At 38.0% G+C, this 1153433-nt stretch overlaps 6 protein-coding genes and 2 pseudogenes across 14 annotated transcripts; 5 read left to right on the top strand and 3 right to left on the bottom strand.

Annotated features, from left to right (window-relative positions):
• The first annotated feature begins 134263 nt into the window (after positions 1–134263).
• Positions 134264–134773, top strand: LOC100461838 (translationally-controlled tumor protein-like; annotated as a pseudogene).
• Positions 134774–190917: 56144 nt separating this feature from the next.
• Positions 190918–240127, bottom strand: MOSPD2 (motile sperm domain containing 2). Of its 2 annotated transcripts, none has more exons than XM_054544348.2 (15): positions 239795–240127; positions 239574–239643; positions 219799–219954; positions 217268–217354; positions 215425–215579; positions 211968–212028; positions 209613–209651; positions 203694–203818; positions 201254–201430; positions 200298–200410; positions 198061–198157; positions 196919–197015; positions 196357–196486; positions 193893–193995; positions 190918–191294 (listed from the first exon to the last, which is right to left on the bottom strand). In XM_054544348.2, the coding sequence occupies exons 1-15, from the start codon at positions 239801–239803 to the stop codon at positions 191253–191255; spliced, it is 1461 nt and encodes a 486-aa protein (XP_054400323.1). In that variant the 5' UTR covers positions 239804–240127; the 3' UTR covers positions 190918–191252. The 2 variants fall into 2 exon arrangements, with proteins under 2 accessions (XP_054400323.1, XP_002831447.1); XM_002831401.5 differs by having other exon boundaries at positions 190918–193005; positions 239795–240113.
• Positions 239802–244414, top strand: LOC134760923 (pre-mRNA 3' end processing protein WDR33-like). Its single transcript, XM_063721362.1, has 2 exons — positions 239802–240326; positions 244294–244414. Exons 1-2 carry the CDS (start codon positions 239802–239804, stop codon positions 244318–244320), a joined length of 552 nt encoding a protein of 183 aa, XP_063577432.1. The 3' UTR covers positions 244321–244414.
• FANCB (FA complementation group B) lies at positions 240275–423342 on the top strand. The gene is given in 15 exon segments (XM_063721230.1): positions 240275–240347; positions 247749–248769; positions 253977–254129; positions 255359–255451; positions 260145–260273; positions 262650–262816; positions 268324–268754; positions 268870–269107; positions 269630–269951; positions 320539–320620; positions 320623–320648; positions 320909–321060; positions 321406–321546; positions 413939–414016; positions 414574–423342. Coding segments are annotated over 12 exon segments (2778 nt in total). The 5' UTR covers positions 240275–240347; positions 247749–247818; the 3' UTR covers positions 321440–321546; positions 413939–414016; positions 414574–423342.
• On the top strand, positions 270593–279491 carry LOC129052894 (nucleophosmin-like). Its single transcript, XM_054544350.2, has one exon. It carries the CDS (start codon positions 278301–278303, stop codon positions 279147–279149), a length of 849 nt encoding a protein of 282 aa, XP_054400325.1. The 5' UTR covers positions 270593–278300; the 3' UTR covers positions 279150–279491.
• Positions 393221–692458, bottom strand: GLRA2 (glycine receptor alpha 2). Of its 3 annotated transcripts, XM_054544349.2 has the most exons (11): positions 692185–692458; positions 670002–670101; positions 606982–607159; positions 604756–604889; positions 563658–563725; positions 556609–556832; positions 533639–533721; positions 530762–530899; positions 528825–529039; positions 440315–440464; positions 393221–394783 (listed from the first exon to the last, which is right to left on the bottom strand). In XM_054544349.2, the coding sequence occupies exons 3-11, from the start codon at positions 607047–607049 to the stop codon at positions 394505–394507; spliced, it is 1359 nt and encodes a 452-aa protein (XP_054400324.1). In that variant the 5' UTR covers positions 607050–607159; positions 670002–670101; positions 692185–692458; the 3' UTR covers positions 393221–394504. The 3 variants fall into 3 exon arrangements, with proteins under 3 accessions (XP_054400324.1, XP_009232874.1, XP_002831442.1); XM_009234599.4 differs by lacking the exons at positions 670002–670101; positions 692185–692458 and adding an exon at positions 607588–607770; XM_002831396.5 differs by lacking the exons at positions 670002–670101; positions 692185–692458 and having other exon boundaries at positions 606982–607579.
• A 191878-nt stretch (positions 692459–884336) lies between these two features.
• LOC100940178 (ubiquitin-conjugating enzyme E2 E3-like) lies at positions 884337–885676 on the bottom strand (annotated as a pseudogene).
• A 207409-nt stretch (positions 885677–1093085) lies between these two features.
• Positions 1093086–1116206, top strand: GEMIN8 (gem nuclear organelle associated protein 8). Of its 6 annotated transcripts, none has more exons than XM_002831394.5 (5): positions 1093086–1093719; positions 1097572–1097741; positions 1103425–1103472; positions 1104404–1104860; positions 1115710–1116206. In XM_002831394.5, exons 3-5 carry the CDS (start codon positions 1103458–1103460, stop codon positions 1115964–1115966), a joined length of 729 nt encoding a protein of 242 aa, XP_002831440.2. In that variant the 5' UTR covers positions 1093086–1093719; positions 1097572–1097741; positions 1103425–1103457; the 3' UTR covers positions 1115967–1116206. The 6 variants fall into 6 exon arrangements, with proteins under 6 accessions (XP_002831440.2, XP_024096745.2, XP_024096746.2 ...); XM_024240977.3 differs by having other exon boundaries at positions 1093543–1093719; positions 1097572–1097744; XM_024240978.3 differs by lacking the exon at positions 1115710–1116206 and adding an exon at positions 1110353–1110987 and having other exon boundaries at positions 1093564–1093719.
• Positions 1116207–1153433: the final 37227 nt, after the last annotated feature.

Genomic DNA, 1153433 nt, shown 5'->3' with positions numbered 1-1153433 from the left:
TGTTAAACCCCCAGATTCCAGTTTCACAAGATATTTCCTACAAAGCAGAGCTTAGCAAACTAGGGACCATGGGCCACATCTGGCCTGCAGCCCATTTTTGTATAACCCATGAGCTAAGAATGGTTTTATATTTTTAAATGGCTGAAAGAAAAACTAAAAGAAGAATATTTGTGGCATGTGAAAATTATATGCAATTCAGATTTCAGCATCCATAAATACAGTTTTATTGAAAGCCAACCATAACCATTTGTTTACATTTTGTCTGTGGCTGCTTTCAAGCTAAGACAGCAAAGTGGAGTAGTTGACGCAGAGACCATGTGGCCTGCAGAGCCTAAAATATTTGCCACAGTATTTGCCTTTACAGAAAATGTTGCTGAACCTGCTGTAAAAGAATGAGGGGCTTGAGTCCTGTTATGTTTGATGGAGCTCATTCTGAATAGCTAATTCCAGTTGTTACAAAATTTCTGTTTTTCTGGGCTAACAAGTTTCAACTGAGCAGAGAACAAGGAAGTAGTCGTGTATGTGGCTAATGGGGTAGGGGACATTGAATCAGAAGTAAAAATCCACAATGAGAAAAAGGAACATTGCAGCCTTGAAAGATCCACAGTCAGTCTCTGCCACTAAGAGAAAGGAAGAGGCTGACTTGCGACAGAGCAGACTTGGAAAGCTGGGAATAAGGGAGGGGGCTAGCAATGAACTCAGAGCTAAAACAACTGAAAGTCAGTAATTGCCTTTCAATAGTGTCTAAGCCCCAGGAGCTCCATTAAAGCAGCCAAAATGGATTGAATTCCCACTGGGGGAGACGCTTGCCATTGATCGTGCAGACCCATCCAGCAATCCTGTGTCTTAGCAGGAATTATTACTCTCCAAGAAATCCTGCCCAGAAGCCTGCGTCCATCACTTTCCCAGTGACTGAAGAAAGCATCCTAGGCAGGATGAAGATGGCATGATAGATTCCTGCAGCACAAGCCAAAAAGGGGAGAATGCGTGAAGGTGAAATCACTTAAATTCAACTCACATGTGTTTGATACAGAGCAAGGGTTTTGCATACATGTTATTACTCAATTATGAGCCCCAACTGATATATGGAGAAACTAAGATTTGGACAATTTTAAAAAATGTATGCAGGATCACAGTATTAGTAAGTGAAAGTTATTTGAAAGTAGCAATGTTAGCAAACTAGACAGGCATCATGAGGTGAGAGAAAAAGTGACAAGGGGAAGAGGGAGGTGGTGAGGGGAATCCCGCTGCACATAGGACCCAAGTGGCCACCCCTGGATCTTGGCATTGGACTCCATAGATTCAGGCCAGCTACTAGAGTGGGCCTGGGACCAGGCGTGGACACATTAAGGAGGCTGGAGACAAAGAAAACAATTCAAGCTCTAATGTGGATGAATATATAGTTCCCTAGAATATGTAGTGTTTTCAGAAAAGAAAAGACTTCATGCATAGTGATTAAAAACATGGACCCTGGAACCAAACTGCTTACCTGCTTAGCTGTGTGACCTTAGGCAAGTCACCTAACTTCTCTGTACTTCAGAAAAATGGGACTAGCAATAGTACTTGTCCCATGAGGTCACTATGAAGATTAAAATGGATTAATATTTGTAAAATGAAAATACAACTTTATTAAACAGGTAGTAGAGATTATTTGTATGTGCTTATGAACAATGAAACACCAGTTTTCCAGGAAAAAAAAAAAACCTTTAAAGGTTTAATTTGTAGCATTTGTTGATTCCTTTGGTATAAATACTCCCACCATGTCAGGTTTTAAGTTACCAATGTAGCATAATTGAATGCAAAATTAAGAAGGAGTATGTATAGTAGCATACCATTACATGGTATTTCCACCATACAGATACAATACATATAATTGATCTCAAGAGCATAATCATATAATCCAGTAAAATAATTAGGACGATTTGAGTACTACCTTTGCTTTTAAAATCATTCATTTAATTGTAAGTTTATATAATTTAATTTTTAATATAGGCTATGTTTAACAATTGGCTGTCAATTCCTGAAATTTTAACAATTGTCCCTCATGAGCTGGTATAAGGCAAATTCAGTACACCAATAACGTGCACTTTTGAGACACTAGTCCTGTCTGTGTGGCAAAGGAAAAAGATCTGTGGAAAGAGTCCTATGATGGTTAATTTTATGCGTCAACTTGACTGGGCCATGGGGTACCCAGATATTTGGTCAAACATGATTCTGGGTATTTTTGTGAGGGTGTTTTTAGGTGAGATTAACATTTAAATTGGTAGACTAAGTAAAGAAGATTCCCCTTCCTAATGTGCATGGGCCTCATCCTGTCAGTTGAGTTTAGTCATCAGAGACATGGAAATCAAAGCAACAGCTAGACACCACTTCACACACACTAGGACAGGTATAATTTAAAAGTCAGATAGTAACAAGTGTTGGTGAGGATATGGAAAAAAATGGAACTCTTATAACAGTTTTGGAGGGAATGTAAAATGGTGCAATCATTTTGGAAGATAGTCTGGCATTTCCTCAAAAGGTTAAACATAAGGTTTTCGTTTGACCCAGCTATCCCAATCTTAGGTACACACTCAAGAGAAAGAAAAACATGTGTCCACAATTAAAACTTGTACATGAGTGTTCACAACAACATTATTCATTATAGCCAAAAGTGTAAACAATCCAAATGTTTATCAGTTGATTAGTGGATAAATGAAAGGTAGCACATTCATGTAATGAAACCGTAAAAAGGAATGCGGTACTGACGCATGCTGCAATGTGGATGAACCTTGAAAACATTGCGTTAAGTGAAAGAAGCCAGTCACAAAATATGACGTTATATGATTTCATTTATATGAAATGTCCAGAATAGGTAAATTTACAGAGTCAGAAAGTAGCAGTTGCCTTGAGCTGAAGGGGATGTGGGGATTGTTAAAGGGGATGAGGTGACAATTAAAGGGCACAGGGTTTCTCTTTGAGGTGATCAAAATGTTTAAAATTGATTGTGGTGATGGTTGCACAACTCGGTGAATATACTAAAAAACTACTGAATTGCACACTTTAAAGGGGTGAATTGCATGGCATGTGAGTTGTATGTCACTAAAGCTGTTACCAAAACAATAGTTAATATAGACATTAAATAGACATCAAATAGTCAAATTTACCAAATAAACTAATAGCCCATGGTTCTGACCATAAAGTAGAGAATGAAGCTATGTATTTATATAATAGTTTGATATTTTCCACTGTGAAGATTTGAATATTTATATCTAATTTGCCTTTTCCTCCCATTTTCTTATTGTTCTCCTCTATCATGAAAACTTCTTGTATGAAAAATAACAAATATTTAAATCATAATTAGTTGACAAATGAATGGACTGAATTTGAAATTATTTTCCAATTTTCACATATGTATTCTGTTAGAAATTTCAGATTATATAGGGATTATCTATATTATTTATTGATAAAAATAATCCATATGAGATAATCAATGCATTATTAAGTTCAATAATGTTTCACAGACATGCATAATTAGCATTTTCTATTTACATTGCTTAATAAAAATAGAATCTCTTAGCATTCTGATGATTGCATTAATTTGTAACACGTGATGGCACATAAAGAAAGGACATTTTAAGTCTTCATTAATGGACTGGAAGAGAAAATAAAAAGCAGGCTCATTAAATTCTCCACTGTTACTCAATTAGAAAGTTTCCCACACTGGGAAAGACAGTAAAGTTACACAAACAGATCTAGAGAGTGTGAGTTGATGTGAACAAGAATAAAACTATGGGAATTTAACCCGATCAATGACAAGGTAATATACTTGAAGGAGATAAAATAACTATAATGTATTTGAAGGATAGTGTGACCAAAGATAACTAGAAATTTCAGGATAAATACACATAGAAGTAAACATTCAATCTGACACAAAGAGCCTATAGTCCATATTGGACATAAGATCCCAACATAGGAATTTAAATGGCAAAAGTGGAGTACATGTAATGAAAACCATACTCACATAGTGGTTAAGAACCTGGGGTCTGGAGTCAGAGAGCTCGAGTCCGAACCTTCATTCTGCCATTTAGTTATACAAATTAACTTACTTCTCTCCACTTCATTCCCCTAATATATAAAATATAGATAGTAACTTCTTTTCTCACGGGAATGAAGAATATAATCCTGGCTGAGGAACCTAATACAGTGTCTGGAACTCAAGGACCAATACATGTCAGCAATTCTAACTACTATATTATTATTTTTATTACTATTTCAGCAGCCTCCTAGTGATTGTTCTTGACTCCAGTCAATACTCCACTCTGTCAGAGTAGTCTTTCTAATAAATAAATGTGAAACTATTATATTTTTATTTAAAACATTCCACTGACTGCATGAAGCCTATGGTCCAAAGTCCAAATCATTTACATGGCACAAAAGGCTCTTCAAGCTCCAGCTTCAGTCCCTTTGCTACATTATTCTAGGTATTCCCTTCTGTGCACGTTGTCTTTCAGTTGACCCAAGCTTTTACTTCTCTTAGAGCTGCAAATCTTTACACAGATTATTCCTTTTTGCCAAAATGGGAGAAAAAAAACATTCCTGTTAAGAATTGTGAAAGATTTGTAATTTCTACCCTACTAGAAACCTGGCAAGTTAGTGTGGATTTCACGGATGCAGTCAGAGGACAGTAAGTCCCTGTGTTAGAGACAAAGACCTTTATTACTCCCAGTACAGCACAAAGCATGAGTTCATGCTTGTGTCAGTTTTCCTTGACCCCCAAATCCCACAAAGGCAACACAGAGAGACCCAAATAGATGTTACACACCTAAGTCACAGCTGAGAGACCTTAATATTAGAAAACCAAAGTATTTTATAAATGGCTGCAAGCAAACCTCCCTGATCTTTGCCCCAGATGGAGACATTATCTTTATTATACTGCGTAGCAAACAAATCTGCCACCTGTTCTGGAGAGGGACACAATTTCTAGCTTCCAAGGCTCTAAAAGCATATTTGCCTAAAATTACAGATTATAAAACAAAAAACAACAGGCTGTCTCTATTTAAAATATTAATATTTTTCATTATGAATTTTTGCATTAAATTAGATTTTTAAAAAATATTGCATTAAAATATTTACTTTGATGACTGAACTTTTGGCATCCCTATGCATATAGGTTTCCTAGTGCATATAAAAGTTATGTTTACACTACAATTTGTCCATTAAGTGTTCAATAGCAGTATGCTAAAAATAATGTACATACTTGAATTTAAAAATAATTTACTGCTAAAAAAATGCTAACAATCACCTGAACATTCAGTGAATCATAATCTTTTTGCTGGAGGAGGGTCTTGCCTCAATGTTGATAGCTGCTGACTGATCAGGGTGGTGGTTGCTGAAGGTTGAGCTGGCTGTAACAATTTCTTAAAATAAGACAACAGTGAAGTTTGCCATATTAATCGGCTCTTCCTTTCATGAAAGATTTCTCTGTAGCATGTGATGCTGTTTGATAGCATTTTACCCACAGTGGAACTTCTTTTGACATTGGATTCAGTCCTTTTAACCCCTGCCACTGCTTTATCAACTATGTTGATATACTATTCTAAATCCTTTGTTGTCATTCCCACGATGTTCACAGCATCTTCAGCAGAGATAGATTCCATCTCAAGAAACCACTTTATTTGCTCATCCATAAGAAGTAACTCCTCATCCTTTAAAGTTTTATCATGAGAAAGCAGGAATTCAGTCACATCTTCAGGATCCACTTCTAATTTCTAGTTTTCTTGCTATTCCTACCACATCTGCAGCTACTTCTTCCACTGAAGTCTTGAACCGCTTGAAGTCATCCATGAGGTTGGAATAAACTTCTTCTAAACTCCTGGAAGTTTGACCTCCTCCCATGAATCATGAATGTTTTTAATGGCATCTAGAATAGTGAATCCTTTCTAGAAAATTTTCAATTTATTTTGCTCAGTTCTATCAGGGGAATCATTATATATGGCAGCCATAGACTTACAAAATGTATTTCTTAAATAGTAAGACTGGAAAGTCAAAATTACTTCTTGATTGATGGGCTGCAGAATGGCTGTTGTGGCAGCAGGCATGAAAACAACATTAACCTCCTTGTACATCTCCATCAGAGCTCTTGGGAGACCAGGTACATTATTAATGAACAGTAATATTTTGAATTTTTAAATATTCAGTAAACCATGCTGTAAACAGATGTACTGTCATCCAGGCTTTGTTGTTCCATTTCTAGAGCACAGACTGAGTAGATTTAGCATAATTCTTAAAAGCCCTGAGATTTTCTGAATGATAAATCAGCATTGACTTCAATTTAAAGTCACCAGTTATATTAGCCCCTAAGAAGAAAGTCAGCATGTCCTTTGAATCTTTGAAAGCAGGCACAGGCACTGACTTTTCCTCCCTAGCTGTGAAAGTCCTAGATGGCATCTTTTCCCAATAGAAAGCTGTTTCATATACACTGAAAATCTGTTGTTTAGTGTAGTCACCTTCATCAATTACCTTTGCTAGATCTTCTGGATAACTTGCTGCAGCTTCTTCATTGGCACTTGCTGCTTCATCTTCTACTTTTATGTTAAGGAGATGGTTTCTTTCTTTAAATGTCATGAACCAACTTTTACTAGCCTCTAACTAGTCTTCTTCAGCTTCCTCACCTCTCTTAGTGTTCACAGAATTAAAGAGAGTTTGGGCCTCACTCTGGATTAGGCTTTGGCTTAAGTGAATGTTGTCACTGATTTGATCTTCTATACAGACTGCCCACTTTCTCCATATCAGCAATAAGTTTGTTTCACTTTCTTATTACTCGTGTGTTCATTTAGGTAGCACTTTTAATTTCCTTCAAGAATTTTTCCTTTGCATTCACAACTTGGTTAACTGGTGCAAGAGGTTTAGCTTTTGGTCTATCTATCTTGGCTTTCAACGTGCCTTTCTCATGAAGCTTAATCCATTTTAGCTGTTGATTTAAAGTGATAGACATGTGACTCTTCCTTTCCCTTGAAAACTTAGAGGTCGTCGTAGGGTTATTAACTGGCCAAATTTCAATATTGTTGTGTCTCAGGGAACAGGAAGACCTGAGGAGAGGGGGAGAAATGGAATGGCTTATCAGTGTAGCAGTTAGAACACACACAAAACATTGATTAAGTTCACTGTCTTCTATAGGTGTGGCTTATGGTACCCCAAAACATTTACAATAGTAACTTCAAAGATCACTGATCACAGTTCACCATAACAGAGACAATAACAAGGAAAAAGTTTGTAATATTGTGAGAATTATCAAAATGTAACACAGAGACGTGAAATGATCCCATGCCATTAGAAAAATGGTGCTGATATACTTGCTCAATGCAGAGTGGCCACAAACCTTCAATTTGTAAAAACACAGGAAACATTTGACCAAAATGGGAGAGTAGAAACAATATAGTTTCACTCTCTCACATAGAAAACCAAAAACAATATCTGACAACAAGATTATCACCAGTAATATTCCAGAACTCAATTTTGAGGCTAATGCAATCCCTGGAACCACAGAGAAGTGTAAAACTTTGAGCATATGTTAAAAGAAATAGACTTCTCAATGTCCCTCCCCAAACCTGCCAGGCACTGCTGCAAAAAATTCCTTCTGGACTCACAGTTTCTATACAGAAAAAAGTAAGATAGAGGCATACATCCAGCTTCCCCACCATCTTAGTTTCTTTTGCAAGAAAACCATTCCCGCCTCAAACCACAGGAAGCATCATCAGTGCCTGTATGGAGAAAAACTTCTGAGAGCACCTAGAGACACAGAGGGAGGCTTAACTAGCAAACACAGCCTATAAAACCCTGTGTTTTATCTCAGCCAGAGGAGATATCAAATCAGAGTGGCTGATTAGCAGCATCATACTGTAGGAAGCATGTTCTGTGGGTCTTATGGACATGAACCTCTAGCTAGGCTTCCCACACAGCTGGGATATCCTTTGGGACACCCACTTTGATCAGAGATGGGCAGAACTCCCTACATATGGGAGAGCTGAGGCAAGCCATGGTGTAAGGCACCATCTAGTGCCAAAAAGGAGGCATTACTTTAAGATTAAGAGGACTCAACAGGCATATTGTAAGGAACCTCTAAGCAAACATACCCAAGAAAGAATAAAACAAGCTAGACAGCAAATACCAGAAAATATAACTAATCTTTCAATATGAAAACATAAACATACACCCACAGGAAACAGTGGCAAACAGGGAACCATGCCCTCCCCAGATGAACAAAGCAAGGGTCCAGTGACTGATCCTAACAAGATGGCAATGTGTGAGCTCTTAGATCAAGAATTCAAACTAGAATTTCTAAGGAAACTCAGTGAACTCCAAGATAACATCTAAAAGCATCTGAAATTTATCAGAAAAAATTAACAAAGAGATTGAAATAATTTTTAAAAATCAAACAGAAATCCTGGATTTTAGAAGTACATTTGCTAAACTGAAAAATGCATTACAGGCTCTCAACAGCAAAATGTAACAGAAGAAAGAATCAGTGAGTTCAAAGAGAAGAGATTTGAAAATATACAGTCAGAGGATAAAAAAAGAAAAAAGAATAAAAAGGAATGAAGAACACCTACAAGATGTAGATAAAAACCTGAAAGGAGCAAATCTAAGAATTATTGGCATTCAAGAGGGACTTGAGAACAAGCAAAAGATAGAAATCTTTTTTTCAAAAACCAGTAAATGAAAACTTTCCAAATATAGAGAAAAGTAAAAATATTCAGGCACAGGAAGGTTAGAGATCACGAAGAAGATTCAAGTCAAACAAGACTAACCCAAGGCATTACAATATTCAAACTTTCAAAGGTCAATGACAAAGAGAGGATCCTAAAAGCAGCAAGAGAAAAGAAGCAAATAACCTATAAGGAGCTCCAATTCATTAGCTGACAGTCGTCTCAGCAGAAATATGCAGGCCAGGAGGGAGTGGGATAACATATTCAAAGTGCTGAAGAAAAAAAAACTGTCATCCAAGAATACTTACCCAGCAAAGCTTTCCATCAAACATGAAAGACAGATAGTCTTTCTCAGACAAACAAAAGGTGAGGGAATTCATCACTAGACCAGCCTTACAAGAAATGCTAAAGGTGTTGCGGGAAGTCAGGGACCCCGAACGGAGGGACCTGCTGAAGCTGTGACAGAAGAACATAAATTGTGAAGATTTCATGGACATTTATCACTTCCCCCATTAATACTCTTATAATTTCCTATGCCTGTCTTTACTTTAATCTCTTAATTCGGTCATCTTCGTAAGCTGAGGATGTATGCCGCCTCAGGACCCTGTGATGATTGTGTTAACTGCACAAATTGTTCCTAAAGCATGTGTGTTTGAATGATATGAAATCTGGGCACCTTAAGAACAGGAAAACAGTGATTTTCAGGGAACAAGGGAGATAACCTTAAAGTCTGGCTGCCTGTGGGCTGAGCAGGACAGAGCCATATTTCTCTTATTACCAAAAATGGGTAAGAGAAATACCACTGAATTCTTTCCCCAGTAAGGAATATTAATAATTAACCACCCTGGGAAAAGAATGCATTCCCGGCAGGGGGGCCTCTAGAATGGCTGCTCTGGGGGTGTCTGCCTTATGCAGTTGCAGATAAGGGATGAAACACGCCCTGGCCTCCTGCGGTGCCCCCAGGCTTGCTAGGATTAGGAAATTCCAGCCTGGTGAATTCTAGTCAGACCAGTTCTCTGCTCTTGAACCCTGTTAAGATGTTTATCAATGACAGTGTGTGCCCAGTGGGACATGGACCTTCACTAGCAATTCTAGTTTCGCCCTGACCTTGTGATCTCACCCTGACCTTCTGCCTTGTGATCTTTTGTTGCCCTTGAAGCACGTGATCTCTGTGACCCACACCCTATTCATACACTCCCTTCGCTTTGAAAACTGCTAATAAAAACTTGCTGGTTTTATGGTTCAGGGGGCATCACGGAACCTGCTGACATGTGATGTCTCCCCCGGAAACCCAGCTTTAAAATTTCTCTCTTTTTTACTCTTTCCCTTTATTTCTAAGACCCTCCGACACTTAAGGAAATAGAAAAGAACCTCTGTTGAATTATCGGGGGAATTCTTTCACTGGAAGAAAAGGACACTAACATGCAAAAAGATATCATTCAAAGGTGTCAAACTCAGCTAAAAGTACACAAACAAATTTAGAATTACTCTAATACCCTAAATGATGAGTGGATTACACATCATATATATAAATGATTAGATGACAAATATATACATGTATATATGATTAGAATAGAAATCTATCAAAATAATAATAGCAGAAACCTGTTAAGAGAAAGCAATGTAAAAAGATATAAATTGTGACAATAAAAAGTAAAAATGTAAGAGGTAGAATTAAAGGGTAAATTAAAGATTTTTTGTTGTTTTATATTTGTTTCTTTTCTTTGTGATCAAAGTTAAGTTGTCATCTGTTTAACATAATTTGTTATATCTGTACAATGTGTTGTTTTGATATGTGTATACAATGTGGAATAATTAAATCAAGCTAATTAGCATATCCATCACATCATTTACCTATCATTTTTATGGTGAGACATTTGAACTTTACTCTCTTATTTTGAAATATACAATATATTATTATTGGCTATGATCACCCTGCCATGCAATAGATCTCAAAACTTATTCCTCCTGTCTTTCTGAAACTTTGTGCCTTTGATTACACAACTCCCCTTTCCCTTCCTCCTGACCCCTCCAGCCTCTGTAACCATCATTCTACTCTCTGTTTCTTTCTTTTTTTTGTTTGAGATGGAGTCTAGCTATGTGAGTTCAACTTTTTTAGATTCCACATGTAAGTGAGATTATAAGGGATTTGTCTTTCTGTGCCTGGTTTATTTCATTTAGCATAATGTCGTCTAGATTCACCCATGTTGTTGCAAATAACAGTATTGTTCCCCTTTTTAAGGCTGAACAGTATTCCATTGTGCATTTTTACCACATTTTCTTTATCCATTCATTTGATGAGGAATGCCTAGGTTGATTTCACATCTTGGCTATTGTGAATAATGCTATGAACATGGGAATGCAGATACCTCTTCAGCACACTGATATCAATTCCTTTGGATAGGTACCCAGAGGTTGGATACTGGATCATATGGTAAGTTTATTTTTAGTTTTTTGAGAAATCTCTACACCATTTTACATAATGGCTGTATTAACTTACATTCCCACCAACAGTATGCAAGGGTTCCCTTTTCTCCTAACCCTCACCAACACTTATATTTCATCTTTTTGATAAAAGCCATTCTAACAGGTGTGAGATGATATCGCACTGTAGTTTTAATTTGCATTTCCCCAAGGAGTAGTGATGCTGAGCATTTTTTCATGTGCCTGTTGGCCGTTTTTATGCCTTCCTTTCAGAAATGTCTGTTCAAGTCTTTTGCCCATTTTAAATAAAGCTATTTGTTTCCTTGCTATTGAGTTGAGTTCCTCATATATTTTGAATATTAATTCTTTATTAAATGTATGATTGCAAATATTTTCTTCCATTCTGTGGGTTGTCTCTTTTTATTATTATTATTATACTTTAAGTTCTGGGATACATGTGCAGAACGTGCAGGTTTGTTACATGGGTATACATGTGCCATGGCGGTTTGCTGCACCCATCAACCTGTTATCTACATTAGATATTTCTCCTAATGCTATCCCTCCCCTCGCCGCCCCCCACCCCTCAACAGGCCCCCGGTGTGTGATGTTCCCCTCCCTGTGTCCATGTGTTCTCATTGTTCAATTCCCACTTATGAGTTCTCATTGTTCAATTCCCACTTATGAGTGAGAACATGCGGTGTTCAGTTTTCTGTTCCTGTGTTAGAGTGCTGAGAATGATGGTTTCCAGTTGATTCCTTTGCTGTGCAGACACTTTACAGTTTGATGCCATCCCATTTGTCTATTTTTGCTTCTGTTGCCTGTGCGTTTGTGCTCATATTGGAAAAAAAAAACCCTTGCCCAAACCAATGTTGTGAAGCTTCTTCTCTATGAAACCCTTATTTCTATCAGCCTCTGCATTTCCTCACCTACTAAATAGTGTGATCAAGCAAAACTGTATACCTCCTCTACCTATAAATGTTTTCTTACTTTTCCCTGGGTGGATATTTAGAATTTAAGTATTTTGTTAAGAATTTAAGTATTTCTTTCATCCATTGATCTGTTGCTTCTGTATTTTGAGTTAAACAATATCTAGAGATATTTTTAGAACTCATAGGAAGGCTATTCTGGTCACAATGTGCCAAAATCTATTGGTAGAAAGAGGGTAGAGGCAGCCTGAAATGGAACGTGTGTAATCACTACATAGAAAAATGGATTCTTCCTTTTTTCTTCTATAAATCTTCCCTCCTTCCTTCCGTCCTTCCTTCCTTCCTTCCTTCCTTCTTTCCTTCCTTCCTTCATTCCACAATCCGACATAGAATTACAGACACCTAAAACCATATGTAAACAGGACAGCAGTGTAAGCATATCTGAGAAATCTGTACTCCATGTTACAAAAACATGATTGATTTGGGGGGAAGTTTTAAATATGTATAAACTGGCCAGCCTTATATATAATCACTCACTTAATTGCAGGCTGAATGACACTTTTGCAAAGTGAATATTAAAGAATATTTAATTTATTTATTTTATTACTTATGTATATCCAGAAGGAATGGGGCAATGAGAATAGAAAGAACTAATTAAATGTCTCAGTGAACTGGCAAGTAGATGAGACTTGTTCATAAGCTTGATACACTGCATAATTTGGCTGCAATTTGGGGAGGAGAAAATCCCCAGTGCTTAAGATTCTAATTTTTCTCTGTGGGGTTAAACCTATAGATGCCTACCATTAGCTGAAAATAAACGGAGTTTACTTTCTGGGAGAAACATGTATGGTATTTCTGCCTAGCTTCTATTCAATGATTTTCTAGGTAATTATCGAAGTTTTTGCTGTCAGCAATCACATTATGAAGTCAAATGACTCAGGTTTATAAAGATATTTAACCCATTGCTACAAAGTATATCTGAACTTCTCAAAAGGGAGATGTTTAGTGTCCACTAACTCTAAACAAATGCCTACCCTATGACCCAGCAATATTACACTCCTAGGTTTATATGTAAGAGAAATGAGAATTTATGTCCATCAACAAACATAACCAAAAAAGTTTACAGCATCTTCATTCATAGCAGCCCCAACTTGGAACACCCAAATGTCCATCAATAGTAGAAAGGAAACTAAAGTGTGGCATATTCATACAATGGAATACTCCACAGCAATGAAAAAGAAAACTGCTGATATATGCAGCACAAGGGATAACTCTCCCATGTATTTTGGTGAATGAAGGAAGCCAGACACAGAGGGTGCATGCTGTACATGATAAAGAATTAAAAATAAATGGCGGGATGTGGTGGCTCATGCCTGTAATCCTAGTACTTTGGCCGATTGAGATGGGCAGATCACCTGAGGTCAGGAGTTTGAGACCAGCCTGACCAACATGGAGAAATCCCGTCTCTACTAAAAATACAAAAATTAGCCAGTCGTGGTGGCACATGCTGGTAATCTCAGCTACTCAGGAGGCTGAGGCAGGAGAATCGCTTGAATCTGGGAGGTGGAGGTTGCGGTGAGCCGAGATCGCGCCATTGCACTCCAGCCTGGGCAACAAGAGTGAAACTCCGTCTGAAAAAAAAAAAAAAAACTGATGGTGATGGAAATTAGAAGAGCAGTTATTGTTATGGAGTGAGGGTGGGGGAGTGGGCCATTGACAAGGAGGAGGCATGAAGGAGCCTCCTGGGGTGCTAGAAATGTTCTAGATCTTGATCTGGGTGGTTACACAGGTTTGAATGGTACCCTTTTGTATACTTTACACAGCTTACTGTACATGTGTTATACCTCAGCAAAGAGCAATAAATAAATACATCCATACACTTTTACAGGGGAAGACTTTTTCCCACTACTAAGTACATAGCCAGAGAGAGACCACTGGTGTCCAGTGAATCTCACAGATTTTGCGTGGGGTCAGGATGAAGCTATGGACAGATGTCCATGGGTGGGAGTTAGCAGAGGCAATTGTGCTTGGCACTCCAAGCCTCTTCCCTTTTTAAAAAATGCATATTCCTTATCCTCTTTGGCCTTCTTGATCATCTGGGCTATGTCATATAGAAAAAGGATGTTACCATGGGGTGGGTCAGGGAGAGAGAAGGGGCAGGAAAAAAAATGAGTTTCATAAGCTTCGGTGCAGAGAGAACCCGGAGCACAGACAAAAAATGAATTGTGGTAAGACAGAGCTAGGTTTATTCCCAAGCCGACTAGATAAAGATTTGCCAGTTAAGGCAGAGAACAAGAGTTGAAGAGAAAGCAAGGAGTGAGACGATGTGGGTCCTTGAGAAAGAAGCCCTGTCCTCTTCACAAAACTCCCAGGTAGGTAGTGTGACCCAAAAGCATATCTGCATTGCTTCTCAATTTCTTTTTCTGAATGCCTTGCTGATTCTATATTTCCCTTTTTCATTGATTGTGAGTGTTCCCAAATGATCAACTTTGAATGTTCTGTTTTCCTTCCTCTAGATTATATTGAGCCAGAATCATAAGTTTTTCTATTCAAATCATGTCACAAACGAAAAAAGTGATTGTTGAATTCATACTCACATTTCCTTATAAAATTCACTTTCCAAAAATTTGATTCAAAACTCTTTCTCACGAGGTGTGGTGGCTCACACCTGTAATCCCAGCACTTTGGGAGGCTGAGGTGGGTGGATCATGAGGTCAAGAGTTCGAGTCCAGCCTGGTCAACATGGTGAGACCCCATCTCTACCAAAAAAAATACAAAAATTAGCCGAGCATGGTTGTGTGCACCTGTAGTCCCAGCTACTCGGGAAGCTGAGGCAGGAGAATTGCTTGAACCCGGGATGTGGAGGTTGCAGTGAGCTGAGATCGCACCACTGCACCCCAGCCTGGGTGACAGAGTGAGACTCTGTCTCAAAAACAAAACAAAACAAAACAAAACAAAACAAAACAAAAAACTCATTCTCCTATAGATTGAGTATTCTTTTTTCTTTTCTTTCTTTCTTTCTTTTTTCTTTCTTCCTTCCTTCCTTTCTTTCTTTCTATTTCCTTTCTTTCTTTCTATTTCCTTTCTTTCTTTCTTTCTTTCTTTTTTTTTTTTTTTTTTTGATGGAGTCTCACTCTATCACCCAGGCTGGAGTGCAGTGGCACGATCTTGGCTCACTGCAACCTCCACCTCCTGGGTTCAAGCCATTCTCCTGCCTCAGCCTCCCGAGTAGCTGGGATTACAGGCACCCACCACCATGCCTGGCTAATTTTTGTATTTTTAGTAGAGACGGGGTTTCACCATATTGGCCAGGCTGGTCTCGAACTCCTGACTTTGTGATCCGCCCGCCTTGGCCTCCCAAAGTGCTGGGATTACAGGCATGAGCCACCATGCCTGGCCCGTATTCTTTTAAATTTTATGACTGATTGGTATCATTACTACAAATCTATCTATCTATCTATCTATCATCTATCTATATTCTCAACAAAAAATAATTTAAAATACATATTGAGAAAATAGAAAAAAAATACTTCCTAATAGTAGATATTTTCATATTGGAGAGTAAAATAAGTTTTGGCCTGCTTATCTGAGACAGTTGAGCAGGGAATTTATTCATATCTGTTACGATAAATGTTCTCCGTGTTTCTCTTGTGCTGGAAGAGACTTGACGGATTGTTCATAGCATTTTGGTCTTTTGATTTTGGTGCCATATATAGGCATAACTAGAGACATGGATGGAGTTTGGTTTTCAATTAAAGACTAATTCAGGAATCCAACATTTATTGATGGCTGTGCCAGAAAGACTTTGAATTTCAAAATACATGGTAGGCCAGCAAGCACATGGCAATTAACCTTAGACATGAGGATTTTCTGATGGACAAATTAATGCTGAAATGGTACATATTGTTATGTATCGACCCAAGAGTTACCATTTTCTTGGTCACATGTTAACATTTTTAAAATCATATTTCTCATTTCATCAACATAATGACAGTATCACAGTAACACAAAGCTTTATATTTGTCTTCTTTCTGAAACACAACATTATTGAATTACAAATACAAATCAAGTTCTCTTACAGCTCTCAGGTATAGATATATTCCTCTGAAAGTGGGCCAAATTGAGAGAATCACTGCATTTGTGAAATCCACCATACATTTCAGATTTGATACTTCACACATCATCAAAAGGTTGTCAGAAAATCAAGAGACAGAAATTTAGAGATGGAATGTAGCATTTCTGAGTCAGTGTCAGATTTATTAAGTCTTGGTTTCCAAGACTTTGTAGGAGGAGAACCTTAGCAGTATGAGCGGGGAGAAATTTTTGTCTTTAAAAGGCATAGCAGTGATTTCTAGTATTACAGTTAATAGCCAGGATGTGTTTATATTGTTCAAAGTCTCTATTTGTACATCATCACAATATGCAAGTCTATAAAACCAAAGGAAGCACACTGTCATTGTTTGCCTTCTTCACAAAGTGTATTGAACAGTAGCTGGAAATTAGTAACTCACTGAATACACTTCGAGTTTATATTTTTTTACTTGAATCATTCTACTCATATCCTGTCCGTTAATATTCCTTCTTTTGTGGATGTAATGGGGAAAAAGTTAATGTTAAAACTGGTGGAAATCTTCCATTTTTTTAACTGCATGTGTGTGGATTTGTAACTTTTTTCCTCAACATCTTCTTCTGGAATGGGAAGAGCTAAAGGCATAACAGTTACTATCATGTTTTTAATTTAGATTATCAAAGTTTAGAAAGGGAAACATCACCCGTTTATTTAGGCACACTCTATAGCCTACTTATCATTGTAATTTTGTTTCTGGTTGGTGACACTTTTATTTGTATTATTTCTGATTTGCAGGCTTGAAGCCACAAAGCAATTGGCCCTCCCTCTTTCTTACTCGGTCATCCCTACATTTGCCATGGCCTAACCCGTTAAGATAGCAATTGCTCAAGAAGACTTGGGTCACACTGAAGATCCTACAGTCACATCTCAGTAATGCCACATTAGTTCCTGTTGGAGATGGTGGTTTTTAATTTTTCATTGAGTACAATGGCACTAATGTTTAATGTACAATCTCTGTCTTTGAGTATATGGAGTGTCAGTAAAATTTCAACTTCTCTGCTGTTTCCAGGAATCTGCTGGGCATACATACCTTTCATAGCTGTGAAATAAGAAAGAAATCAAGCTCTTATGGGGTTACCACTTCCCATTTCCTATCTGAGAAAGGATCATGTTTTGAAAAGGGCCTGGTCTTTGAAGTTGGGCAGGTCAAGTTTTGAGTTATGTCTCTGCTCTGTGACCTTGGATGAGTTAACTTCTGAATATCAGCTTTCTACTCTGAGAAAACACAGCAAAACAAACCTAAATACAGCAGATCTTGCTTTTCTGAAAAAAAAAAACAAAAAAACAGCAGAACCAACACAATGTTGCTGTGATGAATAAAAGCACTAAAGCATGTAAAGTGCTAATTAATATTAGTTCATAGGAGATGCTCAACCACTGTCGATTCTAAGTTTTGCTCTCTTCACACAAGCCTTGCTTCTCTCACTCTTTTTATTACATTAATTTAATAAAGGTCAGTTGAGTATCTATTATAGGATTCACTCTGTGGAAGGTCATGGGGAAAATACAAAGATGAATGACACAGTCCTGTCCCTAAGAAAAACATTCTAGTATGTTCTTTCTCAACTTTGGCTGCACCTTAGAATAACCAGAGGAGCTGTAAAGAATGTCAGTGTCGAGGACATGCTGAAGGTCAATTATGTTGGAATCTCTGGGTGGAACCCCAGGATCAGTATTTCTTAAAGTACCCTAGGTAATTCCAATGTGCATCCAAATTGAGAATCACCATTCTAGAAATAAGTCAGATGTACAACCTAGAGTTATAAAATCCAATTCTGTTTGATACAGAGGATTCAGGGCCAATGAGATGGACAGGCTAAATCATGAAGGATCTGGTACACCATCTTAAAGAATTTAGCTTTATCTTAAAGATGATGTAAAAGCAACATTCTGTTCATTCTTAATCAGAAAGAACATTCTGATTAAGCTTCTAGAATTATTCCTCTGGCATACATGTGAAGGTGTTGTGGTTAGTGCTGCCCCACTCATATCCCTTTGGACTTTATTATTGTGGACTTCCAATAAACTGCCCAATGGCCTTTTTTGGCTGAAGAAATCCTATTCTTTCTCTGCACCAGTGTGCAGCAAACTAGGAGTATGGAAGAATTAAGCAACCAACACTCTTGACTGCTGCAGTAGTCACCAGGGACTTGCAGGGGTTGGTGGATAAACATCCCACACCCCTTGGGTGAGATAATTCTGGAGTATGTGGTCTATATGGTCTCCTAGAGTTTCCAAGCAAGACTTAACTGCAGTTGCCCACAGTGCTAACTAACTTGACAATGTACCTTTATTTGGATTCTTTCTTTTCTCTGTCTCATTTTCCTACTTCTATACTATACAATTTCTCAACATGGACACTATTGACATCTGGTGCTAGATAATACTTCATTGTGCAAGATTGATGTGGTAGGGGGTGCTGTCCTGTGCACTGTAGAATGTTTAGCAACATCCCTGGTCTCTATGCATTAGATGCCAGTATCACCACCCATCTGTCAAAGTTGTAACGACCAAAAATGCGTCCAGATATTTCCAAATGCCTCTGGGGGAATAAATTACTCCCTACCCCTCCAGGTTTAAAACCACTGTCCTACCAGTATTTCCTGATTTCACCTCCATAATGAACTATTTATCCTTGAAATTTTGTCTCTAGATCCACTTCTGGGGAACATAAACCAGGCAGAGAAGTTGAAGAGGGAGACACCAGGGACATGGAGATCAATTGTAGGATAATCATATCAGTCTGAGACAGAAAAGATAACAGTCTGAACCTTCAGTGAAGCTGAAGTAATGGAGACGGAGAGGTGGATTTCAGAGATTCCAAGAAGTGTAATTCATTGGGACTTGGAACTTCAGTATACATGAGAAATGAGGAAGAAAAAGAAATTTAGCATGACCTTTGTGGGGCCATTCAATGACAGGAAATTCAGAAGCAAAACAGGATTTAAAAATAAAATATATTCTTTTAGGGGATTTGTGGGAAGATGGAGGTGTTGGATTCTATTTTGTATCTTAGTTCAGAGCCGTTATTGTAATGTCAGCATTCCTCTAACTTTCCAGGAGAAAGGTTGCCTTAGATCAGTGGTTCTGAATCTTGGCTGCACAATGGGATCACCTGGGAACTTTTAAAAATCTGATACCTCAGCCCCCACACTCACAGATTTCGATTGAATTTGTCTGGGGTGTGACCTAGGCATCAGGATATATAAAGCTCCTGAGTGATTCCAATGTGCAGTCAATACTGAGAAATCCAATAAAATTAAACAAAATTAGAGGAATTGTTTAGAGAGAGGATCCCCCGCACTTCATGCACATGCACACACACACACACACACACACACACACACACACACACACGCACAAACACTCCTCAACCTTTTCCTACTACAAATATGGCCATGCTATTAATGGTCACCCTGTAAAATGATGCTAAAGATAATGCTTAATTAAATAGTTAAAAGTATTGAACACCTCCTCTGTCCAGGTACTTTTCTAAGCACTTCTTATGCTTTGTCTCATTTAACCCTCACGAAAACCATATGAGATAGTACTATTTTATACCCATTTTACAGATGAAGATATTGAGTCTTAAGGCCTTTGGCTTAGTAAAACCTTGTACGTGGTCCGGGGCTTCCTGCCTGACTCCAGAGCCCAATCTTTCAGCCACAACACTAGATGGTAAGTTTAAATTCTTCTTTTTGTCTAAGACTCTCAGCTTATTGGGAAATTTAAAATATGAATAAGTTTGAAGAATAAAATGCAGCATTTTACAGTCTAAGTGACAACCAAAGCTTTTCTACAGGTCACACAAACCAGACGGATTCGACATGATCAGGCTAGAAAATGATGACCGCCTTTCCAGGTCTAAAAATATGTTTCTATTCTCTCAGATTCACACCAGAGTCAGAGCTTATCTGAGAAAGACTAAAGGTTTCGATGTCATTTTATAAAGCTTTATGGGATTATGTTGTTTTATTTAACTGCTTTTTTGGTAGATAAATTGATGATGATAATCATTTATTTTTTTAAGTTCTGTATACATTTGAGTAGGGGGATGCTAACAGTGAAAGTAACATCTACTCTGTTTCTCCTGACATGGTGGTTTCCAGGAGTTTACTCTATCCCATTATGCTTTTAAGTTTCCACTGTTTTTTGAAGTTCAATAATAAAGAGAATTATGAGAAAATAACTTTACAGACATTAGACGTCTTACTTTGAAGCATATGACATGTGGCCTATTTACCCACTTCTCTTTGCTTTTTTATAGCATCTTTTTTCCAAGGAGTGTGAAATATTTCAAAAATATTTCTTTTGCCTTCATTTTTTTGATATTAAAAATGGAAAGGCATATTAGAGGGATTTAATATTTTCTTTTTATTGTGTGGATCTTAGGGAAAAATTACCAAGTGGCATTCATTCTTTAAGAAGTGTTGAGAATTATGATTTTTTTTGTATAGTCCTTGATTTTTTAAAAATTTTATTTTATTATTTTTATACTTTAAGTTTTAGGGTACATGTGCACAACGTGCAGGTTAGTTACATATGTATACACGTGCCATGTTGGTGCGCTGCACCCACTAACTCGTCATCTAGCATTAGGTATATCTCCTAATGCTATCCCTCCCCCCTCCCCCACCCCACAACAGGCCCCGGTGTGTGATGTTCCCCTTCCTGTGTCCATGTGTTCTCATTGTTCAATTCCCACCTATGAGTGAGAACATGCGGTGTTTGGTTTTCTGTCCTTGCGATAGTTTGCTGAGAATGATGGTTTCCAGCTTCATCCATGTCCCTACAAAGGACATGAACTCATCGTTTTTTATGGCTGCATAGTATTCCATGGTGTATATGTGCCACATTTTCTTAATCCAGTCTATCATTGTTGGACATTTGGGTTGGTTCCAAGTCTTTGCTGTTGTGAATAGTGCCGCAATAAACATACGTGTGCATGTGTCTTTATAGCAGCATGATTTATAATCCTTTGGGTATATACCCAGTAATGGGATGGCTGGGTCAAATGGTATTTCCACTTCTAGATCCCTGAGGAATTGCCACACTGACTTCCACAATGGTTGAACTAGTTTACAGTCCCACCAACAGTGTAAAAGTGTTCCTATTTCTCCACATCCTCTCTAGCACCTGTTGTTTCCTGACTTTTTAATGATAGCCATTCTAACTGGTGTGAGATGGTATCTCATTGTGGTTTTGATTTGCATTTCTCTGATGGCCAGTGATGATGAGCATTTTTTCATGTGTTTTTTGGCTGCATAAATGTCTTCTTTTGAGAAGTGTCTGTTCATACTCTTTGCCCACTTTTTGATGGGGTTGCTTGTTTTCTTCTTGTAAATTTGTTTGAGTTCATTGTAGATTCTGGATATTAGCCCTTTGTCAGATGAGTAGGTTGCAAAAGTTTTCTCCCATTGTGTAGGTTGCCTGTTCACTCTGATGGTAGTTTCTTTTGCTGTGCAGAAGCTCTTTAGTTTAATTAGATCCCATTTGTCAATTTTGGCTTCTGTTGCCATTGCTTTTGGTGTTTTAGACATGAAGTCCTTGCCCATGCCTACGTCCTGAATGGTATTGCCTAGGTTTTCTTCTAGAGTTTTTATGGTTTTAGGTCTAACATGTAAGTCTTTAATCCATCTGGAATTAATTTTTGTATAAGGTGTAAGGAAGGGATCCAGTTTCAGCTTTCTACATATGGCTAGCCAGTTTTCCCAGCACCATTTATTAAATAGGGAATCCTTTCCCCATTGCTTATTTTTCTCAGGTTTGTCAAAGATTAGATAGTTGTAGATATGCAGCATTATTTCTGAGGGCTCTGTTCTGTTCCATTGGTCTATATCTCTTTTGGTACCAGTACCATGCTGTTTTGGTTACTGTAGCCTTGTAGTATAGTTTGAAGACAGGTAGCGTGATGCCTCCAGCTTTTTCTTTTGGCTTAGGATTGACTTGGCAATGCGGGCTCTTTTTTGGTTCCATATGAAAATTAAAGTAGTTTTTTCCAATTCTGTGAAGAAAGTCATTGGTAGCTTGATGGGAATGGCATTGAATCTATAAATTACCTTGGACAGTATGGCCATTTTCACGATATTGATTCTTCCTACCCATGAGCATGGAATGTTCTTCCATTTGTTTGTATCCTTTTATTTCCTTGAGCAGTGGTTTGTAGTTCTCCTTGAAGAGGTCTTTCACATCCCTTGTAAGTTGGATTCCTAGGTATTTTATTCTCTTTGAAGCAATTGTGAATGGGAGTTCACTCATGATTTGGCTCTCTGTTGGTCTGTTATTGGTGTATAAGAATGCTTGTGATTTTTGCACATTGATTTTGTATCCTGAGACTTTGCTGAAGTTGCTTATCAGCATAAGGAGATTTTGGGCTGAGACAATGGGGTTTTCTAGATATACAATCATGTCACCTGCAAACAGGGACAATTTGACTTCCTCTTTTCCTAATTGAATACCCTTTATTTCCTTCTCCTGCCTGATTGCCCTGGCCAGAAATTCCAACACTATGTTGAATAGGAGTGGTGAGAGAGGGCATCCCTGTCTTGTGCCAGTTTTCAAAGGGAATGCTTCCAGTTTTTGCCCATTCAGTATGATATTGGCTGTGCATTTGTCATAGATAGCTCTTATTATTTTGAGATACGTCCCATCAATACCTAATTTATTGAGAGTTTTTAGCATGAAAGGCTGTTGAATTTTGTCAAAGGCCTTTTCTGCATCTATTGAGATAATCATGTGGTTTTTGTCTTTGGTTCTGTTTATGTGCTGGATTACATTTATTGATTTGCATATGTTGAACCAGCCTTGCATCCCAGGGATGAAGCCCACTTGATCATGGTGGATAAGCTTTTTGATGTGTTGCTGGATTCGGTTTGCCAGTATTTTATTGAGGATTTTTGCATCGATGTTCATCAAAGATATTGGTCTAAAATTCTCTTTTTTTGTTGCGTCTCTGCCAGGCTTTGGTATCAGGATGATGCTGGTCTCATAAAATGAGTTAGGGAGGATTCCCTCTTTTTCTATTGATTGGAATAGTTTCAGAAGGAATGGTACCAGCTCCTCCGTATACCTCTGGTAGAATTCGGCTGTAAATCCATCTGGTCCTGGACTTTTTTTGGTTGGTAGGCTATTAATTATTGCCTCAATTTCAGAGCCTGTTATTGGTCTATTCAGAGATTCAACTTCTTCCTGGTTTAGTCTTGGGAGGGTGTATGTGTTGAGGAATTCATTCATTTCTTCTAGATTTTCTAGTTTATTTGCATAGAGATGTTTATAGTATTCTCTGATGGTAGTTTGTATTTCTGTTGGATTGGTGGTGATATCCCCTTTGTCATTTTTTATTGTGTCTATTTGATTCTTCTCTCTTTTCTTCATTAGTCTTGCTAGCGGTGTCTCAATTTTGTTGATCTTTTCAAAAAACCAGCTCCTGGATTCATTTATTTTTTTAAGGGTTTTTAAAAAAATTTATTTATTTATTTATTATTATTATACTTTAGGATTTAGGGTACATGTGTGCAATGTGCAGGTTAGTTACATATGTATACATGTGCCATGCTGGTGCGCTGCACCCACTAAATCGTCATCTAGCATTAGGTATATCTCCCAGTGCTATCCCTCCCCCCTCCCCCCACCCCACAACAGTCCCCAGAGTGTGATGTTCCCCTTCCTGTGTCCATGTGTTCTCATTGTTCAATTCCCACCTATGAGTGAGAATATGCGGTGTTTGATTTTTTGTTCTTGCGATAGTTTACTGAGAATGATGATTTCCAATTTCATCCATGTCCCTACAAAGGACATGAACTCATCATTTTTTATGGCTGCATAGTATTCCATGGTATATATGTGCCACATTTTCTTAATCCAGTCTATCATTGTTGGACATTTGGGTTGGTTCCAAGTCTTTGCTATTGTGTCTCTATTTCCTTCCATTCTGCTTTGATTTTAGTTATTTCTTGCCTTCTGCTAGCTTTTGAATGTGTTTGCTCTTGCTTCTCTAGTTCTTTTAGTTGTGATGTTAGGGTGTCAATTTTAGATCTTTCCTGCTTTCTCTTGTGGGCATTTAGTGCTATAAATTTCCCTCTACACACTGCTTTGAATGTGTCCCAGAGATTCTGGTATTTTGTGTCTTTGCTCTCGTTGGTTTCAAAGAACATCTTTATTTCTGCCTTCATTTCGTTATGTACCCAGTAGTCATTCAGGAGCAGATTGTTCAGTTCCCCTGTAGTTGAGTGGTTTTGAGTGAGTTTCTTAATCCTGACTTCTAGTTTGATTGCACTGTGGTCTGAGAGACAGTTTGTTATAATTTCTGTTATTTTATATTTGCTGAGGAGTGCTTTACTTCCAACTATGTGCTCAATTTTGGAATAGGTGTGGTGTGGTGCTGAAAAGAATGTATATTCTGTTGATTTAGGGTGGAGAGTTCTGTAGATGTCTATTAGGTCCGCTTGGTGCAGAGCTGAGTTCAATTCCTGGATATCCTTGTTAACTTTCTGTCTCATTGATCTGTCTAATGTTGACAGTGGGGTGTTAAAGTCTCCCATTATTATTGTGTGGGATTCTAAGTCTCTTTGTAGGTCTCTAAGGACTTGCTTTATGAATCTGGGTGCTCCTGTATTGGATGCATATATATTTAGGATAGTTAGTTCTTCTTGTTGAATTGATCCCTTTACCATTATGTAATGGCCTTCTTTGTCTCTTTTGATCTTTGTTGGTTTAAAGTCTGTTTTATGAGAGACTAGGATTGCAACCCCTGCCTTTTTTTATTTTCCATTTGCTTGGTAGATCTTCCTCCATCCCTTGATTTTGAGCTTATATGTGTCTCTGCACATGAGATGGGTTTCCTGAATACAGCACACTGATGGGTCTTGACTCTTTATCCAATTTGCCAGTCTGTGTCTTTTAATTGGAGCATTTAGCCCATTTACATTTAAGGTTAGTATTGTTATGTGTGAATTTGATCCTGTCATTATGATATTAGCTGGTTATTTCGCTCTTTAGTTGATGCAGTTTCTTCCTAGCCTCGATGGTCTTTACAATTTGGCATGTTTTTGCAGTGGCTGGTACTGGTTGTTCCTTTCCATGTTTAGTGCTTCCTTCAGGAGCTCTTTTAGGGCAGGCCTGGTGGTGACAAAATCTCTCAGCATTTGCTTGTCTGTAAAGTATTTTATTTCTCCTTCACTTATGAAGCTTAGTTTGGCTGGATATGAAATTCTGGGTTGAAAATTCTTTTCTTTAAGAATGTTGAATATTGGCCCCCACTCTCTTCTGGCTTGTAGAGTTTCTGCCAAGAGATCCACTGTTAGTCTGATGGGCTTCCCTTTGTGGGTAACCCGACCTTTCCCTCTGGCTGCCCTCAACATTTTTTCCTTCATTTCAACTTTGGTGAATCTGACAATTATGTGTCTTGGAGTTGCTCTTCTCGAGGAGTATCTTTGTGGCGTTCTCTGTATTTCCTGAATCTGAATGTTGGTCTGCCTTGCTAGATTGGGGAAGTTCTCCTGGATAATATCCTGCAGAGTGTTTTCCAACTTGGTTCCATTCTCCCCGTCAGTTTCAGGTACACCAATCAGACGTAGATTTGGTCTTTTCACATAGTCCCATATTTCTTGGAGGCTTTGTTCGTTTCTTTTTTTTCTTTTTTCTCTAAACTTCTCTTCACGCTTCATTTCATTCATTTCGTCTTCCATCGCTGATACTGTTTCTTCCAGTTGATCACATCGGTTACTGAGGCTTGTGCATTCATCACATAGTTCTCATGCCATGGTTTTCAGCTCCATCAGGTCCTTTAAGGACTTCTCTGCGTTGGTTATTCTAGTTATCCATTCGTCTAGTTTTTTTCCAAAGTTTTTAACTTCTTTGTCATTGTTTTGAACTTCCTCCTTTAGCTCGGAGTAGTTTGATCTTCTGAAGCCTTCTCTCAACTCGTCAAAGTCATTCTCCGTCCAGCTTTGTTCCATTGCTGGTGAGGAGCTGCGTTCCTTTGGAGGAGGAGAGGCGCTCTGATTTTTAGAGTTTCTGGTTTTTCTGCTCTTTTTTTTCCCCCCATCTTTGTGGTTTAATCTACCTTTGGTCTTTGAGGATGGTGACGTACAGATGGGGTTTTGGTGTGGATGTCCTTTCTGTTTGTTAGTTTTCCCTCTAACAGTCAGGACCCTCAGCTGCAGGTCTGTTGGAGTTTGCTGAAGGTCCACTCCAGACCCTGTTTGCCTGGGTATCAGCAGCAGTGGCTGCAGAACAGCAGATATTGGTGAACCACAAATGCTGCTGCCTGATCGTTCATCTGGAAGTTTTGTCTCAGAGGAGTACCCGGCCATGTGAGGTGTCAGTCCGCCCCTACTGGGGGGGTGCCTCCCAGTTAGGCTACTCAGGGGTCAGGGACCCACTTGAGGAGGCAGTCTGCCCGTTCTCAGATCTCAAGCTGCATGCTGGGAGAACCACTACTCTCTTCAAAGTTGTCAGACAGGGACATTTAAGTCTGCAGAGGTTATTGTTGTCTTTTGTTTGTCTGTGCCCTGCCCCCAGAGGTGGAGCCTACAGAGGCAGGCAGGCCTCCTTGAGCTGTGGTGGGCTCCACCCAGTTCGAGCTTCCCGGCCGCTTTGTTTACCTACTGAAGCCTGGGCAATGGCGTGCGCCCCTCCCCAAGCCTCGCTGCCACCTTGCAGTTTGATCTCAGACTGCTGTGCTAGCAATGAGTGAGGCTCCATGGGCGTAGGACCCTCTGAGCCAGGTGCGGGATATAATCTCCTGGTGTGCAGTTTGTTAAGCCCATTGGAAAAATGCAGTATTAGGGTGTGAGTGACCCGATTTTCCAGGTGCCGTCTGTCACCCCTTTCTTTGACTAGAAAAGGGAATTCCCTGACCCCTTGTGCTTGCCGGGTGAGGTGATGCCTCGCCCTGCTTCAGCTCACGCACGGTGTGCTGCACGCACTGTCCTGCACCCACTGTGCAGCACTCCCCAGTGAGATAAACCTGGTACCTCAGTTGGAAATGCAGAAATCACCCGTCTTCTGCGTCACTCATTCTGGGAGCTGTTCCTATTTGGCCATCTTGGCTCCACCCCCGAGAATTATGATTTTTATGCTAAATTCTCTAAGCCTGGTATCCACATTTTCTTATATGATACCTACATGAGCAAGTGCTGTGTGCAATGCCATCATCTACCACATGGTTTGTGGACTGAGACTACATAGGTCGAGGGTTCATACCCTTTCTACAAAGGGCCAGATAGTAAACATTTTAGGCCTTGTAGACCATACAGTCTCTGCTGCAATTACTCAACAACTGTGTTACAGTGTGAAAGCAGTCACAGGCAACATATAAACAAATAAGCACGACGGCATTCCAATAGAACTTTATTCACAAAAATAGGAGATGGTTCAAATTTGGCCATCGAGGCTGTAGTTTTCTAACCCTGGTGTAAAATCATACAAGAAAGGCCCTAATCTTTGCTTCCAGTTCAAAGTACTAATTCCACTTTTCATTCGTGTGTGCACTTCAAAGCTGTCAGATAGAAATCTCTAAATAGGAGTGATTAGGTTATATAAAAAAACACAGCTGGGCAAATCCTATTACGGTTATCCCAAATGACTTCAACCACCTTGCCAGTCCTTGCTTGCTTGGATTCAGCCTAATCGCACAAGCTTGAGTTAGAAAGATAACCTAAGTGAAGTTTGGGCGTGGCTTGCTGCCCAACAGCAATAAACTTAAGATATTTAAAACAAGGAAAGCAGATGATTTTCAAGGTCGTTTCACTTCCAAAATTCCAGGGTATGTCTAAGGCCATCTACTCATTCATCACAGAAAAGGACCTATGGCCAAAAATGTGGCCTTTGAGGTGACCACACTCAGAACCTAACTAAGTTCTGCTGGTCACTAATTTAATGCTAATAAAAACAGTGGTTACCTTATATTGAGCATTATAATCTGTCTTTTTTTTCTCACATAAACCTTACTGATGTCTCTGAAGTAAGATACTCTTATCCCTTTACAGTTAAGACCACTGAGGTTTAGTCTCCCCAAAATCACTCAACTAGTGAGTGGTGGAATTAGTATTCAGACCCATGTGTTCTGACTGCAAAACCTGTATTCTTTCTACTTGAAAAGCTCCCTCCCCACATAGTGCTCTGATAGCAATAATAGTATCAGCATTATGAACAAAAATAGCTAATTGAGAGTTACAAGGTGCCTGGCACTATTCTAATTTCTTTATAGGTGTGAATTCATTTCCCTCTCCCACAGGCCTACCAAGTATGTCCTCTTGCCATTCCCATTTTCTAGCTGGGAGGCACATATAATGACCCAAATAACCAATCTCAAGGCAATTCCTAGAGTTGGAAAGCACCATTCAGTCCAAGTGGAAACAGCCTACACAGGAAACACTCCCTTTATTTTCCAGTGTCAGAAAAGAAAGAAAAACCACTGAGATCTAGAGAAGCAGTTATGTCCCAGCCTGGCTTTGCATTCTAACTGCATCCTTCCTTTCTCTACTCACCCTTTCATGTCAGTTCCTTTTGTGCTGATAAATTCTACTCTCCCTGGAGTCTTTAATATGCTGTCTGGTGAATCTCACACCAAAACTATACATTTTGGAGATCTCACATGGACAACAGAGACAGAAAATAGATCTGTCTCTCTGTCAAGACATCAGATAAACCAGTTACTTCCTTCTGCCTCTTCCTTCACATTGCTCTGCCAAAAGCCACACAACAATGGCACCAGAGAAACTCACATGGCGCTCTAGAGCCCAGGTATTCACAACATGCAAGGCAGATACCACAAAAGGAGAAGGGGGAAAAAGGGCTATACAAATCATCAGCCATGTCAAGTAGCTTTAACTATGAACATGGAGGTGCCTTTTCAAAATGTCTCCATAGGGAGTTTTTTTTTTTGTTTGTTTGTTTGTTTGTTTTTGCTGTTGCTGTGGTAAATGGCGATAACATCAAGTTTAAATCTGCTAGGATTTGAATGTATGTGTCCCTCTAAAATTCATGTTGGAACTTAAGTCCTAAGCGATGGTATTAAGTGGTGGGGCCTTTTGAGAAGTGATTAAATCATAAGGATTCTACCCTTGTGAGTGGAATTAATGCCCTTATAAAAGAGTCTTCAGAGAGCTGTCTGGTGTTTCCATCTCTTCTGCCGTATGAGGACACAGCAACATTCCAAGCACCATCTTGGAATCAGAGAGAAGCCCTCACCAGACGCTAAATCTGCCAGTGCCTTGATTTCTGACTTCCTAGCCTCCAAAACTGTGGAAATAAATTTCTATTACGTATTGATAAATAACCCAATCTAATATATTTTATTATAGCAGCCATGAATGAACTAAGACAAAATCTAATCTCTGCCATGAAAGAAACTAAGTGTCCTGTGTACCCTCTCTCAGAAGGGGGATTGTGAGGGGACAAAACTTACCCATCATCTCTTCTCAAATTTTCTACTGCCCACCCTTCTTGCATTCATTCTGATGATCTTTCCATGTCTGAGTAAAAGAGTTGCAAAGCTTGGAAGTGCCAGATTAACTGGGACTGCTTGTTGTGAACTAATGGATAATTAGACCTAAATGGCAGTTATGGGTTAGGTACCATCCCCACAACATAGCTACAAGGTTACAATACCAATGTCAGATAAAATGCTGCTTCACAAACAGGTATTTTAATTTTCTTAACTTTTTACTTTTAAATAATTTTAGACTTAGAGAAGAATTCCTAAAATACTGTAGAGAGTTTCTCTCAGTATAGAATAGTATAGAAACCTTTGCTCAGTTTCCTCTAATGATTATATTTGCATAGCCATGGTACAGTTATCAAAACCAGGAAATTAACATTGATACAAAACTGTTAACTAATCGTATTAGTTCGTTTTTATGCTGCTGGTAAAGACATACCTGAGACTGGGAAGAAAAAGAGGTTTAATTGGACCTACAGTTCCACATGGTTGGGGAGGCCTCAGGATCACGGCCGGAGGTGAAAAGCACTTCTTACATGCTGGTGGCAAGAGGAAATGAGGAAGACGCAAAAGCAGAGTCCTCTGATAAAACCATCAGATCTCGTGAGACTTATTCACTACCATAAGAACAGCATGTGGGAAACTGCCCCCATGATTCAAATTATCTCCCACCAGGTCCCTCCCATAACATGTGGGAATAATGGGGGTACAATCCAAGATGATATTTGGGTGGGGAAACAGAGCCAAACCATATCATTCTGCCCCTGTCCCCTCCAAATCTCATGTCCTCACATTTCAAAACCAATCATGCCTTCCCAACAGTCTCCCAAAGTCTTAACTCATTTCAGCATTAACTCAAAAGTCCATAGTCCAAAGTATTACCTGAGACAAGGCAAGTTCCTTCCACCTATGAGCCTGTAAAATCAAAAGCAAATTAGTTACTTCCTAGATGCAATGGGGATGCAGGCATTGGGTAAATACAGCCATTCCAAATGTGGGAAACTGGACAAAACAAAGGGGCTACCGGCCCCATACAAGTCCAAAATCCAACAGGGCAGTCGTATCTTAAAGCTCCAAAATGATCTCCTTTGAGGCTATGTCTTGCATCTGGGTCACAGTGAGGCAAGAGGTGGGTTCCCACGGTCTTGGACAGCTCTGCCCCTGTGGCTTTGCAGGGTACAGCCTCTCTCCCAGCTACTTTCACAGGCTGGCGTTGAGTGTCTGCGGCTTTTCCAGGTGCACTGTGCAGGCTGTTGGTGGATCTACCATTCTGGGGTCTGGAGGACGGTGGCCCTCTTCTTGCAGCTCCACTAGATGGTGCCCCAGTAGGGACTCTGTGTGGGGGCTCCCACCCCACATTTCCCTTCCAGACTGCCCTAGCAGAGGTTCTCCATGGGTGCCCTGCCCCTGCAGCAAACTTCTGCCCAGGCATCCAGGCGCTTCCATACATCTTCTGAAATCTAGGCGGAGGTTCCCAAACCTCAGTTCTTGACTTCTGTGCTCTTACAGGCTCGACACTACATGGAAGTTGCCAAGGCTTGAGGCTTGCACCCTCTGAAGCCACAACCCGAGGTCTATGTTGGCCCCTTTCAGCCAAAGCTGGAGCAGCTGGGATGCAGGGCTCCAAGTCCCTAGGCTGCACACAGCATGGGGAACCTGGGCCTGGCCCACAAAACCATTTTCTCCTAGGCCTCCAGGCCTGTAATGGGAGGGGCTGCCCTGTCAGAGGTGAAGACCTCTGACATGCCCTGGAAAAATTTTTCCCATTTTCTTGGGGATTAACATTTGGCTCCTCATTACTTATGCAAATTTCTGTAGACAGCTCGAATTTCTCCTCAGAAAATGGGTTTTTCTTTTCTATTGCATTATCAGGCTGCAAATTTTCCAAACTTTGTTGCTGTTTCCCTTTTAAAACTGAATGCTTTTAATAGCATCCAAGTCACCTCCTGAATGCTTTGCTGCTTAGAAATTTCTTCCACCAAATACCCTAAATAATCTTTCTCAAGTTCAAAGTTCCACAAATCTCTAGGGCTGGTGCAAAATGCCACCAGTCTCTTTGCTAAAACATAACAAGAGTCACCTTTGCTCCAGTTCCCAACAAGTTCCTCATCTCCATCTGAGACCACCTCAGCCTGGACCTTATTGTCCATATCCCTATTAGGCTTTTGGTCAAAGCCATTCAACAAGTCTCTAGTAAGTTCCAAACTTTCCCACATTTTCCTGTCTTCTTCCGAGCCCTCCAAACTGTTCCAACCTCTGCCTGTTACCCAGTTCCAACATCACTTCCACATTTTTTGGTATCTTTTCAGCAACGCCCCACTCTACTGGTATCAATTTACTGTATTAGTTCATTTTTACACTGCTGGTAAAGACATATCCCAGACTGGGAAGAAAAAGAGGGCTTAATTAGACTTACAGTTCCACATGGCTGGGGAGGCCTCAGAATCATGGCAGGAGGCAAAAGGCACTTCTTACATGGCAATGGCAAGAGAAAATGAGGAAGATGCAAAAGCAGAAACCCCTGATAAAACCATCTGATCTCATGAGACTTATTCACTACCACGAAAACAGCATGGGGTAAACTGTCCCCATAATTCAAATTATCTCCCACTGGGTCCCTCCCACAACACGTGGGAATTATGGGAGTATAATTCAAGATGTACGCAGAGCCATACCATATCACTAACCTACAGGTCTTTTGTGACTTTCTCCAGTTTCCCCACTAATGTTCTTTTCCTGTTCCTGGTTCCCACATTAAATTTAGGTTTTTTTCTCTTGAATCTCTGCCAATGTGTGATACAGGGAGGTTAAATGGCATGCCAAAGGCTATACAGTTATTAGTAGAACTGAGGTTTTTGAACCCAGAGATATCTTTATGAAAACCACATTTTTAATCATTATACTGCTGTCCTAGGTTTCCTTTTGGACATCAAGCGGACTGTACATAATTAAAAAATAAATGTCTAAGTTTTGTGCCTTTGAGAGTTCAAAAATTTATTTGTTTTAGCAGGTACCATTATATTAACTAATATATGGGGCCTCTTTGGGTCAGTATAGTAGTATAGAATTATACTACTAGGTTAATGATATAGTACGGAGTTAGCCCAAGACTATGCTATACCTGACAAAAGAAAGCAACATTAAGTGTACTTGTCCTTTAATTTAGGCCCTCGCTTTTACATACCTTCATTTATCTTTGATTATCTTAAGAACTAAGCAATTGTTACAAATATGAATTTGAAATAAATTTACTTTTCAAAATAAAATAGATGTCACAAAATACTTTTATAAAATGGTGGAGAGGGTAGAGTAGAGGTTGTGTATTAGGAAATCCAATATACTTATTAAGAAGTATCTTATAATTTCATAAAAGAGGAATCACTACTTTAGCACATCATTAATGCCAAACATTTTCAAGACTTTCTATTGTATATGTCTCTTAAGTCCCATATCAGCACATTGGAATATTAAATTGGAAGTTGGAATCATTAATCAACAAAATGAAGTTAGTGCTAGGAAATTTGCATGGGAGCCAATTAGAGCATAGCCTGTGGGATACAATATAATAAAAATTCAGCCTTGGGATGTAGCACCAAACAGAACATTTTCCTAGAAGAAGCACTCTACTAGAGGTGACTTCTTCATTTCTAGCATCATGTTTGGTCAAGGATTTGGAGAAATAGCCCAATATGCTATACGAGAGTATTTTTTTTTAACTTTACCTGTATGAACATACGGGCCTTTCATTTTCCAAATCATACTTGGTTGTAGACCAAGCGCTTAATGAAGTGCAAGGAAGAGAAAAGCATTTGAAAAAATTTACCTGAAAAAAGCATCTGTGAAATTGCATTTTTTCTTTCCTCTTTTCAGCCTTCCCTCTCCAGAGAATAAGAGGCCAATAACGTGCCCTCAGCCTGTTCATAGGCTGTTTGGAGTGCAGATATCCCTCGACATTCAGCAACTATGGGTAGGTGGAATGAGGTGTAGGTATCAAAGATGCTGAGGCAGGCCGGCGCTGGCAAACTTATTTACAATTGGATGAAAAGCAGGGATGGTTTCACTTGTCTTCATGGCCCTGGACCTAGCAGAGAACATGACAGGCTTGTTTCACGTACTGGTGTGGCAACCATGAAAATATGCCTCTTACATCTCCAACTGCAGAGAGTGATAGCACCAGCTTCTGCACTCTAAAAGCCATCACTATACTTTATAAGAAGGGGTTCATTGTCCACTGCTGCTGATTCGTGAACTTCACTTTAAAAAATATCACTCATCACAGGAAGGGGAACATCACACTTCAGGGACTGTTGTGCGTTGGGGGGAGGGGGGAGGGATAACATTGGGAGATATACCTAATGCTAGATGACGAGTTGGTGGGTGCAGTGCACCAGCATGGCACATGTATACATATGTAACTTACTGCACATTGGGCACATGTACCATAAAACCTAAAGTATAATAATAATAATAATAATAATAATTACAATAAAAGAAAAAAAAAAAAATATCACTCATCACTTTTTTCGTTGTCCACTGCTGCTGATTCCTGAACTTCACTTTTAAAAATATCACTCATCACTTATGCCAAAATTTTTGTTGAAATTTGGTTACTAATTCCATTTTCCATAATACAAATCAGTTGTTCTTGCCAATTTTTGAAACTTTTGCTTTTCAATAGATTTCAATGGGTTCAAAAGCCAGTAAACGTTTGCATTTTAAAGACTTTTTCATTTTAAAAATATTTAATGTCAATGATTTCTATACATGTTTGTGATAATATTTTTTATAAGTGATATATCATTTCGGGTAATAAAGTTACATAATGCTGGAAAATTTTCCACACGTTTATTTGAAAATGCTTTCTACATAAAATATCTCTTTGGTAAATCAGTTACTTTTGCACACTTTGCTAAAATGTTAATATGTACTTTGAAGAGACACATTGGTGCATTAATTTTGTTTAAATCTGCTAAGTAGCCAACTATTAGCAGCCACCCTGTTATTATGCAAAACTGCCACTCTTTGCCAGAAAACTAGGACACTGACTTTCTTATGAAAGAAAAATACATTATAAATCGTTAAGTTGATAATGATTTTCAGTACTTTTCCACAAGATAACCAGAAAATTCTACAGCAAAAACAGAATGTTACACTTTTATTACAAAGCCTTATAAAGATTCTACAGTTTAAAGCTTTTGTTTTTATAAAAGAAAACTTGATGACATCTGGTAGTGCATAAATTGCAGTAAATCACAATGTGCCAATGCTGAATAAAAGATCAATCCCTCCACATTTTGATATTCCCTTTGTCCTTCATGATATCTAATGGGCTGGCTATGATCATGTGACATATGATTGAATGAGCATGCCAGTGTTAATGTTTATACAAAATGTTAGTAATGCCTAATATGTTATATAGATGAAAATAACACAAATTGATCTCATATGCTTCCCTGTATCCTTATTACGGGAATTATAGCCAGAGTGGTAAGCATCTTACTGGCTGGTGGTTAAGGATGTTTTCATTCTTGGTAAGCGAGGAGTTTGGGTTTTACCATGCATGCAGGAACTGGAGACAGGTCTTCAATTTATGAAAGGTAAGCAATAAAAGCCAAAATTCGGCTGCACGCTGTGGCTCACGTCTGTAATCCCAGCACTTTGGGAGGTCGAGGTAGGTGGATCACGAGGTCAAGAGATTGAGACCATCCTGGCCAACATGGTGAAACCCCGTCTCTACTAAAAGTACAAAAATTAGCTGGGCATGGTGGCGTGCATATGTAGTCCCAGCTACTCGGGAGGCTGAGGCAGGAGAATTGCTTGAACCTAGGAGGCGGAGGTTGCAGTGAGTAGAGATTGTGCCACTGCCCTCCAGCCTGGCAACAGAGCGAGACTCTGTACCCACGCCCCTCCCAAAAAAAATTCTTGCATAAAGTCAAAGTTCTCAAAGAGTTGCATATATAGGCCAAGAGTTGAAAAGTTCCATCCATTAGCATATGGCAACAAAGAAACTTCTCTGCTCATGAATGGGTTTTGGGTAGAAACGGAAATGTCTCCCTTTCCATTCTATAATTATGGGTCTATGTCTCACATGATTAACAGTTAGAATTTAAACTGTTTGGGATCAGGAATGTCTGAGCTGAAAAATTAACACAGAACTTGAGTCTAGGCCAGTGATAGTGTTAAGACACCTGCAAGGAGCAAATATAAAATTGCTCTGGGATGGGTATGCCCTCCTCCCAAGCAACAGGGGTTTCCAACAGATAAGCCACCCCTGAACATGAGTTTACGACGGTGTTAAATGTTTTCCAATTATCCCTCCAGGTTTGCTCTCCATCCTTCTTTACCCTGCTTTTCCCCCAACAGACTAACCTCTATCTACTGCGTCACCTGGGTTTCCTGTCTTCTCACTGGGTTCAGCTAGTGGGAGGTAATGCAGGAGATTCAGGGACAGAAGAATAGCAAGATCATGATATTTGTTCCCTTAGCTACATCCATGCAGGGCCACTGGTTGGCAGTGTCTGCTTTCCTCTAGTAAGGCATGTGTCTTGTCAGGCTACCCTTTCTTCCAGCTATGGGTCTGGTAATCACTCCCTCCCTGTGCCATTCAGGCTTAGGGATAGCAATAGCTCCATGTTTTACCATCTTTTGGCTGCTCTTAGCCCTGGCCATACCTTTATAAATAATTTTGTGTTAAACTCTCCACAATTACTCTATTTGATGAAGCATCTTCTTCCTGCCCGAAATTTGACTGATATACTATTGATAATTTTAAAAGTGAATATTAATGATAAAAATTGAGGACAAAACCTACCATGAGCCAAGAGTTCACAGACCTAACAAATAGGATAATTAGAACTCAAAGAATGTCAATACTAAAACAATTTATTGGACACTATAAAAATATATATTTAACATAATTAAAAACTAAAGAAGCAATAAAAATTAGAAAAAGAACAAGATACTATGAAAGAAGAACAGAGATTTGAAAAATAACCAAATATAATTTCATGGAGAGATGAAGAGACGGAAAATATGAAAGTGGGGTTAAGAGACATTGAGAGATTGGCAGAGAGGCAATATATACAGAATAATAGCTGAGAACTTTTCATAATGGATTACAGACATAATTCCCAAAATTTAAAAAGTATAACATGTCTTGAGTAGAATAAGCCCATATCCAGACATATCTAGTGAATCTAGAATAAAATAAACCCGTATCTAGACATATCTAGTGAAACTGCAGACAAAGAAACAAACAGAACATTTTAAAAGCAGCCAAAAAGAAAAGCCAGGTTATTCATAATACCAATAATAAGACGGACAGTTGACTTTGCAACAGCAGTAATATAGACCAAGTAACATTGGAATAATATCTTCAAAATAATTAGAGAAATTAACTGTCATTGATAATTTTATATTCAGCTAAAAGTACCATTCAAATTCAGGGGAAAATAAGAACTTTGAAAAAGTGATTCATTTCTTACATAACATTTATGTTATAAAACTGACTTAATAAAAGAAAACATAACTACTAAAGAAATAGAATCAATAATCTAAAATCTATTTACAAAATGAACACCAGGCCCAGATTGTTTTACAGGCAAGTTTTGCTTAAAATGCAAAGAACCTAAAAGAGACATGGGCAAAACATGATGTATTAGTCCATTTTCATGCTGCTGATAAAGACATACCAAAGAGTGAGAAGAAAAAGAGGGTTTAATTGGACTTACAGTTCCACATGGCTGGGGAGGCCTCAGAATCATGGCAGGAGGCAAAAGTCACTTCTTACATGGCGGCAGCAAGAGAAAATGAGGAAGATGCAAAAGCAGAAATCCCTGATAAAACCATCAGATCTCATGAGATTTATTTACTACCATGAGAATAGTATGGGGGAAGCCGCCCCCATGATTCAAATTATCTCCCACTGGGTCCCTCCCACAACACATGGGAATTATGGGAGTACAATTCAAGATTATATTTGGGTGGGGACACAGAGCCCAACCGCATCACATTAATAGATAACCCAGAGAAACAAAATTCACAGTGGCTAATAAACCATATGGAAAATTATGATCAGAGAAATGCAAATGCAAACAATAATGAAATATCATTATGCCAGTCTCAGGTTGGCAAAAATTAAATCTGAAAACATCAAATGTTGGCAAGAGTTGAACATAAACAGGAATTCAAAGGCTTTAATGATAGACTATAAACTGGTTTATTTACTTTGGGCAACATTTTTGCAATAGTTAATAAAGATTCAGATAAACATACACATTGGGTAATTTCATTTCTAAAAACTTGTACACATGTGTACAATAAAACAAATGCAAGATAATTTAGTGGAACATTAGAGATAATCTAATCCTCCCTCCATGAAATAATGGATAACTGTAATATTCAGAAAATAGATCTTGTAAATAGTGAAGATGCATAAACTAGGTCTGCATACATTACAGAACAAAATGTTGAAGAAGCAAGGCACACAACATGTATCACTATATCATTTATATAAGAAGTTAAAAACAAACAAACAATAATGCAATTTACCTATGAATTTATGCTTATGTGGTTAAAGTTAAAAACATACATGAAACAAACCATATCAACTTCAGGAGGAGAGGGAAGAGATCGAGTGGTTATAGCTGTATCTGTAACACTTTAGTAAAAGTAGAGATAGGAAAAAAGTACAACATTCTACTTGTTTAATCTTGGTGTAGTTATAAGAGTATATGATTTTCTATACTTTAACTGTATGTTTGAAAAATGTTTGATATTTCAAGGCAAAATAAAGCTACTATGTTCTCATAAATCACCAAAATATTTTTCTTAAGCATTACATTCTTATTATCTTCTTTACACCAGTAGCAGAGTAGTGATATTGTTTGCCTGTGTCACCACCCAAAATCTCATCTTGAATTGTAATAATCCCCACATGTCAAGGGCAGGACCAGGTGAAAATAATTTAATTATGGGGGGTGGTTTCCCTCATACTGTTCTTGTGATAGTGAGTGAGTTCTCACGAGATCTGATGGTTTTATAAGAGGCTTCCCCCTTTCCCTCTGCTCTCATTCTCTCCCCTGCCGCCCTGTGAGATGGTGCCTTCTGCCGTGATTTTAAGTTTCCTGAGGCCTCCCCAGCCATGTGGAACTGTGAGTCAATTAAACCTCTTTCCTTTATAAATTACCCAATCTCGGGTATTTCTTCATAGCAGCGTGAGAACAGGCTAATACAAGTAGAATAGTCAAATCTATTTCTAAGCAGTTTTACTATACATTAAATTTATATGACCTACACTGGTATTCAAAGCTGTGTGTTACACCTGCTTCCTACCCTCTGGGATATAAGTAGGGGTAGAAATGGTTTGCCTTGAATTTGTAGATGAGCATCTGACAATAAATGTTTCCTGTGAGACTATGCCACCTGCTTGCTGTATAGCCTGTTAACAAGCAGAAAGGAGGCCACTGAGTCACCACGTTTCCACTTTACCCCTTGAGACACTCCTTGCTCTTATTCTGTTCTGGCTGCTGGATTTCTATCCCTTTCCTCTCCTGTGAAAGTACTGGCTGGTGATGCTAATTTGAGAGAAGAAAATGTAGGAGAAAAACCACCTGCAGCCAAAGGAACTATATGAGTTCTTATGAACTCATTATTATACATAAAAGTTAGAAATGTTGATTGAACTCAGCTCATTGCATTTCTATTTCTAACTTTTTCAACACTAAAGAGCCTGCTCCATGCACACGCTGGCAGTTTCAAACTGCACTGAAGGATTGCTATATCCCAGGAGGGAACATTGGCAGTTGTTTCTGGGAACCTGTTGAAATTCAAAACTGAGTATGAATAAAGGCTTGGACCACTGAGTGAGAAAGAGCCTTGAACAGTCTGTTTCGTTATACAATGAAAGGTATTTGCTTTAAGGCAATAAAAGTATTCAACTTTGGATACGATTGGGAAAAGAAAACATTTACAACCAGGTGGTCTAATTTAAAAAATGCAGCCCACAGATTTGTTCAGTGTCTTTCTAGATACTGGCAAGAGACACAGAAGGAAGAAATTGAGTACATCAAATATTACGTGTAGGCTCTGCCACTCAAGTAGTTTTAAATCCAGATAAGGAAAGAGGGCACATGTATATAAAACAGAAGAACAGGCAGAAAATTCTGATGACATTCCCATGTTTGCATGTCTTGATCTCCAACTTGCCAGTAAGCTTGCTCCAAACAGCAAATATATATTGGGCTCCTATTATGTGCCAAGTGTTGAGAGAAGCACAGGAGACATAAAATCAAGTCAGACAAGGTCCTTGCCTTGATCTATAGGTAGAGAAAGAACACTTAAATAATGATTCTAATATTAGGTGAAATGTGCTATAAGAGAGGACCATCACAGCACAGGAGAGGGACTCAGGGTGGACAGAATCTTGGGACATGAATAACTGTTAGCCAGGCAAATAAGTGGTTCATAGAAGATTATTCTAGGCACAATTAAAAGCATGAGCTAAAGGTTTTGAGGGGTGGAACATCATGAAGTTTGAAAGCGAATCAAGTCCTTTTTATTCTTTCACCTGAGCTTTAAACAGTGGCTCTTAAAACAGGAAATAGAATGCTCTGAAACACTTTGTGTAAAATATTTGTGTTTCCATTCAGAATTTACTCTCCCTCTTATTCCTGAAACTACATGCAAAATGTGAGGAAGGGGACAAAGGGATAAGGACAGCTACCAGTTTTTTTGTTTGTTTCTTGGCTCTAGGACAGCTACCAGTTTTTTTGTTTGTTTCTTGGCTCTTCAGTGCCTAGCTCATTGTCTGGGATGGATAGATGGATGGATTGATGAATGGACAGAAAGACAGAAGACAGAAATTTTGTACACACACACATATCTATATATATGTCTATCTGTCTAGAAGGCTTGTTGAATTGAGTTGAACCACTAACTAACAAATACAAATTAAATTGTGTTATTTACTTCAGTTAATGGAGGTGGGATAGGTTGTTTGATTTTCTAAGTCCTCCCACCTTTACATCTAAAGGCTTTATGACATTGAAAATTAGGAGATACCAGGTTGATAGGGTCAGATGTTATATCAGTGAACAGGGAAAGGGAATTCCCCTTCCATCATCCGCTTAAATGTATGCTGGGCTTCCTACAGAAATGTAAACTTATTATATGTATTGACTGCTGTCAATGCCAAGTATTTAGAACTGTTAGGTTTATTACTTTCAAATTTCATCCTGTGCTTTGGTGCCTGAGGCAAGTTAGGAACAGACACCAAGGTGGTGATGCTTCACTCTCACCCACCATAATTAAAAAGTTTTCAATGACTTCTCCACACTCTTGATCCCATGGGAGAAAAATAATTTCTTTTTCACACAGAGGTTAAATATATTATTAGATATGTTGACAATTTTATATATATAACTATAAGATCTCTTCCACAGAGTAAAAGAAATCTTTCACTTCCCACATTTTGCCTTCTTCATCATTAATGTGTTCTGTCCCAAATCTTCATTTTTGCCTCTCTCCTCAAATAACATTCTCTGGTGGACAAAACTTACTTCGGTGAACGTGGTCTTTGAGTTTCATACTCTAAATACTGATAATTTTTGGCACCCAAACTGGTTTTGGTTTCCGATTGCTGTTAAAAGTAGCACATCATAAAATATCATGAGTTTCAGGTCTCTAGAAGGCAGAAAAGTCATAAAAGCAATAGAAAGAACCTGGTATAAGTGAAACTAATTTTTAAAAAGAAGATATGTATGTATATACAGATACTCCTCGATTTATGATGGGGTTATGTCCCATAACACTTACAGTAGCCTATGTTTGGACAAAATCATCTAACGCAAAGCTTATTTTATAATAAAGTGTTGACTATCTCATGGTTGTTTATCCTTGTGATCACATGGCTGACTGGGAACTGCCCAACATTGCAAGAACGAATCCTACAAGAACTTATTGTGAGCCAGGGAAAAGATCAAAATTCAAAATTAAAGGTGTGGTTTCTACTGAATGTCTATTACTTTCTCACCATTATAAAGTCGAAAAATAGTAAGCCAAGGACTGCTTGTATATATAAATATATATGTGTGTGTATATATATATATGTATGTATGTATCTTAATCATGGGTAACTTGCAATCCTTAGCTATAGCCTTTTGTTCTCAAAAAAGTAAAAGGATCCTCAAAAAGAGGGGCAATGTTAACAGGAATCCACACAACCTGTTAAGAGCTAACAGGAATCCACACAACCTGTTAAGAAGTCTTTTTCTGTAGATAAGCATCAATCAAGAGACAGAAATCACACCAGTAATTTTAACAGAGAGAATTTAATATGAAGAATTGTTAACTAGGTATAGTGTTAATTACACAACTGAAAAGGTTAAAAGAGAAAACGCTAAGGTACTGTAGTTGCGGGAAGCAGCTGTTATCCCTGAGGGAACAAAGAGAAGAGGTTAGGATTGTACCATTTTAGAAGTCTGGGAGAGAAGGGGCCCATGGAGTTAGAACTCTGAGCCCTGAGAAAGGCACACTGCCTGGTGGTTGCTGGTGTCTCAGGGTGATGGTGGAGCAAAATAAGGCTGACCCTGAATGTGTTGAACAAGTGAAAATTGACTTCAGGTGCTGTTAAAGGAAGGCCTGGCCACTGCCAGAGTAAAGATGTGAGGCTGGGTTGATGGCAATATGAAACAGGAATCCAACGGGAAGCCCATGGGAAGCAAACAGTAAGCGGACAGGAAAAACCAAGGCTCTCTCCCTTATCTGGACTAACGATCAGCTTCTGGCGACCCCTAGTGACAGGGCCAAAGAGGGATCAGCTGGCAAAGTAGAAATGTGTGGTGCAGAGTTCAAGCCCTAGCATCACAGAGCAGGAAACAGAAGGGCAAGTTTGGAGCTGGATAACAATACTTTAATAATTGGCACTTAAGTTTGCAGAAGAAACCCCATCTACAGTGTGGGTTGGTTGTGAAATTAAAGTACTGTCTGACTAAGAACCCAGAAGGCGACCATTCTGGATGGCCATGCTGATTGATTCAACATCATCTAATGGTCCCTAATGATTTATTTGAGCCAAACCCCAAACCCCTTGCTAGTGATTTGTATAAAAATGAGTTTTTCATATTTTATGTTTAACCTAAAAGTTCTATATGCCCTTCAGCAAATTAAGTAGTTCAGTGCCAGTATTTTTAATAAGCCACAGTCACTGGCGTTAGGGCTTGAATCCAAAGGCCGGACGTGTAACAAATGTGGGCCTCTTATGCCTGCTTCATATCAAAAGCAGAAGTGAAAGAATTTTTGAAAAGTGTAAGAACGTCACTTACAATGGGAAAAAACCTAAGCAAAACACAACAAGAAAAGGAGCAAGATAAGTTTGGTTGTTTTCACTGCTCAATCAACATTATTCTGGGGGTCCTAGCCAGTGCATTTAGACAAGAAAAAATAAATAAGATGTATGAATACAAGAAACTGTCATAATTCACAGTTTATATCATTATTCACCTAGAAAGCCCAATTCAATCAACTCAAACCCTAATATAACATTAGAGTTCAGTAAGTAAGCTAGATGTAAGATTAACATACACCAATCAATAGCTTTGCTTTAAACTAGCCAAAACCAGTTAGAAAATGTAGTAATTAACAAAAAAAATTACAGAGTTTATTCACAGCACTATTGGAAACTTTGAAATACTATATAAAATTAAGTAAATTCTTTAGCAGAGATATATTCTCTGGGGTCCCTAAGAATCATTTGTGTGTTTTCAATTCTAGTATCATCTGTAAAAGCAATATAAATGCATTCTGTATCATCTATATCAGGGGTTAGTAAATTACAGGCCATGGGCCAAATCCTGGATGTGGTTGGTTTTGTAAACAAAGTTTTATTAGAACACAATCACACTCATTCATTCATACACATATTGTGTGTGACTGTGTTTGCACTATGTTTTCAGAATTGAGTAGTTGCAACAGACACACTTTTGCCCACCAAGTGGAGAATATTTATTCTCTGGCCCATTATAGAAAATATTTACTGACCACTGATCTGTATGATTACATTATAAATGAGCCCAGTCCGTATTTGCATTTGTGTCCCTAATCACACTGGTACTTGATGTGACTATATTTAACTCTTAACATGCTGGCTGATAAGCAGATCTGTTTCCAGATTGGAATTCCTACATCAAAATGGGAACCATCTTCTGACCACACTGTGCTCTTGTTTAACAGTGAAAAGGCCAAAACTTATGTCTTGCAGTTATAATTTACATGTATAACACTTTCATGGAATAAGACTTGCTTTGTAATTTATTTAGTAAGTTGAAAGTTGTTTGATATAATCAAATCATCATAGTAAAGATTAGTAATATACTACTTTAATTGTCATGGGCTAAAGAGAAATGTACCAAAGAGGACTTAAGGCAAAAATGATATGTTTTTACCCAGTAATGTCAGAGTGTGTGTCCATGAAAATGTTTTCCAGTAGAGTTATTAGAAAATCTTCGGGAGACTTGAGTCCTTGCATGGCTCTGTCTAGCACAGGTAGAACAAACTCAAAAGGTATCCTAATGATAATCACCATTGTTGCCATATGGTCAGTTGGGATGCGATTATCTCATTTTTTGTACTCAACAAGGGATTTATTTTCAGTAACTATAACAGTAAATATGCAATAAATAATTGTTAAGTTGCCTTTTTCAATAACTGTATTTTGTTTTTTACTATTAATTAGCTTAAAATGGTACAGAACTGATTATTGTAAACACATTTGTTGTGAAAAAGGAAACTTAGCATTAATGATAATGACTAGGACTCAAGTCATGGCCCACTATCTTTAAAATAAAGTAAAATAAAATCATGTTGAACAATAGCATACTACGAAACATCTGAATGCATCTTTACAAATAAGATGTTTCAACAAAGTTACATCATATATTAACTTAATGTTGTTCAATTAAAATTTTCTAGCAGTTTGAATTTGATTTTAGACTTAATGGTCTCCAGAACTGTGGGAGAATAAATTTCTGTTGTTTTAAACCACCAAGTTTGTGGTCGTTTGTTAATAACGGCCCTAGGAAACTAATACATAGCTCTTCTCAGATAATGTTTGCTGGCCCCTGATTTAGATATTTTTTGGTAGACCAGAGTTTCTAGTATAATCATCACAATCTGCCAATTGATCTCAAAGCCTTTTCTGGTAGACCTTTATCATTGTCCCACCACCCCATTCTCACCAACACATAAACATGCACAATATGCGCATGCACACACACACACACACTCCACAGACCTTCTGTGTGGGGAGGGTAGGATAGCCAGTAGTAGCCTCCACACATTCCTTCTCATTGTCTCCAGCCCAGATAGCTTGAATTATCAAGTTCGGCTCCCACACTTATCACCCCAAAGCCCAACCCAGAGGCTTTGAGTGGGGGAAAAAAAAACACACACCAAAAAAAACCAGCAGCTAGCTAGGGGATCCTTGGTCTATTTTTTCTTTAAAGGGTAGAGTACACAATATAGTATAATGATCACAATGTTATGGATTTTTTTGGGTGTGTACAGTCTAGAAAGTGTTTTGTAAAATTAAAAAGGAAAGGTGACATACATTAAAACAAATCACCCACCAGCAGCTAAAGCAATGGCTCAAAAAGCTCTGAAAATTTTAACTGGTTTACTATGCCTGTGTAATTTTCTTTTAATGACTACTTAGCAGGCAAAGGAAGAACAGAGATTGGGGCTTCTATAAGAGTATTCTCAACGATTCCCTTAATAGCTGACTATTACCAATAAAGCTATAGGCAGCTTTAGCCAACATGAAATTATAATGTTAGTAGATAAAAATAGTTACCATAGTTGACTTTCTCCCACTGGAAAAAATTTCAACTGCCTACAGCTATCCCTCATAGGGGTTTGGTAACAAAGCACATAGGCGTGGTTTTATCTGATAACTTCAGGATGCTGTGGCATCAATGAAAATTAAGTTGGAGTTGTTAAAATACACCGTCAGGGAACTTGATGTTGCTACAGCTGATATCCCTGTACCCATTTTTTTTTCTTAAAAGAAAAAAGGTATCTCTCTTAAGGTGTGTAAGCATTCAGTGATGAATGGAAGGAATTGACAATACAGACTCCTAACTCCTGATACCAGCAAACCTCTATTTTGTGCAACTTCAGAGCAGTGAAATTTCCCTTCAATGTAATTGACAACTTATTTGAGGTAAAAATGACAAAAGAAAAAAATCCTGGTTTAAAACTGAGTTGTGATCTCTTTTTTTAAATCTCCATCAAGAAGTTTACTAAGTGATGGCAACTGGAGGATCATGGATGTTTTTCAAGTATGTGTTTGGTTCAGCACAAGGTTCATATAATGGAGAGTTACTGACACCAGGCTATATATTTATTATTATTAAAAACTGGTGAAGATATTCTACTGTGAGGTCACTCAGGATGTAATCACTGGTTTCAGAGTGGTTTAATTCAACCATTTGAAATTTGGCTGATGAATTTATATTTTGTCACAAATAATAATGCAATTTGTTTTTGTCTAATAACCTCATTTACATTTTCACATTGCTAGAAGCCTACCCACCTTATTTTTAATGTTTTTCTGATAACATAAGTAACAAATGTTCATTGTTGAAAATATGTGAAAAATTCAAAAAGCCCAAAGATTAAAATAAATCATGATGCATACTATAACCCCTGAGTTTAACATGTAGGCAGATCTACTTCCAGTTTTTCTGTATACAATATAAATATATATTCGTAACATGCACTTTAAATTTTATATGTGTACAATGTATGTGTATGTACAAACTTTTAAAGTAAAACTAGATGTATATTTTACATGCCACTTTGCAACCTACCACTTTTCTTTCCTTCTTTTTTTTTTTAGCCTGATGAAATCTTGTTTATTCTGAAACATAATTGGTCAACAATAAACATATGATTTTAGAACCTTTCTTGTTTGAATGGCAGGAATGAGTGAAAGATTAGGAGGCCATTGTGTGGGAGGAAGGAATAAAAGAGTAGGAAATAAGAAAGGCTGGAAAGAATCAAAGATGAGCTGGGGTTACTTAATTTTTTTGAGTGAGGTGAGGCATATTTTCTTTCAACTGGATTTGAGCCAACAGGCCCTGCTCCAAGTCCTTTGGCCCTGTGTAGCTGAGGGGTAGGAGATGATAAGCTTTGAGCCAGCTTGGCTTTGAGTGGCAGACCAAATATTGAGTGATGTTTTCTCCAAAACACAGCAGAGTTTCTTAAGAAAAACTTGATTCTAAGAGAATTAATGACTACAAGTGTCAGAGTTATTTTAAATCTCTACACAATAGATAAAGATAAGGGAGCACCAAGTAAATAATACACTCATCTTCCAAAATGTCAGCATTTGCTGGATATAGCAGTTCATCATTTTAAGGTAGGAGTCATCTAAATGGAAATGGGTCGTTTGATAATGATTTATTATGAACTTCTAAGAGCAGATAAATATTTTAGGGTCCATATTAGAAGACAGGTATCCTACTTGGCAGTAGAATGGGAAAAGCTATTGGGTCACGTGATAATCCAACAGCAAATCATTGAGTTTGGATTTTTATTGAGATCTTTTAGCATCTTTCTCATCCTCAAATTTGTACCTCTGGAGCCTCAGGTGGCAGAGTTTTCTTTTTTTTCTTTTTAGTTTCTTTTCCTTCTAGTTTCCATATTTGTAATCTGTTTCATTTTTTACATTTTGTTTTGAAAAACATGAAGAACCAAGTTCCTACTGCACAAAACAAAAACAAAAGCAGGCAAATAGAAGAGAATAAACACAATTATCTGGTCCTTTTCATTTGGAAATCGGTCATTCATGGCAATCAGTATCTGCACATGAACTTATCATCAGAAAAGGAAAACAGATCTGTATTTTTAAAGGACTTTTATCAACCACACAACTAAATCCTTGTAACTTTTAACTATATTTAGTATTCTCTTTTTTCTCACATAAGTAATTAAGAATATGTTCCTTGTATTTGTCCAACTTTTTTTTGAAAGTTCAAAAAGATTTCCCCATATTCTTACCTCATTATCAAAGGCTTTTTTTTCTTCTTTTTAAAATTTAATTTTAAGTTCGAGGATACATGTGTAGGATGTGCAGGTTTGTTATATAGGTAAACGTGTGCCATGGTGGTTTACTGCATCTATCAACCCATTGCCTTGGTATTAAGCCCAGTATGCATTAGCTATTTATCCTGATGCTCTCCCTCCCCCTACCCCCCTGACAGGGGGCATTTGGGTTGATTTTATGTCTTTGCTATTGTGAATAGTACTGCAATGAACATATGTGTGCATGTATCTTTATAATATAATGATTTATATTATTTTGGGCAATCAAATGGTATTTCTGGTTCTATGTCTTTGAGGAATTGCCACACTGTCTTCCACAATGGTTGAACTAATTTACATACTCACCAACAGTGTAAAAGCATTCCTATTTCTCCACAGCCTTGCCAGCATCTGTTGTTTCTTGGCTTTTTAATAATCAACATTCTGACTGGCATGAGATGGTATCTTGTTGTGGTTTTGATTTGCATTTCTCTGATGTTGAGTTTTTTTCATATGTTTGTTGGCTGCATAAATGTCTTCTTTTGAGAAGTGTCTGTTCATGTCCTTTGCCTACTTTTTAATGAGTTTTTTCTTGTAAATTTAAGTTCCTTGTAGATTCTGGATATTAGGCTTCCATCAGATGGATAGATTTCAAAATTTTTCTCCCACTCTTTAGGTAGGTTGGCTGTTCACCCTGATGACAGTTTATTTTGCTGCACAGAAGCTCTTTAGTTTAATCAGATCCCATTTGTCAATTTTTGCTTTTGTTGCAATTGCTTTTGGTGTTTTCATCATGAAATCTTTGCCCATGCCTATGTACTGAATGTATTACCTAGATTTTCTTCTAGGGTTTTTATAGTTTTGGGTTTTACATTTAAGTCTTTAATCCATCTTGCATTAATTTTTGTATAAGGTGTAAGGAAGGGGTCCAGTTTCAATTTTCTGCATATGGCTAGCCAGTTTTCCCAGCACCATTTATTAAATAGGTAATCCTTTCCTCATTGCTTGTTTTTGTCAGGTTTGTTGAAGGTCAGATCATTATAGATATGTGGTCTTATTTCTGAGATCTCTATTCTGTTCTATTGGTCTATGTGTCTGTTTTTGTACCAGTACCATGCTGTTTTGTTTACTGTGGCCTTGTGATATAGTTTGAAGTCTGGTAGTGTGATGCCTCCAGCTTTATTCTTTTTGCTTAGTATTGCCTTGGCTATATGGGCTCTTTTTTGGTTCCAGATGAATTTTAAAATTTTTTTCTAATTCTGTGAAGAATGTCAATGGTAGTTTAATGGAAATAGCATTGAATCTATAAATTACTTGGGGCACTATGGCCATTTTCATGATATTGATTCTTCCTATCCATGAGCATGGAATGTTTTTCCATTTGTTTGTGTCTTATTTCCTTGAGCAGTGGATTGATACTACCACTTTTCACTCAACATGATATTGCTAACATTTTTCATGACACTGAATATTCTCTACAATTTCAACTTGTATTTCTTTCTAGTAGTTCATTATATGACCATATCATAATTACCTTAACCAAGTCCCTATTGTGGAAAATTTAGGTTATTTCCAATTTTTTCCAATTATAAACAGGGCTCTGCAAATATGTTGATGTTGTATCTTTGTGCACAACCATGGCTATTTAGGAGAAATTTCTAGAAGTAGAATTGCTGAATCAATGGATGTGTACATTTTGAGCTTAACTGAACTCAAAAATCCTTTAAATATTTATTCTCCATGGGTACTTTTTTAAAAAGGTTTCTTTTCATCGAAGTTTTCAGATCTAGATATAGAACATTTCTAGCCCTCCAGAAGGCTCCTTTTTGGTTCCTACCAATCTGTACCCACCATACATACACATCCCAAAAGTAACCACTGTTCTAACTTCTATCACTACAGACCAGTTTGCCTATTCTTTAACTTCATATAAACAGAATCATACAGTATGTACTCTGTGTATGGCTTCTTGTACTAATTATGTCCGTGAGATTCATCCATGTTGTGTACGTATCAGTAATTTGTTCTTTATAATTGCTGTATATTAGTCCATTGTACGAATGTGTTTAAAATACCACCATTTATATATCCATTCTCCAGTTAATGGACATTTGGGTTGTTTCCTGTTTGGGGCTATTATTAATAAAGTTGTTATAAACTTTCTTATACATGTCTTTCCTGGGCATTTACACTCATTTCTCTTGGAATTACTGGATCACAGAGTAGGTGTATGTTTAGAAATATGTCTTCTTAATTGAGGGCAGAAAATCATGTGAGGAAAGGAAAAATTAACCTCCCGAGTATAGGAATGGGTGATAGCAGGTGCCAACAGAGAGGGAGAGCTGGTCCAGACCACCTCTGTTGTCCTGGGCACTGAAGCAACCAGGAAGGTGGATCATAGTGATAAAGTATTCAGGAGCTTGGCCAATAATACCATTACAAAAAAACTCCCCGGGCCAATTTTAAGGCTGGCAATCCCCTCTAAAATATGTATTTCCTTCAGAGGCAGGAAGAAAAATAAACAAGACTAGCAGGTATGGAAATTTTGGAACAGACTCCCTACAGTAGTAGCTGAGGTCCTCTGAGTTACTTCTATCTCAAGACAAGTGCACTTTAATATTTTTCTTCCATAAATATGAAAGAAGAAAAGCTCTACAGTAATCTAAGATGCTGTTTTTCTAGGAGTCTTATAATGCTATGCAAAGTGCTGATTCATGACAAGATAAGAAGCTTGCATCAGAATGTAAATGAATGCACTGCTTACCTTATCAAGAAGATCTTCATATCAAAAAAAGTTAGATGAATTAAATAATGTGCTTACTGACATAGTTGATTGACATGCTGGCACAAGCTTCTTATCTCATCACAGATCAATAAGAGTTCACTAACAGGCAGCTGAACTCCAGACCATGTGGACTTTGGAGTAACATGATCTGCGTTCAAATACTCACTGTGCCACTTACTATGTGACCTTCCATACATTTATTTCTTAAAGTTTAGTTTCCTCATCTGTAAAATAGGAATGATAATAGTACCTACACATGGGGGCCTATGAGGAATCTGAGTGCACACATGGAAAGTGCTTGTTTTTGGCACAAAATAAATGGTTCTGTCTGCGTATGCAATCAGACTCTATGAAATGTGGTTGGATCCAGAGTGCACTTCAGCATCTGAGCTCCAGTGTTTCTCTGTGCAGTACAGGCCCTGCAAGAAATGGATGAGAATACAATTTCCAAAATTGCTAAGCAATCGTAATACCTTCCTACAAGAATAAATTTCATGTTCTGTATAGAGCATTAAGCATTGCTTTGCCATCTCATTTGAGAAAATATGTCACCAAATTAGCATATGCCTTCTCCTTATCTTTCTACATTAAGTCGATTTATTTACATGTCTTTCTCTCCCACCATTGGGATGGTGAATTCCTCAAGGGTAAAGGCTTGGACTAATTTGCTTAGTATTTCTTGCATGTCTGGCACATGGTAGAGTTAACGCATTTTTATTGAACATGTGGAATGTCAGGTACCTGACATTAACTAGGGATATGAGACAGTACAATCCTTTATCTATTATAATTAGGCTGACCTTTCCAGATGAATAAGTAATTTCTCTGCGTTGTTTAGCCAACCCTGAATTACAATTGTTGGTATTTGACAATTAATTAGGATATGCTAATGTTAAAATGTAAGCACTATCAGGTGTGTGTCAAACAAAAGATAGATGGGAAGCCAGAAGTGATATATGACATATCCAATTTTCATAAGGTCATTCAACATTTAGAATCCCCTACTGCTGCTTTCTCTACAACCAAGCAGAATTTTGATAATCTATTTTTGCATTATTTGAAGATAGCATAAAGTTCAGTGAAGATTCTTGTCTAAAATATATTCCTTAGTAAAAGGTGATCTATCCCACCCAATTTATTAACCTCCTTATGTTCTTTTGACCTCTTATGCCTTGCTGATCCTTGGTGAAGTGCTTCATTGAGAGGCCCACTGCTCTCCTGTTTGCTTCATCTCCCAATACCTCAGTCTCATTCACAGTAAGGGTAGTGCTCTGGAATGGGCTTATCGCACAAACGTTGAGCAGCTGCAGTGTCCAAACAGACTGAACTTACAAGCCCTGACTTGTCACACAACTTCAGAACTCAGCTGCGGGCTGTACCTTGGGGTATGGGACCTGGGAAAGTTAATGCTCTGTGGGACAGGCATTATGGGGAAGCTAACAAATAACCTTTTCACCCTTCCTCCTCACCAGTAGACTGCTCCATTAAGTCTGTCCAGTGAACAGACCAGCTGCATTTTCTTGTGAAGCTGTGGCCAGCTTGGTAATATCCAGTGCTATGCTTGGAAAGTGTTTAAAAACTGACTCTCTAGACAAAAGTAAAGCCATGATTTGTAGTATTTGCCAATTTCCATGGCATAAATATTTCCACCATGGCCAATTTTAAACAATCAAGGTGATGTCACTGGACATGGATTTGGAAAGAGACACACACAATTGGCTCTGGTGACAATTGAGCAGCCCTGATGACACTTCACTCTTTTTGCCTTTTCTCATATCCTGATTTACTTCCTTTTTCCTCCTACTTTTGCTGCCCTGGGATTGTACCCATACAGATTGCATATGGTCTATGACATATAGCTCGTAGACTGCTGCAGAACCTAAGCTAAAATGAGAAGCTTGTGATTACTATTTCTGCATTATATCTATATAGCTGATCCAATTATTTCTTCTTCATTGTGAAAATTTTCAAGTTGAAAAATCTGACCCAAAGATATACAGAAATATCCCTTGTAGGATACAGAGCAAATAGTTGACAATGAGGAACTGTGAACCAAAAGGGATAAAATGCATGTGGAGAGGAAAATTTCCATCAAATGCCAAGTTTTAATCCAGAGTCTGTCTCCCTGCTGTTATCAATATTATATTACTAAATAGTTGATTAATAGAGATAGTTCCTTTTTGCTTCATGGAATAAAAATTGAAGACTTCATGGTGGGTTTTTTTAAGTGTCAGGGGAAAGGAAGGGTCAAAACAAAGGGTTATGTGGACTTCGGGGACCAAAAAAATGGAAGAAAATTAGAATATTTGACGAAGTTTTGAGGAGTGGATTCTATTGGTGCCCCACCCAGACCCCCTTTACCAATGGGCTCACCCAATCCCCAGCTGCAGTGAGTGTTGGTTGCTTGTCTTCCAAAGTGACTTTCTTCTCTTGAGCATTGTCTTCCAAAGAGTGGCCATCTGGCCGGGAAGGTTATGCTCAAACCCTGGCACTAGTCAGAGGCCAGTGACTGACACACACAGGTGTACAAATGGTTGGCCCACTTACCTCAACATGAAAATAAATTTGTAATCTCAATGAGTGCTCTTCATTGAGATTAAGCAGAACTTAATCTCCATCACATCCTTGTTTAGCTTTCTCCTCCAATCCATCCTGCTTCCCTTACTTCCCTTGTCTTGAGAGCACTTGCTCAATAAATGACATTCACAAGCATTTCTGTCTTAGGTTCTGCTCCTAGGAAACCCAACTTAAGACATTTTGTATTTAAGGTTTTCTTTACTTAAGATTGAAGAGCTCATCACAATATAGTCTCTCTTTATCAGAGTGTACTTATGAAGGAGAAAGACAAAGATAAGTTGATAACATGTCTGGGCTAAGCTTGATCTTTGAAAGTATTTTTCTCAGTCTTTAGGGTAGAATCAAAGGTGGTGCCATTCATCTGTAGAGGGTGCCAGTGTTTCAAAGACATGCAAATAGATAGATCTATCTTAACTTGACAAGCAGATTATATAATCGATTAGGAAGATGGCATTAGCATTTCAGATAGAGAGGTTAAATGGCTTACTCAAAGTCTTTTGCCTTAACTGGATAGCAAAACATAACTTTTTTATGAGAAACGAAGCTGGAAACTGGCCCATTGGGTTGAAACACTCACTTGCTGCCTATTTTTACTAGCTCCCTCCCTGTCTTGCTGCCCACCTCTGTAGTCATGATGTGGGACTTGCTAATATCCAGCTGCCTAGAATTCCTTGACTTGCTAATTTATAATAATAATGAATACCACATCTGGGCCAGATTCTCTTTATTTAATCCTCACAAGAAATTGATGGCAAAAGTATTATTATCAAAATTATTAATAAAATTCAAGTCATCTAGCAAGTGTGTGGCAATCAGAAATTTAACAATAGTTAACATCTCCTTAGGTATTTGCCCTTATCTGTTTAAAATAACTAGCAGGGAGTTGTAAGCAATAAGAGAATGCTGTGCTGGTCTGTTGTTTGCCCTCAGATCTATTCTTTGGCCTCTTCCCACTCTTCCCTGTAGCAAAAGGTGTTGAACTCCACAGACTGCATTTCCCAGTCTGTCACATGTCAGCTGGCTTCCAAACTGGGTTTGGTCAATAGGAGGCACTGATGGGAGATTGAAGGGCTGGAGGGAGAAGCCAAGGTATTTCTCCCCTCCCTCCTCACCTTGCTTTTCTGGCAATAGTCATGTGTCATCCATAGTCATGGATTCTTCTAAACAGACCTACTAAGGCTTCAGTTTCCATCGGCTGAGCCCAGCTCCTGAGCACTCATAAGCCACCTCCTTCCTCTGTGCTTCCAGCCTATGGGTGGCTTCCTACAATTGTTAATCCATGAGTTGCCCCACTATTATATGTTTGGCTTGTGCTCTTCCAACATCTATATAACCAATTCCCTGCATTAAAATCCCTCTGTTGAAATGCTTGAGTGGTTTCTCCATGTTGGCTAGTCTCTGATCAATATGGATGCAAATCACACATCATAATCTATAGCAGTACTGTCAAATACAATAGTTACTAGCCCAAATTGAGATGGGCTATATGTGTAAAATATACACTGGATTCTGAGTAGTTAGTGTGGAAAAAAATGAATGTAAAATATTTCAAGAATTTATTGATTTTATATTGATAATCTAGATATATTGGGTTGAATAAAACGTTATTAAAATTATTTTTACCTCTTTCTGTTTCCTTTCTTTAATGTGGCTACTAGGAAATTTAAAATTACATATGTAGCTTGCATCTGTTTCTTGAATTCTGTTTCTATTGGATAGATATCCGCAGAATCATGCATCCTATGTAGCCTATGTGTATTGACTTTGAGTTTGGTCTTATAGATTGAGCAAGTGAATTTAGCTGGAAGGGTATGACCTGATGGACAATACTGAGAAAGTATTGCCTGCTCAGAGATTAGAGCTGTCTAGAAGGAGAACTGGGAAAGTGAATAGAATGTGCAAATCCAGAGGAAAAAGACAAATATTTTCCTCATCAGCAGCACCTTGGTGGCCAAGCAGAGCCCTGAAATAGAACTACCAGTAGACAAAGCTGATGCAAACGACAGTTGAGAGGCCAGCAGTCTGAGGTTACAATTTGATAGTGTCAAATAAAAAACAAATTCAGACTTAGTAAGGATAGGCTTTATTCAAAAGGGTTATTGCAAGGCAGGAAAAGGGACTATTGTAATAGGGAGGATGCTCTGCGCTGGCCATAAGGTCTGCAAGTGTCTCAAGGCTTAGGCAAAAAGGATTTTTCTTTTTCTTATTTATTTATTTATTTATTTATTTATTTATTTATTCATTCACTCATTTGGTGGCTCAAACTGAAAATGAGCCGAAGTTTCAGGACCAAGGGTGAGAAAGAAGTTGGACCGAAGCTTGCTTAACAAGCATCTGGTTTTGATTGATCAGTGGAACAAGCAGTTCAGCTAATCATGTATGAGACAAAGAATGGGAATGTACAGGGTCTGTGTCTGGCCTTCTCACAGGTAAACAAGGAGACACCCATGGCCCTTATCTAAGTCATATGGGGAAAGATAGTTATTTGCAGTAAGCCAGTTTCTGAAACACAAAGGAGTGGGGACGTTTCTTTGACTGGCACTATTTCCCAGGGTCACACGGGTAAGGTTAAGTTCAATGTTGCTAATAGCTTATCAAAAACTGAGTTCAGTGGCTTTGTTTTCCTGCCCCCAAACCTACTTCTTTCTCCTCTAGTTACTAGTGTCTCCATCCCCAAGATGCCCAGGTACAAAACCTCAGCCATCATACACACCTCTTCTCTTTCTGGCCCCTCAGCTATCTGCTCACCTGCAGATCTGGAGGAGTATCTTCCTCCCCGAGGTTGCTTCTGTCTGCCATTCTGTACCTAGGTTGCCCTGCCCAGGCCCTTATCACCAGGGCCTTATTACCTCACACTCATTTGCTACAGCAGCTTCCTATTGGGTCTCCCTGCCTCCTGCCAGAGCATATCTGCAGCTAAAATTCAGTCACGCCCTGTCTGTGCACAGAAGCCCTTAGCAGCTCTGCACTGCCTGCAGGTTAACACTCAAACTTCCCACCTCACTTCTGAAGCCCACCCACAAGGTGGCCTAAGACCTCCCATGCCTCTAGATACAAGCTCCATCCAACTACCTACTTAAGTCTGAACATTCCATGAGCTTTTCTATCCGTAATCCGTTCCTTCCCTTGTTCAGTCTAACTGAGATGACTTTCCACCCCTTCTTCCCATTTTTGACTGCAGAAATCCAATCTTTCCTTTAGGTGTAGCTCTAGAGCTGCCAGCCATATCCATGCAGCTCAGTGTTTCTCTCTGGCTTACATTATTTTCTCCATTTTTTTTCTGTGTTTACATAGCATTTTGTTTGTATATGGTGGTCTGCTTGGGTTTCTAATTTAATGATTTGCATTTTTAGTGATGTGTAAACATACACATCTCCCCTGCAATTTGTAAATTCCTTGAAAGTAGGGATGTGTCTCAGTGATCTGTGAGTTGTCTCAGACTGGCACAGTCACTGACCCTTGTTAAGCAATTGAATTACATTTTATCAGATACTTTTGAAATGGCCTAACTTTATATAGATGTTTTTGTGTTACATATTAAGAACCAAAACAACAACAAAAATACCTCCTTAAAAGTTTGCCAACATTTGTGAACCCCTGGGGTAAGAGCAAGCACATTTAATTCCTTTTAAATACAGCTTAAGTACAAAATGGAAGGTATACAACTCTTCGTGACCAATTCTTTTTGATAAAAGAGGATACTTTCAATAGAAGGGAAAAAAGTTTATAGGATTAAGTAAATTAATTTTCCATCTATCTAGAACAATCAAATATCCAAACTTTGTACTATCTGGAGATATATACATATATATAGAGAGAGAGAGCGAGAGCAAGAGCGAGAGAGCAAGAGAGCCCTATTGAGTAGTTTTTGTAATAGTGGGGGAAAAAATGCTACAATTTAAATCTATCCTGTCAAACTCCTTTAATGTTAAACTGTAAACAAATCTTTATTTAAGTCAATCTCACAGCACTGACCACTTTCAGTTTAGAGCTTAGATTATCTTTCAGAAAATGAAGCTGGAGGTTGTGTTGACATAAAGGAAATGTCATTTGTGAAATCCCTGCATTAACTGAGCTCTTCTGGGAAGTGACTTCTGCTGGAGCTCAGAGGCAAATGTCTATCTTTGGAGGAAGCACACATTTATGTCACGTCACAAAGTCCCTTAACAGTAAGTGGCTGAGGATGCCTTCAAGTAATATTTTTAAAAGAATCACCGCAGAAGAAGGATACAATCAACATAATAAACTCTTAGGGTCTAATAAAGACAAAGACGACAAACCCAGCCTCCTCTATCAAATAACAGACGTCAGCTTATAGAGTTTAATTAGATATGTGGATGAAGTTGTATGCTTACAGATTCATTACTCTGGACAAAATAAGGTGACATATTTTTCCACTATGATAATCTAGTATTGAATACAAAGCAATTTTTATGGGATTTTTTTTTTCTCACTGATTTTAGGAATCATTGTAGAAATTTTCAGAAAATCAAGAAAAGCATAAATAAAAAATGACTTGTAACCCCATCTCTCAAAAAGAATTCTATTCATATTTTGGAGCATATCATTTCAGTCTTTTTTCTATGCAAATATGCACTTTAAAAAATAATAACAGTATTGTAACTGCCATTTTGTTGTTTTTTGTTGGCTTCCCACTTGAAGCAATGGTTCTCAGCCCTGCCTGTGCTTTAGAATCTCTGGCGGGTTTGAAAAACATAGAGGAGTTGTGAATACCTCATGAAGAGTCTTGTGAATACGTAATGAAGAGTTCTGTCTTGGACCAGACGTTCTTAACCTCGGCTGCACATTAGAATCCCCTGGGGAGGTTTTACAAGTTCCCATGCCCCAGCCACACCCAGACCAATTGTATCAGAATCTCTGGGGTTGGAACCCCAGTAATTTTTTTTAAGTTCCCAGGTGATTCTAACAGATGGCCAAGGTTAAAAACCTTGGCTTTGGGGTGGTGGGTTACACATCAATCAATCAGGCTTTCTTAAAATTCTCTTAGATGGTGGGCTCAGTGGCATGCACCTGTAGTCTCAGGTACTTGGGAGACTGAGATGGGAGGGTTGACTTGAGCCCAGGAGTTTGAGATCAGCCTGGGCAACATAATAAGACCTTGCCTCAAAAAAAAAAAAAAAGTTTCTCAGGTGATTTTCACATATTCTTAGGGTGGAAAAACCTATACCCAGAACTTAAAATTCACTTGGTACCATTTTAAGCTGTGACTGTACCTAGCTAGGTGCCACCTAGGTAGGTGTCATAAGTAGGTCCATCTGCTTGTTCTCCCTTTGGTCTAGGGTGGCCCATCATTCAGTTCACTTTCCTAAGATATCAAAAGATTTTAAGGAGTAGGTGTAGTGAATGCACAGAAAAAGCCGGCCTAGCCTAGCAGGAATATGGTGTAACAATAAAATCAACTAATTAGTTCATGCTGCTTCTTGGTAGAGAGCAGTGATTCTCAATTTTGGATGCATAATAGATTCCCTGGGCCTATAATAATCCTGATGTCCAGGCTGCACCCCAGACTACTTAAATCCAAAACTCTGAGGAGGGGAACTTAGGCATAAGTAATGTTCAAACTCTCAAACAATTCCAAGGATATGTACAGTCAGGATGGAGACTCACTAATTTAGACCAGGGCTTCTTTTTTTAAATTTTTTTATTATTATACTTTAAGTTCTAGGGTACATGTGCACAACGTGCAGGTTTGTTACATAGGTATACATGTGCCATGTTTGCTGTACCCATTAACTCATCATTTACATTAGTTATTTCTCCTAATGCTATCTCTCCCCCTGCCACCTACCCCACAACAGGCCCCTGTGTGTGATGTTCCCCACCCTGTGTCCAAGTGTTCTCATTGTTCAGTTCCCATCTGTAAGTGAGAACATGCGGTGTTTGGTTTTCTGTCCTTGTGATAGTTTGCTCAGAATGATGGTTTCCAGCTTCATCCATGTCCCTGCAAAGGACTTGAACTCATCCTTTTTTATGGCTGCATAGTATTCCATGGTGTATATGTGCCACATTTTCTTAATCCAGTCTATCACTGATGGACATTTGGGTTGGTTCCAAGTTTTTGCTATTGTGAATAGTGCCACAATAAACATACGTGTGCATGTGTCTTTATACTAGCATGATTTATAATCCTTTGGGTATATACCCAGTAATGGGATGGCTGGGGCAAATGGTATTTCTAGTTCTAGATCCTTGAGGAACGGCCACATTGTCTTCCACAATGGTTGAACTAGTTTACAGTCCTACCATCAGTGTAAAAGCATTACTATTTCTCCACATCCTCTCCAGCATCTATCATTTCCTGACTTTTTAATGATCACCATTCTAACTGGTGTGAGATGGTATCTCATTGTGGTTTTGATTTGCATTTCTCTGATGGCCAGTGATGATAAGCATTTTTTCATGTGTTTTTTGGCTGCATAAATGTCTTCTTTTGAGAAGTCTGTTCATATCCTTTGCCCACTTTTTGATGGGGTTGTTTTTTTTCTTGTAAATTTGTTTGAGTTCTTTGTAGATTCTGGATATTAGCCCTTTGTCAGATGGGTAGATGGCAAAAATTTTCTCCCATTCTGTAGTAGACCAGGGCTTCTTAAAGGGTGATCAGCAGATGGGCAACCTCAGCAGCACCTGGACTGTGTGAGTAATGCTGACTCTCAGGCTCCACCCAAACTCTGCTGAATCAGAAACTCAGGAGTAGGGCCTGGTGATCTAAGGGATGCTGGTGATCAATTTTGAGAACCACTAGTTTAGAGATTTCTAGCCAAACATTCTTTTTTTCTTTTCAATTTTCTGGTCCTTGGGTGTAAAGATCTGTGTTCATCACACTGCTCAATTTGTGTCACATGGTCATCTGTGGTGTGTTTTCTTATTGTTTTATTTATTTTATCACCTTTAGCCCCATTTAATTTTCTCAACAAGCCTGTGAGAGCAGTATATTCCCCTTTTTTATAATTTTTCATTTTTGTGGGTACATAATAGGTGTATATATTTATGGGTTACCTTTTTTAGGGATTAGAGAAACTGAGGCTCAGGAAAGATCATTTCTAAAGCAAGATCTTCTTAGTTCAGAGTCTTCAGTCTACCACTTCTGGGCTGCCTTCAAAAATTACCAGTGAAAATGCAAATGCCATGAGACAGAGCAAATGCCTAACCTGTTAGCAGCCAACATTTCTGGGACTTAGCTGGCATTGCCTGTGAGACCAGGTAGCTGGAAGGTAGGACCAAAGGTTATTCATTCAGAGCCAGTGATGGTGGAGGGTCACTCTGATGCCAAAGGAGGCAAAATGGGAGCAAGGATGATGGGAGTGCCAAAGGAAGGAGAGGTGAAGGTGGGTTAGAATTTGACCTAACTCTACTTTAGATGAAGGCAGCTGTTGTTCCTGGTATCCTCAGGCCCTTGGGCATTGTATTATTCCATTCTCACACTGCTACAACAAAACTTCCTGGGACTGGGTAATTTATAAAGGAAAGAAGTTACTTAATATGTAACATAAAACATCTAGATAAAGTTAGACCATTTCAAAAGTGTCTGTTAAAATTTAATTCAATTTCTTAGCATGGGTCAGGGCTGACTCACAGTTCTGCCTGGCTGGGGAGGCCTCAGGAAACTTACAATCATGGCAGAAGGGGAAGCAAACACGTCCTTCTTCACATGGCGCCAGGAGAGAGAAGTACCAAGAGAAGGGGGAAGCCCCTATAAAACCATTAGATCACATGAGAACTCACTCACTATCATGAGAACAGCATGGGGGAAACCGCCCTCGTGATTCAATTATCTCCACCTGGTCCCATCCTTGACATGTGGGGATTATTACAATTCAAGGTGAGATTTGGGTGGGGACATAGAGCTAAACCATATCAGGCTCCCATCACAAGGCAAAATAGTGTTTTGTGTTCTCTGAGAGAAGCCTGATCTCTCTGGGGAAAGTCTTTTGGGGACACGGCTATCAAGATTTATGGCATGTTCTGGGAGAATGGTCACTGCTAGGCGGTAGTATCATGAGCAGAGCATAAGCACTGCTGTATCAGCTGCAGTACATAGGAAGTGTACCTAAAAATGTCTGAGCAGTACTATTCAGGGGCAGTCATTCTCCTTATTAAAGGAGTCTTGGAAATGTGCTGTTAAATTTGTAACTCCACCTTTGCATTAAAAATGTTGCAATTATAGCATTTTCCTGTTTATGTTTACTGCTCAGCACTACATCCATGGCATGGCATTTTGGTAAAGAATGGTATTTCTCAAGTAGGGGATTTTAGATGTTTGGAGTTCTGATATTGGGCTTTCAGAGGAGGTAAGTCCTTCATAGCAGTTTATTAAACTTATCTTTTGGTGGTGATTTTATAATTAATTCAGACATAATATGGATTAGCAGGATAATCACTTTTAAGAAATATGTTGAGCTCTTACTGTTTAGAGTTATCATTTTATTTTAGTAGTTGTCACAATCCAATCAAGCAAGTTCCATTGTCATCCCCATTTCAAAGATAAATGAAGTTTGCACAGAGGGGCAAATTAACGAGCTTTGAGTTAGTAAAAAGAGGAGTCACCACTAATGACTTAATCTTGCCTCTGTCTTAGTGTCGATTTCAATTGTCCCACTACTAATGAGGCAAAACAGAGACAGACTTAATAACATAGATCATCAATTACACCAGAATAAAGGCCAATTACATCCCAGTGTGCAGTATGAACAGGTGTCACAGTACTTCAGGGAGGGAGATGTGTGGTTGGAAAATTTAATGAACCCTAAGAGAAAAGGTTTTTCTCCAAAAAGATTTAAGCAAACTGGGTGTTCAGTGTCTTTGATTGCTAAAGAAATCTGCTAATAGCTGCTTGGAAGAGAAGCAGGACCTATGTCTATATTGCTTGACATTTGCTAGCTACTGTTTGGTTCCATTTACTAATTGCCTCTTTGTTGGGGGATTAAACCTTGTTACTTGCTACATGTAAGTGATAGCCACAGATAGTTGGTGTGTTGTTTACATCTCGATATATAACACTTATTACCTGTTATTTCTGATTAATGGCTCATGTTTAGCAAATATGGAAAATGGTTCTGAAGATCCTGTCCCAAAAATACTAACCTATGCCACTTGGTAAAGAAATAACCACTTTGGGGCTATGATAAGATAAACACCATATGAAAGAAACCAGAGCCATAACTTATCAACCAAGCTGTGTGCAAAATCAGCCCCTCATATAGAGCCTATGTCTGTTCCTCCTAAAGGCTTTTATTTCAAACCGGCATTCTCCATGTGCTAGTTTCCTCATTAATGAGCAATAAACTTTGGTGTTCAGATTAATTTGTTTAAGAAATTTTTGCTTCAATAATCTTCACAGGTCACATGGAAGGAAAGGAGGGCCTGACTCAAAAGAACTGACACCATGGAAGTTCACTTCTTATTCATGTTTCAAGTGGCTATTTCAGCAAAAAGGAGGGAAAATCCAATGTCAATGACACCTATGTTTTTATACTTTTAATTATTTTGTACATTTGTTTTAGTTCTCTCAGTTCATGTATTAATTGATTCATTAATTCAACAAGTGTATGACCTCAGAGAACTTAAGTTCTAGAGAGGGGAAGCCAGGCAATAAACAAGAACACTTAAGAGAAAGGAATGTGCTGTGTGGAAGAATAAAGCAGAGGACAGTTTGGGTAATGGGTTCTATTTCAGACATGGTGATGAGAGACGTTTCTTGAGAGAGATGACATTTGAGCAAAGGCTTGAATAAAGTGAGGGAGCCATGAAATGATATGGGAGAGGAACATTTCAGATAGAGAAATAAGAGTGGGAAAAAATGTACTTCAATAGAAAACTATACGTTGTTTAGAGCAATGACTCCTAACTGAGGGTGGTTATGTCCTCCAGGTGACACCTGGTGATATCTGGAGATATTTTTGGTTGTCAAAACTGTTGGGTGGGGGGTGTCATTGGCATCTCGCGGGTAGAGGTCAGGGATGCCTCTCAACGTCCTCCAACATACAGAACAGTTCCCCTCTACAATCAAGAATTATACATACAGCTCATAATGTCAATAGTGCCAAGGGAAACCTTCTGGGTTATTTGATTCTGATTTTATGGGGCTCTATGCCTTTCTTTATCTTTGAGTTATTGCACAATTCTGTTAAGTGGTATATAAGTGACAGAAATGCAAAATAATGCTGGTCTGTAGAGATGTAATAAAGTTTTTCTATGGGGGTTTAATCAACTTCCCTCCCCCAATGAGAAAAAGACTGATTTTTGCCTCCATTTACAAATTCTCTCAATATCCATGATCTATAAATGTGCCTGTTGGATTCATTTTTGAATTGGCTGTGACATCTTACTGGTTCTCTCATTGTTAATGAGTTAAATAAAATCTTTAACACATGCTCATTTAATACCTGTATGAGAGTCATTATATTTTTTGAAAATTGTTCTTTAACATAAGTAAGTGCAAACACCTTGAAGAATAACCTTGGCTTTTTTTGAGAAACAGAGGAAGAAGAGAATGGAGAACATTTGAGGGAGAGTGCTATAGTGTGAATGTCTCCCCCAAAAAGCATATGTTGGAAATTTAATCTCCAATGCAATAGTATTGAGAGGTGGAGCCTAATGAGGGGTATTTAGGTCATGGGGGGCTCCATCCTCACAAATGGATTAATGCTGATTATAAAAAGCCTTGAGGCTACGAGTTCAATCTCTGCCCTTTCTTGTTCTTCCACCTTCTGCCATGGGATGACACAGCAAGAAGGCCCTCACAAGATGCCAGCCCCTCAATCTTAGATTTCCCAGCCTCCAGAACTGTAAGAAATAAATTTCTGTTCACTATAAATTATCCAATCAGGAGACCAATTATGAGGTGCTCCAAATAATCCAGGGAAGAGAGAATGGTGGTTTTGACCCAAGAAGTATTGAGCAAGGTGATGAGATATGTTCAGATTTGGGATGGTGAATCTTGATATGTATACCCAGAGGACTTGCTGAAGCTATGTTGTCTAATTAGGTAGCCACCAATCACATGTAGGTATCAAGTACTTGCAAAGTGGCTAATTTGAAATGAGATGTGCTATAAATGCAAAATACACACCAGATTTTGAAAATGGAGTAAGAAAAAATGATATAAAATGTCTCAGTAATATTTGTTTTTGTAGACTACATGTTGAAATTATAATATTTTGGATATTATCATTTAAATCGATTTCACCCATTTTTAAACATTTTTAAAATGTGGCTACTAGAGATTTTCAAATTACCTCTGTGCTCACATTATATTAGACATTGCAGTGTTGAAGAATGGCAAGTGGGCTGTTCAATTCAAGAAAGGTAAAATCTATACCTCTGAAAATTTTTAAACTGATCAAAAACATTGAAGAAAAGCAGTTGTTTCTGATCTACTTAACACTACCTAACAGTCATTCTTCCATAGTAGGGGAGGGAATTTAATTGATCTAAGTTTTTGTTTATGTGTAATATAAATACATAAACACAGAAATATAAATACATGTACAATAATAAAACGAAGGGATGCTTCAGGAATCTTGAAGAAAAAGAGGATTAGTATCTCCTTTATGTTTGAAAAGCAGGGGAAAGATAAGTAGAGTAGTAGTTAGGAAACCTGAGTTCTAGTCCTTCTTAAGTATAATACTCTAGTAAACTATGACCATGGAAAAGCCACTACCTTTTCTGAATCAGTTCATGCTATCTCTTTGACCTATGTCAGAGTGTCACTGGAAGCCCTCAAGGGCAGGCACTATTATCTCATTCAGCTTTGTATTTTCCATAATAATGCCTTACATAATGAAATGATAAATGGTGGTCTTTGTTGAATTGAAGAAGATTCAAACTGTAGTCCTATCTTTGAGAGAGTAAATCAGCTTCCTTAAGCCTCAGTTTTCTTCATCTTTAAAATAGAGATAATGTTACCAGCAGCAAGTTCAAGTGGGCACCACAGTCCTCGATCCTTATCTTCTTGGGAGAAAGAATTCAGCCAAGAGACAGAAGTAGATTTAAGGCAGAGATGGGAGTTTATTGAAGCAAAGTAAAGTATACTTGATAGGGACCAGGTGGGCAAATTGAAGGATTTGAGTGCCCTGCCTGATCGTTGGCTCAGGGCTCTTATAGATGTACTATTTCCTTTTTTAATTCCAGTCTCTTCCTCTCATGTCTCCCTGGGCAGGCTGTTGGTTAATTGCTCCATGCGCAGGGTCTTGCCAGTATCTGGGAGGGACCGCATGCACCCTTTGGTGGTAGAAGTTATACACATGCCCTCTTAGGGCAATTTTCTCTTACTGATCTAGCGCCCCCAGTGGAAGGTCATATACAGGTCAAACTCCACCATTTTGCCCTTTACTATGCACGCCCCTTAACTGTGCATGCCTGGAAATGTCCCCAGAGAAAGGTCAAACTCTGCCATTTTAAGTTCTTATTGGGATTTGTTTTGTTTGTTTTTGTTTTTGTTTTTTTTTCCCCAAGACGGAGTCTTGCTCTGTTGTCCAGGCTGGAGTGCAGTGGCGCGATCTCGGCTCACTGCAACCTCCACCCCCGGGTCTTTTTTTTTCTTTGTTTTTTTTTCAGTTTTTTTTTTTTTTTTTCTGAGATGGAGTCTTGCTCTGTCGCCCAGGCTGGAGTGCAGTGGCACAATCTCGGCTCACTGCAAGCTCCGCCTCCTGGGTTCACGCCATTCTCCTGCCTCAGCCTCCCAAGTAGCTGGGACTACAGATGCCCGCCACCACATGGGGCTAATTTTTTGTGTTTTTAGTAGAGACGGAGTTTCATTGTGTTAGCCAGGATGGTCTCAATCTCCTGACCTCGTGATCCGCCCACCTCAGCCTCCCAAAGTGCTGGGATTACAAGTGTGAGCCACCGCGCCTGGCATTCCCTGGGTTTTTTTTTTTTTTTTAAAGCAGTTCTCCTGCCTCAGCCTCTGGAGTAGCTGTTAATACAGGCACTCGCCACCACACCCGGCTAATTTTTGTATTTTTCATAGAGATGGGGTTTCCCCATGTTGGCCAGGCTGGTCTCGAACTGCTGACCTCATGACCCGCCCACCTCGGCTTCCCAAAGTGCTGGGATTACAGGCATGAGCCACTGAGAAGTTGTTGCCCACAAGCTCAAGATGTCTCCTGTTTTTTAGGAAAATTTCCCCTCCCTGTCACCAGCTACCTGACAATCACCTGACGGTCACCTGCCATTATTTGGGGTCCTATCCTGCCCTGCTCTTATCTGCCTATCTACCTACTCTAACAATGATAGTTGTATATGACTTATAGGGTAGTTGTAAGCCTTAAATTAAAAAATTTGTGTTAAGTACTGTATCAATTTCCTAGGGCTACCATAACAAAGCACCACCAATTAGGTGGCTTAAAACAAAGGAAATTTATTCTCTCACAGTTCTGGAGGTCAGAAGTCCAAAATGAAGGTGTTGATAGGGCTATGTTCTCTCTGAATTCTCTAGGGAAGGATCCTTCCTTGCTTCTTCCACCTTCTGGTTGCCTCAGGAATTCCTTGGCTTGTGGTAAAATAACTCCAATCTCTGCCTAAGTCTTCACATTGCCATCTTTCCTCTGTGTTTGTGTCCGAATTTTCCTGTTTTCATAAGGATACCAGTCATATTTGATTAGGATCCACCCTTAATCTCAACCTGATTACATCTACAAAGACCATATTTCTAAATAAGGTCACATTCACAGGTATCAGAGTTAGGATTTCAACATATATTAGGGGTTGAGGGGACACAATTCAATCCATAACAAGTACTTTTTAGAGGACCTGGCACACAACAAATACTCATTCTTGCTATTTTTAATTGTTTAGAACAGAGTTCAACAAACTACTGGCAGTGGACCAAATCAAGCCTGCCACCCATTTGTTTACACATTATCTGTGTCTGCTTTTGTGCTTCAAGGGCAAAGTTGTGGCAGATACCATACAGCCTGCAAAGCCTAACGTATTTACTATCTGATTTTTTTTTTTTTGATGGAGTCTTGCTCTGTCACCCACCCAGGCTGGAGTGCAGTGGTGTGATCTCAGCTGACTGCAACCTCCACCTCCTGGGTTCAAGTGATTCTCCTGCCTCAGCCTCCAGGCATGTGCCACCACACCCAGCTAATTTTTGTATTTTTAGTAGATATGGGGTTTTGCCATGTTGGCCAGGCTGGTTTTGAACTCCTGACCTCAGGTGATCCACCTGCCTTGGCCCCCAAAGTACTGGGATTACAGGCATGAGCCACTGCACCTGGCCTACTATCTTGAGTCCTTACTCAGTAAGTTTGCTGATGCTTGCTCTAGAGTCTAACTCTTGGAAGTGTGATCCATTGCATTAGCATCACCTAGAAGCTTGTTAGAAATGCAACATCTCAGGCCCCATCTCAGACCTACTGAATCAGAACCTGAATTTTAGCAAGATCCCCTGGTAATTTGTATACACATTTATATTTGAGAATCACTGATCTAGAAATTATCTTTAAATGACTTACAATCGATTCTTGTCCATCTTTAGTTTTTAAAAAGTTTGCTCATTTTTTTTTCATTTTTGGAAAATGGTAATACTTGTATGTAGTAAAAACTTCAAATATAGAGTGACAATTTATAGAATTCTTTTTAATTCCTTGTTTTTACCCCCAAAAATACCATACTGTATACATTGTTATGTACCTAGCTTTCACACATAATAACATACTTAAGACCTAGCCTCATCAATACATAAATCCAGCCCAATCATTTGAATGGCTACATGATATTCAATTTAGCATATATACAATATTTTATTTAGTCCCCTTATAATGAATTTACAGTGAAAAAGTTTTCCATTTACTGAAGTTATTTTTATGATCACTGTTTTTCTGTGGACAACTTCAAATTTATCATTGTCTTCCAGAGTATGGTTAGTTGAAAACATACTATGCTGGATTCTTTGTAGGCCCCAAATATTGGCTCTTTCAATGAATTCATCAGAAAATTTTATAGAATCAAATATGGTAGAAATTGAAATTTGGGGGATTATGGAGGGAGTCAGAAGTAGCACAGCTCCATTCAAGTCCTTGGGCTGGGATCTTCCCGTAGCCTCTCCAGATCTATCCTGCACCTTTCTGGATGTTGCACTTTGTCATCTCCCTTCCAATTTAGCCAATGAGGAGCCCTAGCAGGATGGTTTTTTCCCCGCTCTTATTTCATCTGATACTTCCAGGATTCCTGTTGAAGGTCAATGTTTTTTTCATAGGTGGGTTTTTCTATATGATTTTCTTTTTCCGGTTTTCTGGAATCTCAATCTCACCTTATCCCTGTAGGCTTAGGAATAGAAACAGCTTCCCTGCACCCAGTCCTGTGATATGCTCTCCATAGCTTTGTAAATAATCTCCTTGTAAACAGACTTTTTTCAAGTCATCCAAAATTGAGTTTGATTTCCTGTTGTATTGATACAATTCCCTTCCCGCTTGTACTCGCCAGCTGTGGGAAGTAGTGAATGGACCAGGTTTTACATACCATACAAGTAATTACTTTGGTAATGCAGGTTGAGGAATCCTGGAAAATATTTAGCTATCTGGCTCCGAAGACATTTTATCTTTGACTCCTGAATCAGTTAGGATCTTCTGATTGCAAGTAACAGAAAGTCCAATTCCAACTGGGTTAGAAACAAAAAGGGATTAAACTGTCACAAGCAAATGAAAAGTGCAAGGATCAATTTGGCTTCAGGCTCAGCTAACCAGTAAGCCCAGGAGCAGGAGGCTTGTCACCAGCAGCTGTTACTTTGATATCTTTTTTATCTGTTCTTTATGTTGGCTTTATGCTCAGGCTCCCATAGGAGGCCAAAATGTAGGCTTCAGACCTACGTTTTCCTGATTTAAGATCAGCGGGAAAGAGAGAGAGAGTCTTCTCCAAAAGCCTTCATAGAAGTCTGATTTCTCATTCTCACTGGCTCAACTTGGTCTTTAGCTCATCTCTGAATAAAGCACTGGGCATGTCCCTGGGGGAAAAAAAGAGAAAACTATTTATCGAGCACTTAATGTGTGGCAAACATGGTTCTAAGCATTTCTCCCATGCGATAGGCATTATTATTGTGTCTATTTTACTGAAGAAGGAAGTGAGACATATAAAGATGATGTCCCAGAGCTAATAAGTGGTAAAGCAGAGAGTAAAACCTGGGTAGTCTTGCCCCTTTCCCAAATATAAACCACTTTACTCTTTGGGCTGTCTGGCTTGGTCCTGATTCTCACGACCACCTCTGGAGCTGGGGTGATGTCAGCTTCACATAAACATCTATGGATGTGAAGTAGCAGAGTAAATGTCTTCTCACTGGTTGCAATCTCTTTCCCAGTTCCAACCCTGGAACGGAAGGCTGTCTGTTCTAGGATGGCAGCCAAGTGATAGGGTTCACCTTGGGTTCTGGGAGACCACGGCAGGAGCATAATTTTCTGACAGAAACAGCCCTGTACACCAAGAGCCAGAAGGACAGAGAAAGTGAAGTCCCTTGGGAAAACCAAAGATCAATAGAGGTAAAACCCAAATGCAGCAGTCAGAAGCAGCAAACAAATAGGGACCACAGAGTCTCCATCACTCAATGAATTAGTGAAGACAGCACACAAATGTCAAGTACAAAGAGTTGGATTATCAAACTTTAGACTTCTTCAGGGTTTGGGATGAGAAATTCTACAAGTGGAAATCAAGTCATGACTACTTAATGTGAAGAAGAATGGATTTTGTTTTAATGGATAGAGAAAAGACTGAAGACAAATACAAACTTCAAAGTAGGAGGAATGAGTAATATAGGTGCACCGTTGCTAAGGAAACATTTTCTTAATTGGAAAAAGATGAACTTTTTTATATGCACACAAGGATCAGCCTCTGACAACACCCCCACTTTCTCCCCAACAATTTTTCTGATGTAGAGTACAAGAAAGTTCCATATTTTGGAGAAGAAGAGATTAAACATTAATGTTTCAAACTTGTGATGGGGAAGGATTTGAATTGTTTTATGTATAAATATGAATGGTGAAGACTAACATGAGATCTGTTTTCTTTTCTGACTCCAAGAGGAAGATGCCTCTCCCTGAAAGAAGCTTTAAAAATCTTTCCACTTGTGGTGTGCTTAGAGACCCTTAGCCACCATGGTCGTGAACACGAGTGCTCAGAGAATTCAGATGCAAGTGCACAGCTCAGAGATGCAGAGGTGTCTTGGTCAATGATTTCAAGAATCAATAAGGAGAAGCTTAAGAACTTTCAGTGATTAGATGCATAGAAAAAGTATTCAGACTAGTTTTGCCTGGTCTTAGCTCTATGATATAAGCCCTCACAAAGTTCTTAGTTTAGGAGACAGAAACTGACTTCAAACGCACTGTATGTGCTTTACAGCAAAGATTTTTACCACTAGCTGCACTTATCCTGGGAGCTTGAATAAATGCCTAAGGCTGGGCCCCAACCCAGATCAATTCAAACAGGATCTTTGGGAGAAGGGGTCCCAGCCTCCATGTTGTTTAGAAACTCCCCAGGTGATTCTAATGTGTGGCCCATGTGCAAACCTCTGTTTTAATTTGGGGTATGTATGTGTACTTAGTAAACTGTATACCATTTTCAATAGAGTATTATCCACAATAAAGCGCCATACACAGTGAATCCAGTTAGCATTTTCATTCACTCCAGCAATCCCTGCAGGTATTGGTACTTACGGATATGTGGACTCAGTGTAAACTACTCACTCTTAGTGTCTTGGTTTTCATTCCAAGAGTGTGAAAAATGGTGCATGTAGCACCCTCCTCCCCTTAGAGAATTCTGGATTAATTAGATTCATTTTGATGTGAAGATGTTACTTGTTTCTTAACAGAGACCAAGGTATTAAAATATAGAAAGCCAAGTATAGCCTTTCATTAGAGAATTAGAAAAAAACTTTTTATGTGGAGAAAAATAAGGTACTTTGTAGATAAGTATGTTAGGCCCAGTTTCATAATTAATTGGAAATAGAAAGAGAAAACTGAACATCTTACCTCAGAAAGATCCCTTGTTGAGGTCAACATTTTTGATGGAAGCGTTTCTGAGTGAGATAAAATATGAGCACTGTATGCAAAGTTAGCCTTCTGGAAACTTTGGAGATGCCAAATCCTAGGATTTTGATGTTCTAAAATGGAAGACAAGAAAAAAGTCTTCTCAGGTAAGAAGTCTGAATGGGGTAAGTAATATCAAAAGAGTAATCAAGAAGCTTCTTAACTTGTATGTTTGTGTTTGTACTTATCTCTTTCTCAATTTTTCTTTTTTACCTGTTTTTCAAATAGAGTTATTATAGTACATTAGGAATGTATACTAATTTTCTTTTAAAGAGTTACATTTTTATAGAAAAGAAAAGTTAAATGACTGGATCATATGCTGGCTGGCTCTGTTGATGCCATGGGAAAGAATTGGTTTGGCCATAGCTTAAGGAACTAGACATATTATGCAAAGGGCAGAGTATAAAATGTAGGGCAAAGGCACATCACCAGTCCTCCAGACCAGTGTCACCATTGTACCCACAAGGAGACCAAGTTTCAGAGATTTTAAGCGTATAATTTGTAAGTGCACAATTAAAATTCAGAAGTTTACCCAACTGAAGTTAGAGGGAGCACAGTCCACACACAACTACCCTCACTTCTGACACTAATTACAAATTCCGGGGGTTCCGAAAACCACTTTCACATTCAATACTTTACTACAATGACTCAGAACTCGCCAAAAGCTGCTGAACTCATGATTATGGTTTACCGCAAGGAAAAGAAACAGATTAAATTCAGCCAAAGAAGGAAGCACATAGGGCAAAAATCAGAAAAAGTGCCAAATGCAGAGCTTTCATTGTCCTCTCCCCATGGAGTCATGAATAGCATTACTTTGCTTGTATCCATGGTGACAATATGTATGGAAATCTTTCCAACCAGGGAAGCTCACCTAAGCTTTGGTGTCCAGAATTTTTACTGGGGCTTGATCACATATTGCCCATATGGATGACCTCCTCCAGAGGTAGAACTGATGTCGTATGGCCCCATCATTAAACTATCTGTGACCAAGGTTCTCAGATAAAGACATTCTTATCGGGTATGACATTCCAAGGGCCTAGAGATTACCTCCTAATAGCCAAGAACAAAGGCCAGTCCTCTCTTTGGGTAAGGTTTATTTTTCACTGCACAGCAGTGGGGAATAACCAAGTTCTTTAAACTACTATAACTCTCAGGTCTTCATATGACAAATATTAATAACACTATGATATGTTCTTACACATTGAGTGCTTATCAAGTGTGATGATGCCTAGAGTTGGGACTTTTACATTCATTTATGTAACTCAATCTTGAGTTATATCATTCGATTTTGTGAGGTAGGCACTATTACCTTTGATTTATGAAATGACAGAGAGTTTGGGTACTTTGGCAGGGACTCATATGTATTAATAGAGTTAAATTCAACCTTTGTTGGTGAGACTCCAAGCCCTTTTTTAACCACAGAACTTCACGCCTTCTAGTTAGCATGCTTTGAATAAAATAATTCAGGGCAAAGTGTTGGCATAAAAATGAATTAAAAAAACAATTATACTGAAGATGACTTCTTAAATTCTATCAGCACTTAAATGTTAAAAAGATGGTTAATCACTAACTACCTTTGCCTAGGATAACACAGAAAGCTATTAGGCATTGAAATATCAGCCTTGTGGGGATATGTGAAGAAAGCATAAAGGTGAAAGGATTTTTTTTTCTTCTTTTGTAAGATTTGGCATTGAGTCTTAATCATTACAAAGAAGTTGAAATCTAATCTGTCTTGAGTGGTAGACATAGTGGGCATTTGTCTCCATTTGGAATATTTCAGTATTATAATTTTCACCTACCAAACCTTTATGGGGCGAGTATAAGAATTAACAATGTGATTTGAAAGAGCTCCCAGCTATTGCTAATAAAGGTGAGGAATAAGAATAAAATGTTCACAGAGAAACTACTAAATATGCATGTTGCTCAAAGGTGAATTTGTTCCACTAATTTGTGGGCTGGTAGAATTATTTTTGCTGGAGTGTCCCTTTGAATGTCACCTGAATAATACATGATTTTGTACTTTTATTGTCATCACAGTGTCTTCCGTTGCTGTGAATCTGAGAGTTTTAAAGGAATGAGATGTTTTCCATTTCTGGAAAAGAAATAGTGTGAAGAGGCAGGCTAGCAAGTTGAGTGTCCATAAGAATAGATCAGAAATGAAGAAAGCTCATATTTTATTTAAGTGCTACTTATGGGGATGATAAAAACGCTATTAGAATGTAAGATTGACCCTTCATTCCAGGACATTCTCTCTTTTCCAGAAAAAAAAAAAGAAAAAAAACCCACTAAGTCAAAATGAATCTACCATGTCCTTCAATACTCATAGCCTATGTTATAGGCCATTCTTGGAGTAAGCCAGCATCATTCTAATGAATATGACCTTGTTTTGACAGAAAATAATGTGAACCCAGATTTGCCTGTTATTTTTAAACTGGTATTAAAATGCTGTCTATTTAGATATTGATTATTTGTCCATAAACAGCCTCCTTTCTGTAAGATCTCAAAAGGAAATTGAGTGTGTATATGAAAAAATTAACTTTGATAGCCATGCTAGTTTTATGTTTTTTAACTAGTCCTATTTTCCTCAGCAATCCCAATTCCAATAATTTATGTCATGTATACACTAGCAAAAATATGAAAAGACATATGCACAAGACTATTCATTGCAGCTCTATTCATAATGGCAAAAGACTGGAAACACCCAAATGTCCATAATTAGGAGACTGATTGAATAGACCAAGGTACACCCACACAACAGAGAACAGTGCAGCTCTGAAAAGAATTGTGAGATATCTGTAAATATTGTTTTGGAATCATTTCCAGGACATATTCTCAAGTGGAAAAAAACAAGGTATAAAAAGCACATATACTATTCTACTAATCAACTAAGAAAATAAGATTATCTATGGGGGCCAGGCGCAGTGGCTCGTACCTGTAATCCCAGCACTTTGGGAGGCTGAGACGGGTGGATCACGAGGTTAGGAGTTCGAGACCAGCATGGCCAAGATGGTGAATCCCCGTCTCTACTAAAAATACAAAAAATAGTCAGGTGCAGTGGCAGGCACCTGTAATCCCAACTACTCAGGAGGCTGAGGCAGGAGAATCACTTCCCGGGAGGCAGAGGTTGCAGTGAGCCGAGATCACGCCACTGCACTCTAGCCTGGGTGACAGAGCAAGACTCTGTCTCAAAAAGAAAAAAAAAAAAAGATTATCTACGCATATTTGTTTATAATAATAAAAACAAAGGTTAAACAAAAACTTTTAAAAAGGAGAAAAAAAGAGAAAAAGGATGGAAGGGACAGAAATATAAACTAGACTTCCATGATTAAGCCTTGCATTGTATATTTGACAAAAATTAAAAATAAAATAAAGATTGTGAGTTTTCCTTTTGGGGTGATGAAAATGTTCTAGAATTACCTGATCTGAAATCAGTTTCACTTGGCTGAAACCAAGATGTCAGCAGGACCACACTCCTTCTGGAGGCTCTACAGAATTGATACGGCCTGGCTATGTCCCATCCAAATCTCATCTTGAACTGTAGTTCTCATAATCCCCATGTGTTGTAGGAGGGACCCAGTGGGAGGTAATTGAATCATGGGGTTGGTTACCTCCATTCTGTTCTCGTGATAGCGAGTTCTCATGAGATCTGATGGTTTTATAAGGGGCTTTCCCCCACTTTACTCTGCATTTCTTGTTGCTGCCATGTGAAGAGGGATGTATTTGACTCCCCTTCCACCATGATTGTAAGTTTTCTGAGGCCTCCCCAGTTCTGCTGAACTGTGAGTCAATTAAACCTCTTTCCTTTATAAATTACCCAGTCTTGGGTATGTCTTTATTAGCAGCATGGGAACGGACTAATACAGGGATAATCTGTTTTCTTGCTTTTTCCAGCTTCTAAAGCTGTATACCTTGCCTCATGGTCCACTTCCTCCATCTTGAAGTCCAACAGTGTGGCAACTTCAAATCTCTCTGCTTCCATTGTCACATCACTTTCTGTGTCAAATCTACCTTTGCCTCCCTTTTATAAGGAAACTCGTGATTGCTTTTAGGGCCCATCTCGATAATCCAGGATAATACCCCTGTCTTAAGGTCTTTAACTTAATCACATCTGCAAAGACCTTTTCTCATATAAGGTAACATTTACAAGTTGCAGAAATATGTACATGTGAAATAATATGTTGACTAGGATTTGTTTTAAAATATTTTAGAAAGGGTAGAGATGAAACAAGAATGACAGAATTATGACAATTTTTGAAGTTGAGTGATGGTGATATGGGGCTTATGCCATTTTCTCTACTTTTGCATATATTTGAAATTTTCCAATGAAGTCTTTTTTTTTTTTTTTTTTGAGACAGAGTCTCACTCTGTTGTCCAGGCTCGAGTACAGTGGTGTGATATCAGCTCACTGCAACTTCTGCCTCCTGGATTCAAGCGATTCTCCCACCTCAGCCTCCTGCGTAGCTGGGATTGCAGGTGCCCGCCACCATGGCCAGCTAATTTTTATATTTTTGGTAGAGATGTGGTTTCACCATGTTGGCCAGACTGGTCTCGAACTCCTGACCTCAGGTGATCCACCCACCTCAGCCTCCCAAAGTGCTGAGATTACAAGCGTGAGCCACCTCGCCTGGCCCCAGTGAGTCTTAAAATAAGTAAATAAAGAGACAAAAAACATGGCCTCTTTTCAAATAGCATGTGGTATGTGGCTATTCTTAATTGCAAGTCATGTTGCCTCCATATTTCCCTGAGTTAAGTGCCTAGTACTGTAAGTAAAGTGCTAAAGGCTGAAAGGATAAGACCTTAATAAAGGCTTTGGGGTCAAGTATGAGCACAACAGAGAGAGACAGACTTAGATTTGGAGGACCAGAATGGCTTTTCCCTCCTGTACAACTACGTGGCTTGTGCCAAGTTAATTAACCTCTGTAAACTTTGGCTCTCTCATCTGAAGAGGAAAGTAAGAATATTACCTACCTTATAGGGTTGTGTGAGAGAAAATGAGATAATCAATAAAAAGACCTTAGCACTTTGGCAGTACCTGGCATCATTTGACAATTCCTGGCAAATGATGGGAATGCCTTTCTAAAACAGTTTCCATTTTCTTTTCAGACATCACTTGTTTGTGCTTCTGCCTTCCGGCCTGGTTACCCTGTTTCTTCCGCTGACCTTTTTTTGGATGGCAATTCTCATCTTAGTTTATATTTCCCTGAAAACAGAGTCCCAAACAAGGACTTGAGAGAAGGGCAATTTATTTGGGAAGTTTTTCACTGTTAGGGTTTCTAGATTTAGCAAATAAAAATCCAGAATGCCCAGTTTTCTTTACAGATAAACAATGAATACTTTTTTATTGTAAGTATATACCATTTGAGAGATATTTTTAGACATTTAACTGAATGTCCTATATTTTATCTGACAGCTTTATCCCAGGGGGCAGAGGGAAGAAAATGAGCAGTGTTCTAGTCCATTCAGATTGCTATAGCAAATGACCACAGACTGAGTGGCTTACAAACAATAGAAATGTATTTCTCAGTTCTGGAGGCTGGGAAGTCCAAGATAAAAGGTGCCGCAGGTCCGATGTCTGGTGAGGGCCTTCTTCCTTCATAGATAGATGTGTTCTCACCAGTGTACCCTCACATGGTGGAATGGGCAAGGGAGCTCTCTCAGGCCTTTTTTATGAGGACACTAATCCCACTCATGAGGGCTCCACTCTTATGACCCAATCACCTCCTAAAGGCCCCACCTCCTAGTACCATCATCTGGGGATTAGGATTTCAACATATGAATTTTATGGGAACATAAGTATTCCAACCATAGCAAGCAGTGGGACATAAAGGAAAGAGAATCTAAAAAAGAGCATGTTAATGAGTCATTAAAGACCACTATTAAGTAACTAAGGCTCAATCCTAGCAATCCTAAAACTGACCCTCTGAGAAACCACATAGAATACGACTCAGAATTGTCTTTTCTGTGGAAGGTGAGGCTAGTGCCTTCTTCCAGAAGATTGCCCTTGGGGAATTTAACTTCTCAGCACCTCTTTTTTTTTTTTTTTTTTTTTCTGAGACAGGGTCTCTCACTCTGTCACCCAGGCTGGAGTGCAGTGCAGTGGCATGATCTCAGCTCACTGCAGCCTTGGCCTCCTGGGCTCAAGCAATCCTCCCACCTCAGCCCTCTAAGTAGCTGGGACTACAGGCATGCGCCAGCATACCCAGCTAATTATTTTTTGTTGTTGTTGTTTGTTTGTTTGTAGGGACAGGGTTTCACCACATTGCCCAGGCTGGTCTCAAATTCCTGAGCTCAAGCAATCCGCCTGCCTTGGCTTCCCAAAGTACTTCTCAGCACTTATGAACTGTTCCTTGTTTGGGCTGTGCAACCACCCACAGCTTCAGAAAAAGCCCTATTTACATATTTCTATATGACCTTCATTTTTTTCTTATAGCCCTTTTCACAACCGTCAATTGTTTTTGTGATTATTCCCTCCATTAAATTAAGCTCCTCAAAGACAGAATCTTATTTTTTTCACTTATGTAGCCTCAGAGCTTGGCACAGTGTCAACTGTGTTGACATAAGAAATATGTGTTAGTTGCCATTGCTGTGCAGTGGTTGTTCACAAAGGAATAGTACTCTTAGACCCTGGGAGGTTGTAGACCCAAGTGACTCCAATGGGTGGTAAGATTAATGGTCTCATAAGTGCTCCATTGGGTGGAATGAGGTGCTTCTCCAAAGCTTCTAGACGTATTCCTCCCCCTTTTTCCTGTCTCTCAATCTTAATGCCTGTGATCCCAACTGGTTGGCTGATACAAAAGAGTTGGTGTAACTCCACTCAAAATTAAATCTGCCACTATAACTATCTTTTGAGGTCTCCCTACTGTGCATATAGTACCTACCACAGTAGATGCTGTGGAAGATGCACACATGAATTAGACAGGGGTCCTCCTCCTACTCTCCAAGAACTAACCATCCTCTGAATGAGACATGTGAAAAGCTTTAACATGGGGTAGAAATGAAGTATAGGGATGCACTGCCTGTCTTCCCCACATCCCTGACAGTTTTTTGCACTAGTCTGTGAATTAAATATCCCTGTTCCACTTCCCAGAGCAATCCAGGTTTAGATAGGAAATACATAGGCACCTGACTTATGAGGCTGAACTGGAATGTGGTCCCTGAAGATTCCTCCATTGCCGCTGTGAGGTCTGTGATGTTATCTGATGAGTGCAGACCACTGGATTCCTGTGTTCTCTCTGTGGCAGGTCACTCATCCTCCCCATTTATATCTAATTCCTGGCAACTGGGTACCTAGCCAGAGTTCTTCCTTTGCCCTAGCCTCTATGTTCCCCAGAAGTAGTGTTATGCTTCTGCTTTGCTTTCCTCTCCATTTGTAATTCCTCTTCCACTAGTCTGTCTGGTTCCTAGCTCTTCTTGAAAATCCAGAGCCTATTTTTGTCCTCCTTCACAATACTTACTGCTAGAGTTTGAATGTTTGTCCCCTCCAAAACTCATTTTGAATCTTAATCCTCAATGTGGTGGTATTGAGAGGCAAGGTTTTTAAGAGGTGATTGAATCATGAGGACTCTGACCTCAGGAATGGATTAATCCACCCATTGATTAATAAATTAATGGATTAACGGGTTGCTATATTAATGGGTTCTTACGGGAGTTGGACTGGTAGCTTTGTAAGAAGAGGAAGGGAGACCTGAGCTGGCAGGCTAAGCTTCCTTGCCATGTGATGCCCTGTACCACTTCAGAACTCTGCAGAGTCTCTATCAGCAAGAAGGCCCTCACCAGATTTGGCCTCTCAACCTTGGACTTCCCAATCTCTATAATTGTGAAAAATAAAGTCCTTTTCTTTATAAATCACCCAGTTTCGGGTGTTCGTTTTTTGTTTTTTTGTTTTTTTTTTTTTTTGAGACAAGTCTCGTTCTGTCGCCTAAGCTGGAGTGCATTAGCACGATCTCGGCTCACTACATCCTCTGCCTCCTGGGTTCAAAATATTCTCCTGCCTCAGCCTCCCAAGTAGCTAGGATTACAGGCATGCACCACCATGCCCAGCTAATTTTTGTATTTTTAGTAAAGGCAGGGTTTCACCATGTTTGTCAGGCTGGTCTTGAATTCCTGACCTCAGGTGATCCACCTGCCTCGGCCTCCTAAAGTGCTGGGGTTACATGGCGTGAGCCACCATGCCTGGCCTCAGGTGTTCTTTTATAAGCAATAGATAATGGACTAATACACTCACTAAATCAAGTGTCCTATCACTGGATGAGGCACCAACTGCCTATGGACAGGCTCCCAGACACTTGCCCATTGGGTCTTCCAAGGAGCGAGAGCCAGGGTCACCTATGAAAAACTTCATCTCCCAGAAAGGACAGGGATTACCTCCCTTGGTTCCTGAGAGTAAGCATTTGCCTGAACCGAAGCATAGGTCACTATACCCTTGAATGCTATCCATACCCTGTAGCCATACCTCTTCTAACAGCCCAGTCTATCACTCTTTTGGCCAGTCAGGTTTAGTGCCAGGCCCCAGCTTCCATCCCCACCACGAAACCTGCCTGGCATGGTTTGTGTAAACCCACAAGCCTCATTAAGTGGTCCTAAAAGTTGGTACCCTGGGGGTTATAGGCAAGGAAACGAATGACTCTGACTGACATGAGCTGGGATCATTGGGAAAATGGCAGGTACTCTGAAAATGAGTAGGACTTCCAAAGCTGGATAACCAGTATTTGGTGTATTCTCTCAGTAGCTATTTGAATCTATTAAAAATACATCAGTCTTTGCTTCTTTCTCTCTGTTTGCTCTCTGCTCACCGATATCTCTGTTGGAAATATTTAGGTGCCTCCAATATCCTTTTATGGTGAATCCTTCAGAATCCCAGAAGGTGGCAGAAGCTTTGAAATCACATGGGAAAGGATTGCTCTCTATTTTGAATTAAGGGGATTACTCCATGATAATGCTCCTCATTACTATGAATTTTTTGGACATGAAAATGGTGGCATTTCTTTCACAAGCTAATTTGTTTGAGATTTTGCATTCATATGCAAATATTTAGCTTCGGGATCTGTATTCAATTTCTCAATTAAATTTTTAGGCAGAGCCAAATTAGCTGTACAAACACATAGTATATTTGTAATTTTTGCTCATTTTAATCATGGTTTCAGTCAGCTCTAAGCAGGACAATTTATTTTCCTACCTGCAGATGGTTTGCAAAACATAGAAAAAAAATAGTTTCAACTTTGTTGATTGCATTTATATTTTTCTGGGAAAATTTGTAGTAGCATTATCTTATTTCCTTTAAATTTAATATGTTTTCTTCAGATAATTTTATATATGAAGAGAGATACACCATGCTGTTTTAATAGAAAATTTTCAGAATTATTTCCTCCAAATTATCCCATCTCCCTTTCAGAGGAAATAAATTTACTTATGATACATGAATCAAATATAGATTTATAATTTTTCCATCCATTTTTTTCTTATCTTAAAAACCAAACACATACTCAATCAAAAAGAAAGCTGTACTTGCTATTAACATTGCTACATCAATATATTCCTTAAGGAGTGCTATGCTAAAATGCATTTTTGAGATTTAAATTCCTCATATCCTTGTATGAACTCTTCTAAGTCTAGCCAATCTATACATTATATCCATTCAGTATTTTACACTTTTACCTGATCTGAAATGATAAAATAGGAAAATAGAGAAACTCAAGCTTTTACAGACTCTACTATAATGTCCATGGAATGGTGATTTGGGATTAGAAAGGAAACCAAAAAGCAACACTATTTTGATTTCTTTGAAATGAAAAGTACTGTTGATACTTACCCTTACTGGTATGTTGTGCAGGCACCAAAACCTACTCTGTAATATCCAGGAAAAATTAAATATATACAGGTGAAAGATATCTGTAGACTTGTCCCATCTTGAGACTAGGTTATAATGAGACAAACCTATTGCAATTTTCTCCAGCAAGGCCAAGGAGTTCTGAGTTCATCTGGCAGCTTCTGTTGGATTTAGGAAATTCAGAGCTGGCCAGTTAGTCTCCCTCTATCCTCATTCCCAGCATATACATCTGTATATAGGACTAAAGAAGAAAGGGAAGGAAGGAAAAGGATATTGTTGCCTACCATTCTCCATCTGTCCTCACCCTACAACCTTCCTGTACAGAGATTGCCTTATTGAGTCTAGAGAATAAACAAACACAACAGGAGCCCCAAAGAAGGCAAAAGTGGATCTTATAATTTCCCTTTCTCTTTCTGTAACACATCTCCTATACTGAGTCATAGCCCCATCATTGACACTTAGTGTTTGACTGAAATCATGCTATTCACATGAGAAGGAAGATTTTATCAGGTTGGCCTTAGACACCAGTTTCAGGATAGGGGAAGGGAGTTTCTGGGGAGCATGCATTTCATTTCCAAATGTATCAGTCAAAGTAAATCTAGCTGTTGGAAGATTCCTTATATTTAGTAAAAATCAATAGAGTAATGTGCTCATACCATATTTCCTCATGAGCAAGTTTTCAAGTTTCCTGTAGGCCTTTCCCCAGGCTCCCTATCAGAACTTGCATTTTCCTTTTGAACAAACCGTTCTGCTGGAAATGCAGTCATGCAGGAGAATATTGTATCACTCAGTTAATCTCAGTGCCATAGGCAAAGACCTTACCTCTAATTCTACAAAAGGTACCTCTTTTGCCCTTTCTAGTTAATTCCTCTACTCTTAGAGGTCAAAGTAAAAGTGATACTATGGATTTTTTTTTCTTTTCAGTGATAATGAAATGCTGTCAAACTATTTGGGGGCAGGGTGTGTAAAGATGGTATGGGGATATGACAGAATGATATTAGAGAATGTCCAGGTATCTGTATATCTTAGCCTGGGATTTTCCAAAAGTAAAGCCTAAGGGAAAAGCTTGGTGCAGAGGGTTTACTTCAGACCTGTCTTTGTCCAGTCAGGCTGCTATAACAAATTTCTGTAGACTGGATGGCTTATAAACAATGGAAATTTATTTCTCATAGATCTTGAGGCTGGAAATCTGAGATCATGGTGCCAGCATGGTCAAGTTCTGGTAAGGGATGTCTTCTGGGTTGTAGACAGCCAACTTCTTCTTGTGTCCTCACATGGCAGAAGGGTAAGGGTCTCTCTGGGGCCTCTTTTATAAGGGCACTAATTCCCTTCATGGGGACTCTGGTCTCATAACCCAATTACCTTCCAAAGTCCCCATCTCCTAATACTACCATACTGGGGATTAGGATTTCAACATATGAATTTTAGGAGGACACACACATTCAGACTATAACAAGACCTGATCCAGAGACATGGGAGAGAAAGACTAGCATGTGTGTATGTGAGGGAGGATGAGGAGATCATGGAAAAATAAAAAGCCAATGCAAAAATATTTTATTGAGTCAGCTTCCACTATAGATTATTTGCACTTGATTACCTAGGACCCTCCCAGGAGACTTATGAGATGCATCTCAGAACTGTCTGTCTAGAGCACCAACGAGAGAACCTTTATCCTTCAGTTGCCCACCCCACTGGCCAAGGATGAATCTATGGGTATTCTCATTCCCAAACACACTTCCTGGTTGTATGTGCATGAGGGCCAAATGGATTTGTCTGAGTGGCTTATGCTGTGCTGTCACAGAAGCATCAGCACAGGAAGAGGCATGGCTTGTGGCAAGACTCGGTCAGGTTGCATCTGTGTGAAGCTGCTGGCCACCACAGCACAGAAAACATAACCAAAACACTGTGCCAGCCTTCCTTGGGATGCTTCATTAGTTATGAAAAGCAAGCTGTTCCCCTAACCTAGATCCATCCCTACAAAATCATTTTTATTAACTCATAAGAACTCCACTAGAAATTTACCTTTTATACATATGGACCATGGAATACTACACAGCCGTGAAAAAAGAGTAAAATCATGTCCTTTGTAGCAACATGGATGCTGCTGGAGGCCATCATCCTAAGTGAATTGATGTAGGAACAGAAAACCAAATCTCGCATGTTCTCATTTGTAAGTGGGAGCTAAACATTGGGTACACAAGGACATACAGATGGCAACAATAGACACTAGGGACTAATAGAGGGGGAGAGAGGGGGAAAAGAGTCGACAAACTTACCTATTGAGTCCTATGCTCACTACCTCGGTGACGCGATCAATTATACAATAAACCTCAGCAGCACTCAGTATACCCATGTAACAAACTTGCACAGGTACCCTCTGAATCTTAAATAAGAGTTGAAATTATTATTATTTATTTATTTTTATTTTATTTTATTTATTTATTTATTTATTTATTTATTTTGAGATGGAGTCTCGCTCTGTCGCCCAGGCTGGAGTGCAGTGGCGTGGTCTCGGCTCACTGCAAGCTCCGCCTCCCAGGTGCAAGCCATTCTCCTGCCTCAGCCTCCTGAGTAGCTGGGACTACCGGCGCCTGCCATCACGCCCGGCTAATTTTTTTGTATTTTTAGTGGAGATGGGGTTTCACCGTGTTAGCCAGGATGGTCTCGATCTCCTGACCTCGTGATCCACCCGCCTCGGCCTCCCAAAGTGCTGGGATTACAGGCGTGAGCTACCGCGCCCGGCCAAGAGTTGAAATTATTTTTTAAAAATCCTAGTTTGCTGAGAGCTTTTTAAAACATAAAAATTATGAATGGAAAAGAAAAAATTACCTCATAAATTTCCCAAAGCTGTCATACAATCACCCATAAAATATACATATCCCATTTGTTCCCATACCACAGTATGTTCTATATAATCTCTGTTTAAAAAAAAAAATCTTGGCCAGGCACTGTGGCTCACACCTGTAATCCCAGCACTTTGGGAGGCCAAAGTGGGTGGATCACTTGAGCCCAGGAGTTTGAGACCAGCCTGGGCAACAATGGTGAAACCACATCTCTACCAAAAAAATGCAAAAATTAGCTGGGCATGGTGGCATGTGCCTGTAGTCCCAGCTACTTGAAGGCTGAGGTGGGAGAATTGATTGAGCCCTGGAGGTCAATGCTGCAGTGAGCCATCATAGTTCCACTGCACTCCAGCCTAGTGGACAGAGTGAGACTGTCTCAAAAAGAAAACCTTAATATGCCTATTGTTGGTGAATTCAGTATTACATTGTATTAGTCAGAATCTTTGGGCTAATACAGTGAAAGAAACATGACTCAAATAATCCAAGGCAAAGAAAACAAAAGAATAATTTTAGTGGCTTGGTTTGCATAATAATCATGAAGTCTTAAGGTAAAATTAACTTAAGGCTCATCTACATCCAGGGTCTCAAATGATACCACCAGATCTCCCTCTTCCTCTCTCCCTTCTGTCTGTCCTCCTGTCTTTTTCCCTATGTCTTGACTGTTAACCATGTTCAACCACATAGCTTGTGATTCAAAGTCTTGTGTAAGTATCTGTTTGGGCCTTAGCCCAATCACTATTGGGAGAAATATAAGATATCATGATTGGCAAGTTGTCTGAGTCTGTTCAAGCTGCTATAACAAAATACCTTAGATTAGGTAGCTTACAGGCTACAGAAATTTATTTCTCACAGTTCTGGAGGCTCGAAAGTCCAAGATCAAGGTACTAGCAGATTCAGTGTCTGGTGAGGGCTGGTTCTTCATAGACAGCACCTTCTCACTGTGTCCTCATATGGTGCAAGGAGCAAGGCAGTTCTCTGGGGTCTCTTTTATAAGGAAGCCCATTTTAAAATCCCTTTCATGAGGGGTCTACCCTCATGACCTGATTACCTCCCAAAGGCCCTACCTCCTAATACCATCACCTTGGTGATTAGGATTCAACATATGAATTTGGGGGAGGACACAAACATTCAGACCAAAGCACAAGGCCTGGGTCAAATGCCCACTCTTGCAGCCCAGGTGATATTCTAGGGTTGTCAGTCCCATCAGAATCAAGTGTGCTGTGGGAGTGACAGGTCCCAAAAGAAAGAGTTGTGCCAGGCATAAAAAGCAATGACATCCAATGCTTTCCCATGAGTAAGGCTTCTGGTAATGCCTTCCCTTTCAAGTAACAAAATTTTGTACTTTTAATTTTTATAAAAGTACTTATATAAATGCATAAAAATCTCATTTTATGCTTTTTTGCTTTCCTTACTTTTTCCTCCCTCCTTCTGACCTTCTCTGTTCATTTTACATTTTTGTCCCCATAGACAACTAATGTTAACAATGTAATATATATAATTGTTGTATATTTTTTCTTTACACTCATGTAATCATAACAAACATACATATGCATATTATATATATACAGATATGTGATCCATAAATTACAATAAATTTTGCCCACTAAGGGACATCTGGCAATGTCTGTAGATATTTTTGGTTTTCACAACTGAGGGGATGCTACCAGCATGTAGTGGGTAGAGGCCAGGGATGCTGTTCAACATCCTACAGTGCACAGGACAGTTCCCTACAACAAAGAATTATCCAGCCCAAAATGGCAACAGTATACAGTTTAAGAAACTTTGATATGTGCACATACATATAAGTTTTGGTCATTGTTTATAAAATTGAGATCATATTAAACCCACAAATTGAAATCGTATTAAACCCACATTTCTGGATCTTGTTTCTCTCACTCAACACTACCTTATTAAAATAATTAAAAAGAAATTGGTATAGCATGAGTTAACTGCATAATGGTTGCTTAATATTTCATCATATGATTGTAATCTACTTAACCATTCACTGTGGACAACTAGAACTTAATTCTGTTGGGGAGCTCTCAGAGAAAACATGCTTCAGGATCTTAATATCCAAGGGTTAGGGAGCTGGGATATTTATACCAATTCCTACCAGTGATTGGTTGTGGGCTACTCTTAGGGAGCATTAACTCCTCAGTACTTTGCAGGTGTGTGAAAGCAGGCTCCAGAAACAATCTTGGACAAATAAATGCATGCACTGCCTATTGGAAGGTAGGCTGGTAGGCAATGAGGCAGTAAGGAGGGCAGATGGAGTCTGGACACACTGCTGACATCTGCCATAACCCTTGAAATACATATCTTTATTTACAGTACTCTTATTTTTGTGGGAGAGTCTTTTAATAGAGGGATTGCTAAGTGTGTTAGGGTAGTCATACTTCTCCACAGAAATAGAGCCAATAGGAGAGAGAGAGAGAGAGAGAGAGAGAGGTATATATGATTTAAAATTAAATATTGACAAATCTCTATAAATTTTAATACATACACACACAGAGAGAGATAGAGAGATTATAAAGAATTAGCTCATGATTGTGGAGGCTAGGAAATTCCTTGATCTGGCATCTGCAAAGTAGAGACCCACGAAAGCCAATCTGAATCCAAAGGCCTGAGAACCAGGAGAGCCAATGGTGTAAATTCAGTCTGAAGGCAGGAAAAGACTAATGTCCCAGCTCAAGCAGTCAAGCAAAGAGTGAATTCTCCCTTCGCCTGCCTGTTTGTTCTATTGAGGTTCTCAAGGGATTGTATAATGCTCACTCACTTTGGGGAGGGCCATCTGTTTTACACAGTTTACTGATTCAAATGCTAATCTCATCTGGAAACACCCACACAGACACAAGAATAATGTTTAGCCAAATATCTGGGTACTCTCACGGCCCAGTCAAGTTGACACAAAATTAACCATCTCACTGAGTTAAAGTATATATTTATATTAATTTCAATCAATCCTACCTGATTGCTTTCCAAAATAATTGTCATAATTCACATTTCCAATAGCAATTTTGTAATTGCTATTTTCCCCAGTATTCCCGTCAGCAACAAGTATTATGAGCCTTTAGAATTGTTGTCAGTCTTACAAATATAACATGATATTTTGTTACTTAAAAAGGTTTTATCCTAATATTTTCGTTTGGCCAGATGAATTTACCCTCCTGAAAATGTCTCTTCAGATTCTTCATCCATTCTTTTTGTAGGTTATTTTTTTCCATTTTGACAACTTTTAAGAGTTTTTTTTTGTGTTATTTATACTAAACCACTATCTGTTCTCTGTGTTACAAAAATTTTTTCAAGTCTATTGTTTGTGTATTAAGACTTTGTTAAAATATTTTTTGTAATACACAAGTTTTTATAGAACATTTTCTGGATATACTATATTTTGATGAATCAAAGATGTCAAAAACCTTTATTATTTATCACTAATTTTTCTTAAAAAAACACTGGCAATTAAATTGAAACGATGTTTTGTCATGAATTCAAATTTTAGTTGTAGAAGGAACTTTTTCTGATCTTTAATATTGACAGTATAATTGTGGGACACACTAAAGAACATTGGGTTTTGTTAGCATTGATTACTTGACTCTTATATTTCCTCTACTCAATTATATGTCCCTAGAAGTTTAGCATCAGCTTCTGTTCAGAGTCAACAGGAAATCTCTGACACATTGATTTTAGGCTCCTTAACAATAGCACCTCATTGGTATGAGAGTGGCCTCTCACACCTTTGAAATGTATTTTATCTTTTCCAAAAAGTTTGGCAATTTCTCCAGTCTCTATTGCAGGGCTTGGTGTTGATAGGCAATATTTTCTCATATATCTCAACTGCAAAATGTAATGTAGTTTCATCCACTTGTGAGCATCTGCCTTCCTGGTCCCATAAAGCCCTTGGTTGTTGCTCTATGTGAAGTGTGGATCTGGTTATTCTTACAGATAGTAATGATGATTTGCTTCTCTGTAACAAAGTCACATCCCTATACTGTTTGTATGCCTCAATAAGTATTTGTTAAATGAATTAAAGAAAAGAATGACCTCTATACCTTATTTCATTAAAATTTTTCTCCCTCATAGAGTCTTTTAAAATCACTAGTCTAGATTTTACCTTTTCTCTTTCCCTTCCCAAATTTTTAAGTATAATAGCTTTATTGAAATATAATTCACATACCTTACAATTCACCGATTTAATGTGCAGAATTCAATTGTTTTTATTACATTCATAGAGATGTGCAACCACCACTACAATCAATTTCAGAACATTTTCATTACCTTTAAAATAAAGCCTTGTTATAAAAGAGAAAGAAAGGCATGTTTGTGTCTTGCTTTCATTTGTGAAGGATAACTTAACAAATAAAGAATTCCATGTTGGCAGTTAAAGGGAAAAAAAGAAACCTTCATACCCATTAGCAGTCACCTCTAGTTTCCAGAACTCCCAGCCCTACACACCCACTAGTTTATGTTCCATCTTGCATATTTGCTTTCCTGGATGTTTCATACAAATGGAATCATATAGTACGTACCTTTTGTGACTGGCTTCTTTCACTTAGCATATTTTTAAGGCTCATCCATATTGTAGTATGTATTAGTATTTCATTCCTTTTTATTACCAAATAATATTTCTTTGTATTGATAGACTACATTTTATTCATGCATTCATCAGTTAATAGCCATTTGGGTTGTTTCTACTTTTTGGCTACTATAAATAATGCTCCACGTTTTTGTGTGGACATATGTTTTTATTTCTTTTGGATACATACCTAGGAGTAGAATTGCTGGATCATATGGCAATTCTATGTTTAACTTTTTAAGGAATTGGCATCTCACAAGATGTTTAAGGTAATATCTTTATAAAAGGCAGCAGAAACAAGGAGAAGGATGATAAGGGAAGGGTGTTCAGAGGGCAATTATGATCAATATGTAAAAAGATAGCTGATAAATACATAATTCCTTAAATAATGATTGAGCACCTGCCATGTGCTAAAGTGCTGGTCTGGGTGCCAGGGCTACTGCAAGAGAGGATAGACAACAAATAAATTAGGAAATAAATAAACAATGATTTCAACTAGTGAAAAATGCCAAGAAAATAAAACAAGATGATATGATGGGGGAGGACAGGAGAGGATAATATTAGATAGGACAGTCAGGAAGGACTTTCTAAGGAAACCTCTTTTGAGGTTGAGACCTGAAAGGTAACAAGGTGCTCTTATTGTACCTTTGCAAAGCAGTTGCACTAATTCACGAAGTATTTTATCTTCATTTGACAACTTAGGAAAAAATAAAAAATGAATAATAGTATATCATTGCCTGCTGCTATTTGAGTGGAAAACATGAAATGATATCCTTTAAAACTTTCTATAAAGTAGAATAAATTGCCTTTTGTGTACATTTTTCTATATATAAAAATGTACATAAATTTATATATAAATATATAATATATAATATATATTACATTCTATTATAGATTATTTTTATATTATATGTTATATATAATATAATATAATATAATAATATATGTATATTATATTATCATATTATATATTATATAATTGTATATTATATAATATATAATATATAAATATAATACAATAATATCATATATAATATATAATAAATATATATTATATGTAATATATAGTATATAATATAAATATAATACAGTAACAATATAATACAATAATATAATATATTTATAATATATAATATATAATATATATAATGTCATATATAATATATTAATTATATATAGTATATTATATTAATAATTTATATTATATATATTATATATATAAATAGGATGTTGCTTTGCTGCCTACGCTGATCTGAAACTTTTTGCTTCAAGAAATCCTCCTGCCCTGGCCTCCCAAAGTGCTGGGATTACAGGAGTGAGCCACTGTACCCAGCTAATGTTCATTTTTTCTATCTCTTTTATTTTCTAGGAATTGCAGTCATTACATTTGGTAGGTGTGAACTATCATGTCTCTATCTTTATTGTAAAGTAAATCCCATGATTGAGGAATCTTCTATAGTCTCCTTACTGTTTATGTACTCAATCTGTGGTTAACATTCTTTGGTATATTATTTGTGGAAATTCTCAGCAAGAGACAAAACAGTCTCTTTCTACAGTAGTAGTAAATCCAGGAAATGAAAATATGATGTGTTATCAGCATCCATATTTGTCCAAGGATATGGACCAAAAGACCAAAGTAATTTGAGTGTTCACTAGCAAAGAAAAGATAAGCTTTGTTCTGGGTAGAACCACAATAACAACAATTAGTCAAGTTTCTATCAGGTTACATTGCACAAAGCATACCCAGGATGGTTTGATTAAAGCTGAAGCTTTCCTAAAGCTGCGAAGCTGAATTTAGATACGGAATTGCCTGAAGGTAAGACAATAAACTGAAAAGCAACTGTGATTCTATGTTAGTCTGTCTCACACCCTGCCTGTTATAATTCTTCCCTCCTTGCCACTATCCCACTTTTTCTGGAATTTATCCCTACAAAGACCATTTTGGGAAGCTTTTGTTGGACAACACCATTCATTCATTCAGCAAATATTTATTGAGCACCTTCAGACAAACTGTCTTCCCACACAGATCTCAGTGATGGGGGAAGAAAATAAACAAGGAGCAAATAATACAGTTTTTTAAAGGGATAAGAACTATAAAGGAAAAAAAGAGCAAGATAGTGAGGAAGAAATTGAGGATGTGGGGTGAAATTTAGGTTGGTCATGGAAGGTCTACATAGCACTACTCACTGCTCCACAAGAGCCTTACCACTCCTTTCTTTGCTTAAAGAACATTGGTTTCCCTCTAAAGCAAGTGTCCATATGCTTTAGTGAAAGGCAGGCCCATCTGCACCTCAAGGGCTAAATCTTAACTGGTTTGAGCCCATTGTGGTGGTTCTATCTCTCTTGCCAGTGATTGGTTTAGGACGGGGACAGTGAGGCAATCTTGGTCAATGAGATTCAAGGGAAAGTTGGCTGGAGGCTTCTGGAACCATTGTCCCCCATTTTACACAGAGACATGAGGAAAATATATTGTCTCCTTCAGCCTTTAGATGTTTGAGGGGTGATGCTTGGAGCTTCACTTGGAGTGAAGCTAGAGGCTTCTTGCAACTATGAGAGGGAAGACTGAAGATGGAAAAGCAAAAAGATAGAAAAAATTTTAGTCCCAGAAATCTCTGAATCACTTAATTGGTGTACTCTGGAGCCACACTACCTCCAGACTTCTTATTATGTGACATAAATATGTTCACTTGTTATTTAATCCATTTGAGTTAGTTTGTCTATTGCTTATAGTCCAAGGCATCTCTGTAGAAGATAATATGTGAGTGGAGATGTGAATGATAGAAGAGCAATTCAATTGAAAGTCATCTTGCTCTCTTAGTTCATTACTATGTGATCTTCTTCCAAGAGAACCACAGGACCAAGATATGAGGAGACCTAGATGACTGTTGTAGGACCCCAGGCATCTAGGCAATGTCTTGTTTATAATTGCCACATGGAGGAATCCTAGAGTCTGGAAAGCTTAGCAAAGTTCATGATTTTATAATTAGCTTTGTTGTAAGCATAAGTGATTTAAAAAATGTGTAAGATATTCTGGGTTAATGATAGTCCTGGGAGTCTGGATCCAAAAATGAACATCCTTTTGTAGTAAAAACTCAATGTTATCAAGTTCTCAGGACTGTTCAGATTTTATTGTACTTATCTAAGAATACACTTGTTACTGAAATTCCTATAAGAGATATGACTTTATTTCAAATCATAAGCTAACAGCAGCCAAAGATTACAGGTATTCATGCCTCAAATAAGAGTAGAGGTAATGCTGATTACATAGAGCGTATGGGAAATATTGAGGTTATGGAAGATAACCAGGTTATTATTCAAGTGCAGTCTACTCATAGGGATGACATTTATTTACTTATTTATTTTAAACCCAACTCTCTCCAGATTTTAAAAAACTTAAAAATCCATTCATCTTTATCTTTACTTATTTTTTGCAAAAGTAATATATGGATTCATTCTATGTGGACAAAATAAGACAACATCAAAAAAAAGGCCTCATTAATTCTCACGCATTCCTATCTGCAGACATAATAATAATAATTAGGATTAATTGAGAACTTAATATGCACCAGAGATTGTGTTAAGTGCTTTTATATTATTTTATTTAATCTCATACCCACCTCATGTGGTTGGTACTGTTATTTTTCCTGTTTTCCAAATAAAGAATCTGAGGCCCAGAGAAGTTAAGAAACTTTCCCAAGATTCTTCATAAGTGATAGGGAGGGGATCAAAAGCTGGGCAGTCTAATTGCAGGGCACATGCTACTAAGCTCGGTGCTTTTCTCCATTGATATAAATCCTCTTCATTCCTGTCATAAACATGAGTCACCTTGCATTAAGCATGTATGTAGGTGTTTGTATTTACTATTTTTTGACAGATTAGAAGTTGGTGAATAACAAATGCCAAAAGATACTGGGCACAAAATGGAGCTCTGAGATGGTTGATGAAAGATGAGAAAGATGCAAGGAGGAGCAAAGGAAGAAATGATTGGGGAACAAACTAAAATGAATGAAGGCGATTAGAGAATTAAATGTGTAAGCACTATGATAATCATGGAAACAAGAAAGGATGCAATGAGGTGGTGACTCTATACAATTTCTGAAAGGGTCAGAGACTGCAGAGAAAAGGGGATTTTTAGCTCTCTTCATGCCACATAATGGTATTGTGTAGTTGTTTTGAATACATTTTATAGACAAAGATTCCTAATCCTGTGGTCAAATAGCCCTTGAATTCTAGATACTTGGCTGAATTGTACTGATGATTAGGTGATGAAAACATTGTACAGTGGAATCTACAACGTGACTATTCCCAAGAGGGCAGTCTAAATAATGAAGAGTGTGTTCTATTCCTTGGCTAGTAACAACAGGCAATATCCATAGCAACCACAGCAGCAATCTCTTCATAAAACCTCATGTGTATTGTGTGTGTGCTTGTGTGTGTTTAGAATGTATTCAATAAATATTGACTATTGTGTTTAGAAAAAAAGTTATGAGAATACGCCTGTGATAGACATCTATGACCGCCTACTCAAGACCATTCCCTCTTTTTCATACCTATCAAAACCCTAATTTTACTTAGGCAAAATTGGGTCCATAACTTGGGGGTAAACTGTGATGGATCTAAACCATAAAAGCAATCCTATTCTCTTTTGGTCAGTGATACGTTGAGGGATGAGTGTGTGACTCAGTGTGACAAAAGAAATGGAATGGAAAGTCTGTAGGGGAGCTTCTGGGGAAGCAAAATTTCAAATCAATATAAAGAAAATGCTTTTTGCTCATCCCTCCACTTCCTGCTTTGGATATTGTCTTGAGGATGTTATATTTAGAGCTGGACCAATATAAACAGGGAAGGTAAAGGCATGCTCCTTGATGACATCATTACACTGCCGAGCTAGTACTGGATCACCTACCAACAGACTTCATGTAACAAATAGTAAATGTCTTCATGTTAGTTGGGTTTTCTGTGACTTGTGTCACCTAAAAAAGACATAACAAATGAAGAAGTGAATGGATGAATGCTGAACTACATTCATATAAACATACCTGAATTATTTATTGTATTTTTTATGACTCATTATTATATCTTAAATACACATCATATTGACTGTCATTCAATCAATACTTATTAAAATTAATGAATAAATGATGAATGGAAATGAAAATACAAAAATCAAAATCTAAGATAAACTTTACTGGATAAACTTTGACGATTGTTCCATAAAATGATGTATTATAATGTCTAAGATCAGCAAGTATTCAGAGCTGCTGCAAATTGCCAAATACATTTTTTATTTGGCTGGATATATGCTAAATTTAAGAAATGGAATGCAAATAAGCAGAGACTAAAAGCTTTGCTGGCTCTGACATAGGGTATTTTGGCAGAGGACAAACTCAATAGTGAAACTAAAGAATTCATTGTAAATTGAAAAGACTGATCTAAAAATTCAGCTTACATCATCTTTTAATATATCTCAATCACCTAGAAGAATATATGTAGCATTGTGAGGGAATATGTTGATCTGTTACTCCCATTTGAAAATGAAATTCTTCCATATCAGTATTACTTAAATACTGCCTAAAGAAGCCAAGCATGCTTCATCCTTTAGTCTTTCCTGCTTAGCTTCTCAGCAGGTTGTTTTAGATTAAAAACTATACAATAAATCATTTGATGCATGTAATAATTTTTATATTATTTGCTAAATTTTTGCCAGCTAATACATATAGGTAATAATCATGATTACAGATCATGTGGGAGTGAAGAAAACATAAAGTGCAGAAGTTGACATATCTATCAACAATGGCCCCAAAGATGAGTAGTCAGTTTGTCAAATTGATTATCCTTTTTAAAACTTATATGCTCATCCTCTCACTCTCATTTATTTCCTTCCCATAGGCTTTTAAATGTCACCCTTTAAAACAACAAAATAATCACTCCTAACCTTGCATCTTAATCTAGCCAACTTCAAATCTTCCTTGTACTCATCTCCAAATTTCCTGAGTTATCCATACTATTTGAAGGCAGATGAAGTCAGTGCCTCACCCAACTCCTCTAAGCGCTCAGCTTCCAGTACAGTCCAGTGGCATCTTATTAGGTTGATGCAAAAGTAATTGCAATTTTTGCCATTAAAAAATACTTTAAGCAGCCAGGACACCCTACCTGGGGACTTCTCTCCAGTCTAGTGCAAGGCACTCCAGAGGGTTATGGGAATTTGTGCCCCTGGGAATATCCCTCAGCCAATGATGGGTGGGAGCTGGAGGATAAATATGCATGTCTTAGTCCCTGAGTGAGGACAAGCCTAACTCTGAGGTATGTTCTAGATTGTGTCCCAGAGGTCCCCAACAGGGCTGAATCTCAGTTAACCACAGCAACAATCTGCTCAGTACCTCACCCTTTACTCTCTTCCTTCCTTTCCCTTCCCTTCCCTTTTCACTTACTCTTGCTTCCTAGGATTGCCTTTCCCCAAAGACCCACTTCAACTCAAATTCTTGTCCTAGGATCTGCTTTTGGAGGAGCTCAACCTAAGACATATCCAACATATTCACTTCCATTTCATCTCCTCTCATCACTCTCCAACCACTCCCACATTGGTTCTGTTCCATCACATCACAGAAAATCTCCATGTCAATGAATGCAAAGGGAATTTTCAACCCTTACTTAGTCTCTAAGCGACATTACACAAATTAATTGCATCCACCTTTTTGAAACATACTCTTGACACCTTGACACTGTATACCATTGGTTTTCTTTTACCTCTCTGCCTATTTCTGCCTAGTTTACCTTGCAGGCTCATCAATGTTGAAGTCCCTCAAGGCTTGATTCTGCAACTACTCTTCTTACTCTAAATTTTCTCTGATTTCATCTACTTCTTCATTTTCAGTTACCACTCATAAGGAAATGAGTCACACATTCATATCTTCAGCTCAAACCTTTGGTCTGCATTCCAGATTTGCATATCTAATTTTCTAGTTTATGTCTCTTCAATATCTTAAAGGCATCTCAAACTCAACATGATCCAAAAGAAAATACGATTTTTCCACCAACACCCTGTACCATCCTATTGGTATCTATTTCTAGGAAGTTAACAGTATCCATTCAGCTTTGAAAAGCTGAAACCTAGTAATCATTCTCAATTCATCCCTCTTTTTCATCATCATCCCACAACATGTCTAATCCATCATTAATTCAATCCTTTTGATTTTACCACCTAAATATTTTTGAAACCATTGACTTCTGTCTCTTACCATCTTCTGAACCTCTGCAAACACCTCCTAACTTGCTTGCCCACTTGCCCTGCACCACTGTCTGTGATTCATTATCAACAGTACAGTCAAAGTGGTATAATTATTTCCACCCTCATCCCCATCTTCAGATTTAAAACACTTTAAAGGCTTTTCATTACTCATCAAGTAGACACGAGATCCTTAGTCTACCCCCACAAGATTGTGCCCATCTGGCCTCTACCTGTTTTTTCAGCCTCATCTTGTCCTAGACTTTCCCTTCATCTCCCTGGTCTGGCCATAGTGACTTTTCTTGTGCTCCTTCATACATAGTCCTTAACATGGGGTCCTTGTATATACTGTTTTCTCTTCTTAAAACACTTCCTTTCCCCCTTCATTTGTTCCATACTTACTAATTTTTCAGATCTTAGATGAATTGCTACTTCCTTAGGGATGTTTTCATTCACCTATGTGACCAGGCTAAATCCTAATATAAGTTTTCATCACACTACATATCTGTCTTAAATTACAATTATGACAGCTGAGATTCATAGTTATTTGTTCAATAAATGAATAACTGCATTGAATGAGTGAATGAAGAAAAGTTATAATCCCAAAACTAAAGGAATCTTATTTTCTTCTGTTATGGGCTGAATTGTGCCCCTCTCCCCAATTCATGAAGCCTTAACCTCCAGTACCTCAGAATATGACTGTATTAGAAGATAGCATCTTTAAAGAGGTAATTAAGTTAAAATGGGGTCATTCAGTCATTACTTGATATGACTGACTGGTACTCTTTTTTTTTTTTTTTCTTGACAGGGTCTCACTCTGTCACCCAGGCTGGAGTGTAGTGGTGCCATCACTCCTCACTGCATTGCACCCTCGACCTTCCAGGCTCAAGTGATCCTCCTGCCTCAGCCTCCTGAGTAGCTGAGACTACAGGAGCGCACCACCACGCCCAGCTAATTTTTGTATTTTTTGTAGAGACGGGGGTTCACCATGTTGCTCAGGCTGGCCTCGAACTCCTGGACTCAAGCAGCACTTTCTTATAAGAAGAGAAGATTAGGACATAGAAAACACAGGCCGAGGGATGACACACAGACACAGACACATAGAGAAAACAGCCATCTGCAAGCCAAAATGAGAGGCCTCAGAAAAAAACAGCCCTGCTAACACCTTCATCTTGGACTTCTGGTCTTCAGAACTGTGAAAAAATAAATTTATGTTGTTTAAGCCACCAAATCTGTGGTACTTTGTTATAGCATCCCTAGCAAACTGATACATCTCTTTTACCTCAATGGGTTGGTGTGCACTATCTTGGAATGCACCCAACACTATCTCATGCCTCAAAAACTCTTCCCACATACTTTGCCAAATACAGCTTCTGACTGCCAGGATGTTCCCATCTGCTCTAAAAGAAGCAGTATTCATCACTGTCCCATGTGTTCAGTGTGAAAGCCAATCTTTATAAATTGAGGGATGAAATAACCTTGGTGTTATGTGTAGTACCCTCACTATATGGATATGGATCAAAAGTATATGAAAGAAGTCTCTTAAGACAGTACGTTTTAAGGAAGCTGCCTTTAAGCCATTTGACACCTTTGTTGTTAGGGGAATGTACTGTTTCCCTCTCTTTTTTAAGAACAAACAATAGTATTTCCTACAAATCTTGTGACCAAGAATCCTAATATTCCTACTTTATTTGTTTTGCTCAGAGCAAACACAACTGGTAAAGTCTCGTGTTTGAAATTATAAGATAGATACTTTAAATGGAAAGATGGCATTGGTCAGGAGTAGGATATTATAGGGCTATTTGTTTATTTTTAGAGAATTAGAGGTATTTTGGAGAATGTCGTGACTTATTAATTTGTGAAAATGATAGTATTAATAGTAGGACAAGCGTTCTCTTTGAGTATGTTGTATCATTTCCGTGAGAGATGCTATAAGCGGCTAATAGCCTAACTTTAAAGCTAGCCATCTTTTCAAATATAATTAATATTTCTCTGTGTTATTCTTAATGCTCCATTAACTAGTGCAGAGTAAGTGGTCCTACTGCCAAAAGCCTTTTTCATTAAATGGAAAATACATTTACTCACTCTGTGAATTAATTAAAGCCATATGGAATTTAGAGCAGAAAATTCTGACTTACACATTTTGTTTTAGAGAGATTTAGAAAATATAGAGCCATTTGTGCCCAACAGGACTCCCATATGCTTTCATATCTTAAAACAAAAATACAGAAACAAACGTTTCAACTTTTTCTCAACTATCACAATTTTCATGTGTATGATTACAGCAAGATTCCAAGTTGTATGTGATTAATAGCAATGAGATACACTGAACATCAAAACCTTTGGAAGGAGGGGGATTCTTTGATGGGTTTTCTCCTGATTCCATAAATCTCTAATATGTTAGAAGTTTGAATATGGGAATGGGGACTGGCTCATGGTTAGTTTAGATGATGGATGGTTATATTCCTGGCCTGAAAGAAATTGTGTGACTGCCCAATTCAATAGCTATGCAGGGCCAGATATGGTACCCACTCTGGGAATCCAAGGAAACAGAAATCTATACTAAGTCTTTATCCACTAGAGGTACACAGGTGTGCAGTAGGGAGGCCCACACATGACTGATTGATTACTCCAGAATTTGTATGAAGATGTGACTGTGTGGCTTAGGCAATGGAAAACATTGAGGACTTGTGTCTTCTGCATATCTGTCATTGCTCCTTAGCTCAATAACTATTCATCAAGCCCCTACCATGGGCCAAGCAAACAGAGTAGGTGAGATGCCCCAACACATAATAATGTGACATACAGTGAGATGACTCTGGCCCTCTCTCACTGCTTGTTCAAGGACGGCCACCTCCAAGGATTGATGTTCATTTATGAACATCTTTTGAGGGAATTTGCTTATTTTCGTCACGTATCTCCAAAGGTACCATTCCCCATCTAACACTAAACATTTAAAACCCCCTTCATATCTTTTCCAAGGCCTAGGATATCAGTTCTCAAACTAGAGCATATACCAGGATCACTTGTTAAAATAGGACTTGTTAAAACAGATTGCTAAGCCCTAGCTTCAGAGTTTCCAATTCAGTAGGTCTGGGGTGCAACCCAAGAATTTACATTTTTAACAAGTTCCCAGGTGATGATACTGTTGATCTTGGCACCACACTTTTAGAACCCCTGGGCCATGACACAGCCATCCCCAAGCAGTCAGAATCCCCATTGTTCTTACCTAAATACTACTCCAGGCCCTCTCAGCTCTTCTGTGGTGAAGACATCTCCCAAGTTTTTCACGACCCAAAATGCCCCACTTAAAAATGAAAAGAGAAGAATCACTGGAAGGAGAAAGCCCTCTATCATGATTTCATCACTAGTTGAAGTAATTTTACCTCCATCTTAATGACAGACAATTTATTGAACACTTGCTATGTGCTAGAACTCTGAATAACAACAGTTAACATATACTGAGTAGTTATCTGTGTGTTAAGCACTAGTAATAGTAATTTAGATATATTATTTCATTTGATCCTCACTATGACTTGTTTTATAGGTAAGGAAATGAAGGTATAGATATGCTATAATTATCCCAGAGACATGTGACATATAGCTAGTAAACAGTGGAGCCATAAATATAAAACCAAGAAAATGTAAATTTTTAACCATTAAGATATATTACCTTTCAACAGGTCTCTTGTATCTTTGTCTGTCTGTCTATATATCTATCTACCTAAATTTCACTTAATGTTCACAAAAAGCTTAAAAAGCAGAAACTATTAGTCCCATTTGTGGCAAATGAAGCTCAGAGGCATTAATAACTTGCCCACAAGGTCAGGGATAGATGAGAACATAGCCTGGCTGACTCCTGAGCACTTGCTTCTGGCATATAGTGGGTTATACTTGCCTTAGTAGGCAGGAATGGCTATTGTCCTCCCAATGCTCATTGTGTGTCCTTGACCTGGTTAGGGCTCCTCCCCAAAGTGGATGAAATGAACAGGGAAAGATGAGTATGGAGCCACTAGGGTTCATACCATCTGAATGACAATGTACTCTTGTCAAAGGATTAGAACAGTTCCTCAAACAGACAGATGGTTGGCCAAAATTTCCCCAAGTGCCAAGAATTTGGCAGCAGTTGTTGAGTGAGGGGCCATTTTGTCTTGGGATTTTGGTTGTAAAGTCTAAAATGATTGCTCTGCGGGGACTAACTGGCCCACACTTGGGCCCATCAAGATGCAGGGAATTCCTGAGACCCCAGATTGTAACTTATAGTAAAATTACTTCTCCCTCATGCAGACTAAAGAACTCATTCCCCTAGCTGCTAAAAAAGTTAATGACTGACAAATCACAGCTGAGTCCCCCTCCAGAAGTTGTTCTTGGCCGAGGAGAATCACTTCATCTGAGTTTATGTTTCCTTAGGTAGCAGGGGGACATCCCCTATCCAATGAATGGTTGATGCAGGGGCATAAAGATATTCCTAGTTGCAATTCAGGATATCTCTGCAAAGCCATCCCAGCTCCAGAGATCCTAGGGTGACCACCCTGGGATCCTCTTGTGACTGTCTGAGGCCCAGCTTCTTCCACCCAGCCTGATTCCTTCCCTTCCCTCACAGATGTTGATTCCAAGACCATATCCCAATAGACTTCCTATGTGCTAATCCCCATCTCAGCATCTGCTTTTCAGACTTTCCCTAATACCTGAGACACCAGTTTTTAGGGGAAATGCTAGAGGGTACTGTCACCTCCCATAATTACTTCTCTTTCCCTCACCTACTTAATGACTCATAGAGAGGGTCTGGAGAAATGGTATCAAAGATGATAGACAAAATAAAGCTGACTGAGATCACAGCCAGCATACTAGATTTACTCAGAAGCTCCAGTGGTTTAAATACATTTGTCAGAGATGCAGCCACAATATCTGAGACAGAGTGGAGTAAAGCTGACTTGTGCTATAATGAACACTTCTCATTTTAATTTGTGGGAAAATTCGTTTGTATTGAAAGAAATTCTTTAAAACTCTCTACTCCAGCGTCTAGTTGTTTTTTCTCTTTTTCTCTCTCTCCTCCCTGCCTTTCTCCCTTCCTTCCTTCTTTCTTTTCTCACTTGTTTACTTGCCTGCTCACTTGCTCTCTTGCTTTTGTCAGAGCTTCTGCCTTCACCAGAACTTTTAGCTAATAAAAATGTGTTTGCCAAGCCGACTCCCAGAAGTCGGATGCAACATTATTGAATTCTAAATTTTATATAACATGGGCTGTAATCAAGGTGGGGATCCTTACAGAAAAGTTATTAGCTTTGGGGATAGAAAGCTCAACAGAAGCATAATAATTAAATTGGCTCCCTGTTTTTATTTTATTGAGAACACTAAGCTATATTGATCTTCTTTCAAACCAGATGGTGATTCATGCAGCCCCTTGCAGATATTTTCCGAAGTGCTAATAGTAAAAGAAATAAACTTGACAATTCTACTCCAATGCACTAAGAGATATTAGAAAATCCCAACACTTAGAACTTCAAAGTGTCTGGCTTGGGGTTCTAAATGGCTTCAAGTGGGAGGACTCAACTGGGAGATGCTAGTTCTTTATCTGGTGGTTCTCCCAACATGGAGAAAATCTAAGAAGAGAACAAGATGAGTATAGAGTGTCAGTTTTGCAAGATTAAAAGGTTCCAGAGATCTATTTTGCAATAATGTAAATATAGTTAACCCTACCAAACTGTACACTTAAAATGGTCTAAAGGATAACTTTTATATTTTGTTTTACACCAAAATTAAAAATAAAATAATTTTTAAAATATATAAACAACAGAAATTTATTGCTCACAGTTTTGGAGGCTGGGAAGTCCACAAATCAAGGTACCACCAGTCCTCTGGTGAGAACTCACTCTCTGCTTCAAAGATGGCATCGTCTAGCTGTGTCTTCACATGGTGGAAGGGAAATACTAAAATAAATTTTTTAAAAACAGTGAGAAGCCAGGAGCAGTGGCTCACGCCTGCAATCCCAGAACTTTGGGAAGTTGAGGTGGGCAGATTGCTTGAGGCTACGAGTTCAAGACCAGCCTGGGCAACATGGTGAAATCCCATCTCTACCAAACATACAAAAAATTAGCTAGGTGTAGTGGCGCATGCCTATAGTCCCAGCTACTTGGGAGGCTGAAGTGGGAGGATCACCTGAGCCCAGGATGTCAAGGCTGCAGTGGCTGAGATTACACCACTGCATTACATCCTGGGTGATAGGAGTGAGACCCTGTCATGGTTAAAACAAACAAACAAACAAAATAAAATAAAATAAAATAAAAAACTCAGGGACAGGCATAATATAGTAAATGACCTACTTAATGCTTTTGCTTGCAGCTCAGACCTGATCCTAGCAGGAGTCTTGTATAGAAATCTCTGAGTCCTGAATAACTCCCTACTTTCTCTAGATGTTTCTCCTAGACCCACTCTTCTGCCCAATTTTCTTATCTTCTAAACTTGATTCGCAAGCCTGTACCTCAACTGTTCTTGTTCAGTTTTCATCTCCCAGGACCACCTTCTCCCTCTGCACTCTATTGAATGTGTCCCCTCAATATTGAATGGCCTCCTCATGATCTGACATTTACTTTGCATTGGATCTCCTTATAGAGGTGTCCATTTGTATACTGAGCCAGGAGCTACCAGCAGCTCATGCTTCATGGTTTCCAGCCTCCTGATCTTTCAGAAGGGGGGTTTCTGCCTGAAATGCCCCACCCCCACACTCAGGAAGTTAGAAACACCCTCTATTTTGCTCACACACCCCCATTTGGCCCCTGGCCGTGTTGTCTTATAATTGTCTATTTATATTTTATCTGCTTACATTTCTGTTTCTGCAGCCAATATGAGACTGTGAGCAATATGAGGGCTATAATTGGTGTATAGCTGACTAGAAAGCTATTTTATTTTTGTTTCTATGATAAGATAGAGGGCTTCTTTTTAATTTCACAGATTTTGATAATCCTGATAAAAGTGAGTTGATTCTGAGAATGAATTCGGCTAGAGAAAGGAATATTTCATTATTGAGCACATATGAATTGTAGAAGACATTGTTCTGATTGTATATTTCATAAAATTATAAAACTTATTAGATAATTGCCATAATATAATTTTATTGATTGTCTCCAAGAGAAAAAAAAGTACAATAGTCTTTCAGTATTTATCTACTATGGAATATTGTTTTTTAAAAAAATAAAAGTCAGCCGGGCACGGTGGCTCACGCCTGTAATCTCAGCACTTTGGGAGGCTGAGGCAGGCGGATCACGAGGTCAGGAAATCGAGACCATCCTGGTTAACACGGTGAAACCCCGTCTCTACTACAAATACAAAAAAATTAGCCGGGCGTGGTGGTGGGCGCCTGTAGTCCCAGCTACTCAGGAGGCTGAGGCAGGAGAATGGCGTGAACCCGGGAGGTGGCGCTTGCAGTGAGCCGAGATAGCGCCACTGCACTCCAGCCTGGGCGACAAAGCGAGACTCTGTCTCAAAATAATAATGAGTAATAAATAAATGAATAAATAAATAAAAGTCTTAGTGTTAGTGTAAATAAATGGGCTGTGGCATAAAATTATTTCTTTTCCTGTCAACATGCTTTATTCAGTCTTTCTTAAATCTATGTCACTCTTACTAAATTTACATCTCAAAAAAAATCTATTTGCTGTCACCTTCTTTTAGCTAATTATTGACATGAAAGCTATTAATCCCAAAGAGATCTGGAGCCTAGGATTTCTAAAAATAGAGAATGAACTAGATAGAATGCAGAATTTGTTTTTTTTTTATTTTTTAATCAGTTATATTTTTATGTGTAAAGTTATACTGCCAATATTATGCACATATAATGTTTTTACAAATTTATATAAAACCAGATGCCACCATATCATTTACTGCTTCCATTGAAAACCACTTTCTCCTCTTATAGCTGATTTATTTTTATGTAACTATTCTGTTTCTCCAAATAACACATTTGTTTCAATAATTGCTACTTCTTGATTTTTTTTTATTATACTTTAGGTTTTAGGGTACATGTGCACAATGCATGTCCTTTGTGGGGACATGGATGAAATTGGAAATCATCATTCTCAGTAAACTATCGCAAGAACAAAAAACCAAACACCGCATATTCTCACTCATAGGTGGGAATTGATATTTTATCTTAGGCATTATTAATTGACTTCCCACAGTGGCAAATGAGCAGTCACCATTCTCCCCTTTTCTCAGTATTCTTATATCTTAATTCTAGTTAGACTATTATTGTTTACCTTATTATGGCTATGTAAATACTACTTATGGGTGAGTTTGTAGTAAAATATGATTACTTTTCCTTTCATAAATTTTTTATCCTCTTGTGATTGATAATTGCCTCATTTATTGCATAGGAATGCTAGTTTTCCACATACTTAGCATTAAACATTACTTAATTTCCATGCATTCTGGCAACTGTCTGAATCTCTTCTCAAGAGCCTCAGTCACATCAGGTGCTCTGTGATGTCCATTTTTCTTGTAAAACCTCTCCCAGTACTTTCTGATAAGTGCTACTCTGGATGAGCTGCCTCTGTGCCTGCTTCACTACTGGCATGCTGAAGAATATCTTTCCCTCACTACTATGCTGGTTCTCCTGAGTCCTGTATTAGGGGACTTCTTCACTGTAAAGCATACTTTGCATAGCTTCCTAATAAAGATTATAAAATGGTAGATAAGTTTGGGAGACCTTTTTGTCTCCCCAGTTGACTGATAATTTGGTTGCGTGTAGAATTCTAGGTTTTAAAATCATTTTTAAAATGTTTTTTAAATTGACAAATGACACTGTATGTTTTTGTGTACAACAAGATGTTTTGAAGTATATATGCACTGTGAGATGGTTAACTTCAGCTAATTAACAAATGCACTACTTCATTTAGATATCTATTTTGTGGTAAGATCACATAACATCTATTTTTTACATTTTTAAGACTATAATATGTCATTCTTAACTATAATCACCTTGCTGTATAATAGCACTCTTGAAATTTGCTTATCCTATCTAACTATAATTATGTGTCCTTTGATCAAGATTTTATCATCCTTCCCTTTCCAATCATCCCAGCCTCTGGTAACTACCGTTTCTACTATCTAGTTCTGAGGTTGAATTTTTTTAGATTCCACATATGTGTGGGATCATGTGGTATTTGTTATTCTGTGCCTGGCTTGTTTCATTTAACATATTCTTCAAGCTTACTCATGTTGCTGCAAATGACAGGATTTCATTCTTTTTAATGGCTGCACATTATTCCACTATGTATATATAGCACGTTTTCCTTGTCCATTCATCCACTGATGAACACAGGTTGATTCCATATCTTGGATATTGTGATAGTGCTGCAATAAACATGAGAATGGAGATATCTCTTTGATATTACTGATTTCATTTCCTTTAGCTATATACCCAGTAGTGGGATAGCTGAATCATATGGTAGTTTTATTTTTAATTTTTTGAGAAACCTCCATGCTGTTTTCCATAATGGCTGTAATAATTTACATTCTCATCAACAGTGTATATTTGTTTGGGTTCTTTATATATTTTAAATATTAATCCCTTATCAGATATATAGTTTGCAAATATTTTCTCCCATTCTGTAGGTTGTATCTTCACTCTGTTGATTATTTCCTTTGCTGTGCAATCTGATGTTTCTTTGTTGATTTTTTGCTGCAACTAGGATGTTGATGTCCCCTACTACTTTTGTATTGCAGTCTTATCCCTCCCTTGTTATCTATTATTTGCTTTATATATTTAAGTGGTTCAATATTTGGTGCATATATAATTGCAATTGTTATATCCTCTCGCTGAATCAACCCGTTTCTCATTATATCATGACATTTTTTGTCTCTTTTTAAATTTTTGACTTGAAAGTCTATTTTATCTGCTATAAGTATAATTAATTCTGCTCTCTTTTGGTTTCTGCTGGCATGGTGTATCTTTTTCCATCCCTTCACTTTCAGTCTATGTGTTTTCTTACAGGTGAAGTGAGTCTTCTGTAGGCGGCACATAGCTAGGTCTTTTTTTTTTTTTAAATCCATTTGGCCACTCTGTGTCTTTTAATTGGAGAAATTAACCCATTTACATTCAAGGTAATTACTGATAGGTAAGGTCTTACTATTGCCATTTTGTTACTTGTTCTCTAGTTGTTTTCTAGATCCTTTCTTCCTCTATTACTGTCTTCTTTTGTGGTTAAGTGATTTTTCTCTAGTAGTATATTTTGATTCCTTGATTTTTATTTTTAGTGTATCTTTCACAGGTTTTTGTTTTGTGGCTACCTAAATTAGGCCTACATAAAACATCTAATAAGAGCTTATTTTAAACTGATAACCACCTAACTGATCACAAACAAACAAACAAAAAACTCTACACTTTAACTGTACTTCCCATTACTATATTTTGAATTTTTGATGTCACAATTTACATATTTTATTGCCTTTCCTTTAACAAATTATTATAGTTATTATTTTTGATAGTTTTTTATCTTCATACTAAAAATATAAGTGATTTATAACCACTGGTATATTATTAGAGTATTCTGAGTTTCACTGGGTACTTACTTTTACCAATGAGTTTTATGCTTTTAGCTGTTTTAATGTTACTCATTAATATCCTTTTCTTTGAATTTGAAGAACTCCCGTTATTTCTTGTAAAACTGGTCTGGTGGTAATGAACTCTCTCAGCTTTTGTTCGTCAAGGAAAGTTGTTATCTTTCCTTCATTTTGGAAGTATAGCTTTGCTGGGTACAGTTTCCTTGGTTGACAATTTCTTTCCTATAGCACTTTGAATATATTATCCCACTCCCTCCTTGCCTATAAGCTTCTGCTGAGAAGGCTGTTGCTAGGTGTGTTAGAATTCCCTTATATGTTACTTGCTTCTTTTTTCTTTCTGCTTTCAGAATCCTTTCTTTGTCTTGATTTTTCACCATTCAATTATAATATGTTCTGTAGTACTTTTATTTGGATTGAATCTGATTGATGACTTTTGACCTTCCTGTACCTGGATATTTATATATTTCTCCAGGTTTGAAATTTTTTTTGCTATTATTTCTTTAAATATGCTTCCTGCCCCTTTGTTATTCTCTACCCCCTTTTGAATTCCAGTGACCTGAATATTTGTTCTTCTGATGCTGTCTCACAAATCACATGAGCTTTCTTTTTTCCTTTCTATTCTTTTTGCTATTTTCTTTTCTGACTATAGGTTTTCAAATAGCCTGTCTTCTAGTACACTGATTCTTTCTTCTGCTCAATCAATTCTGCATTGATAGTCTCTATTGCATTTTTCATTTCGTTCATTGTGTTTTTCACCTTCAGGACTTCTGGGGTTTTTATTATTTCAATCTCTCTGTTAAATGTCTCTAATAAAATTCTGAATTGTTTCTCCGTATTTTCTTGAAATTCGCTGAGCTTTTTAAAAACAGCTATTTTGAATTATTTGTTTGGGAGGTCATTAATCTTCATCTCTTTGGGGCCAATCACCGGCATCTTATTTTGTCTGCTTGCTGAGGTTATATTTCCCTGAGTATTCTTGTTTCTTTCACTCATGCACTGATGTCCATATCTTAAAATATTAGGTATTTATTTTAGTTTTCACAGTTTGGCTTTGTGACCATCCTTCTACATTAGGTATGTCCAGAAATTCTGAGCAGACTGACTATTGGTCCCTAGGCCCATGACAGCTGCAGTTGTTTCAGCACCAGAGAGTGCCTTAAGCCCAGGTTCACTGAAAGTCACATGAGGACTCTGAGGCTGGCATAATGCCTTACCTGAAACTGCTGAGGGAAGACTCAAGGAGGATACCTGGGATACTGGTAAAAGCTGTCTAGGGGCTTGAGCCCAAGAGCCTCATGGACCATGCCTCCTGCTGTATGGCACTGCTGAGTGGCCTCTCTAGTATGGTGCTTGTTCTGGCCATAATGAAGAGCAACCAGAGTCCTGCACTGGCCACTGTGAACCCCACCCCTATTCTTTGTCTCTAGCTGACCTCAGATGGCTTAGCCATGCTGGCACTCACAGTACTTTCTGTGGAATGAAACAGAAGTGAGCCTCCTGCATATAGTCTCAGAATGTTGGGGAAGCCAAATGTCTACCTTCAACTCACTTTTTCCACTATTGAAATCATGAGTCCAGGGGAATTCTCCATGTGTAATGCTGTGCTTGCTTGGGGGAAGGACATCATAGTCAAACAGAATCATTCTCCTTACCATCTGATCATGGTTCTTCTCAGTTCTGCAGTTCAAGGGACCATCACAGTCTCACTCCTAAGTTCTGAGATATTTCGGGTGGTAATCTTGCTTCTGGATAATCTTGCTAGTTGTGATTCTATGGAGGAGAGTGAGTCCAGATAACACCTACTCTGCCATTTTGCTGATGTCACTCCTTGGAAATCATTTTTAAAGCATTATTCCATTGTCTTGTAGCTTACAGTAATGCTATTGAGAAGTGTTAAATTATTTTAATTCCTAATTATTAGTATGTGACATGCTCATTCTCTCTCTCTCTCCCTCCCTCTCTCCCTCCCTCCATCAATTTGTATTTGTATATAGGATCTTTTTATACCCATAATACTGAATTTCTTGTTGAAGAGTCCTCGTATGTTTATTTAGTCTATTTTCCTATTTGCTCGGTGAGAGATTTTTTTCCAATTTGGAAACACATATCATATGATTCTGAACACTTTCTTGAATTATTTTATTGGTGATTTTTGCCTCTCTGTTCTTTTCTGTCTTTTTACAACTCCTATAATTTGGATTGTGGACCTGCTGGGCTGGTCCTTTAGTTTTCTTTGCTGTCTTATTTTTATATCTCTTTTTAAAAAAATTACTTCCTGGAAGAGTTCTTGAAATCTATCCCTCAATACAATTATTGAGGTTTTCATTCATGTTATAATTTTTTTAATTTTTAAGGGTGTATTTATCTTCTGAATGTTCCTTTTTATAATATCATATTCTCCTTTTATGTTTGTAGTATCTTCTTTGATGATATTAGTGATAGATTTTAAGGGTTTTTTGTACTATCCCTGCATAGTCACTGTAATCTCTAACTTGCTTTTCTTTTCTTTTTTTACCTTGTTTACATCTACTTTATTTTTTATTTTATATATATATATATTTTATTATACTTTAAGTTCTAGGGTACATGTTCCCAATGTGCAGGTTTGTTACATATGTATACATGTGCCATGTTGGTGTGCTGCACCCATTAACTCATCATTTACATTAGGTATATCTCCTAATGCTATCCCTCCCCACTCCCCCTACCCCACAACAGGCCCCTGTGTGTGATGTTCCCCTTCCTGTGTCCAAGTGTTCTCATTGTTCAATTCCCACCTATGAGTGAGAACATGCGGTGTTTGGTTTTTTGCCCTTGTGATAGTTTGCTGAGAATGATGGTTTCCAGCTTCATCCATGTCCCTACAAAGGACATGAACTCATCATTTTTTATGGCTGCATAGTATTCCATGGTGTATATGTGCCACATTTTCTTAATCCAGTCTAACTTGCTTTTCTTCTGGTAGGTTGTTTTTGGTATCAATATTGTTTATTATATGCTTTCCTCAGATGCCTGGTAATACTTGGTGTCTGCTTATATTTAAGAATGTGGGATTAAATATATAACTGGAAGCTCTGTCCAATCAGAGTCTCTCATCCCCCTGGATGAATTATTAATTCAGGCATGAGCATATTATTCTGAGCCAGATTAATCAGTATCCTCCTTAGATGATGGGGAAAACTACTTCTCATTCCTGAGATGATTACTAAGCTAACAGAACATGAGTCTCGACTTTCTGGTGTCGTCTTGGCCTACACATGTAAAGAGCTTTCAAGAGATTGAGAAATATACAGAATATAGATGGCAACAGTTGAAGTCCTGCATTTCATTAAATACAACCCTAACTTCTTCATAACCTCACCTACTGTACCTTCTGTTTATTTGGGGGTTTATGTTCTTAAATTATTTTGAGTTGGGTTCTTGTGACTTTTAACTGAAAGATTTTTGACAGATAAAACATATTCCACAACATTTCTGTGCCTTCCTAAAAATAATGTAATTTATGCCACCTACAATTGCAAAAGGTCATCAACTATTCATCATTTTCACTTCAGCTTTCTCCTAAAGGCTCGTGTACCCTGTGAGTTCCAGTGTGTCAGCCAGTGTCCGATATAGCAACAGTGAGAATGTATGATATGGAAACTGACATAAAAATATCATCTGCAAGTAACAGTGATAAATTCACATTTTCTTTGAGGGCCATCTCCTTTTCCTCAAAGATCTCATTCATTTCTGGGCTATTTCAATGGGGAGAAATTGTGCCAAAGATTGTTCTCCAATTTTTTATTTTTTCACTCTGGCTGATTTACTCTTGAGAATGTATATGTTAATGCCCCTTTCTTAGAATTTTACTGTACTTAGTTTGTTTGTAATAACAGTGTGAACATCCCTTATTCATAATGTTCTTATTTCCCAGATGCAACTATTCTTGATCTTCAGTATATTTACATAACCACTTTAAAACTCATACTTCTTACACAATTTCCAGTTACTCTTTTAGCAGGTGGGAAATAACTTCTCAATTTGAGAGGCATGTCTATTATTTAGAAAATTCTGATTTAGATTCCTCTACAATAAATGAGAATTTTAAATACCATAATGATTTTCACTTTTTTTCTTGAGCCATGTCTGAATGTAAAATATTCTTTAGCTTTCCAGTGCTTCTAAAGATAGCTTTCTCTTAAACTTCAAATTTCTGCAAAATCAGGTTGCTTTGCAAAGCAGCTGAAAGTCTGTGTCTCACACTCTGTATCCCCACAGGGCTTGATGTATTTTCTGTGTCCATAAAAAGGGGCTGGAGAATCATGACTAATTTTACTTGGAAACAGTTTTGCCCATCGAAAATACTTTTAAAGATTTGTGTAATCAATATGCCTGATTTTGAAAACGTAAAAATGGTGTTTATCATATTTATTAGCCAGCAACCTCACACATGAGCCTCTGGGCGTGCTTACAAAATCCAAAGGCTGGAGAAAAAGAGACCATCATTCACTGAGGTGCACATTCTCCAGTAAGTGTCATAAAATAAGAAATATGCTCTTATTTCAAAGCCAATAAATAAGGCTTTGGAAATAGGGCCAGAATTTTAAAATAAGGGATGAGCATCACCAAAAAGAGGCAAAACATTTGGAGGCCTCAGAGAGAAGAACCAGACATCCTCCAAACATCACCTTCTGATGGCTAAGACCCCAAGAGGATTTTTCAATCCCTGACTGCCCTCCCTCCTATTCCCCTCTTTTATTTCTGTGGGATCTATGACCTTATTCCACCTATTTTCTTTTTTTTTACCTTTTATCACATTTTCCATTTTGAAGATTTCTATTATTTATACTCTCCCAAAATACAGCTCTGTGGCTAAACGTATTTTGATTATTATTTTTTCCTTGAGTTTGGTGTGATTTAAAAATATCTATTAATTTTTAGTCATTTTATCTAGAGGCAAGCCCAGAATGCATCCTAATTTAGGACAACTTGCTAATATTACTACAGGGAAACAGATAAAAAATGATACATGGGCACATACATAGATTTAAAAATTGAGACAAACCCCAGTCTAAATACTTCCATTACCTCTTCTCTCAAGGATTCTAGAAAGTATCTACCTCCATCCTCTACATCTCCAGAAGATACAACAATAAGCCATTTCTTTAAAACCCTCACTTTCTTCTTCTTCCTTCAGGTAGTGTAAAGATTGTTATAGAGTGTGATCTATAAAGCAATGTGATATTTTCTATCTTTAGGAGATGAAGTGTCCATGCAATCTGGTTGTGCAAAAGAAACAGATCCATCTATACCCATGTCATTGTCCTAATTTTTCCTGATGGCCTAAAGGCAGAGGGTTGCTGGTTACCCTGATCATAAGGCTGCAATTCTAAAAATATATTTTTTCTGAAATAACAGTGTGGTGGATAATAAAAGTGATAGCCTTGGAATCAAGAGCTGATGCTTCTAGATGTGTAAAATATAGACGGTTAGATTAGATCATATTAAGGTATTTTCCAGCTGTAAAACATTTTATGCTGTATGTCAATATGACTAATATCCTTTTGGAAGCACTTTCTCTCCTACTGTTCTTTTTGTTTTCCAAAAACTATCTTATTTTGTGAAAGACCTTTGTGAAACTCTCACGTTGTAGAATATGGTAAGTCTATCCCCTTCAATCCCTCCATTATACCTCTCTCCTTCTAAGGACAGTGGGAACGTTAAATCAACTAAACCCTGTAATTCTAAGCTCTCTTGACTTAATATGATTACATGGGGTTAAGAGCTCTGAACAGCTATACAGACACTCTCTCATCTTGTTTTTCCAAGAGGATTTTGTTCTTGACCTTCAAGAGTTGAAATAACTCAACAATAAAATATTGAGGATTTTGTAGTAACTGTTTCTCTATACCACAAACAGTTTTCCTTGGCACAGCGCTTTCATCAGAGAAATTTCCAATGTAATGGTGAGCATCCTCACAGATAAGTATTTTGACTTTCACTCTGGGACAGTGTATGGGGAGACATGAGCTGGATTTATGCTTCAATATTATTAGATAAGCTTCTGCCAAACATTTTTTTCTTGAGGTTAGAACCATTCTAACACAGGCACTTGAGTTTTATTCATCTCTGAAGTCACTTCCATAACTGGTTTATTGAGAAGAAGAGTATAAATATGACTCGATTTATTCTTTCTCCCATCACTACTTTCAACTATGTGCTGTCATATCGCTCTTCCCTGGCAAATAGTGAATCACTTAATGGATATCCTGAAAGATGCCATTAACTTCTGGTGGCTTTCAGTTACTTCAAGAGCAGTCCAGGTTAAAGCTTTAATCTCAGATTCGACTTATAACTTACCTTGTCACTGCCCCCAAAACAAGCTTAAACTGAGACAACTTAAGCTATTGGAGAGGAGCTTAATCAGCTGTGAGACGTGATTTTTTAAAATTCCACTTCTAGGACTACTGACAGACGCATAGAGGAGAGATAGGGGAAAAAACAAGTGCCTCTTTATTTAAAGTGGTTATTTTCATCCCCTTTGGCTATCATAGTGTTGCTGGCTAACACTGTCTCATTGTTGATGTCCATATGGCCGCCATCCAAATGAGCCAAATGCTGGATTTCTGGTGGAGTGAGGGTTTGAGGGTATAGGCTTTTGGAGATGGGGTACTTCAGGGGTTTTTTCTTCTGTCCACAACTCTGAAGAGGCTGAGAGTTTCAGTAACAGCCCTTTCTAACTTCCCCTCAGCTGCTAGAGTTTTTTGTTCTTGGGGATACCTGGAATGATGGGAAGCTATCTTGGGTAGCATTGTGTCAGGATGAATCAAATCCATTTGCTATACTATTATGGTTCCCCACAAGCAAGCTCTTAAATAAGTAATGCCAGAAAAGGAGTAAGGAAGACCGACAGTGAAGGGAAGACAGCTTTAATAGTGAATTAGCAATCAAGTTACCCTTAGGGAAGTTAGACCTCAATTTACTGGGAAGTACAAAAGCCAGTATAGAATGTGAGTCTTAGAATTATCCTGCCCAAGGGGTAAGGGAACTGAATATTATATAGAAATCTCTGTCAGTCATTGGTTTAGGGTTACTCTCAGGGATGTAAATTTCCCAGCATTTCTGGCTTGCATCAGCATGGGCAAGTTGGACTCCCATGGCAATAAAAAGCTCTTGTTCAAAAAGACACAGATGCTCAAAGTAGGAAGGCCCATCAACTGAGCCAATCTTCAAACCCCACAATCAAGGGTGTACAGTTTCCAGGGCCACTCTGTTTCAGGCTGTAGATCTGAGTAGCTGCAGAGTGGCTGGAGTAGCTCTGTAACACAGGCCTCACTCCCCAGCTCAGGGACTGTAGCTATGTGGCCACATTTTCCTCATGGCAGGCATTAGAGATTCACAGAGGGGTGGAGGGAAGCACCAAAGATCTCTTGAGATTTAGCCTTTGAACTAATTCTCTGTCACTTCTGCCTACTCATCATTGGCCAAATCCAACATCAATAAGGAGATGAGGAGAATACTATTTCTCCTATAGAAATACGGTAGGGGGCAGGGGAGGTGAATATTTGCTAAACAATAATCTAATCTACCACACAAGGTCTCTGAGCATGAAAAAATTTAAGAGTACCAAAATCAGTAGTAACAAATGTCCATAGAGAACACAAAAGTAGCTATTGCATTTGGTGGTTAAAGATGCCATTGATACCTTCAAGAGCATATTTTTACTAGAATAGAAAAGATCAAAATAAGATTTTTTGGTAGCTATTAGAAAAATTTAAATAGTATTCATTTATTTATAATGAATACTTATATTACATGTCTTATAATAATTAATGTATTCGTTGTAGTAAAATGTTAAAAGGTAATAACTGAGACAGCTGATTTATGCACCTCTTTCTAAAAGCTTAGCAAAGAGAAAAATGAGACAATTGGACAAGAGTCAGAGGAAAGAGTCAGTGAATGGCACAGAAAATATATGTTAACCTTTGATAGGAGAAAAGAAAAAACATTATGAAGAAAAAAAGAGGGGATTAATTGCAAAAGCAAATGTCCTGAGGAGGCTAGAATTCATTCTGGCAAAGAATTTCTGAGGCTAAAAAGAAGAGAATGACAAATGTGGCAAGCAATGTCAAAGAAATACATTTCTAAGGCCTTTTTGACAGAGTTCTAAGCTAATTATTCATTAAGATGCTGAAATTTATTTGGTGCTCCTTGTGTGCCAGGCACTGTGCTAAGTGCTATGAGGTGCCCTATTTCCTTATCCCCATGTTATTATACAATGAAGGAACTTGTCTCCAGCTACACAGTTGCTATGTTCAGGGAGTCAGGAATCAAACCCAGACCTCAGCTCCCATATTGTTCCCACCATGTTAACAGTCAGAAATCTACCGTTTTACATTAAAGACACAAGGGCCTCATGGAGAAATTACTTATTCTAGGGCTACAGCAGGGAAGACAGGATGAGACAAGATGAGCCTGGAGCATTGTATAGTGCCAGAAAGCAAGGAAGTACTCAGAAAACAAAAGGATAAGGATATGACAAAGAAACACAGGAGCCAACCTGAACATGCTCCCAGTGATCAAAACTGGAAAACTTTGAGTAAGAAAATAAAGTAGTATTGGATTATAACCCAAATTATAAAATAAATAGTCATGCATCCATATTGATATAATACTTAGATATCTCCTTCCAGGAGGTGGAGTTTAATTCCCCTCTATCCCTAGTGTGAAGTAGTTTTAGGGAATCAAAGTAGTAACTTTATAGTGGAGAAAACCTGGCAGACAGCACCCTATCCACATTATTAAGGTTAACATTACCAATGATAAGTCATGTAGATATCACGTATTCCCTGATGTGATGTGATGTGGTGTGAAAGCTACTTCCTCTGTGGTTTTCTTTCTCTAAAATCTATATCTCCACTACAAATCATGAGAAAACATCAGACAAACTGATGTTTTCCCAAATTGAGGATGATTTTACATAATACCTGACCAGTTGTCTTCAAAACTAACAAGATCAGGGAAAGTCTTAGAAAATGTCACAGACCAGAAATTCTATGAAACATGAAAACTAAATGCAATATGATAGAATGAATGGGATTCTGGAATACAAAAAGAGCTTTAGTGAAAAAACTGGTGAAATCCAAATAAAGTCTGCAATTTAGTTAATAGTTTAAAAACAGTGAAGGGGGTGCAGTCTGAATAAAAACGAAATGTAGGCATAGAATACTGTGTTATTGTTTATTACTTATCATTAAAACAGCAACGATACTTTGATGGAGTATTCCATTCTTCTTCAAACTCTTTCCCATATATCACAGTGCCCCCAGATGTAAAGTAGCACAGATTTTATTGTCCTTATTTTACCATATCATTCAATACTCGCAATCTGCTGGGCACAGTCCATAATAGATTAGGTATAGTATCATATAACTCACATAATCCTTACAACAACTCTATGAGGTAGTTACTATTGTATCCCATTTTCTAGAGGAGGATACTGAGGCACAGAGAGGTTAATTGATTTGCCCAAGTTAGCATAGCTAATATGCAGAAAAACCTGCCTATGAGCAGAGGTGGTTGGCTTTATGTCTTGCACATAACTACTAAGCTACAGTGCATTAAGTATTTGGGTTCAGAAAGGTTAAGTGATTGGCTTAAAGTCATAAAGTTGGTTGGTTCAGAACTGAGACTAGAACTGAGGGCTCCTGGTTCCCAGCCCAGTGCTTTGCCTCTATTTCCAGGTACCACCATCCACATATTTTTTTTTTCTTTTTCCAAAGCACAGTGAAATTCTTGGAATTTCAGAAGCCAATCTGAACATGTTCCCAGTGGCCAAAGCAGAAACAACTTGAGCAACAAAATAAATAAAGTAGTATTGAATTATAATCCAAAGTATGAAACAAATAGGCATGCATCCATAGTGATACAAAGAAATGATCAAATAAAACAATAAAATTGAGGAAATGCATTTCCAAATTTAGCAGCAATTATAACAACAGATATTTATAAAGGGCATTTTAATTTCCCAAGTTCTCTTACCCATGTGTTCTCCCCAGAGTCTCACAAAACCTGGTAAGTTTGGTTTTGTTATCTATCTTTTGTAAGTGAGGAAATTGAGATTACACTGAAGTTTACTCAGCTAGTTTAGGAAGAGCTGGGACACTATTATTTCATGTTTCCTTGAATTCTTAAAAAGAGAGAATTGCACAATGAAGCCACCAAAATGATGATGTAGAAGCAAGCTGGCTTTACTCCCCTCAACAGAAGATCAAAAATAAATACACAGCACTGAGAGCATCACCAGCAATATCCCAGAACTCAAATATGAGGATGGGAAAGTTCCTGGAGCCACAGAGAAATATTTTAAAGACTCCATGCAGCTGGTAAAATAATTACACTTTTTATCTGCAACACCCTTCCTCCAAACTTTCAAGCACCAAGTGTGTGGAAAATTTTCCCCAAACTCATTGTTACTAACCTGGAAAAGTGACATTGTAGTGGACAGCCAGCTTTCCCACCACCTTCGGTTATCTAGAAGGAGAGGTCAGTCCCTGCCTCAACCTACTGGAAAAAAAGGATTGTAGTAAGGCAAAATCCTGCCAACTTGTCAATAATCACTGCTGTACCAAGTACTACATATTAATTGATTCTTCTTAGATATACCACCTCCATCACAATGACGACAAACCAAATTGGGTAGTTTAGAATGAGAATAGGAGATAAACAAGATCAAGACCAATAGTGGCCATTTTCTACAATTTCTACCCAGATTTCAGAAACAGGAAAATAAAACCAAACCATTGTAAGGCAAAAGTCTACTATAACATGGTGAGATAATAGATCAAATCTCTCAAAACTGAGTTTTTTTTTTTAATTCTAGTGCCCTATAAGGTACCTCATATAAAAATTGATAGTACGCTGGTCATGGTGGCTCACATCTGTAATCTCAGCACTTTGGGAGGCTGAGGTGGGAGGATTACTTGAAGCCAGGAGTTTGAGATCAGCCTGGGCAACAAAGAAAGACCCAATCTCTATTTAAAAATCTTTAATTAAAAAATCAGTTTTTAGATTGGTATTTAGTAACTAATTTTAAAAATCAGGGCAGTAAGTGATGCAATGTTGGGGAGTGGGATGATTTTTAGACTCAGACTCTAGCATGTGGGATTTATTAGGTGAGATGTTTAATTGTAATGATAAAATCTTTTTTTTTTTTCTTTTTTTTTCTTTTATTGTAATTATTATTATTATTATTATTATTATACTTCAGGTTTTACGGTACATGTGCCCAATGTGCAGGTAAGTTACATATGTATACATGTGCCATGCTGGTGCACTGCACCCACCAACTCGTCATCTAGCATTAGGTATATCTCCCAATGTTATCCCTCCCCCCTCCCCCCAACCCACAACAGTCCCTGAAGTGTGATGTTCCCCTTCCTGTGTCCATGTGTTCTCATTGTTCAATTCCCACCTATGAGTGAGAATATGCGGTGTTTGGTTTTTTGTTCTTGCGATAGTTTACTGAGAATGATGATTTCCAATTTCATCCATGTCCCTACAAAGGACATGAACTCATCATTTCTTATGGCTGCATAGTATTCCATGGTGTAGATGTGCCACATTTTCTTAATCCAGTCTATCATTGTTGGACATTTGGGTTGGTTCCAAGTCTTTGCTATTGTGAATAATGCGGCAATAAACATACGTGTGCATGTGTCTTTATAGCAGCGTGATTTATAGTCCTTTGGGTATATACCCAGTAATGGGATGGCTGGGTCGAATGGAATTTCTAGTTCTAGATCCCTGAGGAATCGCCACACTGACTTCCACAAGGGTTGAACTAGTTTACAGTCCCACCAACAGTGTAAAAGTGTTCCTATTTCTCCACATCCTCTCCAGCACCTGTTGTTTCCTGACTTTTTAATGATCGCCATTCTAACTGGTGTGAGATGGTATCTCATTGTGGTTTTGATTTGCATTTCTCTGATGGCCAGTGATGGTGAGCATTTTTTCATGTGTCTTTTGGCTGCATAAATGTCTTCTTTTGAGAAGTGTCTGTTCATGTCCTTCGCCCACTTTTTGATGGGGTTGTTTGTTTTTTTCTTGTAAATTTGTTGGAGTTCATTGTAGATTCTGGATATTAGCCCTTTGTCAGATGAGTAAGTTGCGAAAATTTTCTCCCATTTTGTAGGTTGCCTGTTCACTCTGATGGTAGTTTCCTTTGCTGTGCAGAAGCTCTTTAGTTTAATTAGATCCCATTTGTCAATTTTGGCTTTTGTTGCCATTGCTTTTGGTGTTTTAGACATGAAGTCCTTGCCCATGCCTATGTCCTGAATGGTATTGCCTAGGTTTTCTTCTAGGGTTTTTATGGTTTTAGGTCTAACATTTAAGTCTTTAATCCATCTTGAATTGATTTTTGTATAAGGTGTAAGGAAGGGATCCAGTTTCAGCTTTCTACATATGGCTAGCCAGTTTTCCCAGCACCATTTATTAAATAGGGAATCCTTTCCCCATTTCTTGTTTTTCTCAGGTTTGTCAAAGATCAGATGGTTGTAGATATGTGGCATTATTTCTGACGGCTCTGTTCTGTTCCATTGATCTATATCTCTGTTTTGGTACCAGTACCATGCTGTTTTGGTTACTGTAGCCTTGTAGTATAGTTTGAAGTCAGGTAGCGTGATGCCTCCAGCTTTGTTCTTTTGGCTTAGGATTGACTTGGCGATGCGGGCTCTTTTTTGGTTCCATATGAACTTTAAAGTAGTTTTTTCCAATTCTGTGAAGAAAGTCATTGGTAGCTTGATGGGGATGGCATTGAATCTGTAAATTACCTTGGGAAGGATGGCCATTTTCATGATATTGATTCTTCCTACCCATGAGCATGGAATGTTCTTCCATTTGTTTGTATCCTCTTTTATTTCCTTAAGCAGTGGTTTGTAGTTCTCCTTGAAGAGGTCTTTCACATCCCTTGTAAGTTGGATTCCTAGGTATTTTATTCTCTTTGAAGCAATTGTGAATGGGAGTTCACTCATGATTTGGCTCTCTGTTTGTCTGTTATTGATGTATAAGAATGCTTGTGATTTTTGCACATTGATTTTGTATCCTGAGACTTTGCTGAAGTTGCTTATCAGCTTAAGGAGATTTTGGGCTGAGACAATGGGGTTTTCTAGATATACTATCATGTCATCTGCAAACAGGGACAATTTGACTTCCTCTTTTCCTAATTGAATACCCTTGATTTCCTTCTCCTGCCTAATTGCCCTGGCCAGAACTTCCAACACTATGTTGAATAGAAGTGGCGAGAGAGGGCATCCCTGTCTTGTGCCAGTTTTCAAAGGGAATGCTTTCAGTTTTTGCCCATTCAGTATGATATTGGCTGTGGGTTTGTCATAAATAGCTCTTATTATTTTGAGATACGTCCCATCAATTCCTAATTTATTGAGAGTTTTTAGCATGAAGGGTTGTTGAATTTTGTCAAAGGCCTTTTCTGCATCTATTGAGATAATCATGTGGTTTTTGTCTTTGGTTCTGTTTATATGCTGGATTACATTTATTGATTTTCGTATATTGAACCAGCCTTGCATCCCAGGGATGAAGCCCACTTGATCATGGTGGATAAGCTTTTTGATGTGCTGCTGGATTCTGTTTGCCAGTATTTTATTGAGGATTTTTGCATCAATGTTCATCAAGGATATTGGTCTAAAATTCTCTTTTTTTGTTGTGTCTCTGCCAGGCTTTGGTATCAGGATGATGCTGGCCTCATAAAATGAGTTAGGGAGGATTCCCTCTTTTTCTATTGATTGGAATAGTTTCAGAAGGAATGGTACCAGCTCCTCCTTGTACCTCTGGTAGAATTCGGCTGTGAACCAGATGGGTTCACAGCCGAATTCTACCAGAGATAAAATCTTTATGAGGCTGTTGCTTAAAAATGAGAACATTTATGTCCTTTGCATAATATACTGACATTCAATAATCTTTATATTTTTATTTATATTATTATTAAATGAATGTATTTTCCTGCTTTAGAGAATCCACAGATGCCTTCTTTTCCCCAGAATAGAAGTGTCAACCTTGAGATTTGTTATTTCTCCATACTTGTTGTCATCCCATGCTTTCAAAATTAATGTACCAAAGAATTACTTGTTTAATGCTCATAAAACCACTTCTTAGGCTATTTACTTGGAAATGAGTTCCATGGAGGGGAAATCATCAGGCAATAAGGCAGGAGGAGAATTTCCTCTATATATGATATTAAGGAAGTGTTACAAATATTGAACTAGCAGGTATTTCAGATGAAGTACATGCCTTTCAAATGACGAAATTCATGTGAAGCAGAAAGGTAGAGACAAGTCCAGTTTGTTAAACAATCTTAAAATATAGAGGTATGAATAACTTCAAATATATACAGCTTCTGCCTTCACACATGAAAGGAGTTTTATTCCAGTAACTATGGTTACCTTATATACTACTCAGATCTCATAAAGTGAAAGAGACGAGGGAAGAGTAAAGTTGAAATCTATTGAGATAAATAATGCGGAGACTCGTAACATAATGAAATTTCTCTTTGTTTTTAAGATTTAGATTTGCATGGACACTGATCTAGTTATTTCTGTATATGTCTTTAACCTGTATCAGGACTACACCTTGACCAGGTAGATAGTGGTGTTTTATAATCTAAAATAGCAAAGCTTCTCATGGAAAAAGTATACTGACTGGTGGTGCGATAATGGGAATAATTGGAAGAGTAGGGCTGTAAAAGTAAGAGAAAAAATTTAATTAAGCATAGCATATAAATCTTACGAAGCAATACAAATCACATGTATATAAAGAGGACACACTGTTATAATTAAGAATAGAAAAACAAATAAGGTACTCCCTTCCAGCATAAAGAAATAAGTGAATTCAAAAAGATGAATTGCATGACTGCATGGTTAATGAATCATTCAGTGCAAGCCTGTGCATTTAGCTGGGACAGGGGTTCCAGGAATCTGGCAATGGGATCTAAACTCATTCTTATCCTTGCTATGGTTTAATATCACCTGGTTTTACCAGAGCATCTGTTTATTCCAGCTAAAATATTGATGGAAATTATTCTCGGATCCATGGATGATTCTGAGAATCCTTCTGTTAGATGGTACTTCTTTTGTCAATTTAGGAAAGTTCATTCAAGAGAACATTCAGATTATACCTTCTACCTCTGCTTCCCAAGGTGGGATTCCTTCCTATTTTTGTAGAAAATAAGAATTTTAAGAAAGGCCCTTAATATTATCTGAAATTTTCACTAATATTTCTTAGTCCATTAACCCTCCTACTCTCTACAATGTCTATTTTTCATTTAAAAGGTATTGAGCTAAACCATTTATATATTAAAAGGGCAAAGAGTACAAGAGAACTTATAAATAAAAAGAATGATCCCATATAAGCATCCAGTGCTACTCCGTAATGGGATTCTTTGTTTCTATTTTCAGTTCTTCTAATGATGATCTTTGTAATTCTAAATAGTATTCTTGACTTATTAAGATAATTTTTATAAACATCTTCTATGAAATATGAGAAATAGCTCATTATATACTATCCTCCACCTATCTCCCATATACTATATCCAATGTTTGATAGTTGTTATTCTAAGTTTTTCTCTTGGTTACTTTTGTAACTTCAAATAATGTATTTATATTTCTATTTTTGCTCCATCAGAACTAAGATACTCTTTAGTTTGAATTTCAACCTTTATGTAAGATAACAATATTTTTCTCCTGAAAAGGGGAAAATGGCAACAGAAAACAAATGAAACAAATATAAAACAAATACATTTAATCTTTAACATACAAATAATCACATTACATGTAAATGGTGTAAACACTCCAATTAAAAAACAGAAATTGTCAGATTGAATCAAGACCTAACTATATACTGTCTACAAGAAACTCACTTAATTTAAAAAAAAAATTTCCCAGTTTTATTGAAGTATAACTGATAAAGAATGTATATATTTGGGTATACAATGTGATTATTTGACATATGTATACATTGTGAAATAATTACCACAATCTAATTAACACATCCATTACTTCAAATAGTTACCAGTGTATAGATGGGGAGGGGAGGGGAGGACACTTAAGATCTATTCTCTTAGCAAATTTCAAATATACAATACAGTATTATTAACTATAATTGCCATGCTGTACATTAGATTCCCAGAACTTATTCCTCTTATACCTGAAAATTTGTACCCTTTGACCAAAATCTTCCCATTTTCCCTACTCCCCAGCCCCTGGAAACCACTGTTCTACTCTCTTCTTCTACAAGTTTAACTTTTTTCTATCTCACACCTATTAGGATGACTATTATAGAAAAGACAATAGATAACAAGTGTTGGTGAAAATGTGGAGAAAAGGGAACTCTTGTACACTTTTGGTGGGAATGTAAATGGGTACCACCATTCTGGAAAACAGTAAGAGAATTCCTCAAAAACATCAAAAACAGAGCTACCATGTCATCCAGAAACTCACTTTGAATATAAAAATATACAAAAGTCAAAAGTATCTTTAGAAGTTTCTTTCTGAATCAGTCCCTCAAAAAAAAAAAGAAAAAATTACCTGTAGAAGGATGAAAAAGGTATATCATAATAACACTAATCAAAATAAATCTGAAGTGCCTATATTAATATCAGACAAAGTAGATTTCAGAGAAAAGCATATTATCAGGTATAAACAGGCCAGTTTCACATGATAAAGGGATAAATGAATCAAGAGAACATCATGGTTCTAAATGACTGTAGACCTAAAACAGAGTTTCAAGATATATGAAGCAAAAATTGATAGAACTCCAAGAAAAAATAAATACCCACAGTTACAGTAATAGATTTCAATATTTCTCTCTCAATAATTGATAGAACAAGACAGAAAATTCACAAGGATAGAGAAGACATAAGCAACATGATCAACCAATTTGACCTAATTGATATTTAAAGAACAAACCATCAAACAACAGCAAAAAAATGCACATGAAACATTTACCAAGATAGATTATATTCTGGGCCATAAAACAAACAACAATAAATTTAAAAGGATTTAAATTGTACAAAGCATGCCATCTGACCAGAATGGAATTAAATGAGAAATAAGTAAAGAAAGATATCTGGAAAATTCTCCAAATATTTGGAAACTAAATTTATTAATTTGCTAGAGCTGCTGTAACAAAGTACCAGAAAATAGGTGGCTTAGACAACAGAAAGTTATTGTCTCACAGTTCTGGAGGCTGGAAGTCCAAAATCAAGGTGTTAATAGGCTTGGTTCCTTTTGAGAGCTGTGAGGCAAAATCTGTCTATGCCTCTATCCTAGTTTCTAGTGGTTTGCATTCCTTGGCCTATGGAAACATAACTCCAATATTCATATGGAATTCTCTGTGTAGGTGTGTGTCTGTGCCCAAATTTGCCTTTTTAATAAGAATATTATAAGGACACCAGTCATATTGAAGTAGGACCCACCTTAATGACCTAATTTAATGTGATTATCTGTAAAAGCTCTATTTCCAAATAAGGTCACATTAATGCTGGAGGTTAGAATTTCAACATCTTTTGGGAGGAGGAATACAATTCAACTCATAACACTAAATAACACACTTCTAAACAACCCATAGGTCAAAGAAGAAATCCTTAAGAAGATATTTGGAACAAAATGAAAATGAAAGCACAAAACACCAATATTTGTGGGATGTGCTAAGAAAATACTTAAAGGGAAATTTTTAGCACTAAGCACTTATACTGGAAAAGAAGAAAAATCTCAGCTTCTATCTTAAACTAATAAAAGAAGAGCAAATAATCCCAATATAAGCAGAAGAAAGGAAATAATAAAGATAAGCGGAAAACAATGAAATATACAACAGAAAACAGAAACTCCAAAAGCTAGTTCCTTGAGAACTAGCTAATAAAAGAAGAGCAAATTATCCCAAAACAAATGGAAAAAAGGAAATAGTAAAGATAAGCAGAAAATAATGAAATATACAACAGAAAACAAATGCCAAAAGCTAGTTCCTTGATAACATTATAAACCTCTAACCATACTAATCAGAAAAAAAGAGAGAAGACATAAATTACTAATATCAGGAGTGAAAGATGACATTACTCTGTAGCCTACAGAGATTAAAATGATAATAAGGGAATATTATAAACAACTTTGTGCCAATAAATTCTGTAACACAAATGAGAGGGGCAATCTCTTGAAAAACACAAACTTACAAAGCCTACTCAAGAAGAGTTAGGTATCCTTAAGAACCATACATCTATTACAGAAATTAAATTTTTTAAATCTTATGCTGGCCTAATTTTCATTCCTTTACAGTTATCCCATTGTTGTTGTTTTACTTTTCTTCTCTCTATAGAGAAAGAGGATTCCAGGATCCCTTCTTTATTCTTTGTAGTGGACATTTCTTTTTTCCTTCTCGCAATCTATTTCTCTTTCTACCTTTCAAACAACCTCATATTTCCATTGGAAATCCATGGGTTTTAGTAGCATTTACTTTTCTCCAAGATGCGTGGGTCAAACATATGAATTAGAACAAACCAGCCGGAACATTTCATCTTTCTGGCCATGTTATCTGTTTATGGGTAGGTGCATGACCTATGCCTGTTAAACCTGAATAAATCTCAGTGTTTTTCTGGAAACTCTGAAACACAAACTCTTTCTCATATGGACCCTATGGTATACAAATGTGAAGCCTGGAACTTTTCTTTCTTAACTTTTATTGTAAGTTCAGGGGTACATGTACAAGATGTGCAGATTTGTTGCATAGGTAAACGTGTCATGGAGGTTTGTTGTACAGATTATTTAATCACCCAGATACTAAGCCTAGTATCTGTTATTTTTTCTGAGCTTCTCCCTCTTCCCGTCCTCCACCTACTGATAGTGTGTGTTGTTCTCCTCTGTGTCCATGTGTTCTCATCATTTAGCTCATTTACTTTTACTTTACTTTTAAGTGTGAACATACAGTATTTGGTTTTCTGTTCCTGTGTTAGTTTGCTAAGGATAATGGCCTCCAACTCCATCAATGCCCTGCAAAGGACATGATCTCGTTCTTTTTTATGGCTTCATAGTATTCCATGGTATATATGTACCACATTCCCTTTGTCTGTTCTATAATTGATGGGCATTTAGGTTGATTCCATGTCTTTGCTATTGTGAATAGTGCTGCAATGAACATATGTGTGCATATGTCTTTATATTAGAACATTTATATTCCTTTGGATATATACCTAGTAATGGGATTGCTGAGTGGAATGATATTTCTGCCTTTAGGTCTCTGAGGAATCACCACATTGTCTTCTACAATGGTTGAACTAATTTACATGCCCACCAACAGTGCAAAAGTGTTCTTTCTTCACAACCACGCCAGCATCTGTTATTTTTTGACTTTTTAGTAATAGCCATTCTGACTGGAGTGAGATGGTATCTCATTGTGGTTTTTATTTGCATTTCTCTAATGATCAGTGATGTTGAGCTTTTTTTCATATGATTGTTAACTGCATGTATGTCTTTTGAGAAGTGTCTGGTCATGTCCTTTGCCCACTTTTTTAATAGCGATTTTTCTTGTAAATTTAAGTTCCTTATAGATGCTGGATATTAGACCTTTGTCAGATATATAGTTTGCAAAAATTTTCTCCCATTCTGTAGGTTGTTTGTTCACTCTGATGATAGTTTCTTTTGCTGTGCAGAAGCTCTTTAGTTTAATTAGATCCAATTTATCAGTTTTTGATTTTGTTGCAATTGCTTTTGGCATCTTCACCATGAAATCTTCGCCCATGCCTATGTCCTGAATGGTATTGCCTAGGTTGTCTTCCAGGGTTTTGACAGTTTGTGGTTCTACATTTAAGTCGTTAATCCATCTTGAGTTAATTTTTGTATATGGTATAAGGAAGGGGTCCAGTTTCAATTTTCTGCATATGGCTAGCCAGTTATTCCAGCACCATTTATTGAATAGAGAATTCTTTCCCCATTGCTTGTTTTTGTCAGGTTTGTTGAAGATCAGATAGTTGTAGGTGAGCAGTCTTATTTCTGGGTTTTCTATTCTGTCCATTGGCCTGTGTGTCTTGTTCTTGTACCAGTACCGTGCTGTTTTGGCTACTGTAACCCTGTAGAATAATCATGTAGCGTGATGCCTCCGGCTTTTTTCTTTTTGCTTAGGATTGCCTTGGTTATTTGATCTCTTTTTTGGTTCCATATGAATTTTAAAATAGTTTTCACTAGTTCTCTGAGGAGCATCAATGGTAGTTTAACAGGAAAAGCAAATTGCTTTGTGCAGTATGGCCATTTTAACGATATTGATTCTTCCTATCCATGAGCATGAAATGTTTTTCTATTTGTTTGTGTCATCTCTGATTTCTTTGAGCAGTGGTTTGTAGTTCTACTTGTAGAGATCTTTCATCTTCCTTGTTAGCTGCATTCCTAGGTATTTTATTTTTTTGTGGCAATTATGAATGGGAGTTTGTCTGTGATTTGAAGCCTGGAACTTCTATTACCATTTTGCCACCATGGAGAAAGCCTGTCTGGGAAGAATGCTGCCTCTTGAAGGGAAGCCCTGAGAGAATGACCAAAAAATGAAGACAGAGCCCTGCTCAAACTACACCTAAAGCATAATATTCAGTCAGGTGAGCTCTCTGTCTCCACCACACACCCAGCAGATAATTTTTCCTTTAATTTCAAAGAGGAAATAAAAAGTATTGAATGAAGCTCGGCACGGTGGCTCATGCCTGTAGTCCCAGCACTTTGGGAGGCCAAGGTGGTCAGATCTCTTGAGGTCAGGGGTTGGAGACCAGCCTGGCCAACATGGCAAAACGCTGTCTCTACTACAAATACAAAAATTAGCCAGGTGTGGTGGCACACGCCTGTAATCCCAGCTACTTGGGAGGCTGAGGTGGTAAAATCGCTTGAACCCAGGAGGCAGAGGTTGCAGTGAGATGGTGCCACTGCACTTCAGCCTGGGCAACAGAGCAAGACTCCGTCTCAAAAAAAAAAAAAGAGAGAGAGAGAGAGATAAAGAAATTATTAGACAGGAAATTAATTGACTGCCCATCACAAAATTTATAAACCAAATTTACAATGGCAAAATATCCCTTCCTCTTTAAGCCTCAAGTCTCCCCCATTATCCGGATTCCAGATTTCTCTTCATTTAGCATTCAAGCTTACTTAGGCCCTGCCCAATTAAAAATTTCTCACTGTATCTGATTTTTGCATCAAATTATTGCCCTGTTTTTCTTCTCTCTCTTCTTATCCAAATTTTTCAAAAGAATGCTCAATACTTAACATTTCCACCCCTTCACTTTTATCTCACACTTTGCTTTGTGGTTCAACATATTCCACATGTTCAAAATTGCTTTTACCAAGGTGATTGGTGACCTGCATGTTGCTAAGTCCAATGAACTTCTCAGACTCCTGACAATTCCCCACCTACCTTGGATACTATTGTCCTCTCTCTTTCTGAAAATACTCTCTTTCTTTGATTTATGTACACTATGCCCTCCTGGACACTCTTTTTGTTTTTTATTTTTCTGGATACATAGGTGTAGATATTTATGGGGTACATGAGATATTTTGATAAAGGCATACAGTGTGTAATAATTACATCAGAGTAAATGGGGTATCCATCACCCCATTTATCCCTTGTGTTACAAACAATCCAATTTACTCTTTTAGTTATGTTTAAATGTATGATTAAATTATTACTGACTACAGTCACTCTGTTGTGCTACCAAATACTAGATCTTATTCATTCTTTCTAACTATTTTTTATACACATTAACCATCTCCACCTTCCTCACCCACCCACCCAGTACCCTTCCCAGCCTCTGGTAACCATCATCTGATGCTCTATCTCCATGAGTTCAATGCTTTTAAATTTTCAGCTCCCATCAATAAGTGAGAATGTGCAAAGTTTGTCTTTCTGTGCCTGGCTTATTCCACTTAACATAATGTCTTCCAGTTCCATCCATGTTGTTGTCAATGACAGGATCTTACTTTTATTTATTTATTTATTTATTTATTTATTTATTTATTTTGAGATGGAGTCTTGCTCTGTCGCCAGGCTGGAGTGCAGTGGCGCAATCTCAGATCACTGCAACCTCCACCTCCCGGATTCAAGCGATTCCCCTGCCTCAACCTCCCAAGTAGCTACAGGTGTGCACCACCACGCCCAGCTAATTTGTTGTATTTTAGTAGGGATGGGGTTTCAGCATGTTGGCCAGGATGGTCTCAATCTCTTGACCTCATGATCCACCCACTTTGGCCTCCCAAAGTGCTAGGATTACAGGTGTGAGTCACCGCGCCTGGCCCTCACTCATTTTTTATAGGTGAATAGCACTCCATTGTGTATAGGTACATTTTCTTTATCCATTTGTCTGTTGATGGACACTTAGGTTGCTTCCAAATCTTGACTACTGTAAATAGTGCTGCAATAAACATGGGAGTGCAAATATCTCTTTGATATACTGATTTCCTTTCTTTTGTATGTATACCCAGTAGTAGGATTGCTAGGTCATATTTTTATGATCTGGTTTTATTTTTAGTTTTTTTAGGAACCTCCAAACTGTTCTCCATAGTGGTTGTATTAATTTAAATTCCCACCAACAGTATATGAGGGTTCCCTTTTCTTCACATCCTCACCAGCATTTGTTATTGCTTGTCTTTTAGATAAAAGGCATTTTAATTGGGATGAGATGATATCTCATTGTAGTTTTGATTTGCATTTCTCTGATGATCATTGATGTTGACCACCTTTTCATACACCTGTTTGCCATTTGTATGTCTTCTTTTGAGAAATATCTATTCAGATATTTGGCCCATTTTGAAATTAGATTATCAGATTTTTTTTTCCTGTAGAGTTGTTTGAGCTTCTTATATATTCTGGCTATTAATCTCTTGTCAGTTTTCAAATATTTTCTCCCATTCTGTGAGTTTTCTCTTCACTTTGTTGACTGTTTCCTTTGCAGCACAGAAGTTTTTTAACTTGATGTGATCCCATTTGTCCATCTTTGCTTTAGTTACCTGTGCTTGTGGGATATTACTCAAGAAATCTCTGCCTAGGCCAATATGCTGGAGAGTTTCCCCAATGTTTTATTTAGTAGTTGCATAGCTTGAGGTCTTAGATTTAAATCTTTAATCTATTTTGATTTGATTTTGGTATATGGTAAGAGATAGGGGTCTAGCTTCTTTCTTCTGCATATGGATATCCAGTTTTCCCAGCACCACTTATTGAAGAGACTGTCCTTTCCCCAATATATGTTCGTGGCACTTTTCTCAAAATGAGTTCACTGTGGACATATATATTTGTTTCTAGGTTCTCTATTCTGTTTCATTGGTCTGTGTGTCTATTTTTATGCCAGTGTCATGCTGGTTTGGTTACTATAGCTCTGCGATATAACTTGAAGTCAGCTAATGTGATTTCTCAAGCTTTGTTCTTTTTGCTCAAGATAGCTTTGGCTATTCTGGGTCTTTTATGGTTCTGTATAAATGTTAGGATTTTTTTTTCTGTTTCTTCAAAGAATGTCATTGGTATTTTGATAGGGATTGCATTGAATCTATAGATTGCTTTGGGTAGTATGGACATGTTAACAATGTTGGTGCTTCCAATCCATAAACATGGAATATATTTCCATTTCTTGTGTTTTCTTCAATTTCTTTCATCAATGATTTGTACTTTTCATTGTAGAGATCTTAAACTTCTTTAGTTAATTTAATTCATAGGTATTTAATTTTATTTGTAGCTATTTTAAATGGGATTCATTTTTCATTTCTTTTTCAGATTGTTCACTGTTGACATATAGAAATGCTACTGATTTTTGTACAGTGATTTTTGTATCCTGCAACTTTACTGAATTTGTTTATCAGTTCTAATAGCTTTTTGGTGGAGTCTTTAGGTTTTTCCAAATATAAAATGATATCATCAGAAAACAAGGATAATTTGACTTCTTCCTTTCCAATGTGGATGCCCTTTCTTTCTTTCTCTTGTCTGATGGCTCTAGCTAGGAATTCCAGTATCATGTTGAATAACTGGTGAAAATGGGCATCCTTGTCATGTTCTGCATCTTAGAGGAAAGGCTTTCAGTTTTTCCCTATTCAGTATGATACTAGCTGTGGGTCTGTCATATATGGCTTTTATTATGTTGATGTATGTTCCTTCTATACCCAGATTTTTAAGAGTTTTTATCATGAAAGGATGTTGAATTTTATCAAATGCTTTTTCAGCATCAATTGAAATGATCATACATTTTTTGTCTTTTATTCTTTTGATATGATGTTTTGCATTGACTGATTTGCAAACATGGAACCATCCTTGCATCCCTGGGATAAAGCCTACTTAGTCATGATGAATGATCTTTTTAACATGTTGTTGAATTTGGTTTGCTAGTATTTTGTTGAGGATTTTTGCATCAGTGTTCATCAGGGATATTGGCTTGTAGTTTTCTTTTTTGAATATGTCTTTGGTTTCAGTATCAGGGTAATACTGGCCTCATAGAACACTTTTGGAAGTATTCTCTCCTCTTCTATTTTTTTGAATAGTTTGAGTTGGATTGGTGTTAGTTCTTTGAATGTTTGGTAAAATTCAGCCGTGAAGCCATAAGTTCCTGGTCATTTCTTTGCTGGGATACTCTAGTATGGCTTCAGTTGCATTACTTGTTATCAGTGTGTTCAGGTTTTGTATTTCTTCATAGTTCAATCTCAGCAGGTTGTATGTGTCTGGGAATTTATCCATTTAGCCTAAATTTTCCAATTTATTGGCATATACTTCCTCGTAGTGGCCTCTAATGATCACTTGAATGTCTGTTGTATTGGTTGTAACGTCTCCTCTTTCATCTCTGATTTTATTTATTTGAGTCTTTTCTCTTTTTTCTTAGTCTGGCTAAAGGTTTGTCAAATTTGTTTATCTTTTCAAAAAAAACTTTTAATTGATCTTTTGTAGTGTTTTGTTTCAATTTTATTTATTTCTGCTCTGATTTTTATTATTTCTTTTCTTCTACTAACTTTGGGTTTCATTTGCCCTTGCTTTTCTAGTTCTTAAAGATGCATTATTATGTTGTTTATTTGAAGTTTTTTTACTTTTTGTATAAGAACTTATAGCTATCAACTCCCCTTTTAGTACTGCTTTCACTGTATTGCATAGGTTTTGGTATGTAGTGTTTCCATTATCACTTAGTAGATTTCCTCTACAATCTTCTCAAGTGCTAAAGGTAGACAACCTAAGAGTCAAAATTTGACGACTCTGCCACTCTCCATCATGTCTTGTCATAAAGTAAGAGAATGAAAGAATCATTTGATAGGAAGTTGTGAACTGAAAGAGGAACTTCAGAATCCAAAATTTTAGAGGTAGAAAAGTTTCAGGCAGTGGTATGTTTTTAAAAGTGACAAGAATCATAGAAGGCTTAAGTAGATGGGGAAGTGAGGGTCACTGGATTGAAACAGGACAACTATGAGATTGACATCTTGGAAGTTTCTCCATCTTGCTAGAAAAAAAAATACTCTTAGCTCTCTGCATGTATTTTAATCAAAGAACATACATCAGTTTTTCCTAATTAACATTTTTTGGTGCAAAATGTTTCACCAGGAATTAGTGGGCATGTATTTCTAAATGATTTCCAGCAACATGCAAACAAACCATAAGACGGAATAGTGACACCCTTTACTGTTTAGCATTAAATTGCCCACCTCCTTTTCCCAATTAGGAGAAGGTGATTTCTTTCTCCTAACCCTGCCCTTTGAAAGTAGAACTAATTTAAAGTTCTGGTCTCTTAGCAACCATAGTTGATTCACACACTTAGTGCGAATAGTAGATGTGCCTTTCTGAAAAGATTTGAAGTTACTATCTAAGCTTCCCAGAGCATGCTTTTAAAAGGTACTTAAACAGCATATAGCAAGGTATTTTAACAGAGATAAGAGTACTTTCATCTCAGCCGTCATACTTTATTCATAGTCTTTATGGCAATTAAATCTATTCCAAGTTTCTTGGCTGCCCACTCTTACCTAGCTGCAGTGGTAAAACACACATTTGCTTGCTTTAATTCAGGGATTTGCATTCTAACTTAGTCTTCTATGCCACTCATAATAAAATTTTAGCAAACTGTGATTCATTATAATACCGTATTCTTCTAGCCAGTATACTGGTTGATGTGGAAGTACATTTTGACTAAAGACCTACTGCCTCGTTCAAGAGTCAACTTCTAAACTTCTTAACTCAGGCCGCAAACTTTGCTAAAAAAACTCTTGTCATATCCAAAGTTATGAATTATAGTAGTAGAGGAAGCTGTCCAAAATGGCACAGTAAGCTGTTTGCAGAAAATTTAGTTTTAGACAAGTGTTTTTGTTGTTATTGTTTTTCTTCCTTTTTCCAGGCCAGAAATACAAATTCACGTAATTGCTTTCAACACACATCAGTGCGAGGAAGGTCAAAAGTTTTCAAGTTTGATTTTTGTGTTTACCCCGTAGGCTCCAACACTTAGTCAGGGGCTTTCAAAATGATTGAATTTGATTTCTTTTATTTTTCTCCAAATAGCAAATGCTTGGTCAGTAGTTTAAGGAAATTAATAGAAACATCTTACAGATGATGTGGAAAGAAAGTACAAAGAATTGGAGAAAAAAGTCAAGTAATTTTCAAGCAAGCTTGAGGATAGAGCTCAAAACTGAAAAGAAAATTCATTAGTGAATAAAGTCCCTCCCAGATGTTAAAGGCTTCTGGGACCATTTGTAGTCTTTTGACCCTATTCAGTCACCTACTTTTTTGTTCCTTTCATCTTTAACTATAGCATTTTCCAATCATACTCCTTGTTGATAACTCTAACTAAACAAAAGAAGTAAAACTCCCTTAGTCTACCTTTGTTCTATTTTGGCTCAGCTGGTTTGAAATAAGCTATCTCTAACAGAGGCCCAGGTACACTAGGCATCTGCTATGCTTTTGATGTTTGGACCCTTCAAATCTCAGGTTGAAATTTGATCCCTAATGTTGAAGTTGGGGCCTAATGGGAGATTTTGGATCATGGGGGCAGATTCCTCATAAACAGATTAATGTCCTCCCTCAGGGTTGAGTGAGTTGTCACTCTATTTGCTTCCACAAGAGCTGGTTGTTAAAAAGAGCCTGGCACCTTCCTGCTCTCTTGCTTCCTTTCTTGCCATGTGCTCTCTGCACATAAGAGCTCTCCTTCACCTTCCACCATGAGTGGAAACATCTGGAGGCCCTTGCCAGATGCAGATGCCCAATCTTGAACTTTCCAACCAAGAGAACAGTGAGCTAAGTGAACCTCTTTTCTTTATAAATTACCTAGTCTCAGGTATTTCTTTAGAGCAACACAAAATGAACTAAAACAGCACCCATTAAATATTTATGGCATGAATAAACTCATCTTTCTGAAATATCAGTGAGATAAGTTTCTATAATGTATCATCTTGTGATAGAACATACAAAATGGTCATAAAACATAAACATGTAGTTTAACAAACTATTAAAAAAACATCAATGTGTCTTCCTCCATGCCAGAACAATAGAATGGCATCTTCCCCATAGAAGCCCTCCATCTGTCTCTTTCTGAGCATAATACTAGCCTACCCACTACCAATGACCACTATGTTGACTTTCATACTGCTAATAATTGTTTAATGTGGCCTGTTTTAAAAATATGTGTCAGTGGGATCATATAGTATTAGCCTAGCTTCTTTAGCTCAGTCTTTTGTGTTTAAGAGCTATCCATCTATATAGTTTATTCATTGCTTCCTGTATAGTATACCATGATATAAACCTACCCCTATTTTTTTTTATCATTTCTACTATTGAGTTGTTCCTGTGTGGAGCTTCTATTAACTATGTTATTATGAACATTCTAATGCATGTTTCCTGGTGCATGTAAGCATGCATTTATGTGAGATACAAACACCTATAAATGGAATTGCTAGGTCATAGACTATACACATTTTCAGATGTACTATCAGACATTATTCAAAGGTGATTTTACAATGCATATTCCCATCAACAGTACATGAGAGTTCTCATTGCTCCACATCCTTGTTAATAATTGGCAATGCCACTTTTCTGCCCACTCCCTCATTCCCTCTCCCGAGTGCCACTCTGGCTGCAGTGCACTTGCTCTGAGTTCCAGGCTCCTGCTAAGCTAGCACAGTCTCCCTTCAGCCACCATTATGATTATCTACTGGGACCTCATCAGACACAATGAGATGTTCTCTGACATTTACAAAATATGAAAGATCATGGACCAGCTGTCCTTGGAGGTAGAGGGAAAAATAGTTGATAAGACAGAGGGTAACATTGATGACTCACTCACTGGTGGAAATGCCTCCACTGAAGGCCTCAAGGGTGAAGGTACCAAAAGCACAGTCATCACTGGTGTTGACGTTGTCATGAACCATCACTTGTAGGAAACCAGCTTCACAAAAGAAGAAGTACACCAAACATTACATGAAATCAATTAAAGGCAGACTTGAAGAACAGAAAGCAGAAAGAGTAAAAGCTTTTATGACAGGGCCTGCAGAACAAATCAAGCACATCTTTGCTAATTTCAAAAACTACCAATTCTTCACTGGTGAAAACATGGATACTAATGGTATGGTGGCTCTACTGGACTACCATGAGAATAGTATGATCCATATATGGTTTTCTTTAAGGATGGTTTAGAAATGGAAAAGTATTAACAAATTTGGTGGTTACTTTGGATCAGTTGCCTGTCATCATAACTGGCTGCTGCTTGTCATCCACACAACACTAGGACTGATATCATCTTGAGCATCTCATTTACTGTGACTGTGATTTATTTGGAGTAGAGGCATTGTTTTTAAGAAAAAAAAACATGTCAGTTGTCTAAAAATAAAATGCATTTGAACTCATTTGAGAGAATGCCGCCTAGTTTAATACATATTTAAACTAAATCTATTCTGTAATGTTCCTGGAGAAGCTAGAGCCTGGTTGTAGGCCACTACTAGAAAGTATAAGACTGTTTTCAGGTAACTTGTACAGTAGAAACTACTTTTGGGATTAGAATCTAAAAAAATCAATAATAAAAAGTTTTAATTCTGAACTGCAGTAAAGGAAAAGACCATGCTAATATTAATGCCAACATTTTAAGTGAAGCCTTATACATTTCCTCACCTACAACAGAGTAGTTAAGTCTGGAAGAGATTACCAAGAGAATAAAAAGAAACTAACTCAGCCTGAAAGAAATACTTGGCAATGCTATATATTTAAAAAATGTTCACCATACTCATACATGTGTATTATCAGATGTTTTATTTTTGCCACTCCAATGGGTATGTAGTGCCAGTACATTGTGGTTTTAATCTGCATTTACCTAATTACCAATGAAGTTGACCATTTTTCCATGTGCTACTATTTCCTCTATTGGGATGTGCCTGTTCAGGTGGTTTTCCCATTTTTCCTTTGCATTGTCTGTCTTTTTGTTATTAATTTGAAAAAGGTTTTTATATATTCAATAGGAAGGTTGATCTTAATTATCTAGTTCACCCTCATGAGAAACTGCAAGCACTTACGTGTACATTTTATCTGTGTGCACTTTATGGTCTCAGTTTCCTTGGTGGCTCACAGTGACCGGCTACCTGGAAAACTGAAAAAAGATTAAAGTAATGCACTAAAATCTATTCAATTTTAATATATCTGTTATTTTAATTTCTATGCAGCTCTATTGTCAACATTTTCCCTTCTTTTTTCATTTCATGTAATAAGTTTACTTAGCAACCATTTTATGACTTGTAAATTTCTATCAATTAGTCCATCTTATTTTTCACAAGTACAAAGGCAAGTTCAATTATACTTTTCTACAGAACCAAGTTTACAATATGTGTAATATTGAATTAAAAGAGATAATGATTAGCATACTATAATGATTATTACATAAACACTCTAAAGTGATTAGCACATAAAAAACTCAATGATATTTCTTATTAGACTCCATTTAAAAACAGCGTTATTTATTGACCATTTGTGGTTTGAAAAACAAACAGCATTATTATTATCTTCCTGAATCCTGATTCCTTAAATTTAGATATTCTATGTCTTGTTAAAGTTCTAGGAATCAGAACTTTGACTAACCAGAATATTTTATTTTCTCTAAAATATTGCACACCTATACTCTCACTAAAAATCTAGAAGAGATAAATCTTTAAATGGTCTTTTATGTAAGGCTTATAAAATCCATTTCAATATACTTTCAATGATCCTTTATCTTTGCAAACATTCTTTCTATTTTTCCTCTTTGGGGGCTTTATCAAAAGAGGAAGCATTCATTAATCTGAGAATAATATTAGTCCTCTAGAGGATTTGGTTTCATATGGAACCCTGTCTTCTGTGGCTATATAGAAAATTGCAAAAGGATAGTCACATAAATGAAAACGTAACTCAAATATCAATAAGTTTTAAATTTCTGATCGTTTTGCAGCTCATCAGGCTGAAAACTTGCAAGACTGAAAAAAAATTAGTAGTTAGCTATAGAAAGCAATTTCTGGCAACTATCTCTAAAGATAAATAATTCTAATAAAGAAGAGTATTTCTTCTGATCCTTTTGAAGGGTTTCTGCTTGCTTTAGAACACACTTGGAACAGAATGGCACCAAAGGCTTCAAATATTAATATCTCAATGGCATCACTTGAAATTATCCTGGAGGAAGTTTATGAACTACAGAACCTCCTTCTTTACTAGTTAGGTCCTAAGTTGCCCTCATGGGTATTTTACAAAATGTAAATGCTCAATGCTTTGATAGGCGCCATCAGTTTTATAGCAGTATAGGATTCTTTTATTACAATTTGTCTTTAAAATCAAAGGTTCATCATCCTCAATATGAAGACCTGCAAGGCTAACATCTGAAGGGCTTTAGTAACTTTTTCCAACACTACTTTAGCTCTAAAGCATCATAATATTTATTTCTCATTCTTTTCAGAGAACAAATTTTATAATGCATTTAAATATGTCCTCATACAATTTCAGCATGACAGAAAATGTATAGAGACTATTTGAAAAGTGTAGAATTTGATGAGATTCATTTATCAACCATATGAAACTGGATGCTAGGCAGTATAATCTATATTTCCTCTTGGAGCTGGAATATTTATACTACTACTGTAAGGGGCCAAATTCTAATAGGACATAGGCAATCTATTAAAAAATGACTTAACTAAGAGTGAGAAAAAAATCTATGCTGAATTTACATTACTATTCTAAGTTTAAATATGGTAAGTTTTTTCTATCATGGAAATAAAATGTAATGACCCAAATACATTCTTACTATAGCATTCATAAAATACCAAGTGAACAAGGTAATAGAATATTATTAATTTAAGCAGGAGAATTTTTAAATAACAAAGCCAAATTAAATATTTCATGGTAAATTAACTCATCTACAACACTGACCATTAAAGGCAAATATCAAGGTCTCCTTTACTAAAGAGCAGAGAAAAGCCTACCTGGAAGTGTCCACATCTTTTTTAAAAAGGGTAAAACTTTCCATAAGATACAAGTAGAGGTTCCAAGATGGCCGAATATGAACAACTCCAGTCTACAGCTCCCAACATGAGCAACACAGAAGACAGGTGATTTCTGCATTTCCAACTGGGGTACTGGGTTCATCTCACTGGGGCTTGTCAAAGAGTGGGTGCAGCCCACAGAGAGTGAGCCGAAGCAGGGCGGGGCATTGCCTCACCCGGGAAGCACAAGGGGTCGGGGAATTCCCTTTCCTCGCCAAGGGAAGCTGTGACAGATGGTACCTGGAAAATCAGGACACTCCCACCGTAATACTACACTTTTCCAACAGTCTTAGCAAATGGCACACCAGGAGATTATATCCCACGCCTGGCTCGGAGGGTCCCAAGCCCACAGAGCCTTGCTCACTGCTAGCACAGCAGTCTGAGATCGAACTGCAAGGCGGCAGCAAGGCTGGGGGAGGGGCGTCCACCATTTCTGAGGCTTGAGTAGGTAAACAAAGCCACCAGGAAGCTCGAACTGGATGGAGCCCACTGCAACTCAAGCAGGCCTGCCTGCCTCTGTAGACTCCACCTCAAGGGGCGAGTCATAGCTGAACAAAAGGCAGCAGAAACTTCTGCAGACTTAAACCTCCCTGTCTGACAGCTTTGAAGAGAGTAGTGGTTCCCCCAGCATGGAGTTTGAGATCTGAGAACAGACAGACTGCCTCCTCAAGTGGGTCCCTGAACCCCAAGTAGCCTGACCCAGTAGGGGCCAACTGACACCTCATAAGGCTGGGTGCCCCTGTGAGACGAAGCTTCCAGAGGAAGGATCAGACAGCAACATTTGCCGTTCTGCAATATTTGCTGTTCTGCAGCCTCCGCTGGTGATACCCAGGCAAACAGGGTCTGGAGTGGACCTCCAACAAACTCCAACAGACCTGCAGCTGAGGGTCCTCACTGTTAGAAGGAAAACTAACAAACAGAAAGGACATCCACACCAAAACCCCATCTGTACGTCACCATCATCAAAGACCAAAGGTAGATAAAACTACAAAGATGGGGAGAAACCAGAGCAGTAAAGCTGAAAATTCTAAAATTCAGAGTGCCTCTTCTCCTCCAAAGGAACGCAGCTCCTCGCTAGCAATGGAACAAAGGTGGATGGAGAATGACTTTGATGAGTTGAGAGAAGAAGGCTTCAGATGATCGGTAATAACGAACTTCTCAGAGCTAAAGGAGGATGTTTGAACCCATCACAAAGAAGTTAAAACTTGAAAAAAGATTAGATGAATGACTAACTAGAATAAACAGCGTAGAGAAGACCTTAAATGACCTGATGGAGCTGAAAACCATGGCATGAGAATTACGTGACGCATGCACAAGCTTCAGTAGCCGATTTGATCAACTGGGAGAAAGGGTATCAGTGATTGAACATCAAATGAATGAAATGAAGCGAGTAGAGACATTTAGAGAAAAAAGAGTGAAAAGAAACAAACAAAGCCTCCAAGAAATATGGGAATATGTGAAAAGACCAAATCTACGTCTGATTGGTGTACCTGAAAGTGACGGGGAGAATGGAACCAAGTTGGAAAATGCTCTTCAGGATATTATCCAGGAGAACTTCCCCAATCTAGCAAGGCAGGCCAACATTCAAATTCAGGAAATACAGAGAATGCCACACAGATGCTCCTCGAGAAGAGCAACTCCAAGACACATAATTGTCAGATTCACGAAAGCTGAAATGAAGGAAAAAATGTTAAGGGCAGCCAGAGGGAAAGGTTGGGTTACCCACAAAGGGAAGCCCATCAGACTAACAGTGGATGTCTCGGCAGAAACTCTACAAGCCAGAAGAGTGGGGGTCAATATTCAACATTCTTAAAGAAAAGAATTTTCAACCCAGAATTTCATTTCCAGCCAAACTAAGCTTCATAAGTAAAGGAGAAATAAAATCCTTTACAGACAAGGAAATGCTGAGAGATTTTGTCACCACCAGGCCTGCCTTACAAGAGCTCCTGAAGGAAGCACTAAACATGGAAAGGAACAACCGGTACCAGTCCCTGCAAAAACATGCCAAATTGTAAAGATCATCGATGCTAGGAAGAAACTGCATCAACTAATGAGCAAAATAACCAGCTAACATCAAAATGACAGGATCAAATTCACACATAACAATAATAACCTTAAATGTAAGTGCGCTAAATGCTCCAATTAAAAGACTGGCAAATTGGATAAAGAGTCAAGACCCATCAATGTGTTCTATTCAGGAGACCCATCTCACATGCAGAGACACACATAGGCTCAAAATAAAGGGATGGAGGAAGATCTACCAAGCAAATGGAAAACAAAACAAAACAAAAAGTAGAGGTTGCAATCCTAGTCTCTGATAAAACAGACTTTGAACCAACAAAGATCGAAAGAGACAAAGAAGTCCATTACATAATGGTAAAGGGATCAATTCAACAAGAAGAGCTAACTATCCTAAATATATATGCATGCAATACAGGAGCACCCAGATTCATAAAGCAAGTCCTTAGAGACGAACAAAGAGACTTAGACTCCCACACAATCATAATGGGAGACTTTAACACCCCACTGTCAACATTAGACAGATCAATGAGACAGAAAGTTCACAAGGATACCCAGGAATTGAACTCAGCTCTGCACCAAGCGAGCCTAATAGACATCTATAGAACTCTCCACCCCATATCAACAGAATATACATTCTTCTCAGCACCACATCACACTTATTCCAAAATTCACCGCATAGTTGGAAGTAAGCACTCCTCAGAAAATGTAAAAGAACAGAAATCGTAACAAACTGTCTCTCAGACCACAGTGCAATCAAACTAGAACTCAGGATTAAGAAACTCACTCAAAACCACTCAACTACCCGGAAACTGAACAACTGCTCCTGAATGACTACTGGGTATGTAACGAAAACACGGCAGAAATAAAGATGTTCTTAGAAACCAATGAGAACAAAGACATAACATACCAGAATCTCAGGGACACATTTAAAGCAGTGTGTAGAGGGAAATTTATAGCACTAAATGCCCACAAGAGAAAGCAGAAAAGATCCAAAATTGACACTCTAACATCACAATTAAAAGAACTAGAGAAGCAAGAGCAAACACATTCAAAAGCTAGCAGAAGGCAAGAAATAACTAAGATCAGAGCAGAACTGAAGGAGATAGAGACACAAAAAACCCTTAAAAAATCAATGAATTCAGGGGCTGGTTTTTTGAAAAGATCAACAATATTGATAGACCGCTAGCAAGACTAATAAACAAGAAAAGAGAGAAGAGTCAAATAGATGCAATAAAATATGATAAAGGGGATATCACCACCGATCCCACAGAAATACAAACTACCATCAGAGAATACTGTAAAGACCTCTATGCAAATAAACTAGAAAATCTAGAAGAAATGGATAAATTCCTCAACACATACACCCTCCCAAGACTAAATCAGAAAGAAGTTGAATCTCTGAAGAGACCAATAACAGGCTCTGAAATTGAGGCAATAATTAATAGCCTACAACCAAAAAAAGTCCAGGACCAGATGAATTCAAAGCCCAATTCTACCAGAGGTACAAAGAGGAGCTGGTACCATTCCTTCTGAAACTATTCCAATCAATAGAAAAAGAGGGAATCCTCCCTAAGTCATTTTATGAGGCCAGCATCATCCTGATACCAAAGCCTGGCAGAGACACAACAAAAAAAGAGAATTTTAGACCAATATCCTTGATGAACATTGATGCAAAAATCCTCAATAAAATACTGGCAAACCAAATCCAGCAGCACATCAAAAGGCTTATCCACCACAATCAAGTTGGCTTCATCCCTGGGATGCAAGTCTGGTTCAACGCATGCAAATCAATAAACGTAATCCATCATATAAACAGAACCAAAGACAAAAACCAAATGATTATCTCAATAGATGCAGAAAAGGCCTTTGACAAAATTCAACAGCCCTTCATGCTAAAAACTCTCAATAAACTAGGTATTGATGGGACATATCTCAAAATAATAAGAGCTATTTATGACAAACCCACAGCCAATATCATCCTGAATGGGCAAAAACTGGAAGCATTCCCTTTGAAAACCGGCACAAGACAGGGATGCCCTCTCTCACCACTCCTATTCAACATAGTGTTGGAAGTTCTGGCCAGGGCAATCAGGCAGGAGAAAGAAATAAAGGGTATTCGATTAGGAAAAGAGGAAGTCAAATTGTCTCTGTTTGCAGATGACGTGATTGTATATTTAGAAAACCTCATTGTCTCATCCCAAAATCTCCTTAAGCTGATAAGCAACTTCAGCAAAGGCTCAGGATACAAAATCAATGTGCAAAAATCACAAGCACTCCTATAAACAAATAACAGACAAACAGAGAGCCAAATCATGAGTGAACTCCCATTGACAATTGCTACAAAGAGAATAAAATACCTAGGAATCCAACTTACAAGGGATGTGAAAGACCTCTTCAAGGAGAACTACAAACCACTGCTCAACGAAATAAAAGAGGACACAAATGGAAGAACATTCCATGCTCATGGATAGGAAGAATCAATATCATGAAAATGGCCATACTGCCCAAGGTAATTTATAGATTCAATGCCATCCCCATCAAGCTATCAATGACTTTCTTCACAGAATTGGAAAAAAAACACTTTAAGGTTCATATGGAACCAAAAGAGAGCCCACATTGCCAAGACAATCCCAAGCCAAAAGAACAAAGCTGGAGGCATCACGCTACCTGACTTCAAACTATACTACAAGGCTACAGTAACCAAAACAGCATGGTACTGGTACCAAAACAGAGATAGAGACAAATGGAACAGAACAGAGCCCTCAGAAATAATACCACACATCTACAACCATCTGGTCTTTGACAAACCTGAGAAAAACAAGAAATGGGGAAAGGATTCCCTATTTAATAAATGGTGCTGGGAAAATGGGCTAGCCATATGTAGAAAGCTGAAACTGGATCCCTTCCTTACACCTTATACAAAAATTAATTGAAGATGGATTAAAGACTTACATGTTAGACCTAAAACCATAAAAACCCTAGAAGAAAACCTAGGCAATACCATTCAGGACGTAGGCATGGGCAAGGACTTCATGTCTAAAACACCAAAAACAATGGCAACAAAAGCCAAAATTGACAAATGGGATCTAATTAAACTACAGAGCTTCTGTACAGCAAAAGAAACTACCATCAGAGTGAATAGGCAACCTGCAGAATGGGAGAAAATTTTTACAATCTGCCCATCTGACAAAGGGCTAATATCCAGAATCTACAGAGAACTTAAACAAATGTACAGGAAAAAATCAAACAACCCCATCAAAAAGTGGGCAAAGGATATGAACAGACACTTCTCAAAAGAAGACATTTATGCAGCCAAAAGACACATGAAAAAATGCTCATCATCACTGGCCATCAGAGAAATGCAAATCAAAACCACAATGAGATACCATCTCACACCAGTTAGGATGGCGATCATTAAAAAGTCCAGAAACAACAGGTGCTGGAGAGGATGTGGAGAAATAGGAACACTTTTACACTGTTGGTGGGACTGTAAACTAGTTCAACCATTGTGGAAGACAGTGTGGCAACTCCTCAAGGATCTAGAACTAGAAATACCACTTGACCCAGCCATCCCATTACTGGGTATATACCCAAAGGATTATAAATCATGCTGCTATAAAGACACATGCACACATATGTTTATTGTGGCACTATTCACAGTAGCAAAGACTTGGAACTAACCCAAATGTCCATCAATGATAGACTTGATTAAGAAAATGTGGCACATATACACCATGGAATACTATGCAGCCATAAAAAAGGGATGAGTTCATGTCCTTTGTAGAGACATGGATGAAGCTGGAAACCATCATTCTGAGCAAACTATCACAAGGACAGAAAACCAAACACTGCATGTGATCTCACTCATAGGTGGGAACTGAACAATGAGAACACCTGGACACAGGGTGGGGAACATCACACACTAGGGCCTGTCATGGGAGAGAGGGGAGGGATAGCATTAGGAGATATACCTAATGTAAATGACAAGTTAATGAGTGCAGCACACCAACATGGCACATGTATACATATGTAACAAATCTGCATGTTTTGCACATGTACCCTAGAACTTAAAATATAATTAAAAAAAATTTTAAAAAAGATACAAGTATAAAGATTAAGAACTGTCAAAACGTAAACCTGTGCACAGTAAAAATTTTAAAGGGTTTACTTGAGCAAACAGCAATTCATGATTTGGACAGCTTCAAATTCGAAGTGGTTCAAAGGTTCTGCTGAGGGAATGCAAGGGGAGGCCTTCATAAGATGAATAATAAAGTAAAGCAAGGAGAATATTTGATTGGGTACAGTTATGGAGTTGCCTTATTTGTGTATCCTGCAGGAAAGTCCCTAGTTATATAAGTTAATTTATGGCTTCTGATTGGTTAGCCTTAAGTTTCATTTTTTTTCTCTAATATAGGCATTTATAAGAAATAGTCCAAGTTAACGTTTGCTTATGTTTTTGCAAATCAAGCAAGGTTAAGGTCATTTATGAGGTCTAACTGGCTTTGTCTTCCCAAGGATTCTTCAGGCCCAGTCTCTATTTACTTTAACAGGGCACATGCACTAAAACTCAAATTATTTGGTTAAAATTTCAGTTTCTCTTTTTGATGAGACAAGTCTTCAGGCAAATTATTGCCTTCTGGTATTTATTTTAAACATTTTTTTGAAATACAGTAGACATACATAAAAGAATATTAAAATATTTTATACTCATTTCTCAAAATAAACATGTTAAAATGTTTAATTAAAGAAATAAAACCATGGATCCTATTCAACATAGTATTGGAAGTTCTGGCCAGGGCAATCAGGCAAGAGAAAGAAATAAAGGGTATTTAAATAGGAAGAGAGGAAGTCAAATTGTCTCTGTTTGCAGACGACATGAATGTATATTTAGAAAACCCCATCGTCTCAGCCCAAAATCTCCTTAAGCTGATAAGCAACTTCAGCAAAGTCTCAGGATACAAAATCAATGTGCAAAAATCACAAGCACTCCTATAAACCAATAACAGACAAACAGAGAGCCAAATCATGAGCGAACTCCCATTGACAATTGCTACAAAGAGAATAAAATACCTAGGAATCCAACTTACAAGGGATGTGAAGGACCTCTTCAAGGAGAACTACAAACCACTGCTCAAGGAAATAAGAGAAGACACAAACAAATGGAAAAACATTCCATTCTCATGGATAGGAAGAATCCATATTGTGAAAATGGCCATATTGCCCGAAGTAATTCATAGATTCAATGTTATGCCCATCAAGCTACCATTGACTTTCTTCGTAGAATTAGAAAAAAAAACTAGTTTAAACTTCATATGGAACCAAAAAACAGCCCGTATAGCCAAGATAATCCTAAGCCAAAAGAACAAAGCTGGAGGCATCATGCTACCTGACTTCAAACTATAGTACAAGTTTACAGTAAGGAAAACAGCATGGTACTGGTACCAAAACAGAAATATAGACCAATGGAATAGAACAGAGCCCTCAGAAATAAAGCCACATGTGTACAACCATCTGATCTTTGACAAACCTGACAAAAACAGGCAATGGGGAAAGGATTCCCTATTTAATAAATGGTGTTGGGAAAACTGGCTAGCCATATGCAGAAAACTGAAACTGAACCCCTTCCTTAAACCTTATACAAAAATTAACTCAACCTGGATTAAGGACTCAAACGTAAGATCTAAAACCATAAAAACCCTAGAAGAAAACCTAGGCAATACCATTCAGGACATAGGCATAGGCAAAGACTTCATGACTAAAACACCAAAAGCAATGCCAACAAAAGCCAAAATTGACAAATGGGGTATAAATAAACTAAAGAGCTTCTGCACAGCAAAAGAAACCATCATCAGAGTGAACAGGCAGCCTACAGGATGGGAGAAAATTTTTGCAATCTATCCACCTGACAAAGGGCTAATATCTAGAATCTACAAAGAACTTAAGCAAATTTACAAGAAAAAAAACAACCCCATCAAAAAGTGGGTGAAGGATATGAACAGACACTTCTCAAAAGAAAACATTTATGGCCGGGCGTGGTGGCTCACACCTGTAATCCCAGCACTTTTGGAGGCTGAGACAGGTGGATCACAGGGTCAGGAGTTCAAGACCAGCCTGGCCAACATAGTGAAACCCCATCACTACTAAAAATACAAAAAAATTATCCGGGCGTGGTGGCAGGCACCTGTAATCCCAGCTACTTGGGAGGCTGAGGCAAGGACAATCCCTTGAACCTGGGAGGTGGAGGTTGCAGTGAGCCAAGATCATGCCACTGAGCTCCAGCCCAGGCGACAGTGCGAGACTCTGTCTCAAAAAAAAAAAAGACATTTATGCAGCCAACAAAAATATGAAAAAAAAACCTCATTGTCACTGGTCATTAGAGAAATGCAAATCAAAACCACAATGAGATACCATCTCATGCCAGTTAGAATGGCGATCATTAAAAAGTCAGGAAACAAGAGATGCTAGAGAGGATGTGGAGAAATAGGAATGCTTTTACACTGTTGGTGGGAGCGTAAATTAGTTCAACCATTGTGGAAGACAGTGTGGCGATTCCTCAAGGATCTAGAACCAGAAATACCATTTGACCCAGCAATCCCATTACTGGTATATACCCAAAGGATTATAAATCATTCTACTATAAAGACATATGCACATGTATGTTTATTGCAGCACTATTCACAATAGCAAAGACTTGGAACCAACCCATATGTCCACCAATGATAGACTGGATAAAGAAAATGTGGTACATATACACCATGGAATACTATGCAGCCATAAAAAAAGATGAGTTCATGTCCTTTTCAGGGAAATGGATGAAGCTGGAAACCATCATTCTCAGCAAAGTAACACAGGAACAGAAAACCAAACACTGCATGTTCTCACTCATAAGTGGGAGATGAACAATGAGAACACATGGACACAGGGAGGGGAACATCACACACTGGGATCTGTTGGGGTGGGGAGCTAGGGGAGGGATAGCATTAGGAGAAATACTTAATGTAGATGATGGGTTGATGGGTGCAGCAAACCACCATGGCACGTGTATACCTATGTAACAAACCTGCATGTTCTGCACGTGTATCCCAGAACTTAAAGTATAATTTTAAAAAAACTTAAAAAAAGCAAACAATCATTGTAATAAAGTTATTCTCCTGCATAAAAATATAAAAATAAAACCATGGAGATATATAAGTTGATATAAAATATGCTATAAAATATGCTTGTGGAGAGCTATATTTAAAATAACTGGATGCATAAGAATTTGAGTTTGGCACTTGTAGCCTCCCAGCACTCTGTGAAGAAGTAAGAAACATAGGGGCCATTATACAGAGGTCATATTTGGGGCCATTATACAGAGGTCATATTTGGGGCCATTATACAGAGGTCATATTATACAGAGGTCAACATAGGGGCCATTATACAGAGGTCATATTATACAGAGGTCATACTTGGCTCATTTGTATAATAGTGCATCAAAATAATACTGTGCCCTTTTTGTTCTTCACTCATAACCTCACTTTTCCAAAGTGATTATTTTCAGGCCAGGTGCAGTGGCTCATGTCTGTGAGCAGTGGCTCACCAGCACTTTGGGAGCCCAAGGTGGGAGGATTGCTGAAGGTCAGGAGTTCAAGACCAGCCTGGGCAACACAGCAAGACACCCATCTCTACAAAAAAAAAAATTGTTTTTAAACATGAAAACCTTTGGTGGCTAAGAGGAAGGACTTTTGATTCAATAAGCCTAAGTTCAGTTACAGTATTTTCTATTCCAGCATTTTCTAGCTGTGAGATTCTGGGCAGGGTATGTAAACAGCTATTGATTTCCTTATTGGGAAAGTGCAAATAATAATAGTGACCTTACAGATTTGATATAAGAAATAAGTAAAAGAATGCATGCAAAATATTGGTCCAGTGTCAAAAATATAGTAAGCACTCAATTAAACCTAACCATTAGTATTATTTCTGCAAGTATATAAGTTCAGTCATATGAAGCTACCATTTTTGCTTGTCAATAATGGTCAAATATCAGCACTTTCTTCTAGTTCAACCTAATGTACACCATGAAAATCTTCCTAATCTTGAGACCTGGTGGTTTACTTTCCAAAGCTTTGATTCAATGAGCTGGAAGCCTGCACCTGCTTTCCTAACCCTTAGCTACATTTAGAATTCTCTGAACCTAAAAGCATTTGTCATCTTGTACTATTTCTTTCATTATTGTGAGCAAGGCTCTTCTGTGTCACATTCCCCCTGTGAGAATCTGGGTTTTTGCTGTTCTTACCAAGAGATGGGCAAACTACAGCTATTGGCCACATTGGTTGCCACCCACTTTTGTAAATAAAGCAATGTTGGAACAACAGCTATGCTTGTGGGAAAATACTGTTTCTCTACACTCACACAACCCTTCTGACCCCAAATATGTGGATTTTTTCCCGCACCAAATAATTCTGCAATTCTCTGGACACCAGCTAGATGTCCTGCTATTCAACTCAATTCTGACACTACCTGGAGTTAGTGTCAAATCCCACAAGTTAAGGGCTTAGTCCCATAAGACTATACCCACCTCAAATGCCAGTCACAAGTCCAACCATCCACACTTCTGGACAACCAGCTATAAATTGAGGATTCCCACGGCCCACTCCTCAGGTTTGGTAATTTGCAAGGGTGGCTCAAAGAATTTTAAAAAAAAGCACTTCACTTGATGTTTACCAGTTTAGTATAAAGGATACAAATCAGGAACAGCCAGAAGGAAGAGATGCACAAGGCAAGTTATGGGGTGGGGGGACATGTGGAGCTTCTGTGCCCTCTCTGGGTACACCAACCTCCCAGTACCCTGATGTGTTCACCAATCCTGACACTCATCAAATCTCTTTTCTCAAGACTTTTTATAGAGCTTAATCTCCAGCTCCCTCCTCACCTTCCCAGAAGTCTGTGGCTGGGGTAAAATTTCCAATCACTTGGTTTTTCTGGTGACCAACCAGCCCCATCTTGAGGATATCTAGGGACCCCACCCTAAGTCACCTCATTAGCGTAAACTCAGGTCTGATTAAAAGGGGCTCTTTATGACTAACAAAAGACACTTCTATTACTCAGGAAATTCCAAGGATTTTATGAGCTCTGTGGCAGGAACTGGAGACAGAGACCAAATCTATTTATTATACCACAGTGCTTGTTTATTCATGTATTGGCTATGGCTGTTTCTGCCCTACAACAGCAGAGCTGAGTAGTTGCAACAAAGAGAGCATGGTTCACAAAGCTGAAAATAGTTATTTTCTGGCCCTTTACAGGCAAAGTTTGCCTACCCCTGGTTTAGGCTACAGGTTTGCAAATTAGAGTACACACCTCTCAAGATGATCTATCATAGTTCAGGGGAAAAATTCAAACTTCTATTTAAGATTATTGTTCTCTAAAAAAAAAAAGGGAAGGGAAATAGGATTTTCTAGTATGTCACATAAGGGCTTACACTGGCCCCCTCATTCCTTCCATCTGTCCTGTCCATGAGACATCTGGAGAGAGTACTGGAATCCCACAATCAGGAGGAATGGTCAGTGGTGCCTCTACTTTCATTTTTTTGCTATCAGTGTATGGTGACAGATGGCCTCTGCAAATGTCTGTCTACAGATTGTATTATCTAGCGGTAACTGACTTAAATCTCTGAAATGTATAAGTGGCTTTGAAAGATACCAGTAAACAATAATATTAATAAGATAATACTAATAATGCAAACATCAGAGAGAAAATAAGATTTACATCAGTCACATGAGTAATGAAAATCAATCAAAGCTGATGAAAAATCAGCTAAAAAAAATTTAAAATTATCAAGATTACCTGAAATAAGGGTTTTCATACAGTATGATTAAGAATGGAACTTGTTAAGCATCTATCATGTTTAAGATATTAGTGAATTAAAATATGAAGCATCCTAATTAGCAAGACATTTAATATCTATTTTTCTTCACCTTTTTCATATTAATTTGCAAATTTGCTTTTGTTTGTAATGTACATACTATATTAAACTATACTATAAGCATATAATTTAAAAATAAATACATAACCGAACATATAACAGTAGGTGGGTACTCAAATTTCCCTTTATTTTCTACTTAGATCAGTGCACAATGAGTTGAAATTGGGCACCATTAGTCTAGGCTTCCATATAGTGGGGCTTCTTTTGTATTCCACAGGGAAGGGATAGAAGCAGAAAAGTTTCTGTGGGATGGAGTTCCTGATGGCATTATTGAGAGTTGTTTTGGCAAAAGTGGTGCTGGGAAATGAGTAAATGTGAAAGAAGTTCAGACACAAAGTTTAGTTTAAAGGAAACGGAAAAGGGGGCAGTTTCTAGGAGTGAACGTGAGATAGAAATGGAATCAAAGGAATTTTTTAATTTTTTCCATATGAAAGAGACTTGATCATGATTAAAAGCTAATAGAGCTGGGCGCGGTGGCTCATGCCTGTAATCTCAACACTTTGGGAAGCTGAGGCAGGCAGATCACTGGAGGGCAGGAGTTGGAGACCAGCCTGGGCAACATGGCGAAACACCCCCCCGCCCCCGACCCACCGTCTCTACTAAAAATACAAAAATTAGCTGGGGGAGTGGCGCATGCCTCTAGTCCCCATTACTTGGGAGGCTGATGCAGGAGGATTTCTTGGAGCCTGGGAGGCAGAGGTTGTAGTGAGTTGAGAGCCCACCACTGCGCTCCAGCCTGGGTGACAGGAGTGAAACCTTGTCTCAAAAAAAAAAAAAAAAAAAGGTAATAGAGCCATTGCTTAAAAATTAGCTGTGTTTTGTCCGGGCGTGGTGGCTCACGCCTGTAATCCCAGCACTTTGGGAGGCTGAGGTGGGCGGATCACCTGAGGTCGGGAGTTCAAGACCAGCCTGGCCAACATGGAGAAACCCTATCTCTACTAAAAAAGTACAAAATTAGCCAGGCATGGTGGTGCATGGCTGTAATCTCAGCTACTTGGGAGGCTGAGGCAGGAGAATCGCTTGATGCCGGGAGACGGAGGTTGCAGTGAGCCGAGATCACACCATTGCACTCCAGCCTGGGCAAAAAGAGTGAAATTCTGTCTGAAAAAAAAAAAAATTAGCTGTGTTCTGATGTTAACACCATCTTATTCACATATTATAACACTGGACCTCTTAAATTGTTAGACAAACTTCCTGTGGTCTCTGTGTGTGGAGGAAGAAAATGGGTAGAAATTGTTAAATAATAGCACATGCTGTCTAGTATATGTATATATATATGTATACATATATATATATATTTCACTATTCACATCTATTTACTATTCAGCAAATATTTATTGAACATGTACTATGTGCCATACCCTGAGAGATGCTTGGGATACAGAGGTAAACAAGATCAACAAGGCCCCACCATATATTCTTGTGGAGAAAACAGACTGTAATCAGGTTAAAATAAATAATGTAATTTTAGGTAGGGTTAAGTTCTCTGAAGAAAATAAAGCAGGGTAAAAGTGGAGAGAGATTAAGATATCGGGGTGGGAGCATTTGAGAAGGGGTAATCTAGGAAGGCCTTTCTGTGAATCAATGGTGGTCAGAGGACTGAATTATAAGGAAGGGGGCATCCCCTGGGAGGAGAGCATTTCAGGGAGAAGGACCATAAAATACAAGTATGATACAGGAACAATCTTAGCAAGGAAGCCAAGACTGTCCCCAAAAAAAGTGAATGAAGAAATCAGGGAAAGCCCTGATATTGGGGAAGTGGATGGTGGCCTGGTATGTGATGTACCATGAAGGGCCTGCCAAGGGATTTATTAAGTGTGCTATAGGAAGTCATTGGATGGTTTTATGCAGAAGAATGGCATAATTTTACCTGTACTTTGTTATAAACCTTGCTCAACTTTTGCCAGTAATATCTTTCCCACTCCAACTTTAATAAAGAACCAGTTTTGTTCTAAGGGTCCAGCTGTCTGTCATAACAGATTTTCCATGGGATGGAGTCTTGCTTTGCTTGTTCTTGGTGGCCAATGAGTGCAGCTTTGGAGAGAGTTATTAGGGTGTGTGATTCTATCATGATGTCTGCCTCTTGCCAACATCCATTGAAAGCAGTCAGTTGAAGGGTGACATGAGCCACAGAAACTATCTTAGTGGCATTTTGCACCTGATTAAGTCAGGAGAAATGCTCCTGGCAGTACGAAAATGTCCATCACCTGCTCACTTGCTGATGCATGAGGGAGAGAGGGGAACCTCCAAGAAAGGAGTTAGACATAAAATTCAATTCAACTTGATATTGTATCTGAGGACCCATGAGGTCAAATCAACCACAAAAGAGATTCCTGAGAATCCCAGGCCAGATACTTGGTGTTTGTTAAGAAGCTGGCATGGGCCAACCATGGTGGCTCATGAGTGTAATCCCAGAGCTTTTGAAGGTTGAGGTGGGAGGATCATTTGAGGCCATGAGTTTGAGACCAGTGGGCAACATAGCCAGACCCTGTCTCTACAAAAAATAAGAAAATTAGCCAGGCATGATAGCACATGCCTGTCGTCCCAGCTACTGGGGAGGCTGTGGTGGGAAAATTGCTTGAACCCAGAAGGTCAAGACTGCAATGGGGTGTGATCACAACTCTGTACTCCAGCCTGAGTGACAGAGCAAGACTCTGTCTCTGAAAAAAAAAAAAAAAAAAAAATAGAAAAAGAAAAAAATAAACTAAAATTTTAAAACCCATAAATATATATACCTACTATGTACCAATAACAGGTAAAAATTTTGAGGTTGAACCTTTAAAAAATAATAATAATAATTTTAAAATAAAAATTTAAGGCCAGGCATGGTGGCTCACACCTGTAATCCCAGCACTTTGGGAGGCCAAGATCACCTGAGGTCGGGAGTTCGAGACCAGCCTGACCAACATGGAGAAACCCCATCTCTACTAAAAATACAAAATTAGCTGGGCGTGGTGGTGCATGCCTGTAATCCCAGCTACTCTGGAGGCTGAGGCAGGAGAATCACTTCAACCCAGGAGGCAGAGGTTGCAGTGAGCCGAGATGGCACCATTGCATTCCAGCCTGGGCAACAAGAGCGAAGCTCCGTCTCAAAAAAAATAATAATAAATAAAAAGAAATGACATCTCACAGAAAGGCATGTAAACCAGTGGAATAGACATTGGAGTGTGAGCTGCTGGCTCAGAATATGTCAAAACATTTGTAATCATCCTTTCCTACCTAACCTGGTTTTGTTTTATTCATTTTGCATAAAAGCTTGCCTTTCACTTGGGCTTTAATCTGTTGATGAGAAGAGATGCCTCAAAGCTGGCTTCTGACACTGTTGTGGGGCTTTTACAAGGGAAAGCTCTGAGTCATTGTAGTAAAATATCTACAGAAAAATTACTGGACCCAGAAATTATGGAATAGCCTGCAAAATCTCAACAGAATGCAGAGGGTGCATGTGACCTGTATAAATTCAGCCTAAGAATGCAGATGATGCTTCTAACCTCAATGTTTCTGATTTTCTACACCATGCAAAAGGTAATTCTTCTGGAACTAGCCTCAGGCATAGATATGTGTTTAATGATGGAATTATTCAGTTTAGTAACTGCTGTGGTCTGAGTGTGTCCCCTGAAAATCCATATATTGAAATGTAATCATCAATGTGATCATTTTAAGAGGTAGGGTTCTTAGGAGGTGATTTAGTTGTAAGTGCAGATCCCTCATAAATGATCTGCAGTGTGAGGTGTGAGGGAGCTGTTTGCCCCTTCTACCATGTTAGAACACAGGAAGAGGGTACCATCTAGAAGAAAGAGTACCACACCAGACACCTAATCTGACTGCACCTTGATCTTGGACTTCCCATTCTCCAGAATTGTGAGCAACAAATTTCTGTTGTTTGCAAATTACCCAGTCCAAAGTATTTTGTTGTAGCAGCCGTAGAGACTAAGACAGTGAGTGACATGGAATGTAGTGGGCAAGGGAAATGCTGGAGGGGCAAGCTTTTATAGACTTCTCGAGACCTCTTTCTCTGTGTGTTGTGAAAGATGATAGCTGACAGTTAACAAATACTATTTTTTTGAGATATTATAGGGTTCAACTATAATATTTCTTAAGGTTTACAAGCCTGCTCAGTTTATTCTCAAAAACTGTTTCTCTTCTTTCCTGGAAGAATAAAAGCACACTCCTTCAGTTTTAATAATCCTGATAACAGTCCTGGAAAAAATGAGTTTTAAAAATATACTGCCAGGCTGGCAATGGGAAGTGGGAATCTCAGGAAATGAGGAGGGCTCAATCTGGCTTTCACAATGAGGATATCTGATGATCCTCAAGTTCTATTTTAGAGGTTGCATGGGATCAGGGGAACAGAGAATAAAGCCTAGGGAAAACTAAGGTGAACAGCTTAATAGGAGATATGGAAGATCTTCAGGATCATCCATAAAACTAGGATCCTGAAGAGCTTCACCTGTAGGGTTAGGATGAACAAGAAATAAACCTATAATGCAAAGAAGACAGAAAACTTACCTGCCTCCACCTTTTTTCCTGGATAGAAAAAAGAGAAGGGAACTAGGCATACTGATAACATGCCTAGAAATCACTACATTACAGCTACATATGGCAACTTGGCTAAAATCTCAAAAATATAACACTGATGAAAAAATAGCAAGTCACAAAAGAACACATGTAGTATTATTCCATTCATGTAGAGTTATACCACACCAGTCACATTGCATTAAGAGCCCACCCTGCTCCAGTATGACCTCATCTTTACTGATTATGTCTACAATGACCCTATTTCCATATAGGGTACATTTTGAAGTATTGGGAGTTAGGAATTCAGCATATCTTTTGGAGAGACACAATTTAACCCATAACAGCACAGGACAGTCCCCCACAACAAAGAATTATCCCATCCAAAATGTCAATAGTCTTCCTTTTGAGAATCCCTGGAGTAAGGCAATAAAGCAAGCAAGGGAATGATTAACACATAATTCTGAATACTTCCTGGGGGTAGAGGAATAGAGAAATACAAGACTGGAGAGGAGTACACAGGACATTTCAAAAATCTTAGAATGCTATCTTCAGCTTAGTGGTGAGTACACAGATATGCACTTTCTTATCCTGAAATATATATTACCTATAATTTTTGCCTTTATGACGAAATATTTTTAAGATTATAAATTCAAAAATTATGAGGATACAGGTAAGTTATAAGAGTATAGAAATAGGTATAGGCCAGGTGCAGTGTTTCACGCCTGTAATCCCAGCACTTTGGAGGCTGAGGTGGGCAGATCACTTGAGCCCAGAAGTTTGAGACCAACCTGGGCAACATGATGAGATCTCCTCTCTACTAAAAATAAAAAAAAAATTAGCTGAGTGTGGTGGCTCATGCCTCTGGTGCCACCTACTCAAGAAGCTGAAGCAGGAGATCAATTGAGGCTGAAGTGAGCTGTGATCACACCACTGCACTCCAGCCTGGGTGACAGAGTGAGACCCTGTCTCAAAAAAAAAAAAGAAAAAAAGAAAAAAATTGGTACAGAAGAAACTGGGACTTTTGATGAATTTAGTCGTTCATTCATTTATTTTAGGTTCACATGAGGTTATGTTTAGATGTGTTACTTTGGGTTTCAGCCAGGAGTAATGGTGAAAAATTGACCATGTAGTTTGCCAAGTGTGAGCTAGCTGAGAGTTGCTTCTTATAACCATGACACATGTTTTCAAGATTCCCCAGTGGTTAGGAATCCCTGATTCTGCTAGATTCCTACTCTATTCAGCTAGTTTCATTCCTGAGAAAGAACGCACAAACTACAGACACATGCGTACCTTTCACTAGTGGTCTCCTCTTCCAGACCCTGAAGCAGCACAGTACAGTGAATGTGGGCATAAGATCTGGAGGCAGACTGCCTAGGTTTTGCATCTTGGCTCTGTTACTTACAGTATGGTCAAGTTAATTTTTCTGAGCTTTGGTTTTTGTCATTGTAAAATGAGGATATTAATAGTGCTCACTAATAGAATTGTTCTGAAGAATAAATGAGGTAATGTGTGTAAAACTTTGTCAAAGTGGTGGCATATGTTGAACAGTTAATATTGTTAGTTCTCCTCCTCCTTCTTCTCCTCATTATCACTGTTGTCCCTTCCTTGTTTCTTTCTTTGATGAGGTCACTTCGGCAATGTGTGAACCTGTCTTTTCATCCTTTTTGTTCTTAAAACAAAGACAGGAAGCATACCCCAGCAACCAGCAACTCTTTGCTCCTTAATTAGCTCCCACTATCTATTCTCTTAGTACAGAAACTTTCCCAAGCCTCATGGCAACAGTCTAGCAGCATAGAGCCATGGAAAGAGAGAGATTCATTAGGAAGAGAATATTTTAATCTCCTCCAACAAACTCCTTGCTTTCCAGGATGAGATGCTGGCACAGTGTGTCCTTAATGACTCGTGGTTGTCTTCACCTACCCCAACATTCTGCTTCTCCATGGTGGGTGGAGTTGTGATAATTGGGAGACATATTTGTTAAAATATTGATAGCTGCTATAACAAACAACAAAAAGAAACAGAATGGCTTAGTCACAAAAGAAATATATTTCTGCATCAAGTAAAGTCAAAGTGGGGTACTCCCAATTGGCAGGAAGCTCCCTTATATGGTTTGGCTCTGTGTCCCCACCCATCTCATCTTGTAGCTCCCATAATTCCCACCTGTTGTGGGAGGACTTGGTGGGAGATAATTGAATCATGGGGGTGGGTCTTTCCTGTGCTGTTCTCGTGGTAGTGAATAAGTCTCATGAGATCTGATGGTTTTAAAAATGGGAGTTTCCCTGCACAAGCTTTCTTGTCTTGTCTGCTGCCATGTGAGATGTGCCTTTCACCTTCTGCCGTGATTATGAGGCCTCCCCAGCCACGTGGAACTGTAAGTCTATTAAATCTCTCTTTTTTTGTAAATTGCCCAGTCTCGTGTATGTCTTTATCAGCAGCATGAAAACAGACTAATACAGTAAATTGGTACTGGTAGAGTGGGGCACTGCTGAAGAGATACCTGAAAATGTGGAAGCAACTTTGGAACTGAGTAACAGGCAGAGGTTGGAACAGTGTGGAGGCCTCAGAAGAAGGCAGGAAAATGTGGGAAAATTTGGAACTTCCTAGAGACTTGTTGAATGACTTGACCAAAATGCTGATGATAATATGGACAATGAAATCCAGGCTGAGGTGGTCTCAGATGGAGATGAGAAACTTGTTGGGAACTAGAGCAAAGGTGACTCTTGTTATGTTTTAGCAAAGAGACTGGTGGCATTTTGCACCTGCTCTAGAGATTTGTGGAACTTTGAACTTGAGAGAGATGATTAGGATATCTGGTGGAAGAAATTTCTAAGCAGCAAAGCATTCAAGAGGTAACTTGGGTGCTGTTAAAGGCATTCAGATTTATAAGGGAAGCAGAGCATAAAAGCTTAGAAAATTTGCAGCTGGACAATGCAATAGAAAAGAAAATCCCATTTTCTGAGGAGAAATCCAAGCCAGCTGCAGAAATTTGCATAAGTAACAAGCAGCTGAATGTTAATCTCCAAGACAATGGGGAAAATGTCTCCAGGGCATGTCAGAGGTTTTCATGGCAGCCCCTCCTGTTACAGGCCCAGAGGCCTAGGAGGAAAAAGTGGTTCTGTGGGCTGGGCCCTGTGTCCTCCTGCTGTGTCTAGCCTAGGGACTTGTCCTGCATCCCAGCTGCTCCAGCCACAGCTGAAAGGAGCCAATGTAGAGCTCAGGCTGTGGCTTCAGAGGGTACAAGCCTCAAGCCTTGGCATCTTCCATGTGATGTTGAGCCTGCCAGCACACAGAAGTCAAGAATTGGGGTTTGGGAACCTCCACCTAGATTTCAGAGGATGTATGAAAATGCCTGGATGTCCAGGCAGAAGTTTTCTGCAGGGGTGGGGCTCTCCTGGAGAACCTCTGCTAGGGCAGCGTGGAAGGGAAATGTGGGGTCAGAGCTCCCACAGAGAATCCCTACTGTGGCACTGCCTAGTGGAGCTGTGAGAAGAGGGCCACCATCCTTCAAACCCTAGAATGGTAGATCCAGCAACAGATTGCACCGTGCACCTGGAAAAGCTGCAGACACTCAATGCCAGCCCATGAAAGGCAGCTGGGATGGAGACTGTGCCCTGCAAAGCCACAGACGCAGAGCTGCCTGAGACTGTGGGAATACACCTCTTGCATCAGCATGCCATGGATTTGTCACATGGAATCAAAGGAGATCATTTTGGAACCTTAAGATTTGACTGCCCTGCTGGATTTTGGACTTGCATGGGGCCTATAGCCCCTTTGTTTTGGCCAATTTCTCCCATTTGGAACTGCTGTATTTACCCAATGCCTGTACCCCCATTGTATCTAGGAAGTAACTAACTTGCTTTGGTTTTACAGACTCATAGGCAGAAGGGGCTTGCCTAGTCTCAGATGAGACTTTGGACTGTGGACTTTTGAGTTAATGCTGAAATGAGTTAAGACTTTGGGGGACTGTTGGGAAGGCATGATTGGTTTTGAAATGTGAAGACATGAGATTTGGGAGGGGCCAGAGGCACAATGATATGGTTTGGCTCTGTGCCCCCTCCCCCCCTACCAAATTTCATCTTATAGCTCCCATAATTCCTATGTGTTGTGGGAGGGACCCAGTGAGAGATAATTCAATCATGGGAGTGGGTCTTTCCCATGCTGTTTTCATGATAGTGAATAAGTCTCATGAGATATGACGGTTTTAAAAATGGGAGTTTCCCTACATAAGCTCTCTTCTCTTGTCTGCCACTATGTGAGATGTGCCTTTTACCTTCCACCATGATTGTGAGGCCTCCCCAGCCACATGGAACTGTCATTCCCTTACACCTCTTTCTTTTGTAAATTGCCCAGGCTCAGGTATGTCTTTATCAGCAGCCTGAAAATGGACTAGTGTGCTCCCCTTCCACCTTATGGCTCTGCCATCTTCAACACGTGGCTTCCAAGTTGCTGAGTTCATTTTCATCAAATTGGCACAGAGGAAAGTGTTTGGAAGTTCACGCAAGGAGAGATTTTTATGGACCAAGTCTGCACACATCATTTCTACTCACATTCCATTGGCTAAAGTCCAGTCACATGGGGGTTGGGATAAGTAGACTAGTTAGGAAAATGATGATAGGATTTGGTGAACAGCTAGCTTAGGAAAAAAGAAGGGGATGTCATTGAATAATATATGCTCAAAGCAAATCATATATTTCATAGAATTATAGTGGTAGAAGGCTATGGTTTGAATGTGTCCCCCAAATTTCATGTGTTGGAAATATAATCTCCAAATTAATATTTTGATGATATTTGGAGGTGGGGTCTTTGGGAGGTAGTTAGGATTAGATAAAGTCATCAGGGAGGCCCCCCCCATGATGGGACTGGTGGCTTTATAAAAAGAAAAGATGCCAGACATTATGGTGCATACCTGTAATACCAGCACTTTTGGAGGCCAAGGTGGGAAGATCACTTGTGGCTAGGAGTTTGAGACCAGCCTGGGCAACAGAGCAAGACCCTGTCTTTACAAAAAAAATTAAAAATTGGCCAGGCATGGTGGTGTGCACCTGTGGTCCCAACCACTCAGGAGGCTGGGGTGGGAGGATTGCTTGAACCTGGGGAGGCTGAAGCTGCAGTGAGCCATGATCACACCGCTGCACTCCAGCCTGGGTGACAAAGTGAGAACCTGTCTCGGAAAATAAAAAAAGAGGAAGAGAGGCCAGAACTTTCAGACTCTTGCCTTCTTGAGATGTGATGCCCTCCACCACATTATGACATAGCAAGAAGGCATTCACCAGATACCAGCACTTTGATATTGGACTGCCCAGCCTCCAGAACTGTAAGAGATAAGTTTCTTTTCTGTACAAATTACCTAGTCTGTGATATTCTGTTATAGCGACAGAAAAAAAAACTAAGACATGGAAGGAGGGGAAATACCTGATTACTTGGAAAATCATTCGCAAGACTTAGCCTGGTGCAAATTACATGGAAAGACATCCTGTCCCCTGAAAACTGATTTTACTGCACAATGGTAAACATAGGGTTTCTAAGCATTCATTTAATTCAACAGCCTATCTAAAGGGGCACAATATGCTATTCTAGGAAACTCTGGGGCATATCATGCAGTGATACTACATAAGAGAAATTAGGATTTCAGCTCTGTTTCTGGAGCTTCTTTAACTCCTCACCAGAAACAGGATATTAACACTATCAATGGGAACTGAATATCAGACATTCTCCTGACATTTTCTGGTGCTTACTAAGACTACTGGCAAGCAGAAGTAGGCAAGTCTCAGCAGTAGGAGGTCTTTGCCTTCAATACAGCACAACTTTGCCAGTCATTTTAGCTGGTTTTCTTACACTTGAGATACATTCTAGCGTCAGCACCATCTGGGAGAGTATTAGACATACAAAATCTCAGGCCCTACCCCAGACCAGATCTACTGAATCAGAATCTGCATGATCTTCAGGGAAATCCTGTACAATTTGGAATTTCAGAAGTGCTGCTGTGGGATACTGATTCTTCTTCTTGTTTTTTTTTTTTTTTTTTTTTTTTAAGAAACAGGTCACAGTCACTCAGGCTGGAGTACAGTGGCATAATCATAGATCACTGCAGCCTCAGCCTCCTGGACTCAAGTGATCCTCCCATCTTAGCCTTCCTTGAGCTGGGACTAGAAGTGCATGCCACCCCCGCCCAGATAATTTTGTTTATTTTTTGTACAGATAGTAGTGGCGGGGCGGGCAGAGGTTGGGGAGTCTCACTATGTTGCTCAGGCTGGTCTCAAACTCCTGAGCTCAAGCTATCCTCCTGCCTTGACCTCCCAAAGCACTGGGATTATAGATGTAAGCCACTGCGCCGGCCTGGAATACTGATTCTCAAACTTGGCTGCACATTGGAATCACCAGGGAAACTTCAAAAAATGCCAATGTTTGGGTCCACCTGAGGAGATTCTGTTTATATTGGCCTGGGTTATTGCCTGGGCATTGGAATTAATAAGAGCTCCCCAGGTGATGCTGTTTTGCAGTTAAATTTGAGAACCACTGCTTTAAATGGCCCACTTTCTCACTAAAGTTTTCTCCTTGATCATTGTGGACACTTGTTTAAAGGACTCTTATAGTATTTGTTTGATATCTAATCTGATAGTCCAGATCAGTTCACCTTAAACTGAGAAAGACCAGGAGTATTTTATGGACCTTGGTTAGCAGAGCTGCTGACCATGATGTCGCAGCTGGGAGCTATACTCTTGCAAAAGGCCTGGGCTAGTGAACAATACCTGTATGTTTACCCTAAAGACCACTACAGGTAAATTACCACCTTCTCCCTCGTTGGCATAGGCGTAGACAGAAAAAAGAAGTTTCAGGCTGGGCGCAGTGGCTCACGCCTGTAATCCTAGCTCCTCAGGAGGCTGAGGCAGGAGAATCGCTTGAACCCAGGAGGTGGAGGTTGCAGTGAGCCGAGATCACGCCACTGCACTCCAGCCTGGGTGGCAGAGTGAGACTCTGTCTCAAAAAGCAAAAAAAGAAGAAAGGAGTTTCAAATGAGTTTTTTCTTCCATTCGTCTGCATCATTTTCTCAGAACACAAAATTGATATAATTGTCTGATTTGGAAACAACCACGTATTTCAGTTTTTAATTCTGTATAGAAATAGATAACTTTTCCGGCATTTTTTCCACTCAGAAAACATCCTAAAAATGTTAGAGGACATCCGTTTATTTAATTTCGCACCCTTCCCCGATCCTATCCTATGCTTAATAAACAATGAAAGAGTAAACCTGGGTTGCTCATGACTGCTTTGTAAAAATGTACAAGAAGATTGCTTGAAAAATGTACAAGAAGATTGCCTTCAGTATTAAAAACTTGGCTTGCATTTATTCTTATGTTGTACTGCCCTGTGTTGTTGATTTTATTCACGGTAAGTTAACCAAACCAAATCAGAGCCTAGGGCGGTGATTTATCTGTGGACCCTGAGCCAGCATCATCATTATCCCCTGAGAACTTGCTGGAAATGCAAATTTTATGTCTCACCCCAGGTTTTTAAAAAGTCCTTTAGGTGATTCTGATGTATATTCACGTTTGAGAAATGCTGGTTAAGAGTTCAAGGGGAAAATAACCCACCAAGTTTTGCTACCTTCTGTCTGTGACTTTGGGAAGTTTTTCTGATCTCTGTGAGCCTCAGTTTCCTTATCTATAAAGTAGCAGTAATAACAGTAGTAACTAATCTGTGGAACTGCCATAAGATTTACATGTAATAATTAAAGGAAAGGAATTTATGGCATATAATTATCATTACTTGTTATTATCCATTTGTGTATTCCTTCATTCTATAAACAGTTTTCTATTGAGCACTTCACATGCCAGAATTGTCTTAGGTACCACAGATGCAAAGTGGGACAGGGCTCCATACTTACCCCTAAGAGGTTCATGTTCTAATGGAAGAGTCATACAGAAAAAGCGGGGAGTTCCTAATTAGAGTAAATAAGTGCTTGGATGGTCTTCTTTTCAGAGAGCCAAGCACCTGTGAAGAAGGGCAGGGAGAATAAAGGGTCTGTCTATGTGGTGTATACAATTCAGATAGAGTCTGAATCTGGAAGCAGAAGTTCCAATCCCAGGTTAGTTCTTCCCGGCTGTAAGGCCCAAGGTCACTTCACTTAACCTCTCTGGGCACTGGGTTCTTAACTACAAAATGAGCGGATGGTCTAAAATAATTTCTGATATACCTCCTGCTACAGATACCTATAGGGGAGTGGAAAATTGCCTCCTTCCCCCTTCTAAGTTCTTTGGCTGGGCTACAAATTAAATTGACGTAAGACAGATTAACAGGAGAAAACTGTATTTAATTATGTATGTATCTGTGAGAGCCCCACAAAATATGAAAGTCTAAGAAGGGCTAGATGATTGAAGCTTCTATGGCATCCTGAGCTACACAAAGAAAGAAAGGCTTGGGGCTTCTGGGGGTGGTGGAGACAAGTTACGGGAGGGTGAGAAGAGGAAATATATGGTAACTAAAGATTGCCTTCTTATGCAGGTAAGGGTCTCTCTGGAGCAGCTCTGTTCCTGAGACAGATAACTTTACTGATGAAAATTTCCCGGAAGATGTAAATTTCTTTTACAAAGGTACAGCTTCTCAGAGCTACTCCTGTGTCTGCAGTTTCTCAAAATAACCAGCTAATAATCAAGAGCTCAAAGAGAAATATTTTGGGGTGATGCGTCCTGAGCCCCAACATACCTAAGAGTTAAAAGACTCAAAACAAAAGAACCAAGCAGATGTTATAACCAGTTAAAAGAAATATCCAGGCCGGGCGCGGTGGCTCATGCCTGTAATCCCAGTACTTTGGGAGGCTGAGGCAGGCGGATCACGAGGTCAGGAGATCGAGACCATCCTGCCTAACACGGTGAAACCCCGTCTCTACTAAAAAAAAAATACAAAAAATTAGCCGGGCGTGGTGGCGGGCACCTGTAGTCTCAGCTACTCAGGAGGCTGAGGCAGAAGAATGGCGTGAACCTGGGAGGCAGAGCTTGCAGTGAGCCGAGATTGCACCACTGCACTCCAGCCTGGGTGACAGAGCGAGATTCTGTCTCAAAAAAAAAAAAAAAAAAAAAAAAATCCAAAAAATAGACACAGTTATAGATTAATATCAAACTAAATGTGCAAATGTAGATCATTATATAACAAAAAATTTGGACTGGCTTTTGTCCTCATCATTTCCTGGAAAGGAGCTTCTAAATCCTCGAAATTTCTCAAATGATAAAAGTGTCTCTGCCAGATTGGCAGCTGGCATCTATAGAGAGGGAAGTCTTGTTGAGGACTGTGCCCTTAACCTGTGGAGTCTGCACTAAATCCAGGTGGTTAGTATCAGAACTGTATTACAGTATTGTATATAAAACCAAAACCAACTTTTGCCTCAGTGGAAGAAGGAAGTTGATTGAACCTCCAAGAAACAAAATTTGCCTGCATATAACCAAAAATTGTTTTGCTGTTGGTTATCTATAGCTTACAGAGTTGTAAAATAGCTTTCATAGAATCAGAATAAAATAATGGGGAAAGGTGAGCTATAGACAACGCATAGTTTCCCATTGAAGCACTAATTTTTCTTTACATATCTTCTTTGCATAAAGAAGAAGTGGAACTTGAGAGATCATTAAATCCGTCCTCCTGCATCAAGGAGAGTCTACCTAAAACCAGCTCTAGCTGATGAGTAAATAATGGCAAAGTCCCAAATTTAAATCTTCAAAGAAGATAAACTTCATCTCCATTCACACCATATTTCAACATCACAAACTTCCCAACTAGAAAATTCTTTCAGATGTGTGACTCAGCACAACCCTGTGGACATTAATAATCATGAAATTTGTAAATAAATAACCAAAACCTTCCTGCTTAGTTCTTCAGGACTAGTCTGTCCTTCATATAAAAGATGAGCATCTCATCCACAAAACAACATTTCTTTGTCTTCCCAGTCTCCCCCACCCACCCACTCATTCTGCTTTCTGCATTTGGAGTTTGGTATTTCCATTTATGCCCCCATGTGTTTTTTTATACATTGTTTTCCTTGTTTAGTAGTCAGCTACTGCTTTGTATGTGAAATCAGAAGTTCTCATCACATGGTCACATCATGGGCATCCAAAGTCAGCATCTTCCATGTGACTTCAAATCCCATGCTAACTTGACTTACTGGTGATCCAAATATATTTAAAAAAAAAAAAAGATACTTGGGTATAAGTCCCCAGAGTCATGTGTAAATCATCCTTAAAATTTAACAAAATACCTGTAAATTATCCTCACAGTAGCGGCCCTCAGGTTGTGGTCCTTGGGGACTTGTTGGAGATGCAAATTCTCAGATCCCACCCTGGACCTACAGAACTCAAAACAGACCAGGTGTGTTTTAACAGGCCATCCAGGTGATTCTGATGCATGCTGAAGTGTGAGAATCATTTGTATAGATTTTTTTTTTTTTTTTTTTGACAGTCTCGCTCTGTCGCCCAGGCTGGAGTGCAGTGGTGTGATCTCGGCTCACTGCAACCTCCTCCTCCCAGGTTCAAGCAGTTCTCCTGCCGCGGCATCCTGAGTAGCTGGGATTACAAGCACCTGCCACCACGTTTGGCTGATTTTTGTATTTTTAGTAGACATAGGGTTTCACCATGTTGGCCAGGCTGGTCTTAAACTCCTGACCTCAAGAGATTCACCTGCCTTGACCTCCCAAAGTGCTAGGATTACAGGTGTGAGCCACTGCGCCTGGCCCATTTGTATAGATTTTTAATTTTACTAGAATTTGAACCACAGATAGTCAGGAAAAGCCAGTGTGTATAACGAAAAATGCAATTGCTTCTCGTCTCTGTTTCTGGCCATGACCTGGTTAAACAGCTTTGCAGGCAGAAACTCTGAACTTTTTAGCTGAACCTAATAGAGAGTCATTCTGCTCCCTGATTTAGTAAACTCTTTACCCCAGGACAGACTACCCCTTATGTAGAAAATATATATATATATTCATATATTTTTATATATATTTATAAAATCAATGGGAAATTTAGAAATACCAATGCTTATTCTAACCTTTATTTATATTCTGACTTCACATCATCATCTGCATGTGGAAAGAGCTTCCAGTGGGCTCAGCTGGGAAAAACCATCACAGTGTCTCCTAGATATTTAAAAGCTTGCTTTCAGAATGCTCAGCTCGAGAAAATTGGGGACCACAAGCTTTCAATCCACATGTTTGCCTGCCTTTAGCCATGGTTCTTAGAGCCCCTGCTACACACTCTTCCTTGCTGTATACATCACACTCCTCTTGCCTGTACGACTTATCTTCTGGCACTTATCCCTTTCAGTAAGAGGTTGGACTTTTAATCGTAGCATAAAGCATATGATTCTCTCTTATAATATCTATTTAAATTTCTTTTCTCTTTCAAGTCTCCCTAAAGATTGCTCCCAGGGGTGGTGATTCCTCTCAGATGCTCATCTTGAAACTGAAAGTGCCCGCTGAATGGGGATGAAAAGAATATTTTAGCATGGGATAATATCTTCTACTATTATGGAATCTGGAAATGAACGCAAGCAGATATATTCAAAATGAGGCTGTGCAATTATGCACATCAGATGAAAATGGCAGTCTGCAGGTGGCATACCACTTTGGAGGTGTGATCACAAACACCAAATCCCTCAGGAGATGAGGTAGAGGCAGTTAGTACTTAAATTAGTTTATCTTTAATTTGCATTTGATGTTGGCCCACTAGGAGGTAGAGGGTTGATGAGTTGAGAGTTACTGTTTTGCAGAAGAGCTACTTTCCCTTCAACACATCTGGAGACTTGGCGTGTTCATGAACTCTGCATAGTTTACACAGGAGACTCTTTGATGCACTGTCAGTGTCTTAGCTGCATGTGTAGGGGTGATTCAGATTTGGAATATAGGGTTCCAAATAATGATGCATCTATGAACATTCTCTGTTGCACCATGTTGTAATGAGTCCTTAGCTTGAACATAAGACATTCTACGGGCCTACTTCTTGTTGACTGTTTTGTTAGGATCTTTGGTACAAAAGTCAGTTTTGCATCACTAAATAAAATATCACATTGACCAGTGGTTTTCAAACTTAGCTAAACATTAGACTCTTTAGAGACTTAAAAATCTCAATGCCTAGATTGCACCCCAGACAATTTACATCAGGCTTTCTGGGGTTAGGGCCCAGACATTGGTGTTTTTTAAAGATCTCCAGGAGATTTTAATGTGCAGCAAAATTTGAGAATCACTGGCTTGGGTGCAGGGGCAAAGGGAACTTCCCCTGTGCCCTCTGGAGGTTTGATTAATTTGAGTCTATGAAAATGTGCCAACAATAGATTGACAGGAGAAAGTCATATAAGGTTATTACATGTACAAGGGCATCACAGGAACGTGAGTACCCAATAACCCAATGAGATATAAAGCTTATATACCCTTCTTCATAAAGGAGAGGAAAGTGGGGAATGTAGGCAATTTTAAGTATAAGCAATTTTTAGAGGAGATGAATGGGTCCGATGAACAGACAATATCCTGAGACAGAGTTCATCGGGGTTCTGGTGGTATCAACTCTAGTTTTCTTTCTAGAGAGTTACTCTTCCCCATTTGATGAGATTCTAGGGAGGGGGCTCAAAACCATTGCATTCCTTCTGGAGGAACTTCCCTTAGTCAGATAAGGGACCTTCAGAGAAAGCCCCTCCCTGTACTTAGGGAGAGGCAGAAGGCTGAGAAAGGAAGGCAGGAAAAGTTCAGAGAAATGTTGGTTCTGAAGCTGCTTCTTTTGTTCAAAGTACTCAGTGTGTCCATTAGGTGTGGACATACTGTAGTCCCAGCTCTTAGGGAGGGAGAGATGGGAGGATAGCTTGAGCCTAGGAGTTGGAGACCTGCCTGGGCAATATAATGAGACCCTGTTCTCCACAAACACACACAAACAATACTCAGTATGTCCAAGTGCCATACTTTGGGATATTGTTTTCTGATCCTCAACATGAGCAGTTTCATGGCAGTTGGATGGGTGGTTGTGGGCTCAAAGTAGACAAATCCATTTGTAAGGGAAAGGGGATATTATGCTGTGCACTGGTAATAAGGCTAAGTGAAAATGGTTTCCCAGCCTTACAAATAGAAACAGTAGTCAACCAGGCATGGTGGCTCATGCCAATAATCTTATCACTTTGGGAGGCCAAGGTGGGAGGATCACTTAAGCCCAGAAGTTCAAGACCAGCCTGGGCAACATAGTGAGACCCCATCTCTATAAAAAATTTTTTTAAATTTGCTTAGCATGGTGGTGCATGCCTGTAGTCCCAGTTACTTGGGAGGCTGAAGTGGGAGGATGGCTTGGGCCCAGGAGGTCGAGGCTCCAGTGAGCAGTGATTGCACCAGTTTACTCTAGCCTGGATAACAGAGTGAGACCATGTCTCAAAAAATAAATAAAAATAAAAATAAATAAAGTAAGGCTGGGTGTGGTGGCTCACGCCTGTAATCCCAGCACTTTGGGAGGCTAAGGCGGGTGGATCACTTGAGATCAGGAGTTCAAGACAAGCCTGGCCAACATTATGAAACCCTGTCTCTACCAAAACTACAAAAATTAGCCTCGTGTGGTGGTGGGCACCTGTAGTCCCAGCTACTTGGGAGGCTAAGGCAGGAGAATCACTTGAACCCAGGAGGCAGAGGTTGCAGTGAGCCAAGATCATACCACCGCACTCCAACCTGGGTGACAAGAATGAGATTCCATCTCTAAATTAACTAATTAATTAAATAAAGTAGTTAGCAAAATTGAAGAGACCAAACTGGGTCTTCCTCCCTCCCCCAACCTATAAAGTGTTCTCCTCCCTATGGAAGCATTCAATCATCAGTGTGCAAGAACACAGATGATAGCTCTGTTGAAGATAATGGAGGATAAATGCCTAAACTGGTGGTTTTCAACCTTGACTGCATGTTAGAAGTACTTGGGGACCTTAAAAAATCCCTGTGACCTGGCCGTATCCCAGAACAATTAAATCAGAATCATTGGATGTCAGACATCAGGATGTTGAAAATCTCTCCCAGTTAATTCCAACTTGCAGGCAGGATTGAGACCCAGTGGCATGAAACAGGGGTTCTCTAAATTCTGTATATTTAGAATCCTCTGGGAGATTTTCTATAAGTCCTGATGCCTAAGCCACACTCCACAGCAATAAAATAAGAATCTCCAGGGCAAGACCCAGATATCAACATTTTATAAGCACCCCAGGTGAGTCCGATGTGCAGACAACAAATTTGAAAACTAGTAGTTGGAAAGAGAAGTTAATGGAGAAAAAAAGAGGATGCAGAAAAGCATCAACTAATAATTATATCCACCTGGTCAATTTGCCCAAATCCTGTTCTTTGTGGAGACTAGAAATAGCTAGATCTATAGCTGCAACATAAACCATCCTGAGAACAAGCTGCATTCATTCTCTTATTTGGAGATTGAGTGTGAAGATAACTCTCAATCAGAAAACTCCACATCAGCATTTTTCCTCACCTGGCTTCAGGCTCTATTTTAAAAATTTCTATTAAGCTATACTCTTTATCCTAGGAGAATTGTTCTTAACCTTGGCTGCACATTAAAATCACATAGGGGAGATTTTACACTCTCACTGCCCAGGTCACACTCCAAGCCATTTAAATCAGAGTCTGGTGGGTGAAAGAGGTTGAATGGGGGTGGTGTTTGTACTTTTTAAAATTGAAATTTATACTGAGATTATTGTAGACTCATATGCATTGGTTTTAATTTGCATTTTCCTAATGGCTAATGTTGTTGAACATCTTTTCATGTGCTTATTTGCCATCTATATATCCTCTTTGGTCAGATATATGTTCATATCTTTTCCCCATATTCTAATTCAATTATTTGTATTTGTACTGTTGAGTTTGGGAGCTGTCTAGATCTTCTCCATACTTCATGAGACGTGGGTTTACAAATGTGTTCTCCCAGGTTGTATCTTGTCTTTTTACTCTCATTACATGGGCTAACACAGAGCAGAAGTTTGTGATTTTGATGAAGTCCAACTTACTTTTCCTTTTATAGACTGTGCTTTTTAATGAAGCCAAAGAACGTGTTGCCTAGCCTTAGACCCTGAGGATCTTCCTCTATATTTTCCTATAGAAATTTTATAGCTTTACATTTTACATTTAAATCTATACACTGAGTTAATTTTTGTGTAAGATGTAGGGTTTCAGTCTAGGGTCTTTTTATTTTTTTCTTTCTTTGCCTGTGGATATTGAAGCATCCATATCTTTTAAAATCTCTCTAAGCAGCCAAGGCTGAGAACCAGTAGCGTGGTGACTGAAATTAGAAATGTCAACTCTAAGGCCTTCATGACCATCACAATAAGATTTAAAAAGAACAACAGAAATCTGTGCTTTTAGACCAGCACTGTCTAATAGAAATGTAAAACTAGGCTGGATGTGGTGGCTCATACCTGTAATCCCAGCATCTTGGGAGGCCGAGGCAGGAGGATCGCTTGAGCTCAGGAGTTCCAGATTAGCCTGGGCAACATAGTAAGACCCTGTCTCTATAAAAATTTTAAAAAGCAAATTAGCCGATCATGGTGGCACACACCTGTAGTCCCAGCTACTTGGGAGGCTGAGGTGGGAGGATCATTTGAACCCAGGTGGTGGAGGCTACAGTGAGCCGAGACGGTGCCACTGTACTCCAGCTTGAGTGACAGAGCAAGATCCTGTCTCTAAATAAATAAATAAATAAAACAAGTCACATAAAAATTTAAAAATTTCTAGTAACCTCATTAAAAATCTTTCAAAGGTTAATTAATTTTAATACAATGTTTTATTTAACCCAGTACGTCCAAAATATCATTTTAACTTGTAGTCAATATGCAAATTATGAATGAGACATTTTGTATCCTTTTTTCTGGACTAAGTCTTCAAAATGTAGTATGTATTTTACATTTTCAGGACGTCTCAATTTGGACTCGCTACATTTCAAGTGCTTAATAGCTACATTTACTTAGTGCCTACCAAATTGGCAGTATAGTTTTAGACAAAGGCAGTCTTGTTTCCCACCCCCATTCTTTGCATGTTTGTTGACTGAATATTAAATTTCTGTGCTGTTTCTTCCTGGCACAACTATAGGACTATTCATTTCAAATAATACAGGCTGTATTTAGAAAACCTTGCTTCTGCTTAAAGCGGGATGAAACAACTCCTTTCTAGACAAATACATTCATAGTGGAATGTGCTGCCATAAATATTTATGTTGGGCTGACAGTGATGGGCCCACAGCCTTGGAGCCATGATGTCTTCCCTCATGCTTTGATTCTTATCTTATTTTTCCTCAACTAAAGTTATTAAATTCGCATGAGTTTGCACAGTGTTCTAAATTCATAAGGGCCTTGTTTATAGATGAAACTGTGCAGCAGTAAGGGTGGGACAAAGTAAATCTTATGTGACATCATTTAAACTGTCTAAGGAACAAAGAGCTGAGCAACACTGATTTCCATTCCACAAAATAAAGCATGCCAGTTTAAATAAATGTACCTTTAGCCATATCTACAGCATGGACTAGAACAGTTTCTCAACATCAGCACTATTGATATTTTGGATTTTAAAGTTTTTAACAATTTTTATTCTTTGTTGTGAGGGGCTGTCCTGTGCCTTGTAGGATGTTTAGCATCATCTCTGGTCTCCAGTAATCACACTCCCACCCCAGATGTGACAACCAAAAATATCTTCAGATATTGCCACATGACCTTTGGGAGTCAAAATGATCTCCAGTTGAGAATCACTGGACCACAATGAAATGAATTTCTGATGTATGCATGGAAGTTTCCTTCTTTGTTTTTTCCTTTTTTCTTCTTTCTGGCCAAATTTGAAAGTTTATATGACTAATAGTATTTCTTTAATATTAAATATTAATATTATAGAATGCCAAGCTCTCTAACTTGTTTTCCTCTTTGGGGGGAAATTATATTGTCTAAAAGTGGCTGTGATATTCTTTGGTCATTGATAAAACAGCACCGAAGCCATTTTCACACGGTTCCCAAGAAATCTGGACAGAAATAGAGTAATCATTAGGCATTCCTCAGGCTGTACTTGGTGCCACTTCCTTGTAACCACAAGTCACGTAACACCAGATCCTGACCATTTCCAGCCCCATTGTTCCTATCAATAGGATCTCTGACATTAGAAATCACAAGCCTTCTGTTTAAGAATTGTTTCAGCAGGTCCTGAATTCCAGTGAAACAGCTGGTACCAACCAATATGAAGTCCCCTGCAGAGGAACCCAATCAGTGTGAGAACACAGCTTCTTCATCTCCCTGTCCCACGACTTCACCCTGCACTTTTCAAGCAATCAACTATCTCCACACTCTGGCCCACTCCAAAACCCTTAAAGCCCCTAGCCCCAGACTCCTTGGAGAGATGGATTTTGAGTTTCCTCCCATCTTCTTGTTCATTGTCCCTATGATTAAACCTTTTTCTCTGCTACAACCTGGTGCCTTGGTGTATTGATTTGCTGTGTGCCTCCAGCAACAGACCTCTTACAGTTACAGTACCCTTCGTTTCAGGCCATGGTACTATAAACTCTTTGAGATACAGAAATAGGACAGATTCTTATCTAATCTTTGAATCTTTGATATAAAATTTATCTTCTGAAACAGCCCTCTATATTCTGCTTGGTGAATTCCTGCTCATCCTACAAGGCCAGTTCAAATGCCTCCTCATGTATGAAAACTTTGCTAATTTCCCAAGGCAGAAAAATGACCCTTTGTCAGAGGTTTCTTAGATTTTTGCCAAAGCTCCTCTAAAAGCATCTATTCATTATTATAGTCATCCCTGAATAGTGAATGAATGCATGATTCCAAGTGACATTACAGGTAGGGGTTTTGAGGCATGGCAAACTTTGATTAAACTGGGAAGTGTGTTTTATATATGCACAGACAATGTACAGAGCAAAAGTAACCAGTAAGTGGAGACATGCTTGGGACATGGCCAAGAAGCTCTCCAAAAAAGTTAAAAAAAATCATAGAGGATTGACAGTGTCTCTAATGGAAACCAAAGACCAAAACAGTTAAAAAAAAAAGATCATCGGTGCTGCTCACACTCTTAAGTAAATTGGAATCAATGTAGCAAACTCATCTGATTCTGTGATCAGTGATTTTCAAGATGTACAGACCAAAACAATGAATATCCTTTACGGTCAAGAATCTCTGAATAAAATGTTATGTTGGTGCTGAAATAGTCATTTACACAAAACATCACTGAATTAAAATTTTATAGCTTTGCTTTATCTCACTGCACATCAGAGAGATGTCTAAACTTAAGTGGGAGTGTCTGACTAAGCTAGAATCTTTGGAAGAACCATAAATCAATTCCCTTCTACCTGTGATAAATAACAGGATCCCAAACAGGCCATATTTTGCTTTTTTAAGTACCAAAATCAATCTGCCCTTAAGAAGGAATACTCAACTCAGTGATTCTCTAACTTTAAACCACTTGAGAATTATAGATACTAACAAGCATCTGGATCTCCTGGAGGATTCTGATTCAGATCTGGGTGGGGCTTTAGAATGTGCGCTGCTAATAAGCCCTGAGCTGAGATGATTCTGATTTGGGTAGGTCAATGATCTCTCTTGGAAAGAAAACAATGAACTCTAACCCAGTGGTTCTCAGCCACAGTGGGAGAGGGAGGAGGGAGGCCTCAGCAGTTGATGGGGGAATTTTGGAATTTTGCCCCCAAGGACCTTTGGCAATGTCTACAGAGTTTGGATGACAATGGCGGTGGGGGTTGGGGGAGTTAGTTCTATTGGCTTCTAGTAGGTAGAGGCCAGGGACACTGCTAAACCCCTGCAGTGCTAGAACAGCTTTCTGCGGTTAAGGAATCCTGGGATAAAAACCTTGGCTACACAGAATTACCTGGGGAGCTTTAGAAAATTCTTCTGTCTCACCCTTAAACAATCTAATTAGTCTGGCATGTAGCATGGGCCTCTGGGCTTTTAAAACTCCCAAAGTGGGCTGGGCATGGTGGCTTACACCTGTAATCCCAGATATTTGGGAGGCTGAGGTGGGAAGATTTGCTTGAGCCCAGGAGTTTGAGACCAGCCTAGGCAATATCGTGAGACCCTCTCTCTATAAAAAATTTAAAAATTAGCTGGGCATGATGGTGCACACCTGTGGTCCTAGTTACTAAGTAAGCTGAGGTGGGAGGATTGATTGAGCCCAGGAGATCGAGGCTGCAGTGAGTCACAGTTGTGCCTGTGCCAGCCTGGGTGATAGAGCGAGACCCTGTCTCAAAACAAACAACAAAAAACAATGAAAATAAAGTAAAACTCCCAAAGTGATCTTTAATGTGAAACCAGGGTTGGAAATCATGAGTATAGGCCAATGGTCCTCAAACCTGTTGTATCAGAATAATCAGGATAGTTTTAAGAAATATATTGAATAGATTGCAGGGCCCCACCCTTAGAGTGTAGGTCTAAGGTAGGATCTGAGAATTTGCATTGCTATGTTTCTAGGTGATACTGATGATGCTAGTTTATTTATTTATTTATTTTTGAAACGGAGTCTCACTCTGTTTCCCAGGCTGGAGTGCAGTGGCACGATCTCGGCTCACTGCAACCTCTGCCTCTCAGGTTCAAGCAATTCTCCTGCCTCAGCCTCCTGAGTAGCTGGGATTACAGGCGCGTGCCACCACACCCAGCTAATTTTTTGTATTTTTAGTAGAGATGGGGTTTCACCATGTTGGCCAGGTTGGTCTCGAACTCCTGACCTCAAGTGATCAGCCCGCCTTGGCCTCCCAAAGTGCTGGGATTACCGGCGTGAGCCACCGCACCCAGCTGACACTGCTAGTTTAGAGACCACAATTTGAGGCTGTCTTGTGAGGCACTGGGAAGTAACTCCCTCTGTTTGGTCCCATTCTGATTCACCATTTTAATTTTGAGGCCAGTAAACTAGAAATAGTATTGATGACATAAATGTTCTTCTGCCAAAATGAAGAAAACAGATCAGGTCATTGAATGAAAAGTGAAATTAAATGATTTCTAGTAGCAATGAGAATGCAAATAAGCATAAACAGCAATAGATAAATCACTTCATGTTTTTGTTTAGCAAAACTTGTTAGGGCCTGTTTATATGTATTTGAAAAAAATATTTTCCAAGAAGCTTGAACAGTAAATTCAAGTCCAACAGGAAAATAATTTTAATTGAGATGGTTGCCAGAAGGGTCAATAGAGAAGTTTTTGTAATGGGAACATCTCAGCATTGCTTTCAAATTCATGCTAACACACGTTCTGAATAAGAGCCTGAGAAATTAAAAAAAAAACGAAAACAAAACTAGCGTCAGAAAAACTGGTCATAGGAGAAAAGAGTCATGAGACCCTCCTGCTGCAAAATAATCATACTGTGCTTCTCTGTTTGCTCTGCCATGAAGAATCTGAGGGTGTCAAGAGGAAGAAGAAAGTCTCTTTGACTCAAAAAAGAGCAGAAAGTTTTTATCAAATCTAACTGTGTAAGCATGTGAGCATGTAATTTTTCTGTTTGTCGTTCTGATGGGAAGAAGCAAGTTATCAGCTGAGAAGAGGAAAGAAGAATGAACAAGAAAGAAAAGAAAGAAGAAAGAAAGAAAAGAAAAAAGAAAAGAAAGAAGGAAAGAAAGAGAGAGGGGAAGGATGGAAAGATGAATGGAAGGGAGGAAGAGAGAAAGGGAGGGAGGGAGGGAGGGAGGGAGGGTGGGTTGGTCTTTGGCCCTAAACTGGCTTAGGTTCTGAGTTTAGATAAATCTTTAGATCAGGGATTCTCAACCTCAGCACTGTTGACATTTGAGACCCGAACATTCTTTCCTGTGGAGGCTGTTCCTGTGCATTGTAGGATGTTTAGCAGCATCCCTTGTCTCTACCCACACCAGATGCCAGTATTATTCCCCCTATGCCAGTCGTGACAACCAAAAATGTCTCCAGACATTGCCAAATGTCTTCTGGGAAACAAAACTCCCCTGATTGAGAACCACAGCTTTAGATGATCTAACCCAGATTAAAACATTTACACAGTGCTTCCCAAATTTTCGGTAGGGAAAACCAGTTTTTAAAACAATTTCCTATTTATTGTGAACCCATACATCTTTAAAACACACTAACATTTACTTACTTAAAAATAAAGTAACAAAAGGACAAAAAATACAAAAACATTTTTTATTATCAACTTGAAATATAATTCATTTACTCTGTAAAGGTGACAATATTTCCAAGTACTCTCAACTTCCATACTTAAATGAGCAAGTAATGAATAATGAACCAGCCTGGTACTCAGTGGCACTAATCTGGAGGAAATCAGAGAAAAAAATGCATTCAATTAAGAAATATTTGCAGCATAGTAAGAAATTGTTCTAAAGTCTATATTTCTTACATGTTATTCAGGTTTTTGTCATCTTTAAGTTATATTATTTAAGTTAGCTTTAGTAGTTTTGTTGGCAACCTCTATTTAATTTTTAAAGGGAGTAAATGACTTTAGAAAAGCATGTTAATTTATAGCTGTTATCCCAGGAAAGCTGGCTATGAAGACTCCAGCTGAGATACTGCATTTGACTTGTAGATAGTACATCATTTCTTTGATTCATTGATTAATTAATGAATTCAGTGCATATTTGTTCTACAACCCACTGAGTATCAGATGTTGGGCTAGGCCCCGGGGATCCAAACATCAGTGAGAAAGAAATTCCACTTATGAAGGAAGGTACTGCCATTCAGGAAACCTTCCTGGAGGGAATGAGACCTCAGCAGAGTCAATAGAACGAGTAACAATCCAGGAGGAGAAGCAGGAAAGACTGAGAGCATTTCAGACAGAGGGTGCTGCGTGGGAGATGGTCAGCAGATTAGTCATCACCCCTCCAAGGAACTGAAAGTAAAATATGGCTGAAGCTGAGAGTAGGAAGGGAAGGAGCATGAGCTGAGGCTGTAGAAATAATGCAGGGGGCCGGGCACGGTGGCTCATGCCTGTAATCACAGCACTTTGAGAGGCCGAGGCAGGTGGATCACTTGAGGTCAGGAGTTTGAGACCAGCCTAGCCAATATGGTGAAACCCCATCTCTACTAAAAACACAAAAATTAGCCGGGCATGGTGGCGTGCTCCTGTAGTCTCAGCTACTCTGGAGGCTGAGGTGGGAGAATCGCTTGAAACTGGGAGGCGGAGGCTGCAGTGAGCAGAGATTGCACTGGCCATGATAGTTGCTGAAATTCTACCCATCACATCTTCACATCTGCACTCCAAGTCAATACTCCACTTCCTAATTTTATCTTATTTTTTAATTTTTTTGTGGAGACAGGATCTCGCTGGTCTTGAACTCTTGGCCTCAAGTGATCCTCCCACCTCGGCTTCCTAAAGTGTTGGGATTACAGGCATGAGCCATCACACCCAGCACTGCTTCTTAATTTTAAAGGGGCCTGTCTTCAAATCTCACATCATACTTCAATTTATATATTACTGACCAGAACTTGTTACATATTTATACCTTGTTGTGAAGGAGGCTAGGCAGTGTATTATTTTTTTTTCCTGGACTGCAATGTACTGTATATTCTCTGACAAAAAATCAGAACTCTGTGACAAAGCAAATAGAAGAGAATGTACATTTGGTATCCATATCTCTCTGAAAGACTGCCATAATCAGGTTTACATTTTAGGAATATCATTCTGACTAGGGTGGAGAGTAGGTTGTAAGGAAAGAAGACTGGAGCCAGGTAGATCAACAATGAGGTAGTGGAACACTCTAGGGCCAGGAATGGCGAACTGTGAACTATAAACTAAATCCAGCCCACTGCCTGTTTTTGTAAATAAAATTTTGTTACAACACAATCATGTCCATGTATTTGCATGTTATCCGTGGCCGCTTTTGCTATACAGCAGCAGAGTTGAGTTGTTGCAGCAGAGACTCTGTGGTCTGCAAAGTCTAAAATATTTACTATCTGGCCCTTTACAGAAAAATATTGCCAACTCCTGCTCTAGAGAAGCAGCAAGTAGTGTTGGAGGAAACACACACTTTCAGGAGACATCGAGGAGTTAGAAAGTGTAAGTGATTTGCGAGTATGGAGGATTAGAGGCACAGTTTGGAGCTCTGGCTGGAGTAGGCAGAGCACTTCTGAAATCCTCAGCAGTGTCCAGATCACTGTCTAGCAGATCAGGTTTCCATGAAAGGGTTCTTATGAGACTTGAGATTCATCACTTATAGTTCATTAACCAAACAAAAAAAATTATTCGGGTTTTGAGCTCTTAGCTTTGATGAATAAAAATTGAAAGAGGACTAGTGTCCATTTTAAAGGTGAAGAAAATGAACATAGAAACATGGAATGTTTATGACGTGTAAAACCCTGTGCTAGAAATGCATTTATCGTATCTGTTTATACTCAGTGACAATTCATTTGTTAATTTTGCTTTTTGATGTTGGCTAAAAAATATTTTTAAAGTATCAAAAAATTATACCACCAATGTTTCACAATTTGTTTTTGTTTTATATCCTTATTAAAAGTTTTAGTTATAAAAAAGTATAGTAGTATCATGAGCTTATTAAACAATGTAAGACAGAAAATTTGGGGAAAAATCTGTCTTCTACCATTAGATACAATTGCTGTTAATTCACTGTATTTTCTTTTCATTTTTTTTCCTTTCTGGAAAGATTAAGCATTTTCTTTTAAATTATACTTTCCAATAGTTATATATACTGCTTTCTTCACTTAAATTCTGTCACTTTTTTTTAAATTATGTGATCTTTGTTTGCATTATTTTGGGTACAAAACCATTCTGAAGATTTATGGGAGGTGCTTGGATTTGCACAGGTGTGTGTGCATTTCACAAGCCCTATATTTTCTAATTGGAGAGGTAAATCTATAACATAATATCCTGCTACCCCACCATCTGCTCAAAGGACTTTTTGAGTCAAGAGGCCTTTTGCAGTACAACCCAACACTTACCTCATTTGGGAACTAGGAATCTGATCTTTGTGTTGGCAGCAAAGCTCTTCCAAGAGAGTTGCTGCTTTCATTCAGTGGCTATTTCTAGAATCTATTTATAGATGCGAACTTGCCCTTTTATTCTCTCCTTGTGAGTGGCAGGCAGGGTTGCTGTACCACACAAAACAACTCTTCTTTCCCATCTGCCTTCCTGTGACATTTTTTTGGACCTAATCATAATCTAAAGGTCTTGCCCGTTTCTTCCACGCTGGGAATACTTGGTAGCTAGCCCTAGTTTAGGAAATCCTTTTTTAATAGAGGAAAATTGAAATGGCCTAAGATTAGATTGCAGTGATGGTTGCAAAACTCTGTAATATATTGAAAACCACTCAACTATAAACTTTAAATAGTGAATTTTATGCTATATGAACTATATCTCAATAAATCTGTCAAAATAATTAAAAAAGAAAAAGAGACAAGTTAGTAGTGTTATGGCTTTTGTTTGTTTGTTTTGAGACGGAGTCTCACTCTGTCACCCAGGCTGGAGTGCAGTGGCGCCATCTCTGCTCACCGTAACCTCCGCCTCCTAGGTTCAAGTGATTCTCCTGCCTCAGCCTCCTGAGTAGCTGGGACTATGGGCACGTGCCACCACACCCAGATAATTTTTTTTTGTATTTTTGGTAGGGACAGGGTTTCACCGTATTGGTCAGGCTACTCTTCAACTCCTGACCTCAGGTGATCTGCCCGCCTCGGCCTCCCAAAGTGCTGGGATTACAGGTGTGAGCCACTGTGCCCAGCCTAGTTATGGTTTATCTAAAGGAGCTAAACAAGAAATTGAGTGATTTCACAGATCCAGCAAAGCAAAATTCGTTTAATTAGCACCAAAATGAAACACACTCACTTAATAAGGGTGATTGCCAAGGGAGAGTTTAGGTGGTATTTTCTGTTTCCAAGGACCATCCTATGTGGTAGTGTGTAAACAGAGGCTGGGTGCAGTGGCTCACACCTGTAATCCCAGTACTTTGGGAGGACGAGGTGGGTGGATCACCTGAGGTCAGGAGTTCAAGACCAGCCTGACCAAAATGTTTCGTGAAACCCCATCTCTACTAAAAATACAAAAATTAGCTGGGTGTGGTGGTGGGTGCCTATAATCCCAGCTACTCAGGAGGCTGAGGCAGGAGAATCGCTTGAACCCAAGAGGCAGAGGTTGCAGTGAGCCGAGATCGCGCCATTGCACTCCAACCTGGGTGACAAGAGTGAAACTCTATCTCAAAAAAAAAAAAAAGAAAGAAACAAAAAACAAACAGTACCTGTTCAGGTATTTTCTTAAAAAGTTCTAAATGGTACCTATTCAGGTATCTCTCTCTCTCTCTCTCTCTTTTATTTTTTTTCTTAAGACAGGGTCTCACTCTGTTGCCTAGGTTGTTGTGCAGTGGTGCAATCATAGCTCACTGCAGCTTCGACTTCCCTGGGCTTAGGTGATCCTCCCACCTCAGCCTCCCAAGTAGCTGGGACTACAGGCATGTGCCATCATGCCTGGTTAATTTTTTTGTATTTGTTGTAGAGACGGGGTTTGACCATGTTACCCAGTCTGGTCTCGACCTCCGGGACTTAATCAGTCCACCTGCCTCAACCTCCCGAAATGCTGGGCTTACAGGCACGAGTTGCCATGCTTGGCCAAGGTATTTCTTTTATATGTGCTCTGGTGCTCTGGAGAGCTTCAGAATGTTGAATAACTGGTTTCTAGAATAAGCTCTGTTTTGTTCATGGGTTTTGAACATTAAACAAATCCACTAATTCTCAATGGAGCATTAAACGTCTGAATTCATTTTGCAAAGCTGAATGTCAAAGTGGCTTTTTAAAGTGAGAATAAACGTAAACCCATTTATTACCAGTGATCACACCAGCAGTTCTAACAACTGGACTCAGCCAATTGGAGGTCAGGGAATACCCTGCATTTTTTTACTGTGCTAGATTAATCCCACACAGGATTAATCCCACCAGTGTGAAAGTGAGTTAATCATTAATGTCTTCAAGATGATGCAGGGGTGTGTTGTGAGTCAATTGGTGTTCTAAGCTGTTTGCCCTATGGAAGATTTGCATTTTTGTGAATTTGATGAATGTTTATTGCATGCCTATCTTCTTTCAGATGCTACATTTACAGGGTGTGTTTTGTTAGACTACGGTAAGCTGTTTTCCACAGAAACTTCTTAGAAATTTGTTTCTCTTGTTCTTCTCCCATCACCAAGAGCCCACCCTCTAAATAGTGTAGTTCATCAGCTAGCTCTCTGCGTGACATATCTATGCAAGTGAGAAGGAAAGAGTTAACAGCTGATCTGCAATCCAGCCTTTCTCACCCAGGGGGACACACCAGAGAGAAATGACCAGGTCGCATGTCCTTGTGAATTTGCTAATTGGACTTCCTGATGGTATTTGCAAATGGGAGTCCTTATCTATAGAATGCTTTTGTCAAGGTTTGTCTAGGCTTATTTACAGTAAACACACCTAGAATCTGTGAATTTCTGGAGCATGGCCAGCTGGAAAATGTCATCTTTAGTGATCATGGTATAAAATGAAGATGTTTCATGACAAAAATAGCTCCTTTTGTGGAAATAGTGTCTCTCCACTTCTCACCTTATGACACTTAGAGATATCCTATGTTAAATCTGGGCTAGGATCATTTCACCCTACAGCTGTGATTCCCTGAGAACAGACAGCACATCTTATCCCTCTTTGTGACAATGTCCAGCACAGTACACAGTACCTAGAAAAGACTCAATAAATATGTAATTCATTTTAAAGAATATACATACATAACATAGCCCACTTATAAATGGCCGTAAACTACTTGGCTAGCAAAACCCACAAAAGATCATAACAGTTTTAACCACAACTGTTGCAGCCAAGAAAATGTTTAACAGTCAAATAAAATGAGAAGGCATTTAGAAAAAAAAAAAAGACTTTTAGGTTAGGTGCAATGGCTCACACCTGTAATCTTAGCACTTTTGGAGGCTGAGGTGGGAGGATTGCCTAAGCCCAGGAGCTCAAGACCAGCCTGGGCAACATGGCAAAACCCTGTCTCTACTAAAAATACAAAAATTAGCTGGGCATGGTGGCGCACACCTGTAGTCCCAGCTACTTGGGAGGCTGAGGTGGGAGGATGGCTTGACCCCAGAAGGCAGAGGTTGCAGTGAGCCAAGATCACCACACTCCAGCCTGGGAGACAGAGCGAGACAGACCCTGTCTCAAAAAACGAGAGACAAAAAAAGACTTTTGAATAAAAGGTAGGAGTCTTTTTGATGAATGTTTTCCAAACTTTAACGTGCATATGAATCACTTGGGAACCTGTGATCTTGTGAACATGTAGATTCTGATTCATCTGGGAGGAGTCCTGAGATGTGTCTTTTCTAAAATTTCTAAAGGCTTGTTACTCAAAGTGTGGTCTAGGCACTTCGGCATCAGCATAACCTAGGTGTTTGTTAGAAATGCAGAATCTACAGCCCTATCCCAGCCCTTCTTAAATCAGATTCTGGCTCCTTTTTCAATGATTCTTTCAAAAACACTCTTGGCAAAGGTCCAAGGACTTCTTATTGATCTTTCTCTAAGGTTACCTGGCCCTGCTTAAGAAGTGGTATTTCTTTGATGGCTCTATATCTCCATTATAATTGATGGGCTTTTCCAAACTTATTGCTAAGGGGACACAAGCCACATTTTTATTCCTACTTTTTCTGAAACCATAGAACTTTGAACTTTCAGTCCCTTTGATTCAAGCGTGTCTGCTTTGGGACTGCCTAGCAAACAGTGTAATACTCTTACACATGCTGTTTACTGGAGGTCAGGAAAATACAATATTGGCTAATGAGTCCCATGGGCAAGAAAAAGAACTCAGAAATTTCATGTATAATCTAGTCAAAGAACATTAGATTCAATAAGTAGCAGAAAGATGTGCCTGGGGTAAATAAAATGTGTTTGGATATAGGAAGCTCAGAGTTACTTTTTTTTTTTGGACCCTTTAATAAAAAATGTATATTGATTTTAAGCCATGAAATGAAAGGGTTAATGGGTACAATTAGCCAAAACTCTGCTACAAATTGAAATTCAAAGATGTAAGTGAAAAAGAAAATACTACTGGAATGAAGGTGAAGAACTCAGCAGAATTTCTGTCTTCAGAGAAACAGCAATGTGGAAAAGAAGACTCAAAAAGGAAATGCCATTAACATACACAGAGAAGCAGGCTGAGATGAAAGAATTACGTGCAGTTAAATCCAAGTCTGTCAATACTTACAAAATACCATTAGCTTTAAGCAAGTATTATCTACATACTTACATTTAGGATCTATAATGAAGTCCCCTAAATGCATAGGAACCTCATAATGCCCCTGATGTCTACTTGGATTTGCCCCTAAGTCAATGAAAGCCAAAGGCAGGTGTGTGTCCTGTGGGTAATAACTGCCTAACTGCCAGGAGCTTGCACCCCAAGCTATGTGTGGGTTGGCTGAAGTCCTGCTGAGCAGCGAGCAGAGAGCAATAATGGCTGGTTGTCATGATGAGCTTCCATCCCAGAGAGTCTCAAACACGTTTCACATATTTAACCAATCCACAGAAAGATGACAGACAAAAATTAGTCCATATAGGGATAAGAAGGAAGAGAGAGTCAGATGTATGCAATCTGGCCCTGACTAAACTATGAGTTGCTGTAGCGGGCAAAATAGGACACAGAAATGCAAATCCACAGAAAGGTCTTCAAGATTACATGCAGCTTTTAGTTAAAATACACATGCTGTCACATCCAATTAATTTTACAAATGGAATTAAGAAAATGAGAATACAAAGGTCTATCCTGGGCTTTAGCAGTAAATCTCCTCTCCTTTATTTACCAGTGTTGTGGAATTTTAACTTTGACCATCACCTTCAGCTCTGTTTTACATTTCTGTTGCAGATTGGGCTTACAGGCACACAGGGACCCTTCAACTCTGTGTTAAAATCCCCAACACAATGTATTCTCAGGATATTTAGTCCCAAAATGTAGTGCTTGAAAAGCAGATTCCATGGTTTTATAAATTTGGGAAATACATAATATTCTCAGAGATTTGTCATACACATTAGTACACTAAAGATTCTGAGAAATTCTATGGGAAAAAACTTTAATTTTGTTTAACGCAATGTTTCTCAAAATAACATGGCAAGGGAAACTTTGTGGCCCAGTGTAAACTATGGAATTAGTGTTCTAAGGGACCTACTTGAGAAAATGCAGGCCTACAGAGATAGAAAACAGCGCCTGAAAAACTGCTCTAGCATGATATTAATGGGGCATAGTTGTCCCTGCTGTGATGTGAGTAGAGGGTAAGAAAAGCTGGGGGAAGCTCCCTGTTCATTAAACATTTGGGTGAGTCCAAACACTATCCTGCTGTAGTGAGTCCATGACAGAAGAAATGTTTTTGCGAGTCTTGGAGAGACAAGGGCTGTACTGACCTATAATTCCCATTAGAGCTGCAGACCAGCTATTCCAGATTCTTTGAGAACAGCCACTGTCTCTTATACATGCTTTTCCCCCTAGAGCACCGAGTTATATGCTTTGCCAAAAGCTGTGCTTGATGAATGTCAGTTGATTGATGTACATGAGGCAAAAAGCTGGAAATGAAGAAAAGGAAGGCTGGCCTAGAACTTAAAAATAGTCTATTTTTAAAAGTTCAGAAATATTTTCATCAGATAGGCTCCACCCAAGTGGCAAGTACGGTATTGTGCTATGTGTTGGGGACTAGATGGTGAATACTTCATGGAGTTTATAGTCTAATTGGGAATGAGGCATTATAAAAATTGTACATGTTTTTAAATGCAAGCTATAATGAGTGTTATGAAGAAAACATGGTGGCATCATGGGAGCATCTGATAAGGGGACCTGACTACCTACATTCCTGGGATGAGGGATTCATTCTCTGAGCAAATGATGAGCTGAGAGCAATCCTGAAGCGGTAAAGGTGAAAGGCTGAGATGAAGAATTCCAAGCAGAGAATGGGATTGAACAATGAAGAGGGAGCAAGGAGAACGAGGCCAGAAAGCAGGCAACCGCCAATCATTCAGGACTTTGTAGGACAAGTTAGGAAGTTTAATCATTGTTCAGAAGCCATGAAAGCAACTGGAAGCTTTTAATCAGGGAAGAGGTATGACTGGATGTGCAGTTTCAATAGGCCCGGAATATTCCTGAATCAGTATGGAGAAAGGATTGTAGAAGATGCCCAGAGACCACTTGAGATTGTTGCAGGAGTCCAAGTGACAGAGCTGTTGATTGAAGTGAGGGTGGCAATGAAGAGGGAGAATTGGAAAGGGGTGGGCTCTGTGGTGTCAAGGATAGAGTTCAGTTTCTAGCTGGTTTAAATGGATGGAAGTCCCCTCATTAGATTCTCCCATGACACCACCATGTTTTCTTCATAAAACTCATTACAGCTTGTATTTAAAAATTCGTACAATTTTTATTAATGCCTCACTCCCCATTAGACTATACACTCCATGAAGTATTCACCATCTAGTCCCCAGCACGTAGCATAATACAGTACTTGTCACATGGGTGGAGCCTAGCCTAGCCTACCATCCATTGAGATGAGGATGGAAGACAAGGCTATAGGTTGGTTTTGACATTTTCTGATGGATACCTGGAAATGCTGAGTTGATACTGGGTATGTGTGTCTAGACTTAAAATGGGAAGTCTGGGTTAGAAATATACAAGGGTTAATGGCTTATTGATGGTAATTGCAGCCATGGTCTGGAGGAGTTAACCTAAAGGGGAGCTAGGAAAGAGAGTTCAGTTCTGACTTCAACATCTTAAAGACTTGGCGAAGGAAGATGAGCCAGTAAAGGAAACTGAAGAATATCACTGGGAGAAAAAAGCAGGAGTTTGTTGTCTCACAAAACTTGTGGCTGATATAGTCAAATGCTGCTGCAAGAACTCACTTCAGACTCAAGTCGAAGCGGGTCCATTGGAAGAAGCAACAAGGAGGTCGTTGCTGCGCCATAGCAAGTACACTGTACTGTTTTGCCAGAGTGATGGATGTAAACAATAGACTGGAGTGTGACCACAAGGAGAGGGATGCCAGTGGAAATGTCCTGAGGGCCCTTTTTAGAGGTTTGTCTAAGAGGAAGATCAGATTTCAGTTTGGATTTTGGCCCTGACTATGTGAGCGACCTCACTTATATCTTAATTCTTAGAATGAAGAGGGTCTGTTCCACTCCACATATGTAGAATGGTAAATAAAAATGTTTTTCTTTCATTCATTCTCAATTCTCTTGTGCTTCTTAAAGCAAGAGAATCTTGCTGATGTGATTCTAGTTTTAAAGACATAGTACATATATTTATTAGACTACATGACCCCCTCCTCCTGGCAAAATAATAAAAAGTAAACCAAATACTTTACCTGGTGTTAAAAATGAATGTTTAATTCACCAAGATATGAGTTATTATGGCCATTTCTGTTGTGGCACCTTCCTAATGATTTTTTTTTTTTTTTTTTGAGACGGAGTTTTGCTCTTGTTGCCCAGGCTGGAGTACAAAGGCGCGATCTTGGCTCACGGCAACCTCTGCCTCTTGGGTTCAAGCATTCTCCTCCTCAGCCTCCCGAGTAGCTGGAAATACAGGCATGCGCCACCATGCCCGGCTAATTTTGTATTTTTAGTAGAGACGGGGTTTCTCCATGTTGGTCAGGCTGGTCTCTAACTCCCTACCTCAGGTGATCCACCCACCTCAGCCTCCCAAAGTGCTGGGATTACAGGCATGAGCCACCGAACCCAGCTGACACCTTCCTAATGATTTTTAAAGAACAGTTCTAACTATACTCAATTCCATCCTAAGCACTGACTTTAGAATATAGCTCCTTTGTAAGATGCACTTCCACCTTTAATGACTAAGTTCTTAAGCAGTTTAAGAAATCCCAGAGCAGTAAATACTGGATTTGCAAGGAAGCTTTGCTTTTTATGTCAATTTCCTTTCACTTATCCTTTTTAGTAACTTACCAGTTCAGTCACATTTTAAAAAATTAAATTCTGCTGGACTGTGTTATACTATTGTTATTGCTTCTAATAATAGCTTCCTTCCTCTGCACCCCCACTAAAAGGAAGTAGCTGGAGTCACAGAATCTAGAATATTGGAAAAGTACCCAAAACACATTTTTGACATTAGTTTATGACTGAAAACAGTTATTTGGTATTTGATTCAAGTTGTTCAACCATATTGCATGGTAGTGGGTGAAGGCAGTTCAGGGCAAATTTCATAAGTTCTACTGAACGAATCTCTATGATAGTATTAGAGTGAAAACTTGATGCAGAAAAAGATAAATAGGTACTGGATTGAGAAACAGAAATGATTGGCTTCTTGGTTTGTTGTAGTCTCAGATTCAGCAATGAAAGGGTCAGGCATAATATTAGGAGTTTTGGAAATTTCTTGCATTCAGAAACTCATTAAGAATACACACATATGTACATGATTTCCAAAATGAACCAAGAAATCAGTGGGATTTTTAAACACATATACATGTATACATAGCTCCAGAACAACCTGAAAATGTGCAGAGAACTTTCTGGTATAATAGAATTCAAGGCACTAGAATTTAATCCAAAGTAAATTGGACAGTATAAATGTTGGATATCACGATGCAGGTTTCTGTAAGAATTGTTTCCTTTCTTTTTTTTAAATAGCTTTAACCTTCTTATTTACTTACATCCACGGAGAATATTTATGTCTAAGAAAACTAACTCAACTGAAGCAAATGGATTATTCTGAAAGAAAAGGGAAAGTTAAAAAAGCTAATTGCTTTCACTAGAGCTTCATTTATAAAAGAACACAATTACTGGAAGTACCCTTTGTCCTAGCAAATTAACTCATTGTGAGAATCTTTCTTAAGTACTTTTTATGATTGAATAAATGTTTAAAATAGTGGTGACATACTTTCCTCTAACAATTTACTTATAAAAGTTTGAATACTTGTGTGAACTGAAGCTGCGAGACTAGAGAAAGCCAACTAAGATAGAGATATGTTGTCTCAACACCTGCCATTTGGTGCCTGATAAAGAAGTTCTAGTTTATTTCCTTTCAGGTGTGTTGTGGAACATCTGTGAATTCAAAGCTGTCAATCACACTGCTTAAGGTTGAGTTCAGCTTTTCAACCCTCTGTTTCCTGGGGGACTGAATTGGATGAGTTTGCAGGTCCCACCCAACATACACCAAGCATCTCTCCTTGAGTACGGGGGTGGGGTGTTGCTTGTGAATGTGATGGGGTATCACTCCCATGATTAAGAAGGATTTTGCAGGTATAATTAAGGTTCTGAATAAACTACCTTAGAGTTGATCCCAAGGGTTATTGTCCTGGGTGGGCTTGACTTAATCAGGTGAGCCCTTAAAAGGAACTCGGCCCTTTCTGAAGGAAGATTGGAGGTAGCAACAGTCATGCTGTAAACTGCCTATAGGAGTGGGGAGCTGCAAAGACCTGGGAGGGGCCTCTAGAAGCTGAGAGTAGTCCCTTTTGCTAGCAAACTGACAACCTCAGTCCTATAGTCACAAGGAAATGAATTGTGCCAACAACTTGAAGGCACTTGAAAGTGCATCTTTACCTAGTGGAGCCTCCAGGGAGGATGCAGTCAGCTGACATCTTGATTTCAGACTACTGAGCCCCTGAGCAGAGAACCCAGCCATGCTGTACCACTGCAACCCACAGAAACTGTGAGATGGTAATAAATTTGTGCTGTTTTAAGCTGCTAAGCTTGTGGAAATTTTTTATATGGCAATAGAAAACTAACATATGTGCTCTGATTTTATTAAATACAAGACCTGTTCAGGCTACTAGATTATGGCTCCTGAGACAACTGGTGGCAACACACCCTACTATATGCCCTTCTACAGAGAGATGAATAAACCTCCCTGAAGGTTGATGCTGCACATCAAACCACTCCACAAAGCAAACATATGTTAACCTGTATGTTTAAAACCTTTCTGAAAATAAGGTCTGTGATATGGTTTGAATTTGCATCCCCACCCAAATCTCATGCCAAATTGGGGAATGTTGGAGGAGGGGCCTGGTGGGAGGCGACTGGATTGTGGGGGTGGATTTCCCCCTTACTATTCTTGTGATAGTGAGTTCTCATGAGATTTGGTTTTTAAAAAGTGTGTAGCACCTCCCCCTTCTCTCTCTTCCTCCTGCACCAGCCACGTAAGACGTGCCTGCTTCTGCTTTGTCTTCTCCCATGATTGTAAGTTTCCTGAGGCTTCCCCAGCCATGCTTCCTGTGTAGCCTGCAGAGCCGTGAGCCAATCAAACCTTTCTTTATAAATTACCCAGTCTTAGGTAGTTCTTTATAGCAGTGTGAGAATGGACTAATGCAGTCCGTCTGTAGGTTAGAATACCAAAAAACTTCCAGCCAAGGGTCCTGAGTGGCTATTTTACTTTGTCACCTCTGCTTCTCAAGTATTTTATCTTCATTCTTTTTTCTTCTCATACTGTTGGTGAAAGTAAAGCTCTCAGACCTACCTGTTCAGCATTTTAACCTACTACTCAAATGTGGCAGCTCTGGGCAGTTATGACAGCATTGGACTTGAAAGATTAAACTCTTTGTTCTGACACCAACTAGTCATGTTACTTTGGGAAAAAATTACTTCCTGGACCCTTGGTTTCCTTATCTATAAAAGACAAGATGTTATGATGTATTCCACTTATGACCAAAAAATTATTTGGTATCTGACTCAAGTTGCTCAACCATATTTGCATGTTATGACAAGTATGTTTTGTCTTGAGACTGCTCAAGATAAGCGTGGGAAAACTGCTGGTTTCAAGGACTACTCAAATTTTCCCTCCAGGAAGACTTGAAAATGTGCACAAATCTTGTCCCTATGGGTCAGGGAGCTATTTCTCTGTATTCTTGTCAGTTAAACCAGTCGTCTTCAAATATTTTAACACGTGGAAGAAATTGGTCTCACTCTTCATGGCAGGCAACATGGGCGGGGAATAAGGAAGTTATGAGACTCTTTGGACATTACAGGGAGATAATTTTTATTCAACATAAGGACAAATTAAGATGCAGCTATGAAAGAACTGATTTGATAATTTTATTGAGGTGCCAAGAATGCAAGAGTAGATAAAAAACAGGAAAAAGTTTAGAGAATTGACAAGGAGGTGGAGGCAACATATTAACAAAGCAAGGCTAGACTCCATGGATGCTTTAAATGCATTATTTCCTCTCATTCTCACACCCAACCTGTGGAGTAGTACTATGATTATCACTTAGGGAAGCAGGCTGAAACTGGCTAACTTTCGCAAGTCACACAGGTAGTCTTACCTCAGAGCCCTCACTCCTAACAACCATTGTTTCAGTTGGAACAGAAGATTTCTAGTGTGTCTCTTTGGGCCAGGGAGAGAGGGGGAGCCCTGTGCTTTTGAGGGCCCATATTGTTCTGATGTCAGGAAACCTAGAGTTGATGGTAAACATTTAAGGGAGAAAGAGCTGAAGACTGTTGTAAAGTAACCAATCCTTTCCTACCTAGCTGGAGATTTTCCTGACAGGAGCTCTAGTCTCCTAGAAAATTGTGCCCTTTAGGGATGGAGACCACCCTGTCACATCCTGGGTCGGTATGGTGTTTGTTGGCAGGTTAACATTCTTTGTGGCTCTATTTTGAATTCATCAGAGGGTTGGGACTCTTTAACCACCTGATTTTGTTATCTTCACATATTTTTCAGTGTAGAAAAGGGACCTGTCCCATTCATGCTATTTTTATGGAGAGGTAGCTGCCATTTGGGAGGTTGTGTATTTCAGTGGTGACAGACCAGACATCAACAACCCTGAGAACCTCTAACATCACCATCCTGGGCTTCCCTGCTGCCCCTCTGCAACACCCCCCAGGTCCCAGGTCCTGAGCAGTCCTGAGCATGTGCCTGATTTCAGAATGATCAGTGCCACACTGCTATCTTCCCTGTGTGTCTGGCAGTCAGGCAGACTTCTTGATAGCCTGCCTCCTGCTTGCTGCTGTCAGAGAGAACTATGTGTGGATACTAGGATTGGGGAAACTACGTGGCAATTCTGACTCATTGCAGCTCCAGCAACAGGCTCCACAATGAGCTGTAAGCATGACAGTGGGTCCAATGCTATGTCTGGGGAAAACGAAGAACTACACTGAAGAGCAGCTACACCCGACACGGGGACGAGGAGAAACAGGACACACTAAAGGACAGGCTAACCTGACACTGAATTGTATCTTTGGAGGCCTGCAGCACTGTCCTTATAAAAATGCAAAGCAGATCCAAAAGAAATTACTATGATCTTTAAAAGGTCAGAGTGAGGTTGAATATTGATTTTCTTTAAGATGCTTTATCAATTAGAGACCAGAGGTTTTTTCCTGATGATATTTATTTCATAAATGTAATTATTTTTCTAAAACATATTAAAATAGAAAACATGTTCTTTTAATCAATTTATACAAAGAAAATACCAATATAGTAATAAAAATACTGAAAATATATGAAAAGCACCAGAACATTAGAGAAATTACACTGGCAACAATTCTAGGAATATATATTTTTTGTAGTTGTACAATAAAGTGCTATTAAATCCAGTCAAAATTAGTGGCAATATATAAAAACAGTTATGGTAGTATGAAATTTGAGGCCAGGTTTACCAGCAATCGCATTTTTAGGCTACTTGCAGATCAAGGTAATGATATTTCACTAATGCTTTCATGGGAAATCTATTAATTTCCATTCCTAAGTGAAAACAAGTATCTAAATCTAAATGTTGGTTCCTTGGTAATTTGGTCATGAATAGGTAATGACATGATTAAAAATAAAATTACTGATTAGAGTACCAAAAATAATCATGCAATTATGATTAAAGGAAAACAAATGAAGACAGAATAAAATCAAGTGTAAATATATGATTAATCAAGACAAGTACAAACGTTTGGATGCCTTTGATTTTATAGTTAATTTTCAGTAATCCTGCTTAGTCACATTTAATAGACACACAAACATTAACAAGATATGTTATTAAATTCAACTGACCAGACATTGAGCAAGGATATTTTAGTGGGTCAACATAATTTTTCATATGAAACATTAAAGGGACACCGTTAGGACAATACATTTTCAATCTTGGCTAATTATTTCCTCATTTATTTGCCAAGGAACAGAAAACATACACAACTACTTTGGGATTAGATTATATTAAGGCCAAAAATCTACCATGTAAGGGGAAGCCACTGTGCACACACACAGGGAGATACTGTGCACAGTACTTAGGGTGGACTGCAGTCCGTTTCACAGCTGGAGGTGGCAAACTGAAACAGAAAAGCCCAAATTAAGACAAAGTAGCACACCAGTGTCCTTTTAAGGTTTTATTTCCTAGGCCAATTTTGAAAGAACTGTTATATCATTCTTCATAACTCAATTTTGGAATCAACTTCTTGAAGACGAAAGCCAACAACACTACCCTTCAGAACAGTAATAAAATCTCCAAACATGGCTCAATCGAAACTCAACATTTTACAGGCAGACTGTTTTTTCTTTCATATAAAGTAGATGTACATGTGAACCAACATAGACCCAAACTGGTCATATTAATGAGAAAACAAACTCATTTCATTGCCTCTGCTACTGCAAGGTGTATCTTTTTAGGATTTTAGGAATACCGGGTGGGTACTACCATATCAAAGGCAGAATATCAAGTAAGTCAATTGGTCCTCCTAGTTTGAAGGTTTCACAGATCATCGTGAGTTACATTTTTCGTTCTTTAAATGGAGAGCTGACACCTGGGCATCTATGTTTCTTTTTGTTTTATTTTTTTCTTTTCACCCTTCTAGATACTCTAGTATTTTGTATATTTCCTTGTCATGGGCTGACTTTTACAAGGAACATTTTAAAATCTAAATTTATTATCCTGCTTAGCATCTCAAACAACTAACCTTTCAAAAAAATTTATATCTAACACCTTTCATTTAGAAATGAGGAGGGAGACAGTGCAATTCATGGTCCACAGAGACTCCTCTGCTCTGGAATGGGGGTGAAGATGGGACAATAGAGGGTCAGGCCTTTATAATAAATTAGGCAAAAGGTTCAGTGTCCAGCTATAGTGGACAACATGAAACGCCATAAAAATGACTGGATAGGGGGACTGCTTGAGACTTTTCTTTTGGGCATTACTAACAGAATTCAAAGATATTCCAACCACGCTTAGTTTTCCAAATTCTACTGAAATGAGAGTGTTCATAAAAAAGCCTGAGATTAATAAAAGGCAGGCTGTTAAGGAACACTGAGAAACAAAGGTTAAGGTGGTTTGGCATTAAATCGGTTTACATTCCAAAAGAATACTGACCATCACTGGGAGGAATTCTCAAAATTACAAAGTCATGGTTGCATAAATTCCTCTATATAAGTGTGTTTTCTTTCTCAATATACATGTTCTTCTATATACATAGTATAGAAAAGCTAGTAAGTCAGCTCAGCTATAATAATTCTGTCATAAAAAAGCAGATTACATTTTTTGGCTGCAACAAAGCATGTTACTTATACTTTTCAGTTTAGCTAATGTATTTACACGATAAAACTTAAGCTTTAAAAGTATTCAGATCAAAAGGAAAAAATAAATTATATTTAAACTATTAATTTACACAATGGATATGCCTTTACTTACTTTACTAAATAGCTATAGTCTCTTATAATCAATTTCTCCAGCATTTCTTTATTCTAGCAGTTTATTTTCAAGACATGTATGTGTTCCCCTCCACGTGCTGCATATTTCCTTTTAGGAAGCACAGATGTGCAATGTTTTTAGTAGCTTGGTAGAGTTTTAGGTCTGTTACTTTTTCCAACTAATGGACGAAGGAACCGTGGTTCCTACCCGGCACCACTTCTTTAACTGTACAATAAATAGAAGAAAGAGGTGACAAAAGCAAGCAAGAGCATTGTTAAGGAAAGCAGCAGCTGCTGGAACCAGATACAACGCTGAACTTGGTCTTCAAGCTTCCTATTGCTTTCTAGTAAACGACTGAGCTGAAGAGGGAAGAAGGGATGAAAGATTTATATCAATAAAACAGTCATTAATCATGGGCATGACAAACAGGAATACTAGAAATCCAAACACTGAAAGGATGGGGCCCACTACTCTGTAAGGCTGGTGGAAGGAGGGGGAAGTGCAACAGGGCATTAGATTTGTTTGGTGGACAGATATGTCTATACTTATTCTCATTTTGAGAGGTCTAAATTTCTAGTTGAGACAGGAGCAGAGGAGTCAGTTCCTAGAGGTACAGAAACCCTTAAGCAGCCCTCAGCTACTCAGAGAGCCCCTCTGTCTCTTTCAAATTTAAATGCACTACTTGGTACTTTTTTCTGCAAGACTGAATTATTTGATACTCCCCAAAGCACCTTGTGCTTTGCTAAAAATGGCCAGAGCTTTCAAATGGTTAGTAGATCTCCAAAAATAACTCACTGCTTACACCATTTCTTTTCTTTTTTTACTGAGAAATGGTCTTGTTCTATTACCCAGGCTGGAGTGCAGTGGCATGATCATGGCTCACTGCAGCCTTGACCTCCCAGGCTCAAGCAATCCTCCTGCCTCAGCTGGGACTACAGATGTGTGCCACCACACCTGGCTAATTTTTAATTTCTTTGTACAGACAGGGTCTCGCTATATTGCCCAGACTGGCCTCAAACTCCTGGGCTCAAGTGATCCTCCTGCCTCGGCCTCCCAAAGTGCTGGGATTACAGGCAGCACCACACCTGGCCTGCTTACCATTTCTGATTTGGCATCTCTTCACAAAGAACAGTATTTCTGTCGTGTCTATGCCAAATGTTTTTCCTTATGTCCGTGAGAAAAAAAGGAATTTCTAATGCTGATCAGCATTAACAACTTCGTTTGGGGAGGAAGAAAGTATACTTACTTGTAGACATATATCTTCACTGGTTTTATCTGACATGTTGAAAGCATTGTCTTTTAACGTAAGAGTGTTTGGTTTACTGCTTTCAACAGTATGGCATCTTAACCTATTAAAATCCAAAGAAAACATAACTTCTTAAAAAGTTAATGAATTTTCTTATAAAAGTAAAATATAAAATGAAAACAGTTAAACACAGAAGTCTATGTAACAGAGGTAAAAGTCCTCATTCGTCTTCCCCAGGCTCACCTAAGACAGCTGCTCTGTGTATATGTATCTTCCAGCTTCACTAATTAATGCACGTATAAGGAACACAACATATTGCAGACACCATTCAGTAAAATTCAAATGAAAGTTTTTATATGGTATTCAGTAGAATTCATCCAAATATCTTATGATTTGAAGGAAATCACCCTTTCTAGATAGGAGAAAGGTACTTTCCTTGAGCTTCAGTACCCTACCACCAAGCCTCCCTCCCACTTTCTGCAGGAGAACAGTGATCTCGCAGTTATAGAAAAGCAAGCCATCAGTAATTGGTGAAGCAAAAAACAAAGAAAACAAAGCAACTCGAACATAACAAAACCAAAAATAACCCTTCATTTTGAGGGACTGTTTCATAAGAACTTCAAATTAATCTACAACACCTTTTATACCAGTGTTTCTTACCCTTTCAAAATATTCCCATAACCACGTCTTTGAACAAAAGAAAAACTCTTGATAAAAACAGAAAGTAGGCCCTCCTGTAATACAATTTGAAAATTCAAATATTACATGTAAAAACAAGGCAGGCTGCTGACCTCCATCTGCGTCTCCCTCCTCTGGACTAAGGCTAATCTCCCCTGTTTTGGTCCCCCACACACTTTCAGCCTTCTCAGGAAGTTCACTGTTCATAATCTATTTTCATGATCTATCAGCTAAGCTTTTGATTTTTTGTAGAGAGGAGGTTTCCCTATGTTGCCCAGGCTGGTCTTGGACTCCTGAGCTCAAGCAGTCCTCCCACCTCAGCCTCTGAAAGTATTAGGATTACAGGTGTGAGCCACTGTGCCTGGCCCTGAAGATTTCATTCAACCATAGCCATTATCAGGTTTCCCAGCTTCTCCTCTATAAAGCAGGAAAAACGCCTTCCTCCCTCACAGGGCTGTCTTCATGACGGAATGAATCAATATGTCTAAAGCATCTAGAACAGTGCTGGCATACAGCAAATTCCACTTTAGTGTGAACTTGGTATCACTGCCCACTGTCTAGTTTCTATACAGTACCCAGAATAATCCTTTAAAAAAATAAGCCCGGATCACCTCATGGCTCTGCTTAGTGCCGACTAATAGTTTTTCCTCTCACTCGGAAGTCCTCTCCATAGGGACGATCTGATATCCTACTATCGCTGTCCCCATCTCTCACCATGCTCCTCCCTTACTGGAGTCAAGAGACAGTGACTTCCTTGTTGTTCCTCCCAAAGGCCAAGAACACTCCTTTTGCATTTGTTGTTCTGTCTGGAAAGGTCTCTGTCCAGTTATCTATGTGGCTTGCTCTCTCATTTCCTTCAGGGCCTACTCTAATGTCATTGGAGTGGCCATCCTTAACTACCCTATAAAGCAGGATTTCTTAACCTCGGCACTACGGACATTTGGGGCCAGATCATTTTTGGGGGATGGGGCTGTCCTGTGTACTGCTAGTGGTTTAGCAGCATCCCTATGCTGCCCCCATTAGATGCCCATTGTACCCCATCCCCCAGTTGTGACAACCAAAATTGTCTCCAGACATTGACAAATGTCCCCTGGGGGGAAAAATGGGAGCACTCCAATAAACCATAATTCCAATTTAAAAAAAGCAAAATAAAACTACAATACAGCCTCTTCTATTCTCCTTTTCTACATATCTTTTCAAGAAATTTGTCACAACCTGATACATCTATATATATGCACATACATGTATATATCTATATATGCAAGTTTTTCCCCCTCTTAAATAGGATAATGTCCATAACCAATTTTTCTCACTAGATTTGTTTTCTAAAATATATCACAGATGTCTTTCCACGTCAGAACAAATAGACTGACTGTACCTTTTTGAGTGGTTGCAGCACGCTTTAGTGTGGATATACTCAAATGTATCTCACTATTGCTTTACTGGTTACCATTTAGATTCTTTCTTTCCAGTTTTTCACTATTACAAACAATGCTGCAAAAAACATTCTAGTATGTAAGGTAAGCGTTCCTACAGGGAGAACTGCTGAGACAATCTGTGTTTATGATCTGGACAGATCCAGACTCTTGCACTGGCCTGCAAATGAGTTTCTGCTATCAGTGACCTCCTTGAGCAACACCAGGTCTCTTTCATCTGGGCATCCCCAGAGGCTTGCAGGGCACCCAGCAGATGCAAGAAGAAAGGGAGGCCACCTGGTCCATGGAGGCACTTTTCTCTTTCTGATTCTTCCCACTACATTTGAGAAGAATGTGAGGAAAAAGCTTACCTATGTTCCATCACTTTGTTTCTGGGAACTTCTTTCCAAAACTGAGTTAATTCTGCTGGGCCTGTGCCAGATGACTGTTCCATTTCTGCAGCCATTATCAGAAAACGGTCTTGGGCAGAGACTGTTAAACCTGCATTCCAAAAGGGTAATTCAGCATATAAACAGGAACCTTCAAAGGGGTTGGATATGCATGTGGTTTAAAGCATTATTCTGGAACTCAACATTAAGGAAAAAGAAGAAAATGGAATTATCTTTAAAAAGGAAAAAGTTCTAAAAGTGAGGAATTTCTCCTTTGAAATTCAATTTCAATTGGTGTCAGTTTAAACAATTTTACTTGTTAGAAACAATTACATTTTAATGCTGGAAAGGGCTTTAGAGACCTCTTTGACTATCCCATTTCACATGTGGGAAAACAGATGTCTACAGTGAGGTGAGGTGACTTGTGTTACTCTGCTAATTTCTAGATTCTAGCCCGACATTTCTGCTGACTCAGAGCCAAGGTCCAGGTCCCCTTCCCCCCACCATACCCAACACCTGCTGTGGCTACTAAGTGACAACTCACCCCCATGGGGAGACACAACTATATCCACTGATGCACCCGGGTCACAGCTGCTATTGCTTGGCTTGACTCTGTATTTTTCTGGAGCCGTTGTTCTCACCTATTTATAAACACAGTAGTCACATAACAACCTTTATGCTTTTCTGGGGGGAAATGGCTTAAGAATGACTTTAAAAAAATTTTTTTTATTTTTATTTTTATTATACTTTAAGTTTTAGGGTACATGCGCACAATGTGCAGGTTTGTTACATATGTATACATGTGTCATGTTGGTGTGCTGCACCCATTAACTTGTCATTTAACATTAGGTATATCTCCCTAAAAAAAAAAATTAGCAGTGAATAATTAATGAACAAAGAGTTTACAAAGTAACATTGATGGTTATGCATAGAAGGTATTTTTTCCCCACTAACAGGAAAAAAGCATCTCGACCTATCTAAAAACATATAAGTCAAACTGTCATTCAGACTCCCTCTTAAATAAAACAATCCATCTGTTAAATATTTATCCTGTTAATTACCTGAATTTAATGACATAAATTCACAAAAACAGAATGCACATTAGATTGCATGTTATTAATACAATGGTGTTCAGAAATTAAAAAACAGTAGATAATCAAAGCCCATCAGGAACATCCTGGTAGTTACATCTAAATTAAATAGAAGATTTAAGGCAGGAAAACCTATAATATGGGGTAGTGCCGGACTTAGTCTTGTTACACTTAATGCTCAGTATCAGGTTAATAACCGATATAAACTACACTCCAGAATATACCACACTTGGGGAAAATGCACTATCAATTTTATAGTTTTATGTTTCACTGTTATTATAAATTAAATTATTCACATAGTAAAGAGTAATTTTTCTTGGGTTGTTATTTACAACAAACATTAAACCCTTGTATTAACTTAGACATTAACCTATTACTGCACGTAAAAGATTCAGATACAGACCTCAGGGAAAATTTTTTGATAAAGCTATGCCACTTGGTTAGAAGCAGAAGGTAGTACAACATGCCTAAAAATTGTCATAAATAAAAACACTGTACAAGTTCAAAATTTTCAATCTTTCAATTAGAATATGTCTAAAATCACTTCCCATGTCAAATTCTCAAACCTAATTTATTGTATCTTTGAGATATTTACCTTAAATGCCACTATATTTTTAGTTACATTTGTCAACACTATTAAGGTTTTCTTCTCTCCGGATTCTGTACTTCCAAAGTACAGTTCTTCTGCTGGGCTAGGGAGTGACAAAAACATAAGACATTTGTAATAATCAGAATAAATGATAATCTAATCATTAGGTTGAAGAAAAATATTTAGTTAATATCTTATGCTCATTTGTATAAAGACATTTCACCAAAAAAGACTTACAAAACAATTACCTAATACAATTTTGTATTTTAATCTTACTGATTCAATGCACACTATTTAAAAAGTCCTACGGTTTTCCCCAAGATCAAAAGCAAACCAGGAAGAACAGAAGAGAGAATTATGAAGGCTCTGATTAATCCTATAATCAGCATTATCTTAAGGTGCACTTATTTAAACTATTTGGAAGGTTATAGATAATAAAGCAAAGAAGATATTGCTGCTTCAACTTTACCTAATTACAAATAATTAGAATGACGCATATTTCTATACACCAACAGAAAAGAGCATAACTTAAAAAGAAAGATGATTAAGAATGTATTTAACAGAATAATTTCTCACTATGTAGCAGCTTTTCTAAGTAATAGGGAAGGAGAAAAGTACACATAAAAGTAAGTTTGGGATGGGAGCTGTAGGAAGAACTAATCAAATAGTAAAATCAGTGAGCTTCAATATTTAAATTTTACTATTACTTTCCATTGTAATGCCTATGACCTAAAAAAAAATTTAAAAGATTCAAGCAGTTTGTGTAGTTTAGTTACATTAGCCAAATTGTATCAGGTGGCTCAAAACAATGGGAAGAATAGTGTTTTTGTTTTATATAAAAAGGTGAATAATTTAACTAAAGTGAATTTTCAGCGAGCCCTTGATTTTGAGATACATCTTTAAATAGGTTAATTTTATATCAGGAATGTCTGTACCTTGGGGGTGTTTTTTAATCTAACTAACACATGTTTTTAAGAATGAGCTCTCCCAAAAGGGCTGTGCCTAGTTTTGGACAAGGTGGTAAATTTGCATGGTTGCTGGCTTTCTTCTAGAGCCCAATCATAAGTAAGTCATAGAAAACCACAAGGTTATGGATCTCATTGTTCTTAGTAACCAGCACAACAACTGTGAGCAGCTCCAGGAAGACAGAGGTTGGTTAGGTCTTTGTGTCTGTGTAGGAGCAGCTCTGGGACTTCATCGGGGGCGGAGGAAGGGAGGAGCAGAGCCCGATGTGCAGCTGAAAAGCTGTCTGGCTTTCTCCCTAGCCTGCTTTTCCTGTCATACCTCTACAATTACAGGCAAGGACCTATGATGTGACAGGTTTACAGTGAAAACAGAATGTGTAACTTCCAAATAAGTAGAGAGAAAAATGGGAACAAGTAAACAAACAAAAAAGATAAACTCCAAAGGGGGAAAATGGGAAAGAAAAACCATGAAAAACAGAAAATGCATGCGCATCTATGTCTCTATTGCTTGCTGTCTTTCATACATATAGATGGCGGAGATAAATCCAAATATAACAGTAATCAAAATATATGTCAACAAGCTAATATTATCAATTAGAGAATGTCAGATTAGATTTTTTAAAAGTCTGGCTATATTGTTCATAAGAGATATACATAAAACATAGCTATACAGAAAGGTTTCAAGTAAAGGGACAGAAAATGCTACATAAGATCATAAAGTTGGTGTAGCAATTTAACGTAAGGCAAAATACATTTACCAACCAAAAACATCATCAGTGAGAAAAAGGTCTTTATACAATGCTGAAAGAAACAACCTGGAATCTTTTGAATCAAATAACCTAGCAGAAAAATAGAGATGTCCTGAAGTTTGGCTTTAGTCACAAACCTATTTTTCTAGTTCATCTTTGGCTTCTGGAAAGTAAAATCAACAAATCCTTACTTTAGTGTCATTTCTGGCATTCCTGAACTTGGGCAAGTCTAATAGTATCAGTAATGTGAGGAAAATACATGCCATTCAGATTTATTAATATATAAATATTTAGTTTTATTATCTGATGTGTGATGAGAGCCTTTTAAAGACACTCAACATAATAAAAGAAAGCAAGGTAGCTAAAAATATCCACTATGTCTGCAAACCAAGGTAAGTCTTCAGATAACTCTTGGTTTTATATTTCTACAGTTTCAAAAACCAAATAGAAGTTTTCTTAATTTTGTGGCTCCCTCAAGGTGATCAAGATACGTTATAAAATTATAGCTGATAAAATCTTTGATGATTACCTGATGTGTAGTAAGGGGCCTTTAAATACACTCAATGGTTTCTTGAAAGCTCTCATTTTTGAATCAACTTTTTCATTTTCTTCTGCTTTGGAAGTAGATTCGGTTGGGTTAATCTAAAGACAAAAAAAAAAGGATAACTATTTAGCATATATTAACATGACCATTAACATCTATTTTAGTGCCTACTATTATACATAACATAGGTTACTCTAGAAAATACAATATGGTCATTCCCTTAAGAGTCTTTAAATTTTTCTAAATTATAACATTGTATTTATCCATCTATCAAGTTCCTGATTACTTGTAAAAAGAGTGACAACTACAAAGTGCTCTTTTAAAAATTAGAGAAAGGAACTAAATCAAAGTAAAGTTTTAAATTAATTACTTTTAGACAAATAAAAAAATTTTAGATAAAACAATTACTTCTAGATGTGTTTTGCTAGTCTTTATACAAAAGCATGGAATCAGCCTTTATTTTATTTTGAGACAAAGTCTCACTCTGTCACCCAGGTCAGAGTGCAGTGGCACAATCACAGCTCACTACAGCCTTGACCTCCTGGGCTCAAGCGATCTTCCCAACTCAGCCTCCAGAGTAGGTGGGATGACAGGTGTGTACTATCACGTCTGGCTAATTTTTTATTTTTTGTAGAGACAGGGCCTCCCTATGTTGCTCGGGCTGGTCTCAAACTCCGGTGCTCAAGCGATCCTTCCACCTCAGCCTCAGAAAGTGCTCCGATTACAGGTATAAGACACAGGCCCTGGCCTGGAATCAGACTTAAATACACTAAAGTGGTGCTTCTGGTCAGCTAATCCCATCCTTCCTCTTTCTTTTTACACACAAAAATGTGGAAGGGTAGCAGGTTAAGTGAATTACCCAAAATCACACAGCTGGCTAGTGGCAGAATTGGGGATAGACCACATCTTGTGATTCAGTTTCATTTTATTTATAAAGCTACCTTTTTAAGAAGAGGTGTTTGTTCTTCATTAGAAATTGTTTCCAATGTTTCTTTGCCATCACTTTCTATGTCTTCTTTACTTGAAGTTTCATCCTCACTGGTAATAGGCCCATTCTCACACAATGGGGTCTGGAAGTCATCATCTACTAGTGGTGGATAGCTATACTTGAAAGGATCCTACAAGAAAATAATTTCACATGAGCCTACTAAATGGTGGGTAGAGAAATAACTCTCTTAGTAGATTTACAATTCATTACTTTGGCCAAGAAAAAACGGACTTAATTAGATCATGAAATTTAAAACAAAGAAAGCATTTCAAACTAGAAAGAAAAAGAGCAATAAGTGGTGTGGGACAATTGGCTAGCCATCTATACAGAATCACCTTAGATCTTTAGCTCGCTCTCTACACCAAAAAGAATTTCAGATGGATAAAAGCTTTAAATGTGTATGTGTGTGTGTGTGTGTGTGTGTGTGTGTGTGTGTGTGTGTGTATTTTTAAAGAACTATATAAGTTCTGTAACAATACAGAAGAGGGATACAGAATACACTGAAAAAGAATGAAAATTGTCTTTTGAATCATAAGAAAGTTTTCAACATCACTTATAATTAAAGAAATGCAAATTAAAATGACAGTGAAATATTTTTTACCTGAGACTGGCAATGATTACAAAAAAGAGAATATGCGATGCTGGCAAGGAGGTGGTTCAAGAATTCTCACACATTGGTAAATGGGCACAATCTCTTTAGAGGAAATTTGGCAACAGCTATCTAAATTAAAAACTACTCACAGATTTTTTTCTAGGAGTTTATTCTGTATGCATTCTCGCTGCACACATATATTAAGAATTATTACAACGATATTCACTGCAGCAAAACTAGTAATGGCAAAAAATTAGAACACAACTATCAGTGCAGCCCTTTAAAAGAGGAGTGATTAAATAAATTATGTTATATCCATCCACACAGTGGAATATTTTGGTTTAAAAATGAGAGAGACCTCTGTGAATCAATATGGTGTAACCTGCAAAATAAAAGATATGAAAAAAGTACAACTGGACAACACATATGGTATGTGACCATTGTGTAAAAAACTGTAATAGATAACTCCAGAGGGACAGAAAACTTGATGGTGACTGCCTTTAGGGAGTGGCAGTGGGCACGGACCTGGGAAGGCAGATGTAGTTTTCATGGTACTGTTATACTTTTCAATCTCTGGTATTGTATTTACTTTATTAAAAAATCATGTATATGTATTACTTTTTGAAAAAAAAACTTAAAAATTAATGTTAAAAAATAGTAGTCCTACTAAAATTTTGACTGTAATTCTGAAGAAACATATCACTAAGGACAGAGAGGGGAAATAAAATAACCTTTTCTATACATAAAATTAACATTATTTAAAATGTTATGAATTATATTAATTATAATTATTTAAGATATAACAATTTTATGAGCAAATTATTAAAAATAAATAAAATCACATTTTAAATCAAGCATAGCACCTGAAATGAAGTGTATTTGGTTTTTCTAGGTGAAAATGTGAAATACAAAGCCTTAGAATAAGAAAGAAGCAGACTTCAAATTAAAAATATTTGTTCAGGTCTTTTCTAATCAAAGACAATAAACAGAAGGACATATCAAAACTATTCCTCTTGCTAGTTCTGATTGAATACAATTTTGCCAGGCAGGCAGTATAAAAAATAGCTTGCAAAAAAATCAAGTAAGTGAAATATTATGAAGTTAACCCAAAGCGTACCAAGTCCATAAGTTGTACAGTTTTTCTATAAGTAGTAAAAATCAGCTCAAAAAAAGCTGGATAGTATATGCTTAATAGTATCTTTTTAACTAAAAAGACTGTTGAACAGCAAACAATTGGAAGCACACTAAAGACACATCAAGAGGAAATTCACTAACTTATGTCTAGATAGTAGAATACTATGCAGCCATAAATGAGTATGAGAGCCTGCTACATATTGATTTGGAATAAGACATGCTGTGAAGAGAAAAGCAGGATGCACACTAGCACATAAATACACTAACTTTAGAAGAGATGAGAGGGAGAAAAAATTATATACTATACTTGTTTATATGGGTAATACATATCCCTGCAAATTAATACAAGAAATTCAGCTGGGGAGGGAATATGGTGGTTGGAAATAGAAGTAGGAGGTGATATTTTTACTGAAGACTTATTTCTCATTATTCTTCTGAATACTCTTCAGTTTAGAACCACATAAATATATTACCTATTAAAAAATAAAAAATTAACAACTTTAAAACTTCAAAAATGTGTGTAACACTACTTGCTATTTTGGGGGTATCTGTGATATTTCTTTGCATATTATGATACTACTTTTCTTTTTCCCTTGAGGAAAGTATACAGCCCAATGTGCCATTATCCAGTATTGTTTTATAAACAAGTTTCAAATATTATACTTACAGTTCCACCCATGTGGGGAGGCAGGTATTCTACACTGACATAGTCCTGGACTTCATTTTTGCTTGTAAACTTCAACAAGCTCACTGCTTCTGGACCAAGCCAGGTTTTCACAATTTTGAAAGCAGCTGAAGAAAAACCAGTCACTTCATTAAAATTCTCATCATTCCTATTCTCAATTAATTTACCATAAATGCTAACCCAGGTCTTCTGAAATCAGTTTGGGCTATAATCTGTTAATATTTATCTTTATGTGATGTACTTAATTAACATTCTGTAATTTCTGTAGGCGTTTACATTGTGGCTCTCCCTTATGGGTTTCAAATGTTCCATGAAGATTCAGGAAGATTAAATTACCCTGATGTTCATTAATAAACTTATCAGGGTTTTGGCCTCTGAACAAATCCATCAATGATCCCAACTATTTACATTTCCAGACACTGAATCAAACAGCAATATGATTCAGGAAATAACTGCACAATAGTATGGAAAGAGTCATTTACCTTATGGTTCTGATAAACTCTCTATCTGAAAAACAGCCCTTCTTATTATGAGTGTGAGCTGGATCCAGCCTTCCTTTCTAACCCTACACTTCTCTGCCTCTATCTCAGGCCTTGCAGTTTATATAATTGTGGGAAACTTACAAAATCTCAAAAATAAACTGGTTTTTAAATTTTTTTTGAGACAGAGTCTCATTCTGTCACCCAGGCTGGAGTGCAGTGGCAGGAACTGCACTGTTCTGTTATCAAACACAGCTGTTTGGTAATTACAATCTTGTTCTGTCATGTCATTTCTTATTTATGCTTAATTTTTAAACCTCATTTTCACTGTGACAATCTAAGTACATTTTTAAGAAATTAAAAGAGAAATACTGCATTAAATTTGCAAAACTGTCAATTAAAAAACAGAAAATAAGAACAGTATGATAAACATTAAATGGTTCAGAGAAGTATCTTTTTATTTTAGCTAACTATAAGTTTTTTACATAACATTTAAATTTTCATTAATTTCAATTTAAAATGTGAGTTGACATGTTTGAAACTATGCTACTTTAATTTGATAAATCTGATTTTTCATGACTTTATTGAGATACAATTTACACGCCATAAAATCCCCTCTTTATACAAGTCAATGGTTTTTAGTATATTCGCAGAATTGTGCAACCACCACCACCACCACAATCTAATCTAGAACATTTTCATCACACCAAAAAGAACCTTCATATAGCAATCTCTCTTTATGCTTCCTTCTCCAAGTCCTCAGCAACTACTAATCTATTTTCTGTCTTCATGGATTTGCTTATTTTGGACATTTTATATAAATGAAACCATACAACATGGCTTTTTCTACTGGCTTTGTTCACTTGGCACGTTTTCAAGTTTCATTCATAATGTAGCATGTATCAGTACTTAATTCCCTTTTATGACTGAATAATTGTCCATTTTATAGATATGCAATATTTGTTTATCCATTCAGCAACTGATGAATATTTAGGCTGTTTCCACTTTTTGTTATTATGAATAATGCTGCCATGAACATTTGTGTACAAGTTTTTCTGTAGACATATGTTGTCACTTCTCTTGGACATATACTAAGGAGTGGAATTCTGGGTCATATGGTAATTCTATGTTTAGCTACCAAACTGTTTTCTGATGTGGCCAGACCATCTTAACATTCTCACCAGCAGTGTATGAGGCTTCCAATGTCTCCACATCCTTGCCAATACCTGTTATTATGTCTTTTTGATTCTAGCCACCCTAGTAGGTGTGAAATCACACCTCACTTGGTTTTGACTTGCATTTATCTAATGACTACTGATGCTCAGCATCTCTTTATGTGCTTATTGCCCATTTGTTTATCTTCTTTAGAAAAACATCTATTCAAATATTTCACTCGTTTAATTGGGTTACTTTTTTTTTTTTTTTTTGAGACAGAGTTTTACTCTTGTTGCCCAGGTTGGAGTGCAATGGCACTATCTTGGCTCACTGCAACCTCTGCCTCCCGGGTTCAAGCGATTCTCCTGCCTCAGCTTCCCAAGTAGCTGGGATTACAGGCATGTGCCACCACGCTTGGATAATTTTCTATTTTTAGTAGAGATGGGGTTTTACCATGTTAGCCAGGCTGGTCTCCAACTTCTGACCTCAGGTGATCTGCCCACCTCGGCCTCCCAAAGTGCTAGGATTACAGGCGTGAGTCACCATGCCCAGCCACTTGTCTTTTTAACATTGCATTGTAAGAGTTCTTTATACATTCTAGAATAACTCCCTTATCAAATGTATGGTTTGTAAATGATTTCTTCCATTCTGAGAATTGTCTTTTCACCTACTTGGTAGTGTCCTTAAAGGCACAAGTTTTCAATTTTAATGCAGTCCAATGTTATCTGTTTATTTTGTTGCTTGTGCTTTTGTTGTCATATCTAAGAAACCATTGCCCAATCCAAGCACAAGGATTTAATCCTGTGTTTCTTCTAAGAGATTTAGCTCTTACATTTAGGTCTCTGATTCATTTTGAGTTAATTTTTATATATGATGTGAGGTGGGGTCCAACTTCATTCCTTTGAATGTGGATACCCAGTTGTCCTAGCACCTTTTATTTAAAAAGCCTTATTTCTCTACTGAATAGTCTTGGCACCATTGTAAAAAAAAAAAATCAACTGACCATAATAAACATTAGGGTTTATATCTGGACCCTCAATTCAATTTCACTGATCTATACGTTTATCCTTATGCCCATACATGCCCAATGTCTTGATTGCTGTAGCTTTGTAGTAAATTTTGAAATCAGGAAGTGTTAAGTCCTCCAACTCTGTGTTTCTATTTCAAGATTTGACTACTTTGGGTTTCTTGCATTTTCATATGAATTTTGGGACAAACATATCCATTTCTGCAAAAAAGGCAGCTGGGCTTTTGATAGGGACTGCACTGAATCAGTAGATCAATTTGGGAAGTGTTGACCTCTTAACAATACAGTCGGCCCTCCATATCCACAGGTTTCACATCCATGGATTTTTGATTGACCAACCACAATTGAAAATATTAAAAAATAAATAAAACCAATACGACAAAAATATAAATAAGAAACAATAGAGTAGAACAACTATATAGCACTCACACTGTGTTACGTATAATAAATAATCTAAAGATGATTTAAAGTATATAGGAGGGGCCAGGTATGATGGCTTATGCCTGTAATCCTAGCACTTTGGGAGGGCGGGGCAGGCAGATCACTTGAGGTTCAAGACTAGACCAGCTTGGCCAATGTGGTGAAACCCTGTGTCTACCAAAAATATAAAAATTAGCCAGGTGTGGTGGTAGGTGCCTGTAGTCCCAGCTACTTGGGAGGCTGAGGCAGGAGAATTGTTTGAACCTGGGAGGCAGGGGATGCAGTGAGCTGAGATTGTGCTAATGTACTCCAGCCTAGGTGACAGAATGAGACTCATCTCAAAAAAAAAAAAAAAGAAGGTATACAGGAAGACGTGTGTCAGTTACACGCAAATACTATACCATTTTATATGAGGGACTTGAGCATCCAAGGATTCTGGAGTCTGTGGTGGTGGTGGGGGAGGGGTTCTGGAACCAGTCTCCCATGGATACTGAAGAAAGACTGTATTAAGTCTTCCAATCCATGAACAACATGTCCTTTTATTTATGTAAGGCTTGAATGTACTAAAATGGTGTTTTGTAATTTTCAGTGTCCTTGTCTTGAACTTCTTTTATTAATAGAAGTGGTAAGAGCAGAGTGTTGTCTTGTTCCTGATCTTAGGGGGAAAGCATCCATTCTTTCCCTGCTAAGTAGATGTTAGCTGTGGGTTTTCATAGATTCAGGTTTTTCATACCTGCCCTTTATAAACAGGTGGAGGAAGTTATTTTCTGTGAAGGATTAGCCTTACCCAAAGAGAGGTCTGCACTTCGCCCTCAGCTTCTGAGAGATAATCTTCTTGCCTGATAGGATTGTCTTTGTTTGTCTGGGGGCTTTGAGTGACAATGGGACAATATGACTTAGGGTAGGAACTGGCCATAGAAGAAAGACCAACAGTGTGATTCAGGGTAGGGGTTTGGGTTGCACAGTATCAGTAGACCTTGGGGGAGACTGAAGACTAAGATCAACCACATGGGCAATCAATCATGCTTACATAATGGAGTTCCAATAAAAACTCTGAACACTGAGGCTTGGGTGAGCTTCCCAGGTTGACATACTCCATGCACATTGCCACACATTGATGCCAGTGAAGTAATATGCTCAACATTTGGTACTTCCCTGGACTCTGCCCTACACCTTACTTTCCGTGGTTGACCTTAATCTAAATTCTTTCCCGGTAATAAACCACACTTGTGAGTATAATAGTTTTCAGTGAGCTCTCAGAGTCCTTCACTAGAATTATCAAATCTAAGGGCAATTTTGAGCACCTCCTGAACTTGCAGTTTGTGTCAGAAATGGGGGTGGTCTTGTGTGGACTACTGTGGTCTAACTTGGCAGTTGTTTCAACTCTTTGCACCTTATGTTGCTAGTTTGAGTACTTTTATCATGAGAGGGTACTAGATTTTGTCAAATGCTTTTTCTGTGTCTTTTGAGATGATCACATCATTTTCCCCTTCATTATATTAATATGGTAGATTACATTAGTTGATTTTCATATGTTGAGCCCACTTGGTCATGGTGTATAATCCTTTTTATACGCTGCTGGATTCAATTTGCTAGTACTTCGTTGAGGGCTGTTGCATCTATTTTCATAAGGAATACCAGTCTGTAGTTTTCTTTTCCTGTGATGTTTGGTATTATGGTTATACTTGCCTCATAAAATAAGTTGGAAAGTATTCCCTCTTCTTCTATTTCTTGGAAGAATTTGTGAAGGATTCATGTTGATTCTTCTTTAAATATTTCACATAATTTACCAGTGAAGCCATCTGGGCCTGGGCTTTTCTTCGTGGGAAGTTTTTTTTGATTACTAATTCAACTTCCTTTTTTATATTTCTATTCTGATTCTTCTTGAATTAGTTTCAGTAGTTTGTGTCTTTCTAAGAATTTGTTCACTTCATGTAGGTTATCTAATTTCTTTGCATATAATTATTCACAGTATCTCCCTATAGTCCTTTTTATTTCTTTAAGGTCAATAGTAATGTCCCTTCTTTCATTACAGATTTTAATACTTTGAGTCTTTCCTTTTCTTCTTTATTAGCTAAAGGTTTGTCAATTGTGTTGCATTTTTCAAAGAACCAAATTTTGGATTTGTTGATTTTCTCTATTGCTTTCTATGTAACAACTGACTTTTGCAAACACAAATGAGAATGTACATTCTGAAAATAACATTCAATTTACAGTAATTTTAAAGTTGGTCAAGACAGTTTATCGATCAACGGCTTTTTCAAAAAAATTTTACCAAAAAATATATCATGACTGTCAAAAGGGTCATGTCACTACAGTGATTTGGGGTGAGTTTCAGACTGATTCCACCTTCTTTCTCAACACCTGAAGCCCATGAGAAAACCTAGACAAGGCCTGTGTTCTGTGACATACCTTATCTGTGCATGACAAATTGAGGCTTCTGACTAGAGTATTTGAGGCTGTTGTTATTTTTTTTTTTTTAAGAGATGGGTATCATTATGTTGCCCAGGCTGGCCTCAAACTCATGGGCTCAAGTGATCCTCCTGCCTCAGCCTCCTGAGTAGCTAGGACTATAGCCGTGCAACACCATGCCTGGCAAGGCTGTTTTTAAAGAAGACTAATGGGTGCCCCCAGATCCTGGGTATAAAATTTTAGCCCTGTTTGCTTAGGAATAGCCTTTGAGTGTTCTAGCTCCAGTCTCTTAAGAGTGCGTGCAAAGGACAATATAAACATTATTTTAAACAATTGTAGAAATATGGCTAAATTGGCAAAGTAAAGGAAATTAGACATTTTGTTTTAGGAAAGTATAAATATACTCACCATTCATTAACCAAGGCATATCAAAGATCACTATTTTTGCTGAAAGATGAAAAAAAATTCATTGAATGTGAATCAGTAACTATAATATCACTCATACTGGCCTAGAAAAAACTGGTCATCTAAATTTAAGTAAAAACTGAGCTTGTTGTCTGAGCTCTAATTCAGTGAAGTATATAGTATCATGAATAGTATTCCATGTGGTGCTGGAACTGAACTAGCATGTCACAATGGTGAGGTGCCAGCCCAGCAGGAAGACTTGTGGGAAATCAATAGTGCACTGTCACTGTCCTCTGGTAAACAGCCTATTCTTTTGTCACTCACTGCTTTTGTTGTTTGCAGGGAGGTACAAAAGAAAACAGTTAAGTGGCTAAATGGAGTCTTTGGATGTGGCATGTCAAAGTAGTGCTGAGGCCACTGAACTTTAAAATCATTTCCAGGTCTAATTTATGGTTTCAATTATAATTTTCTAGAGATTCTATTGTTAAACCAGTCTCACAGTTGCCCCCTCCCCTTTTAATACATCACTACATTTTCAGAAACAAAAATTATTTCTACTTTATATCATGAGCTCCAGGAAGCTAATAATTCCAAAGTATACATAAGTATTATTTATACACTGAGCTGAAGATACTAAACAGCCCTATTAACAACTGAGACAATTGTGAGAAAGAACCAGAAACCGCAAAGATTTTTGAGATTCAATTCATTCCTCTATTCCAGAGGAATCAGAATGTAATTTCACTCTTCTCTCAGCAAAGAACCTCTTACAGTTGTTGCATTAATGTAGGACAAGTAAAGTACATATAAGGAAAAAGGCATCTGTAAAGAGGCACCCTGGTGCTTAATACCTCAGTCTTCGTCTGGGATATGCTTAAAATAATGTGGACTCAAGATTTTAAGATATAATAGTTATTCTTCATGACGATTTTGAAGCATAATGAATTAAGATTCCACGAAATTCAATGTCAGCAAAACTATATTATGTAGGTAGAATATATATATATGTGTGTGTGTATATATATATAAAATCTCTAGTTAAGATGAATAGTATTACAATTCACCTTTATATAGATCTATTAACTTTTTAATAGTTCTCTCAAAAGAATCTCAGATGTATTTTACAAAGTAATAATGATATTTATACCATTGTTAAGTGGCTCTTCACAAACTCCTTTAGATATTTCAATGATCAAGTGGATATTTTTTCATTTTGTCCATAGAGCAACAAACTAAAACTATGGGGTAGTGATTCCCTACTGACCAATGACTGGCACTGCTCAGGAGGCCTTAAGGAATCAGGGTACATGCCAGATACAGGAAAAATCCATAAGGAACTGAAGGTAGTACAGGTTCCCCAAATTGGACACTATTGATCATTCTTTTTACCTAAAAATATTCATGAATATTCTCTCTGCAAAGATGAGAGTATAGAGCTAGGGGTGGCAATGACTCTTGATATCCATTATGCTTTTTGTCTATTCCTCACTTCACATTAACAATAAAATTAATATGCCAAATTAAGATAATTTAGGGATTTTATGCTAAAGTCACCTGAGTCACGAGTCCCAAAAGACCCAATTTGCTGTTTTCTAGGAGTACGCTCAGGCAGATCTGTAAATTCCCATTTTCTGACGTCCCTGTTGCCTCTTCTGTCTTTTCACTTTTAAACCATTGGGGTTAAATATACTTGACTGTTTATGTGAGTTGGCATCTCGGCTTCCCTAGGGGGAACCCATCATACAAATTCAACAAGTAAAAAATGGACTATATAAGGTTTAGGAGTTCTTCATTCAGGTAATTAATGGAATAGTCACAATGAAAAACAAACAAACTCCAAATGCCAGATTCAAATGTAGTACCTTCTAGTCAAGTATTTTCTTAATGACAATTTTTAAATAGCAATTGGTAACAACAGTATACTTTATATATCAATATTGCTTATCATACAGTGCACTTTATCAGTACTGCTTATCTCTTCTTGTATGCAAGAAGTTTCATACAATAAATACTATTTGAAATGAATTTCTAAATTGAAATATTAGTAAAAATGAGACAATTCTGAAATAAATGTATGCTTTTATGTACCTATGTGTGTGAGTGGGTGTGTGTGTTATAGGATGCCATATATATGGTTTAGAACTTAAACTCTTAAAATTAACTGTGAAGGACAATGAATACTTATGAAAAACTTTCCTCTGTATGTGTTAGAATAATGTCTATGAACATATTTAAAATTCTTCATCAGAAAACAAAGTTTCAGGTATGAAAGTCTATAATAACATAAGGCTCCACAATTCTCAGACATTGTTTACAGTTTCAATATGTTATATTTTTATAAAGGAGTAAGTTACTTACAGAGGTATTTAGGGTAATAAACCTTAAAGCAGTTGATGATAAAGCGTACAAAGTCCATGTCCTAAAATAAAGATTAAATCTTTAAGACTGTCCACATTAGAGAACTTAAAATTGCACATTTCTAAAGGTGATAAATTATTAAATACAAATGAGACAATTATTAAATTCTTTAAAAAGTAAGCTCATATGTAAATATCTATATTCTCAAGGATTAAGGTTTTAGGTCATTAAGCTATTTATAATAATCAGCCCTAAAACTGACTTGAAGAAACCAGATGCTTAGTGATGTTTTAAAATTATTCACATTACCTCAAACTACTTACATACTTCAGGCTACTAAGGCAACAGGGCATAAAATGGATCTAAAAGCAATCTCCATACAGAAATTCTAAAAATCTGTTGAATAATTAAAGAATTATTGAAACAAGTATACAGTTTATAATCAGACTACTTGGGATAATAATACACATGTATGTAAATTCTCATATATTTGCTTTTTAATCCTAATTTTTACACCTCATAATAGTGTCAATGAAATATATTTTATCAACCTTTTTTTAACACAATACTTAACCTAATCACATTGGCCTGCTGTATCTACTCCATTTCTGGCTTTTTTCATTTTATTTAGAGACCTAGAATTAGTTTTTTAGTTTACATTCCAGTGTTGTTCACTGATTCTGATTTCTAGGAGACTACAAACATAGCTATCTGGTTGGTTCTACTGCTTTGAGCACAGCAACAGGAAATTAGGTCATTAAGGTTATTATTTCCATGGGTCATTTCACTCCATGGCCACATACTGATTCACTAATTCTGATTGGCCATCTTATAAAGACTGTGGGATGAAAGATACAACCAAGCAAACTGAAATCCATCACAATTACTAGAAAGGTGGGTTTTCCTAGAGATAAGTGTCTATAAATTCATCCCTGGAATGTTAGTTGCAGCATCTTTAATTGCAGTAAACTAAAAGTAAGCGTCCTTAACTATCTTAAGTATTTGTTATGGGTATATATATAATAATACCTTTGTGTGTGTGTATATATACATATATATATATATAAAAAATACCTTTGTGTGTATATATATATATATAATATATATTATACATAATAATATATGTATAAGGTATATATATACCTTTGTGTGTATATATATAAAATACAAAGGTATATATATATAATAATACCTTTGTAACTAATCATTATAGCCACTGTGCATGGAGTTTTCATAATTGGTAGTTAAGTAACAGTCAAAGAAAATAGCTGAAAAGAACCAGTTATATAAAAATTTGGTTACCTAGTTTATAATTTATGGCCCCCAGAGACTGTCTAAATAGTCTTGGTATAACATTCTTGTTTCTATCATTTATTTAATTGAATATCCTTCTTCGTAAAATCGTGAGTTACTGCTAATTCAAGTGGATATGATAAGATGTCACTGGTGTATTCTATTAATGGGGACTACAAGAAATAGCTCCATCAACCCTATTGCTCAGCATTCTATAAGGATGTTTTCGAGGCTGTTATTCATTATCTTGTAAAACGTCGTTTTGAGGACCCATGAAAGACTTTCTAGTTCAAGTATTAGGAATGGATATACTTCTAAGACACTGGTTGTGAAGGATGGCCGCTGAATAACTTTAAATGATTGCATTTCTTTCAGGCAGGCAGCTGAAAGCTTAGAGCCAAACTGGTGTCCCAACTCTAACAAATGATTTTCTTATTTTTTGCCTTGAAATTTATAAGCTTACCTAAATTCTTTGTGACATCTTTATAAGCTCACTTAAATTCTTTGTGAATCATGAAAGGGTCATTTATGAAAATAAATTATTCAGTAAGATTCAAGTATTTTAAAACAATAATGACTTAAATACTTAGTAGTGCAAATACACCTTATTTACAAATTAAAGATGGTGAGATATAAGTAGCTTGAAAAAATAAAACAGTTCAAGTCAATTCTCTGTCCTTACACTTGGCAACAAAAATATTAACATTTATTCTTCATGATTCTGGGTTAATAATTAGGAAACTATCATATCCAAAGGATAAAAGAATCATGATTTATTTTTATGGAATATTTATTTATCTAGGCAAATTGATTTTGATTTTGGATATAAAATAATTTACTCTCTCTAATTTAAAACCACTGACATGGAAACTAGGTTGGAAAACTCCAGGGCAACGGATCCTTGAAAAACAGAGAGAGAAATAGAAACATGAAAAAAAATTTGTGGTCCTACCACCGCAAGAAAGCTCTTGTTAGCAGTTCTCTCTAGCTTGTTTTGTGTTTGTTATGTCTACAGTTTCCTTTGTTGGGCTACGTATTACCATAGTATAGTATACATACATATTATAGTATGTATAATCATACAGCTTTTTTCATCTCAGAAAAAAATGTTCTCTCCAATATTACCATAAATTCCTTAAAAACACCATTTTACATAGCTATATGTATACTCCATCAACTAGATATACCATAATTTGCCATTTCATCATGTTGAACATTTATACTTTTTTCTAATTTTTCATTACTTTAAATGACACTGAGAAAATATTTTGATGTATGATACTTTTTCTGTACCCAGGATTATTTCTTTAGAATAGATTTCCAGAAGTTGGTTCCAAGGCAAAGAATATAAATACAAACACTTTAAGGTTCTTAACATAATTTGCCAAATGGAATTCCAAAAAGATTTCAACACTGCCCTAAGCACATTTGTGAATACATTACTGCTATCAGAATCAGCCACAGATTAAATATAAGAGACAGTAGTTAGAATAAATGTGCCGAGTGATCTCAATTGCTGCTGAAGGGTTTGTAGGTATCACTAAGGTCACAAGGACCCAAATTAAAGACAGGTAGGTTTTACTTATTCAAGCTTGGCAAAATCACCTGAAGAAAACTGGTTTCCAAAGCTAACCAAATCAAATCAAACAGATAGAAAACAAATCCAAACAAGCAAACAAAAACACTCAATAAAATCACAAAGTGTTATATGTGCAAAACTCGTGAACATCTTGCAACTGTAAAACAAGGTATGAATATAACAAATTCGAGATGGTATATTACCTTACTTGATATTTCCTGAATATATCACTATGTGGCACACACCAGGGCAGGTGCTATAGGATATTAGCTTTGATATCAAAGTTCACAGTTATCACATCGATTCATACCTTGCCAGCCTCGACATGCTATCTCTCCATCCCGTGTCTCAGACAAGGAACATTTCTAGGAAATTGACAGTTTCAACGCCAAATACAGAAACAAATTTAATTCCCTGCAAACCCTATTCCATGTTTGACTACACTCACACTGCAAGGCGAAAAAATAAATCCCTAATATAAGTTAGTTAGCTCAATTTTACAGCAATATGTGGTTGGCAGCAAGGACAGGAGAAAGGGAGGAAGCCATGATAAACACTGATTTGGAATGAATGAAAAATGCTTACAATGCTATTTATTCCAGTTTCTGACAGGTCAAACATCACTGTTACAGGTTTCCCATTTTCCCTCTTAGCATAACGTTCCAACCAGAATGCTATGAGCTTCTTTTTGTCCGATATGGTTTTCTGGTCTTTTACATGATACTTCACCCTGATCCAGACTTTAAGCAGAAGATAAAAATAAGAACAGGACTTATGGCATTATAATATTATTATACATATATATTGCCTTTCCCTTGACATTTTTCATTTACAATTCATTTTATTTCTTAGATCAAAAACATCTCTTTCTTATTTTCAATGAGAAACAGTTGCACTTGGGAGCCTTAAATTGAAGAGTAGCAGAGAGATAGACTGTTTCCCTTAGGAAATAAACAAATTTCACTTGTAAGAGGGAAAAGAAAATACAGGTGAACAAACACTATTTGATAATAATCTAAATGTGCTCTGCATTGTGCTTAACAAAAAAGAAAGTCATTGCTTTTGTTGAGCACTGGAAAAAGTGTTCCATCCAGAGGAAAGATATTGACACAGGGCGATGGAGGCATGAGCCAGTGCCGTGCATGTGTGTGGAGCACGGTAAACTGTTCAGGTGGTGGTAGCTAAGATGAAATGGGATGAGTGGTGAGAGGAGAAGCTAAATAAGAAAGAACTGGACTTGAAGGACTGTGAATGAAACTCTACGGCACTTTGATTTTCCTATTTTAGAACACCTTTCAGGCAATAGCACAGAAGGTAGAGTGGAGGAGGCAGAGAAGGAAACCCACCAGGTTATGACCTGGGAAGGGACTGGGGCAAAGGTGTAGTAGTTAGAAAGTGAATTGAGGAAGTAGTATGGTAAGTATGGAAAAAAAGCCAAATTGAAGCTATATTAGAGGAAGAGCCAATGAGTGGGCCTGAGGTGGGCAATACAGAAAGTGAGCAAGTGGACGGGCATGGATGTTCAGTAGTGTGTTGTGCTAAAGGCTGCTGACAGGTGGGAGCAGTCAGTGGGTAGCTAGGTATGCGCATGTGGCCTGGGGATAGTGTGGGGTCAATACTGTGCCGGGGGAGGTAGCTAAAGTGCCAAGATGCTCGTGATTGATCACCCAAGGAGACTGTATCAGCTGTAAAGTAAAAGAAGCAAGAAAGGAATAAAGCCTAGGAAACACCTTTAAGGGACAGGTGGAAGAAGAAAAATGAGAAAAAAAGGTTGAAAAGGAGGAGGTGGCAGTAAGAGGAAAATGCAAAAAGAGTATTGCTCAAACAGAGACAGACCACATGCTATGGAGGAGTGAAGATGAGTGCAGGACATCTGTTCAGTATGGGGCTTGAACGTGCCTGCCAAGTTGCATCCCTGGTATAAAACCAGGCTGGATTTGGTGCAAGTGGGAGAGAGGTATAACAGGGGAGTCACCGGAACAAAAGAGATGATTGTTACTGTTCCTTTCATTATAATACACAGTTCAGAAAAAGCTAGAGTGAGATTATGGGAGACTCGAAAAGGAAAAGGCCTATTTAGCAACCTTTAGCGACTATCAAAAAAATTCTCCATAAAAATACTAAGATGAGTTTTAATATCACAGTCAGATTAAAAAGAAGATAATGACTCTGAATTAAATAACTTTGTTTATGCTGTAGGATGCAGCATTTATTTTTTGCCTTTATTGCCTACTTTATTATAATGCAAACAGTATGCACAGCTACTAAGTATCTAACACTCTGTAAAAATGGTCCTGCCAATCCCTCATTGCAGAAGACTTGAGGAGTGCTACAGATGGAGAAAGTTCTGCCAATTCTTAATTCAGTTGACATAGATATCTCAATCTCAAAATCTTGAAAAGTCAGAACATAAATTAAATATACTTACACAATTTGTTACCTTCTTTGTCATAACCATGGAGATAAATAACACCAATTTCCAATAACCATCTGGGAATGGAGGATTCATTAAGGTCTAAAAAGTGGTAAGCTTTGATCAGTAGTTGTAATTTAGGGGTTTAAAAATAAAACTCATAATGTAAAGATATAATGTTATGTAGTAGTTCTGATCTTTAAAAATGATATAATGTACCCAAACATTCAAAAAGAAAATCTCTGGCAATATAAAGTGGTGTTTCCTACCAAGCAAACAAACTAAATAATGACACAGGTGACCAAAATGGACAAACTCCATTTCCCTTGACAGGTCATTATTTATATGGATACATTTCCACATTTTGATTGTTTCACATAATGACTTGCAAACAAATATCACTATCAGAGTTTCCAGAGAACATTCTAGTAAATATCCACATTGCAGCCTCAGAATTAGTAGAAAAAAATCACTTCGGTTTCTTTAGTAAAATGGTATTTTTCTATTAGGTTCATGCAAAAGTAACTGTGGTATCTGCAGTTAAACATAATGGCAAACGCTGCAATTACTTTTGCACCAATCTAATACGAAGTTTGTTATCTAGTAGACTTTAATGCATTTAAAAACCTTTAGGAAAGTGGAAAATACGTCAAGAAAAATGGCCAGGCATGGTGACTCATGTAATCCCAGCACTTTGGGAGGCCAACACGGGAGTATCATTTGAGGCCAGGAGTTTGAGACCAGCCTGGGCAACACAGTGAGACAACCTCTCTACAAAGATAAAAATATAAAAATTAGGCCGGGTGCGGTGGCTCACGCCTGTAATCCCAGCACTTTGGGAGGCCGAGAAGGGTGGATCACGAGGTCAGGAGATCGAGACCATCCTGGCTAACATGGTGAAACCCTGTCTCTGCTAAAAATACAAAAAATTAGCCAGGCTTGGTGGTGGGCGCCTGTAGTCCCAGCTACTTGAAAGGCTGAGACAGGAGAATGGCGTGAACTCAGGAGGCAGAGCTTGTAGTGAGCCGAGATCACGCCATGCACTCCAGCCTGAGCGACAGAGAGAGACTCAGTCTCAAAAAAAAAAAAAAAAAAAAAAAAAAAAAAAAAAAAAAATCAATAAATAAAAATTAGCCAGGCATGGTGGCACATGCCTATTGTCCCAGCTACTCAGGAGGCTGAGGTGGGAGGCTCATCTGAGCCCAGACATTGAAGGCTGCAATGAGCTACGATCACAACACTGCATTCCAGCCTAGGTGACAGAGCAAGACCCTGCCTCAAAATAAAATGAAGGAAAGAAAAGAGAAGATAAGAAAAGAAAACAAAAAATGTGAGAACTTGAACTTCAGCAGGAGGAACAAACAGAGTACCTCTCCAGTTTTTGGGGAGGCTAAGGACCAACATAGCAAGGCAGCAAATGCCAATGCTTTTGTTTCATTCACCAGCAGTACCTTAAGACCTTTCAAAGATTTATCTTTCCCCATCCCCTTTTACCATATCTCTGCTATTTTTCACCAGAAAATAGCAATTCTGTGTAAGAAAAGAAACATTGTTGAGTTTAAATATTTATTCGGTATTTAAATCGTTTAAAAATATCAGATTTATATTTCTTTCTTTGGTTAATAAATGCTTCACTGCTGAAATTACCTACAGTTGTTAAATTTCCAATCACATTATTTTTTTACTAATCCCCTTTTCAGGGATTCCTTCTGCAAGCATGAAGAGTGAGGAGAGTATCTGCTCTGGATTTATTGTTGACTATTTTGTGTTAAGTCTTCAGATTGAAGTCACTTCAGAGGTTATAATCCTCAAGGACAGAAAATTCTGCTTTATGCCTAACTGAAATCAGAAGTTATGCCAGTTTCTTCTTGTTCAATTTTTTGGAGGAGAGAACTAACAGGTCTTCATATACTTGAAGACCATTATAAAACTCCAAGACTTGAAACTCCCATTTTTGGAAAAAAATTCTATCTAGTAGCAGACTTACAAATTAACAAGTTAAGGCTGCATGTACCCCAAAATATGTACATCTACTATGTACCCACAAAAATAAAAACAATATAAAGAGAAGACTGTGATAGGCTTCCTTGGGGATAAGCTTGCATTTTTGGGGTGACTCTCATTCATTTAACAATTCTATATGGTGTACCTATTAACCTATTAGCACAAGGAACTGTGGGGATAGAGAAAGGCATAGGCAACAACTGAGAAAAATGGACAGTATCTCCTTATTTCTAGGCCTAGTAGCAAAGATAGTCTTGCTATTGCTTAATGGTACTGAATTAAACACAGATTAGGAAACTCTGCTGTGAATGAAGAATCTGAGTGTGATTCTGCTCTCTGGTGATCTGATTTCCTTATGAATGATCCCACTTAAAAGACTTATAAGCTGTTCCTTTGAAAGTATTACTGGGTCTTTATAAATAATTATATTCTGGTGTTTATGATGACTGCTAGGAATATGTGCAAATACATGATTAGATAAATGTAAAACAATGCCATTTATACAGGATATATTACAGTCAAGGTTAAATTGAACAGCTTACCGTTGACAGAAATTTCTTTCCTCCACTGAAAACTCTCATCGAGCATCTTCAGTGTTTCATCTACAATATTATGTCTCCAAGATAAGTAACTTTCAACCCAGTTATCATCTTGTTGTAGCCTTTCAACATCACGTGCATCATATTTATCTGACTTATCTAGGGAAAAAACAGTAATAAACATCCAAGTCAGATTAATTCTGCAGTGAAAAATAACCACTAATGGCAAAGGAGAAGAAAGACTTTGAAGACAAAGTTAAGCTATTTGAGGATAGACTCAGGGACGTAGTTCAGATAAAAGTGCCATTTAAAAGACTGATGGTGCTATTGTTTGGATATGGTTTGCTTGGTTCCCCCAAGTCTCTTGTTGAAATCTGATGCCCAGTGTTGGAGGTGGGGCCTGGTGGGAGGTGTTTGGGTCATGGGGAGGACCCCTCAAGAGTGGTTTGGTGTCATTCTCATGACAACGACTGAATTCTTGCTCTTAGTTCCTGCACGAACTGATTGTTGAAAAGAGCCTGGCACCTCCTCCTTTCTTGCCTTTTCTCTCACCATGTGATGCCTGCTTTCCTTCATCTTACGTCATGAGTGGAATCTTCCTGAGGTCCTGACCAGAAGCAGATACTGACACCATACTTCTTGTATAGCCTGCAGAACCATGGGCCAAATAAACCTCTTTTCTTTATAAATCACTCAGCCTCACGTATTCCTTTATAGCAACACAAATGGACTAAGACTGATGGAATTTCCAAGTGTGAGGAGAATACAGTTATCTAAAGACTGCAGGTTTAAGTAAGCCACTACAGATGTTAAAAATTACACCAGAGTAAAATATTTGGTACAGCCCTCTCTAAAACTATATACCAACATCTGGGAAGATTAATTATGTTATCTGAACTTGAAATTCTTAAGTCAATGAAAAATGAAGGAATTTCATATGTAAAGAAATAACTAAGTTGTACTTTAAAAAGACATTTGTTTGGCAAGTGTCATTAAAAAAAAATTAAGTAGGCCAGGCGTGGTGGCTCATGCCTGTAATCCCAGCACTTTGGGAGGCTGAGGCGGGCGGATCACCTGAGGTCAGGAATTTGAACCAGCCTGGGCAACATGGAGAAACCCCGTCTCTACTAAAAATACAAAAATTAGCCCGGCATGGTGGCACACCCTGTAGTCCCAGCTACCCGGGTGGCTGAGGCAAGAGAATCACTTGAACCCGGGAGGTGGAGGTTGCAGTGAGCTGAGATCGTGCCACTGCACTCCAGCCTGGGTGACAGAGTGAGATTCTGTCTAAAAAAATAAATAAATAAATAAAATTAAATACAAAAATAAAGACAAAAAAAGAAAAAACAACAACAATAAAAAACAGTAAAAAAAAATTAACTAAGTACCTATGGAAAACTGATCATGTATGCCATATTACGGTATTTACTATTTTCAGACTCGGGCCAACACATTTTCAATAATTTCTTGGAATAATTATTTCTAATAACAATAATTTCTCATCAGTTGCTCACACACACACTATATTCCCACTAACTTGCATAGCAGACATTCCTCCTTCTTTGCCCTGCTTTATTATTCTGTAACTGAACTTTCCTTGTCTCTGCACATCCAAATGCTACCATTCTGCAAGTCTCCTTTCAAATGCTCCCTTTTCCATAAAATTTTCCCTGAGTCCAGAAGTATTAGGTTGGTGCAAAAGCAATTACTTTTATGGAACTTGAACTAAGCTTTTCTTAAGGTGCTTACCACTTTTACCTTGAAATACAATTACTAGCACGGAAGACATATTTCCCAAATAGACAGTAGAGACAGATAGTCTATACATCTGAGCATCCTCCAAAGCAGATTACAGTAGTGCCAATGAAAAGGCCTTCCATAAACATCTGTTGATGGAATCTATTCCTTCTCATTTTTTTCTCAGTTAGTCATACCCTCCTAAGGTTCATACAAAAAACAAAACAAAACAAAACAAAGCAAAACAACTTCAGGAAATTCCCTGGCTCCTTTATTTCCTTTTCTTCTGCATCTAGTTAGTTGCAGGTTTTATGGATCCTATCTCTTCTTGATTTGCACTGCCTTATTTCAGGCCCTCAGAGATAATAGCTGAAAGGCCAGGAAAATACAGAATGCATTCAGAGAATTGTCTTCTTTGAGTCTCAATTTCCTTATCTTTAAGCTATTTTATATACTCACAATGCTGTGTGAGGATCGGATGAAAAAGTATATATTTAAAGCACTAATTTTATATATTTAAAGCACTAAATTTAGTGGAAATTTAAAGCACTATAAAATATAAGAAGAGGCCATAAATCATGCATTTGTAAGAGTGCTGCTTTGGATATGGCTTTTAATAGCTGGGTTGTATTTTTCTAATCTATAAAATGAGTGGTTCTGTGGTAGGTAATCTTAGAGATTGTTGTTTAGCTCTGCTATTTGAAAATTCATCAGTATTCAAAGCACATTTTTTACAATTTTTTTCAAGTAAAAAGGGTGGCCTATGAAACAGGTGACTAATTCAGCTGGCAACTCAAACATACTTAGCATGCAGAAGTGTTTTATGCACACTTCCCGATTTTGTCACACAGAACATTGAAAGGACATGTACTCAAGGGTCAAAACTTAATACAATTTACTGTTTTATCAGGGACTTTCTAAAATAAAATTGTCTCTTTTTTTTTAAACTAAGAGTGCTGACAATGAGGACTACAATGACTACCTGCCTTGATTTGGGCGAAGCAGCCAGTACTGATTACACACCATTGTTTCTGTGTAATCAGTGCAAATGTAAAGAAAGTGAAAAAGTCAAATGATATCTTAGCATTATTATGAAAATAGTTTTGACCTCATAGCTTTCTGAGTCTTGGGCATCCCCTAGGGTCCCCAGATATATTCTAAAAACCAATTACTTAGAACAATATATGGCAAGTGGTAAAAACTCAGTAAATAGTAGCCATATTAAGAAGAATAAAACACTATTGTTGTTGTTGTCATTTTTTACCACCACTGCTAGTACCATCACTAGGGAATACCATAAACAAATGAATGCCCATTACTAAGAAATTTAAAGCCCACGGCTCTTTGATAGCTTTCAGCAATGTTGATCTTTGAAATTAGAAATCCCCATTTATATTAAAATGATTTTTATTAATGTTCTTACATATAACATGCTAGTTGTTGACCATTTACCCCTAGACAAATAGAAATGAAATCAGAGTAGGGGAAAGAAAAGAGAAGACAAAGATTTGACAGCTAGGCACATGGGGGTTGGGGGAGAGAGGCAGGAGAAAAGTAGAGGCAGAAGAGGACAGAGGACAATGGGACAGAGGAGAGGGTTGAGGGGGAAGAGAGGGGGAAAGACAAATAGAATGAGACACAGAGAAAAGAAAGGTGAGGGAGGTAAAAATAGAAGAGGCAGAGAAAGAAACAGAATAAACTGAGCATTGAAGCTAAGAAAAACATAGCCTAGAAGCACAAGGCCAAGGGTGATAAATAATTGTGCTTATATCAACACAATTTGCTGCTTTCACACACAGCCCTCAGACAACTGAGCCCTCAAGAGATTGGAAATTTCAGAAAACCAGTCCTTGGGTAAGTTCAGATGTGCTATGGTTTGAAGCAAGCCTCTCCTAAATTCAGGTGTTGCCAATGTGACAGGATTAAGAGTAGGGCCTTTAAGAGGTGATTAGGCCATAAGGGTTCCTCCCTCATGAATGGCATTAAGGCCCTTATAAAAGAGGCTTCATGCGGCAGTGTCCTCCTCTTGCCCTTCCACTTGCTGTCACAGGAGGACACAGCAAGAAGGCCCTTACTAGACACCAAGTACTGGCACCTTGATCGGAGACTTCCCAGCCTCCAAAACTGAGAAAATAAATTTCTGTTCTTTATAAATTACCCTGTTCTGTTCTTTATAAATCACTTAGCCTCAGGTATTCCTTTATAGCAAGACAAACGGACTAAGACTGATGAAATTTCAGGTATTTTGTTACAGCATCACAAAATGGACTAAGACAAGATGTTACAGAAAGATGCTAAAGATGTATACCCAAAAGGTTATCTAAAGATACAAAAACACACATGCATGCACACAAACACACACACACCCCTAGGACATTTTTTTGAAAAACTTTACCTATCAACAATTAAAGTGTAGAGATGAGGGTGAGAAGGTGTATTATTCAGGGTTCTCTAGAGGGACAGAACTAATAGGATAGATATATATATTTACTCGGTTAGTCTGTTTTCATAATGGCTGCTGATAAAGACATACCTGAGACTGGAAAGAAAAAGAGGTTTAATGGACTTACAGTTCCACATGGCTAGGGAGGCCTCACAATCATGGCAGAAGGCAAGGAGGAGCAAGTCATGTCTTACATGGATGGTGGCAAGCAAAGAGAGAGGTTGTGCAGGGAAACTCCCATTTTTAAAACCACCAGATCTCGTGAGACTCATTCACTATCATGAGAACAGCGCAGGAAAGACCTGCCCCCATAATTCAATCACCTCCCACCAGGTTTCTCCCACAACACATGGGAATTGTGGGAGTTATAATTCAAGATGAGATTTGGGTGGGGAGAGAGCCAAACCATATCAGAAGGGTTCAGTTTTATAAAAAGGTGTGTGTGTGTGTGTGTGTGTGTGTGTGTGTGTGTGTATTCTCCCAATACTTGTCCTCATACACGGATGATACCTTGTCTCATAATACCAGTGAAAACCACATCAAAAACAACATTAATTCCAAGTGGTAGATTTTTAAGCCTCATCTCTGTATTTCTTTAAAATAGCTAATTTCAGCCAATCCTTCATGAAGAAACCTTCTTAATGAAGTATCAGCACCCTATGGTTCATTGGCCCTTTCTACTATTTATTTGTTCTAATATGAATTTTGCTCTGTAAATTGTTCTTCTATTTATACAAGTGTATTACCACCAAATAAATTGTAAAGTCCATAATTTGGCAGAGAAAGAACTAAAGGTACATGACAATGGTGATATGTCTCTAGGAACATACAGTATTAAATGTTCTAAGGCAAAGACGACCTGTCTCATCTTTTCACGTCTCTCCATACACATGCATGTGTGTGTGTTCTTTCTCACTCACTGTTTCTCTCTCACACACAATTTTTTAAATAAAAAAAAAATTTTTTAAAAATTGTGTTGTAAGATAAAGAAACTATAGTTCTTACTTGTAAAATAGCAAACTTTATTATGAACTTTTCTTTTTTTCTCTTGCATTTGTTGGCCAGTGATGTTACCAACAGGTCAGAAACTGTGTTTTAAGGCTAACAATGTGAGAAAATTTCTGGCCACATTCAGGATATAGAGTAGAATGATGGACTTGGAAGACCCATGCCACTATGTATAGTGAAGCTAAGCAAGTCACTCTAGGCTTTCTATTCTTCTCTGTAAAATGAAAATCAGGTCTGTCTACCTACAGTCTCAGAAAGATCAAGAACACTGAAAAACTTAAACACTGTACAAATGAATTTCCATCAACATACAATAGAATGCTAACTATGAAAAGAAGACTAAATTCAAATTTACCTATTAGTTAACCAGTAAGGAAAATCTTGGAAGTATATTGTTATTACAAATGTGCCTAAATTTCAGATAAAGGTTGAAAAAATATAGAAGTATTCTAATAATGAAAACTAGAGAACAGTTAATGTTCCAAAGCAGCAAACATATAACTCTAGATCATTATAGTAGTTTAAAACATCTTAGGATCTCTTATTTCTCCATGACTCTGAGCATAGATCCACTGAAAGTCCTTCTGGGGCATTAAGAGAGCATTTGTATCGGATGGACTATTTCTATTAGCTGGACTGCGTAAATGTCAGTAATGGGTGTGATCAAGACAAAAGAACAAAATATTCCTTCAAGATTATTCTCTGCTAGTTGGCCACAACCTATTCTGAATCTCCACTTTCTTGTGAAACTGGTGAGACTGAGACAGGTAATCTTTTACAGCAGGATTAAGCCATTGGTCTATAGCAGTGATTCTTCAACTTCAGCACATATCAGAATGATTAGGAAGGCTTATTAAAACCGGGATTACTGGGCCCCACCCCTAGACTGTCTAATTCTGGGTGGGATCTGACAATTGGTATTTGTAACCAGTTCCTACATACTGCTGATGCTGCTGGTCAGGGACCACACTTTGAGAACTGTTGTTCTACTGCAGGAGCTGGCAAACTTATTCTGTATAGGCCCAGATGGCAAATATCTAAGACTCTGAGGGCCATATTATATTCTTATTATATTCTCTGTTGCTGATTTTTCTCTCTCTCTCTCGCGTGTGTGTGTGTGTGCGTGTGTGTGTGTGTGTGTGTAACAACCCTTTAAAAGGCTTGGCTCAAGGGTCATACAAAAACAGGACTTTGCTGATCTCTGGTCTATTGTAAAAACGGGAGGTGCTTTCTGCTTCAGTTCTTATCCTTCAAGAGCTGGATTCCTTAGTACACTTGAACAAGCAAAGCTAAACTTTCAAAACTGTTCTCCAGGTCCTCATCAGTCACCAGCCAGTTATCCAGGTTAATTAGATATAATGGACCTTGGTCTATTCCTGTATATTACAGACTCTGCCTCAAGGTCTTGGCATAAGCCCACTATCTATAATCATTCACTTGGCTCATTTTGGTCAAATGGGAGAATGTAAAGCCAATTTCATCAAAACTAATAGGATAATAGTAAGAGTCAGTCATTTTGAGAGGAGCTCCTCAAAAAGGGGATGGCATGAGAGGAGTGGGACTGATGCTGTCTCTTCTACTAAGCTCCATGAGGTCAGGGACTTTGAAAAGTCACACCCTGCTCCCTCCAACTCTGCCCAACACACAGTAAGTACATGCTAAATCTTTGTTACTGAATGATTAGCCATGTACAAGTCTATCCCCTAGTAGATCTTGAGTTCATTGAGGATCCAGAACTTCACTAATAAACTGTTTTATTTCCTTCCCTTTTGAAAAGTTAAAAATTACAGAATAGAAAATAATGTTAACAAATATTTATGTAGCTGTAACCCAAAATTAACAAATATTAAGTTATTCGCTTCAGTTTTTTTTTAATAAAAGGACTAGAATGTCATAGATAAAGCTGAAGTTACCCTTGATCTTCCCATAAAAGCCTTGCATTTCTTTGCTAGATTAGGCAGTTTAGAGGATTTTGTATTGTTATCATAAGCCTATGACAAGATTGGCAAACTTTATACCTCATATTTTCCTGCCACATTCATAACTAAGTTATCCTATATAATGTAGTTATTGAAATAATAGCAGAAATCATTGTCTTTTTCCTGACTTTATAGGAATTATTCTAAAGTTCCCCAATTAAACATGACATTTGCTGTAGGTTTTTAGAAGATACACTTAACTTTAAGTACTCTAGAATTTCCATTGTGATGTCCTCTTTAACCCATGGGTTATTTAGCAGAAGAATTACACACATTGCTGAGAAGTTGGTAATCCATGGATTATTTAGAGGTATGTTATTCTAGTTTCCTATCATATGACATGTTTTTAAGTACCTATTATTGTGACTTCTGATGTAGTTGCTTAATAATGTATGGGCATGGTCTGTATGATGTAGCTTCTTTGGAATTTTCTGAGACCCCCTTTATGACTTAGTATGTGGCGAATGTTTGCAAAAACTCTGAAAGTACAAATATATATTCAAAAAGTATATATTCTCTACTAGATGGGCAGGAGAGTCTATATACTCATATACATACACACACACATATATATCTATAATCAAATTTGCTCATTGTAGTGTTAAAATCTTCTAAATCTTAAATATTTCTTGCCTGCTAGTTCTATTTCTGAAAGAGCGTTGTTAAAATCATTCAACACGTTTGTAGATTTCTTGAGTTCCCCTTATGATTCTGGGTGCTTTTTGCTTTGAGTATTTTAAGGTTATATGGTTAGGTAGTTTTTTATGTTGTTAGTTCCTAGGTGTTATACCCTTTTACGGTTCCTTTTATCACAAATAGTATCTCTTTTTATATGTATTAATGTCTTTCACCCTAAGTAACATTTTACCTAAAGTACTGCTGAAACAACATTACTTTCGGTTAATATTTGTTTTGTATATCTTTTTCCATCTATTTTCAACCTTTCTACATTAATTTATTTTAGATTAGTCTCTTTTAGACTGCATGCAGTTAAGATCTTTAAAAATTTAATCTGATATCTAATATGTAGAAATCAGTTTATATTTATAGTAACTATTGATAAAGTTGGGATTATTTCTGCTGCCTTCCTCTGTGTTTTCTGGTAACCATGCTGCTTTTTTTCTCCTTTTCTGCTTCTTCCTGGAGAGGACTTTTCCTCCATTCCCCTTTTCATTCCTCCACTGGTGTGGAAGTCAAACATTTTATTTCTGTCTTTCAATGATTACCCTTATTTTAAGTATTCACATTGAAAACAACAAAATCTGCAGTTAGTATCTCTATCCTCATTCTGAAAGTTCCTTGTAATACTTTACCTCCATTTCTTCTGCTCTTATTATTATTTCTGCTTTTTCTTACTATCCACAGTTAGATTTTTTATTTACTAATTTGCCTGCCCATTTCTTTGCTTTTCTTACTTCTTGCATCCCTCTGCTTCCTTTGGTGTACTATTTACTTACTAGTGAAGTAGATGAGTAGTTTTTTTTTTTTTTTTTTTTCAGCAATGGTCAATCTTTGCATGCCTAAAAAGTTTTACCTTCACTTTTGAATAAATGTTCTAAGTGAGCAGTTATTTCCCTCAGCACTTTCAGAAAATTATTTCACTGTTTCCTGGCAATACTGTTACTGATGAGAAATCAAGTATCAGTCTGATTTTTGTTTCTTTGTCGATAATGTGTCATTTCTCTTTGGGTTGTTAGATTTTCTCTGTCCTTGGTGTTTTTTGGTTTCACTAAAATAAGCGTTGAGATTAATTTCTTTTTCTCTATGATGCTCAGATTTTCTTATGGTTCTTTAATCTGAGGATTTGATATCTTTTATAAATTCTGGATAACTGTCAATTATTATTTCTTCTAATAGCACACTTTTTTTCCTTCCGGAAGTTTGATTAAATGTATATTGGGTTTCTCATGCCTTTTACTTTTCCTTACACATTTTTATCTGTTTTCTTCCTCCAATGATCTGGGTATAGAGTAAGTACTTGTAGAAAAACTTTAAAATAGTCTATGAATGTCCTATGTCAGTTGTGAATATATAGCAGTATAATGGGTAAAGTAAAGCTTCTGCAAATCATGGCTCAGCTAGTAAGTACTAGTATCTAATATCAAAGAAAATTCTACACACATATGCCAAATCTTTATAGTCACTACAAGTCCAGCTTAAACTAGTTTTGATTGAAATGTAGCAAATTTTTGTCCTCCTATTCCTTGCAAAATGGCTGCAGGAAGAAAAAATCCTTTAGGAATTTCTGTGAGCACTACTCAATCTCCTAGAGATCTTATCAAACCAAAATTCTTGTTAGAGGGTAAATTTTCAGTAATGAAAAACATTCATATGATAGAGTACTACTATCAAGAGCACACAGTAGATTTGGTTAACAGACCACTCCTCTCATGCAAGCTTTCCAAATGACAATGACTAAAAACAAACTGACATCTTAGAAATGACAGTATTCTAGTAACAGACTCTTTTTTTTTTTTTTTGTGAGATGGAGTCTCACTCTGTTGCCCAGGCTGGAGTTCAGTGGCACGATCTCGGCTCACTGCAACCTCCGCCTCCCGGGTTCAAGCAATTCTCTGCCTCAGCCTCCCGGGTAGCTGGGATTACAGGCACCCGCCACCACGACTGGCTAATTTTTGTATTTTTAGTAGAGACGGGGTTTCACCATCTTGGCCAGGCTGGTCTTGAACTTCTGACCTTGTGATCCACCCGCCTTGGCCTCCCAAAGTGCTGGGATTCCAGGTGTGAGCCATCACGCCCAGCACCTAGTAACAGACTCTTTCGAGCTGCACATTTCCCTAACCATTCAGAATGAGGATATATGAAGAACAGGTATAAACAACTTAAAGAGATGAGTAAAAAAAAAAAAAAAAAAAAAAGAATATTCACCAGGCATTGCAAAAAGTCATTACTGAAAAGAAACATTAAAAAATAAATAGGTTTACCAAATTTGGTCTCCAATGTGAAGTTACAATCTGATATTCTCCAAAGCAGTCTTGATATTTTTAGATACGTAATAAGGACAAAAATTGGTAACTTTTTAAAAAATTAATTTAATTGACAAAAATTATATTTATGGTATACAACATGATGTTTATATATTGTGGAATAGCAAAATCAAGCTAACTGACATGCATTACTTCACATACTTATTTTTGTACTGCGAACACTTAAAATTTACACTCAGCAATTTTTTTTTCTTTTATTATTATTATTATTATTATTATTATTATTATTATTATACTTTAGGCTCTATGGTACATGTGCACAATGTGCAGGTAAGTTACATATGTATACATGTGCCATGCTGGTGCGCTGCACCCACTAACTCATCATTTAGCATTAGGTATATCTCCCAATGCTATCCCTCCCCCCTCCCCCCACCCCACAACAGTCCCCAGAGTGTGATGTTCCCCTTCCTGTGTCCATGTGTTCTCATTGTTCAATTCCCACCTATGAGTGAGAATATGCGGTGTTTGGTTTTTTGTTCTTGCGATAGTTTACTGAGAATGATGATTTCCAATTTCATCCATGTCCCTACAAAGGACGTGAACTCATCATTTTTTAAGGCTGCATAGTATTCCATGGTGTATATGTGCCACATTTTCTTAATCCAGTCTATCATTGTTGGACATTTGGGTTGGTTCCAAGTCTTTGCTATTGTGAATAATGCCGCAATAAACATACGTGTGCATGTGTCTTTATAGCAGCATGATTTATAGTCCTTTGGGTATATACCCAGTAATGGGATGGCTGGGTCGAATGGAATTTCTAGTTCTAGATCCCTGAGGAATCGCCACACTGACTTCCACAAGGGTTGAACTAGTTTACAGTCCCACCAACAGTGTAAAAGTGTTCCTATTTCTCCACATCCTCTCCAGCACCTGTTGTTTCCTGACTTTTTAATGATTGCCATTCTATGCAATACATTGTATTTACTATAGTCTCCATGTTGTACAATGTATCTCTGGAACTTATTCCTCCTGTCTGACTGAAATTTTGTTTCCTTTGATTCATATCTCTTGAATCTCCTGCCTCAACCCTCACCCCTCCAGCCCCTGGTAACTGACATTCTATTCACTACTTGTGTGAGTTCAACGTTAAAAATCTAAAACATTAACATTTATGTGAGATCATGTGGTATTTGTCTTTCTGGGCCTGGTTTATTTCACTTATTTCACTTAACATGTCCTCCAAGTTCACCCAAATTGCTACAAATGATAGGCTTTCCTTCTTTTTAAAAGGCTGAATAGTATTCCACTGTATACATATACCACATTCTTTTCTTTTTTTTTTTTTTTATTATGCTGCACCCATTAACTCGTCATTTACATTAGGTATATCTCCTAATGCTATCCCTCCCCCCTTCCCCCACCCTGTGTCCAAGTGTTCTCATTGTTCATTTCCCACCTATGAGTGAGAACATGTGGTGTTTGGTTTTCTGTCCTTGCGATAGTTTACTCAGAATGATGGTTTCCAGCTTCATCCATGTCCCTACAAAGGACATGACCTCATCCTTTTTTATGGTTGCATATATACCACATTTTCTTTATCCATTCATCTGATAACCTCTTAAGATCTTTTCCTCTTATTCTGATGATGACAACTTTAAAAAGGTTGATCTTGAAAATGTTAATGATGGAGCAGAATTTAAGCAAATCCAAGCGTGTCTGTTTATTTATCAATCTTTCAAAGGCTTCCTCACTTGGAAATAATAATAACTCACTACCTATGAGCACTAATCTCTGATTACCTGCCACATGCTAGCCTAAAAGAGCCAGGTATTGCAGATGCAAAGATGAGTGGAGCCTGAGCTGGTCCCTGAGTGGTTCATAGTCTAGACACGTAGGCGAACTCTCCAGTAGTATAGTTACATTTTAAATGTCATTTTCCTTTCAAGAAAGAGTAATCAATAAGGACAATCCCTGTTATATGTTCCCTTTACTCTACAGGAGTTTCTTCCATTTACTGCTTATCTTCCTGTCCTTGAAATTCTCCTTTTTTTGTTATCTACAATAATAAAGTTTCCTGGTTCTCCTACTTCTCTAACCACTTTGTCTCCTTCAGCCTAACAAAATGAAGGCATTCCTCAAAGCTAATTGCTTAATTAAAAAAAAAAGGACAAAATAAAGGTATTTTCAAGACCAAGAAAGTTTACTACCAACAGATCCCACCAGGAGAAATCTAAAGGTTATACTTTAGATGAAACAATAATGACCCACGATACAAGATCTGAAACTCAGGAAGAAAGGGTAAATCAAAATAGTAGTAAATATATGGTAAGTAAACAAACACCGATATATAAAACAACAATAATAAATTGGGGGAGTGGTGAATTTGGGGAATCAGGTTGTGCTAAACAATGAACATATCTTATAGGGAATAGAAAAGAGGAAACACTCACTCTGAAGCTTAGATAATCTTGATGTCAATATTGCACAAGAAAAACACTAGAAAGGAAAATTATAGGCCAATTCAAGAATACAAATGTAAAATTCTTAAACTATTAGTAAACTGAATTTAGCAATTTATTTTAAAAACCTTATCAATGTAATCTACCATATTAACACAGTAAAGGAGAAAAACCAAATGAAAATGTCATCAAATACAATAAATGTGTGCAACAGATGAAGAAACTGCATTTGGTAAAACTTAATCATCAATCATGATGGGAACTAAACAAAACAAACAAAAAACCCAAACTAGCAAACCAAAAGTGGAAGAAAATGTCTTCACTTTGATAAAGGGTATATACAAAGATCATACTTAATGGTGACATGTTCAGAGCCATCTTTCTATCATCAGGAATAAGATAAGTAGGCTATTATCACTGGTTCTATTCAACAGTGTTCTAAAAATTCCAGCCAATGTAGTAAAGGAAAAGCATTGAAAGATTTAAGAATTGGAAAGTTAGAAAGAAAACAATACTTCAAGGTGGTTATTATGTACATAAAAAAATCCCAGGTAAATTATCAGAATTTATAAGAGTAAATTCAATATTAATGGAAGAAAGTCATATATATTTCCCATAAACCAGCAACCATCATTCAGAAAATATATATTAAGACATACCATTTAAATAACAACAACAAAAATAAAACACATACAGTATTTGGGAAGAAACACAACAAAAGATTGTGTTAACCACTATAAGGAAAATGATAAATCTTTCAATAAGGAAGACTTTAGCAGATACAAATATATACCAGGTTCTTGGATAAAAAGACTCAACCATGATAATGTCAACTTCCATGAAATTATATTCCGATTTAACATAATACCACTGAAATCCCAACAAAAGTGGTTTTTGTTTTGTTTTGCAGAAACATGATAAGCTGATTCTAAAGTTTACATGGAAGAAATAAGGGCCAAGAAGAGTTGGAAGGAGTAATTTTCACAGAAGCAGAAACCAAAGGTCCCATAAAGGTATGAAAAAAAAAAAGCTCAATCTCACTGGTATTCAAAGACATTAAAACCACAATGAGATCTCCCAACATACCCATCAGTTGGGCAATTTTTTTTTTTTTAAGTTACAGTGCCTATTTTTAGGATGTAGAAAAACAAGGATGCCCAAATACTGCTGGTTAAAATGAAAACTAGTACAATCACTTTGGGAAACAGTTCAGCATTACCTACTGAAGTTGAACGTGAAACAATGTGCCTATTCTACCACCTACTCATTTTACTGGTGGAAACAAACCCTAGAGCAGCAGTTCTCAAACGTTTTGGTCTCAGGACACCTTTTACACTCTGAAAAACAATTGCGGATCCCCCAAAAGTTTCTTTGTTGATATGGGTTATATTTATTGCTAGTTACTGTATTAGGTATGAAAATTGAGAAAAAGAATTAGACATGAGAACATAAAGCACACAGTCTATCAGCCATCAGAACAATGTCATCATCACATGCCACCCAGCCTCTGGAAAATGCCACCATATGCTTGTGAGAGGATGAAGGTGAAAAAGGAAAATGGTAGTTTAGTATTATGAAAACAGTTTTAACCTCTCAAACTCCTTGCAACGTCTCAAGGAACCCCAGTTCTTGAACCAACTTTGAGAACCACTGCCCAAGAGAAATTCTTGCACGTGTGCACCAGACATGTATAAGGATGTTCATAGCTATACTGTACATGACACAAAAACCTAGAAACAACCCCAAACCCATTAATTGATATATTTATTCTATGAACTACTACATAGCCATAAAAAGGAATAAATTAGTCATATCTGACAATATAACTGAATTTTGAGCAACAGAAGCAAATCATGAAAAAATATATTCAGTTTTAATATAAAGTTCAAAAAGAGACAAAACCTAATGAAGTATTGGTGAGGAATATGTCATAGGCTGTAAATCTAATGAGAAGTAAGAGAATGAGTAACACCAAAGCAGAAAACTGTTCCCTGAATAGCAGGCATGGGGATATACAGGAGGCTTCTAAGGTACTGGGAGGCTCTAGTTCTTTGGCTGAGTAGTCAGCACATGCGTGTTTATTTTATTCACGTTTTATACATTTTGTACATAAACAGAATTCCAAAACTCAAAATTAAAAAATAGTAAACCGTTGGCACACCAACATGGTGCATGTATACATATGTAACAAACCTGCACGTTGTGCACATGTACCCTAGAACTTAAAGTATAATAAAAAAAGAAGAAAAAAAAATAGTAAACCAAACCAAAACAAAAATTAAAAGACTAGAAAGTCACTTTTAATGGCAAAAACCACAATTACTTTTGCATCAACCTATTAACTTAATAGCCATAGAAGAAACCACAAAGGAATGGGTAATTTTGAATATATTCAAAAACTGAAAAAAAGTAAAAGTGACATAAACAAGAAAAGCCCAGACTAATATTAAAAGTCATACTAATAAAAAAATGTTTAAACTACAAATGGATGTAAATGCATGAAAATAATTTACCCTTATTAGCAATCAAAAGCAAACTAAAACAACCATCAGTTAAGAAATAACAACACTAAATATGAGTAAGGGTGTGGTAAGACTAACACTCTCCTACAAGCCGGCAGGAATGAATATTGGTGCAACTTCCATGGAGGAAGTTTAGCACGTATGAGCAAAGGCCTGAAAAATATGAACACTCTTAAAACCAATAATTCAATTTCTGAACATGAATCTTAAGGAAATAATCTCAACTACTGCACAAAAAACTGTATTAAATGAAACTGGAAAGAATCTAAATGTCCACAAAGGGACTATCTAAGACAAAAGATAAGAAAACTATCTTTTATTTATAGAACCAAATATTAAATGGCAATATACAATGTTGCTTACTTCATAAATACAGAGAAATAAAATCATGTCAATAAAAATGTATTTTACAACACACAAAATTATATACAGAATTTTTTTTTTTTTTTGAGATGGAGTCTTGCTCTGTTGCTCAGGCTGGAGTGCAGTGGTGCGATCTCCGCTCACTGCAAGCTCCACCTCCTGGGTTCACACCATTCTCCTGCCTCAGCCTCCCGAGTAGCTGGGACTACAGGCGCCCGCCACCATGCCCGGCTAATTTTTTTTTTATTTTTAGTGGAGACGGGGTTTCACCGTGTTCGCCAGGATGGTCTCAATCTCCTGACCTCATAATCCACCAGCCTTGGCCTCCCAAAGTGCTGGGATTAGAGGCGTGAGCCACCGTGCCTAGCCCAGAATAGTCTTCTAACTTTGTTTTCTTAAGTGTATAGAAAAAAGACTGTAGGCCGGGCGTGGTGGCTCATGCCTGTAATCCCAGCACTTTGGGAGGCCGAGGCAGGCGATCACCTGAGGTCGGGAGTTCGAGACTAGCCTGACCAACATGGAGAAACCGCATCTCTACTAAAAATACAAAATTAGCTGGGCATGGTGGCACATGCCTGTAATCCCAGCTACTCAGGAGGCTGAGGTAGGACAATCGCTTGAACCCGGGAGGCAGAGGTTGCGGTGAGCCAAGATCACGCCATTGCGCTCCAGCCTGGGCAACAAGAGCAAACCTCCGTCTCAAAAAAAAAAAAAAAAAGAGAAAAGACTGTAAACAATGTATCCACTGTTATGACACTTATCTCTGAATGGTAAGTTTATGGGGGTTTCTTCAGATATTTTTGGTATGACCCAAATTAATTGAAATGAATTCATATACTTGTAACGCCAGACAACAAACCTAATTACAAAACACACAAACCTCTCAATGTCTCTCCATATTAACTAAAGTACAAACACGTGACTTTGGTGCCCAAGGCTCTCTACACTATATTCCCACTGTATTTAGCCATGTGTGCTTACCCTCCTTAAGGTTATCAAAGTAGACTTCCTATTGCTTCTGAACATGCCCCATACCTTTTGACCTCAGTGCCTCAGTTCAGACTATTCAATCTGCCTGGATCACCTTCTCTACCTGGCTGAGTTCTACCATCTTCCAAAGTTCATGAGAAACACCATCTTTTTAATGAATTTTTTTCTAACTCTGTGCTAAACTAGTCACCCCAGCCAGATGTTATTTCTCTCTTTGACTTTTACAGAAAATATTTCAGCACCATTACTCTTAATACAATTTGCCTTAATTTTAATAGCGATCTCTGTTTTAATGCCTCTACTAGGTTGTAGTAGTTTGAGAAGGGGCTCTACCCTTCCTCCGTTCTTTCTCTAATACTGATACACTGCTTCCCAGAATTAGGCATATAATGAGTACTTAAGGAACTTAATAAATTATTGTCACAAGAGATTAGTCTCTTTCCTTGGGCATGAGAAAGAGGAAGAAAGAATGGGAAACATTTCTCATTTGAGACTCAGCATGGAATTTCTCAGAAACAATAAGGAAAAAAGTACCATAATTAGGGGCTAATATTTCATTCTTTTTGCCAGCTAAAAATCTATCCATAATTGTAACTTAGTTTCTATGGACACAAAAATGTGCTTGGGATTCCTAAGAACCTACCTCCAAAAGCATTTCTGGAATACAGTTTGTGCTTGAAGTGACACACTTGCAGAAAATAAATATTTTCCTTTAGGAAAAACATCAACTTTGCTTAAGTCTGCCTTAAGCCTCTTCTGAAACAAAATATTGTTAATGACAATAGAAAGGGTGAAAGAAAAAGAAGGAAAGTGAATGTTCTAAACACCTGAGTTAATTTCTAAAAGCAAATTCTAAGGGGAAAACACAGGCAAATTAAACAAACAAACAAACAAACAAAACACCCCTTTTATTATCACTTTCCAATTCTACCTTTATCTGTTGTCATATTCCAGGAAACAACTGAAACCTTAAGGTAAGAAGGTCTTCAAAGGCTTCTATTTTCTTTTTCCATGCAAATCTTTAAAATTGGACCAATCTTCTTATGTATATATTTAAGTATTGCTATATTCATTCAGTAAGTATATATTGAGAACTGTGCTGGGCATACAGAGGTAAGTAAGACACACAAGGCCTCTGCTCTCAATGTCTATAGGCTGCTACAGAACCCATGTACATTCTACTGGAGGAAATGAAAAACACACAAACCAATGAACAAGATAATTACAGATTACGATAAGGGCTGTAAAGCAGAGAAAATAAACAAGATGGAGACATTTAATAATCAGTGAAGGCCTCTCAGATACATTTAAACACTGACGAGAAAAAAGGACCAAGCCATGCGCAATACCTGGGTAAAATCTTCCCAGGCAAAGAGAAGTGGAAAAGTCCAAAATGGAAATAGCCTCATTCTGTTTGAGGAACACAAGGCAGTGTGGCTAGTCGTGGTTTTTCAAACCGGGGGTCACATTTTAAATTGTGATGTTAAGTTTGTGGGTAATTGCATTTTTTAAAAGGAAGTCGAATAGAAAAAATATATCCAGAGTCACATGTTTTCAGAAGTATTCTTTAATGAAATTTTGCTTCAGTTATGTGAGTATGCACGTGTTTGTCCTGGGTTGCAACATATAACACGTATCTTACTTTGAACGGTGGTCAAATCTGCACTAAGCAAGCAGAGTAGTAACAAATGAGGATGGGGGTGGGGGGCTGGCAAGAGCCAGATCACACATGGCCTACAGGCCACCATAAAGAATTGGGATTTTATTCTAAACGCAGTTGGAAAGGCACTGAAGGTTTCAAGCTGGAGAGTGACATGATCTAACTTGACATCATGGTATTGCCAAAAGATTACTGTAGTGAAAATCAGAAGACATGAGCACTAGTCCTGGCCTAGCCAATAACATCAGGGATTTTGAGCAAATCTCTTAATCTCTCTAGACCTCACTTTCTTCATTTTAAAAATGAGGAGGCTGCCCCAAGATGACCTTTAAGATCTTGTTTATTGCCTAATTTCTGCCTGTATTCTGCTTCCTCCCTTGGGCATAAATAAATGACTATTGGGGTGTTACTAGCTCATTAGGTCGAATTCTGAGTTACTTCTTAAAATATTATAAACCATGTATTAACAGCTATAATAGTTACATTTCTGTAGAAAGCAATTGAAGAAGGATCTCTTTATTGGAACCAGCTATATTATTAGAAATGGGAACTCTGGGTGAAAAGTGAATCAAGTGCTTTTGCAACTCTCTGGAACAAAGTTTGGGGTGTGAAGAAAATTGGCAAGGAGATATGAAAAGATTTACTGACAAGTATTTGGAACCGATTTCCATATTTTTTCTATGTCATCAACTGATGTATAATCTAGGATGGTTTAAAGTTGCAGGGAACCTCTGCTGAGTACTAGTCAAGATGTAGAAGCTTAACTCCTTTCACAGTAACCAAAATGACAACTGAGGCAAAATATTCACTGAGAGTCTACTATGTTAAGACATGCTAGATGGTTTGATATATGTTTTTTAAAAAAATTTAATCCTACTAACTTTATTATTTGCACTTCACAGATATGAAAACGGGCTCAGAATAGACAAGCTATTTAGTGGCAGGGTCAGGATTATAATCAATCTTAAGGTAGGCAACATATAAATCCTTATTTAATTCCATATTTACAATAAGTTATTCCGTATGTTTTACAAAATTACTGTACAAGTATTAAATATTCAGTTAAGTATCTGACAACTCAAGTATCTGTGACAGCTGGACACAGAGTGTTCAACCAATAAATCAATTCTGGACTCATAGGTACTTTGCAAGATACAGTTTGGGATAAGTACTTGTTCCAGCATTGGAGGGCCTATTCTGTGGGTAGCACGCTGGGTTGTATGAAAGCCAAATCAAACAAAATATCCAAGGAATTTGTATACTCAATTAAGTACACATCAATAGTACTATGGCAGTTTCCAGGTACATTTTCTTTAGTGTTGCTGGTGAAAGGCCAGCAGTGGAACCGTGGACTGGACAATGTCACCCGTGTTGTGGGCCTAACAAGTATCCCGCAAGTTCCATAAACACGAGGGTATGCTAAAAACTTAACCGATTTCCAACTTACATTAACCCTTTAAAGGGAGCATGGGACACACCACTTGACCATTTGAAGCAGTGCACACGGCTTGTCATGGAGAGGAAAACCTTTGAGACGTGGCCAGCATCATTCCTGTGAGGGTCGAAAGGGTCCCTAACACCTCCCACAAATACACTCACAAACACTCCAGCAAAGTTGGGAATGCTCACTGCACACCTTCCTTAACACCCGGAACAGAGTACCCACCTGTCACATACTCCGCTTCGAACCTCCGCCGGGTCTCAGAGATGAGCTTGGCTTTATTCTGGGCGTGATTCTGGATGGGAGACACGACGGGACCTTAGATACTACTTGCATCAACCCGCTTACCCTCAACCCAGCCCACCTGCACACCGGCGCTCGGTCCCCGGGCCTCAGAGGCGGCTTCCGGGTCCGGGGGGCCAGCGGCAGTGCAATAGGCTCCTCACCTCGGCCATGATCACGGTCGTGGATGTGATTGCGGTTGTCGCCGTCGCCCGTTCTACCGTCGCCAACCGAGTATCTCATCACCCGGCAGTCCCGCCCAGAGGTAGACAGAGAAGGGTGGGAGGGGGAGGCGGTCGCGTGACACCGGAAGGCGGACAGAAGCGCCGCCGCACCGCCCAATCCAATGCGGACGCCTGGGTCTGGAGGCGGGACCAGGCCCTCAGCCTAGGTCCCATTCGATTTTCGTCTGGCCTCGCCCCGCGACATCCCCCGCACTGCGGTCCCGCCCCCGCCAGCCGCGAGATCGCCGGCGCTTCCCCCGCGGAGCTCCGCCCTAGAGAGCTCGCTGGCTCTCTGCTTTCACAACACTCCCCAGGGCCCCGCCTCCTCAGCCTCCCTCGGCAACAGTCTCCTGGCTGGCTTCTAGGCTCCGCCTCCTCTGCGTTCGACGCACCCTCCGCCCGGCCTCCCAGGATGCAGCGCGCTGGCGGGAGGTTTGGAGCCGATGGATACTGTATCCGCGTGGGGCCTCCGGTATGTTGCAGCTGCGTTGAGGTTGGATGGGGCTGGCAAGTCTTCCCTTCCCGGGACTTAGCAGAGGGGGCGATGGGGCTGGATTTCCTCCCCTTGTCCCCGCATTGCGGGAGAGAGGGAAGGAAGCGGGCATCCCGAGACCTGGGTCTGTCATTCCTTGGAATGATAATTGGATTTTAAGTGCTACATTCGCTTGAAGCTTTTTTTCATCCCTTCAGTATCCTTCCAGCTTGGAGTGTGAGATGCTTAATGAGCAAAATATTTAATCTCAAATAATCTTTAATCTCAAATAATTATATAAAGTTAAATGATAAAAGCGTGTTTCGGCTTATTAAGGTAGTTGTGTTCAGCCGCGGGGTGGGGGTGTGTGTGTTGGGGGGGCGGTTTTACCACCCAGGGGACCTTTGGCAACCTCTGGAGACATTTTTAGTCGCCACTGCTGGGGGCCGGGGGCAAAAGAGATGCTTACTGGCTACTAGTGGATAGAGATCAGGGACGCTGCCAAACATCCTCCAGTGTACATGAAAATTCACAACACTTATCCAGCGCAAAATGTCAATAGTGTCAAGGTCGAGAAAGATTTTGATTTAAAGGGACTGGAACAAATTTTGTTCGTCAGTTAATAACAATTGAAAGAAAATAGTTGCGCGTACAATATTGCCTTTTTTAAAGTTGAAAGATACTAAAAACTACAAACAAGTTGAAAGAATAGTCCCCCATATTTCCATCAACCGTAGTCATCCATGACAGAATGGCATGTTAGCATCTTTTGTCGTAGGCTTTTAAATATATTTACATTGTTTTATGGGAAAAAATGAACACATTGTTTAAACGTTGTTTGACTACATCCTTAAAAGATATTTCAGATATAACTAAAGTCTTCTTCTACCTCTACTCACCTATCCTGGACACTTCCTTGTCCAGAATCAACAGTCATACAGAATTTGGCATGAAATGTTTACAGTTTTACATTTTTTATTTTGGATCATACTGCCTGGGTTTGAATCCTAGCTCTGTCACTTCTTATCTGCAAGCCTTTGAGAAGATCCTGAAACTCCATGCCTCAGTTTCTCCATCTATAAAATGGGATAGTAACAGTGCCTATGTCATAAAGATGTTGTGAGGAAGAAACGAGTTAATCCAAAGTGCTTAGAGCAGTACCTGGCACTGTTTCTTCAGTAAAAAAAAAAAAAAAAAGTACATGGCACTATTTCTTGAGAAAGCACTCAGGGACTGTAGTCATTGTAGGTAAATAGAACATATATAATGCTGTTTTATTTGTTTTAATTTACATAATATACTGCAGTGTACATTTGTCTGCAACTTAATTTTTAATTCATTTAATTTTTGAAATTTAACCATGATTATATATATATATATATACACACATATATATAGATAGATAGATCTAATTCATTCCTTTTAACTCTTGTTTGATAGTCCATCTATACTCATTCCCCTATTGGTGTTCATTGAGGTTTTTACTTTTTTTATATTGCAAATATCAGCACAGTGAGCATTCTAGAGCAATGTATTCATTCATATGTGGGATTATGTCTCTGGGTTTATATCTACAAATGAAACTACTGGGTATATGCATTTCAGTTGACTGCCAAATTACCTTCAGAGTCATCTCTCCCTTTTATTTAAGTACTCATAATTTTCTTCTAATTGTTAGCTCTTTTTCCAGTCTGATGTCACTCACATCTTTAACACTGTCACCAGGATCTTCATAACTCAAAAGTACAGTCCTGTGATTTCTGTTTTTGAAGTCTTTCAGTGGGTTATCATTACTTATATGAGAAATTTATAAGTCCTTAATATGGCATAAAAATCTTCTTTAGCGTAATCTTCCCAAATTCTCTAATTTAGTTGATCATGATTCTCCCACATTTACTCACATTTTGGGTATATTAGATAATGTTGAAAAAGGTGAGATCAATTCTGTATAGGACCCAATAAATAACTTATGTAGGGAGAAAAAAACTTTTAACAGTGGCCCTATTTTGTAGGAAAGTTAATTTACTTTGGTTAACAATGTCATATGTCTTGGAAAAACAACATCTATCATTATTATCTTCATAAAATTATGTTCAGTATTATTAGGTGCCATTTTGGTTGAGCGTCTTAATTCTACTTTTTTCCCAAGGATACTTTCTCTTGGTCACAGTTAATATGATTTCTTAGACTTTTTGGACGTCATCTGCTCTTCTAGGATAATCTGGAACCACACTGATAGTTTATTTAAAGAATTTCCACATTTATAGGGCCAAAATGATTTATGAGCATTTAAAGAGAATGAACATGTTTATTAAGAGGGGGGCAGTAAAGAGTAGATGAGGATGATAATTTTATTGCCAGCCTACTATTTTTATGTTAGCATATGCTTGTATATATTATCATTTCTCTAGTATACACACACATCTGTTTTAATTTTATGTATAAAATAGATACAGTCAACTTTGATGTATGGTAATATAGAACAGGAAAAGCTCAAATTAATTATGTAGTATTTTATAAATAATCTACTTTCTGGTCTCCACGCCCCGCCCGGCCACCCTGACCCTGCACCGCCACCCCTAGTTACTTCTTCTGTATCTTCTGCAGCCACTGTTATAATGTTAATAAGTAAAAAGTCAAATAGCCCATAGGCTAGAATAGTAAACCTGGGGCCCTGATAAGCAGAGTTTAAAATAGTGAGGGGTTGCTTATAATTGGACTAAGAACCTCTAAATTGAACCTTAGTTTGATTTGTTTCCAGATATGTTTCTATTTTTTTTTTAAATGCCAGTTATTTCATGGCCTGCAGGTTTTGTGAACATATGCCAAGAACTTTAAAAATAGATGTTGCAGCAGCAATACTTAATATCTACTGTTTTAGCAGTTACACCTCAATAAAGCTGGGAAAAAAGTTAAAATTCATTTTAGCAATGAATTAAATTTTAACGATTATTACTTGGATATAATAAATATCAAACATTAAAAACAAACAAGATTGAAAACATGTTGCATCAGTATAAAATATAGTGGATGTGCACATAATATGTAAATTCAATAAGTCTTGCAAAAACTTTTCACTCAATAGTCATAAATAGTGATTTATGTTTTTAGATCAGTTTAAGTTCATGAGAATAAGTTTGCTTTTTGCCTGGAGATCGTATTGAAAGCAGGTTGAATTAGGATTATACAACAGAGTTTTGAATGCCATGCTAAGCTTCATAGCAATGATTTGGAAGCTTTTTTTCTCTACACCATTCATATGTTCAATACACAGTGTTTAGCATCTATTTTTCCAGGTAGTAATTCAAGAATCACAGGTCTATTGAGAAAGGCAAGGGGCATGTAAGCTTTTGGATTAGGGGGTGGACAGTGACAGGATCAAGAGTGTGTTTTAGAACAATTAACTGATGTATTAAATAGCATAAATGAGTTGATATATTGGAGGGAAGAGAGATTAGATTAAGGAAGACTAATTAAGAAGCTTTTACCTCAGCCTGAGAGATCACAGCCTGAACTATAGTAGTGGCAACTGGAACAGAGAGTTGGAAGATAGATGTTTCTAACTTAGGGAACTTGATGATGACATTTAAAGAACAAAATGTAAGGAGCCTAACTTTCATAAATTCTGACCATTTTATAATCAGGTTTTCCTTACTCCTATCACACTTAAGTTATTGGTAAGTGAACCAGAGCATTGTACTGATTAAACATTAGTTGTGATATTTAACGTTAAAATAATACAATTCATACAGAGGTGATTTTTGTTTTTGATATTAAGAAATCTGAAAAACTTTGAATAGGTAGTAAAAGATGATGAATTCTTAGAGCTTTACCTCAGGATGTGTAATTTTCATGCTTTTCCTTTCTAGAAATCTAGGAAACCTGACATGGGACCTTTGGTAAATACATTATTATTCATACATTTTGATGGAATATAACTAATATGTTTATTTTCTCTAAACCATAGTTTCGTAAGTATAAGCCACACCTTTGATTTACCTACCCTATCTTCTTTACTGATGAAGCTGAAACTACTTTGTGATGCCTGTTGTCCCAGATCTTTCTGTTAATTGCCTAACAACAAACCAGTAAGCCAATGACTTCTTTTTTTCTTATTTACCTGTTTTTATTGACACATTGTAATTGTATATATCTGGAGAGTACAGTTTGATGTTTTGATACATATATTGTATAATGGTCAAGTCAGGGTATTTAGTGTATCCTTCCCTCATGAATGTATCCTTTCTTCCTGGTAAGAACATTCAAAAACATCTAGTTATTTTGTAATAAGTAATAAATCACACCTCAGTGTTAACTATCTTTACCCTACTGTGTAATAGGACACTAGAACATATTCCTCCTATCTAATTGTAGCTTTGTACCCTTTGAGCAACCCCTCCCCATCCTCCCATCCTCTCTCCTTTTCCCAGTCTCTGATAACCAGTATTCTGCTCTCTGCTTCTATGATAGCAACTCTTTTAAAAAAATTTTAGATTCCAGATATTAGTGAGATCATGTGGTATTTGTCTTTTTGTGATTGGCTTATTTCACTTAACATGATGTCTTCCAAGTCCATCCATGTTGTTACAAATGACAGGATTTCATTTAATTTTGTGGCTGTACTAATAGTATTCCATGCTATGCACCAAAAATTGGTATCTACATCAGATTTTTTAATCCACTGATTCATTGTTGGACACTTGGGTTGATTCCATATTTTGGCTATTGTAAATACTGCTGAATAAACATGGGGGTGCAGACATCTCTGACATTGATTTCATTCCTTTGGATATAGACCCAGTAGTGGGATTCTGGATCATATGGTAGTACTATTTTTAGTTTTTTGAGGAACTTCCATACTGTTTTCCATAGTGGCTATACTAATTTACATTCCTACCAGCAGTGTGTAAGTGTTCCTTTTTCTCCACGTGCTTGCCAACCTTTGTTATCCTTTGTCTTTTTAATGATAGCCATTCAAACTGGAATTAGGTGGTATCTCATTGTGGTTTTGATTTGTGTCTCCTTGATGATTAGTGATATTGAGCATTTTTTTGGTATACCTTTTGACCATTTGTGTGTCTTCTTTCGAGATATGTCTATTAAGTTATTTTGTCCATTTAAAAAATTGGGATATTGCTGTTCTTTATACATTCTGATATTAATCCCCTGTCAGATGTATAGTTTGCAAATGTTTTCTTACATTTTGTAGGTCGTCTCTTTACTTTTTTTTTTTTTTTTTTTGGCTATGCAAAAGCTTTTCAATTTGATGTAATCTCATTTGTCTCTTTTTGCTTTTGTTGACTGTGCTTTTGAGATCTTATTTAAAAAAATCCTTGCCCAGCCCAATGTCATAAAATGTTTCCCCTATGTTTTGTTCTGGTAGTGTAATAATTTCAGGTTTACATTTAAGCCTTTAATCCATTTTGAGTTGATTTTTTATATGGTGAGAGGTAGGAGTCTGGTCTCTGCATGTGGATATCCAGTTTCCCAGCACCATCATTTATTGAACAGACTGTCCTTTCCCCAATGTGTGGTTCTTGGCACCTTTGTCAAAAATTAGTTGGTTGTTGGTGCATGAATTTATTTACGGCCTCTCCATTGTGTTCCATTTGTCCATGTGTCTGTTTTTATGTCAGTACCATGCTGTTTCAGTTACTATAGCTTTGTGGTATATTTTGAAGTCAGGTAGTATGATGCTTTTAGGTTCATTCTTTTTGCTCAGTATTGCTTTGGCTATTAGGGGTCTTTTGTGGTCCCATATGAATTTCAGGATTGTTTTTTCTATTTCTGTGAAGAATGTCATTGATATTTTGCTAGACATTGCACTAAGTCTATAGATTGCTTTGGGTAGTATGGCCATTTTAACAGTATTAATTCTACCAATCCATGAGCATGGGATCTTTCCATTACTTTATGTCATCTTAATTTTTTTCATCAGTATATTATAGTTTTCATTGTAGAGATCATTGACCTTTTTGGTTAACTTTATTTCTAGTTATCTTATTTTTTTTTGTAGCTTTTGTAAATGGAATTGTTTTCTTGATTTCTTTTTCAGATAGTTTGCTTTTTAGCAAATAGAAATGCTGCTGATTTTTGTATGTTGATTTTGTATCCTGTGACTTTACTGAATTTATTAGTTCTAACAGTTTTTTGGTGGAGTCTTTAGGGTTTTCTCTGTATAAGATTATGGCATCTGCAAACAAGGACAGTTTTGCATTCTCCTTTCCAATTTGGATGTCTTTTATTTCTTTCTCTTGCCTAATTGCTTTGGCTAGGATTTCTTGTATGCAGTATATAGAAGACTGAGTAAAGAGGTATCAACAACTTTTTTTATACATGTGTTCAATATTGAGGATATTCTTTTGTCCTTTATTTTACTAATTCTCTCAAGTTGCCTTTCTTACAATGAGTTTGTTCAGAATAAGGGAATGCATGCCAGGGCAGAGTGGTAGTTAAAAGTGTAGACTCCAGAGTCAGAAGGCCCCTTTTCCAAACTAGCACCATTGCTGATTTCTGTTAACTGTGGATTAGTGTTGTAACCTTGGAAAATTTTCTTATCTTCTTTAAAATAAGGCTTTCTTGCTTAAAAGGTAGAATAATAAGGGTACTTATTTTAAGACAATAGTTATTAGAATTAAATAATGCATGTATTGTACCTGCCATATAATAAGCTTGAATGATTGATATTATTTAATTCTTGTGTTCATTATAATAAATTATGTTAATCCTCTATTTTTTCTAATTTGAATAAGAATAGTGACTTTGTTGGGTCATACAAATGCATACAAAGGCATTGCCTTTGTAAACTAAGATTTATTTTTATTAATCCTATGGAGATTTTTTAAAGCCTTGTTACAGCAGCTCCTATTTTTATTCCTGGGGTTTCTTTTTTGTCTTAGAGCCTGTATAGGCTCCTGTCTCTAGAAAGCAGAAGCCCAATTGCCTGGGCTGTGGGAGAAGTATAATTGAAAATCAACGTATTTGGGGAGAGTGAGTTGCAAGACAAGTAAACCACTAATTGAATTGTCATTCTAAAGGGGCTAAGGCAGAGAGTGGGAAACCACATTAGAGTTGTTAGGTTTGAAACAGAGAAGTATAACCCTTAAGCAATTTTCTGAGCCAGAACAAATATCTGAAGTCACTTTTAATAGAGCATCTAAAGCTTTAAATATATGCCGTTAACACATTTAGTTATCTTTTTTGATATGGTTATTTGTATTCTTAGCAAACTTTTTTAAAGCGTCTACAGAAATAATATTTAGGATTTTTTTTATAAGTATGATATTGTCAAAATAGTATAAAAAGCTTAAAATGTTTACTTAATAAAATGTGTAGTTACCTATGTTGTAGTTCTCTAACAGAAACGTGTTTTCTTTTCAACCCTTCCTACTTCATGGCAGTTTTTCCTCATTTCTTTTTTAGGTTTAGAAACATCAACTGGAATCAATTTGCATTTGAAAATTAGATCAGCACAAAGACTTGATATTGTGGAATGACTAGCAAACAAGCAATGTCATCTAACGAACAAGAAAGGCTCTTGTGTTATAATGGGGAAGTCCTTGTTTTCCAGTTGTCTAAAGGAAATTTTGCAGATAAAGAGCCTACAAAAACACCCATATTACATGTCAGAAGAATGATATTTGACAGAGGAACAAAAGTATTTGTTCAGAAGTCCACTGGATTTTTTACCATAAAGGAAGAAAACTCTCATTTAAAAATCATGTGTTGCAACTGTGTGTCAGATTTCAGAACTGGAATTAATCTCCCTTACATTGTGATAGAAAAAAATAAAAAGAATAATGTTTTTGAATATTTTTTACTAATCCTTCACAGTACCAATAAATTTGAAATGCGTTTGAGTTTTACACTAGGCTATGAGATGAAGGATGGCCTAAGGGTTCTTAATGGCCCTTTAATTTTATGGAGGCATATCAAAGCATTCTTCTTTATCTCTTCTCAAACTGGCAAAGTTGTTAGTGTGTCAGGTAACTTTTCCTCTATTCAGTGGGCAGGGGAGATTGAAAATTTAGGTATGGTTTTATTGGGACTAAAGGAATGTTGTTTATCTGAGGAAGAATGTACTCAAGAGCCTTCAAAATCAGATTATGCAATTTGGAATACCAAATTTTGTGTATATTCTCTTGAAAGTCAAGAAGTATTAAGTGATATATACATTATTCCTCCTGCTTACAGCAGTGTGGTGACTTGTGTACATATTTGTGCGACTGAGATCATCAACAACCAGTTAAGAATATCTCTCATTGCCCTTACTCGAAAGAATCAGCTGATTTCGTTTCAGAATGGAACTCCTAAAAGTGTGTGCCAGCTTCCATTTGGAGATCCTTGTGCAGTTCAACTTATGGATTCAGGTGGAGGAAACCTCTTTTTCGTTGTATCCTTTATATCCAGTAATGCTTGTGCTGTATGGAAAGAGAACTTTCAGGTACAACACTTATTGTGATAATAATTCAGTTGGTGGTCTCAGACCTTTTAAACATTTGTATACTTCATAGAGTTCATTCTGGAGTCTTATTATCTAAGTCAATTTTCAGTTCTGTACTTGAAATGATATATATTACATTGTTCTTTTTTCTTAAGTTTATCTGAGTACAACCTGATGGTGTTTTTTTTGTCTTGCCATTTTGAGTCATAAAGCCTTTGAGTTGTTTGGAAATGTGTAAATACATATGTAACTATAATTATGTATTTATTTTTCTATTATAACTTTCTAATTTTTATTAATATGCTAGTAGATGTGCATTTTCACTTACAATAAGATTATTAGTGATTTGACTAGATAGATAAGCCTTCCTGGAAAATTCAAATCAGTTTTTCATATTTTTATTTTTTTATATATTTTTTGAGACAGGGTCTTGCTTTGTCACCCAGGTTGGAGTGCAGTGGCGTGATCTCGGCTCACTGCAGCCTCCGCCTCCCAGGTTCAAGCAGTTCTCCTGCCTCAGCCTGCCGAGTAGCTGGGATTACAGGCATGTGCTGCCACACCTGGCTAATTTTTATATTTTTAGTAGAGATGGGGTTTCACCATGTTGGCCAGGCTGGTTTCAAACTCCTGACTTCAAGTGGTCCACCTGCCTCGGCCTCCCAAAGTGCTGGGATTACAGGCGTGAGTCACCATGCCCGGCCAACTTTTTAAACATTTATAATTATCTATTTAAATTTACTTGTTGTCTCTGATTCATTTCTGAAAGTGAAATATAGAGAAATTCCTTGAAATCTGGAGAGACAAATAATTGTTCTCCATAGACAAGTGGTAAGCATTACTTTTTCTAAAAACTTACTCAGAGATTTTTGTTATGTTATATTTTGAAATGCAGAACTGAGCTTTGAAAAAGTATTCACTTTTTTAAGTTTGGAAATTGCTGTAAAATGTTCACTGGTATTGAGTGTTAAGTAACAGGTAAAAAGGCACAGAAAACCAATAGGAAATTAGAGTTTTGTAACTGGATGTCTCCACCAATAATATTTCTCTGACTCTGTATTTTCGGGTAATGTTGCATCCTCCTGCTTTAAAATGTATTCAGTTATGTGATTTGAAGTGTTTATGAATTAAGACAAATCATCATTACTAGTTAGAAATGTCTCTTCCAAAAGTAGTACACTATACAACTTTTAGTTTTTGTGCTACTTAGGAGAAAAAAGCAGATATTGCCTTATTTTGTATGCCCTGTCCATTTAATTAGAAGCTCAATGAAGATTTTTATCATTATATTATCACCTCTATATGGAATATTGTTAAATGTTTTAGAAAGTTTGAAATTCATTTTTAAATGTGAATCATTATTGTTTGTGTGGGGGGAGGAATGTCAAGTTGGAATTGTGAATCAGGCTTTGCCTTACCAAGTACTTTTATATTAATAGGGATTATTTTGAATTTCTGTAATACATGTGTATCCTCTATAATACATAGAGAATGCAAAAGGAAAATAATTTGAAAGCTATCCTATTTTATTTTGAAAGCAATCTTTTAAAAGGACATTATACATTTATTTGAAAGTTATTTGGATTTGTCTTTTTCTATTCTCTTTTCCTTTAAAGAAATGGTAGGGGAAAAACATCTGGTATACCCTATAGCCTTTTACTGTAGTCAAGATAATATAATAGAAAGAACACACTTACCCTGGGTTTGAATCCCAACTGCGACACTTGCCAGTGTTACCTTAAGGAATGTAATTCTTGTGAACTCATTTTCCTCCTATATGAAATTTGGGATCATTCTGACTTTGAGAGGGGAGAATTAAGTCAAATGACATTGTAAAGTGTCTTGCACAGAGCTTGACACACAGGAGGAACTCAGTAAGTAGTAGCTATTACTCTGTTATATTACTGTTAGACAAAAGCCAGGGCTGTCATCAGTTACTTGCACCTACTCAAGATCCCCTATTCACCTAGATAAGGAAAAAACAATTCCTTTATATGTCATTAATTGCAATCCTTACTCTCTTGAAGTGGGTCCCCTGCTTGGACCCTGTAACGCTTTGCCACTAACATGTTACCCAAGGCAGGAGACTGCATCATTCTCTGTAGGTGGACCTATAATTGCTGCTTCCCTGACCCGAAGTTGTATTCTAGTGCACTCTTTCTACAACGGACCACTGTCTTTTCCACATGTTACTTACCTAAGTCCCTACTGACTTACCCCGTAAGTTGCTTCTTCAGGAATTCTGTGCTTCTAACCTGCTCTCAAATGCCCTGTTTTAAAAGCTCTGGAATTCACCTTGATATCTACAAGTAAGTGCTTCAAAGTTGCCTCTAACCCTGCCACTTTGGGCATATTCAGGTCCTGCTTCTATCTTGGTGTTACATTTATACTCAACTTCTTAAAAAAAAAAGGGAAATATTAGTTTAGGGTAAAATATTCAGTTACTTTAAAAACAGAAATAAGGCTGGGCATGATGGCTCACGCCTGTAATCCCAGCATTTCAGGCTGCCGAGGCAGGCAGATCACTTGAAGTCAGGAGTTCAAGAGCAGCTTGGCCAACATGGCGCGTGCCTGTAGTCCCAGCTACTCAGGAGGCTGAGGCATGAGAATGGCTTGAACCTGGGAGGTGGAGGTTGCAGTGAGCTGAGATCGCCCCACTGCACTCCAGCCTGGTTGACAGAGCAAGATCTGTCTGCAAAAAAAAAAAAAAAAAAAATTAATTAATTAAAAAAAACAGAAATAAGAGTTAAGAATCTAGAAATAAAGTGGGAGTAGAAATAATTATGCCAAAAACCCAGGTTAAGAGAAGTAATTACACTTGAACAATTACCTTTAGTTTTAACAGTTAAGGCAAAAAGGTAAATATGGTGGGTTTTACAACTGAAGGGAACATACTACAAGGGAAAAGATTTTTTTCTAACATTAAGTTCTGAAAAGAATTTACCGTTTGTGGTATTTTGTAAAAGGTTTTGAGTAATAAGGCGAATGCCTTATTAAATAATAAGGTGGGTCTTTGATAGCAGTTTTCCCCCAAAATAGAAAGCAATAGAAGCAGTTTTCCTTTGGGTTGGCTATGGATTCATCCATCCATCTATCCTTTTATTACCTCATTCCAAGAAGGAATTAAGCCAGCTTACAAAGATAGGTAAAATACAAACAAGCATAAATTAGAGTAAATAACGAAAATAAGGTTAGTGTTTTCCCAGATCAACACTTCATAAAAGCCCAAGATATGATGTTTAATGTGGTAATAGGACTTGAAACAGAGCTGAATCTAAAGGAATACATGATTAGCTTTTTTCTTCTTAGGCTTTCTGTCTTGAGTAGAAATTGTCTCTGCAAGTTTTGACAAGAATCTATGTGGCAGGCTTTTCAAAATTGAGGTCATTGGCCGAGTGTAGTGGCCCCCATTTGTAATCCCAGTGCTTTCGGAGGCCAAGGTAGGAGAATTGCTTGAGGCCTGGAGTTTGAGACCAGCCTGGGCAACATAATGAGATCCCCCATCTGTACAAAAAATTAAAAAATTAGCTGGGCATGGTGGCATATGCCTGTAGTCCCAGCTACTTGGGAGACCAAGGTGGGAAGATTGTTAGAGCCCAGGAGTTCAAGGCTGTAGTGAGCTGTAATTGTGCCACTGCACTCCAGCCAGGGCAACAGAATGGGACCCTGTCCCCAAAAAAAAAATCAATCTGTCAATAAAATTGAGGTCATTGTCAAGTATACCCGAAGCATAGCTATTGGTGTGTTGTCGATAGAGGTTAATGTGTTCTGGTGCTGTGCTGTCTAATATGGTAGCCACTATCCAGATGTAGTTATTCAGCTTTTGAAATGTGGCTAGTCTGAATTAAAACATGTTATGAATGTCAACCATCAAATTTCAAAGATGAATAGAAATGGAAACATCTCTCAATTTTTTAATGATTACATTGAATTGAAATGACAATATTTTAGATATGTTGTGTTAGATACATTAAAATTTCATCTTTTTACTGCTACCAGAAAATTTAAAATTATATGCCTTATATTTGGGGCTTACTTACCCTTCTATTGGATGGCACTATTCTAGAGCTATAGATTGCAAATATGTGTGTGCACACTTGCATGCATACATAGTTCTGTGCTGTTTGCCTGCCAAACACATTCTTATTACTAATGTCTTTTCCCATAGTCCATTATACTCCATGATACTGGTGGGAGAAAGGGAGGATATGGGTTTACAGATAAGCTGTCTCTCTGCACAAGTGAAGAATCAACTTTGGAAATTAGCCTTATAGGGGAAGATTCATATTTCGGTATGTGGGTTGAAGAGCCTTACTTTCATTCTTGCTCTAATGTGAGCTAGCTTCCTGTATCATCTAGATGATGTATCTGTGCTCCTGGAATTCTGAGAAGGGGTTTTAGATTTTTTGTCTCAGGGAGAAGGGGAATTTGATCCTCATGGTGTTAGTTTACCCTGGGACCAATCTTGAGGCTTTCAGCTATATGTACCTTTAAGAAGTTGTCCTCTATTTTAAACTTGAGGTCTCAGGTTCTGATATAAACTGACCAAATCATTCCGTGAGGCTAGGATGGTTCTGGCTGTCCCACTTTTAGGACCCCTCACCTGTGTACCCAATACTAGCTGTATTCCCCTCCACACCCACATCAGGGTTTAAGGTTTTAAGCTCATCTTGACTCTATTATAGGTTATTTTCCATTAAGAGCTCTTAAGGTGTCTACTAGTACTGTCTGGTTACCTAATGCAACTGAATTCCTTGGGTAATTTGTCTGATCATAAATACATATACACTAAGACTTATGGGAATGAGGGTCATCCTTAAATTAGCTGTGCAAGAGAAAGAATCTTCACTAGAGTTTGACTCGTGATAAATGTTAGAATTTCCAAAGGTTAGTGATGAAAAGTGTTAGAACTTATAAATAGATTACAATAAAATTTTGATATAGAAATCAAGAACGTGACAGTCCTGATTGTTCAGGACAAACCTGAATAAAATGTTAAATCTAAGTACCTTGCTATTTATAAAGTTGTTATAACTCTTATATTTCCTCATACCCTAATATCTTTATTTTATTTTAGTTTTTACTATTTTCATTACTCATTTATAAGACCGAGTTTTACAAATTACAACTACATGAAACAAAAGGACTTTATTTATTTCACATTTGATTTTTTCTTGTCTGTTCCTCCTATAATGCTCCCTTTCTTTTAGGTTGCTGCTAAATGGGAAAAACTTAGCTTAGTACTGATAGATGACTTTATTGGAAGTGGAACTGAACAAGTACTCCTGCTTTTTAAGGACTCCTTGAACTCAGATTGCCTGACTTCATTTAAAATAACAGATCTTGGAAAAATAAATTATTCAGTAAGTTCTATTTACTTATTATATGGTATTTTAAGAACCATTTTAGAAAATTTAAGTGCTCAAAAGCTTTGACCTATCATTTAAATATTGGTGGTTTTATACTTAAAATTTTGAACTTTAAAAATATATAGATTGAATCTTTTAAGTATATACATTGCATCTCCTTTCAACAAATGTTGTACAAATTGACCATGCTTTTGATATAAATTTGAATTATAGTACATTTGGTGATCACTTAAGTGACGGCAGTACTATAAATTAACTTTATTCTTGCTTCTGAAAATCACATTTTATACCAATAAATATAATATTGGGTTAAATAAGGAATAAAATGAAGCAAAACTGCTTTAGTAAAGGAAGTAACAGCTCACAATATCTTGAGATATTGGACATAAGGGAAATTATGCCCCTGAAGTTTTAGATCAATACAAAATCTCTCTAAGCCTCAGTTTTTTCATTTGTAAAATTAGCATAGTTTTAATTTTCTCCAGTTATGGGATTTTAGGATTTTTTTAGAAAGCTAATGAGAGCTCAGGAATTCAAGGCTGCAGTGAGTGAACTATGATTATTATGTTGCACTTCAAGCTGGGTGTCGGAGCAAGACACTGTCTCTTAAATAAATAAATGGAAAAATGTTTACTCTTTAAAGAGAAAGCTAACCAGCTGATACTTGGTAAAGCAGTATATAAAGGTTACGTGGTAGTAGTAGGAATCATAATAACTTTTTTCTAGTTACAAGAAGATGATGGGGAAAATACATAGTTTGCCTTTTTTTTTTGGAGACAGAGTCTCGCTCTGTCATGCCTAGGCTGGAGTGCAGTGGTGCAATGTCGGCTCACTGCAACCTCTGCCCCCGGGGTTCAAACGATCCTCCTGCCTCAGCCTCCCAGGTAGCTGGGATTACAGGTGCGCGCCACTATGCCCGGCTAATTTTTTGTATTTTTAGTAGAGACAGGGTTTCACCATGTTGGTCAGGCTGGTCTTGAACTCCTGACCTCAGGTGATCTGCCCACCTTGGCCTCCCAAAGTGCTGGGATTACAGGCATGAGCCACTGTGTCCGGCCTATAGTTTGCCTTTTATAAAATAGTGTGTAGCATGGGAAACTGTTCTGACTGGATATACTTTAATTGTATTTTGTTAGTTTTATGAATTTTGAATTGTTGCAAAATTTCAGTCTTAGTGTATTTATTTATTTATTTATTTATTTATTTATTTATTTATTTATTAGAGTGAACCATCGTATTGCAATGAAGATGACTTATTTGAAGACAAACAAGAGAATCGTTACCTGGTGGTTCCACCTCTAGAAACAGGACTGAAAGTTAGTGTCTGTTTGCTTCTTTTGCTTTTTGATTAGTGTTATTCTAAATGAAGGAAAGAACATTGAAAGAAAGGTTCTTAAAGTATAAGCAACTTGGTGCATGGGGAAAAATGATATTTCAAAGGATCTTTATCTTTTTGGCACCTCTGTACAAATATTGTGATATTACTTATAAATGTATCATCTAAACATGATACTTTTTTGTAGTAAGACTATATAGATTTAATAAGCCTCATGAGAGAAAATAGAAGCAGCTCACTTTTGAAAACACATTCTTTCTGGGATCAGTATTCCACAGTATCTTTTTAGAGTAGCAGTGAATATGATAGATCATAATACATTCCAGACATGAACAGTTTACTCTCATATTTTCCATAAAAAGCTCCCTAAAAGAGTTTTTTTTCCCCCAAATGTACCAAGGTAATGAACATTCCCTGTAAAATACTAGGCTTTGCAAAGAAATGTAAAAACAAAACAAAATAAAAAAAACCTAATGATTGTCTGTGATTCCACTACTTTGCAATAACCAATTTTAACACTTTGGCATGTATATTCTTGCAGATTTTTAAATGAATATGCGCATTACATAGAAATGTGATTATAAGATGTATGTTCTTTTGTAAGCTGCCTTTTTTGTTTATAGCATTTTCAAATATACAGAAACATTCCAGGAATACAATGATTATCTCTGTATCCCCAATACATTCAACTCTTGTTACTTTAAAAAATCTTATTGGCCTCATGTGTTTGTGTTTGTGTGTGTATGTGTGTATATATTTTTGTAGAACCATTTAAAAGTTGCAAATGTTATATTTCACTCATAGGTATTTCAGCAGGAATCTCCTAAAAATAAGGATATTCTCCTCATGCAACTACAATACCATTATCAAAGTTAGAAAATTATTAATGATCCCTTAATCTTATTTGCTATCTTGTCCATATTCAGATATATTTAGTTATCAAAAAAGTTTTTATAACTGTTGTTTCCAGGATCCAATCAATCAAAGTTTTTACTCGCATTTGATTATATCTCTTATTGGTCTTTTTATCTAGAATAATTCCCCCTTCCGCCTTTTAAAAATTATGCTAAAGAGGAGGCCACACTAGTTATATCCTCTCTTTTGGATTTGTCTCTTTTCTTGCTGTGTTATTGAACTTTTTCTTCTTTGCCTAGGGTTGGAAAACTTTTTCTGGAAAGGGCCAGGTGGTAAATATTTATACTTTGCAGGTTGTTTTAAAATTATTTTGCAACTATTTCATTATTAGAGTGAGTTCACTTTAATAAATGCTTATTGAACGCATATTAGACATGAATTTGAACAACAGATAAATATCATAACAGACAGAACCATGAATGAAGGCATTGATCTATTCAAAATTTTTGTACCCTGAACAAAGTAAAAGTAATAAGACAAATTGTGAAAAAAGAAATTGTAATACATGACAAAATACTAATTTTCTTAATATAAATGTACATTCTTCTATAGTATTTTTGTGAATGTATAGTGGCCCAACCTTCTCAGAGGAAAAGTTATTATGGTTGCTAAAATATGAATTACTTATGTCTTTTTACTCTTGCAGTTTCATCACTTCTAGAAATCTCTTCTAAGGATGGAGATGATTTTACAAGAATGTTTATGTAGTATTTATAAACTACAATATTGGTCCAAATCTAAACATACATCATTAGGAGTATGATAAGTAAATTGTGATGTGCCTGAACTATGGAATACTATGTAGCTGTCAAAAAGAATAATGTATATTTTTATACTGATTTAGAAATGATGCCAAAATTTATGAAAGCATGACTTTATGAAAGGCTTAATTTATGAAGCAGGACCAACTCTCCTGATTAAAACTGAAAATGATAGATGAAGTCTCCTTTAAAAACATTCTTAGAAGCTTCAAAAAGCTGACACTGTAAGAATAAATTGTCAAATCAAACTTTCAAGGCTGGAACCCAGAGAGATAAGTAGAACACTGATGCTACTTTTGCCCTGGGAGCACGTGTATTGAACTTAAATTGGTGGTGCCCCAGGCATCTGACAGAAACAAACAGAAAATTCTGTCTGGAAACACACATTCATCCTAGCCCTCATAAATCTCACAAGTAATTTTTCAAAGAAAATGAGCTGTCCACAGAATAACTAAGCACATAAAGAAAAAAGGCATCATGAGTAATTATTCACAGAAAATAACCAAACAGCATCTCTTTCAAGCAGAAACACACTGAAATAAAAAACTCAATAGATGACTTTAACAGTTAAAGAGATGAAAGAGATACAGAGCAAATTAGTGAACCCGAATATATGAGAAAAATTGTCCAGAATGTAGCACAGAGACAGGGAAAATATGAAAGGCTTTAAACAACATTAAGGGAAGGAAGGGAGGAATGGAGGTGGTGGATAACAGATAGTTGAATATCCATTTTGTTTCAAGTATCCACATGTTACCAGTAGCTTTCAATGTAGATAATAAAGTTCTAAATGCTGGAAGGCCTTTTAGAGATGAACAAGCCTGCCTTTGCACCATTTTGCACATGACGTAACAAATAGAGAGCCAGAAAGGTTAAGTGACTTGCAGAGCTAGAACTAGAGTCTATTTCACTGTTCTTTCTCCCCTGAAATTTGTTTTCCAATCAGTTACTGGAAGGGGAGATGGGGAGACCAGGACCTTAGAGAATCTTGTACACATGTACACAGATGTTCATAGCAGCATTGTTTGTAACACTGCACAACTGAGCATAACCCAAATACCCATCAATTGGAGAGTGGAGAAGTAAATTGTGGTAGTCATATGATGGAATACTGTAAAGCAATGGAAGGAATGAACTACAGCTACTAGTGACAACATGGGCAACTCTAAAGCCTGATACATGCAGAACGATTCCATTTATAAAAGGTTCAGAAGCAAAACACACAAAAAACTTAAAATACTCCTCAAGAATTCATACAAAGGTTGTAAAATTTGAAGAAAGGCAAGGAAATTATCTTAAAAGGCCAGGGTAATATTGACTCCAGGGGAGAAAGGGCAATTATGATTGTGGAGGGCCCCTGGGCAGCTCCTGGAATGCTACTTTTTGATTTGGGTGGAATTACATGGGTGTCGGCTTCATTATTAGTCTGTAAAATGTTATTTTGTACTGTGCATTCTTCTGCACGTATGATAGAGATCACAATAAAGAACAAAAAAGTAAGGTTCAGTGTCGTCCAGTACGATATGCTCCTGTATTTGGTTTTGGGTGGGTTTTTGTTTGTGCAAAGGAAAAAGCATTCCTTAACATGCACATGGAAAAGTTCTGGGAAGGTACACAGTCTATTGGTTTTGCAAATGGGATTGGGCATCTAGGAAGAGAAGGTGAGGTGTACTTTCACATTGTTTAAATTTCTTACCACGTGTCTAATTTATTTTTGTAGTTTTGTAGCAAAACTTCACAGCCAAGATTATTTAACTACTCTACTCAATCACTATATTGTCCTGGAGTAAGGCCCATGTTAAGGAGGAAGGAAGAGTGAACACTGATAATTTTCGAGGGTGCATTTCAATCTGCCCACATAGTTTTTTCTTCTACTCCCCACCCCTCCAGTAGCTCAGTTGTGGCTACATACCTTTGATGGGTACATCTGCCTCCCCCTGTCACAAATTACTGAGTGATGGAGTGTGAATCATGTGCAGCCCACAGAACTAGGTCAACATAAGAAGTTTTAAAATATTAGCTAGACACTTTACATACCTTATGCAATAATGTAACACATAGGAATAATTCAGTCTTCACTCTCCAGTTTCTATTTGTTGATTAAAAGAAAAAGAATTTACTTGCTTTGAAATGTAATTTAAAAGAAAAGAATCTCAAATAGTGATGCATTTTGTTGTTTAAATCTAGAAAAATATGTTTTATTAAAAGCCAGATGAATACTTAAACAGCCTCAGATATCCACCTGAAATGAAACAACTTCTATCAGTTCAATGACATGACTCTTTAAATTTTCAGTAGCAAAATATATTCTGTGAATGTTTCATCCTTAGTGCTGAAATCTAGTTATCTGGTATCATAAAAGGAATGGATTGCTGTATGCCCAGTTCAGAGCCAAATTGTTATTTTTTTCAGTAGTTTTCAGTATTTTTCAGTGGACTCTAGCACTGAGTTTATTAGCACAAAAATAAACATAGTTTGGGGGCTATTACAATTTTAATTTTATTTAAAAATTTTGCTATAAAGGTTACATGAACAGAAAATTTCGAGCAGTATGTGATTAAAAGTGATATTTTCTATTCATTATGATGTCTTTGCTTATGTGGATGCCTTGTTTTTGAAGCAGAAACTATTTCAAAAAGAAAAAGTTATTTTGTGTGGGGTGAGTGTATTTGTAGGCCTTGATTTTTATTTACATTGATTCGAAGTTACTTAATAACTCACTAGTGAAACATGCTAATATATTGCCACTCTCTCAATTTGATACATAAGCTCTATGTTGCAGTTATTTTCTATATTTTCCTTTGAAAGAAGATACATTTTTTAAATTTAGAGACTTAAAATCTATAAACAAAACAGTTTTGCTCTGAGAAGTATTTTATTTTCTATAGAAAAATGAATTGATAGGCACATTTGGAGAAAGTATTTCCTGAATTATTGGTATGTCTGGTTTCATTTGAAATCATGTTTCTTGCAACTATTTTTCTTTCTACTTTACAGGTTTGTTTTTCTTCTTTTCGGGAATTAAGGCAGCATCTCTTGCTTAAGGAAAAAATTATTTCAAAATCTTACAAAGCTTTAATAAACCTGGTTCAAGGAAAAGATGATAATACATCAAGTGCAGAGGAGGTAAAAGTAATCATGTGACCATTTTATCATTTTATGAATTGAAAATCTGTAAGCTATTGAAAAGTTACTTAAATTGGAATATTAGAATATATTAGAAAATGCTGCTCAGTGGATCAAGAAGAAAAGTAGCAGAGGTTATAATGGTGGACTTTTATGACATTGAAAAATATTTGATTAAGGAGCCAATATTTTATCGATTTATAGGTAATTCTGTAGCATATTAAAATTTCAGTTATCAGGAACCTTGGGGAACAAGTCCTTTTGTTTACAGATTTAACTGTTAAACTTTTTTATTTGTATTGTTTGGATAGAAATTACTCATAAGTGAATTATGTATTTACTGACTTCTTAAATAGAATATGCTGAGTATTATTTAACTTTGTATTGGTGATGACATAATTTTATTATTAGTATAATGATTGTTCTTTTAGTCTGTTGGATTGTTTGTTTCTAAGGTTATTTTTTCCTCTAGCAAATGTTCCTACACTGCTATGGGTTTTTTTAGTCCTTCTATCTGCTTTTTATAATTTTACTCTCTTTCTCCTTGTGGCTGATCATCATAAGATCCTCGTCAGGGCTGGGCGTGGTGGCTCACGCCTGTAATTCCAGCACTTTGGGAGGCTGAGACGGGTGGATCACGAGGTCAAGAGATTGAGATAATCCTGGCCAACATGGTGAGACCCCGTCTCTACTAAAAATAGAAAAATTAGCTGGGCATGGTGGCGTGTGCCTGTAATCCCAGCTACTTGGGAGGCTGAGGTAGTAGAATAACTTGAACCTGGGAGGCGGAGGTTGCAGTGAGCTGAGATTGCGCCATTGCACTCTAGCCTGAGTGACAAGAGCGAAACTCCGTCTCAAAAAAAAAAAAAAAAAAAGAACCTCCTCAGGTCTCTTATGTGGTAACTTATGTCAGTACATTAATGTAAGAAGTTAGCAAAAACTGCTGAAACTTCATAAAAATAATATTTATGCACATTAATTTCATACAGAGAAAGGCACAGCATAGCAACACTAAGTAAATCAATAAGAGCTGAACTAATATTGCATTTTATTCCCTCAAGTCACTGTAGTGCCTAGCTCTGACTTCCTTCTGGATTGACCATTCTTGTCATGGGCTATGCTTTGTGTTTGTATTTCAGTCTTAGCCATGTAAGGGTTTGGGTCCAAAATATGATCTTGTTAATGTAATAAAACATAACAAAAAAACATTGTGTTGCATTTCTATATTACTGTTCTAATTTCCTGGGAAACCTCATGAAAGTCATTGTTAAAATTGTTTCACCATTTCCTTTCCTCACCTCAATGATTTTGCCAATTTTAGAAAGGGGAAGGTTTGTTTAGAAATTAATATATTGAAACCACTATGTGCAAGGCCCCATTTTTGGCTCTTTACATTGTTAGTTTTAAAAGCAAACCTGGCAGGTAGTAAAAATTTCCCCAGGTTTCAGATGAATAGCCTGTTTCAGAACTCACAGCTACTGGCAGAAGTGTCAGATTCCTGGGAACATATTTAGTCTCCTATTGAGTGAATGCCCCTATCTTTCTTCAGTAATTACCACATAGAGAGGCAGTATAGGGTAATAGTTAAGGAAGAGCGTGGGCTCTGGAACCAGTTGGCTTCAGTTCAAATCCCAGCCCTGCTACTTGCTAACTGTGTGACCCTGGGCAAGTTACATAACTTCCCTGTGCCTCATTTTTCTAATCTGTAAAATGTAGATGATAATACCACAGACCTAGGGTACTAGGGTTATTGTGTGGGTTAAATGAATTGATACACAAATGGCATTTGGAACAGTGCCTGGCATAAAGTAAACACTCGATAGATGTTGTATATTATTATTGTCATTACTATTATTCTTATTACTACTGTTTCGAATGTTATATATCCACATGTGTGTGGAAATGAGTATGGCTTGGACTTTAAGAATAAAATTTTAGCAATAAGCTGTAAGTAGTCTAAAGGTAGTTTAATCAGTTTTATTCATACAGAAGTTTACAGTTATAGGCTTAGTGCAAGTCACTGATAAAATACAGACTGGATTATTTTCAGTATAACTGGGGTATATATTATCAGACTTTTTTTTTTTGAAAATGGACTCCAGGTTTACCTCCCTTTTGGCTCTCTGTTGGATACCCCATCTTGCCATACCCCAGTCATGCCATGCTTCTTGATCTGAATAGATAGGGAATTTTATATATTCTATACATTTCATTTTAGTAAATTGTGTATAATCTATAATATGATATGTTATTTGTTTTTAAATGTTTGGGCCATAAGCCCTAGCCAAAAGCACGCTTATCTTTTTTTTTTTTTAGTTTTGCTACACATGGTACATATTTTATAATCAGTTATTTAAACTTTTTTTTTTTTATAAGGAATGTCTTGTTCCTCTTTGTGGTGAAGAAGAAAATTCTGTCCATATCTTAGATGAAAAGTTATCAGACAATTTTCAAGATTCAGAACAGCTAGTAGAGAAGATATGGTACCGTGTAATGGATGATAGCTTGGTTGTTGGAGTGAAAACTACGTCTTCTTTGAAGCTGTAAGTAAATTCCAACATGATAACACTGTCTTGATGCTCCAGAACAGTACTGTCCAATAGAAATTAATGTAAGCCACATGTGCAATTTTAAATGTTCTAGAGGCCATATTTAAAAATGTAAATAGAAGTAAGGGAAATTATTATTACTGTTTTTTTGAGACAGAGTCTCACTCTGTTGCCCAGGATGGAGCGCAGTGGGATGATCTCGGCTCACTGCAACCTCCATCTCCTGGGATCAAGCAATTCTTATGCCTCAGCGTCCCCAGTAGCTGGGATTACAGGCACGCACCATCATGCCCGGCTAGTTTTTGTATTTTTAGTAGAGACGGAGTTTTGCCATGTTGGCCAGGTTGGTCTCAAACTCCTGACCTCAAGTGATCCACCCACCTTGGCCTCCCAAAATGCTGGGACTACAGGCATGAGCTACCATGCCTGGCCATTTTAATGATATGTTTTATTTAACCCAATATATCCAAAACATTATTTTAACATGTAATTAGTATAAAAATTATTAATAAGATATTTTGCATTTATTTTTTCATACAAAGTTTTAAAAATTTGGTGTGTATTTTACATGTATAACACATCACAATTCCAACTAGCCACATTTCTAGTGCTTAATAGCCACATGTATCTAGTAGCTACTCTCTTGACCTGCACAGCTCTAGAAGTATCTCTTTTACACAAATGCATTGAGTTAATAATATGAAGAGGATGAGGTTTATGAAATTAAGATGCTATAGTCTCACGGTGAAGATAATCAAACAGCATACAGAACTTTCTAATCAAAATATTTACAGGTATTAGGGATACTTAGAGACTATTGACCAAAGTGAATAGGTAAAAATTTAGTTAAATAACAAAATATCTCTCCCTCTGATAACAGACGATATTCTCTTTTGGGATGTTGAAATCATGGATAGAGAAGTATTGTGCATGCCATCTATATCTGCAGTCTAACAAAGAGCTTTTTAGCCAAAACAGGCTAAATACAGGCATTACAGTAACTACATTGAATTTGAACCACAGGTACGCAGAGAAACCAGGTAGTGCCTTGTAATAGGTGATGGCAGTATATTTGAGCAGCTTAACACAGTAAGGGAGCCAGACTACTTATCTAGTGGGTTTGAGATATGGATTTATTGTTTTGTTTCAGTGAATTTCTAAGCTGTTTTGGGCTGGTTGATCATCTGGGTTTTTCTTCTCTCTTCTTTAATGTGCTACTCTATATTAATCAATTTTGTATTATAAAATCAGTCTTGCATTCTTGTGATAAACAGTTTGTCACTGGATTTGGTTTGCTAACCTTTGGTCAAGAATATTTGCATCGAAATTCATGAGTGAAATTGGCTTGAAATTTTCTTGAATGATACTTGCCTGATTTTAGTATCAAGGCTATACTAGTTTATAAATGAATTGAGGAATATTTCCTTTTTTGCTGTTCTCTGGAGCAGTTTGTGTAAATTTGGAATTACCTATTGCGGGATCTGGCCAGCAGCCCGCAATGCAACGGGGCTCTCTCTTTGTTCCTAGGCGGATTGGCAGGTTGAGAAATAATAGACACACACAAGATAGTGAAAGCTGGGTCCGGGGGGTCACTGCCTTCTGCCAACAATGCACTGGATATACCAGCATTTATAATTAAGGTTAGTGAGGGTGGGGGTAGGTTAGTGAGGGATTTAGGGTCGTTTGATTATGAGGTGAGATGGTCATGTGGGGATGAAGTAATTCTTTAACATAACATTTGTATGTAGAAGTACAGTATATAGAGATAAGAATTTACAATATAGTGTGTGCATCAGTAATTTCTAACAGAGCCTTAAAACAGAAACACAATCTTTCCATAACCTATGATTAGCAAGATATTAATCAGCAGTAACAATTGCAACAAAAGCTGGTTACAAACAATCCATGGAAACAGGACGTGAAGCTAGACAACCGGTTAGACCAGAAATTCTCAGAAGGGAGTATGCCTTAACCCTAAAGAGGCCTAGAAGAGCCATGGCAAGATGAGGGCGTTTATAGCCCTATCTTATCCATATGGACAGGCGCCCCCTGTGCGTCCGTTTATAGGCTCTCCACAAGGGTCGCATTCCATTCCCAGAGCTATGAACATCTGCTTTTCTGGGATAGGAATCTTGGTGATGTGAAACCTCCCTGACTGCACGTCCATTCATAGGCTCTCTGCAGGGGGAAGCACATCACGCGCTGTTGGCTCGTTCTGGCAGTCCAACCTGGCATTGTCTTTACGCAATCCTGCATGCAATTTTGTATTTACTATAATCAGGAGCATTTCATCTTTTATTCCGTAGCAGTAGTTTCAGGGGGTCTCCCTACAATTACCTACTCTTTGATATTTGGTTGTAGTCACCTGGAATGCAGTAGAAATCTGGCATTTTCTTTGTGAGGTGACTTTTAACTACTGATTCAATTTCTTTAATAGTTACAGGATTATTCACATTTTTATTTATTCTTGAATACATTTTGCTTATATTTTTCTATTAATTATTACACTTATTAGCATAAGTTGTTCCTAAGATCCTCTTTAGATATTTATCACTGTGTTGTTAGTGTTTGTCAGTGTCTTTTTATTCCAAATCTTATTTGTGTCTTCTTTTTCCTTGATCTTGCCAGAGTTTCATCCATTTTATTAGATCTTTTCAAATAATTAAATTTTTTGTTGATCTTCAATTGTGTATTCCCTGTTCATTTCTGATCCCTTATTATTTCCTTTTACTTTATTTGGATGTATTCTGTTATTCTTTTTCTAAATATTTGACAATGACATGATTAAGTGCAGATTTCTTTTTTTTTTTTTTTTTCTTCCTTTAGATTGTTGAGCTTCCTCAAACTCTTTTGTTTCTTCTGGCAATTCAAAAAATTCTTAGTTCTTAATTCTCAAAATACTGATGCTTCCTAACTTTCTCTAGTATCTGTCTCCTTCTGGAACTTCAGTTAGTACTCTGGTAGACCTTCTCATTCCATACTCTATGTCTCAACATCTCTTTCGTATTTTCTATTCACCTGGATAATTTCTTCTGATCTATATTCTTTTCACTAATTTTATCTTCAGTTCTTTCTATTCAGCTATTTAATCCAGTCATTGAGTTTCTAAGTTTTGTTATTATTTGTATTATCGTAAGTTTTATTCTTTCTTTTTTAGATCTGCCTGGTAATTTTTTATTCTCTATTTTCTGTCTTGTCTTTTTTTTCATATGCTAAATAGAATTACTTAAAAATGTTTTTATATATAGAACATTTGAAACATACAAGGAGAATAGTGTGGTGAACCTTTCTGCCCATCACTCTGCTCCAGTAATTATCAACTCATTGCTAATCTTGTTTCATCTATACCTCCATGCACTCCTCACCCCCATCCCCCAGATTATTTTGAAGCACTCAAAGGCATTATATTATTTCATCTGTAACTATTCCAGTGTATGTATCTAAAAAATAAGAACTTATATAATTACCCCCCAAAAATTATCAGTAATTCCCCCAGTAAATGGTCAAATTTCCCATTTCTGAATTTAAAAATATTTTTTCAAATCGTGAGCCAGATAAGGACTATAAATTGGACTTGACTGTTATCTCTAAGTCCTTTGTAATCTGTAGGTATCCTTTTTCTGTCTTTTTTTTCATGCAAAGTGTATTTTATAGAAGCCAGGCAGTTTGCCCTGTGAAGTTCTGTAGACTGGATTTTGCTGATTACTTCCTGTAATATTGCTTAACATGTTTCTCTGTCTCCTGTATTTCCTCTAAATTGATGGTTAGATCTAGAGACTGGGTCAGAATAATGCCTGAATTTTTGTTAACAGAATACTTAATAGTATTGCTTTCTTCCATTGGGAGGTATGTAAAGTGTGATCAATCAGTTTCATTTTGTGATATTAGCAGCTATTGATGCTCATTGCTTAGTTCCATTGTTTCATTAGATTTTACAACATGGTGGTATTCTAATTCTATTACTGCTTCTTTATTTATTAGCTGGAATACTTCTGTAAAGAGAAACCTCTTCTCATCAATTATTTAGTTAGACCCTCAAGTATAGTTTGTGATTTAGAAATCAGAATTTGAGTGCAAGAGGTGCTTATTTATCCTCAGTGGGTTGTTGTGTCTGGGCCTTTTTAGTAAGCAGAGGTAGGAAATATGTGTTTTGTTAGTGTGGTCTGTTGTGGTTTTGGTTTATTTAGAGATAAAATATACTGTAAGTCCATGCTGATACTTCCAATTCAGATTAAGGACTTGAGGTTTTTACTTATCACCATGATGTAAAAACTTCAAGGTTTTTACTTATCATCATGATGTATCTTCTTCTTTCTGTATCTTCTTTCTCCCCTGTTGATAATCCCAATTCTCTGTTGCACCTACTACGTAATTACTCTACAGTATATATGTAGTGTTCATAAAACAGCATTCCCAACAAAACAATAGTTCAATTAGTGCAAATTAAGATTTTTGAGTTCTTTTTAAATCTTTAGTGTAACTCATTAGACATATGGTCAAATTCCTGTATTAAAGGAATTTTCAGTACTAAATTTCTACATTAAAGTTCTTTCTTTGGTCATGTCACCATTCTTACCTGTTTTACTTGATAAACTTTGACAATGCTAGAATGTACTACAATAAGCCTGTATATATTTGTAAATTATTATAAATGTAGATATGGAAATTTTTGGGGGGTAATTATAAAAGTTCTTATTTTTTAGATACATACACTGGAATAGTTACAGATGAAATAATATAATGCCTTTGAGTGCTTCAAAATAATCTGGGGGATGGGGGTGAGGAGTGCATGGAGGTATAGATGAAACAAGATTAGCAATGAGTTGATAATTACTGGAGCAGAGTGATGGGCAGAAAGGTTCACCACACTATTCTCCTTGTATGTTTCAAATGTTCTATATATAAAAACATTTTTAAGTAATTCTATTTAGCATATGAAAAAAAAGACAAGACAGAAAATTGCCGAGGGATGAACAATATTCTGACTGAAAAAGCAGATTTTATTCAAGTCATTTAGAGGAACAAAAAATACAATTTTTAGTCTAGAGCTGTTTGCATTCTAACGTATTACCAAAATAAACTCTTAAAAAATAATGAGTAGGTTTTTTCTTGTTTAAAAAGAGGAGAAAAAAAAGACCAACCTAAGAGATAAAATCCAGGCATTATTTTGCCATTCCTTTATCTTAAAAAAATTTTTGTCTTACTTTAATTTCTCTTACTATCATTCCTAATACCATTCCTCTATCTTAAAAATTTTACTTTCCTAAAACCTAGCATAGTTACAGTGTTTTTGCTTGCCTTTTTAGAAGTGCTATCACAGGACCTTTAAAAATGTGTTTGGGTTTTACTCTTAACTTTTTGATATATTTTACATTTGAAATGATGTTTTCTAGGAAAGGAAAGAATAAACATTTTTTACTGTTGTTTGTATGACATTTAATCATCAATTTGATTTTAAAGAATGAGCTTTTAGATTAAACCAAAGTCTGGGTTTTTTACAGGTCCCTGAATGATGTGACTTTATCATTGTTAATGGATCAAGCCCATGACTCCAGATTTCGGCTTCTTAAGTGTCAAAATAGAGTGATTAAGTTGAGTACAAATCCTTTCCCAGCACCATACTTGATGCCATGTGAAATAGGATTGGAAGCAAAAAGGGTCAAGTTGACCCCTGATAGCAAGAAAGAGGAAAGCTTTGTTTGTGAACACCCATCTAAGAAAGAGTGTGTACAGATAATTACTGCTGTAACATCTCTTTCACCACTTTTAGCATTCAGTAAATTTTGTTGCACTGTACTGCTACAAATTATGGAGAGAGAAAGTGGTAACTGTCCTAAAGATCGTTATGTTGTGTGTGGCAGAGTTTTTTTAAGTCTAGAAGATCTTTCCACTGGGAAGTACCTACTGACATTTCCAAGGAAGAAACCTATAGGTAATTTTGTTGGCACTTTTAGATTATATATTTAATTGAATTAGAAAATTTTAAGAATTCTGTTTATCTGATAATGGGCAGAGTTTAATGATAGAGCTTGTGACTTTTTTTGTAGAGCACATGGAAGATCTTTTTGCACTTCTTGCAGCATTCCACAAATCTTGTTTTCAAATCACATCACCCGGCTATGCCCTGAATTCAATGAAGGTGTGGCTCTTAGAACATATGAAATGTGAAATAATCAAAGAATTTCCAGAAGTGTACTTTTGTGAAAGGCCGGGAAGTTTCTATGGGACACTCTTCACTTGGAAACAGAGAACACCATTTGAAGGGATTTTAATAATCTATTCCAGGTAATGCATATTAAATTGTAATCAGTCCAGAGAAGTTAGTGTGTATGAGTGTGATCAATGTGTGGTTCAACAGCAATCCGCATGGGTTTTGTATTATTGCCATGGCAATAATACAGAGCCATGGCCTAGTATGAATGGACGCATTGGCTTCATTTAGAAACTGAAGATCTCTGTTTTAATTTTGTATTTGTTTTTGGCTTTTTTTAGTGCCTAGTAATTATTTTGAGATTTCCCGTTACTTCTCCTCCACAGTAAAATTTTAAAAGATATTATATTGACCTTATTACTCAGCAAAAAAAATTTTAATTGGAAACAATCTGATTAATATTAACTGACTCGATATGGGATTATGTATATTTGATTGCTATAGTCTGAATTTTATCAATGCTTATGTACATAATTGGTTCTGTTTATCATTATGGTGTTTATAAATGAATATTAATTGATTACTGCAGTATGTTGTACATGACTGCTTTGTGCTGTCCTAATTTTTGTAATATTTTGTTTGTTTTTTTATTTTAGGAATCAAACAGTTATGTTCCAGTGCCTTCATAATCTCATCAGAATTCTCCCTATAAACTGTTTCCTCAAAAATCTAAAATCAGGAAGTGAGAATTTCCTAATTGATAATGTGGCATTTACTTTGGAGAAGGAACTAGTCACCCTTAGTTCTCTTTCTTCTGCCATAGCTAAACATGAAAGCAATTTTATGCTGAGGTGTGAAGTGAGCAAAGGAAAGAGTAGTGTCGTCGCGGCTGCTTTATCAGACAGAAGGGAAAATATCCATCCTTACAGAAAAGAACTTCAGAGAGAAAAGAAGAAAATGTTGCAAACGAACCTAAAAGTGAGTGGTGCCCTTTACAGAGAAATAACTTTGAAAGTAGCTGAGGTTCAGTTGAAATCAGACTTTGCTGCACAGAAACTGAGTAATTTATAATTATAATTTCAATTTGATCATATTTTGAAATATGTTTTCACCACCATAAAAGATTTTGGTTCTACTTGCTATATGCCTCCTTTGTAAAAATAAACACCGAGGCTTACTGTAGTAGAAACTTTAGTTTTGATGATGCACAAAATAAACAGCAGTGGTTCTCAACTAGGGCCTTTTTATCTCCCTCTCCTCTACCCCTAAGGGGCATTTGGCTATGTCTGGAGATATTTTTTTTGGTTGTCAGAAGTTGTGGGGTCAGGAAGGGGTGAGGCAGGGGTTCTATGGGCATCTACTGGATAGAGGAGACCAGAGATGCTGCTAAACGTCCTATTATGCACAAGACAGCCCCCTACAACAAAGAATTATCCAGCCCAAAATGTCAGTAATGCAGAAGTTGAGAAATCCTGTCTTAGAGTTACTTAAGTGAAGACCGAAATGGCATAATAGTATTTTGGTCTAAATCTTTTAAAAACTTCATTTTTTTCTTGCTTTCTGCTTAGTAAAACCTAGCATGTAAAAATCAACTTCAAATAGATAAATTAAGCAAGGTTGTCGGGATCCACAAGTTTCTGTAAATATCAGTATTTCTCCTACAGAAATTTAAATGGCAGATTGTCTGGGCGAGACCATTAAAATGAAAGTTTTTGAAACCCTTGTCAATTTGAATGTTGTTACAAAGCTGCCCTGAAATTATGTAAGTCTATAACAATGTGAAAATTGTAAGGCATTTTTCAGAAAAGCATCTCTCTTTCAAAAGGCTAAATATACCTTACAGGCCACTGTTTAAAAAAAAAAAAAATGAAAACGCTTTTAAGCTATCTGAAATTCCAACTCTAGGCAAAATTAAAATATAAAATTCTAACTAAAGTAACATAAAGAATATGGCACTCCCTAGGGACTGAGAAATTTAAAAATAAATGAAAGTTCACTTCAGTTAAGAAGTGATTTATAAGGGGTCCAGTGAGATACATTTCAAAGGGATAAAAATTCAAGCTAGTCTTTTCTTTGAAAAATAAGAATGCTGGATTAACAAGAGAACGTCAGGAGAAAGAAAAAGACGCAAAAGGATATGGGCCAAAATAAATGTTCCTGATCCTTTTTGCTCTAAAATCCTTAAGTGAGATGCAAGTTTCCATCTCAGTTGAAAGAAACAAAGATGATTATAGAATGTGGCATCTCCTGCTTGTGGCTGTGAAGTGCTAATTCTCTCATGCCTTAGAAATGCTTATACCTAATGATCTTGTGATGCACATGGTTTTAGAGAATATAGGTTATTAGTTTCTTGTCTTGGTTTTTATGACGGTCCATATAATAAGGGACCTCCTTTCCTAGTAATCCATTGCAAATTGAGGTAGAACTCTACAGCTCTATCCCTATGAAATGTCAATGGAAAATATTTCAGACTTTCTGCAAATGGAAATGGAATAAATTCAGGATTAATTGTAGAAATCTGGAAAGAATATGTGTCATGTGCTGTCTGTTGAAACTGCCCATGACATGTTCTGAAAGAACAACCAAATATAAAATATAGGAAGTAAATTGTAAAGTAGAGATGGCGAAAAAACTAAACAGTCATCTTAGTAGAGTTGCTTAGGAAAAAAAAAAAAAACTAAACAGGATTTAATTGTAATAGTTTATGTGTAGGGAAGTTAAGATACTGAAAATAGCATATTGCTTATTTTTAAATTATCAATGCAACCAAAAGATACAGATATGCCAAATAACTTAAAAGTGAATTTTGTACTCCAGTATTTTTTTTAAACTTACTACAAACTAGAAAAGCCAAAGTTGAAGAAATGACACTCTTGCCACTTTCATGATTCAGTTGTGTCTTTGCATCTACAAGCATATGTTATTGACCACTGCCCTGGTCACAACTCTGAGACTCCCCTCAAAAACACAGTCCTCCCAAATCCACTCTGCCAAATTGAAAATGAATTTTGTTTTGGAATGTAGCTAAGGAGATGCATGAAAACACCTTGATCCTGTACTCTTGTTGCAAATTATTTCAAAATCTGTAGACCCTTCAAGAATTCTAATAGTACACAAGTGACTCTCTTATTGTCCTCAGAGCATCTCTTTATACCATGTAGAATTGACTACTCAATTGTTTCTAGTGTTAGAAAGGAAAAGGTGTTATTAACATACATCTCTACCTGCTCTCACCAGTAGAAACAAAAACTTCAACTCTCTTGGCTAGAAAGCTGTGTAAAACTTTGCTTTCTTTTTCCTTTCTTTCTTTTTCCTTTTTGCCTAAAACTTGGACAATATCAGAAATTGAGAGGATTCCATTTTCTTCCTTGTCTTCTAAATTACAAAGATGTTACTTTCCATTCTAAGAATTTGAGAGTGAAAGATCTTTCATGTGTAACCCATCTGAAGAATTTTAGGCTTCTGCTAAAGACAGTGTGGTGCAATGGAAAGAATGCTGATACATAAACACTATTCTTAATTCTTCAAGGGTTTGTTGTTTTCCATTTTTGGACTTTCTATATTGGTTACTTGCATTGCTTTACTGCCTCAACAAGATAGCCCTGTCCTGTAAGATCCTACTATGATGAATATCCTTGCAATGCTAATGGTCTGGTCACTTTCTAGGGCCTTATTTCAATGATCCTGCCTTGCCTTTTTATTCAGTAGGGTGTCATACTATTCAGGTCCTGAACTTTAGTAAGGGCAGTAAATCAGACACCTACTATGCTTTGACTATTCAGATTTTTTGCTTTGCTACACCTGTGAGCAACTATGCTGGACAACAGTACCTGTGTGCATAACTCTGGCTCATAATGGCCCTAGGTTCAGCTAGAAAGTTTTTTTAGCATCCTTAACTTTAATTATTCATTTCCCCACAGCAGCAGCCACTTACCACTAAATGTACAAGCAGTGCTATGGTCAGTAAAGCATGCTATTAGTAATCGGTCAAAATATTTAACATTAGATAGCAGGTCAGTCAGGAGTGAGAGAGAAGTGCAGTCTATTGATTACCTTTTCCACATCTATTTCACTCTTTTTTTCTTACTGAAACTCTCGTTTTGTTCAGGGAACTTCCTTTCCCATAGTTCGTGTGATTGGGGAGGTGAATCTCATCCCTGGTTCCAGAGGTTAGTCCTGACTAATCTAAGCCAGTTAGTGCAAGACATTTCCCTGGCAGCTGTTATTGGTCTGGGGTGGACACAAGACCTAAATTGGGTCTAATCAGACTGAGGGGAAGGGCTTGGTTCTTTGGTGAGGAAAAGAATATGTCAGGCTGGAAGTAGGTGGCCCTTATTTAAAAAGTTGTTACCTTATAATCACAAGGCAATCAAGCCTTAGAATAAAATTGACACAGTAGAATGCAAATTTTTTTATTGTTGTACCTCAGAATCAAATCTAAATCTCACCCTTTTCCTGGACTGCCAATTACTAAAAAAAAAATTCCTTGGCTGGGAGCAGTGGCTTACGCCTGTAATCCCAGCACTTTGGGGGAGGCCGAGGTGGGCAGATCTCCTGAGGTCAGGAGTTCGAGACCAGCCTGGCCAACATGGTGAAACCTTGTCTGTACTAAAAATTAAAAATTAGCCAGGTGTGGTGGCACATGCCTGTAGTCCCAGCTACTTGGGAGGCTAAGGCAGGAGAATCGCTTGAACCCTGGAGGCGGCAGTTGCAGTGAGCCGAGATCGCGCCACTGCACTGCACTCCAGCCTGGGCGACAGAGTGAGACTCTATCTCAAAAAAAAAAAAAAAAAAAAAAAAATTCCCTTGTAACAGAACTCAAGGTTTCCATTGCTTGTAGTTAAAATTGTTTCTAACTGTTAAAAATGGGAAAAAGAATGCCAGAGAATAAAGCAAGGGGAATCCCAGGATAGAAACAGTTTATTACAAAACAGGATGCTTTTACCTTTAAAAGAGTAGTAAAGAACCATCCACTCACCACCCCCATATGCCCCTTTTATTTCTGGGCAGTGGCTTGCTTTTTTTCCTTTTTGAGTTTATAATTCAATTTATTATACACTTGATAGTAGTATATACCTGAAAATAGATGCTTTAATTATTTTTTGTATCTTATTTTCTTTATTCCTTAGCTTCTCTCTGGTATTACATGAGGCCAGTTGATTTATTATGCCTTCCTCATTGGGTAGAGGGATATGTCAGATTATTTAACTTGTTTCTCAGTATTTCATATTTTAGAATATAAAATTAAAATTTAAGGGCCATATCTGTCTAGTGTGTTTCTTAGATATCTGAATTCAGACTTTCAGTTCTCATTTCTTTCTTTCTTTCCGTTTTTGTTGTTGTTATTGTTTTTGTTTTTGAGACAGGGTCTTACTCTGTCGCCCAGGCTAGAGTGCAGTGGCGTGATCTCAGCTCACTGCAGCCTCTGCTTTCTGGGTTCAAGTGATTCTCCTGCCTTAGCTTCCCAAGTAGCTGGGACTACAGGTGCATGTCACCATGGCCGCCTAAGTTTTGTATTTTTAGTAGAGATGGGATTTCACCATGTTGGCCAGGCTCATCTTGAACTCCTGACCTCAGGTGATCTGCCCTCCTCGACCTCCTCCCAAAGTGCCGGGATTACAGGCATGAGCCACTGTGCCCAGCCTCAGTTCTCATTTCTCCTGACAGCCATTCTCATATTCTCAGCTGTATCCTCTCCAGTAGGAAGAGAAGGAAATCTTTATCAATTTGTATTGTTCTAGGACTCTTTCTGCTAGAAACAACTGATTTAATGTCATGGGACTGTTTAGGAAATACAATAGTATTGCTATATAAAAAGAGATGCACATTATTATTAATTAGAGCTTATAACCTTTTCAATGATAACATATGTACTAAAACATGAGTGGTTGCCTTTTAGTATATACTAGGAATCAAAAGACAACCTTTCTAACTTCATTCTAACCTCATTAAAAAACAAAGTGATGATAATTTTCATAGGTTTTTTTGTGAGCCTGATGAGATGTTTTAAGATTTAGAATAACTGAGTAATTTGGTTATGTCAAGTACAATAATCAAATCATCTTACAAATTATCCCAATAGGAAATCAATATGCTTTAATACTTGAAAGATTCTGGTAAAAGTAGTAAAAACATTGGGGGTGTGATGGGGGTCGGGGGTGATGGTGGTGGTAGAATCTGAAGGAGACCAGGACCAAATGTGTTCTTAATAGTCTGCAAAATCTTAAGAAAAACTCAGCATGCAGCGCATGCGTTATGCCCAGGAATGGTGGGTAGGGCTTGGTGTGCAGGCTAGTCAGGTGTTTCCTGAAGCCAGTGCCAGCCGGAAGGGGAATTAGCCAGTAAATATAAATAGTAGGAAAAAGAATTATCCACAAGATTTAGGAAAAGTGTTAAAGAAAATTATAGCCCACACTTGCATACCAATTTTCTATGGCATGGTGGATAATATCAATAGTGAATATTTATTGATTATTGTGTGCCAGACACTGATCTGAATGTGTAGCCCATGTGATCCTTACAACCCTATAAAACTGTGCTTCCCAGGATAGTAGCTATGAGTCATATAGGACTATTTATGTTTAAATCAATTAAAATAGAATAAGGTTATACATTTAGTTCCTTAGTTGATCCTAGTCACATTTAAGCTGTTCGGTAGTCACATAAGGCTAGTGGCCACCATTTGATCACTGCAGAGAACATTTCCAAAATCACAGACAGTTATATTAGGCAATGATGTTATAAGATGTATACTATTAACTAACTCTGTTTATCGATAAAGAAACTGAGACAGGTTAAATAATATATCCAAAGTCACATAGCTGGTAAGGAACAGAGCCAGGATTCTAATCATCCAGTCCAGCTACAGAACCTTTGCTCTTTCACCACTATGCTATTCTGTGTATAAAGTCAGTTTGTAATAAAACACTATAATGTCTTGACAGTTTTATATTACCAAAATGCATTTATTGTTGAAAAGGGAAAGTTGCACGTAATACACAATTCTATAAAAGTATAAATCTGTTAATGTAATTGAATTGTCAGGGAGAATGTGGGCCACATCATCCTAAATCCTGTAATGAGCAAGTTATTAGAGTTGGTTGATGGCCCCAGCTGAGTTTTATCTCTTGACTACTTCCCTCCAATTATGTCTAAATACCTGTGTGTCTGTTCCCTATTTCCTCTCAGTTGTCTTTGTTAGAACCACCAGTCTCCAGAATTATTGCATTACCATTGCTGGTTCATGTTTTGGGGACTTTTAAAATGAAAGTGTCAGTTCTCTAAATAGCCCTTTATGTAGTTTCTCTTTGAGGCATGTCTAGGCCCTGAGAATCTCTGAAGTGTTTGTCAGTGGCTGGTGATCACTGCGGTTGAGGGCTTGGGATTCCAGGGAAAGGTGCAAGGTGTCTAGCCAGGAAAACTTACATCTTTATTCTCTATGAGTACTACAGCACTTGAGAAGAAAAGGAGGTAGAATTCTGTTTTCTATTTGTACCCTTTGCCTGATCTAATCATTCCAAATGATATGCCTATAGAAAACATTTCATCTCTTGCAAATTATCAATAGTGTACAAAGTAGAAGGGAATATAGAGATCTTTTATTCAATCATGTGTCTATAGAGGTTTCATTGAACACATTCTCATGCACATCTAGGTGCCAGATAAATTTAGGACTCTTCTTTGTTTTCAGAAAGCTTGCTCTTAATGGAAGAGACAGTGGCAGAGAGTTGTAGGTGACATTGAGGTAATTAATACAAAGTTTTACTGAAGTTCCATGGGAACACCCTTATAGGGCACTATACCCAGTAGGGATACCCTCTGAGAGCAGGAGTTCTTAATTTTGGATAAGAGGACTCTTTGGGGTTCTGACAAAAGCTAAGGATTTCACGTTGGGGGCGGTTGTAAGATTAAAGTTGTATTTTAATATAATGGTGTTTTACCTCATCATTCAGAGAGAATCTCAGAGAAAAATGTCTACACAAAGAAAAAAGTTCAAACCAAAGCACTTTGAATAGCAAAAAGGGGTCTAAAATATTTAAATCATGATTTTGAAGTATTTCTTGGTTGAAAAATTGGTTTATTTTATTGGGGAACCATAAAATAATTATATTTAAAGCTTTTTAGAAATAAGATTTATTGTAAAAATTTAAATAACATATGCATGTACATTAAAGCAAATAACTTTTGAAAATTGATTACCTCAATTATTTTGCCTATTTATTTGTTGTAGTTGAAAAAACATTACATTTATCATCCTAACAATTTTTAAGCATACAGTTCAATAGTGTTAAATATATTCATGTTGTTGTAAAGCAGATCTCTAGAACTTTTTCATCTTGCAAAACTGAAACTCTATACCCATTGAGCATTAATTTCCTCTCTCTCTTCCACCAGCTCTTGGCAACCACTTTCTACTTTCTATGATTTTGACTTCTTTAGATACTTGATGTGAGTGGAATCATAGAGTATTTATATTTTTGTACATGGCTTATTTTACTTAGCATAATGTCCTTGAGGTTCATTCGTGTCATAGCTTGTGACACTATTTCCTTCTGTTTAAAGCTGCATAGTATTCCATTGTATACATATATCACATTTTGTTTATCTGTCCATCTGTTAGACATCTAGATTGCTTCCACTTCTTCGCTGTTGTGAATAATACTGCAATAAACGTGGGTGTGCAAATAATTCTTTGAGATCCTATTTTCAGTTCTTTTGGATATATTCACAGAAGTGAGATTGCTAGATCATATGGTAATTTTATTTTCAATTTTTTGAGAAACCTCTGTACTATTTTTAATAATAACCACACTATTTTACATTCCCACCAACAGTGTACAAGGATTCCAATTTCTCTGCATCCTTCCTAACACTTGTTATTTTCTGTTCTTTTGATAGTGGCCATCCTAATGGGTGTGAGGTAATGAATTGTTTTGCCTTTGAGAGACCCTGGGCAGTCTTTTGAGTTTCCAGTTCAGTCACTTTTTTTGCTCTACATCAGTGGTTCTCAAAGTGTGGTCCTGGAGGAACAGCATCAGTAACCTCTGAGAATTTATTAGAAATGCTAATTCTTGGGCCCTACCTGAGACCTGCTAAATCAGAAATTGAGAGTTGTGCATGGTAATCTGTATCTTAACAAGCCCTCTAGGTTATTCTGATACACACTCAAGTTTGAGAACTGCTGCTCTACACTAATAATTCTCAGCCACAGTTGTATATAAGAATCACCCGCCCAGGTGTGATTCTGTCCTGCGCGGCTGTTCTCTTGAGCTGGGGTCGTTTATCTCTGTCCACCTTCTCTCCCACCTAAGTGCATGTAGCCACCTGATGGAAGATTCGATGGGCATGGACATGAGCCCCCTGAGGCCCCAGAACTATCTTTTCGGTTGTGAACTAAAGGCCAATAAAGATGATCACTTTAAGGTGGATAATGATGAAAATGAGCACCAGTTATCTTTAAGAACGGTCAGTTTAGGGACTGGTGCAAAGGATGAATTGCACATTGTTGAAGAAGAGGCAATGAATTACAAAGGCAGTCCAATTAAAGTAACACTGGCAACTTTGAAAATGTCTGTACAGCCAAAGCTTTCCCTTGGGGGCTTTGAAATAACACCACCAGCGCTCTTATGGTTGAAGTGTGGTTCAGGGCCGGTGCATATTAGTGGACAGCACTTAGTAGCTGTGGAGGAAGATGCAGAGTCAGAAGATGAAGAGGAGGAGGATGTGAAACTCTTAAGTATATCTGGAAAGCAGTTGGTCCCTGGAAGTGGTAGCAAGTTTCCACAGAAAAAAGTAAAACTTGCTGCTGATGAAGATGATGATGATGATGATTTTGTTGATGAGGAAACTGAAGAAAAAGCGCCAGTGAAGAAATCTATACAAGATACTACAGCCAAAAATGCACAGAAGTCAAATCAGAATGGAAAAGACTCAAAACCATCATCAACACCAAGATCAAAAGGACAAGAATCCTCCAAAAAACAGGAAAAAACTCCTAAAACACCAAAGGGACCTAGTTCTGTAGAAGACGTTAAAGCAAAAATGCAAGCAAGCATAGAAAAAGGTGGTTCTCTTCCCAAAGTGGAAGCCAAGTTCATCAGTTATGTGAAGAATTGCTTCTGGGTGACTGACCAGGAGGCTATTCAAGATCTCTGGCAGTGGAGGAAGTCTCTTTAAGAAAATAGTTTAAACAATTTATTAAAAATTTTCCATCTTATTTCATTTCCATAACAGTTGATATCTGGCTGTCCTTTTTATAATGCAGAGTGAGAACTTTCTCTTCCGTGTTTGATAAATGTTGTCCAGGTTCCATTGCCAAGAATGTGTTGTCCAACATGTCTGTTTAGTTTTTAAAGATGGAACTCCACCCTTTGCTTGGTTTTAAGTATGTATGGAATGTTATGATATGACATAGTAGTAGCGGTGGTCAGACATGGAAATGGTGGGGAGACAGAAATATACATGTGAAATAAAACTCAGTATTTTAATAAAGAAAAAAAAAAGAATCACCCAAGGCCTTCTTAAAATGTTTTTCTGATCTTAAGCCCCACCTCAAAGAAAGATTTTGATCCATATGGTTTAGGGGGGTTTTGCCTTGAGCCTTGGCATCAGTTTAAAAGCTCCCCAGGTGATTTTTTTGTTGTTGTTTTTGTTTTTGTTTGAGACAGGGTCTCACTCTGTTTCCCAGGCTGGAGTGCACTGGCACAATCTCGGCTCACTGCAGCCTCTACCTCCCAGGCACAAGTGATCCTCCCACCTCAGCACCCCCGAGTAGCTGGAACCACAGGTGCGCACCACCACACCCAGCTAATTTTTGTGTGTACATATATAAATAGTGGTTTTTATTTTTATTTTTTTTAAGAGACGGGATTTCACCATGCTGCCCAGGCTGGTCTGGAACTCCTAGGCTCAAGCGACGTGCCCACTTTGGCCTTCCAAAGTTTGGGACTTTAGCTGAGATTGCAGGTGTGAACCACCACGCCCAGCCTCCCCAGGTGATTCTAATATACAGCCAGGGTTAAGAGCCACTGCTGTACAATCAGCTTGACCATTTCAGGGCACAGGGCTTCACAGATTTTTCATTTTTAGTAGCATCATTGTCTTAACAATGTAATATGCTAGTGCGTCTCAAACTTTAACATGCATACTATCACCTGGAGATCTTGTTGAACTCTACTTTGTGATTCAGTAAGTCTAGAGTGGGGCCTGAGACTGCATTTCTAACAAGCTCACAGTCGATGCAGATTCTGCTGGTTCATGGGCCACACTTTGAGACTCAAGGTAATAAGTAACCCTCATCAAAGTCAGGGCTTTTGTTTTGGGGAAAATTCAAGTATTCAAATAGAGCTTTGTTGTCATTCCAAAAAGTCCTCACCATCCAATGTGTTCTTTCAATGGATAAATACAAGGTAATCCGTCTTTGCTGGTGTTGTGCTTTCATTGATAGAAATTTTGTACAAAAGTATTTCCCTGCATTATCTGTGTTCCAGCATCTTTGGTGATGAAAGGAAAATGAAAAGATACATGAACTTAATCTTTTTCTTTTTTTTACATTTTACCATTTAGGTTATTGTTCATGTCTTATGTAAATAATCTTTGTGGAAGGAAGGATATGTTTTCTTTAATTCCTAAATGAGAAATTACTCTGAATGCAGAAGCAATGGGAAGATGATGATTGTACAGTGCCTAATATCCTTTATTCATTAAGACTTACACTAAAAGAAAACCCAACTCAAAACAAATTTACACATGAAAGACATATAATGGTTGTTGTAACCAGTGGAAAGCATTCAAGCTTGAGTCAGTTTGATTCAGCAGCTTAGCAGGATATTAAGGAGATTGTCAGCTTCCTCCTAAAGTTGGCCCCCCACATGTTATGGAAGGGCTGAAACACTTCCAGGATACACATCTGCACACCACTCCATCCAGAAGAGAGCTTTATGGAAGAGTGAGGAACCTTCTTTTCCAAAGGAAAATCTTCCCTCATGTCTTACTGCCCCACGTTCATTCACACATTCAATCCTGAACTAATATCTGTGGCCAGTTGAATACCCTGTATTAATTGGCTTAGGCTTGAAGATAGAGAGGGAGACTTCACATTTTACTGTTTGCTACTACTACAGTTTTTTGTGTAGGCATTTATTTATGGGTTGAATTATGTCCCCCCAAAAAGATATGCTGAGGTTCTAACTCCTGGTACTTAAGAATGTGGCCTTGTTTAGAAATAGGGTTGTTGCAGATGTGGTTGAGATGAGGTCATACTGGAGGAGGGTGGGCTGCATTCCAGTGACTCACGGTGTCCTTTTAAGAAGATGGCCATGTTAATACAGAGACACAGGGAAAATGCTCATGACAAGGCAGGGACTGGAGTTATGTAGCTGCAAGCCAAATATTGCCTGCAAATCTCCAGAAGGTAGGAAGAGGTAAGAAAGGTTTCAGAGGGAGCCTGGCTCTGCCAACACCTTGATTTCAGACTTTTAGCCTCCAGAACTGAGGAACAATAAATTTCTGTTGTTTTAAGCCACCCAGTTTTTGGTATTTGATTACAGTAGCCCTAGAAAACTAGTACAACATTCGTTACTTGTAGAAATTAGAAAATCAAGGGTATGTTGGAAGAAGGAGGGTAGGTCATTCTAAAGGCAACAAAAAAATGAAACACCATCATGTTTCCAGGGGACTATAAACATGATTGTTAGTGGTCAGTCGGTTCTCCTAAATATCTTTTATTTTTTTTTGAGTTTTCCTCATCTTCATTGCTACTCCCTATTTCATGCTACCATTATTTCTAACCTGTACTGTTTCAGCAGCTTCCCAACTTGTCTCCTTGTTTTTACTCTTGCTTCCTTCCAGTCTTGTTCTACAGACTGCAGCCACAGTTGTCTTGTCAAAGTACAAGTCTGATCATCCACCGCTGAAAAACTATTCATCATCTTTCCACTGTTTCAGTGTTCATTCAATGACTTCCCATTACTTTTAGAATGAAGATCAAATTCCCTATGTGGCAAGCAAGGTATGGTGTCATCTAACCTACCTCATGAGTCTAGCTAAGATTCTGTTCCCCATCTCTGTGGGCTGTAGTCTCTGACATCCTTTCAGTTCAAGCACCAGCAATTTGCCTCCTACCTCAAACTCTGGACAGGCAGTTTCCATTGCTTATACTGCTTTCTCTTCAATCCTACTTTCCCATTCACCTAGTTTTATACCCATTCATTTCTCACCTCTTAGCTCTTGATTCATTTCTTTGCAGTGTTCACAGGTATAATTTAACAGCTAATAATAATTATAGAGAGGTCATATAGTTAACACCAATTTGAAATCATGGCTTGTTGACTCCAAAATGTAAAAGCCCTAGTACTCTAACTTCCTTTTAGGCAGAGCCCATTTTCTGTCTTGATCATCTTTGTATCCCATCTAACATAATGCTTTGCACATAGTGGGTGATAAACTAATATTAGTGTAATTTTTTCAAGAAAACATGAATGAATGAAATGTATTATGGTTTTAAGAAAGTAAGGGGCTAGTCTTTGTGTCAGAGATGAGAGTCCATTAGGGAGCTTGTACTTCATTCTGCAGTCAGTGGTTCCCAGAATTTTTGATCACATTGGCAAGTGTCATTTTCAACACTGGAGACTAACATAAAGTTCACAACCTTTTTGTTTTGCCAGGTCAGGACATTAAACAATGCTACCCCTGCCACCATGATTTCATAAAACAAAGAATATAGTGATACTAAATGTGTAATCATAGAATACAGATAATTTAAAGTGAATACATTTGGTTTCATGGAAAAATCACATTGTCTTTATTTTTCTCAGTCTCATTGTGCAACACACTAGTGGAAAGGTATGGATGGGCATTCGTCAGCGGATCAATATTTAGGCACCGCACATGGGGAATTTTGAAGGAATTTATGTCGGCACGTGGCATGGTCAGCTTTTTGTTTTACATAGGTGACCATGTCAGCTGTTTGGAGGCAGGACAGTAAGAGGCAAAGTAGATTCTGGAATGAGGATATTGCTAGAGTGGTCTAGATGTGAGGTGATGAAGTATTGATTTAAATTTGCAAAGGTAAGGATGAAGTGTATTGCACAGATATTTAGGATATATTGTCAGTTGGACTTAGTTTTTCTTTTATTAATGATTCTTAAAGGGTGGGGAACCAGAATCACTGGAGCTAAATATGTGTGCATGTACATGTACACAAAGACATGCATATAACCAGCATACCTTGTTTTTTTGTGCTTCACATATATTACATTTTTTACAAATTGAAAGCTCCACAACCCTGTATCAGACAAGTCTACCAGCACCATTTTTCTGACATAAGGTGCTCATGTTGTGTCTCTGTGTCATATTTTGGTAATTCCTGCAATATTTCAAACTTGTTCATTATTAGTACGTCTGTTATGGTGATCTGTGATCAGTGATCTTTGACACTACTATTGTAATTGTTCTGGTGTGCCACAAACCACACCCATATAAGACGGCAAACTTAATTGATCAACGTGTGTGTTCTGACTACTCTACCTACCGGCCGTTACCCTGTTTCTCTCCCTCTCATCAGACATTCCTATTCCCTGATACACAACAATATTGAAGTGAGGCCTACAGTGGCCTCTTGAGTATTCAGGTGAAAGGAAGAGTTGCATGTCTCTCACTTGAAATCAGAAGCTGGAAGTGATTAAGCTTAGTGAGGAAGGCAGTTGGAAGCCAAGATAAGATAAAAGCTAGGCTTCTTGCAACAGTTAGCCAACCCATGAATGCAAGGGAAACGTTCTTGAAATTAAAAGTGCTACTTCAGTGAACATACTAAGAAAGCAAGACGTCCTTATCTTTGGTATGGAGAATGCTTGAGTGATTTGGTTAGATCAACATTCTTCTATTACAGTATTCCCCTAAGCCAAAGCCTAATCCAGAACAGTCTCTAACTCTCTTCAATTCTGTGAGAGCTGAGAGAGGTGAGGGAGTTGGAAGAAAAGCTGGAAGATAGAAAAGGTTGGTTCATGAGGTTTGAGGAAAGAAACCGTCTCCATAACACAAAAGTGTGAGGTGAAGCAGCAAGTACTGATATAGAAGCTGCAGCAAGTTATCCGGAAGATCTAAGGTCACAAATAAAGGTAGCTATACTAAACTTCAGATTTTTAATGTAGACAAAACAGTCTTCTACAGGAAGAAGATGTTATCTAGGACTTTCATAGCTAGAGAGAAGTCAATGCCTGGCTTCAAAACTTCAAAGGACAGGCTGACTCTCTTGGTAGGGAGTAATGCAGCTGATGACTTAAAGACAATGCTTATTTACCATTCTGAAAATCCTAGGACCGTTAAGAATTATGCTAAACCTATTCTTCCTGTGCTCTATAAATGAATCCACAAGCCTGGGTGACAGCACATCTCCTTACAACATGGTTTACTGAATATTTTAAGCCCACTGTTGAGACCTACTGCTCAGAACAAAAAGATTTCTGGCAAAATATTACTGCTCATTGACAATGTTCCTGGATACCCAAATACATCTGGTAAGGCTATAGCTGCCATAGATAATGATTCCTCTAATGGATCTGGGTAAAGTAAATTGAATATCATCTGGAAATAATTCAACATTCTAGATGCCATTAAGAACATTTGTGATTCATGGGAGGAGGTCAAAATGTCAACATTCAGCTGGGTATGGTAGCTCACACCTGTAATCCCAACACTTTGGGAGGCCAGGGCAGGAGGAATACCTTGGGTCCAGGAGTTTGAGACCAGCCTGGACAACATAGGGAGACCCTGTATCTACAAAATATAAAAATAGGCAGGTATGATGGTGCACATCTGTGGTCCCAGCTACTCAAGAGGCTGAGGTGGGAGGATCTCTTGAGCCTGGGAGGACAGGGCTGCAGTGAGCTGTGATTGCTCACTGTGATTGCTCACTGTGATTGCACTTCCAGTCTGGGTGACAGAGACCGTCTTAACAACAACAACAACAAAAAAATAAACTTTAACAGAAGTTTGGGAAAAGTTGACTCCAGCCCTCATGGATGACTTTAAGAGATTGAAGACTTGGTGGAGGAAGTAACTGCAGATGTGGTGGAAATAGCAAAAGAACTAGCACTAGAAGTGAAGCCTAAAGATGTGACTGAATTGCTGCAATCTCGTGATCAACCTTGAATGGATGAGGGGTTGTTTCTTATGGATAAGCAAAGCAAGTAGTTTCTTGAGATGGAATCTACTCTTGGTGAAGGTGCTGTAAACATTATGGAAATGACAGCAAAGGACTTAGTACATAAACTTAGTTGATAAAGCAGCAGCAGGGGTTGAGAGGATTGACTCCAATTTTGAAAGAAGTTCTACTGTGGGTAAAATGCAATGAAATGGCATTACATGCTACAGAGAAATCTTTCCTGAAAGGAAGAGCCATTCAACATGGCAAACTTCATTGTTGTCTTATTTTAAGAAATTGCCACAGCCACCTCAACATTAAGCAACCACCACCCTGATCAGTCAACAGCCATCAACATCACGGCAAGATCCTTGACTAGCAAAAAAAATTACAACTTGCTGAAGGCCCAGGTGATGGTTAGCCTTTTTTAGGAATAAAGTCTTTTTAAATTAATGTATATATATATATTATGGTTTTTAGACATAATGCTGTTACACACTTAGTAGACTAAAGTATAATTTAAACATTTAAACATAACTTTCATATGTACTGGGAAACCAAAAAAATATGTGGCTCACTTTATTGAAATATTTGTTTTGTTATGGTGGTTTAGAACCGAACCCAGAATGTCTTGGAGGTGTTCCTATATATGCCTAGACTTGCTTTATATCTGAACTAGAATCATCAAGAGTAAGGCCTAGCTATATGTATTTTTTAAAGCTACAAGTGTGATTTTGGTGCTCATCATTAGTTAAAAACCATGAGATGGTCAGTGGAAGGAGCAGCAGTAGTCAAGGAGTACTCACAGGTTTTTATTTTGGATTAATTATATAGAGGATTTTGGAAGAATAGTTTGAATTCCTTCAATAAATCTATCCCACTTTGTGAAAACAATTTGTATTAAATGGGCTGACCTCAATGAGAGCAGCCTTCGTTCTTTACCCTCAGATAGTAATTCTGGTTCATCACTATGGCTTCTTTGGTACTTTTAGGTACTGAAGAGCAATCTCATTTTCAGGTATTGAAAAGTTCATTCCAACCTATTGTCTTCAAAATGAGACTATATAAGAAAGCAAATATAATTACATTAACAACTAAAATGTACTAATCACAAGAAATGTGTAAGATCTGAATGAAAAAAGCCATTTAAATAATACTAAAAGATTTCAAAAAATGGCTTTAAAATAGTAATATATATCATATTCTTGGATAGGAAAACTAAACATCACTGTCAGTTCTCTCTATGTTAGTTTATAGATTTAACCCACTCCTGATAAAAATACCAATAAGCTGTCTAAGGCACAAATCAAGCTGATTCTAAAATTCTGTGGAAAAATTTGCAAGCCAGAAGCTATGAAAACTCTGAAAAAGAAAAGCATGTGGGGAATAGAGATCCACTGTGCTGGATATTAAAATATATAGTATCAATAAAAGTTTGTTTCTAGTGTGCAAATAGACACCTGCTACAATAGAATAGAAAGTTCAGAAATAGGATCAAATACACATGAGAATTTAGCATATGATAATGATGACATTCCACTTTAGTGAGGAAAAGATGATCTTAGGAAATCTAAGTAGCCATCTGGGGAGAAAGGAAAGGATGTGCCTATCAGCATGATCAATTTGAAATAGAACAAGATTTCAAATGTAAAAAAGAAATATTAGATGAGAGCAAGGGATAATTTTCTTACTAACTTAGAGTAGGGAAGACTTATCAATATATGTCGCAAAAGTCAGAAGCCATGAAATTCAGTCACATACAGAAAGTCAAAACATCTTCAATTAAAAAACAACAACATAAGTCAGAAGACAAGATACACACTGGAAAAACGTTATTTGTGACTCCTGTCTCAGAGAACTAATCTTGATAATACAGAGCAAATGTCTTGAAAATGATAAAGGAAAAGAGTCAATAGAAAAAGCGGCAAGGAAACTTAAAAATAGTTAACAGAAAAAGAAATGCAAGTGAACTCTTAACATGTGCAACTTCACTCAAGTGAAATGCAGATTAAAATTACATTGAAAAAATGACTTTCACTTAAGAGTGAAATAAAATAGATTGCTACAGGCATACTCTCCCACTAGACAAAACTGGATACATTACAGAGATCATCTTAAAGGCAACGGAGAGCTGTGGAAATAAGGTCTAGATGAGCTAAAATTACAGAAAAGGGAGAATTATTCCAAAGTAACTTAATAACGGTACACTCTTTGTTTCTCTAGGGACAGGCTGTGAATCAGGCTTAGTCCAAGGAAAGGGCTTCTGCTTGGGGACAGAAGTCAGCAACCTTTTAGCAGCCATATGGTGCTGTCATGACAAATTAAAATATCGAGGAGACTTAAATGCACAAACAATTTTCATTTTGGAATATTTTCATAGTTCTGTGGTTACACAAGAAATGGGAGAGCTAGCCCCAAAACTTCTAAAAGGCAGATTGAAATTTCTTTAAATTGTACAGTGCTGCCAGGGAGGAGCTCTACTTAAAACACGTGGCTGGTTTCCCTTTCAAGACATTTGCCAAGTTTTGAAACTGAATGAAGTAGGAGGCTAAAGAGCTAAGCTGAAAACTTTTGAAGGACAGAACTGTCTCTATTAACTTCCAGGGCTAAGGCAATGTATACCCTTCAGGATTTAGGAAGATGAACATACCAGAGATAGCTTGAATCTTACTAAACTTGCAGGATATTTCTGATTAAGCACAAATTCTGATTGGATTGAGTTGATTGACCACTCACTCTTATTGCCTAATGGAGTAAAAGGGAAATCTTCTCTGGTGGAAGATAAAATTATCTGGAACATCTATGGTTCTTCTATATACAGTGCCTGGCACACAATATAATAATATCTAGATGTGTAAAGATGAAAGACAATGAAAATCAAGAGAAAAATGCAGATCCACAGATATGACAGATATTAATGTTAGCAGATAATTATAATATGTTAAATGATATGTTCAAAATAGAGGAGAGGACAAAAGATGAAAAGATGGAAAACTGAAAACAATCAGAATGTTTAAATAATAATCAGAAAGTTTGGAACTAAAAAATGCAATATCTAAAATTAAAAACAATGAATGAGTTTAGCTGGAGAGGGCACATAGCAGAATCCAGAATTAGTAAACTGAGATATAGATCAATATACTTAAACAGAAACACAGAGAGGGAAAACAAAGTGGGAAAAAGATTAGCATATAATAGACATGTGAGAAATACACACAATTGAAGCCCCAGAGGAAAAGGAGAAAGAGAATAAGGCTAAAGCATTATTTGAAAAGGTAATAACCGACAATTTGTTTAAAACTGATGAACGACATCAACCCAGAGACTCAAGTTCACAAAACTCAAGTAGGAAAAAAAAGAAGAAACCACACTTACGCACTTGATGGAAAATCAGATAAACAAAGGCAAAGTCATTGAGAAGATCTTAAAGTGGTTAGAGAAGATTGCCTTCAAAGAAGTAACAATGTAACTGACAGCTGATGTCTTGTCAGAAACAAATCCCAAATGCAGTGGAATTAATATCTTTAAAACTGCTTATAAAAAAAATAGCCTAGAATTCTATGCCTAGCAAAAATTTGCTTCAAAAATAAAGATAAAGACATTTTCAGACAAAGACCAAGGGAATTCCTTTCCAGCAGTCCTCCTCTACAAGAAATATTAGGAACAAAATGATACTGGACAGAACATGGAAATGTAGGAGGTAATGAACAACACATGAAAATATATGTAGTATGTAAATATAAATAATTTCTGTACAAGACAATAATTGCCATGTCTTTATTTGCAGAACTAAAATGCATAACAACACTCAAAAAGAATTTAGGACAGCAAATAGATTTTAAGTTACTACGTTCTAGAAGTATCAGGAAAATGAAAAAATAATTTGTATTATGATGTAATAAGCCAAATATGTGTTTTGTGATCTATAAGTCAAACACCAAAAGTTAATAGAAACTTCTGTGACTTAGCACTCCTAAGTAGTTACTTAAAATAAATGAAATTATTGTCCACAGAAACACCTGTACACTAATGTTTGTGATAGTTTTATTTGTAATAGCCTCTGGAGGAAACAACCTAAGTGTCCTTTAATAGCAGAATAAATAAGTTGTGGAATTTATATTCCTACCATGGAATACTAGTTAGAAATAAAACAGAACAAAGACATGGATTAATCTCATAAACATAATGTGTAAAAAAACCCGTAAAAGAGTAAATACTTTATGTTTCCATTGTATGGTAGACATACTTGTGTATGATGGATGCACCTGTCAGCAATAACTTAAGCATACCCCCAGAACGGCTCTGTATGGCAGATAAACCCAAATGTGTGTTTGGAGGTCCCAGTGTGGCCAACCCAAAGATTCATTTCTTATCTATGAGGAACATCTGAGCCTCCAGCCCCTGTCCTGTGGAAGTGGGTGCACAAGGGTTTGAAAACCTTTATTTTGGATTAAATGAAGGTTGTTGGGCAAGGGTTGTTAGGGGGAGGGTGTTAAGTGAAAACACTATATAAACTGCATGCTTTCTGTAGGCAGTGGCAGTTCTCCTGTCCAGTCTGCTGCCACTGGACCACCCTGTATGTAAGTTTGCCTCAAAAAACCCTATGGCTCATTTGCTAGCTCTGGGTCTCTTCTTTGGCCTCTCAAACCTGGTGCTCTCCTTATTGGAGTGTGTAGGGGTCCAGCATGACATCCATTTATATGAAGTTCTAGAACAAATCTGTGACTGGGGGAGGTGTTAACTAGAAGGGGTCATGGAAACTTTCTGGAATGATAGAAATGTTCTGTATCTTGATTGGGGTGGTGGTTACCCGAATGTGTACATTTGTCAAAAATTATCAAACTATATCTTAAAAATCTGTGCATTTTGTTTTAGTAAATTTACCTTAGCAAATAATTATTAACAAAACATCAATGTAAGGAAAAAGTAGAAAAAATATAATTAGTTGAAAAGAAGGCAAGTAAAGAGGAAATAAGGAACTAGATAGGCCAAATAGAAAACAAATAGTAAGATGGTCGGTGTAAGTTCAGCTATATCAGTAATTACATTAAATGAAAAGGGACTGAACATTCCAGGTAAAAGAAACAATTTGTTGGTTTTATTTGTGCATTTCTTCATGTGTCTGTGCTGCATTCAAGAGACATACTTTAAAGAGTAAGATACAGAAAGGTAAAAAGTAAAAGGGTAGCTGGGCATGGTGGCTCACGCCTGTAATCCCAGCACTTTGGGAGGCCGGGGCGGGTGGATCATGAGGTCAAGGGATCGAGACCATCCTGGCCAGCATGGTGAAACCCCATCTCTACCAAAAATACAAAAATTAGCTGGGTGTGGTTGTGCGTGCCTGTAGTCCCAGCTACTTGGGAGGCTGAGGCAGGAGAATCGCTTGAAGCTGGAAGGTAGAGGTTGTGGTGAGCCAAGATTGCACCACTGCACTCCAGCCTGGGCAACAAGAGCGAAACTCGTCTCAAAAAAAAAAAAAAAAAAAAAAAGTAAAAGGGTAGGCAAAAAATATAGCATGCAAACATTAACCCAAAGCAAACTAGCATAGCGATATTAATCTGCAGAGTAGAATCATTTTTCAGGCTATATGTCTGAAACTACTGAATATATCAGGTATAAAGTTAACACCAAATATAATGTGATTCCCATGTTCAAAATAAGAAACTACCATGGTTCAGATTAGTGAGAGAATTCTTTTCAGGTAAAAAGCAACGAACATTTTTCAGAACCATTAGAGGGAAGCAAATCTAGAAATAAAGTTAATAGGAATTTTCTAGGGTTTGTAGAACCAGAAGAAAGTTATTTCCCTTAACCACATACGTGGCTTCAGGAGAAGTCAGATTGGAAATTAATACCAGAACTCTTTGTATTATTTGCAATGAGTAACAAGTCTTCTGCTGAAGTTGACCATTTTGTGAACTCTGCTTGAAAGGGCTCAATCTTGTGAGTTTAATTACTCTTCGCTAATAATCATGTATATTATTCTTAGAAAGTAAAGACTACTTTTTAGAAAATGGGCAGTGTTCAAATCTAGGATGCACCACTTACTAGTTAGGAATACTAGGCCAGTTCCTTAACCTCCATTGGCCTCAGTTTCTGTCAGGAGCTCAGGCAAGCTAGAGAGAGCTGAGCTGCCAGTTGTCAGGGCAGTTGATTAAGACCACAAGCCAAAATGAAATTAACATTCAAGTGTTTAATCCCTTACAGTGATAATGTGAAGGCTACCCCAGCCCTGTTCCATTTTCCCCCACGGCATCAGTGGAGGATCAGGCAATCAAGCAGAGTTGGCTACCTGCCTCCCACAGCATCTATTTGGCCTACAGAGAAACCTGTCACCCTTGTGCCCCTGAATCTCAGGAAGTACAGTTGCTTGCCCTGCTTCCTTCTCTCCCAGCTCTCAGGGTGCAGCTCTCAGACCTCTCCAAAGGACAGTCTGGCACTAGTCTTGGCGCTCCTTAAAGGTCTATGATTGCTATCAGGTCTTCTTAAGAATCCTCTTGCACTCTAGTCTGGTGGGACAGGGCAAACCTGTGAATATGTGCAGCTCAGCAAGCACCAACTGCAGAGTGAGGTGCTCTTCTTCCCTTCTGACAAGGATTTCTCCCGTCTCTTCAAAGGATTTTCTTGCTGTCCTCTTGACCTGGCTTGAAGGAGGAGAGAATGTCCCTATGAGGAAGAAAACAAAATGCCAGGATGCTCTTATTTCTTCTCGCTTTGAGAAATCACCTCTCCTCATTTTTCTGTCTCTCTGGGTCTCTCCTAAATAAGTTGAGGGTAGGTGGTGGTTACTGAACCAGTCTGGCAACCTCTCACTAAGTTAACAGCTGACTTTAGAATGAATACACACTTGATGCCCATTGGCTTCAGTTCTTGGGGCTTAACAGGACTCCCCAGATGATAAGAAAAGCCCCTTGTGAATTTGTAGCAGACTAAAAGAGAACCAGAATAATCATCTGTTTAAATAACTAGGTTACATATGTCATAAATTATATTGAATGTTTTGTCTTACTCTGTTAGGGTCTATGTCATGTCATATGTCTTAACTATTTGTCAGCTGTATGACTGAGGGTTAATTTGTTAGAGGATGGCATTTTCTGAACAAATATTTTAAAATATAATTAAAACATGAAATTAGATAGACTCTTTTCCCTGCTTAACTGGCTTTTATGACTTATACCCTCAGCATGGGGCTTCACTTTTCATATGATTTTTCTCTCTCTTAAGGGTTTTCTGTAATTGAGACACATAATCTACTACTGAACTGTGATACAATTATAGTGTGTTTCAACTAAATTGATATGGCAGTTTCTTAACTAAGAATAGTATTTTAGCCATTGTAGGCATTATGGAATTTTAAGAATCAAAGCATTTTTGAGAACCAAAGCAGTTTATGGCAAAAAAATCTTAATTTTCTATATTTACTTTTATCTTTATAGCAAAAAAAAAGTTGTATAGACCAAACTCATCATAACATGTCTAGTAATGCAATGAAGAGAATATTTTAGGCATTCAGAATATATGAGACCCATGATCAATATTTATTTTGGAAAACATTCAGATTTTCATTCTCTTCCCCTCACATTTTCATGAAATTCCTTTTTTGAAGGGTATTACATACCTAAGAAGGAGAGAATGCATCCAAAATCATTTTAAAAAGTTTTTAAATTTGGGATCATTTTAGATTTGCTTTCAATGAGTTGCAAAAATAGCATAGAGTTCCTGTATACCATTCCCCCGCTTTTCCTTATGTTAACATCTATAACTATAATAAAATGCATTTTAATAATAAAAATACAATTTTTGTATAAAGATCTGGACAGCTGAGATCATTGCTGTCTATCTTTCTCAGTTATCTTTTTTAGATTTAAACTTTAAGAAGGTAAAATTTAGGTATAATTGGATTGATGCCCTAACAAAATTATTTATTGCCACTACTCTGCATTTAGTAAGTTAGAGTTACTTTTGATATTAAATTGTATTACATTCTTTTTATTTATGTAACCCATTTTTATTCTATGTCTCCTCAGCTAAACTCTTACAAAGTCTTTGTCCTTAATGAGCTTATCTTCTAGTTGGAAAACAAAAAAGAGCAAATGACATGGACAATTATAATACCAATACAATGGATATTACAATACAATAAAGTTCAGTAGTTGTGGGAGTATATAAGACATGACTCTAACCCAGTCTTGGGGGATCACCAAAGCAATGACATGGGTTTCAACTGTAACATAAGGAAGTAGGAAGCATACCGGTAAAGAATTGATTATTTCAGGCAGAGGAACAAGAAGGGGAAAGGCTGGGAAGTGAGAGTTGGAGAGAGAAGGGGAAGGAGGAAGAAGAGAGACATAGGCAGAGACAGAGGGATGGAGATAGAGAAAGAGAAATTAGTGTTTTCCAGGAAGAGAGGACCAATCAGGAGGATAGGACTAGGGAAGAGGGATGGGTAGGTTAGTTGAATGGTGAGAAAGGCAGGGGATGGTGAAATGTAAGGCTGGAGAAGGAAGGAAAGGCTGCATCATGAAGGTCTTGCAAAATCATGTTAAAGGGTTCACTTGGGGGACAATGGGAAGCCTCTGACTTGTTTTAAACAAGGAAGTGACATGATCTGATTTGTGTTTGGAGAGAGTACTCCGGCTACAATTTGGAGAATGGGTTGGGGTGGAGCAATACTAAGCAGGCAGTGTTAGGATGCTACTGCAACAATCCAGGTAAAAGACGTGGCCTGAACAGGGTAGTTGTAAGGCAAATGAATGAAACTGAGAAATATTTTGACATCCAAAATGGCAGAACTTTGTCATTGCTGTGTAATAGATTGCCTATTCAGGCAGATATGGAATGGGGTGCTCTTTGCAGTGGTTTCCTTGAAACAGATCTTCACAGTACTTCACTCCTTTGGTTATATAATTTTTCCTATAAAATATGTGTAGAAAAGAGAATAGAGAATAAACAAACACAAAAACAAAACCCAAACAACCAATCAAACAAAAACCAGGTTCCTCTGAGGTCTTTAGCTGGGGGCTCTTTTTCTGTATCGTATCTCTTCTTCAGTCTTGTCGGTTCTTCCATCCAATTGCCTCTCAAATCCTCGGCTCCCCTGCATTTCTCCTTCTCAGCTCCAGTTTGAGTCCTCATTACTTCACATTTTATTTATGACAATAAACTGTTGATTGGTTTCCCTGGTTTTTTTTTCTCAGTTCTGCTGCGTATTAACCTCTCTAGAAATCTATTTTTATCTTGATCCTCTCCAAGTGTTGGATAGTATAGAGTGGCTCTGTTTTGTGGACTAGCTCATATACAGAGTCTACCTCTGTGCATTCTGGGTCTATGTTCCAAGGGCCTTATGTCATGGGACAACCCTGCTCCACCCCTAAAACCCACCTTCTAGACCTGAGCTGTCTAATGCATAGCCACTAGCCACCTGTATGACTCAACTCTTGAAATTTGTCCAGGGGGGCTGGGGAACGGAACTTTGAATTACTATTAGTTAATTGGCATTTAAATTTAAAAAGCTGAAGCAGTTTTGTCGGTGTGGATTTGAATATTAATGGAAGATGATTTTTTGATATTTGATGCAATTACTGGAAAACTTTTAAGTGTGTTTGGAACAACTTGAGTATGTGAATTCACTTCTTCAGTTGCAAATTTTACCATATCTAAGTTCTGATCAAGTGCTTCTGTTGAAAATTTAGTACCCAAATTGAGATATGCTTAAGTGTGACATGCACATTATATTTCAAAGACTTGGTACTAGTAAAATAATGTAAAACATCTCCATAATTTTTGTATATTGATGGCATATTGAAATAATAGCATTTTGGATATACTGAGTTAGTTAAAATATTAAAGTAAATGTCAACTGTTGCTTTTTGCTTTTTTAATGGGTTTATTAGAAAACTTTAAATTATATGTGTGGCATGCATTATATTTCTACCAGATAGTGCCATTCTAGAGTAGTTTGGGCCATTTTCCTTATTCTCTCATCCCTTCAACTTAGATTTTCCAGGGAAGCCTCGATTTTTAATATTTTCTATAACACCCCCCCCGCAATCTTCATAAGTAACTCATACTTATTAAATTGTTTGTTTGAATGAATGTTTTGGAACATATGATCCAGGCTTCCACCCAACCCCCCGCCAGTGTTTTCTAATGTTCTTCACATCTAGAGTCTCTCTCTCTTTTTTTTTAATAAGGCCTACATATGCTTCTGGGTCCAACTCAGATATGCTTCTGGGTCCAGCCCAAGAGATCTGCCCCACCCCACCCCGTACCTTCTTTGACCAGCAGCCATGGGTTGCCATTTCCTATCCCTCCATTCCCAGGGCACCACTCTCCCTACTGCTTTGCATAGCTCTTTCTTCTTACATGTAAATCTTACCCTCCCTTCTAAAAATTCACCTGAGTCAAGCATTATGCTTTCTTACTCCTTTGACACCCACCCATCAGATCTAATTTTTTTGAGCAATACAAAGGCTCAATGAGGACCAGTTTATTAATAGCTCAGTGAGGGAAATTCCAAATATTTGAAGTCTATCCCTGTTGAGTTGCCAAATATTAAATTTGGTACTCTTAATAAATTTAAAATACATATTTATGTTTGTGCAGATGTGCAGCAGTGGAAAAAGCAGTTGCCGTGGAGTTGGCAAACTAAGGCCTTTATTCCATTTCTGTCTCTCTGGTGCCTGACCTTGGGCAAGTGCACTTCATCTTTCCGGAACTGACTTTCTTCATCTAGAAAACAATTAGATTAGGTAATCCCTAAAGTGCATTGCAAATCATATATTTTACAAGTCTGTGATGGAAATCTTTTTCAAATGCCTTATACACTACCCTGAATTTTTTTTAAATGGGACATGCTGAACAGAAATTAGCATTTTTTTTTTCAAAATGTCAGCGTCATTATTAGGAATGTCAGTTATCATGCACTGACAATGTAATGCAGCTAAGGGGTTACTGTGGTGTTTATGGCTGCTTACTCTCCAGAGCATGTAGTTTTTATTTTTAAATTAATGTCTGCCCTTTAATTTACTCTTTTAATGTCAGACCTGTTACTTCTTACTACTGACATCTTGACACCAGTTCTGATTGTATTAACACCTTCCCTATCCCTATCCTACCTAATTTGGGACTTCTTTGGTGATGTGGAGAAGGCTGATGATGATAATCTTGTTTGCCTTATGTCTGAAATTGGTCATTTCGTTTCTCAGCAATCATTTATTGGGTGTCTACCTGTATGCGAGGCATAAGACGATGTAGGGGCTGAGGAGGAAATAATTTATAAACCATCTTAATAACCTTGGGGGGCTTTATGGTGAGAAATGTATCTGACCTTTAGTGGAGGGCTTCTACATGCCTTTTTCTTCACTTCTCAGTTTCCAGCCTCTTTCCAAATGGCCGAGTTCCCCAGACAAGTCACCTGTGGATAATAGAGGGCTAATAATAATAATAATGGTTAATAAAAACAGTGGGGAACTCTCACAGAAATATGCAGAGACACAAATGGAAGAGAACAGAAAGTTCAGAAATAGACTCCCTGTGTCTGTATAGGAACTGGGCATATAATAGGAATAGTTTCCTAAAGCAGAGAGAAAATAGTAGGTAGTGTCTCATTTAATTCTTACAATAAGCTTGTGAGCTAGGTAACATTATTCTCATTTTATAGATAAGGTAAAGAGTGGTTCAGAAACTTGCCCAAAGTCACAGGGGAAATAAGTGGTAGATCTAGGAGAAGGTGTTTCTTTCATCTTTGGTCTACTCCACCTCTATATGGGCCACTTGATGTTTTAGATCATCTTCATCCTTTTAGATGATTTACTGGTCAAACGAAACTTAGGAAAGTGGTTCTCAACCAGGATTAATGTTCTCACTCTGCCAGGAGCATTTGATAATGTCTTAAGACACTTTTGCTTTTCACAACTGGAGTGGAATCTGGTGGGTAGAGGCCAGAAAGGCTGCTAACACATGCTGCAATGCACAGGACAGTGCCCAAGAATGATCCAGCTCAAAATGTCAATAATGTCGAGGTTGAGAAACCCTATGATAGGTTAAATAAAGCTCTCATTCCCCCATTAATGACATGGCTTGGATTAAAATAAAGTGTTTGAAGTCTATTTTTTATTTCTTTTTTCCTTGGTCACAAGAGACTGAAACAAGAAACAAGTGGGAGGGAGGTAGGAAAAAACTTCTGATACTTGAAAATACTTGGAAACATTTTAATTTTATTTTTGCTATATAACAATTTATTTTTCCCTCTTTGCCTACAAGTAAAATCTAAAAATAATCTATGTATCTGTAGTAGACATTACTAATATTTGCCAAGATTTCTGCTCCTCGTTTTAAAATTATTTTATTTTATATTTGTACATTTTATTCAATTCTTTTTTATTTACATAAATTTAGGGGATACAAATGCAGTTTTGATACATGGATGTATTGCCTACTGGTGAAGTCTGGGCTTTTAGTATAGCCATCACCCAAATAGTGTACATTGTATACATTAAGTAATTTCTCATCCCTCGCTCACCTCCCAACCTCCCACCTCTTGTAGTCTCCAATGTCTGTTATTCTACACTTTATGTCCATATGTACACATTATTTAGCTCCCACTTACAAATGAAAACCTGAAGTATTTGGCTTTCTGTTTCTGAGTTATTTCACTTAAGATAATGGCCTCCAGTTCCATCTATGTTGCCGCAAAAGACATTATTTCGTTCTTTTTTATGTCTGAGTAGTATTCCATGGTATATATATACCACATTTTCTTTATCCAGTCATCTGTTCTTAAACAGTTAGGTTGATTCCATATATTTACTATGGTGAACAGTGCTGTGATAAACATGTCTGTGGGTATCTTTTTGATAAAATGATTGCTTTTCCTTTGGGTAGACACTCAATAGTGGGTTTGCTGGATCGAATGGTACTTCTATTTTTAGTTGTTTGAGAAATCTCCATACTGTTTTCCATAGAGGTTGTACTAATTTACCTTCTCACTAACAGTGTGTTAGTGTTCCCTTTTCTTCACATTCTCACCAACATCTGTTATTTTGTGACTTTTTAAATAATAGCCATTCTGGCTGGTGGTTTTAATTTGCATTTATCTGATCATTTGCAATATTGAGCTAATCAATCTGTTTAGTTTGTTGATTATTTATTTTGCTGTGTAGAAGCTTTTTTTTTTTTTTTTTTTTTTTTTTTTACCTTCTATGGCATCTTTTTTTATTTGGGACTCTTCCCCCCAACTTTTTTTAAAATTATACTTTAAGTTCTAGGGTGCATGTGCACAATGTGCAGGTTTGTTACATATGTATACATGTGCCATGTTGGTTTGCCGCACCCAGTAACTCGTCATTTACATTAGGTATTTCTCCTAATGCTATCCCTCCCCCTGCCCCCCACCCCAAGACAGGCCCCAGTGTGTGGTGTTCCTCGCCCTGTGTCCAACTGTTCTCATTGTTCAATTCCCACCTATGAGTGAGAACATGCGGTGTTTGGTTTTCTGTCCTTGCGATAGTTTGCTGAGAATGATGGTTTCCAGCTTCATCCATGTCCCTACAAAGGACATGAACTCATCCTCTTTTATGACTGCATAGTATTCCATAGTGTATATGTGCCACATTTTCTTAATCTAATCTATCACTGATGGACATTTGGGTTGGTTCCAAGTCTTTGCTATTACGAATAGTGCCACAATAATCATATGTGTGCATGTGTCTTTATAATAGCATGATTTATAATCCTTTGGGTATATACCCAGTAATGGGATTGCTGGGTCAAATGGAATTTCTAGTTCTAGATCCTTGAGGAATCGCCACACTGTCTTCCACAATGGTTGAACTAGTTTATGCTCCCACCAACAGTGTAAAAGCATTCCTATTTCTCCACATCCTCTGCAGCACCTTTGTTACCTGATTTTTTAATGATTGCCATTCTAACTGGTGTGAGATGGTATCTCATTGTGGTTTTGATTTGCATTTCTCTGATGACCAGGGATGATGAGCATTTTTTCATGTGTCTTTTGGCTGCATAAATGTCTTCTTTTGAAAAGTGTCTGTTCATATCCTTTGCCCACTTTTTGATGGAGTTGTTTGATTTTTTCTTGTAAATTTGTTTAAGTTCTCTGTACATTCTGGATATTAGCCCTTTGTCAGATGAGTAGATTGCAGGAATTTTCTCCCATTCTGTAGGTTGCCTGTTCACTCTGATGGTAGTTTCTTTTCTGTGCAGAAGCTCTTTAGTTTAATTAGATCCCATTTGTCAATTTTGGCTTTTGTTGTCATTGCTTTTGGTGTTTTAGTCATGAAGTCCTTGCCCATGCCTATGTCCTGAATGGTATTGCCTAGGTTTTCTTCTAGGGTTTTTATGGTTTTAGGTCTAACGTTTAAGTCTTTAATCCATCTTGAATTAATTTTTGTATAAGGTGTAAGGAAGGGATCCAGTTTCAGCTTTCTCCATATGGCTAGCCAGTTTTCCCAGCACCATTTATTAAATAGGGAATCCTTTCCCCATTTCTTGTATTTGTCAGATTTGTCAAAATCAGATGGTTGTAGATGTGTGATGTTATTTCTGAGGCTTCTGTTCTGTTCCATTGGTCCCTATCTCTGTTTTGGTACCAGTACCATGCTGTTTTGGTTACTGTAGCCTTGTAGTATAGTTTGAAGTCAGGTAGCGTGATGCCTCCAGCTTTGTTCTTTTGGCTTAGGATTGTCTTGGCAATGCGGGCTCTTTTTTGGTTCCATATGAACTTTAAAGTAGTTTTTTCCAATTCTGTGAAGAAAGTCATTGGTAGCTTGATGGGGATGGCATTGAATCTATAAATTACCTTGGGCAGTATGACCATTTTCACAATATTGATTCTTCCTATCCATGAGCATGGAATGTTCTTCCATTTTTTGTCTCCTCTTTTATTTCGTTGAGCAGTGGTTTGTAGCTCTCCTTGAAGAGGTTCTTCCCATCCCTTGTAAGTTGGATTCCTAAGTGTTTTATTCTCTTTGTAGCAATTGTGAATGGGAGTTCACTCATGATTTGGCTCTCTGTCTGTTATTGGTGTATAGGACTGCTTGTGATTTTTGCACATTGATTTTGTATCCTGAGACTTTGCTGAAGTTGCTTACCAGCTTAAGGAGATTTTGGGCTGAGACGATGGGGTTTTCTAGATATACAATCATGTCATCTGCAAACAGGGATAATTTGATTTCCTCTTTTCCTAATTGAATACCCTTTATTTCTTTCTCCTGCCTAATTGCCCTGGCCAGAACTTCCAACACTATGTTGAATAGGAGTGGTGAGAGAGGGCATCCCTGTCTTGTGCCAGTTTTCAAAGGAAATGCTTCCAGTTTTTGCCCATTCAGGATGATATTGGCTGTGGGTTTGTCATAAATAGCTCTTATTATTTTGAGATCCGTCCCATCAATACCTACTTTATTGAGAGTTTTTAGCATGAAGGGCTGTTGAATTTTGTCAAAGGCCTTTTCTGCATCTATTGAGATAATCATGTGGTTTTTGTCTTTGGTTCTGTTTATATGCTGGATTACATTTATTGATTTGCATGTGTTGAACCAGCCTTGTATCCCAGGGATGAAGCCCACTTGATCATGGTGGATAAGCTTTTTGACGTGTTGCTGAATTCGGTTTGCCAGTATTTTATTGAGGATTTTTGCATCGATGTTCATCAGGGATATTGGTCTAAAATTCTCTTTTTTTGTTGTGTCTCTGCCAGGCTTTGGTATCAGGATGATGCTGGCCTCATAAAATGAGTTAGGGAGGATTCCCTCTTTTTCTATTGATTGGAATAATTTCAGAAGGAATGGTACCAGCTCCTCTTTGTACCTCTGGTAGAATTCGGCTGTGAATCCATCTGGTCCTGGACTTTTTTTGGTTGGTAGGCTATCATTGCCTTGATTTCAGAACCTGTTATTGGTCTATTCAGGGATTCAACTTCTTCCTGGTTTAGTCTTGGGAGGGTGTATGTGTCGAGGAATTTATCCATTTCTTCTAGATTTTCTAGTTTATTTGTGTAGAGGTGTTTATAGTATTCTCTGATGGCAGTTTGCATTTCTGTGGGATCAGTGGTGATATCCCCTTTATCATTTTTTATTGCATCTATTTGAGTCTTCTTTCTTTTCTTCTTATTATTCTTGCTAGCAGTCTATCTATTTTGTTGATCTTTTCAAAAAACCAGCTCCTGGATTCATGGGTTTTTTGAAGGGGTATTTTGTGTCTCTATCTCCTTCAGTTCTGCTCTGATCTTAGTTATTTCTTGCTTGAATGTGTTTGCTCTTGCTTCTGTAGTTCTTTTAATTGTGATGTTAGGGTGTCGATTTTAGATCTTTCCTGCTTTCTCTCGTGGGCATTTAGTGCTATAAATTTCCCTCTACACACTGCTTTAAATGTGTCCCAGAGATTCTGGTATGTTGTGTCTTTGTTCTCATTGGTTTCAAAGAACATCTTTATTTCTGCCTTCATTTTGTTATGTACCCAGTAGTCATTCAGGAGCAGGTTGTTCGGTTTCCATGTAGTTGTGTGGTTTTGAGTGACTTTCTTAATCCTGAGTTGTAATTTGATTGCACTGTGGTCTGAGAGACAGTTTGTAATGATTTCTGTTGTTTTACATTTGCCGAGTAGTGCTTTACTTCCAACTATGTGGTCAGTTTTGGAATAAGTGTGATGTGGTGCTGAGAAGAATGTATATTCTGTTGATTTGGAGTGGAGAGTTCTGTAGATGTCTATTAGGTCTGCTTGGTATAGAGCTGAGTTCAAGTCCTTGATACCCTTGTTAACCTTCTGTTTCATTGATCTGTCCAATATTGACAGTGGGGTGTTAAAGTCTCCCATTATTATTGTGTGGGAGTCTAAGTCTCTTTGTAGGTCTCTAAGGACTTGCTTTATGAATCTGGGTACTCCTGTATTGGGTGCATAGATATTTAGGATAGTTAGCTCTTCTTGTTGAGTTGAGCCCTTTACCATTATGTAATGCCCTGCTTTGTCTCTTTTGATCTTTGTTGGTTTAAAGTCTGTTTTATCAGAGGCTAGGATTGCAACCCCTGCCTTTTTTTGTTTTCCATTTGCTTGGTAGATCTTCCTCCTTCCCTAGGTTTTGAGCCTATGTGTGTCTCTGCATGTGAGATGGGTCTCCTGAATACAGCACACTGATGGGTCTTGACTCTTTATCCAGTTTGCCAGTCTGTGTCCTTTAATTGGGGCATTTAGCCCATTTACATTTAAGGTTAATATTGTTATGTGTGAATTTGATCTTGTCATTATGTTGTTAACTGGTTATTTTCCCTGTTGGTTGATGCAGTTTCTTCCTAGCATTGATGGTCTTTACAATTTGGCATGTTTTCGCAGGGGCTGGTACCTGTTGTTCCTTTCCATGTTTAGTGCTTCCTTCAGGAGCTCTTGTAAGGCAGGCCTGGTGGTGACAGACTCTCTCAGCATTTGCTTGTCTGTAAAGGATTTTATTTCTGCTTTACTTACGAAGCTTAGTTTGGCTGGAAATGAAATTCTGGGTTGAAAATTCTTTTCTTTAAGAATGTTGAATATTGGCCCCCACTCTCTTCTGGCTTGTAGAGTTTTATGGCGAGAGATCCACTGTTCGTCTGATGGGCTTCCCTTTGTGGGTAACCTGACCTTTCTCTCTGGCTGCCCTTAAGATTTTTTCCTTCATTTCAACTTGGTGAATCTGACAATTACATATCTTGGGGTTGCTCTTCTCGAGGAGTATCTTTGTGGTGTTCTCTGTATTTCCTGAATTTAAATGTTGGCCTGCCTTGCTAGGTTGGGGAAGTTCTCCTGGATAATATCCTGAAGAGTGTTTTCCAGCTTAGTTCCATTCTCCCTGTCACTTTCCGGTACACCAGTCAAACGTAGATTTGTTCTTTTCACATCGTCCCATATTTCTTGGAGGGTTTGTTCATTTCTTTTTACTCTTTTTTCTCTAAACTTCTCTTCTTGCTTCAGTTCATTCATTTTATCTTCAATCACTTACACACTTTCTTCCACTTGATTGAATCGGCTACTGAAGCTTGTGCATACATCACATAGTTCTCGTGCCATGGTTTTCAGCTCCATCAGGTCGTTTAAGGTCTTCTCTACACTATTTATTCTAGTTTGCCATTCATCTAATCTTTTTTCATAGCTTCCTTGCAATGGGTTTGAACATCCTGCTTTACCTGGGAGAAGTTTATTACCGACTTTCTGAAGCCTACTTCTGTCAACTCATGAAAATCATTCTCTGTCCAGCTTTGTTCTGTTGCTGGCGAGGAGCTGCGATCCTTTAGAGGAGAAGGGGCACTCTGGTTTCTAGAATTTTCAGCTTTTATGCTCTGGTTTCTCCGCATCTTTGTGGTTTTATCTACCTTTGGTCTTTGACCTACGGATTGGGTTTTGGTGTGGATGTCCTTTTTGTGGATGTTGATGCTATTCCTTTCTGTTTGTTAGTTGTTCTTCTAACAGTCAGGTCCATCAGCTGCAGGTTTGTTGGAGTTTGCTGGCAGTCCACTCCAGACCCTGTTTGTCTGGGTAACATCAGTGGAGGCTGCAGAACAGCAAGTATTGCAGAACAGCAAATATTGCTGCCTGATCCTTCCTCTGGAAGCTTCGTCTCAGAGGGGCACCTGGTTGTATGAGGTTTCAGTTGGCCCCTACTGGGAGGTATCTCCAAGTTAGGCTACACGGGGGTCAGGGACCCACTTGAGGAGGCAGTCTGTCTGTTCTCAGAGCTCAAACACTGTGTTGGGAGAACCACTGCTCTCTTCAGAGCTGCCAGACAGGGACATTTACGTCTGCAGAAGTTTCTGCTGCCTTTTGTTCAGCTGTGCCCTGCCCCCAGAGGGGGAGTCTACAGAGGCAGGCAGGCCTCCTTGAGCTGAGGTGGGCTCCACCCAGTTTGAGCTTCCTGGACGCTTTGTTTACCTACTCAAGCCTCACTAATGGTGGATGCCCCTCCCCCAGCCAGGCTTGCTGCCTTGCAGTTCAATCTCAGACTGCTGTGCTAGCAGTGAGCAAGGCTCTGTGGGCGTGGGACCCGCTGAGCCAGGCACAGGATATAATCTCCTGGTGTTTTGTTTGCTAAGACTGTTGGAAAAGTGCAATATGTAGGTGGCAGTGTCCCAATTTTCCTGGTACAGTGTGTCACAACTTCCCTTGGCTGGAAAAGGGAAATCCCCTGACCCCTGGCACTTCCTGGCTGAGACCATGCCCTGCCCTGCTTCGGCTCGCCCTCCATGGGCTGTGCCCACTGTCCGACTAGTCCCAATGAGATCAACCAGGTGCCTCAGTTGGAAATGCAGAAATCACCCGTCTTCACTGTGCAGAAGGTTTTCAGGGCTTCTTAATGAAGTCCTATTTGTCTAATTTTGTTTTTGTTATATTTGCTTTTGAGGTCTTCTTGATGAATTCTTTGCCTATGCTCATGTCCAGAAGAGTTTTTCCTAGGTTTTCTTCTAGTATTTTTAGAATTTCAGGTCTTACATTAAGTCTTTAATCCATCTTGAATTAATTTTTGCATATGGTGAGAGATAAGCATCCAGGTTCATTCTTCTGCATATGGTAATTTAATTTTCCCAGCACCATTTATTGAAGAGGGAGTCTTTTCCCTATTGTATGTTTTTGTTGACTTTGTTAAAGATCAGTTGGATGAGGGTATGTGGTTTTATTTCTGTGTTTTCTCTTCTGCTCCATTAATGAGTGTGTCTGTTTTTATGCTAGTACCATGCTGTTTTGGTTACTGTATCCTTGTAGGATAATTTGAAGTCAGGTAATGTGATGCCTCCAGCTTTTTTCATTTTGCTTAAGATTGCTTTGGCTATTTGGGCTCTTTTTAGTTCCATATGAATTTTAGGATTTTTTTCTATTCTGTGAAAAATGATGGAATTTTAATAGGAATTGCATTGAATCTGTAGATTGCTTTGGGTAGTATGGTCATTTAAATGATATTGATTCTTCCAATCCATGAATATGGGATGTTTTTCCATTTGTTTGCATCATCGGCCATTTCGTTCATCAGTGTTTTGTAGTTCTCCTTGTATAGATCTTTTACCTCCTTGGTTAGATGTGTTCCTAAGTAGTTTATTTTTGTGTATCTGGCTATTATAAATGGGATTGAATTCTTGATTTGGTTCTCAGCTTGAATGTTATTGGTGTATAGAAATGCTACTGATTTTTATATGTTGATTTTGTATCCTGACACTAGTGAATGTATCAAATCTAATAGTCTTTTGGAGCAGTCTTTAGGGTTTTCTAGGTATAAGGTCATATCATTAGTAAACAGAGATAATTTGACTTCCTCTTTTCCACTTTGGATACCTTTTATTTCTTCCTTTTGCCTGATTGCTTTGGCTAGGACTTCTACTACTAGTGGTGAAAGTGGGCATTCTTGTCTTATTCAAGTTCTTAGGGGGAATGCTTTCAACTTTTTCCCATTCAGTATCATGTTGGCTGTGGGTTTATTGTATATGGCTTTTATTGTTTTGATGTGTGTTCCTTCTATGCCTAGTTTTTGAGGGTTCTTATCATGAAGGGCTGCTGAATTTTGTCAAGTGCTTTTTCTGCATCCATTGGGATGATCATATGGTTTTTGTTTTTAATTCTGTTTATGTGGTGAATCACATTTAATTGATTTGCACATGTTGAGTTATCCTTGCATCCTTGGAATAAAAGCCACTTGATCATTGTATATTATCTTTTTGATGTGCTGCTGGATTTGGTTTGCTAGTATTTTGTTGAAAATTTTTGCGTCTGTTGTCATCAAATTCTTTTCTTATTATTTTATTTGTACATTTTATTCAATTAAACACTTTTTTTTCAATTTTTATTTTAGATTCAGAGGGTACATGTGCAGGTTTGTTACAAGGGTATGTTGTTTGAGCTATGAAGGATCTCATCACCCAGATACTGAGAATAGTACCCAGTAGGTAGTTTTTGGACCTTTGCCCCCTCTGCCTCCCTCTCCATTATAATAGTCCCTAGTTTCTATTGTCATTGTCTTTATGTCTGTGAGTACTCAGTGTTTAGCTCCCATTTATAAGAGAGAACATGCGGTATTTTGGTTTTCTGTTCCTGGGTTAATTTGCTTAGGATAATGGCATCCAGCTGTATCCATGTTGCTGCAAAGGATATGATTTCTTTTTTATGGCTGTGAAATTTTATTTTTTATTGACAAATAGTAACTATATATTTATGGGGTACAATGTGATACTTTGATATGTGTATTTGCAATGTGGAATGATTACATTAAGGCCAATTAAATCTCTATTCACATACTTATTTTTTATGGTGAAAACATTTAAAATCTACTCTTTTAGCAATTTTGAAATATACAATGCATAACTTTGCCAAGAACACATAATGGAGAAAGGACAATCTTCAATAAGTGATATTGGGAAAATGAGATATCCACAAGTAGAAGAATGAAATTGGACCTGTATCTCACACCATGTACAAAAATCAACTCTAAATTAATTTTTCTTAGGCTGCGCAAGGTGGCTCACACCTGTAATCCCAGCACTTTCGGAGGCCAAGGTGGGAGAATCACTTGAGCCCAGGAGTTTGAGAGGAGCCTGAGCAACATAGTAAGACCCTGTGTCAAAAAAAAAAAAAAAGATAGAAAAAAAGAAAGAAAAAATGATCTTTTCTTTGAATGTACATGCTTTTCAAAATTTTTAAAAAATTTTTAAATTTTTAATTTTTGTGGGTTCATTGTAGGTCTATATATTTATGGAGTATATGAGATGTTTTGATACAAGCATATAATACCTAATAATCACATCATGGAGAATGTTGTGTTACAATCCAATTATACTCTTTCAATTATTTAAAAATATACAATTATTATTGACTATAGTCACCCTGTTGTGCTATCAAATAGTAGGTCTTGTTCATTCTTTCTATTTTTTTGTACCCTTTAACCATCCCCACCTACCCCCAACCCCCCAATACCCTTCCCAGCCTCCAGTAACACCTTCTACTCTCTATCTCTGTAAGTTCAATTGTTTTGATTTTTAGATCCCACAAATAAGTGAGAACATATGATGTTTGTCTTTCTGCGCCTGACTTATTTCACTTAACATAATGAGCTCCAGTTCGATTCATGTTGTTGCAAATGACAGGGTCTCATTCTTTTTTTATGGCTGAATAGTGTTCCATTGTGTGTATGTACCACATTTTCTTTATCCTTTATCCATTCATCTGTTGATGGACACTTAGGTTGCTTCTGAATCTTGGCTGTTGTGAATAGTGCTGCAACAAACATGGGAGTGCAGCTATCTCGTTGATATACTAACTTCCTTTCTTTTGGATATATATCCAGCAGTGGGATGACTGGATCATATAGTGGCTCTCTTTTTAGTTTTTTTGAGGAACCTTCAAACTATTCTCCATAGTGGTTATACTAATTTACATTCTCACCAAAAGTGTACAAGGGCTCCCTTTTCTCCACATCCTTGCCAGCATTTGTTACTGCCTGTCCTTTGGATATAAGCCATTTTAACTGGGGTAAGATGATATCTCATTGTAGTTTTTTTTTTTTTGAGATAGAGTTTCACTCTTGTTGCCCTAGGTTGGAGTGCAGTGGCACAGTCTCGGATCACTGCAACTTCTACCTCCCTGTTTCAAGCGATTCTCCTGCCTCAGCCTCCTGAGTAGCTGAGATTATAGGCGCCCACCACCACACTCAGCTAATTTTGTGTATTTTTAGTAGAGACGTGGTTTTGCCATGTTGGCCAGGCTGGTGTCGAACTCCTGACCTCAGGTGATCCACCCGCCTTGGCCTCCCATCATTGTAGTTTTGATTTGCATTTCTCTGATGATCAGTGATGTTGAGCACCTTTTCATATGGCTGTTTGTCATTTGTATGTCTTTTTTTGAGAAATGTTGATTCAGATCTTTTGTCTATTTTTTGATGGGATTATTAGATTTTTTTCCCCTATGGAGTTATTTGAGCTCTTTATGTATTCTGGTTATCAATCCCTTGTCAGATGGGTAGTTTGCAGATATTTTCTCCCAATCTGTGGGTTGTCTTTTCACTTTGTTGATTGTTTCCTTTGCTATGTAGAAGCTTTTTAATTAGATGTGGTCCCATTTGTACATTGTTGTTTTGGTTGCCTGTGCTCGCAGGGTATTGTTCAATATATTTTTGCCCAGACCAGTGTCCTCAAGACTTTCTCCAATGTTTCCTTGTAGTAGTTTCAGAGTTTGAGGTGTTAGATTTAAGTTTTTAATCCATTTTTATTTTATTTTTGTATATGATGAGAGATAAGGGTCTAGTTTCATTCTTCTGCATATGGATATCCAGTTTTCCCAGCACCATTTATTGAAGAGACTGTCTTTCCCCCATTGCATATTCATGTCATCGTTTCAAAAATGAGTTCACTGTAGGTGTGTGGATTTGTTTCTGTGTTCTCTATTCTGTTCCGTTGGTCTATGTATCAGTTTTTATGCCAGTACCATGATGTTTTGGTTACTATAGCTCTGTAGTATATAATTTGAAGGCAGGTAATGTGATTCCTCCAGCTTTGTTCTTTTTACTCAGGATAGCTTTGGCTATTCTGGGTCTTTTGTGGTGCCATATAAACTTTCATATTGTTTTTTCTATTTCTTTGAAGAATGTTGTTGGTATTGATAGGGCTTGCATTGAATCTATAGATTGCTGTGGGTAGTATGGCTACTTTAACAATATTAATTCTTCCAACCCATGAACATGGAATATTTTTCCATTTTTTGGTGTCCTCTTCAATTTATTTCTTCAGTGTTTTATAGTTTTCATTTCTTTGGTTAACTCCTAGGTATTTAATTTTATTTGTAGCCATTGTAAATGGGATTACTTTATTTCTTTTTCAGATTGTTCACTGTTGGCATATAGAAATGCTACTGATTTTTGTTGATTTTGTATCCCGCTACTTTACTGAATTTGTTTATCACTTCTAATAGTTTTCTGGTGGAGTCTTTAGGTATTTCCAAATATAAGATCATATAATCAGCAAACAAGGATAATTTGACTTCTTCCTTTCTAATGTGGATGCCCTTTGTTTCTTTATCTTGTCTGATTGCTCTAGCCAGGACTTCCAGTACTATGTTGAATAACAGTGGTGAAAGTGGGCATCCTTGTCATGTTACACATGTTAGAGGAAAGGCTTTCAGTTTTTCCCCATTCAGTATGATACTAGCTGTGGGTCTGTCAAATATGGCTTTTATTATGTTGAGGTATGTTCCTTCTATACTCAGTTTTTTGAGGAGTTTTATCACGATGGGATGTTGAATTTTATCAAATGCTTTTTTAGCATCAATTGAAATGATCCTATGGTTTTTATTCTTCATTCTGTTGATATGATGTATCACATTGATTGATTTGCATATGCTGAACCATCCTAGCATCCCAGGGATAAATCCCACTTGGTCATCATGAATGATTTTTTTTAATGTACTGTTGAATTTGGTTTGTTAGTATTTTGTTGAGGATTTTTGCATCAATATTTATTAACAATATTGGCCTGCAGTTTTCTTTCTTGATGTGTCTTTTTCTGGTTTTGGAATCAGGGTGATACTGGCCTTGTAGAATGAGTTTGGAAGTATTCCCTCCTCCTCTATTTTTTGGAAAAGTTCTAGTAGGATTGATTAGCTCTCCTTTAAATGTTTGGTAGAATTTAGCAGTGAAGCCACTGGGTCTTGGGCTTTTCTTTACTGGGAGACTTTTTATTACAGCTTTAATCTTGTTACTTTATTGCTCTGTTCAAATTTTGGATTTCTTCCTGGTTCCATCTTGGTAGGTTGTATGTGTCTAGGAATTTGTTCATTTTTTCCAGATTTTCCTCTTTTTGTTTTTGGCATATAGTTGCTCATAGTAGCCATTAATGATCCTTCGAATTTCTGTACTATCAGTTGTAAGGTATCCTTTTTCATTTCGGATTTTATTTATTTGTATGTTGTCTCTTTTTTTTCTTAGTCTGGCTAAAGATTTCTCGATTTTATTTAACTTTTCAAAAAACCAACTTTTTGATTCATTGATCTTTTATATTGTTTTCTTCATTTGTACAGGCTTTCTTAAAGTTAGTATAGTCATGTAACCACAATGTGAGTTGCAGATTAATGTGTTTAAAAAGCAACTCATGATGGGAGTGTGTGTTGATATGGAAAAGCCATAGAATCTAAGCATCATGGAGAGTAGTAGTCCTGCCTAGTTTCCCACATCTACTGAAGACATTGTATGAGTAATAAATAATCTTGTTATGCTGCACCACTGAGAACTTTGGGGTTATAACTGCAGCATATCCTAACTTATCCTAATACATCAAAATTAATTAGCAACTCTTCAGGAATCCCAAATTTCAGAGATATAGCTTCTGCTTTAGCAATCACGATGTATTATTTCTCATACATATTCCTTCACACTGCTTTCTTAAATTCTGTTTAGCATAGAAGTCCAAGAGAAATGTTAGCCTCCATAAAACTCTGGTGACTCTGCAGTAAGTACCAAATGTTCTCACATATAGTTGTTGGGGCTGTGTGTAAAAGAATTTTTTTTAGGCTTCGGAAATACACTTTATGTCTGAAATGATTTCTGTTGGCATTAAAATATGTCCTGAATTGTGACATCTCAAGCTTGATGACTTTTACCTGCCTATTATATAAATTCTATTATGTAAGATATAATGGAAATTTGATTTAGTTTCCTGAATTTCTAGCTTAGAATTTGTGAATATTCTAGGACAATGATAATAAACCTTTCCCTTTTCTTCCACACACTTCCCTGTCTCTCTTTCTCCTAGTTTGAATCAAGCCATGTTATTATTTATCTGAGCCATTGGAAACAATATACCTTTTTTGTAAATTAAGGATCTGGAAAATAAATTCCAATTTTTAAATAATCATTGGTCATCTTGTGAAGTTAATTCTTTTCTCAAGTCTTACATGATTTTACCAATACCCTTCAATAAGTATATCCATTTTAATTTATATTTTATGTATTTATCATTGTATATTCACTTTTTCAGAAGTATTTATTTACTTCATATGAATTCTGTGACTTTCTTATATGGGCTATAACTATAACTGGAAATTCCTAATTTTTTAAGCCTTACAGGAATTGAGTCTCCTTTTCTTCTTTTGTTAAATAAACTTCCCTGAGACACAATCCCTCAGGTTGTAGAAAATCAAACACACTGGCTAACATGTGTGTTTAGCTGTGTGCGTCTCACTTTCTTGTGGTCAGTCTATACTGTGGCCTGCTTCCCTGTCACCCCTTAGATGTTGGTGGCTACTGTCTTTTCCCTACACCAGCTCTGCTCTTGGTACACCTGCATCACCTCTGACTTGGACACTACTCTGCACAAACACAAAGTGCCATTGGAACAGATTTTTATAGAAGGTTTAGGAGTAATAGAGAGGCTCACAACTCAGAACAGTGAAGACGAGCCATGTAAAATGGAATCAAAGGCATTAGAATTCTCTAGAATCTTTTGGCCATCCTCATCCCTGGGAAATTCTCAATGCATGTCTCTCTTCTCAGGCCACAGCATCTCATCACAGTACTGGGCTCTCTTTCATTTTCACACTTATCTCACTTATCCTCTTCCCTCCTTTCTCAGGGTCCTCACTCCTTCTCTATCAAACTTTTCTCACTTCCCTCCTTTGAAACTCATAATTCCCCTTAGTTTTACTTGTATGTACTATAATTTGCCTAACCCAGTCTTTAACTCATTCTACTCTGGGTATATACCCTTTGGAAACATGTGTTTTCAGATTAGCATTTTCTGTAACACAATCACTTTGTTAGACATGGGACTCCTACTCACCAATTTTTAGAACAAGGGGAAGCAATATAAAGTATCAAGGCATCCGAGAAGGATAAGAAGGACTAGACATCCTTGTGGGCAGGAGTAGCTTGTGAGTACAGGAATGTTGTTGAGCTGCAGTGAATGGGATTAGAGCGGTCAGAATGGGCCATGTAATGGGGGATCTTGGTAAGTATCCTGTGGGCAGAAGGAAGTTATTGAAAGATGAAAGATGCAGAACATCGTGCTCAAAACTGCATTCTAGAAAGATCACTCTAACCACAGTCAGAGGGGCAGAATGGAGTCTGGGAGAATAGTTATAAGACTTTTAGTCCAGAAGGAAATACAAAATGCCTGTGCTGAGGCAGAGCAGGGTCATCTCTAGTGGGTTTGAGAGTTCTTCAGAAGGGGGGATTGATGGGGGTTGGCAGCCAGATGGACCAATAAATCAGCGAGAGAATGAAGCTGGCTTGAGCAGTTTAGCGGGGGTGATGGTGTGTTCTCTGTGATAAGGGAGCAAGGAATCAGGAACAGTTTGTGGTGGAGGTGGAGAGGCCCATGGATTCCGTTATTCCTGTGGTTAGTTTGAGGTGCCAGTGTAACACCATCTTAAATATATTGAGTAGCAAGCTGTGGACCCTCAGACACTGGCACCACAGCTTTAACACATTTGGTTTTGAGTGTTCTTGAGGTTCATGACATCAGTAAAGCACAAACATGAATCAAGAGGTAAAATATTGGTGTTTAGGAGTGATCGTGTAGCCTATGAGTGAGACTCATGCACCTACTTTTTGGAGATCAGGAGAAGTCAGGAATGGTGGGCTCAGGGAGAAGTGGTGGTGTCTAGTAGCGTGAGAAGGAGGAGATGATAAATACAATTGAGGCATGTGGAGTTTGAGGGGACGGAGTGACATACAGGGGACATATCCAAAAGCCACTGAAAAATCAGGACTGGAGCTTGGGTGGTATCAGGACTGGAGGTGTAGATTAGGGAAACATAAGTTTAGTTCATTTGCCAAACTGCAGCCTTTGATTTCTTAGTTCTGTTAAGTGGTGGAGCTGAGAATCAGGCCTTAGCTTATGGAATTTGCTGTATTTGTACAAGGCAGCCTGTGAAAATTGGCAGAGGCAGGTTAGGTCTTTAACAATCTACGAAGGGATTCAGGTAATAAATTTGGAAGAGGATGAAATATAATCCATATCAGCAGAATTATATCTTTATTATGTCTGTCTGCTGTGGGTAGAAAACAAGCATGGCATTTGAAGATAGAAAATGTACTAAGTTTTCACTTCTGTCACTTTAATTTTCCTCATTTTTTTAAAACTTTTTTTATTTTTATTTTTTTTAATTATACTTTAAGTTTTAGGGTACATGTGCACAACGTGCAGGTTAGTTACATATGTATACATGTGCCATGTTGGTGTGCTGCACCCATTAACTCGTCATTTAACATTAGGTATATCTCCAAATGCTATCGCTCCCCGCTCCCCCCACCCCACAGCAGGCCCCAGAGTGTGATGTTCCCCTTCCTGTGTCCATGTGTTCTCTTTGTTCAATTCCCACCTATGAGTGACAACATGCAGTGTTTGGTTTTTTGTCCTTGTGAGAGTTTGCTGAGAATGATGGTTTCCAGCTTCATCCATGTCCCTACAAAGGACATGAACTCATCCTTTTTTATGGCTGCATAGTATTCCATGTTGTGTATGTGCCACATTTTCTTAATCCAGTCTATCCTTGTTGGACATATGGGTTGGTTCCAAGTCTTTGCTATTGTGAATAGTGCCGCAATAAACATGCGTGTGCATGTGCGTTTATAGCAGCATGATTTATAGTCCTTTGCGTATATACCCAGTAATGGGATGGCTGGGTCAAATGGTATTTCTAGTTCTAGATCCCTGAGGAATCGCCACACTGACTTCCACAATGGTTGAACTAGTTTACGGTTCCACCAACAGTGTAAAAGTGTTCGTATTTCTCCACATCCTCTCCAGCACCTGTTTTTTCCTGACTTTTTAATGATTGCCATTGTAACTGGTGAGAGATGGTATCTCATTGTGGTTTTGATTTGCATTTCTCTGATGGCCAGTGATGATGAGCATTTTTTCATGTGTCTTTTGGCTGCATAAATGTCTTCTTTTGAGAAGTGTCTGTTCATATCCTTTGCCCACTTTTTGATGGGGTTGTTTGTTTTTTTCTTGTAAATTTGTTGGTAATTTTCCTCATTTTGACGTTTCTGATGTCTACGTGATGCTCCTCCCCCAACCAGAAAAAAAAAAAAAGAAAAAAGTTGGCAAGAGTTTCTTCTCCTCCTTAATCTCCCTTCCCTTCCACACACAGACATACACACCCAAGGAGTTGTTATTAGGTAATTTCCCTTCAAAAGGCATTTCGAAATGTAATTTCTTCATTGGTGAAGAAACACATGGTGATCATTTAAAAATACTGAGTGACAAAGGAATTCCTGAGTTTTTTTAAGATAATAGATTAAACTGAAGCCTTATTCTGCAATAGCATTTGCTGCTGCCATGTTTATGGCTGAAATCCAAGTAGCATCTCTGCTTTGCCCCAGCACAGTACATGCCTGTGGCTAATCAACATACAGGTCTTGAAATCCCTGGTTGATGTATACACCTTGTCCCTGGGAATAAAAATCATTCCCTTTGGGAGAGCTTGAGCCTGGATTGTTCAAAACCAGTTCTTTTTGTGTATACGAACTGGTTGGTTTCTTGGAGTTAGAGACAGATTTGTGAGATCAGGACCACAGTTTGACCTGGATAATTCTTTTCCACCCATGCAAACATCTTGGCTCTCATAGTGAAACTTGATTGTCATATACTGGAATGACAAGAATTTGTTCAAGTTTCAGCACTACCTAACATCTGAAGATGCCAGCATTTGTGCTCTAATGTTTTCAGAATGTCTTGCATTCCATGCATATTGACACTTTCTCTGTCTGAAATTCATTTCAAAGGAACATGGTAGAAATCGTAGCCTGATGACTTTAAAGGAAAGAATTTATTAACTGAAGGCCTGTACATTTCTTGGATTGTTTGATTGCACTTCAGCTTACAAAACAAAAGAAAGGGAATGCCAGATCCAAGTGTCCAACATCCTAATTCACCTGGACATCCTATAGGCACATTAATTCAATCTGGGCCAAACTGAACTCATCTGTCCTCATATGTTATTTCTCTTCCCATATTCCTGTCCACCACCCATCTAACCACTCAATCAAGAAGCATCGGGGGTTATCCAAGACTTTGGCTTCTTCACCAATTTTCACTTTTTAAAATTTTCATCTCTAAAAATCTCTTATTTTCATTCCTTCCTCTGCTTTCCCAGCACTTTCCTTAGGTCCCCACCATATCTCATCTGATCTGTGGCACTAATAGTGTCCCATTGAATTTTCCTGCCTCCAGACAGCTTACCACCCCTGCTCCCAGCAATTGACTCAGCTCTCCTTAGAAAATGATCTTTCTATATTGCAAATCTGATTACTTTATTACAAGTTTAGACCCCTCAGTGGTTTCCCATAACTACAGCATAATGTCTGAACTCTTTAATATAGCTTCCAAGGCTTTCCCTCTGTAATTTGGTTTCTGCCTTCCCTCTTTACCCGTGGTCCACCATTCTGCTGTGTGACCCAACATTTCAGCTGCATCATATGATGCCATGCCATCCTATAATATACCAAGTTTTATGGAGTTGGCATTCATTTAATGTGCCCTGCATATATATTTTTTTCTCTACCTGAAGTGCCCTTCCTCCCCCTTGTCTGACTGGCAAACTCCTAGTTGTCTTTTAAGAACATCTTATCCTTGGTAGCAGCCTACCTTGTTTTCCTTAACCCCACCCTCAACACCACTTAAAACATTGCCTCGAATGATATTATCTGTAATGTTTATCTTCACGATCCATCAGGGAGCATCATAAGGAGCCATGATTCATTTATCTTTAGTATCTAAACTTGCCACAGCAAAGGGAGGAAGATAAATCATGTGACCACAGTCCCAAGGTTTCAAGGAAATCATAAGGCTCTTAAAGGAGACTAAGTCACAGAGTGCTTCTTATTGTCCATTTTGCCCATTTGTTTATGTTTTCTGGGGACTGGAGTCTTTGAAATTCATTGTTTCTAGCAGTCATCAGTCCTTATGGCCTGAGGACGTGGTGTTAATAAGAATAAGCAGAAAGGTGGCTACATGAACTGTATAAGGGGCCAGTGGTCATTTTTAAACTGAAGGGAATTTTGAGTTAATGATCATGCCCTAGAGCTGTTTTTCAAACTTTGAAAAACATGATACCCAGAAGGATATATGATTTTGTCATGACCCAGTACACACACACACACGCACACACACATGATAAAATCAATAAATGGAAAAAAGTTTATGAAATACTTTACTACATGGCACACATTCTGATATTTTCTATTCCATTTAATCTATCCTATTCTATTTTGTTTTTTAAGAAAAATCTGTTTACAACCCATCAAATGATTTCACAACTCACCAATGGGTAATGACCTGTAGTTTGAGGAATCCTGTTGTCTAAGTGGACTTCCTTTCACTCAGGTGCTTGGTTGTATGTGGCTGAAGATGGGCCACATCCCCAGAGGCCCTAACAAGAAACAACTGTTTGTGGGAGGAAGTGATTAATGGTTGGTGAGATCAGTATCAGCTGATGAATAGAATTCCTTGCATTTTAAAGACCTGAAAGAAGAGTGCAACGTAGCCAAATCCTGACTCTTCCAAGAGCTGAAAAGAGTTGCCTGATTAACAGAACATGAACTCAGAGACTGGAACCATTGATGACCGTTAGGTCCCAGCTACTTAGGTCACAGGGATTTGGAAGCCAATGCCATGGCACCACCATTTGAGAATGCTTCCAGCAGCCACACCCAGGGTCAATCTAATCAATGTGGTGCTTCTGCTTCTGCTTCTGCTTCGGTAATTTCTACTGCTGTGGTCGTTCACTGTGCATATCAAAATGAATGACAATTATCAGCTCAGCATGTAAACAAAGCCCAAGCAGAATTTAAATTACTTACTAATGAGCAGTGGTGTTTGTCAAAAGAACGCTGTTGTTTATTTCATTGGATTTCACATACAAAAATATTGTATTTTTGCAATCATGCCAGAGGGGAAATGAGGAAATTAGAGATCAAGGAAGATGCAAACAGACCAAAATGACAAGTACTATAACTTTCAAAATATCTTAAGCCAAGTTTTAAATGAAATCATGCAATTAAATTATTTAATGTAGTCTAATGTTTATTAAAATGTTTTTCTGCTGTTCCCCAAGCAGGTACAGAATACTTGTGGGTTCCATACAAGAGGAAACTTCAGCTAGTCAATATGTGATATGTGTTTTTGATACCTCCTGTATTAGTTTCCTAGGGTTGCTGTAACAAAGTACCACAAACTGGGTGGTTTAAAAGAATAGAAATTTAGTCTCTCGCATTTCTGGAAGCTAGAAGTCTAAAGTCATGGTACTGGTAAGGCCATTCTCTCTCTCTCTCTCTCTCTGAAAGCTCTAGAGGATTTTTCCTTGTGTCTTCCTAACTTGTGGCAGTTGCTGGCAATTTTTGGCTTTCCTTGGCTTGTAGATGCGTCACTCCAATCTCTGCCTCTGTCTTTGCATGACATTCTGTGTGTTGCTGTCTTCACATGGCATTCTCCTGTCTGTCCCTCTCAGTTTAACAGTGTTTCTACTGGTCTAAAATTTTCAGCAGTTTGTCGGCCTTCCATGAAACTCACAGGGTTGTGAGCCATTAGATATGAGTGTTCTTCATAGATCCTTCCTGGATACCCCTATTAATATTCTTGGCTGCTGCTGAGATGGTTGATTGGATCCATAATCTCTTTACCAAATGGTTGTCTAGTCACACCCTTGATGTTCTTTCCAGAGCATACTCTGTCACGTTTTGCTGTTATCTGAATAGACTGAGGATTTTCCAGATCATCAAGTGCTGGTTCCTTTTTACTTAACAATTCTCTCCTCAATTTATCTCTTTCTTCTAGAGTCTTGCTGTAAGCAGCAAGGAGAAACTAGACAACACTTCCCATACTTTGCTTGGAAATCTCCTCAGTTAGATATCCAAGTTCATTACTTACAAATTCTATTTCCCACAAAACACTAGAATACAATTCAGCCACATTCTCTGCCACTTTATACTAAAGATCACCTTTCCTCCAGTGTCCAACAACATTTTCTGTCTGAGGCCTTACCAGAAGTACCTTTAACATTTATATTTCTACTAGTATTCTGTTCATGATGATATATGTATTCTGATTTGATAGAAGCTTTCTCTACTGTGCTCCTCACTTCCCTCTGAACCCTGTCACCTTTAACATCTATATTACCATCAACCATCTCTTCAAGGCAATCTAGGCTTTTTCTATCAAGCTCTTCAAAATTCTTTCAGCTTCTACTCATTACTCAATTCCAAAGCCACTTCCACGTTTTTAGATATTTGTTACAGCAGCACCTCACTTCCCAATACCAAGATCTGTATCAGTCAGGGTTTGCCAGTGAAACAGAACTAATAGAATACATACAGATCTGTATCTATACCTGTATATCTGTGTATCTTAATGATACTGGTGGGCTAGAGGAGGTCCCCAAACACTGGTAGGACCTCAACCCTGGGCCAGTGTCTGGGCCCTTGACAACTTTGCGAGAAGGAATTTAAAGATAAGTCAGAAAATAGTGAAAGTATGGAGATTTTTTGCAAAGCAAAAGTACACACTCAAGAAAGGGGAGTGTGAGTACTCAAGAGAGTGAGTTGCACCAATAGTGTTTGGGATTTCTATCTTTATGGGTTTCTTTAACCACGGGGTGGAATAATCATGAACATTTCTGGAAAAACGTTAAGATTTCTCAGCACTGTGGTGCCACCCATTTTTGCACCAAATATGAGTGTTCCTGGAACAGTCATGGTGCTGGCAGGTATGTGGTTTAGTATGTTAATGAGCAGATAATGAAGTTCTGGGTGAAACCTAGGTCAATTCTAGTGCCGTATTCGGTCCAGTCAGTCCAGCCAGCATGGTCCACATCCTGTTTTTTAGGATCTTATTGGCCCTTAGCTTATGCAGCAATTTCACCAGTTTCCTTTTTGTCATGTGAAACTGCTGCCTGGAATTTTCTATTCTCTTAATCATATCTACAAAATACCTTCACATCAGTATCTGAATTGGTGTTTGATTAAATAACTGGTTACTATAGCCTAGCCAAGTTGACAAGAAAACCCTAACCATCACACCCCCAAAGTCAGACTTGATCACATTCTGTCATGAATTATCAAGCATCTGATCCTTTATAGGCTCAAAATATTCATTATTCATGCTTTTATTTATAAGTTTTTGTTAGCCACAAGTCTCTTGTATTTGTTTTGTTTTATATCTTTGTTTTAGACTACATATGATTTTGAAAATGCAGTGTATTAAATACTCTCCTTTTGGGTATCATACCTCTCTGTAAAACATATTGCTTATTTCTTTGTGTTAAGAAAAGCATTTTGAAGGCTGGGCATGGTGGCTCACGCCTGTAATCCCAGCACTTTGGGAGGCCGAGGCGGGTGGATCACAAGGTCAGGAGATCGAGATCATCCTGGCTAGCACGGTGAAACCCCGTCTCTACTAAAAATACAAAAAATTAGCCGGGTGTGGTGGCAAGTGCCTGTAGTCCCAGCTACGTGGGAGGCTGAGGCAGGAGAATGGTGTGAACCTGGGAGGCGAAGCTTGCAGTGAGCCAAGATCGCACCACCGCACTCCAGCCTGAGCAACAGAGAGAGACTCCGCCTCAAAAAAAAGACAAAAACAAAAACAAAAAGCAAAACAGAAAAGAAAAACATTTTGAATTTTAAAAAGTTCTTTAATGATACTGAGTTTTTTATCATAGGAAGTTTTCACACCCACTTGCATGATATGGTATAACATTAAGGCTGACAAATTGCCCATCACAGGGCTGTGTGCTTGCTTGCTCAGGTCTTAGAGTTATAAGAGACACAAGAGTGGATGCATATGATAGAGGAAGCACTTGGCTACCCATTAGAATCACCTAGGGAGATTTTACTCATCATATACCAAGTCAAAAAGGCTAGGGGTGGTAGCCAGTATAAGTATTTTTTTAAAGCTTCCAAGATGTGGTTTTAAAATATATCCACTAATTCTTTGGTATTCCTTTCTTCAAGAAGCAAAACTTAACTCCCCCCTCCTTGAGAGTGGGTTAGATTTAGTGACTTGTTTCTTTCTCTCTCTCTTTTTTTTTTTTTTTTTTAATGGAATCTCACTCTGTTACCCAGGCTGGAGTACAGGGGTGCAGTCTTGGCTCACTGCAACCTCCTCCTCCCAGGTACAAGCAATTCTCCTGTCTCAGCCTCCCAAGTAGCTGGGACCACAGGTGCACACCACCACACCTGGCTAATTTTTATATTTTTAGTAGAGATGGGGTTTCATCATGTTGGCCAGGCTGGTCTCGAACTCCTGACCTCAGGTGATCCACCCACTTCAGCCTCCCAAAGTGCTGGGATTACAGGCGTGAGCCATGTGCTCAGCCTAGTGACTTATTTCTAACATGAGAATATGATGGTAGTGAGTGTGTGTGATTTCCAAAACTTGGTCGCAAAACATATTGAGACTTCTATTTGGTTTTCTTTTTTAGATCACATGTTGTGGGGAAAGCCAGCCAACCTGCCATGAGGACACTCAAGCAGCCCTAGGAAGAGTCCTACCTTGCAAAGATCTGCTGCTAACAGCCAGCAAGGAATTGAGGTCTTTGTGATGGTTAATTTTATGTGTCAACTTGACTAGGCCAGATATTTGGTCATACATTATTCTCTGTGTGTATGTGAGAGTATTTTCAGATGAGATTAACATTTGAATCAGTAGGCTGAGTAAAGCAGATTGCCCTCCTAATGTGGGTGGGGCTCATCTGATTGATTGAAGACCTAAACAGAACAAAAAGGCTGAGTAAGATGGAACTACTTCTGCCTGAATACTTGAAGTGAAACATTGGTCTTTTCCTGCCTTAGAACTCCAACTGCCAGCTTTTGGACTGGAATCAACACCACCAGCTCTCCTGGTTCTCAGGTCTTCAGACTTGGACTGGAACTATATCATTGGCTCTCCTGGATCTCCAGCTTGCTGACTGCAGATCTTGGGACTACTCAGCTTCGATAATCATGTAAATGAGCCAGTTCCTTATAATAAATCTCTCTCTCTCTGTATATATGTGTGTGTGTGTGTGTGTGTGTATATATATATTTACGTGTGTGTGTGTGTATATATATATGCACTTAGAATTGCCTTTCCAGCAATATATATAATATATATAACATAGTATATTATATAATATATGTTATATGTATAGAATCAATAGGAAAAAATATATAAAACCAACCAATAGGATATATGTATATCCTATATGTGTGTGTGTGTGTGTATATATATGTGTATATATACATACACATATATCCTATTGGTTCTGTTTTTCTGGAGAACTCTGACTAATACAGCTTTCTACCAACAGCCACGTTGGAAACCCCAGTCAAGCCTTCAGATGACTAAAGCCTGAACTGACATCTCGATTGCCAATGTGCAAGAGATGCTGAGCCAGAACTCCCAGCTAAGCTACTTCTAAATTCCTGACCCACAGAAAGTATGTGAGACAGTAAGTGCTCATTGTTTTAAGCTACCAAGTTTTGTGGCAATTGGTTACACAGCCATAGGTTACTACAACCATAGGTGATTCCAACATGTAGCCAAGCTTAAGGACCATGGCCTTAGTCTTCTGTCAATAAAAATCATGAAATATCTGCCTTTAGGCACTCAAAGGGTTCTTAACCACTTATTTGTATTATAAGGCACCTATCAAATATCTAACTGAAGCAACAGATCTGTAGTGCTACCTCTTTTTTGCTCCTTAATATTTTCCTGTTTCATACTCATGTCCCATCAAACCCTCTATCAGCAAGCTGTGTGGCGGGATCATATTGCATTGATGTCTTTTTCTTCTGTGCACTCAGAATTGCCTTTCCAGCTCCAGTAATTCTGTTCTGTTGTGTTTATGGTGTAGACATCTTTGTGTTTGGGACATAATATTGTTCTAAATATCTCTGCTTGTTTGAAACTTTCGCCTTGATTTTCAGAAGAAAATTTCACAGGAAAAAAAACAGAAGTCATTAAACACAAATTCCCTCAATTGTCTTGTCATCCAATTGCATTTGCACACAATCTTTCTTCTCCTCTAGCTGTTACATTTGAAGAGTCATGTCCCCTTTTCATAGGTGAATCTTTTCACCTGTGCTGTGCATCACACCCTCTCTCCTCAAGGGCTGGTCTGCATCTTCACCCTTTTCCTCTCTTCTGGCTGCTTCTCATAAAAGCTACTCATGATTTAAGACCATTAAAGACTGGCTTCTCTCTGCAGCTAAACTGTAGTCTTCTAGAAGGCAAGGGCAGTGTATTGTCAATGAAAGTGCATTAAATATATGAGTGAATGCATTAATTTTGAAAACATTGCAACATTTAATGGAATATAGAGTTTCTCTTTGCTAGTGTCTACCCCAAAATTTGTATTTCGTTTTGTTGAAATGAAAAACTAAGATGAAAATTAAAGCCTTTTCTCCAGAGATGTAGTAGAAGGATCAAACAAATGTACTAGATTTAAAAGAGAGATGTATCTGACTGGTGGTCAGCTACCAATTTGGCTACCTAATGACCACTTGACAGCCTTTAAAGCATTGTGTTGAAATTGAAAAGCTGGCAATCCAGGACACCCTTTCTCTTATTGCTGCCTAAGTGTTCTTGACTTCTCAATTATCTTTATTCTGTAGAGTCAAAAAGGCATGTTCACTCAAAGAGCCTAATGAAATGTTTTCTGGGAAGCCAAGTAACAGCTATTGTCAGGTAAAAGAATCACTATAGCAGAGTGGCTATGGTCCTTCTCAGTCGCACCTTTTATTACCTTCCCCTTTTGGAATATAAACTACAAACAAGCTACATTGGATTTTTCCATCGCACCCAATATTGTGCCTGTTCTCTCCCCACTCTACAGACTTTTTCTGGATGAGCCCACCTACTACAATGACTGTGTGACTTAGAAAAGATCAGCAAGACACAGAGGGAAAAGCATAGGCTTCACATTTAGTGGGAGTTAGTTGAATCCTGGCTCTGCAGCTTACTAGCTATGTGGCTTCTGGAAAGTTACTTAATCTCCCAGAATCTCTCAGGGTCTTCATCAGTAAAAATAATGTACAGCTCAGAGCTGCCATGGACATTAAATGAAATAATTTTGAAAAACATTTATTATGTTGGCAGTTTAATTGTCTTCCATATTCATGATGACTTCCAAAATATATGTAGCTCCAATTTTCCCTTTAGATTCAAACCCATGATTCCAACTGCATATCTCAAAGGCATCTCATTTTCAACATAGTGACTCAACTCATTATTTTGCCTTTCATCCTTTCCCCTCTGGTGTTCTTTAGTTTAATAGCAACATCACAGCCACCCAACATAAAAACTTTTGCATCATCTTCCATCTTTCATCATTCTTTCCTTCAGTCTTCATCCCCAGGATCTGTCAGTTAACAAACTCTGTTGATTCTGCCTCTAAGATACGTTAAAAATCAAAGCTCTCCTCCTCCCCACATCTACTGCCTTGGCTGAGGCTGTCTTTGACTCTTCAACCTGGACCATTACCTAGCTGTATGTAAAAGTATGTAAGTATCTCCTTACATACAAGACACATTTGTAACAGTGTCCTAGAGCCTGCAAAAAACAAACAAACAAAAAACCAGACAAACAAAGAAATAAGAGCAAATTTAGCAGGGCATATGAAATCTTCCATGTTCTGGCCTAAACTCACGTTGTAACCTCATTACCCATAAATAACTGCTGTCCTCTCATCTCCTGCCCTTCCATACTTCCCACTCCATCTCCTTCTTCAACCCAAATATTGTTTCTTCCATGCCCCTTCTGACTCCTGACTCCCTGAAATACAAGTTACCACCTCTTCCTCTATAATTGCAAAGCATATTTTATATAGCACTACTTTAAAAAAGAAAAATCACACTCCACTTTGCCTGGCTTCTGTGTTCAACTCAAGATGGGAGTTTGATTCTTGTCCGCTCTCTGCGCGTGTTAACTCAGTATTTGATTTCTGTTTAGTGAGTGAACAGCTTAAGACATTACAGAGTTAGAGATTAATTGAATTTCTTGCTCACTGACACAGAAAATATTGCTATTGGATTTTCAAAATTTGATCTTTTTTCATTAACAGCTTTATTGAGATATAATTCACATACCATACAATTCACCCATTTAGAGTATACAATTCTATGGTTTTAAGTATATTCACAGAGTTGTGCAGCCATTACTACAATCAATTTTAGAACATTTTTATTGCCCCTAAAGAAACCCTATACTCTTTAGTTTATACTGCTAAGCAGCTGCCAATCTACTACACATTTGCTAACTCTAGACATTTCATATTAACGGAACCATACAATATCTGGTCTTTTATAATTGGCTTCTTTCACTTAGCATAATGTTTTCAATGTTCATTCATGTTACAGCATGTGTCAATACTTCATCTCTTTTTATGGCTCAATATATTATGGGTTTTTAATCTAAATTTAAAGACTTTTAAATTTTTTACGTATCAGTGAGAAATTTTACATGTTAAGAAACATACATTGATTTATTTCCTTCAAAAAATTCAATTGCTTGGCTTATTGAAATAAAGATAAATTCCAGTAGGTAAATATGGAAGATGAATTGATTAAGTCATAACCCACTAAAACACCTATGAAACTTGTAATTGAATAATTCATTTGGAAATGTAGAATTAGCTACAAATTCCTCTAATTTTATTTTATGTTATATTTGGCCTGGGATAGTAAAAAACTATAAATTGAAAACATGATAAGGAGAATATATAAAGAAATAAGTCAGGTATCATAATAAAATCTCCTCTAAAGAATGATGGTAACTTCTCTACTGTGAAATACAACTAATGCCTTTGGTTGCTTTCTACTTTGGAAATTTTGTGAAGGGGAAGAAAAAAATTGTCTTACAATGTATTTTAGAATGTATTTCTAAATACATGAGAAAGTGTGTTAGAAAAAAGGCAACTCTTTACATTTCTTCTCTTACAATATAAATATGGCACATTTTCTTTTTAAATTTACAATATTATAAGTGAAAATATTATTTAAGACAAAATATCTAGGTTACTTCCAACCTACTTTTTGTGTTTTTAATTCTTGACTCCTTTTAAATAAGACAATATATTGAATTTTTGAATTGAATATATTGATTTTTTTTAATGGTGCATTGATTTTGAAACACTGCCTCTGCTTCCACTTGGCCAGCAGGGTTTAACATCTATATTCATACCAGAAAATTGCTTCACTTTGGGGAGGGACAGCTCAGCCAGGTGGGGAGGGAAAGTCAGGTTCTAACCAAAGTAGGGCATGAGAAAGGCGTCAATGGAGAGCCTTGCTCTTTTTTCAGATCAAATTTATTCAGCATCTTGAAAAAAATCCTCTGATTAATTTGTGCATATATCTCTTTTGAGATTGATGTTTTTGGAAGGAAAGTACAAAATGACAGTGTCTGAGAGGAGTGCTCTTAGCAAGATATTCCTGACCCAGTTAAGGAATCTTAAATTTCAGGCAAAAACTAATGCTCCCAATGTTCTTGGCAGTTCTATCATACATTTTTAGTGAATTCATTATAATTTTTAAAGCTTTTCCAATATAAAAGATTATGAATATAAATGTAAGATTTTTAGGTATGACACAGTTGTCATCCATCTTTTTGTTTTTGTCATTCTCACCCTAAAAGAAATGGAGGCTGTTCTGGAGATCAAGCTGTTAAAATGTCCCCCTTTCAAATGTGTTAACAAATGTAATTGCTTCATATAAAAAAGGACATGGAATCTTAATGGCTGCCTTGGGAAGAAAAGGTATATTAACAACTGAGAGAAGAATAGGAGGGTTTATCATTGCTTCAAATATAATGAACATATAGAACAAACCCTATGACAGTGTAAGTTATAGTTCTAGCCATTGCATTTGTATTCCATTTGCATTCCCTTTCTTTAGGGAGAACTGAGAAACAACAGGCTAATCTGTCACCTCAGTATGTCCACAGTCTATGAGCTCTGTAGCAGATGTCTTTAGTGCTTGTGTCAGTGTCACCTCCCTTGGCTGCCTTTATATCAGCCATAGCTGTGTTGCTCAGTTCTTCCCATGCTCAGATTTCACACAGCAGTGTCTGTATTAGTTTGCTAGAGCTGTTGTAACAAAGTACCACAAACCGAGTGACTTACTCAACAGAAATTTATCCTCACCAGTCTGGAAGCTGGACATCCAAGATCAAGGTGTCAGCAGCCTGCACTCCCTCCAGAGGTGCTAGGGAAGGGTCTGTTCTAGTCCTCTCTCCCAATTTCTGGTTCCTTGGGTTGCGGCAGCATAACTCCAATCTTCACATGACGTTCTCCTTGTGTGCATGCGTGCATCCAAATTTTCCTCTTTTATAAGGACACCAGTCATATTGGATTAGGACCAACCATAATGACCTCATTTTAACTTGATTACTTCTGTAAAGACCCTGTTTTCAAATATGGTCACATTCTGAGATAGGATTAGGTTTCGACATATGAAGTTTGAGGAGACATACTTCAACACATAACAGTGTCATACCTTAAATTCACGCCTTTTTTTTTTCTCATGGTCTTCTCAAATCTAAAGCTGTGGGGACCAGTTGGCCTTAGAAAGTGAGGTTGTTGGCATTTTGGGGGATAAACCTCAATTAATCAGGGATGGGATCCAGTGGAGAATGTACTAGCCTCTTCTCCTTTGGTTGGGCAATTCTAGGAGGTATTCTGTCTTTTCTCAGAAGTCCTGGTGCGACTGAGTCCTAATTGCTACAACCCCCACCCTACTAACCATCCCAATTTTGGCTCTCTCCTCTATCTCACTGGTCCTTTTCTCTTAGTACAACTTCTTGGGATCCCTACTCAATCAAATGACCAACACTCTTGTGGGATTATTTCCTTGTTTCAGACTCTGCTTTTGCAACACTCCAAACAGTCTGCCTTTGTTTTTCAGCAGGAAAACTAAGTGATCCTCCCTCTATAAGGTTGCATCTCAATTCAGTAGGACAACTATGTGATCCCCCATAAGGCTGTATCTCAACATGATAGTAGTACCTGAGGTTATGATATGAAATATGAGAAAGTATATTTTTCTAGTCTCCATAAATTTAACCTGTCTTGCTAGCATGATTATAGTAGACATATAAAAAATATAACTATCACTGAAAATGCTGTTGAGATTCTACTCCCATATTAGCAGGTGAGAAAACTGAAGCTCGGAGAGTATAAATTGATATTACAAGAAGTTAAACACAGAGATGTGGCTAGAACCTAGATTCTCTGATCTCTAAATTAGCATTTTTCCCACCACACACTTAATTCCTGTTGCCAGGAATATTTCATTAGTTAACAATGAAATATTTGTTGTTCCTTTCAAAGGGTGTTTTACAAGCTTTTAAGGTAATGGAATATAAATTTCTTAAGAACAGGGAAGATTCCCGTTTATATTTGTGACAAATGGGGTTATGTCTTTCATAGAATGAGTCCTAAATAGATACAATGTTAGCTCCATAATGGCAGGGATTTTGGTCTGCTGTATTCACTGGTATATCCCAAGAACCTAGAATAGTACCTGCCACATAGCAGACGTTCAGTAAGCATTTGTTGAGTGAACAGAGGAATGCATACATTCTTATAAGAAATAATTGTTTCTGTCTCCTATTCCATCTATTAGACTGTCACTTAATATGCATTAATAATACCACAATTCTACCTGTCAAAGAATGTTGTAGATTGTTTACATATATTCTTGATCTAATCTAATCCTCATGATATCCCTACAATGTAAGGAAACTGAGGGTTAAAGGAATTTAGTAACTATTCCAGTATCACAAGACTAATGATTGACCCTACCATGTCTTCACCATGTTGCCTCTGATTAGCATGACATAAATAACTGCAGTGTCAGTGCTACAGAAAATGGCACAAGGAACGCTAATCATCACTCATATAATAAGCAATCATCTTGCCAACATCATAAACTGAAAGGTGAAGGACTCAATCCAAGCCATTTCCAAACACTGAGTGTGAGGGAGCATGACGACTCATCATAAAAGCAGAAAGACAACCCTTATTCCTCCCTGCTGGGTTGTCTGTTGGGAGTCAATTTTATTAAACTGAAATTACTTTCATTGTTATAATTCTTATGTTATTAAGTGTCATTCATTGTTGGCTTTATAAAAATTTATTATTATTTTTTATTTTTTGTAGAGGGAGGTCTTTTTATTATTTTTTTATTATTTTTTGTAGAGGGAGGTCTTGCTATGTTGCCAGGCTGGTCTTAAACTCCTAGTCTTAAGCAGTCCTCCTGCCTTGGCCCCTCAAAGTGCTGGGATTACAGGTGTGAGCCACCGTACCGGCCTAATTGTTGGCTTTCTTTGTCCAGTTTATTCTTTCTGAGAAAATAACGTTCTACTGAATAATGGCAAGCAAACAAAATCTCTTCCTTGTGAAAGCATGGGGTCCCTTTGACAGCCTGAGACAATATACCCCAGCAGTTAAGTCAAGGGCATTAGAGTTCACTGTTTGGCTTTAACAAGTTCCTTACTCACTCTAATTTTCAGGTTTTACATCAGTAAGATGGGATAAGAAAAAGTACTGAGCTTATAGTGTTGTAGTATTAAATAAAATAATGAAATCAAAGTGTTTTACATAGGATAGGACCTGACTCTAAATGTACATACTGAAATAAATATTGCCACCATCACTACCATCATCATATTGAAGAAAAGTTCTTTTTTAATGACATGATACTGTTATTTGTTTGAAGAAAGATCACCTTTGCTGGGGTAGGGATGGTTTCCCTGGGTCTGCAGATACAACATAGAAGGTGAAAATTTCCAAGATGATCTGAGTTCCTTCTTATGTGATTTAGGGCCACTCTATTCCCTACAGCTGTGCTTTCTAATATGGTAGCCACTGGCCACATGTGGCTCTTGAGCCCTTCAAATGTGGCTAATGCAACTGAGGAACTAAATTTTTTATTTTATTCAATTTCCATTTGTTTAAATTGAAATTCAAATAGCTACTTGTGGCTAGTGGCAACCAGAATGGACAGCACTGTGCTTTGTCATGCTGAGGCTGAGACTTTGCAAACCTTTGCCAGCTGATGCCCTGTTAGGCTCTGCCTATAGGGAACACTAGAGAGAGATGTCAAGGTTAGAAGGAGGAGAAGGGACCTGCTCCTTTCTGTCCACCTCTGGTCCCATCAGTCAGTATCAGGACAGCAATGATTCTTCACCCTGGTAGTGGCAGTTGGTTCCAGTATTGCTATATTCCCAGAACTAGCATCATTGTATCCCTCAGAGATACCAGGACCAGGCTGGGCAGTGCCCCCACCTTGGATGTCTGAGTCCATATTCCATAGGGCTCCTCTAAACCTTTAGATTCCAATAACCCTAACCTCTTATGTAGTAGTGGGTAACTGCGTCAGTTTCTCCTGTTTTTCTTTTCAGTTCTTTGGCAACAAACAGTTCAATTCTCTGCATTAAATCCTTTCCATTAAAATACCTCATATAGTGTCTGCTTTCCAGCCTGGTCACAATACAGGCTTCCTGGAATCTCAGTCCCTCTGGGGCACATTTCCACAGTTGCCTGAGTAGAATGCAGCTCCAGCCCCAGGACTTGTCCTAGCACTTTCCTCTGACACAGTCTAGCCAGATTTCTCCTTTTCTTTTTGCTAATTTTTAACTGCAGCTTTTACCTAAAAAGGTTGAAGTTTTATTTAGTCGTACCTCTCTTAACAAGTCTGTTTCTATTACTTTTCTCACTGGATCTCAGTTTTATAATCATTCATATATATATATATTCTATTTTTAAAAATTAGAGTTATTTATTATTATTACTATTTTTGTCTTGTCTTCTGGTTTTCTCCTTATTCTCAGTTCCCTTGTTTAAGTCACATCTGTTTCATTGTTCCTTTCTGTTATTTATACTGGGTTCATAAAAAACTAACAAATTAACTTTTTAATTTTTAATTTATAGATGTAGGTTTGCCTTTAATTATTTATTTAAATTGACAAATAATAATTGTAAATATTTAGGGGGGACAATGTGATGTTTTGATCTATTTATATGTTATAGAAAGATTAAATCAAGCTAATTAACATATCCAACACTTTACCTACTTATTTTTTGTGGTGAAAACATTTAAAGTCTTCTTTTCTAGTAATTTTGAAATATACAATACATTAACTCTAGTCATCATATTGTGCAATAGATCACTAAATCGTATTCCTTCTAACTGAAAATTGGAACCCTTTGACCCTTTTTCCACACCCCCACCCTCATGTTTCCCCTTTTTCCACACCCTCACCCTCATCCCCTGGCAACTACCATTCTACTCTGTATGAGTTCGACTTAAGATTCCATATATAAGTGAGATCATGTGGTAGTTGTCTTTCTGTGCCTGGCTTATTTCACTTATATGTGCTTTTTTTTTCTTTGTTCTCTTTGTTTCATATATGTTTTAAATGACTTTTCATAAGGATGGCAAGAATTGAATGAATCCCAAGGGGCATTGATGACAGATTTTAATCAATGAGGAAAATGGAAATTTTCCTCCCTCTCACTTCTTCATGTCTATTTCTCTGGCTCCCCCTCAGCAACCCCCCACCCTAAGTGAGGCTTGTTCTCTAAAGAAATTCACCATGTAGTGACTGAGGCCATATAAAAATTAACTTTTCTCAGAGTCATGGTCTTCATTTTGCCTTTGACCCATTTTCTTCACTGGAAAGTTTTTGCATTCTGACATTTCACTTCATTTGACTCACTGAGCTCTAAATCCATGGTCTATGAAATATATTATTATTGGATTATAGACAGATTCTTCTGGTGTTATGTCATAAACCTGGAGACATTGGTACTAGGGAGGTGGCGGCCAGAGCAAGGCTGATACCGTAGTGTTCTCAGGTGGTATTGAACTTCTCAACATTAATGGAGGCCTGATAGAGATGATTTTGCTACCTCTTGGACAATTTTACCCCAATCTGCTTCTTGCCTACTAATTATGAGGCTCCTTCTCCTCACTTTCTTATTGCAGACATGGAAAATTTTCTTTTAAGTGCACTTTTCCTCAGCTTCCTTCCCTTGTCATGCAGGCCAAAGAGACACTGAAAGGATAGACATTAGCACAAATAAGGGGTTAAAAATGTTTTATTTCCTTTTGGGGGGTTCATTCATATGTCAGTTTCCATTCTTGGCAAGCAATGATAAAGAGAAGTGTCAGACCCCCACCACTTTTAGATAATGGGTCCACTATGCCGTAGTCCTCATCTAGGGGTCAGGAAGAGTCCTCTCAGCATATTTAAGGTGCTGAGACAGGCTTTTTTCAGCTTTTAACCGTTGCCCTTATAATAGATGATGCTGTGAATCATCCAGGTTTTCATTTAGGACTGAAGCGCCTATCTCCCCTCCTCCCCCATCTGCTGGGTGCTGCTGGCTGACAGCTCTCAGCAGAGTTCCTCTTTGGGAATTCCCTTTGGCTGAAGAGAGCTACCTGCCTGGTGCATCACACCTGACTTCCCCAGAGAAAGCCACAGCCTTTGACTAGTTGATGCAGGAGTATAAAGGCCCAGCCCCCTTGCTTCAAGGCAGGACAACTGAAAGGACCATCTGAGCTCGAGTGCTCCACCTGGGCTCAGCTGAGGCCATGGTTGTAAAGACATTGCAGTTAACTTCTCTCTGCAGTTAACTTCTCTCTCTGCTCAACTGTTTACTCAGACTTTTCTAGGCATTCCCAAGAGCACTCCTGTAGCCATGAGGTTTGGTACCAGGAGTGGTCTGAGAAAGCACGCTCTAAAATGGAATCACCCACCAGCTTGCCAGCAATCAGGACCCCATCACTGGGGGGAGGTAAAGGTCAGACAGCATCTGGCGTACTGTAGTCCTGTGATTGTTAGAACTGTGATGGGAAGCTTTCATCTCCTGCAGCCAGATAAACGAGGGTCCCATCACAATATAAGCCTGCCAGGGAAGTGCTGGCCTCCCAAGAGAAAGGGGGACTATACCCCAAAGTTGCTGCCAGATCTGGTCAACATATGCTGCTGTTGGGAACCAGAGGAGGATTGTGCTACTGGATTTTGAGGACACTGGATCAAGGAAAGAGCAAAGGTTGGATCAAAGGGAGTGTATTGACTTAGGTGCATCCTCCTCTGATGCAGGATTTAACACTTGGTAAGAATGCAAGGAGAGTATGCTGATACACAATTAGGTTGGCTCATGGAAGCTTGGAGAAAGCAGTTACCTGCACCAAGTCAAGTAAAAATGGCAGAATTGCCATAGCAGATGGTGTAAGAAGAGGTCAGAAAGCTCAAAGAAATGGGCACTCTAGCATGGATATACTGTAAGGCTAGAAAACCCAGTGTTAATTATATTCCTAGTCCCAAGAACCTGTGCATATGTTACCTTACCCGGCAAAAGGGACTTTCTAGATGTGATTAACAATCTGGAGATGGAAAGGTTTTCCTGGATTATCTAGGTGGGCCCATTGTTATCACAAGGTTCTTTTTATTCTTATTCTAAGTTCTGGAGTACATATGCAGGATGCACAGGTTTGTTACATAGGTAAACGTGTGCCATGGTGGTTTGCTGCACTTACAACCCATCACCTAGGTATTAAACCCAGCATGCATGAGCTATTCTTCCTAATGCTCTCCTTATCCTTTGTCCCACCCCACAATAGGCCCCAGTGTGTGGTGTTCCCCTCCCTGTGTCCATGTGTTCTCATTGTTAAGCTCCCACTTATAAGTGAGAACATGCGGTGTTTGGTTTTCTGTTCCTGTGTTAATTTGCTGAGGATAAGTGACTTCCAGCTCCATTCATGTCCCTGCAAAGGACATGATCTTGTTTCTTTATATGGCTGCATAGTATTCCATGGTGTATATGTACCACATTTTCTTTATCCATTCTATCATTGATGGCATTTGAGTTGCTTCCATGTCTTTGCTATTGTGAATAGTGCTGCAGTGAACACATGCGTGCATGTTTCTTTATGGTAGAATGATTTATATACCTTTGGGTACATACCCAGTAATGGGATTTCTGGGTCAAATGGTATTTCTGGTTCTAAGTCTTAGAGTAGTCGCCACACCGTTTTCCACAATGGTTGAACTAATTTACATTCTCACCAACAGTGTAAAAGTGTTCCTATTTCTCTGCAACCTTGCCAGCACAAAGATCTCACTAAGAAGGAGGCAGGAAATTCAGAGAAGAAGATGTGAGGACAGAAGCAGAGGTTGGGGTGATATGATTGCTGGTTTTGGAGACGGGAGAAGGGAAGGAGTCATGAGCCAAGGAATCCAGGTGGCCTCTGGAAGCTGGAAAAGGCAAGGGAATGAATTATCCTCTAGGACCTCCAGAAGGGAATGCAGCTCTGCTCTGCCAACACCTTGACTGTAGCCCAGTGATACCTGTGTCAGACTTGTGACCTCCAGAAATGTAAGAGAATACGTTTGATATATTTTTTTCTTTTTTGAGACAGAGTTTCACTCTTGTTGCCCAGGCTGGAGGGCAATGGCATGATCTCTGCTCACTGCAACCTCTGCCTTCCAGGTTCAAGCGATTCTCCTGTCTCAGCCTCCCAAGTAGCTGAGACTACAGGTGCCCACCACCATGCCCATCTAATTTTTGTATTTTTAGTAGAGATGGGCTTTCACCATGTTGGCCAGGCTGGTCTCGAGCTCCTGACCTCAGGTGATCCGCCTGCCTCGGCCTCCCGAAGTGCTGGGATTACAGGCATGAGCCACCGCGCCTGGCCTTGCATTGTTTTAAAAAGCCACTGAGTTTGTAGTAATTTGTTACAGCAACAATGGGAAATGAATAATTAATACAGACATGTATTGCTAACAAGGCACATTTGCATTCCTTGGCATTTATAGCTGTTGCATTCAAGGTAATGGGGCAAGCATCCAAACACTCCTGTCTTTTCTTGTAGTCAGGCTTGAGCCTTTTCATATTGAAATATGTGTTGTTTTATTGTGAATTCCATTCTTTTTATATATTCTTACCTTTTGGGTTCAACATCCTTAAGATCTGTTCCCAGAAATATCCCCAATTTTCTATCTTAAAGCCTCCATTGTATAAGCCTTCTCTTCCCTAGTTTGATTCCACACTCAAACCCTTTCCAGGCATGCTAGAATCTGATTATGGTTATTGACTGAGCGACAATAACTGGTGGGGTACAAATTACTTTGTTCTGCAAGGCAGCATAATTAGGCCAGGAAGTAACAGTTTCTTTAAGCAAGGGTGGGAGAACTGCTCTGCAGGCCCAGAAGGCTGTGGGAAGTGCTTCATTGGGAGGTTGGGGATTTAGGGGACTCCTCAGAGTGTTTCAGATATTTCCATTTAAACTGCTAGGATTATACTCTTTCCAGGTCACTGCCTTTGCTCACATCAAAGACCTAGCATGGCTATGAATTCAGCTGATACTGTGATTCAGCAAGCAAACTTGGATTCGATCAGACTCAAAGTCTGAGTTAGATTTTTGGATATTTCATTCTTTTTGCTATAAGGGATAAAATATTTTTTAAAGCATGGTTATAGAAAATTTTTGATTTTAATCTGTGCCTTGAGGTGAAAATGTAGATATATGAGGTTTTTGTTCTCCAGGCTTTAGGTTTCACACTGCCAATCAAGAGCAGCCATCCAACTTAATTAGCTGTTTCAGCCCTGCCTAATTTGAACTGCTGGGTTCCTGTATCAGATTATGGACATAAGGTTCGGTGCATTTTCCTTCCTTGCTACTCAGAATATGGTCTGCAAACCAGCAGCATGGTCATCCCCTTAGGAGACTGTTAGAAATGCAGCATCTCAGGCTCCATTCTAGACCTGCTAGAATAAGAATCTGCATTTTAAGAAGACCCGCCCCCCAACTAATCAAGAGCCCAAGGTGGTCTGTATGCACATTCATGTCTGAGAAGCATGTGCCATACTATCTTGGCCAGATAAATATGGCTGGATTCTGAGTCTAGCTTCTTACCATCTCCTGGTTCTGCCTTCTTCCCTGTGGCTTTCAATTTGAGCTTCGGGTGCTGGCCCTAGCCTTAATATACCTCATATCCTCTCAGATTTAGGCCTAGGAAAAAAGGACACTGTCCTGTCTCCAAGAAGCCCTAGAAAAAGACTAATCACCTCTTAATAGTTCTGACTGGGTCACAAATTATTCCTGAACCAATCACTGTGGCCAGAAAAGTAAGATACACTGACAATGGTCAGAGTCTCATGTTAAAATGAGGGGTGAGGTCTAGTAAGAAACATCTGCTGAACATTGTCCACTATTAGTTTATATTATGTCCTAAGTGGGTATCTAAGGGCTTGATGAGTTTCCTTTTACCAGAAAGGTAAATAAATCCCTCAGACAAAACAACAGATATTCACTCTGCCTCCCTTTGGGTTTTTGTGCTAGCTCCCACTGAGAGTGAGTTGTCTTTCCTGGTGGGCTCTGCCCCATCTTTGAATGTCCCCCTGTCTAACTTGATTACAAACAGTGATATTTCTCCTCATTGTCTTCTGAGTGATGGATTAAGAGCTCAGGCGAAGAGTCTATCTTAATGCCCTTTCTTCCAGAAAGAGTTGTTAGGACTCATCCTTTGTTGCATGAACAGTGCCCTCTTCACTGCTGGTGACCTTATCTAAAAAGCTACAGACTCACCTACACTTAGTAACTGCTCACAAACATTCTAAATTGGTCCACTTAGACCTGCAGTTGTAAGTTTTGATTTCAGGAGTTTGCTTTCCAATCCATGACCAACATTTCTTTCTGAGTGTGTGGCCAGTTGGATAAGGCCCCTAGGATATTGGCTTTCTTCTGAGTTTTTAACTTTACAGCTTGTGAGTGACCTTGCTTTTAGAATATTAATCTCCTCAAATCTGTGATTTTAGGCTCCCAGAGAAATAGAATATTACAGAAATAAATGGTATTACCCTCTGTAGCAAACACTTTTTGTTCCTTGTGCCATATCCCCATGGCCCACTTGTGATGGTGGATGCTGCTCTGGTAGAAAGTTCCCAAGCTGGCCAGCAGTATCTCATCTTGAGTTCTTGAACCACCTTTTTACTTTTTTGCCTGGGGGCTTTTGCCAAAGCGGAGGGAGGTTTAATGACCCACAGGTGGGGGAACCTGAAGTGAAGGGACTGTATTCAGTAGATAATGACTCTAGCCTTCTGCCTCTCATCCTTCAGAGAGGCATTTCTAAAGCACATTCATCTTTTATTTTTTTTTAAAAGAAACATTTATTTTATTATTTATTTATTTTTTGAGACAGACTCTCATTCCATCATCCAGGCTGGAGTAGAGTGGTGTGATCTCGGCTCACTGCAACCTCTGCCTCCTGGGTTCAAGTGATTCTTGTTCCTCAGCCTCCCAAGTAGCTAGCTGGGATTACAGGCATCCACCACCACACTTGGCTAATTTTTGTATTTTTAATAGACATGGTGTTTCATCATGTTGGTCAGGCTGGTCTCGAACTCCTGACCTCAAGTGATCCGCCCACCTGGGCCTCCCAAAGTTTTGGGATTACAGGCACGAGCCACCACACTCAGCCTACAGCATATTCTACCAGTTTCTCAGAGAGTCTCTAGTGGGATAGAGCCCAACTGCCTGCAGTAACCAACTCAGCAACACATACTTTGTTGGTTTTTTTCTCTTTCTTGATATCTCTTTCTTTCCTTTTCTCTCTCCATGTTACCTCACTCTTGCTTCCTGGGGCTGCCTCCCAAATAAACTGTCTGTACCCAAGCCCTTGCCTCAGCCCTGATTTGGAGAAAAAATTGGGACACCAATTTCTTGGGCCAGATTCATCCATTACCTGTTTTTATACAGCCTGCTTGTGAACTAGGAATGGTTTTTACATTTTTTTAATGGTTGGAAAAAAAAAAAAACAAAGAAGAATATTTTGTGACACATGAGAATTATATGAAAATCAAACTTCAGTGTCCATAAAGTTTTATTGGGACACAGACATACCCATTATTTGTGTAATATCTATGGCTGCTTTTGTACCGCAATGCAGGGTTGAGTAATTGCAACAGAAACCATCTGGCTCGCAAAGCCTAAAATAATTACTATCTTGCTCTTTACGGTAAAATCTGCTGACCCCGATCTAGGCAATAAATGTTAAATTAAAATTGAATTGTAACATTGTTAATCAAGTATAGACTGAACTCTAACCTTCTATGTTATTCACATCAAAATAATTTCTTTCAGAATGTTTTAGATAGTCATTTAAAAAGTTTAACAGAATTTTTACTTGACTGTCATTTATAACTTGCTTTTTAGACCTCAAAGATTTAATGTTGTAGGTAACTCTTCTGTTTATATGTACAGAAAAGAGAGATTAAAAACTCAGAAAGTGATTTCAATATTCAACTTTAATATTTACTCTTAAATAACCTATTTAGTGTTTGACACATAGTAGGGAATATTTAATAATAAACAAATGAAAAACGACCACACTTTTTCTGACATACCAAGTAGTTTTCCTGTTTCATGTTAGAAAATTAGCTTCCTATAGAGGTAAGTGTTGCATTTTGTAAAATAAGTGGTCCCAGGCTTCAGGAACACAAGTTTCCTTTTTATGGTTTGCCTATAATCATAGATCAAAGTAATTTGGTCTATTCATGTATTTCTGGAGCACAAAGCCCCTTTGTACAGAGAAAGTAATCAACACCTAAGAATTTTTCATTTTCTTTTATTACATTTTGCTGTACTTTCAGGTTCCCCATTACTTAGTAACACACTTGGAAAATGTCCAATAAATTATGTTTAGTATCAACTAAGGTTTATTAATGTAGCAATTCTGTTCCATGTGGAATGTTCTCTCTTACTGAAAAATTGTTAATAGTTTTCCATTGCTCACAGGATATATCCAAATACATTAGTTTGACTCATTCTGGGTACAGCCCATCTCTCAGACCTTATCTTCCACTATCATCTAATCCTCACTTCCTTCTCTATCTTCTGATTATTATCCCAATGTTTTAGTCCATTCTGTGCTGCTACAACAAAATACCTGAGACTGAAATTTATTTTTCACAGTTCTGGAGGGGCTGGGAAGTCCAAGATTAGGGCACTGGCATCTGGTGTCTGCTGAGGGCCTTCTTGCTGTGTCCTCAAATGGTGGGCATGGTGGAAGGTAGAAGAGCAAGAGACAAACACTACTGCTTGAAGCCTCTTTTATGACGACCTTAATCCCAGTCATGAGGGAGGAGCCCTCATGGTTTAATCATCTCTTAAAGATCTCACCTCTTAATACTGTCACATTGGCAATACCAGAATTTTGAAGGGGTACATTCAAACCATAGCACCCACCAAAGCCCAGTTAAATGTCCTCTTACTCTGAGAAGCACCCCAACCTCCCTGGCCCTGCAAGATATCTCTTCTTCTGTGTTGGATTGGGTTCCCCAGAAACAGGCCCAGAGATAAGAATTTGTGTGCAAGTGATTTCTTAAAGAAGTGCTCTCAGGAGAAAATGGTGAAGGAGTTAGGGAAATAGGACAGGGAAGAGTGTGATTTTTGTCTTGCCTGGATATTACAACCTGATCATGCAGAGGAACTCTGGAGTGTAAGTTACTTCTCAGCCTTTGTCTTACCTTGAGGAACAGGAGTTGGACTTTTATACTCTCAAAATCCTGAGTTATTGGTGAAGGACTGCTCAGGGACAAGTAGAAACCCAGGCATCATGTGCTTTGCCCCGTGCATAGGACCAAAGTGGCTTTCAGTGGTATCTTCTGAACAAAGCCACAGGTTATAGACCATTTGAAGCAGAAGCCATGGGAAGGACATACAGAAGTGGTGAAAGAAATCTCAATTTCTATCACATGACTTCCTCTAGCATATGCTTGGTATGTGTTATGTACCACCTTCCATTTCCAAATTCTGTTGAAAGGAAAATGGTCTGGGTTGAACTCTGTCTCACTACCTAGCTGAGAGACCTTGAACATATGACTAAACTCATAGTCTTAGATTGTGCTTCTTTAAATGAGCATAGTTCTGCCTACTTCAGAGAATTATTCATCGAGTTGAAGGGGTTACCTGGGAAGCTGGCACACAATAGGTTTTCCACATATGTTAAATCTGAAATTGCCTCACTTTGCCAGTCTTTGGCAACCTCTTGCCCTTCTGGCCATCATCTAGGATTAATCTCTATTATATGACACAATGGAATGATTTATGAGCTTCTCTATTTTAGTACAGTTAAGCACCATTGACAAATGATGCATGATGTCTCAGTTGGGTTAGGTGGGAATTCTGAACCTCAGCATTAGTGACATTTTGGACTGGATCATCCTTTATCATGAATGGCTGTCCTGTGCACTGCAGGATGTTTAGCAGCATCCTTGACCTGTACCCACTACATCCTAGTAGCACTTTCTCAAATTAAGACAGCCAGAAATATCATCAGACATTGAAACAAAGTGTCCCCTAGGAAGCAAAATCACTCTTTGTTGAGAATCACTGGATTAAAGAAATCTCCAGGAGCTGTGCAGAGTTTATTTCAACCTCAGAAACCATGTAAGTAGGTTAACAGCAGCACCTGTTAAATGCTAGAAAATGTCCTCCCTTTCCCTCTTTAAATAATAGAATTTTTCATCCATGGTGGGTTTTTCATTTTTATTTTCTTTCTTATTATTGGCTATTGTTTTGTTTTGGACATTGAGGAGGAAGGCAGGGAGGAACCTCACATTCCAAATATAAGAATTTGGAGGGCCATGCTGCAAGCAACATGTAGGTCTTGGAGATCCAGAGAACTCACATATATCTTATAACAAGTCTCCAAAGGAGCCATGATTTGAATTCATACTGCTTTGCTCACTCCAGCATTTGGGAAGCAGTCATTGAAAGATCGTGCTATCAGTGATTGATTGTTTCCTGTTACATTTTGTTGGGGACAGGAGGAGTAGAATGAATGTTATTGGGTAAGACAGGATATGCCAATCTTCTTTGTAGAAGGAAAGCTTTGCAACATTTTGTTACTGTGATGCTAATGAGTCATATTTAGGAGTGAATATTTCCATACAAAATGCTGTCCAGTGATCTTACCTTTATATGACCTATTGGTTCTAATTTTACTGTGTTTCAGTCATCCTTGTCAAAGAGAAAGCCAGAGTAATTGAAATCATCAAATTACTATAATTGCAGCTTTATATGAATCCAGTAATTATCCTCTGAATTCCATTTTCAGCACTGAATATTTATCTATTTGGAGCAGATAGAATTTAAAAAAATATTGAGTAATGCAAATTGTAATCTCAGGAATTTGAACTGATAGAATAACATTACTTTCCCATCCTAGAAAAATAATATGCTACTTTCAATCTCTCCTGAAGTGATGATAACTAACTGCCAACTGAGCGATAACTCTCAGCAGGTGTCCTGATAGGTAGACCCCTGTGAAAAATCAGCTAATTTACACTACTGGCAGACCTTCATTTAAGAGAGGCTTTTGAATCTTTAGGAGTTGAGTTTATAAACCTTTAAGTATTTCAGTATTGTAATGATTGGTTTTATTTTGTTAACCTGCTTTTAGACCCAGCAATGCCTGGCAAGGCTTCAGAAACAACGCATTCTTACATGTGATAAAGCAGGAATGCCTGCGGAGAACAGTAGGTGAGGCCAGTGTTGCCCCACTGTTCCCCTCTAGGCACCCTCCAGTTACTTTGAGCTAATTTCACATGAGTACCCAGTAATCCTCTTTCCTTGATTCCTCTTTCTACTTTATCTTCCAACCCTTCTCTCTAGCTTCAACACCTTGACTGCCTTACAAGCCCACCCAACGTGGCCCAGATGGCATGTCTTCATTTCTTGCATTAGTGAGTTCCATTTTGCCCAGAATCCTTAGGAAGTTCAGAATGGCACACCTGCAAGATAAACACTCCTCTCTCTTGCTAATAGTACCCATTAGTCCTCATAGCTCTACTGTGGTGTTTCCTTTGAATTACTATTTTGGTTAAGTGGTTGTCCAAGTTTATTTTAGCAGTCGAGTTTTTCCCTCAAATAAAAACAACTAAGTAGCTGCAATATGTGAAACTGACATGTATGCTGTTGCTGTTGGAGAGGTGGGGCTGGGGGCCTAGGGCCATCTCAGCCAGCCTTCACAGCCCCCTTTTCTCAGCCCAGGCACTCCCTAGACTGGAGTGCTCTATTCAATACTATTTACAAATCGCTGATATAGCACAACCTCTTTATTTTACAAAGAAAAAATGGAGGCCCAGACAGGTTCAGGCACAAGTTCCAAGTGTCATTGCTCATTTCTGACAGAGCCAAGATTTGAACTGTTGCTCTTTCCCCAACAGCCCTCCTAACCATCCTGGCCAAATGTCCAACAGGCATTTTTGACAGCCTGAAGCGGGTGGGCATTTTCCCTAGGATCAGAGACCCAAATCAGTCTGAACTACTTGCTTTATCATTGCTGATGAAACAAAAAGCACTCTGAAAAAATACCACATCCAAGCTGATGATGTATAGCTTCTCAGAGAAAACCTATTTTTTCTTTATTTCCACCATTCCTGCCATTGCAGGGCTCTCCTCCTCCCCTTCTCCCACCCCCACTCCCACCCCAATATTTCGAGAGCTATCAGGGCATATCAGACATGCCCACAAACAAATCACGAATTTTTCTTTCCATCAGGCCTGTTGGGCTCAGGCTCTGACTTGTCCCTGTGAGTTTGTAGGTATTGATGACCTGTCCACTGGGCACTGCTGTTCTTTCTTGAGGACTTGGTATGGAGTTGGTGAAGAATTTCCCTTTTCTCTATCATCCTCTGCATAGCAGCTGCTTATGCTCCAGTGCCTTACAGAGCTCTTATGAATGTGACCAAGGACCCTCCATAAGTATTGGACACACTTGTCCAATTGTGGATGCTGGGTAGGGAGATAACTCTAAATAACTGACTCGATGCCATACTCAAAATAGCCCCAATCCTCTGATCACTATATCTGGATCAAGCTTGTTGTGCAGGATTTTGTTTTGTTTTGTTTTGTATTGTTCTGTCTCAGGAGAACCCTTAAATGCTCAAACAAATAAGCAAAACAGATTTCTGTCACTGAGCCCATAGAGAGGCCCAGACAGCCTCAGTTCTCCTTGGTGACACGGCATAAGCTCAAGCTGAGACTCCACTGTGCTATGAAAAGTGATTTCCACCATTTAGGATTTGGCTACAGCTTGCACCCTTGTCTAGATGGCCAAGCTAGTCTTGAATAGCTATCCTCCTTCCCTTACTGCTTCTCAGCAGCTACTGGAGTTCTGGCTATCTTCGCAACACATTCTCCTGGCTCAGCTAGTTCTTCTGAGTTCTTTTGTCCCACAATGCCTGGCCAAGTATCAATTGTATTGAAAGATAGAGGAAGGCAGGCAGGGACACGATCAGCAGCAAGGAAGTCTTCAAGTATAGAAGAGGGAAGATGGGAGCTGGCAGGTCAAAGGAAGGATCCCCCAGAATGAAGGAGAAATAGAAAGTCAGAATGACAGTACCAAAGTTAAAAAAAAAAAAAAAAAAAAAGGATTAGAGAAATAGAAATAACAGAGTGGAGGCCGGGCGCGGTGGCTCACGCCTGTAATCCCAGCACTTTGGGAGGCCGAGGCGGGCAGATCATGAGGTCAGGAGATCGAGACCCTCCTGGCTAACACAGTGAAACCCCGTCTCTACTAAGAATACAAAAAATTAGCTGGGCGTTGTGGCAGGTGCCTGTAGTCCCAGCTACTCGGGAGGCTGAGGTGGGAGAATGGCAGGAACCCAGGAGGCGGAGCTTGCAGTGAGTGGAGATAGTGCCACTGCATGCCAGCCTGGGCGACAGAGCAAGACTCCATCTCAAAAAAATAAAAATAAAATAAAAATAACAGAGTGGAAATAGAAGGGATCCTCAAAAGGAAATGTTATCGTTTACAGACAATAAAGAGACATGGCCAGGGCTTCCAGAATCTGACCCTTTGTTACCTGTGAAAAGATAGGGAAGACAATAACTATTAAAACATTTGTACTTTTCCTCTGAGTTATATACTTCACATAAATCATAGGAAAGTTTTTTCTACTTCTAGGAAATTTGTTCATTTTCCTTTCTTTAGTACTTTTAAGATTTCAAAGTTTTACCTTTAAAATTGATCCATTTGGAGTTGATGTTGGTGCACACTGTGATGTATGGAGCCAACTTTTCTTTTTCCAGAAGGCTACCCAATTGTCCCTATGCCATTGATTAAAAAGCCCAACTTTACCAAATAGGTTTGAGATGCCCCCTTCTATCATATGCTAAATCCTCATGTGGATTTCTACTTTATATTTCTGGACTATTCAGTTGCATTGGCATTTCTGGTTGTGTATCAGCTCCATATTTTAAAATAATTTTGACATTATAAATATGTTTTAATATCTAGTAGCACTTGTCATTCTTCATTACTTTTGTTATTCTTCAGGCTTTTGCCTAGCTATTCTTATATATTTTGTCATTTAACTTTTCAATTAGAATAACTGGTTCTAGACAAAAATGATTGGCATTCATTGGGATCTCATTAAATTTATAAAACAATAATTTAAATTTTTAATAGCTACTTAATATTTTTCATACTCAAATTTATTATGCTGTTTTTGGACATTTAAGTAGTAGGCATTTATTATTTTGTCAGATCTTTATTTGCTCTCCTTCTTTGGGGCAGTTGCTCCTTTCTCAGTCTAATTATGTGATTTGGGTGGGTCCTGTGAAATATAGAACCTCACCACACCATTGTATCTGGTTCACCTGATGGATCTGTGTATCAGGACAGACAAATTAAGACTCTTCCCCGGGACTTCTTTGAGAGGGAACTTCATTGGGTGTAGAGATGTGAGGTTGTGAGCAAAGATGGTTTCACTTCATGGAGAAGGTACCAGGAAAGAAGAAAGTGGACACATACAGAGTGACCTGGTGATATATATCTCCTGCTTCAGGTATCTCTCACTAGAGTCCCACTCTTGCTGCTTACAAGAGCCAAGCAATCCCATTCTGCTAAAGATAGTTTTATTAAAGGAATACTGAACAATATAAAAGTTCAGTATTCCTTTCCTCCCTTCCTCCATGCCTTTGTTTAGATGTGAGAATCTCATTGAGCATTGAGCATCCTCTAAAATGCAGTCATGGGCTCTGTACCTGTATTTCTCTCTCCTTTTTCTTCCAGTATCCTGCATGTCAGCTAGACTGCTTTATGACTATACCTTTGCCTTGCTTGCCTTTGAAACCTGTTCTAAATCTCCTAGATCCTCCCATTTTCTGATTCCCATAGTAATATTATGACACCTTACTATTCACAAGAGGTACATTCAGAGCTCTCACAGACCCCTGCCATTGCTGACTTGAAATGTTTATTTAGGCTTTCTTTTTAGCTGCATTTTTGTGCAAGGCATGCATGCATCCTAGAGCCAGCTCTTCAATCATCACTAAAGTTTTGGCTTTCACTTAATTGCTGTTGTTCACAAACATCTTTTAAAAATCTCCTTATAAATTACTATATGCGGTACTAAATTAAAGAAAAATGGATTGGGATCCAAGATGGCCGATTAGAAGCATCTGCAGTCTGTGGCACTCGTGGAGAGGAATGAAAAGGGGCGAGTGAATTCAGCACCTTCAACTGAGATATCCAGGTTCTTGCATTGGGACTGACTGGGCAAACAGCTCAACCCATGAAAAATGAAGAAAAGCAAGTGGGGTGGTGGTGGGGGAAGGGGTGTGGCCATGACCCACCCGGGAGCAGCACGAGCCAAAGGAACTCCCACCCCTAGCCAAGGGAAGCGGCAAGTGATTGTGCGACTCTGCCTGGGAAACCATGCTTCTCCCATGATTCTTTGCAACCCTTGAATCAGGAGATCCCCTCCTGAGCCCAGGCCACCAGGGCCTTGGGTCTGATACACAGAGCTATGTGGAGTCTTGGCAGAGCAGCTGCTCAGGCATACACCGAGATCCGGGAGTTTTATATACTCTGGCCCTGGGATCCCCTGCAAGGCAGGAAATCCATTTGTACATATCCCTAGGAAGGGGGCTGAATCCAGGGAGTCAGGCGGTGTCATTCTGCATGCCGCACTTCCATGGAACCTCATAAGTTAAGACCCACTGGCTTGGAATCCCAGCCATCCAACAGCAGCTGGTTGGAGTCTGCCTGAGATGGGTTTGAGTTCCTGGGAGGAGGGGCAGCTGCCACCTATGCAACTCAGTCGACTCAGCCACTCCAGCCTGCTGGCTGTGGAGAACACAGACAATCCAGATAAGGAAGGGTCCCCAACAATGAAGCATAGCTGCCTTGCCAGATTGTAGCCAGACAGCTTCTTTAAGCAGGACCCCAATCCATTCCTCCTCACTGGGCAGGAGTTCCCTGTGGGGGCTTCAGCCGTTCCAGCCAGGGTTCTATAGACAGAGCTTTGATATTTCCCTGGGGTGGAGCTCCCAGGGAGAGAGTGGCCACCATCTCTGCAGTTCAGTCAACTCAACTGTTTCAGTCTGTTAGCTTTGGAGAATACAGGTGGTCTGGACAAGGAAGCCCCCCCACTCCAGCCCCCAACAGAGCACACCTGCAGCCAGACTGCTTCTTTGGGTACGTCCTTGATCCCATTCCTCCTGACTGACTGAGACTTCCCAATGAGGGTCTCCAGCCACCTCCTACAGGTGTGTGGGGGCCAGCAACAGGTCAGTATCCCCCTGGGATGGAGCTTCTAGAGGAAGGAGCTGGCTGCCATCTTTGCTGTTTTGCAGCCTTCACTGGTGATACCTCCAGGTACAGGAGAAACTGAGGCAACTGGAGTCTAGAGCAGACCCCAGCAAACTGCAGCAGCCCTACAGTAGAATGGCATAACTGTTAAACACAAACAAACAAAACAACAACAACATCAACAAAAAAGACCTCACAAAAAACTCATTCAAAGGTCAGTGACCTCAAAGATTGAAGGTAGATAACCCCACAAAGATGAGAAAGAATCAACATAAAAACACTGAAAACTCAAAAAGCCAGATTGCCTCTTCTATTCCAAATCACTGCAACACCTCTCCAGCAGTGGCACAAAACTGGGGTGAGGTTGAAATGGCTGACTTGACAGAAGCAGGCTTCAGAAAGTGGGTAATAACGAACTACACTAAGCTAAAGGAGCATGTTGTGACCCAATGTAAAGAAGCTAAGAATCATGATAAAACAGTACAGGAGTTGATAGCCAGAATAGCCAGTTTGGAGAGGGACATAACTGACCTGATGGAGCTGAAAAATATGTTGAGAGAGCTTTACAAGGCAATCATAAGTATCCATAGCAGAATAGACCAAGCAGAGAAAAGAATCTCAGAGCTTGAAGATGCTCTGTCTGAAATAAGACAGGCAGACAAGAAAAGAGATAAAAAAAAAAAAGGAATGAACAAAACCTCCTAGAAATGTGGGATTATGTAAAGAGACCGAACCTACGACTGATTGGGGTACCTGAGCGGGACAGGGATAATGGAACCAAGTTGGAAAACATACTTCAGGATATCATGCAGGAGAACCTCCCTAACCTAGCAAGATAGGCAACAGTCAAATTCAGGAAATGCAGAGAACCCCACTAAGATACTCCATGAGAATATCAACCCCAAGAAACATAATCATCAGATTCTCCATGGTCGAAATGAAAGAAAAAATGTTAAGGGCAGCCAGAGAGAAAGGCCAGGTCACCTACAAAGGGAAACCCATCAGACTAACAGCGGACCTCTCAGCAGAAACCCTACAAGCCAGAAGAGATTGGGGGCCAATATTCAACATTCTTAAAGGAAAGAATTTCCAACCCAAAATTTCGTATCTGGCCAAACTAAGCTTCATAAGCAAAGGAGAAATAAGATCGTTTTCAGACAAGCAAATGTTTAGGGAGTTCATCACCACCAGGCTTGCCTTGAAGAGCTCCTGAAGGAAGCTCTAAATATGGAAAGGAAAAACCATTATCAGTCACTACAAAAACACACTGAAGTACACAGACCAGTGGCACTATGAAGCTATCACATAAACAAGTCTTCAAAATAACCAGCTAGCATCACGATGACAGGATCAAATTCACACATAACAATACTAACTTTAAATGTAAAAGGGCTAAATGCCCCAAATAAAAGGCACAGAATGGCAAGCTGGATAAAGAGCCCAGACCCATAAGTGTGCTGTCTTCAAGAGACCCATCTTGCGCAAAGACACACATAGGCTCAAAATAAAGGATGGAGGAAAATTTACCAAGCAAATGAAAAACAGAAAAAAAGCAGGGGTTGCAGTCCTAGTTTCTGACAAAACATACTTTAAACCAACAAAGATCAAAAAAGACAAAGAAGGGCATTACATAATGGTAAAGGGTTCAATTCAAAAAGAAGAGCTAACTATCCTAAATATATATGCACCAATATAAGAGCACCCAGATTCATAAAGCAAGTGATTAAAGACCTACAAAGAGACTTAGACTCCCACACAATAATAGTGGGAGATTTTAACACCCCACTGACAATATTAGACAGATCATCAAGGCAGAAAATTAACAAAGATATTCAGGACCTGAGCTCAGGTCTGCATCAAGTGGTCTTGATAGATATCTACAGAACTTTCCACCCAAATTCAACAGAATATACATTCTTCTCATTGCCCACATGGCACTTACTCTAAAATTGATCACATAATCAGAAGTAAAAGACTCCTTAGCAAATGCAAAAGAACTAAAATCATAACACACAGTCTCAGTTCACAACATACTCAAGATTAAGAACTTTACTCAAAACGACACATCTACATGGGAATTGAACAACCTGCTCCTGAATGACTCTTGGGTAAACAATGAAATTAATGCAGAAATCAAGAAGTTCTTTGGAACAAATAAGAACAAAGAGACAACATATCAGAATCTCTGGGATGCAGCTAAAGGAGTGTTAAGAAGAAAATTTATAGCACTAAATGCTCACATCAAAAAGCTAGAAAGATCTCAAGTTAACCTAATATCTCAACTAAAAGAACTAGAGAACCAAGAGCAAACAAACCCCAAAACTAGCAGAAGACAAGGAATAACCAAGATTAGAGCTGAACTGAAGGAGATAGAGACACTAAAACCTTTCAAAACTCAACGAATCCAGGAGCTGGTTTTCTGAAAAAATTAATAAAACAGATGGACCACTAGCTAGACTAATATGGAAGAAAAGAGAGAAGACCAAATAAACACAATCAGAAATGATAAGGAAGATATCACCAGTGACCCCACAGAAATACAAATGACAATCAGAGAGCATGACAAACACCTCTGTGCACATAAACTAGAAAAACTAGAATAAATAAATTCCTGAACACATAACCCTTCCAAGACTGAACCAGAGGAGGAGCCAAGATGGCCGAATAGGAACAGCTCCAGTCTACAGCTCCCAGCGTGAGCGACGCAGAAGACCGGTGATTTCTGCATTTCCATCTGAGGTACCATGTTCATCTCACTAGGGAGTGCCAGACAGTGGGTACAGGTCAGTGGGTGAGTGCACCGTGCGCCAACCGAAGCAGGGGCGAGGCATTGCCTCACTCGGGAAGCGCAAGGGGTCAGGGAGTTCCCTTTCCAGGGGTGATAGACGGCACCTGGAAAATCGGGCCACTCCCACCCGAATACTGTGCTTTTCCGACGGGCTTAGGAAACGGTGCCCCAGGAAATTATAGCCCGCACCTGGCTCAGAGGGTCCTACGCCCACGGAGTCTCGCTGATTGGTAGCACAGCAGTCTGAGATCAAACAGCAAGTTGGCAGGGAGGCTGGGGGAGGGGCGCCCGCCATTGCCCAGGCTCGCTTAGGTAAACAAAGCAGCCAGGAAGCTTGAACTGGGTGGAGACCACCACAGCTCAAGGAGGCCTGCCTGCCTCTGTAGGCTCCACCTCTGGGGGCAGGGCACAGACAAACAAAAAGACAGCAGTAACCTCTGCAGACTTAAATGTCCCTGTCTGACAGCTGTGAGGAGAGCAGTGGTTCTCCCAGCACTCAGCTGGAGATCTGAGAACGGGCTGACTGCCTCCTCAAGTGGGTCCCTGACCCCTGACCCCCGAACAGCCTAACTGGGAGGCACCCCCAAGCAGGGGCAGACTGACACCTCACACGGCCGGCCAGGTACTCCAACAGACCTGCAGCTGAGGGTTCTCTCTGTTAGAAGGAAAACTAACAGAAAGGACATCCACACCAAAAACCCATCTGTACATCACCATCATCAAAGACCAAAAGTAGATAAAACCACAAAGATGGGGAAAAAACAGAGCAGAAAAACTGGAAACTCTAAAAACCAGAGTACCTCTCCTCCTCCAAAGGAACGCAGTTCCTCACCAGCAACGGAACAAAGCTGGACGGAGAATGACTTTGACGAGCTGAGAGAAGAAGGCTTCAGACGATCAAATTACTCCGAGCTACGGGAGGATATTCAAACCAAAGGCAAAGAAGTTGAAAACTTTGAAAAAAATTTAGAAGAATGTATAACTAGAATAACCAATACAGAGAAGTGCTTAAAGGAGCTGACGGAGCTGAAAACCAAGGCTCAAGAACTACGTGAAGAATGCAGAAGCCTCGGGAGCCGATGCGATCAAATGGAAGAAAGGGTATCAGCCCTGGAAGATGAAATGAATGAAATGAAGCGAGAAGGGAAGTTTAGAGAAAAAAGAATAAAAAGAAACGAGCAAAGCCTCCAAGAAATGTGGGACTATGTGAAAAGACCAAATCTACGTCTGATTGGTGTACCTGAAAGTGACGGGGAGAATGGAAACAAGTTGGGAAACACTCTGCAGGATATTATCCAGGAGAACTTCCCCAATGTAGCAAGGCAGGCCAACATTCAGATTCAGGAAATACAGAGAACGCCACAAAGATACTCCTCGAGAAGAGCAACTCCAAGACACATAATTGTCAGATTCACCAAAGTTGAAATGAAGGAAAAAATGTTAAGGGCAGCCAGAGAGAAAGGTCGGGTTACCCACAAAGGGAAGCCCATCAGACTAACAGCGGATCTCTCGGCAGAAACCCTACAAGCCAGAAGAGAGTGGGGGCCAATATTCAACATTCTTAAAGAAAAGAATTTTCAACCCAGAATTTCATATCCAGCCAAACTAAGCTTCATAAGTGAAGGAGAAATAAAATACTTTACAGACAAGCAAATGCTGAGAGATTTTGTCACCACCAGGCCTGCCCTAAAAGAGCTCCTGAAGGAAGCACTAAACATGGAAAGGCACAACTGGTACCAGCCGCTGCAAAATCATGCCAAAATGTAAAGACCATCGAGACTAGGAAGAAACTGCATCAACTAACGAGCAAAATAACCAGCTAACATCATAATGACAGGATCAAATTCACACATAACAATATTAACTTTAAATGTAAATGGACTAAATGCTCCAATTAAAAGACACAGACTGGCAAATTGGATAAAGACTCAAGACCCATCAGTATGCTGTATTCAGGAGACCCATCTCACGTGCAGAGACACACATAGGCTCAAAATAAAAGGATGGAGGAAGATCTACCAAGCAAATGGAAAACAAAAAAAGGCAGGGGTTGCAATCCTAGTCTCTGATAAAACAGACTTTAAACCAACAAAGATTAAAAGAGACAAAGAAGGCCATTACATAATGATAAAGCGATTAATTCAACAAGAAGAGCTAACTATCCTAAATATATATGCACCCAATACAGGAGCACCCAGATTCATAAAGCAAGTCCTCAGTGACCTACAAAGAGACTTAGACTCCCACACATTAATAATGGGAGACTGTAACACCCCACTGTCAACATTAGACAGATCAACGAGACAGAAAGTTAACAAGGATACCCAGGAATTGAACTCAGCTCTGCACCAAGCAGACCTAATAGACATCTACAGAACTCTCCACCCCAAATCAACAGAATATACATTTTTTTCAGCACCACACCACACCTATTCCAAAATTGACCACATACTTGGAAGTAAAGCTCCCCTCAATAAATGTAAAAGAACAGAAATTATAACAAACTATCTCTCAGATCACAGTGCAATCAAGCTAGAACTCAGGATTAAGAATCTCACTCAAAACCGCTCAACTACATGGAAACTGAACAACCTGCTCCTGAATGACTACTGGGTACATAACGAAATGAAGGCAGAAATAAAGATGTTCTTTGAAACCAACGAGAACCAAGACACAACATACCAAAATCTCTGGGATGCATTCAAAGCAGTGTGTAGAGGGAAATTTATAGCACTAAATGCCGACAAGACAAAGCAGGAAAGATCCAGAATTGACACCCTAACATCACAATTAAAAGAACTAGAAAAGCAAGAGCAAACACATTCAAAAGCTAGCAGAAGGCAAGAAATAACTAAAATCAGAGCAGAACTGAAGGAAATAGAGACACAAAAAACCATTCAAAAATTAATGAATCCAGGAGCTGGTTTTTTGAAAAGATCAACAAAATTGATAGACAGCAAGATTAATAAAGAAAAAAAGAGAGAAGAATCAAATAGATGCAATAAAAAATGATAAAGGGGATATCACCACCGATCCCACAGAAATACAAACTACCATCAGAGAATATTACAAACACCTCTATGCAAATAAACTAGAAAATCTAGAAGAAATGGATAAATTCCTCAACACATACACCCTCCCAAGACTAAACCAGGAAGAAGTTGAATCTCTGAATAGACCAATAACAGGAGCTGAAATTGTGGCAATAATCAATAGCTTACCAACCAAAAAAAGTCCAGGACCAGATGGGTTCACAGCCGAATTCTACCAGAGGTACAAGGAGGAGCTGGTACCATTCGTTCTGAAACTATTCTAATCAATAGAAAAAGAGGGAATCCTCCCTAACTCATTTTATGAGGCCAGCATCATCCTGATACCAAAGCCTGGCAGAGACACAACAAAAAAAAGAGAATTTTAGACCAATATCCTTGATGAACATTGATGCAAAAATCCTCAATAAAATACTGGCAAACAGAATCCAGCAGCACATCAAAAAGCTTATCCACCATGATCAAGTGGGCTTCATCCCTGGGATGCAAGGCTGGTTCAATATACGCAAATCAATAAATGTAATCCAGCATATAAACAGAACCTAAGACAAAAACCACATGATTATCTAAATAGATGCAGAAAAGGCCTTTGACAAAATGCAACAACCCTTCATGCTAAAAACTCTCAATAAATTAGGTATTGATGGGACGTATCTCAAAATAATGAGAGCTATGTATGACAAACCCACAGTCAATATCATACTGAATGGGCAAAAACTGGAAGCATTCCCTTTGAAAACTGGCACAAGACAGGGATGCCCTCTCTCACCACTCCTACTCAACATAGTGTTGGAAGTTCTGGCCAGGGCAATTAGGCAGGAGAAGGAAATAAAGGGTATTCAATTAGGAAAAGAAGAAGTCAAATTGTCCCTGTTTGCAGATGACATGATTGTATATCTAGAAAACCCCATTGTCTCAGCCCAAAATCTCCTTAAGCTGATAAGCAACTTCAGCAAAGTCTCAGGATACAAAATCAATGTACAAAAATCACAAGCATTCTTATACATCAATAACAGACAAACAGAGAGCCAAATCATGAGTGAACTCCAATTCACAATTGCTTCAAAGAGAATAAAATACCTAGGAATCCAACTTACAAGGGATGTGAAGGACCTCTTCAAGGAGAACTACAAACCACTGCTCAAGGAAATAAAAGAGGATACAAACAAATGGAAGAACATTCCATGCTCATGGGTAGGAAGAATCAATATCGTGAAAATGGCCATCCTTCCCAAGGTAACTTACGGATTCAATGCCATCCCCATCAAGCTACCAATGACTTTCTTCACAGAATTGGAAAAAACTACTTTAAAGTTCATATGGAACCAAAAAAGAGCCCGCATTGCCAAGTCAATCCTAAGCCAAAAGAAAAAGCTGGAGGCATCACGGTACCTGACTTCAACCTATACTACAAGGCTACAGTAACCAAAACAGCATGGTACTGGTACCAAAACAGAGATATAGATCAATGGAACAGAACAGAGCCCTCAGAAATAATGCCACATATCTACAACTATCTGATCTTTGACAAACCTGAGAAAAACAAGAAATGGGGAAAGGATTCCCTATTTAATAAATGGTGCTGGGAAAACTAGCTAGCCATATGTAGAAAGCTGAAACTGGATCCCTTCCTTACACCTTATACAAAAATCAATTCAAGATGAATTAAAGACTTAAATGTTAGACCTAAAACCATAAAAACCCTAGAAGAAAACCTAGGCATTACCATTCAGGACATAGGCATGGGCAAGGACTTCATGTCTAAAACACCAAAAGCAATGGCAACAAAAGCCAAAATTGACAAATGGGATCTAATTATACTCAAGAGCTTCTGCACAGCAAAGGAAACTACCATCAGAGTGAACAGGCAACCTACAAAATGGGAGAAAATTTTCGCAACCTACTCATCTGACAAAGGGCTAATATCCAGAATCTACAATCAACTCCAACAAATTTACAAGAAAAAAACAAACAACCCCATCAAAAAGTGGGCAAAGGACATGAACAGACACTTCTCAAAAGAAGACATTTATGCAGCCAAAAAACACATGAAAAAATGCTCACCATCACTGGCCATCAGAGAAATGCAAATCAAAAGCACAATGAGATACCATCTCACACCAGTTAGAATGGCAATCATTAAAAAGTCAGGAAACAACAGGTGCTGGAGAGGATGTGGAGAAATAGGAACACTTTTACACTGTTGGTGGGACTGTAAACTAGTTCAACCCTTGTGGAAGTCAGTGTGGCGATTCCTCAGGGATCTAGAACTAGAAATTCCATTCGACCCAGCCATGCCATTACTGGGTATATACCCAAAGGACTATAAATCATGCTGCTATAAAGACACATGCACACGTATGTTTATTGCGGCATTATTCACAATAGCAAAGACTTGGAACCAACCCACATGTCCAACAATGATAGACTGGATTAAGAAAATGTGGCACATATACACCATGGAATACTATGCAGCCATCAAAAATGATGAGTTCATGTCCTTTGTAGGGACATGGATGAAATTGCAAATCATCATTCTCAGTAAACTATCGCAAGAACAAGAAACCAAACACCGCATATTCTCACTCATAGGTGGGAATTGAACAATGAGAACACATGGATACAGGAAGGGGAACATCACACTTCGGGGACTGTTTTGGGGTGGGGGGAGGGGGGAGGGATAGCATTGGGAGATATACCTAATGCTAGATGACGAGTTACTGGGTGCAGTGCACCAGCATGGCACATGTATACATATGTAACTTACCTGCACATTGTGCACATGTTCCATAAAACCTAAAGTATTATAATAAAAAAAAAAAAAGACTGAACCAGAAAGAAATGGAATCTCTGAATAGACCAATAACGAGTTCTGAAATTGAGGCGGTGATAAATAGCCTACCAAGCAAAAAAAGCCCAAGACCAGACGGATTCACAGCTGAATTCTACAAGAAGTACAAAGAAGATCTGGTACCATTTCTATTGAAACTATTCCAATAGATTGAAAAGGAGGGACTCCTCCCCACCTCACTCTATGAGGCCAGCATCATCCTGATACCAAATCCTGGAAGAGCTACAACAACAAAAAAAGAAAACTTCAGGCCAATATCCTTGATGAACATCAGTGCAAAAATCCTCAATAAAACACTGGCAAACTGAGTCCAGCAGCAGGTCAAAAAGTTTATCCACCATGATATAGTTGGCTTCATCCCTGGGATGCAATGTTGATTCAACATATGCAAATAAATAAATGTGATTAATCACATAAACAGAACTCATGCCAAAAACCACATGACTATCTCAATAGATGCAGAAAAGGCCTTTGATAAAATTCAACATCCCTTCATGTTAAAAACTCAATAAACTAGGTATTGAAGGAAGATAACTCAAAATAATAAGAGCCATATATGACAAACCCACAGCCAATATCATACCGAATGGGCAAAATCTGGAAGCATTCACCTTGAGAACCGGCACAAAACAAGTATGCCCTCTCTCACCACTCCTATTCAACATCATATTAGATGTTCTGGCCAGGGCAATCAGGCAAGAGAAAGAAATAAAGCATATTAAAGTAGGAAGAGAAGAAATCAAATTATCTTTATTTGCAGATGACATGATTTTATATTTAGAAAACCCCACTGTCTCAAATCAAAGCTTCTTAAGCTGCTAAGCAACTTCAGCAAAGTCTCAAGATATAAAATCAATGTGCAAAAATTGCCAGCAGTCTTATACACCAACAACAGGCAAGCAGAGAGCCAAATCATGAAGGAACGCCCATTCGCGATTGCTACAAAAAGAATAAAATACCTATGAATACAGCTAACAAGGAAAGTGAAAGACCTCCTCAAGGAAGACTACAAACCACTGCTCAAAGAAATCAGAGAGGACACAAACAAATGGAGAAACATTCCATGCTCATGGATAGGAAAAATCAATATCATGAAAATGGCTATACTGCCCAAAGTAATTTATAGATTCAATGCAATTCCCATTTAAACTACCACTGACATTCTTCACAGAATTAGAAAAAACTACTTTAAAATTAATATGGAACCAAAAAAGAGCCCAAATAGCCAAGAACAAATCTGGAGGCATCACACTACCCAACTTCAAACTATACAAGCCTACAGTAACCAAAACAGCATGGTACTGGTATAAGAACAGACATATAGACCAATGGAACAGAATAGAGAACTCAGAAATAAGACTGCACAGCTACAACCATCTGATCTTCAACAAAACTGACAGAAACAAGCAATAGGGAAAGGACTTTCTAATAAATTGTGCTAGGAGTGCTGGCTAGCCATATGCAGAAAACTGAAACGACTCCTTCCTTGCACCATACAAAAATTAACTCAAGATGGATTAAAGATTTAAATGTAAAATCCAAAACTATAAAATTCCTGGAAGAAAATCTAGGCAATACCATTCAGGACATAGGCACAAGCAAAGATTTCGTGACGCAATTGCCCAAAGCAATAGCAACAAAAGTAAAAATTGACAAATGGGAGCTAATTAAACTAAAGAGCTTCTGCATAGCAAAAGAAACTATCAAGAGAGTAAACAGACAACCTACAGAGTGGGAGAAAATTTTTGCAATCTCTTTATCTGACAAAGGTCTAATATCCAGAGTCTACAAAGAACTTAAACAAATTTGCAAGAAAAAAAAAACAATAAAAAGTGGACAAAGGATATGAATAGATACTGCTCAAAAGAAGACGTACATGGGGCCAACAAACATATTAATAAAAGCTCAATATCACTGATCATTAGAGAAATGAAAAATCAAAACCACAATGAGATACTATCTCACACCAGTCAGAAAGGCTATTATTAAGAAGTCAAAAAACTACAGATGCTGACAAGGTTGTGGAGATAAAGGAATGCTTTTACACTGTTGGTGGGAGTGTAAATTAGTTCAACCATTATGGAAGACAGTATGGTGATTCATCAAAGACCTAGAGGCAGAAATACCATTAGACCCAGCAATCCCATTACTGGGCATAGACACAAAGTAATATGTATCACTGTATTATAAAGATACATGCACACGTATGTTCATTGCAGCACTATTCTCAACAGCAAAGACATGGCATCAACCCAAATGCCCATCAAGGAAACTGGATAAAGATAAATGTGGTTTATACACACCATGGGGTATGCAGCCATAAAAAGGAACAAGATCATGTCCTTTGCAGGGACATGGATGGAGTTGGAAGCCATTATCCTCAGAAAACTAATGCAGGAACAGAAATCCAAACACTGCATGTTCTCACTTATGAGTGGGAGTTGAATGACAATAACACGTGGACACATGAGGATGGGGAACAACACACACTAAGGCCTGATTGGGTGGGGAGTGGGGGAGGGAGAACATCAGGAAAAATAGCTAATGAATGCTGGGCTTAATACCTAGGTGATGGGATGATATGTGCAGCAAACCACCATGGCACATGTTTACCTATATAACAAACCTGCACATCCTGCACATGTACCCCTGGACTTATAAGTTGAAGAAAATTTAAAAAAAAATGAAAAATAAAGATGAATTAATGAAAACACATATATCCAGGTAGTTTTATACATTGGCCTAATGATGTATTCTTCAACTAGCCTACAGTGACAACTGCTCTTCAAATGTTTGCCTTAAGGAAGTTACCCATTATTAGAATTATATTAATACAAAGCTTCGTTAAGTCAGTAGGATTTTGCTTCACTTTACTATTAACTCTAAATTTTGTATTTTTTTGAAGGAAGAACACATATTTGATTCATCCCTCATTACTTCTGGGTGCTTACTAACTTATTTAATAGCTGAATGAATGAATTTCTTATACATCTTAGTTTTTCCCAAAACACCTGGCACTCTGAAGCACTCAATAAAATTTTGTTGAATGAACAAATAAATGTATGAATATATGAATGTAGAATGAATAAATCAAAGAGCATAGACTAGATCAATGAACGAAATATTTTCATAGTAGAAATTTCCTGAATACCAGAGAATTACAGCAATCTGTTTTGTCAGTATAACAAATAGTGTGTTTATATCTCTCTTAAGCAGGGTTTCTCAACCTTGGCACTGATGACATTTTGGGCTGGATAATTATTTGATGTGGGGGCAGTCTAGGATGTTTAGCAGCATCCTTGGTGTCAACTCAATAGCTGCCAATAATACCTGCTCCTAGTGGTGACAACCAAAAATGTTTTTGTAAGTTGCTAAGTGTCCCCTGGGAGAGGGGGGATAAATAGCCCCCATTTAAGAACCACTACTCTTGAGATCCTTTGGTTACCCATTTTTCCTTTCTTCTCTCCAGCTACATGTTTAATAATGTGTAAATCATTTTTAAACGTCTTTTCATTTCTCCGGCGGCAGAGTGGACACTGCCTGATCTCTCAGTTGTGTAATGTGCATTTGCCATTTTCATGTTTGCTTGAGGAACTGTGGGACCTTCTATTTACAGCAGACATCACTTGCCTGTCATCAGCATTTTTAGGCTGAATCAAGCTGTCAGGCTTTGTTATGTTGAAGCTGCTGTTGCCAACTTCAGTAAGTAAGAACAACAAAAAATGCCTTCTGACTTCCCTAACAAGAAGTCCTGTTTGACAGAGTTAATTCAATTAAATAGATGCTGAGGCATTTCATTAATAAATGACCAACTTAACTGTCATTTCTGCGCTATCTTCTTACTCTTCAACTGGAGAATGGAGTTTGCTCCTTTAATGGTAGAACTGTTCTTGATGATTGTATCTCATAAAAAAGACAAGCTGGCTGGCCAAGATAATGGGTAGACAGTTACATATTTTATTAGTCCTCTCTTACTGTGTAACAGATTACTCCCTAAACAAGTGGCCTTAAATAATAAGTATGTATTATATCACTGTCTGGATGGGGCAGGAATTTGGGAGCAGCTTCCATAGGAGGCTGTGATTTAGGGTCTCTCCTCAAGTTGCAATTAAAATGTCAGCTGCAGTTGCAGGTCAGATGATTTGACTGAAGCAGGGCTTGAGGAAGCTGGGTCACTCTCATGGCCCTTGGCAGGTAGGGTTACCAAATTATGGGAAACATACACGAAATCAAAACTCAGGATGCCCAGTTAAATTTGACTTTCAGATAGACAATGAAAAATTTTGTAATATAAGTATGTCCCATGCAATATTTGAGACATACTTATGCTAAATGTTTACTCATTGTTTATCTGAAATACAAATTTAACTGGCATTCTGTTTTTTATCTGGCAACCTTATTGGCATTGGCAGTTGGTCTGAGTTGCTTGCCACATGGGGCACTCCAAAGGGCTGTTGAAAAGTCCTCATGGCATGGTAGCTAGCCTTCCTGAGAGCTAGTGACAAATAGGTGAACATTGCATTGTCTTTTATGATCTAACCTCAGAAGTCACATGCCATTACTTCTGCCATACTTTATTAGTCGCATAAACCAACCATGATACAGTGTGAGAGGGGATTATACAAAGGTATGATCATTAGGTGCCATCATGGAGGTTGGCTCCCACATCTATGTTGTGGGATTTTTTTACTCTTTTTGTGGTTGGCAGAATTCTAAGAGAACCACAAATGAGTTATGCCCTTGTATAATATCCTCCCTTTGAATGTGGGCAGAGCCTTGGATTTGCTTCTTGCTTCTCGCATGTCTTATTCTAGCCAATAGAATGTGAAAAAGGTGATGAGATATTTATCCCTTGATTAGGTTAACTTATAGGGCAGAGATGGTAGGATGTCATTTTCATAATTAATTCTGTTACATAAGTCCCTTTTAGCTGACTAGAGCAACAGACACTCCCTTGCTGGCCTTGAAGAAGCTACCACGTTGAGAAGCCCGTGAGAGGGCCTGTGAGACGGAATATGAGCAGACTCTACGAGCAGGGAAGGGCCCTCAGCTGGCAGCAAGCACGAAAACAGGGATCTCAGTCATACAGTCACAAGGAACAGTATGGAAAGATAGACCAACAACCACAACCATGTGAGCCTAAGACCCTGAGACTCCTGAAAGAAATGCAGCCCAAGTGACACCTTAATTGCAGCCTTGGGAGACCCCAAAACAGAGGACCCAGCTAATCTGTGCCTGGATTTATGAAACACAGAAACTATGAGATGATAAATGTGTGCTGTATAAAGCTGCTAAATTGGTAGTAATTTGTTACACAGCAATAGATAACTAGTTCACCCTTCTATCTTTTGCACTGCACCAGGGCTGATAGTCTACCCTCGGGGAGTATTAGTAAATCTTACTCCCTTCGCATGCCTGCTATTAAAAGTTGTGCACTTTCACAATGTGCCTGAAAAGATATATAAAGCCAATTGCAAAACTTGATTCAACAACTATTTGTAATTAAACATGAAGAGTTGTTAAGATAGGAGAACAACAGGGAACTTTGAACACACAGCATGATGAGCTAAAATAGTCTAAGAGTTTAGAAAAGAACTTCTGGAAGAAGTGATACTGAAAGTTGTAGGAGCAAGCATTAGCTAGGCAAAAGTGGATGCTGAGTAAGAAGGCAGATAATTTTTTAAAGTGTAAATTATCGTGATATGACTTAACAGAATACTGCATAAATTTTAACTGTGCAGCTTGACAAATTTTTACAAAGCAAACACCCATATAACTATACAGATCAAGAAGCAGAGTTATAAGCTTCCTAGAAGCTCCCTTGTAACCCACCCTCCTTCTCTGCAATGTTAACCCTGCCCTGATTTGCAACACCATAGTTTAGTTTTGACTATCTTTGTACTTTATGTACTTGGAATAATATACTATGATCTCCTCTGTACCTGCTTTTCCCCTTCGATGCTAAGTTTGTGAGATTCATTCATATGGTTGCATATGGCCATAGCTACTTTTATTTCATGGCTGTATAGTATTCCCTTTTTAGAAGATACCACATTTATTTATGTTATTGTGAGTGATCTGGATTGTTTCCCGTTTGGGACTATTATGTATAGTGTTGCTGTGAACATCCTTGTACATTACTTTGGTGAACAACAGCATATTTTGAGTAGATATTTAGGAGTGGAAGTGGGTCATAGGATCAAGGCATTGGACTTTTGTAATCAAAGAGGGGGCAATCTAAAATAGCTAATGGAGAACTAAGCAATCTAGCACCAGCCTACCTTTCCAAGCTCAGTTTAGATCACTCTCTGAAGTACAAATGTTCAGAGGAGACAGTAGTCTAAAAATAGAGGTTGGAAAGGTAGGTCAGTACTAGATTACTCACTGCCCCACAAGCCACGTTAGAATCTGGACTTTATCCTGATAAGTTATTAAAGGGTTAAAGTAAGTAAAATGAAATATCAAAATTCATTTAAAATATATCTACCTGGTTACATTTTGGAAAATGAATTGGAAGGAGGCGAGCCTGATACAGGGAGAAGAGTTGGCTGCTATTATAGTAGTTGTGAACCACAAAAAGATTTGATCTTCTAAAGGTTTATTGAGTCTGGTGTTGATGTTGGTTTCTGAAGTAAAGGACCTTGCATTTAATTGTTGTCTTTTCCTGGATCAGCCAGAGGACTTAGTTGTCATTTTCCTTGGGAGAAATGTGGAGGTTGGTAGATTCGGTGGCTTGCTTTTGTTGGCTATCATGCACACCTGTTGTAGTTGTATGCCTGTTTTCTTTAAACATAAAGAAAACTGTAAAGAAAACAGGAGAAGCACGAGGGCCACACTGGTCTGACTGTGTCCCTGAAAATTCATGTATTAAAATGTAGTTGCCAAGGTAGTAGCATTAGGAGTTGGGGCCTGGCCGGGTACAGTGGCTTATGCTTGTAATCTCAACACTGTGGGAGGCCGAGGTGTGAGGATTGCTTGAGCCCAGGATTCTTAGACCAGCCTGGGAAACATAGGGAGACCCTGTCTCTACAAAAAATAAAATCAAATAAAAAGAGTTGGGGCCTTTAAGAGATGATTAAGTCATAAGGGCAGCACCCTCATGGATGGGATTAGGTCCCTTACCAACAGGCTTGAGGGAGTGGGTTTATTTCCTCCCATCTCTTCTGCCATGTGACGACATAGCATTCTTCCGTTTTGCCCATCTGCCTTCCACCATGTGAGGATGCAGCAACAAGGTGCCCTCTTGGAAGAAGGGAACAGGCCCTTAGCAGACAGTGAACCTACTGGCACCTTGATCTTGGACTTCTTAGCCTCTAGAACTGGGAGAAAATAAATTTCTGTTCTTAATAAATGACCCAATCTGTGGTGTTTCATTATAGCAGCAGAAATGGACTAAGATGGACTCCACCTAACCTCCATTTCCATTCTCCCTACTCTATTTTTATACATTGAGAAGGCAGTATTTCTTCCCACTTTTGCCTACAACCACATTCAGGGATCACCCTTAGAGCCTTAGAGTCTCTGAGACTGTTGTCTATTCTATCAAAATTATGATCACTTTTCTGGAAAGTGATGATACTTGTGGGCTGAATGGACCCACTTTCCTTGGGGCTGGTCAAATAAGCAATTGTTTCTTAGTGTTCTAAAAGTTTAGCCTTTGCCCAGACATCGCAATCATACTGCTAATCCATTGTCTGCACCCTTCCCTGATCTGCAGGTGTTCAAGGATTAGGACTCCCCTCAAACCTGTTCCTGGTGCATCACTCAATTTGGGTAACACTGCCATCTACTTCTACCAGCACTATGTTCCCAGTCCTTTGTAATCTTTCAGTCCTATGCCCAATCATGAAATGCTGTACATTCTGTTTGAAGATTCTATCTTATGCCATCCTCTTTTCTCTACCCCCCTGCCTTAATTAAAACTCATCACCTCTGGAATCGTTTGCAACTGACCTCACTGCCAGTATTCCCCTTGTCCAATTTATCTTAAAAATATGCAGACTCTTTCTCAAATATTAAACTTTTATGTTAATCTTAAAAGTCTTTTAGGTGGGGCATGGTGGCTCATGCCTGTAATCCCAGCACTTTGGGAGGCCAAGGCAGGAGGATTGCTTGAGCCTAGGAATTTGAGATCAGCCTGGGCAACATGGTGAGATCCTATCTCTACAAAATAAAAAATAAAAATAAAATAAACCTTTAAAAATTACCTCTATAGGGATAAAATTCAATCTTTCCTTAAGAGAACTGACCTACGTTTTTGTTCTATTTATAGTTTTAATTTGTATTTTTTTGTTGAGGTAAAATTTACACACGATTTATCATTTTAAAGTATATAATTCAGTGGGTTTTTTTTTTGTTGTTGTTGTTGTTGTTTTTTGTTTTGTTTTTGAGACAGAGACTCACCCTGTCACCCAGGCTGGAGTGCAGCAGTGCAATCTCGACTCACTGCAACCTCGGCCTCCCGGGTTCAAGCGATTCTCCTGCCTCAGCCTCCTGAGTAGCAGGAATTACAAGCTCATGCCACCACGCCCAGCTAATTTTTTTGTATTTTTAGTAGAGACGGGGTTTCACCATATTGGCCAGGGTGGTCTCGAACTCCTGACCTCAAGTGATCTGCCCACCTCGGCCTCCCAAAGTGCTGGGATTACAGGCATGAGCCACAACACCTGGCTGGCTTTTTTGTTTTTTAAAAATTTGTTTTAAATTGACAAATAATATTGTATATATTTCTGGAGTACTGTGTGATATTTTGACATGTGTATACATTGTATAATGATCAAATCAGTGTGTTTAGCATATCCATCACCTCATACATTTATCATTTCTTAAGCAATTTTGAAATATACAATAGTGTTAATCATAGTCACTCTACTGCGCACTAGAATGCCAGAACTTATTTCTCCTAACTATAACTTTGAACCTGTCGACCTGTCTCTCCTAATCATCCTTTCCTCACTACCCTCCAAGCCTCTGGTAACCACTATTCTACTCTCTACTTCTATGAGATCAATGTTTTTAGATTCCACATATGAGTGAGATCATGTGGTATTTGTCTTTCTGTGCCTGGTTTATTCCATTTAGCATAATGTCCTAGGTTTATCCATGTTGTTGCAAATGTCAAGATTTTATTGATTTTTATGGCTGAATAGTATTCCATTGTGTATATTTACCACATTTTCTTTATTTATTTAAGGTTAATATTGTTATGTGTGAATTTGATCCTGTCATTTTGATGTTAACTGGTTATTTTGTCTGTTAGTTGATGCAGTTTCTTCATAGTTTCGATGGTCTTTACAATTTGGTATGTTTTTACAGTGGCTGGTACCGGTTTGTTCCTTTCCATGTTTAGTACTTCCTTCCTCAGCTCTTGTAAGGCAGGCTTGGTGGTGACAAAATCTCTCAGCCATTGCTTGTCTGTAAAGGATTTTATTTATCCTTGGCTTATGAAGCTTAGTTTGGCTGGATATGAGGCCATTTATAGTCAATGTTACTATTGAGATGTGAGGTACTATTCCATTCATCATGCTATTTGTTGCCTGAATACCTTTTTTATTTTTCATTGTGTTTTTGTTTTATAGGTCCTGTGAGATTTATGCTTTAAGGAGGTTCTATTTTGGTGTATTTCAAGGGTTTCTTTCAAGATTTAGAGCTCCTTTTAGCAGTTCTTATAGTGCTGGCTTGGTAGTGGTGAATTCTTTCAGCATTAAAGACTGTATCTTTCCTTTGTTTATGAAACTTAGTTTCACTGGATACAAAATTCTTGGCTGATAATTATTTTGTTTAAAAATGCTAAAGATCAAACCCCAATCCCTTCTAGTTAGTAGGGTTTCTGCTGAGAAATATGCTGTTAATCTGATAGGTTTTCCTTTATAGGTTACCTGATGCTTTTACCTCACAGCTGTTAAGATTATTTCCTTCATTTTGACTTTAGATAACTTAATGACTATGTGCCTAGGTGATGATCTTCTTGCGATACATTTCCCAGGTGTTCTTTGAGCTTCTTGTATTTGAATGTCTAGATCTCTAGCAAGACCAGGGAAGTTTTCCTCGATTATTCCCTCAAATATGTTTTCCAAACTTTTACATTTCTCTTCTCCCTCAGGAACTCCAATTATTCTTAGGTTTGGTCATTTAACATAATCCTAAACTTCTTGGAGACTTTGTTCATTTTTTAAAATTCTTTTTTCTTTGTCTTTGTTGGATTGAGTTAATTTGAAAGCCTTGTCTTCAAGCTGGGAAGTTATTCTACTTATTTGATTCTGTTGCTGAGACTTTTCAGTGTATTTTGCATTTCTCTAAGTGAGTTCTTCGTTTCCGGAAGTTGTGATTGTTTTTTATTTATGCTATTTTACTGAAGATTTTTCCCTTCATATCTTGTATTTTTTTTTTTAAGATGGACTTCACATTTCTCTGGTGCCTCCTTGATTAGCTTAATAATCAATCTGCTGAATTCTTTTTCTGGCAATTCAGAGATTTTGTCTTGGTTTAGATCTATTGCTGGTGAGCTAGTATGATCTTTTGGGGGTGCTAAAGAACTTTGTTTTGTCATATTACCAGAATTGTCTCTCTGCTTCCTTCTCATTTGGGTAGACTATGTCAGAGGGAAGATCTGGGGCTCAAGGGCTGTTGTTCAGATTCTTTTGTCCCCCACAGGGTGCTCCCTTGATATGGTGCTCTCCCCTTTCCCCTAGGAATATGACTTTCTGAGAGCTGAACTGCAGTAATTGATATTTCTCTTTTGGATCTAGCTACCCAGCAGAGCTACCAGGCTCCACGTCGGTACTGGGGAGTATCTGCACTGAGTCCTCTGATATGAACTGTCTTTAGGTCTCTCAGCCGTGGATACAAGCACTTGCTCTGGTGGAGGTGGCAGGGGAGTGATGTGGACTCTGTGAGGGTCCTTGGTTGTAGTTTTGTTTATTGAGCAAGTTTTGTGTTGGTTGGCCTCCAGCCAGGAGGTGTTGCTTTCAAGAGAGCATCAGCTGTGGTAGTATAGGGAGGATGAGGCAGTGGGTGGGGCCCTAGAGCTCCCAAAAGAATATGTCCTTTGTCTTCTGCTATCAGCACAGGTAGAGAAAGACCATTAAGAGGGGGAAAGGTTAGGCTTGTCTGAGCTCAGAGTCTCTTTGGGCAGGGCTTGCTGTGGCTGCTGTGGGGGATGGGGTGTGGTTCTCAGGCCAGTGGAGTTATGTTCCCAGGGGCACTGTGGGTGCCTCTGCTGCCTCATGCAAGGCAGTGGGAAAGCTGTACCACGGAAATGGGGGAAAGCTGGCAGTTATAGGCCTCACCTGGCTCCCAAGCAGCCCAAAAGGCTGGTCTCACTTCCACCGTGCCTCCCCAACAGCACCTAGTTTATTTCCAGTCAGCGGATGAGCAGGGCTGAGAACTTGCCCCAGGCTACCAGCCTCCCAGCTGAGAAAGCAAGTAGGGCTTTCAGGTTTCATGCCTCTCCGTCTGCCGCCTGCCGTGGCTTCTGTGCTGTGTCTGCGCTCCCGATTTGCCCTCTTCCCCAGGTTCTGTCCAGGAAACTTTGCATTCAGTCAAAAGTGTTAGAAAGTTCAGCTGGAAGTTTTCTTCTCCGTGTGGTCTTTTCCCAGTTCCTCTGGCATCCCTCCCCAAGGATCCGCGTGAGACAGTTAGAAATGGCTTTCCTGGGGACTGAGAGAGCCCACAGGGCTCTTTTTGCTGCTTCTTCTACCCCGTGCTTTGTTCGGCTCTCTAAATTCTTCTTAGCTCCAGGTAAGTTAAGATCCTTTTCCCGTGATCTGGACCTCCAGGTTCCCCAGTGAGGGTCTGTGTTTGGGGGCAGATGATCTCCCTTTCATTCTTAGAGCACTCACAGTTTTTTGGCTGCCTTCAGGGACCTGTAGCAGCAATCCACTTCCTTCAAAGGGTCTGTGGAGTCTCTTGGCTTTCCAGATAACTTTCCTGTGGTAGTTCTTGGAGCAAAGGTTCATGATGTGAGTCTCCACACACTGCTCTGTCCATCCGAGTGACAGCTGTAAGTTAATCCTCCCATTCAACTGTTGATGGGCATTTAGACTGATCCCATATCTTACCTATTGTAAATCATGCTGGAATAAACATGGAAATGCAGGTAGCACTTTGACATGATTTCCATTCCGTGGGATGTAGATCCAGTAGTGGGATTGCTGATCATATGGTAGTTCCATTTTTAATTTTTTAGACAACTTTTATACTGTTTTTCATAATGGCTATACTAATTTACATTCCCACGATAGTGTATAAAGAGTTCCCCTCTCTACATCCACACTAGCATTAATTACTTTGTCTTTTTATTAATGGCTATTCTAATTGGAGTGAGGAGATACCTCAGTATGGTTTTCATTTACATTTCCATGAAGATTAGTGATGTTGAGCATTTATTCATATCCCTGTTGGCCATTTTTGTGTTATCTTTGGAGAAATGTATATTTGTGGCTGACTGCCACAGCTACTACTTGAGACCATCACTATGACAGTTACTATTGTCACTACTTGAGACCGTCATTACAGCAGTTACCACTGTTACTGCTTGAGACCGTCATTACAGCAGTTAGTACTGTTACTGTTTGAGACCGTCATTATGACTGAATGAAGGGACAAACGTAGAAATGATAACATAAAACAAAAGAAACTGTTTTGAGGAAAGGCAACACGGAGAGGAGAAGAGCTCCCTGCTTCTAGTGAGCAAAGACCGCCGCCTGAGCTTCTCAGCTGTTCATATTTATTGGGCAACAAGAGCAAGGAGGAGGAGGTAATGACCAGTCAGCTGCTTAATTGATCACAGGTTCATATTGTTACTGACAGGCTTCAGTTGTGCCTAATCATAAACATTTGTGCGGCCTCCAACATATAGTCAGGTCTTTTGCCCATTTCAAAATCTAAATTATTTGGTTTGTTTTGTTGTTGTTATTTTTCTATTGAGTTGAGTTGCTTATATATCCTGAATATTAACCGCTTGTCAGGTACATAGTTTGCAAATACTTTCTCCTATCAGTTGTCTCTTCATTTTATTGAGCATTATCTTTGCTGTGGAGATGCTTTTTAGTTTGGTGTAATCCTGTTTGTCTATTTTTGCTTTTGTTACCCATGCTTATCAGGTCTTATCCAAAAAAACCTTTGCCCAGACCAGTGTCATGATACATTTCCCCTAAGTTTTCCTTTTCTAGTGTTATTATTTCAGGTCTTTTGTGTCTTTAGTCCATTTTGGGTTGATTTTTGTATGTGGCTGTAGGTAAGGGTCTAGTTTCATTTTTCTGCATGTGGACATTCAGTTTTCCCAGTGCCATTTATTGAAGAGACTGTCCTTTCTCCAATATGTGTTCTTTGCACTTTTACTGAAAATCAGTTGGCTGTAAGTATGCAAATTTATTTCTCTATTCTGTTCTCTTTTATATTCTGAGTTTTCTTTTCTGTTCCATTGGTCTATATGTCTGTTTTTATGCCAGTACCATGCTCTTTTGGTTGCTATAGCTCTGTAATATATTTTGAAATTACACAGTGTGATGCTTTTAGCTTTGTTCTTTTTGGTCAAAATTGCTTTGGCTATTCAGGGTCTTTTGTGGTTCTATATGAATTTTAGGATTTTTTTTTTCTATTTCTGTGAATAATGTCGTTGGTTTTTTGATAGGGATTGCATTGAATCCATAGATCACTATGGGTAGTATGGTCACTTTAATGATATTAATTATTCTAATTCATGAACATAGGCATAGCTTTCTATTTATATGTATCCTCTTCAATTTCTTTCATCAATATTTTATAGTTTTCCTTGTAGAAAGTTTTTCATGTCTTTGATGAAATTTATTACCATGTATCTTATTTTTATTGTAGCTATTGTAAGTGGGATTGCTTTCTTGGTTTCTTTTCCATTAAATTTGGTACTGGTACATAGAAATATTACTGACTTTCGTATGTTGGTTTTATATCCTGCAACTTTACTGAATTTCTTCATTAGTTCTAACAGTTTTTGTGTGTGTGGAGTTTTAGGGCTTTTTTTTAAATATATAAGATCATGTTATGTACAAACAGAGGCAAGCTGATGGCCTCCTTTACAATTTGTATTATTTTCTTTCTCTTGCATAATTGTTCTATGATCCCTGTACTATGTTGATTGGAAGTGGTGAAAATGAACATTTTTGTCTTATTATAGATCTTAGAGAAAAAGCTTTCAACTATTTCCCATTTGGTATGATGCTAGCTGTGGGTTTGTCACATGTGGCCTTTATTATGTTGAGGTACATTCCTTTTATACCTAATTTGGTATCATGAAGGGACATTGAATTTTATCAAATGCTTTTTTCTCTATCTAATGAAATGATTATATGGTTTTTGTCTTTGATTCTGTTAATGTGATATGTCACATTTACTGGTTTGTATACGTTAAACCACATGAATGATCTTTTTAATGTGCTATTGAATTTGGTTTGCTAGTATTTTGTTGAGGATTTTTGCATCTATATTCATCAGGGAGATTGGCCTGTAGTTTTTATTGTTGTTGTGTATTCTTTTCTGGTTTTCGTAACAGGGTAATGCTGGTTTCAGAGAATGAGTTTGCAAGAATTCCTTCTTCTTAATTTTTTTTTTTTTTGCATCATTTGAAAATAATTGACATTATTTCTTCTTTAGGTGTTTGGTAGACTGTATTTTAAAAAAAACCTGCATGTGTACCCCTGAACCTTAAATAAACATTAAAAAAACTAAAAATCTCAGAAAAATGGAATAGGGATTCTCCTCCAACGACCATTATTCTGAGATTGAGTCAGCCCCTCTCATTTTGTGTGTGTGTGATATTGCCCATCATCCCTATTCACAGCAATTTAGCTCCATATTTTTGTTAAGGGCATGAGTCCTTACAATATCAAATATCAGGGTAACATATATACATTTTTGTGAGTTACTGTTAATCAACCAGCTTAGAATTATGTTTTTGTAATAGATTTTTATCTTAAAAGTAACATTTATTGCTTTTAAAAATATGTTTGGTAGAATATAGCACTGTGGCCATCATTCAGTCTCGTTACTTGTTATTGGTCTGTCCAGGATTTCTATTTCTTTATGCTTCAATATTGGTAGGTTGTGTGTTTACAGTTTATCAGTTTTTTCTAGACTTTTCAATTTGTTGGCATATAGTTCATAATAGTCTCCCCTATGATGTTTTTATGTCTTCAATTGTAATGTCTCCTTTTACTTCTCTGAGTTTAACTGCAGCAGTTCAGCTGGGGAACTATTGTATGTGTGTATGGTGTCATGGCTGTAAAGCCACAGGGATGGGGAGATGCATTGGCTACTGGATCCTGGAGCAGGACACACTCTCACAATGCGTCTGGTTACAAGATGGCACCATGTTGCAGCAGCTTGGGTCATGGAGGGGGAGGGGGCAAACATGGGCTTCTCTGGAGCAATGCAGCTGTGTAAACTTCTGCCAGCTCCCCAAACTGTGCTCAGAGCCTGTGCATATTCTTTCTAATAGCATATTCTTTCTTTCTTGAAAAAATATTTTATTTCTGGCTTTTGCCTGCTGTGGTAGATTATAAAAATGGCCACAGATCATTCTACTTCTATCTGTGATCTAGGGAAGTGCTCTGCCACACTGACCCTAGACTGGCCTTGTGATTTCCTTTGGCGAATAGGACATTAACAAACATGATGCAAGTGAAGGCTTGGAAGGTCTTTGTTCATTGGGGCTTACTCTCTTCCTGAGCTTGGGAACTCGGTAATCACTACCATGTGAATGAGCCTGAATTAGGCTGCTGAGAGACACATGGCTAAGTCATCCTTGTCACCCAAGCTGATATTCAGCCAACTGCCAGACATGCGAATGAGGTCATCCTAGACCACCCAGCTTCAGCCAACCTGGCCCAACCAGAAGAAGCATCTAGCTGAGCCATGGAATAGTGAGAGATGAGAAGTATTTGTTCTAATAAATTTTTGTTTTAAGCCACAAACTTTTGGGATGGTTTATGACATAGCAAAAGATAAGTGGTATAACCTAGATAAATAATTCTATTGTAAAAATAGTGGCTTGCATTTTTCCAAAATGTCAGTATCATTAAAGAAAAGAAAGGCCAAATAACTTTTCCATACTGGAGGAGAGTAAAGAGGCTTGAAAAGAAAATATAAAATGTCATACTGGATTGGATCTTGGATTGAGTGGAGGTAATGCTTTAAAGGACATTGTTGGGACGATTAACAGAATTGGAATGTGAACTGTAGAAAAGATAAAAATATGGTGGCAATATTAATTTTCTCAAATTTTATAATTGTATTGTGGTTATATATAAAAATATCATATTCTTAGGAAATGTACACTAAAGTATCATGAGGTAAAGTGGCATGATTTATGTAATCTCTCAATAGAGAAAAACTAATGTGTGAGTGTGTGTGTGTCAGAGAGAGAGAGAGAAAGAGAGCCAGAGACAGAGAAGAAGGAAGGAGGGAGGAGGAGAGAATTATAAAGCAGCTGTGGCAAAATGTAAAAATTGAGCAGTCTGGGTAAAGATTTATGGGAGTTATTTGTACTATTCTTGTATTTTTTAACTTTAAAAAATGTTTCAAAAAAAGTAAAAAGAAAAACCTTGACAATTGAGGAAATAAAGACATAATTGATACAGCTTCCTCTAGAAATTTCCAGCAATATTATCTCAGTACATTTGTTTTAGGCAAAAGCCAAGATACTCATTTATGTAGACATCAGACCTGGGGACTTACGATTGAAATGGGAAATGCAGAATGTTGGAATCATATTCATTTCATGTCAACGACATGTGAAGAGAAACAGAAGTCCTTTAAAGGTATGGGGTAGGGAAAGGATGCTAAATAGGGAAGAGAAAAATCTGGATTTCTTTTTCTTGGTCATACTATATGTCTTAAAACAAGTTATTCAAGTCTCTTGGCCTTAATTTTGTCTTAGACTAAATGGAAAGGTGACCTCTTAAACTTCCCTTTGATGTTAACATTTATACAATCACTTGTAAAAGGAAGCCAAATGTGTTGATCAATGATTGCTAGTGTTGTAATCTTAGTGGCCTTTTGTTATTATGGGATAACTCCACATGACAAGTATTTATGGGTGCCTTGTTCAATATGTAGAAGCATATGAGCATAAGCTTGAGTTATTACCTGTAGTCACCCCTGTGGAAACCAGGCTATCTGGAGGTGATATTAGCAGATAATGTTTTTTACATGATTATGATGTTAAAAGTCTTATTGGTGATTAGGGTAATATATAAATTGCAAGGACTGGCATTGGTTAGGATGACTCCCCACCCCTACAAAACACAAACATACACAGACACAACCTAACTCCCCCAGCATACCAAAATGACAAAGGAAAAAAGAATCACAATGACAGAAATGACAGGGTAACATATGGAACAGAAAGACACATTATAATCTGGAAGACATATAGTGGATTGCCCATAGGGAAGACTTGTATTTTCAGCAGTGCTAAAACTTAGCCCAAATAAGAATGCCAGGGTACTGTGAAAAAAGTGACCTGGGCCCTTTTGCAATTGTCAGGGTTTAGATATAACAGAAATGGCATGATTTAGAGAAGTGGTAAATATCTCTGGCTGTTGATACCCTGCAGCCTTATTGTGTGTCCTCACCCTCTCCTCCCTCTTTATGGCTTATTTTCACGTTTCTCCCTTCTTGCTCCTTTTACCCTTTTATGCCCTTCCAAAGGCTGTGGTACTTGTGAGCAATATTTAAGCCCTTTGGGGGTCTCTCAGGGGAAAGACATTATTTTTAAACACTTTTTATTGATGTAAGTATATAACTTAGTGAATTTTTACAAACTGAGTGTACCCAGTAACTAACACCCCCATCCAAAAAGAGAACATTACCTGCATCCCACAAGCCATGTTCATGTCTATTCCCTTGCAATATCTCCCTCCAAGGGTAACGATCAATCATTCTCTCTTCCAACGGTGCAGATTAATTTTGTCTGTTTGGAACTTTATATAAATGGAATCACACGGTAGGTATTCTGTTGTATCTTCTGCTCAATATGTGCTTGTGAGATTCATCCATATTGGTGCACGTAGCTACAGTTTGTTCATTTTCATGCTGTGTAGCATTGTGTGTAAGATATACCACAATCTGTTTATCCATTGTACACTTGGTGGGCATGAGTATATTTCTGCTTTTTAGCTATTTGAACAGTGCTGCTCTGAACATTCTGGTACTTAACTTTTGGCAAATATATGTATTTGTTGGCTATATACCTGGGAGTGAGTTGCTGGGCTATGGGAGATGTATGTGCTCAACTTCAGGAGATGCCATGAGGGCGCTATTTTACAAGTGCCTTTTATGAGCCAAGCACTTGCCATGTCATTACAATGATCTTCTTATTGAGGGTATGCTGCTGAAGACATTGAAGTTTGGAAGGGTTAAATAAATTATGCAAGGTCTCTCATTGCTTGGGCTGTAGCAGGGATTAGAACCTAGCCTGGCTTGACTTCAGTGCCTTTTTTTTTTTTTTAAATAATGTCTTCCCATTAGCTTCTGATCTCTGGTTTAGAACTATGAAGGCCTATTTTCATATGATTTAAGGATAAATGTCAGCAGCTTTCTGAGCAAAGCTATTTGTTTTATTGTTAACACTTCTAGCTATAAAAACCTTTGACGTGTATATTCCCTAGAAATGCTGGCAAGAGGCAAGGATACAAAACAGTAGACATCTGTGTTCTTTCTGTTCCCAAGTGAGGCATAGTGGTTTCCTGTCCCCCAGAGACTTGGGCTCCCCTTTCATAGTGTTGAGTTGTTACTAGCAAACCAGGAACAACATTTTCTACTACCCTTGTGCCTAGCAGAATGTATAAAAAGTTCTCACCACAGGAATATGAGTGGAAGTGATGTATGTCATCTCCAAGTATAAGTAGCTGAAAACAGGTGTTCCTCCTTCTCTTTATCTTTTCCTGTACACCAAACAGATACAGAGGATTCGGCAGTAGACTTTGAGCCCATGGTGATGGTGCAGCCATTGAGGGAGTCTGGATCCCAAATCACTGCTTAGAAGAGAGAAAAGCTGCCTGCCAATCCATTACTTTGAGTGAATGACAGACGTCCGTTGTGTTAAGCCTCTGAGTTTGTGGGCTTATCTATTAAAGCAGCTAGCATTACCTTAACTAATACACCAGGGAAGTCCCCACACTTATCCCACCATTTCCCCCTGCCTAAATCATTTGGATTCTGGAACTTCTTCCATGGCTGAAACCTGGAAAACATATTTGAGAATCATAGGAATTGAATGCTCTGCTTCACAGAGCCTCAATCTGATTATCTTTGTGAATCGTCTTCAGCCCCATTATTTATTGTACGTTCTGTGACAATGTAATGCAATTTTTATGTTATTTTATCCTTTGAAACTCTTTGTTCTTTGTAAAGGAAGCCATTACACACGAAAAAGGGTCTTTTCATGGCTGCAATGGAAAACTTAGTGGAATCTCTTTTTCTGTGTAGCCAAGCATTTGTACAGCCCTTTAACACTTTTCAGACTTCAACCTTCACAGAAGCTTTGTGACATAGGACAGGCAGCTATTATTATCTTTATTGGGCAGTTGAATTACCAATATATGAAATGCAGAGAGTTTAAGTCACACTAGACTAGAATCCAGACTTGTGGCTCCAGTTCATTGCCCTTTTGGCTCCTCTCTGACGTGCCAGTGTCTGTGTCAAGAATCAGAGAATTATCACTGGATTTGCTAAACCAATTATGATAAGATGTTACATTTGGGATTCCTCAGCCTGGGTATGAGGAATCAGTAATTCAAATAAATTATTACTTTGTCAATAATTTGTTTAAAGGTGGGTTTTTTTTTTATTATACTTTAAGTTTTAGGGTACATGAGCACAATGTGCAGGTTAGTTACATATGTATACATGTGCCATGCTGGTGTGCTGCACCCATTAACTCATCATTTAGCATTAGGTATATCTCCTAATGTTATCCCTCCCACCTCCCCCCACCCCACAACAGTCCCCAGAGTGTGATGTTCCCCTTCCTGTGTCCATGTGTTCTCATTGTTCAATTCCCACCTATGAGTGAGAACATGTGGTGTTTGGTTTTTTGTCCTTGCGATAGTTTACTGAGAATGATGATTTCCAATTTCATCCATGTCCTTACAAAGAACATGAACTCATCCTTTTTTATGGCTGCATAGTATTCCATGGTGTATATATACCACATTTTCTTAATCCAGTCTATCATTGTTGGACATTTGGGTTGGTTCCAAGTCTTTGCTATTATGAATAGTGCCGCAATAAACATACGTATGTATGTGCCTTTATAGCAGCATGATTTATATTCCTTTAGGTATATACCCAGTAATGGGATGGCTGGGTCAAATGGTATTTCTAGTTCTAGATCCCTGAGGAATCGCCACACTGACTTCCACAATGGTTGAACTAGTTTACAGTCCCACCAACAGTGTAAAAGTGTTCCTATTTCTCCACATCCTCTCCAGCACCTGTTGTTTCCTGAATTTTTAATGATCGCCATTGTAACTGGTGTGAGATGGTATCTCATTGTGGTTTTGATTTGCATTTCTCTGATGGCCAGTGATGATGAGCATTTTTTCATGTGTCTTTTGGCTGCATAAATGTCTTCTTTTGAGAAGTGTCTGTTCATGTCCTTCGCCCACTTTTTGATGGGGTTGTTTGTTTTTTTCTTGTAAATTTGTTTGAGTTCATTGTAGATTCTGGGTATTAGCCCTTCGTCAGATGAGTAAATTGCAAAAATTTTCTCCCGTTTTGTAGGTTGCCTATTCACTCTGATGGTAGAACAAATGGAAGAACAAATGGAAACATTGTTCTTCCATTTGTTTGTTCACTCTGATGGTAGAACAAATGGAAACAAATGGAAGAACATTCCATGCTCATGGGTAGGAAGAAGCAATATCGTGAAAATGGCCATACTGCCCAAGGTAATTTATAGATTCAATGCCATCCCCATCAAGCTACCAATGACTTTCTTCACAGAATTGGAAAAAACTGCTTTAAAGTTCATATGGAACCAAAAAAGAGCCCGCATCGCCAAGTCAATCCTAAGCCAAAAGAACAAAGCTGGAGGCATCACACTACCTGAGTTCAAACTATACTACAAGGCTACAGTAACCAAAACAGCATGGTACTGGTACCAAAACAGAGATATAGATCAATGGAACAGAACAGAGCCCTCAGAAATAACGCCGCATATCTACAACTATCTGATCTTTGACAAACCTGAGAAAAACAAGCAATGGGGAAAGGATTCCCTATTTAATAAATGGTGCTGGGAAAACTGGCTAGCCATATATAGAAAGCTGAAACTGGATCCCTTCCTTACACCTTATACAAAAATTAATTCAAGATGGATTAAAGACTTAAACGTCAGACCTAAAACCATAAAAGCCCTAGAAGAAAACCTAGGCATTACCATTCAGGACATAGGCATGGGCAAGGACTTCATGTCTAAAACACCAAAAGCAATGGCAACAAAAGCCAAAATTGACAAATGGGATCTAATTAAACTAAAGAGCTTCTGCACAGTTAAAGGTGGGTTTTTGTATACGAATTTTATGTATCAATTTCCAAAGCTTTATTAGCCTACCACACGGCTGTAGTGTACATCTGTATAGATTAAACACTACATAACAATATCTGGCAGCCAATATGGTCATATAAGGGAGGATACTGCCACAAGATCCAGGTAAAGGTTTTGGCATACTCTAAGCACACATCTGAGCCCTACATCTACAAGTGTGAGCCTTTCCTCTTTCTTTCCTTCTGCTTCAAGACTATGAAACTATAAAGTTTCCCAAATTCTGATGCCTGCCACATTTCCTGCCCACCCATTTATCTTATTTCCACGTTCATTCTGCTTCCTGTCATAAAGTCTCACACAAATGTTCCTTGGTTTGTTCGTCTACCAAAATTTGTCCTCCTTACCCTGCTCCTTGTAGGTGCCATTTCGCTCCAAGGCCTCTTCATCCTTGCTTTTCATATGAGCTTCAGGATGACTGACTGAATCATGGAGATTTTGATTTTTGGTACCCCTCACATGAGACACAGTCCCATCACTGTTCTTTCTGTCATATAGACTCCTTATGTGAAATGCCTTCCCTAACCCTACCCGTTCTTTCAAGCCCTGCTTAAGTCATACTTTCTACATTCAGGGTTCTCCAGCCTTTCTGATCTTCCTGTCTTCTATACACTATCAAGAGATGTTGTGGAAGAGCCTTAGTGTAGGAGTCAGGAGCCCTTGGTTCTAAAATGACACTGCCATGGTCCTGGGCAAGTCACTTAGCTCTTCTGAGCCTTAGTTTCCATTTCTGTAAAATGAGGGGATTTGGCTAGTGACATCAAAGTTCCTTTCCAGATAGTGATGCTCTAAATTTGGCCTTGATTTAAAGTGATGGGATCCAACCTAGTTTTTGGCAAGTCCCCTATTTAGTTTTCCACAAATACCAGACAATGTTCAGAAAGTCATGGTCTATTTCCAAGAAGGAAGTATCTAAGTATCCAAATCGTGTGAACTCTTCAGGGAATAATTAAATCATGCATTGTTGTTGTTATCATCAGCATACATTTACTGAATGTATTAGTTAGCTATTACTGCATACAAATTGCCTTAGAGTTTAGTGGCTTTAATACAACAAACATTTATTATTGCACAGTTGCTGTGGGTCAGGAATCTGTGCATGGCTTAGCTGGGTCCCATGTCTCAGAGTCTCTCACAAGGCTACAATCAAAGTGCTGTCCAGGACTGCAGTCACCTCAAGGTTCAATTGGTGGAGAATATGGCTGTTAGCAGGATTCAGTTTTTCACAGGTTACTGGACTGAAGGCCTCAGTTGCTTGCTAGATATTGGCCAGAGGCCTCCCTCAGTTCCTTGCTATGTAGACCTCTCTGTAGGGCCATTCACTACATAGTAGCTTGCTTCTTCTGAGTAAGCAAGCAATAAAAGCCACAGAGAGGGCAAGACAGATGTCAAAGTCTTTTGTAACCTGATCTTGGAGGTGACACCCTGTCACACTTGCTGCATTCTAGTTATTAGCTGGGGCCAGCTATAAATAGCCATCTCCTTTTGTCATTGGGTTGTTAACCAGTTGAAAAATAAGACAAACAGGTAAGGCAGATGAGAGGCCCAAAATGCAGACACCTCTAGCTTGACATTGGTTTTGTGTTAATGAAATCAGTTGTTCTATATGAAAATACTAAAGGAGCCCTTTTCCAATTATTTTAAATAGGGAAAATTATTGTGCATTACAAATCAACCCCAAACCCCCAACCAACTAAAACACATTAAAATGTCCATGCATGAAGAAGAAACTGTCATATCATGAGATAAATGCTTAAAACATTGTTTCCTTGGTACCAAACCAACCAAAATTAATATGGCTGTTGACAAACAGTTGCTTTGTCTGCAGTGATATTTTTCTTAGTGCTAGGAACATCCTAGCCACAAATCCCCTCTGTTGATACTTGGAGCACTTTAAAATAGCTATGTGTACTTCTGATTCATCTAAACTTGATTCATTCTAAATGCCAGTTGTATTTGGAGTGAAACTTCTGGATGTTTTCCATACATTCTTTTGTTAAAAATGTAAAAAACTTGTTATGTTTTTAAAGGCATAAATGTAGTTTTTTTTAATGCAACCCTCATTCCACTGAGAAGTACTTAGGTAAAGTTTAGATTTTAAAAACCAAGAGGCATTCACCTGAGAAAACATTAACCAAGGACAAATTCTGTGTGGTATACCTGTGTCAATTTTGTTGCAAATAGTGCTTATATTGGAAAATGTGATTTATATCTGTGGACAAGCAGGCTTGAAAATTCTGCACTGTAGAATTAGTTAGACTTATCTGTTTGAGTCATAGATCATGTTGGAGAACTGTGAACTTTCCCTAGATGGAAATATTGAAAACATTTTTCTCCATGGAAAACATTCCCATTATGTTGAAAACATAAGGCAAGACCAGAGCACAACATACCATTTTGGAGGGTAGGCATCTCCCAAGAAAAAGGAAAGAGGAGTGGGGCGGAAAAACGCCTTCAAACTCCCTAGTCAAATCCAGTCACTCTTTCTGTGGAGGGGCTGACGGAGGCCAGAAAGAATACCCTAGTGAGCTCTCTCCACATGTGAAGAAACCACTGAGTTGGTAGAAATGACCCTCATCACAAACCATGTAATGTTCCAATTCTTTACATGCATGGATCTCACAATGGCCCATTGTAAATTTGGTGCTGCTATCCCTGTTCCCATTACAGATGGGAGAATTTGAGAGATGAAGCAACACATCAAAGGAACAGGAACAAAAAGGAAGAGAAAGTGGCACATTTGATACTCAAACATAGGTCTCAAATGTACTTAACCACAAAGTGATATAGCCTTACCATTTTGCATACTTTGCTTAACTCCTGATTGTACCTGGAAGTGGAATGTTGCTGAATTTTCAGCTGGTAGCACCATGATTTTTGACAAATTTTCACTGATAAAGTTTTTATTCAAGTTTCTAGGGTCCGCTTTGTTTCTGTCTTTGTCTAGGCTGGAAATTCTCCTTTGTTCAAATGATGTTCATCAGTAGATGGATCTTGTCACGTTTCAACAGGAATATTTAATTTCAAAACTTTAGAGATCACTTAGATCCATCCAAGGCTTTCCTGAAATCAATACCATAATTACATTTAACCTTTCATTCTTCTTTTATCCTTTCATCCCCTTCTGATTTCTTCTATATTTTGTAGTTAGAATTATGTGCTGAAATGCAAAATCACTGTTAAAATCTTGTAATGGCATCCCACTGCTTACAAGATAAATCCCAAGATCCTAAAACAGGCATGTGACTTCATATTTTCATCCCTGCTTTTCTCTCCAGCCTAATTTCTCATTCTCATTCTAGAATGACAAGATTCAATCATTTGAAACTATCTGCAGCTGGCACAGTTTCTCTGAAGAAGGATGTGGAATGCTAAAAGTTTTGACTGAATGATTTAGTGAAACTATAATCGTAAAATCAGAGATCTCCAAAAGTTCTCAGACACATCTTCATCTTGCTCCCCTTAACTGCCCCAAAGGGCCCCTAATATATTAATGACAAGTTGTTGTTAGGGCTGTTTCTTTAAAAATCCAAGAGTTTCGGCCAGGTGCGGTGGCTCATGCCTGTGATCCCAGCACTTTGGGAGGCCAAGGCAGGCAGATCACGAGGTCAGGAGATTGAGACCATCCTGGCTAACACGGTGAAACCTTGTCTCTACTAAAAAATAGAAAAAATTAGCTGGGCGTGGTGGTGGGCGCCTGTAGTCCCAGCTACGCGGGAGGCTGAGGCAGGAGAGTGGCATTAACCCGGGAGGCGGAGCTTGCAGTGAGCCAAGATCATGCCACTGCACTCCAGCCTGGGTGACAGAGCGAGACTCTGTCTCAAAAAAAAAAAAAAAAAAAAAAAAATTCCAGAGTTTCCAGTCATCAGTCTCAAGACTTTTATTCATTTTGGAGGTAGCCAGAGCCTCCCAGTAAAACACTGGGTTATGTGTTTGTCCAACCAAGGGGGGGAAGGTGTTGGTTGCAGGATTCTGAACTGGTTGGAAGGGAAGGGAACTGAGGAGTGTTAAAATAATTAATTGAGAGGCCATTAGATTGAGGTGGCTCCAGCACCCTGGATTCCTGTGTAAGCAAACCAAAACCCAACTCAGAGCAAATGGTTGTATCCTAGGAAATGAAACTTAAGCTTAAATAATAAGAAACAACCAACTAATTTCAAACTAGGGACTCTAAGGCTACTGTTCTACCTTAACCCATCAAATGTTTTCTTTGTTTTGCTTCCAAACTTTTGTTTACAAAAGTTTTCTCCTTGCCCTGTGTCAGTGGAGCCCAAACCACTTGTAGTTTGGTGCTGCCTGATTCATGAATCACTGTCTGCTCAAATAAACTCTTTAAAATTTTAATATGCCTAAGTTTATCTTTTAACAGGGGGAAGTATATCTGGAATTTTTAAAAAATTCATTTCCTTAATGGAGCTAGAGAGGAAAGATGTACAATCAGCTTTAATTCATTTCAATCCTGAGGTTTGGGGTCTTTCTGTTCCTGCAGCCACGCCACAGGATGGATGGAACTAGGACACAGTAGCTCTTAGTTTTGCCTTGCTACTTCATTAACAGCTTATTAAATCAGTTACCAAAGCCATTGAGAAAATTAATGAGTGAACCATGCTGACATACATTAAAAGTTACCTTGAGATACCTCCCAGAACCCACTAACAGGACCTTTTTGCCTGCCTTGATGTGTTCTGTGCAGGTACTTTGTAGTCTGCCGACCCTGACATGTGAGCCCATTTTAATGATAACTGAGACCACAAGAGGAAAAAAAAGATCCATCCAAGGCTTTCCTGAGATCAATACCATAATTACATTTTAGACCCTCCAGGTATTAATCTTCTATTTTCAGAAAAGCAATTCCATTTTCCTGGCATGGTCTCTTAGAAATTATACTGCTTCTCCATGGCTCTTTTTAATTTTTTCCCCTGAGGGGGAAGGGAAGGCAAGCTTTTTCCTTTTCACCTCCTTCCCTCCTACAGCCATTCTCTCTTTTAAATTGAATGTTCATTGATGCTCTAAAAATACTACACACAGAGAAAGGGTTGATGTGAGAATATTTTATAATATTAACAGTGAATATAGGCTGTTTTAGTGCTTTCTGGAACTCCTTGCTTGCATTATTTCATTTAAAAATATTGTGTTTGCTGTCTAAAAATAATCTTTGTTGAATACTTCTTATGGACTAGTTATTGTTCTAAGCACTTGTTCTGAATTAACTAAGTTCAGTCTCATTAGAACCCTGTGAAATAGGTACTATTTTAAACATTAGGACTCCAAGGCGTAGAGCATTTGGAACCATTGCTTAAAGGCTCACAGTTGGTAGAGGCAGAAAGAATTTTTTTTTCCCAGGGAATTTTACTCCAGCACCTGCATGCTCAGTCACCAAGCTATCTCTGGCTTAATCTCTACGTATTTCACACTAGGGCCAGGGAATCTATAAAAATATTAGACACGGTTGGTGCCTATACTTGGTTGAATAGTGTGTACCCAAAATTCATGTTCACCTAGAACCTCAGAATGTGACCTTACTTGGAAATAGGATCTTTGCAGATATAATTAGTTGAGCTAAAATGAGGTCATACTGGATTAACATGGGCCCTCTAAGGTGTTTTTATAAGGAGAGGGAGTTTTAGAGACAGACATACAGAGAGAATATGGCCATGTAAAGGCAGAGGCAGAAGTTGGAGTGATGGAACTGCAAGCCAAGGAATGCAAAGGATTACCCGCATCACCAGAAGCTGGGAAAAGGCAAGGAAGAGTTCTTTTCCAGAGACTTTGGAGGGAACATGGCCCTGCTGACACCTTGATTTCATACTTCTAGCTTTCAGAATTGTGAGAGAATAAATTCCTGCAGCCCTAGGAAACTAATACAGTGACCTCAAAAGCTCATAGGCTGGTAGGGGAAATGGGTAAGGAAATGAATAATTGAAAATGATATGACAAGAGCTACAAAAAAAGAAAAAAAGAAATACACAAAATGTTACATAGAAGCCCTGGAGGGGAGTATAACTGATGAAGAGGGGAGGGTAGTATAGCATTTTTTCCATCATAATAATTTATTTCATTGAAGAAGCAATATGATGTGGTGATTAAGAGTATGGATTCTGTGGAAAGATTGCCTGGGTTTGAATCTTGGCTGTGACATTTATGAGCTGTGTGCCCTAGGCAAGTTACTTGACCTCCCTTTGCCCCAGTTTTCTCATCCATGGAATAGTTTTCAGATACCTTTGACATTCATGGTTGAAATGTGGGGAGGTGGGGCAAATCTCATCATTCTCATCTTATAAACATTGCCTAGAGCCACACAGCTAATACCTGATGGCAGGGCCCACTTCTGTGACAGTGGACTAGTTTCTTAACCTGTGCTGTTTCAGTTTGCTTATCCATAAGGTTATGATGATGGTGGTGGTGGTATTGCTACTTATGGTTTTGATGATGGTTATTATGCACTGAAGGCCTACTCGCCTACTCCGTGCTAGTCTCTCTGATGGGAAACCATTATTCTGCTCCATTTTACAGAATAAACTGAGGCTTTGAGAGAAACTGGCCCAAGGCCGCCATCCCTGTGTTCACAGGATGATTTGGCAGAATTTATGTTAAAGCAATTTATACACTGTACTGGCACTACATCAATATTAGTTATATATAGCAAAAGCCCTGCTTATGCCAACATAAGCCTTTTTAACATTTCAATTAGGAAAATGTTTACCTTTCTGTAGTAGGTCGAAATGAAACAGTAAAAACCTTGTTTTCACCATTTGCTAAAGAAGTTTGTCCAGACTGTCTCTAGATATGGTCTCTTCACTTCCAACCAGCCTTTTTGATGTTTAGGCAATGATTTAAAATTACGGTAGTTATAGTAGACCACAAAGGAATAGACTTCCTTTATAGGCGATAGGTTCTGAGTGGCATCATTAGTGAAGTAAAACATTATTAATTAAAGGTGGGTAGGAAGGGAAATGAGAACTAATATTTCTTTAGTACCCACTAAGTGCAGGTACTAATCAATTTAAACCTCACCTGCAATTGTACAAGGTATATACTATTATATTTTACACTATCTTCAGTCCCAGGGCATTAAAGCTTTGCTCAAGGACACTCAGCAAACAAAAGACAGAGGGATAATTTAAATGCAGATGTGACTTCACAAACTCTGCCTTTAGAACTATGACACTTACCTTCCGGAAGAATGGGCAAATAATCACGTGGAAGTAGAATAACTTACAGGAGAGGAACTGCCCTTTTAAACTTTCTCTACCTGGAATATATGGAAAAAGGCTCATGGGAATGGTTAGAAACGAATCAGGATAGAATTCAGGGGACTTTGGTTTTGAGCTCAAAGGCACATTAACATGCTAAGTAATAAGGGCCATGTCACTTTAACTCTCTGGGTATTGGTCCTGTTGAGGTATGATATTGATAGTCAGATGATAGTTAAGCATTACATTTGAATTGCACTTGTCCTTAAGAAATTTGGAATTAGGCAAAAAAGATTACAGATGTTCTTTTAGTGTAGTGCTGGGCACGGCATGGTATTTTCTAGGCTATTTCACCCATAAGTAGAGGCAGAGATGAACTGGTAGAATTTTATCTAATAGAAACTCAAATAATTTCTGTCCAAAGAACAGATAACTATAAAGGTTACTGTTTATGAACTCTATTGGACATTAGCCCGTTTTTAAAAAAATCTAACCCAGGAAACTTATCCTAACATTGCTTGTAAATACCTCGCTTCTTAAATGCTCTTTGGTCTGGTTTTAACATTTTACTGTTTTTTCATCAATTAATAAGCTAAATTTCAGACTTGTGCTAATTTTATATTTGCCTAAGAGTCATGATTTTATCCTTTTGAATACTATGAGTTAAGAGTATTTGATAGAAAACCTCAAGTGTAAAACCTTTCCTGGAATCTCTGCCTCTGCTTCATTCAGATGACAAAACAGTGATTTCATTGAACTGATACTGCTACCTGGCACTTGGTGCTTCTTGTGCCAGAGAGTCAGTAGGCAAAGAAGGGGGTTGCTGTACTAGCTGGGGCGATTGATTCTGACTATTTAGAGGAAAGTGAGTTACTAGTACATAGTGAGGGTAAGGAGAAATATGTTCAGAATGCAGGAGATCCTCTGGGGTACCTCTTAGAGAGCCCACATTTAGAATACCCATGCCATCTGATAAAAGTCATTGAAACTACAGTGACTCAGTTCAGATAGGACTGCTAATGTCCCATACCCTTAAGGATCTATAGTAGGGTTTTTCAGAACACACTTTAGAAAATGTTTATCTAGTGCAGTTCCTTCATTGTTATAGACTCAAAACCTACTTAAGTTTTGACAGTGATTTTTATCTAACTGGGTAATACTAGGTTCCTTAGTTCTATCTCTAAGCCTTCCATACACCCAATTAACTCCCTAATAAATGTTAACTATTCAGTTGTTCATTGAACAAATACCATATTGATTAAACATCTGCTAAATACCAGGCACAGGTCTAGATCCTGAGAATACAATAATGAACCAGGTTCCAGTTTCTCACTTAGAGCTGTCCTTTGTGTGTTCGTGTGTGTGTGTGTGCGCGTGTGTGTGTGTATTAGAGAAAGAGAATAAACACATAAAAATACCAATTGTCAGAAAGTGTCAAATGCTGTGAAAAGTATAAGGTAGAAATGGGAAATAGAGAGAAATTATTGGGAGGTGCTTGTTTGTACAAGGTGGTCAGAGAAGGCTTCTCTGATAAGAAGGCATTTGAGCAGAGGCCTGAATTAAATGAGTGAATAAGCCCTGTATGTATCTAGAGCAGGGATTGGCAATGTACTGCCTATAGGCCAAATCTGGTCTGCCACCTGTTTTTGTAAATAAAGTTTTATTGCTGCACAGCCACACCCACTTGTTTATTTAATGTCTGTGGCTGCTTTCATGCTACAATAGCAGAGCTGAGTAGTTGTAGCAGAGATTGTATGGCTTGTGAAGCCTAAATCATTTACTACCTGGCTGTTTAAAGAAAACTTTTGCCAGCCTCCTAGTATTGGAAAAGAGGGTGCCAGGTAGAGGAATTGGCTAGTGCAAAGGACCTGTGGTGGAATTGTGCTTGGCATGTTTAAGCACTGGTAAGGTGGCCACTATGCTTGGAGGGAGAAGGTATGGCAGAGCATGATGGGAGATCATGTAGTTAGATCATGTGGCCAAAGTGAGGACTCTGGCGTGTTCTCTGAGTAATATGGGGAGGCATTGAAGATTAAAAAAGTGACATTATCTGGTTTGTGTCTAAAAAGCAACTTTCTGGCTATTGTCTTCCTTTTATCTCTTCTCCCTTCCCTACCACCCTGCCCCTAAATATTTCTCCTCAAGAAGCAGAAATAGTATAAGAAATGATTATTCATTGAATTTGATGAACTCTTGGTTAGTCCTGATCCTTGCACGTGAAGGGTCTCCTTGCCCTTGGTTTCATCATTTTTGAGGACCTGGAGCTACTAATGAGACTTCAGTGTGTATGAGGACTGACCAAATTGTCTGTTCCATGAGCAGCCCTGGGCCCTACTGCAAGAGGGCCAGTGTGGTACACACTTCACAAAGAGCACCCTAGAGCTTTGCACTCCTCTTTGAAGCTACATTTACCTGCTTATGAATCATTTGTGCCAAAGTGATAATGTCCTTTCTAAATGCTAGCTCATAGTCTAAAAACATCTAATACACACTTCCATCATCTTGGGAAACTATATATTACTTGTTATTTTTAAACTGCATTTGCACCCAGAGTAGAAATAGTGCCTCTTTTCTCATGTGGGAGCATGTGTAACAAAGCAAACGTCATTTTCCCTCCTTCAAAAATGAAAATAAACGCCTTTGAAATGGAATTTTGTTGGTCTTTTTTTCAACCCCTGTATCTTTTGGGCCATTCAATCACACAGGATCTTGACTCTGAAGATGTTATTAATGCTGTATGCACAATTTTAAATTATTTCTCTTAAGCATTTTCAACAGAAATATTCTGGGCTCTCTTTTGCCATTTATTTTGTCATTCATGAGCATGGATCAGTGGTACCATGACCTTTTACTTTCCAGGTTTTTCTTTTCTTAGTGTGGATATAGTGAAAGTGTATATAGTCTGAGGAGTTAAGAAACAAGTTGTGCTGGATGTTCAAACTCTAATATGATAGGTGATCTTGGGCAAGGAGTTTAATTCATGGAACTTCTGTTTATCTGTTGATCAAAGGGTGTATATTGACTCTTTGTGATCTGGGCACCTTGGATTGTTGTTAGGATCAAATGCTGTCATAGGCATTAAACATGTTGATATTTTGAAAACACTATGTAAATATGAGGTTGTAGTGTTATCTTTAATTCTTCTACTTTGTGATCTATGAAAAAATATATTGCTTGAATCATTTAAATTATACTTAAAAAACCCCAGATTGGTGAAAAGAAGAAAAGGTTTAAAGCAGAGGTTGAAAGATTAAAAAATAATTTCTGGCAGACATATGGTTTAGATTCATCCCACAAATTGGCTTTAGGCTTAAAGTAGGAAATGCATAAACCCTAAAAAAATTCTGAATAGATTTTTTTATTTTCCAAAGCTGTGAATCATATGATATGGAATTTTGTGCTGTGTTTTGGTTAGAACCTTCTTATTTGATATTAATGGAGTAAGTGAAATGTAAAATGATATTCATTTAATCTTTATTGGAAATTTTGCTTTTAGAATTTGGCAGTCCTGTTCAGTGGCATAGATGAGGAGCTTAAAGCTAGCGCTGCTCGGAAGGATTTTTAAAAATCTATAGCCAGTATGGTTTGTAGCATCGGTTTAGGGCCAAGTTATTTGAGAATGCCATAAAGAGTCTCAAGTCTTAAGTCATCCCTATGTGTTTTTAAAACCAAGTGGTAGGAATTGAAAAATGTTTAAAAGACAAATCCTCCAGTAATCCATTATCTGAAAAAATGATGGCAGTAGTTAGTTACCTTCTGTAATTTCTGGGTTGGGGAAAACTTATGTGACTTTTTCAGTAGGTACAGCATATCCTCCTTCACCAATGTTTTTCTAGCGATAGTAATAATATCCGTTGGGAATTTGAGCTTTGGCAGGCATTGCGGATAACCAGTGGAAACATAGCCACTTTCTCCCAAAAGCTTCCAATCTAATGAAAACAGGTAAGAAGGTTTCTTCCTCAGAGCCATAATTTTACTTTTGAACTGTTTTCCCTGAAATACTATCACAAAAGAAAAATGTCCAAAATAAAATCCCCAGTAACATTATAAGGGAATTAATCTGTTTCACCAGCATATGTGGTACTCAAAATATTTTCTCTGAGATTTCATCTTATTTATATAACCCACATTGGTGCATTTAAGAGTTTATTTCACTGAATGTAGTCTAGAATCAGAGAAAAGTCAAGAAGTCCTCTTGCCATCCAAGACGCCTTTGCCTACTTTAGTGGCTGGCAGATATATTTTGATGTGAATCTCTTCTCAGTTTTCTAATGGGGGGACTGTACTTCCCTCCAAAATTATATGGCACACACATTGATTAAACATAATCAGTTGTCTTAGGATTTTCTCCCTAAAGTGCCTACCCACTCTGCCATATGCTGCATTGGGGTTCTTCCTGGGATACTTAAGGGGTTAGGCTCATCTTTGGGAGGCATGTTAGCCTCAATTTTACTGTTTTGCAGAGAAAGGAAAAGAATTGAGAATAAACACTTCACTTTATTTGTTTGGAAAGGAATGACCAATAAGACAGAAACAGTATTTTTAAAATCATGCAAAAAGCATGTCATTGAACTTGACCAGGCTAGACATTGTGAAGCTTCTTGCCCAATGGATAACCAATGCTATTCATAACAATAATTATTTCATTATCTTTTAGTTATTGAGAATTTAATATGTGTTAGACACCATGCTAATGGCTTTAGCTGCATTATTTCTAGTCAGTTCTCTTGAAACTCTATGAAACAACAATTCAGAAAAGTCAGGTAATTTATCCAAGGTCACACTGTTGATAGTGGCTGAGCTAGTCTCCCTATCTCCAAAGTGGTTAAAGGTGGTAGCTAAAAGCTCTCGTAAAGTTAAAAGTGGTGGCTTCTAGCATTAGGTATGGTCTTGATCTCTTGACCTTGTGATCCACCTGCCTCAGCTTCCCAAAGTGCTGGGATTACAGGCATAAGCCACCATGCCTGGCCTCACAATGGCCACTAATACTTCCATTTCTCTATTTCTACAACGAGAAAAACTATTTTTTCTTTCTTCATGGAGATACTAATGCATCAATAATGTAATAGCTGTACAAGTGCTTCAAGCTTACAAGGAAAACCAGATACAAAAATCCAAGTTATCATTGTCATTTAAATAATCTACATTTTGGAAGATGGCCAAATAGGAACAGCTCCAGTCTGCAACTCCCAGCGAGACCAACATAGAAGGTGGGTGATTTCTACATTTCCAACTGAGGTACCTGGCTCATCTCACTGGGACTGGTTAGACAGTGGGTGCAGCCCACGGAGGGTGAGCCAAAGCAGGGTGGGGCGTTGCCTCACCTGGGAAGCACAAGGGGTCGGGGAACTCCCTCCCCTAGTCAACGGAAGCTGTGAGGGACTGTGCTATGAGGAATGGTGCATTCCAGCCCAGATACTATGCTTTTCCCATGGTCTTCACAACCCACAGACCAGGAGATTCCCTTGGATGCCTACACCACCAGGGCCCTGGGTTTCAAGCACTAAATTGGGCGGCCATTTGGACAGACACCGAGCTAGCTGTAGGAGTTTTTTTTTTTCATACCCCAGTGGTGCCTGGAATGCCAGCAAGACAGAATAGTTCACTCCACTGGAAAGGGGGCTGAAGCCAGGGAGGCAAGTGGTCTAGCTCAGTAGATCCCACCCCTATGGAGCCCAGCAAGCTAAGATCCACCGGTTGGAAATTCTCAATGCCAGCACAGCAGTCTGAAGTTGACCTGGGACGCTCAAGCTTGGTGTGGGGAGGGGTGTCTGCCATTACTAAGGCTTGAGTAGGTGGTTTTCCCCTCACAGTGTAAACAAAGCCACAGGGAAGTTTGAACTGGGTGGAGCCCGCCGCACCTCAGCCAAGCCGCTGTAGCCAGACTGCCTCTCTAGATTCCTCCTCTCTGGGCAGGGGATCTCTGAAAGAAAGGCAGCAGCCCCAGTCAGGGGCTTATAGATAAAACTCCCATCTCCCTGGGACACAGCACCTGGGGGAAGGGGCGGCTGTGGGTGCAGCTTCAGCAGACTTAAATGTTCCTGCCTGCCAGCTCTGAAGAGAGCAGCAGATCTCCCAGCACAGCGCTCTAGCTCTGCTAAGGGACAGACTGCCTCCTCAAGTGGTTCCCTGACCTCCATGCCTCCTGACTGGGAGACACCTCCCAGCAGGGGTTGACAGACACCTCATGCAGGAGAGCTCCGGCTGGCATCTGGCAGGTGCCCTTCTGGGACGAAGCTTCCAGAGGATGGAACGGGCAGCAGTCTTTGCTGTTCTGCAGCCTCTGCTGGTGATATCCAGGCAAACAGGGTCTGGAGTGGACCTCCAGGAAACTCCAGCAGACCTGCAGCAGAGGGGCCTGACTGTTAGAAGGACAACTAACAAACAAAAAGGAATAGCATCAACATCAACAAAAAGGACATCCACACAGAAACCCCATCCAAAGGACACCAACATCAAAGAAAGACCAAAGGTAGATAAATCCATGAAAATGAGGAAAAAACAGTGCAAAAAGGCTGAAAATTCCGAAAAACAGAATGCCTCTTCTCCTCCAAAGGATCACAACTCCTTGCCAGCAAGGGAACAAAACTGGACAGAGAATGAGTTTGATGAATTGACAGAAGTAGGCTTCAGAAGGCGGGTAATAACAAACTCCTCTGAGCTAAAGGAGCATGTTCTAACCCAATGCAAGGAAGCTAAGAGCCTTGAAAAACAGGTTAGAGGAATTGCTAACTAGAATAACCAGTTTAGAGAAGAACATAAATGACCTGATGGAGGTGAAAAACACAGCATGAGAACTTTGTGAAGTATACACAAGCATCAATAGCCAAAGCGATCAGGTAGAAGAAAGGATATCAGAGATTGAAGATCAACTTAATGAAATAAAGGGTGTCAAAAAGATTAGAGAAAAAAGAATGAAAAAAAAAAAAAAGCCGAACAAAGCCTCCAAGAAATATGGGACTATGTGAAAACACCAAATCTATGTTTGATTGGTGTACCTGAAATCGATGGGGAGAATGGAACCAAGTTGGAAAACACTCTTCAGGATATCATCCAGGAGAGCTTCCCCAATCTAGCATGACAGGCCAACATTCAAATTCAGGAAATACAGAGAACACTACAAAGATACTCCTCGAGAAGAGCAACCCCAAGACACGTAATTGTCAGATTCACCAAGGTTGAAATGAAGGAAAAAATGTTAAGGGCAGCCAGAGAGAAAGGTTGGGTTACCCACAAAGGGAAGCCCGTCAGACTAACAGCGGATCTCTCTAAAGAAACCCTACAAACCAGAAGAGAGTGGGGGCCAATATTCAGCAGGTTTAAAGAAAAGAATTTTCAACCCAGAATTTCGTATCCAGCCAAACTATGCTTCATAAGTGAAGGAGAAATAAAATCCTTTACAGACAAGCAGATGCCGAGAGATTTTGTCACCGCCAGGCCTGCCTTACAAGAGCTCCTGAAGGAAGCACTAAATATGGAAAGGAAAAACCCAGTACCAGTCACTGCAAAAACATAGCAAATTGTAAAGTTATATAAGTTAATTGATGGCTTCTGAATGGTTACTTAAGTTTCATTTTGTTTCTCTAATATAAGCATTTATAAGAAATAGTCCAAGTTAACTTTTGTTTATGTTTGCAAATCAAGCAAGGTTAAGGTCATTTATGAGGACTAACTGGCTTTGTCTTCCCAAGGATTCTTCAGGCCTGGTCTCCATTTACTTTAACAGGACACATGGTCTAAAGGTAAAATTGTTTGGTTAAAATTTCAGTTTCTCTTTTTGATGAGACAGGTCTTCAGGCAAATTATTGCCTTCTGGTATTTATTTTAAACATTTTTTTTGAAATACAGTAGATATACATAAAAGAATATTAAAATACTTTATACTCATTTCTCAAAATAAACATGTTAAAATGTTTAATTAAAAAATAAAACCATGGGTCCTATTCAACATAGTATTGGAAGTTCTGGCCAAGGCAATCAGGCAAGAGAAAGAAATAATGGGTATTCAAACAGGAAGAGAGGAAGTCAAATTGTCTCTGTTTGCAGATGACATGATTGTGTATTTAGAAAACCCCACTGTCTCAGCCCCAAATCTCCTTAAGCTGATAAGCAACTTCAGCAAAATCTCAGGATACAAAATCAATGTGCAAAAATCACAAGCATTCCTATGCATCAATAATAGATAAACAGAGAGTCAAATCATGAATTAACTCCCATTGACAATTGCTACAAAGAGAATAAGATACCTAGGAATACAGCTTACAAGGGATGTGAAGGACCTCTTCAAGGAGAACTATAAACCACTGCTCAAGGAAATGAGAGAGGACACAAATGGAAAAACATTCCATGCTCATTGATTGAAAGAGTCAATAGCATGAAAATGGCCATATTGCCCAAAGTAATTCATAGATTCAATACTATCCCCATCAAGCTACCAATGACTTTCTTCACAGAATTAGAAAAAACTACTTTAAATTTCATATGGAACCAAAAAAGAGCCCATATAGCCAAGACAATCCTAAGCAAAAAGAACAAAGCTGGAGGCATCATGCTGCCTGACTTCAAACTATACTACAAGGCTACAGTAACCATAACACCATGGTACTGGTACCAAAACAGAGATCTAGACCAATGGAACAGAACAGAGCCCTCAGAAATAATACCACACATCTACAACCATCTGATCTTTGACAAACCTGCCAAAAACAAGAAATGGGGAAAGGATTCTCTATTTAATAGTTGGTGTTCGGAAAACTGGCTAGCCACTTGCAGAAAACTGAAACTGGACCCCTTCCTTATACCTTATAAAAAAATTAACTCAAGATGGATTAAAGACTTAAACGTAAGACCTAAAACCATAAAAGCCCTAGAAGAAAATCTAGGCAATACCATTCAGGACATAGGCATGAGCAAAAACTTCATGACTAAAACACCAAAAGCAATGGCAACAAAAGCCAAAATTGACAAATGGGATCTAATTAAACTAAAGAGCTCCTGCACAGCAAAAGAAACTATCATCAGAGTGAACAGGCAACCTACAGAATGGGAGAAAATTTTTGCAATCTATCCATCTGACAAAGGGCTAATATCCAGAATCTACAAATAACTTAAACAAATTTACAAGAAAAATCAACCCCATCAAAAAGTGGGCGAAGGATATGAACAGACACTTCTCAAAAGAAGATATTTATGTGGCCAACAAACATGAAAAAAAGCTCATCATCACTGGTCATTAGAGAAATGCAGATCAAAATCACAATGGGATACCATCTCACACCAGTTAAAATAGCGATCATTAAAAAGTCAGGAAACAACAGGTGCTAGAGAAGATGTGGAGAAATAGGAATGCTTTTACATTGTTGGTGGGAGTGTAAATTAGTTCAACCATTGTGGAAGTCAGTGTGGCAATTCCTCAAGGATCTAGAACCAGAAATACCATTTGACCCAGCAATCCCTTTACTGGTATATACTCAAAGGATTATAAATCATTCTGCTATAAAGATACATGCACACATATATTTATTGCAGCACTATTTACAATAACCAAGACTTGGAACTAACCCAAATGCCCATCAATGATAGACTGGATAAAGAAAATGTGGCACATATACACCATGGAATACTATGCAGCCATAAAAAAGGATGAGTTCATGTCCTTTGCAGGGATATGGATGAAGCTGGAAACCACATTCTCAGCAAAGTAACACAGGAACAGAAAAACAAACACCACATGTTCTCACTCATAAGTGGGAGTTGAACAATGAGAACACATGGAGTCAGGGAGGGGAATATCACACACCAGGGCCTGTCGGGGGGGCGGGGGTCGGGGGCTAGGGGAAGGATAGCATTAGGAGAAATGCCTAGTGTAGATGATGCGTTGATGGGTGCAGAAAACCACCATGGCACGTGTATACCTATGTAACAAACCTGCACATTCTGCAAATGTATCCCATAACTTAAAGTATAATAATAAAAATTTTCAAATAAAAAAATGAGATAAAGTAAATATCTACATTTTAATTCAAAAATGAAAATGAAAGCCTCTAGAGAAGTTTGCGGCACACTTAGCTTTATTGAAATTGAACAAATGCTTTTTAAAATAACCCCTTGTACAGCACATGTAAAATTTAATTATTTCCTTATATTTTTACAGGTTGTCTTTTATCTGAGTAAGCAAAAATACGTCTTTTTTTTTTTTTCTTACTTAAAACATGTAGCCAGAATTCAAACCACGTAGCTCTGGTACCAAAAAGGCAACGGGTTATGAAAATCACAGTACAATTTTAAAATTCTTTAAGTTAGTTAAGGATATTTAAAACAATGTTCACTTATATTGATTGATAGTAGAAATCATGGGTCAGTTGACATTAGGACTAGTAGTTACACCTACAATGAGAGCAGAAATGGAAAGTTCAAGCTGACCTGAGCTACACTGTTCAGGACACACCATCTCCATAAATACTGTAGCTGAGTAGCTGCAATGGCTAGTCACAGTTGGGCGATTAAAGTCACGTGTAAATATAGCCAAAGCAAAAATATATATATAGTGCACTAACTTGGATATAAAATAAAGTGGGCATTTATTAAGAGGGTACACTGTCAAATTAATTACACAATACACAATTTAAGTTTCAAAATTTTATCTTGGAAAGAAAAATATTAAAATGCACACCTATATGGACAGTAAAGTAGAAATTTTTCTGTCATTGGTGTTTATTTTGTCATTGTTATTTACTGGATAAGTAGAAATAATTTACGACCCACAAAAGGATTTCTCAAGTGAAACACTAATTACAGACATTGTAAAGAACATAGCTTAGGAGGCTTGTTTTAAAAACGAGGCAGCATTTTCCTGAAAAAGTTTGGTCCTCGACTCACTATAGGCTAGTCACTATGGTCAGATGGTTAAGCATTTTTGAAGTTGTGTGTGTGTGTGTGTGTGTGTGTATAGCTAACTTTTCAGTACCAGAATTAGTCAAAGCCAAACCAAACCCAAAAGGACCAAAAGGCAAACAGCCCTTAAGAACTTGACCCCGCATATCATGTCTGATTGATGCACATATCATGTCTGACTGAAAGAACAATGCTAAAGATTATGGAAGGGAATTATGCTCCCGTGATTCTGCAACCCCTTAATTTTGTGCAGTTTTCTTCATCACCCATATAACTTGTCTTTTTTTCATGTAGGTGCCAGGAAACCCACCCCCATGACCCTCCCTCCCCCCTCCCTCAATCTTCTCTTCTGTCAAAGTGATTGATATAAAGACAATTTCACTGTGTATTTACAAGCACAACACTGAGGCAAGAAGGTCCCAGGGTCTGTAGGGCACATCTATTTCTTGTGGACATCTTCATGCCGAATGATCTTGTATGTGATCCAGTAAAAGATGTTGAAAATGAGGAAGGCCAATGGGAAGGCAGCTCGAGATATCGTGTCAATCCTTTTTGCCCGGTCCACAAACTTCTTCTTGATAGCATCTGCATCTTTTGGCGGTTGTGGGAGTGGGTTGGCAGGTGTGGCCTTGACAGCTGTTCCATCTTTCACTTGGAGGCAGTGACCCATCCCATAACCGCTAAAATTAAAACGACTTTCACGAGTAACGTCTTCTTCCTGACAGAATAAAGACAGAGGAAGCACAGATTGGTTGTCAGTCAAGTTAGATGGAAGATGCTTAAAATTCTTTAGAAGTAAAAGGATAAATCACAGTTAACTGGTGGTGTGGGAGGCTTTTGGAATAGCGAGTTCTCTTTCAAGTTCAACTCAATTATTCATGGAACAGATACAGTTCATTAACTTTTCAGACTGAGAAATTAAGGGTAAGAATAATGACTTTGTGGTCATTTTAATTAATTAACAAACAAAAACACCTACGTTATATTCAGTACTGACTTTCCCAAAATCTAGTTTATTAATCCCTAGATGTGAATAGAGATTTTGAAGCAGTTCTCCAAATCCCAGTGTTACACTGTAAGTCTATGAAGAGGACCATTCATTCATTCATTCATTCATTCATTCATTCATTCAGAAAACATTTACTGAGCCTGTGCTGTGTGCCTGGCCCTAAGGAACCTATAGTATTGTGGTTCATTCACAGCGCAATTCCCCCATTAACATTAGGTTTAATGTTGATGTTACCTCTAAGATGAGCCCCTTAAATATATACCTGTTCCCCCTCCAGCCCTCTAGTTCATCTCCTTTATATAGCAGAGATTAAATATTCATTAATAATTTAATTTTTCCAGTGTTGATTTTTAACATTGATTATTTGGCTGGTGAATCATTTCTACCATATTTAAATGTGTCATTTTAGCTGATGTCAGTGATATTTGTATGATTATTTCTACATAAATTAGATAAAAGTCTGAAAAATTGTATTTATTCCTTGGTGTAAAGGACAAATAGCCCTAGAGAAAAATGTATGGGATCTGGGTGTGTGTTTGGGTCAAAGGAGGGGGTCAAACGGTGGGGTTGAAAAGCTGGGATTGAAATGACTTAGCTGTAAACAGCCAGCAATTGAATTATCTTCTTCTGTAACTAGATTACTGCCTTCCACAATAATATGCAACTCCTCTGAGTCACCAGAGGCACTAAAGTCTTTATCTTGCCAGATAATAATAATGGTTATGTTTCCCAAAAGACAAGGAAACTTGGTATTAATTTTATTTCATTAATGCTTACTGAATGTCAGTAGTGTCTTCAGCCACATATAAAAGGTATGCTAAATGAAGGACTTATAATATGAATGACAGCCCAAGTAAAACTCAAATGGTACAACAAGGACAATTTGTACCTTGTGTACTTAAATGAGTTTTGTAAGTTCAACAGCAGATCCCTGGAGAGGTAAGGAAGGTGAGAAGAGCTGTTTCAGTTAATTACACTTCATCATGTGCAAAATGTGGAGTGAAAGAGCATGTAACGGTTTAAAGAGTGGTGCAAGGACTTCAGAATAGGTAGATTAGATTATAGTATATGTGCTCAGAGGGGAAGCTGCAGAACCTGGAAGGCAGAACAGATTTGCTTCTATGTGGCTCATTTAGCTAAATTAGTGTAGTACCCAGGTGCCACCGCCCTTTGTAGGAGATACGTGCAGCCTGAAAATGAAGAAGAGTTCAACACAGTCCTTGAGGCTTTTGATTTATTGACATTGCCCATTGTGATACAGTATCTCTGGTGAAGCCAGCCCTAAACGTGGCTGAACATTCCATTGCAACCTGGCAATGACTTGGAATTTGAGCTGGAGAGATAGCAAGTGTGAATAATTGCCAAATATTCCATGTCATCCTTCACCATGTAAATTTGATCTCTAGGAAAATCAAGTGGGAAAACAGAAAACTCATTTGCTTGATACATTAGTAGGTTTTATTAATGAATGCACCTAGTGCTTCCAATAAAAAAATAATTATAACCTTTATTATTATTATTTTTTGAGACAGTCTCACTCTGTTGCCCAGGCTGGGGTGAACTGGTATGATCACGGCTCACTGCAGTCTCGACCTCCTGGGCTCAAGTGATCCTCCTGCCTCAGACCCCTGAGTAGCTGGGACTACAGGTATGAGCCACCATGCCCAGCTAATTTTTTGTTTAACTTTTTGTAGAGATGGGGTCCCACTATGTTGCTAAGGCTGGTCTTGAACTCCTGGGCTCACGTGATTTTCCTGCCTCAGCCTAGTTGTAACCTTTAATCAGACCATTATATCACAAAAATCAGACCAAAGGTCTTTAAAAAGTAACTATAAAACTACTACTTTATAAAGCCATCTTTCCATACTTTTATTTATATGGGATTATCCTACACAAGTTGGCTAAGGGCACTCTGTCTCATTTCTTAACAAAATATAATAAAGGATTTTTAATTCAACCATTAATTGTTGAGTGTTGCCTCTGTGACAAGCATTGTACTAGGTGCTGGGAGACAATTGATGAAGTTGGACAAGGGCTCTATCTGCATGGAACTTTCAGAATCTGGCGGAAGGGGCCAAACTAAAGGTATTATCATATAAGGAAGTCAGCAAACAAAATCCAGCCTAACATCGGAATACTTCCATGTGCTCAGCTAAATAAACTCGATAATGAAGACTTAAAGTGGGACTCAGATTCAAATATTAAATCTGTTTTCTTTGCCTTAAAAATATGAATATTTTATGGATGCAAAAGTTTTAAATAAGTGAAGCCTTTCAAAATGTGGAATAACCGGATATATTAATTATTACAGTGTCATTAGTGTCCTCATAACTATCTGAAGACTTACTTAGTGCTTAGCAAGAAAAGGAAGCACATACAGGTCATTAGGAGGAGGGGACTTGTTATAGGCAGTCTTGGACTTCCCAACTGCTACTAATTGGTAATTAGATCTCAACCAGTGTGAAGTAGAAATGATGCCAGTTGTTTTAGTAAAGAGAGATCCGCTCTGGGAATTTGGATATTTCTGTTCTGTGCCTGCTCCAAGGCTTATAAGCTGTGTTGACCTTAGGCAAGCTACTTATTCTTTCAAGGCCTCAGGGACCTCATGCCAATAATGTCAAGGCTGAGCTGGGATCTGTGGGTTTCAGCTCTGGCTGCTGGGGAACTTCTACAAATACACGTATGCCTGCCTCCCCTCCCAGCCCTTTCTAGACCAGTCTCTGGGGATGAGAACTTAGGGTCTATTTTTTTAAAGATCCAGTGACTCTCATGTAAAATGTTGGAAACCACTGGTCTAGATGAGTTCTGATGTCCATCTCTAAAATGTACAACCTATTCTATATTTTTAAGTCTGAAGTTACTATTCAAATAGAAACAACCCCTCAAAATACCTTTCTCCTTATCTGCTCAAATTTACTGTGCTGTTTTTTTCCTTTGCATATCTGCAGAATCTTGCAAATTACAGTTCTCACCTCTATAAACCTTTAGAAACTCATGATTAAGCATATAGTTCACTGCCTCAGTAAGATAATGTTCTTTTAAATTCTGAAGCCCCTAAAGAAATAGAAAGGGTATGTAGGTAGTAAACTATTTTTAGCACACAAAAGGAAACTTAAATATACATGTCCACGTGTCTTTTCAGACTGACTCATTCATTTAATTTCTATAGTCTTTCATCACATACTGTGAATGGACAGCTAAACAGATTAACTCATTCAGTTAACACAGCTAGAATAGAAGGATGCCAGGTTAGAATCTCATTATATTGTACATTGTCATGCAAACTGTGGGGGCTTAATAAATGTTTGCTGAATAATGAACAAAAGGGAATTTTAAGAGGGTTTTCCCTATGCTTGAAAATACTTTCCTCATTCATTCAACACTATTTCAAATTATGCTTCTGAGCATAGTCATAGCTAATTTAATCAATTCTTTAAAATTCTCTGCCACAAAAATAAACCTGTTGCGAGTAAAAATTATCCATTTAAGGTTTTATGTGCAGGAGGTATGAATGCTAGTTTAAGGGTCTTCTTATTTACCATTATAATGCATTCAATGCCTTTTAAATATAGAACTTTATGGTATTCACATCAAAGGAGATGGTTTTGATTCTGAAAACAAAACTGCAACCAATTTGAATTTTTTTGTGTTATAATAAATGACTAATTGCCTTTCTAGCAGGTTCAGAATAAAATGTTATGGTAATATGACAAGATTCCTATATGAAATGAGCTTGAGTCATGGATAAACTGAAACTAAAATAAAGAACAATCTGTAGCCACAGCTGAGTTGAGCATATTTACAGGTAGACTCAGTTAGGTCCTCCCAGTAAGGAAATAATTAATTTTAGGCATATATTCTCCATTTCTTCTGATTAGCCAGAAACTCAATTAATTATCCATCATCTTCCATCTTTAGTAACTGAGCAATAAGCACTTCTAGCTGACCCTCTTTTGTTATTCATTGATTAATTAAATTCTCACAGAAAATGAATCATCCAGTCAAGGTTTCAATACATGCAATTTTTATATCACACTTTGATAAGATCTCCTTAATCCCGTCTGCTGTATAAAGCACTGCCATGGCACTGTGCAATTTGCTTGAAATTTATTATCTAATTTTATTTATTTTATGCATCAGTTTTACTTATTGTAAAATTTGCTCATTCCTGTGTTTAGAATAATTCTTGTCTAGATGGGAAATTGACCTAAAGCTCACTGGAATTGCATCGTAGTGAATTGTTTGTCATAAGCAAATGATTTCAATATAATTAAAGAACATGGCACTTACAGATGAAAATATTTTAGCAGAGTCTATATTTGTAATTTTTCTTTTATTCTTGAGAAAGGAGGAAGTAAAAGGACTCCTAAAAATCTTTCCATCGCATTTCTCACCCAGATTTTTTTATTGGACTGAGCCTCCTTTCTGTTGGGACAGGAAATTTCTCAGTTGGAACTGAAGGTTGTAGTGAGTCTCACTCAATGCAGGGACGTAATAGACTCTCCAGTCTGTCTTAGGAAGCAATATGTGTCCAAATACAGTGGGTTTTCACTGAAAAAATCTCCCAAGCAAATGATGGTTGAATGATGCTTAATCACAGACCTGGATATAAGAGGAATGGCCTTGGGAAATTTTCTTCAACTGTTAGGGCTTCAATTTCCTCCTTTGTATCATGGCTACTTTGGGAATAGACATGAATAATAAATGGATAGCATTTATTAAGAGTCTGTATCATTCACTTAAAACCATGGTCAGTCCTATTACCGAATTGATCCTTCAAGTCACATATTTCTTGGGGAAACTGAGGCCAAGAAAAGTTATGTGGCTTTCTATAGTTATAGCGCTAATAAATGTTGAAGCTGAGATTCAAATCCAGGTCCGTCTGATTCTAAAACTGATTCCAAAGTCTCTGGTGTTTGATTTGTGTACGTTTTTGCCCCTATCAAATCCCAAATGGCTTCCATTATCAAATCCCAAATGGCTTCCATTCAAGATTATGAATGAAGAATCTGACTGAGCTTTGCAGAACAACAAAGTTGAAATAAACTAAACCAAATATAGCCCCTTGTTGCTTAATGACATGTGCTGAAATGAATTAAAACTGTCAAAGTGTCATTTTGGGCAGATTATAAAAGGCAATTTTTCCAAAAGAAAAACATGTCAATGTATTATCTCTTTTTCAGTGCAGCATATTTTTATCATTGATTTTTAAAGAAGAAACTTCAAGGATTTATTTACTGAGCAACTGCCATTCTTCTTGTTTTTTTTTTTTTTTTGAGACAGAGTTTTGCTTTTGTCACCCAGGTTGGAGTGCAGTGGTGCAATCTCATCTCACTGCAACCTCTGCCTCCTGGGTTCAAGTGATTCTCCTGCTTCAGCCTCCCGAGTAGCTGGGATTACAGGTGCCCACCACCATGTCCAGCTAATTTTTGTATTTTTAGTAGAGACGGGGTTTTACCATTTTGGCCAGGCTGGTCTCAAACTCCTGACTTCCGGTGATGCACCCGCTTCGGCCTCCCAAAGTGCTGGGATTACAGGCATGAGCCACCATGCCTGGCTTATTTCTCACGTTTTTAACAAATATTTATTGAGTACCTATTATGTGCCAGGTATATGGTAGAGTTACAGCAATGAACAAGGATACAAAAGTCTCTGATTTTTTGGAATTTACATTCTAGAGGGGGAAACAGTAACAAGTAAACAAATTATACACACACACAAACATATTTATACATATACACACATATACATACACGAATGCATATACACACAAGACACACACAGATAATGATGGGTGCTTTGGAAAAAAATAAACAGTTAAGGTAAGAGACTTAGGCGAGTGGCATAGAAGGGAGTGTTTTAGATTGAGTGGTTGGAAAAGGCTTGCAGAGATGCCAGGCACTGTGCTATGTGCCGGGGATCCAGTGGAGAGCAAAATAGATTTGATTCTTGCCTTCAAGGAGTTTGCAACCTCGAGATGAAGGGAAACAATAAAGTAATCACATGAATACATAATTACTAACTATGATAAGGGCTCTGACGGAAAATTATAAGATGCTATGAGAGCTTACTAAATGGGGTCCTGGTCTAATCTGACAGATAAGAGAAGCTTTTCCCCTAGGAAGTGATATTTCATTAGAGATTTAAAAAATGAGAGGCATTAAAGAGGTGAAGGCAGGGTTTGGCAATGTCTGAGATAGGAGGGTTTGCTGCAATTGAGGGATGCAATTGAGGCCTGGAATACAGGGGGAGTGTGGAGTGAGACAGTGTTTCAGAAATGAACCAGGGGCTACATCATATAGGGCCTTGTAAACCATTGTCTGATGGAGCTTTATTTTGAGAACCAAGGGGAGCCATAGCTGGCTTTTAATGGAGATTGCATGACATAACCAGATCAGCATATTGAAATAAATCACTTTGGTTGCCATGTGGATGACTGCCTAGAGGAACGCAAAAGTGAATCCAGGAAGTTACAAAGCTACAGCAATGGTCCAGATGAGAGATGATAATGATTTGGATTTAATGGGTGGTGGTGTAGGTAGAGAGCAATGTGCCAACTGGAGACATAGAGGGGCAATCAACAGGTCTTAGAGATGGATTGGAAATTGTCAAGGTTAACCTCCAGCTTAAACCACTAGATAGATATTAATGTCATTCAATGAGAAGACACCAAAAGAGGATCACATTAAGTTTGGGGAAAATAATACGATTGAGGTGCACTCGAGACATTCGAATAGATACATGGGGTAGGTGATTGATTGCAATGGACAGTCTGTAACTCAGAGAGACCTCAGCTGGAGGCATACACTTGGTTATATTTTAATGCATGACTGGTAGTCTTTTTAACCGCAAACGGTTTGCAAGACAAAAAATACTGAAGGTGACTTATGCTAAAATCAGCGATTAGCCAATACAGTTAAAATTATTCTTTTAAATACTTTTCAAGTTTTACCCAGATAAGGTAATACTTGTAAATAATTTTGGATTCAGAATAAATCTTTGCTCCAATGCTGAGGACAAAATGAAATTATAAGTATCATTCTGCATGTCAGCTAAGTATTCCAAAGAAAGCTTTACTGAGTAGCCGTGGTTTAGGTCAGCTGGTGGGATCCCCTACACTCATCCTGCAGGGCCCTCTCAAACTGGTCTGTGGATAGCATAGTGGCATGTTGGCAAGGCAAAGAGAAGAGAAGCAGTTCCCGCTTCTTTCTCCTCTGCATGCTTCCATATGTCATATAGAAGTCACAGACTGTATTATATTGTGTTTGCCAAAGATAGCCACAACAATATCTCCCATCCCATATGCTTTTTTCTTAACAGTATTATCATTGACACTCTTTCCATTGAGACATGGGGTCTGTATCCCCTCCACTTGAGTCTAAGTGGGCTTGTGACTTGCTCCTAATCAACAGAATTTGGTGGAAGTGACACTAAGTAACTTCTAAGTCTAGGTCATAAAAAGTGATGAAGCTCCAATCCTGGTGTGCTTGGAACCATGAGCCACCATGTCAGCTGTCTGACTGCCCTGAGACCACCACGCTGTGAAGAACTCAAAGTAGCCCATGTGGAGAAATCACATGGAAAAGCCCTGTGAGTACATGAAGAGAGAATGATGCCTGGCCAACTCCCAGCTGTTCCAGCCCCAGCTACTGTCTGACTGCACCAAGAGGAGAGACCCCGAACCACAACTGCCTACCTGAGATCTTCCCAAATTCTTGACACACAGAAAGTGTGAGAGATAATGAACTGCTTGTTATTGTTTTAAGCCACTAAGATGTTGGATGATTTATTATGCAGTAACAGATAGCTACACAGATAATTGATGCTGTATCAAAAACTGAAATGTTGTGGCATTATCTTTGGGACCAGGCAGCAGGCAGAAGCTGGAAGGCCCTTAAGGAGGTTGTTGGAAGGCTGGGAGGAAAGAAAGGCAATTGCTGTTGAAAGCTGGAGGATGGGGAAAAGTTTACCAACATTGTTTCCTGTGGTAACATGGAAAATAGAAAATATACTTAATAAACCTCATCATCTACCTAAGGAGATTTCCAGATAGAGCACTGAGGATACTGCTTGGCTTTTAGCTGCTGATACCAAACTGAGAGAGGACAAAGAACTGAAGAATAGGCCATTAAGTGTCCCAAGTAGAAGTTGGAGGAAATGTAAAGGATCCAGAATAAGTCTTTTCAGCCTGCGAAGGGTCCTCAAATCAGAACAGGCCTCAGGGGAAAAAACCATATACAGGGTGGGACTGTACGATTCTTTGTTAAAACCTGAGAAATATCTAAAGCAGTACCTGATAAGCTCTTTCAGACAGGCAATAGATCTTATAAGGATCATAAGAACATGCCTTACAGATTGTCTCCTCTAAACAATAAGCTTCTACGAATATTAAGGGGGTTGGGCCACACAGCATACTCACAGGGAGCCTAAGATAACAAGGGCTTATAATTGACAAATAATAATTGTATATATTTATGGAGTATAATGTAGTGTTCTGTTGTGGAATGATTAACTCAAGGTAATTAACATATCTATTACTTCACATACTAATCATTTTTTTGTGGTGAGAACACTTAAAATCTATTCTTTTAGCAATTTTGAAATGTACATTATTATTAACTATAGTCACCATGCTATGCAATACATGTCTAAAACGTAATCCTCCTGTCTAACTAAAACAGGGTTTATCCTGAAAATATTTGTGAGTATAGCTTTTGTCTAATGAAGTGGATTATAAATTTATATATAAGCCCCAACAGTATTTTTTTTTTGAGACAGGGTCACACTCTGTCACCAAGGCTGGAAGTGCAGTGCCATGATCACAGCTCACTGCAGCCTCGACTACCTAGACTCAAGTGATCCTCCTGCCTTAGCCTCCCAAGGTGGACGGGTTATGTGCCACCATGTCTGGCTAACTTTTTTGTAGAGGTGGGGGTCTCACTATATTGTCCAGGCTGGTCCCAAACTCCTGGACTCAAGCAATCCTCCCATCTTGGTCTCCCAAAATGCTGGAATGACAGGCATGAGCAACCATGCCCAGCCCTGCCCCCAACAGTTTTTAAGGAATTGTATGTTTGGACTGAAAACAACAAAGATAGTATAAAATGAAAGGAGGTCTTTAGACCCCTAATCTTTTAAAGACAATAAATAGACTAAAAAGGTTACTCAGTTGCAAACAAGTGCCCCTTCTTATAGAAAAAGAAAGATGTTTCAAATAGCAGAATAAGAGTCCAGAGAGCAGACCTAAAAACTAGAGAGGACAACCAAGGACTATATCCCCCAAACAAGGATCTTCCAACATGGACCTTTCTAGGTCTCAGAATTCCTGTTAACCAGTGACTGCTGTGTGCCTCTTGTTCCCCCTATTTTTGAATGGGAGAGTCTATAACAGTTATCCTCTGTATATCTCCATATTGTCTGTTGAGTAAGTGGAGCAGATACCTTGTCTCTTTAGTTCCCAGGTTTTCATATTTAACTGTATCCAAAATGCTTAACCTGAGATGCTTCATTTGACTTACATGATGAGATCCTGAGTTTTGAGCTACATTTAAATTTTTAAATATATTTTAATGGACACATAATTGTACATGTTTATGAGGTAAGTATGGTATTTCAATACACGTATACAATGTGTAATGATCAAATCAAGTTAATTAGTATATAAATCACCTCAAAATTTAATCACTTTGTTGTGTTGATAACATTCAAAATCCTCTTTTCTAGCTCTTTGAAAAAAATACAATAAATTATTGTTTACTGTAGTGCTATAGAATACTGAAACTTGTTCTTCTTATGTAGCTGTACTTTTGTATTTGTTAATCAAACTGTCCCTATTCCTCACTCCTTTCTACCCTTCTCTTCCTCTGGTAACCACCATTCTACCCTCTACCTTTATGAGATCTACTTTTTCAGCTCCCAAAAATGAGAAATTGTAGTATTTCTCTTTTTCTGCCTGACTTATTTCCCTTAACATAATGTCCTCCAGACTCATCCATGTTACTATGAATGACAGGATTTGATTTTTTAAGACTGAATAGTACTCCATTATGTATGAACGCTACATTTTCTTTATCCATTTATCTGTTGATGGATATGTGTGTTGATTTTATGTCTTGTCTTTTGTAAATAGTGCTGCAGTAAATATGGGAGTGCAGATATCTCTTTAACATACTGTTTTCCTTTCCTTTGGATATAGAGCCAGTATTGGGATTGCTGGATTATATGGTAGTTCTATTTTTAGCTTTTTGAGCTATACTGTTTTCCATAATGGCTGTATTAATGTACATTCCCACCAACAGTATATAAGAGTTCCCTTTCTTCTGTATTTTTGCTAGCATTTGTTATTTTTTGTCTTTTTGATAATAGCTATTCTAACTGGGGTGAGATGATATCTCATTGTGATTTTGATTTGCTTTTTTCTGATGACTAGTGATGTTCAGCATTCTTTCATACACTTGTTGGTCATTTGTATGTCTTCTTTTGAGAAATGTCTATTCAGATACTTTTTCCATTTTTAAATTGGATTATTTGGATTTTTTGCTGTTGAGTTGTTTGAGCTCCTTGTATATTTTTGATATTGATCCCTTATTGGATGAAGAGTTTGAAAGTATCTTCTCCTGTTCTTCAGGTTGAGCTACATTTTAGTTCAATACCTGTAATCAATGTTTCACCCATTGAAGTCTTTTATAGGTCATTAATTATTTCCCTTTACCCAGAAAATAAAATAAAACACCAATAACAAAAAACAGCTTTCTATTTTACTATTCCTGTAGGTGTGCATTTAATATTGGAGGTCTTGGAAAAGGGAGTGAGCATATTTTGCACGTGGGAGGGATGTGAATTGTTGTGGGAAGAGGGTGGACTTTGACAAAATGTATTTGTCAAAGATGGCCACAACAATATGTCCCGTTCACATGATTTCTTCATTGTGACTTTGAAGCTCTTCCTACTGAGAGTTAGGGGTCTATGTCCCCTCCCTTTGAATCTGGGCGGGCTTATGTTTGCTTGTAAGTAATAGAATGCAGTGAAGATGACACGGTATGACTTCCAATGTTAGTTCATAAAAGGCAGTGCAGCCCTGCCATGTTCACTGGTGCACTTGGGCCTGGAGTCTTGGGACACCATATAAAAAATCCAACTACCCTGAGGCTGCCATGCTGTGAGGAAGTCAAGCCACATGGAAAGACTATGTGTAGGCACTCTGATGAGCAGTCTTAGTCTTAGAGTTTTCCTAGCCTAGGCATCAGACATGTGAACAAACAAGTCTACAGATGACTAACTCCTAGCTGTCAAATAACCATGTGTCTTTGAATCGTCCGAGCTAATATGTCAGATATCACGTAGTAGAGACAAGTCATTCCTACTCTGCCTTTTACAAATTCCTGAGCATAGTAAGATGGTTGTTTTGTGCCAATAAGTTTGAAGTGGTTTATTCAGCACAGTAACTGGAACAGGCTATTTGAGTCATCATTGTGCCAAATATTACACTTTCAACAGCTAGTTATCTAAACCTAGAATTCCTGGCGTAAAGTAAGATAAATATTACAAATATATGGGATTGAATGTGTTCCTGATTGACCACTGGTTGGCTTTTCAAATTTAAAAGTAGGACTAAAAATGCCAATCTAAGTACAGTGTTGGTGAAAACTGCTCTGCAAGTCATGCTAGGTAAACTGGCTAGTGGCTCTCTGTGCAGTTAGCTGCCTGTATCTTATCTTAGTCACTTGAGATACAGTATCACTGCCTAAGGCTCCAATATCCACCCTACTGTAGGAATCATATCCCTGAAGAACTAGCAGCACTATAATGTAATGTCATATTGATAGAGAATGTAACTTCTGCTTGAAAAATAAACATCTTGACTTCATCTCAGTAATGATACATTAGCAGGAAACCAATGTCATACCCGATGACATTCTCAGGGGTACCATTTCAGAGAATCACATTTACTCATCAGCCTATCTCTCCTCTGTTATAAAACCAAACACAAGTGTGCTTCCTTTCAAAATAAGTATCTGAACCATATAAAAGCAATAAATCAGTGGATGATTTCTTTGAAATTGGATTCATAACTGAGTAATCTAATGCGTGCTCAAAAAATTCTTGATAAATCCTTGTTTATTGACTGATGGATTTTTTTTTTTTACTTTACAGAAGGATCTTCCAGTTGCTAGTAAATCCAAGCTCACCTAATTCATGATGTACTCCATATAAAGTGATTTATACTTAACCTTTTCTATAATACCTGCATTCCACAGAGTTGAATGTTCTCGTAACTATATACAACTCTATGACAAAATAAACTTAAAAAAGAAAGATGATCTCTACAAATAAATATTAGAGCAGGCTTATGCATAGGTAAAGATTGTGAATGAATGCAATCAAAACCTGACCTGGTTAGAAAAGTGAGCCCGTATCCTATAAGGTAGTTTAATTATTTCAATTTAAAATGATCAATGAGAGGTAAAACTGTGTGTAGGAGTATATATAAGAATTAAGCCCAGGTAAAGGACTTGATATCTACTTTTTTTTTTTTTTTTTTTTTTTACTTTCTTAAGTGAAGAAATTGGCAGAAGGATAAAAGAAGAGTGAAATGGCAGAAGTATCTCTTGGATGTGGCTGACCCTGCTTCTCTCACCCTGATGCACTGAAAGCTTCTCTCTGTACCCAGGCCCTCCACTTGGAGGGTGCCCACAGTTACACTGATCTCATCTGTCAATCCATTCAATTTATTGACCATCGGCAGTAATGTTGAATAAAGAAGCTCCTATTATAGGGCAGGCACTGGACTTGGCTCTGGAAGCACATAATTAAGATCTACTTCTAAACTTTGGACACCTCAGATTTGTTGTTGCTTTTTTTGAAGGGGGCATAAATAATGAAATGGAGTATAATAGGAGGCATATTTTTGAGATATGTACAAAGGTTTATTGGGGTTCAGTTTAGCCTGAAGTCTCCAGAGTTGGTGAAGGTATTGATGGTAACACTGCTGAGACATACAAGGCGATGTACAAATCATCCATGATTCTCCTATTCTGAAAAAGACTTTCTAGTTACCTATTGGTTTTAGGTATTAATTTCCATTTTTCTTTTTATTATTTTCTTTAATATTGCTTCCCATTCATATTAAAGTATAGATGCCCAAGGACTCTGGGTTTTGATAGCTGATTTCCACTATTATCTTTGCTCACCAGAGGGGTGAGCTCCTGGGAGCATGTCAAAATTAACTCTGTAGCCCTATTCTCTAGAGTACATTGCCTGGTTCCTAATCATTACCCAATAATTGTGTTTGTAGTGATCCTCTTAATTCTAAGTAAGGACACAGAAAAGTCGTGCTCCCTGGGGGAAGGGAGAGGACAGCAGTTGTCTCCTGGCAGATAACTCTCTCTTTACCAATTGTAGTCCTTTCTGCAGCCTCTGGATCAATCTTTTCCCTCAAAGAACTTCCATCCTGTTCTACTCACTTTAAATAGACTGGATATTGCAGAGGAACAGAGGAAATCACTGGGCTAGAATCTGAAAGGCTTTGGTTGAATTCACATCTTTACTATAACCTAGAAGTGTGAGTTTGGGACAGTCCCTCAATTTTTTTTTTTGCTCTTCAATTTCCTCATCTTTAAAATGAAGAGATAGGACATTTGGCCATTTTCTGAATTTGTGGGTATAGGACTATAATGCTGGCTAGTATGTTGCCTTGAGACTAATCTCTAGCTGGTTGATATATTTAAGATTTTTCTTCCCAACCAGGGAGTAGACACATGCAAATGAGGGTTTTATTGTCTTCTTTCTACCCCTGCCCTGAGACCTGACAGGGCCAGCTTCGTGAGTGTGCATACTATACAGTCACACAGTGCCCAGTGCTTAGAAGGGTCCTGTGTTTGGCTTAATGCTCTGCTATAGCCATGTTGACATTCATAATAATTTTTCAACAAGGGACCTACATTTTAATTTTGCACCGTACTACGCAGATTATGGAGCTATCCCTGCCTTCTACTTTAGTGGAATAGATGCCATTGGGCCATTGCTTCCATTTCAAGACTTAATACTTTTCAACAGTTTCTCATCTCCTTAATGACCACTCCCAAGCTCCTTTAGTGTGACATTCAAGGACCACCATGTCCTGCCTCACACCTACTTCTCTCATAGGATTACATGACCTTTGATTATAAACTGCTTCCCTTTATATAGAATAATCCTCACCTCTTTTTACCTGGTAAACTCCTTCAAGTCTTTTAAGATTCTACTCTGCCATTATTCCATTCAGAATGCCTTTTCTTGACCCCTGAGCCTGAGCCATGGGTTCCTCCTTACCTCCTGTAGTACATGTCTCTATAATGGAATCTACTGCATCATATTAAATTCAGCTATTTACATGTCTGCCTCTTTCATGTAACTTTCAAGTGCAGGGGCCCATTCTGACATATTTTGATATCCGCAGTACCTAGAATAATACTTGGCTGAATCTTCCTACATTGAATGTTTATATGTATAAAGTAAAGGCTTAAGTGAATGGTAATATGAAAAAAGTATTTTGTAACTTGAAAAGTCATTTCCTTGCTTATTTACCATATGGCTTATTTTTGCATATTGGATTTATATAAAATTAGGGCAAACCTAAGCTTAACAATGTCACTCAATAACTGAGGTATTCTATTTTTGAAACACTGTCCATTTTTTTGGCCAAGTATTAAGCTCGTGAGCAGCCACATAGTGTGAAAATTAGATTCACCCTATTAAGAATCTTATAAGAAAGTGCATACTTCTTTGCAAGGAAAACAAATGGAATAGACAAAAATTTTAGAATATAAAGACTTTTTTCATTTATGTATCTGTTTACAATTCAAAATAATAAAGCTAGTTAAATGAAAAGTCAATACGTATTAGATATATTCAAATATTTTACCAAATAAATTTCGATCTTATCAGTTAACACCCATAGCAAAAGACTAAGGAGTATTTGTATAACATTAGGGTATTTGAACTAATACTCTATTCATTTGGGTTTAGCAAGGAAAGCAAAATCCCTGTAAATCTATAGTAATTACCAAACATCCGTTTTTAAGTCTTAAAATTCTAATTAATGGAATATTCTCTTCATAAATCTCTTAAAACAAATTAATACCTGCACTGTGGTGCTGTGTACCATTTAGCTATCATTATACAACATCACCTTCATTGCCTTGATCACACATGTTATTTTTATAAGCCTCTGCATTTACAAATGCCAGTAGGGCCTCTTATTCATGACAGACTTCACCCCCAGTAATGGGGAAAACGTACGGGCAGGGGAGAACAAACAGAACTCAGCTGTGGTATGAGCAGAAATCTTGCAACTGATGTTGCCACAGCCTGTAAATGGCTGGGGTGGCGGCATAGGGAGTTGAGTTGGGCTATACAACTCCTAGTTACCACCAAAACCCATTCTTTATTTCTTCTCATAATGGTGGATCTTTCTTTAGTTCAAGGTTGCTTACCTGCAGGAATATTGACACTTGGGGCTAGATAATTATTTGTTCTTGGGAACTGAGCTTTGCATTTCAGGATGTTTAGCAGCATACATGGCCTTTACCCACTAGATGCCAGTAGCACCCCGCCCCTGAACTGTGACACCAAAAATGTCTCAAGACATTGCCAAGTGTCTCCTGGATGAGTAAATCAACCCTACTTGAGAACCCCTGTTTTGGCTGGTCATAAATGTGTACGTGGAAAGTCTGAATATTCTAGCCTCCCCTACACCTATGTGGGGCTATGCAATATATCTAGTATCAGGAAATAGAATCAGTTCAAGCTTCAAACCAGGAAATAGAATCAGTTCAAGCTTCAAACCAGAACCTAATAACTTCTTGCCATCTCCAACACTACATGCTGGTCTGAGCCACCCCTTGGTGGCTCATCAGGATAATTCCCACCAGAATTATTGCAGTAGTCATCTACATGGTCTGCTGGCTTCTAGACCTGTCCTCCCAACAATAATGTCTATTCTCAACATAGCAAATAAAGGGATTCTGTTAAATTTCCAGTCAAATCAGGTCATCTTCAGCTCAAAACTCTCCAGTGGTTCTCCTCATAAGTCCTTGTAACATCCCCTTTACCTCTCAGACCTTAACTCCTGCTGTTCTCTCTCTAGCCCAGGAGTCAGCAAACGTTTTCTGTAAAGGGCTAGATAGTAAACCTTTTAGGCTTTGTGGGCCTTGCAAACTCTGAAGTCTTTGTCTTTTCAATGTATATTTTTAATAGAATTTTCTATAGTGAAATATATATTTCACTCTTCTTTGGATCATACCTCACCTACAGCACCACATTTTAAATGGACTAGAAGTAATTGTTTAAAAATAATTGTTTGGCTTTCTGTTCAAAATCTATCAAGCAGAAATGTTTTCATTTAATGTCATCTGTAGCCTTAGAGAGTAGTTTAGAAATTGATAATATGGCTGTGATATTTCAATTCCTCATAAGAGAAGCAATGCCTTGCATATGGAAATTCTTTCACAGCACTTTCTGTCAATTCTGCTCTAGCTAGAGTGCTCAAAAGACACAAAATTCTAAGCAGCATGAAGGTGAACATCTTCCATCTGGAGTATGAGCTGTTTGATTATTAATATCATTTGCCATCTGTTCAGGGTGCAAGGTGAATGTTGAGACTGGAGGGGTCAGCTGATTAGGGGATGAACCCACTACTAAACTCAAAACAATAATAATAGCATCAGTGACAAATCACATCAAGCATTTACTTGTTTACTAACTTGGATGATCCTGACTGCCAAATTCTCTAGATCTTTATCGTGCTTCAACTTCTCTCTCTATATATATTCACACACTTGGTGCCAAAGTGGTTATTGTATGGGATTATCTGTTGTTTATCTGGCACCACCACTCCTTAGGCATCTGCCTAAGGCTGGGAAGAACTACATTTACCAGAATTCTCTTCTGGATTGGTTGCAGGTTAGGATTTTTCAGTAAGAGAAACTTGGAAGATCTGGAAGGTAGAAAGGAAGCAGAGGCTGTTACTTTTGGGAATCACTGGGGTCAGAAGAGGCTGCTTTGTTAAACACAGTGGCTAGACCTTTCTGTGGACGCCCACTTTATGATCTTACTTTGGTGCCTAGACCTGGTGACTTCTCAGATTTTTCTGTGAACACTTGGTTTTCTACTCAGAACTTCATGTTAAGTCCCATCCTTTGACTATTGCCTTTTAGACCTTAATCTCCCCAGTTGCTCCCCCACATTCATATAAAGCCTAATTTCTATATTAAACCCTTGATTTTGGTACTACTCTTAATGTCTTTGTCTTCATGACTATACCCAGATGGACACAGGTATACAGTTACTCCAGACTTTTTACTACAAAACACCATTTTAATGCAAGTAACTATAGTTTTTTTTTTTCAATTAAGAGTGATTATCTTAATGTACCAAGCGTTGGACAGAAACAAGGATAAAGACAAAATCCTGCACTTGAAGTCAGTGTGTGATTAGTGGAGGGGATCTAGAACATGTAGACGAGTGATTCTCAACTAGGGTCAATTTTGCCCCCTGGGGGATGTTTGGCAATGTCTGGAGACATTTTGGTTGTCACAACTGGGAGAAGGTGTTTTACTGGCATCTAGTGGATAGAGGCCAGGATACTGCTGAACATCCTGCAATGCACAAGACAGCCCCCACCACAAAGCCTGAATTATCTAGCATCAAATCTCAACAGTGCTAAGGTTGGGAAACCCTGATATAGACAAATGACTATAATATAATGTGATATCTGCTCTGGCAAAGGAACAGACCACCAGATACTATGGAAAAGGTAATGTTATGCCAAGGCAATTGAAGGAAAGCTAGATGGCATTTTTTTTTCTATAGTAACATGACAAAATGCACTGCCTGTGCCATTTGGCCATTAGTTGGTATCTTTGAACCATCTGGCATCTTAATCGCGGAAGATTTGTTACAAAGGACAGAAACTCACTCATGGTAGCTTAAATAAATGGGACTGTCTTTAAGGAATTACTATAAGAAAATTATTGCAAGATAATCTCATAAGTTTCCAAAGATAGGGAAGCAATGCCCTGTAAAGATGAGAAGCCTGGGCTCTGGAGCCAAAATTCTGGTTTCAAATCTTGGCTCTGCCACTAACCATTGTGGGAACAGGGTAACTCACTTACTACATGCCTCAGTCTCTTGTAGTAAAATAGGGATGATATCTCCTTCCTTAGAGGGTTTTTTGAGAGGATTCAGAGAAATGTACATTAAAAGCTTACATGCCTGGTATATAGTGTATGCTCAATAAATGTTAGCATGATGGTATACACAGGGCTATCTAGCCCAGGAGCTCCAATGACCAAGTCAGGAAGTGAGATTGTTCTCAATTTCTCAGGGCTCATACTCTCTCCAATTTCTGCTCTTCTCTTACCAGGTTCCCATAATCATGCATGTTCCAGTCAGGCCACACCAGCCTCAACTCTATGTGAAACTGTTCAACTCAAGTCCTCACTATCATCTAATTAGAGTATCAGAACCTCTGTTTGAATTCTTGAAAGAGAGAATCTCATTGATATTCCAATTTATAAACAGTTGTCCCTGGGTCACTGGATAGAAAAAGGAGTAGGATTATGAGATACAAACAGGACAGATTGAGAATAAGTTTGGGGGCAAGGGAACCCTCCCAGGGTGGTGAATGTTCCTGAAAGTGACAACACATGAGGAAGCATAGAAGGAACAAGAATAGAAGGAACAACAAAGGCTGGCCTTGAGAAGAGATAAGCCTGGCTGATATGACAAGTATTTTCAAAAGAATGAAGGGCTCTTTTGAGTTCACTCATATTTGTATTAATGGCTCCAAGGAAACTAATCAGAGACTATTGGTTGATATTACAGGGAGACAGAATTCAACTCTGTATGAGGATGAACTTTTAACAACTCTGTGACTGAACATGGAACATACCACCTTGGAAGGTAATGAACTCACCATTGCTAGAAATAGTCAAGTATTCAGCCATTTGTTGGAAATGTTGAATGGGTTAGGGGACTAGGTGAAAATTTATATCTCTTCTATTTACGGAGTCTCTGTGTATAAAAACTGCTAAGTTAAGAAGTCTAAGAGGATAAACCACATTGAAGGTGCCGACCCAAGTTCAGGAAAGATGTATTTGATAAGCTGTGTCCTGCTATGGCCATCCATAATCTCTCAGAAGTTTCTAGTCTAGTTTTGAGAAACCCTGTTCTAATATAATCAACCGTAACAGCAGTTCAGTTCAGGCATATTTTCCTCTTTCAGTTATCTTTGACTTACATAATATTTTATTTCATCATTTTTAAGGGTTTTAATTAGGCAACAAGTCCCTTTGCTGCTGTTATAATTTTGAAGATGACTCTAATATAGAATATAGAATAAGAAAACTCCTAATATAGTAACATGTAACCTCACATTATGTAAATAATGAATTTATGTCCTTTTAGAGGCTGACACGTGGTGTTCACAGAGGCCTGTCTTTATTATATTGTTTTGATAGCCTAGAGGCTTCAAGCAATGATATCAACCTTCCAGATAGCCACTGCTTTCTTTCCTCTCTTCCCTGTTACTGCTCAATTTCTGCTGGAAGTAGCTCAGAGGGATGAAAGTCAATGCTGTTTGCAGTGGAAGTTTGGTGAGTTGTTTGTTTCTGCAGGGGGCTCAGTAAACTCAAGAACTGAGAACGCAATCACTAGGATCAGATCTATATTTGGTCTGGCCCTCGATGTCTTCCCACCAACTTAGAAGAGACAGATTAGGTTCATGATGAAATCGCCCAGGTGTGACTTGGAGAAGTGTTAGGAGGTTTCTAGCAGAGGGGCAGTGAGGCATGTCCTGAGGAGAGAGACATCTGTGGGCCATCACGTCATTGCTTTCCACAGCTGCAGAACAAATGTGTTTCTCCAGGTGAAAAACTATAAACCTGCTTTCTCTGGCCAATCTTATCTCCTGAATTTGAATGATGTTGGTAAGCTAGCTCTTCTTTAATGAATATGGACTGTAGGTTCTGTTTTAAAATTAGCAGTTACTGAAGCAGGTGAACACTGTAAACCATCAGGAGGCACTTTCCTATTGCTTCTCTCAAGGACATTCAAAGCAGCAGAGTAAGGAGGGGGTACAGCTCAGAGGTAGAGCATTGGACTGCAGATCAAAGCAGCAGAGTGAACCAGAAACACAGTCTATGCTCCATTATTCTGGCTTATGATTTAGCTTTGCAGATCATCTCTGTCCTAGCTCCCTTATGCTTTCCCTGCAACCATTTGTTTGTTCACTGTCGCTTATAGCTTATACGCAACTCTTGCTGGAAAAAAATGGAAAAAGAAAATGGAAAATTATGGATAAAATGAGAGTTTGTTTGGTGGAGTATCTGTAGTGCATTTCCAAGAGTTCCCCTTTTCTCTGCTTCATTATTACGGTTACCAGATTTAATATTTCAGAGAGAAAACTTGTCTATAGGCCCAGAGGGAAGATTGATTGAAGTAAACACAGAAGACAGATTGGTCACTATGGGAAAATAATGCCAGTATCTGTTGATCTAATTGTTGACCAACTGAGTTTCTAGTTAAGAAAGTGTGCATGAAGGTATGTAACACAGTATTTGGCACATGATGGGGAGTTTGTAGCCCTTTGCCGCTCCTTTTTTAAGAGACAGGGTCTTGCTCTGTTGTCCGGGCTGCAGTGCAGTGCTGCGATCATAGCTCACTGCAGCCCTGAACTGCTGGTCTACGTGATCCTCCCATCTCAGCCACTCAAGTAGCTGGGATTACAGGCATGCACCACTGGGCCCAGCTCTCCCTTTCCTTTTCAAAGATGTCAATACAATAGTTATAATCAGAGGCAAAAAGGAAAACCTGATATGGTTCTAAGAGGATATATTTTCATAGAAAATGGACTTAACTCCTGAGTTGCTGTCTCTCTCTCTCTCTCTTTTTTTTTTCTTTTTGTGTGGAGACGGAGTTTCTCTCTTGTTGCCCAGGCTAGAGTGCAATGGTGCGATCTCGGCTCACTGCAACCTCCACCTCCCAAGTTCAAGTGATTCTCCTGCCTCAGCCTCCCGAGTAGCTGGGATTACAGGCGTGAACCACCGTGCCCGGCTAATTTTGTATTTTTAGTAGAGACGGGGTTTCTCCATGTTGGTCAGGCTGGTCTCAAACTCCTGACCTCAGGCCATCTGCCCACCTCGGCCTCCCAAAGTGCTGGGATTACAGGCGTGAGCCACTGTGCCTGGCCTGATGTTTCTCTTTTCCCCCAGCTGTGTGCTGTATAATTGGGTAGATGTTGTGTCCAGCTGAGGATGACACAGCTTGAACTCCGAAGGCAGGTCACGGAGTGATGAGCCCACTGGGTCATGGGCATCATAATACTCAGGTGGCGTGTGAGTGTGGGCTGGCCAAACAGAAGCAAGGGCTTAGCAAGTGTCAGTGAGGTGCAATATAGTTAGTGCAACATATACCTCCCGTCCATGTCATCATGGCAACCAAATGACCCCTCCTACTGTGTCTGTGACTGCCTCTTGAGGGTATGTGAGAAGGTTTAAGCCTGACATGGTCAGGTGAATTTGTTTACCTGGCCTGATCCACCCTGAGAGCACTGGCTTTCAAAACTTTTTGCTGTGAAATACTGCAGGTTCTCACTTATATGTGGAATCCAAAATAATCAAACTCACAGAAGCAGAGAGTAGAATGGTGGTTGCCAAGGGATAGAGTGAGGGGAAACGGGAAGATGTTGGTCAAGAGATACAAAGTTTCAGTTCTGCCAGATGAATAAGCTCTGGAGATCTAATGTACAACAATGTGACTATAGTTAACAATACTGTATTGTATACTTGAAATTTGCTAAGGGGGTAGATCTTTAGTGTTCTCATGAAAGAAAGAAAGAAAGGGAGGGGGGGAAGGAAAGAAGGTAGAAAGGAAGGAAAAAAAAAGAAACTGGTAACTATGTGAGATGATGGACATGTTAATTAGTTTAATCATGGTGATTATTTCACAGTGTATACATATATCAAATCATCGTCGTATACCTTAAATATATATGATTTCTAATTGTCAATTATACCTTAAAAAAAGCTAGAAAAAAAATAAAGACTGTCATCTAACAGTGCATGCAACACGCACGCGTGCACACTCACACACACACACACACCTTTTTTGCTGTCACTCAAAGTAGGAAAACATATTTTCCATTACTAACCCGGACACACATACACACACTTCCACACACATTAATATATCTAATGGCAACAAAAGTTTCATAAAGTAGTATTTACTTTTACAAAGCAGGATATACCATGACATTTTCTTTGTTGTTGTTGTTGTTTTTTGGTTTTTTTAGAGGGTGGAGGGTGGAGGGCGGGGTGTGGGTTAAAAAACTACCTATCAGGTTCTAAGCTCACTACCAGGGTGAAGGGATTCATACTCCAAACTCAGTATCATGCAATATTCTCATGTCAAAAAGCAAGCGAAAGGAAGAGAAAGGAAATACTTCATAAGTATTGGCTGTATGCAAGGCACTGTTCTTCACGTGCATAATCTTGCTTGCTCCTAACAGCAGCCCATGAGAAAGGACTTTATTAGACTCTTTCTACAGATGAAGAAACTAAGACCCAGAGTGGTTAGGCCATGATTCTAATCACCCAGCAAATAAAGCACCAGCCAGGATTTAGATTCAGCCAGCTGGACTCCTGGCCCTAAGCTTATGTCACTATGTCATGCTTCTCTCTCATATTCTTTTTTGCATGTTTTGGAGAGAAAAAGTATATATTATTAAGAGGACAGGAATTCAATGGCAGTAATTCCAGGAAATGGTGCTGTAATGAAACATATTGACAGGATAGGGTACTTGGCTGGGATGAAGAAGGCTGACTTTAAGACAGGTATTTTTGTAAGTTTTATTTTCATCAATCTGTCCTAAAAGACAGGAAGTGTGAAAGAACATTCAATGATTCTGTGTTGAATTAAGGCATCTCAGGTCTGGCAGTCAGGAATTGGCTGTACGACATTCAGCAAACCTTATAAACTCCCTGTGGAGATATCACTGCCAAACTACCATAATTTGAAGCATTTTGTGCTTTCCAGAATGAAGTTGTATGACTATTTAGAATTATTGTTTTACTACAATGCATGTGTGCACAGTTCAATCTTGTTAACAAAGGTGAAGCTCCTCACTCTATCATGGATCCTGTTGCATGCCATTTCAGATCATTTCCTCCTTGTGTATGTGAACACAGAGCTGAGAAGGAACCTTCTCAGTTATAGGAAAAGGTCTTTCATGGGGTTCCCATTTGGCTCGTGATACCAGAAAGATAATCCTAGGCTACTTAGTGATTACTCTTCTTGAGAGAAACAAAACAACAGGCAACATAGGGTTAAATTACTCTATATGATTGAAATCTTTCACAATTAAAAATAAATAAAATTTAGTGCAAAACACAAGCAGCCATAGTAATAAACTTAACATTTCTTACCAAGTGAAAATAATTCTATTTAAAGCTTTGGAGCTTTTTACCATGTCTTAATAGTATGCCTTGTTTTAGACTGCATATTGCAACATGCATACAGTTTAAAAGTGGACTCTCTGCAATATATTCTAGAGCAGCACTTCTCAAGCTTTAATGTGCTAGTGAATCTCCTGAGAATCCTGTTATAAAGCATGTTTTGATTCCACAGGTGTGGGGTAGGGCCTGAGAGGCTGCATTTCTAGCAAGCTGTAGGTGATGCTGATGCTGCTGGTCAACAGATGACATTTAAAGAAGCAAGGTTCTCAAACTTGGCTTCACATTGCAACCACCTGGGAAGCCTTATAAAACCAAGATGTCTGGGCTCTACACCTAAATATTCTGATTTAATGGTCTGAGGTGGGGTCTGGGCATTTAGATTTTAAAAAGCTCCCAGGTGTCTCTAGTGTGTAACCAGGATTGAGAACCGTGCTGTAATGGGTTACCTTGTTTCTAGAAAATACCAGAGCTCATTTCTGGTATGACTTCTGTTGCTCTTGAACAAATCCTAGCAGCAGCAGATAGAGTGGAATGAAGTGGAGGCATTTAATAACTTAACCTCCTGATGTTTTTACACCCATGTCAACATGTCAACATTTTGAAAAGCAATTAAATCATACACCCAACAAAATTCATGCCCCTGTTCATTACCAGTACAAAGAACCATATTTTGGATCCCTGATTTGCTATATGATGTAAATAAAAAGAACTTTATGTAGAGTAAAAGAGTTCACTTACAAAAGAGGAAATTCTTAATGAAAGGTTTTTCTGACTGTTTTGTCAACTGGGTTATACTAGCTCTAATTAATTACTCCTGACAAGAGTGACATCTTTATTCATAAGCAGATTGCACTCATGAAGCTAAACCTCAGTCCTCTGTGGGCACAGCATGCTTCTGTCCCTTAGATTAGGGTTTTTCAAACTTGACACTATCCATATTCGGGTCAGATGATTCTTTGCTATGGGCACCATCCTGTGCACTGTAGGATGTTTAGCAGCATCCCTGGTCTCACTCATTAGAGTTCAGCAACACACACAGTCCCCAACCCCAAGTTGTGAAAACTCAAAACGCCTCCATACATTGCCAAATGTCCCCTGGGGTAGGGAAAAATAGCTCCTGGTTGAGAACCACTGCCTTAGATCAAACAAAGCTTCCGTGTGACTGACTCTCACTTTCCCCTTGAAGGTCTTGGAGTGGGAAGCTCTCCAGGTTCATCTGACGTAAATGTGTATCAGCAAGGCAGGATAAGGCTACTTTCTAATGAGCATTAAATGCCACCTTAAAGAGTGTAGTTTTCATTACCTATTTAATTATTTAATCTCTGTTTCATTTACTGACAATAACAAGATGAGTTTAGAATAACTTACAGTTAACATTCTAAGATAAAATGAACTTTACAAATGCTGCTTCTTTCTTGAGAATCTCCCCCCTCCTTAAGAGCTGGAAGTACACTATACTCTCCCTTCCTGGGAATTGCCACAGCTCCAACTGTAACTCTTTTATGGTTCTTAAAATTCTCTACCTCATATTAGAACATTTTTGTACTTTTTTTCTGATATTGACCTCTAAAATTTTGTGAAAACAGGTTTCAAGCAGTTTTTGTTTTTTATCTGCCCCTTATCTAAAACAAAACACTGTACAAGGCAAGCATTCAAAAAATATTTGTTGAAGAAATGAAATCTAGGACTGTCTAGCAGCTTAGAATGAAAACTAAGAGCAGCTTAGAATGAAAACTAAGAAGGCAGGGGTCGTTTCCTTTTACCCGCTCCTGCACAGAGCCAAGGTCATTTATTTTATAAACGGTTATACTTGCGTCTGATGCTGCCTCATCAATCAGGTGGGAAATAACTCCATTTAAACATATTGTCCCCAAATCAGCTTGTTAATAACAGTGATAGAGACAAATTACTACTATGATTAGGCAAACCCACATCTCTCTGATGTAATGCCAAGGAAGCACCAGACTTTTCTGTCATTTAGCTCGATCTTTTTATGAAAGTCCAGTTATGCTGAAATAACTACAGCTCAAGTTGCCACCAAGAATCTTATACCATTGTGCGGGATCTGGATTTTAAAGTGGAAAAAAAGAATCTTACACCAATTAAGAGCTAGATAGTGAAAGAAGGTTCAAGGTATCTACCATCATAGCCTTTATGAAACACTAGCAGAGCTGAAGGCACAGGCTTGATTTCAGGGACATAAAGCAATAGAATTGTGTTATGAAACCTGTTTTAGAAGCTCAGCAGCACAGAAATATTTTAGCAATGCCAACTGTAAGGTACAATAAAGATAATGTAGTTGTTTATCTGTCATTTGAATAAACCATTGTTTGACTCCCATTGTTTGCCACTTGCTGCTCCTAGATTCCCTCTGTTTCCACACCGTAGGCACAGAAAGTCCTCTAGAATCTGTTTGGTGTTTAGTGGGGAGGCCGAGGATGGGGTTCAGTGGGTTGTGATTCTCATGAGGTCCTTGGCCTAGGAGGCATTGCACCTTAGTTTGTTTTTGTTCTCTCCAAAGCAACCGTGAGATGAGGGATTGCATGCAAGAGGTTTACTTGGGAGGCAACAACAGAAGTGTGGTGAGGGAGTGGGGAAGTAGGACAAGGAAAGGAGAAAAGTCAGTAAAGGATGTGTGAATAATCAGCAGGTGACCATGGTTGCCAAATGGGGCTCAAACCTCTGAGAGACTGAGACTTGACTTACCAAGGGTTGAGGAAGCTTGGTATTTGGCCACCAACTCCCAGTTCTTAGTGGTTGAGGGCCACTCCTTTAGCATTCACCTCCTGGCACTTCTGGACTGCCCTGAGTGTGCATGGAGCATGCTACAGTGCCCAACGGATGCTCTCAGAGTTGCAGTGGAAACCATTGCTCTTTGTGGTAGGCAGGATAATGCCTACCAAAGATGTCTGTGTCCTAATCCTTGGAACCTGTGAATATGTTATCCTACAAAGCAGAGGGGCTTTGCGGATGTGATTAAGAAACTAAGGATGGGAAGAGGGCCCTAGATGATCTAGGTGGCCACAATTTAATCACATAACTCTTACAAATGGAGAACCTTTCTCAACTGTGGTCAGAGGTAGACATGGCAATGGAAGAAGGGTCAGAGAAATGCAATGTTATGGCTTTGAACAACTTTCCCCTTTGGAGAAAGGGGACTATGAGCCAAGGAATGTAAGTAGCCTCTAGAAGTTGGAAAAGTCAAGAAATCAGATTCTCCCCTACAACACTGTTATATAAATGAGCCAAAGATGGCCTCTGAGTGTTGTCCCCTTGGTTGTTTATTTCCCCACTACAGTTTGAGACCTGTTATCTCAAAAGCTTGCTGGCACCAAACTCAAATTTTACACATTCCATTATTTTAAAAATAGCCTAAACGAGCAGATTTTTAGCCATCTAGAGCCTGACTGCTTTGCATAGCCCATGAAACCATGCCTAGCATCTGCTGGCCATTGATAAGATAGAGCCTTGCACTTATAAGGCCCCATGGCACTGCTGCTCTTTGAAGCTCTCTGACCCAGAGGCTCCCCCACTGTGCAACTGAGCAACATCACCTAGACAGGTGAGCCCCCTCTAATTCACCTCCCCACTGGGAGTCCCCTTGTCCTCTCCTCTCTGTATGGTGGCCCCTCTCTCCAAGCCTCTGGATCATTTCATGCTGTGAGGAGCCACCTTTTCACGCAACCCTGTCCAAGTGCCACCCAATAAACTTTGTTGTGTATTACTGCCTGCGTGGTCATATCTTTTTCTTTGATATGGCCCCCAATCCCTTGAACCCCCGTGACAACCCTCCAGAAGCAATGCAGTCCTGCCAATACCTTGATTTTAACCTAGTGAGGCCCATTTTGGATTTCTGACCTATAGAACTGTAGATAATAAGTTTTTCCTGTTTTAAGCCATTAAGTTTGTAGTGATTTGTTACAGCAATGATAAGACACCTTTGTTACTGCAAAGAATTCAAACCAGAAAGCCACTTTTATATTCACACTTAAGACAAGCTTTGCTAAGTTTATAATATACATCCCAGATTTGGAAAGCTAGTTCTAGCAAAATTACAAAAAGGCAAACTAAAATAGTAATAATGATCTATGCCTCTAGGGAGGGGCTTCAGGGAAGTGTAGACTAATTATACAATTAAGGGTGTTTTTAAGTTGAAATGCTGAAGCAGCATTTTCCTGATCTTGTGCCTTATTCCAATCTGATCCTTTCTATACAGAGTGATATTTCCACAGTTCCAATCTGATTGTAGCATTCTATCATTTATAAAGCCTTTTGGTGGCTCCAAGTTCAAGAGCAACTGAAGTCTTCCTTCCTTTTAGGCCCCATGCTTTAGCATTTTCCAGACTCAACTCTTTATGATGTAGTGAAAGCACAATGTCGTTTCTAACATCTGAACCTCTGCATAACTGTTTCCTCAGCCTGGATATCCTCTTAATTTTCTTTTGACCTGGCAAATTTGTACTCCTGTGTCAAGACCCAGACAAAGGCTCAACTCCCTGGCACTACCAAGCGCAGAAGATGCTTTGTCCTCGGTCACCACTTTAAATCATGCACTTAAAGCTTTCCCATAGCACACAACATTCTGCATTGAAATATTTGTCTGAGCCTGTCTACCCCAGTAAACAAAACAACACAAAAAGTACACTAGTTGATACAAGTTTTCTTTCTCATTTAAACATTGAACTCCCTTCAAAAAATCTGTAAAGCAAAACTCCCTTAAGAAGATCTGTGCAAACTAGAACTTCAACTAAATTTGATAGCTATAGAAATATAAAGAATCATTGAAATTAAAAGCTAGAGTTAACTGTTTTATCGCAAATAAAGAAGTAAATAAGTGGGCTAACTGCCACATTTTATTGCTTACATTTATTTCACTTATGTGTAAAATATTCTCGTTTCATTCTCATCTCTTCTTTACAATATCCCCATTTCTCTACCCTGCTTGGACCATCACGTGATTCATATTTTTATCCATTCATCCATCCTGTCTGGCAAAACCCTCAGCTTGGATCCAAGATTGGCTTCACGGGCATGCAACCTGTGCAGACACACAGGGTCCATACACAGAGGGGTGCTAGGCTTAGTTTAATGCTCTGCTGTTGCCATCTTGAAATTCTTAATCGTTTTTGAACCAGGGGTTGCCCATTTTTATTTCAGTCAGTCCTGCCTGGATCAGTTGTGGAACCCACCATCTTGTTATTCTAGGCTGCTGAGCTCCTCTGGAGAACCTCACCGAATCCAGCACATTGATGCCCCTACATATCCAATTTCCCCTACGTCCGGTGGACCCTAAGGCTGCTTGAGAAAACTTCTGTGGGTTCCCGGTGATGTATTTCGCAATTCACAAACATTTCAAAGTTTTTCCACTGTTCTCACACCTCCTACTCTGTCACCTCCCTCTTTATTCTCTGAAAATGAATGTGTTTCCTGTGTCACAGAAAACAATCAGATGCCATCATGTGGGGATTCCTTCAAAATCCTGTCTGCCTACCCACCCACCCACAAACCTGCCATGTCCTTATTCTTATTCCTCCTTTCGTCTCCCAGTTATCAGAAGGAATACCTTCTACTGGGTATGGCTAGTGGCTTCACCTAAGCATGCTCTCCCACCTTTCCTCAAAACTCCTGTAAGTAATATTATTCTCTCTATAAACAACTCTCTCATCAGCATTTAAATGTACTCAAGTTGCTCATTTAAAAAACACTAAATAAAAAGCAAAAGAACCAACCAACCAACCAACCAACAAAAAAAATCCATGGCCTATATGCCTCCTCAGCCACTTCTGTCTCTTTTTCTTGGATAAAATGGCTGCATTCAATGTCCTCACTTCCTCACTGTCCACTTCACGACTATACTTCCTAAAATCTTGTGTCTGCCTCCGTCTCTCCATCGAGCCTGCTGTTGTTGAGGTTACCAATGTCCTCTGACTTCCTAAAAAACATGGCTGCTTCTTAGTTTTTATTTTATGTGAACTCCACATCTTTAGATACTATGAATTTTCTTCCTGGATATGTTTCTTTTTCTAGCCTCTGAGTGATTACATAGCCCTCTGACCTTCTCTGTCTCTCTCATAGGCTCCTTTCCCTCTGCCTATCTCTGATATGCTGGTGCTCACAGGGCTTTGCCCTCAGCCCTCTGCCTTGCCTTACACTGCCTTCCCTTACACTGCCTTCCCCTTCCATTTCCCCTTCCTGCTCCTTCCTGCTCCTTCCCTGCCCCTTCCTGCTCTTTCTCAACCTTTCTCCTCCACTTCTCTTCTCACTCTGTACACTCCTGCTGGGTAATCTCATCCACTTCCATACCTTTAACCTCCATCTATATCCTAATGACTTCTCAGCATGTCTGTCCAACCCAGTCCTCTCTCTTGAGTGCTGGACTGCCTCATGGACATCGCTACCTCCATCTCTCACATTTCACCTATCCCACACTGAACTTAATCTTTGCCCTCCCCGTCACCAATCAAATCTTGTAAGACTACAGTCCCCCTCTTGATAAAGCCATACTCCCGGAAGTCATCTTAGACTTCTTCCTCTTTGCGTTTCATATATTTAATTAGTACATGTTCTGTTGATTTTGCTTTCTTATTTTTTAAAAGGCCATTTAATTTCTTAATACTTTTCGGGCCCTTATCACCCCTGGTTTTGATTACAACAAGAACCTTCTATTGTTTTCCTTAGTCCTGCACTGTTCAAGACGTGCTCCAGAATGCTTCTCCAGAGTGCTAGATTGCTCTTTCCATAATGCAAATCTGACCATGCCATTTCCCTGTAAATACCCTTAACGTCTCCTCATCACCTTCAGGAGGAATTTCAACCTTCTTAGCATGGTGCAGTCTTTCCTTGCCCGGAACCTGCTTAGTTCCCCAGCCTTCTGTTTTGGTACTCATATTTAAGGGAGCCCAGGTATTGGCTTGGTGCTTGTCTTAGTTGGCTTTTTCTAGAAGACTCTGAGGCAGAAATGTGAGTTCAATTACTTTATTTGGGACATGATCTCAGGAAGCACCAGTAGAGGCATGGGGAAGTGAGGCAAAGCAAGGAAAGGCATCAATTCAGGGTGCATTAGTAAGTCAGTTTCACTGTGGGCAACTGGGGCTCAATCCCACTGGGAGCCAATATAAAACATAACCTCAGAGGGACGAGGAAACTAAGATATTTATTCCCAGGCCCCAACTATGATTGGTGGAGGGCTGTTCCTGGAGTAAGTCACCCTCTGTCTCCCCACATCAAGGCAGAGTGAAGCTTGCAGTAGGAAGCCCATCAGAGTATATAGAAACAATGAGTGCCATGGAAATATGGATGGGATATTGATAATATCTACCACAGGCCCCCTCCGTGTTTTTCCATAGCACTTCTATGGCCCGTATCATGATACGTATCATATGTATGTAGACTAATAGGCAGATACATTTCCTGTTTTTCCCTGGACTATGAATTTCCCAAGGGCAGAGCCTACTGGACTTTGTGGATGGCTCGTAGTAAGTGTGCAAGACATTTACACTGAGTATATGAATGAATGAACAAAATGAGATAATCTGAAGAGATGAGACTGAGGGTAAGGGAAATAGAAATTTTTTTTTTATTATACTTTAAGTTTTAGGGTACATGTGCACAATGTGCAGATTAGTTACATATGTATACATGTGCCATGTTGGTGTGCTGCACCCACTAACTCGTCATCTAGCATTAGGTATATCTCCCAATGCTATCCCTCCCCCTTCCCCCCACCCCACAACAGTCCCCAGAGTGTGATGTTCCCCTTTCTGTGTCCATGTGTTCTCATTGTTCAATTCCCACCTATGAATGAGAACATGCGGTGTTTGGTTTTTTGTCCTTGCGATAGTTTACTGAGAATGATGATTTCCAATTTCCTACCTCTAATTTTCTTCTCTTAATTTTCTATTTCCAATTTTGGAAGAAGAAAATTAGAGGTAGGAAAATGTGATTCAGTAGGAAGGAAGGTAGGAAAGGAAATTGAGAAAATGGGAAATGGTCTGAGATAAAGTAACAGTTGGAGGGAGACACTAAAATGACAGGGTTTTCATTTGCAAGACTACTTCTACAAGTTGCTTCGTATTGTTGCAAAAGAGAATTCCATATTGCAAGCCCTAAAATAACAGTCTGTCATAATACCTAGAAAAATGGAACATGCTTAGAAGAAAACACCTTAAAAATATTTGAGGTCTTGACCGGGCGCGGTAGCTCATGCCTGTAATCCCAGCACTTTCGGAGGCCGAGGCGGGCGGATCACAAGGTCAGGAGATCGAGACTACGGTGAAACCCCGCCTCTACTAAAAATACAAAAAATTAGCCGGGCGCGGTGGCGGGCGCCTATAGTCCCAGCTACTCGGGAGGCTGAGGCAGGAGAATGCTGTGAACCCGGGAGGTGGAGCTTGCAGTGAGCCAAGATCATGCCACTGCACTCCAGCCTGGGTGACAGAGCGAGACTCTGTCTCAAAAAAAAAAAAAAAAAAAAAAAAAAATACATCAGGTCTTTATGTCCCTGACAAGCACCAGCTCTATATCCTAGTGGTATAGGCAATTACAAAGTACCATGACATTTATTTATTCATAATGACTTTCACAATAAAGTCCAAATCCTTATCCATGCAAGTCTGTTAAAGCCTCATCTAAACTCCTCGATCTTTAAGATAAAAAGCAAACACACCTTTGGCTTCCCTGGGGAAGCAGTTACAACCTTTTCAACATCATGCTTGCTAAGGAGGCAGTAGTTGCCTTAATTAATGATCTGTGAAATCTTATGTAAACACCTTGTGCAAACAGGTGGCAGAATATGGAAAAAAAGTTAATAAAAGAGAACACACACCATTTCACTATATTCTTCTTGAAAGGAAAAAAATAAGAGTTATGATTATGGAGTTTCCTTTCCAAGGACAAGGAAAAAGGAGACCTATAGGGATTTTGAGTCTAAACATCTTTTACAAAACACCTTATTCTCTGTTTGTTAATCTTTCAGTGGCCAGTTTCCCAAAATGGAATTGATCATTGGGGTTAATGTCTTGGATATGACTATGGACATATTAGTAGCAAAGGTATGGAGTATGATTATAGCATTACTATTACTAAAAGGTATTTTAGGGGTTTTCTGGAACATCACTTGTCACCTGACATTTGTTAGAAAAATAAAATATTGGGTCTGTTATGGCCTACTGAATCAGAAATCTCTCTAAGCCTCCAAGTGGTTCTCATTTGCACCAAAGTTTGAGAAGCATTGGTCTAGAGCAGGATGCTCAAGGTGTGGTCTGTACCAGCGCAAGTCTGTGAACTGTTAATTGTGTTCTGCGACTAGACAAGTGTGCTTATTATGGGTTATTCTCAATTCCTGTGCTTATTGCTGTTCTAAATAGTGAAGCTTCTTATATGCCTTCTCCCAGTTTTAGTAACAAACCAAATAAAAATGTTTCTACTGGATTCCTTCTAGAATGGTTGAAACCACTGTTCTTCTATTTAACGCTGTCCCACTGTCTTCTTTTTCTTTTTACACTAAACATCAATTGTGTGTACCTGTTGACTCACATACATCCAGGTATTAATCCTAAAAATAAGCTTTCATTATGACTTTCCACACTACTCAGCATTTCCTAAATAGGTGTAATAAATAACATTTTTTCCTACCCACATAGAAGCCTCTCCATCTCACAGAATCTGGATATTAATTCAGAGTCTGAACCTAATATTTTCCAGATGTGGACCCTGCCTTAACTTCATGCATGAAGCGTAGTGTCATAGATCTGTTTTTTTAGGACATGTGGTGCGTGGATCCACATGATTTGTGTCTTAATAAATGAAGCCAGTCAGATGGAGCTTTCCTTCATACTTATTGAACATACATTTGGATAAAGAAACCAAATTTCAAAGACAGGCTGCTGGGTAGAATTTGCCCTTTATAAGGGAAAGACAACAAGCCATCACCCAATGGGCTCCACCTATGTACAAATCTTGCAGGAAGAGTTCACTTTGACTGAGGTTAGCCGAACTGAAAGAGCTCTCCTGATGATGTGCAGATAATGTTTGCAGGTGAGACATGATTGGCTTATAAGAAAGAGAAAACAATTGAGACTGTTGCATATCAAGAAGTATAGCCTGACAATGTGCTAAACCAGGGTTTCTCCACTGCAGCGCTATCAGCATTACACCTAAGCAATTCTTTGTGTGGGTGGCTGTCTTCTATATCCCAGGAGGTTTAGCCACATCCCTGGTCTCTACCTACTAGATGCTAGTAGCTCCCCTTCCCAGGTTTAACAGCCAATCAGGTCTCCAGACATTGTCAAATGTCCCCTGGGGGCAAAATTGCCCTAGGTTGAGAACTACTGCTCTAAGCTTTTGGAGAGGAAGAGAAAAAGGTAAGAAGCCTTAAGCAGGATTCTCAAAGTTGACCCTACTCTAATTATAATTCTTGAGTTCTTGATTTGCTTAGATTTGTTTGTTGATTAGACTTAGTGGTAGTGACATCTGCATTCCAACAGCCTTCTTTCAAAGTCCGTTTACATTCTAATTGGGTTTGAAGGATCTTAATGGGTTCTCTACATTAGGGGAAGGTTTCCATGCATTTAAGACCTAGTTTAGTCCACTTCTCTCTTGTTTAGACACTGCAGAGTGAAAACACAAACTCATCATTTTATTCCTATGAATAAAATTATTTAAAAAGTTGTATATAGGCCATATTTTGCCATGCAATCTAATTTCCCTTTGTGGAAGAAAGACAAGAGGAGTAGAAGTGGAAGAGCTATTGTAGCTATTCTAAGATATTTGATTTTGATTTGTATGGCATGTTCCCCAACACATTGAACACAAAAACCTTTATGACCCAGAGTTTGCTACATACCTATGTGGTAGAGACAGTGGACACAAAATGAGCAATCACTAAACATAGAACTTACTATGTGCCAGGGCCTGTTTTATGAGCTTTATCCAGGGAAGCTCATTTTTACCACAATTCTATAAGGTAAGTATTATTATTCATTTCTGTACCTCTGAAACTGAGGTACAGAGAGGTTTTGTTTTTAATTAAACTGCCTACCAAAGTCACAGAACTGCTACATTATAAAGCCTCTGTTTGAATGTTGGCAATTTAGCCCCTTCATTTTAGGAGGAGAAAACCACAACCCAAGTTGCCTTAGACAAATTTAGTCTAAGACCCTGGTAAAGTGAGACAAAACAAGGCCACTTCATGATTTTGTCTAAGCACAGACAAAACAAGGTCACTATGCTACTTACAAAATACTAAACATTCTTCTCTCTTGGTTACAATTACTGCTACTTTTTTTTTTAACCAATTACAGTTTTATTCTCATTCTAGTCAGCCTTTCTATAGATAAGATTTATTGAGATCATTGAATTTCCCCCACTTTCTGACAGTATCTGATCTGGAGTAAACTCCTGTTTCCTTAGACTTTTCCCCTTCAAATCAACCAATTTGTAGGTGGAGATCAGCACCCCCCACTCTATGTGTTCTCCCTCACTGCAAAGAGTAGTAAACCCACCTTGTTTAACTACAAGTTTGTTCCTGGTGGTCTTTGGCTAAAGGGCATTGACACTTATTTGCCTATGGTACAAATCTAAGAGTGATACCTAATTTTCCAAATGACTGAATCAATATCACAAAGATTAATATAATCTAGAACAATGGCCAAATCCAACAAAATGAAAATTTACAGGAATAAATATAAAGTCCTTTATTTAGGTTAGAAAAAAATCAAGAACATAATCAAGAGGGGATAACCTGATAGCTATTCATGTTAATAATAGAAGAAAAACCTGGGAGTTTAATAAGAATTAGCAAGGTCAAAATGAGCCAATCATGGAATATGACTCCTTATAAACAATACTGTAATTTAGTGCTCTATTAAAAGTATTCAAAAGTCCAGATAAAGATAGGGGATACTACTGCTGTTTCATGTTATATATTGATCATGCCTAGACTACCTTTCAGATTCTGTGACTTATACTTCAAGATGCCTATTAGCAAACTGTAGATAGGGTAACCAGCATGGTGAGGGGCTGTTAGCCATATCATAAAAAGGGTTAGATCTATTTAGCAGAGATTCAAGGAGACCCACCAGCTTTCCATCCTTAAGTATTTGAAGGGATGTCTCCAGTAAGAGAGGACAGAGATTTTACTCCCAAAGAATAGAAGTGCTGGTCTAACTGGGGAGATTCTAAACATGGATTGAATTGTACTTTCTGGAGGTGGAGCCCAATGGATTTAAATGATCCACTCCCAGGTGACCATTTACACTGGGTCCTTGTCTTCTAGCCTTCACCAGTTGGGCTTGCTGTACCACTGGAATGAGAAGATCTAAAACCCTTAGAACACTGCAGAGGAAATAGACAGTATGGGGCTTATGGGCCTACCAAGCAGAGGAATAAGGACTTCTAAGTTGTTCTCCTGCCTGGGCCATTGCGTTGGGGTTCGAGGCTAAAATCTGGATTATTGGTCTGTTTTTGTTTTCTGTTTCTTTGTGATTCACTTTTGATAGGCTGTATGTGTCCAGGAATTTATCCATTTCTTCAGAGTTTTCTAATTTGTTGGCACATAATTGTTCAAAACAAGCAGCCTTTTATTTTATTTTACTCATTTTTTTAACTTTTACCTTAAGTTCAGGGGTAAAAGTGCAGGTTTGTTACACAGGTAGACTTGTGTCATGGGGGTCTGTTGTACAGATTATTTCATCACCCCAGGTCTTAAGCCTAGTACCCATTAGTTTTACCTGATCCTCTCTGTCCTTCCACCCTCCACCCTCCAAAAGACCCCAGTGTGTATTGTTCCCCTCTATGTGTCCCTGCGTTCTCATCATTAGCTCCCACTTAGAAGTGAGAACAAGTGGTGTTTGCTTTTCTGTTCTTACATTAGTTTGCTGAGGATAATGCCCTGCAGCTCCATCCATGTCCCTGCAAAGGACATGATCTTACTCATATGTGGAATCTAAAAAATTTGATCTCATGGGGGTAGAGAGTATAATAGTGGTTATCAGTGCCTAGAGAAAATGAGGGGGAGGGAGAGATGAGGAGAAGTTAGTCAATGGGTACTATGTTACAGTTAGATAGGAGGAATAAGTTCTGGTCTTCTATTGCACAGTTGGGTGAAAATGGTTAATGATAATGTATTGTATATTTCAAAATATCTAGAAGAGATGATTTGGTGAAGAAATAAGTGTTTCATATGATTGATCCAGTAATTATCCTGATTTGATCATAATACAATGTATAAAACCTCAGAACCTCACATTGTACCCCATAAATATATACAACTATTATGTGTCAATTAAAAACAAAATAGAAGAAAAATAAGTAAAAGGCAACTTGTCATTAGGTGGCCCACATGCCGTAACCATGTTCTCAAGCAGCCACAATTTGTATTTAGTAGCTGAACAAAAAGAAGTCAGGGCTATCTGGGTAACTGGAAACATCTGAAATTAGGCACAATGCCAGAAGTAAGGTATGGTGCAGCCAGATATAAAATGAAAGTGGAAGATAAATGCAGGTGAGGCTGCATTGTAGAGAAGTTGTTATAACTTCACATGGTGCACATATTTCTTATTGGAGCGGAGGAGATAACATTAAAATAGAGTTTTATTGCATAGACCTGGGGCATCAGCTTCTAATAGACTGGGGTTGGCCAGTTCTGTCAGGGAAGATCTGGGCGTGATTGTTTCTGAGAAACTCTGTTTTGATAAAATTGACAGTGGCTGCTTTGCAAAACCTAGAAAAGATAATCAAAGCAAATACACCTAGTTGCACATTGCCTGGCCACTCCCTGAAAGTGACCCCATTTAATAACTTGATTGCTCAGTAAATACCAGACACTCCCCCCATGCATGTAAATGTAATCTCAGGTGTTCTCTCAATAAATACCTTCCTTGTATAAAGCTTAATGCCATTGTCTTTTTGGGAGATGATCTGCTCTTGTTTTTTGTTATACCTTCTAAAATATCAACCTGTATGTTATTTCAGAGGTCAGTTTCTCAGTAGGAAATTAAAGAGATGACATATTGCCTTGGGAATACTTTTTTTTTTTTTTTTTTTTAAGATAGAGTCTCGCTCTGTTGCCCAGGCTGGAGTACAGTGGCGTGATCTTAGCTCACTGCAATCTCCACCTCCTGGGTTCAAGCGATTCTCCTGCCTCAGCCTCAGGAGTTCCTGGGACCACAGGTGCATGCCACCATGCCTGGCTGATTTTTTGTATTTTTAGTAGAGACAGGGTTTCACATGTTGGCCAGGCTGGTCTCAAACTCTTGCCCTCAGGTGATCCACCCACCTCGGCCTCCCAAAGTGCTGGATTACAAGTGTGAGCCACTGCTCCCGGCCAAAATATTGAACATTTTTAAATGATTAAAAAAAAATTAACTCAGGCCACAACGCATTTCTGTGAAAATTAATTTAGTAGTTCATGACTAGGTGGGCCCCAAACTAGGGGAAAACAAGTGAGGCCTCAGGGGCAAAATCTGAGGGGGTACCCAAAACTCCAGTACTCAAATGATATTTAATGCAATGTTTTAAAATATCATTATTAATACAAAAAATCCATGGTGAACAAAACATTAAATAAAAAATAAAACAGGATCTGACCCTGTACTTGCGTGACTCACTTGCCTCACCCTATTTGCTTCACCTTGCCTCACCCTATTTTCTTTTTGCATTAGTTTCTTCATCTGTAAATTGAGATAAGAACAGTATCTTCATTGTTATTAGGTAATTTACTCACTTAATTTAATCCAAACATGGACAATTTTGATAGTGGCAAGTGGCACTGACAGACATTACAACTCTATAATGTTGACTATTGCAAAGTAAAAAAAACTTTTATCAAACAATAAAATGTAGTTAAAACGGATTTATAGCATACAAAAATGAAAAAAATCACTCAATTATGAGCATTCAGATGCTCAACAGCAAGACTGCTCAGTTTTTCTTTCCTTTTTGTTTTATGTTTACAGAACCTGTGATTTTCCATGTTTCCCACTGACCCTACGAAGTGATAGCCCGGTGGCTTCGTGGATTTTGTATGCCATGCCGTGCCATAGAACAAGGCTGGTATCCCAAGTGACCAGTAGGGGCAGCAGTGACCCATCACTGATAGAGACCAACATCTGTCCCCAGCCTCTGGTGTCCAATTGCACTTCATTTTATAAGCAAGCTCCCCTCCCGCAAGCTATCCTGGAAAGGGAGTGTTAGTTATGACGCTGCATCTGGAACATATCAAGAAAGGATGCCTGGATAGTAGTGATTATTATTATTTTTTAGATTTCACCATGTGTTAAGGTGAGAACTCGTTCACTGCACATGCATACCCCTATACTGGAGGATCACACTATGACAGAATCCAGGTCTATAAAGTGGAGGTCAACCCAACCCGTTTCCATTTATTTTAATGCAACTATTAATAAAAAACATTTTGTTTAAAATGAGTAATCCAGGACAAATTCTAAATCACACAAGGTATTGGAAAAATAGGCCTAAATCAAGACTTTCCCAGGTAAACTGGGCTGTATGATTGCATTACTCACACAGTTGTAGTGGTGATTAAATTAATTACTATATGTAAAGTATCTAGAAGAGTACCTGGCACATAGTAAGCCCTCAATAAATGTTAGCTCTTGTTATCATTTTTTTTCTAACCATGGTTCAGATTTTTTTAAAAAACTGAAAAATGCTGCCTTTCCTAAGGGACAAATAATTGGAAATATTTCTTGCCTATTTTTTCAAAATTCAGTCATCGGTGATAATGAGGAAACTTGACCGCAAAGCTTAAGCATGATTTGATATGCTCTTCAACTCCCCCCAAGACTTAACTTTGGTAATAAAACATTGTGTTCTGAATAGCCATACACAAACTTAAGAACATCTCCATGTCAAACATGCAAACTTGCATTTCTCAATAAACATAGCAGGGATTGTAACTGCCAACTGGCATCTCTAAGACATCTTTTAATCTAAGGTATCCTTTTTGCTCCCCACTGCAATGCCCAAACCATATCTTTTTCCTCCTTCCTCAAACCCAGATCCTTTGGCGTCTCTGAAGTTCAGGTCATTAGACTTCACTACTGATTTTCCTTATCACTGCTGTTACCTATCTGTGCTGTTACCCTTTATTAGTTGTACTCCTTTATTAGTTGATGACTTTAGCATCCATTTCCCTGTCAACCCAACACTCATACTAATGTCATCTTTTCTGGGGGATCTTCAATATTCATATGGATAAAAGACCCCATCCTTGACCTTCCAATTCCTGGACTGCCTTGCTGTCAATAATTTTTTCTCAACCCAACCTTAGTCACACATGCTTATTTATGATCATAACCTTATCTTTGTCTTTACTTCCTGTGAAATCTTAATTTTGAGTCTCTCTCTTTCTCTCTCTTGAATACAGTGTCTCTTCCATGTTTTCCCCTCTCTATCCACCTTAGAATTTCTGGTTCATCACTGCAACTACTGCCATACAACCTCCCTTAACTTCACTTGCGTCCCTCCCTCCCTCCCTCCCACTCTCCCTCCCTCCCTCCCTCCCACTCTCCCTCCATCCCATTTTCCCTCCCTCCCACTCTCCCTCCCTTCCTTCTTCTCCTTTCTTGGTTTCTTTCTTCCTTCCTTCTTCCCTTCTACATTCTCTTCTTTCAACTCCTCTATCATCTTCTCTTTGTCTTCCACTCACTTTCCTGCTCATTTGGCAAAACTTCAATTGTAGTTAAACCCAAGTACCTGTTATCTCAGTACCTGAATCTGATCCTGGAAGCTTGCTGGGGGGAAACACATACCTCCTGATTGTTCACACTTTAAAGTCATAACCACAGTTCTCATATGGGCACTCCCACTGCATCTGCCTCAGCATTCTGTCCCATTACTCTTCTTGGAGCAATGGCTTTTTTACCCTCCCAAACTACTATTTAATACTTGATCCTTCTTCCTCAAACCTATATTTCTTTTTTCCACCATACTCTTAACTGATAGCCTCAGAATTCATGGACATGATAGGAGCTATTAGTTAGGAGCTCCTACATCCTATCATAATTGGACATACCAGTTGACTAGCAACCATAGTCATTCTCCCATTTTGTTTGTACAATGGTGAAGCACACAGACTCTGGGAACACAGTATCTCACTTCAGACCCACTACGCCACTTCTTGGCTCATGAGAATGAGCAAGCTATTTAACCTCTTTGTGCTTTAGTATCTTCATCTATGAACTGGCAATAATTTAAGTCATTATTACAATGGATGAGATAGTTGTCTCCATGTAATGCCAACCCTGACCCTTTGCTTTGAATTTTATTTTTTCTCACCTTCTTAAGACATTTGTTCTTGAAATTATGCCCTCCTTTCACTGCAGTGTGAATACCTCCCTTTTCCTTTGCCAAATGCATTCTTTTATCTTCCATTTTGGAAAAAATATATCCCCATGAGCACACATTTTATTCCATACCACCTTCTATGTTCCCCTGCACAGTAAAGGCAACGGCAAGTGATATCTAAGGTTTGCCACCATTTCCTTTGTTCCTTTTTCTGCCCAATCCACTCTAGATAGGCTTTCTAAATGATGGAATGCTCCATTCTCAGAGCTTTTTTTTTGTTTGTTTCTGTTATCTCAATGTGTAATCTCACTTAGTTTTGTGGATTTAAAACAGTATCTGTTTGCTGGTCACTGCCAAATATACATTTCCAGATTTTATCCCTTTCTTGAGCATATATTTCTATCGAATTACTTGCCAACTCTATTGAGATGTCTCATGGGCATCTGAACTTAAGAGCATAAAAATATGACTCGAGTTCCACTCCAAATCTGCGCTTGTCACAATAGTTCCCATCTTAATAAATGGTAACACTACTTATCCAGTTGCTTAGGCCAAAAATCTGTGAGTCATATTCAATTCATCTTCTCATCTCTTCACATAAAATGCATCAGCATGACCTATTGGTTTTACCTCCAAAGCATAACCACTAGAATGTAAGTTTCATCAAAAGGTTGCATTTTTTTCTGTCCTGTGAAGCAATGTATTCTAAGGATTTACACAGTGCCTGGCACATAGTAAGAAGTAAATAAATTTTTGTGGAACAAATGAAAGAATCCTGAACCTAACCACTTTCCTTCATTCTCATGACCAATACCATAATCTAAGCCATCAACATCTCCACCTATAGTTCTACAATAGCCTCCTAACTTATATGCTGCTACTCTTGACACCACAACTATCCACTCAATAGCCTATTTGCTATATTGAAACTAACTAGTGGATTCCAATCACTTAGAATAAAATAAAATCCTTTATACTGGCCTGCAAATAAATCTTGAAATTACCTATTTTTCAACCTAATTTTCTACTTCTTTGTCCCTCTCATTCTCTACTATATTCACAGCTTTCCATGTTTAAGCATAGTAGCTGCTCAATAAACATCTGTTGAATGAATAAATATATATATATTTAACCTGTGAGTAGTCTAATGATGACAGGGAGTGAGATTGTGCAGAAATTTGTTTTATCCTCTCTCCCTTTGAGAGCTAAATTTTCAAGTAATCTATACTTGCTTTTTCCATATCCTCACCTACCTTAAACTACTGCAATCTGGTTCTTCCCAAATGCTGATCTGAAAATATTCATGACAAGATAATCAGTAAACTCAATGGACCATTCTTTTATTTTATTAATTTTTGCTCTTTGTGTTTTTTTTTCATAGTTTTTCACTCCTTCTACAGTCTTTGGATTTAATTTCTTATTCTTCATTCTGTCTCCATGAAATAGATTCTTAGATAATCAGTTTTCAGCTTTCCATCTTTATAAAATATGCATTTGAAGTATACATTTTTCACTAAGCATGGCTTTAGCTCAGTTCATATATTTTGATATGTACAATTTATCTTTCAATTCAAAATATTTTCTAACTTCCAGTGTGAATTCTTTTTGATTCCTGAATTATTTCAGAAGTATTTGGTTATTTCCCAATTTATAGAGATGTTCTAGTTATCTTTGTACCATTGATTTTTAGCCTAATTCTGTTTAATCAGATAATATTATTTCAGTGTTTTGATATTTGTTATGAGGTGTGTTACGGTCCAACTCATGATAAATGTACCAAAATGTTTCTTCTGACTTGAAAAGTATATGTTTACTGCATTTGAGGGTGTAGTTTGTTAATTATGTTGTTAAATGTTTTATATCCTTACTGATCTTTTTGTCTGCTTTTTTTCTAGCAGTTGCTGAGAGGTATATTAAAATTCCTCACTATGAGTGTGAGTTTGTCTATTTCTTCTTTATATTTGTCAATTTAAACTTGGTGTATTCTGAGGCCATGTTATTCGTTGTATACATATCTATAGTAATCACATCCCCCTATTGAAGTGATCATTTTAATTATGAAATATCTCTATTTCTAGTAATAATTTTGGTCTTAAAGTCTACTTTATCTAATATTAATGGAGCTAAACTGGCTTTATTTGGTTAGTGTTTGCATGAGATATCTTTATCCACAGTTACTTTGAAGCTTTCTGTATCTTTATATTATAGGTGTGCCTATTGGAGGCTGACTAAAGTTGAGTTTTATTTTTAAATTTCATCTGAAAATGTTTGTCTTTTAATAGAGGTATTTATTCTATTTTCCTTTACTTGTATTTATAATATATTTGGGTTTAATCTACCACTTCTGTATTTGCTTTCTCTTTGTCTATCTTGTTCGGCATTCCCTCTTTCTTTTAGATTGATTTTGTCTTTTTATTATTCCATATCCACCCCCCCTTGTTTGCTAGTTATACTTTTTTAAAAATTAGTCTTTAATATCTGTTATTATGTAATGCCAGACATTGCTAATTGATGACAGATCTCATTCCCACAGAGCCCAGGTACAGTCTAAGAATCCTTCACACAGCATTTCAAAAATTCCCTAACAATTATTTAGAATTGGGAAGCAAAATGAAACCCATTTTCCATCTTTGGTCTAGGAGAGTATGCAGTCAGTAAGCCAGGATAGTGTTTCTTAAATTTATCTCATCATAAGAATCACCTAGAGTGCTTATTAAGGGTACAGATTCTTGTATTCCACCCAACTTTATAAATCAACATCTGAAAGGAATTTTGCTGAGAATTAGTATGTTTCACAAGGGTCCTAGGTGAGTCTCATTATGATAAGGTAAGTTTGGGAAACCTGAGCAGTATTACCATATGTAAAAGAAGTTGTTGAAGGACTTAAACCATCCACTGACTAATAGACAGTTGCAGCATGAGTTCTTTTAACTCTGTACTGTTTTGTGTTGAAATACCATCATAATGTAAGCATATTTTCTGGGTGGCACAAGTGATCCTGAACTTTTGCTGCTGTGTGCTGGACTTCTGTGAATGTGATTAAAGAAACGTTAGCACCAACAGGGAGGCAGTGAGGAGAAAATTGAGAAAGGCACAACATTAAAAGGTAATGTACAGCCAAGAGGATATTTGTGCTTGCTTACTTGTTTTCCTTATCTATGGCAGGACAAAATGTTCCTGAGAGGTAGCAAAGAGTGAGACAGGGCAGCTAACAGGATAGATTTATCTCTTCCAGCCCAGAGTATGTGCAGGAAACCTTTTAGAGGATGCAGTCAGAACTCAGTGAGCTCATACCCACATAAACTCCTCAATATAAGCAATGTCTCACAACAAATATTCAGCTTTACATCTAGGTATTTGCAGCATTAATAGGGACTGTGAAATATTTTTGTTTTCATTCCAACAGAGTAGCATATAACTATTACTTCACCAGCAGGATTAATTTATCAAATATTTTCTGGACCAGATTTTGAAAAATCTCTCTCTCTCTCTACTGTACATAAAATGTTAACTTTAGTTCTCAAGCAATATTGTTACAGGAGGTAACATTCTCCATATCAAAGGGTATGTTTCTCTCCCAGAGTTTGAAGTGGAAAACAGGTGCAAGCCTTTCGATAGCCTCTATGAGATTGGGTTATAAACCAGAACAGTGCTTTCCAAGCATGTCTGCACACTAGAATTGCCTGGGGAGCTGCAGAAATATGGAGGCTGGTGCCCCTCCTAACGTTGAGGTTTCATTGGTGTAAGGTGTGTCTAAGGCTTGGGATTTTTAAAATATCCCCAGGCGATTCCAATGTGCAGGCAACTTTGGGAACCACAGGACTGGAGATCTGGAGCTATACATTTCAAACCTGAAGTCTCTGGACAGTGTAAAGCTTAGAATTCTGCACTAAAGTTTAAGTTGAGATAATGAGACCAGTCTCACTGGATTTATCATGTTGCAATCTACATGGGTACGGCATAATTTACATAAAGCCAGAGCAATTGATGAAAAAAAGTCAATCAGATGTACATGCACACACACACACTGTCAATATTTAGAAGAACCAGGATTTTAAAGTAACTTTGTCAAATCGAGTATATATCCCCAATTAGAGTTGCCAGATAAATACAGGGAGCCCAGTTACTTCTGAATTTCAGATAAACAATTTTTAGTATAAGTATGTCCCATGCAATATTTGGTATGTGCTTATACTCAAAATTGTTTCTTGTTATCTGAAATTCCAGTTTAACTCCATGATATGTATTTTTATTTGCGGAATCTGACAATCCTCCCTAATTTTAAAGGCCTAAGCTGAGCACTAAGTCACTGTAGTAGGACAAATCAGAACAAAAATTAACCTTGGCTTCTTGCTTATTGTGTGCTCTTCTGTTTTCTGAATTACATTGCCTAGCTAACCATCTCAAGCTCTACACTGTCTGAACTGAGAGGCAATCATACCTTATTCTGCCTCTTCTGTCTTCTTCGGAGGCGCAGGAACTCCTTGTGTTGCCTGGAGACAAAGTTCACCGCTGCGTATTCCAGTAAGGCAGCAAACACAAACAGAAGGCACACCGCCATCCAGATGTCAATCGCTTTTACATAGGACACCTGAGAGAGAGAGAGAGAGAGAGACACACGCGCGCACACACACACACACACACACACACACACACACAGAGAGAGAGAGAGAGAGAGAAAGAAAGACTATGAAAGCTTGCCAGGAAACCAGATTCTTAATGGTGTGAGCAGCAAAATAACCTAATTTCCCTGGTCAATGATTTTCCAGCGTTTTCTTAAGAAAGTGCTTAAGCCATTGATTCTACTTTGAAGATTCTGGGCAGAGCACTGAAAATCACATACCCCTGAACCAGTAGCTTTATTCCTGAGACCAGCTCCAATGACTTCAAGAATTTCCTTAATGACAGATTTTAAGTGTTCTCACTACAAATAAATATGTGAAATAATGTATATGTTAAGTAGCTCAATTTAGACATTCCATGATGTGTACATATATTGAAACATGTTATACACCATAAATATATACAATTTTTACTTATCAATTAAAAATAATTATTCTCTTAATTAAAAAAAGAAAAACAAAACTTTGAGGCAAAACAGATGGGTGCTATTATTAAAACTGCTCACTTCTATTTTTTAAATTGACATTTAAAAATCAATATAATTAAGATAATTTCAAAACATGGATGAGAAATAAACTATATATGGCCTTAGGCTCTTCAAAAGCCAATTTGTAATTTTCTTCAATTTACTGATCCTAACTGACATGAAAACACAGTTCTAAATAGTTTTAAATCCTCACAATTAAAGAGTATTCAACCAAAGTAAAATATCAGGAATATAGCCTTGAGAAGGTATCTGGTTAAAAAGAAAACTTTGATAACCCTTCAGTGTTTGCTTAAGTGTTTAGTAAGTCTTATAATTTGACAAAGTAGATTCTGAAAGCAAATACTTTTTGCTTGCAATGGAAAATGCCCCTCATCTCACTCGACTTACAATTATTTTTTCAAGTGTAAAAGGGAAAAATAATTGGAGGAAGCTATAAAATATTGGATCCTAGACTACAAAGAATACTTAGTAAACTACCATCTGAATGTGTACTATTCAGTTCTAATTTTTAAATAGAGTTTCCTATATTTTGATAGCTGTCAAGTGCTTGCCAGCCAGTATTTTAAGCATTTTACATGTGTGAATTTTTTAACCCTTACAACAACTCATCCCAATTTTCTGATGAGAAAACTGGGGTAAAGAGGGATGAAATTATTATCCAAGGTCACAAAAGTAATAAATGACAGAGTCAAGATTGGAATTGGAACTCAGTCTGACTAATGGATCTCTTTTCTGAACACACACAAACACATTGCTAGGATCACAGTTTGTATCTTTGCATTTCCCTTTGACCTTTATACTGAGAATTTCCCATTTTATTTATTTTTCTTCTAGATCATAACTTCTAATGCTTGCCTAATGGTCTATACCATGATTAAACATTCCACATTGTAGGACATATAGGTTATTTTCTATCTTATATTTTATAAGTTTTGCTGCTATAAACATTCTTCTCCCAAAATATTTGACTGTGTCCCTGATTATTTGTTGGATCAACTTTTAGGTGAGTTACAGAAGTAAAGATATGAAAATAGGCTCTTGAATTAGAAGGTTTGCAGGAGCACAGTGGACATAAAAGCAGAGATTCTGGAGTAAGATGCCCCAATTAAGAAATGCTGCTCTGCTACTATCTGTATAATTCAGTTATGTTATTTAACCTCTCTCTGCCTCTATTCCTCATCTCTAAAATGGGAGCAATAATAGTACCTACCTCATAGAGCTGTTAAGTGGATAAAATCACTTAATATACATAAAGATTTTAGAATAGTTTCAGAAAGTAGTTCCAAGATGGCCGAATAGGAACACCTCCAGTCTACAGCTCCCAGCATGAGCGACGCAGAAGACGGGTGATTTCTGCATTTCCAACTGAGGTACCGGGTTCATCTCACTGGGGCTTATCAGACAGTGGGGACAGGACAGTGGGTGCAGCCCACCGAGCGTGAGCCGAAGCAGGGCGAGGCATTGCCTCACCCAGGAAGCGCAAGGGGTCAGGGAATTCCCTTTCCTAGCCAAGGGAAGGGGTGACAGATGGCACCTGGAAAATTGGGTCACTCCCACCCTAATACTGCACTTTTGCAATGGTCTTAGCAAGCGGCACACCAGGAGATTATATCCCGCGCCTGGCTCGGAGGGTCCCACACCCACGGAGCCTCACTCATTGCTAGCAGCATAGCAGTCTGAGATCGAACTGCAAGGCAGCAGCGAGGCTGGGGGAGGGGCGCCTGTCATTGCTGAGGCTTGAGTAGGTAAACAAAGCGGCCTGGAAGCTCAAACTGGGTGGAGCCCACAGCAGTTCAAGGAGGCCTGCCTGCTTCTGTAGACTCCACCTCTGGGGGCAGGGCATAGCCGAACAAAAGGCAGCAGAAACCTCTGCAGACTTAAATGTCCCTGTCTGACAGCTTTGAAGAGAGTAGTGGTTCTCCCAGAACAGAGTTTGAGATCTGAGAACAGACAGACTGCCTCCTCAAGTGGGTCCCTGACCCCTGAGTAGCCTAACTGGGAGGCATCCCCGAGTAGGGGCAGATTGACACCTCACACAGCCGGGTACCCCTCTGAGATGAAGCTTCCAGAGAAAAGATCAGGCAGCAACATTGGCTGCTCAGCAGTATTCGCTGTTCTGCAGCCTCCACTGGTGATACCCAGGCAAACAGGGTCTGGAGTGGACCTCGAGCAAACTCCAGCAGACCTGCAGCTGAGGGTCCTCACTGTTAGAAGGAAAACTAACAAACAGAAAGGACATCCACACCAAAACCCCATCTGTACGTCACCATCATCAAAGACCAAAGGTAGATAAAACCACAAAGATGGTGAAAAAACAGAGCAGAAAAGCTGAAAATTCTAAAAATCAGAGCACCTCTCCCCCTCCAAATGAACGCAGCTCCTTGCCAGCAATGGAAAAAAGCTGGACGGAGAATGACTTTGACGAGTTGAGAGAAGAAGGCTTCAGATGATCAAACTTCTCCAAGTTAAAGGAGGAAGTTCAAACCCATCACAAAGAAGCTAAAAACCTTCAAAAAAGATTAAATGAATGGCTAACTAGAATAAACAGTGTAGAGAAGTCCTTAAATGACCTGATGGAGCTGAAAACCATGGCACAAGAACAGAACTATGTGATGAATGAACAAGCTTCAGTAGCCGATTCGATCAACTGGAAGAAAGGGTATCAGTGATTCAAGATCAAATAAATGAAATGAAGCGAGAAGAGAAGCTTAGAGAAAAAAGAGTAAAAAGAAATGAACAAAGCCTCCAAGAAATATGGGACTATGTGAAAAGACCAAATCTACATCTGATTGGTGTACCTGAAAGTGATGAGGATAATGGAACCAAGTTGGAAAACACTCTGCAGGATATTATCCAGGAAAACTTCCCCAACCTAGCAAGGCAGGCCAACATTCAAATTCAGGAAATACAGAGAATGCCACAAAGATATTCCTCGAGAAGAGCAACTCCAAGACACATCATTGTCAGATTCACCAAAGCTGAAATGAAGGAAAAAATGTCAAGGGCAACCAAAGAGAAAGATCGGGTTACCCACAAAGGGAAGCCCATCAGACTAACAGCTGATCTCTTGGCAGAAACTCTACAAGCCAGAAGAGAGTGGGGAACAATATTCAACATTCTTAAAGAAAAGAATTTTCAACCCAGAATTTCATATCCAGCCAAACTAAGCTTCATAAGTGAAGGAGAAATAAAATACTTTACAGACAAGCAAATGCTGAGAGATTTTGTCACCACCAGGCCTGCCCTAAAAGAGCTCCTGAAGGAAGCACTAAACATGGAAAGGCACAACCGGCACCAGCCGCTGCAAAATCATGCCAAAATGTAAAGACCGTCGAGACTAGGAAGAGACTGCATCAACTAATGAGCAAAATAACCAGCTAACATCATAATGACAGGATCAAATTCACACATAACAATATTAACCTTAAATGTAAATGGATTAAATGCTCCAATTAAAAGACACAGACTGGCAAATTGGATTAAGAGTCAAGACCCATCAGTGTGCTGTATTCAGGAGACCCATCTCACGTGCAGAGACACACACAGGCTCAAAATAAAGGGATGGAGGAAGATCTACCAAGCAAATGGGAAACAAAAAAAGGCAGGCGTTGCAATCCTAGTCTCTGATAAAACAGACTTTAAACCAACAAAAATCAAAAGAGAAAAAGACCATTACATAATGGTAAAGGGATCAATTCAACAAGAAGAGCTAACTGTCCTAAAGATATATGCACCCAACACAGGAGCACCCAGATTCATAAAGGAAGTCCTTAGAGATCTACAAAGAGACTTAGACTCCCACACAATAATAATGGGAGACTTTAACACCCCACTGTCATCATTAGACAGGTCAATGAGACAGAAAGTTAACAAAGATATCCAGGAATTGAACGCAGCTCTGCACCAAGCAGAACTAATAGACATCTACAGAACTCTCCACCCCAAATCAAAAGAATATACATTCTTCTTAGCACCACATCACACTTATTCCAAAATTCACCACATAGTTGGAAGCAAAGCACTCCTCAGCAAATGTAAAAGAACAGAAATCATAACAAACTGTCTCTCAGACAACAGTGCAATCAAACTAGAACTCAGGATTAAGAAACTCACTCAAAACTACACAACTACATGGAAACTGAACAACCTGTTCCTGAATGACTACTGGGTACATAACATAGTGAAGGCAGAAATAAAGATGTTCTTGAAACCAATGAGAACCAAGACACAACATACCAGAATCTCTGGGACACATTTAAAGCAGTGTGTAGAGGGAAATTTATAGCACTAAATGCCCACAAGAGAAAGCAGGAAAGATCTAAAATTGACAACCTAACATCACAATTAAAAGAACTAGAGAAGCAAGAGCAAACACATTCAGAAGCTAGCAGAAGGCAAGAAATAACTGAGATCAGAGCAGAACGGAAGGAGATAGAGACACAAAAAACCCTTCAAAAAATCAATGAATCCAGGAGCTGGTTTTTTGAAATGATCAACAAAACTGATAGACCACTAGCAAGACTAAGAAGAAAAGAGAGAAGAATAAAATAGATGCAATAAAAAATGATAAAGGGGATATCACCACTGATCCCACAGAAATACAAACTACCATCAGAGAATACTATAAACACCTCTACACAAATAAACTAGAAAATCTAGAAGAAATGGTTCAATTCCTGGGCACATACACCCTCCCAAGACAAAACCAGGAAGAAGTTGAATCCCCGAATAGACCAATAACAGGCTCTGAAATTGAGGCAATAATTAATAGCCTACCAACCAAAAAAAGTCCAGGACCAGATGGATTCACAGCCGAATTCTACCAGAGGTACAAAGAGGAGATGGTACCATTCCTTCTGAAACTATTCCAATCAACAGAAAAAGAGGGAATCCTCCCTAACTCATTTTATGAGGCCAGCATCATCCTGATACCAAAGTCTGGCAGAGACACAACAAAAAAAAAAGAGAATTTTAGACCAATATCCCTGATGAACATCGATGCAAAAATCCTCAATAAAATACTGGCAAACCGAATCCAGCAGCACATCAAAAAGCTTATCCACCATGATCAAGTTGGATTCATCCCTGGGATGCAAGGCTGGTTCAACATACGCAAATCAGTAAACGTAATCCAGCATATGAACAGAACCAAAGACAAAAACCACATGATTATTTCAATAGATGCAGAAAAGGCCTTTGACAAAATTCAACAACTCTTCATGCTAAAAACTCTCAATAAATTAGGTATTGATGGGACGTATCTCAAAATAATAAGAGCTATCTATGACAAACCCACAGCCAATATCATCCTGAATGGGCAAAAACTGGAAGCATTCCCTTTGAAAACTGGCACAGGACAGGGATGCCCTCTCTCACCACTCCTATTCAACATAGTGTTGGAAGTTCTGGCCAGGGCAATCAGGCAGGAGAAGGAAATAAAGGGTATTCAATTAGGAAAAGAGGAAGTCAAATTGTCCCTGTTTGTAGATGACATGATTGTATCTTTAGAAAACCCCATTGCCTCAGCCCAAAATCTCCTTAAGCTGATAAGCAACTTCAGCAAAGTCTCAGGATACAAAATCAATGTGCAAAAATCACAAGCATTCTTATACACCAGTAACAGACAAACAGAGAGCCAAATCATGAGTGAACTCCCATTCACAATTGCTTCAAAGGGAATAAAATACCTAGGAATCCAACTCACAAGAGAGATGAGGGACCTCTTCAAGGAGAACTACAAACCACTGCTCAACGAAATAAAAGAGGACACAAAAAAAATGGAAGAACATTCCATGCTCATGAATAGGAAGAATCAATATCGTGAAAATGGCCATATTGCCCAAAGTAATTTATAGATTCAATGCCATCCCCATCAAGCTACCAATGCCTTTCTTCACAGAATTGGAAAAAACTACTTTAAAGTTCATATGGATCCAAAAAAGAGCCCGCATTGCCAAGACATTCCTAAGCCAAAAGAAGAAAGCTGGAGGCATCACGCTACCTGACTTCGAACTATACTACAGGGCTACAGTAACCAAAACAGCATGGTACTGGTACCAAAACGGAGCTATAGACCAATGGAACAGAACAGAGCCCTCAGAAATAATACCACACATCTACAACCATCTGATCTTTGACAAACCTGACAAATACAAGAAATGGGGAAAGGATTCCCCATTTAATAAATGGTGCTGGGAAAATTGGCTAGCCATATGTAGAAAGCTGAAACTGGATCCCTTCCTTACACCTTATACAAAAATTAATTCAAGATGGATTAAAGACTTAAATGTTAGACCTAAAACCATAAAGACCCTAGAAGGAAACCTAGGCAATACCATTAGGACATAGGCATGGGCAAGGACTTCATGTGTAAAACACCAAAAGCAATGGCAACAAAAGCCAAAATTGACAAATGGGATCTAATTAAACTAAAGAGCTTCTGCACAGGGAAAGAAATTACCATCAGAGTGAACAGGCAACCTACAGAATGGGAGAAAATTTTTGCAATCTACTCGTCTGACAAAGGGCTAATATCCAGAATCTACAATGAACTCAAACAAATTTACAAGAAAAAAACAACCCCATCAAAAAGTGGGCAAAGGACATGAACAGACACTTCTCAAAAGAAGACATTTATGCAGCCAGCAGACACATGAAAAAATGCTCACCATCACTGGCCATCAGAGAAATGCAAATCAGAACCACAATGAGATACCATCTCACACCAGTTAGAATGGCAATCATTAAAAAGTCAGGAAACAACAGGTGCTGGAGAGGATATGGAGAAATAGGAACACTTTTACACTGTTGGTGGGACTGTAAACTAGTTCAACCATTGTGGAAGACAGTGTGGCAATTCCTCAAGGATCTAGAACCAGAAATACCATTTGACCCAGCCATCCTATTACTGGTTATATACCCAAAGGATTATAAATCATGCTGCTATAAAGACACATGCACACGTATGTTTATGTAGCACTATTCACAACAGCAAAGACTTGCAACCAATCCAAATGTCCATCAATGATAGTCTGGATTAAGAAAATGTGGCACATATACACCATGGAATACTATGCAGCTGTAAAAATGATGAGTTCATGTCCTTTGTAGGGACATGGATGAAGCTGGAAACCATCATTCTCAGCAAACTATTGCAAGGACAAAAAACCAAACACCGCCTGTTCTCACTCATAGGAGGGAATTGAAAAATGAGAACGATTGGAGACAGGAAGGGGAATATCACACACCGGGGCCTGTCATGGGGTGGGGGGAGGTGGGAAGGAAAGCATTAGGAGATATACGTAATGTAAATGATGAGTTATCGGGTGCAGCACACCAACATGGCACATGTATACATATGTAACAAACCCGCACGTTGTGCACCTTTACCCTAGAACTTAAAGTATAATTTAAAAAAAAAAGATTTTAAAATAGTTTCAAACACAGAATAAGTCCTTATAAATGTTTGCAATTATTTGGCCATAGAAGGGTGTGATTCTGTTAATGGATAAATTTTGGAAGAGACAAAAATTGATAAGGAACATGAAACTCACCCAGAATCATAATATATTCTAATTATTATTTTTAAGATCACCACATGCCTTACACTATCTGTCTAAAATAATCTGAAGTACTTGTGTCAGTTCCACATGTGTTGTGATGAAATGATCTAGCACTTTGTTATCTCCAGTCTTTTAAACGTATTATTCTTCCTACCTGGGATGGTTATTCCCACTCCTTCTGATTAATAGATGCCTCAGAATTCTTTAGGACTCAGCCAAGATATCAATTCCCCTGTGAATATCCCGACCTTTCCCCTTTCTGTCATCTGAGTTAGGGGCCACGTTTCTTTGTTCCCTTATCACTCTCTATTGAACTTACCTGTTCCTTCTTAGCCCACTTTTTACATGGAAGATGTCCCTCATCTCACTCAACTTACAATTTTATATATATTTATATATATATATATACACACACACACACATACATACATATATAAATACATATATACACACATAAATATACATATATATACACACACACATATATATACGTATATATTATTTATTTTTTTTTGAGATGGTGTCTTGCACTGTTGCCCAGGCTGGAGTGCAGTGGTGCGATCTCGGCTCACTGCAACCTCTGCCTCCCAGGATCAAATGATTCTCCTGCCTCAGCCTCCCGAGTAAGTGGGATTACAGGCACGTGCCACCACACCTGGCTAACTTTTGTATTTTTTAGTAAAGACAGAGTTTCACCATGTTGCCCAGGCTGGTCTCAAACTGCTGACCTCAAATGATTTGCCCATCTCAGCCTCCTAATGTGCTGGAATTACAGGTGTGAGCCACTGTGCCCAGCCAGTTATATTTTAAAGTATTCCCTGACCCTACTCTTAGACTGTAGGTTTATTTTTTTGTTTTTGTTTTTAGTTTAGGCCCTGTGCAGTATTACTTCGTATCACCAGCACAGGACCTAGCAAATAGTGCATAGGCAGTAGTTATGTGGGATGGATAGATGGATTGGTGGATAAATACATGGTGGATGGATCGATGATGGAGGGACTGATGGTTGAATGAATGAATGAATGAAAGAAGGGAGGAAGGAAGAAAGGAAGGAAGGAAAGGAAGGAAATATCTAGCTATTTTTGCATCTTTGTGCTTTAATTTAAACAGTTATGAATCATATACTGTTACCCACAATTGTATATATTTGATACTTCTAAGAGTGTACTATTAGTGAGTTTTTATTCTCTCAGCTTGTGTAACATTCCTGGAACATTTGCTTCCTTAATAAACAATAGTTTGTCTTGTATTTGCTCTTCTGGAACACCAAAATGGTACATGTATACATATGTAACAAACCCGCACATTGTGCCCCTTTGCCCTAGAACTTAAAGTATAATTAAGTTATACTATTTTCCTGTAATAATAGAACATTACCAATCACAGCACTTCCAGTTATATATTATTCAGATGGCCCATAAATGTTTTCAGACCCAGTAATGAGAGGAATGTGTGAATGCCCAAGATATGTGCCTACCAAGAGCTACGTCCAGTAGAGCTGACCATCATTCCTCCTCTTCCTGGTGTTTACAGCATTCAGTAATTTGTACACCTTTTCCCCATCTTCTAGCAATCAGCAGACCAAGCTCATATTTGGCTTCTTTTATAGCTGCTCATAAATGAGTCCTTTCAGTCTCTTAATCATTTTGGTTGGTCTCTGAGTTTCCTCCAAATCATGAACGTCTTTCCAGCATTGAAGTGCTGGCATTAAATGCATTATTCACATGGATTTAGAGGGTGTTGTGAGACATCTATCACATATGATGTGATGTTCCTTGGTGCTGGTTTCTCAGAACTGAAATGCCTTTTTGTTGCTTTTACCCAGCTCTGATATCAGATTCTCTTCTTTCAGCTGCTAATCCTTAGATGTTTTGAGCTCGCATCTTCCCCTGTTACATTCTTTTTATGATTCTTGGGCTTACAAGATTCCTTCTTGAACTACTTTACTACAAACATGCAAGATAGTTTTAAAAGGTAATGAAGTTCTCAAAATGCTGTTATGATTAACTAAGTTGGTATCTTTTCAGGCATATTTAATTCAGAAAAACAAAAACAAACATTGAGAGCGTACTACGTGGAAGGCTGTACTAGGTGCTGGTGGGAAATGGGGTAAAAGATACAAAGATGATTAAGAAGTATATTAATTCTCCCCAGGACTTCGCAGATTATATTTCAGGGGACCCCACTCATGCTGTGCTCCAGAAAGCATCATTCACATAGATCATGGAGCAGCATATTATAGTTCATGGATCAAATTCAGTCCACTGCCTGTTTTATAAATAAAGTTTTATTTGAAGACAGCCGTATTCATTCATTTACATATTGTCTGTGGATACTTTTGAACTAAAATGGCACAGTTGAGTAGTTGTGACAGAAACCAAATGGCCACAAAGCCTAAAATACCATATGGCTCTTTACAGAAAACATTTTCCAGCCTCTGACCTAGACGTTAGTGTTATCTTGTTTTTCTTGGGGTTGTACATCTTAGTGGCCCTGCTTCACCACTTAAGAATCCCATGGTCTACTGAGGGAAGCAGTCACATGAACATATAAGTGATATAAAGTAGATGGTTGCACATGACAAAGTAAAGGAAGGACAAAAAGTCTGGTGGAATATGGGGAGGTTAATGTCGATGGAAAAATCAGTAAAGGCTTTATTCCTAGGTGGTGTAGCATTTGTTTTAGGGCTTGAGAAGAGCCAGGTCTTTGGTGGGTAGAAGAAGCTGTAAAATCAAAGCCATAAAGATGGGAGAGAGTATGGTGGTCTTGCGAATAATGAGCAACCCAGTGACTGGGATATGCTGGGCACTTGGGAGGTAACGGTGAGGGGTGGACAGGTAGGCCGGGCTGGCAAAAGAAGGCATTGAAAGCCAAGCTGATAGGTTTGGGGTTTCAAAAATTTGTAAAGATAAGCTAATGATGGTTTTGAGGTGGAGTATAGATGTATAAGGTGTCTTTCTTTCTTTCTTTTTTTTTTTTTTTAACAATTATCATGATGCTCTTTGCCTCTGATGAAAGCAAGAGTCTTAGCAAAGTAGACATTATCCTCCTTATGGAAATTTATCTTCCGTCTTCTTGGCACTTTCACCTCTATATAGGTTGGTTCTCTTCTAGGCTCTCCAACATCTCTGAATCATCTGATCTTCCTTACTCTCTTTGGAACATCTTATTCCATTTGGTATTTCCATTTCTTGAACTCTCCTCCTCAGTTTTCACTCTATCTTCTTATCCTCAATGAATTCATCCACTCCTATAGCTTTCTTCTTCTTTCTGTGTGTCAGGGTGGTGGTGGTGGTGGTTGGTGGTGGTGGTTGTTGGTGGTGGTGGTTGGTGGTGGTGGTTGGTTGGTGGTGGTGGTGGTGGGTGGTGGGTGGTGGGTGGTGGGTGGTGGTGGTGGGTGGTGGGTGGTGGGTGGTGGGTGGTGGGTGGTGGTGGTGGTGGTGGTGGTGGTGTGTATGTTGAGCGCTATAACAGAGACTGACTATATTCTTCTAAATTTCATTTCCTCTACCAGTAAGCTGGATTTTCCACTTCTCTTGGATCCTCAAAGGAATGTGGGCAGAAGTTATACATGTTAGGACCTCTAAAATCTTCCATGAGGCCCTTAAGACTATACCTTCTGCAGCCACCTTAGATGTCACCTGTTTAAGATGGCAGTGCCATAAGATCGAAGAAGCCTGGATCCCCAAAAGACCTAGGGCCACCAACCCCACAGTAGAGTATAATGTGAGTGAGAAGGAAATTTTTATTTTGTCAAGCTACAGGAATAAGAAGAAAGCTATGAGTGGATAAATTCATTGAGGATATGAAGGTTTTGTGTTTCCAAAGCTCTCAAATTATTCCCTCAGCCCTGACCTTACAGCAGCATTCTGTGATAATTCTAAAATAGCTACAGTTAGTATTTGCAAAATTAAACATATTAAATGCGACCTCCTTCTTATTCATCTCATTTAAATCTTTCTTCTCACTAGCAACCTGGTTTTACCACTGTTTCCCCCTCCATTGTCTTCATCTCTAATAATCTATTGCACAGACTCAACATTTCTCTCTGTAAAGCAATCCTGGGTTTACTCTTTACTCTCTCCATTCCAAAGATGTCACTTTAATCCTATCCATCAACACCTAATGCCTGGTTATTATAACAACTTCCTAACCAGTCCCCCTGCATTCAGTTCTTCCCCATGGCACCTAGTCTTTTGCTTCAGTGAAATTAAATTTAAAACACCAATTTCATTTTGAAACACATCTGCTTAGGAATTACTGTGGCTGCCTATTGCAGTCTCTGGTATTCAAGGCCTCGCACAACATGTGTCTACCCTAGTTAATCAATCTTATTGCACTCTTTCATAACACAAGCTTGGTGTTTTGTTTAAACAATTTTGCTTAGCCCTGAGTAAGCCAAATCCATTCCCACTGATGACTTTGTCTACACCAGTAGTTCCTAAATGAGGTTGACTTTTCACTCCAGTGGACATTTGGCAAGGTCTGGAGATATTTTTGATTGTCACAACCAGGGAGCGGTATTGGCATCTAGTAGTTGAGGCCACGGATGCTTGTAAACATCCTATTATGCACAGGACAGCATCCAAAACAAAGACTTATCCAGTCAAAACGCTAATAATTCTGAGGTTGGAAAACCCTGAGAGAGAGAAAGCAAAAACAAAAACAAACAAACAAAAAACCCAGGTAACTATATCCAGTCCAGTGGTTCTCAACCAGAAGTGATGTTGCTCTGAAGAACATTCAGAAGATGTTTTTGGTTGTTCCATCTGGGAAGTAAAGAGTTGCTCTGGTTTCTAGTGGGTTGAGGCCAGGGATGCTGTTAAATACCCAACAATGCAAAGGACAGCTCTTTATGACAAATAATTACCCAGTCCCAAACGTTAATAGTGTTATAAAGTGGAAAAACCCTGGTCTACACTCTTCTCCCAGCATAGAAACATTTCCCACATTTTATATCTGTTTATTTCCAGATAATTCTTCAAGGAGTAGACCAAATTCCATCCCCAAGGTGATAATTTCTTTGCCTATTGTAGCCCATGGTGGTCTTGCCCATCTTTAGAATTTGTAATGCACTTAAAGATAGAATCATGCAGTTCAGTCTTCGCTTCATGAATATGTGTTTTATCCACCCAACTAAAGTATAGGATACTTGGGGGAATATGGATCCAGTAATGTCTTCTGTATCCATGTCACCAAGGACAAGTTTTTGTGCATATAGTAAGTGTCCCTGTAAGTTTCTGTTGACTGTCAAATTTTCCAAGTGCTATATAAATTCAAATTCCTTCCACAATTATTGCTTTATATGAAGGGTAAGCTACAAAAAAAAAGACAGCTAAAAAGAAGAAAAATGTAGTTTTGGTCTTCTAGAGATGATAGTTGTTGATATCCAAATTACTCTGGATTTATTTTCATTAAGGGAAAGGAGAATACTTATTATTTATATGACTTTATAACTTATGTAGTTTGCAAATATATCTGGCAGGAAAGTAGACCCAGTCAAGTGGTTTAGATAAGCATTTATCTGTTGTTTGAACAGATAAGTGAGATGGTGGAATTTGGTTAGTTGCTCAGTTGTTTCGCATTATATAGACATTTCTTAGAGGTGTTTCCCATTAATATTCTTTTTAATACTGTCTTGGCATTTTTGAAAACTTTGGCAAGTTTTATTGAGTCAATTTTTTTCATGAATTACATCATTAATTCAGTTTCAAAGTAGAAAATCAAGTCATGAATTTATTTACTTTAGCCCCACAATTTGTTTTGTCTGTGTTCAGACACTATACTGTTTCCTGTGCCATGAAGCCAGTTGATGTTATTGGTTGGGACATTTTCTACATGATGTTTGTCCCCAGGACAGAAGAATGAGTCACCATTGTACAAAGATTACTTGAATGTCCTTACAGCTTGGATACCCTCTCCATTCCTCATGGGCAAGGCACTTCCATGTGATAATGTGCCAACTAAAGTATATCCACATTCCCAGCCCCTAGGCTGACCCCAGAGAACTGCGACATTCCTCCAGCAGCTAATCAAGGAGGATTGCTAATGAATATGTACAGAGAGCAGTTCACTACAGTGGAATATGTACAGAATGAATATGTACAGAGAGCAGTTCACTACAGTGGAAAAATCACAAATGACTATGATCAAGTGTTGTTTTGTAATAGAAAAGAAACAAAATGGAATTCATAGGGCAATCTCAAAATATTCAGATATTCCTTCTTTCAGTGGAATGATTCCTCATATTCACCTGCTTGAGTCAATGTTTAATTATTCTCCACAATATATCCATGTAACAAAATTGCACTTGTGCCACTTACATTTATACAAATAAAAAATGTTTAATTATTCTCAAACTATGCCTGAAAACTATTGGTAAAGCAGAATAGAAGTTTTTTCTTCTGTACAGTACAATTTCATTTTATCTAATTTATATGTGGAAAATATTTAATTAACCTTGATTAATGCAGCTGTTGAAATGAGAGATACCTGTTGGCCACAGTAGCCTGAGATGTGTTTCTATTACATAAAATAGAAGGCTTTGGTAGCTCCAATCAACTTATCTTTTATTGAGTGCTATAAAGTATACCATCATGCTTTCCATTCCCATTTTGGGGGGAAATTAGTTTGTTAAATGCATATCTAAACTTTATATAGCTAGTAATTAACGGAGGTGGGAATGAGAATTCTGGCTTTGCTTTTTCTGTTTCATCTCTTACCTATATTCAGTAACTGTATCATGAGAAAAAAATATAGTCAAGTTAATCCTCGTGCCAAAGATTCATGGTGCTGTACAATTTCATGTTTATAGTTTCACTGCCAAGTTGCCATTTTTACTGCCTAATCAAGGAGCTCACACCTGCCATTTAATGCTGGGGAAATCAGATTTCCTTGGCAGAGATGGATGATGACAGCACTGACTACCTGGCCCATCCCAGTGTCACCACCCTCACCCCATTTTCTCTCCATATCTAATATTGTTGAGTTCTAAACTGAGTAGTTGAGAAAAGAGTTACTTATGAAAGTGCTGTTTGCAGAAATAGACACTGAGTGGCAATGCCTCCAAGTCTGGTATCTGCAGGAACCAACCAATTATAAATGGACCTTTGGGGACCAATTAGTTTGTTGGGCATTGGATGGTACACAGGCCTAGTGAGTTGATATTCTTTCTAAAGATGAATACATTTATCTCCATTATGGTGGTCAGAAAATTGTTTAAAGTAGCTTGCCAAAACTTACTATCCATGTGAGTTTCATGAGTGGAGAGGTACAAGAAGAGTAAAACTGCCAGCCCTAGAATACACAAGCAACACCAGGTGATATCCATTGTTAGAGGCACCATAGGGACACTCTGCAGAAAGGCACCTCTAAGTCTCAGCCTCCTGCAAATGTAGGCATCTGAGAGAGTCAAGGTGAAGGAGGGGTTAGCATCTGGAGGAAGTAGGGCAATGCAGCATCTTCTTCCCTGTGCTTATGTCTGCCACGTCACTTCATTTTTGGCTGATAGACAAGCACACTGATTCCTGCCGTAGTCTACTTCCTGTGCCTGCACCTTCAGTGACAAAACAAGTGATGTATGTTTATTATCTAACAAGGGCAGGAATAAGGGGGAAGTGGGGATTCAGAACAAATTGCCCACTGGTGGAAAAACAATCTCAATGAAGAAAAGAGCCAATTGGGTGATCTCAGTATTGGAAAGACAACAATGGGCTTTGGGGAGATGACGAGATGATGCTTCACTTAATAAATGTTTGTGTAGTCAGAGAGAGAGAGAGAGGGTGTGTGTGTGTGTGTGTGTGCATGAGAGAGAGAGAGAGAAAAGGAGAAAGAGAGAAAGAGAAGAGAAAAACTGGGAGACTATGAAGATATGGAAGAAAGAAAAAAAAGGAAAAATAATGAATATTTTTGAAGCTAGACCAACTTGGATTTGAATCCTAGGTGAATGCCCAGTGAATTTGGAAAAATTACTTAACCTTTTTGAATCTTGATTTCTTCATATCAAAGTAGGGGCCCACACATTCCAGTTTCATGGGGTCATTGAAGGATTGAATAAGATACTTTATATAAAACTTAACACTCATTTGGCAGATTATAGATTCTCAGACACATTGGCTTGTAAAGGATGAGCCCCTGAAGACATTGCATAATTCAAAACTTGCATAATTAAAGGCAGTTGTCCCCACAGGAATAATGTAAAGTAAAATATCTTGTATTTCATGTTTTGTGCATGGACTAAGACTTTGTTAGTATTTTTATATTGCTGTGCTTTAAATTCACATAATCTAAGTTCACATAAATGGAACTTCATTGCAGTGAGCACTCCTGTATATCATGGGGACTGATATATGCTGTTACAAAAAGAAAACAGAACAAAGTCACCACCACCACTATCATCAACAAAAAGCTTACACCAGCACCATTCTATGAGTTATCTCCATTATAAGGATAAGGAAACTGAGTTCACTCATTAACTATACCAAGATCACACAGCAAAAGAATGGTTGAGCTGAGATTTGCATTAAATCTGGCTTGTCTCCAAATTCTGTGCTTTTCTGCCTCACTGACCCCTGTGGGAACCTCCCTCTCTGGCGATGCGTCAGAAGAATTACTCACAGACTGTGCTTACACCAGATGACAACATCTGATGTGGAAAAGAGGTGAGAAGGTACATGCAGTGGGACTGGCAAGCAAGAAACAGCAGTAGCACTGTCACACCTGCAGCCATGGACATACTGTGAAGATAAGTGTTCATAGATGGCAGATAACCACAATCTTCATTTGTTTTCTCAGTCAGAAATTAGTGCCTCGACTACTTGTGTACTATTTGTGCATTTACTCCCTACCCTAACCCAGGTTCAAAATTCATACTTACAAGCAAGGAAATAAAAGAGGAAAGTTTAATAACTGTTATTTGGAAAGGCCTTGGAATGGTGGGTAAGGTTTATAGTGATGGGTAGAGGAATATGGAAGAGCTGACAGGTCTCCACTCCCTGGACTGAGCTTGTTGGTTTATGATTTCCAAGTTGCCTATGCCTCCTATAGTGGGATGAGGAGCCAAATCAGGAAGGAAGAAGTGGCCAAACCTTTCACCCCTGACCATTTCTCAAACTCATAACCTTACCAGAGTGAGTGGGTGTACCTGTGTTGAGTGACTATGTGCAGATGCGTCATCGTCTCATAACAATCATGGATGATGTACTCCTGAGATGAACAGTGGGTAAGATATGTAGGGAATGGGTGATTATGGAGTACAAAATAGAGGCAGTCTTAGAAGCCCAGTTCAACTTGCAGTGATGGAGAAATCATTTCCCCAAAATACCTAGAATCTTGTGATAACTCCAGGGTACAAAGAGGCCCCTCCTGGTGCTGAACTTCTCCACCAATGCACCTGAACCGTCTGAGCACTGTGATGCTAGATCCTGGGGATGAGAACAGGGATTTCTTTAGTGGAGGGCCATAGAGTATTTAACATATGAGAGTATAGTGTGAAATATGAATTTCAATTGAATGGTAGAGTCAGTGGTAGCCGAGAAGCTTTCCCACCCAGACTCTGGCTTGTGGACTGGTTTAGTGTCAGCTCTGTACTTTAATGTGAGCTCACAGTGGAGGCCGCAGATCTTCAAGGATGTCTCGATAGGAGCCAACTTGCCAGAAACCTTCCCTTCTTGGCACGGGACTCTGGGCACTCAAGCCTAGTGTGTTCTAACCTAAAGCTCTTGAAGTTAATCAGCTACCTACTGTTTCATACTATTCAAAGTAAAACTGAAATGGAAAAATTCCAGGCATCCACCACGCTCCAGGTTCCATGTGGGGAGGAGAAAACAAGAAAAGGAGCTACAGGTCAGTCAAAGGTTTGTAATTAATGTGGTTCAAAAGCTTCTGGCTGGGCTGTTGATCTCACTTTTTGTTAGTTATAAGTTACCAAAGATTATGTCCCTACTGTATCCACTTCCTATAGTTGAGCAGCATTTTGATACAAGTCAGCTCCATTCCTTTCTCCTTACCAAAAAACCCAGAAGCACAAATCACCCACTAATAGTTAAATACCTATTTGCAATAGATACTAGCCTACAGGAGTCTGTAATGATTAAAAAGAAATCCTACTGCCTCTTGAGTAAAATGACATAAGTAGATGTGTAAGCTCTTTGAAGAAATAAAAAGCCATGCCATCAGACAGCATTATTATTTTTCAATATGGAAGTGTACAGAATGCTTAAGAGATAAAGTGTAAGTGTAAAAATATTTTGGTTGGGCTCATTGAGTGCCTCAGTTTCTAACATATCAGTTGCATACATCTGCTTCAGAAAGTTTAGATCAGTCTCAGCCCTTCGGCGGAAATCAATCCAGTATGATTATCTAAAGTAAGAGAAAGCAGCAAGGCTGTGTTGGAGAGAGCCATGAGAAGATGCCAAAAATGTGGACCTCAGCTTTGCCACTGGCTCACATTGGAAATTTGGGCACATTATCTCATGATTTGGGGTCTCACACTCCCACTTGGGATATAAAAGGATTGGGCTGATAATTTCTAAGGGTTCTGCTATTCTAAGATTCTGTGACTCACGGGAAATAAAAAGTGATGAGAGAGGAAACCACGTCAATAGCAGTATGGGTTCCCAATTTCAAGGTGATCAGAGCTGTGAGTCCCAGTAACAGCCTTCAGGCCCTCTACTCTGCATTCTTAGCACTTTCAGTATCATCTGATAATGTCTATTCATTGAATGCCTCTATGTGCCAGGCAAGACTTGCCTAAAATAGTGAATTCCTTGCTTAGAAGCAAATAGTACTAATTCAGGAAAAACAATTGCATGTGCAATACCATGTGCATAGCAGATACACTGAGTTTACTTGCAGATTCAATGGACAATTCTCACATAAACCCTCAGCAACTCACCCCAAGCTCTTCTTTTCTGCCTAAGAGATTTCTGTGGTACCTTAGAAACTTTCTTGACATGCATGCAAGGAAGCCTAGAACACTACCAGGGGCAGTCCTCAACCATGGAAGGATGGGGGTTGGTGGATAAAGACCCTGGATTTCCCGGTACTTGTTGGGGCAAGTCTGAAGAGAATTCTACAGTTTTTAGAGGATCCCTAGCATAATTGAACACTAGTTGTCCCTCATGGTAACCAACTCAATAATACACTTGTTTGCCTTTTCTCTTTTCACTATTTACATTCCACGTTCTCTCTTGTGTTTCTTGTGACCATCTTTCAAATAAACTGCATCCAAATGCTTGTCACAGGGTCTGCAGTTTACTGAAACACATGACTCAACCCCCAAATTAGATCAGGAGAGCCTATCACAAAAATGATGCCTGCCACATCATTGCCATTTAGAACCAGGATAGCAAAGAAACTACACATCCTGAAAATTTTTTTCTTACTAGCAAATATCCTATGCCTGGCTGGCTTGCCCATCACCAGTAAGAATGGAGTATTGACATGAATCAAAAAACAGTCTTCAAGCAGTAAGTACCAAATCAATTTAGGACCTATATTGCCCATATGATTTAACACCCATCACTTCCCTTTTTGCTCTGCACAGCTAGTTTTAAATTTATAAAATTAGAATAATGGAGCTGAAACAGAAACTAGTATTTCCTGTCTAATACTATGCGAGAATCATTCAGCATATGCCAACTCTCCTGGGGTCAGATAATGAGAGCACCTTATTTGCAGAAATGTTATATAAATAATCTGTCCCACCCTGAGCTCCTTAGGAGGACAGAGTCACAGTTACATTTTGAGCCTATAAGGATGTGGATATTATGAAAGTACAAATTACTTCTCTTGACAGGACATCAATTAAAGATTTTAACAGTGATATGGTTTGGCTGTGTCCCCACCCAAATCTTATCTTAAATTTCCATGTGTTATGGGAGGGACCTGGTGGGAGGTAATTGAATCATGGGGGCAGGTCTTTCCCATGCTGTTGTCATGATAGTGAATAAGTCTTGCGAGATCTGATGGTTTTAAAAATGGGAGTTTCTCTGCACAAGCTCTCTTTTGCCTGCTGCCATCCACATAAGATGTGACTTGCTTCTCCTTGCCTTCCACCATGATTGTGAGGCCTCCCCAGCCACGTGGGACTGTAAGTCCATTAAACCTCTTTCTTTTCTAAATTGCCCAGTCTTAGATATGTCTTTATCAGCAGTGTGAAAACAAACTAATACAGTAAATTGGTACAACAGAGTGGGGCATTGCTGAAAAGATAGCCAAAAATATGGAAGTGACTTTGGAACTGGTAACAGGCAGAGGTTGGAACAGTTTGGAGGGCTCAGAAGACAGGAAAATATAGGAAAGTTTGGAACTTCCTAGAGACTTGTTGAATGGCTTTGACAAAAATGCCGATAGTGATATGAGCAATAAGGTCCAGGCTGAGGTGGTCTCAGGTGGAGATAAGAAACTTGTTGGGAACCAGAGCAAAGGTGACTCTTATTATGTTTTAGCAAAGAGACTGGCAGCATTTTGCCCCTGGCCTAGAGATTTGTGGAACTTTGAACTTGAGAGAGATGATTTAGGGTATCTTGTAAAAGAAATTTCTAAGCAGCAAAGCATTCAAGAGGTGACTTGGGTGTTGTTAAAGGCATTCAGTTTCAAAAGGGAAACAGAGCATAAAAGTTTGGAAAATTTGCAGCCTGACAATGCAATAGAAAAGTAAATCCCATTTTCTGAGGAGAAATTCAAGCTGTCTGCAGAAATTTGCATAAGTAACGAGGAGCCAAATATGAATCACCAAGACAATGAAGAAAATGTCTCCAGGGCATGTTGGAGACCTTTGCAGCAGCCCCTCCCATCACAGGCCCAGAGGCCTAGGAGGAAAATGTGGTTTCATGGGTTGGGCCTGGGGTCCCTGTGCTGTTTGCAGCATGCAGCCTCAGGACTTGGTGACCTGCATCCCAGCCATTCCAGCCGTGGCTGAAAGGGGCCAATATAGAGCTCAGGCTGTGGCTTCAGAGGGTGCAAGCCTCAAGCCTTGGCAGCTTCCATGTGGTGTTGAACCTGTGAGTACAAAAAAGTCAAGAACTGAGGTTTGGGAACCTCTGCCTAGATTTCAGAAGAGGTATAGAAACACCTGGATGCCCAAGCAGAAGTTTGCTGTAGGGTTGATGTTCTCATGGAGAACCTCTGCTAGGGCAGTGAAGAAGGGAAATGTGGGTTGGGAGCCCCCACACAGAGTCCCTACTGAGACACCACCTAGTGCACCTGTGAGAAGAGGGCCACCGTCCTTCTGACCCCAGAATGATAGCTCCACTGACAGCTTGTGCTGTACACCTGGAAAAACTGCAGACATTCAACGCCAGCCTGTGAAAACAACCAGGAGGGAGGCTGTACCTTGCAAATCCACAGGGGCAGAGCTGCCTGAGACCACGGGAACCCATCTCTTGCATCAGAGTCACCTGGATGTGAGACATGGAGTCAAAGGAGATCATTTTGGAGCTTTAAGATTTGACTGCCCTGCTGAATTTTGGACTTGCATGGGGCCTGTAGCCCCTTTGTTTTGACCAATTTTTCCCATTTGGAATGGCTGTATTTGCCCAATGCCTGTATCCCCATTGTATCTAGGAAGTAACTAACTTGTTTTTGATTTTACAGGCTCATAGGTGGAAGGAACTTGCCTTGTCTCAGATGAGACTTTGGACTGTGGACTTTTGAGTTAATGGTGAAATGAGTTAAGACTTTGGGGGACTGTTGGGAAGGCATGATTGGTTTTGAAATGTGAGGACATGAGATTTAGAGGGGCTAGGGGCAGAATGATATGGTTTGGCTGTCTCCCCACCCAAATTTCATCTTGAATTTCCACGTGTTGTGGGAGGGACCCAGTGGGAGGTAACTGAATCATGGGGGCAGGTCTTTCCCATGCTATTCTCATGATAGTAAATAAGTCTCACAACATCTGATGATTTTAAAAATGGGAGTCTCCCTGCACAAGCTCTCTTCTCTTGTCTGCTGCCATGTGAGACATGCCTTTCATCTTCTGCCATGGCTGTGAAGCCTCCCCTGCCACATGGAACTGTAAGTCGATTAAACCTCTTTCTTTTGTAAATTGCCCAGTCTTCAGTATGTCTTTATCAGCAGTGTGAAAATGGACTAATACAAACAGCATTACACTAAAAGACCAATGCAGAGTTAGTTAGTTTTATTACAATAGTGTGTGGTAGGCAGCCTTCTAAAATGGGCCCCAATGATTCCTGTGTCTTGGTATTCATGTCCTTGGATAATCTGCTCCCCTTGACTATGGGCTGACCTGCTGACTTGTTTCTAACAAATACAATGTGTCAAAACTGATGGGATGTTACTTCCACAGTTAGGTTATAAAAGACTGCCTTCCATCTTGCGTGCACTTTCTTTCATGCTGGCACTCTCTTGCTGGCTCTTCTCATGTTGCCTTTGTGGAGAGGGCTACCTAGCAAGGAACTGAGGGTAGCATTCAGCCAATAGCCAGTGAAGAGCTGAGGCCTCAGTCTGACAGCACAGGAGGAACTGAATCTTGCCAACAACTATATGAGTGAGCTTTGGAAGTAGATCCTTCTCTAGTTGAGCCTTCATGTGAGACTACAGCCTCAGCTATGAAATCATGTGAGATTTCAGCCTTGTGGGAGACTCTGAAAGAGAGGTTCCAGCTGAGTTGTGCCTGGATTCCTAACCCATAGAAACTACAAGATAAAAATGCTCATAAAAACTGTAAGATTAAAATATTGTTTAAGCCACTAAAATCTGGCGGAAATTTGTTATGCAGCAATTGACAGTTAATATATGTTATCTTTGTTGTGGAGGAGAGAGAAAGAAATATAGATAAAAAGGATGAGAAAAGGGAGATAAGTTGCTTATTTTGGGCCTCATGAATCCAGAATTTGGAAAAATTTGATTTTTTTTTCTTTACTATTTAAAGAGAAAAGTTCAGTTTAAAAATAATAATCAAGGTATCTGGGAGGATAATTAATCAGTATAAGAGAAGAAAAACCATAATATATTCATTTTTAATCTATTCATTCAAGTAGGCTCCATGCTTGAACATGTATAAAAGTAGCTATTCAAAATCAGTTTACCTAAGCTCAAGTCCAGGAGTCATCAAACTACTGTCCATCAGTTAAATCTGTTCTGCTACCTGCTTTTGCAAATACAGTTTAATTAGAACAAAGCCATACCCATTCATTTACATATTCCCTATGGCTCTCTAGTGTCCACTTACAATGGTAGAGTTGAGTAGCTACAACAGAGAACTTAAAGCCCAGAAAGGCTAAAATGTTATCTATTTATCTCTTTATAGAAAAAAGTATTATGAATTCCTGCTTTAATCCTATATTTTAATTCAAGCTAATCATTACCTAATATAGTCTGAATCAACAAATTTTCTCTAATTTTAGTGATCATAAAAAGTAAAACTGGATAATTCATATCTTTTTTTTTTTGACTTTCAAGATTTTTATTTATTTATTTATTATTATTATACTTTAGGTATATCTCCCAATGCTATCCCTCCCCCCTCCCCCCACCCCACAACAGTCCCCAGAGTGTGATGTTCCCCTTCCTGTGTCCATGTGTTCTCATTGTTCAATTCCCACCTATGAGTGAGAATATGCGGTGTTTGGTTTTTTGTTCTTGCGATAGTTTACTGAGAATGATGATTTCCAATTTCATCCATGTCCCTACAAAGGACATGAACTCATCATTTTTTATGGCTGCGTAGTATTCCATGGTGTATATGTGCCACATTTTCTTAATCCAGTCTATCATTGTTGGACATTTGGGTTGGTTCCAAGTCTTTGCTATTGTGAATAATGCCGCAATAAACATACGTGTGCATGTGTCTTTATAGCAGCATGATTTACAGTCCTTTGGATATATACCCAGTAATGGGATGGCTGGGTCAAATGGTATTTCTAGTTCTAGATCCCTGAGGAATCGCCACACTGACTTCCACAATGGTTGAACTAGTTTACAGTCCCACCAACAGTGTAAAAGTGTTCCTATTTCTCCACATCCTCTCCAGCACCTGTTGTTTCCTGACTTTTTAATGATTGCCATTCTAACTGGTGTGAGATGGTATCTCATTGTGCTTTTGATTTGCATTTCTCTGATGGCCAGTGATGGTGAGCATTTTTTCATGTGTTTTTTGGCTGCATAAATGTCTTCTTTTGAGAAGTGTCTGTTCATGTCCTTCGCCCACTTTTTGGTGGGGTTGTTTGTTTTTTTCTTGTAAATTTGTTGGAGTTCATTGTGGATTCTGGATATTAGCCCTTTGTCAGATGAGTAGGTTGCGAAAATTTTCTCCCATTCTGTAGGTTGCCTGTTCACTCTGATGGTAGTTTCTTTTGCTGTGCAGAAGCTCTTTAGTTTAATTAGATCCCATTTGTCAATTTTGGCTTTTGTTGCCATTGCTTTTGGTGTTTTAGACATGAAGTCCTTGCCCATGCCTATGTCCTGAATGGTAATGCCTAGGTTTTCTTCTAGGGTTTTTATGGTTTTAGGTCTAACGTTTAAGTCTTTAGTCCATCTTGAATTGATTTTTGTATAAGGTGTAAGGAAGGGATCCAGTTTCAGCTTTCTGCATATGGCTAGCCAGTTTTCCCAGCACCATTTATTAAATAGGGAATCCTTTCCCCATTGCTTGTTTTTGTCAGGTTTGTCAAAGATCAGATAGTTGTAGATATGTGGCATTATTTCTGAGGGCTCTGTTCTGTTCCATTGATCTATATCTCTGTTTTGGTACCAGTACCATGCTGTTTTGGTTGCTGTAGCCTTCTAGTATAGTTTGAAGTCAGGTAGTGTGATGCCTCCAGCTTTGTTCTTTTGGCCTAGGATTGACTTGGCGATGTGGGCTCTTTTTTGGTTCCATAGGAACTTTAAAGTAGTTTTTTCCAATTCTGTGAAGAAAGTCATTGGTAGCTTGATGGGGATGGCATTGAATCTGTAAATTACCTTGGGAAGGATGGCCATTTTCACGATATTGATTCTTCCTACCCATGAGCATGGAATGTTCTTCCATTTGTTTGTATCCTCTTTTATTTCATTGAGCAGTGGTTTGTAGTTCTCCTTGAAGAGGTCCTTCACATCCCTTGTAAGTTGGATTCCTAGGTATTTTATTCTCTTTGAAGCAATTGTGAATGGGAGTTCACTCATGATTTGGCTCTCTGTTTGTCTGTTATTGATGTATAAGAATGCTTGTGATTTTTGTACATTGATTTTGTATCCTGAGACTTTGCTGAAGTTGCTTATCAGCTTAAGGAGATTTTGGGCTGAGACAATGGGGTTTTCTAGATATACAATCATGTCATCTGCAAACAGGGACAATTTGACTTCCTCTTTTCCTAATTGAATACCCTTGATTTCCTTCTCCTGCCTAATTGCCCTGGCCAGAACTTCCAACACTATGTTGAATAGAAGTGGTGAGAGAGGGCATCCCTGTCTTGTGCCAGTTTTCAAAGGGAATGCTTCCAGTTTTTGCCCATTCAGTATGATATTGGCTGTGGGTTTGTCATAGATAGCTCTTATTATTTTGAGATATGTCCCATGAATACCTAATTTATTGAGAGTTTTTAGCATGAAGGGTTGTTGAATTTTGTCAAAGGCCTTTTCTGCATCTATTGAGATAATCATGTGGTTTTTGTCTTTGGTTCTGTTTATATGTTGGATTACATTTATTGATTTGCGTATATTGAACAAGCCTTGCATCCCAGGGATGAAGCCCACTTGATCATGGTGGATAAGCTTTTTGATGTGCTGCTGGATTCTGTTTGCCAGTATTTTATTGAGGATTTTTGCATCAATGTTCATCAAGGATATTGGTCTAAAATTCTCTTTTTTGGTTGTGTCTCTGCCAGGCTTTGGTATCAGGATGATGCTGGCCTCATAAAATGAGTTAGGGAGGATTCCCTCTTTTTCTGTTGATTGGAATAGTTTCAGTAGGAATGGTACCAGTTCCTCCTTGTACCTCTGGTAGAATTCGGCTGTGAATCCATCTTGTCCTGGACTCTTTTTGGTTGGTAAGCTATTGATTATTGCCACAATTTCAGCTCCTGTTATTGGTCTATTCAGAGATTCAACTTCTTCCTGGTTTAGTCTTGGGAGGGGTGTATGTGTCGAGGAATTTATCCATTTCTTCTAGATTTTCTAGTTTATTTGCATAGAGGTGTTTGTAATATTCTCTGATGGTAGTTTGTATTTCTGTGGGATCAGTGGGGGTAATATCCCCTTTATAATTTTTTATTGCATCTATTTGATTCTTCTCTCTTTTTTTCTTTCTTAGTCTTTCTAGCGGTCTATCAGTTTTGTTGATCCTTTCAAAAAACCAGGTCCTGGATTCATTAATTTTTTGACGTGTTTTTTTGTGTCTCTATTTCCTTCAGTTCTGCTCTGATTTTAGTTATTTCTTGCCTTCTGCTAGCTTTTGAATGTGTTTGCTCTTGCTTTTCTAGTTCTTTTAATTGTGATGTTAGGGTGTCAATTCTGGATCTTTCCTGCTTTCTCTTGAGGGCATTTAGTGCTATAAATTTCCCTCTACACACTGCTTTGAATGCATCCCAGAGATTCTGGTATGTTGTGTCTTGGTTCTCGTTGGTTTCAAAGAACATCTTTATTTCTGCCTTCATTTCGTTATGTACCCAGTAGTCATTCAGGAGCAGGTTGTTCAGTTTCCATGTAGTTGAGCGGTTTTGAGTGAGATTCTTAATCCTGAGTTCTAGCTTGATTGCACTGTGATCTGAGAGATAGTTTGTTATAATTTCTGTTCTTTTACATTTGCTGAGGAGAGCTTTACTTCCAAGTATGTGGTCAATTTTGGAATAGGTGTGGTGTGGTGCTGAAAAAAATGTATATTCTGTTGATTTGGGGTGGAGAGTTCTGTAGATGTCTATTAGGTCTGCTTGGTGCAGAGCTGAGTTCAATTCCTGGGTATCCTTGTTGACTTTCTGTCTCGTTGATCTGTCTAATGTTGACAGTGGGTTGTTAAAGTCTCTCATTATTAATGTGTGGGAGTCTAAGTCTCTGTGTAGGTCACTCAGGACTTGCTTTATGAATCTGGGTGCTCCTGTATTGGGTGCATATATATTTAGGATAGTTAGCTCTTCTTGTTGAATTGATCCCTTTACCATTATGTAATGGCCTTCTTTGTCTCTTTTGATCTTTGTTGGTTTAAAGTCTGTTTTATCAGAGACTAGGATTGCAACCCCTGCCTTTTTTTGCTTTCCATTTGCTTGGTAGATCTTCCTCCATCCTTTTATTTTGAGCCTATGTGTGTCTCTGCACGTGAGATGGGTCTCCTGAATACAGCACACTGATGGGTCTTGAGTCTTTATCCAATTTGCCAGTCTGTGTCTTTTAATTGGAGCATTTAGTCCATTTACATTTAAAGTTAATATTGTTATGTGTGAATTTGATCCTGTCATTATGATGTTAGCTGGTTATTTTGCTCGTTAGTTGATGCAGTCTCTTCCTAGTCTGGATGGTCTTTACATTTTGGCATGATTTTGCAGCGGCTGGTACCAGTTGTGCCTTTCCATGTTTAGTGCTTCCTTCAGGAGCTCTTTTAGGGCAGGCCTGGTGGTGACAAAATCTCTCAGCATTTGCTTGTCTGTAAAGTATTTTATTTCTCCTTCACTTATGAAGCTTAGTTTGGCTGGATATGAAATTCTGGGTTGAAAATTCTTTTCTTTAAGAATGTTGAATATTGGCCCCCACTCTCTTCTGGCTTGTAGAGTTTCTGCCGAGAGATCCGCTGTTAGTCTGATGGGCTTCCCTTTGTGGGTAACCCGACCTTTCTCTCTGGCTGCCCTTAACATTTTTTCCTTCATTTCAACTTTGGTGAATCTGACAATGATGTGTCTTGGAGTTGCTCTTCTCGAGGAGTATCTTTGTGGCGTTCTCTGTATTTCCTGAATCTGAATGTTGGCCTGCCTTGCTAGACTGGGGAAGTTCTCCTGGATAATATCCTGCAGAGTGTTTTCCAACCTGGTTCCATTCTCCCCGTCACTTTCAGGTACACCAATCAGACGTAGATTTGGTCTTTTCACATAGTCCCATATTTCTTGGAGGCTTTGCTCGTTTCTTTTTATTCTTTTTTCTCTAAACTTCCCTTCTCGCTTCATTTCATTCATTTCATCTTCCAGGGCTGATACCCTTTCTTCCATTTGATCGCATCGGCTTCTGAGGCTTCTGCATTCTTCACGTAGTTCTCGAGCCTTGGTTTTCAGCTCCATCAGCTCCTTTAAGCACTTCTCTGTATTGGTTATTCTAGTTATACATTCTTCTAAATTTTTTTCAAAGTTTTCAACTTCTTTGCCTTTGGTTTGAATATCCTCCCGTAGCTCGGAGTAATTTGATCGTCTGAAGCCTTCTTCTCTCAGCTCGTCAAAGTCATTCTCCGTCCAGCTTTGTTCCGTTCCTGGTGAGGAACTGCGTTCCTTTGGAGGAGGAGAGGCGCTCTGCTTTTTAGAGTTTCCAGTTTTTCTGCTCTGTTTTTTCCCCATCTTTGTGGTTTTATCTACTTTTGGTCTTTGATGATGGTGATGTACAGATGGGTTTTTGGTGTGGATGTCCTTTCTGTTTGTTAGTTTTCCTTCTAACAGACAGGACCCTCAGCTGCAGGTCTGTTGGAGTACCAGGCCAGGCCGTGTGAGGTGTTAGTCTGCCCCTGCTGGGGGGTGCCTCCCAGTTAGGCTGCTCGGGGGTCAGGGGTCAGGGACCCACTTGAGGAGGCAGTCTGCCCGTTCTCAGATCTCCAGCTGCGTGCTGGGAGAACCACTGCTCTCTTCAAAGCTGTCAGACAGGGACATTTAAGTCTGCCGAGGTTTCTGCTGTCTTTTTGTTTGTCTGTGCCCTGCCCCCAGAGGTGAAGCCTACAGAGGCAGGCAGGCCTCCTTGAGCTGTGGTGGGCTCCATCCAGTTCGAGCTTCCGGGCTGCTTTGTTTACCTAAGCAAGCCTGGGCAATGGCGGGCGCCCCTCCCCGAGCCTCACTGCCGCCTTGCAGTTTGATCTCAGACTGCTGTGCTAGCAATCAGCAAGACTCCGTGGGCATAGGACCCTCTGAGCCAGGTGCGGGATATAATCTCCTGGTGCGCCGTTTTTTAAGGCTGTCGGAAAAGCGCAGTATTCGGGTGGGAGTGACCCGATTTTCCAGGTGCCGTCTGTCACCCCTTTCTTTGACCAGGAAAGGGAACTCCCTGACCCCTTGTGCTTCCTGAGTGAGGCAATGCCTCGCCCTTCTTCGGCTCGCGCACAGTGTGCGCACCCACTGACCTGCGCCCACTGTCTGGCACTCCCTAGTGAGATGAACCTGGTACCTCAGATGGAAATGCAGAAATCACCCGTCTTCTGCGTCACTCATGCTGGGAGCTGTAGACCGAAGCTGTTCCCATTTGGCCATCTTGGCTCCTCCCCGATAATTCATATCTTAAAACATTTCATTGTAAGGGTTTATTATGGAATCACTTAAATAAATTCTCATCTCAATTTCCACTTGTCATTGTATACACAGATATGAGGACCCAACATGAATTGCATATTTTCAGCCGTAAGTCAACAAGTCACTGTAGACTGTTCCTTGTGTGTGAGATGCTGAGAAGTATACAAAGATAATTAACATTTGGTTCCTGCCCTTGTGTAATCTGTTTTACAGAGGTAAATAAATATAAGAGAATAGATGATTGACTTGCACTCTGTCAGTGCTGAGTTAGAGTGTTGATAAACCCTGTAAGCACTAGTATTGGACTTTGAGAGTCTAAATCCTGTCTTGCCTCTTCCTAGCTGTACAGTTTGGACACAATACTTAATGACTATGTGCTTCAGTTTTCTCAGCTGAAAAATGGGGATAATAATGGAGCCCACCTAATAGGTTTGCTGTAAGTATTGAGATATCTGTGAAATAACAAGTAGGTAATGCTTTAGAACTGGGCCTGGTACCTTGTAAATGCTCAAACATGTTAACTCTCATCATCATGGTGGAATTACCTTTTATACTTCTATCTGGCCATTAGAATCAATGCCTCGAGTGCTGCAAATTAGTTAGATTAATTAATAGTTTCATCCAATTTAGGATCTTCATTAAAGTTAAACGTGGGAGTCATTCTTGTGTGACTTCTTCCTGGAGAGTAGCACTTAAGAGATTTGGGAAAACTGCTGTATCTTGACATCAATGCTATCAGAGAGGGGCTAACTTTCCTGCTACAATTCTTGCTTTAAAATTACTGTTTGGTTTGAAACAGCTCAGTTTTACCTTTACCTCTAAAACTATTAATTATTAATTTTCAGAAAGCCAGGCAAAATTATTTCCATGGAATGTTGGATAAACTCTATATCAACTGTATAGTCTCTCAAATGCTAGAGATCCATTTATGCTTTTATAATGCGTAATTGAATTTGATCTTTACCATAAACATTTGTTGAGCTTTATCCAATGTTATGACTCATGGTGGTGATAATGAAGGCTTTTCATTAATGAGTAACATTATGAAAATACCAAGTTTGTATCATTTTGCCTGATTTTCTCTCACATGAAGCACATTGTCACTGTGAACAATTATTATTATTATGTATTTTGTGTAGGATACATTAATTTTTGAAAAAGTTAATATATAACTCATTCTATCTCTACATACAATACTTGTGCAAATACTGAGGTCAGAGAGCTTGAGAGATTTTCCCAATCTCAAAGAACTAGTTAAGAGAAAAACCAAGCCTGGAGCTAGATTCTTGGTCCAGCTTTATTTCCACTGTGACATCACATACTCATTCTAGTTTTACCACTTGGAATATCTTTTCTTTTACTCTAATTCTTTCAGCATTAGTTTTCCTCATATCTTGTACCTAACAATTAATAAGAATATTTGATTAACCTACACTACCTTTTCCCAGGGGATTTATGTCTATGGAAAGAACATGGACCAGATGATCTCTTAGGCCTTTCTCCATTCTTTGTCTTTGATCGTTGATAACCTATTTCTGTATTATCCACTGTTAAGATGATTTGTGCCATACCTCAGTGCTTTGGATGGTCAGAGACTGACTATACATCCCCTCCACCATGCCATCTGCCGTTTGAGGATTTATTATGAGTTCAATATTTGCCTTGCTTACCCTCAGCAATTCTCCAATGGTGATTGGGCTTATTTAAAATAATTTACAAAGGCTAAATGACAGAACTTCGGAGCTGAGACAACTTTCTAAATCAACTAATGGAATTTATAATTTTTCAGATGAGGAAACGAAAGGGAAAGGGCAAGATTGTATATGGCTGCCTGCAATAAACTATGCTGATTCCATGCATTCACAAAGTATGATTAGGCATGAAAGTGGAAGAGCTATTCAGAAGATGTATTTAGATTAGCAGGCTCCCATTTGGCAATGAAAATACGCCCTGAAAAATTAAGTCGATAGAGTCAGTCACAACTCCTTGCAAGTTACTTTAATAAAATCAATACTCAACTGAGACTGGCCTAATTGGAATTTTCATTGCAAAAGGGAGAAAAGGACTGAGGAAGTTTCTATACATTGAAACCAGAATAATAATATGAGATTAGTGGTGTCTTCAGAGGCAGGGTACAAAATTAGGGAAATAGGTAATGCTGGTGATGAACACTGGCCTATTTGCCATTTTTCCGGTTGCGGTTGGGCTGATGGCGTGCTACTGATCCATATCTGAGTACCGACGTGTTAGGCTGCCAGTGTCTGACTGAGAATTATAGAACTTGTTTGGAAGATTTTCCACTTGCCAGACACCTCCAATGTATCTATAATATTTTCTTCCCAGTGTCTCCTTCCCTGACCCCTCCCCTCCAGCCTTCTTTTTAAAGAGAAATTCTAAATGGGAGAAAGTTATAAAATACTCATCCATTCATTCAACAAATGATTTTGAGGTCATTCCATGTGCTAACAGCTGTCAGGTCCTGTTTTCAAGGACCTTGAATGTATGTACAAGTAAATTACAATGCAGTGCAAGAATTATTAAAGTAGCAGCAGGTACAGGTGCTAGAAAAGCAGAGAAAAGGAGATCATCTGGCCTCAGGTTGTGCAAGTTTGAGAAAATATCTATGGAAATGTCTAGTAAGCTGACAGTTGAAGGGAGATCAAATGGAAGATCTAAGTAACATAAGCAACAAGGAAAATCTAACTGGTATTTTCTGAATTCTGTAAATAAAGAATATGCCTTCTTTGCAAGTACCCATAGAATATTCATAAAAATCAACCGTGTACTAGACTGCAAAGACAATCTCAATAAATTTCAAAAATTAAAAACAATATAGCAAACATTTTCTCATAATGTGATAAAACTAAAAATAAAACAACAAAATGTAGGAAATAAAAAGATTTTGCTTTCTGGGGAAAGCATGAATTTCTTAGTCCTTGAACCAAAGAAGAAATACAAGCTGAAATTGCACAGTGTCTAAAAAATAGTAATAAAACAATTTGTACCACAATTTATATGACCCATCTAGAGACATACTCAGAATGAGATTTATATTTAATATTTTTATCAGTAAACAACAAAATGGATTAGGGAAAAATAGAATAAAGGAATTAGTAAAGATAAAAGCAGGAGTTAATGAGTTAAAAAAAGAATATCAGCTGAATAATAAATACAATGAAGAACTAGCTTTTTAAATAAACTAAACTGCTAGACTAATCAAGAAAGAGAAAATATAGCTATATAAAATAAGAAACAATAATGGGAAAGAACACAGAAAATTAAAAGACTCATAAGAGACTACTTTGTTTAACTTATACATATACATTGGAAAATCAGGATGAAATGGACAGTTTTGTAGAAAAATATACTTTACTGAAACGGAGGAGATATTTTTTAAAAACCTAAGTAGCCCATTTCCCTAGAAAAATTTTTTCAAGGGCTACAGTTTTCAGCATTTAGCCATATGATTTTTCTCCTTAGATAAATTAACATGAAATATTTTAGTAATATATTTTCTTATAATTATCATTGCATTATTAAATAAATCATACTCGGTCATAACTTATTATTTTTAAATTTCTAGCTGAATTGTTTGCTACTTAGCATTTTTACATCCATTTTCCTAAGTGAGACTTGTCTTCATTTATTTTGTGTGTGTGTGTGTGTGTGTGTGTGTGTGTGTGTGTGTGTGTAATCTTTTCTAGTAATTTTGGTATCATTGTTATGCTTGCTTTATGATTTAGAAGTTTTTCTTTCATACATTAGGTTCTGGAATTGACAAAACAAATTAGCATCGTCTACTTTTTCAAGGTATACTAGAAGTCTTCTATGAATCCATCTGCGCCTGGAATCTAATGCAAAAATTATATGATCAGCTACTGATAGGCTAAACAGATTTTGCAAAATTCAACCTAAATTCTTCACAAAAATCTTTAATAATACTAATTCAGGGAAAATATATATACAAAAGCCAAAACTATGTTTAATGGGGAAATATATAATTATGACTAGTATCAGAAACAAGACAGGGATACCTACATTACCATTATTATGCAACATTGTACTCAAGGTAGACATTAAGGCACTTAGGAAAAATAACTAAAGGTATACAAATTAGAAAGGAGATGGTAACATGGTAGCTACTTGTGAATGATATGACAGTCTATCTGGAAAACTCAAGAGAACCAACTGAAAAATCTACTACTAGCATAAATATTTAGAGAGTTCAGTAAAGTAGTAAAATACAAAATTAATATATGGAAATTAATAACTTATACAAAATATAACGAAAAATAACAATAGCAACAGAAAAATAATAAAACATTTATGAATAAACTTAACAGGAAATGTGCAAGAACACAAAAGTTGATTTGAACAAATGAAAAGATATTCCGTGCTCTGTCATAGAAAAGTTCAGTATCCTATGTTTTAATCCTTTTATAAGTTAACTTTGTAACTGTAATGTGTTGCTAATAAATATATAAATTGTTTGCCTGTTGACAGAGATGCAAACTTAGGTACTGTGCCCATAGTATATGTGGTCAGGGAAGACTTTAAAACAAATCTTATATAGCATTCATGTAAATCTATTCTTGTTCAGAAAATTAAATAAATATTTTTATAACTCATGTGTGCCTAAACCTTTAAAGCCTGAACATTCAATATATATTTTGTTTGGAGCCTGGAATGCTTATCAGGATAATTTCTCTGCTTTCTATCATCATTCACATCTGAAATTACAGTTTTAAAAATGAGTTAGTTTAAGAAAATAGTGTTGCTCATCTTTCTGTGCAGTAATATATACTGAAATTAATGTAAAAAATGTCAGCCAAGCTTTCTGCAACTCTGAAATCAAGTTATATCTGCTCCTTTAAATAAAACTGCCTTGTTGATCATGAATTTTTATTAATAGGTATCTGTGTATATGTAAGAGAATGTGTGTGTGTGTGTGTTTTATTCTGCTTTATGAATTGGAAAGGAACAGAGATCTGAAAATGTATAATTTATTCTCATTTGTCACAACTCAACAGAAGGAATTATAGTAACAAACTTGGTAATATTCAGGAAAATAATTAATCTCGGTGTCCTGATACATCAGTTCTATCTACCTAACTATTCCATTCCCTTTCTTAAATAGGAGCTGGAAATTAAAGTTGATAAAAATATTTACATTAGTATATTTATTTGGACAGAGTTGCTACTTTGAATACATCATAGGCTTGAGATATTATGAACCTCAAAAATTTATTAGTAATCTGCAAAAATATACTTAATTCTTAGACTGTGGATGATATTGGCAAATGTTTTCTACCTTTTTTTTTTTTTTTTTTTGAGACAGAGTCTCACTCTGTCACCCAGGCTGGAGTATAGTGACACAATCTTGGCTCACTGAAACCTCCACCTCCCAGGTTCAAGCGATTCTCCTGCCTCAGCCCCCCGAGTAGCTAGGATTACAGGTGCCTACCACCACACCCAGCTAATTTTTCGTATTTTTAGCAGAGACAGGGTTTTGCCGTGTTGCCCAGGCTGGTTTCGAACTCCTGAGCTCAGGCAATCCACCTGCCTTGGCCTCCCAAAGCGCTGGGATTACAGGCCTGAGCCACCACACCCAGCCATTTTCTACTTTTAAATTAAGCTATAATAAAGTTATCTACTTCCTAGAAGTTATTATTTTTCTCTTGTCTTAGTCTGTCAGCTATACATTTTTTTTTCTCAGATGGATGAATATTCCTGACCTTTTACTTTAGACTTTAGTTACTGTGATCATCCAGCTTGTCTAGAAATTGACAACTCTTCTTTGATCAATATGAGTCATCCTCTTAAAGCAAGAATAACAACTTGGACTGTCAATATATGTATTATCTCTTCCTACAACTTAAATGATGGAAAAGATAGCACACTGCCAAGTTCAAAGTCCATATTTGATGCTTTACTATGATACCTGCTTGAACATGCAAGCTTTCTAAATACCATTAGAGGTAAATGAAACAACTTGAAGTCTTTTTCCTTCCACGGGAGGAAAATGTTCTTGTCTCAAAGTGCATAAGTTAGCTTCATAAAAGTATGTGTCTGTTCATTCATTCATTCATTCATTCATTCATTCATTCATGTAGCATCTTTGAACATCAGCAAAACACAGTGTTATTCATTATGTTTCTGGCACCATGTTAAGGGCTGGAGATCAATGAATGAGACAGGGTCCTGCCATCAAATAATTTACAGTCTAGTAAACGAAACAAAGAAATGCCAGGAGCTGTATTTCAATCACTGAAATTTGTATCTTTAGCCAAAACCTTCTATTAACTCCACACTCCTATATCAAATACCTATTCACTGACTCTACTTTGATGTCTCATAGCTGTCTACATTAACCTGTTCTAATTGCAGTCTTTCTCATGGTCAAGTAGGCTGCTAACTCCATCATTCCAGTTACTACGCAAAACATTTAAGTACTTTATTTCATTTAAATCCCATATCCAATCCATCAGGAAGTTCTGTTGGCTCTACTTCAATGTACATGCAGCAAAATCTGACCCTTTCTCATTTCTCCACTGCTAGCCACTGGTCCCAGTCTCCATCTCTCGCTTTGATAACTTCAATAATCTCCTAACTGGCATCCTTGCTCCCTCCCTTGTTCACCCATAGTCTATAATCAACAAAGCAGCTGCAGTATCCTTTTTAAAACCTAAGTCATACCATGTAGCTTCTTTGTCCAAAAACCTCCATGGCCCACATTTTACCTAGTATGTAAGCTGGAATCCTTTCAGTGGTCAACAAGGACCTACATGGTCCATCCACCATAATTACTTTGACCTCATTTTCTAATTCTCCCTTCACTTTCTACTCCAGACACACTGTCTTCTTTGTTGCTTTCACCGTAGAGTTTCTGCACTGACTGTTTCCTCTGCCTGGAATGTTCTTTCCCAGATGTCTATGCGCCTTTCTCCTCACTCCATCAAGTCTTTGCTCAAATATTATCTTCTCAATCAGGCCTACCCTGACCATACTATTTAAAATTGTATTCCTCCATTTGTAGTCTCAGTCTTCATTACACTGTTGATTCTTTCCTGCCCCCCAACAGCACTTAACTCTTACTAAAGTGCCATATAATTTGCTTATTTGTTGTATATATTACTTATTATCTGTCTCCCCCTGATGGAATATAACCTATAAGAAGATTATGGGGGTCTTTAAATTTTCACTGGTAAATCCTAAGGGTACTTGGCACATAGTAGATGCCCCATAAACATTTCTTGATGAACTTGTTAACTAAAACGATTTGCCAGAACCCAATTTGCAACAGATAAATCCACTGAATGATCTACGTGTCATATTGAACAAATTTATCAAATTACCAAATTATTTTAAAACTATTTGTAGGTTGACAGAAATTAGTATTGGATGGGATAGTAGGACTCACTCATTAATGTTGTGAGTAGCTAGAATCCAGAGTTCTGGGCTGTCATACTCTCCCCCTGCTGCAGGGTCTCCTATCTTCCTGCGCTTGGCCTTTCTCCTTCTTTCTCCCAGGTTCACTCCTCTTGATGGCAGCCCAGGATGTGCGCTAAAATGGCTCTTCTCTCTGCCTTCCCCCAGACTCAGGGTCCCCTTTCTCTACCCCAAACCCTCCAGCTAACTCAGCAGGATGCAAGGGCAATGAGAAACTGAGCATCACTGACATATTAATTAAGAAAACAACATAAAAACCAAGCAAAGAAACCTTTGCAGAATGATTCAAAAGCTGTTAAAACAATTTCACCCAACACGAATGACTTTAAATCCTATAAGTAGTTCAAATAAATATATTTTTGTCAGATTGGTAAATATAGTATGGTAAATGTCATAAATAATCTACAAATAGATTTTTGGTGAATTGGCCTGTTTCTGGTTAACTGTAAGAGGTGCTATGAGGGTCTTCTAGAGCTGGAGTCAGCAAACTTTCTGTAAAAAGCCATACAGTAAGCATTTTAAGTTAAGAGAGCAATACAGCCTTTGTCAGAACTACTCAACTCTGCCTTTGTAGTGCAAAAGCAGCCATAGATGTATGTAAATGAATGAGTGTGACTATGTTCCAATAAAACTTTATTTGCAAAAACAGGTAGTGGGCTGGATTTGGCTCATGGGCCATAGCTCACTGACCCCTGCTATAGAGGACACTGGAGCCTTTAAGGCAGAGTGAAGAGATTAGGCAACACATCCAATAACTAGTCCGGCTAAACTCAGGGGCTTTTATTTACTCAGACTAGGTTCATATTCTGGATTTGTATTCATTTACCCTATCACTTTGGATAAGAGATAACCATCTCTGATCCTCAATTTTTCATCTTAAGATGGCAAAAATTTAAAGCCATTTAAGAGTGGTGATGATAGATAAGAATATGTATATGAAAAGGGGAAAATATAAACATATGAATGGCCATTGCCTTTTCTTTTTTCTTCTAAGGTTCCTTTGTTGCTAGGGCTGCCTCTTTGATGAGGTTGGTTGATTCAGCTTTCATCTCATTGGGTGTGTAGAACTGCCAATGTGAAGAAGCTTAAGACACAGTAGATTTATTTACACTGGAAAGGATACAAAGCTACTGTAGAGAGAAAAAATAAACTAGATTTGGAAAGAAAAAGGAGGAAAGAAGGAAATGAGGAAGAGACAGAGGAGAAAATCAAACCTGGAATGAGTTTTGAGGGAAGATTTTTAGAGTTTGGAAGAAGTGGGATTGGATACAGCTCTCATGCATTGCTTATGATGAGGGAGGATGAGGACAGAGGGAGAGAAAGATTATCAGAAGTGTTGTTCTGTGTTATGAATACTGTTATCTTTCTGGACTTTTTAAAGATAATGCAATAAAGACTAAAACAATTTAATTTTACAGTATAGGACTTTGAATAAAACCATTTTATTGCATGGCCAGGAGGCAGCCTAACTTTATAAGGGTTACACAAGCACAACACCAAGCACAGAGCTTGACACAGAATAAGAACTGAAAATGATAATAATATAGTCTTTGTCATAGTGTGTATACCTGATGAGGGGCAGATAAGAGAAAGTTTCATTGAGAGTAGATTCTTGAGCCGAATTTTGTAAAATAAGTGGGTATTTCTCAGGAAGGTATGCAATACGACTATGAACTCAAGCTTTGGAATCAGAAATGCTGGGGTTTGAGGCCTGGTTAAGTGTATAACTTTGGACAAGTTGTCTAATGTGTATGTGACTCAGTTTCCTGGTAATGAAGACAGTGCCTAATACAGAAGGGGGATCAAATTTGATAACACATATAAGGTAATTAGAAGAGAGATGAAATGGAATTAAAGTTATTCTGTGTAAGTCAATGTTGTTATATTATAAATATTTAATGTGCATTGCCAGAGTCAAATGACATGTGAAAAAGAGGAGGCCCATTATGGTTACATTACTCATAATCATCATCATCGTCATCATCATCAAGCATTGTTCCTTTGAGGGCTGATATTTTAACTTCAAGATTTTGCAATTAAGGTTTCTATAATTGGGACACAAATCTATGGACCCTAGATGGACTTTGGCAGCTGAACTATAGAAATAAAAACATGATATCTGAAACAAAATGGTTCAAGAAGCAAGAGAGCAACAAAATTAATGCCACTCAGCCCCTTGGCTGGAACCAGAGACTCAAACGGTTTGGAATCAGAGCCATGCCCCAACACCCGGACACCATGCCCAGAGGGCTGGCTCTTTGTGCTGATCCTTGTTTTCTGAGCAGTTCACTCAAAGGGGAAGAGACAGAAGCAGGAGAGTGCCTAAATGGACCTTTACATCACACAAGAGAGCAGGAATAAATTTGCTGAACTCAAGGCACTGCCTAGAGAAGTAAATATCTCTGTATGTGTTCGGTCTCGCGATCCTGCTGATCCTAAAGAAAAATATTACTATATTGGAAAGTAGAGAAGTTGAGCCAATGATGATGACACTCTTGGTTTCTGTTACTTTTGTGCTGCCCCAATATTGGGCATTTATGCCTGCAGGTGATTTATGTTTCCCATAAGTGCTCTAAAGCTTTGATACTTTTAAGACTTAAATACGGATCCTTTAAGTCATAGACTAGAGACATCCACAAAGAATGGTACTACAACCACCCTTGCTCTTTGTCTAGCGCTTGACCATCATTAGCTTGTTTCTGACCCAGGTCTTTTATTCTTGGAGGCTGTCTGCTTAGAAAGATCTTTCCTGCCCCCAGATCTTTGCCTAGCTTTCCTGTTACACCATTCAAGTCTCTGCTCAAATGTCCCCTCTTCAGAAAGGTCTTCTCTGATAACCCAGTTAAATAAACTCTCCCCACTGTCACCTAACAATTTACCATGCTCCAACACTTAACTGTGCTCTATTTTTGTTCTTAGCACTTATTACTACCTATGCCTCTATCCTGCTTCATATTTTTATTTATTTGCTTGTTATTTATATCTCCCATTATAAGTTCTATGAGGACAAAGGCTTCTTCTGTCTTGGCTGTTGACCACTATCTCCTCAGTGCCTAGAACAGTAGCTGGAAAAGAACAGATGTTCGTACACATTTATTATGTGAATGAATGACTGAATAACTACTAGAGTTAGAAGTCATTCACATTTGACTGAACAAAAACATTGACTTCTGAGAGGTTTAAGTGATCTGCTCAGGGTCAAAGAGGTCATGGCTTACAGGGCCGGGACATAAATGCTAGTCATCTCCCTCCTGCTTTAGTACCCCATCAACCATGAACATGTCATTGAACAACGATTATACGCTTAACACCATACCAAGGATGATTTGGAGGATTCACAAAACATAGAAAATGTGGAAGTGGCCTTCAAGGATCTTCTAGTCTAACATAAAATATACAACATGTACAGCTAAAAGGGCACAAATTCCACCTAATATTGCTTATTCTAGGGAAGTGTGTTTCAGCTGTGAAATGAAATAAATATGAAACAAACATAAAACTTGAAAATAATATCCATATTAGGGCCCTGCCTCAAATCAATTAAATTAGAATCCCTAGGAGTGGGACCCAACTTTGATATTTTTTAGAAGTTCTCCATGTGACTACTGTACAACCAGCTTCAAAAACCACCACTGTAGCCCAGTGTATTTCAAATTGTAATACACTGAATCACGTGAGAATCTTGTTAAATTTCAGATTGTGATGCAGTAGGTCTGGGACAGGGACTGAGATCCTCCATTTCCAATAAGTTCCCAGGTTATGCCTATGCTGGTTTGTGGATCACACTTTGAATGGGGAGGTTCTAGAGTGTAAGTGACCTGGGTTAGAAAAAAAAGTATTTGCATAGTTATGAAATAAGTAGAGAGCCACATTACAACACAGATGGACTCATGGCAAAGACCCCATACTTAATAGGGAGGTTACATCATATTTGGGGGAAAAATGGGAAACCAACAATGTACAAATGCAGGCAACGAAGCCCAGTGGAAGCATAGCTCACAAGTGCTGAGAGGATGTGGAGGGAAGCAATTAAGAAAATATTCTAAGAGCTGAGAATAAGTACCAAGCTGTAGAAACATCCTTCTGGGCCTATTCTGAGAATGGAACAAATCCAAAAGTGCAGCTGCAGGAGCCAACTTCACATTTCTCTAGGGAACAGTGGACATCAAAGAGTCAGATGGGGAGTTTGTGCAGGAACCCTCAGTTTGGATTATTTTTATCAAGAATAACAGAGATTTAACATGGAGAACATAATCTGGCCATAACCTTTCCAAGTCTACAGAAGGAAGTAATTCAGGAGTGGCTGAACAAAAATGAAGTTAAGCCTGTTTCAGGTGACCTTTTCCAGAGTACAGTGGGGAGAACAGGAACCCGCCACTGCAAAGATAATAGAGAACCTTGGCAGACACCCAGCTCTGTGCTCCACAGATGCTCCACACAGCCTAGCTTGCCTCCATCTCACCTAGTTTTTTACCTAACTTCTCCATATTTACAGAATGAAATTTCAGGATTCTGGGATTTACCCAAGTAATCACTTACTTCCATCTTTAGAGAAGTCCCCATGTGCAAGCAGTCTCTGCTCAGTGTCTATATTACACCTGGCTTATTATTATTATTTTCTAATCCAAACAGCTCTCCCTCTCCTCCATTTTGGAATACTGTTGATATGGTTTGGCTGTGTCCCCACTCAAATCTCATCTTGAATTGTAGCTCCCATAATTCCCTCATGTTATGGGAGGGACCCAGTGGGAGATAATTGAATCATGGGGGCAGTTTCCCCCATACTGTTCTCGTGGTAGTGAATAAGTCTCACAAGATCTGATAGTTTTATAAGGGGAAACCCCTTTCTCTTGGTTCTCATTCTTTCTCTTGTCCGCTGCCATGTAAGATGTGCCTTTCACCTACTACCATGATTGTGAGGCCTCCCCAGCCACGTGGAACTATGAGTCCATTAAACCTCTTTTTCTTTATAAATTACCCAGTCTCGGGTATGTCTTTATCAGCAGTGTGAAAATGGATTAATACAACTACTCTGAAAATCCAGGCTACCATGTCCTTCAACCAAAAATATTTCAGTATCCATCATGCTTAGGGCACTGAGTTTAAATGTAAGTTCACTAGAGGTGGATACTGATTTCAGAGAATTAAAATGCATTAGTGATAGAAAACATGCCCACATGCTAACTACAGGCATACCTCAGAAATATTGTGGGTTTGGTTCAGACCACTGCAATAAAGTTAATATTGCAAAAAAGTGAGTCAAACTTTTTGGTACCTTGGTGCATATAAAAGTTATAGTCTAATAAGTGTGCAATAGCAATATGCGATAGCATTATGTCTAAAAATGTCTAAAATTTTAGACATAGCATTATGTCTAAAACATAGCACAATGTAATAACATTATGTCTAAAAAACAATGTACATACCTTAATTTAAAAATACTTTATGGCTAAAAAATGCTAACAATCATCTGAGCCTTCAGTGAGTTGTAATCTTTTTGCTGGTAGAGGGTGTGGTGTGGTCTTGTCTTGACATTGATGGCTGCTGACTGCTTAGGGTGGTGGTTGCTGAAGGTTGGGTGACAGTGGTAATTTCAGTGTTTTTTGTTTTGTTTTGTTTCTTTAAGAGACAAGGTCTCATTCTGTCACTCAGGGTGGAGTGCAGTGGTACGATCATAGTTCACTGCAGCCTTGACTTCCTGGGCTCAAGCAATCCTTCTGCCTCAGTCTTTCCAGTAGCTAGGAATATAGGGGCACACCACCATGCCTGGCTTATTTTCAAACTTTTTGTAAAGACACAGTCTTGCTGTGTTGCCCAGGCTTGTCTCAAACTTCTGGCCTCAAGTGATCCTCCCTACTTAGCCTCCCAATTCGCTGGGATTACGGGCATGAGCCACTGTGCCCAGCTGGCAATTTCTTTAAATAGGACAACCATGTAGTTTGCTGTGTTGATTCACTCTTCCTTTCACGAAAGATTTCTCTGTATCATGTGATGCTGTTTGATAGCATTTTACCCACAGTGGAACTTCTTTCAAAATTGGATTCAATCCTCTCAACTCCTGCCACTGCTTTATCAACTAAGTTTATGGAATATTCTAAATCCTTTGCTGTTGCAACAATGTTCACAGTATCTTCACCAGGATGTAGACTCCACTTTAAGAAACCACTTCCTTTCTTCATCAACTCCTCATCTATTCAGACTTTACTATGAGATTGCAGCAATTCAGTCACACCTTTAGGCTCCACATCTAATTCTAGTTTTCTTGCTATTTCCACCACACCTGCAGTGACTTCCTCCACTGAAGTCTCAAGCCCCTCAAAGTCATCCATGAGGGTTAGAATCAGCTTTTTCCAAACTCCTGATAATGTGGATATTTTGACCTCCTTCCATGAATCACAGATGTTCTTAATGGCATCTAGAATGGTAAATCCTTTCCAGAAGGTTTTCAATTTACTTTGCCCAGATACATTGGAAGAATCACTGTCTATGGTAGCTATAGCCTTATGAAATTCATTTTTTTTAAATAGTAAGAATTGAAAGTCAAAAATACTCTTTGATCCATTGGCTGCAGAATGGATGTTGTATTAGCAGGCATTAAAAAAAATGTTAATCTACTTGTACCTCTCCATAAGAGCTCTTTGGTGACCAGGTACATTGTCAATGACCAGTAATATTTTGAAAAGAATCTTTTTTTTCTGAACAGTGGATCTCAACAGTGAACCTAAATATTCATTTAGGTGTTCCCTGGAGTAGCACTTTTAATTTGTTTCAATAACTTTTTCTTTGTATTCACATCTTGACTAACTGTTTGGCACAAGAGGCCTAGCTTTCAACCTATTCTGAATTTTGACTTACGTTCCTTACTAAGTTTAATCATTTCTAGCTTTTGATTTAAAGTGAGAGATGTGCAACTCTTCCTTTCACTTAAACATGTAGACCATTGTAGGGTTATTAATTGGCCTAATTTCAATATTGCTGTGTCACAGGGTATAGGGAAGCTTGAGGAGAGGGAGAGAGACTGGGGGACAGCTGGTTCATAGAGAAGTGAGAACACACACAACATTGATCAATTAAGTTACCATCTTATATGGGCATGGTTCCTGCTACCCCCCAAAAATTATAATAGTAAAATCAAAGATCACTGATCACAAATCACCATAACAGATATAACAATAATGAACAAGTTTGAAATATTGTGAGAATTACTAAAATATGACACAGAGAAAAAGTGAGCACATGCTGTGGGAAAAAGTTATAGACTTGCTTGGTGCAGGGTTGCGACAAATCTTCAATTTGTAGAAAATGCAATAGCTGTGAAATGCAACAAAGTTCAGTAAAATGAGATATGCCTATATATGTGGAGAGAAATGCTGAGGGACAACAAAAACAGTGTTATTCCGCTGTGTCAAGGACACCAGGATGATTTTCTGCCCTTACTTATGTCCAGTAATCCCCTGACTCACTTTCTGCTCAGACAAGCAAAGCAGTGGCTAGATGACAGTCTAGGTAAAGCACACTAAGCAAAGTTAGTTGAATATGTTCTAAGTAAGTGCCTTTGTCAGCTCTGACTGCCATAATTAAACACCATAGGTTGTGTGTTAAACAACAGAAAATTATTCTTTTACAGTTCGGGAAGCTGAAAGTCTGGGATCAAGGTCCCAGCACGGTCAGGTTCTGGTGAGGGTCCTCTTCCTGGCTTGTGAATGGCTGCTTTCTCATTATGTGCTCATATAGGGGAGGGAGAGAAAGAGAGCAAGCAAGCTTTCTGGTGTCTTTTCTTACAAAGGCACTAATTCCATCATGAGAGCCCTGCTCTCATGACCTCATCTCAACCTAATTACCTCCCAAAGGGCCCCATCTTCAAATACCATCGCGTTGGAGGTTAGGATTTCAACAAGAAATTTTGGTGAGACACAAACATTTATTTCATAATAGATGTGATTTTGCTGGGGGATATCTGGATATAATAACATGGCATTAGGCTATATACAATCATATGTCACTTAACAATGGGGATACATTCTGCAAAATGTGTTGTTAGGCAATTTTGAAGTGCAAACATTATAGATTGTACTTATAGAGACCTAGACTGTATAGCCTACTACACCTCTAGGCTACATGGCATATCTTATAGTTCTTAGGCTACAAACTTGTACAGCATGTTACTTTACTGAATGCTGTAGGCAACTGTAACAAAATGGTAACTATTTGTATATCTAAACATACCTAAACATAGAAAACACATGGTAAAAATACAGTACTATGCTTTTATGGGACCGCCATTGTATATGTGGTTCATCGTTGACCAGAAACCTCATTGTGTGGTACGTGACTGTATATTATAATAATTATATAATAATGTAATATCAATTTTACTTTGAAATTTCTCACAACTCAGATATTTACATCTAAAAAAAACTACACTGCTTCCTATCCCCAGCTTTGGAATTACAAAGTATGGGAAAACAGTTTTCTGGAATTATTTAAAGCTCCTGCTTGAATTTTATGTACTCAAAAATTCTTCCCTCATGAAGCCCTACAAGTTCTTTCACAAGTGATAAATGTCTTGGTGTTGTTCACATTCAACAAAAGAGTAAAAAATATATTCATGTTTGTACAAAATTATCTCAGAGATGGCACACTCTACAGCGAATGCTACACTATGATAGTTGGACTGTTGACATATATGTTCTGGACTATAGAGATCTTTACTAATGTCATAATAAGCAAAGGACATAGGAGAATTCCCCTTTTCTACCCTCCAAACAAGAACAGATTTTCAGCATCAAAATTCACAAAGGGATATTCTTTTGATTTTTATGCATCAAAGCAAAGATCCCTCCATTCACTGATTCCAGATTATAAGTGGACATTGATGAAGTCCTTAAAACAATAAAATCCCATGTCAGAGAGTTCAAGCTTGGGATGCCACAGTTAAGCTTTCTCTAGCCTTATAAATACAGGCAAATGTGGATCCTCCTGATTTCTCTTTTGGGATGCAAATGAAAGAAAGACCCTTGTGCACCTGGGAAAGGTGTGGAGATGGGGGAAATTGTGATGAAAGGGAAGACAAAGGAATAGACTGTCTATTATAATTAAAAATTGCAATGCACAAGTTGCATTTTTTTTGGTCCATGGTAAATAGATTGCTGCTAGAATTTCTCAATGGGTAGAAAGCCTGGGTGCCCAGGCTTTGTTAGAGAGGAGGCTGGAAGGAGTGGTTGGAAGCTCTCTCTGAGACAAGAGACTTCCCGAAAGTGAAAGGTACAGGGAATATTCAGATGTATTTTCCCTTCCTGCCATATTTATTTGATTAACATGTCACTAAAGAACAAAAGAGCAGAAGAGAACAAGGAAATAGGGATTTTGTTTTTTTTTCTGAACAGAACTTAATTTGCACACCATGAAGAAAAATTGATCGTTTTCTTATGTCTGCTGCTCTGTTGAGAGTGTCCTATGTAGAAAATCAATTTCCTTGTCTCAAGTTGGTTTGCCTATTTAATTAACTTAGCAGCTTAATGGAGGCAAACATGATTAAAACACAGTTTTAAAAAGCTTTCAAAATTGTTATTTATTATATATTATAATATTTCATCAAAGATTTCCCTATAGTAATTATGGTGTGTTTAGATTTTGTTTTCCTCGCACCAATGTTTTATTAATTATTGAAGATGATTAGTTCAGTAGTCCTGTGATAATCAGAAACTAAAATATTCCTATTAAGCTTTAATGTATGCAACACAATACTACCTGGGCTGGAACATTATTTGTCATATGAATCTGTAACTTGGTAGTTTTTCGGCTTACCTAGAATTTTTGCATTGAACAATCATTTCATAGTTGTCAACTAATTCAGAACAACGAAGTGTTTTAATAATCAACTTTTAGAAAATCATTTTACATCTACTTAACATTTTTAAACTCCATGTTTTTTAGAGTAAGCAGTAAAAATCCATGTATCCTGATGAGAGGTAGGGAAGAAGACTTAGGAATATTTGGAGTCAGATTAGGCAGGTCAGAGAAAACTTAAATATTAGGAAGAAATATCATGTATTGCGTCTTGGACTTTATTTACTTTAAAAGTTATTTTAATCTCTCAACATTAAAAATACAATTAATTTAAAGTGGCCTAACTTTTTTACATTGCAAGGCCATGAGTTTATTCTTCTCCTTCTCTAATTCTTGCTAGATGTACTGTATCTGCATTGTCAGAACATAAAGCCATTATCTACTATGTTTTCTTCTTTATAGCCATAATTTAGTTTTAGTTCTATAGGTACACATATATATTTAATGATCACCACCAGTCCTTATACTCTTAAAGTTCGTAGTATAGATACACTACAGTATTCATACTCATTCTACTACTGATGGAATTTGGGTTGTGTATTTGGGAATATTGTAAAAATTACTACTCTGAACATTCATATACAAATCTCTGTGTAGATGTATATTTTAATATCACTTGGGTAAATACCTAGGAATAGGATCATTGTATTACATGGTAAGTATATTTTAATTTTTTTTTTTTTTTTTTTTTTAAAACGGAGTCTCACTGTGTCATCAGGCTGGAGTGCAGTGGCACAATCTCGGCTCACTGCAACCTCCGCCTCCTGGGTTCAAGCGATTCTCCTGCCTCAGCCTCCCGAGTAGTTGGGACTACAGGCAAGTGCCACCACGCCCAGCTAATTTTTGTATTTTTAGTAGAGACGGGGTTTCACCGTGTTGGCCAGGATTGTCTCGATCTCTTGACCTTGTGATTCGCCCGCCTCGGCCTCGCAAAGTGCTGGGATTACAGGCATGAGCCACTGCGCCCAGCCATATTTTTTAATTTTATAATTCGCTACCACATTATTTTTAAACATTTTGCATTTCCACCAGAAGTGCATGAGGATTTCAGTTGCTCCACATTCTCACCAACATTAGATTTAATCATTCTTTTAAACTTTAACCATTCTAGTAGGTGTACAATGATATCTCATGATTTTATTTTGCATTAACCTAGTACTAATGATGTTGAGCATTAAATTGTTAAATTTAAGTTAAATTAGGCTAAATTGGCCATTTGTATACCTTCTTTGGCAGGGTCTGTTGAAATTTTTTGGCCCATTGTTTTTAAGAGCTCTTTTTTGTGTTTCGAATATAAGCGTTCTGTTCAGTTACGTGTCTTACAAATATCTTCTCCAAGTGTATGGCTTGCTTTTGCATTTTCTTAAATGTTAGTTTAATTTTAATAAAGTCTATTTTATCATTTTTTAATGGTTTGTGCTTTTGTGATCTGAGAAGACTTTCTCTAACCCAATGTCTCAAAGATTTTCCCTGCTGTTTTCTTCTAGAAGTTAATAATTTTAGCTACTTTATTTAGATCTATGTTTATTCAAGATTTATTTCAAATATCATTTCCCGTGTGATTCTTCCAGGAAGAGTTCATCAAACCCTCTGTATTTTCATAATATCATATGTACACTTACCTTAGAGTATGTGATTATTTATTTAAATGTTCATTTTCCCCACTAGACTGTAAGCTTCAATGCATAGTGATAAGTCTTATTTGTTTATGTAAAATGCCTAGACCATGTCTAATAAATAATAGACTCTCAATAAGTACTTGTTAAATAAACGAATGAATACAATTATATTAATTTATTAAATATTTCTACAAAGCTCTTTTGTATCAACTTTTCATTAAAATCTAACAAGAATTTCATGAGGCAGACATTGTGTTACTTCCATGTTGTAAACTAATGTTGGCTTTTCAAAGCGTAATGAATTAAGATCAGACTATTTAGCCTGGCATTTAAAGGATTCTATGATATTATCCTCCAACCTTTCCAGCTTTGTTTTTCACTATTTCCTTTTACATATCCATTGCAACACTTAAAGTGGACAATTCATTTTTCTTCATCTATGCCCTTAATTTCTACTTTTTTACATTCATTCAAGCTCTTTCACCTTGGAATTCTCTCCACTTCATTTCTCCCTAAGAATATCATAGCCATCTCAAAAGCCACCACTTTTATGTACCTTCCCATGATCTGACTAGATAAATGACCACATAAATATGAATGCTTCTTCATCTACATAACCAGAAATATCCATCCATCTTTACCTTAAATAAAATAAATGGTGTTTTTCCTTAGCTTCTGACCATTTTTCTCTTAATACCCATTCTCCTGACTTGTAGCATGTTTTCCTCTATTAGCAGGGTCCCATTGGTCTCCTGTTTTCCCTTTCTCCAAATTGCCCTGTTCAGCCTTATGTATACACAGACTAGGAGTTATAAGAAATGGATTCCGACTCTGATACTGCCAAGCACTGGTAGTAGGGCTTGGACCCTTAATTGCCTCCTTTGTAAAGGAGATTTACTCCTGCCTGTCTTTGAAGGCTGCTCTGGAAATTAATAATACAATGGATGGGAAAGTCATTTGTAAATTTACCATGTTATACAAACTATTATAATCATGATTGAAATCAGCCTTTAGCTTAAATTCATGCATCTCTCAGCCTCACAGCTGAAGACCAATGTTTGGGACAAATGTGTTCTGGGGCACCCACATTGGTGTTACTTCCAATGGCACTTGGCTCCTGAATCTCCCTGTACCAAGGTGAGCCCTGAGCTTGTAACTCTCCTGGTTCCTTCTGCACTTTTCTCTGTGTTTAATTAGATGCTTTTGGATCCCTCTGTGCACTGCCCAACATCTGTTCATGCTTCCCCGTGTCAGGCTCTGTACAGCTAATGTGAAGGCAGAATGTTGACCTATTTTGCCTGATTTAATCAGGTTTTGCAGTTGTAAAGCCCTGCCCCAAGGTGGTTGTCACTGTCTTTTACAAGGTCCTGGGACACATATGGCAAGAAGGGAAAGTGGAAGCCCAGAGTAAACAGTCACTTCTTATTTTTAACACAATTAAAGGATCATGCCTCCCTAGGTAAAGCTGTGAGATTATTGCCACTGGGATGCGTACCCTTCTCCACTAATTGATTCTCTCTACCTTTGTTAAACTCCCACCTCTGAACTATATCACTTTAAGTCTTCTCTATCGTATGTCTACCTGCACATCCCAGTTATCCTCTTTCAAGTCCACTGGGCTGGTATGAGACTGAGACTGGCTCCTCAAATTAAGTTTACTTTGCTGACTTCCTATCACAAGAAAGGTTCGAATTAGTTATTTAGTGATACAGGGAGAGGTAGCAGTTAAAAGTGCAGTCTTTGGAGCAAGATTTTCTGAATTCAAATTCTAGTTCTGCCATATGTCTTTTCTGAAGATAGCAAGTTACTGAGATTCTCTTACCTCAGTTTATGAAACTATAAAATGGGCTAGTAACAGTCCCTGCCTCATTTGTTGTTTGATTAAATTAGTTAATTAAAATATTAAGCAGGTAAAGAATTTAAAACAATGCCCAGTACCAAGTAAGCAGTCAATACAAGTACAGTATTTTGTGCCAATTAAAGGAACGTAGAATGGAGCCATAATGCACATGGCTTCAGAATTATAAATCTCTAGGTTCTCATCTTGTCCCTGCCACTTACTGGTTATGCAATCTAAGTCTAGATAATTAATCTCTGTAGGCTTTAATTTCTTCATGTATAATAGCAGTGTCTTCACCATATGGGGTTGTGTTAAGCATTAAATAACATAATATGTAGAAATCATTTTTAGAACAGGGCTTGGTACATAATTGGCATGCAATTAAATTGGCTATTTTTATTTCTTAGTATAATGTAATTCCCCTCCCTAACTACTTAATCATGGTCTTCTGGAGCATTGTCCAACTGTCTCCACTTTTTTCAGAGGAAGGGCTTTAATGGTGTATTCGTGCAGTCAGGTTGGAAGGCAGAAGAGCTATTTTTTTTTTTGTAGACTAAATTCGTGATACTTCTCAGCTCACAGAGGATCAATGGAGGTATTGTACAAGAAAGACAGCAAAGCATGGGAATAGCCAAACAAATGGGCAGTTTTAATTAACCCAACAGATGAAAGCCCTGTAATTATTGTTCAAGGCACGTCTATCTCACTCTGTGGGAAAACAAGTTATCTAATGATGCACCAAGTCCAGCAAGCCCCAGGTGAACTCTTCCAAAAGCTATGGTGTGTTCTTGCTCTGGTTTTTCCTTTAGGTTAATTGCAAAGAGGTGAGATAATGAATTTAGAGTTGTGTTTTGTTTGGATCTATGTTCAAAGTATTTTGCTTTGAAAAATGGCTCTGCCATTTGCATGTATATTTGGGCACGGTGTCTAATTATGAGCTCAGACGAAAGGAGGGAACATAGAGTTTACTGTCATTTCTCCATAATTTTCTCAGTTTTCTATTGATAAATAGATAATCCATCCCAGAGGAAGATACTGGGAAGTAGAACCCAATAAAAATATGAACCATGTGCAGCCATAAGGAATGGAGAAGAGAAAAATGAAAGCATCAACTAAATTCTCACCTTTACTAGTATAAGGAAAGGAAGACTATGTATTAGACACTTTGATCTGTATGTAAAGGGGGTTTATGGCTCAAATCAAGGAAATATATACCCTCCACCCTACAATCATCATTTGTCTACCCAAGTCAATTAGTCAAATCACGCACAGAGCAAACATGGAGTTTCTGTTCATCTTTACCTACCTATGCTATTAATATGGATCATGGAAGTCACATCAGTTCTTTAAAACCAACATTTCTCATTAATGGCCATATAGTAAAGTTGTGCAGGCCACAACTTTATTCGTGCTACCATCCAAATTCTTCTTCACATAAAGATGAAGGCTTAAGTATTATGTTTTCAGAGATCCAACCGTGAACAGCATTTACAACACCCATTAAAGTGCTGTGATTAGTACTAGAGTTCAGCACTAGAAAGGTAGAAGATAAGCAAGTAGGAAAGAAATTGCTTTTAGCAAACTGAAAAGCCGATACTGAACTGAATTATTTTCTTCTGTTTGTCTTTCCCTCAAATCAGCATTTGACTAGCAAGAATGCTTAAGGACAGAGTAATACTTTAGATAATTTAGAACCACTCGTTTAGGTAGGGAATAAAACTATTGCTTGGTAGAACAAGCCTTCTGGTTTTTTTTAAAAGCATGTTAATTTGAAAAAAAAGCAATAAAATCCATTCTCTAAAATCTTATGTAGGCAAAAGAAACACTGTAAGGATAATAAAATAAATCACCCTGATTTGACACCCTGGGCTTTTTATTTTGAGATTTTGGCTGTAGAGAATACCATAGTTCTTATCTCATTTGAAGTAGCAGGTCATGAAAACCACACTTTTTTCTGTAAAGAATATATCTATTATAATATTTAGAAAGCTTAGCATAGTCTTTGAAAGAGGGATTTTCTAAATATCTAGATTGCCCCCTTCGTTTATGAAAATCCATGACCCTCAATTTCCCTCTTCCTAAAAAAACCACTGTATTTCTTCATTCGACTATCCCACTAGTCTATCTAAACTCATCCAACAAAGCAAGAGATGTGACCTCTCTTGAGGAGAGTGCTTTGGAAAACAGCACTATTTGGGCACTATTATGGGGAAATCTTTCTGAAAAAATCTTATATTGAGAACTGAAAGGGCTCTGTTCCTGGCCACAGAAGAAGGGCAAAGGAGGTCAGGAGTGTAGAGAAAATCCAGCAAGATTGGTGGCACATCATGGGAAGCAGAGCCCAAGGTGAGTGGACCACACCAGAGTAGAAGGCCTACACATCTCTTCCCAGGAGCTGCTGGGACAGAGAAGTGTATTCTTCTCTCTCAACAGTTTCTTATTTTAGCTCTGTGTTAGGCACACCCAGGACCCATCCTTTCATCCTGTTTCTCTTCCAGGATTTCTGGATCCATATATTATAGTTTCCTGTAATGTAATTCTGGAAATCATTTAGTATTTTTAATCACCACTTCCTACCTTCCACTTTTCTAGCACCTTGTGACACCTAGGCTATATATGTTTTAATAATGGATTTTGTGACAAAGACATGTAATGTCAACATGTTCCCATCGCATTGATGGAGCTGTCATGGCACTACTGAACCTTGCCGATGTTGTTACAGGAACGGGGAAGCACTCTATGCACTAAATATAAAAGGAGAGCTCAAAAAGCAAATAACATTCCTGGTATAATTCAAATTTGAAGGAAAAATGGTTGCCAAACTCAGCACCTGGTGAACTCTTATGATAGCACTGGCAGACTTGATGTTCTTTCTTCCTTGTCCCAATTATATTGCAGCAATTACCAGCATGATGGTGTCATTTGGAGTCGCTTTCTAGTGAAATAACCCCATGATTTCAAATAACCCAAGCTAACCCCTGGGTATTTCCCAGGCCATTTAATTTTTTCTACCCAATTATCATCTACTGGTCAGCCATTTAAAAGAATGCAATGAGAAGAAACCAGGTATGTTCCTTTTCTATTGCTGCCTAACATATCACCACAAATTTAGTGGTGTAAAGCAACACTCATGTATCAGCTCACTTCTGTAGGTTGGAAGTCTGACACATCATGGCTGAGTGTTTTGTGTCTCACAATGCTGAATTCAATGCATCAACCAGCTGTGTTTTCACCTGGAGCTTGGAGTCCTCTTCCAAGGTTATTATTCCTATTATTGGCAGAATTTAGTTCTTTGCAGTTACACAACTAACATACCTGTTTCCCTGATCACTGTCATCCAGGGGCTTCTTTCAATCCCTTAAGGCTGCCAACGTTCCTTCTCCTGTGGTCACCTCTATTTTCAAGCCACAGCTGAATCTCTCTTATGCTTCAAATCTCTCTGACTTTCTCTTCTGCCAGAAATATCTCTGTTTTTAGGGGATAGTCTGATTAGATCTGGCCCACCTAGATAATCTTCCTGTTTTAGGGTCAACTGTACCATATACCATGATGCAATCATGGAAATGATATCTTATCAGCTCACTGGTTCTAGGGGAAAAGGGAGTGTAATCTTGATGGGAAAAGGGATTTTTATAAATCTGCCTACCATACCAGATCAATAAGAATATGCAAAAGGACTCAAAGTCTATCTTTCCTTTGAGCCAAATAATTCTTGTGTCAATTTCTTAAAATTCAGGAAGTAGAAAGTTGAAAAAAACTAAGCAAAATAAAAACAATTACATGCTATGTGGATATATAATAGCAAGAAATTAATATAGCTACAACATGATGTATTGTAAAAAAAAAAAATCATGACCAGATGCAAATCATTGCACATTTTCACATAAGCATTTATGGGAAGCTAATATCTTGATGGCATAGATTGATAAAGGATGTGATTCCCTTCTGAAATCCAATGACTCAGCAGAAGGACAGGCACTCAGCATTGTTCTCTGTCCTCTGCATCCAATGGCCAAGGAGCTGGGTGACTGAATAATCATACTTAGCTGTGCCTTGAAATGCACAGAAAAATTGTTTCTGACATGCCACTGGCACATGCAAAGAGGTAGAGATGAAGACTTATTTCTTCCAGTATTAGGAAGAGCAGATTCTCATTAGCAGAAGAACTGCCAGGCACCCAGCCCAGGCAGATGGACTTAATGAGAGAAAAACCCCATGGCCCCCTGTAAGTTACTGGCAGAGAGGAGGTTCTCTTATTTAGGCAATTTCCTCTCCTGTCACATTTGACTTGCTTTCTCTGGCCACTTGGATGCCCTTGAATATATAACCTTTATAGGAGTGTACTGCAGATTTTATAAGATGATTCTTGTGGAACTTAAGTTTCCATTTTATTAAAGTGCTCCTGTGTCTTGGGCTGTCTGTAAAGGGAGGTGCTCTTTCTTTTCCTCCTAAATCTTTTAGTTTCTACCCAGAGCCAGACTGAACAATTTACCAGTCACGAATATGTATAATTTGGCCTGGGCCTTCCTAACTCTATACCAACAGAGCCATTAGGCATATGGTGGGTCTGAAAAGCCAGATGGACCAGAAAGTACATTTACAACAGGCTTCAGTAATCATTTCAGTGGTCATTTCACACAGCTAGACCTGGAGATTCAGACCCAATCCATCCAGTTTATGTCTGAGTGGTCCAGATCAACATGTGAATGTTTCCCCAGTGTGTTGGATAATGTTCTAACCTTAACGGACACAATGAGGGCCTAATATGACACCCCAAGAATGTTACCAATAGCCAAACTTAATGAGGGCTTTCAATGTACTAGGCATCACCCACAGAGCTTCATGTAGGTCTATTCCGATGATCTCCTCAACACTATGAGGCAGGTCCTATTATGATCCTCATTTTATAGATGAGGTGTCAGAGGTATGTAAATAAAACTAACTTCATATGGCTTGAACCCAAATATCTCATCTGAACCACTAAACTGTGGGATTTTATCTTACTTCTGATAATATATGCAAGACAGAATTCCTACCATATAGAATGCTGCTTTTGAAAAAATGGTCCTTTTAAAACCACTGCTTTTGAAAACATCACAGAGAATTTCAAAAAAAGGCAAAAATTATTACCTATGATAAACTTAGACTGGCTTATTAAAATCATGTAGAACTCAACATAGAGTACTTGGATAAAGAGTTCAAATCCAGACTTGTGCTTGGGTAAGAAAATAATGAGCAAAAAGTTGGATCAAGCACTTCACAAAAGAAGACAACTAAATGGCTACTGAGCATGTCATAAGGTGTTTTCTCGGTATCATTAGTAATCAGGAACATGCCAGTTAAAACCACAATGAGCTACCACTAAACGTCATCTGAATGGCTACAATGAAAAAAGTAGCAACCTGACAATAATGAGTGTTGACATGGATGTGGAGCAACTGGAACTCTCATATTTTGCTAGGGGACTGTAAATTGTGTCAACCACTTGGGAAAACTGTCAATACACACTGGAGTCAAGCATGTCAATACCTTATAGCCCAGCAACTCTACTCCTATATATATATTGTCAAGATAAACGTGTGCATATGTCCATCAAAAGTACCAAATGTTCATAGCAGATTTGATACATAATAGTCTAAAACCTGGAAGTGATGCCCACCAACAGGAGAACGGACAACAAAAGGGAACAAATTACAGTTATACAAACGACATAGATACATCCCACAGGGATTGAGTTTTGTGAAAGAAGCCAGTTATGAAAGAATACATACTGCAAAATTCCATTTATATGAAGTTCAGTAAGAGGCAAAAGTAACAATAGTTAAACAAGTCAGAACAGTAGTTACCTCTGGGACACTAGAAATATTCCATATCTTGATCTGAAATGTATACATATATAAAAATTTATGAATTGTACCCTTAACATCTTATGGCATTTTAATGTACATGGGCATTTTATGCATTTTAATGTACATGTTTTACTCTGAGAAAAAGGAAAAGAAGACTTTGTGTCTAAGAAATGTTTTACATGCGATAGAACAGGACATTTTAGCTCTTTTTTATTTTCTTTTCATTTGCATGATATTCCTTTGCGCATGGTACAAGCAATATATTTGGTGAGTGATTACGTTTTTTGTGATGAGTTTACCACGTAATGTTAGGCATCTTCCAAGCAAACATGGTGAGGCATTGCATGTTTCCTTTCTTAAAAGTGCCTATTATATATTGCCTATCTCTTGGCAAAGTAGTGGGAAGTTTAAGACTTGCTTTAAAAAAAAAAAAAACATAAACACAAATCCTTAAGGAAAGCAAACATTAAAAATTATATCAATTCAAAATGTGTATCCACATGCCATGGTTTGGGTTGGGCATTACTATACTGTGACAATGCAAAGAAAGAGAAACCATGCAATGGCATAGGAACAGAGTTGCAAGGTATTCTTCCAATTGGGAATACTAATTGGATCACCAAATATGTGAAATTCACATATGAAATATACTTGTTCTGTATATCATTTAAAAACTTTTTACTATGAATATTTTTAACATCTGTATAGCAGTTCTTTGTATCATTACAAATATTCTGCCAAGTAATAAAGTTTTTAAATATCTATATGAAAACATTCACAGTAAAGATAAAAAGAACAAATAAAGCAAGTGAACAAACAGGGATTTATTTAAATGAGATTAAACTTTCCTCAAGTTTACGCCAATTTCAGTTATTTTGGTAGGGTCTCCAGGCATTTGTTAGAATTTAGAAATTTTACAAAGGCAACACAAGTCTCAGCATTGCTAATGATGTGCAGTGTTTGAGGGGTAGAAAGCACAGGGCACAGAACTGAAGAGCTGGTTTTGACAGTTGTCCCTGGGGTTCCCACACTGGCACTAAAATAGGGAGGCATTGTCACTGAATAGAGAAAAACATAAGCAATTGCAGTGCAGGAGGGAATTTTCCTCTAAGACTGTTAAGTTGCCTAATTTAACTATTTAAATATTAAGGATTTCCTTGTCTGATACAGGATTTCCTCCATTGGGAAATTCTTAATTTTCCTCTAGTTATTCATTCAACAAATACATATTGAACACCTGCTTCATACCAAGATGTCTGCTGTGCTGGGTACACAATGGGTCTCTGCCCTCATGAGGGATAAGGTCTACAGTATCATATTTCTCAGCACTGGGAAGTGGTTCCCATTGAGTCTCCCGGGAAGGAAGTTTGGGTGACTCCTTGAGGAAGATTAGCAGGAATTTGAAGGAAGAGAGAGAAAGATAATTACCTTTTATTGAATATTCCACATTAGACTTTACTTATGGAATATATCATGTAAGACCTTACGGCAGCCTTAAGAGGTAGCAAGTGTAATAATTGGCTTGATCAAGGGTATTTACCAGCAACAAAGGATTCAGATTCAAGGAAGTATGAACCCTGGATGTTTTATCTACTGTAGAAGACTGCCTCACCAAGAATTTGAGTATTTAGGTATTCACTCAACGAGTGTTTATTGAGTGCCTACTTTGTGAGAGGCATTATTCTAAGCACATTATGGTATTTGAATTATATATCAAATATATATTTTAAATTCCATTTACTGTTTGGCTTTTAATATTAGTAAATTTTATTAAATTAGTCAAAACAGGAATGGACTATAATACAAGGAGATTTAGACATTTCTAGGAATTCATATTTCCACAAAACACTGTGAGTAGAATAGATATTGTACTTTCTATTTATATGCTCCTAATTATCAAATGCATATAGGTGCTGGTGTGAATGTACCTGAATTCATAGTAGCTTTTTGTGTTTGCAATTATATTTTCAGAAAGTTGATACCAAACATAAAATTACTTTCATCTAGGAGACATGGCATGTTTTGATATTAAAAGGAAGGTCCTCAAACCCAAAAGTAACGGAAATCATTGGTTTATGGAAGGCTAAAAATAATATTTCATTATTACCATTAATGTAAAAATAACAAAATAAAATTCCTCAGTAAATGGCCACATGTTTATTTGAAACTTGGCCTTCATATAAATAATAAAGGAAGACCATGAAAGCTGTTAGTTGCAAAAGCTAGGAAAAATACCATGAAAATAGGTTTCTTTGAAGATATGGCAAAAGTTATAATTACAGGTTTTGAAAGTACATTGTGCAGATTCCTATATAGTCGACTCTACTCCATCCTCCCACCACCACCCTCCCCAAAAATCCTTGGCAAACCTTCCTTTTCATACTTCTCCAAATATCAAAGAAGCCACCTATTAAGTTGTTTTGTTACCCTTTCACCTACATGCTAACAATGCCAATTCAATAACCCTTTTTCATCTGAAATGCGGGGTGGCAGTTCAAAGACATTGGATTACTGGTTAGGAGACCTGGTACTCAGACCCTACCCTGTCTCTAGTACAATCTTGTCTAAGTACCCCTCTTTTATTTCTAAAATGTAATACTAGTATTAGCCTTGCTTATATCCAGGACTTGTTCAGATGGTTTAAAAAAAGAGCATGTTTGTTTTCTTGTATGTTTTTTATTTTTGTGGTTCTTGTTTTCTTGTATGGTTTTTATTTTTGTGGTTCTTGTTTTCAGAGCTACATAAAAATGGACATTTCTTTATGTGATTATGTGTAGTATTATAAATATATCCCTTATATGAAACCTGTGGGAGCAATTATGCACTGTAATTCAGAGTTATTCAGATTTTATTAAGGTAATACTGTGACATATACAATGTATTACATGCCCCTTACTCCCAGTGGAGCTTAGGGAAGACCCTGTAATCAAACACATTAATATTTCTTTGGAAAACAGTATGAATATTCACACTAAATGGGATATGCAAAGCCTATAATTAGCCTCCCATCAGTTCAGAACAGGTTTTGCTGCCAAATGAGCTGTGGGAAACCTTTTGGTTTTCAGAGCTTAGGAGATTTCATAAGTGTGGATAGAAGATTTTAGACCTGCATATTTTCAGAAGTGCTAAATATTTATGTTTCATATTAAGTCTACTCCCTCCCTCACTTAGATACTTTATTTTTATTCCTTTAGCTTTATTGGGTGGAACCTGTTCTGTCCTCTCCACCACTTTTCATCCTGGGAGAAGCGCCTTTTCTTTCTCATTCCACCTCCCCCATAGTTCCCCACCATCCACAGGGGTGATACACTGGGAAGTCAGGTACATACATGTAACTCTACTCCCTTGATGGCAATTCATTTGTCCAGGGTGATCAGGGGACCTAAGCTAGGCTCATCAGAGTCCCTTCCCTGACCCTACCCCCATCACAGATGATAGGAATCAGAAGGGAACACCTGCCTCAAAGTGAATGATCCTTTCCTCTGAGAATTCGGAATTGGGTCAAAAGAAAGAGCAGTTCCTCTCCAGGTGTCTAGTATTTTTTTTAACATGAAAGCTTTCTACCTTTTGTGGATAAGGGACAAGGAAGAATGAGAGAGAGAATAGAACAAATTAGGTCTCTTATTCAGAGACAGAGAAAGAGGATTCCTCCAGATTTTTCCAGCCCTCCAGTCCATTTTGAATGCCTAAGCACACATCCATTCTTAGATTCTGAGACATTTCAGTTGCTTTCAAATATTTATCACTTTTTAAAATAAACTTTAAAAACTTTAGAATAGTTTTAGATTTATAGAAAGTTGTAAAGATAATACAGTTTTCATAAACTGCACACCTAGTTTCCCCTAGTGCTAACATCTTACTATGGCGTGGTACATTTATCACACCTAATAGATCAATACTGATATCTTAGTTTTTATCTAACTTTTTTTCTTACTGTTGTTCAAAGATTCCATCCAGGATACCATGTTACATTTAGTCATCATTCTCTCCTTAGGATCCCTTTAGCTGTGACACTTTATCAGACTTTCTTTAATTTTGATGAACGTAACAGTGCTGAATACCGCTCAGTTATTTTGTAAAATGTCCCTCCATTGGGAACTGTCTGATGTGTTCCTCATGATTAGACTGGGATTATATGTTTTTGGAAGGAAAACCACAGAGATAAAGTGACCTTCTCATCACATCATGCTGAGGTTATATACAATCAATATGACTTATTGTTGATACTGACCTTGATCACCTGACTAAGGTCGTATTTGTCAGGTTTCTCTACTGTAAAGTTACTCTTTTTTCTACTTTCCATACTGTACTCTATGGGAGGAAGTCATTATGGGCAGCCCACATTTAAGTAATAGGGAGTTATGCTCTACCTCCTTGAGGGCAGAATATATCTATATGAGTTATTTGGAATTCTGCATGGGAGATTTGTTTATTCTACCTCAATTATTTTTATGCAATCATTTATATCAGTATGACCTTGTGGATATTTGTTTTACAATGTGGGTAATAATTCAATACTACTTTACTTATTTTGTTGCTTAAATAGTTCCAGCTTTGGTCACTGTGAACTTATTCAGTTGGCTCCTGTGTTTCTTGGACATACCCTATCATATTCATTTGACCCAATCTCAGTTGGTCCAGGAAATACCAAGAGCAGTGATTCTATTAGGGCACAAGGGGAAGCATCTCTTTGCTCTCAATTCAAACTGCAATGTTTGATCCCCATGATTTGGGGATAGGAAATATACAGTACTCAAAATTTCTCCCTAGGAATTGTTTTCAATAGACATAACATGAGACATACATTTCACATGACCTCATTAAATTCACATAAAGAACAAATTAATACTTCTCTGGAGGCCCTTAAAGACAATGACAGAAATTTCCTTGATTTTTCATTATTTTGAAGTCTACATTGTATTGTTGCTAAACCGTCCATTTTCTCCTGAATAGTAACACAGTTTTTGGCCTTCATATTTCTCTTAACTTATTTGCTTATTTGGTGACATTTACTAACAAAAGAACATTACTACCCATAAGCTACCACCTACGTAGTCTCAAAGACACACAAGTGTTACAGAAACAGATCCTCATGACGGATGGTGGCACTATTTGCTTCTAGAAAATCTTCATTAAATTATTCTGGGCCTCTTCTTCCCTCAGCCACATGTGTGTGGTCAGATTCCATTTTTGCTGTCTTCATTTTCTCAGTGGACATGACAGCTCATTTATAATTCTGCAGTTATTTACTCTCATTGCAATTCAAAAGATTTATTTAAATGCTAACTGCTTGGTGTTTTTCTTTAAAGAATTGCTTGGAAACTATGTCTTTGTGAAACATTATACATTTTACAAAATGATTTCTATGACGATACTAGTGATTCCAGGAGGATTTGAGAATACTTTATTAGCAGCTTTCCTCACTTCTCAGGTTAAACTTGACATAGACAATTTTGTCTGCTGCTACATAATTAATAGAACGCATAAGCTTTTAACTCATTTCCTAAGCTTTAGTATTCATTTTAATATTATACTGATTTGATTTTAACCCATTTAAATTATTTATTCCAAATTCCATACAAAATGTATTCAAACATAAAGATTAATTCACTTAATTAACCTTTTGATTAAAAACTAAAACCCCAGTACTTATCCATATGGATTCTCTCCTCGAAACAGACTGTGGAGAATTGCAACTTAGAAGTTGTATTTCAAGTGGCTGCTAATTATGGTCAAATCTACATTATGAGGGAATTAACCCACATAAAGTTGAAAGATATCTAACCAAAGCCCTTGTTGAAAAATAAAGGTGCTAATATAAGGAATGAACATTTTCATTCCTTGTCAGTAGGCTGGTCTTTAAACCATTTCTGTAGGACCTCAATGTCTATTTGATAAGTCCAAATGGTTTGGGCTTGAAGTGGGTGTTTTCATTACTAACCATGCAATATTTTTGCTCTGCTGCTGGGTTCTATCTCTGTGCTAGAAACAATGGGAATTCAAAGTTGAATGGGATATAATCACTGCCCTAAATGTGAAGATTGTCTAGTAAAGGAACAAACAGAAGTGCAAAAATAACCATAATATAAGGCAGAATAAAATAAAAGACCAAAGACAGGAGCCTAGCAGGTCTACAAGAGGAAGACATTATTTCTGCCTTGGTTGATCCAAAGACCTTACATTTTCCTTATTTTTCTATTACACTCCTTAGTATAATCAATCAACATGCCAGCCAAACAGAACTATGTACTTCTTCCCAAAATCTTCAGTGCTTACTCATCACTGTTAGTTATTTCAGGTTTTCTCCTGTGATATGATCTGGCTCTATATCCTCACTCAAATCTCATCTTGAGGCCAGGCGTGGTGGCTCACGCCTGTAATCCCAGCAATTTGGGAGGCCGAGGCAGGTGGATCACTTGAGGTCAGGTGTTTGAGACCAGCCTGGCCAACATGGTGAAACCCTGTCTCTACTAAAAATACAAAAATTAGTCGGGCATGGTGGCGGGTGCCTGTAATCCCAGCTACTTGGGAGGCTGAGGCATGAGAATTGCTTGAACCAGTGAGGCGGAGGTTGCAGTGAGCTGAGATCGTACTATTGCACTCCAGCCTGGGTGACAGAGTGAGACTCCATCTCAAAAAATTAAATAAATAAAAATAAAATCTCATCTTGAATTGTAATCTGAATTGTAATCCCCATGTGTTGGGTGATGGACCTTGTGGAAGGTAATTAGATCATGGGGGCAGTTCCTCCGTGCTGTTCTCATGATAGTAAGTGAGTTTTCATGCACTATGATGGTTTTATAAGGGGTTGTTCCCCTTTTGCTCTGTACTTCTCTCTCCTGCTGCCTTGTGAAGAAGGATGTGTTTGCTTCCCCTTCCATAATGATTGTAAGTCTCCTGAGGCCTGCCCAGCCACGCGGAACTATGAGTCAATTAAACTCTTTGCTTTATAAATTACCCAGTCTCGGGTATTTTATTATAGCAGTGTGAAAATGGACTAATACACCCTGTCATTCCTGCTTTTTGTAATTCTGTCTAAATACATCAGCTTAGATATTGCTGCCTCTCTTAAATCATTCATTTGTTGTTGTTGTGTTGTTGTTGTTGTTTTAGAGACACAGTCTCACTCTGTCACTCAGGCTGCAGTGCAGTGGTGCAAGCATAGCTTACTATAACCTTGAACAACTAGGCTCAAGCTATCCTCCTGCCTCAGCATTTCAAGTAGGTGAGACTACAGGTGTTCACCACCACACCCAGTTAATTTTTTATTTTTTGTGGAGTCAGGGTCTCATCATGTTGCTCAGGCTGGTCTCAAACTCTTGGCCTCAAGCAATCCTCCCAACTCAGCCTCCCAAAGTGCTGGGATTATAGGCGTGAGGTGCCGCACCTAGCCAATTCATTGTATTTACAAATCAAGTATTAAGATATGAATCTCCCTTCTTTGACATCCCACGACACTTGTTTCTGGTCATCTTTGTGATATATCTATTGTTCTATGTTGTGTTTCTCTGCTTTTTTCCATTAGATCAAGGGTTTTATTGGAACATAGCCATGCTCATTTGTTTTCATGTTGTCTATGGCTGTCTTTGTGTAACAACTGCAGAGTTGAATAATTGTGACAGAGACCTTATGGCTTGCAAGCCTAAAATATTTACTATCTGGTCCTTTGCAGATGATGTTTGCTGACTCTTGTACTAGATCATAAATTCCTCATGGGGAAGATACTATCTTATTATCTTTTTGACCTATTTAATACCTAATACAGTATGTATACCTTGAATATTTATTAAATTGATTTAAACCAAATTAAAGCAAATATGTGATTCAGTGGCAGCATCCATGGGGTTAAGTATGAACCATTAAGAAAAATGGTTCGTTGACATGTAGAGAGAGGTTGCTGGATGGGAGATAAGGTCCCCTACCACCCAAAGCAGTCTACAGTGTATTATTTAAAAAGAGTTAAGAATCAGCAATTATAAGCCTAAATATGTTGAATGATATTACCTTGAAACAAACCTTTTGATGAAACATTTTGTAGAACAAAACTGATTTCTATTAGAATATTAATATTTATTACTGTACATACCAATTATTAATTCCTTTATAAAAATTTGTTCACAGTGTTAGAGTTCATGGATGATATATTTAATAAATACAGTCTTCATTGATTAGAACAACTGAACTAAGCATTTACAAGCTAATGCTAGTTGTGATAATTATTTCAATTATCTACAGTGTCACATTCAATTTATTCACATTCCATGTCAAATTTTAAAAAGAAATCAAGGATTCAAAACCATGGCAGTGATTTCCACTTAACATCAGGATGGAGTAACAGGGATCACATTTACCCTTCATCCTGAATCAACTAAAAAATTTGGTTAAAATATATTTGGAAAATGGTTTTTAAGGCAGAAGACATCAAGTAAAAAAGGACAATGATCCCTGAAAGGTAGGAAACAAATGAGGTTAGACCTACTATTGTTCCAGCTTACTGTCTAGAGAAAGTTTCTAGGTCATGATGCAAGGAGGAGGAATCTAAGCAGAGCCCAACCAATTCCCAGAATTGAAAAGATGGATCTGAGGGTCTGTTGAGTCCACAGAAGCTGAAGTTCACAGAGAAGAGTACCAGAATGAAGACACTTGTATATACTGTCTTCATATACATATACATGTCTATACACAGATACACATATACATGTCTATACACATATACTTGTCTATACACATATACATGTCTATACACATATACACATATACATGTCTATACACATACACATATACATGTCTATACACATATACACATATACATGTCTATACACATATACACATACATGTCTATACACATATACACATACATGTCTATACACATATACACATATACATGTCTATACACATATACATGTCTATATATACACATATACATGTCTATATATACACATATACATGTCTATATATACACATATACATGTCTATATATACACATATACATATATATGTCTATATATACACATATACATATATGTCTATATATACACATATACATATATGTCTATATATACACATATACATATATGTCTATATATACACATATACATATGTCTATATATACACATATACATATATGTCTATATATACACATATACATATATGTCTATATATACATACGTATATGTCTATACATATATGTCTATATATACATACGTATATGTCTATACATATATGTCTATATATACATACGTATATGTCTATACATATATGTCTATACATACGTATATGTCTATATATACATATACATATATGTCTATACATACATATGTATGTCTATATATACATATACATATGTATACGTGTATATATATCTACACACACAAGACAATATATACACACACATATACTCTCTCCCTCTCTCTGTCTATAGAGTGTATATGTATGTGTGAACTCCAGAGGTCTGCAGAGGATTCCTCTGGAGCACTCAGCAAATTACTGATAAGTGCATGCATGTGAGAAGAGTAACTGAGGCTAGGGGAAGAATCTTCAAAAGAATTAGAGAAAACAGAACTTGCAATTCTCAGTACTTGTTTCCATAAGCCAGATTGGAAAAGTTGATCATTCATAAGGCATTAAATAGGGTGCTCAAAAGGGTCTTGCCTATCGAAAACATCTTAAGAGCAAGACAAAAAAAAAATCAAATTGTTCCAAGTAACTGTCCCAGAAAGTTTCAATTATATGTATATCTGCCACCCAACAAGATAAAAACCACAATGTCTGGAATCTAATAAAAAGTTAGCAGGCATACAAAGAAGCAAGAAATTAACACACATGATTAAGAGAAAAAGAAACCAATTGCAGCCAACCCAGAATTGACACAGATATTAGAATTAGCAGACAAGGACATCAAAACCTACTATAACTACATTCTATATGTTCAAAAAGCTAGATAAAAGAATGACTAGGTTAACAAGAGACATGGGAGACATAAAAAAGACCCAAATCAAATTTCTAGAGATGAGTACTGAGATGGAAAATATACTGAATTGAGATTAATAGCAAATTAGACATTGCAAAAGAAAAGGTTAATGAATTTGAAAATAAGACAGTAAAAACTAAAATGAAACACACAGAGTGCTATGATTTGAATGTTTTGTCCTCTCCAAAATTTATGTTGAAACTTAATTCCCAGTGCAACAGTATTGGGAAGTGATTGAGTAATGAGGACCCCACCCTCATGAATGGAATTAGGTGCCCTTATAAAGGGGCTTAACGGAAGGAGTTCATCCTCTTTTGCCATTCTGCATTCTGCCATGTGAGGGCACAGTGTTCCTCCCTTCCAGAGGACACAGTGTGCAAAGCACTATCTTAAAAGCAGAGACTGCCCACACGTTGTGCACATGTACCCTAGAACTTAAAGTATTAAAAAAAAAAAAAAAAAAAAGCAGAGACCAAACCTTCACCAGACAACAAACCTGCCAATGCCATGATCTTGAACTTTGCAGCCTTCATAACTGTGAGAAATACATTTCTGTTCTGTGTAAATTACCCAGTCTGTGGTATTTTGTTATAGCAGCACAAATGGACTAAGAGGAAAAATAAAGGACCAAGAAGACAACAGATGCTTAGTAAGCTGTATAACAATGTCAAGTAGCCTGATGTACATGTAATTTAAGTCTTTGAAGGAGAGGATAGAGAAGAGGGTACAGAAAAATTATTTGAGAAACTAATGGATACATTTTTTCCAAATTTGATGAAAACTATAAATCTGCAAATCTAAGAAGCTTGATGAACTCCATGCACAAGAAACATTAAGAAAATTACACTGAGCCACATCATAATTAAATTGCTCAAAACCAGATAAAAATGAAAATAGTTAAAATTACCAGAGGGAAAAAGACAAATTATGTACACAGGAAGAAATATAAGATGACAGCAGATTTTTAAATTGGAAACAGTGCAAGTGTGAAGACAATTAGAGAAACATCTTTAAGCTACTTATTAGGGGGAAAAAAGGTCCATCTAGTATTTTATAACCAATAAAAATATCTTTTTAAAACAAACATGAAATAAAAGACTTTTCAGACATATAAAAGCTGAAATAATTTACAGCCAGCAAACTTGTACTATAAAAAATGTTAAAATAATTCCCATGGGTAAAAGAAAAATGATACCAGATGGAATTATGTATCTACCCAAGAAGTGAAGTACATTGGAAATGGTAACTACCAAGGTGAATACCGAAGATTTTTTTCAAATTATTGGAATAATTTAAAAGATAATTGACTGTTTAGACAAAAATAATAAAAATGAACTGTGGGGTTTATGATATATAAAGAAATAAAATATATGACAACTTTACAAAAGCTGGAGGAGAAGAAATAGAGGTTTGCTTTGTAGGGCTCTTATACTATATGAGAAGGGATATAATATTAGTTGAAGGTAGACTGTGATAAGTAAAAGATATGTACTATAAACCCTAAAGCATTTAAAAAACACAAAAAGAGTTATGGACAATAGGCTAACAAAGGCTACATGCAATAAGAAATACGATATCCAAAAGAAGGTAGGAAAAGGTTACAAAGAACAAATGGGACAAATGAAAGACAAATAGCAAAATGGTAGGTTTAAACCTAAACATATCAATAGTCATAGGAAATCTAAATGGTCTAAACATCTCAATTTAAAAAACCCTGAGTGGTGTTTTCTGCCAAAGGCTGATGGTCATGAACCTACAGTTTGGTGGTGTCACAAAGGTAGGGCTGCAGTTACTGTTTCCTGTTGATGAAAACCACAGGCAATGAACTCTCCCACTACTTTTCTGGTTCAGATGGGCACTACTGAATCACACTGTGCTCCAACAATAGCCCTAAATGGAGAAGTATGCTTCGGTACCTAATGACACTACTCTTTGGTATGTAAGCTACAAATCAGTGCTTCTTGTGCTCCCAGTGCTTTATGGGGAAGGCTTTTATTGTTCCTCACAGCCTTCCTTCTCTATTATTCATAACTGAGTTACAAGACACCAGGTTGTACTCAAAGCCCCAATTCCTTCCAACCCTGATGTGTTGTCCTTGGGTCAAGCCTATGGGTCTTCATTTTTTCATCCCTTATGATGTGTTTTCAGTAGTTGGCTTTGGCCCCATTTCTGTCTCCACCAATTCCTTATATATAATCAATTGCTATGTCCCATTAATTCTACCTTCAATATTTATCTTGAATCCATTCATCTTCATTCCAACAGCCAATATCTCGCCTAAGCTACCTCTCCCTTGTTATAGCTGTAGTTCCCCAACTAGTTTCCCTACATCCACCCTATCCCCTCTCAAATCTTACTCTACACAGTAATCAGTGCGGCCCTTTTAAACAAATTAATTGGATTATGTTACATCCCCATAATGAGGAAACTCAAACTTCCTACTGGGGCCCATGAGGTCCTGTGTGACCTATGTGCCTCCGTGTTTGCCATTTCCCCTTTTGTCCTCTACATTCCAGCCACACAGTCTTTCTTTCTAATTCTCTGAAGTTTACTGGCTCATTCCAACTTCAAATCCTACAGACCAGCTTCCCTTTCTGGGGTCATCCTCTGCCACCTTTACATAGGTACCTATTATCAAGCCTTAAAATCCCACTTAGCCTTCACTTCCTTGGGAAAACTGGAAAAGCACCAGTTCCTTCTTACACGTTCTTATGACACCCAGAGTTACTTCTTAATAAGCATTATCTATTAATTCGTGCTTAATATTTGTCTCTACAGTAGGATGTGAGCTGTCTGAGGGCTGAGAATATGTCTGTTTTACTCACTTCTTTATGCCCAGTGCCAAGCACTGTGGCTGGCTCTAGAAGTTTAGGATAGTAGTTCATTAAATCTAAGATGCCAGCAATCATAAGATCCACCATTATTTTATATACCACTAAGGCAAACATCTCTAATTAAATTCTATTTTGCCTTCAATTTTAAGATGCAACCCAAACTCAGAAATGTGAAAATGTGAAAAAGTATGTCTTAGAATTCAGAATATATTGTAAATATTTTAAAAACTAAATAAATGAGTAAAAGAATCATCTTTGTTCTCATGTAATCCCCATTATGCCTGGCCTAACAAGCAATCCCCAATATGACTGGACATCAGTATATCCCAAAATGAACTTATGTCTTGGTGCTGTCAAACCACGATACCCTCGCTATACTTGAAAGTCTGGACTGCTGTGTCTATGACCATTACCTATGACCATTACCTTGCCTGTTGAAATTATATCAGACTAATCCTATAATCAATGCTATTTCTGTATTTCTCCAGCATACTTTCTACAGAGTCCCACAAAAAGAGAAATCTACGCATACGGTTTGGAACTAACAAAGTTCATTGTAAAACGAAATGGTCTTCCATATGAGCCAATTACAAAATATTAATTCATTTTTTAAGAACTCTTTTACTTAGGTTTACATAGGGCAAGAAACATTATTAGGTGCCAATTTCTGTTTAATATCTTGTACCTACCTTCAGATTCTCTCCAATGACAGAAAGCTCTTAATAACCCTTTCCATACGAAAGAGTTGTTCAGGAAGTGAGTAGGAAACAGCAATGGGAAGCTAAAGATAAAAGGTGGGACTGTTCCAGTGAGAATTCAGAACTAGGTGGAGGATTTACTGTGATTACTCAAAATTGTGAACGATAACTTAAGAATATGGGAAGAATCTCTAGGCTGCCAAAACTCTCCAGTCCCATCAATCAACCCTTAAGCATACAAGCTGTAACTGGCATGGAGGACATACATTTTAAAGGTTGAAGGGATATTAGTCAATATAAAATGAGGAGAGCAGCATAGTGAAAAAGGAATAGGGTTTAGGGTCCAGTGAAGTTTGGATTCTGGCTTTGACACTTATTATTTGTAAAGTTTAGACTCAATTTACTTATCTAAGACCAATAATATCTATCTTACAGGGTTGAGAAGATTAAATAATATACGAATAAAAAGTACTTAGAAGCAGGTCTGACACATAGAGTCAATAAATATCAGCTTGTATTATTTTTATTCTGGAAAAGGAAAAAGAGGAAACTTCCTAAATTATGTGAGTGTTCTCTATTTGTATTCATTATTGTTGCAATCCGTTTTTAACTTATTTTTTTAAATCTTGAGAAATACCCAGATCACAACTGTATAGTTTAATGAATCACCACAAAATGAACATAACCATGTAACCACTACTCAGGTCAAGAGATAGAACATTACTTGCTCCTGAAAACCTAGCTCTTCATGGTCCCTCTCAATCGCTACTTTCCCTAATTTCCAAATCCAATCATAATTCTGGTTTGAGTACCATAGATTAACTTTCCCTGCTCTTTTTCAACTGAATAAGCATAAAATTATGCAGCGAATATTCTTTTGCTCTTGGTAACTTTTCCTCAACATTAGATTTGAGAGATTCATCTCTTGTTATGTGTGACTGCAGTTCCTTCATTTTTATTTACATCTAGTATTTCATTGAATGAATAGGCTACAATCTTTTTAACCATTTTATTGTCGATGATCATCCAATCTGCTTTCCTTCGACCTTTTCGTTGCCACTGAATGACAGTTAATGTCTTACACCTGGTTGGGCTCTTAACATAATCTCACATGTTGTGAATTGATGAAAATGATGGTTAAAATGGCTACAGCTGATAGAGGCAGTAAACAGCAACTGAGTTAAACTGAGAAAGTGTGCTGAGGAGGAATGTGCTTGTCAACAAATCCGGGGTGCATACTGAAAGCCTCAGGAACCATTATAAAGTATTCCTAATATGAAAGAGAAAGGGCAATCAGGCAAGCATTGCCTCTTCAATAAAATGATAAACAATATGTGAACTGCATGTAATATACAGTGAATTCAGTATGCATAGCCAAAAGACAGGGATTTCACAGTCTAGAAAATAACTTATTTCACAAATAAGGGCTACCGCCTGTAATTAGCATAGTATGGACAATGTGATGGGACTTAAAATTGTTAGTTCGTCCTTTTAGAGGATTTTAATTGACTATTGATTTAAATCTGGGTTCTTCACTTGCTACAAATGTAACTGTCCACAAATTGCTTAAGCTATTTATGTTTTAGTTTCCCTACATATAAATTGGTGATGCAAAATACTACTTACCTCATATGGATGTCATGAGATAATCTATGTAAAGGGTTTAGCACAATGAAAGGCGTCTAAAAGGATCTCAATAATTGTTCACTATGAAAAGTGGTATGGCATAATGATTAAACCCACCAACTTGGAGCCAGACTGCCTGGGTTCAAGATCTAGCTCTAGTTTAAGGTCTAGCTCTGTATGACCTTGAGCAAGGTATTTAAACCTTCTGTGCCTTAATATCCTCATCTATAAAGTAGGGATAATAATAGTACCTACTTCGTTGGGTTGATGTGAACTTTAAATGACACATAGTAAACATAGTGAAAACACTTCCCCACATAACAGTAAAATTTAGAGTTATAGTTCTCAGCCCTGGCTACACATTGGAATCACTTGAGCAGCTTTAAAAAATGCTGATGTCTGGCGGTTCTCTCAGCAGAAACTCTACAAGCCAGAAGAGAGTGGGGGACAATATTCAACATTCTTAAAGAAAAGAATTTTCAACCCAGAATTTCATATCCAGCCAAACTAAGCTTCATAAGTGAAGGAGAAATAAAATCTACTTTACAAACAAGCAAATGCTGAGAGATTTTGTCACCACCAGGTCTGCCTTACAAGAGCTCCTGAAGGAAGCACTAAACATGGAAAGGAACAACTGGTACCAGCCACTGCAAAAACATGCCAAATTATAAAGACCATTGATGCTAGGAAGAAACTGCATCAATTAATGAGAAAAATAACCAGCTAGCATCATAATGACAGGATCAAATTCACACATAACAATATTAACCTCAAATGTAAATGGGTAAATGCCCCAATTAAAAGACACAGACTGGCAAATTGGATAGAGTCAAGACCCATCAGTGTGCTGTATTCAGGAGACCCATCTCACATGCAGAGACACACATAGGCTCAAAATAAAGGGATGGAGGAAGATCTGCCAAGCAAATGGAAAACAAAAAAAAGCAGGAGTTGCAATCCTACTCTCTGATAAAATAGACTTTAAACCAACAAAGATCAAAAGAGACAAAGAAGGCCATTACATAATGGTAAAGGGATCAATTCAACAAGAGCTAACTGTCCTAAAGATATATGCACCCAATACAGGAGCACCCAGATTCATAAAGCAAGTCTTTAGAGACCTACAAAGAGACTTAGACTCCCACACAATAATAATGGGAGACTTTAACACCCCACTGTCAACATTAGACACATCGACAAGAAAGAAAGTTAACAAGGATATCCAGGACTTGAACTCAGCTCTGCACCAAGCAGACCTAATAGACATCTACAGAACTCTCCACCCCAAATCAGCAGAATATACATTCTTCTCAGCACCACATCACACTTATTCCAAAATTCACCATATAGTTGGAAGTAAGCACTCCTCAGCAAATGTAAAAGAACAGAAATCATTACAAACTATCTCTCAGACCACAGTGCAATCAAATTAGAACTCAGGATAAAGAAACTTACTCAGAACCGCACAACTACATGGAAACTGAACAACCTGCTCCTGAATGACTACTGGGTAAATAATGAAATGAAGGCAGAAATAAAGATGTCCTTTGAAACCAATGAGAACAAAGACACAACGTACCAGAATCTCTGGGACACATTTAAAGCAGTGTGTAGAGGGAAATTTATAGCACTAAATGCCCACAAGAGAAAGCAGGAAAGATCTAAAATTGACAACCTAACATCACAATTAAAAGAACTAGAGAAGCAAGAGCAAACACATTCAAAAGCTAGCAGAAGGCAAGAAATAACTAAGATCAGAGCAGAACTGAAGGAGATAGACACACAAAATACCCCTTCAAAAAACCCATGAATCCAGGAGCTGGTTTTTTGAAAAGATCAACAAAATAGATAGCCCGCTAGAAAGAATAATGAAGAAGAAAAGAAAGAAGAATCAAATAGATGCAATAAAAAATGATAAAGGGGATATCACCACTGATCCCACAGAAATACAAACTGCCATCAGAGAATACTATAAACACCTCTACACAAATAAACTAGAAAATCTAGAAGAAATGGATAAATTCCTCGACACATACACCCTCCCAAGACTAAATCAGGAAGAAGTTGAATCCCTGAATAGACCAATAACAGGCTCTGAAATCGAGTCAATGATAGCCTACCAACCAAAAAAAGTCCAGGAGCAGACGGATTCACAGCCGAATTCTACCAGAGGTACAAAAAGGAGCAGGTACTATTCCTTCTGAAATTATTCCAGTCAATAGAAAAAGAGGGAATCCTCCCTAAGTCATTTTATGAGGCCAGCATCATCCTGATACCAAAGCCTGGCAGAGACACAACAAAAAAAGAGAATTTTAGACCAATATCCCTGATGAACATCAATGCAAAAATCCTCAATAAAATACTGGCAAACAGAATCCAGCAGCACATCAAAAAGCTTATCCACCATGATCAAGTGGGCTTCATCCCTGGGATGCAAGGCTGGTTCAACATACACAAATCAATCAACGTAATCCAGCATATAAACAGAACCAAAGACAAAAACCACATGATTATCTCAATAGATGCAGAAAAGGCCTTTGACAAAATTCAACAGCGCTTCATGCTAAAAAGTCTCAATAAATTAGGTATTGATGGGACGTATCTCAAAATAAGAGCTATCTATGACAAACCCACAGCCAATATCATACTGAATGGGCAAAAACTGGAAGCATTTCCTTTGAAAACTGGCACAAGACAGGGATGCCCTCTCTCACCACTCCTATTCAACATAGTGTTGGAAGTTCTGGCCAGGGCAATCAGGCAGGAGAAAGAAATAAAAGGTATTCAATTAGGAAAAGAGGAAATCAAATTGTCCCTGTTTGCAGATGACATGATTGTATATTAAGAAAACCCCATCGTCTCAGCCCAAAATCTCCTTAAGCTGATAAGCAACTTCAGCAAAGTCTCAGGATACAAAATCACCATGCAAAAATCACAAGCATTCCAATAAGAGACAAAGAGAGAGTCAGATCATGAGTGAACTCCCATTCACAATTGCTTCAAAGAGAATAAAATGCCTAGGAATCCAATTTACAACGGATGTGAAGGACCTCTTCAAGGAGAACTACAAACCACTGCTCAAGGAAATAAAAGAGGACACAAACAAATAGAAGAACATTCCATGCTCATGGATAGGAAGAATCAATAGCATGAAAATGGCCATACTGCCCAAGGTAATTTATAGATTCAATGCCACCCCCATCAAGCTACCAATGACTTTCTTCACAGAATTGGAAACAACTAAAGTTCATATGGAACCAAAAAAGAGCCCACATTGCCAAGACAGTCCTAAGCAAAAAGAATAAAGCTGGAGGCATCACACTACCTGACTTCAACCTATACTACAAGGCTACAGTAACCAAAACAGCATGGTACTGGTACTAAAACAGATATATAGACCAATGGAACAGAACAGAGCCCTCAGAAATAATACCACACATCTATAACCAGCTGATCTTTGACAAATCTAACGAGAACAAGAAATGGGGAAAGGATTCCCTATTTAATAAATGGTGCTGAGAAAACTGGCTAGCCATATGTAGAAAGCTGAAACTGGATCCCTTCCTTACACCTTATACAAAAATTAATTCAAGATGGATTAAAGACTTAAACGTTAGACCTAAAACCATGAAAACCCTAGAAGAAGACCTAGGCATTACCATTCAGGACATAGGCATGGGCAAGGACTTCATGCCTAAAACACCAAAAGCAATGGCAACAAAAGCCAAAATTGACAAATGGGATCTAATTAAACTAAAGAGCTTCTGTACAGCAAAAGAAACTACTATCAGAGTGAACAGGAAACCTACAGAATGGGAGAAAATTTTTGCAATGTACCCATCTGACAAAGTTCTAATATCCAGAATCTACAAAAAACTTAAGCAAATTTACAAGAAAAAAATCAAACAACCCCATCAACAAGTGGGCGAAGGATATGAACAGACACTTCTCAAAAGAAGACATTTATGCAGCCAAAAGACACATGAAAAAATGCTCATCATCACTGGCCATCAGAGAAATGCAAATCAAAACCACAATGAGATACCATCTCACACCAGTTAGAATGGCGATCATTAAAAAGTCAGGAAAAAACAGGCGCTGGAGAGGATGTGGAGAAACAGGAACACTTTTACACTGTTGGTGGGAGCGTAAACTAGTACAGCTATTGTGGAAGACAATGTGGCGATTCCTCAAGGATCTAGAACTAGAAATACCATTTGACCCAGCCATCCCATTACTGGGTATATACCCAAAGGATTATAAATCATGCTGCTATAAAGACACATGCACACGTATGTTTATTGCAGCATTATTCACAATAGCAAAGACTTGCAACCAACCCAAATGTCCACTAATGATAGATTGGATTAAGAAAATGTGGCACATATACACCATGGAATACTATGCAGCCATAAAAAAGGAATGAGTTCATTTCCTTTGTGGGGACATGGATGAAGCTGGAAACCATCATTCTGAGCAAAGTATCATAAGGAAAGAAAACCAAACACCACATGTTCTCACTCATAGGTGGGAATTGAACAATGAGAACACCTGGACACAGGATGGAGAACATCACACACCGGGGCCTGTCGGGGGCTGGGGGGCAGGTGGAGGGATAGCATTCGGGGAAATACCTAATGTAAATGACGAGTTAATGGGTGCAGCACACCAACATGGCACATGTATAAATATGTAACAAACCTGCACATTGTGCACATGTACTGTAGAACTTAAAGTGTTAAAAAAAAAAAAAAGAACAAGTAATCAGAACAAACTTTTAGTTTAAAAAAAATGCTGATGTCTGGACCCTATGCCCAGATAGTTTGGTTTAATTTGTGGTAGGGTCTGGGAAACCTGTGAAATCTCCTCAACTGATTCTAATGTGTAGCAAAGTTTGAGGTCCCTGCTTTAGAGACCCTTCCTTATTAAGACAAACTCCAACACTAATTCTTACCTTGATCACAGAGAATCAGGAGCCACTGAACAATGTCTCTTTACAATACTTCCATAATAACTACTAACGGGCTCTTCTGTTTAAGTCATATGGGTCATGCAAAGTTGAACTACATATGGCCTTCTCCAAAAGGAATTTATAGTACAGTTTGTTAGAGCAAGTACACATGGGCCCTGATCACTAAGCACCATGTCAGAATGCAATGATTGAAAGTGGCATGGAAGCAAGAAAGTGTCCTGGAAGTAAGGAAGAGAGGCCATTTACACTTAATGGCAAACCATAAGGGGTTCATGTAAGAAGTGACATCTACTTCAAGTGGCTCTTGCAAAGTGGATTAATCTTCATCAACATCAGTTTTCTCATCTCTAACAAGATTGCTGAGGCCCCATGCTCTACTAACGCAGAAGTCTAAGATTTTATGAGACCAATCCATGTGTAATTTGGAATATATTTGATATTCCAGTTTCTTTAAGGTATAGTCATTTTTGGAAAGCAAACTGGAGTCCCAGTCCCCATTTTGTGATGAAGTATGGAAAATGGTTTGCTTTAGTTTGTAGTTTGTTTCAGATTGGAGTTCATGGCCTCTTAAGTCCTAGATGAAGTCCAAAGCAATCCTTAGATTCAAATGCACAGATAGTCTTTAATGACACCTTAAGATTAAGGAAAATAAAACCTTACTCAGTTCTTGCTAGATAAAGAAAAAGGTGCTAATTTTCTGGCATTTGGGCTCCTGCGGAAGAGTGTGGGGCTGTACCTTTGGTCCAGAGCTGCTGTATAAAGCCCAGATGAGAATATCTTTAGACACCTTTATCAGAATTCAGAGAATAAGCCTGCATCCTAAAAAACTGGAGAAGCGAGAAGGGACAATGGAGGCTTGCGTCAGCACACCGAGAAACCCCCAAATTAGTTGTGACAGTGCTGAGGGAGCAAAGCTGAGGTAAAAATAGTCTGTCTTAATGCCCTCTTATCTAAACCACTATTTTATTTTATTATTATATCTTTGATTAGATTACTCTGTAAGAAATATATATCAAAGAAAAAGAAATATATAACACTACTTGATACTATCAGAGAAGTGAAACTTATAAAATGTTATTATATTAGAATAACATACTATATGTAGCAGGATTCTCTGTGGTAAAGAATAACCAGTAAAAAAAAAAGGGGGGGGACCCTGGCTAGGTAGGTTCCCTTTTATTCTTTTCATACCTTAGATAAAGGTTAGTTGGATAGTTCTTAATGACCCAACTCTAGAGATGTAGATGCTCATTCATTATTCAATCAACAAATATTTATTGAGCATATACTGTGAGCTAGATGCTATTGAAGGGAGCCAGCCAGATAAAGAACCTTGCCTTCATGGAGCTTATAATCAAGCTAAGGGAAACAGATAATATACAATAAACATAATCCATAATAGAGTTCGATAAAAATGATAGTGTTGCCGTAAGGTAATAAAGTACTGTGGGGAAACACAGTACTTTTAGAAAGTTGAATCAGGTCAGGGTATTGATGACAGCCTAGGTCAGAGTGGTAATGACCAGGCTTTGCTGAGAAGATAAGATTTGAATAAAGATTTGGAGAAGGTAGAGAAGGTAGTCAAGTGGCTATCTGAGGGCAGAACATTCCAGTCACAGAAAACAATCATTGCAGTGGCCCAGAGCACATGCCCTCTATATTTGGGAAACAGCAAGAAGGTCAGTGTGCCTGAAGCAGTGAGCTAGGGGGTAGGTTAGTGGGATATGAGATAAAGAGGAAATAGGGGATAGATTATGAATGACATTGTTCACCATAGTGAGGACACTGGCTTTTGCTCTGAGTGGGATGGGGAGCTATGGGAAGATGTTCAACAGGGAGCTACGGGAAGATGTTCAACAGGGAGGTGCTAAATAGGACTTTTCTGGCTGTTGTGTTGAAAATACAGTATAGAAGGCAAAATGGAATCAGGGATACTATCCAAAGAATATTCCAGTACAAAGGTGTGGTAGGGAGAATTCTAAATCCCAAGCCCCCAAGATTTCCAGTCCTGGCTGTGCATAATCCTGCTAGTTATTCCATCAAACACTGATCTAGAGACTGTTATGGAGGGGTTTTACAGATATAATTAAGATCCCAAATTAGTTGACCTTAAAATACAGAGATTATTAGGTGTGTCTGATCTAATTAACAAGCCCTTTAAATCTGGGTATAGAGGAAGTCAAAGATTTGAAATATACGAAGGAATTAATGTGCTGTTGCTGACTTGAAAATGGAAGGCACCACGTGTAATGAAATGTGTACAGTCGTGTAAAGAAATGTGTATAACCTCTAGAAACTAAGAGCAGCCCCTGGCTAACAGCCAGCAGCAAGGAACAGGGGCCTCATCTCTACTGCTGCAAGGAGCTGAATTCGGCCAGCAACAAAAATGATCTTGGAAACATATTTTGCTTCAGAACCTCCAAAGAAAACCTCATCCCAGCTGACACTTTGATTTCAGCCTTATAAGACCCTGGGCAGAGAACCCAGTCATGCTAAGCCAGACTTTTGACTTACAGAATTACAAGCTAATAAATGGGTATTTTAAGTAGCAAAGTTTGTTATACAGCAACAGAAAATTAATGCATCAGCTGAAAGCTTTCTAATATTCCTTATTATGCTATATCTATGTTTATTTTAATTCATAAGCATAATGCCCTTTACATAAACAACATTACCATACTATATCTATGTTTAATTCATAAACATAATACCCTTTACATAAATGACTACATTATCATGCATGTATACAAAACATAATTCCGTCTCATGAAATAAGCATATTTAGTATAAGGATATGTACAAAAATGGAAAGCTTGCCCAATTGTTAGTGAGTGCTCAAATTGGTGTGTTTATCATCAGCATCCTGCTCCTTCCTGGGCCATGAGAGATATTTTATAAAGAGAGGTAGGCACACAACAATTGCCTAATTGGGGCTTCTTCTTATGGAAAGCTATGAGGAAACTTTCCCAAAGAATTTGAGAAAGCTTCCTGGAAGAAATAGTAAATTTTAAGAGTGGTTTCAAAATTAGAAAGAACATCACCAGACTAAATGGCGATATTCTTATATTCTTATCCTATATTCTTATTATAGACTTGTTCCAAGGACACTAAAGTTAATATCAGTCATTTTATTTAAAACATGGTGGTGGTAAGAATTTGTGTCCAAATAAAAACTTCATCTATTTTCAAAAAAATTTAGTTCAGGTTCTGCTTCCTCATGTCCCTTCTTCCAGGAAGTTCCAGACTAGATCAAGGATCCTTCTTAGCAGCCATAACTTTTGCTGTGTAACAAACTACCCCAAGATGTAGTAGCTTAAAATGACAGCTATTTATTTGTTCACCATTCTATGGTTCACCTATTTGGGCTGGGCTCATCTGGGATGGATCATCTCTGTTCCACATGGCAGTGGCTGGACACCCTCATGTGTTTGCATGGCCTCACCTGGTGGTTGAAATAACTGGGCCACGTGTCTCTTATCACTCAACAGGTTAGCCTGTTCCACTACAGGAAGGGGAACATCACACTCTGGGGACTGTTGTGGGGTGGGGGGAGGGGGGAGGGATAGCATTAGGAGATATACCTAATGCTAAATGACGAGTTAATGGGTGCAGCACACCAGCGTGGCACATGTATACATATGTAACTAACCTGCACATTGTGCACATGTACCCTAAAACTTAAAGTATAATAATAATAACAAAATAATAATAATAATAAAAAAAGGAAAAAAGAAAAAAAAAAAACAGGTTAGCCTGGTCTTAGTCACATAGTAGTGGTCACAGCATCCCAAGAGTAGCAGGAGAGCGCTAGCTTCAATATGCAAGCATTTTTTAAGCCTCTAGTTTTGCTACATTTGCCATTGTCCCATTGACCAGGACAAGTCACATGGTCAAGTTTACAGTCAATGTAAGAGGAAGCTATTACCCAAGGGTGTAGACACAGGGAGGGAAATTATTATAGCCATTTTGTAAAAAAATCTGCCTTTACTGCACTGAATTATAATCTTCTATTTTATGTTTATGTCTTCTTAAGGACAGAAGTTCTGTTTCTTCTTGTCTGTGATGTGATCATGTATTATAACATAGTGCCTGACACTGTGTTGCATGCTCCACAGTAGTTCATTTTTTTCCTCACTGTGTGGTGTTTATAAGAACCCAAGCCATTTGGACCCATAGTTACCCATTTTAGTGAAATGGAAAGAGAAAGAGTTCAAAATAATCCTGAATTTCCATATGCCATCCCCAAAGGCTTACGAGCCTCACCAGGACTTGAGCAAAAGCCTACCTGGGATAGCTTCTCTCACTGTCAGCTTCCCTGCAAAGGCTGCCAACAACATTCTTAAACTAAAGTACCAATGGTGCTTCAGCTCTCTCCCCAGAGAATTCTCACGTGTCATCTCTTTGCATATTTTTTTCACACACTCACTACATCAACGACTCTTCAATTTGCTGTGGCTTGGGAAATGTCAGGAGGGAAAGTTTATGAAGTCTCCTACATATGCAGACATCTGGCTTTAAAGCAAGCAGGCCTGCAGATCAATTTGCTTGGCTTTCTTACTTTTTAATCTTTATCAAAGAACTTCATAAGATCCTGATTATGTACAAAAGATAATTGTTTCCAACTTCTTTCAGAAATACTGGGAAAGTCATTTAAATTAGCTGGGGATATACCTGATTCAAGGAGCAATCATCTTTATTTTTTAGAGCTAAAACAGATATCCAAACAAATCTTTAAAAACTCCTACAGGTATCAGTCTTACTGTTTTCGTAGTTCTCTTACTGCAGTCTCTAGTTAGAAGCATTCTGGTAGGGGGACTAAAGCAAGACCAAATGTGGCAAAACTATGTATGGCCTCTTTCGTTTTAAATTCCAAGCATGTCCTGGGTTTGTCAGCTGCTTGAAATGGTCCAGCTGGTCTTAGTTGACCAGATGGCTGAAAAGTAAGGAGAAATTTCCTTATATAGGAAATAGGCCATCCCAGTTAATAATGGCGAAAGACAATGCCTCTGGATCCTTGCTTCAAAGAGACAGTTCTGGACCTGTCAGACTCATCTGCACACCTAGGTCATTCTAGCTATCCCAGTGTTTGCTTTCACTTCTATAGTCTCTGGGCTTCAGCCACAAATGAGGACTCAAGACACACTTAGGAGTGGCTGTAAATCATCTAGCTATGATAACAAACATGGAGTAAAGGAAAATAATCGTTTAATCTTATTTTGCCATGTGCAAAGCCCGCCTGATGTCTCAGTCTTCCATCTTCCATTCAATTCATCCTCATACTTTTCTGAGGATGGGAAAGACAACATGCAGCCTTTAGTCTGCCACTAGAGGCTTTATGCTCTAAACGGTTAAAAGAAGTATTGCCAGCACAATAGCTTCTTGGGGGTTGGCAGAGATGTATGTTTAAAAACCAATTTTATAGCTTCAAAGGGAAAGATACCGATGAAACACATATCATGCTGGTATTTGATTTTCCTGTATTTAGAGAAGGGATTGAACTTCTGAAAAACAAAAAATCAAGAACAAAAACACAAAAAGTATTGGTTGGCAGGAAGATAGGAAATTAACTTGGAATCAATAAACACAAGTTTCTTACTTGAAACGTGTTTAAAATGTGTGAAGCATGTTTGAAATGTGCCCAGATTTTTTTCTAGAAAGCCTTATTTTAAAAGTGTAGCCCAAATATTATGAGTAGAAGGTCCTCATTGCCTGGAATGCCCTTTACCTCCTCCTACTTCACCTACTTAATATGCCTCGTAGATTCAGCTCAGGCTTCCTCCTTCAGGACATTTTCCTAGGTCTGCTCCTGCTCTCTCTACTTCCTTTGCTCCTTCCCCCCCTCTTCTCTCCCTTCTTCACCCACCCATTCCTCCCTCCTCCACTTAATAGGTTTAGGCATCCTACTTCATATATCTTTCTATCCTCCGTTGTTAAATAATCACCATTCCAAATGCCTATCTCTGGCCTAGCAGATTACAAGCCCCTGAGGGTAGGGGCTGTGTTTTATCTTTGACCCCTAGAAGAATGCATGGCACAGATAAAACATTCGATAAGTGTTAGCTGAGTAAATAAATGGATGGATGAATCATCAATTGAATTATACTGGGAATACCCTTGATTACAAGTATTTTCAACACTGTTCATTTATTCACTGATTTACTCTTTACTGAGCACCTACTGTGAACCAGGTGTTATGCTGAGGGGTGGGTACACGAACATTTCCAAGAGCAATGAAGTCCTTGCCCTCATAGGGATAAAAGTCTAAAATTAAGAGTGTATATTTATATGTGTAACAGTATGGGAACAGGATATTCTTATTGCCTCAGCATTTTTACTAAAGCCTTACACTAAAGGGAGACGCTGCACATATACATGCCGGATACAGTACTTTCTAGAAGACAGAAAATGCTGTCTAGAGACTCTCATACCCAACACCCTGTATTATTACAGAGAACCAGACATTTGAAAACATTAATTGAAGTAATGGAATTTGTGGATGTTGACAGTGCTGTGGCATTCTCCCTGTTCTCCTAAAGATGGACAGAAGGTGGTTTATACCCACCCCTGTAAGAGAAGAGACTGGTATCTCTTCCATATGCCATACATTTGGTAAGCTGCTGAAATTCCAGCAAGATGCCCCTGGATCAGAGTTCTTAAGAGAATCTCTCATTTGTCTTTAGTATTTGGGTTTTATGTGAAAAAGTGAACACCAATATCTTTCTTACCTGAATGAATTTTGAAGGCAGTAGGTTAGGTGGAATACCCATGATAGCAGGGTGAAAGCAGAAAGATTAGCAGTTGGTTAAGTTGCATTTCTGTCATTTAGCAAGGCAATAATGCACAAGTTCTTAGTGAGCCTAATAAATGGTGTGGAAGTTAGCCAAATGTGAGTCATCTGGAAAACACATCAACCAGGAGGGCTATCTTATTGAGGAAGGGGACCTGAGGAGTAAGAAGTTGTATGGGATATGCTGCTAGGAGGTGATAGCTAAGGGGAGATGTTAAGACATCACCCAGAGAGTACATTATTCATCTGGAAACGGTGTAGTATGTGGGATGCCCTGGGAACTCCAAAGAACTCAAGTTCACCTCACAAGAAATCCAGCATTTGGGGGCTTGCCATTAGAGAAGGCACTAATAGTATACCACAGCGTCAGTCACATGTGACTTTCCTCCATCTTTCCCATTACTCTCAGCCCTCAACAATGGTGAAGTCAGCAACATGAGTGAGGAAAAAAGTTGGAAATACAGGGGAGGAACTGTGAAGGAACAGACAATGTGCTCCACATCGCTGTACATTTTCAAAGCACAAGTCAGGCCTGAGCATGCGGCAAGGGAAGAAAAGAGCATTGAATTGTACATGAGACTGAAGTTTTGTTTCAGACTAGATAATTTTTTAAAAGTCTGATAATAGACTATCCTAAAGTATCTGTTTGTCACTGATACTTTAGCTGTCTATTAAATTGAAAAATACACATTTGTACACTCTAGGTCTAATAGCATAGCATATAGTACTGAGAATCTATAGAATCCTCCAGGGGCAGAGAAGACATAGCCAAGTGAGGGTATTTAATGGCAGTGAGTGGGGGAAAAATTGACTCATATCTTATTCAGACCCTCTGGAACTTAACCCATTTAATCAACTATCTGTAAAAAACACACACGTGTGTATTTGTGCATACATACACAGTTGCCCCCTTGGTATCCACAGGGGATTGGTTCCAGGACCTTTGCAAATATGAAAATCTGTGGATGCTCAAGTCCCTTATATAAAATGGAGTAATATTTGCATATAACCTATGCACATCCTCCCATATACTTTAAATCATCTCTAGATTACTTATAATACCCAATACAATGCAAATATTGTATAGTTGTTATGCTGTATTGGTTATTTTAGTTGTATTATTTTTATTGTTGTTTTGCTTTTTTTGTTTTTTAAAAATATTTTTAATCCATGGTTTATTGAATCTGCAGATGCAGAACCTGCAGATATGGAGGACTAATTGTGTCATGTACACACATACATATGACAAACTTTGGTTAATCTCATTGACAGTACAACTATAAGTGAATAGTGAGCCATCCAAAGAACAGGACATCTTCTATTCATAAGGCCCTTTATGCATTTTCTAATATAACCTCTCATGCCATGGAACAGTCTTTTCTACTACTCCATGGACAGGGAACAGTAAGAATAAAAATAACCAGAATGAGATGAATACCGATGATGTAGAAAAACTGGGCTAAACAATTTATATAAGTACTGCTTCATCTCATCCTCATTTAATTTTTTTAAGGGGTAGATAACAATGTTCTCATTTTAGAAATCATGAAACAAACTTAGAGAGGTTGAGTGAAGTAAAGGCTCTAAGATTTAGATCAAGGCCTATGTTTCAAAATATGTCTTTGTTCATTTTTTTTTTATTATTATACTTTAAGTTCTGGGTTACCTGTGCAGAATGTGCAGTTGTGTTACACAGATATACACGTGCCATGGTGGTTTGCTGCACCCATCCACCCATCATCTACACTAGGTATTTCTCCTAATGCTATCCCTCGCCTAGCCCCCCCACCCCCCGACAGGCCCCAGTGTGTGATGTTCCCCTCCCCGTGTCCATGCATTCTCATTGTTCAACCCCCGCTTGTGAGTGAGAACATGCAGTGTTTGGTTTTTTGTTCTTGTATTAGTTTGCTGAGAATGATGGTTTCCAGCTTCATCCATGTCCCTGCAAAGGATATGAACTCATCCTTTTTCATGGCTGCGTAGTATTCCATGGTGTATATGTGCCACATTTTCTTAATCCAGTCTATCATTGATGGACATTTGGGTTGGTTCTAAGTCTTTGCTATTGTGAATAGTGTTGCAATAAACATACCTGTGCATGTGTCTTTATCGTAGAATGATTTATAATCCTTTGGTTATATGCCCAGTAATGGGTTCGCTGGGTCAAATGGTATTTCCAGTTCTAGATCCTTGAGGAATTGTCACACTGTCTTCCACAATGGTTGAACTAATTTACTCTCCCACCAACAGTGTAAAAGCATTCCTATTTTTCCACAACCTCTCTAGCATCTGTTGTTTCCTGACTTTTTAATGATCGCCATTCTAACTGGCATGAGATGGTATCTCATTGTGGTTTTGATTTGCATTTCTCTAATGACCAGTGATGATGAGCATTTTTTCATATGTCTGTTGGTTGCATAAATCTCTTCTTTTGAGAAGTGTCTGTTCTGTCCTTTGCCCATTTTTTGATGGGGTTGTTTGTTTTTTTTCTTGTAAATTTGTTCATATATTCTTAACTTCGCAAAGTCTGCTTGAGAATTTTTGGAAAGGGAGACGTACTCTAGAGAAATTCCAGTCCTTTATAGTACATGTAATATTATTATGAGATTCTTCTGTGCATTAAAACTCAAATACTTTTCTGTGTAACTTTCACCCATGGATTCTGCTTCAACTCTGATTTACTAGGTTGGTACAAAAGTAATTGCGATATTTGCCATTACTGTTAATGACAAAAGCCACAATTACTTTTGCACCAACCTAATATCTTCAACATGGCCTCACATGGGAGAACATGGCTGATCATTAATTTATCCATTCAATGAGAATTTATTGGTCATCTAGTCTAAGCCACATACTGTTCTAGGTGTTGAAGTTAACAGAATGAACAAGACAAAGTTCTTGCCTGCATAGAACATATATCCCATCAAATATCTTCTCATAGATCTTCCCTCATTCACTCTAAACATGCTCAGTACCTTCTTTTTTCCCATTGAAAGTTTTTAAAAATTAAAAACTATATATATGTTATCTAGAACACAGTGGGCTACACTCTTATGCAAATGTATTTATAATTATCATACTTACAAAAGCAAAAAAGAAAACTCTAAATATCTAATATGGTGTAAAAGTTTGATCTCAATTTTCTGTGTGTGCATGTGAGTGGGCTTGCCCATAAATGCACATGGAAAAAAGACTGAAAGAAAATACACCAAAGTCTTAACAACAGTTATTTAATGGTTGGTTCACATTAATCATGTTTTCTGTATTTTCTATAAAAAACATCTTATTTTAAATTGTAATGTGCATGTGTACTCTGTACGGGGCATTGAAAGAGGCCCTGAAGTAAATGTACAATCACCACAGTGGAGCATCTGGTCAGGGATTGCAGTGTTTATAAATTAAAATGAGTATTTACATGCATGTACATGTATAAGTAACTGTATGACCAATTCTTCATTTTCCATGACTCACTTTTTATCCCATGTGTTTCACACCATCATCCACATAAGTTACATTTCCTCATGGTCAGTTGAAAGCCAACCATGTTTAATAACAGCATAAGAAAAGTACACGGAGGAAGATAAACCTAATGGTGGCAAAAGGATAACCGCCATGAGTTCAGAGCCAAGTGTAAAATGATTTTTGATTATACTCTCTTTTGGTTTATCTGAGTTCCTGATTGCCTCTACATACAAAGATCCCTGATCAGTGAACATTTATTTAGCAATAGTTTTGACCACTGATGCAGAATCATAACAGCTTTATAAAATGAATAACAAATTTATAAAAACTCAAACTCCCATTTTGAAGATAAATGACTACTCTTTTCATAGCAATGAGCAGTTGGAGGCTAAATGTCTTATATTTTGACATTATATGCTTACAATTTGTCACCAGTACTTTAGCTGTCTATTAAATTGTAAAATATATGTTTGTACATCCTGAGGTTTAATGCCATGGCATGCAGTGACGGCAATAGCTAATAACTAATAAGAAATAAGCAAATGAACCTGTTTGGGAGGGGCACAGAGTGGATTAAAAGTGCTATTAGGTAAAATTGATTTTTGATTATACAGGTTAAAAAAGCTGTTAGTATTTCTGACATCTGTATTCCAATAGAAAAATAATACAGGTACATTATACTATTTGTTATTCTAGAAGATAAAAAAGTATTAGAGATACCTCTATTCCTTTCTCTATGACCATATAAAACCTAATGTTTATCTTTGGAGGCATGGGACTTAATAAGTTGTGTAAATATTTCTCCAGTATTCAGCCCACCTCTATTATAACCACAGACCTCCTCCATATGTCATCTTATCTTCTGGACATGGGAGATAATGTGGAACATGATCTAACATTTCTCATTATGTCAAATTCAGCACAACCAAACATAAACTCAAGCCAGCAAAAATATGGAATTACATCTTCATTATTTTCTGGAAATGCATTTTGGAGAGACTGCTCAACCAGTATGAGACAATGTACACTGAATCCTAAATTGAACTGATATTCTGGAAAATTGAAGCCAATGGCTCAGTATACTCAGTGAAATGGGGAAGCACACACAAAGGCACACTTCTGAGGTGCTAGAGCATTTCAAAAGTGGGACATTCATCATTACTTGCTTAAGCAATATTTACAAATGCAGATGGCCTGCTTTTTATAAAAATAGATTACACAGCCACTTGTGGATTATTATTTGAGGTGCTATAAAGTGTCTATATGTCCCTGATATCGATCCCACACTCCTCTGTCACCATGCCACAGTTCTAGGAATTTGCACCGTTTTGGATGACTCTACTGTTCCTTCTCTGGGTAACTGTGTCCCTCAAAAATAGTAGCATATCAGCCATTAAAGGAAATTAAGGCATAGCAATGTTTCATATATCAGATTGCTGTACCCTAATATTGTACATTAATTTCTTACATATATTCATTGATATGGCTCTTCTGTGATTTCCAGGAGCCTAATTCAAATTTTTATGACTATAAATGACTTCACTGAACATATGAATTGCAATAGTTTCACGCATAAATTGCATCAGTCTTACTTCAATTCTTGCAAGCTTCATGGCTCATAAACAACCGAGATCAAAAGCACTCAAGGGCTTCCTAGAGTCTCTAAGCCATGTTTCTGCCTCTACTCATTTCTCTTCCCTCTCAATACTAATTTCCCTTTCCTCTAAATGATATGATTTTGAGGGTTCCCCGTGTTCCCAGATCCTTGATTCTCTCAAACTCAGCTTTTTGTCCTCTTAGTGCATTCATATCTATGACAGTGTCGTAGGGTGGCCAACATTTCTGTCCTCACAGAACTCTCCAGCCCACAAGACCTTTGGGAACCTTTCATGCCATCTGTTATCAAGCAAGATTTCTTACCTTTGGCAGAGATGCCCTGGAGCCTGAACTCTGGGTGGTCATCGTTAAGACTGTGGTGATGCCCAGTGCGACCCTGGCAGGGGCTGCATCCATGTTTATCCAAAAGGAAACCCAGGACAAAATTACTATAAGCAGGCTTGGGATGTACATCTGGATCAAATAATATCCCATTTGGCGTTCCAGATGAAACTTGACCTCAATGCAGGTAAACTTTCCTAGAAGGAGGAAATGATCATTTAAAGTCCAGTCTGAATTTATATTTCCAATTCCATTATCCCACGTTGCTTAAAAAAAAAAAAAAAAAGACTACTGCAGATGGATTTGGAAGATTGCACAAAATGTTCACCCTACGTAACCAATTCAACTCTTCTCCAACTGAACCAGTAATAGAAATAATTACTGTGGAATAATAGTGATAATAATAGTGTGAGAATGTGTGATCTAAAGAGTCACTGGACCAAAACCATAAAGCATATTAAATTTTTAAAATCTGTGCTTGCTGCAGCTTGATTGTTTTAGACAGAGCTTCAGAATTTACAAGACTGACAGAAAATGACCAGTGGAAATAAAATATTCAAATTTTGTGGGGTTATATGTAATATATAGTATATTATATATTAATAGCATATACTATATAGCATATAATATGTAACACATGACATACACTGTGTAATAGTTGAAGCCATTTCCTCCAAAGTAGTACAGTTTACATAAAACTACAAAGTATTTAAAGAACTGTGTATTTATCATTGTGTTATTAATGGCAAGAGAAAAATGTACATTTGTATAAGCCAGTGTATAATCTAGTCATTGTAAAAATTTCCTAACCTTCCGGGTGATTGCTTCAGGACATTTAGCATATGCTTAGGAACTATGTACAGTGTTTCTTTACCTGTAAAAAGGAGTTCATATAAAGGTATTAAAACGTTTAACATTTAAAAGATAGATATTCCTACCCCTTCCCAATTTTTTTCTCCTTAATTGATTTGGAGTTAGAACTCCAGAAGGTAATTTTGCTTAGTCCATACAGATTACAAGATATAGGGTTGAATTCTTCTTAGTCAGAAAAAAAACATCCTTGGAATCAGGTTTTGGTTACTTCATAAGTATCACTGTTAGCTGCTGGAACAAGTGTGCATAAACTGTTTTCCTCAGCAAGGGACCTAGACCAGTTACTGGACAAACCATCATGTCTTGATTGTCTCTCCATGATCAGCTTGCATGGTATTGAACACCATGGTTTTTCTTAAGAAAAACCGTCAACTTTTCTGGACAGGTAAAATCTTCCAGAAAACAACGGATGCCTATTTGTTGCTACCATCTACCTCAAGTTCTTCCTCCACCACCTGCCCCCCAACCCCATGTGTCTGTCAGCACTACTGGTAACACATGACTTTAGAGCCAGCTGAATTCCTGCCAGCTGACTTTCATCCAAACTTCTATTGCTGTCCAAGACTGAAGAACACAACAGCTCTATTTCTGGGTTTACAAAGACATGTGTTATTGTTGCTCTTTTCCACTAAGGCACTAAGGCAGTAAGACAGTGGGTGCAAATTGACCTAAGCATCCAATGGCAAGAGCGGATGCCAGAAAGGAGCCAGAATTTATGTTTTCTGCACCACTAATGAGGTTTTCTACACCTTTCCTCAGACTCATTCGACAACAGATGGTCAGCTAGAGAACAGCAAAAGATCCTAAATCCTCTCTCCTTCTCTCTGTGTTCTGGAGAAATTACCTCTTGTGTTTGCTGACCTATTCCAGAGAGTATAGGAATCTTATCTGTTGAGGGAGTTTTGAGCCAAATCAGGTCTGTGCCACATAGGTCTATTTGCCTGGTAAATATGCAGCAATTAAAGTAATGAGATATACACCAAACTGCAAATGGAGCTCACTTGTGTTTAACAGCTGGAAAAAAAAAAAAAAAAGAAGAAACTTACCAGTGTTGTAGTGCTTTGTACAGTAGCCAAGTTCCTTCTCTTCTTTCAAAATAAACTGGGGCAGGGTCAATCCTTCAGCAACTTGCACTGGACCATCACTTAACCACTCAAATATCAGGTCATTCATCGTGTACCCAACTGAGGTAAAGAAATCATAGTGAAAATTGAATATGGCTTTCCAAGAAAGCTTGAAAGTCTACCCATGTAAAGAAACAAACAAAGAAACCGTCTAAAGCAGGCATATGCTCAGTCAATTCAAGAGCATTCTTTATAAAAGAGCTGCAATCATCACTACAACTCTGTGTCATTGGAGCCAAAGAAATTTAAGACAGAAAGCTACTTATGGATGGATTTTTTTTCTGTGTAATGAAAGAATGGAATCTAAAAAGTCTATTGATTTCTGCCTTTTTATTCACTAACTCTTTCTGAAGAACAAACAAGTAAACAAACATAAAAATCCTTTGAAGATTGTCTTTACTTGCAAGAGCTGAGGCTTTGGCAATCCAATAAGACAATCCAATCCACAGTGCCAGTCTTAGTACTTTAAATGAAAACCATTCTTTTTTTAAATGAGAATGAATTAATCACGGGCCTGCCTAAAACATTCCCATTACAGACTTGGCCCTCCTCCTAGGGTCTATTAGCTTTGCATTCAGAAAGCTTATGTTAAAGTCCTTCTACTTTAGCAAATGGGGAAGACTATTGGCAGGTAATCTAAGAGGAAATTGTGGAATATGCAAATTAAGAATATTCATTTGTGCTAGTGTCTTGCTAAATGGGCCCACTCATCACAATTATTAATATGAAGTAAAACAGATTACCTATTATGAAAGATCATATTTTTATATAACTTGAACCATCCAAAGTAAAATTGTTATCAGTTTGGTAATCCAAAGTTAGCTCTTAGTCTCCAAGCTAGGTCATCATCTGTCAATTTTTTCTGGATCTTTCTCTACCCTAAAAATGAAGCCTACTCTTCTTTCATGCACCATTTCTCTACCTTTTCCCTTTGTTTGTAATATTTGAACTTTTCAAATAAGAGTGATGAGGTCAGAGGATATTATGTGAGGTCTTGGCTGGCCAAAATCCTCAGCATGTTTTTTTTTTTTTTTTTTTTAAGTTTATGGATTCTTATTCTTATTTACTGCAAGATAGTGACTCACCAAAGCTACCCAGAAATCAATGGCAAGTTTAATTGTAATCTACTTTCCTGTTTCTTTGGACTACCTTTTCAACATAAAGCCAAAAAAATAATAATAAGAAGAACATGGAAAGCAAGGAGATACAAAGAGGCCCTATACAAGCATTGGTGGTCCACAAAGAGAATGGCAAACCCTATCTGTATGAGTACACCTTGGAAACCTCCAGCAAATACTGCTCTAAGCTCACAAAATTCCCCACGTTCTTGTCTGGTGAGCTTCTCGTTGGCCACCACAATAAAAGTTCTTGTCAGTCACCCTGAAGCCCCAGCATGGGGAAGACAGCAGAGGTAAAGAGGTGGGGATGAAGAAAGTAATATTGGGATAGAAAAGGAAAAAAATAATAATTCCCACCCTTCACATCCAAAGTTAGTGACAAACATGATGTTTCTTTGATTTCATTATTCATGCCAGGACTGAGCTTATTTACTAATTCAAATTTTCTAAGCCTTGGATGAGCATCAGTTGACAGCTATGGCTACTGTTTTACAGAAAAAATAAAAGTGTTGGGTTGAGTCAGGGGAGATTTTGGAGCAGTAGAGAAAACAGAAAGAAGGAATCGTGTAAGAAAATGTTTTTCTCAGCTTTTTTCTCAAGAGAAGGAGCGATAAGGAAAAAAATGAATACATAAGGCCTATTTTAAATCAGAAATTTTCATTCTATCTATGACAACTTCTTAAAATAAAGAGGTTTCATCATTTTGTTTATTTCTCTGGGATGTTTCAAGGGAAATCCATAGTGATTTTAGATGATCAGAATGAAACCAACCCTGTCACTACCTCTTTTTAAATAATAGATAAGTCTTTTTACACATATTATTTTTCTAAACCAAGAAGTTAAAAGTATTTCCTTGCCCATGCCTCATTAAATCTCTTAACGTCCATGTAGGTCAGTGGCACTTATTATTCTCTGCATTTTACAGACAGAGAAACTGATAGACCAAGCCAGAAAGAAATTCATGTCTCTTAACTGAAAATTCTGTTACCTTGGAGGCATCAGCAACTTATGGTGACACGTGTCAAAGATTTTAGTGGCATCAGGGTTAGGTCATAAAGGGGACAAAGTAGATGGCCTTTTTCTACTTGCTTCACCATGCTTTTGTGTATCCACTGCTTATCTAAGAGAAATGCCTCTTATTCTATCTTATTCCATCTCATCTCATGCCCCTCATTCTTACATCCTCCTCTGGCCAAGGTCCTTATGTCTTGTTCTCAAAGCAATTATCCCTTCCTGCCAGAATTCCTTTTGGGGTGATGGTCTATATGGGCATAAGATGGAAAGAAATTCAATTTTCTGATTAAAGAGTGATTCACTATAAAGATTTAATGACTAATAATTTTAATTTTCTCAGGAGACATTTTCATTTCAATGAAAAGCTTACTAAATCAGGCTATTTTTTGGGCAGGGGGAGAAAGACAAGTTATTTGGCATTTTACTTTGAAAGGTTGTCTATGCTGTATTGATAATGAGATTTTGTATGACGGACATGCACGCGCACACACACACACACACACACACATACACACACACACTTTGGTTTGTCTTTCCATTAGGATGTTGGGGTTTGGTCAGTATATAGGGAATGAGTTGTAAGGGTCCTTTCTCTTTAATGACATACTAAAAGAACCAGGTCATTGGTTAAAACAAGCAGGGAGTCATTTCAACAGTGGTCACTTACAACTCTCCAGCTGCATTGTACAGGTCTGGACATCCATCGGAAAGTTCTTCAAGTCCATGGGACAGGATAAGGTCAAGGTGAGTCTTAGCAAACAAAAAAAAAATTAAAAACCATTTTTAAATCTATGAAGTCCAGTGGTTGAGAAACAAACAAAATACACTTGGCATTAAGCAAAGTGACATTGATTCAAATAATGAAATCTAAGCTCCAACTCAGGGCAGTGCTTTTTGTTTTTAAAATGAAGAACAGTCATTGATAAATTTTTTAAATATTGTAGTATTTCACCATAACCTCTTACTCTCTATTTTTCATCTTCCAGCCTCTGATTCTCCCTCCTTCCCCAAGGAAGGAGGTGCTGTTCTCAGCTTTGTACTAGAATAAACAAGACCACTGAGATATAACATAACAAGAACAATAGGCTCTTACCCACACCAATGTCCAAAAGATATAAAGTTTATACTATTTTAGAATTATACCTTGGACTTTGCTTCAAGGACAGAAATGATGTAATAAGTATAACTGATCATGGTAAGTGCTAGTTCTTCTTACATCAAATGGGCAAATGCTTAACTCCACAGTCTTCTCATTTACTACATGGATGGGTTAACAATATATTGTAGCATTTATTCTAGAATTTTGATAATTCTGGAGCAAGTAGTTCTTGAGCTAGAAAAACCCATTTAAAGGTCATGGTTTATTTCATTAAGTCCCACATATTTATCTTTGTTTTTATTGCATTTGTTTTTGGGTTCTTAGTCATGAAATCCTTGCCTAAGCCAATGTCTAGAAGGGTTTTTCCAATGTTATCTTCTAGAATTTTTATAGTTTTAGGTCTTAGATTTAAGTCCTTGATCCATCTTGAATCGATTTTTGTATAAGGTGAGAGATGAGGATCCAGTTTCATTCTCCTACATGTGGCTTGCCAATTATCCCAGCACCATTTGTTGAATAGGGTGTCCTTCCCTTACTTTATGTTTTTGTTTATTTTGCATGGCAAAAGGAACAGTCAGCAGAGTAAACAGACAACCCACAGAGTGGGAGAAAATCTTCATAATCTATACATCTGACAAAGAGCTAATATCCAGAATCTACAATAAACTCAAACAAATTAGCAAGAAAAAACCAAACAATCCCATCAAAAAGTGGGCCATGGACATGAATAGACAATTCTCAAAAGAAGATACACAAATGGCCAAAAAAGATATGAAAAAATGCTCAACATCACCAATGATCAGGATAATGCAAATCAAAACCACAATGCAATACCACCTTACTCCTGCAATAATGACCATAATCAAAAAAGTCAAAAAAAAGTAGATGTTGGCATGGATGTGGTGAAAAGGGAACCTTTCTACAGGGAATGTAAACTAGTACAACCACTATGGAAAACAATGTGGAGATCCCTTAAAGAAAGAAAAGTAGAACTATTATTTGTTCCATAGATCCCACTACTGGGTATCCACCCAGAGAAAAAGAAGTTATTATATGAAAAAGATACTTGCACACACATGTTTATAGCAGTACAATTCGCAGTTGCAAAAATGTGGAACCAACCCAAATGCCCATTAATCAACAAGTGGATAAAGAAACTGTGGTACATATATGTGATAGAATACTACTCAGCCATAAAAAGGAATGAATTAATGGCATTCACAGCAACCTGGATGGGATTGGAGACCATTATTCTAAGTGAGGTAACTCAGGAATGGAAAACCAAATATCATATGTTCTCACTCATAAGTGGGAGCTAAGCTATGAGGATGCAAAGGCATAAGAATGACACAATGGACTTTGGGGACTCAAGGGGAAAGGGTGGGAAGGAGGTGAGGGATAAAGGATTACAAATTGGGTTCAGTGTATACTGCTTGGGTGCTGGGTGCACCAAAATCTCACAAATCACCACTAAAGAACTTAAGTCATGTAACCAAATGCCACCTTTTTCCCAAAAACCTATGGAAATAAAAAAATTAAAAAGAAAAAAAAAAGGAAAAACAAACTACTCATTATCTTACAAAACAAACAAACAAACAAACAATGGTTTGTACATAGTCTTCAGCTCTCTGCGCCCAGTAAGGGTTACTCTGCTCCACTTTCCTCTTCCCTTAACTTTTTTGAACTCCAGTCAGCGCTGGCTGATCCTTATATCAGGATATTCGTTGAGCCACCATCTCATTTCCACCATTTCCCTTTTTAATCCTTAAGGGAATGATGCACACCTCTTGCTCTCCCATTTTTCTGTATCTCCAAGATTCAAGGAAGGAAATTAGGATTGAGAATTAGTAAATCTTGGTTCCCTTCCTAGTACTGCCTCAAACTATCTCTTCCCCCAAAGAAGACCTTAAACTTGCTAAACATTTGTTTTGTCATCAACCAAATGATGAGGTAGGTAAGATGATGCTTATTCTCATTTGATCCTAATACTACAATCCCTATTTTTCTAAAGTTGACTGCTTCAAATTCTGTTCATCATATCTCAAACATCTTTTATCTCCAAAGACCCCTCGAATTCTCACACTGTTGCCTAAACTCTCCTTTGCTGTCATGCTCATTCTTGCTCTGCCTTCGTGGTTTCTTTATCTTTCCTTTCTCTGCTTCATTTTTACAATCTATTCAAGTAAAAGCAAACAAAACAAAATTTAGCACATGTATTTTAAAGAAAGGAAAGGGTTGCGATTTGAAGTCAGATTAGACAAAGAATCTACGCTGACAATCATCAAAATTATTAAAATATAATGATTGGAAAAAGAAAGATATAAAACAGTGCAATGTAAAAACATGTTTTAAATCTTGGAAATAAACACACCATTATATTAAGATTAGATATTTTTGGTTAGTGGGATGATTCATATTTTGTTTTTATTCTTTATCTTGCATTATCTGAATTGAGCAGTATAAATTATTTGAAAATGTCCATAATAACTATTCATAACAGCTTTCCCATCTTTGTGTAATTAGCTGTGCCTTTCTTCAAACAATAACTGAAAGGTAAAATTATAAAATCCCATTTTGTTCAGTAATTTTTTGCTATTACAATCATATCATGATTAATAAAAATTTGCCGCAAACCTACAGCATTTCACATTCTTTGCTAAGTAAATTAGCTACCTTCCGTGGGCTATTCTGAGAACCCAAAGATGTCTCTAAAGGAAAAAATGTGGCTTATAGTTCTAAACAACTGACTTAAAAATAACATTTTAGGCAGGAAAAATTGTTGTCAATTATGGAGTTCATCTATAGATATACAGATATTTAGTTTTTGTTTCCCAGCATAAAGACTTTATTTTTTTGAAAACACAATTTTGTGTAGATTAATGCCATGAACTCTTTGAAATAAGGACAGAATATAAGAACCAAAAAAAAGTAAAACAAAACAAAACAAAACAAAACAACAACAACAACAACAACAAAGCTGACACCTTATTAAGGGTGAAAAAAATTCAAAAGGATCCATGAGCTTAAAATTATTATTACCATAATGAGAATCTATTTTTTTCCATTTTTCAAAGAAGAAAGAAATATTTTCATCATACAAAAATATGTTCATTCATAACTTGGCTATTATGAATAGTGCTGCAAAAGGAAACAAAGCCTCAATTAGACAGAAGGAATAAATTTTTCTTTCTTGAAGATATATTGCATAGCATAGTGAAAATAGTAAATAATAATGCACTGTATATTTCAGAATTGCTAAGAGAGTAAATTTCAAGTGTTCTCACCATAAAAAATAATAAGTATTTGAGGGAATGGATATGCTAATTTGCTTGATTTAATAACTCCACATTCTATTCTTAAATCATAACATCACTTTGTACGCCATAAACATATACAACTATAATTTGTCAATTTACAATTCAAAAAATTAAAATTTAAATTAAAAAAATGTTTATTATGTGAAAATAATTAGATGGCATATGGATAATTGGTTTCAGTGAATCAAAACCAAAAAATCTGGAAATTTCATTATAGTTTTGAAAAGTTTAAAGAAATTAAAAATAATAATAATGAAGATGAACACAGCTTAAAAGAACATGTTCTTTTAAGAACGTCACAGAATTCAACTATATATTGGTTTGTTATTGGAAACAACCCAACTTTAATATTCCTAATCATAGGCTTGCTGAATTTGACTGTTTTGCAAAATGATCTTTTCACATGTCTTCAGGAAGCAGAGGTCTCACACAATTATTGCTGCCTTTGTGGCAGATCTAACTATCCTAGAGGGGCTCAGCATTTTGGGAGTCAAAACTGTTAACAGCATGGGAGACCCCACTGAGAGAAATACCTAACAAGCATGACCCTATCCCTGAATCTTTTCTCAGCTGATAACTCAGTGGGTTTTTTTTTTCTTCTTTGTTTTTCTAATTTCCTTTCTAGATAGGTTTTGTATTGGAACCCAATGGGTGCCAATAATAAGGAGGAGAGTTAACAGCTCCGCAGTTTGTTAAATCATGAGCAAATAGAAAGATATTGTAAAGATCTAATAAGTCCCTGCCTGAGCCTCAGAGCTTATCATTTATGACATCCAGTTTACCATGCATCTAAAGGGCTAAGATCTAGGTTTTTCCCTCTACTTATTTTTTCCTTTTTCATTTTTTCTACTGAAGTATACATTAAATACAGTAAAAATACACAAATCTTAAGATACAGTGCAATTACTTTTTACATCTGTATCCACCTATTTAACAAGCTTTCAGATCCAGATTTAGAGCATTCCCATCACCCTAGAATATTTCATTATGCTCCCAGACAAGAATCTACAAAAGTGCCACCCTATTTGTTACTTAAAAAGGCTATTTTATGATTTTTAAAATATGAGTTTGGGGGAAAAAAAAGAACTTGATATTATTTTGTACAGACATGCAGAAATTGCACCAAATAAGGCTGATATGTCTATACACCAATATACTAAAATGTGAACAATTTTTATCTCCTTTGCTCTGGCTTTTCACCCACTTTGGGTGGGTCTCACAGAATTAACTATTTTAGTCGGGAAGCCAGTAGTCTTCCAAACTTGCCTGGACACTCAGACTTCTCACTGGCAGACATTGACCGGCATGTCAGATTTGTCCTCTTCCCCGATAATCTGAAATATTAAGGCCATTGCACATGAAGGCATTGAGCTGAGGCTGCCCCTCTTCCTTTTGATTTTTGTTAAATAACTCATTTCCTGAAGCATTATCGTCCGTTCCTCCACTGTGCATTCAGGGCACCCCTGCTCCTGTTTGCACAAGGGAAGAAGTAAAGTTCCTTCACAGAGGCCCTGCTTCTTTACTGAAAGTAAGAAGGCTGAGCAAGCATTCCTATTTTAAAGGCAAAGAATAGAACAAAGCAAAGGAAGTCCGTCTCCCAAAATCTCACCTTTCCTGCCCTTTCCCTTTCTTACTACTTTCCTATTGAGTTCACCTTGCTGATAAAACCATCTCTTGGGTTTATACCTCACTTAAAATTTAAATGACTGATAGATGCAGACACTGTAAACTATTTCAGTTACCTTTACAGTTGTTAAATCAAATATTGTAATTTTTATATTTTTTATTTATTTTTCTTCCCTACTACAATGCAAGATTTATGAAGGCTGAACCCCTCTCTCTGCTTAGACTAGAGTAGGTATCCAAGAAATATTTGTTGAACAAATTAATGAATCAGTATCCTAAAATTTGTGCGAGAATTTCAGGATTTTATTCTGTGGAAATGGGAAAGGTTAAAGGATTTAGAAGGGACGAGGCCAGTCATCAGAGTCCACAGGATGTTGCTAAATTACAGGACTGTCAAAGCTTGCCTGGTGCCTCCACTAAGTTGCTGGCAGATTCTCACTAGAAATAAAACAAATCAAGTTAAAGGAATGCCAGGAAGCCTGGTTGACTTGTCCTGGAACCTTGGTCAAGTAGTTAGGGCCATGGCTGGGGCTATTTTCTCATTGCTAGAAGAATGTAAATTAATCATTTAACATTGCAATGTTATGGCAGACAGAAGGCTGCTTGACTCATAAAGCAACTACTGGTTCATAAGGAACTCAGAATTAGAACTCGGAGTTCATTCCCAGTGAAACTCTTGAGGGAAAAATACCATTTGAAGAGAAGATGAATTTTCAGGTACAAATACAAATTTTAATGAGTGATCTGCTTCCCTAAAGCAAGGATTGACAACATGCTATTTTTGGAGAGTCAAATCTAATGGTTACAGTAGTTTCTCTTGTTCAGAGAGGAAGGACAAGAGGATGTTTCTGTGTCTTTCAGGACGAACAAGAGTCTTGGGGGTATTGCTGTTCCTCTGTTGGGGACCACATTTAGCTCTCTTTATGCAGCACACCACAAACTTTCAGTGGCACATGGACACATCTGGGGGCTGGAACCTATGGTGCTCCTTTAGGATGAAAATACTTAGGCAAACTAAAAATTAAAGTGATGGTGATAATAGTATTAATAATCATAATTCTAACAACACCTGCTGTGGGTCAAGCATTCTTATTATTTTATAATCACTGAGTATTATCACACAAGGCAGACAGTGTTACCTCCATTTTTGAGATAAGCAAATTGAAGCTCACGGAGTTTAAGCTTTGTTCCCAAAGTCATAAAACCAGTAAGCGACCAAAGTTAGATCTGAATACAGCTTTAACTGATATCAAATTCCCTTTATTATTTCCCACTCTATCACATTTCACATTTCCTCCTTAGGAAAATAATCTGTTACCAATTTATTATCCTCTTTTGTCTATGAAGCCAGCAGAGTTGGTCATAGACACCTTAGTTGCCTTGTACCTGCTCAGGGATACCCCTTTCATTTTTCCTCAAACACCCAGAATTCTCATGGCTTGTTGTTTTAAAAACTCCTCCAGCCTCTCCCGGCAACCCAGAAACCTGGGTGATAGATCTGGCTTACCCATAAAGAGATATTTGATCTTGACTAAATCTCTGGGCCTCCCCCAGCAAACATCCCCATCCTGCTCAACATCTCTGTGATTATAAACTATAAGTGAATGCAACCAGCTTGAAGGATTTCCTCTTATAGGTAAATTTACCCTCTTGAATATGATGAACACTTTAAGTGCAAGTAACACTTCTTAAAATAGGAACTTCTTGGCAATCTGGGCAGATAGGTGAGACATTTATTGCTTCCATAGGGCTTTGTCATCCAACATCCTAGAACACTATTCACTCTTTCACTGAGAACATAAGGAAGGCCTTCCTGTACCATGTTGATCCGTTGAATCTTTCCTCCCAGTTGTACCTTGAAATTTCTGAACCATGTGACATTCTAGTGTCAGGGAGATTTGACAGGATGCATCAAGTATCAAACAAGAGTGTCACCTTAACCCACCTAGACCTTAAGTGAAATTAGCCTGGGGGCAAGTTAGAAGTCAAGTTAAAAGTGCATCATTAATACAGCCCACACATGGAGAGAGGGAGGGAAGATTAGGAAATCACTGGGATAAAAAACACCGCTAGGCTGGTTGTCTGATCAAACATCTTTTAGTATAGTGGGTTTCAGTCTCTGGTGGGCATAAACATTGTCTTATGGGCTTGGTCAGAATGCAGATTGTCAGGCCCTCTTGATAAGCAGCCCAGGTTACACCAATGCTGGTGTCCTGGAGCACACTTTAAGGAGTACTACTTCAGCATATCCCAAGGGATGACTTTGATTTCTGTCAATGTGATAGACAAAAAGGAGACAGTTTTAAGAAAGGGATCTATAATTTTTCAGTAACAGTAGCACTCCTTTGGGAAATATTATTATTATTTTCTTTTTGAGACAGAGTCTCGCTCTGTCACCCAGGCTGGAGTGCAGTGGCATGATCTCAGCTCACTGTAACCTCTACCTCCCAGGTTCAAGCGATTCTCCTCCCTAAGCCTCTCAATATTAGGGTAGGACAGTTAGCCTCAAGTAGGCTGCTAAGTGATTGGACTAGGGGTAATGATACAAGTTGGGGGTGTTAATCATGGGCTTCAGTCACATTGGAGAGGTATACTGGTTAAGTCAGGGCAGTGAAGCCAAAATCAGTCCACTGGCAACCAAGAATATGGTAGATGTGGCTAGGAGACTGGGAGAGCTGCCAAGAGGGGTAGGAGGACAGTTTCTAGGTGAGACAGAGAAGAAGCCAAGACCGTCATGCCTTTTAACACATGCTGGTGTGCAAAGGCCAAAAGTAGGCAGTGAACTCTACTCAGGGCGATGGCAGCATATCAGATTACTGTCTCTGATGTCTGGAAAATAGGCCACCAAGAAATTTCAAAAGAAGTTAGGGAGGTGGCTGCAACATGCATTGAATGAACCACAACAAAAATTTTAGTAAATCTCATGGTACTGGTCATAAAGAACAGAGTACATGGGAAGACTAGCTCTAGGTCTTATTGTGGAGGGATTGGTGTTAAGCAGGACTCCATCTGGGCTGTAACTTAGTATTATACATCCATTCGGCAGTATTTTGGCAAATATTTATTGGGCACCAGGCACCAGACACTTAAAATAAGACAGTGTGTCTCTTGAAGATCACAACTTAATATCAGAATTGCAGATATACATCCTAATAGTTTCAATTTATTATTGAACTTTTCGAAGTTGTTTCCAACTCTCCCACTTAAACAATCCTTTTGATGATGTAAATCAGACACATGTGAACAGAATCAAGTAAAGGCCCTTTAATTACTCCCTTGGGGCCTAGATAAGCACTCACAGTGATCGGGTAGAGCAGGTTATCTATTCTTACATACCTGGATCCTTAGAGGGCCCTTTCGGTCTATCAGAGAAGCATGCCTTGATGCTCCTGAATTGAACCTGAGGTACCCACATGAGGATCTTTATTCACAGAAAACAAAAGGAATTGGTCCAAGTCTGGTTAGGCAGGCAAGGAATGAAATTTTTTAACTTACCATTTCTGAAAGCTCTGTGATGAAATGGCTACTTTGAACTTACATCATGTAACGCATAGAGAGAGTCCTGCCTACTCCAGCCCTGAGCTTGGTACCTGGGAAGACTTTCCACCTAATCAAAGTTTGAAAAATTAATGGTGTATAAATTGGGAGTTCCACAAAGGTCCCAATACATCCTTGCTCAAACACCTTCCAACTCTTAGCTGCTATATATAATAAATAAATACACATTTAGCTAAAGGCTTCTTTGACTATTAAGATGCAAAGCTAGGAAGAGAAATGTGTTTCAAGTACTGTTACTCATTTCCTTCTTTGTGTAAATGAATTGATAGATTCCCAGATTCCCTGTTGATATCTCCAAGGGCAGACTGTCATACTAAGAAAATCAAAGGGAAAGATGAAACTAGATGAAAAACAAGGCTCAGAACAGTGTGGCTGGGCACCCGAGACACATCATTTTTTCAATATTGTCTAAGGCTGGACCTAAACCCCAGGTTGTTTCTAAGCTATATGGTTAGACTCTCCTCTCTATTAATTCCAAATAAGCACTTTTGCTGTTTTTTCTTTTTTTTTTTTTCCTGTTGACCTTGGGATGTAGAGGAGATAAATGGCAACACTGCTTGGCTCGTTAGCTGTTCTCCTCTCCCCTGACTAAAATCCCAGTGGCTGAGTAGGAAGGTCCATGTTTACTAAATATTATAAAGGCATCATAAAAAATACCCATATGCAATGAGCAATAGTAGCTGGGAAGGACAAAAATACAATATCTGTTCCCATCTGTGTGTGGTCCTTTCAGAAAGTGTGCACACATATGGTTGGCCCATGTTAATTAAGTCCAAATGTGGATTGGATTCAACTTGGAGAGCAACTGATAAATCTGCAGCTAAAATTTTCCCAAATGCTTTGATATTTCCTGGATGAAAATGTTTTGAAGGTGTTGAATAGAAGAGGGATAAATTGAACACCATCAGAGGAAGGAGCTCAAATTACCAAAGATTTAAATAATCAATACTCCCCCACATCTTAGTTACATTTTACATTTCAAAGTCATTTCACATCTAGTATTTATTTATATATCCAAACATTGGTGAAGGTAAAATGTAGCCTGCACATTGAAATAATGAGAACTGCCTTTTTCATTGTTACTATGTGTCTAGTATTACAGCTATTTAATAGTGGCATTGAGGTGAAGAAAAAGAGAAAGTTACTGTACAGTGTAGCAATTTTTAAAATGTTTTGAGTTTATTTTACTTTTAAAAAAAGGGGGAAGACAACACGTGTAAGCATGCTTATGAACTGCAGATACCGTTTTGAGAAAACCAAAGTAACCTTGTACCTGTTGACAACTGAGAGCAAAATTGTGTTATCTGGCTGGTATTTTGCTGCATTAAAAAGACTTCCATTGTGGTAACTGGTGGAGACTTACTGACCACTGTTTCTGGTGGCAAAGGTTGGAGAGAGAATGGAGTTCTGGTCAGATGATAGGATGGTCCATCCTTGACTGGATAACACTTTGAAACCAAGCATAATTCCTCAGTTTACTTTTAACAAGCAGCTAAAGGGGAGGAACAGCATCAGCTAAACTATTATCTGAAAGTAGATGCAACTGTCACCTCTGTTATGAGCTACATGTCTCCCAAAAAGAGGAAACTCAAGGCAAGGAGAGTATCCATCTGCTTTGGACTAAGTGCGGAAAGTGAGTGGAGCCTGAATGGTACAAGTATGTCCATATGTATGTGTTAAGGAAGGTAAGGGGCACTGTCGCCCTTACTCCCTCCCTTTTATCCTACAGCCAACTCAGGGATAATTAAGACATTCATTGAACATTTATTATGAATCTGGAACTGAGAAAAACTGCAGGTCAAAGAAAGGTTAAATGACTTTTTATGGTCATTTAGTAAAATTGAATTTGAATCCAAGTATTCCTGACCCTTAGAACTGACATTTGCCCCACCCCAATAGAATTCTGTCTTTAATCCCCTAGCGTACTTTTTTCTTTCTATCCTTCATCTGACTGCTCAAGTTTAGCAAAATATCCATACTAAAATGAAACATCAAATAAAACCTTTGTTTTATTGTCATTTGAAATAACCAATCAATCAGAAATGAGATGGCTTTGCTCTGAGAGTATGTCTCATGTGGAACTTCACATAATTGTATTAATATACGTACTTAATAATCTTTTAATGACTGTCCAATGATAAATGTCGTATCCTCTTTGATACAGATGTTGGTTTGTAATTTTAAATGCCACAAGCGAGAAGAAACTTGTTGGAGAGACTGCTGAGATACGCAGATGGACACATTTTTTTTTCCATTTTAAAATAAAGTACCTTTTCCTTTGGATTATGTGCTATGAGAATGCACTAAAGTAATTCATATGTTTCATAAGAGCCATGGTGATATTATGCATGTTTATTTTGGTATTAATGCCATCCAGGGAGCCTTTCAAAAGCAGCAGTGTGGACCAGGTAGAAGCCCACATTAATGTAAGTTGAGCAGCCTCACCAGGACCTCTGGTTTTCCTTTGGCTTTCTGCCATGAGAAAGTTCAGGTGATGAGTAGTAACAGCAGACTATCTCTTCAACTCTGCTGGCTCAAATCTACCACATGACTCCTTTAGTCTGCATATTCAGTCAATTATTTTCCCAGCCAACCGTCTTTGTGTAATTGTCTAAAAGTATATAAACCTATGATTCATGAACATATTCTAAAATAATAGTTCACAGATATTCCTGGTGATTGAATCAGAGGGTACAAATGATCTAGTTTACAACTGGGAAGTTTCTCAGGGCACTTGGTACTGAGTATTTGTCATTGTGTAAACTATATGTTGAATTTTTCTTTTTTTGAGACAGAGTCTCACTTTGTCACCAAGGCTGGAGTGCAGTGGCGTGATCTTGGCTCACTACAGCCTCGACTTCCTGGGCTCAAGCGATCCTCCTGCCTCAGACCCCTAAGTACCTGGGACTATGGACACACGCCACCAAGCCCAGCTAGTTTTTTTGTATTTTTTGTAGGAATGGGGTTTTGCCGTGTTGCTCAGGCTTGACTTGAACTCCTGAGCTAAAGTGATACACCCTCCTCAGCCTCCCAAGTGCTAAGATTGCAGGTGTGAGCCACTGTGCCCGGCCATGTTGAATGTTTTAATGCTGCCTCTTAAATTACAGGTAGTCCAATCCTCCCTAACCTACTCCAAAATCGGGTTCCTCTTCTCAGGAGTTGTATATTTAATTGGGGAGAAAGGGGTTCAAAGATCCAAGTAGTTTAAGACAGGCACCTTGAAATGCTGAATCTCCTCTGCTGACTCAAGCCCTAACGGACATGAAGAGTGCACTCTTATTTACTCATCAGGAAAGTGTTTTGGGGTTTGGGAAGGAGAGGGAGGTTATTTTGAGTTATAGACTTATAATAGTGCTAGAAAGAGCCTCATACTTGGTCTAAGTGTCTGGTTCAGTCTCATTTTATAGAGGAAACTGAGACCCAGAATGATAAACTTATGGAGCTGGAAAGGCTGTTCTATGATCCTGGGAGATATAGTAAATGATGAAAGGAAGTGTGCAGATCACAATGCCCTGAGCCATCTTCTCAGTATTCTGTTCTTTGTACCATTGCCTGAAGAGCAAACTCTGATGAATGTTAATGAAATGTAAAGTTACCTCTAAATGGAAGAAAGCCTACTGGTTGCTATTGCTAGTCCAGTCATGTAAACAGTTAAGGACAAGTTGTCATGCTAGCTGCCATGTATTTCATTGATCAAGTCTCTCTTTTCCTCCAAACAAGCATAAGATCTGTAATGGTTAATATTGAGTGTCAACTTGATTGAAGGATGCAAAGTATCATTCCTGGGTATGTCTACGAGGGTGTTGCCAAAAGAGATTAACATTTGAGTCAGCAGACTGGGAGAGGCAGACCCACCCTCAATCTGGCTAGGCATCATCTAATCAGCTGCCAGCACGGCTAGAATAAAGCAGGCAGGAGAAGATGGAAGAGCCGACTTGCTGAGTCTTCCGGTCTTCATCTTTCTCCTGTGCTAGATGTTTCCTGCCTTCGAACATCAGACTCCAAGTCTTCAGCTTTTGGACTCTTGGGCTCACACCAGTGGTTTGCCAGGGGCTCTTGGGCCTTTGGCCACAGGCTAAAGGCTGCACTGTTGGCTTCCCTACTTTTGAGGTTTTGGGACTCAGACTGATCCACCACTGGCTTCCTTGTTCCTCAACTTGCAGACAGCCTATCATGGGACTTTACCTTGTGATGGTGTGAGTCAGTCAGTTCTCCTTAATAAACTCCCTTTCATAAATACATGTAACTTGTAGTTCTGTCCCTCTAGGGAACCCTGACTAATACAAGATCCTTACTCTGTTGTGTCTGAACCAATATTAGGTCCCATAGTGTTTGTGTATTTCTAACCTGAGCAGGAGCTCAACAAAGCTTTCCATACTTTATGAGAGTCTGTCATATATACAACACACTTTCTGGACCTTCATACTTCCACCCTCAGCTATACCTTTTTAAAGGGCCCCTCTCCAAAAATAGCCCCTCTGCACCACAGCTCCTGCTGAATCCACTAGCATATGTGCATGCCAGCGCTTCCCACCCTCCCAACCTTGCTCGCCTCTAGGAAGAATGGAATCATTGTGGTTTCCATGGCATTTCCCAGGACTTCTCTGAAGACTGCTTAATTCTGATGTGGATGCTTATGTTACAGACATTAATTACTCCATTAAGTCACAATACTAATGAGGATTTGGACACAGAGTTAGAAAATGAGAATGTAATTTTGCCTAGATTATAGAACATAAAGATAAATAATGGTCCAAATATGCACAGCGAGAAGAAATCATAGTTTTTCATAGCTGCCTTCTAATAGAAAATACGGGCTTATGTGTCTCATCAAAATTGAGAGTAAGGTAATCAAAGCAACACCACTGGCAACATTTAAGGCAGGTCTCAGTTCATTGTGCATTTTATTTTTGGCTCTGACATCTAAATAGAGAATGTCCTTATTCCCTATGCCATAAAAAAATATATAACTAAAGTTAGAATCTTTTGAAGTTCTTGCATCAAACTATAGGATGAGTCAAGGATGGGAGGCCATGTGAGAAAAGCTAGCCTTTTATGTATGTGGGTAGAGTTGGTCATTAGACAAGATTGTTTGGAGGAACACCGTTGGATGTCTGTCTAGAAATCTGCACTATACCTACTCTCAGTGGTGCCTGTAATCTATCATCAGAGAGAAAAGCATGTCAATCCCCAAGAGCTCTCTATTACAACTCAAGTACGACAGGGAAGGCAGAATACTGAATTATCAACACCCAGAATTGCAAATAGAATCAAAAGGGATTAACAAGCAAAACACCTCCAGTGCCATAAAGTTTTAGGTGCCAATAAGTTTTAGGTCAGATAAAGGTTGATGATGAGGTAAACAGATGCTTCGGTGATATGGGGTGCTATTGTTGAGGGGCAATTTTATAATTATTTATGGTTTATTAGATGGTAGTATGAGGCCCCCAGATAACTGGTCAGTTTAATAACACACTGAAAGCAAACAATATTTCCTTAATAACTTCACCTTTAGGCATACCCATTCTGGAGGCATGCAGTAAATCTGGAAACAAAGCTCTTAACAGTTGGAGGGTCATAGCTTCTTTAATAAAGATAAGGACCTCTTCCTCTAAACAAACAAACAAAAAATAGCTTAAATAACCTAATGCACAAAATATGCATATATATTATATACACATATATATACACGTATATATACACATATATATGTATATATACACGTATATAATATATATATATATACACGTGTATGTATATATATATATATTTTTTTTTTTTTTTGAGATAGAGTCTCGCTCTGTTGCCTAGGCTGGAGTGCAGTGGCACAATCTCTGCTCACTGCAGCCTCCACCTCCTGGGTTCCAGTGACTCTCCTGTCTCAGCCTCCTGAGTAGCTGGGACTACAGTCGCCCGCCACCATGCCCGGCTAATTTTTGTACTTTTTTTTTTTTTTAGTAGAGGTAGGGTTTCACCATGTTGGCCAGGCTGGTCTCGATCTCCTGACCTCGTGATCCACCCATTTCAGCCTCCCAAAGTGCTGGGATTACAGGCGTGAGCCACTGCACCCTGCCAAAATATGCATATATTTTGAGGAAGGTTCAAGCAAAACCATATGATCATCCCAATAGACACAGAAAAATCTTTTGATAAAATTCAAAATCCTTTCATGATAACAACCATCAACAGACTAGGAATCAAAGGAACATTGCCAAAATAATAAGAGCAATCTATGACAAACCCACAGGTAACATTATACTGGATGGCAAAAGCTGGAAGCATTCCCCTTGAGAACTGGAACAAGACAAGGATGTCCTCTGTCACCACTCCTATTAAACATAATAATGAAATTCCTAGCCAGAGCAATCAGGCAAGAGAAAGAAATAAAAGGCATCTAAATAGGAAGAGAGGAACTGAAACTATTTCTCTTAGCTAATGATATGATTCTATACCTAGAAAACCCTAAAGACTCAGCCAAAAGGCTCCTAAATTGATAAATGACTTTAGTACAATTTTAGGACACAAAATCAATGTACAGAAATCAGTAGCATTTCTATACACCAATAACATTCAAGCTGAGAGTAAAATTAAGAACACAATACCATTTGCAATAACTATAAAAAAAATGAAATACTTAGGAATACAGCTAACCAAAGAGGAGAAAGATCTCTACAAGAAGAACTACAAAACACTGCTGAAGGAAATCAGAGATGACACAACTAAATGGAAAAACAACCCATGCTCATAAATTTGAAGAATCAATATCATTAAAATAGTCATACTGCCCAAAGCAATTTACAGATTCAATGCTATTCCTATCGAACTAACAATGTCGTTTTTCACACAATTAGAAAAAAAAACTATTCTAAAATTCATACAGAACCAAAAAAGAGCCCAGATAACCAAAGCAATCCTAAGCAAAAAGAACAAAGCTGGAGGCATCACACACCCAAGTTCAAACTGTACTATAAGGCTACAGTAATAACAACATGGTACTGGTACAAAAACAGACACATAGACCAATGGAACAGAATAGAGAACCCGGAAATAAAGCCACACACAACCAGCTGATCTTTGACAAAACAAGCTGGGGAAAGGACTCCTTTTCCCAAAAAATGATGCTGGAATGACTAGCTAGCCATATGCAGAAGAATGAAACTGGACTACCACCTTTTACTATATACAAAAATTAAATCTAGATGGATTAAAGATTTAAGTGTATGGCCTCAAACTATAAAAATCCTAGACAGGGCTGAGCACGGTGGCTCATGCCTGTAATCTCAACACTGGGAGGCTGAGGCGGGCAGATCACTTGAGGTCGGGAGTTCGAGACCAGTCTGGCCAACATGGAGAAACCCCGTCTCTACTAAAACTACAAAAATTAGTTGGGCATGGTGGCATGCACATATAATCCAAGCTACTTGGCAGGCTGAGGCAGGAAAATCAATTGAACCTAGGAGCGGAGTTGTCAGTGAGCCAAGATCACACCACTGCACTCCAGCCTGGGTGACAGAGTGAGACGTTGTCTCAAAAGAAAAAAAAAATCCTAGACAGAAGCTAGGAAACACCATTCTTGACACTGGCCTTGGAAAATAATTTTTAGACAAGTCCCCAAAAGCAATTGTAACAAAAACAAAAATTGCCAAATGGGACTTAATTAAACCAAAGAGCTTCTTCACAGCAAAAGAAATTATCAATAGAGTAAACAGACAAGTTACAGAATAGAAGAAAATGTTCACAAACTATGCATCTGATAAAAGCCTAATATCCAGAATCTATAGGGAACTTAAGCCAATCAATAAGCAAAAAACAAATAGTCCCATTAAAAATGGGCAAAGGACATGAACAGACACTTCTCAAAAGAAGACATACACGTGGTCAACAAACATAGGAGAAAATGTTCATTATCACTGGTCATTAGAAAAATGCAAATGAAAACCACAATGAGATACCATCTCACACCAGTCAGAATGGCTATTATCAAAAAGTCAAAAAGCAACAGATGCTGCAAGGCTGCAGAGAAAAGCAAACACACACTGTTGGTGGGAATGTAAATTAGTTCAGGCACTGTGTAAACTAGTTTGGAGACTTCTCAAATAACTTAAAACAGAGATACTATTCGACCCAGCAATCCCATTCCTGGGTGTGTACCCCAAGGAAAATAAATTGTTCTACAAAAAGACACATGAAATTGTATGTTCATCACAGCACTATCCACAATAGCAGACATGGAACCAGCCTAGCTGCCCATCAATGGTAGATTAAAGAAAATGTGGTACATATATACCATAGAATACTACACAGCCATGAAAAAGCATGAAATGATCCCCTTTGCTGCAACATGAATTGTGTGTGTTTGTGTCTTTGGACTTGGGTTGAAGTAAATGAGGAATTAATGTGGGGGTAGGAAATGACAGCACTGAAACAGAAGTTAAGAGCCCTGATTCTTGTCCTAGCTTTCCTACTTACTAGCTCCATTGTGACGTCCTTATCAACAAAACAAGGGTGTTGGATTAGATATTTTACAAGGTAACTTCAAATTTTAAAAAAATTCCTTCTATAAAAGTAATATTTCTGACTAAATTCTCAGAAGCAATGGGATTTTTAAAAAGAAGACAATATCAGCAAAGATACTGTGGGCATGTGAGGCAAGCTGTTCTTCAAAAATGCTCACCTTCTCCTTTTTTCTTTCATGTTGTCCACCATATCCCATGATGTCCTGACCTTTATTCCAACTCATTATATTAAATTCAACAAATATTGTTTAAACAATAATATGTACAACCTTCGAGACTCACCTCACTATTTCAGTATGGATTCAAGTATGGATTCATTGTAAGTAATGTGAATTTAGAATTTGACTCTCTCTGAATTTAGAATTTGACTCTTTCCCCATCCCAGATGAAGGACCACATCTTACTCAGTACTTGATCTTTATTCTCTGGATTATTGACTTTCTCTGAAGAAGGTTTACAAATCAAAATGTATACTTTTGTCAGAGACGATCAATAATTAATGGGGCAGGTCAACAAAAAACTTAGAAAAAAAAGAGAGTAAGATAAAACATTAGAGAGTGAATATTAAAGAAAAATGGACAGAAATGGATTTGGTACTTTTTCATCAACAAAGATTGTGTCCTACATCACTGGATAAAAGGTTTATTAACACTGAGATAAGGCCTTTCCTTCCTATTGAAAAGATTTGTTTGAATTTTAGTCAAGTACCCCAAGTGTTCATAAGGATGACACTTATGGAGTTCTGGTCTACTGCCTTCTCTTTTTTTTTAGACCCCTACCTTTTGGAACACAGATATATGAAGTATTAGGAAATGTGATCTTGCTTGTTATGAAATCAGTGGACTGTATATTTCTATATGTTTTGTTTGACCATCAAAACCTTGGGCTTTGGTGTCCATAGAGAGTTAATTCTACTCCTACACCTACAAAGCTAAGAAAAGCATGGAATTCCACCCAAATGTCCAACAATGATAGACTGGATTAAGAAAATGTGGCACATATACACCATGGAATACTATGCAGCCATAAAAAATGATGAGTTCACGTCCTTTGTAGGGACATGGATGAAATTGGAAATCATCATTCTCAGTAAACTATCGCAAGAACAAAAAACCAAACACTGCATATTCTCACTCATAGGTGGGAATTGAACAATGAGAACACATGGACACAGGAAGGGGAACATCACACTCTGGGGACTGTTGTGGGGTGGGGGGAGGGGGGAGGGATAGCATTGGGAGATATGCCTAATGCTAGATGACGAGTTGGTGGGTGCAGCGCACCAGCATGGCACATGTATACATATGTAACTTACCTGCACATTGCGCACATGTACCATAAAACCTAAAGTATAATAATAATAATAATAATAATAATAATAAAAGAAAAAAAAAAAAAAGAAAAGCATGGAATTTTTCCCAGATTAAATGCAATTGGTATTTGCTTTAGGTTTCAGGAAAATGCAAATACAGAGTATCAAGACAGAACATTACTTTTTAAAATGTGGACCACATGCTTACATAATTAAATAATTGCTTAAGTATTTACTGTGTATGTGGAGACAGTTTTAGGGTTTTTATTTGGTACTTCTAGCCCCTTCCTTGTATCTTTCCCAACCTTTCTTCATTCTATCCCATTTCTCCTCTTAGGAATCCAGTATGTTCATCCTCAGAAATAAATTTTATATCAGCTCTTTAGAGTTTAGTATGGATTTAAGCCAGTGGATTTCCTCTCCTGGGAGTATTCGTGTTGTAAACCTGAGTATGCAGGGAAATTACTTTCTAATGGAACTTCAGCAGGAACTTTTCAGCACCTTTAAGACATGGACACAACTGTACCCCCCTTGGCCTTAAACTTGAGTCAAACCTGCAGCTGGGCATATATTAGCATTAGTGACTCCTTGACCTCTAGTTAAATTGAGCCCACTGACAAACAGGACTGTGGATGCCAATTCCCAAATTCTGACAATATTTTGATCTCATAATTCATCTGCAAAATTAGAGCCACTTTTGTTTTCCTTGTTTTCTATTTATTCCTATTACTTAATTTATCATGCGTCCACCTGCCTTGTTAGACTGAAGTCATTCCAGGGGAAGGACCACATCTTACTTAGTTCTGGATCTCTAGACCCAGTACAGTATCTGGTTCATCAAAAGCCCTTCTAGGCAAATAATTAGATTCTTGCAGTTCAAATCTCCCAACAGCTTGTATTTTCTTAAAATGATATCCCCAATTCTCCTTTACCAAGGTTTTTTATTTTGATTTCAGAAAATACTCACAATGAAAGAAAAGTATAAAACAGCCTGCCACAGGACAATCCCCACCTAATCCAAAACAGTTGTTAGGGCATTTCAGGGCCTGTAATGTGCTATGCTTGGAAACCAGAGATACAAGAATTGCCTCTGGGTCTAGGCTTGGGAGCATCATATTCTTCATGATTCTAGAATGTAGAGACCTTCATAAAACAGCAAGAAAGCAACAACAGCAACAACAACCTGATTTTATTTCAGCAGTGTGTGATGCCTGGTATTCATTAGAGCAAATGCCACCCAAGGCCTGGAGGATTAGCTGGGGCAGCTGATGCTCTGTGCTGCTTTTTATAACTCTCCTTGCTAGCACCACACTCTACATATGTCCCATTTTATCAGGTCTGATCAACTTATGTTGTGCTCAGTACTGCATTTTACACCAGCCAAACACATCACCATGGAGAATGTTTTGTGTTTCCTTAAAAATGAAATGGTCATTGGGGGAAGTTTCCTGGTTTTCTGTGCAAGCAGTGACTTTGCCACTTTTTACAAATGAGCAGCTTCTTTTATTCCACAAGACATTGGGGCTGTCAGCCATCAGCAGGCTGTGAAGTTACTAGGTATAAGAATGAAATTTACAATACAAAACCAAATCATATACAGAGTTGTCAAATGAGGTTGTGATGATGGTGAGCAAACTTGGAAAAATTATTTGCAAGGAGACTAGCTGTCCACTTTTTTGGTAATAAATTTATATAGAGAAACGGGGCATTCTGTTAAGGACCTTTAAATGCCAATAGTTTATTCAATGTACTATCTCTCATATACAGTACATTGTCCTAGACCTTTGGTAGATGTTACAAAAAAGACAAAAACCAAATATGTTGAATTGAAAGAGCTAAGAGCTTACTGCTGAAAAGGAACATTAATTTTTCTAAACGCTGATTTTAGGTTCAGGGATACTTGTGCAGGTTTCTCGTATAGATAAATTGCATGTCATCGGGGTTTGGTGTACAGATTATTTCACCATCCAGGCAATAAGCATAGTACCCTATAAGGCAGTTTTTTGATTCTCGTCCTCCTCTTTCCCTCTACCCTCAAGTAGGCCCCAGTGTCTGTTGTTCCCTTATTTGTGTCCATATATTTTCAATGCTTAGCTCCCACTTATAAATTAAGAACATGCAGCGTTTGTACTGAATGTTCAATTGAACAGTACTGTACTATTCTGTACTATTCACTGAACAGTATTCTTCTGTTCCTGTGTTAGTTCACTTAGGATAATGCCCTCCAGTTCCAACCATATTGCTGCAAAGGATATGATCTCATTCTTTTTTATGTCTGTGTAGTATTCCATGGTGTATAGTGCCCGTTTTTGTTTTGTTTTGTTTTTTGTTTTTGTTTGTTGAGACAGTCTCTCACTCTGTCACCCAGGCTGGAGTGCAGTGGCACTATCTCGGCTCACTGCAACCTCCGCCTCCCAGGTTCAAGCGATTCTCCTGCCTTAGCCTCCTGAGTAGTTGGGACTACAGGCACGTACCACCATGCTCAGCTAATTTTTTATATTTTTTAGTAGAGACGGGGTTTCACCATATTGGCCAGGCTGGTCTTGAACTCCTGACCTCGTGATCCACCCATTTCGGCCTCCCAAAGTGCTGGGATTACAGGCGTGACCCACGGCGCCCAGCCGCCACATTTTCTTTATCTAGTCTACCACTGATGGACATTTAGGTTGATTCTATGTCTTTGCTATTGTGAATAGTGCTGCAATGAGCATATGTACACGTGCATGTGTCTTTATGGTAGAATGATTTATATTCCTTTGGGTATATATTCAATCATGGGATTGCCTGTTCGAATGGTAATTCTGCTTTGAGTTGTTTGAGAAATTGCCAAACTGCTTTCCACAATGGCTGAACTAATTTACATTCCCACCAGCAGTGTATAAAAGTTCCCTTTTCTCTGTGACCTCACCAGCATCTCTTATTTTTTGACTTTTTAATAGTAGCCATTCTGACTGGTGTGAGATGGTGTCTCATTGTGGTTTTTATTTGCATTTCTCTAATGATTAGAGATGTTGAGCATTAAAAAAAGAACTGATTTTAAAATACAGATAGCCATTATTTTATTTATCAAACATTTACTCTGTGTCAGGCACTGCGGCAAGTATTTTTAATATATCTTATATCGATGGTTGGCAAACTACAGTCAAAGGGCCAAATCCAGTCCACCACCTATTTTTGTAAATAAAATTTTATTGAGACACAGCAATATCCAATTGTTTGTATATTACCTATGGCTGCTTTTGAGCTATAATGATAGAGTTGAGTAGTTGCAACAGAGGAAATCTGGTCTGCAACATTTAAGATAATATCTGGCCCTTTACAGAAAATATTTGCTGACCACTACATTACTTATTCACACAAGAATATACAGAGATAAACATGGAGTTTCCCGTTTTAAAATTAAGGTAACTGAGGGTTATAGGTTACATAACTTAGTAAGTGGCAAAGCTTGGGTTTGATTCTAGATTTGTCTAATTCCAGAAATCCATGTTTTTATGCTATACTCATGAACAGCAGTAACCAAAATAATAAGGCAGGAAAAAATAAGAGCCTTACAGAGTCACAGAGAAACTGCTATTAGAGTTCAGAAAAGGGGGAGATTATGTTGAGCCTAGAGTGATAACACTTCTGGAGAAGATCATATTTGAATATAAAAGCAAAAATGGATCTCAGGAATTGTCTGTCCCAGGCCCAAGTCCAAGAAAAGTTAAGAGATCAAGGTCACGTGTTTACTTAGAAGCAAAGCTGACATTGGAACCAGGTTTCCACGTATCCAGCTAAAAGTATGTTGTTAATGACTATGCTGAGCTATTGAATTTGTGAGTGTGTGTGTGTGTGTGTGTGTGCGCGCGTGCTTGAATGTTACAGAATGGCAGAATTATTGAAATGAGATTTTGTATATTATGCTTAATGGCAATTGAACTGAATAGCCTGTACTTCCTTTACTGAAGCAATCAGGAACACATTTGTGCAGGTGATTACACAATACCATTAACCATGTACCATCCTACCAAATATATTTTTGTTATGGAGAATCACATTTATGAGACCAAAGGGACTTCTGACACTCTCCACCAACTTTAAGATTCAAATGATAAACAGGAAACCACAAAAGTCAAATATTCATATACATCCTACCCTGCAGAATCAGGCAGCTCTACATTAGCGGAGAAATGGAGATGCGAACATGTGCAGCCAATGGAGGCTTACCTGATACTGTAGAGCACTTTGCCATTTTTCGAAATCCGTAGCAATTTGTTGTCAGTGGTGACATCGTGGAAGTTGGCACCCTTCTCATTGGCAAAGAACAAATCTGGTTTCCAAATGGAGTCTAGCATAGATGGGTCCAAGTCCAGGGAGTCATCTGGGTACTCACTGTACGCCAGCCGTGAATCATTCCACTGTTGTCTCAGAAAAATATTCACTCGGTAGTCCTACAGAAATGCCGTGGACAAGTGTTACTGATTACCCTGGCACAGGAGTTCTATTTGCATTTCTCTCTCACTCTTCTCCCTGATTTGATACAGCTTTGGTGTCCGAGTAAACCAAACTGTGTATACCTTGTTCAAAATAAACCATTTCGTTCTATTAGGAGAGGGGACAGAAGGGAGAAAGAAAAAGGAAGATTCAACCAAACCAGAACACCAATAAAACAGGTTGACCTGGCTGAATTTTTTACTGTTTGAATTATTCATTTTGGGATGAAATAATACTAAAGCTGATTTTGCTACAGAAAAAGGTAAACAATGAACACAGAAATCAGTCTGTGATGGCAGATTGTCAAATAAAACTGATTTATTTTCCAAATCAGAAATGACATGATCTCTGATCCCTTTCTACTCAGATGCTCTGGGCAGAAGGAAACCCACTGCGTAATTTGAGTAGTGAAAATCTTATAAAACTATGACATGATGGAGCAATATTTTAAAATTTATCAACGTAAACATTAAGATCTTTCATGTTGACAAAATATTTTCCTTGCAGCTACTTACTTTTGAAATTCTTATTTTATCATTTTCTCTGAATGTGTTGTATCTACACTAGCCAACTTGATGCTTCATCCAAACAGAGATGTTTCACGTTCTCAATCGGAACACTGTGGGAGCCTTAGGTACAGCCCTGGCATTCCCATTTGGTCTGGGAATTTTCTTCTGTGCTAATGAATAGCTTGGGGGCAGTGACTGCTCTCCTGGGGACTTCTACTCAAAGACCTTAGGTTCATTGAAAGTACTACTTCACTTGATAATCTGGACTCCGATTGAGGCTTCAACAGTATTCCCTAACCAAGCCAGTCTGTGGTTTCAGAGCTAGTAGTTATCCACTATTGCTACTTGTGACCACAAGTGTGATGTATACTAATTCATTATTACTCTCTTTCCTTTATATTTTTTACCCTTACTTGCTCCATCTCCACATATTTGGCAACTGGATTTTTGGTCATTGTTTATGTTACTCTAATGGTGACTAACTTGTCCTGGTTTGCCTGAGAACTTCCCAATTTTGGCCCCAAACCTCTCACATCCAGGGAACTTCCTCAGTTTAGGCAAATTGGGATAGTTGGTCACTCTACTGGGAGTCACTCTACTCTGGAGACCATTTCAGGGTGGCAAGTTTGGGCGAATTCCCCCAGGATCAAAAGGGAAAAAAATAATTAAGTTGTAAAGATCAGGCTGTATGGGAAAAAAGCTTCAATACAGTTTTTGTTTTTGTTTTTCTTTTTTACCTATTTACTAAACTATACAAATTCTCATGACTTATTTTCAAATACATTCATCCTGATGATCAAGTTCATAGAGCATTTTGGAGGCAGTAGCTCTTGGGAAGAGGGCCCAAAGTAGGCCTAATCTCAAGTCTGTGCGAGCTTTAATATGGGAAAGCTAACCTTGAGTTTGAAGTTATAGGGGGCAGTTACTTTATGGTAAATTGAGGCTTTGCCATTGCACTGCTAATTTAGAGACCAAGGTCACCTTATATATTTGTTTAAAAAATGTCAGACTTGGCCCAGGTGCTGTGGCTCATGCCTGTAATCCCAGCATTTTGGGAGGCTGACGTGGGTGCATCACCTGAGGTCAGGTGTTCGAGACCAGCCTGGCCAACATGGTGAAACACCGTCTCTACTAAAAATACAAAAATTAGCCAGGTGTGATGGTGCATGCCTGTAGACCCAGCTACTCAGGAGGCTGAAGTGAGAGAATTGCTTGAACCCAGGAGGCGCAGGTTGCGGTGAGCGGAGATTGCACCACTGCACTCCAGCGTGGGCAACAGAGGGAGACTCCATTTAAAAAAAAAAAAAAAAGTCAGGCTTATAATAGATTCTTGATTCTTCCTTAAGAAGTCAGAAATAAGAAATGTAGCTACCTGCTATCCCTGATAAGTTAGTATCTTCTTATAACTTGTTTATGCAGCTATAGAATGAAAGGGGACCCATAGTCTCATTTCAGCAGTTATAGCACAATATGCATTCTAATAGGGGGCTGTCTATCTTCTTAATCTGAGTTCTTCAGGAATGTGATTTCAGATTGGAGATAAAACAACTCTTCATTCTGCAGAAGTAACCAGCAAAGCATGTGAAATGTCTGTTGTGGGGAAGGATTTGAGGGAGCTAGAATTATATTCTGGAGATGTTCTCTGAGCAGACACATTTGGTACACTTTGAGTTCACCCTCCTATCTGTTAAATAAGGAGCAGACTAGGATCCACTGCTGTGGCATGGATAGTGTTCCAGCATCCATATGTCCAAATCACACACCATCTACCTACATCCTTCCAGGCAGTCATTTGGAAGCTGGGAAGAGAGCATCTTTTCTCTATTTTCTGATGGCCCAAACTTGTGGGAAAGCTATATACAGATGGTAGGAAAGCACCCTTGACCCTTACTGACATTACTAAAATTCTCAAACTATGCCTTTATATCAGGAAATAGGGGTTGCAAATATACTCCCCATCCTGTAAATTCACTTGCCATCAGAAACTAAAGAAAAGAGAAAAATAAAAGAAAATGGTAAACTCACATTTCAAAAACAGAATATAACCTATCTTATCATTTTCTCCTTATTAGTCATCTAAGTCTTTGGGACCACACAAAATTTGTTCCACTGAATACTCTGAATGCTGGGGCAACTAGCAATGACCACTAACAGATTTCTGTGTGTCTTAATGAACAAAAATGCATTTTTGAATAATATATCCATAAAAATAATGATACATAAAAATATTCCTTAGAGTAACACAAATGTGTTTTCCTGTGAGTATACATCCCTGACACTAACATATCAGAGTGAGAACTGGTATTGGGTCTGTAAGCAGACCTATACTTTGTGGGCAGGCAATACCTACAATAAATTAGTGGGACTTCATTAACCATAGGAAGGGCAGACTGGATAGCAACAAAGAAAGCCATGTTGACTTCTTGAAATATATAACCATTGCCTTTTATTTGGGAACAAATACCTCAAACTAAAACTTTTAATAATGCTATTTGGATAATGGGGTGAGAGTGAAGTGTAAGGGAAGAGAGGAAAGTCAACAGGTTTAGAAACTCAAAATTCTGAGGCATTCTTGGACATAATTTGTTCCAGAAAATATAGAGAAATCAAAACTATTACCCTAGAAAATAGCACCAATCAATGTCCTCAATGACTTCATCACTGTGCATAAAGCTAAGGATTCTGACTACAACTAAAGACAGTTCAGGGAAGAATCTGTTTCTGTTTAATTTTTTTGACCAATTTTTTCTGAGTCAAATTTTGTGAAACTATCAGTAAATTCATGGATGGTAAAATCTTAGAGGTATGGTAAAGAAAGCTTGGGCTGTGATGACACTTTGGGTGTGCAATGGACTGAATGTTTGTGTCCTCTCAAAATTCATATGTTGAAATTCTAACCTCCAATGTGATAGTATTGGAGGGTAGAAGCGGGGCCTTTGGGTGGTGATGAGGTCGTAAGGGTAGAGCACTCATGAAGGGGATTACTGCCCCAGATAATTTTCTTTCTGCCATGCAAGAATACCAGAGGATGTCAGCAGTCTGTAATCCAAATAGAGTTCTCATCAGAACCTGACCTTGCTGGTACCCTGATCTCACACTTCCAGCCTCCAGAACTGTTAGAAATAAATTTCTGTTGTTTATAAGCCAACCAATCAATACTTTGTTATCACATCCTGAGCTAATTAAGACTGGTATACCAGGTGGAGTCCCAGGCAGGGCTTCAATTATCTTGGAAGATGAGGCCCTTTCTTGTTGGAGCAATTCTCATATTCTTCTTATGCATCCACTTAAATATTGATGCCCTAAATCTGGGGCTGGCAACCTATGGCCTGTGGCCCAAATTTGGCCTCAGCCTGTTTTTGTAAATAAAGCTTTATTGGTACACAACCACACCTGTTTGCTAACTTGGGCCTTGGCCTGTTTTTGTAAGTAAAGCTTTATTGGTGTACCACCACAATTATTTGCTTACTATTGTTTATGGCTGCTTTCATGCCAAAAGGGCAGAATCACATAGTTGTGACAGAGACTCTCTGGCTCTCAAAGTCTTAAGTATACTGTCTGGCCTTTTACAGAAAAAGTTTGCCAATCCCTACCCTAGGTGGCCTGAGGATTTCTTCTTTGACAACCATGATAGAGTTCCAAAAGATATTTTCTGTAGTTTTGCACCAAAGCCAAAATTGAATAAAACAAAATATATTTTTAAAGCAAATGAAGTTTGTCATTATATCAAAGCTAAGAAGTAAAACAAAAGAAGCACAATATACATCAGTCTTCTAACCATGCAATTCAATCTGTTTATACAGCAGAATAGACAGGCTGTGTATGTTACCCTTGAGCAACAGTTTCCAAATTTTCTGATAGGAAGCATGACAAAGGTCACTAAATAAGTGGCCAGGAAATACCTGAGCAGCCCATTTATTAAACTTTCAGTAGCTGTTAAAGATAGCAGAAAACAAGGATATCCATAGCTTCCATTTTAATCTCTTTAAATGTTTAGCTTTTTTTGCATTAATGAACATCGAAAAGGTGCATATTTACATTTTTGATTGAGAATACGATGCAATGAGGAGATTTAATCAAAGCAACATGGGAGTCTAATTAATGCAATCAGCATTAGGTCGTGCAAATATTGTCATTGAATGCCATCGTGTAAAGCTGGTGACAGTGATTTGGGCTACTGGAAGCTTTGCCCCCTCTCTTATTATGATAAAGCCAAGAGGGGAGAGACAGAAACTGAATGTCAACCCGGGAGTTGATATACTCTTTCTATGTTTAGCTTTTATTATGAGTCATTTAATAGCCCTATCAAAACTATCCTATTTAGGTAAATTTTTAAATGCACTACATCCTGTCAAAGCCTCACAAGTCTCATTTCTGGGTAATAATGTTTCAGAATAATATCAAAATGGGTAATGGAGTTGAATTATGTCTAATTTTGCCAGTGGGAAAAAAGTGGTAAAGGTAAATTAATTCTTCCTAACATGAAGGACACCACAAAGTACAGTAATTTATTAAACATGATGTTAGTTGCCAAAAAGAGAAAATTCATGTAAACAAGGAAACCTTTTTTTTTTTTTTTTTTTTTTTTTTTACTTCTCAATGGCATTACGCTTATTATTTTTAGGACATCAGGCACCATAATACTTAGTCAAACTCAATTACACTTGATTTTGGTTTTATCAAATGAATGGTTGTAAACTTTACATAGCAATGCAAATTAGACCCAGCCAATTGATTTAGGACTTAAAGTAAATAACATGGGGACCAAGAAAATATCTCACCCAAAATGCAACCTCCATGCTGTAGCCGAGAACTCTGTGGGGTAAGACTAATGATCCAATAGGCTATGTCACAGGTAACATGACCATGACATTTATGAAGAGTGTTGGTAGAAGCCCGGGTGTAGTAGTTAATGCCTTTAATGCTGGTGCTTTGGGAGGCTGAGGCAGGAGGATTGCTCGAGGCCAGGAATTTGCGACCAGCCTGGGCAATATAGTGAGATCCTGTCTCCACAATTTTTTTTTAATTAACCAGATGTGGTGGTGTGCACCTGTAGTCCTAGCTACTTGGGAGGCTGAGGCAGGAGTATCGTTTGGGCCCAGGAGTTTGAAGTTTCAGTGTGCCATGATCTGCACTCCAACCTGGGCAGAAGAGTGAGATCCTGTGGTGGCTCACGCCTGTAATCCCAGCACTTTGGCAGGCCGAGGCAGGCGGATCACCTGAGGTCAAGAGTTCAAGACCAGCCTGGCCAAGATAGTGTAACCCTATCTCTACAAAAATACAAAAGTTAGCTGGGCATGGTGGTGTGCACCTGTAATCACAGCTACTCAGAAGGCTGAGGTGGAAGAATCACTTGAACCTGGGAGCCAGAGGTTGCAGTAAGCCGAGATCGTGCCACTGCACTCCAGCCCGGGTGACAGAGAGAGACTCCGTCTCAAAAAAAAAAAAAAAAAAAATGCACTGGTAGATTTTGTAGCATCTGAAATCTTTTTCACATATATGAAACATGTTTACTCATACTGTATAATGAGCTTCTAATTAGCTTTAAGTTTACGGGTTTTTGTTTTTGTTTTTTTTTTTTTTGGAAAAGGCATGCATATGGTATAATTGTTATGGACTTGGGACTACTTTCTCTTGCCAACAAAATTGTGTGTGTGTGTGTATTTTTCTAAGTTCAGCCCTCTGGCATATATCTTGAATGTGGCATCGAAGGGAGGCTCAACTATCTTAAAAATTCCATTAACTGTAAAAAACTGGCTATACTATTACATCTCTCAAACTTTGAAATTTATACTTCTGAAGCATTGGAGATGCACCTATTTAAATATCCATAACCATGCATCATGTTTATTGTGGATAATTCTACAGAAAACCATTAAAACATCAAATGTTTTAAAAATTTCTCTGGCATGATGGATATAAGATTACTGAATATTGAGTAATGAACACTTGACAAATGACTTTACAAAATAAAGTAGTATAAATTATTGCTTTTCAGAGGTGAGCAAAGTTGGAAATTGGCACTCAGTAAATGTCTCACAAATATGCCACAGTGCACTTCAATCCCACATCCCATTCCTTCACACGATGGCTTCAATGCTCAGTCCCACTCACCATTGTAGTTTCTGCTATTGACCCAAAGCTGTTGATAAATATGTTGCAGGTAACATTTACAGGAGGCCCTGCAAGTTGAACAATAGAAAATTTGACAGTTTGTGTTCACAGCATAATTGAGTCATGTCTTTCTCTTGCCAGTGGCATTGCAGCACTTACCATGGTCGTTTCTGTGACTGATCCAAAACTGTTGATAAAAATATTGCAAGTAACGTTTACTGGAGGACCTGCAGAATGCAATGAGAATATTGCAATAGACATTGAAGCAAAAATACAGCTCCATTAACATCTGTGCAATTGGCTAGAGATTTGAATAAAATTAAAATGATGGTGAGATTGCAAAAAAAAAAGTTTTACCCAGAGGTGCATAATGATAACATTCCCACTTGTATTTTGGATAATGGCTGTTAAGCAATGGCAACTTACCCTGAAGAGTTTTGGATTTGGAAAATATAAGCTGAAAACTATTGAACTGAATTCATTGTCATAAGTTTCTATTAAAATAGCCTTTTAGGTGGTGGCTTTTTTATTTTTGACCTTAGGATCATCAACATTGTAGACATCAACAGCGGTTGCCTCGTAGTGATGAAATAGCCTGGTCATGAGGTCAAAATGGAGCTGCATTTTGAGTTATGGATGAGTCAGAAACATCCACCTCCTTTTGTATGACATTCTTTAAATCAGCAGATTACTCTCATTTTCTTGACACCTCTGAATTTACCCCACTCCTTCTTTATATCCTCTGACCACCAATGAAAAATGATGTACAGAAATATAACAAAGAAAATTAACTGAAGACATAAACACAAAACAGTAGTGTCAATTTATGTCCATATTGTTACCTTAGTAAATATGGTGTAAAGCAAGGATTATTGCATCCTAGATGTGCTTTGAACAAAATAAGAGTCCATTTTTATCTCCAGAGATCCAGTGACTAGCCTGACTGCAGTTCTCTTTTTCTCTTACCTTTTGTCAGTAGGTAAATCACTGTCTGATGATTCCCTGCTTAACATTTTGCTGGAGAAGATATTTATTGCCTTTGTGGAATTTTCTCCTAATGCTTTCTGAGCTAATATTTCCATGAACTATCTATTTACTTGCTGCCTTCTCCTGTAGAAATGTGTATGTCTTCATGCAACAAAGGATCAGCAGCCCAGTGCAAGAAACACCCTAGTTGGCTCAGTACCCAACAAATCTGTAGGATCTGAAAGAAGAGGAATTTGGCTTGAGGCCTCCCTCAAAGGCAGTGAAAACACAAGTTATGGCAGCACTTAAACACTGCATTTTTAAACCTCTTCAGAAGTCCATGTTGGGTTCTAGAAATGAGGAAATTTGGGGTACAATGGCTAATTCAACTCCCCAGGCAAAATCTTTTGGTAAAAGAAGGAGCAAGGAGTTGTGGTAAAAGAGATGTGTTGTTATTCTTTGAAACATAACTAATTTTTCTATTTTTATTGAAACAGTAATTGTGATTATTTTTAATGTGTTTGCTCATGTCTGTGTAATCTTCTGCAGTGGGGATATGAAAAGAAAGGTACTGAGTTCTGTGACCCTTGAAAAACACCTTATAACCCTCAGAACTCTCTTTTCCTAATGAAAGTACAAGTGTGTTCTTATGCATACTTTTGTATAACAGGATTTATACTTAAAATAGTTTGGATACTTATTACTAATGAATTTTGATAGATGCAAACCAGGACTATCAATGTGTTTTTCTCTTCTTTCACCTCTTTAACTCATTCATTTGAGAGGACCCCTTGTAGCCCTCCTTAAGTCTACCTTTTGAAACGTAATTGTGATTTTAAAAAATATATTTGCAGGCACAGAATAACAGGCACCACGATATTACCAAAACAATTTTCAGTAGACATCTTTGAAATGCTCCAAGTATTTTTAATTTGTCCTGGCCCCTCTTACGTCAGCATCTGCCATGATGAATTCTTCTCCATGGTCACTTTCTACTCTGCTTGATTTTGTTTTTCTTTTTTGATTACTCAAAACAAAGCAAAATAGATACTTTCTCTTTCTTGGCTATAAAATTCTATTTTGTAACAAACATTTTTCTGCTAATGAGAAATAAATTAGACAAGGCAGAGGCAAGTCACAAGAAATTATATATGTTTGCTTTTTCCCTTTCTCTCCACAATGAAATATTTCCTTTGAGATCATCCAGTTCAAGGTGGAAAAGTTTCCTGAATTCTTATATGCAAGATAGATTAAAAAAAAAATGATGGGAAAAATAAACAGGAAAAAGAGAAATGTCATTTAAAAGCAGAAATTTGAAAATTTGAACATTGGTTGTCTTGTACATTTTCTGCTTGTCTAGCCTACCCAACTGGCTTGGAAGCATTTAGAAAGCTGGGTCATACCATTATATATTCGTTTTTATCTTTCCTGATAAGTGGCATTATGAGTATGTTGCTGGAAGTCAAAATAATTTTTAAGTTACCATATATTGCTGCACTGTGCTAAGTGCGTTTAAAAAATTATCTAGTGTAATCCTCACAAAAGAAGAATCTGTTTATTGCTCTAGTAAATGTTTACAGATGAGGAAACATGGTGTTAGAGAGGTTAAATTGCTTGAAGTCACATCACAGTAATTAGAAAAGCTGAGACTCAGTGTCTCATCATTCTGATTCCAAAAACCTAAACTTTCAACCATTTTGTTGCACTTCCCTCATTTCATAATATCCTGTTGCCCTCCTGGCCTGCTAACCATGGTATTTTACGTGGGTTTGTACCTTTCTTAATCCTTAACATCTGACTTTTTCAATTTTGGGCATTTTGCTTCAAGGTTCATTTGCATTTCTATATAAAACCTTAGAAAGAAAAAAAGTTTTTTGATGAGGGATTAGCACACGCATATGCTAAGAACTGACATATATTTGAACCTTGCTGTGTGCCAGTGAATGTATTATTTCATTCTTCAATAATTATCATTACCTCCATTTCTCAGATGAAAAAAATTGAGGCATAAAGATCATTAATTTTCTCAAGGTTGCAGAGTTTATAAGAGGCAGAAATTGCCTAACTTTAAGGACATTTTTCTTAACTGCAGGGGCAAAATGCCTGAGGCCAATACAATTATCCTAGTGATATAAGCTACTTAAATATGGAAGTTGACCTGTAAGTTCTTTGGGTTGAATTGTATATAACTGCTTTTTTTTTCCGCCCACTTTTAGGAGTTATCCTAGCATGTGTCAGCACAACCTTTCATCTGCATTTAGCACAATAGTCTGCTCAGGTGTTCTGATTGACAGGGACATGTTCTTAGATGCGATCACCAGTGAATGAATGTGCTCTGTAAACTATAGAAGGAAACATTTTACACTAGTTAACCCCATCTAATTGATTTATCAGCAAAGTGATGATATTCAAAAATGAGTTGAATGAGAATCTGACTGTTGAAAAGAATTATGTAAACATCTAGTTTTTCATGGCACTATCATTCCTATCCTTCATTCCTTCCTTGTCTCCTATCTCCCTTCTTCCCTCTTCTTCCTGCTCCCCCCTTCCCTTTCTCTCTTGCTCTCATTTTTCCTTTTTCTCTTATTCTTATGAGAAAGAGTGATCTGCCATAATTCAAGTATGCAATCCAAATATAAATGGAAGTAAGACATAGATCTGGCATACTTTATATGTATTTGAAAAAATAATTCCACCTCATCTGCCCCCAGCACAAAGTATGACAATCCCCATCCCATATTGATCTTCTTTGTTGCTATGTATCACTTTCTCAGAGGATCTTCTTTGGAATAAGGTATTTGTCTTAGAAACCCATGTAAAATTATAACTATGCTACATTGGAGGCATAATAAATTATTGATTATTATCCATTAACATCTTTGCTTTCAGATCAGTTGATCAAATTGGCTATGGTAGGGAACAGGATCATGAAGAATAGTGCTATTCTTCATATATAGTAATATTATATCCCCTGCTACTCACACTGTGGGCTGAGGACCAGCAGCATCAGCATTACCTAGGAGTTTGTTGGAAATGCCAAATCTCAGGCCCCATCTGAGCCCTGCTGAAGCAGTCTGCACTTTAACAAGGGGGACTTGTTACTGCAGACCATCTTTCTCCCTTTCAAAATTATGATCACTTGTACTTTGTTTCTATCTTTCATAAATGTCCTTTGAAATGTTAACTGTAGTCCATTTGTAAAACTTCTAAGGTCAAACAAGTTTGGAAGGCACTGTTGAATAGTTATGTAGTTTCTTTAATGTAGATTTTCCCAAAGCATTTTATTGTTTTTAAATCGTGGTGTTTTATATAGATATGTGTGTGTATTATATAACACATGTTATTTGTTTTATATAAATATATATTTAAACTATATTCAGTGGCATTAATTGCATTCACAATATTGTGCAACCATTACCAGTCTGTTTCCAAAACTTCTCAATCACACCAAATAACAACTCTGTAACCATTAAGAAATAACTTTTCCTTTCCCCTCCCTGCCACTTCTGGTAACGTCTAATGTACTTTATGTCCCTATGAATTTCTCTATTTAGGATATTTAATGGAAGTGGAACCGTATAATATTTGTCCTTTGTGACTGATTTCTTTTATAGCATAATATTTTCAAGGTTCATCCATGTTGTAGCATGTATCAGAATTTCATTCCTTTTCATGGTGGAAAAATATTCCATTGTATGTATATATAAAACATTATTCGTCTGTTAATGAACACTTCAGATTGTTCTCATCTTTTTTACTATTATGAATAATGCTGCAGTGAATATTTACATACAAGTAGGTTTGAGTCCCTGCTTTTAATTCTTTTGGATATATACTAAGAAGTGGAATTGCTGGGTCATAAGATAATTTCACGTTTAGCATTTTGAAGAACTGCCAAACTGTTTACCACAGCATCTGCACCATTTTGTCACAAGCAATGTATGAGAGTTCCAATTTCTCCACATCTGTGTCGACACTTATTTTCCATTTTTAAAATTATTGCCATCTTAGGAGGTGTGAAATGGTATATCATTGTGGTTTTGATTTGCATTCCCCTAATGAGTAATGACATTGAGCATCTTTTCATGTACTTACTGGCTATTTGTATATTTTCTTTGGATAAATATCTATGCAAGCCCTTTACCCATTTTTCAATTGGATATTTTGTCATTTTATTGAATTGTAGTTCTTTACATATTCTGGATATTAAACCTTCCTCAGACATGATTTACAAATATTTTCTTTATTGTTTTTTCACTTTCTTCATAATGTCCTTTGATGCATAAAAGTTTTTAGGGTTTTTTTGTTTGTTTGTTTTTTCTTTTTTGAGATGGAGTCTTACTCTTTCACCCAGGCTGGAGTGCAGTGGCACAGTCTCGGCTCACTGCAACCTCTGCCTCCCAGGTTCAAGTGATTCTCCTGCCTCAGCCTCCTGAGTAGCTGGGATTACAGGCACCCACCACCACGCCTGGCTAATTTTTGTATTTTTAGTAGGGACGGGGTTTTACCATGTTAGCCAGGCTGGTCTCAAACTCCTGACCTCAAGGGATCTGGCTACCTTGGCCTCCCAAAGTGCTGGGATTACAGGCATGAGCCACCACACTTGGCCTTTAGTTTTGATAAAGTTTAATTTACCTATTTTTTCTTTTGTTTCTTATGCTTTGGTTTCATATCCAAGGATCAATTGCCAAATCCAAGGTAATGAAGATTTACCTCTATATTTTAAAAAATAGCTTTTTGGTTTTAATGCTTACATTTAGGTAATTGATTCATTTTGAGATAATTTTTGTATATGGTATGAGAGAGGTCCAACTTCATTGTTTTGCATGTGGAAATTCAGTTGTCCCAGCACTATTTCTCTTTTTTCTTTTCCTTTTTTTTTTTTTTTTTTTTGAGACAGAGTCTTGCTCTGTTGGCCAGGCTGGAGTGCAGTGGCACAATCTCGGCTCACTGCAACCTCCGCCTCCCATGCTCAAGCAATTCTCTTCCCTCAGCCCCCCAAGTAGCTGGGATTACAGGCGTGTGCCACCACGCCCGGCTAATTTTTGTATTTTTAGTAGAGATGGGGTTTCACCATGTCGGCCAGGTTGGTCTCTAACTCCTGACTTCAGGTAATCTGCCCGACTCAGCCTCCCAAAGTGCTGGGATTACAGGAGTGAGCCACTGTGCCCGGCTGAGTCCCAGCACTATTTCTTGAGAAGACTGGTTTTTCCTCATTAAATGGACTTGCCAACCATGTCAAAATCAATTGGCCATAGGTGTGTGGGTTTATTTCTGAACTATCAATTTTATTCTATTGGTCAATATATTTATCCTTATGCCAGTATGACACTGTTTTGATAATGTGGTTTTGTATTAAGTTTTGAAGTTAGGAATTGTGAGTCCTTCTGCTTTGTTCATTTTCAAGGTTATTTTGCCTATTCCGGGCCCCTTGCGATTTAATATGAAGTTGAGGATTGAGTTTTCCACTTCTGCCAAAAAAGGCTGTTGGAATTTTGATAGGGATTGCATTGAATCGGTAGATAACTTTGGGTAGTACTGACACCTTAAAAATATTGTTTTCCTACTCATGACTTAATAAGGGATGTCTTTCCATTTATTTAGGTCTTCTTTGATTTTTGCAGCAATGTTTTGTAGTTTTCAGTGTACAGTGTACAAAACTTTCACATGTTTGGTTAACTTATTTTTAGGTATTTTATTCTTTTACATACTATTATAAATGGAGGTGCTTTTTTTCTGAATTTCTTGTCAAATTGTTTATTGCAGGTGTATAGAAACAACTGATTTTTGTGTGTTCATTTTGTATGCTACAACTTCGCTGAATTTATTAGCTCTAGTAATTTTCTTTTGGATTCTTTGGGGTTTTCTATACATAGGACTGTGTCATTTGTGAATAAAGATATACTTCCTCCTTTCAAGTTTGGATGCCTTTCATTTATTTTTCTTGTCTAATTGCTCTGGATAAAACTTCCAATACAATGCCAAATAGCCGTGGTGAAGGCAGGTATTGTCTTATTTCTGATCTTCTTAGAAGGAAAAGCTTTCAATTTTTCACCCTTAAGTATGCCTCTTGTAGATGGCCTATAGTTGGATCATGTTGTTAATTGTGAGTTTTAATAAATTCCCTTTATCATGTTGAAGAAGTTTTCTTCTATTTCTAGTTTTCTGAGTGTTTTTAAAAATCATTAAAGGATGTTGGAATTTTGTCAAATGCCTTTTCTGCATCAGTTGAGGTGATCATGTGTTTTTCTCCTTCATTCTATTAATGTGGTATATTACTTTAATTTGTTTTCTTACATTGAACCATCTTTGCATTTCTGGAATAAATCTCAATTGGTCATGGTGTGTAATCCTTTTACTGTGCTGTTGGATACGGTTTGCTAATATTTTGTCAAGGATTTTTAAATACATCTTCATAAGGGTGTTTTGAATGAAACTCTATCAATCTAGCTGTTAACTACTGTCTCCTAGCAGCTAAGAGACTTGGACAAAAGAGCACCAACAGAGGCAATCCACATCTGTACGCTTTGGGGCTGCCCCACTGTCAGGGGTCAGATTGTCAGAACAGCTTTAATGACACAGCCACAACGTGAAAGTTTAAGAGTTTTTACTACTTATGTACCCTGGAGGGTACACAGCATGCCCAGAGACTGCACACATGTAGAGGTCAGGGTGCACAGGCAGAGAGAGAGAAGGGACCCATGGGCCAATGCTTTTATTCAGTCTAGGGTGTTATCTAAACAGGCTTCCCACTGGGGGGCTTTAATTGGTGGTTTTAAAGTGAGCAGGTAATAGTTTCAAGTGGTCATTTTGTAACTGAGAGGTGATCACTTTAAGTTCGCAGGCAAATGTCTGAATGGTCTCTTTAAAGGACGTAGCAGGAAAGCAGGGAGTTCTCCCTGCTAGGCAGGAGAGATGCCTCTAAGTTTTACCTGTGGCTACCATTCAGGTGGGAAGAAGAATATGAGAATATGTCAAGGGTGACTGAGCCCTGTTTCTGGCATGAGAGAGTTAAACTTACATATAAAATGGATGCCAAGACAACATACAATTACAAGCACTCACTACAAAGGGATACTGGTCTGTGATTTTCTTTTCTTGTGGTGATTTTATCTGACTTTGGAATTAGAGTAATGCTGGACTCATAAAATGAGTTAACAAGTGTTGCCTCCTTGCCTACTTCTTGGAGGAGTTTGAAGATTCATGTTAATTTTTCTTTAAAATGTGTGCTAGAATTCACCAGTGAAGCCATCTGGTCTTGAACTTTTCTTTGTTGTGAAGTTTCTGATTGCTGATTCAATCTCTTTACTTGTTATATGTTTGTTGAGATTTTTAATTTCATCTTCAATCAGTGTAGGTAAATTGTGTGTTTCTACTTATTTGTTCATTTCATCTAGGTTATCTAAATTATTAATAATCTTCTCTTAAAGTTCTTTTTATTTCTGTAAGGTCAATAGTAATGACTCCATTTTCATTTCTGATTTTGGTTAAGTCCTCTTTTTTTCTTTGTCAGTCTAGGTAAATGTTTATCAGTTTGGCTGATATTTGAAAAAACAAACTTTTGGTTTTGTTTATTCTGCAACTCTTTTTCTATTCTGTCTTCCTCCCCTCTAATCTTTATTATTTACTTTCTCTGATAACTTTGGGTTTAGTTTGCTCTTCTTATTCTAGTTCTTCAAGGAGTAAGTTTATGTTGATTTGAGATTGTTCTTCTTTTTAAGTGTAGGCATTTATATTATAAATTTTCCTCTAAGCACTGCCTTCACTGTATCCCATAAGTTTTGGTATGTTGTGTTTTTGTTTTCATTCATCTCTTATGTCCCTTGTGATTTCTTCTTTGATTTATTAAGATGGTATTATTTCCAAATATTTCTGAATTTTCCAGTTTTTCTTCTGTTATTGATTTTAGCTTCATTCCACTATAGTGGGAAAAGATACATTTTATTATTTTAATACTTTAAAACTTACTGAGGCTTGTTTAGTGGCCTGAAAACAATTATATTATATATTGATAAAATGGTCAACTCATTAAGATATAATAATTCTAAACACATATGCACCAAACAGAGCTCCAAAATATATAAAGCAGATATTGACAAAAATGATGAGAGAAATAAACATTTCTACAGTAATAGTTGGAGACTTCAACACACCATTTTTAATAATAAATGGAACATCTTTAGAGATCTCTATCCATATGTAATGTCATTCTTTGTCTCTTTTAACAATTTTTGACTTATACCACCTCAGCTTTCTTTTGGTTACTATTTCATGGAATATCTTTTTCAATTCTTCTGCTGTTAGCCTACTTGTGACTTTGAAACTAAAGTGAGTCTCTTGTGGATAGCATATAGTTGAATCATGGTTTGTTTTATCCATTCTGCCAATATATGTCTCTTGATTAGGGTGTTTAATCCATTTACATTTAAAGTAATTACTGATAAGCAAGGATTTACTTCTATCATTTTGTTTTTTGAATATCTGATAGCTTTTTATGTCCTACATTTCCTCTATTATGACCTCTTTTATGTTTAGTTGATTTTTTTAATAGTGAACCATTGGATTTTCTTTTCATTTCCTTTTTTGTTAACTTTTCACGTATTTTCTTTGTGATTACCATGGGAATTACATTTAACAACCTAGATTTATAACAACCTAGTCAGAAATGATACCAACTTAACTTCAATAACATACAATAGCTCCATTCTTATACAACACCATTCTCTCTCCTTTATGTTTTTGTTGTTGCAGATTATATCTTTTTATTGCATGCACAATAAAATCAACTAATAATTTTTTATGCATTTGTCTTTCTAAGTCCTGTAGGAGATAAAAGTGCAGTTATAAACTCCAAATACAATAATAGTGTTTTTACATTTGCCCATACATTTACCTTTACTGGAGATCTTTATTTATTCATAAGACTTCTACTTACTGTTTAGCATCCTTTTATTTCAACTTGAAGGACTCCCTTTATCATTTCTCGTAGGCCAAGTGGTAATGAACTCCCTCAGCTTTTGCTGGTCTAGTAATGTCTTAATTTCTCCCTCATTTGTTAAGGACAGTTTTGCTGGATATAAACTTTCAGTTACAGTTTTTTTTTCTTTCAGCACTTTAAATATATCATCCCATTGTCTTCTGGCCCTTAAGGTTTCCACTGAGAAACCAGTTGATAGTCTTACTAGGGATCCCATGTATGTAATGAGTTGTTTTTCTCTTGCTGTTATTACAGTGTCCTCATTGTTTTTGGCTTTCAACAGTTTGATTATAATATGTCTCAGTGTGGATCTCTTTGGGTTTACCATACTTGGAACTTATTGTGCTTCTTGGATTTGTAGATTTATATATTTCATAAAATGTGGGAACCATTATTTCTCAAAATTTTTTTATTCATATATTCTTTCCACTCTTTATTCTTCTGGAACTTCCAGAATGTGTATATTGGTCTATTTGATGGGTTCCCATTGGTATCTTAGGCTGTTTACTTTCATTTATTCTTTTTTCTTTCTGCTCCTCAGAATTGACAATTTCAGTTTTCCTATCTTCATTAACTGATTCTTTCTTCTGCCTGCTCAAACCTACTGTTAAACTACCCTAGTGAATTTTCAATTTCTGTTTTACCTTTCAGATACAGAATTTTTTTATAATTTGTATTTCTTTATTGATATTCTCATTTTATTCCTACATAATATTCCTGATTTCCTTTCATTCTTTGTCTTTGTTTTCCTTTAGATCTTTGAGCATATTTAAGACAGTTGTTTTAAAGTCCCTGTTTAGTAAGCCCAGTGTCTGAACTTCCTCAGGGATAATTTCTATCAATTTATTTTGTTCCTTTGAATTGGCCAATACTTTCTTGTTACTTTTTATGCATTGTGATTTTTGTTGAAAACTGTATATTTATCATAATGTGGTAACTGAAAATTATCTACCTTCTCTAGAGTGTGCTGAATGTTTTGATTGTTGAAGGGTATAGTAGGCCATTTGCTTAGTGACTTTCCAAAACTATTTCTGCAAAGACTGTAATATTCCTTCTCATGTGTGGTCACTATAGTCTTTGTTTCTCAGCCTGTGTTCAGCTAGAATTTTATGAGAGATTTTCTTGAATATCTGGAGCCAAAATACAAAGCAACCAATCAACCAACCAACCAACCAAGCAAACAAAACATAACTCTCCCAGTCTTTGCAGATTGGCTCTATGCCAGAGCCCTTCAACAATTAGCTGGGCTTGAACTGAATCTAGGGATCAGCCCAAGGTGAAAGCTAAGGGTTTGCTCGGGTCTTTTCTGAGCACACATATTTCCCTGAAAATGCAGTGGCTTTCTAAATTTGCCATATGCATGGTCGATTTTGAATGTCCTAATTTCCCTAAGAAACTCTCTCTAGGTTTTACTTCCAAGCTTTTAGATGGTCTATTGTATATTTCAATTGTAATATTTTGCCCTTTAAGATTTTTAGTTTGACTTACAGTATTTTTTTAATTAATACTCACTGCCTTTCCATCCTGAGTTAGGTAAAAACAGAGATGAGCATTGTCATGGGCTGAATTGTGTCCCCCCCACATTCATATTCCTTTAACCCTCAGTACCTCAAAATGTAACCATATTTGGAGATAAGGTCTAAAAAGGGTTAGTTAAGTTTAAGTGAGGGTTGGCTCTAATCTGATATGACTGGTGTCCTTATGAGAAGAGGAGAAAATAGACACCAGGGATGTGTTTACACAGAGGAAAGACCATGTGAGAAGGCAGATATCTATACAAGCCAGGGAGAGAAGTCTCAAAAGAAAGCAAACCTGTCAACATCTGGATTTTGGACTTCTGGCCTTTAGAACTGTGAGAAAGTACATTTCTGTTGTTTAAACCACTCGGTCTGTGGTATTTTGTTATGGTAGCCCTAGAAAACAAATATAAACTCCTTGCATTTGTCCTTCCGGTAGCCTATAGAAAGGTTAGAACAGACACACAAAATAATTTGTGAATAAGATTTGGTCTACTCCTTCCAGATCAAGGGACCAGGGCCCCATACTAGGAGTGTAGGCTACTACAATTTTAAACCAAAACTACTGCCATACCAGGGAGGGAATGGGACAAGGGCAAGTGGAAATACCACAAAACTTTCCAACCATTTCGAAGTTACCTTTTTCTTGATTTTGTGGACATTTGGTTGCTGTAAACTTTTGACTGTTTTACAGAGTTCTGACAAAATTGGTTCTAACAGTTTCTACTCTTTTTTGAGAGCTTGAGCTGCCTACTGTGCCGTTTTGTTGATGTCACCCTCCCTTTCTCCAAAACTTTAATACACCTATGTAAACTATGGTGTTCCTGAAAAAAAAATAGTGTGTCATTATTTCCCAAACTTATTTGACCATAGATTTTTTTGTTTTTCAGATAGACCGTCCTTTTCGTGGAACACATTTCAAAGATAGCAAGCTTTGAAAATGCTGATCCACATTTTTTCATTTATTAATTCAATTAAAACATTCTTATTGAACAATATATATGTTAGATGATAACAATAGAACTATTAAAAGGACTAAAGGCAATCAAAGGGCTATTATAAAACTCTGTGCTCCTGCCAAGGAAGAAATGTTCTATTTGGGCTGCAGAGTAGGTACCTAGGATAGAGAGGCAATAGAAGAGGAAAATCAGTAAAGTCAGCTTAACTTTTCCCAGCTAAATTTATGATTCTCTGGTCTGCAGATATAACTTATGGATGTGAGTGAAAAGCTCTATTTGTAACTGGATTTGACAAACTTATTAATTCTTGGCTGAGCTGTCTTAAAAACTCAGTGCCCTAGTCAACATCGTTTTTTTAAGGGGCCAGATATTAAATAGTTTAGCCTTTGTGGGCCACAAGGCCTCTGTCATAACTACTCAATTCTGCTTTTGTAGTGAAAATCGCTGTAGACAATATGTAAATAAATGAGTGTGGCTGTGTTCCAGTAAAACTTTATTTACAAAACAGGTGATAAGCCAGATTTGGTCTGTAAGCCAACTTTGCCTGGCCCTGCTCCTGATCAGACTAGGAGGCTAGAGAACAACAGGAATTATTATAAATTCCATGGTCTTTCCATAGATGAAAGTGAGGACTGACCATGGACATGGAAGAGCATAGGGACTGCCTGTAGGACTATCTACAATGAGTTTGATATTGTGCTCTGTAGCATGAACAAAGTCATAGCAGAAAGATTGGATGGGAAATGATGGCCTCGGAGCCAGATGCACTGGAGTGGGCTCAGGTGAAAAACCAACAAGCCTGAATCAGAAGACTATTTATCACAAGCGTTAGGAGGTAATATGGAAGTGAAACAGGGCTAAGCCAGATAATATGGACAACAAATACTTAATATATACGACTCAGTTATTATAATGACTTACATTGCTCATAAACATACATGAGACTTCTGTATTTTGCATATTCAAAACCTAGATAACAAAAATGTTTTCTATTATTCATAATGACTATATTTTAAAACACTTGTTAATGTTATGTGTGTGTGTGTATATATATATATATATATTTGTATTTACCACAGCTTTCTAAGTTAACAATAAATGTTACTTTTATTAATTCTTTTTTTTTTTTTTTTTTTTTGAGACAGGGTCTCTCTCTGTCCCCCAGGCTAGAGTGCAGTGGCACTATCACAGCTCACTGCAGCCTTGCTCTTTTGCCTCAGGCTCCCAAGTAGCTAGGACCACAGGTATGCACCACCACGACCAGTTAATTTTTAAATTTGTATTGTTTGTAGAGACAGGGGTCTCACCATGTTGCCCAGGCTGGTCTTGAACTCCTGGGCTCAAGCAGTCCTCCCACCTCAGCCTCCTAAAGTGCTGGGATTATAGGCATGAACCACCACACCTGGCCAAATATTATTTTTTGAAAAGCATTATGATGGATTCTATTTAAAAATAAACATTGGGAAATAATAGGGTATCCTGTGTAACACCAAGACAATTAGTCACTATTTGTTAGTTATCCTTAGTTATTTCCCAGCGTCCTCTTAAGGCAAAAGCCTACTTGAAAACAGAGGGAAATCTTTGAGTTCCAAGATGGAAATGATATTATTTTTCTCTCTTGTCACAAATAGAAAAAAGTGGCATTTTCACTTTGCAATTTCGCATAAATAATTTAATGTGTCTTCAAGCGCCACAATTGTTTTAATGTGTGGCCCTTGGATGGGAATGGAATATTAAATATATGTTCTTGATATATACAGAAATTAAATTTCCTTTAGAATAAAAAGATTTTGTCTAGCATAAAGATTCTTGCCATTAGCTCAATAGACAAAGGGGGAAAATAAAGCACACAGAAGAAGTAGGAAGATGTAGAGTTAAGGGTCAGAGCCTTGACATCTGAACATGAGTAAGCACTGTTTCTTATTATGGCTTCCTGCGTTGCATGGTGCTTTGATGCCCATGAAAGAGAGAGCCTTGGAGGATAGGAGGATCACAAGGGAGAGGTAATGACTTTTCTTCATGGCACTCCCTTTATGAGGGAGAATTTAAGGCATTTAATCTGAAAGAATAGAGAAATTTTTTAAATGTCATGATTGTAATTAGAAATGGCCCCACAATCGAAGCGGAGGTTGCTGTGAGTCGAGATCGTGCCATTGCAATCCAGCCTGGGCAACAAGAGTGAAACTCCGTCTCAAACAAAAACAAAAACAAACAAACAAAAAAAGCTGGGTGCAGTGGCTCATGTCTATAATCCCAGCACTTTGGGAGGCCAAGGTGGGTGGATCACCTGAGGTGAGGAGTTTGAGACCAGCCTGGTCAACATGGCAAAACTCCGTCTCTACTAAAAAAATACAAACATTAGCCAGGCGTGGTGACAGGCGCCTGTAGTACCAGCTACCCGGGAGGGTGAGGCAGGAGAATCGCTTGAACCCAGTGCGGTGGAGGTTGCAGCCACTGCACTCCAGCCTGGTGACAGAGCAAGACTCCGTCTCAAAATAAAAAAAATAAAAGTAAATAAAAAACAGGAAATGGCCCCACAATCTAACCCACTGTGCTGTTTTAATCTCCTTGAAAATTCACCGTAAATTATGTATCGATTCTTCTGCTCAACTCATACTCAAATGGTTTTACCAGTCTTACTGCATTCAGCTTGTTTGCTGACATTCCAGGTTTGTGCAAAGGGTAAAACATTCAGAGAAGTAAACATGCTGGATGTTTACTGATTCCCACAGCCTGATGAGACAGCTAGCGAAACCATTTGCTTTGGACAAGCCATGTTGATAGAAATTAGAAAATTGCCATACAGATGGGTTGTAGTGGCTCACGCCTGTAATCCCAGCACTTTGAGAGGCAGAGGTGGGCAGATCATCTGAAGTCAGGAGTTCGAGACCAGCCTGGCCAACATGGCGAAACCCCGTCTCTACTAAAAATACAAAAATTAGCCCGTCATGGTGGCGGGCACCTGTAATCCCAGCTACTCGGGAAGCTGAGGCAGGAGAATCACTTGGGCTTGGGAGGTGGAGTTTGCAGTGAGCTGAGATCATGCCACTGCACTCCAGCCTGGACAACAGAGTGAGACTCCGTCTCAGAAAAAAAAAAAAAAAAAATCTAGACAAAGCAATTAATTAACACCTAAGGTAGCTTAAATATCAAGAACCAAATAGCATCTTCTGTGAGTCCTTCCCACAAATGGCCACCAGTTGTCAACTGCTCCCACACAAGGATAAGTAAATGGACAAATAAACACATGGCTCAGATACATGTCAAAAGGCTTTGAGAATGCCAGCAAGTTTCTATATTTGCCTGATGTGGATTTCTCCACAGTTTAAAGAGAAAAGAGAGAATCCATCATCTCATAAACAGTGATCACTTTTAAGAGAAAGTGAGTGCTATTAATAATTATACAGGAAAATCAGGCAGAAACCAGGACAGTCCTGAGAAAACCTGGACTTTGGGTCATACTACTTAAAGATATATTTGAAGTATGGTCGCTACTAGTCTGTTTTATCTTTAACACTAGCTCTGATTATTACCACCTGTCAACTTTAAACAGCTGCCAAAAATTCTCTGAGCCCGTTAATTCTGCAGAATAGAAATAATGATGCTTACTTTGATGGTAATTGTGATAATTAGTAATAATGTACGGAAGGCATATAATGGTTCCTTAATAGAGCATAGTTACTGTTATTTATAGTAATGGTAGTAGTATTACTGTCATTATTGTGCATTCATTGGATTGTAAAAATATGCCTGTGTAGGAAATACATTGTCAAACCCATTTTAATATAAACTGAAATCTTGGAGACTACAACTTAGATCTTCCAATATCCTCTATGCTAATCTTTACTGAAATAATGCCCATCTTATCCTATTTCCATTCTCTTTTCTCTGTAAACTTTGTTTTGTTTTGTTTTTTCTTCTTAGCTTTACAGGACTTCTTGGAAGGACCCAACCACCTTTTACACCTTTCTTGTTTCTGGGAATTATGCATAAACATTCTTCATGTCTGGAAAACCCATGTAGCTATCATGAATTTGAGATTATTGCAGCCAGCTTCTTTATTTAAAATAGGCTTTCTCTACCTTGGGACTATTGGCATTTTGGACTAAATCATTCTTTTTTGTTAGGAGTTGTTCTGTGCATTGCAGGGTGTGTAGCAGCATCCCCCTCCTCTACCCACTAGATGCCAGTAGCACCACATCCCCCACACCCCCTGTTGTGACAATCAGAAATGTGTCTAAACATTGCCAAATGTCCTCTGTGAGACAAAATCTCCCCAGTTTATAACCACTAAATTATAGAAAGAAGGTAAAATTGCAGGATGAGTAGAAAGTTTATTTAACAAAGATCACATTTTATGTAATAATGAAATGAGCTTCAGTTTACTCTTCTGCTTCACCAAACAAATGCTAGTATCATATTAAAATGTTTATTGGTCATATGACTTCCTTATGAGAAAGCCTCACATGTTTCAGCAAAGAGTGTGGATTTTAAAAAATATTTAGAAATACTTTAGGTGGGCCGGGCGCGGTGGCTTATGCCTGTAATCCCAGCACTTTGGGAGGCCGAGGCGGGCGGATCACGAGGTCAGGAGATCGAGACCATCCTGGCTAACACAGTGAAACCCCATCTCTACTAAAAATACAAAAAATTAGCCGGGCGTGGTGGTGGGCGCCTGTAGTCCCAGCTACTCGGGAGGCTGAGGCAGGAGAATGGCGTGAACCCGGCAGGCGGAGCTTGCAGTGAGCGGAGATTGCGCCACTGCACTCCAGCCTGGGCGACAGAGCAAGACTTTGTCTCAAAAAAAAAAAAAAAAAAGAAAGAAATACTTTAGGTGAAGACATGGCAGTATAATAGAACTTATACTCGTTTGTTGAGTTTGTTAATCAGAAAATTGAATTTGCAGACATTTGCTGAATTCTGTGTATTTTTGTGTGTTACAAATCCTCAGTTGCTTATTAAATCAACAAATATTTATTGAGTACCCATTATGTGTCTAGTATATACTTGGTCTTCTACTAATTATGACCTACAAGTAGATGGTACATTGTGGTGCTAAATAAAAGAAAATCAGGCATTAAGGACAAGTCAGAAACAATTTGCTGAAAAGCTCTTGAGTCACTCTGCAAGAAATGTCAGATGAAACAAAACGTGTATGCCCAACCAAGCATCACAGAGAGGGCATTTTTACTAAGCCTTTTCTAATACAATTGAACTGCTGCTTTTTTGTTCATTGCAGGATCATAGTGACCTTAAAGTGAACAGTTTATGTTTTGGGAGATTCAGAACACTTTGCTTGTGGTAACAAGCTTCATTTCCTATTTTAAAGATCTCAGAGACTAAATGGAACCTTCAGGTTGAGAACAATTTGTAAGAATAATTTACATATATTTCTATTTATGCTATAATAAAATGTCATCAAAGGATTGCTAGAAAACATGAGATTCTTGCTATTTGGGATTGGGGTGAATAATAAATAAAGAGCCATTTAGCCTTAGAAGAAAATGATTTTGAATGCCATTTGGAATTAGTTTTGAAATATAAAGACCTGAGAATTTTTCATGAACCTAAATGACATATCCTTTCCTTTTAGGAAGTAACAAAAATAGAATTAAAGATGACTTTCTCTCATGTTAATTGAATCCTCTACTACTTTGTGAAATGAATAACAAGTTCACCAACTTGTTAGGCCCTGACAAATTGGAAATAGAATTTTTTGCATTAATAATTTTTAAGAAGAAACTATACTATGTTTGGAGTTATGATAATGGAATTGGCTGATAGGATACACACACATATACACAACTGTTTCCAAGTTAAAAATCGTATTCTCCAAAGCCAAATGATACCTAATTGATGAAATTCTTCGTGATTCTCCCTATATGAATATCATCTTTCCTTGCATTCCTATAACCCTATAACCCTTATCTTATTGTATTATGGTCGATTTTTATATGTGTCTAATCTTTTCTAGTTTGCTCTGGACTGGGCATGGCTTTTATCTGATTCACTGTAGTGTTCCCTTGGCACTTAATATAGTACTGAGCACATAGTAGGCATTCAGTAAATGTTCAATGAATGCTATTGATAAGAATAGAAGCCATTTTTATGTAAGGAACTTTTAGTGGCATCCCAGGAAATCTGATTCAGAACAACTTTTAAGGCATTTTAACCCAGTTAATCGGCCTTCATTTCTTCAACTTCAAAAAGTAATTCATTCAAAAAGTAATTCATTTAAATCAAATGTTTAAGCTAAGCCTATGAGATCAGAAGCCAATTCTGTTTATCTCTCCAGAGCACTCAACAGAATGAGAAAATTTTGTCAAAAATATGACAATCACCAATGAGAAACATCGCTACATGCTTCTTTGATACCATTGCTGAACTGCCCTGTTTGACGTGGGGATCAGGAAATTCTTAACCGTTGCCCTCCCTCCTAACATCATCCTTTACCAGTACAGTGTGGCATAATGGAAAAAATCATAAACTTCAGGGCCAAAAGGACTGGGTTTAAATCCTGGCTCTACTATATACTATTTGTATGACCCTATGTAGGCTACTTAATTACTCTGGGCTCCCATTTCCTCATCTTATAAAAGGAGAAATATCTTCACCTAACTCTCAGGTTCATTGGGAGAACTGAATGAGATAATGTAAATGTGAAATATCAGCTACTTCTTTTCTGTTACCATCTCCCTCCTTCCCCTATCAAGGAAGGATCTTCCTCCTAAACCTTGAGATCTTTTTCTTAACAATCAGATGTACTTTTCTCAAGCATGGTATCTCTGCCCTGCATTTGATTACTCTCATCCCTATACACAGTGTTAAGAAAATGACCTGGATTTTAAAAGTATAAGTAAGCTCTGGGAAAAAGTCTAATTCCCCCTTATTGGGGAAATATTGCATTATTAAATCTAACAATCGTGAGTGTAGGGAAAAATTATGCTTCAGTAAAAAACTATGCATTGTCTATACAGCATACCTTTCAGTGTTATCAGACTCTGATTCTATGGGAGCTATTTTATAACTCTGTAAATTATATAACTAATAGTAATGCAAAATATCCCTTGCTTATAGGTATGGAAGTTCTGTCCTGTAGAGGTTCAAGTGACTTCCTTCCCCCACTGTGGAAGAGGCTAAGTTTGCCTCCATTTGCACATTTATTTCAATATTTTTATCTATAGATGTGTCAGTTCTTTGAGGTTTTTTTTTGAACTGATTATACCATCTGCCTGGTTCCCTCATTGACTAATGAGTTAAATAAAATCTTTAACATGTATTAATTATATAACTGTATAAGAGTCATGATTTTACCTTATTTTGGAAAATTATTTTTTCACGTGAGGTTTTAAAAAAAGAAAGAGATTATTGCTCTTTGGACATCTTGGGCTCAGAGCCAAGCTTTAGCAGCTTGGAGACCTAAATCCTGTTCAAGGCCACTGCACTGCCAGGCAACCCAGCACTTTCTATTTAGCTGTCAAAAGAGATCTTAAAGCACCATGTCTGCCAACGAATAGTACCTAAGCTCTCATTTCCCTCCTCTGTTCTTCTGTGGCTTCCACAAATGGGGACTTGTTTCTTCCTCAGGCATTCTGCACCATTTCTCTGAGGGTGGGAAGGTCACTACAGTACTGTTAGGAAACAGGTTTTCTATGTCAGCAAGAGGTCTAAAAATAGAAGCCAGAGCTTCTGATAATGTACTCTTCTCTACTAACAACTAGGACAGCCGCCTTCCTACTGCAAAGGGAAATCCTGAAATCATGGTGCTTGTTGTGTTTACAAGTGCTCAAATTTGACTGATAGGCTCCCAGCACTTACGTAGCATAGCACTTCCATGTTTTGTCTCATGCTACACTATGCATCTTTGTAATTCAATTTTATTAAAAGGACATTTATTGAAGTCCTTCTGTATATTGGGTGCTTACGTAGTTTGTGTTCTCCTTGAGTCAAGGATTTAGGTGAAAGTCATTTGTTAGGGATGTAAGTAATATGCTGGATGAGATGAGATGTGGGGAAGTAAGACAGGTTAGGCAAACAAGAAAAGGTGTGTTAATAAGTCCATTATTTTCTGATGGCAAATGAAGCCTTGTCCCATGAGCAACTCTGGAAGCCAGTGTAGAAGGACTCCTCAGAGCTATTCTGCCCAAGGGGAGAACGAGCTGGTGTATGTTAAATTGATTTCCATCAGTCATTGGATGAGAGTACTCTCAGGAGACACTAATTCACCTTTAGTTCTGGTCTGCCACAAGGGTGGGCAAAATGGCTTGGATCAGAGAATGCCCTCAACAAAGAAATGCAGCTGCTACCACGTAGAAGTCAGGTTGATGTGGTAAGGGACCGGGGATACGGGAAAGACACAGACACTGATGCCTTGTAAGGTCCTGGGAATACCAAAATGTACTGAATCTTTGCATTAAAAAAGCCATAATCTATCAAGGCAGAAAGACATGGATTAGACTAATAACAATGTCATGTGATAAGAACAATAGTGTTTAAGGGAACATAGCAGAGGAGGCAACAAATTGTGCATGAGAAAAAGAGAAAGGGAAAGGAGAGCAGAGGTTCTTTGCAAGGGATTGATGTATCTCTTCATGTGCAGAGGAGGGGGAAGATATGGCTCTATTTTATAGTGAGTATATATCACTAGCCAAAGTATAATCAGCAATTGAAGGCTGAATCTGCATAATTGCTCTTTATTGCATATCCTTTCTCTGATTTGAAGGCCACCACATTTTGTATTGTTAGTTTTAAGGTGATGGAGAAACTGTTCTATGTCTGGATTTTGATATTACATATTTCTACGTCCATCTCAATGTGAGACAATCTCTGATAATGAGCCAAATTCAGTTGTCCCTCCAAGACTGAAGAAGCCACGTGGCCGCCTCTCATTCATCATAGTTGAGTTCACACTTGAAATTGAGGAGGTCATTCTCCCACTAGACAGCATCATTGCCTGTGTGCTCATGATAATAGACAGTGACATCACCTTGGGACCTTGAGAGGGTTATAATTTGAGGACAAGAGAGTTGCTAATGAAACAGAATAGGGTTTTTACCCATGATCTTTTCATGCTAGAGACAAGGTTTGTTGAGGCTTTAAAGAGTCTCTAATTTTGTGTGTTGTACCAGACACAATAGAGCAGTACTGTAGACAAGCAAGTCCTCTGATGAGAAATGGCCTCATTCTCCTACCCTCAGGCAATGGAGGTAGAAGGTCTGCCAGGTCAAAAGGGAAGAATCCTATTGAGAGTCTTTTGGGGTATTGGCTTGGGTTGATGCATACCTCTCAAAACATTCATCTCCAGTCATATGATCTGTATATTTGCAAACGCAGACACTATTAGCCTGCCTAGGCCACCATAAGGTGTAGTACAGTTGCTGAGTATGTGGGCCTCAGCACTAGACTGCCTGGATTTGACCAGCTTCTCTGTCTCTCACAGCTTGCCAGCTCTAAGGATTCTGAACATTAGCTTCTGGATCTGGAAAAAGGAAATCGGTAACAGTAGTACTTATCAATTTTGTAGAGAACAAATGAGAGCATGCATATGACACACTTAACATGTTGTCGGGCACATCATGAGGAACACATTGCCTTTGTATACCCCACCCATACTCCAAGTCTTCACCTCATTTTCCACCTCTTCCTTACACTTCGGCCATTATCAATTCCCCTTATTCAGAACTTCTAATCTCCATGACATAATTCCATATATAGCTGTACAATTACATAGAGAGGAGTTGGCTTCTGTTGCTCAGACTTGTTTTATGTCTGTTATTTCATTTGCTGAGGAAGATGATGCATTGCTAAAGGACAAAAGTTGCCTGTCACTGCTTCTATAAGTTCTCAAAGTTGCTATACATTAGGCACATCATAAATGTCCCTCATAAATACTTTGTAATTAATTTGTACCTTACTACAAAATTAACTTGAATTTGTACATAAGCAGCAAGTACTTCCTCTGCTTAAGATAAGAACAAGTAAATTATTTCAGAGAGCAGTCTCCTTTGTTCTGAAGGAACATCATCCCAGCAAGCAGCCCCCAAATGTTTCCCTTTCCTATTCCCTGAGCAAGCTTGGGCTCTTCATGTGTGTTGGAAAGTAATAATAAAGAGAATAAATTATAGACTTCATGTCTCAGACTTACAGTTTTCTCTCACTATGCCCAAATGATTTGAGATTGTTAAATGAAAACATTCCTAGGGTCCGGAGAAAAACTCTATTTGGAAGCAGACTATAGGACTAGATAAAATCTCATATGGAAGGGCATGTTTTTGGTATATCATAGCATTTTCTTGAAATATGTGTAAGTACATCACAAATTTGCACTCAAAGATGTAAAAAAATGTTTACAAAATGCCATTAGTCAGAGACAAAATCATGTAATGTGTAGCCCATGGAGGCAGTAGTCCCTGTGTCTCTTCTGTTTTCCTTAGCCACCAACTGTTCTCTACCACACCTCCACCCCACGATCTACAACCTAGTTCCAATACATCCCAAGCAGAAAGCTGTTGGGTGATTGGAGAGAAATCATCTTTGCTCATTCGTTTGATTATTCATCAAATATTTATGGAGGATTATTAATGTGCTCAAATCTGAGGATGTAAAGTTAAATAATAAACACATCCTTAGGCACGCCTCCAGATTCACAAGCCCCTAGCATGGCTGTAATTAAGAAATGATTATAGGCTTGGTGTATAACAGTACAAATCTTTAAGGTTTTTACTATCCCACTAATAGTACTGAGGGCAGACTCATGCTAGACTGCCTGGAATCAAAAGCCATTTCTGCACTCTTACTAGCTGTATGACCATAAGCAACCAAAAACAATTTCTGTTCTATTTTCTTATCTGTAAAATAGGGATGATAATAACCTTCTCTGTAAGGTTATTGGAAGGATTAAATGAGTTAATATGCAAAGTGCTTAAATGCTTGACACATAGTAAGGATTCATTAATATAAACCAACAATGTTATTATTAACAATTTCTGAGTTCCTACAATGAAAACGGTGTGAAATATATGCATGGGTGCAGTGAGGAATAAAGCACTGGCTAAGAAGTGAGCTGATGGATAACTTGGACACTGAGTCCCTTTACTTCTGTTCATCTTTTGTCTGAGAATTGTGCATAATACCTTCTGGCTTGATCTTCTGGGACATATGTTTGAAATACATAAAATATCTTCCTACTCAATAAGCCAACTGAGAAGTATAAATTTTTTTTTAGAAAAGTCTGTTTTCATGATGTGTTTAAAATTTTTAAGTGCTTTTTGAATCTTTGTGGTCTGTCCTGGTGGCAAAGATGGCAGGTATCAAAGCATCAAGGGCCTAATGCTCTTTTTTAGCTTCATGGTGACTGTGCCCAGGACCAGCCCATGCTTGTGGCAGCAGCCCCTCTATGGCAGATGACAGAATACGACTTCACCAAGAAAATACAGATCATTGGATGTGAACTTATTTGACTACCTTCCCCTCCACCTGTAAAACTTATTATCAGAGTAAGGAAATGGTATTCCTCCTTCAGTGCAAAGGTAATCTCTTCATCTACCTTATGAGATTGATTCTTCCTGCTCCTTCTAGAACTCTCCTCCATCAATTATCCTCTATTTCACTCGTACTTTCAATCTCCCTTTCCTTTATTCTACAAATGTACCCTTCTCATCTTAATTTAAAACCAAAAAACAAACAAAAAAAAACCTCCTTTCCCTCAAATTCTGTAATGTAGTATTCAATCCCTCTCTTTCTCTTTGGCACCAATCTTTTAAATGATAAATCTACAGACTTACTTTTCTCCACTTTCTCAAATCTCATTTACTCTACCAACTCACTATGGGCTTTTGTATCACCACTCTAGGGAAATGGGCCTTGCTAAGGTCAAAAATGTCCCAATGGTCAAATCCAATGATCTCTTTCTCTTGTTCTTTCTACTCAACATTCCTGCTGCACTTGTCGTGGTTGCTTTCCTCATCTGCAAAACTCCCTCTTCCCTTAATATCAATGACTGCATCTCTTTCTGGTTCTCCTCCAGATTTTCTAACCACTCTTTCTCTGTATCCCTTGTTGAGTCCTTCTCTTCCTCTTATTCTTTCAATGTTCATGTTCATGGAAATCCTATTCTTATTCATCTTCTATGTTTATTCTACACATTCTCACTGGGTGATCTTAGCAATACTGTCATTATATGATGCCTACTATTCCTACATTTATAGCTCTGGTATCTGTTCTTGGCTCCAGATTAACATTTTCAACTGTAGATTAGATATCCTCGTATGTCCCTTACATGAATAAACAAAATCACTGTCTGCTCAGTTGCTCAAAATGGAACCTTGAGTCAAACATTACTCTTTCTATTGTACCCGCTACATCTTGTCTGATGCAATTTTACCTTAAGTTTATCTTGTGAATCTTGCCCCTGTTTTCTAACCCATTGCCACTCCCTAAGGCCAAATCTTCATCATCTCTCTTTTATGGATGATTGTCCTGGAACCCTGGTCCCTTACCTTTTTCGTATATCCTTTGAAAGGTATCTTGAGTTATCTTCTTAGAAATCATATGTAATTATGCTCCTTTTCTGCTTAAAAACCTTGATTGCCTTCCTGTTACCTGTGGTTAAATCTATGCTTCAATAATCTTCTTTACATTCCGGCCTTAACTAACTTTATTCTGTAGGCTTTATCTTCTATGATTTATCCCTTTTACTTCCTCCAGATATACTCATCTTTTATTATCCCCCAAACTAGCAATGTTCTTTCCAGACATGGACAGTTCTCTATCTGAAATTCCCCTTTTCATTCATTGAACACCTATTTGTCTCTCAATACCAAATTCAAGTACCTCCTCTTTTATAAAGCCTAGAGCTACTTCTTTTTCCTCCTCAGTGAACTGAGTTCTCCTGTATCAAGGGCCCTCTAGAGAAAAATAAAGGTCATCACTATTAGTGGATACCTTAGTTAGCCCCCCTAGTCTTTTGTAAAGATTTTTGGTTCACTGCCTCATAATCTGGGAGAATCCTGTACTTGAGAACTACTCTTCAATTTTTTTGTAAAGCTGGAAGATGAAGCTCAAGAGGAGAATTTCAGAAGATGCCAACCACAGACTCACTGGTTGGAAGGAAGTATGGGCCATAACCATGAAGTGAACCTGATATTACTTTAGCAGTCAGAACTCCCTGGCAATTCAGGTATATCCAATATTATCAACATGTATGATTTATGCGCCTTTGGTTTTATTTACTGAACACTGCAGACAATGAGTAGGAGAGTGCCTTAGGCCAGGGATTCTATTTGGATAAGTTAGATGTCACTATCCATCCATGCTCAGTATTAGGCATGGAAAAGAAAACTTTTTATAAATGCGATATTGGTACTGAAATAGTGGTAAAGTAGAAGAAGGTGGGATAGTAAAGTTGCAGGTTAGAATGCTGATAAGTTAACAATTCTCCTTTGAATCACCCTCTACTTTGTACTTAGCACAGTGTCCTATGCATAATAAATGCGTGATACATGTCTACATGTAAATAAATCCACTTACTCAACATTAAATATCTATTAAGCTCCTAGATAAACAGAAAGTGCACAAAAACCTGGGGCTTCAAAGATAAATTCACTTCAACCTGTAATAGAAAGGGCAGCAGCTATGTTACAAATATATTCAATAAAGTATTGCAGATGGGGAATGAGTGTCCCTGTTGTCATTTTCTAATGACTTATACTCCCCTCCATCCTAGGTTATATATAAGGAAAGGTAGTGTTTGTCCAAGTCCTATTTGGCAGCAGGATAACGTTTTCTTCCGTTAAATAACAAGAATGATAAAATTCTGGCTGTTTTCTATTCAAGAAAATGCAGTGAGGAGTCAAATGAGATGATACATATGAAAGGACTTCATGAATTTTAAGTGAATCACAATTATTAGCAGATAATAATTTAATAACAGTTCAGTTTTTAATATTCAAGTTTGCATTGGTACAGATTCTGAGATTAAGGATTAGTATTATCCATTTTTAAATTTACTTGATAAATGTCTATTGACAACCTACCTACTGTCACATGTTGGAGATACAATGTAGAATGAGATAAGCTCAATCCTAATCTTCTTGAACTAGTCTAGGATGGAAAGAAATAGAGAAGCAACTAATCACAAGATAGACTCTAGACTGAGCACGTAGGAAAGGTTGGGATTTGTAGTTTAAGAGAGGCTTTCTAGAGGAAATGACATGATAGACTCTAGACTGAGCACGTAGGAAAGGTTGGGATTTGTAGTTTAAGAGAGGCTTTCTAGAGGAAATGACATTAACCTGAAGTCTGAGTAGAGAGTAAGCTGTTGGAAAGGCAGGGATGGTAGAGAGAAATGCAAGTGCCAAGCACCAGAAATAAAAGGTTTGAGGAATGGCAAATGGGGCATCGAGGCTGGAACATAGAGTGGGAAGGTGTGGCTTGAGATGTGGAATGAAGATGTTGAAACTGACAATATAGATGCTTGGCTTTCCCACTTCCTTGTCTCATTTCCTCACTCTCTTATCTGTCTCCCCTGATTGCTTATTCTTAATAAATCTCTTTTGCACAGGGTCTGCTTCTTGGAAACTCAACCTCAGACAGATGTAGTAAAGAACCTAAACATAGAGACCTTTGTGAGGCATGTACAAGTGCATGCACTTTATCCAAAAATGATGCGAAGGCCTAGGAGAGTTTCAAGGGTCATGAGAGACCTAGAATATCAAGGATACTAGTATTTTGAGCTCTGCACTCCCTTGGGTGACAGCTCAGCTTCCTTTTTCTGTGCATTCAGATAAAGATATAGCCAATCAGGCACCCCAGAGCAGCTGCACTATGGATTTTCTAAAAAAAGTACAGGAGTTTATTTTTGATCTTAGCTTTCCTTTAGGATCTATTTATTATGCCATCTTTATTTCTTTGCCTTCTTTGCACCTGCCACATCACCCATCTAAAGTCAATAATATTTTTTAAAGGTGTCATTCTGTGATGTATATAGCATATTACATGATGTCACTGATGGACACTTTTTGTTAATACCCTCAAGTGCTTTGCTCTATCACTGAAGCAGATAATTTATTCTGGCATTTATATGAAAAGTCAGACACTGAGAGGGTACCTGCTTATTTGAGACTTTATGTATGCATGGTTTATTATGGCACATATTGTTAGCACATGGCTCCAAATTTGTATGTAATAATTAATAATTAATCTTTTCAATCTGTGGGGGAATGACAGAGGCCCCATGATGAAGGAATAACTCAATCATGAAAGCTTCACATGTCAATCCACTCTTACTGAGCTTCACAAAGATTCCTTCAGCCAAACTACAGTGCTGTTAACTATACATTGGCACCTCTTAAATGAACTCATTCTGGGGGATGGAGGTGCTATAGAAGACTTTTTACCCAGGAGCCATTTGCAAACCCAGTTTCAACTGTAGGCAGAAAAAAAAAATCCCACGTGTGTAATTATCCTATCTGCAGAGCTGGTTGACAAGTAGAATCGTGGAGTTTTCTCCTTGAGATAAGTGTATTCTTTTGCCAAGGAAATCCTTTTTTTAATGGGGTTTAGGATATTTGCCCCAAGTCACAAATCCATACACTCTGCGGAAAGCCCTGCGTGTTATAAACTTTGTTGGCATTCAGGAGAGCTATGGAACAGGAAGCCGCCTGCTGGGTTTTAAGTGGGAATATTTGCTCAGAATATTTGATTAAAGGATGCACTTAAATGAGGCATATGTGCATGATAAACAAACGTGAGTCAGAAACTTGGGGGAAATAAAAGGAACACATATTCCAGACTGTGGATAATTCCTTTTATGTTGGGAGAGCTAGAGAAATATGTCTGATAATATAGGATTAGTTTGATAAAGATCAGGTTAAGCATGCCACTGGTTACAGAGTGGGCACGGATTCTAGGAAATGAAATGGTAATATTTCAGATAAAATAAATACTGAAAAGTATGGCAACCTTATTAACAAACTGTGACCTTAAATTTTGGAGAGAACAGGTAGCCTGGCATTCATCTATTTAAAAGGGCCTCTGAAAAAAGTGAAATTTTCAGTGCCAGGGCTTCCTATTCACAAGGCATGACCCTGGGCATATGTAACATTTCCTTTCAAACAGGGATGATGTCTTAAATTTTTATATTTTGGGAAGACACTGTATATACTTCCTTTGGAAAGCAAATCTCAGGGTTCCAAAGAAAATCTTATCCTCTTGTTCATATTCCTTGACATCTATAACTAATAATTCAGCAAAGCCACCTTCTCATACCCCAATATCTAATGACACCATCTGTCCCTTGGAAATGGAGAAGCTGTGACCCTGGAAGCAAATGATAGCAAAGGATCTAAGTCAGGCACTCAGATGATATAAAACAAAATTTGAAGTCAAAGTAAGCAAATGTGTGCATGCCCAAATAACTTCTTTATAGTTAACCTTTATTCAGTTCTTCTTCAAGATGCAGTGTATCTAAGACTGCCAACCTCAATCAAAAGACAAACTTAATCAGTGCTGTGGTTTTAATGTGTCCCCCAAAGTTCATGTGTTGAAAATTTAATCCCCAATTCAGTAATGTTGAGAGGTGATGCCTCTAAGAGATGATTAGGTCATGAGGGCTGTGCCCTCATGAATGGATTAATGTCATTGTCATAGGAGTGGGTTAGTTCTCACTGGAATGGCTTCCTGATAAAAGGATGAATTCAGTCCCCTTCCCCTTCTTCCTTATGCCCTCTTGCCCTTCTGCTTTCTACCATGGGATGATGCAGCAAGAAGACCCTCGCCAGATGCAGACTCCTCAGCCTTGGACTCCCGAGCCTCCAGAACTGTAAGAAATAAATCTCGATTCTTCAAAATTACCCAGTCTGTGGTATTCTGTCATAGCAACACAAAATGCACTAAGACAATTGGTATCCCATTATCTGTGGGCTGTACAGTGGAATACTAGCAATGCTAATGTCATCACTGTGGATACTTTGTCTCAAATAAAGGATTAGTTTGATATAGAATGTGGAGGGGCTCCATCACCAATGTGTTTTCACCTAGTGTGTAAAATAAATGACATGAATCAGGAGCCATTGATTAAGTCTGACGTGGCATCACTATTTTCCTACCCCTACTCTGTTATTTATCTCTTCCTAAGAGCCTGGATTGAGAAGAAGGGAGAAAAAAAAATCATGCTTGCTTGCTTGACAAACACTCTCAGAGAAAGCATGGAGGAGGAACTAGTAATTTAAAAGTATATATTATATTTAAGAATATCTATATATAATCATCCTTTCCCCAAGACATTTAGTGATATTTCAAAGACATTTCGTTTTCTCCGTCCATCTTCATTGCAAACAATTTTCAATAGTTTTTCCTTGGAATTTATATATTGAAGTATATGAAACATTATCATTTTTAAGCAGAGAAACTTAGAATGATTTAATATTAATAAATAGGAAGTTAATCTTAAATCTGCACAAGTTATTTAAGATAAATATTGCATAATTTCAATTTTAAATTAGATTTTTGGTATAGATTTAAATTTTTAAAATTTCATTGCAAGGAAGTGATGGAAAAAATATTCTCAGCAAATGAGTGGAAATTGCACAACTACAAGATTTCCCCGTTTTTGAAAGCTGCCTGAAAAAGAAGATAGCAATCCAAAAGAAAATTCTTCATACAGGTATGAAACTTTGTCATATACTGCTGAAGAAATGTCTCTAATTCAGGGTTAAAGGTCACTTGTTTAAATGTATATATTTGTCAGCTTTTGTAAATCACAAAGACTAAAACAGTAGGTGATTATTAGATCCAAGTATTTTGATGTATTGACTAATTTATTTTCTCTATGCTTTTCAAAATGCCACTGTTTGTTTATTTATTCATGTAGATGAAGCAGGAGAAAAATAGACTACAATAATATTCTAACTTGTAGAGTAATTCTCTTGTGGCATCATAATGCCAATGTTGACCATGAATCAAAATGAAAGCCTCATTTACTGAATGCCGGGCCCTTCTCACTCTTATGAATATTCTCTTTCTGGGAAATTATTATATTTTATGTATATTTAGGTTCCCCATCACCATCATCATCTATTTTCATGGCAAAATTTGTTTAGATTTCTGGATTTTACCAAAACTACATTTTCCAAAATGTTCCATAAAACACTGGTTCTCCAGGATGTTACTCATGATAAGGAATCTGTGATCAAGTGAACATCAGGAAAACCCCTGTGTAAAAAAAGTTTTTAAAATATTTATTTGTGTATTTATTTTTACTACATATTTTCTCACAACTTTTTAATATGCTAATGGATATTAAGTCTCTCTCAGAGGATGTTTTGCAGAATTTCCTGTACTTATTTTACATTTAAAAACTTAGAGAGCATTTCATGGACTAGAGTTTTGGGAAACATCTTTGGCCAGATGCTGAATTAAAGAAACTTGGTAGCTACATTTCCCAGAAGCAGCCTTTGTACATGAATTTGCTACCTCCAAACCAAGAGCAAGGGAAAAATTGTAATAGCTTATTTCTTCAGTAATCTCTTCATAAGTTTCCAGGGTCTTCCCTGCAATAACAATTCTGAATGAAATATTGGGAGTTGAAATAAGGTAGAGACAACTGTTAAAAATGCTGGACAGAATTAATAATTTCCAAGAAAGGAAACATTATCTAGGAAGATTGGGTGCATCCAAGTTCTCTGGGTGAGTCAACAATTTACAAAAGGATATACCCAAAGATATTAATTTAGACTATTAGAACCAGGGACCATCAAAGTTAGAAATGAAGTAGAGAGACATCTTGTTCTAAGTCCTTTTTTTTTTTTTTTTTTTTTGCAGATGACAAGAGTGACTCCCAAAGAGGTTAAGTGGCATGCTCCAGGTCATAATTGTCAAAACTGGAGTTAGAATCAGGCCTCATGAGTCTCAATTTAGATATTTTTTTCTCTTAGAGGATTTTCCCCCTTCATTTCGTAAAACAATATAGGCACATAGGATCTTGGGAAAAATACTATAAAGAAGGTATCATCCTTCTGATATAAGGGCAAAAATGTCTTATTCTAGTCCTGTAGGTCTTAACCTGTAGGGAGTAATGACTTTGTTAAAGTTGTAAACTTAAAATAAAATCCTAAGCCCCTACTGACTGAATGGACCCTCTTGTAGCCAAGGGGACTCCAGAAAAATCTTAAAATTGAGTGAGTTCCCAGCCACAATGGGACAGGAGGTTAGACACAACTCATTATACCTCCTCTCTTGGGGTTTAGACACAACGACTGACCAGCACTAATGTTAAAGTAGAGATCATAAGACTGACAGAACAAACTCTTTGTGGCAATGAGATACGAAATTATATACAGGACCTAAAACCATGCTAGGCAAGGGGTAAGTCATGCACCCCACACTTAAAGAATAAACTATGTTCTAACTGCCACAAGGTTGTCTTTTTTTTTTCCTTCTCTAGCAGTTAAATAAGGACTGGTCTCAAGATAAGCAATATTAAAACAATTACAACTCATCCAGTTCACAGATGCTAACTGATCCCCTGCTCCATCAACCATAACTGCAGCTTTCACCGGACAAGCGACTGATGTCAGTAACTTTCTCCTAATAAGAAGACCACCAACCATGGACTGATGATTCTGGCTGGTTTAAAGAGATCGCTCTTGCATGCCTCTGTGTCCTAAAAAGGCCTTTTGACATACAGGCCCTAACTGTAAGACATTTAAATGTTAAGTCTCCAGCTCAAAGTGAACATGGGTTGTATGTTACATGCATGTTTGCTTTATACATGCATCAGAACCACCTTTGTGAATATTCGTAGCCTTCTGTAACCTGTTGAATATGTATGTTTAGCCAACCAGTTCAACATAAAGCTCCTATCCCAACCGTTCCTCCTTTGAAGTGCCTGTCTCTGGTCTTGTCCAAAGGCATGCTTCCCAGGCTGCAGGATGGTCACCTTGCAGACTATAACCCTTTACAAGAAATAAAGTCTCTCCTTTCCTTTTCCAAATTTATAGATTTAAGTTAAGTTGACAAAATGAATACTCCAAGATCCCATCATCCATATATTCTGTAGATGGAGAGGTGTGGGGCTCAGGATTTGCGTTTTTAACCAGACTCTCAGGTGACTTTGAAGCAGGTCTTCTGAAAAATGTGGCTTGAGAAACACATCTGGTTGGTTGCTAATTTGTTTTAGTATTAAATCCTAAATCCTTTGATTTGGCATACTACATACAAACGTATGTAATAAACCAGAGTTAATTCAAAGGAAAAAGTAGAATATGAGAAATCCATTGTGAGCACCGTACATTATATTTATAAATTTTCCTGAATCACATCATCTAACTTAAGTTTGGTTTGCCAAATGTGTGCCTCATTCACTTTTCAGAGACTCTGAGGTTCAAATATAAATAAAGAGATCCCTTGTTTTCTGAATACATTTATTTGGGTGGTGGGAAATGGGCAAAATGCTTTTTCTAATAGAAAGCCTGATGAAAGAAATCTTGACTGTCTTGTTGGTCACGAAGTGGTTATTAGAAATCAACATCTTGAAGTATTTAAATGCAAATAAATTAGAAGAAGGTATATTATATCACCTTCTATGTATGTTTGGTTTAAAAATGAAGTAAAAATTGTGTGGTACAGTAGTCCTGGGCTTTTCCTAACGTAGGAGAATTGCCAAGATAAGTAGCTGTATTTCAAGTGTGATAATCAAACCAGCCAAAGAGCGGGAAATGAGCAACTGTTCCCAGAACTCTCCATTTCCTGGAAATGCACACTACTCTGCCCCTGGTCTTCATGCCTTTTTAACCCCTTACCCAATCTTTTCTTCTAACACCCTTTCACAAGGTCTATGCAGAGCAGAAGAGCATGAAGGGAAAGAATTTATCTCAAAAATGCTTCTCCAGAGAGACTTGGCATTAAATCGTCTGCTCAAATCCAAACCCACAACACATCCCAGCATGGGGAGCCTGGAGGGAATTACTGTAGGGACAAGCACATTAATATTAGCAAATATATTATATCAGACAGAAAGGAAACTGTATTAATTATTTTCATATGCTCCACAGGAAGATCTCTCTTTTTTTTCCTCCCTCCGCGTCTCTCTCTATCCCTCGCTCTCTTTTTCCTTTCTCTCTTTCTCTCCCCTCTGTCTCTTCCTGTCTCTCTCCCTTTATTTCTAGTGCCCCCTCCCTTTCCTCCCCACCTTGCACCCTCCCCAGTTCCGTCCTTCTTTCTCTTTCTCTCGCACACACATATACACCAATCCATTTATTGCACCTCTTCCTGTTTTCTATTTAGGAGACAGAACAATCACATTACACTATATTTCTCTCTCTTCTCTGCTTTTGGGGATAGCACTTATCTATTGGGATAATATATCCAAATGGTCTCCAGACCGATCAAAGAAGGCTTACTAAATTTGTCATCAGCGTTGAAGATGTCTGCTCAACCACCTGAATGGTGAGGGGTGAGTTTGCTCTTAAGTTGACATTTGTGCTGGTTGTCTTCCATTTCCCCACCCCAACCCCTCTCTTCTCTTCTATTCTCTGTACCCTAGGAAGCTGTCCTTCAGGGTTTGTATCAATGGGCTCCCTTGCTCTCTGACTGTTAGTTGAATCTGGCTAATGAAAGGCTCCCACAGGAGAATGGAAAACAGGAGGAGGGCAAGGTCTGGATATTTATTCCCAGGCTTACTTCCTGCTAGGATAGCACAAATTGACTACACTCCTCCACAGGTTTCATTAGGTGACCCTTCTGTATAGCTGCCTTCACCAGGTTCTGGTAATCACTCCCTCCCTTGCTTCTTCAGTTCTGTTGATAGTCCCAGAATACTACACTCTCCCTTTAAGAGTTGTTTTTTTCTCTCACACCATTGAAATGTGTGGTCTCTTTCCTGCAAATATCCTGGATATTTGCTCCAAAGGGAGCCCAGAATGCTTCCAAAGACCTTGTTATTGAGGCTTCGTCAAACATAGTTCCATTTTTAAGACCCTGTTCCACAGTGTCTGAGCAACACACCAAGAAAAATGTCCAACACCATCAAGAACAAACCAATTACTATTTTTTTCTCACTCTAAACCTAACTGTCCCAACTGAACACATTATACTGTCCATTCATTAAGCACCAAGAGACCTGAATATTGATGCCATTTAAGGCTCAGATTATCAGCAAAATTGACTGAATTATCCTTCAGGACATGGAGGACCAGCAAGCTCTATAAACTAAGGATAAAATATTTAAGTTCATTCAATAATGAAAATTAAGGATATGGGGTCACCCAGAATCAACCAAGGAGCAATGCAGTACTTTCTCGAAGACTAAATGATGGGCTTCCATTTCTGGTACGCTTAACCTGCCATGTTGTGAGACCAAATGCTCTCTTTTAAATATTTGTTCTAAAATAGGAAATCATCTCAGTGCTATTGTGCAGTGAACCTTGCAACTATAGTAACTGGACAAGAAAATACATCAGAAATGGCAGTCATATTATCTTCAGTTAAATTTAAGGTCCTCCTTTATAGGACTAAGTTAAATTTGTTCTATTTCTCTTACTTGGATTATTTTTTTTAATGAGTCCAAGAAAATAATCAGAGATGGGATTTGAATGGGTAAAGATAATTCCTTCCCACAAATGGCTCCCTCTTTGTTTTATATTTAGGAATATGAAATAGCTGTTTCAGGTTGGAAATTTCCCCATTGAACTAATAAAAGGAAAACCAACTGAGGCATATGACATCTACATTATGGTTACTCTGGTAGGAATCTAAGATGCCCGAATTTCTCTAACTTGTTTCTTTCCATTTAGAAAATCAAGCAGCTGTTTTCACAATACACAGTAAGTGTTGGCTATGAAAGAAAAATGGTGGAATTGCAATAATAACTCAAATTATCTGTATAATAGTAACAGTTGAAAACAAATAATTCATGCTCATGATATCATTTGATCCTCAGTACAACCCAAGTGAGGCAGGTAAAGGCGGAAGAAAACCTGAGGCACAGATAGGTGAAGACATCTTTTCTCAAAAATGGCTGAACCAGAACTTGAACCCAGGTCTTCTGGATCCAAGTTCAGGGCTCTTTCCACTATACTACCCTGTCACCATGGAATGAAAGATGCTGACAAACTTATTGCAATATGCTTTACCAGGGTGCATTAGAATGCTGTAGATGCCCTCTTGATGCCACTTCAAATCCCTGAAAAACCTTGTGGGTCCATAGTAGGAGCCTAGTATATACAAATGTGTTGGTTCGTGTTCATACAGCATACAAAAGCTGTATGAACACCAAACAACACATTTGTATAATAAATTGTGACACAGCCAGTGATTTTTGATGTTCAAAAATCTTCATCAATATTGTCTCTGAACGAAACTATCATATATGTTTCCCTTTGTTACTCCCAGCCTTTCAATAACCTTTTTCCTCTATTGTCTTGTTTTATAATGCCTTGCACCATCAATATTCTTCCCCAGTGCCAGACTACAACCAAATACTCTCGTTCAAATTATGGAGTAAAAGACTAATTGGGCTTACTGTCATTTCTATCAGGTGGTTTTAATATGAAATAAAATCTTTAATCCAAGAACAGAAGCAACAGTGCTGTAATTTTAGCCATTATAATAGCAAGCTAGGTTAGAATAGTTATTGGACAAGGGATTTCTTTCAAGGGCTTGGGTACTATTGAAATCAGGCCACATGCATGTTACCGCACTTAAAGTAAGAGTGACACTGACTCTAATCTGCCACCATGGACCATACTACCCAAGAGAGGCGCTCCCTTGAGCTTTACCTCTCTGGAAGTGCTTAACAATTAATTACCCTTTTGAATTGGAAATACATGTAATGACAAGCATTCAAGAAGCATGCAGAGAAAAGTAACTTCTTCCTACCCCTGTCTCCCTGGCATCCAGTCACCTTTCTCAGAAGCACCTGATATTTCCACTCTCTTGTGTATCTTTTAGGGACATTCTATTGCATATACAAACACAGCATTTGTGCATATATATAGACATACTAATATATACATAGTCCCCCATGCTATATGTACTTTGCAAGGTAATTTTATAATAATTTGTCCTAAAATAAATCCATTCTTCCTTTCCTTCTTTCTATTCTCCCTTAGTTGTCCTTTAATTTCTTCAATGAATGGTTCCCACTGATACCTATAGCCTATGTATTTAGCCAAGAGTAATTGCCCTAATGGGAGTGTCAACTGTCTCAGAACTGGGCTTAGTTCTAGGCCATTTTAAAATGACTGCTTTCATAATTAAAAGATAATGTCTCAAAAAATCATATGCTGTATTCTTATCATTTTAAAAGTTTTATAATTGACAACTTTGACTCATACTTGACATTCGTAGACACCTGAAAACTCTTTTTTTCTGTATACTTTTTAACAATGACTCTCATATTTTTCAATGTGGGCTTAGTGCCATTAGGGCTTTTTTTCATCTCAGCCATTAAAGAGTGATTTACCTCAGGCCTCTTCATTAATTAAGGGAGACCTAGAATTAAGGGAGAATATGAATTCTTCTGTGAGGAAGGTAACTGTCAAGCAGATCATCCAGATAATTCCATAATCACTTCCAAGGTGATTTATAATTGAACCAATTACTGCCTGTATTTCCTAATAAAACCACAGTGTCAGCATGGCCATGAAGTTACTTTTTCAGGTGCCCGGAGGCTTCTGCTACTTTCTGCACTCAGGCACAATGCTTCTGTTACTTGCAAGCATTTTGGTCTTCTTTCTTTCTCAGGTTCCATAGTAATGTCTGATGCCTACCAGGCTGATCAAACAAATGGCGATGCTGGGGTTGCATTGTCACTAACTGAAAGAAGCACCCTTTCCAAGTGTCCCTGCTGGACGCTTGTGCTCAAGCACCTCCTACAGGGGTTGGTATTCACAACATTTGAACTTCTTTAGCTCCACTTGGCTACAGACATGATCATTTTCCAGGGGCAAAATCTGAAGACCTCTGGTTTCATGGAAGTGGATCTATGATACTTGAAACACCTCTTGAGCTGCTAGCTCTTTGGAAATTGCAGAAAAACATATTTCAGGCAAATGTAGGTTTTAATGTCACACATTACACTTTCCAACTTAGGTCTCGAGATGTGGGAAAAAATAGTGTGCATGGCAGGCACAAAGAAGTGGAATGAATAATTATCTCCTGGCATTATCTACTCTAGATTCTATCCCAAAAAGAATGTTTGTTTTAGTGAAATGTATTTATTCACATCGGGATGAAAACTAGGATGTAACACTAAGTTAATTTTATTTTCAAAGAAAATTTCATTAAAATAGATAAAGGCTTTGTTTCAAAAAGAAAGAAACAGAACTAATGCATTTTGCCCAGATTTGAACATTGCATTAAAAGCCTAATGTTTAAAGTGCATTTTCAAGATACAATAATACTGACAGAAGAATGTCTGATAGGATGATGGAATAACACCATGATAAATCAACTGAAAATGAGACAAATCACCTAAGTGGGGAAAGAGGCTCATCTCTTGGTATAGAATCAACATTTACCATGGTTTCAGAAGCAGGTAATTGTGAATGGATATAGCTTGTGTTTTTATCTGAATTGAGGATTTTCATTAAATGTATGTTTTGACAAGATCTGAAACAGGTCTCTATGGATCTTATAGATAAAATTCAATTGACAACTCTGACTCATGACTTTGTTTATACACTTGTGCTTCAACACATCAGAAAAGCTATTTTTTCCCTATAGTTTCTAAGAATGTCTCTCAATTACAGAGTCTAAGTCTGAATCATTTCTGGTGGTTATCTTTTCTAGCTTACATCCATTTTTCCTTATTATGTATATGCCCATTATGACATCTTTCAAAGCCCACCAGGGATATGGAATAGACATGCAATATTTTACTGACTTGAAAGTATACAGGAAAAATTCTTTCCAATAAGAAAAATCATACTTATGCATTTCCTTTTCCCTTGCCAATGCAGGGCAGCAAGGAAAACAGAGAAATATGCTAATATTTAACCATTCTGTTTACCTCAGTGGCCCATATTTGGCTCTTGATTTTATTCTGGTGGTCAAATTTTGCCCTTCTATCTTCTTATCAGTCACCGTTATTTTAATTGTCAACATCATCATCACTATCGTGTTTATAGTTATCACAGAAAATTGCTTTTTCACATTTACAGGGAGACCGTCACTATTCTATATGCATTCACATTTCCTAATCTCCCTTCATTTCTACCGACTATATTAAATTCCTCATTGATACACTGCTAATCAATCAACTATGGTAAGTATTATAGTGTTTATCTAAGCCTCCTCCTTGTTACAAGTTCCCTATTTTCTCTGTCTTTTCTTTCCTTCTCTTCACCTCAGCTAAGATCATCTTTGCTTGCCACTATGACTACTGGCTGGTCTCTCAAAAGTTACCACCCTCACATTCTACTACAACAACTAGTTGGAAGCACTAATCTTCATTAATTGATCTACCTTTTCTTCTCTGTCTTGGTTCTAATTTCCTTATCCTGGAGAAAAGGATCACTTATTTTCCCTACACTACCAATATTTTATGTATGTGTGTATATATAAAATAAGGTACTTCCCTGCCCTCTCAGATGTGGTGTGAGAGTGGATCAATAAAATATACATATGTAGAAGGATCATATTAGACATATAAAATTCCATGGGAACATCAAGAAAAAATTATTACAGTCTAAAATAATGGGGAGTGTTTTAAATCCAGGAATAATCAAGCTCCCCCAAATGAAGAGAACTTTGGGAGATGTCAGATAATTGATCTGATATAAATGGTCTATGTAAATAAATTTTATGAAGAGGTAGCAGTGTTCATTGAAGTGGAGAGTTAAAGGGAGAGGGAGATAAAACTCAGTGAATCCCACTAATGTTAGAGCCTTCTGTGATATCCACCCCATTTCTTTTTTATAAGTCATTAAAATATCCTGTACTTAGACTTTTAAGTAGTAGATAGATCGAAAAAAACATGGCCACACTTTGCTGAACCTGACATTCTCCTCATTTATTTATCCTTTGGAACCATGATAAATATCATTTCCCAAAGGTGATATCCCCAGAAGAACCAGGAAAAAATTGGATGTGGAAATGATGGCTCATTCTTGTGTGGTCACTTAAAGTAGCAATGTGAACATGGGTGTGTTTTATTACTCTTTGTACTTTCCTGCCCTTTTGAAAAAGTATTTCTAGAAAGAAATGAATAACTGCTATGAAACAAGATGCTTGTAAACTTGAAACAATTTTCCATCTCTGGACCTTCTCTATAAAGCTTTCCATTAATATCTTAATAGGAAATTATCTTTCCATTTCTTGGAATCCTGTAGCAATTTACCTATATTTCCTAATGGTGCTTTCCTATTTCTATCTAATAGTAAAAGTATTCATGTAACATCTCCTCCCTCCACTGAAATTTTTGACAGAAGCACCTAAACTGTTTCATCTCCCAGTTTTACAAAGCACCCGACAGTTAGTATTTTGCAGATAGTCCAGACTCAAAAGTTGTTGAATGGCTTAGTGGATAAATATATGAATGAGCAATCCCATTGAAAGCTGGTTCTCAGTTTGTTACTCACAAGATTTTATTTCAAATATTGACTTCCAAAGCAATGACCACAAAATTAAGAAATGGGATGATCATGAAGATCTTTTTTTTTTTTTTTTTTTTTTTTGTTTCAGAAAAATTTATCTCTGAATGTAGTTCAGTTATCTCTCTTGGAGATACTTAAAAAATACTATTTCGCCAAAATTCTGACATAATTTCTTTATAAAATATGCCCATACCTGGGTATATTCAGAGGTGTAACATTTAAAGAAGAAATGAATTTAAAATTTAGTTTTCATGCTTATATTTGCCAATAATAAAAATTAATCAACACTGAAGGAAAGTGTGCCATTAAATTGCTACTAAACAAAAGTAAGCAATGCATGAATTGCTACATAATATCCAGAACATTATAGGTTTCTCCTTTTACAAAATGTTATAAACACTTCACAATGCATTACGTTAAATTTCATTACAAGAAAAAGACAACATCACTTAAACTATGTATTTAAAAATTAAAGCATCAACATGATTCAGTTACTAGTAATTGATTCTTATTCATTTTTTTCTGATTCAGAATAAAAATAAACTAAATATATTTAAAAACATTTCTGCAGACTATTAACTATATTTTTGTAATGTTCAACAAATAAAAACAAAAAATATTGGTTTGCTTCTAATTGAACAAAGAAAGTATCCACCATCTTTGACATGTGCACTTTAAAATTCTGTGATCTTTGTTGATTTCAAATAAACAATTTCAAATAAACAATGAGAATGCTTAAACAAAAGGGAACAAAAAATTAGAACCTCTTCTTACAAAGTCTAAAAATTAAACAGGCCTGAAAGTACATAAAATGGCATATTTTATAGAGATTTAAACTCTACTTTGATGTAGGTATTTAAAATCAAAACCAAATATTCTGGTGTAACCACTGAATCTTGCATGCATCCTCGTAGATATTCAAGCAAGTCAAGTCTATCACTTGCTCTTGTATTCACTTTCAGCCACACTCCCACTTAAGAAAAAATAGGGACTATGGCCATAATTTATGACACTAGTTTTATTCGTGAAATAAATAGAACACAAACAAGGAAAGTTTTCAAATGTGGGAAGTGACAGATAAAAGGAAAATATCAGTAACTAATGCAAAAGAATACCAAAATAAAATGAACACTACACTTGTCATTTTCATTTTATAATTAAAAGCCCTGAAAATGTTTTTCAGTTAACTATTCAAACATCTAGAAGATTTCTCAAAGGCTTAACGTAAGTTTAAGTGGAACCTACCTTTAAAATTTGGCCTGATTCTTGCATCATATCCTGATGTCCTTCCCATTAACTTGTCCAAGAAATCTGAAGGAGATAGGGTCTGTGAAGGTTGTTTTCCAGACCTGGAGTCATGGTCTTTGCAGAAAGCCGTCCTAAACACATCATTAACTCTTTTAGCAACAATTTCATTTGCATCCCTTGAGAGCTAATGCTCACTGCATTTTTAACATTACATTTTGGTAAAGATATTTGATATGTTAGTATGAAGAAAACTAGAAAAATCCAAACTCTTTGGCCAACTTCTGAACTTGTACATGTTCTAAAGTTAACTTTAAATGATGAGAACTATAAATCCTGAGTCACGTCACCCAGGTTTCCAAACTTTAACCATAAGATGTTTGAGAACAGACAATGTATTTAGTTTTAGGTTGTAGATTTTATGTATATATAGTTAAAACTATTTATTCAGAGAAATGAGTGATAATTTTTAAATTCATGTGAGTGTCTTAAAATCATTTCTATCTGACTTTAAAAAATTGTTTCAGCATTTCAGCCCTAAATATAAGTCATCTACCTTTTATAAGAAATATATAATAAGATGGGCAGAACAAACTTATTATTTCATTGCTTATTTTTCCCATCTGCTAGTTCTAATCCAACTATCAACTATTAATATTTGTCAATGTGATATCTAAAAGAGAACCTTCATTTGGACATTTCATTTCATTTTAAAATAGGTCAACAATGAGCATGTATATGACTTATTTTATCAGTTATTTATATATAAGCATTTAAATTGTTAACTCTCTAAAAAATATTAATGAAAACACACTTCTAAATCATTTTGACTTTTTATCACCAAAACACTGAAAGTTGGTGAAAAATTTCTCAGATTTTCATTTTCCTGTTAAAAGTAATAAAGAGCTTATTAAACATAGCATATTTGGTTTGTAGCAAAATTAATTATTTCACAATACCACTGTTAACTGAAATTTCTTCCCTAAAGTATATATTTTATAAGCTTTGTTTTCAATAGTTTAACAAATAGTGTCTTATGAATTCTATCACTAAGAAAATACCACATTCTTGCCAGCTTTTCAAAGAAGGGGTATTCAAAATAAGTGCAAAGATGATATAAATATTTTGTAGGAGTTAAAAATTGATACGATCATGCATAAATACTCACATTCTCATATGCAGATTCATCTGATTAATCAAGTATTATTTGATTATGATGGTGGTGGTGGTGAGGATGATGATGATGATGATGATGACTCTAATAAAAACCAGCCTATATTTTTTCTTAATCATAGTAGGAGGTGTAAACCTGAAAGGAACATAGTGGGTTTTCCCAGTATTCATAGCATTATTACTATGTGTTCCATTTATCTTGGTTCTGTGAAAAAATGCCATAAAATGTAATGAAAATTAAATTTAGAGTCCTATACTTTGTTGTAAGAGCATCTCCTGTCTCTGCTGAGTCTTCCACTCTCTGTTATTAGATGACTATTTCACTTACTGGTAATGATTTGATATTTTGAGGTATCAATTGATTTGACAACTATTCATAAACTACGTAGAAAATGCAAGCATGAAAATAGTAATTTCCCACTTTTTTAAATTATGCATGCTCCACTTCTCATTTGTACATAAATACAATTATGTCATATCAACTAAATTTTGGTAGGCAATCAATTTCCAAACAGATTGAATAGTAGAATATAGTAGTAAAAAGAAATTTTTGATATTTCAAGAAAATTCCTAAATTGTAGTCCTCACAGTATGCTTCTAGTTTCTGAAATATAACAGAAGTCCCAAGTTGGCTGAGAATTAGGGATCTTTTATATTTTATCTAAAATGAGCATGCTCCTGCCAAATTAATACAATCATCTTATATGAAAAACACTGCACCCAATAATCCCTTTAAATTACTTTCAGAAAAATAATCACCCTTATATAGAAATGTAAAGAGCATGCAACTCATCAGACTACCTTAATATCACATTGGCTGTGAAAATGTGTGTTGAATTGCATAGAGTGCGGCTTTGCATCATAAAACTTGCTTTTGTGAAAATTTACCACCCTCCCACTATTATTAGGCTTTTTAAATGAACAAAAGATATCTAACTTTCCTCTATAAAATTAAAATAATACAGTCCAGGGCACAGATAAATACACAACAGTTACATGACACATTCTCTTTTAAACAATTTAAATATCAACATGCAAAGTCGTTTCACCTACCTGAAGTGGTTTGTCTCTAAGAAAAATGCAAACAAGGTTGTCAAAATGTTCACTAGCTGCCGGTTCATTCCTGTTTCTGTGTTGCTTGTGGAAAATATCCCGAAATGATTCCAGAAAGATGCTAGGACAAAGTGTCTATTTATTGTCCAGATTCAAAATTTGGCAGGAACCTAGTTTCCTTGAAAATCAAAAAGAGATTTGGTTTTGTACAGTTTGCTGAGAAAAAAGAAAAAGTGCCAGTCCTGGGCATCATGGTCAGGTCAAACCGAGGCTTGGGACCATCAGTTAACCCAGAAAGACAAAGCCTCAGAACTGATGAATCCCCCAGCTGCTTTTCCGGAATAATAAAAATGCTGCTACCTTAATCGCATCACCATGCAAAGGGAGTTGGTGACAATGCCATGCTAGATAGCTTTGGCTTTTGTTTTATATCTTTTCTGTTTAGCAAAGCCCTTTTTCTAGAAAATGTTTTCTTTTAAAAAGAAGTTGTAAATGAGAGAGAAGAAAGGACTCTGCGCGCTGGAGTGGGTGGGGGGAAGAGGGAAAAATTGCTGAGATCCTGTGCTGGAATGAGGGCTATAGAATGAGACGGAGACGTGATCTTACCCAGCCTATAAATTTCAGCACTCGGACAGCTCCAAGCTCTGAAGTGCGCATGTTTCCTTTTTCAGTTGCTTGGGGCGGGGGTCGGGGAAAAGCATTCAAGAGGGGACGTGCCTGCTGTTCGAAGGCAAAGAGTGACTGGCCGTTCAGCGAGGCGGTACTGAAGGGGGTACGATGACAGCAAGAGGAGAACAGAGGTCGGGAGACGGAGAGGGTGAGGGAAGTGGGGTCTGAGCTCCTGGAAATGCTAGCCTGTCGGTGGGTGGGCGGGACGGGAGTTTGAAGCAGAAAAGGGAAGGGAATAAGGTTTCATGGTGGGAAAACGAAATTGAGGGAAACAGAGAACAGGATTCAGAGTACTGAAATTATAATAAGGGTGTGGACAGTTCACTCTTTGTCAGTGCAAGCTGGAGGCAAAGAGGAGTCCTGTGCCGAAGAGAAGGGAACATTTCCTTGGCACAGAGAAGCCCGTGTGCAGAAGAAGGTTCATGAAGATCGATAATTTAATTTAGAAGTCCGTTATGCCTTCCTCGCCTTTTTAATGTTTTCATCTGATTTTAGTCGCCTATTCCCAAAGGATCGCTCTACCTCTGTACTAGGGAAAGCCCCTTCCAACTGAGCTTTCTTCAGTGGCTCAAAATCCTTGGGCATTCGCAAGTCACAGATTTGTAGAAAAGGAAATGAGACAATGGGCCGGCAGGGGGCAGTAGCAATCTTTTCTTGCCATGGTTAAAGGTTAGAGCAGGGCTCCATGTTAGAAATGGAGCAAGGAAAAGTGCAACTGGGAGTTTGGTTCATCTGCCCATTCCAGATGTTAATCACTAGGAACAGTCATGTAATAAAGTGCACATGCTATTCTCCTAAATTGACTAAAGGGACTGAAAATAGTGGAAGTTCATAAATCTGAACAAAAGTATGACAGGTAACCCTGCTATTTCAAATTAAAATTACAAATATTATTATTAATAAAAAAGAGGAAGGGTAGATAGTCCAATGTGGATAATTAGCAGCTTCTGGGAAGGGGGAATGAAAAATCCATGTCCTACCATAAGCTAGGAGAGTAACCTACTTTTTGTGGAATATTCCTTGTTAGTCACCTATGCGCTTTACTGGAGGTCTTAATTTTAAAACAAAATAATATGATTAATTTTTATTCCATAAATGACTAACTTTGGATCAGTTTAAATATCATAGTAGAGTAACAATGAATTCTATGTTTTTAAGAAGTAGATTCGGAGACAAAAGATGGCAAGTTCTTTTTACCTTTTAATGTTAATATACATCACCAGAGGATCTTATTGAAATGCAGATTATGATCCAGTAGGTCTGGGGTGGGGCCTGAGATTCTGCATTTCTAAGAAGTTCCTAGCTGAAGTTGATGCTGCTTGTCCACAGATCACACTTTGAGTAGCAAGAGTCTATATGCCCTTTCATAAGATTTCTATCCCAGTAAGACAGTGAAAATATAGGAATCTCTTTTTAGATGAAATGCAGTAGTGCCCAAGCATTCTATTTACATACAAAATCAATTCTTCAAATATGTTTTCTTAACTTTCAAAGCCTAGAGAAAATGATTCAATTTGAAAGAAAAACAGTATGGTGTAGTGTGAGACATCCCTGGACTGCAGCTTCAAATCTGTTCACTTCCAAATTCATCCACATGGAAACTCTAGACCTGATTTTATCCCTGCTGTCCTGACCCAAAAAAATATATAAAATCAATTCCTGGAAATATTTCTTCAATTGGTTCTACATAGAAAAACAGCACAAGATTTTTTTGTGTTCAAGATTCTTTCCAAAAGAAAATATAGGTATAAAGATAGAAGAAAATGATTTCTCTCAAATTTAAGGTTGTAACGATGCTTAAAATAATATAGTCTTTGTAAATCATTTCTTTTTTTTTTTTTTTTTTTTCCCCCGAGACGGAGTCTCACTCTGTCACCAGGCTGGAGTGCAGTGGCGTGATCTCGGTTCACTGCAACCTCCACCTCCCGGGTTCAAGCAATTCTCCTGTCTCAGCCTCCTGAGTAGCTGGGACTACAATCACACGCCACCATGCCCAGCTAATTTTTGTATTTTTAATAGAGACAGGGTTTCACCATGTTGGCCAGAATGGTCTTGATCTCTTGACCTTGTGATTCGCCCACCTCAGCCTCCCATAGTGCTGGGATTACAGGCGTGAGCCACCGCGCCCAGCCAAATCATTTCTTTTAACAAGAGTTGTGTTATTAACCAGGAATAGGATGAGTAAGGAAATCTGTGACAAAGGAGACTCAGGCCAGCAGCATGAAATCACAGCATTATATTATTGTAGAGTTGTAAGGGACATTAGAGAGGATCTAGTTTAGCCTCCTCATTTTATTTCTCAGCTCTCCTAAATTTGGATTCCAGCCCTATCAATCCACAGAAACAGCTCTCACTAAGTCTGCCAGTGAATTTCTTGTAACTAAGTCCAAAAGACATTTTTCTGTTCTCATCTTACTTGACATGTCCATGGTACCTAATGTCATTGGCCTTTTCTTCCTCCTTGAAACACTTCCCTGTATTGACCCTGTGACACAGTGCACTCCTGGATTACCTCCTATTCTGTCTTCTTGGCAGGCATATCCTCCTCTACCTGGCCTATAAAAGTTGGATTTCCTAAAGGCTATATTCTAGGCTATCTCCTCTTTTTGCAGTACACTCACTTAGAAAATATTATGGTAATATAATTTCCATTATCATTTTATGCACATGACACAGAAATGTATATTTCTACCCAGACCTATACATCCAACTGCTTTCTAAACAACTCCTAATGTATGTCTCAAAAGCTCCTGAAACTCGTGTCAAAACCGAACTTCTGATAATTCCTCCAACTCCTACTCCTATTCTACTGTGTCTGTTTCATTGTTACCAACCAAAGGCCAAGGCATCATCTCCATCATCCACTATATCTAGTTCTTCACCAAGCCCTATTGATTTTTTTTCTCCTAAATCTTCTCACTTCCCTCCATCTTAACCTCCATGACCCCAGTTGAGATATCTTTATCTCTTGCCTGTACTGCTGCAGCCATCCTCTTACTAATCTACCTGAACCAACAGCTGGTCTTCTACTACCTCATCCTGTATGCTGAAACCAGAGTGATTTGTTCGGAATCAGAATCTGATTATGTCACAGCCCCTGGTTAATACTATGGCTCTCCATTGATATTTGTGTAGAACAAGGAAACTACTTAATGACCTAAAGGTTCCACATGGTCTGGCCCATGCCTACATTGTTCCTCATCTCATCCACTAATCATCTCATTTCTTCCCCTCTAGCCGTATTGGTCTTTTTTCTTAGTCCCTAATGCTTACTGTACTGTTCATGAAGTACTCATGTCCCCCCCATCTTTGTCTGGTTAACACCAGCCTATTTTTCATATCTCTGGAAGGCCTTTCCTGACCTGCATTACTCTAACAACTCTATTACAGGCCTTCATAGTGCTCTCCAACTCTGACTCAATGAGCTCATCATCATTGTATGTATACATGTGTATGACTGTTTGCTTATGTAGCAAGCTTTGCAATGGACAGAGACAGTACATGTTTTGGTCCACCATTATATCCCCATACATACAATGATAATGACAATCATCATAATGGTATTGATGATAACTAGTATATAATTTTAAATATATACCAGAAATTTGTGGCTTAAACAAAATAATATAAGTACATATGTATAGTTCACAAATAGTTCTTTGAAAAAACTACTTGTTAGGGAATTACCAAGTTAAGATCTATGATTATTTGAAAGGAAACCAAGTTCAGTGGCTCAGCAGTCTAAAGCATAAAATTAAATTCAAAGTAAGAGATTATTAATTCAATATCCTTGATTTGAGTTCTACCTCTAATACTCATTGGTTATGTGACTGGACAAGTCATTTAATCCCTCTCAGTGTCATTCTCATAATATATAAAATTTATATAACATAAAGTGTTACATAATTACATAAACACATATGTTACATAAAATATTTCCATGTAGAATACTCTTGAAAATCACGTGAAATCAGACCTGAGGATGTGTTTTTAGAGTCTTAATCTCATTTACTTAATTTATTTAATCTCATCTACTTACTGTTAAAATTCATGTTTTAACTTTGTTCACTGGACAATTCCACTTTCAAGGACAGTAATACTTAGGAGCTTTGAAAAGGTTTTATTTGCAATGCAATGGAAACTGAAGTCTACTTCTCCTATGCCTCTAACTTACCAAATTATAACTGGTTGAGGTATATGGAAACCTTATTCTGTACTCCTTTTACAAGAGAAATGAAAAGATTGTGACCCATCCTATGATGTCATAAGGACCAACAAACAATATTTGATCTATATCATGCTACATATTAAACTTTAAAAAATAGATATAAAAAATAAAAACACTTTTCTTAACATCAGTACCATTTACTGATACTGATAAACCTTAAGAACTCTAACATATACATAATGCTTTATAGTTTTCAAAATACCCACATTATATGGCAGAAAAATAATTGATATCTATATATTTTAATGAGGAATCTATAGTTTGTGTAAGGTGATCAATTTTCTCAAGTCTATATGATTAAGTGACAATCATACTTTTTATATTTACTACCCATCAACAAAATTATTTCTCATTACGTGTGATTGCTGTTATTTTTTAAGTCACTGAAAGCCTACTACATGCCCACAACTACTTTTAATAATTATGTTTTTGTGATTCCATTCCATTAAACTTTGGTTACTATTATATTAAGATACACACACACATACAAATATGTTGAATGGAATGCCCATATTAAGAGTCTCAGAGTCAATTTCCTCAAAGAAAGAGTCAAAAGATATCCAATATATCAATATCCTGTGTCAGGACTTTTACTGAACAGGTTTCCTACAGAAAAAAATGTCTTCCTCAAGTACAGACATTCTTTCCTCCACTTGAAAATATGAAGTAGAAGAAAAGACTATTAACTTACAATAGACACCCACCAAGTAGAGGTTTGAGGCAAATTAGGGAAGGCAAGAAGTTGTTTTTACCAAATCTTTCATTGTTAGAGATGCTTTCTCAGAGAACAATAAAGACAATTTCACCTTGATAAAATGCACCTCCTGAATTTTAGGAGAGATTTATTTGTCTCAAACAGACTCTCTTCTCACTATAGGGCCATAGATTAAAATAGATTTCTAGATGAGAAGACCTCTGGCATGAGGATGCGTGGCCATTGTGATATTTACTAGGCCATTATGATATTTACTAAGCCATATGGCTTGTGATATCAATATTAATGATTGCCATTTCTTAACTACCTATAATATTGTATTAGAGTTCTCCAGAGAGACAGAACCAATAGGATATGTATATATAGGCATACCTTGTTTTATTGCACTTTGCTTTATTGTGCTTCACAGATATTGCGTTTTTTACAAACTGAAGATTTATGGTAATCCTGCATTGAGCAAGTCTGTTGGCACCATTTTTCCAACAGCATGTGCTCACTTTGTGTCTTTGTGTCACATTATGTGACTGAATTGCTGCAATCTCATGGTAAAACTTGAATGGATGACGAGTTGCTTCTTATGGACAAGCAAAGAAAGTGGTTTCTTGATATGGAATCTACAGCTGCTAAGGATGTTATGAACATTGTTGAAATGACAACATCCTCACAATCTTTCAAACTTTTTCATTATTATATCTGTTATGGTGACCTGTGAATGGTGATCCTTGATGTTATTACTGTAATTGTTTTGGGGCACCATGAACCACACCCGTATAGGATGGCAAACTTAATCGATCAATGTTGTATGTGTTCTGACTACTCTACTGACTGGCCATTCTCATTTCTCTCCCTCTTTTGGGGCCTCCCTATTCCCTGAGACACAACAATATTGAAATTAGGACAATTAATAACCCTACAATGGCCTTTAAGTATTCAAGTGAAAGGAAGAGTCATAGGTCTCTCACTTGAAATCAAGCTAGAAATGATTAGGCATAATGAGGAAAGCATATGGAAAGCTGAGACAGACCAAAAGTTAGGCCTCTTGCACAGACAGCCAAGTCATGAATGCAAAGGAAAAGTTCGTGAAGAAAAATAAAAGTGCTACTTCTGGGAACACGTAAATGTTAAGAAAGTGAAACTGCCTTATCGCTGATATGGAGAAAGCTCAAGTGGCCTGGATTGGAGATCAAAGCAGTCACAACATTCCCTTAAGCCAAAGTCCAATCCAGAGCAAGGCCCTCAACAACTCTTTTCAATTCTACAAGGCTGAAAGAGGTGAGAAAGCTGCAGAAGAAAAGTTTGAAGCTGACAGAGGTTGGTTCATGAGTTTTCAGTAAAGAAGCCACCTCCATAACATAAAAATGCAACGTGCTCGAGTAAGTCCTGATGTAGAAGCTACAACGAGTTATTTAGAAGATCTGACTAAGATCATTGATGAAGAGGGTTAGCGTAAACAACAGATTTTCAATGTAGATGAAACAGCCTTCTATTGGAAGTAGATGCCATCTAGGACTTTCATAGCTAGAGAGAAGTCAATTCCTGGCTTCAATGCTTCAAAGGACAGGTTGACTCTTTCGTTAGGAGGTAATGTAGCTGGTGACTTTCAGTTGAAGACAATGCCCATTTACCATTCTTAAAATCCTAGGGTCCTTAAAAAGTATGCAAACTCTACTGTGCATCTGCTTTATAAATGGAACGACAAAGCCTGGATGACAGCTAATCTGAACATTTAGGTCCACTCTTGAGACCTACTGCTCTGAAAAAATATTCCTTTCAAAATATTACTGCTCATTGACAATGCACCCAAGGGTTCTGGTCACCCAAGAGCTCTGATGGAGATGTACAAGGAGATTAATGTTTTTTTCATGCCTGCTAACACAACATCCATTCTGCAGTCCACAGATCAAGGAATAATTTTGACTTTCAAGTCTTATTATTTAAGAAATACATTTCGTAAATCTACAGCTGTGATAGACAGTGATTCCTCTAATGGAGCTGGGCAAAGTAAATCGAAAACCTTCTGGAAAGGATTCACCATTCTAGATACTATTAAGAACATTTGTGATTCATGAGAGGATGTCAAAATATCAAGAAGAGTTTGGAAGAAGTTGATGCCAACCATCATGGATGACTTTGAGAGGGGTTCCAGGCTTCAATGGAGGAAGTATCTGCAGATGTGGTGAAAATAGAAAGAGAACTAGAATTAGAAGTGGATCCTGAAGATGTCACTGAATTGCTGCAAACCCATGATAAAACTTAAACATATGAGGAGTTGTTACTTATGGATAAGCAAAGCAAGTGGTTTCTTGAGTTAGAATCAACTCCTGGTGAAGATGCTGTGAACACTGTTGAAATGACAACAAAGGATTGAGGATATTCCATAAACTTAGTTGATAAAGCAGCAGCAGGGTTTGAGAGGATTTACTTCAATTTTGGAAGAAGTTCTACTGGGGGCAAAATGTTATCAAACATCATTGCACCCTATAGAGAAATATTTCATGAAAAGAGGAGTCGATCCATGTGGCAAACTTCAATATTGTCTTATTTTAAGAAATTGTCACAGCCAACCCAACCTTCAGCAACCACCACTCTGTTTAGTCAGCAGCCATCAACATAGAGGCAAGACTCTTTACCAGCAAAAAGATTACAACTCACTGAAGGCTCAGATGATAGTTAGCATTTTTTAGCAATAATGTCTTTTTTAAATTAAGGTATGTGCATTATTTTTAGACATAATATTGCACACCTTAATACACTAAACATAACATTTATATGCACTGGGGAACCAAAAAATTTGTATGACTCACTTTATTATGATATTCACTTTATTGCAATGGTCTGGAACCAAATCTACAATCTCTCTGAGGTATGCCTGTATAGATATATGACAGAGATTTATTGGGTAATGGCTCATGCACTTATGGAGGCTGAGAAGTCCTATGACAGGCCATCTGCAAGCTGGACACCCTGATGCTGGTGGATGGTTCAGTCCATGTCCAAAAACCTCAGAACCAAGGAAGCAAATGGTGTAATTCTCAATCTGAAATTAAAGGCCTGAGAACCTGGGAGAGGGCACTGATGCAAGTCTTGGAGTCTGAAGGATGGAGAGCCTGGAACCCTGATGTTCAATGACAGAAGTGTGTCCTATCTTCAGGAGAGAGAGAGAGAAATGAATTTGCCTTTCCTCTGCCTTTTTGTCCTATCCAGGACCCCAGCCTATGGAATGGTGCCCACCACATTGAGGATGGATTTTTCCCACTCACTCCACTGACTCACATGCCAGTCTCCTCTGGAAACACCCTCCCTCACAGACACATCCACAAATAATGCTTTACCAATTCTCTAGGTATTTCTTAATTCAGTCAAGGTGACACCTTAAATTAAGCATCACAAATATCTCAGGGATCAGGTAGAGAGTCTATCTCTCAAAGTGAGACCTCTGAGCTACCACTGCAGAGTCCACAATGGCTCTTGACTTTCATGGCCAGTGATTGGCCCATATGTCCTTTATTTTCTTGCAATGGTTATATTGGAAATCAAAGGCATATTAAAGAGCCCACTCTGTTGGATTAGATAAGTTGTTAGAAGAATAGTAATAAAAAATTATGAAAACAAAGCATAGTTTCTGTATGTTGATTTGTGCAGGCTGCTACAAGCACTGGTACTGATGAATTTAAAGCTGTTTTCAATGGCCGGCAATGTCCACAGAGCAAGAACACTTAGAGCTGATGTCACTCTGCATTTACTCTCTCTAATTTTCAAAAGTCCAGCTTGCTTCTCTCCTTTTTATTTTGCAGAAGGCATAAAGATGCCCATCATGCAGAGAGGCAAGCTTCAAGGACACGAAGCCTAAATGGGAAATCACTGCTCTTCCAGGCTCCATGCAGGCAATTGGATGTCTGTCCAGAACATTTCTGGATTAATTTGTTTGGAAGTCAGAAAAATTATTTTAGGACTGGAGTTCTGCTTATTAGTGTTCAATGTTCACAGGCCATAAATGTGTCAAATGCTTGAAACAATTTATATTTCCAGTGATGATTCATGGCAAGTGATTGCTTCCCTGTTGGCTAATGTGAGAAATGCAGCATTTCTTTTCATAAACATTAACAGGACAAACAATAATTTGGAGAATAAATAAAATGTAATTCCACTTGGATGCATTAGAAAGATTTCTCCTTTGCTACAATTCTAAAGATGATAATAATGAATAACAATGAGATTGATTGTTGCAGTAGCACTTGTCTTAGAATCTCCTAGGTTTGGTTCTGCCACTGATGTGAAAAATCCCTTGACATCATCTTCATTATCATGATACCCTCACTGAAAATGTATTTTGGGGAGTTCTCACATTTGAAACTTTTGTTATTGACTTCATGAGTATCTACCCCCCATCCCATAAAATGCCTCTGCTGGATTGCCTTGGATTCAGAGAATGCTGAAAAGAAACTGAATTTGGAAAGAGTGAATTATTTGAACTTGAACAATAGCAATATTTTTATATTTGCAAGTAAGTTAGCATTTTGTAGCTGATGTGGAATTACATTCATTATAGACAATGATGACTTTATTATTTTGAAGCATAATGTAGATGCTAACTAATTAGTGCATGTGTACCCAACAGTCCTATACCAATCAACCAGTCAACGAATATTAGTCAGGCATTTAGTATATGCAAAATACTGTTATTTCTTTGAAGATAAGGCAAAGTAATATGAAACATTTCTTCTTTGTAGGGACTTATGACCTATCTATATGTGAAAATAAGGAAAATAAATATTATGAAAGTGGGGCTCTAGGTTACAGTATCTAGGGAGATCAGCTCACTGATACCCAAGACGTTTCAAAATGTGGCATTCATCCATGTATTCTTCACAGTCTAAATCCTGGTTCTTAGCCTTGCAGGTTTATAAAATTAATCTTGTTAGAGCCTCAAATATGTTATTAATCAGGAATGTGACATACTAACTCTATAATACCTAATAACCTGACATATAAACCAGAATGAAAATATAGCCACTGGGCTGCCAAGTAACCCATAGGCCTGGGCAGTGTGTAAGCTTCCTAAGTGAATGCTGCCTTGGAAGGTTTCATGATAAACATGACATTAGAATAATGGGATCTGACTATAGTTGAAATGTGAAAAAGCTGAGTGAAACCTATATAAAGTAGACTGAGGATGTCACCTCTAACTTTTAAATACTCATTTGAGTAACTGAATATTTACATCTGTTCCCATTACTCATTTCTTGGGTTGGGATTTATCTCTCAGACTTCTTTTTAAGCTTCATTTTTGATTAACTTCACTGCTAATTGAAATATTCATTGCATTTTGAAAATGGCAAATGATGAAATATTACACACTTACACAAATGTGTGTAATACATATAAATTATATATAATAATAAAATAAATTGCCTTGTAGCCACAGATATCATAAGACACAAAAAATCACCAACACTTCTGACTCCCACTGAATGGTACTCTATTACCTGATCTCTTTTTTTTTTTTTGAGATGGAGTCTGGCTCTGTCGCCCAGGCTGGAGTGCAGTGGCACAATCTCGACTCACTTCAAGCTCCGCCTCCCAGGTTCACGCCATTCTCCTGCCTCAGCCTCCCAAGTAGCTGGGACTACAGGCACCCGCCACCATACCTGGCTAATTTTTTTTTTTTTTTCAGTAGAGACGGGGTTTCACTGTGTTAGCCACAATGGTCTCGATCTCCTGACCTCGTGATCCGCCCGCCTCAGCCTCCCAAAGTGCTGGGATTACAGGCATGAGCCACTGCACCTGGCCACCTGATCTCTTATGTTAGCTTTTATACTGAAAAATTTTCTTAGCATTTTGTTTATACACACACACACACACACACACTGTTTAATTTCTCATGTTTTAGACAGTACATAAATTGAATGAGAATGTATTCTGTGATTTAGGTCAATATTATGTAATTGTACATATCAAGGATTCATTCATTTTCATGCTGTATTTCTCCATCCTTTGAACATTACACAATTTCTTTATCTGTTTCATTGCTGATGGGCTTTGGATCATTTCCAGTTTTGTGTGTTTTTTGCTATAATAAATAATGCTGCATAATATTCTTATACATTTCTTCTGTTGTACATGTGCAAAGTTTCTCTAGCATGCATATTTAGAGGAAGAACGATTGGGTCCTAATATATGCACAGCTTCCATTTTATTAGAGGATGCCAAGTTGTTTTCTAAAGTGTTATAAAATGTATGCTCTTGCCATAATGTAAAAAGGTTATAACTAAGTAAAAAAGATATAACTTTATATCTTTACCAACACTTGGCCTCTTCAGACTTCTTTAATTTTTGCCAACCTGGACGATGTTAAATAGTATCTCCCTGTGATTTTGGTGTACATTTATCTGGTTACTAAGGGTTCAGTACCATTTCAATATGTTTACTGACCATTTGTGTTCCATCTGTGAAATACCTGTTAATTTTTTTGAAAACTACTCAATTGTTTCCTTTGTCTTCTATATGTATAAAGACTATTTTATAACAATGCTTTGCCAGTTGTGTGTCTTACAAATATTTCCTGGTTTGTGGCTTTTCACTTTCTTGATCATATTATTAAAATAAATTTTATAAATTTTATAAATCAAATGTTATTAATAAATTTATAAACTTTATAAATAAAATATTATTGGTAACATTTGTTTATCTTTCCCCTTATGGTTTTTACTGTTTTTATCTTGGTAACATTTATTCATCTTTTCCCTTATGGTTTTTACTGTTTTTATCTTAGAATAGAAATATTTTTCAATACTGAGATTATGAAGATGTGTTCTTATATGATCTTTGATATGGTTTGGCTGTATCCCCACCCAAATCTCATCTTGAATGGTAGTTCCCATAATCCCCACATGTCATGGGAAGCACCCGGTGGGAGGTAATTCAATCACGAAGGTGGTTATTACCCCCATGCTCACTCATGATAGTGAGTTCTCACAAGATCTGATGGTTTTATAGGGGGCTTTCCCCTCTTTGCTTGGCACTCAGTCTCTCTCCTGCCACCATGTGAAGAAAGACATGTTTGCTTCCCCTTCTGCCATGATTGTAAGTTTCCTGAGGCCTCCCCAGCCATGCATAACTGTGAGTCAACTAAACCTCTTTCCTTTATAAATTACCCAGTCTTGGGCAGTTCTTTATAGCAGCATGAGAACGGACTAATACAATCTTCTAATGTTTTTAAAGTGGCACATATTTAAATAATTAATACCTAGAGTAAATAGTATCTCTATTAGTTATCTATCTTCATATACTCATAGTTATTAATTGATGTGCATAGATTATATATGATACAAAAATTAGGTGCTCTTGTTCTAAGAGTTTGAAAATTAAAATGCCCTATAATATCAACATAGCATGTTAGACTATAGATTTGCAAAGAGATACAAGGGCTACTAATTCAAAAAGTCTTGACTGTTGATCTGGTAATGTATGGTTGTGTAATAAGCTATCCAAAAACTTACTGGCTTAAAGCAATAATTTGTTAATATCTTTTATGATCCAGTAGATTGAGTGGGTTCATCCAGAGATTCTTGTTTGGAATCTCTCTAGCTGTTACATGGAAGCTGAGGCTTGAGTCATCTGAAGGTTCAACTGGACCAAACTTCCAAGATGGCTTGCTTATATGACTGGTATTTGGTACTGGCTGTTGGATACTGAATAGGAGTTCACCTGGGAAGTTACAAGAGGACCTACATGTGGCCTCTTTCTGGAGGTTGGGCTCCTTACACCATGGTGGCTGGGTATAAGAAGTTACATCCCAACAGTGAGCATTCCAAAAAAACAAGGAAGATGCTGCTACAAGGCTTCATATGACCTAGCCTTGGGAGTCATGTAATGTCACAGTTTCTTGCATTTTACTAGTTATATATGGCCGGCTCAGTTTCAACATAGGAGGAGAATTCTCTAGGGTTTGAATTCCAGAAGGTACGGTTCACTGGGGCATTGTCTCTGAAGATTAGTTACAACAGTTAGGTAAAGGGATTGCCAGTATTGATATTTGCAGAGAGAGTTCTATGACATCATCTAATTCAAGCAAGAAATAAGATTAAATAGATTGAAAAACCTCTCACTACAAAACATCTAAATTTTATGGATAAAATGTATGTTTTTAAAAACAAAGGTGAATTGGCCATGAAGAAAAATTCTCAGAGGTCCAAAACAAGAAAGCATAAATTTAGAGTAAAATTTAAATACTAAAGACAGATTAGCTTAGAGTACCTTTCGATCCCAGACACCTATGACTTTAGTTTTCATGCACGTTGGTGCGGGAGGGAGGGGATAAGAGAGAAAGGCTAGAGCCAAGGTAAGGTGGATAATCTATCTGAAGACCCTCTACTATATGAGCCATGAAGTGTGCTATACAAAAGGAGGGATAGCAGGAAACATGCCTATTCAAAACTTGACTCTAAATGGAACTTAAAAGCCTCTGAGAATTTGTGAACAAGGGAAAACATCATGTAGGTTTATGACTATAATTAGTAGTAACTCTATGATCCAAACACCTCAAACCAAAAATTTATTTAAAGTTATTTTAAGTTGGTGATCCCAAGTATCTCCGATAGAAGCAATGAAAATTCAGTTGGGGGAAACAAATTTCAACACACATCTCAAGGTTTTTCTTCAGCTAAAGTTCTAATGGATATGATTTGCAAACACAAATCACAAGACACATGACATAACAAGGACCTCATGAGTAAGAGCCAGGAGAATTTTTAATGTGTGTATTAAATATGTCTAACAATTACAAAGGCAAAGAATGAGTAAGAAACAAGTGACTCAAAAATAACCAAATAGAATATCTAGAAATGAAAAGCATAATAATTAACATTTAGAAGTCTAACTATTTAAAATAATATTAGATTTAACTTATAAGTATTGACTTGGAAGATAGACCAAAAGTTCTATTCAGAAAATAGCAGACAGAGACAAATAATTTGGAAACATCAAAGAGAAGTTAAGAAATACCGAGGATAGAAGGAAAAGATCTAACACATATCAAGTGGGTGATTCAAAGAAATAACAGGAGAGTTGATTTTTAAAGAGGCAATGGCTAAAATTTTTCAAAATTGATTAAAAAAAACTGGGATCATCAGGATTAGGAATTCCAATGAAATTCAGGAAAAATTCTGAATATCCACACCTAAAAACATTGTACTGAACGTGAAACTTAAAAGCTAAAGACAAAGAAAAAACCTTCAGATCAGTTGGAAATAGATTTTTTAAAATTACTAGGTGACAGTTGAATGGCTGAATTATCAGCAATAATAACAGGACAAGAAGACAGTGAAATGACTTAATATACTCAGGGAAGGTAACCGCCAACATAGGATTATATATCTGCAAAGTTCTTTTAAAAAACAAAACAAGAGTGAAATAAATATACTTAGACAAAACTGAAATGCTTGCTACCATTAGAACTTGAGGAAGGGAATAAAAGTAAAATAAGAGTAAAAGACTATTTCAGGAAGAAGAAAAATACACTCAAAATGAAAGTATGAGATGCAAAAAAAGTGGTAAACATAGAAATTGCTATACAAATGGGTAAATATAAACAGTATATAGCATATTAATGGGTTTTAAGGCAAAAAATGAGATTTTATTAGGAAAGACAGGGATTGTACACAGATTAATCTGATTAAAACTATACTATGACGCCACACTGGAATAAAGCAGAAAGAAAAACCAAGGAAGATGAAGACAAGCAAAGAGAAAAATAAAGGGAGTAAAAAGTTGAAGGGGCCTCCTGAGAAGTTTTCAAATGCTAAAAAAAATTGTTGACCAGAATTAGCATTTTTAACTGGAGAATTAAAGAATCTTTCTTTCTCTGGCTTTTCTCCCTAACCCAAGGCTTGCCTGGTATTAATCCTACTCCAAAACTCTCTACCACTTTAAAAGGTGTTGCCAAATAGAGAAACAGGTTCTCAGAGTCCAAGATACTGGAATTATTTTACTTTATATGAGAATGTTAAATGACAATTTAAATGTTGTCTTCAGCAATTTAAGCTCCATTTCCTTTTTCTTGTTTTGTGCCTTTAATGTTTCTTTCTCTTTTCTTTTAAAAAAAATTATTTTATTTTTATTTCCATAGGTTTTTTTGGGGAACAGGAGGTGTTTAGTTGCATCAGTTCTTTAGTGGTGATTTCTGAGATTTGGTGCACCCGTCACCCAAGCAGTATATACTGTACCAATTTGTAGTCTTTTTTCCCTCACCCCCTCCCACCCTTTCCCCCGAGTCCCCAAAGTCCAATGTATTATTCTTAAGCCTTTGCATCCTCATAGCTTAGCTTCCACTTATGAGTGAGAACATATGATGTTTGGTTTTCCATTCCTGAGTTACTTCATTTAAAATAATGGTCTCCAACTCCATCCAGGTTGCTGCAAATGCCATTATTTTGTGCTGAGTAGTATTCCATGTGTATATACATACAATTTCTTTATCTACTCATTTACTGATGGGCATTTGAGCAGGTTCCATATTTTTGAAACTGCAAATTGTGCTGCTATAAACATGCATGTGCAAGTATCCTTTTTGTATAATAACTTTTTTTTCCTCTGGGTAGATGCCCAGTAAGGGGATTGCTGGATCAAATGGTAGTTCTACTTTTCGTTCTTTAGGGAATCTCCACACTGTTTTCCATAATGGTTGTATTAGTTTAAATTCCCACCAGCAGTGTATAAGTGTTCCCTTTTCACCACATCCATGCCAAGATCTATTATTTTTTGATTTTTTGATTTTTTGATTATGGCCATTCTTGCAGGAGTAAGGTGGTATTGCATTGTGGTTTTGATTTTAATTTCCCTGATCATTAGTGATGTTGAGCATTTTTTCATATGGTTGTTGGCCATTTGTATATCTTCTTTTGAGAATTGTCTATCCATGTTCTTAGCCCACTTTTTGATGGGATTGTTTGGTTTTCTTTCATGCTAATTTGTTTCAGTTCCTCGTGGATTCTGAATATTACTCGTTTGTCAGATGTATAGATTGCAAAGATTTTCGCTCACTCTGTGGGTTGTCTGTTTACTCTGATGATTCTTTTGCTGTGCAGAAGCTTTTTAGTTTAATTAAGTCCCATCTATCTTTGTTTTTGTTGCATTTGCTTTTGGGTTCTTGGTCATGAAGTCTTTGCCTAAGCCAATGTCTAGAAGGGTTTTTCTGATGTTATCTTCTAGAGTTTTTATGCTTTTGGGTCTTAGATTTAAGTCTTTGATCCATCTTGAGTTGATTTTTGTATAAGTTGAGAGATGAGGATCCAAATTCATTCTTCTACATGTGGCTTGCCAATTATCCCAGTACCATTTGTTGAATAGGGCAGGCGTTCTTTCCACCACTTTATGTTTTTATTTGCTTTGTTGAAGATCAGTTGGCTATATTTTGCTTTATTTCCGGGTTCTCTATTCTGTTGCATTGGTCTATGTGCCTAGTTTTAGACCAGTGCCATGCTGTTTTGGTGACTATGGCCTTATAGTATAGTTTGAAGTCACATAATGTGATGCCTCTAGATCTGCTCTTTTTGCTTAATCTTGCTTTGACTATGCAGGCTCTTTCTTGGTTCCATATGAATTTTAGGATTGTATTTTCTAGTTCTGTGAAGAATGATGGTGGTATTTTTATGGGAATTGCATTGAATGTGTAGACTGCTTTTGGTAGTATGGTCCTTTTCACAATATTGATTCTACCCGTTCATGAACGTGGGATGTTTCTCCATTTGTTTGTGTCATCTATGATTTCTTTCAGCAGCGTTTTGTAGTTTTCCTTGTAGAGGTCTTTCACCTCCGTGGTTAGGTATATTCCTAAGTTTTTTTTTGCAGCTACTGTAAAAGGGGTTGAGTTACTGATTGGATTCTTAGCTTGTTCACTGTTGGTGTATAGCAGAGTTACTGACTTGTGTACATTAATTTTGTATCCTGAAACTTTGCTGAATTCATTTTTCAGTTCTAGGAGTTTTTTGAAGAAGTCTTCAGGGTTTTCTAGGTATATGATCATATTATCAGCAAACAGTGACACTTTGACTTCCTCTTTACTGATTTGGATGCCCTTTATTTCTGTCTCTTGTCTGATTGCTCTGGCTAGGAATTCCAGTACTATGTTGAATAGAAGTGGTCAAAGTGGGCATCTTTGTCTTGTTCTAGTTTTCAGGGGAAATACTTTCAACTTTTCCCCATTCAGTATTATGATGGCTGTGGGTTCGTCATAGATGGCTTTTATTACCTTAAGGTATGTCCCCTCTATGCTTGTTTTGCTGAGGGTTTTAATCATAAAGGGATATCAGCTTCATTTTCTAAAATATGACAAACCAGCATATCTCCATCTCCTTTCTGGACAGCCATATAGGGGCCATAATTCTAAGATACATAAATGGTAGGAATTCTTCCCAAATGGTTGATGGCTGTACTAGCAAAGAAATGGGTGGAATCTCCATCAACAGTGCTTTTCAAAAAACATGTATATCTTTCATAAACCCACTTATCCTCTTACAGGCCTATGCAGCTATGGCACATGGTATTAATTGGAACATTCAGAAGATATATATTAAAATTCTACCTCTTCTGCTTACTAGCTATGCAATCTTACACAAATTAACTCTCTGAGCCCCAGTTTAGTAGAATGGGAAATAATACCACTTTTCTTCTTGACCATCCTGGTTGTAGCAAGGATGCAATGACATGGATTTAGGGCTATATAAACTTCAAAGACTCCAATAAATATAAGTCGTTATTCTTGAATAAATACTTTCCATTATCACAATCACATGAGGCTATTTATGTAATAACCTCCTTAATTCTAAAGAGATGATTATAATTTGTTTTCAACTTTCACATTGATTTAGGAAAATAGATAAAAAGAGATGCATTTTCAATGATGATGAATAGTACGTGCAAAATATATGTGAATGAAGAAAACAAGATTCTATTATTTTTCAGCTAAGCAATTATCATATGAGCCTCTGGAGAGAAAATATAATTCAACTTTTTAGTTACTAACTTTAGTAATTCTAAGCATGTTTAACAGTCATGACAAATGACTTAGATAAATTTCTAAATATGAATAAAGGGGAGAATTCTATTGATACAAAGGAAAGGTCTTCTAGTCAGAGAAAAAAGTTAAAGGGGGCTTGAGATAATTTAATGTAAATATAAGACTAATCCTGTGGAAAATATTGAATTGTGTTTGCTTCTTGACTGGCACACCAAAAACATAATCAACTAAAGAGATTGAAACAAGTGAGTAACCATTTCTCTTTCTCTTAAGGAAAACTATTTGTTAGAGTTTTGAAAGCCTTAAAGATAAGGCCAAATAACATTACAAAACTAAATCAGGTTTTTGCTAAATACTAGACAAATCCAGTTGTATAGGCTTTTATCATATAGTTAGAAAATAAGCTTTTCTATTTATTTACAAAGTGTTATAAAGGAGGGATGAATGTAATTCTCAGTGTCTTGTCTACAAAGTAGCATTGATACTAATAAGAATGAGAAATGGGATATGAACAATGGATGACAAATCATTTTCTTGAGTCTCCAGAAGCCACTTAAGTATTAAAATAAAATGATGCCATAATTCATATTTTGTGCCATGAGGATATCAAAAACAATCTGACTGTGGACTTCAGACTTTTTTATTCTGTTTTGTTGAATAGACCTATTTTCCCCAGGAATATGTCCCTTCACCATGGAGTTCCAGCTCCTTGCATCAGGATGGTACACTGTACTTTCCAGTTATGTCCCACAGTCTATTCTGTTTCTGGTATTTTTTCATCACCAAGGGCCCATGACTCCTGAGCACTCTGTTTTCCCCCTTTGTCCCTCCAGATTCCCTCTCCACCTTTCATCCTGCTCTATACCTCTGGGGGCCAATGTTAATGGACTGCAAAAATTAGGCTTCATTGACATTTGGCTTACAATTCAGCTCAGCCAATATAAGGTACCAGCAGGAGTTGAGAAGGAAAGACAAATTGGGGTATTTATTTCACCAGCTTCCTCCCAGCTCAGCAGAAATTTGGTGGTGGCTTTGTTCTTCTGTTGAAGTCCGCAGTTCCTGAAAGATGACTCTCTTCTATTGCTACAGCTCTTTCTAGTTTTCAGTAATGGTTTTCTACTCCTGTGCTTTTAGACCTAGGATAGTAACAGCTCCCTGCTATTGTTGGTCCCTGGGTGTTTTACCATCCCTAGTTTTCTTCCCTTAATTTTAACCACAAACTTTTATATATCGTCCCTTTAGTAAATCCTCTCTAATTTACCCTATTTGAGTCCATCTTGTTTCCTGCCAGGACCCTTTCCCACATAAGCCTACCATTGCCTATGAGATAATCTTTAAACTCTTCTCTCTGATTTTAACTCACTTTGCTATTTGTCACCTTCTTGTTTTGCTAGCTGTGAGCAAACATTACTTTTCCCTCTTCTAAATGGAATCACCTCTAGCACATATTTTTTCTGCTCTATTATGCCTTAGATGTAAGATATATTTCATCAAAAGATGACAAAGAAATTCATTCTTCACACTTCTCATAACATCTAATCCAGGAAGAGATGCTAGTTAGGAACTGGATTTGAAATTTTAATTCATTATTCCTTGATTTGTTTCTCTTCCTTTCTGCCTTCGTTAATTTCTTTCCATTTTAACCCATGCCTTCATCCCTATTTTTCTCTTGGCCTCAATTTTTACAACACTTTAAGCCCTAAGCCCCACTTTATGAAGCCACTACATTAGATTATTGATGTCAAGTCAAAGAACTCTGAGTTTATGAGTCTGAAAGTCCTTTTCTCCCTCAATATAACAAAGTCTGAGTCTTCCACGCCTCAGGACAAAATACAGAGCTCATCTGCTTTTTGGTTGTTTTTGCTGATCAATGAAAGGTGGTCAGTTTTCTTGGAAAATGTTATCACGTTTACTTAAACTAAACACTGTTGTTAGTTCTGTTACTGTATTAAAAATATTCAAGTGAAGGAAGCTCAAGGTAATATAGTACATGAAGCTGTTGGAACAGGGAAGATAAAGATAAGACTAGAATGAATTTTTAGAATCAAATTTCACTTTGGCTTTATTCTTCAATCTATTACAGTAATCTCTACTTTTGTATCCCTATGGGCTAGCTTGGGTTATTTAAGACAAAGCCAGAACACATTCCATAGATGAAGACAGAGAAATGGAAGACTTCTTGCCCACAGTAAAAGCATCCAACTTTATCTTCCTAGTAATAAGTTTAAGAGGTGCCACTATACATTCCTTATTAGAAAGGAGTGAGAGAAGTGAGGGATAACACAGCCTCAGTGAAATCTGGGGAGTGAGTGGCCTGGATTAGATATCCTAGGGCCACTCTAATGTGAAAAGCATGACATTTATTTCTGGTGTCATCTCTGCAGCAGGCCATAGTAGGATGAGCATGAACTCTGGAGTTAGACAGCTTTGTGTTTGAATCCTGGTTCTTCCATTTAGCAGAACCAGGTATCCTGGACCAAACCAATGACAAAACCATGTTTCTAGAGGTATTCTATAATTGGTGACCTTGAAATTCATTTTTTTCATTCAACAAATATTTTATTGAATGCCTACTATGTTCCAGGCTCTATTCTAGGCATGGAACGTATTAAAAATGGAAGTAATATGAAGTCCCTAATCTCATACAATTTATCATAATTTTGCAGGTTGGCCTTCTCTTCAGCCATCAATTGACCCTAAAAGTGCTAGATGGCACAGTGTCCCTCCTGTGTCTATAGGCAATCATGCAAAATGCACTAATTAAATGTCTCCATAATGACTGTGTGCTATAGGAATGGCCCAGTGCCAATGCCTTGAAAAGTCTGTGCTCCAAATGCCACTCTTGTCCTGAAGCTAATGGATAAAGTGACCACAGCATACATTTAGAATTGATTGTTTTCTTTAGATTTAATCAAGCCCTCCTCTCCTCCGCCAATGAAAATGTTAACGTTTTCTTTCTACTACAGTCACTATACCTTAACATGAAAAGAATTAAATTTTCCTCTCTGACTTTTAATTATCCCCTGACAGCTTTGAGAAATGGCATGAGTAATACAAATCAGAAATGCCAGTTGGCTTTGGAATGCATCCCATGTGCTTTTGAAACAGATTTTCTGAGCTATGTTTTGAACAAGTGTTAATGTTAATTTGTGTTTCTTTAACAGACACCAACAGATGAGCAAAAAAGAGAAAGAGGTCCTTCACAAATGTAATAGTATGACAGGAGGACTTTCCAGGATTGACAATACCATGAAGACAATCAGCAGCAAAAAAAGGAGAAATCATTGAATATCCTTAAGAATGTCTTGCAGTGGCTCACGCCTGTAATCTCAGCACTTTGGGAGACCGAGGCAGGTGGATCACTTGAAGTCAGGAGTTCAAGACCACCCTGGCCAACATGGTGAAAACCCCTTTCTTCTAAAAATACAAAAATTAGCTGGGTGTGGTGGCACGTGCCTATAATCCCAGATACTTGAGAGGATGAGGCAGGAGAATCGCTTGAACCCAGGAGGTGGAGGTTGCAGTGAGCTGATTGTGCCATTGCACTCCAGCCTGGGAGACAGAGTGAGACTGTGTCTCCAAAAAAAAAAAAAAAAAAAAAAAGAATGTCTTTCGTAGTGATATATTTAAGTGGTCAGACATTTTCTCAACTGAGGTTTCAACTATATCGGTGCTTCTCAAACTATCTGTGAGGAAAGAACCAGTTTTTTTTTAAAAAAGAAAATTTTCCAATCTAAAAGTTTCTAAGGGCTGACTCTCAATTTCTGTACTTTTTCATCACAGACCAGTAACAAACAAGCATCACTGCTCCATGAACCACATTTAGAGTAGTCCTGTTTTATATAAATAATGATCGCTGTTTATGGGGCAGATAGCGTGCCAAACATTTGATAAATATAATTTAATGTTCACAACAATCTTATGTGGCAAATCTTTCCCATTTAACACCTAAAAAAGTGAGATTTAGAGAGTTTAGGTAATTTGCAAAGACTCGTAAAATTAATCAGTGGTAGAACATTTCATCCTAACTTAAATCTATCCATGACCATCTTTTAAGAATCAGGAGTAGCAAGGTTGGATAGTTCAAAATATGCAGAATTATTGACAGAAGAATGACATTGCGAAGAGTCAGATCTGATAGTCCAAGGACACAAATTAATGCAGAAGCAAAAGACCAGGAAAATCTAGTTGGGCATGAGTCCGGTACTAGGTAATTGAAGAAAAGAATGGTTGAAACCGGGTTGACTGCTGGAATGTAGAGTGTAGCTTGTGAGCAATTACTCAAATAAAGATTTTTGCTTTTGTTTAGTGTCCTTTCTTCCTAAGGTAACAAAACATATTAATAGCTGTCACCTGATTCTTCCACCACCTTCCAATATACTGTCTGGGGCTTGCTGTGCCTCTCTGGTCCTGATCCTTTTAAGGTGATATGGTCATCAATATCTATCCACAGAGTTTGATTACACCCAGCAAAGGGAGGGATACATCCCTTGGCAAGATCTGAGGCTCATTTAGAGGGTCTTCATCCTCTGGGAGACCAAATGGTGCACCATCTAGGGTTGTCAAATTCAAGGACTTGGCTCCTTTTTATTAGAACATCCTTTTCACAGGGAAGCATAGCCTGTGAGGCCTAATGAAATGGGAATGGATCACCCCTTAAGTCTTAGAGGTGGGTATAGCATGATTACTAAGCTATTTGCAAGGAGAAAAGAGGCCTTTGGCCAGGGAATTAGCTTGTAGGGAGACCCACTGGAAACAGTGTGGCATGTTCAGTCCCCTAGGAACAGGGGACATAAACACTAATTTATGAAATTAAATTATGAAACTCACATTGGAAGCCAACATGGCAAAGGGAGTCCAAATGCAGGGTGGAAAATGATGTAGGAGAAACTGAAATCGTGCACTGTGAAAGCAAGGATGCAAGGCAAAAAGGAGGAACCAAGAAAAAAACTCTCTGGGGAGGAGGAGGTAAGTAGATCAAATAAAGTAGATGAGGCCAAACCTTGTCCAAGCTCCAGGGTTTTGCATAAGATCAAGTAAATAAATACATTCAGATTGTAGACAATACAGAAACATAGATACACACATTTTATGCAACCAAAAGAAATCCATTACCCATATTCATACCACCCAGAGATGACTATTTAATTATGCTTTCTATGCATTGTTTGACTTTGAGAGTAAGCAAAGCCCAACCAAGCTGGTTCCCTGACTGTATTCTGATAGTGTGTGTGCTAGAGGGAGGGAGAGATAATTGAGGCAGGGACAGTTAATTCACTTCTGAAAAAATTGGTGTAATGTTGCAGATAGCCAAGACATCATGGGATTTCTGACCCAGAGAGAACTTGAAGATTATCCAGTTGATGGTTTTAAAACTGTGTTTTTCAGAACCATATAGGTCCAGCACAGATGCCTCAGGGGCTGTCTGGGGGCAGAACTGAGTGTACAGCCAAGTGGTCAGCGTTATAGGTCTCCCAACCTGGCTTCAACCCAGCAACTCTGCTTTATCTGGTTTTTATATTCATTTCTGGGTAAGGTTTTATTTGAAAAAAATGTTCTGCTGCTTTCAAAGGAGAACAACAAAAAGATTGAAAGTCATTGCCCTAATCCCAAGTATTCATTTTGCAGATAAGGAAATGGAAACTTAAATCCCAAGAAATGAAAGGACATTCAGAAGAATGTCTAACCCATGGCCAGATGTGTTAGCTATAAGGTACATTCTTGATTCCCTATTTATTCTCTGACATTCCCCTCAAATTGTCTGTATCTCTTTATAGTCTTCCTTAGAATAGGCCTCCTCTTACTCAGAAAATGTTCAGTCTTGGCTCAGGATTATATAACAACAGAATAATCAACTGTTTCTGTTTTCCCAGGACTGAGAGGCTATCTTTGGGTACAGGACTTTCAGTGCTAAAGCCAAGAAAGTGCCACAAAAACCAGAAGGGTTGGTCTACCTATCAGGAAGCCTCCAGTTCCCAGATATTTTCTTACTAACGGCTCTGTATTTGTTCCTGGAATTCTAGGTAAGTTTGTCTCACTTTAGATTTCTGACTCATAGAATCCTTCAGCCTTTGGAACTCAGTATTTGAGTTTGGCTTCCTAATTTCTGCTTCCTGACCTGACTTCTGATTCATGCCTGTGTAGACACATTCTACCTGCTTACTTCTCTGTGTCATGGACAACACACTCTACCCAGTCTTTATTTTTTCTCCCTGGGATCTGATTGTGTGTAGTCTTTGAATATGTCACTGAGTGTCAGAGTGTCATTTGCCATTCATGTGAATTGAAGTAACTGCTGACACCTTACTAATCAATCAATACTGCCCAACTTCTGGTACATTCTGGAAGTTCCTAGACCCATACTCAGATTTTTCTCAGAGCTTCTTTCCATCATCTTTTCCCTTTACTGCCAACAGGCTTGAAAAACATCATATCTTGGCTGCTGGACATCAACAATGTATTTTATGCCCCATGTGGTTCATGAACTGAGTGTCCCAACCTAACAGATTAGTACCAGATAATTTTTTAAACTGCATTTATTAATAGTTAGCGTCTCTTTGGATCACTGCTGATTAGAGTATCTAAATTATTCTCACAATTTTGTTTTACCTTAGGAAGACTTGCTGTATATAATTCAAAGAGGGTTTTGTTAAGTAACTCAAGCATGGGATTTTACTGTCTCATTTGATGAGAACTCTGCCAAAGTGTCCCTGTTACTTCACTCATCATTTGGCCTGTGGGGAGAGCCTGGTGGCCTTTGCTCTGCTCATCTGCCCACTCAAATTTATTCTAGGTTTACTTTGTAGATTTTGATCTGAACTATTTTTCAGAATCCCAGACAGGTTCTTTTTCAAAAACAAAAACAAAAACAAAAAAAAAAACCTGTTTGGCTCAACTCAGTGTCTCTTTTGCTCTCTCTAACCACAGTGATGGCACTCAGATCTCAGTGCTCAAGGGATGTGATTAGAGACAGAAAATGGCATTGAAATTCATGTCACAGAGCATTGAAGTTCAGCTATCATGTGAAAGATCATAGTGTTTTTGTTCCCATTCAGTATACACTGAGTTCTATTTTTGCCTCTTTTGTTTTTGTTTCTTTGGAAGGAAAAACATCACTTTATTTCCTTCCAAACTTGTGAATAGGGAGACAGACATCAATGATGTCGTAAACACACTGTGGGGAAGAAAATCTGTTAATTAGCATATTTCTTATAGTAGCTATATTAGTAGAAAAAAAAGACTGGAGGAGGAAGTGTCCCGGTAGTTTTGAAACGGAATTTAGGATTGTAGCTTACAGCATATTTTCTTGGGACTCATCAGATGCCAACATCTTTTTCTATAAATGAGTAAATTGAAACACAAATAAATCAAAGTGGTGGTTCTCCACTCTGGATGCACGTGACATTCATCTGGGAATTTTTTAAAAATAATTTAAATTTAAGATGCCTGGGCCCCACCCTCAGAGCTGATCTGATTGGTCAGGGATAGAGCTTGGCATTATTGGTTTTTAAAAACCCTCTTGGAGGTTCTCATGCACAGAGGATATTCAGAATCCTTGTATTAAAGTTCAGTGGCAGAGTGCAGAGTAGAACAAGTCCATATGAGTCCCCAACAGAGATCTGCTCACTGCCCTCATGCCCTCACCTTGAAGAATGCTGGCTGTTGGCATTGAAGGGAGCACCAAAAGGTTAGCGACACACGCTGAAGAGGGCAAGTATTGCAGCCAGGGACTACATAAGTAAAAGAGACAATGCTATTTCCATATCAGTCAAGTGCAAGCATTTCCCAGGAGACAGAGGACACACAAAAATAAGCTGACATACTACATAACTCATTTTGAACTTCACTAGGGTCTTCCCCAGTTGTGGCACCCTCTGGAAATAGAAACTAATCATCAGAAAGTGGAGTGACAGCAGAGCTCCTTCAGGAGGCAGATACTCGGAATCGTCTTCCTCCCCAGAGGATTCAAAGAATCAGAACATTTCTGTAAACTCCTTAAATCAGCAGGTCACTCATTAAGTCCCTCTTTTGCCACCCTACCGCTCTGTCCTCTGCTAGACAGTAAGCAACACTAAAGAAACTGCCTTGTTCTGTAGTGTGCCCTAGAACCTAATACAGTGATTGACATACAGTTGATTCTCCTTACTCTAGGATTCTGTATTTGTGAACTTACTTGCCAAAAATTATTTGCAACCCCCAAAATCAATAGTAGCAGCAGTTTCATGGTCATTAATGGATATGTGCTAAGCAATGAAAAATTTTAGTCTCTCAATATGCATGCATGCTCCCAGCTGACGTTGAACAAGGTGACACTCCGCCTTCTTATTTCTGCTCTCAGACTCTAAACAAGTGTCCTTTTGTAGTCTATTTACTGCCATGTTTTTTTTTTTTGCACTTTTGTGCTTTTTCTTGGTAATTTCACTGTTTAAAATGTAGCATAGTGCTGGAGTGCTGTCTAATGTTGCTAAGTACAAAAACACCATGATATGCGTTACAGAGAAAACACATATGTTAGATAAGCTTTGTTCAGGTATGAGTGATGTGCTGTTGGCCATGAGTTCAATGTTAATGAATTAACTATATATTAGATAAAGTGTTTTGAAACAGAAACACACATAAAACAAAGTTATATATTGATCAGTTATTGAAGATATTGTGGCTAGAGGCTTATAGGAACCTAATCCTGTGTTTCTTCTAGGAGCAATGGTTCAGTATTAAATAATTCAGTGTTCATAGCGACTTTAGAGAACATAACCAACACAAATCATAAGAATTGACTGTATACAGTAAGTACTCAATAAATACCTGTTAAGCAAATGAGCAACTGAATAAAAATCTCATATTTCCATATTTTTACATATATCAATATGTATTGTGTGTATTTGTATTGGATTCTGTATTGGTGCTGGAATGTCAAAGATGCTAATAATAGTTAACCTTTATGGAGTGCTAACTATGAGTCAGGCACTTTGGACATCCATTTTTATTTAGTCTTCACAACAGTTCTGTGAGGCAAATACTTCATTTAATGGAGAAGGTAACTGAGGCCGAAATAAATGAAGGAACTCGCTCAGATTCCCTTAGTTAGAAAGTAGTGAATATATGTTTGATCCAGGCAGCCAAACTTCTGTTGTGGGCTCAACTGTGGGTTCTCACAAATTCATATGTTGACATTCTAACCCCAGTACCTCAGAATGTGACTATATTTGCAGACAGGGTTTTTAAAAAGTACTTAAGGCTAAATGAGGTTATTGGAGTGGGCCTTAGTTCAATATGACAGGTATCCTTATAAGAAAAGATTAGGACACTGACACATGCAGAGGGAAGATGTATAAAGACATAGAAGAAAGAGGGTCATCTGCAATCCAAGAGGAGAGACCTCAGGAGAAACCAACCCCAACTACACCTTGATCTCAGACTTCTAGCTTCCAGAACTTTCAGAAAAAAAACATTTCTATTGCTTAAGCCACCTAGACTGTGGTACTTTGCTATGGCAGCTTGAGCAAACTAATACAACTATAATTACGATTCCTGGCTGATAAATAAAACATGCCCAGAGCCTCCAAATTTCTTAAGTATAGCCACTTGCTATAATCCACTTGAGATATTTTTCTTCAGAGGGAGAGCAGTATGCTGTGAATGAGGCTGTGACTAAATTTGAAATTCTGGAACTGCTCGTAGGATAGAGCAAGTGAAAAAATGTTGCTGGATCTTGAGCCAAAGCCAAGTGGAGCATAAAGGTGGCCAAGCCAGAACAAAGCACAAGGAGGGGTGCCAAATCACAGAAGTACAAGCAAAGCAGGGAGGGCTTGTACTGGATGGAACATAAACCAAACAATCCAGTCAAGGAGGAGGACCAGGTCACAAAAGCAAAAGTTTAAAAAGCAAAGCACAAAAGGCATAAGACAATAGGAGATGGATCATGAGGACTATTTTATGGATGCATAGCCCACCTGAGACCCAATTGGCCACAATATGTAGGTTTAAAAAGTTTAAATACACTTTCTTTTCATGTTCCTTTATCTGAATAAAAAACGGTGTTGAAATTAAATTTTGACATTCCCATCAAAATATGGTTGAGTGATAGATCATTACTGTGTCATGGTGGGTTCTGCAGAAACAGATGCTGAGAGGGAGATTCTGGAATACAGCAGTCTTTAATTTTAATAGCAAGTAGGATAAATCTTTTTTTTACTACTTTTTCAAAAACATTCTTGGCAATTTTTGCATACTTTGTTTTCTTATGAAAAATCATTTTATCAATTTTATAAAGAAACCTTGTTGGGTTTCTGATTGAAATGATATTAAATGTATTTATTTGAAAAGAAATCACATTTTTATTATATTAAGACTTTCTGAGGACTTCCAGTTCCAAAATGGTGGTGTAGATATAAGCTGGCTTCATTCCTCCCATCACTACAGAGAACCAAAAACATATACAGTGTCAAGATGATCACCAGCAATGTCTAATAATTAAATTGTGAGGATGAGACCATTTCTGGGGCCACAGGAAAGTGAAAAAACTCTGAGCAGATGGGAAGAGAATTGGACTTATACATCTGTGACACCCTTCCCTGCAATCTGTCCATCACTAAATGCACAGAAAACTTTTCCCTGACCCATGGTTTCCACACTGATGAAAGTAAGACAAAGGTGGACAACCAGCTTCCCCACCATCTTGGATTCCCTGTCAGAAGACCTGTCCCTACCTCAACCCACAGGAAGCATCAAGAGTACCTGAAAGGGGAAATATCCCTGAGCATAGCCAGAGACAAAGGGATGGTAGGACTACCATCCAAAGTGGCTGTTTAGCATCACCATGCTATAGTCTGGGTTTTGTTTGTTTCAGGTTTGTTTCAGGTCCCCTGGGCATGAACCTCCAGCAAGATTTTCCATGCTACTGGGACATCCCCTTTGGAACTTTCCCATTTGGGTTGGATGGCACTCTAATTGTGTATTAGAACCAAGGCAAACCTGGGCCTCAGCAAACCTGGCAGCCATCTAGTGCTGAAAAAGAGACAGTGACTTAGCTGAGAAAAAAAGAAAGAGACAGCATGGTGATGCTGAACAGCCACTCAGATTTGGTGTCTCCTTTGGCCAAAATACAGAGCAGAATTTCTAGGGCTTTGGATGGTAGTCTGGATAAAAATATTTTGTGTAAGACTGCAAAAGCACAAGCAACCAAAGCAAAAATAGACAAGTGGGATTACATCAAACTAAAGCTTCTGCACAGCAAAGTGAATAGACAACACACAAAGTGGGAGAAAATATTTGCAAACTATCTGACAAGGGATTAATAACTGGAATCTTTAAGGAGCTCAAACCATCAATAGAAAAAAAATCCACAAATAATCCAATTAAAAATGGGCAAAAGATGTGAATAAATATTTCTTTTTTAAAAAAAAATCCATTTTACTTTAGATTTGGGGGTATTGGTGTAGTGTTGTTATCATACAAGGTTACATTGCATGATGCTGAGGTTGGGTTTCTATTGATCCCGTCACACAGATAATGAACATAGTACCCAAAAGGAGGTTTTTCAGCACTTGCTTCTCTCCCTCCCTCCTGCCTTTTGGAGTCCCAGTGTCTATTGATCCCATCTTTATGTACCCAAGATTAACTCTCACTTAAAAGTGAGAACATGCAATAATTTGGTTTTCTGTTTCCACATTAATTTGCTTAGGATAGTGGCCTCCAGCTGCATCCATGTTGTGGCAAAGGACATTATTTCATTATTTTATGGGTGTGTAGTATCCCATGGTGTATATGTACCACATTTTCTTTATCCAATCCACCATCGATGGGTACCTAGGTTGATTCCAAAGTATTTTAAGAAATACCATGAATAGGTATTTCTTAAAAGAAGACATACAAATGGCCAACAGGTATATGAAAAAAATGCTCAACATCATTAATCAGGGAAATACAAATCAAAACCACAATGAAATGTCATTTCACTGCAGTTAAAATGGCTTCTGTTAAAAGACAGGAAATAACAGATGCTGGTGAGAATGTGGACAAAGGGAAACACTTGTACACTGTTGTTGAAAATGCAAATTAGTACAGCCGCTATGGAAAACTGTACGGAAGTTCAAAAACCTAAAAATAGAGCTGCTATATAATTCAGCAATTCCACTGCTGGGTATATACCCAAAAAGAAAGGAAATCAATGTATCAAAGAGATACTTGCACCCCTATGTTTATTGCAGCATTATTCATAATAGCCAAGATATGGAATTTACCTAAGTACCTATTAATGGACGAATGGATACAGAAAATGTAATATGTATTCACAATGAAATATTATTCAGCCATAAAAGCATGAAATCCTGTCATTTGCAGCAACATAGATGGAACTGGAGGTCATTATGTTAAGTGAAATAAACCAAGCTCAGAAAGACAAATATCACATATTCTCATTGCCACGTGGGAGCTTAAAATGAGAATCTCATGAAGATAGAGAGTAAATTGGTGGTTATCAGAGGCAGGGAAGGGTGCAGGGTGGGGAGAAATGAAAAGAGGTTGATTAATGAGTATAAATATACAGTTTGTTGTAATAAATGAGACCTAGTGTTTGATGGATCAGTAGGGCAGCTATAGTTTATAATAATCTATTATAGGTTTCAAAAATAGCTAGAAGAGAATAATTCAATTTTTTCTATCATAAAGAAAAGTATTTAAGGTGACAGATATCCCAATTGCACTGATTTGATCTTTACAAATTATATAAATATATTAAATTACCTCATGTGCCCTCAAAATATGTACATTATATATAAAAAATTTTAAAAATAAAAATGTCAATGACCTGGGGGGAAAATACTTTCTATCAAGGGGTGTAGTTTGTCAATACATTTATTCAGATCTCATTTTATGTCCTTCAATAAAATTTATAGCTCTTTTAAATAAATGTTAAACTTTCCTTGTTAAATTGTTTCTATGTAATTTGTAGTTTTTATTTTATTGTTAATGAGGTATATGGTTGTGTTTTCCATTTCTATTTCTATCTGGTTTCTATGAGTTAATCAGTTGGTTTTTAAAATATTTTTCCTGGTAACCAGCACCTTACCAAATTATTTTACTTCTAGTCACATAATTTTCTTGTAATTGAGCCTGGTTTTTTTTTTTTTTTTTTTTTTAGGTAACCATGGAATTATTTGCAAATCAGTATGATATGACTATCTTCCAATATTTACATAACTTCTTTACTTTTTAAAGAATTCTCAAGAACTCTGAAGAAATGAAAATAACATCTCTTCCTTTAAAGAGCATAAGCTATTGGCCAGTGTTCACTATATATTAGAGTTGTAATTGTGACGGCAGGTACTTTACTTTTGACGCATAATCCATCTTGCCGTCTGTTCTATTCCAGGACGATATTTCTGGGTTAGAGTACCTCCTTAAGCAGAGCCACATGGAAACAGGATTTTTAAGGGACACATTTTGAAAGAGTTGGTCTGTCTAGCTGTGAGGTAGATGGGAGGGGGTGGGGCAAAGTACATCTTAGAGGCCAATTGTCCCACAGGTTTTTTAATAAATGGCAACATTTTTTAAAACTAAGAAAAATTCAGCTTTTGCCTTTTAAAATCTGGTTCAAATGTCCCCTTATGAAACAGAATGAAGCGAAAATGCTCCCAGTAACATGTCACGTGTCTGGATGGGAAGTGGAGGCTCAGCCTGCCACTCTCTCACTATGTCTCCAAGGACTGTGCTGTGGTTTGTGACTCAGCTATTGTTTGCAAAGCCCAGGACCACCACATTTTGTACCCTTCTCTGTCTTCAAGGAGAAAACCCAATTCATATAACCAAGCCCACATGGATCCTCACACCGAGAATTATAAAAGACTGCACCGAGCTGTTTTCTTCTTGTTACTCTTATGATACATTCCTTTCTGTGCTTTAGAAATAAGTAGCTGGGGAAATTTGTTCCCTCTACCTTCACTTTTGCTTTCTCATTTTGAAATCATCATGAAAGCGCACAGAAGCTAACATCAAGTTGCCCTGGTTATCAGATGATTTCTCTTCTCTATCTTGACCCCTCATCATCCCCTTTACATCATCTTTCCATGTGATACAACTATTTATTTGAGTGCCTTGGGCTCTAAGCTCTGTAGAGCAAGCAGCCTATACTTTATTTTTCCTCTTCTATGTTCTAAGACACTTGTAATAATTATCAGCCTAAAATTAACCCAAATATCAGACGCATGGTGTTTGGTAGCCCTTCAAAGCTTTTTTGTTTTTTTCCTGGTCAATCTCAGGCACAATGGTTTGGTATTAGACTAAATTTAACATGTGTACAATGAAAAGATTTTGCTTCATTTTTCTAGGACTTTGATGCTCTGGTATTTTGAACCACCTAGGCTGTGATCACTCAAGTTGCCTAGTAACCAGCTGAAGGCCAGCACCAGAGTGAAACCAAGAGAAGCCACATTCCTTAATAAAGACAGCAACAGCTGGGGAACCAGCAGGTCTAGGTTCACGGTTGAGCTGGATCCTTACTCCTTTGAGGATGTGACTGACATGTCTTTTATTAAACTGCTTAAATCCTCCATCTGTAAAATGGGCCTGACGTTTGACAGCAAGTACCTCTTGCACATATTGTGAGGATTAATGAAGAATCTAGAAAAGAATTTGAACCTTTCAGAATAAAAGCGCTTGGAAAACATGTTGGATTTACAATAATTTAGTGCTAACATTAAGATAATGTTGGAAAGCAGGGTCAGCTAAATCACTGATTTCCAAGATTTAAAGACAACTACAGTAATAACAGTCTTTCCACTTGCCTTATAGTTAATTGTGTTTATATAATTATCTCAAGGACAGAAAGTGGTGATAAATGAATTGAAAATGGAGGAAAACGTATTATGGTATTAAAAAACAATCTGAGTTACCATATCTGAGATCAACCCACATATGTGGGGATTTACTCAGCACTAATTCAGCTCATCTTTCTTAGAGATGACTGTCAATTCTAGAAGAACTCAAGATACAAGGTAAGACCATTAGTTTGGTGTATAGTCTGATGAACAGCATATAAAAATGGCTTTGTTTGGGAAACAGTCCCTCTATGTCAATATGGAGTTCTGGGCTCATCTGAGCCAACACACTTTACCTAGGATTCAAGTTCCTTCCCCTCACCTGCAATCTATGCATTCATTTTTTTCTTGTCATTACCCCATGTAGACTTTGCATTTCGCCCATGCTAGAATATTTCATCTCCCTTGCACCCCAAACACAATGAACTCTCCTTAGCTAGAAATATCAGCTCACAAGCTTCTGTCTTAGAACAATTTTTTTCCACAATTCTCTTGGATTATCTGAAACAAAACTATCCTGAAAACCACCAGCTCAATTACTCCTTTGCAAAGTGGACTGTTTTATTTCCCAGGCCCAGAGTGGTCGTAAAGGCTCTGAGGTATCATTAGGCATCAAGAAGAACTGGATTCAAATCCTTTTTATGCTTTCTGTGCATACATAAGGCAAATTACTTAATTTCTCTCAACCTTAGATTCTCATCTATAAAACAGATAATACACTCAAAGGTTGTTGGGAGGGTTAAATAAGGATATATATATGTAATAGATATATTTTCATATATATCCTTATATAAGTATATATGTATAAGGATATATATGCAATATGTATATATGTATGTGTACATACATACACATATATAGTGGGTATATATATATATATATATACACACACACACACACTTACACACACATATATATAGTGGGTCAGAAATTTCAGAAACATACCCTGTGCTCAATCAACGTAACTGATAGAGTTCTCTCTCTCCCCTCCACTCCACCTTCTTTCTAGCTCTCATACTAATCATGGCTGCTTTTCTAGATGGTAGAGTAGAACCCTATATTGACTAACAAAATAGATATCTTCTATTTGAAGGGATTTAGAACCAGGTTAAAAAGTAAAACATAACGTCCATTAGCCTGCATTATAGTTTTCTGTGATGTTTAGAGAATTTTTTTAATGTGACAGGTTTTGATTGTCTTATATTGAATATGTTTTAAGTGGTTTTCACCTAATATAAGAGGAAAACATCAAAAGCCACAATCCTAGAAAGAGAAACTACATTACACTGAAAACTCTCAAGGGCTAATGGGCCATTTATGCCTTTTCTCTGGGCATTAGGAAACTCATTGTATGGTGACATGATTGCCTTGGCTCAGTCTGATCTACCAGCAAGGACTCTGAAAGACATTCATTTAATCACTTGTCCATCCTGAAGCCACTGCTAGAATTGCAGCCGGCTGAAGTGACACAGGAAACCAAGTCCCTGTACTTAACTTGGAGGATGAAAGGAGGCATCATACAGAGGACTGATGAAAGGCCAGGTGTTGTGACGGCCCTCATACTCAGAACATCTGGGAATTTTTAAATGCTGTCCTGACCCTCACTAGTTTTCTTCAAATACTGGAACTGCTGGAAATTCCACCCAGTTTTTCTGCAAAACCCACTTAGGTGCTTCTATGGGAGTCAGGTGATTCCCAGAGTCCAATAACTCCAATGACATGAGACTTCGGAGATTTGCTCTTTTCTAAAAAGAGCAAGACAAGTGTCTCTTCCACTTCCATTCTAGTTTTCCCAGGACTTTCCCAGTTTTGCAGTGAAAGTCCCTAGTCGTAGGAAACACCTCAATTTCAGGTAAACACTGAACAGCTTTCTTAGAAATATAGCTAGGATTGGAGAATATCACAGGATCACCAACACTTTAAATAGGATAGGACTTAGACTCTTTCAACTTAGAAAAAGAAAAAAAACAGTTTTGTGATCAACCCACAAACCTAATGCCATCCAAGGTCTGTTCTTTCTTCGCCAGTTCAATGGTTACAATTATTTTTGAGGCAGAAACTCCTTTGCAAAACAGATGAAATCTGTGGAAGCTCTTGTTAGAAAAATCTATGCATATCCACATAATACTGAAGTATATAGCACACATAAAGCAAGTGTACTCATCAAAAGAATACAGCTTTATAAATTTTCACAAACCAAACACACCCATTTGAATAGCACCTAGGTAAAAAATAGAATATTACCAGCACCTCAGAAGGATTTATCTTTCCCTTCCAGTCACTACTAGCCTGCCAAGGGTAAATGCTACCCCAACTTCTAAGACCTTAGATTAGTTTTGCCTTCTTTTGAACTGCATATAAGTGAAATCATTTAGTATGTACACTTTCATGTTTGGCTTCTTAAATGCAACATTTTTTTGTGAGAGTAGGTCCTATTATTGTGTGTAGTTGCAGTTCATTAATTCCCATGTATGTTACATTGTATGAAAATACTATATTTTATTTACACATCCTATTATTGGTGGTTATTTGGTTAGTTTATAAGTATTGTGAGTAATATTACTGTAAACATTTTCATGTATATCCTTTAGTGAATAAATATATGCATTTCTGTTGGATATAAACCAAGGAATAAAATGATGGGGTTCTAGAATATATATATATATGTATATATATGTATATACATATGTGTATATATGTGTATATATGTATATGTGTCTATATGTGTATATGTGTGTGTGTGTGTGTGTATATATATATATGTTCAGCCGTAGCAGACACTGTTTTTATTTTTAAATTTACATACAGTAAAATTCACATTTATTTTGGTGTAAAGGTCTGTGAATGTAGCCTTTTTAGATTAGCCTCTTTCCTTTCACATAAGTATTTGAGGTTCATTCATGTTGTTTACATATCCTTAATTCATTCCTTTTTTATTATGGAATAGTATTCTATTATATGGATGTATCACAATTTGTTAATTCACCTGTTGAAAAACATTTCTTTCCACTTTAAGGCTATTATTAAAATTCATGTACAGGTTTTTTGTGTGAATATAGTTTTGTTTTCTAGGTGATATGGTTTGAATGTATGTGTCCCTCCCAAAATTCATATATTAGAGCTTAAAACCCAGTATGTTAGTATTTAGATGTAGGGCCTTTAGGCGGGGATTAAGTCATGAGAGCAGAGTCCTCATGAATGGGATTAGTGACCTCATAAAAAGGCCTGGGGGAAATAGCTAGGCCCTTTTGCCCTTCCACCGTATGAGGACACAGTATTCATCCCCTTTGGAGAACACAGCAACAAGGCACATTTTGAAAGCAGATATCAGCCCTTAGCAGACACCAGACCTGCCAGCACCTTGATCTTGGACTTCCCAGACTCCAGAACTGTGAGACGTAAATTCTTGTTCTTTATAAATTACCCAGTCTCAGGTATTTTGTTATAGCAGCAGGAACAAACTAAGACACTAGGGTAATCATTTAGAAATTTTGGTTCTCATTTGATCTTTAACTTTGTAAGAAACTGCAAACTTGTTTTCCAGAATGACCGTACCATTTTGAATTCCCATCAGTAATGTATGAGATCTCCAGTAGCTCTGCATCCTCACCAGCACTTGGTAGTGTCAGGCTTAATAAGCCATTCTGGTAATTATGTAGTAATATCTTATTATGGTTTTAATTTACATTTCCTTAATGATGAGGTTGAATATACCTTTATGTGTTTATTTAGTATTCCCAGATAATTTATGTATTATGTCTAAAATTTTTAATTGTAATTAGTGGGAAGATAGGGTAAAGTGTATGTATTTCGTGTCAGCCAGAAGTTCTCAATACCTTTTGAACTGGATTTTAGTCTATTCCTCAAGCAGAGTCTCACAGAGACTGAGCATGAAGAGACTAGATGATAGGAATGCATCTCAGTGACACTCAAGGAAACCTCATCTCCTTTGAATCATGTTTCCTAGTTTCCTGACAGCCTGCTGTTCTGCAGGCTAAGCTCCTACAAAACTCAAGTGGATGAAAGAACTTGTCTGAGTTAATTGAAAATCCACTTTACACCTGTTTTTTTTTTCAATCCATTTTGCTTCCTAAGGGGATGGATGAGTTCACTCATTCTCCTCAGGCTATGGTATTTTAAACTGCTGTCATAGAAAGTAACAGGATCTGTTTGGGTGCTCTTTCTCTTTCTCACAGTTCTACTAGAATGACCTCAAGTTTGATTTGACCCAGTACTTCCCAAGCTAAGGAAACAAGCTTTTTGAAAGTGCACATACTTCCATAAAGTACACAAAGACTGTACTGAATTGGTAGGCATGAGTCATAATGATCAGCTATGATGACATGTTTGCTAAACTGGGGCTGGTCTCAAAACATAATATTTCTGGAGGACACCCACGTCTTGACATCCATCCTCACTTATTAGGCTGGATTATTTGGACCCAACTACAATCCTCTAGGAGGACGTCAGGCACTTTGAATGGCTCCATTAACTCAGCCAGGCCATTAGAACAGTACTACTCAAGTGTGCCCTGCATACCCATAGCATCACATCACCTGGGAGCTTGTTAGAAATCCTGATGCCCAGACAACATTTTCGAAATCATATCTCTGGGGCTAAGTACAGGAATCTGTGTCTTAACAAGCTTTTCCAGGGATTCTTATGCATTCTGAAGTTTAAGAACCACTGATTAGAATTTGCATTTACATATGACAAAGCTAAATTAAAAGATTGGGAAGAGGAAATGAGATGTTTTTCCCAATGTTTTCAAATTTCTACTGAGTGTTAATCTATTACTTTTTTACAACCAAACTCTTCAGGCAACCTACGAAAGGAAGAACTAAGGTGACTTTAGTAATAGAAGTGAACAAAACTGCCACTTTATAGGCGAGTATGTGGCCTTCCTTTTGCAATCATAGATGGCAAAACAATATTATGAAGTGTAGGTAAAAATATGATCCTATTTTTGAACTATTTTACAGCAAATGTACAGAATAATATAATTTTTAAATGAAAAAGCTTATTGTTTATTATTGATGTTTAAAAAATATTTGAAAATCATCAGGAAAAAAAGCTGTTTGGTGAGTTTCCCTCTAGAAATATATTATTTTCTGACCATAATAGCAGGCCTATGTGAGCAAATTTTATAGTAATTCTGACTATAATCTCAGTCTTGAGCCTAGTTAGAGGAATTCTGAGAGCTGAATTCAAATAGAGATAGACTGGAGAAAAGACAGAAGCAGTCTTCTAAATTGATCTTGAATTGGTCAGATGCTGTTAGTAAATATTTATTGGGTACTTATTATGTGCAGAGTGTGTGCTGTGTGCTGAAGCTGGTCATCATTATATCAATTTGGAAGTATGATAAGATAGCCTTATAAAATGTCCATCAAAACCCATGTAGGTGATAGAAGGCAATAAAGTTTTTCCCCCATACACTCCTTCTACTTCTCTTCAATCTTCCTACCCCTTATCAAGGTGTGTTTTCTTACACAAGAAGCCACTACCACTGATTTAGCATAAATGACAGAAGATTTTCATTGTTTGTTTGTTTCATCCAGCCATGAAGATTCTCTGATTCACCTTCCCTCCTCCCAGTTATTACCAAAAACATGAATTTTGCAAGCTGATAAACTGAAATCTGAAGTGCAAACTGTGGAATGGAACTGAGCTAAAGGAGCTTGTATTACAGAAGGAATTCATTTTTTAGAGAATTGTCTGTTCCTGCTGTTCAAACTTTAAGCAAAAGATACATATCAGATTGTACTATTTTTAAGCTGTTTTTCCAATTAATTCGACTATGAAAAAACTCACTAGAAGTGAATTACTCATTGCATCTTATCTCTTGATCTTGGTACTAGAGCCCAGATGCATCACCAGTTTTAGCCTTCCCTTCTGCCTCCCACACCCTCCCGCAAGCCCACCGACTTCACTTGCAGCTTGCTGAAGAACAGATCATGCTGGCTGTTTAATCAGAACTGCAAAGATATTTGACACAGTGTACACGCAGCCCCTGGAGGAATTGTAACTGACTACCCATCTTCCTACAGCTGAATCCCAGGCAGGTGAGTAGCCTGAGATGAAGGGAAGATTGTTAGGAAGGAGAGGATACTGACTGATGGGTTAGCTGGGCACTGTCTCTATCCAGGGACACGTAAGGGAGTCAAAATCAGGACAAGACAATGCCGGGGTGAGAAACTAAATGGCTAGATGCCTGGGATTCCTTGACTTTTTGTCATGCTCTCTCCAGGTCCTATTATTTCCTCATGGTTGGAAAGACACTGTACTATTATAGGATTTTTCAAAAAAAAAAAAAAAGAAAAGAAATAATCACTTTAGATAAGCAATAGATTTTTATTTGGTTTTAAAAGGACTTTGTTCATTTTCCACTGTTAACAACCCAGATTCTGTCCCAGGTTCTGCTCCAGCAATATTCTAATGTCTACTGGTCAGCAGTGACAAAGCGACAAATCCTTGTTGCTCAAGGATTTGTAACGTCCATTTGCAGGCATTAGTTCATAATGAGACAGCCAGGTAGTTAGGGCTCCCTGGCAGAGCCTCTGACCGACCTGTACACTGGGAGGAGTGTGCACTGGAGTGGAACCACAGAAGTCTGCATCGTTTTCTGTGGGGAGAAGCCTGGCCCCTCCTCTTCCTGGGTGGTACCTGGGATTCAGTTTGCAAGGCGGGAAGCCCATGAGCAGAAAGCATAAACTCTCACCTCGCTAAGAGTCTGTTTCCCCTTTTCTTCCTTTTTGCCCAATAAATCCCATTTTTCTCACTCCTCAAATCGTCTGCGAGTCTAAATTTTCATGGCCATGAGACAAGGACCCCATCTTTAGCTGAACTAAGGAAAAGTCTCACAACAATAATAGGAGATGGCCCAATTCTGCATGACTTAGATCAAGGGTTCCTGACATTTGTGAGTTTGAGGACCCCTTTATACCATCAGAAAAGTCCCCAAATCACCATACAATTTTACCTGTGTTTCAAGTTATTAGTTGATTATAACATATTTGTACTAGGACAAAAAATGACTATCATCAAAAACCATTTTAAATTATCTTGTATATGTATTTTTCAAAAAAGAAAGGAAATAACCACCATATATTAACCACAACACTTGCAGGCATTTGAAAATAGCAGTCTGTATACAGGAAGATCTGTTTTTATTCAGTATGCAGCCAATACTTGGTAAACAGAGGGGTTAAAGGTATCTTTTGTACAGCACTTATAATTCCTAAGTGTCCACAATGCAGAGGCTTGAAACCGGTCACTTAGGCAATGAATTATATCACACACAAAAAAATGAATGAATAATAAAGAAATAAACAATTGGGGAAAAAAAACAAACCTGGGCTTGTTAGTAAAACATAAGAAAGGAGAGCTTTTTGTTGAGGTTGGAATTATAATTACTTTGGTTGGGAAATGGAAATTATTTTATGATGGTTCTTGTTATAGCTATGAATACTTGTGATGAATTTTGGGGTGTTTGTTGTTTCTGATACTACAAACTGTATTAGTAGAACAATCAGATGAAATATGCCTCCTTTAGAAGTAAATTTTAGCAATTAAAATGGTGTTTTTAAAGATGTCTTTTTCTCTTCAGGGATTCAGGACTGTAGGCCATGCAAACATTTGTGGCTTTAAAATGCGACATTGCCAGGATGGCCAGGCATATCCTAAATGTCTTAGGTGAGGATGGAAAGTGACTTGATGTCTCCTGCTGTACCAGCTCTAGTATTTATGGAATAATGACCACTCATAAAGTGAGGGAAACACCTGTTTAAAGAAGGATGTTAGCTCCTAGCAGGGCCATCCTACAACTAAGAGCAGACTGTTACTTCTCTAACTCCCTGTTCAACTCTGAATCAATCCCCACCTAGTATCTCTTGGGTGTGGTAATGGGGCTTCAAGTGCCATTATATGGAAGTTTGGCCTAAGGATAAAGTATCACCTAAATTTTATCTTGGCTCAGCTCATCTGTTCTCCTTGAAATTCCAAAGGCACTGTGCTCACAATAGACAATGGCAAGGGAAGAATGGCATTATTTCTTTTCAGTGAGCCTGTGCATGAAATTCCAATGTCAGCTTTCTAGGCAACTGGACAGGAATCCATGGCTTAGACTCAAGAGATGAGGGGAGTACCCATTCTGCCCCAAAACTCAAACCCCACTTTCAAAATTTTACCACCTTCATGGCAGCTGCATTAGGAATATGAGGGCAGGGTTTTAAACATCCAAGTGCATGTGTGATGGAAAAGAGGGAAAAGACACCAGAGTCCAAGGCCAGATTTGCTCTATGGAGGCAAGAAAAATAGAGAAAGACACTCATGTATTTGATCCTGTAACATACAAGGTCAGATTCTCACTAGAGTACTAGAATCTGAACCACTCAGATTAGCAATGCCTAGAAAGTAGGTGGGAGGGAGACAAAGACGTTCCTCTCCAGTACTTATGGATTTTATTCTGCAAGACCATTGCCCACTTATATGTCCTACCTTGGAGGACATGTAGCTTTAGAAATCTTTATACAATGAATTTTTTTAGCAGATTAAATTCTGCTCACAACCTTGTTGGCACAGAAGCTAAACATATATGCATGGAAATAATCTCTGACTTTCTGAAGCCAAAGAATAATCGGGCTCACGCTGGCACTTGATGAGTTAAGTGAGCTGAAATATGAAGTCCAACAAATTTGTTAATGGCATTTCCTTTAACTAAAAGGATCAACGAAATCCATAGGAAGTAAATCTTTGCTTCATCTCCTACTGCTGTTACTAACAGAATTATTGGTTTTTTTTTTTTTTTTTACAGAAAACCAATGAATTACTGGCTTTTATAAAAAGTGGACAAAAAACAACATCTAACTCTAGGGAGATAAGAATGTCCTAGAACAGTGCTGCCCAATAATCTGCACTGTCTGATATGGTAGCCAGCAGCCACACATATGGTTACTGAGCATTTTAAATATTATAGTATGACTGAAAAATTAATTTTAAATAATTTAAATAGCTGCATGTGTCTATTGACTACCATATTAGACAACGCAATTCTAGAACTGTTCCAGTCATCAGTGCTGTGTTTTTTATTAAATATATCATAGGCATAAATGAGTATCTAATATAGTTTAAAGAATAATCCATGTATCCCCCAACTCAGCTTAAGAAAGAGACTACTGTCCAAACCTCTGAAGTTATTCAAGTGTCTCTGTCTGATCCCTTCATATGCCACCCCACCCCCAAATGTACTTAGTATCTTGAATTTTATGTTTGCCACCATTCCTTTATTTTGCTGTGTATTTTGGTATGCATTCCTAAACAAAATTTTATTTCATTTTACATGTTTTTGGATGTTTTATAAATAGAATTATACTGTATGCATTCTTTGATGAAGTACACATTTTTTACTTTATAGGGTAATGTCAAATTATTTTTAGAGTGGTTGGACTAACTTTATACACTCACTCATAGTTCAAGAACTGTTTGATTCTCCATATTCTGGCAATAATTATATTTGACAAACTTTTAAATTTGTGTTTATCTGGTAAGTAGGCATAAAATGTCATCGCATCATATGCCTAATTAGCATCGCCAGATTATTTATAGGATAAGGGATCTTTGCATTCATATATCTCTTCTTTTGAAGTGCCTGCTTAACTTTTATTAATTGATTTATGGGATACTTTTATATATTCTAGATAGTAATTTTTGCCAGTTGTGTGTACTGCAAGTATCTTCTCCCTATTTGTGGCTTGTCTCTTACTTTTTATGGTCTATTTATTGAACAGGAATTTTTAATTTTATTGTACTTAAATTTAACATTTACTTCATTTGTGTATTTGTCATCTTTTAAAAGAAAGCCTCCCTACCCAGAGGTTGTAGAGCTATTCTCCTATATTTTCTTCTGTAGGTTTTTATTTTGCCTATAAGTCTTTTATCTATCTGTAATTGATTTTTGTGTATGGTGTAAGATGGGGATACAAATTCCATACCAACTCTTGTATATGTAGGCGCAATTCCAGGCCCTCTCTTTTCATGTATCTTTCATTTCCTTTCATATTTCAACGTATCTTTTCATGTTTTTCATGCATATGTGGGCACAATTCCAGACCCTCTCTTTTTTCCCATTAGTCTGTTCAGTCCTGAGACAATACCAGTGTCTTAATTACTATAATGTTGGAATAAAGGAGCCAGACACAAAAGAGTAACTAATCTGTGCATCTGTTTATGTAAAACTCAGAATGTTCCATATCCTGTCCAATGGGGCAGGGAGAAGAGCAGGAGACAATGTCAGAAAGGCACTATAGGGATAGATCATGGAGTAAAATGGAAGTCACCGGAATGCTTTCAGTAGGGGAGATACATGATCTGACTTATGTCTTTAAAGTATCACTCTGGAGCTTTGTTGAGAATAGACAGCTGTGGAAGCAGGAGACCAATTACGAGGCCAATGCAACAATCCAGATGAGAGAAGATGGCCCACGGAACCAGAGTGGTGGCAGTAGGGTGGTGACATGTGGTCAGATACCAGGTACATTGTAAAGATAAAATTGATCATATTTGCTGAAAACTTGCCAAGAGAGTAGATTTTAGGTGCTCTTACCACAAAGAAAAAGGGTAACTATGTGAGATGATGGATATGTTAATTTCCTTGACTATAGTAACCAGTTCACTATGTATAAGTCTGTCATAACATCATGTTGTACACCATAAATATATACAGTGAAAAAAGAGTGACACATCAAGGTTTTGGGGCGAGCAACTATAAGGATGGATTTCATAGTATAAACAAAATACATATAGAATACATATAACATATGTTTATATGGAATATATGTAAAGTACACACACATACATAGTGCCTAGCACAGGTTGGGAACATGTTATATGTATACGTTTAATAAATAGTTCCTTTATCTCCCTCTTGGGGCATGGATACAAAGGGCAACCTAGTTCAGACTTTCATATTCTACAGCTTCTTAAACCTAGAGATAACCTCACACTCAAGTGATGATTCTGAGTTATGCTTGCCTGATAATGAAGTGGAGTTGGAACAAGGTACATGAAAGAGTGATGCTTACAACTCTGATGCCTGGTCAATGGGCATGCAGTAATAAGGATGCCCATCCTGGGAAATAATCAGAGTAAACAAAAGTATCTCTAACCCTGTGGTTTCCAAGAGGATAACATTTTTAAGACCAAGTGCTATTTTAGCATGAGCTTAAGGGTGTATGTTTACAGTAGAGAAATTTGAGATGTCTGTGTTATCTGAGTATAAATAGAACATTTGAACTCCTTAGAAGAAAGCTTAGGTATTTACCGAAATGAACATTATTCTCTCTGCTGCTGTTGACCAATAAACTGCTTTCCAAATGTGATTTTAATTGCATCAGCCCTTAAGATGGTGGCTTGATATGACCTTATTAACTATGGCCTTCAGAGATGACAGATCCCATCACCAACATGACATAGTGTCTCTCTACACATCTAAGTCCACAAAGCCATTAGGCACTTGGTTTTTAGATTAACATTATCAACACCAAATTAATCTCTCTGGTTGTTAAAAAGCCATGCTCTCTCCTTTTTTGGGTTTATAATTAATGTCTAACCGAAAGACTTTGCCAAGAACTCCATCCCTCTATGCTACTCTCACATCTTCTTTATGTAAAATCATTCATATCCGTATGCATTCATGAAATTATGCCCAAATTCTATGCTCCATCCAGTTGGGTTAACTGCTAACATAAGGTCAACAACCTTAAGTATTCTTGACTTGGTGTTCTTTTGAAAATTGCAAAGAAAGTCCAGAGCATTAACCAGCAGTAAAGATTGACTAGGTTGAAGTAAAACCCTTCCTCAAGGCAATGCAAAGTATTAGGAGATGCTTTAAAGTAATTTGAAGACCATTTTCCATTTGCGTCATTAGTTGAGTATAGCAGCTACTTTTATATCAACATGACTCCACTTTCGAAATTTATAAAATTAGTGCAAGATAGACCAAGGCACAAAAGAAAATGTTTTTCTTATCGTATTAGTCAGGGTTCTCTAGACAGACAGAACTAATGGAATATATATACATACAAATGATATATGAAACATATATATATGAAACATATATATGATATATATATATGAAACATATATATATGAAACATATATATGATATATATATGAAACATATATATGATATATATATATGAAACATATATATGATATATATATATGAAACATATATATGATATATATATATGAAACATATATATGATATATATATGAAACATATATATGATATATATATATGAAACATATATATGATATATATATATGAAACATATATATGATATATATATATGGAACATATATATGATATATATATATGGAACATATATATGATATATATATATGGAACATATATATGATATATATATATGGAACATATATATGATATATATATATGGAACATATATATGATATATATATATGGAACATATATATGATATATATATATGGAACATATATATGATATATATATATGGAACATATATATGATACATATGAGGAACATATATATGATACATATGAGGAACATATATATGATACATATGAGGAACATATATGATATATATATGAAACATATATATGATATATATGAAACATATATATGATATATATATGAAACATATATGATATATATGAAACATATATATGATACATATGAAATATATGATTATATGATACATATGAAATATATATGATATATATGATATATATGAAATATATGATATATATGATATATATGAAATATATATGATATATATGAAATATATATGATATATATGAAATATATATGATATATATGATATATATGAATATATATATGAAATATATATGATATATATGATATATATGAATATATATATGAAATATATATGAGATATATATGAAATATATATGATATATATGAGATATATATGAAATATATAGGAGATATATATATGAGATATATATATGAGTTTATTAAGTATTAACTCACATGATCACAAGGTCCCACATAGGCCATCTGCAGGCTGAGAAGCAAGGAGAACCAGTCTGAGTTCCAAAACTGAAGAACTTGGAGTCTGATGTTCAAGGGCAGGAAGCATCCAGCATGGGAGAAAGATGTAGGCTGGGAGGCTAGGCCAGTCTCTCTTTTCACATTTTTCTGCCTGCTTATATTCTAGCCACACTGGCAGCTGATTAGATAGTGCTCACCCACATTAAAGGTGGGTCTGCCTTTCCCAGCCCATTGACTCAAATGTTAATCTCCTTTGGCAACACCCTCACAGACACACCCAGGAGCAATACTTTGCATCCTTCAATCCAATCAAGTTGACACTCAGTATTAACCATCACACTTATCATCCACACTTTTTAAAAATGCAATAAGACATTATTGAGTTCTAACAAATAAAAAGGTAATTGTGCCAGGTACCTGCTCTTAAGGAGTTTATTGTCATTTAGAAGCCAGCGGTTTTAGAGACAGCAAATGGCCAATGATTGCCTTCAGAGGACAGTTTTCTTGTAAGAGATGAATACTGTAGTCAGATAATGCAAGTTAACATTTATCATACAGTTCTAAGTGTGTTGCATGTAGCATCAAATTTAATATTTACTATAACCCTATGAAGTAGGATATTGTTTTTATGTCCATTTTGTAAATAAGGAAATTGAGGTATAGTCACGTTAAGTGACTTGCCTAAGTCACACAGGTAGCAAGTAGTTCAATCAAGATCTAGAATCATTCAGGCCATCCTGCTCTAAAATCTGCATCTCAATTTCTGCATTGTTCCAGCATTGTGATGTCCATGTGGCATAGTAACAAAGGGTGGGTGACAAGAGAGAGCTTTCTATTTTATGCCCTAGCCTGTGTGTGCACCGCAAATTTGATAACTGGGAGCCTTCTTGACTAGTCAGATAATGGTAAAAAAGACCTTTAAATTACATTCAGATATCTCTTTCATGATTCGCATTGGAAGAGGGTTGCCTTTCAATCTACCAAATGTTTGTTGCATGCTTTAAACTTCTAATGTTTTAAGAAGAATACCGAGTCAGGAACATTTAGGATTGCTGACTCTGTAATAGCAAATAACTGGATGGACAGCATAATTTGGACTCTAGTGGTATATATTCAGCTGCTCTAGGACTGAATTTGTTCCCCTGTAAAAGGAAAATAATAACAATATCTAACTTACGGGGTGTGTGTGAGAATTAAATAAGATATGGAAAGTGAACTTCTTAAATTTATGCCTGGCACATAAAAAATACCCTATGATGACAACAAAGATGACGATGATGGTGGTGGTGGTGGTGACAATTATGATAATGATTAAAAAAAATCTTTGCTGATGACATGCTCAATTTTAGGACCTTCAATTTTAGGGCCCCTGGCTGAGATGTTCTATATTTTATACTTATGAATATAATATTGGTAATTAGAAATATTCATATACCAATGAACTCTTCTAGGGTCCATTACTAGCTTTTATATGCATTATCTTAGCCATCTCTGTAAGACCTTATAAGAACATTTGAAAGACAAATTTTATCAATTGCCCTATAACCAGGGTTGACTTCAAGTTGGGTGAGAGGATTTTTGCTTTGGTCAAAGTTTTCCCATCCTCCACTTCCTGCATTGCTCAAGCATTTGAATTTGCAGAACATGATTCTGAACAATCCTATGAACATATTAGAGCATCCTGGAGATGAAAGAAATCGTGTAATAGTTGCCTATAAATGGAACAACCCACCTAATTCATTATGCATACTAAATATGCATCTACTTCCAATATAGAGTCTAATGTAACCAGACACAATGAATTCCAATAAATAATTCTTTTGGCATTCTCACCAAAATTAATTTTTAATTGTGTTCACCAGGCATATATGTTATTTGTAATTAATGATGAGATATCAAGTAAGTTTTCTTCAGATTCTAGAATTTCATTCATCATCATAGAAAGTTAACTCTCAGATTTTAAAATACCAATTAGGATTTAAAGCACATTTTTGAAAAATCTGGAATGTATAATTAAACCAAGTGGTTAGCCCTACTTGCTTTTGTGTGTATATATAAGCATTTTAATTGTATTCAATTCTATAAAATAGAAACATTGTTTTTTTCTTTCAACTTTCTAAAGCAGTATTTACAGTGCAGTCTTAGATGTTAAAGTGGGCTAAAATATGGACTTATAAATACGACTAAACTTCCTTGAATCGGAAGAAAATTTCACCACCGAGAGGGAGTGTGTATGCACATACATGTGTGTTTTGTTTGTATTACCATACATTGTAATCACTCTTCAGGATCTGAAGTAATAAGAGTATTTTTATGGATCTTATGGAACTCATTTACAATCACATAGTGAAGGAAAACTTCTCCAGATAAACATATAATTGGCTTATTAGAATATCCAGTTTAGATAAGTAATACAACTCTAATTTTAGTAATAAAGATTGGGTGATTTTCTATCTTCCATTCATTCTTTCTGGACAGGACTCAGTTTCCCTGCCAGTAAACATCCATTGTTAAAATGTCAAAGAGCTCAAGAGAATGGGCAGCTGGATTTTCACTCTAAATTGCTAGCTTTCCTGCTTTGCCAGCAGCCAGTCCCAAGTGATCATCCCTATCCCATAACTCACTATTGACCTCAGTGAGGTACCATCAAATGCAGGCCTAATACTGACTTACTTCTGGCTTTGGGATGTGCAATGAACACCAAAGGCTTAGTAAGGCTGAGAGAGGCCACCCAAGCATTAATTAGACCAGTAGATGAAATGTTGGATCCAGTAACACAGATCCGAATTAAAGCGAGGACTTCAGTAAAATTTCAGGATACAAAATCAATGTACAGAAATCAGTAGCATTTCTACACACCAACAACATTCAAGCTGAGAGACAAATCAAGAATGCAGTCCCATTTATAATACCCACAAATAATGAAATACCTAGGAATATATCTAACCAAGGTGGTGAAACATCCCTAAAAAGAGAACTACAAAGCACTGCTAAATGAAACCGTAGGTGAGACAAATGGAAAAACATTCAATGCTCATGGATTGAAAGAATCAATATCGTTAAAATGGCCATACTACCCAAAGCAATCTACAGATTCAAGACATTACTATCAAACTACCAATGTCATTTTTCACAGAATTAGAAAAAAACGACTCTAAAATTCATATGGAGCCAGCCAACAAACCAACCAAACGAAAAGCCCGAATAGCTAAAGTAATCCTAAGCAAAAAGAGCAAACCTGGAGATATCACGTTACCCTACTTCAAACTATATTATAAGGCTATAGTAACCAAGACAACATGATACTGGTACAAAAACAGACACATAGACCAATGGAACAGTATAGAGAATGCAGAAATAAAGCTGCACACCTACAGCCATCTGATCTTCAAAAAGTCGAGAAAAACAAACAATGGAGAAAGGACTCCCTATTCAATAAATGGTGCTGGGGATAGCTGGCTCGCTATATGCAGAAGGATGAAACAGGACCCCTACTTTCACCAGATATAAAAAATCAACATGGATGAAAGACTTAAATGTGAGACCTCAAATTATAATAATCCTAGAAGAAAACAGAGGAAACATCATTCTGGACATCTGCCTTGGGAAAGAATTTATGAGTAAGTCCTCAAAAGCAATTGCAACAAAACCAAAAATTGACAAGTGTGACCTAATTAAACTTAAGAGCTTCTGCACAGCAAAAGAAACTATCAACAGAGTAAACAGACAACCTACAGAATTGGAGAAAATATTTGCAAACTATGCATCTGACAAAGGTCTAATATTCAGAATCTATAAGGAGCTTAAACAACTGAATAAACAAAAAACAAATAACCCCATTAAAAATGGGCAAAAGATATGATCAGACACTTCTCAAAACAAGACATATACACAGACAAACATGAAAAAATGCTCAACATCACTGATCATCAGAGAAATGTAAATCAAAGCCACAATGAGATGTCATCTTACAACAGTCAGAGTGGCTATTATTAAAAAATCAAAAAACAGATATTGGTGAGGGTGCAGAGAAAAGGGAACACATACACTGTTGGTGGGAACGTAAAGTAGTTCAGCCACTGTAGTAAGCAGTTTGGAGATTGCTCAAAGAACTTAAAACAGAACTACCATTTGACTCAGTAATCCCATTACTGTGTATATATCCAAAAGAAAATAAATCTTTCTACCAAAACGACATGTGTACTCACATGTTCATCACAGCATTATTCACAATAGCAAAGATATGGAATCAACCTAGGTGCCCATCAATAGTGGACTGGATAAAGAGAATGTGATACATATACACCATGGAATACAATGCAGCCATAAAAAAGAATGAAATTGCATCCTTTGTGCAACATACATGCAGCTAGAGGCCATTATCCTGAGAACACAGGAATAGAAAACCAAATACCACATGTTTTCACTTAAAAATGGGAGCTAAACATTGGGTACTCATGGACATAAAGATGGCAACAAAAGAAATTGGGACTACTTGGAGAGAAGGGGGAGCCAGAGTTGAAAAACTAACCATTGGATACTATCCTCAGTACCTGGATGACGGGATTATCTGTACCCCCAGTCTCAGCATCATGCAATATACCCAGGTAAGAAACCTGCATATGTACCCACTGAGTCTAAAATAAAAGTTGATAAAAAGAAAATAAAGCCAAAAGATCCATTGAAAACTAGCCTGGAAACAAACCAAAAAAAAAAAAAAAAAAACCATTCTGGTTCTGCAATATTAAATCTGACTCAATTAAAGAAGGTTTTACCGATGGTCCCCAGTAATGGTGTGAAAACAGAGCAAACTGTCTCTGATATTCAGCACTCAGAATATTTTCTTCTAATAGATCTCTGGAGGATAAATTAAAGAACGAATGTGAATGTTCAAAGCACAGTTCAGTGTTACATTCTCCACTTGCCTTTTTTTTTTTTTCTCTCTGCATGCCTACTTCTGTCTTAGCTCATTCTGGCATTCTTTGTGTGTCTTTCTCTCTCCTTCCCTCCCTCTCCTGATATTTTCTCCTCCTTCATCCATGCGACAGAAAATATGGCCATATCTTGTTGTGACTCCTAAGTTAACATCACCTCCATTCTAAGGACCAACCCAAAGGCCAAATGGAGTCAAATTTTATTAGAACCAATTCCAAATAATGTATTCATGTGTACCCACCTTCTCACAAAAGTATTGGGGCCATCTTAAAGTAAAAATGCATAGATATGTAAACCCAGGCTAGTTTAAGGGAATTGAAATTGTGGTGAGGAATCATATGAAGAAAGTGAGGCTATAAGTATAACAGGAAGAAAATAATGAAATGACATGAAATTATCACCATAGTGACAAATAAATTTAGCTGGGAGCTTCCTGGCAAACAGGATAATTAAGGAAACATTATAGCTTATAAAACTATCACCTACAGAAGAAATCATCATTTTTTAAGAACCAGGGCTTATTATAATACTTCGCATATAGCAGGTTCTCAATTTAAACATTTGTCAGATGACTACAAGAAGGTAAACATTTTGGTAGATAAAAATGTAACATTGTATGCACACAGAAACACACCCACACAAATAGGATATAAGGCTGTATAAGACTTTTCATCTTGCTAGCAATACAATGAATTGGACTACTTCAACCATATCTCTATACAAAATCTTTTTTGAGGATTCTGATACAAGTTGAAAGATAGCTTTCACAGACATTAGTTCAGAGAAGACATTCTTCTACTTATGACTCTTTGGCTGCACACAACAGAAATGGACTCAAGTGGATCCCAATTAGTATAAGCAAAAAGCGACCATTTATTATTAAGATATAATAACATGGATCCCAAAGACCTTGGGAATGGATTAGAACAAGTGCTTAAGACACCACCTGAACTGTCTCCATTTTTTCATCTCTGCATCCCTCTATAAGTCTTCTTGATTTCCTTCTCTTTCTTTGTATCTAAGTTTCTGTATCTCTCTTCTTCTGGGTTTATCTGCTCTCCGATCCACATAGTGAAAAACAGTATCATATCACCACTCTCTTTTTAAGCTAGCAGTCCTGATAGAAATTGGAATTGCAATTCCAATTCCAAATTTTCAAGGAAGTTCCTCTTTTTTGTCCAGTTTAGGTCACAACTTCAAGTCTGGCTGATCAACTATGCATGGGAAGCCTATGCCACATCACAGAAAATCGTTGCCAGGACGATGCCTCTTACCATTGGGGTAGGAGTGGGGTGATGTGCCAAAGAAGGATTCTACTGCAGCCGAGATAACATTATCTGATTGCATTACTTTCAGGAGATCTAAGACTTAACACAAAGCTGCTTTAAATGGAAGCCACTACATTGTGTGGTGTTTGGGCAGTTAGTGATAATAAATATAGCCAGTGAGTTCTGGTTAGAGTTCAGCTCCTACTCAAGTCCCGTAAGCCCAAAAGGACACAAGTTGCACCGTTACACAAGGCAGCTGGAGGTGCAAAGTATCCCAGGCCAGACTAAACTATAGCAGCTGCAAGGTAACCAACAATATATCTCTGCTGGGGAGGGTGGTTAGATTTTTATTATCTGACCATATATGAGATCCTAGAATTATTGGTGGATAACCTAGACTGTCTCTTGCAAGTATAATCCTTCTTGACCATGATTTTGGCCAAAGCTACATCTCAATTCAAAAATAAGCTCTCTGATGAGTATCTGACATGTATATATTTTATGTTGTTGAACTAAATGTCTCATATGATTTTGCTTCCAGATGACTATGTGGAAAGGTTAAACTTTTTTTTTAATAAAGAACCTTGGGAAATTTTAAAGGAAGTTATTAGTATCAACTGCTATGACCACCGCAGTGCCATTCCGGCCCTAGGAATCTTCTGGCCACAAGTGTGGGAGAGAAAGAGAAAATATGTGATTACATAAGATTTTCCCCGGGAAGCACTCAAGGGGTTAATCAGCTTATCATGACCAAGAGAGGATGATTGCCTACCATTCCTCCAGAATGCAGGGTCCTCAGTATAGGGATGAGTCCCCTATCCCTTGCATTAAAACATTTAAAGCTGGTTTGTTCTAAACTAGAGTAATAGAGAATTTTTAGGGAGGTCTAGACATAGCTCAGTGTCTTCCTTCCTCTTTCTTCACAGCCAAGACAAACTATGAGGTTCGTGTAAAAGCAATTGCAGTTTTCCCCGTTACTTTCAGTGGCAAAAACAGCAATTACTTTTGCACAAACCTAATAGAATGGCTAGAACAAAAGTCACATTTATGCATTGGGAGGAAAGAAGCCAATATAACAACTTGCTACATTGTCCAATTCTCACCACACATAAAATTTCCAAGAATGTTTTACTCTCTGCTTGTAGTAAATTTCCAAATAGCATAAGGAACAATACACATTTCTTTTCCCCAGGCCAGTAGAGTCAGGTTGAGACCTAGCAGACCTTTGGAGGAAGAAATGATTAATAGTATCAGAATGACATCCGTGAGGGACTGATCTGCTGTCTGAGACGACAATAATCTAACTTTACAGAACAAACAGCACCGCTAGGCTGGGACTTGAGCTACCTTACCGCATTCTGAAGAAACGGAGGAACCAAAAGAGCAGCTTTAGCATAGTCAGGAAACATGCCAGTAAGACAATGGTTGGAGTACATTTGGCAGGCTTTAGGGAAACACCAGCTGAATCCAATATGTTCATTACACAATACAAGCTAAGTCTGAGTGAGTAGAAAGCCAGCCGAAGCAAATGTAGCTGAAAGGCAGTAATAAAACAATCAGGAAAGGGAGTAACTATGGTTAGAAATCAGCAATAAAAATCAGTCTGGAAACTTGAGGATTTCCTTAGGTTTGTGGATCAAATAAAGGAGACTGAAATATACAGAGCAGTGGTACTGTAAGCGTGGTCCTTGGAGAAGCAGCATCAGTCCACGAACTTGTTGGAAATGCAAATTTTTGGCCTTATCCCAGTGTAACTGAATCAGAAACTCTAGGGGCGGGGCTCAGAAACTTGTGCTTTAACAAGTGTGCCAGGTGATTCTGAAAGCCACTGGTACAGGGGACTGGATATTAAGAGGCATTTATTACACATTAGGGGAGAGGCATTATATATATATATTAGCCATGTATCCATAGAAGAAACAAAAATGTTTAAATAAATGTACTACAAGCATATTCCCCAAAGCTGTGTTTTCCAAAATCCAGGTTATGACACATTGGGTTATGAAATATACCTGAACCACTTATCAGCATTTAAAAAATTAATTAGAAAATATCTATTATACTTAGGGGATTTTCTCCTCAAAATCATTTTTAAGTCATCTGTCTTTATGTATATGTGTGTGTCTGTGTCTGTGTGCGTGATTGAAATGTAAAAATTATTTATTAACTTGGATAGAGGTAGGAAAGTTGCAAAAGCCACTTCTTTAAGGCAGTGGTTCTTAAACTTTAATGCAAATAAGAAGTACATGGGTATGTGAAAGATAAATTTCCAGGCCCCAAGCAGAGATTTTGGTACACTAGACCTGAGGTGGGACCTCATTTTCACAATCTGCATTTTAACAACACTCCGGGTGATCCTGATTCAGGTGGTTTGTATATCTACATGTTTCTAGGGTCAAGACAGTAACTGATGCTAATAACAAAAATTTAACAAGTTAGATTAAATATTTTTGAGCCCAAATTATATGCTATGCTAAAGGTTGTGGAATTTATAATGTTGAGTTAGACATGACTCTTTCCTCAAGGAACATTAAAAATGTAAAGAAGCAGTCTTTATTGTTGAACCTGCTTGATTTAGCAAGTCTGCAAAAAAGACAAAGGATAAAATATCCTTGGGGATTTTATCTGCTGCTTACAATGTATTTAGTAAAAGAAAACATATATTGGGGCAGTCTGTCTCTGCTAGCACTTACGTTGCCTCTCTGAGTGGTAGAAAGAGGTATCCACTTTGGGCTAATGAATTATGAAAATACACACATAATGGGTGAGCCATCTAGAAAAAGGTGTCCACTCCTCCACACTGATGTAGCTTCAGACCAGTGCCATGATTTTGTGTGGTAGATTGCAACAACGGCTACAAATATTTGTTTCCTATTCATAGTCTTTGGTACTGCCTTCCCACACTAATTCTGGACTGTCCTTCGGATTTGATTTGGCCGGTAGGACCTTCACAAACCTAATGTAAGCAGAGACTTGAAAAATACTTATACATTGGGGCTTTCCCTCTTGCTTCTCTCAATAACCCTTGTTATTGTGCAAGTTAGCCAGATGGATGATGAGAAACTATAAGGGGAGAGGCCCCACTCATCCCAGCCATCCCAGCTGAAGCCATCCTAAACCAGCCAGCTCCAGCCCACCCACCAGCTGACTGTAGATATTAAAGTAAGCCAGCCAAGGTCAGCTAAGCCCACCAAGCCCAGAAGAATCACCCATCTGAGCCCAACCCAGATTTCCAATCTATAAAAATCATGAGAACAAACAATGGTCATTTCTTGAAGACACTACATTTTGAGGTATTTGGGTAGCTAGTGATAAGATACAGTCAGTGAGTTCTGGTCAGAGTTCAGCCCCTACTCAAACCGCCTAAGCCTAAAAGGACACAAGCTGCACCATTACACAAAGCAGCTGGAGGCATAAAGTATTCCAAGCCATGCTAAACTGTAGCAGCTGCAGGGTAACTAACAATAAATCTGTGCTGGGTAGAGTGGTTGGATTTTGATTATCTGACCATACATGAGAGATTGAAATAATTTGTGAAGAGCCTGGTGAGTTGGGAAATTGGATGGTCTAATGATAAGATCAGACCTAGTCAATATATAACGGATTGTACTTCATGACAAAAATTCCAGATTGGCTGTTGTAATCAAGGTAGTTGTACACACACAGCCACTTAGGCCTAAGGATTATTATGGGCTATTTTTATTAAGCAAAGCATGTATGTTAGGACAAGAATATCCTACTGTATTGCTTCAATATCTCATTATCAATCTGGATCCCTGTACAAAACCACGCTGAAAATGTGTTTTTATGTAACAGAGTAACAGAGCAGCAGGAAACAACCAGATAAGCTCACGTCAATTTCCCCCCACTTTCCACTTCTCACCATACCATCCAATATGAAGGGGAAAATCTCTCTTTTATATTTTCTTCGATTTGGAAAGATTTTATTTTTCCTTTTAAAATCTGAAACAGTTTCCTTTCATATAAACAAATACCTGCAACTGATCACAGAAAAAGGAAGATCATATCCCTTCATAGTCCACTGTGTACAGAAATGAAGCCTGGGCAGGCTTGTTTATTATTCTAAAGAGGGAGCCAGCAAATATTGAATGAAAGATGAGATGGGTGCATAGAAGATGAAAAGACACATGGATGCCCAGAGCAGAATGGCAGCATTTTACACACTTATAGGGGAAAGGAGGAAACCTGGAGTAACACAGTGAGCAATCAGCAATGCTGGTGTCCTCTATCAGGCTTCATGGACAGGCCATAAATAGCATGCAAAACCACCAGAATTAAGTGCAATAGTTCCTGTGCATGAATGTATGTACTTTTATCTGTGGAGAAGGTTTGATTGTTTTCATCAGATTCCTAAAAGGATCTTTGTCCTCACCACCTTCTCCCAAAACCTAAGAACCACTACACTAATGGAATCTAAATTTATAAGCACCTCAATTTGTTAGAGGGTGACTTGATTTTCTTTTTAAACCACATCCTGAATGTCCTTTACACACAAGTACTTTGCACTACATATGTAATATGAATTTTTTCTTTCTCTTGATTTTATAATAAGGTTAAACATGTGTTCCCATGGGGAAGGAAAAGTCTTCCAATTGTTAATAAACAAGAGTCAAACTAGTACACGCAACTTTCCCCCCAATCTCCTCTCTAATTTTCTTACAGTCTCCTTTCTTATTTCTTCATGGGTCCTTTCACATCTTAGAACATTTTTTGTCTGATTCTAAGACACATCTGAAGCTCTTTACCTCGCTCCACTGTCCAAAGGAATTTCTCTGGGTCATGAGCATCCCTTAGGATCCCCCAGTTCACTTCACTTCAGCTGCCAGAACTCTACTCTCTCTCTTCTTGTATATGAGTATTTACCAGAGCTAAGATACTTATATTAGCATTCCCACGAACATTCTCTAACACACACAGAATGCACCTGGTCTGAAGGTTCTAACGTTTGAGATTTGATGGTACAGACAATGAATCAGTTCCCTTCCTCATCTGAATCTCTGTGAGTTCAGAACAATGCCTACTTATTTCACCAAACATACCTAGCAACCCTTCATTAAAAAGATGCGACAGGAGTTGGAAGCCATTATTCTCAGCAAACTAACAGAGGAACGGAAAACCAAATACCTCCTGTTCTCACTTATTAGTGGGAGCTGAATGATGAGAACACATGAACACGATGGGGGTGGGGGAACAACACACACTGGGGCCTAAAAGAGGTTCAGGAAGGAGGTGGGAGGAGTGAGAGCATCAGGAAGAATAGCTAAGGGATCCTGGGTTTAATACCTAGGCGATGGGATGATATGTGCAGCCAACCACCATGGCACACATTTACCTGTGTAACAAATCTACACATGCTGCATATGTACCTTTGAACTTAAAAGTTGGAAAAAAAAAAAGAGATGCCATATGAGACTGTCAAAGGTTTCTCCATACTGCTATCCCCAACACTCTTGAAAAGAATCTGGAAGCAGGGAATGATGAAAGTCTTTGTGCATGTCTGTCAGCTACACTGGCTAGCCAGGTATCCATAGCTGAGGAGAGACAGCGTTCAGCCTTCAGTAAACTTGATTACAGAGGCCACAACTGATTTAAAAGCCTAGGAAACCTATTTTAACAGTGAAGTTGATCTGGTCACCTATTCTGGGAAAAAATTTACGTTAGGTGAGGCAGGACCTGTCCACACTTGAGTGGGGTAGATTGAGGAGGGATGTATTCGTTGGCTTCTATTGCTTCTCACTTTAAAAGCAGCAAAACCACATCACAAAAAAATTGGAACATGAGATAAAGAAGCAAAAAAGAACCCCAACCTCCACTCCCAGTCTACCATTCTCACACAATCAAAATTAAGATGTAGCTATGTTTTAATCACATTGTGAAATCTACTCTTTCTTGGTATAATGTATAAAACCCAGTTACCTCAACCCTTGTTGGTTCTCAGGTTGTCCGATTCTGGGGATTTCTATAATGGTTAATGATTCTCACACAGAATTTCAAATTAGCTGAAAATATGTGAAAAACCATCTTCCAGTGAATCAAATTAGACTATGGGATAAAATTGACTGGGCTATCTCACTTATTCGCTGTGCAACTTGGACCATCTATATGTATCCGTTTTTCCTCTCTAAAATGATAATAGTAATGATCACTAGCTACATGCATGGTGAAGAGTTAAATAAGACAATCTTTTAAAACACATAGCAGAGTACCTGCTCAATAAGTACTGGCTATTAGTAGTAATAGCCTACCACAGCATTTGCTGGCTTATGTTTCCCATATACTGTTTACATCCCATAAACTGGGAGCACAGATCCTTTGACTCAAAGAGAAAAAAGAGGACTATAATCACATCATGACCTGTAGTTGTCACAGCTAGTTCTTAAATGAGAATGGAGTTCCTCTGTTGTGCTCTCAGTCTTATGTTTGTTTAAGATATCAGTTGAAGGTGCCCTTGTGAGCCTACTCAGCACTGTTATGGTTTTCTATCACCATCAATCAGGGAAACACATGTTAATTAAGTGCTTTACTGTTTTGCACATGATTTATTAGGTCTCTTCTCATTAATGTGTTTAATCAAAAAGAAAAGTAATTAAGTGGGGAATAGTGGCAGCAACACATACTTGGCATCAATTATTAAAAATAAAAATTCTTAGGATGAGGGCCTGATCATTTGTCCTTAAGCCATTTGGGGGGTCTCAGCTGATGGCAAACCATCTGAACTATTACTACCTCTAATTCTTATATTTGCTGGGGCTTTTTTTTGAAGAACACTAAAGGGAAATATAATTTGATATTTACAATCAAAATACCAGCAGCTGGCAAAGGAAGACTGGAATTGCACAATCTTCTCTTTATCCCTTAATCATAGAAAGTCAATAAAACACCTCTGCAGTCAAAAACCTGTGATTTGTCCTTTAAATATCAGTGATATGACTTTATAAGGTAGTCTTCTCGGAAAATAATGACTGCACAATTTGAAGGGGGAGACAACTCATTTTAAAAGAAAAAAGAAACATTATTTTTTCCTTGAATAACTTGTTTTTCTAATGGAAGAGTTCATAACAATTTGAAAGGCAATGCTAGAGGTTATTTTGTGTATCCCTCATGTTTCTAGGCAGGGTTATAAACAAAACCTCCTAGAATTTGTTCTAGCCTTTTCAATAAAAGCACCCAACATAAAGACTATTATTCAGATATTAGAATTAATTCTGCTATTGTGATGAATATATAAAATGAAGGTTTTCCACTCTCTCCTTAGAGATATTAAGATGCTATTGGTTTTCAATATCTGAAAGCCAATGAGTTTTAATTCCTGGAGTCAAATTAAAGATACATAATCATCACAAATTATGCTTGGATCAAGGTAAAGAATAAATATACAAATAAATTGGATGCCACTGTCAGGGAATATTCAGGTATAATAAATATTCAGCCTTAGAACACTGTACTAAGAATTATGTATCTGACCATTACTATGAAGCTAATTTTTCTACCTTGCATCTATTACTATTTCATTTTGATGATGTTTTATCGATATTCCACCTTGTATTAGAAAACTTTTGTATTTGAAAGTTCTCGTAAGAAAACGGGCCAAATGTGAAAGTGACATTGCCATATACAAAGTAGAACATGAAACCTGCTAAATGGAAGATAAAAATTTGACTTAAGGATGAAAAAGTTAATTCAGAAAATACTTCAATTTTTGGAAAAATCTCTTAAAATATTAATGGTTGTGACTCTCTTAATCATTGCAAATTTTTGTGCTTATCTGTATTCTTCAAATCAAATTCTACATTAAGGTGCACTGACTTTGAAATTACATCAAAACGTTGCTTTTTAAAGCTGATTTCATTGAGTTAAAAAAGCAACAAACTAAAAATAATATTAGTTTTTTACATTTTTTATGTAGGTAGGTTTCTATATATTCCTGATTTAACTTTGGTAGTATGATAACATTATGCTAAAACTGGAAGTAACCTTAAAAATCATCTACATTTCCCAATATAAGCTCCATAGAACATTAATCTTACGAGGTAGTCCTCGTAAACAAGCGTTCCACATCAAGTAAGTTTGGGAAGCCCTGCTATCCACATTCAGAGGCTCCATCCAAAGGATCTAAGAAGCTTGCCACTAATAAAACCTGTGGAAGTCTATTTAACCCACTATCTGCCTACCTCATTTAACCATGGACAACATTTTTCCACAAAACTCTTAACATCCCGTCACACTGGAAAATGTTAATCTAGAGCAGTCCTCTAAAGAATGAAACTTACTCAGAGCTGTTGCTCAAGATCCAACAGCTAGATAATAGCAGCTTTGGCATTGAAACGCAAATATTGTAACTCCCCGCCTGGTGCTCATTTTTATTATGCCCAAATATTCAACGTTTTTTACTCAAAGATGAAGAGATGCCAATTTTTCCTTTTACATTCATCCAGTAGTCCTTTCCTCATCTCAAGGAAACAGATCAGGGAAGATTTCTCTTGATACCTCATTCCAATATTCAAGTCAACCTAACATTGATGCACCCTCATGCCTTAGAACATTTGGATGACTATGAACAGACTTGAGTAGTCCATCTATCGACCCACTTAAGCAAAATTCTGCCTCACCGTTTTCTATTCCCATTTCTGCTAATATGAAATGCTCCTCTCTGCAATAAACTTGAAGTAAAGGATTTTTTTTTTTTTCGGTCCTTACACACTAATGCCTCTTGAAGGCCATTTATATCACACTTCAGGAGGTTTTTGTCCTCATTACCTGGGGAACAATGAGTGAAAAATCACTACTCATCTGGGAACTGGAATGGAAGCTATGTTTAGAACTTTTACAGCTATTCCCACTAGTTTTATTCTCTTGTACAAAGTTTAAATGTTCGGACATGCAGGCCTTTAACATCACCTTACCTTTAACTGGGAATGTTTTTCCTGGTGGTAATAAAGTATTTGTTGCTTACCACCACGTAGATGTTGTCTGAAAATTCAGACCTTCACATATTCCCTTTATTGTATTGTTACTTTCTTTTTCCCACTTATTTTCTCTCCCTTTTAAAATATTCCAAGACATTTAAAGAATAGTTAGCATTTCGGTATGACAATACAGCCTTCCTCCTCATGTTGAGGTCTGTGGACATTACTTTGGGAGTGGTGTAGAAATGCAGAACCTCAGGTCCCACATAGTACTACTCAGACTGCATTTTAACACGATCCCCGTAGGATTTGTGTGCACTTTCAAGTTAGGGAAACATTGACCTGGGATATGTTACAAAGGCATTTATTTGCTAACCCCTTCTGAACACAAACATCTTTTTTTTGTTCCAAAATATATACCAAAGCTAATATATTAGATATGTGAGCTTTTAAATGTTGTGAAATAGAAACAAACATGAAGACTTTCTGAAATGTTTCAAAAGGAACATCAAAATATAGCACATATAACTAAGGAAGTCAATTTGACTCAGATATCAAATAAGCTAACAGGCAGCCTTCTTTCCCTCTAGGAACTGACAACTGAAGCTGGGCAGCACAGTTCAGCATCAACCAGAGCTATTGAGGGGTGTGGATGGAATAAATGCAACCCTTTCATTTCCCCATGTGGAACCATCCTGGATGAGGCATTAGCATGCATAGCAGAGATGTAATCGGTCCATGGCTTTAGTCTATCCAGGCATTTCTACGTTGTGATTTCTTTGCAGCTATCTTATGGGGACTAATGGGAAGAGGGGAATCAAGTATTTAATGCTTCCTTGATGTAAACAGGAAAAAAGTGTGATTTTCCTCAGGATACTAAGAGGTGGTATGTGTGACTCTGTACTAATCTTATTTGATAAGGCCATTATTGATTTCTTTTTCCATGCATTTAGAGGTGCTGTATCTTAGCAGTAGCATTCTCTAAGGAGCTTTACACAAGCAGCTCATTACACCACAAAAAAATCCCTGTGAGGTAAAGGGATCAATATTTATTATGCTCAATCTTAGAGCCAATGGAGACAATGCATGAAGAGAGTTAAACATGTTGAGTTAAATTTCAGACTGCTATCTCTAAGCTAAATACCCTATGTAGTGGTGTCTCTAGAGGCCAATTTATAGAATTAGGAAAAATGAACTGAATAGTTTTATTAGGTTTACTGTTAAGTAGTCCTAATCATCCTCTAGATTTACAATAGAGAGGTAGATGGATGCCAAGAATCCAGGGAGTTGTATCGTAGCCAATACAAATTTCAAGAGTAAGGAAAAACTAAATTTCCAAGCTGTTGGAAGGCATGCTGATTGTGCCATTATTACTTGCTAATTAATTGCTTACCTGCTCATTTGTGGTCAGTAGATATCAATGCATCCTCAAGTCTGCCCTTAGTTGGGGATTCTGCCTTATTTAATCAAAGGTTACAATCCAGGATGAAACACTATAAATCAAAAGGAAAGCCAATATGAAGGAGCAATTAGGTGTAGGTTGTCTGGCATAGAATAAAATCTAGAATATAAAGTCTGGAATAAAACAATAAGCATTGATACATTTCTCAAGAACAAGTATGTAAGCCCATTTTTATTTGAAACCTATGGGTATACATCCAACTAGAAGTGTTCATGGGTTGGTTAGGGCTGAACAAAATTATAATAAGTTAAAATGGAGAATGTGACACTTCTCCCATACAGCATATTTGTACTTTACCTGGGGTCTCCAAAGTATTAATCTAAAGAAGTGGTAGTATTCCTACTTATTGTGATCAAGACAAGATAAAGAATTTGGGGCAAAAAAAGCTTTTGGTTTTCTTCAATGCATGCTATCCAGGTAACTGCCAGTTCTAACTTGTTCAATCCTTGTTTAGAGCAAGGATTTCTGAAAGTAGAGGACACTTGAGAAACTGAGACCCAATTTTTCTCACACCTAGGACAGAATATCAGTCTCTCTAAATCCAGATATTTTTTGATACAATAGCTGACAGAAAGAAGATAAGCATTTTCAAATTATGCTTTGCCCAAGGCATTAAGAAACATGCAAGAGAATAATACAATTATGTGCCAATAGCTTCATTATAATACTGGAAGTCCTAACCAGAGCAATTAAGCAAGAGATATAAGTAAAGGGCATCCAAATTGGAAAAGAGGAAGTTGAATTGTCTCTGTTTGCAGATGATATAATCTTACATGTAAAGAAAACCTAAAGTATCTACCCAAAAACTCTTAGAACTGATAAACAAATTCAGTAAAGTTGCAGGATACAAAATCAACATACAAAAATCAGCAGCATTGCTCTATGTGACCAATGAACTAGCTGAAAAAGAAATCAAGAAGCCAATCCCATTTACAATAGCTACAAAAATACCTCTATAAGGAAAACTACAAAACACTGATGAAAGAAATTGAAGAGGACACAAATAGACATTCATGCTCATGGATCAGAAGTAATATTGTTAAAATGACCATACTGCCCAAAGCAATCTACACATTCAATGTAATTCCTATTAATTCTTCATAATTAATGACATCCTTCACAGAAATAGAAAAAAATCCTAAAACTTATATGGAACCACAAAAGACCTCAAATAGCCAAAGCAATTCTGGGAAAAAAGAACAAAGCTGGAGGCATACACTACCATATTTCCAAACATACTACAAAGCTATAGCAACCAAAAACAACATGATGCTGTCATAAAAACAGACACATAGGCTGGGCGTGGTGGCTCACGCCTGTAATCCCAGCACTTTGGGAGGCCGAGGCGGGCCCATCACAAGGTCAGGAGATCGCGACCATCCTGGCTAACACAGTGAAACCCCATCTCTACTAAAAATACAAAAAATTAGCTGGGCGTGGTGGCGGGCACTTGTAGTCCCAGCTACTTGGGAGGCTGAGGCAGGAGAATGGCGTGAACCCAGGAGGTGGAGGTTGCAGTGAGCCAAGATCACACCACTGCACTCCAGCCTGGGTGACACAGCGAGACTTCATCTCAAAAATAAATAAATGAATAAAAATAGACACATAGACCCATGAAACAGAATAGAGAACCCTGAAATTAATCCATCTATCTACAGCCAACTCATTTTCAACAAAAGGCACCAAGAATATTCATTGGGGAAAGGATAATCTCTTCAATAAATGGTGCTGGGAAAACTGGATATCCATATGCAGAAGAATAAAACTAGACCCCCACCCCTCACCTTATATAAAAATCAACTCCAAATGCAGTGAAGACTTAAATGTAAGATCCAAAACTGTAAAACTCCTGTGAAAAACATAGAAGAGATGCTCCAGGAAATTGGTCTGGGAAAAGATATTGTGAATAAGACCTCAAAAGCACAGGCAACAAAATCAAAAATAAATAAATTGTATCAAACTAAAAAGCTGCTGCACATCAAAGGAAACAATCATCAGAGTGAAAGGAAAACCTACAGAATTGGAGAAAATATTTGCAAACTATCCATTTGCTGGGGAATTAATATCTATAATATACAAAGAACTCAAACATCTCAACAGCAAAACAATCTGATTAAAAGTGCGAAAATGGGTGCAGTCACCTCCAAGATGGCAGATTAGGAACAGCTCTGGTCTACAGCTCCCAGTGAGATAGATGCAGAAGACGGGTGATTTCTCCATTTCCAACTGAGGTACCTGGTTCATCTCATTGGGACTGGTTGGACAGCGTGTGCAGCCCACGGAGGGTGAGCCAAAGCAGGGCAGGGCATTGCCTCACTGGGAAGCACAAGGGGTAAGGGGATTTCCCTCTCATAGCCAAGAGAAGCCATGAGTAACTGTACCTGGAGGAGTGGTACACTCCTGCCCAAATACTGCACTTTTCGCATGGTCTTCACAACCGGCAGAACAGGAGATCCCCTCCCGTGCCTGTCTTGGCAGGTCCCACGCCCACAGAGCCTTGTTCACTGCTAGCGCAGCAGTCTGAGATCGACCTGGGACACAGGAGCTTGGCAGGGAGAGGGGCGTCCACCATTGCTGAGGCTTGAGTAGGCGGTTCTATGCTCACAGTGTAAACAAAGCTGCAGGGTAGCTCGAACTGGGCGGAGCCCACCACAGCTCAGCAAGGCCTCCTGCCTCTGTAGATTCCACCTCTAGGGGCAGGAAATATCTGAACAAAAAGCAGCAGACAGCTTCTCCAGATTTAAACGTCCTGGCCTGACAGCTCTGAAGAGAGCAGTGGTTCTCCCAGCATGGCGTACGAGCTTTGATAACGAACAGACTGCCTCCTCAAATGGGTCCCTGACCCCCGTGTAGCCTGACTGGGAGACACCTCCCATAGGGGCTGACAGACACCTCATACAGGCAGATGCCCCTTTGGGACGAAGTTTCCAGAGGAAGTATTGGGCAGCAACATTTGCTGTTCTGCAGCCTTCACTGGTGATACCTAGGCAAACACGGACTGGAGTGGACCTCCAGCAAACTCCAACAGACCTGCAGCTGAGGGGCCTGTCTGCTAGAAGGAAAACTAACAAACAGAAAGTAATAGCATCAACATTAACAAAAAGGACATCCACACCAAAACCCCAATTGTAGGTCACCAACATCAAAGACCAAAGGTAGATAAAACCACAAAGATGGGGAGAAACCAGAGCAGAATGGCTGAAAATTCCAAAAACCAGAATGCCTCTTCTCCTCCAAAGGAACACAACTCCTCGGCAGCAAAGGAAAAAAAACTGGACAGAGAATGACTTTGACAAGTTGACAGAAGTAGGCTTCAGAAAGTCGGTAATAACAAACTTCTCTGAGCTAAAGGAGCATGTTCTAACCCATCACAAGGAAGCTAAAAACCTTGAAAAAAGGTTAAACGAATGGCTAACTAGAAAAGTGTAGAGAAGACCTTAAATGACCTGATGGAGCTGAAAACCACAGTATGAGAACATCATGAAGCATACACAAAGTTCAACAGCTGATTCAATCAAGTGGAAGAAAGGATATCAGTGACTGAAGGTCAAATTAATGAAATAAAGTGAGAAGACAAGATTAGAGAAAAAAGAGTGAAAAGAAATAAACAAAGCCTCCAAGAAATATGGAACTATGTGAAAAGACCAAATCTATGTTTGATTGGTGTATCTGAAAGTGACTGGGAGAATGGAACCAAGTTAGAAAACACTCTTCAGGATATTATCCAGGAGAACTTCCCCAACCTAGCAAGGCAGGCCAACATTCAAATTCAGGAAATACAGAGAACACCACAAAGATACTCCTCGAGAAGAGCAACCCCAAGACACTTGTCACATTCACCAAGGTTGAAATGAAGGAAAAAAAATGTTAAGGGCAGCCAGAGAGAAAGGTCAGGTTAAGGGAAGTCCATCAGACTAACAGCTGATCTCTCGGCAGAAACCCTACAAGCCAGAAGAGAGTGGGGGCCAATATTCAACATTCTTAAAGAAAAGAATTTTCAACCCAGAATTTCATATCCAGCCAAACTAAGCTTCATAAGTGAAGGAGAAATAAAATCCGTTACAGACAAGCAAATGCTAAGAGATTTTGTCACCACCAGGCCTGCCTTACAAGAGCTCCTGAAGGAAGCACTAAACATGGAAAGGAACAAGAGTACCAGCCACTGCAAAAACATGCCACATTGTAAAGACCATCAACACTATGAAGAAACTGCATCAATTAACAGGCAAAATAACCAGCTATCATCATAATGACAGGATCAAATTCACACATAACAATTTTAACCTTAAATGTAAATGGGCTAAATGCTCCAATTAAAAGGCTCAGACTGGCACATTGGATAAAGAGTCAAGACCCATCAGTGTGCTCTATTCAGGAGATCCATCTCACGTGCAAGGAGATACACAGGCTCAAAATAAAAGGATGGAGGAAGATCTACCACGTGAATGGAAAGCACAAAAAAGTAGAGGTTGCAATCCCAGTCTCTGATAAAACAGACTTTAAACCAACAAAGACCAAAAGAGACAAAAAAGGCCATTACATAATGGTAAAGGGATCAATTCAACAAGAAGAGCTAACTATCTAAATATATATGCACCCAATAGAGGAGCACCCAGATTCATAAAGCAAGTTCTTAGAGACCTATAAAGAGACTTAGACTCCCAAACAATAATAATGGGAGACTATAATACCCCACTATCAATATTAGACAGATCAATGAGACAGAGAATTAAGAAGATATCCAGGACGTGAACCCAGCTCTGGACCAAGCAGACTTAATAGACATCTACAGAACTCTCCACCTCAGCACCACATCACACTTATTCTAAAATTGACCACATAATTGGCAGTAAAACACTCCTCAGCAAATGTAAAAGAACAGAAATCACAACTGTCTTTCAGACCAGAGTGTAATCAAATTTAAACTCAGGATTCTCACTCAAAACTGCTCAACTACATGGAAACTGAACAACCTGCTCCTGAATGACTACCGGATAAATAATGAAATGAAGGCAGAAATAAATATATTCTTTGAAACCAATGAGAATACACAATGTAACAGAATCTCTGAGACACATTTAAAGCAGTGTGTAGAGAGAAATTTATAGCACTAAATGCCCACAAGATAAAGCAGGAGAGATCTAAAATCGACACTGTAACATCACAATTAAAAGAACTAGAGAAGCAAGAGCAAACAAATTCAAAAGCTAGCAGAAGACAAGAAATAACTAAGATCAGAGCAGAACTGAAGGAGATGGAGACACAAAAAACCCTTCAAAAAAATCAATGAATCCAGGAGCTGGTTTTTGGAAAAGATCAACAAAATTGATAGATCACTAGCAAGACTAATAAAGAGGAAAAGAGAAGAATCAAATAGACACAATAAAAAATGATAAAGGGGATATCACCACCGATTCCACAGAAATACAAACTACCATCAGAGAATATTATAAACACCTCTATGCAAATAAACTAGAAAATCTAGAAGAAATGGATAAATTCCTCGACACATACACCCTCCCAAGACTAAACCAGGAAGAAGTTGAATCTCTTAATAGACCAATAACAGGTTCTGAAATTGAGGCAATAATTAATAGCCAACCAACCAAAAAAGCCCAGGACCAGATGGATGCACAGTCAAATTCTACCAGAGGTACAAAGAGGAGCTGGTACCATTCCTTCTGAAATTATTCCGATCAATAGAAAAGGAGGGAATCCTCCCTAACTCATTTTATGTGGCCAGCATCATCCTGATACCAAAGCCTTGTAGAGACACAACAAAAAAAGAGAATTTTAGACCAATATCCCTGATGAACATCGATGCGAAAATCCTCAATAAAACACTGGCAAACCGAATTCAGCAGCACATCAAAAAGCTTATCCACCACAATCAAATTGGCTTCATCCCTGGGATGCAAGGCTGGTTCAACATATGCAAAGCAAAAATGTAATCCATCACATAAACAGAACCAATGACAAAAACCACATGATTATCTCAATAGATGCCGAAAAGGCCTTCAACAAAATTCAACAGCCCTTCATGCTAAAGACTCTCAATAAACTAGGTACTGATGGAATGTATCACAAAATAATAAGAGCTATTTATGACAAAATCCACAGCCAATATCATACTGAATGGGCAAAGACTGGAAGCATTCCCTTTGAAAACTGGCACAAGACAGGGATGCCCTCTCTCACCACTTCTATTCAACACAGTATTGGAAGTTCTTGCTAGGGCAGTCAGGCAAGAGAAGGCAATAAAGGGTATTCAAACAAGAAGAGAGAAAGTCAAATTGTCTCTGTTTGCAGATGACATGATTGTATATTAAGAAAACCCCATCGTCTCAGCCCAAAATCTCCTTAAGCTGATAAGCAACTTCAGCAAAGTCTCAGGATACAAAAATCAATGTGCAAAAATCACAAGCAGTCCTATACACCAATAACAGACAAACAGAGAGCCAAATCACGAGTGAACTCCCATTCACAATTGCTTCAAAGAGAATAAAATACCTAGGAATCCAACTTACAAGGGATGTGAAGGACCTCTTCAAGGAGAACTACAAACCACTGCTCAAGGAAATAAAAGAGGATACAAACAAATGGAAGAACATTCCATGCTCATGGATAGGAAGAATCAAGATCGTGAAAATGGCCATACTGCCCAAGGTAATTTATAGATTCAATGCCATCCCCATCAAGCTACCAATGACTTTCTTCACAGAATTGGAAAAAACTACTTTCAAGTTCATATGGAACCAAAAAAGAGCCCTCATTGCCAAGTCAATCCTAAGCCAAAAGAACAAAGCTGGAGGCATCACGCTACCTGACTTTGAACTATACTACAAGGCTACAATAACCAAAACAGCATGGTACTGGTACCAAAACAGAGATATAGACCAATGGAACCGAACAGAGCCCTCAGAAATAATGCCACATATCTACAACTATCTGATCTTTGACAAACCTGAAAAAAAACAAGAAATGGGGAAAGGATTCCCTATTTAATAAATGGTGCTAGGAAAACTGGCTAGCCATATGTAGAAAGCTGAAACTGGATCCCTTCCTTACACCTTATACAAAAATTAATTCAAGATGGATTAAAGACTTAAATGTTAGACCTAAAACCATAAAAACCCTAGAAGAAAACCTAGGCAATACCACTCAGGACACAGGCATGTGCAAGGACTTCATGTCTAAAACACCAAAAGCAATGGCAACAAAAGCCAAAATTGACAAATGGGATCTCATTAAACTAAAGAGCTTCTGCACAGCAAAAGAAACTACCATCAGAGTGAACAGGCAACCTACAGAATGGGAGAAAATTTTTGCAATCTACTCATCTGACAAAGGGCTAATATCCAGAATCTACAATGAACTCCAACAAATTTACAAGAAAAAAACAAACAACCCCATCAAAAAGTGGACAACGGATATGAACAGACACTTCTCAAAAGAAGACAATTATGCAGCCAAAAGATCCATGAAAAAATACTCATCATCACTGGCCATCAGAGAAATGCAAATCAAAACCACAATGAGATACCATCTCACACCAGTTAGACTGGCGATCATTAAAAAGTCAGGAAACAACAGGTGCTGGAGAGGATGTGGAGAAATAGGAACACTTTTACACTGTTGGTAAGACTGTAAACTAGTTCAACCATTGTGGAAGTCAGTGCGGCGATTTCTCAGGGATCTAGAACTAGAAATACCATTTGACCCAGCCATCCCATTACTGGGTATATACCCAAAGGATTATAAATCATGCTGCTCTAAAGACACATGTACACATATGTTTATTGTGGCACTATTCACAATAAACTTCCAAAGAGTTGGAACCAAGCCAAATGTCCAACAATGATAGACTGCATTAAGAAAATGTGGCACATATACACCATGGAATACTATGCAGCCATAAAAAATGATGAGTTCATGTCCTTTGTAGGGACATGGATGAAATTGGAAACCATCATTCTCAGCAAACTATCGCAAGGACAGAAAACCAAACACCGCATGTTCTCACTCATAGGTGGGGATTGAACAATGAGAACACATGGACACAGGAAGGGGAACGTCACACACTGGGGCCTGTTGTGGGTTGGGGAGGTGGGGAGGGATAGCATTAGGAGATATACCTAACGTTAAATGACGAGTTAATGGGTGCAGCACACCAACATGGCACATGTATATATACCTAACAAACCTGCACGTTGTGCACATGTACCCTAAAACTTAAATTATAATAAAAAACAAAAAAGTCAAGAAACAACAGATGCTGGAGAGGTTGTGGAAAAATAGGAACGCTTTTACACTGTTGGTGGGAGTGTAAATTAGTTCAACCACTGTGGAAGACAGTGTGGCGATTCCTCAAGGATCTAGAACTAGAAATACCATTTGACCCAGCAATCCCATTACTGGGCATATACCCAAAGGATTATAAATCATTCTATGATAAAGACATATGCACATGTATGTTTATTGCTGCACTATTCACAATAGCAAATACTTGGAACCAACCCAAATGCCCATCAATGATAGACTGGATTAAGAAAATGTGGCACATATACACCATGGAATATTATGCAGCCATAAAAAAGGATGAGTTCATATCCTTTGCAGGGACATGGATGAAGCTGGAAACCATCATTCTCAGCAAACTATCACAAGATCAGAAAACCAAACACTGCATGTTCTCACTCATAAGTGAGAGTTGAACAATGAGATCACATGGACACAGGGAGGGGAACATCACACACTGGGGCCTGTGGGGGGTGGGGGGCTAGGGGAGCGATAACATTAGGAGAAACACCTAATGTAGGTGACGGGTTGATGGGTGCAGAAACCACCATGGCACATGTATGCCTATGTAACAAAACTACACGTTCTGTACATGTAACCCAGAACTTAAAGTATAATTTTTTAAAAAGTGGGAAAATGATCTTAACAGACATTTTTCAAAAGAAGAAATACAAATGGCCAAGAAATATTTGAAAAAAAAATTTGAAAAAAAAGCTCAACATCACTAATCATCAGAAAAATGCAAAACAAAACTACCGTGAAGTATCATCTCATCCCAGTTAGGAGGGCTAATATCAAAAAGACAAAAAATAACAAATGTTGGTGAGGATGTGGAGAAAAAGGACCACTTTTACACAGTTGATAGGAATGTTAAACTAGTACAGCCACTATGTAGAACAGTATGGAAGTTCCTCAAATAACTAGAAATAAAATTACCATAAGATCCAACAATCTCACTACTGGGTACATATCCAGATGAAAGGAAATTAGTATACTGTAGAGACATCTGCCCTCCCATGTTTATTGCAGCACTATTCGCAATAGCCAAGACATAGAATTAATCTACGCACCTAACAGCAGATGAATGGATAAAGAAAATATGGCATATATACATGATGGAATATTATTCAGCCATAAAAATAATGAGATCTTGTCATTCATGGTAACACGGACGGAACTGGAGGACATTATGTTAAGTGAAATAAACCAGAAAAAGAAAGTTAAATACCACATGTCCTCACTCATATGCAAAAGCTTAAAAATGTTGATCTCACAGAAATAAAAAGTAGACCAGAGGACACCAGAGGCTGGAAAGGGAGAAGGGAGGTATAGGGAGAGATTTGTTAAAGGATACATACAAAACAGCTAGATAGGAGGACTGGGTTCTAGTGTTCTGTAGCACTGTAGACCTAATATAGCTAACAATAATATATTTTATAGTTTCAAATAGCTAGAAGGACGACATTGGATGTTCCTAACACAAAGAATTGATAAATGTTGGAGATAATGGATATGCTAATTACCCCGATATGCTCAGCATACATGACATGTATGCAAACATCACTATGTACCCCATGAATATGTATAAATGTTATGTGTCAATTAGAAAATAAAATATAAAAAAGAAAAGAAAAATTATTAAATAAGACCAAGTAGGGTTAAAAAACTTAATAGACCATGGAAAAAAATTTAAAATTCTCAAGATTCTTTCTTCCCCCACAAAGGCCACTGTGATCAGATAGTTCTTCGGATTAGGGCTGTCATATCTTCTAGGAAAAAAAAATCATGTGTGTTCTATTTAAATCATTCCAAAGGTAAGGAAAAAGAGTCCAAATTTATGACTGAGAGACTAACCTAACTCTGATATGAAAATCAGATAAGGACAACCCCTCTCCCTCAAAGAAAACTGTTGACTAATTTCATTTACGAATATAACTCAAACATTAGCAAATTGAACATTAAGGTGGATTTTAAAGGAATATACATGGTACACAAAGAATTCAAGGATAATTCAACATCAGAAAACAATTTACATAATTAAAAAAGTAAAACCCATGTAATCATCTTAACAGATTCATCTGCTAAAATTAAACACAAATTCATGATAAAATGATTCGTAAGTAGTGAGTAGAAAATTATGCCTTTGAGTAAACATATTTGTCAGAAACTAAGAACAAACTTCTTCCAAATAGCAAAATATAGACATGTCCATTAAATACAGGAACAAGACAATGATCCCCACCATGAAACTATTTTTCAACATATTTTGGGGCAACAAGAAATGCTTATTTATTTATCTAAATCATTATTTAAAACAAATATCACTTTTAGTGAAATAAGTTGATTTTTAGCCTTTAGTTTTTCCTCAAAAAAAACGTGTCAAATAATTTCTTAAGTTACCATATTGCTCACTGAATAAAGAGAAATTCTCTTTCACATTTTATAGATACACAATATCATTGTCCTATGTGATTTTCCAGATGTTTTCTGAAATCATGCTGACACTCGTTCCATCTTGGCTTGACACGTAGACTATAATTATCTTCTGTGTCAAATAAATCAAACAGAAGAGAGTTGAAAAACCTAACCTTATCTTCTCCTGTTGCTTTCTACCTTCCATGGTTTCAGAAATAGCAATATCCTTCATTATACAAAGCAAGTGTTATATCTTTGGTAGGCCATTCTCTGAATTCTCACATTAGTACCAGAGGTATGATAGTGGCTGATTTTGAGGTAAAGCTACTAGCACCACTGCAACAGGGATGGCAAATCACTGTTCATCTTAAAGGTAATAAAGATATATTCTTAAATTAGCAAATTAACAGAAGAACAAACACATTAGGCTGACATTTACATAGGTGATGTCCATCAAGTTCTAATTAGAAACATATTAATTAGAAATGTTGAATAAATAAAACTTGGAATGGGATAGCTATTTTTAAAACTTCAATTTTGTTTAAATGTCAGTCATATTTATAGTCTCTAATGAGGTTAATTTTTATATCATTGTTTAGTTCTAAGAATCATAGTATATTGGACACAAGTTACGGTCTAGTAAAGGATGAACTTATTTCAAGTGCTATATTTGTATTGATGGCAACAGACAATGTTTACTTAGCCTAGTGAAGCATGTGTAGGTAGGAGGGACAGACAGGGGCATTTGCAACCAAAATGGTACAGTGGAAGTGGATCACTATAATTTTTATAACTAGTGATATTAGGAAATTATCAATAAGGTTGGACATGCTTTTTTTTTTTTTTTTACCTTGAGGGCTTACACTTTATTTGAGAAAAGACGACAAAAATCACAATGAACTTAAGCATAAAAAGGATATAATTTACTGAAAGGTTGTACAATCCAAACATTATTTTCAAAATATGTGGATCTGAATTCGTTTTTTTTGAAGTTTTTAGTTTGAGATAATTGCAGATTCCCATGCAGTTGTAAGAAATAACGCAGAAAGAGATCCTGTGCACTTTTACCCAGTTTTACTCCATAATAACATCTTTCAAACTATGGTACAACATCTCAACCAGACTACTGACATAGCTACAATCCACTGAATTTGTTCAGATTTCCCTTGGTTTCCTTGTACTCGTGTGTGTGTGTGTGTGTGTGTGTTTAGTTCTATACAAGTTTATCAGAATGGTAAGCTTTTGTATCCATCACTACAGTCATAATCCTGAACAGTTCCATCACCACAGTGTTGCCCTCTTAAAACCAACTCACCTTTCTACTATCCTCCCTCCCCACTTAACACCTGGCAACCACTAATCTGTTCCTTACTGTGATTTTATGTCAAGATGTTATACAAATAGAATTAAGTAATATGTAATTTTTTGGGATTGGCCTTTTTCACTCAGCATAATTCTCAGGAGATTCATCCAAGTTGTTATCAATTGTATATTCTTTTTATTGCTGAGTAATATTCCATGGTATGGATGTACCATAATTTACTTAACCATTCGCCCATTGAAGGACATCTGTGTTGCTTCCAGTTTTGGGTTATTATGAATAAAGGTGCTTTGAATATTTGTGCACAGGCTTTTGAGAAAACATACATTTCCCTTTACCTTGGATAAATAAATGCCCAAGAGTGCAACTGCTGTGTGATATGGCAATTGTAGGTTTAGTTTTATAAAAAGCTGCCAAACTGTTTTCCTGAGTAGCTATTATCATTTTACAGTGCCACCAGCAGCACATGAGTGATTGGATCCAGTTTCTCCACATCCTTGCCAGCACTTGATGGGTCACTATTTTTACTAGCCCATCTATTATAATAGATGTTGAATGAACTTTTAATCCAGGATTCTCAACATCAGCCTATTGACATTTTGGACTGAATAATTATCTGGTGTTGGAAGGAGGGCTATTCTGTGATTGTAGGATGTTTAGCCATACCCCTGACCTCTACCTACCAAATGCCAGTAGCATGCCCTATCCCCTACCCTCCACCCCTTCTTGCCTTTATTACAACCAAACATGTCTTCACACATTGCTAAATGTCCCGAAGAGGCAAAATCTTCCCTGTTTGAGAATCACTATAATTTATCATGATATTCTAAATCTAAAACAAGATCACTAGTGCTCATTTATCTCCTCTGGGCTCTTTCCCTTTTTTGGGAAATATAAAACTTTTCTTAACACCCCACTCTCTTTCTCCTTTCCAACCAATCCCCTTAATGCATCACCCAGATCCGTAAGATTATAAACCTGCTACGATGACTTATTGGATTAGAGCCAAAGTGAAATTGCTTTCATATGATCTTGTTCAGGCTACTAACTCTCAAATTATCTCCATCAGCTAGGAATGTGTCTACTCCCATTTGTTTGTTAGGTGCTAGTCTCAGGCAGAAGCAAATTCAGAATATCTGTGAGATGAGAAAGGTGAGGAAAACCTGAAAAACAGGCTTTTTAAAAGGGAGGTGATGCAGATTAAAAAGAATCCAGGTTAAAACAGAATATGCTGCAAGTTGGAAAAAACTAAAATTCCAGCCACTGTACCTGCATACTCATCACTAAGTACAAAACTCTGCACCTAACTTCAGGTATATGTCAAAACGCTAATCCCCCCACTTCTCAGTCTATTAAAATACTTCTCATCCTTCAAAGCTCAGATCAAGTGCTATCTCTTCTGTAACACCTTCCCCATTCCAGCTGTAACAAAATAAGCCTTCCCCTGGATTCTGCTGACATTTATCTCCACCTTGATCATTACTAGGACTCATATCATTCTGTCCGTGCTTTGATTATGTGTGCATCTGTGCCCATCCTGAGAGGGCTAGCTTCTTGAATTTTATTTAGCAAAAAGACCAGGGCAAGAATGCCTGTGCAGTGGTACAGTAGGTTGCATAGAAGGCAGAATGAAAATGGATAGAGAAGAAAAAGGCAGCATAAAGACAATCAGAGAAAGGGTCATTTTAAAGTCAGAACTTTTAGGGAAATTTGGGGCTAAACCCACCTTGAAATTTGTATCCAAGAAACTTCTACAACTGGGATAAAAGAAAAAAAAACTGTTAACTGTGAAATAGAGGAAGGGATATTTTGAGTAAGTGGTTCTTAAATGGAATCACCTGGAAGGTTTCTTCTTTAAAAAATGTCAGCTTTGACTTTAGATTCAAGGGTTGCATATGCAGGTTTGTTACATGGATATATTGTGTGATGCTGAGTTTTGGGACATGAATGCTCCCATCACCCAGGTAGTAAGCATAGTATCCAACAGTCGTTTAGTATTCCCTCTTTCCATCATGACATTCTAAATCTATGTAAAATGAAATTACTAATGTTCACTTATCTCCTCTGGGCTCTTCCTCTTTTTGTAGAAAAAAATGTTGGGTGCATATATATTTAGAATAGTTAAATCTTCTCGTTGAATTGAACTCTTTATCATTATGTAATGACCTTCTTTGTCCTTTTTTTATGGTTGTTGGTTTAACATCTGTTTTATCTGATATAAAATAGTGACTCTTGCCCTTTTTTTCATTTGCATGGTAGGTCTTTCTCCTTTCCTTTGAGCCTATGGGTGTCCTTACATGTGAGATGGGCCTCTTGAAGACAGCGTATAGTTAGGTCTCGGTTTTTTAATCCAACTTGCCACTCTGTACCCTTTTTTTTTTTTTTTTTTTGGAGACGGAGTCTCACTCTGTTGTCCAGGCAGTGCAGTGGTGTGATCACGATCTCGGCTCACTGCAACCTCTGCCTCCTGGGTTCAAGCAATCAAGCAATTCTCCTGTCTCAGCCTCCCGAGTAGCTGGGACTACAGGCGCACACTGCTTTGCCTGGCTAATTTTTTGTATTTTAGTAGAGATGGGTTTTACCATGTTGCCCAGGCTGGTCTCAAACTCCTGAGCTCAGGCAATCCACCCACCTCGGCCTCCCAAAGTGCTGAGATTACAGGCATGAGCTACCACACCCAGCCCACTCTGTGCCTTTTAAGTGGGGTCATTTAGACCATTTACATTCAAGGTTAATATTGACATGTGAAGTTTTGATCCTATCATGTTGTTGTTAGCTGGTTGCTTTACAGTCTTGATTGTATAGTTGTTTTATAGGGTCTGTGGGCTATGTGCTTTCATGTGTTTTTATGGCAGCAAATGTTCTTTTGTTTCCATGTTTAGAACTGTCTTAAGAATCTCTTGTAAGGCTGGTAAGAAATTCCCTTAGTGATTGCTTGTGTGGAAAAGATTATTTTCCTTCATTTATGAAGCCGAGTTTGGCAGGATATGAAATTTTTGGTTGGAATTTTTTTTTAAGAGTGCTAACATAGGACTGGGCATGGTGGCTCACACCTGTAATCCTAGCACTTTGGGCAGCCAAGGCAGGTGAATTAGAGTTCAAGACTAGCCTGTCCAACATGGCAAAACCTTGTCTCTATTAAAAATACAAAAATTAGCTGGGTGTGGTGGTGTGCACCTGTAATTCTAGCTACTCAGGTGGCTGAGGTGAGGTGGGAGGATCACTTGAATTCAGGAGGTGGAGGTTGCAGTGAGTCAAGACCATGCCACTGCATTCCAGCATGGATGATGGAGTGAGACTGTGTCAAAAAGCAAAACAAAACAAAACAGAATGCTAAAATAGGCCCACAGTCTCTTCTGGCTTGTAAGGCTTCCACTGAGAAGCCCACCGTTAGCCTGATGGAGTTCCCTTAAAGTAATATGCACCTTTTCAATAGTGGCGCTTAAGAGTAAGGGCCATCTCTTTACATATAAAGCAGATGGACTCTTACTTATCCATGCATCTGTTTTGTATTTCAGTGCATACAGAATGGTGATCTGGGGAGGGCAATAGATGACTCCCTCATCAGGTCTATTCCTGGGCCTAGGCAGAGCCCCCTACAATTACTGGCGCCACACCTGCATTTCCTTAGCCCTAAGTGGGGCGTTGGCGGGCTGCACTCCCTGCTCCCTCAGGGGCAGTCTGAGCTGAAGGTTAGGTCACCAGGAGGCCTGCAACTCTCCTCCAATAACCCACTAGTCCTCGGAGCTTGGCAAAGTCAGAGCAGGTTGTGGAGTACGTCTGCTGGTGGTCTTGTGATGCACTGGGCCAAGGGTGGAGGATCCCCAAGCAGGGCCCTTGTGCCATGGCTGTGCAACTTGTATGGCACCTGTAGCCTGAGGTTTTTAGCCCAGCAAACATCTGTGTGGCCCACACAGCTCACACTCCCCCAACCAGGTCTCTCTCTGGCATCTGCCTCAGGAGTAATCCCAACAAGCTAGACTTGTCCCAAGCCTTCTGCTCCCTCTAGGGAGCACTGTTGCCTGGAACACCTGGGCTCCCTGAGGCAGAATCTGTGGCTGGATGACAGTCTACAACCTTCCTGGACTGGTCTTGTGCAGGGAGGGATACCCAGCTCCTGTGCCAGCACATGAGCCTATACCACACTCTTCTCAGTGTTCTGAAACTGGGGGCTCCTCCCCAACTTGAGCTCAGGCCACAGATCTCAGCTGGATACCCCTGGACAGTGTGCTCAAATCCTGGGGTATTGTGACGGGGCCCACAGTTTTGTCTGCTGGCCCATTGGGTCAAGCACTGGCTGTGCTGACAGGACGGGGGCTGGGGTGCTGAACTGCTCCCAGGCTGCAGGCAAAACATTCAGGCAGGGAATTGGAGGTTGTGCTGTGGGCACCCTCCTGTGGGAGACCCAGGCAGGTGGTCTTGGGAGGAGATGGCAGGCAAGTGGGCACATGGATCAGGTGCACCCTAGTTATGTGGGAATGACAGCTCTGCTTCCTCCCCACCTGGCCATCAGCAGGGCTAGAGCCACTCAGAGCAAGATGGAGAGCCTTGGGGGATGGGTGCCTATGGCTGCATTTGACTGAAGCGGCATCTGGCACTATGACACCTTCTGGGCTCCACACAGATTTAAACTCTGCTTCCTCTGGGGAGATCCCCCTGCAAACTCAAATGTCTATGTGAGTCATGGAATCTCTTTTTGCTAGGATCCCAGAGGTCCACAGTGGGAGGGTGATTCCCTGGAGTTCCTTCACTCACCTCTTCCTTAGGATCAGGAGCCAGTCCTGGCACTTGGCAGCTCTGTGCAAGCTTCCCAGCTTCCTCCCTCTTCAATTTTGGTGTCTGCATCTCCTCTCTATCAACTTTCACTATTTTCTCTCAAAAGATCTGTTTGAAGTGTGATGGTTTACTCGATATTTTGGTGTCAGGTTCACGAGTACACCAAATGTCCTGCTCAGGGTCAGGTTCCAGCTCACGCGGAGGTCTGAAGGGAGTGGGTGGATGAGCAGATAGCTGAAAGAACACTCAGCGGGTGGGGTGGCGGGGTAGGCAGGTGAAATGTAGTTTTATTCAGTAGCTCTCTCATCAGCAGCTCACTCACTGTCCACCTCATCTCAGCTGCTTGAGCCGGTGGCTTCCACACACAGCTGCATGGCTGGCTCTTCCTTCAGGGTCAGCAGCTTAACTCTTTCTCTCTCTAGGCATGAGCGAGCTGAGCTGTGTCCTGGCTCCCCTTGTCCATCTGCAAAGACGGACAGTTCTGGCTCGCTTGCTCTCTCTCTCTCTCTCTGGGTGCAAGCATGCCTGGAAAGTGTTAGCGGGGCAATTATATCTTTTATAGACAATAGTGGCGTAGGTCCAAGGGATGGCCTTTCCATGTTATGGCTACATGGCTGTGATAACAAGTGGAGTTATATAACTGCACTACAAACTCGCTGAGTCATGCAGAATATAAACATCCTACCTCGGCCTGTCCTTGACCAAAGCACAGCCATGTTCCTTATATTTGGTTTCCCTTGGTAAGCGAGGCATTTCTCAGCTGCGTCTCATGGGCCACCTTAGTTCATTTTCCCCACCTGAAGGCTTCTTACAACAGATTGCTAGGCTCTACCCCTAGAAATTTTGATTTGGTGAGTCTGGAGTAAGGCCTGAGAATATGCATTTTTAAGGAGTTTCCAGGTGATGCTGCTATTGGTGGTCGAGCACCACATTTTGATAACCACTGGTGTAGGCTAACCCTCAAGGTTCCTCCACCTGTGGAGGTCAGCCCAGCAGCACTGCTATGTAAAGTTATTGGCGGAAGGACTTATATAGTGGAAACAAACTGGGAAGCACCTCCTCTTTGCTGAGCAATCTAGAATCTTCCCATGAGCTTCGGCTCTGGGCCTTTTTAATGACGTTAAACAAATATTTAGTAAGAAATTTATGTTCATCTTTATATTTCTGAAATGCTTTGCACACAATAGATGGGGGATATAAAATAAAGGCCCATTATGTGAAAACATGGATGGAATGAATTTAATATTCTTGCAGTTCTTGCATATTCATTGCATAGAGAAATTTCCTAGAAAAAGTTTGTTGGTCTTGTTGTTGCTCCTATTGGTAATGATGCCATAACATCCTACTCAATGTGATGCTAAACATACAGAAGATAAGGAAATGTTTAGAGAAATGAATAAGTTTTGCAAAGATAAAAGTCTAGAAAGCTAGTCTAGGCTGCAGATATTTCCCATAATCTGGCAGGTAGGTGAGGAGATAGGTAGATAGAGATTGATAGATAGATGAGATAGAGATTGATAGATAGATGAGATACAGATAGACGACAGAGAGAGAGAGAGAGAGATAGACAGACAGACAGACAGATAGAGACAGAGATACCCACACACCTCATGGATTCTGTGGCAGACAGACCTCTAAGATTGCCCCTAGGATCTCCACCCCTGGTATTCATGCCCATGTATAACCTACTCATTTTGAGTGTCCTGGCTCACTACAGTGATTTGTTTTAAAAAATTGAATACAGCAAAAGTGATGGATATTACTTCCTTGAGTAGGTTACAAAACATTGCATCTTCCTTTCATTTTATTTGTACTCTCTACTCTCTCTCTCTTGTCTTTTCATGTGCTCAATCTGACAAAGTCAGCTTTGATGGAGAGGCCACATGGCAATGACCTCAGAACAGCCTCTGACCAAAAGCCCGTAAAGAACTGAGCCATCAGCTCAACATGGGCCCAACAACCTGATGAGTGAGCTAGGAAGCAAATCCTTCTAAGTTAAGCCGTGAAATCACACTGGCTTTGTTACACACCTGGAGACAGTGGGCCTAGTTAACCCAAATGTGCATTCCTGATCCACAGAAACTGTGAGATAATAAATGTGTTTTAAGGTGCTAAATTTGGGGGTTATTTGTTATGCAGTAATAGATAATGACACAGATTATTTTCCAAAAATGCCAAATAATTAATGTATTCTGCAAAGCATCAAAGAAGTAGTGTGTGTGAATGTGCGTGTGTGTGTGTGTGTGTTTGTGTGTGTGTGTGTGTGTGAGAGAGAGAGAGAGAGATCAGGCAGGGTTCCAAAAAGATTTCTGATCTCATTTCCCATTGCACAAGACTTGTTGCTAATCTGATCCCCTAAAAAATTAAACACCAAAAGTTCCAGAATTAATCAGGGTCATCACTATTATCATTATTATTCAAGCTTTCCAGACCTAATTGTGCCATCCCACTCACCTTACTCACAACTATTGACAGAACTGTGATATTTGTAATAATGGTTGGTCTTAGCCTTTCTCACTCACATGTTAACTCTACTTAGATCTTCTTGCAGACTTAAGTGAGACTGAAAGAGAATGTAGCTGTGCTCTGGCCATGGCTAGAGTTTAAAGTACCACAACTATACATAAACATCTCTACACATCAAGAATCACAGACAACATTCCATCCATCACTTCTCCATCCGATTTTCAACAAATGTTTACTGAATACCTACATTGAGCAATGCACCATGCTAGGAAGAATAATTGAAAGATGGCCATGATCATAACGTGTTCATATTCCCTTTTAAATTTGCAGTAACCATGACACCTCCCTTACCTCTACAGTGTTTTCTTTTTAGCAGTGTCTGTATAGCAAGTATTTTGAGCACACTGCCATTTGTGAAATGCTATCGGTGAAAAAGCTAATTCTTAAGAACGGACAAGAAGTCTGCCATTGGCAGGTACTTCAACTAGGCTTTTCAAAGATGAAACACCAACAATGGGCCATTTGCTATTGCTGGCATGACATTTGACTTGATATTTGAAACTCTTGTCTGGCCATTTCCCAAGGGGCCACAGTGAAGGCTCAAGGGGCTTCTCTGTAAAGATGAACCACAGCAAGGCAGATACCAGTGTGTGTCTGGCATGGATTCAGCTCTCCTTGCACAGTCAGCCTGTAGCACAACCACAGCTCATAAAATCCCATGTCCCTCAGGGTTCCCAGAGATCATAAGAAGTAAACAAAAGATAGAATAAGCTCATGAGGCACATTGCTTTTAACTAAAAAGCAATATGCAAGTATCAAAATAAATCCAGAAAAGGCCATTTGGCAATCCATATGAGAAGATTTAATTTGTATTTTGCTTATCTTTTGATCTAGCAAATCTACTTGTAGGAATTTATCCTAAGTTGTGTAGGGGAGTGGGGAGATCATAGGGCTTTGAAAATCTATGGCTACAGGGGCATTTGCTAAAATGATGTTTATGAGGAAAGAAATTAGAAACCACCTAAATATGCACCAAGAGAGGGCTGGATAAATTAACTATTATAATCATACAAAGGAATATAATTTAGCCATTAAAATAACATTGTGGAAGAATAAGAACTAGGGAAATATTAATGTTCAGTATATATTATTAAGTGAAATGGCAGGTTAAGAAACATGTACAATATTTTTATGTTTTTGTTAAAAAATGCATGTGTATACTATATATATGTACATATATAGAGAGAGAGAGGTGGGAATGTTAATAGTGGTTTTATCTCAATATTGAGTTCTTGGATAATTTAAATATTATTTTTATTTAACTGTATGGTTTATATTTTTGATAATGAGCATATAGTTTTGAGATTAGGGATAATTTCAATTTTATTACTTTTATTTTGCTATTGTCTGTATTTTCTATAATGAACACACATTGTTTAGAAAAACATTAAATTTTTATAAAGGGATCGATTAACTGAAAATATACATTAAATAAATTCTTAAACTAAATCTTGAGGTTTTAAGTACAGGAAAAGGGAATAAATGTAACTGAGCATCTTCAATTCTGCCTTCTGCCCAGTAACTTAGCTACCACTCAAAGGAAATAAAAAGTTAGAGTTTAAAACATCACTGTCACATAACCACCCTAAATCTTGTTATCTTCTGGAATTGAGACTTTTTTTGCCAATGAATGAACCAAAAGGAACTTTTCTTTGTGCTGGAGGAGGGGGAAATGGTCTTTTCAGGAGGAAGGAGAGAAAGCACACCCTCATATAAGGATAACCAGATGCCAGCTGGAGAAGGCACATATGTGTGGCCGCTACTTACAGAGGTTCTCAAAGGCAGTTCAAATGTGAACACATTTTCTGTTCAGGGACAGTATAAGTTTTCCATTTTTAAAATTAGTCTCAATAGGCAACTTTAAGGAAACCAAAGTGGTAGAAGATATAAGTATTATAGGTATAAAAATATTTAGTCTCTTTCTAAAATTAAGCAGAACTTGATATTTTAGAAGGTAATTAATTTTTATTTTAAATCAAAACAATGCTTCATGTTTAAGTAATGTTTGCCTCTAAATTTTTCTATTTCTTTTATCTAAATAAAAAAGAGAAGCTCTCAACCAGGGTTTGAGGCATACATAAAATAGCAAAATAGACCAAAAACATATAATTTAACAAATACTGTGACTCAATTATGTTACTTCATTCTAGGAGACACAAAACACATTCTGAGGAAATATACATTCACTACATGTGCACGGGAATCATTCATTTACTCATTTGACATGAATTATCACCCACAAAGTGTTAAGTACCTAGAATAAGGAGATAAAGATCAATCCTGTCCTACAGACCCACTGTAAAAAGAATAGGTGGGGCAGTTGAGACAGAAAATATGTTAAAGTCTTCTTTGTGTAGCAGATAAACAAATTATAGTTTCAACACAATGTATTCAGTGCTTTAACAGATTAATGCACAGTGTGATTTCTGTTGGCACCAGAGGACAGACATTCGAAAAATACTCGACAGGAAAAGACATTAGGGAGGCTTCCAAGAGGAGGAAAGACTTTTGCTGAATCTTGAAGGGATGGAGAGTTAACCCAGTAGATGAGTGAGGAATACATGTGGGGCACAGAGTTGTGTCACTGATGAAATGTAGGCTGGATACATCTAAAACAAAGGAATCCTTAGGGCAACATAATGATATCTGCTAATGTCTGTTATTTCATTAAAACAGAATTTGATTATACATTGACATTTAGCAAGCTCATAGGTTTAAGAACTTGTGAGATTGCTCAACTATGGTATATTAGGTTATTGTTAAAAATTATTCACTCACCCCTCTTTCACTTTGTGGCTGGAACATGCTTGCTCATCCCTTGATTCTGGGTTTGTCCACTTGCTTGCATTAGACAGTGGAATGTCAGGAGATACAAGGCATGAAAAGCACTCGAGAGATGGGGCTTTCTCACTTACACCTCTGCAAACCTATGGAAAGAACTTGTTCTGACTAGCTCACTGCTCTTGGGAGGAAAATGAGAGAAACAAAGAGCAGAGCCTCCCCACCCAAGTCCTCCTAGATAGCCATCCCTTAGCTGATGTTCAGACTTGTGACCTCATTGTTGCATGCCTCTGAGATTCTGTGGTTGTTATGCAGCAGTATCGTGGTCATAGTTACTGATACACCAATCAAAAATATTTCCTGATATAGTGTGTACGATTCCAAACATAACTAACATTTCTTAAATGAGTAGCTCATCACAATTTTGTATTGCGTTACTGTGTGATGCATGAGTTTTGATTGGAGAGATGTGATATGGAGTTTGGTTGAAATGAACATGCCCAGACACCCAAAAGAAATTGATGAAGTTCCTGGACTTCCAGTGGTATAAAAGGGAGAAGAGAAGATAAAAAAAAATGCAGAGTGGTACTGAAGCCAATATTCACCTTCTTCACATATTTTTTTTGTAGGGCATATCTGGCACTCAACTAAATGCTTAATTTGGGGGAAAGCAGGATTTATTCCAGATCTTTTTAAACTTTAATCCTGCTCCTCCACATAGACTATATTCATGGGTTCAAATAATCAATATTGTAAAGATACCATTTTTCTCCTAATTGGTCTATAGATTTGATGCAATCTCAATCGTTATGGAAATGCACAAACTGCTACTAAAGTTTATATGGAAATTCAAAGGCCAGGAAGAGCCATGGAAATCTTGAAGAAGCAAAGAGCTAGAGGACATTGTCAGATATCAAGACTTATTATAAAGTTAAAGCAATGAAGTTTATGTGGTATTGGTGCAAGAATAGACAAATAGATCAATGGAAGAAAATAGAGTCTGGAAACAGACCACTCATATACTGTCACATGATTTCTGATAAAATCGATTATGCAGTGGCATGGGAGAGAAGGTGATCTTTTCAAGAAATGGTCTTGGATTATTTAAATATCCAACTGATAAAACAGTGAATCTTGACTGCTACCCCCGCATGAACCACAAAAATCAATTTCAGATAGACAGTAGATATAAATGTAAAGTAGAGAAAAGAAGAAAACATTGGATACAATTTTTATGACTTTTGAGAAAGCAAAACATTCTTAAACAGGACCATAAAGAAAATAAATGACAATTAGATGATAAAATTGTAATCCTCCCATTCTGAAGTGATGCTATCAGTCCCATTTCAGTGGGGGAAGGAGACATTTGAGATGGACCAAAAGATGTTATTTCATTACTGAACAAATACTAAATTTTTTTCTTTCTACCTTAAGACTCATTTTATAAGGCCATCCATCTATGATAGAAAAGATCAAAGCTTCCCTTACTAGTGATATAAATAGTGAATATAGAATGAATGAGTTTCTTTTCTAATATAGATTTATAATTAATATTAGGAAGCAATTTTAAAAAGGTCATTTTTTCAAATAAATTTCTCCAATAGAGGCATCACAGAGCAAAGAGGTAATACCTTCTTACTTCCCACTCCACGCCCCTTGCAGTATTTCATTAAAGACCTTTGCAAATAGCAAGTATCAAATAGCAAGTATCACAATAGCACATTATGATATTCTACAGATTATTAATTACATGACTGACTGATGGCACTAAATTTCATGTTAGGAGCCTTGCTAAATGGAGATCACTTTGGAATAGAAATAAAACATCTCACATTATGATCTGAATCAAGAGGAAAGATTAATTCTATATAAGCAATTCTCAATAGCATCCATCACATGAAATGAGGTAAGCATATTCAGTTCTAGGCATTTCAAGAGTTGAGAAGTTCTGTGGAAAGAAGATCTCAAAATATTAACTCCCAAAGAAGCATGGAAATGAGCCAAGCAAAGGGCAGCCCGAGCAGTAGCCCTGTGTTCTCTTTTTGCTCTGTGATGTTCACCAATACACAGGTGTCAGACGTCACCGAAGTGACCTGGAGACCGCCAGAAAAGGTTACTCCTAAGAAAATGAAACTGTGATCTATTTTTTTTTTTTTTTTTTTTTTTTTTTGCTCTGCAGATGTGTGTCAGGATGAATTTGTGCCCCAAAGGGAGAAATCAGAGCATCAGCACAGAAGTCATTTCCTAGAGAGACGTCAGCATATCCCACAGAGAACCCTTCCTCCCTAACAGGCACAGTTGCTGACATCACACATCCTACCTTGCTGATTCCAAAAGGGCCTGGCAGAATCAGAAAATTCAGGTTGCAAAAGACAACCCCCTCCCCCCCACCCCCCACCCCCAACACACACAAGAAGTGTTCTACAGCCTACTGCATGGAAATATTCAGACTTGACAGTATTGAGCTACATTATTAAAAACTACCTACAAGGATCGCTCTTTTGTCTCTTTGGAAAGGAAGGAGGCATAATGCCTGAAGGAAGAAAAAAAATGTATATTATCAATACTAAAAAAAATTGTCAAAAGGCCATTTTCCCAATATAATTTGCCCGCCCCACCAAATTTAGCTGCTATAGTGACAGATGTCATAAAATGACAGCTTCCATGTTGTCCATCTGACTTTCTCAGATCTTGGATTAAGTTAACCCCTTCTGGGTTTCTTTATATGAAAAATTAACATGTAAAGTATTTGGTTTTTGCCTGATTCAAAGGCTCTAGAACATTTAAAACTTGGCTGATTACTTTCTGTTCTGCCAGCTCAGTGTATTATGCAGTAGCATGCTAATACCCAACTGTACTTAACCTTGGTTAAGGACTAATTGATTGACTTTAGAATGACTTCAACTTTTATTTTAAAAGTGCACAAGTACAAAATATTTGTGGCCATTACTGAGAGAGTTTTGATGGATTTATTTTTGTAGAGCAGAGCCAAAATTTTTTATTAAAAAATGAACCACTTATTAATCTAAAAATGATTTTTTCCTTTAATAAAAGAAAAATCAGCCATTCATAGGAGATTCATGCATAACTACGTGTTAAATACTCTAAACAGGCTTATAATATTAATAATATATTTAGAGATTTTAGCACAATTAGAAACACATGATACCTCCCTTTTCCTTTAAGCATCTCCCATAACTCAAGTCCCAAATGAACTCACAGAAAGAGAGGAAGACAATTTGTCAGTTCTGAAATATTTGGTAATAAAGATGCCTTTGGGAAACAAAGACTGTGAAGCTAACACATCAATATATATCTTTGGAAGACAACTCCGCAATGGATTTAGCAAAACACATTAAGATTCTGGCATTGCCAGTTATAAGCAGGCGTGAGTGGAAAGTGGCTTTTTTGTTTTGTCTGATCAGTGTACCTTGTAGTGGTCATCAGGCTTCCAGTCTCTTCTTCCTGTTACTGTCTCCCTCTGTGCTTTTCTTGATTAAATGAAGTTGGCTACAGTCTGATGGGCGGTGCAGATTAATTCAAGATATGTGTGGAATCCACCTGGCAAACCTGATAAAAGCAGCTTCCAAGAGTGGAAATGGAACAAAGGCATGAATAATAACATGGGGGATTTGCAAAGGACAAAAATATGGGCTGCCATTTGATAGTGACAGTAATTACTTAAGTAAATGTCAAAACACTTGAAAGAAACAAGAGAAAGACAAGTCATGAATATTTAAAGCTGAAACATGCCATTCTATTGATGTGCCATTTGGAAAGAGATCTTTCTCATGTTCGCTCAGTTAGTATGTTTTGAAAGTGGTGTACAGCCTATCTGTCTTTATACTAGGCAAACTGAATTATAATTAATATAAAATCCACAGGTATTTTCGTCCAATCCCTTAGTGTCTCATTTCTCAAAGTACTATCTGTGACTAGCAGATTCTCAGACCCAAATGACCTGTCCATTGTTGAAAGTGGGGTGTTGAAGTCCCCTATCATTATTTTATTGCAGTATCACTCCCTTTAGGTCTGATAATATTTGATTTATATATCTGGGTCCCCCAGTGTTGGATGCATAGATATAAAATATATATATATTTACAACTGTTATATCCTCTCTTTAAATTGATCCTTTTATCATTATATAATCATCTTCTTTATATCTTTTTACATTTTTTGACTTGAAGTCTATTTTATCTGATATACAGATGGCTACTCCTGTTCGTTTTTGGTTTCTATTTTCATAGAATATCTTTTTCCATTCCTTCATTTTCAGTCTATATTTGTTTTTAAGAGTTAGGCCAACCTCTTGTAGGCAGCATATAGTTGGGTCTTGTGTTTTAATTTATTCAGTCACTCTATGTCTTTTGGATTGGAGAATTTAACTTGTTTACATTCAAGATTATTACTGATAGGCAGCAACTTACTCTTTCCATTTTGTTTATTGTTTTCTGGTTGTTTTATAGACCCTTTGTTTCTTTGTTTCTCTCTTGTTGATCTCTGGGTTTGGGGGTTTTCTGTGGTGCTAAGCTTTGTTTTCTTTTTCTTTCTCATTTGTGCATCTGCTGTAATTTCTTTCTTTGTGGCTGCTATGGAGCTAACATGACTACACATTATCATCATAGTTATAATAGGCTATTCTAAGCTGATAGCAACTTAACTTTGGTCACATAAAAATTATCTTAACTTTTCCCTCTCCCTCACAATTTATATTTTTGTTACCTTAATTTACTTCTTCATCTATTGTGTGTTTCTTATATATTAATTGTAGCTGTTGTTGTTTTGACCATTTGGACTTCAAACCTTCATAATAGAGGATTGAGAGATTTATATAGCACTAGCACATCACTGGAGTATTCTGATTTTGATTTATGAAGTTACCTCTACTGGTCAGTTTTATACTTTCATCTGTTTTCATTTTATTTCCAGGTGTAGCACCCCCATAAGAATTTCCTGTAAGGCTGGTTTAGTGGTGATAAATAAAATCAGAGATGAAGAAGAAGACATTACAACTAATACCACAGAAATACAAAGGATCACTAGAGACTTTGTATGAACAGCAGTATGCCAACAAATTTGATAATATACAAGAAATGGATTAATTCCTGGACACATGCAATCTGCTAAAATTAAATTATAAAGAAATAGAAAATCTGAATACAGCAAGTGAGAAAATTGAATCAGTAACAAAAAAAAGTATCTCATTAAAGGAAAGCCCAGGACCTGATGGGTTCATTGCTGAATTCTACCAAACATTGAAAGAACTAACACCAATTTTCCTCAAACTATTCTAGAAAATTGAAGAGAAGGGAATACTTCCAGATTCATTTTATAAAGCCAGAATTACCCTGATTCCAAAACCAGATAAGGACAAAACAACAACAAACTACAAGCCAATATTTTTGTTGAATATAGATGCAAAAATTCTCAACAAAATGCTAGCAAACTGAATACAACAACATATTAAACAGATCACTACGTTCAAGTGAGATTTATTCTAGAGATGAAAGTATAGTTTAATATACATGAATCAATAAATGTGAGATACCACATTAACAGAAAGAAAGACAAGAACTATATGATCATTTCAACAGATGCAGAAAAAAGCATTTGAGAAAATTCAACATCCCTTCATGATTAACAACTCTCAACAAATTAAGTATGGAAGGTATGAACCTCAGAATGATAAAGGCCACATGTGACAAACACACAGCTAACATCATACTGAATGGGGAAATACTGAAAGCTTTTTCTCTAAGATCAGTTACTAGACAAGGATGCCCACTGTCACCACTTCTATTCAACAAAGGACTGGAAGTTCTAGAAGCAGTTAGGCAAGAGAAAGAAATACATGACATCCAAATTGTAAAGAAGTCAAATTATTCATTTGCAAATGACATAATCTTATATATAGAAAACCCTAAAGATTCCACCAAAATCTGCTAGAACTATTAAACAAATTTAGCAAAGTCGCAAGATGCAAAAGGAATATACAAAATCCGTAGTGTTTTCATATGTTAATAGTGAACTATCTGAAAAAGAAATCAAGAAAATAATTCCTTTCATAGGAGCTACAGAAAAGATACTGAGGGATAAACTTAATCAAGGAGGTGAAAGTCCTCTGCACTGAAACTATAAAACTTTGATAAAAGAAATTGCAAGGGACACAAATAAATGGAAAGATATCTGGTGCTCATGGATTGGAATAACTACTATTTTTAAAATGTCCTATTATCCAGAGTAATCTACACATCTAATGAAATCCCTGTCAAAATACCAATGACATTCTTCATAGAAATAAAAAAATTCTAAAATTCATATGTAACCACAAGGGACTTCAAACAGCCAAAGCAATCCTGAGCAAAAAGAACAAAGCTGGAGGCAAGACACTACCTGACTTCAAAATATACTACAAAGCTATAGTAACCAAAACATCACGGTACTGGCATAAAAACAGACACATAGACTAACGGAAAAGAAAAGACAACCCAGAAATAAATTTACACACCTACAGCAAACTGATTTTTGACAAAGGTGCCAAGAACACATGTTAGAGAAAACAGTCTCTTCAATAAATGGTAGTGGGAAAATTGGATATTCACATGCAGAAGAAAAAATTATATCCCTACCCCTCACCATACACAAAATCCAACTTAAAATAGATTAAAGACTTAAATGGAAAACCCCAAACTATGAAACTGCTAGGAGAAAACAGGGAAAATGCATTGTGATACCGGGCTAGGCAAAGATTTTTCAAATAAGACCTCAAAAGCATAGGCAACAAAAGCAAAAATAGACAAATGGGATTACCTTAAACTAAAAAGCACCTACTTATCAAAGGAAAACATTAACGGAGAGAAGAGACAATGAATGAAATGGGAGAAAATATTTGCAAACTACATATTTGACAAGGGTTAATATGCAAAATACATAAGGAACTTAAACAACTCAAGAGCAAAACAACAACAAGAAGTAACCTGATCTTTTTAAATGAGCAAAAGACCTCAATAGATGTTTCTTTAAAAAAGACCATACAAATGTCCAACAGGTGGGATAGGAAAAAAATGCTCAATATCACTAATTATCAGGGAAATGCAAATCAAAACCACAATGAGATACCACTTCACTTCAGTTAGAGTGCTTATTATCAAAAAGACAAAAAGAAAAGAAGAGTTGGCAAAAATATAGAGAAAGGGGAATCTGCACACTTTTGGTAGGAGTGTAGACTAGCACAGCCATTACGGAAAACAGTATGGAGTTTCCTCAAAAAATTAAAAATAGAACTGCCATATCCAGCAATCCCACTACTGGGTACATATCCAAAGGAAATGAAATCAATATGTCAGAGAGATATCTGCATTCCTATGTTTATTGCAGCACTACTCACAACAGCCAAGATATGGAATCAATCTAAGTGTCCAACAACAGACAACTGGATAAAGAAAATGTGGTCTGTATACAAAATGGAACACTATTCAGCCACAAGAATAAAATCCTATCATTTGCAACAACATAAATGAACCTGGAGGCCAGGCACAGAAAGACAAATATTGCATGATCTCAGTCATGTGGAATTGTTTTAAGTTGATATTATAGAAGCAGAGAGTAGAATAGTGGTTACTAGAGATTGGGGAGGGAAGGGAGGATGGGAGGATGGGAAGAAGCTGGTCAATCAGTACAAAGTTATAATTAGATAGGAGGAATAAATTCTGATGTTCTATTGCACAGTAGGGTGACTATGGTTAGTTGTAAAATATTGTATATTACAAAATAGCTAGAAGAGAGTCATTTGAATGTTCTCAACACAAACTTGTGAGATAAATTATAAATGCATAAGGTGATGGATTCACAAAATACCTTGATTAGATCCTTACACAGCATAGACATGCATCAAAACATCATATTGTACCCCATAAATACATACAATGATAGTTGTCAATTTAAAAAACAATAAATTTTTAAAAATAGAATCTCAGACCCAAACCCCAATGTATTGAATCAGAACCTGCATTTTAACAGGATCCCCAGGTGGGCTTTGTGTGTTAAATTTTGAGATGCCCTGTATCAGAACATTTTTAAACAATGTTTTCAGTGATGGGATGTTCCAATATTCTGCACTTAGAATACTTTACTGGATAGTAAAAGGGCTGCTCTTGCCTCAGATAATACAACTATTAATGATTTTCTAACCTACCTGGTCTGTTCATGAGTCAGTATGTGGGACCCTGAACCATCCAGTCATGGTAACTTATAAGAAAGTTCCTGGAGAATATATAATCCCATAGAGGTTCACAGATTAGGTTTCAAGAAGAAAAGACTGCAAATTATTAGTTCATTAGGCATAAAATTCCTGCTACAAAGAATAGCCCCCAATCCCTTTATTTCCTTAAAACATTTGTGTAGTACTTTCTTTTGTGTGTGTATAGTATTTTCTCGAAGAAATTTAGACCCCAGGTACTGATGGGGAAGGTTATCAAAATATCTGTGACCTCAAACAGGAGGCTGAATCAAATCAGTACCAAGAAAAGTGCAATGTGATTATAATTGTTGACTATTAGGCTGGCAATCACTTTAGAAATAAACTAGCACACCACCACCCTATTTTTACCATGCATAAAATAAAACCCTACATGGTGAAATGACATTCTCAAGGCTTCACAAATAATTGATGATGGAGCTAGAATTACAGACCCAGTCTTATGAATCAAATCAGTGTTATTTCTCTGCTCAACATGCATGTATGTGGTATGTGTGATGATTGAGTCATGCAAATGCAAAAAGCCTTTAGATTTTCCTGTCTCCAATGGCATCATCCAGTGCATTCAATAATGTCTTTACCTGCTCACTTGAAAACAGTTATTTTTAAATGAATTTCAAAAGCAGTGTCCAAAAATAAAAAGTGGGCGTAGCCCTTAAAAAATAGGACTGTTTCAAAAAGAGCCAGGTGCCTGTTTGAGTGGTTAATGCATAATCTTAAGCATCTGATTGAAGTTAGCATTTATAATAATTATGTGTACCAATGGAAGCTTTTTTGGAAGAAAAGAAGAGGTGGTTTGAGTAAATTACTTTCTCAACTTAAGACTTGGAAAGTCACAATGAGGCCTGTTATTTTTTTGCCTGCCAAATGGAAAAGAGAATGTAAGGAAGTTAGAAGGGCAAGCAAGTCCTCTCCCTTGAGCATACACAAGAGTGTATATACTGAATACTCAGCTAGCAGAGTGAGATGAGAAAGCCAATGTGCTGCTCCAAAAACTCAGAGGAAAGCCTAACTGTAAGAAAAGGCTCATGGTGATTTGCTTTATTCAACTTCAGATGACAAACTGGAGTTGAATTAAGCAAGATTATAGTTAAGTTTAGTGTTAAATTTGGTACTGCTTTCCCTTAAACACCAATTAGTTTTTCTTTTCTTTTCTTTCTTTCTTTGAGACAGAGTATCACTCTGTTGCCCAGGCTGAAATGCAGTGGCATGATCTCGGCTCACTACAACCTCTGCCTCCCACGTTGAAGCGATTCTCGTGCCTCAGCCCCCTGAGTAGCTGGGATTACAAGTGCATGCCACCACGCCTAGCTAAATTTTGTATTTTTAGTAGAGACAAGGTTTTGCTATATTGACTGGTATCGAACTCCTGACTTCAGGTGATCCACCAGCCTCAGCCTCCCAAAGTGCTGAAATCATAGGTGTGAGCCACCGTGCCTGGCCACCAATGAGTATTTCATTAGTGTGTTTTATCCCCTTAAAATATTTTATGTTTTAAATGAACACATTAAATAAGTTATGTGCTAATCTATTATGTCAGTTGTCCTCAATAAGAGTAAGTCCTAACCATGTCAACGAGGAACTGTTTTTATGCACCTAGTGGTACTTACCTAAAATACGCAAAGGAATAATTAAGCCTTATATTAGATGTATATTTTTTGTAATAATATATTAGAAGGAAACTCTATTTACTTCAGTTTGGATTGAGAGACTGAAGAACAAAACAATCCTTGGAAAAATTTCCCACATTCCAGACTTAGGAGCTAGGCTACTTTTGCAGGACTTAAAAAGGAAGAATCTGAAATTCTCAGTGAGTTTTATTCTCTCAGAGATCTCGACCATCACATATTGGTGTTACACTTCTGATTTGGTCTTCACAAGTTAATTTATCATTCCTGGAAATGTAATATGTAACCCAGTCAGTTTTAATCAGGTGTGTACGTCGGAATCAACTATGGAGTGATTTGGTTTGGTTGTTCTGCATAGGGAGCCAGACATCTATTTTTCTTTTGAGAAAATACCACACTAGCTCTGAAATGAACTTCAGTAGAGAACCATCACCTTAATCCAATGGAATGAAAGTCTAATTGCAGTTTTTCTGGGAATATATGAAAGAGGATGTCTTCATAGCATTTCTCAAATTATACAGTGTCTTCTATTAACCTTTATCAAATGGACAAGAGGTTGTGGTGGATGGTTAAATAATGGCCTGCAATGAATCACATCTTGCAGAAGTCTTGCCCTATGTAATACTCTTCCATATAGACTCTGGATTTGCCCATGTGCCTTGATTTGGCCAATAGAACACCAGCAGATATGATTCTAGCAGAGGTTTGATACGTGGTTGTGCATTGGGGTTTGCCCTCCTGGAACCCCGAGACCCTGCTATGGAGAAGCTGCCATGAAAGACTACGTGAAGAGAGAGGCCCAGCTATCCAAGCATAGCCACCAGTTGACTGCTGTCAGCTCAAGTGAGAGCAACAGCCAACCCACAGAATTGTGAGGAGTAATAAGTCATTGCTGTTCAAAGCCACCTTATTTTGGGATGATTTGTTATGCAGCAATGGATAACTGAAAACCAATGTAGGGAAATTTTTCGCTACATCCTTTCCAAGAAGGAACTAACCAGCAAATAAAGAAAGATGTAAGTTTTAATATTGATCTTAGAGAAGAAACATAAGCTATCTGAACTTTGAGTAAATTTATAACTCTGCATGATGGATTCCCAAAGAATTAATAAACAAAAGACACACAGACACACACACACAACTCTCATTCAGGGATTTTCCTTAGTTTCAACTTTTTAGTGGCTATACAGGTCTCCAACTTCCAGCCTTTTATAAGACCATACAAAATTTCCATCTTGAATGTTTTTAGTATAAAAAGGCTCCCAAATCTAATTTAACATGTGTGTGGGTGTGTGTGCAAACATCCACAGAGGTCAAGTTATTTACTAAGGCCACTTAACTAATTAACAGTAGAACTGTTTATATCTCAAGTCTGATAATTTTAAATTAAACCTTCCCTCTGACAGTCATGCTTCTTAAACTGCTATATATGTATTCTCAAAGATATTCGGGCAGAGTACAAAGGGATATGGAAAACCAAGGTATATTTTTCTAGTATGTTAATTTGACTTCATGGAATTTAATTTATAATATTACTTTAAATTAAGCTAATATAAATATATTGTGTGAATGTAGTATTCACAAAAGTTTTAATTCAAAAAATAATAAGTGCCCTAGTTCTCTGAGAGCAGAATATTTTTTTGGCCACAGTTGGTACTTTGGTAGAATATTTTAGAAGCAATACATTAAGCTGATATTCCTCTGCTTCTGGTGATCTCTTATCATCAAGGAAAAGAAAAGAATGCCATGAGGAGAGACACTGGAATTGTGAGCTTTTCCAAGTCACTTCTCCACGAAACATGCATGGAGGGGAGGGAAGTGAAGACATAAAACAGTTGGATAATCTTTGAGCAACACCTTGCATCAGAAATCATAAGTCACCACCTATTAAATATCCAAATTTGTACAAAACACCTAAAAGAGATCAGTGGTTTTCACACCTAGAGATTCTGATGTAATTAGACTTGGGTGGGACATAAACATCAGTAATTTTTCAAAGCCCCCCCACCAAGGCTTTTTCTTACCAGAGGATACCATTTCTATGATTACGCTAGATACCGAAGAGACCTTCAATTCATTTGTTGTCTTAACTAGGGTTGGCAATATTACCCAGATTCATTTTGAAATTCTTCAAGTCTTGAGAACACACAAGGTGATAGGGGAAGACATAGTCTCTTTTTTGTTAAGAATGTCTTTGTACTAATGTCAGGTCAGATTTGAAAGTCAATAAGTTTATTTTTTATGACCTGTCTTAAATACCAGCTATGTTTTGAAACTGCCCAGATTGTCAGCTTCTCAATTTTGTTTTGTATAATGCCTTCAATGTTATCTCTCTAATAAACACACATTGTATAGTGACTGCCCTTCTCACAAATGAGAAATGGCTGTCCATTTATTAAGAATGTCCCAAACTTCTTAGTCCAAAGTTCATAAGGGTCAAACTATTCTTCAAATCAAATTCCAGTGGCTGAACATACCAGTCTTCTGTTGTTAGTTCTAAACTGTGGACCTTACTTCCACTATCCATGACTTTGCACAAATTTTCCTTATTTCCCCTCTCTTCCTTCTCATGCTTCAAAGACCTAGGCAACGCCACCATCTCCATGAAAACATCTATGACACTAATGAGAATGAATAGTTCTCCTACCTTCCCAGTATTGATTTGCACCACAATTAGCATTTGCTGCACTATGATTTTCATTATAGGTATCTGAGTCTGCCTTTCCCACTAGAAGATAACAAGAGCAAGAAAAATAAAAAGACAATGAACGAGAATATTTATTGGCCACTTGTTTTTTGCCAATTACTAAGCTCAGTGCTTTCCATATTTCATACTTTTAATTCTCACAACAACCCTACAAGAGAGGTTCTATCATTAACTCCATTTTACAGATGTAGAACTGAAGGCTTAGAGAGTGTAAACAACTCACTTAAAGTCAAACAAACAAGGATGTTGCAGCTCTAACTCAGATCTGTCTTAGATTAGGATCCAAACTTTCAGCCACTGTGTTAGCCTACTTGTAGTCAGAGACAGTATGTAATTATTTGTGTATCCATCACCATCTCACAAAGTCTAAGATAATTCTTTAGTTGTGGGAACTCCAAAAGGTTTATTAAATTGTAGATTTTCAAAGAGGTAAAATTTACTCCATGGTAGCATAAAACACAACTTTTTCTCACAGACAAATTTATCATATGTGTTTTGTGTTTCAAAATACAGTGTGTTATTCTGGTTGGCATGAGAATGGCAGATGAATAGATTTTTAGTAAAGGTATATAATGGGCACAATGAAGTCTGGTGTAGGGGGGTATAGGGTCTTCGGACACACTATTAGATGGTTTTGTATAAATTCTTCCTTCCCACAGGGCATATTTAGATAGGAGTTTAGTTAAATAGGCTAAGGGACCATGTATATTTATGAAGGACAAACAGTGGGGTCATCCTCTGTTTGGAAAACTCAGTTATCCATGTTTAATGTTACCCCCATGAGTACAACAAGCTGACCCTAATTGGAATTGCTAAGATTTCCACATTGGCATTCAAAACATGCTGGGCGTATATAATATCTACCATCACTCCGAGGGAATCAAACTCAGTAGAGAAAATTTACTAGATACTGGGCATATTGTGGTCCCTTCTGCATGATGAATTTGAATAGTCCATCTGTCTCTTATAGTCGTGACAATGAACCATGACACCTATAAGTGCCAGATGTGCTAATTTAGGATGACAGGTGTAATTACTACTGAATATGGCCATGAGGAGGAACAGAGGACTTTAGAACAAGTTTTAGGAGCAGAAAATTATCTGAAATCAAGCTGTTTAATCTGTGTGACCAGAAACGAACCACCTGAACAGGAGCAGAATTTACTTTTATGGCTCCTTAGTACCCTACAGCTAAATTCCCCTAAAATGACAGAAGTAAACTCTCTAGGTTAGTGCTGTCCAATACAATGGCCACTAGCCACATGAGACTTGGATATTTGGAATGTGGATAGTCTGAATGGAGATGTACTGCAAGTGTAATATACCAGATTTCAGAGACCTTGTATGAAAAAATAATGTAAACTATCTCATTGTGTTTTATATTGATTACAAACTGAAATAATATTTTGACTGTATTGTGTTAAACTGTTAAAATTAATTTAGCTTGTTTCTTTTTTACATTTTTTTCATGTAAGTATTAGAATATTTAAATTTTCTAAGTGGTTCACATTAGTTCACATTATATTTCTATTGAATAGCTATGGTCTAGATAGAAGGATCTGACTCCAGCATCACATTGCTCAGGTTTTAATCATGGCTTCCTCACGTACGGGCTGTGTATCCTTGGGAAAATTACTGACCTTCTCTGTGCCTCAAGTTTCCTCATCTTAAATGGCAATAATAATAATACTACCTCTTAAGGTTTCTAGGAGGATGAAATAAAATTGTGCATATGAAGTGCTCCACTTTTGGCTGAGAGTGAAAGCTAAATAAAGGCTAGGAAGTTTTAAGCTTTCAAGAGTAGCTTAGACACTGATTTTCCTTCTGTTCAGAACCCTGTAGCAGTTTCCCTTTGTCCACAAGACTCTAAGCTCTTCGGCATGGCTAAAAAGAGGTATCTACAGAAGCTGACCCCAGCCCAGCTCTCCAGCCTCACATTGTACTGTGACTCACCTTGAAATTAAGCTCCTGCATTCCACTGTAGCATCCTCAACACAGCATGTTCTCAGTTGCTTGTGCAGTTTTGATCTTGTTAGTTCTTCCTCACAGATCTTTTCTTGATCTCTTTCTCTGCCTGCAGAACTCCTAACATCTGGGGAGGAGTCACTTCCTTTGCAAAGCTTCTCCTGGTTCACACTCTCATGTAGCAGCCTTGAAGAGGTACGCATTATTCAAATATAACTTATACATATGTCTGTTATTGTAAATGTCAAACTGTATCATAGACGTTCACCAATCTCCCTCATTCAATTGTGATTTTCTTGAGGGCAATAACCACAATTTTCTTTTATGTGTGCCCAGCACCTAGCACAGTTCTTGGCACACAATAAATGTGCAGTAAAGATTTGCTGAACTCGTAACACAATCTTGAGCTGATCTTTTGGTGCAGAGGGTAATTCTCTGCTGGCATGGTTTTATGGATTCCTGAATTTCCCTCTCCCTAACATATCTCATTTTGCTCTCCACATTTCCCAGCTACCATGCTCTTTGTGACTAACCCTAACCAATGCAACTTGAATAGGAATGTTGTTCACCTCTAGTCCCAGGAAATTAAGAACAGGTTACCTTTTCAATCCTCTTTCACTCTTAGGTCGACACATTTAGAAGCAAAGAACTTCAAGATGCCAGATGCAAAATAAAAGTCACTAATTTCTGGGTCAGCAGTTGGGAGAAAGGCAGGCAGAAGAAGCCTCCTAGCCCACATTAGATTGTGCCCTGCATGAGGTGTTTGCCGTTGCTATGCCAGACCACTGAAATTTGGAGGTTTGTTACTACAGCAGAGCTTTGCATATCCTCACTAATAAACCCACTATGGTAAATATAATTAGAAAACATTTTCCCCGTGACATTCTTTTAATTGCAAATGCTCCTGAGAAGAGGAATAACACATGAAACGAATCTGCTCTGATCACAGATTTTTCTCCTTCTCAGATAAATCCAATTAACAGAAGATGTCTTAGAATTTAAGGGGGGCAGAAAGAGCATCTCTGTGGGTAGAGGGTTGGGGAAAAAGCATGGGATGGTAGTTTTGGTATGTAGGACACCAGAGACAGTCCTCACCTAATTCAATGGCTTAAAATTATACCAAAGGAAAACAACTCATAACCCAAAAGGAATTAGGATGCACACACCAGGCTTACTCAGATATGTGGTGCTGCCTCCTATTTTACTTTATGGTAGATAAAGTTGAGCAGTTGTATAAATAGAAATGACTGGAGCCTTTACGTCTAATAGCAGAACTCATTTTTTATTTCTTTTTTGGCCTCTTGATAAAACTAAAGGATAAAGCCTTTTTTAGAAAGCTTTTATTTTGGATCTGTTAGGCTGTTCTACTCTAAAATGTCATCAATATTCTTTAAGGTATCAAAACTAATTTTAGCAAAAAGCCCCAGGAGTTGACTGTTGCTAGTCTGATAATGGATATCAATTTTTCAAACCGAAAGCAACTAAGAGCCTGTAAAAAAACCCATAAACCAACCAGACTTTCCTCCTTAAACAATGGGCTCTGTGCTTTTATCACTCACAGTTGTATCTCTTGTTATAAGCTACAAGGGCTATATCTGAACCATGGCAATGATATAATCCCTTTCATCTGGGACTTCTCACACTCCCCAACTCATTTGATCCTCTGGCCAGAGGAGGCGATAACAAAACCAAATCAAGGTTCAGATTTTGAATCCAACAAGCCATATTGACATATGTGTATGTACATGTGCATTTACCGGCTGTCTTTATTTTCTATGTCTTTCTATTTTATGCAAACTATTTTCCCAATATAGTTGTGTAGTAACAAATTTGGCCTTCCCCAAAGACAAGGTCTGTCTGGTCTTTGTCTTGTTTCTGGGAGGTAATCTCTGGGTGCTTGTAATATTATACCTGATAGGAGTGTCTTTGTTTTCCTGTCACCTTGAATCATATTGCAAGAAACTTGAATCAGCCTGAGACAACTAACTTGTAGGATATTGCAAGTCACTGAACTTCTCTGTGCCTCAGTTTCATCATCTATTAGACTATCATACTGGATAGTTTAATAAAGTGATTTAGAGTGGGGTCTGGCCACACCTGTATAGTGTTAAGGTGGAGGCTAGCCATCCCAGAAAGACCAACAATGTTAATTAAGTTGTGGGCTTTGGGTCATGTGGTATCAATTGACCTGGAGACCAAGATCAACCATGTGGGCAATCGCCCAATCAACCATGCCTGCAAAATAGAGCCCCAGTAAAAACCACCCATGACCCGGAGACTGGACACTGAAGCTTGGGTGAGCTTCCCTGGCTGGCAATACCCTGTGCATATTGATACCTGGAGAGTAACATGTCCTAACTCCACGGGGAGAGGACAATGGAAGCTTTATGTTTGGAACACTCCTGAACTCTGCCCTCTGCACTTCTTCGCTTGGCTGATTTTAATGTGAATTCTTTCTCTTTGGCAAACCATAACCATGAGTATAATAGCTTTCAGTGAGTTCCGTGAGTTCTGCTAGTGAATTATCAAAACTAGATAGTGGTCTTGGGGAACTTCCCCAACTTGCAGTTGGTGTCAGAAGTAACTTCAGGCCAGGCATGGTGGCTCACACCTATAATCCCAGCACTTTGGGAGGCTGAGGCAGGCAGATCACTTGAGGTCAGGAGTTCGAGACCAGCCTGGCCAACATGGTGAACCCTCATCTCTACTAAAAATATGAAAATTAGCCATGCATGGTGGCACACGCTTGTAATTCTAGCTACTTGGGAGGCTGCGATGGGAGAATCGCTTGAACCTGGGAGGCAGATGTTGCAGTGAGCCAAGATTGTGCCACTGCACTCCAGCCTGGGCAACAGAGTGAGATTCCATCTCAAAGAAAAAAAAAAGGAAATTTTATAGTTTGTCCCAAAATCTGACAGTGGTAAAATATAATTGGCAAAGGATCTGGAGGCAGATAATCCAGGTTTAAAGTCAGGTTCTGTGACTTACCAGTTGTGTGAATATGCAAAATTTATTTATTCTCTTTGTTCCTCAGTGTCATCATTTATGAAGCAATAATGTCTATACACAAAAGGACTACTGCAAAAATTAAGTGAGATCATGCATATGAAATGTTTAAAAATTATAAAATTTTATATAAATGTTAATTATACAAATGTGTCCTTTTTTGCCTCTGAAATTATTCCACATGAAACCATGCTGTCTAGATTCTTAATTTGTCACTATATCAAAACTATTTTTTTCTTAAACTGTTTTCAAATTATTAGTGTTACTGGCAATATCTTTAATCTCATACCTTATTTCAAACTTGTAAGACACTTATAATAAAATAATACTAATCATATATTGCAATGATAGGGCACAAAACCCCAGCTATGATGAGATGAATAATCCAGTAAAATTGGGTATTCAGATTACAGACATTAGAGGAAATCACAAAGCTGTTAATAACATCTTAAACGTGTATAGTTCTCTCTAGATTTAAAGCTTTTCAAATATACATTTTTTCCTATCCCAATAATTTGCTGAAATTGCCAGAAATGTACTATTACCTCATTCTGTAGAAATCTGAAACTGAAAGGGAGTACATGGACCAATGTTTCAGTTATTAATTAAACAAATATTTGTTTGGCAATAACTGTTATTAATGCACTATTGTAGGAGATAAGCAGACAAAATCTTTGCTCTCATTAAGCTTACATTTTAGGGATTCAGACTTTGTAAGTTTGCCATGTAGCTAAACATCATAGAAGTGTCTGAGACGGATTTGAATGTGGCTTTTCTGAAAACTAGTTTAGTGCATTTTCTTTCCTATCATTAAGCTTTAACATATAGTTAAAATAGAGTTGATCTCCCACATGTTGGTCAGATCATACCTTTCATTTTTGGTTTAACTTACAAAATGTAAAACTGTCTTTTAGGGTCATTTCTGACAAGAAACAGGTACAAAAAAGATTGGATATATTCACAAAACCCATCGTATAGTAAATTTTTTTAAATATAACTTTTTAAACTAAGGAAAACACCTATTGAATTGTTTTTGGTCCTAAATTAGCAGACATATATACAACCTTCCAAAGTTAGAAGATTTTTAGAAAAAAAGAAAAATAAATGTGGAGTTATTGCTCATTTGGAACTACATTAGGAATTCGGGAATTTGTGGCAATAATTCATTTGTCACATGGCATCCTGCAAGGCTTTGTGGAGATATAAAAGTAATTAAGAAAATTACGGATTCTGATGTTAATAACATTATAGTCTAGCCAAAGATGTATATTTTTCCAAATTACACATTATTTTTAATTTTCTAAAATGCATTTAGTCTTTAGGTCTTCAGCCAAATACATATGTATCCAAGTAATTAAAGTACAAATTCACCCATTCAACAATTATTTATGGAGCATCTATTATGTGCCAGAAATGGTGCTGGGTACTAGGAATACAACAGTGTGTGAATCAGGAGCAGCCTCTACCTTCTTGAGTTCCATAGTGTAAAATAGTAAGACAGAAAATGCCCTCCAAATGGAAGAAGAGTGCAGGAGTGAGGTGAATGGGTTGAGGGTTGAGAGGAGATGGGTGTGGGGACGTGGGTGTGAGGAGAAAGCAGTAAGTGTGAGGTCATAGAGGCACTAGTGCATTCAAGAAAGCTCAGAAGGGCTAAGCATAAAAGGTAAAGGAGAAATGTGAAGCAGAACAGGAAGGCTGTAGCCAGATCATGGAAGGCTTCATGAGTTGAGTTAAGGCATCTGACCTTTGTCATAAGGGATTTAGGAACAATAAAAGGGTTTTAAAGAATGAGTGCTGTGACCATATTTGTGATTATATAACTAGAGAATGAACTGTATTGGAGGGAATCAAAACTTCAGGGAGCAGACCAGTTAGGAGGCCACGACAGGCCCCATTCACAAAAAAAAAAAAAAAAAAGAAAGAAAAAATATCATCTCCTGAACCAGGATAGTTGGGTGCATGGAGAGAAGATAAACTTGAGAGACATGTAAGCAGAAAACTACACAGAACTTGAAAATCAACTGAATGAAAAGATGAAAAGCGTGGCCATTTCAGTCGGGTAGATGGTGGTTCCTTTACAGAAATACGAAACACTGGAAGAGAAATATGTGTGTGTGTGTGTGTGTGTGTGTGTGTCTAAATTTGATGACCTAATTGTGGGCTTAAATTTGAGAAATCCATGGAGAGAGAGAGAGATGATGAAATGACCAATGGGAATATGCTAACTTGCAGCTCACATGAAATGCATTAAATTGTTTTCAAACTACGCAAAGAAAGTACTGTATCTAGTAAACAAACTAAAGTGTTCCATATTCCTTCATCACTTGGGTTATTTGTTCCCCACCTTCTTCCTGTTCTGATAATTGATACAAATAATTAATCAAAATTAATAGGCAGTAGGAATATTCTCTTGGATGTGTATTTATTATTTTGCTTTCGTGAGTATCAATGTGGATTTAATGTCTTCCACAGGCTCAACTGGTCCCAACTTAGTGTTGCCTATTTTTTGATGTTTAATTTATCACAACTCAGCTGAGAGGAAACATTTTAAGGGCCATCATCTCCAGAAATTTAAAAATATATCCTTGCTTTTCCACAAGAGGAAATTCCAGATTCATTCTGAGTTCTCTTTCCCCACAGAAATCAACATCTGGGTACCAAGGATAGCACATTGTATTATTTCACAAGAGAACTCAAAGCAGAGGGAGGTAACATAGGAACTTCAAACCACTGACATGGGGCACAAAATGTACCTTTTCTCCAAAGTCCAATATTCAGGTTTCTTTTTTACTTTGCTCTAATATGTTTATTAATCTATTTTAAGTATTCCTTCCAGTACCTTCTGGTGTATCGTGCCATATTTTGTCACAACAAACAATGCTCTCAATTTATATTATTGCTCCATTTTTAGAAGTCTTTATTTTTTCTTCCTTTTGCTCAAGCATCATGGAATTGGCAGCAACGTATTAAAGTTTAGATCAAGGGTAAGCAAACCACTGCCTGTTAGCAAAATCCAGCCAATTCTCTGGTTTTTAAATACAATTTTATTGGAACACAAACATGTGTATTTGTTTGTATACTGTCTATTGCTGCTTTGGCACTATAATGCCAGAGTGGTTGTGATAGAGGCTGCATGACCTACAAAGCCTAAAATGTTTACTGTCTGGCCCTTTACAGAAAAAAAAAAAAAATGCCATTCTTTGATCGGAATGATTTCCCTTGTCTGTACCTGTCAATAACCAATTGTCTGAAAGAGAAAAGGAAATCCCAACATTCTTCCAAGGGAACACCAAGGAATACAGAGACACAGGCTACCCAATATTTCAGCGAGATTCCCATAAATCTGCCAGCAATATCAAGGAATGGGACAATACAGATAATTGTAAACTTTGAAGAGTTTCTCCCAAAGCTCTTTTTTAACTTTTTATTGTTATGAGTCCTAGCATCATAACTTATTATTTATCACAGGCATCTTAATGTTAAACTGCAACTTTTTAAAGGCATATGTGTATATATATATATATATATATATATATATATATACACATCTAAATAAAATACTATTACATATTATATAATTAATACTATTAATAGAATTAATCATATATATGATTCTATTCCAGTTCTTCATCTGCAACCTCCCTTGTGTTCATGTCTTTTACCATGTGACTTTGCAGTTTCTCTCACTAAAGAGACTGTATTTTCCCATCTCTTTTATCTGTGTTGACTGCAACATGCTCCAGCCAGTAGAATGCGGTGAAGGTGATGGTGTGCTACTTCTGCGGTTCTGCAGAGGCCTTTTACTTTTCTGCTCTTTCCCTTGTATCGCTTCCTCTGCCATAAAATATACTCAGGAAGATAAAAGACACATGTAAGATATTTGAGTTGCCCCACTTACCCAAGCCACACTCAGCCAAGATCAACCAAGAGTGAGCAATATCCACACGTTAATGAGCTCAGCCAAGAACAGCAGAGACACTTCAACCAACCACTCTAGATGTGTGAACAATAAACACTTGATGTTTTATGCCACTGAAGGGTTTGTTTGTCATAAAGCATTATTGTGGCAATGAAGAGCTGACACAAAATATATTTAAATGACTTATCTCAGTCCTGTGCCAGTCTATCTTTTCAAAAACTAAGAATGTTAGAAAATATAACCAAATTGATACTAAGAAAGCTGAGACACTTATAAAACTTAACCTCAAGAGCTCAAATAAATATCTATGAATTGTTTGACTTCCACAAGGGCCAAATCAGAAGATACTAGCACATTTGGATTATAACACATTTCATTTGCAATTCTGTGATCACATTATATTTGCATATCCTAAAATCCCCGTACAAGTAATTCTCCAACATTTTTGGCCCTATCGCAGAAGTTTTAATCTCTACATAAAACAGATATGATAATTTATTAATAGCAAGTTGTAGCTATAGAATATTTTGATGCAGTTATCCAACATTTTGCAAGGATTTAGCCTCTCTAATGTTTAATTCTGTGTAGAGGTACAACTACTACAGACAGGAAATAGTCACTTTCTTCTTATATAACTTGGTAAACAGGGCATAATAAGATTCTCAAATGTTAGATATAGCTTTGGCCAAACCTAAATGGGGCCTATTGCATGTTGGGATTCCACCTGGAACTAGAAAGGGCTAGGAGCAAGTAATTTATTTTTTAACAAATTGGTAGTTCTTGTGGTCCAAACCTTATACTCCCTAATAATTTATTGGTTTGGATTCTACTTGGCTTGTAGTCCAGTTGAGATTCCCATCCTACGTTTAATTAGCATCTACATTCAGGTAGAGGCAACACCAATACTTGAGAGCCACACAGTTTCACTTATGGATGCCCTGTGATATTATATCTGCTAATGGCTGCTGCTCTGCTAAAGGCAGGTGTCCCCATCTTCAATCTATCTTGCAGAAGGGCTTAATCTATCTTCCCTTTGTAGGATCCAACGTTATCAAAAATTTCTTATTTGAGCTATCTTTCCCCCTGTTTGTCCTTCCTTCTCTCTCTCAGGATGTTTTTTAATTTACGAAAGAAGCTAGAGGATTTCTTTTTCTTTCTATTTTAAAATAAAATCTCATTTAGCTAACCTTCTCTTGGGGGAACTTCCCAATTTTGAATCACTTTCATTGAAAGAGTAGGGGAGTGGAAGGAAGCCCTTGCCCACCCTCCATACAACTTCTTAGAGTTTCAAGTCAAATTCTACAGGCCCCAGACTGGAAAAAGTAGTTGGTCTTTTTCCAAGGTTTTAGATGATCTGGGCTTCGTGCCAATGTCTCCTTCTTTATCTTAGTTGGCTCTGTCCCAAGCTCATCTTTTCTCAAAGTTTTGTCTGCAAATATCAGTTATTTAACACTTTAGTTTCATTGTCTTGAGACAATTTTAAATCAGTATACTTAGCAACCATGGCCCACTCTGGACATAATCATGAATATAGTTTGCAACTTCTTAGACATTCTTAGTACTGTATTTCACTGGGTTCATGTGCATCTCTTAAGCAGAACTTTCAAAAAGAAATTAAATTTTCTTAAATGGAAGTTTCATATGTCAATTAAATATTTTTATTTTCCTCCTAGAATGTGTCTAGTTCACATGGAAAATTATTTCTGAGACCCAAGCTTCTGTATGCCATTAAAACTGCTTTTGGGATGCCCAAATCAAAGAGCTCCATGTTCATAGCACCTTTTCAGAAGAGGAGTTAAAATAAAGAAAACATAGATTAGTTTCTATACATAATAAATTTAATATAGCTTAAAATAATCACAAGACTTCCCTTTTTTCCCCTTTGAGAGCTGCATCCCTGGGTTAGTGAGAATAAGCAAATCTCAACTCCTTTCTTTCCTTCTCACACTTAAACCTAATTTTGCCTAATAAATAGCCTTTCATCCATCTGTAGAACACTTGGTTGAGAGGTACTTTCCTTATTTCAGATGCTGCCATTCCTGATGGATCTATCCTAGCATAGTGTCATGGTTTCAGTGTCATTTGAAGACCTTGGCTAGAGCCAAAGAAAGAAACCAAGAAATTGTAATTTGGTAAAATTTGGGATTGTAATTCATGTTCAGTCCACAGTGACAAGAAACTCAGAGTTAAGAGAGGGGTAAACCTTCTCTCTTGGAATAATTCCTTTTTTATTACCCACTATAGAGGTATTCATTCTGACGTGAAGGATGGTCAATCCATCAACCGGTTCTTTTGGTATCAGTATGCCTTGCTACTACATCTTTCCCCAATAACTTTGATCATTAGGATCTGAGGCCTTTATATCAATTCTACTTCTGACACTAATTGATATTAATGTTATAACAGGGCTATAATATGAATGATGGAAAGACACCAACAAATCCAGTTAAATGATACAAATTTTATTTTGTAGAAAATGATATGAAGATATAGCTCTTTAGAAATAACTATACAAATCAAGAGATAGTACGAGAAACTCCCAGATATGGGAATAAGATTCCCTCCTTCCCAAAAATTCCTCCAAGGAAACAGAGCTTCTTTACACATAAAGACCTAGACCTAAGGGGCGATCTCACAGTAAACATTGAAAAATGAACAGGAATTGTTTGGTCCAAATTGCTTGCTCTTGAACATGATATGGTACAAGATCATCCAGGTATATCATTTAGAATGAAAATAAATAAGGCCTAAGCCAGAGTTAGAAAGAACATCAACACAAAGGGATGAATGGAAGAAAAGAAGTATAGAGAGGAGACTGAGAAGGACTCAACTGGCAGAACAAGAAGCAAGAACATGTGGGGTCACTGGGCTCAAGAGAAAATAAATTTTTTAGAAAAAGTGATCAACTGAGTCAAATATAACCAAAAGGTCAAGTAAAATAAAAGGACTGAAAATAATTCACCAGACTAATGGCACGGAGATTATTAGTACAGACAGAGTGATAAAAAAAAGGATCCTAATTGAATAGTCAGAAGACTGAGGGAAAGGCAAGGAAATGAAACACTGGGAACCACACGTCTTTTAAAATCTTGCCTGGGAAGGGATTGGAGAGATAGGACCCTGGCTGCACAAATGCTTGAAGTCAAGGACAGAGATCCTTAAGATGGAAGAGACTTCAGCTGTTTGAATTCTCATAAGAAATAAGCAATGGAGATAAAAAGAATGAGGACAGCTAGAGAAAGAATAAAAATCAGATGAAGACATTTGAGCAGAAATAAGGGGTATTGGTCATCAATTGTAGAGGCATTTATTTCATTACAATAGAATGGACAGTTTGTAGGATATGTGGCTGGAGGTTGGAGTTTCATCTGAAGGTTTCAGTTTTGCATAAGAAATAGTATGTGTGAACATTTGTTGAAAGTGAGGGAGAAGGGGTAGGATTTGATGGCTTGAGAAGAAAGGAGGATTAAAATAATGAACAGCTGACTGGGTAATTATATGAGAATTGATCCTCAGATAGGCTAGCTCTGTAGGTGTTAGTAATCTAGCGGGATCAGTAGTCCCCAGTCTGCACCACTGATTTTTTTTTTTAAATAGCTTTCAGGCTTCTGGGAGCTGATAAGGTGGATAGTAGAAACCATCGGGAGCATGAGGGAGAAGGACAGTAGGGGAAGACAGTAAAGAACTAAAGGGTTGAAATAAAGCTAGAGAGAGTAAGAGGTGATATGAGATGGACTTAAAGGAAGAATATAGAATTTTAAAAATCAAGATCAAGGAAATAAAGTTGTCATCACACTCACAATAGGAATTAATATAGGTATGATGTTTTAGCATTGAATTTGGATATATTATTTCTAAAAGCCTAGGAAAAATGATATTAAGTTATAAGACTCATTTCAAAAAAGTAACATACATGTTTTATCAAAAGAAAAATATGCTTAGCAAAATGAGAGCGGCTCTTACTCTTAACAATAGCTTCCTTATGCTGCCTATGTCTTCCTACTAAGGTGTTAGAGGTATTGGGACATATGTTCTCACTCATAGGTGGGAATTGAACAATGAGAACACTTGGACACAGGAAGGGGAACATCACATACCGGGGCCTGACGTGGAGTGGGGGGAGGGGGGAGGGGGGAGGGGGGAGGGGGGAGGGATAGCATTAGGAGATATACCTAATGTAAATGACGAGTTAATGGGTGCAGCACACCAACATGGCACATGTATACATATGTAACAAACCTGCACGTTGTGCACATGTACCCTAGAACTTAAAGTATAATAATAATAAAAAAGGAACATTGTCACTCTGTGACAATGGCCATGTGCTAAAAGATGGAGAAAATGAGAAAGAACAGTATAATGCCTAAATGGGAGAAATCCAAGTCTAACTATTACAATGATGAGATTGGGCATCCTGCTTTTCTGCTACTTCCATTTAAAACCATTAAAATATGTCCTAAAGATGGATTCTGCAATATAACTTTTTTAAACTTTGTGGAGATATTTTCTTACTATACAATTCGCTCATTTAAAATATACAATTCATTATTTGCAGGGTTGTGCAATCACCATCACAATATAATTTTAGACTATTTTATCACCCCAGAAAGAAACCCTGTACACATTAACAGTCACTCCTATTTCCTCCCAACACCCCCAGCCCTGGGCAACCAGTAACCTGTCTGCATCTATGGATTAGCCAATTCTGGACATTTCATGTAAGTGGAATCATATAATACGTGGTCTTTTGTGATTGGATTCCTTTACTTAGCATAATGTTTCCAAGGTTCATGCAAGTTGTAGCATGTATCAGTTATTTATTTTTATTGCTGGGTAATATTTCATTATATATACAAATACACCACATTTTATTTATCTTTTTATCAGTTGACGGACAACTGGGTTGTTTCCATTTTTGACTATTATAAATAATGTGATTATAAACATTTGTGTACAAGTCTGTATGTGGACATATGTTTTCATTTCTTGTGGGTATATACCTAAGAGTGAAATTGCTGAATCATATGGAAACTCTGTTTATCATTTTGAAAAACTGCCAAACTGTTTTCCAAAGTGGCTGCACCATTTTACACTCCCACCAGCAATGTATGAAAATTCCAATTTCTTTACATCCCTGGCAATACTTGTTATTTTTCTCTTGTGGCCTAATAGATATGAAAATAATATTTCATTGTGGTTTTGATTCCACAATACAGTTTTAATGTTCTTATGGGTTAAAATCTAGAATGAAGGGCACTGGAATGGATGCAGAAATTTAATACATAGAACCTCTTTTTAACTTTGTGTGATCATTAGTGCATCTCACTTTTGGCTCTTCCCCCTTCTGCATCCTAAGTTAGATTGCATTTCCTGAATGGCTTGTGATTAGATAGGGCCAAGTGACTACCTCTGGCCAATATGTCATGAATGGAAGCAATGTTGTCATTTCTATGCCAAAGCATTTAATTGCTAGTACAAGACCCTCCAGAGCTCTTTTTTTTAAATTATACTTTAAGTTCTAGGGTACATGTGCACAACGTGCAGGTTTATTACATATGTATACATGTGCCAACCAACAACTTTCAAAATAGTGGTAGCTTTGATAGCCTGGGTCATGGGATGAAGGGACATTTAGCAGAACTGACCTGTAATATATATGCTGTGTGCGTGAGAAACAAACATTTGCTGTTAAGAGATGGTGGTGGTTTGTTACTGCAGCATAACTGGGCATAACCTGAGTAACAAAATGATCTTACTATGATTTGTGTGCTACTTGATGCTTAGATATTAGATTTCAACAGACCTGACAAATAACTTTGCATCTCTAAGCCTCAGCTGCCTCTTCTATTATATGGGTGTCATAAATCTACCTTACACAATTGCTTGAAGTTAAGCAAGACAATGTATTATTCTATAATGCTTAGCGCAGTGTGTGGTACCTAACAGGTTCTTAAGAAATGATGGTGTTTTTATAGACAGGCAAGGAGTTGAGGACTATAATATTGGAGTTAAGTTTATGCAGAAGGTGATAAGCCAGTCTTTGAAGGACCAAGCCATAGAAGCAGGGAGGCAGGGAGAAGGGTCATGGATTTTCTTTGGGTAGTTAGTTTGGGCCTTGCAGCAAGCCACCTTAGCAAACATTTCTGTTGGTGTATATCTGCGTGCCATTATTACAGGGTGGGAAGACCTTCTCTGGGGTCTTTTTTGTATAAATTTTAAAGGTACAAGTGCAGTTTTGTTATGGGTATATTGCATAGTGCTGAAGTCTGGGTTTTTAGTGTAACCATGACCCAAATAATGTACATTTTATCCATTAAGTAATTTCTAATTTCACAGCTCCTCCCACCCTCCCAACCTTCAGAGACTTCAATGTCTATTATTCCACACTCTATGATTCTTTTGGGTCTTGATTTTCCTTCCCAGAAGAGGAGAAATGGTCACAGTATTCTGACTCATTTCACGGAACAAGTAGCACAGAATATGAAAAGTGATTACATTTAAAATATGCTGAAAAGTGGTTTCATAAATCCAAAATTAACCAATCACTCTTCAGAATGGCAAGCAGGGATGAGGGATGACAAAACACGTTCCTTTGAGAGCATATAGAATCAATATAAAATATATTTTTCCTTTATGTGCATACCTTCCTTGAGACTTAATGAAGCAGGGACCTAGTTTAGCCTAACAAAAGACACTCAACAGAATTAGTTAACACCATGCAAATATTTCTATTCATGGTGAAGGGAAGGGAATTCAACAAACTAGAACAGTCAGAACAATACACTGGGCACTGGTGGCCATGTATTTCCTCTTCCTTGGTTCCATCTTGCCTACTTTCTTCTTAGATGCTTGACTGTTCCTCCTTGTTCTTTAGCTGACTTGCTTTCCTTCTCTGTCTGTCCTTTAAATATTGATATTCTACAGGTGAACCATGAGCCTTATTCTCTCCTCATCCTGCGAACCCTGCCTCAAAGTTTCTCATTCTCCGCCATAGTTTTACTTCTTCATCTGAGATCTTGTTTCTAGGTGCACATTTCCATCTGCCTATTGGAAACTTCTACCCAGATGTCTTACAATATTTACCATGTCTTCTTCATTCTCTCTGAAATGTTTTTCTTTCATCTTCGCCAGTGCAGTTTCTTCAGATCGCTTAAGCTTTACTTCTTCAATATAGTGTTTCTTGAGACTGAGACTACATTAGGTCTACCTTGGTGCACTATCCAAACTCCTATTATTTTACCTTAAGCAATTCAGAGCCCATTGTTTTAAATTTTATATTTACGAGATTATTTTATTTTCTCTCTTCCATGCTAAACCTTTTACTCCATGAAGGCTAGCACAGTATCTGTCCTGATCTGTATATTCCCAGTAGACAGACAGTAAAAATGTGTTGAATAAATAAATGAGTCATACAAGCTAAACTTATAATACTACCCACCTCTCCTATTTCTATTCCTGGACATGATTGACATGCTCCCAAATCACCCAATTATCTCCACTAAAATCTAGGAGCCTTCCTATATACTACCATATGCCTCATTTCTAATATCTAAACACTCACCAACATCTAGTATTCCTCTTAAATGCTTTAAGAATCTACTCCCTCTTCTCTCTGTCCCTGCTATTCCTACTTTGTTTGGGTTCTTGTCCTTTTTTCTGAATTTTTCATCTTCTTCTAATCCTTTGCCATCACTGCAGGGCATTTTCTTAAAATGCAAATATGACCATTTTGTTCTGCTGCATAAAACCCTTCAACAAGAACCCTATCGCTTTAAAGATGAAGCTCGGATTCTTAAGCCTGATCTACTAATCGCTCCATAATCTGACAATCTAGACTCAGCCTTCCTTCTTCTCATTACCTCTTTTCATTGTCCCTGCCACTCCCAACTCCCATTCCTCCTTGGTCATTCAGAACTCATGGTTGCCAAATCCACCTTCTTGCCTTTGCACAGATTCTCCTCGCCCAGAATGATTTTTTTTTTTCAATTTTTAGCAGAGGTTCTCTACCTACCCAACTCTTCACCCTTCAAAACAAAGCTTTAAGGACACCTCCTCTGAGAAATCTTTCCAAACTCTCCTAGAAAAAAATCTATTATACTTTCCTTTATACTCCCATGGCACTCTACAAGAGCCTTAATTATAGCCTCTGATATAGTTTGGCTGTTTCCCCACCCAAATCTCATCTTGAACTGCAGTTCCCATAATCCCCATGTGTTGTGGGAGGGACCAAATGGGAGGTAGTTGAATCATGGGGTTGGTTACCCTCATGCTGTTCTCAAGATACTGGAGTGGGTTTTCACAAGATCTCATGGTTTTATAAGGGGCTTTTCCCCCTTTGCTTGGCACTTCTCTCTCCTGCTGCCTTGTGAAGAAGGACGTGTTTGCTTCTCCTTCTGCCATGATTGTAAGTTTCCTGAGGTCTTCCCAGCTATGTGGAACCGTGAGTCAAACCTCTTTCCTTTATAAATTACCCAGTCTTGGGTATTTCTTCATAGCACTGTGAGAAGGAACTAATACAGCCTCCAAAGTCTTCAGTGATAATGTTTTATTGTATTGACCCCTTCATTGGCCTAACAGCTCCTATAAACAGAGTCTAGCTCTTATTCACCTCCAGATCTACTGAAATTTTTGCTGTATATTTACAAATAATTTCTCCAATAAAGTACTTTTACCCAGAATATATAAAGAACTCCCAAACTCAGTAAGAGGTAAACATAAATCCCAATATAAAATGGGCAAAAGATTGAACAGACGCTTCATCAAAGAAGATATACAGGTAACAACTAAGCAATAAACAGATGCTCAATATCATTGATCATCAAGGACACAAAAATTAAAACCACACTGAAATACTACCACACACTTATTCAAAGATCTAAAGTAACAAAGACTGAACATACCAAGTATTGGCAAGGGTGTGAATGGAGAGCAATTTCACAATTTCTTAACAAGTTAAACAGAAACCTACCATATGATCTGGCCATTCTACTCCTACATATTTATCCAATTAAAAAAATACATGTCTATACAAAGACTATCATGGGACTTTTATTTGTGATAGCCCAAAACTGACATAAACCAAAATGTTTTTCACTGGTTCATAAATAAACTATGATATACTCATAAAAGGGACTCAGCAATAAAACACTAAACACATAACACCATGGATAAATCTCAAAACAAGTATGTTGAGTGAAAGAAGTCAGTGAAAATTAGTACATACTGTTGGGAGGGGAAGCAAGATGGCGGAATAGAAACCTCCATCAGTTGTCCTCCCTGCAGGAACGCTAAGTGTAACAACTATCTACACAAGAAAGCACCTTCAGAAGAACCAAAAATCAGGTGAGCAATCACAGTACCCGATTTTAACTTCACACCACTGAGCTGGTATTTATGTTGCAAGACCAAGTCCTCTTTACTCTTCCCTCTCCTCTCCTCTCCTCAAGTGGAAGGAGAAGATCACTTTTGGAGCTGTGAGCTGCACTGCCTGAGGTTGAGGTGTGATGCAAGCATTCCCGTAGCCACCCAGGCTGGTGACTCAGTAGTTTGTATGCTCCCCAAGTCCACTGGCTTGAGCCCAGCACAGCACTAGGGCTTGTCTAGGAATGGCAGTCCTTGTGGCTTAGATAGCCTTTCAAGTTTTTTAGAACCCCAGAGCATTTTAGCCCACAATGGCAAGGCTTACTGAAACTGAAGTTCCAACTGCTGGGATGGGCAATTCCCCTCTGGCTAGGGCTGGTATAAATGATCCCTCCAAGGGTACATTAATCACATTATCTAATGGCCCCTTGCTACTCAAAATGTGGTCCCCAGACCAGCAGCATTGTCACCACCTGAGAGCTTGTTAGAAATGCAGAACCTTTGGCCCCACCCCAGACTTCTTAAATCAGAATCTGTATTTTAACAAGATACCCAAGTAGTTTGTATGCACATTCAATTCAAGAAGTGCTTGTCTCACTGTCTTATATCCTGTATAAGATAATGATTATTATTCCTATCACTCATTTGAGAAAATGAGAATAGGCAAGTAAAATTACTTGAAATTAATCAGTATCTAAAAAGTACCAGAGTTGAAATTTTAAGGTAGTTCCCGCAATTCTAAATGTCAAACATTTCTTTCCACCATGCTTTTCTCTACATGATATGAATTCAGTAGCTCTGGTTATAACCACCCTACTCCCAACCTCATCCGTTTACTGGTTGCTGATACCCAAATTCTTACTCTCAGATATGCATGATTTAGATTGAACATTGCCCATTGCTTGAAATATTTTAAATACCAATATCTGTGAGAGGAGTTAATTAATAAATCACTTAAATATTGGTGTTTGGGGGTCTGATCAGACTGTTGCCTTTACCTATTCATAGGAAGGGCAAACCAGTTTGAGGTCTACATTGCACCTTGGAACAAAGGAAGGAAGAAAGGGACTGAAGGAGAATAAGGAGCGAAAAATGAAGACAAAGTGCCCCATACGTATAATTTGACATAAATCAGCCCTTCCAAAGACACTGACTGTCTTTGAAGTTTGCTGTAGCCACTGGTTTGAGCCTGTTCAATTGCTTCTGTCATGGGCCTCTGGATACTCTGAATGAGGTCTGTGTTCTTTCTCTATGAGATTTCCAGGGAGGTGAGCACTGAAACTCCTGCAGAAATTTACCACTGCTATCCAGAGTGACAGAGAAGAAATGTGAAACAGCTGTGCTGACCAGTGCTCAAGGCTGCATCCTTATAAAAAATACTCCAACACTCTATTGTTACCAATAGTAGCTGTATTGGATCTCTACTGTAAGTCAGATACTGTACTAGGTACTTAATAAATATCTCTATAATAGTCTTAAAAGTATGTATTATTCAGGAAATGCAGCTGGTAAGGGGTGGAGCCTAGCTTCTATCCCAGGCCTATTTGAAACAAGAGCAAGTTTCCTTCTACTATAACACACTGCTACGGTATGCTTAAATTAACCTCTTACTCAACCTTCAATGCCCAGTTCAAATCATTCCTTTACTAAGCAGCTTCCTCTCAGTGACCTTGGTGATATCTTCTCCCTGTAGCCCTGATTTTGTACTGTTTAAATCATAGCTTGAATTCTTTCTTCCTTTTTTTTTCACATTCCTCTTACCTCAAGTTACTATTGAGTCTGTTTGTGTCTGTGTCCCATCTCTCCACCCAAACCTTTGTTCCCTTAAATGTTCTTTGGGTTGCTGGCCCCAGCCTCATAGCAGGAGTTCAATGGTGTCATCAGTTAGTCTATGAACCAACTTAATCCACCCTCTGGAAGCTTCTGGAAGTCAAACATTCCCTGTTGGTTGAGCCACTCAACAAAGTTTACATGTAGCCTCCAAGAGCTGACAGCTCCCTCCCTGAAGCAATGGCTTACCCCTGGGAATTTTGTATCCACATATGACTTGCTCTTGCCCATGCTTTGCACTGCTTTTCTTTCCCCTCATTCTTTTCCAAGAGGAGAAGATAGTTTGGGTGCTCTTTACACTCGGCCACTCCTCCTCTTCTGGTTTTCTTTATACTTTTGATTCTAGAACAAAGACGAAGAATAGAACTTCCAGTGACTCTCTTCCTCTCTTGTGTACTTGCACTTGCTTGTTCCCTAACATTTGATAATTTACTATATATCAGACATTGTGCTAAGAATTTTACATATCTAACTCTCATACAAATAATCTCACGAAATATGTGCTATCATTATACCCATTTAGCTCAAAAGGACCTTTAAGTATACCGAGGTACCTTGTCCATTATTACACTAGGAAATGGGAAAGCCAGAATATGAATGTATGCTATGTGCTACTCTTAGTCACTACCAATTGATGTCAGTGAGAAACACAAGTGAAATATGGCCAATGTGTAAGTATATAAACCAATATGGTTGTTGATATCATATGGATTATCAAGTAAATCAGGATCTCTAGATGCTTCTTATAACTGGTCCTTGACTGGGACCCATCTTCCTGCCTTCTGTTATAAACACTTAGTGAATATAGGTGAATCAGTATTAGTTTGAGCTAAGCTATGAAAAATATAGTCTAAGTCTATAGTCTACTATTTTTTAAATAAATCATTTATTAGAGAAAGAATGCAACTTCCAGTAATATCTTCTAAAATTCAATATAAATGATTTTTGAAAAATTCAAATATTTGATTATTCATATCCACTTGACCTTCTCCAGCAGCAGAAATCTTTTAGAGTTGATGGTGTGCAGGTATTTGTAGAAGCCATTATGTAAATTAAAACATCATGTTCACTCAGATATTTGTTGTAGGCATTATGGCAAACACAAAAAAGCATAAGGCATTTTCTCAAAGAGTTCATCATCTTTTGAAGAGAAAATAAGTAATATACATGTTTCTCATTAAATAACAATGATAATTTTAAATGGCCCTTTGAGAGGATGATGACAATCACAAGCTAATGCGTGATTATACCAACAGCAATTCAGAGAAGGAACACATAATGTCAGGCTGGGATAAGTGATCTAGAGAGGTTTAGTGGAGCAGATAAATTTTAAGCTATAATTTGAAAGGTCAATAGAATTAAAGTAAAGAACAATGAAAGGAAGGGCAGATAGGGTTGGATAGAACTACAACATAGACTACATGACCCATAATAGAAAATGTCTTTATGCAAAACAAACCAGCATCATCATTGGGCTTAATTTGGACTTTTAGTCTTGAGTAAATAGAGAATATCTGTGACTCATTTTGAACTTTGTAACCCAAGGCCTAAGGGGAAGCATTGGAAGATGGGATTGGGATTGTTGCCAAGTTCCTCTAGTAACAAAGTTCAACACTGCAGAGGAAATGACAACTGTAGCTGCCTACTTAACAGGCTCCCTTGGGCAATTTTAGGACTAGGTTTCCAGGTACATCAGATGAAGTATCAGCTTTGGAGAAACACTGCCCGGCATTATCTAGGCTTGCTCCGCTAGTTCTCTAAACGGTTTTTGCATTTGTTGCTTAAAAGTGAGACATCTGGGCAAAAATTTGCCACACAGTGGGTCAAGCTCAAGGGCTCTTCAGGGACACTGCCTGGAGCTACCGAGGGACCAAGAGGAGCCCCCACTACTACAGTTAGATAGTAGGAATAAGATCTAATGTTCGGTAGCACTGTAGGGTGACTATAGTTAACAGTGAATTGTTGTATATTTCAAAATGGCTACAAGAGATGATTTGCAATGTCTCTAACACAAAGAAATGATAAATATTTGAGGTTACAGATATCTCAGTTATCCAGATTTGATCGTTACACATTGTACGCTTATATCAAAATATCACATGTACCCCATAAACATGTACAACTATGATGTAACCAAAATATTTTTTAATTAAAAAAATTTTAAGCTAAAATGATTCTTTTTAAAAGAAGCAGGAGCCTATTCAGAAGGGCAAGAAAACTGAAGATTATAGAGCACCAGCCATGTGATGTGGGAAATATATATATAATACATTTCTAATATATGTGTATTTATGTATTTTTATGTTAAATTTCTGAGAGATAAGAATTATGTTGTGACTTTTATAGAGGACAGAAACCTCAATAAGTTGCCCGGTGGCATCGGCAGATCCAAGGTTCAACAGCATTCTTAAGCAGTTAATAAATTAGCCCCATACAGAGAGGAAAGAAGAATATATATATATATAGTGGAATAACTAAATATAACTAATTAACATATGTATTATCACACATTGTCATTTTTGTGATGATGCCACTTAATATCATGTTGTACATGATAAATACACAAAATTTTATCTGTTAATTAAAAAAATCAAACTCTAAAAAAGAGAAAAGAAGAGATGAAAGGCCTCGAAAAGGTCATTTGCCAATGCACTCTGTACTCTAGATGTTGGTAGGAAATAAATCACAAACCTTGAACCTAGAAGCAATTCAAGTTGAAGTGAAACCTTAAGGGAATCCAAAATCTAGAAACTACTGAAGGAGTACAAAAAAGAGAACTCAATTAAGAAAAGCTTTACAAGAACACCTTTAGTCTGCCCAATAACATAAGTCATAGTGCACTCCAGAAGACAGTGAGAAATGTCTTCTCTTCTTACTTAGATATTACTGGAAAGTCTACCAAAGGGGACACTATCCAGGAATAGTTCATTGAGCCTTTAAGCCAAAGAGAAACAGAGACTCTGACAACAAACTGCCCTCAAATTCCTAGTGCAAAATGAAGCTTTATAAAACAAGATCCCATACATGTTGATGCTTCCTAGAAACACATTGTATAATATTCGGAAGGCAGTACCAAAATGGTCCTTCTCTTGAATGAATAATACATGTGATTAATAAGAGGCCTATGCCAAGGGGAAAAAAGAAAGAAAAATGGCCAATTTCAGACCCGTTTTTGGATAAGAGCCAGGCTTTTATATTACCCATGTAGTAATTAATATTGTATATATCAAATGTCTAGAAGATCTCCATCCTGTTACCTGAATTTACATATCACTTTAACAAAACTTGAAATTCACCCATTTATGCCAAATTTTACTCTCAGTAGTTCCGTTTGCAAAATGGAAACATGATTGGAAAGCATATGCTGGAACTAATTTGCACTTATGCCTAAACTCTTTGAGTACATTTTTTTCCTTATTTTTTTCTGATAACAATGAAAGGCTTTGAAGAAATCAGTTCTAAAGAATCCTTATAATAAAAAAAGTTATATCTGATGATTAATCTTCAGTTTGAACTTGTTGTTCAATATGAGGGGGAGAGAAAAAATATTGTACACGTATCTCAAGCAGCAGCTAGATTTCTACTGAGGAGTACAAGCCATCTCATGCTCTCTGTTTTAGAGGTGTGGCCATTTTCCCTTTCTTAATGAAAAGGGAACCTCTCACAAGAATACATACTATTGACATAAAAAGGACACCTACTTGACTATATAATCTTTGGCTCATGTCTTTTGTCTCAGAAAGGAAGAGAGAAGAAAGGTAAGGTAATAAAGTTCAGATAGAACATTCAATCCATTGTCAAGATATTGACAAATGAAGATCGCCGAAGAAGGCTTAAAAACAACAATGCACAAAAGAAATGCTTTGTTTTGAAATAATTTTAGCTTTACAGAATAGTTGCAAAGATAGTACAGAGAGTTCCCAAATGTCTTTCACTCAGCTTCCCCTAATGTTAACACAATACAAAATTATGTTAGGAAGATTTGACACCAAGTTGGCCTGGAATTTTTGGATGAGTTGGTTATAAAGTAACTCTCAGTAAAATATGGCAGTAAGATTAAGGACAAATATAAACCAAAAAATTTTAGTAAAAAAAGAAGAATGTGTACTTTTGGAATTAAACACTACCAATATTTTAAAAATTCAACTTGTAATAACACAGTTTTAACTAGCTTTTTTAGGTGGTCACCAGTCAGTTATATGTTTTGTGAAAGAAAGAAGAATCTCTTCATTTTGGATAAGTCTTAGGATAGCATAAGCAATAGATTATTAGTATATTACCACCCCTGCATGGTAGCAACACATACAAATAAGTGCAGCAGGTTTGCGTCTTTTTTTAAATAATGAAATATCTCTTAAAAATGTAAGCCTGAAAACATAAATATCTATTGAAATTTATGGCTAACATAAAAAGGGTGATTCACCAAAGCATTTGTTTTCAGTTATTTTATTAGATCATTTTCCTCCATGGTAGAAAAAGTGAGGAAGACAATGGTGGAACTGCCTTGAGAAGAGAAGTATGAAAGGAGCATACAACGGAAGGCTGGGATGTCAAGGACAAAACTTCGCTGAGGGTGGTTTCTTGGTCCTGAAGTCTTCAATTTTTCCCATTCCTGTCTTTTGAAAACAATCTTCCCTGCTTACTCTGGGCTGTAAAGACTTTGGACTTTGCATATTGTATATCCAAAAGAAGATAATTACCCTCTATCTAGATATGGTGAAGGTTAGCCTCCTTTTGAGTTTCCTGATGAATTTGACAGACTATGCATTGCAATCTAGAATATCAGCAATCTTGTTTTTACCAACGATGGGTATGTCAGTAGATAATTGCAGGAAAGGCTTGGTTGAAAACATTTATTAATTTTCCTATAGCAGGCCTTTGAACTACATTGCATATAATATACATTTTTTCAAGGTCCTATTGTACTTTAGGTTTTCCCCAAGAAAAGACTGAAGCAAGGATTTGGGTGTGGAAATGATCCCAGAAAGCAAGAACAAGGAAGTGGGAGTGGGACAAGGAAAGAAGAAAACCAGTATAACAATAAATTGCCCAAGTTACTGCTATAAGCATTGAAGCTTTATTTCACTGGGATTTTCTGAGAAGCATATAAATGCCTCTAAGAATTGTCCACTTATGTTAGAAAGGTTGCCCCCTCGGATGTTGACTCTCCTGAACTAATGGGCCATATGGGCACCCACAGGGTCAGGTCATATCCTCATAAAAATCAGGAAGATATGTAATCTGCATTTTGGGTGGGGCATTATCAACACAGTTGTAACTAGGCTTGTATAGAACTGTCCATCTGATTCAGCTGGGGCTGAAATCAGAGGTGGGCTGGGAGGATATGATGCAGACATCACAGATGTCTGCTACAAAACTCTAGCCGAAAAGTGCTTAAGAACCAGGGCCCTTAGGGAACATGGCTATAAATAGCATGGAGGAGAGTAGAGGGCTTAGTTGGGCTTGTCAGACAAGGAAATGCTGTTTCTCTGAACCTTTCATTTTGGGTAAAAATCTTATTGGCATTATTAAAATAGGATTCAATAAGGCATTGTCTTGGACAGCTATGCTTTGAATATTTCCATTTGAGAAGCAAATGGAAAACCTCTGTGGTCAAAATCACATGGTAGAGAAAAACCCACAGAGATTTTTTTCTGATAAAATGATATTCATATGTATAGTAATGATGTTCCAAATGATGAAAGATAGAGACGGACTGGGGTCCATACTTTTGCTCTTCTATTACCAATAGCCTTTCTTTCTCGCCCTCCCTCTTCACTCTCTTCCCTCCTACCTTCCCTCTGAATGTCATTAGTATTTTATTGGTGATTTTCTATTACTCTTTTACAACAACCAGATGATTAAGTCTTACCCTACCTATGGAACTTTCAAAATGAAAAAAAAAAAAAAATGTGGTCACCCTTACTAAGAGGATAAGTACACTCTTAATAAGGAAAACATTCAACAACCCTGATCATGGTTTGAATAAAGGTAAAGAGTTGGCTAGATTTTGGACTGTTAATAAACAGGGGGACAGGTAGAAATTTCCAGAGCATCAGGAAAACAGCTTCAGAATAAAGGAGGCATTACATTTACAGAAGTCCAAAGGCTGCCCAAGTCTACCAGAGGCCGGCTATAACCAATCCATCAGCCAAGCAGCTCCCCATTCAGGTAGCATCATATTTGGCCTACAAGGAAGACTGTCTTCTCCAGCACTTCACTTAGCCTTCTTCTGCGTCACCTTCTTATAAAAAGGGACAGCTTCCAGCTAAGCCTCAAACACAACCATAGACCCGCTACCCTCTCTCTCCAAAAATTATTCACTATCCAATTTGTGTGAGTCTAATTGATCTCTAAAGGAATGCATGGTATTTCCAAACAGTGTAAAGATGTGTTAAAATTTTACACATGCATCTTTCAGGTTTTCTTTTTTGAGTATTAATGGATAAAATCAACTTGCATTCTATTGGCTATTTTCATTAAAAATCAAACTAGCACTATTCTCTCATCCACTACTACTTCTGCCCAGGGATTCTTTCTTTGATATCTAGGCTATCACTAATAAAATGCATTAAATAGTATGGTATTCTCAAGGGCTATTTACAAAGCTCAAGCATACAAATAAAAACCTACAATCACCAGTTTTGTCAGTGATACATTATAAAGTAGAGGTGTTAATGGAAAGCTTCAACTGGTACTATAACCAGTTGCTCCCTTACTTCAGGGCAAAGATCCACAGGACGTGTATTCCTTGGAAAGACCCTGTCTGGGTGGACACAACCACTAGCTTTACTCATTATATCCACCTAAAAGACAAGTATTGACAATGAAAACTAAACAATTTTATTCCCAGACCTGATAGCCTAGGGCCCATTGCTGCTGAAAACTAGAATCACAGCCTCCAGAAGTCAAAAGAAACTAAAACTTGACTCTAAATGAATTTAACCTGGCTAATTACATAAAGTTGGGCTGAACCTAAAAGTTTATATATGAGTAAGAGAAGATGTAATATCAGACATGCAAAAAACTAAGAAATTTCTACAGTACGAAATCTTAATGATCTTCAGCACAAATTGCGAGTTATTTTAGTTCCCTAAAAAAACTTCTCTTTGAAGAAAACAATCTATACAAATAACTTAATCCTCTGCTATAGAAAAATGCTTCTATAGATTCTTCCTATGATGAGGTCAGTAAAAAGACTGTGGAATTCATTTTTTTAGCCATTTCTCCTTGCTCACATGGACAGAAGGGATGAGAGATGAAAGCATACTGTTTAAGGTGTAGAATTCTCTCCTCACCCTTCTTTATCGGCTCATTTAAGAATAATCAATGCATCTGCATGAACAAGAAGGGTATGATATTGATGGTCTGGCTTCCGGAAGTAATTAAGTGAAGAATGTAACATTGCTTGATTGGTTAAAATGTAGTATTAGGGGAATAGAAAGATGGGCAAAAAATGGACAGATTTATTGACAATAAAAGTGGCAACTATAATAATATTATTATCATAAACATTTGGCCTTACATTAAATGACTCCATGCTCCTGAGTTTTTACGCTTTGTTTCTGGTTAATCTACTATTTTTTCCTCTTCCTCGGGGCTGATTGTCACTTATAATAGCCATTAAGATGCCTACTTATATACAGTATTTTTCAAAGAGTAATGCACATGCTTTTCATACACAAAATGTATGACCTTAGCTACTCCTGAGTGTACAGGTGACTATCTGTGTATCTGTGTATGTGTGCCCTTTTGTGTCTGAATGTATGAATTTTCCATTTCTTGAAATTCAGCTTTATCTTTATCAATTGGAGTTAGCAAGTAATTGAATGCTAGTGAAATGCAACTTTTCTGTCATCTTGATGATATTCACTAAAGATAATTTTGGCTTTGATGTGTGAATTTTTGTGACTTAGCAGTAACCAATGTTTTATAAGCTTTAAATTTATTTTGAAATATTTCAATTATATGAAAGGTATTGAAATAATACAACAAACACATATGTACATCTCACCCAACTTAGGAAATGATATATACCCCAAAAATTCATGCCCCTACTTGATGTCTCCTCGAAGAAACTTCACACCCCCTTCCACAGGTAAACATAGCCTAGGATTTGATGGATTTCTCTAGATTTTCTTATTTATGTATATTTGTTTGAATATTATCTAATGTTTTAAATTTTAGATAACTGGTATACTGTTCATATACTTCTGAAACTTGCTTTCCTCATTTACTATTAAATTTAGATTTTCATCCGCATGGATAGGTGTAGTGGATTTTTCCACTGCTGTAGATTCTTCTGTTGGATGGATAAGCAATAACGGAAACATTCTCTTCATGATTTACATTTGGGTTCTTTCTAATTTTTGCTATCATTAAATTCCTTCTATTGTATTAGTGTTTGTATGTGCATGTGTGAGAGTTTATCCAGGATCTAGACCTAGGAATAGAATGTCTGAGCAATAAGATATGTATTACATTAATATGCATTGCCAAATTGATCTCCAAATTTTTATAGAAATGTATACTCCTAACATCAGTGTATCCTCACCACAAATATTGTGAATACATTTTAATTGGCATTTCCTTGATTACTAGCAAACTTGAGAAAATTCGATATATATAAAACATTTATATTTCCTATTTTGAGAATTGCTTGTTCATATATTTTCCCCATTTTTCTATGGCATTGTTTCTCTTAATTAATTTATATGAGGTTATGAAACTCAAGAGAGCCACTCATCCATGGTGCAGGCTTGCAAGTTCTGCCTAAGTTTGAAGGTAGAACAAACTGCATAAGCACAAGGTGGTGATTAGCTGCTACTATGGGGCAGACAGGAGATCTGCCCATGTTCTGGACCCCTCTCTTATGACAGGCAAAGCCATCTGCCATGGGGTTGGTGCGGAGGAGGTGTCATGAGATATATATATATATATGATACATATATATGATACATATATGATACATATATATGATATATATGATACATATATGATACATATATGATACATATATGATATATATGATACATATATGATACATATCTATATGAACATATCTATATATGCTCTTAGCAGCAATCATGACATAAACATTTTCCAAAAATGATACCCTGGATGTTATTTGAACTATAGACTTACCCTTCAAATATTACATTGATGCAATAAATATCCCTACCCTACCACTTAGTTCTATGAGGATACAGGGAGAGGAAGTAGGAGAGAATATGCAGACAGTAATTTCTAACTCATTGAACTGACCGAGATATAATTAAGTAACATATAAAGTGTTCAGCCCTGAGGTTGGAAAAGAGAATTCACTCAAGATAGGTAAGCTTCAAAAATAATTTTAAGGAAAATAAAGATAACTTCTCCGAAAGTAATATGCCACTTACAGAGTTCTATGAGGTTAAATAAGGACCTCTTCCCATACCACCCCCACCCCCAACCTTAATTCACTACCTCCAAGCTATTTTGGACTTGAAAGCCAGAAAATCCATCTTATTGGAAGTGTATGTAAAGTAAGACTAAATAAATGTTGAGGTTACTCTGAGTAGCTTTCCTGTGAGCAAAGGGCAGAAATATTGATACTGTGGTCATTCAGAGCCATTTTTATAACTTATATTTTGTTCCTGGCTATGTGTCTGATAGGTGACAACTTAAAAACTGAGAAATATAGGATTTTTTTTCTTTCTTATAAATGTCAGTAGACTCTAACAGCATACTCTCCAAAAATAAACATTAGTCTGGAAAAGTACTGGAGAGAGGTTTTTTCTTCCCAATAAGCCAAGAAGTCAATACATTAAGACTTTTAATAATGTTTATAGCATCTAGGTATCTTATTGTATATTGTCTCAAAATTTTTATTCCAAACTGATGTAAAATGATGTACATAACAACATATGAACAACCTATAATGTCAAAAGTATAGTTATACATCAAGATTTGAATCTCAGAATATCTTTCTAATAAAATATATTTAAATGGCAGTTAGCTCATCTAGGCAGTTCTAAAAGACTACATAAACCATGATTCAGCTAGAGGCTAATGTCAATAATACGTGTCCGAAGGCTGGATCAGTTTAGGTGTTAGAAGGAAGAAGAAAATGCCTTTACTTTTAGTACTCTTTCATCTCTCTTTGTGAACTTTGTTTTGCCCTTTATTCCCTTTGCTTATGAATATCCATGCCTTCATGCTGTCCCAAATGCTTCCCCCCTTCCCCATCAAAGCTCTGTGAAGTTGAGACAATAGTTCAGTTAAAAGCAGTCTGAACTAATTCACACTAACATGAGAATGATTTCTTAATCCTCCCAAAGGAATGTGAATTCTTAAAACATAGCTTTCATAACCTAATTAAATCTTCATTATCATAATTCAGGCACTAAGTAGAAAATTTAACTAAGTAGAAAATTCAATCAATATTTGGTGAGCTATTTGAAGTGAAGCGTGAATATTTAGAGTCATCACTGCCTTGGGAATTGCTTTTCATAATCTATTCCCTCCTGCTAATAGAGACTTTAAATTCTCTGACATGTACTTTCCATGTAGTAGTGGCTCTATCTACAGAGAGCTGTGTAAATGGGCATATTTTTATACCAAAGACTAGTAGGTCAGGGCTTCCTTTGGAAGATAAGAATAATCATTTTTGAAATGTTTGTGTTTTATTTTTATCTCTTGCAATTAGTCTTTCTTTGTTTTTTATCTTTGCGATGGACTCGATGGGGAAAGAATAATTAGTAGACCCTGAAAAGAAAACACTTCATTCTCTATGCTTTCTCTCATTCTGTCTCCACCAATAAATAAATAGATAAATAAATAAATAAAATAAATAAACAGGAAGAGGAGGATAAAAGAAAACAAGCAAAGACAACTTACATATTGGAAGTAATTATTCATTCCGGATCATGACATAGAAGAAAATATTTTAAACAAGGCTTGCTGCTATATCCTGCGGTAAAAGTGAATACCAGCATGAAAGAACGTTATCTGCAAAAGCAGTGAAAGATTAACGTTAAAGTTAAAAGATAATAGAATTAAGTTCCTTATGGTCATAAAAACATATTAGACACAATTACAGATTCTGGTCTTCTAGTCAATGAACACCTGATTCTTGACATAGTTTTAAGGATTGCAGTGTGTGGTTAGGAACAATGGTTATAAAATCTAAATTGGATTATTGATTCATAGTTCAGTGATTCCTTGTTTACTCTGTGCCTGATGACAAGACGGCCTGCTCTTTTGCAACACCGTGAAGCATGTCCTAACGTTACTTTAAGTCCTGCTGGAGGTCACTGATCCAGAAGAAATAGAAAATTATTCTTGCTCAACTTTTAAAGATTCCTTTGTCTCACCCAAGCATTCTCACTGATTGAATGGGTAATTCTCATTACTATGCCTGCACTGAGGTCCTGTAAACCATGCCTGTCTTTCTCCCTTCTGACCTGTTTGGCTGAATTGAAAGAGGAATGTGGGGTTTTGCTTCACTTTTATCTTCACTTCCCAAGGAACAGAATTCTCCCAACACACCATTTATGTTTTAAAAGAGACTTTTCCTTAAGGAGCTGTTCTGTTCTTAAAACTTATAGCAGCAATCTGAAATTAAACAAAGCTCCGGTCAGTGAACTCCAATCACAAATGGAATGCATAACTTGTTGATGCATTTGTTCACAGGGATTTATTAAGCCCCTAGTATATACCAAGCACTAGATTAATTGCTAGGGCAAAAATAGTGAACAAGAGAGACAAAGTCTCACTTTTTATGAAGCTTAGCACCAAGACAGAAAGACAGATTTGAATGATAATTACAAGATTGAGGATGTTATAAAGGTGTACACAGGTTGTACACAGGCGACCAGTGAAGGCCTTTGGAAGAAGTAACATTTAAGCAGAAATCAGAAGGTTTGATAAGAACTGGAAATGTTAAACGTTTCCAAATGTTGAAAGGAGGGGTTATACAGAAAGAACAGCTTATATGAATGCTGTGAGATGAGAGCAAACATGACTTATTTGCAGAAAAACAGTTCCTTATAGCCAGTAACTGCTAAGGCGTAAGGCTTTAGATATAGGCATGATTCATATCACAGGAAAAGCTTATAGTCATGCCAAAGATTTGGTCTTTTTCCTACAGGCCATGACATATTTTTAAGTTGGGGAGTGACATTTGCATTTAAAAACTATCTTTCTGGCTGTAATTGTAAAAATAGATTTGAGATTTGCAAGGCTGGCTGTAAGGAATGCAATTATGAAGTTGTTACAAACCTCTGGTTCCAGCAACATGACAGACTAAGATGGCAGAAAAAAAAAACTTCCTCAAAATATTTAGACATTCTGTAAAAAAAAAAAAAAAAATAGTGTAAGGAAATACGTGTGGTCATAAGAAAGACAGATGACAGAAATGAAGATAGAGCTACAACACCACAGAAGCCAGAAAGTGTGGCCGGGCGCGGTGGCTCATGCCTGTAATTCCAGCACTTTGGGATGCTGAGGTGGGCAGATCACCTGAGGTCGTGAATTCGAGACCAGCCTGACCAGCATGGAGAAACCCCATCTCTACCAAAAATACAAAATTAGCTGGGCGTGGTGGTGGCACATGCCTGTAATCCCAGGTACTTGGGAGACTGAGGCAGGAGAATCGCTTGAACCCAGGAGGCTGAGGTTGCAGTGAGCTGAGATAGCACCACTGCACTCCAGCCTGGGCAACAAAAGCGAAACTCTGTCTCAAAAAAAAAAATATATATATATATATATATGTGTGCATATATATATATATGTGTGAATATATATGTATATATGTGTATATATGTATATATGTATATATACACGTATATACACTTATATATATGTATATATACACGTATATACACTTATATATGTGTATATACATATATATAGTATATACACTTATATATACGTATATATACACGTGTATATATGTGTATATATGTATAATGTATATATATGTATGTGTATATACGTATATATATACGTATATCCACTTATATATACGTATATATACACGTGTGTATATGTGTATATATACGTATATATACACGTATATATATATTTTTTAAGATGTGTTTGTATAAGGAGGAAATTGAACATAGAAGGACTGAGATACAAAAATTAATAGTGATGCCAGAAAGTATGAATATAAAAATATAAACATATTGGCTTTAACACAATAGTAATTGCAATTGAAAAATTTGGGAAATATCAAAAGCAAGTTGTACTAAATTCTGAAAATGATATGCAAAATGGAAATTAAAAGACTGAATATAGTTTAAGTAGTCTTAGCCCTTGTATTATTTAGAAGATAAAAAACCAAAACAATTTAATAAAAACAGAAAAAGAAAAATATGCACAAAAAAGCAAAACATAAAGCACAAGATAGTTTGAATAAACCTAAATAAATCAGCAATCATCAAAAATGTAAAAAGACTAAATTGACTAGTTAAAGGCAGAGAATGTCAATTTGAATTTTTTTTTACCATTCATTAGTAGAGTGACAGTTTATTTGCATAAAAATGAACCATTTCAAATTTGACTGACATGATAAAACTAGCCCAATTTGACTTTTAAAGCTTTTATTTTTTTATTTTATTTTTTTATATACATATATATTTTTATTATACTTTAAGTTCTAGGGTTCATGTGCACAACATGCAGCTTTGTTACATATGTATACATGTGTCATGTTGGTGTGCTGTACCCATTAACTCGTCATTTACATTAGGTATATCTCCTAATGCCATCCCTCCCCCTCACCCCACCCCACAACAGGCCCTGGTGGGTGATGTTCCCCTTCCTGTGTCCAAGTGTTCTCATTGTTCAATCCCCACCTATGAGTGAGAACATGCGGTGTTTGGTTTTTTGTCCTTGCGATAGTTTGCTGAGAATGATGGTTTCCAGCTTCATCCATGTCCCTACAAAGGACATGAACTCATCCTTTTTTATGGCTGCTTAGTATTCCATGGTGTATATGTGCCACATTTTCTTAATCCATTCTATCATCGTTGGACATTTGGGTTGGTTGCAAGTCTTTGCTATTGTGAATAGTGCTGCAATAAACATACCTGTGCATGTGTCTTTATAGCAGCATGATTTATAATCCTTTGGTTATATACCCAGTAATGGGATGGCTGGGTGAAATGGTATTTCTACTTCTAGATCCCTGAGGAATTGCCACACTGTCTTCCACAATGGTTGAACTAGTTTACAGCCCCACCAACAGTGTAAAAGTGTTCGTATTTCTCCACATCCTCTCCAGCACCTATTGTTTCCTTACTTTTTAATGATCGCCATTCTAACTGGTGTGAGATGGTATCTCATTGTGGTTTTGATTTGCATCTCTCTGATGGCCAGTGATGATGAGCATTTTTTCATGTGTCTGGTGGCTGCATAAATGTCTTCTTTTGAGAAGTGTCTGTTCATATCCTTCGCCCACTTTTTGATGGGGTTGTTTTTATCTTGTAAATTTGTTTGAGTTCTTTGTAGATTCTGGATATTAGCCCTTTCTCAGATGAGTAGATTGCAAACATTTTCTCCCATTCTGTAGGTTGCCTGTTCACTCTGATGGTAGTTTCTTTTGCTATGCAGAAGCTCTTTAGTTTAATTAGATCCCATTTGTCAATTTTGGCTTTTGTTGCCATTGCTTTTGGTGTTTTAGTCATGAAGTCCTTGCCTGTGCCTATGTCCTGAATGGTATTGCCTAGGTTTAGGCTAACCATTTGTTGAATAGGGAATCCTTTCCCCATTTCTTGTTTTTGCCAGGTTTGTCAAAGATCAGATAGTTGTAGATGTGTGGCATTATTTCTGAGGGCTCTGTTCTGTTCCATTGGTCTATATCTCTGTTTTGGTACCAGTACCATGCTGTTTTGGTTACTGTAGCCTTGTAGTATAGTTTGAAGTCAGGTAGCCTGATGCCTCCAGCTTTGTTCTTTTGGCTTAGGATTGTCTTGGCGATGTGGGCTCTTTTTTGGTTCCATATGAACTTTAAAGTAGTTTTTTCCAATTCTGTGAAGAAAGTCATTGGTAGCTTGATGGGGATGGCATTGAATCTATAAATTACCTTGGGCAGTATGGCCATTTTCACAATATTGATTCTTCCTATCCATGAGCATGGAATGTTCTTCCATTTGTTTGTATCCTCTTTCATTTCATTGAGCAGTGGTTTGTAGTTCTCCTTGAAGAGGTCCTTCGCTTCCCTTGTAAGTTGGATTCCTAGGTATTTTATTCTCTTTGAAGCAATTGTGAATGGGAGTTCACTCATGATTTGGCTCTCTGTTTGTCTGTTATTGGTGTATAGGAATGCTTGTGATTTTTGCACATTGATTCTGTATCCTGAGACTTTGCTGAAGTCGCTTATTAGCTTAAGGAGATTTTGGGCTGAGACCATGGGGTTTTCTAGATATACCATCATGTCATCTGCAAACAGGGACAATTTGACTTCCTCTTTTCCTAATTGAATACCCTTTATTTCTTTCTCCTGCCTGATTGCCCTGGCCAGAACTTCCAACACTATGTTGAATAGGAGTGGTGAGAGAGGGCATCCCTGTCTTGTGCCAGTTTTCAAAGGGAATGCTTCCAGTCTTTGCCCATTCAGTATGATATTGGCTGTGGCTTTGTCATAGTTAGCTCTTATTATTTTGAGATACGTCCCATCAATACCTAATTTATTGAGAGTTTTTAGCATGAGGGGCTGTTGAATTTTGTCAAAGGCCTTTTCTGCATCTATTGAGATAATCGTTTGGTTTTTGTCTTTGGTTCTGTTTATATGCTGGATTACGTTTATTGATTTACGTATGTTGAACCAGCCTTGCATCCCAGGGATGAATCCAACTTGATCATGGTGGATAAGCTTTTTGATGTGCTGCCAGTATTTTATTGAGGATTTTTGCATTGATGTTCATCAGGGATATTGGTCTAAAATTCTCTTTTTTTGTTGTGTCTCTGCCAGGCTTTGGTATAAGGATGATGCTGGCCTCATAAAATGAGTTTGAGAGGATTCCCTCTTTTTCTATTGATTGGAATAATTTCAGAAGGAATGGTACCAGCTCCTCCTTGTACCTCTGGTAGAATTCGGCTGTGAATCCATCTAGTCCTGGACTTTTTTTGGTTGCTAAGCTATTAATTATTGCCTCAATTTCAGAGCCTGTTATTGGTCTATTCAGAGATTTAACTTCTTCCTGGTTTAGTCTTGGGAGGGTGTATGTGTCGAGGAATTTATCTATTTCTTCTAGATTTTCTAGTTTATTTGTGTAGAGGTGTTTATAGTATTCTCTGATGGTAGTTTGTATTTCTGTGAGATTGGTGGTGATATCCCCTTTATCATTTTTTATTGTGTCTATTTGATTCTTCTCTCTTTTCTTCTTTATTAGTCTTGCTAGCGGTCTATCAATTTTGTTGATCTTTCAAAAAACCAGCTCCTGGATTCATTGATTTTTTGAAGGGTTTTTTGTGACTCTATCTCCTTCAGTTCTGCTCTGATCTTAGTTATTTCTTGCCTTCTGCTAGCTTTTGAATGTGTTTGCTCTTGCTTCTCTAGTTCTTTTAATTGTGGTGTTAGGGTGTCAATTTTAGATCTTTCCTGCTTTCTCTTGTGGGCATTTAGTGCTATAAATTTCCCTCTACACGCTGCTTTAAATGTGTCCCAGAGATTCTGGTATGTTCTGTCTTTGTTCTCATTGGTTTCTAAGAACATCTTTATTTCTGCCTTCATTTCATTATGTACCCAGTAGTCATTCAGAATCAGATTGTTTAGTTCCCATGTAGTTGAGCGGTTTTAAGTGAGTGAAATCCTGAGTTCCAGTTTGATTGCACCATGATCTGACAGACAGTTTGTTATAATTTCTGTTCTTTTACATTTGCTGAGGAGTGCTTTATTTCCAACTATGTGGTCAATTTTGGAATAAGTGCAATGTGGCACTGAGAAGAATGTATATTCTGTTGATTTGGGGTGGAGAGTTCTGTAGATGTCTATTAGGTCCGCTTGGTGCAGAGCTGAGTTCAGTTCCTGGATATCCTTGGTAACTTTCTGTCTCGTTGATCTGTCTAATGTTGACAGTGGGGTGTTAAAGTCTCCCATTATTATTGTGTGGGAGTCTAAGTCTCTTTGTAGGTCTCTAAGGACTTGCTTTATGAATCTGGGTGCTCCTATATTGGGTGCATATATATTTAGGATAGTTAAATCTTCTTGTTGAATTGATCCCTTTACCATTATGTAATGGCCTTCTTTGTCTCTTTTGATTTTGTTGGTGTAAGGTCTGTTTTATCAGAGACTAGGATTGCAACTCCTGCCTTTTTTTGTTTTCCATTTTCTTGGTAGATCTTTCTCCATCCCTTTCTTTTGAGCCTATGTGTGTCTCTGCACATGAGATGGGTTTCCTGAATACAGCACACTGATAGGTCTTGACTCTTTATCCAATTTGCCAGTCTGTGTCTTTTAATTGGAGCATTTAGCCCATTTACATTTAAGGTTAATATTGTTATGTGTGAATTTGATCCTGTCATTATGATGTTAGCTGGTTATTTTGCTCGTTAGTTGATGCAGTTTCTTCCTAGCATCGATGGTCTTTACAATTTGGCATGTTTTTGCAGTGGCTGGTACAAGTCATTCCTCTCCATGTTTGGTGCTTTCTTCAGGAGCTCTTGTAGGGCAGGCCTGGTGGTGACAAAATCTCTTAGCATTTGCTTGTCTGTAATGGACTTTATTTCTCCTTCACTTATGAAGCTTAGTTTGGCTGGATATGAAATTCTGGGTTGAAAATTCTTTTCTTTAAGAATGTTGAATATTGGCCCCCACTCTCTTCTGGCTTGTAGAGTTTCTGCTGAGAGATCAGCTGTTAGTCTTATGGGCTTCCCTTTGTGGGTAACTCGACCTTTCTCTCCGGCTGCCCTTAACATTTTTTCCTTCATTCAACTTTGGTGAATCTGACAATTATGTCTCTTGGAGTTGCTCTTCTCGAGGAGTATCTTTGTGGTGTTCTCTGTATTTCCTGAATTTGAATGTTGGCCTGCCTTGCTAGGTTGGGAAAGTTCTCCTGGATAATATCCTGCAGAGTGTTTTCCAACTTGGTTCCATTCTCCCCGTCACTTTCAGGTACACCAATCAGACACGTAGATTTGGTCTTTTCACATAGTCCCATATTTCTTGGAGGCTTTGTTCATTTCTTTTTATTCTTTTTTCTCTAAACTTCTCTTCTTGCTGCATTTCATTCATTTGATCTTCAATCACTGATACTCTTTCTTCCAGTTGATCGAATCAGCTACTGAAGCTTATGCATTCATCACATAGTTCTCGTGCCATGGTTTTCAGCTCCATCAGGTCCTTTAAGGACTTCTCTGCATTGTTTATTCTAGTTAGCTATTCGTCTAATCTTTTTTCAAGGTTTTTAACTTCTTTGCGATGGGTTCAAACTTCCTCCTTTAGCTCAGAGAAGTTTGATCATCTGAAGCCTTCTTCTCTCAGCTCGTCAAAGTCATTCTCCATCCAGCTTTGTTCTGTTGCTGGTGAGGAGCTGTGTTCCTCAGTTGGAAATGCAGAAAGCACCCGTCTTCTGCATCACTCACACTGGGAGCTGTAGACTGGAGCTGTTCCTATTCGGCCATCTTGGTACCAAACCTCAATATGAATTTTAAAGTCTACTTTATATGAAAAAATAGTGAAGAAATAAAAATATAGAAGGCAAAGACTAACCAAACAAGGCAAATTATAGCTATATTCAATATTAATCAAAATGGAGCTCCAAGAAAATAAATATTTTTAGGTTTGGGAAATATTTTATAGTATTAAAAAGAAACTTCAGTAGAATGAAACACCTGTATAGATGTTACAATGTGTCTTCAAACTACTATGAATTTTTAATTTCATAATCAATGAAATATTTTAATATATTTTCTCAATAACTGACAGATAAAGCAGAATGAAAAAATGTAGAGTGTAGAAGTTTTGAGCAACACTGTTTATTGGATAGTCCTAAAGAACCCTTTACTTCGCATCTAGGGAACATGTATTTTTTTCTAGTATACAGGGAATATTTACAAAAATTCAACAAAATGTGCCACAAAACAGGAGTCAACAAACTCAACAGACGAGAAATGCATATATTGGTGAGCTCAGATATTATATCATTACATAATATCTGAGAGGAAGCAAAGCAAAAACATGTGTCATCACAATACACGTAGTAACAATCTCACAGATGTTATGGGAGCACATGAGGGAGGTATGAAGAAAAACTTTCTGAAGGGGTTGATGCATGTGTGAAATAGTAAACTACAAAATAGGTGTTAGCCAGGCAAGATTCTTTTTTGCCTTTTAAAAAATTGCAATATAATTCACATGCCATGAAATTCACCAATATAAAGTGTACAAGTCAGTGGTTTTTAGTATATTCACAAGGTTATAAAACTATCATCATTATCTAACTAAACGTCATCTAACTCCAGAATATTTTCGTCATTCCAAAAAGAAATTACATACCCATTAGCAGTGACTCCTCATTTTCCCCTCTCCCCAGTTCCTGGCAACCACAAAGCTATTTTCCATCTCTATGGATTTGTCTATTTTGGACATTTCATATAAGTGGAATTACACAATATGTGGCCTTTTGTGTCTGGCTTCTTTCACTCATTATAGTACTTCAAGATTCATCCATGTTGTAGCATGTATCAGTGTTTCACTCTGTTTTATTGCTAAGTGATACTTCATATAAGGGTATGCCACATTTTGTTTATCCATTCATCAGTTGATGAACATTTAGGTTGTTTCCATTGTTTGGGTATTATGAATAATGCTACCATAAACATTTGTGTACAGTTTTATGTGAATATGTTTTCAATTTTTTGAGTATATAATCTATGAGTTGAGTTGTTGGGTCATATGGTAACTGTTTAACATTTTGAAGAACTGCCAAACTGTTTTCTACAGCAGCTGTACCATTTTACATTTCCATAACCAGGTAAAACTGTATGTCAGTGTGTATGCCTGCAGAAGGAAAGAGAGAAATTTTCATATCAGGGAAGTGGTAGTGGCCAAAAGTAAAAGCAAAGACATTAGGGTCAGAACAGTATGAATAAAACCACAAAGATGAACAACTTTACTTTGTACTGAAGGGAATAGAAGCTCATATTGCCACATTATGAAGTTGCAAAGCAGATAGTTAAAGGATGTAGAGACTTGACAAGCAAGATTGTTCCAACCTGTTAACTATGTCACATTGGGTAATTCAGGTAACAGCTCTGACCTCTGGTTTCTTCATCTGAAAAGTAAGATTAACATTTCTTATTCTGCAAACCTCCTAGGATTGTGAGAATCAAATGGAAAAGGGGCAAGAAAAGCACTCATGAGACTGAGGGTATAGTAATAGCAGAAAGCTAGATACAACATAGATCTAAGGAGGTTGATGCCCAGTCACAGCCTCAATATAGGTCATATAGTTTTGATCTCCAATAAAGCCATAAATTCATCCTGTTTTTCACTTCTCAAGGAGAATGGAGGGTGTATGGGGAAGTTATGGTCCATTTATTCATTCTGGAACCCAGGATATTTTTATCTTGAGATTGCATCATCTCCCACAAGCGTTCTTCAAGTTTGCTATGAGTGAACACACAAATAGTGGTACATATTAGTTTTGATCACATTCCTTTGGCCACAACTTAGTTACATGGCCCTATTGAAAGGTAAGGGAGGTGGGAAAATAGAGTTTATTTGTACACCCAGGAAGAAGAAGAGAAAGGCATATAACGGTGAGCTCTACTGCTATCTGCTCTAAGTATTTGATTGAGTGATAAAAATAATTCCTATAGAAGTCTTTAATCTTCCTTTTTTTGTTTTTCTTTTTTAGCTCCTCCATTTTAAACTTGATTCAACTCAATCCTGTTTGTTGAGAACTGCTTTGGTGAGTCAGCAAGGGAAAGAAGACAGAACGGGGATTTTGAATCAATTCAATACTTGAATAAAATTCTGATTCCCTTATTCCTATGGGAATTTTAGCAAAATATCCACCTTAGCCTCGGTTTCTTCATCAGTAAATCTTGGTGATAAGATCTACTTAAAAGATCTATACTGAGGATGAAATGAAATAACAGCCATTAAGCCCTCAGAGGGCAGACTGGACAACCAATATAAGTTATTTCTTCATCTTCTTTCCTCACTGTCATCCCAGCCACTGTGTCTGAAACTCTGTGGGGAATTGAAGATGAACAAGATAAACCCGAGTGTGAGGGATTCATAATCTAACAAGTGTGACAACAGAGGTGGGGACAGAGTTGGTTAGGTTAAGTGAATCATCTCTTATAAATGCATAAATGACATTGATGGTATTAATAGAATCATTGAGTGGTGGCCCTTCAAGAAAGTACAAGTATTCAGTTTTCTCATCTTCAGATAGGGAAACAAAGTAGTAAAATGTCTTGCCTAAAACCAAGTATAACATTTTTTAGGGCTATTATAGGACAGACATACTTGGCATACATTAAGGTATATGCCTAAATTATAATGCTTATAGCAGCAGTATGAGGAAGGTACTATTTTATCCCTATTTTGTAGGTAAGCACACTGAAGCTTAGAGAGATAAAGACCAAAAGATGGAGATCATCAATGGGCAACAGTGAAGGAGGAAGAAAAACACAAGATGAGGACCCAGGACAGAGGCTATAGTAGATGCTGAAGGGTAGTGACTTCCACTGAACAGGATATTTGAACTCACTAGATTAAAGCATCTGAAGAGCTTTAAAAAGTAGACCCTGATTTACGTGGTCCAGCACGGGGTGTAGATATCTGATTTTCAGGTAATGTAGGTGTGCATACCAATTTGTGAACCACTGCACTACTAGATATAGTTCTTTCTTGCTAGGAGCTTCCAATGTTGTAGGAAAGATGAGGCATGACAATAAAAAATGTCCAATAAATACGTGAGCTACCACATGATGTTGAGATCTCAGAGACTGCAAAGGAAGAAGCAGGCCCAGTGGCTTAAAGTGGTCTGTGATGGCTTCCTCTGCAAAGACAGATGACTTCACTAAGTAGAGAAATATTCCATAAAGCAGGAATAAGATGGACAAAATTTTGGAGGTGAAAGAAAACAGTGATTTCAAATGAGATGAGTATTTCTTAGTTTTGAGGAGTGTACCATGGTTATATGAGATGTTACCATTAGAGGAAGCTGAGTGAAGAGTAAACAGCAACCTTCTGTACTATCTTGCAACTCTTATACAAATCTAAAAAACGTTTTAAATACTTGTATGTATGCATGAGTAAGAGACAGAGAGAGTCTGTCTGTGAGAGAGAGTTTGTATGTGTCTGTGATGAAGGACACAGTTGTGAAGGAGGAAATGAGAGAATCATTGTAGTTCTCCTGTTACAATTGAGGGAATTGAAGCAGAAAGAACAGGGGTTTGTCCAGAGTCACACAGCCAGTTAGAAGCAAAGCTGTAATTAACCCACCCCAGGGCTCCTTATATAGAATAAAACAAAAGGTATAAGCTTGAGAAGTGGGGGAAATCTGTGAGTGGGGAATATTTAGGACCAAATACAGTGTTGGTAAATTCGTGCTTGTTATGGTTTCAGACTGTATAAGTTAAGCCATGGGGAGAAAACTTCTAAAAATCATTGATGCCAAATTTAACAAATTAAGAGTTAAAATATGCTCTTCTCCATAAATACCTACAGGATGACTTACTTCACCATATGTGAATAATGCTCTGGTTTTAATCAGCAATATATTGCTTAGTGAATGCTAACCTGTGACTTGTCTACGACAATTAATTGGTAAACGTGACTGTATTTTTAGAACATAATTGCAACATTTATTAATGAAGGCACGAAACGGCCTTTCACAGTTTTATGTCTGCCAATGGGGATTTCATAAAGGCATCAAATATTACTATTACAGAGTCCTGGGTTGTGCCCTCACATTGCATTATTTTGTTTTTATTTATTTATCTTTTCATTTTAAATTGTTATTTTCTTAGTTTCTAATAGGAAATGCTGATGGTTCTTCCAAAGTACAAGTAGTTTGTAGGTCAGGGTGGTTAGATTTGCTGAAGAATGAAATGTGAGATGTGAGACAAAGAAGAGTCAACAATAATACCAAGATTCTTGGCCTGAGAAACTGAAACAATTGAGTTGCTATTATCTGAGATGAGGTAAGAGAAGGTATCGGGAAAAGTATCTGGAATCCAGTTTTGTACAAGTAGAATTTGAGATGTTAGTCACATACCAAGTAGACATTTTTGGAAGAGAAACCTAGGAAATACTCTTCTCGACATCAGCCTTGGCAAGGAATTTTTGGCTAAGTCCCCAAAAGCAATTGCAACAAAAATAAAAATAGACAAGTGGGACCTAATTAAACGAGAGAGCTTCTGCACAGCAAAAGAAACTATCAATAGAGTAAACAGACAACCTACAGAACAGGAGAAGATATTCGCAAACTATGCATCTGACAAAGGCCTAATATCCAGAATCTATAGGGAACTTAATAAGCAAAAAATAAATAACCCTATTGAAAAATGAGCCAATGACATGAATAGACACTTCTCAAAAGAAGACATACACGTGGCCAACAAACATATGAAGATATGCTCAATATCACCAATCATTAGATAAATGCAAATCAAAACTGAAATGAGATACCATCTCACACCAGTCAGAATGTGTATTATCAAAGTTAAAAACAACAGATGCTGGCAAGGCTGCAGAGAAAAGGGAATGCTTATACACTGATGGTGGAAATTTAAATTAGTTCAGCCACTGTGGAAAGGAGTCAAAAGATTTCTCAAAGAACTTAAAACAAAGCTACCATTTGACCTAGGAACCCAATTACTGGATATATACCCAAAGGAAAGTAAATCATTCCACAAAAAAGACCCACGTACTTGTATGTTCACCATTCCACTATTCACAATAGCAAAGACATGGAATCAACCCAGATGCCAATCAATGGTAGATTGAATAAAGAAAATGTGGTAATATACACCATGGAATATTATGCAACCATAAAAAAGAATGAAATCATTTCGTTTGCAGCAACATGGTTGCAGTTGGAGGCCATAATCCTAAGCAAATTAACACAGGAACAGAAAACCAAATATCACATGTTTTGACTGATAAGTGGGAGCTAAACATTGAGCACACATGGACACAAACCTGACAACAATAGACACTGCAGACTACTAGAGGCTGGAAGGAGGGAAGGAGCCATGGGTTGGAAAACTACCTATCAGGTACTATGATCACTATCTGAGTAATGGGATCTGCACCCCAAACCTCAGCATCATGCAATATTCCTATGTAACAAACTTGTACATGTACCCCCTGTATCTGAAATAAAAGTTGAAATTAAAGAAAAAGAAAACGAAAGCAACAGTAATTTTAAAAATATGTATAAAGACTGGCAGGATAGCCAGAAAACAATGGGGAAAGGTTTATTTTTTTTCTTATATATTATCAAACTGGTAGAACATGGAGTATTTGGCGGATGGGGTATGACAGATTTGAATAAGCTGCTGAAGATGGGCTGAGTTTCACTAAGACACAGAGACCTAAAGAGAAAGACAAGGAAGCAAAGATAAAAGAGCACAAAAGACAAGCTTCAGCCATTTTAAACACTGCTCTGAAACAAGAACATCTCCCTGTTTCATACCTCATCTCTGCAGACCATGGACTTCTGCCCCATCAGCTTTCTGGAATTCACAGTAATACCATTAGTTCATTTTCTGAGGATTTTTGGTCTCCTAAGAAACCAATATTTGCTTCTAATATTGTTTCTACGGATAATTCCAAACAGTGCCCAAGTCACTTGAATACACAGAGCTGTTTCACTTTTAAAAGCTCACTTGTCCCTAATTAAGCTGTTTAGTTTAATTTTCAAATTGGGTGGGCTCCTTCAATATCTCTTGCAGCTTATTCCTTATATAGCTGTCACTCATTCTTAGAGGGCACATATTCACTGGAGACAGGAGGGTCATGGCTTTAGGGGAAAGACATTCCCTGCAACTCCTGACCTTCTGGGAATCGAATGCTCCCCATTGGTAGATTTTATGACAACTCAGTCCCACCTTTAGCCCTACTATATCCAAAACTCCTGTTTTCATTAATGAATTAATTAGAATTTTGTTTGGGAGAATGTTGTGACACCTCTTGTGATAATTGGAGACATCCTGGGGAGTTGCAGAACCAGAGCCAGGAATCTCTTCTTTGAGATATTTTCATCTGAAAACTGAGAAAATTGACATAAGAAAAATAAATGACATATGGTGTCTTAGGCAACTGGGGAAAAAAAAGTATCTGTTGAAACGCTAAGAGTGAAAGCACAAATAATTAATGATACAGAATTATCATCAGAACCCAGTTCTTTTGGTCATCTGAACAACTTAAGATGGAGGCTCAGGTCTCAGAGTTGTATATGGGCTGACCTTGTTCCAGAGAGAACTTACGGAGACTGGCTCTAGGAGGTATTATGCAGTCAATTTGCCCTGAATATATAAGTGTTTCGAAGGCATAGTAGGGAAGGACCCTACTTTTCTGGCAGAGATGATGGAAAGATACTTATTAGCAACCCAGTGCTGCTTCACTTTTTCTCAAATGTAAATATGGATCTCCATTATTCATGGCAGTCCATTAGGGCTTATATTTCACTCCTCATGCCTCCACCATGGCGCCAGCCAGAACCCCACACAGAATGAATAATTGTTCAACTGGAGCATGATTTGCAAAGCTGTACACTTTTTTTTATGGCTTCTGGCAAATGTCACACAATTCTAACAATTTAGATTGTTTTGAGGGCTTTCTTTTGTTATGACCTCAACCTCGTAGTTGCCCACCAGATTTTCAGTCTAGGCCAAAAATCAAGTAATACAAGTCAGGTGATAAAGCTAACTTTGACGCTAAGGGAGAAAGGAAAGGACACCATAACTCAAACCTATGGCTAGCCCCAATAGTCATTTGCTAGATATAAAATCCAGGAAAAACATAATCAGATGCTCAACTCACACCTGATGCTGGCCAGTCTCTCACGTCCTGCCCTATCCTCCTCTCTTACAAGGCTCGCTATTCCTGCATTTAGCCTGAGAGCACATTGGATAACAGAATAGATTAAGTTGTGTTTTATAATTATAAAAATTTTGATTTAAAATTATAAAAAATCTTTACAGGAGATGAGAGCCCGTAAAATAAAAATTTTACAGTAAAAACGATCTTAATGTCATCCACTCCAACTTCTGCATTTTACAGATGAGAAAATCAAAGTCAAGGGGAGAAGAGCGACTTGCCTAAGATAAAAAAGCTGGTTAGATGGACTGCTACTGAGAAATGAAAAGAAGGAATAACAGACACCACAACAATGTGAACAGATTTCCAAGGAATTATGCTGAGTGAAAAAAGCCAGTCCCAAAAGGCTACATACCATATGATTTCACTTAAACAACTTTGTTGAAATGATTATAGAAATAGAGAACAGATTAGTGGTTCCAGGGTTTGAGAGAGGTAGGTAGGTGTCTCTATAAAAGAGCAACAAGATAAATTTTTGTGGTAATCAAGATGTTCTGTACTTGACTACACCGATATCAATATCCTAGTTGTGATACTGTACTATAGTTTTGAAAGATATTACTCGTGGGAGAAACGTATATAGAAGGTATGTGGAAATTTTCTGTATTATTTCTGGAAACCAAATGTGAATATATAATTATTTCAAAATTAAAAGTTTAATTTTTTTAAAAAAAGGCATGGTTCGAAAAAAAAAACCCTGATTGTCACCTTTACAATCATTCATGAAAATATCCTATATCTTGATTAGATAGTGGTTATGAGGTTGTGTAAGTTTTTCAGTCTTATCCAACTGTATGCATTTTTCTCAATAAAAAAAGAAATGATGGCAAAACAGCAAATGTTTGCAGCAAAATATTGCTCCAACATTTGGACTTGAAATATGTGTAAACCTGTTTATAAAATGATATTTTCCTCTGACTTGGTTTCTTAGAACCAGTAAGCATCCTGTTTGTATGCCACCACCAACAGCCAAAAAAATAAAAAAGCAGATTAGAGACAGAATGGAGTCTACAACATAGATATTGTGACGCTTAGTAGAGTGCCTGTCCCATGGCCAAAAAAATTGCCTCCATGAGTTACACCCTACAGGGTTGCACACTCCAAGTAAAATGGTAAGGTAGCCCTGGAATAAAACCACAGGGCACAACAATGTGAGTATGCAACCAAATGTCAGCAACCTTTCATAATGACTACAAAAACAGATGTCTGGTGAGCTTGAAGTTTGGGACTACTAAGGGCGGCAGTTTGCTCATGAAACTGACCTGAGAAATTTACCTTCAATTCATCTAGGCTTGCCTCAGTATCAGTATGTTGGTTGTGTTAACCAATTATTTGCACCAGTGCTTAGGCAGACATATAGTTAGAGGCTCCAGAATAGCTGGGAAAATGAGAAAGGGAAGCTCTTGAAGGCCCTGAAGGCATTTAATCTCAAGTGGGGGATCTTGCTGGAGATTTGTAGGTCGTGGGAACCTTGCTCCTTTGCCTGGATGGCTGCTAAGTCCTCTGTTCTCTGTGCCCATCTGTGGCAATAAGTGTTTCAGTTTTCCTCCTACCCCTCACATCACTACCTCTTCATGATATCTGTGCCAGAATTACTGCTGTAGTTCAAATATAAAGGGGCTGGTAGGGTGATCAACTCATTGTAGTTTGCCTGAGACTATCTCTCAGTTTTAGTACTAACTGTCACATGGCGCAGGAACCCCTCTCAGTCGTAGACCTGTTAGAGACAATTGGTCACCCTAAGTGCTGGCCAAGGTTGGAGGTCACAAGGGAAGGCTGTATGCCACCAAAAGGTTTCCCACAGTTTCATTTCAGTTGATGAAGTCACCCTAGTCCCAGCTTAGAAATAAGATGTTCACTCTCTACACTGAAAGTAGATCCATCTCAAAGGAAGACTCCCAGCATCCCCGTTCGTTGAAACTGATGCATAAAGGCAAGTACCACTGTGACTAATTTACACATAAAGTTAAATACCACTGGAGGACCGGCTACAGCAGATCAGGAGATCAGGGCATTCTCTCCTCACAGGGAAGCTTCATGCAAAAACAAAATATTGGCAGAAAGTTTTCAGGCTAGCAGGGAATCAGAACAACGGGTCTGTCTAAACTTTATGATCCATGACAGAGTCAGCTGAAACAGAGATAAAAGTGCAGGGGTGCATGCACACACACACAGACACCACCTTTTCTCTCATGCAACCCAAAGGAAAGTTTCACTAAACACTTCTCACCCTTGCAACATATAATACTCTCTGATATTTTATATTTTATTTCATTTTATAAATGTCTGAGAAGCACTATGATCAAGTATGACAATCATATGTTCACAGCCTTTCTCCAAACAGATTAAATGGCAGTGGATTAGGTTTCTTTTGCCTAATTTGTACTCACTTTCCCACTCGGTCTCCTTGTACACCCAGGTCCCTGTAATTGAAGTTGTGTGTTGGAAGTCTGCAATCTGACATTTTAGATGCAGTTTTACCTCTAGCTTTATCCCTGCACATCGTGAGTGTGTGTCTGTGTGTGTGTGTGTGTGTGTGTGTGTGTATCTTACTAATGTTCACAGAGACACCATTCTTCCTGAGTTCTTGGGAAGCATGTCAATCTTACCCCCAAAAACATCCTACAAATTATCAACTAATAATTTGTTTTCTAGAACTTGACAGGTAGCCAAGTGCTTTGTCATATTTTATTTATTTGCGTACCCATTTGTCTCATTCCATTCATGCTGCTATAACAAAATACTACAGACTGGGTCATTTATAAATAATAGACATTTATTTCTCACAGTTAAGGCTTCCCAAGATCAGGGCATCCACAGATGTGGTGTCTGGTGAAGACTCACTCTCAGCTTCCAAGATTACACCTTGCTGCAGCGTCCTCCAGAGGGGGGATGAACGCTATATTTTCACATGGCAGAAAAAAATGGAAGGGCCAGACACCTCTCTGAAACCTCTTTTATAAGGGTGTTACTCCCATTCACAAAAGCGGAGCCCTCATGACTTAATCACAAAAGACCCCACCTCTTAATACCACCACAATGGGGATTAAATTCTAACAAGAATTTTGGAGGGGAACACATCCAAACAATGAAATAGATCAAGCAAACATTATTGTTTTCAAATTTTAAACAGATATAGAAACTAAGATTCACGGAGATGAAGTGATTTGCCCAAATAACACACCCAGTGAATGACAGAGATTCTGTCTATTGCTAGGATCATCACCAAGACAGCAGGAGGAAGATATATACGACTTTGTATTACTTGACCTCCAAATAGGTATCTACCGTGGCACCTCTTTGGTCAGCCCTCGTCACATTTCTTGAAGGAATATCTACTTGTGCATCAGGAACTTGTTCTAAGGGGAAATGAGAGGAAAACCGGTATGTAGATACCCTTCATGATCCAGCCCCCTTTTCTATGTCAGCCATTCCTTTGTTGTCTCACCCTTACTCTCCTCTACTTCACCGCTTCTCTCCTGCCTCACCACTCAGTACTCTACCTTAGTTCTCTCCCACTTCTCTCTCATCTGTCTCTTCATTTCCACTTTTTTCTTCTGTTCTTATCAACCTGCTTTGTTTATGGAACAATGGTCAAGAACAGCACTTTCCAGTACCAAAGATGGTTCAAGCTCACTGCATACAATTATTGACTAATAATTTATGTTTCAAAGGCCACGTGGAACTTTCAAGATGTCCCAAAAGTAATACATGCCATATGGACTGCTGGACTCATTTAATAAAGGCCAGCCAAGGTGGCATGCAAATCATTTATTAAAATATCCTGAGCCACACTTTCCCCTATCCCCTATTCTTGTCTATGATATCTGGTCATGTTCACTTCCTTCTTATTTAGCTTAGATCTGGGTCTTTAGGTTTCTAGTTTTCTCTATCAGAAGGGCCTCCCCTGGGGAGAGTTTGGTACTTCCCACCCTATCACTATGTCCAAGAGATAAGACAAAGCTTAATGTTCAACTCTATTCTCTTCTTGCTAACTGAATACACCCTAGGACTTAGTTTTTGCAACTTCTTTTGTGCTTTCCACCCTGGCTTTGTAGTACCACAGGATGCCTCCATTTATCTTGAGAAGAAATAAAGAACTGACAAAATCATGCGAGTTTTAACATATAAAGTTATATGACATTTTCAGGGGAGAAGAATGATGTCATCAATAAATATTGGGCCTCTGTCTATGTGGGTTTTACATCTGTGGATACAAGCAACCATGGAATGAAAATATTCAGAAATAAAAAACATGGTTGTATCTGGACTCAACATGTATAGACTTTTTCTTGTCATTATTCCCTAAACAATACAGTATAACTATTTGCATAGCATTTACATTGTATCAGGTATTATAAGTAATCTCAAGATTATTTAAAGCATAACGGAGGATGTGAGTAGGTTATATGCAAATCTTATACCATTTTATATAAGGGACTTGAGCATCCTTGGATTTTGGTATCCTGAGAGGGTCCTGGAACCCATCCTCCACCGGTACTGAGGGACAACCGTATATTAGTACATTGCAATTTCAAACTGCTTAGGAAATGCTCTTTTAGAGCATGACTATAATATTTGTAGACTAGGGAATGTTGTATGGTGAATCTCAACATACATTTATAATAATTAAGTGAAAATGTGTGTGTGTGGAAAATATACACACTGTGTACTAATATATTTGGGGCCTTTTGAGAGCCAGGAAGCGTTGTCAGTGTGCACTTTTACATTGTTAAAGGATTGATTAACAACTTTTTTAATGCCCCAAACAGAAAGAACCCAGATTTTGCTTTCTAAATCGTGATACCATCTGAAATGCAAGTTACTCATTCTCAAGTAAGCTCCTTTCCTAGTGTGGTGTCAGTTCACTAAAGAAAAGACCAGTCTCAGGCTAGAGGACACTTGCATTTTCTGCTCCTGACCTTGAATCAAGCTTTTTTTTTTCTTTTTTCCAAGGAGTCCTAGTTCATTTTACTGGAGAATGGTATTTAAAAATCAAGATCTAGGCACTAGGTGGGATTATTTCTATTGATTATGCATATTTGAATTCACACTGATATCTTTAATTCCAATCCATTACAATAAAGTCCATTGTAGATTTCTCCCAATGAATTAATACCTCCTTTATCCACCAGTGAGAAACCTAGCTCCAATTATCTTCAATGTATTTACTTAAAGGATCAGTTCCCTAGTATATAACCAATCTTACCATCAAAACCTCTGCCCCCAACCAAATACCCTTCTTAACATACTTAGAGTCTGATACCTCATTCTGAGCTGCCACTACTCCTCCATATGATTGCCCCTCTTATCCCTAAAGCTTCCAACATTACCTTTGCAGAAGACTTTTGGTGGGAGGGAAGGACGGAGGGAGAGAGGAAGCGTTCATTTTTTTCATGGATTTTTAACAGAATTCTGCATTGATTTATTTCTTCTCTTAGCACTTTAAGATTTCGAATCTATGTCTTCTACGTTTCTAATGAGAGATCAGGCATTACTTGAATTATTGTAATGTGTTAAATGTGTCTTTTCTGTCTGGCTGTCTTCTACATTCTCTTTTTTTTTTTTTAATCTTTGGTTTTCAGCAGTTTGGCTATAATGTGCCTGGGTGTGGTTTTCTTTGTATTTATTCTTTCTAGGGTTCATTGAGCTTAGATGCACGGGTTTAAATATTTCACCAAATTTAGGAAAAATGTTATAGAGATTCTGGATCATATCACCTTCTTTGAAAAGTGATCATTTTTATTCCAGCGGGCTGGACTCAAATTCAAAACACTTTCTGTCAGTGAGCAGCAGCTGAATCTGTTCAGTTCTCAGCTTTTCAGATATTGCCTGCTCCTAGGAATCCTGGAGTCTCACTCACATGCAGTATTTGGACAGAGCTTATATGCAGATTTCATCTCTCTTTTTTGTGGCTTTCTTCTTTAGGATGAGCCCGCCCACTTTCCCACTGGTCAAGTAATACAAAACTCCATCCTTAAACTCCTCAAGCAGATGAGATTGTGGTTTTTCTGCTTGAGTTTTAGCAGCCTAATAATGGACAGACTGAGGACTGCCCTCAGGCAAAAAGTCTTATAAATGCAAATGTAACCAAATGCAGTATTTGCCTTTCAAGGGTAAACTTCTGTCTACTTTCTTCCTACTTTTTAAAAATTTTACATGCCTTCGAAATACTTTTTAAAATACATATTTCCAGTTTTTCATTGTTATCTATGGGATTAGTAGTTGGATACAAGTGATACTGCCATTGACTGAACAGAACCCTTTTGTTTTTACAGCATTTTTCAAATCCTTTCATTTTGTGGCATTTGCTTGGCATAATTTATTCATGTGTTTATTTATCTGGATTTTATTTTATAGATACATTTATCTCTAATACTAATTATTTCAATCTATTATATGTCTTATGTCTTAATTTTTGCTTTTTTAAAAATACAGCTCCTCCTTTCTTTTTGGATTTTTAGATGGTTTACATTTTATTTGCCCTACTCTGAACTAAAATAAACAAGTATACATATCCTTCCCCTAACAAAGTAAAATGTTCAGGTTTATCTTCTCTCTCTGTCCTTTGATGCAAGAACTATACTTTTGAAACTTGTAATTAATGCTTATTTTGACTGAAGAATTCTTAGTAATTGCCCTGCTTAGCATTGCTTCTTGGACCCCACTGTCTCTTCCTGTATTAATTTTTCTTCTTGCCAGAATACATTTTTTTATTGTTTCAGAATGGATTCATTGTCAGTAGCACTTCTGAGTCACAATATTAATATTGTTGTCACATGTGATTGATATTTTAACTTGATGAAAATTTCTACTGTCAAATTGACTTTTCTTTGAACTTTGAAGATACTGCTCAGCTATCTTGAATTCATAGTTTCTGATGCATATTCTAATTATCAAGATAATTTTTGGTTTTTTATGTATTTTGTACCCACTCAATCTTCTAGGCTTTTCTCCTTAATAGTGAAAATTCATTATGTCATGTCTAAACATGTATGTATGCGTGCACGTGTGTATTTGCAAGGGTGGGAAAAGTATCATTCAAATTTTTTTTTTTGGCTCAGTAGTTGGTTGGGCCGTTTAATCTGTAGACCATTCTTTATTTACCATAGGAAAATCTTCACATATTGAATCATATTTCCATTATCTCTAATGCCTCCTTCTAGAAATATGTATGAATCCTTATGAATATCTAGATCTGCTATGCAGCTCTTCTGTTGAGTTTTTTAATAATTATTACTTTTAATATCTAAGATTGCAGTTTGTTTCTTTTTTTTTTTTTTTTTTTTGAGGCGGAGTCTCGCTCTGTCGCCCACGCTGGAGTGCAGTGGCGCGATCTCGGCTCACTGCAAGCTCCGCCTCCCGGGTTCACGCCATTCTCCCGCCTCAGCTTCCCGAGTAGCTGGGACTACAGGCGCCCGCCACCACACCCGGCTAATTTTTTGTATTTTTAGTAGAGACGGGGTTTCACCATGTTGGCCAGGATGGTCTCGATCTCCTGACCTCGTCATCTGCCCGCCTCGGCCTCCCAAAGTCCTGGGATTACAGGCGTGAGCCACCACGCCCGGCCTGCAGTTTGTTTCTTTTTGGTATCATTCTTTCTCTTCATAGGTACAAGTCCTTTTTCACTCTCTAAGGACACAAATTAAGTTTTAAAACCTTGTCCTATTTGCTCTTTTTATTATGTCTCCTTGGGTATAAATTCTTTCATTTACTGGGTTTGTTATCTCCCGTTCATAATTGGCTTTTATTCGATTTGCAGAAATTTGGGCTTGTATACTCAACTTTGTAATCAAAATCTCTTGACAAGCAAAGGATAATATTTTCAATGCATTTTAAGTAAAACTGGAGGATGGATAGGTGAACTGCCAGGCACTCAGCCTCAGCAGCTTGTCTTCCGTGATTGGTTTCCCTGTTCCTCTCAGGGGCACCATTTTATTCTCTTATTCAAGCTACCATTCTTATTAATCCTGCCAAGAGACTGACAGATATTTCCCCTTACTAATGTGTAGCCCAGTTCATGGGGGTGAGAAATATGCAGGCATAACACTGACTAATCTTGCTGTTGGACCTCACTAACTGCCCTGCCAGTACCAACTCTTTTCTGCTCCAGGTATCAAAGACATCTGAAAATAAAAAGCTCTTAGTGTTGTTCTCCGCTTTTGATATAGGCCTCAACTCCAAGCATTCGGATGTATTGTTTCCTTTTTCAATAAAATTGCCTGTTTTCCGTCTTTCAGAACTTTCTCAGAGTTTCTAGTTTGCCAAGCTTTCCCTTTTTGTTTTTACGCTTGATCATGTATTTTTAATTTATATTTTTTAAAAAATCATTTCTAGCGATTCCATTAAGGTGGGGGAGGTTATGTGTTCAGTATGGAATATTGAAAACAATTCTTTTTTGTTTTTTAAATCCATTTGGGGAACACTGACATCTCTATCAATTCTGAGTCTTCCTGTCTGTCCATGAATAGAGTATATCTCTCCATTTATAAGTAACTACTTTGACCTCTTTCATTAGCATTTTATAGTTTACAGCTTATGAAATCCAATATATGTTTTCTTAGATTGACACCTGTGTTTTTTTTTTTTGGTGTCCAAGTGTTCATTGCTAGTATGTAGATATACACTTCCTATTTATTATTAAATTTTAAATTTTTGTGGGTACATAGTAGGTCCATATATTTCTGAGGTGTAGAAGACATTTTGATGCAGGCATACAATGTGTAATGATCACATCAGGGTACATGGAGTGGCCATCTCCCTCAAGCATCTATGCTCTGTGTCACAAACAATTATATTGATTTAGTTATTTTTAAATGTACAATTACATTATTATTGACTACAGTCACCCTGCTGTGCTATCAAATACTAGATCTTACTCATTCTATTTTTTGTAGCCATTAACCATCTCCACTTCCCCCTTACCATCACCCCACCACCCTTTCCAGCCTCTGGTAATCATCATTCTACTCTTATATCTATGAGTTCATTTGTTTTAATTTTTAGCTTGCACAAATAAGTGACAACATGTGAAGCTTGCCTTTCTGTAGCTGGCTTATTTCACTTAACATAATGACCTCCAGTTCCACACATGTTGTTGCAAATGACTGGATCTCATTCTTTTTTATGGCAGAACAGTACTCCACTGGGTATATGGACTCCATTTTCTTTTTTTATTATTATTATACTTTAAGTTTGGGGATACATGTGCAGAATGTACAGGTTTGTTACATAGGTATGGTATACAAGTGTTATGGTGGTTTGCTGCACCCATCAACTCGTTATCTACATTAGGTATTTCTCCTAATGCTATCCCTCCCCTAGCCCCTCAGCCCCCGACAGGCCCCGGTGTGTGATGTTCCCCTCCTTGGGTCCATGTGTTCTCATTGTACAACTCCCACTTATGAGTGAGAACATGTGGTGTTTGGTTTTCTGTTCCTGTTTTAGTTTGCTGAGAATGATGGCTGCCAGCTTCATCCATGTCCCTGCAAAGGACATGAACTCATCCTTTTATATGGCTGCATAGTATTCCATGGTGTATATGTGCCACATTTTCTTAATCCAGTCTATCATTGATGGACATTTGGGTTGGTTCCAAGTCTTTGCTATTGTGAATAGTGCCACAATAAACATAAGTGTGCATGTGTCTTTATAGCAGAATGATTATAATCCTTTGGGTATATGCCCAGTAATGGGATGGCTGGGTCAAATGGTATTTCTGGTTCTAGATCCTTAAGGAATTGCCACACTGTTTTCCACAATGGTTGAACTAATTTACACTCCCACCAACAGTGTAAAAGCATTCCTATTTCTCCACATCCCCTCCAGCATGTTTCCTGACTTTTTAATGATCACCATTCTAACTGGCATGAGATGGTGTCTCATTGTGGCTTTGATTTGCATTTCTCTAATGACCAGTGATGATGAGGTTTTTTTCATATGTTTGTTGGCTGCATAAATATCTTCTGAGAAGCATCTGTTCATATCCTTTGCCCACTTTTTGATGGTTTTTTTTTTGCCTTGTAAATTTGTTTAAGTTCCTTGTAGATTCTGGATATTAGCCCTTTGTAAGATGGATAGATTGCAAAAATTTTCTCCCATTCTGTAGGTTGCCTGTTCACTCTGATAATAGGTTCTTTTGCTGTGCAGAAGCTCTTTAGTTTAATTAGATCCCATTTATCAATTTTAGCTTTTGTTGCCATTGCTTTTGGTGTTTTAGTTATGAAGTCTTTGCCCATGCCTATGTCCTGAATGGTATTGCCTAGGTTTTCTTCCAGGGTTTTTATGGTTTTAGGTCTTACTTTCAAGTCTTTAATCCATCTTGAGTTAATTTTTGTATAAGGTGTAAGGAAGGGGTCCAGTTTCAGTTTTCTACAAATGGCTAGCCAGTTTTTCCAACACCATTTATTAAATAGGGAATCCTTTTCCCATTTCTTGTTTTTGTCAGGTTTGTCAAAGATCAGATGGTTGTAGAGGTATGGTGTTATTTCTGATGCCTCTGTTCTGTTCTGTTCCATTGGTCTACTTATCTGTTTTGGTACAAGTACCATGCGGTTTTGGTTACTGTAGCCTTGTAGTATAGTTTGAAGTCAGGTAGCGTGAGGCCTCCAGCTTTGTTCTTTTTGCTTAGGATTGTCTAGGCTATATGGGCTCTTTTTCGGTTCCATATGAAATTTAAAGTAGTTTTTTTCTAATTCTGTGAAGAAAGTCAATGGTAGCTTGATGGGGATAGCATTGAATCCATAAATTACTTTGGGCAGTATGGCCATTTTCACAATATTCATTCTTCCTATCCATGAGCATGGAATGTTTTTCCATTTGTTTGTGTCCTCTCTTATTTCCTTGAGCAGTGGTTTCTAGTTCTCCTTGAAGAGGTCCTTTGCATCCCTTGTAAGTTGTATTCCTAGGTATTTTATTCTCTCTGTAGCAATCGTGAATGGGAGTTCACTCATGATTTGGCTCTCTGTTGGTCTATTATTGGTGTGTAGGAATGCTTGTGATTTTTGCACATTTATTTTGTATCCTGAGACTTTGCTGAGGTTGCTTATCAGCTTAAGGAGATTTTGGGTTGAGATGATGGGGTTTTCTAAATACATAGTCATGTCATCTGCAAACAGAGAAAATTTGACTTCCTCTCTTCCTATTTGAATATGCGTTACTTCTTTCTCTTGCCTGATTGCCCTGGCCATAACTTCCAATACTATGTTGAATAGGAGTGGTGAGAGAGGGCGTCCTCGTCTTCTGGCAGTTTTCAAAGGGAATGCTTTCCAGCTTTTGCCCATTCAGTATGATATTGGCTATGCGTTTGTCATAAATAGCTCTTATTATTTTGAGATATGTTCCATCAATACCTAGTTTATTGACAGTTTTTAGCAGGAAGGGGTGTTGAATTTTATCAAAGGGCTTTTCTGCATCTATTGAGATAATCATGTGGTTTTTGTCATTGGTTCTGTTTATGTGATGGATTACATTTATTGATTTGCATATGTTGAACCAGCATTGCATCCCTGGGATGAAGCTGACTTGATCGTGGTAGATAAGCTTTTTGATGTGCTGCTGGATTCAGTTTACCAGTATTTCACTGAGGATTTTTGAAATGATGTTCATCGGGATATTGGCCTGAAATTGTCTTTTTTTGTTGTGTCTCTGCCAGGTTTTGGTATCAAGATGATGCTGACCTCATCAAATGAGTTAAGGAGGAGTCCCTTTTTATATATTGTTTGGAATCAATTCAGAAGGAACGGTACCAGCTCCTCTTTGTACCTCTGGTAGAATTCGGCCATGAATCCATCTGGTCCTGGGCTTTTTTTGGTTGGTAGGCTATTAATTACTGCCTCAATTTCAGAACTTGTTATTGGTCTATTCAGAGATTTGACTTCTCCCTGGTTTAGTCTTGAGAGGATGTATGTTTCCAGGAATGTATCACTTTCTTCTAGATTTTCTAGTTTATTTGTGTGGAGGTGTTCATAGTATTCTCTGATGGTAGTTTGTATTTCTGTGGGATCAGTGGTGATCTCCCCTTTATCATTTTTTATTGTGTCTGTTTGATTCTTCTCTCTTTTCTTCTTTATTAATCTGGTTAGCAGTCTACCTATTTTGTAATCTTTTCCAAAAACCAGCTCCTGGATTCACTGATTTTTTTTAAGTGTTTCTCGGGTATCTATCTCCTTCCGTTCTACTCTGATCTTAGTTATTTCTTGTCTTCTGCTAGCTTTTGAATTTGTTTGCTCTTGCTTCTCTAGTTCTTTTAATTGTGATGTAAGGGTGTCGATTTTAGATCTTTCCTGCCTTCTCTTGTGGGCATTTAGTGCTATAAATTTCCCTCTAAACACTGCTTTAGCTGTGTCCCAGAGATTCTGGTACATTGTAGTTGTGCGGTTTTGAGTGAGTTTCTTAATCCTGAGTTCTAATCTGATTGCACTGTGGTCTGAGAGACTGTTTGTTATGATTTCCATTATTTTGCATTTGCTGAGGAGTGTTTTACTTTCAATTATATGGTCAATTTTAGAGGAAGTGCGATGTGGTGCTGAGAAGAATGTATATTCTGTTGTTTTGGGGTGGTGAGTTCTTTAGATGTCTATTAGGTCCACTTGGTCCAGAGCTGAGTTCAAGTCCTGAATATCCTTGTTAATTTTCTATCTTGTTGATCTGTCTAATGTTGACAGTGGGGTGTTAAAGTCTCCTATTATTGTGTGGGAGTCTGAGTCTCTTTGTAGGTCTCTAAGAACTTGCTTTATGAATCTAGGTGCTCCTGTTTCAGGTGCATATATATATATTTAGAATAGTTAGCTCTTCTTGTTGCATTGATCACTTTACCATTATGTAATGCCCTTCTTTGTCTTTTTTGATCTTTGTTGGTTTAAAGTCTGTTTTATCAGAGACTAGGATTGCAACCCCTGCTATTTTTTGCTTTCCATTTGCTTGGTGAATCTTCCTCCATCCCTTCATTTTGAGCCTATGTCTGTCTTTGCACATGAGATAGGTCTCCTGAATACAGCACACTGATGGGTTTTGACTCTTTATCCAATTTGCCAGTCTGTGTCTTTTAATTGGGGCCTTCACCCTGTTTACATTTAAGTTTAATATTTTTATGTGTGAATTTGATCCTGTCGTTATGATACTAGTTGATTATTTTGCCCATTAGTTGATGCAGTTTCTTCATAGTGTCAATGGTCTTTACAATTTGGTATGTTTTTGCAGTGGCTGGTACCAGTTGTTCCTTTCCATATTTAGTGCTTCCTTCAGGAGCTCTTATAAGGCAGGCCTGGTGGTGACAAAATCTCTCAGCATTTGCTTGTCTGTAAAGGATTTTATTTTTCCTTCACTTATGAAGCTTAGTTTGGCTGGATATGAAATTCTGGGTTGAAAATTCTTTTCTTTAAGAATGTTGAATATTGGCCGCCTACTATCTTCTGGCTTGTAGGGTTTCTGCAGAGAGATCCTCTGTTAGTCTGATGGGCTTCCCTTTGTGGATAACCTGACCTTTCTCTCTGGCTGCCCTTAACATGTTTTCCTTCATTTCAACCTTGTGTCTTGGGGTTGCTCTTATCAAGTAGTATCTTTGTGGTGTTCTCTGTATTTCCTGAATTTGAATGTTGGCCTGTCTTGCTAGGTTGGTGAAGTTCTCCTGCTTAATATCCTGAAGAGTGTTTTCCAACTTGGTTTTATTCTCCCCATCACTTTCAGGTACACCAATCAAATGTAGATTTGGTCTTTTCACATAGTCCCATATTTCTTGGGGGCTTTGTTCTTTTCATTCTTTTTTCTTTGATCTTCTCTTTACACTTTATTTCATTAAGTTGACCTTCAATCTCTGATATCCTTTCTTCTGCTTCATCGATTTGGCTATTGATACTTGTGAATGCTTAATGAAGTTCTTGTGCTGTGTTTTTCAGCTCCATCAGGTCATTTATGTTTTTCTCTAAACTGGTTATTCTAGTTAGCAATTCCTCTAACCTTTTTTCAAGGTTCTTAGCTTCCTTGCATTGGGTTAGAACATGCTTCTTTAGCTCGGAGGAGTTTGTTATTACCCACCTTCTGAATCCTACTTCTGTTCAAACTCATTCTCCATCCAGTTTTGCTCCCTTGCTGGCGAGAAGTTTTGATCCTTTGGAGGAGAAGAGGCGTTCTGGTTTTTGGAATTTTCAGCCTTTTTGTGCTGGTTTTTCCTCATGTTTGTGGATTTATCTACCTTTAGTCTTTGATGTCGGTGACGTTCAGAGGGGGTTTTTGTGTGGACGTCCTTTTTGTTGATGTCGATGCTATTCCTTTCTGTTTGTTAGTTTTCCTTCTAATAGTCAGGCCCCTCTGCTGCAGATCTGCTGGTGTTTGCTGGAAGTCCACTCCAGACACTATTTGCCTGGGTATCACCAGCAAAGGGTGCAGAACAGCAAAGATTGTTGCCTGTTCCTTCCTCTGGAAACTTTGTCCCAGGGGGCACCCACCAGATGCCAGCCAGAGCTCTTCTGTATGAGGTTTCTGTTGACCCCTGCTGGGAGTTGTCTCCCAGTCAGGAGGCACAGGGGTCAGGGACCCACTTGAGAGGCAGTCTGTCCCTTAGCAGAGCTCGAGTGCTATGCTGGGAGATCCGCTGCTCTCTTCAGAGCTGGCAGGCAGGAACGTTTAAGTCTGCTGAAGCTGCGCTCATAGCAGCCCCATTCCCCCGGTGCTCTGTCCCAGGGAGATGGGAGTTTTATCTATAAGCCCCTGACTGGGGCTGCTGCCTTTCTTTCCAAAATTCTTTTTTTTTTTTTTTCTTTTTTTGAGACTGGGTCTTGCTCTGTCACCCATGCTAGAGCACAGTGGCGCTATCTCAACTCACTGCAATCTCTGCCTCCCAGGTTCAAGCAGTTCTCCTTCCTCAGCCTCCCAAGTAGCTGGGATGACAGGCATGCACCACCACACCTGGCTAATTTTTGTATTTTTAGTAGAGATGGGATTTCACAATGTTGCCCAGGCTGAGTTTTGAAAAAAATTCTTAATCCCTTTTTTCCCTCCAGTGTTAATATACTTATGCCATATAACATTTAATATTGTATAATATTAACTGATGTGGGAGTAAGAATCACTTAATAGAAACTGTTTTTTAAAAGGAATCTTTGTATCTGTGTCTTCAAAAAAGGCATATTAATCATTGTCTCAAATGCTAATATATCACAAGAAAGTCATTCCTCTTTTGGGTCACAAGTTAATTTTTGTTGCTAATAATTTAATGTAATGAGTTAATGCTACCAGTACAGTAAGCACCACTTAATTGTTATAATTAATTGAAGCTGAACATAATTATTACATAATCAGGCAAGGTACATTTTGAGATGTTGTTTCATTGATTTTTCATGGTGGTTTCTCATTCCCTGAACTTAATGATAAAATTGGACAATTCACAGGGTACCTCTCAGCAATTAGTTCCAATTAGCTGGATTCAAATTCTATCATGAGTCATGTACCTTGTTTCTTTAGTTATATCCCTCCAGTGTGGTCTGAAGAGCTTAAGAACACATACCAGTTAATTAAGAAAATAATATTTAATTACCAGTATACACTTCCCAATAATTATAATCTTGTCATTTATTTAAAAATATTTAGTGAATACAAAGCAGTATGTGTATCACATAAAATATTAATAAGTTTTTGTGTACTATCAAACTGAGAAATTTAACATTGCCCGTAATTTGAAGTCCTCTGTTTAAACCATCCTGACCCTTACTTCCTTTTTCTCCTAAGGTAATCATTATCCAAATTTAGTGTTTGTATTGTTATGTTGTTTCTCTTTAAAATTTTGTGGCACGTGTGAACATACACATGCATTTATAAAATGCAAATGGTCAATTAGGCTGGCTTTTGAAGTTCTTAAAATTGGTATCATATTACAACTATTATTCTACAATTTGCTTTCTTATTCAATGTTATGTTTTTATGATTAATCCATGTTGATTCATTTAGTAGCAGGTTGTTCATTTTCACTCTTGTTAATGTTCCAGTCTATTATTATTCCAGAATTCTCTTAACCATTCTCCCATACTAGGCATTTGTATTATTTTGTTGTTTTTGCCGTTCTTGGTTTTGTTTTGTTTGTATTTTTTCTATTACAAAAATGTGGCAAAACACATTTTTATGTTTCCTGTGTGCAGATGGAAGAAATTCTCTAGGATAATAGCAAAAAGTAGAATATCTGGGTTGCAGGTTAGACTATCTTTAAAATAAGTAATGCCAAATTGTTTTCCAAAGTATTGACTTATCATTTCATTATGTATATGTCTATCAGACATCATGTTCCATACCTTAAATATATACAGCTTAAAAAAACAAAGTACTGATTCTTAATTCCACTAGTAATGTGTAAGCTTTCCCTTGACTCATATTCACATCACTTGGTATTGTCAGACTTAAAAATTTTTGCCTATCTGGTTGTTTTAATCACCTTGGGCTGCCATGACAAAATACCATAGACTAGGTGGCTTAAACAACAAAAATTTATTTTCTCACTATTCTGGAGGCTATAAGTCTGAGGTCAAGCTGCTGGCATGGTCAGGTTCCGGTGAGGGCTCTCTTCCTGGATGGCAGACGGCCACCTTCTTGCTTTCTTGCTGTGTCCTAACATGGCAGAGTGAAAGAGATTGCCAGCTCTCTTATATCTCTTCTTGTAAGGAAACAAATCCTATTGGATTAGGGTCCTAACATTATGAATTAATTTAACCTTAATTACTTTCTTACTTCAAATACAATCACATTGAGATTTAGGGCTTCAACATATCAATTTGGGAGGGAAGAGGCACAATTCAGTCAATAGCATTGGTGGAATAAAGAGACATATTGTATTTTTTCTTTAAATTTCTCTGACATGTAATGACATCAAGCATGTTTTCATACATTTATTGGTCATGGAGGTTTCTTATTTCTTTGGCCATTTTTCCTTGGTTTGCTTATATTTTTTATATGGATTTTAATTTCTTAATGTATTTTGGATACTAATTCTCTGTTGGTCATGTAAGTTGCAAATATTTCCTCATAGTTTATGGCTTACTTTTTCAATTTCTTCATATCATATTACAAAGACCAGAAGTTTTTTAAAAAAAATTTTAATGTAGTCACATTTATCAATTGTTTATTTCATTAATAGTTTGTATGCATAGTTTATAAAATTCCTTTCTACTCAAAACTCATAAAAATATTAACCTCTTTTCTTCTAGAAATGTCAAAATTTTGGTTTCTTTGGTTAAGTTTTAAAGCTACATAAAAACTGATTGTTGGATGATCTGTGATTAGGATCTAAATTCATTTTTATGGAATAATTAATTATCAGAGCACTGTTTATCAAGAAGTTCATTCATTCTCCACTGATTTGAAATGGTGTCTCTGTATCTCTTTCTGGACTCTCCTGTTTCATTGGTCTATTTTTTCTATCTCTGCATGAATTCCTCATTGTTCTAATTATTATACCTTTGACTTTATTATATAGTGATATCTCCCTTAGCAAATAAGCCTGCCCTATCATTTCCTCATGAATTTATACACAAGTCTGACTCTTTTCTCTTCCATATACATTTTTGAATTCTTTAAAAACTCTGTCAAGATACTTATTGAATTTGCATTGGTTCTACAGATCAATTTGGATAGAAATAGTATATTTACATTATTTTGACTTTCTAACCATAAACATTTGTTTGGGTGTTACTTAATGATTTTTAGTAAGTTCCCCAATTTTTTTCATAAACATTTATGTATAGACATCATGACACGCTTCTGATTCCAGGTCTGTAACCTACATCAGGGATACCAGAAGTTGGGCTGCTTGGCAATACTATGAAAAACAAAAACAAAAACCTGCATCTAGGTGGGCAGTGCTTTGGGCACCAACATACAAGGTCTTCCCAATAGTTTCTCAGTTACCCCACCCACTAAAAAACTACTGAATGAGCTCTAGACAAAAAGAACTCCAATCTTGGTTTTGTAATTAAATCATTGTATCTTTAGGCTACTTTACCTCTTTGAGCCTCAGTTTACCATCTGAAAAATGAAATGAAGGGTAATCTTCAAAGTCTTTCAGTCTAACATTACAGAAAATTTGTTCAAAGAAAATTCACAATAAAGAGCAGAACTAACGGGGTCACAGAACTCTTGAGGTTATCTTCTGACTTACCTTTGTTTGTAGTAACAAGCAACTCCTCAGTTTACAGTGGTTTACAGGAACAAACCTTTATTTCCTGTTCGCCTTACAAGTCATTAACTGTGGGTTGGCTGTGGCTGCTGTAGCTCTGATGAGTTCTGCATTGTTTGGAACTGAATCCTGGAACTCACCCTGGGAAATGCTGCCCAAAAGCACTATTTCCTAACCTAATAGTTTTGACATGATTTGTCAAAATCAAAATTATGTTAGCTATAATGTATTTTTTTCTGCATATAAAGGCATATATGCTTATTTAAGAACATTTAGAAACCATAACAAATGTAAGAAGATAATGCAAGTGACCTGTAAATATAACACCTAGAGATACTAACTTTTTGATATTTTTCCTTTCAGTTCTTACCTTTGTGTCAATGGATATATATAAATTTCAATAAAATCAAGATTATATTGTGCAAGTCATTCTGTAACCTTATAACAAAACCCAACATATATTATAATCATATATTTCTTTGTCATTTAATGAGCTTTAAAAATAGGAATTATATGGCTACATAAAATCCTATAATATGAATGTTCCATAATTTGAGTGTTTTCTTTTCTATTTATTTACTTTAAGGCTACAATTAATATTATTACAAATAAATCAGAATATTGATCATTTATTACATCCTTATAAAAGATTTCTGGAAGAGTAATATGAATTCTTGCCTGAGGGTGAGTTTATTTCAAACTCACCACATAATTCTGACATCTCATTGGAGAAAGGATAAATATTTTGCAGTTTAAATCACATGACCATGAGTTATCTGGCTATCGAGGGCAAATTCAAAGGCAGGCTATGTTCTACTGATTAGGAGGGTAGGGAATTTAGTTGGGGGAGATACGTAGTTAAGTAATGTAGGAAGAGGCTTTATATTATGGAGTGTCCATTTTATGCCTTTTGCCTTTATGCAACAGGAACTGTTCCTGTTTCTGAGCCCTCTTCTCTACCTTCCTGTTAGCACTAAGTTCTACCATTGCCTTGGCCTTTGCATCAATATTTATGCCATCTGAACAATCAGTCACACATCCTCCATGGGTACACATATATGATTTCTTCATTTTCCATACACACACACACACACACACACCAAATTTTAATTATTCTTACACATCTAATCACCTGAAGCATTACTTATGACAACCAGCATGGAGTATATCAGTTTATCTATGCAGGACTAGTCTTTTACTGTATTTGTTCTTAGTAAGTGAGACTCAGTTAAGAGGATATTTAGTTTGTAGGCCATTTGCCTTTTAGAAAGCTTGACAAGGACATTGCAGCTTATCTTGACACCGTATGTAGAACTAGATCTGCAGGAAACAATTGAGCAGTGGCCATAGGTGGGAGCAATGCAGCTGGGAAAGCCTTCTCTCAAGATCAGGTCCACATAGTGAAATACTACCAGAGAGGGCAGAATCCTGGTTGACTTCAGCTAGTTAGGTAAAATACATTTATTACAAATATTTATTTTATTAAGCACTTACTTTAGGGCTTACTATACTTTAGGCACTGTTCTAAGACTTTACAAATATCATCTCATTTGATCTTTACAACCCTATGAGGTAAGTGCTCATTTAATTATCTCCATTTTATAGTCTAGGAAACTAAGGCACAAAGAATATGAGCAATTTTTTAAAGAACAGCCAGCAATTCAACCAAAAGAGGTGGCCCCAAAGCCCAGGCTTTGTACCAGCCAGTATGTTAGGACTGGGTAAGATTGAGTTACTTTAACAAAATCGTTAACAATGACCTCACTAAGTGCACAGATTAGCATGGAGCTAGAACTTAAAAGCTGAGCAAAATGATGTAAAATATTGTAACCAGGTCTAAAATAAAGAGACATATGTGAAGGTTGTGAGGACTAAAGATGAAGAAGCTAATACTGCAGTGAATTAATAAAACTATAAATTCTGTGGGGAGCATGTGGCAAGGCTATAGAAGAGAGATAACATTTGAGCTGGTTCTTAAGAATGGGTAAGACATGAAGGACTTACATGAGAGAGTGGAATTCTAGTGTTCAAACCACTTGTCAAACTGAAAGGGAAAACAGTCTGCCAAACTATCTATATTAAGAGCTTGGAATGTATCACTGGGCACACAACATGGGTACGTTTCCCACATCCCTAATAGTTACATGTAGCCATATGACTAATTGAATGTGGACAGAAGTGTACACCATTTCTAGCCCTGGCTCATAAAAAGCTGCCATGAGATCCTTTACATTATCTCTTCCCTTACCTATCAGTGGGGTGCAGAAGATCCAAGAGAGGCTAGGACTCTGAAGATGCAAGCAATGACAGAGCCACAGTTGAAGGAAGCCTGGATCTCTGAGTCACCCTATGAAGGCTGCCCACTAGTCATAAACACCTACATCATACTTCATATAAATAAGAGCTAAACATTTTATTAGGTAAAGCTACGAAGATTAGGGAATTTGTTACAGTAACTAGGATTTCTTTTTACGCTAAGTAATAAAAAATCATTCATTTACAACTTAAGTTCTTATCTCCCTACTGCCCAGTGGATCAAGGGTTTATGAATTTTAGAAAGAAAATGTAAGCTGTTTTATGAAGAAAAATATGGAAGGACACACATGCTATTAACATGGGTTGTGTGTGGGGGGTGGAATTAGAGGAAGCTGATCCTTATGAGGGGAGGAGAGGGAGAGAGGAGAAGTAAACAGTGAAAGCTAATGAAAACAAGACATAAAACAGGTGCTGACAAACCGCTGCTTGTAGGCCAAATCCAGTCTACCATCCGTTTTTATAAATAAAGTTTTGTTGAAACACAGCCATGCTCATTCATTTATGTTTGTCTACAGCTACTTTGGCACTACAATGGCGGAGTTAAGTAGTTGCAACAGAGACCTTATGGTCCACAGAACTGGAAATATTTTGGCCCTTTATAGAAAAAGTTGGCTGACTATGGCCTAAAAAATATGTTTATATTCACAGTCATGCGTATAGGAAAAATTATATGTATGTATGGTATATTCATAAATACATTTAAATAAAAATTAATGACAAAAAGTAAAGCTATCTTTTCTTTGCACTTCTGAGGAATAGTTTACTTAAACTGTAGCTCATATCATGGAAGTTGCAAATATGTAAACAGATTGTACTACTTTTCAAGGCAAAGTGATTACTTTTCCAGTGGTTCATTCAATCCTGCAAATCTCACAGGTCTTCATGCTGCCTTTGTGCGGCATTTGTCCTGATGTTGTTAGCCCGTTAGCCCCTTTTTCACATTCCTACATCTTGTTCCTACAACACTTATGTTCTGCCAACTAGCTCCAAGCATGAGTTAGACAATGAAGTTTTTCTATTTAAGTAGCTCTTCTCAGTAAATACATTCCAGAAACATTAGACACAGTAATTTTCCTCAGTAATTCTTCTCCTGACATTCTTTCTTCAAGTAGCTTCAAAAGCACTTACGTCCTGATGTGGGGAAAAAAAAAAAAAAAAAACAACCCCAAACCTAAGAAAGGTCTCCAGAACTTTCAGAATTGGGATAATATATACCACAATCCAAGAACCTCTTATTACAGATGTCCAGTGGGTTAAAGAAGTCATGTAAGAGGCTCGATTTACAGCATTATGAAAAAGGCATTTTTTCCATCTCTCTGTGAGCCCAAAGGTAGAATCCTGAATATAATTGCCAAGCATGAGCAATGATTTGAAAAATCAGTGGCACCATGCCTTTTCTATATATCAATTTCTGTATTAATTTGTTTGGCTTGTAGTTACAGTCACAAAGCGCTTAATGGCTCACACCCACAAACATGATGTCTCACTCAGGTTGTATGTTGGAAGTTCCCAATTAACTGGGGGTCAACTGCGTCTACTGTGACATTGCTCAGCTCCGATCAGCTCTGCTTTGCCTCACATGTCTTCTCATTTTAGTACCCTGGCTTAAGGAGCACGTAAGGTAGGATCTGCCCATTTTCTGGCAGAGAGAAAGAGAAAGAAGCCAAACTGAGCCACACAATCATGTTTAAAGCTTTTGCTTGAACTTGGTCTGCGTCAAGTTATCTCATATTCCATTGGCCAAATTAAGTTACTTGGCCAAGTCCAGAATCAATGGAGGAGACAGGTATGTAAATAGTTGTGAACAGTAATACAATAGCCCACATCTTCTCTATGTGTTTGAAGATTGCAAGGCCGAATCCTGTCATCGGCTACCCCACAGCGAACTATCCTGTGGTGTTACCGCGTCTCACGCTTATTGACTAAGACAGCTAATTCACCCAGGAAAAGTTTCTCTAGAATGAGTATGTGTGCATTGCTTTTATCCTTCCATTTAATTGCAAAGATCTGTGCATTATCAGCGTGCCATTTTGAGAGAACATTAGACGAACTGATGTATTTTTTAAAAACAACTAATTACTTTCTTGCTTTCTGTATTAGCACAACTTATTCTGCACAGGCTCCAGCTTGGGGGAGGGGGGAGTGGTCCTGAAACCAAAGGGTTTTAGGATGCATTTAAAGAATCATATACTTTTACACCCTTTTTTGTTACCCTAATTACTTTCCTATTTGCATTCCAAATGCTGCTTTATTGAAATCCAATTCAAATTCAGATTATAGTCTCTGAATATGAGGAAGCCACTAAACTGTGCTTATTGTTAGAAATGGCCCTTGGAGAAATCTGAAGCCTCTGTTGTGCTACCTAAAAAATGCGAATGTTCTTTTTGATCCAGACAGAGGACAAGTTGGACTAAAATGCCTGTGGCAGTAGGGAGGCAACATTCTAAAGAAGAATATGATTTATTTAAAACTCATTTATTTGAATATTACATCACCAGCACCAGATCAATTTGATGTTAATGTTGAATTCAGAATGTCCATTTTGCTATGCAAACTAGAAGTCCTGCTGTTAATTTTTGGGGTAATTCAGGTTTCTACAATGCATTTTCCTTTCACTGGAGTCTGTAAGGTACTTGACCTCAATCCACCATGCCCCTAGTCCATTTCTTTTTATTGCATGGATCATTTATTCCAAGGGGGGATGTGATACCCTAGCAAAAGAGTTTACTGAGTCACTGGCTATTCTTTCTGAACTTTAGGGCTCCAGTTAGTAAATAGGAACATTCAGGAACTCCACATTACTAAACTAGAAAAGTTAACGGTGTAACACGGCTTAGAGGGTACAAGACAAACTCCAAAATTTCATTGTGGATGGACATGTCCGGCCAGATAATGGGACACAAGGAAACGTGTCAGCTGGTCATGTTCAAACTTTAATAAACATAACATTTATTGAATTTCAATGTCTTATTTGATTTATAAGTTAACCTCCATTTCCTAATTTCCCTCGGGTTAACCTCCAACCCTAGTAACCCAGGAAAATTAGGCTAGTATTCTATAGCAAAATAAAATAGGACATTTGTTTTAGGGTGAGAGCTCTCTGAAAATCCTTTTGAATATCTTCTCATCAGGTTTTGGCTGGGACAAACAAAATACTCCTGGCACTACTGATTTTTTGTTTTAAAGCAAGAGTCCAAATATTTAGGGTCTCTAAAGGTGTACCTATTCTCAAATGTGACTCAAAACCAAATAAGCTTTTATATGTGTGAAACAAAGTTTATGGAAGGCCATTGTTTTGGACAAGCCTCCTGCACTAGGCCCCAGCAGACTAGACCACATCAGGATGGAGTCACTTGTGCTAATGAAGCGGCGTCATGTAATACTTGAAGTTTGTCGTCTCACATCGAGGAAATCAAGGACACAGACACACAAGGAGTGAGGTTAAGAGTGGAGGTTTAGGCCGGGCATGGTGGCTCATGCCTGTAATCCCAACACTTTGGGAGGCCAAGGTGGGTGGATCATGAGGTAAAGAGATTGATCTCTACCTCATGAAACCCCGTCTCTACTAAACATACAAAAATTAGCTGGGCGTGGTGGTACGCACCTGTAGTCCCAGCTATTCAGGAGGCTGAGGAAGGGGAATCATTTGAACCCGGGAGGTGGAGGTTGTAGTGAGCCAAGGTCGCGCCATTGCACTCCAACCTGGCAACAAAGTGAGAGTCTGTCTCAAAAAATAAAAATTAAAAAAATTTAAAAAAAACAAAAAAGAGTGGAGGTTTAATAGGCGAAAGAAAGAAAAACCCTCTCTCCTGCAGAGAGAAAGGTTCCTCAGAGTGGGTCTTCTGCTTCTGCAGTGAAATGCAGCGGATTTTATAGATGAGCTTGAGGAGGCAGTGTCTGATTTACATAGGGCACAAAAGATTGGTTGGACCAGGAGTGCCATCTGCATAAGGCATGAAAAACTGGTTAGGACTAGGTGTTCTATTTGCATAGGGTGCGAATTTCTGGTAGCCCCCACCCTAATCCTTTATTATGCAGATGAGTTCTCTACCTGGCTGGTGCCAAGTTACCTGGTTCTTTACTATACACTATACACGTGGTGACAAAGAAAAGGGAAGATGGAGCCTCCATATTGAACATTCCTGGCCCTCAGGTAGCCCTTTTCTATTGACACAGCTGCCAACATTCACCCCTGCAAGCTGCCACCTTGCTTATCTATGTCTGCAGCTCAATTTTTCAGGCTGCTCTTTGTTAGAAAAGAAATGATTTCAGGGCTGCTTTTTGTTAAAAGGGAAATTCCACCAAGGACTCTATTGCCCTTACTATCTGTCTAAACAATTTCTTTCTGTCTCCTGTATCACTAAGTGCCATGTAATCAAAGTGAACTTTGAAACAGGATAGATTTCCCCGAACACAAAAGATTCTAGTCAACCTGAGTCACCCTAATAAGGAAGTCTTTGCTGTTTTAACCCTGTAAGAAAAATAACTTTGAAATGACCAACCTGTTTTTTGTTCTCTGTTTTATTATCAAGCAAATGGGCTTGTTTCTTGATGTTCACAGAAGCCAATATTATGTGGCATTGGCTTTTGAGAAAAGAAAGGCTTTATTTACAAAACTGATCAGGAAGGAAATAGGAGCAGTCTCTCCAATTTGGGGTCTGGGGCAAATTTATGGGTTCAGAGGGCAAGGGAAAGGAGTTAGGAATGTTGTCTTGGCAAGTCTAATTGGAGGGCTTTAAATTTTGTGGGGTTTTTTTTGTTTGTTTTGAGATGGAGTCTCACTCTGTCACCCAGGGTGGAGTGCAGTGGGACCATCTCGGCTGACTGCAACCTCTGGCTCCCAGGTTCGAGGGATTCTCCTACCTCAGCCTCCAAGTAGCTGGGACTTCTGGTGCGTGCCACCACACCCAGCTAATTTTTGTATTTTTAGTAGAGACAGGATTTTGCCATGTTGGCCAGGCTGGTCTCAAAACTCCTGACCTCAAGTGATCCAGCTGCCTCGGCCTCCCAAAGTGCTGGGATTACAGGCATGAGCCACCACGCCTGGCCAAGGGCTTTAAATTTGACCATTTACAGAAATGTGTGTTGAGGATTTTAGCCCCAGATCTTCTGGCCCAATGTACTCCTCACTTCTGAAAGAGTTTAGGCATTCAGGTTCCTGTCATGTCTCAGTCTTCTTGGTGCTTAGGGGAGGATTAATCGGTTCCTGGCACAGTTAGAGGTCATTGCATATAACTGGGCTACATGGCATGCAGTTTTCAGCTCCGTTATACCTACAAGGTAACTTGACATTTTGTTATCAATACGATAAGCCCCGTTTGGGCTGGTCCTGCAGTTACAGTTTCTGCTTTCTTCAGCTTTCTACCTATAAAATCAAACTCCTCTGCTCAGCTCGTCAGAATACTGATTCTGTTTTATAGTATGAGGTGTTATCCAAGTCTAGAATCACAAATAAAAGCAAATAAAGATTTTTAAACTAAATTTGTTGCAATTTTGTCTTTTGACATATGGCTCTGTCAACCTAAAATAATCAAAAGGGTCAGAATGCAGTTTAAACAGAGTTTATTCAAAAACAAACGTTGAGGGCTACAGCCTGGGACACACTTCCAGCTTGCCTTGGGTAGTACTCCAGAGAACAAAAGAGAGGCTCAAGTTTTTAAATTAAAAAATGATGAATCTGAGGAGGGAGCAATTACAAAAGTTCTTCATCAAAAAATGTTCATTGGTTTACAGAAATAACATTAGTTCGTGATTGGCTATACATTGTTGAACTATAGAGCATATGGCATTTTGTGGCTCGTGGAAGTCATTCTAGAGTCTACACAGCAAGTGGCTTCAAGAAGTGATTATTTAGCTCAAGGGGTAGTGAGACTTGACTGCTATTACATTGTAAATGCCTTTCTGGGCCTGCTAATCGAAATGGGCTCATGTTTTTTGGATGAAAGTTTTTTTTTTCCTTTCTCAACTCAAAACCAATAAGCCTTTTAAACGGCTTAGCAATGGATGCAAGAGGTGTACCCAAGGAAGTTGAAGAACATGCAGTCCCTATGATCCAAAGTCACTCCCAAAGATAGTCAAAAAGAAAGAAAGAAAAACGCTCATTGCCACAGGCAGTCAAGGCAATGAGGAAAGAGAGATGAGCTGCCTGAGGGATGGCAATGGGTCGCTAGAACGTCAGCAGCAAATGGAGTGCCTAGACTTCCACGTATCTGCACAACTGACTACTAATTCTCATGGCCACCCAACCTGACAGCTGGTCACCTGCAGGTGCAGGACTGACAACCTATGCCCTCCCACACCCACAGGAAAGAAAACCAGAGAGAGAACACTCTCACTAGATCCAAACCGAGCTCTCAGGACACAAAACAAGACAATCAGGAAAGAAATGACTATCCAATGGGAGGGAAAATACTCAAAACTGAGTCACCCAAGAGTCATAATAACCAAAGAACTAGTTCTTTCAAGTGTTTTCTCCTTCTAATCTATATTTAGAAAGAAAAGACAAGAAGAGGCTCTTACCACCTTCATTCCACCCAACACTAAGCAGAGATCAGGGAGTTTAATGGGTTAAAAATAAGTTAATATAACTTAAACATAAACATAAACATAAACATAAACATAAAAGTTTACTTTCATTAGCTTGGCCAGAGATCCTGAAATCTCAGCTGTAGTCTCCAGAGAGAGCAGAGTCCCAACCATCCATCCTGTCTTTGTCACCAAACTGCCAGGGAGTTAAAAACATTTCTCCACCTTCTTAGATTTTTTTGACTGGGGGTCTGCAAATTAAACTGATAAGAAATAGATTAGCAAGAGAAAAGACAGATTTTATTCACATATATACATATGGGAGTTCACAGAAAAATGTGACTCAAGGAGGCATTTGTAATTTGGGGCTTATGTACCATCTCATACCCAACTCCACACTACCTCCTTTTAACAGGGAAAAGGGAGGGGGAGAAGGGCATATACAGGAAAATGACTTTCAGGAAAGGTAAATGGACTTTTAGGAGAATAGATGGGAGATATAATTTTGTGACAATATCTGCTTAGGTGTGGTGCTGACTTCTTTCAGGTGATGAGTCAATCTTCCCTGTTGCTCCCAAGGAGGGTATTTACGAAAATTGAGTTCTTTTGAGTTCAAGAGGTTCTGCTTTTAGACAGATAAGAGATTTCAGGAGCCCAAATGTCTTTTGCTCAAAATATCTTTATAGCACAGTGGTATATTCTGGACTCCTACTCAAAGTGTCATTTGCGAAACAGCAGCAGCAGCATAACCTCAGAGCTTCTTAGAAATGCAGAATCTCAGAACTGACTCCTGACCTGCTGAATCAGATTCTGAATTTTTACAAAGCCCCCAGGGATTTGTAGAACATTAAAGTCTAAGAACAGCATACCAGAGGATCTGACACATCATTTCATCAGAAAGAGACTATAAATAGACCAAGATGTGAAGATGGAGATTTTTGTTCTCTTGGTACAGGGTGTCTTCAGTATCCTACCAAACCCCTCCTTCACCACCTCCTCTTTAACCCCTTTAGGAGGCTCCTGGATTGACTTTCTGATTTACAAGTTAACGCTAAAGGATGAATAGATGTTAATTATTTACCTGATAAATTCAAAGAGTATTGGCATTTTGACTGGTATCTACCTCAACCAAGAGACTAATATCTCATGATTTTGAATTTCATACTCTTCAGGGGGCGACTCTAATCAAACAATGAGAGTAGCTGCTATCTTCTCCTACTGAGACTTGGGAATTGCTGAGTGCATTTAGAGCGCAACTTGATGTCTTCTTAATGGGCTAAAGAGTAGCCATTTCTTTTAAGTTTAGAAAGTAGAATCTGCCCCTTTGAGCCCATGAATGAGGAGTTCCTGACTTCTTAGAACATTCTGGATGACCAGGTAGAAAGCACCTGGGTTGCTCCTCCTTTTCTAAAATGGTATAGAAGACAGAAGACATTCGAAACTTTGAGAATGATCAGACATTGGTGATATTTATCATCTTGTTTGCATGGCTCATGACTTGGGGAAAAGAAAGTATGAAGGACCTTCTCTTCCTAGGAGGAATCCAGTTCTACTCTGCTACTAATGAGGAACCATAAAATTATCTAAAGCATCTTCTGCTTTATCTCCATTGTTGTTTCCTGGATATTTGTTGATTGCCTAATCAGTAGCTATTACATACTTCTCCCTTCCTAACAGGACCTACCCCTATCCCATTATGGGGTTGCCTGCTTTGTGGGTGGAATTATCCTCCCTTTCAGCTCTAGTGGTGAATCCTAATTGGCCTAAACTAATGCTTGCCCCAGTAACTGGTTCAGAAATATGTTGTAATGTAGCTCTAAGTCAAGAGTGAAAAAGAGTTTCCTAGCTAGTTGGCTAGTAATTGGTTAATATGTAAATGGGACAGCCTATACTGATTCAATCAAAGCATAGGCCAGACATTGTCTAGTAGGTGAGGGAAAGAAAGCTTTCTCTCTTGGGGCTGAACCTGAAGGGAAAGCATATAACACCAGATGCTTATGGAAATCTCCCCTAGAAGCACCAGCGATAATGCCATGGGTGGAAGCATAGAGAGACAAAAAGAATACTACCATTGAACTTTTCATTTATATGAGATTCTAAACATTTTTTGTCATGTGAAAAGGTTTGAGTTGGATTTTCTGTTACTTTGAAACTGAAAATATCTTAACGGATACACTTGCCAATTTGGACTAAATGCCCCCACCCTCTTATAATGGGGTGATTATTTGCCTCTTGGTGCCCCTGTAATGTGCAGAATGCAAGTTTACCAAGAATGAGGTTTAGAACAGTGGTTCTTAAACTTGTCTGCACATTGGAATAATCTAGGAACTTCAAATGATATTGATGCCTGCATCTCACCCCCCAGAGATTGTGATTAATTGCTTTGAGTATTACTGGGGCTTTGTGTGTCTACTTCTCTCACTTGTTTTATTTTGGTGGTGAGAACACAGGTGGCAACTGGAAGAGGGAAGTGGGAGGCTTCAATTTAATAAATAAATACGCACATTTCAAATGTTTACATTTTAATGTTACCATGCCCAGGATGCTTTTTCTCCTAGCCATGAACTCTAAGACTCTGGAATAAGAAAAAGAAGAAATCATCCCAGTTCATAGAATGTTGAGATTTTATTGACCTTGTGATATTCAGAGAACCACGTCAGTGAATGATGCAATTTCCTGAGTTAATTTCCAAGAAGCAAATGTTCACAAAGGCTTTATAGGTCCCAATATGACAATGTATTCTCTAATCTCTTCTCTGATCTCCATCCCTTCCCCAGTCACCATGACAACTCACACAGGCATTAACCAAGAAACCTGAAAAGGACATTTTTTGTGTTTTACCTCAGCTCCTTTCTCAGACATTTGATAAAATGATTTGTATTCCAGAATTCCCTGGGATGGATGAATTAGAGATCCTCAAGCTTCCAAATTATACAGGTCAGACTATGGAGAGAGGCTGAGTATGGATTCAAGAAGTGAAGAATGGGAATAATAATGGAGTTTATCACATGGGATAAAGTCAGGGCTCTAAAGCAGAGGTTGGCTAACATTTTTGGAAAGAGAGAGACAGTAAATATTTAGGCTTTGTAGGCCATATGGTCTCTGCCACAACTACTCATCTCTACCATTGTAGTGCAAAAGCAGCCATAGAAAGTATGTAAATGAATGAATATGGCTGTATTCCAATAAAACTTAATTTACTGGCAGTGAAATTTGAATTTCATATAATATTCATGTGCCACAAAATATTCTTCTTTTGATTTTTTTCAGCCTTTTAAAAGTATAAAAACTATTAATTTCTAGCTGTGCAAAAACAAGCAGTAGACCAGATTTGGCCCACAGGCCATAGTTCCCCACACTGTTCTAATAAATGGTATACATGCCCCTCCAGTCCTCCCTAACATTTAAGACTCCAACCATACTGAAACATGGTTTCCCAAATAACCCATTCTGTTAGTGAGCTATTATCCTTGATTTTGCTTTTGCCTCATCCAAAAGTTTTCTCCTGCCCTTGCCTGGTAAGCAAACTTGCAGTCCTTCTTCTACTCTGCTGAGTGTTTTCACATCTGCAATGCCTTCCCATATTCCCTGGGACTAAGGCAGACTAAGGTAGTCCATCCTCTATACTCCCATTGCATTATACATATATGTTAATCTGGGTAGACTGGCTGTTGTAGCACTCAGCACTCCAGTTTAAATGGCTTAACACAGTAAATATTTATTTCTCACACATATAATGGGGCCATGGGGTAAGGTGGGCATTTGGGCTTTCTCCATTCAACCGTTTAAGGGCTCAGTCTCCTGTCTTATAGCTCAGACTTGTAGAAGGTCCTACTAATACATTCTGTTCTGTAGTCAAATGAAGAGAGCAGAATTACAAGGGAGGATTTTATGGGCCAGGCCTGGAGCACGTTCCTTCTGCTCAAGTTCCTTTGGCAAGAACCACATTCTTTGTCCACATGTAACAGTAAAGGAAGCTGGAAATGAGGTTGGTTGAATGAATGAATAAGTTGTAAGTATACACAAATTTCATTTTAAGACAGCAGCACACGCATTGTTCTTAGATGATTAAAACATTAATCTCAATGGAATTTGTTAAAAAGCAAATGGGACTAAGTGATAACCAGCTGAACTAAATTTCATGTTCCCTTCCGCCTTTGTGTTGTGAGAGCTGTTGTAGCTAACTTGCAAAATGTGTCCTTCTCTATGTCAAGTTTCTTTCACAAGTTAAAAACAAACCCATTTTACTCAGGTCTGCTTTAGCTTTATCCCTCCTCTGACAATGTCTTTACTCTTACTGGAGGCCACAAAGGACTTACGGGTGCAATGTTTTTGATAGGTGGCTTTCTCCCCAAACCCTCCATCTCCATCCTGCTGCCCAGAGTGTTGCCTTGCCTCTCCAGGCCATCTGCACTTGCTCTTGGATGAAATAGAATTAATGCCATTTGCTGTTTTCCTGTCTTTCATAGCTCCAAGATGTGTCCCTGTGTCCCTTTGTTGGCATGCTGGCTTATACAACAGCTGCTACTTTCAGCCATCCCTACTGAGAGAAAACAATAGCGTTTCCTGTTGATATGGCTCCTTTGTTTGGAATCAAAGGAGACATGTTAAGGCCACGGGGTCCTTTTTAATGCTGTCTCTGGGGACTGTGGGGTTTTTTTGATCATACACTTGCCAGGATTAAATCCAGCATGAGTCTTAAGGGTGCATTCTTGGGGGTGGTTACTAAGCACAAAGGGGACAGAGAAGAGTAATAACAGGATGGGTTCCCTTCTGCTTCTGCATTTCCACATTTTCCACCTCTAAGCACATTCTGCTTCTGCAGTGATTCTGTTCCCCATTTCCTATGTTACACAGCCCACAGACCACAAAACAGCGAGCAGCTGGGAGTTATGTGCCTTTCTTTACTTGCAAAATGGCATGCAAGACACTACAAAGCCATGCCAGTCCCCTCTTCCTAGCTTTTGCTCTTCTGTTTGATAGAGGCCCACTTCATCTTTGTGCCTGAACTGTCAGGTCTGTCCTGATTTCTTCTCAACATCTCTGTACCACTTGTAGTTCAGAAGTAATGCCTACTGGCAGTGACCATCTGAGTATCTAGCTGTGACACAAGTGAGCCATCCATAATGACACTTTTCATGTTCCCACATAGAATGCTGATTTGCAGTTATAAAATGAAGCTGACCATTTTTGAGGGTTATGTGCCAGGTACTGTGGTAAGTATGCTGCTTTTGTTATATCCTTCTGTCCCCACAATAATATCCCAGAGTTGGCACCATTTTGCCCAATTTTATAAATAAGAAAACTGAAGCCAGGACAGAAAACCTTGGCCAAGGTCATATTGAGAAGCCCAGAGCTAAGACTTGAAGCAATATTTGTGTGACTTCAGAGTCTTCGATCCATAATTCTATGCTGCTGCCTTGAAACTAGTGAGGCTGTACAGTATTCATGTGTACTGTAAGAATTTATAGAATATTAATACTAGAGTATGGTCCACAGATTGGTAACATCAGCATCAACTGGGAGCTAATATTTTAAATGCAGAATCTCAGAAAATCCAAATACGCATGTTAGTAAGATCAATATGATTCTTAGCCATATTAAAGTTTGAGAATCTCTACTCTATAATGCATTTCCTTTTATTTTATGTTAAAACATACAATTAAGTTATTATTGACTATAGTCACCCTGTTGTGCTATCAAATAGTAGGTTTTATTCATTCTTTCTATTTTTTTTGTACCCACTAACCGTCCCCACCTTCCCACCAGCTCCCCCACTATCCTTCCCAGTCTCTGGTAACCATCCTTCTACTCTCTATGTCCATGAGTTCAACTGTTTTGATTTTTAGATCCCACAAACAAGTGAGAACATGCAATGTTTGTCTTTCTGTGCCTGGCTTATTTCACTTAACATAGTTATCTCCAGTTCCAACCATGTTGTTGCAAATGACTGAATCTCGTTCTTTTTTATGGATGAATAATACTCCCTTGTGTATATGTACCACATTTTCTTGATCCATTGATCAGCTGATGGACACTTAGGTTGCTTCCAAATCTTGGCTGTTGTGAACAGTGCTGCAACAAACCTGGGAGTGCAGATATCTCTTCAATATACTGATTTCCTTTCTTTGTGGTATATTTCCAGGAGTGGGATTGCTGGATTATATGGTAGCTTTATTTTTAATTTTCTGAGAAACTTCCAAACTGCTCTTCATAGTGGTTGCAATATTTACATTCCTACTAATAGTATACCAGGGTTCTCTTTTCTCCACATCCTCACCAGCATTTGTTATTGCCTGACTTTTGGATAAAAGCCATTTTAATTTGGGTGAAATGATATCTTATTGTAGTTTTGATTTGTATTTCACTGATGTTGAGCACCTTTTCATATGCCTGCTTGCCATTTGCATGTCTTCTTTTGAGAAATGTCTAGTCAAGGTCTTTTGCCCATTTTGATGGGGTTATCAGACTTTTTCCTATAGAGTTGTTTGAGCTTCTTATATATTCTGGTTATTAATCCCTTGTCAGATGGGTACTTTGCAAATATTTTCTCCCATTCTGTGAGCTGTCTTTTTACTTTGTTGATTGTTTCCTCTGCTGTGCAGAAGCTTTTTAATTTGATGTGATCCCATTTGTCCATTTTTTCTTTGGTTGCCTGTGCTTGTGGGGTATTACTCAAGAAATATTTGCCCAAACCAATGTCCTAGAGATTTTCCCCAATGTTTTCTAGTAGTAGTTTCACAGATCGAGGCCTGAGATTTAAGCCTTTAATTGATTTTGGTTTGGTTTTTGTATATGGCAGAGATAGGGGGTCGAGTTTCATCCCTTTGCATATAAATATCCAGTTTTCCCAGCACCATTTATTGAAGATAATGTCCTTTACCCAACATACGTTCTTGTGAACTTTGTCAAAATGAGTTCACTCTAGATATATGGCTTTATCTCTGCATTCTTTATTCTGTTCCACTGATCCATGTGTCTGTTTTTATGTCAGTACCATGTTGTTTTGATTATTATAGCATTGTAGTATAATTTGAAGTTGGGTAATGTGATTACTCCAGTTTTGTTCTTTTTGCTTAGGGTAGCTTTGGGCATTGTGGGTATTTTCTGGCTCCATATACATTTTAGGATTTTTTTTTCTATTTCTGTGAATAATGACATTGGTATTTTCATAGGGATTGCATTTAATCTGTAGATTTAGATAGTACGGATGTTTTAACAATATTGATTATTCTCATACGTGACTATGGTATATCTTTCCATATTTTTGTGACTTCTTCAATTTATTGCATCAATGTTTTACAGTTTTTATTGTAGAGAACTTTCATTTCTTTGATTGAGTTAATTGGTATTTTATTTTATTTGTAGCTATTGTAAATGGGATTGCTTTCTTGATTTCTTTTTCAGATTGTTCATGTTGGCATATAGAAATATTATTGATTTTTGTATGTTGATTTTGTATCCTGCAACTTCACTGAATTTGTTTATCAGTTCTAATAGTTTTTTGGGTGTAGTCTTTAGGTTTTTCTAAACTTAAGATCTTATCTTCTTCAAACAAGGATAATTTGACTTCCTCTTTTCTAATTTGGATGCTTTATATTTCTTTCATCTGATTGCTCTAACTAGGACTTCCAGTACTATGTTGAATAACAGTGGTGAAAGTGGCTTAATAGACATAGAAAAAGCATTCAATAAAATTTCACATTCTTTCATGATAAAAACTTTCAACAAAGTAGTGATAGATGGAACATGCCTCAAAAAAATAAATAAATAAATAAAGTCCATATACAACAAACCCACAGCTAACATCATACTAAATGGGGAAAAGCTAAAGTTTTGTCTTCTAAGAACTAAAACAAGACAAAGGTATCCACTTTCACCACTCTTATTCAGCATAGTACTGGAAGTCCTGGCCAGAGTATTCAGGCAAGAGAAAGAAATAATAGGCATACAAGTTGGAAAAGAAGTCAAATTGTCCCTCTTTGCAGATGATACAATCTTATATCTAGAAAGACCTAAATATTTTACCAAAAAACTCTTAGAGCTGATAAATAAATTTAGTGAAGTTGCAGGATTCAAAATCAACATACAAAAATTAGTAGATTTTCTATACACCAATAATGAATTAGCTGAGAAAGAAATCAAGAAGTTAATCCCATTTAACTAAGGAGGTGAAAGGCTTCTACAAGGAAAACTACGAAACACTGATGAAATAAACTGAAGAGGACACAAACAAATAGAAAAACATTTTGTGCTCATGGATAGGAAGAAATAATGTTGTTAAAATGACCATACTGCCCAAAGCAATCTACGAATTCAATGCAATCTCTATTAAAATATCAACATCATTTTTCACAGAAATAGAAAAAACATTCCAAAAATGTGTATGGAATGAAAAAAAAGCCCAAATAAGCAAAACAATCCTGAGCAAAAAAGACAAAGCTGGAGGCATCACACTACCCGACTTCAAAATATATTACAAGGCTATCGTGGCCACGACAGCATGGTATTGGTATAAAAGCAGATATATAGCTCAATGGAAGAAAATAAAGAACCCCAAAATAAATGTACATACTTAGAGCCAACTGATTTTTGACAATGGTGCCAAGAACATAAACTGGAGAAAGGACAGCCTCTTCAATGAATGGCGCTGGGAAAACTGAATAGCCACATGCATAAGAATGAAACAGGCCCCCTATCACTCACCCCATACAAAAGCCAACTCAAGATGGATTAAACACTTAAATGTGAGGTCCAAACCTATAAAATTAATAGAAAAAATTACAGGAAAAATACTTCAGGACATTGGTCTAAGCAAATATTTTATGGCTAAGACCTCAAAAGCACTGGCAAGAAAAATTAAAAGACACAAATGGGACTATATTAAACTAAAATGATTTTACACAGCAAAGGAAACAATCAGCAAAGTGAGGAGACAACCTGTTGAATGACAGAACATTTTTGCAAACTATTCATCTGACAAACAACTAATATCTAAACTATAAAAGTAACTCAAACAACTCAACAGGAACAAAACAAATTATTCTATTTAAAAGTGGGCAAAGGACAAGAATAGACATTTCTCAAAAGAAGACATACAAATGGCCAACAGTTATATGAAAAAATGCTCAACATCACTAATAATCAGGAAATTGCAAATCAAAACCACAATGAGATATCATCTTATCTGAGAATGGCTATTATTAAAAAGACAAAAAATAACAGAATCCAGTGAGGATGCAGATAAAAGAGAACTCCTACACACTGTCGGTGGAAATATAAATCAGTACAACCACCATGGAAAAACAGTATGAAGATTTCTCAAAAAACTAAAAATAAGGCCGGGCACAGTGGCTCACACCTGTAATCCCAGCACTTTGGGAGGCCGAGGGGGACAGATCACGAGGTCAGGAGATCGAGACCATCCTGGCTAACACGCTGAAACCCCGTCTCTACTAAAAGTACAAAAAAAATTAGCTGGGCATGGTGGCGGGTGCCTGTAGTCCCAGCTACTTGGGAGGCTGAGGCAGGAGAATGGCATGAACCCAGGAGGCAGAGCTTGCAGTGAGTCGAGATCATGCCATTGCACTCCAGCCTGGGCGACAGTGCAAGACTCCATCTCAAAAAAAAACAAAAACAAAAACAAAACAAAACAAAACAAAAAACTAAAAATAGAACTACAATATGACCCAACAATGCCACTACGTGGTATTCATCAAAATGAAAAGAAATCAGTTTATTAAAGGAATATGTGCACTTTCATGTTTATTGTAGCACTGTTCAAAATAGCAAAGATATGGAATCAAGTGTCCATCAATGGAAGAATGGATAAAGAAAAAGTGGTATATACACACATGGAATACTATTCAGCTATAAAAAGGAATGAAATCATGTCATTTGTAAAACATGGATGGAACTGGAGGTTATTATGTTAAGTGAAATAGGCCAGGCACAGAAAGATAAATATCAAATGTTCTCACTCATATATGGAAGCTAAAAAGTTGATCTCATGGAGGCAGAGAGTAGAATGACAGATATCAGAGGCTAGGAAAGGTATGTGGGGGGAGGGAGGATGTAGAGAAGTTGGTTAATGGGTACAAACATACATTCAGATAGAAGGTATAAGTTCTAATGTTCAACAGCAGAGTAGGGTGACTATAGTTAACAATGATGTATTTTATATTTCAAAGTAGCTAGAAGAGAAGACTTCGAATTGTTCCCAACACACAGAAATGATACATACTCAAGGTGATGATAGCAAAGACTTGGAACCAACCCAAATGTCCATCAATGATAGACTGGATTAAGAAAATGTGGCACATATACACCATGGAATACCATGCAGCCATAAAAAAGGATGAGTTCATGTCCTTTGTAGGGACATGGATGAAGCTGGAAACCATCATTCTCAGAAAACTATCACAAGATCAAAAAACCAAACGCCACATGTTCTCACTCATAGGTGGGAATTGAACAATGAGAACACTTGGACACAGGAAGGGGAACATCACACACCAGGGCCTGTTGTGGGGTGGGGGGAGGGAGGAGGGATAGCATTAGGAGATATACCTAATGTAAATGATGAGTTAATGGATGCAGCACACCAACATGAAACATGTATACATATGTAACAAACCTGCACGTTGTGCACATGTACCCTAGAACTTAAAGTATAATAAAAAAAATTTTAAAAAAAGGAATGATACATACTCAAGGTGATGGATACCCAAAATATCTGACTTGCACACTCTATGCATGTAATCCATAAATATGTAAAATATTATGTGTCAATAAAAAATCACTCAAAAGAATAATCATATGATAGTCAATTTGACATCAGGATGCTTCAACTTAAACAACACACCTATAAGACCTAGCTAAAACCACTTAAATGAATAAAGGGCTCTGAGAAAATAGCTGGCTGAGGCAGAATTTCTGCTGTGTGTTTGTGAGTTTGTGTGTTTGTTCCCTTTACTGCTCCCTCTCCATTTTTGTAATCACCCTGGTTGACAGAGTTGAACGCTTACCAATCAATCAATGAATTAATTTCAACATGCATTCAACCACACATACCGTACTTCAAACACAGTCAAGCACCTTTGTTTCTGGGTGTTGTGAAGACAGACAAATAAGACTAATTTCTACTCTTGAGGAGGTCACAGCTTTGGAAGCAATATAAATAGAAGTTTTCCTATTATAAACTATAATTCAACATAAGCGCTAAAATAAATCAATTATCTGATATTCTAACTAGACTTTTTCAGATTTTAATATTTCTGAAATATGCATTTTAAACATTTATATTAGAAGAGAGAAAAAATACTGAATGAGTTGTTATTGTCTTACTATTTAAATGTGGATATGTGTTAAAGAAATCTATTTATCTGATTGCCACCTTCATTGAGATATTTGCTTTAAAAGTGCTACCCACAATTACATTTTAATTTATGTTTACTTTCTTATCTTTCTTTTCTTTCTTTTAAACGTTTTGTTTTAAAATTATTTTACATTTATAGAAAATTTGTAAATATAATACAAAGTTTCTATCTACTCCAGACCAAGTTTCCCCTGTTATTAATATCTGGCAGTGGTTTGGTATATTTGTCACAATTAATTAATGAATATTGATATATTATTACTACTAAAGTTAATATTTTATTCATATTTTCTTAGTTTTTCTAATGTTCTTTTTTCTTTTCCAGAATCCCATCCAGAATACCACATTATATTTAGTTGTCATATATTTTTAGATTCTTCTTGATTTTGACAGTTTCTCAGATTTTCATTGTTTTTGATGATCTTGAAAGTTTTAAGGAAGACTGATCAGCTATTTGTAGAATGACCCTCTATTGGAATTTGTCTGATGTTTGTCTCATGATTAGACAGGCGTTATGAGTTTTGGGAAGGCATACCACAGAGATGCCATTCTCATCACATCATATCAAGAGTACAGGATATCAACATGACTTATGGCTGAGGTTAACCTTAATTACCTGACTGAGGTAGTGTTTGTCAGATGTCTCCACCATAAAGTTACTCTTTCTCCCCCTTTTTTGTACTGTACTCTTTGAAACGAAGTCACTATGCACATCCCACACATTAAAAGTGGGGAGTAATGCTCCACCTCCATGAGGGAAGAGTATCTACATAAATTATTTGAAATTTGTCAGCACAGTAGATTTGTCTCTTCTCTATTTATGTCATTAATTCATTATTTAATCATTTATTTATATATATATTGACTCATGGATATTTATTTTATATACTGGGTTATACTCCTATACTACTTTATTTTATTGCTCAAATTTTCCAGCTTTGTCCACTGGGGGGGTCTTTCTGTTGACTCTTATGTCCCTTGACATACCCCAATAGTTGTGGGTTTTTTAAATTGTTTTGAGCATTTTCTTTCTTTCTGTCACTACATGATGCTCCAGGCATGCCTTGTATATTTATAGCCACAGGCCTAGAATCAATCATTTCACCAAGAAGCCCAAGTTCCTTTTTCAATGGTAATACAAACCAAGATTTTGGCAATTGCCTTTTAAAATGGTTTTTAAAAATATTCCACTCTTATTCTGCATTGGAAAAAGAAGTTATTGTTCAAATATAAGATTTCTGGTGAAATATCAAGACATGCAATCAAAGGCAGTATAAATCAGATATCTTGGAAAAGGCCAGAAGATTCTGAAATCCAGGACTGGTTGGTATGGTTAACACACATATGACAAGGGACTATTACCCAGGTACCAAAGAGCCATTGGTCCAAAGATTCTGGCTGACTTTCAAGGGAAGATGAATCTCTTCCAGCAATATGTGATTTGATCAAAAAATCAAACTAGGTGTATTAGTCCATGTTCATGCTCATGATTAGACAAGGGTTATGAGTTTTGGGGAGGAATACCACAGAGATGCCATTCCCATTACATCATATCAAGAGTATAGGCTATCAACATGACTTATGGCTGAGGTACCCAAGACTGGGCAATTTACAAAAGAAATAGGTTTATTGGATTTACAGTTCCACATGGCTGGGGAGGCCTCACAATCATGGCAGAAAGCAAGGAAGAGCAAGTCACATCTTACGTGGATGGCAGCAGGCAAAGAGAGCTTGTGCAGGGAAATTCCCCTTTCTAAAGCCATCAGATCTCGTCAGACCTATTCACTATCACAAGAACAGCACAGGAAAGACCTGGCCCCATGATTCAATCACATCCCACCGGGTCCCTCCCACAGCACGTGGGAATTCAAGATGAGGTTGGAGTGGGGACACAGCCAAACCATATCACCATGGTTTACCAAATAAAAAATACAGGTACAGCCCTGGTTTTCTTAGATATTCCTCCTAACGTACTGTCATCCTAAAGCTAGTGAAGTCAGGTTCAGCAGCTCAAATTTTGAAATGCAGCCCATCACCCATGACAGTAAGTCCCAGGAATTTTTTGACTCTGCAGTGTGAAAAAGGCTTGACACAATCTTGCGATACTGAAAAGAAAATTACACATAAGTATATGAATGTGTGTTTTTTGTTTTAGGCACATCAAATATAGTTTGATTTACTTTTATAGTATCTATAGTCAAATTGATGGTTATATAGTGTGATGGTTTTGATGTGTCTCCCAAAGTTTATGTGTTGGCAACAGTGTTGAGAGGTGGGATCTTTAAGAGGCGATCAGGTCATGAGGGCTCTACCATCATGAATGAACTAGTACCATTATCACAGGAGTGTGTTCCTGATAAAAGGATGAGTTCACCCCCCCCGTTCCCTTCCTTTCTCTTCTCTTCTTCTTCTCTCTCTCTCTCTCTCTCTCTCGTGCATGTGTTATATGATACCATCCACCATGTTATGGATCAGCAAGAAGGCCCTCATCAGATGCATTTCCTCAGTATGTTGGCCTTTCCAACCTCTACATCCACGAGCCAAACAAATTGCTATTTATTATAAATTATCCACTCTCAGGTATTCTGTTATAGCAATGCAGAATGGACTAAAACATATAGTCAATGGAGATTTAGAATCAGGGAAATAATTCTGTGAGGCCATTCATCCCTGGATAATGGAAAGCTCCAGAAGGCTCAAGGATGTTTCCTGGCCTCACATTTGAGCCAATAAAATTTACCTTTCCTAAGATCAATTTTGTGAAGTCCTTGTGAAATCATCAGTTTGTCTCCCTCTCTCATTCCTCTCCCTTTTGCTCTTTCTCATCCCAGTCAATGAAAATCTTTCTGAAAGTCAGGTATGCTTGTCAGCATTACTCTAGCTTCTGACTTTGTAAAAAAAAAATAAAATGTTCCTAATGAGAACACTTGGACATGGGGCGGGGAGAACACTTGGACATCACACACCGGGGCCTGTCAGGGGGTGGGGGGCTGGGGGAGGGATAGCATTAGGAGAAATACCTAATGTAAATGACAAGTTGATGGGTGCAACAAACCAACATGGCACATGTATACCTATGTAACAAATGTGCACGTTGTGCACATGTACCCTAGAACTTAAAATATAATAAAAAACAAACAAAACAAAACAAAACAAAACAAAAAACAAAAAAAAAGTTCCTTTTTTTTCCTCTATTCCCTGGAACTGTCTTAATTGCTTAGGAATATCTGAAATTTAAAGACTTGGAAAAATGTACCTGTAAAGCATTTTTTTCTTCTATAGTTATTGGTCTATTTAAGTTTTCTGCTTCTTTCTGGATATATTTTTAAATATGTATTCCTAGAAATCCTTTCACTTTATCCAAGTTTAAAAATTGCTACCATAGAAGTATGTAGAGTATTTTCATAATTATTTTCTATTTCCTCTGTATATATGATGGTCTTATATTATCCCTAATTTTGTTTGCTGAGATTTATCTTTTTCATAACTAAACTAGTTAGGGGTTCTTCTATATTTTCCTAATGTTTAAAGAAAACACATTTTTTTCTGAATTTTTATTTATTCATGTCTTTTTATTTAAGTAATATATTTATTCTGCTTTCCTTGGGCTTACATTTCTTGTTATTTACTTCCTAAGTTAACTGCTAAATTTGTTAATTTTATTTTTGTTGGTTTAATAAATGACTTATCATCTGGAAACAATATCCATATCCCATGTAGATAATTCGCATTATCATTATTTTTAGATGTTCTACAGTTGCTGATTTTATTTGTTCTTTGACCCAAGTTGTTTTAGTACAGTTTTAAAATCCTTTAAGATGTCGATGTGTTTGTTTATTGTTTTGTTCTTTATTTTTCATTTCATAACCTTATCTTTCAATATATAGAATGGACCATCTTTACATCTATAGGATTTCATCTACTAATGCAAACGGCATGGTGCACATGCCACTGTGGGCTTTCAGCACAACAGATAAGTGTGTGTGTGTGTATGTGTGTGTGTGAAGAATCTACATTTAATGTAGCCAAAACATTACACGTATCCACACAATTATGTATCGCTCTTCGGTATCACAAAGAGCACATCTAAGCTGTTACTATTAAGACCTTAAGATTTTTACAAAGGCAAATACAACAAACAAACCACTTTTCAACCAAAATAGAGCTAAATGTAACCTGAAAGGGAACTAAGAAGCAGACGTTCATTCCTATATCATCAAACATAGGGTTTTTTCTACCATGTTTTGGTTGGAATATGGCTTCCTCTACTGCAGTGTTTACTAAATGTTGTCTGCAGGCTAGAATCAGCTGCGAAATTTCTAGACATTTTAAATCCCAGGCCAAACCCATGAACAATTAAATCAAAATCTCTGGAATGGGATACAGGCATCAGTATTTATGAATCACCCCAAATAATTCCAATGTGCAGATTCCATGCACACGATCTAGGACACACACAGCTGAACCTTGCTTGCAATTAATCCTCAGTGTTGTAAATCAGTTGTTCTCAAACTTGAGCTGTATCAGAATAACTGGAAAGCTGTTAAAACACAGATTTCTGGGCCTCACCTTAGGGTGTCTGATTCAGTAAGTCTGGAATGAAGCATAAGAACTGACATTTCTAACAAGTTCCCTGATAATGTTGATGCTGCTATTCCTCAAACTACATTTTGAGAATCTTTTTGTATTGAGCCTTAGTTTCAGAAAAGAAAACTTATTTGAAATTAACCTTTTTATTATTTTTTTTATTACACTTTAAGTTCTAGGGTACCTGTGAACAACGTGCAGGTTACATATGTATACAAAAATTTATAATTTAGGAAAACATAATGAATGAGTTATTTACAATACACTTTAAGTTCTAGGGTACCTGTGAACAACGGGCAGGTTACATATGTATACAAAAATTTATAATTTAGGAAAACATAATGAATGAGTTATTTACACACCAACAACCCAGAGGAACCGCTGGAGAATTATGCTGGTAAAAAAAGCTAACTATCGAAAGTTGTATGCTGTACAATTCCATATATGTAACATTCTTTAAAAAATAACAAAATGAAGAACAAATTAGTGATTTCCAGAAGTTAATGAGGGTGTGGAGGTGGGAGGGAAGTGTGTGTGGCTAGAAAGAGCAACATAACTGATCGTTGTGTTGATTTACATATTCTGCATCTTGTAATATCAATGCCAATATCCTGGGAATGCTGTCATTCTATAGTTTCACAAGGTGTTACCATTGGCAAAAACTGGGTAAAGGGTAAAAAAATAAAAAAAAAAATACAAAATAAAAAAAGAAATTAATCTGTAGCAAGAATTCTTTCAAGAAGCCACCATGACTATAGCTTCCAAAAAAGAAAACATTGAGTACATTTTTCAAGACCATATAAACTTAGATTTAACAAACCTGCTGTACTCTCCTTTAACAGAAGTCTTCATGAAGTATTTATTAACAAGTACTTCATAGGTGGCCAACTTAATTGCTATATTAATCATTCAAGTGTGATGTAGTTGCTTCAATCTAAGAATTTTAGCATTTTAGCATTAATTTCTAATTAACTACTATTTTCTTATGTTTTTATGAGCTCATCTATGTGTACATTAATTCTTAGTCTGCACTGATTTCCATAGCAAAAGGACTCAATGTTTCTTTTCTCTCTGAGGATATATGATACTAGTTAGAATATAAGAAAACTTCTCCGTGGTGATTTAGTTTCTGCATGTGAGCATAGGTGTGTCAGCAGTTGTGAACACTAACACAGTGCAGTGGGTTCCAGATATTAAAGACAACAATGAAGTTGCAGTTTAGAGGTTTTGAATTTGTATGCTGTACAGGTGACTAAAACTTGCATGAGATAGCCATACCCCCTGGTAGCTTAGACCCTAAGACACAGGTCAACAAACTATGGCCCATGGGCCAAATCCAGCCCACTGCCTATTTTTATAAATAAAATTTTATTAGAACACTGTTAAATTCATTCCTATATATATTGTCTATGGCTGCTTTTGGGTTATAATGGCAGACTTGAGTAGTTCTACCCACAAAGCCTAAAATATTTACTACCTGATCCTTTATATAAAAAGTTTGTTAGCCTTATTAATCAAGATTCTTTGTGTAGTAATGATTAGCCATCCACATATTCATGCAGCCATAAGATCATTCCACCCACATTCTTCCTCATACATGATTCACAAGGTTACCCCAAAAGCTTTGTAAATGTCTCACTGAAGTCCTGGACTCAGAAACCTGTCAAAAATGTAAATAGGGTTACTTTGTCATGACTTAACACATACTGAATCTGCTACTGGCTGGCAATTGGGGTTCATTTAGAGCTTGTTACTTTGAGAAACCAAGGGTTATCTTGCTGAATCACAGCCCTAGTTGCCTAACTCTAATGTTCTTCATAAGGAGTCTCCAAGGAATATTTTTTGTATGGCTTATCCTCATTACTAATCCCCTCTTTTGTAATAAATGGTAGTTAACTTCAGGGGAAGCTTGAAAAAGGTCAAGAAAATGTGTTACAATAACAATGATAGAAACCACAGAAGTGGGTACATATTGGGAAATGATGATATTCACCTTAAAGGTTAATATCACGGGTTTGGCCTTGGATTTAAAGGGTTTAATGATGGGCTTAAAGATGTGAAAGAGAAAAGTGACCATGTCATCACAACTTGCTATTAAAATGAATTATATGGGGATGGGAGATTAGCATCTCCTATTGAATCCAATAATTAAAATAATGATAATTTGCAAGATAAAAAAAAATATGCGGATGGAAAAGCAAAAGAAATATGACTAGAACATTGTCAATTTCTGCATGTACTAACAGCAGAAAACAGCGAAAGGTAAGAATCTGTATGGAGTGAGGTGTGATGTGGTTAAGGAAGCAGCTATGGCAAGCAAGAGGAAAGTAAATTAAAACATGAGAGAGGAGATTAAGAAAAGTCAATAATATCTTGGAAATAAATGTGATAAGATGGCAGAAAGGAAGCCAGTCGAGTGAGGGAAGTTGGAGTCATCTCATGCCTTACTGCTCTAGAGACTGTACCATGAATACCAAATTTAGCTCCATCATGAGACATCGAGGATTTGTAGAAGACATGAGACTAGTGATGAAAATTACTGGGCCCTGGCAAAAAGTAATTTATAGATAAAGCCATGAGACGCTTCTTATCAGATAGGTGATGAGTAGAGAACAGTGCAGTAAAAAAGGAGCTTGAAATAAATACTTCTGCCCCACTAAGAAAATAAGGTAGATTTGTGCCCATTATTCTTGTATTTACATTTTTATGACCACTCTATATGAATAGAATCACACAGTAAAGTTAAAATCTTTCTCCCTTGATTCTACTGAAGAAAAAAGAGAGGAAAACATACGGAGAAAAGAGAGTTGGTGGAGATATTTGCTGCTGTTTTATTCTTAATCAGAGATTTAAGTGACAGGGGAAGTATATATTGATATTGATTGATTTTATTGTGCATTTTAGATTTATGCTTACTTATTGAGCCCCTGCTTGATTGATTTTTATTATGAATTTTAAATTTAAATTTCCTTAAAAGAGCCTCTGTTGTTGACAGGTACCGTTCTAGGAGATAGCCAAATAAGACATAGTCTCTGTCTTCAAGGACCTGTTTGAATCGAAGAATAAGATAAGTAGTCAGGTATTTAATGTATGTGCTATAATGAACAGAGTCAAAGGGGAGATATCGAGATGAGTCTAAGATTGCCCAGAAGTAACATCTAAATCGAGACCAGAAGGGTGATTATCAGTTATTTAAAAAAAAAAGGGTTGGGGTACAGATATTCTATACAAAAGGAATATAAGAGATGGTATGGTAAACTGATTGCAAAAGGTCCCAGTTCTCCATCTATTTATGTATCCATGCCTCTACAATGTGAATTTGTATTTCCTTTCATAAAGCAGTGGGGTCTTTTTCCAATTCTTTGGTCCTGGGCTGATTTTCTGATTTGCTTTGGCCTATAGAATGCTACAGAAGTGATCCTGTATCAGTTCCATGCTTAGGCATCAAGAGATTTTCCACGCTTCCACTCTCTTTCTTTGAACTCTATCACCACCATGAAAATAAGCCAGGGCCTACCTATTGCAGGATGAAAGACCATGTAGAGGACAGCCATATCATGCCCAGTGAGGCCATGTTAGACCATGCTAGACCAGCCAGACCCCAACTGGCCTGCCAACTGAGTAAAGGTATATGGGCTAGTCTAATGGATATTGGATAAGTCTGGCCCATATCAGCAGAATCTCTCAGCTGACCCATAGGTTTATGGGAAGTAATAAATAATTGTTATCATAAGACACTGATATGGTTTGACTGTGTCCCCACCCAAATCTCATTTTGAATTGTAGTTCCTATAATTTCCACGTGTCATGGGGATTTAAAACCTCCAGTGGGAGGTAATTGAATCATGGGGGTGGGTTTTTCCCGTGCTGTTCTCGTGATAGTGAATAAGTCTCATGAGATCTGATGGTTTTATAAAAAGGGCAGTTTCCCTGCACACACTCTCTTGCCTGCCACCATGTAAGACATGAGTTCCTTCACCTTCTGCCCCAATTGTGAGGCCTCCCCAGCCATGCATAACTGTGAATCCATTAAACCTCTTTTTCTTCATAAATTATCCAGTCTCAGATATTTCTTCATAGCAGTATGAAAATGGACTAATACAGTAAATTGGTACTGGTAGAGTAGGATATGGCTATTAGGATACCCAAAAATATGGAAGCGACTTTGGAACTGAGTAACACACAGAGGATTCTGTTTGGAGGGCTCAGAAGAAAACGAGAAGATGTGGGAAAGTTTGGAGCTTCCTAGAGACTTGTGGAATGAAGTCCAGGCTGAGGTGATCTCAGGTGGAGATGATGAACTTCTTGGGAACTGGAGCAAAGGTGAGTCTTGCTATGCTTTAGCAAAGAGATTGGTGGCATTTTGTCTCTGCCCTAGAGATCTGTGGAACTTTGAACTTGAGAGAGATGATTTAGGGTATCTGGCAAAAGAAATTCCTAAACAGCAAATGTGACTTGGGTGCTCTTAAAAACCTTCAGTTTTATTCATTCCAAATATATGGTTTGGCATTGTAAGTTATGTTTAAAAGGGAAGCAGAGCATAAAAGCTCAGAAAATTTGCAACCTGATGATGCTATAGAAAAGAAAAATCCATTTTCTAAGGAGAAATTCAATCTGGCTGCAGAAATTTGTATAAATAAATTTGCATAAGCCAAATGATAATTGCCAAGACAGTGGGGAAAATATCTCCAGGGCATGTCAAGAGGTCTTCATGGCAGCCCCTCCCATCACAAGCTGGGAGGCCTAGGAGGAAAAAACAGTTTTGTGGGCCAGACCCAGGGCCTTGTTGCTTTGTAAAGGCTCAGGACTTAGTGCCCTGAATCCCAGCCATGGCTAAAAGAGGCCAACGTACAGCTCAGGCCATTGCTTCAGAGGGTCCAAGCCCCAAGCTTTGGCAGCTTACACATGGTGTTGGTCCTGCAGGTGCACAAGTCAAGAATTGAGGTTTGGGAACCTCCACCTAGATTTCAGAGGATGTATGGAAACGCCTGGATGTCCAGACGAAAGTTAGCTGCAGGAGCAGAGCCCTCACAGAGAACCTCTGCTAGGGCAGTGCAGAAGAAAAATGTGGGGTTGGAGCCCCCACACAGAGTCCCTACTGGGGCACTGCCTAGTGGAGCTGTGAGAAGAGGGGCACTGTCCTCCAGAACTCAGAATGGTAGATCCATTGACAGCTTGCACCATTCATGTTGAAAAGCCATAGACACTAAATGCCAGCCCAAGAAAGCAGCCAGAAGGGGAGTTGTACCCTGCAAAGCCACAGAGGGGAGCTGCCCAAGGCCATGGGAGCCCACCTCATGCATCAGCATGCCCTTGGTGTGAGACATGGAGTCAAAGAAGATCATCTTGTAACTTTAAGGTTTAATGATTGCCCTATTGTATTTCAGACTTGGATGGGGCTGGTAGCCCCTTTGTTTTGGTCAATTTCTCCCACTTGGAATGGGTGAATTTATTCGATGCTTGTACCCCTATTGTATCTAGGAAGTAACTAACTTGCTTTCGATTTTACAGACTCATAGGTGGAAGGGACTTGCCTTATCTCAGATGAGACTTTGGATTTGGACTTTGGCATTAATGATGGAATGAGTTAAGATTTTGGGGGACTGTTGGGAAGACATTGTTATGTTTTCAAATGTGAGGACATGAGATTTGGGAGGGGTCATGGAGTGGGATGGTATGATTTCGCTGTCCATCCCACTCCATGATGGTGTGTCCCCACTTAAATCTTATTTTGAATCGTAGTTCCCATAATCCCCATGTGTCGTGGGAGGGACCTGGTGGGAGGTAATTGAATCATGGGGACGGGTTTTCCCATGCTGTTCTTGTGATAGTGAATAAATCTCACAAGATCTGATTGTTTTATAAGGGGCTGTTCCTCTGCACGCATTCCTTTGCCTGCTACCATGTAAGATGTGCTTTTGCTCCTCCTTCACCTTCCACCATGATTGTGAGGCCTCCCCAGCCATGTGGAACTGTGAGTCCATTAAACCTATTTTTCTTTATAGATTGCCCAGTCTTGGGTATTTCTTCACAGCAGTATGAGAATAGACTAATACAGACACTAAGTTTTGGAATGATTTGTTATGCGGCAGTACAATGCAGAAGATCTGGAGCTATAAGAGAGCAGGGAACATTCAATAAAATGAAGTGGTTTAAGATGAATGAAGAATAGAGTATAAAGGAAGAAGGGATGAAAGGTGATAATGGAGAGCCAAGCAAGAACTGGATCCTTCAGAGTTATAAGTCTTATTACATGATAGGGAACTATCTAGGGGTTTAAAGTCGATGTATGATCAGATTTTTATTTTAGGCAGATTACTGTTTATGGAAGTTAATGGCTATGAGGAACACAAGGCCAGAAGGGGGGAGGTCAGTAATGTAGCTTTTGTTATTATCCAGGTGAGCAATGATAATATCCTGAACTAGAGTATATTAGGGACCATAAGGTTGAGTAGAAATGAACAGATTGGAAACATTTTTGGGAGACAGAATGAGTAGGACTTGGTCCTTTATCAGAAGTGAGACATGATGGAGAAAAAAAGGCCAGAGGTGATAGTTGATGTCTGATTTGGGCAAATGAAAGGTTTAGAGGACAGAAACCCAAGAGGAAAATGAGATTTGGATGGGGTGGAGGAGATGATAAGCACAGTTTGAGATTTCTTAAGTTTGAGATGCCAGTGAGATATACAGTAAAAGATGCCCTGTAAAGAGTTGGTCGTATTGATCTGAAGCTTAGGAGAATGACTTGGGTCAGAGATAGTTTTGGGAATGGACAGCATACAGTTGGTACTTGAACATTTACTGAGTACCTGATATGTGTCATGTGTTGTACTACATGCCAAGAATATGGCGGTTAGTAATACAGACCACGCTGTATAATTTGGTGGAGAAAATGCAACATTGGTCAACTAATCACACAAATAAAAATATACTGCCTTAAGTACTGCGAAAGAAATTGCAGTAGGCCATAAGAGTATATAACAAAGAGATTTGATCCAGTCTAAGTAACCAAGGAAGAATTCCCTGAAAAAAAAGGATGCTAAAGCTGAGATCAGGATTATGAGAAAGTTTTCAAGGTCGTAAGTGAGGGATGAGGTAGAAACAGAGAATATTCCAGGAATAGGGACAGGAATGGTGTATCTAGTTTAAAGGTCTCTAAAGTCAGTCTCGCATGGGACTCATTTTGGAGGGATCGCAGCAAGGGAAGGAAAACTGTTATGAGCTATATATATAGAGAAGTGTTATAGATATGAAGATTTGGAAGACATTTGGAAGGCAAAACTGACAAGACCACAAGACAGATTAGAGGGAAAGAGAAATGGATGATACATTATTGAGAATAATTTGGGAAGAGGGATTGGTTTGCATATTTGAATCAATGAATAATTCCATTCATTGAAAGAGGAAAAACCAACGAACTAAATATAGATTTAGAAAGAAAAACACAAAATATGAGAATTTCAAATATTGAATTGGAGAACATTTAAAATATCCAGGTGGAAGAGCTGAGGGGGAAATTGGATATACAAGTTTGGGGCTAAAAAAGATATATTACTGGACATTTAATAAACTTGTATATCATCAGGATATAAACAGTAACTGAAGCCAAGGGCAGGAAGAGCTTGATAGAAAAAAAAGGGATTCCTAGAACCAAACGTCTAAGAACCCAATGTTTAAAGAGTAGATAATTTGAGATGAGCCCAGAAAGGAACATAGATGGAGCAATCAGAGATGTGAGAGGGATGCTGAAGTGATGAGAGCAGGAGCCAGTATGGTAGAATGGGCTGAGGAAAAAGTGGCAGGTAAAGAAGTAGAGGTACATGTATGGACAATTAACAAGATGTTTGGCTAAGGAGAAGGGATGGCAAAGGAGATGGATGGCACAGGAAGGGTGGACAGAGATTTTTTTTGTTGTGGATGGTGGTGTTAATTTTTTTCGCTTGGTTTTTGTAGGAGAGATTTGAGCTCGGTGCTGACAAAGATCCAGTAGAAAATGACATTTGGGAGGAAAAGCGAAGAATCTGAAGAAGTGTATAAGATTACTGAAGAAAAATACATAAAAGGAAAAGATGATCTAGAAAACAACAATTAAGAAATATTGTCATTTATGGAGTTACGGAAGACAAATGTACTGAAAAAGATCTGGACAGTGATAGGAGAAAAAGCAGAACACAGTTTCATGAAAGCCATGGAAAGAGAGTGTTTCAAGAAGAATAGGGAGGTCTATGGGATCAAATGTGCTGAGCGTACAAAGAGGATAAGAACTGAGAAATAGCCATTGACTTGAGCTGATGGTCACAATAGCCTGGGATAGAATTGGTTTCCTGGAGCAGTGGGATGAAATCCAAATTAAAGTGGGTTAAAGTATAAGTGGTAGGTGAGGATATGGAGGCAGTAAGTGTGGACAGCCATTTCACAAAGAGTTTTTATGAAGGGGAAAGTGAGCCTGCAGATAGAGAAGAGATCAAATAGAGCCATGGGGTTTTGCTTTTGTATTTGTAGTAAGTTGGAAGAGACCTGAAGATAATTAAATGTTAAATAGAAGGAAGAGAATGAATATACAGAGAGAGGGGATAAGAGTGAAGTCTCTGATAATCGGGAAGAGAGAAAGCAAGTGGTGGGAGTAGGCTAAGGAGAAGGGAGACATTGCTTGTCAGTGGCAACAGAAAACAGGAGGAATGGTGATGGAAGTGGGAAACTTGTACTATTGTTTGCAGAACATTGGGGTGTTACAATATGGTGGGGTTTCATTTATTTATTTGTTGTTAAATAAGAGACAAGATCATTTCCTAAGAAAGAAAGGTGAATCAGGGAAAGATATCTGAAAAGATTCATTTGTCTTTGTATTACAGTCATTCCTTGGTATCTGAGAGGGACTGGTTTTAAGATCTCCATAGATACCAAAATCGGAGGAAGCTCAAGTTCCTTATAGAAAATGGCACAATATTTGCAAATAACCTATGCACATCCTCCCATATACTTTAAATCATTGCTAGATTGCTTATAATACTTAATACAATGTGAATGCTATGTCATTGTTATACTGTGTTTTTATTATTTTATTGTTGTATTTTTATTTCTTTTTTCTGAGTATTTTCTAAAAGACCTTTTTTTGTAGTCTGAAATATTTTATTTTAAAAAGAATAATGGGAAATATGGTAGAGTCAGAAATTTGGGAAACACTAAGACTTGAAATAACTGAAGTAAGAGAAAGAGCTGGCTAGGGTAACATAGATTGCTGGGAAGGTAACATCTCAGTTGACTTAGGAGACCACAGATTTATGGTTGATGGCCAGTTGTACACCAAATCACTTTCTTTTCCTACAGGGTAGCCAGCTAGGCTGAATTTTCCAGCCTACAGTACAGCCAAATGATTGCGTGTAGACCAAAAAGAATATACAGAAGGGATATAACCACATTTCCTGATTCTGCCTCCACAATCCTCACAAATATGGCTTTTCTCTCTCCATTCAATGGTTGAATAGGGATGACTCCAAGGACTTAGAAGAAGGAGGAGCCACAACACAGCAAGAGCCTGGGTTTCTGAGTTAACATTTGGAGTGGAAACTCCTAGGAGAGTCATCTGAGTGATAATATACATTTTGTTCTCTAGTATGAATGAGACACTAATTTTTATTATGGTAAGCTGTTAAAATTTGGGGGTGTTTCGTCATAGTAGTTACCTTATCCTTGCATTCATCTTCACAAATGTGTGATTTTTTTTTCACCTATAGTACTGAACATTCCTGTGCAAATGATAAGAACTGTTGAATTACATTCTCTGTGCTACATAGTTAAATGGGATGGCCCAAAGGACATAGGAATAAAAGGAGTAATGAGTAAACAATTGGATTTGTGAACAATTACATTCATTGAATAATGAGTACCTAACTAATTAGGATTCCCATTTGGAGGCAGAAGACATGAGAGACTTCAAGAGCATGGTTGGTATTTCACAAACATAACAGGGATTCCTGTTTTCAGGAAGGTAATAGGGAAAGTGCCGCCCATTGGCCTAAAGGGGATTCACATAAGAGAATATTGGATTCTACCCAACCACAATCCCTGAGGAGTCTGGACCTGCATAACCATAAAATCTCCCTGTAGAGAATCTGAAAGAAAAGGCCCCTTACTCCTGCTATGTCTATGACACTTTATGTGGGAGGATCACTCCTCTGCCTGTGTAGAAGAGTTGCTGGTCCAAGCTCAGGGCACTGAATTCACTGGTCCTGGCGGACTCACTGCAGCAGATGGAACACTCTCAGCTATTGACCCCCGTAAGTGCTGCAGTGAGGATGACAGAATCAATGTCATAAAGAACCTGATCTGCAGAGGTGGGAAGTCTATAGGGTATTTAACTGCACAGGCCCTCCTCCATCATAACTTGCCTGCCCCAGAGAAATTTTCTTTGTGGGACATAAGATACCCACTCTCCAGACCCTCAAACTCCAGTATACCAAGAGGCCAGTGAGGCAGATGACCTTCCTTGCTTCTTCCCGCAAGGCTCCCCACTATGTGATCACCCTTAGGGCCTGGAATGGGGTTTCCAGAAACTGGTGGAATCAATACAACTGCCTGGAACCTCCCCAGCTTCTTGCCTCAGAAGCCTTCTCTTCTCATCCTCCTTATTCCTGTCAAAGGGGTCTTTATTTAAGCCTCAGAACACATCTAGTAGAAGATAGGTAATATGAGGAAAGAGGTTGAAGTAGGACAAGACTGAAAACTTTGTAAAATGGTGGAAATAGCCCAGACTTTGGAGCTCAACATACTTGAATTCAACCCCCTATTTTGCTACTTACTGGTTGTGTGGTCTTGGACAAGTCACTTGATTTCCCTAAAATGGGGATAAAGATGCCCACCTCCGAAGAATCATTTTAAATATTGTGAATGTCTTATGTACAAATACCTGGAGCATAGTACATCTTCATAAATGGTTATTTGTATGTGTCTGGGGGTCGGGTAGCAGGAACCACTTGGATTAGTTTCAGGCAGCATGCTTAAACTCTCTGAAAGGGAAAGAGGGAGGAGGGTGTGATTGAGATTGAAGGCTGACCTGAAGGAATGATCATCTGTGCTGGCCTAGAAACGCCATTCTTCTTCTTTCCTAACCTATTCCTAGTGCCTTTTCACACACTTTCCTTCTGCATGTCTTCTCTAAGGCCAGCAAAAGGCTCATTTTTTTTTCTTCCTTTAAGTCTTGGCTCCATAGTTAGTTCCTTACTGAAGCCTTCCTTCTCCAACCTTTATAACAGCATTCTCCAGCTGTCACTCTCTATCCCTTTACCCTGCTTTAATTTGCTTTATGAAAATCTTAACCTGAAAATTATATATGTATTTGTTTACTTGTTCATTACCCCCACTGGAATTTGAGATCCATCTGGGCAGAGACCTCTTGTATTCCCAGTACCCTCAGTGCCTGGCACTGAGTAGATGTACAACCAGTATTTTTTCAATGAATGAATGAAAATAATACCATACTAAATACATCATTTTCATCTACTTGAAAACAACTATCAAAAGCATCATAAAGGCATCTATTATCCATATCATTTTCTTAAAATATAGGACTTTTGTAAAAAGTTATGATTTTTCTCATAGTAGACCATGATCAAGATTTCAATTCATAAAAAACCTTTAAATTTTCTGTAATGTGGGTCCCTGACTGGGTCAGCTTTCAAAGTTTTGTATACCAGAGTATGGAAACTAGAATGTGTCCCTGGAGCCCCCAACATGTACCATGTTTATTCATTTGTATTTTCATATTTACTTGAGGACTAGGAAGTGGGAGGGAGGAATACTTAACCTTAACTGCAACTTGAGTTTAGATAGATAGATAGATAGATAGATAGATAGATGAATTCAACACACTGCAGAGGCTTAAGAGAAGGCTGGATTGCAGGGAGGGCTGACCAGTTCCCAGGAAATGAAGATAGGGATGAACTCTAGAACAAACAGCCAGATTCAAGAACTTGGCCTGAGGGTGGGAGAAGAGAATAATTTTAGCTTTTGGGGGGAACTCATCCACACTTGTAGTATGATGAACCTGGAAAGGCAGAAAGGCCATGAGTGTGAGTGGAACCTGCTGGTTCCATAAACTCTGCGGCACATTAGTTCGTAAGAAGGCTTGCTATGGGACAGCCCCAGATTGAGTCTGCTTTTCATCTTATATACTGACATTAAGTGTTCCACGGGTATGAGCCTTTGGAAGCAGCAGCTGTAAATCTGTCTCATGAGAGCAGCAATGACACACCTCTGCAGGGCTGTCAGGGCCAGCACGGCCATGGAAAGTTCCAGAGGGACAGCAAATCTCTAGCTTAGCAACACTGAGGTGACAGAGACAGCTACACCTGGTGTAATAACATCACTGCACAGCCCTCCTAGGAGATTTAGGACATGTGCATTGTGAGACCCCATTTGTCTGGAAACCACAGCAAGCCAAGACTGAGCCTGATAAATGGGCACCAGCAAGATATCCCTGAGGACCCCCAAAGTGCCTGGAGAGGGGAAATTTGCAAGGCACTGACATTTCCTTATAAGCACATGGGAGCTGGGAGCTAAGGGGAATCCAGTATTAATAGAACCATATTTGTACTCAGTATTAATAGAACCATATTTGTCCTCACAAGCTGGTAGAGATGGAAACATTCAGGTGTACTTATAGCCACAAACAAGGCTGAACTCCTTTGACTGCTGCATCCTCATTACCACTTTCTTCTGCTCCCACCGTAATGATCCAAGAAGTTTAAATTCATTTGAAGGTCTTATAGCACATATACCCCTTGCTGCCTTAAAAAATATTCCAGTACAATCTAATGAAAGTCTAGAAGAAAAAGCAGCTTTGACTTTTCAGCAAATGCAGACATTTCATTCTCTATTAGATGTAGTTCAGTTTTATTAAATTGAAAACAATTTGAAGGAAAACTCAATAAAATTGGAATCTTACTTAAGTTAATGAATAATGCTTATTATTCATCACCAGATATGTGGCTCTCAGCCGATGAGCTGTTTTCAAGATGAGAGACATTTAACAAGGCTGTGCAGCAGTGAAATTAGAAAAAGTAAGATGTATTGTGTTATTATGGTATAAATATATTGTAATAAGATTTACTTTATTTAAAAGAATTATCTGGAGGAAAGAAACCGTATTGCATCTCTACTACAAAAACAGCAAAGTAACTTAAGTTCTAAGTCGGGAGTAGGTAAACATTTTTGGTAAAGGGCAGATACTACTATTTTATTAAATATTTTAGACTTTGTGGTCCATACAGTCTCATAAATACTCCACTCTACAGTCGTCCCTCAAAATCCATGAGGGATTGGGTCTAGATCTCCAGCTATACAAAACCCATGCCTACTCAAGTCCTGCAACTGACCCTGCAGAACCTGCCTGTATGAAAAGTCGGCCCTCCATATAACTGGGTTTCACATCCCAAGAATACTATATTTTCATTTGGCATTTGGTTGAAAAAAAATCTGCATATAGGTGGTCCAGCTCAGTTCAAACCTATGTTGCTTAAGGGTCAACTGTATTAATGTAGCACAAAAGTAGTCATAGACAATACATGAATGAATGAGTGTAGCTGTGTTCCAGCAAAACTTTACTTATGGACACTAAAATCCGAATTTCATATAATTTTCATGTGTTACAAAATATTAATCTTCTTTTGTTATTTAACCAGTTAAAAATATTAAAAACATTCTTAGCTCATGGACCATACACAAACAGATGGTGAACCAGATTTGGCCTAGAGGCTACGGTTTGTTGATCCCCGTTCTAAGTGGTTGAAAACCTGTTGCTGGTAACTTTCAATTAAGATTTTTCAGATGCTCTTGTACCTGCTGTAGGTGGTGCTCTATTTTCACCAGGGTATCTGCTTTCTGTTAATGCTAATCTCAAAATCCAGTTTGAAAACTGACAATGATGAACCCTGTTTCCCTTCTAATCTTTTTCTCATTTGTCTTTCACCACCTGCTGGCCAAAGCTCTTGGGTTTACTTTACTTTCAAACTCTTAATACCTTCTTATAACCCAGTTAGCTCCCAGATGTCTTTATCAGATGCTCTACATTGTGCATTAAGGTGCAATCAATGGTATTGGCTGGGAGAGCCATTCAGAGCTATGGAGAGTGAAAGAAATTACACTTTGCTTTGGAAGAGCCAATAAATTCACAGTGATGGTGCTTTCCTGATAAGAACACTATTTCTAGTTCTTTGTTCTCCATCTCTCCCCACTTAGTTCATTTGGTGTGCAGGCCAACATGGATTACCAGAGCAACTACGCATGTTACAATTAAGTTATAGAGCAGACAAGTTTTATGTTCATTTTCCCAGAGAAACATAGATGCAATTTCTCCAAAATGAATTGTTTCCTCTAATATACCTTAATGTCCTTGCCTTGCAAGGGAAGAGATGTGTATGTTTGTTTCTACAGGTGTGGTGGGTGGGTAGTGAAGAATCCAACCAAGAAAAGGCTTTTTGCTGTGACATTCTTGAAAGCTCTGAGCTTCTCAGGTCAAGATCTAAGCTTGACTTCCCCTATTTCCCAGTTGCTTCTTTATAATTCCTGGGAATGCATCTTTCCGATTTATTCATCAGACTAAATTTATTGAGTGTCTACTATGTGCCAGGAACACTTCTAGGAACTTGGGTTCCATCAGTGAACAAAATAGACAAATATCCCTTCCCTTGGAATGCTTATATTATAGTGGGGAAAAACAGTAAACTATAGATATAATAGTTGTCAATTAAGAAGGGTGTTAAAAAGTGTTAAGTGCTATGAAAAAAAAAAAAAGCAAAGTAAGGGGGATTAGAAGTTCTAAGTTTAGGAGTTTCCAATCTTTAAATGGTCAGGTTAGGATTACTGAGGAGTTGACATTTGACCAAAGACTTCCAGGAGGTAAACGAGTTTGCCACGTTGATATCTTAGTGAAGAACATTCAGGCACAGGGAACAGCTAGTGCAAAGGCCCTGAGGTAGCAATATGCATGGTGTTACTATTTGTGAAAGATTCCCGGATTAGAAAAATTTAACCTAGAGTGCTTACCCCTTATGAAATAACTACTATCTCTAGACTCTTCCCCAAATAAAATAACTCAAACTGATTCTTTGGCAACCCCCTTTCAGCTCATTCTCTAATTGGATAACACCATAGAGAAGGTTTCTATTTCCCAACTTTGTTGGCTCCCTAGAATCCCCTCTCTAATTCTGGGTAGATAGGTAGTTAAGATCTAATGGTTGGACAGTTAAAGGTTGCAGTCCCAATTCTGCCTATTAAAAGGCATGGGGCTTTCAGCAATCTACAAGTTTTGGTTACCTCAACTGTAAAAAGGAGATCATAACAATAATACCTGAATCATGGAGATTTTAGAATAGTGCATATAAAACAGTGGGCACAGGGTCAGACACATATTTACTATTATTATTAGGTATTATCTTTGTACCTTCTACCTTGAACAAAATAACTCTTCTGTTTTATACAAAACTTAATAAACAAAATTTCATTCCCCAAGATTTTGATTTTTAATTTGTTCAAATAAATTCATCTCAAGTGGAATAAAACACTTATATAGGTCAGATTTTGGGTCCCCACCCTCACTCATGGATTTATAGATGAATATGCCCATGATAGTGATACTATTATCCTTTATTTCTCTGATGAACCTTGTATATAAAACTATTACTTTCTTGAATGCAAAAACTTACTATTTACATCAACATACACTCAAGGGAAAAATGATAATGAAGCCAGCTGCTTGATTTAAAAAGAAAAACTTTATAATAATAATTTTCTCCCTCTTCATTTTATGGAATTTTAAAATTACATGATCAAAATCTCTTCCAGAGAAAATTGCCCAAGATAAGAATCTTGCCATCTAAAGAGAAAAGATGAGTCCTGAAAATGCTGTACAAGTAATTGCCATAAAGTTTAATGAGAATCTGTTCTAATATGATGAAAACCAAAGAACAAAAAATATCTTCCATGGTGGCAGCAGCAGTAAGAGGGGGAAAAATCTATCATGTTTTATAAATAAATGTGAGGATTTGAACTAATAGGCATAAGAAAGGGAGGAAACAATTACAACCCTATGCCTTGGAGAATGTTATTTAATTAAGCAAAATGATAACAAACCTCCAGTCAGAACACAGTGTTACATTCTTAGCAACTTACTCTAAGAGAGAAGGAAGGAGCCAAAGTAATCACTAGACTGAGATAAATTAGTGTTTTTATTTCTGGTGAGCTTCCCCATGCACAGTAGGGTCAGCATTGGTAGACTTGGTTCTCTGTGTGCTCATAGACTGAACAGAGAGAAAAACATTTTCTTCTCATCTTACATTTAACAGACTAATTGCATTACATGAACAGAAACAAATAACCTTCCTCCAAAGACTCAAATCTTTCCAAACAAAAGCTTTGTTCCATGATGCACACAACAGACATATTGAAAGTGACTTCTCCCCAAAGCTGGGTTTTTCCAGCATGCTCAGAAGGAGGATTGAAGGAACAAGGAAGGTCATTTGAGTCAGACAGGCTAGGCTTCCAGGCCTTGCCACTTGGCCACTATATAATCTTGGTCAATTTACTTGAGTTTCTGAGTCTCTTCTTCCTCATCTGTGAAACGGGGAGAATGACACTGTCTTACAATGCTAACCTCCCAAGGATGACTTGGGAAGTGTACCCTTAGGGCCTGCATAATTTCCATTAGCCACTCATCCGTAGAGGTACTACAGGTTAAGATAAACTAGGTAAAAATACTATGATTGCCCTGAAGACAAAGCTTCAAGGTAAGTCCTTAAACTCTTCCTCCTTTTCATTTCCTCCATACAGTATTCATGGAATTATATAACTGCTTCGAAGACACTCCCATATAACAAGCCTTAGTTAAAAAATTCTGGTGGTAAGTTACAGAAGTTCTTTCAAGCTAAGTAAGCAAAAGTTTATTAGAAGGATACTAGTAGATCTCTTGGAGTTCAAGGAAGATAAAACTTGGGAACTGGAAAACCATCAGCAACCCAGGAGGGCTAGCCTCAGTTCTTCCCTCTACTCCTCTCCACAAATGCATTTTCAAGTTTGACGTTTTAAAATAAAAAGCAGATTATAGAGCAAAAATTTTAGAATATAGACATAAAAAAAATGTGCACCTTGAATTTGACAGTTCTGATCAATTCTAGAAATAGTGGCCACAAATTTTAAGTACATGAGTAATTTGTCTTCTGTGTAGAGAGAGAATGCTGTTCTGCAAAACTAGCTGGATACCATCACAAAGCATGTACATTTTGTCTCCCATTGCCCTCTTAAAATTCCCTCAGGTCAGGCTACCTTTTCCCCGGCCCATGGGTTAGAATTGAGAAATGCAATTACTTTGATGTTTACATTCAGGTAGTACAAAGTCTACAGCCACTTTAAATGTCCAAACACAGTCTCCAGTCAGAGGGTCCAGTCCCGTGTAATAATGAACCCTTCAGTCTTCATTTAAAGGTTATTTCCCTCCCCTGGGTCTGACCTGCTGTATAACACAACAGGAGACACTGTCTTTCTGGATTTCTTCTACAAGCGAAGATTTGCTCCAACACCCTTAACCCCTTGATGAGTCTGAGAAGTTTAAGAGTTGTTTACTCTTTTCAAATGCTGTATGATGGTCTACCTCACAACTTGATTTATAATCTAATCGCGTTGCTGATGTTATTGGTCTCAAGGGTCCCTTGACCAGCTGCTGTGAATGCATAGCTCAGTCACCTGCAACCTTCTCCATCTCTGGAGGATTGCCCTTGGCAATTGGAGTGGCCTTGCTAGGAGGTGCCTGGGAATTCACTCCCCTGCCCAGGGTGACAGTCAGGACTGTCCGATGTGAAGGAACAAAAGCCTTGCCTCCTTGCCTCATGGTGGGCAGATTCTGTGGTACCATTCATGCTCCAGAGCTCCCCAAAGCTTCAAGCTGAGGCTAGACTGCACCCGAAACCATTTTTGTTTAGCCTCTCTCTTTCCCTATCTTACTTTCTCCACTCCTTTACAGGCTTTTCCTGAAAGCACTCTCTTAATAAATTACTCGCATAAAAATCTCTGTCGTGGGCTGTATTTCTAAGGAACCCAGTTTCAGACAGTGCATGTTGTACTTTGGTTCCTCAGTCAAAACTTTTAGTTAACACCTTGTTACAAAAGAAGCTAATTATCATATATTATCCTAGTCCTCTTCCAACGGAACAATAAAAAGTCCCCTGGAACACTTTTTAATAGTCAATAAAGTATGGCTTTGGCTCAAAGAAGAAATTTACAATTCTAGATTCTATTTTCTCTTTTGTGCCTCTGACTCTGTCCTGCAAAAACAAAACAAAACAAAACAAAAAAAAACAGCGATGGATGTGGTTTTTATTGTTTTCTCCTTTTTTAAATCATATATTTCGCTGTCCAACACCTAACTCTGAATGCCAGTATTTTCCAGTAAATCAGAAAGGAGGATTATCTGTCAAGTCCAAAAGGAAAATCAAACCAAGATGCACAAGCAGGAAAAAAAAATCATTTTTCTCCAGCTCATTCACCCACATCATTCTTTCAGAATAGAAACAAAGCAAAAGAATTGCTTTGTTCTTTGAGACAACCTGGCCCAAAAAGAAGCAGAAGAAAAAAGATAAAGCTTTCCTGTGAGTAAATAATGTGCATTAAAAGGTCACTCTTGATTCTTTTCACTTGGTCCTGACATAGAAAATGTTTGATTGCTGAGAAGAGCATGTCATCCTCATGTGACTCCTAGCCCACAGGAAGGCAATATTTATCCAGTTGACCTGGAGGGGAGAAGGTGACCTTAAACGCCTCCCACCACCAAACCGAAGGAAAATAGAAGGGAGGGAAGAAAGTTCTCCATAATGCTGTAGGTCAGAGGTCAGCAAACTCTTTTTCTGTAAAGCACCAGAGAGTAAATATTTTTGTCTTTGTGGCCATATAGTCTCTGTCACAACTACTCACTCTGCTATCATAGTTTTGAAAACAACCATAGGCAATACTTAAAAGAATGGACATGGCTGTATTTCAATAAAACTCTATTCATAGACATAGAAATTTGAATTTTGTATAACTTTTATATATCTCAAAATATTCTTTTGATTGTTTTTCAAACATTTAGAAATGTAAAAATATTCTTTGCTCATGGGTCATACAAAAACAGGGGACGGGCTCGATTTGATGCCCAGGCTGTGGTTTGTTAATCCCTGCTTTAGGTCAGAGGGTGGAACTTCTCTTCAATTCACTCAGGACTGGAAGCTGGTTGTTAAATTGAAAAAGTCATTTAAAGTAAGGAATTATAAAAATAATACCCATTTTAATAAACTACTTTAAATAACAGCACATCAATGTATATGCACTTACCCATTCTTTCCTTGTGAGGCTATGACTTTTTATTTTAGCAGAAGTCTGCCAAAGTTCAAATGGTTTTGCTTAGTACTTTTACTAAAGTTTCTTGTTTAGTTTAGTCTTAAGTGGAGTGACAATTTGAAGCTGCTTGCAAATTTATTCAAAGTGCAGAATGTTTCTAGTTTTTACAAATCCCCTTAATGTTTTTTATAGTTATGTCCACCACACTTTTTTTTTTTTTTTTTTTTTTTTTTAGTTTTACAGACAAGGTCATGCTCTGTCACCTATCTCACTGCAGCCTCAAATTCCTGTCCTCAACTGATCCTCTCCCACACTTTTTGACAGCAATGACTGAGCAACTTGTCTTTTCAAGACTCTTTCCAAAGTACCTAGCTCAGTTTCTTAATAAAGCAATTTTTTTATTAAATTGTGAAATTACTATGACAAACAGAAGTGGCATAAACAGGTGCAAAAGCAAATGCAATGACACTTGATAAGCATAAAACTCAATGGGAACCGGTGTGTGTATATTGGGAAGGTGTAATAAAGCCAGCGTTCCTGGCACAGGCATTCAGCGGGCAGTGGGCATCAGTCACTGCCTTCTATAGAATGAAGGTAGCATCAGTAAATCTAGCAGTCAATTGAGCAGTATCCTGCTCTCTGAACATGCTTCGAGTTGCATGTGGGGAGGGAAGATAGTACAATGATGTTACATCTTTTTATTGAAATAAATTAGAGGTATTGCATTTCCTAGTGTTTAAAGCAAGAGCATGCCTAGCTCCCCTCAAAAAAAAAGTAGTTGTCATTTTCTTCCTCAACAAAAATGAAAGACCAATTCAAATGAGTTAGACCATGATACAGGAAATGTATATTGAATCTTCCCAGGAGACATCAGCACTCCACCAGAGTCATGGGCATGCTCTGCTTGGAATAGCAGTGGGAGTGGGTTCTATGAATGAAAATTAGCACAGCTGTTGAAGTAATGTCATGCTGATTGGAGCATAATCATCATGGAGACATAGTCAAGATGTAGTAGAATGAGTCAAATGGGAATTAAAGGAGAAGAGAAACAAGGATGGCCCCAAAAAAAGATTTTCCACATTTTCCAAAAGAAAGGCAACTTTTTTTTAGCAATTCAATTCCAATACTCTAATCTTCTCTAGCGAGCATGGTCTTGGGAGAAAAAAAAAAAAACTAATTCATATATTTGAATTCTTTGTACATATATTTTCAGATCTCAGTAGAATATGAACCTTTGTAATTAATATTTATTCTATTATCAGGAAATAAAAGTGCAAGTAGATTTAGCCTCCATTTCAGAGCATGTCATATATTCCTGCTGAAACTTAACTGCTCTGATGGATGCTATGTCCACACTAACCTGAAGGGATAATCCTAATTCGTACTATCCTTAGTACTAATGTAACCTGAGGTGACTTACAAGAAAACAGCAAACACTCGAACACCCAAGCTTCTATCTGGGGCCTCAATTCCAATTTTAAATTTGAGCTTTAGTATATTGTCACTCTTTAGATAAATGCATGTTATTGCTTCTCCACCTTTTGGTTAAAACCAAGTGTAGATAAATGCTTATTATAATACACATGGGCCATAGTAAAACCTGTGACTCCTTTAGAACCAGGTGGATGTGGGGAGAGAGGAGAAGAGGAAAATGCTCATATTTAATCTTGTAATACCTTAAGTAGTCATCATACTCACTGAGCTTCAAAGATGTTTAAAACTATCTCCTGGGACATGCAAAGTCCTCTTCAGTGTTTCCCCGCTGGTTCACTCTGTCCTGAGTCCTTTGAGTAAAGGATACATGTTATTTCTCCCTTAGATGCTGAGCATTTTGTGGTAAACCTCCAACCTCTTTTTGCTCAGATCTCCTGAGCCACCATATTGGAGAGGCCCCATAACACTCCCAAAGTGGCTGCTCAATCTCTTGTGGCCCAAATCTAGACCAGAAGAAATACTCCTATTTGCATGTGCTACATCACAAACTGGAAATTCAGGTTATCCAAATACAGAAGCCATCTCTTAGCTATGGAAACAGTCCAATTTCTCACCCCTTGCTTCACCTTCGTTTTCATTTCTGGGCAGTAATCTGGCTTCAGTCCTCACTCCTTTGTAGCTTTCGCAGGCAAGAGTCAGACACCAGTCTCCACATCTCCCAACAGCAGGAAACACATTTCAAACTCTATCAGTGCTTTCCTTTACGGTCCCCTGACTGGGATGGAGTTAGAAGGTAACCCCTTCCCACTCTACCTCTAAAGGAAGTGAGGACCCATAACACTGCAGCAGCTCTGTCCAGTAAAATTTCTTCAGCAATCTCCTTTACAAAGTCCTGTCTCTGATGCTTTTTTATAGCCTTGATATGGCTGAGGGGTCCAGGAGTCCTTGAACAAGATTGTGTTCTCATTGCATTTAAAATCACTTATGGTGATTTAGCTGACTCATTTTAAACTCTCATATCCATTGCAATTTCTTGTCTCGCCTGAAAGTTCAATCTTAACATAGTTCTGCATGCAAAATCCCATCATTCAGAGATAATCAGTGAGAACATTTGAATAGATCATTTTATATTTTTAAGAATATAGTTTTAACAAAAATGAGATTTCATAACCTGATGTTTCTCAATTAGCAATGTATTCTGAGCATCTTTCCATGTCAATAAATCTCTACATCAACATTTTTAATAGTTGAAGCTATTCCACTTTTTTTATTCATTTTTTTTTGTTTGGCACAGATTTAGGCTGTTTCTTCTATTATGAAAAATTATCCTGTGAAAGACATCTTTAGTGAGAAACTTCAAAATATTCAATTATTTAACCAATATTTTTAAATTTTAAATTTAGTTGACATGTAATAGTTGCACATATTAATGGGGTATGGAGCGATATTTTGATATATACACAATGTGTAGTGATCAAATCATGGTAATTAGCATATCCATCACCTCAAACAATTAGTATTTCTTTGTAATGGGAACATTCAAAACCTCTTTTCTAGCTATTTGAAAATATGCAATACATTGTTAACCATATTTACCTAGTGCTACATAACATAATTTATTCCTCCTATTTGGCTGTAATTTTGCATCTATTAAGTGACCTTTCTCTATCCTCCCCTCCTCCTGCCCTTCCCAGGCTCTGACAACCACAATTTTACTCTACTTCTACAAGCTAAACTTTTTTAGCTCCCAAATATGAGTGAGAACATGTGGTATTTGTCTTTCTGTGCCTGGCTTATTTCACTTAACATAACGTCCTCCAGGCTCATTTATGTTGCTGCAAATGGCAGTATCTCATTCCCTTTTATGGCTGAATAGTATTCCATTGTGTACATATACCATAGTTTCTTTATCCTTTCATTAATTGATGGACACTTAGGTTGATTTCATAACTTTGCTGTAAGGAATAGTACTGCAATAAATGTATGGGTATAGACATCTCTTCTATCTACTGATTTTCTTCCCTTTGGATACATACCCAGTAGTGGGATTGCTGGATCATATGGTAGTTCTATTTTTAGTTTTTTTAAGAAAATCCATACTGTTTTTCATACTGGCTGTGCTACTTTACATTCCCATGAACAGTGTATAACAGTTGCCTTCTCTTTGCATCCTTGCCAGCATTTGTTATTTTTTGTCTTTTTGATGATAGACATTCTAACTGGGGTGAGATTATATATCATTGTGGTTTTGATTTGCATTTCCCTGACGATTAGTAATGTTGAGGATTTTTTCATGTTCTTGACCATTTGTATGTCTTCTTTTGAGAAATGTCTATTCAGATCCTTTTACCCATTTTAAAATCAGATTGTTTAATGCTATTGAGTTGTTTGAGTTCCTTGTACATTCTAGATACTGATCCATTGTCAGATGAACAGTTTACGAATATTTTCTCCCATTCTACAGATTGTCCCTTCACTGCGTTGTTTCATTTGCTGTGTGGAATGTTTTTAGTTTGATATAATCCAACTTGCATTTCTTCCCTGTGCTTTTGAAGTATTATTCATAAAATCTTTGCCCAGACCAATGTCCTAAAGTGTTTCACCACATTATCTGCCAGTAATTTTACAGTTTCTGGTCTTATATTTAAGTCTTTAATCCATTTTGAGGTGATTTTTATATATGGTGAGATATAGGGTCCTAGTTTCATTCTTCTGCATATGAATATCCAGTTTCCCCAGCATCATTTATTGAAGAGACTGTCCGTTCCCCAGTGTATGCTCTTGGCACCTTTGTTGAAAATCAGTTGGCTCTAAATATGTGGCTTTATTTCTGGGTTCTCTGTCCTTTTCTATTGATCTACGTACCTGTTTGTATGCAAGTACCATGCTGTTTTGATCACTATAGCATTGTAATGTACTTTAAAGTCAAGTAGTGTGATGCTTCCAGCTTTATTCTTTTTGCTCAGGATTGCTTTGGTTATTCAGGGATTTTTGTGGCTCCGTATGAATTTTAGGATTTAAAAAAAATTCTGTGTATTTACTTTTATTTTTTATTTTTTTGAAATGAAGTCTCACTCTGTCACCCAGGCTGGAGTTCAGTAGTGCAATCTCGGCTCACTACAACCTCCGCCTCCCAGGTTCAAGTGATTCTCCTGCCTCAGCCTCGCAAGTAGCTGGGATTACAGGCACCTGCCACCAAGCCCAGCTAATTTTTTGTATTTTTAGTAGAGATGGGGTTTCACCATGTTAGTCAGGCTGGTCTCGAACTCATGACCTCAGGTGATCTGCCCACCTCGGCCACCCAAAGCGTTGGGATTTCAGGCGTGAGCCACCACGCCCAGCCTAAATTTCTGTGTATTTAACTAATACATATTGAACATCTTATGAAAGAATACTGAAATTCATTCCAAGAAAACCATTCTTGGAATAAATTTCTAGATTTGGAACAGCACAGTTAAAATGTATGCATATTTTAAGGCATTTGATATATATTTCTAAACTGTCTTGCAGTTATATGTGCGTGTGTATATGTTTATGTGAGTAAGAGAGTTTTAGTCCCTACAGAAGGAAAGTATTGCTTTTTGGAGACTTTGTTTCACTATTTGGGAGAATTAATGAAATACAACTAACAGGAAGCATACATGTATTTATCTTTCAACAACTTATTAGATCTTTTCTTACTCTAAGCTAATTTTAGGCTAATAGAAAAGTTGCGAAAATAGTATAAAGAGTTCCCTTATATAACTCACCTGCTTTTCCTAATGTTTACATCTTACCCAACAATAGCACAATTATCAAGAATAGGAAATTAATGTTGGAATATTATTAACTAAATGGAAAAATTTATTCAAACTTCGCCAATTTTTTCCCTAATGTCCTTTTTCTATTGCGATGTCTTATCAAAAATCCCACTTTGTGTGTAGTTATGTCTCTCTCGTCTCCTCCACGTGTAATAGTTCTTTAGTTTTTCCATCTTTAATGATGTTAATACTTTTGAAAAGCATTGATTGGATACTTTGTAAAATGCTGCCCATTTGGGGTTTATCTGATGTTTCTAACAGTTGGAGTTAAGTTATGCATTTTTGGCAGAATGCATCATATCAAAGGACTCATGATAGTGATATATCTTATTAATAATGGTATATACTGTAGTCCCTTGGAAATGCCATTTTAATGCTACAGAAGGAAAATACAAATAGCATTTATAGAGCATCAACTATATACTACACACACTGCCTTTGTTTTTCTATAATCCTTCTAAAGACTCTGTGAAGTAGGTCTTGTTATCCCCATTTTATTGAGTTTCTTAAAAATTATACAGCTTACCCAAAGTCATAAAAGATATGTCTGACTCTAAAGCCAGGGCTTTTTGGAGCATAGGATAAGCATTTCTTCAATACAGGGAACCATTAAAGAAAATCCAAGTGCATGTGAGTGTGCATTGCTACTCTAGAATTTGATTCTCCATTTTATTTTCCTTAAGGTAGAAACCTATAGAGTCACATTTTCAGAAATAGTATTTTGTTATGGAATAACAAAGTCAAATATTTAGTGATCAAAATTTATGGAAAAGTCCTTCATCACACAGACAATCACAATGACTTTGGCCATATCTCTGCAGGATTTATGATGTAATTTTCTTGTAGATTATTGTAACATAAAGACCAAAAGACAAGTGCAAAATAATTTCCTAAATTGAAAAGTTGAGATGTTGCTATTGTTTTTCATTCAGTCATATAGAGACAACACGCATCAAACTGAATGACAGAAAGTCAATAATTAATTTCTCTCTTCAGACAGTTTGTTTTCCAAGGAAGGAGAACACACAAAGCATAATACTTGCATAGCACTCACCATTCTCAATCATTAATACCCACATCCTCTGAATGCCCCTGTAGTACCATTTAAAGAGTTACCACTTCAATACAATCTGATATGACGGCTGAATATAAGAAAAGAAAAAAAGTTAAGCCTCTGAAGAAAAGTTAAATGAGATAATGCATGCAAAGTGTTTAGCATAGTGCCTGGTACTCAGTGAACACTCTCTTAAGTAAGTTTTAGCTCTTGCTGCTGCCGAAGCTGTCTAAGATGTCTCTGTTGTTTAACCTGGGGAAGAGAATATGTGGCTGGCTCATTCCTTGCTCTGTGAGACAAAAGATCAGACTGCTATAAATTTAGAAAGGAAGACGGCTGGTCTCTGGGCCAGTTTGGCAGCTATTTATCTTCTGTAAGTGCTCTTGTGCTATGCTATTGCAATATAATCTAAAAGCGCCATATGAACCCATATGAGAGGCATGGCTAGGAGCTGAACCAAGGCAATGTGGCAAGGAGTCAGTAAACACAGTTCAACCACTTTTGAAGTTATTTTCCTTTAGGCTTCCCATCTGAGAAAGTAGCTTAGTGTATAAGTACTCATACTGGCCCTGATTATAAGACAGGGCTTCTCAACCTCGGCACTATTAATATATGGAGCTTTATCTATTTGTTGCTGGGGTTTGGGGGGGGGGGCGTTGTGCATTGTATGATATTTAGAAGTACCTCTAGCCTTTATGCTCTAGATGCCATTAACATCCCCACGCCAGTTGTGACATCCAAAAATGTCTCCAGACATTTCCAAGTGTATCCTGGGGGTCAAAATAACTCCATTGAGAACCATTGTTAAAAGGTAATAAGTCATTCCAAACTCAAATCAGTGATCATTGATTCAAACTAGAAATATTTGGGTGATAAGAAACAATATTTATTCAGTAACAAGTGCTTTGACAGATGTTATCTCGTGTATTTCATGTAATTTTCACATCAGGTGTATGAGATGGTTTTATTCACAATTCATGGATAGAAAAACAGAGGAACATAGGAATCGGGTGATTTGCCCCATCTCACACATAACTGTTCTGTGATGGGATGGACATTCAACAACAAAGCCCACGCTGGTCCTGTTTTGCCCTCGTGACTCTCAGTTCAAGTAAAAGGCCTAGCTTCATGCAGTTTCTTCTGCCCCAAAAGAGGAGAATTATACTTACCAGGTACAGATGGTTAGTAAGCTATTGTGGAACTAAAGTCACCAGTCTTTATTCCGCTTTGTGAAGCTATGGCTGGGACTCAGTTAAACTACATTTCTCCCTTAACAGTTATCTTCCTATTTGGTTTTGCCAATAGGAAGCACTAAAGGAAGATTAGCAGGCAGGAAAAGGGGACTTTCCTTTTCCTGTATGCTAGCCGTGTCTGTCACCACAGCTGACATAGCAACTGCTACTGCTGAGTGCCTAAACTACTAATGGCAGAAACCAAATACTAAGTCACCAGTATGGCGCCATTGTCCCAGAAGACCAGCCAGCAACCTGGTGGCAGCAGGTTAATTATACCAATCCTGTCTGTCACCAACAGAGTAGTGTTTTCTCTTCACGAGTAGACATGTCTTCAAGATATTGATTTGCCTTCCCTGTCAATAATGTTTCTGCCAGCACCACCATCGGTGCACACACAGAATGCTTTATTCACCATCATTATGTCCCACAAATCATTGCTTCTAACCAAAAACTCAGTTCACAGGAAAAAATGTGTGGCAATGAATGCACACCCATGGAATTCATTGACTTTACTTTATACTCCATCACCCAGAAGCATCACCTTATAGGAGGAAGAAAAGCCCAGCTAAAGGTTTAATTATGTCCAGTTGGGAGATAAACAAGATAAAAATACTGAGCTCTATCTTACAGGAGATAGAAAACCACTTTGAATCAGCAAGCAATATCTTTATCTAGCTCCCATAGGCGGAAATCCTCGGCCCAAGAACAAAGGGATGAAAGTGGAAGTGAATCCTCTCACCATCACACCTAATATCCTGCTCACAGAATGTTTGCATTTAAACTAATTACCTGGGTTCTGCTCCTCTGGGGGCCTTGGTTCCAAGCAGAGGACACGATATGGCTTCACTGAATTGGAAGCTGAGACTAGCACTGGCTGTTTTGGACTCCTGATGCCCCTGACTCCAAAGGCAAAGAAGGATAAAGTCCTGTCCTAATTGAGATGATTGATTTGGATTACTGAGAGAAGACTGAGTTGCTTCTATTCAATAGGGTCAGGGTAGATTACATCTGGAATCCAAAGGATTCTCTGAGGATCTCTCTGTTACTTTCTATTTTTGACAGTGAAAGTTAACAGTAAGCCCTGCCTCACCAAGAAACGAAACAAAACAAAACAAAAAATAGGTAGAACCATCCAACCAGGTAAAATAATAGCAACCAACTGTCTCAGGGAAAAGAAATACAGAATAACCAATGGAAGAAGAAATTTATAAATATCAACGAAGGCACTGTGAATAGTTATAGGCCTTCAGTTATAGAAATGAAATCTTCAGTTATATTTATTTCCTTGCCTCCTGCTTTGTACATTTGTATCTGTATATGCCTCTATGTGTGTGTGCATGTGTAATATTAACTCCATTTTTCTATCTTCTTTTCCCTTCTTTTACATAAGTATTATTTAAGTATTTTATCTTATTTTATATAAGTATTGGTGGTAGTAGTTAACCTCAAAATTTAGTCTTTGTTATACTTTGAAATAATTTTAGATTCAGAAATTGCATGGCTTACAGAAGATTCAGGTACAAGTGTAACTAAACTAAGGGAAAAATAAAATTTCTCCAGAAAGAGAGTAACTGCCAACCAGAGAAGACTACCATGATTGTTGAGACTTCATAATTCTCTTTTTTGAAGACAAGATGAGAGTATGTTTGTTTATGCAGAGGATAACTCTATATTATTAAGCAGAATAATCTTTGGTTGAATGTAATTTAACATATGTGTAAACAAGTATGCATGAACCCTGAGGTGCCACAGGTCTGTATCCTATACATTTTTAGGCCATTAATAACTCAAATCCACCCTTCTGTACTCTGTTTTGAGACTGGAACTCAGCAAACTATATTTCTCCTTTGCCATCTGGCTTCCTGCAAAGTTCTGATGGTAGGGGGTGCTAGACAGAGATTGCAAGTTTGGGGAGAGGGGGAAGAAAAGAGAATTTCTCCCGTTAACTTGCTGTCACTGTATCATCCTAACAGCGATATCCCTTTATCCCAGCAGTACAGTTGGTTCCAGCTGCCAACATTTTTTCCTTCCCCAAATTAGCTTTATCATGGCTCCTCAGAGGTACCAGAAGTAGCCAGTTTGGGCCCTTCATCAGTGGTCTGCACCCTAGATCCACAGAGCCCCTCTTCCAATATTCTTTTATTTTAAGCAGCTTTGTTGAGTTATAATTTACATACTAAATTCATCCATTAAAGTGAACAATTTAGTGGTTTGTAGTATACTCCGGAGCTGTCCAACTGTCAACACAACCCAATTTTAGAACATTTTTGCCATCCCCAAAAGAAATCCAGTGCCAATCAGTAGTCACTTCCCATTTTCCACCTCTCCCCCAGCCCTAAGCAACCACTAGCCTGCTTTTATGTCTCTACTGATTGCCTATTTTGGACACTTCATAAATGAAACCATACAATTTTTGGCTTTTGTGTCTGGCTTCTTTCACTTTGCATGATGCTTTCAAAGTTTATCCGTGTTGTAACATGTATGAGTACATCATTCCTTTTCATGGCTGAGTAGTATTCTATCATATGGATATACCAATTTTGTTTTTTCATCAGTTAATGGATATTTGAGTTGTTTCTACTTTTTGGATATTATGAATACTTCTACTATGAACATTTGTGCACAAGTTTTGTGTAGGCATATGTTTTCATTTCTCTTGAGTACGTACAGAAAAGTAGAATTATTGGGTTAAATGATACTTTTCAAGCTTCTTAGTTTTGATCATCCCTCTCTGTATTTTATTCTCCCATCCCCAGTAGTAGCAGCTCCTTCTTATAGTTATAATCCATGGATTGCCTCAATCTTCACTTTTTGATCGTTCTACCCTCCAATGACTGTGTGGTCAGTTGCCTGCATTAAGTTTCTTCAGTTGAAGTACCTAGTATGGTTTCTGTATTTCTAACTAGACCCTGGATAATGTAATCATATGATGCATTCTAACTAGTTTTATCCACTTTTACTGAGCAAGGAACAGAAATCTCTTTAAACCTCTGCAAGTCAGATAGAAATAACTCTCACACAATGAAGGCTGTTAAGCCTTGGCATATATGCTGTTAGTCAGTAACAGGATTCAATTGTAATCCACTGAATAGGTGGCCACCATGAGATAATATTTTAAGCATCTGTCTGAAATAGTTCAAGGTCAATATCTCTTATATCCTGTAGTAAAATTCATTCCTTCATTTCTTTCTTCACTCATTAATTTGTTTGATAATTATTTATCAATTACTTTTTGCCAGGCACTGTTGTAGGTGCTGGTGATATAGCAGTGAATAAAATACACAAAATATGAATAATCGTAAAGTTTATATTTTAGTGGAAGAGAGAGAGAGATGGTAAACAAGTAAGTATGACATGTAAGATGGTGAATAGTAATATGAAGAAATTTAAAGAAAGGAAGAAAGATAGGAAGGGCTGAGCTTGGGGGAGTATATTTTTAAATGGGCTGGTAAGAAAAAGGTAACATTCAAGCAAACTTCCAGAAGAGATGAGGGAGAAGGCCTGTGGATACCTGGGAGAAAGAGTGTTCCAGGCAGAGAAAACAGCAAGGTTTTCTTCTCAAGGACTTGTGTTGGGAGGATGCCTAGTTTGTTTAAAGAATAGGATGGAGTCTAGGTGTGGCGGTTCGTGCCTGTAATCCCAGCACTTTGGGAGGCTAAGGTAGGAAGATCACTTGAGCCCAGGAGTTCAAGACCATCCTGGGAAACATAGTGAGACCCCATCTCTACAAAATAAATAAATAAATAAACAACTAGCTGGACATGGTGTGGCATATGCATGTAGTCCCAGATACTTGGGAGGCTGAGGTGGGAGGATTGCTTGAGCCCAGGAGGTTGAGGCTGCAGTCAGCCATGATCATGCCACTAGCTACTACCCTCCAGCTCAGGTTATAGAGCAAGACCCTGTCTCCAAAAAAAAAAAAAAAAAAAAAAAAAAAAAAAAAGCATAGGATGGAGACCAGTGTGGTTGAACTTGAATCCAGGGAGAGAGCAAAAGAAGGTTAAGGAGACCATGGAGGATCAATCTTGTGGGGCTTTGTAGGTCATTATAAGGACTTGGGCTTTATTAAGAGTATGATAGGCAGCCAATGGAAGGTTTTAAACAAAAGAATGGCATAACCTGACTTTTATATTTTAACAAGATTACTCTAGCTTCAGTGTTGAAAATAGATTGTGGTAGTGCAGTTAGAAGGCAATAATCCAAATAAAGAACATTGTGAAAGCAGTGGGGAAATACGTAGTTGGATTCCGAATTTGCTGACAGATTGAATGTGTGAAATGAAAGAGAGGAGCCAAAACTGACTCCAGGAATTTCAGCCTAAGCAACTGGAAAAATGGAACTGCCTATTACTGAGACAAGAAAGACTGTAGAAGGAAGAGGTCTCCAGGAGAAAGATCATGAATTTAGTTTTGCTTATGCTAAGTTTGACGTGTCTGTTAGACATCCAAATGGAGATGTCAAGAAGTCAGCTAAATATACAAATCTGGAGTTCAGGTGAGAATCACAACTGGAGATACGAATTTGGAGTTCTTGATGTATACATAGTATTTATTGTCCTGAAAATAAATGATAAGATCAAGTGAGGATTTTATGTGGAAAAGAGAATAGGTCCAAGGACTGAGGCCTGGAGCAGCCAGACCTTCAGAATTTAAGGGGATTAGAAGAAAGCAACAAAAGAGACTTAGAATTAGTGGCTGTTTCATAAAAAGAAATGAGATCATATCCTTTGCAGGGACATGGATTAAGCTGGAAGCCATCATTCTCAGCAAATTAACACAGCAGCAGAAAACCAAACACTGCATGTTCTCACTCATAAGTGGGAGTTGAACAATCAGAACACATGGACACAGGGAGGGGAACAACACACACTGGGGCCAGTTGGGGGTTGGGGGCAAGGGAAGGGAAAGCATTAAGACAAGTAGCTAATGCATGCGGGGCTTAAAACCTAGATGACGGGTTGATAAATGCAGCAAAACACCATGGCACACGTTTACCTATGTAACAAACCTACATGTTCTGCACTTGTATCCCAGACCTTAAAGTAAAATAAAAAATAATTTATAAAAAGAATTAGTGACTGCTGAGATTGGAAGAAAATCAGAAGAAGGTGGTGTTCTAGAAACTAAGTGAAAACAAGTATCAAGGAGAAAGGTGTGATTAATATTGTGATAATTTCCATCCCAGGACCTTATAACATTATAGATATATAAAACATACATGAAACAGTTAGATTCTGCTCTGTGATTTTTGTTTGTAAGAATTTGTGCTGGGCGCAGTGGCTCACAGCTGTAATCCCAGCACTTTGGGAGGCTGAGGCGGGCGGATCACCTGAGGTCCGGAGTTCAAGACCAGCCTGGCCAACATGGAGAAACCCCATCTCTACTAAAAATACAAAATTAGCTGGGTGTGGTGGTGCATGCCTGTAATCCCAGCTACTTGGGAGGCTGAGGGAGGAGAATTACTTGAACTTGGGAGGCAGAGGTTACAGTGAGCCGAGATCACGCCATTGCACTCCAACCTGGGCAACAAGAGCGAAACTCCATCAAAAAAAAAAAAAAAAAAGAATTTGCTGCATGTATATATAACATAAAATAGGTCAGTTTCTCATTTCCTGTAGAGATATGAATATAATAAACTAGAATAATGTCATAGGAATATTTCATAGTTTATTATACTTTAATCCTGCTATGGTAAAAGGTTGTGGTTACTTATCTTCATCAAGTAGTTCCACATCAAACTTTGTATTGCTTTTTCAATTATATCTTGGAGCAAAATATCTTAAAAATAGAAATGAGACGTGTTGATTAGATAGCTAGCTTATTCTGTGGTGACCAAAAAACTCCAATGGTTTCACCAAGGTAGATTTCTCCCTCACATTAAAAATCCAATGGAGATAGTCAATGAGGATCTTCCCTACAAAGGAGAAGAATCTACAGGAGAATCTACAGCTCTACCCCTGTATTCAACTCCAACCACACTGGCCTCCATCCTATCTTCTCCATGGTGATGGAGACTCTGCCATCTTGTAGCTGCAAAATTTGGAACACATGGCTCCCAAGGGTGTGGCAGCAGGAAAAGAGAAGACTGGGCAGCTAGGCGACTAGATGGGTGCTTTTAAGGACTTGGTTTGGGAATGGCTTCAATAGCTCCCACCAATATCCCACTGGAAAGGACCCTGCTATGTGGTCTCAACTACGAAAAGGCCAAGGAAATGAGTCTCCCTGTCTGCCCAGGAAAAGGAAAACAAGACAGTTTGGTGACCAGAGAGCTTTGTTTCTGCTACAGGAGTGGAGAGTAAGAAAAAGAAGTGTGTCAATAAAATAAATTTCTTTATGAAGTTTAAGATAGCTTTGGTTTTGGAATTGAGCCTTGTATTTCTTTCAAGTGAATTCCCTTTCTCCTTTCCAAAGATCTTTAAGAAAACTTTTACTTCCTTTTCAAACCATGTGACTTAAAGAGTCTTAAGAATTCTGACATCATTTATAAATGCCTGGGTTATTTGAGCAAAAGCATTTTCTACATAAAATATATGAGCTTATATAAATTATTTGTGGTTTTTCATGTCTTTGAACACAACCAGACATGCCCCAGGAAACAGCAACACAATGAAATAGGCCGAGAAAGGAAGGTGCCTAGAATGAGACCACCCTCTGTGGAGCAAAAGGTTCTGGAAGTTAGGCAAAGGCTAGGAGGCAAAATGTGATAGCCTACATGTGGGATAATAGGCAAAATAACAGATGCCACCCAGGCAAGCATGCACCACTTGGTCAAGTAGAGTATATATTGACAAGCTGGTCCAGCAAAGACTCCACAAGGAGCCCAAATTCAAATTGTAGGCAGATGGCACAAAGGTAAACAATCAAGTGAACAACCTCACCCACGAGACCACTCAAAGGTAGGTCTCCAGTAGTAATGCAAGGCAAGGTGCCAGTGCTAGAAAGACCTTTGAAGTAGGGACAAAAGCAAATGGGTTTGGATTAGAAAACCAGAGTATCAGCACAGGACATAAAGTAAAAGTTTTCAACATTGACCACACAATGGAATCACCTGGGATACTTATTGGAGGACAACCCCACAACAAATTAAATCACCTAAGAGGGGCTTCCAGTCATAAGTGATTTTTCAAACTCCCTAGGTGTTTCTAATATTTAATCAAGGTTGATAACCTATAAGCAGATGAACAATGATACATCTTTTTTTTTTTTTCCTTTTTCAGACAGAGTCTCGCTCTGTCGCCCAGGCTGGAGTGCAGTGGTGCAATCTTGGCTCACTGCAAGCTCCGCCTCCCGGGTTCACGCCATTCTCCTGCCTCAGCCTCCCGAGTAGCTGGGACTACAGGCGCCCGCCACCACGCCCAGCTAATTTTTTGTATTTTTAGTAGAGACAGGGTTTCACCGTGGTCTCGATCTCCTGACCTCATGATCCGCCTGCCTCGGCCTCCCAAAGTGCTGGGATTACAGGCGTGAGCCACCGTGCCCAGCTGAGCAATGGTATATCTTTGATATTTACAACTAAAGTCGGGACTGGCCTAAAGACTGGAGGTCTGGAGATCCACAGGAGAATTTTTAAGTCTTTAGCTACTAGTAATCCTTACTTGGCTGTGCAAATGTATGCACGTGATGCATGTGTAAAATATACAATGTTGACAGAAATTGACATGTTATTTGTCAGCTGTTCTGTGGTCCGATAATATCTACTGAATCATTGCAATGGGGAAAATACAACAGGAAGTCACAATGGTTTCTTGCTATTTTGATTTCAGTTTTAAAATATCGAAACCATCTCAAGATATTTTTAAAATCTTGTTATTCAAAAGTAAGGCTAAACAGCCGGGGAGTTTGTTGGTCATTAAGACTTTCAATGTAAAGTAATAGGGAAGCCTTGGATTATAAAGCTTTGTCAGTGCTGATTTCTCAATCATGAAATCCAGGTGGAATCCCTGCTGCAGTCACAGTTTCTGTTCTCCATTATACTTGAGCCATCAGTCTCATTACTGGAGCAGTCCAATAAGACACAGTGAAATAACATTACCATCTTTAGTATTTCTATCTCCCCTTTTCCCCTTACTAATAACAGTAATGTAAACACAATTGCCATGGAAACCATAGCACCATACAAAAAACACTGTTGAGTTTCTGAGGACTCTACATGTGTGACTGTAAATAAAAACAGTGAAAATTTTACAAGTGTGGCCTAAGGAAATGAAATGACCACTGGGTTCTTCCCCGACTTAAGAGTGTCATATAACTTGCTTTTACCAGTATGCTGAAAGAAATTAATCCTTGTACAAAAATAAAGACTTATTCGATCCATGACAAATTATCAATGGTAGCCTTATAGTAATCATCATTTAAGCCTTGACATAAATGATGGTTAAGATTTCTAAGTAATTCCTTCTTCATTCACTTGTTCATTTATTCCTTCAACAAGTATTTGTTGACCATCACTGCGTGTTAGACATATACTAGATTCTTGACATGCAAATATGAAAAGACAACAGTGTCTTGGTATAGAACATGTTCCACCAAATCAACAAATGCATAAGGGACTTATTTGTATATGTACATTTGAGTCCTACTTTTAAAAAATTGATATATGAATATCTAAACTTATAAAAGATAAATGAGGAAATGATGTTGCTGGTTTCCAAAAAAACTGTCATGAAATAATTCATGAAAGAACCTCTGGGTTATTTCAAATCGTGAATGCTCTTAGTGCATTTAAGAATTATTGATGATTACTTGATTAAGGGATTAGAGGGAGTCTAAAGCAATGGTTCCCAACTCTGCTTGCACATTCACATTGCTTATGGAACCTTTAAAACATACTAATATCCGGGCCCCATTTTAAACCAATTGACTAACAATCTCTGAAAGTAGGAATTGGGCATTAGTATTTATGTTTTTTTTTTTTTTTTTGAGACAAGATCTCACTCTGTCACCCTGGCTGGAGGGCAGTGGTGTGATCATAGCCCACTACAGCCTCGGCCTCCCAGGCTCAAGCAATCCTCCTACCTCAGCCTCTGGAGTAGTTGGGAATACAGGCATGTGCAACAATGCCTGGCTAATTTTTATTTATTTATTTATTTATTGTAGAGACAAGGGTCTCACTATGTTGCCCAGGCTGGTCTTGAACTCCTGGGCTCAACTGATCATCCCGCCTTGGCCTCCCAAAGTGCTGGGATTACAGGTGTGAGCCACTGTGTCCTGGCTGGCATTAGTATTTTTAAAGATTTCCAGGATTAATCTAAATGTGAATCCAGGGTTGAGAATCACTGCACTAGAGTGAGGGTTGGCAAACTATGGCCCATGGTCCCAATCTGACCCCCCAGTTGTTTTTGTAAATATAGTACTATTGGAACACGGTCATGCCCATACATATTGTTTATGATGGCTTTCACACAACAATGGCAGAATTGAGTAGTTGGGACAAATACAGGATTGACTAGTGGTGGCTAAGCTGAGTGATGTGACAAAGACCATACGGCCTACAGAGCTAAAAATATTTACTATCTGGCCCTTTACAAAAAGAAAAAAATGTACCAACCCCTGGTTTGAAGAAAGGAGAAACACTGAAAACTTAAAATATTCAGCAATTATCTACAGCTTTTTTCAGAAATATAAAGGAACTCTTGAAATTATTCTTACAGTTGATAAAAAACTTTTATTCTATTTAATAAAATTTTATTTACATGCAACTTTTCAGAATCATGCCCTTATGTGGTGCACAAGTTGTTAAGCCCTTGACTCTCTGCTTCAAACCCATTCTGACCATAGTCAGCTTTGTGATATTGGGGCTGGAAGTCTGCAAACCACATTTCTGCTTGGCCAGCTGGTCTTCATTAGACTCTGCCAATAGGGGGGCGCTAGAAAAACATTGGAAGCCTGGAGGAGGACCCAATCTGCTTCTTCCTATTTGCTGCTTTGCCCTAGCAGTGGTAATTCATTCCAGCAGCAATTGAGTCCAGTTTGCAGTCTTGCTGACACTCTCAGAACCAGCCTCGTAGCATACCCTCAGAGATGTCATCTCTCACTGGCCAAGTCCTTTTCTTAGAGGTCTAGGTCCCAGCTCCATGGGTTTCTTCTTTGAGTTTAGAGACAACAGCACAAGCCAAATATTGTCGCCCCCCAGAGAGGCCCCTTCCTTTAAGCTTCTACATTTTAATGTCAATTTCTTTTTTTCCTTTGTTCCAAGCTGTAAAGATGATAGTGCTTCCTGCAGTTGCTACCTCCATGATATCTTAATGTTTCCATTTTTTCCTAGTTTTCTAATGCCTATGAATATTATTTATATTAAATTATCTCTGTTAGTATTACTGGTGTGGTTTCTATCTCCAATGTGAGAAAGTTATTGGGCTTAGAAATAATAAATTATCATTGAACCCTATATTCCATAAAGATTGATAGATTCAAACTGTTGTGTGGGAAATGGAATGCTAAATTTGAAGATATGCTCAGCCTAATATAATCTACCTATTCATTAATAATGCCTTATTTATTCACTATATAAAAGAATGGACTTTGTCACTGTGCCTAATATGGATTGTGACTTCTGAGGAAATGCCTTGTTTATTCTTGCTGAGAATTAATGAATAAAAATTCATTGCATGTTCCCAATAGTAAATGCTGCAAAAATACAATTTGGAACATCCCACTGAAGTCTGGTCATCTCCAAAAGATGAGGGTCAGACAACACATGGGTAAATCAGACAACTTCTACTAACTTACTGAACCCAAAATGTAAAAGGTCATTTCATAAATAAATAAGCTAAAAACTGGAGTTTGTTAATATGGAGTTAGAACCAAGAAAAAGGACAAATGAACTAGAGACAATTATGTCTCTATCTATAGCTTCTATTTGGTTAACGATTTGCTCTCTAACATTCATCTTTTCAGCTGATTTATAAGAACTAGTGTGCTTTCATTTCTTAGTCAATGTTTCTTTTAGAATATGACTTTCTTACCACCATCGAGCACAAAGGAAAAAGGACAATTAAACACTGGATTTGTAGAATAGAGAAGGAGTTAGCAAATGACAGTCAATGGACCAAATCTGACTTGCCATCTGTTTTTGTAAATAAAGTTTTTTTGGCACACAGCCATGCCCATTTGTTTAGGTATTGTCTATGGCTGCTTTCATGACAACAGCAGAATTGAGTATTTGAAGCATAGACTGCACGGCCCACAAAGCTGGAAATACTGACTCTTTGGCCCTTTACAAAAGTCTACCGACTTTACAAAAGTCTTCCTGACATAGGAAGAGCAGGTGACTGTCATTACAGTGTGGTGTGGTGCCATTTATTATGATGTTAGTCACAGAGCCTGGGGGAAGCTATGATTCTCAAGCTTTCCTATGGCAACCAACTACATGCTCAAGTTAGAACACCCTGCCAGTTCTTCTGCACCTATCAGTTCCTTATTCAGCATCTAAGATCCTGTATACATCCCCTCTGTGTCATTCAAACTCTCCTTACTAACTGTGGTAGAAATCATGTCTCTCTCTTCTACTGCCAGTTTGTTTCCAACTGTATCTTAGGCTCTTTTAGAAGTAGAGAGGCGTATTATTTGTCCATCCCTTGACTGCACTTGGCAAGGACCTTGTACAGAGAAGCTAATTAGTAATTATAATTTTATTTATCAACACTATCCAGAGGAACTCATAAGAGCTGTCCCAGGCACTAATGCATTTGTTTAGTAGAGAGCCCTTGAGTTTTAATTGCCTGCTATTGTGTGTCTTATTTGTTAGAAACTGCCTTCAAGCTATTGTTTCCAAAATAGATGTGGTAATTATTAGACAAAAGATTGAACTATATAAAATGAAGACCAAAGAAGGAGACTATTTATCTTTGTAACCCTCATATTTTTACATAACACCCAGTTATATTGAGCATAAAGGTATGTATGCTGAAATAAATAAACTAGATTGATAGATGATAGATAGATAGCCAGATTAAAGGTCCTTAAACAGCCTGAGGACTGTTTCACTACTCCCAGATAATTTCTATTTTATTAATAATTTTATTCTTAATAATACAATATAAACTATCTTAAGTGCTATCATTTCAAATAGCATTAATGCTGAGAGTTAAAACCAAGCACAACATACAAAATGTATTTAGTAAAACCTCATCTTCTCAAAGATTAAGGAAAATAAGCAATGCAGGACAGAAAAAGGGAAAAATACAATTTATGCAATTTTTCAAGCAGAGAGAGTCTTGAAATTCCAAGCAATAATGCCACTAAATGATAAAGATGAGGGATTCTTTAAATTATTAATTCATTTGGCTGGAGCACTAGCCCTTGATATGCCATGCCACTCCACTGAGGCTTCATTTTTGTCTCTTATTTTTCCCCTTCTGTAACTGCTAAGATTTGTTTTCTTCAAAATCTTATCAAATATCTCTTGGGTCAAAGAGGTTCAATGCCTAAGGCTCCTGTGAAGACAAATATAGACAGGAGTCTCTATGATTCTTTTACTTACAGCCTCAACTAAATACTAAAGTGACAGAAAAATAAGGCAATGAGAGCTGAAGGTATTGATAGTAATTTTTAAAATAAGATGTTTTTTGTCTTAAAAGTAATTTCATCATGTCTGTTTAAGTAGTACCTGGTTTGTAATAAGATTTCATTAAGTATGTATCCTACAAATTAAATAATATTCAAATAGCTGTGTGTGTGTGTATATATATGTATACATATATATGTATGTGTGTGTGTGTGTGTGTGTGTGTATATATATATATATATATATATATATACTTAGATAAATAACACTCCAATTTCTAGGGCCAAGCTTTCTGTCAACAGAGTATTTGGTATCCTATATATACCATAACATAAAGAATTCCAAGGTAACCCAAAAATTTCTCTACAAATGCCTAAAATTCTAAGACTGATGATTCAGTCCTTTTTGATAATACAAGGTCCATCAGTATGCCACTTCGATGACTTCAGGGACCATACAATGCCTTGTTCACCATTATATTCACAGTCATTGGCATAGTGCGTGGCATAAAGGGACTCAACTATTTGTTGTATAAATTAATGGAAAGCATTGCCTTCTACATGCAAATTTTTGGGGACATCAACTCATGAGCTTCTTAGCCCTTCAGAATGAGTGAGTCTTTCAGATTACTTTTATCCCTAAAGGACCTATCTGGTTATTACTAAAAACCAAGAGAGGAAAGGGGTATAGAGCTGCTAAGTACACCTATACACCTGTTCTTCTTGCTATTAATGGAAATTATATCATCATCTTCTCTGAGAGATTTTTCAGAATAAGTATAGGTGAACAGACCTTTAAAAAATGAAGTAGCCCAAGTGAGGTGAGTGACATCTTTCACTGGTGATAGCCCCCAAAGACAAGGGAAGATAGCAAGTTGCTGAGATCCCCATGAATGGTGACCAGCACTTGAAACGAGAAACTCCAAACGGCCGCTCCTAACCTCCTATCCCAGTGAGCTAAAACAAAACAAGGCCAGGAAGGGAGGGTGTAATTCCAAAGTTCTGTACAAATTTTGCTTGCCATTAGAGAGCTACCCATTTTTACAATCAAAAAGGGTTGCTTCAAAGGCTGGCTTTGTGATCCAAAATGGTCTTTAATCTTGGGGACAAAGGAAATGCTTCTGATAAGTTAATCTGGTTAAACTGCAGGCACTATTCATCACAAATTGGATACAAAAGAGAAGCATAGCTGTGTCAATTTGCCTTTGGAAGCTCTGGCTTCAGCATAGAAAGTTTGCATGAGTTCTCAGCTTCTGGTCACAACCTTGGCTCCACATTGGAATCATGTGAATCACACCTCCAGAGATTCTGGTGTCATTGGTCTGGAGTGTGGCCTAAGCATCACAATTTTTGAAATTTCCCCAGATGACTCTATTGTGCAGCCAAACAGGGGGATCAACCGTCCCAGTTTGCCCAGGACTGAGAGGGGTCCTGGAACTAAGGTGGTTCCTGAAGTGTGCGACTTCTAGTGCTAGAAGCAGGGAAGTCCTAGGCAGACCAGGAAAAGTTCATCACCCTAACTGCTGCTCTCAGGGGTGTGTGTTTGATGTGAAGATCTGGGAAGAGGAGCAGTACATGCATTTTAGCAACGGCAAGGTTGGCTCCAGAACCAATTACCTACTACAGAAGCACAGAAGGCATCTAAAATAGATTTATATCAGATGGCATATTCTGAATTTTATCATGTACAATTTCTTGGAAGTGCTCATACATTTCATATTTCCTTCTTCCTCTGACTTTTTCAAGTATGATCTTGTTCCTGAGTGTGTGCTGTCTTCTCTTAACTAGAAAATGAAATCTGCCATCACAACTGGATTGACTTCCATTAGCCCGTGCTCTGGGAAATTGAGCCCCTTCTTTTCCATTGGGTCAATGGTACTTGATAGTTGCCAATATTTCAGTCAGGGAAATTCTAGCATATCACTCCTTCAGGGGTCTGTCTAATCCAGATTTTGACAAATATCAATTGCAATTAGATAACAGTAGTGACCTTTCACCCAGATCATTCTCTTTGAGAAAGTCACCAAGTAAGGGGTGTATGGTCTTTCTCTCTGGGAACCTTCTAGGAAAGACTGACAGAGAAGTGCCAGTAAAGAAAACCCAAATCTTACCACAAAAAATTCTCTTTTTTATTATAAATAATGATTCTTTCAAAAGACACACAAAAGCAAGGGGTTGATTCCAACTCAACCCCAATATGGCGAAACTGGGAGCTACAGAAGGTTGCAAACAGAAGGAAGTATCAGGCAAGGCCAGACCTCTTCCGATCATTTGCTGAGAGAGGAGCTTTGCTGACAAATAGGACCATCCCCCAGCTGCAAACCGTAGACACATTCAGAGGAGGTCTCCATTGCATGCACCAATCCTTTTTTTTTTTTTTTAAATTAATTAATTAATTTATTTATTTTTTTCTTTTTATTATTATTATAATTCTTATTCTTATTATACTTTAGGCTCTATGGTACATGTGTGCAACGTGCATGCACCAATCCTTTATTGTCACTCATACAACTTTGCTTTTATACTTGAGAGGTGAGAAAAATAAGCCCTCATAGTGTTATGAGGTTCCTCTTTTCCAAACCAGAATCTTTATTTCTGTGAGTGTTCTTTCTAGAACTCATTTTGTGATCTGTTCATCTTGGTGTCTTTCCTGTGAGCCTTCTTATGGGCTTTTAGGCTGGGAAGACTGGCCCTAAAATAGTAAAATGAGACAAGAGAGTTGGCCCTGCCTTTTGTGAGATTAAGCACATCTTCCGGAATGAACAGTGCTGAGGTTGTGGCGAGGGTTAGCTGCCATGTCCTATGTGCTATTTCTGGCTGATGATGCTGCAGCTTTATATATAGATAGATAGACACTCAATTTATGTTTTTCAGCTCGTCTACAACACCATTTCATTTTATATAAAACTGCCAGAGTGTGTCTAAAGTTACTTACTGAGCATGTTGAACCTGAGTTAGCTTCCTGGGCTTCTCACACCACACGTCACAGTGTCACATCACTTTGCATAGCAATCAAAGAAAGGGACAACTTCCCACCGTGTAAGTTATTTCGTGGCCTACAGTATGCCAAGGTGACTTTTAAATTGATTTTGCTAACAATAAAAATATTGTTTTATTTTTAAGTTCAAAGGTTTTTATATTGGTTTACCTGAAGGTCTGTAGCTTCAGAAAATGGTTGACAGGGAATAGGAAAAGTGAGGGGTCTTTAAGCTGTGGCCACTGTCTGTGCAGGGTGAATTCTGTCATACCTGGGCATAGAGAATTTTCCAGATCATGAATCAGAGCAAGGGGCTGGTGTAAGCTGGGCTCCTGGGGAGACAAGCAGCATCGGCCTGGCAGCCTGTCAGTACCACTGAGCATCACCGCCTGTGCTAATGTGGAAGAGCCCCCAGGACAGAAGGAGGACGAGAAAAATAAAAAGGAAACAGCACAAATAAATGGAGGAAAGAATTTAATTAAAATAGAGTAACCGAAGACATAACTTCCATTGCATTAAGGATATTTTTAGAAGCACCATGCTAGCATTTTATTCCTAAAAACATCCAGTGCTCTCACCAATATATTACAAATCTCTAGGTACCTTCTCAAAATTGGACATTAGCCAATCCTCTCCTGCTCTTGTTTATAATAGGAACAGGATGTGCTGTTCCTATTGCTGTTTGAAATCTCGATTCTTTTTCATCCTTTCCATAAAGCCCAGGTCGGGATTTATGATGTCTCCAATGCTGTTTAGGTAGGCTTCTATTTTGTTACTTTTTCCCCCATTTATTCTTACTTTTATTTCTGGGCAACTAAAAACCAAGAAATCAGCCCACTAACACAATGAAAAAAATATATGTATGTTGACTGGGAAGTATCCAAATCTGATTTTACTAGTTCTTCACAGAGAACATTTTATGAAGGAATAGAAGCTGTAATTAAGTGTTCTTCCCACTTATACTAATTTAATTAAAAAGTCTAAAGTTATTGATTTTTTAAAAAAACATTAAAAGGCACCCTTGCTGCTGGTTCCAGGCTGTCGCTGGCAGACCATTTGCTCATGGAGTATAATTTTCCATTTCCTCTAATACAATGAAACCCTTTGTTAAATGCTTTCTCACTATGGACAGATTGGTTTATAGTTGTAAGAAGCAGGGATTTATAATCCTTGCTGCTATTTGCTTGCCCTTCAATTCAGACTCTGCCAACACCACACAGATTTATCTCCTTAGCTTTGAAAGGACTTTGGATTTGGGGTGGTTTTATTTCACAGACTGAAGTAGACTCAAAAAAGATTGTGCCAATCCAGTGGAATTTGGAAGGACCAACTAACCTCGGTTTGCTCAAGGTCATACATAAGTCAAGCCAGATGAGAATGGGATAAATATTACCATTAGGCTGCTTGAGTGTCCTTACAACATGGCAGTTGGCTTTCTCCACAGTGAATGATCCAAGAAAGAAGTCAAGGAGAAAGGTTCAATGCCATTTGCGACTTAATCTCAGAAAGCATGCACCATCATTTCTATCATCTACTCTTTTAAGAAGTGAGTCACTAGGTCAGCCCATACTCATGGAGATGGGAAGTAAGCCTCATCTCTTAAAGAGAGGATTTGAAAGAATTTGTGGAAATTTTTTGAAACCACCACACACTTGCTATACTGGACTTCCAAAATTCATTTGATTATGAAGTTTTCTCTCCTATTGAACCCAGACAGAAGAGTTTGCCTTGAAGGACAGAGATGAGTTCCTAAATCAAAATAGGTGAGTTAACTAAAAATGTAAATTTGGAGCAGTGAGAAGACTAAACTGACTGGGAAGATGGAGAATTAGAAAGTTCAGCTAAGTGTTCTGGGTATTCTACAGAATGTAAGAGACAAGTTTGGCTACTCATATTGAGAGAGACAGGAATGATACTGAGACCTTGAGAGGTGGGAATAACGTCTGCAAAAGCAAGAAAAGAGATTTAAATAAAAGAACAGTACAGCCACAGCAAGGGCCAAGCAGAGGCCACATCAAATGGATTTGGTACAATTCCAATCAACATTATTTCATGACTTTGTCTACCCCGAAGACCACTGCACATGAATGGAGAAAGAAAATAAAAATGGTAACCCAGGGGCTTGAATTGACCCCACAAAGTCCACATAAGTTCAAGGAGAAAGGAAATTCTAAAGCTTAAGAAGGAAGCATTGAATGGGTGCACCCAGATTAAAAATAAGTAAAAAGACAAGTTGGTTCCAAATCTGTCATGAAGAATAAAGAAGGGAAAGAAATCAAATGCTAGCATGAATGTGTGGAATAAGTGAGAGAAATTTAGAGATACGGCTGATAAAGATATTGGGGTCTCAGAAGACAAGGTGTGGGTTCAAGGTCATGAATAGGGGGCTTTTCTGATTGACGATGAAATCCATAATGGGAATACACTTGAGAATGGCTGTAATGGAAGGAAAGTGAAAGAGATGAAGCAGTAGCTTGCAAATTTTCTTGGGTCTTCATATATTCATCTATTCTCTATGTACTTCAAGTGCAGGAACTCTGTCTCTTCATCTGTGAGCCCTCAACTCAAAGCCCTATGCCTAGAACATAGTGGGACAGTCAGAGTATGTGAAACGTGAATGGATCAAAGGCTGCAGGGATAAACAAGTAACAATGCAGGGATTAAAGTTGCCCAGAGTGTTGACAGGAGAGTGGTGAAGGCAAACACAGGGCCCTGTGCAAAAGTGACTGATGAAGTGCATCTAGCCCTATCCAAGTTGTAAAATCTTCATTTGGAGAGCCATTTTGAAAAGCTCAGAGTCAGGCCGGGCGTGGTGGCTCACACCTGTAATCCCAGAACTTTTGGGAGGCTGAGGCGGGCGGATCACCTGACATCGGGAGTTCGACACCAGCCTGACCAACATGGAAAAACCCCATCTCTACTAAAAATACAAAATTAGTCAGGCGTGGTGGCGCATGCCTGTAATCCCAGCCACTTGGAGGCTGAGGCAGGAGAATCGCTTGAACCCAGGAGGCAGAGGTTGCAGTAAGCCGAGATCATGCTATTGCACTCCAGCCTGGGCAACAAGAGTGAAACTCTGTAGAAGAAAGAAAGAAAGAAAGGAAAGAAAGAAAGAAAGGAAAGAAAGAAAGAAAGGAAAGAAAGAAAGAAAGAAAGAAAGAAAGAAAGAAAGAAAGAAAGAAAGAAAGAAAGAAAGAAAGAAAGAAAGAAAGAGAAAGAAAGAAAGAAAGAAAGAAAGAAAGAAAGAAAGAAAGAAAGAAAGAGAAAAGCTCAGAGTCATTTTCATATCAGTACCTTCTGAATACTGGTGTCTTGACTTAATCAAATGGATTCTGCACACAACTCCTAGCCCACTTCTCCATACTTTGCCTGTCTTAATTTCTATTCTTCTTCCCATGAAAACCTATATGACTTATGGTGAACCTATAGCCTGAAGAAGTATAACGGTCTCTTGACTGCCGCAAGCCCTGCCCTAGGCCAGCAACTCTTCCATCCTGGGAACACTGACCAAACAAAAATAAGTTGAATCAGAGAAAGGTTCAGGCTTAATAGCAGAAACCTGGAATAAACACTGATGAGCAAACCATAAATTGGGGGATCACACACAGCACATATCAAGTCTCATACCCCAGTATTACTTCCCATAAGTGAAATTTCATGCCTTTAGGAAATCAACAAGCACTTCTCAGACTTTAATATATATACAAATTATGTAAATACCCAACCCTCAGAATCCAATTCAGTGGAAGAGCCTGGTCATCTGCATTTTAACAAGCACCCTTAGTGACTGTCATGCAGGTGGTTTCAGATATTTTGAGAAATGCCACCCTAAGCTTTTGGCCAATGGATTTTAGTATTGAAGAGACTTAGGGACAGCAGCCTGGCCCAGGAGGGACTTGTTATAAAGCTCAGTTAGCATAGCAAGAACCCTGGAATTTTTCCTGGGACAGTATGTTTTTTGGAGGGTACTTGGTGTGATGAGATTGAGGAAGCAGATGCAGAACCCCAGCCACACTGCAGGGTATCTCTGTGCATGAGTTTACTCGTATGCTGTAACCTATCCCACTTATTATAGCTAATGATGCCTCTGAGGGGCACTCTGTGGAGGGGCCTGGGGAATTTTCTTTGTTGATGATAGAGGGCAGGCGAAGAGAAGTTTTATCGTATCAGGACATAGTCATACACCAGAAAAGCAGCTCCTGGCATGTGTAAAGTGTGTTTTTTTTGTATGAGATCAAATGAACCATATAAATGCAAAGTAATATTAACTGAGAGCATCTTATTGTGAACACCAAGTGAAAATTACACAAACTGTTATTGACACAAAATTCTGCATAAAAAGCAGAAATCCTTAGCTCTTTCCCAAGGAATGTGCTCTACTATTCTCTGGGCTCTGGCAGTGCAGGAGGACAGAAAGTGCCTCTGGGCTCATTTGCCAGCTGTTAAGAATCCATACCAGGGCCCTGTCCAGTGCTTACATTTCTCTCCCCAAGAAGCTCACAAAGCACCTTAGCTGACCCTTCTCCATCATTTCCTAAAAAGACAAAAACGCTGTCACTAGCTTAGCCATTAGCAGGAACACAGTCAATTTTTTGATGTTCTTTAGAACTGGTTTGTATGTGTCATGAGAGGAATTAGCACCCACATCACGTGTGAACCTCATTCTCCTTCAATCTGTTTCACTATGAGCAAACCCCTCCGGGTCCCCGTATCCATTCACAAAGTCACAAAGTTTCCAGCATCCTTGAAATTTGCCCAATTCTTCTGCAACCAAAACCTTGAAGACACCAGCAGGCATTTTCTTGACAGGAGTTGGTGCCACATTTTCTTGTGCACACAAAGAAAGGAAAAGAGGGAAGCCCTCCTCTGGGGAGAAGGTCTTAAAGTATAATCAAATCTGCTCCTAGTCTCAGACACAAAAGATCAGAACTAGCCATAGTGATCTGCAATGGCCTCCTTTGTCTAAGAGGCAGGCAGTAATTGATTTGATCTGCTTTATGGGGACAATCTCCCAGGCATGACTGAGTGCTAATTGCTACTAATGAGGTTGCATTTTAAACTGGCTGTGGTCTTGAGCTTTCTGTCCCCTTTCCTCCAAGCAGCATTCCTGCCACTGGATTGCAAGTAAAGCTTCTAGGGAGCCCTCACCCATAACAAGCTCCCCTTCCCCAGCTGCTCAGAGTTGTGTTAAGAAGGGCAAATTCCATTGCCTTTCAAAAGGGTGATTGGCTGAATGAGCAGCGTCTAAAGATGTACCGAGGCAATGTAGCTTTTGAGGTAATTAACTCTAAATGTTACAGGATCGCTGGGAATTACTTTCCTAATGACTTTTACTGGTTCAGGCCATTTCCCAACATCCATCTCTCTTACCCAGAGGAAAACCGCAAGCCCCAATCCATGAAAGAATGTTTTCTTGCTAACAGTTTATTTGGCGGCTCTTAAGTTTTGCATCAGTGCCCTTAAGTCTCAAAATTAACACGTGGTACCACTCTTTAAATTATGATCATTGTCAAAATTAATTTTAACTCTAGAAAAGCAAAAATACAAACCCCTTGACAGGCTGCAGAATAAAAGATACCTTGGATAATACAACCACCTAGGGCAGGGGTCATCAAACTTTTCTGTAAATAGCCAGGTAGCAAATAGTTTAGTCTTTATGGGGCAATGGTTTCTGTCACTATTCAACTCTGTGAAAGCAGCCATAGACAAAATGTATAGGTATGGCCCATATTCCAGTAAAACTTCACTTACAAAAACATGCGTCCAATTGGATCTGGTTTGTGGGCCATCATTTGTCAACCCCTAACCTTGAGTAGGCTTTCCTAATATACATCAAATATGGATCTATACAAAATTATCATAACTACAAAATGGCCCAAGAGGTCTAAAAGCCCCTATAGCTACTAATTTTAATTGTTATATTTAAGGTACCATGAAAACTACATTTTGCATTTAGAAGCCTCAGTTTCCTCAATTGTGAAATAAGGGGCTGGACTCTACTACTCCTAGATTCTTTTCCAGGTCGAACATGTATAACTTCTCAAAATTCTATGATGTCAAAGTTCTCACCATATATGTTAACTTTAAAAATTATTTCGGAATTGACCACACAGATGCTTTACATTCCTCAGTTCTAATTTTTTTTTATTAAACACCATTAACACTCAAAGCATCTTCTAAGAGCCAAGACCACTATGAATAAATGCAAATATGAGTAAGATCATGGCCTCTACTGCCAAAGTTTTCACAAAGCATCCCCAACTTCATACTATTCATTCCTACATACCCCTTGCCAACATGTACATTCTTGTCTTCCTGATTCTCTCTTCCATGAAGCCCTTCCAAGACTAATTCCATTTCTATGCTATATTTTTCAACTGCCCTACCTTCTTCTCTATGTAATGACTCAGCACATTTATTGTATATTTCTATACAACTAGAGTTGTTCTTGAATGTGTTGTTTTTGTATCTTGTGCTTTTGGCAAACCAATTTAAACAGTGCTTCTAAATTTCTGTGAATGTGGACATGCTATATGCACAACCTAGTTGGAAACAAAAAAACTAAAGTATAATTTAGACGCAGTTATTTTATGTTTCATGTTCATGTAGAACAAGAAGAAATAACTGCTTGGAAATTAGTGCCTTGGGTAATGCTCCTATTGAGTATAGTAAAGGAAATGTGTGATGTAATTAAGATTGTGTGCTTTGGGTTACTTTTAATTTCTGGTTTAATTTTACTGTTTTAGCTATCCACACTGATAAATTCCTGGGATTAAGGTACAGTAAGTTTGTTTGGGAATCATAGGCCTTTTGATTTTGTTAGCACAAGTTGCTCCACAGTTTATCTTCCATGTTGTTAGGCAAGGATATCTCCCTGTTGTGAAAGTTTGGGAGCTTTCTTTAGTACTACTAGTGGTACAAATGAGAAAAAGAGTGTAATGGAAATTACGAAAAAAGAGAGCTTTTTGAAACATTGAGGATTCAAAATCAACAAAAGACCCTCGGAAACTAGAAAATGAACAATAGAGTAAACCCAGGAAAACAGAAACAAAAATAACAAAGATAGAGTAGAAATTCAGAATAGAAAATAAACAATAGAAAGATTCAACAAAACAAAAGCTTAGTTTTATGAAAGAAATTAACGGAACAAACAAGCCTCTAGCAAGACTGAAAAATAGAGACTATACTAATAAATTCTATTATAATCACATAACCAAAAATATAATATTTATAAAAATCAAAGAATTCAATGAATGAATTCATGCCAATAAATATAGATGTAATGGAAATTTTCTAGAACAATATAATATTGTAGAACAGACTGCTAGTGCTTATCAATATCTGTGTTCTTCTCTTCTTCCTGGGCACACAACTAGACTCAATTTCCAAGACTCTCTTGCAGTTAGATGTGACCAGTGATTTAATCTGGTCAATGAAGTGGCTCATAAAATTCTTCCAAAGATGACTGTCACACTCCTTTATCATCCATGGGCCTGGAACTAGATGAAGGTACAATATAAAAGAAGTCTCAGTCCCTGAGTGATCGTGGTTACAGAGGTAACCTTCAACCCATTGATACTATTATACCTACCCACATTGGACTGTAACATGCATGAAAAATAAACTTTTATTGTATTAAGCAACTGGGATTTGAAAATTAGTTGGCACAGAAGTTAGTCTACTTTGGTTACTACATTAAATAAAATTGACTCAAGAAGAAATATGAAACCTGGATAAAGAATAACCATTGAAGAAATCAGTTAAGTGTTTAAAAATATCCCTCTTACCTTAATAGATATTAGGTGAAATGACTGTTATAGGCCAAATTTACAAAATTTTCAAGGAATAGATCCCATCTATCTATCTATCCATCTATCTATCTATCTCTCTCTCTATCTATCGAGAGAGGAGGGGAGAGAGTGCTTCAGATGCTAGTAAGAAAAGAAAGCTGTCAAACTCATTTTACAAAGTTGATATTAACTTGACGTTGAAACCAAAGATAATACAAGAAAAAAAAAGTACAAATGCAGATGCACATAGATTTTTTTAAAGAAGATTTTTAAATAAAATATCCGTATATCAAATCCAACAGTGACATTCAAAATTAATACATCAACTTTAGTAGAGTTTGTTTACACTCGGGAATGCAAGACTAATAAAATGACAGAAAAGTACATTGATCTAATAATCACATAAACAACTTATGTGAGAGAAAACATTTGACTCTCCGGACAGAAACCAAAAGAAAACACTTGAAAAAACTCAACACTCATCCAAGACAAAATTATTAGAAAATTTGAAAAAAGAGAACCTTCACTGACATCAAAAATAATCTTCTAAAAAGCCTATATTCAATAATATTTCATGGTGAAATCTTAATTATCCATTAAAGTCAAGAACAAAACTAGTAACTCTGTTCTCACTGTTACTAAGCATTTGATCGGGGTCCTAGCCAATGAAATAATATTAGAAAAGAGGAAAAAAATTAGCTGTGAGAATTAGAAAGGAGGAGATAACTGATTCTAATTTGTAGATGATATGATCATTCTGAAAAATCCAGAATAATCAACAAGCCATTATTAGAACTAATATAGAAATTAAGCAAGATTGCTAGATACAAAAACATCATACCAAAATCAACATATTTGCTACACATTAGCAGTAATGAGTTAGAGAATGTATATACGTTTTGTTCAATAACAAAACGCTGTAAGATGCCTGGGAATAAATTTAGTGATGCATATTCAGGCCCCTTTTGGATAAATTTAGAAAATGCCATACAATGGTAAAAAAAAAAAAAAACCCTTAAAAATGGACGTGAGATCGATATAATAAAAATGTCAATGCTTTCTAAATCACTCTGTAAAGTGGAACTACGAAGTCTTCACAGTGCTTGGTGTACAGAAGGAAATCAACTGATACTAGCTAGTATTTCTAGATTTCATTGCATATCAACTCTTGACCAGTTATCATTTACAGTTCATCTTGTGGAGGGGAAAATGATTCCTTTGCTATTTCCTTTGTCTGTCTGTCTGTCTCTCTCTCTCTCTCTCTCTCTGTGTGTGTGTGTGTGTGTGTGTGTGTGTGTGTCCCATTCCTTGGCTGATTCTACCAGACTCTGCCTCTCTTTGAGTAAAGATTCTATAGCTGTTTCATCTTTTATTTTTTTACGGGATCTAATTCAGTGCCTGTAAGTGTTGAACAAACATTTACTGAGTGAACAAAGACTGAATATTGCCCCAAATTATAGATGCTTGAGACACTATTACAATATGCAGTTTCTTTCATTTACATACAAGGCTGTTACTTTGAATTTAAAATATTGAACTTATTTCTGGTTTTATCATAAATACCACTTTGACTTGAAGCACATCACCTATGAGTTACAATTTCCCTAACTTTAATATAAGGGGCTTAAACTAGATAGTTGTGGAAGGTCTTTTTCAGTTCTAAAGTCTTACAAATAATACAGAGACAGATTTATACTAATTTATGTTCTAGTTTTCAGGCTTTCTTGTGATTATCAATACATACCTCAGGGTAGCTAGGGTAGGAATCAAGGTATACCTTATGACCAAAAACTAAATAAAGCTATTTTAAGACCTGCAAATTGACGATGTATGGTAGTCATTAAGGCTGTTGATCATTAGTCTGGCTCTCTCTTCTTCTGGACAAATGGTAAGATATAACTACACTACCCACCTGAAGCTAGGTGTGGCTACACAACTAGCTTTGGCCAGTGAAAAATGAGCAGCAATTACATGTGTCACTTTCAGGTGGAAACTTTAAGAGTGAGTGTGTGGTCTGCCATGTTTTCTGTCCGTCTACCGTGATGATACAAAACATTCCAGATCGAAGTTGGCCCGAGATTGAAGGTTAAGTGGAACAAAATTCCCAGCCCACTCTCAGTCAACATGCAGCAAAAACAGGAAACAAACCTTCGTTGCTTTATGCCTCTGAATTTGGAGAATAATTTGTAACACAGCAAAACTCAGCCCTATATAGATTAACAAACTATATTAGTGCCATGCTCTGATTTAGCAGTTGTTCGCTTACTGTCATAATACACTGGTTATCCTTCTTAACTGTGGATATGTTACAAGCATTTAGTCACTATGAAAGATGTAAATTTCCTCTAGAATTGAGACATAATCTGTCTGTTTCACTATTTATCTCCGGAGTTTGTAATAACTTTCCCCTTTGCTATAAATTAGAGAGAATACACAGTTACCCTTGCAATAAAGTTATGGTTGCTTTTTTACATTCCAATCGGTTTTTCTGAGTGAAGAAAAAGCAATGAAGATAAAGCTATTGACCTGAAAATTGGATATAACCTTAAGTTCTTTGATCTAAACAGGTGGAGAAAAGATTAAAGACAGCTGAGACACTCTGTCCAGATGGTATACAACCCAGCTGTTATACCAGATTCAGTCCTTTGAATGCCAAAATCATGTCTCAGGCCGGATGGGTACTTTAAAAATACAAGATTTTAGCTGATGTGTCCATTTTAAATTATCTTTGGGTATCCTATTCACATGAAGGATACATTGTTTCATGCTCAACTATAACAATGGAAATTGTTACCATACATATAGTCTCCTTTGGGAATGTGAAGGGGAAAGATAAATATTTGAGAGCCTGCTATGAATAAGTACTTTCAAATGTGCTGTATTTCGTAAATGTTTTAATTGGTATAAAACATGCATACGGAAAATTGCTTAACTAATGAGAGTATAGCTCAATGAATTTCCACAAACTGAACATGTCTGTGCAATAAGCGCCCAGATCAAGAAACAGAACATGACCAGCCCCCTTGAAATCCTCCCTTGACCTTGTAACCATTTCCAATCCCTTTCATCCCAAGGGTAATCACTATCCTGATTTCTAATAGAATAGATTTATTTTGCCTGTTTTAAATGTTTATGTAAATTAATTTAGAAAATATGTACTCCTCTGTGTCTATTTCTTTATTATGCTTGTAAAATTAATCCATATTGTTGGACATAGTCGTAGGTTGTTCATTCTCATTGCACGTATTATTCCATTGCGTGAAAATACTACAATGTATTTATCTGTCCAAAATAGGGAGGTTAATGGGCATTTGGGTAGTTTGCAATTTGGGACTATTATGAATAGTCCCAAATATGGATCAAAGGGAATGGCATATGGAGAGATATAATGGACTTGGGAGATCCAGAAGAGGGGATGTTGGGAGGGGAGTGAGTGATAGAAAAATACTACATATTTTTCATACTATATATTTTTATCACATATGAATGCATCTTTTGGGTATATATCTAGCAATGCTGTTGCTGGGTCAAAGGGAATGCATGTGCTCAGTTTTAGAAAATACTGATAAACAATTTTTCAAGGCAGTCATGGGATAGATTGCAAAAATAGCCACAGTTTTCCACCCCTTCTGTATCCATACACCTTTACAATGTGACCGAAGTTCCTTCCATCAAGAAGTGGAGTCTATGACACAAACAAATGGAAATATATTCCACACTCATGGATTGAAAGAATCAATGTCATGAAAATGACCATGCTGCTCAAAGAAATCTACAGATTTAATGCAATCCCTATCAAAATACCAACACAATTTTTCACAGAATTAGAAAAGAAATCCTAAAATTCATATGGAATTTAAAAAGAGCCAAAATAACCAAAGCAATACTGAGCAAAAAAGAACAAATCTAGAGGCATCACATTACCTGACTTGAAATTATACAATAAGTCTATACTAACAAAAACAGCATGGTACTTGCATAAAAGTAGACACACTGACCAATGGAACAGAATAGAGAATCCAGAAATAAATCCAAATAGTTACAACCAACTGACCTTAGACAAAGCACACAAAAACATAAATTTGGGAAAGGATACACTATTCAATAAATGGTGCTGGGAAAACTGGAAAGCCACATGTGGAAGAATGAAACTGGATCCCTATCTCTCACCATATATGAAAATCAACTCAAGATGTATTAAAGACTTAAATCTAAGACTTGAAACTATAAAAATTCTAGAAGAAAACCTAGAAAAAACTATTCTGGACATCGGCCTAGGAAAATAATTTATGACTAAGACCCCAAAAGCAAATACAACAAAAACAAAAATAAATAAATGGGACCTAATTAAATGCAAAAGCTTATACACAACAAAGGAAATAATCATCAGAGTAAACATGCAACCCATAGAATAGGAGAAAATATTTGCAAATTATGTATCAACAAAGGACTAATATCCAGAACCTACAAGGAACTCAAACAAAGCAGCAAGAAGAAACCCAAATAATTTCATCAAAAAGTGGGCAAATGACATGAATAGACATTTCTCAAAAGAAGATATACAAATGGCCAACAAACATACAAAAGAATTCTCAGCATTACTAATCGTCAGATAAATAAAAATTAAAGCCACAATGAGATACCACCTTACCCCAGACACAATAGCCATTATTATAAAGTCAGAAAACAATTGATGTTGGTGTGGATGTGATAAAAAGGGAATGCTTATAGACTGTTGGTGGGAAGGTAAATTAGTACAACCTCTATGGAAAACAGTATGGAGATTTCTCAAAGAACTAAAAGTAGATCTATCATTCGATCCAGCAATCCCACTACTGGGCATCTACCCAAAGGAAAAGAAGTCATTATATCATCAAGACACCTGCACACATATGTTTATCACAGCACAATTCACAATTGCAAAGATAGGGAACCAGCTTAAGTGCCCATCAATCAATGAGTGTGAGTGGATAAAGAAAATGTGGTATATATACACCATGGAATACTCTCAGCCATAAAAAGGAATAAAATAACGTTTTTTGCAGCAACTTGGTTGGAGTCGGTGGCCGTTATTATGAGTGAGGTAACTCACTTATACAATATTATATAATGTAATATATATATATTGGAATATATATAATATAATGGAAAGTCAAATAGTATATGTTCTCATTTATAAGTGGGAGCTAAGCTATGGGTACGCGGAGGCATATGGAGAAATATAATGGACTTTGGAGATTCAGAAGAGGGGATGTTGGGAGGGGAGTGAATGATAGAAAAATACTACATATTGGGTACAACATACACTACTTGGGTGATGGGTGCACTAAAATCTCAGACTTCACCACTGTACAATTCATCCATGTAACAAAAACCCACTTGTTCCCCAGAAGCTATTGAAAAAAAAATTAACCACAAATATCAAACACATATCCATGGCAAACAAGAAGATAGCTAAATGTGTTTTATTACATTTTGGTATCAAATGCTTATACACTGCTGGTGGGAATGTAAATTAATTCAGCCATTGTGGAAAGCAGTTTGGCAATTTCTCAAAGAACTTAAAGCAGAATTATCACTCAACCCAGCAATCCCATTATTGGGTATATACCCAATAGAAAAGAAATCATTCTACCATAAAGACACATGCATTTGTATGTTAATCACAGCACTATTTACAATACCAAAGACACGGAACCAACCTAAATGCCCATCAAAGGTAGACTGGATAAAGAGAATGTGGTACATATACACCACGGAATACTACACAGCCATAAAAATAATGAGATCATGTCCTCTGCAACAACATGGGTGAAGCTGGAGGCCATTATCCTGAGCAAACTAACACACGGACAGAAAACCAAATACCACACGTTCTCACTTATAAATGGAAGCTAAACATTGAGTACACGTGAACACAAAGCAGGGAAAAGACACTGGGGTGTACTTGAGGGTAGAGGGTGGGAGGAAGGTGAGGAACTAAAAACTACCTATAGGGTACTATGCTTACTACCTGGGTGACAAAATAATCTGTATGCCTGACTCTTGTGACATAAAATTTACCTATACATCAAACCTACACATGTACCACTGAACATAAAAGTTAAAAACAAATAAATAAATAAAAGGTTTTGATTAAAGTGGATTCTCAAACAAACAAACAAAACAGAGATGTAGTCTATATCCCTCACCCTTGAACCTAGACTGGCATTCTGACTTGTTCTAGCTAGCTCTCTTGGTATCCTATTCCACCTCCATGTAAACAAGCTAGGATGCTGGATGGCAAGAAGCATGTGACTGGACCAACTCTCTTATCTCAACCAACAGCTGACTAGCTACCAGACATGTGAATTAGGCCATCCTAGACAAGCCTGCCCCAGCTGACCTGCCAGCCAATAGCAGATGCACAAGTGAGTCCAGTCAACATCAGCCAAGCCTGGTCCAAATCAGTAGAACTACTTGACTAACCTTAGACTTGTGAATAATAATAAATGATGATTTTTAATTTGTGTTTTTTATTTGTACAAATTTATGACATACATGAGAAATTTTGTTACTTGTATAAAACGTATAGTGATCAAGTCAGGGTATTTAGGGTGTCTATCACCTGACTACACTACATTTTTATTAAGTATAGACACTCGGCTCTGCTATCAAATACTGGATTTATTCCTTCTATCTTACCAGGTTTGTACAATTTAACTCAGTTTCCTTCATACCTCCGCTCCACTGCTCTCACCCTTCCCAATTTCTGTTACCTATCTCTCCACTCTCTATTTCCATGTGATCAAATTTGTTAGTTCTCACATAAATGAGAACACACAATATTTGTCTTTTTGTGCCTGGCTTATTTCAGTTAACATAATGACCTCCAGTTCCATCCATGTTGCTGCAAATGACAGTATTCTGTTCTTTTTTATGGCCAAATAGTATCCAATTGTGTATATATACCACATTTTCTTTATCCATTCATCCATTGATGAACACTTAGGTTGATGCTACATTCTTGCTATTGGGAATAGTGCTGCAGTAAACGTGGGGGTACAGATATCTCTTTGATATAATGATTTCCTTTCCTTTGGATGAATACCCAATTGGAGGATTGCTAGATCATCTAGCAGTACTATTTTTAGTTTTTTGAGGAAACTTCATACTGTTTTTCATAATGGCTATGCTAATTTACATTCCCACCAATAGTGTATAAGACTTGCCTTTTCTGCACATTCTGGCCAGCATTTGTCATTTTGTCATTTTGATGATAGCCATTCTGAGATAAGATGACCTATCATTGTGGTTTTGATTTGCATTTCTCTGATGACTAGTGACGTTGAGCATTTTTTCATATACCTGTTGGCCATCTGTACATCTTCTTTTGAGAAATTTCTATTCACTTCCTTTGCCCACTTTTAAATAGGATTTTTTTGGTTTTGTTCCTGTTGGTTTGATTTCCTTGTATATTCTGGATATTAGTCACCTGACAGATGAATAGTTTACAAATATTTTCTCCCATTCAATAGGTTGTCTCTTCACTTTGTTGATTTTCTTCTTGGCTATACTATAGTTTAATGTAGTCCCACTTTTCTATTTTTGTTTTTGTTGCCAGTGCTTTTGAGGTCTTAGTCATAAATTCTTTGCTTGGATGAATGTCCAGGAACGCTTTCCCTAGATTTTCTTCTAGTGTTTTTATAGTTTCAGGTCTTGTGTTTAAGTTTTTAACCCATTTTGAGTTGATTTTTGTATATGGTGAGAGATAGGAGTCCAGTTTCATTCTTCTGTATGTGGATATCCTGTTTTCCCAACACTATTTATTAAAGAGAATGTACTTTCCCCAATGTAAGTTTGCGTTGGCTTCATCAAAAATTAGTTAGCTGTAAATATGTGGTTTTATTTATGGGTTCTCTATGATGTTCCATTGGTCTGTGTGTCTACTTTTACATCAATACCATACTGTTTTGCTTACTATCGCCTTGTAACATATTTTGAAGTCAGGTAACGTGATGCCTCCAGCTTCGTTCTCTTTGTTCAGTGTTGCTTTGGCTATTCTGGCTCTTTTTTTTTTGTTCCATATGAATTTTAGGATTGCTTTTCTAATTCTGTGAGGAATAACGTTTGTAGTTTGATAGAGATTGCATTGAATCTGTAGATTGCTTTGGGCAATATGGTTATTTTAACAGTGTTAATTCTTCTGATCTATCAGCATGGGATGTTTTTCCATTTGTTTGTGTCATCTTCAACTTCTTTCATTGGTGTTTTGTAATTTTCCTTCTAGAGATCTTTCACCTCCTTGGTTGAATTTATTCCTGGGTATTTTCTCCTTTGTAGCTATTTTAAGTGGGATTGCCTTCTTGATTCTTTCTCAACTAGATCATTATTGGTGTATAGAAACACTATTTATTTTTTGTACATTGATTTTTTTATCCTACAATTTTACTGAATTTACTTGTCACATATAAGAGTTTTGTGGTGGAGTCTTCAGTTTTTTCTAGATACAATATCATATGGTCAGTAAAGAGGGAAAATTTGTCTTCCTCTTTTCCAGTTTGGATGCCTTTTCTTTATTTCTCTTATCTGATTGTTCTGGCTAGGACTTCCAGTTCTATGTTGAATAAGAGTGGTTGAGAGTTGGCATCTTTGTCGTGTTCCAGTTATTAGAGGAAAGGCTTTCAACTTTTCCCTATTCAGTATGATGTTGGTTGGCAGTGGATTTGTCATATATGGCCTTTATTATATTGTGGTATGTTATTTTTCTGCCTCATTGTTGAAAGTTTTTAATCATGAAAGAATGTTGAATTTTATGAAAGCTTTTTCTGTGCCTTTTGGAATAATCATATGGTTTTTGTTGAACGGTGATTTTTTAAGACAGTGAGTCACACAGCCATAGACAATGGTTATATATTTCATTACTTTGGCAACAGTGCCATCAGGTAGGTATTGTTAACTTCTTTGTATTGATGAAGAAACTCAGGTTCAGAGAGGCTAGGTAACTTGCCCTAGAATATACAGCTAGCAAGAGGTGGAAACAAGAATCAAACCATGCCTAATCCTAAGGGCTTCTTTTCTCCTGTATCACAACATTCATAAAGTAAAATGCACATAAATAGAAAGTTTAGATCCCAACTTCTACATGACTTCCAAAACCCCTGAGCAGAAGTCCAATCATACTGCTCAGTAGCCAACATTGAGAAGTGCTGTCATTTGAGCCCCAATCACCTCATTCTAGCCTAGAAGCTTGTGATCCAACTGTATATCTAGTAAAAAATCTTCTGAAGAGCACTCTTTGGTGTTACATTTTGGAATTTTATTTACTGTCATTTATCCACGTTCTTCACTCCAGTAGAATTTTTCACATGTAGACTGCTTGATTTTATTATACTTGATATTTACATATCTCTTGATCTTTAACAGTAATCTTTTATCACATTTCTGAGTATAAAGAAGTTGAGACCAGTAACATGTACACATGAAGAGGATGTGAAAAGGGTCAAGCTAGAAGAACCAACTTTAGGCACACCTAGAGGGTTTCAGACCTTGCATAATAGTAGACCAAGAGTATATCATCCTTGAAACCAAGTGATATGCAGGTGTAAAATTTGGGCAGACTTTTAAAGTTTGTAGAAAGGGTTGGCAGAAGGCACAGAGAGGTGGGGTCTTCTTGACTGAGGTGCAGTTTACTTTACATAATGCATCCCTTGCCGTGCAGTAAGGATCAGTGTGTGTGTGTGTGTGTGTGTGTGTGTGTGTGTGTGTGTGTGTGTGTGTATTTCTAGGTGGTTTTATATATATAAAACCACCTAGAAAGTATCTGACAATCTAGCAGACACTTACAAATGATAACTATTAATATTGTTGCATTATCGTTATTGTTGATTTTTCCCACAACAATCAACATGCCACAGCATTTTTTTTCCTCACAGCCCTAACAAAGTTAGTCTGGAAGAAACTTGCCAAAATCCAGCTGACCGCCCATCTCAATAAGTCATCAAATACCTCTATTCTGAGCACTGCAAATATACAAAATAAACGTAAGACATGGTTTTCTTTTTCTAGCAGGAAGGATAAAACAATTGCCCAAAAAGACCCTCATAAAAGGTAGAAGATGCTGGATGACACAAAAGAATAAATACAGGTTTGCAGAGAGGAAGGATGGAATCTCTATGAAAAGCTGAGGTCAGGAAAGATGTGATATAATTTGAGAGAAGGTAACTCCAGATAGAAATAGGAGAATGCATAAAGGTTGGGAGTTGAAAAAGGGAAAGGCATTCTCAGGAAACAATGGGTTTGACTAGTGTAGAGTAGGAACTGGAGTCACAGTAAAAAAAAAAAAAGCTGGAATGTAAAACTGTGAAGCCAGGGAAAGGCATCTGGACTAGATTCAGGAGGCAATGATAGATTTTAGGTAGATACTTGAGCAAGATAAACCTAACCAAAATGAGCATATTGCAGCAATCAGAACCTAAAAAGCCAGTAGGGAGATTATTGCAATGTCTGATTGTAAGGCAAGACCTTATTAGGAGATTTCAGATTAATATCCTATATTAGAGCCAAGCTCTGATTCAGTAGCTGTTAGTTTACTATCATGATATATTGATAATCCTTATTAACTATGGATATGTTACAAGTATTCTGTCACTATGAATCATGTAAAGTTCCTTTAGAATCAAGACAATCTACTTCGCCACCTTATTTCTAGTTTATAATAATTTATCCCTTTTCTATAAATTAGAATATACAGTTATCCCCGCAATAAAATTGTGTTTGCTTTCTTATATTCCAATATGTAGAGTTAGAGTGGGGCAGTTGCCATAGAAAGGAAGAAGCATATGAGGAAGGCCTTTTGATGATAGAATTGACGGACTTGGCCATTGAGGTGAAGGAAAAGAGTCAAATATGACTCAGACTAGATAAACAGTAGGGCCACAAACAGAAGCCAGAAAATTAGGCAGGCTCAGATTGTTTGGGGAGAGGATGATGAGGTTGTTGTGGCCAAAGACCAAACTGAGGTTTAGGACCATACTGATGGAGATGTTATTACAGGCATTTGGAAATTCAGGACTTGAATCAGGAAAGAGTGGCATGCTAGACAGATAAGTTGGGTGTCATCCAAAAATGAAGCTAAAAAGATTTTACATTGTGAAAATTAAATATTCCGAGTCATCTTGGGAAGTGGGAAAAGAGGAAGTGAAGTTTTAATAGGCCTGTAGCAATTTATAGCACTAAAATTAAAATGGCATATATATATCTGTGAGTTGTCTAGGAAAAACACATTGGTGATCAGCAATGAGAAAAAATTCTTCTGGGAATCTGTCCAGGAACACAAATCCTTCTTTCTTGTTGCTTCAGGCTCTAAACCTCTTTCCTAATTTTGGGGCAACTCCCAGTTTCTGCCTAGTTTCTCTCTCCAGCCCTGGCTTCAAAACCTGGCTCAGTTTTCCAAATTTTTCCCTTCATAGAGTTTCATAAAGAAGCTTACATTCTTCTGTTTTTTCGTAGTTTAAGTTTTCCTCTTGCAGGCACAGAAATAGATAAGTAAGATATAGTGAGTAAGTTGTAGTCTTAACATGAAATCTTTAAAATGCTGATATTCATTATCCCTGGTCTTCATGCAAATATCAGGCCATACTATACTGGAACTGGCTCATACTAACTCATAAGAACTGACTGTTTAATTTTCAGAAATTTTGCAAGCCACTGGTTAAACATAGCTACTATTAAAAATTAAGTTATATAAACTTAACACCAAGTAAGTTATCAAAAACAAAGGTAATACTCAAAGCATCACTTCCTAATTACTTTACTATTACCCATGTTCTTGAAGTTATTTGTGTCTATTGCATCTGTATGGTAGAAATACCATATAATGGTGTGTTACTTTGCAGGGCATCCCAATTCTGAGTACAATAATGCCATATTGGTGGTTTAAATTTGGCCATCATGAGAGGATTTACTACAAATCAGAGCATTTTCATTTTCTCTTGAAGAGCCAGTTGTTAAACATCTACCAGTGTACCACTACTGTCAGGGATGTGTAATGTCATGGAAAAGGCAAAATATCATGGATTAAATCATTAGGTTGGAGTCCCAATTCCATTCCTTACTGACAGAGCAACCTTAAGCAGGTCCCTTAATGTCTTATGAGTCCCTGCAAAAGAGCGTACCGATACCCCTCTCCAAGGATGTTGTATGTTGAGAACTCTACTCTCATAGTCCCATGGGAATCCAATCTTAATCTTTTGAGGATTAGCCTGCTAAGTGTGGGACAGTTGACCAGGCTGTACCTAATGCAGCCCAAATACATTTGAGTTGTAACGAGTATGAGATAAGATGGGATTTTTGATCCTTGCAGAGTCGACACCTAACCTTCTCCATGGTAGTATACGGGAACAATCAGGAATGCTCTCATACCCTAGTTACGAGGAGGACAATGGCCTAGATCAGACCCAGCAATGTTAAGGTAAAATCAATATTCTCTCATTTCCCTCCTCGCCCCAAGAGAGAGCTTCCCTAACATCTTTCATGAAAACATTACAATATTAAAATACTTTAAAACACAATGTCATTAATATACCTGCTTTCTAACAAGAGAAAAAGTGTGTGTGTGTGTGTGTGTGTGTGTGTACGCACACACATGTGTTTTCCAGGTACTACTGTGGAATATATAAGACAGATATATTTTTATACCTCCTGTTAGTAGAGTTAAAAGCTAAGAGAAATATCTAGGATGAAATTTAAAAAAAAAGCCAAATAAATATGTATTGAAAGAATGTAGATATATCTCCCAATGCTAATGCTAGATGACGAGTTGGTGGGTGCAGCGCACCAGCATGGCACATGTATACATATGTAACTTAACTGCACGTTGCACACATGTACCGTAGAGCCTAAAGTATAATAATAATAAAAAAATAAATAAATAAATAAAAAAAAAAGAAAGAATGTAGAAAACTATTTGCATCCTACATGATGACATTTTGTCAAACCATCTGTAAAATGTATTTTGATGGGTTTCAGAGCGCATGTTTTGAGCCTGAAAAGTACATTCAAGTGATTTGTGTCAGCTTGTATGATTGGATGGTTGGCCTAGTTAATTTTACCACCTGTCTCGGTCATCAGTTCTTATTAGCTCTCATTTGAAGAGGAAAAAAAATCTCTACAATTCTAACTTCCTTTTGAATACCAAACAAAGGATGTTATGTTTTTATTTAGATATCAATATATCTTTCTGTTTCCTGAAGATTCTTGTTATAACTTCAGATTCTCCATGGTTTGTCTGTTCATATAATCTATTACTATTTGTGTGACAAAAATAACTTTTTCTTTTTAAAAACAAAACAAACATGAAAGTTAAATGCGTCCTATAACTTCCAAACATTCAAGAAACATTTAAGAATGCAGATCTTGGGTTAGCATATTGCTAATTTCAGATTGCTAAAATTTTATATATTACCACATTTAATGCACAGTTCTAGTGTTACAGGATGGAGTCTAATAAGTGGGTAAGAGTTGAAGCAAAGGACATGATTGAGTCTACCTCAATGCCACAAAAAGACTGGAAACTAAAGGCCAATTACAAACTATGTTGAAGAATAATTCCAGATGACAGAAGTACTAGAATCCCAGGATGAGCTGTCATCACCCAAAGTAAAGGTAAGGGATCCTGAAAACAAATATATTTACATGAGATTTCACAAAGAGTTTCAAATACACATATACAGAAGTGAATGCAGAGGTTGCAAAATCATTTCATTAGAGTACCAGTAACCACAGCCGTGGAATGTATCTTAGAGTCATGAGACCAGAAAAATGGTCTACGATTAAAATTAAAAGCTGACATTAATTTTAGCACACACCTCAACCAGATGATTTAGGGTACTGATTACATACTTCTTGGATTCTTTGGGAGATCAACATGCATATAAGTACATGAGTTTATGTGTTAATATGTAGAAGACCTTTAAAATCAGCCTTCTCTCAGTCTCTTTGTGACATCTATGTATTCATATTTTCAGGAGACACTTAATGCCTTATATATGTGAAGCATAGGAGATAATGCAATGAAAAAGAATAGGATTTCTCTCACAAGGAGTTGAATTTACTTTGGGAGAAAAGACACTGAAACTAGCAGCTATGATGTAAGGTAAAAATAGAGTTAAAGTCTTATAAGAGTATCTATCTACCTTCAAATTCTAATCAAAAAGTTGAATACTTTTTTTTTACCAACAGAACGATTTTCTTAAAGATCTCTAAACTAAGTTTTAGAATTCAAGTTGCTTTTTCAAACTGTTTTGAGGCTTTCAAAACTAAAAATTCTATGAATCACAGGAGTGGAAGGAAGTAAGGAGAAAGGCATCTGGGTAGACAGATGGGACCTGAGGGTAGAAAGACTAGGCTGTGGGGGTCTTTGGAGCCAACCCTTCTCCCTACCGTGCCCTCATTTCCCTCTTCAAGCAGCAGATCGACTGGTTTCAGGCTTTGTTCCAGCAAAAGTGAAGTTAGTGAGTTTTTGACAGAGCTATGCATGTTCATCAACAGAGGTCAGTGCCATTCAAGTTTCAGACCAATTTGGAGCTTCTGGTTTGTTCAGAATTAGGATTAAATCAATCATTAAATATAGACTTACCTCACATAGTGACTGTCAGTTAATCAGTTAATAATCTTCGTAAGGGTTCTTGAAAGTTATTCCACTTTTTAGATAACTCTGTTTTGTTTTTTTGCTTTCGTATAACTGCTTTTTCACCCCAAAGTCCGCTAAGCAAATACACTAAAGAAATAATATATCAACATTCCATTTCAGAAAAAATACACATTCCACAATTTACTCAAAACAATTGTTTCCTCGTCATAAAAATCAATATGGAACGTACTGAGATAAACTCAAATGCTTTGCTTTGCATATATACCCCCAGTAGAACTTGTTTGTTCACACAGGCCTTCCTTCAATCTATTGGGTGCATGAGTTATTTCCACATGTTTCAAAGTGCTTTCATAAATTAGCCTTGTTTTGACCTTTAGGTGGTTTTCTATGCTGTAACATTTTTAAGGATGGTTTGAGTGCAAGATAACCATGACCTCCCAAAAGTTTGAAAAATTAGTGGAGAAAACTAGGCAGAAACAAAAATACAACTTATAAAGAATGACTTCCTCTGTCTTAGTCTGTTTTGTGTTGCTATAAGGGAATACCTGGGACTGAGTAATTTGTAAAGAAAGGTTTATTTGGCTCATGATTCTGATGTCTGGAAAGTTCAAGATTGAGTATCTGTAACTTATGAGGGCCTCAGGTTGCTTTCACTCATGGGGGAACTCCAACGGGGTGCCAGTTTGTGCAGAGATCACATGCCAAGAAAGGAATCAAGAGAGTGAGGTGGAAGGGCCAAGGTCTTTTTAACAACCTGCTCTTGTAGGAACTAATAGAGTGATAACTCACTCATCCTCAAGAGAGGACATTAATCTATTCATGAGAGATCTGCCCCCATGACCCAAATACCTCCCATTAGGCCCTGCATCCAATGTTGGGGATCAAATTTTAACACCTGGTTTGGAGGGGACAAACATCTAAAGCATAGCAACCTCATATATCTTCTCCACTGCCCACCTCCGCAACTCACTCTCAAGACTTCTCTTCTTCCTAGTCAAATGTAATATATTTTTATTATATTTCATGTCAAACAGTATTTGTTAACTTTCAAATTGTTGTTTGTTACTTATAAGAGCTTATTTTTATTGTTCAGTTGTACTATTCTACTATTTGTAAAACATTAATTGCTTCCTCCAATTGGGATGGGATGCAGCATAGTTTTTCACATTAATATTAGTGGAAATGTTTTCTCATTTAAAGACTTTTTACTTTGAAGCCAGGTTTGGGGGTATAATTTAAAGTCAATATGTGAAAGTTAAGTGTATTTACTGAGGAACTACTATGTTTTGGAAATCATGGTATACACTGAAGGAAAGTTTGTGGAAAAGAATGGTGCGCTTCCTGCCTTCTGGGTGTTTACAGTCAAGCTGGGAAGATGGTTGAAATCATTTTCTGTTTTCCAGAGATATAGTATATCTGCCCAGAGTTAATGAAGATCTGTATTCTCTGAAGATGTTTTCTCATTAAATTAGTGAATTCATGAAGCCAAGTTCAGGGTAAAGTTATCCCAAGGTTCTGAACTCTTTAAAGTTATTAGGATCTGCCCCTGCCTGGGGTTTTCTAATAGGTATTTATCTTAGAAACCTGAGTCAACAAGCTTCTGAGGTTGCCTTAAAGGCATAATTGCCCCTTAAGAAAATAATGTTCAGGCCAGGCGTGGTGGCTAACGCCTGTAATGCCAGCATTTTGGGAGGCTGAGGCAGGCGGATCATGAGGTCAGGAGATCGAGACCATCCTGGCTAACACGGTGAAACCCCATCTCTCTAAAAATACAAAAAAATTAGCCAGGCATGGTGGTGGGCGCCTGTAGTCCCAGCTACTCAGGAGGCTGAGGCAGGAGAATGGCGTGAACCCAGGAGGCAGAGGGAGTAAGCCGAGATTGCACCACTGCACTCCAGCCTGGGCGACAGAGCAAGACTCCATCTCAATTAAAAAAATAAAAATAAAAAATAATGTTTAATGTTCAACAGTCATAATACTCATAATACTTAAAATTTACTCATCACCTTTTGTGGATTCATGGCCCCAAAACCCTTGCTTTAAAGCTCCTGTTTGAAGTTTAAAGCCTAAAGCCATCAGACATTTGCAGTCCTGATATTGGCTGCACAGGGGCTTGTCAGAGCAGTCCATATCATGTTCTGGCATCTCAGACTCACAGTCAGAAGGGCATGGCAAGGAGGGAAAAGAGCTACATGCTCACTGTTGTTGGGAGAGACATGGCAATGAAAGCTAACACCTGTCTCAGTCAACTGAAGCATGGATGGAAAAATATGCCCCATTGCGTACACTGCTCTGGAGAATTTCTGGGAATCTATCAGCCACAGGGAAGGGATGAAATGAGATGCACATCTCAAACTACGCCTCTGGCCCATTATTGCTCTCAAAAAGTAATAATGTATTATCCAAGCTGCATTCCTGGGTAATTTGAGGCAAAGATAGGAAGTTTCTCAATCATAGCTCTTTCACAGATTTATAGGTGTCTCTGACTGGTACAGTCAATTAATGTATTTCTAGTTGCCTTTCTGTTAATCCTCAGGTTTAAGAAAAAAAGCATGACCCTTGTATGTCTATAGGGATGAAAAGATATTCAATAAGAATGCCAAAGTTACCTTGTGCTATAGAGGAGGGATGCTGGACAAGATCAGGGAAAGGCTGTTGGCTTCAAAGCAACCCCTTGGTAATCATGTTTATCTTTGTACAGAGATGAAAAACAATGAATTAAATGGCCATTCCAGTAAAAGGATAATAAAACTAGACCAATCAACTGCTAATAAATGGACTGGCATAATCCTGAAGAAGGTCTTGTATAATAGTGTTTTTTCCCCTCATCGTCAAATTTTTTGTCTATGCCAGGGATCCACAATCTTTTCACGTAAGGGGTCAGGTATTTTAGGCTTTGTGGGCCAGTCTCTGTCACAGCTAGCCATTCAACTCTGCCATGGCGGCATGAAAGTAGTCATATTTAGTACATAAATTAATGGGCATAGCTGTGTTCCAATAAACTTTATTTACAAAAGCAGATGGCTGCTGGATTTGGCCTCTGGGCTGTAGTTTGCTGACCCTGTCTGTGTCTATAGTATTAATCAAATTTACAACCCAGTAATATACATGTGTTGGAAGGAAGAGAGTCTTCACAGAGGAGAGAAAGGAGAGTTACTCCAAGATAATATTAATGTGTAGGTAAATAAGAAGTCATTTTGGGGAGCAGAAAAAATGAGGAAAATAATTTAGCTTATGTTTAAGTCCTTGAAGGGACTTTGAGATCTTTATTGCTTTTTCAAAAAATTTTTTATTTCCCTAGGTTTTTGGGGAGCAGGTGGTATTTGGTTACATGAGTAAGTTCTTTAGTGGTGATTTGTGAGATTTTGGTGCATGCATCACCTGAACAGTATACACTGCACCCAATTTGTAGTCTTTTATCCCTTACCCCGCTCCCACCCTTTTCCCCAAGTCCCCAAAGTCCACTGTATCATTCTTATGTCTTTGCATCCTCATAGCTTAGCTCCTACTTATGAGTGAGAGCACACGATGTTTGGTTTTCCATTCCTGAGTTATTTCACTTAGAATAATAGTTTCCAGTTCCATCCAGGTTGCTGTAAATGCCATTAATTTGTTCCTTTTTATGTCTGAGTAGTAGTCCATTCTATATATATGCACCACAATTTCTGTGGAGATTCCTTAAAGAACTGAAAGTAGAACTACCATTTGATCCAGTAATCCCAGTATTGAGTATCTATCCAGAGGAAAGGAAATCATTATACAAAAAAGATACTGGCACATGCGTGTTTATAGCAGCACAATTCGCAATTGCAAAAAATATGGATCCAGCCCAAGTGCCCATCAGTCAACAAGTGAGATCTTCATTTCTAACCTGCTATTTTCACAGTTGAAGAAACTGAGTTTTGAAAAAAGGAGTGACTTGCCAAAAATCATATAGCAATTTACATCCACAGCTGGGTGTAAAATACTTATACATTATCATAACTACCTAATTCTTTTCACCCAAACTAGCCACATGGGTAGATAGAAAAGAAACCAGATATTCTGGTTTAGTTCTTTTTCCAATAATCAGGGTATTTTTCTGTATATGTTTTCTTTGCTCAACCTCAAACTCACATTGTACAACCCTCAGGATCACCTTACATTGCTAAATGTTAAATTGACAGGAGATTTTGATGGTGATAAACTTTTTTCTTTCTGTGAGCAGATGCCGAATATCACATTTTTCTAAACCCAGGTACTTGGAAAAAGAGAAAATAGTGTCCAAAGGTCTTTGACAGTGACATTACCCACAAGACCATAAAATGAGAGGTCTGAGCACTAAAGTTTATTGCTCAACCCTTCAGGTTTATTGGCTGTAAAGATTTGCTCTACTACAGGGAGATGGAAAGTAATGAGCAAACATTTTTCTCTCTCTTCCAGCTATTGGAAGTAGGAAGTAAGAATAGTTAATATAATTTCAGTACACAGTTGGCAATAAGGACCTAGAAATTGGAGTCAGTTAGATCTAATTTAGCAAATTGAAATTTCCAGGATAAAAGTTAAATAGCATGCAAAAAAGTGATAGAAAATTCTTGCACCAAAATACAGTCTGAAGACAGACACGAGTTGCTCCACATCTAAAGATAGTCTTACCTAAATAATAAATGTTCTGTTTGCTTAGAAAACTAGTGTGCCAACTGCTACTGAAAAATAATAAATGCGTGTTTTTATACTTTTTCTGGATCCATCCACCCTAAGCAACTATGCACACTTCAGCATCTTCTAGACATTTTTTATTATATCTAGGTGTGTAGATTGCATTAATGACATCATTTTTCCACTACCCTCCTTCTATATACATGCCCTTTGCCCAGGTGACTCTGAAGTTCTCTCTAAAGAGACCAAGTCTATTTTCCTACCTATTGGATCCAGGCTCAGCCATGTGGCTAATTTGGGTGAAAAGAATTAGGTAGATATGACAACGTATAAGTTCCAAGCCTAGATTTCAAGAGGCTTTGAGTTTGTCTGCTTCCTCTCTCTTGCTTTTGCTATTGCCATGCAAACAGCAGGCACAGACTAGCCAACTGTTCCAGAAAGTGGACAAGAAACAATTGGAACAAAGCCAAGTCACCCTACTTGAGCCCAACCTACATAAAGTCACCCCTAGTCAATCCACAGATTCATGGTAGAGTCAGTGGAGATCAGAATAATCACCAAACACAGCATAGCTTAGATTCAAATAAATACAGTAGACATGTGAAACATATTTATTATTGCATGCCTCCAAGTTTTGTAGTCATTTGTTACACAGCAATTTGTCAGCAATAGATATGCAGATGGAGACTCAGTAAATAATCATTACAGATGTTATAATTGCTACACATATGGCAACGATATTTTCCAAGTAGCATGGCATAAGAGTAAACAGCCTAGATACAGGAGGTAGACTATATCAATATGAATCTTAGCTCAGACACTTACTAGCTGCGTCCTTTGGTGTGGCAAACACCCTAAAGTAACCACCAATTAGTTATGCCGTTGTGTAATCCCCTCACCTTGAGTGTGGATAGATCCTGTGATCTGCTTCTGGCCAGTGGAATGTGGCAACCTTGATGGAATGTCACTCTGTTCCTTAGGCTATATTATATGAGACTCCATCTTCACAAGCTGAAGAGGCTCTCTTGCTAGCTTTGAAGAAATAAGCTGCCATGCTGTGGGAGGACACATGACAAGGCATTGCAGGTGGCCTGTATGAGCTGAGAGCAGACCCCAAGCAACAGCCAGCAAGTAAAACGTGAACTTCAGTCCTACAACTGCAAAATGATGAATTTGGCAAGCAACACTGGTGAACTGGGAGGTGAATCTTTCCCTAGTTGAGCCTCTAGATGAGAATGCAGCTGGCCAACACCTTGATTGCAGCCTTCTGAGACCCTGAGCAGAGAACCTAGTTAAGCTATGCCAGATCTCCTGCCCCACAGAAACTACGAGATAGAAAATGTGTTGCATTTAACTGCTAAGTTTGTAGTAATTTGTTAAGCAGCAACAGAAAACTAGTATATTAGGAAAATGATTTATTATCTCTTCATATGTAAAAAAAAGAGAAAAAATCCACATAAGCTTGCTGTGAGAATTAGATAAATTAATATGAATAAAACACTTAGAACACAGCCTATATCTTAGTAATCACTGAATACATGTCAGCTATTATAAATACTCTTATTATTTTTATCAATCCAAAGTCATTAAAACGACTTTAGTAGTTGGTGTGGCAGCACATTTATTCTTTCAGTCATCAAATAACAAAGCTATGGGGCCATAATTTTGCACTCGAATGCCACCAGTTAATTACTCACTTAATTAACCTTTCCTCCAAAGATGAAATAATTCATAGACTCCGACACAATAATCATGGGAGACTTTAACAGCCCACTGTCAATATTAGACAGATCAACGAGACAGAAAATTAACAAGGATATTCAGGACTTGAACTCAGCTCTGAACCAAGCAGACCTAATAGACATCTACAGAACTCTCCACCCCAAATCTACAGAATATATATTCTTCTCAGCACCACACTGCACTTATTCTAAAATTGACCACATAATTGGAAGTAAAACACTCCCCAGCAAATGCAAAAGAACGGAAATCATAACAAACAGTCTCTCAGGCCACAGTGCAATCAAATTAGAACTCAGTATTAAGAAACTCACTCAAAACCACACAACTACATGGAAACGGAACAACCTACCCCTGAATAACTACTGGGCGAATAACGAAAATAAGGCACAAATAAATGAGTTATTTGAAACCAGTGGGAACAAAAACACAACATACCAGAATCTCTGGGACACAGCTAAAGCAGTGTTTAGAGGGAAATTTATAGCACTAAATGCCCACAGGAGAGAGTGGGAAAGACCTAAAATCGACACCCTAACATCACAATTAAAAGGACTAAAGAAGCAAGAGCAAACAAATTCAAAAGCTAGTAGACAAACAAATTCAAAAGCTAGTAGAAAACAAGAAATAACTAAGGTCAGAGCAGAACTGAAGGAGATAGAGGCATGAAAACCCCTTCAAAAAAATCAATGAATCGAGGAGCTGGTTTTTGGAAAAGATTAACAAAATAGATAGAACACTAGCCAGACTAATAAAGAAGAAAAGAGAGAAGAATCAAGTAGACACAATAAAAAATGATAAAGGGGAGATCACCACTGATCCCACAGAAATACAAACTGCCATCAGAGAATACTATAAACACCTCTACCCCAATAAACTAGAAAATCTGGAAGAAATGGATAAATTTCTGGACACATACACCCTGTCAAGACTAAACCAGGAAGAAGTCAAATCTCTGAATAGACCAATAACAAGTTCTGAAATTGAGGCAGTAATTAATAGCCTACCAACCAAAAAAAGCCCAGGACCACACAGGTTCACAGCCGAATTCTACCAGAGGTACAAAGAGGAGCTGGTACCATTCCTTCTGAAATGATTCCAAACAATAGAAAAAGGGGGCCTCCTCCCTAACTCATTTTATGAAGCCAGCATCATCCTGATACCAAAACCTGGCAGAGACACAACAAAAAACGAAAATTTCAGGCCAATATCCCTGATGAACATCAATGTGAAAATCCTCAATAAAATACTGGCAAACCGAATCCAGCAGCACATCAAAAAGCTTATCCACCATGATCAAGTGGGCTTCATCCCTGGGATGCAAGGCTGGTTCAACATACGCAAATCAATAAAAGTAATCCATCACATAAACAGAACCAATGACAAAAAGCACATGATTATCTCAATAGATGCAGAAAAGGCCTCTGATAAAATTCAACACCCCTTCATGCTAAAAACTCTCAATAAACTAGGAATTGATGGAACATATCTCAAAATAATAAGTGCTATTTATGACAAACCCACAGCCAATATCATACTCAATGGGCAAAAACTAGAAGCAGCCCCTTTGAAAACCAGCACAAGACAAGGATGCCCTCTCTCACCACTCCTATTCAACATAGTGTTGGAAGTTCTGGCCAGGGCAATCAGGAAAGAGAAAGCAATAAAAGATATTCAAATAGGAAGAGAGGAAGTTAAATTGTCTCTGTTTGCAAATGACATAATTGCATATTTAGAAAATCCCATCGTCTCAGCCCAAAATCTCCTTAAGCTGATAAGCAACTTCAGCAAAGTCTCAGGATACAAAATCAATGTGCAAAAATCACAGGCATTCCTATACACCAATAATAGACAGCGAGCCAAATCATGAGTGAACTCCCATTCACAATTGCTACAAAGAAAATAAAATACCTAGGAATACAACTTACACGGGATGTGAAGGAACTCTTCAAGAAGAATTACAAACCACTGCTCAAGGAATTAAGAGAGGACACAAACAAATGGAAAAACATTCCATGCTCATGGAGAGGAAGAATCAATATCGTGAAATTGGCCATACTGCCCAAAGTAACTTATAGATTCAATGCTATCCCCATCAAACTACCATAATACCTACTATTAAGGGTGTAGCTAGTGATGAGTCTGTGAGTCAGCCACATACCTAAAAGTCTGCACTGAACATGATATTGAAAGTTACATGTGTCTCATGTAAGAGCTATGGCAGAAACTCTAAAGGGTAAAATAATAAATGCTTACCTAATAAGAGCATAGAGAGTAGGCTGGGTGCGGTGGCTTACACCTGTAATCCCAGCACTTTGGGAGACCAAGGCAGGCAAATCATCTGAGGCCAGGAGTTTGAGACCAGCTTGGCCAATGTGGTGAATCCCCATCTCTACTGAAAATACAAAAATTAGCCAGGATTAGCATACCCACTACAGGTGGATATGCTAGTGCTTTAGTCCTAGCTACTCGGGAGGCTGAGGCAGGAGAATCACTTGAACCTGAGAGGAGGAGGTTGTAATGAGCCAAGATCATGCCACTGCACTTCAGCATGCACAACAGAGCAAGACTCCATCTCAAAGAAAAAAAAAAAGAGTGTAGAAAGTAAAGATGCTGTGGATCAGACACATCCCTGAAAGCCTTCCTTAAACAGGATGCTGAAAGCAATATATCTTAGAATATAAGACTTTGGCCAGAGGGTACAAAAGACAAAATAATACATTCCCAGTACCCCAAATTTTAAGGCATGGTTCTCAGCTATCTTCTCAAAACCTTGACCAAAAATGGTTAAGCAGACATTAGCCCATCACCCACCTCTGGGTTATAAAACATTTGGGTAGAAGAAGGAAGAGGGAGATTTTGAAGGGATATGTCAATGAGATATGCATTTCCATCCCATTCTGACTCTGGGCATCCTCAACCCCTCCTCTGCCTCACAATAAAACATTCTATTTAAATGGGAAGTACTGGCTGGGGAAACGCCACATTTAGCGCCCAAATTTGCCTTCTTAGCCTATGCTCCACTAGGACGTTAGTCTGGTTTGTTCTCCTATTTTATTCTGCCTCTTCTCTAAGAATCCAGGCCATTTCTCAATGGTCCCTGATGTTGGTGACTGATGTGGCACATGGTTGCATCCACCAGAAGTCCCATGAAGCCTCTCACTACTGGATAACTCTTCCTCTGAAAGTGTCATCATTGTCTTACTGAATGTGGTTGCTGAATACAAATATGACACAGTCCAAATAAGAGTTCTGGTATGTTGCTTCCACTTGCTATGGAAATGAGGATGTCAATACTATTCTTTATAAAGGTATCTACTGCATCCTTGGCCAGCAGTATCCTTGAAAGAAGGTTAGAGTACCAAGTCTGGTATTTCTGCTTATCCAAAGAGGAGATTCCACCCTCCACTAGACTGTATAGCCAGCATCTCCAGGTTTCCTTGGCCTCATGGGATGGAATCAGTAGGTGTTGTTTTGGTGCCAGATCCTGAATTGAAGTTGGATTCTCATGCTTTGCTGCATACTTTATCCAGATTGTTTGGTACTAACCTGGCCAGAACATGTCTGATCAACTGGCTGATTCCTTTGGATTTCATCCTCAAAAGCTCCTTATCCATGCACATCACAGGGTGAATGAGTAGAAGCTGTGCATCTTATGATATTGGTTGATAATATTTTCTAAGCCTGAGTCTTGATCAGGCTTCCTGCATCCAAGCAACAGTCCAAACTTTCACCAAATGGACACATGCCTGGGAATTAATCAAAAGGTAAGAAGGTGCATTTTGAGAAGTAATTTCCAGGGCAAGCACCACAGCCTGTAACTCCAACTACTGAGAAGAATGTCCCTTTCCACACATAGATGTAAGCAGTTTTCTTGGGGGTTGTAGAGCTTCCACAACTCACAAATCCTTCTGTCTTAAACTTAGCTGATAAGTCCACAAATCACACCCAGGCATCCTTGGGACACTGGGTGTACCAAAGCCACCAAGAAGGCCAAGGTACTGGGCACAGTTCTTGTATCTGAGACAGCCACATCTGGAGAGCAAATGGACGTTTTTTCTTATACCTCTGAGAAATCATTAATGCCTTGTTTATGCATTCCTTTGATATGCCACTTTTGCTTACAAATGGATATTCCTTGAGTAATATCTACTTTGTTGGTGTTCACATATGGTACCCTTGTGTGATAGAAAACTCAAGTCATATTACACCTGATCTTGCTTCATTACTTGCTCAATGTACAATAACACCCACTAACAAATCTCTCAAATGGGGCACATGAGGTAGTGGTTTCAGTCATACATTAAGAGCAAAACTCAAAAGGTTCTACTTTCTAATGGCCACATTTTTTGCTTCAGGCTCCAGTCTGTATCAGTATCATTCACTGACAACTGTCTTAAAAATACTGCATAAAGAATGATCTGAGTAGAAAAGTGGACTTACATAGCTGCCTAGAGAGTTTCTAAGATAGGTTGATGGTCAAATTAGAGGTACTTAAAGATAAGTTGTACAATGGTCTGAGCAAGATCCCTATGTGAGATATAAAGTACACCTATACTAAACAAGTTTATCATAAGTGGTGCAAAATATGATTTCCTGGAGGCTTTTAGTCTGTCAGTTTTTCTTGAACAAATTCATGGATTGTTTTTGGACATCAACCAACATGGTTTCCAAAAACTATACTTCAGTGGCTGGCCCCCACTTCATATACAGTTAATCTTCAAGTTCTGTTTACTCAGGTATCAATCTACCTACTTAAGACAGACAGTATGTATTCCTTGGTCTATCCAATTTGAATAATGTCATCCATGTAATGTTACCAAGACAGCTTGGCTGCTCTTTCAATCTTCTGTATTTCTGGGCCTATGTAGTGTTGGGAAAACTGTCTAGCCATATGCAGAAAATGGAAATTGGACCGCTTCCTTATACCTTATAAAAAAATTAACTCAAGATGGATTAAAGACTTAAATGTAAGAACTAAAACCATAAAAACCCTAGAAAAAAACCTAGGCAATACCATTCAGGACATAGGCATGGGCAAAGACTTCATGACTAAAACACCAAAAGCAATGGCAACAAAAGCCAAAATTGACAAATGGGATCCAATTAAACTAAAGAGCTTCTGCACAGCAAAAGAAACTGTCATCAGAGTGAACAGGCAACCTGCAGAATGGGAGAAAAATTTTGCAATCTATCCATCTGACAAAGGGCTAATATCCAGAATCTACAAGGAACTTCAACAAATTTACAAGAAAAAAACAAACAAGCCCATCAAAAAGTGGGTGATGTATATGAACAGACACTTCTCAAAAGAAGACATTTATGTGGCCAACAAGCATATGAAAAAAAGCTCATCATCGCTGGTCATTAGAGAAATGCAAATCAAAACCACAATGAGATACCATCTCATGCCAGTTAGAATGGTGATCATTAAAAAGTCATGAAACAACAGATGCTGGAGAGGATGTGGAGAAGTAGGAACGCTTTTACACTGTTGGTGGGAGTGTAAACTAGTTCAACCATTGTGGAAGATGGTGTGGTAACTCCTCAAGGATCTAGAACCAGAAATACCATTTGACCCAGCCATCCCATTACTGGGTATACAGCCAAAGGATTATAAATCATTCTACTATAAAGACACATGTACACCTATGTTTATTGCAGCACTATTCACAATAGCAAAGACTTGGAACCAACCCAAATGCCCATCAATGTTAGACTGGATTAAGAAAATGTGGCACATATAGACTGTGGAATGCTATGCAGTCATAAAAAAGGATGAGTTCATGTCCTTTGCAGGGACATGGATGAAGCTGGAAACCATCATTCTCAGCAAACTAACACAGGAAAGAAAACAAAACACTGCATGTTCTCATTCATAAGTGGGAGTTGAACAATGAGAACACATGGACACAGGGAGGGGAACATCACACACTGGGGCCTATCGGGGGTGGGGGGCTAGGGGAGGGATAGCATTAGGAGAAATACCTAATGTAGATGACGGGTTGATAGGTGCAGCAAACCACCATAGCACGTGTATACCTATGTAACAAACCTGCACATTCTGCACATGTATCCCAGAACTTAAAGTAAAATTAAAAAAGAAAGAAATAAATAAATCATGAAAAGGGAAATAGAAATCTTAGAATGATAAAACCAGACTTTCTAAGACTGGATAAACAAATTGTGATATAAAACATACCATAAAATACTATTAAGCAGTTAAATTTAATAAACTAGAGTTGTATGTGTCAACATTAGTAATATTGAGATAAATATTGCTGAGAAAAAATTTGCACAGACACATCTAGCTTAATACCATTAATTTAAAAAATTTAAATATGCAACACTATAAATTATTTACAGAAACATACACATACTAAAAGTGTATTAATCACACCTACTTCTAAATGGGGAAGGGAGTAGAAGAGAATGGGGCTGGGTCACAAGAAGGCTTTTACTCTCTGCAAATAAATCAGTGTTGGCCTTGATTAACACTGGGTAGTGAGTATGAACATTTGTTAAATTATCTTTTTTACTTTTCTGCATATTTTAAATACTTACTTTAAAAAGTCAGTTCTGTCTACTGGTCTGTTTATTAGAAAACCTAGTTTCTCGTTACTGTCCTATCACTGGCAAATTATACGACCTCAGGCAAACAATTTCACTTTTCCAGGTTCCAGTGTCCTTATTTGTCAAGGCGTGGAGAAAGCAGAGAGTTGACAGATAATGTCATACATTTCTTCAAGTTATAGGGTTCCAAAATACTTTATACCTTGCCTCCAGAAAGAACTATATACAAAACCATCCCAAATAGATTTGTAAATTCCTCTGGAACAGCACTGTCCAATATGGTAACCACTTGTCACATGTGGCTATTTAAGTTGAAATTTAAGTTAATTAAAATAAAAAACTTATTTCCTCACTTGCACTAGCCACATTTCAAGTACTCAATGGTCACGTGTGGTAAGTGGCTACTATATGGGACAGCACAGATAATAGAACATTTCATCACCTATCTCTCAGTGAGCTCTACTGGACAAAACTGTAGATGGAAACTTCAAAATGTGACCTGATAACCTGCTCTGGAATGCTTAGATCATTCATAATCCATTTTATCACGTATATAACTTATAGGTTGCATTATTCATGAAAGTCAACATTTAAAAGCAAAACTTACAGTTTTTAAATCAAGAAACAAACTTAGGAGAGTGGAAAACTGAGAAGGATTGAATACTCATTTTTGTCAAACTGTAGATTACAGGATGTTATGATGACAACTTTCTTCTCGCTTTGTTCATTCCAAAATCTTTTAAAATTCACTTCCAGTTTTAATATCTATCAATTCCTTAACTAAATTATGCTCATGTTATATTCAAAACACATTTAAAATTTTGAAGCTGGTAAACAATAATTAAACACATTTTAACAGGTCCACCGTAAGTCTGAAATAAATAACACTCTATGCAACTATTCATTCATTCAACCGATATTCACACGGTATCAACTCCCTGCCGGCTACTCTTCTGGGTATGGGAAACACATACACAGGAAAGATAATGCAGAAACTTAAGATCAGTCTCAGCTTTCCAGACTAGAAAGTGGACTTGAAGGCAGGTGTTTGCATAGGTCTTTGCACTCTTAATATACCTTAGTGGTTCTCAAACCTCAGCACGCATCAGAATCAGAATTTCCTGGATGGTTCGTTAAAACACAAATTGCTGGACTCCACCCCCAGAGTGTCCGATTCAGTAGGTCTTGGGTGGGACCCAATAATTTGTATTTCTAGCAAGCTCCCTGGTGATATGCTACTGGTCTGGGGACCATGTTTTGAGACCCACAGAACTGGCCTGTATTTATTTGTTTTCAAAAGTCTGTGTGTTAAGAAATCTTCAAAAACAGATTTTAAAAATTAGCAAGTCTGAGTGTGGGAAATCATTATATTTATTAGCATTAGCTACTCAGGAAAAATCTCAGGCCCAAAAGTTTATGAATTCTTCTGAAAATGTACATGGACATGCATTTAAGGGTTTATATTAAATTTATTTCTAGGGTTTCAAAAAATAGTTTTGCTTCTTTTTGGAAAAGTAGAAAAATAATATATCACATTATCTGACTCTATTCGAGTGTGATTATTTTAAATGGCTGCTGGCTTCAATGTTGAAATCTGTTGCTATCAAAGAGGTCAGGTGTAGTTCCCCAAGGGCGGGGATCATTGTGTCTCTCTAGTAAGCCATGAATAAAGGGAGATCTACGTTAGGGCCTCAAAGAAATCTGTAGCTCTATAAATATCCAGCACACCAGAAATCCTTCCATTATCTTCCTAGACACCCAAGTTCCCATTGAACAGGGAAAATAGGACATGCCAGTATATAACCAAAGGAGTAGAGAGTTTGGAGCCTGAAATTCTGGCTAAATTATGCCTTCACCATTTACCAGCTAGCGACTTTGGACAAGCCACTCTATCTTTCTTAACCTTGGCTTTCTTAGCTGTAAAATGAGGACAATAATTTCCACAACATGGATTTGTCATGAAGCTCCACTATGAAACTTTGAAAGTATTTTGAAAAAATTGTGTAAACTGTGGCTTTATTATGAAAGGATTTTGTAAACTGTAACTTTAACCCTTCTTAATTATCCCTAGCAGCCATTCATGCATTTATCCATACATGCATTCATTCACTCACTATCTACCAGCAATTATTTATTGAGAACTTAACACTATTCTAAATACAATGAAAAATAGTTTTGTCCTTGAGGATCAGCCACCTGCCTCTTCTCTGAGTGACTACGATTAGCCAAGGGTTCTGCTCCAACACCCAAAGCCATAAACTTCCCTTTGCTCATGCCAGTTCTTTACCAAGGCAAACATATGCCAGACCTCTGCCTTCAAGGAACTTCAGTTTTATAAAAAGATATAGTTTCCCAACGCTGAATTTACAAAGCTTTCAAAATACAGAATAATCCAAGTCATTTTTCTACACATTTTTTGTTCCACTATATTACTCATACATGCCCAACAGAAGCTAAATTTATCTACCTCTTCCAGCTAAGCCGTCTGTTGCATGTAAACATCAACAATGCATGCATCTAGTTAATTACGGTCCTCAAAAATCTGACAACAAAGGGACATGAAGTGTTAGGGGTTGATGCTGACATTAGAGTGGAAAAACGAGAAGATCTTTGTGTCAGAATAGATCTGTAATAGGCTTACCAATAAAGACAGAAAATTTGAAAATAGAAGGAAAATGTAGGTCTCATGAAAGAAGGCTTGTACATCAACACAGGTGCAAGGAATGAAACATTTTAAAAGTGTCATTCATGCAGTAGGAGAAAATCATTCTAAAGTCATTCAAGGGAAAATATGTGAAGCAAAATATAATTTTCCAAAATTCCAAAATCACATATACAAATCTTGCCCTTATGAGCCCCTCAGGCCAACTGTATGTCAATTATAAACATATGTAAATGAATAAATCTTCAGTGAGGAACAGTCCAATTATATGTTTTTGTCATAACCATTCTTTCAACAAACATTCATTGAATGTAAATTATTTATTGACCTAAATTGCTATTCCATTAGAAATACATTTGCAAATAAATTGTAAATTAATGGTGAAATCAACATTATCTCTAACTTAATGGTATCACCAACTTACCTATTAATTTTAGTGAATTTTCTTTCTCTTCCTCACGATACCAAATGAAAACTCTTCTCTCTGCTGCATTAGAAAGGGACACAAAATAGGGAGTATTAAATTAATTTGCATATATTACTCATACTTGTTCATGCATTGAAAGGTAGTAATAAAACAAATATATGACATTGATTTACCCTAATTCTTAGAATAAATACAATGACAGCTGATGTCAAATGAGTGGTAGAAACATTATACTGTATCACATCCCCTTGAATGCTAGAGGCTTTAAAAGTCCTGTCCTCAGTATCTTAACATTGAAACCAATGAACCCCACTCTATTCCTACCAAAGCTTAGCCTGAGGAACTTAGATAACTCTAATTTATTCTCAATCATTGGTGCAGCTATACACCATCTGAGGATTGCATATTTGCAAAAATCAATGAGGTCATTTGTTCTTATGAGTCCTGACAGAGAAAATCCTACGGAATCAATATTCAGGATTTTTTGAAATTACATATGTATGTGTGTGTGTGTGTATATATAATCACTTCTGCTTTACAAGCAGTATTCTCACTCCCTAAAGAAAAATCTTGTTTCCATAAGCAACTCACTCAAATTCCAACTTCTGCTTTTGACTGCAGGCACACTTGTCATTCTAGATTAGTAATGACTCCTGAAATAAAGACCTCCAGATCGTCTCCAACTCTTTCATGACTCAGGGAAAGCTTTTGCCTATTTAGAAAGTGTGTCTTCACTATGGGTAATAGCTGTATTCTTTGATAATCAAATCCACATATATATTTTATTAGTTTAGTTTTATTCTAAATGTTTACAGGAAATTCAAAATGCATGTTTAAAATTCAATGTAAATATTTTTGCCAAGCCAAACAACAACAATAATACTCCTATACTTGTGCTTATCTAGCACACCAAGAATTTTAAAAATTACCATCAGATTAATAATGGCTGTTGGGAAGAAAAAATAGACTACCATATTGATTGTATATAATTATATCAGAAACATCAAAATGTGAGAGAGGAATATGCCTTAGTATTGAGGCAATGTCCTAATTCATTTGGGATTTACTAAAATAAGGAGATACCTGCCAACATTTGTAAATATAAAGAATGTAGGTACCATACAAAAGTTATGAAAATATGCATTGCACTGGTCCAGATATGCAGACGCATTAAGATGAGCCAAATGATGATTAGAGAGACATTCTTTAAGAAATACATGTGTATGAGTGTTTATATTTCCTTAGCTTTCATGACAATTTGTACATTCTATGTTTGAGGAGGGGTAGAGAAGTCTCTAAACTTAAGGAAGAAGTGTATGCAATTTCTTTGGCTGGGTACACACAGCACATTTGGGTTTTATTTATCTTCACAGTTTCAGAGTAGTAAGACCAACACACCTGAAGTTCTTATAGGTGAATCAGACCAGACCGGATTTTACATTGAGACTCATGTGGCTACACTTGAATCAACAGTCTAGGGTCAGCTGACTTGGTGTAGCAGTGGATGAATTAAGAGTGATGAGGATATTGAGGGTTGCTGTTGAATAGAGTAATGACTGATACCATATCTACAGACCCGTTAAGTAGCTTAGAAAATTCATTTTTAACTGTTTTAACCAACCTCCTTAAGGGAAAGGATAAATAATTGCATTCTGAAGCATTGATAATCTCTTGCTTGGGTAAATTAAGTAAGGTGCTAATTTGTCTCTTACCTATCCTTACTTGATATATTAGTTTCCTATTACTGCTATAAAGAATTACCACAAATTTCATGGCTTAAAAACAACACAATTTTATGATCTTACAATTTTGGAGATCAGAAGTTAGAAACTTGTCTGATTGAGCTAAAATAAAGGGTTGGCAGGGCTGCATTCCTCTTGGAGACTCTAGGAAACATCCATTTTCTTTGCCTTTTCCAGTGTCTGGATGGCACCTCCGTTTCTTGGATCATTGCCCCTACCTTGCATCACTCCAACCTCTGTAACCATTGCCACATCTCCTTCTCCTTATCTGCTTCTGTCATCACACCTCCTTCCCTGTCTCTGACTCTCCTGCCTCTCTCTTTTCCTTATAAGAACTTGTATGATTGCATTAGGCCAACCCAGATAATCCATGTTGATCTCCCCATCTCCAGGTCCTTAATTTTATCACATCTGCAAAGTCCCTATTGCCATGTAGGCTAATATATTTATAGGTTTCAGGGATTCGGAAATGGACATTTTTGAGGGCCATTATTCTGTGTACTGTATTTTCTTCCTGTCTTCCTTTTTTTATCTAAAATTGGAGCTCTCAAGTGACGTTCTGTGGCCCACTAGCAAACTGAAAGATTCTCTGAGCTCTAGTAGATCTTCTGCTACATTACATTTGTAGTATGGTGAAGTCTTGACCAGTGTTCTTCAGTGTGGAAAAGCATATCAGCATCACCTAGAACTTGTTAGAAATGCAAATTCTTGGGTCCCACTTAGAACTTCTGAATCAGAAATTCCAGGGATATGGCTCAGAAATTTGTGGTCCTTCAGGTGATATATTCTTAAATTAGGGAAACACTGATCTAGACATATTTCTGATATGTGTTATTTATCTTAGTCTTCATTACTTTAAATCATTGCTAGCTGCATATTCTCATGGGTTCTAAGTGAGCTTCACCACTATAAGAAAGATGCAAGTATCAGGTAGAGTGAGTATGTCTTGAGTCTTCTCCTGGGTAAACATAATCAAAAGACAACAAAATGTCTAGAAAAGCCATTTCATACTGCATCCAATAAGGTCGATATGATGCTCCCTGTTTTACAAATGAAGAGACTGAGGCTTAGAGACACAGATTTCACATCAGTTTATTTACCCCCATATACCTTGCTAAGCACAGTATGAATATTTCTGAATGAAGCAAAAGAGGAAGAAAGGGAGAAAAGGAGACACCTAAGGTCACAAAAGTACTAAGAGGAAGAGACAGGATTCAAAACCATATCCATCTGATTCCAAACCCAACTTCATTCTGTTATGCAACACTGCCTCCAGTGTGTGCATGTGTGTGTGTGTTTGTGTCTGCATGTATGTATACGCACACCATATGTATATCATGCCACATACTCTTAATAGATGATTACTATAAATAATGAATAACAAATTAAAAATCACGGAAAACTGGTTATTATCAGTTTTTAGTCTGGGTCATGACAATATATTCAACTGAGTTAGCAGGGAATATTTAAACACATAGACAAATACAAACCCAATACAATAAAAATACCAATCATGTATCAGTGTTTATTAATACATCTTTATGTTTTCTGTTTATTTTGTATGTGACACATAGAAAATTTGAATGTGTCTTCAAGGAGAAATGTGGTAAATTTTCCTTTTCTCACAAGAATCTATGCAAATAATTCATTCATTAGGCATATTCTCATTTACTTATGTCAAAAAATGTATATTTCACAACACAAAGTTACCAACAATATTGCTGACACTTTTAGAAAAGCTAATTCCACTATAAGATTTTTATCACAAGTAAAACACATGGAATTTTTTCATGGAATGTGTGCATATAGTAACAAGAGTTGTTTATCAATTATGATTTACTCATTCTATAAGGCTTTCATGCCCCTAGCCCAAAGTTTCATAACTTGGAGATCATGGACTAGGAGTACCATGGACATAATTCAAGGCATTCATGAAGTTGATGCTTCCTAATTCTATGCCTTTTATTTTATACATCTAAAAACATCATTCTGAGAAGGAAGCCACAGATTTCACCAGACTGCTAAAGAAGTCCACAATACAAGAAAAACCAGCTGGACTTGATGAAACTGTATTTTATAATAAATAATATATAATCAATATTGCATGCACATTTAACTGTATTCAATTATTTCATTCAACTTAATAAGTAATCAGGTCAATGAACAGTTAATGAACATTGTTGGAGGTGACCAAGACAACTTCATTCTTCTTCACAAAAAGCGTGTAATTGATTCAGAAAGACAATATTTTTTAAATTAAAAAATTCATTAAATAAAAGCACTATTATTAAATGGCTAAAAATAAGGTTATAAGAAAGATCTTGAAACCAATGATCATATACAGATTCCCTCAATTGTTTTAAATACATTCATTCCTTACTGGAATGAAAGAAATGATTGGCTGAGTGCCAGATGTATGCATTTATATATCTGATGAAAAATTCATTAGTGGCCAGGCATGGTGGCTCACACCTGTAATCCCAGCACTTTAGGAGGCAAAGGCAGGCAGATCACGAGGTCAGGAGGTCAAGACCATTCTGGCTAACATGGTGAAACCCCATCTCTACTAAAAATACAAAAAAAAAAAAATTAGCTGGGCATGGTGGCATGCACCTGTAATCCCAGCTACTCAGGAGGCTGAGGCAGGAGGATCGCTTGAACCCAGGAGGCGGAGGTTGCAGTGAGCTGAGATCACACCACTGCGCTCCAACCTGGGCGACAGAGCAAGAGTCTGTCTCAAAAAAAAAAAAAAAATTCATTAACACTAACCATTTGCTAATAGAATTGCACCTCCAGCTTTTTCTATAAGTGTTTAGCAGGGTTGTACAACTAGTCAATATTTGATTATGTTTGATACTTCAGGCATTATCTTGCTGGAAGCATTGCTCAAAAGTCATAGCCAAGAGCCACAATGATGGTGATATGCTACAGAACACAATGGATGTCTGAAATTAAAAACTCTTAATTTTTTAAGTAATTAAATAAGAGCTTCAAGATTTAGAATCATTTCGCTGTAATTATGGTCTTGATATAAACCATAAATTTCCATTTGATGAATGTAATAAATTATATACATATATAATTATATATATAAATGTGTACATATAAATTTTCCTATTTATTCAGTCAAGGATCCTATATATAATATTTGAATAAATATACTTAAGTATTTACTGAGTAAATGTATTGAACATCAACTCTCTTTCACTGTTAAGCACTACAGAGAATATACAATAATTACTAGATAACTCATAATTTTTCAATGAACTTAATATCCACACAAGCAGACACACAATTAAACACAATCCAAGTGCCAAGATGATTAGTTCAGTCCACAAAATTTCTTTGGAGCTCAGAGAATAAAAAGATCACTGTGGTTTGGGAAGCCTAGAGAAAGGTTTGGTGGAAGAGCAGGTACTCAGCTAGGCCTTGGAGATCATTACAGTATGAATATCATTTTCTCTTTTCATATCTATGATCAGAAATGGAATATCAATCAAGATGAAAAAGATGTTGGAAGAAGTAAAAATGGGGTAAAAGAGAGCTTTTCTTTCATTTGGCCTGCAATATAAACAAGTTTTGCTATGGCTTTCTTTTAGATTCCAAGAACATGGTTCTGAAATTCAATAGCAAGGGTATTTCAAGTCTGTTGCGAATCTTTAACTTGTAATGCACATTTATGTAGCAGAATAATAGCTTTATGAAAGCTTTAAATGAGATGTAAAGAACTATAGAAAAATGACTACTAAAGAAATACAAAGTATTATCACAATAATGAGTATTAAAGACAAGAACATAACTATGCAAGTTCCTTGAATTATAACTAAGAAACAATGTATGATCTGAGTCTATGGGAAGAGAGAGAAGCCAGGAGCATGCAGGATATAGTCAATGGGGCTAAGGAAATGACTAATGGCCTTTGTGGACACCTTTGGACATATTAATGATCAGTGTTTCAGGAGTTACAACAGACAGACTCAAAACAGAGGTGGGCTGACACATATACAGAAGTCGAGGTACTGGAAGGTAGACAAAGCAACCTGGGGTCCTCTTCTCAAGCATTCTTTAAGAAGAGGACCCCAGGTAATGGGTATGGTTTGAGTATATGACATAGGAAGCAGGATGCAAATCCTAGTGTAGGAAACTCAATAAACTAGGCATGATAGTGTTTATTCACTCATTTAAAAAATATTTATTTAGCGTATGCCATGAGAGTATAGAGCAGTAATTAATACCACGTCCTTGCCCTCGTGAAGCTTACATTCTAGTCATTCCATAGTTGAATTTTTAAAATTCAATTTCAAAAATAATAATATTCAGGACTCGCACCTTTGGATTCTAATCCAGCTGATTTGCAGCCAAACACAGACATAGGCATCTTTTCAAAGCTCCTTTGGTGAGTCCAGTGTGCAACTGAGACTGAGAGCCAGTCAAGTTAGTTTATGTTCTTCTGCAGGAACAAATCACACTCACATCTCAATTGCTTAAAAACAAACATTTATTTCTCATTCATGCTACATATCCATTGCAGGGCTACTGGACTGGTCTGCTCATAACACTCATGCTGATGGAGCAACTGTCACTGCAGATGTTGCTGGTCACTATCCAAGAAGAAAAGAGAGGCTTGGAGGCTCTTACCCCTGGGATTAAATGTTCCAGTCTCAAAGTGACACATATCACCTATAGTCGCAATGCTTTGCCATAACTAATCAAGTGAGACCACCCATCTCTAAGGGGGCCACAAAGTACCCTCCTACCACGTGACCAGAAAACAAAGACAGACATAAATAGTTGTTGATCAGCATTAAAGATGACCATTAAGTATAGACATTATTGACCAGTATTGATAACCTTCATTCACCCCCATTAAAGACAACCGTTTTTGACCAGCACTTAGGCTAACAATAAGAATAAGCATTATATTGACCAGCATTAAGGATAACCACAGTTGACTTGCTTATTAAGGATAAGCATTACCCTTACTATCCTTATTAAGGATAAGCATTATCCTTATTATTCCTATTAAGGATAAGCCTTACGATAACCAGCATTAGGATAACCATTGTGAACCAGGATTAAGGATAAGCATTATGCTGAGCAACCCTAGGATAATCATTGTCAACTGGTATTAATGATAACCATTAAGTATAAGCATTAATTTGACCAGCATTAGGATAGCAATTGTTGGCCAGCATTTAATAAATAGCAACTAAGGATAACCATACAGGATCTAACCTTCAGGCCAGAAAACTCAGATGTTGGATTTGTGGTGTCCATGTAGCCCATCCCAGCCAGTTAACCTCCTTATCTTTGCTATATTTCATACGTACAAATGTTCCTGGCCCACGCTTACCATCTGAAAGGCATGAGGTAACTCTCTTTTGTATTTCCATAGCATCATGAGTTCAGTTCCACCACAGCATGTAACACAATGATTAGAAATAATCTATTTACATGGCTGAGGACAGGCACTATGATTTAGCTTGGAATCCCCAGTGCCTAGCATAAGATCTGACATATGGTATATGCTCAAGAAATGTTTGTTGAATTGACCTGAATTAGTGCAGCTCCTAAAATGAGCCCCAAGGTCCACATAGCAACTCCTAACAACAAGCTTTCAAAGTCCATCTTCCCTGAACTTATTCTTTCAACAGGTGAAACTTCTCTGCCCTGCACATAGTGGATCCGAATGCCCAGGCCAATGAACTGTTTCCACTTAATTCCCTTGATTCAATGTTTGACAGAGGTAAACAAAGTGGTGCCTCTGCCAACATGTAGGTATGAATTTACTCATTGAATTAAGCCTCTATGTCAGCACTAGGGAGACTAACTCCAAACAGCAAAAGAAGCACCCAGCTTACTATGAAATACAATCTTGGAAATTTGTTCATCATAAATACTAATGATTCACCACTTTACCTAGTCTGATAATATTTTCTTACAAATTATAGGACAGCAAAACCCTGGAGATATACTGTACAGGATTCACAGTATTTTCAGATTCTGCTTCTCTTTTGTGTTCTCTCTTTCCTTGCTTCTCTCTCTCTCTCTCTGCCTCTCTACATGTCTCTCCTTTCCTCTCTGTCTCTGTGTGTCTCTGTACCTGAGTGTCTCTCTTTGTGTGTATCTCTCTCCCCCGCCCTTCCCCCTTCTGTGTATGTGTCTCTCCACAACCCCTTCCCTTAATGCCTCATTAACTGGATAACTGTATGAATACCGCTTTAAGGTTATATTTTATCTTTCATCTCTACCTAGATAATAGAGTAAAAACCAGGGAAATTGCTCTCAATGGGAACAAAACTCATTTATCACCAATAAACACCAACTGCTGATACTTGATAACAACACTGTCGCTCTGCACATTGCAATATTCATGCAAGACTATGTTAATATCAGAGCACGTTACACTAAAAATTCTTGATAAACAGAAGCAGAGACATAGGTTGAAAGTGATGTTAAATGAGCAAAGACAGCATCTCTTTAAACCGAAGAAATAAATGTAGGTATCTCACCTCTGAGATACTAGAGGGAAGAGCCTCTAGTTTGATTAACAGTTATTAAGCATCTGTAGCCTCACAAAGAAAACTCAGGCTAAGAGAATAAATTTAGGTAATCTAAATGGTCCAGTTCCCCTCCAGCTGTATATTTCCTACATTGAAAATCCCTTTTGTATTTAACAAGGAAATCCATGCATAAGGATCCAATAGACTAAATTAATGGAGACTGAATTCATGTTTGTATGTGCCCCAACAGGGTGTCCATCTGAGATTTTTTCTGCAAATAATATGCAATTTCTTCTTTCATATGCATATATTTTTTGTGACCAGAAACTGGCACCTGCAGACCCACTCATAGCAAGGATGCAATCTTAACTAGGTTCTCTATGTAGAGCACTGACAAGTCCTATAAGGACTGAACACGTAACTCTCACCATGACAACCCCATTCTCCAACCAAGTGGGTTTGGTTTCTTTTTAGTCTTATCAGCATATCTACCTTCTTCTAGCAATATCACAGCCCTTCTTCTTTTAGCAACTGCTTCTTACTTTACTTCAAATGTAGCTCTTGTAGGGCCACCATGTTTTTATATCACCTTGTCCCCAAGGCTGGATTGGTTCAAAACTGAGCACTGTACAAGTTCTTCTTTCCTCATGACTTTCCTAACTGGCACTGAGTACAAAGCTTCCAATTTGGTGGTGAAACCTGCAGGATGTCATACTTAAGAGTAATTGACAACCATGTTCCCTGGCTCATGGAGGAAGCTAGTATTTTAGGGAAAAGGTCAAGACAACAGGCAGAGAAAAGGTCAAAAAATAATTTAAATAGGGTTTGTCATGGACACTTCAGCATCCCACCATAAGCCCTCTGATAATCCCTTTAATCATCCTGCGTACTCCTTCCCCAGCTTCTGTGTGCTTTGTCTCTAATGGTCCATACCTGTGATTCTTTTAGGATGTCATCTTTGGGGCTACTAGAGCTCTTTGCCCTGATAGGTGGAGAGAGAAGTGCTTGGGGGTTATGTTTCCCCAGGTGAGAGTAGGGTTTAACTGACTGGTGCAGGTGTATGAAAACCAAACTCCCTTGCCTCTGGTTGGAGCAAACTCTGAGTTATAATTTACACTTCAGAACTCCCTTGTAGGATTTTGTTGACGCTGAGACTTGGCTTGGAACAGCCTCTTGCTTGGCTTCGTACCCTTTTCTGTCATACTTCTCATGCTCCCTTACTTGTTTCTCTAAGGAGCACTAAAAACACAAACTTAGATGCTCTTCAAGCAAGTTTCTGTCCTTAATAATCCCTGGGACCCTTCAGTACACCTCAGAAGTTTGGTTACTAAGATTCCCAGTGCCATTTCTTTAATTTTTTTTAAATGTTTTCAATTTAAGAATTGGTTTATTTGTGCTAGTCTTTAGTAATCTTCATAGCCACATTTTTATTTCATCAACAATCATCTCAGACACACCTTCTAACAAGACTGACTTAAAATATTACGACAGGAAACTATGCCTTCGGGAGCATGTTTATTGTGTTTGAGATGATACATCAGGTGCTCTCTGAGCTACAAAGGGTAAAACGAAATCCTCTCATTACAAACTGACAAAGGTAAAAGGTAAAACATTTTTCACAACAGCATGAACCACATACTCAGAAATAGATCTGGGTATAATACAAAGGACATAATTCCTAGTCATCTACAGCTACTTTTGTAAGTTCATACAGATAATGAATCAGGCTAAAATGCACTATAATATTTGGTAGACTTCAGGACCAGTATCCTTAGTACATCACAAAATACATTTTGATATCCCAAAGAAGCAAGACTTGCAAGTAGGCGTTTTAAACATAACTAATCTACAGCTACAAAGTTCTACTCTTGATAACATTTACCTTTTTGGGGAGTCTCCCAGGCTCCAAAGGATAAAAGCAGAGTAGAATCAGTATAACACATACACAGAAGTCCGTATTGTAAAGACTATAAAGATTTGCAGCACAGTGAGAAGATGCCTTCTGCTCCTTCACACTGCATACAAATTATGTGAATTATGTTGCGTATCTCTTGGTCCTTTGGCTATCTTGTCGTGTGCTGCTCTGTTGGTCAAATACTGAGTGGCTATGCTTCCAACTAGAGGATCCACAGGGTTGCAGTCCGTCAAAAGGGAACAAATAGACAGCAAAACCTTTGAAATAGTCAAAGCGGGACTCCAGTTGTCTTTAAGGATGTCCAGACAGATGACTCCCTGACTGTTGATGTTGCAGTGATAGATTCTGGTGTGGAAAGTAACCTTTGGTGGCTTAAATGGATAATCTGATGAAAATGTGATATCCAGCAAAAACACACCACTTTCATATACAGAACCTGGTGGACCAAGTATAGTTGATCTGCATTCATAAATGTTACCTCCTTTAGGCCCAGCACTGCAATTAGGAGGAGGATCAAGGGTTATTTCAGCTAGCTCCTTCTGAATTCTTTTAGCACTAGTGGATAACTTAGCAGTGGTTTTGCTAGAGAGTTTGGTGTTTTTCTTCTGCTGGGTGGCAGAAGGTTTTCTTTCCTCCTGTTCTTCAGGCTCTGGAGCGGCTGGTCTGCATCTGAACTGCCACTGCTGGTGCTGGGGCTCTCATCATCAGACCTTTGCCTATCACTGGACATCTTGGTGAAGTTAACTCTTGGAAAACTCGGCCGCCCGCCCGGCCCGCTCGCGCGCCGCTATGGTGTGAGGGAGGGAGAGAGAAAAAACCCTTCCTTAAGGAAATGGAGGCAGCTGTTGGGGGAGGGGAGAGGGGGGAGGGGAAAAAAAGAAGCCGAGGAGGCTCTGGCCGGGGAATGTGGAACATTGAAAGTCGGAGGGGGTTGTGCAGTGCTGGGCTCCGGCCGGAGGGTGGCGCCGCCCAGCGCCTCCGGAAAAAAGGGGGTGGGGTGGGAGCTCGGCTGAGCGAGGGCGCGAGCTCCCGGCGAGGCGGAGGGGACGCGGGAGACCCCCGCGCGCTGTAGCCTCTCACCGCCGCCACCCGGCTCAGCTCCTGTTTCTTTTAATTTTGAATTGTAAATTGACAAATTACAGTTGTATGTATTTATGGGGTACAAAATAATATGATGATTTCTGAATACAATGTGGAATTTTTGAATCAAGCTAATTAATATATTCATCACCTCGAATATGAATCATTTTTTGTGGTAAGAACATATGAAATGTACTCTCATTTCAATCCCGTTTCCTCTTCATAAACAAGTTCAAGTAGGGGTTCTGTCATTTGCAACCAAAAGAGATCTGACTAATTCAATGACTGAGACACCAAATTCAATGGAATATGATGTGATTCAAAATGGTTATTTTGCTAGATATGTTAATATTAACAGAACATTTGTAGGCTCGACTAAATAAATGGTTTGGCTGGTCTTTACTTTTGAGAGTCGATTAGTCAACCCTATGAAAATGATCAAATCAATTTGTACATCTAGATGTAGATACATTTACCACTTAACTGCCTTTGAGACAGCACAGTACAGAAAAGTTGGCTCTATTGATCCATGCAGTTTTACAAAAACTAGTGTAGCGAAATACTGAGCAGGATATTAATAACATTTCCAATCTTATGATTATAGACAACATGTGATTTGCAATGAATTTCAAAGGCCCAAGAGAAGTTTATTGATGCTAATTATAAGAAACATTTTGACAGCCACCATCTGGAGCAATGCTTAAGTGAATATAAGCTGCTAAAAATGAGTTTAATATGATAACCAGTTTATTGGGCAGGTTACAGAAATATCTCTTTACAAATTATTCAACAGGGATTGAGATCATTTGCTCAAACTTTTCTAATATTTCCCTCCCAGTTTGAAAGGAGAAAGCACAACCTAAATAAGTTATAGAGTTGGGACTAATTGGTGCCTGATTAAAGCTATTCAGCCATGACCATGTTGTAAAGTAGAAGCAAAAATGGGACCTTGGCAGAAAAGCCCATAATTACTATGACAAAGAAAGAGCAATCTCAGTGCTAAATTAAAAATGGAATTGTTTTACATTTTCTTGAGAAAGGAGGTTCCATAAGACTGCCTTTTACTCATAAATAATATGAAAGTTATTAATTATTAAATTTAATATTGGAAAAAGAGGCTTGTGCATCATTCACACATAATCATTAACCATTAATTAATCCACTAACTTCAAAATAATTAAATGACAGCATAGATACAATGCCAATTCACAAACTCAAGCTACACGTTACTGACTTTCAGGCATGCAGACTCTAATTTCTGTAATATTTATAACAAGAATGGGGGAGGAAGGTGAGTGTGGTCATCTTCCTAATGTATTTGACTCAGAAATAGCCCTCCCAGTAAAGCAGATTTAAGTTATTAAGCCAATGCCCTATATATGTTTCATTTGCAAATGAAGTACCTTCATGTAAAGATTTCTTTCAGTTCTTCATGTTGTTTTTCACAAGGATTTCACAAGGAAGGGAAAGCACATTCAATGGTGCTAATGCATTTCAACTATTTGAATTGTGCTTCTACTTATGATCTGGGTTGCTACTTATTCATTCATTCCCTAAATCGACATTTAGTTACCCATATTTTGCAGGCACTGGAGATACCATAGTCACTAAGACAGGGCTCCCCTCATGAAGTTCACAGGCCAGCAATGGAGACAGACAGTACATAACAATCACCAATATGATGTGGTCACTGCTAAAATAGAAATATATGTCTAATCTTAGAACACCTTGGTTGGAAAAAAAAAAGGGAGGAAGAGATGGTAGGTGAAACAAAAGGCATCTAGGAGGGGAAAGATTAACAGACTGAGAAACTCTAAGCAGGTGTTTACTGGAGACTGATAAATATACAGACCCTGTGCATCTGGCTAGTCAGCACATGGAGAGCAGAACAGGACCAGCACATTTGCAAGGTAAATTAAATTTGTTTTTGTGCTCCCATGATGCATCCCAGTAGAAGAGCTTATTAATTAGGAAAGTTCTCCTGACCCAGTGGAGAACATGGAATGCATTCAGGGAAACAGGAAGCTCCATTCTGATGCTGGTTGGCAGTATGGTGGCGGGGCGGGGAGGAGATAATTTGCATACCTTTGTGGTACTTGGGCATTTGGGCTACAGTCCATATATATTATATAAAGGCATAAAGGTAGTCTTAGTCTGGACTGATTACGTAGCTAGACAGAGCAGACGTCAGAATTTTCAGAATCTGTAAATGGATGGGACAAGGAAAGGAAAGAGGCACATCTCAACATATCCAAAAGAATGAAATTCTTTTGAAGAGTTGTAAAATCAAGACAGAAACAATTACCCTCAGGAGTTCAGAAGTGCTATCTACTCTTCCATGTTTATATTATAAATTCCTTATGTCTAAAAACTTCTTCAAATTTCACCTAAGAGTTATTAGGGGTCTCCTATATGAACTTACTGGCAAACCTTTCAATTATAGCCTTGGTTTTCAGAAGAGCATGCTAGGATATACTGGAAGCCATAGGATAAAACTGGTATATTCTCTTAACAATGTCAATTTCACGTTATTAAAAATCCTCTAAGATATTTCTATAATAAAACTGTAGTGAATATAATGTGGATTTGGATGTAGAATTCATTTAAAAGCTTATGGTGAAACAAAAGTCTTCAAAAAAGATTTGAACTTTCTGTAGGTACACTTACATTTTCTCTGCCATTAGGGGAACATTAATGAAGAAATTTGAGAGACATTTCCTTATTTAATTCTAACAAATGTGTGATGTTCCCTACTTTATACTTGAGGAGGTTGAGGCTTACAGAAGTTATTAATTTACCCCAAATTATACAGCTTCCTTAATTAGAAATTTTCCATGGATGTTTAAATTTCAGCTTGAACAGACAAGCAAGATAAAGGCCAATCTTAACTTCACAGGGTATATTATTATATATTAGCACTGACATTTCAAACTGTCATTTTTCCCACTGTTTTTGTCTAAAACAATAAAAAACCTTAAAAATCTAAGTGTTCCATATGTACTAAGAACCGGAAACTTTCAAAGCTCCTTGTATCAAACAATTTATACGTTTAAGATTTGTCCTACCTTTTCAGTTGTCTTTAGAAAAGCAGTGCTTAACTGCTGCCAAAGGGATATCAACTTTTCATGCATCAATTTTACTTGCTCAGGAAGGTTAAGTGATGATCCCAAGCACGCACTACTGGCAGGAGTCCATCTAATTTAAGAAAGGCTTAGGGAGTGATTGGCATAACAAGGCAAACCCTCCAAGGAGCTATAGGACACAGATGGAGCCTGAGATATAAATATTAGCTATAAAAGAACTTACCATTTCAAGACCCAAGTCTTTTTCATCTTTGTAACCCAGACACAAGGCAACACCACTGAGGTGAAACATTATTATTTTTCAGCAACAGCTCTACAGTTGCTCAGGAATGTATGCAGGATACTGTCTTTTGGCATTCAGTATCTGTATCGATCCACAGTACCTAAAAGACTGGAAATCTAAAAACTACATTTACCAAACTCCCTTGACACTACAATTCCAGATGTGATATAGGTTCTGCCAACTGCATACACTCATAGGCGATATGAAAAGCCGGAGGGAGTTAGAGGCCATTGTCTTCTACGGTCCTTTGGGCATAAACGTCTGGCCCAACAGGATGATGCTGCATGGATTTCACAATCCCTGTAGTAGTTGCCTGGTCTCTGTATGACAGTCAAATTGGTAGATGACCTTGAAGTCAGCCTAAAGGGGGCCTCCTATTTTGATATCTCAAATCTTTCCAATAGTTTGGTAAATAACTAATTATCTGCGTTACATTTCTTTCTGCTTGAGATACCCAGAGAGATTTATTCCAGGGAACCTGATGAAAATCAGGTCTATAGTACCACCATGAGTTATTGCTAGTAAAAACGATGCTTAGAAGGCCAAACACAGGAATCTGAAAGTTGTGGAAATAGATGGGTATTTCCTTCTCATTTTTTGTTGCTTTGTTTAGCTAAGGATTGTGTGTTAATGCCTGCAGGGCTTGTAGTAGGATGGTTGTAAAATGGTTTAGAATGCTGCTCTCTTCAAGGGCTTAGCTGACCTTGGCATCCCGTGAACCCTGAGCAAAATTTAGTCATCTTCACTAGGAAATCCTGTGACCAGAAGTGACATTTTATGCTAATGAGCTTCTCTTTCCAGTGTTGGATTTTTCCCATTGTCACAATATAAGAATCTGTCTGCTAGAGGTGATTACTTACAACAGTGATTTTATTCAGTTGTATCTCAAATCAAATTCTCAACTCTGATGGTACATTAGTGGGTTCTTTAAAAAATTGATATGCAGGGCCTTACCTCCAGAGGTATAATACAATTGGTTTTGGTTGAATCCAGGCATCAGCATTTTTTAAACTTTTCCAAAAATGTAGCCAGGGCTGAGAACAACTGAACTGGGCCAAACTGTAACACTGACGGTGAGCATAACTCACAGAAGACTTGCATAGTAAACAGATAAAGCCAATATAAAGGCATGCAAAATGCTCCAGTGATAACTTAAATACCGATAAAAGTTTAAAGAAGGACTGCACTGAGGCCTGAAGTTGTCCAGAAAGGGGTGATCAGGAAGGAGTAACTCAGGCTGAACTCTGAACAGTGAATGAAATTTGCACAAGTGAAAAAGAGTGAAGGGGTAGTCCAGGTAGTAGAAACTGCAAGGATAAAGGAATAAAGCAGGTGTGAGCATGTTATGCAACGTGGGCAGTTGAGAGTCAACTAGGCAAGAGGAGGAAGGTGAGAAAGTACAAATTTGGACAAGGTAAAGTGGAGTCAGATTACAGAAGACCTCAGAAGCCAGGCAAAGGAGCCTATGCTGGTAACATTAGGCAATTGGAGGGTCAGTGAAAGGGATGTCCTTGGTTTTCTGTCATGACAGATGGTGCCATCTTTGGCAAAGTAAGATTGCTGAAATCAAAAAGTATTTGAGCTTGATAGTGATAGCTTAGCTCTGAACATAGCAAGGTTCTTAGAATGGGGAAAGATGTTAATGTAACTTGGAGTTTAAGCAGCATCAAAATAGTATATCAGCTGTTACTGAGCTGATATTGATTGCTTCAAAATCCTCTATAGCTTTATGGTTACCTTTTACTTGTGGAAGGAAACCAGGGAACAGTAAAAATATGTTGGGGAAGCTTAGTCTTTCCTCATCATAAAACCTCATATTAGTCTAGTTGACATGTGTTGAGGACACTCTCAGTGCTCCACCCAGATACCCTCTGATCCCTTTTGCCATTTCAGTGGATGCTTTCTCTGGTTTCTGTGTGCCTTTGTTTCTAACATCTGTACCTCTGGCTCTCTTTAGAGGATGCCCCACAGGCAACTAGATTTGCATCCCCACAGGCAACTGTGAAGAGCTAGAAACATCTAGGATTGATGTTACCCACCAACTGCCCTGCTCCCTGACAGGCCTGCAAAATGGCAGATAGGATGCTGGAGTATGAAAGCCTACCTCCTTTCCTCTAAGTTGAGGCAAAATCTGGAACATAATTTACACTCCGGGGCTCTCCTGCAGGATCAGACTGAAGCTAACTTTCAGGAAGTTTTGTTAAGATTGCAAGCTTGTGTAGCATCCTCTTCTCCTCTTCCTTTCTTCCCCCATTTCCTTGTTAATCACCCCCAGAAGCACTTCCTTTTATCATGTGTACAGAAATCCTTGTTTCAGGGTCTCTTCCAGAGAACCCAAACTAGAACAGCTCGCTCTGATGAACAAATTGCTCTTATATGCACCACATTTACTGTCACTCGTGGATTTTTATTGTTCACTCTCCCATGGGATTTTTTTTTTTTTTTGAGACAGTTTCACTCTGTTGCCCAGGCTGGAGCACAGTGGCATAATCATAACTCACTGCAGCCTCAACCTCGCAGGCTCAAGTGATCCTCCCACCTCAGCCTTCTGAGTAGCTGGGGCCACAGGCATGTGCTACCATGCTCAGATAATTTTTAAATTTTTTTTTTGGTAGAGGTGGGGTCTCCCTATGTTGCCCGGGATGAGATTTTTTAATGTATGGGTTTTTTTTATAGCAAGTACCAGGATGAAGCTGAAAATCTGACTTGGGAGTTTTTCCAACAAGTCAAGACAATTACTTTCCATTTATACCAAATCTGAGGTTATTAAAGATCTCACCAAGTTGAAGCCCTACATCTGATGTTATTAGATGCAGAAAGGATTATTTTTTAAGAATTACTGTTTAGCAAAGACTTCTCCATTCATACCATTCCTGGTTTTAGTACAAATGATTTGTCTTATGCTTCAGAACCAAAATGCATTCTATAAAAGCTCATAATTTTGACTACAGTTGTCCATTGGTAGAACAATCTTTTTTTTTTTTTTCAGATTCAAGTAATCCATCACCCAGTTTTTTTTCTTCACTTTCTTACTGTGGTAAAATATGCATAACAAAATGTATCATCTTAACCATTTTCAAGTGTACAGTTCATTGGTATTATATACATTCATATTGTTATACAACCATCACCAGTCCTCCATCTGCGTAACTTTTTTATCTTGCAAAACTGAAACTCTATACCCATTAAACAATAACTTCCCACTACCCCCTTCCCACCAGCCTCTGGCAACCACCATTCTACCTTCTGTCTCTATGATTTTGACTGCTCTGAGGACCCCATATAAATGGATTCATACAGTATTTGTCTTTTTGGAACTTGCTTATTTAATCTAGCATAATGTCCTCAAAGTTCACCCATGTTGTAGCATATGTCAGAATTTCCTTCCTTGATAAGGCTGATGGATAAGGAGGAACTTACTTCTGCCATTTTGCTATTTGATTTCTATATGCCTTATAGCTTTTTTATTTCCCACTTCCTACATTACTGTCTTTCATGTTTAGTTAATTTTTGAGTTTAAATATTTCAATAGCTTTCTCATTTCCTTTTGCATATTTTCTATTTTCTTTGTAGTTTTCATAAAGATTACATTTAAAATCCTTAAGTTATATACTATAATTTGAATTTATACCAGCTTAACTTCAATAACACACAAAAATGCTGCTTCTTTACCTCTCAATCCCCACTCCTTTCAGTTATTGACATCACAAAATTACATCTTTATACATTGTGTGTCCGAAAACATAAACTAATACTTTTTTAATACATTGGCCTTTTAAATTATATAGAAAACAAAATATGGAGTTATAAACCAAAGTTATAATTATTCTATCTTTTAAATTAATTATTGCTTCTAAATGTATTACTCCCTTAAATCATGTAGGAAACAATAAGCAGGGTTACAAACCACTTTTACAATAATCGAGCTTTCATAATTGCCCATGTATTTACCTTTACTGAGATCATTATTTCTACAGATAGCTTCAAGTTGCTGTCTGGTGTTCTTTCATTTCAACCTGAAGGATACCCCTTAGCATTTTTTCCAGGGAAAGTCTAGTGGTAACAAACTCCCTCAGCTTTTGTTTATCTAGGAATATCTTAATTTCTCTTTTAATCTTGAAGGACAGTTTGGCTGCATATAGAATTCTTAGTTGGAAGGTTTTTCTTTTCGCACTTTGAATATATCATCTGGTTGCTTTCTAGGCTCCAAAGTTTCTGATGAGAAATCTGCTCATAATTTTATTGAGGATCACTTGTATATGATGAGTCATTTCTCTCTTGCTGTTTTCAAGATTCTTTCTTTGTATTTGATTTTTGACAGTTTGATTATAATGTGTTTTGGTGTGGGTCTCTGAATTCATTCTACTTGGAGTTTGTTGAGCTTCTTGGATGTTTATGTTAATATTTTTCATCACATTTAAGGAGTTTTCAGACAATAGTTATTTAAATATTCTCTCTGCCTCTTTCTCTCTTCTTTGAAACTGAAAATATGCATGTTGGTCCACTTGATAGTGTACCACAGGTCACTTACACTCTGTTCACTTTGCTTCAGTCTTTTTTCTGTTTCTGAGACTCAATAATTTCTATTGTTCTATCTTCAAGTTCATTTATTCTTTCTTCTGCCTGCTCAAATCTGCCTTTGAATCCCACTAGTGAATTTTTAATTTCAGCTATTATATTTTTCAGCTCTAGAATTTTTTCCTTTCTTTTTAGGTTTTCTGTCTTTGTATTGATATTTACTTTTTGTTAATACATTTTTTTCTTCACTTTCTCCATGTTTTCCTTTAGTTCTTTGGGTATCTTTAAGACAGTTGTTTTTAAAATCTTTGTCTAGTAGGTCCGCCATTAGGTCTTTTTCAGGGACAGCTTCTGTTGGTTTGGGTTGTTTTTTCTTTTGAATGATGAACCATACTTTCTTGTTTCTTTGTATGCTTTGTAACTTTTTGTTGAAAACTGTACATTTTAATCTAATATTATGATAACTCTGCATATCAGATTCTTCTTCTATCCCAGGGTTTGATTTGTCGTTGCTGTTCTTTTGTTTTGTTTTTATTGTTATAGGCTGCCCCTGTGCCAAGGATCAGCCTGAGATGTAAACTTAAGGTCTTCTCAGGTCTTTTTTGAAGTTGTGCCTTTCCCTGTGCATGCACAATGACTTTCTAATTCTCCCTGTACATGTGATTGTTTTTGAACATCCTAGTCTTTAATGTCTGGCTCCCAAAAGGCGAAGAAAGAAAAATAAAGGGAGAAAGGGTACTGGCCCTTTAAATCACTTGGCAGTCATTTCACCCAGAGTGGGAGGGGCTTGCAGCAATGGAGAGAGGTGCAACAACCATGGACAGCACCTCTTTGTCTGCACCTCTGTGATCAGAAGAAACAATCAGCAGTCAGATCACAGGTTACAGATATTTGGAGGACAGGATCCTTTTTGCCCACTCTGTCTCCTGAAAACTGTAAGCTGCTCTAGGAGCGCAAGCACAGTTGTTTCTAATGGAGCTGGGGGTGGGGGTATCTGCTGCTGTGCTAAGGGCTGAAATTGACTGAAATTAACCATAATTTGCAATCCAAGCCTTCCCCTGGAAGTTGCAAGCTTTCAATAGCCTCCAGAGTTAAAAAAAAAAACGGTACATTGGACATATTCTGCCAGTACAATTGTTGTCTTGATGGGGAAACAGATTCCTCGTACTTTTTACTCAGCTATCTTCCCCGAATCCTCTGATCATCCAGTTTTATATGCCATTTTAAAAAGTCTCTCCCCTGTTCTTTACTCAAAAATCATTGCATAAGTAATTTTCTTTTTGTTATACCAGACAAAACTTCAGCAACATGAAAATACACATGCACACACACACACACTCTTCACATCTTTTTCTAAACAGAAGTATATTTTTGGAGAATATTATACTTCATATTGATGTACCTAGCTTAGTGCCTGGCGTGTAATAGGCATATAACAGGAAATATATTTTTGAATTTCATTAATAGTAACACTGTTTTTCTCCATACATCCCACTTGCCACTGTGAATCCAGTTATTGACACAGGGGAAATACTACCTTTTTTAGGAGGAGGCTGGATGCAGTGGGAATCTCCCTCAGACAGAAATAAGGGGAAAGTTCACCCCTTCTGCCCTGGTGGAATGTGAGGAAGAGGAAGTAGGGGAACTGAAATGAAAGAGTGAGAATGTGTGTCTTGACCCCTCTGCTATGGATTGAATCCTTGTAGTGGAGAGGTCTGTTACATGGTCTGAGAAAGAAGTTGAAATATGAGTGGTTTCCAAGTGCACTCCTAATTGGTAACTTCTGAGATGGCAGGCAAGTGGGGAGAAGCATACTTGGTAGAGAAGTCCCGATGTGATATTCTTGGGTAACACCTAACTGCCCATATGTGGAGTGGATCTAAAAGTTTTCACATGTTCCAAAGAATGATGAGAATGAAGCTTGAGAATCTACTGGGTAGCTTGCCACAGAGGGTCTCTGTGGAAGGAAAAGTAGCCTAATATCTGAGGGATACAAGAAAGGTCATTCAGGAAATGGCTGGTCAGAAGAGTGAGTCAAACCTTGGAGGTTGCACAAAGCCAGAGAGAATTAAGGTGGGACCCAGGAAGCAAGGAGAGATGGCTAATTGTAATGAGAAAACAAACTATAAGATCTACAAGCCATGGACTACAGCAGTGAATACCAGAGGGCAGCCAGAGCCAGGACCATAGCAAGTATACCTCAGAGGATAACAGCCAAACCCCACCCAGACAAGACCAACCCCACAATGGAAATAGTCTGGGCCATCTACCACTCACTCCTAACACTAAAAGGATCACAAGCTTCCCCATCCAACCAAAATTGGGGAAGAAGGATAAGAAGGAAAACAACAGCTTCAACGAGGAGTTAAAATTTGGATTCAGTGAGTATTAGAGAATACGGATCAAGTCATATAAAAAAGATTATTTAAACCAGAAGAGAGAGAAAATCTGTAAATTTTTTTCTTGTGCCAGCTATCTATGGTCATGCATAATTTTCTACTGATCCTATAATAAATTATTATAAACAGTGGCTTAAACAATGCAGATTTATCATCTCACAGTTCTGGATGTCAGAAGTCTGACACAGTCTCATTGGGCTAAAATCAAAATGTCACCAGGGCTGCACTCCTTTCTGAAGGTTCTAGGGAAGAATCCATTCCCTTTCCTTTTCTAGATTCTAGAGGTCACCCATATTCCTTGGTTATTGGTATCCTTCATCTCCAAAGCCAGCATCTTTCTGACCATTCTTCCATATCACATCTCCCTTCCCCTCACTCCAGCTGGGAAAGGTTCTCTACTTTTAAGGACTCACATGATTAAATTGATCCCACCCGGATAATTCAGAATAATATCCCCATCTCAAGATTTTTAACATAATCACATTTGCAAAATCTCCTTTGTCATGTAAGGTAAATATAATTGCCAGTAATTAGGATGTTGACATCTTTGGGTAACCATTATTCCATCTGCCACAGGCCATAATAAGGCTGTGTAACCAGCAGCCACCAAACCTCAGTAGCATACAACAAGAAGTTTATTGCTCATAAGTATGGGTCAGTTAAGGGCTGGCCAACCAGCTTCATTTGCTGGCCTTGTCTGTGAAAATTCACATGTCTGGAGGCTAATTGACTGTTGGCCTGGCAACTGAAGCTGCTCAGCTCTGCTCTGCTCTGTGTGCCTCTCATCCTCCAGCAGATAAGCCCAAGCATATTCCAGTGCAACAGCAGAGCTGTCAGAAAAAAGCATAAATACTCAAGACTCCTTAAGGCTTAGGCTCAGAATGAGCACACTGCCACTTTCACTTCATTTTATTGGTCTGGCCCAAAGTCAGAATGGAGGCACCACAGACTGGCATGGCAAAAGGCATGCATCCAGAGAAGGGAGAAGAATTGGAGCCATTCTGCAACCTACCGTTATCTCCCATCCCCACTCATACCAATGCCTGCTACTGAGCCAATGGTAGGTGCTATGAGCCAACTGAGACCACTCCATGCTTGTATATCAGTAAGTTTAGGCTGTGTTATCAGGTACAGGAACACAATAAATGTTCATTAAGTGGAATTGATTTTAATTCTACAGTGAACAGAATGGTTATTATATGAGCATACCAAAACTGAAGAAAAGTATGAAGTAAATGAGAATAAAATAGCTGTATCATCTTTGTTTATTTGAGTACTTTTGTTAAAGTGATCATGTTTTCTGCTTTAAGTATCTTCACAACTTTGTGATTTCCAGCCAGATTTTCCCAACTTGTAAATGTAGCATTTCCTACACATCTAACAATTCAAAAATAATAGAATTTGCCCGGGCAAATCCTGGACTTCGGAGGAAAAAGCAAAATAAAATACAAAGAAATACACATAAATATTTGGAAAATAGTTAAAATCCAAACTTCTCAAAAATATATATTTTTAAATCATAATTTTGATCAAATTTTTATTTCACAGCAGAGCTACTGTGCATAAGTGTATTTGTTCATTTGTGAAAGAAAACCTTTATACATTGAGGTTATGTAACAAAGAGACTCTTTAAGGTTGTATTAATTTTTTCCTAAAATATACTCATTTTGAACGAGCCCAAATGATTTCGTTCCAAAAAGATCAAAGCAAGACCAAAAACTGACATAATGTGAGTCTACTTGAAAGCAAATTTTGATTCTTTAACTATAACGAGGAAATCCATGCAAACACAATGCCTCTGATTGATCACTTTCCTAATGCAATTCATTATTTTGGCTGTTTTTGTAGATGATCACCTGATAATGCATTTTTCTCAGCCCTTTCCTGTTCCTATATTTGTCACATCTTTTTACTGTATTCACTGCTGAGAACCACCTACACCCCCGAGCCTTACTTCTGGTCTTGAGCCACTCATGCCTTGGGCATCCTCCAATTCTACTAATTCTAGGGAGAGTGGCGTTAGGTCAAGATGCCTAACTCTTATATGGCAGGGCTGAGCTGAGGCATGTAGTAAGCCCTCCAAGCTTGTTACCCACCTTTCTCATGCCAAGTCATCTGTGGTGGTTAATTTCATATGTCAACTTGACTGGGCCATGGGGTACCTAGATATCTGGTCTAATGTTATTCTGTGTTTGTGGGTGAAGATGTTTTGGGATGAGATTAACATTTGAATTGGTAGACTGAGTAAAGCAGATTGTCCTCCCTAACATGGGTCACTCTCATCCAGTCAGTTGAAAGCCTGAATAGAACAAAAAGGCTGACCCTTTCTTAAATACAAGGGAACTCCTCCTGCCTGAGTGCTTGAGCTAGGACATTGTTTTATTTTGTTTTGTTTTGTTTTTCCTGCCTTCAGACTCCCACCAAAACATTGGTTCTTCCTGGGTCTTGAGCCTGCCAACTTCTGGACTGGAATTTATACTATCAGCTCTCCCAGTTCTTAGGCCTTCAGACTCAGACTGGAATTACACTATCAGCTCTCCTGGGTCACCAGTCTGCTGACTACAGTTCTTGGCACTTCTCAGCCTCCATAATAGCTGACAAGTCATAATAGTCCATTTTTTACTATATATAAATCTCCTCTTGGTTCTGTTTCTATGGAGAATCCCCTGGCAACTGGGTACATAAACTAAAAATCCTGATTAAATCACTCCACTGCTCAACAACCTTCAGTGGGTTTTCATTATAAATAGAATAAATCTCAAACTTTTTACAATAACCAATAGCTGCTACAAAATTTGATCTCCTATATGCCTCTCCAAAGTCATCTCCTTTGACTCTCCCTTCACTCTTTTCCATCTGCACTGAAATTTCTATCTCAGAGCTTTTGTATTTGCTATTCCCTCTGCCTGAAACAACCCTTATTAATTCAGTCTACAAATATTTCTTATATGTTTCAGACACTATTCTAGTTTATACGAACTATACACACAAAAATGTTTTCCCTGGTAAAGCATACATTCTCTTCCTCAAGATCTTTCATGGCTGCTTTCTGGGCTTTTTCTGACTTTCCTAGCCAAGGAAATTCCTACCCTTAGTCACCCCATCCCATAACCCCCTTTTGTTTTCTTCATTCTCACCATGTGTGAAATAATTTATTTATTGCCTGTCTCACCATTTTAGACTGTGATCTGCATATCTGTCTTGTTCCTTTCCAGTGTCAAGAACTGTACCAGGCAGTTGGAAAGAAAAGAGGTGCACAGCATTGTTCACCAAGCCCTATAATCTGGTGCATCAGCACTCAACTTATTTGTGTGATTTTGCCCAGGAAACATGGCTATTTGAATAAGTAATCAGTTATTATAATTGCCCATTGAAATTCTGTTTAGCAATAATAGAACTATATACTTAAAGAAAGCCCCAGAGTTGATTTTAGAGATGGCTGTTCTAAAACTTGTTTACTTCCAAACATAATAAAGTGATTGTGGATATGAGAAAAAAAGATTTTAGAAAACATTTTTTAAGCTGTGATTTTCTACTGGCAAGACATTGTATATTAAAATATCCAGTCATCTCAATCAGGAATGACCAATGCTTATGACCACAGAAGTTTGGAGTAGGTTAGGGTCAAGGTTAGGGACAAGTCATTGAGGCTCAAAAAGGCAGAAGATGGTGGGTTTGCGGGGTTATCAGTTAGTTTCTTCTAGCCTCATGGAGGGAAGGCACAGTGAACTCCACCCTAGCACTTCCTCTCTCTCCCTCCTTTCTCACTTCGCTGGTGGGGATAGCACAGTTATAGAACTCAGCTCAACCAGGAAGCAGGAAGCAGCATGAAAGTCAGGAGTAACACTTCTTGAACATGGATAAGCCATGCCCTTCTTCAAGGTTGTAAGGAAGGCTGATTCCATTTCCAGTGCATGGCAGATACTGAAATACCTTCAGATCTAGACATATCTGTGTGGGGGTGAAGAGTGGAGACTTCCTTCTTCCTCATTGTACCTAAAGAAGTTTCCAGTCCTGTAGTGTGAGCTTGGTCTTGTCTTCACAACACAGGAGGACTGCATCAGACTGTTTGCCTATCAGCAATACCATGAGACAAAAACAGCAGCAATAGAAGAGTCTTGGGCCAAGACAACAATAAAAACACAGTATTTCCAGGCTTTTGCTCAAGGTAATAATAGTCAGAACTTAGACCCTTGGACCAAATGACCAACACTAAAGTTCTTAGAATCATAGTCAAGTGAGGACTGTAGGGATGGAAGGAAGACATTCTTGTAAATAGGAGGCATCACAGCTGGGAGTAAGTTAGCACAAATAAAGAAGTCATGACAAATTATTTTGTATCACAACCTGATAAAACAGAACATATCAGTTTCATAAATATTTAAAGCACAATTTTGAAATGAACATCTATTTCCCTTGAAGTAGGATTGTTTGTATTTCTATAAAGGACACTCTTAGAAACAGTTCACTGTATCAATTTATTTAGAATTGAGTCTGAAAATCCCATTGACATTGAAAAACTACCTGTTAATTTGCTTTGATTCTATAAGAGATTGAAACTTTTCTTCTTACACAAGTCTGAAGGTTAAACATATACATATATATTATATGTATACTATGTATGTATATATATACTATAGTATATACCTATATATATAGTGTATGTATAGGTATGTGCTATATACATAAAAGAGTATATAGCATAAAGGGTATTTATAGATAAATTGTCACAGGGAGTTGGAAACATGAGTCCATGGGAATGGTAAGTGCCAAAGGGGATGGGCAGCTTACCAATGGTGATGTTATAGTGACTCATCAAAAATACCCAAAGATGATAAAGTTTAAAAAACTGACATCTCAGGTTATATCAGCTATGGATAAAGCTTAAGTAACTTGTCTGATATTAAATCATAAACTTTCTAAAACATAGGACCTATCTTTTTTTTGTTGGTTGCTTCAGAGATTATCTCATTGTGTTTTGTGTCCTGGAATTTCACAATGGTATGTCTAGGTGTACTTTTAATTGTTTTTTGTTTTTGTTTTTGTTTTGTTTTTTTGCGACAGAGTCTCACTCTGTCACCCAGGCTGGAGTGCAGTGGCACCATCTCTGCTCACTGCAACCTCCGCCTCCCAGGTTCAAGCGATTCTCCTGCCTCAGCCTCCTGAGTAGCTGGGATTACAGGTGCATGCCACCACGCCTGGCTAATTTTTGTATCTTTAGTAGAGATGGAGTTTCACCATGTTGGTCAGGCTGGTCTCAAACTCCTGACCTCATGGTCCGCCCACCTCGGCCTCCCAATGTGCTTTTAGTTTTCTTAATCCTCCTTTATATATTTGTGCTTCTAGAATCTGGGGATTAGTTCCTTCATCAATTATAGAAAAACATCTCAACTATTCTTGCCAAAGAATTGATTCTCTCACATTTCCTCTTTCCAGAACTCCAATTAGATGTGTTGGTTCCTCTCATTCTCTTAATGATAATTAATTAATTAATTCTCTTAATATGTGTTGGTTCTTCTCATTCTCTTAATTTTCTCTTAATTATCTTCCTGTTTCTCTAACTCTCTCTGTTTCATTCTGAAGCTATTTTCTAGTGCATGCTAGTTCTCTCTGCTGTAAAACTAGGAATTGGGTTTTTAATTGTCTTGGCTATATTGTTCCTTTCAGAAATCCATTTGTTTATTTTTCAAATTTGCCCATTCTTTACAGTTGTCTTTCATTTATCTCTTTATGTCTTTAATTATTTCAAACATACTTATTTTACCATCTTAATCAAATGGTTCTATTATCTAAAGTTCTTGAGGGTATAGTTCTGCTGCTTTTATGACTGGTGATTCTCAGTTATGGGGGATTGCTATCCTGTGAGTTTCCTAATTTTGGATTATGGGCTCAGGTTCAATGGCATTGTATGGGTAAAAATCTGTGTGCCCAGTACTGAGTATACATCCCTCCAAAGAGGATTTCTATGTGCTTCTCCACGTACACCAAGAGTTTCACTAGTTTATGGTCACTTTAATGTTAAATCTTTGACTTTGTGGCTCCTGGATGATCTGCTTGAGGTGCAGGTCCATTATGACAAATTTTCACAGGAGATTTTTACCCCAGTGAAAGCCTAAGCCAAGACAGACAAGCTTCCTTTGATGTCTACCTGCTCCATTTAAGAATATTTTTTCCTAGCCACCCTTTAACTAAGTCTGTCAGTCAGGATTCAGTCTAAGTATTTCTTTTAGGAATAATGTAAAGAAGTACTCATGTAAATCATCATAGGTTTTGGAAATATGAAGTTTAAAGACAATTGACCCAGTCCTGTTTCACCACTCGGTTTCAGGAGAATAAGAACTTAGTGCACCATCCAAGTCAATTACTTCAGAAAACACCTCAGAGGATCACAACTTCTGCGCAATCTTAGAGGGTGGTTCATAGTATTACACCAAGAAGCAACAGCAAAACTTAGTTATCTGCAGCTTACACATCTGTGCTTGACCACTAGGGGAAGAACAATGACTTCAGCTTCTCTTCCACCCTCAGATCTTTCATAATTCTATATCATTGGCCAAATCTAAGACAGAATACTATGTACAGAGGATTTGGAGGAATGCTGTTATTAGGCGTCTAGCTACTCCAATATCGAACAGAGCATATGAATTGAGAAAGGCACTTCATGCCAACAAACAATTCAGTAAATTAAGGATATGACCTTTCAAATTCCTAGGTTTATCCAGAAGACACGGTTCAAACTTTTCTCCTCATTTGAAATCAAAGTGAATGGAAATATTTCCTGTTTCCATATATTAAAACCTAATCTTTGATGACATTAAGACTGATAACCCCCATTGCATGCACTGCAGGGAAGTTGTAACTTCAGGTCATAAATTTATTTCATGTTTACTACGACCTCTTTGTTTTTTGCCTGCATTCTTTTTTGCCAACTACACATTTAAAGTAAAGCTTGTTATAGTTTGTCCAGCGTTTCTAGGAATTTTATAACAGGAGAGTGTTCCTATTAGGAAGCTCACCAATACTGCTACAACAACAATTATGTATAATTTTTTGTTGTGACTTTATCTTTTTGAGGTACCATGAAATAGGGGAGAGTTCTTTGTTACTCTGGATTTTGGAACAGATTTTTTTTCTCCCACTGGAACTTGGTTTTCATTCATCTCACTTACACTTTTTGTTTTAACTTTTCAGCTTGAGGTTTCTGGGCCATACAGGTTATACCAATTCAGAACTCATTCTACATGATGTTTTTATTCTCACAGACAACTCTTTTATTCACACCACATACCAGGGCAGATAGCAATATTCTTTGTATTTTACACTAGGAGAGGAAGTTATCCACTTTGCATTATTGGGGCAGCCTTTTGAGGCTTTGTAGCTTTATTTATGGGACGCGATTCTAGCTTCTTTAAGCTAGAGTATTTGTGCTAAAGCACAAATATCCTATTCCTGCCTGGGCATCAAAACCCAGTCTCCAACCCCCAGGACCTGATACTCTCATGGGCTTCCATCACATCAGCTCCTGCCTAGTACTCTGGTGTTCAGTTTCCTCTTCACTTGTGGTATCAGGGGATTTTCTTTATTTTCTTTCAAGCTCAGCTGTGTTGAAGATGATTACTACATTTTGTCCAGTATGTCTGCCTAAGCCTTTCCTTATCAGCTCTGCCTGCCATATTACGTCTGAAAAGGGCAAGAGGCTACAGTCTTTCAAGTGTTCTCTATAGCATATACTTGTAAACATAAAACTAAAATATGATGAAAAAGATAAAAAACATAAAAGAGGTATATGGCATTAAAAATATCAGAATGGTTTTGAAAAGATGTCTCAATTTTACATTTTTTAGTTTATTAAAGAAAATACATCTAGAAAACATTGGTAATTTTGTAAGTTAGAGGAATCATGAAAATGGAGTGCATCTTGAAGTCAATACTGTACTTGATAAAGTGTTTTGTGGCATTCACGTAGGTGACTTGAGGCAAATTCATTGTGAGCTAATATGCTTATGAGCATGGCTTCTTAAGGAGCACCAGTATAGGCATGTTGATGGAATGACCTGATCTCAACCTGTAAGGAGTTGGGGGGAAGATTTTCAGCATTTATATTGAGGATGTAGATTAAAGAGAAGACAAAATAATGTTAATAGACAACAAAAAAACAAGAGAGAATAGAATTTCTAAACCATCTTGATAGGCTAACATGCTGAGCCAAGTACATAAGACAACTTTGAGAGAGAAGGAGAATTTTAGGGTGTCCTTGGTGTGATTGGCTTTAATGTTCTCCATGCTGATATTCTGCAAGAGCTATCCAATAAAATCTAAGTTCTTTTAAATTATTTATTGAGGTATAATTTCACTCAATGTAAACACATACCAGATTTAATATGTTTTGATAAATGTATACATCCAGGTAACAACCATCCAAATCTAGATATGGAACAATCTCATCATCTCAGGGATGAATCTTCCCAGTCAATCTTCTCCCCCAGCCAGAGAAAACCACTGTTCTGATTTCTATCATCAGGTCTTAATTTCACCTGACTTAGAACTTCATACAAATGGACTGATATTATTTGTGCACTCTTAGCTTGGCTTCTGTTGTTCAAAATAATATTTTAAAAATTCGTCCATATTTTGTGTGTATCAGTTGTATGGGTTTTTTTTTTGCTTTGTTTTGTTTATGTGGGTTGTTTTTGCTTTGTTTCATGAAAATAGTCCACTGTATGAATACACTATAATTTGCTTATTCCCATTCTGATATTAAAAGTACAAAATGGAAACTCCAAGTTGGGAGGTGAGAACATTTCAGCATATCAAGATGGTGTAAATAAAAGTTGGAATTAAGGAAGCCAGAGGGACATTTTCTTTGGAGGGTATTGTGGTATTTTCCCTGTTTCCTCCCACAACTGGGCAAAGGGAAAGAAATGTTCCTCAGCTCACCTAAATCCCATCCTAGAGAATATAAACAGGAGATTACAATCTTAAGACTTATTTGAGATCTTTCCTACCCCCTAGCTCCACTCCTTATGCCAGACGGTTCCAAAACTAAGGCCAGCTGACTGATTGGGGATGTGGAGCTGATGAAGAAAGAAGCCTGAAGCCTCCCAAGCCATACACTCTTCCCTTCTAGCCTAGCCCATTCCCCAGCTTTTAGACCTGAAGTAGGCCAGATCTGAGAGGCAAAATAGTACAGTTTGGAGTGGAAATGTCAATTACTAAAATGAGACAATTAATATGAGCGGATGGCTTTTATCAATGTGAGAGTAACTGGAATTAATATGAGTGGATGGCTTTTATCCATATGAGAGTAACTGGAAACATGTGGAGAACTCTGAGATTTTCTTCCAGAGCAAAAATCACTGAGCAGTTGGAGAAAAGAATAAAGTTGTTTTGCACTAATATCCAATTGAGCTCCATGGGTATGCCATGAAACAGTCATAATCTGATATTAAAACATTTGATAATGGAAATACTGCCTATATTTTTCTAAGGCTTATAGTTAATGCTTTGAATAAACCATACAAACCTAAGGCTACAGCTAATATTAAAAGGGATACAGGTTCCATCATCAGAATGCCAACTCAATTGGGTTAGAATAGACTCACAGTCTCAACAAATATGAACTTCAGATGCTTTCCTATTTAAAGAAAGGTGAACTTTTTGCCTGGCAAGTTTTTGTTAAAATTTTCACTACCCATTACACTATCACACTATTCTAGACTAAAATGTTCATATAAAAAAGAGAAATATAGCACTTATATATTTCTAAAATTCAGGTTTGTGGAAGTGTAATTCAAAACTGTAAAATTTAGAGCACACACTTTTTTTTTTTGAGACAGGGTCTCACTCTGTCACCCAGGCTGGAGTGCAGTGGCATGATCACAGCTCACATCAGCCTCAACCTCCAGGGCTCAAGTGATCCTCCCACCTCAGGCTCCCGAGTAGCTAGAACTAAAGGTGCATGCTTAGAGCACAAATTTTCAAAGTGATTTTTTCCATCAATTTTTTGCTAGTGGCCATAAAATCAATTGGGTTATACTACAAATACTATTTAAATGTCTTGATAACCAAAAATGCTAGGTTGATCATTGATCTACCTTATCATTTTGTCATAGCCAGAATAAGAATTGCATTTACAAAAAATACCAAACCTCTGCTCATGAAACGTGACAAGTTGATGGCAGACAGGTGGATGGTTAACTAGGGAAATTTCACTGCTAAGTTATCCGCCATCGCTGTTTAGAAATGTCTTTCTCATCAGTGAAAATGGAGAATTCTGCTTGCCACCTGATTCTTCATGAAAACATACTCCTCAAACTAAAAGAGATACGTTGCAACTCTGGCATGACTTCCAGAGAAATAATATATATATAATATTATATATTATATATATTATATATATTATATATAATATATATTATATATAATATTATATATTATATATAATATTATATATTATATATATTATATATAATATTATATATTATATATATTATATATAATATTATATGTAATATATAAATATATAATATATTATATATTATATGTATTTATATAATATACATTATATATGTATTTATATAATATATATTATATATTATATGTATTTATATAATATGTATTTATATAATAACTATATATTTAGTATATATAATTATATCTATATATATTATTTATTTATATAATATTATGTAGATATATATCATATATAATATATTATCTAGATATATATAATATATTATATATTATATAGATATATATAATATATTATATATTATATAGATATATATAATATATTATATATTATATAGATATATATAATATATTATATATTATATAGATATATATAATATATTATATATTATATAGATATATATAATATATTATATATTATATAGATATATATAATATATTATATATTATATAGATATATAATATATTATATATTATATAGATACATATAATGTATTATATATTATATAATATATAATGTATTATATAAATATATATATTATATATTATATAAATATATATAATATGTATTATATAAATATATATAATATATATTATATAAATATATATATTATATATTATATAAAATATATATTCTATAAATATATAAAATATATGTTATATATTATATAATATATAATATATATTACATATTATATAAATATATATAATATATATTACATATTATATAAATATATATAATATATATTACATATTATATCATATATATAATATATATTATATATTATATATTATATAAATATATATAATATATATTATATATTATATATATAATATATATTATATAATATATATCTATATAAAATATAGATATCTATATAAAATATATAGATATATCTATATATTATATATAGATATATCTATATATTTTATATATAGATATATCTATATAAAATATATAGATATATCTATATAAAATATATAGATATATCTATATAATATCTATATATAAAATATACAGCTAATCTATATAATATCTATATATAAAATACATAGATATATCTATATATAAAATACATAGATATATCTATATATAAAATACATAGATATATCTATATATAAAATATATAGATATATCTATATATAAAATATATAGATATATCTATATATAAAATATATAGATATATCTATATATAAAATATATAGATATATCTATATAATATCTATATATAAAATATATAGCTAAATCTATATATCTATATATAAAATATATAGATATATCTATATAAGATCCATATATAAAACATATAAAATATATAGATATATCTATATATAAAATATATAGATATATCTATGTAATACCTATATATAAAATATATAGATAGATCTATATAATATCTATATATAAAATATATAGATATTATCTACATAATATCTATATATAAAATATATAGATATTATCTATATAATATCTATATATAAAAAATATAGATAGATCTATATAATAGCTATATAAAATATATAGATATATCAATATATAATATATATCTATATATAAAATATATAGATATATCTATATAATATCTATATATAAAATATATAGCTATATCTATATAATATCTATATATAAAATATATAGCTATATCTATATAATATCTATATATAAAATATATAGATATATCTATATAAAATATAGATACATTTTTTAAACATAAAAAAGATATATTTTAACTGCAAAGCACTATGGGAGTAATTGAACCTTCCTAGCAATGCTGCAGCTTCAGTGACACAGTCCTTTAAGGTCTTCTTCCAGTAGAAGAAGAAAGAGATTCAGGGGGAAGTAAAAAGTATGCTTTGAAAAAATAATAAAGTTAGTGATAAGATCCTTGAAATTAAAAAATTGGATGTCAAATTTCATGGCTTATGCATTCTACTACAATATTATCCCCTTTATTCATGATAAATGCATTTAGTAAGCAATTACTATATGTCAGAATTATATCCTTAGAAACTGAAAAGAAGAGTGTGTCTCATTCAGGAAGTAGGACTCGTGTACCTGAAATAAATAACAGTACCATACTGGACTTTTGGAAAATCTGCAAGTAGGCAGTAGAGTCCTGAAACACCTCCTTCTGTTCCTAAATTCTCAAACCAACTTGCTCTGACAGGGAAACTTAGTTCCCACAGAACTACCCATCTTGGTAAACTATGACCGACTACTAATAATTATGACCTTCCTGGGAATGCCCTGTGATATTTGATCCACCAGAAACACAGGGTACCCTCCAAACCAAAGATTTCTTGGCCCTTTAGTATATCCAGCTTTTAGTACCAATGGTGATCACCCTTTGGAAACTAGGAATTTCAGGTGGTATCTTGGGTGGATAACAATGATTTCTTTGCTCCTTATTCACCTCCCACATATGGAATGCTAAATACTTTTCCCACTCATTTCTAAAACTCCAAATACATTTATCTAACATTCACATTGGATCAGTCCAAATAGGAACAATTTTGACAGTGAAACAGGGTGTGCTGTGAATAATTATCCTGGAACAATAGGCATAAACTGTTCTAGGTAAGTCGTGATAGATGGTCATGCTACCTATAAGACATGCATGTAAAACTAAAAGAAAAGACTGAAAAAATACTAGGAGCAATGAAAATGTAAGTCATTCTCCCTGTAATTTACTAAGCCAACCACAGAATTCCTTGGCATTGAGTTGAGGTTGGGTGATGTATAGAAGGTGCCTTTCAACAAAACAATGAGATCTAATGTTCGGGTCTTTTTACACAACTTGAAAACAAAATTAGGCCAAACTAACAGATTTGTTTGGGTTTAAGAAATATCATAGATGCCTTTTAACTCAGAAATTCCATTTCTAAGACATTTGCCCAGTGAAATAGTTATGGATATGTGCAAATATTTAGCTATAAGCTAGCTCATTCAGTGGTACTTAAAGAAAGGTGAAAAAAGAAAACCCTAATTTCCAAAAATAATGAATTGGATTATATACATTGTTATACCATACAACAAAATTCTATATAGTCATTAAAAATAACACTATGGGTAAATATTGAATAGCATGGGAAGAAGTCCTCACTGTATAAATATTTTTGAAGCAAGTTATGATATACTACGTTTGGATCCTGTTTTTATTTATTTTTACTTTTTGAACTATTTATTGAGGTACATCTTATTTCTAGTTAAAGTAAATGTGTATCTCTTCATAGTGAAAAAATAGGAATGATGATTAATAAAATGCCAACAAGAGGCTGGAGTTATGGCTGATTTAAAAAGTTCTTGCTTTGGCTTATCCATATTTTATAAGAATAGTTTACCAATATGTAACAAAATAACTATTTTTAACATTATGTAGAGTGAATTACAAATGACAGCAAACCCATGGACACATTCTGCCTTTTGATCGGACAGCAGACTGGCAGATGGGCAGGGTAGACAAGCCGCACCTCCATCTTTATAACAGTCATTCATGAAGTTGGCATCATCCTCAAAAAGGCTGATGCAATTCAGTAAACTGTCTGGATGCTTATTCTGACACTCAAGCAATCTTCTGAAGTCAAGGAGCTGACATGTGTCATCCTAAATGACCAAGTCATAAAACAGTCCATAAAGTATTGAACCACTGAAAAATTTAAATCTTCCTAATGTTTCAGGAAAGCAGTCCCCAAGGTTCACTCTGAGGACATCCCTGTAATAAATAGGACTCAGAAAGAGAAAAGGATATAGGCAATTAATGACATCCTTTCAGAAGGGGATGTTAAATGATATCAGATATACACTTTCTTTCATAGTTTAATTATACTTGCAAATTGGTTTTAAGAAATAAAGAGGTAGGTCCTTGGCCACTGTAGTGATTTTGCCATATTGTGCAGTCTATTGAAAAACTGAATTATCATATCATTAAATTCTGAAATAGGCTGCAGAACTGTTGTAAAGATATAGAATGCAAAATAAAATAGCCTGTTGTCATGAACTAGAGGATCCATTTTTGGGTAGGGCTCGTGACTAAGGAAGCTAATGACAGTGTTTTGCTCATGAATGACGGTGATCATTTGTAGGCAAGGATGAGTTCATTTCACACTGAATTTAGTCAATATTTCCCTTCTCTACACCTCACTCCCTACTCTGTTTGTGCCTTTTTATAAGAGAGAGAAATGTGGATAGGTCAATATAGAACACTGAAGCAAACTTGAGATTTACTAAGTTTGGGTTCAAATCAGAGCCTTTTCTTTCTAAAGACCTGTCTACATTTAAAATAAGATTTAATCTACACAAATGCAATTTACTCATCGTCTTTCGGACATACTTCTAGTGTATAAAGCAACCACCCTCACAAGTTAATGCCCTCCCCAATTCCTAGGAACCCAGCAGAGAAACAGCAAAAGCCAACTTTTGATCAAGTCTTCTCCTTTCCTCTAGTTCCAGGAAAGCAGAAACACCCGTGAAGGCATATATGCTGGCTTCACTGCAGGGAAACATCTACTTTAGAGGGCACCAATACTCTGATCATTTTTTAGTTAATTTGTTGTAATCAAGATTTACAAGTTCCATTCATTGCATTTGATTATGACTCAAGTCTCTATAATTCTATTACTGTGCTTCCTCCTTTTTCTTAATTCTCATGCTATGGATTTATTGGATAAACTTGGTTATTTGTCCTGAAGAATATAGCGCGGTTTAGATTTTGGTGATTACTTCCTCATAGTATCATTTAACTTGTTCCTCTCTTCCATAAAGTATTTATTTTTCATAAATTGGTAGATCGATTTTGAGGTTTGATTCAATTCGGGAGCAATTGGATTATATGATGAGGCACCCAGTGTCTGATTGTTCAATTTTCATGATGTGAAAATGATCACGGGGTTCACAGGCTATCAGCCTAATCCTTCCATTAAGATGTTATAAATACAGCATAATACTGTCATAAAAACAGACACATAGACCAATGAAACAGGACAGAGAGCCCAGAAACAAATCCACACACCTACAGTGAACTGATTTTCAGCCAAGTTTCCAGGAACATACACTGGAGAAAAAGACAGTCTCTTCAATAAATGGTGCTGGGAAAACTGAATATCCACATGCACAAGAGTGAAACTAGGCCTGTATCTCTTGCCATACACAAAAATCAAATCAAAATTGATTAAAGGCTTAAATCTAAGGCTTCAAACTATAGTACTACAAGAAAGCACTGGGGAAAATCACCAGGACATTGGAGTTGGCAAAGATTTCTTGAGTAATACCCCACAAACACAGGCAACCAAAGCAAAAACGGACAAATGGGATAATGTCAAATTAAAAAGGTTTTGCACAGCAAAGGATACAATCAGGAAAGTGAAGAGATAATGCATAGAATGGAAGGAAATATTTGCAAACTACCCACCTGACAAGGGATTAATAACCAGGATATATAAGGAGCTCAAACAACCCTACAGGAAAAAATCTAAGAATCTGATCAAAAAATGGGTGAAAAATTTGAATAGACATTTCTCAAAAGATATACAAATGACAAACAGGCATAAGAAAATGTGCTCAACATTATTGATCAGACAAATGCAAATCAAAGCTACAATAAGATATCATTTCACCCCAGTTAAAATGGCTGATATCCAAAAGACAGGCAATAACAAATGCTGGTGAGGATGCAGAGAAAAGGGAATCCTCATACATTGTTGGTGGGAATGTACATTAGTACAACCAGTATGGAGAATAGTTTGGAGGTTACCAAAAAACCAAAAAATTGAGCAACCATATGACCCAGCAATGACAGCATGTATCCAAAAGAAAATAAATCAGTATATTGAAGAGCTATCTGCACTCCCATATTTGTTGCAGCACTATTCACAGTAGCTAAGATTTGGAAGCAACCTAAGTGTCCATCAACAATGAATGAATAAGGAAAATGTGGTACTTATACATAATGGAGCACTATTCAGCCATTAGAAAGAATGATATCCTGTCATTTGCAACAGCATGGATGGAACTGGAGGTCACTATGTTAAGTTAAATAAGCCAGGCACAGAAATACAAACATCACATGTTCTCATTTATTTGTGGAATCTAAAAATCAAAACAATTAAACCCATGGAGATAGAGAGTAGAAGGATGGTTGCCAGAGGATGGGAAGGATAGTAGGAGACTGAGGGAGGGGGTGAGGATGGTTAATGGGTACAAAGAAATAGAAAGAATGAATAAGATCTACCATTTGATAGCACAACAGGGCGACTATAGTCAATAGTAACTTAATTGCACATTTAAAAATAACTAAAAGAGTGTAACTGGATTGTTTGTAACACAAATGATAAATGCTTGAGGAGATGGATACCCCATTCTCCATGATGTGATTATTTCACATTGCATGCTTATATCAAAACATCTCATGTACCTCATAAATATATACACTTACTATATACCCACAAAAACTAAAAATTAAAAAAATTTAAAGATGTTATCACCCTTTCAGCTAATGATTTGATATTTATTAATGGTGGTTGGCTACATTGATTATTTCTCTAATGGTTGCAAAGCTAGTGATTTTCTAATTCTGTTCTACATTAATTAGATAGAATTTTCCTATGGAGAGAAAGTTCCTTTCATGAGCTATTATTTACCCTCACATACCATTTATACAGGAAAGGAAGAATAAAAAGAATTGATAATTTATTTATCAATGTTCAGCTTAATTTGTTGGTGCAATCTCCAGAGACAATAATTTTTAACTCTCTGAATTCATGTATTTCAATTAATTGTCATCATATTTCTTTTTGATACTCAAACTTTCCCAACTTAGTTCAGTGTCCTTTTTACACAGAATAGTTTTCTATAGCATTCTCTGCCTTCTGGTACAAAAAGAGCTCCAGGTCCAGCTTGCTCAATTCTTTCTCCAGACATAGAATCTGTCATTTTTCCAAGGAGCCTTGGTTCTTTTTAGTCAAAGTATTGTATTTTTGCAACCTAGTCTGGGCTCTAAAAGGAATCATTGCTTCTGAGTTTTCATTAATTCAAGACCTTTTCAGTGGGAAGAGTTGGGGAAAGCATACGCTATTTCCTATTCACATCTATCTAAGATTATAAGATTTTTACTTCTTTGGTTTTATGTTTGTATCTCTTTTCTTTCACACTAAAAATTTTGATTTCCAATGACAGTAACGTATAAACCACCAATACTAATGTTACTGCTAATAGTAGAATCACTAAATACAGTTTAAGATTTCTTTGTGGGTCTTATTGTCCTTAGTAAATATTTCACTAGAGACATATAGCCAATATACTGGTTTATTTTTATTTTTATTTTTTGAGACAGGGTCTCACTCTCACCCAGACTGGAGTGCAGTGGTACAACCTCAGCTCACCACAATCTCCTCCTCCCAGCCTCAAGTGATTCTCCTGCCTCAGCCTCCCGAGTAGCTGGGATTACAGGCGCGGGCCACTACTGCCTGGCTAACTTTTGTATTTTTAGTAGAGACAGGGTTTCACCATGTTGGCCAGGCTGGTCTTGAACTCCTGACCTCAAATGATCCACCCGCCTCAGCCTCCCAAAGTGCAGGGATTACAGGCATGAGCCACCATGCCTGGCCTATACTGTGTTTTAAAGTCACTTGAGGCTATTATTTTTCTTTATGGTTATGACATCATTTTGCTATATAATTATATTTTTTGTTTTGTTTCCAATTTCTTTTTAAATTTTTAATTTTGTGAAACATTAACATAGTCCAAAAACAGACTAAATAATAAAGTACATTTTCAAAATTCTTTCTTTACCTCTGTCTTCTTCATCCTGTTTCCTCCATTGCTCTACAGGTAGCCATTTTGATATGCTAATTACCCTGATTTGATCATGACACATGTATACATGTATCAAAACATCACATTGTACCCCATAAGTACGTACAATTATCGTGTGCCACTTAAAAACAAAATAGTTCCTTTTAATCAAGGTATTGTACTTCTAGAACCTAGTCTGGGGCTCTGAAAATGCTCATTGCCTGTGGGTTATCATTAATTTAAATGGAACCTAAAAAAAAAAAAACAGAACTTTGTAAAAATAAAAAAATTTAGTCTAGTTTTCTATTTTTTGAAAATATACACAAATGTATATACATACACATATCCCCATCTTTATTAGATAAAATTTAGAATACTATAATCTTCTTCTGTACCTTGCTGTTTCCACCATACAATATAGCCTGGACATCATTCCATTTCAGTATGTAGATCTTGTCCTCTCTCCTTTATATAACTGCATACTACTCAACTATGTGTTCTTACCATGGTTTATTCATTTGGTCTTCTCTTGATGGGTATTTGAGTTTTTTCTGGTCTTCTGTTATTAAAATAATGCTGTAATAATTATCCATGTGCATATATTTTTGAATTTTTGTGTGAGGCCATTTAAATGAATGAATTAGCCAACTCCAAAGCCCATCTAATATATTGTGTCTATTACTTAAGTAATTGATGGAAAGAGTTAATTTTATCATTATGTTTTAAATTCATAATAAAAATCATGTTTGTTAATTTCACAACTACACGAATTTGCACACACAGCATTGTAATGAAAGTGAATATAAACTGTCAATGAACGTTCTAACTTTAGCATTCATAAAGCAGAAGATTGGTGTGATACCATTAGCTGCCCTAATAGGTTGAGTTCAAGCATGAACTTCATAGCAACACTCTTTGGATCATTATACAGCCTTGGATCATAATATATTTCATTATATATGAAAAATGCTCATTATAACTTGGATAATGTACAGTTATTTCCCGCTTAACAGCAGAGGTGATCTCAGAGTATATCACTGGTCATCAAAATGACAGTAGCATCTTTGACAGTTGAGGAAGTGGAGGTTTTATCATTGTAAAGTGGAAACGGTTTGATCTTGAGTTCATGTACCTCGGTTAAATCTTGGCTCTACCACTTTGAAGCTCTTAAATTTGGGTAGTAGAGGACATGAAAGCCAAAGATATCCTTAGAAGGGTATGACCCTCAGACTGGGTCTGTGTCCAATTTGCCCTTTACAAGCTGTAGACTCTTGGGCAATTATGGCGGGCAGGCTCTAAGATGGCCCCAGTGATCCCAACCTACTGGTATTCACACGCTTGTATAATCTCCCCTTAAGTGTGGGGTGAACATACTGACTTGCTTCTAAGAAATAAAATGCAGCAAAGCTGATGGCATGTCATTTACATGATTATGTTACCAGAGATTATGACTTCTGTCTTGTTATTTAAGTGTTTCTATTGCCTTCTCAGCTTGCCTGTTTTGATGAAGCAAGCTGCCAAATTGGAGAGGATTATGTTTTAAGGAAGTGAAGGCAGCATCTTCCCAACAGCCAGGAACTGAGTCCTTCAATCCAACAACCTATGAGACAATAAATTCTGCCAACAGCCATGTGAGTTTGGACTGGATAATTCCCTAGTTGAACCTTAAGATACTATTAATCCAAGTGAAACTAGACCCCTATCTGTATATAAAAATAAAATCAAAATGTATTAAAAACTCAAATATCAGACCTGAAACTATGAAATTACTATAAGAAAACATTGGGGAAACTCTCTGGGATGTTGGTCTGGGCAAAGATTTTTTGACTAATACCTCAAAAGCACAAGCAACCAAAGCAAAAATGGATAAATGGGATCACAGAAAGTTAAAAAGCTTCTGCACAGCAAAGGAAACAACCACCAAAGTGAAAAGATAACCCACAGAATGGGAGAAAATATTTGCAAACTACCCATCTGACAAGGGATTAATAACCAGAATATATAAGGAGCCCAAACAACTCAGGAAAATAATCTGATAATATGATTTTTTAAATGAGCAAATGATCTGAATAGACATTTCTCAAAAGAAGACATGCAAATGTCCAACAGATATATGAAAAATGCTCAGCATCACTAATCATCAGAGAAATGCAAATCAAAGCTACAATGAGATATCATCTCACCCCAGTTAAAATGGCATTTACCCAAAAGACAAGCAATAACAAATGCTGGCAAGGATGTAGATAAAAGGGAACCATTGTACACTGTTGGTGGGAATGTAAATTAGTTCAACCATTATGAAGAACAGTATGGAGGTTCCTCAAAAAACTAAAAACTACCATATGATCCAGCTATCCCACTACTAGGTATATATCCAAAACAAAGGAAATCAGTATGTTGAAGAGATATCTGCATTTCTATGTTTATTGCAGCACTGTTTACAATAGCCAAGACTTGGAAGCAAGTGTCCATCAACAGATGAGTTGATAAAGAAAATGCGGTACGTACACCAATTGATTATATAAAAAAAGAATGAAATCCTGCCATTTACAACAACATGGGTGGAACTAGAGGACATTATGTTAAGTGAAATAAGTCAGGTACAGAAAGACAAATTTCACATGCTCTCATTCATATGTGGGAACTATTAATAACTATGGGTGCAAAACCATAGTTAGATAGAATGAATAATATCTAGTATTTGATAGCACAACCAGGTGACTACAGTCAACAATCATTTATTATATATTTTAAATAACTAAAAGAGTAGAACTGAAATGTTCACAACACAAAGAAATAAGAACTGTTTGAGATGATGGATACTTCAATTACTCTGATATGATTATTACACATTGTATGCCTGTATCAAAACTTCATATGTACTCCATAAATATATACATCTACAATATACCCATAAAAATTAAAAATTATAAAAGATGATTACAACCCAGCCAAAGCCTTAATTACAGGATGTGAGAGACTCTGAAGTAGAGGTTCCAGTTAAGCTGCACCTAGATCCCTGACCCACAGAAACTGAGATAATAAATTTGTATTAAGTCATTAAATATTGGGTACATTATTACATGGCAATAGATAACTAATAAAGCAAGTAAGGCCAATTCTCTAGACATACATCTTACAGTTTGTAAACTGGGCTCAAAAATGCCTTTCTTGTAGGATGGTTGTGAAGATTCATGAAATAGTGTTCATGAAAGTGCCTCAAATATATCAGACGCTCCACACATGCTCATTTAGTCCCTCTGCCCTCATCCCCTAAAGTTTAGTTGAGATTCAATGCATTGAGGTCATGACTGTTTTGATTAGGATAGAAGAGGCTGAAAGGAAAGAATTCTGCATCAAGCACAATAGGAAATAGGAACTGTTACCTGTTATTCCACAAAATAGAGAACTTAGATATCCCAATTATCCTGATTTGATCTTTACACATTATATGAATGTATCAAATTCTCCTATGTACCCTGAAAACATGTATATCAATTATGTATCATTTTTTAAATGGAAAGATAAAAATAAAATAAAAAATAGAAAGAACTTAGGATAGCAGAAGGATTCACAAGTCAAGGGAGAACCCAGGAAGGTTCAGGAAAAGAGGTTTGACAGGAAGCCAACAAGAAGCTATACCAACAGCAAAAATTTATCTAGGAATGACCTCAAACCAGAAATAAGGGAGATTGCTCTTTTTTTTCCATTTTTCTCCTGTTCCACAGACTTCCTAGTTGCTAGAATTATGCCATACTCTACACACAGTGTGGGTTCAAGACACTTCTGTGCTTGGTTTGTCACATAACCATAGATGACAAGATTGTAGTCCTGTTACAAGTGCTCTGAGTCCCAAATAGCCAGTTTACCTTTTTTTTAAGTTTTTAAATAAAAGCTTTAGCTTTATAGCTATTTCCAAATTTAGGGGCTGGATCATTCAATGAGGAAAGACCGTTGGAAAATATTGAAATTGAAACACAAATTAGAAATATTAAACAATGAAGTAGCTGGAGAGTGAAATTGCATTTGGGGAAAGGGAAAAGGGAAAGGATAGATGTACAAAGAAAAGGGTTTGGAAAAAAGGACAGAGGTGAACGGGAAGGGGGAGAAGAGAGAAATTCAGCAGAATAAGCAGTTCTTAAAAGAAAACCAGAGACGGCTTTTCCCATTGTGAAACAAGTGTGTTGGAACTTACTCTTTCAGGAATAACAGGAAGATGGATAAAATAGAAACGGAGGATATAGATACCTAAGCCTCATCCACTACCATGTGCAGGCTGGGAGCAAGGATGCAATCAGGCAGCTATAAAAGTGGGAGGGGATGGGCCTTCCCTACACCATCTTCAAACCACTGCTGTCCCATCCAGTGCAACAGAAAATCAAGCACTTGCTTATAGCCAGGCACTAGGTTATTACAAAGTGTAATAATTTTTCAGCAGACCCCAGTTCCCCTAGGAGATCTGTTGTGAAGGCTGAGGTCAGTACCAAGGATAAACCTATTTCTTTTGAGTGTTAGAAGGCTCTCATCTTTATGCTTCAGTTATTCCTTATAACTCACTTTCTCATACTTTCATCCTTATCTTGTAAAATGGAAAGAAATAAATTTGGACCTAGTCTACCATTTCTCTTATTTACCCCTACTGGAGTCTTCTCTAACAGTTTTGATAAATTCAAAATGATGCAGAAATAAGATATTCCTTATAGCCTAGACGCTAGTTACATTTATAATGTCAAGATTCCAATTATACATAGGAAATATCGCTTTCCTTAAAATACAAAATCTTCATTTAAGCAGGCTTGTTAAAATATTTATTCTGAAAAGGAGGTGAATCAAGAATTTGTTTGCCTGTACATAGGCAGAAGAGTTAGCATTAAGAAGAAAGCGGCCTCTGCAAAAGACATTGTAATATTCATTAATGACACTCATGTGCTGCCCTTCCCCAGCAATTTTTTCCACTTGAGTCTTCAATTTCTGTATTAAATAACTTCCTCTGTGGCAGTGAACAAGGCTGAGGGCCTGACACAGCATAACTATAGAGCAGGGGTTAGAAAACTACAGACCATGGGCCAAACCTGGCCCAATGCCTGAGTTTATAAATAAAGTTTTATTGATACACAGCCACACCCATTTGTGAAGGTACTGCCTATGACTTTTAGCTCTACAATAGCAGAGGCATGTAGTTGCCACATGCATACCCCACAACAATAAAAAATATTTACTCTCTGGCTCTTTAAGAAAAAATTTGCCAACCCCTGGCAATGTACCAGGTCTGGAGACAGTGACCAGTGATAAAAGGAGACAAAAAAGGTTCAAATCATTCTTCATGACAGTTGGACATGAATGCCATGGGCTTCATCCTTTGGGGAATGGGAGATTATCATAACTGTTTAGTTATCTGATGACATAAATGGCCAATGTCAGGCATGATGTTTTTCAGAATTATAAAATCCTAAACTTCGAAGGCTTCTTGAAAGTCACCTAGATCAGTGAGAAATAGAGAAAAAAAATAGTCTCTCAAGACCTTTGCATTATAATTATAATGAGTGAAGGGATTAAATTCAAACCAGCAAACACTTATCCTTTAGTAAGAATAATCAAGTTAGTGAATTATCCTTCTCTGTTAGAACATTAAGACCATGGTTCTTTTTTGTCTACTGGTAAAGTAGATAGAAACATAAAGCAATTTGGACTAGTAGCCATTGAAATGAAAACAGCTTCCACTGAGATGTCTTTGCTCTTTTTCCTTGTAATCATAGCCTCTCAGCTAAAATATAATGGGATCTTGCACTTCTTTCTGCTCTCCTCTCTCTTTATCTTCTTTTTCTTTCCTTTCTTCCCTTCGCTAATATCTGTTGCTTTTTCTTTGTAAGATGTATTATAATAGGAATTTTTAAAGATACTAAACAAAGACTCAAAGTTTAACGAACTTAAAGACTAGGTGGAGAGATGAGATGTGTATAAAGCAAATATATGCAATCACGTCATATATAATATACTAAATGCAACATCAGGGCTGTGTGTCCTTGGGCAAGCTGTTTAAGCTCTCTGTGGCTTTATTTTCCTCATCTATAAACTGGGTATAATATTGCCTGCCTCTTAGATTCATTATGAAGGTTAAGATATACAAAACACCTATGTTAGGACATAGCAGGTAGTAACTGCTTTATTTTTGTTTGCCATGTGTTATTACAATTCTGGAATGCTATATAAGTTCAGAATAAGGATTCAGCTCTTCTGGTGAGATGTGCAGTCATGTTTCATGGAGGAGATTGCATTTGAACTAGGCTTTAAGACATGGATGTCATTTAGCAGTGAACAATAAGAAAATTATGTTTAAGAGGAGGAAACTGGATCAACCAAGTCACAGAAGAAAAACGGGATGATTCTGAAGCATCAACCTGACACGAGATAAGGCAGAAGTCCTGCCACTCTAGGGAGGTATTGCAAAAAGCTTAGAATTCTAGACTGAAGGGACTTGACTTTATACAGTAGGCAGTGGAGTGCTCATGGAGTCATTTTAGCAAAAAGGGTGATACGATCAGAGATGTTTGTTGGGAATAATATTTGGGCTGCTTGTGGGCAAGATAGATTTAAGAGACTGGAGAAAATGTGATTCATTGAGGATGTCTTTTCCCCTCCAGGTCCATCTCTACCTTTCCCTTCCCAAAGCAAAGCATTTACTGGGCCAAATTTTCTGAATTTGTTGTACCTCAAGAAACATGAACTCTCTCTTTCTGGCTCCATATGACTGCATGAGTAAATCTTATGAAATCATAAGTCTTAGGATCCCCCTCTAAGGGCCCAACATTCTCAATCTCGTCTTTCTCTCTTTCCTTTACCCTCTACCTCTCTCCTCCTTCAGCTCCTCTTTCAGTTCTTCCTCCTCTTTTTTACTCTCACACTTTCTCCCTTCCTCTTTCTTCTCCCTGACTCATCTTCATGTATTACTCTCTATATTTGAATGGAAATGTTTCAAGGGCACTACCCAGCCTGTAATATTCATCTCACCTTTACCAGCACCTGACTTTGCAGATTGTTATAAAGAAGTACTCTGACTTCCCTTTGACATTGCTTGGTCAATTGGGGTGAGACATAGTCACTGTAGGAGGGGAAGCAAGTTCAAGTACAAACCAGAGCAGTTACAGGTTTCAGGCTTCAAGAGAAAATGCATAGAAGCTGAGATGCACTAAAGGGAAACCAGAAGAGACAACTATAAATTGATTACAGCCCTGGCATAGATGTTGGACTAATGGGAAGATATCTCCTGGGCAGAATTACCCTACTCCGAAGGCATTTGCCTGAATAGTAGATGTTTCAGCCATTTCAGAACTTATTGACTTCATATCTCTCACTAGGGGGACCTTTTCCAAACAAGATATGGAGGAGTATGTTAGAAAAGTAAATATTTGGGACTTAAGGCAGCAAGGAAACAAAGGGAAATGGGTTATTATGACTAAGTAAATGTATGTTGACTCACACATAGCAAAGGAGGAATAGGACCAACTTCAGCAAGAGGGTGAAGAATTAAAAACAGTCATTGCCTACTTAGAAGGTATATAGAAACAATAGAAATAAATAGAACAAAAAAGGAATAAATCATAGGGGAAAACTAGAAACAAGAAATATGTCTACTTGCATTGAAATGGCTTGTTACAAAAAATTGTTTATTTTTAGTCATGCTTCTGTGTGATTCTTATGCAGACTAAAGTTGAGAACCACTGGTTTAGAGGAAGGTAGAATAGAAGAAGAATGGCTGACTAGTGACATCAGATGCCAGTTATCCACAGAAAGAAGATCAAAGTTACAGGTGAATGCGGTGAATGGTTATGATCAAAATGGAAAGCTGAGGAAAGAGAGCCAGGACCTGTGAGAGAGCCCATCGGAAGAAGCTGAGGTACACAAAAGGAAAACAGCAAGAGTCTAGCAGAGGTCAACTCCTGAGGAGCTTGTAGCCATGCAGAAAGGATAGGTGAGGATGCTTCTCTGCTCCCCTCACCCCTGCAACAATCTGATAACCACCAAATTGCTGGGGAGCCCCTCTGCCCTTGTAACCGTGGGCAATGCTGTTGGTGGTGATTTGGGAAATTCTCTGGGACAGAGAACTGAATAGTCAGCTTGCACAAGGGTGCTTACACTCCCCTTAGACCCAAACTGAAACAGCAGGCACCATACTGGTTGTGCACCCATTGTGGGCCACAGACCTGCCCAGGGAACCTCAGCCCTTGCGTTTCCACAACACTAGATCCCCCACAAACACACTTCACAATTCTTTCCAACTTTAGCAACCACAAGGGACCAGCAGGTCCCTGGGGAACTACAAGATCCCTGGAGACCTAGCTCTCGGCATGGACTTCTCCTAGGGGAAGGAAAGCATAACCAACTAAAGCCCCTCTCGGGACAAAGGAAATATGGGTACAGTGCTGATCACTGAAGGGGTGGCACCAGCAGCTAGAAATGGACATGGAGAGGGGGGTCATCTCCCATTTCCCTCTCCACTGTTGTGGACACAGCACAGACTCTCCCAGCTGGGGTCCAGTGCCTACACACTTGGAGAAAGCCTTTCCAGCACTTTTCACGCCTGCTGCACCCCTATTAAATGTAAGCCTGTGCCATAGGGCCTTCCATAAAGAGCAGGGCCCATCTCTCCCTCTCTACACAGATTGACAGTATCCCAGGAATGGAGGGCAGACAAGCCACAGAGTTGTCTGTTCTGAACTGGGGGAAGAGGCTCTACCTGAGCCCATTTTGGTGGTAGCTGCAAAAGGGGAGTTCCCACAGTCTGCATCCACATTGCAGCCAAGAGTCTGAAGATCATGAGCCTTGCAACAGGGGTATGATAAGGAAGTGGATTACATTCCTGCCTGCACAGTATGAGGAGTTGGTGCAGCTTCCCCCATCATCCCTTTCCCTGAGACCTCAGCACACACCAACACGATCTCCTTCAGCCACCCCTGATCAGAGTGGGTGCCTCTACTCATTGGGGTACCCCAGGGTGAACCAGCTCTTACTTTTAAGCACCACCTATTGAACTGGAGACTGAACTGCACCACCAAATAAAACATCTGCTCTCAGAAGGGCATAGTGCTAGTGTACAAGATAAACTTCCTGAAACCTCCACACTCTCAGTCCCACAGGAGATAGTATGTCAGCTCACTCATACATACAAAATATCACTACAACAAGCAGCGTTTGAGAAAGCTACTGCACAAAAGTTCTCCACAACCAAGGAACCTATACAGAGCCTAGAACTCCTGAAAGCACCCAGTAACAAAGACAAATGATCACACTCAATATACATAAGTCATACCCTCAAGTAAAAGAAGAATAAAAAAATTTAAAAGTCCGTTCAAATGATAGCAAATTCAAAACTAAGAAGTGACAGCTCCTTCATATAAGAAGGAATCAACCCAAGAACTCTGGCAATATAAAAAGAGTATTTTGACACTTACAAAATATTGCACTAGCTCTCTAGCAATGGATCCTAACCAAAGTGAAAATTCTGAAATGACAGATAAAGAACTCAAAATATGAATTGCAAGGAAGCTCAATGAGATCCAAGAGAAAGTTGAAAACCAACACAAAGAAAATAGAAAAATGATTAAGGATAGGAATGTCTTCTACGCCAAGATGGCCGAATAGGAACAGCTCCAGTCTACAGCTCCCAGCGTGAACGACACAGAAGACGGGTGATTTCTGCATTTCCAACTGAGGTACTGGGCTCATCTCACTGGGGCTTGCCAGAGAAGTTAGTGCAGCCCACAGAGCTGGGAGGGGCATCGCCTCACCCAGGAAGAGCAAGAGGTTGGGGAATTCCCTTTCCTAGCAAAGGGAAGCCGTGACAGACGGCACCTGGAAAATCGGGACACTCGACCCTAATATTGCACTTTTCCAATGGCCTTAGCAAATGGCACACCAGGAAATTGTATCCCGCGCCTGGCTCGGAGGGTCCCAGCCCACAGAGCCTCCCTCACTGCTAGCACAGCAATCTGAGATCGAACTGCAAGGCGGCAGCGAGGCTGGGGGAAGGGCGTCCGCCATTGCTGAGGCTTGAGTAGGTAAACAAAGCCACCAGGAAGCTCGAACTGGGTGGAGCCCACTGCAACTCCAGCAGGCCTGCCTGCCTCTGTAGACTCCACCTCAAGGGGCAAGTCATAGCTGAACAAAAGGCAGCAGAAACTTCTGCAGACTTAAATGTCCCTGACAGCTTTGAAGAGAGTAGTGGTCCTCCCAGCATGGAGTTTGAGACAGACTGCCTCCCCAAGTGGGTCCCTGACCCTCAAGTAGCCTAAGTGGGAGGCACCTCCCTGTAGGGGGGTGACTGACACCTCATAAGGCTGGTGCCCCTCTGAGACAAAGCTTCCAGAGGAAGGATTAGGCAGCAATATTTGCTGTTCTGCAGTCTCCACTGGTGATACCCAGGCAAACAGGGTCTGGAGTGGACCTCCAGCAAACTCCAACAGACCTGCAGCTGAGGGTCCTAACTGTTAGAAGGAAAACTAAAACAGAAAGGACAGCCACACCAAAACCCCATCTGTATGTCACCATCATCAAAGACCAAAGGTAGATAAAACCACAAAGATGGGGAGAAACCAGAGCAGAAAAGCTGAAAATTCTAAAAATCAGAGTGCTTCTTCTCCTCCAAAGGAACGCAGCTCCTCGCCAGCAACAGAACAAAGCTGGACGGAGAATGACTTTGACGAGTTAAGAGAAGAAGGCTGAGCTGCGTTCCTTTGGAGGAGAAGAGGCGCCCTGATTTTTAGAATTTTCAGCTTTTCTGCTCTGGTTTCTCCCCATCTTTGTGGTTTTATCTACCTTTGGTCTTTGATGGTGGTGACATACAGATGGGGTTTTGGTGTGGATGTCCTTTCTGTTTTAGTTTTCCTTCTAAGAGTCAGGACCCTCAGCTGCAGGTCTGTTGGAGTTTGCTGGAGGTCTACTCCAGACCCTCTTTGCCTGGGTATCACCAGTGGAGGCTGCAGAACAGCAAATATTGCTGCCTAATCCTTCCTCTGGAGGCTTTGTCTAAGAGGGCACCCGGCCTTATGAGGTGTCAGAAGGCTTCAGACGATGGAGCTGAAAACCATGGCACGAGAACTACATGACGCATGCACAAGCTTCAGTAGCCGATTCGATCAACTGGAAGAAAGAGTATCAGTGATTGAAGATCAAATGAATGAAATGAAGCAAGAAGAGAAGTTTAGAGAAAAAAAGAGTAAAAAGAAATGAATAAAGCCTCCAAGAAATATGGGACTATGTGAAAAGACCAAATCTACGTCTGATTGGTGTACCTGAAAGTGACGGGGAGAATGGAACCAAGTTGGAAAACACTCTGCAGGATATCATCCAGGAGGACTTCCCCAACCTAGCCAGGCAGGCCAACATTCAAATTCAGGAAATACAGAGAATGCCACAGAGATACTCCTCGAGAAGAGCAACTCCAAGACACATAATTGTCAGATTCACCAAAGTTGAAATGAAGGAAAAAATGTTAAGGGCAGCCAGAGAGAAAGGCCGGGTTACCCACAAAGGGAAGCCCATCAGACTAACAGCTGATCTCTTGGCAGAAATGCTACAAGCCAGAAGACAGTGGGGGCCAATATTCAACATTCTTAAAGAAAAGAATTTTCAACCCAGAATTTCATATCCAGCCAAATTAAGCTTCATAAGTGATGGAGAAATAAAATACTTTACAGATAAGCAAATGCTGAGAGATTTTGTCACCACCAGGCCTGCCCTAAAAGAGCTCCTGAAGGAAGCACTAACAATGCAAAGGAACAACCAGTACCAGCCACTGCAAAAAACATGCCAAATTGTAAAGACCATGGATACTACGAAGAAACTGCATCAACTAATGAGCAAAATAACCAGCTAACATCATAATGACAGGATCAAATTCACACATAACAATATTAACCTTAAATGTAAATGGGCTAAATGCTCCAATTAAAAGACACAGACTGGCAGATTGGATAAAGAGTCAAGACCCATCAGTGTGCTGTATTCAGGAGACCCATGTCATGTGCAGAGACACACATAGGCTCAAAATAAAGGGATGGAGGAAGATCTACCAAGCAAATCGAAAACAAAAAAAAGCAGGGGTTGCAATCCTAGTCTCTGATAAAACAGACTTTAAATCAACAAAGATCAAAAGAGACAAGGCCATTACATAATGGTAAAGGGATCAATTCAACAAGAAGAGCTAACTATCCTAAATTTATATGCACCCAATACAGGAGCACCCAGATTCATAAAGCAAGTCCTGAGAGACCTAAAAAGAGACTTAGACTCCCACACAATAATAATGGGAGACTTTAACACCCCACTGTCAACATTAGACAGATCAATGACACAGAAAGTTACCAAGGATATCCAGGAATTGAACTCAGCTCTGCACCAAATGGACCTAATAGACATCTACAGAACTCTCCACCCGAAAACAACAGAATATACGTTCTTCTCAGCACCACATCACACTTATTCCAAAATTGACCACATAGTTAGAAGTAAAGCACTCCTCAGCAGATGTAAAAGAACAGAAATTATAACAAACTGTCTCTCAGACCACAGGGCAATCAAACTAGAACTCAGGATTAAGAAACTCACTCAAAACTGCTCAAAAACATGGAAACTGAACAACCTGCTCCTGAATGACTACTGGGTACATAACAAAATGAAGGCAGAAATAAAGATGTTGTTTGAAACCAATGAGAACAAAAACACAACATATCGGAATCTCTGGGACACATTTAAAGCAGTGTGTAGAGGGAAACTTATAGCACTAAATGCCCACAGGAGAAAAAGCAGGAAAGATCTAAAACTGACACCCTAACATCACAATTAAAAGAACTAGAGAAGCAAGGCAAACACTTTCAAAAGCTAGCAGAAGGCAAGAAATAAGTAAGATCAGAGCAGAACTGAAGGAGATAGAGTCATAAAAAAACCCTTCAAAAAATCAATGAATCCAGGAGGTGGTTTTTTGAAAAGATCAACAAAATTGATAGACCGCTAGCAAGACTAATAAAGAAGAAAAGAGAACAATCAAATAGACTCAATAAAAAATGATAAAGGGGATATCACCACCGATCCCACAGAAATACAAACTACCATCAGAGAATACTATAAACACCTCTACACAAATAAACTAGAAAATCTAGAAGAAATGGGTAAATTCCTGGACACATACACTCTCCCAAGACTAAACCAGGAAGAAGTTGAATCCCTGAATAGACCAATAACAGGCTCTGAAACTGAGGCAATAATTAAAAGTTTACCAACCAAAAAAAGTCTAGGACCAGATGGATTCACAGTCAAATTCTACCACAGTTACAAAGAGGAGCTGGTTCCATTCCTTCTGAAACTATTCCAATCAATAGAAAAAGAGGGAATCCTCCCTAATTCATTTTATGAGGCCAGCATCATCCTGATACCAAAGCCTGGCAGAGACACAACAAAAAAAGAGAATTTTAGACCAATATCCCTGATGAACATTGATGCAAAAATCCTCAACAAAATACTGGCAAACCAAATCCAGCAGCACATCAAAAAGCTTATCCACCATGATCAAGTTGGCTTCATCCCTGGGATGCAAGGCTGATTCAACATACGCGAATCAATAAACATAATCCATCATATAAACAGAACCAATGACAAAAACCACATGATTATCTCAACAGATGCAGAAAAGGCCTTTGACAAAATTCAACAGCCCTTCATGCCAAAAACTCTCGATAAACTAGGTATTGATGGGACGTAGCTCAAAATAATAAGAGCTATTTATGACAAACCCACAGCCAATATCATACTCAATGGGCAAACACTGGAAGCATTCCCTTTGAAAACTGGCACAAGACAGGGATGCCCTCTCTCACCACTCCTATTCAACATAGTGTTGGAAGTTCTGGCCAGGGCAATTAGGCAAGAGAAAGAAATAAGGGGTATTCAATTAGGAAAAGAGGAAATCAAATTGTCCCTGTTTGCAGATGACATGATTGTATATTTAGAAAACCCCATCGTCTCAGCCCAAAATCTCCTTAAGCTGATAAGCAACTTCAGCAAAGTCTCAGATACAAAATCAATGTGCAAAAATCACAGGCATTCCTATACACCAATAACAGACAAACAGAGAGCCAAATCATGAGTGAACTCCCATTCACAATTGCTTCACAGAGAATAAAATACCTAAGAATCCAGCTTACAAGGGATGTGAAGGACCTCTTCAAGGAGAACTACAAACCACTGCTCAGTGAAATAATAGAGGACACAAACAAATGGAAGAACAGTCCATGCTCATGGATAGGAAGAATCAATATTGTGAAAATGGCCATACTGCCCAAGGTAATTTATAGATTCAATGCCATCCCCATCAAGCTACCAATGCATTTATTCACAGAATTGGAAACAACTACTTTAAAGTTCCTATGGAACCAAAAAAGAGCCCACATTGCCAAGACAATCCTAAGCCAAAAGAACAAAGCTGGAGACATCATGCTACCTGACTTCAAACTATACTACAAGGCTATAGTAACCAAAACAGCATGGTACTGGTACCAAAACAGAGATATAGACCAATGGAACAGAACAGAGCCCTCGGAAATAATACCACACATCTACAACCATCTGATCTTTGACAAAACTGACAAAAACAAGAAATGGGGAAAGGATTCCCTATTTAATAAGTGGTGCTGGGAAAACTGGCTAGCCATATGTAGAAAGCTGAAACTGGATCCCTTCCTTACACCTTATACAAAAATCAATTCAAGATGGATTAAAGACTTAAATGTTAGACCTAAAACCATAAAAACTCTAGAAGAAAACCTAGGCAATACCATTCAGGACACAGGCATGGGCAAGGACTTCATGACTAAAACACCAAAAGCAATGGCAACAAAAGCCAAAATTGACAAATGGGATCTAATTAAACTAAAGAGCTTCTGCACAGTAAAAGAAACTACCATCAGAGTGAACAGGCAACCTACAGAATGGGAGAAAATTTTTACAATCTACCCATCTGACAAAGGGCTAATATCCAGAATCTACAGAGAACTTAAACAAATTTACAAGAAAAAATCAAACAACCCCATTAAAAAGTGGGTGAAGGACATGAACAGACAGTTCTCAAAAGAAGACATTTATGCAGCCACCAGACACATGAAAAAATGCTCATCATCACTGGCCATCAGAGAAATGCAAATCAAAACCACAATGAGATACCATCTCACGCCAGTTAGAATGGTGATCATTAAAAAGTCAGGAAACAACAGGTGCTGGAGAGGATGTGGAGAAATAGGAACACTTTTACACTGTTGGTGGGACTGTAAACTAGTTCAACCATTGTGGAAGACGGTGTGGCGATTCCTCAAGGATCTAGAACTAGAAATACCATTTGACCCAGCCATCCCATTACTGGGCATATACCCAAAGGATTGTATATCATGCTGCTATAAAGACACATGCACACGTATGTTTACTGCGGCACTGTTCACAACAGCAAAGACTTGGAACCAACCCAAATGTCCAACAATGATAGACTGGATTAAGAAAATGTGGCACATATACACCATGGACTACTATGCAGCCATGAAAAAGGATGAGTTCATGTTCTTTATAGGGACATGGATGAAGCTGGAAACCATCATTCTGAGCCAACTGTCACAAGGACAGAAAACCAAACACTGCATGTTCTCACTCATAGGTGGGAATTGAACAATGAGAACACATGGACACAGGGTGGGGAACATCACACACCAGGGTCTGCCGGGGGGTTGGGGGAAGGGGGAGGGATAGCATTAGGACATATACCTAATTTAAATGATGAGTTAACAGGTGCAGCACACCAACACGGCATATGTAACAAACCTGCACATTGTGCACATGTACCCTAGAACTTAAAGTAAAATAAAAACAAAGAAAGAAAAATGATTAAGGATAGGGAAAACAAAATAGCTATAATTTTAAAAAGTGAAATAGAACTTCTGGAATTGAAAAAATCACTGAAGGAATTTCAAAATATAGTTAAACTTTTAAGAATAGACTAGACCAAGCAGAACAAAGAATTTCAGAGCCTGAAGACCAGTCTTCTGAACTAACCCAGTCAGGCAAAAATAAAGAAAAAAGAATTTTAAAAAATGAACAAAGCCTTCAAGAAAGCTAGGATTATGTAAAGCAACCAAACATATGACTTATAGTCATTCTTGAGAGAAAAGTAGAAAAAGTAAGCAACTTGGAAAACATATTTGAGGGAATAATTCAGGAAAATTTTCCTAATCTTGCTAGAGGGGTAGACATCCAGATACAAGAATTTCAGAGAACATCTGCAACCTAGTATACAAGATGAACATATAGTTCATATAGTCAAACTATCCAAGGTCAAACTATCCAAGGCATATAGTCATATCCAAGGCATATCCAAGGCATATAGTCAAACTATCCAAGGTCAACACTAAAGAAAACATCTTTTTTTAAAGCTTTACACAGTTAAAAAAAAAAATAAGAAGAAGGAAATATTTTCAAGTTCCAGGATACATGTGCAGAACGTGCAGGTTTGTTACATAGGTAAACGTGTGCCATGGTGGTTTGCTGCACCTATCAACCCCTTACCTAGGTATTAAACCCTGCATGCATTAGCTATTTGTCTTGATGCTCTCCCTCCCCCCACCCCACCGACAGGCCCCAGTGTGGGTTGTTCCCCTCCCTGTGTCCATGTGTTTTCATTGTTCAGCTACCACTTATAAGTGATAACATGTAGTTTCAGTTCAAGAAAACATCTTAAAGGTGGCTAGACAAAAGGGTTAAATTACCTATAAAAGTAATACAATCAGACTAATAGCAGATTTCTCAATAGAAATCTTACAAGCCAGAAGAGATTAGGGTCCTATTTTTAGCCTTCTTAAAGAAAAAAACGCCAGCCAAGCATTTTACATCCTGCTAAACTTAGCTTCATAAACAAAGGAGAAATAATGTCTTTCCCAGACAAGTAAACACTAAGAGATTTCATCATCACTAGACCAATAATACAAGAAATATTCAAAGGATTTCTAAATGTGGAAATGAAAGGATGATACTTGCTACTATAAAACTACACATAAGTACAAAGTTCACAGATACTATTAAAGCAATTACACAATTGAAAATACAAAAGCAACTAGCTAACAACACTATGACAAGAACAAAACCTCACATATCAATATTAACCTTTAATGTAAATGGACTAAATGCTCAAATAAAAACACATAGATTGGCAAATTTGATGAAAAAAAACCAAGACCCAACCATTTGCTGCATTCAAGAAACCCACCTAGCGTGTAATATCACCACAGGCTCAAAGTAAAAGAGTGTAGAAAGACATATCATGCAAATAGAAAACAAATATGAGCAGGGGTTAATATTCTCATATCAGATAAAACAGACTTTAAACTAACAATAGTATAAAATGAAAACAAAGTACATTATATAGTGATAAAGGGTTCAATTCAACAAAAATATTTAACTATCCTAAATACATATGCACACAACACCAGAGTACGTACATTTACAAAACAAATACTATTACACCTAAGAAAAAGATAGACAGCCATACCATAAAAGTGGGGGAGTTCAACACCCCACCGACAGCATGAAATCATGCTGTTATAAAGACACATGCACACATATGTTTATTGTGGCACTATTCACAATAGCAAAGACTTGGAACCAACCCAAATGTCCAACAACGATAGACTGGATTAAGAAAATGTGGCACATATACACCATGGAATACTATGCAGCCATAAAAAATGAAGAGTTCATGTCCTTTGTAGGGACATGGATGAAACTGGAAACCACCATTCTCAGCAAACTATCGCAAGGACAAAAAACCAAACACTGCATGTTCTCACTCATAGGTGGGAATTGAACAATGAGAACACATGGACACAGGAAGGGGAACATCACACTCTGGGGACTGTTGTGGGGTGGGGGGAGGGGGGAGGGATAACATTAGGAGATATACCTAATGCTAAATGACGAGTTGATGGGTGCAGCACACCAACATGGCACGTGTATACATACGTAATAAACCTGCACATTGTGCACATGTATCCTAAATCTTAAAGCATAATAATAATAAAATAAAATAAAAAAACAAGAAAAAGAAAACCAAACACCACATTCTCACTCATAGGTGGGAATTGAACAATGAGAACACCTGGACACAGGATGGGGAACATTACACACCAGGGCCTGTTGTGGGGTGGGGGGAGCGGGGAGGGATAGCATTAGGAGATATACCTAATGCTAAATGACGAGTTAATGGGTGCAGCACACCAACATGGCACGTGTATACATATGTAACAAACCTGCATGTTGTGCACATGAACCCTAAAACTTAAAGTATAATTAAAAAATAAAATAAAATAACAGATGCTGGCGAGGATGCAGAGAAAAGGGAACATTTATACACAGTTGGTGGGAATGTAAATTAATTCAACCCCTATTGAAAACAGTTTGGAGATTTCTTAAAAAACTAAAAATAGAACTACTGTTGGACCTAGCAACCCCACTATTGGATATCTACTCAAAGGAAAATAAATTATTTTATGAGAAAGACACTAGCACTCGAACATTTATTGCAGCACTATTGACAATAGCAAAGTTGTGGAATCAACCTAAGTGTCCATCAGCAGTCGACTGGATAAAGAAATTGTGGTATATATACACCATGGAATACTATGCAGCAATAACAAATAATGAAATTACGATCTTCACAGCAACATGAATGGAGCTGGAGGTCATTATCCTGAATGAAATAACTCAAAATGAGAAAATCAAATACTGTGTATTCTCACTTATAAGTGGGAGCTAAACAATGGGTACACATGAACATAAAGATGGAAATCATAGACACTGGGGACTCCAAAGTGGGGGAGTGGGAAGAGGACAAGAGTCAAAAAACTATTGGGTACTATGTTCACTATTTGGATGATGGGTTCACTAGATGCCCAAACCTCAGCATTATGCAAAATATTCATGTAACAAACCTGCACATGTACCTCCTGAATATAAAATAAAATAAAGGAACAAGCAAAGAAGATAGAGGCTGGAAAGATAGGAATGCTTACTCTTTTGCTGTGGGGGCCGGAAAGAGGCCAGCAGTCAGTGCCCACTGGATTCAACCACACAGAAGTTTTTGGTGACTTTGGCCAAAGATCAGTGTCAGTGGGATAGGGGGATGGGGCTTGCACAGACACCGCTATGGAGGGAAGAGGAAGATAATGCTGTGTTATGTAGCTTTTCAAAGTCTGATTTTTCTCAACTGAAAATAAGGATAATAGCGAATCTCACTCCTCTATGTTGATAATTAATGAGATAACAAATGTAAATGTGATAAGCAGAACTTTAATACAATACTTAATATATTATCCCTTCAATTACTCCTTCCCTGTCATTACCTCTAGACTTTCTTCTTGGAACTCTATTAGGCATATGTTAGAACTATTCCTGTATCCTTCATGTGTCCTAATCTCTCTTTCAAAATTTTTACCTCATTATCACTCTATGGTAATTAGAAATAATTTTTTCAGATCTATCGTCTAGTTCAACTAATTCCCCCTTCCACTGAGCCAAATCTATTGTTTCAAACTTTCAATGACTTTTAAAATTTTAATGATTTTGTATTTCATTTCTTGACATTCTATCTGGTTCTTTTTCAAAGGCATGAGGCTTTTAAATATATATATATTGTTTATTCTTTTGAACTTAGTTTTAATTTATCCTTTTCTCTCAAAATTATTTTTAAACACACTTTTAAAACATAGATTATTCAGCTGGATTTGTTACGCTTCAAGAGTCACTAATCCTGTGTTTTGTGTTTCTTTACTCTTCCTCAATATGAATCATTTCTCTAAGTGGTTTGCAAATACGTAGAGTGAACCCATCTTTGGTACTAATTCCCCACTCCAGTGTCACAGCCACCTTAAATTGTGGAAGTGTTTCAACAAAACAGTTTTAAGTTGTTTCTGTAAGTACTCAAAAGATCTTATCCATCCTTGATCAGTTTTTGTGTTAATTTCACAGCTTAGAGAAATCTTGCATGAAGTGTAAATTTAGACTCCACAGTGATATATAATGTTGGCCTCAGGCTCCTGTATTCATGCAAGAATGTTTTTTCATCTAGCCCCTAATAAAGACAAGAAAGGCAACCTTCCTTGTGCATATCTGGGATGGTAGGCAGAGTATTTCTAGTTCCTCACTGTAATAGTCTGTTCTGACACTGCTATAAAGAAATACCTGAGACTAGGTAATTTATAAAGGAAATAGGTTTAATTGACTCACAGTTCTGCATGGCTGGGGAGGCCTCAGGAACTTTACAATCATGGCAGAAGGAGAAGCAGGCACATCTTACATGGCAGCAGGTGAGAGAGAGAGAGAGTGAAAGTGCAGGGGAAATTGCCATTTATAAAACCATCAGACCTTGTGAGAACTCACACACTACCATGAGAATAGCATGGGGGAAACTGCCCCCATGATCCTGAGGGACCTCCCATCAGGTCCCTCTCTTGTCACCTGGGGATTACAATTCAAGATGAGATTTGGGTGGACACACAGAGCCAAAACATATCACTCTTTTACCAAGGAACAGCATTTCCATGTCTTGGTTCCAGTGTCCCCTCTCTGTACTCTGTGGGCCTAAAGCCAAATATAGTCAGCCCTCGATATCCATGGGTTTCACATGTTTAGATTCAACCAACCTTGAGTCAAAAATATTTAAAAAAAAAAAAAGAATGGTTGCACTCACACTGAACATTTACAGACTTTGTTTTCTTGTCATTATTCCCTAAACAATAAAGGAGGATGAGCATAGGTTATATGCAAATACTATATAATGTTATATAAGAGACTTGAGCACCCTTAGAATTTGGTATCTGCGAGTGGTCCTGGAACCAATCTGTCACGGATACTAAGGGACAACTTTATTCTGTATTCTGTTATTGTGTGGGCATTAAAATCTCAGGCCCTGTTTTGGTTTTCTATTGCTGTGTAACAAACTACTCAGGAACTTATTGTCTTAAAATAAAAACAACCACTTATCAGCTGTCATGCATCTGTAGGTTGACTGAACTCAGCTGGGCAATTCTTTTGTTCCATGTAAGTATGAGCTGGGCTGCAGTTATTTGAAGGATTTACTAGAAATAAAACATTCAAAATGGCTCCCTCATATAGCTGGCAGTTGATGCTGATTGTTGGCTGGGGCATTCAGCTGGGGCTTTTGTATAGGATGCATCAGTGCTCCTCCACATGACCACTCAATGCAGCTTGCTTGAGCTTCACACAGGATGGCAGCTAGATTCCAAGAAGGAGCATTTCAAGAGAGAAAGGTAGTAGCTGCATATCCCTTGAGTCATGACCTTTAATATTATACAGCATCATTTCTGTCTCATTTTATTTGTCAAAGCAAATAACAGGCCAGCTTAGTTACAAATGAAAATTCTACTTCTTGATGGAAAGAAAGGTAAGGAATTTATGGTCATCTTTAATCTACCTCAGTTTCTATGCCCCTAAGGCCTTTATCTGGTCGATTTCCCTCAACTCCCTCTGACCTTCCACTCATAAAACTCCACTATGAATTTACATTCCTTCTTTGTTTCTGGCAACTGAAAATTAATCCGATTTTTCCTTTTGAACTCAGCTGAGTACTTAATTTTTTATTTTCATTTTACTTTAGTCCTCATTTCTGTGTTTTTAGCTTGAGGGTAGTTCTGTCAGCTATCTTGCCAGAACCCCATATTTCTTTTGTGTACCCAAAGTTCAGGAAACTAAGGTATGTATGTTCAACAATGCCAACTTTCAGTTATTAATTTTGATAAAACAATATGATTTTCCTGCTATGCCAATGAGGAATTTCTGCCACTGAGAAGAAATATATAACATTTATACATGTGCCCAGTGCCAACACAACCACACAATTTGCTTGATCTCTCCCTTTGATTCAGGAAACATTGCTCCTAAGTTGTTCATTGTTGAGCAATAGAAGGACTCCATGTAAAAATGGCATGCCAATTTGTCCCTCATTATTAGAAATAATTATTAGAATTAGGTCAAAAAGCATCTCATTTGGGCCCAGTACTCATCCAGAATCAGAAATCACTACAGAAAACCAAGATGGTGAGTTTTGCTTCACAGCTATTGAAGGATAAAGCAACAAAACAGAACAGAGAATTTATCCTGTTTTTGTTCCTGTCCTAACTTTTATGTTCTTTTAAACTGCTAAGACTTCTAAAAAGATGTATTTGGATATAGAGTATTGTTTTGGCCCTGCTGACAGAAGGAATCCACCCTCCTTTTAATTCCAGAGTTGTACGCATGTCCATTTAGTGTGGCTCATTTCCTTTCTAAGTGAAATGAAATTTGCATTTATATAGCCCCTTACATACCATATAGGCTACTAAAAAGCCCTGCACAGCAGAAACTATTCACAAGCTAAGAAGAAGTTTCTATAGCAGACATACTCATCTTCATAGTCTTAGACCACCTAGTGCTACCTGCTCTGAGAGCAGAATAGGTTAGGAACAGACAGGCAAGGAGGTAAAACAATTTGCACTTTTAAAAGTGAATTGCCATTCCAGCCAGGGGTTTACAGACAGAACTCTGATTTCCCTGGGATGGAGCCCCTGGGGGGAGGGGTGGCCATAGTCTCCATGGATCAATGGACTTAGTCTTTCCCCCTGCTGACTCTGAGAAATCTGGGCAGTCTGAATTAGTGGGATTCCCCCCAGTTCAGTGCACCCACTCCACCAAGGGGCAGACAGAGTGCTTCATTAAGCAGGTCCCTGATCCCATGCCTCCTGACTTGGTGTGACTACCCCCCCATCAGGGGTCACCAGATACCTTATACAGGAGCACTCCTATTGGCATCAGGTTGGTGCCCTTCTTGAATAGAGCTCCCAGAAAAAGGGGCAGGCAGCCATCTTAGCTGTTCTGTGTTCTGCAGCCTCCACTGGTGACACCTTCAGGTGCCAGAGGAGCACAGCTAAATAGGGTTTGGAGTGGACCCCCTAGCAAATCACAGCAGCCCTATGGAAGAGGGGCCTGACTGTTAAAAGAAAAACAAAGAGAAAGCAACAACATCATCAGCAGAAGTGTTCTCAGAAAAACCCCATCCAAAGATCAGCAGCCTCAAAGATCAAAGCCAGATAAATGCATGAAGATGAGAAATAATCAATGAAAAAACACTGAAAACTCCAAGACCAGAGTGCTTCTTCTCCTCCAAATGATTGCAACACCTTCCCAGCAAGGGCACAGAACTGGGCTGAGGCTGAGATGAATGAATTGACAGAAGTAGGCTTTAGAAGGTTGTTAATAACGAACTTCGCTGAGCTAAAGGAGCATGTTCTAACCCAATGCAAAGAAGCTAATAACCATGATAAAACATTACAGGAGCTGTTAACTAGAATAAACAGTTTAGAGAGGAACATAAATAAACTGATGCAGCTGAAAAACACAACACGAGAACTTCACAACGTAACCACAAGTATCAATAGCTGAATAGACCAAATGGAGTAAAGAATTTCAGAGCCCAAACACTATCTTGCTGAAATAAGACAGACAGACAAGATTAGAGAAAAAAGAATGAAAAGGAACCAATGAAACCTCCAAGAACTATGGGATTATGTAAAAAGACTGAACCTATAATTGATCAGGGTACCTGAAAGAGATGGGGAGAATAGAACCAAGTTGGAAAACATACTTCAGGATATCATCCAGGAGAACTTCCCCAACCTGGCAAGACAGGCCAACATTCAACCTCAGGAAATCCAGAAAACCCCAGTAAGATACTCCATGAGATGATCAACCCCAAGACATATAATCATCAGATTTTCCAAGGTTGAAATGAAGGAAAAAATGTTAAGGGCAGCCAGAAAGAAAGGCCCGGTCACCTATTAGGTTGATGCTAAAGAAATGGAAGTTTTTGCCATTAAAAGTAAGGTAAGCCCATCAGACTAACCTCAGACCTCTCAGCAGAAACCCTACAAGCCAGGAAAGATTGGGGGCCAATATTCAACATTCTTAAGGAAAAGAATTTCCAACCCAGAATGTCGTATCTAGCCAAACTAACCTTCATAAGCGAAGGAGAAATAAGACCCTTCTCAGACAAGCTAATGTTGAAGGTGTTCATCACCACCAGGCCTTCCTTGCAAGGGCTCCTGAAGGAAGCACTAAATATGAAAAGCAAAAACCGTTACCAGTCACTACAAAAGGATAATGAAATACAAAGACCAGTGACACTGTGAAGCAACTACATCTACAAGTCTACAAAATAACCAGCTAGCCTCATGTTAACAGGATTAAATTCACACATAACAATATTAAATTTAAATGCAAATGGGCTAAATGCCCCAATTAAAAGACACAGAATGGCAAACTGTATAAAGGGTCAAGACCCATCAATGTGCTGTACTGAAGAGACCCATTGCATGTGTAAAGACACACATAGTCTCAAAATGGAGAGATGGAGGAAAATGTACCAAGCAAATGGAAAGCAGAAAAAAATCAGGGTTGTGATCCTAGTTTCTGACAAAACAGACTTTAAACCAACAAAGATCAAAAAAGATAAAAAAGGGCATTACATAATGATAAAGGGTTCAATTAAACAAGAAGAGCTAACTATCCTAAATATATATATGCACCCAATACAGGAGCACCCAGATTCATAAAACAAGTTGTTAGAGACCTACAAAGAGACTTAGACTCCCAAATAATAATAGTGGGAGACTAATACCCCACTATCAACATTAGAAAAATCATTGAGACAGAAAATTAACAAAGATATTCAGGACTTTGACTCAGCTCTGGATCAAGTGGATCCGATATATATCTAAAGAACTCTGAACACCAAAACAACAGAATATACATTCTTCTCAGTGCCACATGCCACTTACTCTAAAATCGATCACATAATTGGAAGTAAAACACTCCTCAGCAAATGCAAAAGAACTGAAATTATAACAAACAGTCTCTCAGAAGACAGTATAATCAACTTAGAACTCAAGATTAAGAAATTCACTCAAAACCACACAAGTACATGGAAATTGAACAACCTGTTCCTGAATGACTTCTGGGTAAATAATGAAATTAAGGCAGAAATCAAGAAGTTCTTTGCAACTAACGAGAACAAAGATATAACACACCAGAATCTCTGGGACTCAGCTAAAGCAGTGTTAACCCATTTATGCCAGAGGTTGCCCATTTTTTGTGTGTGAAAAACCAGACCTTGGTGATGACCTTGAGCAGTAGGATATAAATAATGCCCACAAGCTTAACATTCCAATAATGGAACACTAGGCATAAATGGGTTAAGAGGGAAATTTACAACACTAAATGCACACATGAAAAAGCTAGAAAGATCTCAAGTTAACAACCTAACATCACAACTAAAAGAACTAGAGAACTAAGAGCAAACAAACCCCAAAACTAGCAGGAAGACAAGAAATAACCAAGACCAGAGCTGAACTGAAGGCAATAGAAACACAACAAAAACCCTTCAAAAAAACCAATGAGTCCAAGAGCTGGTTTTTAAAAAAATAATAATAATAAAATATATAGACCACTAGCTAGACTAATAAAGAAGAAAAGAGAGAAGAATCAAATAGATACAATAAAAAAGATAAAGGGGATATCACCACTGACCCCACATAAAACAACCAACCATGAGAAAATAATATAAACACCTCTATGCAAATAAACTAGAAAATATAGAAGAAATGGATACATTCCTGGACACACACATCTTCCCAAGACTGAACCAGGAAGAAGTCAAATCCTTGAATAGATCAATAACAAGTTCTGAAATTGAGATAGTAATAAATACCCTACCAACCAAAAAAAGCCCAGAAACAGATGGATTTACAGTTGATTTATACCAGAAATACAAAGAGGAGCTGATACCATCTCTTCTGAAACTATTCTAAACAATTGAAAAGGAGGGACTCCTCCCTAACTCATTTTATGAGGCCAGCATCATCCTGAAACTAAAACCTGGCAGAGATACTACAACAACAACAACAACAAAACCCACTTCAGGCCAATATCCATGACGAACGTCGATGCAAAAATCCTCAACAAAATACTGGCAAACCGAATCCAGTAGCACATCAAAATCTTATCCACCATGATCAAGTCATCTTCATCCCTGGGTGCAAGGCTGGTTCAACATATGCAAATCAATAAACATGATTCATCACATAAACAGAACTAAAGACAAAAAGCACATGATTATCTCAATAGACATAGAAAAGGCATTCAATAAAATTCAACATCCCTTCATGTTAAAAACTCTCAATAAACCAGGTATTGATGGAACATACCTCAAAATAATAACAGTCATTTATGACAAACCCACAGCCAATATCATACTGAATGGCCACAAGCTGGAGACATTCCCCTTGAAAATCAGCACCAGACAAGGATGCCCTCTCTCACCATTTCTAGTCAACAAAGTATTGGAAGTTCTGGCCAGAAAAATCAGACAAGGGAAAGAAATAAAGGGTTTTCAAATAGGAAGAGAAGAAGTAAACTATCTCTGCATATGACACACTCCTATCTAGAAAACCCCATCGTCTCAGCCCAAAAGCTTCTTAAGCTGATAAACAACTTCATCAAAGTCTTGGGATACAAAAGCAATGTGCAAAAATTGCTAGCATTCCTATACACAAACAATAGAGAAGCAGAGAGCCAAATCCTGAATTAACTTCCATTCACAATTGCTACCAAGATAATAAAATACCTTAGGAATACAGCTAACAAGAAAAGCAAAGGACGTCTTCAAGGAGAGCTACAAACCCCTGCTCAAGGAAGTCAGAGAGAACACAAACAAATGGATAAACATTCCATGCTCATGGATAGGAAGAACCAATATCGTGAAAATGGCCATACTGCCTCAAGTAATTTATAGATTCAACGCTATTCCCATTAAACTACTATTGACATTCTTCACAAAATTAGAAAAAAACTACTTTAAAGTTCATATGGAACCAAAAAAGAGCCCAAGTAGCCAAAGTAATCCTAAGCAAAAAGGACAAAGCTGGAGGCATCATGCTACTTGACTTCAAACTATACTACAAGGCCACAGTAACCAAAACAGCATGGTACTGGTACAAAAACAGATATATAGACCAATGGAACAGAATAGACAAGCCAGAAATAAGACCACACATCTACACATTTGATCTTCAACAAACCTGACAAAAGCAATGGGGAAAGGACTCCCTATTTAATAAATAGTGCTGGGAGAACTGGCTAGCTATATGCAGAAAATTGAAACTGCACCCCTTCCTTACACCTTATACAAAAATTAATTCAAGATGGATTAAAGACTTAAATGTAAAACCTAAAACTATAAAAACCCTAGAAGAAAATCTAGGCAATACCATTCAGGACATAGGCACAGGCAAAGATTTCATGATGAAAATCTCAAAAGCAATTGCAACAAAAGCAAAAGTTGACAAATGGGATCTAATTAAACTAAAGAGCTTCTCCACAGCAAAAGAAGCTATCATCAGAGTGAACAGACAACCTACAGAATGGGAGAAATTTTTTGCAATCTATCCATCTGACAAAGGGCTAATATCCAGAATCTATAAGAAACTTAAATTTACAAGAAAAAAACAACTCCATTAAAAAGTGGGCAAAGGACATGAACAGACACTTCTCAAAAGAAGACATTTACGCAGTCAACAAACATGAAAAAAGATCAACATCACTGATCATTAGAGAAATGCAAATCAAAACCACAATAAGATACCATCTCATATCAGTCAGAGTGGCCATTATTAAATAGTCAAGAAACAACAGATGCTGGCAAGGCTATGGAGAAATAGGAACACTTTTACACTGTTGGTGGGAGTGTAAATTAGTTCAATCACTGTGAAAGACAGTGTAGTGATTCCTCAAAGACCTAGAACCCAAAGTACCATTTGACCCAGCAATCCCATTACTGATTTATATTCAAAGGAATATAAATCATTCTATTATAAAGATATATGCGTGCATATATTCATATATTCATTCAATAGCAAAGACATGGAATCAACCTAAATGCCCATCAGTGATAGACTGGATAAATAAATATTGTACATATACACCATGGAATACTATGCAGCCATAAAAAGGAATGAGATCACTTCCTTTGCAGGGACATGGATGGAGCTAGAAGCCATTATCCTCAGCAAACTAACACAGGAACAGAAAACCAAACACTGCATGTTCTCACTTGTAAGTAGGAGCTGAACAGTGGGACCACACGGACACAGGGAGAGGAACAACACACACTGGGGCCTGTCAGGGGAACATGGGGAGGGAGAACATCAGGATAAATAGCTAATGCATGAGGGGCTTAACACCCAGGTGATGGATTGATAGGTGCAGCAAACCACCATGGCACATGTTTACCTATGTAACAAACCTGCACATTCTGCATACGTATCCTGGAATTTAATAATAAGTGAATTGTCTAGGTGTATCTGTGCCTAGATTTGGCTGCAAAATGGCTTCAGCAGAGGTATAGATGTGCCTAAACATGTTTGTCCTTTTGCATCCATATTTCCCTGTCTTAACAATAATGTGACTGAAGGTAAAATTTCCTTTTTGTGTTTTAGAAGAGAATCACAAAACAAGTGAAAACAGAAAATGTGCTAAAGGTAAAAAGAGATTATATCTAACCTCATACCATACACATTTTAATCTGAGACAGAATGAGGACTTAAATATGAAAGAGAAATCAACAAATCTTTTGGAAGAAAATAGGGCAGAATATCTTCATAACTTTAGGGTAAGCAAAGACTTCTTAAGCAGGACATCAGAAGCATTAACTATAAAAGAAAAGATTGATAAATTAGACTTTTAAAAAGTTAAGAATTTCTGTTCATCAAAAAACCAACATATAGAGTGTGAAAAGGCAAGTCACAGACTGGGAGAAAACACTCACAATACACACATCTGAGAAAGAAGTTATGTCCAAAATTTATAAAGAAATATAAATCCATAAAACAGAGGAAATTATTTTAATGGGCAAAAGATTTGATAAAATCTTTAAATTTGGTAAAAGAAGACAACCAAATAATCAAGAGGTATATGCAACATGCTCATCATCACTAGCCATCAGGGGAATTCAAAGTGTAACCTCAATGAGATACCACCTCACAGTTACTATATGTCTACAAGGAACAGCACTGCTACCAACATTACTAAGGATTAAAGAGGTGTAGGACAATTAGAACTATCCTATATGGCTGGCAGGAGTGTATCTTGGTTCAGCTTCTTTGAAAAAAACTGGTAGTATCCACTATGCATATATTTGCTTACAACCCAGCAATTTTATTCCTAGGTATATACATAACAGAAATGAGTGCTTATGTCTATCAAAAGATATATTCAAGAATATTCATGGCAGTGCTAGTCGTAACAGCCAAAAATTGAAAGTACCCAAATGTCATGCAATGGAATACTGCACAGAAATGGAAAAGAACAAACTTCTTCTACCCCCAACAACATAAATGAATAATGGTGAGTAATCATACATAAAAATGTATGATTCCATTTGCATCAAGTTCTAGCACAGGCAAACTAGTTTATGGTGATAGAAGTTAAAATAATGGTTACTTGGCAGGGGAAGAGTAGTACTAGGAAGCGGCAGGAAGGAATCTTCTGGGGTGCTGGAAATATTCTATATCTTGATCTGAGGGGTAAGTTCATGGGTATCCATACATGTAAAAATTCACTGAGCTGTCTACTTAAGAATTGTGTATGCCACTGTACATAAGTCATACCTCAATAAAAAAAGAAAAAATCAAAAAATCAATAATAAGAACATATATGCATGTATTATACTTGAATTTCTGATTATTAAATTAAATCCCAGGTCAGGCGCAGTGGCTCACACCTGTAATCCCATCACTTTGGGAGGCCAAGGCAGGCAGATCACTTGAGGCCAGGAGTTTGAGACCAGCCTGACCAACATGGCGAAACTCTGTCTCTACAAAAAGCACAAAAATTAGCTGAGCATCATGGCATTCGCCTGTAATCCCAGCTACTCTGGTGGCTGAGGCACAAGAATCACTTGAAATCTGGAGGTGAAGGTTGCAGTGAGCCACGATCACGCCACTGCACTCCAGCCTGGGCAACAGAGTGAGACTGTGTCTCAATAATAATAATAACCATCACATATTAATAACTTCTTTAATATGTAATATATTTGCATGTCCCTCTCTACTAGCCCCAAGTTCAAGGGAACAGAGAAATTACCTTTCTCATCCTGATACCCCACATAATATCCAGCACAAAACCTTGCACATAATAGCCACACACAGAAATGCCATGCTTAAGAGGTAGTCATGTATTAGGGAAGTGAGAGGGTCTCCAGACACATCCTTCATGAATATCAAGAGTCTCCTGTACTTTAAATTATTTTACCAAGTAGGAAAACAAAGTCTCAAATTCACAATAGTCTCAAATTTACTGTCATATACTCATAGAGTATACATCCCTTGATCCCAGTAGTTTATCTTTCCCCATTCAGTATTTCCCCAATCAGCCTTGTTTGAGTTGCAGTAAGTGTTTCTGAAAAAGACAACTCATTCCAGATTATGATCATATGTAAAATGATAATTCTTGGTTGTACTTGATTTAATAGTTTTCATTTTATTTACTCTCCTCTTCCCCAAAATAAATGTATAATTAGGAGTAGGAAACGACAAGTTCTCATTAAGATAAGGAAGTTAAACAACAGTCTTTTTTTAACTTTTATTATAAGTTCAGGGGTACATGTGCAGGTCTGTTATACAGGTAAATTTGCATCATGGGGGTTTGTTGTAGAGATTATTTTGTCACCCAGGTATTAAGCCTAGTACCCATTAGTTATTTTTTCTGATCCTCTCCCTCCTCCCAGCTCCTGCCCTCTGTGTGTTGTTCCAGTGTGTGTTGTTCCCCCTCATGTGTCCGTGTGTTTTTATCATTTAGCTCCCACTTATAAGTGAGAACATGAGGTATGTGGTTTTCTGTTCCTGCGTTAATTTGCTAAGGACAATGGCCTCCAACTCCATCCATGTCCCTGCAAAGAACATATCTCATTCCTTTTTATGGCTACATAGTATTCCATGGTGAATATGTACCACATTTTCTTTATCCAGTCTATCATTGATGGGCATTTAGGTTGGTTCCATATCTTTGCTTTTGTGAATAGAGCTGCAATGAACATATGCGTGCATGTGTCTTTAGATACATTTCGTAGAATGATTTATATTCCTTTGGGAACATACCCAATAATGGAATTTCTGGGTCAAATGGTATTTCTGCCTCTAGATCTTTGAGGAATTGCCACACTGCCTTCCACAATGGTTCAACTAATTTACACCCCCACCAACAATGTAAAAGCATTCCTTTTTCTCCACAACCTCACCAGCATCTGTTGGGTTTTTTTTTTTTTAACTTTTTATTAACAGCCACTCTGACTGGTGTGAGATGGCATCTCATTGTGGTTTTGATTTGCATTGAGCTAGTAATCAGTGATTTTGAGTTTTTTCATGTGATTGTTCACTGTATGTATGTCTTCTTTTGAAAAGTGCGTGGTTCGTGTCCTTTGCCTACTTTTTAAGGGGGTTGTTTTTTTTCTCGTAAATTTGTTTTAATTCCTTATAGATGCTTGATATTAGACCTTTGTCAGATGCATAGTTTGCAAAAATTTTCTCTCATTCTGTAGGTTGTCTGTTTACTCTGTTGATAGTTTCTTTTGCTATGCAGGAGCTCTTTAGTTTAATTAGATGCCATTTGTCAACTTTTGCTTTTGTTTCGATTGCTTTTGGTGTCATCATGAAATTTTTGCCCATTCCTATGTCCATAATAGTATTGCCTAGGTTGTCTTCCACAATTTTTATAGTATTGAGTTTTACATTCAAGTCTTTAATCCATCTTGAGTTAATATTTGTATATGGCATAAGGAAGGAGCCCAGTTTCAATTTTCTGCATATGGCTAACCAGCTACCCCAGCACCATTTATTAAATAGGGAGTCCTTTCCCCATTGCTTGTTTTTGTCTGGTTTGTTGAATATCACATAGTTGTAGGTGTGCAGCCTTATTTCTGAGTTCCCTATTCTGTTCCATTGGTCTACATATCTGTTTTTGTACCAGTACCATGCTGTTTTGGTTACTGTAGCCCTGTAGTATAATTTGAAGTTGGGTAGTATGATGCCTCCAGCTTTGTTCTTTTTGCTTAGGATCGCCTTAGCTATTCAGGCTCTTTTTTGGTTTCATATGAATTTTTAAACAGTTTTTTCTAGTTCTGTGAAGAATGTCATTGGTAGTTTAATAGGAATAGCATTGAATCTATAAATGGCTTTCGGCAGTATGGCCATTTTAATGATATTGATTCTTCCTATAATGGTATTTTAAATAGGCATATAATTCATCCCCACACTCCAGCCTATTGTATATTATTCCAATTTTGCCCTAGAAAATTCAAAATTCCTTGGACAATATGAGTTGCTAGTGAATAGTCAAAATATCAAATGTTATTCAGTGAATATTGCTGTATACATTCATTGTGGATAGTTTTCTTGAAGCATTTCATTTTCATGTTTGTTGACACACTTGACCTTCAATAAGCCACAAAGGTATCATGTAAAATCTAAGTTACATGAATGCAAGGAGTTTTGTATATTTTGTTTACTGTTGAAACTTTCATGACTCCACAGTGCCTGGCACTCAACAATTATTTGTTAAGCAAATGACTATTAGAAGGCATTTCATATTTTTTATGATTAATCACCATATTAAGTTTAAACAGTTCTTCGCCTTTTTGTCCATCCTTTTTTTGACAACAGAAGAAAATTAAAAATTTTTATCCACTAACAAAATTGTGACACAACCAACTTGGTCAACAGATTAGAAAACCTATCATTCATTTGGTTTCTTTATTAGCATAGTGACCAAAATAATTAGATTGGCTGTATTACAGTCAATGTGGACAGCCATATTTAGATATAAACTTTCACCAGCCTCTCTATATGTTACAGGATACTAATAATGGAACACTTTCTGTCTCCATTTTGGCTTTTGGCTGCTATATGGAAATAATAAATACTGCATTCCGAAGAGAACAAAAGTGTCCAAATTCATGCCTGAGAAACACTTAAATGACTGTCTTTATTGGAGATGCAATTTAGAGATTATGTGTGAGAAGAATTTCTTTGGACAGAGCTGGCAATGAGTCCTATCATTCCAAGGAAAGAGTGTGTAGGATGCCTGTCTTTCATCTTTAGCAAAAATAAATAAATAAATAAATAAATAAAATAAAAAGGCTTGATATGTTCCTGAGAGTCAGAGGAACACAATGGCCAAGTCTCTGACTCCCACATGAAAAACTTAAAAGCAGAGATGGGCTCCGGAGGTGGAAGCAAAGAACAGGTGGCTGTGTTGGGACTGGCTTACTGAAGCAGAAAATGGATGAGTGCTTCCCATGGACCAGCTAGTAGACCTGGTGCCATTTTAAATCCTACTGATAAGTCAGACTGAAGGGAAGCTGGGACCTCAACAAAGGGAGTCTGTGTAAAGTGGACCACTGAAGGGCCAGCTGCTGAGAAGGAACAGCCAGTTAGAGACATGCCCACTCCATATTACAAGAAGTACCATCAAATATTCCCAGTGAGGGCCCCAGAAGGACGCAGGCCCAGAGATGTAGTAGGCAGCTTATGACACAGTGCCAGACAAGTAAGAATGTTCCTGTTCTCTTACCTCTCGACTTCCCTCCACTCTTTAGACCAAGGTCTTGTCGGAACTGTGGATAGTGGAGGAGGGAGGGAAGTATGCCATGCTTTCTTTGCTTCCCTCACAAAGAAGGCCCCAGTTAGGGAAAACAAAGGTTTTAGCTTATAAATCCAGTTAGAGCTGCTTAATGTAACAAAGCCCTGACACTCTAAATTCCAAATTGGGAACTTAAAAGGACCATTGGGCTTTTCTTTCTCTAACAGTGAACAGAAACATCATGAGACTGCCTGAGTTTTTGTCCAGGATCATAGCTGGCATTTCCCCCATTGAATAAGTTGTAAAGCAACTGGGAGAAAAAAAAAATAAATGTGTTTTCTGGTTATGTTCCACAAGTTTGGGTTGCTAACATACTGTTTCCATGCAGAAGACATAAGTTCTGTACAGCTTGTTTGCAACTGAAGGGGCCTTAGAGAGCACCCAGTTTTCATTTTAAAGATGAGAATTCCAAAACTCAGAGGTATGGATTCAAGTGTCAAACATTTCCAGGTACTAAATGACCTTGGGCAAGAATCTTAGTTTCTTGAGCTTTGGTATCCTCATAAGCATAGCCAGAATATTTTAGAAAGAAAGAAGTGACGGGTGCGGTGCTCATGCCTGTAATCCCAGCCCTTTGGGAGGCCGAGGCGGGAGGATCACGAGGTCAAGAGTTCAAGACCAGCCTGGCTAACATGGTGAAACCCCGTCTCTACTAAAAATACAAAAAATTAGCTGGGTGTGGTGGCACGCGCCTGTAGTCCCAGCTACTCAGCAGGCTGAGGCAGAGAATTGCTTGAACCTGGGAGGCAGAGGTTGCAGTGAGCCGAGATTTTGTCACTACACTCCAGCCTGGGCAACAGAGCGAGACTCTGTCTCAAAAAAAAAAAAAAAAAAAAAAAAAAAAAAGAAGTAACAGTAACAGTAACAATATATGTTTCCCAAGATGTTGATATCAAATGACACAATATGTGTAGAAGTGCTTTCATAATAGTGAAAAGATACACATGTATATTTTTTCATTATTGTTGGTGACTGACTCAGGGTTAGGATCAAGGTCTCCTGACTTTTAATCTGGTGTACTTTTCACTTTACCACACTATGTCTGTTTTGCATGTTTATGATATGTATCAACAAGGAGGTGAAACCATTTAAAAAATGGATACCTCAATGTAGCCATCCCATTTAATTAACAGTGTGTTGGATTGATCTAGTTTATCTGGGAAAATGGTTTTATATATATTTTCTGATATGATCCTGTAGCTTTAAAATAGTGATTTGCCTTCAGTTACCTTAAAATAAAACTAACATTAAAGCTTACCTCAATTACCAGAATGTATAGCTATTATAATTCTCGGGTAATGAACCATAACTGTTCTGACTCCAGAACATAACTTACTACATAAAGTCTGATATTCGAATTTTACTTGTATGGGTAATTTGACCTAGAAGTAGGATGAACATATTTTTTAAATCCATTTATGTGAATTTCCTAACTTTTGATACTAAATTTTATGTTTATATGTATATATATATAATATACATACATATATACATTAAATACCCACAAAATCCATATTCTAGTACCAGCATTCTATCACTGATCAACAACCACTTCTCCTGCTCACTGATCTGCTTTCTAACTATCCCTAGAGAAATTCCTAATTAATCCAAGAAGTAATTTTTTAAAATATGTATCTTTGAAAATTTTTCAAGAAATACCACATAACACATCTTTAAACCTGCCAGTTTCTTGGGATAAAAATGTAGAAACTACTAAAATAGAGCTTCAGTTCACCAGGATTCAAGGACTTTCCAAATCATATGATTATGAATTCCAATTTTTAAAAATAGCAACATATTTGCAGAGCAGAAGGCAAGTGAATTGATAAGAATATTAAAAGAAGGAGAAAACGTTTCTCTACAACATTTCATCCCTTGTTAGAATCTGATACAGTAGAATAGTCATTATGGTAAAAAAAAAAAAAAAAAATTACCAGTAAATGTCACAAAGACACAGTCTATTTCTAAATTGCCCCTGGCATTGGTTCTACCAAGCTGAGGAAGAAAATAGATATTTTTCATTAGATGTTAAAAAGCCTGAATTAAAATGTGTGCACCTGGTAGACCCACTATAAAGATAATTAAAAAGAGATATGTGTCTTTTGAAGCCCATTTTTGGAAGCAAATTTATATTCTCTTATTGAAAAGATTCAGAGGAACTTCCTTTTAATTGTGCTCTGGAAACCAAAAAGAAGCCACCAGGTTTTCTTCCACACAATATCAGAATGAATCAACAAGATGATTTTGCATAGAGATGACATATGGGACAGTAAAAATTAAACACGTTTCTGAGAGGAAATTTTAATCAGCAAAGAAACAAAGAAAGTGAAACAAAATCTGCCACCAAGTATGCAGGTAGGAAAAAGTAGTAAGTTTTTAAAGAAATAAAACTCCATGGCTTTCCAACCCACAAGACTTCTCTAGGGCTGACATGGCATGTGGTTTGACCACAGAATTACATTTGTGGGCCCTTTTTTCTATATTCAGTGCAGAAAATATTTCTCTGACTTCCAAAGTAAAGGGAAAAACTTGCACCCAGTTATATATGGGTATGTGTGTGGATAGAGATAGAAATAGAGATAGAGATGGATATGAAGATGGAGCTGGAGATAGAGATAGAAATAGAGATAGAGATATATACTTTTTCGTTGCAATGCCAATTTGTTTAAACTCCACATAGTTCGGGGTTGTGTCTTGGTCATTTTTAGTACTCCTCAAATTTCATTCCCCCTCAGCCAGCACCTAACATGGTTCTTCTCCAATAAGCATTCTATAAGTATTTGCAGGATAAATGTCATATTGGATTATCTTGAACTACTGTGAGACAACTACTTATCAGAAGAGGACTTTGGCACACTGCTCAAGAGAGGCACTTGAAGCAGCAGATATGAAGTGTCAGTTTAAACAAGTGTTTCAGGGGTTCTAGTTTGAGAGCCCCAGTCATGAAGATCCAGCAGATTTAGATAAAGTACAGGTGTCTGGAGGGCTTTGAGTTGGCTTGTCAGGACTCCTCACATAAGACGACACGGTCGCCTGTAAAATAACCATCCCAAGGAAACAAAGCTGAGCTGGGCACTCAAGTTTCACCCAAGTCAAATGGCTCTGTGTGAAAGGAGAGGGCACAGTTTTGAGTATGTGCTAGGATCTGATTGGCAGGGAGTATATAACACAAAGGTTAAAATCCAGGGCTTTAGGCATGAATTTCAATTCTGCAAGAAGTGGCTCTGTGACATTGAGCAGATTCTTTAGCCTTTCTAAGCCTCAGTTTCTTTGGCTATAAAATTGGGTCATTACTATTGTGGAATCCCACAGAGTTGTGAGAAGTACAGAAGGGTGGCTTTTGGTTTCTGACGAGTTGACAAACCACCTCCTACAAAAGTAAGAAGAAACCATAGACTGAAGAAGTAAAATTAGGAAAAACTTAAGATGCCCTAAGGGGCCCAGGACAAGTCTGTCATAAATAAGTGGGAAGTGAGACGGCAACTTCCTGGGGTGGAAGGCAGCAGCTGAAGCAATGAAAAGTAGGTTGAAGACATTTCTCTTGTCTTAAGCCACCAAGTTTATGGTAATTTGCTATGGTAGCAACAGGAAATTAATACACCTTATTTCTATAGAAATATGATATGGCTTTATGAATCCTCTCTTATCACTTAATTAAAACATGGATATCCCAAAAACTAAAGCATAAACTTAAATCAAGTATTTCCTAGAATTTGCCAATTTAACGTTTAAAATTTTCTTTAGATAAGTGCATATAAAAACCAGCCTGGGATGATATTGTGCCAGTGTCAGTTTCCTGCTTTGATAATGTACTCTAGTTGTGCAAGTTGTCACCATCGGAGGATGGAAAGTGTACACAGGACTTTTCTTTACTGTTTTCAGAACTTCTTATGAGTCTATACATATTTCAAAATAAGAAGTTAAAATTTAAAAACAAAAAGTTGGTTGAGAGACAGCTTTCACATTCTCCTATTATTTTTTTTCTTCACATTACCTTGAGGCTATCATTGCCTGTCCCCCCACTAAAGAAATCCAGGCTGCTAAGGGTATGGGAGGGCGATATCCAGACAGCAAAGAAGTCCTTTTGCGGTGAACAGCTAATGAAAACCGGTGCAGGATGGAGAAGAGAAAAATAGTAACTCTACATGGAGAAACCTGGCAGACACATTCTTAACCAAGTGTTCAAGGTTAACATCACCAGTAATAAGTCACAATGATATTGGGTATCCCTGACATAACAGACTGAGAAGAGACATTTCTCTTTGTGGTACATATTCCAAAATCCCAAAACCCCATTCCAATTCTGAGAAAACAGAAAAATACAAATTGAGGAGCACGCTACTAAATATCTGACCACTACTCTTCAGAACTGTCAAACTCATGAAAAACAAGGAAATTCTGATAAACTCTTACAAAGGAGAGTATATGACAAATAAATGCAATGTGGCATCTTGGAATAAATAGCAGAACAGAGAAAAAAGACAATAGTGAATAAACTGGTGAAATAATAATAAACTCTGTGGTTTATTTACTAGTGTTAAACCAATGTTAATTTTTTAGATTTAACAAATGTACCATGGTTATGTAAGACGATAACATTAGGGGAAGCTGGGTGAAAGTGAAGGGTGTATGAGAACCATTTGTACTATCTTTGCAACTTCTCTGTAAATCTGAAATTATTTCAAATTAAAAAGTTTTTAAAAGCTGAAACAGGTACAGGTGACTCCACTACCCTTGACAGTCACTTCTCCACCCCCAGGCCCTAAAAAACTCTTGAATTTCTAGCAAAAGGAGTTGCCTGGTGGAGAAGTAGCATAAGGGGTTAAACAAAAGTGGTTTGTGAAATTCTCTTTCTAGCAATAATAGACTAAGTCATTTGGAGCCCACACTCCCACTGAGGACAACTGGAATACTGGGAAAGTATTTAAATATCTTCCTGAAGTCATCAGACAGCCACCAAGGAAATGAAGAATAAAAAGTCCAAGAGTCAAGAGAGAAGAAAAATTCAGAGAAATGAGCCTGGCAGCATTTGGGGCTTCATTTCTACTCAGGCCAATTTTCAATTCAAACAGTACTGGCTGAAAGGCTGAGAAGTTAAGCAGAGATTTTCAAAGACCCTTGGGTGTTAGGAAGACAAAAATTGGAGTTCAAGGGCTGCCAAAAAAGGAGGATTCTGATAAACAGCGGAGTTTTTCAGTTGTGACAACAGAAGGCTATACTCTGAGTAAAGATTAACACCAGAAATAAGTCAACCCTCATAAATATAAAAGCCCAATTTTGAATAATCTCAATCCCAGATCCAACTGCCTGGCAGAAGCAAACATAAATTCCCTCTGGAACAAAATAACATTACCCAGAGCCATAAATTGTCTTATAATTTTTCGAATAAAATGACTAACCATTGATCAAAAATAGCCAGGTTTATGAGAAGACTAAGAATAAAAAACAAGACATAAAACATATTAGAAATAGACCCACAGGAAATGCAGATTATGAAGTTGCCAGATATGAACTTAAAAAACTATAATATGTCAATGTATTGAATGATAATACTGAGAATTTCAGCAGGGAACTTGAAAATATTTTCAGTGTAAATTCTAGTAGTAAAAAATGCAATACAAAAAATTTAAAACTAAATGGATGGACTTAACGGTATATTATAGAGAAGATAAAAAAAGTTACTGGAAGATAAATTAGGAGCAATTATCCAGGCTGAAACAAAGAGAGACTTAAGATTTGACAATATCTTTTAAAAGGTTAAAAACATTTGAGAAATGGTGAAAAGCTCTAAAATATACAAACTGGAATCCCTAAAGAGAAAAAATAGAATTAAAAAAATACCCAAAATTATACTGATTGATAATTTTTCAAAACTTATGAAAGGTATCAAGCATGATAATATTAAGAAATTAAGACCTAGGAACATCATAGTAAAAATTCTGAAGAACTAATGCGAGTAGAAAATTCTAAAATCAGAGGGATGTCAAAAACAAAGACAAAATTCCATGAGCTTTCAGAGAAAAATAATTGTTCATTGTCAAATGAATATAAGCCAGATTTACTTCAAATTGTTCAACAACCTTACTGGGTGCAAAAATATAACAGATTAATAATTTTTTCCATATTAAAGATAAAAACACATGAACCTAAAATTTTATTTAAGAACAAAAAATTAAATCTAGAGAGATGTTGCAAGAGATGTAGAAAGTATAGGTGATCAAATAACATAATTATGTAAAAATAAAGGGAAAAAAGAAATAAAGGAGACAAATTTGTCCACAACCAACAGTTAAAATTCTAAAGAATACCAACCCAGTTTATATGCATGTGGCTAAGAACATAAACAAAAAGACAAAGGTTCTCACATTTAACACACACACACACGCACATGCATATATTGTGTCAACAGGATGATTTCTATAAAAGGTGTATATACCTAAAACAAAAAAAAAGTGAAAAGTGTCAAAAATCAAAGGCTGGAAAAGATATACCAAGTAAATATAAAATGAAGAGAATGCTGAGATGGGAGTTTTATTATCTAACAACAACAAAATCTGAAATTGTGGCAATAATCAATAGCTTACCAACCAAAAAGAGTCCAGGACCAGATGGATTCACAGCCGAATTCTACCAGAGGTACGAGGAGGAACTGGTACCATTCCTTCTGAAACTATTCCAATCAATAGAAAAAGAGGGAATCCTCCCTAACTCATTTTATGAGGCCAGCATCATCCTGATACCAAAGCCGGGCAGATACACAACAAAAAAAGAGAATTTTAGACCAATATCCTTGATGAACATTGATGCAAAAATCCTCAATAAAATGCTGGCAAACCGAATCCAGCAGCACATCAAAAAGCTTATCCACCATGATCAAGTGGGCTTCATCCCTGGGATGCAAGGCTGGTTCAATATATGCAAACCAATAAATGTAACCCAGCATATAAACAGAACCAAAGACAAAAACCACATGATTATCTCAATAGATGCAGAAAAGGCCTTTGATAAAATTCAGCAACCTTCATGCTAAAAACTCTCAATAAATTAGGTATTGATGGGACGTATCTCAAAATAATAAGAGCTATCTAAACAAAAGCAAAGAAAAAAACAAGCAAAACATTTTAGTTGAAAATACCATAAGAAATATCATAGAATATTATCTACTCATAAAAAGAACAACAGAATGGAAACATATTCATCAGAAACATAGATGTTCTTAGTACAGCCTCAAACAACAACACAAGTGCTGGGAGAAACATGCACATCCACTGAATGTACAGCCCCACATGTTGACAGTTAGTGGAACACATCTAAAGCCACACCTAGAAGGATGTTTATGTTTAAATATAATTATCAGATTATCAGAAAGGTTGAAAACTAACAAAAACTTCAACACAAGAAGGTGGATAAACAGTTGCAAAACAAACTCAATAAACAAGAAGGAAGCAAATAGTAAAGGCAGATTTACAAAACAGGATGAAGAAAACCAAAACCTAAGTCTTTGAAAATATTAATAAGATAGATAGTCTTTTGGTAAGACTGATCAAGAAATGAATCTGGAACTTTGTCAGCGCAGCAAGATGGCTGAATAGAAGGCTCCACCTGTCGACCCCTCCACCCCCACAAGGATACTAATTTAATAACTACCTACACACACACACACACACACACACACACACACACACAAAAGCACCTTACGAGAGCCATAAATCAGGTGAGCAATCACAGCACCTGCTTTCAACTTCATATCACTGAAAGTGGCACTGAAGACAGTGGGAAACACAGTCTTGAGTTGCCAACACCATTTATCCCCCATTCCCCAGCAGTGTGCATAGAGAGAATCTGTTGGGAGAGGGAGAGCACAGCAATTATAAGACATTGCACTGAATTCAGTGCTGCCCTGTCAGAGCAGAAAGCAAAACCGGACTGAACTCAGATGATGCCCACCCACAGAGGGAGACTCTAAATCAGACCTAGTCAGAAGGGAATCACCTATCCAAACAGTCAGATCTTGAGTTCTGACAGTCCTCACTACCATGGGCTAAAGTGCTCTGGGTCCGTAAATAAACTTGAAAGTCAGTCTAGGTCACAAGGACTACTACTCCTAGGCAAGTCCTAGTGCTGAACTAGGCTCAGAGCTGGGGGCATGTGACCTACTGTGACAGTCAAGGAGGATAAGGAAATGCTTGCACCACTCCTTCCCCAACCCGAGGCAGCACAGCCCATGGCTCCAAAAGAGACCCCTTCCTTTTGCTTGAGGAGAGGAGAGGGAAGAGTAAAGAGGACTTTCTCTTGCATCTTGGATACCAGCTCAGCCACAGGAGGATAGGGCACCAGTCAGAGTTCGGAGGCCCCCTTTCCAGGCACTAGTTCCTGGACAACACTTCTAGACACACTCTGGGCCGGAAGGGAACCTGCTGCCTTGAAGGGAAGGATCCAGTCCTGGCAGGACCTATCACCTGCTGACTAAAGAGCCCTTGGGACCTGAATAACCAGCAGCAATACCCAGGTAGTATGCCATGGGTCTTGGATGAGCATCTGAGACTTGCTGGTTTCAGATGAGACTCAGCACATTCTCAGCTATGGTGAATATAAGGAGAGACTCTTCCTGCTTGAGAAGTGGAGTGAAAAGAAAAGGGGAGTTTTTATTGCACCTTAGACACAGGCTCAGCCACAGGGGGGTGGAGTACCAAGCAGGCTCCTGGGGTCCCCGATTCCAGGCCTTGGCTCTTGTATGGCATTTCTGGACCTGCCCTAGGCAAAAGAGGAGGCCACTGCCCTGAAGGGTGAGTCACAGGCCAGGCAGCCTTCACCACCAGCTGACTGAAGAGGACTTGGGCCTTAAGGGAACATCACGGGGAGCCTGGCAATACTCCTCATGGGCCTGTGACGGTGCAGCCATGGGGTGAGGCATCTCTGCCTGTGGAAAGGAGAGGGAAGAGTAGGAAGGACTGAATGTCATTATTTGAGTGCCATCTCAGCCACAGCACAATAGAACACCAAGTAGATTTGTAAGGTCTTTTACTCCAGTGCCTGGCTCCCAAAAGTTACCTGGACATGCCTGGGGCCTGGGGGATCTCACCACCCTAAAGGAAAGGTCATAGCCTGGCTGGCTTCACCACCTGCTAATTGTAGAGCCCCAGGGCCTCGAACAAACTTAGGCAGTAGTCAGGCAGTGATTACAGTGGGCCTTGGTGAGATCCAGCGCTGTGCTGGCTTTAGGTCTGACTGAGCATAGTCTCAGTGGTGGTGGTCACAGGGGTGCTTGTATCACTCCAACCCCAGGACCAGGTGGCTCAGAACAGACACAGAGACTCTGTTTATTTGGGAGAAAGTAAGGGAAGAGAATAAGAGTTTCTGCCTGGTAATCCAGAGAATTCTTCCAGATCTTATCCAAGACCATCAAGGTGGTACCTCTATGAGTTTGCAAGAATTACAGCATTACTGGGCTTGGGGTGCACCCTAATGCAGATACAGCTTAGATCACAACACCCAAGTCCTTTCAAATACCTGGATGGGTACAAACAAGCTCAGATTGCAAAGACCACAATAAATACCTAACTCTTCAATGCGGAGACACAGACAAATATCTACAAGCATCAAGACAATCCAGGAAAACAGGACCTCACTAAAGGAGCTAAATAAGGCTCCAGGGACTAATCCTGGAGAAACAGAGATATGTGAGCTTTCAGATAGAGAACGCAAATTAACTGTTTTGAGAACTCAAAGAAATTCAAGGTAATGCATAGATGGAATTCAGAATTCTATCAGATAAACTTAGCAAAGACATTGAAATAATTTAAAAGAATGAAGCACAAATTCTGGAGTTGAAAAATGCAAGTGACACTGACTGAAGAATGCATCTGAGTCTCTCTCTCTCTTTTTTCTTTCTTTTCTTTTTTCTTTTTTTTGAGACAGGGTCTTGCTCTGTCACCTAGGCTGAAATGTAATGGTACAACTATGGCTCACTGTAGTGCTGACCTCCCAGGATCAAGTGATTCTTCCACCTCAGCCTTCCAAGTAGCTGGGATTGCATGTCCACCATACCTGAGTAATTTTTTTTTTTTTTTTTTTTTTTGTAGAGATGGGTATTTGACATGTTGCCAGGCTGGTCTCGCACTCCTGGGCCCAAGCAATCCACCCACCTTGGCCTCACAAAGTGCTGGGATTACAGGTGTGAGGCACCACACCTGGCCTAGAGGCTCTTAATAAAAGAACTGATCAAGAAAAAAAAAAGAATTGGTGAGGGTGAAGACAGATTATTGGAAAATACACAGTCAGAGGAGACCAAAAAAAAAAAGAAAGAAAAAAATGAAGCAGATAAACAGGATCTAGAAAATACTTCAAAAGGGTAAATCTAAGAGTTATTGGCCTTAAAGAGGAGGTAGAGAAGGAGACAGGGGTAGAAAGTTTATTCAAAGAGATAACAGAGAACTTCTCAAACCTAGAGAAAGATATCACTATTCAAGTACAAGAATGTTATTGAACACCAAGCAGATTTAACTCAAAGAAGATTGTATCAAGGCATTTAATAATCACACTTCCAAAGGTCAAAGATAAAGAAAGGATCCTAAAAGCAGCAAAAATAATAACTACAACAACTTTTTAAGACATAGACAGTACAATAAGATACAAATAGAAACAATAAAAAGTGAAAAAGCAGGGAGACAAAGTTAAGGTGTAGAGTTTGTATTAGTTTCATTTTTGCTTGTTTGTTCATGCAAGCAATGTTAAGTTGTTATCAGTTAAAAATAATGGGTTATAAGGCATTATTTGCAAGCCTCATGGTAACCTCAAATTGAAAAACATACAACAGATATACAAAAATATTAAAGACAAGAAATTAAATCATACCTCTGGAGAAAATTACCTTCACTGAAAGGACAACAGGAAAGAAGAAAAGAAAGAAGAGAAGACTATAAAACAACCAGAAAACAAATAACAAAATGGCAAGAGTCAGTACTTATCAATAATAACATCGAATGTAAATGGACTAAACTCTCCCAATCAAAAGATGTACAGTGACTGAATGGATTAAAAACAAAAAACAATCCCGAATGATCTGTTGACTACAAGAAACACACTTCACCTATAAAGACACACATAGACCGAAATAAAGGGATGGAAAAAGATATTCCATTCGAAAGAAAACCAAAAAGAGAGAAAGAGTAGCTATACTTAGACAAAATAGATTTCAAGACAAAAACTATAAGAAGAGACAAAGAAGGTCACTATATAATGATAAAGGGTCAATTCAGCAAGATGATATAACAATTATAAATATATAGTTGTGCAAAAGTAATTCTGATTTCTGCCATTAAAAGTGATGGGCAGAAATTACTTCTAATGGTCAGAAACCACAATTACTTTAGCACCAACCTAATATATGCACCCAACACTGGAGCACCCAAATATATAAAGCAGATATTATTAGAGCCAAAGAGAGAGCTACGCCACAATACAAAAATAGCTGGAGACTTCAACACTCCACTTTCAGCATTGGACAGATCTTCCAGACAAAAAATCAACAAAGAAACATTGGACTTAATCTGCACTATAGATCAAATGGACCTAATAGATATTTACAGAATATTTCACCCAATGGCTGCAGAAAACGCGTACCTTTCTTCAACATGTGGATCACTCTCAAAGATATACCATTTATTAGGTCACAAAACAAGTCTTAAAACATTCAAACAAATTGAAATAACGTCAAGCATCTTTTCTGCCACATTAGAATAAAACTGCAAATCAATAACAAGATGAATTTTGGAAACTATACAAATATATGGAAATTAAACAACATGCCCTTGAAAGACCAGTGGTTAAATGAAGAAATTAAAAAGGAAACAAAAATTTCTGGAAACAAATGATGATGGAAACACAAAATACCCAAACCTATGGGATACAGCGAAAGCAGTACTAAGAGGGAAGTTTATATAAATGCCTGCATCAAAAAAGAAAAACTTCAAATAAACAACCTGACAATGCATCTTAAGTAACTACAAAAGCAAGAGCAAACCAAACCCAGAATTAGTAGCAGAAAAGAAATAATAACGATCAAGGCAGAAATAAATGAATTTGAAATAGAACAACAATACAAAATATCAAAAAATAAAGCTGATTTTCTGAAAAGATAAAATTGACAAACCTTTAGCCAGACTAACTAAAAACAGAGAGAAGACCCAAATATATAAAATCAGGATGAAAAATGAGACATTACAACTGATCCTCCAGAAATTAAATGGATCATTAATGGCTTCTATGAGCAACTATATGCCAAAAAATTGGAAAAATCTAGAATAAATGAATAAATTTCTTGACACATACAGCACTAACACTATGTCAAAGCCATAATAGGAGGTCTCCCAGCGAAGAAAAACCTGGGACCTGATGGCTTCACTGCTGAATTCTACCAAACATTTAAAGAAGAATTAATACCAATCCTACTCAAACTATTACAAAAAATAAAAGAGGAAGGAAAACTTCCTAACTTATTCTCCAAGGCCAGTATTACCTGATACCAAAATCTGACAAAGACACATAAAAAAAGAAACTATAAGCCAACATCACTGATTAATATTGATGCAAAAGTCCTCAACAAAATACTAACAAACCAAATTCAACAAAACATTCAAAAGATCATTTATCATAACCAAGTGGGATTTATCCCAGTGATGCAAGGACAGTTCAACACATGCAAATCAATTAATGTCATAGATCATATCAACAGAATGAAGGACAAAAACCATAAGGTCATTTCAACTGATGCTGCAAAAGCATTTGATAAAATTCAACATCCCTTCATAACAAAAACCATCAAAAAACTGAATATAGAAGGAACATATCTCAACATAATAAAAGTCATATGTAACAGACTCATAGCTAGTATCATACAAAATGGGGAAAAACAGAAAGCCTTTCCTCTAAGATCTGGAACAAGGATGCCCACTTTCACCACTGTCATTCAACATAGTACTGGAAGTCCTAGTTAGAACAATCAGACGAAAGAAATATAAGGCATCCAAATTAGAAAAGAGGAAGTCAAATTATTCTTGTTTTCAGAAGATAAGATCTTATGTTTGGAAAAACCTAAAGACTACACCAAAAAAACTATTAGAACTGATAAACAAATTCAGTAAAATTGCAGGATACAAAATCAACATACAAAAACCAGTGATATTTCAATATGCCAACAGTGAACAATCTGAAAAAGAAATCAAGAAAGCAATTTACAATAATAGCTACAAATAAAATTAAATATCTAGGAATTAACCAAAGATCTCTACAATGAAAATTATAAAACATTGATGCAATGAATTGAAGTCACAAAAATATGGAAAGATATTTTATGTTCATGGATTAGAAGAATCAATATTGTTAAAATGTCCATAATACCCAAAGCAATCTACAGATTCAATGCAATCCTTATCAAAGTACCAATGACATTCTTCACAGAAATAGAAAAAACAATTCTAAAACGTTTATGGAGCCAGAAAATACCCAGAATAGCCAAAGAGAACGAAACTGGGATAACCATATTACCGGACTTCAAATTATGCTACAAAGCTATAGTGATCAAAACAGCATGGTACTGGCATAAAAACAGACACATGGATCAGTGGAACAGAATAAAGAACACAGAGATAAAGCCATACATCTACAGTGAACTCATTTTTGACAAAGTTGCCAAGAACATACTCTGGGGAAAGGACAGTCTCTTCAATAAATGGTACTGGGGAAACTGGATCATTCATATGCAAAAGGATGAAATGAGACCCCCTATCTCTGCCATATACAAAAATCAAATCAAAATGGATTAAAGGCTTATATCTCACATTTGAACTATGAAACTACTACAAGAAAACATTGGGGAAAATCTCCAGAACATTGGTCTGGGCAAAGATTTCTTGAGCAATGCCCCACAAGCACAGGTAACCAAAGCAAAAATGGGCAAATGGGATCACATCAAGTTAAAAAGCTTCTGCACAGCAAAGGAAACAATCAGCAAAGAGACAACCCACAAAATAGGAGAAAATATTTGTAAATAACCCATCTAACTAGGGATTAATAACCAGAATACATAAGAAGCTCAAACAACTCTACAGGAAAAAGTCTGATTATCCCATCAAACATGGGCAAAATATATAAATAGACATTTCTCAAAAGAAGACATACAAATGGCAAGCAGGCATATGAAAGGGCGCTCAACATCACTGATGGTCAGAGAAATGCGAATCAAAACTACAATGAGATATCATTTCACCCCAATTAAAATGGCTTTTATCCAAAAGTCAGCAATAACAAATGCTGGTGAGGATGTGGAGAAAAGGGAACCCTGGTATACTATTAGTGGGAATGGAAATAGTATAACCACTATGGAGGACAGTTTGGTGGCTCTTCAAAAAATTAAAAATAAAGCTACCATATGATCCAACAATCCCACTCCTGGATATATACCCAAAAGAAAGGAAATCAGTACATTGAAGAGATATCTGCACTCTCATATTTGTTGCAGCACTGTTTACAATAGCCATGATTTGGAAGCAACCTAAGTGTCCATCAACAGAAGAATAGATAAAGAGAATATGGTACTTATACACAATGGAGTACTATTCAGCCATAAAAAAAGAATGAGATTCTGTCATTTGCAACAACATGGATGGAACTGGAGATCATAATTAATTGAAATAAGCCAGGCACAGAAAGACAAACCTTACATGTTCTCACTGATTTGTCGGAGCTAAAAATGAAAACAATTGAACTCACTGAGATAGAGAGTAGAAGCATGGTTACCAGAGACTGGGAAGTGTAGGGGGAATGGGCAGGGCAGGGGAAGTGGGGATGTTTACTGGGTACAAAAACACAGTTAGAATGAATAAGACCTAGCACTTACTAGCACAACATGGTGACTCTAGTCAGAAATAATTTAATTGTACATTTTTAAATAACTAAAAGATTATAATTGGATTGTTTGTAATACAAGGGATAAATGTTTGAGGGGGCAGATACCCCATTTGCCCTAATGTGATTATTACGCACTGTATGCCTGTAACAAAATGTCTCATGTAACCCATCAATATATGGGTTACATGTCCCCACAAAAGTTAAAATTTAAATTTAAAAAATCAATAAATAAATCAATAATAAAGAAATTATTCTGCAAATAAAATACAGACTGAAAATGGTGGCTTTTAAAAACAATAAAAACATGTTATAAACATCTACACATTGAGAAATTTGAAAACCTAAACTAAAAGGATACATTTATGGAAAAAAGTTAAACATTTATAGGTGAAAAGAGCATAAATAAATTGAAATGGCAAGTAAAGGTCTTCCTTGCCATAAAAAGACCCAGTCAAGATTGTTTGGCAAGTGAGTTTCATCAAACTTTCAAGGAACAATTCATCACTTCTACAAGTCATTCCAGAATGTAGAGAAAGAGTGAAAGCTTCTGACGTGTTTTATGAAGCTAAGGTTATCTAGATTTCCAAATTAGTTAAAGACAATGTAACAAAAATACATGTAAGCTGATTTTAATATGTATGAACATAACCCATAAATATTAAATAAATTATTAGCCAACAAAATCCAAAAGTGTATTACAAAATACATTAGATCAAGTTGTCATTCATGACCTCAGTAATAAAAAATGATTCAACATCAGGGCAGAAATTCTATTGATGAAATTTACCACATTAAAGTCTTAAGAAAAAAATATGATTTTCCCCTTCAAATGCAGAAAAAAAATTGAGCAAATTTTCAACATCTATTTATGATTTTTAAGAGATTTAGTAAACTAAAAATAGAATAAAACTTTCTAATTTTGTGAAGATGATAAGCTAAGAATATATACAGTAAATAGTATGCTTAATGGGAAATAGGCACAGACTCTTCAAGAACAGGAAGAAGGTAAGAATGCCCATCGTGAGTGCTAGAGATCTTGGTCAAAGCCCTGAGGCAAGGAAAGAAAATAAAGTGTATAGATTGCAAGGTAAGAGATAAAATGGTGTCATTTGCAGAAAGAATAAATGAACTACATTGAAAAAAATTAACAGAATTAAATGATATATCATTAGATTAACAGTGAAGCCTCGGCAAGTTTGCTGACTCAATATCAACTTAGAAAAATTCATAACATTTTCCTATTACAGCAATAATCAACTAGAAATTATAATAAAAATAATATGCCTTTTATAATAGCAATAAAATGTATACAATAAATACACAAGATCTCAGTGTAGCCATTGTTGAACGATATTAAATAACATAAAAGTTCTGAATATATAGAGAGATATTTTGTGTTCTGAGCTGGATCAATTTAATATTATGAAGAATGCAATTCTTCCAAAATTAATCTATAAATTCAATGCAAATTCTGTAGAAATCGTAGCTGGATTTTTTTAGGAACTTAATAAAATTATTTTGAAATTTATATGGAAGAAAAATATGTACAAATAGCTATTCAACTTTGAAAAAGAAGAGCAAAGAGGGAGGACTTAGCCTAGCTATGGTTTAAAAGATCCATAAATCCCATAGTAATAAATACAGTAAGACATTGGCCAGAAAATTAAGCAAACAGACCAATGAAACCAAATAGAAACCCTATAGACAGACTCATGAATGTATGAAAACTTTATATCTAAAAGAACACCACAAATTAATGGAGGAAAGAAGGACTGCTCTTTGTATGGCCTCAGGGAAAACTGGCTCATTATACAAAGAAATGCAATGCTGGATTTCTACTATGCAACAACGGGAGCTTGAAATGAAATATTTGAGTATGAAAATTAAAACTATAAAATAATAGAAGAGAACATAGGAGAATGTCTTTGTGACATTGTCAAAGGGATGAGATTCTTAAACAAAACAACAGCACAAACCATAAAGCATATTTGATTAACTTGACTGTCAAAATTAAAAATTTCTGTTTAACAAAGAACATCTTGAAGAAAGTTAAGGATATGAAAGATGAGCACAAGCTTTATAAGGTTCCACTTAGAAACACATGAATAGGACTAAATCTTGTCATTCAAATATTTTAAACCTGAATGTATCTCTCTGCAACTGCCCAAACCCCATATATACTCCAAAGCTTACAAATGTGTTGAATACTTTAAAATGGCCCGTGGGCTAAAGCCCTAGTGTGAAATGTGATGACAGTATAATTGTTTCATTTTAGTAGATTTTAGGAAGATCGTCGGCAGTTACAAATGGTAGAGAGGAAACTTTGAAAATATCTAAACCTATCTTATCAATTAATAAAGAAAAATGGGCCTAAAGACATCAAATGGTTTAGCTAATGTCACAGTCAGGTTTTTGGTTTTGTCTTCAGATTTTCACATTTTCAAATGCACTCTGCATGGGGTTTTGTAATTTTGCTCAGCCATTTGGCAACCTTCTAGTAACTGAAGGCTTTTTAATATGCCTTTTAAAATAAACAAGGAATGTAAGGGAAATGAGTTACCTCTTAATACCTCCCTGCATGTTTCCCTCAATAAATGAATAAAGTCATGTCTCATTTAAATTTTAAAAGCAGCAGAGATGAATACAATATGTTAGTGTAATCACACAGACCCAAGGGCAAAAACAGGCAGCAAACTGCACCACACACCCAGGGAAGTCTGAAGAGGCACTTTTTCTGTAAATCCAGTAATAATTCTCCCTGCCAAGAGACAGAATATTCCCTAAGAGACAACCCTGAACACAACTCGGCTAAAAACCCAAAAACTGTTGAAACCCTTTTCCCAGGGCCTCAATAAATTTTTATTCAAATTTTATAGATAGAATCAATTTCATTGAGAATACTCATAATGCTCAAACAGTCACAGTAAGAATACACACCTTCCCCCAATCCTCACAATCACCACCACTTACCCACATAACTGAATCCCTACAGACTCCACTTGAAGGCATCACTTGGGTCTTTTAAATTATGGACCCAATGGGCCTGTAATTGGTATCCAGCCATCATATAAGTCCCACTTACAGCTTGCACTTTTCCGCATTTAGCAGGTTAAAGAGGATGATGAAAATTTAACTTCATATAGTCAGCTCTAGACATAAATAGGGGTCTAAAAGCAAAATTACCTTATTATCTGCTACCAGCACAAAGTTCGCTGGTAGGATTTAAAAAAAAAAACAGATATAAAGCATTTTCACTCTTTAAAAGAGCACTTTGAAAATTAATGTTCGAAAGAATGGAAAAAGCTGCAAAGATGAGTCACACAGTGACATCATTTCTGAGTCTCTTCAAATTCTCACATAAAAAAGAATCATTAGAGAGCAAAATAGAAACCTCATAGACAATATTTTCAAGCAAACTACCTGATAAGGTATCACTTGGAACACAAAAGTACAAGCAGAGATGAAAAAAATCACCAAAACCCTGAGACCTGAGTGGTAATAGTTTCTGTGTGGGAGAAAGCAGAAAGAGTTATTCATATCTGAAGGACCAGAGAACAGGAAAATGCCAAACTAGCCAAGGTGCTCCCCTGAAAACAGTATGGATCAATTTGAGAACATCAGCTGAAACTGCAGGATGTTGCCCACTCCATTAAGAAATGAGGACAAGGGCCCTTGGTAAGAATGTCTACAGGGGCTAGAGCAGTCAAGGCTCTATGGACTCTCAAAATTGACATACCAGGACTCTTTTCCAGGACAAGGCCCCCAAATTTATACAAATTGCTAGTAGAATCAACACTGATCAGGACAGGGGCAACAGAGATGCAGGAAAGAGAGAGTCTAGATAAAAGGGAGGAGAGGAACAGAATCTAGAAATTGCAAAAAGCAAACTACCATAGTCTTGAACACTACGTAGAACTAATCCACAAAGGAGCTCTATGAAGCTAGAAAAGCTATACTGAATCCCACCTTCTCCTGAAAAGTTCAGGACAATGTATTTCACATAAAGATAAGCAACCAAAAATTATCAAGGCCAAATGCCATTTAAAAAATGAGAAAAAGAATAAGGAACAGAATAACATTCCCACGGAGAATGCAATCATTAGACAGACGTGCCCATAGATCAGGTCAAAACTTTTTCAAAATGGGCTTAAAGGCATTAAGAAAAAGATAAAACACATGAAAATATCAGAGTTAGAAAAACACAGAAGTGTGATTAAACTCAACAAGGAATTAAAAATAAAAAAAAAAAACTTTACTTCAAAAATAAAGGCGAAACCAGAGGGAAATCAAGAATGAATAAATACAACATACAATTCCTTAAATGAAATAGAGAGTAAACAGGGAGAAATATTTTTACAATGAATGAAGAGATAACAAGAATTTGAGAGAGTCAGATATTGAAGATACGCAAAGAAAATTCAACATATGAATAATGGAAATTCCTAATGAAGAAAACTAAGCAAAGAAAGAATATTATAAATTATTATTCAAGAAAACTGTACTGTAATAATAATGTTTTTAAAGATTTGAAACTATAGGAGCACACTGCTTACCTGAGAATACTGACCTGGGATTACTAACATTAAGATATATTTTAATAACATAACTAGATTTTAGATATAAAGAAAAAATCCTTTGTTCATGTAGGCAAAAAAAAAAAAAAGCCTGTGAATTATACTGAACAAATTAGCTTAATTTTCAACATCAATGCTTTAAGCTAGAAGGAAATAGATATATTTAAGATTCTCAAGGAAAGAAGATGTGAGACAAGGATTTTATATCCAGCAAAATTGACTTTCCAGTGTAAAGGGTAAAAATTGTTATCAACATGCAAGAACAGGGAATGTTGCTCTCATGAGCTTGCCTGAAAAATCCACTAGACAATAAACTTCAGACAACCAAAAAAACTAGAAAGACATTGACATAAGGACTGCTGACAAGACTTAAACTTATATATAGTTACTTTTAGAATAAAGACTAAATGAGGGTTAGAAGGGAAAGATTGTTGTGTGTAATATCTACATGCTCAGATAATGTGCATATAGTTCAACCATTTAAAATGGAAGGGGGAAATCATAGGCAAAAACTTTTTAACTGTTTTTGGCAATTATGTTGGTGGTTGAGTATCAGTGTCGTTATTTAGATTTGTATGTGTGAAATGTGGAGTAAAAAAAATAAACAATTATGGAACATTGTATTCTACAATTTCTCATGTCCTTGAGGACCAGGTTTCTCTGTGTGGAAGAAAGGAGCCAAGATGTAATAAGGGACAGGTAAAGCATAAAACAAAACAAAACAAAAAACTGTATTGCTGAATTTGAAATGAAAGTATCAGTAAAACCTGATGAGGCGTTTTATCCTTTTTTTTTTTTTAATTGCATAGATACATGTATTTCTGAGCTCTGTCCACTGAAGAGGCTTAGAAACAATGGCGAACCCAATAGTGATGGTACCCATTTTGGGTCCTTAAATATCATTTCCCATTAAAAGAAACCAGGGCAATTGGGAGAAGTGGATGATTCTAGGTCTGGGATTAGAAATGCATATGATGATCTGGGAATATTTTATTACACCAGATACTGAGGGAGCTATCAAAGACTACAAGGGTCAAGCCAAAAGGTCTCAGGAGCTAACTCGAGGAGGCTTCCACTGGCCAGAGATGGGACAATTTGAGTTTTAAAAGAATAACAGTTGCAATTAATTGAAAGCCATCAAATATGTTGGAATCCATGAGCACAGATAATTTTTTTTAAATCTCATGTCACTTTTGAATGATCAGGATGATAATGAGCCAATTCATTGCTTTGAGATGAATTAACATCCATGCCTTTGTAAATGAAGGGAATCAAGCATTTATCCTACCTTTCCTGTATGAACTGTACCACTGGGTAACCAGAATAGATAAGAAGTAATTATTTGTAAAACTGTTCAAATTAATGAATAAAAAATAAATAAGTTAAAATAACACCATTTTGCAACCCCATTGGGACTAATGGATCTACACTGAGAAACAACAGTTGTTAACATCACAAAATCACAGAAAACCATGTGCCTCCTGAAGAAAGAAGACATCATTCTCTCTGGCTTTGTCAAAGAGAGTCAACCTGAGTCTGATCAAACCTCTGGATTCAACTGTCAATTCGTAGGAAATATAGCAAACAGAGAAACATATTGACCTGTACCAAGAGTATGCCATCAGCAAAATCAGAATATGTGAAATTCTATAGGTCAAAAGAGGTAAACTGTAAGAAAAGAAGGGGATTGACGAGTGACTGTATAATAAAAGAGACGAAAAAGACATCAACTTTTTAGGAATGCTTTTACACCGTTGGTGGGAGTATAAATTAGTTCAACCATTGTGGAAGACAATGTAGTGATTCCTCAAGGATCTAGAACCGGAAATACCATTTGACGCAGCAATCCCATTACTGAGCATATACCCAAAGGATTATAAATCATTCTACAATAAAGACACATGCACACATATGTTTATTGCGACACTATTCACAATAGCAAAGACTTGGAACCAACTCAAATGCCCATCAATGATAGACCGGATTAAGAAAATGTGGCACATATACACCATGGAATACTATGCAGCCATAAAAAAGAATGAGTTCGTGTCCTTTGCAGGGACATGGATGAAACTGGAAACCATCATTCTCAGCAAACTATCACAAGATCAGAAAAGCAAACACCGCATGTTCTCGCTCTTAAGTGAGAGTTGAACAATGAGAACACATGGACACAGGGAGAGGAACATCATACACCAGGGCCTGTCGGGGGGTGGGAGGCTAGGGGAGGAATAACATTAGGAGAAATACCTAATGTAGGTGATGGGTTGATGGGTACCGCAAACCACCAGGGCACATGTATACCTATGTAACAAAACTGCACGTTTCTGTAACCCAGAACTGAAAGTATAATTTTTAAAAAGACAGTTTTTTTTATTTATTATTATTTTTACTTTAAGTGGCAAGATCTAATTACGTTGCCCAGGCTGGACTTGAATTCCTATACTCAAAGGATCCCCCTACCTCAGCTTCCCAAGTAGTTGGGCCTACAGGCACACACCACCATGCCCAGCCAATTTTTTTTAAAAAAAATAGGTAGCACTAAGTTATAGTTTTCAGGCATGCCAATTGCATAATGGAAGTGTAAATAAATTTTTTAAAAGCGATTAGTATAAAAAGTCAGGACAGGCCGGGCGCAGTGGATCCTGCCTTATAATCCCAGCACTTTGGGAGGCCAAGGAGGGTGGATCACTTGAGGTCAGGAGTTCAAGACCAGTCTGGCCAACATGACGAAACCTCATGTCTACTAAAAATACAAAAATTAGCCGGGCATGGTGGCACATGCCTGTAATCCCAACTACTCGGGAGGCTGAGGCAGGAGGATCACTTGAACACAAGAGGAGGAGGCTGCAGTGAGCTGAGATCATACCACTGCACTCCAGTCTAGGTAACAGACCAAGACTCCGTCTCAAAAAAAAAAAAAAAAAAAAAAAGTAAAGACAGTAGTTACTTTTAAAGGAAGAGGTGTTAAGGGGTAATTTCAAGGAGTGACTTCTTGACCTGGTTAGTAGTTAAGATCATGTTTACCTTATGATAATGCACTAAGTACACACTTATTTTGTGTGGTTTTCTGTATATGTGTTTTATTTCACAATAAAAATATTTATTTTAAGTTCCGGGATACAAATGAAAAATATTTAAAAAGTAATGTTTATACTCCTATTACCACCAACATTAGTATATTTTCATTGTATTTCTTCTCACCTACCTCTACTCACCCCCATAGTTACATCATCACTAGGGACACCCACTAGCAGCAGAAAATCCTTCTCAGCTTCTGCATAGAGCAATCAAAACCTCAGGGTTGGATTATAGATTATTATGCATGGAATTTTGACCATTTTTACTTATGGGATCTAAAATTTGTTATAAACCATTTCCATTGCAGAAAGATAGGGGCTTGATTTAATAAAGACTTTGAAATCAACGGCAGAAGGTTTCAGACTAGTGGGAATTTAAAGAGGCATTGTTTTGTGAGCTTTCCTGACAGGCTTTGAATTCATAACAGTGGTACATGTGACATTTTCCCTGGGTTCTTTTGAGATCAGATTGTGGAAACATTTTCCCTTTTGCTTTTGCCTCTACCTGGAGTGAATCTGATTTTTCTGCTTTTGGTAAAAATGACAATAAAATCTGAAAAGCCTGTCTATCTTGAAGACAGGTCTAGACAAGTGATTAAGTTAAATGCCCCAAACACTTCACAATAGTAATATAAGGTGACTTGCTAGAGAGGCATAAAGAATAATTCTATTATATTTACATGCAGATATTGCCCTTGGGGCTGGCCTAATTAGTCCCGTTAATCACCATGGCCCTTTCACTGCTAAGCTGGTGAAAAGCTAAACCTAATTAATACTCTCTATGGCCAAGCAGAGTTCCGGCTGTAGTGGTGCCTGGGCTCACAGCTGTCAGGGAAATATTGCAGTGCTGTATTTCCTTTTCTTCCATAATATTTGCTCAACTTTCCCCTTCGCAGGTTGTAAGTATATAAGCAAGTTGAGGACAAAGCCTGTGTATCATTTGTCTTCATAGTCTACTTATACTTAGCACACAGAACTGCATAAATAAGAGACAAGGTGTTGCTCATTCAATTCCTTTGTTAGAGAAAAAAATATCTGCAGAGGAAGTATGCAATTAACCAACAAATCTACTTAATTTTTTTTCCTTTTTCTAAATTGAGATACAATTTACACACAGTGCAAGGCACAGATTTTAGGACTATATTTTGATGAGTTTTGATAAATGCACACAGTTGTATAACCCAAACACTTATCAGGATATAAAACATTAGCATGACCACAGAATATTCTCTCATGCCCTTTTCAATCAATCAATCAGCATGGGCCCCCAGAAGTAACCTCTGTTGTGATTAACATTGTGATAGATTATGTAGGCCTATTCTGTAACTTCATGATATAAGTAGAATGATATAGCATGTTCTCTTTTGCATCTGGCCCCTGTCATACAACATAATGGTTTTGATATTCGTCTACGTTTTCTATATCAGTTATTAATTCCTCTTTATACCTGATTAGTAATCTGTTGTGTGAACATAACACAATTTTTCAGCCATTTTCTTGTTTATGGGCCTTTGATTGTTTCCCAGTTTAAGGCTCTAATAAATAAAGCTGCTATGAACATTATTGAACAAATTATTTTGTGAACCTGTTTTCATTTGAGTAAAAACCTAGGAATTAGATTACTGGGTCATAGGGTAGGTATACATTTTATAAGAAACTGCCAAACAGGTTTATAAAGTCATATCATTTGACAATCTCACAAAAACCATATGCAAGTTCAGCTGCACAATGCCCTCTTCAAATTTTAGTGAGTACGTGGTAGTATTTCAATGTAGATGTAATTTGTATTCTTTTCCTGATAACTGAAGATATTGACCAAGTTTTCAGTGCTTATTAGGCAGTCATATATGTTCTTCCTCTGAATTGTCTGTTTAAATCTTTAACCATTTTAATTTAGTTGCTAGTCATTTAATTTTGAGTTATAAGTGTCCACTGTAGATCCTAGATGTTAGTTCTTTATCAGTTATATGTTTGTTAAACATGCTTTCCCAATCTGTGGCTTGCCTATTCATTTACTTAACATTGTCTTTTGATAAGCAGAGCTTTTTGACCTTAAGTTCAATTTATCAACTATTTTTCTTTTATGCTTAGTGCTTTCTGTGTCCTGTGTGAGGAACCTTTGCCTCTCCAAATGTCACAAAGATATTTTTCTGTTGTTTTATTCTAGAATCTCTACAGCTTTAACTTTTTTTTTTTTTTTTTGCTGAGAATGGTCCATTTTTTATTTTTATTTATTTTTTATTACACTTTAAGTTTTAGGGTATATGTGCACAACGTGCAGGTTAGTTACATATATATACATGTGCTATGTTGGTGTGCTGCACCCATCAACTCGTCATTTAACATTAGGTATATCTCCTAATGCTATACTTCCCCCCTCCCCCCACCCCACAACAGGCCCCGTGTGTCCCTTCCTGTGTCCATGTGTTCTCATTGTTCAGTTCCCACCTATGAGTGAGAACACGCGGTGTTTGGTTTTTTGTCCTTGTGATAGTTTACTGAGAATGATGTTTTCCAGCTTCATCCATGTCCCTACAAAGGACATGAACTCATCCTTTTTTATGGCTGCATAGTATTCCACGGTGTATATGTGCCATATTTTCTTAATCCAGTCTATCATTGTTAGACATTTGGCTTGGTTCCAAGTCTTTGCTATTGTGAATAGTGCCGCAATAAACATACATGTGCATGTGTCTTTATAGCAGCATGATTTATAATCCTTTGGGTATATACCCAGTAATGGGATGGCTGGGTCAAATGGTATTTCTAGTTCAAGAACCCTGAGGAATCGCCACACTGACTTCCACAAGGGTTGAACTACTTTAGAGTCCCACCAACAGTGTAAAAGTGTTCCTATTTCTCCACATCCTCTGCAGCACCTGTTGTTTCTTGACTTTTTAATGATCACCATTCTAACTGGTATGAGATGGTATCTCATTGTGGTTTTGATTTGCATTTCTCTGATGGCCAGTGATGATGAGCATTTTTTCATGTGTCTTTTGGCTGCATAACTACTTTAAAGTTCATATGGAACCAAAAAAGCCCGCATTGCCAAGACAATCCTAAGCCAAAAGAACAAAGCTGGAGGCATCATGCTACCTGACTTCAAACTATACTACAAGGCTACAGTAACCAAAACAGCATGATACTGGTACCAAAACAGAGATATAGACCAATGGAACAGAACAGAGCCCTCAGAAATAATACCACACATCTACAACCATCTGATCTTTGACAAACCTGACAAAAACAAGAAATGGGGAAAGGATTCCCTATTTAATAAATGGTGCTGGGAAAACTGGCTAGCCATATGGAGAAAGCTGAAACTGGATCCCTTCCTTACACCTTATACAAAAATTAATTCCAGATGGATTAAAGACTTAAATGTTAGACCTCAAACCATAAAAACCCTAGAAGAAAACCTAGGCAATACCATTCAGGACACAGGCATGGGCAAGGACTTCATGTCTGAAACACCAAAAGCAATGGCAACAAAAGCCAAAATTGACAAATGGGATTTAATTAAACTAAAGAGCTTCTGCACAGCAAAAGAAACTACCATCAGAGTGAACAGGCAACCTACAGAATGGGAGAAAATTTTTGCAATCTACTCATCTGACAAAGGGCTACTATCCAGAATCTACAATGAACTCAAACAAATCTACAAGAAAAAAACAAACGGCCCCATCAAAAAGTGGGCGAAGGATATGAACAGACACTTCTCAAAAGAAGCTTTAACTTTTATGTTTGGGTCTATCTATGATTGATCTGAAATTAACTTTGTGTGTGTAACACAATGTAGTACTCAAATTTCATTTCTTTCCACATGGACAAGCAGTTGTTCATCACCATTTGTTGAAATACCTAGCACTTTTGTCAAAAATAATTGGCCATCATGTGTGTAAGTCTGTTTGTGAACTCTATTCTGATCCATTGATTTGTCTATTTTTATGCCAATATCACACTCTTGATTTCTGTAGCTTTGTAGTAATTTTTATTTTTTTTTATTTTATTATTATTATTATTATTATTATTATTATTATTATACTTTAGGTTTTATGGTACATGTGCACAATGTGCAGGTAAGTTACATATGTATACATGTGCCATGCTGGTGCGCTGCACCCACCAACTCGTCATCTAGCATTAGGTATATCTCCCAATGCTATCCCTCCCCCCTCCCCCCACCCCACAACAGTCCCCGAAGTGTGATGTTCCCCTTCCTGTGTCCATGTGTTCTCATTGTTCAATTCCCACCTATGAGTGAGAATATGCGGTGTTTGGTTTTTTGTTCTTGCGATAGTTTACTGAGAATGATGATTTGTAGTAATTTTTAAAATTGAGAAGTGTAAATCCTCTAAATTTATTCTTCTTTGTAAAGATTATTTTAGCTAATCTAGGTCTTTTGCATTTGTATACATATTTTAGAAAAGGTTTCACAATTCTTACATAGAAATCTGCTAGGATTTTTATTGGGATTGAATTGAACATTGTTTTAGTCTGTTTTATGTTGCTTATAATACCTGAAACTGAGTAATTTATAAAGAAAAGGAATGTATTTCTTACAATTACAGAGGCTGATAAATCCAAGGTAAAGGGGTCACATCTGGTGAAGGCCTTCTTGCTAATGGAAACTCTCTGCAGAGTCTGCAGGTGGCACAGGGCATCAGGCATCATATAGCAAGGGGACTACGCATGCTAGCTCAGGTCTTTCTTCCTCTTCTTATAAAGCCACAAGTCCCACTTCCATGATAACCCATTAATCCATTAACTCATTAATCCTCGAATGGATTGATCTGTTCATAAGAGCAGACCCCTCACGACCCAATCACCTATTATAGGCCCCACCACTCAATACTGCCACATTTGGGATTAAGTTTCAACATGAACTGTGGAGCAGACAAACATGCAAACCATAGCAAATATATAGATAAATTTAGAGAATTAAAATCTTAGCAATATTGAGCCTTCCAATCCATGAATTACACATTGCTATCATTTTTGCCTTAAATAGTCATTTCTCTTAAATTAAGAAATTATTTTTAAAAAGTATTTTACAACTACTAACATATTTATCATTTCTGGCTGTCTTCATTACTTTAGGTAGATTTGACTTTTCATCTGTAGCTAGTTCCCTTCAGCTTTGAAAATTTTTAAAGTGCAGATCTGCTATGATGAATTCTCTTAGCTTTCAATCTGAAAAGTCCTTATTTTTCTTTCTTTTCTGGGGAAAAGTGTCTCTGAATATTGATTTGTTGAAAGTTTTGCTTTTCGACACTTCATATGTCATTTTATTTTCTCTGGCTTGCATTGTTTCTGATAAGGTGTCAGTCATTACTTTTATTGCCATTCCCATGTGTGTAATGTGTCTTTTTTCTCTGGATGACTTTTTAATTTGTTCTTTATCTTTGGTTCTCATAAATTTGATTACAATTTGCCTGGATGTGGTTTTCTTTGGGTTCATCTTCTTGAGGCGTTGGAGTTCCTAAGATCTGTGAGTTAATCTATTTCAACAAGTTTAATATTGAGGAACAATTATTTCTTCAAATATTTGTTCTTCCCCAAGGATTTTTTTTTTTTGGCTAAGACCTCAAAACCACAGGCAACAAAGGCAAACACAGACAAATGGAATTACATCAAACTAAAACACTTCTGTACAGCAAAGAAAACAATCAACAGAACAAAAAGACAACCTACAGAATGGGAGAAAATATTTGCAAACTATACATCTGACAAGGGATTAGTATCCAAAATATATAAGGAACTCAAACAACATAATAGCAAAAAGACAAATATCCTGATTTTTAAACAGGCAAATTACCTGAACAGATATTTCTCAGAAAAAAAAAGACATACAGATGGCCACAAAGGAATATGGAAAAAATGCTCAACATCACTAATCATTAGGAAAATGCAAATCAAAACTACAATGAGATACCACCTCATCCCAGTTAGAATGACCATTATCAAAAAGAGACAAAAGAAAACAAATGCTGGAAAGGATGTGGAGAAAAGTGAATCCTTGCACACTGTGGGTAGGAATGTAGTACAGCCATTGTGGAAAACAGTATAGGGGTTCCTCGAAAAATTGAAAATAGAAATACCTTATGATTGAGCAATCCCATCACTGGTTATATATCCAAAGAAATTGAAATATGTTGAAAAAATATCTGCACTCCCATGTTTATCACAGCACTATTCATAATAGCTAAGATATGGGATCAACCCAAGTGTTCATCAATGGATGAATGGACAAAGAAAATGTGGCACATATACACAGTGGAATACTAGCAGCCATAAAAAAAGACTTAAATTCTGCCATTTGCAGCAACATGGATGAAGCCAGAGGACATTATGTCATGAAACAAGCCAGGCACAGAAAGACAAATATCACATGATCTCATTCATATGTGGAAACTTTAAAAGTTGATCACATATAGGCAGAAAGTAGAATGATGGTTATCAGAGGCTGGGTTTGTTAGAAGGAAGAGGCAGATGAGGTGACACTGACCAACGAATACATAATTACAGTTAAACAGAAGGAATAAGTTTCAAGAGATCCATTGTACATCAAGGTGACTATAGTTAATGATGATATATTGTATTCTTGAAAAATGTAGACAGTGAATGCTATTTGCTTTTACCACAAAAATGCTATGTGAGGTAATGCATTTGTTAACTAGGTGGATTTAACTATCCCACAATATAGATGTACTTCAAAACATCATGTTGTACATGACAAAAAACATATATTATCTGCCAACATAAAAAATTTGAAAATAGAAATATTTGTTCTTCCCCAATTATGCTATTTTCTTTTAATTAAAATACATATTGTTATACCTGTTGGTATTGTTGCACAGGTCAACCCCTATGCAGCAGGTATTTTATTTTTTGGTTTTGTTTTTCTCTTGATGCTTCAGTTTTGATAGTTTCTATTAATCTATTTTAAAATGCAATGGTTTTTTTCTTCTGCTGTTAAGCCCATCGAGAAATTTTTTCATTTAAGCTGTTATACATTCTAATTCTAGAATTCCTATTTACTTTTTTCTTATAGTTTGATCTTTTTCTGCTGAGATTCCCCACGTTCTCTCGCTGTGCCCATTTTTTCTTAATATTTATATTTGTACTAGCTATTTCATAAACCTTGCCTGCTAATTCCAGAATCTGTGTGATCTCTGGCTTTTTCTCCTGATTATGTTTTATGTTTTTCTGCTTATTCACGCATACTGTTAACTTTTTAAATATGTATTGAGCATCATGAATGCTGTGTTTTTGAAAGTATGAATTCAGTTGTCTTCCCATAAAGTGTGTTGGATTTTATCTGGGCCAGCAAGTACTTTCTTGTGGATCAGCTTTAACCTACTGAGGCTAGATTTTAGACTTGTTTATAGTGAACTTATAGTAGTCCTTCCTCTAGGATTAAAGTAGCCCTAACCCAAGGTATGATCTTTCCAGGATCTCAACTGAATGACCAAGATATTGAGTGATATCTCTTCATTTTGGCTGGCTGGACCCCCTATGTCTCTTCTATCTCCCACATCCCCAGCAGCCATTCTCTGCAAGACCTCACAGTCTTGCCCTGTGAAGCTCAGTATTTGACCAAACACTCAAGGGGTCAACTTATTCAGATTTCTGAAGCTCCTGTTCTGCTCAGGTCCCTCTCTCCAGTAAATTCCAGGCATTTCACCAGTCCAGAAATTTGATCTCTGTTTCCTGAGCCCAGAAAGACTGTTATTCTCTAGGTTACTTTCTTGTGCTATGGTTTGGAAAGTTCACCCAAGCAGAAAGTAGAGCAAATATGAATCCTACCTCATGTAATTTTTTTCCTCAAAGATCAAAACCCTGCCTTGTCTATTGCCTTAGACCACTTGCGTCATATATTTTACTCAGTTAATAGTTGTTTATGATGAGAAGGTAAGTCTGATAGCTGTAATTCTGCCATAATCAGAACTAAGGTCTTTAATATTAATGTTTTAAAATTGTCAACGATTTCCTTCAGGATGTATCTAAAGGCCTTTGCTAATTAACTCTGGTGTCTTTACTGTGGTTATCCTCTCCTGTGTATTTTGGGTTATAGATACTTTCGAGAATCTAACAAGATTAGGAAGCTTTCTTCAGAAAAATGTGTATGGTCCCATTTATCAGGGAATCCCAGGGATTTCATCAATCCCCTGAAGCTCAGCTGTGAAGCATTGCTGTCTACAGACTGAGGATTAAGAAACCCTGCTCAATATCTTTTCTGTAGCTATAAACATGTGGTTGGTTTGGGTTTGTTTCAAAAATTGAAAGCAAGCTAATAAGAGCCAACATAGAAAGTTTGGCTCATGCCTGTAATCCCAGCACTTTGGGAGGCTGAGGTGGGCAGATCACGAGGTCAAGAGATCGAGAACATCTGGCCAACATGGTGAAACCCCGTCTCTACTAAAAATACAAAAATTATCTGGGCATGGTGGTATGCACCTGTAGTCCCAGCTACTCAAGAGGCTGAGGCAGGAGAATCGCTTGAACCCGGGAGGTGGTGATTGCGGTGAGCTGAGATCGTGCCACTGCACTCCAGCCTGGTGACAGAGAGAGACTCTATCTCAAAAAAAAAAAAAAAAAAGAAAGAAAGAAAGAAAATTTGGATAAATTTTCTAGAAGGTAAATGAGTTTGAACACCTGAGAGGAATACATTTTTATGCACACCTCAACAGGTTTATATACTTCACTTTAGGAAAAGATTTCAAATTTTTCAAAGCCTTTTCCTAATTGAACCTAAACTTTATGTCCACCATACTGTGTCTTCATTTCCACTTGAGTGTGTGAAAATTGACCCAATTGGTTGCTGTATAGCAATCTATTGTTTTTATGGTAAAAAAAAAAAAAATTGTTGGTCAACCTACAGAATGGGAGAAAATTTTTGCAATCTACCCATCTGACAAAGGTCTAACATCCAGAATCTACAAGGAACTTAAATTTACAAGAAAAAAACAACCCCATCAAAAAGTGGGCAAAGGATATGAACAGACACTTCTCAGAAAAAGGCATTTACATGGCCAACAAACATATGAAAAAAAGCTCAACATCACTGAGCATTAGAGAAATGCAAATCAAAACCACAATGAGATACCATCTCACGCCAGTCAGAATGACAATTATTAAAAAGTGAAGAAACGAGATGCTGGTGAGGCTGTGGAGAAATAGGAAGGCTTTTACACTGTTGCTGGGAATGCAAATTAGTTCAACTACTGTGGAAGACAGTATGGCGATTCCTCAAGGATCTAGAGCCTGGAATACCATTTGACTCAGCCATCCCATTACTGGGCATATACCCAAAGAAATATAAATCATTCTACTATAAAGACACATGCACACATATGTTTATTGCAGCACTATTTGCAATAGCAAAGACATGAAACCAACCGAAATGTCTATCAATGATAGACTGGATAAAGAAAATGTGGCATATATACACCATGGAATACTATGCAGCCATAAAAAGGAATGAGATCATGTCCTCTGCAGGGACATGGATGAAGCTGGAAGCCATCATCCTCAGCAAACTAATACAGAAACAGAAAACCAAACACTGCATGTTCTCACTCATAAGTGGGGGTTGAACAATGAGAACACATGGACACAGGGAGGGGAACAACACACCCAGGGCCTGTTGGGGGTTTGGGGGTGATGAGGGGAGGGAACTTAAAGGACTGGTCAATAGGTGCAGCAAACCACCTTGGTACATGTATACCTATGTAACAAGCCTGCACGTTCTGCAAATGTATCCTGGAACTTAAAGTAAAATAAAAATAGTTGGTCATTATATAGTTAATCTATTCAATCGTGTGCTGTGAGTTCTTCTGTGAATACTAAAGAAAACATATCAATAAAATACAGCTTAAAACTGTACAGCTAGCTATCATCTTGTCTTCATATCAGTTCCCCCAGAAGCTGACTCTGAAATAATGACTTACGTACAAGTAGTGTATTTGGGAAGTGGTCTCAGGAAATATTTGAAGGGGAGAGAGAAGTTATACATGACAGAGAAGAAAACCAAGAAAGTGTGTATAATGAACTGGAACTTAATCCCACTGAGGAGCTCTGAAGGCCAGCGTAGAACACACACCTCAAAATAGCACATCTGAAAAATGAGAGAGCTGGGTTATTATCTGTCCACCGATTTCCGTTAGACATCGGTTGAGAGCTGCTCCCAGGCAATCTTAATTCTCTGGCATGTCTTGCCTACTGTATGTAGGTGGACAGACGGGCCTCAGTGGCCAGAGAGATCCCTAAAAATCACAGGTGCTGGCAGTTGAAAGTCAAACTGTCACACACATATATCAGTGTTGAGGGGATGTGGGCAGGGCACTAACAGCAGCTGCTACAATCCTTCAAATCAAAACAATAATTAGCACTGATGACACTTAAATAGTAATGTTTTCCTTCGTGTTATAGTTTCATTTTTTCCTGCAAGATGATGGATGCCTCTCCTGGAGTCCCAAAGACTTGGGAGCTGTCAAACAACATATGCTTCCTAATGTATCGTGTTCAGAAAATAATGTTCACAATTTGCTGATTTGCTTTGGTTTGTATACGACTTCTGTCTGGCTACGGAAGCTAAAGCATCATGAGAACATGTTTTAATAATAAACAAATTGAGTCCTACCAAACAATTTTTTCTCATAGAAATGTATTTTCTCTTGTGTGATGTCACCATAGGATTCCACATGATAAGGAAAATAAACAGTCTTGGTGGAGATGGCTTTAGCTCATCCTTTAAATTACAATCTAGAATAGCTTCAGGGAAAAAGTATTTTCCTGGTGTGCTTTGGTTCCTTTGAAAAAGCTGCCTACAAAAAGCTAACATTCTTTTAACGCTAGGCTCAATTCTAAGTCTATGCATGTATTAATTCATTTAGGTTTCATACAGACCCCGGTAGGTATGTACTATCATCAGCCATATGTTATAATTAAAGACAAGGAGGAAGACTTTCTGAAATCATCATAATTACCTAAAGCCACAGAAGCGATAAGTAGACAATCCTGGAATTGAACCCCTTCTGACCACTGCAGCACACTGTTTCCCATCTACATCTGAACTGGCATTAGATAACTTTATCATCTAGCAATGCAGGTTCAGAGATAACTATCTCTTTCTTCTTTTCAAATTTTTGCTAGACTTGGATTCCAAATGGATTTTTCATGAACTCTTCCTGAGAAACAGGTGACTTCAGAATCTTGATGTACCTCATGGCAGAGATTGTTCTCACAGGTATTTAGCAGACCAAATCAATGTGCTCTAGATAGGGGTCAACAAACTTGTTTTTTGTAAAGGACCAGGTAATACATATTTGCAGGTTTACCAACCATATATACCCTGAAAACAGCTATAGAAAATATACAAACAACTGGGCATGGCTTTGTGCCAATAAAACTTTATTTATGAACACAGACATCAGGCTGGTTTAGTTTACTAATCCCTGCTTTAGAACTGTAAAGTGCAGTTACATCCCTCATCATTAACTGCCTATGAGTTCCACTTTCAGAAATTCTTGAAGATTTAGTCATTATTACACAATATGTAGTACAAACTCATATGAAGTTAAAGCCAGAAGAAATTTTGAGGTGCCCTAGTTCAATGAGGAAGTTAATCTAGAAGATATTCCCACTTGATTTTATTTAGATGTAAAGGCAAGTCCAGAGATAACTATCTTTCAGTGACTCTGAGCTTTATTTATAAATGTTAGCTAGTGGAAGGAAGGTTGTAAGAACTGGATGGAAAATATTCAGGGAAAAATGAGTGTCTTATCTGTTGAAATTAGGCATATCCTCACAAAGTTCATTAAGGGTCTTCAAATTAATTAAATGGGGACACCAGTGTTAAAGCATTAGAATCAAGTAAGAATGCCAATAAAACAACTTTTATTTTTTCATGCAGGATTAAAAAAACAGAATTCCATTTATAAAAATTTAATTTTATTTTTATCTATCTCTTACAATAAAATCAGGTGAATATATAGTCACTCTTTGACGTGGCATAAGTATGCCTAACTTGGAAGGCATCTTATACTTTGGAAAACAGCTTAGATGTGGAGAAATTTAGGCTCAATGACAATTATGGCATCCTAAACAAAAAGAGACCCTAGATATTAGCTATCGCAGTTCTTTGTTTTACTTGTAGGAAACTGAGGCTCAAAGGATTCAGTGTTGTGTCAAAGGTCATCCAATTAGAAATAAAGCTGGGATGAAACCCACATGCACTGATGAGAAACATCTTCCAATTTTAGGGCTAGAAGGATTCAACAATCCCAGCTCTGCTACTTAGAACTTTTTAACTTTATGTATGCTGTTTAAACTTTCTGAGTGTGCATTGTATTATCTGTAAACTGGGGATAACTACTGACCAATCAAGATTTTGCAATGAGTAAAAGAAATATATAACATCTCAGACACTTAGTAGTTGCTCAGTAATAATAGCTACTATACTCCATTTGATGATTATTAGTTGATCACTTACTAATTGTTAAGCACTACATCAGGGAATGGGGATACAAAGACAAATAAGACAAAATCCTAACCCTAGAAATGCTCATAAAAAACACATAAACAAATAATTTGTAATATAATCTGTTTTCATTGATCTAATTGAGATATGCATAAAGTGCTATGAGAATATAGAGGATGGGACACTTAGAAATTTGCTGTCTAATCTAGTATCTACTAGCTATATGCAGCTATTAAACACTTGAAATATGGATAATCCAAATCGAGATGTGCTAGAAATGTAAAATACACACATTCAAAAATGTAAGGTATCTCATAAATAACTTTTTCTATTGAGTACATGTTGAAATGAAATATCTTTGTAAAGAAGGCAAACTCTTGTTTTTCAAGCATCCCAAGACTGGTAAAGAAGACAGATACCAAATGCTATAATGCAATATAGGAAGTACAATATTAGAGGTACGCACATGGGGAAAAGCTAGGGGTATATTTCATATGTTATATGACATTTGAGCTAGATCAGTTCTCCTTGCTGGTAAAGGAAGGAGGAAAAGCATTCCAGATATCCAAACAGGAAAGGCAGGAGTAAAGACAGGGCAGTGTTCTGGAAAGAACGTGCAGCTGTTTCTTTTGCCAGTTTTCCAGGATGCCCTTGAACTCAATGTGAGGAAGAATGTAGTACTGTTTGCAACTCCCTTCCATCATTTAGTTATTCAAGCAAAATTTTTCTGCAGCTAATAATCTCATAGTAGCTAATATTTACTGGGTGCTTATAATGTGTCAGACACTAAATGCTTCTAATGAATTATCTCATTTAATCCTCAAAGTAACCCAATGAGGTAGGAACATTTATTCTCTCATTTACACATGAAGAAACTGACTACTACAAAAGATTAAGTTACTTCCCCCATTCTAACTGGTGTGAGATGGTATCTCATTGTGGTTTTGATTTGCATTTCTCTGATGGCCAGTGATGGTGAGCATTTTTTCATGTGTTTTTTGGCTGCATAAATGTCTTCTTTTGAGAAGTGTCTGTTCATGTCCTTCGCCCACTTTTTGATGGGGTTGTTTGTTTTTTTCTTGTAAATTTGTTGGAGTTCATTGTAGATTCTGGCAATCATTAAAAAGTCAGGAAACAACAGGTGCTGGAGAGGATGTGGAGAAATAGGAACACTTTTACACTGTTGGTGGGACTGTAAACTAGTTCAACCCTTGTGGAAGTCAGTGTGGCGATTCCTCAGGGATCTAGAACTAGAAATTCCATTCGACCCAGCCATCCCATTACTGGGTATATACCCAAAGGACTATAAATCATGCTGCTATAAAGACACATGCACACGTATGTTTATTGCAGCATTATTTACAATAGCAAAGACTTGGAACCAACCCAAATGTCCAACAATGATAGACTGGATTAAGAAAATGTGGCACATATACACCATGGAATACTATGCAGCCATAAAAAATGATGAGTTCACGTCCTTTGTAGGGACATGGATGAAACTGGAAATCATCATTCTCAGTAAACTATCGCAAGAACAAAAAACCAAACACCGCATATTCTCACTCATAGGTGGGAATTGAACAATGAGAACACATGGACACAGGAAGGGGAACATCACACTTCGGGGACTGTTGTGGGGTGGGGGGAGGGGGGAGGGATAGCATTGGGAGATATACCTAATGCTAGATGACAAGTTGGTGGGTGCAGCGCACCAGCATGGCACATGTATACATATGTAACTTACCTGCACATTGTGCACATGTACCATAAAACCTAAAGTATAATAATGATAATAATAATAATAATAATTAAAAAAATAAATAAATAAATAAATAAAAATAAACAAAGTGATGCAAAAAAAAAAAAAAAAAAAAAGTTACTTCCCCCAAGATCATACAATTAGAAAACAGCAGAGCTATCTTGGATAGGTCTGTCTGATATAGAATTCTGTGTCCTCAACTTAATGAGAATGCTGTCTCCCTGCCTCGTCTGTACTCTTTCAGGAGACCTTCACAGTGTTGCCAGAGGGAGCAGCTCCAATTGTGACCACCTGGGATGTTATCGCCAGGTCTCATTCTAAAAGCAGCTCTATGTCAAGCACATTTTGAAAGAGTTGAAGACTCAGCAGGGAACCTTCTTTGGAGATATCTAGAGTTGCCAGAAATGGTCCTGGAGGGTAGAACTCAGGAGAATAGTCAACAGAAGCAACAACTGGGAGCAGCCATTTGAAATGCTATCACCACCAGGAAGAGGAGATGTTCCTGGAAACTGCTGAGACCTGAGATGTAGGGTGCCACCTCATCAGAGAAGGCTGCTGAGGCTGCTGCAAATAGAGGGCTGGTCTGGGAAGACATTGTAATCAAAGGTTTCCTCACCTCTCTGCCATCCTGAGAGGAAACTCTCTTGACACCAAGGCAAAGGACTGACTCCACTGGATCTTTCAGTGGCCTGCTTCCTAAAGATAGGGAATAAAATTTCCTAACATTTCCTAAAATCTGGTGAGGTTGGTCCCCAGAACTTCTGAGTAAGGAGTTCTTAGGCTAAAAATATGGCAAAAGAGAAAAGAAGAGTGTTGTCTCAGAGAGAAAGAGTGAGCTGAACTATGACCTAGCTAGTAAGTTTCTGGTGGTGGTTAAGCCTTTGGAAGAAAAAAAAATACAGTTACATATGTTAGGCATGTATAAAAATAATCTATTCTATAGGATTAACCCAAATAAATAAACTTCCATTCTATGTCAGTTTTTACTTTTAAATACAGATAGCTTCTGGAATTTAGGATTTCCATACTACCAAATGGAGATCAAAAAAAATTACAGCATATTAAGCATTAGCTTCTTGAGCAAAGGTTCTGCACATTTGACTACACTCAGGCCTAGGATGTTCAGAGTAGCGGCTGAGAGCCAGAGTCTCAGAGGAGAAGGCCTATCCCAAATCCCAGATTTTTCCGTCTAATAGCTATACAACTATTAATGACCACTCCTCACTTCTCTGAGAGCAGAGATTTTTGTCTGTTAATGTTCTCTACTGAATCTCCAACACCTAAAATATGCCTAGCACACAGTCGGTACTCAATAAAAACCTGCTGAATTGAATTGAATAGCATAATCAGAATCATTCTTGCCAAATATTTATTAGATGCCGTGTATAATGTGGCAAACTTGATGTTAGACAATTCACAATTTATGTGAAAGAATTTCACAGACTTTTATTCAGAATATACAAAGAACTCTTATAACTCAATAATAAGACAACACAATTGAAATATGGGCAAAAGATTTCAATAGACATTTTACCAAAGAATATATGCAAATGAATACTAAGCACATGAAAAGATGTTCAACATCATTAGTCATAAGGGAAGTGCAAATTCAAACCACAGTGAGGTACCACTTTACACCCACTACAATGGCTGTAATCAAAAGACCGATGATTACAAGTGTGAAGAAACAAGAACGCTGTACATGGTCAACAGGAATGTAAAATGATACTGCCATTTTGGAAAATAGCTTGGCAGTATCTTAAAAAGGTAAATATAAATTCTACTCCTAAGTATCTACCCAAGAGAAGTGAATACATACATACACCTAAAGACTTGTATACTGCAAGGGGTGTCATATGAGCCCCAGTTATAGCTGAATTAATTGATGCTTGGCTAAGTTCAGTAATTTTTCTAAGGTCATGGAGTTAGTCAAGGGCAGAGTTAATATTTTAAACCAATATTGTCTGGTTCCAAAGACTGTGTTCTTTCTCTCAATGTGCCACACTGTTCCTCAGGCCTGTACAGATTTTTGAAAGCATTTTTTAATTAAAAATAAAATATTTTCAAAGCTGATGGTGATCTCTTGATAAAATGCTTTATAAGATTGGTCTTTTATTCTATAATGTCCTATAATAAGACAGTTTTGATAGTCTTTCTGTATTTCCATTTCCTCATTTGCAAAATGGAAACATTAATAGCAACTAATTCATAAAATTATCTTTAAAATTAATTAATGAGATAACAGATTAAGTGCGTAGCACACTGTCCCACCCACAGAAGTGCTCAATACTTGTTATCTAGTATTCTAAGTGTTGTTATTAAAATAGTTTTTTAATTATCTCTCCATGGAGGTTGAGGAAAGGAAAACAGGTGTCAGTTAATATATGAGAAATCTTCTCAAGAATATGTTGCATATTTAGCTTTCGGAATTATGGGAAAGTCATAATGGATGCTTTGAGTATCTCATATTGGTTACAGGCAAACTACAAAGATGCTGAATATGCTTGGGCTGGGAATGTACTCTTTTGAATAAATTAATTTGAGATGATGTTGTATTAGTCAGCATGATGTGGCCACAAAAATGATTTACTTCACAGCATTGCTAAAATTTGTCTTCTCAAGCAAGATAAAGCAGTAAGCAACAGTAATTACAGCCCTGGGTTGCTCAAGTGGATTTTACAGAAAATGAACCAATGAGAGATAAGCTCTCAATTCAGATTTAATAGTCATGGCAGAGATCCTCCCCTGCTCTGGAGGATGGGACAAGGGGTCTGTGTTAGAAGAGGGGATAACATTATATGACAGCTCAGTCCCTGGAAGCTGGAGCTGTTCTGAGTGTAACTCATGGGATGTGACCTGTTTGTGTAAACTATGCTTTGCACACCTGAGGCTGGGTCATGCAGATGCCAGCAAAATGGTTATCGCCATCATGCCCATTGCCAGCCACAACCCTCCAGAAGGGAGGAGAAATAGCAGACCAGAATAGTGCCATGCCTTGGAACCAATATTAGGAGAAGAGGAGTGTATTAGTTCACTATGGCTACCATAACAAAATACCACAGACTGGATGGCTTAAACATCAGATATTTCTCACAATTCTGGAGGCTAAATGTCCTAGATTAAGGTGCCAGCATAGTTGGTTTCCTCTGAGGCCTCTCTCCTTGGCTTGCAGATAGCCAGTCTCTTGCCACCTCTTTACATGGTCATCCCTCTGTAAACGTGCATCCCTGACATATCCCTGTGTGTTTTAATCTCTCTTTTTAAGGACACTAGTCTGGATGGATTAGGGCATATCCCAATGGCCTCATTTTCACTTAATCACTGCTTTAAAGGCCCTATCTCCAAATACACTTATATTCTGAGGTACTGGGGATTAGGGCTTCAACATATGTATTTTAGGGATCACAACTCGGCCCATAACAAAATAAGGGAAAGGATGGGGCCACTTCTCATTTTTCTTTTATAGAACCAGTAAGCATGTACCTTTTCTCCCTGTATTAGTCATGGCTGCTAAATGTCTCATTTGACCTGTCTGAGCTTCAAACTGAGGGTATTTAAGTGGGTCACTCCTATTCTGCTAGCTCAGCACTCATTGGTCCGGAACAAAAGTTGAAACTAAAGACAGTGTTAAGGGGCTTCTACCACAGCTGTTTTCAAGGTTGGGGTTGGCAGTCGTAACAGAATTACCTGGGGGGCTTCATCAAACTCCTTCCCCAGGCCTACCTTTCTCATTGTTTGTATGGTATTTTGCTACATCCCCCAACTGAGAAGGACTACTTCTCATGACATACATCCTTCCTGATCCTCAGAGACTTTTGCTCCTTTTAAGAAATCAGCACTGTGAGCCTATGCTCCCGATCTTTTTCACCATGGCAGGTAGGTGAACAATGGGACAGAAGTCCTCAACATTGGCCAAGGGGTGCCAGACTGCTAGGGTTTGGTGGCATGAAACTCACAAGCTTTTCTCATTCTCCTTCTCTGCGGGAGCTTGACACCTGGTGAGAAATTTGAGAAGCCATTGAGAAGTCCCACATCTTTAACATAAATTTGGCTTTAATAAAAAAATTCCATAAAGGCCAGGGAACTGGCCCCTTAGTGCTAGGAGCACACTTTCTCATCATTACCCTGCCACACAAGAAAATAAAGAACCCACTGCTTGATGTGATACATCACGTTAATCATATTAATGATGCATTCAACCACAGGTCCTTGTGTGTATTTTTAACCTATACCTCAAATAATAATGACTTCTGTAATGATTCCTTTTCTAAGAAGTTTAAATGAAATCTGTCAGACAGCTTGGAATTACTTGAGAATAAGGAAAAAGGTAATTTTGAGCCTGAAAAAAAAGATTTTACTAATTGATAACAAAAAAAAGTGTTTATTGTTGCTCACTTTGTGCAAATACTTCGGATTCAATGGCAAGCATTCTAAGTCTGCTAGAAAAAGATAAACAAATAAACACTTGCTATAATGCAATGTAGGAAAGGCAACGTTAGGAGTATACACATGGGGAAAAGGAAAAGGACATATTTCACATTTGATGTGACATTTGAACTGAATCTGAAAGCTGAGTGAGCAAGGCAGAGCATTTCAGATATCCAAATGGGAAAGGCAGGAATAAAAATATGACAACGGTCTGGCAACAGCAAGAAGCCAGGGTGGCTAGAGTCAGAGGGCTATAAAGTGTCAGCAGGTGAGACTGAATACAAAGGCAAATTGAGGCCCAATCTTGAGGAGCCTCAAATTCCATGCTAAGGCCTACAATAGCTATGAGGGTGTGTGGGGGTGCATTGAGGAGCTTTAGGCAGGATCCCATGTGTTAGGTAATGCTGACAGCACTACTGAAGGTGGTTTAGAGACTCTGGAAGTCTATTTAGGAAGCCACTGCAGGGGTCTCAGCAAGTGCTGGTCAGAATCTAGAGCATTCCAGCAACAGTGGAAACAAACAAGAGCCAGAAGAGAGGGTTCATGGGGCTCACCACTAAGTACTCAGGTGAGAGAGCATGTCAGTAGATGAATCTCTGGGTTCCTCACTGCAAACACCTGTCAGTGGCTACAGAATTGCATTTGGATTGAACAAAGTTCTCTGTAAGTAAAAGAGCTGTAAATGAGTTAGGACAGGAACCACTAAGCTTTGTCTGAAAAGGGGCAGAGAGAATGTCTTCATTTTTGCAGGCCATTCGATCTGTCACAACTACTCAACTCTGCCACTGTAGCATAAAAATGGCCCATAGACAATATGTAAGCAAATGAGAATGCCTTGCCTGCATTCCAATAAAACTTTATTTAAAACAACACGTAGGGCTGAGTTTGCCAACCCCTAGGCCAAAATATTAAATGTGTATAATATTTTCTGTTTTCCTCCTTAATTAAATCCGGTTTGTCAATTGGAAATTTGGTACATGTTGAGATTGAACCCAGAAAAAAATTACGATTTCTGTTTGGCATGTAGTTGGTGGCTGTAGTCGATATTAAATAGAACAGGTGGTGGTCAAAGTGTTAATTCTCCTGCAAAGTCATGTAAGAACTTCAGGAAGGCTGTCATGAAATACATTTTCTGTGAATCAATAATCAACATTATTTTTGAAGGAAACAACTTTAACAGGAATATGCACTCTGCTCTCAGGGTTGCCTAAGAAAAACAATTGATAGAGGAAAAAAATACATATAAATCTTTAGACCTGAAATTGCCACCAGCAGGACTGTAGGAAAGCATGGTATTCTGGGCCAAAGGCCCCAAGACAATTGTGCTTAAATGATGCACTTGAGGCTCCCTTTAAAAAGCTGAGTGCCATCATTGGTCATTCTCTACTCAAATGGACAAGGTGCCCCAAGGAATCTTCCTAACACTTTTTCGCTTACATTTTAAAGATAAAAGGCAGCAGTTCTTTCTAACACATTTGATCAAAGATGCTGGACAAACACAGAGAACAGAGGACAATAATAAGGCTGCATTTATCTACTTCTATGCCTGATACTGCCCCAGCCAATATTGATGGCTAAAGATTTCTAGGTGACTGGCATAACTCCACAAGTTCACTACTCCAGTGAAGCTTCCACTTCCCCAAATAATAACAATAACCAAAAAAAGCTAACATGTATTGAGAGTTTACTACACACCGACATTGTCCTAGGTGCCTTATGTATATGAACTTATCATCATAATCCTAAGAAGCCCAGTATTAACATCAGCATGCCATTTTTCTCATAAGAAAAATGAGGACAGACAGGTGAAGTAACTTAAGATAACAGAGCTAGTAAGTGACAAACTTGGGAGCTGGACCCAGCCAGTACAGCTCTGGTGTCCACTTGTGTTTACACTGCCTTGCCAAAGTACCTTGTTACCTTGCAGAACATCACCCCAGCTACAAACTGGAGGTACTTACTACCTCCTCCTACTTCTGCCCTTCTTAGTAGCAAAGAAATGACTCTCTAGGCAGCTTCTTCTAGGTTTTTAAAACATAATTGTATTTGAATGTTAATCAAATTAATTAAAACCAGGAAGTTGGCCACATTTTTCTCTTTGTGATGCTCGTGTAGTTATCCTCTCCTTCTGGACTTAAAACCCTTTTGAGAAGGTGGATCATTCGGCAAAGGGAGCAATCATGTACTGAGAGCCTACTTTGACTGCCTTGACTTCCTGGACTTACACAAGTCCGGCTGCCAGGCACTGCGTTCGGCAGTTTGTAGAGAGGGATAATGAAAAAGATAAATAAGCACAGTCTCTGCAAAGAGCTGACATTCTAATCATAGTATTTTTCAATGCTGCCTGCACATTAAAATCACTTGGATTCAGATTAAATACCAGTGCCCTTGCCCCACTCTAGATCATCTGAATCAGAATCTCTAGGGTGAGGACAAGACAGAGGTTTTCTTTCTGGAACTCTCCAAGTGATTTGAATGAGCAGACAGAGAAACACACATGTAAATGAGTAATAATAAAATCTTATGGTTAGGGTAAGAGCAGAGTCCTATAAATAGCATGAAGACAGAGCCACTGCTTCTGACCAGGAACACTGCAGAGGCCTTCACAGAGGAGGAGACACTGACCTGGTCTAATCGGGTGAACAAATGTTCACTGGGTAGAAAGGAAGGGGAGATTGGATATCCAGGAATATTGAAAAGCAAGTCCAAAGACACAGAATTAGGGAGAAAAAAAAGATACATTTTGAAAAGAAATATGGTACCCCATGGCGAAACAGCAGGTGAGTGTTTCCAAGGCAGGAGCCAGATCATTAATGGCCTTGGGTGCCATGCTGGGTGCTGCACTGTAATCCTGCAAGCCAGGGTCCTGGCTATTGTAGCCTAGGTATGAACCAATACCCTTCTTCCAATACCCTTTCAGGTCATCTAAAAGAGAGTTCAATGTTTTTCTATACGAATTTTACTATAAAACTGAAGGATGAAAAATAGAATTAAAACCAGAGAAAATCAAAGGTATAGACACTAATTTTTGCTATATAATGAATGTATGGAACACATATTTATCATCCCTAAAGAATTTTCAGGGGCAGGAGTCCTTATCAAGCAAGGACCATCATCCCATCTTTCTCATGGAGTGTCTTTTAGCTCATGTTAACCTCTAGAAGAAAGCAGAAGAAATTTCTTCATTTGATTTAAATTATCCTGCCTTCTCCCCCTTCTCCTTCTCCTCCTCCTTCTTCTTTTGAGACAAGGTCTCACTCTCTTACCCAGTGCAGTGGTGTCATCATAGCTCACTGCAGCCTCTACCTCCCGGGCTCAGGTGATCCTCCCACCTCAGCCTCCTGAGTAGCTTGGACTACAGGCACACACCACCATGCTCAGCTAATTTTTTATATGTTTAGTAGAGGCGGGATTCTGCCATGTTGTCTAGGTTGGCCTTGAACTTCTGGGCTCAAGTGATCCTCTGGCCTTGGCCTCCCAAAGTGCTGGGATTACAGGCATGACCAGCCACGCCCAACCTAAATTATCCTGCCTTCTAATGATAATGCCAGGAGTCTCCTATTTGTGGACTATGGACTGCTTCTAAATCTCATTTAATTTCTCAAGGTGGGATGATGGTCAAAGCCTCTCATCTGGGTTGTGGGGGGGATCCTATTGTTTTCAGTGCTCCAAGTACTTTTAGTAAATCTCTCCATGGGAAATGGGGGCCTTGCCAAATTCTGACTCTTAGAGTTTAACAATATGATTATTTTGCACCATCAGTAGCAACAGGAAACTATATTAAGGATGGTCATTCACTAGTTGCATGACTTACTGAAAGTCATTTCACCTCTTTGAGTCACATTTCTCAATAGCATAACGAGAGGTTATGTTCAGTTCCTACCGGCTCTGAGATTTGGTGACCTCTATGGATTCTACATTTTTTCCAGCCTAAAGTTTGGTGACCAAAATCACTTCTGATATTAACTCACTATGATTTCTGACAGCCCATAAAAACTATTTTATACCTTGACACCCCCCCCCAAGAAAAATCAACTTAAAATGTTTATCTTTGACAAAAACACAGGCTTAGAACTTCAAAATGCCATCAGGTTGCATGCAGTTTGATGGAGCTGCTTAAGAAATCTGTCAACAACATCCTGGGTTAAATTGTTGAGCAAGCGAACTGATCCTGGCCTAATGTAGTTGAATATTTTCTGACAGCCTGCTATAGCTTCTTTAGCTCTTTGTGTTCTGTCAACTACTGGACAAAAAGAGGGTTGAGTCTTCATCCATTAAAGATGTCAAATGTGGTTCAGTCACTTGCATTTCAAGGGCATTCTATGCTATGCAAGGCTACTCTAGGTCTCTGCTGGAAGGCTCACAATAGTTCTTCTACACCTTGTTCAAAAGAAAACTATTCTAATGTTTCTTCTGAGAAGATTAACTCGTCTAAAGATTTGAATTTCACCAAAAAGGTTAAAATCCATAGCTATTGCTCAGTACCTGATTTTGGTGTCCCAGTATCTTACCCTGACAGAGTTTCATACCCTACCTCCTCCATTCCTAGTGCCAAAGTGACATGATTACTACTATTCAAGTGTTTATGATAGGCCCATGTTCATGTAAGTGCTCCAGGGTCCTGTTACTCAGAGAATGGCTTATGGACCACCAGTAGCAGCCTCATGCAAGACCTTATAAGAAATAATAAATCTAAAGCCCCATTCCACACCTGCTGATTCAGAATTTGCATTTTAGCAAGATGCTAGGTGATTTGTAAGCACATGAAACTTTGAGAAGTGCTTGCATATCGATTTTGGAGACAGACTAGCTGTATGGCTAGGCAATGGACATAAAGCTTGACACTTACTGAGGGCTTAATGGTGCCAGAACTGTGCCCAAGTCACCCTTATAACACCTTTGAGCCCCTGTGTTTTTTTTTCCATAGAATAAAAAAACAAAGATAATGGTATATAACTTGTGTGGCAAATAGCACCACCAAACTGTTCCATCCAAAAACCAGGCGTCACCCTTGATTCCTCCCCTGCCCCCGACCTTCATCCAATCATGACTGCCCTGCCTACAGACTCTTTGAATCCACCTAATTTTCTCCATCATACAGCTAACAACCTTGTCCAAGTCATCGTTATTCTTGCCTGGGCCACCATCTACTTCTCTCCCTCTGTGTGGCTAGCAGCTTAATCTTCATCATCATTCCCCTTGCCTGGACCACTGCAGTAACCTATTGACCAGTCTCCATGAACCGTCCATCTCAACTCAATCCATTCCTCACATAGCATTAAATATTAAAATATACATGAGTTAAAATCTTAAACACAAAATGTCACAGAAGCAACGTAACATAAAAACCGATTTGTAGGATGTAATAATTTCCAAGTGTAAGCAAATTATCCTGGATGTAACTTTGGAAAGGCATATTTAATCAAGTTCGCTAGGATTCTAGGAAAGGAGAGCCCAAATTGGAAGAATCTGCACATGTGACTTCAGCCTCTCCAGGGAAAAGAGGCTCTGACCACTCTTGGATATAGCTGGTCTCGGTCTCGGTCTCTCTCTCTCTCCCCCTCTCTCCCTCCCTCATTTTTAAGATCTACCATACTATTGAGTAGATGTGGATGCAGCAATTTAGCCCTGAGACCAAGCAATCACCACCCTCACGCTGAATTTTTGCTATCTAGGCTGCATTTTGAGTATAATTTGGCTTCCCATGAAAACTCTCCTAAAGAAAAAAATGCACTAACAATCACCCTGTCTATCTCTCAGACTTGCTACTTAGTATGTTAATAAATGTGTATGGTTTCATTCATCTGTCCTTCATGAGGTCATCCCCCCTAACCCTAGATAATTGAGTATACTGACAAAATCATATTCTTGACATCTGTATTAATTTGCCTGAATAGCAAACCATCACAAACATGCAGTGGTATAAAGCCACACTATATATTGAGCTGATGATTCTGTGGGTCATCAGTTTAGGTTGGGCTAAACTGGCTGGTACTGCTAATTTGAGCCAGCCTGGCTGACCTCTGCTGGGGCTCACACATGTAGCTGTAATTTACTGTTAAGCTGACTAGAGGCTAGCTGATTGTCAGTGGGGTGTCTCAGCTCTCCTCCACATGGTATCTCATCCTCCAGCAGGCTAATCTGGGCCTGGTGGCAAGATTCCAAGGGCACCAAGAGGACAAGCTCCAGTGCATAAGCACTTTCAAATCTCTGCTTGTGTCGTGTATGCTATTGTCCCATTGGTCAAAGCAAGCCACAAGGCTAATCCTAGAGTCAATGTGGGCACTACTAAAGGGAATGAATACTGGAAGCCATGAACAAACTGAGCCATCCTTGCAATCAGTCTACCAAGTACCCAAAGCTGAGAGCCAGGACATAGTGATAACATCAAGGAAACATCAGGAAACATCCTGAAAACCAAGTAGCTTCAGACATTCTCAAATTATTGTCAATATTCAATACACCCAACAATTGCAATATTCTACATCATTTTCTTAAAGCAAGGTGAATTCAAGCAAAACAGCTCTTAAGCCACAGGAAGCACCACCACCTCTGTCTGCCCTGTATTTGGGTGTTGTTACTGTGAACATGAAGTGTTAATGGCATGGCCCACGTTGATGCTTCATCATCAGGAATGGGAACAGGCAATGGAGAGCCAATTCTACTCCTTGGCATATGAGGAACTACAAGTTTCAGCACCCAGAGAAGATGTCAAATTTTTCTGGCCTTTCATGAAATTTGATTCACTGTGTTATGCTACTAGAGCAAAAAGACTAAAAAAAAAAACCATGTATGTGTTTCCAAAATACAATTGGTGAGGAGAACTCTGCACTAGCAAAACTAAATTAAAAGCTGTCTAAAGCAGTTACATCTGAACACCATGGCAGATTTCAAAAAAAATGAATTCAATAAAAGCTACGTTATCTTCTGGAACATTCCATGAGTATTGTGCGCAGGTGGGGGCACCCTGTGAAGTTTCTTCCCAGTGTCCTAAGTAGGAGGTAGGACATGAATCCCCTTTGTTGGGCATCACTCAACAAACTATGTGGATTTTTTTACTAATGCATATCCAGCCATTAGCATGGGAAGAAGCAAGGATACTGGTGACTGATCTTTTCAACAGCTTTCTCTTTCCTTTGATCTCCCAGAACCTAAAGAACTTCCTGTCCCAGTGGAGAGGATGCATCTCTCCCCTATTTTCTCCTTCTTTGTGTATGATCTTTAATTCCTCCCATTTTTTTCCTTGGCCAAAAATCTTATGACTCACAAGAAGGTGGAAAGGGAAATAAATATATATTTTGAGTTATTGTTTTCAAAATGTTATCCCCATCTGTTTACAAAATCTTATTGCTTTAGCAGAAATGAAAACATTTTCCAGGCACAACATAAAAGAATATATGATAGCAAGAATATCCCAAAACTTGATACAAAGTTAAGCCAGGAAAGTATTTTCGTTTACAGCCTCAGTCATACATCTTCTCCTCTTCATTTCTCTTCCTTTTCACTCCCTTCCTAGATATTGATGAATGCAAAAGCTGTATACTGGCAAGAAGATAGCTGGAAAGCTGGCTTTGAATCTCAGAGTCTCAATTTGGTAATCATATGATAAGGAACAAATTTGCTGCATTTCCCTAAGCCTCAGTTCCCCCTTCTATAGTACAGTATAGTATGGAGATTTAAAATGCTTTCCCTTGTGTCATTGTGATGAAAAATGGAATAAGAAAAGGTATATAAGCAGATGCGTAGTTCGGGACCTGTCCTATAGTAGATGCTTAGTAAATGGTATTATTATACCTCCGGTTGATAGATTTCTCTACTCAAACCATAACATCTAACATCTTCATCCATCTCATCCCATGACACGCCATTCCTGTCTGCAGGTGTTATCAGCTTATGTCATCAACTTTACTCTTTTAACAGCTCAGCCTTTCTCTGCAAAGTCTTCCCAGCAGATCTGCACTCAAATTCTTCCCAGCACTTGAGCAGGTAGGAGGGATAGAGAGGAAATTTCTCACCACTTGCCTGCAATGTAGATGCCATTCTGTTTGCGTAATCTATTCCATGCCTCAGGTCCAAATAGCTCATGAAGCACTTTATAAACTTTACTGACTCCACAAAGCATGTGGCAAAGAGAAAATACTGGACTCACCATTGAGATGGCGCCCCTCCAGGGTACAGTGAAGAGGTTGCAAAACCAGGTATGGTAGCTCTTCCCAGCAATTAGGAAAGCAAGTGAGGAGAAATGCTCTAACTTAACCTCACGGCACTAGGGAGCTGGAATCTTAGGAGGAAATGACCCTAGATGGAAGTATAATAAGAAAAGAGAGATGCCTGGCTTTCATAACCATGGGTAGCTGAGAAATTAGTTTTGTGATGCACCTAGAGATTTAATTTGTTTTCTTGAAGCCAGCATAACACTTGGAAAAGAATAGATCAGGGTTTCTCACAGCATTGTTTGGGAGGGCTGTAACAAAATCAGTTGGAGAATGTTTAAATATACAGTTTCCTGGGTTTTTCCCACCTTTCAGCCTTACCAGAGACTTGATCCTGCGAATCTGCATTTTAAGACTGCCTCGGGTGGTCATTATGTCCCAAAAGGTTTTGTCTTTGTTTTGTTTTCATCTCCTTATACCACTCTCAGGAAAGGGTGGGGGGAGCAGCAGAGGAACCAGACAGACCCAGAGAACCCAAGAAGCAATACCAAGGCACTGAGTAAGGACAACAGAAATGAGGAAAATCTCTTCCCCCTCTCCCATCCCACCTTCAAGAGAAAGGGAACATTAAAGAGTACAGCATTCTTCCCTCACACAAATTAGGAGACTTTCATGGGCCCCCTCCATGGACATCCCTATTAGCCTCTTTTTATATTTGTATTTTCAAATTTCTTAATGTTTTTCAAGTCACAGAGTGCTTGAAACTGATGGAAACAATGAATCCTCTTCTCCCAAAAATGTACATGAACACAATATTTAGCAGATAGCTTAAAGTCTGGTGACTTAATGTATGGTCCCCACACCAGGAGCATTGGCCTCACCTGGGAGCTTGTTAGAAATGTAGGTGCTTGGTCCCCACCCCAGACTGACCAAAATAGGATCTGCATTTTAGCAAGATCACCAGAGGATCCCTTTGCTCATTACATTTTGAGAGGGCTTGACTCAAGGTACAACTAAACCTGTGAGATTCAACCTGGGCCAGTGCGCTGTTGAAAAGCTCCCACAGGTGATTCTAGCGCACAATCAGGATGGACAGCCGGAGCTTTAAACCAGTGGTTGTCAAAATTCAGCAAGCTGGAAAAAACAGATTGCAGGGACCCACCCCAAGAATAATTTAGTATGGCTGGGGCAGGGCCTGAGATTCTGCGTTTCCAAGTTCCCAGGTAGTGTTGCTGCAGCTAGTTGGGACTGCACCATGAGAAGCACAATTCTAAGCTCATCGTCCATAGCCCAAAGTCAAACACAGTTTGAAGAAACAGAACGATTCTGGGGATAAGTAGAATTATCTTCCACAATGATTCTCATTCTCTCTGGGTTTCAGCTATGGCCACCAGCTCAGGCAGAGGGCAAAGCACCCTTGACTTGGAATTTGACTGAACTAGAGTAACACTTACATTGCACAGTTAGGACTCCATACGGTACAATGGAAAATAGCTTCATCCCCTCCATACCCACACTGTTACTATCCAGAGAGCTGAGATTTTTCTAGCAGGGTGAAAAAATCCAGTCCAGGGCCAGTGATTTTCTTTATTACTCTTAGATATTTTTAAAAAGCATCTTCTGGCCACTTTAGTCCCCCAAACAGTATAAGTTCAATAACTAGTACTTCCAGTCTAGCTTAATAATTGAAACACCTCACTTCACTTACAGCCTTGCATTTCTAATTCTAGAAATTAGGAATTACTTTCTAATTTCCTTCCCTTCCCTCAGCTCCCAACTTTCCTATAGAGAAGGAGCTCAGTTGGCTCCTCTCAATGCCCCTACCTGTCCCCCCACCTGCCTTTTCCTCTTCTTTCTCCAGCCACCCACTGAAGGCTGCCTCTGGCTCCTCCAGGTTTGAAGGAGTATGGGTAGAGATGAGGGACAGGAAAGGTCTCAACCCATACTATCACCGTCAGGCATTAAAGGGCTCTGTGCTTTAGAAGACAAAATTCCAGGAAGTACCACTGAGGTGGAATACAAAGTAAATACCTGCCCCCACCTCTTAGAGTTAAGAGCCTGTATTTTCCTGATATCGACGGTGTCCTCTCCAGTTGACCTCTTGAGAAACCTCCTCAGCTCCTCCTCAAAAGCATCTTACTGAAGGGGCTCCCTCTACCCGGGAAGCTGCCCTCTTGGCCATTCCTTACGGGAAATGCCAGCCCAGTTCTCCACTTGGATACCAAGAATGTCATGCATTCTTATCACATCATGTAGAATGGCCCTCTGTTCCCACAGATGGCATAGTTCCCACCTCCTCCATAAGCAGCTCAAGCCACCTATTTTTAATCCTGTCAGCATGAGTCAAACACCTATTACTTTGTACCCTCATATTTCAGAGCATTTTATTATTGCCCTCACCCCACCCCCAACGTGGCTGCCTGTAGTGGAGTATGAGGTATGGTTGGCTTCTCTCTTTTCTCTGTCAGTTCTCTATGCACCTCACCAACTGTGGACTTTGATCACCCAAGGACTGGAGAATGGAGAAGCAAGAGCAGGAAAGAAGAGAGGTAAGAGATGGGAAAAAAAACTTTTTCTTTCATGGGGTTCTTTGAGGGAGTCCTTGAAAATTCCCTCATAGGGAATCTACATTTCATTGCTTCTGACCTGGTTAATATATGTCTTCTGGTTGATGGCTTACAGTGCTGATCCCCAGCCCCTGTGCTTCCAAAAGTCCACATTTGGGCAGAGCTTTTTTTAAACGCAGCTCCAGGCTGATGAAGATCTGGTTCCCAAGAAACACTTAATTTTCTCCCCTTTGGTAGAGATACAATTTGCTCAAATGGATCCCTGTTCCTCTGCTGCCAAGGGCCATCTTATGGGTCAAGCTGTGTCCCTCAAAAAGATATGTTGAAGTCCTAACCCCCAGTACTTCAGACCATGACCTTATTTGAAAATAGAGTCATTGCAGATATAATTAGTTAAGATGAGGTCATACTGGAGTGGGAGGAGGGCTTAATTCAATATGATTGGTGTTCTTATAAGACAATATGAGGCAAGAGACAAACAGGGAGAAGACAGAGGCAGAGTTTGGAATGTTGCTGCTACAAGCCAAGGAATACCTGGGGCCACCAGAAGCTGGAAAAGGTAAGGATGGAGTCTTCCCTAGAATCTTCAGACGGAACATGGCCCTGCTGACAACTTGGTTTCTGACTTCTAGCTTCCAGGACTGTAAGAGAATAAATGTCTATTGTTTTAAGCCACCCTGTTTGTGGCACTTGTTACAGCAGCCCTAGGATACTCCTACAGGCTATTTCAGTTATCCCCTTGACTATATTATTTCTTTCATCATAGGTCTGGCTTCATTCTCTACATGGTCTGATTCCAGAGGACAGGAGGAACACTCTAAGAGGTGCCCATGATGCCCCCTCGCTGACTGAGGTGAGGGTGAAGCATCTGCCTTCCCCTTTACCATATGATAAAGAGGAAATGTCACACAACTGCAGAGTCCAAATAACTTCCCTGCCCCACAACCACTTCTCAAGCATTAATCCTCTTATATATTTGAGTTGATGTTGAACAAAGAGTCCAAAACTCTATGTGTGTTGGTGGGGGATGTGCATGCTAATCTGCACCCCATGTTGACACATTAGAATGTGAGTGTACTTGATGCTTTTTATTTTTTGTTACCAGCCTTTGAGACATAAGCTAAAACTAAAACAGATAGAATCCCATTTTAAACTCCTGATACATTGGAGGGCAAACACCTTGGTTTTCAGTTACCTTGGAAACTACTTTCTAATTTCTAGTCATGAGAAACTTAAGTGAAACTATGATCTGACAAGCAGCTAAGGTCCTCTCGTTAATTGCCTAAGTCAAAGAAAATGAAATGGTATTCTGAAAACATCAAAACTCATGCTCCCATGAGTTCCCATAAAAATCACTACATCCGCATGTTCTGCACATATATCCCAGAACTTAAAGTAAAATCACTACATCCACTGAATTCATAACCATGTACTATTTATGAAGTGAAGTCATTAAGTCCAAAGGATAAAGAAAAAATATATATTTTTAATAAGAACCGTCTATGACAAACCTACAACCAACATCATACTGAACAGACAAAAGCTGGAAGCATTCCTGTTGAGAATACGAACAAGACAAGGATGTCCACTCTCACCACTCCTATTCAACATAGTACTGGAAGTCCTAGCCAGAGCAATCAGGCAAGAGATAGAAATAAAAGGCACCCCAATAGGAAAATAAGAAGTTTAATTATGTCTTTTCACTGACAATATTATTCTATACCTAGAAAACCCTAGAGACTCTGCCAAAAGGCTCCTAGACCTGAGAAATGACTTCAGTAAAGTTTTGGGATACAAGATCAATGTACAAAAATCAGTAGCAGCTCTATACACCAATAACATTCAAACTGAGAGCCAAATCAAGAATGCAATCCCATTTATAACAGCCACAAAAAAAATACCTAGGAATACATCTAACCAATGAAGTAAACCATCTTTACAAGGGAAAATACAAAACACTGCTAAAAGAAATCATAGATGACACAAACAAACGTAAAAATATTCCATGCTCATGGATTGGAAGAATCAGTATCATTTAAATGACCCAAAGCAATCTACAGATTCAATGCTATTCATATTAAACTACCAATGTCATTTTTCACAGTATTAGAAAAAACTATTCTAAAATTCATATGGAACCAAAAAGAACCCAAATAGCCAAATAGCCAAAGTAATTGTAAGCAAAAAGAACAAAGCCCGAGACATCACAGTACCTGAGTTCAAATTATACAAGGCTATAATAACCAAAACAGCATGGTATTGGTACAAAAACAGACACACAGAACAATGGAACAGAACAGAGAACCTAGAAATAAAGACTCACACCTACTAGTATCTGATCTTTGGCAAAGTCAACAAAAACAAACAATAGGGAAAGGACTTCCTGTCCAATAAATGATGCTGTGATAACTGACTAACCATATGCAGAACAATGAAACTGGACTCTTTCTCTACACCATACACAAAAACCAACACAAGATGGATTAAAAACTTAAATGTAAGACCTCAAACTATAAAAATCCTAGAAGAAAACCTAGGAAATACCCTTCTCAACATTGGCCTTAGCAAAAAATTTATGGCTAAGCCCTCAAAAACAATTCCAACAAAAAAAAATTGACGAGTGGAACCAAATTAAACTAAAGAGCTTCTGCACAGCAAAAGAAATTATCAACAGAGTAGACAGACTACCTACAGAATGAGAGAAAATTTTCTCAAACTATACATCTGACAAAGGTCTAATATCTAGAATCTATAAGGAATGTAAACAAATCGAGCAAACAAACAAATAGCCCCATTAAAAAGTAGGCAACAGACATGAACAGACAGTTCTCAAAAGAAGACATATGAGCGGCCAACAAACATGAAAAAATGCAAATCAAAACCACAATGAGATACCATTTCACACCAGTCGGAATGGCTATTAAAAACACAAAAAATAACAGATGTTCACAGGGCTGTAGAGAAAAGGGAATGCTTATACACTGTTGGTGGGAATGTAAATTAGTTCAGCCACTGTGGGAAGCAGTTTGGAGATTTCTCAAAGGACTAAAAATAGAACTACCATTTGACCCAACAATCCCATTATTGGGTACATACCCAAAGGAAAGTAAATCATTTTACCAAAAAGACATATGCACCCATATGTTTATAGCGGCACTATTCACAATAGCAAAGACATAGAGTCAACCTAGGTGCTCATCAACAGTGGATTGGATAAAGAAAATGTGGTACATATATACCATGGAATACTACATAGGCATAAAAAAAAAACAAAATTGTGTCCTGTCCAGCAACATGGATGGAGCTGCAGGTCATTATCTTAAACAAATTAAGGCAGAAATGAGAAATCAAATATTGCATGCTCTCCCTTATAAGTGGGAGATGAACGTTGGGTACACATGGCCATAAATATGATAACAGTGGACACTGGGGACTACAAGAAGCGGAGGTAAGGATGGGGGCAAGGGTTGAAAAACCACCTACTGAGGGCTATACTAACTACCTGGGGGATGGGTTCAATTGTGCCCCAAACCCCAGCATCACACAATACCCCCATGTAACAAACCTGCACACTTACCCTCTGAATCTAAAATAAAAGTTCAAAAAAGGCCAGTGTGGTGGCTCACGCCTGTAATCTCAGCACTTTGGAAGGCCAAGGCGGGCAGATCACGACGTCAGGAGATCGAGACCATCCTGGCTAACACAGTGAAACCCTGTCTCTACTAAAAATAGAAAAAATTAACCAGGCGTGGTGGCATGCGCCTGTAGTCCCAGATATTCGGGAGACTGAAGCAGGAGACTCACTTGAACCCAGGAGGCAGAGGTTGCAGTGAGCCGAGATCGCGCCACTGCACTCCAGCCTGGACAACAGAGTGAGACTCTGTCTCAAAAAAAAAAAAAAAAAAAAAAGTTTGTTTTATAAAATGTGCACAAGTAGTTTCTAGTTTTCGTATAGTTTCTGTTCCAAGAGTTTATTTGTAAGGTTTTTGAAATTTAGAACACATTTTCTAACAAAATAATGTCCGTAAAAGTGATTATTTTTTTCAGATTAACCCCCCAAACAGTGCAGTTTGATTTTGTTTGCTTTGGTGCAAGAAATATATCTTGAGCCACAACTTTGTACCAGGTACCAAACTAAGCATCAGATCGTAGCAATTGGCTGCTGATGTCCCATCCCATGTAAACTTGGCTCACCTCTGAGTTCTCTACAGCCACTTCCCACGTGAGGCACTTAAATCCCCCAATTCTCTCCCCTGGGACATTTTGCAATATCTGGAGACATTTTGGGCTGTCACAACTGGTGGTGAAGGGGTTACTACGGGCATCTAGTGAGGAGATGCTACAGATGCTACTCAGCTTCCTACAATGTAAAGGACAGCCCCCTACAACAGAGAATCATACAGCCCCAAATATCACTAGAGTCAAAGTTGAGATACTCACAGGCACACAACTTGGTGATATGCCCTCTTTCTTCTGTCTGACTCCAGCCACTCCCTTGCTCCACTCCACTTCCAGCATCTTTAGGATCATGGAATCTTAATCTTGAGACTTAGTTTGATTCCCCCAGAAGAAGATTCCAAAATGAGGTTTGAGTGTTAGTTATCTGGGAGGTGGAGGAAACAACAGGAGCATGGAGACATGAGATGAGTCAGGGAGCAGGAGGAAGCTAATAAAGGATGAAGAGTCAGCTGCCAACGTAGAACCAGAAGCCAGGGTAGGACATGCCTCAGACTTATCTCACCTTGGGACAAGAAAGTATTTATCCACGAAACCACAGAAATCATGAGTTGAGGGCTGCTGTGGGGGTTGTTGATTCCCTGGCACCTTCTGTCTTCCACATGAGTGGTAAAGTAGGATGGGAGCACAGAGAGCCATCAAGCAACAAAATGCAAATGCTAAGAGTTGGAAATTGGGCCCATGCGCCCTGAAGAGATAAGAGTGATGGGTTAAGGGCAGGGCAGCAACAGCCTTTGCTACATAGCTTTGTCTCCATGGCTTTCCTCATGAGCATGGGCTCTGGAGCCTGAATGCTTGGGTGAAAATTCTGAATGCATCGTTGCTTGCTCTGTGACCTTGAACAAGTTACCATTCTAACTTCAGTTTCTTCCACTGTAGAAGAGAAATGACGGTGGTGCTAACCTCGTAGGGCTGCTGTGAGGATTAAACAAGAAAATACAAGTGAATCACACAAAGTGCCTTGCTCAGACAGCCTTAGCTATTATGGTGATAGGTCATAATAATAGCTAACTATGGTGGGAATTTACTTTGCATCAGGCACTCTTTTAAGCATGTGGCATGCACTAACTCATTTCATCTTTCCAATGACTGAGATAGAAACCATCATTATCCCTGTTTTGCAGGTAAATACAAGGCACTAAGAGGTCAGTCAGGTAAAGTTGTGTTGACTGAGATAAGATCTGAAGGTTGAGAGCCATTCATTATATAAAAGAGAAAAGGACATTCCAGAAGTTGGAAGTATGCTGTGTTCACGTATGCTAAATCAGAGTCCTCTTTAAAGTCTTTCCCGCTTCATGTGGTGACAAAGTCAGACACTGTGAAATACGAGCAAATATTTCCTGATGATCCAAGTGCCAGGTACAATCATTCACTTGAATTGCACAGTGACATTTTCCCCAAGCCCTGTGCTCTCCAAAGCAATCGGTGGGTGGCAGCTCAATCCTAAGGAACGTGGTCTTTTTTCACCATAGCCTGCAATTACAATGAAACCTGACCTTTGCAGTTTCATTTTCAGGCTTTTGAAATGAAGATGTCGGGATTCAAAATTGGGCAACGTTGTCAGTAGGGAGACGCCTGGAAGCAGAAGAATATTTATGGTAATAAAAAACTTGAGCTCTCAAAGGACCAGCTAAATTACAGCTGGCACAAGGCATATTAGAGCTTGTCCAGATTTACTGTCAGCCCTCTGAATTCATGGCCTTAAAAGGCAATAAATTGTTGGAGAAATACACCGCTTAAGCAGATCAGAGGTAAAAATGAATATGGAGAGCTTATAAAATGAAAATTATTAAATTCCAAATTTTTCTCCTAAATGTTGTCAAAATGTAAGGTTTCCTGACATGAACCAAGGTGTTATTTAAAAGCTGAAATGTCCATTGCCATCTTAGTACTTAATCTAATTCTCCCCTACACGGACACTTTATCCCCATATAGATGGAAGGAGATGGGTCTCCAGCTGTTTGAGGAAGAAAAAAGATGGAGCAGGAGCCAGCAAATGAGTTAAGATCAGTTCGCTCATTTCTCCTATTCTACTTTTGCCCTTCAGTGCTATAAAATTGTGAATACTAAATCTAAAAATTGAGAAATATTTTTAAAAGGAAGGTTCAACATAAATATCCTGTTAGACATTATGATATTAAGCATAGATTTTATTCCCTTATGACACACTCGTCTGCAATATAAATATCCTTAATTTGCAAGTAAATGTAACACATTTATCAAGTGAGAGAATACTGTATCAGCCTTACATGCAGTACAATAAGGAGATGATAATTAAACATCTATTCACACCACCCTTAATAAGCAAAATGTTTCCCCTAAGAAAGAAGCTAAGAAGAAGAAAAAAGGTGAACATGAAAGAATGCAGAACAAAGTATAATCAATGGTGAAAATCCGTATCTTAACCCTGCTTAATAGGATGACAGCCTTGTGCTGCCTCAGCTCCATATATCCTCCTATGAAGTATAAACAATCAGCCAACCTGTCTTCACTCTTTCTCTAAATATACACCATCCGAGTTCTCTAGCAACAGTGCAAGCAAAGACAAAAACCACAAGATAAATAAGAAACATGAACAGCCTTAAAGCATATTTCACCTAGAATAACCATGCCCAAGGAGTCAAAAGTGATGAAATTCAGTCCAATTGGAGGAATGTAACGATAAAAGCCCTTTTTTTCCTCATAGCAACTCTTGGGAAATGAGATTTCACATCCTCCCATTACAACTCAATCCAATTTTTAACAAGCAGGACCATGAAAGAAGGTCTTCCTTATGTCTAAATTAAATCCTTAATCTTGCACTTTAAGCCACATTTCCCTTTGATTGTCTACTAGAAACAGAAACTTTCATTTACCTAATGTCTATTCTCTTACTTTCTTTTATCTTCTCTGAACCACTTAAGTTCACTGTTATTCTTATTCTCTTACAATCTAGGCATTTTCTGGGCTGCGTGTGAACTCTCCAAATCCTTAAATTTCATCAGTTTTGGAGTTCAGAATTATACAGGTTATTTAAAAGAGATATTAACCAAGATTCTATGTAAGTTCTTTTTATTTCAAATTTATTATAGACACAAAAACATTCATTTTGTCAAAAAATCAAACAGTATAGAAGCATATAGTTTAAAAAATAAAAGTCCCATTTCATCTCAAACTACTTCCCTTCCTGGAAGTAACTACATTTAAAAATTTGATATGTATCTTCTTGGAATGTTGTCTTTCTATGTGCAGACTTGTGTATGTATATAAACATATATGTGTTGGATTTTATATAAATTATTTTATACTTTTTATATCATTTATCTGTATATTTCTTGGCAATTTTATTATATTGGTACATAAGAAGTACATGTTTGATGCTAAAATTCATACAACTTCATAGGTTAGGAATTGTGTTCAGCTTCTGGGAACAGAGGCTAGAAATAACAATAGCTTTTAAAAAAATTAAAATATCATTTCTCTACCATGGCAAAAACTGGCTTGTTGTTTTCAAACCATATTCCTTTTCCTCCTGGGCACACAGTTAAACTACACTTCCCAGAGATAGTGGGAGGGTGAGGGGAGAGGTGGGGATGGTTAATGGTACAAAAAAGATAGAATGAATAAGACCTAGTATTTGATAGCACAACAGAGTAACTATAGTCAATAATAATTTAATTCTACATTGTAAAATAATGTAATTGGATTGTTTGTAACACAAAGGATAAATGCTTGAGGGGATGGATACTCCATTTGCCATGATGTGAATATTATGTATTGCATGCCGTATCAAAACATCTCATGTATTCCATAAATATATATACTTGTGTACCCACAAAAGTTAAAATAAACTACCCTTCCCAGACTTCTTTACAGCTGGACACATCATGTGACCAAGGTTCGCCAATGAGCTATGAGTGGAAATGATGTGTGCTGTTTTCCGGACTGGGAGATAAAATCCTCCCAGAGGGATACTCCACTTTCACCTGAATGGAGTGGACTCTAAGACTCAGAGGATAATGGAGTCTTAAAATCGAAAATCAGATGCCTGTGTTGCCATTTTCAAAGAATCTGTCAGCAGAGTCATTCAACCCAAACATCTAATTTGGACATTTGCATGAGTGAAAATAAACTTTCATAGGGTTAAACCACTCAAATAGGGTTGTTGTAGCAGTTAGCCTACCTTGAATAATACATACACGCACTAAAGAAAACCTAAGTTGAGCAGTCCAGGACTGGTATGATGGCTCAGCAGAGTCATGAGAAATCTGCACTTTTATCATTCTGCTTCACCATCCTTAACAAGTATGGCAGAGCTTTGCACCGTCTGTTCTGCTTAGTCTCTGGACCTTGTGGGGGCCTCCAGGCTATTATCCTTTCCACGATTACAACATGTCTGAAACCTATTTATTATTATGTAACCTGTGAACAATATAGCACATGATGTTCATAGCATAGAAAGAAAATGTAGGTGAGTCACATATAATCTCAAAAAACTGTTTAGAGTCTTAGAGTGACATCACTGGAGAGTATAAGAGACTTGGCAAAAATTTTTTGCTAACGATCCAAGCTTATCTCTCATGAGAAACTGAGGAGACTTGAGAAGGCATGCTCACAAACATCACCTAATTTTATAACATTTGGTGACAATATATCTTATATACTTAGTGCAGTAAAACTTCAATTCCTATAAAATTTATGTCAATACACTCTTTCACCAAGCTACCAAACCTATCCTTGATGAAAGTGCTTTAGCTCAGGCTTCTTCTATAACGATTGTCTCATGGTCTTAGATGGCAGCTAGAGCTCCAGCTATTAGATCTAAGTTCCAGGAAACTGAAGCAGGTTAGGAGGGAGATAATCTCAAAAGACAGAGTATTGAGTGGCTTACTGAAATACTTGCAAATATTAAGTTCCAGATAGCTCTCAAAGTCACGGTGACACACATATAAACCTGAGCCCTTCCCAAGTGAGTAAAAGGGAGGAAAGTTACATACAGTGAATGCAGAGAGGACTCAACTTCCTCGGTATTCTTAGACTCTTTAAAACTAAAGATGAAAAATTTCAGAAAATCTACAGAACAAAGAAATTTTAAGGTATACTGATCACATCTCTGCAGAAGAAAACTCCCAACAGCGTTAAGGCACACTAGGAGAGAAGTCCTTGCCCAGCACACTTACATTCTTTTCTTTTTAATAGCACACCTTCATCTTCAATATATCCGGGAAACAATGTTGGCCTGCCCACCAGTGGGTCCCCTCATGCTGCCAAGATGTTTCATTGGTCACACTACCTAAATATTTTTATCTTTTAAATCCAAGTGTTTTGCTGAGCTCTGAGGACAAGCCCAAACCCCCTCCATGGGTATACTTGCATTGCTGTCAAAGAAAACAAGTTTTGAATTAAGAAACTGCTCACTTTGTCATGGTCATTTGTCTTACTGTACATTTACTTAATGATATGAAAACATGTAAAAATCCATTCCTAAAATCTCAGCAGGGAAGAATTTCTTTCTTTTCTGAGGCTATGTGAAGGATAAATATGTCACCTATTTATTCTAGTTAGACTCATGCATAAAATAAATCCTCAATTATCATTCATCAAACTTTGTATCATCTGTGTCTTCTCAATTTGAGGAATACCTCATTCATATAACTAAAAGTTCTAGCCATAAATCCTCATCCCTGAAACCCTTGCTTAAATTCAAATCTTGTCTCTATCATTTAATAACTGTAGACTTTGACAAGTCCCTTCACCTTTAAAAACCTCAAATGGTGTTTAAAAAAAAAAACAAAAAAAAACACCTCCATCTGTAAAACAGGCATAATAGTTATCATCAACATCATGGGGTTGTTGTTGCAAGAACTGTGAATGGTCTGAGATTTGATCCTACTTTCAAGTTAAATGGCTAACTTGCCACCATTTCATAGAGGCAGACAGAAGACATGTGACTCCTGAATCACGTGAAGACTTCATTACTCAAGATACAGAATATAGCATGAGCTTCGTTTTTGCATGAAACTTGTCCCGTTAATTCCTAAGGGTGCAATGCAGAAGTGGGTCAAAGTAGACGTTACCTGTACAGTGAGTTTTTGCCACAGATGAGGCACTCCAAATTGAGAAAACCACAATTCTTTAAAGGTCCTGCAAGTAAATCTATCCAACATTTGTTCCAAACAGAAACATTCTCTGTATTATCCTGGCCAGCAAACAAATATACCCTCTTCTTCAGAAGGAGCTACTATATCTATCTTTTAAAGCTATAAGCTATTTTCAACAAAAATCTTCTTGGAAAGATAGTCTGGAACAAAGAAAGCCAGTGCCTCTGCCTGTAAGACATGCAGAAATGCAAAAGAACTGTGGAGAATCGTCTCCCAACAGTTGTGAAGATTAGAGAATGTGGAGCAGTGTGATGTTTTCTATTAAGTGTCAACTTGATTGGATTGAAGGATGCAAAGTATTGTTTCTGGGTGTATCTAAGTGTTTCTGGGTGTTGCCAGAGAGATTAACATTTGTGTCAGTGGACTGGGAAAGGAAGACCCACTCTCAGGAAACCCCACCCACAATGTGGGTGGGCACCATCCAACTGGCTGCCAACATGGCTAGAAAAAGTCAGAAGTAGGTGGAAGAAGCTGACTTGGTGAGTCTTCTGGCCTTCATCCTTGTCCAATGCTGGATGCTTCCTTCCCTCAAACATCACTGGACTTACACCAGTGATTTGCCAGGGGCTCTCGGGCCTTCAGCCACAGACTGAAAGCTGCACTGTCAAGCTTCCCTACTTTTAAGGTTTTGGGACTTGGACTGATCCACTACAGCTTCCGTGCTCCTCAACTTGCAGACAGCCTACTGTGGTACTTCACCTTGTGATTATGTAAGTCAACTCTCCTTAATAAACTCCCTTTCATATATACATCTATCCTATTAGTTCTGTCCCTCTAGAAAACCCTAATACAACCAGGTAAAGCATTTAGCACAGTTTCTGATGCACAGTAAGCACTAAATAAATGTTAGCTATTATTATTATCCCAGGCATACAAATTATTTCAATGTCTTGAGGTTCCTATTTGTAGTACATTGTCAAGGAATCTTCAAGGGTCCAGGAACTCTTGTACTGCTGAAGATTCTCCCTTAATCTTTTCTGCAGTCACTGCTGATGTCATCAGGAACATCCAAGAAGCTCCAGAACAATTCACCTGTCTACCTCTTCATACTCTAGGAGCCCCTCTTTTGCCATTTCTTTTCAGAAAGCTGCTGGTTAAACACAAGGGAATTGTGGTCCATGCATGTCAAGGGTTTCCTGTGCCCTGCCTTAAGCCATGCCCTACTTGAGGTTGGCCTTCAATATTATGGCTATCCCAGCCCCTGCTGAATAGTCTTGATTCCTAGCTCCTTACCAAGGGCATAAACTCAGCCCTCTACGAAGATGTTAGCTTTCTACTCATATTTAGTTGTGGCAGAGATTGGCAAGGTGTTCACCAAACTCATCTCCTCTTCTTCTTGGGCACATAGCTAGACTACATTTCCCTGCTTTCTCTTGCAGTCAGGTGTGGCCAAATGCTCTAGTTCTGGTCCATAGATTGCGTCGAATGGAGGTGTACCACTTTTAGCCCTGGCCCATAGAAATATCCTACAGGAATCCTCCACACTCTTTCTCTTTTTTCCTTCACGTTCCAGCTGGATGCAGAGGATATGGTAGAGGACTCTGAGACCCTAGGGAACAGTGGAGCCACTAAAAGGTAGAAGCTCGGTTCCCTCATTTATTGAGTGCATTCCCATCAACATTTTATTATGTTAAGCCGCTAAGATTTGGGGGTTTATTTAATGTAACATTTAATGTAACAGCTACACTGCCCAGAGTATTATATGTGCCTTACCCTGAGCTTATGGCCCTATGTACCCCAGCTAGGTCCCAGGTGATTAGGCTACCAAGAAACTCTTAGTAGAGAAAGACAGCTCACACCCCAAAGAAATCTATTCTTTCCTAGCATGGAGTGGGGAGGGGGCGCGTTCATAGAGAATTCTCTGAGTTCTATTCCACAATCCAAATATGATACAGCAGAGTATCCTTCTGGCTGTTGCTTCCAATATCTGACCACCTTCTTCCCACCAGGGGCCTGAATCTACATTCTCTGGGACCCCAAAGTCTTGAACAACATCTTATCATTTGAAATAAATGAAATAAATGTTCATACTCCCTTACAGCATCAGACTACACTCCTCTTTGTCATTAAACCTACTCCTGGAATATCCAATTTAGGAAAAAGGGGCTGCTCTGGGCATGATCTTCATTTGGCAAATCAATATCAAACCCTTCTACTCAGCAAACTTTCCCTTCCTATAGGGCGCCCTACAATCTAATTCATAATTTAGCTATTTCCATATGTAGGATAGGTCCTGGTGTCCATCGAAAAATGTGATACAACCACCACTGTTACTCACTCCCCATCTCTCCTTCCCCCGGGCTTACATTTCCTGTGTCCTTTTCTGAGTGAATATGGCCTCCACCTGAGGATATCCATCAGCTTTCTAGAAAACATGGACAGATTTTTCATGCCTAGATAAGTAAAAAGTTGTGAGTTAAGGGTGAGAGGAACAATTAAGACATTTCAGGAGGGAAATAGGAAATAACAGATGAGAATGACTTTTTTAAAAGAGAGACAGAATAGATGTTTATATATATGCAAAACAAAGACCTGAAAAAAACTCTCTCAGGACCAGATAGCTTGCCTAAATCATATACCAAATCATATCCTATGGCTTAAGATGAATCACTATTCTTATTACATGTTATACCCAACCAACAGGTATAAAGTTTTATGAGAGGGCTAAAGTGTGGCTCAATAACAAACACCTGGATTAGTGGCTTTGGCGGTAGATGAAGGTAGTAGGATCACATCCTGGCTCTGCCATTTTTTCACTGGGTGATTTTAGACTAATTAGCTACTCCAACCCTCACTTTTACACCTTAAAATGAAGATAAAAATACTACTTATCTCATTGGTTAAATGAAATAACTATAAAGTGCTTAGAACAGTGAAATGCACAGTTAGTCCTTATTAAATAAATGAGCTATTTGTGGTAGAGACGTTTACTGCCCTCTGAATATCCATATGTTCTCTGATTTTTCTTAGTCCTTTAAAGCTGGAGAGACTATGTACCTATTTCTGTCCAATGGACCATAAGCATATAATGTATGTCACTTCTGAGCCAAAGCATTTGAGAAAAAGTGTGTGACCTTTTGGTTCTCTTTGTCTCTGGAGAATTGATCATAGAGGCTACAAGATAAGCTGGCAGTGGCACAGGATCGAAACAGTCTCGGTTACTTGGTCTCCACATGGAGGATGGCTGCCTTGAGAAGTCACCAGTTCTTATCAGACTTTCTGTGAATGGGAAACATGCCTTTGTTGGGTTAAGTCACTGAGACTTCAGGATTCGTTTGTTACTGCAGCATGACGTAGCTTACCCTAAATAATACTGTTATAATACAGTCATATCTTAGGCACAATTAAACAAATTCAATTATATGAATTTGGCCAAAAAAAAAAATGAGAAAGAAGGAAATAGCATTTTGCCCCCTTTTCACTCAATAAGTGCATGGCCAGGTGTGATTATGAGATAAGAGAGATCAATGTGTGGCTGCATCCTCATTTGGCCCTTATTTTTACTGCTTCTTATAGTGTAAGCATCTCACTGGCTAAATATAAACCTAGTATTTAAAGATACATATTTTTATATACAATACAGCCCCTAAACAGACAACTCTTTTATCCCATGTTCAACGGAAAAGCAAAAATTAGAATTCAGGTTCAGGGCTGAAGAGAAATATGGCTATGCTGTGCTTAGTAAGAGAAAAGAAACCTCCCCTAGTGTGGCACTTTTCCTAAGTGATTTTCAAGGATAATTTTTACCACAGTCTTCCTAGCTAACTTTAGAGCCAAACCTCAGTGTGAGATATAACTGCACTTCATTCATGTAAACATTAAATTATAATGATGAAATTAGATAGTTATATAGAATTACTGGAATTGAGTAGACACTCGATAAATGTTAACTTCTAACTTTTGCCACTATATTTAATGAATGACATATTTCAGAGACCCCAAATCAGTGGATGCCCTTCTGATTGGGGCTACCAAATCCAAGGTGGGATGGAAGAAAAATGTTTATGTCATTCCTCAGCATCAGTACCCACCCCACCCCGGCCCCCCGCAAAACCGCCTCGCTTTGTGCTAATGTACAAGAAGTGACTTCCAGCCTTTTTGCCTAACGGCCAAGAGTTAGTGAGAACATCTTCAATCTCTCCCTCTCCCCAAAGACTACTTCTAACAAAAGGCATGAAAACCCCAATTAAAGTCTAGGACATTCATAGAGTGATATTTTTCTTAATCAATAGGGTGTTATGTTATCCCAAAGGCCAGAATCCAGTCAAGTACTTTCTGTCTTTGTCCTTTATGAGCTCAGGTGGCATTTCAGAAAAGAGATCCCCATCTTTACATCTCTCACCCATGGGATGGGCCCTCCTAGACAGGACTTCTCTGTGAAGAAGCAACCCTCCATTCCTTCCTTCTCAACCAGCCACTCTGTGAATGGGGCAGGCCTGCATGCTCTGATGTAGCCTGGGTTCGTGGACATAAAGACTGCCCTGTAGACCCTACTCTTTCAATAGGGAAACACAAGGGTCTGGGTTCAAGATGGAAGCATGAGGCTCCACATTGGGCTTCTAATATGTATTCTGCATTCCAGAGAACTCCACATTGTACATTAACAGAGTTTTGTCCTGCCATGAGTAATGCTGACACAATTTGCCTTTTGGCACTTTGCCTATATTCTCCATCACCCAGAAACTTGCGAAGAAGAGTGACTGCAAACCTCACGTCAATCTCTGGCATCAAGAAAGACACACCTAGTCTTGGGACATAACCTGTTAAACGTTTCCCTTATAAACTGCCCTAGCTCCCTTTCTTATCCTTTGCAGAATTACAAGAGCTATGATTAAAGATTCATCTGCAAATAAGTTATGATAGCTACATGTAGTCAAACTCAGTCTCTTTCCTAAAAATTGTTATGGGAAAGGGAGCCTCGTATGTGGTTACATAGTGAAGTCTGTAACTTACAAAAAAAATTATATCATCGTGTTATGATGCATTTCTTTATTGCACAATAGAATAACATATGTAAAATCTGATATATTTGATGTGCACAAACCAAAACTGTTTCTGCTTGGTCTTATTAGGAAGATAAATGCCGCAGAAATGGGTGTTTATATATTTCTATTACATACAATAAAATGTGTAAGTATACTTATACAGAATATGTAAAAAGTATTTTGGTGAGTCAAAGCTTAAAATGCCTAATATAGCAAAATGAGCCAAAACTTTTGTGTTTTTATGAATTACATGGAGCTCATCCTCAGATTAAATCATGATATAGCCATGAGGGTCATGGAGGCAACCAGTGTATTTCAAATGAGTTCATTTTAAATCACTACTACATGCAAAAATCCTGAACTATGAATCTGTAAAGTGTTCATTCCAAGGGTAATGTTGCATATGTATTTTTAGTCTCATGTTGTAAAGGAAAAATAAAACATACAAATGCATATTTTATGAAAGCTACTCCATGAACCTTATTAAGAAATTACAGGCTCTGTAGTACATGCTCCAAACCTGCGGGATTTGCTTTATTATAAGGTAAATTGCTATCTTATACAAGTTTCTATTAAGATTATATATGCCAGCTGATTCCTGGCCCGCCCCAAACGCACCAGTGATTGCAACAGTCCACATACATCTGCTGATTTATTTTGGGAGAAAGGTCAGTTTCCATTTGTGATAAACTACCTCATGTTAGTTAATATCATGCCATATTCAGTCAAATTTCTAAAAATACACCGGTGACTATTGATTGTATTTATCACATTATGTTGTGACTAAAGTCCACTCAATTTATTTTCTTTCTTGAAGGGAAATTTTCTTTCTTGTGAGCTCAGAGGAAATTTTCAGACAGAGGAAAGCTAGTAAGAACCAGTATATATGAAACAGGAGGTCTGCAGCCCCACCCTCTGGAATCTCTACCTGAAGCATAAATAATACCCATGTACCCATCAACACATCTGAAGTCCCCAGTGCACCCTTCTCCAATTTCATTTTTCTCTCTCCTCTGCCCCCATAGAGTCACCACTCTACTGAAATTGGTAGTCTACTGAAATTCCCATGCATTCCTTTATGTCTTTACCATATATGCATCTATAAGCAAAACGTTATTGCTTTGCATGTTTCTAAATGCTACATAAATAGTATCATAGTTTGTGTATTTTTCTACATCATGCAAACTCAGCCAGGACAATGTTGCCCCCAAGGGGGTGAAAATTGGTTCTTGTTGGGGGGATCTTACTCTTCTGATGTATAAAGCACAGATATACATAGAGTACATAAACAGGTATACAATATATCTTAGCTATTAAAATTTCATGGGGAGGACTAAGAAAAAGTCTAGAAAGGCTCTTTGAGAGGTGATAATGACAAAAAGGTTGAAAAACATTATTCTACATTTTACTATTTTCTCTCAGTTTCATGTCTGTGAGGGGTGTCCATGTTGATATACGTAACTCCAGGTCATTCCTTTTCCACTATGCAGAGCATTCCAATGCATACATATGCCAGGAATTACTTCTCCATTCTGCTGTGGATGGCACTGTCGGTTGGTTCTGTAACTGAGCATTCTCCAGCATGTCTCCTTGTACACACATAAGTGAGTTCCCCTGGGATATACACCCAGCAGTGGCATTTCTGGGCCCTGAGTAGCTGCACAATCAGCCTTACTAAATGTTGGTCAGACAGTCACAGAACCTGCCCAGACCCAAGGGAAGAGACACAAACCCCACCTCCTGAAACTAGTTTCAAAAAATTTGCAGGTATCTTTAATTTATTCCTGGAGTGGGGTGGGGTGGGGCATGGGAAAGACTTTCTCTCCACCTCCTCACTGTCGCACAGCACAGAATAAAAGAAAAATCACTCCTTCTCTCAACACTATCTTCGCCCAGTCACCTATTTATGTAGACATTGTATATGTATGTTTGTATGCATGTCCTTAAGAGTGGTTTCTGTGTATAGAGAAGAATATTCTGTGTGTGTGTGTCTGTTTTGAAAATCAACATTCGATTTATTAAAGTTACAAATTCAAAAATCTAATTATTTAAGTTTTTAAAGGCTTAAAATTGTGTTCTATGTATAAGGCTACTAAAACTTAGGAATAACCTTTTAAAAGCCCTTGAATAGTGTTGGTTCCATGTAAAACTTAAATGAATGCTTTTAAGCATTTTAAACTAAATTTATAAATTTATAGATTAAATTTCTTCCTCTTTTTGAAAACTACAATTGTCTGGTTTTGCAAACCTTTCAAGTACTTAAGTCATGCTTACAAATCTAATAAATTCAGCTTATAAACAGAATACTTAAGCACATTAAATATTCTAAATCAGCTTATAAACTTAGTAAGATTTCAATTTAATATCACAAATCTAAATTACTCAATGACATAGGTTAAAATTGGAATTAAAAGGCTGACCCAACACTCTAGAGAGATTAAATTTTTTTAAACATTAAAAATACTTTAAATTATAAATATGTAATAATGCTTTAAGACAAAAATATGATAATATTACTATTCCAATTATCTGAAACACTTCTATCCTTAATCCTAAATTTTCCTGGAGTTAGAGGCTACTAATCCACTAAAGAAGTTTATGTTACTCCACACAATTTGGAGATTCACTTCCCATGTAATTTTTGGGATTGGCCAGGACATTACTGATTTTTTTACTGTGATGCTGATGGGACTAACCAGGCCATATTTATTCTAACAGCAACTCCAAAACTTTCAAATGGACTGGCACATCCTATTCTTCTGATATAAGTCACATTTTCAAGCCAGATTAGATTTTGTCACCCCCACTGAGGTAATTTACCTCATTTGATTTAATTTCGCATATCTTTGGCTCATGAGATAAATGCATACACTTTCCCTCTAACTCAGAAAACCTTCGAACTTGATTCTGTTCATGTAATTCTTATCTCCTAGGACCATACTCCTTTGCAGAAATTGAAAACTCAGCTTGATGAACTCTAGATCTCTCATGAGGTTATCTGACCATTTGGTCACAGGCCCCAAGATCACTCTACAAAGGCAGAGCCAGCTCCTCTGGGCCCATGTAGGGGGCCTCCCAGATGGGGCAGAAGAATGACCCCAGTCCTTATGCAGTGGTAATGGTTTCTAGACACACACTGCAGCTCACTGCCCCCACCCTTCCTTCCTCAACAAAGGTATAGGGAAAAGACTATACTAATTGTCCAAAGTATTTCAGAAGTGTACGGTTTTCCCTGAAATCTCCACAACCACTTTCTTTGAAAATCAGTTTTACAAAATGAGTTAACTTTTTTCTGGCTAAGCAACAAACAGAACACTGACATCTAGGGGGCGGGGGGAGTAATTTACTGAATTTATATCATGTACCCAGCCCTGGGCTTTAGACGCATCCTCTCAACTTTACGTTTACACTAGCCCTATTAGGTAGATACTTTCCCACTTTTACAGAAGAATAAAACTGAGGCGTGGAGAGGTATATCATGTGAAAACAGGTCCAGCTAATCTTATAATTGATGACTAAAATCAAACAGATTTTATCTAGGTAAGGCACATTTCATCAAACCGAACAATTTTTAAGGTTTTCAATGTTTTATCTTACCCTTTAAAGCAGGATTCACCCATTCAGATGGGTGAATTTTATGGTATGCAAATTATACTCCAATAAACCTTTTTTTTTAATCAAGTAGTTAGCTTCTGGTTTTTAGATGGCATAAGCATGTGCACTGGCCACTAACAATTCTTCTCACCTAGAATAAGCCACCTCTTGTCTTTTTATAAAGCTCCTCTTCAAATATTATTTATGATCTATTTCTCTCAGGATCATCAGAAAAAGCAACAGAAAACCTACTGATGAACTAGACAACTCTGCATGCAAAAGATGTGGCCTGGTAGTTCCTTGTTGATACTTTTTCTCAAATGTACTCCTTTGGCTAAACAGAGACAGCCAAAGCCGTATGGCGAGATAGAAACAGTTCTGAAGGATTCTTTATCAGCTTACTTATGGAAGGGAAAATTCATGCTTATGACTTGATATCTATGACCTCAGCAGTAAATATCTGTCACCAAACCACATGGGCATATTTGATCTTTTTGAAGCAATTAAATACGAATCTTTGTTTTCATTTATAAATCCCAGTGCATGATAACTAAGAGTCACAGCGTGGAGCTACTCTCACTTTATTTTAACATCTGCTTGACTGTGTAACAAATTTAAAAAATATGTAGTTTAGCATAGGAGGTATTCCTTTTATCCTTATAGAACTCTAAAAGATACATAGAAAGGTTTTAGTCTCCTCAGGGTATAGCTCAATTGGTGACAATTAATGAGCATAGAACATTCAGCTGCTCCCTTCAAGGGTATTACTAGCCGGATCAAGGAAAAGGGGTAGCTTTTTCTGACTTTTCCAAGTTAGAGTTGTATAAAAGTTCATTGAAGAGTGAGTGTGTCTCATCAGTGGAAAATGCCAGAAAAGAAGCATCAGGCAACCTCAAGGATATTGTCAGTCTCGAGCCTCTCCTACCAACTCACCAGGGTAAGGTAAAGCTTCAAAAGAAAAGGAACAGAGAACCTCAGAAATCATTTCCCCTGGGCAGAAAGCAGTGGTTTTCTGTCGCATCAGATGCTGGTCACTTCCCAGTGAGCCCTTATCAGGATGTTAAAACAAAATGAAAGAAAACAGTCTCATCTTTGTAATTAATTTGCTTGTTTCCTTACTTAATCTGCACTGCCCAGGCAGTTAATCTTTGCACGATATCCTTTTGTCTTCTCATGTAATTAAAATCTCCCTTCTATGTTTAAAGGCTCAGGGCGCCACATGCTGACTACGAGAGCAAGCATCAAGGCTTGTGAAAGATGAAAAATGATAGAGGGCAGAAAAGAAGTGGGGAGAGAAAAAAGGAAATGAAGGGATGATGAGGCTGAGGAGGTGACAAGGGAGGGAAAGGAGAAAAGTTGGACTTTAATAAAAGATACAACATCAATATTCTCCCTGATGGACCATGTATTGGAAGCCAACCCAGAAGAGATTTTTTAAGGAAAGCGTTACCCCAGCCTATAGGTGACCCCTGGGTGGGTGTGCCTACCACCGTGCAGAATCCAAATAGGTTTCTTTTCAAGCAAATATTCAAGTTTCACAACAGAAAGTTGACGTTACCCCTGTCTCTGCTTATTTCAAAGCATCTGAATCCAACTACATTGATAACATGGAATCTCTGCATGCTGACTGCTTGCCAAAGAGGATAGCTACACTGCTATGGTTTGAATGTGTTCCCTCCAAAATCCAGGTGTTGCCAGTGTGATGGTATTAAGAGGTGGGGTCTGTAAAGAGGTGATTATGCACTGAGGGCTCCTTCCTCATGAATGGAATTAAAGCCCTTATAAAAGAGGCAATGTTTGGTTGGCTTGCCCTTCTACGTGAGGATCATGGGAGGACACAGCATTTCTCCCCTCCAGAGGATACAGTGACAAGGCGCCATTTTGGAAGCAGAGAGCAGCCCTCACCAGACGAGTGAACCAGTCAGTGCCTTCATCTTGGACTTCCCAGCCTCCAGAACTGTGAGGAAATAAATATCAGTTCTTTGTAAATTAACCCGTCTCAGATATTTTGTTATAGCAGTACAAATGGACTAACACAACCACTCACTTAGCAAAAGTGAAATTTTAAGAAATAGTATTTATAGATCATTGCCAGCATGATCTGTTGTTTATTTTACTGCATGTACCCTAAATTTTGTTCTTGGAGAAACCAGATCAGACTTGTGCTCTTCATCCATTTTATTTCGGCTCTTCCTAGTCCTAGATATACAAAAACTGAACAGAGTTTTGGTATAAGCCATCAAGCAACGTCAAGGGAGTTGATAAAAAGTGGCCCAGATTGCTTTAGTGGTGGCTCAAGTTGTGATATGGACCCAATTCTCTTAGCGTGCTGGATGCTGTAGCATGCATTTGTATACTAAAGTCATCCATAGTTTCATGTCATTTTTTTCTACCAATAATTCCTTTTACCATAATATTTCTATAAATATTAGTGCTTACTTTCTTGAAACAAATGAGATACATATGCATTGTAGAAAGTATAGAGAATACAGAAGAGAAAGAAGAAAAATTATCACCCTCCTTTTCTCTCCTTTCACTCCTTACCCCTCAATACCTCAGTTAACATTTTGGAGTAAATTGTTTCCTTCTTTCTTCAATGCATATGCATATATAAAGTTCTTTTACAAAATATGATTAGGTCATAATACTGTTTTATAAGCTACTTTTGAATACTTTCCCATGTCGTTATGTATTTTCATATAGCATTATATTTAGTAGTTGCATAGTATTTTATTATTTATTGAATCAATCACCTTTTGCTGGATATTTCAATGGTTCCCAAGTTTTCACAAAAAAGGTACTACAGTGAACACCCTTGTAGCTATTTCTTCATATATATTCAAATTCATTTGCTTCCTCTTTCATAATAAAAATAGAATTGCAGACCCCAAAAGGATGCAAAATTTTAAAGCTTTTGATATTTTTGTCAAATTATTCTCTGAAAGGGTTATATCAATTTATGTATCAATTGACAGTATACAAAAGTATCTGTTTCTTAACCTTTGGCCACACTACATACTTTCTTGTTTGCCAAGCAAAAATCCATTTCAAAGTTATTGGATTTTTCATCTCTGGTAATTGGTAGGAACGAAGTGTTTTTTCATTTTCAATTTTATATTATATATTTTTCCTATTACTTACCTGCTGTTACTATCCTTTGTTCATATTTTTCCATTGAAATGTTCCTCTTTTTCTTTTGATTTACAACAGCTCTTTATATGCTAAGAATTGCAATCTTTGTCTGGCATACACATTACAAACATTTTTCCAGTTTGTCATTGTTAAAGTCAGATTTTGACAGACAGACCTTTAATTTTTTTTACTCAAATCATCAATTGTTTATTATTTCTAGCTTTTGTGTGATGCTTATATAGTTGGAACTTGAATAAGAGTTTTTCTGTGGCCAGAAATCAACACTGGGGCCAAAATGCTAACTACTCCCTATTCTAAAGAGAGCCACAAATACTTAGAACCAGATACCTCCCCACAGAGCTTCCTAAAAGGGAGCTGAACTGCTTTTGCTGCCCTCTCTCTTCAATTCCTCTCCCACTGTCCCTGACAATGGGAGAAGACTGCGGAAGGGTGGGGGTTGGGGGGGCAGGTGGTAACTGAGTCAGAGCACACAATAGCTTTTTCCTCACTTCCTCCATGGAGATCCTCACCAATTCTGAATCTAAATGAGGGACAGGCACAAAGAGGACCATTGGTTGCATGTGCCTACAAGAGGAATGCAAGGAGAAGAGACTGGCATCTGAATATTGGTTTGACATGTGCTCAGGCAGATGTGCTTTTCTGTCTTTGGTTTACCCAAGCAGAGGAGAGAAAACAGGAGGCAGATGCCAGGAAGCAGGCAAGGGGCTGGCTAGCCCCCTTGCTGCCCTCCATTTTGGTGGTCAAGTGAATATGGACAACCCCAGAAGGCAAGAGGGGAGCCAGCAGCAAGTTGCTGTATCTAAAGGGAAAAATGCAAGAGAATGTGCTGGGTTCAGATTGCCACATCAGGGAACTGTGCAGTGAAGTGGCCCTCAATGGTGCCCATGAAAGAACACACTGGTGCCCCATGGAGAGAGCCCAACCATTGGGATGTATGTCACACAGATGACCCAGAAGGAGAGTCAGTGTTGGCCAAAAAACAAGCAAAACCATGAGAAACAACAATTGAAAACAGGTAAGCAAAGAGACTTTGTCTCTCCTTTTCCATCTTCATTGATGTAACAGGCCAGAGGGGTTATGGGAAAGGGAGACAAGGCGTCCCAAAGAAGAAAATCTTCTCTGATCTTGTTTTCCATGTTTCACATTAGTGCCACTCTAAAATCTCTGATCTTGTTTTCCATGTTTCACATTAGTGCCACTCTAAAGACAAGGCATCTGTTTTTGGGGAGATATGATATTACTAACAGGCTAACTCATTCGAAAGGATAAAAATCCAGTTAATTAATACATCATGAACATTTTCTTGAGGAAGGGGAGGAACCTGAAAAAATGGACACAGGCCAGGTATGTTTTGATGAGGAAAAGAAATCCAACAAAATCTGATCATTTTCCAAGAAAGGGAGGCAGAGGGGAGCCCTAAGACAAATGTGCCCTGCCTCCTAATTCTGGCTACTGCTAACCCTAGTAAAAATGGCTCTCCACAGGACACAAAAGTCAGGTTTGACTTTATGGGTTGTGAGATTGGGCACCTGGTGTTTTTTACTGAACTGTTTATTCAGGGAATTCGCTTTAAAGGTAACCCACAGAGCACCTGCAATTGCCTGGGGTCTCTGTGCTAAGCTGGCTGATGATGCGTAACCCACGCTATGAAGGCAAAAGAGAATGTTCTTCAAACGAAACAGAATTTTATCAGAAAGCAGTAAACAAAGGACAACAAAAGTGTTGGCTCTCATCGCTCCACTTCTCCAAAGGCTGTTGACCCTGAGATATAAGAGTAATGTGGACACTCAAACTCCAAGTACAAAGCAACTTCAGTCTGCTTTTTTCTGCAGCATCGAAGGAACTTTTTCCCTGTGCCCTCCATGTGCATAATGGGCAGCAATACCATCCTTTGAACCCCTAGAAGTTATCATAGTATCTTCCTCATAGGTTTGTTGGAGGGTTACATAAAGCATTTTACATGTTTGGTACAGCACCTGGTATACAATACATGCTCAATAAATATTATTATAGTATCATTAGCTCTGCTCCTGTTCCTTTAAGAATGACCTTCCATCAATACAAACTAGAATAATCAATGACCCTCCAGTGCTTTAAATAATGTCAAAATCATGTCCTTTGCAGCAACATGGATGCTGCTGGAAGCCCTTATCCTAAGTGAATTAACATGGGAACAGAAAACCAAATATATCATGTTCTCACTTATAAGTGGGAGCTAAACATTAAAGACACACAGACACAAAGATAGGAACAATATACTTCACAGCTTACTTGAAGGTGGAGAGTTGGAGGAGGGTAAGGACTGAAAAACTACCTATCAGGTACTATACTCACTACCGGGGTGATGAAATCATTTGGTATACAAACCCCAGTGACACACAATTTACCCATGTAACAAACCTGCACATGTACCCCCCGAGCCTAAAATAAAAGTTGGAAGAAAAAAAATAAAATGAAAATAATGCTGGGCCTTGTTAGGAGGACATGGCCCATGTCCTTGTGATCTATTTCCATCCATGTGTTGAACCTCATCTCTTGTCACTTCTCACCTCAGATTCTAGTTCTATCCAGGTTGAATAATTTGTACCTAATTGAGAGGGCCACGCTTCTGAGCACCAACAGGCCTTTGTATATTCTACTTTCTCTGCATGCCACTACTCCCTATGGAACTCTTCCCTTTTCAAATTCTTGTTCCCTTGCAATTTCCTGCCCTCCATGCCACCATCAACTGCCATCAGCAGACAAGGGTCAGATGCTGTTACAATGTGATCCTCCAGCACCCCGTGACTGACCTGACAATTCTTTACCTGTTGTCCTCAGCTTTTCACTCGCCTGTGTTTTCTAGCCAGCTACTTCCTAAACTTTAATGAACACACAGATCACCTGGGCATCTGGTTGAAATGAAAATCCTGGGCCAGGCACGGGGGCTCATGCCTGTAATTCCAACACTTTGGGAGGCCGAAGGAGGAAGAACACTTAAGCCCAGAAGTTTGAGACCAGCCTGGGAAACATAGCAAAACTCCATCTCTACAAAAAAAATAATAATAATAATAATTAGACAGGCATGGTGGCATGCACCCTTAAGTCCCAGATACTCAGGAGGCTGAGGCAGGAGGATTGCTTGAACCCAGGTTTTTGAGGCTGCAGTGAGCTGTGATCATGCCACTGCACTCAAGACTGGGTGACAGAGTGAGACCCTGTCTCAAAAAAAAAAAAAAAAAAGGAAACCTGATTCAGTACATCTGGGTGGGGCCTACGAGCCTACAGTTCCAACAACCTCCCAGATGACATTGATGCTGCATTGATGATCACACTTTGAGTACCCAGGTGCTAGACAGTGAGCTCCTTGATGTCAGTGAGCTCCTTGATGACAGGAATCCTGCATCCTGAAGTCTCTATATCCCCAACACCCAGCCCGTTCTCCAACAGGTAAAATCTTCTTGCTGAATGTGAGTTAAATGAGTATATGATTGAATGAACATACCAAGATGCTCTGTCCCAATTACCTCACTTCTGTAACAGCTGAAGGCTTTTGCCTCAGCTTCCTGTACTTGCCCAGGACTATGTTATAAAAAACATTTACTGCTATTGTGCAGCTCACTTCATATCTCATTCTCTTGTTCCAGCATGTGATTCCCCTTCTCCAATTACTATCAGTGAGAAGATGAGAGACTGGGCAAACTGGGATAGACAAGCAAAAGAAAGAGACATGGAGGAGAAAAGGAAGAGCAGGTGGGGGTACTGATAAAAGGAGAGGAATAGAGAACGTTGGAGGAAGGAAAAATGGCCACTTCCTCCCCTCATATAATTTCAGCTCACACACTCATTATCTTTACACACCTGGACTCCCTCTCACATACCTTCCCCATATGCTGATCTTGACTTTCTTCATTTCTTCATTTATCCATTCAACACATCTATCTTGCATCAGCCACTGAGCCAGGAATATATTCATAGGCAAAAACTAATGTAAACTTGGAGTTTACAACCCAGAGAGTAAATAGAGAAAAACACTAATTAAATAAACAGCCAATGTAAAATTACAACAATGTTAAAAGCAAAGGAAGAGTATGGAGGAAGAGTCAGAGAAGGTTTCTCTGGGAAATAGATGGTTGAGCTGAGAGCTGATGGGGAGCAGCAACCAAGCAGGTGAGGAAGGGAATGGAATTTCATGGGCAGAGGGCACCATATGTGTTAAGGCACTGTGGCTAGGGTGAGCATGGCACATTAAAGAAACAAAAAGGCCAGAGTGTGGGGTCCTGGAAAAGAGGACTGGCCAGACCAGAAACTGTGTAATAACCAGCCTCCAAGATGGCAACCAATGATCCCTACCTCCTGGTATTCACACCCTTGTGTAGTCCCCTCCCAATTGTACCAGGGTCAGTCTGTGTGACCAACAGCATACAACAGAATTGATGGTGTGGCACTCTCAAGATTAGGTTATAACAACTGTGGCATCTATCTTGGCCACTTTCTCACTTTCCTCTCTTTTACAACACTCACTCAGAAAAGCAAGCTGCCATGTTTTGAACAGGCCTAAGGAGAGGTCCACATAGTCAACAGTCAGCAAGGAACTACATGAGTAAGCATAGAAGCAGATTCTACAGCCCCAGTCAAACCTTGAGAAGAAAGCAGCCCTGGCCAATAGCTTAACTGCAATCTTGTGAGAGACTCTAAGCCAGATCCACCCAGCTAAGCCACAACTGGATTCCTAATATTCAGAACCACGTGAAAGAACAAATGTCTGTTGTTTTCAGCTGCTAAGTTTCAGGATCATTTGTTATGCAGCAATAGATAACTAATGCAATAAACCATGAAGTACCTCGTTAGCATGTTACAGAGTGCAGGCCAGGCACGGTGGCTCATGCCTATAATCCCTGCACTTTGGGAGACCAAGACAGGTGGATCACAAAGTCAGGAGTTCGAGACCAGTCTTGCCAATACGGCGAAACCCCGTCTCTATTAAAAATACAAAAAAAAAAAAAAAAAATAGCCAGGCATGGTGGCATGCCCCTGTAGTCCCAGATACTGAAGAGGCTGAGGCAGAAGAATCGCTTGAACCCGGGAGGCAGAGGTTGCAGTGAGCTGAGATCGCGCCACTGCACTCCAGCCTGGGCGACAGGGCAAGACTCTGTCTCAAAAAAAAAAAAAAAAAAAAAAGAGTGCGGGCCCTTGTTAACTTTTTTCCATGAGGAAAAAACAGGATATGGCAGTTAGTATCACTTCAGAAAACAGAGTGAAACTCCTGGAAGTTCTGGGGGAAGTGGCAAGCCTATTGTGAATACAGAGTTAACAGTAGGGCCCCTTCATTTGTTCCCTGCAGTTCGTCATCATCCATCAATCTAGGTAGAATCCAGGTACCATGGGCTCAAACAAGTTACAATAAAATATGTCTTTCAAAAGTTTAATATATTTTAGTGGCTTTTAAAACTTACTTTGGTAGTTAATCATAAGACCCTAAGTTATAGTATTGAAATTTAAGCAAACAAAAGGATAGACTGTTGCAGTTGTTCTACACACATGGTGTGTGGGAAAGGACTGCTAGCTAGGGGTAACGCCAGCAGATCCCTCAAGGCAGAGGGAGTACACCTGTAACACCTAAAAGGAAGGGCACCAAGCGACTCAGTAGAATGGCACTCTCTCACCTCACTAAGGGTTGTCACTTGCAAAGCCTGGAGCTGAATGTCTGGATTTTAAGGAAAAACTTTAATAGCTTGGCATCATAACAGCTATGAATCCTTGAGGAATCTTCCACTTACTGAAGAGAAAGACAGACCTTGAGGCGATAGCTCACTTTCAAACTGAACCCTTATTAAGTCTTATTAACTCAGATGTTAGAATATTCTTCAGCACCCCGCACCTTTTCGCAGGACTTTAGGCTCATTTTTCTGCCTTAGCGTTCACTTTGAAAATGAACTATCTCCTCAAAGAAACTATCTCTGTTTCTTTTCAGTAAGTGGGAGATTCCTGGGAGTTGAACAATGAGAACACATGGACACAGGGAGGGGAACATCACACACCAGGGCCTGTCGGTGGGTAGGGGGCTAGGGAAGGGACAGCATTAGGAGAAATACCTAATGTAGATGACGGGTTGACGGGTGCAGCAAACCACCAAGGCACATGCATACCTATGTAACAAACCTGCACGTTCTGCACATGTGTCCTGCCTCCCTCCAAAAAAAAGGAACCAGATTTATATGTGTTAACACGGACACATTTCAAAATATGTATTTTAATATAAAATCAAACTGTGTAACTATTAGAAAAAAACTATACCTATCTGTAAATCAAGTTGAATTCAGCTGTTTTGTGCAGAAAGTAAATTCACTTACCTGTGACTAACGATTAAAAATCCTAATCACCAGTGAACTTTGAAATATGCACTAGAAATTTTAACATAATAGAAGATTTTCATTAAACATTTTTATTAAATGTTTCTATTTTTATTAAATATTTCTACCTAAGAGTAAAATTAGTTTTCACTGGGGAGAAGAGCACCATAGGTATAAAGATACTCAAGACGCATATGTAAATCTTCTGATGCTAACAGTTCCGTTCAAACCCTCACTTTCAGGTCAAAAAGAAAATCACGGCCTCGATAAAGACCCCACTGGAAGACTTTTATAATAAATTAGCTAATGTATGGGGTATACTGCCTTCATTCCCAAATTCTTCTGTTTGGAAAAATAAATTCTACAACACTTCACTCGTATGAGAAAGAAAATGGATGTGACAATTGTAAAATTTTGAGAAATAGAAGCTCTTAAGAGTAGCTTTTTAGATATCCATTGAAATCACACCCAAATTTTAGGTCACTTTTTTTTTCTGGCTCTGTCTCCTTTTCAAGCAAGCGTGATTGGGTTGAAGACGTGGCTTTGCAGAGTTTGACTGAAGCAAACCTGCAGTTTCTTTAGTCATATGCCTATCCCGATCACCACCTTTCCCAGATCCTTATGCCTAAGGTGAGGACTCACATGGCCAGTGAAATTACAAGCTATAGTGGACCACTGGCGTTTCTACAACAGTCTCTGAGCAGAACCCTAGAGTCCTCAGCAAAGCAAGGTATCTCCTTAGCAGTAGTGGCTTTGAGAGGACAGGTAGCACATAGCAGACCAGACAAGGAAAGAGAAACAGGTCAAACTTCTGCTGAAATGCTTGTGTTTATTTTTTCCTTAGAGGCTCAAGATTTTTAGTTTCCCATAATTAACCACGATACCGCTCCTCAAAGACGAAAAATGCCTAGGGAAATTGTACTTAGAAGGAAAAATCTGTAATGAATAAATATTATTTATTTTATACGGTAGATTACCGGGAAGCAAGAAAGTAAAAGGTACCGTTACCTCCGAGTTACAAGGAACGCAAAGATGTAGCACGTGACCTGTCCAGGGACATGCAGTGGTGCCTGTGCATGGTTTTACAACTTGCAAGCCTAATGTGATAGGTACAGTTGCTAAACAGTCTCTCATGTTAACTGCTGACGTTCCAAATGAAGGCGGATGCAGGAAGCAATCAACCATGTTCTGCAGTGATCTCTGGCGGACATCTGCTGTCACTGCACCTCAATTATTCATGCGTACACTGGAGTTTACCAAGGGAAGAAGCATTCTGTGAAGACCAGAACTGGACGACGCCTTAAGATATGATCGAGTGTGAACCCCTCATTTTACAGAAGGAGAAAAATCAACTCTAGAAGAATGGGATGCTTCAGGGATGATTTAAAACCTTAAATAGCTTAGGTCTCTTTACCTCTTCAGGTGGCAAACTATCAAATAACAATAGGTGTACAGCTTCTACCTTAGAGACTTAACTATTTCCTCTAATCCTGCAAGGTGGGTATTATTATTATTTTATTCCCCCAGATAAATTCACCTGGGTATAACAGTGAATAGGAATCTTTCTTCTACCCTGTGTCTCTCTGTCCCTTTTTTCTTTTCCCATTTATCTTTTCTCTGTACTTCTCAGGCATACTAGAGGTATAAATGGCTATGCTGCTCAATCCATGTGCCCAGATATTGGAAGGTGAGATCACTAGGCTCTGCTTCTTTGTAAGTGGTCTTTCCTGACATGGTGGCAAAGATGGCCTCTGGAAGTTTCAGATCTTTCTACCACTTTCATAAGCATAGTGGAAAAGAAAGCATTTTTCCTGAGCAATCCCCCAGAGTCCTGCATAAGACTCTCCTAGTTCAGGCCTGGGCCATGTGACCACACTCAGAATCAAGGAATGGGTCCACCCTGTCTGGACCACACAGCTCCCCAATAGTATGCTGAGCAGGCAAATAAAAAATTACCTACTATATTCTGAGAAGTATACAGGTTACTTCCACTCTGTTCTCCTAGGTGTTTTCAGGTCAAAATCCCTTCACGCTACAATTTAAAATTCCTCGGCCATGGTGCCACCCTTCCAAGGAGGATCAGGTGTGCTCAACCACATCAGATAGCATCAAGGGCTAGAGAAAAAAATGGGCCAGGTATCTAAACCTTAAAGAATAACCAAGCAAAAATATTCATATGAATAAAAGTTTATATTTCTCACTGTACCTCTGAATCCACCAAATGGTCCAGATGTGGAGAAAGCTGGCTGGAGGGTCATAGGAAACAAGTGATAACATCACTAGTAGAAAACCTTTAGGATGGTTCACACAAGAGACTTTTTCTCCTTTTCCACTCTGTGCCAAGTGTACTCTGTGAAAAGCAGTCACTAGCCTTTCAAGCCAAAACTCCAGCCACACACTGGCCTAAACACTGAAGAAATAAGGCAAACTCTGGCGAAGGACACAGACAAGGACACGTATTCTTAACACAGAGGGATGGAGAGTCACAAGAGCCTAGAAGACGACGGGGTCCTGTCTGTCTAGAGATGAGATCAACAAACATTTTCTATAAAAGGCTGGATAGTAAATATTTTAGCCTTCGAGTGCCATATGGTCTCTGTCACTACTCAACTCTGTTGTAGTGAAAAAGCAGCCATAGACAATATGTAAACAAATGAGCATGGCTGTGTTTCAATAAAAGTTTGTCTGTAAAAACAGGTGATGGATCAGCTTTGGTTGGTGAGCTGTCGTTTGCCAACCTGTAGCCTAAGAGTGAGTTTATTTTACATTTGTGTTGCATAAATGAAGACATTTTTGGATCTTTGACCTATTGTGACTCTTCATTTAAGCTATTCTATAATTATGGGGAGTAGACTTACTGCATGTAAGTTCTATTGTTTCCTGTAATATTTTCAAAAGAATCCCTCCCTCTGGCTGCCACAACTTCATTTATAACATGACTTCGCAATGTTGTGTTTACATGTTCTTGTCTATTGTGTGCCCCTTGAGGGAAGGCTGCATGCCTCACTCACATTGTCTTGCACAGTGTCCGATCACTGCTCAAAAAAATGTTTCATGAATGAATAAATGGACGGATAAATGAATAAATCCTGGTCAAGCCTCATGAGATCATGAGATGAGGTCATCCTGTTATAAACTTACAAAATTTTATTCAATACTAAACTAAAAATCATGGTCACTTTTAGGAAAACGTGCATTGTCCTAAAAAAACAAAGCCTGTAAATTGCCAAAACCAACCCATTTTACTAAGAGAAGGTGAGATATAAGAATGATATTTTTGTCTTTGGAGACAGAAGATATTTCGCTATCACAAAACTCCCAAACAGCTTTAAGCACCAACTGGAAAGTTAATTGGCTTAACTGAACATTGAATTATCTCTTTACCTAGATTACAATGACCCTGCCCTTTATTTCTCCCCACTCCAATTCAACCTTCCTGCTAAAGAATGTCTCTCCTCTGCTTAAAGAGTTCTATGGGCTTTAAGCAGACAGGAGACAGGCAGCATGCCACATGGGGTTATTTGCAATCCTGGCTCCAACCTACTCCTCCATTTTATCTCCTTGCATTCATATCCACAGAACAAGGACGCTCCTCTCCCATAATATTGAGCTTTTCACCATTTCTGTACTACAGCCTGAGGCTCCACATCCTGGTGTATGGAATACTGCAGCAGAATCTGCTGTTCATTGACTCAATATCCCTTTCTTCCTTTTCTATGTTTATGGAACCCCGATTATGTTTTGGGTTAGAATGAGCCTAGCTAAATCTACCTAGAATAAAGAAACTGACAAGGCGTTAAACTCCTTGCTAATGACTAAATTTTGCTAATGAATAAATTTTGAGTAATACATAAAAAGTAAAAGGAACTATCTGTTTCTTACCCCTGACTCAGAAAACTAGTGTATTCCTCCTTTTAAATGCTGTTCAGTTTGGGTGGGGGGTAGGGGGGTGATAGTAATGTTCATGACTTTAGCTGAGAAAAGGAATATTTTCTAGACTTTGTGTTGCCTGGAGGAATCCATGAAATTATTTAGAAGTATTTTTGCCCCATGAATTTCCCCTGCATTCCACTACAAATGGCATCACATTGAAGAGCTTAGATAAAATACTTCCTTTATCAAGAAAAGGTTGCTTGGCCAAGACACTCAGCAGGTAGAATCGCTGCTATCTGATTCTTTCATGTCCCCTACAGTTCGATTACTACATCAAGTTACCCGTAGCTTCTAAAGTTACATTTTTTTAAAAAGATTGACTTTGGCATTTTTATCGAGTGGTTTCATGAACAGTAAGCATGCCATAAGAGCGAGTTCTACATTTCAAAACTCTAAAATGGATGGAGCAAGAATTTGGAAAGCAAAAAATCTAAAAGCACTTTATTCAATGAGGTAAAGGAATCCAGGCAGTTATTTCAAGGAAGCTGTTTTTCCACTTGAAAAGCAGAACTTACCCAAGCTCTCCAAAGCCAGGCTAAGCAATTTATCAGTATCGTCACTTCATTTTAGAATAAGTGATAAATGATATAGTCATCCAAAGGTCTTGGGAAGAGTCAACTTTTTAAGGATGATAAATCTTCTGATGCTAACAGTTCTGTACAAACCCTCACTTCTAGGTCAAAAAAAAAAAAAAAAAACCCACCGGCCTCAATAAAGACCCCACTGGAAGACTTTTATAATAAATTAGCTAATGTATGGGGTATACTGCCTTCATTCCCAAATTCTTCTGTTTGGAAAAATAAATTCTGTAACACTTCACTCATATGAGAAAGGAAATGGATGTGACAATTATAAAAATTTTGAGAAATAGAAGCTCTTAAGAGTAGCTTTTTAGATATCCATTGAAATCACACCCAATTTTTAGGTCACATTTTTTTTCTGGCTCTGTCTCCTTTTCGAGTAAGCGTGATTGGGTTGAAGATGTAGCTTTGCAGAGTTTGACTGAAGCAAACCTGCAGTTTCTTTAGTCATGTGCCTATCCCGATCAGCACTACCCCAAAGTCTCAGGCATATTAGCTTTGGCTTTAATGCTATGGTACTATGGAGAGTTCCAAGTTCACCAGACATCTTGTTGAAATTTGATGTCTCCATGTTGTGGTTTTTCATCACTGAAGTTTTTCATCACTAAACCACATTGTGGTTTTTCATCGATAAAGAGGTCACTGCATTGTAATTAATTAACTATTCATATCATATCTTTTAGATCATCCTGAATGCAGTTACCAATATCAGCAATTCATATTTTGGGGCACATGGTTGCAGCTTATAAGAATATTAACTACATCTTGAGGGCAAAATGTATTAGACCCATCAGGGGAGCAAAATGCTCTAGAATGAATAATTGTACTCCTAGTGTCTGTGAGATGTGGAACTCTAGATGTCATATATACTCTCTTTATTCAGTAGCAGCTGAACAGGTTAGTAGAAGAACCTAAAAGATAAAGTGATAGAAATAAAATATGCACCTCAAGAAAATCCTACACATTGAGTTTATTGGGTCATTACATTTGTCCCTAAGATAACACGCTTAAAAAAACTGATTTTATGAGACACATGGGCTATTTCACCATTTCAATTACATTTAGTTTTATGACTGAATAATGAATGTTGTTTATGTTTTGGGAAAGATTATAAATACTACTTGAGTTGATATTTTCAAGAGGTCAACATATTTTAATTGCTATGTATAATTATTCTTATTTTCACAAATGAGACATATGATCCACAAAATAGTAGCCCCAAGTAAAAATGATATGCATAAAGAATCATTTTTCTCTTGAAAATGTGACCATCGTGGTAATATATTCAGAAGTTGGCATCCCATGAGGCATATCTTGGTCTCCACCCAAAGGAATTTATTTCCATACTGATGTTCGAAAATGATCTTGTAAAAGAATATCTCATCTATAAATAAGTCCTACAGAACACATAACATCAATATATGACTGTGAGACTTGAGTAAATTTTTTAAAGCATTGCTAACAATAAAACTTTCAGGGAGAAAGAAAAAATATCAGGGCCTATCATGAAGCCTTTATGTTGGTTTGGAAATTTTTTTCATCCATCTGAATGAACCCCCTCTGTGAACCAAGCACTATCAGATACTTTATCATAACCTTTGCCTAGTAAGCTATCTCCATCTTTTGCCCATTCCCTAAGGATTTTTAAAAATTTTTTTGTAGAGATAGGATCTCGCTATGTCACTGAGGCTAGTCTCAAACTCCTGGCCTCAAGAGATCCTCTCGTCTTGGCCTCTCAAAGTGCTGGAATTATAGGCATGAGCCAATGTGCCAGCTGGCTTCCCTAATATTTATATGCTAATCAACTCTTTCTGCCTTTTAGCTACCATTTCCTAAGCTTACTGAACTACACACGTATTCCTTCTCTCCCCCTATCTTCCACAAAACCACCCCTATCACTCAAAGGCCTATTTCAGAAATTAGCTCCTCTGAAGCTTTCCTGCTTAACCCCACTTAACTGCGAACAATCTTACTTCGGGTTTCCCTGAACACTTTTAAATTTGCAAAATACTATTTTGTGCTGGGTAAAATACTCCCTCCTCACAGAGGCCTTCCCTGACACAAATCTAAGTGATTTTCTCTACTGTTATATTCTGACCATTTCTTTCATTGGATGTATCATAATTCATAATTGTATTTTCATGTTTACTTAGTTATTTTATGTCCAACACTTAGCACAGTGGCTAGTGTATAGTAAACACATGAATAAATAAATAAATGAATCCATGGTCCTAAAATTATTACCTTTGTATTTTATTGGACCCAAATTCAGTGGCTAATGTGTCTTCTTGAATATTCTGTAACCCCCTCCCATTACTAGGCATAAGTAGGCATTCAACAAATGATTAAGAAAACACCTATATTCAAACTATAACAGTATTAATTGATACATGCCTACTAAGTACCAAGCAGAAAACTAGATGCTTTAAAAACATTGAGTCCGAGATTCTCAAACTGATATCTTAGGACCTCCTTGGACACATTATAAAGGATCTGCAAAGTCTGGAAAAATTTAGTTTTGTGTTTTATTTAAAATAATAATGTATAAAATTTTAGTATGCCACATTTTAGATCAGAGTGTCCTCTTTAAACAAGAAACTATCTCTTATTTTCAGATCTTTTGTTTTTTTACAATCACTTTGGCCTCCAAGCAATTTCCCAGAGTAACAGTGTTTAGTTTGCAGTGTGTTGATAAGCACCTCTGACTTCCTCTGGGTTGGCGTGCCCTTAATGTTCCAATGACAGCAATCAGCCCACATCTGCCTTTTGAAGTCATCCTTAATTCTTGTACTAAGGAGAAAGGCAAAACTTTATATTGTGGTAATAATTCGTGCTTGAAGGACATGTTCATAGAATAAGACATTTGTTTCCAGAGTGCTTGTTTTTTAGAAACTAAGACTTTGTTTAACATAATAAAATTTTCATAGTGTAATGGAATAAAGTATGCCATTAATAGTCAAGAGTTAATATGAAAACAGAGAAGAATTCATCGGACTTTCTCAATAAAGGATAAACAGCCTCACAGGGCACTGTAGAAACAAAAAATTTTAAAGCAATTTAAAAGAGAAAAATGGTGGGAGAGTTGAAATATCACACAACAGTAATAGAGTCAAAGCTGTCAGTGTTCACAGATTCATGCTTAGGAATGATATGTTGCTCAAGTTTTCTTTTTGTTCATACCAATTTACAACATTTAGTATTAAATGAAATTTTAAAAAAAAGACTTTTTTGTTAAACCAATTCTTTTTTTTTTTTTTTCTCTTCAAGACAGAGTCTTGGTCTCTTGCCCAGGCTGGAGTGCAATGGTGCAACTGTGGCTCACTGCAACTTCCGCCTCCCGGGTTCAAGCGATTCTCCTGCCTCAGCCTCCCAAGTAGCTGGGACTACAGGCATACGCCAACACACCCAGCTAATTTTTTGTATTTTTAGTAGAGATGAGGTTTCTCCAGGTTGGCCAGGCTGGTCTCCAATTTCCTGGCCTCAAGTGATCTGCCCACCTCGGCTCCCAAAGTGCTGGGATTACAGGCATGAGCCACAGTGCCCAGCCGACACCAATTCTTTTCAATTTTTCGCTATTGTATTTTGAGGTTCAACCCAAATTGATTATCATTTCAAAACAATGAATTAAGTTTATTATTAAATAAGAAAAATAATGACAACAACTATAATGACCTAAGTGATGGTCTGTTATGCTTTAAATGTAAAGAATCAAATCAGGTAAAACCTGTCATTCCAATATGTCTTTCAGCTATTATATACAACACCAGTAAATTGATTACAGCAAAACTTGATCCACCCAGTTTATTTAAAACTATTAATTTAAATTGTATTGGTCTATATCTACTTATGTTGGTCTACATCTACTTTTATTTGTATATGCTTAAGTGTAATCCTGTGAAAGCTGCATCCTATGTGATTCAGCCTCAGAGCATACCAGATTCAAAGTATCCCAGTGCAAATATTCATTCCAGTCTTTGCCCAAGGCTCTTGAAAAACTTAAAAGGTATCTACAAAGAACTTCTCTACACTTCTTTTTAAATTTCTTGGCTTCTCCTATTCACTAATATCTCAAAACTGGTGAAGTTCTCACTTTACCACCTCAGAAGACATTTCTCCCTTCTATTCATGAGTTCATCTCCAAAATCTTTCACAATCACCTCTTCTCCCATTTCCTCTGCACTTAGCCCTTTATCCTAAAGTTTTTCAGCTAGTTTCATCCCTCACCACCACTATTCTAGACTCCTGAAGTGAATGCTGAACACACAGTTTCTCCCACTCTGAGAACATTTTTCTCCATGATTTACTCTGATAAGGGTTGGGAGACAAGGTACGCACATTGGAGAATGAGAATTGTTTTAAAAGGGCAGAGACCAAGTTGACACTTTATTGAGTGGGGGAAGAAAAAGGCTGAGACTTATGAATCCCATCACCTAGATAACATTATAATCTCAAAAAATAGTGTTAGAAAATACCCACGGGAATTTTCTTTTAAAATAAGTCCATATGATCTCCTCCAAGATATATAGTTAACGTTTATAAATTCCAAGGTGCTAAACAATATTAACAGTATGCTAACACTTGTACTTCTAAAAGAAATGTATATCAATATATATTTTCATTTAGATAGCATAGCTTTGCATATATACCAAACAATGGTAACAATGGTGGCCTCTGAGGAGGAGAAATGGACAAATGAGGGTCAGAAAATAGGAAGGAGACTTACTTTTTACCAAGTGCCCTTTAATATTTTCAAATATTTTATGGCTTATATGTATTATCTATCCCAAAATAAAATTGCTTTAATTTTTTTAAGGGAGAGTGTTATCCACACATTGTTACTCAAGTTCTAGTAACATTGTGTTCTGTTGGATAATATTCATACCAACTAGACAAGATCAATATGATCATCCCCAATCTACTGACAGAGAAATTAAGGCTTACAGAGTTTAAGTGACTTGGCTAATTTACACGGCTAACAAGTGACAGGACAGGAATTCAAATTGGGAGCCAAAGGTCTCCAAACATTCTAAACTCACCTCAAGAAATGGAGAAAATACATTCTAAAGAAGTATGGTAGATTTACAGTAGCATCAGAAACTTGAAGTACCTATGAATAAATGTAATAAAAGATATAAAGCACCTATAGCATGAAAATGATAAAACATTCTGAGAAAAATTAAGGAACACTTGAATAAATGGAAAGCTACACCACAAGCATTGATTGAAAAACTCAGTATTGTTGTCAGTCCTTTCTGAATTGACATACAGATTCAAAGAAATCATAACTTAAAACCCAGCCCATTTTTTATAGAAATTGCAAGCTAATTTTAAACTTTATACAGAAATACAAAGAACCAAAATTCCTGAAAAAGAAAAACCAAGCTAGAGAACTTATATTCCTGACTCCAAGACTTACTATAAAGTTACAGCAATCAACACAAGGTGGTATTGGCATATGATCTACAGATATATCACCAAAATAGCATAGAGAGAAGAAAGAGCCACACACCATGATCAAATAATTTTTGACAAAGTTTCCAGAACAACCGAGTGGAGAAAGTACTTTCAACAAATGGCACTGGAACAAGTGGGTGTCTGTTATGATCTTAATGTTTGTGTCTTCTCAAAATTAATATGCTAAAATCCCAATCCCCAAGATAATGGTATTAAAAGATAGACCTTTTGGAAGGTGATTAGGTCGTGAAGGTGGAATTCTCATAAATGGGATTAGCACCTTCATAAAAGACCCTAGAGAGATACCTCACCCTTTTAGCCATGTAATGTTACAGCAAGAAGGAACCATCCGTGGGGAAGCGGTTCCCTCACCAGACATTTAGTCTGCCGGTGCCTTGATCTTGGACTTCCCTGTCTCTAAAACTATGGGAAATAAATCTCTGTTGTTTATAAGCCACTCAGTCTATGCTATTTTGTTCTAGCAGCCTGAATGGACTGAGACAATAACCATATAAAAAATGATGAACTTTGTGCACCATACAGAAACTATCTCAAGATGGGTTGGAGACCTGAAATTAAAGGCTAAACAATAAAGCTACTAGAAAAAAGGCAAAGATTATTTAAGCTGAATGCAAAAAGCCCTACCCTTAACAGAAAAAAATAATAAACGGAAACTTCACACAAATTTGAAACTTCTACTCATCAAAAGATACCATTAAGAAAATGAAAATTTAAGGCAGTCTTAGAGAAAAAAATAACAATACATATATCTAACTTGTATCCAGAATGTGTAAAGAACTCCTGCAAATCAATTACAAGAAAAACAAACAATTTAATAAAAAATGAACAAAAGATTCAAATAGACATATCAAAAAAGAATTCATATGAACAGCCAATAAATGCATGAAAAGATACTCAAACATTGTTAGTCATCACATAAATGCAAATGAAAACCAGTGAGACACACGACATAGTCACTACATATTCACTAAATTTTAAATTTAATTTTTTAGCATAAAATTTACATTTAAAATTCAAAAACTAACAATACCAAACAAACATTGGCAAGGATTCAGAACAATGGGAACTCTCATGCATTACTGATGGGAATGTAATATGATAGATCCATATGGCAGTTTCTTAATAAAATTGAACATAAAAATGCCTTGTGATCCAGCAATGCCCAGGCACTGAACAAACAAAAACATATGCCCTCAGAAACACTCAATTAAGAGTGTTTATTGCAGCTTTATTCATAATAGCCAAAAACCACAAACACATCAGTTACCCGTCAATAGGAGAATGGAAAACAAATTGTGGTATATCTATATCTACACTATGAAATACTACTCAGCAAAAAAAATGAACTATTAATGCATGCAACAACATGGATGAATCTTATTATACTGAGTGAAAGAAATCAGACACCAAGGAGTATATGCCCAATGATTCCATAAATATGAAGTTCTAGAACAGACAACATTAATCTATGGTGATAGAAATCAGAATAATGTTTGCCTGGCAGAGAGGAGAATTAATTTAGAAGGGTTACAAAGAAACTTTCTGGAGTGATGGAAGATTCTATATCTTGACTGGAGTGTTGGTTATGTGGGTGTACTTATTGTCAAAACTTATCAAATTGTACACATAAGACTAGAACATTTTACTGCATATAATTACAGTTCACTAAAAAGAAAAAAGAAAACAGAGGTGTGGTAGGAACCGCTGGTATAACATTTTTTATGACATTGTTCCTTGTGTTTTTATTTTTGTTCAACTGTGGTAGCCCTGTGAAATGCTACTTTTAGAATGTAAGTCACAGAGGTAGGAGTTACGTCTGTTTAACTTGCTTCCATAAAACCAATTCCATTGCCAATCACTGAAGAGGTTGTATGGTGAGGGGGAGGAAGATAGCTAATGATTAAAGAACAGAAACTTGCCTTTAGTGTAGAAAAAGAAATTAGCAGAAATTGAAATGATAAACATCTTAGAGCATTTCAATTTAAGGTATATCACTTACGAAGCAATCTGCAAAATCCAAATATGCAAAACATCAGTTAAATAGTTTCTAATTGTGCGAGTAAGTTTGCATTCCATTTCTTCTCTACTTCTGTTGAGTTCAAACGGTACCATCTGTTATTTGAGTTTAAAACAGATGTCTTTACCACCACAAGTGTCTTATGTTCTCTATCAGAAAAGGGGGAGGGAATGTGGCAGGTAATACACTGATGATATTTTGATGTTGTTTGAGAAGTAAAACATAAAAGCCTATGGCCACTTCTTCCTAAAAACATGGCATAATTAAATGAAAATGATCAGTTAAAGCTCCTGACCAACTTGTTTGGTAGTTCATGACCAACGAAGCTTAAAAATACAAAATGTTTTGACTGGGTGGGCTACGATTGCTTAAAAAGTGAGAGTGAAAATATCTGTAGTACTATTAGATATCCATGGTAGGAATTCTATCTTGAGATAAGAACAAGGTCAACACTTATTCAATAAGCCCCAAAGGCAATAGAAAACAGCCAAGCAATGCAGATTCATGACCCACGGGTAAAATTAAGTATCCATAACGGACAAAAACATCATGGGGGAAATTGAGTATCTATAACAGACAAAAACATCAGAGTACAGTACCTGAATCCTCAATCCCAGGGGTGTCAATAGAGAAGAGATATGAGGGGAGTCTCAAAACTTACAGGTGTTTGTGGAATCTCCCCCTAAATACCAAAAAGAGCCTACTATAGAGGGATACATCAGAAACATAGCAAATGGGATTAATGAGAATGTCGATGAGAGAAGCTCTAGTTGTTTTCTCAAATTTCCACTGAGAGATAAGCAATTGTAACTCAGGCAAGTGAGACCTGTTCCTTAAATGATGTGTACAGAAAAGGTAGTAGCAAAACAGCATAAGAAAACATGTATCAGTCCATTATACTAAAAAAGAAAATGGAATCATCCTGTTGAGGAAGAGTACCAGATAAACGTAAGTTACTGTTATTATTTTCAATAATTCTGTCAAACTCATCTTAAAAGATCCTTTCCGCTATACAGGCACTTTGGTATATTTAAATTTTCTAGTTGTGATAAACAAGTGGTAACATGTGTCGTTATGATGGGTTATCAGTAAAACGGAGTGAAAGGCAGCACTTTGCAAATTATTTTCGGATCTGCCTTTAGAAAGTTTGCCCTCAGATAGAAAAGGATTACAGTGAATCTCAATTCAAATAGCTGATGCAAAACTTTATAGCTAAGGCAGTGTGTAACAAGACCAATAAACATTCCTATATATTTTGAACAGTAATTATACACTAAGGAGTATATTTTTAAATTAATCAGCAGAAAACAAATAGTAAGCATAAAGGTGTTTATGCAGCAATAATCAAAGTAGAAGAAAACTAAAAATAACGTATGCCTAACAGAAGAATAGTTGAAAAAAATCATAGTATTTCAATTTAAATACCATTCGGCCATTGAAAACTATCATACTAAAGAAATATATAATACAAGAGATTTTGAAATACCATGAAAAATGCACAGTTAAGTCAATAAAGATATATATATATATACATATATGATGCAAATGCATGTGTATATATACAGAGAAAGACATAGGGAACTACTCAAAAATTGACATAATCAGGTTTTTTCTCTTTTTAAAAAATTTAATGCTATTTTATATTATTTTGTAATAAATGTTTATAAATTGGTATTTAAAGCACAATTATGACATTTTATTTAAAATGTTGACTGTAATAGACACAGTGCTAAATTCCTTACACAGGTAATTTACCCTCTAATTTAGTCAAACCTCCGAGGATATCCAATAATAATTTAAGGCATATCCTGCTACATCTCTCACCATGCTGGCATACAAACACATATATGTGGGAAAGAGGGCCTATTTTTTTTCTACAAAACTTATACTCTACATTTTCCCCTGAAGGTAGTTTTCTCCCCTCACTTGGTAATATATCACTGTATCTCTCCAGGTCAATATACATAATTTTTCTAGTAATAATTCACACTAAGAATTTGCACAATGAAAACAGCCATTTTTCTATTGTGAAACATTCAAGTTGTCTCCAAGTTTACAGCTATAAGAAAAAGCTGCCTGGATATACATATACCTTATGTTATGGTATGTTTAATTTAATAGGATACATTCCCAAAGCTGGGTTGCTAGATCAAAGACATATCCATTTTTAAAATTTTGACAAATATTAAAAGATAACTTTCCATAAAGGTTTTTTCATTCACCTTCCCATCAGCAATACAAGTATGTCTGTTTCCGCAAATTGTTACTAATACTGAATGTTACCAATCTTTTAGGTTTTGCAATTGGACAAGTTAAGATTGTTTCTCAAATCCACATTCCCTTGAATGTTAAGGAGATTAAGCCACCTTTCATTTATTAACCATTTGCATTTCATTTTCTATAAATATGAACATTCTTTCTTATTGTGTCATTTTTCCAATGTATTTGTGCAGGTTCCTTGTAAATCGAAGGTATTAACATTTTACCTGTCATATGACTGCACATATTTGGCCCATTCATTTGTCTTTTGGTTGTTTTATTATACATTCTTGCATTAAGAAATATTTTTAAGTTTGTACATCTATTGATCGTTTTCTTGATTCCCTCTAAGTTTCCCAATTTGATTCCTAATCTCTACTCACCCACAAGTTTACAAAAACAAATATTTTTCTAAATTTTCTTCTAATATTCATAAAGATTTCATTTTATATTGAGCTGTATTAATTCACCAGGTATATATTTTTATAAATGGTATAAGGTAGGCATTTATATTAGTTTCCTTCCAAGTGGATAGCAAAATTATACCAACATAATTATTTATTTTCCTATTGAATTATAGTGCCAGATTTTCCAAGATTAACTTCTATATTATTGGATATGTGCTGAGGTTCTATGTCCCATTGTCCTGGTTATTATTTCTTATGCCATTGACATTTTGTTTTTATTACCATAGAATTATTATAAGTTTTATCTGATAACACAAGATCCTTACCCCGATTATTCTTCTGAAACATAAATTATCTTGGCAACTATCATTTCTTCTGCCTATAATTTTTCTCATTCTAAAAATGTCTTCATTTGGATTCTGATAGGAATTATTTTGCATTTACATATGTGCTTGGCAAATAATGACATTTATATAATGTCATTATTTAATAATTAATAAATGTCAGTATTCTAAGTCTTCCCAACAGTACATGGTGTGTTTCTTCATTTATTTAAGTATTGTTTCATGTCCTTCAATAAAATGTTAAGTTCCTTACTCTTATTATCTGATATAATATAGATATTTTATAGCTTGAGGTAATATTCTGAATTAAATTTGTTATCCATTTCTTACAAGTTAGAAACTGATGTTTTAGACATGTCTTGTGCCTTGTTCCTACATGCATAGATAAGACCAGTTCAGCAAGAGGGCCAGGCTAGATATGTACCAGTAAGTGCCTCATCCCAGCCAGGATCCCCCTCTTCTATCTTGGAGTCATGTGATTTACATTTGGTTACTGGACAAGGAATAATACAGAACACTCAGGCATGAACACAAACCCCATTCATCATGCCTAGTGTCTGCAGTCTGCCAGATCAGCCTGGTCTAAGTACTGTTCTGGTCATAGTTCTGTGCAACTAGAATGAGGGAAATTTCCCAGAAGTACCTGGGAGCATTGCTAACTAACAAGCCCTAGACTGGCTGTGGCAAGCTTTCATATAATCATTTGTTGAAAACTTCCTTCTCTGTTGGTTTTGAAGTTATTAAGTATGTTATGTGTGTGTGTGCATGTGTGTGTTTACTTCTAATATAAAGCCATTTTGGGGATCTATTATTAGGGGAAAAATCAGCAACCTGGTCAAAAATTCATTTTAAAAAAGACTAAAGACATTTCACCTAAATGCCTAAAAACGTAGTAGTTAAATAAGTTATGGTATATCCTTCCAGAGGAATATGATATATCCATACAAAGAATAATTTCAGTCTATATAAAAGATATTTCAAAGAACATTTCACAGTATTGCAAATGTTCATGTTAGCATATTAAGTTCAAGAGAAATCTTTCAAAATTGCATATATAATTTGATATGCTTTTAGAGATAGAACAGAAAACAAAATAGGAAGTATATACTCATATGCTATATGCAAAGGGATCAAAGTACTTTTCATATGTGTAAAGGGATTATACTGCTTTTTCCCGATTTTTACAATAATCATAATTAGGAAGAAAAAACTTTAAAGGATGCACTGTCTTTTACATTCATACTTATAGGATGATTCAGGCTGTTTGGACTTTCACTTAATCTGTTTTTTTTCCTCATTTACAATATGTATTAGTTTCCTAGGGCTGCCATAACAAAGTACTGCAAACCAGATTGCTTAAAACAACAGAAATGTATTATCTCAGTTCCTGAGGCTGAAGTCTGAAATCAAGACATCAGCAGAGCCACGATCCCTCGGAAGGCTCTAGGAAAGGGTCCCGCCTCACCTCTTCTAGCTTCTGAGGGTTGTCAGCAACCCTTGGTGTTCGTTGGTTTATAGATGTGCCATTCCAATCTCTGCCTGCGTCTTCACATGGCTCTCTCCTGTGTCTGTGTCCAAATTTCCTTCATCTTATAAGGACACCAGTTACTGGAGTAGGGCCCATCCTAATCCAATATGACTTCTTCCTAACTTAATAACACCTGCTAAGACCCTGTTTCCAAATAAGGTCACATTCACAGATTCTGAAGGTTAGACTTCAACATATCTTTAGAGAAGACACAATTCAACTCATAACATCCCACCCTCTTGCCCATCAGAATTCATGCCCTTTCTACATGTAAAATATGTTGAACCCATTCCAACATCCCATCTCGGGGATTTGGGGGTCTCTCTCTCTTTCTCTTTCTCTCTCTCTCTCTCTCTCTCTCTCCTAAATTCTTGTGATTGAATCTGTAAACTAAATGCAAACATGACTATGTCCAACTACTGGACAACCAATGCCAATATAATCAGATCTTTATAAGACTAAAATTAAAGCAGAATGGTCAGCCCAGACCTTTGCTCCCAGAAAAAAAAAAAAAAAAAAACACTATTTCTGTTAGTGATATAAAGCCAAGGGTGAAGTCTTCACTTGGCTGAAGCCCTCATCTCTCTCAAAGAACTGTGGAAAAAAATTTATCAAGGGCTTCATGGGCCAGCATGAATAATGTGGATTTGCTATCTGGGCCACTAAGCTTTACTTTGACTATTTGACCACCAAGCAGTTCTCCCTGATTTTAAAATCATACTGTTTAGCCAAATGTTTCCATGTCTGCAGAAAAATTAATATCACCCCTTCAGGAAGGGGGTTATAATTCACAGTTCATTCCTGACAGCAGCATGAGCTAATTAGCCAAGCTCAGAAACAAAATACAGTAGTTTTTATTTTATTTTAAATCTATTTAATAAATATGATATCCATAGCTGCTGAGGAAATAACCACAGCTAGGATATTATTATGAACATAAGTTAGCAGAGCAGTTTGTCCAACCCACAGGTAAGCAAGTTTTTAGATTGATTTGTTTTTAAAACAGAAACCAAAGTTGTCACGGCAAAAATTACATGCAAAAATGCTGAGGTATTGGTACAGAGCCAGGAAAGTCAAGTTTTTGAAAATTAAGTCAACAGATTACAAGGTTGGATGCAAGTTACAGGTTTCAAGATTGATGGAAATATGTTCGTTTGTAGCAGAAATTAGAGTAAACTCCAAGTCAGGAAGCACTAAAATCCACCCAACTGCACAAATTCTGTGTAGCCTTGTGTAAGCAAGGCAAATGCTGCAGGCAGAACCAGCTTCATAATTTGTGAGACCCAGTGCAAAATCAAAATGCAGGGCCCCTTGCTCATAAATAATTAAGAATTTCAAAAAAGTAGAAAGAGAACATTAAACCAAACACAGGGCTTTTCTAAGCACAAGACCCTGTGTGACTGCACAGGTTGCACATGTCTCCAGGTTTCAATTTTTTAATCAGTGAAATGGGAAAAATCAAGATTATATGTGCCTTGCCTCCTTCATGGAGTCATTGGGGTGACAGAGATAATATTTGTAAAAATGTTTTGCAAGTTTTAAAGTTCTTTATTCAGGCCAGACATCATGGATAGACAGCATGAAAACATAAGTAGGGGAGTCCCTTGGAAACCCCCTGCCCACTAACAGGAATTTAATAATTTAATAAAGAATAGCCAAATACTTCACCTATATTTGGTGCTTTATAATCCACAAAATTGAGATTGAGTCCACTCTAAGAAGTTTTCACTGAATCAAAAGAAACCAGCTCACTAAATTGTAATGTGATTCCTTGGATTGGAGGCTGGAACAGAAAAGGGATATCAGTGGGGAAACTGGTGGAAACCCATAAAAACTCTATGTTACTGTTAGTTAACCGTAACATAGTGCTGTTAATTTTTTAGTCTTGACAAGGCACTACAGCCATATAAGATTTTAACATTAGAGAAACCTGGGTGAAGGTTGTGCAGGAATTCTCTGCACTATCTTTGCAACTTTTCTGTAAATATAAAATTATTCCAAAATAAAAAGTTTGGCTAAAAAAATAAAACCAGTCCAGTTTCTGTGTAACTGGGAGGAAATGATTATTCTTATTTACTTGATAGCAAAATAATAAGATTAGCTCTTTATTAGAATATAAAAACCTGTCCTAAGTTATCTTAGATAGCTGTTTAAATTACATGTATCTAGATACAGAGATTTGATAGATAGATAGATAGATAGATAGATAGATAGATAGATAGATAGATAAATAGATAGATAGATAGACAGACAGACAGACAGATAGATAGATATGGGGAGGGAGAGAGAGGGGGGGAGAGGAAGGGACAAGGGAGAAAACATAAATGGATGATGGATAAACAGAAAAATAGAAATGGCTTCAAGTTTTACCGTGCAGGTGTATACTATGCATTTGAAATATTTCTAATTTACCCAAAGGTTCTTTAATTCCACAATCTTTTTCCTTTAACAGGCATCACTTTATATTTTCTATTAATGTTTTTCTAATTGCAAGATTAATTCCTGCTTATTCCAAAAAATACAGAAACATACAATCTCCCCAAAATTATCTATAATCCTATCCCTGAGAAGTCGACCCAGTCAACATTTTAACTCATTTTCTATTACACCCTGTGTGCGTGCATGCATGTGTACATCAAGCATCCTATAGAATAATGGAGGCCATTCTGTATAAACTGGCATTTACAAAATTACATTTCGTGGAACATTGGGTTCTGGGGACAAAAAATTTGAGGACATGGTGTACCATATTCTCCCTCTTGGAGATTCTCTCTGCAAAATAGCATAGTAAAAGCCATGCTGCATAACTTTTTAAACTCAGATTTTTGTCAATGTATGAAATTCCATTATCCAACAGAATAATCCTTGGGAAACTCTAGTATATATGGTTCTGTTCCAGATTTTTTCCACTTGACATGATGTTATGATTATTTTCCCGTGTTACCATAAATTAATCGCAAATATCATTCTCATGGCTACAAATATCACATCATATAAGCATACCATTATTTATTATACCAGCAGTTGGCAAAACATTTCTGTGTAGAAAATATATGAGGCATGATGGGCCTTATGATCTCTGTCCCACAAGTCAAGTCTGTTGTTCAAGTGTGAAAGTAGTCATAGACGCCGGGCGCAGTGGCTCACGCCTGTAATCCCAGCACTTTGGGAGGCCGAGGCGGGCGGATCACCAGGTCAGGAGATCGACATCATCCCGGCTAACATGGTGAAAGCCCATCTCTACTAAAAATACTAAAAAATTAGCCGCGCGTGGTGGCGGGTGCCTGTAGTCCCAGCTACTCGGAAGGCTGAGGCAGGAAAATCGCTTGAACCCAGGAAGTGGGGGTTGCAGTGAGCCGAGATCGCGCCACTGCTCTCCAGCCTGGGCGACAGAGCGAGACTCCATCTCAAAAAAAAAAAAAAAAAAAGAAGTAGCCATAGACACTATGTAAACAAATGGATGTGGTTATGTTCCAATCACACTTTCATTTAATTTTCATGTCATAAAATATTTTTTTTTATTTTTTCAACCATTTAAAAGTGTAAAAAACCATTCTTGGCCCACAGACTGCACAAAAACAGGTGGCAGAGCCTATTTGTCCTTCAGGTCATAGTTTGCCAACCTGTGTTCTGTTTTGTTCCCCAATTTTAAAAATTATTATGTTGGGCATTTTGAAAAATAAATCTGTGTCTGAATTTCCAATCAGTTCCTTTAAATAGATTCCTAATAAATTTTTAGAAGAGAACAACTAGGCCAGGGAATGTATGAGGAACTGGATGCATGTGGCTAAACTGATTTATTGAAATGATGTACAATGCTCAACAGCACTGTCCAAAAGTGTCTGTCTCACTGTAATCATGCCAGTTCTATTACCATATTTTAACTTTTGATAATTTGATAGATGAAAATTAATATCATGTTTTACCATTCATTTCTCTGTTTACTAGTGAGGTTGATCAACTTTTCATATTTACTGACCATGTTCACTTCCTCATTTGTGACTTATCTGTCATATTCCATTTTCCCATGTGTTACTAAACTATTGTTTCTTTGTTAAAGTTTACATGAGTTTTTTTTTTTAATATACTGGGTCTATTATTCCTTCTTATCCTTAGCAAATGCCTTTTTTTTTTTTTTTTTTTGAGACAGGGTCTTACTGTGTTGCCCAGGCTGGAGTGCAGTGGCATGATCACGGCTCACTGCAGACTCGACCACACAGGCTTAAGCGGTCTTCCCACCTCAGCCTCCTGAGTAGATGGGGCCACAGGCATGCGCCACCATGCCTGGCTAAGCATTTAAGTATTTGTAGATATGGGGTCTTGCTATGTTGCCTAGGCTGGTCTTGAACTTTTAGGTTCAAGCAATCCTCCTGCCTCGGCCTCCCAAAGTGCTGGAATTACAGGCATGAGCACCCAGCCAGCAAATACTTTCTTAACCTGTCGACCTTTTGGTTTTGATATTTTCTGTTGTAGAGATAATTTTGAACTTCATACATTGATTATAGATTGACTATAGACATGAACTATAGATTGATGTACATTTATAAATCTATCAGTTATTTCCATCTTGGCTTCTTCCTCTGTTTTTATAGATGGAAAATAATTTTTTATCAACGATTATTTGAATAGTTAACCAAATTTTTTCAATTTTATTATACTTCTGTATCTTACATTTAATTCTTCCTATCATCTGGCATTCATTTGATGTATGGTGTGAGGTGAGGTCCTAAACTGTTTTTCTCTGAATTGCTTTTTTTAATTTTTTTTCCAAATTCAGTTTTCCCACCACCATTTATTATATAATCCACCCTTTCCCAAATGACCATTATTTTCTCTTATGTAAATATGGGGGTCTAAATAAAGGCAAAAATGAGATCTAAGATGGGGGTACATACAAGAGGCATATTTGAGCCGTGCCATTTATCTATCTCCCCTTCCTTACCATAGTTCAACACTATTTCAGCTATTGTCACTTAAGTATACATTTGAACATCTGTGTTAAAATATATGCTAAAAGACCACTCCACTAATTACTCCAAGTTCTTACTTCTCAGAAGAAATTAAGGGCATCTTGGGGGTATTTGTGTTAGGGAAGACATTCCCAGCATATTAATGAATAATATGTGACAGAAACCATGCACAGATAATTGGCATCAAGTTTACTAAGAGAAAAGAAACAGACGTGAACTAAAAAAAAAAAAAAAAAAAAAAAGTAAACGCTGAGAGTAAGTGTAAAAGACACATCATCTTGGGAAAAACTATTTACCTATAGATAACAGTCAATTTTTAGTTCCTCCAGTTAAATCTGCTACAAAAAAAAAAAAAAATGTGGCTAGAACTCCATGAATCATCAGTCCCATGTTAGCTATAACTTTACCCTTGTCCTTGGCCAAATGCATTAGCAGAGTCTTAACAGAAAATGTGCTCTGTGTGAACAGTATCTTTTTCTTCCCTGGTCACTTTCCTTGGGTAGGTTATAAACACAGAAATCCTCAGAAGTGTGTCAGCAAGAAAGGAAACAGCAGCAACCCTATCCTGACCAAACCTCAGATTAACTGTGTAGACCTGGACCGACAACCTATAACCCCCAAGCCAAATATGGCCCACAGCCTATTTTTGCAAATGAAGTTTTATTGGAGCACAGCCATGCTCTTTCGTTTACTTATTGTCTGTAATGGTTTTCAAAATGCAATGGCAGAGTTGAATAATTGCAACAGAGACTTTATGGCCTACAAAGCTGAAAAGATTTACTATCTGACCCTTTACAGAAAGTTTTCTGATTGTGTCATGGAACATCTCCTTCCCTACTTCCCACTAGTGCAGGCCCTCACAAATATGCTTCACTGATTATAAAGACAGATTCTTATTTCTCTTTTACTTTCACCTCAGTAGTTCCTGTCTGCTTTTAATTAGAATCAAATCCAGACCTCAGTCACTCACATAGAAGACCAAAGGGTAATGCTTTTCCCTCCACTATGCCGCAATCAGCTCATAAATTAAAACAGATTGCCAATGCCTGAGAAATGCTCAAGCTGTGGCCCAGAGAAATAAAGGTAAAAGAGCTAAGAAAAGGGCAAGGTGCCCCTTTTGTTGTGCTATTTCTGATGCATAACAGAAGCCTAGACTAAGGTGAGAATAGCAATGTGGAAACGTCCACGTTTCTGGATCTCTAAAATAGATGCATTATTTTTAAGCACATTTCTTCTGCCAGTCTGAAACCTCTCCAGTTTAAGAACCAAGACATGTATAGGCCTTTGATATCAGCAAGGTAATTGCTGGCTCTGGCCCAAGAAGCTCAGTCCCTGAGCCATGAATTGAGTGACACTTTTTACCAGTAATCTTGTTTCCACAGCAGCAAATGAGAATAGCAACAGACCAAATGATAACGATGTTCTCAGTCTTATACTGCATTTCAGACTTCAGTTTCTCAGCATGTAAATTATTTTTTTCAAATCCTTTCCTAACAGGTCTTGTACAACATTTGGTGAACAAAATTATAAGAACGCCTTGCTTATTCTACTTTATGAGAAAATGAGCTGTTTCATATAGTTTCCAAATAAATTTGAAAGTTCAGAACTTTTTAGTCATAATCACCTTGAAAAGAATTTTTTCCAAAATATATTATTTCACTTTGCATTAAACGCAAAACACTAGATTTTTCAGTACCTAAGGGCCATCATTTTGAACATTTAAGGCTCTGCCCTCAGACAACTTATCCCTCTCCTCAAGGAGTTTATAGTTCAGCAAATATTTTCTGTAAAGAACTAGATGGTAAATATTTTACACTTTGCAAGCCACAAACACAGTCTTTGTTGCATGTTCTCTGATTGTGAAGAAATAAAATTCTAGCTGGAAACATCAGGCTTTTTGGAGAACCTGAGTTGAATCTTCAAAGAATAAGACTCTGTTTTCAAAAGTAAATATATACCTAGAATACATAAAGAACTCTTTCAACTCAACAACAAAAAGACAAACGACCCAACTGAAAAATGGGCAAAGGACTTGAACAGACATTTCTTTGAAGAATATATATAAGTGACCAAAAAGCACATGAAAAGAAGTTCAACATCATAGTCATTAGGGAAATGCAAACCCAAACCACAAGATACCACTTCACTTCACATTCACAAAATATGGAAAAGAGTAAGTGTTGGAGAAGATATGGAGAAATTGGAACATGTAAACATTGCTGGTGGAAATGTAAAATGGTTCATCTGCTGTGGAAAACAGTTTCTTGGTTCCTCAAAAAGTTAAACAGAGTTATCATGTGACCCAGCAATTCCTAGGCATACACCCAAAAGAACTGAGAAAAGGCAGTCAAACAAGCACATGTACATGCATGTTCATAGAAGCACCATTCACAATAGCCCAAAGGTGGAAAAAGCCCAAATGTCCATCAACGAGTGGCTACCAAGAGCAGCGGGAAGAAGGGAATAGTGAGCAACTACTTAACAGGTACAGGCTTTTGTTCTGGAGTGATGAAACTATTTTGGAATTAGATACAGGTAGCAGTTGTACAACCTTGCGAATGTATTAAGTGCCACTGAAATGTTCACTTTAAAATGGTTAATTTTATGTTATGTAAATTTCACCTCAGTTGTTGAATAACTAGAAAATAAAGTAAATATACAGGTAGTTATAAAGTCAGGAATCATAGATGTTATTATATTGTGATATAATATCGACAATCCATTATGTATATATATTTGCCTGTATTTTTAGGTTTTGTGGCCACTTTGTACATGCATTTTTTTTACTATTAAGGTAATTCATGTTTGTTGTAAAAATTAAAGGCATATAGAAAAATGTCATAATGATAACTAAAGTGTATTAAGTCTTGGCTATTTGGTAACAGTGTGCTGAAATGTAACAATACATATACACATGAATCCTCACAAAGGCCCTGGGATCTAGACACTGTGTCTATGCCCAATTTGGAATATGAGAAAATAGAGCAGAAAAACTATTATGAAAAAGATCTCAAGCTAGGAAGTTAGTAAACAGCAGAGACAAAATTTGAAACTCCACAGTCTGACTCCAGAAGTTTGTCTCTTAAACACTGCCTTCCATTGCCTTGAAAGAAAAGATAGCATCTTCCTTAATTCTACTCCCCAGAAGGAATCACCGTTGACTAAATATTTTCAGGGTTTTTTTTTTTTAAGAAAATAAGTATCTCATTATAGCCAATATGCCAAAACCCAGTTTTTAAACTTAATATATCAGAAGCATGTTTTCATGTCTATATATTTATTTCATCTGGATGATATGCTATTGAACAGATATATCCCCATTCAGTTATCCAATCCCCTAGTGTTGGGTGCTTAAGTTGTTTCCATTTTTTCCACTCTTACAGTGTTATGATAAAAATTCCAATATCATTATCCATTTGCTTGATAATGTTGTCAGGATAAATTTCTACAAGTGAAATTGCTTGGGTAAAAGGTTATGTCTATTAGTCACAGTGATGAATGTTGCTGAATTGTCCACCCCAAATTTGATATGGTTCTAGGTTCCCACCACTAATGTGTGGGAGGGTGTCTTTTCCTCATACCATCACCAATCCCGGGTATTGTTGATCCTTTTAGTCTTTAATAACTGATAAGTCAAAGTTTGTTAATAACTAAAGAAATGCAAACTTATTTAAGTTCGTGTTAAGTTACTTAAGTTCGCATTTCTTTCATTAACAAACTTGAGCATACACTCATATGTATTTGACATTGAACTGCTTTTAAGAATTGCTTCTTTGGCTGGGCGTGGTGGTTCATGCCTGTAATCCCAACACTTTGGGAGGCCAAGGCGGGCAGATCACGACGTCAGGAGTTCAAGACCAGCCTGGCCAACGTAGTGAAACCCTGTCTCTACTAAAAATACAAAAAAATTAGCCAGGCGTGATGGCGCACACCTGTAGTCCCAGCTACTCAGGAGGCTGTGGCAGGAGAAACGCTTGAACCCAGGAGGTGGAGGTTGCAGTGAGCCAAGACTGCACCATTGCACTCCAGCCTGGGTGACAGAGCAAGACTCCGTCTCAAAAAAAAGAATTGCTTATGTCCATCCTTTGCTTATTTTTGTATTCAGCGTTTGTTTTATTAATTTGTAAGACACTTGCTATATATTATAGATATTAAATCCTCTGGTTTTGTTCTGTTATATAACTTGCAGCTTCTTCTGTGGGCTACTATTTTTCTTTTAACTTATGGTATTTTTAGCCACCTATTAGGTTTATTGTGTTTTTTCAATGAAGTAAAATCTCTCAGTATTTTAATGTTTCTAACCTCAGTGACATGCTTTAAAGGGGGGCAGGGGGCTCCAAGTCAAGATTATGAAAATATTTTTTTCTGTTTTTCAGGAACTGTTTTACTTTTCCTAGTTAAGTCTTAGCACACCTGAAACTGATGTTTATATGTGGTAAAAATCAGGGCTCTAACTTGAGAGATGAGGACAGCAGAAAAGATTATTCTGAATTTTGCTTTGTATTTGATTGGTTGGATGGTTGAGTTTTGAAATTTGGTTTCATTTTTGGAGGAGTGAGTTTTTTTAATTCTAATTTTTTTCAATTCTCTTTGTGCATTTATTTCTATGGAGAGTGATTTTAATTGCAATTCACAACAATTTATTCAAGAATAAAGGTCAGAGCCTAATTTTGCCTATATTGTACCCCATTTTCCTTTCCATGGATGTGTTTTATGATTCCAGATTTGGTTCCTTGGGACTCAAACCAAAGTAGAGAGTGTAGATGTGAATAAAATCAAGATCAAATAAAAGAGGAAAAAGGAAAAATGCCTGAGGGGCGACACTATGATTACATGATATTGACACTTACCTACAATTCAGGTCTATGCTCACATGACCAAGTCTTGCAAAACTGGGTCTGGGGCCAAGTTGTCTTGGCCACCCTCAGAGCTATTCTGAGCTTGTAGTGCATTCAGTGGAGATAAAATATTGGCTGACCAGTTCATCTTTGCTTGTGATGATTCTTAATTTACAGGTGTCAACAAGGAGCTGGAGAAAGAGCAACACAGTAACAGTGGTAGGTTCCCAGAGTCCACAGGGAGCACCTAACTCCTCAGAGATGCCAACTCCCCTGGCTGGAATTCCTGTGCAGGACAAGGAAGATCAATGAAGAAGTGAACCCATAGTCCTTCAGGCACATCTGGCCCAACTGGCAGACAGAATTCGTGAGTCTCTCCTTTACTCCTTTAGTTTATCACTCCCCCTGTGAGATTCAGCACCAGCCTACTTCAGACCTGTCACTGTTAATACCATTGCCTTGCTTTATTTTCAAAGCACTTTCTGAAATTATTGATCTTTTTTTTTTTTACAGGTATACATGTTGCTATGGGTTGAATTGTGTCCCCTAGAAAGATATGTTGAAGTCTTAATCTCTGATTCCTGTGAATGTGATCCTATTTGGAAATAGAATCTTTATAGAGGTAACTAGGTGAGGTTATACTGGAGTAGGATGGCTCCTCAGTCCAATATGACTAGTATGCTTCTAAGAAGAGGGAAATTTGATATGTTGTCATTCCACCCTGAATGTGTCCAATCTGATCTGATCTTTGAAGAACAGGGAAATATGGTCACAGACACAGAGAGGTAATATGGTCACGTGAAAACAGAGGCAGAGATGGAGATCAGAGTTATGCTACCACAAACCCAGGAAGGCCTGGGGCCCAGAAGCTAGAAAGAGACCAGGAGGGATTCTTTTCTAGAGCCTTTAGAGAAAGCATGGCCCCATGGACACCTTGATTTAAGATTCGTAGTCTCTAAAGTTATGAAAGATTGGATTTGCATTGTTTTAAGCCACTAGGTTTATAGCATTTTACTAATATACACACAAGAATCTAATACTCATGTTTACAATCCATCCTCCACCCCTGCCCTCAACACATACACCACAAACAAACCGAGGGCAAGGACCGGTCCTGTATCTCCAACACTTAGCACAGTGCCTAACACATACTTGGTACACAATAAATATTTATTGGAAAGAAATTATTGTAGCATGCTTTGGCTCTGCACCTGAGAAGATGTGGATGTCACTTCCTGCACTATCCACCCCTCCCTCTTGCCTGTCTTCATGTCCCTTGACTCTTCACAAATTCGTCTCAAAACCTTTGCTGGAGAGCTTCCCATGACTGCCTCTCACTGCCTCTTTATAGCTTAGAGCTGTGCTGCCCAGGTCAGTGGTGACTAGCCACACATGGCTGTTGAGCACTTAAAATATGCCTAGAGCATCTGAGGAATTGAATTTTTAATTTTATTCCATTTTAATTTAAATTTAAATATAAAAATAAATGCTCAATTCAGTTACCAGAAAAATTGTAAGTATGCCTCAAACATGTGACTCTCCTTTTTCAACTGTAATTTTAATGAAATCTAAATATGAGCTAAGTATGTTCAATAAAAATTTAGCATCCAAATCAAGATGTGCATTGAGTATAAAATATACACTGGGTTTTGGGGATTCAGTATGAAAAAAAGGTAAGAGATCTTCTTGAAAATGTTTATATTGATTATATTTTGAAATAATATTTTAAATATATTGGGTTAAGTAAAATATATTATTAAAATTAAGTTCACCTGTTTGTCTTTAGTTTTTAATGTGGCTACTAGAAAATTTAAAATTACAGATGTAGTTCACATCGTATTTCTATTGGACAGCGCTGGCTTAGAAGTTAAGAACTCAGCATGGAGTCAATCAGAGCCTAGTTTCAGTCTCCACTTACCAGGTTTGTGAATTTGAGCAAATGTCACAACTTTCTCTTTCTTTGTATAAATGTAAGGGGTACAAGTGCAATTTTGTTACAAGGATATATTGCCTAATGGTGAAGTCTGGGCTTTTAGTGTAACCATCACCCAAATAATATACATTGTACCTATGAAGTAATTTCTCATCTCTCACCTCCTTCCCACTCTTCTCACAGTTCAGTCTCCCATGTCTATTATTCCACACTCTATGTCTTGTGTACACATTATTTAGCTCCCACTTATAAGACAGAAGATGCAGTATTTGACTATTTCCGAGTTGTTTTACTTAAGATAATGGCCTCTAGTTCCATCCATGTTGCAGCAAAAGACATGATTGCATTCTTTATGGCACAAATGGCACGACTTTCTGAGTGTCAGTTTTGTCATCTATGGCTTGCAGGGTCTTTGCTAAGCTTAAAAGAGATAAATAAGACAATGTGTACAGTGAGTGGCAGGTAAGAGCTTAAAAATGGTAATTCTTTTTAAGATTTTATTATCATTATTACTTTTCCTGATGTGAGCATTCAAATGTTTCCTCATGCTCTGACCTGCTATAGTAATCTATTTAAAATTATCTCATCTTGGCCGAGCGCGGTGGCTCACGGCTGTAATCCCAGCACTTTGGGGGGCTGAGGCGGGCGGATCACTTGAGGTCAGAAGTTCGAGAACAGCCTGGCCAACATGGTGAGACCCCGTCTCTACTAAAAATACAAAAATTAGCCGGCAGTAGTAGCGCATGCCTGTAATCCCAGCTACTCGGGAGGCTGAGGCAGGAGAATAGCTTGAACCCAAGAGGCAGAGGTTGCAGTGAGCGGAGATCGCGCCACTGCACTCCAACCTGGGCAACAGAGCAAGACTCAAAGAAAAAAAATAAAAAATAAAAAAAATATATATATATATCTCATCTTGACCCAGGGCCGGCTGTACAATTTGCAGAGCTCAGTGCAAAATAAAAATGAGGCTCCTCGCTGGGGGGAAGACAGGAAGAAGTGCTCTTAACGTTATTATAATACGAAACTTTTTTTTCCCTTCTTCACAGTTTCTCTCAATCCGTGGTGGTAACTTTTATTTGCTATTTCACGCCAGGTTCAGGCACACGGAAACGAATAAGGTGAGTTACAGCCCCTCTCAGGCTCCAGGGCGGGGGTAGGGATGGGGGGCGTCTAGGTCGGCAGGGTCTCAAGTGTCCTTCTAGCGGGGATCGATCTCCCCTTCCCACCTGACCGTCATAGCAACCCACTGCGGAAGAGCAACCCCCTCAAGGCATGAAAAGCCAGAGGCCAGGATCCCCTCAGGCCCAGGGCTACTGATGGGTGGGCGTCCCACCCCTCCTGCCGGGCCAAGGTCCGTGATGACGGCAGCCGCGCCTCACCCGCAAGACATCGCGGGACCTGCACTCAACCCAGCCCTCTGCACGCCTACGTGCTAGTGCCCCAAGCAGAGGGTGGCCGATGGGCAGGGCAGGTGAGCGCGGGCACCCGGGACTGGGAGGTAGGGCTGCCCCACCCCACGCTCATGCTCTGTCGTCTCCCCCCAACTTCGCTTACAAAACACATTGCAAGAGATAACGCTGCAGGCTTCAAGACGGCAACCGCAGAGGCTTGAATCCAGAGTGCGAGGTTCTTCGAAGGGCAGGGCCCTGTGCTGCTGCGTTGGCTGCAGGCCCCTGAAGTCAGCCCTTCCTTGACCTAGCAGCAGATACTGTCGTCACACGGCCTGCCCCTTTCAGATTCCCTAAGACCCGTGCTTCCATTGCCGGGTCCCAGCACTGTCCCTCGACTTCTGTAGCCACTTCATCCTCTCGTCCAGGGAGCAGAAATGCCTGGGAGCTCACTTCCTCCAAAAGCCAACTGCAGCCAGCAGAGACCGTGGGAATATGGAGGCCTAGCTCCCTGGCCTAGAGGCTCTGAGCCTTCATTGATCCTCCAGAGCTCCCCAAGGATCAGGCTGAGGCAGGGACTTCCCTGGCCTGTTCTCCTGCCCTCACTTCTTGAGAAACTCACTGGCTCTTAAATTCTCCTGTCAGTGTCTGCTGCCGGGGAACCTGACTTCAGACAGACTTTTCTTTCACTGCTTTTAGATAATCGTATCATTTATTCAGCGCTGCCGTGTACCAGGCATGGCGCTGAACGTTTCATCCCATGAGGCAGCCCGTATCTTCCTCCGTGTGCAGCACAGCAATCGATGATTCGCTTGGAATGAATAGCGCAAACGTAAGAGAACAGTCGTAATTTACAGAGCTGAATGTTTGCGTTGAGGGAGTGGTGTGACTCATCTTGGGTTAGCAAGGCGCTTGAGATACGGAATTGCCAGTCATTAAGGTTTTTTTTTCAGTGTTATTCGGGCAGTCAGAGAGTGCTCCCTAGCTAGGATTTAAAGAAGCTGAAGACTTCATTTGCTGCCTTTAAGCCAAAACATTAAGATAAGCATAAAGTCCTCACTTAGACATGACCATATGTGACACCAAGGAGCAGAATCATTTATTTTGCTCTAATGGAGTAAGTGAAAGAAACACCATCAAAAATAATACACTGAATGCAAAGGCACAGTACACTCTGTCATTCTCTTAAAAAGCCACATTTTATTCAGATGGATAATACTAGCTATCCTAGAGAGAACAGAAGAGGGGGGAAAGGCCTCTCTTAAGGAGGCAATTGGATCATCAAAGAATGTCTTTGATTCGCAAGAGTTTGCTTGAATTATGGAATTATGTCTTAACACTCTTTACTCCTGTCATCATCGATAACGTCATTTGTCTCCTTTGATGTCAAAGCCTGACTTTTCCCTTTTCAACACCAAAAGTTAGCAGATGTTCCCACATGAAGGTGAAAATGCTGAACAAAATGCTTTTTAAGTTGAGTCATAGGTATATTTTACCTAAATGATGACTGCTTACAAAAGTTTTAGTTATGTTCATTTAATAAGTCTGTATTTTAGCAAACTTGGAACATATAATCCCATAGAAGTAGGATTCAAGGGCAAGACAATCAAAAGGCCAATTTAATCCATTAGGTACAGAAATTTAATATGATAGTATTATTCTGACTCCAACTAATTCCCATTAATTTCTTTGGGATATTTGTCCACAATGTCTGCATGATATGCCCCAAATCTGGCTTCTTGGCAGTAGCACCTTGAAACAGAAGAGTCATGGGGTATGGTAGACACATAGTTCAAGGCAAAAAAAAAAAAAGTTTAACCATTTACATCTGCATAGGTATTATGTAGATACTTTTTAATACATGCTAAATTTTCAAGGTTCAAAATTCAAAGTTACAAAAGGGCATACAGCAAAACATCTTCTCTCAGCATGCCCATACCTACCCAATGTCTTTCTCATGTTTCTTGTTTTTCCTCCAAAGATTTTCTCTTCATGCCCAAGCAAATATGAATCCTTTTTATTTTCTTTTTATATCCATACTGTATACACTGTAATGTTTCTTGCTCTTGTCCACTTAAGGATAATGGCCCATTTTAATCAGAGGCCACATCAAATTTAATGGACTGCCAAAACAGGAGTTACTCAAAGTGACATCCACTGTACAACCAGTATTGAGAATCCCCAAAAGCAGATGCCTGGACCCAGCTTAGACTTAGAGAATCAGAAATATATACACACTAGAATGTGTGATCTGAGGAAGTAGAGAAAAGTACATTGGCTTTCAAGTCAGATCTGAATTGGATTCAAATCCTGTCACTGTGGGTGCCACTTGACACTCTCATCTGAGCAATGGGGATAATGATGTCTACCTTTCCATGCCTCTGGGAGGAAGAGAGGTAAGTTGCATATTTCAATTAGGAACAATCTCAGGAACTGGTTTATGAATTCACAGGCACCCATACCCAAAGTTTGGCTCTGTCTTTCCATTCCACTCTACTAGACTTTCCTTTGCCTCCCAGATAAACTGCTTGAATTCAAATTCTTGTCTCAACAGTCTTCTAGGGAAATCTAAGCTGAGACAACACCTTTCCATAGCAGGAAGGATGAAGAAGGATGCTGTGAAGATTAAAAGAGTGAATGTCTATAAGGTGTTAGAAAGTTGCCAGGTATATAATAATCACTACATGTGTTTGCTTCATTAGTATTATACTATTAATATCACTACATCTTCATTTTTAGTGGTGGCAAGCTTACTCCTAATAATTGTCCCAAATGCATCCTACCTTGTTTCACTAAGGAATAGTTTGTTCACCAAGCAATTGGACATGGCCCATCATTTGCATTCCCCATAGGCTATAGCAGGCATTTACCCTTGGTGATAATTCATAGAATTTCAATAGCATGTATCTGAATTACATTATTTTGTTGTAATCAGTCTCCAAAGCCTTCACGCTCTTCCCTCTCACTCAGATATGGGGCATGCATTATTAATTAAATGACAAAGTTATTACAACCAGTAATTGAATTACTCTATAGCTCCTGCCTGAAGTAATTAACATCTATCAAAATAAAAGAGGAGGAGTTGTGTCACCCTTATTACAAATGGTTTGGTTTCATGGGTTTTTGATCAAATTAAGTAGAATCAAACTAACAAGTGATTGGATTAAGCCAAAAGTCATTGTACTTATATTGCCCTTATTTGTTCCTGGGCACAACTGAACATTGAGAATCCACTTTATAGGCTACATATTTTTCCTTAACAAACTTCCTCCTTCTCAGTGCAGACTCAAGAATGTGACTGGGCTTTCAAACTGATGAACAGTATTCTCATCAGACTATATTCAGTAGCTGTTTTGCACACAAGAAACTATTTAAAAGTAAGTCAAGAACAACCAATTAAATCTAAAAATGATTCTGCAGCCACTGTACCAATTATAGGCATAACCAAGGAGCAGTTTATGTACAAAAATACTCATAAAATCAGAATCATGTCAGAGTCGTTCGATAGCTATCAATTGTTATTAGTGTAAAGCAAAACAGTAATGCTGGCAAGTGCTGAGCAGGCCAAAAAATGAATCAAAAGGATGTTTTCTCATGAACAGGCAAGCAGATTGTCTCATAAACAGACACACAATTACATGCAGGAAAAGGATGGAGAGAAAGGGATAAAGGAAAGGGAAAGGAGAGGGAGCCCTAACTGTTGAGTGATACATGAGAAAGAGAAAATATACCACCCCCCCAAAGAGAGCTGTCCATCAAAGCATATCCCCACCAATATTCAGAGCATCACAAACCACAAAAAAATAAAATAAAATCTGTATTTGTAACAATATTCATGACAGCTGTAGACCTCAACAAAAACGTGGACTACTTTTGCTCTTTACTGAAATCCACAAAGACAAAGCCTGCTTTAATTGGAATCTTCCTCTTTTTAGATGCTGTTCCCTCACCCCATTCTGGTGCATAGGCAAACACACACGCAATCCCTCAACAGTTGGCTAAAAGCAGCTTACATAAACTCGTTCTAGTTTAGGTTGCCTGGGATAGTACTGTTTATGGCTATTGTGTCAGCTACATTACTAATAGTATCATTTTCACTCTCACAAGTGTTCTGGTTCAGAGGCTGAGGATGTGGAATTAGGAGATGTTGGTCAAAGGGTACAGTTTTAGTCAGATGGGAGAAATAAGTTCTGGAGATCTATTGTACAGCAAAGTGACTATAATTAATAATGTACTGTATATTTAAAATTGCTAAAAATAGATTATAAATGTTCTCAACACAAAAAAATCATAAGGATACGAAGTGATGAATCCAATAATTAGCTTGATTTAATCATTTCACTATATATATACGTATATATATATACGTATATATATGTATGTATATATATATATAGTGCCCTATAAATACATACAATTTTAAAAAGTAGTCTTGGTTTGGAAAATAAGTTATTTGCTCCTATTATGTCAACATTAAAGGCCTCCAATGTACATATTAATTCTCTTCTGATCTGGCATAATAAAGAGTTCTGAATCCCAGTCACCATTCCTGAACATCTCCAAATTTCCTTCGGAATTATCTCTCAGGTTGTATTAGTCTGTTTCCATACTGCTATAAAGAACTGCCCGGAACTGGGTAATTTATAAAGGAAAGCGGTTTAGTTGACTCACAGTTTAGCATGGCACGGGAGGCCTCAGGAATCTTACAATCACGGCAGAAGATGAAGGGAAAGCAAGACACCTTCCTCACGAGGTGACAGGAAGGAGAAGTGGCAAGCAAAGTGGGGGCAAGAGCCCCTTATAAAACCATCAGATCTCGTGAGAACTCACTTACTATCACAAGAACAACGTGGGGAAACCACACCCATGATTCAATTATGCCCACCTGGTCTGGTCTCTTCCTTGACACATGGGGATTACGGGGATTACAATTCAAGATGAGATTTGGGTGGGGAAACAGCCAAACCATATCACAGGTGCTAGAGCATGGGGGGCTTGCAAAATAAATTAGGGGAAAAGAAAGGGCTTGGAGATCAGAAAGTAAATGATAAAGCAATGAGAGAAAGGGATAAAGGAAAGGGAAAAGGTAGGGTGCCCTAATTGTTGACTGACACACGATCCAATGTTGTGATTCTCTATTTGTGAACACCTGTTCCTCATAAGAATTTGAAATAATTCATACAAGTTTCTTGACAAGTTATTTCCTCCCTAGTTAATATGTAAAGGACACTGAACTAAAGGCAAAGCATCATTATGGAGCTGAAGTGCTTCATGCTTACAATTTTTAGAAATAATAACAGGAATTTGACATTAAAGAAAGTAGCGTTTCACACATGCAAACAGCTCTTTAATTTCATTCTAGAAAATAGAACATTTAAACTATAAAAATATTACTGATCTAGCAATAGGATCAAGCGAGTGGAAGAATATTTTAGAAGTCAATAACCTCAATTTGTCCTCAACATAATAGTATTCTATCTGGCTTTTACCTGCCTCAAAGAGATCGTCTAAGTAATCATCCATCACTATGATGAAGTATTGAAAGAAGTTGGCTAAAGAAGTGGTAAAGCCTGGCTCTATCCCTAGATGTATATCAGAAGAAAATAAATAACCACCCCTCCTGAGTGCTACGGACATCAATCTTTTGGGTCAGCTGATTTTTCAAGTTACTTTCCAGCCATACGAAATCTATAATTCATTGGAACTTTGAAATCCTCTGTAGGCAATATGCTAATACAAATGTTAGAGCATTAAGTACATCCAGAGAAAATGTGACCTTGTATGAACATAAATTTGTAAATAGCCAAAATATTAAAGAATAGTAGCTTGCCAGCTCAAACAATAAAACACAATTTATGTCTTAAAAATACATTCTAGTTATCCAAGAAATGCAGATTCACTGGGAAAAACTTGGAAAACACAGATATCTCAAATAAGAAAACAAGATCATTCCATTCCAACATGGTTAACATTTTGGCTTCTTAGTGTACAACTGGATGAATTATGATGTACATATAAGTAAAATCCACCTAAATCAAGAACTACAAGATTCCAACTCCCCCAGAAGGTTCCCTTATGATTCCTTCTAGTCAATCCCTACCCTTCATAGGCAAACACTATTCTGATTTCTATCACTGTGGACTAATTTTGCCTGTTCCTGAACTTCACAAAAGTGGAATTACACAACATAATGTTACTGAGATCCATTCATGTTGTTGCCTGTGTATGCATTTAACTTATTCATATTGCTGAGTCATTTTCCATCATATGAATATAGTAATATTACATTTTATTGCTATGCCACATTTTGTTTACCAGTCTCCTAGGGATAGCGAAGGGTGAATAGACTCTAGAGTGGGTAGTGGAGGAAGGCGCCGATAAGTGTCCGTTGCGGCCTCAAGAACAGCTGCAGAAATAAAGACCATAGTGAAGATTCACTAACCTTCATCTTAAAAGTTTTTGCAGGAAAGGAGACCAACCAGCCTTGTAGAGGAGCTGTTCCCAGAACTTGTTGTAAAATGTCCTTACATCCAAGTGGCACAAAGGGTGGATGAGAGTGAATGCTCTGAAGCACCAGCCAGATCCCCTTTAAGAACTGAAGCACTAATTTCCCCAGCTGCTGGAAGTGCTGGTAGCTGATGGCCCTCAGCTGAAGAATGGTGATTCACACAGGCTTGTAGCCTCTCCCTGATGGAAACCAGCAGCCAACGGGTGGTCGAATTGAGGGTATAAAAGTCAGCACCTGCCCCGCATGCTTGCCTCAAAGAAGGGCAATTATCTCAATTACAGGGTTCCCTGAGCCATGGACTGAAGCATCCACTGCAACTCATTCACCATTCTATTTCTTCCTCTGTGTAATCATGTTTTTTTCAATCCTCACAAGTGTTATTACTGAGAGCAATTTTCAATAAAGTTTCTGTCTACAAACATCATAGTCTCAGAACCTTTTCCTTATGAAATCTGACCCACAACAAGCACGTTTTGAAGTAAGACCTCCAACTTCATTCCTCTGTTTCAAGATGGTTTTCGTAATTCTAGGTCTTTTGCATTAACATGCAAATTTTTGAATCAGCTTGCTCATTACTACCAAAAGCCTTTTGGGATTTGAATTAGAATTGTGTGGAATCTGTAGATCAATTTTAGATTGAGGTTCGTCTTTTTCCATATGGATATCCAGTTGTTCCAGGCCATCTGTTAAAAAGACTATGCTTTCTCCCATTAAATTACCTAGGCACGATCATATCGTCTGCAAATAGAGATCGTATTTATATGTCTTTTGTGTATTTTTCTTGTCTTATTGTGCTCTCTAGGACATCCAGTACAATATTGAATACAAATTGCAAGAGCAGATATCCCTGCCTTCTTTCCAGTCTTTGGGGAAAGCATTGGTCTTTTACCAATGAGCATGTAATTGTAGATCCTCCCACCCCACCACCAACTTGTAATACTGTCTTTATTAAATACCAAATTCCTCTATGTTCACAGGTCTATCTGCATTGATCTGTCTTTTCCTTCACTAGTACCATAATGTTTTAATCACTATAGTTTTATAGGTCATTTTTATGTCAGGAAGAATAAGTTATTCTTTTTAATTTTTTTGGTCATTCTCCATTTATTCTTCTAGATACACTTTAGAATACTATTTGTTTAATTTGTCTCATATGTTTTTGTTGTTGTTTCTTTCTTACTTTCTATTTGATTAATCAAATATTGTTCTATTCCATTTTAATACCTCCATTGACCTTTTATCTATACCTCTTTGTATTACTTTTAGTAATTATGCTAAACATTACAATGCACACCCTGAATTTATCAGAAACTATGTGGATTTAACATTATACCACTTCACATCAAACGTAAGAACCTGTAGCAGTGCAATTGTATTAACCCCCTTCCTTGTTACCATTGTTATGTATAAACATGTATGTTAGAAACCGTAAAATAAAATATTACTTTTGCTTTGAAGAGTCAGTTGTATTTTAAGGGAATTAAGATTAAAAACAAAAACAGAAAGTCTCATATTTATGCAAATACTTCATTTTTAGTTCTTTTTATTCCTTCTCTTATATTTCAGATACTATTTGATGCCATTTCCTTTCAGCCTAAACAACTTCCTTTTTCATTTCTTGTAATTCAGTTGTGCTTGGAACAAATTCTCTCAACTTTTGTTCATCTCAAAATATGTATTCGGATGGACACAGTGGCTCACACCTGTAATCCCAACATTTTGGGAGGCCGAGGAGGGCAGATCACTTGAGATCAGGAGTTCAAGACCAGCCTGGCCAACATGGTGAAACCCCCATCTCTACAAAAAATACAAAAATTAGCTGGCTGTGGTGGTGGGCGCCTGTAATCCCAGCCACTCGGGAGGCCGAGGCACAAGAATCGCTTGACCCCAGGAGGCAGAGGTTGCAGTGAGCCGAGATCATGCCACTGCACTCCAGCCTGGGCGACAGAGTGAGACTCTGTCTCAATAAAATAAAATAAAATAAAGTAAAATAAAATAAAATAAAATAAAGTAGTAATTCCATTGTCTTTAGGTCTTTATTATATCTGATGAGAAATTGGCCAATATCTATATGATTGTTTTCTGATGTGTCCCTCTCTCCACCAGCTGCTTTTAACATTTTCTCTTTATCTTTGATAATCAGCAGTTTTACTATGATGTGCCTAGGTGTGGTTTTATTTGTATCTTTTCTACTTAGTGTTCACTTAATTTCTTGGATCTGTAAATTTATTATCTTCAGCATTGGGAACTTGTCAGCCATCATTCCTTCCATTTTTTTTCTTATCTTCCTTTCTCTCCAATCCTTCTCAGACACAATTACACATATGTAAGATCACTTGATATTGTCCCACCTGCCACTGAGAGATGTTCATTTTTTTCAATGTTCTTTCCTCCCTATTCTTCAATTTGGATAATTTCTACTGATTTTTCTTTAAAACACATTGATCCTTTCTTCTGCCAATTCCAAGCTGCTGTTAAGCCCATCTGGTGAACTTTTTATTTCTGTTATTGTATTTTACACTTTTAGAATTTCGTTTGGTTCTTTTTTATAGTTTTTATGTCTCTGCTTTGGTTCCCCATCTGTTTACTTGTTATGATTTTTTTTCACTTAAGTTCTTGGATGTGAGCATAATAGCTCCTTCAAAGTTCCTGTATATGAATTTAGTCTGTTTATATTCACTGCTTTCTTTCCTGACCTTAGGTTATATGTTTCTGTTTTCATGCATATCTTGTATTTTTATTGTATGTTAGACATTGTGGATGGTATGTTTTATAGAATCTGGTCTCTCTTACTCTCTATAAAATATTATTGGTTTTTGTTTTACCATGTAGTTAAATTACTGGCTGATAATCTTGAACTTATGGAGAATTCATTTTATACTTTGTCAGGGTGGATCTGTTTTGATTTGTCCTTAGTTTTAGGGTAAATCTTAGTCTTATGACAAAGTTTTAACACCCTAGGTGTGGCCTTTCTGGGGTTTCAAAGGAAATCCAAAGTACATACCAAGCTGACATAACTTGGCAGGACTCAAATTCCAATCTTTATCTCCCTTGTTTGGGCAGAGGCTTAAATCCCTGCTCACATTTTTCAGCCTTCCAGCTTCCTTTCACTGGTACCCTTGGATTCTCCTTAGGGCAAGTTCAATTCAGGGATCAGCCTGGGACTTAAGAAGAAATTGTATGCAGATTTTTATGCATATATGAGATATGTAGATAGGACTTAATGGGAGATTATACGCAGCCACCTCTGTGACTTCCTCCTTTCTAGAATTTTACATTCAAATTCTAGCCACTTTTGCATCTCCTAACTCAATCCTCTGATACCTCTAGCCAATGTGACATCAGCTTTCTGCTTGAGTTTTAACCTAGACTGGAGCATCCCTTCAGGGGAAAAGCTATATAAACTTGGATTTTTACCCAGTGCAGTTGTCTTCTTTCGAAAGTCAAATCCAATTTCTGCCTCCTTTTTGTCATTCTCTTTTGCCTTCAAATAATTATTTTGCTAATATCATGTCAATAATTTAATGTAGTTAGAATTTTCTTCTACAATATAGTTTTTCAGGTTCAAGCATAACTTGAATGGATAAAGAAAACATGGTATATATACATAATGGATTACCACTTGGCTATTTTTAAAAGTATGAAATCCTGTCATTTGTGGCAACATGGATAAACTTGGAGGACATAATGTTAAGTGAAATAAGCCAGACACAGAAAGACAAATACTGCATGGTCTCACTTATACAAGGAATCTAAAAAAATTGAGCAAACAAGAGTAAAGAGTAGAACAGCGGTTACCAGAAGCTGGGGAAGGGAGGGGGGAATGGAAGAGGTTAGTCAACGGGTACAAAGTTTTAGTTAGAAAGGAAGAATAAGTTCTGTTGTTCTACTACATAGCATGGTGATTAGCAGCTAATAACAATATATTATATATTTCAAGATAGCTAGAAAAGAGGATCTTAAAAGTTACCACCACAAAGAAATGATAAAGGTTTGTGGTAATGGGCATGCTAACTGCCCTAATTTAATTATTATACAATATATGCATGTATTGAAATATCACACTTACCCCATAAACATGTACAATTATGCATCGATTATAAACAAAATTTAAAAATTTTTGAAGTATGAAAAACATAACGTTTCAAATAAACTTACCACATTTGTGTTAGAATTGTGGAAACTACTAAAATACCTAACTTTAGTTTTCTTAGAAGATTATGATGATAGTCTGGTTTGCAGCACCATAGAGATGGCAAGAAAATATTAAGTGACCTCTGTGAAAATTCAGAACTTTACAAACGATTCCACTGAGAGAAATAACTTTTGTGTGATTTCTGCCTTCTGAATGTACTTTGGCAGATATACCAACCTTAAGGATATTCAAAAACTATGACTCAGGTTCTAAAGAGAGCCCCTCCCTCAAAAAATTAAAAGCTCTAGGCATCTTTCAGGTATTTTCCCATTACTTAGCATGTCTTCCCTTTACCCACAGGTATTTGCCTTATGGGAGCTCTAGGTAAAAGTGTAGGAAGAAATTGACATTAATAGCAACTCCTAACCACACATCAGAGCTCACCATTACTTGATATTTCAAGCGCGCTCTATGACTTACAAACACAGTAAAACAAGAGAGCTTGACAGAATGTGTTAAGTCTGTGGGGGACCTCTTCATATATAATACTGACAGATAAACACCCTATCTATTCAGAGACAAACTGAGGTGCTTTTCCTAATATACTGTTTGGCAACGCTCACAACTTACAGTAGATAAAGATTTCAAGCATTAGTTATCAGGTCTGACAAGATTTATATTAAGGTTTTTTTTTATATTCAGAGTTTTCTAGGCAATTCCATCTCCTGGAAAAAAATATATTCCTTCACAGTTTGTGCTTGTGTTTATTATTCACCATGGAGAGTAAAGAGCTGAAATGAAATGACTGCAAAATGAGGTTTCTCTTTAGTCATTTGAATGTGGGACACAGATTTTCCTGCATTATCATTCTGCTATTGGGGGTTCAGAAGTGGAGCTGTGATTGCCTTTACTCAGGACACCTGAGCCCCTGTATTAAAAAGCTAAGCATACTGGAAAACACAAGATTTCCCAGGCCTCACATCATTAAATACTCAGTGCCAAATCTGCAAAGATCCCACTGCAGCTCTCCATTGCTTGGATAGAAGTGCTGGCTGGAAATACAAGTAATAAATGTGATAAATTACGTCATGGTGCTTACTCTAAGCTTTTTAATAAGAAACATACATTTTGAGGGTCAGAAGGCATGTTTATCTTTATTTCAATCTGCACACTTTCAATTACCCACATACACGGATGAGTGGCTTGGACCAAACACCACCACCACCACCCAAAGGTAAAGTAGCTAAAATTTAAGGCAAGATAGTATCAGGGATGAATAAAACACTTTTAATATGAATCTTCAAACTTTAAGTTATCATGCTATCCATGAGGAAAATCAGATATCTGTCTTGTGGCCACTAGAGCATCCCGTACACTCTGAATTTTTTTAAGAAGCTATAGTCAAAGCCCTATAATTCTAGGAATTTTTCTATCCTACTCTCAGGAATCGGTTCATTCTTATGTACAAGAATGATCTTCAGGTACTCGCTTGACAAAAAAACACGGGCTAGAATAAATAAGAAACATGCAAAAAAAAAAAGGTGCAAATAACATATTTTTGCCAAAGGTAGAATGTACTGAATAGGCAATTCATGGTAGTTGAAAAGCAGAAGTAATGAAAACAATTGGAAATAAAGGCCACTTACAGAAGAAACAAGGACAACTGATTGGGTAAACAAGACCCCCAAATTGGTTAAAATTTATAAAAATGGGGCTCATAAGTGTACAGCAATAAGCCCATGTGAGTTATAAGAGAGAGAAAAAAACAGACATGGTTATGGATAAAGATGAAAGATGAGCCTAGATATTATAAACAGCAGGCTAATATAAGTGCTGTACTGCTGCATGTCAGTTCACTGTTCCTAAAGGTAATACCCATATGCCATTCCGAGAAGGGAAAGAAGGAAAGACCTCATATGTCCCAAGAATTTTCTGAGGCCTGTCTGGGTTTACAGTGTAAAATGATATAGCTCCAATAGGGTCTAGAAGAAGATTCCGTTCCTAAGAAGGAAAAAAATATGGCATTTGGGGAATGCTCACTTTGAATCAGGAGCTTCACATGTTACTTTACTTAATCTTCCAAAAAAAAAAAAAGGAAGAGTATTACAATAGACCCTTGAACAACATGGATTTGAACTGCAAGAGTCCACTTACTTGTGGATCTTCTTCTGTCTCTGCCACCCCTGAGACAGCAAGACCAACCCCTCCTCTCCCTCTTCCTCCTCAGCTTACTCAATGTGAAGACAAGGGTGAAGACCTTTGTGATGATCCACTTCCACTTAATGAATAGTAAATATATTTTCTCTTCCTTATGATTTTTAATAATGTTTTCTTTTCTCTAGTTTATTGTAAGAATACAGTATATAATACGTATAACATAAAAAATATATGTTAATCAACTGTTCATGTTATCAGTGAGGCTTCCAATCAACAGTAGGCTATTAGTAGTTAAGTTTTGGGGGAGGCAAAAGTTATACATGAAATTTCGACTGCAAGTGGGGGTCGGTGCCCTAACCCTCACGTTGTTCAAGGATCAGCCATATATTCATTTTAAAACCATAAAACTAAAGATTTATTAAGCTCTTACTATATATAAGCACTTCACAAGCATTATCTCATTTTATCTTCACAGTGATCCTTATAGTAGGTATTATTGTCTCCAGTTTACATACAAGTATTAGCTGTACTGACCCTTGCTTTTGAGATTTATATGAGTTTGATGTGAACCTCCATTTTATGAAAAACAAATGTTAGCTACAACTTTCTTAAGAGCTTACTTTGCCATTGTTTCCTCTGCCTCTTAGCTCCTGCTTTACTGAATTTGTTTAGCTTATTTACTGTCTAATCACTCCATGTTTTCCCTTTTCCATTCAATTCTAGTCTAAACATTAGGCTTATTCCCTTTACTTAATACACACACACACACACACACACACACACACACAACCAAGACACTTATGTTTACAGCAAACTTGACCAAATGTTTGGAAAAACAGCATGGGTTCACAACAGTAATACAAGTAACTGAAAACTAATATTAGCTCTCCCTGTTCCTAAGAGTCCTTTTGCCACCCCCAACATTCCATGTAGCCCCCAAACTTTCTTACTGGCTCTTCTTTCCCTTTCTTCCCTTACTCCTCCTCACTCAGAGCCAACAATAAATGAATAATTTCTCCCATATAATTTCTTATAGAAAATGACTTGGTCCTTCTTGAGTTCTGCATTTCCTCTCCAGACCCTTCTCTGAAGCCTTGGTTTTGATGGCCAAATTACCTACCGAGATATTTTTTCAAACAAGGACAGTTCTGTCTCTAACAGGAATTCTGGTGCCAGCACACAAGAAATACAGATGAGGGAACCAAGGCTTGGCGGTGTCTAGAAACTAACCCTGTAAGGTTTGTTCTTGAGAGCTGCTTGCTCAATACAGAAGCCACCAGCCTCATGTGACCACTCAAATTTAAATTGTACTTAGTTAAAATTGAATAAAAATAAAATTTCAGTTATTCATTCTCGTTACCTCATTTCAAGTGCTCGAGTGCTCATGTGTCTAGTGGCCATTGTACTGGACAGTGCAGATGTAGAGCAGTTCTACCAGCTGGAAAGTTCTATTGGACAGTGACGCTTCCACAGTAGCCGTGTGGTTCCCAGACGCTGCTATCTCTTGTCCATGTGCCACTGCTGGAGATGGCGACATATCCCTCTCCTTCTTTTTATGTTGGACTGCCATCTGCTGTGCCATTTCTAAATGAGAAGAAATACACTGTCCAATTACAAGTATGGAGTCTATGAACAAGTCAGCCGATATTCTCTACTGTCTGTGTAAAGGCCGCCTCTTACGCTGCACAGTGTCCTGCCTTCAGATGAAGAAGTCCTCAGACCGTACTCTGCCAAGGTTTCTACCTGCCCTGGAGGCCCATTAAGACTGCTTATCCTCCAGAAACAAAGGCCTCATTCATAATCAAGGCACAGACCAATTTATGAACCTGAAGAAGCAGCAGGTCTTTTAAAGAGTGGTGGTGTTTCCTGTTCACCCACCACACTCCCCAATCCTGGCTAATCTTTCAATGATAAAGTCCAACTGTCTCAAAGAAAAAGTGCTGTTAATGGTGTTACCTTGGTGATGATACCCCAGTCCACTCCCTCTGTAACAGTTCTCACTGAATCCTTTCTTCTGATCTTTGAATTCTACTGAATTCTCTGATTCAGTTATTCAAACTGCCACCATTTCTTCGTTTTAAGCTTTGATAGCAAGAGAGATGATTCATCAGGATTGAATGCCTTTAAGCCAGTGGTCTTAGTGTGGCTGTACATTGCTGTCCCCTGGGAAGGTGGGAAAAATCCAGATGCTTAGGCACACTGAAAACCAATGACATGGGAATGTATAGGGATGGGATCCAGGCAACAGCATTTTTAACACTCACCAGATGATTCTGATGTGCAGCAGTAAGACAGGCACCACTGACTTAAGTGGAATGACTGTGCTACAGAGATTCTCAAACCTCTGTAAGCAGTGACTAAGAAAGCTTTGCAAAAATACAGACTCCCAGGCTCCTCACCCACCAACTGAGTCACAGTCTTAGGACTTGGGATCGAGCTATTTACATTTTTCTAAAGACCCACAAGAGATCCTAAAGGGAAGACAGATTTGTAAATATATGCCTAGGTGCAGTTGCAGCCCTGCAGACATCAGGGCAAAACTGCGAGGTGACAGAATTCTGCGTCTCTCTCTCTCCTCCACCTCCTCTCCAGCACGGTGCAAAAACCCGCAGAGCCCTTTCCCACCTCCAGGTTTGGGTTTCATCTCTGCTTTCTAAAAAGGGAAACAAAAATAAAGCTAGAGTCTAGAAAATCTTCAGTTTGAAAGTTCCTAAGCAACGGATCCTTTTCTGTTTATAACTTTTCTGCTTCAAGATCAGCCTTTCTCTCTAGCACCCTGCCCATTTTGTAATTGAGTTCATCATGCCATAATCTTGCCTTATATGCAGTAGGTGCTCAATAAATGTTTGAATGTGAATTACAAATGTGTAGAAGTAGTCCTGTATTCATAATTTGACATTCAATGATTTTTTTAAAGGGCTGGATTTTTTTCCAGGAAAATAAAATCTCTTTTGTGTCGATCAAATTAGTTTAGGAGAACATCTCTGCATATGAAAGAGATAAAGCAAAATTTAGGGAAATTATTGAAATTAGCAGAAGATGGACCCTACAAGCTATCTAATTAATGCCTTGGGAATTAACATCAATTCTATTTTAAATCAATTTTCTGAAGTAAATGGAAGAGCCCACTGAAACTTTCTTCCACATATTTGTATGAATTTTGCTCTTAAATACATCTAAACTAACTAGAAGACCAAATGAAATAGAAGATGTTACTTTTCTCCAGCGGGGTTTCCTTGGAGAAACCCCAGCAGTTTCAGAGCTCATGTGGCATTTATTCAAACTGTCCATAGGTGGAAGGTGGGAGGAAGGTGAGGATCAAAAAACTACCTATCAGGTACTACGCTGATTACCTGGGTGACTAAATAATCTGTACACCAAACCCCTATGACACGTAGCTTACCTACATAACAAACTGCACATATACCCCCGAACCTAAAATAAAAGTTAAAATAAATAAATAATAAAACAAAAAAATAAGAAAATGGCAATGATTTTCTCATTCCCGGGAGGGGATTTTTTCTTTTATTTTTATTTATACATATTTTTTGAAACAGGGTCTCGCTCCCTTTGTTGAGCAGGCTGGTCTCAAACCCAGAAAGAGATTTTTCTTTCCTTCCTTTTGCTTATATTATCTGGCTTTCGTACAATAAAAATCCATGTTTAGGTAATAATAAATGTAAGTGTACCATCTTAATAGTGAATATTGGCATACACCTTAGTTTTATTCAAGTGAAGGCAGGGAGAAGCTATTCATCTCCACTCAAAGATGGGTTAGGTAGCCAAACTAGTGTTCACTGCCTGTTTGAAATTCTCTTTTGGGGAGCTTTCTCCCAGTTTAATCCTTTAATGATAATTATTAATCCATCTTACAAGTTTCTCCATTACACAAAATTTTCCAGTTGCACATTCCTTTATGCATTCTTCATGGACAAAGAAAGACTTCAAAATAGATCTTGAATGTAGCTTAAAAAATAATCCATTTATCTAATTTTTGCTTTTGTTGCCTGTGCTTTCGAGGTCTTAACTAAAAATCCTTGCCCAGCTCATTGTCATCAAATGTTTCCCGATGTTTTCTTCTAGTCGTTTCATAGTTTCTGGTTTTACATGTAAGTCTTTAATCCATTTTGAGTTAATTTTTGTATATGGTAAAAGAGGTAGGGGTCTAGTCTCATCCTTCTGCATGTGGATATCCAGCTTTTCTAGTACCATCTTTTGAAGAGACTATTCTTTCCCCAGTGTGTGTTCTCGGCACCATTATCAAAAATCAGTTTGGTCATAAGTGCATGGATTTATTTCTGCACTTTCTATTGTGTTTCATCTGTCCATGTGTTTATTTTTATGCCAGTACCATGCTGTTTTGGTTACCACAGCTTTGTAGTATATTTTGAAGTCAAGTAGTGTGATGCCTCCAGCTTTGTTCTTTTTGCTTAAGATTGCTTTGGCTATTTGGGGTCTTTTGTGGTTCCCCATGAATTTTTGGATCATTTTGTTCTATTTCTGTGAAAAAGATCATTGGTATTTTGATAGGGATTATATTAAATCTGTAGATTGCTTTGGGTGGTAAGACCATTTTAACAATATCAATTTTTCCCATCCATAAACATGAGCTATCTTTTCATTTATTTGTGTCATCTTCAATTTCTTTCAGTATTTTATAGTTTTGATGTAGAAATCTTTCACCTCCTCAGTTAAGCTTATTCCTATGTACCTTTTTATAACTATGGTAAATATAATTGTTTTCTTGATTTCTTTTTCAAATCATTTACTATCAGCATATAGAAATGCTACTGATTTTTGTATGTTTGTCAAAATGAGAAGCTTTTCCACAGCAACAGAAACAACAGAATGAAGAGACAACCTATAGAATGGGAGAAAATATTTGCAAAATATACATCTCACAAGGGGCTAATATCCACAATATATAAGGAACTTAAACAACAGCAAACAAAAACATAATCTAATTTTTAAATGGGCAAAAGACCTTAACAGACATTTCTCGAAAGAAAACATACAAATGGCCAACAGGTATATGAAAAAATGCTCAGCATCACTAATCATCAGGGAAATGCAAATGAAAACCACAATGAAATATGACCTCACTCTAATTAGAATGGCTATTTTCAAAAAGATGAAAGAAAACCACTCTTGGCAAGGATATGGAGAAAAGGGAACCCTTACACAGCGCTGGTGGGAATGTAAATTAGTAGAGTCATTATGGAAAACAGTATGGTGGCTCCTCAAAAAGTTAGAAATAGAACTACTGTATAATCCAGCAATCCCACTACTGGATATATATCCAAAGGAAATGAAATCAGTACATCAAAGAGATATCTGCACTCCCATGTTTATTGCAGTGCTATCCACAACAGCCAAGACTTGGAATCAACCTAAATGTCCAAAAACAGATGAATGGATAAAGAAAATGTGATATTATCTACACAATAGAATAGTATTCGGCCATTAAAAAGAATGATATTCTGTCATTTGAGACAAAATGGACAAAACTGGAGGATATCATATTAATACATGAAATGAGCTAGACACAGAATGACAAATACCACATGATCTCACTGTTATGTGGAATCTAAGAAAAAGTGATCTCATAGAAGTAGAGAGAAGAACAGTGTTTATATCAGAGACTGGGGAGGGAATGGGGAAGGGCAGGATGAGGAGAGGTGGGTCAGTGTGTACAAAGTTAAAATTGGGCAAGAGGGATAAGTTCTGGTGTTGTATTACACAGTAGGGTGACTATGGTCAACGGCAAAGTATTGTATATTACAAATTAGAAGAGAGATTTTTTTAATGTTCTCACCATAAATAAATGATATATGCATGGGGTGATAGATATGCTAGCTACCCTGCTTTGAACATTATATAATCTGTACATGTATCAAAGCATCAAATTGCACATCACAAATATGTACAATTATAATGTATCAAAGAATAAAATGTTTTAAAAATAACATAATCCAAATATTTAAAAATCCACATGCAGAAAAATCTACTTATAGTGGTAAAAAATTAGAAACAACTTAAATATCCCCACATATAAGAAAGACCTAGCAAATTATGATATAGCCATTTGAAGAGACATTTTGAAGCCATACTAACAACTATTGAATTGTGTATTTTAAATCGGTGAACTGTATGGTATGTGAGTTATACCTCAATAAAGTTGTTATAACAACATGCATAGTTTTGTGCACACTATGAGTACAGGAAAGCATATACATAGAGAAAAATTCAAATTGTGTGATATGATTATATAATTATAATGACAAAAATTAAAAATGAACCTGATTCATGGACAGCAATCTTTGTAGGAATTTTCTGCCTAATTTTGTGAGCATTCCATATTGTCTTCAGTAAGGATTCATTTATTAGTTTCAAGCCAGATTCAGAACACTTTGGGATGAGGACTGTGAATAGGAGGTGACTCTCCCTAAAAGCCAAATATAGTATAATAGATTAGAAAGGTGACCGGCAAGCACGCAGTAGGTTTGCACTAAATATTAGCTGAGCTTTATTTCTCACGTTACATCCTGAGCCCCCTTCTCTCTTCTCCCTACAGTCTCCCTTGAAATCTCATTCTTTCCCATAACTTTGACTCCTTCTGTAGTAATAAGTCCCAGATTTCTATTTCCAACACAGAGCTTTTTTTTTTCCGAATTTCAAACTCCTGTTGCTATCTGCTTCTTGTTAATAATAAATATAAAGTTTACTAATAAACATGTTAATCAGAAAACCAAACACCACATGTTCTCACTTATAAGTGGGAGCTGAACAATGAGGACACATGGACACAGGAATGAGAACAACACACACTGGGGCCTGTCGGGGGATGGGGCCGAGAGCATTAGGGAAAAGAGCTAATGCATGCTGGGCTTAATATCTAGGTGATGGGTTGATAGGTACAGCAAACCACCATGGCACATGTTTACCTATGTAACAAATCTGCACATCATGCACATGTACCCTAGAGCTTTAAAAAATAATAATAAAATAATAAATAAATAAACTGTTCTCATTGCTGTTAAGCACTTTCCCTTAGAATCTGTACTTACAAGAATCTCTTTGACTTTTATTTGGCTGAATACAAGCTTTTTATTTGAATACTCCAACCCAATACAATTGTCAAGCTAGTGGTGAGCTGGAGGAGGAAAGTGAAAAGTGGGAGAAGGAATTTAACAGTGTGCTGTGAAACTATCTCCTCTGAATTCCCACTTAAAATTGAAAGCACGTACATGTTCAAAGACAACTCCAGCCTCCAACCCCTTTTTCTCTTCTCCCACTGAATCATGGAATATTAACTCGGAGATTATCAAGAGATATATCAAACAAATTATCTCAGAGATACTGACAAAAGGCCATAAATGCCCCAGAACAGAAAGACACATATTTTGGTAATAATTTGCACTGTATTAATGCTCCAAATGCATTATCCCATTTAAACCTCCCATCAACTCCAAAGTGGGTGCTAATAATATCTGCATTTTCACATGGAATTCAGGCAAGAATACATTGAGTAAATTGCTCAAGATTACACGGTTAGGAAGTAGAGAAATAAGACTTTGAATGCAGTCAGACTCCAGAGCCTCACTCTGTAGATCAGGGTTCCTTTACCTCAGCACTAGTGACATTTGGGGCCAGATAATTCTTTGCTATGGCTCTGTCCTGTGCATTGTGTGCTGGATGTTGAGCAGCATCCCTGGCCTCTGCCCACTGGATGTCAAAAACAACTCCCCAGCAGTAACAGTCAAAAACATCTCCAACATTGACAAATGTCTCCTGGTGGGAAAAAATTGCCTCCAGTTGAGAAATACTGCTATAGATGGGGCAGGGGGAAACTTGCTTAGAGATTAAATACATTGCCAATCTATGACAGCTAGTAAATAGCCCAATGTGCACTCAAACTGAGAATGACCTGACTCCATATGCTATTATGCTATATTGATCAATTTGGCAAAAATAAAACAAAACGAAACAAGAGCAAAGAAAAAGAGATAGGAATAAAATAAAACAAATAAACTATTACTTTGGAATGATTTGCTTCTATTTAAAGAAAAAGAAACAGAAACAGTCCCTAAAGACTGTTTAAGAAAAAGACTGTCAATGATTGTTAAAGAAAGAGTCCCTGAAGTACTTAAACTTAACTAAGAGTAAGCAGAGATGTTCTATAAAGCAGTATTTCTCAAAGTTGGCTACATATTAGAATTATCTAGTGAGCTTTAAAAATACTGGTATCTGGGCCTCATCCCCAAGAGATTCTAGTTTAATTGGTCTGGGATGTGGCCTGGGTTTGGGATCTTTAAAAGCTGTTCAAGTGTTTCCAATATGAATTCAAAGCTAAGAACCACTGCTGTAAAGGATTCAACTAGTATTTTATTTCTATGGGTCTTATCAATTATGCATATTAAATTGATTACACACATTTAGTTTAATAGAAAACCAATGGATACCTAATAAATTGAGAGTGTACATTACCCTCAACATTCACTGAGCTACTGATCACCAAATTTGTAGATGTTTATAGGATCCTATAGCCAGAAGAGAAAGTATTCTCTAGTTCCTAACCTTTGGACCATCTTGTCCCCCATCATCATTTCCAACAAAAAATTAGCCAAAATTTGAAAGGGTACTGTTATTTCATGATTATTCACAGTGCTTTCAAAGTGTGATGGAAGAATATTTTTTCAGTTATTGGGTAAAATGTGATTTTGAAATGGTTTCAAGGCTCTATACACTTTATTTTGGCTTATTCCAATATGTGTGATTAAGTAATTTTTCTAAACATTAACCTTGTCACTACCACCATGAATAATTCAGAATTCAATAGATACATTCGTTTCTAATATATAATATGTTCAGATAACAATAAGACACTTTAGGTTTTCATTACTATAGCCGTCAAACTATGGAAGCGGTAACATTTGCTTAAGTGGCTTTCTATAACAATGACCAGCAAATCTAGCCTAATGTAGACAACACTGTTATTCACTCCAAATATACTCCCTTTCCTTCCATAGACAGTCTATGCCTGCACATGGCAAGCAATAAAACAGTATGAACATTCAGATAATTTATTCAGTGTTGATGATCATTTCTAATTACACTGTATAATAATTTGTCCAGTGATTAGCATTGATTCTTACACAATGGTCACTTCTCAAACATTAATCTAAGTTGACAGGCTCAGAACACAATACCCCAAAATACAGTAGCTTGGCAATTGAGAAAATGGCAGAAGCAGGAAGGTCTCTCTCATCTTCTCCCACCATTCTCCCCTGAAACAGGCCATAGAATCTAGGAAGGTCAGTCTCTGACCCTCTCCTTCCTTTCTCCCCTGAAGATCCTCATATGACAGGTGTCCTGCCCTATAACTAGAGGAAAGAAATGTTACACAGAGAGGCCAAAAAGAATCTGAACAAACAGGCCTTGCTAGGTTCCCCCAAATTTACTACCACTATATCATATTATTTTGTCCTCCATTCACACTTCTGCATGACTGTCCACAAAAATACAGTTTTCCCTTAGTCTCTGGGTTTTCATTTCTGAAGCCTCCTGTGTTATGTAAAATTTATATTAAGTAAACTTGCTATGCTTTTCTCTTTTTAATCTGTCATTTGTTATTGAGGTGTCAGCCATGAAGGAACCCAAAATATTCCTGTCTAAAACACTGAGGACTATTGAGCTGAAGAAGGTTAAAACACCAGAGGACACTCTGCCCCTCCCTCTGCCTGCCTGATGGCAGGACAGCAATTTACAAAGACAAAGGTCTTCCTGTCCTCCTCCCTGACTTTTCCTGCCTACACTTGCTTATCAGCTGAGAGACAACAGCACCAGAGGACCTAGGAACAAACTTGACTCTTCCCATAAGTTTACCTTCCCACATTTTCCCACCTTTTGGAAACCTGAAAATGCTCTCTTCTTTGTCTTGTCACTATAGGATTTAAGGCTCTTTGTTGAAATACTATTTAAGCAAGTCCCCTAAGCCACTGCCTTAAGAGAGAAATACTTTTGAACAGAGGCCTCTCCCGAGTGATGGGTACAGCACGTGTCAATAAACTTCTGCTGGTTTTTCTCTTGTTAACGTGACTTTCGTTTTCAGGAGTGTCTCAACTAAGAGAGGGGTAAAAATAAGAAATTTTATTTTCTCCCCTACAGTCATGAACCTTATAATGAGTGAGGAAAAACACTCCTTCTCCCCTACAAAGTGTAGATGACTTTTTATACATTGATCCTTGGAATCTGTAAGGTTCTTGAGAATTAAGCAATAGAAACCAAAAATTATGTCCCATTACAAGTTATCTTCCAATCACCATTCTGAAGATTAGGAGGTGGGTTTGCTTATTCGTTTTGTGGTTACTGCAAATTTTGTTGGGTATTTTTTTTTTTTTTTGGAAGAAAGAGAGGGCTTGGAAGGGTAATAAATTTTCCCAAGCCCTGGAAGTGCATAAATACTTTCAAGAGCAGGGTGAAGCTCAAGAAATTATGGTATAAACTCTCTTCAATAAAATACCCACACATCCATTGTGGCTAAGGTTGAACTGGAGTCTTATTTTAGACAGCAGAACTAAAAGAAAATAGCACTCACCCCGGGTAGCAGAAACACCTGAATTTATATAACACGTAATATTCACAGAGTTAATGTACAATTTAGTGAAATTAAATTAATTTTTAATTGCACAGGTGGTCCACTCTACTCTTATTTTTAATTCTTTTGTAGGAAGAAAAAAAAAAGGCTCCAGTGAGTTGTAACTGTGCCACTGCCCTCCAGCCTGGGCAAAAGAATAAGAGCCTATCTCTAAATAAATAAATAGGCCAGGCAGGCATGGTGGCTCATGACTGTAATCCCAACACTTTTAGAGGCCAAGGTGGGCAGATCACTTGAGCCCAGAAGTTCGATACCAGCCTGGGCAACATGGCAAAAACCCATCTCTACCAAAAATGCAAAAATTCGCTGGGCGTAATGGTGTATGCCTGTGGTCCCAGCTACTTGGGAGGCTGAGGTGGGAGGATCACTTGACCCCAGGAGTTCGAGGCTGCAGTGAGCCGTAATTGTGCCACTACACTCCAGCCTGGGTGACACAGCAAGACTTTATCTCAAAAAAAAATTTTTTAATTGAAAGTGAGTGAGGGTAGGGAGCATAAATACATCCTTCTTCTGAGTCTCCACAGCACCTAGCAACCTGCTTTATACATTCAAAATATGTCTTATATATTTGAAATATGGGCTATTTATTGATTGGCTGAAGGAAAAGATCCTTGAATTCCATAAATTATGATTCTCTAGTTTATCTTACATCATTTCTTCTTTTCCTCGTTCCATTGCTTCTTTCTCAACTGGAGTTAAATTTGTCCCAGGATGAAGTCTATGAATGGAATGAATGAAGTCTATGAATGGAATGAATGAAGTCTATGAATGGAATGGATGAAGTGTCATGGAAACAGAATGCAGCAAATCCAAGTGTGGGGTTTTGTTTTGTTTTTTTTTTTTCCATAACTATTGATTGCTTGACTCTGCTTTCAGTTTCCATTGATTTGTTGGTGTTAACTGGATTTATGACTACTATGCTTTGTTTCTGTGAGTCAGTATTCTATTTTCCCTGAAGCAACGTGTCTGTTGTACACAGGCCATCTCCCTGAGACCTCAGCGCATCCAGAAAATAGCCAAGAGCTGAGAAGTAAGCAAAATATCTCTGAACAATCAAAACAGGTATCACCATGTCTCCACTGTCCAGACACTTACATAAGATCCAACACCTTTTGGACCTCTCTGCACATAATTCTAGTCAATTCGTTTGTGTGATTTTCCTAACAAGGCATGTTAGAAGCAGCAAATTTGTTGGCAGGTTAGGAAGGATAGGTTGCCAAAGGCTGGAACACTGACAATCATTAAAATGACACCTGATAGACTAAAAGAGAGAAAAAGAACAAACAACAAAAAAAGAAAACATGTAAAAAGGAACCAAGGAATCAAAACTCAAAAGAGATTTGATCATGCCATGTAGAGGCAAATAACCCTATATTTGTATTGCTCCTTGCATTCTAGTGTGGGAGAGAAATTGACACTCATCATGGTAAGCCTGAGATATAAAGACAAGAATAAAATGTGCTCAGGAAACCGTTGGAGAAGGCAGGAAAGTACACAATAGATTTTAGAAAGATTTCTAGCCAAAATGGTTTTGTTGTTGTTGTTTTTGTGTTTAGAGGAGTAAACATCAGTTAATGGGGAAAAGAAGATTCACAAGTCATTTAAATAGGCCACTTCTTTCCTAACATACTGGACAAATTGGGCATTACTGTATTTCAAACAAAGCACGAAAAATCTCTTTAGAAGTGTCTCATTCTACAAATATCACTATAACCGCAATACTGTGATTTAGGGGAAAGAGAGAGACACACACACAAAGACTACTACTAATCCCTGGACAGGTTAGAAGTTATTACCATTCCATCTTTCTTGCCATTGTTCACCAACCACATATATTCTCAACTTTTACATAGCTATTAACATAATATATGATTTATTTTGCTTTGATTTGACTTACCATTCATCACATACTTTCCATGTGCCTATATAATATTCATAATTTTCATTTTGATGGCTGCCTAATAGTCCATGTTCCTAAATTGCTTTCAATTTTACCAATTATCCATAAACAATACTGCAATAAACACCTTCACATATACGGCTATTCTGTCCTTGTGTAGTTTTGGATTACTATCAAACAATAAATTCACCAAAGTGAAATTAGAAATATATCTAAATTAAGAAATATATTTGAACAGTGACTTGCTTTACGAGGTTGTGGTGAAAATGAGGTTGTAATACCAGTCAAAGCCCTCCTCCCCAGATTAGCAGAAATTTAACTCCTCACTTGACTCTCCCCCACTTCCCTGAATTGCCCAAGAACCCAGAGATTCATTCAGTCAAACTCTTCGCAGAGGGAAAACTAGAGAATCTGACCACCGTCCAGTGGACACTTCATGACACCTGCTGTTGCTTCAGTTACTCCTGTACTATGGCACATGCATCTAATGAGTGGATATCCATGGCTCTTAAACCATGAACTCACAACACCCATGTGTGAAGAGGGCCCCGTGGGCATCATTGTTCCTCTACTAACAGATGATAGGCAAGCTCTGAGAAGTAGTGACACAACCAGGAAGGGACAAAGACAGACCTTCCATCCCTCGGACAGGGATTCATCCATTTCACCATGCAAACTCATCATGTACAAGATCCATGCCAAGAAAAATCTGACAGTATACAGGGACAGGACCTGATTTTTTTTCTTAATGTAGAAGGGTGATTCTGCAGTATATTTAGATGTGCTTCTATGTCAATGACCCATAAAATATCTTGTGAGGACAGAAAACATAACATATGTAAAATTATGCTCTAAAAAAGCCTTACACATTGTTGGCCTCAAATTATTTTAGCCAGTTGAAATGAAAATTATTTAGAGATTAATTTTAACCTAATTCGGATTTTGTTGAAGATGTAGTAACTTTAAAAACAATGTGAAAGAATACAGCTGGAAACGCAGTAGTGAAATATCATCTAAAAACAATACACTATTGAATTTTAGATGTATAGAGTCATTTACATGTGACGGACATGTGTCACTACAGCCTATCACTGAGAGATTAATGCACTTCCTTTTAACTTTAAAAGCATTTCTCCAATACTTTGTACAATTGTGCCCTCTGCTGGATGTACATGGGTATTATTTTACAGAGCTATACACAGGAAACAATGCTTTATAATCACATCTTTTTACTTGTAAAAGATTTATCTTCGGGGATACTCATTAGCTCTTCATTTGTAATAAAAAAAGGAGGGGGGAATAAAAATACCCTAATAAGATTAAAGTACTGTTTATATCCAAAAAAAAAAAAAAAAGTAAAACTTTTCAATACCTGAATTCTGTGTATATTTCAGCAATTAGTTGGTTCTATCCCACACAAACTTCCTAATCCTCTTTTTAAATTACTGATAATCTCATTTACAGAAATTCAAAACATTGTTAAAGATTAGCTCAGTACTGTTTAGTGCTATCAGCTGAGTAAATTGTTACTTCTCAAAAAAGAGTTCATAATTAAATATAAATATGGATAAATCTCTTGAAAGTTTCTCATATCTCAATAAAATGCATAATGAAACCATTTATTATCGTATTTAAGTTTACAAATATCCACCCAATTATTGTCTCATTTCGTTTCATTATTTAAAAATATTTATTCCCATGTAGCATACTGGATTTCAATGATACACAACAAAATAATATGTGGTCTCAATTCTCAAGAATTTTATTATTAAATGGAAAATGGTGAGAAGTAAATGAACAACTGCAGAGTAGCACATGCCATGAACACTGGGATGTTCCAGATTCCCCTTCAATGAGGAACTTGTGGCTCCAGTCACAGAGAGCCCCCTTACGCAATCTCACACCCCTTTTCAGGAGCCCACATCCAATGACTGATCCATGCTGGAGAAAAAAGTGCCCACCATATCAGCCCAACTTTCTACAACTCAGAAGGGCCATTCTGGCTCCCTAAATCCCCTGGGGTTTACCACAGTTGTTAGGCACACATCCAAGCTAAGCCCTTCTCTCTACCCCAGTGGTTTTCAACTGAGGGCAATTTGCTATCCCCTCCTTCCCCACCACCGGCATCTTTTGCAATGTCTGAAAACACTTTTGGTCATCACAACTGAAGGGGAGGGAGGTGTGTATGTGTGCTACCGGCATCTAGTGGGTAGAGCCCAGGGATACTGCTATGCATCCCATAGTGCACAGGACAGCCCCACAACAAAGTGTTACACCTAGTCTGAAATGTCGCTATGCCACAGTTGAAAAACCCTGTTCTATCCAATCTCGTGCTTTCCTTTCCCTTTCATAAGTGTTGGTCTGAAGGTCATTCTTTTTTTTGGGGGGGGGGGGTGTTTTGGTTTTGTTTTTCAACTTTTGTTTTAGATTTGGGGGTACACATGCAGGTTTGTTACAAAGGTGTATTGCATGATGCTGAGGTTTGCAGTACAATTGAAACCATCACCCAGGAAGTGAGCATAGTACCTAACAGGTAGTATTTCAACCCTTTCTCCCCTCCATGTCTCCCTCCTCTTGTATTCCCTGGTGTCTATTGTTCACATCTTTATGTCCATGTGTGCCCAATGTTTAGCTCTCACTTATAAGTGAGAACATGTGATATTTGGTTTTCCATTCCTGCATTAGTTCACTTAGGATAATCACCTCCATCTGCATCCATGTTTCTGCAAAGGACATAATTTCATTATTTGTTTTGGCTGTATAGTATTCCATGGCGCATATGTACCACATTTTCTTTATCCAATCCACCATTGATGGGCACTTGGGCTAATTCCATTTGTTTGCTATTGTGAATAGCACTGCAATGAACATACAGGTGCATGTGTCTTTTTGGTAGAATTTCTTTTCCTTTGAGTATATACCCAGTAATGGGATTGCTGGGTCGAACAGTAGTTCAACTCTCAGTTCTTTGACAAATCTCCAAACTGCTTTCCACAGTGGTTGACCTAATTTACAGTCTCACAAGTAGTGTATAAGCATTCACTTTTTTTTTTTTTTTTTTTTTTTTTTGTGAGACGGAGTCTCGCTCTGTCTCCCAGGCTGGAGTGCAGTGGCGCAATCTCGGCTCACTGCAACCTCCGCCTCCCGGGTTCAAGCGATTCTCCTGCCTCAGCCTCCTGAGTAGCTGGAACTACAGGCGCACACCACCACGCCCGGCTAATTTTTGCATTTTGAGTAGAGACCGGATTTCACCATGTTGGCCAGGCTGGTCTCCAATTCCCAACCTCAGGTGATACGGCCGCCTCAGCCTCCCAAAGCACTTTCGCAGCCCCACCAGCATCTGTTTTTTGCCAAGGTCATTCTTTACTGAACATCCTGCACCCTAAACTCCATCAAAGAGTTGGCTTTCTGGGAAAGAGTTACAATAGTATCCATAAGAAACCATTTGGTTTTATCGTGTGTGTAAGAGAGACAAAATAGTATGTATGTATATAAATTTATTAGTATGAACAAAACTAGGAGGACATACGCTAAATATAAAGAGTGGTTATTTCATTTTTTTAATGTTTTGTTTTTAATTATTGTGGGAATATAGTAGGTGTATGTATTTATGGGATACATGAAATGTTTTGATATAGGCATGCAATGTAATTATCACATAATGAAAGATAGGGTATCCATCCTGTCAAGCATTTATCTTCTGTGTTACAATCCAATTATCCTCTTTTAATTTAAAATGCACAATTAAATTATTATGAATTATAGTCACCCTGTTGTGCTATCAAATACTAGGCCTTATTCATTCACTTTATTTTTTGTGCCCATTAATCACCCCCACCTCCCCATCACCCCCCACTATGCTTCCTAGCCTCTTGTAATCATCCTTCTACTTTCTATCTCCCTGGGTTCAATTATTTTGATGTTTAGGTCCCACAAATAAGTAAAAATATGCAATGTTTGTCTTTCTTTGCCTGGCTTATTTCACTTGACATAATGACTTCCAGTTCCGTCTATGTTGTTGCAATCTCATTTTTTTTTATGGCTGAAGAGAACTTGGTTGTGTATATGTACCACATTTTCTTTATCCATTCATCTGTTGATGGACACTTAGGTTGCTTCCAAATCTTGCCTATTGTGAACAGAGCTGCAACAAACATCGGAGTTTCGTGGTTCCATATAGATTTTAGGATTTTTTTTTTCTATTTCTGTGAAGAATGTCATTGGTATTTTGAAAGAGATTGCATTGAATCTGTAGATCACTTTGGGTAGTATTAACATCTTAATGATATTGAGTCTTCCAATTCATGAACATGGGTTTCCATTTTTTGGTGTCCTCTTCAATTTCTTTCATCAGTGTTTTATAGTTTTCATTAAAGGGACATTTCACTTTTTTGGTTAATTCCTATATATTTAATTTTATTTGTGGCTATTGTAAATTAGACCACTTTATTTCTTTGTCAGTTTGTTCACTGTTAGCATAAGAAATGCTACTGATTTTCGTATATTGATTTTGTATCCTGCTACTTTACTGAATTTATCAGTTCTAATATTTTGGTAGAGTCTTTTGGGTTTTTTAGCATGAAAGGATGGTGAATTTTATCAAATGTTTCTTCAGCATCAATCTAAATAATCATACGGTTTTTGTCCTTCATTCTGTTGATATGATGTATCACATTGATTGATTTGCCTATGTTGCATCCCAGGGATAAATCCCACTTGATCATGATGAATGATCTTTCTAGTGTTTGATGAATTCAGTTTGCTAATGTTTTGTTGAGGATTTTTGCATCAATATTCATCAGGGATATTGGCCTGTAGCTTTTGTATTCTTTTTGTGTTGTTGTTAGATGTGTCTCTGTCTGGTTTTGGTATCAGGGTAATATTGGCCTTATAGAATGAGTTTGGAAGTACTGCCTCTTCCTCTATTTTCATTTGTTTCAAGACATTTTTCAATTTCCCTCTTAATTTCTTCATTGACTCACTGGTCATTCAGGAGCATATTGTTTAATTTCCATGGATTTGAATAGTTTCCAAAATTCTTCATCGATTTCTAGTTTTATTCCATTATGGTCAGAGAAGATGCTTGATATCATTGTAATTTTTTGAATGCTTTAACACTTGCTTTATGACCTAACATATGGTCTGTCCTTGAGAATAATCCATGTGTTGAGGGAAAAAAATGTGTCTTCTGCAGCTATTGGATAAAATATTCTCTAAATATCTATTAAATATTTGGTCTATAGTGCAGATTAAGTTTGATATTTTCTTGTTGATTTTCTGCCTGGAAGATCTGTCAAATGCTGAAAAGTGGGGTGTTGAAATCTCCAGCTATTATTGTAATGGAGCCTATCTCTTTCTTTAGCTCCAATAATATTTGCTTTATATATCTGAATGTTCCAGTATTGAGTGCATATATATATAATTGTTATATCCTAAAGAGTGGTTATTTTAAACTAATGGCATTGCAAGCCATTCTTGTTGTTTTCCTTTGTACTTAAGTGCCTCAGTTGTCCAAGATTTGTGTTTTTATTATTGTATTTTTCTTTTTTACATTAAGCACATGTTACCTTTGCAGTCTGGGGAGAGAAAATCTTGTAATTTTAAAAAAAAAGGGCATGGACAATAGTATTAAATACTGCAGAGAGGCCAAAGTATAGTAGATGGAAAAAGTCAGCCGTGATGCCAGTGAGACAGTTGTACCGGAATGGACATGCCTGAAGAGAAACAGCTGTGGGGTGAGTGGAAAGTAGGTGAGGAAATAAAGGTATCTCACTTTTTACAGAAGTATAACCAAAAAGAGAGGTGGAAAAATAGAAAGGTGAGGAGAGGAGAGTGAAAAATCAGCCCAAATGATTTTAAAGATCAGAGAACCTGAGCAAGTTTGATGCTGATGGGGAAGAAGCCAGGAAAGAGAGAGGCAATGATACGAGAGGTGTACAATTGAGGGTGTGAGGTGCCTGTGAGGACCTGGAATTGGATCCAGAGAACAACCCTTGACTGGGTTGGCCTAAGCACAAGCAAAGGCATTCATCATGCCTCTTTAAACCAAGAGGCATGGTGAGTGCAGATGGCGATATATTTCAAGGTGATGAAATCCATGCCTGGTCATCTCAATTGTGTCAATAGGAAGTGGTCATCTGCTGAAACGAAGGGTCTGGGGCTGGTGAGGCAGGGGCTTGAGAAGGTGAAATCAAAGAGAAATTATGGCAGAGGACCTGAGCCAGACCTGAAGCGAGGGCCTGCTAGGGGGTGCTCCTGGGAAACTGCTCTTTCCTTTACCCAACTTCAAAGTAAGAATTCAGGACTACTGTTTGCAGGTGGTTTAGCACCACTTACTTGATCCAGGTAAGGGGACTGGTTCCCAAGCTGTTTCTTCACAACACTTACGTGGCAGATGGGTCCCAGCTGGGGGACAGGGGAGGATCCAAAAAGCCCCATGAGATTAGCTATGGCTTCCCACAGCTGGCAGGATTTCCACACCTGGCACCTGAACTTTGGGGCCCCAGTAACAGAGTTTGAGATTCGTCTGTGCTACTTCCTGTGTTAGGCAATAACCTCTATATATTTCCTTACCATAGGGCCTTTAAAGAAACTACATCCTGTAGCCACGCCTTTTGGCTTCTCTCCCTCAATCTCATCTCCTATGGTTGAGATAAACAGGAGCAAAATTCTCCAAAGTGTAAACCAGAGGACATGTCCTGCGGCATCTGGTGCCGTTTTCTCCCGGCACTGCCTCCCTATCCTTTCCAGACACACCAGGATGCACTGATAGGGGACTACTATGCCTTAACAGGCACTAGGATTTTAGATGCCTTGTTTCAAGGAGTGTTTCTCAACCAGGAGCCATTCCCCACACCCTCACCCTAGGGACATTTGGCAATGGCTGGAAACATTTTTGATTGTCACAAATGGGGGCAGGGAGGGACATCCAGTGGGCAGAGGCCAAGAATGCTTCTAAATATCCTACAATGCACAGAATAGTCCCCCACAATGAATTATGCAGCCCCAAATGCCAATAGCACAGAAAGTGAGAGATCATGCTTTAGAGTTCCTCATCTGACAGGATTCTTTAAAGTTTTGCTATAATCCATTTAAAATTTGAAGCATATGCCTGAGAAAAATTAAATACTGAGGAATTGCCATTTGTAAATTTCCACCAGATGACGCCAAATGACAAGTGAAAATCCAACCTCCATTTCAAAATTCAGTTTCTCTCCCTGGTCAACCCCATGGAGTAACAATCCCCATTCTTTTCAAATAGGATTGTCGCTCCTTAGGTGCTTAGTGTTCCCCACCACCAGTATTTTTATGCAAGCGAGTTAAAGTGAGTAATGACTAAAACTCAGACTTAAAGATGAAAAGAACAGGACTACATCCTCAATCAGCTACAGAATTTCCATTCCCTGCAGCAACAAGGGTATGGGAGAATCAGCTAGTTTCTTTCTTCTTTAGTCAACTTTTAGCTGGGCACTTGGCCATCTGAAAAAGACAATTCCAAGTTCCTGTACCCTTAGGAGGGCTAAGTAATGAAGTTCAGGCCATTAGTAAGAAGTGATCAGAAGTGCTGTGGGCCGCCTCTGGGTAGTACTCTTAAAGCAGTGGTTCTCAACTGGGGGTGACTTTGCCCCCTCCTCCCCTAGCCCAGGAGACATTTGGCAATGTCTGAGGACATTTTTGGCTGTCACAACTGGGAGACAGTACTGGCATCTTGTGAGTAGAGACCAGAGATGCTACTAAAACTCCTACAATGCACAGGACAACCCCCAAAACACAGAATTATCCAACCCCAAATGTGAATAGTGCCAAGGTGGAAAAACCCTTAGAGGGAAAGGGCATGCCTCTGGCTTTCTCTTTCCCACTGGCTGAAAGGTGCAGTGGTGCACCATCTTGGACCATGTGGGCCAAGGCAAGAAACCAGGGAAAGTGGAGCTATGAGACAGGTGGAGCTGCCATACTCTGGACTCCTTACACCCAGACTGCCATGAGATAGAAATACACTTCTCAACAGTTTGAGCCACTCCTCTTCTGGGTCTCTGTGACAGCAGCCAACTAATATTCTATCTCATGCCATAGTATACCATATATATTGTATTTTTTCATTCATAGAACCAGGAATTGCTCTACCTGAACTATGTCCACTCTAGGCCTGCATCCTTCTGCCTTTCCCAGGAATCCCCGAGCTCTTTCTCCTTATCGTACTCCTCTCCATCTTTCTTTCCTGCCTCTCCAGATGCTGGCTTCTTCCTTGAGGTAGAGATTCCACCAGGCCTCATCTGACTTATCTGTCTCAATCCACACCTGACTTTTCCCACAAGACATCACCCTCCTACCATCTCCTGCTTCTATCCATAGATATCTCATTTCCTCCCACATCCATTTTCTGAGGTGGAGGAATAATCTTTTCTAAAATAATCCCCCTCTATATACACATACTTTCTGGCCCTCACCCTGCTATACTGTCTTCATATAACTCACCACAACATACAATTCTATTTATCTGCTTATTGTCTATGTTCTACACAAAAGATTTAATTTTATGAGCCCCAAAACTGTATTGTTTACTAGTGTGTATCCGGTAAATAGAATACCACGGTACAATAGAAATGCAATGCATGCCACATACATAATTTAAAATGTTCTAGTAGCCACACTAATAAAGTAAAAAGATAAAGATCAAATTTTAGTCTTTAACCTCAATAGTCCTTCTCTAAAATGTTATCACTATAACGAAATTGAGATATTTTGCATTCTTTTTCTCATTCTTCCTCAAAATCTAGAGTGTAATTTACCCTTACAGTATATCTCAGTTCAGACTACTACAATTCAGGTTCTCAGGGCCACATGTAATGGTTACAATGGACAGCGTTAACATAGAATACTTGGCACATAGCAGGCATCCAGTAAATATTTGTTAAAGTTAATATTCTTCTATACCATTTTAATTCTTCTATAGTCCAGGAATAATATAGTAATGTCACGTCATTAATACCACCCAATTGATTTAGCCATTTCCTTGTTGGGCATTTAGGTCGTTTCCAATTTTCACTTTTTAAAATAATTCTGTAATAAACATCTATCTGGTTCGTACCTGTTTTTCCTTGGAATAAATTCCCAGAAAGTATTAAATATGGTAATTGCCCCAGAAATTATATGTCACGTAAGACTTCTAATTGTTTATGCTTGGTTCTTGTTAATGACTCTTGTGATGTTAACAGGGCAGGTATTGCTGTGACGGTTATAATTACAAACACATTAGTAAGTACTAATGTTTTGCCTGCTGCAATGCATCAGGCACTGTGCATTACGTTATGCATATCTTATAGATGAGACACACACGAGGCCTGGGGAGGTTAGAAACCTAGCACTGGACTCGCACTCAAACTGAGATCTGGGTTCATCTATTTTCAAAAACTGGGTGTTTTCCCCTGGAACAAATTAAAGAAAGAAACTAAAACTGTTTTAGTTAAGAAAGAAAACAGAAAGGAAGAAAGAAAAGGCTAAATAAAGACAAGGGAAGGAAAACGAAGAAAGCTGAGGAAAAGACAAAAAGTTAAAGTCTGGAGACCCGGGCCGTGCAGAAGCGACCCTTATCTCGCCGGCGCAGACAGCACCGTCCGACACCCGGCGCGAGTGCCCGCCGCAGTCCCAGTGCCCCGCCTGGTGCAGCTCCCTCTCCGCCGGCCCCGCCACCCGCAGCCATCCCACGCCTGCCGCCCCGGCGCTCCACTCGGTGTAGCCGATTAGCAGGCAGCTTCCGGCCTCCAGCACTGCACCGCCTGCGGTGCGAACGTGACGTCCGCGACGCAGGGGGGGACTTCCGGCGCGGCGCGCCGCGCCACGCCACGTGTTCCGCACCGGAAGCGCGCTTCCAGTCGCCCCGGCAACAGCCGTCCCCTTTGCGTCCCCCACTCCCCCTCTGTCTCTCCAAGGAAAACTAGGCCCCCGCGCTGCCAACGCCCAGGATCCGCAAGCTGCGCGCCCACGAGGTGACTTCGGGGACGGCTGGGTTTCCTTTGGGGAGTGAGGGAGGAGCTTAGACGCCCCGGGCCCTGGCTTCTTCTGATGCGCAGAGAGCCGAGGTCTTGGACGTCACATTGCTATCATAATTATCTTAATCCCGCGACAAAAGGTGGGGCCGGAGGCCCATGAGATTTCTAAATCATTGCAGGTTAATTGTGAGAGGGGACCAGTCCCAGAGGCTCTCAGCTCTGCAGTGCTTCCGAATCACTGGACGACTCTTTAAGAATTCTGATCCCCGGGCCCCCATCCCGGACCAATTAAATCCGAATCTCTAATAGTGGGGCCCTGGCATCTGTAGTTTTTAAAGCTGCCCAGGTGATTCCGGCGTGCCGAGAACACCGTGTTAAGGTCTGTAGGTGAATTCGGATTTTGCCCATCCAGCCCAGTGTCTGAATAGAAGATCGCCCAGGACAGCCACGTACTTGGAGGATGTCTAGGATATTGGCCTCTCTGCTCAAAAGTTCGAGGTTTCTTTCTTTTCTCTTGCATTTTAACCTCTGCAGGAGGTCAGCTTTTGGTGGGAGTTATCTTGAGACATCTGGCGCCTACAGTTTATGGGCCTTGTGTCTCTGCCCACTTATCAGTAATGAGCTGTAGTTGAACCAGTGGCCAACGAAGTGCATTTTAGCTCTGAAATCTTGATGTTCCCTTAATACAGATCAGATGGTTCTGAACAATTTTATTTTTTTCAGGAATGATGTTTTTAAACTCGTTTGACAGGCTAGGCTGTGTATTCAGCTGTTTTTCATCTCAAATCAGAACAATATTACTTAAAAATCTAGACTAAAGATTAGTAACGCAACACTTCTAGGATTACTTATGCTCACAGCCCCCAAGAATTGTGAGATGAGAGCTACCCTTTAAAAATACTATTTTTGGCCGGGTGCGGTGGCTCACGCCTGTAATCCCAGCACTTTGGGAGGCCGAGGCAGGTGGATCATGAGGTCAGGAGATCAAGACCATCCTGGCTAACACGGTGAAACCCTGTCTCTACTAAAAATACAAAAAATTAGCCCGGCGTAGTGGCGGGCGCCTGTAGTCCCAGCTACTCGGGAGGCTGAGGCAGGAGAATGGCGTGAACCCGGGAGGCGGAGCTTGCAGTGAGCCGAGATCGCGCCACTGCACTCCAGCCTGGGCTACAGAGCCAGACTCCGTCTCAAAAAAAAAAAAAAAAAAAAAAAATACTATTTTTGCTAGCATAATTTATCGGAATAACAGTCTCTTTGTAATTTCAATGTGAACAGAAACCATATATTTTTAAAGACTGCTGGGTAGTAACTTGGAATAAGCATAACTGAAAGCAAGTTCACAGGTGTATAAATCCCCTCTGTGTGTTCATTGCTGTGCTGGGGAAGTATACAAACTAAAGTTCCAGAGAGAAGTGTTCATTCTGAAACTGTTCTGTAGATGGTGATTAATCATTTTGGGTTTTTTTTTAAAAGGATAGGGTGAGATGAGAATGATGGGGGAAAGTTTTGAACAGTTAAGGCTAGAGTGTAAATTGGAGAGTTTGCAAAGTAGGTACAGAACTTTTTTTGAACAACTTCTCTACAAGAGGAAATTCAGCCACGGAACAGCTGGACAAGTGAAAAAAGAATGTAGTTGATCAGATATCAGATGAATTGAAAAGATCCTTGAAAACATAATGTATTTAAATATTTGCTTCCTGAAAAGATTTGGTGCTTTAAGTAAGTTTTTTGAGTTACTAGGTCCTCAGAGATTTTGGGGAGTAGATGTAGGAGGAGAGAACGTTATCAGGAAACAACAGACAAGCTCAACAATTTCAACAGCATCTAAGAGCATGAAATATTAGCTATTATTTTTATGCTGGAAGGAAAATAGGAAACTTAAAAGGAGTAGATTGTAGAATCCATGCCTACAGGTAATTGAGTAAGTGCCCAAGTAAATGAGGCATAGTGAGTGCCTATAAATTCAGAAAAGAGAGATTAACATGGAATTACCATGAATATGTTTATAGAAAAAAGTAAATTTGAAATAAGACTCCTGAAATGTACTAGCGATCTTAACTACTTTAAACTAGCCATAGTTTTTGCTGTTATGCTCTTAATTTGCAGAACCTGCCTATTCAACCCTTATTACCTTATGGTCACACTAGGTTTTGCTTATGAAGGACATGCTTGCTGTTTCCTCTTTTGAACTGTGTTGTCATTGTGTCATTCTCAGTCATCCCATTGCTTGTTGTGTTCCTGAGTCAGAGGATAACTTTGTTCCTGGCCTCATATTTCACTTTTGATTCTGATATTAGTCACATGGGGATTCAGAGAACTTGCAAATAAATCCATTCACAAATTCATCACACTTGCTGACAAATTAAACAATGCCCTTCTGTGGGTGGAATGTCATTTGTATGAAAAAAAGAATTGTTAACTACATCCTTTCAGTCTTACTCCTTCCCCATGCTATGCCTTCTTTGTGACAGTACTTATTACAACATCCAGAAGAGGGTAAATTGGGGTTGGGGATTGAGGGAATGAAAAGAAAATAAAACTCAGTTTTTTGGCTCCCTTGCCCATCAGTTTTAACTGTAGCTATTATAGACGGGGAGGTGCAGGCTTTCTGAACACAGCGGCATGTGCACTTGAATAGGCCTGTGTCCTGACCAAGATGGAGCTTGGATGCCTGCAGGTGGAAGAAGGCCATTTGGACTTGAGCCATCTTTGATGTCCAAATCACTAAGCAGGGACCATGCAAAGACACAGGAGGGAGCCCATGAGGGCATCAAGCCAGATGAGCTTGCCAGCCTCAGCAACCAGCCAGGGATGGGGGCAGGGCTGCCCAAGTAGGTGGGGCAGGAAGCCCGGCCCTCAACAAAACCCTATTATATTCTTTGTCTTAGTGAGGAAGTTCTTACTGTTGTGTGTATTATTGGAAGACATCTTCTGTGATAGGGTTATTATTGCATGTACAGAGAGATTCCTTGGAACCGCATATGACTCAATGTATCTCACTCAGATTTCTCACCATACCTTCACTTATTTTGCTGCAGTGTCCAGCAGATCTCCTTGAAACAGTATGTACTGAAGACCTAACTGAATCCTCCAAATTACCTGGTTGGTTCAGAGACCCAAATCACTGGAGCTTTGTAGGAAAGGTTTGACTTTCAGGGCTTTAGCCAGAGTAACTTATTTAATGATTGGCTTTTAATGTGTTTCTGTGCAAAGATCAAAGCAGGTGAATTTTCATGTATTTTTAGAATTCTAGTAGAAAAGGAAGATAGGAAAATCTAGTTCAAGTATACATTCTACTTTTTAGGGGAATTTGTGTTTTTATTTTACTTTTTTGGTTGCTACGATTTGTCCTATATTCTATATTTATAAGAACATAAATATGTAATTAAAAGAATATATTTGATGGCACTACCTGTCAACAAAGCCACTTATTTGTGAAATTTTTTGGTAACTTGATGGAAATAGTCACATTTTATCCATTGAAAACTACAAAGTTCTTATGTATTGTTCTTTATGTATATTTATGCATTAAAAATAGATCTTGCAGGGTGAGCAGATATACTGAAGTGTAAATCCATTTTTTAAGAGAGGCTATATGGAAAAATATATCATTCAAGACTCAGTCTCTGCCTTGCCTGTAGGCCTCGTCAGTGTTTAGTGAATGACCTCAACCCTGTTTTTTTCCTTCCTTCTTTGGTGGTTGAGGACAGACAATGAATGGTCTCTGTACTCGCCTGGGCTCAGCTGGGTGGTGGCCATTATGCCATTGTGCTCACTGGAGAGGGCTGCCGGGTTTGTAGAGCTGCGGATCCCGGCCTTCCCTGACATTGCCAATCTCTTTTCTTTCAGCTCCACCAGCCCATTGGAGAAAAGTTACTGTTCGGTCCCTGAAGGCTTGTGCCGTAAAAGAGTGGGAGACATTCCCAGGGAGGTGAAGAATGAAAGATCGAATTAAAGACCATTAAAGACCAAAGGGCATCTAAATCTGCAGCAACTATCAGCTGTCTTTTCTTTGAGAGGTAGTAGTCTCTGAAGGTGTTGCTATAATGTCTATAATTATTTCGATGTTGGCTTTTCAGAAACCCAAGCATTCTTATTAGCTCCTTAAGTTCTCCATGTGTGAGGAAAATAACCAGCTTAAAAAAGCTAATCGGACCCATCTTTACAAGAGGACTTCTTCTTCCCTTGGGAGCTAACTGATATTAACTGACAAACTGATTGTTTAGCAGGAAAGAATATATATTCCTTCCAGGGAACAGAGATTCAGAGCTCTGTCCTGTTTGCTTTCTAAGCCCTGCCGATTGATATGGTTTTACAGAATTTTTATTGTTATTTTTAGTTAAGTCTTTAAATGTTTATATGGATGTTTAAGAAAAGATCCAATTTCCTTATTTAGTCATGGAGAGTGTTTTTTTGTCCCACATATTAGCAACTGGTCAACATGATTGCTATTGGTCATAGTCAGTTTTCTTGCCTCCACTAGTCTTTCTCCAAACCTAATCATTTATGAAACGTGTGAGAGTCATGAAGTTCCTCTACTGATTCCCAAGTGGAAACTGAGGAACAATTAGGATGCTCAGTATATTCAGAGAGAATCTATACAACTTCAAAATGTGTTAACGTGAAACAGGGGTGGGCAAAATAAAAGCCCACAGCCTGTTTTTTGTACTTCAGGAAGCTAAGAATTGCTTTTACATTTTTAAAGGGTTGTTTGGTGTGGTTTTTTTTTTTTTTAAAGCAAAGAACATGAAGACTATGCAACAAAGACTGTATGTGGCCCACAAGCCTAAAATATTTATCTCGCCCTTTACTGAAAAAAAAATTGCTGGCATAAAGTAATAATACTGGAAAGACCTAGCTAAAAATAATTATAAAGCTCTATGCAAGTTGCTATGCCTTTAGACATGTTTTTCTATGCCTTATTTGACTTTTGAGAGACTAATGTGTAATTCTTCAAGTCAATTATTCAAATTGGTTAATTTGAATATAGGATTTTAGGAATCTTAAAAAGACTTAAAATGTAAAAGGCTATTACAAGTACAAGTAGGTTTTGGGATTTAGGGAGAGAAAATAATAAAGCCAAGAGTGAGATGAGCACAGTCTACATACAGCCTCAGGACTTTAAACTTGATGGAAAATGGCAGCAAGTTTGATTATAAATGTCCCAGTGGTCAAAACTGTGAGGAAAGCATAATCAAAGCAAAGCAAAATTGCCTACAGAGTTTCTTGCACTCCATCATTAACATAAATTCATCCTTTCATAATGTCCTGGGTCTTAAGAGTCTAGCACCTTAGCTGATGAATTAATATATTTAATTAATGTAGATAGTGGGCACTCTGGGCTTATTCTGAACTGCCTCTGGTTCAGAAGCTGGAACTGGCTTTCTTCAGTCATCTCAAATGATTCTCTTGGCTTCTTTCTTGCATAAGCACTCAGGATGTACCTGGGTGATCTCTGAGGCCTTCTGACATAGCAGCCCTTCTACCAGATGATTTGTTGGATCAAAGTTACCTCTCCTCAAACTAGTGCTCCCTCCCTCTTCTTTTTTTTTTTTGTTTTTGTTTTTCTTTTTTTTTGAGACTGAGTCTCACTCTGTCACTCAGGCTGGAGTGCAGTGGCACGATCTCAGCTCACTGCAACCTCTACTTCCTGGGTTCAAGCAATTCTTGTGCCTCAGCCTCCCAAGTAGCTGGGATTACAGATGTGCACCACCAGACCCAGCTAATTTTTGTATTTTTAGTAGACATGGGAGTTCACCATGTTGGCCAGGCTGGTCTTGAACTCCTGACCTCGGGTGATCCACCCACCTCGGCCTCCCAAAGTGCTGGGATTATAGGCGTGAGCCACAGTGTCTGGCCCCTCCCTCTAAATCACAGCCATTGACATTTGAGCAGCCTGGAGAACATCATCAGTTACCCTTGAACTCGTTAAAATGGTAGTCTACTTTATCTCACATGCCTAAACTTCCAGCTTTGCAAAATGGAGCCTCTCTTAGCCATCTGGGGGATTTTCAGAATATTGGTGCTACAACCTTTAATACCACACTGGATTTTCCCAATTATAACTAAAAACAAGATTTTGTCTACACTAGTGTTTGATCTCAATGGTGTTTATTCCATATTTGAGGCTATCACACTTCCCAATTTGGAATAATTGATATCTTAGTTGACCTGGTTCTAAATGCCTTATGATACGTAGAAAGAAGTCTGGATTCAAAACACTTAATTTCCAGAACACATGCAGATGTCTCCTAGACTTTTCTAATTTAATTCCTGTGCTGCTTGTTAATCTATAAAACAAATTTGATTAAGATACACATGCAGTTTGCGTTAATGTCATTATGTGCTGCAGGCTCTCAGAAGATTATTCAGATTTTAGTGATAGAAATATAAAACCTGGGCCGGGCACGGTGGCTCACGCCTGTAATCCCAGCACTTTGGGAGGCCAAGGCGGGCGGATCACGAGGTCAGGAGTTTGGACCAGCCTGGCCAACATAGTGAAACCCCATCTCTACTAAAAATACAAAAATTAGCCAGGCATGGTGCCGCGCACCTGTAGTCCCAGCTACTCAGGAGGCTGAGGCAGGAGAATTGCTTGAACCTGGGAGGCAGAGGTTGCAGTGAGCAGAGATCATGCCACTGCACTCCAGCCTGGGTGACAGTGTGAGACTTCGTCTCAAAAAAAAAAAAAGAAAAGGAAGAAATATAAAACCTGGTTCTAGTGAATTAGCCACTTGAAGGCTGCACCTTACAGTTTTGCTCTTAAGTACATACTAATTTCTACATAATTTCATGTATGTTTTATTTCTTTGAGTGGTAAGCCACCTAAGTATTAACTTTTATATTTCTTCAGTGGCCTGTAAAGCACACAGCAGTTAGCTAGGTTTTCAGGTACTTGTTCATGTTTTAAACCTTTAAAACATTAAAATTATAGATTAATGTGAACTGAATTTACACTGCATTTGTTAACTTTTTCAGTTTATATTCGTTGCATGTATGCATAGTATTGAATTTAAGACAAGGAACAGGAACTATGGGCTATGTTTAAGATAAATTTACAGAAGGTTATGTCAGCCCTCTTAGAAGTACCCTATTTGAAAGTTTATTATATTTAAAAAGAATGTGAATGATTCTCTTTCAGCTAAATCTTAAAATATAGAAGTGGTTGATTTAGCATCTCAGTTCTTAATATAACCATAGCAAAACATCTGGTAGAGATTATAAAACAAGTAAAGTTTGTTTCTTAAGGGTTGGGGAATTTTTTAATTCTACCCTGTAGTTAAGTGAAAAGGAAAAATAAGACTGCTTCGATATCTGATTTCCAAAGTTTCAAAACCTAAGTAGTTGTTTGCTCAGCATTACATTGTGTTAGTGGTTTTGTCTCACAGAAACTTAAATTATCATGCATTTTTGGATATTTTTGTTTAACTTTTTTAAAAGTACATTCTGGTGTAGCTCTGAACCTCTGAATAGAAAAAAAAAAGTCTATTTTAAATAGATTGAAAAAGCTACAGCTGCAGATTAGCCATTACTTTTGGGTATTTCATGCATCGAATCAGCAAATCACAACAGGTGGGTAGAGAGAAAAGGAGTAAATCTCAGCAGAGCAATGCTATTTGCCAGAGGCAGTCTATCTGGTGCCTCAATAGAGACTCCATGGAGTGGTTTTTTCTCCTGTGAAGAGACAGGGTGGTTAGGCAAGGAGAGTGTGATGTCACATGCTGGCTGAGAAATGCATATTGCAATCAAAATGAAAACAAAGCCCATTTGGGGAACTTAAAGCCCAGGGCACAACTGAGGCTGGAGAGATGTCTTATTCTCCAAGTCCCAGACCTGAGGCAAGACCCAACAGAGGTTTCTGGTCATTTGGAAAGATGTGTTCCCCTCGAGCCTCAGGAAGACCCAGGGTTAATTTAAGTAAGCATTAGCATGAGTTAAAGATTAGTAAATAAAGTAATAACTGTAAAATTTTTAGTTCATGTTTTGTATATTGTGTGTGTGTATATATATACACACACATATATACACACACATATATATACACATATGTATATATACATGTGTATACATACATATGTGTATATATACATATGTATATATACATGTGTATACATACATATGTGTATATATACATAATGTATATATACGTGTATACATACATATGTGTATATATACATTATGTATATATACGTGTATACATACATATGTGTATATATACATTATGTATATATACGTGTATACATACATATGTGTATATATACATTATGTATATATACGTGTATACATACATATGTGTATATATACATTATGTATATATACGTGTATACATACATATGTGTATATATACATTATGTATATATACGTGTATACATACATATGTGTATATATACATTATGTATATATACGTGTATACATACATATGTGTATATATACATTATGTATATATACGTGTATACATACATATGTGTATATATACATTATGTATATATACGTGTATACATACATATGTGTATATATACATTATGTATATATACGTGTATACATACATATGTGTATATATACATTATGTATATATACGTGTATACATACATATGTGTATATATACATTATGTATATATACGTGTATACATACATATGTGTATATATACATTATGTATATATACGTGTATACATACATATGTGTATATATACATAATGTATATATACGTGTATACATACATATGTGTATATATACATAATGTATATATACGTGTATACATACATATGTGTATATATACATAATGTATATATACGTGTATACATACATATGTGTATATATACATAATGTATATATACGTGTATACATACATATGTGTATATATACATAATGTATATATACGTGTATACATACATATGTGTATATATACATAATGTATATATACGTGTATACATACATATGTGTATATATACATAATGTATATATACGTGTATACATACATATGTGTATATATACATAATGTATATATACGTGTATACATACATATGTGTATATATACATAATGTATATATACGTGTATACATACATATGTGTATATATACATAATGTATATATACGTGTATACATACATATGTGTATATATACATAATGTATATATACGTGTATACATACATATGTGTATATATACATGTGTATACATACATATGTGTATACATTATATATGCATGTGTATACATACATATGTGTGTATATATACATTATATATACACGCATGTATATATGTGTATACATACATATACATGTATATGTGTGTATATATACATAACATATAGATACATTATATATATACATTATCTGGGACTTGGAGAATAAGACATCTCTCCAGCCTCAGTATATATATCAGTATATACTAACTACTAAATAGATCATACTAACTACTAAATAGTTATATGATCATTTTCATAGACTTTACTTCCTATAGGGAAATAAGTAATTGAACCATGCAGGATCTTTTGACCCACTTAATCAAACCTAAGTGGATCCCTCCTTTTCAGACCACAAAGTCATAGCCCAGGAACCAACGTCATATAGATAAGTTGCATGAAATCAGGCATGGTCCTGGGAAGAGGCAGTTCCTTGGGAGCTGCCTCACAAACCACAAAATAGCCACAAATATCACACAGCCATACTGATCAGACATTTGCACTGTGATTCTTCTTTCCTAGTTTTGGCACCCATTTGGACTTTCACAATCAGAGATGGCAGCAGTGAAGGTAAGATTTTTATTTTTTTATTTTTTTTGAGGTCATAAGTAAAAAAGGTAAACTTTAGTCTTTTTTTTTTTTTTTATACTTTAAGTTCTAGGGTACATGTGCACAATGTGCAGGTTTGTTACATATGCATACATGTGCCAAGTTGGTGTGCTGCACCCATTAACTCATCATTTACATTAGGTATATCTCCTAATGCTATCCCTCCGCCCTCCCCCCACCCCACAACAGTCTCTGGTGTGTGATGTTTCCCTTCCTGTGTCCATGTGTTCTCATTGTTCAATTCCCATCTGTGAGTGCGAACATGCAGTGTTTGGTTTTTTGTCCTTGCAATAGTTTGCTGGTAAACTTTAATCTTTAAAGTTTGGTATTCTCATTCCACGATGGAGAAGACCTAAGAAATACAAAAGTAAAAGCACTATTGGGTGCATACCTAGACATCTCTTGCCCCAGGCATTTAGGGGTGGCTCAGGCCAGCAAGTTAGTTTAGGGGGCAGAAAGGGAAAAACTGAAGTCTGTCATGCTCGTCAGTCTAGTGTGGTTCTTAGCAGGCCGTTGTTCAGTTGGCACTAGTCATTTAATTACAGTGGGTAGAGACGGCCAAGGTGATAAACATCCAATCTTCTCTCTCCCTGCATCTCATCTAGAAACGATCACTAGCCTTCATCTCCACATTATAATGCTGCATAGCTTTAATTGGCTGGCTTGTGCATACCTCATGTACATGGACTTAGCAAGTGTGCATACACTTGGTGTCCACTGTGGGCCTGGACCTATCTCACACAATTTTGGGCCCAGTAGCCTCCTCATGTAGAGTAGGTATTTAGCAAATACTAAGTAAATACCTGTTGGGTAGCAGATTAAACATTTGAAGATTTCTCTTGAGGATAATAAACACTTTGGTGTCCACCCTCCACCTCCTTTCATTTTGTAGGCATCAACATCGAAAGCTACCAGGCCTTGGTATTCTCATCCGGTATATGCAAGATACTGGCAACATTATCATCAAGCAATGGCTTGGATGCAGAGCCATCACAATGCCTACAGGAAGGCCGTGGAATCCTGTTTCAGTCTTCCATGGTACTTCCCTCCTGCACTACTTCCCCAAAGCTCTTACGATAACGAGGCTGCGTATCCTCAGTCCTTCTATGACCATCGTGTGGCCTGGCAGGACTACCCCTGCAGTTCTTCACATTTCAGAAGATCTGGGCAGCATCCATATTACAGCAGTAGGATCCAGGCATCCACAAGAGAAGACCAAGCTTTGTCCAAAGAGGAAGAGATGGAGACCGAGTCAGAGGCAGAGGTAGAATGTGACCTGAGCAATATGGAAATCACCGAAGAGCTCCGCCAGTACTTTGCAGAGACCGAGAGGCATAGAGAAGAACGACGTAAGTTCAGGCCTCTGTCTCTTCATGCTTCCTTTCCTTGCCCTGCCTTTTACATTTTTTTCTCTAATATATAAAGTAATTTTATAATTCTTCATTGGCTACGGGTAATATTCCAAATCCAGTCCTAAGCCTGGAAAAGCTATGGGGATGCTGTACCTTGCTTATGTTAGTTTTTGGAGTTGTTTTAGTATAAGACATTTTTTTGTTCCAGAACAAAGCTTATCCTAATAGTAGTTCTACTATTTATTAACCATTAGACACTCTACCAAATGGAGCATGTATGTATGCATGCTTGTGTGTGTGCGTGCTCTGATCTACACAGCAGTCCCTCAGAGTATTAAACTCATTTTATATATGAGGAAAGTGAACCTTAAAAAGGTTAATTGACTTGTTCCGTGGTACACAACTAGTAATTTGCCGTTAGGATCCAAACCAAATCTGCCTACCTCTACTTCCTGTACTGCTTTCTGTATACCAGGACTTGTCCCTGAGACTGCTAGGTTCCTAAAATACTTTTGCCATTCCTCTGGGACACATCTTGGAGATGTCCTTGGTGCTAGAGGTCCCAAATCTTAAATAGCACGAACCTAAACAGAATAACGAAATGCCTGGCACTTAGAACTTTCCTGTTGGTTCTGCATTGAGGCCCTGTCCATGGGGTCAGAGAATTATGATAAAGGTCTTATATCTTCAGTCAAAAACAGGAATTTTCTTTTTAAATTTCTTACCACCTTACTAGAAAGAACTAGAACAGCTTTTGTGCTCTCCTATTAAAATTCACCAGACCATTTCTAAGTACCTCTGAGATACAAATGCTTCTCTCCCTATTATAACCAGTATTCATTCTCAATTTTGTTTTAAGTGAGGCCTAATTGTATGACATTTTACCTACAATTTTCCAATGACACAGAAGCATAGAAACCTGGGAATGGGAGTTTCATTCCTGTCTGTCATTGTCAGCATTTTCCTAATGATGAATTAGCTTTTATTGATCCCCACTGGATGCCAAGAACTGAGCACTGGGCTTTGTATAAAATATTATATCCTTTAGTATCTTCGTCCATGATTCTTCACTAAACTACTTGTTCAGATTTTTTTGACTTCCTTTCTTTTGTTTAAACTGTGTACTTTTTTAAGCATATTAGAAAGTATATCCAGCCAGGTGTGGTGGCTTACACCTGTAGTCCCAGCAACTCAGGAGGATGGCTTGAGCCCAAGAGTTTGAGGCTACAGTGAGCCATGATCACACCACTGTACTCCAGCCTGGGTGACAGAGCGAGATCCTGTCTCAAAAAAAAAGAAAAAAGAAAGAAGTATATCCAAACAAATACTTTTAAGACAGTACTTTCTATTACACATAGAATACTTTTCCTTGATCTCCAGAAATAAATTTTACCCTTTTTAAAAATATAGATATGAAACAACCATTAGTCTAATGTATACAACAAATGAGAGGCATTGGAGCATGTCCATGTCTGGGTTGGAATGCTGTTTGTTACAGCTTTTGACAGAGAAAATGGGATGGAGATCAGGTTTATTACTCTTGTCCTTACCAGAAAGTAGAATAACATGTTTTGCCCACTAGAGGTTGATACTTTTATGATGGAAATTATAATTATGGATGGAAGCAAATCCCAGTCATCTAAAAGGTGACTTTGAATTATCTGCTGATTTAACATAAACTTGAGTTAGTCAATAAAAAGTGGATATGAATAAAATAAAGATAAAACAATGAAATGTGTCCTTGCACCAAAGAAAAAAAAATGTGAACAGTTCAGTTACAGATATGGCTAACAACCATCCCTATTCCTCCCTCTTGCCATTGTTAGGTAGAACTCTAGGTAGGTTAACAAAATCATGAAAATTACCTGCTAAGTCATACTTGCCACTTAATATTATTTTGAATGAACAAATGAAGTCTTTCAGTGTGAATTAGAAGCCTTAAATCAGAGGTTGGCAAATCTTACCCATAGAGTGCTACACTTGCAGTGATTCTGTGGGACATTTTACAGAATGAGCTAGGCCTTGTGTGCATTATAGAGTTGATAAGCTTCATCTCTGTGTTTCATATTATTTCCAAATCTTTCTAGTTACTTTACGGCTCCAAATTGCACTTTCATCTTCTGGGTTGAATTGTATCTCCCCAAGAAAGATACAGTGGAACCCTAACCCCCAGTTCCTCAGAATGTAACCTTATTGGAAGACAGGGTCTTTCCAGAGGTAATTGAGGTTAAATGAGGTCATTACAGGGGTCCTAATCCTATGTGACTCAGGTCCTTATAAAAAGGGCAAAATCTGGACACAGAGACAGACACACATTCAGTGAAAACACCATGTGAAGATTGACATTATGTCGCCACAAGCCAAGGAACATCCAGAAGCTGGGAGAGGCCTGGAACAGATCCTTCCCTAGCACCTTTAGAGGGTTTATGGCCCTGCCAACACCTCGATTGCAGACTTCTGACCTCCAGAGCCATGAGACAATACATTTCTGTTGTTTTAAACTACCCAGTGTATGGTACTTTGTTATGGCAGCCCTAGGAAAGGAGTACAATCACCCTGGGAGAATTTTCTTTGTCCCCAAATGCAATCTGTGACTGCGACATAAAGTAAACCCACAGTTCTTGTCATCTGTCTGAAAAAACTGTATTACTTATTTGTTCTACCGTGATCTAGATAGCAAACCATCGTAAAAGGGAATTTTATGAAAACCCTTGCAACTTCCGTCTTGAACCTCATTTTCCAATATTCATATTATTGCTGGCAACAGTGTACAGAGGCAGCTGTGGCAGAACTGCTTGAATCACAGAGGTCCAGCCTCACTCTACCACTCGCTGATTAGAGGTTCTCGTCCACCTGTAAGCCCCCTGCCTTCACCATGCTGTGCCTCAGTTGCCTCACCTGTGAAATAGGATCCTAATTAGTGGGTAGTAATTATGAAGAATCCTTAATGAGTAGTAATTATGAAGAATCCATGAGATAATATGAGAAAAGTTATAGAATGGTGCTTGGTACCAGGTTGGTGCCCAATCAATGTTATTGTTACAGTTAGTTGCTAGTAACCCATCCTTTAACATGGATTATTAACCATAAATTGGTTTTGCTCTGATACCGTTTGCCTTGATTAGTGCTTGATTGAGATTCTGTACATATATATATATATATGTATATATATACATTTATTTTTTTTTGAGACAGATTCTTACTCTGTCACCCAGGCTAGAGTGCAGTGGCGCCATCTCAGCTCGCTGCAACCTATGCCTCCCGGGTTCAAGCGATTCTTCTGCCTCGGCCTCCCAAGTAGCTGGGATTTCAGGGGCCAACCACCACACCCAGCTAATTTTTGTATTATTAGTAGAGATGGGGTTTCACCATGTTGTCCAGGATGGTCTTGAACTCCTGACCTCAGGTGATCCACCTGCCTCGGCCTCCCAAAGTGCTGGAATTATAGGCATGAGCCACCGCACCCAGCCAAGATTCTGCATATTTTTAATAAGATGTTCTGTGACTTCAGAAAGGTCATATTTCTGCTCTGGGTGACACCTTTCAAACTTTTAAATTGATTTAGAATATTAAAGACATGAAAGAATGAAAGTTTTGGTGTCTATCAAATTTAGCAATTAACACAGTTTTTAGTTCTGTTTCAAGGATATTCTTGCTTGATAAAATTTAATACAGTAAAGTACATGGACTGGGAAAATGAACCCACTTCAATATTACTAATGTCACTAAACAAGCTTTCAATTCTTTGTACTTTTAAAATGTGTAGTTATAGCACAATTCAAAACTACTTTTCTTAGCGTCTGTGTCATGCTCCTACAGCCTTCCCTGAATGCATTAGCTGGTCCCAGGGAGATGTGAGAATTGTCTGGTGAGGGTGAGAACAGACTGTGGTGTCAGACTGGAATCTAAAGACTTGGTCTATATTAGAAGCAGCTGTCAGGGCCCAATCTTGCACCAGTAAGAAAATAATGGGCAACAGATCACTAGCATTATTTTTTTCAGCAGCACTTTTGGTGGGTACAGGATGAACAAGTGTTCCTTCAAGCAGTAATGAATGATGGAATTCATATGTAAGTAATCTGAGTGCCCATGGCGTTTTCCAATTCATTACCTTCACCAGAAATTTTTGTGGAGGGTTAGTTACATACACTGTTGGAAAAAGCTTTAATAAAGAGATAAGGGACCTGGGTGGTATGAATAATTGGTTCAAGTTTTTTGTTTCATTTTGCTCTCAAAACCACTAGAAGCTACTTGTTCAATAAAGACATTTTCAGCTTTGAACATGAATGCTTTGAAGAACACAGGATTTTAGAAAATGTTACTAGCAGGAGGAAATGTCACTAAATTTGAAAGATTTAACTTTTCAGTATTATTTACTTCCACAGGAAAATACAAATTATGCAATTCATCATCGCCTGAGCCTTGTCTAATATTTTCTTAGGATAAAGGCCTTCAGATTGGACAGTATGTTCTTGTTTGTGATTGCTACTCAGATTCCAGATAGTCTCTACTTTAACATAGTTCAAGGATAAAAAACACCAAAAGCTTGACTAAGATAAGAACTCCTTTTGTACAGTGGGAACATGTATGCTTTTGATTATGTCTGTCATCATTTCCTAACAAGATATTTCCGTTACTTAAAGCTTCAATGGAAAATAACTTATGAGAAAGTTTACAGTTATGAAGTTTTAAAGGTCAGCTGTGTTTTCAATTATTTCTTAGGAAAAATGTTTATTATTAGGTTAAGAAAAATACCATTTTGTAGTCATAAGTGACCACCAGTCGAGACTGCAAGGTTATATTGCTAATACTTAGAGGGAAAATGAGTGGAAGTCACCCTCAAAAGAGAGTAAGGCCCTCTGAAACAAACACCACCACTGTTTTCTCGGGTTTGAGTCAATCAGGTATTTATGACCTATGTTTTGAGGGTGTTGGGTCAAAACAGGGACACATTCTAAAAGCTTAAACCCCATTGGGAAGAGGAGACAAAATGAAATGTAAAGTGACACATAGAAGAGTGTCTATGGTGTGGTTCATGGTTATACATGCGCATGAGGGGTAGAGCCAGTGACCCAGGCAGTCAAAGGAGGAGCACCCCGGGGCAGCTGTCAAGAAGTAGGGTATGCACTAGGCCAATTTGAGGGATAGGGTCAATTTGGAATGAGAGAAAAAAGGACTTAGTTCACTCCCGGCTTAGACACTGAAAGTGCTGTTCTTACCAGAGAGCCCAGATGTGGTTTTCATAGGCCCAGATGTGGTTTGCATACGTTTGAGGGGAGACATCTGCTCCATTACGCTGTGTCCATCTGAGTGGGAAGGCTGAGACTGTAGTTTTCATAGTGAGCCTTTAGTCAGTCAAACCTAGAGAACCCGGTGAAGTTTATGGCCCAGTATTTAGTGAACTTCTTGCTTTAGTCAGTGAGGTTGAAGGATGAAATCGTAGTGATTGAGCACAATCCTGACATGCGTGTGTGTTTCATCTGGTGCAGATATTCACAGGTGCACAAAACCGATCAATGAGATGATACGTGTTAATGGCTGTAGAAAAGTGGAAAGGAACATGAAAATGCACTTCTGTTGTAAAAGTAAAAATGGCGATTGTCCAGTAACTTCAGGATTACATTTGTCATGGGGCAAGGGATGTGCAATGAAGAGAGAAGACCAGTCTGAAATGGCTCCAGTTCTGCTGGCGTGTACCTGTGTTCTGGGTGGTTGCTGACAAGCCAGAAATGAGGCATTCATGGCATACATCAAGTTTGTGCTTTCCCTCGGTTGTGCTACAATCATTCATTTTGGCAAAATAGCAGAAAATATAATCAGAAAGATGTACTAGTCCTAGGAAAGTGAGAGAAGAAAACATTCTTTGCCACTTGCTGCCTCCATGCTTTATCCTCTAACATGTTCTGCCTTTGGGCTCTATGTGTGGAATAATCTTGGATGAATGTTTTCGTGCTGTATAAGATTCTCTGAAGTCCTGGTAACTTGCCATGATTTTTTTTTCCTTTATGGACTATTATGTGATGTGACATTGGTCACATCATGTAGACAAATAGATTGATGTGAAAAATACCAGGATTATGTATCCTGAACCCAGATGGAATCCAGTGAAGTTTTTCCTGAATAATACATGACTGTTGTTCTTGTTTTAACCTATATGCATATTAACCCTTGTATTAGCCTCCCAGGGCTGCTGTAACAAATTACACAACCTGGGTGGATTTAAAAAAAACAAAAACAAAAACAGATTTATTCTCTCACAGTTCTCAAATCAAGCTGTCAACAGGACCACACGCCCTCTGAAGGCTGTAGGGCCTCACCTCTTCCAACTTCTGGTGTTTCCTGGTGTTCCTTGGCTTGTGGCAGCATCATTCCATCTCTGCCTCCATCTTCACGTGGCCTTTCCCCTATGTCTGTGTGTCCTTTTCTGTCTCATACAAGGAGTTTGTCATTGGAGTTAGGGTCCACCCTAATCCAGTATGATTTCATCTTGATCCTTTAATTACATCTACAAAGCCCTATTTCCAAATAAGGTCACCTTCTGTGGTTCCGGGTGTACATGGATTTGAGGTGACACTATTCAACCCACTACAATCCTATTTTGAAGCTGGAATAGAATCAAAAAAGATTTCTGATTCATATTAAAACAAATTATCTTGCCAAAATACTCTATAAAAGTGTATGGTAACATTGAGTCCTACAGCTGTTTCCAATAAAAATGACCAAACCCTCCATGACAAGGCAACTGTTCAGTGGCATCTGAAGTGTGATGTCTGTACTAGTCTGCTTTGGTCAGATGATTTTCCATCTGGCTGGCTGAGCGCTCACCTTGTTTTGACAGCAAGGAAAACTGCCAGTGATTGAGAATCCGTTTTTTCATTGGAAGGAAGGAAGGAAGCAATAAATAGAAAACAGAATGAGTGGATGCCTTCAAACTCTGATACTCCATTCTGAGGTTTACTTGGTCCCCTAAGTCAGTACACGCTAAAGTACTTTCACATGCTGGCTGTGACCATCAGTGCACAGCCTGTCTGCAGTTATTTGGTTTTAAACTGACTGGGTTTCAACTTGTAGCCTAGCCTTAGGACTTTTTAAAAAATTGTGTGAGTAAGTAGAGGCAAAGCAATTTGAATGTAAGAGAACAGGGTCCGACCCCAACTCATTGATGCCCCTCCCCTGTAGCCCCTCTGCCTGGGAGGCTCTGAGGAACCCACAGGGAAGGGAGTTCTGCCCAGCACCTTGTGAGATTTGCGCATCTGTTTCTCAATCCCCGAGTTGTCATTATTGTTCTTTAACAGCATCTGGAAGGAAAAGAGCTGTTTACAAAAAATCATGCATGGCCTTTGAGCATTCATTTGACAGTCACTTCCTGAACATCTGCTTTGTGTCAGGCATTGTGTCCTCCCAGGTCTGGGGGTACAGCTGTGAGTAAAGGTGACAGTGCCCTTCCACCATAAATGACCCCCACAGGGTAGGTCGCAGGTGACAGGCTTCTTGCCCTTTAGTTCAGTGTTTTAGGGCCACTGTTCACTATGCAGGAAACCATTAAACCTCCAAATCTCTTGAGAGGCAAGGAGCGGATAAGGGTTGGGTCTTAAATTTTTGTGAGGGGCCAGGCACGGTGGCTTCACGCCTGTAATTCCAGCACTTTGGTAGGCCAAGGCGGGTGGATCGCTGGAGTTCAGGAGTTCAAGACCAGCCTAGGCAACGTGACAAAACCCCATCTCCAAAAAAAAAATACAAAAATTATCCAGGCGTGGTGGCACACACCTGTAGTCCCAGCTACTCAGGAAACCAGGTGGGAGGATCGCTTTAGCCCAGGAGGCAGAGGTTGCAGTGAGCCAAGATTGTACCACTGCACTCCAGCCTGAGTGACAGCGGAAAAAAAAAAAAATTCATGAGGAAGCCTGAATGGGAATGAAAAACAGATCAAGAATCAAAAGCAGAGGGCTGTGTCTTTTATTCTTTTATTCTTACACTGTATGAACTTTATTAAGAACTAAAATCATGTGATGGTAACCCATGGGCACACGCTGAGTACAAACTTGGAAAATTGTACCAGCATCATTAACTGGGGTTGCTTTGTGTTAACATTGTGTATCATTCACAGATGTCGACAATAAGAGAACACATCTCTCTATATATAATTGTTACAAACATTTTAAATTATAAGGAAAAGAAAAAAAAAAGATGCAAAAGTACAAAGACTAAACTCACAACATCCTACCGGCAGAGAATACTTAGGATAGCTAAGATCTCAGTGTTTGTTCAAACTTCTAAACTCAAAGACTCGGATTTATGCAGGAAGTTGAACATGTCTTGTGTCACCAGATCTGTCAGTGAAGCTGATTATAGTCTTGGGACAAATTTGAGAGTAATGTGACAGTGGTCTGGGAACTCTGACTGTGGGCCCTGCCCTCTGGATGCAGAGACTCCAAGGCACTCAGCAACCCCAGATAGACCCTCCAGCTAGACCCAAAAAAAAAAAAAAAGAGCCAAAGGATTGGTAATGGGTACAAGGCTGCTCATAGATGGTAGAGGGACTGTGTTGTGCTAATGTGGAAATGCCAAGCCTTCAGAAAAGTAGCCCTTGAATGAGAGGTTCTTCAGCCAAATTCTACCTTTCCTGGAAAGCCTGGGCAGTGCCATCAGCCCACCCACTGCCTGCTCAAGGTTCCTAGAAAGAGGCAAGTGGGAAAGGCCTGTATGAACTTAGTGACTGAATATATCTCACCAGTCTGTACTGCCCATACCAAGACCCAGTGTCCTAGGTCACCCCCGCTCTTCCTTCTAAAAGCACGAAGCTAAGCTTTCCTTCAAAGTCAGGTTCAATCATCCCAGGACAGAGGCAGGAGAAAAACAGAGATGCCCCCAGGGAGAAGCTAGTCCCCAGTGGGGCTTTCACCCTGACCTGAGTGCCAGGAACACACAGAACTCTTGAGGAAATAAGAAGTTGTCATGGCAGTTGTTGAGTGCTTTCTCTAACCCACTGTTTGGCTCATCCACTCCCACGCCACTCCAACACAACTCAGTTTAGGGGGCATAGAATTTAAACACCTGTGAGAACTGAACAACTTATATGCTGATGTTTCAAACTTGGCAGAAAGACCAAAAATTAGAAGCAAATGCTTGGTGGCCCCCATTCATTTGCATATTAGGCCGATATTTTGGTTTCATTCTGCATTGCCCAATGAGTTAATCATATATTTTTTCCATGGGTGAGGTAGCAGTTACGCAGCTTTTATTGTGTTTGATAGTCATTGGGCTTATTCATATAAGCCCTTAGGTAAAAATAAACTGTGGATGTTCCAAGACAGCAGTGGCCACATACATTTTTAATAATGTTTCCAAGTTTATAAAACCCCTTCCCTCCAATGCCATGATGATGCTTATAAAGAGCAGGATTTATGCGAGCGACTATGCATGGCCTTATAAATATATTTCCATTCACACTTGATTAGCTCACTACCATGTTCTGTTCCATGTATTAGTGCAGGGAGGACCAACAATGGGAGAATGATTTATATGATTCTTTTATTTCCCTACAACCATCTTCACTCCTTATCTCGTGGCGTTTCTCTTGATAGCCATAGTAGCCGTGGATATGTGTTCTCTGCTATCAATTTCTCTCTTGACAGAGTCGCTTACAAGAGCTATGGAAATTGGCTAAATTTAACCTTACGCAGCATTGTCTTACTGATACTTTTATGTTGTTGCAGTTTACACAAGAATAAAAATTATGATATTGGGACTTGCCATAGTAAAAAACAGAGGGAAGAGTAAATTGAATAGATACTTCTTGCTTTACAAGAATCCATTTAAATTAGGAGGATTAAAAGTATGTAACGATACCACTTGCAGTTTAACCTAGGCCAACCTGTGAAGTGGAAAGTCAAATCCTGTAGTGAGAAAACCAACCCACTATTGCAGATTTTTTGATATAGCGGGAAGATGAGAAGTCAGAGGCCTTAATTCCGTTTGTAGAATTGCCCTTTCTTCACCCTTTTTCCTTCAGCAAGTGTTGACTCATTTAACTTTTCCTTGCTTGGTATGATTTGCGTTTCGAATCTGTGGAAGGATAATCAATCATCCATCATCATTGCATACTGTGGTTGCTATCACTTGTTCTTTTCCAGGTTACCTAAAATCAATACCTCTTCCAAAGGAGTGATTTTTTCCCCCCACATCACCTCATTCATGGTGGTAAGCACTGCTTGCAACACTGGACTTTCCAGGAAGCTTTTTGTTTCCCTGCTGGCCTGGGGCAGTGTTTGAAACCAAGCAAGCTCTATCAGCCATTCCTAGCTGGGCAGGTGGTGAGTGGGCCATGCAGATGAAAAGAGAGAACCTCAGGTGGGTTCATTTCTTTCCTGTGTTTTCAGGGCTTGTTGCAGAGGTTTGGTAGTTTGGAGTGATGAGTTTCCTTGTGGCTCTTCACCATTTCTTTTTCTTTTTCTTTTTTTTTTTTTTTTGACACGGGGTCTGGCTTTGTCACCCGGGCTGGGGTATAGTGGTACACTGCAATCTCTGCCCCCTGGGTTCAAGCCATCCTCCCACCTCAGCCTCGCAAGTAGGTGGGACTATAGGCACTCAACTCTTTGCCATTTCTCTCAGTGTATAATAACCCCTTGGTAGGTGAATGATGATAATAATCTGCAGGTCTTGCCTCAAAATCTGATAAGCATCTCATCTGGAACAATTGGGCCTGGTTTCACAGTTGGAAAGGGAAAGATGAGGGACCTTAGGGGGCTGCAGACAGCATGGCCAGCAGCAGCAGCACTCACCAGGCTCCTTCTGCAGTGCACACACGTGTGTTTATGTTCATGTTCACGTTCGTGTTTGTTCTCAGGGCGGCAGCAGCAGCTGGATGCAGAGCGCCTGGACAGCTATGTGAACGCTGACCACGACCTGTACTGCAACACCCGCCGGTCGGTAGAAGCCCCAACTGAGAGGCCTGGTGAGCGGCGCCAGGCCGAGATGAAGCGTTTGTACGGGGACAGTGCTGCCAAGATCCAAGCCATGGAGGCTGCAGTGCAGCTGAGCTTTGACAAGCGCTGTGACCAAAAGCAGCCCAAGTACTGGCCGGTCATCCCCCTGAAGTTCTGAGCTCAGGGCACAGGGTACCCAGGCTCTCCTTCTTCCTTTTGGGTACACACTCTTTCTCTCTCCTTCTGTACATTTCTTAGGGAAAGGGGACTTTGTACTGGGGTACAGGCATGTTCACCACAGTCCCAGTGGGCCTGTCACGGGGTGGATGTACTATGCCAGCCACTTGGAGGTCTGCAGGACATGTTCTGTTGCCAACATGATAAATTTTCTCCTGACATAAAATAATTTTGCATATACTATACTGGTTTTTTATGTTGTTGGTAACAGTTCAATTCATTAACGTTCTTGCATAGAGATACTGCCTGGTGTTTTGCTTTTTTATCTTTTCTTGTCTTTAACCTGTCTGAACTACACAAATGCCTTTAAAAAACCAGATATCCTCTCTGACTCTAGCTCCATTAGCCCCCACTAAAAATGAGCCAAGTGTGTAGTGAGACAAATACCACCTCCTCTAGTGGAGAGGGATGCATGTTCTATAAAGGACCAGCGAGTGAATATCTTTGGCATTTCAGGCCACACGGTCAGTGTTGTGACTGCTCAACCCTCCCTTTGTAGTGTGAAAGCAGCTGTAGACAGTAAGTAAACAAATGGGTGTGGCTGTGTTCTAATAAAACTTTATTTATAAAAACAGGCGGCCGGGCACAGTGGTTCATGCCTGTAATCCCAGCACTTTGGGAGGCCGAGGTGGGCAGATCACGAGGTCAGCAGATCGAGACCATCCTGGCCAACATGGTGAAACCCGTCGCTACTAAAATACAAAAAATTAGCCGGGCATGGTGGTGTGCACCTGTAATCCCAGCTATGTGGGAGACTGAGGCAGGGGAATTGCTTGAACCCAGGAGGCGGAGGTTGCAGTGAGCTGAGATCGCGCCACTGCACTCTAGCCTAGAGACAGTGCAAGACTCCGTCTCAAAACAAAAACAAAAACAGACTGCAGGCCAGATTTGGTCGACAGATGGTAGTTTGCCAACTGCAGCTCTCATGGAATGAAAATCACCTGCCTGACATTTTTATTCTTGTTATCTCATTATGTCTACAGAGCTTAGATGTCATACAGAATTGAGAGCAAAGAACAATAATTCCGGCCCAGTGTGGTGGCTTATGCCTGTAATCCCAGCACTTTGGGAGGCTGAGGCGGGCGGATCACGAGATCAGGGGATCAAGACCATCCTGGCTAACATGGTGAAACCCCATACAAAAAATTAACCGGGTGTGGTGGCGGGCACCTGTAGTCCCAGCTACTTGGGAGGCTGAGGCAGGAGAATAGCGTGAACCCAGGAGGCGGAGCTTGCAGTGAGTCGAGCTCCAGCCTGGGCAACAGAGTGAGACTCCATCTCAACAAAAAAAAAAAAAAAAAAAAAAAAAAAGAACAATAATTCCCAAACCTGGTCACTTCTGCAGTCACCTCTGTTGCAGAAAATGCAGTTGATTTCTTACTATATACAGCAAATATTGATTTGATAAAGGAATACATTTCTGAAAATGAAATCTAAAAGCTGATGGAGCAGGTCATTTATAAAAGCCAGCTGCCTTTTAAATAAGTTATTACAGTACATTGCCAGGGTGAGCCCATGTTGACCTGAGAAGATTAGCACATCCATCAAAGGCTGGTGAAAAGATTTAGTATTGACATGTTTCTCTCTAAGAACAGTTGGCTTCACATTCAGCCCCTGCCCTGAGACAAATGCATTATTTTCATCAGCCCTGGGTGCTTATTTTTCTAAGCTCTCATTTTATTACTGGAGTCACAATTTGTGTGTAGGTGTTGCAGACAAAAATGATAATTAACTTTCCCTTGAGGTGACACATAACTAAAATTTCAAATCTTTAGTATTTCTCCCTTTCATTTTAAATTCATATGCCTAACTATAAAATAACTGTGACTGAGATACAAGTACAAACCAAAGCCTGGAATTGCAGCAGGTGCTGAGGCATTTGAAAATGAAATGTTTCTCTTCACAAAGGACTCTTATACCCTCCCCTAAAGAAATCACCATGCCAGTCTCACCCCTACTGGCTTTGTTACCTAAGGCTTCACCTCTCAGTGCTTCTGGTTCCTTCGTTATCCTTGAAATGAGTGTTAATAACTCTCTCGTGGGGTCATTGTGAGGACCACATTGAGTAGTGCCCTGTAAAACAGTGCTGGCTACACGGTAAATACTCAATAAATGTTGACACGTTTATTCCCTGTCTTTAAAAATCACGGAAAAGTGCCAGTGGGAGTCTTGAGTATAAAATTTCCAAATACGGAGAAATGTTTCCCTGTCAGCTCTCCGAATGGATGCGCTGGCTTCTGGACACCTCATGCCAGCCCATCCTTCCTCCTGCTTGTCTCAGATAATTTGTGATACAAGGCACACATGACTCATTTGTTCGTTTATCCAACAAATATTTGAGTTTCTTCCATCACAGTTAGTTAAACCATAGTCTCTTCCCTCAGGATTTTTTTTCTCCCTTTTTTTTCTTCTAAATCCTACTTTTGCTTCTGTTTGTTGGTGACAGTCTGATGGCTATTCTCCCTGTGTCCCTGTGTATGTGAGAGTAGATGGGCATGCAGAGCTTATTAGATGTCTCTAGCTCAGGCCGGGAGTGGTGGCTCACACCTGTAATCCCAGCACTTTAGGAGGCCGAGGTGGGCGGATCGCCTGAAGTCAGGAGTTTGAGACCAGCCTAGCCAACATGGTGAAGCCTTGTCTCTACTAAAAATACAAAAATTAGCCAGGCGTGGTGGTGCACGCCTATAGTCCCAGCTACTCGGGAGGAGGCAGGAGAATTGCTTGCACCCAGGCAGGAGAATTGCTTGAACCCAGGAGGCAGAGGTTGCTGTGAGCCGAGATCGCGCCATTGCACTCCAGCCTGGATGACAGAGTGAAAAAAAAGAAAGTGTCTCTAGCTCTTTGGCCAGTCACAGAAGAATCTGTGGATGTCTTCACTGATAGGATCACATGGCCTTTTAACAAGGCCACCTTTGCCACCGAGGGGAACATGTGTTGGAGGCACCAATGTCTGATGGAAAAAACAAACTTCTTTTTCTCTACTCACACTCAATACAACAGAGAGCACTTCTGACACCAGATGTCAGGGGGTTTTTCCCTACACATCAAGCAATTTCTCCAGGGGCCACCAACTGGGTGTCCTATAATTCATTTCTGACACTATCTATCTGGAGGTAGCATCAGATCCCACAAGTTAAAGGCCCAGTCCCACAGGATTGCCCCCAACTTCAGATGCCAATCACAAGTAGTAGGTTGTCACCTATACTTCTGACTGAACAGCTATCAATTAGAGTTCCCACGACCTCCTCTTTGGGTTCAATTAATTTCCTAGGAAGGTTCACAGAACTCAGGCTCACGCTTCTTGAGTTTACCTGCTTACTAAAGGATAGTACAAAAGATACAGATGAACAGTGAAGAGAAGCATTGGGCAAGGTATGTGGAAAGGGGTGCAGAGCTTCTATGTCTCTCTGAGCACACAGCCCTTCAGGAACCTCCACATGTTCAGCAATCCAGAGGCTCTCCAAACCCAGTTCTGGGGTTTTTACGAAGGCTTCATTACATAGTCATGATTGATTAAATCATTGGCCATTAGTGACCAACTCAACCATCAGCCCATCTCCCTTCCCTGGGGTTTAGGGGGTGGGCCTGAAAATTCCAACCTTCTAATCATGTGGTTGGTTCCCCTGGCAGCTGGCCCCATCCCGAAGCTGTCCAAGAGCCCACCAAGAGTCGCCTCATTAGAACAAAAGACTCCCATCACCCAGGAAATTCCAAAGCATTTAGGAGCTCTGTGTCAGGAACCAGGGTCAAAGACCAAATATTACAACAAAAGACTTTCCTAGTGCCTCTATCTACAAGAGTTTCAGGGGGTCTATGTCGGAGACCAAATATATATATTTTTTATTATCTCACAATATCACACAATGGGGGCAGGCAGACCACTTACAAGCCTATTGCAGAAAAGATGTTCAACTTCACTGGTAACCAGAGAACCACTAATTACAATAAGAGTGATATTCCATACTCTTCAAGATAGGCAAATGTCTAAAAAGAATAAAAATGCTGGCCAGTCACGGTGGCTCTTATCTGTAATCCCAGCACTTTGGGAGGCCAAGGCAGGTGGGAGGCCAGGAGTTCGAGACCAGCCTGGCCAATATGGTGAAACCCTATCTCTACTAAAAATACAAGAAAAAATTAGCCAGGCATGGTGCCGTGCACCTGTAGTCCCAGCTACTTGGGAGGCTGAAGCAGGAGCATCACTTGAACCCAGGAGGCAGAGGTTGCAGTGAGCTGAGGCCATGCCAGCCTGGGCAACAGAGCAAGACTCTGTCTCAAAAAAAAAAAAGAATAAAAATGCCAAGTGTGGCAAGGACGTAGAGAGATGGGAACTCACATTGCTGTGGGAGTATAGGTTGGTCCACCCTATTGAAGGGCACAGTGGCATTTTTCTTGCAAAGTTAAAACAGGCACATATGACCCAGCAATCCTACTCTCAGGTATATGCCCAAGAGACACTCTTCCATGCAGGCACAAGGAGGTGCACAAGAGAGTGGGCACTGCCACATAATAATAGCAAACAATTGGAAACAAATTAAGTGCCCATCTACAGGATGTGGGTAAGTAAACTGTGGAGTGTTCAATGATGGCATACTACAGGAGCCCTTAAGAGAAATGAGCTAGACTACATGTATGAAAATGCTAGTGTCAAGGTGAAAAAGGAAGTTGTGTAGGTATAGCATGATAACATTTAGCCATAACTTTAAAAAATACACACCATGCATGCATATATGTACGAAAATCTAGAAACATGCATGGAAAAGATTCACACACATACACCCCAACTTCAGAATAGTGGTTAGTTCTGAGTAGGGAGAGGTTGAGACACCACTCAAAAGGGGTTTTTCTGTCTGTCTAATGTTTAATTTCTTTAGAACAGAAAAGCAATGGTAATAACCCAGCTTTGATGGAGGCCCCTAAGTTTATCAAACTCTATTCTAACAAAGTAGTTTATCTTTCACTTCATTTCTAGGGTTAAATGTTACAGGAAATGTTTACTTTATCAAACACTTAAGTAGAGCTTACTATAAACCTCACACTCTTCTAATTGCTTTACAAATACTAATTTCTTTAGCAATCTATCTATGACAAACCTATGAGGTAGCTATTACAGGTACAAAACCCGTTTTCCAAAACCCTTAGATCATGTATGTTTCAGAATGTAGACATTTTTGTACTTTTGAAAAGTAAAACAGCATATTCTAGAACTTGGCCCAGTGGGCTAGGGTAGCCTGCCACCAAGATAGCTGGACTATAAAATGGAAGAATATTCTAAGTATGATAAATACAGACCATAAATATCCTCAATTCCATCCAGGTCAGGTTTTGTCATCAAATCATTAAGGTCAAGTCAGGTTGTGCTGCCAAACAAGTTTTAAAACAAGAAAAACCCTTCCAGTTTTCAGAGCTTTGGGAATTTCAGAAATGTGTTGAAGGAATATTATTCTCATTTTGCAGATGAGGAGACTGAAGCACAGAGAAATTAACCAACATAACCAAATTCACTTCAAGTGATGGATGTGAGCTTCAAACCCAGATATTCTGACTCCTAACTTCCCTGCCGTTAGCTGCTCCAGCATGCTGAAATCTGGTTCTAACAACCACATTCACAGGAAGTGGAAGGTACATGTCTTCAAAGCACAGGAGCTGAGCTGAATCTGGAGCTGAGCATGAGGTTAGGGTCTAGTCCCTGCTGGGCTTGAGAATGTGTGACTCTGGATAATGCATTTGCATTCTTTAAATTAATTTTAGAACTGAGGCTAAGGCAGTGAGAAGAGGGGACACATTCCAAAGACACCGAAGAAATAGACATCCCATGGCTTGGTGACTTGGGCCAGGTGATGAACCAGCCTAGGATGGCTCAGGTGTCTGTCTTGGATGGAAGTTGTAGTCACTGAGGTAAAGCGAACAATGAGAAACAGGTTTGAGAAGGACAATCAGTTCCATTTGGGACACAGTGAATTTGAGGAGTTCAAAAAACATCCAGTGACATGCTGCCACTCACTGGCTATTTGGGTTTGGAACTCAGTAGAGAGGGCCTGCATTAAAAATACAGATGTTGGCCGGGCATGGTGGCTCATGCCTGTAATCCCAGCACTTTGGGAGGTCGAGGTGGGTGGATCACCTGAGGTCAGGAGTTCGAGACCAGCCTGGCCAACATGGTAAAACTCTGTCTCTACTAATAATACAAAAATTAGCTGGGCATGGTGGTGCACACCTGTAATCCCAGCTACTCCCGAAGCTGAGGCAGGAGAATCGCTTGTACCAGAGAGGCGGAGTTTGCAGTGAGCGGAGGTTGCAGTGAGCCGAGATTGCACCATTGCACTCCAGCCTGGGCGACAAGAGCGAAACTCCATCTCAAATAAATAAATAACTAAATAAAATAAAAATACAGATGTTTCAGCCCTTAGCCTTAGGAATATGGAAAAAGGGACAGTATGTAAACTAAGAGGAATTGACCTGTGACAGTGGGGCCCTGAAGAACTCTATTACCTATCTATCTATCTATCTGTACCCATCTTATCTGTATATCTATCATCTGTATTTGCAACCGAAATCTACTCAAGACTCTATGTCTAATTATCAGTCACAGGAAGTTCAGGGAGAAGACCAATATATTAAAAGACACTGAGGATGTCATCAGCCAAATCCAGAATGTGAGAAATTTCATAGGATGGAAGACCCAGTTTATTTAACAAACTTTTTTTTTTTTTGCTGGAGTGCAGTGGTGTGATCTTGGCTCACTCACTGCAACCTTCACCTCCCGGGTTCAAGGGATTCTCCCGCCTCAGCCTCCAGAGTAGCTGGGATTAGAGGTGCCCACCACCACGCCCAGCTAATTTTTGTATGTTTAGTACAGACGGGGTTTCACCATGTTGGCCAGGCTGGTCTCCAACTCCTGACCTCAGGTGATCCGCCCACCTCGGCTTCCCAAAGTGCTGGGATTACAGGCGTGAGCCACCAAGCCAGGCCACAAATGGACTTTTAAGAAGCACATGTTGGGGCCGGGCGTGGTGGCTCACGCCTGTAATCCCAACACTCTGGGAGGCCGAGGCGGGCAGATCACGAGGTCAAGAGATGGAGACTATCCTGGCCAACATGGTGAAACCGCGAAAAATACAAAAATTAGCGGGGTGTGGTGGTGCACGCCTGTAGTCCCATCTGCTTGGGAGGCTGAGGTGAGAGGATCACTTGAACCCAGGAGGTGGAGGTTGCAGTGAGCCCAGATTGTGCCCCTGCACTCTAGCCTGGCGACAGAGTGAGACTCCGTCTCGGGGAAAAGAAAGCACATGTTGGAGAAAGAGTGATGGCGAGGGCGAGGAGGTGTTATGGGATACGGTGTGGAACTTGTATGGGTCCTAACTTGGACAAATTGATTATTAAAAGACTTTTAGATCATTGAAATTTGAGTATGGACCAAGTGTTAGAAGATATTAAAGACTTATTAACTTTGTTAGGTATAATAATTATTTTATGGTTATGGGTTTTTTGTTTCTTTGTTTGTTTAGTTTTTATCTGTTAAAGACACTGAACTATTTCAAGATGAGCTGATATGATACCTGGGGTTTTCTTTAAAGTGCTCCAGTGACAGGGCATGGGAGAGGCAACAGTTGAAATCAGATCAGCAAAATGTTGAGAATTACTGAAGCCCAGTGATGGACACGTGGAGATGCAGTATGCTATTCTCTCTAGTTTTGTTTTTGTTTGAAAATTTCATAGTAAATTTTTCAAATGAAATAGAATTTGAAGGAAAGAGGTTTACAGTACTAAATGTTATGGAGAGGTCTGATAAACTAAAGAGAGAAAAGTAGACAATCTAGAAACCATTGTCATCTGAAGGACCTTAAAGCAATTTCAGTGGATAGATGGGGAAAAAAACCAAGTTTTACATCAAAGCTAATATAGTCAAAACAAAATAAAAGGATGGCGGCATGTCAAAGGGGCACAGAAGCCACTCCCGGAAGAGCTCCCAGTGGCCAAACTGGACAACCTGAGCAACAAAATAAATAATATGGTGTTGGATTGTAACCCAAAGTATAACATAAAAATACTTGAGTCTATACTGATAAACGATTGACTAATAAATAAATATATGGAGAGAAGACACAAATCTTCCTTACAGAATAATTCCAAATAATATCTATAGATACTACCCCTCCAAGATGTGGGACTCACCCTCCATCTCCATCTTTTTTAAATTTCTTCTTTTTTTTTTTTTCGAGATGGAGTCTTGCTCTGTCGCCCAGGCTGGAGTGCAGTGGCACGATCTGGGCTCACTGCAAGGTCCACCTCCCGGGTTCACGCCATTCTCCTTCCTCAGCCTCCTGAGCAGCTGGGACTACAGGCGCCTGCCACCACGCCTGGCTAATTTTTTTGTGTTTTTAGTAGAGATGGGGTTTCACTGTGTTAGCCAGGATGGTCTCGATCTCCTAACCTCGTGATCTACTCGCCTCAGCCTCCCAAAGTGCTGGGATTACAAGCGTGAGCCACCGTGCCCGGCCTAAATTTCTTTTTTAGAGACAGGGTCTTGCTCTGTTGCCCAGGCTGGAGTACAGTGGTGTGATCTTGGCTCACTGTAGTCTCAACCTCCTGGGCTCAACCAATTCTCCCACCTCAACACTTCCAAGTAGCTGGGACTATAGGCATGAGCCACCATGCCCAGCTAATTTTTTTTTAAGAGATGGGGCCTCACTGTATTGCCCAGGTTGATCTCAAACTCCTGGGCTCAAGCAATCCTCCTGCCTCAGCCTCTCAAAGTGCTGGGATTACACGTGTGAGCCACCATGCCTCGCTCTCCCTCCCCCATTTGAGTGTGGGCTAGACTAGCGACTCACTTCCAAACAACAAAGTACAGAAAGGGGAAAATAACAACTTTCGGAAGAACCTGGCAGATACCATATTATCCAAGTGATCAAGGTCAACATCACCAGTGGTAAGTTCTGCTGATGTTATGGACAACCTGATATGATATGATGAGAAGGGAGCTTTACCTCTGTGGGATTCTCAAAACCCATAACCCCAATTTAAACATGAGAAAGATATCAGATAAGCCCAAAGTGAGGAGCATTTGACAAAATACCTGACCAGTATGAGTCAAAATCCTCACGGTCACAAAAGGCAAAGAAAGACTGAGAAACTGTCACAGAGAAGACTAAGGGGACATGACAACTAAATGCAATGTGGGATCTTGGAGCAGAAAAAGGATATTAGTGGAAAATCTGGTAAAATCTAGATACAGCCAGCCGGGCGCAGTGGCTCACGCTGTAATCCCAGCACTTTGGGACGCCGAGGCGGGCGGATTACCTGAGGTCAGGAGTTCAAGATCAGCCTGGGCAACACGGTGAAACCCCGTCTCTCTAAAAATACAAAACTAGCCGGGCGTGGTGACACATGTCTATAATCCCAGCTACACAGGAAGCTGAGGCAGGAGAATCGCTTGAACCTGGGAGGCACAGGATGCAGTGAGCCGAGATCGCGCCATTGCACTCCATCCTGGGCAACAAGAGTAAATCTCCGTCTCACCAAAAAAAAAAACCAAAAAAAAAACAACAACAACAAAAAAAAAAAACTAGATACAGCCTGTAGCTTTATTTAATAGGAATGTGCCAATGTAAATTTCTTGGTTTTGACACATGTACCATAGTTATGTATAATGTTAACAATAGGTAACTGAGTAAGGGTGTATAGGAACTCTGCACTGTTTGTATAACTTTTCTATTTGAAAATAATTCCAAAATAAAAAGGCTTCAAAAATAAAAACAAATTTAATATCGATTTTTGCAAGTTGTGTTTATATCAGTTATACTTGTTCCACTTTTCAAAGGGAGGAGATATATTTTTATCTGTCTAAAAAAAGGCTTTACAAAGCCTTTTTTCTTCTTTTGAGTGCCATAGAATCTGACAGCGACACCAGAATGACAAGTCTGAAGGGAAAGTGAAGGATTCAGCCTTTACAAGGTATGTAATGTGTGTTATAGTGCTAGACAACTTACACACATTACCTGCCTTGTATTCTCCTAACCACCTTATAAAGCATAAGCCCCAATTTTCTGATGAACAAGTTGGTTCAAAGTAAGTATAAGAAGCCAAGTGCAGTGGCTCATGCCTGTAATCCTAACACTTTGGGAGGTCGAGGCAAGTGGATCTCTTGAGCCCAGGAGTTTGAGACCAGCCTGGGCAACATAGTGAGGCCCCCTGTATTAGTCTATTTTCACACTGCTATAAAGACATACCTGAGACTGGGTAATTTATTTAAAAAAAAAAATGTTTAATTGACTCACAGTTTCGCATGGCTGGGGAGGCCTCAGGAAATTTACAATCATGGTGGAAGGCAAAGGGGAAGCAAGCACGTCTTTACCATCGTGGAGCGGGAGAGAGAGAGAGAGCACGAAGAGGGAAGTGATACTTTTAAACCATCAGATCTCGTGAGAACTCGCTATCACAAGAACAGCAAGGAGGAAACTGCCCCCATGAGCCAATCACCTCCTACCAGGTCCCTCTCTTGACGTGGGGATTGCAATTTGAGATGAAATTCGGGTGGGGACACAAAGCCAAACCGTATCACCCCCTCTCTATAAAAAAAATTTAAAAATTAGCCACATGTGGTTGCATGTACCTGTAGTCCTAGCTTTGTGGGGGACTCAGGTGGGAGAATCACCCGAGCTTGAGAAGTCAAGCTGCAGAGAGCCGTGATTGCACCACTGCACTCCAGCCAGAATGACAGTGCAAGACTCTATCTCAAAAAAAAAAAAAAAAAAAAGCAAAAATGGTAAGAATAAGTAACATACCTAGGGTCACATTAGCTGAAGTGTGGATTTTCCTTCATAGAGGTTAAATTTTCTCCTAATTTTAAAAATACGTTGTGACTAATAATTTATTCTTGCCTCCAGGATTTTTGAGATACATCATTTCTATGATTTTTTTTCTTCTTTTTTGAGACAGAGTCTTGCTCTGTCGCCCAGGCTGGAGTGCAGTGGCATGATCTTGGCTCACTGCAACCCCTGCCTCCTGGGTTCAAGCAATTCTTATGCCTCAAGCCTCCCGAGTAGCTTGGATTACATGCATGCATCACCACACCTGGCTAATAATTTTTGTATTTTTAGTAGAGACGGGGTTTTGCCATGTTGGCCAGGCTGGTCTCGAACTCCTGACCTCAGGTGATCCGCCTGCCTCAGCCTCCCAAAGTGCTGGGATTACAGGTGTGAGCCGCTGCACCCGGCCTCTATGATTCTTTTGATCAGAAAAATTGCCCCTTGTGTAAGTTAGCTTTTGTTACATAACAACTCGTCCCCTAACTTAGTGACTTAACCATTTATTATGTGGGTTGGCAACTTAGACTGGGCTCAGCTAGGTGGGTCTTCTGCCAGTCTCCACTGGGCTCACTCTTGTAGCTGCAGTCAGCTGATGGGTCAGCCAGGGGCCGGTTAGTCTAGGATGGCCTCAATCACATATCTGGGGTTTGGAGCTGGCTGTCTTATGGTTATCTGCTAAAGTAATAGGAGCAACTGGGCCACATGTCTCCAGCAAGCTAGCCTGGGTTTGTTCCCATGGTAGTTATAACAAGGGTCCCAAAAGCAACAAAAGAGGACAAGCCGGCCAGGCACGGTGGCTCATGCCTGTAATTCCAGCACTTTGGGAGGCCAAGGTGGGCGGATCGCGAGTCCAGGAGATTGAGACCATCCTGGCCAACACAGTGAAACCCCATCTCTACTAAAAACGCAAAAATTATCTGGGCATGGTGACCCGCACCTGTAGTCCTAGCTACTCCAGAGGCTGAGGCAGAAGAATCGCTTGAACCCGGGAGGTGGAGGTTGCAGTGAGCCGAGCCGAGATATCGCCACTACACTCCAGCCTGGCAACAGAGAGAGACTGTCTCAAAAAAACAAAACAAAACAAAACAAAAACGGCAAGCCACAGTATGCAAGCATTTTATAAGCCTCTGCTTTCTTCACATTTTCTGATGTCCCATTGCCCAAAGCAGATCACATGGCCAAGCCCAGATTCGAGGGGTGGAAAAATAGGCTCCACCTCTTGATGGGAAGAGCTTTGAGTCACATTGCAAGAGGATGTGCATACAGGGATGGGAGAAATTATTGCAGCCTTTTTTGCAAGTAATCTACTGCACCCCTTTTGTGTTCCTTTTCACATGATAGCTTATAGAATTTTACTGCTTAGAGTATAGGATTAAGATTCTATTTCTTTGCCAAGCTCCTATGTAACTATGGATATTGATATGGTTTGGCTGTACCCTCAACCAACTCTCATCTTGAATTCCCATGTGTTGTGCGAGGGACCCAGTGAGAGGTAATTGAATCCTGGGGGCAGGTCTTTCCCATGCTGTTCTCGTGATAGTGAATAAGTCTCACAAATCTGCTGCCATGTGAGACAGGCCTTTCACCTTCCACCATGATTGCAAGGCCTCTCCAGCCACGTGGAACTGTAGGTCCATTAAATCTCTTTCTTTTGTAAATTGCTCAGTCTTGGGTATGTCTCTATCAGCATTATGAAAAAATGAACTAATACAGATATACAATTAGTCCTTGTCTTATGACGTTGAGAATCACAGAGTTGGAAGGAGATTTAATGGCTAGTCAATTCAATATTATACTTAATAGAGGACCATCTTGCAGACACAGAAGCACAAGATCGCATCCATGTGGTAGGCCTTCAAATCCTTAAAAATAGTAGGTTCTATGATTTCTCTTTTCCAGTTTAAATATTCCAAATGTCGTAATGTCCCCATTTTATATAACGGACATACAAGACAAGCATTGCAGATTTACCAGATATGCTGATCTTCAGACTGCTCTTCCTCATTGCCAGCTAGATTTGACTGAGCTTCACACTAGCTTCAAACAGAGTGGGAAGTTAGAAAATGACAGGGTAGGCATGGATGTTGACCTACGTGGGTCCTTGAGATGGTGTGAGAGGCCCCCCAGTGTGTCCACGTTCCACAATGTGGAACCTGTGAGTACGTTCCTTTGCATCGCAAAAGATTTTGCAAATGTGACCAAGTTAAGGAGCTTGCCGTGGAAAGAGCATCCTGTATCCTCCAAGTGGGCCCAATGTCATCACAAGGGTCCTTACAAGAGGGAGGTAGGTGGGTCAGAGTCAAAGAAGGAATGTGAGAAGCAGAGGTTGGAGTAATGAAAGGAAGGGGCTATATATCAAGGAATGCCGGCAGTCTCTAGAAACCAGAAAAATCAAGAAAACGGATTCTCCCCTAGAACTTTCAGAAGACATGCAGCCCTGCCAACACCTTGATTTTAGCCCAGTAAGACCCCTTTCACATTTCTGCCCTCCACAACTATAAAAGGACATATTTGTGTCTTTAAGTCACTAAGTTTGTGGTAATTTGTCACAGCAGCAACAGGAAACCAATAGAGATGGGAAATGTGTGATTGGTTAGTGATGAGTGTAATAATACGAGCTTGCTGTGCACTGAACACTTTACATATGCTACCTTATTTCATCCCAGCTCAACACTGGGAGTCAATTTCTCATTTCCCAGATACAGAAATGAACTTAGATTAAGTAACTTGTCCAAAGCCAGCAAGCTAGAAAGCGTCATTGAGGGGTGAAGATTGAACCCAGGTTTCAAGTCTTTCTGAGTCCTTGCCTCTGTGCTATACTTTACCATCCTGATAGGGAGTTGAGCCCCTGGCTTGGGAGATTGGGGGTAATGTCACCATTGAATGAGCTGACAAATTCAAGAAGAGAAAAGGAGAAGAGGAGATTTTCCTATAATTGCAGGTGACAGAACCAGCGTGGTCCAGTGGGTACTTAAGTATACAGCTCTGGATCCAGCAGAGAAATTTGGGCCAGGGGCAGACACGGAGCAATTGTGGGTCTAATTGTAGTAGTAGATTCTACAGAAATAGAGTAAACCGTTTAGGGAGGCCACAGAGGTTAAAAGAAAAGAAAGCTAAGGGTAGAACTTTGAGAAAATCCAGTATATGAGGGATAAGTAGGAAAAAAAAAAAGTAGCTGTAAACAGAAACTGAGAAGCCTCAAAAACATTATGCTCTAAGAAAGAAGCCAGACACAAAAGGCCACATATTACATGATTCCATGTATATAAAATGATGTCCAGGTCTGGCGCGGTGGCTCACACCTGTAATCCTAGCACTTTGGGAGGCCGAGTCGGGCAGATCACTTGAGGTCAGCAGTTTGAGACGAGCCTGGCCAACATGGTGAAACACCGTCTCTACTAAAAATACAAAAATTAGCTGGGCATGGTGGCAGGGACCTGTAATACCAGCTACTCAGGAGGCTGAGTCAGGAGAATCGCTTGAACCTGGGAGGCGGAGGTTGTAGTGAGCCAAGATAGCGCCACTATACTCCAGCCTGGGTGATAGAGTGAGACTCCATCTCAAAAAATAAGTAAAATAATGTCCAGAATAGGCAAATCCATAGAGACAGAAAGCAGATTAGTAGTTTCCAGGGGCTGGGAGTTGGGTGGAAATGGGGAATGACTGCTTGTGGGTAGTTTCCTTTTGGGGTGATAAAAATGTTTTGGAACTAGATAGAGGTGGCAGTTACACAACATGGTGAATGTACTAGATGCCACTGAACTGTTGACTTTCAAATGGTTACTTTTATGTTATGTGAGTTTCTGTGGAAAGAAAAGTAATAAGAAGAAAGACTAAGAAGCTCTGTGGTCTGGGGATGGTAGGAAAACCTGAAGAGTGATGTGCAGTGTGATGATTAATATTGAGTGTCAACTTGATTGGATTGAAGGATGCAAAGTATTGTTCCCGGGTGTGTCTGTGAGGGTGTTGCCAAAGGAGACTGACATTTGAGTCAGTGGGCCAGGAGAGGCAGACCCACCCTCAATCTAGGTGGGCACCATCTAATCAGCTGCCAGCACAGCTAGGATAAAAGCAGACAAAGGAACATGGAAGGACTAGACTGGCTGAGTCTTCCTGCCTTCATCTTTCTCCAATGCTGGATGCTTCCGGCCCTCAAACAGTGGACTCCAAGTTCTTCAGCTTTTGGACTCTTGGTCTCACACCAATGGTTTGCCAGGGGCTCTTGAGCCTTTGGCCACAGGCTGAAGGCTGCACTGTCGCCTTCCCTACTTTTGAGGTTTTGGGACTCTGACTGATCCACCACTGGCTTCCTTGTTCCTCAGCTTGCAGACAGCCTGTTGTGGGACTTCACCTTGTGATTGTGTGAGTCAATTTTTCATAATAAACTCCCTTTCATATAGACACCTATCCTATTAGTCCTGTCCCTCTAGAGAACCCTGACTAATACATGCAGAAATCGTGTGGTTTGTAATATTTCTTAATTTTTATTTTCTGGTCAAAGAACAGTTGTTCTATAGAATGGTATTCATATATGCTGACCACAAATACTCCATGGGACACAGTTTGAGGAACAGGTTTTCATGGAATGAGGCGTCATTTTAACAGAGTACAATGTAAGGGTCACATTTGGCCACAAGTGCCGTAGTAGCCACCCATGAGGTTTCAATAAAATGTGAATTCTCTCCAATGCTACTGGAACTGTTCTTTCACCACAAACACATTTTAAGCATCCATCCACCATTTTCTGGGTCACTGCAAAGATATAAAAGAGATCAGAAATGGATATTACACCAAACATTATGTAGTAAGAAATTTTTAAAGTAACAAAAGTGAGTAACAAATGTGACAAAGGTAGTAGAGACTTTGGTTAGTGAGGACAGTGCAGCTCAGATGCAGCAGGAACTGAGGGGAGGAGAAGCTCGGGGGCCAATGCGTGCGGGAGTTGAGTCTGGGCTCAGCTTCCCGGAATGAATAGAGTTAGCAACATGGAGATGGCACAAACAAGCACTCCAGGAAGAGAGAACAGTGCAAGGCAGAAAATACGGCTGTGTGTGGGAAACAGAACGGAGATCCGTCTGCCAGCTTGTGAGGTTCTCAGACCTGGCTGCATGTTAGAATCACTTGGATCCCACCCTAGACCAATTAAAGCAGAATCGCTGGTCATGGGGGGCCCAGCCATTGCTGGTTTTGATTTTGTTTTTTAAAGCTCCCCTGGTGATTATTGTACAGCCAGAGTTGCACCCACTAGGCTAAGTTGGCTGTTCTCAACTATGGTGTGGGGACCTACTGATGTTCAATTTGAGGTATGATAGGCACTACTTCTCAAACTTTAGTATGTGTTGGAATAACCTGGGGAGCTCATTAAAACACAGATTCCTGAGCCCTGCTGTCAGAGATTCTCATTCAGTAGGTCTGGGATGGGTTCCAAGAACGTGTATTTCTATCAAGCTCCCAGGTGATACTACTGGTCTATAGATGCCACATTGAGTAGCACAGATGTAAATAATTTGATATAATGATAAAAGAAGAGTAAAGGAAAGTTTACAAATGGTTTGCTTTCTTAAAGGATATACATCCAGGCCAGGCATGGTGGCTCACACCTGTAATCCCAGCAGTTTGAGAGGCCGAAGTGGGAGGATTGCTAGAGGCCAGGAGTTCCAGACCAGCCTGGGCAACATGATGAGACCTCATCTCTATAAAAAAATTTTTTTTTTGTTTAATTAGCCAGGCGTGGTGGTGCATGCCTGTAGTCCCAGCTGCTCAAGAGGCTGATGTGGAAGGATCACTTGAGCCCAGGAGGTCACACCACTTCACTCCAACAGAATGAGATCCTATCTCTTTAAAAAAAAAAAAAAAAAAGTATACACAACAAAAGTAGATTAAAGCATTTGACTGGGAGACAACGTGGTGGCCTTAAGGTGACTGTGCCAGTGTTTGCAAATATCTCACAGCTCAACACCCCCTATATCCTGTGCATCATGATGGGGAGACAGTCATGAAGCCCTGGGCTAGAACAATTAGTTCATGAAGCAGAGTAATGACATAGAAGCATGGAAAAGAGCCAGTTCATGAAGGGTCCTCCCTGCTAAACCATGGATGCTGTGAGCAACCACAAGGTCTTTACAAAGGTTGGGAATGAACAAAGCCATTTCTCAAGACAAATATGTTTATAGTATCTGTTCAAAGGCAATGACAGTAATGCGAATTGATGGGGTCTAACCTGGAGAAGTGGCAGTGGAACTGGAGAGAGAAGATAGATGTAAGAGATGGGGCAGAAATGGCAACTCCACCCTTCAAGGTGCTCAAGCAACTCCTTTTTCATGCCTCCAACCAACCTATCAGAAAGCCTGCTGGCTCTCCCCACTTCTCCCATCCCACCACCTCCTCCTAGTCCAAAGCATCACCATCTCTCACCTGGATTAGTTCCATAGCTTCCTAACTGCCTTTGCCCTCCTACAATCTATTCTAAAACATAAGCCAGACCAAGTCACTTTTCTGCTCCTGTGTCACTTGCAATATGAGCTCAAGCCCTTACAGTGGCCTACAAGCATGGCACGATCTGGCCCCCTATTATCTTTCTGTCATCGGTTCCTTCTACTCACCCATTTCTCTCATTCTGCTCCAGCCCCATTGACTTCCTAACTTTTTCTAGGACCTTGCTTCTCAAAATGTGGCCCCTAGACCAGTAACATCAGCATCAATTGGGAGCTCAATAGAAATGCAGAGTCTCAGGTCCCTCTCCGGCCCCACTGAATGAGAGTCTGCATTTCCTCAAGACCCTCAGGGGATTCCTTTACCCCTCTATGTGAGAAGCACTGATCCAGAACAGCCCAGAACACTCCCACCCCTGGACTTTGCCGTTTCTCTACCTATACAGTTTGCCTGCTGGGTATCCATGTAAATCACTCCCTGCATCTTTTTGTTAAATGTCACTTTCTCAGTGTTCTACTTAAAACTGCAATGCCTCCACAGCAAGGCACTCCTTAACCCCTCTGATGCCTTTATTTCTCCCACAGCATTTGTCACCACCTGAAAATGGTGGCCTCTGAGAGTCAGAATAAGGTGCGGAGAGGTGAGGCACAGGACTACTACTTTTTTAAGTCTTAAGTTTGTGTAGGATTATTTGACATTTACATTGTGTACATGTGTATCTTTCACTTGTTCATTGATAGAGATTAAAAACTGCCAGAGAATAAAGTCTGAGTTCTCATCAGGCTTCATGAGTGAGGATGTTGAGGTCAGCCTCAGCTTCATGGCCAGTGGACGAGTACTGTGGGCAAGAAATAAATCTTTGCTGTTTCAAGCCACTGACATTTTGGAGTCGTTTTCACAGCCAACTTCAAGCTTCTCTTGACTGCCGCAGGAAGGGACAATTGAAATGGAAGAACACGGTTTTTGAAAGAGTCAATAGGGATTAGGCTCAGTAAACAGTCACAACAGAGCCACCTCCTTTCCATGGAGGTTATAACTCAAATTTATAGGATGTCACCTCTTGCTGAAAGGCTGCAAGTAGTCCACAGATGTGGTTTATCTGGTTAGGATAGTATTTGCTTAAATGTTTAAACAGGGGAGATGGGAAATGTGTGTGTGTGCGTGTATGTCATTTATTCTCCCCTTAGCTATAGTCCCCACCACTCCCTATTACTTAGGACAGCCTCAATTGACTCATTTACTTGCCTGAATAGCCCTGAAGACATTTGGATTTGCAACACTGGCCTGTCCATGCATCAAACCCATTGAGAGGAGGTAGAACAGGCATTAGCATACTCACCTAATAGACAAGAAAACAGAGGCCCTGAAAGTCCAAGAGGCTTCAAAAATGACACAAGTCAATGGCAGATCTGGGGCCCCAACTCAGGACTTCTGATGCCTCTGTTCAGGACAAGCTAAGGATGTCCCCCCTCAGAGACAGCTGCCGTCTGCTACTGCAGTCATCCTAGGAGGTTAATGCATTGATTGTACGCTCTATTGTCTAATCAGCCCACACACTGCTTGAGTTTATCACCAAGCAAATTCTCATTTGTTTTTAACAGGAAAATCACTCCATCCCAAAATGCTTTAAACCAAACTCTGCAATCTCAACAAACAGCTTGCCTTTTAAATCCATAAGCTAAACACAAGGCTCTTTGCATTCTTTCAGCCAAGCCATTGCAGCTCTTTTCTCTTTCAGTCTGAACTTGTTTGTAATAAGTACAGCCAAGAAAAGGAGTTAAAGAAATGACTCCAACAGAGAATCTCCAAGGTATATTTTTAAGTGCAAAAAGCAAAGTGCAGGCCAGGCGCAGTGGCTCACACCTGTAATTTCAGCACTTTGGTGGGCCAAGGCGGAAGGATTACTTGAGCCCAGGAGTTTGAGACCAGCCTGGGCAACATAGTGAGACCCCGTCTCTACAAAAGATAATAAATTAGCTAGCCATGGTGGCACATGCCTGTAGACCTAGCTACTTAGGAAGCTGAGGCAGGAGGATGGCTTAAGGCCAGGAGGTTGAGGCTACAGTGAGCCATGATGACGCCACTGCACTCCAGCTCTGGACTCCAGAGACCCTGTCTCAACAAAAACAAAAAAGCAAAGTGCAGAAGAGTATATATGGAATAAGCCCATTTGGATAAATGGAAAAAATACATCTATTTACATATATGCATTTATACTTATGTATGCAAAAATGTCTCCAAGGATGCACGTGATACATTATGGCCATGCCTGGAGAGCAGCCTGGGGGTCAGGAGTGAAGGGGGCAGGCACTGTGGGTGACCCATGCACTCAAGCCCTGTCAACTCCAACCATTGTCTTCTGTGACTCTGCCTGAAGGTAAAAGTGCTGAGAAGCCACACACCCTGGGGCAGCCATCAATCAATGATTGGCAGGAATTCATAGAGAAATGTACCAACTCCTTCACCTCTTGGGTGGGATGATTCTGAGGTACATGCTGTACATCGGTTCCCAGAGTTCCCCAGCATGACTCAGCTCCAGTTGCCCCCAGAGCAGATGCGCTCAACAACACAGCCTTTTCTGGCTGCCTTCGTTTTCTGTCTCCCTTTCCCACTCCCTTACTCTTCCAAATGAATTCCAAGTCCTATCTCAGGACTGGTTTCTGGAGGAATAATGCTGTCCAATAGAAATTTCTTCAATGATGGAAATGTTCAATGTCTGCACTGTCCAATACAGTAACAACTAGCCACATGTGGCATTTAAATTTAACTTAATTAAAATGAATAAAATTTAAAATGCAATTCCCTGGTCACATAGCCACATTTCAGGTGCCCAACAGCCACATGGACAGCACATAATAGTCCATTTTCATGATCACACATGGCTCTATTGGACAGTACTGGTTTGCAGTGCATTGAAGCAAATGAGTGTAGACTTGTACTGTATGTGTCAAGAAGCAAGAAGATGTTTTCAAAGGGGAAAAGGATATAATATACTTCTATGAGTGTCTCTGAAATCTGTGTGTGGGGTCTATGTGTGAAGCCTGACTCTCACTCAAGTACTCCTCTAAATCTATTACCTAAACCTTAACCCTTTCTGTTCTCAGCTAAGGCGCAGGCTGTTTCAAACCCCTAAGGAATCTTTGTGCAAATAAGACCAAGGCGCCTCTCTTCCCAGAGGAAGCAATCCCATGTCAGTGCACACTGGATCTGAGCAGTGTCACCAAAGAGGGCCCACCTAACAACGCTGCACAAGTCTGGCCTAAGGGCCAGGATTTGAAATTTAAAAGGCAGGAGGAGGTTCTTCATTGCTCTATGTTCTGCATCTCAATGCTTCTTTTAGCAATGAGTGCAGACAGAATGACAGGGCTTGAGTTTGTGAGTTGGCAGGAAGGCCAAAGGATAAAGGAAATACCAAGAACAACAATTTTTTTAAAAACACTAATAATACTACAGTCAAAAATATGGTCTTTGCTGGGCACAGTGGCTCACGCCTGTAATCTCAACACTTTGGAAGACTGAGGCAGGAGGATAGCTTGAGGCCAGGAATTTTAGACCAACCTGGGCAACATGGCAAGACTTCATCTCTACCAAAAAAAAAAAAAATTTAATTTAAAAATTAGCCAGGGTTGGTGGCACCCACCTGTAGTCCCAGCTACTCAGGAGGCTGAGGCAGGAGCATCCATTTAGCCCAGGAGTGTGAGGCTGCAGTGAGCCCTGACTGTGCCATTGCATTCCAGCCTGGGCAACAGAGCAAGACCTTCTCTCAAAAAATTAATTAAAAAGAGAAGAGCTTTGCTCCTCATAGGTAAGCTTTAACTCTCAACCTGCTCTTACTCAAACTATAACAATTTGCATTAATTCAAGTTCTATAACCCAGTTCTACCATTTTTCCAAAGTATAACAATTTGCATTAATTCAAGTTCTATAACCCAGTTCTACCATTTTTCTGTTGGGCACCGTAGCACTCACTGCAGAAAATCCCTTCCATCTCGAACATTTTCCAACTTTGACCCTTTCTTTCCATTCCCTTTCTGTGAAACAGGCGTGACTTTTTAATCCTGTATTGACATGGAATGATACTCTAGTCATCTTGGCTTGATCTAGTGTGCCTCCTTGTCCTGATCAGAAAAATCAGAAACTTTGGGGGACCTGAAACATCATCTCTCTGGACTTGTTGCAAAGGTTAGTGTTCAATCTGTTGACTTATTTAATAGCTCCCTTTCCTGCTCCTAGGAGAGATTCTTATCTTTTTAGTTTGTGACAAGTTTGGCCACTTGCTAAGTGTCAGGTGTTGGGGATACAAGGGCAAGCTTCTGCCCTCAAGGAGCTGCAGTCTACCTGGTGGTACAGATGAGTGTGATGAGAAAATATTCTTCCCTGTAACCCTGCCCCTGCTCAGTTGTTTATTAACTGAGAGAAGGGATGAGATCTGGAAACAGTGAAAATACGATTCACCTCTGGGCTTTTGAGTTCCGAAAGCCTCATGCTCAGGAGAGACAGATAGAACTCATATGTGGAAATACTATCAATGTTGAAGAATATAAAACAATGCTTTGCCACCTTCTTCCAGCCACTCCTCCCCACCAGATGACTCCCTGTGGGAGGGAGGTTGTCAGAGGGGCAGTTGTACATGCACAAGTATGCTTTTGGTCCTAGAATTGCTACGCCCGCATCCCACCCCCAGAAGACTCTAGGGTAAGGAGAGGACAGAAAGAATCTGTGGCAGACACTACTGGCTATCCTTAACCCTGATAGTATTCAGACAGTGGGTGACAATGTACTGAGCCCCAGGGAATGAATCATGATTGCTCTAAACCAGCCATTGTGATCCAGTGACCCAGTCCTGCCCAATGACTTGTGAAGGGAAAGGGTATTGTAAAGATTTTTCCTTCTTGAAAGAAAGCAAAATACCATTTCTTGCTGCTTTGGATGTGGTCAGGAGAGAACATGGTGCTTGGCATCACAGCAAGTATGTTATAACTAAGGGGGAAGCCAAGAGAATGGCTGAGAAAGCTTAACAGAGCTGACTACCTGAATTAGCCTGTCTACTTCCAACCTTCTTGCCATATAAAATGATTCAATCCATACTTTTAAGCCATTTGACTTGCAAGCAAAAGCCTTCTACAACATGGGCCTATGGTCTCTGGAAGAGGGGTCTCACATAGCCATGCATGAGTGTGCCAGGGTGTTCCCCATACATTAGAGGTTGGCAGAAGAGGACAGTGTCTTAGGGAGCTCCACAGAAGTTCCTGTGACCAAACACGTCTGTTTATTCCCATGTCCCCCAGTGGAAACTGGAGAGCTGAGAGAAAGCCTGGCTAGATAGGCCCTTGACAATGGGATGAGGAACAGAAGCCACGGGGAAGGGTGACAAAGAGCCAAGCAAGAAGAGGAACACCTCAGGTGATGCAGAAGTGAACAGAGGACCCAAGGCCCAGATCCCTACCTCCACCACCCCCAACTCTAAACTTAGACCCAATGCCACGGAAAAGGGAAGAGTCATGATTCTAGTAAATTTACATTTCCTCACTCTGCTGAATGATGGGTTGAAATAGAAATTAACATCAAATGCAGAAAAATAAAGTTTTATTTCTGCACATTAAAGCTTGAAGACCAAGATTTGAACCCACTACCCAAGTCAACAGGCCATTACACCATCATGGGAAAAGGGACTTGAGAGCACTCAAGTGGGGTGCCTGTCAAAGACTGAGGAAGGGGCTCCCTGGAGTGAGTGCAGTAGAACGCCTAGAACACAAGTAGATTAGGAGTAAGGACACAGGGTAGCCAACGACAACCACATATTCCCATCCTGATTTCAAAAAGAAATCACATTTTAACTAACATTTTAACATTAAAAAGTCCGTGAGACATAAAGGCAAGATAAAGGCAGAATGAAGGACATTTCCTTAAATAAAACTATTAAAAAATCTGTACTTTGCACAAATTTATTTACATTTCAATAGAGCCTAGTGAATACTTTCTTGTTGGTTGGCAACAGTCCTTAGAACCAGCATTTGGGAACAACATATGGAAGGTACATCCCAGTGAACAATTTCTGGTCCATTGTGGTCATCCCCCAATATCTAAGTCCCTTCTTCCATAGTAGTAGAAACCTTGGTTTTCAGCCAGGGACATGGAAAGACTGCATTTCTCAGCCCCTGTTGCTGCTAGGTGTGGCCATGTGGCTATGTTCTGACCAATGAGGTGTGAGCAAAAGAGCCCTGTGGCTGCTGCCAGGCACCTCCTTTAAAAGACAGCTGGTGCATGCCCATTGCACAGTTTTCTTCTTCATCCTTTCTCCTCCTGCTGCCCAGAATTCTGACATAGTGGCTGACCTTCATTCTCCACCATAGATGGAAGGTAACACCCTGGGGACGGTAGAGCATTGAGACGAGAAGAGTGTGGGTCCTTGAAGACTTCATGAAACACAGCAGCCACACACCAGCTCTGGACTGCCCCACCCTGACTTTGACATTAGAGAAGTAAACTTCATTTTCTTGAGCTACTGTGATTTGAAGTCTTTGTTACCTACAGCTGGGGCTAATCCCTTCTGATACACGTGGCCACCAGCCATACTATGAGAAAGCCCCAGGTCAAGAGTGAGGATCTGGGCTATTCAAGATGTAAGACAGGCATGGCAAATCTCACCCATCACTGACTCCCAACTCACATCCTCTGTCCACCTGAACCACATTTATAACATGCTTAGTCCAACTTTTCCATTTCCCTAGTCAATTTTCTTTCTACTTTCTGTTAGGGCCATTTCATAAGATGTTTCAAGTTTGTTGTTGTTGTTTGCTTGTTTGTTTTTTAGCACAGTAGAAATAGCAGTAGTTACTAAATAGAAACAACACAAATAGCAGAGAATCTCATATGTATGAATATCATTATGCATGAAGTAAAAAAGAAACTTGATAAGAATCAAGTTTCGAAAAAGAAACCATAAAAGGCATTACTGTTCGCTCATATATGGCTTCCTTCCACTTTCTCTGGGGGTAAATGGCACTCCCTGTGCAAGTCTCTTTCTATGGTAGACATGCATATCTGTTATTTCTGTTTTAGGATATAGTGTGTCTCTCTAGGTCACAAAAGGCCATTGTTGATCAAGTTATGAAGAGAAGAGTATTAATACATCATGAGCATTTTTCAGTACACAGCACTTTTCTGTCATCTTTCCAGAAAAAGAGTTGTGTGTACTAATTGGAAAAGTAAGTTTCTAATACAACATTCAATACTCTGTACTCAGTCTTGTTTCGTATAAGGAAACAAACTATACTGAGCAAATATAGCCACAATACATCCATTCCACAAATTGGGCACTGGTTGAGTTTTTCACAGTAATTTGTTAGGTTATATTAAGAACCTAAGGAAGTCAGTACATAAAAATAATAATCATCTATGGAGTTTAAGAGCCTAACAAATTGCAGCCCTCTTTTCTGCCCAAGTTCAGGACCAATTGAGAAGTCCAACCAGTGGAGAAGGAAATAATCAACTTTGTTACTAATAAGATGATTAAGGAGCATGGCTTTAAATCCAGCTCCAAATGGACTTCCTAATGCAGTCCCATTGACTTGAACTTAACTATGGACTCCCCTGTTTCTGGGGTTAGTGCTTACCCCATAAGCTCCTTTCATAGTGGAGAGCAAACCAGAATGGACCCTTTATGTGGGCAGGCAAATTTGGAAGAGAAATAACCCAAAAAACCCTGAGCCAAGCATGTTCATTTCCTTCTACCAAATTCACTAATTAGAGGTGTCACACCTTTTTCTCTGGTGAGAGGTTGTTACAGAGATGAGGCAATGGAGAGAAGTTAGACTTGTCCTCAGGTCCTTTTCCTCCTGTAGCAGACCCTGTCCCTGCCCCACCACTATCCACCAGCTTTAATTTTGCCAATTAAAGCTGCCTGTCACCATCTTTTTGCCCAAAGGCCTTCTTCAAAGCCGTGGAAGCAGTAGTCCTCAACCAATGACTGACCCAAGTTGATAAATAAATACCCCAACTCCCTTGCCCTAGTGGCTATAGAACTCTGAGGTGCATGTTCTATACTGTTTCCCAGAGCTTTCTGGCAAAACTAAGCCCCAGATACACACAATGATAGCCAGCTCAATAATGCACCCTTCCTTGGCTTCCTTCCTTTACCTGTCTCATCTTCCCACTTCCTTAGTGTGTCCTGGAATCACCACTCAAGTATTTACTGAGAGTAAATCCTTGCTCTCAAATACTTATCTCAAGATCTTCTTTTAGATCAAGGGTCAGCAAATTTTTTCTAGAAAGAGCCAGATATTAATATTTTAGGCATTGCAACTGCACAACTCTAGCATTGCAATGTGAAAGCAGTCATAGACAATATGTAAAGAAATGGGCATGGGCTGTGTTCCAACAAAACTGTATTTACAAAATCAGGTGGTAGGCTGGATTTGGCATCTGAGCCAGGCCATAGTGTGTTGACTCTTATTCTAGAGGAATTTGAGATAAATCATTCCCTGAATTTGTATTTTTATAGCTGTGTAACAAATTATCACTGACTTGGCAGCTTAAAACAACACAAATTTATTATCTCACAGTTTCCATGGGTCAGGAGTCCAAGCACTATATAACTGGGTTCTATGTTCAGGGGCTCACAAGGCTGAAATAAAGCTTCCAGCTGAGCCACGTTCTCATCTAAGGCTCAGAGTCGTTTTCTAACCTCACACAGTTCTTGGCAGAATTTAGTTCCTTGCAGTTGTAGGACTCGGATCCCAGTCTTCTTGCTAGCTGTCAGCCAGGGACCATTTTCAGCTCCTAAAGGCCACCATTCCCTGACACACGGCTCTCTCTGCAACATTACAATTTGCTTTTTTTTTTCTTTTGAAAAAGATTTATAGACAAAAAAGGGAAGCGAGGCACAGAAATCAGAAGTGAGGTACAGAAACAACTGGTTTGGTTACAAGTTGGTGTTTGCCTTATTTGAACACAGTTTGAACACTCAGCAGTGTATGAATGGTTGAAGTATGGCTGCTGGGATTGGCCGAGACTCAGCTATTGTTACAGGCACATACTCCTAAGTTAGGTTTTCAGTCTTGTCTACCTATTAAGTTAGGTTGCAGTTTGTCCACAAGGACTCAAATATAGAATTATGGAGTCCTTCTCAGGCCACATTTAGTTTGCTTTAACAATTCCCCCTTTTTGGTCATTTTCTCAATTTTGAAAGACTGACCAAAAGTTTATTTTATTTTTTTTTATTTATTTATTTATTTATTTATTTATTTATTTATGTTTTAGACAGAGTCTGGCTCTTGTTGCCCAGGCTGGAGTGCAGTGGTGCGATCTCAGCTCACTGCAACCTCAGCCTCCTGGGCTCAAGTGATTCTCCTGTCTCAGCCTCCTGAGTAGCTGGGATTACAGGCATGGGCCACCACACCCGGCTAATTTTTGTATTTTTAGTAGAGACGGGGTTTCACCATGTTGTCCAGGCTGGTCTCGAACTCCTGACCTCATGATCCACCCGCCTCGGCCTCCCAAAGTGCTGGGATTACAGGCGTAAGCCACCACACCCAGCCTGACCAAAACTTTAGTCACTGATGTCACTGTTACCATCGTAACTGTACTTATTTGGTCTTGAAACCCACTGGGAAACAGTAGAACAGTGAGTTTTGCAAAGGTAGGAACAAGGACTGAGTAGAAGGCACCCCCTCATGCTAGAACATCCTGTTTAGAGGAGAAAAACAAAACCTGGTCTGTTCCAGGATCTATGTGTTTCCTTAAAGTATTAGTTTGGTTGTGTCACATTTAGCATGAGCAGCTCCATTTTGATTTGGTTTTGTGTGTTGGGGTATAGTGGATAAGCTCAGTCCAAAACAGTGGCCTCCCATAATGCTGTTTTTAAAAAAAAAAATTCCCCCTTTTTGGTCAGGTTCTAGCTTAGGTGAGAGTGCGACAAAACTTATGGCCTTAGTGCCACTCTCAGTTACCATCATTTTGGGTTTCTGGTCTCAGCATGACATTCATAGGTTATGGTGACCTCATGATCATACATTTCTTTCAGCTGTTGTCATTCCAGTTGAAGAGAGGCCATTTGGCATTCTAGAGGTGGTTGTATGTAAACATTTAAAAACTTAGAGAGAATTTGGCACACCAGGGAGACTATTATTATTACTATCAGGAGGATAGAGTTTGGAGTATGCTCCCAAAGAATGAGCTAGGTAAAGAGTCTATTCACTTTACCAAGCAATCTCATTAATTCCCTGCAACTGAATCTCTATAATACCTGATGTTTTCTCCATAGGCCATAAGTGCCAGCAGCTGCACAGATACTTCTCTGTTTAGCCAATTCTATTATTTAGCATAACTTTCACAAAAGAATTTAAAGTCTGTTGTGTAACCATAGCCTTTACAGTAGAATCTCCTATAGAGCCTATCACGAGGGATACATTTCTAATCATTGCCTCTTTTATTCCAAACCATGGAAAAAGGACCTAACAAGTGATGCCCTTCTAGAAGAGTGAAGGCTTCCTGGCATTTTTTTTTAACCCATGATGTGGGTTAAGAGGAGTGAATCAGTGTTCTGTATTTGACTGATTATGAGGCAACGTATGCACCATTAAAGTTTCTCACCTACATTGGGCTTTCATCGTTTATCTATCAAAGTATAAGGTTATCAATGTATAAGGCTGGCTGCAAAATCCTTCACAAATAAAAGTATACCCCATAAGGGCACATAACAGACCCCCTTTTCATTTCTGTTGTTCATAGAGGCATAAACAAGGAAAAATATTCAAAGGTAAGAGTCTCATGATAGTACAGAAGTCTTGCTCCATGAACTTGGGAAAAGCTGTTCACATCAAGAATGCCATCTTCTTCTGGGGGGAAGCTTCCCTGGTTAGGTTTACCTTAAAGTTCCAATGGGTGTACAGTTCCAAGAGTGTGGAGGGACCGTTCTCACTTTCTTTAAAACCAGCAAGAGAATTCTTTTAAAGAATTCGCTTGATTAGTTCAGGCCCTCCCAGGATTATCTCTCTTTAGACGGACTCAAAGTCAACTGATTAGGAACTGTAATTACATCTTTAAAATATTTTCACCTTTGAGTTATAATGTAACCTAGTCACAGAGCTAGTCTGCAGTGAGGTAAGAGTTAAACCCAGAATCCTGACTCCATAGCTCATGCTGTTAACCACTTTTTCATATTGCCTTGCCTCTGAGATTTTACATACAATTCCCCACATACCCAACACAAGCCAAATAAATCAGACACTATTATGCTGCATAGCTTTCTTAATATTTAAAATTTGGCCAAGCAATCCTTCAGCCTTTTTAAAAAAGTCAAACAATATTTGCACAAATTGGGCTTTGGACAAACCTTTCCTTAAACTAGAATTAATCAACTATGCCAGATATAAATGAAAACTCAAGACTCAAGTTGGAAGAAATGATATAATCAATATTGCCTTCATTATTGCTTGCTTTCTCAGATGAGACAATGACTGTGAAAGTCAATTTTAAAAAGGGAAGAGGAAGGAACCAAGTATTAATAGAGCATTGCATTCATTATTTCATTTGAGTCTGACATCACCCCTGGAAAGCCTATTATTGTTGCAGATGAAACTAAGCTTAAAGAGTAGAAAAACGCTTCAAATTGTTGCATAATGTCTAATCTCCCCTTCTTCATGAGTAACAGAAGGCTGGATTTATTCAGGGTAACAATGTCATCAGCTAAAAGACTACATTTCCCAGCCTCCCTTGTGGCTAGGTGAGATTATGTGACAAGTATTTGGCTAATAAGAGCTAAGTAAAAGTGTGTGGGCCCTCTGGGAGGTTGCTTAAAGAAAGCGAAATCAATCAAGAGTTGACTTTTTTGTCCTTTCTTCCTTATACCTTCCTGCTATTTGGAACTCTGGCATTATGGCTAGAGCTCCAGCTGTCACCTTGAATCTTGAGGTAACCTTGAGATGGAAGCAATTTGCTAAGACATGGAGCAGGAAGGTATGAGGAGTTTATATCCCTGATGATCATGGAGCTAGAGCCATCATACCAACCCTGGGGTTCCCAGCTTTGGAATGATTGTTTTGCAAGACAGGAAAAAAAACATTACCACTTTTAATACCCTGTTATTTAGAGTTTGCCTTACACAGAGCTTAATAACTGATGGAGATGACCTAAATAACCTTCCCTAGGTCACCCCTTAGTAAGAAGATGCATAATGCAAACCTTACTCTCTCAGACTACTGTACGCTTGGGGCTAATCATCTATATATTTTGCTTGGAAAGTGGGGATGTTACGTTGGTTGGGAGATGAAGATAACCTTATCTGACCTCATGGACTTCAGTCAAGTTACAATTTCTTTTATTTATTTGTTTGTTTATTTATTTATTTATTGAGACAGAGTTTCACTCTTGTCGCCTAGGCTGGAGTGCAATGACGTGATCTCGGCTCACTGCAACCTCCACCTCCTGGGTTCAAGCAATTGTCCTGTCTCAGCCTCCTAAGTAGCTGGGATTTCAGGCACCTGCCACCATGCCTGGCTAATTTTTGTATTTTTAGTAGAGACAGGGTTTCACCATGTTGGCCAGGCTGGTCTCGAACTCCTGACCTCAGGTGATCTGCCCGCCTCAGCCTCCCAAAGTGCTGGGATTACAGGCGTGAGCCAACATGCCAGGCATTAAGTCTCTATTTCTTAGATTCTCTTTTGAATCCAGCTTCCAGCCTCTGCAAAGTTCCTTGTATTATTGCTGACAAAGATAATATGAGTCCATACAATTTATAACTACCTTCCACAGTTGGACCTTAGTCCTCTACAATTAGAACCATGTTTAGAGTATAATTTAACCTGTTTTTACGTTGTTATAATAAATCTAACACATGCACATTGAAAAAATGAGAACCAGGTCAGGTGTGGTGGCTCACGCCTGTAATCACAGCATTTTGGGAGGCCAAGGTGGGCAGATGACTTGAGCCCAAGAGTTTGAGACCAGCCTGGGCAACATGGCAAAACCCTGTCTCTGCCAAAAAAAAAAAAAAAAAATCAGCTGGGTGTGGTGGCACATGCCTGTAGTCTCAGATACTCTAAAGGGTGAGGTGGGAGGATCACCTGAGCCCAGGAGGTTAAGCCTGGGTGACAGAGTGAGACCCTGTCAAAAGAAAGAAAGAAAGAAAGAAAGAAAGAGAGAGAGAGAGAAAGAAAGAAAGAAAGAAAGAAAGAAGGAAGGAAGGAAGGAAGGAAGGGAGGGAGAAAGAAAGAAAGAAGGAAAAAAGAAAGAAAAAGAAAGAGAGAGAAAGAAAGAAGAGAAAGGTAAAGTTTTTCCTCCCCAAACCTAGACTCAAGTCCCACTACCCAGGTGTAACATAATGAATCTTTCCAGAAAGTTTTTGTACATATACAATAATATATATTGATATCCATTATATTACAAATGAAAATACACTACATGCATGGTTTGCATTTACTGGGTCTTGTATCATATAATCACATATAAGCCCCCAGGTCATTTATTATATGGCTGTAGAGCATTCCATTGTATGGGTGCAAAATAGTTTATTTAACCAGTATTTCCTTATTACTGGACAGTTAGGTTTGTATTTATTTATTTATTTTGAGAAAGGATCTCACTCTGTCACCCAGGCTAAAGTGCAGTGGTGCAATCTCAGCTCACTGCAACCTCTGCCTCCTGGGTTCAAGTGACTCTCCTGCCTCAGTCTCCCGAGTGCCTGGGATTACAGACACATGCCACCACACCCAGCTAATTTTTGTGTTTTTTTGTAGAAACAGGGTTTTGCCATGTTGCCCAGGCTGGTCTCAAACTCCCGACCTCAAGTGATCTGCCTGTCTCAGCCTCTCAAAGTGCTGGGATTACAGGTGTGAGCCACCATGCCTGGCCAGTATTTTCTTTTTCTTTTTTTTTTTTCTAGATATACAATCATGTCATCTGCAAACAGGGGCAATTTGACTTCCTGTTTTCCTAATTGAATACCCTTTATTTCCTTCTCCTGCCTGATTGCCCTGGCCAGAACTTCCAACACTATGTTGAATAGGAGTGGTGAGAGAGGGCATCCCTGTCTTGTGCCAGTTTTCAAAGGGAATGCTTCCAGTTTTTGCCCATTCAGTATGATATTGGCTGTGGGTCTGTCATAGATAGATCTTATTATTTTGAGATACGTCCCATCAATACCTAATTTATCGAGAGTTTTTAGCATGAAGGGTTGTTGAATTTTGTCAAAGGCCTTTTCTGCATCTTTTGAGATAATCATGTGATTTTTGTCTTTGGTTCTGTTTATATGCTGGATTACGTTTATTGATTTCGGTACGTTGAAGCAGCCTTGCATCCCAGGGATGAAGCCCACTTGATCATGGTGGATAAGCTTTTTGATGTGCTGCTGGATTCGGTTTGCCAGTATTTTATTGAGGATTTTTGCATCGATGTTCATCAGGGATATTGGTCTAAAATTCTCTTTTTTTGTTGTGTCTCTGCCAGGCTTTGGTATCAGGATGATGCTGGCCTCATAAAATGAGTTAGGGGGGATTCCCTCTTTTTCATTGATTGGAATAGTTTCCGAAGGAATGGTACCAGCTCCTCCTTGTACCTCTGGTAGAATTCGGCTGTGAATCCATCCGGTCCTGGACCTTTTTGGTTGGTAAGCTATTAATTATTGCCTCAATTTCAGAGCCTGTTATTGGTCTATTCAGAGATTCAACTTCTTCCTGGTTTAGTCTTGGGAGGGGTGTATGTGTCGAGGAATTTATCCATTTCTTCTAGATTTTCTAGTTTATTTGCATAGAGGTGTTTATAGTATTCTCTGATGGTAGTTTGTATTTCTGTGGGATCGGTGGTGATATCCCCTTTATCATTTTTTATTGCATCTATTTGATTCTTCTCTCTTTGCTTCTTTATTAGTCTTGCTAGCGGTCTATAAATTTTGTTGATCTTTTCAAAAAACCAGCTCCTGGATTCATTGATTTTTTAAAGGGTTTTTTTGTGTCTCTCTTTCCTTCAGTTCTGCTCTGATCTTAGTTATTTCTTGCCTTCTGCTAGCTTTTGAATGTGTTTGCTCTTGCTTCTCTAGTTCTTTTAATTGTGACGTTAGGGCGTCAATTTTAGATCTTTCCTGCTTTCTCTTGTGGGCATTTAGTGCTATAAATTTCCCTCTACACACTGCTTTGAATGTGTCCCAGAGATTCTGGTATGTTATGTCTTTGTTCTCGTTGGTTTCAAAGAACATCTTTATTTCTGCCTTCATTTCGTTATGTACCCAGTAGTCATTCAGGAGCAGGTTGTTCAGTTTCCATGTAGTTGAGCAGTTTTGAGTGAGTTTCTTAATCCTGAGTTCTAGTTTGATTGCACTGTGGTCTGAGAGACAGTTTGTTATAATTTCTGTTCTTTTACATTTGCTGAGGAGTGCTTTACTTCCAACTATGTGGTCAATGTTGGAATAAGTGTGATGTGGTGCTGAGAAGAATATATATTCTGTTGATTTGGGGTGGAGAGTTCTGTAGATGTCTATTAGGTCTGCTCGGTGCAGAGCTGAGTTCAGTTCCTGGATATCCTTGTTAACTTTCTGTCTCATTGATCTGTCTAATGTTGACAGTGGGGTGTTAAAAGTCTCCCATTATTATTGTGTGGGAGTCTAAGTCTCTTTGTAGGTCTCTAAGGACTTGCTTTATGAATCTGTGTGCTCCTGTATTGGGTGCATATATATTTAGGACAGTTAGATCTTCTTGTTGAATTGATCCCTTTACCATTATGTAATGGCCTTCTTTGTCTCTTTTGATCTTTGTTGGTTTAAAGTCTGTTTTATGAGAGACTAGGATTGCAACCCCTGCCTTTTTTTGTTTTCCATTTGCTTGGTAGATCTTCTTCCATCCCTTTATTTTGAGCCTATGTGTGTCTCTGCACGTGAGATGGGTCTCCTGAATACAGCACACTGATGGGTCTTGACTCTTTATCCAATTTGCCAGTCTGTGTCTTTTAATTGGAGCATTTAGCCCATTTACATTTAAGGTTAATATTGTTATGTGTGAATTTGATCCTGTCATTATGATGTTAGCTGGTTATTTTGCTTGTTAGTTGATGCAGTTTCTTCCTAGCCTCGATGGTCTTTACAATTTGGCATGTTTTTGCAGTGGCTGATACTGGTTGTTCCTTTCCATGTTTAGTGCTTCCTTCAGGAGCTCTTTTAGGGCAGGCCTGGTGGTGACAAAATCTCTCAGCATTTGCTTGTCTGTAAAGTATTTTATTTCTCCTTCACTTATGAAGCTTAGTTTGGCTGGATATGAAATTCTGGGTTGAAAATTCTTTTCTTTAAGAATGTTGAATATTGGCCCCCACTCTATTCTGGCTTGTAGAGTTTGGCCAGTATTTTCTAATGTAAATAATGCTACCATATACATCTCTGAACATGAATCTTTTTTGCACACTTTTGTCTCTGTAGGATAAATTCCTAGAGGTGGAATTGCTATATCAAAGAGCATGTCTAGCTTTGAATTTTGCAGTTATTTCCAAAGTGCTCTGCAGAGATTGCTCAAAATTGCACTGCCCCCGACAAGTGGATGAGTGTGTCTATTTCTCTTCCCTGCCCATATTGGCTATTAACAAATCACTGGATCTTTGTCAATCTGAAATTCTTTTAATGTACTTTCTTGATATCTTAATTTGCATTTTAAAATTATAAATGAAATTGTTACTATTTATTGACCATTGAGATTTCTTGTTCTGAGAACTGCTTACTCATGTCCTACCCCATTTTTCTGTTAGGTTCTTTATCTCTTTCTTATAGATTTATAAAAGATTTTTGTAATTTTAGGAAATTAATCCTAAGTTATATATGTTGCAAAGTCTTCACTAGTATGTGTTGTTTTCTAACTCTGTTTATGATGATTTTCCCTGCAGAAGCTTATTTACTTTTAGTGAAATTTATTAATCTTTTCCAGATTCCTGACCTCAAGATATCTTCTTAGTTTTATGTCATGCCTCAAAAGACTGTTCCCAAGTTAATTTCTTTGAATTTTAGTCTTGGATTTTTTTGTGTTTTATTTTTTATTTTTGTTATTATATTTTTTGAGACAGAATCTCACTCTGTCACCCAGGCTGGAGTGCAGTGGTGCAATCTTGACTCACTGCAACTTCTGCCTCCCAGGTTCAAGCGATTCTCCTGCCTCAGGCTCCCAAGTAACTGTGATTACAGGTGCCTGCCACCACGCCCAGCTAATTTTTGTATTTTTGATAGAGACGGGGTTTCACCATGTTGGTGAGGCTAGTCTTGAACTCCTGGCCTCAGGTGATCCGCCCACCTCGGCCTCCCAAAGTGCTGGGATTACAGGTGTGAGCCACTGTGCCCGGCCTATTTTTTTACATGTATATTATTGGTCCTTCTATTTAAGGAGAGATGTAGTGACTTCATTTTGTTTTTCTCCATATAACTAGAGAGGTATTCCAAAGCTATTTATTGGATAACCCATCTGTTTAGATTTGATACGTGACTTGCATTATATTTTAAATTATCATATGGATTTGGGTCTATTTATGAACTCTTTGTTCTATTTTTTTCTACTCAATTTATTCTTGGTCCAGAAACCAAACTATGTTACTTTATAACATATTTTACTAGCTGGTCAAGCTAATAACCACTTTTTACCCATTAATCACTTTCCCCCAGAGCTCCCTAGCCATTCTCACATGTTTATTTAAATCCATAAATGTTGACTGAGCACCTATGAAGTACCAGGCAGCAGGGCTAAGCTCTTAGGATACAGCAGTGAACAGAACAGGGAAGATCCCGATCCACAGGGTGCTTACATTCCACCTGGGAGAGAAAGACATAAACAAATCAGTCAAATTGATACAGTATCCGAGGGTGGCAACCGATATGGAGAAAGACAAAACAGGGAAGATTCCTATCTAGGAAGTAGGGGAAGTACAGAACCAGGTAGTCAAAGCAGACATCATTGAGAATCTGGCAGTTGAGGTGAAGGAGTAAGCTGCACCAGTATCTAGGGGAAGACTGGCGGGAACAGCACATGCAAAAGCCCTGAGGTGGGAAGTCAGTGTACCTGGAGTAAAGTGAGTGAGAAGAACGTGAGGGCAGAGAAGTAACAGGGAGTGACATGAGGGAGGGCCTTGCAGGCAAATGTAAAAACTTGGGCTGTTTCTCCGAGCAAGGTGAAAAGCCATTGTTGAGCAGAGGTGCATCATGAGCTAACTTAAAGTTCCAGAAATTGATGCTATCGGTATTTTGGTTGTGATCACGTTGAATCTTTCATTCATTTATGGAGGACTGATATCTTTATAATCCCGTGCCCTATCCAAAAAATCAGATATGTGGCAATATTATAAATGTATAAAATGACAAAAAGATCCACTTCTAACAATGTATTCTACAGATAGATTTGCATATGTGCAAAGTAACTTACGGAGAAGCATCATTTATGATGACAAAATACTGGAAATAATGCAGACATCCAGACATCCACCCATAGGGATTAAGTCAATTATGAGGCATGCACATGACAGAATACTATGCCACTACAAAAACAGTAAGAACTTTTATGTACTTATATGGAATCATCTCCTTGATAAACTCAGAATAAAAACAAGGTACAGAATGGTGTGTATAGTACACTATCATTTGGGTAAAAAAGGGAAAAATTATATTACATGTGAGTTTGCTTTTGTATGGATAAAATATCTCCATAAGAATACATGTGAAACTGCTAGCAGGACTGATCAGTAGGGAGGGGAACTGAGTAGCTTGAAGACAGAGATACAAATGAAAGGTTTCATTGTATACACTTTTCTATCTTTGGACTATTGAGCCATGTGAATATACCACCCATTAAAAAACAAATAAGTATACATTTTAATGAAATAAAGTATGCGTTTATCTCAGGGCCATTTTGGAAATTTATCCAACAACAGCTGAAACAGAATTAGCAGAGACCTAAATCATATAGCAAAGATGACCTATATGATGTATCTTTACATGTCAGTTTTAATAAATGGGCAATAAATATATGAATCAATAAATAGACAAATGTAAGGCTGAATACATAAATGTGCTCATTTCTCTGCCAAAATAAAAGTGTTTTGGAAAGGACAAATGGCACAAAATGAAATTTGCACATTATCATTGTGCAAGTGAGTTAGAAGAGCTCAATCTCTTGGCCAGCCAATTGCAGATTAAGGCCTGTGATGAAGAAGGGTGCTGTATAGTCTGCCCAAGGTAATTTATAGATTCAATGCCATCCCCATCAAGCTGCCAATGACTTTCTTCACAGAATTGGAAAAAACTACTTTAAAGTTCATATGGAGCCAAAAAAGAGCCCGCATCGCCAAGACAATCCTAAGCCAAAAGAATAAAGCTGGAGGCATCATACTACCTGACTTCAAACTATACTACAAGGTTACAGTAACCAAAACAGCATGGTACTGGTACCAAAACAGAGATATAGACCAATGGAACAGAACAGAGCCCTCCGAAAAAATATCACACATCTACAACCATCTGATCTTTGACAAACCTGACAAAAACAAGCAATGGGGAAAGGATTCCCTATTTAATAAATGGTGCTGGGAAAACTGGCTAGCCATATGGAGAAAGCTGAAACTGGATCCCTTCCTTACACCTTATACAAAAATTAATTCAAGATGGATTAAAGACTTAAATGTTAGACCTAAAACCATAAAAACCCTGGAAGAAAACCTAGGCAATACCATTCAGGACACAGGCATGGGCAAGGACTTCATGTCTGAAACACCAAAAGCAATGGCGACAAAAGCCAAAATTGACAAATGAGATCTAATTAAACTAAAGAGCTTTTGCACAGCAAAAGAAACTACCATCAGAGTGAACAGGCAACCTACAGAATGGGAGAAAAATTTTACAATCTATCCATCTGACAAAGGGCTAATATCCAGAACCTACAAAGAACTTAAACAAATTTACAAGAAAAAATAAAAAAGCCCCATCAAAAAGTGGGTGAAGGATATGAACAGACACTTCTCAAAAGAAGACATTTATGCAGCCACCAGACACATGAAAAAATGCTCATCATCACTGGCCATCAGAGAAATACAAATCAAAACCACAATGAGATACCATCTCACACCAGTTAGGATGGCAATCATTAAAAAGTCAGGAAACAACAGGTGCTAGAGAGGATGTGAAGAAATAGGAACACTTTTACAGTGTTGGTAGGACTGTA

This window comes from Pongo abelii, chromosome X (genome assembly GCF_028885655.2).
Source record: "Pongo abelii isolate AG06213 chromosome X, NHGRI_mPonAbe1-v2.0_pri, whole genome shotgun sequence".
Taxonomy (NCBI): Eukaryota; Metazoa; Chordata; class Mammalia; order Primates; family Hominidae; genus Pongo; species Pongo abelii.
The sequence above is the reverse complement of the archived record's forward strand: the minus strand, read 5'-3'. Positions and strand labels throughout refer to the sequence as shown.

Bases quoted from the DNA above. Each gene is read 5' to 3' on its own strand.
- LOC129052894 (XM_054544350.2), top strand. From the start codon at position 278,301: ATGGAAGATTCGATGGGCATGGACATGAGCCCCCTGAGGCCCCAGAAC.
- MOSPD2 (XM_002831401.5), bottom strand. The intron at 201,431-203,693 runs GTAAGTATAATA...ATTTTCTTGTAG, and splicing joins CTCCCCACATGGGTGGAACT to GATCCTTTCAAGTATAGCTA. The intron at 197,016-198,060 runs GTAAATATCTCA...GTTTATAAATAG, and splicing joins AAAATATAGTGGCATTTAAG to GTGAGAACAACGGCTCCAGA.
- GEMIN8 (XM_009234598.4), top strand. From the start codon at position 1,097,384: ATGACCTCAACCCTGTTTTTTTCCTTCCTTCTTTGGTGGTTGAGGACA. The intron at 1,097,654-1,103,424 runs GTGAAGAATGAA...CTTCTTTCCTAG, and splicing joins TGGGAGACATTCCCAGGGAG to TTTTGGCACCCATTTGGACT. The intron at 1,104,861-1,115,709 runs GTAAGTTCAGGC...GTTTGTTCTCAG, and splicing joins GAGGCATAGAGAAGAACGAC to GGCGGCAGCAGCAGCTGGAT.
- LOC134760923 (XM_063721362.1), top strand. From the start codon at position 239,802: ATGATCACGGTCGTGGATGTGATTGCGGTTGTCGCCGTCGCCCGTTCT. The intron at 240,327-244,293 runs GTATGTTGCAGC...TCTAAACCATAG, and splicing joins GTATCCGCGTGGGGCCTCCG to TTTCGTAAGTATAAGCCACA.
- GLRA2 (XM_054544349.2), bottom strand. From the start codon at position 607,049: ATGAACCGGCAGCTAGTGAACATTTTGACAACCTTGTTTGCATTTTTC. The intron at 533,722-556,608 runs GTAAGCCTCCAT...TTGTTTGCTAAG, and splicing joins AAAGTGCTCTACAGTATCAG to ACTCACCTTGACCTTATCCT. The intron at 529,040-530,761 runs GTAAGTTTCTTC...TCCTCCTTCTAG, and splicing joins TACAAAGCACTACAACACTG to GAAAGTTTACCTGCATTGAG.